This window comes from Bacillus rossius, chromosome 2, assembly GCF_032445375.1.
Source record: "Bacillus rossius redtenbacheri isolate Brsri chromosome 2, Brsri_v3, whole genome shotgun sequence".
Lineage (NCBI taxonomy): Eukaryota > Metazoa > Arthropoda > Insecta > Phasmatodea > Bacillidae > Bacillus > Bacillus rossius.
In genome coordinates, this window is record NC_086331.1 from 23,386,015 (window position 1) to 24,440,974 (window position 1,054,960).

Here is a 1,054,960-nt window from a genome sequence, read left to right on the forward strand (position 1 = left end):
GCCTCGAAAAAGTAAAATCGATGGTTGTTCCAATCGAGTGGAAGATAGATGCGGCGCAAGCGTACAATGAGCGTAACGGGACACTGTGCGTAACGGGACACGTTTTCGTGCGTGCAGCCGGGGTTTATCGATTTATTAGACGTCACGTCAAAAATTAGACGATTTAAGTTATATGGTCACAGGTAAACTTTAAAATTTTGAACCTGTACATGAAGTGAAATCAATAAAGTGGCGATAGTCTCGTTCCAGGGATGCAATACATCCTTCCTCTGGCCATGATTGTCGTTTTACTGGTCTGACTTCATTCTTGTGAGGTATCTCTAGAAATCTGAAAAATTAGCGGTCTCATTTTGCGATTTGCAAAAATCCAAATTCTTATACCTTTGGACTGCTTCTGCAAATGGCCCATATTACATGTGGATGACTATGACCCAGTGGGGAATCTTCAACCAAAGAAGTCTCGATTCACAAGCAATACAATGGACACATGGCTCAAGTGAGCGGCCAATGATTTGGTGGCATATGCCGGATTATTCAGGGGACTGTGTAGTTTATACTAGAGATCATTGAACCAGCGGATTTTTTCCCCCAGTATGCATGATAATGATTTTTTTTTTGTTAGTTTCTGTTAAATTGTAATTATCAGCATCTCGCCCGAGACGATGCGATGAACGGGTTCTTCAACATCGGCATCGAAGAGGGATGAACTTGCGACCTTGGGAGAGTCTTCGGGAGGTCAGCGGCCTCAGCTGGTTCGCTGCCGCGCCGGTGTTTTCCGCGCGGCCATTAACTAATTACTACGTATCGTCGTCGGCGGTACGGCAACAGTGACGCGACTCGAGCGCGAACAATCCGCCGGGCCTTTGGGGGGGGAGAGGGATGCAAATGAGGTGGGCGGCAGCAGCGGAGGAATCCGCGAACAAAACCAAATCCCTGTTGCTTGAATAATGGCGTGTCCAAACGCGGAGGGCGATCCCGCCGCGAGGTGGCTGCTCGACAAGATGGCGGCCCTCGACCGTGTAATTTGGACGCGCGCGTCACGGCCTGGCCCCCGAGCCCGAAGAGGCAGTGACACACGTCTGTCTGCACGTACCGTGAGCCTTATCGCTGCAGACAGGAACAAACTCGGGGCAATGGCTCTTCTCAAAAACGGGAAGCCTTCTTTTCACAGACGAGAGAGCCAACGCCCGATCGTGCATCTTCGGTTTTTTTTCTTCTTCATTGTAACTCATGACAACTAATGGTCAATTAGGTTAGGTTAGGTTAGCTACATTATAAATACTTTAAAACATCGTGGACGGTTGATTTGGTTAGAATAGCTACATTAAAGATAGGTACTGTGAAATCATGTAAACGGTTTCCTAGCCCTGGATAGCTACATATTAAAAAGTTATTTGCTAAGAACCATAAAATGATTTTACAGTATTTTTAATGTAGCTATACTTACCTAATATAACCAACCATCCACAATGTTTTAAAGAATTTATAATGTAGCTAACCTATCCTAATCGACCGCAAAATTTAATGCCACACCGGTATATACAATGAGATAGAACGGGAAAAAAAGCGAGCATGAACTTCGGGGAACTCCGGGTGTGGCTCTCTCGCCTGTGAAATGAAGGCTTCCCCTACAACGGCCTCCAGTCACAAAACAGAGATTACTGACGCAGGGATACCGTATTGCAGTCCAGTAAGTCAACCGGATGTTTCCGAAAAATCACTGCCTCTTCGAAATGCGTGACAGTATTTTGTTTTCTAAAGATGGTTAACCAGCGGTGCATTTGGTAATTCTATTATTATTGTATTTTTAAGGTTTTGTAAAATAAATTTATCCACGAAATCTCTGAAATTTAATAAGGTATGTTTTTTTATAAATGACTTTAATTTGAATTAAACTAATTTCCCTGATATTTATATTTTTAAAATTTTGCAAGCACTGATAGTTGTCAAATGTTTGGTGCGTATGTAACAGAAAGAAACATTTTATGTACAATATTTTATTTTTGGTTGTCACGTGGTTCAAAAACCGTACGTTCACAATAACGCGAAATTTTTCTGTGGCATCGCGCCGTCGCGTCAATGTTATTCCAGCATTACTAGTAGTTCGCCCAGAACTGAGACCCCGCAATGTTCCATTGTTAGTGTAGGTAAAGACTGACCAACGTTAGTACCTGCTTACATTTTATCAAAACAAACCAAGGAAACAGTTTGAAATAAAATACTACCAACATACTGTTACGAATGTGACCAAGGCCACGACATGTGCAGGTGCAGAGCTGGCTGGCGACTGCCGCAACGTGATATGCGCCGCGCGCGCCTGGAAGATAACAAGGATTGTCGCTTTCCCCCCTCCTTCCCACCAGTCCCCGCGCGGCGCCCTGCCTTTGACACATAACTGACACCGGACAGCTGGGAGTTACGCGAGCCGCCGACACGTGTTTCGAGAGATTTCTACTGTCGTGTCGGCGCGGAATGACGCGACTGGCCCCGGCCGCTCTCGTGAGTTCTGGAATTGCGCCGGGGCCTATATATATGCCCGAGGACGCCGGCCGGGAAGAGTCTGAGTTCAGAGAGAGAGTTCAGGCGGGAGCCTTCCCGCGGCGGATCTTCCGGGCGATAGTGCCGCGGGTGCGGCAGAGTGGCGAAGTCCTTGGATGAAGGTTCCAGGGCAGTGTGTTCAGTTCCGGGCGATAGTGTAGCGGGCGCGGCGGAGTTCCGAGCGACGTTCCGAGCAAGGCGTCGGGCGGATTCTTGGCGAGGGCAAGAGCGTCGGCTTCGGCGGAGTGCAGATACGGAGTCCCGCGGCTGAGATCCACGAGGGGCGCTGCGGCGAGAGTTGTGCCAGAGGTGCGGCCCAGCGAGGTGTGTGGATTGTAGGAAACGAGTGACTGGTGAAGCAACATTTTTAAGTGCAATTGATTATTTGACAATTTTATAAGATTATTTGTAAGTGACATAAGTAGTAGCCAGCAATAAAACTGTGTGTGTAATAAAATCTTTAATTCGTCTATCCTTTACGAACCCGCGGTAAATCGCAACAATACTATATAATATTTACAAATTCAATCAAAGACAAATTCCGGGAAAACCTATAGATGTACTTAGGTACCTGTACATATAAAGGTTATATATATATATATATATATATATATATATATATATACCATTAAATAAACTAAGGAATCAGTTTCAAGTAAAATAATATCAACCTGATAACTAATATTTAAAATGCAATCGACAAACAACTGACAAAATAATATGAAACCTAGAAAATTCTGTTAAATTTTTGAAGTTAACGCAAAGAATACATTCAGTTACATTTACTTGTTTGTTAGATATATTTTTTTAGTTCTCTTGGAGGCATGCAGTATCATGATCTTTATGGACACTGACCTGTTGGGATTCCAAGCCAGATATTAAAGTAATGTGTTTTATTTTGAAAGCTACCTGCGTATATATTACATACGAGGTGTGATTAAAGATATTGTGAGAGAAGTATATAAATGCATTTCCGAGGACAGGGTTCAGGGTATGGTGGCGGTGGTGTCGACCGCCGTCTTGGAGTGTGAAGTCATGGTGGCCATCTTGAATGACCTTGACCTTGACCTTGAACTTTTAAAATTATAACGTCACGTTCGCCATCTTGATAATCTGTACTTATTATCAAAAACCTAAAAAAAATTAAATTTAATAAAAAATTATTTTTATACAATTTTATGAAATATTAATTTTAAAAAACGCACTTACATTATAGAGTCCTCGTTCGAACTCGAAGAGAGCATAAAAAATATGGTGATGGAACCTTCCTCCACAGAAGCCACCGTCAGACTGACATCCCTCCACTAATGCCAATGTAGTAGGTATACCGCCAGCCAGTATGACCTAAGTTCTGCCATCTTGGATCCACCATCTTGTTTTCGCCTGCTAAAGACCGCCAATTTGGATTATGATATCACATCCACAATCATGTTTTCGTCTGAAGGAGGCCACCATCTAGGACTATGACATAACATCCGCCATCTTGTTTTCGTCTGTTAGAGGCCACCAAATTTATTATGACATCATAGTCGCCATCTTTTTTTCGTCTGCAGGAGGCAGCCATCTTTATTTTTAGTACTTGATACCAAGAGTGCTAGTGTCACATAGTACAAACGTCGTCTGCTAGAAAGCACTTCCGCCATATGGTTTTCAGTACTCGATGAAAGGAACACTAGTTGCATGTAGTACGCACATCGTCTGCCAGAGTGCGCTGCCAACATAGGTATTGGTTTAATTTTTACGTGCTTAAGTGCAGTAGCATTTATTGCCAAGGCACTCGCCATATTGTCGGCCACCAGGGATTACCATCTTGGGAATTCGTAATTATTTAGCTAGATATTCGGGAATAATTCCAAAATTCATAAAAACATCACTAATTAATTAACTGATTGATTCGATCTATTTATGTCCTTGGTTCTATCCTTGGTCGATACAAAAAGTAATTTATGTTCTTAAATATTTATTTAATTAATTATCCTCTCTGCAAACAAATAATTCTACCATCTGAGTAAATATGTTACTCGATATCACTACGCCTACAATGGAGGCTGTATTCGGTGTACATTTTTTAAATAAAATTCCAACTACAAGCATATAGGCTAAGTGTCTCCGTATCACAAAACCAGGTCGTGTACAATGTCAGTAATATAGACCAATCATCTTCGAACCACGAGGCCAGGCCACGTACAATGTTAGGCATAAAGACCAAAAGTATCCGAAACGTGAAGCCTTATTGGACGATACCTGTTATTGCTTTCAAACAAATATGACATATTTCAAGCAGACAAGACAAAGTCTTCGAACTGTCAAATCTACAGTATGAATATAATATATTACAAGAAAATAGGACAAATAACTAAGCATTCTTTATGCTTACTATAAAATACAAATCTTATACAACACTCAACTCATTAAGAATACGATCTCATCACAGCGATACGATCTTATCACAGGGATACGATCTCAGCAAGGGATACGACCTCATCAGAGAGATAAGATCTCGTCACAGGGAATCGATTTCATCACAGGGATACGATCTCATCACAGGGATACGATCTCATCACAGCGAAACGATGGGACACGATCGGTGGGATATGACTGGTAGGATACGGTAGGATACTACGAGAACTCAGTCTTAGTTAGAAATCAGATTACAAGAAATAAAACAACAAAACAATTACTCTGTCAATTAATTTCCCTTAAGACGGCTGAGAATCACTATCATGAAGGACGAACTTCCTTCTCCTTGGAGTGTAGCAAGCCCTCCTTATCTTGCCATCGTGAGTGAGCATTCCGCATCCCACATGAAAGCACTAATGTCTGTGGAAATGTCTAAACGAAGAGATTCATTGCTTAGACGATTACTATGACTTGAGACAGCCGAGAAACATTGACATGTGAGACGAATTTCCTTGATGTCTAACGAATCCCTCCTTTTCTTGCGATTGTGAATGAGCATCCCGCATCCCACATGAAAGAGCGACTGCCTGTTCAACACAGCATGTTACGTCAACTGTTGCAAGAATCGGGACTACTTGCATCAAGTTATTCGCATGAGATGAATTAACTCTCGCTGCTGAATGGAGCTATTCTAGCCAGTTGCCGAAATTTAGATTCGTAGCCTTGTAGCCACGTAACGTTGTAGAATCGTAGCACTGTATTCTCGTAGCATGTTACCCTGTGGCCTTGTAGTCTTGTAACTTCGTAACCTCGTAGACTCGTAGCCTTGGAGCCGTGTAGCCAAATGTTGTTTGAGCAGTTAGGCCTAAGACAGATGGAAACGATGACTTTTGGAGCCAATTACATTTGGAGCCAAATACTGATGGAGCCAATTACTTTTGGGGCCAAAGACTTTTGAAGCCAAAGACTGTTGGAGTAAAAGACGGTTCTAGCCAAAGACTGTTGGAGCCAATTCATTTTGGAACCAAAAACTTTTGGAGCCAAAGACTGTTGGAACCAATGACCGTTGGAGTCAACGACTTTTGGAGCCAAAGACAGTTGGAAACATTGTAGCCTACCGTAAATTGACGATATCATTCTACTGAGTTGAACGTTCATGAAAATGTACATCCATTAAATGTACATAGTCAAGTCTGCATTATCGTATCCTACTTGTGAGATCGTATCCCTGTGGCGAGAAACTCATCAGTTTCTCATATTTTTACTTCTATAAAACCAAACTAGTATGAAATCAAGTGCTTAAAAAAAATAACACCCCTAGTGTGATTCAACTGTACAAATATTTTTTTAATCCTATTGTATTTCAATTAAAACAATATCAATACCGAGTTTTACGTTTGTCAGTTAACAAAAAATCTTATATTTTCTTCTTTTTAAGATAGTAAGGAAAGCAAGCCCGCTAAGTTCAAGTATTGTTACTGCTTAAAATATTCTCAAAGATCGGTTAAAAATTTTTTTTACATCCTGTTGCGTTCGTTTTAGGTATACACAAAACAAAAATTTAGGAAAGAAACTTAGAAACACGTTAATGAGAAGGCTTTCGCTCGCTTGATAATTTGGACATAGTCATAGACCGGAAAAAAACTCTCTGCTGAAATTCAAAACATTTATGCCTGTTTGCTATAGCTTTCGATTGTCCTACAGTTCGTGTGCAGAGAATCCACCAATAACAATCCTGCCGTTATAACAGTCCAGTCAGCTGTCCGTTGAAACTTTGGAGCATTTTCTGTGTATCGTGGCTGCCTGGGTTTATTTCAGGCACAATTCTACTGTCGGCAAACCAATCATAGCCAAAATAGATCAAAATAAGGGCAATGGCTCCTATTTCAGACGGCCGCCAATTACAAAGTTACAATCGCTAGTGCAGGCATACCTTATTGCAGTCTAATGAGCGATCAGAAAAATTTTGTAAAAAATATATTCCTCATCACTTTGAGAACCAAAATTTTCGCATTGTTTTTTGAAACCATGTTAGATTGCAGGCCGTTACACATTTAAACAACGTTCTCATTGGGTAATGGATAGATTGACATGTCCCGAGAGACAATAAATCAATCACAGTATTACAAGACTCGTATGACACAATTATAAACTATTCGGACAGAAGGCAGCAGCCAATGAACAGCCCACGCCGAATTATGTAAAGGGGTATGTATTTTTCGCGAAAAAGAAATCCATTCGCTTATTAGATAAGGTATGATTGTGCTAGCGATTGTTCCCTTGTCATTGGCGGCCGTCTGCAAAAGAAGCCTTTGCCATATTTGGGCGGGCCATTCAGAACGCGTTTGCTTCCGCACTGGATGGCTACGATTGGTGTGCTGGCTTATACATGTACCTGGAATAAACCCAGCCAACCACTAAACGCAGACAATGCTACAAAATTTTATCACACAGCTGGTCTGGAAATTTTTTCGCGAAAAATATATGTATAAATGTGTGGAGTTCAGCCTGTTAGCAGAAAATAACGTGAATATTGCAGTTCTCTATCCTAGCCATGAACAGATAACTTCGTTCCAAAAATTTACAGAGGGGCAACGGAGTCTATCCTGAAAGTCGTTGAAAACGCGAATTTTTTCCAGTCGCTGCGCATAGCAGGTAGGCTTTAGGTTAGGTTTACGTAACGATTCGCATCGTCGCCCGTTTCAGTTTTAATTTTTTTTTCCCCAGGACAGACGTTAATGTCAACAAGCGACGAGGATTTTACAACGGGTTTAACACTGCCACGCTCAAGGTGAAAGAAGCAACAGCGGTGATGACCGGTTCTGTCCCATGACGTAGCCCTCAGAGGCTCGCTGTCCCAGCCGGAATTAGTATGCATTGCGTAGTGTTCCGTTGTTGCGCACATGACGTTCTGCGTTGTTTTTTTTTTTCTAATCAAAATCGTGAATTTCCTCAAGACAAACCAAGTAATTATTTTCAAGCCATTAATTGATCATAAAAGTTGAGCATTAAGAGTTTATGCTTAGCTTGTGCCCGTTCGAATAACCGTTTAATGACCTGGTCTTAAAGTTCAGTCACCATGTTATCATCCTCATAAACACAAATGGATTGTTTCGAACATCCTTTTCATTACTACTCAAAACAGCAGTTAATTAAGTTCTTTCGTTGGCTTTTGTGTGTGTGTGTGTTTTTTTTTTTAATAAATATCTTCATTCTCAGGGTTGTGCTTATTTGAGTTACGAATTTTATGACTTTAATAACTATAAAAATTTATTTATAAAATAAATGAAATTTTAAGTAGGTTTTTAACGTGACAACGTCTAATAAATCGATAACGCCGGCTGCACACACGAACAAGTGTCCCGTTACGCACGTTGTCCCGTTACGCTGTGTCCCGTTACGCTCATTGTACGCTTGCGCCGCATCTATCTCTCTTCCACTCGATTGGAACAACCATCGATTTTACTTTTTCGAGGAAATTAAACTTGAAACACTCCCATTCGTTTCCTACTTTTCCTATCATCGTCCTATCCTTAACAGAATAACACAGATTGTAAGAAGTTAAATAGAAAACATGTATAAAAATTATAGTTAAAATAATCTTTTCGTTAATATAATAAACATATTTGAATTAATGAGTGCAAATAAAAGTAAATTTATCAATTAAATTGTAGATTTCATTTCACTCCTTCTTTGTATCCATACATACAAAATAGTGATAGTTCAATAAAAATGATTCAATTTTATTCATAAAAGTATGCAATCATTTCATCAATGTTTTGACTTTACAGACAACCAATCTTTTTTCAAGCGACTAGATTCTGTTGCAGCAATAGATAGGTTAAACTTATTGTTAGGAAAATTTTGTTGAAATAAATCTCACCCTGAAATAACAATTACTGAGAACTGTAGTATGACTCTGTTTAGGATAGCAGAGCAAACAAACAATTATAATTTGACCACTGGTAATTTAATATGCCTTGAAGAACTAAATGAAAGTAACAAGCTTACGTAATTCGATTGCCCGAATATAATGCAACCTGACAAGAAAGGAAAATGAGTAGCTTATTTACAAAGAACACTCTTATTTTTTAACGTTTTACAATTTAAGCTTCGTGGGAGAGTGAAAATATGTTCGTGCATTCCTGTTACCAAACCAGGTATAATTTTTTGTTTAGGAGGCGAGCAACCAAAAACTTACCCATCACCTGTCATTTTACTATTTAATGGTAAATCTACAACAGAAACTTTACAAATCAACCCACCTGCAACCCACGTAAAATTTAGGCTACCTCATATGAAAAATTTAATTCTGAATATTGTTATGTGTTTTTAAACAGGTTACTTTAGCTATGCTGAGTTCAGACCATATTTTAATATTTTGTTGTTTTTATATACTGCAGCCCACACAACATGCAACTCGCTACCAGATTTGTTGTTGTAAAGCACAACTACCTGGAATATGTTTCATGAAAGTAAAAACTAAAATATCGCTAGTAAAATTTTAAAATGTTCACATATAAAAGACGATGTCATGTTATAGATTTAAATTTACACGCCGTCATGTTGAAAATAAAACCCAGAATATTTTTGTTGATCCTATAACTCTTTGCAGCTATGCGAATAGCTTTTCATAATTAATTGTTAATGAACCGAAAAAAAAAAACAGATTAGTGACAGCTACTTTGAGGTGTCCACCAGGTGACTTCCTACTGGGGGGCAGCTAAATTTGGTCTTCGTCGATAGACGGTATTGTTGAGACTATAAAATTTGTATTTTGTCAGCAGAAAATATTTGTTGAGGTCTTTATTGACAAAATATTTTGTGTCTGCAACAGAGTCAAGTTCAGCTTCATTGGTAAGGATAGGTAAAATTCGCGGTTTCAAAGACCCCCGCATTACCTACAGTCCTTTACATTCTTGGTAAAAAGAAATGTCTCTGTTCACTGGCTTCTCGCTTGGAATGTGTCAAAACTGGGTTGCACATGACCCAGGCTTTTCTCAAAATCTTTGAATATTAGTGCAACGTGGAAAATTGATTTGAAATAATTTCATGGACATACACCATTGAAGGTTGAAGCTGGTGGCCAAAGAAAAAAAAATCATCTTGTTTGTGCATTCTTGAGGTTTTTTCGTGACGACCAGTGCGAACCAGCAATGAAATGTCGATGAAATTATTCCGAATCGATACTTTTTTTCTGACGTTTTCTCATTGGAAGGGACTGGAAAAAAATCGTGGGTTTGAACGGCCTTTAGACAAGCTTCCACAATCCTCTGCTTACTCAGAAAAATGCCACTTGTTCATTGGCTGCAGAATCGAGAGATTTCTCGACTGGGTAGCCTGTGATTCGATGCTTCTTTGGTTGATGGCCTCTCATCGGTCCAGAGTCCTCCAGATAAAATTACAGTAAATTTACGGACTTTTCGACGAAGAATTTAAATTAAAAAAAGACTTATTCGTAATTTCAAATAACTGAAACTCAGTAGAAACTACGCCATAGTCGACTTCCGAGTTGTCTGTTTCGTCCTTGATGAAGGCGGACACACGCACAGACAAAAGAAGAGTGTCTTGCTTGTGGACTTAAACAGGGTTTCAATGTTTTGTTAATGTGCCAAGGATATTGTTTTTGGATTCATGTTCAAAGCAAATTAACTCAGTGCACGTAAATTTACGAAGATCCCTGGATAATTTGTGACCAGTCTTCTTCGTAAATTGAAGATGAAAATTTTTGACAGTGTATGAGACAATAGCAGAATTAGCGCAAAGGTACAAATATTGGAATTTTAGCTGATTGCGAAATGAATACGCGAACTTTCCCAGTCTCTACTCATTGGCTCAGAGTTCTTCGCGTAAACTGTGCACCAATTGCAGAAGCAGACTAAGGACTAGTATATAAACTACGCAAGAGCGTAAGAATGTAACGCAAATATTTTTAACTTCTAACTTTCTTGGGTTTTGGCTTGCGTTTCCGATGGCCATATTGAAAGAGAAGTGTTTCAAACACTGTTAAAGACGCAGCCATTTTGTGTATAGAACATGGCGATGTTCTCCTTTTATAAACACAACTTGAACTTTCACAAAGTGAAAAAAAAAAACTTAAATTAAATTATTGAGAATATAATTTCTTTAAAGAAATATATAAATTATCAGAAGAAGCCCGGGGTGCAAATTTTTCTACTGTTCTGTAATTTTTATTTAATGTGTTGGTAACGTCTTGCGACTTGCGTGACGTATTAACGATTGCGATTTTTCTCCACTGGTTGCGTGTTGGGTTATTGCGACGTTGCGTCTCTTGCGTAGTTTATAACCCCAGCCTTCAAGGGGCCCACCTAGTCAGGTGTGTGTCTGTGTTAGTGAGGCGGGGTGATGCTTCTGGCGCGGTATCGCCTCCGAACAGGCATGCAAGGGACAACTGTGACATTTGAGCGGCAACGATATCATTAGATAGCGGAGGGCCTTGGAGGGCTTTCAGGAATCTTTACCGGGCTTTTCATATCTAAAAATTATCATGAAAACACATGTTTAAGCCCGTTTCACTGTCATAAAAATGCAGTTAAAAAACGAAATACGGAAACAGAACTATCCATTTGCCCTCAGCGCATTTTTAAAATGCTTTTACCACTCGGGCATCTTGAGCAGTTTTCAAGTCGCGTGGTTCCTTCTGTCTAGATCTTCCCGATCTCTGGTCACTCGCCGGCCCCGTGGAGAAGGGCGGGGGAGAAGGAGGGTTACTTGGCCCGCCTCGTCAGAGGTGTATGTGTGTTAGTGAGGCGGGACGATAAGCACGACGCTCGCTGGTATTTCCACCGCGGTATAGCCTCTGGACTGGCGGGCGGTCTTCTCGTCGTCACAGGATAACTGTGAAATTTGAGCGGTGACCCCGTAACATGATATGGCTAATACATAAAGATAAAGGTGTAATGCAAGTCCCTTAAATGCTTTCAATAATCTGTACCTGTTGTTTTACGCCTAAAAATTGCTCTGAAAAAAATGGGTTTTAGTCATTTTAACTCTTCTAAAAATAATACTGTTTAAACACTTAATCCGAAATCAAAAGTACTTTTCTGCCCTCAGCGAATTCCTAAAAAGTGCTTTTCGTAAGCAGAACCCACTCGGATATGTTGAGTAGTTTTGAAATCGCGTTGTTTTTTTGTCCTGAAGATCTGCGCACCGCGTGGTGCCCGGGCAGACTGGGGGGTAGAGGTGGGTTGTTACAGCAATTTTCGGTATCTGTTCCAACCTGTTACTGATGCAGTAATGTACTGGTTACAAGTAGCTGATACTTCTGTATCAGCTAAGCAGGAGCGGTCCCAGGAAGCAAAATGGTATCAACATTCTCGTCACAGGTTACACATCCTCCGTGCCATCCTCACCAGCGTAAAAAGGTATGAGTTCTCTCATTCTACATTCTTCGTATTCGTAAAAAGGTATCAGTTTTCTCATTCTACATTCTTCGTAGTCGAAAAAATGTATCGGTGTTCTCTTTCCACGCCTTTCGTAATCGGAGTCTTCAATCTTTGCAAGGAGCACGCACTGCGCACTGCGCACTGAGCGTACTTTGATGAGAAGCCTAAGATGTACATCAAGCTCTGTCCCTGCCCGAACACGCCCAAATATTCACCTTCGGCCACCCCCGGGATTTGTTATATTTTTGCGCAGGAAAAATGAATTCAAATATTAAAAGTGGTCGGTTATGTTAGCTACATTAAAACACTTTAGAACACTATGGACGGTTAGTTAGGTTAGTATAGCTACATTAAAATAAACAGAGAAACATAAATATATATAAATAAACCCAGGTTGGCCGAAGGTGAATATTCGGGCGTGTTCGGGCAGGGACAGAACTTGATGTACATCTTAGGCTTCCCCCTACCCTACATTCTTTCCCTTCTTTATCCCTTATTCGTCGTGCCGCTCCCTCCCCTTTCACAAGCTCCGCCCAAGTGACCGTCATCTGCGATCGGGTTCTGCACACATTGGCCGTGGTGTTCCAGGTGAATTCTAAACTGATACTAAAGTACTTGATACTTGAATAGTGTACTCGTTTGCAGTACTTTATACAGGCGTGTATCAGTTACAAAGTAGCAGATTGATACTCTGCAACCCACCTCTACTGGGGGGGTTCCCCTCCCGGGCGTGGGTAGTGTTTTGTTTGCCGAGACGCCACGGCGCGCGGGCCTTGTGTTCAGCGCCGGAGCTGCGGTCACGCCGCCCACCAGGCAGTGCAATTTGGCGCGAGGGGATGGGCTGACAACCCGCGCTTACCTTTTGCAATCTGCGTAATGCTCGCTCGCGGGACCGCTTCCCGTTTCTCGCGGTGAAGCGGCGGGGTTCGACGGCCGGCCGTCTGCCCGGCAGTTGTTTGTGTGTGTTGTCTGCCTCTCCGATGCCTCTGGTGTCTGCAACCAAGCCACATCACCTGACGTGGTTTCATGTCGAGATGGGCCAAAATCCAAATACTTGTAGGCCTACCTATGGACTTCTTCTGCAACTCACGCATATTACATGTGGAAGACCAATGGGCCCTGGCCTATCTACATTTATGGAGGCATTCCCCTGAAAAATTTGAACAATTTATTTTTCCAAACAAAAGTTTAAGCCAATCTGGAACTTGGTTTTGCTAATTTAGCTTAAAACTTTTGATATACTATCCTGATAAACTATCCTCTGTTCAGTTTTATACATAATTACGATAAAATTCCTGCGGAATCGCGTGGTTCCGTTGGGAGGCAGTGATTTGAGGAGGTTCCGGCCAATCAGAATGAGTCTTTTTAGCCCTGACATGCTAATTAAATTCTCATTTTGTTTTTCCCCTAAGTGTACATATTTTTAGCAGCAAACTAGACAAACAAGCAAAATAAAAATGAAAAACATCGGCACGATTGCCCGACTTGTCCTGCCCTGGAGTCGCCCCGCAGAGGACTCTGAGCCAATGGGAAATCTGCAACCAAAGAAGTATCGAATCACAAGCAATTCTGTTGAAACATCGCTCACGTAAGCAGCCCGCGAATAGGTGACATTTGCTCTAGTATGCAGAAGACTGTGGAGTCTAACCTTAATCAGCGAATTTTTACAGTCCCGACCTATGGGTGGATGCACCTTTATTTTGGAGGAAAAATTGACTATATCTCAGCTTTCTACTCACCTCCCAGGAGTTTATAAAGTGACGTGTTCCTGCAACAAGGTCTAACCAACAAAATGGAAGAATAATATCCACTTGTTTAAAATACAAATAAATCGCTCAGCCATAGCACAGGAATGCAATGAAACAGGACATGTAATCCACTTTCACCATGTCCAAAACATATTGTAAATAATTTCCAATAAAATAAACATATAAACCAAAGAAAAAAATTGTGGGACGCTGTGTCGGCCACGGCCACCAAGTTTTTAACATTAATACGTCTTGTAAGTGGGAAGTTAAAAAAAATACAGTAGTTTCCATCAACTGTTTATTTAAAGGCTCATCACTGGAACTCACATCACTGTCAGCCATAGCAGCACTCGAACACTATCGGTGATGCATGCCAGTGGCGTAGCCAGGATTTGTGTATGGGAGGGGTTAAGAAGCATGGTCCCCCCCCCCCCTAATAAAGCGGGTGATCCGGGGGTTAACCCTCAGAAAAAATTTGGATTTTAAGGTGTAAAACAGTGCTATTTTAGCAGTTTTCGGTACTTAACTTTAAATATTGTTATGGTAAAAATATTATTAATTTTTTAATAAAAAAATTGTTTGTGTGATGAAGTAAGAAATTAATTAAAGATATTTTTATCAAACCAAGTGCCTTGTTTGCGTCCACTCAAAATCACAAATCATGCTCGAAGCTCGACAATACAAAAAAAAAAGGAATAAAAAGGGTTGGGTTTCGGCAGAACTGATCTATTCCTGGAAACAATTAGCTTTAGCTTGAAGAGTTACATGACACCATGTCGTTGTTTCAATTCTATAACACACACAGCGATCATTACACTTTTGGAAGCCCAGTCAACACCTGCTTATAATTACCGCGCTGGTTAAATACAGTAGGTGTAAGATATTTGAAAGCTTGGGACCAGTCACGGCGTCACAACCTTATAGCTTCTGCTCGCGACAGGGGTAGGGGAAGGGAAGGAGAATCGGTAGGGCTCGCTTACTCTTCCCCTCCAGTGCAGTGGTCGGTGATAGCAGTAAGACACCCAGGCTTTTAGCTAACCTGCTTTCAGTTAAGAAAAAATAATTGGGGCTAAGGAGGGGGGGGGTTATAACCCCTAACCCCCCCCCCTGGCTACGCCACTGCTGCATGCGCTCCTAGTAGGCAGGGCGCCGTCCGCCATCTTGGCTTCCTTCCTCTCCCCGCAGAGTCTGTTCCACCGGGCGCCGGCGAGTGGCGCCTTCTGCTCTGTCTTCTCATCTTCGTTTCTTGCCGCTCCGAGTGTATGCACTGGCCATGTGCCCCGACAGTTTTAATTTCTTCGCACTATTCTTAACAGCTGTTGTGTCGTAAACTTTTCAAAACCTTTTAAAAATAGTTTAAATAGTTCACTGTTTTCTGACGAAAAAAAAATTAATTTTATTTTATTCAAATTGGTTAGCGTGATGAGTGTTTAATATCTGCTCTCAAAAGATATGCGTCACCCGAAATATAACGTCCGAGAAAAAAGATTATTACTCGTAGTGACCTGTACATATACAAAAACTGTTTATAATGGCGCATGCATTATCTTACCTATGTATATAAGCGTAATTTGAATGTACTAAACCCGGTTTATATTTAAATCGTTCCAAAATATCCTCTTTTCGTTACCACTTTTTAAACCGGCATCCCGATGTATATTTCGTATTCACGTCAAAGAAAAAAAGCCAAATACCTTAGGCAGAGAAGATGTGTACAGATTAAGTAAAATCGGGAATAATTTTTTTCGCCCTTATCATTAATGGTCACGATCCAAGAAGTAAGTATTTCAAGGCTGCTGCACCGTCTAAATAGACATACGCTGATTGGCCGGGACCTCCTCCAATCACGGCCTCCCACAGGAACCAATTATAACTTGACTGTGCATGGCCCTATTTAAATAATCTGCACAGTAAAATTGTAAACCAGCTGCAAATTTTTTTTATCACAAGAAATATGCTGTAAATTCTACAGCATATTTATGGTTAAAATACGAAGAAAAAGCTGCATTTTCGCAAAAACTTAATATGAGCTCTGCAGTTAATGCTTTGTAATGTTATTTTAATGTCACAAGAAATAGCTTGATACGTCTGAAGATAGAAGAGGGTCGAAATAATTAGTTCCCTAAGTGTTCACTGGGAAAACTCTTTTTTCCCCTAATCTAACTAAAACTAAGTGAATTCTGTAGGAAGGTTAGGGTTAGGAGGAACCTAGGCGCGTCTAATGCTGATGCTTATACGCCTAGTCTTGCTGGGATTAGACATGTAGCGAGATGGTTGCGTGCATCGTGTGCTCTGTGAGGGGATTGGCTAGCCATGGCAGTGTTGAAGTCATGACTTACTCCCCCATATTGAATATAGATTACAACTATGCTAATTTGGGCCGAAGTAAAATCTGCATAGGCACAGGGAAAAAAAACCTGGACTCAGACATGTGTGCGCAAATTTGCATGCATTAATATCGCAGGAGAACACAGCAGACAGAGGCTGGTCTGGATGAAGAGTTGGTTTACCATGCGGGGGTTGGGGGACTTGGACGTTAGATCCACAGTCTCATTTTAAACGGGTCTTAATTTTTGGTAACCAGGGACGCAAGCGCCCCTGGTGGTGTGTGGCTACACTTACCAACCACCGAGCTTCCATTTACACAAACTTTTCTGAGATTGCCATACACCACAACATTTTACATTTGTTCTCTGAATACACATGAGGAAAACTGTAAATGCATAATCCGGGAATATAACGACACTTCGTATCTGCACGTACTTAGTCCAGAGAGCTAACATATGGTTAGTGGGTTTGGCTGGCGACAAGCACAACAAATTACAGTGAAATTGTCTAGATAATATTTAACATTAAGTACCCCCCTGTCAGGAGTCAGCGCAATTTCCCGAGTCCATCGACCATGGTATAGCACTTAAAAAGTTTTGTAGTAATTCAATTTTGAAGTGAAACTTATTTGTGCGCGATGGGAGTAAAACTTCAAGGCCGAATATTTATGCAACGTTTGCATGAAGCTTTGTTGTGAAACTTTTTTTTCCTAATCTAACTAAAACTAAGTGTATTTGGGAGGGTCCGAGTTAGAAGAGGGACCTAGGTACGTCTCTCAGACCAAGGCCTATACATCTAGTCATTCTGGGATCAGCCATGCAGGAAAGGGTCTCATATATCGTGTACTGGGAGGGGATTGACCAGCCATGGCACAGCGATTGATGCCACGACTAACTCCCCTCACTCTTAACTTTAGACTAAACTACAAGATAAGTTGGGCCCAGGTAAAACTTGCATAGACACAGGGAAACCCCTGGGCACTGACATGCGAGATGCAAAATTTCATGCATTAATTACAAGCGGGTTGGTTACAGGAAACAGAAGGATGGTTCTGGAAGAAGAGTTGGACAGAGTAGAAAGACTACTATGCAAACGTTTCTGACGCGGAAAGAACGGAGAATAGGTTGCGGACGGTGCAGAGAACTTGCCGGGCCCCCATGCCTTGAGCGGGCTCCACGTGGTGGCGTGAGGCTCAGGTTAAACCCTGGCATGCTGCAGGGATAGGTGGGCCGCGGCGGTAGTGACCCGCATGCACCTGATGCCTCCGACTTGCTGGCATCTAGTAAGGGAGTATTTGGACAGAAGGCAACACAACGGGGTTTGTGATTACTGTTGTGCACCGCGACACGGGCCATATTCGCAAGAAAATGGTGTTCTTTCAATTATGTATTATTTTAATTACTTGTGTACAACAGTATTGTTAAACAGTGTTATATGAATATTGTTTTAGCTGTGTAACTAGATAATTTTTGGTCGTATAATGATTTTGAAGCTTTAGTTTGACAGGGTGATTATTTGTCACGATTTATTATTTTATTAACTAAATCACACACCGTATTATAACTATGAGTCAACTAAGTAAATGCTAATTTAAAAACGTATAAACAAATCCCGCACGTAGGATATTGTTTTTATTGAAGTGAAACTTCTTTGGGCGCAATGAGAGTAAAATTTCAACAACAGTTTTAAAGGCCGGTTTTGATGCAACATTTCTGATGACAAAGAGATATAGAGCTTCTACTAGTCGAGGTTTGAATTGTCAAATAAGTCTCACTTCTATTAGGTGTACTGAGTTGCATGCACTCTTTTTTAATACTACTGTTAATATTCTTGTAACTGTACAGAGCACCGAGATTAAAAATATATTTTTGTAACTATATAAACATTTGTACTTTTGAAAAAATACTTCAGTTATAATTAAAGAATCTATTTTTACCGTGTGCCAGCACACCAGTTTCTGTTTAGCAAAGGTCGTGGCAACTTCTCATGCTCTTCTCCATGAAAGACGAGTCATCTTGGTCTACTGGGGTAAGGGGATAACCAGTCTGACGCCATGGAGGACCAGGATTTCGACTAGCCACAAATGCTAGTCCACACGGTAGGCCCAGTCTTGTGCGTATCTGTGGCAACTTCTCATGCTCTTCTCCATGAAAGACGAGTATTCTTGGTCTACTGGGGTAAGAGGATAACCAGTCCGACGCCATGGAGGACCAGGATTTCGACTAGCCACAAGTGCTAGTCCACACGGCAGGCCCAGTCTTGTGCGCGTCTGTGGGAGGCTCGCTACAACGACCTATCATCTATAGGGAAATTAAACTCCGCCTGTACAGCGTACACTGACACCTGATGGGCACATTCCTGCAGAACCTGGATGACTTGTGTCGCAGTGGGGAGCTGGATGCTGTCACCACCAAGGGAGGTTCCCTCCAAGCTGCCAGACTACTGGGCAGAGGGAGCTAACACTGCTCTCTGGACCTAAGTAGCGACACTCACCGCATCTGTCAACTGCGTGGCTCACGAGGAAACAACCAGCTGTAGATGCACAGCCGCAGTGGAGGCACTTTGTTGTCCATCAGGGCGGTAAAGGGCCAGAGTTCCAGCCGAAGACGAGGCCCCTGGCTTCCAAGAAGCTAGGCGAGTCCCGGAGTAAAGTTGGCGCATCACCAGCTGGGCCACAGGGCACCCTACCAGACTCTACCGAGTGGCCTACAAGACCCAAGTAGAAGCTACTCAGATTCTGGAAGCTGGGCTGGACATCAAAGGCATCCACTTCTCAGCCTAATGGACTACTCTAATAAAACATAAAGTCTTGACTTGTCCCGGGCTTCTGCGGGGGACCCTGGAGTGGTTCAGGTGGGGGTAAAAACCCCCGATGAGTGACGCGATCAGGCGTCTGGGCCGAAGAGCTCTTGCAGCCGTGCAGCAAGTCTGGCCGAGATGGGTTGCGGCCGCGGGTCCCGAGGGCTGTCACCGGCCGTATAGGGCTTCGGGAGGCGGCGGTCGGGAAGAGGAGGAACTTCGATGGGGATGAGGGGAGGAGCGGGAGAGCCGGTGGGTGAGACTGGGGTAGGGGGATGAGGGAACATGAATTGAGCAGAGGGCGAGTGCCCTGGGGAGTAGGGAACAGGGGAGTATTGTCCAAGGGATTCGGGATGGTAGGTAGGGCTGGGTTCCGTCGGCCCAGTGAAGTAGCCCTGCTGGTACGGCTTCAGCAGCTCCTCCGATGTCTCCTTCCGGGGTCGTCCCTGCTGGCGAGAGCGCTTGCGGCCGGCCCTTTTTGGCATGGAGGGGCAGAGGGGAGGAGTGGGAGCGGTCCCCGAGCAGGGGTCGCTGCCCAAGAGCAGGGAGAGGTAGGAGCGGTCCCCCAGAGAGGTCGCTGCCTACCAGAGGAGGTAGGAGTAGGAGCGGTCCTTCAGAGAGGTCGCTGCCTACCAGAGGAGGTAGGAGTAGGAGCGGTCCTCCAGGAAGGTCGCTACCTAAATAATACTGCTCAAGTTTTTTTTTTTTTTTTTTTTTTTTTTTTTTTTTTTTTTTTTTTACAAAGGGGACTCCCACTGAAGGGAGTCACCCACCAAAAAATCCATCATTTAATAAAAAAAGGACACAAGGTACAATAAAAGATTGGTACATGGGCACAAGGCCTGCAAGGTGACAATAGTCTTTATTCAACAACAAAGCAGAGCTTCCCCGACGAGGTCGTCCTTGATGCTCAGCTACTTATTGATGGGCGAGTTCTTCACGGCTGCTGGGGGGTCCTCAGGGCTCGGATGGTGCCGCGCCGTTGATGGGCCGGCGCGGAACAGCGGAGAGAAGATCATCATGGCGGCGCCGAGGAGGATGGGGTTCCCACAGTGCTACCAGTCGGCGTGGAGGCCCCAGGGTCATCTGTCTGGTCCACCGGCCGCGCCTACGTCGTCCGGCTGTCCTTCGTTAAGTAAGTGATCGTAACTGAAAAGCGGACGTCGTGGGTGCGGTGCGTCGGGCGGCGGCTCCGCCAGCTGCCGAATGTACGGATTGTCGCTACGTCGGCAACGACGGAGGAAAGTGTCGGTCGTCTGACAGAGCAGGTGGTGGAGGTGCGGAAGTCCCGTCCTGTCCAACAGTGTCTGGCGGAGCGTGGCGCGAGGGAGGCCGAGGAGAAGGCGGGCACCAAGAAAATATGAGCACGTGACAGGTCGAAGGTTGGAACGAGATGAGTGAACCCAGACCGGGCAGGCGTAGATGAAATGTGAGATGACATATGAGCGATATGCGGTGAGGCGAACTGGGAGCGGAACGGCAGAGGACGGCCTGAGTACGGTGGCCAGCTGGGCCAAGATGGCGCGGGACTTGGTGCGGACGGATTCCAGGTGTGGAAGAAAAGTGAACGAACGATCGAGGGTGACCCCGAGATAGCGGAGGGTGGGCGACCAAGGGACGACTACGGTGGAGATGCGGGGGGGGGGCGGTCCTGGTGAGGATGAAGACGGGAGAAAATGATAGAGCGTGATTTGGAGTGATTCAAGCCAATGCCGTGCGCAAGGAACTGGGCGTTGAGTGAGGTGAGTCCGCGGGCAAGGCGGTCGCCGAGCAGCCGCTCGGAGACAGAGGAGGCGAGGAGACAGGTATCGTCGGCGTACCGCACCAGGTAGGTCCCAGGCGGGGGCTGCAAGTCGGAAATGTGGAGGGCGAACAGGAGAGGCGAGAGAATGGCGCCCTGGGGGACGCCGGCGAGAATGGGCCGGGGTGCGGAAAGCGTCCCCTCTACTCGAACCCGGAAGGAGCGACCCCCCAGGAACGAGCAGAGGAGACGGACCAGGTGCGGCGGAAGACCGATGGCGGAGAGGCGAGAGATGAGTTGGGAATGCGGAACGGAGTCGAATGCACGGGCCAGGTCCAAGAGCACCATGCCCGTGTGTTGCCGCCTGGCGAACCCCTGCACCACCAGGAGTTCCACACGAGCAATGGCGTGGGTGGTGGAATGACGGGGGCGGAAACCGAACTGGTGATGGGGGAGCAGGTGAAGGGTGTTGACTTGAAGAAGAAGGCGCCGGTGGATGACTCTCTCTGCGATCTTGGAGAGGATGGGGAGAAGAGAGATAGGACGGTAGGAGGAAGGTAAGGATGAAGGCTTGCCGGGCTTGGGGATGGGCGAGACGATGGCGAGTTTCCAAGGAGACGGAAAATGGCAGAGGATGAACATGGCGTTAATGATGCGAGTGAGAAAAACAGTGGCTTTACGGGGAAGATGGCGCAGAACGGGGGCGGGAATGGAGTCGGAGCCGGGGGCCGAACGAAACTTGAGATGGGAGAGCAGAGAGGTGACTTCAGAAGGCGTGGCAAGCGGGAAGGGCAGGACATCAGGGAGGAGGGGGAGAGTGACGTGACGGGACAAGGGGGAAGGAGCATCATCATCGTCCGAGGACTCCGACGACAAGGTGGGGTGGGGGGCGGAGGCGAAGGTGGTGGCGAGGTAGGCGGCGACCGCCTCGGTCCGCTCCGAAGCCGTCTCCGCCACCCCGACAGGAAGAGTGAGGGGAGGGATGGAGGTGGGGACGGAACGAAGGCGACGGACGTAAGACCACAGAGAGCCAGAGGTAGCGGTGAGGGAGCCGAGGCGCCGCGCCTCCAGTCGGGCCCTCCACCCCGCGATCAACCGGCAGCACCACCCCCGGAGCACCAGGTAAACTCGGCGATGCAGCGGGGAGCGGCTCGCCTGCCAGCGACCACGGAAGCGGTTGCGCAAGGACACGGCGTCACGGAGATACGGCGGGAAGGGGACGATGAGAGGGCGCGGAGGCGCGAGCGGAATGTGAGAAGAAGCGGCCGTTGAGATGGCGTCGGAAAAGTAGAGGACTCGGTCGTCGAGTTGAGCAGGAGTGGCGAAGGGAAGCGTGAGGTCCAGAGCAGCGGAGAGTGAATCCTGGAAGCCATACCAGTCGGCGTGGATGAAGTCGTACCGGGGGAGGTGAGGGTTGGTGTGAGGAAAGAAGTGGAGCGAGCCGAGGACAGGCAAGTGGTCGGAAGTACCGGCGGTGATGGTGCGAAGGTGAGAAATGACGGGAAGGGGTGATGAGAGAGCGAGGTCGATGACACTGGGGCGGCGATGGCGCTGGGCGGGATAGAAGGTCGGTGTGGGTGGTGCGTGAAGAGAAAGGTGAGTACGCCGGAGGAATTGACGGAGGGAGCTGCCCCGCCGGTTCGCGGCAGCGCAGCCCCAAAAAGGATGGGTCGCATTGTAGTCCCCGGCCAGCACGACGTGGGCGTCGAGCCGTCCGAGGGCCACAATGTCGTCGGTAGGGAAGGGGAATTGGGGCGGGAGATAGAGGGAGACCAAAGTCAGGGAGTACGGAAAACCGTGCAAACGCACGGCGACAGCCTCGGCCGCGGGGGAAGACGGAACGAGACGACGATGGTGGGACAAGGTAGCGCGGACGAGTAACGCCACTCCTCCGCCCCGACCATCACGATCGGCGCGGTGAACGGCGTACCCCGGAATATGGAGGGGTGTGGGGGGGTCGAGCCAGGTTTCTGCGAGGAACACGACACCGGGAGAATGCACCCGGAGAAGGTGGAGAAGATCGTGGAGTTTGGGAGGAAGGGAGAAGGTGTTCCAGATAAGGATACTAAGGGGTGGGGCGTGATTCATCAAAGAAATTGAGGAGGGCTTGGAGGAGCACCTCAAATTTCTCCGATGGGGTCTGGGCACGGGAAAGCGCTGTCAGGACCTGGCGGATGAGTGGCAGGTAGTGGGGGATGAGCGTGATGAGTTCCCTCAACATGGATGTCAGCGAAGTGTCGTCTGAGTCGGCATCGGCGGGGCGAGTGGAAGTGGATGACGTGGCGGGTGGCCTCTGTGAAGAGGATGAGGGGAGGTGAGCAAGAGGTGGTGCCCGGGAAGAGGAGGAAGGCGGGTCGTGGCCCTGCCAAGCAGGAGTCCGCAGGGCCGGGAAAGTCCGAACGTCAGAAGGGAGCGGAGCAGACGGGCGCGGAGCGTCGGTCGTCATCGTCGGGTCAGCAGGTCGCGGCGGGTGTCGTCGGATGTATGCCTGTATGACACGGCAGTCCGTCGAGGTAGCAAAGTGCGGCCCGTCGCAATTGACACACTTTTTAGTCGTAGAGGTGCAGTCTCGCGACCAGTGGTGCCCAGCGCATTTGAAACACCTGGGGTCCCGCTCGCAGCGTGTCGATGGATGTCCGGTGGACTGGCACCGATAGCACTGGGGTACCCTCCCAGAGCCCCGGTAGCGCTCTACGGTCACCACCCAGCAGCCTAGCGTCTTCAGTTTGAGGAACCGCGTCGCCTCCCCTAGTCCGTTGGTGCAGACGAGGAAGGGCCGGGTTGTTGAGTCGGCGGAGGTGCGGAGCGGCAAGACGGTGCCCACCGGGAGGCCGAGGTCCAGGAGAGCCTCCTTGACCTCGTCCGCGGTGGTGGAGGAGGGCAGGCGCTTGACCACAACACGGTCGGTGCGCTCGTCGGGACGCAGGTGGGTGTAGGGCTGGTAGCCATGTCTCTTGAGGTGGTCGTAGAGGAACTGATGGTCGTGAGGATTAGCAGTGTAGAAAGACGTACGATCGTTAATGGAGGTGGCGGTGAGTGGACCGGTGAGCAAGGACTGCAAGTGTTTGATGTGGAGGAAGGGTTGAGCGGTCGGCGAGGAGCGAATGCCAATGGGTGGCATGCGAGGCGGCTTAGGTGCAGACGGAGCAGAGGTGGCCGGCCGCTGAGACGTGGATGGCTGAGGTTGCGGAGGGGAGACAGATGTAGAAGGTTGAGGCTGGGGCGGCGCGGCAACAGTCTTATGTCTCTTCGGGTGCTGGGTACGACGAGGCTTGGCGGTGAGAGGAGGAGCAGATGATGCGGCGTCGTCGATGTCAGAGTCAGGCAAGGAGGATAAGGATCCGTAGCGGTTTTCCACTGGGACGGCGTCATCCGAAGAGAGCACGTCGCGGAGAGGCCGCTTGGTGGTCTTCCGAGGCTTCACGAACCCAAAGTCGTCGTCTGAAGTAGCTGGAGCGGCGGTGTCCATGGGGTCCACAGGCGCGTCAACGACGAGAACGGGTAAGGAGGGAGCGGCAGTCACGATGGGCGAGGTGATAGAGGCAGTGGTGGTGGTAGTGGTGTAGACGGACAGAGTAGGAGACGAGGTAGCAGTCGGAATAGTGGACAGGTCGATGCCGGCGAGGTGTTTCGAGTCGCTGACCTTGATGTTGGCGCTCTGGGGGCGGACCCCCGCCGGTGCCGAGGGCGAAGGCAGAGCCCCCCCCCCCCCCCCGACGCGGAAGAGGCCGCCACACCAGGCGCGGTCAGCTTCGTCGTCGATGGTTGCGAAGATGCAGTTGCTTTCGCTGGTCGTCCATAAGGGTTCGTCGGCGTTGGTCGGTCGGTCAACATGGTGGCTTCGGCCGAAGGCCTCGGACCGAGATCGTCTCCGCCCAGGTTCGGCGTCGTCGGGTGGGGATCCATTCCAGATCCCCCCCTCGACCTCCCCTATAGGCTACGATTCGGTAGCACACAGCACTCACAAGAAGAGGATCTAGGTGCTAAGAGCTAGATCTACGACAAGAGCACTCCTGGTGGTCGACTCAGGAACTTGCAGCAGCAAGTCTCGGCAGCTCGCTAAAATCGCTGAAAGGAAATCAGTTAGTATAAAGCCGAAAGTGCACTGATTTGCTTCAAATAGCTTGCAAAAATTCCCCTGAACAATTCTATGCCTTTGAAGGGAAACCAGCGCACTCCATCTACCCAGAAATTACTGGGAAGAGCTTTCTGCCTGGCTTAGCTCAGCCAGAGTAAATATACAATGCATGTACATATTCATCAGGGTGGGCACATCTGTACCATTCCTGTGCATACATAGTATAATTACAATAATATTTACATTCACTTGTATAATTCAAAGGCTTCTTGTTACAACACTGGGTATTTACATATTTGTCCTGAATTATGCTGGGCAGGTTGACAAAGTTTCCTTAATTTACATTATCCTTTGTCTGCCATCTAGGGGCGGGTGGCGAACTAACTTTCCTCCCCATAGATTATGTAGGATGGGTTGCGCACTTGGGGCTTGCGCTATCATAACAGCCAAAGCCAAACTGGTGGACATGACAATTCGCCCACCTCCCTCTGTGGCCTTGGCTGGGATCATTGCACATGCCAGGAGTCAGCACGCTGGGCTTCAGTCCCAGGGCTGGCTCCTCTATACTGGCCACTACACTTCGCTTTATGACATCCTGTACCGTGCCGGTTTGGTGAGGCGGTCCCGTGGTCGTAGCCTCTGGCATGGACTGGAGTGTCTTCTTGGAGTGGTGTTTTCTTCTTGCCGAGTGTCCTGGGGTCCTGATGACGTTGTTCCTAATGATGGGGATTTGGGGAGGTTATCTGGGCCCGGGTTAGGTTTTCCGGTGGAATCCCTTAGTGGCGATTTTCGTAGGTCCTTTTGGTGGAACTTGATGGTCCTCTGAGGATTCATTTCTAGATCGAGCACTTGCCCGCGTCTCCCCACGATTGGGTAGGGTCCCTGCCACCTAGGGGAGAAGCTGGTGCAGAAGTTATCCTCCTGTGAAAACATTGGGTGTGTCCGCCAGTAGGCCCAGTAGCTTCTCCCATTAGTAGTCCTCTGACATGGTCAATCCATTCGCCCTGGGGAATCCCCTGGGTCTGTAGGGCCTGCTCCCAGTGCTGGAGCTGTTTGACAGGATCCTCATGGTCTTGTCCCCGGAAAGGCCTCGGTGTCATCTTCGTTTCGGCGCCCCTGGGAATTTCTGGGGTGTTCCTACATATCCCGCACTTGAAAGAGAGTTCCACGAGGTTCAGTGGGGTGTCATCCCAGCCTAGGCAGGATAGATGGTACTCCCGATAGCAGCTCTTGCAGGTGGTAAGCACTAGGGCATTCCGTGGGCAGTCTCGGGCGAAGCATCGGCGTGGTACAACTGACGTTGGCTTCTGGTCCCGCAATTGTTCTCGGCAGGTTTGGCATATGTGGATGAAGTCTTGGGGATCGATGTCTCGATTATTGTGTCCCAGACACTGCAAGTGGAATAATGTCCTGCAACACACGCAGGGGGTTTGGGGTCCATCCTAGGTACGGCAATCTGGGGCGGCACACAGTGTAGACTCCATTGCGGTATTTCTGTTGGCCACTACCAGGTGTTGTCTTCACTCCTGGAAGTGGATGTTTGCTCCGGCTGTGCTGATAGCTCTCGTAGAGGCAGGGCGTGGTCCTCAGCTTATCCAAGCTGACTGGCCCCACGTTGGGCGCCAAATTGACTTGTCCCGGGCTTCTGCGGGGGACCCTGGAGTGGTTCAGGTGGGGGTAAAAACCCCCGATGAGTGTCGCGATCAGGCGTCTGGGCCGAAGAGCTCTTGCAGCCGTGCAGCAAGTCTGGCCGAGATGGGTTGCGGCCGCGGGTCCCGAGGGCTGTCACCGGCCATATAGGGCTTCGGGGGGCGGCAGTCGGGAAGAGGAGGAACTTCGATGGGGATGAGGGGAGGAGCGGGAGAGCCGGTGGGTGAAACTGGGGTAGGGGGATGAGGGAACAGGAATTGAGCAGAGGGCGAGTGCCCTGGGGAGTAGGGAACAGGGGAGTATTGTCCAAGGGTTCCGTCGGCCCAGTGAAGTAGCCCTGCTGGTACGGCTTCAGCAGCTCCAGCCAGAGTAAATATACAATGCATGTACATATTCATCAGGGTGGGCACATCTGTACCATTCCTGTGCATACATAGTATAATTACAATAATATTTACATTCACTTGTATAATTCAAAGGCTTCTTGTTACAACACTGGGTATTTACATATTTGTCCTGAATTATGCTGGGCAGGTTGACAAAGTTTCCTTAATTTACATTATCCTTTGTCTGCCATCTAGGGGCGGGTGGCGAACTAACTTTCCTCCCCATAGATTATTTAGTATGGGTGGCGCACTTGGGGCTTGCGCTATCATAACAGCCGAGGCCAAACTGGTGGACATGACAGTCTCAACACAAAATATGACACCACAACATAACAACAACAAAACATAGCATTACTTAACCGACATAACCTACCCTTAACTTACCTAAGCTAACATAACTTAACCTAACCTCATAACATAACCTAACATAATCTAACCTTCCAATACAACACACAACACACAACACTAGACAATAAAACACAACCTAACATTTCCTAAACATAACTAACAGAACCTAACCTGACATAATCTAAATTAACCTAAGCTAAATTTACCTAACTTCACAATGACATCTAATACAATACAACTTAACCTAACAAAACTTAACCTAACCTAACCTGACACACAACCTAAAACCATACAACACAATACAGGACAACCTTAACTTACCTGTTCTACCGCAATGTAACTTTACAACACATAAAAATCCAAAATAAAATAACCTAACCTTACCTAACCTAAACCAACCTAAATAACCTAATCCAACACATCTGTATCGAACACATCTTCACCTAAAATACCCAGAATTATCCTAACCTAATATAGCCTAAAATAACATTTCCTAACATAACTTTAACTTAACTAATTTATTCTATTCTAACCTTAAAACGCACTTTTAATATAACTTAACTCAACTTAACCTTACTGAACCTGACAACCGTATCGATACTCTACCTAACCTTGACCCAACCTAACCTAAACCAACATAGCCAAACCTTTCATAATATAACCTAACCTAAGCCTCACCACTCTCTCTCTGTTTCTTTGTCTTCTTTACTTTCTTTCTCTTCAACAGTATGTGCACTTTCTCTTTCTCTATTTCATTCCCACTCTTCTCTCTTCTTTCTTCTCATCATATTTCTCTTTTCTTCTATCTCTCTCTTCACGCGTTCTTCTCTAATTATTCTCTCAATTTATTTCTTTGTTTTTCTTTTTGATCTTTTCCTTTTATTTATTAATTTTATTTTTTCATTTTCTTCTCAGTCGATTTTCATTTTCTACTTGAATTCTCTCTCTCTTTAATTTTTCTTTTTTCTCGTGTATACTTTTTCTTTTCGTATCTTCTTCTCTCTTTACTTTCCTCGCTTTTTTCTTACTATTTTATTTTCTCTTCTACTTATCCCTCATCAAACTTTTGCTGTATCTTCTTTCTTCTTTATTCCTCCTTTTCTTTACTCTTCCGCTTTTATCGTCCTTTTCTTTCTTATCACTCTCCATTCCTGTTTTCTCATCTTGCTCTTCGCCTATCTACATCTTTTGTTAATTTTTCCTTCCCTTTTATCTATCGAGTTTCCTTTCTCTTTTCTTAACAAATAATATAATACTTCCCCATGATTAAAATTAAAATAGGTATAGTAAAACATTATTAAGCTTATGAAAACATTAGTTTGTTCCTGCAATATAAAAAAATTATTTTTTTTAGTAATACAGTGACTAAGCTAGAAATGATGGCATTTTTAAGATTCTTCCTTACGAGTAGCTTTCAAGCTATTAAAGAAACTTCTAACATTAGCCTTGATGCAATTACGGCTTGTTTGCTAACCACAGAGACTTCGCCATTTATATCACACATTCACTGTGAAGAGATTATGTACTTAGTATAATTTTACTTATTTTAGTCTACTATTACGAGGCATGGTTGAACATTTTGTCTCAATGGCCATAACATTTTTGTCACCCGATTTCCCAAATTTCCGTATTTGACCTAGTGAATAGTGAGAACTGAATGGTGCATTACATAGAGTAAAAAATTTAGCTTTCAGGTACAACAAGAATTCCTAATATCGGGTGAAAAATGAAAAAAACGTTCTGGCCATGGAGGCATTAATTTTCAGTCAACCTTGGAAGTCGTCATGGAAAATGTTAAATTTCATGCACACTGTACACACTGTTCACTTGTTTTTTTTTTTTTTGGGGGGGGGGGGTGGGGAATCAAACAAACTCTCGCGACATTAGACGTTCGCTCAACGCACTTGCGACGGAATTCAGATTGGTTGAAGCTCATCGCATCGCACTGAAACGCATTGTGCTCAAGGGCGTAGCCAGGGGGAGGGTTTTAGGGGTTCTAAACCCCCCCCCCCTAAGCCAAAATTTTTTTTTCTTATCTGAAAGCAGGTTAGCTAAAAGCCTGGGTGTCTTACTGCTATCACCGGCCACTGCACTGGAGGGGAAGAGTAAGCGAGCCCTACCGATTCTCCTTCCCTTCCCCTACCCCTGTCACGAGCAGAAGCTATAAGGTTGTGACACCGTGACGGGTCCCAAGCTTTCAAATATCTTACACCTATTGTATTTAACCATCGCGGTAATCATAAGCAGGTGGTGACTGGGTAACTCTTCAAGCTAAAGATAATTGTTTCCAGGAATAGGCCAGTTCTGCCGAAACCCAACCATTTTTATTCTTTTTTTTTTGTATTGTCGAGCTTCGAGCATGATTTATGATTTTGAGTGGACGTAAACAAGGCACTTGGATTGATAAAAATATCTTTAATTAATTTCATCACTCAAACAATTTTTTTATTAAGAAATTAATAATATTTTTACCATTACAATATTTAAAGTTAAGTACCGAAAACTGCTAAAATAGCACGATTTTACACCTTAAAATCCAAACTTTTCCGGGGGAGGACCCCGGGACCCCCCGCATGTTTCTTAACCCCCCCACCCCCACCCGGGTCGTTACCACAACGCCGAAATACCACAACGCCGAACGTACAATAACGCCGAATACCATAACGCCGAATTCCAAATTGACCACAACGCCGACGACCCGAAAACTGCTGTGTACCACAACGCCGAATGACCACAACGCCGAATGACCATAACGCCGAAAAATGTTGCTGCGGGAGTGCCAAATGAGCAAACTGAAAACAACTAAATTAATTTATGTGTGTTTCTCAAAAGTACCTTAACGCCGAAATACCACAACGCCGAATGCCATAACGCCGAATCGGTAATTGACAATAACGCAGAATTCAATGTTGACGATAACGCCGAAATCCAAATTGACCATAACGCCGAATCCATACTTGACCACAACGCCGAATCCGTATTTGACCACAGCGCCGAATCCCTAGCGTGTTGCCTACCAGCCAGGAACCTAAACGCAGTATTTGGAAACTTATTTTCTTTATAACGAAAGCAGCAAAGTTTAGAATCTTATCTGTAGTTGTAAAGTGGCACAATTAATTAAAGTAAGTTATAATTGTCAGTTATTATATGAATTGTTAGCGATGATTAGTAGCCCCGGATACTTGGTGAACGGAATAGTTATTTATAAAATCATTCCTCTCGAGCTGTCTCCTCAGTTAATGCTTCGTTATCATTTCATGATAGCATTTAAACTCACTTCCATGTATCATTATTAACCCGCATGCCTAAGTTTCATTGTGCACTGTGGAGGTACATATAACTGAAGTAGCTATTCAAATGCTTGGAAAACATTTAAGTCTTGCAAGATGACTACATAACATAATTATGCATTGTATTAAGGTGGTTTGGACGCAATAAAAGTTGTAGTTTTATATTTGTACCAAACAATGTCCAACTTTTAAACATTGATTCCGGTTTTCAATGGTTTCCCGAAAGGATAATGCTGAAATGGCGCGGTTGAGATATTCGGGCGTTTTTAGGGTCTTGAAAATTACATTTCATAAATTCCTTACATATCGCAGGGGTTTGTGAATTTTTTCATGTTAAGAATAAATCTTGTTCTAGCCGCAAATGCGTTCTTAAATGCGATATAAATGTGTTTAACAAAAAAAAAAAGCATAGTACACCTAATATTTTTCTAACATGTTACATAATTCATTTTCAAGGTAGGCCGTTCACGGTAAAGTGGACACTTTGAAAATCACTACTATTTGAATACCAACCAATATTATATTTCGTGGAGGTTTCGGACATATAATTTTTGTTGGGTTAGGATTCCTGCGTAGAACTGTTTCACAGCGGAAAGTTTTAACATATTTATGTTGAAAACTTTCCGCTGTGAAACAGTTCTACGCAGGAATCCTAAATATTGCGCAACGATTTAAAGTGGCCGCCTGATAGCGGGTATGTTTTTAATGTTCGAGGTGTGGGAAGGGCGGGAGAGCTAAGAGCGATACAGACACGCGCATCAAGGTCCTAACGCCTATATCCGCCAGGCGGTCTTCTGACATGCAGCAACATTGTCGAAGACTCCCCTCTAAGGCAATTTCAGTGGGGATCCTATCATTTTATGACGAAATATTAAATATGAAGGTTTTTTGCACGTTCCTAAACCATTTTCAAGTCAGTGAAACTTCATTTTCAAACCTAAAATTGACGGTGAAAATAACCATTTTAGCCATTTTCAGCTTCCAAAAGAGGTTATTTATATAGAGGATTGTATAAGCTGGCATCAATGGTCTAGGAACATGTGTAACATATGTTAAGTGGTATTGGTAGCAAGTGCCGAGCACACACGCGGTACACTTGTGTGATACGTGAAGTGCTGAAGCTCTGCACAGTATATAGTATAATCTAAACGACCACCTTAAATAACTTCACGTAACTGGATATAATAACCCAAAGATATCACATGAATACCAGAAGAACCTCGTATTTTACAAAAAAAATTCGAAAACTCAGCAATTATAAAAAAAAGAAGAAACTATTTCGTTATGGGTATATTTCAGCATATTGCCTATCGCATGTAATTTCATTCTGAATAATTTAATATTGGTTTTTACTTATTGTATGCTCGTGTAACATGCATATTTTGTCTTTAACAAGCTGTTTTGAGAAAAATATGCAAACTATGCTTACAACTAATGTATACAGAATTAACGATATTTATAATAAACATCAAACTGTGAATATTTCACACTTGAACGCCTTTAAGGGGCCCGCCTATTGCAACGCCCTTAAGTTCATTTGTATCCAGCTAGTACATTTTCTGAAATAGCACCCTAAACACCCCAGTTTTGGCTATTTAGACGCGACCTAAAAGGTGTTTATATTGCGCATGTTTTCTTGAAAGAAGTGTGTGTTTTTTTTTCGTAGATAAACAGCATAAAGATACTTTACTAAATCTGTAAAAAATTATTCTGACATGCTACAATGCAGTTTAGGCACATGTAGGCGAGCTCCTTAGGGAAATGCCAGTTAGTTTTACAGTGGTTATAATTTTTTTAAATATAAATATAGTAGGCTTATTGGTATTAAAGAATCTCTTCATTATTTCGACAGTATTATACAATTATGTATAGCCTATTTACATTATTTTATAGCAATGAATCAAATAGTTTTTAAATTTATGCACCTAAAGTATTGTAAATATTGTTATGAAAATAGCCTAAAATGGTATAATACTTTTTTTTTGCAGACAAGTGGTGCACTATTTGCAAAAAGCGTACATTTTAAAAAATACTTTATGTGTAAATTACGAACTACAAACTACTACACTTATTGAGACAAATGTTTAAGACGCTCGTCCACTTACAGGTGACTTGTGTGAATGAGAGACTAAATCGATATACCGCCCTTATCCTCGGTGCCTCCAACTCTGAGTCGCCCTTCACGCACAAGCAATTGAACGAGCATGCAGCGTTTTCATTGTGCAGCGTGTACCTACGGGACTTTAAGCGGTAACCCTATCATTTTTGTTATAACTACGTAAGTCTGAATCGAATAATATACCTATTAGTAACTGCAAGAGTGGAGGTTAGCTACAGCATTAGCCTCCCACCTAGGCGATCCGGGTCCAATTTACTTCCAGATTTTCAACGAAAGTTCGCAAATTTTTCGGGATCTCGTGTTTCTCCTGCCCATCATTCCCGGCACTACTTCATATCTAATTTATTTCCTCAAATCAACTCTAAGGAGCTGACATTTCAAAAGGCCGCCTCGTCTTCTCGAAACCCTTGTAAAAACGTCGCATTTTCGAAATAAAAAACCTTCAACTTGACCTTGAATTGTAAAAAAAAAATTATTCTTTCAAAAATATATTTCATTTCGATCAATGTTCCATTTGCCCTATAAAAAATAATAAAGTGTTATGTTTTAACTAGGGGAAAAATCAGTACTGATATTGAATGTGCAAAAAGATAAACATGTTGGCTGTATGTTTAGCTTCACAGTTGCAAGAGAGTGCGCTTATCTTACGAATACAGCATTTCAATGCCTGGCAGGTAGGCAACAAGTTATGGTTTCGGCGTTATGGTCATATTAGAATTTCGGCGTTATGGTCATATAATGGTTTCGGCGTTATGGTCATATTGTAGATTCGTTGTTGTGGCATTCGGCGTTATGGTATTTCGGCGTTGTTGTACATTTGAATTCTCTTTCAGTATATTTAGTGACTTTCTTCTGAGTTTGTTTTTGTGGCAGTACTGCAATGACATTTTTCGGCGTTAATGTATTTCGGCGTTGTGGTCATTCGGCGTTGTGGTACACGGCAGTTTTCGGGTCGTCGGCGTTGTGGTCAATTTGGAATTCGGCGTTATGGTATTCGGCGTTATTGTACGTTCGGCGTTGTGGTATTTCGGCGTTGTGGTGCGTCCCCCCCCCCCCCCACCCCATACACAAATCCTGGCTACGCCACTGATTTTGCTCATAGATTCACAACAAACAGAGACTGCGCACTGAAGCGGCGCAGTAGAAGGTTTTTGTGGGGTGACACAATGGCCTCTTTGTTTTGCTAATGTAAGAGTCAAAAAAACTAGCGCCATGGCGGACGCAGTTGGCGCACGTGGTTGGGTTTAATAATCCTTGTATCAAGAAGTAAACTATATGTATTTCATTGTAAGGGCCATTTAAATTTGCTTTGTGTCAAATTACTTCTTTATATAAGTATCAATATTTTCAACCAAAAAATAATGCTCGTGTTTATGTTTACACTAAACTAATTTAAATTTTAAAAAAATATTGAAATTTTTTTAACAAAACGTTTGTTACAGAATAAATGTTTTACAGGACAATGGATATAAAGTTATTCCAAGCTTATAAATATACATACATACACATACATATAAGATGAAGTACTCCGTATTGCCCGGAATTTACGCAGTGCAAAGAGGTTTTCGAAGGTTTTTTAGATAGGAAAAATTCAAATACTTAAATGTTTTATTTTAATCCAGAAATTCGAAAAGTGGTGGATAGCGAATGGAAAAAAAAATTTTTTTTTTCTAAACCAGATGTAGAAAACATTTTTTGTCTTATTTTGAATAGCAAGTCTGCAAAACTTCATCAATAAGGGCCCAAATTCAGCTATAAGGGGGGAGGGGAAGGGGAATGGAGTGGTTTTTCGTAATCTCATGTAGACAGTACCTAGTCTTTTTGTAAATCAAATGTAGACGGTAAAATTCCTTTTATTTTGAAAGTCAGCTGTGAAAATTTTCATCAACTAATACCGAATTTCTGCTTCAAGCATGGTGGTTTTTTTTTCTTTCGAAATCTAATGTAAGCGACATTCCTCATGTTTTGTATGTCAAATGTGCTTCTAACCACTGTGCTAAACTGACGAGGTATTTATTATATCTGGACGAACTGTAGGTTATTTGTTTTGTAATCCCCGGATTACAACGTAAGCTGAAAATTGCGTTTTTTTTCTTTTCGTGACTATTTAAGTTTATGAAGTGTATTCCAGGATAGTTTTGCTATCACAAAGATTTATCTGGCACATCGATATGTCCCCCAATGTTCGCGAAAGCGAATACAGACGGGTTAATGCCACCACATTCGGTGGGCTCTCTGACTATCTTGTAACGCCTTCGGCAGTACGTAACGCGCATGTGTGTTAGAAATCAACCTTTAAACTTCTGCTCCATGATGCGCGCGCAGGTCCTTGCATTTCCGTTATATGCAGAAATTTCACCCCAGTGTGCGTAAACAAATTTTTAGTTCGTATGCTTAATACGACAAATAAGCTTACAAATGCATGTTGAACAGATGGAGGGGCATTTTTCGGAATTCAACCTCTTTTATGGCTGTAGTTCGTATGACTTCTCACAGATCAAGCTGTGTCTCTATTTCGTAAATAAGAACCTTTGAAACAATTTAAATACCAATGAAACCCGTAAAGCCATTGCTCACGTTTTAATGTATTAAGCAAGACACAAAAACACAAGAGGCAAGCATCGGTCAACAATCAAATTCTGCGTTTCCCGCCTTCCAAATATGAAGTGAAGTTTTCCGAAAATTTTTGAAGACGCGGGCATAATGTGCATAGAAGTCCACGATCAAGTTTTTACTTGTTAAACTTTCGCACAGTGAAAGAAAATAACACTTTTAAAAGAAATAATTGACGATTTCATATGAATACATGACGAACATGAATTATATACATAAAAAAAAACCGTTAAAGAAATTGATTGTCAACTGTTTTGCGATTTCAAGTTGTAGGGTTGCTGACGTCTTGCGACTTTCGTGCATTAGGAAAACAACTGTAGTTTCCTTGCGTTGGTTGCGACGTTGCGTCCCTTGCGGCCCTAGGCCCGTTCTGCAATGGCACGGAAACGGAGACGGTTCACGTAAACAGAGACGACGTATCTCCCGGAACATATCACTATCGCGTCTGCTGCTTCCACAATGCACGAAACTAACAAATGTCAACCAATGAGATTGCAATTCAAGGTTACGAAATATAAACTAAATTTAAAAAAATCTTATGCTTCGAAGTCAGAGCACGGGCAGAATTTACATATGCATGGCCCCCACAATGGTGGGGCTGGGTGGACCCTGGGCCAGGGCCGGGACCAGACCTGTTTGTTTTCTAATGTTTAACTATTATAAGTAGTCTTATTTTGTAGCCAGTGTCTATGATTTACATTGATCCTAATTTTATTTTTCTGTAACTATTTTCTTTTCGATCTCAGTGTGTGAAATAAATATACATACTCGCTGTGGTTATTTCAAAGTAAAATAGTTTTGTAAATAAAGCTTCGTTTGGACTTATAAAATAGTAATTATAATTATACCCTGTATTTTCAGGTTAAATAACATTCTAAAAAGAGTGTAGGTAAGAAATAACCATGCAATTATAATGTAGCACGTGATTGTAAAATGGGGGGGGGGGGGGGGGGTTGTGTCTCCGATCCTGGGTCCAGGGCCCGTAATCGAATGCCGGGGCCATGTACATACGTATGTAATAAAATTAAAAGCCGAGGTAGTCATAGAACACTTATTATTCTTGAACTGAAAGCCATTTTTAACGTATTTGGAACATAAACCAATATGGCTACCACCGCAGCCAAGTACTCGGCTTCTATTGGTCGCACGGAGCATCTTAAAAGAAAGAGCTGGGCACTGACTAGCTCCGTGTGCGTGCCAATTGTAGATACTCCGTTCCATGAGATCTATCCGTTCTAAATCTAACCGGCTATACAATCAGGGGCGCAACAACAGGGAGGGAGGGGGGGCAAGGGTTTTTTGCCGTCTGATGCGTTTCCGTGTGGTCGTGGAACGGGCCTCTCTGGCGAAAGGCTCAGGCAACACCGCCGCAGGGTGAGCTGCAACTGTACTGGCATCACAGCCATCGCGGGCCTCGAGGTCCGACCGCCAGATCCGGGCATCGAACCGCGGGCCCGCGTAGAGTTCCAGGCCGCGGATTGCCGCCCGCTGCCTCTAGTTGTGAAAATAGATGTCAGGTTTTAATGGTGATGTAGATAACGGATGTTTGGTGACCCTGAGGTGTTGTGAGTTGGTTGGTTCGGCGGGGTTGCAGTCAGGACTCGAACCCGTGCTGTGCTGAGGGCTATTTCAGGAGCACGGTGGGAGGATATGTGCAGTGGCGTAGCCAGGATTTGTGTATGGGGGGTGTTAAGAAGCATGCCCCCCCCCTCCGTATTAAAGAGGGGGCCCGGGGGTCCACCCCCGGGAAAATTTGGATTTTTAAGGTGTAAAATAGTGCTATTTTATCACTTTTCGGTACTTAAATTTAAATATTTTAATGATTAATTTTTAATTAATTTTAATAAGAAATTTGTTTGAGTGATGAATAAGAAATTAGTTAAAGATTTGGTGCTAAGAGGGGGGGGGGGTCGAACCCCTAACCCCCCCCCCCTGGCTACGCCCCTGGACATGTGTAAGTGTGATTTTGAGTTCGTGGGTTCGAATTCCAGTGGAAGAAGTTTCAGTGGAGCTGCCTGCCCTGCGCTCTCTATTCCGGCGTGTGTTGGTTGTCAGCTGGCTGTGGTTTCTAGTCGTACTGGAACCGAACCTCGCGACCGGTTGCCATCCCCAGTCAGCTACGAAAATATACGTCTTGTTCACCGGCTTGACGGCTCACCGACAGCAAGGTCATTACAGGCGGAACTCGCGGCACGAGTCAGGGAAATTAAGGAAGGGGGACGATGCTGAAGTCAGGGCCGTGGAGAGAAACGATGGGCCCCGGCGGAAAACAGTTCTGTCGGAACCCCTCCCTGTTATTATAAGCACGGCTCTTCACACCTAACAATTTAAAAAAAAAAACTCTTCTACTTATGTACGCCTGACCGAAGTTCTTGTTTTTGATTCCGTACACCAAAATATTTTGAAATTAATAGTTAACAAAAATTATCGAAATTTGGTAACATAACTTTTGTAGCATAAACATATTTTAGAAAACAATGGATATAAAGTTAATTACAAGTTTATATATATGTGTGTGTGCGTGTACACATGCATATAATAATATAAGTAGAAGTACTCGACATTGTCCGGACTTTAAGCAATGGAAAGAGAGTATTTTTTTAGAGGGAATAATTTCATTTTTAATTTCAGAAATATGAATAACTGGTACATGGGGAATAGAAGTAGGAATTTTTGAAATCATATGTAGATGGTAATTTTTGGCTTATTTTGAATATAAAGTGTGCAAAATTTCACTAATAAATGACTAAAATTTTATTTCAGAGGTGGGGAAGTGAGAGGGGTATTTTAAAAAAAATATTCTGTAGAAAGTGATAGACTTTACTATTTTTTCAAAACTAAATTTAGACAGTAATTTGTGTCAAGTGTGCAAAATTTTATTAAGTGGTGAGGAAAAGAGATATGGTGGTTTTACTAGATCTTAAGTAGACAGTAATTTTCATAGTTTTTTCTAAATTAGTTGTAGAAAATAATTTTGATCAAGTGAGAAACATTTCATCAATAAGTACCAACATTCAGCTATAGGTGTTTATTTTAATCTAATGTTTTTTGAAACAGATGTAGACAGTCCCTAACATTTTTCAATTTAATTTATTCGTAAGATGGTCATAATTAAATCCAGGCGTACCAAAGTTCTGCTTTATGGGATGAAAAGGGGATGGGGTGGTTTTTGTAGAAATATAATGTAGACAACGACATTTATCATGTGTTGTACGTTAAGTGTGCAAAATTTCACCAAGCTCGGAATAAAACAGCAGATGAGTATTAGAAACAAACAAGCCTAAACACTACTTCATATATGTATCTATATATACATATGGATACCCATACATAGCCGTACGTCCAATCAATCATTTCGATTGTGTTGATTAGATTTGATTTTATTATAAGTAAAAAATAAAAGTTCTATGCCTAACTAGTGTAAAATAACAAATCCAATGGGTTAAGCTATGTAATAAATATTGTCATAAAAATTGGTTAAAAATAACAAGTTAAAAAATAATTTTCTTAAATATAGTGCTTAATATGTCATAATATGTTAGTACGAAAGCATTCCCCACTGACGGGCTTCGGACTCAGGAACCTCAAACTACGATGCCAAACTGACGAGATGATATAAAATTTGAAGTATCGTGTTTTATTAATGGTGTAATTCCAGCTTTACAACGTAATCTTAAAGCTGCTCTTATTTCTTTACGTGAATATTAAAGTTTATGGAATGTATTCCAGAAATGTTTGCTGTCACAAAGATTTGTCTGGCACACCGATACGCTTGGTACGTCCCCCGATGCTCATGAAAAAGCATGTATACAAGTTAATACCGCCACATGCGGTCGGCTTGTGGGTATATAGCAGAAAGGTGCACGCGCATTACATTTCAAGCTGGTGTGCACGCAGACCGGTGCATTTCCGTTGCACACAAAAATTTCACCCTCAATGCACATAAAGAAAATTAACTTAAAAAAAAATCCTCGAAACTCAAACGGAAAATTAGGGAGGGGGAGGCTGGCGCCCGAGCCCCCTCCCCTACAGGACCCCCCCCCCCCCTTTTTTTTTAACGATAGCCTTAGCACAGTTAAGAACCATACCACATTTCGCCAGGAGTGACACTGGGAAGCCGAGTGACACAGGGTGACATGGAAAGCCGAAATCATGATGGCCGGACCGGTATGCGAACCCGGGTCCATTCCAAGAGCGAGTCCAATGTTTTACCACATAACTCGGTAAAGAACATTATTACAAAATATAGGCATATATAGTGAAATAAATTCTAGTTAATAGGTTGCTTGAATCTTCAGTCATCTATGCCATGGTGAGATATGTCACCGTTGCTTTTCGCAGTATGAAGGTGAAGGAGCACGATAACCAACACCTCAGTCCTGAACATAGGAGGAAAATTTTCCACAAGAATAAAACCATTATTAGTGAATAATTTTTGACAAGATTAATTTACTAAAAACTGTTAGTTCTTTAGCCAATATTCACCCATGCCTTACCCCGACCTAATGTTTATAGATTGTTATATGTTTGGTCCCACGCTTTACCCGGAACTTAAACCCTACAAACCCTCGATCCGAAAGCAAGCGTGCAACCAACTGCTCCAGAAAGGTTGGCTTTTTGAACAGCAGTGCCAACGGTTCGTGACATTTCCAAGCAATTACTTAATTAAGTAGTAGCCACGCTCGACTATTTGATTTTCGGATGAGAACCAGTGTATTCATCTTATGACGTCACGAGTAGGAAAAACAGCTGCAGTTCCATTGTTTAATTCAGTGTTGCCAGACGTACCCGAATTCGAATACACGTACCAAAATTACTATGTCTGTACCCAGTACCTGAGAAGAGACACTTGGGTATGCAAATGTACCCGATTTAGGAAAAAGAAGAAATTAACTGCCAAAATTATTTAACAATATTATTCATTTGGAATGGAAAATCAGTTAGGGTAGAAATCAGTGTTAGGCCTGGTCGTAACGCACTGACATGAAACTTCTACCTTTTTGAAAACAGCCTCTGTTACGCTATATTCCTAAGGATATCTGGAGAACCACACTATCAAGTTGCAGCTAGTATCAAGTAAACAGTAGGGCTGCAATAACAAGATCACGGATATCTCTAATTGAAAACAGTCTCGGCTACACTATTAAAACACAACTCAAATTTAAGTCGCCTTATTTATATTAGTCTACAAGTAATAATTACAATAATTTTACTCCAATCTTTTAACTTGAAAATGCAATATTTCACAGAGGCTAAAATAGGGTAATATTCAGCGTTTACACTTTTCCCACCCTTTTCGTCATCCGGCAACTATCTAACCGTGCATTTAGAATGCTACGCACGGAACTTAGCAGTAGAGCAAATAATGCATTTAAACTGTAAACTTTATGTTGTCGCGCTATAATAATATTTAACAGAACAGTGTATATGATATTGGTATTAAATAAGACCGCAATATTTTGTTTACATGCTTTTTCTTTTAGTATGTATCTGCATGACACCCGAACCGAGAACGTGAGTGTACCCAAATTGTGTGTGCTATGGTTGGTAACACTGGTCGTTCTGTTATGGCCGGCAATCGGGTTGTGTTTATGTGGTGCGGGCTGTTTTGTATCAAGTGTAAACAATATATTTGGCGTGATTCGATATGGTTTGTAAGTGCTGTGTTACTAACTGCCGCAGGAATTATAGTGATGGATCTAAAGTGCATGTGTTCAAGTTTACTGAAAATAAAGAAGTTAAGAAAAAAGCGCGGGTAAGTACATTTAACAAGTTGAATGAATTTAGTCTTTAATTACATACGTAAATTTTATTGTAAAATGTGTTGGTGATATAGCCTAAAACAATAGTTGCAAAAAATAAAAGAATCTTAAAAGGCGAAATTATAAAAAAAAAAAAAAACACGTGTTGGTTCGGTGATTGAAAAAATTTGAATTAATTCTTTTATTTTTATGCAGTCGTTTATATAATATAAGCTGGGTTGAAAGAGTTGTTGTGGACAAAATCCTTATTGAATTTTACTGGTGCAGTAAGAGGCTTTGAAACAAAGAGTTCGATAGTTTACTTGTTTCTTCGTATTATAACTATGTATGGATAGCGTGGCGGGAAGGACGCGTTTGTGCAAGCCTACGCTATTATTTTCCACGGTACAGTAGAGATGCTACAAAGTCTAACATGTAATTGTTCTTTTTAATTATCGGTTTTTCTAGCTGTTATCCAAGCACGTCTTGTTGGCTGAAATTAATCGATTAAACTGCATGTGCTAGTGTCGTAACTATATAATTGCGAGTCGTTTCAAAACATGTTAACAAAGATACAATTTAATACATTGATAATAACTAAAATAATTAAAGTATGCTGCAAACAAAAGTTTGTTACAAAAATAAAATTCAAATGGTGCCGAGAAAAATCATTATTTTTACATAGTGTTCACAAAATAAGACGTCGGAAATGTTGCGTCAGCAATTACCATAGCTTTATAATGCAAAATAATTACTTCAGAAAAGAGGACGTATTACATCCGTAATTTACAAGTAAAATAGTTCTATCACTGGATACCAAAAGTTTGTATTTACTGGCGTGGGAACAGGAGCTGCGCTCTATCGGTCAGTCAAGAACTATTGGCGTTTAGTTCTTCTATCAGGCGCTTCAACGTGGGGAAGCCTTCATTTCACAAACGAGAGAGCCACACCCGAAGTTACCCGAAGTTCATGCTCGCTTTTTTTTCCGTTCTATCTCATATCTTTAATGTAGCTATCCCAACCAAATCAACCGTCCACAATGTTTTAAAGTATTAATAATGTGGCTAACCTAACCTAACTGACCATTAGTTATCATGAGTTACAATGAACAAAAAAAAAAAACCGAAGATGCACGATCGGGAGTTTGGCTCTCTCGTCTGTGAAAAAGAGGCTTCCCTTCAATGTGTTTACAAAGTAAAAACATTTGCAGCCCACGGTAAAAAAAAAAAAAAAAAAAAGAAGGTGCGGTGTTATTGGTTGTTTGGAAGCATTCACAGTTAAAAGAAAGCTCCTCAGTTATTGGTGGTTATAGGAGCAATCGCAGTTTCCATATCGGCTAGAGTGCTAGTCGCGTCGCATGATATTGCCAGTCAGATCACAGATACTTTGCGCGAAAAAGCACAGACCGTGAATGCAATTGCTTGTTGTCTGTGACTGAATCACATGTTTGTGATTTTACGATCCATCTCTAATCCACACCAAACGAGAAAAAAAAACCAAACGGCCAGATTTATTTAATTTCGTGGAGAGGATTGAAATTACGATTTCTATGCGTCGAAGTAGGTCGCATAGTTACCATTATTTATTTCCTGTGCGGAAATGTTGCAGTATTTACGTGTCGATTAACTGTTGAAAGATTACTAAAAAATTGTGTACTCCAAAATAAATCGTCAGTAAATAACCCAGAAAACCCTAACGCCTTTAGCCTACAGCACTGAAGTTAGCCTAAAAACTGAAATAAATTTATTTTATGGCAAAATATATATTATCAAAGCCGAATCAGTAAAGTAATGGCTTGAACAGCTCCCGTCCCACATATTTGAATATAATTTTGACTCGCATCTCTTGAATAAGCCTTCTTCAGTTGTACAGGTTGAGTCTGAATTCGTTAGACGAACTTCGGCTGCAGGTTAATCACGACAAAATAAGTTGAAAACATGTCTAAGACTTTTGGTACTAAGTACTAGGGACGTAACTAAGACTTGTTTCCACCCGGGGCAAGAACTGGCTTCCCCCCCCCCCCCCCCAATTTTTTTTCAAACCAACCAAATCAAAACCTTTCCAACACCTCATATCGCCACCCCATATTAATTCCACTATTCCAATGATTTTTTATTCAACTTAGATTGTAAATGAATTGATAAGTTGGATAGTACGCGAAAAATAATAGTTTATATATATATGACAATATACATGTAGGTATCTTTCAGTACAAATAATTCAGTTAATCTTCCCCCAAACATTTTTTTTTGTTATAAAACAACGATATTTAAGTAAGTATATAAAGTAAAAATTACTTTGCCAGTTTGGTTTCCTCCCCCCCCCCTCCCCCCATCTGAGCGTCTGGGCTATGTTTAAGTCGTATATGGTTTCAAATTATTTTGTCGTGATGAACCTGCAACTGAAGTTCGTCGGTCGAATTCAGACTCATTCGGTATCGAGGCAACTTCTGCTAACTCAAATATGTTGTCTGCTCAGGTTTTGTTTACTGATAAGCGTATATGTTACTATAAATTAGATTTGTGCATTTGCAGGCACGCCCATAATTTGGTAATAAGATAATATAGAAGAGTCGTGGCTTTTCCACAAAAAATAAATTCTAGAAATTGTATTTATCAGTACTTTTAATGTATCTGGATTTCCGCCACACAACTGCGTTTTTGAATAACTAATGGATTCTGAAATACGTACCAGTGGGTAGGGTGATGAAGTCTAGGGAAATTGTGAGATAAAGACATTAAAAACGAGCAAAATATGAAATGAAAATAATAATTAAAATCACTGTAACAGTGAACTCAGAAATACCTTTTTCTTCATCTATATTTTTACGAGAATAAAACCCGCTACTTTTCAAGGTTACCGACCGCACTTAGACCGTGTTGCAAGTGTTGACGTTTACAAATTTCATGATTTGTGTTTTTATACGCTTATGCACTGTAAGATTGGATTTAGGAAAATTAATAAGTACCAACTTTGCCAACTTATTTGTTCAATTTTTGACATCTAATTAGATAGTACCGGTAGTTAGGTTTATGCTGCCCGTACAAACACACGGTTTTAATATTACCTGTAGATAGTGTTTAATTTTACTTCACCTAAATGTTAATATCCCGTAAAAACATGAAAAATATATCAATATATTTTTGTAAATATTCTCGGACACGAGGACTTTTCATGTTGTAGACAGTGGCGGATCCAGAGTTTCGTCTGGATGGGCACTCGTCTACTGGAGGTCGGTTCAAAGTAATATCATTTAAAGTTTACGTCATTCACACTGCTTTTGTGGTACTATTGCTGAGATTATTGCGAAGGATATTGTACCTGAAAACGTAGGTTGTGTATATTGTTTGACTTACAGTTATCGTGGCACTTACGAATCGGAACGACACATGTTTCGGGGTGGGCCTTCTGTTCTAGGCCCACTGAACTAAGTTATCTTCGTGTTTTTTTTCCTTTCCTTTTCGATGTGAAAGTAAAAGCAATGGGACGGTATTCGTTATTTTAAAAATTTACCGCCGCAATCTACTTTTCCGTAATATGCAGCGAGAAAGTGTTTCGAGCACACAAGCACGTGCGCTGGGATTTGAACTTTTCCTACGTCCGTGCGAACTTTAATTTTCCATATTTTTTACCTTTTTTTAAGGCGTGAAAAGATATCAGGCGTTAAACATGAACGCTTGCATAGAGGGACGGAACATTATTGCACCATTATTTAACCGCTTGAACGAATATTTTCATTATTAAGGTGACCTTAATGTACAGAAATAGTCAATTCAGTGTATAGTTTGAAATAAATAAATTGTAAACTTTTTTCATAAAATAAGTGCTTGAAAATAGAACAAATATGAACAAAATTTAGATGTAAAATTATTATAATCCTTGCGGCCATATGCAGCATTAATGCAGCAACTGTTTTGTGTCCCACAGTTCCTCCCCTCTTTAAGTGTATCACGTGACACAGTGACGTCACAGTGTGGGTACCTCACGTCGTCCATTATTTAGCAGAACTTCTTTTGCTTCTCAGCTAATGCTTTTTCTTACCTCCTGACAAGTTTTATAATCGTTATGTAAATAAACATTGCGTTTCCTCTAGTAGTTTACTATTTTAACGATTGATTAGGTTAGGTTTGCTGCATTAGAAATATTGTGAAATTATTTGAACGTTTGGCCAGGTTAAAGGCCCGGACACATTCAACATAAGTATTTCACTATCACAGCACAGTATTATACATAACAGTTGAATTTCACTTAATTCAAACTAACTAGCTACAATCGTTCATTACGATAAGCATCTACACAGGCCCGGTATTACTGTTAAGTAGAGTTTACTCCAGGTTTGACTCTTTGTTAGTACTATGTTATTGTTAAAACGGAGGTTTGGCCAATCACAAGCTCTAAACGTCCTACTACGTCGTCATTTGAGAACTTAGCGTAATAAATAAGATAATGTGTGTTGGCTAGATTGTACCGTAGGTATATTATTTTCATTTGTTTATTTTGTTCGCACGATAGAGTCAAGCTATAAACATCATGGCCGAATTTACGAAGGAGAAAATAATTGTTTATGTATTTAATTTTGTAAGTGTTGTGTTATTTCATATTTTATTGTTAGTACCATTTTATTCCTTATAATTAACTCAAACAGCATTCGACTAAAACAAGCAAAATAAACAAAGGAATGAACGAATGCAGATGAACCAGTGGTTGGAATCGTCAATACTAAACAAAAGGTTGTCATGCTACGGAAACAGTTTTGTGCAAATTATTCAAGTACCTACAGGTATTTATTTATTTCGGCCACGCTATTATTATGAAATTCTGTTGAATAATACATCACGGAAAGTTCGCTTCTCAGACTGGCATAGTGAAAGAGCTACTTATGAGAGAATTTCAAGGATTGAAACAGTTTTTCCACAAATGATTGCGAATAAAGCGAAAGCTGTTTGAAATAGAGTGGAACAATGAAGTAGAGGCTGCCAATATCGCCAAATATTTGACGTAGTTATTCTTTAGTTGAGTCTATGATTACTAAATATAAACGTCTGTAACAAACTTTTTTGCCATCCGAAATGTTAACAATACGTTGTCTTTTTTTTTTTTTTTGCTGACAAATTTCTGTCAAGCTACCAAATAGATCCTTAATTTCGCACCAGAAATCATAAAAACTACCACAACATTTCTCAAGAAGTTGCTGACATTGTTTTGTTATTTGGGTGCAGTAACCAATGTCAAATCCCTTCCTCTGTATTTTTACAACAAAGAAAAATTGGTTGTCTGTAAAGTCGGTTTACGGACGATAGGTTAACGTGACAACGTCATAACAAAACATTGATGAAATGATTGCATACTTTTATGAATAAAATTGAATCATTTTTATTTTAATAATAAAAGAATAAATACTTGAAATTATACTAGTAATCAGATTTTTAAAATGCAAGAATAATTAACCTTTATTTCCGAAACTGTTGTAATAAGCAATGAAAACCACATTAACTTTTCGTTTAAATATAATTATGAACAAGTTTTCATATAAATAAAGTGTAATCAAATATCTAACATAACTACAATGCTACTTTTTTAATAATAAAAGAATAAATACTTGAAATTATACTAGTAATCAATCAGATTAATTTTCTTACGTACATTTGACGTAGAAATTATTTCATATTACACATTTATAAACAAAGTTTTAAGTTTTCACTTCTGTCGGTGCGGCGCAAGCGTTGAGCGTAACGGGACACAGCGTAACGGAACAATGTGCGTAACGGTACACTTTTCGTTCGTGCGTGCATCCGGCGTTCATCGATTTATTAGACGTCACGTCAAAAGTGAAGCAGAAAGTTGGTATCAAAATTATACTTACCCAACTAATGTAGAAGTTCCTGTTTGTTTTCAAAAACAAAGTCTCAACTAAGTAATCGGCCGTTGTAATTCCATCTGGTAGGTGCCACGGAAGGCAAACTTTTTTTTTAAATTTGTTGTTCAAGTACATGTGTTCTCTTAGAGGAAAGAGAAAAAAAAGTGTCATCAAACTTCTTTAGCAAACTTATTAGTTCTACGTAATTTCCTCGATTAAGGAAATGCGCATTTTCATCATGACACCTGAACGGCAATTCTTGTTTTGCTATGAAACAAGTTATATAAATTATTTGGCTAACAATGTAGGGGAGGACGGGGCAAGTTGGCGATGTTAAGAGTTCGTCATTTTTTATAATTTTAATTTTGGAAATACGATTTCCTTCTTTCCACACACGATTAGAATAGTCTTTTGTCGTGGTGTAACTACATGGAAAAATCTATATTTCTATATTATCTCCAAAATTCTGCCCTTTTAAAAATATAATGCAAATGTGCCATCTTGCCCCGTTACCGGGGCAAGATGACTTTGACTACGGGGTAAGATGACATTTCTGCACAAGTTGAAACATATTTATTCTTAGAATGCAAACTAATGTAAATTAACTAATTTAACATTGTTACATGCTTTTTTTTACATATATGGCATATTATTAAAGGCTTGGTTTGTTGAAAATTACAATTAATAGTTAACTTACATAACTAATTCAGAGTTGGTGTTTTTATAAACAATAATCGCAAACAAATTTTCCTCCTTCAAAGTTCGAGCAGTCCTCATGCCACCATATGTGGCATTTGCAACACTCGATCCAATCTTCTGATGGAGGGTCGACATAAATCTCATCACACACAAGACACTGCACTTCGGATATTTGAGCTGAAGTCATGCCTGGCGAAAGTTGGAGCTTCTTGGATTTTTCTCGAGAATCGAACTTCAGTTTCTTAGTAACAGTTCCTTTTTTTGCATCTCAAGACTCATGTCTTTATTGCTTCAAACGTTCTTGTTCTATCCTCTGAGCTTTTCTCTGAACCAGCATCGTTTTCATTGGTGAGCTTGTGATGACACTTGCACATTGCTTATGACTTATCCTTTTTCTCACATATGATCTTTCTTTAGGTAATGGTTTGAAATCGAAAACACTTCGGCACAGTTTTGGCTCAACAGGAGTAGCATTTCTTATAGGCCCTATCTTAATGAGAGTAGCATTTCTTGAAATTCCTGGCTCAACGGGAGTAGAATTTCTTGAAGGTCCTGGCTCAATGGAAGCTGCGGGAGAAGTATTTATTGAAGGTCCTGGCTCAATCGGAGAAATATTTCTTGAAGATCCTGGTTTAATGGAAATGTCATTTCTTGAAGGTCCTGGCTCAATGGGAGTAGTATTTCTTAATGGTCCTGGCTCAATGGAAGTAGCATTTCTTGAAGGTTCTGGTTCTTCAGTTTTCTCTGCCTGATGTTCATTAACTGCTTTTTCCATAGCAAGATCATGATCGGTGGGGTTCGCTGCAGCTAAATCATGCTCAGTAAACACAAGGGGATCATAAGGCTCAATTCCACATTCTCGGAACCCATTGACTGCATTACCGACTGTAGCTGCTTTTAAATAAGCAGTGCTTAGTAGCTCACCAATTTTTTTTTGTCAGTTATGGCTTGCGCTGGATTAGTGACCATTAAGTTGTCACAAGCTTGACTGTAATAGGTTTTTAATGGCCCAAAAAAGGAAACATCCAGCATTTGAAGACGATGGGTAGTGTGGGGTGGAAATCCGACCATAACGATGTGATTTTCCCGGCAAAAGTTTATAGCCTCCAGTGTTACGTGTGTTTTATGGTTGTCAACAAGCAACAGCACGTGAAATTCACTGGTTGGTTTCACATGTAGTTCGAAATGTTTCAAAAACAACACAAATATTTCTCCATTGCTCCAACCATTATCACTGCAATGTCCAACGGTTCCCGGAGGGGCTCTTTCCACAAGTTCAGGTCGCATCCGTTTTCTTGCGAAAACCAAAAAAGGGGGCAGGTAATATCCGCAAGCATTAATGCAACAAATAATAGTAACATTTTTTCCTCTCTCTGCCGAAACGATCTTGGAAACACTCTTACTTCCTGTGGGTGAAATAACCTTTGGTAGCCTATTAGATACAGTGGAAAGTGCAGATTCATCTGCATTGTAAATGGCAGAAGCTGGAAATCTATGTTTTTCCCGCACTTATTTCAAAATTAAGAAAAACTTGTCAACATTTGGCTTGTTAAAGCCCATTGCTCTGGCAATGGATGTTTCCTCTGGTCTCCGAAAACTGAACTTACATTTTTTCATAAAACTAGCCAACCAATCCTCACCTGCCATCCTGGTCTCCACATTGAACGGATGCGAAATTCCACTATATTCTGCAAAGTAAAACACAAGTTTTCTACATTGATGCTTTGTCATCCCAAAAAACATGTTATCCATTGCTGTCGAGTAGTTCCTTAAATATTCTAGCTGCTCTTCAGTGAAAACTTCTCGAAATCTTCCACCATGAATAGGCATTTCCTAGGAAGAAAATACAATTAGGTAGGCTAAATACTTTTTAATTAGAATTTTTGTTTAATGAAAGCCTGTAGGGCATGAACAATTAAAAAACAACTGTAAAAAAGCACTTGGGGCAAGATGACGAGTCGTCATCTTGCCCCAGTCAACTTGCCCCGATCAGCAATGTTATTAGTATTGGATTTTTTCGCTAGGAAAAAATATAAAAGGTTAACAATATATAGTGGTTAAGAAAAGTATATTGTCTAAGGTAATAATGTGTGGCATTGAATAACCAAATATCTTACCTGTTTGTCCATGATATATTACTTCGAAGTTCTTGAAAATTACAATACGTCAGACCAAATGTACGAACATCATCTAACAAACAACTAAATGGTGGCAGCGGCTTCACTGTGCGATTCTTTAGTGCCCACCAGTGTGGAGCGCTAGTAGTGTCTGTTAGGTGGTGCTATCTAGTAACATGACGTGGAACTAAGTCATTCGTCGTCTTGCCCCGCTCGTCAACTTGCCCCGTCCTCCCCTACCTCTAATTTTTTAATTTTTGTTTTTCTTCTAAGCCGTGTCTGTGCTGTTCACGAAGCTGAAATTTTATCATAGTCGTCCAAACATTTTCAGTGCGATTGATGTTATGTGATAACGATAAATCCCATGTTGTTTTCGCAAATTGTGGAAATGATTTAAGTCGCAAAAACAATGTTTTATCCAAATATGAGTTTCTGTTGAAAAAAATATATACATGGCCAACATTACAATCTTGAAAACTAAACTGGAGATAGTTGTGTAAATTTGCACAATGGGTGTTTGTGTATTTTTATATTTTTGTCGTGTGGTTCGAAACAAAATAAACCTAAAGTTTGTATATGTGTGCAAAATTACTACCACATCATGTAATCATAATCATACACCTAATGTTAGTTGATATTCTAAAAAATCAACATTGGTGTACAAATACGCTATTGCCGTGCAAATTAAATATTCTACTGACAGTTTTACACCCACAATGTCCTAGTAAGTTTGCATTAACATAAAGTAAAATAATATGCTACATTGTCATTAATAATATACCAACAGAGTGAGTATAGTTTTACACAAATTGTATGCATTTTAAAACACTATTGGCATTGAATATATATAATGTATAGAAGTCGCGAGCCCAGGTTAAATTTTCTGCCCGGTTTCTCAGAAGAATTGTTGTAGTTCCAAGCTCCGCCGCTGCGATCGCTTTCATCGCTGGGTATCGGCCGTATACGCCCCTGGCGGTATTTGGCAGAACTAGGTTAACCAGCCAGTCGTGACATCATCCTTCACTTCCCCCACCCCCCTCGAAAATCCCAGACCAACGATTCAAATTACCCGGCAGGTCTTATCAGCATCGTTAGGCGACCTTGAAGAGGAGCTTCCCTTACCGTCGTTTGAGAATGATGAAATCCCAAAAGAAGCTAGCCACGGAAATCACTGAATGATGGGATTCTGTACCCGAGTGAAGTGAAAATTAGCTATTAAAACTTTGTATTGGGCCAATAGTCAGTGTTACGTTCAAAATATGGTTTTATTTTAAAAGTAAAATACTTATTTAAACTATATTTCGCGTTTGTACAAATTTACTTTTAGATATTGGCAAGGAAAATCAACATACCTTAAACAACCTTCTCTTATTCAATGTTATCTATTAAGTAGTAAAAGGGGTAGATATTATTTTTAAAAATAAAAAAAAATGTAACCCACTAAATCAGTATTGGCAAGATATATATATAAATTCAATATTAAAATACGCACATTAAAATTTTTTGTAATTAACTTTTTTCGGTAAAAAAAATTCAGGATGATTTTGGTTTAATTGGTTTACGTATATTGCTATATTTTCTAAATCACATAGAAAAGGGAAAACAGTGCATCAGTGAAAATTCAACAAATTAGTTGAAGTAATACTAGCCATACCAAAAGATCAATATGCGAGATGAAATTTGGTAACTGCTCTACATTTCAAATAAAAATGCATTGGTTTCATGAATACTGAAATGTTTGCGTAATAAGGCATATTATGTTATTATACTAAGCATGACTATAACTAAAAAAATTGCAGTAATTTAAAACGATGGCAGTCTTAACATACAATAAGTGCGCGAGTCTTAGTTTATTTTTTAATTGGCTTCTTCGTCAGATGGAAAAGAGTTAAGATTTCATCAAGGAAAAATATATTCTCAAAGTCACTAAACCGGGAGATAGAAAATAAGGTAGGTACTTAATTTTAAATAAAAGTTAAAATAGACTTACGCTAAACCAATTAAAAATAAGTCGTAAAAATATTTTTATTTATTAAATATGTTCTATACTTGACAGTTCTTTGTGTATAATTCTTCAAAAATCTTTGAAATTTAATACATATTTTCTTAAAATGGTAGAATATCAGCAATACCCGGAAATTACGTGAGCAAAGCCACGGGTTATTAGATACACTTTTATTATAAAATAAAAACAATTATGCATTTGTAGTTCACGAATGTGATATTTTGTTTATTGCTTCACAACATTCATTTGCCAGTCTCAAATTTCATCGTACCACTTGTCAGAAATGTCACCAAAAATGAGAGATAGTTTTTTTTGACGAATTTCAATTACGAGGAAACCTTTCGCAAGACTTTTTTCTTCGCAGTAGTCACTGGGACACCATTAATTTAAATCCACTAAGATAATAAAATTGTATGTATAATGATTTGTTTTTGTATATTTATATAACTTCCCAACCAATTTTTAATGATTTTCATGTGAATAAAAACTTGTAAAGCAATTTAATTAACTGTGTCATAATACTTCTGATTAGATGGAAATACAAACTTTTCATCAGTAATATACGATGATAAAAATATGTATTATTGCAAAATAATATTCACTGTTCAAATGCAAATTTAAATAGATTATTCATACATGTTTCCTGCTAATTAATGGTTTAAAATAATAATTTTTTAGTATAAAATCATTTTTCTCTTGTGTTAAAATGGGTTGCTAAAATGAGGAATTATAAATATGTCACTTACTAAGTCCGTGCACAGATTTACACAAAACAGCAATGTAAATAATCTTTTTTGGTAGTTTCTAATTTTGTGCCCTGGATAACATGAATTTGGTTTAATTCATACCAAAGTGAATTTTTTGAACAACTTAAATTGATGTCATAAATAAATATTTATTTTATATTAAAAATCCACAAACAGTTTTTAAAATATAATATTTATCACGCCAGATGGAATAATAAACAAAAAATAGCTCTTATATGTTGTCTGTGTTTAAAGAATTGTATTATATTTCATGGAAATAATATTTACCTTTCGGTTATTAAAAGAAAATATATTTGTATTCAAAATACTTGCGCATCGTTTTTACGAGCATAAAGGCCGGGATACATTCGCAATAGCACGCAAACAGCACACAGATAGCACACACGCACAGAGATAGCACAGAGCTTGATGCTACATTCACGCACAACACAACACAAAATAATACCGGAAGCATTCAAAAAAGTTTTTTAAATGTAAAACTCCCGTTCACAATTTTGGTCACTGAAGTTGGCATACGTGACGTTTGTTTAGATTCGTGTGTTGTTATTGTGGTACGGTTTTCGTTAAACCCAGAAATATTTTAAATATTTCAAAGTTAACGTACAAAACACAATGAGCATTCAAAAATATATATCACTGTTTATTTCAAATCCGGCTTCTTTAACACATTCAGACACAGACTTCCAAGCATTTAATTTAGCTTCTTCATTTTTTTATCCTGCGGATCCCCTGTCATACAAAATATTTTTACTTTCTATTACAACTATCAAAAAGCTATCAAATGTGCCTTCCATTTTTATGTTATCGCGTGTTTGAAAACAATAACAAACTACTCAAGTCAAGAGCACCAATACTTTCGTGACAATTGTTCTTTTATAAGCCCACTCGAGTAGTACTTAAACTGTTTGCTGATTGGCTACCACCATGGTCGCGCACAGAAAATAACCTAAAAGTTAAAAGTTAATGAACATTCTGTGCGCCGATCCTGTGCTATTTTTCTGTGCGCGTGCTATTTGCCAATGTGGCAGCTCATATCTAATAGTGTATGTTGAACTTCTGTGCGTCTGTGCTGTTTGCTTGCTATTGCGAATGTAGCCCGGGCTTAACTTGTGTATCTAACCTCAATGCTATAACAAACACTCTTATTTTCTTTGGAGATCCGGGAAATGTGCGTTATTTATAAGCAACTTAACATAGTAAATCGTTAACTTTTCAGATCTATGTTGGCAAAATTGATTTTTTTTTTGTGGTCATTCGCTACTGGGAATATTCACCATATAACGTTTAAGATTATTTATTTTGAATTACGAAACAACCAAAACATTATGTAAAAATGCTTCATCTTATGTTAAAAAAATTATAAACTGCATAGCCACAAAGTATGACATCATACCATTAGTTTTAGTTACTAATAACAACACGTGCACGCGTTTGAACAGTCATCGCAGCCATAGTTGTTTCATAGCTACCAAAATCATTCAACGTTGTCAAGAATTATTCCAAATTATGTTTTGCCATTTTACTCAATGTGCCACTCCGTTAACACAACATTTTATAAATTCTGAACTACGAATGTCAGTGGGAATGTACACTATACTGTACATTCCAATCTGATACGCTTTAAGAACTTTCTGTAGTTTTCTTATTATTAAAACTTAATTTTTGATGTTGGCATCTTTTAACCGCACTTTTTTTTTTTTTTTTCGGTGGCCGTACTCGTCCAATTCAGTTGCGCCCGCCGGTATCTAAGCGCTCGGATTTCAACAAAGGGCACCGCCTCTCGATAGAGTGAAACAGAGAATTACGCGCACGACCTTGAAAAAAGCGACGCTACAGCGCTCTGGCGTGGAAGCTGGTAACTACGAGTACCCTCTTGTGGAAAGAAGAGCTGTCTAGCGGCGGAGCTAACAACTACCTCAGTTTTGGATCCTAAAATTGGAATAATAAATCCTATCCCCTCGCGACTTCTATAAGTTATATATATTCAATGCTATTGGCAAGTATAAATTTACCCACTGTTATCATTGTGTGCCTGTCAGGCAATATTCCTTGTATAAAATTACCACATCATCATGTATTTGAACACCAAATGTAGGTTGATATTCTAGAAATTCAACAATAGTGTAGAAATACACAGTTTCCGTGCAAACTAACGATTATTTTGAAAGTTTTACACCCATATTTGCAACCACATAACCATTTTGTTGTTTCGTTAACTATCACTGTGGAAGTGATACACGTTTTAGTCTTTGAGTGCTATTTTGTAAGAACTGGAATGGGCCTACCTTTAGAAATAAATTCCCGTTTTTTTCAAAAAATGAGCTCTAACTGCAACATGACTTAACATAGATATTTTATCACGCGCCACTTTTAAACGCGACGTGAAAATAAGTTTTTGACGCGATAACGTCTTATAAATCGATGAACGCCGGCTGCACGCACGAAAAAGCATGACTCATTGTCACGTACCGCCTGAGCCGAGCGTGCAAGAACCGGCCAACCACCGTGAGAGAAAATCTTCTATAATATCAAACAGGTTAAGGCGGGCTTTTTAAAAGCAGCAATTTAAAAAATTTGATTTATTTGTCCAATTTCGTCATTTCAAATGAACAATTTATTGACATTGATTTGATTTCAGTTTATTTCTATAACTAATTGTTCGTGATTATATTTAAACAAATAATTTAAGTTAAATTTGCAAAAACTGTAAATAATATTTGAAAATTAAAAAGTATGCAATTATTCAATGTTTTCTTATGACGTTATCACGTAAAATTATCGTCCGTAAACCGACTTTACAGACAACCCCCTTTTTTTTTTTCTAAACTTTGTCGTTATGTGTTTAGATCTTATGCTTTATTTCAAACGATATCGCTTAGCGTCACGTGACGTGTTGTCAGGCATTAAGCTCGGTGTGGAGAAGAGGTCCCCCCCTTCTCCTCTGTTTGCAGGAAGTCACACCAACCATGTGATCTCAGATTTCCAGTCGACTGATAGCTGATACTGGCTGCAAGCAGGAAACAGTCTGGGTACAACTTGTACAGATTACTTTGTGATGGGCAGAACGATTTTTTTTACAGAATCGATCCATTTGAACCAGTTCCGTGAAATGATTCGTTCGAAAGATTCGTTCATTTCGTTCTTTCAGTTCTGATTCGGAGCGTGGGATCCGGCTGTTATCTGGAGTCGTAACTCGTTCGCCCTTTCGAGTATTATTTACGTCTTTGCTGCTGGCCTGTTTAGCTATCGCGGGGCTGGTTATCGTAATCTGGACGGCTCGGATATCTGAAATTCCAGACGTGTTGCTGCATACTGACGGTTACAAAAATATTAACTGTTCATCGCAGCGAATGTTTCCTGCAGCGATACATTTATAATCCGGAAGTATTTACCAATACGATCGCATTGATGACGTTTCCTTCATACTAGTGTCCGAGCACGATTATCCCAGGTAAGGTAACGTCGCGGTGGGAAGCCGCGGTGTACCTGGGTTTATTTTATGGCAGGTTGATTAACGGATGGTTTATTATTGCTTTCCGTGAAATGAAAGCGCAACAACCAGTCCTGGACCTAGGTGGAAAATTTTCCTAAAGTGAAAAATTTCCGACTCGGCCGAGAATAAAAATTTGTACCTTTAGTTCTCCGGCCGAGTTAACGGGTCAAACATGATTACATTAGATAATGGCATTAGCGACTGTTTGCACAATTATATATCAATATTCACATAATAAGTTCGACGACTGACGACAATTTAATATTAAAATTTTGAATAATATAAAAACCTGTGTTAAATAAACTTATTTTTACATGTTATTTTTCTCTCTATATGATATTTATTTGCCATTTAATAAACCTATAAGTCACAACTAAACAATCTGGTTTTAGGACCGTTCTAGAAATCCAGTATAATCAATGTTAAGTAATAAACGTAAAAATGGTAAGTGTAAAGCACATTTGTTGTTACTATCTCTGTTATTTTTAGTTCGCAAGGTTTGGTAGTTTTTTTATTCCTAAAGTTTGTGTATGTGAAAAAGAAATTCTAAACCACTACGCAACAGTTGAAATTGTCAGGTGTAGATACTTTCCTTGTATTTTCTTTGATCAAGTATCGTTTGCTCTTGTAAATACGCGCACGCTGTGGTTACTGATTCCTCTGACTCCCGACGCCACGAGTCATTTCACGAACGAATCAGATTGGTTGCGAGGCCGGGACTCTTCCCGTTCTCTCTGCGTTTTACGTTCTTCCGACTCGGGCCACTCTTTAAAGGAATCGACTCTCAAAGAACCGATTCTTTACGTCGCGAACGAATCCCACGATTCCGTGCGCTCAAAGATTCGTTCACGAACTACACATCACTAGTACAGATGAGTTGTCAACATCCAGGCGGATGGTAACTAGATGCCCAGCCTCTAAGCACTCGAGAGTGGGGATAACGGTCTTGGAAAGAATACTTCACGGCTGCTTGTAGGAGTAGGGACACGACATGGAATGAAAAATATCGATATTGTACTTGTAAGTAGTATCGAATGAAAAGTATCGATTCCTTGACGTATCGATATTTTTCTTAATACTAAACATATATTTTTTATGTTAAATAATAAATAACAAGATTAGCTATAAATTAGTCAATTTTTCATCACAAATCTCAGTTACAAACCAATAAAAAGATATACAAAACACAACACAACACGAAATTACTAAAGAGATAAGTAAAACTATGCCAGCCAGCGCACAAGCTCTGAGATCCTGAAAATAAGTATATTTGAATCTAGGGTCAAGCAATCATGACACTGTAACCGAACGAAGCACTGTACATGTTTACGCCTAACTCACTCACTATCTCAATAATAAATAAAACATATTAGGGCATTAAAAGAGAACTGACCATCCAGCCATTTTTGGAATAAGTTCGAACCAAATTTACCAAAAATATTTTTGAAAAGTTTATTCGATACGATACCTGCCAAAAAGTACCTTAATGGGTATTGATCGAAAAGTATCGAGTAAAAAGTATTGGAATGGAAATAAAACTACTCGATACCAAAAAGTGTCTCTATTAAAGAGTAGAAATGCTTACAGAGGGGTGTCTACCAAGGGGTAACTAGCTATTGTTCGCGCTGCCGCTCACGGCAAGATGGCGAGTAGGGGGCTCGGCGTTCTACGTGCGGTTAGTATAGTATCCTGCGTGTGTCCAGCAATTTCAAACAATGATCACGAGGAGTCAAAATGTAAGAAATGGTAAGGGACAGACTTTGTACTCGTTATTCAAGCGTCAGACAATCAGACTGTAAACATTGCTTATAATTAGAGACCGGAAAAATTCGCGAATTCATTTCGCGATAGGCTCAAATACAACAGTGCTGCCTCTGCTATTGGCTCACAACTCACCTGGATGACTCTGGGCCAATGAGAAACGCCCGACCAAAGCTGTATCGAATCACAGGCTACTACGTTGGGACGTCTCACAAGACAGCAGCCAATGAGTGGGTGACATTTGACCGAGTGTAGGTAGAACTATGGAGTTCATCCTGCAGGTCATTGAACCCGCGAATTTTTCCGGTCCCTACTTATAATACTTGCACTGAACCGTGACCCAGTGATTATGGACTGGAGAAATTCGGGTTCAATAACCTTTAGACTAGCTTCCACCATCATCTGCTTATTCGGGAAAACGTCACCGGCTCATTGGCTGCTGACTTGTGAGACTGGGTTAGCCTCTGATTCGATGCTTTCTTGGTTGATGGTCTCTCGGTGGCCGAGAGAATAAACTGTGAGCCAATAGCAGAATCGGCGCACAGCCTATAGCGAAACGAATAAGCGAATTTTTCCGGTCTCTATCAGCAAAACAATGAGAACGCCATTCAAATTGACAATGATATGCATTTTAGCGTTTCTACAAATGATAACGTTCAATTTTTAAGGTGTCTAACTAACAATTACTAGGGGCAGGTATTTTTCACGAATAAATTACACCGCTCATTCGACTTCAAAAGGTTATGTCCGCGTTAGCGATTGTTTCCTTGCGATTGGCATCTGTCTGCTAGAGAAGGTTTTGCCCTATTTGACCGGGCTAATCAGGACGTGTTGGCTTCAGCACAGAACGACTGCGATTCGTGTGCCGACAGTAGACTTGCATCTGAAAAAAAAACTCAACCAGCCACGGAGCACAGACGGTGCTACAGTGTTTTGACACCAGCTGGTCTAGAAATGTTTTCACGAAAAATACACGGCTCTACTAATTACACGATCACGAACTGACCAACGCGCAATTCGAACATCGAACAATGCGGCATTACATTCTGAAGACGGTCCCCGAGGTGCGTAGAAGAGCCTCTCTTCTTCTCCCAACCCCCCCCCCCCCCCTTTTTCCATGAACCATCGCGTGGAGTCTGAGATGAACTGGATTGACCGATGGCGTCAGACCCGTGTGCTGGGGCGGTCGTGAACTCTTGTCGCGTCGCGTCGGTTCGACGTCCTGACAAACCACCGCGGCGCTAAAGTTTTCATCACAAACTAGCAATGCCCGTAAGTTGCACGGAAAACAAAAGTGCTAGAGCTTATAGTATATTTGCGGATATCTGTTCTACAGTTATAAAACACATAAATCTGTTCTTTAACTACGGACCTTTCCGTATTTCTTGTAGCTTCGGGAGTCGAGGACGAACATTGTCGGAGATTCACCCCGAAGGGGGACGCACCACAACGCCGAAATACCACAACGCCGAAATGCCTAATTGACCACAACGCCGACAGCTAGAAAACTGCTCACAACGCCGAATTACCACAACGCCGAAATACACTAACGCCGAAAAATGTCATTGCAGGACTTCCACAAAGGTTAGGTTAGGTTAGACTAGGTTAGGTTATACTAGGTTAGGTTACACTAGGCTAGGTTAGGCTTGGTTAGGCTAGGCTATGATAGGCTGGGTAAAGTTAGGTTAGGTTATATTACGCTAGGTTAGGTTAGGTAAGGTTATGTTTGATTGTAGTATTTCGGCGTTAAGGTACATTTAAGAAACACACACAAATTCATTCAGTTGTTAATTTGGCGTTGTGGTACACAGCAGTTTTCTAGCTGTCGGCGTTGTGGTCAATTTTGACATTCGGCGTTATGGTATTTCGGCGTTGTGGTCAATTTTGACATTCGGCGGTATGGTATTTCTGCGTTGTGGTAACGACCCTGCACGAAGCATTCTTCGCCGGCCAAGTCCGAACATTCTTGTTCCTTTATTGTTGTTGACACTATCGTTCTACCTAAAACTAATATAGCGAAGGACAAAAAAATGGCACGAACCACCACAATCATGCAAACCAACACACCGTATACGTCCCCAACACGACAGGAAACTGCTACGATTCGTATTTACACATGCATAAATAACAACTTTCTACCTCTGACAGTCATATGTACATTCACCTGGTTTCCTCACCGAAGTCGTTTGGTGCTGCAACCTATTTCAACCCTCGTGATAAAATGTAATGTTTTTAGTATTTCCTTAAACACAAATAAATTACGCGTGATTACTTTATGCATTTACCAAAATTATTATCATTTTTTTCAACTTTCGTACAATACTGAAGAGATAGGATCTGAAATACGCCATCTTGGTTTAAACAGTTTTTAAGCAGTAATATTGTTTTTATCGTTTGAATTTCAACATTTGGCTTCGTTTAAGTATAGTATATAATTTAATGGCTTTCGTGACGTAAATAATGAGTAGCTGTTACAAATAATTTACACTGTGAGGTCATTGTCAATTAGTATGTAATATTTTTTTAGAATGACTTCAACGTAATGACACTTTAAATTAGACTGTATTTGGTCTTTATAAACCTCTTTAAGTGTGATCTGTGGTTTAATGAAGAAAAATGTTCAATATAAAATTATCAAAAATTTCAAGGCATAAACATCTGTTGAATCCAGTCTGGCGTATCTCGGTTCCTATATCTTCCCTTTAACGTTTGTGTTGTATTCTTTATTAGATAAGAAAAACTCACTTAGCAAAGGAAACAGCGTTAGTATTTTGTATTTGTTTTATCGGTCACTTGATACACTTAAAAGAACAGAACTCCTTACCGACAAGGTTAACCTGGCCTTTTTTTCTCCTCAAAAAAAGCACTCAATATATTTTATTTTAACAAAACGCAGCGCGCACGCAACGAGTCGTAATTTTTAACGGCTACGGTCTAGCAAGTAGTAAAGCATTCGAACTGATGCTTCCTTTAAAAACTCATTTAACCTAACTCATTCTGAACAACTTTCTCGATTGGCCTCTGTCCAACTCCGAAGGGTTTTTGAAAAACATTCACGCAAATAATGTAAGTGATGCAAAATATTTAAGGCTTCACCAAAAAGTTATTGAGTGCAAATTATGGTAAAAAAAATATCATAAGGCGTGTCTCTTTTGATGAACTACAGTATTCGCATTTTATGCGTTCGTAATTTTAATTTCAAAATTTTAGGTTATTTTCCTATAGTACTGAAAAAATTTTTACCACTACACAATGTTTTAATTTTGTCAACACGCTACAAAGTATGCTGTTTTCATTGCCAAATTTTTTTTTTATAGCCATGAAGTGACTTAATATTTTAAAAGAAATTTTTTCTTTCGCTGATTAATGGGTTAATTTGGACAGCGAGATAATGTATCAGTTGTCAACAAAAAATAGTATTGACAAAATATTTTTGTTGCAAAAAACGACAGTGCTAATCCTATAAAAGGCGTATATAACAGTATTTAAACACTGAACACTGCATTTTTAGTATGAGACGCCCTTATAGGATAGATACCCTTTATATATTGCCCGTGTTTTGACTGCCTGGAGCAGTTTTCGGGTGGCTTCAGTCAAAAAGCTATTTAATTAGTATGCACGCCTGTTTATTATTATTTTTTTTTCAAATTTAAGATATAATTTCTTTAAAGTTCTCAAATGATCACATAGTGAAATCTTACTTTGGGAGGTTGCGATGATGTCGCCCGCTGCACCGCAACAGAGTAAGACTTTAACCTTGAGGTGCAACATAAATGAATATATTACGGATGAACCGGGGGTTGGGTTTTGCGTGACGCCTGATTCGCGAGACATTAGCGCCACGTCTCCCAGTGCTGGAGGCGGCCGGCTGGCTGGCAGGCCTGTCATCTGCGCAGAGCACGCTCATTTGCTATTCGCGCCGCCCGCCGCCAGGGAAACGCACGCAACGTGCAATTCGGAGCCTCTTCCCCGACCGAGTCACGCGCAGCATGCAGCGAAACAGTTCGTGTGCTCAGCAGCTTGTGGGTATTCCCAGCACGGACCATAATAATTGCGCTTGCCAGACGCCCCGGTTCGACCGGGACAGTCCCGGTTTTCAGACAAAATCCCGGGGTCCCGGCCGATTTTACTTCGCGTCCTGGTAAAAATTAAATTTGATTTTATAGATGACCAAAAAAAGATAAAAAAAATTAACTGTTAAGGATTATTTAGGATAATTACTTTGCCGTTTATTTCTGTGCTGTATGAAAAGTGATAACTAGAGACCTGCCAAATTCGCGATGTCGATGGCCTTCAGGATAGACTGCACATACCCCTATACACTCGGGCAAATAACGCAAGTTCATTAGCTGCCGACTTGTAAGTCGTCTCAGCTGGTTTGTCTGTGATTCGATCCTTCTTTGGTTGAGGGTTTATAACTGGTTGAGATTCGTCCAGATGAACAGTAAGCCAATAGCAAAATTATCTAAGAGGTATATGTGTTTGAATTCTAGCCTATCACCGAATGAATCCGCGAATTTTGCAAGTCTCTAGTGATAACTATAGAAGAGTGAAGGTCTGCTAATAGCTAGGGGCATGCAGATTCCGCGAAAAGATTTCGGGACTAGATGAAAGTTAAAACACTGTAGCATCGTCTGTGTTTCGTGATTGGGAGAGTTTCTCCCAGGTGCATTTCGATTGTAACAACAACAATCACAGTGATTCAGTGCGGATGTAAACGCGTCCTGAGTGGCTCGTTCAAATAAGGCAACGACTTCTCTCGCAGACGGCCGACAATCACAAGGAAGAAACCACAGGTGCGGGTATACCTTGTTGCAGTCTAATAAGTGTTCAGATCTTTTCGCGAAAAATGCCTGCCCCTGCTAATAAATAATCTTGTCATCGTATCGTCTTGTCTCGCCAATCGTGACCATGCGTGATGCGAGAGGCTGTCCGGGTGAGTTCAATATTGGGCTCTAAGGGGTGTAGCTTTAGCGCCAGGAGAGAGTCACAGCATTGAGAATGAACTATCCTCTAAAACACCCTAAATAACCCGCCTTGAACACCCTCGACGCTGGGGACCATTCCGGTGTCCCGGTTGAACATTTCAGATATCTGGCAAGCCTAACTATAGTGATAGTTTCGCCACCTAACTACACGAACTTCTATTAAGAAAACAAATCTCCAGATCTATTATTTGGATATTTCTTGAAACCATGGGAGCAGTTCAATTGATAGTTTGTGTAAAACGTTAAAGATTTGAATTGGGTGGATACACCTGTCCACATGAATTCGAACACTGACAATGCTGAAAAGTAGTTTTCACTTCTTCAGCTGTTGATTTTCCACCATGAAGCCACAGTAGTTTTAAAACAATGACTCCTATGTTAGATATGCTTGTTTTATTTCTTTGAAAACCTTTCACAGCCATGACCTCATCGCCACATTCTAATAGACTATAATCCACTATCATTTGTAATGAACAAGGACGAATCCAGAATGAAGGTCAGGGGAGGGCCAAATTAAGTTTTCTATTTAAATTTTAGTACATTTAGAATTGAAATATTTAGTACATTTTATTTGGGGTTCAAAAACGTTCTGTTGTGTAGATCACTGCAGTAAAATAATACTGAAGTAAGAGTAAGTTTGGTAAACTGTGATCTGATAAGGTATTAGAAGAACATTTCATAACTATTCATTATTAAAAAAGGAGGGGGGGGGGGGGTTATGCCGCACTGGATCCGCCAGTGGTAACCGAAGTATTTAGAAAAAAACTGAATCACAACCAACGGTTTCATTAACATCTGTTTGTATCGCAACTTATTATTTCGTGAAAAAATCACTCATAGAACCCATATATTCTACAATTCTTATATAATTAATGTTATAACCTTTTAGAAAAAAAGGAAGCGACGATACAGCCTACTTTTTATATTTTTTGGAAATAGAGACTAATGGGGACGTATGCAGGATTTTTGGGTCGTCCGACAATTTGTTTCCAATGAAATTAACATTGTATATTTTTGATACGTTTGTTTGTTACCTAGACTGAAAAAAAAATCTTTAGGTATCCATTTATAAATAGTAATTTTTTAAACTTAATATTAAAATAGAAATGCATTACTCTATTCGAATCCCCCCCCCCCCCCCCCCCCCCCTTGAAATGAGTGATTCGTGATGGCAAAATGTTATCCGTAGGTTCACGGACCATATGTAAAAAATGTATAACGGGAATGTGACATCCGTAAAAGAAAATAGTTGTGTTGTTTTATATATTTTGTTTAATTTTTTAAACAGATATGTTTGTTACAGCATGGAAATGTATGAATTCTCTTACTAAATGTTCAGAATATTTAGTTTGTTTTCACATATCTCCCATTTACCGTCTCAGCTAAAGAAACTATGTACGAATTTAAGTAAAATATGTGATTTCCGTGCCAGTAAACCAATCTGCAGATAGTTGTGCGAAAATTAACGGACTTCCTAATAGTGTATATATAATTTTTTAAACTTTATTATACCTTATAACTTATAAGCAGTGTAGGCAGACAGCTTTAATCCACAATAATTTCCTTTCGTTCCTCTTCAGTTTTCCGCTTTGGGGATGAATAAAGCACAATATCTAATTACGTATTTCTGTAAGCATTACTGTAACCAACCACACAGCAATTTGCATTACCTTTTCGTTTTTTTGTAACCGTCCATATTGCTGATCGTTCAGACCGTTTCCCCTGAAGGCTAGCGACGCGCATCGTCCTGCAGTTAGGTTACCGTTCACCGCCAGAGTATCGCGCGCGGTGCCTGCGGTACTTACATTGCCGTCATGCCGGTGTCCGGATTTACGATGGCAAGAGCTGAATGGAAATTTCGAAGTGAAGTTGGAGGGCTAACGGCCGAATGGGAATGGAATGGGGGACGCACCACAATGCCGAAATACCACAACGCCGAACGTACAATAACGCCGAATGCCAAATTGACTACAACGCCGACAGCTAGAAAACTACTGTGTACCACAACGCCGAATTACCACAACGCCGAAATACATTAACGCCGAAAAATGTCATTGCAGGACTGCCACAAAGGTTATGTTAGGTAAGGTTAGCACACAAATTCATTCAGTTGTTTTCCATTTTGCTCCTGTCCCGCACCAACATTTTTCGGCGTTACTGTATTTCGGCGTTGTGGTACACAGCAGTTTTCTAGCTGTCGGCGTGGCGGTCAATTTGGCATTCGGCGTTATGGCATTCGGCGTTATGATATTCGGCGTTATTGTACGTTCGGCGTTGTGGTATTTCGGCGTTGTGGTAACGACCCGGCCGAATGCAAGCTCTTATAAACCTTGCCTGCGCTAGGCATCTGAGGGCAAACAGCTAACGAACACCACAAATAAGGCACAACACGTTACGTTACAAGAAGTAGAGGAAAAATTGGCGCGCATTTGAAATCTTCCTAGTAGCGCTTCACCACTACTTGACCAACACACATTTATGCAAAAATAACCATAGCAATGTGTTGTACAAATTTAAAATATATTTCCTGTAGTATTACAAACAATTTCTTGGCAACTGGCTTCCAAAGGAATCTTTTGTAAAAGTTCAGAAAAAAAATTGTCCGTGTATAAGATAGTATTTAGCAAATATCTGTTGAGAAAATTTGAGATGAAACACAAAGAGAGGTATAGAAAGCAGTCAAAATTTATAGTAATGGCAAGGAAAAAAGAAGTAATCAATTGGGCGTGAGCGACATAACACGAATATAATAATATTCCAAGATCCTAGGGCCCTCAGACGTTATTTATTATCTCACAAATAAAATGTATGGCATAAATTAGTGTTAGTATATACTTTGAGTGTATGCATATCTGCTAGCCTGGGCCGACGGCCAATTTACAGGTAGGGCCTACCAGGTGTTAAAGGTAGGTAAAAACAGTACTATTTCTTAAAGTCTCAGTTCTGATTTTTACGTATGTTTTAGAAAATATTGTTAAAAATTAATAATCAATACTGCCAGACACTTTCCGTCGGCGGTAACTTTTACAAGACCCTTTAAAGCTCTAAAAAAATAATGTAACTTTACTTATAATCTCAGTCTTGATTTTTAAATATTATACTCAGGGAACTAACTATTTCAATATTTTTTGTATATACTAACACTACTTTATCCAATACATTTTATTTGTGAGAAAATAAGTAACGTCTGGGGGCCCTGGGGTCTTGTACTATAAAGACCGCTTGGCTTGTGTGTTTTGGCCGCGTCGACCGAACGTCCATGAAATATTCGCCTTCCACGCGGTTATAGCGCGTCCCATCCTTAGTTTGCAGTGTGCATTTAAATGGATGATTACTCGCTCTGTCCAGTGCAAGATTTCTGCCATTAGCGCTGTCCTTGTTTCATGTGCTCTGTTGCCAGATGTAAAACATTTCGCACAAACGTTTTAGACACAACTTTATAATGTAATGAATGTTTTTAAAATGTATCTTAACATTTTTTTTTCGTAAAGGAAAGTTTTTAATGAAAATGCTGGAAATACATTTTCTTGTAATTATTTCATCAAGAGCACCATTTAGTTACGTATATTATTTTTATTCTTCAAGGGAGACATTATTGAAGGACGCCAACTGTGTTTCAACAGTTTTTGCCACTTTTATATCATTTAATGTTAAAATATTTGACTTTGAGCAAAACACAAGTCATTGGCTTGTCTTGTTATTAATAGCGGCAGACTGCTATAAATAGCTTTTAATATATTAACAATATTGGTGTTAGTAGTATGTAAATGGGGCTACTGGATCAGGGTTCAGGGTGTGGTGCCGGTGCCGGTGTCCGCCATCTTAGATTCTGACGACACGGCGGCCATCTTGGATTGTGACGTCACGGCGGCCATCTTGGATAAGCGTAACGGGACACAGCGTAACGGGACACATCGTAACGGGACATAACGTAACGGGACAAGTAGATCACAGCGGCCATTTTGGATCCGCCATCTTGGATGACGTCATTGTGTGTTCTCGAAAATTTCGGTGATGTGTTTTCCGCCATTTTGAATTATGACGTCACCGTTGCAATTTTCGTTACGGTCGCCATCTTTAACTTTATTATTTATTATCCGATTTTAATGAATTTTTTTTCTGTTCCACTGGAGGCCGCCATCTTGGATACCGACGACTCTGTTTCTGTTGTTTGTTCCTAGATAGCGCCAGCTTCGCTCTTGATTTTTTTCTGTTCCACTGGGGGCCGCCATCTTGGATACCGTCGACTTTGTTTCTGTTGTTTGTTCCTAGATAGCACCAGCGTCGCTCTTGACTTTTTTCTGTTCCACTGAGGGCCGCCATCTTGGATACCGTCGACTTTGTTTCTGTTGTTTGTTCCTAGATAGCGCCAGCGTCGCTCTGTCTCATCACATAAGGTTGATGTTCCATTACCTACCATAGCTATTATGAACCTTATCGACATTTTAAATTTAATTTTTTATGAAAAATATATTGGAAACGCTGTGATTCGAACCATCGCAGCTCTGATCTCTAGGTTGGAAAACATACGCCTTTAACCGCTCGGCCATCGAGACATTTACCAGACCGAAGATTAAATAAGGTATATATAAAAATAACATGCATATTTGGACTTGTAATTTTTTTTAATTTAAAGTAATAATAGCACCACCTGTTCGAGACAGACCTACCATCTTGTCATTTGGCCGCCATCTTGAAAATCCATAATTTTTATGCTAGAGATGCGGGAAAAAGTTCAAAATTCATTAAATAAATTGACAATAAATATAATGATTGATTATATCGATTCCCGTTCTTGGTTCGAAACCGGTGAGGGTAAAAAATAAAAAAAACATCAGATCCTTCCTCCACAGAAGCCACCTACAGACCGATCTACCGTCACCAATACCAAGGTTCATATATCGTCAACTGATATAACGTCATGTCCGCCATCTTGTCTTCATACGCTGGAGACCACCATCTTGTTTTCGTCGGCTAGAGTGTGCCGATACCATGTTAGTATAATTATCTGGTCACCACACCATTGACCTTGACCTTTGACCTTGACCTTGAAATTTGACCTTGACCTTGAAATTTGACCCTGACCTTGAAATTTGACCTTGAAACTTGACCTTGAAATTTGACCTTGACCTTGAAATTTGACCCTGACCTTGAAATTTGACCTTGACCTTGAAATTTGACCTTGACCTTGAAATTTGACATTGACTTTGAAATTTGACCTTGACTTTGAAATTTGACCTTCACCTTGAAATTTGACCTTCACCTTGAAATTTGACCTTGACTTTGAAGTTTGACTTTGTCCTTGTCGACCATCATGGACCCAACATTTAATGTTCAGTAGATGCTACCAGGAGCTACCACCTGCTGGAGTACGTCATCTTGTGTGTGTACTCATATTATAGAGTACATTTCCATCTGAATAATTTCATTCTAACCCGCTACAGTACAGTAAACATTTATTACCGAGGTGCCCCCCGCCATCTTGAAATTCGGACGCCATCTCGAAATCATGTAATAATGTAGCTAGAAAAGCGGGAAAAAATCCAAAATTCATCAGAAAAATCACTCATTAACTTACATATCGATTCGATCCGCTCCAGTCCTTGGTTCGATACTCGAACGATGCAATAATGTTTAATTTTATGAAAAAATAATAACTTCAATAAACCATGTTCAACATTCTTAAAGAGACTTTAAATCCTCTACTACCATCATCCTATAAGCCATCAAGACCACCATATTGGAAATTCGTAATTGTAATGCTAGAGATTCGGAAAAAAGTTAAAAATTCATTAAATAAATTTGCAAACAATATACTGATTAATTAGGTCGTCTAAGGTCCTTGGCACGATCCTGGACGAAGCTAAAATAAATTTAATTTAAATACCAGAAAAGCGTAAGGTTCGAGAAATAAAACACCACAAAGTCGTTTACAAACATAATATTTATTACACAATTTCTATCCTACTACAGAATCACTTGCGAAAGCCAGCAAACTTATAAACATTTAGCATTGCATAGACGTGCAACGACTACTTCTTAGCTCCAAATGCTCTAGCAGCTCCAAATGCTCCAACAGCCTCCAAATGCTCCAACAGCCTCCAAATGGCTCCAACAGCTCCAAATGCCCCAACTACCTTTTCTTTCAACAGCTCCAATGATATTGGGCCACAATGCTACGAGTCTAAGAGACTACGAGGCTACAAGGCTACAAGTCTACAAGTCTAAAAGGATCTAGCTGGTTCCGAGTTAAACATGGCTGAGAGACTGCATGACTAAAAGACCGCATGGCTACGAAACTAAATGTCTATGAAGCTACATGGATACAAGTCTACTCGGCTCCAACACGCAATGTACACACAGTACACACAGGAAAACGTAATGTACACACAGGAAAACGAAAAGTACACACAGGAAAACGAAAAGTACAAACAGGAAAACGAAATGTACAAACAGGAAAACGAAATGTACAAACAGGAAAACGAAATGTACACACAGGAAAACGAAATGTACACACAGGAAAACGAAATGTACAAACAGGAAAACGAAATGTACAAACAGGAAAACGAAATGTACAAACAGGAAAACGATATGTACAAACAGGAAAACGAAATGTACAAACAGGAAAACGAAATGTACAAACAGGAAAACGAAATGTACACACAGGAAAACGGAATGTACACACAGGAAATCGGAACGTACACACAGTACACACAGCAAACGGAATGATCACACATACAGTAGCGGAAACACAGGCTTATTTGGAAATCAGGATACAAGAAATAAATCATACTTTTTTTAAATATAAATAATTCATTTTATTTTTCATTAGTACACACATGACAGTTAATCAAATGATTATTGTATGTAGCCAGCGTTCCGAAGTTCTTACAGTATGGGCGATACTTCCACGATATGCAAGTAGTTTCCTCTACGAACAGATGCCACCATCAGTCTTAGCCGGTCAACCAATATTTTTGGATCTTTCCATGATGTGGAATCAATCTCTTCTGCCACCATCTTCATTGCTTGTTTATTATAAATATTATGATCTCTGGTGTCTTCCGTTTTAACACCATCCTCAGGGTTACTTTCATCATCTAGCCAGCGATCATCACAAGCTTGATCAGATTTATTTATTATAACACGACGTTTCCATCGCTTCGGTCTCAGGACACCACCACATTCTTCGATCTTGTCAGCTTTAGGTTCTGCATCACAGTCTATGCCTTTGTAAACAGCCTCAGAGTCACTGTAGCAATCATCGTAGAAGACAACGTCTTCACCCAGATTACTGCAAGAACTCAATATCGTTGATGTCGAAGTGTCTTCATCGCCTGTATGCTTCCTTTTCAGGAGTCCACCATTTATACAAAGTATGGAGGATCTGCTAAATATAGGCTTGAATGTATTCTCACTTTTCACAGTGTTGATACCTTCATTAGTTTCAGTCTTCCCGATACCATCAACATCCTTCAATATTTGTTTCTCGTCACGATCGGCGTGCTAAGGCTTCCATCTTTTCTATATTCATAATATTATTTGTCTTTAAATCTCCGCGTCCGTGTCACTATCACAGATGTAAATCATCATCATAGCTGTCATCAATATTGTCATGAGCTGCATCAATATAACTCATTTTATGATATCGTTTCCACATTTCAGTTGTCAGTGATTTACCACAATCTATGATCTTGTGAGCTCCATTCTCATTTTCTGTAAAAGCCTATGAGTCCAGTTTTATTATTTAATCCTTCAACCCATCATCACAAACTCAATTAAATAATTGTAGTATATAGAAAAAAAATCATCAAAGTTCCTTTCATTTAATCTTTGAAACCGTATCATCCTTTCCACCTATAGTAGGTATAGTTTCTTGAGCCCAAGAGTCTTTCATTATATATACCATGCAGTGTTCTTCAAGAGATGTAGTATACCACCATTTCTACATACAAATTCATCCTATCATTAATTTGTTTACACATTAGAAAAACCTTCACGCTATTTTTACGTGTTTTATTAAATTACCACTTCGACTAAAATAATTACCACACATAGTAATTTCTACAAAGGACACTTTGTCCAAGACATTTTAACCATAATCTGTTTGAAAACAGCCATGTCCCATCTATATCACAAAGTAAACGAGGGTTAGTGGAGATAGGTCAAACAAGTGATAGTCACTCATAGGGTAAGAACCATGTGTTCGATACCTATCTCAGTCAATGTAGCATCTATGTATTTTTATTACCTCATGTAGAAAAATATGTTCCAATGCATACGAATTTAAACTTATTCACGTACGACTAGTCAAAAGTACATAAATTCAAGCACGCCAACCGCAAAAAAAAATTCTCAATGATAGAGGCAGAGACTTCTCGATCGAGACACGCCTATCATCACCTGCAAATGAACATTGACCCCTCGCGCGGGAATTGCAAGCTTGCAGAATGCTGCGACACTCATATGTTTTGCTCAAGACATGCATACATCTCATCACTAGCCTTCCAACTCAGTACACGTAAAACTCCAGTGAAATCATAATCCAGCATACGTAAAGTACTTGCTGGAACCACTTCAAAGTATACATCACCGAACCAGAGCAGAAAATCAGCCTACGAATGTATATCTTGCTACCTACAAAAATAAATGTGTAGCACATATACGAGAGGAGTCGAACTTTACATACCATACTCAATACTCTGATAATTATAAGCGGCAAAATATTTTAAATCATGACCCCGGCTAGTATACATTTTTTTCGTGAACCCTAAATTCATGTTAGTAATCAGTACGAATGTGTGAGTAATTCGGACGAATAATCGCTTACCAAGTATCCAGAATCTTACTGTTACAGCCCAGCCAGTGCACCAGATTACTTCGAAGTGTACGCAATTGATTAACATTATTCAATTTTTTAATATCACCTCTGTAGTGTACACCAATATATGACAGGTTACGATTTAAGACCATAGATTTCCCACAAGTATGTTATGTTTATTTCGGGAGAGTAATAAATTATTATTTTAGAAATAATAAATCAAGTTCCTATCAGATTTGCTCTAATGTTACGGCATTACCTGTACCTGCACTTTACCAAAACATCTCCCATAAAAATCTTAAGAATGCAGATGGCATACTCAGACTGAAATAATTTTAGCAAAAAAAAAAACTGTCTTCAGCATTATTGGTAAACAAAATAATACTCACAAACAAGACAAAACGGACATTACAAATCCGACCTAAATTACGTGCCACATGTAGTTTATTACATTAAGATAAACGATGTAGGTTAAGAAAAATTAATAAAAAAATTCTTTAATTCAATAATTTATTTTAAATTGTACATGCATACACAATAAAATCTGACACTGTATGTATATATATCGTATACATTTTCTCAGTCCTTGCAACATTCATTTCTATTAAAATAAATTATTATATTTCGTTTTAAGAGTGACAAAATACAACTAATTCATACAGATCACGATACATCAGATCAGGAGTGTAACACCTTAGAGGACCAGAGATGATGCTAGAAACCCATCTTTACAAAATTTATAATGTTTTTTCAAGTAAATTTTTCGTGTAACCTGTACACCGCACTTCTCACACAGAAATTTTACACGGTCAAGATTTCTTCTGCATCCATGCTTTTCATGGATGCGTGTACTTCGTAGTCGCTCAAATCGTTTACCACAGTAGCGGCACTGATACAGATATTCATCGCAATTATCATCGCTTCCTCGATGTTCAACTTGCAAATGAACTTTGCTTTTACAATGCCTAATCAAATTACTTTTGTTTGTGAAATGTACACCACATGGGTCACACGGAAATGTCACACGATTAGCGTTTCTTCTACAGACATGATTTTCATGTCTTCTTGCATGTTGACGGTATTTAAAACTTTTGTCACAGTAACAGCACCGATGTTCGTTAGTCGTTCTTGAATCACCAGTCATTGAAGTTTCCATCGAGGACGAAACGAAGTTCGTAGAGTTTTCCTGTGTAGCCAGCACCACCGGCATTAAAGTCTCTCCTGCTGACGGTATCACGACTGTTGAAGTCTCCTCTTGTGATGACGTCGTCGTCGTTGCCGACGGGATCTGCACCTTCTCCGCCATAGCTGACGTCAGGGTTCCCGTAGTCGATGGTACAACATCCATCAAGTTCGTCGTTTTAGATGGTAAAGATGCCATCGAGTTCACAAGAACAGGTAATTACGCGTCTTATGCACCAGAAGAATCAAACTAGATGATCCTTACACCGTCGTCGTCGCCAGTAACAAACTGAGCGACCTGCTGTCTAGGACTCGCTTATATACATGCACCGGTTGGAATAATACGCTAGTCAAATCAAGAACCATTTACTATAATACTCGAGTCAATACATCATCCAATGTTATTACTAAAAAAAATTAGGAATTTCAAGAAATAAAAGTTTAAATTATATATTGAAACAACTAATCTCTCATCCTACATACACGGTTCATTTAGACTTACTAGAAGGATTAAGAGTCTCTGAACAATGGAACTTTCAGAAACCAAACATAGTTTCAACTACTCAAATTTAAATTTTATTATGTACAGCTACACATAACCTCCAACTGACTCCAAATGTCTACAACACATTTCTAAAATAATTTATACGATACCGGGCTAGGTCCAAAGTCAATTATTTTTGTACCTCTCATCTACAGTTCAGGAGTCCTTCAGTGTTGATATAGCTACAGACAAGACATGTCCAGTACCATACATCTTCAAAGCCTTCAGAGTCGATCCTTGTTAAGCCTTATGACAAAAGTCTCCGAAACAAGAGTCCTACTCTATAAGTTTACTATACACTTTTATGCTTTTCATAGCACACATCGATAAATATCTTCGTAAATAACCCAACATATTATCAGACCACTAGCATTCGATTTATGCACATACAGTAGGACACCAACATATCCATCAACACAAGCCCATTCTACATTAAGCTCCTCACTTATTTTCATCAGTCTACACTCAGCACACAAAAACTAAATGAAGTCAATTAACAACCTAGTATTTATATACATCCAGTCATTTAACAGCATACCGATGGCTAGTTAAATAATATTGACAGTGATCATGTTAGCTAAGTTTAAATTTATATAGGACCAGGGACCCATTGAACCTTCAGAACCGAGCTACACATACTCAGTGCTGGATGCAAGTTAATACTACACTCATTTGCCATCACTCATTTTCCATAATCGACTCTCTATTCGAAACCCATTTTACATAATCGAAACACATTTTCCAACATCGACACACAATTCAACACTCATTTTCCATCACCGACACACAATTCAACACTCATTTTCCATCACCGACACACAATTCAACACTCATTTTCCATCACCGAAACTCAATTCGTCACTCATTTTCCGTCATCGACACTCAATTCAACACTCATTTTCCGTCATCGACACTCAATTCTACATACTCTTTCCTTCTTCAACACTCATTTTCCTTCATCTACATAAAATAAAATGTAAACTTTCCAACACCCACACACACACACACACACATAGATATTAAAATAGTCATCCGCAACTATATTCTTTAATGTAGAAAACACATGAACTTTATTAGGACATGAATAACGACACATTTTAATATCAATTTTTAAAATTATATTTATATCAAAAATACAAAAGTATAAAATTTCATCAGTCAATACACATTACTAACTTATTATATATACCCTGAAATTCTAAGTTCATCAAGAATAGTCCACGTTTCTTTGATAACTGATACAATTTCATCATCTTGCGAAACAAGTAAAAGTCGCAACCTGTTCGTTAACACGTTCGGGTCTTTCCACGATATATATAATCAATTTCACTTGAAGCCACCATCTTCTTCTAATGTTTGCTGAACATATTCTGAAAATCGTTGTAATAATGATTATGATAATTTGTATCATCATCATCGGTGCTGTTCACATCTTTATCAAACACACTGACATCTTCATCTTGCATATCCCAGTATTTCGAATTTTTTGACATTGGAGTACCATCCTTGGTATCAAGCTTACTTGCTAATTTTCCAAAAAAATATTCCAAAGTCCGTAGAAGTTTACTATAAGACGACTTGTCACTTTTTTGGAGATGTTACTTTCATTATCTTCTACCTTACTTATATCTTCAACACCAGTTAAGCTATTTCCTTCCTCAAGACCTGGAGATATTTTAACACAATCGCTTTTAAGACTAGGTAGATCAATTTCATTATAAGACATACTGTCCCCGAGCATAGCGTCTCCATCTACGTACTTTATCTCCTGCGCGAGCTTGGCTTTACAAGTTTTATCGTGTCTTTTTAAATTCTCTCTTCGTGTCAACCGTCTTCCACACTTGCCACAAATTAGTATTTGACGGTATGGGCTTTTAACACATTCGTTCTTTTCATGTCTACGAGCATTATAGATGTTATCAAAGTATTTGCTACAGTATGTACAATGTCCTCCAGATCGAGTTCGATATTTGTGTATCGTACCTTCACTAGTCTGTGCGTACTCCATAATGGTTGAATAGCAACTAAAGGTATTTTTTAGGTACTTCGTATTTTCATGTATGAACATTCATCAATTATTTACGAAAAAAGATTTTTTTTTCTCATTTTGAAGAAAAAATCATGTTCCACGTAGTTTTACTACCCACCTTCATATTTCCTCATATGTTATGTTGTAAAAGCAACCAAAGATGGTTGTAGGTTATGGAATGCTCACTCACGATCTCTTGAAAAAGGTGTACCTCCCTAGATCTCAAGAGGAAGAACATTGACCTTATTTAAAAATTAGTGAATAATATCATGGTCTAGCAAGAATCACAAGATAATCTATTCTCATATTAGCAACCATCATGTATCAGTTGTCTGTATAAGCAGTCAATGTTTTGTGTGGGATGCAGGATGCTCCCTTACGATCGCAACAGAAGGAGGGCTTCGCTAGAACACAAGGGGAAGGGAAATCTTCGTGTGTGATAGCGTTTCTCAGTTTTTTCATGACGTAGTAATCGTCTGATTAATGAACTTTTGTTTTTGCCTGATTTCCACCTGTTAAAATTCTTTTTTAAGTGTTGATTTGATAATATGACTTCGGAAATTTATACGAAACTCTGAATAAAATTACCTGTCTTAGACACCAAGAACAATACAGTTTGTCCTTCATGTTAATGCTTATCAGCTGTCTCAAAGCATATTATTTGTCTGAGTAAGGTTATTATTTTTTAAATCCACCTGATAAAAATATTGTAAGTGGTGATTTATTGACAGAATTTCACTAATTAAATGTAACTCTGAATATAAATGACATGACTCATTAAGTAAAAAATTCTTCATGCAGAGATAGATTTCTCACAAATAATCAGGAGCACTCGGAGAAAACCATCAGATGTCTAGCCAGGAATAATCAGAAACACTTGGAGAAAGCCATCAATATATTAACAAGAATAATCAGAAGCACTCGGAGAAAAACATCAGATGTCTAGCCAGGAATAATCAGAAACACTTGGAGAAAGCCATCAATTTATTAACAAGAATAATCAGAAGCACTCGGAGAAAACCATAAGATGTCTAGTCAGGTATAATCTGGAGCACACGGAGAAAACCACCATAATATTGTCAAGAATAATCGGAAGCACACGGAGAAAAACACCATAATATTGACAAGAATAATCGGAAGCACACGGAGAAAACCGCCACAAAATTTCTTTCATATCATAAAATTTCAGGAAAAAATAATAATAAATAAAAATTAATTAATAAAAAATTAAAAATAAAATACAAAAATACATAAACAGATTCTGCTAGCTTGTGAACTTCTCATTGTTGAGCAAAGATATAGTTCTAGTACAAGCCAGAATTTTATGTATTTTTTGTATTTTATTTTTTATTTTTTATTAATTAATTTTTATTTATTATTATTTTTTCCTGAAATTTTATGATATGAAAGAAAACTTGTGGCGGTTTTCTCCGTGTGCTTCCGATTATTCTTGTCGATATTATGGTGTTTTTCTCCGTGTGCTTCCGATTATTCTTGACAATATTATGGTGGTTTTCTCCGTGTGCTCCAGATTATACCTGACTAGACATCTTATGGTTTTCTCCGAGTACTTCTGATTATTCTTGTTAATATATTGATGGCTTTCTCCAAGTGTTTCTGATTATTCCTGGCTAGACATCTGATGGTTTTCTCCGAGTGCTCCTGATTATTTGTGAGAAATCTATCTCTGCATGAAGAATTTTTTACTTAATGAGTCATGTCATTTATATTCAGAGTTACATTTAATTAGTGAAATTCTGTCAATAAAACACCACTTACAATATTTTTATCAGGTGGATTTAAAAAATAATAACCTTACTCAGACAAATAATATGCTTTGAGACAGCTGATAAGCATTAACATGAAGGACAAACTGTATTGTTCTTGGTGTCTAAGACAGGTAATTTTATTCAGAGTTTCGTATAAATTTCCGAAGTCATATTATCAAATCAACACTTAAAAAAGAATTTTAACAGGTGGAAATCAGGCAAAAACAAAAGTTCATTAATCAGACGATTACTACGTCATGAAAAAACTGAGAAACGCTATCACACACGAAGATTTCCCTTCCCCTTGTGTTCTAGCGAAGCCCTCCTTCTGTTGCGATCGTAAGGGAGCATCCTGCATCCCACACAAAACATTGACTGCTTATACAGACAACTGATACATGATGGTTGCTAATATGAGAATAGATTATCTTGTGATTCTTGCTAGACCATGATATTATTCACTAATTTTTAAATAAGGTCAATGTTCTTCCTCTTGAGATCTAGGGAGGTACACCTTTTTCAAGAGATCGTGAGTGAGCATTCCATAACCTACAACCAACTTTGGTTGCTTTTACAACATAACATATGAGGAAAAATGAAGGTGGGTAGTAAAACTACGTGGAACATGATTTTTTCTTCAAAATGAGAAAAAAAAAATCTTTTTTCGTAAATAATTGATGAATGTTCATACATGAAAATACGAAGTACCTAAAAAATACCTTTAGTTGCTATTCAACCATTATGGAGTACGCACAGACTAGTGAAGGTACGATACACAAATATCGAACTCGATCTGGAGGACATTGTACATACTGTAGCAAATACTTTGATAACATCTATAATGCTCGTAGACATGAAAAGAACGAATGTGTTAAAAGCCCATACCGTCAAATACTAATTTGTGGCAAGTGTGGAAGACGGTTGACACGAAGAGAGAATTTAAAAAGACACGATAAAACTTGTAAAGCCAAGCTCGCGCAGGAGATAAAGTACGTAGATGGAGACGCTATGCTCGGGGACAGTATGTCTTATAATGAAATTGATCTACCTAGTCTTAAAAGCGATTGTGTTAAAATATCTCCAGGTCTTGAGGAAGGAAATAGCTTAACTGGTGTTGAAGATATAAGTAAGGTAGAAGATAATGAAAGTAACATCTCCAAAAAAGTGACAAGTCGTCTTATAGTAGACTTCTACGGACTTTGGAATATTTTTTTGGAAAATTAGCAAGTAAGCTTGATACCAAGGATGGTACTCCAATGTCAAAAAATTCGAAATACTGGGATATGCAAGATGAAGATGTCAGTGTGTTTGATAAAGATGTGAACAGCACCGATGATGATGATACAAATTATCATAATCATTATTACAACGATTTTCAGAATATGTTCAGCAAACATTCGAAGAAGATGGTGGCATCAAGTGAAATTGATTATATATATCGTGGAAAGACCCGAACGTGTTAACGAACAGGTTGCGACTTTTACTTGTTTCGCAAGATGATGAAATTGTATCAGTTATCAAAGAAACGTGGACTATTCTTGATGAACTTAGAATTTCAGGGTATATATAATAAGTTAGTAATGTGTATTGACTGATAAAATTTTATACTTTTGTATTTTTGATATAAATATAATTTTAAAAATTGATATTAAAATGTGTCGTTATTCATGTCCTAATAAAGTTCATGTGTTTTCTACATTAAAGAATTGAGTTGCGGATGACTATTTTAATATCTATGTGTGTGTGTGTGGGTGTTGGAAAGTTTACATTTTATTTTATGTAGATGAAGGAAAATGAGTGTTGAAGAAGGAAAGAGTATGTAGAATTGAGTGTCGATGACGGAAAATGAGTGTTGAATTGAGTGTCGATGACGGAAAATGAGGGACGAATTGAGTTTCGATGATGGAAAATGAGTGTTGAATTGTGTGTCGGTGATGGAAAATGAGTGTTGAATTGTGTGTCGATGATGGAAAATGTGTTTCGATTATGTAAAATGGGTTTCGAATAGAGAGTCGATTATGGAAAATGAGTGATGGCAAATGAGTGTAGTATTAACTTGCATCCAGCACTGAGTATGTGTAGCTCGGTTCTGAAGGTTCAATGGGTCCCTGGTCCTATATAAATTTAAACTTAGCTAACATGATCACTGTCAATATTATTTAACTAGCCATCGGTATGCTGTTAAATGACTGGATGTATATAAATACTAGGTTGTTAATTGACTTCATTTAGTTTTTGTGTGCTGAGTGTAGACTGATGAAAATAAGTGAGGAGCTTAATGTAGAATGGGCTTGTGTTGATGGATATGTTGGTGTCCTACTGTATGTGCATAAATCGAATGCTAGTGGTCTGATAATATGTTGGGTTATTTACGAAGATATTTATCGATGTGTGCTATGAAAAGCATAAAAGTGTATAGTAAACTTATAGAGTAGGACTCTTGTTTCGGAGACTTTTGTCATAAGGCTTAACAAGGATCGACTCTGAAGGCTTTGAAGATGAATGGTACTGGACATGTCTTGTCTGTAGCTATATCAACACTGAAGGACTCCTGAACTGTAGATGAGAGGTACAAAAATAATTGACTTTGGACCTAGCCCGGTATCGTATAAATTATTTTAGAAATGTGTTGTAGACATTTGGAGTCAGTTGGAGGTTATGTGTAGCTGTACATAATAAAATTTAAATTTGAGTAGTTGAAACTATGTTTGGTTTCTGAAAGTTCCATTGTTCAGAGACTCTTAATCCTTCTAGTAAGTCTAAATGAACCGTGTATGTAGGATGAGAGATTAGTTGTTTCAATATATAATTTAAACTTTTATTTCTTGAAATTCCTAATTTTTTTTAGTAATAACATTGGATGATGTATTGACTCGAGTATTATAGTAAATGGTTCTTGATTTGACTAGCGTATTATTCCAACCGGTGCATGTATATAAGCGAGTCCTAGACAGCAGGTCGCTCAGTTTGTTACTGGCGACGACGACGGTGTAAGGATCATCTAGTTTGATTCTTCTGGTGCATAAGACGCGTAATTACCTGTTCTTGTGAACTCGATGGCATCTTTACCATCTAAAACGACGAACTTGATGGATGTTGTACCATCGACTACGGGAACCCTGACGTCAGCTATGGCGGAGAAGGTGCAGATCCCGTCGGCAACGACGACGACGTCATCACAAGAGGAGACTTCAACAGTCGTGATACCGTCAGCAGGAGAGACTTTAATGCCGGTGGTGCTGGCTACACAGGAAAACTCTACGAACTTCGTTTCGTCCTCGATGGAAACTTCAATGACTGGTGATTCAAGAACGACTAACGAACATCGGTGCTGTTACTGTGACAAAAGTTTTAAATACCGTCAACATGCAAGAAGACATGAAAATCATGTCTGTAGAAGAAACGCTAATCGTGTGACATTTCCGTGTGACCCATGTGGTGTACATTTCACAAACAAAAGTAATTTGATTAGGCATTGTAAAAGCAAAGTTCATTTGCAAGTTGAACATCGAGGAAGCGATGATAATTGCGATGAATATCTGTATCAGTGCCGCTACTGTGGTAAACGATTTGAGCGACTACGAAGTACACGCATCCATGAAAAGCATGGATGCAGAAGAAATCTTGACCGTGTAAAATTTCTGTGTGAGAAGTGCGGTGTACAGGTTACACGAAAAATTTACTTGAAAAAACATTATAAATTTTGTAAAGATGGGTTTCTAGCATCATCTCTGGTCCTCTAAGGTGTTACACTCCTGATCTGATGTATCGTGATCTGTATGAATTAGTTGTATTTTGTCACTCTTAAAACGAAATATAATAATTTATTTTAATAGAAATGAATGTTGCAAGGACTGAGAAAATGTATACGATATATATACATACAGTGTCAGATTTTATTGTGTATGCATGTACAATTTAAAATAAATTATTGAATTAAAGAATTTTTTTATTAATTTTTCTTAACCTACATCGTTTATCTTAATGTAATAAACTACATGTGGCACGTAATTTAGGTCGGATTTGTAATGTCCGTTTTGTCTTGTTTGTGAGTATTATTTTGTTTACCAATAATGCTGAAGACAGTTTTTTTTTTTTGCTAAAATTATTTCAGTCTGAGTATGCCATCTGCATTCTTAAGATTTTTATGGGAGATGTTTTGGTAAAGTGCAGGTACAGGTAATGCCGTAACATTAGAGCAAATCTGTTAGGAACTTGATTTATTATTTCTAAAATAATAATTTATTACTCTCCCGAAATAAACATAACATACTTGTGGGAAATCTATGGTCTTAAATCGTAACCTGTCATATATTGGTGTACACTACAGAGGTGATATTAAAAAATTGAATAATGTTAATCAATTGCGTACACTTCGAAGTAATCTGGTGCACTGGCTGGGCTGTAACAGTAAGATTCTGGATACTTGGTAAGCGATTATTCGTCCGAATTACTCACACATTCGTACTGATTACTAACATGAATTTAGGGTTCACGAAAAAAATGTATACTAGCCGGGGTCATGATTTAAAATATTTTGCCGCTTATAATTATCAGAGTATTGAGTATGGTATGTAAAGTTCGACTCCTCTCGTATATGTGCTACACATTTATTTTTGTAGGTAGCAAGATATACATTCGTAGGCTGATTTTCTGCTCTGGTTCGGTGATGTATACTTTGAAGTGGTTCCAGCAAGTACTTTACGTATGCTGGATTATGATTTCACTGGAGTTTTACGTGTACTGAGTTGGAAGGCTAGTGATGAGATGTATGCATGTCTTGAGCAAAACATATGAGTGTCGCAGCATTCTGCAAGCTTGCAATTCCCGCGCGAGGGGTCAATGTTCATTTGCAGGTGATGGTAGGCGTGTCTCGATCGAGAAGTCTCTGCCTCTATCATTGAGAATTTTTTTTTGCGGTTGGCGTGCTTGAATTTATGTACTTTTGACTAGTCGTACGTGAATAAGTTTAAATTCGTATGCATTGGAACATATTTTTCTACATGAGGTAATAAAAATACATAGATGCTACATTGACTGAGATAGGTATCGAACACATGGTTCTTACCCTATGAGTGACTATCACTTGTTTGACCTATCTCCACTAACCCTCGTTTACTTTGTGATATAGATGGGACATGGCTGTTTTCAGACAGATTATGGTTAAAATGTCTTGGACAAAGTGTCCTTTGTAGAAATTACTATGTGTGGTAATTATTTTAGTCGAAGTGGTAATTTAATAAAACACGTAAAAATAGCGTGAAGGTTTTTCTAATGTGTAAACAAATTAATGATAGGATGAATTTGTATGTAGAAATGGTGGTATACTACATCTCTTGAAGAACACTGCATGGTATATATAATGAAAGACTCTTGGGCTCAAGAAACTATACCTACTATAGGTGGAAAGGATGATATGGTTTCAAAGATTAAATAAAAGGAACTTTGATGATTTTTTTTCTATATACTACAATTATTTAATTGAGTTTGTGATGATGGGTTGAAGGATTAAATAATATAACTGGACTCATAGGCTTTTACAGAAAATGAGAATGGAGCTCACAAGATCATAGATTGTGGTAAATCACTGACAACTGAAATGTGGAAACGATATCATAAAATGAGTTATATTGATGCAGCTCATGACAATATTGATGACAGCTATGATGATGATTTACATCTGTGATAGTGACACGGACGCGGAGATTTAAAGACAAATAATATTATGAATATAGAAAAGATGGAAGCCTTAGCACGCCGATCGTGACGAGAAACAAATATTGAAGGTTGTTGATGGTATCGGGAAGACTGAAACTATGAAGGTATCAACACTGTGAAAAGTGAGAATACATTCAAGCCTATATTTAGCAGATCCTCCGTACTTTGTATAAATGGTGGACTCCTGAAAAGGAAGCATACAGGCGATGAAGACACTTCGACATCAACGATATTGAGTTCTTGCAGTAATCTGGGTGAAGACGTTGTCTTCTACGGTGATTGCTACAGTGACTCTGAGGCTGTTTACAAAGGCATAGACTGTGATGCAGAACCTAAAGCTGACAAGATCGAAGAATGTGGTGGTGTCCTGAGACCGAAGCGATGGAAACGTCGTGTTATAATAAATAAATCTGATCAAGCTTGTGATGATCGCTGGCTAGATGATGAATGTAACCCTGAGGATGGTGTTAAAACGGAAGACACCAGAGATCATAATATTTATAATAAACAAGCAATGAAGATGGTGGCAGAAGAGATTGATTCCACATCATGGAAAGATCCAAAAATATTGGTTGACCGGCTAAGACTGATGGTGGCATCTGTTCGTAGAGGAAACTACTTGCATATCGTGGAAGTATCGCCCATACTGTAAGAACTTCGGAACGCTGGCTACATACAATAATCATTTGATTAACTGTCATGTGTGTACTAATGAAAAATAAAATGAATTATTTATATTTAAAAAAAGTATGATTTATTTCTTGTATCCTGATTTCCAAATAAGCCTGTGTTTCCGCTACTGTATGTGTGATCATTCCGTTTGCTGTGTGTACTGTGTGTACGTTCCGATTTCCTGTGTGTACATTCCGTTTTCCTGTGTGTACATTTCGTTTTCCTGTTTGTACATTTCGTTTTCCTGTTTGTACATTTCGTTTTCCTGTTTCTACATTTCGTTTTCCTGTTTGTACATTTCGTTTTCCTGTTTGTACATTTCGTTTTCCTGTTTGTACATTTCGTTTTCCTGTTTGTACATTTCGTTTTCCTGTTTGTACATTTCGTTTTCCTGTGTGTACATTTCGTTTTCCTGTTTGTACATTTCGTTTTCCTGTTTGTACATTTCGTTTTCCTGTTTGTACTTTTCGTTTTCCTGTGTGTACTTTTCGTTTTCCTGTGTGTACATTACGTTTTCCTGTGTGTACATTACGTTTTCCTGTGTGTACTGTGTGTACATTGCGTGTTGGAGCCGAGTAGACTTGTATCCATGTAGCTTCATAGACATTTAGTTTCGTAGCCATGCGGTCTTTTAGTCATGCAGTCTCTCAGCCATGTTTAACTCGGAACCAGCTAGATCCTTTTAGACTTGTAGACTTGTAGCCTTGTAGCCTCGTAGTCTCTTAGACTCGTAGCATTGTGGCCCAATATCATTGGAGCTGTTGAAAGAAAAGGTAGTTGGGGCATTTGGAGCTGTTGGAGCCATTTGGAGGCTGTTGGAGCATTTGGAGGCTGTTGGAGCATTTGGAGCTGCTAGAGCATTTGGAGCTAAGAAGTAGTCGTTGCACGTCTATGCAATGCTAAATGTTTATAAGTTTGCTGGCTTTCGCAAGTGATTCTGTAGTAGGATAGAAATTGTGTAATAAATATTATGTTTGTAAACGACTTTGTGGTGTTTTATTTCTCGAACCTTACGCTTTTCTGGTATTTAAATTAAATTTATTTTAGCTTCGTCCAGGATCGTGCCAAGGACCTTAGACGACCTAATTAATCAGTATATTGTTTGCAAATTTATTTAATGAATTTTTAACTTTTTTCCGAATCTCTAGCATTACAATTACGAATTTCCAATATGGTGGTCTTGATGGCTTATAGGATGATGGTAGTAGAGGATTTAAAGTCTCTTTAAGAATGTTGAACATGGTTTATTGAAGTTATTATTTTTTCATAAAATTAAACATTATTGCATCGTTCGAGTATCGAACCAAGGACTGGAGCGGATCGAATCGATATGTAAGTTAATGAGTGATTTTTCTGATGAATTTTGGATTTTTTCCCGCTTTTCTAGCTACATTATTACATGATTTCGAGATGGCGTCCGAATTTCAAGATGGCGGGGGGCACCTCGGTAATAAATGTTTACTGTACTGTAGCGGGTTAGAATGAAATTATTCAGATGGAAATGTACTCTATAATATGAGTACACACACAAGATGACGTACTCCAGCAGGTGGTAGCTCCTGGTAGCATCTACTGAACATTAAATGTTGGGTCCATGATGGTCGACATGGACAAAGTCAAACTTCAAAGTCAAGGTCAAATTTCAAGGTGAAGGTCAAATTTTAAAGTCAAGGTCAAATTTCAAGGTCAATGTCAAATTTCAAGGTCAAGGTCAAATTACAAGGTCAGGGTCAAATTTCAAGTTCAAGGTCAATGTCAAATTTCAAGGTCAAGGTCAAATTTCAAGGTCAAATCAAATTTCAAGGTCAGGGTCAGTTTTCAAGGTCAAGGTCAAATTTCAAGGTCAAGGTCAAATTTCAAGGTCAAGGTCAAAGGTCAAAGTCAATGGTGTGGTGACCAGATAATTATACTAACATGGTATCGGCACACTCTAGCCGACGAAAACAAGATGGTGGTCTCCAGCGTATGAAGACAAGATGGCGGACATGACATTATATCAGCTGACGATATATGAACCTTGGTATTGGTGACGGTAGATCGGTCTGTAGGTGGCTTCTGTGGAGGAAGGACCTGATGTTTTTTTTATTTTTTACCCTCACCGGTTTCGAACCAAGAACGGGAATCGATATAATCAATCATTATATTTATTGTCAATTTATTTAATGAATTTTGAACTTTTTCCCGCATCTCTAGCATAAAAATTATGGATTTTCAAGATGGCGGCCAAATGACAAGATGGTAGGTCTGTCTCGAACAGGTAGTGCTATTATTACTTTAAATTAAAAAAAATTACAAGTCCAAATATGCATGTTATTTTTATATATACCTTATTTAATCTTCGGTCTGGTAAATGTCTCGATGGCCGAGCGGTTAAAGGCGTATGTTTTCCAACCTAGAGATCAGAGCTGCGATGGTTCGAATCACAGCGTTTCCAATATATTTTTCATAAAAAATTAAATTTAAAATGTCGATAAGGTTCATAATAGCTATGGTAGGTAATGGAACATCGACCTTATGTGATGAGACAGAGCGACGCTGGCGCTATCTAGGAACAAACAACAGACACAAAGTCGACGGTATCCAAGATGGCGGCCCCCAGTGGAACAGAAAAAAATCAAGAGCGACGCTGGCGCTATCTAGGAACAAACAACAGAAACAGAGTCGTCGGTATCCAAGATGGCGGCCTCCAGTGGAACAGAAAAAAAATTCATTAAAATCGGATAATAAATAAAAAAGTTAAAGATGGCGACCGTAACGAAAATTGCAACGGTGACGTCATAATTCAAAATGGCGGAAAACACATCACCGAAATTTTCGAGAACACACAATGACGTCATCCAAAATGGCGGATACAAGATGGCGGATCCAAAATGGCCGCCGTGATCTACTTGTCCCGTTACGTTATGTCCCGTTACGATGTGTCCCGTTACGCTGTGTCCCGTTACGCTTATCCAAGATGGCCGCCGTGACGTCACAATCCAAGATGGCCGCCGTGTCGTCAGAATCTAAGATGGCGGACACCGGCACCGGCACCACACCCTGAACCCTGAGCCAGTAGCCCCATTTACATACTACTGGTGTTTAACTCTAAAAAAATTATTTTTTCTTTAAGTCTTATACGGTCAGTACATACTTTTTATAATTTTAGATTAATAAAAAGTAACATTAAAAAAATATTGAAATGATTATAATCAACATTGGTACACAAAATAAAATGTTTGTGATATTTACAAGTCGGGTAGTATTAGTCGGTGCGCGTCATTTGACCTAAAAATCATTTCTCCTAAACGTCACTTGACCTAAAATTTAAAATAATCCTTCAGTCATTTGACCTAAAAGTCATTTGACCTAAAAGGCATTTGCCCTAAAAGTCATATCTCCTAAACGTCACTTGGCCTAAAAGTCAGTTGCCCTAAAAGTCATTTGCCCTAAAAGTCATATCTCCTAAACATCACTTGACATAAAAGTCACTTGGCCTAAAAGTCAGTTGCCCTAAAAGTCATTCGACCTAACAAGCATTCAGCCGAAATTCATTTTAGGTCGAATGACTTTAGGGCAAGTGGAGTGTACTCGTATTAGTCTGGCAACAGTGGGACACCCTGTAGAAGCTACAAGCCAAGCAACATCATGACAGGACTGTCGCCAGTGTTTCTTGCAGACGGGACAGAAGGCAGTTGCGATAGCGTGCTTCCCTGCTGACTGGTTTGTAGGACCTGGCGGCTGGCGCGGCACGTCGAAGCGATAGTGGCACTGGGCCGGAGCCAGTATAAGCATTATATAGTTTTTTTATGAGTAAGATGTCGTTATAATTGAAATCTAAATGGAAATTTACTGCCACACTAAAATCCCAGGAAACAGCAGGCTTTTAGAAATCATAAATGTACGCGTAGTCATTTAAGTGACGATTTTTATTGATAAAAGAAACCAGAACATTTTATAGTTTGGTTTGCATTTCACTGTTTTTAATATTTTGTTCGTAATTCGGTTGTTTGATGATTTCGTTAAAACAGGTCATAAACACCTATATATTGTTATTAAATACATTAAACCACACATTTCAGGTTTGTGTGAAATATTTTCTTAAAGCAAAAACGTGTGCAAACCAGTTTTAAATACATATAGATTATTACTAAGATACACAACTAAAAGGGTTTGCATCACAATGGATCAGTATCCATTTTCGAAGGTTTTGTGGAAACAAGACATTAACTGTTTTAAAATTATTGCATATTTATTAGTTTGAAGTGTGTAAAGTTCGTGTTAGAAAGGAAATAGTACAGGAGTACGATGAGATAGATAAGAATTGAGGATAAATAATTTTTGGAGCTAGATCCGTTTTGGATGCAGCCCCATCAATTTCTCCCGATCTAATGGAGAGGGAATACATTATTGAAGCCCACGAAGAATTAAAATAATCCTTCCAAAATAATCTCTCTGTAACCTTATGCAGCTAAAAGTTGTTATAATTTTCTCGTTCTCTCTTCGCTTGTGTATTTTTTTATGCTGGAAGGGAAGGGGGCAGGCGCTGAGTGGAAAAAAAAAAGGTTAAACCAAAATTGTTGAGGATTTAACTCACTATAAGTTTGTTTATGTTTGTTTATGCCCTAAAGTTAACAATAAACTAAATAATGCAACAAATATACTTCGCTGCTTTTTCCAGGTTTGATTTTTTCAAAAATATCGACCGTACCATAAAAACTTTCATAACGAAATTAGTAGAGAATTCAGTTTTCTACAACTTTAGTCATTATCATGTTGTCAGAAGTAGAAAATGGCCGAGTTATTCAACAAAAATTATTCCCCATTTTAAATTTACACTTAGATACCCCCATAAAGTTTAAAAAATAAGAACAGGGGGAAGGGAATTTTTATACTTTCAGGACTTTTTTAAGACACCCCGACTGGGCTGTGGTAATTGGTAAATGGCGGTTGAGCCGCTCATGCGCTCACAAGGCGTCGCGGTGACGCAGAACTTGGCGACTACCGTGACACGTCTGCACATCAACTGCGGAATCTAACCGTATTATTTACAACGTAAAGAGTGTTGAACACAATAACAACAGCTTGAAGTAATTCTGAACGGAGTTTGGCGGAGTACTATAGCAAGAAGGAAGGTTTTGAGCTTTTAGGTGTCAAACAATAGCCAATACAACATAACTGTTGCTCCAATATTTTTCATGGTCAAGTTTCAGAGCCAAGCCACCTTCAAATATGAATATTGCTGGAGACTAATGGCTAGAGACCTGCAAAATTCGCGGGTTCAATGACCTCCAGGATAGACTCTACTACACTCTACACACTCGGGCAAATGCCACCTGTTCATTGGCTGCTGACTTGTGAGTCGTCTCAACTGAGTGTGATTCGACACTTCTTTGGGCGAGGGTCTCTAATTGGCCCTCATTAATCCAGATTAACAGTGAACCAGTGAATCCGCGAATTTTGCAGGTCTCTACTAATGGCCAATTGCACCATAAAAGTTTAGGCGTGATCTCAATCAATAGCTGGGTTGATCATCGTTCGACCACATTTTCTGTGGCACCATTGCGTTATGAGCGCTGAGCGAAGATCATTGGGAACTTCGACGTGAACCAACTTTCAGGTCGGTTCATAGAAATGATCTCCGTTCGACACTGCGCCAGAATATAAGGCCAGCATTTTCACGGGCTTTGTGCATGTAAATTTAATCAGACGTAAATATTACAGTATTATTAAAAAAATTGCAGATAATATATAACACATATATCAAAATTTTACTTATTTTAGTGGTTCAATCTATTCTCACGAGAAATAACAATTTTTTAATGTAGGAAATGCTTGTTATTTTAGTTTAATTTTTAAATGTTTTATTTTGTCATGATTAATTTCCATATTAAGGAGGTGCCTCCCATTTTATGTCATGATTTTATATTTATATTAATCACTGATCAACTTTTAGACTTTTTTAATTGTTTAACTTTCACGAAATGAAAAATATATACAGCGCATACTTTTTGCATAATTAGCAGCCAAAGTTACATTTTTAACGTTTTTGGGTTGTACAAATAAAGAGAATGTAATTTATTGCAGAACTTAAACTTTTTAGGTTTAACTGCAATGCCACTGGCTACTTCAAGAAATGGTTTGAATTTCTGTCAGAAAATATTAATTAATTTTACCTGGCTTTTAAAAATTCTCAAATTTGTTACGATTTTGACAGCCAAGAAACATGAAATGTGTTTTTGTGGTAGAAATTCAAATTATATCATGAAGTAGCCAGTGGAATATTATGTGGTTTTTATATCCTGTTGACAACAGCAATTTTTTGCTTAGTTTATGTTTTTGTCTTTTGGGTATTTTTTAGTTTTCTTTTACAGACATACATGTGCTTAGCAATGGCGTATGTCCAAAAGCTTACATCGAGTCATGCACTCGCATTGCACAAATCTTTCAAAGATAATATACTGTAGGCTCATATGTCAGCGTGTTAGTGTCAGTAGTAAAGTACGTCTTTTTTAATACATGTGTTTCAATTCAAATTTTTTATTTTTTTCAAATTCCCACCCCTCACCTAAAAAAAATTCTGTTTCAGACACTGGTATTATGTGTTCATGTAAAATTACAATTTTATTATAATGTCTTGCGCAATGTTGATATTGCTTGTGTTAATACTGTGTTTTAATGATTCGGTGTAGTACGGTGATCACTTATTTTCTCTTAGTCCTCTGCTACTGCACTTGTAGTATAGTTAACGTGACCCTTTATTTGTTTGTGTCAGAGCGGGACGCCTGCGGAATTTCGTAAAAAAAATAGTTTTGATATTTTACTAGTTTTTATTCAAAAGCGAGGAACACCAACAATAAGTAGGTTATATTACATGTTAGCTGAGCTAATAAATTTTTTTATAAATTTAAAATTTTTTTCCTGATTTTCTAGCATAAACATTACTTATTTTTAAGATGGCGGCCGTAATGAATATTGCAACAGTGACGTCTTAATAAAAGATGGCGGCCATTGAATCCTAATTATCACGGTCATGACCTCGAAGGCTTAGGGAGGCTGTAGATATGAATTCTTAAGCCTCCTTATGGTCTTTTCAAGCCGTTGCCATTTTTGAGGACTAAAACGGAAAATTTTCCCTGATAACGGGAATTATTCCTTTTGAAATAGAGAAATTTTTTATTTTTCAAATTTTTTAATATTTTTTGGCGGATTTTTTCCTTCAAAAAATTGGAAATTTGGGCAAAATTGGGCAAAATTTGAATGTCAAGGTCAAGTTCAAGGTTATCAAAGATGGCCACGGTGACGTCAAATTCCAAGATGGCGATCGGCTCCTCTGGCTCCTGCCGAAGCCTGTCCCCTGACGTACTTTTGTAGTAATTTTTTAATAATTTTGAGGAATTTTGCGTCCAAGATGGCCGCCGTGACGTCAATATCCAAGTTGTTGGACATAGGCTCCGGCTCCTTAATCATACTCCTGCGCTCGGGCCGGCTATTATATACTACTGTAATAACTTCCGTTGTAATTGTTTACACTTGTATTTTCATTTGACTGTCTTTATTATGACAGCAGCCTTTTCTACCTACATATTCTGTGGATGTCAGTCACTGTGCGTATTAGTTTCCTGTAACACTGGTGGTCGTTAAAATACTGCTACGATGGCATTTCTTGTGAACTTATGCCTAAGTGAGGCAGACGATGGCCACCTTTGCTTTTCATGTGAACTACGAAGTAGCTAGATTATAATTAGAAAGTTAAATTTTATTATTATAATGAAGTTTCCGGGGCGACTGAATTGCGCCCCATTGGAAAGGGCGCCTTTCAGGTTTTTTCAAGCACACATACAATTATTAATACCTGATAGGCTGCCTTTCCAGAACGAGTTATTAACTGAATTTTAAACCGAAAAGAATCCTGAAAAGTGTCCCACTTGAAAGGGCGCCTTTCAGGTTTTTCTTCATAAGCAAAATAATTTGTAAAATCCTGATAGGCTGCCTTTCCAGAACGTGTTATATACTTCATTTTAAGACAAAAATTATCCTGAAATATGCCCCATTGGAAAGGGCACCTTTCATGTTTTTCTTCACATGCGAAAGAATTTACAAAATTATGATAGGCTGCCTTTCCAGGGCTTGATTTTTGCTTTGTTGTTTGCGGGAAGATATCCTGAATTGTGCCCCATTGGAAAGGGTGCCTTTCAGAAATTTTTAGGTTTCGTAAGATTGTTGTGGGCACTGAATTTTGCCTCATCGGAAAGGCCGCCTTTCAGGTTTTTTCCTTGTACGCACACAGTACGTAATATCCTGATGGGCTGCATTTCCAGAGTTGGCTGTTCGCTTTGTTTTAAGCGAAAGAAAATCCTGAATTGTGCCCCATCGGAAAGGCTGCCTTTCAGGTTTTTTCCTTGTACGCATACAGTTCGTAATATCCTGATGGGCTGCCTTTCCAGAGTTGGCTGTTCGCTTTGTTTTAAGCGAAAGAAATCCCTGAATTGTGCCTCATCGGAAAGGCTGCCTTTCAGGTTTTTTCCTTGTACGCATACAGTTCGTAATATCCCGATGGGCTGCCTTTCCATAGTTGGCTGTTCGCTCTGTTTTAAGCGAAAGAAAACCCTGAATTGTGCCTCGTCGGAAAGGCCGCCTTTCAGGTTTTTTTCTTATACGCAATCAGTTCGTAAAATCCTGATGGGCTACTCAGACAGTTTATACTCTTTATTTTATTCCAAGACAATTTTGAATTGTCCCCTATTGTTGAATGATCGGCGCAGATAAAACCCTTTTACACACAAAATGCAATCAATGTATGTCTATACAAATTAATATTAAACTTAAGGTGTACGACAAAATGAACAATTTTAGTTTACTTGTAATATTTTATTTAAGCACTAGCAGCGAAACCCGGCGTTGCCCTTGTTAAGATACATCGCATGTTTAATGGTATAAAAAATGTATAAGGATACGTTTTTTAACATAGATATTATAGATTTCTATTTTCGATATTGAGAGAGTTATTAGGCCATTAAACATGCGGTGTATATAGAGTACATATAATAGAGTAACTAATTAACGAATTAAATAATTTTAAGGAAAAATTCATGTTTTATTTAAATATTTACATACTATGTTATTCATACACATATTACATGTTACATTATATATTGACATATATTATACATTTACATTTTTTATTTTAGTATTATTTTTTTTTAAATTTTTTACATTTGCTTATACACTATATTTATAGTTTTGTTGTTCGGACTGTAAATAAACAAATTTCGAGGTGATCCTACTCGTGAGCATGCGACGTATAATTGGCCGTGTGCAAAGCGTGGTTCCCTAAGTCAACTCCACAGTACTGAAATGTTTGGCCCTGTGCTTTGTTAATAGTCATGCTGTAAGCCAACTTCACCGGGAACTGTAAGCGTTTAAAAGTAAAGGGCAGTCCATTTGATATTAAAGGTATCCGTGGTATAAATACTATCTTTCCTTTTTCTTTACCGGTCATTATACTGGCTTCTATGACGTTATTTTGTAGCTGTTTGATGCAGAGTCTCGTACCATTACACAGTTTCGGCGAGTTCAGATTTCGTAATAAAATAACTGGTGAACCAATTTTTAATTTAAGACAGTGTAATGGCATTACTGGAACATTTAATGAATTTAAAAATTCAGTAGGAAAATTGATGCTTTCTAGCTCATCAATCATTGTATCAATTGACATGTAAATTTTCTCTTCCGCCGGAATCATTTCCTGGATGATGTTGTTGAGGTCGTTGACAATGTCGTTCTTCGTGGCTAGAATAATTCGGTCGCGTAACCATTCTGAATTGGTATAATTTTCAACAATATTTGGATATACTTCATTAATAAGTTGTTCAGGTGTTTCAACAACATTACATAACTCATTAGGTAATGTTATTTGGCCAGTATTTTCGTCTATTGGATAGGTGCCTTCTCCTATTTGTAAATGTTTTTCAGAAAATTCTTGTGCCTTTTCATCTCCTGAAATGTGCGCTCTCATGTTCGTTGTTAATTTGATTATTTTTACGTGTCCCATATGGACGACTTCTTTAAGTAAGCATTAATTTCATCTGCCGGCATCGATTTGGGAATGACAGGAAGCGTTTGACGAAAATCACCTGATAGTATTATCAACACACCTCCCATTATATTCGTGTTGGCGCGTAAATCTTGAAGTGTTCTATTGAGTGCCTCTAGTGATTTCCTATGGGCCATTGTGCTTTCGTCCCATATAATGGCTTTGCACTGTTTCAATATTTGTCCACGTGCTGATGATTTTTTTAATGTCATATACCGGAAATTCATAGTCAGCTACATTTAATGGTAATTTCAAACCAGAATGCGCTGTTCGTCCACCATCCATGAGTGTAGCCGCTATCCCCGATGATGCTAGAGCGAAAACAATTTCTTTATTTGCACGGATTTCAGATATGATTAAATTGACTGGTGCCGCCAGGTGCGTCTAAAAATATTATGCCACTTTGCTGTTTTCTATAATAATCCATTATTATGTCAATTGATATGCCTGTTTTTGGCTCTGAATTAATAATGGTTTGTTGTGTTGGATGTAAAGCCCCAATTCGTCGTAATTATAATTTGTTTCTTTTAAAAATTCACTGTTCATGGCATCCAAATGACTTCGTTTAGGAGCTTGAACACCTAGTTGTACTAACGTTTGGTTAGATATTGTTAAACATTTATCTTCTATCAATATCAAAACTTTGTTAAAAATTTCTTCATTGAAATCAATTTCTAAGTCCGAGTTTGGTCGTCTTAGTTCAGCCAAGATGTCATCGCTCATATATTCTCGATATTTAAGCCATAGTCGATTTGGATTAGACAGGGTGTCTACTGACCCTGGAAAACCTGGAAAACCTGGAAATATCAGGGAATTTTGTAATCAGGGAAAAATCAGGGAATTTTTTTAAAAATCAGGGAATTTTTTTTGGTAGGTTGTAGTTGGCAATACAGTTTTTGTTTATTGATCAGCTTGCATTGATGTGGCATCATGTGTATCCCCTCCCATTTTTATTTTTGAATGGCAAATAACGAACAGTTCCCACGTCCATTTTCTTTTATTTACCATCAGATTCGGAAGTGGCATCAAATCACGTGATACAAACTAGTTCAAGCTGGTCTGTTATCCTGCTGACGTGACGTGCTCCAGCATTGCTTCCCACGTTTGGATTATACCGACAGGTGCATTTAATTTTAAGTATCTATGGATGCCCTCAACGTAAACTGGACATTTTTGTTAGCTTTGAAAATATGTACATACCACAGACACTTTTGGTGAAGATTCGCCATCGTTGCTAGAAATTGGTAGCTGTGGGCTTCATACGGTCCATGGTGCTTTCGAAACCTAGAATTTCTGCTACACAATGGGACGTTGTTAGTTTTTTGAGGCACAGTTACTATTTGTTTAACAGGGTGGCCACTCACCGGGAAAACCGGGAAAACCGGGATTTATCAGGGAAATCACGTTGATCGGGAATTATCAGGGAAATGTCAGGTAATTTTTTTAATAACCGGGAATTTTTTGTGTCATGTATATTTCCGCAGAGCTGCCAACCATTACGGATTTTCCGTAATTATTACGGATTTAACACAATATTACGGAATTACGGAACATCGCTGGTTTATTACGGAAACGAGGCTTTGTGCTGCTGGGTAACGGAAAAAAATTCCGTTTCTGGTGTGCGTGTTTCGTGAACGCAGTTCGAATACATCACGTGGTTGCGCAGATAACGGAACTGATAAATGTGCGCATGTACTGTCGAAATAAGTAGATTAATTGTTGTGTTTTGTAATAGAAATGGTACGGTATTACGTCCGTTGTACGATACAACTAGTACATATTCTCGGTCTTTTCGTTTGTTAGCTACTTACATCACGATAATTTTTGTACGGTACTTTGGCTAACCTGTCTTGTGTTATTTACTTTCTTGAAAGCCATTTTTTTCATCAAAGTGTTTTTGTCGGTGTACAGACGTGAAACCTGTTTATGTTGTTCGATAGTGTTGTGTTCTTCAGTGCCGGTTGTAGAAATGAAGCGTGTGACAGAACAATGTGTATCTGGGGCAAAAAAAAAAAGATTGTTATTCTTCAGAACTTTCGACCAAATTATATAAAAGAATGGCCATGCTTGTCATCTTCAAATGTTTTGGAACGCCACGCTTTTTGTAATGTATGCACGTGTGACTTTTCGATTGCGCATGGTGGAAGGGATGGCTGAGGACGGCATATTGAATCAAAGAAACATGCAGAACATTTTAAAGCCGTGACGAGCAATAAATCTATATCGTCGTTTTTCGCTACATCTGAAGAAACGAAAGTAACAAACGCAGAGTTATTGTTTACAAGTTTTTTGGTAGAACACAATTTACCGATAGCAGTAGCCGATCATTCGGGTAATTTGTATAGAGCTATGTTTCCGGACTCAAAAATTGCACATAAATACAGCTGTGCGAGAGCAAAAACATCTTCCTTAGTGGAGTATATAGCTGGTGAAACTAAATTGAAACTGTTGAATCTTTAGTAAGTGGACCATTTGCTTTAGCTACAGATGGGAGTACTGATTGTAATGCAGTGAAGATTTATCCATTAGTTGTTTCATTTTTAAATCAAACACAAGGAGTAGTATAGTTTGGCCGGAACTAGATCAGGCCTCAGGCGGTGGAGCCGAGAGCCGGCTCCGCCATCTTGGATTTCTGACGTCACGGCGACAAAAATGACTCAAAATGACTCAAAATTTCCCGTTTTAAGAAAAAAAATTCCCGTTTTCGAGGGAAAAATTCCCGTTTCGAGGGAAAATTTCCCGTTTTATTCCTTAAAAATCCCAGCGGCTGAAAATTCCTAAAACTGGCTTAAGCATCCTTAACTCAAGCCAACGTTAAGCCATTTATAGGATTATGACGTCACCGCTGCAGTTTCCGTTACGCCCGCCATCTTTAAATTTACTATCCAATTTTAATGAAATAGAAAATTTTTTAAAATTTATAAAAAAATTCAATTAATAAAATTTTAATAAAAAATATACTTTTACGACATGGAGCTCGGAGTCCTCGGTTCGAACCCGACGAGTGCAAAAAAATAAAAATGGCGACCGATCCTTCCCTCACAGTGGACGCTGGCAGACTGACTCCCACCACTTTTTATCATCTAGTATGACGTCATGTACGCCATCTTGAAATTTGGACGCCATCTTGAAAATCTTTATTTATTATCCGATTTTAATGAAAAAAATTCCAAAATTCATCAAAAAATTAACGTATTTGAATTCTGTTTGATTATATCGATGTACGTCCTTTGTTCGATTCCCGGCGAGAGTAAACGGTCGATCCTTCCTCCATGAAAGCTACCTAGACTGATCTACCACCACCAGTACCAAGGTATATATCATCAACAGGTAAGACATCATGTCCGCCATCTTGTCTTCATCCGCTGGAGACCACCATCTGGTTTTTCGTCTGCTAGAGTGTGCCGATACCATGTAGTATAATTATCTGGTCACCATACTTTTGTCCTCAACTGTTGACATTGAACATTGACCTTGACCTTGACCTTGAAATTTGACCTTGACCTTGAAATTTGATCTTGACCTTGAAATTTGACCTTGACCTTGAAATTTGACCTTTACCTTGAAATTTATCCTTGGCCTTGAAATTTGACCTTGACCTTGAAATTTGACCTTGACCTTGAAATTTGACTTTGACCTTGAAATTTTACTTTGTCCTTGAAATTTGACTTTGTCCTAGTCGACCATCATGGATCCGACATTTTATGTTCAGTACATGCTACCAGGAGCGACCACCTGCTGGAGTACACCATCTTGTGCGTGTACTCGTGTTATAGAGTACATTTCCATCTGGTTAATTTTATTCTAACCCGCTACATTGCAGTAATCATTTATTACCGAGGTGCCCCCGCCATCTTGAAATTCGGACGCCATCTTGAAATCATGTAATTATTTAGCTAGAAATGCGGGAAAAATTCCAATAGTCTCCGAAAAAAAATCAATTAATTTACAAATTGAATCGATGGATCCCTGTCCACGGTTCGATTCTTGACCAGAGACAGTTGTAACTAATTATTAAATAAATGTTAGGTTCTGTTTTCCATTACCTTTCGCGGAGTTTATTAATCATTCACTCTACGAAAATCAACTCAAGTCATTATACCGGACCAACGAATTAAATCAGTGCCGATTAGCCTTTTATGAAAGTCTAATTTTTCAATAATCTGAATAACATATAAGCCGTTCGTGTACAAAGCCACACATATAGATCAATTGCCTTCAGTCCATGAGACCGAGTCATGTCATTATCAGACGTATAGGCTAGTCATTTCAGGACCACATGACCTACGTAATCCATCGTGACATTTTTATACATTCTAAAGGACCAAGTAACCTTGTAAAATATTTTAGTAACACCAAGAGGTGATAAACTAGTAAATATTCAATCACTACATTTTGTACTACGCGCAATCAACAAAAAAGGAAGCACCAACAACGAAAAGACAGCACCACCAACGAAAAGACAGCTCATTTGGAAGCACCGACAACGAAAAGGCAGCACCGCCAACGTAAATACAGCACATTTGGAAGCACCGACAACGAAAAGGCAGCACCGCCAACGTAAATACAGCACATTTGGAAGCACCGACAACGAAAAGACAGCAGTGACAACGAAAAGACAGAACATTTGGAAGCACCGACAACGAAAAGGCACCACATTTGGAAGCACCAACATCTAAAAGACAACACCGCCATCGAAAAGGCAGCACATTTTGGAAGCACCGACAACGAAAAGGCAGCACCGTCATCGTAAAGGCACGGACCGCAAGACCGGGTCATGTCAATATCAGACATATAGACCATGAACTCAGTACACACAGGAAAAAAGGAATGTACACGCAGGAAAACGGAACGTACACGCTGGAAAACGGAATTTACACTCAGGAAAACAGAATGTACACGCAGGAAAACGGAATATACACAGAGGAAAACGGAATTTACACTCAGGAAAACGGAACGTTCACGCAGGAAAAACGGAACGTACACGCAGGAAAACGGAAGGTACACGCAGGAAAACGGAACGTACACGCAGGAAAACGGAACGTACACGCAGGAAAACGGAACGTACACGCAGGAAAACGGAATGTACACGCAGGAAAACGGAACGTACACGCAGGAAAGTGGAACGTACACGCAGGAAAAACGGAACGTACACGCAGGAAAACGGAATGTACATGCAGGAAAACGGAACGTACACGCAGGAAAACCGAACGTACATGCAGGAAAACGGAACGTACACGCAGGAAAACGGAACGTACACGCAGGAAAAGGGAATTTACACGCAGGAAAAACGGAAGGTACACGCAGGAAAAAGGAACGTACACGCAGGAAAACGGAAGGTACACGCAGGAAAACAGAACGTACACGCAGGAAAACGGAACGTACAAGCAGGAAAACGGAATGTACACGCAGGAAAACGGAACGTACATTCAGGAAAGCGGAACGTTCACGCAGGAAAAACGGAACGTACACGCAGGAAAACAGAATGTACACGCAGGAAAACGGAACGTACACGCAGGAAAACGGAACGTACACGCAGGAAAACGGAACGTACACGCAGGAAAACGGAACGTACACGCAGGAAAAGGGAATTTACACGCAGGAAAACGGAATGTACATGCAGGAAAACGGAATTTACACGCAGGAAAACGGAACGTACACGCAGGAAAACGGAACGTACACGCAGGAAAACGGAAGGTACACGCAGGAAAAGGGAAGGTACACGCAGGAAAACGGAACGTACACGCAGGAAAACGGAACGTACACGCAGGAAAAACGGAACGAACACGCAGGAAAAACGGAACGTACACGCAGGAAAACGGAACGTACATGCAGGAAAACGGAACGTACATGCAGGAAAACGGAACGTACACGCAGGAAAAGGGAATTTACACGCAGGAAAACGGAATTTACACGCAGGAAAACGGAACGTACACGCAGGAAAACGGAACGTACACGCAGGAAAACGGAATTTACACGCAGGAAAACAGAAAGTACACGCAGGAAAACGGAACGTACACGCAGGAAAACGGAACGTACACGCAGGAAAAACGAAACGTACACACAGGAAACGGAACGTACACGCAGGAAACGGAATGATCACAGGCTCCAAAATTCATTAGCTCCAATATTCATTTACTCCAATATACATTGACTCCAATATTCATTGGCTTCAATATTCATTGGCTCCATCAGTCATTGTCACCAACAGTCTTTTGGTTCCAAAAGTCTTTTGGCTCTAAATATATTTGGCTAGAATTCTTCGAGTCTAAGAGACTATGAGGCCACATGGCTACGAGTCTAAAATGATCTAGATATTTACGAGTTATACACGGCTTGCGAGGCTAGAGCTACGAAGCTTCTAGTTCACAAGTTTACGTGACTGCGAGGATACAGGACTACTAGCCTACATGAGTACTTGACTACGAAGCTACTCGTCTACAAGGCTCCAATTGCAGCATCTGTCTTCGTTAGAATTTTCTCTCTTGCTCCAACTGCGCCACCACCATTATGTTATAAGATTACATGGATACTTGCTTACGTAGCTTAGAGTCTACGTGGCTCCAATGTATCATGACTACGCGACTTCAGGCAATGAGGTTACGAGACTACGTGAATACAAATCTTCAAGTTTACGAGACTGCGAGGCTACAGAGCTACGAAGCCTCTAGAAAAAGAGTTTACGTGACTGCGAGGATAGAGGTCATCAAGTCTACATGAGTACTTGACTACGAAGCTACTCATCTACAAGGCTCCAGTTGCCGTATCTGTCTTCGACGGAATTTTCTCTTTTGTTCCATCTGCACCACCAGCATTATGTTATAAGATTACATGGATACTTGCCTACGTAGCTTCAAGTCTACGAGGCTCCATTACATCATGTCTACGCGACTACGAGACATGAGGTTACGAGACTACGTGGCTACGAATCTTCATTTTGACGAGACTGCGAGGCTACAGATCTACGAAGCCTCTAGAAAACGAGTTTACGTGTCTGCATGCATACAGGAATACAAGTCTACAAGGCTACAATTACTACATTTGTCTTCGACGGAATTTTCTCTTTTACTACATCTGCTCCATCACCATTATGTTATAAGATTACAAGGCTACTTGCTTACGTAGCTTCAAGTCTACGAGGCTCCAATGCATCATGACTACGAGACTACGTGCAATGAGGTTACGAGACTATGCGATTGCAAGTCTTCAAGGTTACGTGATCCCGAGGCTATAGGACTACCAAGCTTCCAGAACGTATGGTTACGAGACTGCATGACTAATTGGCGGCGCGGCTACGAAACTTCATGCCTCTAACTGACTACAATAGCACTATTCAGTGGTGAGAGTTAATTTATCTCATGCAAAAGTACTTGCTGCAAGTAGTTCCGCTTTTCAACATCAGATGACGTCACGTGTTGCTTGCAGGTAAATAATATTTATTTCTTATATGCGGGATGCTCACTATCGATCGCATAAGAAGGATGGCTTCGTAAGTCTCCAAGGAGAAGGAAGTTCGTCCTTCCTGCTAGTGCTTCTCAGATTTCTCACGGTCCACCATCTTGGATTGCGACGTTACGGCGACCATCTTTGATAGGTGTGACCTTGACCTTTGACCGAAACCGCAGGAATGATTACAAGCACTCGGATTAATCATCAAAATATTGTTAAGAATAATCAGGAGCACACGTAGAAAACCATCACAATATTGATAAGAATAATCAGAAGCACACGGAGAAAAACGACACATGTTTTCTTTGATATCATAAAATTACAGGAAAAAAAATTTAAAAATAAAAATAAATTAATAAAAAAATTAAAAAATACACAAAATTCTGCTAGCTTGTAAACTTATCATTGTTGAGCAAAGATAGAGTTTTAGTACAAGCCAGAATTTTATGTATTTTTTAATTTTTTTAATTTTTTTATTAATTTATTTTTATTTTTAAATTTTTTTTCCTGTAATTTTATGATATCAAAGAAAACATGTGTCGTTTTTCTCCGTGTGCTTCTGATTATTCTTATCAATATTGTGATGGTTTTCTACGTGTGCTCCTGATTATTCTTAACAATATTTTGATGATTAATCCGAGTGCTTGTAATCATTCCTGCGGTTTCGGTCAAAGGTCAAGGTCACACCTATCAAAGATGGTCGCCGTAACGTCGCAATCCAAGATGGTGGACCGTGAGAAATCTGAGAAGCACTAGCAGGAAGGACGAACTTCCTTCTCCTTGGAGACTAACGAAGCCATCCTTTTTATGCGATCGATAGTGAGCATCCCGCATATAAGAAATAAATATTATTTACCTGCAAGCAACACGTGACGTCATCTGATGTTGAAAAGCGGAACTACTTGCAGCAAGTACCTTTGCATGAGATAAATTAACTCTCACCACTGAATAGTGCTATTGTAGTCAGTTAGAGGCATGAAGTTTCGTAGCCGCGCCGCCAATTAGTCATGCAGTCTCGTAACCATACGTTCTGGAAGCTTGGTAGTCCTATAGCCTCGGGATCACGTAACCTTGAAGACTTGCAATCGCATAGTCTCGTAACCTCATGGCACGTAGTCTCGTAGTCATGATGCATTGGAGCCTCGTAGACTTGAAGCTACGTAAGCAAGTAGCCTTGTAATTTTATAACATAATGGTGATGGAGCAGATGTAGTAAAAGAGAAAATTCCGTCGAAGACAAATGTAGTAATTGTAGCCTTGTAGACTTGTATTCCTGTATCCATGCAGACACGTAAACTTGTTTTCTAGAGGCTACGTAGATCTGTAGCCTCGCAGTCTCGTCAAATTGAAGATTCGTAGCCACGTAGTCTCGTAACCTCATGGCTCGTAGTCGCGTAGACATGATGTAATGGAGCCTCGTAGACTTGAAGCTACGTAGGCAAGTATCCATGTAATCTTATAACATAATGCTGGTGGTGCAGATGGAACAAAAGAGAAAATTCCGTCGAAGACAGATACGGCAACTGGAGCCTTGTAGATGAGTAGCTTCGTAGTCAAGTACTCATGTAGACTTGATGACCTCTATCCTCGCAGTCACGTAAACTCTTTTTCTAGAGGCTTCGTAGCTCTGTAGCCTCGCAGTCTCGTAAACTTGAAGATTTGTATTCACGTAGTCTCGTAACCTCATTGCCTGAAGTCGCGTAGTCATGATACATTGGAGCCACGTAGACTTGAAGCTACGTAAGCAAGTATCCATGTAATCTTTTAACATAATGGTGGTGGTGCAGTTGGAGCAAGAGAGAAAATTCTAACGAAGACAGATGCTGCAATTGGAGCCTTGTAGACGAGTAGCTTCGTAGTCAAGTACTCATGTAGGCTAGTAGTCCTGTATCCTCGCAGTCACGTAAACTTGTGAACTAGAAGCTTCGTAGCTCTAGCCTCGCAAGCCGTGTATAACTCGTAAATATCTAGATCATTTTAGACTCGTAGCCATGTGGCCTCATAGTCTCTTAGACTCGAAGAATTCTAGCCAAATATATTTAGAGCCAAAAGACTTTTGGAACCAAAAGACTGTTGGTGACAATGACTGATGGAGCCAATGAATATTGAAGCCAATGAATATTGGAGTCAATGTATATTGGAGTAAATAAATATTGGAGCCAATGAATTTTGGAGCCTGTGATCATTCCGTTTCCTGCGTGTACGTTCCGTTTCCTGTGTGTACGTTTCGTTTTTCCTGCGTGTACGTTCCGTTTTCCGGCGTGTACTTTCTGTTTTCCTGCGTGTAAATTCCGTTTTCCTGCGTGTACGTTCCGTTTTCCTGCGTGTACGTTCCGTTTTCCTGCGTGTAAATTCCGTTTTCCTGCGTGTAAATTCTCTTTTCCTGCGTGTACGTTCCGTTTTCCTGCGTGTACGTTCTGTTTTCCTGCGTGTACGTTCCGTTTTCCTGCGTGTACGTTCCGTTTTCCTGCGTGTACGTTCCGTTTTTCCTGCGTGTACGTTCCGTTTTTCCTGCGTGTACGTTCCGTTTTCCTGCGTGTATGTTCCGTTTCCCTGCGTGTACCTTCCATTTTCCTGCGTGTACGTTCCATTTTCCTGCGTGTACGTTCCGTTTTCCTGCGTGTAAATTCCGTTTTCCTGCGTGTACATTCCGTTTTCCTGCGTGTAAATTCCCTTTTCCTGCGTGTACGTTCCGTTTTCCTGCGTGTACGTTCCGTTTTTTCTGCGTGTACGTTCCGCTTTCCTGCGTGTACGTTCCGTTTTCCTGCGTGTAAGTTCCGTTTTCCTGCGTGTATGTTCCGTTTTCCTGCGTGTACGTTCCGTTTTCCTGCGTGTACGTTCCGTTTTCCTGTGTGTACGTTCCGTTTTCCTGCGTGTACGTTCCGTTTTCCTGCGTGTACGTTCCGTTTTCCTGCGTGTACCTTCCGTTTTCCTGCGTGTACGTTCCGTTTTTCCTGCGTGTACGTTCCGTTTTTCCTGCGTGTACGTTCCGTTTTCCTGCGTGTAAATTCCGTTTTCCTGCGTGTACATTCCGTTTTCCTGCGTGTAAATTCCCTTTTCCTGCGTGTAAATTCCCTTTTCCTGCGTGTACGTTCCGTTTTCCTGCGTGTACGTTCCGTTTTCCTGCGGGTACGTTCCGTTTTCCTGCGTGTACCTTCCCTTTTCCTGCGTGTACGTTCCTTTTTCCTGCGTGTACGTTCCGTTTTCCTGCGTGTACATTCCGTTTTCCTGCGTGTACGTTCCGTTTTCCTGCGTGTACGTTCCGTTTTCCTGCGTGTACGTTCCGTTTTCCTGCGTGTAAATTCCGTTTTCCTGCGTGTACATTCCGTTTTCCTGCGTGTAAATTCCCTTTTCCTGCGTGTACGTTCCGCTTTCCTGCGTGTACGTTCCGTTTTCCTGCGTGTACATTCCGTTTTCCTGCGTGTACGTTCCGTTTTCCTGCGTGTACGTTCCGTTTTCCTGCGTGTACGTTCTGTTTTCCTGCGTGTACCTTCCGTTTTCCTGCGTGTACGTTCCGTTTTTCCTGCGTGAACGTTCCGTTTTCCTGAGTGTAAATTCCGTTTTCCTCTGTGTATATTCCGTTTTCCTGCGTGTACATTCCGTTTTCCTGAGTGTAAATTCCGTTTTCCAGCGTGTACGTTCCGTTTTGCTGCGTGTACATTCCTTTTTTCCTGTGTGTACTGAGTTCATGGTCTATATGTCTGATATTGACATGACCCGGTCTTGCGGTCCGTGCCTTTACGATGACGGTGCTGCCTTTTCGTTGTCGGTGCTTCCAAAATGTGCTGCCTTTTCGATGGCGGTGTTGTCTTTTAGATGTTGGTGCTTCCAAATGTGGTGCCTTTTCGTTGTCGGTGCTTCCAAATGTTCTGTCTTTTCGTTGTCACTGCTGTCTTTTCGTTGTCGGTGCTTCCAAATGTGCTGTATTTATGTTGGCGGTGCTGCATTTTCGTTGTCGGTGCTTCCAAATGTGCTGTATTTACGTTGGCGGTGCTGCCTTTTCGTTGTCGGTGCTTCCAAATGAGCTGTCTTTTCGTTGGTGGTGCTGTCTTTTCGTTGTTGGTGTTTCCTTTTTTGTTGATTGCGCGTAGTACAAAATGTAGTGATTGAATATTTACTAGTTTATCACCTCTTGGTGTTACTAAAATATTTTACAAGGTTACTTGGTCCTTTAGAATGTATAAAAATGTCACGATGGATTACGAAGGTCATGTGGTCCTGAAATGACTAGCCTATACGTCTGATAATGACATGACTCGGTCTCATGGACTGAAGGCAATTGATCTATATGTGTGGCTTTGTACACGAACGGCTTATATGTTATTCAGATTATTGAAAAATTAGACTTTCATAATAGGCTAATCGGCACTGATTTAATTCGTTGGTCCGGTATAATGACTTGAGTTGATTTTCGTAGAGTGAATGATTAATAAACTCCGCGAAAGGTAATGGAAAACAGAACCTAACATTTATTTAATAATTAGTTACAACTGTCTCTGGTCAAGAATCGAACCGTGGACAGGGATCCATCGATTCAATTTGTAAATTAATTGATTTTTTTTCGGAGACTATTGGAATTTTTCCCGCATTTCTAGCTAAATAATTACATGATTTCAAGATGGCGTCCGAATTTCAAGATGGCGGGGGCACCTCGGTAATAAATGATTACTGCAATGTAGCGGGTTAGAATAAAATTAACCAGATGGAAATGTACTCTATAACACGAGTACACGCACAAGATGGTGTACTCCAGCAGGTGGTCGCTCCTGGTAGCATGTACTGAACATAAAATGTCGGATCCATGATGGTCGACTAGGACAAAGTCAAATTTCAAGGACAAAGTAAAATTTCAAGGTCAAAGTCAAATTTCAAGGTCAAGGTCAAATTTCAAGGTAAAGGTCAAATTTCAAGGTCAAGTTCAAATTTCAAGGTCAAGGTCAAATTTTAAGGTCAAGGTCAAATTTCAAGGTCAAGGTTCAAGGTCAAGGTCAATGTTCAATGTCAACAGTTGAGGACAAAAGTATGGTGACCAGATAATTATACTACATGGTATCGGCACACTCTAGCAGACGAAAAACCAGATGGTGGTCTCCAGCGGATGGTGACAAGATGGCGGACATGATGTCTTACCTGTTGATGATATATACCTTGGTACTGGTGGTGGTAGATCAGTCTAGGTAGCTTTCATGGAGGAAGGATCGACCGTTTACTCTCGCCGGGAATCTAACTAAGGACGTACATCGATATAATCAAACAGAATTCAAATACGTTAATTTTTTGATGAATTTTGGAATTTTTTTCATTAAAATCGGATAATAAATAAAGATTTTCAAGATGGCGTCCAAATTTCAAGATGGCGTACATGACGTCATACTAGATGATGATAAAAAGTGGTGGGAGTCAGTCTGCCAGCGTCCACTGTGAGGGAAGGATCGGTCGTCATTTTTATTTTTTTGCACTCGTCGGGTTCGAACCGAGGACTCCGAGCTCCATGTCGTAAAAGTATATTTTTTATTAATAATTTATTAAAATTTTATTAATTGAATTTTTTTATAAATTTTAAAAAATTTTCTATTTCATTAAAATTGGATAGTAAATTTAAAGATGGCGGGCGTAACGGAAACTGCAGCGGTGACGTCATAATCCTATAAATGGCTTAACGTTGGCTTGAGTTAAGGATGCTTAAGCCAGTTTTAGGAATTTTCAGCCGCTGGGATTTTTAAGGAATAAAACGGGAAATTTTCCCTCGAAATGGGAATTTTTCCCTCGAAAACTGGAATTTTTTTTCTTAAAACGGGAAATTTTGAGTCATTTTGAGTCATTTTTGAGGAATTTTGAGGAATTTTTGTCGCCGTGACGTCAGAAATCCAAGATGGCGGAGCCGGCTCTCGGCTCCACCGCCTGAGGCCTGATCTAGTTCCGGCCAAACTATACTACTACAAGGTAAAATTTGCACTGTACTGTTATCCCTTGTTGAGAGTACTAAGACTAAGAATATTTCACAACTAGAAATGTTACACTTCAAAAATGAATTAAAGAACAGTTATCAAAAGTTGCGTGAAAAAATGATTGAGCGCTCGACACTGAAATACCCCATTACATAAAACAAAACACAGACTGCAGGTCATTGAACGGGACGCTATAATGTAAAGTGACATATTTAAAATGTATTTGTTATATAACGAACATCCGTATGTATATAATGAAGAAAATACAGCAGGGTGCTAAAATATGAGTGATCTCTTTCTATAATATTATATTTTTTCATCAAAAGTATGTTTTTTTGTAATTGTAAATATCAGGGAAATTTTGAATTTTTAATCAGGGAAATCAGGGAAAAATCAGGGAATATTTTTGGTGACTGTGAGTGGCCACCATGTTTAAGCACGTACCTGCAAGGAGGGCAGATTACATTAGAATAACTGGATCAGAGCTTTTTCCCAAGAAATTTTGTGCAATCAGATGGAATACTGCAGTTGCTGAGCGTGCCATGAAAACGTTACCCCACCTAAAGAAATTTGTTAGTGAAGTTTCTATTTCATCTCTCTCTTTCAGTGTAGTGAAAAGTGCTCTTGAAGATAATCTTCTAAAAGTAAAATTGACATTCTTCCACTTTTTGGCATCAGAGCTGGAATTGTTTCTCACAATGTTACAAAGTGAAGCACCCATGGCACCTTTTCTCTATGATTAACTGGTAGACATTTTATTAGCTTTGGCAGTAAAGTTTTTGAAACCGGAAGTACTGAAGAGCTTTAGAGAGAAACGCAATGTATCTCGATTGGATGTAGATAACCAGGAAAATCTATTGACTGCTAACAATATCAAGTTGGGTTATGCAGTACGCCATGCCATCAAGAAAGAGAAAGTATGTCCTGTTACTGAAAAATGATGTTAGGACTTGTCCAAAGGTTATGGTCCCCTGAAGTACAATCTTACCAAGGGAATTTCCTGCTTATGTCCGTCTGTGGCTTTAAATTCGGGTGTGAGGAAACAGCGTGTGAAGTATAGTTTAGAATGTTGTCTTCAAAACAGGTGATTATCAGGACAAGAAGCTGATAACATCGAGTGATCATATATTTGGTATGTTCCTCGCAAGATTCTGCAGCACTGTTCTCGTCTTTTTCTCGAGAAGACGGGCGCCTTGATCACTTGTGGATGCTCATACAGTAGCTTCCAAAACAGGCCTTCTAAAGTTTGTGAGGATGGTGTTGGTACTTTCCCATGGAAATGCAACATTGGAAATAGGATTTTCAGTGAATTCTAATCTGCTGACTGAAAACTTGCAGGAAGAAATACTGATCGCACAAAGACAGATGTATGACTTTGTTCAACGTTCTGGAGGTGTAGAGCATGTTGATATCACCAAGTCCATGTTACAGTATGTAAGAAATGCTAGTTGTAGGCGTAAGGAAGCCCTGCAAACAAAACAAAAAGAAAAGGAAGCTACAGACAAGAAGAAGGCAGAAAAAAGAAGAGGTGAAGAGGTGATCAAGGCATTGCAGTTGAAGAAGGCTCGAATGTTGGATTTGGCTCGTTCTGAAGTAAGTGCAATAGATGCAAAAGTTGAGTCGCTGCGAAATTGATGGGAGCTTCCTTTTACTAATGTTTTTTTGCAAAAGGAAGTGTGTGAAATATTTGTAGCAGCATGTTTTATTTGCCATCAATTGAGTCACTTTGGCCACGTTTGGAAGAAGGTAATTTTTTTACTAATTTAAGTAAGTTGAAATACTTTGAAACCCGTCAATGTAATATAATGCAGTTTTTTTCAGTTTCTTGGTATGTCGTAATTGTGTTAAAGAAAACCTGGAAAAATTCAGTTTTAGACCTGGAAAACCTGGAAAAATCAGGGAATTTAATTTACTAGATCTGGTAGACACCCTGATTAGAAGGATTACATGTATTTAATATAATTGCAAATAGCTCACGAATTTGATTCGAAGTTGCCGTTTGGACTGCTTCGTTCATAACTAACTCCCAATGATTATCGATTTCTAGTAGACCTAATCTTTGACATGCCTCTCGAAATGGTTCACAAATGTAACCATTGATAGTTTTTAGGTCTTCAAAATACGTTGGGCCACGAATAGTGTGTAGTAATAAACGTAGATAGAAACATTCAGCGTTTTTTGGATGCACTGTGTAGACTCGTCCTATTGTGTTACTCTTGAATACTCCATCATGTCCTTCTACTGGCATTCCACGTTTTCGAGGATTAAATTGTCTACTTGTTGTATTACATGTATAATAGCTTGGTACTTCTGAATAAAGTAAAGTCTTAGCAAATGGATCTTTCTGGCATAATTCGAATAATGCTGTTAAAGTTGTTCGTGTTGGTGGTTCTGTCGCAATTTTTTGTGCCGTTTCTGTAGTGAAGAACACTCGTCCATTTTCTGAGTGGACGGATAAATGGAGAACCGGTGGATCTCGATTGTGAATGGGAAAACTTATAATTCGCCAAATCGCTTCGTTGGTATTGATGTAACGATCCATTTGATACTGTACTATCTCATCATGTTGGTTTTCTTTGGTTACCGTAAAACAGCCATATCACTGCCTTTATTAATATATTTGCACACATATTTAATCGATTTGACAGAACTACAGTATTCAACATTGATATGGGCACTAAACATTTTGGATAAAAGTGGATTGTATGGAACTACCCATTGATTGTTAATTAGAATTTCTTCATTGCCTCGTACTTTAATTTTAGCTGTAAATCCGCCTTGTTCTGGTGGTCGACGTCTGTATTTCGGATATCCGTCTTCGCCGGTGACTGTTTCGTTCAAAAGTGGCTTCTGATAACGTTTCGTACATTTTTCATCATTCATGCACGGTGAACTTCTATTTAGTTCACCACATGGGTCATGAACCATGTTTTTCACTATTATATTATAAAGTTCAGGATCTTCTTCTGGGTTTGAAAACTCAGCCTTGATAATATATTCTATTTGATTCGGTTGAATTCTATTTTGAAACCAAATTAAGTTGTGAGAATGTGGCAATCCTCGTTTCTGCCATTCAATTGAAAACATCCAGCAGGTAACAGCACCAAATATTTGATTTTTTACGATGGCGTCAATAAATTTAATTTGTTTTTGACGAAAAACTCGGGCAACAATATCATGTCGATCACTGGCCGCCTGACATATTGTAATTCGTCTTTTATTTTCACCCATTAAGAATTACATGTAAATGTTATAAATAAATCTGGTCGACCGTGTTTTCTGACATAAGTTATCGCATCTTGAGCATATTCATGCATGTGACGTGGACTTCCAGTAAACGTAGTTGGCAAGATGACCAATTTTTCCATGTTATCGACGTTTCCATCATTCATCATAGCATCTTTCAAATGAATGTATTCATCCGAACGCAACTTTCGTTGATTATGGCGAATAAATTCTAATATTTTCATCTCAATTTTGCATACATATCTACAATAAACGTTTGAAATAATTGCCGACAATGTAAAATATGGTTATATTCACCATTTCTCATCATAATTAGATAAGCATAAAATTGCATAGCTGATACTTTTTTGTTAGTTTCGACATCTGTAGCTGGATCGATTTGTTGAATATTACAGTGATAACCATCCTCACCTTGCCAAAAAAATTAGCGGATACTGTAGTGCATCATAACTACGATGTGTTTCAGCAATACGTTGCAACTGATTACTTCGGCGTTGGATAATAATATCACGACTATATTCGTTATCAACAATTACTACAGCAACGTCGTTCGTTTGAGGTGCATTGCACCTTCGTTCGTGTTGACCGGCTGGTCGTTTATCTGCGCGAATGACAATCTTATAATTGTCTGAAACCATTTGGTCTAAAGAAGTTTTAAACACATTGATTAGTTGATTATGATTACGAAGTAGACGTTGTAATTTTTGAATAATGTCTCGTTGTAGTCCCTGAATGTGAGAGCAACGTTGATCTATTTCAAGGTCTTCGTCACCAATAAAGTATACTTGAAGAAACTTTGGAGTCTCATTAGACATCGGCATGAGTGACCCTACTCGGTGATAAATTTGACCTTGAACCTTGAAAACTGGACTGAAATTTTCTTTTGGCATAGCTCCAAATGAAGTCATTTGAAAACAACAGTTGTACCGGCGTATATTTTGTAGAAAATGATGGGAATCTGGTGATTATCCATTCATATATGCGAGTAATTCTGGTGGTGGTACATTTAATGCTGGCAAATTGACTTTACCACTTGAGCAGCACATACCAGCAGTTTCTCCCTTGAATTTCCGTGCATGACAATACTCGCATATCGTATCCATTTTTCCGATGACAATATTTGGATGGTCACTATATTGTTTTTGGCAATCATAATGGAATGCCTGAAGTTCTAAACTCTCATGTGTAGCAGCTAGTTGTTGGCGTAGAGTGACCATTGTTGCTTTAATTTTTCTATTTTCCAATTCATGTTGGTCAGCAGACTGACGATTTCGAATCGATTTGACTCGGGATCGGGTTTCTTCGTTAGTGCGTGCTCTTTCTTCTTTGGTTTGATTTTCTCTAAGTCTTTTCACTCCTTGACGAATATTTGAAAACCGTTTTTCCCTTTGTTCTTCTGTTTATTTTGACGTGTTACTTTTCTTCTTTGTGAATACACTTTAGATTTGGTAAATCCTTTTTTCTGCTTTAGCATTTTGTATATATATAACAACGATGTAATAAAGTTACACAAAATAAATCTCTTGATTGTTACAATGAAAACACTGATGAAAAGTCACTGCATTTCGGTTTACATACCATTAGAGACCGAAATTACTATTATTAGAACAGTCCAGAACATTCAAATAGTTTGTTCTTTTTCACTTGTGAAAATCACTTGAATTTTTTCTGTAACTGTTTACTCTTGATTCCAATTGATCTTCACTCGACTGCAAACACGATTGATATTAGAACAGTCTAGAACATTCATATAGTTTGTTCTTTTTCACTTTTGAAAATCACTAGCAATTTTTTTTGTAACTGTTTACTCGTGATTCCAATTGATCTTTACTAACTGCAATCACGATTGAACTGACAAAAAGCCACTGAATTTCGGTCTATATACCATCAGACACCGAAATTTCCAGTACCAGATCACTCTAGAATATTTAGATGTACATCACTTCGATTTGGTTCTTTTAGATCAATAAAAACACTCGTACACATTTTGGAACTTTCCAGATCAATCCAATTTTTTTTAGAATTTCTCGAACAATTTAAATCGCTTATAATAAATTGCACTCATTTTAGAATTTTCTAGATCATTCTAGAAATTTCTAGAACTTTCTCGAACATTCTAAATCGATCATAATCAATTTCACTCATTTTGGAACTTTCCAGATCATTCGGAAAATTTCTAGAACTTTCTCGATCATTCTAAATCGATCATAATAAATTGCACTCATTTTGGAACTTTCCAGATCATTCGGGAAATTTCTAGAACGTTCTCGAACATTCTAACTAGATAATAACAGTTTGGACATTTTGGAACTTTCTAGATGAAGCCAGACATTTGTAGAACTTTCTCAAACATTCTATATCGATTATAATAGTTTGCACTCATTCTAGAATTTTCTAGAACATTCCATATCAATTATAACCGTTTTACACATTTTGGAACTTTCTAGACCATTCAAGAAATTTTGAGATCTTTTCAGAAGTCCTCATGAGTTAGAAAAGGACAGAAATATATGTTTTAACATTTTCGCCACCCACAACCACCCACAACCACTTACCGCGACCAAGGGGTATTTACCACCCCAACGGGAAGTTGATTGGGGTTGATGGTGATTGAGAAAACTGTGTATTTACGTACTAACAAAGCATTATATATTAGATAGATTAGATTTGATTGGAATAGATAAAGATTAGATTAGATTAGCTGCCCGGCTGCGGCTTTGCCCGCGTGGAATAATGTAATGCAAACAGTAACTCAGTTAAAAATATTGATTACTGGTTATACTTACGTTCTTTGTATGTCATATATGTGTTAATATGTTTTAAACAAAAAATTTACGCTGCAATCAGTCCCTCCAAACTATCAGCCATCCAAAGTTGTGGCAATGTGAGCAATACTTATTCAAATTCTATTCGTATACTAGCTGACCCGACAGACGTTGTCCTGTCCTTAGAATTTTTCCAATATTACTTATCTACGAACCTACTCTGACATAGCTACCCACCACCTACCTCCCTACTTTGAAAGACTGACTGATTATTCGCATATCTGGTAGTGGTAACAGCGCACCTAGTATGTACGTTAACACATGAGGCAGCTCGATCAATCGCGCGAAGTTTTCTTTTGTTAAATTTTCTAATTTTCCACGCAACATCATAAGAACCTTCTCCTGACAATAAAAAACAACAAAAAAAAAGGAAGTAGCGAAATCGGTCCAGCCATTCACGCGTGCTGCCGTGACCAAGGGAAATAGGGTTCACGTTCTGGCAAAAGATGGCAAAAAAAAAATTAAATAAATTAAATGTATTTCTGAGTGTTCCGTTATTTATGTCTCAACAATAAACGACGATTACTTACAAAAATATTTTTTTATTTCGTACACTACAATACTTTATAAATGTGTTGATATTCATTCTAATGCTTTATGGTAGTGGCTATACGATATTTTTTGTTTGGTTGACTGGCGCGTAAGCAAATAAAGCTGACGGTTTCCCAACGCGGGAGCAGGCGACATACAACTGTCCATGAGAGAAACATGGGTTTTCAAGATTAACGCCGCAAACACTCAACGCCTGACCCTGGAATTTATTTACAGTCATAGCAAAAGCACGCCACCATGGAAATTTCAGTCGTTTAATTTCAAATGGTATGTCAGTTGTTACCATTGGGATGCGGGGTATAAACACTTCTTCTCCCTTACATTTTCCTTTTAGAATTGTTGCTTGGATCACATTGTTAAGTAAATTTTTCACTGCTAGACGTGTACCGTTACAAAGACGCGGAGGGTTAATATTTATTAACATTATTACTACTGATCCTACTTTCAATTGAAGATTATGGTGTGGCAATATTGGCAAATCCAATGTGTTCAAAAATTCTGGTGGATAGTTGACATCATCTTGACAAGTTGCGCAATCAACCGATTTGTAGTATGTCCTTAATTTACAGGCAAATTCATTTTGAATTTTTAAGTTTATTTCATTTACATCCGTGTTTTTGGCAGCTTATATAGCACGTTCGCTCAACCAAAAATGATCTTTGTAATTTGAGCGACGTTTGGGAACACCTTTTGTGTGAGCTCGGTTTTTTTTTCAGTAAACTGACAAAAATTTACAGGAAATGAAATGCAGCCAGTCAAAATATCTACAGAGATTTTGCCATTACCGATGTCAATGAGTTGTTTAGAAAATATTTCTCCAGATCGATCATTTTGCAATTCCACACGCACATTATTGCTTAAATTTAGTATCTTAAAGTATTTCCACAAAATGGAGGACTTTAAACATGCACTGAGTTCATCCGCTGGCGTTGACCGTGGAATCACTGGTAATGTTTGACGAAAATCACCTGCTAACAAAATCATCGCTTCACCAAATTTGTTTTTATTGTTTCGCAGATCTTTCATAGTTCTGTCTAACGCCTTCAAAGACTTTTTATGTGCCATCGTTAATTCATCCCACACGATCAACTTACATGGCTGGAAAACCTTTGCCATTGCTTTTAGAGCCGTCAGTAGTTGTTTCCGGAACAATGAGTATGTTATATGTTACTTGTCTTCAATACTAGAGAAACACTCAATTCTTAAAGTAACAATTACGCGCAGGCGTATTAAAATTCTGTAAGGAATGGAGGTCTATACTTTTCCGAAACTTAATATCACCCATTTGTAATATCTAATGTTTAATTGTATTTGTATACTTTTGTTTAGGACTGATTTGGCTTAACACAAAATGACCAAAATATCTGGGAAGGCAGCCCATCATGATTTTACGAACTGTATGCGTATATAGAAAAAACCTGAAAGGCAGCCATTCCGATGGGGCACAATTCAGGGTTTTCTTTCGCTTAAAACAGAGCGAACAGCCAACTCTGGAAAGGCAGCCCATCAGGATATTACGAACTGTATGCGTACAAGGAAAAAACCTGAAAGGCAGCCTTTCCGATGGGGCACAATTCAGGGTTTTCTTTCGCTTAAAACAGAGCGAACAGTCAACTCTGGAAAGGCAGCCCACCAGGATTTTACGAACTGTATGCGTACAAGGAAAAAACCTGAAAGGCGGCCTTTCCGATGGGGCAAAATTCAGTGCCCACAACGTTCTAACGAAAAATAAAATTTTTTGAAAGGCACCCTTTCCAATGGGGCACAATTCAGGATATTTTCCCACAAACAACAAAGCAAAAATCAAGCCCTGGAAAGGCAGCCTTTCATAATTTTGCAAATTGTTTTGCATATGAAGAAAAACATGAAAGGCGCCCTTTCCAATGAGGCATATTTCAGGATAATTTTTGTCTTAAAATGAAGTCTGTAACACGTTCTGGAAATGCAGCCTATCAGGATTGTACAAATTCTTTTGCATATGAAGAAAATCCTGAAAGGTACCCTTTCCAGTGGGGCACATTTCAGAATTCTTTTATGCTTAAAAATGAAGTCTATAACACGTTCTGGAAAGGCAGCTTATCAGGATTTACATAATTGTGTGTGCGCTTGAAAAAACCTGAAAGGCTCCCTTTCCAATGGGGCGCAATTCAGCGTCGCCAAGTTTCCTAGTTTGTGTCTTTACACATGTAATCTACCTACAATATCACTTCATGTTAAGATCATCATGCATTCTATTCTAGAATCTTTATATGTCGCTATGAAAAGATAATATGGTAGAATACCCTAATTGCTTATTGCGATAAAGTTCACAGTAAATTCACTTTTGTGCAGAATTTTACAAGTAATGTGCATTTAGTCATGCTACAAACATACGAGAAAATTATTTGATATTAAATATTTATGTTTCAATAAGATAAAATAATATATACAATTGTATAGTAAAATAGTATTTTTTTTTCCACAATCAGTCAAGTTGGTTAAAAGAATGGTGTATGTGCGTGTATATATATATATATATATATATATATACAGTATGAAATAGGCATATATTGTGTATTTTAAATTCATTTTTAACCAATCAGCCTATTGCCTATGAGTTACTAAAATATCTTAGTTAAATACTTAAGCAATCATAAGCTAGGGGGAATTGTTTCCAGTAATATTCACAACATGCCACTGAATCATCTTGCGATGGCAAAGTATTTAAGACACATTTTTAAAAGCTTAATAAATTTACAATTTTTTTATTGTATTTTCAACGGTCGACAGTTAAGTTTTTACATTTTTGATCTTGAAACTATACTTGAGATTCAATGAGAGCTAATTGTTTTAATATTTTCATTGTAATTGAAAACTTCTTCTATGGAGGGATACTGTGTTGCCACCCACAGCTGTAAAGAATTATTTCAATTATGTATCATATAAGAATTACATTATTGTGTCTATGTGTAGTTAAAAGTAAGATTTAACGTATGAGATAAAATGTGTTGACAAGCCTTAATCCTTAGGAAGCAAGACAAGCAGTTCAACATGCTTGATTGAAGTGTTTTACTGTGGGTACTTTAGCAGCTGTGTCTTTATAGTTTGAAGGTATGGTAATTCAAGATATTGTACCTGTTAAAAAAATTGCTAAATAAATTATTTTGAAGCTAGAACATCTAAAACTGTAAATTACCATTAAATGCTTCTTGTTAAATATCTACGTATTAAAAATATATAATGTAAAATTTGTTTAAAAAAAGAATAATTATTGTATTATTGACCCTGAACGGATGAGCACAGTTTACAGAAGACGTTTTGCACTTAGTAAATGTTGTTACTGATGTGGACCGTCCATGGCTTCCACATTCGATTACGGGCCCTGGACCCAGGATCGGAGACACAACCCCCCCCCCCCTAGAATTTTACTGTCATGTGCTACATTATAATTGCATGGTTATTTCTTACCTGCACCATTTTTAGAATTTTATTTAACCTGAAAATACAGGGTATAATTATTATGGTTGCTATTTTATAAGTCCAAACTAAGGTTTATTTATAAAATTATTTTACTTAAAAATAACCACAGCGAGTATGTATATTTATTTCACACACTGAGATCAAAATAAACGGGGCTGGGCCCTGGACTCCTGCCCCACCCTTGTGGGGCCATGGGACCGTCTGTGACTCTTTAGGCTGCACACTGGGAGTAGGCGGGGAGCCATAGGCGTGCGCACGGTAGGTGCCACAGGTGCCTTGGCACCACCATTAGGGTTAACGTTATTTTATTTTTTACAAGCAGAAATAATACATACTTACAAAAATCCGTATTATTTCCAACAAAAATATGTTTTCCAATCGTGTCGAGTTACAGATATGTGCTCATAACACTATCAGTATATCAATTATCAATCGAACCAACTATACACACGGAAACAAGCCAGTTGAAATTACTTGTGTTGTACACGCGGGCCGCGGCTACGAAACTTCTGAAAAGTAAATACTTCTCCTAGTTCTCCTCGAATTACATAGAATGCGCGCTTGGTGCCCACTGTTCACTCCACTCGGCAGGCGCACGGAATAATAGCCGCCGTCCGCCCAGGGGCCTAGCCAGGGGTTTTTTTTTTTTTAGGGGTTCAAACCCCCCCCCCCCCCCCTTCCTTAGCACCAAATCTTTAATTAATTTCTTATTCATCACTCAAACCAACTTCATATTAAATTTAATAAAATTTTTACAATTACAATATTTAACTTTAAGAACCGAAAACTGCTAAAATAGCACTATTTTACACCTTAAAATCCACATTTTCCCGGGTGAGGACCCCCGGACCCGCCGCTTTAATACGGGGGGGGGGGGGGGGGGGGCATGGTTCTTAACACCCCCCATACACAAATCCTGGCTACGCCACTGCGTCCGCCAGGTAGCACTACTGTGTAGTGTTTACTCTTACTGTTTACTCATCAGTTTACTGTTCTAATGAGTACACGACTACAGCCTGTGTTTGTTACGTGGATCACTCATTAATTAATTATCATTTTATTTTCACTAGTTGACAGTGGTTATAGTTCGTTAATTGCTGTGTATATATATATGTATATATAATCTGTATGATGTATAAGTGGGTGATTAAAATTAAAAAGACGGATCCCGAAAAGGATTACTCGATTACTTATATGCAGTCGCCGACAAAACATTTTTGTTGTATTCCAAAAGTTAAAACTTTTGCCCACTCTTATTTGTGTATTTTTATTATTTTAATATTTTACATATTTGAGGTATGTTACAAAAACTCCCTTGATTTGTTGATTTTAAAACTTAACATATGAGAATGTTTTTTCTAGAATTTATTTGGCGTCTTCAGAAAACATTTAAGTACGGTTTTTCAGAGCCACCAGCATGAATTCCGTGCAAACAATTGGTGCAATTTACTTTATGGCTCAACAAAGCTTAAAACTGTAAATAGTTTAGTAGTTTTCCTGGCGATTAAAACGTTCAAAGCCATAATTTGTCATAAAAAATGTTAAAATTTTTACATCTGTGTATTTAATGTTTTTGTTCGGAAACACCTTAAAGAGCACCATTTTGCGCTTTCAAATCCAAATTTTTCCGGGGGAGGACCCCCGGACCCCCCGCTTTAGGCTCGGGTCCGTGAATGATAAGGCTGTTGTGTAATCTAGCACCATCACTACTGAAGTCCTGCGCACGCCTATGGCGGGGACGATGATGGGTTCTCCCGCCTGCGGGCCTCATTGTGGTGTTATCAAATACTAACGACAAGCCACAGGCGGTAGTGCCGCACCTCGTCGTTCACGACAAGGTATCGTCAGTTTCCAAGCTCCTGTGCACGAGGCTACAAATCACTAGCCAAATTAATGAAATGCCCAGATGGAACCACCCGCAGGCGCAATCATAACTGGGCATAGCCTCGCATCTGAGCAGCTCGTAAAACAAAATGACCATCTGGTTGTCGCGGGCGCCCGTAGCTTAATTACCGACAACATTCACGCCTAGGCCTACTCAGGGATGGAACTAGGCTGTCCGACGCCCGGGGCAGAAATCCTGTTTAGCGCCCCCCCCCCCCCCGGGTCACTTCAAACACCATTTCTCCCCAAAAGCAATAACCAAACCATGCATACATTTTTTGCATCCATTTAAAATGTGTGTCAAATTTTAAGTAGTTAAATTTTATCAAACCTCGTGTGATTATTAATAGGGACTAGAAAATTTGTGGTTTCAGTGACCTATAGGCTAGACTCTCCGATCGCCTACATACTCGGGCACAAGTCACGTGCTCATTGGAGTAGTATATAAAAGTATGTCCGGAAACAGGATGCAGGTAGTGGAGACGAGAGCCGAGCCACATCTCTGACGTTACGTCCATCTCTGACGTCACGGCGGCCATCTTGGAAGAGCGTAACGGGACACCGCATAACGGGACATAACGTAACGGGACAAGTAGATCACGGTGGCCATCTTGGATCCGCCATTTTGGATGACGTCATTATGTTCTAGAAAATTCCGGCATTGTGTTGTCCGCCATATTGGATGATGTCGTCACCGTTGCAATTTTCGTTACGGTCGCCATCTTTAACTTTTTTATTTATTATCAGATTTTAATGAATTTTTATTAAAAATTATAAAAAAATAAATAAAAAATTTAATAATTTTTTTATAAAAAACAAACATTTACGACACGGAGTTCGGAGTCCTCGGTTCGAACCCGGTGAGGGTAAAAAAAAATAAAAATAGCGACCGATCCTTCCCCCGTGGTGGCTGCTGGCAGACTGACTCCCACCACTTTTTTTCAAAGCATATATAACATCATATAGTATGGCGTCATGACCCCCATCTTGTCTTCGATGCTGTATCGTCGGCTAGAGTGCACCGACGCCATGTTAGCTTAATTCGTATCCGCTAGAGTGCAGTAATCATTTATTATTGCTGTGACACCCGCCATCTTGTCATTTGGCCGCCATCTTGAAAATCCGTGATTATTTAGCTACAAATTCGGGAAAAGTTCCAAAATTCATTAAATAAATCACTCATTAATTTACGTATTGATTCGATCGATTCCCGTGCTCGGTTCGATACCCGATCGTTGCAATAATGTTTAATTTTATGTAAAAAATAATAATTTCAATAAACCATATTCAACATTCGTAAAAAAACTCTAAATCCTCTACGACCACCATCCTATCAGACATCAAGACCAACATATTGGAAATGCGTAATTTTAATGCTAGAGATTCGGGAAAAAGTTCAAAATTCATTAACTAAATTTGTAATATATATATACTGATTGATTAGATCGACTTAGGTCCTAGGATCGATCCCTGGTCGATACAAAACAACTTTAATATTTTAAAAAAGTACCACTAAAATGGCAGGTTTGAGAAAATAAAAAACACCACAAGTTCCTTTAAAAAAACTTTTATTACATAAGTAGTACACTACTACAAGTACAAAAAAATACACAGACAAATTACTAAAGTCTTGTGGATTTCTCGATTTCCGCATCAGCCACCCACGAATTAAAGCGAGGTGGAAAGCCCCACCACTTGACGTAGGACCGTCCTTTTCTTCGTTTTATAATCTTCTCCACCAAGTATGTATCGGGATACAACGTAGGCTGAATCTCTTCGGCATAGAAGCCGCCATGGATAGGTTTGTGGTCCAAATCTTCGAGGTAGTAGGTCCTAGGCTCTGATTCACGAACATGTGTCACGGAAAAGTTCGGGACTCCAGTTTGCAGTGAAACCTTTCTCGAAGATACCTTCCTGCTTGGAGATTCGCACAATGTCACCGACGTTAGCTTTACGCTTTCGTGGATCTTTCTTCTTCGTGTTGGAAAACACTGTTTGAAGCAGGCGATTGTCCGTCATGTCCTTTGGCTTCATTTTCGTGGTAGAATGCACCGTGGAATTATACTCGCTTATTAGTTTCGGCATTATGTCAAGCCACTTGTAATTTCCGTTAGCCGTTCATCACCGCAGCCAGAGATGGACTGAAGTCCATATCACCTGGGGTCTCACTTATATAGTCGCATTAGCTTGTTCAACACATGAGTCAAAACATTAACCATGTTCATTATACTCGCAATTAGCATTCTCGGAGCAATTTTTATAATGACGATGTAAGCTGTCGAGACGTGAAATTAGTTTACCGCACTTATTGCACTGAAATTGTATTCGTTTCAGTAAATTATTCGGACAACTGCTTCTTTCATGTCTGCACGCATTCGTAGGTTTTGTAAAAGATGCGTCACAATATTTGCACTGATGCGCTGTACGCTCTTCATTAATTGAAGTCTGGAATGCAGATGGTGAAACTTCAGCTGATGATGGAACAGCACGTATCGTTGTCTCCTCTGCAGCAGGTATCGGGATCTCCAACGCTGTCGTGGTCTCTGCAGTCGGTATCAGGATCTCCGACTCCATCAACGTTGCTGCCAACGAGGTCCCCGCTGCTGACGGTAGACAGTCTATTCCGGTCGACATAACTAAATCTCACGAAACCTAATGGAGAGAGCACGTCCGTACTGCACCGCGGTCAGAGGTGAACTGTGGGTCCAGTCGTCTGAACCTCGCTTATATACCCGTGGTCTACTGGTATACTACATGAGTCAAAATATTGTCTGTATTTAAAATGATTTTTTTTCCTATTAGGTATCTAAAAAAAATTGTAGAAATAAAAACACACTAGTTCAAGTTTTACACATTTATTTATAAAAAGTACACAAATACATGTTAGGTTAAGGAATCAAGCATTTTCACAAGCAAAGTCTTTAATGCCGCACGAACTGACTCGTCGACTCCGGTTCCAACTGGTTCGTTGACTCCGGTTCCAACTGGTTCGCAGGCCACAGGATCAGGAATACAGGTTTCCAGCTGGTCATCTTCTGCGACGTTGACAACTCCGACAAGACATGGTCGATGACGTCTGTGACCACGTCTACGCCTGGGCTTTGGCTCAGTGCTAGTTGGGACAGATTCACTGCCTGAACTGCGACGACGAGACGCACGCCGTTCGGACGTCTGCGTAGAAGCATCACAGGTCGCAACAGGTTGCAACACGTCCATGTTTGGTGTTACACATGCAGACGAGGCGACTACCTCAGCGATGCTAGCAGGAAGGATTGTGTGTGGTCTCATGTGATAGACGGCACAGTTTCCAGGTTCGTAACAATCTACCAGCTGCTGAGTCGGTTCGTAGGACACAGGAAAGTGCGCAAACCGCCAATGCTGAGCGCCTCCATCACAGGTTTCTGTATATGTACGTAGATACCCGGAATCCCAGTAGCTGTACTCGACACTGCTGAAGCTAGGTCTTGCGCTCACAACACGTTAGCAGAAAGAAACGTAAACATCTTCTTGTAGGTCGAACGACAACTGAAGGCACGTACGTAGGTACGTCATTTATATATGCAGGCTCCTACTAACACTGTGCGTGCCATTTCTACATTAACTGCGAGTTTGTACAGGCACAGACACGATCAAACTTGTCACGTGGCTGCACGTCGTATATTGCACTAAGCTTGCGCAGGGAAGGACAGCCGTTGTCGGTCTGTAAGTCTACAATTACAACTGACGCATCACACAACTTGCTCAGCCATTTCTTCTGTTCAGGCCCGGCAACGTAGATTATTTCGTTCTGAACTAGTAAATCTTCGTCCCACTCTAGTCCGTGATAATATTTACATAGCCATTCATTCGACAGTTTACTTTTTTCGTCTAGTAGTTTCCACGGATACGGAGGTCGGAACATGCGTGTTCGAGTCTTGTCTCCGGAGGTGAAGCTAATTTCCTTGAGCACGAATCCATTTTGTCTCTGGAAACCTTGCAGGTTGCAGTACATCTTGTCGCTAGCAATGCTCGGTCGTAACTAAATTATTATCGAAAACGAAACGGTATTTATGTCAGAATTTTCACAAGTTTGTCTCTACAATTGTACGATGCAAGCCGATCGTGAAGTATCAGACAAAAAGCATAGGTGTTTGGTGGAATATTTCCGCTAGTCGTTATCTCGATCCTACAGTCGATGATGTTTGAATTTATTCGATCATCCTGTTTGGAAACGTCAAACACCATTAACGGAGCCTTGTTCTTGAAACTGTCGGGACTTAGTATCGGTGACTGTCTCCGCCCGTAGTAAGCTTGCTGAAACTTGGCATACATTTGATATGCTAGAAGAAATCTTCCACTTTCAAAATCCATGTTCATGTCAACGTACGGATAACTTTCGCTGTTTAAAATTATTTTTACATTGCGTATTTGACAGTTATCGAATACGGAGCGACTTACTCCTGCATTGAGCTGTCTTCCGGTCTGAAGCCCGACGATGATGTATCTTGGTTTTTCCGTAGCGAACCTGGACTTTACTATCCAATTGATACGCTGACTATGAGGCAAGCCAGGATAAGTTTCCAGGCTCCAGGATCGGAATGGCACATCGAAGTTCTTGCCATTTTCTATGTTCTTCAACATCTTGACTCGTTCAACGGTGCTCACTTGGATGTGGGGCAGCATCCACTCGATAGACTGAAGTGTTAGCGAGACATCTTGAGGGTTTTCTGCAGCGGCGACAATTACATTAATGTGCGTGTTGGCTAGAAGCAGTACGAGCTCTTGTTTCGAATTAATAATTATATGCTTGTAGTCCTCAGCGAATCCAAGAAGCATGGACAGAGGAACACAAACTTCGAACTTCCCTTCGGCATAAACCGGAAGCTTATATTCTTCCTCGAGAGCCCAACCGGCCATCTTTGCAGCAGACAGTTCATTTGGCGTGAGCGAAAGGTAATTTTTCATAGCAGATGTTATGCCTACATCTCTCGTCTGGTCTACCTCGACGCCATTGAGTACATATGTAATGCGCTCGATTAGGTGAAGAATACCATTGCAGGATATTGATGTCGTTGTCGGGTGCATACCATCCGCTTTTGTAAGCGTGCCTCTTATACATAGAAATGACTGCGAAGGTAAAGTACAAATATCTTGGTACTGTACTGCAATGCGTACTTCCGATGGTAGTGCGTACGGTCCGAGCAGGAAAGGCTGGTACTCGTGCAATTCCATTTTCATAATGCTGTCCTCAAAAATGACCGGATCTTCCACGTTGAGGATTTCGTCTTCCATATTTATTCGGCACTTGTCCAATACTGAGAAGATACTTTATGTTGTCATGTGTTAATGCACCGATGTCTGGTAGAGAACTGTTCTTATTCACGACAATACGATTTCTTTTATAACTGTTCGGTGTTACGAACTTTATGCCCATCGCTTCGTCTTGAAAATTCACCAATCGTTCTCGCTGGTCAACGATTCGGACGACGACTTCGTGTGCGCACTTCACGACGACTGGAACGTAAATGATACTTTGCGGTACTTCTACCAGTTTATATCCTGGCGGGACCATCGGCGAAAACTCGTGCAGCATGTTGCTTAGTCTTCCGTTGAGATACGTTCCACTTGCCAAATTACAGTTTATTCTTATGACATTCACAGGCAAAATGTTTACTGCGCGTGTAGATTCGTACGTTCTTCCTGTATCATACACCTTTGATTCGAATCCGAGCATCGTACCTATGGTCCCGGGTTTCGTAAAGTCGACATTTTCACTGCATGTTAGAATACTTTTTTGAGTGTTTGGATTTCCACGCAGTTGAAAGTCTACATCCTGTGGTAACATATCCCTGATGTACTTTGCAATGTCGTCAATTTCGTAAGAGCCAACAGGTAACTGTATTTCATGAGCGGTCCCATCGCTTTTCAGGAAGCAGATCATGCAGTTTTCCTCGTCGATATTAGGTATGGCATTAAACGTTTGAAAATCTACGAGTCCGATACACCATTCTCCGTCTAAATTCAGAGGCGGGAAATGAACCGCCCGCAGCTCAGATTCGTGACCTGTCAAGGTAAGTGTTATCGACATGACTAATAAATTATCATCACTGCACAACCTTTAAGTAGCAATTTATATTTGTCAGCTAATTTTTGTTTGTTAAAAAGCGAAGTCACAAGTGTCCGCAGTTTGTTTGATTAGGCCTCTGTTCTGTTTCGTAATTGTAAAACAATGTAGTGGACCGGCCCAGGTACTGTCGCAGTTCTGGCGGAGGCCGTAAATTTCCAAAACTATCGTAGTAAGTAGCTTTTATCCCAGACTTTACATAGGCCACCCAGTGCGTGCCGCGACCCGACGACGTGTCTAAATTAATTATGGCGCACTCACGTGCGTTTGGCTTGCTGGGCAAAGTGTCTCGCATAAACACACTGCGGAAATTTGGTATTTTAAGTTTGCGTGCGTACTTTATTAAATCTATATTTGTGAGTGGACGTTTCGGCAAAGAACTTAGGATTTTTTCATTCGTTTCTTCCTCATGCCTCGTCCTGTCTTGTGAGGTTGCAAGTAGAGTCCTGCGCCGTTTTTTTTACCTATGGCAATGGCTTCCATGTTGGCATTGTGTCACTTGCTTCTTTTAACTGCTTGCGCTCATTCTTCGAAGTGTTGACTGCCCGCACTATACCGCTCGTTGCACCGATGAGGCCGCCGAGAGCACCAAATGCAGGCAAAAGCAAAGGAAGAAATCCTCCTATAATCTTCTTGTCGAGAGTCTGTAATTTTTGCTTGGCTTTTTGCACGCCTGCACCAGTCTTGCGTTTGGTCTTGCGTGAGTTAGTCTTTGACTTGATGGAGCTGGCTCGATGAGCACCCAGTCCTAATTTCGTCTTTGCCTTCATGATTTTAGATACGCCCCACGCTGCGATTTTCTCTCCTAGTACCGCGTTCGACGATTTGCTTATATTTTCAGCTTCCTGTGCCAATATCTCGTCGGCCCGGTGTCTAGATTCCAGGTCCTTGCAAAATCAATATGCGATATCGTGCTGCTTGCACTTTTCGTCGAGTGAATAAATGCCCACGTCACCGCGAGCTAACCTTTTCGCTAGTTTAGTGCCGGGGCCGCAGAATCTGTAGCCGGGAATGTGTAGCTCGAATGGTAGGTTGTTTATCAGCGAGTTCACGAGTTCTGCAACGATGTGTTTTTTGTTCTTTCCTCTTCGAGTCATTACGCACAACTGACCAGAAAGTATAAATGTGTTTGATTTTATACAATTACTTTAGTACAATGCAGGTCGTCAAGCAAGACGTGTGTTTACCCGTGCGCATTACGCAAGACGATGTATTTAGTGCGTGTGAATCACGACATGGCTTACTGTTGCCTTCTGCCGTACGTTGCATAATGGCGGGTCCGTCCAACTGCGGCAAAACGTGCGTTGTGCTGAGTTTACTGGAGGAACCAAATGGTCTTCGGTTCGAGAACGTTTACTTGTATTCCAAGTCGTTGCAACAGCCAAAGTACCAGCGCCTAGCAATTGTTCTACGCTCGGTGGATGGTCTGGAGTATTTTCCGTTTAGCGATAATACCGATGTGGTGTCTACCGACGAAGCAAAAGCCAATTCCGTGTTTGTTTTCGACGATGTAATGTGCGAGAAACAAGGCATAATACAAGAGTACTTTTCCATGGGCAGACACGCCAAGGTAGACTGCGTTTACCTGTGTCAGACGTACAGTAGAATACCAAAACATCTCCTACGAGACAACGCGAATGTCATAGTTTTGTTTCGCATGGACGAACTTAATTTACGCCACGCTTATGACGATCACGTAAACACCGACATGTCGTTCCAGGAATTCAAAGACATGTGCTCCTTGTGTTGGAAACACGAGCACATATTTCTAGTAATTGTAAAGGTCTGGCCTCTATATAAGGGCAGGTACAGACGAGGTTTCGATCAGTTTATCGTCAAACATGAGTCATAGCATTTCGAAATTTGGACGCAGCAGTCGAGACTTAAGTACTGCTCTCAAGTCTCATGACGACGTTATCCGCAAATACATTTCGCTACTGGCTCAAAAGGTGGAAAGTGTGAAAGAGGAATTACTAGAGTATCTCGTTGCCATCGACCAGCATGTGGAAGCTTCGGATTCTTGCATTCGCGACATGATCGAAGTATCGATTGCACAAAGACGTGACGATTTGAGAACTTTTCAAAGTATTCCTAAAGCATCACTATGTCACTTGTCAACAAATTCAGATTTAGCCAAACACAAGAAAGAAGTTTCTGAGAACAAATAAAAAAGTTTATAAGGAGGTCTTGCAATATGTTTCCAGCCAGTACAATGTCGGACCTGGCCAGTGACCTTCATCGAGCTATACAGTCTGTTCGTGAAAAATATTTACTTGCTAGACGAACCAGACTTGCATGTGAGATGGAAAATGAGGAGATATTTAAACCAATCACTAGTCGCCTCGACGAACTTAATAACAAGGAAGAACCAGCCATCATTGTGAAGGCAGAAGTTGAAGATGAAATGCCAACTGTAAAGAAGAGAAAGTATGAACCGGATCGAGAAGAAGAGGACTTAACAAGTACAGAGTCCATGCACAAGAAGAAAATACCGAAAAAGGAACATCAAGTTAATGCAATGGTCCGACCATACCTGATATCGTTTACGAGCCGGAATAATGACACGACCTACGGAGTGTAGAGAAAACATAATAGGTGGTTCCTCGGTGCTAAAGAAATAGACTCTCTACCAGGAAACATCGTGCGCGTAGCAGAGTTCAAAACGCGCGGGACTCCGGGTCTGTACGAATTGCTGTTTCGCAGGGAGCCTAAAGGATATTGTCACAAAGACTTACAAGAGTACAAAAAACTTCTAGAGATAACCAACGCACATTTTCGCAATAACGATCCAGATAGTGGTGTATATAAAGACGAAGATCGTGAAAAAATCGACATTCTCGCTAATCTCTTCAGTGAACTAACAATACATGGCGAAGGTTTAAAAAAGCTAGAAAGTGGTCAGATATTTGACTATGTATATTGGGACGACCCCAATGAATTAGTCGATCGCCTTAGAATTCTACATGCTTCGCTTAGTGTAGGAAACTATTCGCACATCAACGAAATAGTCTCCATACTTGAAGAACTGAGGGAAGCCGGCTACATACAATGAGTCGAACCGTAATCGCTCGCGAACTTCATGCTCCTGCTAGACGAAAATACCTTCGTCGCAAAGTCATAGTTCGTGGAATTTATGAATTATTTCAGGCGGACCTTTTTGAGATGATACCATATTCCCGATTAAATAAAGGTTTCAAGTGCATGTTGACAGTCATCGATGTTTATAGCAAGTTCGCTTGGGCGAGACCTGTAAAATCAAAGACTGCAACTGAAGTAGCCAAGGCCATGCACAATATTTTGCAGGGTGGACGTGTACCGTCGCACCTGCAAACGGACCTCGGGAAAGAATTCTACAATGCAACCTTCAAGGATTTGATGAAGTATGGCATCAAACACTACTCTATATTTAGTAACGTCAAAGCCTCCGTTGTCGAAAGGTTTAACAGAACTTTGCGTTCTAAGATGTGGCGACAGTTCACGTCTAACGGAAATTACAAGTGGCTTGACATAATGCCGAAACTAATAAGCGAGTATAATTCCACGGTGCATTCTACCACGAAAATGAAGCCAAAGGACGTAACGGACAATCGCCTGCTTCAAACAGTGTTTTCCAACACGAAGAAGAAAGATCCACGAAAGCGTAAAGCTAAAGTCGGTGACATTGTGCGAATCTCCAAGCAGTAAGGTATCTTCGAGAAAGGTTTCACTGCAAACTGGAGTCCCGAACTTTTCCGTGACACATGTTCGTGAATCAGAGCCTAGGACCTACTACCTCGAAGATTTGGACCACAAACCTATCCATGGCGGCTTCTATGCCGAAGAGATTCAGCCTACGTTGTATCCCGATACATACTTGGTGGAGAAGATTATAAAACGAAGAAAAGGACGGTCCTACGTCAAGTGGTGGGGCTTTCCACCTCGCTTTAATTCGTGGGTGGCTGATGCGGAAATCGAGAAATCCACAAGACTTTAGTAATTTGTCTGTGTATTTTTTTGTACTTGTAGTAGTGTACTACTTATGTAATAAAAGTTTTTTTAAAGGAACTTGTGGTGTTTTTTATTTTCTCAAACCTGCCATTTTAGTGGTACTTTTTTAAAATATTAAAGTTGTTTTGTATCGACCAGGGATCGATCCTAGGACCTAAGTCGATCTAATCAATCAGTATATATATATTACAAATTTAGTTAATGAATTTTGAACTTTTTCCCGAATCTCTAGCATTAAAATTACGCATTTCCAATATGTTGGTCTTGATGTCTGATAGGATGGTGGTCGTAGAGGATTTAGAGTTTTTTTACGAATGTTGAATATGGTTTATTGAAATTATTATTTTTTACATAAAATTAAACATTATTGCAACGATCGGGTATCGAACCGAGCACGGGAATCGATCGAATCAATACGTAAATTAATGAGTGATTTATTTAATGAATTTTGGAACTTTTCCCGAATTTGTAGCTAAATAATCACGGATTTTCAAGATGGCGGTCAAATGACAAGATGGCGGGTGTCACAGCAATAATAAATGATTACTGCACTCTAGCGGATACGAATTAAGCTAACATGGCGTCGGTGCACTCTAGCCGACGATACAGCATCGAAGACAAGATGGGGGTCATGACGCCATACTATATGATGTTATATATGCTTTGAAAAAAAGTGGTTAGAGTCAGTCTGCCAGCATCCACCACGGGGGAAGGATCGGTCGCTATTTTTATTTTTTTTTGCCCTCACTGGGTTCGAACCGAGGACTCCGAACTCCGTGTCGTAAATGTTTGTTTTTTATAAAAAATTTATTAATTTTTTTATTTAATTTTTTTTTTAATTTTTTAAAAAATTTGATTAATATCGGATAATAAATAAAAAAGTTAAAGATGGCGACCCTAACGAAAATTGCAACGGTGACGACATAATCCAATATGGCGGACAACACAATGCTGGAATTTTCTAGAACATAATGACGTCGTCCAAAATGGCGGATCCAAGATGGCCGCCGTGATCTACTTGTCCCGTTACGTTATGTCCCGTTACGTTATGTCCCATTACGTTATGTCCCATTATGCTGTGTCCCGTTACGCTCGTCCAAGATGGCCGCCGTGACGTCAGAGATGGACGTGACGTCAGAGATGTGGCTCGGCTCTCGGCTCCACTACCTGCATCCTGTTTCCGGACATACTATTATATACTACTCATTGGCTACTGAATTGTGAGAATTGTCAACGGGGATGCTTCGCTCGTCTCCTCGCTGCGGCATGAAGCGGATGCACTCTGCCTTCGCTCCAGCACCATGTCAACTGCACCAAGATAAACACGATAAAGAAATTTCTCGCTGAGGCCCAAGCATCGCCGGATGACGGCTTCGAGCTGAATCCTTCGTTCAGCTTCGAGGAGGCGCCGCGCCCGCAGCAAACGAAGAAGCCTGGAGCAGGACGGGGTGCTGTCACAACTTAAGAAACACACAACTTAGAAACACACAAGATAGAATCTTCTAAGTTATGCCTGTTTAAGTTGTGTGTTTATAAGTTGTGATAGTTCTAAGTTCTTTATAAGTTACGACGATATTAATTTGTGTGATTCTGCGATGTGTGTTTCTAAGTTACGTGTTTATAAGTTATGATCGTTATAACTCATGACAGTTCTAAGTTACGTGGATTTTTTCGAGGTTTCTAAGTTATGACTGCTCTAAGTTGTGTGTTTCTAAGTTATGTGTGGTTCCCGAGCAGGACAAGACCGAATATACGAGCCATATGCACCGGAAGACGCGGAAGAGTACGGCAAGAAAAGCTCCACCAGATGATTACAGCCACACAGCCAGCCCCCACGACCTGGGACAACACTAGATCGCACCTGCCCCCCGCACGACCAGTGGAGTGCGCTCCGTGGTCTGCGAGCGGGACAGAGTTGCGCTGGAGAGCCTCGAACTACCAGTCAAGAGTGAAGCCAGCCTCTCGCTCCACGACCCATCTGTTCGCCTGTCGACAGACCCAGTTCGCTGCATTCCGCGGAGCACTGACCGCGAGGATTTCCTAGGAGACGAGTCTAGCCACAACTGTCTCTGACCCAGACCTCAACCCAAGTCGTCATCACTGCGGGGACCCAAGCAACTGTTCTGACAGTTACAAAGGTACCACTCCAGACTACTCGCCTCTGCTGCGACCTGCGGTGACCTGCGCGGTGACACAGACCGCCCCTGTCAAGAGACCTGCGCACCAGCGAGCCCGCGGCAGCAGGGGTGCCGGGGTGCCGCGGCCCTGCGCTCAGCCGGCCACACACCGACGAGGGTCCAGAGTGGCCGTCGCCACAACCCAGGAGGCCACTCGACTCCTGGGGGCGCCCACCACGCAGCAGAGCCAGCCCACTGCAAGGATCACCCAGAGACTGGAGCCATGCTGGAGCTAGCAGAGTTGCAGTGCTGCACCGCCCTAGGGTCGAGGGGACTCGTCCCATCCTCAGGCCTACCCCCTGCTCCCGTTAAAGGGAGGTGGTCAGTGGCCCACGGTTTGGGAACCTCGCCACCTGAAACAACCCCTAGATTTTACACAGTCCAAATATAAATTAAATCTGGGCCAAATATTGTACAACAAATAAATAAATAACTAAACCAATAAATTTTCTAACTTAAGTTCACCACCTAACTAGATAGTGCACAGTTACGGCCAGCTGTAACCCCCCCCCCCCCCAAATCCCACCCCAAGGGCTATATCCCCACGAAATTAAAATTTCCAAAAAACATTACACAAAAATTAAAAATGTAAAGTTCATCACTGGCCAATATTGGAAAATCACACCCAAACCGCTGCTTATCAGCATACGAGCTTCAATTTATTCACTCCCCTCAAAAACTCATTATCTAGTCCAATCCAGGAGGTTATGGGCGGTTTTCCGTCGCCTGGCACTCCTAGCGGGCTCCGGGATTCGATGCCACTTACAGGAATTCGGCTCTTGGGCCGCCAAGTCGATGATAGGCCTGTCAGTCAACCAGAAATGGCTGCCGAGGGTGGTTTCATTAAGCAAGTGATCTGAGCCTGACTGGGATGCTTCCGATTTGACACTTCTTTGGTTGAAGGTTTTCCATCGGCTCAAAGTCCTTCAGATAAACTGTGAGCCAATGACAGAAGCAATGTGAAGGTACGTGTGTTTGGATTCTATATCATAGCTCGAAATGCATCCGCGAATATTTCCGTTCTCTAATTATGGATGACAATATTATTCGATATTGTTTAGTTAATTTTTATTTTCGCCTTATAGTTCAAAGTTCACAGTTCAAAGTTTTTAAAACACTTTGTTCGTCCACCGGCGCGCGAGGTAAATCCCTTCGGGGTGCTACTCGCTCCCCAGAGCACAAGGACGCTGCCTTCACCGCACGTGACCTTGCATGGATCTGATTTTAGTTGGACGGATGCTTCATTAACGTCATTGTAACTCGCAACTCCTGCAGTTGCTTTAGATAATGTTACTGGCTAACAATTTTTTATGTATCAGATTTCTCTTTACCGTTTCAGGTTCTATCGTATCAATATAAATTTTATCCAGATAGAAATAAAACTACACATTCCAGAGTCTCAGAGGCTCTGATGCACACTGTACGGTGTTTCTTTTGCTTAATAAATATAAAATAAATAGTAAACACTGCATAGCAGTATCCGCTACCATACATCTGTCTGTCATAACTGACAAGGGCTACTCGTCATCATCACCCATTTTGTCCGGATTCACAGTATGTGTAGCGCTTGACTAGAAGTGAAAGTGACACAAGTGGGAACTCCAGATGGCCCAAGACTTTAGAAAATAAAATTTTTGTTTGATCAGTCAGTTCATAAGTTTTTTTTATGTTAGCGCAATTTCCAAGCAGTGGCGCGTGTTCGGATTTGTAATGCGCGGGTCGCGGGTTCAAGTCTTTGTGCGGTAAGTTTTTTTCTTTGGTTTCTTTTCAAGATTAACGATATTTATGCAATGAACCGAAATAATGGTTAATGCATGTGTTTAGTTCTATTTTCATAAAAGGTATAGGGCGTCATTATTTGTATTATTTTTTATAAATTACAATCCCTTCCTGGAAAGTTATTTGCAAACCCAAATTTTACATGACTATGCACCTGTTAAAATAATGACACCCCATGCCTTTTATGAAAATTTAAGTAAATGCACATTATGCATTATTTCTGTTCATTTGTAGCGTATCGTAAAAATTGAAAAGAAGCCGAAGGAAAAAGGTTTTCCACAATAGGACTCGAATCTGCGACCATCACATTACGAATACGAACTCTTGCTGCTGCGCCAACCACTGCTGGGAAATTACCGCTAACATAAAATACTTAAGTAAGTATTGTTACGATTTTACCGCGGGTTCGTAAAGTATAGCCCAATTAAAGATTTTATTACACACACAGTTTTATTGATAGCCACTACTTATGTCACTTACAATTAATCTTCTAAAATGGCAAATAATCAGTTGCACTTAAAAATAATGTTGCTTCCCCAGTCTCTCGTTTTTACAATCCACACACCTCGCTGGGCCGCACCTCTGGCGCAACTCTCGCCGCAGCACCCCTCGTGGATCTTCGCCGCGGGACTCCACACTCCGCCGCCCCGACGCACTTGCCTTCGCCGAGGATCCACTCGATGCCTTGCTTGGAACTTCGCTCGGAACTCCGCCGCGGGAAAACTACCGACTTCACTCGCCACTCTGCCGCACCCGCGGCACTATCGCCCCGAGAACTCCGCCGCGGGAAAGCTCCCGCCGGAAACTGAACTGACTCTCCTCTCTGAGGCCGGCGTCCCCCGGCTTTTATATCAGCCCGGGCGCTTTCCAGAAATCACGAGCGCGGCTGAGGAAAGTCGCGTCATTTCGCGCCGACCCGACGGCAGAAATTTCTCGAACACGTGTCGGCGACTCGCGTAACTCCGCAGCTGTCAGGTTTCGGATGTCAAACTAACAGCGCCGCGCAATGCGCGCGGGGAGCTGAGGGCTGGAGGGAGGGGAAGCGGCGACCCAGGTGCGCGCGGAAGTCTCATATTGCACGGCCACACGATGTCAGCCAGCTGTGCATCTGCACGTGTCGCGGCCTTGCTCACGTTCGTAACAGTATTAACAGTTCCGCGACAAAAATTATATTTCCTAAAGGCTTGGCCATTTAGAGCTCTCACTTGCGTCACTTTCATTTCTAGTCAAGCCCTACATACCTATACTGTGAATCCTGACGAAACCGTTGATGACGAATAGTCGTTCTCCCTTTGTAAATGTAAGCAATGTTTTTACATAAACAGATTCTGCTAGCTTGTGAACTTCTCATTGTTGAACAAAGATAGAGTTCTAGTACAAGCTAGAAGTTTATGTATTTTTTGTAATTTTTTTCATTTAAAATTTTTTATTAATTTATTTTTATTTATTAAATATTTTTTCTGTATTTTTATGATACCAAAGAAAAGTGTAATGGTTTTCTCCGTGTGCTCCCGATTATTCTTGTCAGTACGATTGCTCCCGAATATTCTTTTCAATATGTTGATGGTTTTTTCCATGTGCTCCTGATTATTCCTGTGGTTTCTTCAAGTGCTTCTGTCTATTCTGAGAAACAGCTCTCTGCATGAAGGATTTTTTACCTAATGAGTCATGACATTTTATTTGGAGTTACATTTAATTCGTTAATTTCTGCTACTAAATCCGCACTTGCAATTTTTTTTCCAGGTGGAATTTAAAAAAATAAACAACCATTACTCAGTCAAATAATATACCATGATACATCTGTGAAGCACTAACATGCAAGACGAACTTCCTTCTCCTTGGTGTCTAGCGAAGCCACCCTTTTGCGATCGTTAGTGAGCATCCCGCATCCCGCATAAAAGAAATACATATTATTTACCTGCAAGCAACGTGGCGTCATCTGTTTTTGAAAAGCAGTACTACTTGTAACAAGTTCTTTTGTATGAGGTAACTTAATTCTCGCTGATGAAATATGAAAAAAATTCTATTTAAGTAATGTATCTAATTTAAAACACTCAGTTCGCATCTGGAATTAGACTCAGTAACTAATATGAATCCTGATTCGGTGTCTGTCGCTGTATCGAAAGGACACAGGTGTAAGTTTTGCAGCAAAGAATTTATCTTGAGAAAGAATGGAAGACAACACGAGAAGAATGACTGTGTTAAAAATCCACTACGCAATATGATAAGTTGTGATCGATTTAGCAAATTGTTTACGCGGAGAGAGAGCTTGTAAAGTAAGATGGGGCAAAAATCCGCGTGGGGCAAAGGTCCTATCTTGGAATATTTCGTATAAATGAAAACTGTTTGCAACATTGACACAGTCAAGAAAAGTGTCGCCATTGCGGTCGTTTATTGCCATATGTGTCGTGCCAGTGTATAACATCTAGCGAACATAATGAGGTAAGAACTAATTTTCTATAATCTGATGTAATTTTGCAGCAATACAAAACAATGTATGTCGCCGGGAACAACGATCGGGAAGGATTTATGAAACCACAGTAAGAAAGTGTGCTTCTTTATTGTTACTGTGCATTGGTAGTAGTAGAGATTGTCAAACACAGGTAGCAGCAGGAGTCGCGCACAGGCCAGACTGCGCTCTGGGGCAAGCATCCGCAACTAATGACGGGGTAAAGATCTGCACTACGTGTTTCATGCGGATCTTTGCCCCTCGCCCGTGTATGTCTAACATACATAAATAAAATTGTTTAAAATAATGTTTTAATTTGAAGTCTCAGCCTCTCTAATGCTCAATATTTTGCTGTGGGTTTAGGCACTTGGAGGAAAATGTTTTGGCAATGTAAATGGTCATCGCATTTCTTTCTTTTTCATTGCAATATCCACATATTTAACTTTACTAACTATAAATTCCCATCTTATCGTGTTTTAATATTGAATAAGCTGCGCTCAGTTATTACACTAGTGCCTTGGAACATAATAGGGGATATAAAAATAAATTAATTTATAAAACTTTTATTTTACCTTGTACAGAGGCACTGAAAAGAAAAGCTGGATTCTCTGGTATACTAGCCCTCCCATTAATAGGAAAAAATTGATCATATATTCACAAAGTTTTAAAAATAATCTGAAGACCCTCCACATGCCTTCCTTTACTGAATGATAAATAACACGTATTTGAATTCCATCATCTGAGAACAAATAATCGTAAATTAGACTTTAAAATCCATTCTATATTTTATTTCAGAAACTACACAATAAAAACAAAAGCCAAGGCTTGCACTCCGGAAATGCTAGCAGTTACAGAGCAGAAGCTTGCAGAAGGCTATTCCAAAAGAAAAGTTGCTGCTGAGTTAGGTATCGACGAGTCTACATTGTGCAAGCGTCTAAAAGTTGGGACTGGTGTTACATCTCTAGGCCGGTATAAACCAATTTTTATAGTTGACCAAGAAGCCGAATTAGCAACTCACTGTAAAGACTTGAATTCGCGATTTTATGGGCTCACTTTGCAGACATTGCGTAAACTCGGATTTGACTACGCGGAATCAAATGGAATCGCCCACCCTTTTGACAAAGCAACGCAAATGGGGGGAAAAGATTGGGCCTATAGATTTATTGAAACACATAATTTGACACTCAGAACACCATAGAAGACGAGTCTCGGCCAAATTATGGGGTTCAAAAAGAGCCAAGTCAAGGTGTTCTATGACAATTTGTCTGTGTTGTACAACAAGTACAAATTCCCACCGAGCGCAATTTTTAATATGGATGAAAGTGGTCTTTCAACGGTTCCAAATAAGGTGCCAAAAGTGATTACAAGCAAAGGGAAGAAGCTTGTTGGTAAAGTATCATCTGGTGAGAGGGGCGAAAATATCACAGTTGTGTGTTCTATGAGTGCCCGTGGTATTTTTGTCACACCTGCAATAATATTTGCACACAAGCAAAAGAGAAATGAACTTCTAGATGGAGCTCCTCCAGAAACAATTGCAATGTGTTCTGACTCGGGTTATGTAAATTGTAGCCTCTTTATACAATGGCTTCGTCACTTTCAGGAAAAGGTGCGAGCTGACATTGATCATCCTGTATTGCTTCTGCTGGATAATAATTCGTCACATTTGTCGCTAGAAGCAATTAACTTCTGCCGTGACCATAGCATATATTTGCTGACACTTCCACCCCACAGTAGCCACAAAATGCAACCACTTGACATAAGCTTTTTCGGACCACTGAAAGCTTTCTATGCTGATGAATGCAACAAATGGTTAGTGACACATCCTGGAAGAAACATAACTCCCTACCAGTTTTGTGAATTGTTCGGTAAAGCTTATGAAAGGTGTGAAACATTAGAGTAAGCAGGAAATGCTTTTAGAGCATGTGGGATCTGGCCTATCAATTCTGATGTATTCACGGACGAATACTTTCTTCCTTCTAGTGTCACTGATTTCGCACAAAATAGTGAACGTTGTAGTGAAGAACGTGGAGATAACAGAGCAGAATCTTCTGAAGTGGACAAAGAAGTTGACTCAGAACAGTCAACGTATCAAACAACTCAAGATATTCGTAGGTCAGTTCCTAATGTGGACGATCCTAATCCTGTGACTCCTCCCTACACATGTGAACCATCAATAATCTTAGACATAAACAAGCCAGGTTGCTCAGGCGCTAATGCTAGAACTCCAGTTTCACCAAAAGAAATCCTTCCAATGCCAAAGAGGTCTGAGCAAACAAAACGGAATAAAAGAAGCAAACATTCTGAAATAATATACAGTTCGCCATACAAGAATAAATTGCTTGAAGATCTGAAAAAAAAGGAGAAAAAAATTTCTGATAAAGACGAGCGAAGGAAAAAACGATTTGGAGTGAAGAAAGGAGGTGTTAAACAAGTAAAATCAGCCATTCAGTCAGACAAAATACAGTGCCCAGGCTGTGAGGCATTGTATGAAGACCCACCTAACGAGGACTGGATCCAGTGTACTTCATGTGAGGCATGGTGGCACGAAAACTGTAGTGCATATGAGGACACACTAAACTTTGTGCGTGATTTGTGTCAATGAAGCTCCAGAATTGAACTTGTCTGTAAACTACTAGATAAATGTTGTATTTATCCCTTCACTATGTCAATGCTGTTACTGCATTTGTTCAATTTTTTATTTTATTTTATGCCAAGACATAAATGAGAAAAAATGATATTTTTCATACATTGTGTACGTTGAAGTTATCTACTTTCTACTATGTCTGCTATCGTTAGTCTATTGCCATTGGGTTTCTTTAACTTTTCATTGGTTTATTTCATTTCAAATTTGTAGAGCTCGAATATTTTTAATTTTCTATTTAAATATATTTTTTATGAAAGTTAGAATTTTATTTTTAAATGTTTAATTTAAAATTTTAAAATTGACATTGTTTTATATATATTCAAGCAATATTTTCAAATTTATGAGTTATTTTGTATATTTAGATTTTTGGACACTTTGTGTGATTTTGTAATTTCCTGTTTACAACTTCCAATGTGGTGATTTTTTAGTATAAGCATATTATAATAAATAAAATGTTTTCCTGTAGTTAATAAGTGTTGATCGCTGTGGGTTTAGATGTTGAAAGGTGCGGGTATTTGCCCCACTCAATTCGGATCTTTGCCCCACTAGTGGGGTAAAGATCCGGATTTGCACATCTATCGATACTTGTAACTTATGAAATAATGCACTTGTTTTCCTACAGTTGTAAATATACCTGAATTGCATTAATGTGTGTGTATTCCGGACATGAAGAGAAAAATATCCTCCTGCTATTTGGACAGTCAGAATATCAATTTAAACCTTAAGTGCGGAGCTTTGCCCCATCTTACTCTAACGTGTGTACCTGCGTACACTTGCGAAGTATTGTACCCCTGACCTTTCACGGCATACCACCAGCAACACAGTGAGCTGGGCGGGCTTCCCCCGAATAGACAAGACTATTCTTCTTCCAGCTCGTCAGGGAAGCCTGCGAGTATAAAAGGGCATGCGCCCAGACTATCAATATGCAGAACAACTGGGACATCCAGCTGAGCAGACTGCTTCGCTGCTCCGACACCGCTCGCCGGCCTACACCGTCAATCGCCGCGGAGTTGCTGCTGCCCGAGGACCGACAAGACATCGACTGGGTGAGACCTCTCCGAGTGGTAACCCAGGATATGGACAGTTCTTGTGGAAGCGTCGCTGGATTAGGCATAAAATCTTTCAGTAAGAACATTAAATAAAAACGAAGGTCCGGCCACAAGGCCAAGAGGGCGTGGATTAGCAAACTTCAGTGAGGGCCGAGCGAGCGGAAGTATTGACACAATCACGACACTATCAGGACACTATCGCGACCAGATCGCTACACAGTTTGGACTCTAACTCTATCGCCGGTAACGAAGAATCGTAGCCACAAGAGACAGTGAACAAGATAACGGACTTACGTGTTACTACGAGAATGCGGAGAGAACTTCACATTTTACCGGGGGAAGAGTAACTAAAATCAACCTATAAACTTTGACAGCGTTACACGACTAGTTTTGTGTATATAATTGTAACCTCTGGCTGCAACTATCTGTATTTGTGTTACGTGTAACATTCAGTAATATTAAGATTAGGTATGGTCCTTGTAACTTTGTAAATGGTATAGCCTTAGCAGTTGAAATTGACGGCGTTTTGATCGTTAGCTGTGACGAGCGGACGGCTCGCCACAATTAAGGGTATTGTTTTGTTTTGTTTTAATTGTTCAGGAATCGAGCACGTAGCGTTAATTCGTGCGTTTTGTGTTCTAGTGGGAACTTGCCACAGCAGTTCGTCTCCACGAGAACCCGACTTGTATAAGTGTTATGTCAGTTTGAGAATCAATGCAATTCTTTTTGGTGTTTTTAAGTTTGTCAATAAATTGTTATTGGATCGAATTTAACTTAGCAACTAATTTCATAACCACCCACAAACGTCCCTTTTCTTCCTTGTTAGGGTTTTTCTATGTCCTTAGTAAAACCCGCGACAAGCTTAAAAAGACATGACAGAACTTGTAACGCCAAGCCTGCATACAAGCTAGAGGACAACGGTGGCTCTACTAGACTAAGGAAGAGTGATCTGCATTACGACAATAATTTTCCTTGTCTTGCTAGAGATTATGTTCGCGGCTCCTCCGATCTCGACAAAGAACTTAAATTGAAGGACGTTGATGATTTATGGAAGAATGAAGACAATGGAAGAATCCTTAACGTGAAAAGTGACAATACATTCCAGCCGAATTCAAGTAGATCTTTCCTACTTTGTACAAATGATGTACTCCTAAAAAGGAAGCATGAAGACGATGAAGACACTTCGTCATCATCGATATCGAATTCTTACGGTAATCTGGGTGGAGACGATGCCTTCTACGGTGGTTGCTACAGTGACTCTGAGGCTGTTGACAAAGGCATAGACTGTGATGAAGCACCTAAAGCTGACAAGATCGAAGAATGAGGCGATGTCCTGAGACCGAAACGATGGAAACGACGTGTTATAATAAATACATCAGATAAAGCTTATTATGATCCCTGGGACGATTGTGATATTAAAAGTATTTATAATAAACAAGCGAGTAAGATGGTGGTAGAAGATATTGATTACACCTCATGGAAAGATCCAAACATATTGGTTGACCGGCTAAGACTTCTACATGGCTCGCTTGGTGCAGGAAACTATTCGTGCATCAAAGAATTATCATTCATACTCAAAGAACTGAGTAAAGCTGGCTACATACAATAATGGCTTGTTTTACTTGCATTTGTATAGTGATGAGAAATAAATTAAATATTGAAAGTAAAAATTTAATGTTTTTATTTCTTGTATTCTGATTTCTAACCAAGACTTAGTTCTCGTAACTTGTGCTTCCAAATGTGCGGCCTTTTTGTTGATGGTGCTTCCAAATGTGCTGCCTTTTAGTTGATGGTGCTTTCAAATCTGATGTCTTTTCGTTGATGGTGCTTCCAAATGTGCTGCTTTTCGTTGATGGTGCTTCCAAATGTGCTGCCTTTTTTGATTGTGCTTCCAAATGTGCTCCCTTTTTGTTAATGGTGCTTCCAAATGTGCTCCCTTTTTGTTAATGGTGCTTTCAAAATGTGCTGCCTTTTGGTTGATGGTGCTTCCAAAATGTGCTGCCCTTTTTGATTGGGCTTCCAAATGTGCTGCCTTTTCGTTCATGGTACTTCCAAATGTGCTTCCTTTTCGTTGATGGTGCTTCCAAATGTGCTTCCTTTTCGTTGATGGTGCTTCCAAATGTGCTGCCTTTTAGTTGATGGTGCTTCCAAATGTGCTGCCTTTTCGTTGATGGTGCTTCCAAATGTGCTGCCCTTTTGTTGATGGTGCTTCCAAATGTGCTTCCTTTTCGTTGATGGTGTTTCCAAAATGTGCTGCCTTTTCGTTGATGGTGCTTCCAAATGTGCTGCCTTTTCGTTGATGGTGCTTCCAAATGTGCTGCCCTTTTTGATTTTGCTTTCAAAATGTGCTGCCTTTTCGTTGATGGTGCTTCCAAAATGTGCTGCCTTTTCGTTGATGGTGCTTCCAAATGTGCCGCCTTTTCGTTGATGGTGCTTCCAAATGTGCTGCCCTTTTTGATTGTGCTTCCAAAATGTGCTTCCTTTTTGTTTATGGTGCTTCCAAATGTGCTGCCTTTTCGTTGATGGTGCTTCCAAATGTGCTTCCTTTTTGTTGATGGTGCTCCCAAATGTGCTGCCTTTTCGTTGATGGTGCTTCCTTTTTGTTGATTGCGCGTAGTAAAATATGTAGTGACTGAATATTTACTAGTTCAAAACCTCTTGGTGTTACTAAAATATTTTTCAAGGACACTTATCCTTTAGTATGTATAAAAAAATTAACGATGGTCTAATTGACTGTAATTAGCTAACGACAAAGAAGGTCATGCGGTCCGGAAATGACTAGCCTATACGTCTGATATTGTCATGACTCGGTCTCATGGTCCGGATACACTTGGCCTGTATGTGTGGCTTTGTACATGAACGATTTATAGGTTATGCAGATGATCGAAAAATTAGATTTTCATGTAAGGCATAGCGGTACTGTATTTAAGTCGTTGGTCAGGTATATTGTCTTGAGTTGTTTTTAGTAGAGTGAATGATTAAAAAATTCCACGTAAGGTAATGGTAAATAAAATATTAAATATATTTAATATTTAGTTACACCTGTCACTGGTCAAGAATCGAAACGAGGACAGGAATCCATAGATTTAATATGTAAATGAATAAGTGATTTCTTTAATGAATTTTGTATTTTTTCACGAATTTCTAGCTAAATAATTACACGGTTCCAAGATGGTGCCTAAATTTCAAGATGGCGGGCACCTCAGTAATAATAAATGATTACTGCACTGTAGCGGGTTAGAATAAAACTATCATGATGGTAAGACGAGTACACACACGATATGGTGTCCTCCAGCAGACGAAAACAAGATGGTTGCAATGACCACTAGCAGGCGGTAGCTCCTGGTAGCATGTACTGAACATAAAATGTCGGATCCATGATGGTTGTGAAGGTCAAAGTCAAAGATCAAGGTCATCTTTCAAGGTCAAGGCCAAAGTCAAGGTCAATGTCAATGTTCATTGCCAACAGTCGAGTTTAAATGTATGGTGAACAGAAAATTATACTAACATGACACCGGCTCACTCTAGCAGACGAAAACAAGATGACGGTCTCCAGCGGACGAAGACAAGATGGCGGACATGACGTCATACCAGCTGACGATATATACCTTGGTATTGGTGGTGGTAGGTCAGTCTCAAGGTGGCTTCTGTGGAGGAAGGATCTGATTTTTTTTTGCTCTTAATGGTTTCGAACCAAGGACGGGAATCGATCTAATCAATCAGCATTCTAATAAATAAATTTTATGATGAATTTTGGAATTTTTCCTGGTTTTTTAACATAAAAATTACGTATTTCCAAGATGGCGTCTAAAGTTCAAGATGGCGGACATGACGTCATACTATCTAATGATATATGCTATGAAACAAGTGGCGGGGGTCAGTCTGTCAGCAGCCACAGTGAGGGAAGGATGGGCCGCCATTTTTATATTTTTGCCCTCACCGGGTTCCAACCGAGGACACCAAGCTCCGTGCCGCAAATGTATGTTTTTTAAATATTTTTATTAACTTTTTATTAATTGAATTTTTTATAAATTTTAATTTTTTTCTTCTTTAAAATCGGATAATAAAGATTTTCAATATGTCGGACGTAACGGAAATTGCAACGGTGACGTCATAATCCAAGATGACATATTCCATGATGACGTCAGAGGCTTATCGGAGGCTGTAGACATGGATGCTTAAGCCTCTATATGGACATTTTTAGCCTCTGGTATTTTTATGGACTAAAACGGGAAATTTTTCCTCAAAACGGAAATTTTTGTGTCATTTTGAGTCATTTTTGAGGAATTTTTGAGTCCAATATGGCCGCAGTGACGTCACAATCCAAGATGGCGGACCGGCACACGGCACCACCGCCTGACGCCTGGCGCCGGAGGAATGATTTTTATTTGTACGAGTATTAATGCTTGATTTGCGATGTTTTTATTAAAATTTTTAGAATACAATCTATTAGTAAGAAGAGATTCTTGTCGCGGACATAAAACATTTTTGTAAATGTAAGCGTGACTATACATGGAAAACCTTTCATCACCTAAATGTTATTTCGAAAATAAAAACGTAGGGGTTATTTTTGCGATTTGTGATTGGAAGCCCGAGCTACCTTGTCGATTTATGCTAATTGCATGATTCGCGTCTATAAATGTTGGTATGTACTTGAAAAAGAATAATTTATTGATCAATATGTTTATTATGCTTGGCATTATATAAAGAATTCTACTTTAAATTTTGAGTCCGAGTTTCGTATTATAGGTTTATTTGTAGCATGAACCACATGAGAACACATGAATTAGCTCTTTACAGAGGTTAAATGTAAACACATCACTGGCGAGTACTAAAAGACTCGATCACATTTTTTTTTAAATTTTATTTTCACGCTTATAAATCTAACAATTTGCTTGAATGTGTTAACGCTGTTTTCTCGCTGTTTTACGTAGATTTAGAAGAAATACTACCTATTGTAGCCGTTACCATGGTGCGAATTTCGGAAATTTTTTATAGTGCTTCGTTTCATAGCCCCAAAACCATCGCCAACTCAAAATTTTATATATATATATATATATATATATATATATATATAGAATTAAAAAAAAGTTAAAACAGAATTAAAGTTGTTTGCAATTCAATTAATGGATATAGTCTGGAGAGCAGAAATTTCATTTTTCAAGTCAACAAACAATGTCGAGATCGAGAAGCGAGCAAGGAAAAACGAGAATTTGATCCTGTTGGTGCATGTAGTGATAGGCAGATAACGCGGGTAGGAGCAGTAACTGGACCCCAGCAGACACTCAATGACAAGAGAACCTTCCCCTCCAATCCTCCCAGGCCGTCACCCCCACCACTCCGCAAGATAACGTATTTCCCTCCGCCCATCTTCAAGGAAACAAGGAAAAGAACCTGCGCAGATCTCACTGCCAGCAGACGGTCACATGATGAGCGCGTCAGGAAGTGGAGGGGGTTAGTAATGGAGCCGCTGTCTGGCTGATAACACCTTCGCGCTCGGCTGTCTCGCAGTCCGTATCATCATTGAATATATATAACTTATAGAAGTCGCGAGGGGATAGGATTTATTATTCCAATTTTCGGATCCAAAACTGTGGTAGTTGTTAGCTCCGCCGCTAGACACCTCTTCTTTCCACAAGAGGGTGCTCGTAGTTACCAGCTTCCACGCCAGAGCGCTGTAGCGTCGCTTTTTTCAAGGTCATGCGCGTAATTCTCTGTCTCACTCTATCGAGAGGCGGTGCCTTTTGTTGAAATCCGAGCGCTTAGATACGGACGGGCGCAACTGAATTGGAGGAGTACGGCCACCGAAAAAAAAAGTGCGGTTAAAAGATGCCAACATCAAAATTTAAGTTTTAATTATAAGAAAACTACAGAAATTCCTTAAACGTAATAACGTAAAAAAAAATACTGACATTCGTAGTTCAGAATTTATAAAATGTTGTGTTAACGGAGTGGCGCATTGAGTAAAATGGCAAAACATAATTTGGAATAATTCTAGACAACGTTGAATGATTTTGGTAGCTATGAAACAACTATGGCTGCGATGACTGTTTAAACGCGTGCACGTAATGTTATTAGTAACTGAAACTAATGGTATGATGTCATACTTTGTGGCTATGCAGTTTATATTTTTTTTAACATAAGATGAAGCATTTTTACATAATGTTTTGGTTGTTTCGTAATTCAAAATAAATAATCTTAAACGTTATATGGTGAATATTCCCAGTAACGAATGACCACTAAAAAAATCAATTTTGCCAACATAGATCTGAAAAGTTAACGATTTACTATGTTAAGTTGCTTATAAATAACGCACATTTCCCGGATCTCCAAAGAAAATAAGAGTTTTTGTTATAGCATTGAGTTGCCACTCTTTATATTCCTTGCTTTGAGGTTAGATACACAAGTTATGCTCGTAAAAACGATGAGCAAGTATTTTGAATACAAATATATTTTCTTTTAATAACCGAAAGGTAAATATTATTTCCATGAAATATAATACAATTATTTAAACACAGACAACATATAAGAGCTATTTTTTGTTTATTATTCCATCTGGCGTGATAAATTTTATATTTTAAAAACAGTTTGTGGATTTTTATTATAAAATAAATATTTATTTATGACATCAATTTAAGTTGTTCAAAAAATTCACTTTGGTATGAATTCAACAAAATTCATGTTATTCAGGGCAGAAAATTAGAAACTACCAAAAAAGATTATCTACATTGCTGTTTTATGTAAATCTGTGAACGGACTTAGTAAGTGATATATTTATAATTCCTCATTTTAGCAACCCATTTTAACACAAGAGAAAAAGCATTTTATACTAAAAATTATTATGTTAAACCATTAATTAGCAGGAAACATGTATGAATAATCTATTTAAATTTGCATTTGAACAGTGAAAATTATTTTGCAATAATAAATATATTTTATCATCGTATATCACGGATATAAAGTTTGTATTTCCATCTAATCAGAAGAATTATGACACAGTTAATTAAATTGCTTTACAAGTTTTTATTCACATGAAAATCATTAAAAATTGGTTGGGTAGTTATATAAATATACAAAAACAAATCATTATACATACAATTTTATTATCTTAGTGGATTTAAATTAATGGTGTCCCAGTGACTACTGCGAAGAAAAAAATCTTGCGAAAGGTTTCCTCGTAATTGAAATTCGTCAAAAAAAATCTATCTCTCATTTCTGGTGACATTTCTGACAAGTGGTACGATGAAATTTGAGACTGGCAAATGAATGTTGTGAAGCAATAAACAAAATATCACATTCGTGAACTACAAATGTATAGTTGTTTTTATTTTATAGTAAAATTATATCTAATAACCCGTGGCTTTGCTCACGTAATTTCCGGGTATTGCTGATATTCTACCATTTTAAGAAAAGTATGTATTAAATTCCAAAGATTTTTGAAGAATTATACACAAAGAACTGTCAGGTATAGAACATATTAAATAAATAAAAATATTTTTACGACTTATTTTTAATTGGTTTAGCGTAAGCCTATTTTAACTTTTATTTAAAATTAAGTACCTACCTTATTTTCTATCTCCCGGTTTAGTGACTTTGAGAATATATTTTCCCTTGATGAAATCTTAACTCTTTTCTATCTGACGAAGAAGCCAATTAAAATATAAACTAAGACTCGCGCACTTATTGTATGTTAAGACTGCCATCGTTTTAAATTACTGTAATTTTTTTAGTTATAGTCATGCTTAGGATAATAACATAATATGCCTTATTACGCATACATTTCAGTATTCATGAAACAAATGCATTTTTATTTGAAATGTAGAGCAGTTACCAAATTTCTTATCTCGCATATTGATTTTTTAGTATGGCTAGTATTACTTAAACTAAATTTTTGAATTTTCACTGATGTACTCTTTTCCCTTTTCTATGTGATTGAGAAAATATAGCAATATACGTAAACCAATTAAACCAAAATCATCCTGAATTTTTATTACCGAAAAAAGTTAAATACAAAAAAATTTAATATGCGTATTTTATTATTGAATTTATATATATCTTGCCAATACTTATTTAGTGGGTTCCATTTTTTTTTATTTTTTAAAATAATATCTACCCCTTTTATACTTAACAGATAACGTTGAATAAGAGAAGGTTGTTTTTCCTTGTCAATATCTAAAAGTAAATTTGTACAAACGCGATATATAGTTTAAATAAGTATTTTACTTTTAAAATAAAACCATATTTTGAACGGAACACTGACTATTGGCCCAATACAAAGTTTTAATAGCTAATTTTCACTTCACTCGGGTACAGAATCCCATCATTCAGTGATTTCCGTGGCTAGCTTTTTTGGGATTTCATCATTCTCAAACGACGGTAAAGGAAGCTCCTCTTCAAGGTCGCCTAAGATGCTGATAAGACCTGCCGGGTAATAGGAATCTTGGTCTTGGATTTTCGAAGGGTTGTCTGTGGGTGGGGGGGGGGGGAGGGGGGGGGTTGAAGGATAATGTTACGACTGGGCTGGTTAACCAAGTTCTGCCAAACACCACCAGGGGCGTATACGGCCGACACCCAGCGATGAAAGCGATCGCAGCGGCGGAGCTTGGAACTACAACAATTCTTCTGAGAAACCGGACAGAAAATTTAACCTGGGCTCGCGACTTCTATACATTATATATATTCAATGGTATCATAGAGTAAATAAAGTACTAGTACAGAGTGGACACTCAATGCTATTGCAGTTCTACGTTTTTTTTTATTCAGAAATGCCCTAGTTGCTATACAAAAACGCAAACTTGACAAACATTAAAACGAAGTTGCAATGGCTTAAAACCGAGATAAAGTACCTTCTGGAGTAAGACTTACGTTTCAAATTATAAGTAAATTTTAATTTAAATACAATATTGATCGTAGAAAGTACAATTTGCAGTTAATATGCTTAAAACACTAATTTGAATAGTAGGGAAATTTGCAGCTTCAACTGAATGTTGGCGAGCTTGTGGCTTTTTTCGTGCATGCATTAATATTTATAAAAATATTGATTTTATTTTTTTTCCCTTATAAGCAAATCATTTAACTAAATATCGGTAAACGTAACATAAAATGATTTAGGAGAGCAATATTTTTAAAACAATAAGTACATTTCTTACCTTCGGGACAGTGTTTGCCTTAACCTCATTTCGGTTAAAAATGTTTTGTTTACGTATCATAACATTTGTTAAAATGCATATAACATGTAACATATTTTCGGATTATATTAAATTGCTGCATTTTTTTATGTCCAAGAAACAATTTCTGTTTTAGTAGAATCACGTTGATTGAAGTTAAGGTTAGGATTTTCGTAGGTACCTACCGAATTGCATTACAAATCGCAAACAAAATGCATAAAAAAACGTGCAGAAGTATTTAATCATTAACACAGGCAATGTGTATTTCTGGCAAATTTAACTGCCTAAGTTGTACAATTTTCCCACAAAAACTGAAATGAAGCTGTTACCAATGGCATCTAATTCTTTATGGATTAGGTGAAAGTACAAAACATTCTCGTATCTTCACTTCTTGAAGACAGGTGTATAGCAATTGTTAAGGGAAAAAAACCTTAATTTCAACATAAAAATTTAAAAGACACTTCATTTTATCGCAACCCTCACCTCGGTAATTGTTCCGTATCAAGTATCCAAGTTTATCCCTTGATCCTGCTGGCATGATCATGTATGATTTATCCGGTGGCACATGATGCTTGCTGTTTTAATTAATGTTAAAACAACAAGAACCGTTACCACAGAATCATGCCATTAGTATCAAGGGATAGACTTGGATACGCAATACAAAATGTTTACCCACACCTCCCTCTCGACCTAAAAATAAAATTCATACAAAACATTTAGACTAATTAAAGTACATAAGTAGCAAGTTTGAGCAGAATTTGAGACTCATTGACATTTAGAACAGTACCTAGGTATTAATGTATTGTGTGCTTGTCCTCAATGTGCGAGTACACACTACCTAAACAGAGGAAATTCTGTAGGGCATGAAAACAAAATGCTCATCACTATTTTAATTACACAAAACTTTTATTTTGTTTCGTTTTAATAATTTACACATACCTAGTTTCGTCAAGCGGAAACTTAAAGTAAAGTTAATTATTATTATCTCTTCTCTTGTTGTAGCAGTAGTTAACACAACACGTAGATGAATCAGGCATGTTTCATAACAGTGATTTATAAAGCAGTTCATGAAATCATTGATATTATTTTACGAGATTACTATTTCAACATGATTGAAACAAAATTTCCTTAGAAATTTTTTATTAAACCTAATATCGCTTAATTCAACGCCGACGCCATTAATTATGGTGTTGATGGATAAACAAGTGGTTCAACGTGCCAACGAAAACTCGTTTATTTTCTTTTAAGTAAATATATTATTTTCATTTCAACAATATCAATTTATGCCATAAATTTGATAAAATGTTAAAACAAATGTAACAATTATTTAATCAACGTGGTATTTTGATTATAATTTTTGTGCTCAGATGTTGGATAAAGCCGTATAGCAACTAGAAAAATGCGATTGCTATACCCTATGAAGTGTCCCCCCCCCTGGTCCGTATTACACGAACCGATATACGTAATGGCTTCTACGTCAGGATTTAAATCACGTATTAAATCTGGCACGCCAGTGCGGGGACAAGCTCGTGAGATTGTTTACAATGTTGCAACACATCTCAGTAAACAATAACAATTGTATAAATTGACGTACAATGTCGCTGAAACAACAAGTGCTGCAACAGGTGTCTCAGTATCAACAGTTAGACGAATTCTAGCAGAAGGTAAGGCGAAATTAAAGAGCAAAACCAGTTTAGCTGCAACACGTGGCCAGTAGCCCAGCGCGCTAAAAATGTTTACTAGGGAGGCCCTTAAGTAACCATATTAATACACAAGTTGGCTTATCAACACGGAGAAAAAAAATACATGTTATAATTTTAATGAAATGAAAACATAACTGTCGTAGCATTTCCAATGTGGAAATAAGAACTACTACACAAGAGTTGCTCTTGAAATATTTACAGTTATGTATTTACTTTAATTGCGTATTATTGTTGTTATTTGATTTGTCGTTAATATTTCTCTGTTTGATTCTCGCATAATGATTTTAAAGTGCTTATCCTTTCTCCACATGCTAGTGTAAGTCTACAGTAGATTTACTATCGGTGGCTTTTTTCATGACTAATAACGTAATAACTTTGCATTCGTATTAATTACTAGTAATTCGAACATATTCGCTTATGTAATCATGTGTTATTTTAAACGGTGGTAATTTTAGAAGTAGCTGAAACACACAGCCTTCCTTTTAACAAAACTGTTTTTTTAGGGTTGCCAATAAAAGCGTGTAATACTTCTCCATATCAATGATTAAACCCAAGTAGCTTCTTAGTGTGTGATTGCATTCTCATGTGTATTTGTAATGAATAAGGAATTCGCATGACTTTATTTCGTTTTAAATTGCAGGGTGTCCTGAGCACAGACAACGCCACGGTGCTGAAAGCCGTGACATCTCTTTGTTTGCCGAGGCAGGATGATAGTGCGTTGGTTTACCATTGCCTTCCGTGGGATCCAGGGGAAATGGACATCACAGACACACAAATTAGGTAAGTACGTATTCAAAATTAACCTTTCACCAAGCATTACACATGTCACATCAGAATGTTATATACAATAAAGTGATTAAATGGCATTAATCAATAATTTGTAAGCAACTTCTTAGTATAAAAATTATCTTATGTTAGTTTATAAATCAGAGACGAATGTAGGACTTACCAAACCCTCTAATCTAGCATTAATAGACAAATCAAAATAGTTTGGAAATAAAATTAGATTAATGTAAATCACAGAGGATAAAATGTAAGCCTATCCTGTTTGTGTGGTCCAATTTGGCATTCTTCTCCTTGTGATGCTTATGCTAATTCTAATTGAATGCTTAATACCCTGAAGTTCACCAGTGCATCCTCAGTTATTCAGTACGGCTAGGTTAAGGTAAATTTGTAGAGTAGCGGTTGGGAAATAAGACCGAATAATAACTGAAGTTAAATGTTGGTTGGATTAAGTCGGCTTTATTAATAATATTTTTGTTGAAGTTGATATTCTAAAAAAATAATTTTGTAAGGTCTTTCATAACGATGGGTAAATTTAGAAAGCAGTTATTTTTTATATCTTGGGTGACATGTAGTATCTGCTAACCCAACTGCCAAAATATGTCTTGAAAGCTAATTCAATTCTTACGCTTTTGTAAATTTTTGGCTTCATTAATGACCTCAACTTCATTACACAGGTAACTTTTTTTGAAAATTATATTTAACTATCCAAGAAAAACTGCTAAACCTTAACAGAAAATACACTTAACCCAAAAACTCAATTAAGTTTAAAGTTTTAGTTCAGTTACCCGATTGGAGGAAAGCAAGAGTTAACCAAGAAGCAATGCCACGGATAATTCAAAATAGCGGATAATTTTAAATGGCGCATAATACACTTTAATTGTGATTGTTTAGCGGGTTCATATGAAATCGTTTGGAGATTTATTAGTAAGAAAGTAATAAACATTAATAGTTGACATCCTCCGAACCAATTGTCACGTGTGGCGAAAATAATGTAAATAAAACTTAATTTATCCTACGACTCAAATCAAATATCAAGGCGTTAACAATTTTAAGTTTTGAATGATCAAGAACACATTACTTCTTCCTCCTTTTCAAATTTGAATAAATATCTTTGTAGCCGTGAGGCTACTGATTATTCGGGAGGGGCAGGTAGGCCATGCTAGAATAAACAATAGGTCTACTGTTGTACACTATTTATTTGGCCGTCGAGTGCGCTAACAAATCTACATTTGCCCTACAGCGCACAACAGCCTGATCGTGCAAAAGGCAGACTGTAGCTGTCTTTTCTTTCCTCGCCAGCCGGGCAAACCAGCAAGGGGGAGGGGTGATAATCCCCTTGGCATCCAGGATAAAGTGACTCCTGGAGGGTGCGCTGCATTCTAGCCCAGGGGTGTACACACACCGACAGGACAGCTCCTGCTGATAGCCGCGTGGTGGGCGTAGCGCGGTAGATGTGTTCGCGATGTACCGCCACAACCCTAGTAGATCATTTTAACAGAATAACTTCACAGGCTAATGAAAAATACTACTAACTATTATTTTGGCTTTAATATTGTCATTTGAATATTATTTTAATTGATGGTATTGAGAAATCTGCATTTGGAAAATCATTGATTACAATAAATTGATACTTATTTTTAAAAAAGGCAACATTAAAAAATACTTAAGTGGACTTCAGATAATGTTTCACTTTTAATGTTCCACTTTCTGCATACCAGTGCTCATGTTCAGCTTTAGGAAAAGCAGGCGCTAACTTGCTATGCAGGAATAAACACTCTTCAAAGCCATGCAAAGTGATTGTTACCGAACAGTATATCTGAGCGAGATTGTATGAGTAGTATAGAAAAGGGGCTTCGGCGCCAGGCTTCAGGCTGTGGAGCGTGGCGCTGACCGCCATCTTGGATTTGTGACGTCACGGCGGCCATCTTGGACTCAAAATTCCTCAAAATTCCTCAAAAATGACTCAAAATGACTCAACAATTCCCGTTTTGAGGAAAAATTTCTCTTTTTCTTCCTCATAAATTCAAAAATTAGGATTTCGAAAAACGTCAAAAGTATTTTGCCTCAGAAAGAACACCTTGTCCATATAGAGGCTTAAGCATCCATGTCTACAGCCTCCGATAAGCCTCTGACATAGGATTATGACGTTACCGTTTAAATTTTCGTTACAGCACCAGCCATCTTGAAAATCTTTATTTATTATCCAATTTTAATGAAAAAAATTTTAAAATTTATAAAAAAATTTATTAAAAAATATTTAAAAAATATACATTTACGACATGGAGTTCAGAGTCCTCGGTTCGAACCCGGTGAGGGCAAAAAATAAAAATAAAAATGGCGACCGTACCTTCCTCCAAGGAAGCCGCTGCCAGACTGACTCCCCCCACCACTTATGTCAAAGTATTATATCGTCACCTAGTTTGACGTCATGTCCGCCATCTTGAAAATCCGTAATTTTAATACTAGAAATTCGGGAAAAATTTTAAAAATTAATAAAAAAAAATTAGTCAATCGAATTGAATAATAAAAATTTAATAAAATATTACTTATAAACCACTGTTGCACTTATAGTTACGGTTTCCAGCTTGGATTATATAAATTTTGCATGTTTCATTATGCCTCGTCATCTTGGTTGAGTTCGATGTCATCGTTACACTTTACGTTACGACCGCCATATTGGATCCTATTAATGTTGCATGTTTCGTTACGACCGCCATCTTGAATATCCGTAATTTCAATGCTAGAAATTCCGAAAATATTCCAAAAAAATATATTTTAAAAATTGCTTACTTCAAAAGTTCAGTTATTTAAACGATTTCGGTTTTCGGTTCGATTCCCGACGAGAGTAAACCAGTAATTTATTAATATGGAGGCCGCCAACTTGTTTTCGTCTGCTAGAGTGTGCTAGTGCCATGTTAGTACAATTCTCTGTTCACCATACCTTTGATCTAGACTGTTAGCATTGAACTTTGACCTTGAACTTTAACCTTGACCTTGAAATTTGACCTTGATAGTTGACCTTGAAATTTGTTCTTCACCTTGAAATTTATCCTTGACCTTGAACTTTGTCCTTGACTTTGAAATTTAACCCTGACCTTGATGTCCATCATGGATTCTATATTTTGTGTTTAGTACTCGCTACCAGGAACGATAGTTAACATATATTACCCGCTAGAGGATATTGCCACCATCTTGTTTTCGTCTGCTGGAGGACTCCATCTTCTGTGTGTACTTGTCTGATAGAGTACATTACCATCATACTTGTTTAAGTGTTACTCGCTAGAGTGCAGTAATCATTTATTATTACTAAGGTGCCCACCATCTTGGAATTTGGTTGCCATCTTGGTAATTTGTAATTATTTAGCTAGAAATTCGGGAAAATATCTAAAATTCATCAAAAAATTCACTCATTAAAATACTGATTGATTATATCGATTCCTGTTCTTGGTTCAATCCTTGGACGATGCAAAAAAATTAATTTTATGTAAAAAATAATAATTTTAATAAATCATTATCAAAGTCCTAAAAGAGACTTAAAATCATCTACTACCATCATCCTTTGAATAATTACGACTGCCATATTAGATATTTGTATTTATTGACTTATTAGTTTAGGAAAAATTCCAAAATTCACCAAAAAAAATCACACATTACTTTATATATTGAATCGATACTTGGTTCGATCTATGGACGAAGCTTAAAATAAATCTAATTTAAATACCAGAAAAGTGTCAGGTTCGAGAAACAAAACACTGCAAGTTCTTTTACAAACATAATATTTATTACATTATTTATATTGTACTACAGGATCACTTGCGAAAGCCAGCAATCTTATAAACATTTAGCCCTGCATAGGCGTGAAATGACTAATTCTTAGCTCCAATCGGTTTATACTAGACAGAGACCAACCAGAACCTTTACTGACATAGTCCTCCTCTTCATGACAGAGTATTTGGATACCGTGTTTAACAGTTTGCTACACATCGTCAGAACTGTAAATTACTGAAGCCGAAGTCTTGAATGCACACTTCTTCACTTTGTCATCGAACGGATATGGCTTTCCATATATACAGTCCAACCACAAGTTATATTTCAAAGGTCGTTTTTTGCTACGTCATCAGTAAGCTGATTGATTATGTTCTGTCTGATATCGTCAAGAAAATTACAAATATCTTTCGACTCACTAATCGTATTTAGATAATAGTAGTCTTACAATGTTCCAAGAATTCAGACTGCGCCAAGTAGAAGCCATTATCATTCACCTGTAGAGCACCGATCACAGTCTTAGGTTTAGTTCCATGTCCAGATGCCATAGCAATCGGTTACTGCACATCTTGTACGCTTTCGAGTCTCGAATCTAAAGCAAGGAGTCGTAATTTCTGCAGGTAGTTCAGCAGTAGTCGCACGGACTTCACCTTTACAGTTTTTCGCATGTCGGCGCAAATTATCAATTCGAGTAAACCATTTATGACACTCATCACAGCGAAACTTCATGCGAGAAGGATTCTTCGTACATCTACTTCTCTTATGTCTCCGTACATCATTTGCAAATGCGAACGTTATATCGCAGTAGCTGCAAGGATACCGCGGTGATAAAGACGAACCTTTCAGACCCGATCCAGATGTCGCTGTTACTGCAATTGTACCATTTCCAGGCATACTCTTATGCACATCAATCATTCGCTGTTGTATAGAAACCTTTACTTTCTGCCGCGCAACAGGTCCTTTGCATATGCATATCTCCAAGTGTTGCTGCAAATTAGCATTTCTTGTAAATTGCTTGTGACATTTGTTACAACCAAACATTGAATTTTTGTTCATTTATTTCGATTTTAAACTGTGTTGACTTAACTAATTCGTAAATAAAGTTACATTTATGGAAGTAGTTTTTACATTATTTTCTGAAAACCTTAGGTGTCCGCCACTAGGAGACTTACCCCTACACCCAAGTGAGTAATTTAACTAATCAGTTATTATAATTTGAGATATACGTTCGAGTAATTTAACCGAGGACTGTAGTACAATATTATTAAAAAAAAAGTTTTTGTAAATTTACCCAAGTTCTTTTTATTTAAATTACACCAAATGATTTAATTCTAATGAACATTTGTAAATATAATTTTATAAAAAAATTTTTGTATAGACTTTTAGGCAGACTCGCGCTCGTGGCAAAGACTGTATACCCCTGTATTTGAAGGAGCCACCAATATAGCTCGCTTCTGTGAGGTCCTATATTCTGTGATGACGTCGCGTTTCTCCGCATGCGCGGTGAAGCAACCGACACGTGATAATGCCCCACGGGAATATTTCTAACTTGTGCCTCGTTTCCTGTTGAACGGTCAGCAGTTGAGATAGCTGCCGAGCATTCCCTTGTATCCCCAAGCCGAGGAATGATGCTTGGGTGTCTGGGTTGCAGGCTATGCTTCTCGCTGAGTACACTGGAGGGCACAATAATAGGCAGACTCGTCAGTTACAGTAAAATGGGGAAAAGTTGATAACCTAAACCTACTATATTTTCATAACATAACCCATAAGTAGGGGCATGCAGATTTCGCGGAAAGATTTCGAGACTATATGAAAGTTAAAACACTTTAGCACCGTCTGTGTTTCGTGATTGGGCGAGTTTCTTCCAAGTACATATCGATTGTAACAACACCAATCACAGTGATTCAGTGCGGAAGTAAACGCATCCTGAGTGGCTCGGTCAAATAAGGTAACGACTTCTCTCGCAGACGGCCGCCAATCACAAGGAAGAAACTACAGGTCCGGGTATACCTTGTTGGAGTCAAATAAGTGTTCAGATCTTTTCGCAATAAATACCTGCCCCTACCCATAAGGTTTTATCACATAAGTTACTATTGGCTTATTACACTAATTTAATTACATAAATTACCGTAAAATCAGGATCGGAAACGGGTCCTTTTAAATATGCCCCTGTGCAGCGCACATAAACTTAAATAACTGCATTAATAAAAGTTAAAAAAAAAAAAATGTCTTAATGATATTTTGGGATGCCAGACGCCCCCATAGATTTCCTATGATTTCCAAGTGTAAAATGAGCAACACAACTTTATTCCCTAACTGTAGCTATAACGTTCATTTTAAAATAGAGATATGGATTTTTTCACAACGCCTATCGCATACCGAAATACATGGTATTTTCATAGAACTAGAACGTGTTGTACACAAGGGCGTGTGAAAGAAGTTGTCGCGGCCTCGTCTCTGGTGAAGATGTGGAGACAGGGTGGACGTCACTCGGTCGTCGTGGTGTTTGGCCGGCGCCAGCTCTTGGGTAGAGCAGCCTCACACTCTGAGGCGGGAGTGGACCGTTCAGCCCAGTGCAGCTGACCGAGGACGTGCTTGCGCGGAACGGGCCTTCGGGGACAGGAGGTAGAAGGAGGAAGGTGCCCGCGGTCTCGTAAGGAGTCGCTAGCGGAAAGGTTGGAAGTAGGAGAGAGGGATGCCCGCGGTCTCAGAAAGAGTCGCTAGCAGGGAAGGAGAGAGAGAGAGAGATAAAGCTAAGCCAATAATACTACTTAATACTGTGTCGGTATTTATTCTCCCAGATTGGCTGGGAGAGAGGAGAGCTGTCTAGGCTTGTTAGCCCGCACGATATATACATTTTCCTTCTACAATCGTTCGTGGTAAATTTTACATATTGATATCACTTTAGCTGATTTGCATTTACAATGTTATTCACAAGAATACGAAACATACTTACACTACACACTTAATAATCTTCATAAATATTTACAATCATAACATGTATTAACATAACTATAATACATTGTCTGTTTATATTCACAACTGCCATCTGGTGACAAGTAGTGGCACTACGATGGCCATTGCCGGAATGTTGTGCCGCGGACAGGACTGTGACCCGTGTTTTAGTTAAATAAAGAGGAGGTACGACGTCAAAGTAAGGCAAATATATATATTTTTAAAACTTTTTATTCGTGTCAAAATACATGATTTAATATTATAACTCATTTAATAAAACAATCTAGCCTTTTTGCACATAATTATTGTTTGAAATCATATAGGCCTATATATTTAATATCTACAGGCAATAATAATCAAAGCATGTTTGCGTAAGGGCTGGTTTATATTCTACGCAAGAACGCAAAACAAAAAATTGTCCAACAACCACATTATAGAGTACCGGTTCGTAACCTACGCAAGGCTCAATAACGCTACGTAAGTATTGTTCAACTTCCAATTTTATTGCGTTTTAGCTTGGCATTTCATTTAGTCATTCTTCTAATTGTGTACCTACATCATGTTTACACTTGTTTAACTTTCACACAGCGAAATAAAATTATTTTTGACGTGATGTATAATAAATAAATGAACGCCGGTTGCACCTCGAAAAAGTGTCCCGTTACGCACATTGTTCCGTTACGATGTGTCCCGTTACGCACATTGTCCCGTTACGATGTATTCATTCTTTTATTATTAAAAAAAGTAGCATCTGTCGGCGAATGCAGTAATAATAGGTTATGTTAGATATTTGATTACAGTTTATTTATATGAAAACTCGTTCATAATTATATTCAAACTTTATAGCTAAACGCCACTTTTTAAAATTAATTACAAGTCATCTACACGTGAACTGTTTCGTCGACTGTTTATAAAGTGAAGTGAAAAGTTAATGTGGTTTTCATTGCTTATTACAACAACAATTTCGGCAATAAAGGTTAATTATTCTTGCATTTTAAAAATCTGATTACTAATATAATTTCAAGTATTTATTCTTTTATTATTAAAATAAAAATGATTCAATTTTATTCATAAAAGTATGCAATCATTTCATCAATGTTTTGTTATGACGTCACGTTAAACTATCGTCCGTAAACCGACTTTACAGACAACCAATTTTTTAAAAAATGATATTATTGACTATTTTATTTTCATGATAAGTATGAATGATCTAAAGAAGCCCGGAGTAGAAATTTGTTTTCTACAGGTTTGATTTTTTAATTTATAGTTTTGGTTACGTCTTGCGATTTGCTTGCTTTATAAACGACTGTGAATTTCTTGCGTTGGTTGAGTGTTCTGTTGTTGCTTAGTTACTTTCCTTGCATAGTTTGTAACCCCGGCATAAGTCTAATAAAATGCTGTTAGCTTAAAGACATACTTAGAAAAAAATCTAGTCCTTTATTGTGCTCTTTTCAAACACAAGTATAAGTTGTGAAACACTTGTGATATTTTTGCCACTTAGTAGAGGACGGTCTTATGAAAAAAAGAAAAAAAATAAACAACATCGGTTCGAACTCACGTAAATTTTGTTATCCCAGGAGAAAACGTAAAATGTTAAAGGTTTCGCATGATCCGTGCTGTACAAACCTTTAAACCCAATTCAGTGTTAATTTTACATTGTAGAATGATATAAAACCAGGGGGCTCAAAATTAAAGTAGGCATTAAAAAAAAAAAAACAATATTTTAAATAGGAGTAGTAAATTGCATATAATAGTCAACTAATTTTTCTGAGCAAAGCATTTGTATATATTACATCTATTGTATATTATTAAATAGGCAACTGGTCACATATTGAAAATGTTTTTGTAAAGGTACCTATGCGGTTATGTTCAGAAAGTATATTTTAACTTTTATATTTTTATATAAAAATATAACCAAAATTAATGCAATATTTGTGCAGACTTGTGCATGTACTCACATGACTAAAAGCTTTCCCGAATGAAGCATTTTTAACTTAATTAATTATTTCAGTTATTTTGAGTTAGATGGATGGCCCAATGTTTGTTTTCTAAATTGTATATATATATTTGATCAAATGCTTAGTAATTAAATAACGAAGGTGCTCTTTGGAAAAATATAAAATTATTAAATCATATTTTTGAGTTCCTTTCATTATATTTGATGATTTTGTAAAACTTCATTGCGTATTTCAAGTAGTGCACCAGTATTTTACGGTTTTGAACAGTTTCTAGATTATGTTAGATACAGTTAAATATATCATGAAACAATTTGAATGGTTTGGTTAGTTTAGGTACATTTAAATTACTGATAAATTGTGGTAATGGTAGGTTAGGTTAAGTTGCTTCATTTGAAAAACTGTAAAATGATTTGAACAATTGTTTAGTTTGCTACATTAAAAATATTTTAAATTGGTGTAAATGGTTGGTTAGGTTAGCGAAACTTAAAATCAGTTTAACAGTGCTTTGGACAAGTAGTACTAAGAAACCCCAATTTTGGAATTTTTTTTTATTATTGTCTTTTATAGGATATGTCTCCTGAACCATTTTTACATGGATACATAAAATCCTTCAAGTAGGCCTTCCTGTAAAAATATGTGTGTGTGTATTTTATAGCACAAAGTATGTCATGCAAGTGTAATAATTCGAAAGAAATAAAGTTGTTCAGTAAGATAACAAGTAAAAAATAATTATTTAATGTTTTCATTTCTGTAATAGCAATTATTCTCAAACAATCTCTTGCATTGTGTAAGCTTCCATCTTTAATCAGCGTACATGCCATAAATATTGCTTTCAGCATCAGGATTCCAGTTGGCTACAATTAGTGATGTTGGAAATAATGTGTTAAAGTAAATCATGCAAGAGTAGCTATTATAACACTTAAAATTATGCTTCAAATAGCCCACAATGTTAATTTTGCTTTAAACACACATACATATTGAAATTGTTATAAATAGTATTATTTTATATAGTAACAATAGAAATATCACAGAGGTGGGAGATTTGGTAGTACTTTCATTTTGATGTTTTCTGAGGTAAAGTCCGTCCTATTTTGTGTGAATATGCTAATGGTGCTTTAACACTTTTCTAAAAAGGAACATACAGTAAAACCTCAAAATTAAAACCCTGTTATTACAAAACTCACATTAATACAAAGTGTTTTCACAGCCCCTATAAATTGCATAAGAGTTATTGTGTTAAGTAATTTGTTTAATACAAAAGCATGGTTATTTTGTAACAAAAAGTATTTTTGTTCCAAGGGTAAAATAATTACATGTATTAAAGAATGGTTAATACAAATATCCCATGATAATGTAAATAATCACTGTGAATTGTGAACTAAAATAATAATAATGACGCCATTGATTGGTTCAGTGTAGGTGGGGGGGGGGGGGGAATGGAAGCTTAGAAATGACATATATTTTTGTAGGTAGTTTCTAAACATTTGATCTGTTATTATGTCTTAAATCCTTTATAAAGTATAGTACAGTACAAAATGTATATTTTTTAGCCCAGGTGTAGTCATCCTAAAATTGTATTTTACAATCCCTAAAAAATGTACATTTGGTGTTATAGAAAACTTTCTGCAGTACCCAGCGTTGCCCGGGCTGAACACAGGGTGAAGGGGAACTGTTTAAAGATCAGATGTAGTTAGTAATTGTCTTCTTAATTTGAATGTCAAGTGTGCAAAATAATTTATATCACTTTCAGATCCCGACAGACGTTCTGCCAGTTTATAGTTATTTACCTGGTCTGTATGTAATCTAGACTCTATAAAGCAATATAGAAAAAAAAAACTGAAAAATAAGGGATTACTAATATTGAAAAGATTCCATTATCTAGCTAATGCTCGGCATGCATTGCAATGCCTCATTCAGTTTTGTTTTGTAATATGTTTGAAGTAGTTACACATATACAAATAATCTATCCATGTCTCTAAATATATATTTATCTCTATCTACATATATAGTCCTATATATCTATGTATCTCTCTATCTGTATTTATCTCTTTATATCTACATATATACCTCACACTATCTCTATGTATTCTATATGAGGGTACTGATTGCTTCGTTGTTAATATCACACGGGTGTTTTTTACTTATATGGGAAAATTAAGAATGATAAGGCATCTAGTGCGTGGCAACTTCTAGCGCCTGCGGCATTGTTAACTCACACTTCGTACGTGTACTGCATGTTGTATCTAACCCCGTCCAACGCATTTGATTATAAATTGGACTTTTAGTAAGGATCCCTAATGTTATTGATGATATAATATAACCTATAGCCTTCCTCGATAAATGTACTATCCAACACTGAAAGAAATTTTCAAATCGAACCAGTGGTTCCTGAGATTAGCGCGTTCAAACAAACAAACAAACAAACAAACAAACTCTTCAGCTTTATAATATTAGTATAGATTTTTTGCAGTTTTTCTTAAAAACTTTTTTTGGCGTGTTATGCATGTAATAAATGAGAAAAATATTTTTAACTTTATTTGAATTTGATTTAGAGGATACATAAAAATTGTGATTAAATTTGGTGATAGTTTGGTTAAGACAAAAACCTCTTTTTGCAAAGTGACAAAATTATGGTCCCTTTAAGATTGTATTATTGAGGTTTGACTGTGTTTTGCTTCGATAAAATTGTTTAACTTTGCCTTAACACTATAAAATTCTTGGTTTTAGCAACAATTTTCTATATTAAGCATATTGGGAAATTGTGTTATTTAAATTTTGTTTTTGTAACTTGAGTACTTTAAGTTGCAGAAATTAATTTACCCAGTTGTCTGAAAGTGTATTATCTATTGAAATTAGCCTGTTAATAAGTTCTAGTGTGGGAATCTAAATATCTATATGCCTAACTGCTTAAGTACATTACGTTTCTATTATATTACTAATATGTTATTCATAATATGTGACATTTTATTCGTGCAAGTTCTACATCCAAAAATACCGATCCTTGTGTGGGATCCAGCGTATCTGTGAATTAATAAATAAATCTTTAATATTCTGTCATTTAAGTTTGTTTTCTAACCCAAGAATAAAAAACCTGATATGTTGTAATTTTAAGTTTTCTTATAAATTTTAGTTTTCTGATTGGTTGCTCAGAAATTGTCTCCAAGACTCAGCGACGCTGGAACTAGCAGTAATGTAACTGTTACATTTGCCTGATGTTATAGGTAATATGTGTGATGATTGGTCTGTGTGGTCTGTTGTTCTGTTGTCACATTGCCATCACTGCAGGCCCTTTTGTAAACAGCCCTTGAATGAAGTATAAATAATACTCAATATGTTATTTATAATGAAAAGGATGAAGGGGGGATATACATGTATTTTATATAAATGTACAATTATTTTGATGGTGGTATGTTAGCGTATAAAATGATTTTCAGTTATAAGTTGCTTTAAAAGTGTTGTGTCTAAGTTTGATGGCGGTGAATGAAAATAAATGAGTTAAAATATACTGTATTTTTTTTTCCAAATTTAACATCATTATTGGTTTGTAGGCTCAATACTTGGAGATAAAAAATTAGTCACCTAATTTAATGCTTTTTTAAAAGTAGGTGATATGCTTGACACAATGTTGGAAGATCTAGGCTTTTTTTTTTTTAACAGGATGAGGAAATTTGCCACTGCTGTTCACAGAATGTAGTTGAAAACCAATGACTTACCATCATGGCAGTAAACATCCCGAGCAGTGGTGTCTAACGTAAAGCTGGACCACCAGAACTGGGTTTCACTTAAGCCATCGTGGGGCCGGTAACTGATGTGAAGGGGGTAGTAATAAACAAAGTCAAAAAATGCCCAATGCTGTGGTGTATGATTGAAAGATTAAAAACAACGAACAAAAAACTAATCAACTCTTACGGACATAAAAATGCTAAGGTGCATTTTTTTGTAGGGCCGAGAGAAGAACCTCCTTCAAAATACAGCTTGTATTGTAGGTGTGGCCATGAGACGTTCAGGTAAGGCTTCTGGGTTTACTTGTACATTAATCTGGCACTCCGTGGGACAGAAAACCCCTGGTACCACTGAAAGTAATTTCCCTAAAACAAAACTATTCCAAGGTCTTTGCTGGGAATTTAAGTCAAGTTATAACTAATGAAAAAAAAAATACTGTTTACAATTAAAAACTTAATTTAATTTTTTTTTTTTTAAAAAAAGACAAAATAATGCAATTAACTTATTATAAACACAAATTTTATTAGTAATTGTGTTTATACACGAGTTTATTGCATTATTTTGGCTTTAAATTTAAAAGAAGAATTTTTTTCTTCATAATTTAAAAAGCCCACTACTAGTAAACTAGTATCTTTAAATGTCACAGGAGGCAGCACAGGGATGCCAAATGTAAAATTTATTTTTGTAAAGATTTCGTTTCTCCTATGTTTGTGTGTGTAGAAAGGGAGGGAGAAGCTATTACAGAGTAACATTGGTGTTACCACTCTGGTATGCCCTTATTTAGTCTATGGCTTTTGCGTCGGCCAAACAGTCGTTCTATGTTAGGCACAAACATTTTATACTGCGCAGCTTGTGCACACGGTCTAAGCTTATATCCATTGCTAGTCTATATTTGAGATTATCTGGAATTTGCTCGTAGGTACAGCCTCCTACATTTGATAGCTCCTCAGAAGACTGTACGAACGGTCGCGAGAATTGTATCCACTCCGAATGGGATAAGTTCAGACCTCCAGACAATTTTTTACATGTCCTGTTGGTGGTGTTTCTGCAGGTGGAGATGTGGCCGACATGCTTCTTTAAAAAAAAAAAAAAAACACTAGAAAATACTATTAACAACTCAAAATTAGTGTAGTTATTTTTAAATGTAAATGTAAAACCAAACATTTTCGGAACTTCAGCTGACAGACCAGTTAATTAAAAACAAACTTTCATTTTCCGGCAGAAGAAGATACGATAATACCGAATCCCAGATAATTATTCTCTTGCTTTATAAAAACGCCAGTTTCATGTTAAACAGTGTTTAACATCAAATATTAGTATATTAAACAATTTTTAAAGACACTTTACTTCGAGAAAATAACAATTAATTTACAAACAGTAAATATTTCACTTTTGGATAGTTTTAATGCTGGAACTAATACGCCGAGTTAATTATTTCGTTTTATTGTCATTACCATTAACTAAGGGATTTTCCTATACATTTATTTCATTAGCTCTTCTGCATTCTCTCCAGAGAAATTAACGAGCTGTAAACGGTGAAGCAAGTGATCATAATTATGAACGCTTGAGTGACTTAATGTTGCTATTATATAGGCCTACTATTTAGTAATAATCTATTGAGAAAAAATGAGACTAAAAAATTCAAGAGAGCCTTTCGTGATAAATTTGCATTCAAAGCAGTAAAAAGAAAACGAAAACACCAACATGGTGGGTTAGTGTTTAACACGCCCCTCCCCCTAGAGAACATTTGCATACGCCATTGGCCGATCCGTGGCCATACAGAAGGTCGGCTATCAGTTCGTGAGGGGAAGGGATAAGGAAGGGAACGTGCGTTGTTCTGCCTGGAGGGGGCTGCTCTGGTAAATTCACAACGGGAAACAGAGGCTCAGTCATCCGTGGCGCGAGTTGCGTGCAGCGTCTTGGCTGTACTTGTGTAGTGTCGTGAAGTGTATTGAAATGTCGTGAAGTGTCGTGCCACTGCGCTGCCCTGCAAACATCTTGAGTCATTAACAAGCGCATCGACACCTCGAGCCATTTAGTCACAGGTGACTCGGTGAAGTTAGAAGAGCCAGTTAGTCACAGGTTTCTCGGTGGAGTTCGAAGAGCCAGTTAATCACAGGTGACTCGGTGGAGTTAGAAGAGCCAGTTAATCACAGGTGACTCGGTGGAGTTAGAACAGCCAGTTAGTCACAGGTGACTTGGTGGAGTTCGAAGAGCCAGTTAGTCACAGGTGACTCGGTGGAGTTAGAAGAGCTAGTTAGTCACAGGTAAATCGGTGGAATTAGAAAATGGCAGCCGATGATCAGTTTTACCATCCTCCGCCAGGCCCGCGTGTATGTATCCTGACAGTCAATAGGGCTCTATACCGCGAAATGACAAACCCGTCGCGCGCGCGTGTGTGCTCTGAAGATAGTGTCGTGCCAACGATGCTCAGAAGAACATTTTTGAAATTTATTGAGTGTTTGTTGATCGTAACATCCTTAGGGTTAAAAGAAGACTAGAAAATACGCGACTGGTTCGAGTGCAGAATCGGAGTAATGGTGACGAGAACGCCCGCTTGCTTAGAAAGGTGAGTGAAAACCTGGGCACGTTTGACTTGCGTATTGTGCATTCCAGCTCATCCGACAACCATTCCAATCAAAGAGTATACCCCAGATTCTACTTAAAAAAAACATACCTGTTCCAGCTATCAGCATGCACAGACAAATTTTATACTGAAACTGCCTTCCAGACTGAGATATAATAAATTGACAAGTATTTGTATTGGCTGGAAATGCACCAGTGTTTCGTTAGTGCACCGCGTAGTTAACGATAAAGTCCTCACTATGAACAAGAGGCTCTTGTTCCTGAACTCCAAGATGAGTCATAAGTATCCAAACACACGATGAAAGCGGTGGTAAATCACCACACACAAAACACCACACACACAAAACACCACACATCACACACCACACACAACACAAACAAAAAACAACACACACAACACCAAACACAAAACACACACTCCAAACAAAACACACAACACCAAACACAAAACACACACACCAAACAAAACACACACAACACACACACAAATATCAAAGGCAAGAGCCATATTTTACAGCAATGTTGTTAGACCCAAACTTCAAGGCTGTGGTTGTGCCTGTCAATGAAAAACAACTAGCTGTTAACACTTTTCAGCAAAAACTTGACAGTTTCCCAATCAGTTGTCTTAAAAAAGACACTGAATGAGGTAAAGTGTTAGTTTAATATTAAAACATCAACTTAATCATAATTGTTAAACAACTTTGTACAGCTCACTGAAAAATAAAGGGGGTAATGTCTTACTGTGGGCAGTTTTTGCTAAATGTAATATTCTTTGTGTATAAAATTTATTGGGTGGTATTCTACAATGCATATCATTATATATGTTAATAGCCCTACAGTATGGGTTTTATTATTTAACACTATAAATGAACGGAGTTATGTAAGAAGTAACCATGCCACACCACATTGGAACTGAGATATTTAAATGCAAAGTTTACTGTTAGTTTCAGAAACACCATATGAGTTAGAGAAGTGATATTGCTTCCAATAATGATTGGTATTTTGTAAATTTTTTGTGTGTCATTAACTTTATATAATAATGTATATTTTCAGAGATATTTAAAAAATGTGGAATGGTTCCTTTTTGCAATTTACTGTAGTTTGTTACAGAGCAGATTATGCTACTTGGTTATTTTTTGCTTTTACCTTTCTGATAGCAATAATATTCCCAAGTTAATTGGTTCCTTTTTGTATATTTCCACCATACGAATGGTGATTTCGTATTTGATAGTGTTAATGAATTAATAGCAACAGGCAACCTCAGAACCAAAATGTACTGTCAGAAAGTAATTGAATTTGATATTTTTTAAAATAAGAAGTGTCAATAAATCTGATGCTAAGTTGATGAGAAAAATCAATACAAGTGAAATATAAGTAGTGTACTAAAACAAAAAATAAAAAAAAACTATTTTTGTATTCCATAAGTGAAACATAAGTCCATTTGTTCCATAATAAAAAAATCAGTCTTTAGTAACATAATAAGCAATCAGTCCATTTGTTAAACACCTTGAACTACAAATACATTAGATTAATAACCTTACTATTGCTCCTCCATTTCGAAGTCTAGTTCCCCATCGAAACCATCGACATCATCACTGATATTTGGATCAGTCATTAGGGACTTGTAAAAGTCATGATAGCACCTAGGGATAAGATTAAACATACTTTTTAAATCCTTCAATTTGGCCTCTGAAATTGGTTTTCCCTTGGGCCACAGAGGCACAAGCTGGTCAATACATACATTATGTATTACACTGCTTGTATCACTATTTCGTCCAGGCCTTTTCTTAATGTCTAGTTTGTGCACGGGACCATCAAAAGTATGGTACATAAAGAGTAACATAGGATCTTCTTCCCTATTTACAATCTGCCTTGTTTTAAACCAGCTTACTTCTTTGCTCTCAATGGTCTTTTTTCGGTTAGTTATGAGTTTTTCAACTTCACCAGTAGACATGAAATCTTTACTTTCCATTCTAACTGCTGTGAGTGGTTTTTTCTTTTTGCATTTTTCCATTACTGAAAAGTAATCCTCTGGGCTGTACAAGTGTTGTTGTCGTCTGAACTCATTTTCTATCTTTCCAAAATCATCGTCGTTTGGAAGGAAGCTGTGTCCTGGAATGGGAAATTTATGTGTAATTACTTTCAAAGATGGATTATCATTAAGGACTGCTTTTAACATTAGCTCAATTTTTATATTTCGATTTTGTCCCCCATATGAGTCGCTCCATAGGATTAAGTGTTCAGTACCTTCTGGAAGTTCATTCTTGATGTTTTTAATCAAGCAAGAACCGACTTCCTGTGCTCCTCGGCCTGCTTCCCCTTCCACCCACTGTTTAAGAATATCCTTTGTCTGTAGTTCCAGAATGAATGCCGCAATTGTAAACCCACAGTTGTCTCTTGTAATAGAGAATATTAGTTGGGGTGCGAGGAAGGGGCAAAGTTTTCTCCAGATCAAAAGTTAAGCATTCTACTTTCTCAGAAGTAGAAGCGTCTGCCATATCCCTTTTTAATCTTGTAGTTGCATCCTCACACATATACAAGTGCTTATCATGTTCTTTTTGTATAGCATTCTTTTCCTCAAGATTATCAAGTCCATCTTGTTTTTCTGTGTACATGTCACACTTGTTACATGTATCTTTTTTAATGGTTTGAATTTCAAATTGTAATAGGTGTAAAATATTTTTTTGAATGTGGCTAGAGAAACAACTTCTTCTGTTGGTTTTCCATTTACATACAACTCATATATTTTGGATATGGTAATGCCTGGGGGCAAGAACAGTGATTTAGTTTGTGAACGACAGTAATGTGAAATATATTTGGGGATACTGTCAATACATTGTTTCACTTCTGCCAGCTTTGCATCTAAAATTTTATTCCATCCAGCTTGTTTTCCTCTTTGGTCTAATATGGAGTCTGACTTCATCTTACACGTTTTGAGGAAATGCATAATGTTTTTATGAACATATCTCTGCAGACCATTATTTTGTGTTATGTGTAGATTCGTGAAACCTGCTTCGGCCTTGTTTTTATACCTTTATACCTCCCTTCAAAGATGTGTACGAACAAATATTTTTTTGGGGCTTCCCTTACATTTGCATTTATAAACATATTTTGGGCATTATAATTGCCTAAAGCCTTAAACTTTTCAAACTCTTTTTTGCTATCATCAACAGGCACTTTATCATGACATTTGTTTTTGCACTTACAATCAAAGTCCACAAAGGCTTTCGCTTGAACATTATTTTTGAAAAAATTCACAATTTCTTCATAGCGGTATTTTTTTGCTGACCTCTCTTTCCTTGTTAAATTTCCATACTTCCTCTTCCTACCTTTTTTTTGGTCTTCCTTGTTCATCACTGTTCTGTGTTACTGCCTGTAGATTTTGAACTCCTTGCTCCTACAATAAACAAATCAAAAATATATTACAGAAGGTAGTAAAAATGATGCATTGATTTAACAGGAAAATATATGTACAAAAGTATTGTCAGGAGTACAGAGTAAATGACAAATAGCATACCTACCAACTATTCAGTCAACTGTAAACCATCCATTTAATAGTGAACCCACAGATGTTGGTATAGTACATAGTGTTTCTAAAATAGGTATTTAAAATATTTTGTTCAGGTAATATTTTCTTAAATTAGGCTTTAACATAACTTACTTCATTATATCTTGAGGTTCCAAATTCCTGGGTAGGACAATACTCTGGATCATCAGGTTGTTCATCATCAGCAAATACAGCAGTGTTCATTTCGCCCAGAATCAAATCATTATCATTTTATTCTATGTAAGAGTTTCCAGTACTATCATTCACTACATAAAATTTTACTGGAACATCTCCATAACCAATGAGTTTTTCAGATTCTGCTGAAGTATGTACTGGCAAAGACAAAAAAAAGTTTAAATCTTCTAAAGCAACATAATTAACAGGGGAATACAAGTTTTTAGGAAACAGAGAAAGTAAACAATAAAATTAGCTGTGGGCCTGACCTCTATTGTAGAACCAATTGTATAAACCTAAAAAATTTTTTAACAGGAAACAGTTTATACTGTAGAACATTATTAACTCGTGCATTTGCATTAAACAGAGGATACCCTTTTACAGTGCACTGTGGCGGAAATGTTAGGTTAAGCAGATTCACACTGTATGACAGTGGCCTCCTTTATACACCACACTGCAGCAGTTAGGTTAGGCTCTGCCATGAAACACTGTATAATGGTGGCCTCTCTTATAGAGCAAGCTTCAGCAGTTACTTTAAAGTTAGGTTAGGTTTCCTGCATTATGCTGTGTAATGGTTGCCTAGGTATAATGCTAAACTATAAATATATATAAAAATTACCATTGTTTTTAAGATGAACCTCATCCAGAACTGTTGTAATGTATTTGTTTCTGGTGGTGAGATAGGGTTAGGATTATCAATGGTTGAAATATTGCAGTCTTCACTAAGGTTTAGTAAATCACCCATAAGAGTAGGTACAACTTTATTCGAACATGTTTCGGCCGTTAAATCTGTTCCTGTTAGCCCTACATTGACTTTAGCTTCATTTTTTGCGATAGTTGAACATTTTTCTTCCGATGCCAAATTTAAACGTTCATTCTCTGTAGAATAGAAATGGACAGTTGTTAATGTTTAGCAAATCTAGTTTTTCAATTTTTTTATGCTTATAAATTAATTGATGGAATAAAACCATTAAATAAATGAAGGACATATTTACAAACACTATTATTAATTGTAATGATATAATTAAATTTTAATGAGGTAGCCTAACTAATAAAAAAACTCTCTTTTAAAAGGTAGATTTGTTTTCCACTGTTTAAGGTTATGTTTATATCATGATACAACTTACCTTTATCATTTTCAATACTTTGTAAGCTCATCTGCAAAATCCTCTGTCCTCTTGATGTATGCGACATTATGTATTTAAGCAATCATTCACTTTAAAAAAAAACATGACTAGAAACACTTTATTACTAAGTCATCTAACTTATGGGAAAAATAACCCATGTGCTTAAAAATTGGAATTACAGATCCCTAGCATGAAACAGCTGATCATGAACTGATTTATAAAATAACAAGAATAGAACCAAGCCACATCATTTCTATATTGAAAGCTAAATTTTTATTTCTGCAAAATAGAACCGTAGATCTTGGATCACTCTTCTTTGCTTACCATCAACAATGCAAAAAGAAACCAAGTTACTTGGTAATATAAAAAATAAGAATAACCAATACTGCAAAAGAGAACCATATTACTTAAACCCCGAATGGCTACAAGGAAAACATTTTTACAAGAAAGAACCATATGACATGGTTCTACTTCCACACTGCAACAATCCTAATTGCAAAAAAGAACCAATCATCATGGTTTTATGTTAAGCTGTGTAAAAAAATCACAAAGGAACCAAGATACTTGGCTGTGTCTTGCAAAATTGATCATGGAGGAAAACCAAACAATACACAATTATTAAGGCATTATTGTAAAAAAACAACTTTCCATGAGTCTTGGTTCTATTTTGCAAAAAAAAACAAAGCCAATTGAGCTGATTACTACAGCATAAAAAACTCAATTTATAAAAAAACGAGGGTTGGTTCCTTTTTGCATTACTCCGACCAAATAGGCTAATTTAACCTCGGTTGTTACTTGTAGTTAGAATTTCAAATGTTTGGTAAATGTTTTGGGTATTTTTTTCTTTATTTTGCAGCACCACAAAAAACTGAATCAGCTATGACCCTAGCCACTCACTCCTCTTTGTGCCATGAATTTGATAATTTAGCTGCAAAATCTCTCGTAGGTGCTCATCAGAACTCCAGACCTGCCAACTCTCACGATTTTGGAGTGAGGCTCACGATTTTAAGGTCCATCTCACGCCCTCACGCCAAAAATTTTTTTTCTCACGATTTTTTGGGGCCTCAAGATTTTGTTTGTAAAAGTTACAAAACAAGTTTTACGAAAGCTTACAGTAACGAGTTGCCATCAATACTCGAGTCACGTAAAGGAAGCAATTTTGCATTTTGTAGCGTGTGCCATGCTGATTTTTCTATCTCGCATAGTGGAAGAGGAGACATTGTGAAACATGTCACTACAAAAAAACACAACTAACACGTGAAGTGTATTGCTTCCAATAAAAAAAATTAATTTTGCTGTGAACAGTGATAATAATGTTACCCGAGCAGAATGTTATTTTACATTTTTTTTAGTTGCGGCCCTGGATGATCACTACACGACAGCGCTAAATTATGTTCAACTAAATTAAATCTGCAACCTATAATTTGTTGAAATAAATTTTGAAGCAGAGACCATGTAACATATGTACAGGTATGTCACTTAAATTTAAAGATTCTCATTTGTTGTTTTTTATATCTAACCTGTATTTATGGGCCTGAAAATTTTTATCGAGGACCTCATGATTTTTTAAATTTGAATGTTGGCAGGTCTGGAACTCAGAGGTGTCGACATATTTAAATATGCCGTTACTAGATAGAATTGTAGAAACCCACTGAAGTGGGGGGAACAAAATGAAATGATATTGCCAAATCTATGCAAGTTAGCAGTGGCATTTCTGGGAATACCCGCAACTGAAACTGCATGTGAAAGGGTTTTCTCATCTGCTGAAAATATAGTGTCTTCAAAGCGAAAATTTTTAGCCACTCAACTATAGAATAACTGGTTTTTGTGCATGAAAACAGACAATATATTAAAAGTCTGTTTTCCAAAAAGATAAAAACCTACAAGATGATGTAACTCGTGTAAATAATGTCCTTTATGATGTATTGTTTCTCTAGGTTAAGCATAAAAGCATTGATTCATCAGTTTTGTATTTTTATAGAATTTAATGCTGAGTGGTAAAAACATTTCAAAAAATATAATTTTACTGGCATACTTTATAGCCTATAATGTATTTTCCCGATTTTCCGAGTGAAAACTGATTTTCCCTTCCGAATTTTTTCCGAAGCTAAACTTCTTTTCCCGCACACTCCTAGTAAATATTTGTGTTAACTTTAGCTCAGTCTTTAGGATTGACCTGGCAAGACCTGATCTAATATAGCTTAACCTAACCTGACATTAATGTTAAGTAACCCAACCCACAAGTTTTCAGAAAAATAACCTGCTTTTAGAAAATTACTAGGACAAGGAGAAAGCATCAATTATATTAAGCTAGTACATATATACAAGCTATTCGCATGTGAATCCATCCGTTAGAAACAAAATCCTTCAGTTAAATCATGTTAACTCGCCATTCGCTTTTGTCCGGCTAGTCAATTATCGTAATGATTTTATCTCTCTGTTTTACGTTCTATTTCATTACATCATGGAAAGTAGAATAACACACTGGCATATGTAAATTACCATCGTTTTAACATAAATACTCACGCTAATTTGGTAGTTAACCAACCGAAATGTACAAAGATACGATATCACAGTATTTGTAATGTGTAAACCTAACCTAACCAGTAATTAAAATGGTGAACTATGGTAACTAGTTACGGTGATTAGATAAAATGTGATGAATCCATAGAAAAGCTTCTTGGAATTTGTATTCTCATTCGCAAAAGCTTGCACTATTAACATGCGAACAACAGCAGCATTTAGTTGAAATACGAAATTATTCAAAAGTAAATAAAATTGGTATTTATTAATTGAATTATAAAGTAATGGACATAATTAATAAGAAATAAAACAGCAGGTTAGCAACACCATGAAAGCATATATTATCACTTCAAATTTATTTTGGGTGGTAAACGAATTTCACTCGCCAGATGTTTGAATTTCGGAATTGTTCGATTGGATGTTGATCGAGCGTGTAACTAAAGACGAAATTATTTTTCCTAACCTAACTTAAACTAAGTGTATTTGTTTGGAAGGGGTCTGGGTTAAGGAAGACTCTAAGGTGCGACCCAGGCAGATGCTTTTACGCCTAATCTTGCTGGGTTTCAGCCATGCGAAAGGGTAGCATGCATCATGTGCTGTGTTCGGGGATTGGCCAGACACGTCAATCCCATAATTCCCGAATGTATCGGGCCAATCAGCATCAAGGATATATATTAAAAAAAAAGGAAACAATTTTTGTTTCTTGAAAACATAACTGTACTGACACATTAAGAGAGTAAGTAGTTCCACACTTCACAAAAAATACGTGGAAAAAAGGAGTGTTACCCCCAATTATTTCAATGGCATAATTTTGGTTCAGCGACATTTGCGGTGGTCGCAGAACTCCATTCAATTAAAAATAATTCAGAAACTCAGTTTTCTCTTAAATAATTTATCTATTTCTTAAAATAAAAATGTTATCCCGCACCAACTTACTGCCAATTCTTACTTGATTTACTCTTTTTGCAAAATTGTGTCAAGTTATTCAAATAGGCATTAAAAGCAATTTTATTGCAATCTTTACCTAAATAATAAATTACACAGGGCTGTAATATCACTCTAAGGATTATAATTATTTTTACCTTACTGCTTAATCTTACTCAGTTTATTCACTTTGAAAATATTTTTAATATTGATGCTTCATTGGCGTGAATTTTTGGTATTAGTCAACCATTATTTACATCTCGACAAATGTATCTAACGATATTAAATGAGATTTCAGCCCTTTGTAATTTACTTTTTAGAAGAAGATAACAATTGTGACCGTGTTTCATGTGTAAATTCTACATTGGAAAAAAACAAGCCCATTGAGAGAAAACACATAACCTTATCTGTTGTTACCATGTGGCTCAGATCAGTGATTATGCTGACAACACAGTCTACGACACATGTGCCGCGGACTGTACATCATCATAGCCAATGCGAGCCGCCAGGTCCGAAGCTCAGCTGTGGTTCGGATCTGGGGCTCGCCAAGAGTCCCAGGCCGCGGAATGCCGTCCATAACCTCCAGTGTTCAGTTGAGTCTGTTCAGGTTTGGCGTGGTTTATATGGAAATGAGGGTATTTGCCAGTTTCTGGTTGTTCTGGTAGGGTCATAACATCTTGTGACATCACAAGTCATAGACAGGCTACTGCTGAGTCCAGGCAAACTCCAACCAAAATTCAGAGGGTTCCTTTCAAAACCGTTTCAAACTTAGGAGTACCAACTGAGATAGTAAGAAGAATAGATACCACCGGAAGACGCCTGTGTGTCGATTGTTTGGACTACAAAGTAGAAACTTCTAGAGCATTTTATTATAGTCTCCGATCTTCGGTTTCTTCCCAGACAAGAGAGATGCTTGTGTGGGAAGGAGGGGGAGAAATTTAGGGTATATAAGCTGGGAATTTAGGCAGTTAGTAATGAAGCTGCAGGACCATCACTAGACTCACCATGAATCGTTGACATTTCCTATACAGAGAGAGAGAGAGAGAGAGAGAGAGAGAGAGAGAGGATTTACCCGAGACATGCATGTTATTGGAAAGCTATTCATTGATTTGGTATGTTCAGTAACGGCCATTATAATATGTTTCTAAGTGTTGACGTCCCTCGGCTTCTGGCCCCTGATTTCCCGTTCATGTAATTGTCCAGTTAAGCCCGTACTGCTCCCGTCGGAGAGGTGTGGGTCCAGGCCGACGTGGCCGGGACCGGGAAATGCGGGACCTAGAGGGAAAGTGAGGTGGAGAGGACTGTTGGTAGGCTGTCGCAAGGAGAACACGGCATTGACGATTTCACGAGCCTATTTTTATTAACGTCTTGAAGCCTGCCGCAGCCTGGCGGAACCGTCGCGGAACAAGCGCCCTACCCGCGGCGACCCGGACTCTCTGAAAACCGTACTGTTCGCGAATACGTTTCAGCACGAATCGAAAAGTTCTCAATGCAAAACTGACCCCGTTGAGATGACACGGTGACGAAGCGCTGTACGTACGCGGCCCGTTACTTAATGTCTCTTAAGGCGGTGAAGGTTCAGAAACCCGTAATAACACGTTCACGCTCCAGAAACTCTCAGCTGGACACGTCTCCCGAAAAACTCGTAATCAAGCACGTTGATGGTTCGTGGAGGCAGCTCAGCTGCCGTGGCAGTCTGTAAACTAAACGAACGACTAGCCACGAGCGCAAGGTACGCGCCTCGCGGAGCGGCGTACACGTCTGTCTCCGCTCGAGACCAGGACACGACTGACTCTCCCCGCCCGCCCGCGGGCCGCGGGGAGGGGAGGGGAAATCGGCCGGCGTGGGAGAGGTCCCATCCCGCGGCGCGCCAGGCTGTGGTTACATATTAACACGGCGAAACCCTTCAGAAAAGTTACAAAATTATTTATACAACTTAAACGATACATTAATCAGCAACGCATTTACACAAGAATTAATAAATAAATTAAGTTATTTACATATTTTTAAGACCCTTGATCGTTTGAGAATATATACACACAGAATTACAATTACACAGAGAAAACCTCACTGGCATGCTAGGGCGCACGCGGGTGCGTCCCTGGCCGTCGCACTTCACTGATGTAGCACTGGGGAAACACACTACCTCAGGCCCCCGTCGGTGGCCAGGTACGGCCTCTGAACCCAGGAGGTACGACGACTGTCGTCATATGTCCCCCCTCCCCGAGGCCGTCCTGGCCCCCGACGCCGACCTAGACCGGCAACTGCGTCCGCGTCCGGCTACGTGTCTGATCGTCAGAGTCCGTTACGTCAATCCATCTGGGTCGGGCAAACTTGGGCAGGAGCTGCATCACGCTGCAGCGTAGCCCCCCCCCGTCGGTCGTCCGTCTCCCGTCTCGGGGTCTGTGCTGACCCCCCCACTCGTAATCCCGGAGGTAATGAGGGGCCATCTTCTCACGCGTGGACCGACGCAACGCCGGTCCCCTCCCCGCGTGAGCGGTCGTCATCGGCTCCCCGGAAGGCAAGTCCAGGACCACCGGCTGGGCCCTGTCGACATCGCCCTCCCCACTGAGGAGCCGGACCGTTACCCCGTCTGTCACGTCCTTGCTCACGTCCGTCCTCGTCACCCGCCGTTCCCAGGGATGGACGTATCTCCGTCCACGTCTCTGGGTAGGCTCCGGCAACGTCACCACTGGTTCACTCAGGTCGACCAGGTCGCCCTGTGCAGTGTCGTCATGCGTCACGTCCTCGATGAGCGGTCCGTCAGTGTCGTCGGCGTAGGCGTTGACGTCCTCAGGCGGGAGCACCCGGTCCACGAAGCGCTCCAGCTCTGCCATGCTTGCGCCACGCGGACCCCTTCCGCCCCGTCTGACGGGCGTCCTTTCCCCGCCCTCTCTTGTCAGTCGCCAACCGCCGTCCCCCCTTTTCTGTCCTCCCGTAAGGGACTGAAACGGTGTCGTCGTGCGGGCCCGTTCGGGTGTCGTGCCCCAGGTGTCATTTTCCCCGTCAACGCTCCAGCCAACCCGCTGCTGTGACCTGGGGTGGGCGTGTCCCCGTCGATGTCCCTGAACCAGCTCCGGTGGCGTCGCACGGGGTCACCGAGGTCGACCAGGACTCCCACGGCGACGTTGTCATTGGCCCTGTCCTGGACCACTGGTCCGCTACCGTCGTGGCTGTCCCCGTACGTCCTGTCCCGTGTGTCGTCGTCCCCATCAACGCTCCTGCCAACCCCCCGCTGTGACCTGGGGTGGGCGTGTCCCCGTCGACGTCCCTGGCCCGGCTCCGGTGGCGTCGCCACGGGGTCACCGAGGTCGACCAGGACTCCTACGGCGACGTTGTCATTGGCCCTGTCCTGGACCACTGGTCCGCTACCGTCGTGGCTCTCCCCGTACGTCCTGTCCCGCGTGTCGTCGTCCTCGTCAACGCTCCTGCCAACCCCCTGCTGTGACCTGGGGTGGGCGTGTCCCCGTCTACGTCCCTGGTCCGGCTCCGGTGGTGCTACCACAGGGTCGCCGAGGTCGGCCAGTACACCTTCGGTGTCGTCATCCTCGGCCCCGTCACCGACCACTGGTCCGCTATCGTCGTGGTCGTACTCGTCGTGCGGGTTGCCTATCAGTCGAATGTCGTCCCTGTGTACCTTAGTCGTCCGTCCGTCGGCGCGACGCACGAGGTACGAGGTGGTCCCCAGTCTGTCCACTATCTCCTGAGGTCCTGACCATTTAGGGGCCAGACTGGCGCAAAAACCCCTCTCGCCAGCCGACAGGTGGTGACACTTGACAAACACCTGCTGGCCAGGCTCCAAACGTTCTGGGGGTTGGTGCGTCTGTGGCGTGCGTCTCGTCAGGTAGTCAGCTTGGCGACGTCGGGCATCTTCGCGCAGATCGTGCGCGGTCATGTCGTGCGAGTCGGGGGTTGTACGCGCTTCCCCGGGTAGGGCGAGGTTTCGGCCCTGCACCAGTTCAGCGGGGGAATGGCCCGTGACCGCGTTCGTCCGACGGCGCAGGCAAAACAGCAGCGTCGGCAGGTGCAGATCCCACTTGGTGTGGTCCTCGTCCAACTGGATGCGCAGCTGAGTTTTAATGTCCTGATTCCGCCTCTCGGTCGGATTCGCGCGCGGATGGTAGGTGGGCGTCGTGTGATGCTCCACCCCCCACCCCGCGCAGGACATTCGCCAGCTTCTCCCCGTGAACTGCACCCCGTTGTCCGTCAGCAGGACCGCGGGGTACCCGTATCGCGGGAAGAACACGCGCTCGAGCAGGGCAATCACGGTGCCGGCCTTCACGTTTGGTACTGCGAACGCCTCCGCCCAGCGGGTGAAGACGTCCGTGACCACAACAATGAATCGCCGACCACGGGACGTGCGAGGGTACGGCCCCATGATATCCACAGCCACAGTGTGGAAGGGATCCCGGGGCCGACGTGGGACCTGCTGCTCCCTGCCGTCGGGTCGCCTGGACTTCCGCTCCTGGCAACGCAGGCAGGCCCGCACGTAGCGTCTCACTTCTGCCGCGTCGCCAGGCCAGCGGAACGTCCGTCTGACCTCACGCAGCTTCGGCTCCGCACCCGGGTGTCCCGCCAGGGGGTGGTCATGCAGGTAGCTCAAGACCCAGCGCCTCGCCTCGGGCGGCACGTGGGTTCACCACCCGCTCGTACTGTGAGCCCCCCTGTTCTGGAGTACCCCGTTCAGACTTCGGCAGCCCGGTACCACCCCTTCCCCACACTCTGTCAAACGTGTCTGGGTGTCGGGGTCCCGGAGCTGCGCCGCGTGGACCCACGCGAGCAGGTCAGTCATCGTCTCTGGTCGCGCGTCGGGCGCAGGAGCAGTGGAGTTTGTCAGCGCGTACAACGCACACGGTTGCGGCACCGAGTCCTCTACCCCGCGTTCACGCTCAGGGAGGAGCACTTCCTCCCAGCCCCGGTCGTCGTGAAACTTATTCTCAGGATCCGGATTCCGGGACAACTCGTCGGACAGCTGATTTTCACGTCCAGGAACGTGTTCGACCGTGAACGAGAATTCCTGAATCAGCATGGCCCACCGAGTGAACTTAGACTTCCGGCCCTGAGCGGAGTCTAACGAGTGGAGGCATTGGCTGTCGGTTCTCAGCGTGAATGAGCGCCCCTCGACGTGGTGACGGTACCTCTGCAGGGCCCAGACCACCGCAAGGCACTCCTGCTAATTCACGTGATACCTCTGCTCAGCCTGCCCAAACTTGGCGCTGGCGTACTCGAGCACGCGCCTCTCGCCCCGGTCATCCATCTGGTACAACACCGCCCCCATCCCCTCCTGACTCGCATCTGTCTGGATGAAGATGGGGTGGCTGGGCACCAGGCGTGAGAGCGTGTGACAGTTCCTAAACCGGTGCTTTACCTGTCGCAAGGCCTCGTCCGCGGCGGGGGTCCACCGGATCTTAGTCTTCGGCGACAGTAGGTCCGTCATCGGGGCCGTCACCGTGGCGAAGTCGGGGACGAAGGACCGCAGCCAGTTGAGAAGCCCCAGCAGCTTCTGGAGCTGCTTCCTGGTCTTTGGTGCCCCCTTTCCCTCAATCAGCTCCAACTGCTCAGGTCGGGGGCGGCACCCCTCCGCCGTCACTATGTGTCCCAGGAGCTCGATTTCTGTGGCCCCAATGTGGCATTTCTTTGGGGCGCACGTCAGTCCGTGTCTGGCCATACGTTCCAGCACCAGTGCCAGATGGTGCGCGTGTTCCTCCCACGTCCTGGACCAGATGATAACGTCGTCCAGATAGGCACTGGCGAATTCGCCAATGTACCCATCCAGAACACGTACCATCAGTGCCTGGAACGTGGCAGGGGTGTCCATGAGACCAAACGGCATGGCGCAGAACTGGTAACGTCGGCCGTCTGGTGCCGTAAATGCCGTCTTAGGGCGGTCCTCCAGGCATACCGCCACCTGCCAGTAGCCCGACTTCAAGTCAAGTGTCGTGAAAATAGTGGCGTCCCCCAGTCCTGCCAGAGCGTCTGTGATATTGATCTGCGGGGGCGGGGCGGGAATGGTCAGTTTGTTTACCGCCTTGAAGTTCACGCAAAAGCGTAGACTTCCGTCTTTCTTGGTGGCCAGCACCACCCGCGAGTTATATGGGGAGGTACTGGGTTCAAATACCCCGTCACGTAACATCTCGTCAATTTGAGTCTGTATGGCCCCCCGTTCTCGGATGCCAAGTCCGTATACCTTCTCAAAGGGGGGGCAGTGCGGTACCATCGGTATCCGGTGCTCAGTCACGTTCGTCCGTCGTAGCCGGTCCGCGGCCGCAAATACCTGTGCCTGAGAGGCGAGGACATTGTTGATGACGTCGACGTACTCCTCTGGAACACTGTGCTGAAGGTCTTCTAGGCGGATGACTGACTGTGGGGGACTGGGGGGAACCTGGTGCACGCCGTACACCGTCCAGCGCCCCCGGGTGCCGAAGTGCATTCGGCCAGCTCGTACTTCCACGGTGGCGTCGACCTCGTACAGCCACGGGACCCCCAGAATCAGCCCCTCGCGGAGCTCGGGGACCACCCAGGCCTCGACGTGGCTAACGTGACCAACGATGCTCAATGTTACCTGAGTGATGCCCCCTGCTGCGACGACGGCGTCCCTGGTGGCCAGCTGCACCAGCTCCCTCCGCGGTGTCACTGCTTCCGCTCTCACCAGGTGGGCCGCGATGTAGGTTCGGCTGGCGGCGGTGTCCACCAGGGCCAGCATCTCCCGCCCGTTAGCGTAGACGGGAATTCGCAGCAGCTCCGGCTCCTCGGGGCCGACCTGCCCCAGCTGTGCAGTCGTCCGTCCCCTACCGCCCCCGGCCTCCTGGCCGTCCGGGCGTGGGGAACTCGCGGCGAGGTCCGCGGCTCGCTCTGGCGCTGCCGTGTTGACGTTCCAGTGGTCCGCCTTGTCGGCGACAGGTCGACAAGGCGGCTGGTCCGGCCCCGGAAAAACCTCCGTCGGGGCCGCTGTGGTTCTGGCGGCATCCAGTTGTCCCTGCACGGGAACGGCCGGCGGGATGCCTGTGCTGATGCTCCGGTTGCCCACCCCGTCGACGGCATGTCGACGAAGCGGCTGGTCCGGCCTTGGTATAACCGACCTCAGGACCGCGGTGGTGGAGACGGCATTCGGCTGTCCCTGAAGTTGCCCCAGCGTGGGGACAGCTGACGAGGAGCAGTCCCGCTGCCCCTTGCTTCCTGGCGGCATGCCCGATGTTAGTGTGGTAGGCGCCGGCGGCGGCCGACGAGTCCTATCGGTTACTGGGTCTGCCGGTGGCTGGCGGGCCGGGGAGCGGCACCCAGTTGTCCCTCCGCCCCCGGTCCTGCATTTCCCGCCCGCGACGTGTTGCCTTCGCGCGTTTCCTCCCACGCGGCTCTGGTGAGGCACAGGCGATGCCAATGGCATGCCTCCGGGCAAAAACGGCATCGCGGCGGACGCTCGTCTCTCCCGCGTTTCTGTCCGCTCGTGACGTCCTCCTCCTGCTGCAGCTGATGCCACCATGGTCTGTTGTCTTGCGCGGTCCCGCGCCGTCGGCGTAGCACACCACAGCCATGTTACTGTCCGTGACCTCTGTGACGATTGCCCCCCGCGGCCCCCAGCGGACCCGGGGAACTCCCACGCCCCTGAGTGCCGTCCTCCACTGCGACATGTCACGTTCGATCATGCGGGCGAGGGCCACGAACTCCTCCGTGTCACGACCCGCGGCGGTCCTCATGAAGGGGCGGAACTCGGGTAGCAATTGTTCGACAATGGTTGGCAGCGCCGCACTCACGTCCCCACTCGTCCCCAACCGGCGGAACATGCACAGCTTCTCGTAAATGAACTGCTCCGCACTCTCGTCCTCCTGGTTCCGTCAATAAAATGTCCGCAAACATGTTGCCCGCGCCTGATCGTTATCGAACCTAGTCTCGACTTGACGTACAAAATGTCCCCACTCAGTATCAAAACTCCCGGCCATTGACCACCAGTTTCTTGCCTTGCCGTGGAGCTATCCCGCCACTCGCGACGCCCACTCTGCCCGTCGCACTTCGTACAGTTTTAGGAGGTGTTCACACTCCCGCAAAAACTCCCGCGGGTCCTCGTTGTCTCTTCCCGCGAACACTGGCAACTCGAACTGCGTGCTCACGTACCGCACTACCGGCCCCTCCACGTCCGCGGGCCTGTCCCCCAGTTCCCGCTTACAGTCCTTGTCCGTGCTGTCCGTGCTGTTCGCGCTCTCGGCCGCGCCGCCGGACCCGCACACTTCGTCTTTTACGTTCATTTTCGCGGAGCCTCCTTCCTCATGCAAGTCTGTTTCGAAACTGATTAGATCGTATCTTTCTTGTCCCGCCTGTTTCCACGCCATCCTGTCCTCTCGCGCTTCTGATCCGGGATGGTGATCACAATCTCCCCCGTAATACAATCCGATCCTACCCGGCGCGTTATCTTCAGTCCGGGATACCGTTGCGCCGCAGTCTTGTATTTCTGTCGCCCCCACGACGCGCAATCTCTCGCCGAAACGTCTCGTGTTCGCGCCGTTCCCGCGCTGCGTTATCTCCCGCCGGCGCGCCGGCGCTACGTCTCGAGTTTGCGCCGCTCCCACGCCGCGCGGCTGCACCTGCTTCCGTCCTGCCCTGCACCTGCGCGCTTGCGTGCGCTTGCGTGCGTTTGCGTATGCTTACGGCCACACTAGTTGGGCGCCAATTGACGTCCCTCTGCTTCTGGCCCCTGATTTCCCGTTCATGTAATTGTCCAGTTAAGCCCGTACTGCTCCCGTCGGATAGGTGTGGGTCCAGGCCGACGTGGCCGGGACCGGGAAATGCGGGACCTAGAGGGAAAGTGAGGTGGAGAGGACTGTTGGTAGGCTGTCGCAAGGAGAACACGGCATTGACGATTTCACGAGCCTATTTTTATTAATGTCTTGAAGCCTGCCGCAGCCTGGCGGAACCGTCGCGGAACAAGCGCCCTACCCGCGGCGACCCGGACTCTCTGAAAACCGTACTGTTCGCGAATACGTTTCAGCACGAATCGAAAAGTTCTCAATGCAAAACTGACCCCGTTGAGATGACACAGTGACGAAGCGCTGTACGTACGCGGCCCGTTACTTAATGTCTCTTAAGGCGGTGAAGGTTCAGAAACCCGTAATAACACGTTCACGCTCCATAAACTCTCAGCTGGACACGTCTCCCGAAAAACTCGTAATCAAGCACGTTGATGGTTCGCGGAGGCAGCTCAGCTGCCGCGGCAGTCTGTAAACTGAACGAACGACTAGCCACGAGCGCAAGGTACGCGCCTCGCGGAGCGGCGTACACGTCTGTCTCCGCTCGAGACCAGGACACGACTGACTCTCCCCGCCCGCCCGCGGGCCGCGGGGAGGGGAGGGGAAATCGGCCGGCGTGGGAGAGGTCCCGTCCCGCGGCGCGCCAGGCTGTGGTTACATATTAACACGGCGAAACCCTTCAGAAAAGTTACAAAATTATTTATACAACTTAAAACGATACATTAATCAGCAACGAATTTACACAAGTATTAATAAATAAATTAAGTTATTTACATACTTTTAAGACCCTTGATCGTTTGAGAATATATACACACAGAATTACAATTACACAGAGAAAACCTCACTGGCATGCTAGGGCGCACGCGGGTGCGTCCCTGGCCGTCGCACTTCACTGATGTAGCACTGGGGAAACACACTACCTCAGGCCCCCGTCGGTGGCCAGGTACGGCCTCTGAACCCGGGAGGTACGACGACTGTCGTCAGTGTAGTTGGTAATGTTTTTTTGTATTTTTGCTGTATTATGTGGCAATTATTTTGAAGTTGTTTTGTACGATGCACCTTGTGGAGTTAGTGTTTGAATCTGGGTGCTCGTGATTGCCATATTCAGTGCCTTAAACTGTTGGCGGCCATATTTCTTTCATATAGTTTTCCATAGCTCTCCAAGACCCGAAATTACAATAAATTGCCAAGTTAATAATGTTTGTTTTCAAGATATTTTATGCGAATAATCGCATATAAAGTAAATATTCTAGTATTATAAAATGAGATAGTTACTTTTGGAACAATTTTCTTGTACCTTAATCAAAGAGATTTATATCTATTTTTGTATATATTTATATCACAGGTTATAGAATGCATATATATTTTTTCTGTTGGATGATTGTGTCCAGATATATGATCATCAGAATAAAAGCGTGATGAATTTAATTTACTTGTCTTGTTGATGTTCTGTCTGTCACCTTCTAAGTGTATAAACTTTAAGGTTATCTTTGGTTTTTGAATTTTCTAATATGCAGGTTAGGCCCCATCTGAGCAAGAAAGTTTACCCTTGTGTATCATTACCTTGGTAAAAAGTGCGGTGCTTGCAGTGGGGATTTAAGACCAGATTGGACCGGCCTCACAATAAAACTGATTTTAAAGCCAATTTGTACAACAACAAAAATCTCACAAAGTGGGTTATTTTAATAATGTATTCTATTAGAAAATATTTAAAATTTATAATAGATATGATTTGTCTTACACTAATATAAGGTTTTTCTACAATTTTTAGTGCAACCATTCATACGAGTCAACAATTAAATGAAAAATGATTATGCTTCATTTGATAAGAATGTATGTATAAAGTATAAGCAGCTCTAAAGAATAAAAACAAATATTTCAGGTATCTCAAGAAACCAGCCTTGGGAAGCTCTGTAGACCACAAGTCGTATAGAGGTTTTTAGTTTATTTTATCGAGATAACCTAGAGCAGAAGATTGTTGGTCGACTTCAGTCTCATTCTGAATACACATATCTAAGTTAATGTATATTAAAACACACACTTAGCTGCCAAAATCCTCACAGTTATTAAAAACATTAATTGCCTTGAAATACATTATGTCATAGTACAGTTGAGTTTCATCATCATAAAATATTGCTACATACGACCAACATAATAAAAATAAATGTTCACTAACACCTGGAGAATATACTTAAAATACCTTGACAGTCACATCTTGGATCGGTGCTTAGAAGTCAAAACTCGCCCTACATTATAAAGAAACCATGTTCCAACTTGTTTAACACTGTAATTAGTATTTTACGTTTAGTATTTCGTGAAGCTTCCAATCACGGAAGGCTTCTTGTACTAACAATCAGAAAGTACGAGTTTAATACAAGTACAAAATAATTATGAAATAACACCACAATGTATTGAATAAAAGGTTAATTTATCTAGCCACGGTTCCATATTAACAGATATTATATAAATATTTTTTTCAGATTAAATAATAATGAAATTTAAACATTCAAATTAATGGTAGTTGTGTCATACTTCTAGTCCAAATTATAAATTATTTTATTTTTTCGTGTTTTCATTGAATTTAATAATGGTATTTTTGCATACCATGATGGTACATTGTTCAAGGCTTGAAAAATTAGCTTTATTCTTTATAAACAGGCTAGAATGCATTACACTGTTGATCTGAATGTCGTTCTTATCAGGAGTGTACGTTAGTAGGAGGATCTGGGAAAAATGTAAACAATGCCTAATCAAAGATAGCGGCCCCCAGGAGATGCCGTCTGCTGGGGGCCGCCATCTTGTCGGCCTGGGATAGTGTAAACAATGATTACGTAACCGTGACAACCAAACAGCGTCTGCTGGAGGCCACCATTGTTGTAATACATCACCTTAGTTCTACCGTTGGTTGCTAGAGCGCGCCACCATCGCTTCGAAGGCAGGAGTTGTGTACAAAAAAAGCTGGGCGGCTGGGGTCTGATCCGGGGGACGCAAGAACGTCGATGTTAGAAAGCAGACACCTTACCAACCAGACCACAAGACCAGTTGAGTAGAGAAATAAATAAGGAAGATATGTTTACATTCTCAAAAGATAAAGTATGCTTAAAAAAACGCAGCAATACTGATATGTCTAAATCTCTAAAGATAAAGTATGCTTAAAACAAATGCCGCTATACTAGTTATGACTTAACCCCCCGAGTATGCTTAAAACAATCACAGCCATACTAGTTATGTTTAAAAATACCCCCACTCCAAGTATGCTTAAAACAAATGCTGCCATACTGCTATGTCTAAATCCCAAAAGATAAAGTATTGTTACAATCGCGCTTGGCTGCAGTGCTTGGCGTCGCCGCGCTCGTTCGGCCTCTCTGTGCCCCCTTCCACCTGCATCCTCTCCCTAGTATCTCGTGTCATACTATCTCGCAAAATCCTGACCTTCGCAGCGCGCACCTGCCTCAGATCGAGTTACTTAAAAGAGGCCGCACTGCGGCATAAAAGGACTCAGACATGTTTATCGGCACGTTTTGTGGGAACCCGATGCTTGTTGCGTTTATCGGCGTTCTTTGAGCAGCCGCCACGTCCTTCGACAGGACTCACGACGTGTTTCTGGACATTTCGACGGTGAAGGTCGCGCGATATCTCGGAGACATGCCCGATTGTTCTGGACGGGAACCCAAGGGCTATATAAGGAGGTTGGGCCGACCTTCGAGAGAGTTCAGTGGGGAGTTCTCCCGCGGCGGAGTTTCCGGGCGATAGTGCCGCGGGTGTGGCAGAGTGGCGAAGTCCTTGGACGAAGGTTCCAGGGCAGAGAGTCTGAGTGGGGAGTTCTCCTGCGGCGGAGTTTCCGGGCGATAGTGCCGCGGGTGCGGCAGATTGGCGAAGTCCTTGGACGAAGGTTCCAGGGCAGGGAGTGAAAGAGTTCTGTGGAGTCGGGAGTTTTCCCGCAGTGGAGTTTCCAGGCGATAGAGTCACGGGCACGGCGGAGTCCCGAGTGAAGTTGCGAGCGAGGAGTCGAGCGGATCCTCGGCGAAGGGCAAGTGCGTCGGCGGCGGCGGAGTGCGGCGACTGAGTCCCGCGGCGGAGACCCACGAGGGGCCTCGGCGAAGGGCAAGTGCGTCGGCGGCGGCGGAGTGCGGCGACGGAGTCCCGCTGCGGATACCCACGAGGGGTGCTGCGATGAGAGTTGCACCGGAAGTGCGGCCCAGCGAGGTGTGTGAAACGAGTGACTGGGGAATTGACATTTCTTTACGTGTAATTAATTATCTGCCAACTTAGAAGATTATTTGTAAGTGACAAGTAGTGGTAATAAATAAAACTGTGTGTGTGTGATAAAAATCTTTAATTGGGCTATACTTTACGAACCCGCGGTAAATGGTAACATTTTGGTGTCAGAAGTGGGATAGCCCTAATTAATAGATTTAGGATTCAGTTAAGAAATAGGATTTAGTTTTTCGAGAGTAAAGTTAGCATTTAGAAATTGAGTGAATTTGTAATTTTCTAGAGCTAGTTTGAGTTTACTGTAGTCAGTGATAGTTTTGAATGTAATAGAGTTATTGTTATTTTAATTAGAAGGTTCGTCTAGGTCATTTAAAATTAAGAACAGTATTTAAAAAATAATTATTATTTAGGTTGTTTAATTATTAGTAAATGCTTTAGAGAGAGATGGCTACTGAAGGGCTTACTGACGAGCAATACAAGGAGATAAGGGTTGCCCTAGAAGAAATAAGAGCCACTTGGGAGAACTATAACAAAGAAATGTTAGCCAGTATGAAGAACTATACGGAAGAAATGGTAACCAAAATCTAGAACTTTACGGAAGAAATGAAGAGTGGAAGGAAGGAGAGTAAGAACCACCATGAAGAAAAGAAGAGCGGGTCAAATAATGGCCTAGATGAAATGAAGAATTGGTCATGATCAACTGAAGCATGGCCAAGAAGAAATGAGGAATGAAATGAAGACCGAAGTGAAGATAAGCATAGAAGAGAAGAACAGCCAAGAGAAAAACAGCGAAGAGAAGAACGGCGAACAAAATACCGGTCAGGAGAATAACAGCGAAGAGAAGAACAGAGAAATGAAGACCAGCCAAGAGGAGACCAGCCAAGAGGAGACCAGCCAAGAAGAGACCAGCCAAGAAGAGAACAGTGAAGAGAAAAGCAGTGAAGAGAATAACAGTGAAGAGAATAACAACAAAGAGAAGACTAGCGAAGAGAAGACCAGCGAAGAGGAGACCTGCCGAGAGGAGACCAGTCAAGAGAACAGCGAAGAGAACAGCGAAGAGAACAGCAAAGAACACTGCGAAGAGGACATTAGCCAAGGAGAGGAGAACAGCCAGGACATGAAGATGAAAGAAGAGCTGAAGAAAAGCATAGAAATAGTGAAGATGAGTTACAAAGTAAGGAATATTGAACGAGAAGAAATGAAGATAAACCAAAGAGAGAGGGCAAAATGCACAGACGAGCTGAAGAAAAGCCGAGAAGAGATGTACATGAGTCAAGAAGAGATAGAGAAGTGCAAAGAAGAAACGAAGGAAGACCAAGAAGAGTCACAGGAAGACCAAGAAGAGGTGAAGAAGGACCAAGAACAGGGGAAGAAAGACCGAGAAGAGAAAATGAGAACACAAAAAGTGAAGAAGATGGTGCAAGGAGTAACTGAGTGCAGTACAGACGATATTCATAAGAACAAAGAGGGAATGAGGAACCAAGAAGAGACGAAGAAGAGCTGGGAAGAAATGCTTTGTGAACGAGTAGCTACAAGAGAAGCAACATCTACTGCGAGAGAGGGTTACCTGGTGAGACTGTACAGCCCGTGATGGAGAAAAGGCAGGAGGCCTAAACTTCGAGTAGCATAGGGACCTCCAGGAGGAGATGCATTACCTGTTCGGGACGAACAGGTTTAAGGAGGGGGCAATGTTACGATCGCGCTTGGCTGCAGTGCTTGGCGTCGCCGCGCTCGTTCGGCCTCTCTGCGCCCCCTTCCACCTGCATCCTCTCCCTGGTATCTCGTGTCATACTATCTCGCATCATCCTGGCCTTCGCAGCGCGCACCTGCCTCAGATCGAGTTACTTAAAAGAGGCCGCACTGCGGCATAAAAGGACTCAGACATGTTTATCGGCGCGTTTTGTGGGAACCCGATGCTTGTTGCGTTTATCGGCGTTCTTTGAGCAGCCGCCGCGTCCTTCGACAGGACTCACGACGCGTTTCTGGACATTTCGACGGCGAAGGTCGCGCGATATCTCGGAGACATGCCCGATTGTTCTGGACGGGAACCCAAGGGCTATATAAGGAGGTTGGGCCGACCTTCGAGAGAGATCAGTGGGGAGTTCTCCCGCGGCGGAGTTTCCGGGCGATAGTGCCGCGGGTGCGGCAGATTGGCGAAGTCCTTGGACGAAGGTTCCAGGGCAGAGAGTTGAGTGGGGAGTTCTCCCGCGGCGGAGTTTCCGGGCGATAGTGCCGCGGGTGCGGCAGAGTGGCGAAGTCCTTGGACGAAGGTTCCAGGGTAGGGAGTGAGAGAGTTCAGTGGAGTCAGGAGTTTTCCCGCGGTGGAGTTTCCGGGCGATAGAGTCGCGGGCGCGGCTGTGTCCCGAGTGAATTTGCGAGCGAGGAGTCGAGCGGATCCTCGGCGAAGGGCAAGTGCGTCGGCGGCGGTGGAGTGCGGCGACGGAGTCCCGTGGCGGAGACCCACGAAGGGCCTCGGCGAAGGGCAAGTGCGTCGGCGGCGGCGGAGTGCGGCGACGGAGTCCCGCGGCGGATACCCACGAGGGGTGCTGTGGTAAGAGTTGCACCGGAAGTGCGGCCCAGCGAGGTGTGTGAAACGAGTGACTGGGGAATTGACATTTCTTTACGTGTAATTAATTATCTGCCAACTTAGAAGATTATTTGTAAGTGACAAGTAGTGGTAATAAATAAAACTGTGTGTGTGTGATAAAAATCTTTAATTGGGCTATCCTTTACGAACCCGCGGTAAATCGTAACAGTATGCTTAAAACAAATGACGTTATACTTACTATGTCTAAAAACCCTGCACCCCGAGTATGCTTAAAACAAATGATGCCGTACTAGTTATGTTTATAAAAACCCCTACCCTGAGTATGCTTAAAACAAACAATGCCATACTGCTATGTTTTATAAAACCCCCACCCCGAGTATGCTTAAAAAAAATGCTGCCATACTGCTATGTCTAAATACAACTCCCAGGGGGAGCGCCACATACTCACGCCGCCATCTTTAATGCCACATAGGAGAGCGTCATCCAGGTGTTGTCTGCTGAGACTCCACGCCACAATGCGCAATTATAATTCCCCACATCTTATTATATATAGAAAAAAAAGCATAACTATATCTTTATTTTGTTAATTAAAAAATAGTAATAGTTCAAAGACTATTAATTTCCCTTCTACATTAAGTAAAATAAGCATATGTGCATTAAATATAATATTTAAATAAGCATTTTACAAATGCTGTGTAGGAAACATTCTCTCTGAGCTGGAAGCTTGCCCATTTAGTAAGAAAAATAATACTATCTCTCTTCCAGTAAAATAAACATATGTGTATTAAATATAATATTTAAATAAGCAATTTACAAATGCTGTGTAGGAAAGATTCTCTCTTAGCTGGAAGATTACCAATACCGTAAGAACAAATAGCACTGGCTCTCTGCCACTATGTCAAGTAAAATAAGCATATATGCATTAAATATAATATTTAAATAAACATTTTACAAATGCCGTGTAGGAACGTCTTTGGGCTGGAAGCATGCCCATACAGTAAGAACAAATAGAACTGGCTCTATTCCACTACATCAAGTAAAATAAGCATATATGCATTAAATATATTATTTAAATAAGCATTATACAAACGCAGTGTACGAAAGAGTCTCTGAGCTGGGAGCCTGCTCGCGCGTTGTGACCAGCATGTGAGGGATTGGCCCCAGCGAGGGGAGCCCCGCCACCATTTCCTCGTTGGGTAGACATGTTGAGGAGAAGAGCCCATGCAACATCCATTCTGCCGCAGAAAAGATCGTTGCAGCTATCTCCGGGATGAATACCACCATCATGTTGGGAAGGGGAGACCTGCAGAACATTACCTAGTTCAAGCAAACCCAGTCGCTACAGCATAAAACAGACAATCTAGCCTGAAAACATTCCAGCCTGAGAAAATAAATTACGTTTACTCTAGTTAGCATTAGTAAAAGAGAAATTAATTACGTTAAGACCATTCTAGCTTTAAAAGCAATCTAACCTGAAATTAAATTACGTTAACTCTAGTTAGCAATTGTAAAAAGCAATCTAACATGAGAAAATAAAATTATGTTAACTCAAGTTAGCATTTGTAAAAGTAATCTAACCTGAGAAAAAGCAATCTGGCCTGAAAATAAATTACTTTAAGCCATCCTAACCTAAAAGCAATTTAACCTGAAAAAAATAAAATTACGTTAATTCCATTCTAGCTTAAAAATAAATTATGTTAACCTTTGTAAAAGAGAAAATAAATTATGTTAATACCATTCTAACCTAAAAGCAATCTATCCTGAAAATAAAATTACGTTAACTTTTGTAAAAGCAATCTAACCTGAAATTAAATTATGTTAACACAACTAGGCATTTGTAAAAGAGAAAATAAATTATGTTAAGACCTTTCTAACCTGAAAAAAAAAGCCTGAACATACCAATAGGTTTTTCTCCACATGCAGTGGCGCGGGTCGGAACTCGACCGAGGGGTGGGAGGACCAGAGAGCGCTATTGTTTTCCTACAACCACCCCTCGGGAGCCAGTCGGGGATGACAGCACGCAGAGAAGCACTGCTGAACATAACAAGAGAATGATTAATTGTGGTCCGGGGAAAGGCGTAGGTCCTTATGTCCCCAAGGCAGAGTGCCGACACCGTCTTCAGAAAGCCAACACTTATCATCTCCTGAAGACAATGCTACTTTGGTCACACGCTCCGTAAACACAGTGTGGCCTCGCGATCATAAATGGTATTGGGTCGCGAGAATCCGTGAATTTCTAAGCAAGCAATCCAGGTATTGAGGAAACAGGAGTGAATGCAGTACGCTGGCCTTGATTGCCTTGGCCTTATGCGTAGAAGAGTCATCCTCCATCTTAAACGCATAAAGCTTCGGGCGAAGACCAACAAACTCCGTAGTGATCAGGCCAGCGGTCTCATCCATCACCCCTGTTTCACCCTTGTTGACTAAAGGGAAGCGTTGCTCATTACCTGGCGTATAATTGGAAGTGTCAAAACGTGAAGTTAAATCGGGGCGAATAGAATCATAAATGTTGTCACACACAACATGGTAAATTAAAGAGTCCATATCCGAGTACAAGAGATGCAGAGACTGTGGAGGGAATTTCTTTTGCATATAATTATAATGGAAATTGTATAAAACCAATTTTGATAAATCTAAAATGGCGACACCTGTGTACAATGGTTTATCAAAGGTAATCGACCCTTTCTGCAACTCTATGAGGACTAAATTGTCATCGATGATTCGCCGAGCCTTGAATGTCAGACGACCAATCAGCTCAGCTGCCCCATAAATAGAATCATACCGTGAAGCAATGCGTATATCTCTATGTTTTCGTGTATTCTTTAAACTATTGCGTTACACTGAGTTCGAAAGTAATTTAAAAAATGATTTCTCGAAGGGGTTTGCAGCCTGGGCACGACACTCAGCATTAAAGGCTATATAATCATTCATCCTGGCTGCCTGCTAAAACCGCAACACGCGGTGAACATGGCCGATGACCGCACCATACTGAACGTAGTGCCGCAGTGTTTTGGCATGGACAACATATTTAGTACGCGGCACGAGAGTTAACAATAATTTACTCATACACCCGTTTGGTGGTACGCCATTCACAGGGGCCAGAGGCAAATCTGATAGGCGATCGTGACAATCATCGGGAAAGGTCAAATCTACTTCCGCGAAATAAGATGTATCACCATCGATGTCAATGGTGCTGAAATCCCAACTCGTATACTCATCCCTGGGAACCCATTGGAAATTACCCACAGGAAGCTTATCCAACATTGTGTGAGCATACAGAGTGTTTACTTCGAAATAGAAAATGTAAGATGGAAGGCAAGGGTCGTGATTGGACATGTTAACATTATTAGCTTTCGTGTGATGACGACTTAAATTGGTAATACCTCCACGAACAGCAGACTCTAGGAAGAGGTATATGTCCGGGTCGATTACAAGCTCTAGATGTGCACCGGTTTTAATTAAAAGTGCATCCCATGCGAGCAAGGGAGCGGTAGTGTAATGAGCCGGATCAATCGAATAGTACTGTAAGCAAACGAAATGAAACGACTCGAATATGTCGGCCAGCAAACAAGTATCCACCTTAAGATAACTAAGCGCATACTCTTGCAATGTGGCACAGTTGAAAATGTTCCAAGCCCTTTGAGCGTGAGTATAGTCAGATCACTCACGTCCATGCCACTCAATACAATATGGAACGCTTCCTTTGGCGGTACAGAGGCAGTCTGCAATTGTTCACTAGATTTAACAAAATCATAGGGAAACACCTTTACGCATAGTTAACTGAAACTGTGCGTCATCTGGAAAAATTGAATGGGTGATTTTCAACTGATCTGGGATGAGATTGCCAGCGAGAGTTTCCACAGATGAATTAAAAAAGTTAAGAGAATCAATGAACCTAAGACACACAGTGTGCACGCCTCCTTGCGCATTACCTGATACAGTTATGTATTTAGTAATACATTTGTAACTCTCTAGAGTTACGCCTAATACTTTGACCTCGCCGGGGTTCGCCACAACAAAGGAGCTGTCTGGTTGTTAAATCTGCTGCGAAACTAAGTGCTTCATTAAAAAGTGGGCATCGTAATTTTGCAAATTATGAAAAACCATGACATGTTGTTTCTTTTGCATCCTGAAAGCCAGGTTGCATTTCGAATGGGCATAACCACGTATTTCGCCAGTTAAATGGCAGTGATCGAGCACCTTCTGCCCAGCCAATACCTTCTTACAGATATGGCACTGTGTTTGACTCGCAAGCCTTGTAGAGATGGCCGGAGTCAGTGTCTTAACAGGAATGGTCTTTGAATAAATATCACATACCCACTTTGTCATTGAAACTAATTCTGCGACCATTTCAGCAATACAATTATCACCCTCGAATTGCACATACCTGGTCAAAGAGCTATCGTACCCGTATACTAACAAAATGCTACATGCGTATGGTTCATGTTCGTTTACTCGTGTGGTTTTAGATGATTCATCACCAGGCAAACAGGTGGATATCGGCTGAAGATATGACTCGGTGTCACAGTTTGCAATAAAGCCGAGGCGATCCTGCTTTGCAATGTTTTTAAACTGTAAATATATGTTCTCATCTGTAGGGAAACAGGAACACACTGCTTGATGCTGGCTGCAGAGAACAGTGTGTGCAGTTAACTTGTCTTCACTTGTAAAGTACTGAAGACAGCTCTCGCAAATCCATTTCTTACAATTAGACTTTGTCAGTTGGGAACATAATAATCTGGACACTCTTAATTGTTTTAAAGTGTAGATGCTCTTTCGCTTCACTGGAACGAATAGTTAAACTATTTACATGCCTCACTCTTGGCTCAGATATGCGAAGAGGCTGGATAGAGAATTCAGATTTGCCACTAAAACATTCATAAACAATATTCCCCTTACTGTCTATGCAAGCATAAATGTTAATGGAAATATTATTATTCCTATCGAATGTATTGATCTGATGGAGAGTTAACGTGAAAGTCAAACCAGACGTATTGAAAACCACAAGTGGATCCGTATACGAATTGGCTCGGCTAACATTACCTTCCACAGTTGTCACACCTGCTATAACGGCATACAGAAAGCAATGCTGCTCGGGACAGTCAATATTGACACAAGCTTTCCTATTGGACAAAAACGTCGGGAATTTAGTGTGCGGCGTGCCAACCGTGAAAGCTCTATAGCTTGAGACATGTACATCCATGTTAATCAATCGCTGTAGAGCTCACCCACTGCCACGAGCAGCGAAATTGCTAACGTTCCTATTGATTTCCGGAATGAATACTGAATCATAGATTTCCCCTACCTCATCAGAGAGCACTATCACGGCTGAGTGGGTTGTAAAATGAAATGTCTCACTCTCGCCTCTCTCCACAGTTTCTTTAACAAATGAAGCAGAGAGTGAAATGTAGACTTAAAGGGGCGGATAAAGATGGAAGTTAAGGCCTGAAAGGGAACCCTACATCTCTGTAGAAACCGGTCCAAATAGGGATTAATAGACTCAATATCATTACCGATCCGAAAGTCCACTATCTGGTTAGCAAAGGCAGTGTCCAAGATAACACTCTGCAGGGGATGTAAGTCGCCAGCTTCATGTGGCTCCACCCCGGGTGCCTGCGCGCTATCGCGAGTGTCCGACATGGAAGCCTCACTAGGACGGGGTCGCTTCGCCTTGGGGGAGTAGACATGGTGAGGAGGGGAGATACAGGACGTTACGTTCAGTAATACAAATAACTGTCTGGAAATATAAAAAAATATTATTTCGTGTAAACAATAAAGGAAACTGTCTTGTGTTTACTGGGTGAAGCCTAAGCTATGTGAACATGTTACTCTGCGCGTGCCGTAAGCACGACTGAGCGCAGAGCTGTTTCCCCCTCCACCCTCCGCACCACGTCATCATGACAACAGGCCCTGCCACGCCCGCAGTCGAGTGGAGCCGGCCATTAACACCTCGCGTAGAGACCTCTCCGTGAGATGTGATAAATAGAAATGTGTAATAGAAATTACATTAACATTTAAAAGATATTGTGTAATAGAAGTTACATTGGCGTGTAATAGAAGTTATGTTGACATGTAATAAAAGGTACTTTAACATGTAAAAGATAGCGTGTAATATAAGTTATGTTGGCTTGTAAAACAATTACATTGAATCAAGCGTGTTGCAGTATGGACTTACCTCTCTTGTACATGCGCGGACATCAAATGCATGCATTCACCACCCGCCGGCAGTATTTAAGCAACTCTAGCTAAGTCAGTCCGGTTTGGTCACACTTTCACCACACATCCGTAAAAATATACGTCACACAGAACTTTTATCTTAAGAACCATCTAGACATCAATTATGTGTGAACACATTAGTTCCTAAAACTTGGAAAACATTTGTCTTATGCGGTTTTCAGGGTAAAGTAGAAAGAAAAAATTCGAGACTTTTTTTTTTTAATAGTCAACGGTATCCCACACCCGTGGGGAACAACAGTAGTTACAAACCATGTTACATGTACATATTAAACCATAATGCAATGTGAATACATTTAATGTATTAAACTATAAAGGTACAGTGAAAACGGCATTATTATGTGCATAATAACAGTTACATATTAAACCATAAAAACAATTAACAAGAAAACAATTTTACGTATAAACCATAAAAACAATCTAACGTATTAACCTACAAATGTATATATAATGCAACGTTAAAACGATATTAAACTATAAAGATATTAAAGTTAAATTACACATTCCAGTTTGAATACATAGTACAGTAAACTCTTGATTATCCGGGCCTGGATTATCCAGTTTTCGGGTTATCCGTGCTTGATTTTTTTATGAAGTTGTAAAAAAAATGTCGGGGTGTAGCTACGCCGCGACTGCGCCGCGCTTTTTTTTTTACTGCTGTCTCAGAAAGCTATTTACCTGACCCTTCTGACCCTCGTTCCCCCGCCACCTTCACCCGTCAATTTGTCACACTTTAAACCAAAAAGGAATGCCTTGACTTCTGCATCCGGCTCAACTCCCCCCCCCCTCCTTTTTCATTTTCTTTTCAAGCGTTCTTTTCACAGCGCCCCGCCACGCAAAAAAAAAAAGTCCCTCTACCTCTTTTACCTTCCCACATTCCTGACGGCTGGAAGAGGCATTTTTCACGCGGTTATTTACATTATTATTTATCTTCAAACCAAACACTTACGTAAATTTGACACACAAATGTGTTTTACATTATCTCAGTATGTTCACAACTTTAATGATATTTTATTAATAAAAGTGAATTCTTTGTGTGGCGCATCTCAACATAGCGGCGGTATCCCTGGTTCCTCCACACAACTAGACAAAGGAAATTTTGTGAGAAAGCTCAGATGCTATTGGAATATTGCATCATTAAAACCTGTAAAGCTACACAAGAAGAGTGCTTGTGTTTTTTTTTGCCACGCACACGCACGCAACAAGGTCTCACACACGCACAAAAGGAACAGGGCTCTCGTACACATGTACACACATGGGGGCGATGCAGGGGGGGGGGGGGGGTGGTTTAAGAATTTCCTCGCTACCGGCCGAAGCAGCCAGTAACAATGGGAGGGGGAGGGTTTCTTGAAACCGCCGAGCGAGAGAGAGAGAGACAGAGAGAGAAAGGGAGCATGTTGTTCGCCACCAGACACCCCTTCCTCCCCCACACCCCCACCCAACAACAGCCTTCATTCTTTCACGACAGCTAGCTGCGAGTCATGGTCCACAGCCCCGGCGCCAGCATAACCATGGCCCTCTCTCGCTTTGCAGCCTTTGTTTACTGCGTGAACCTTTTTTTCCTTCCAACTAACGGTATTTTTCCTTGTTTTAAGATCCATTTAAATCACTCTTTCTTACGAAAGAGCCAACAAGGAAGCACTCGTAATAACCAGATTAGTTTAGGATTACTATTTATGTAGTCAAACTGACGGTGCATTTCAAAACTCTCGTAACTTCGAAGGTCTCGTAGTATCCCATACTCGTAGTTATGACTGTAAAGTGCATCCTAATTTTAATAGGCGAAATTAACAACAAACAATTTCTTGCCGCGCGAGGTAGAAAAATAAAATGCAATAGCTGGAAAGGGGGGGGGGGAAAGGTGTATAATATTGTGCTGTGGTTCAGACACATATTTTGTAGTGACCCCGGATAATAGGTCGTTGAAAGGGTGGAGGGAGATGCTGAGTTGGGACTGCCGCAGCTCTCCCTCCCGTAGCAATAAAGGGGACAGGAGAAGGATGGCAGCAACACAGTGCCAGTATTGTTTACGGTCCAATAAGCTGGGACACGGTATACAAAGTTTTTGCTTGTACTCATAGAATTCTACTGAAGACATTCTTTTGCCAGTAAATACACCATTTTTAAGTGGTGAAATGGATTATCCGGTTTTTTTTATGGGCATTCAATTATCCGGGCATCGGAAGGTCCCAATTAATACAGATAATCGAGAGTTTACTGTAACAACAATTACTGAAAACAATATTACATATAAACATTTTAATTTGAAAACAATATTAAACTGAGCCATTCCATTTCAATTCAGGCAGGAGCGTGTCAGGTCACCATCTCGGATTTGCTTTAAAAAATTACAGCAGTTACAACCAGTGCAGACAAGAAGTATGCCAAAAGGATTTTGTCCCAAAAATTTTTTTCCCCATGTTATATAAGTTGGTTCGAAATCAAAAAAGGTGGAAAAAGGGGTGTTTTTTAAATGAGCGGCATTTCAAAACTATTATACTGATTTTGTTGATTTTTTTTATTTTGTACCTATTATAGTGAACTACAGAGTGGAATAGTTCCAATGAGCCCAACGACAATATCTTTAAGGGGGGGAAACTAAAGAATTTGGCAAAAAATTTGAATTTTTTTGAATTTTCAAAAAAAAATTTTTATGTGGAATAATCAATTTTCATAAAAAGTAATTCTGGTAATATGTGGACCTATTACAGTAGTTTTACAGGAAAAATTGTTTTTAATTCTATGATGCATGGAATTATTAAAATTTAACTTTAAAATTTTTAAAATTTGACAAAAGTGCCATTTTTGATTGAAAATTACTCAAAAATCCCATATTTTAAAAATCTGAAAATTTGTAACTTTGTAGTCCTCACTTTTAGTAATAGCATGCACTTTGTTGGATAGTGTGTTTTTGCCTGTAAACATTTCTAGAATTTTTTGAAAATGTAATTTTCTTACATTTTCTAAGGTCTGCACACTCAATTAACAAATGTTTTGTTAGTTTCCAAAAAGTGAGATGTAATTTGTAAATTGGGGAAATCTTGGGAATTACAAAAGGAGAGTCTGTGTATACATTATCACATTAACATAATATGCACAATACATATACACACATATAATACATATGCATACTCTTTAACTTGCATGAAAACCAAAATTTCAAAGTAAAATTGAAACCAACAATATGTACCTATAATTAATTATACGTATGTAGACTGCTTACCCTTCCTCAACTATATGTAACATATATTGACAAACTTCCTAAAATATTATTTGGCTGATTAAAGACAGTAGATCTGCTGGATCTTCATCAACTCAGCTTTGTCGAAAGTGTGGAGTCTTGCTGATTGTCCAAGTGGAGTAGGATTGCTTACTGCTAACAAAACATTTTGTAGTGGCACCGGACATTCATCCTTCTTCTTTCCAGATTCCTGTGGCCACTGAAACCCTTTAGCTGGACCATGGGGATGCATAAAAGACACTGTCATGTCGTTCAACTCTTTAGATATACCAGTGATCTGTCCCATCTACCAATTCTGATCGTATACACAAGCAACGAACTGGCCTACTTGGAAATCATTTATTGAATAATGTGTTTTAATCTGGTTAGATTGTACAACTATTTCTATTTTATCTTTAATTGTGCGTCCCATGTATGTCTCATTTTTAATCAGCCAGTAATGTTTAGATTGTATTCCAACAACTGGTTTTACAGTAGCCCATTCTTTTTCCTTAGATGACCTATACGTTTGAATTGTTTTACTTTCAAGAGCCAATAGAGTTATCTTTGGTACAAGGTTACCTACTTCAGCAACAAATGAAGCAGAATCTCTAATGGCATTAACACACTCTGCCCGAAGATTGAACTTAATTGCAAAGTGTTTACACAAACCACCTATTGCATCACATGCACTTTTGCTATGCCCTGTAGCAGAAAAAATCCATTTTTTTTCAACAGTTTGAGTATTTTTACATAGTTCATACAGCTGAAACCTATTTTTGAAATGTCCAGCTGCCCCATCTGTAATGTACACTATTGAACTCAAAAGTTCTAACTGACAAAATTTTGAAATTTCCAGTTTTATAACCTCTAAAGCACAGAGAACGTGAGCAGAGTCGTGAGCTATATCATCAGATACTATAACAAAACTTCTTATTTCCGCACCAAAGTATGCAACACAGGTAAACAGTGAAAGCTGATCAGTTTGCCAGTGGTAAGTTTGGATTTCATCAGGCAATACAACTGACCAGTTCTCAGCAAAATCAAAATGTAAAACAAGAGCATTATTTTGTTGGACAGAACTTCTTGCTTCAGCTATTCCTTCCCTTTGTATTTTCCTAATGTAACTGTGAGGAATAGCTTTTTTAACCCAATGCCTTACATGTTCCAGAAAATTATTTACAGATACAGTTTTTTTATGAGGTCACCATGTTCCCAAATCGCAAATGTAACTTCTTCCCCTTCATCCAAGCCAAAGTTTTCAACAGTTAATGTTTCTGTGCCAGGACAGTCACCACACTCCTCGAGCCAGCAATCTTCATTCCTTGTTTCGTCACACAAACACTTCAGTAGAAGATAGTCTTCATCAATTTGGTTATTTGTTACATTTCGAAGAGCTACACAGATAAGTTGCATGTTACTGCAGTAAATACAAGAACACACAGTCTGTTCTGGCTGAATTTTCACCCATCTTGGTCGTAAGGCATAAAACTTTGAAAGACTAATTTCTATAAGAGGATTATCTTTTTTGAATGCTTTGTATGCCTCTTTGATGGACCTTGTCATGAATCTTTTAACCTTTTTTACTTTCTCGCCATTACCATCCTTAATGCAAATAACATATTTTTTGTTTGGACTTTCCCTTGAACAGTCTTTACTATCTTCTAGGTAATATGATAATGCTAGATCTTGTACCTGTGTAGGTAAAGGATGTCCACTATAGGGGTCAGGTTGAGCATAAATTCCCTTATTTTTTATAACTGTGCGACATTTATCAATGAGGTACTTTGACACTGAAGGTAATTTTTCCTTCAATACAGTTTTACTAAATGTTTGTGGTACCAATGTTAGTAGCTGTACTTTTCCATTGTAGTTACAAGTATGAAGAGCTGAGTCAATATTCGAAAACCATAGACTACAATTGACACACACAGGCATTTCATCATCAGACTCACTTGAAAGATGCACGTGATATATGTCTTGTAATTTGTTCACAGCAGAAGTTTTTAACTCATCAACTAATTTTATCTTCTTTTTCCTCGCATAACCTTCTCTCCTATCCAATCTCACCTCTGAAGGGGATTTCAATGGTGATACTTCTACATTTAATGTTTTAATGAGACTGCTATTTAAAACACTTACTAGTTCATCCTCCGGAATAAAATTCTCTGATGTGGATGTTTCTTCTGCATCTTCAGCAAGTTCCAGAAATTTCTTTTTATAAAAAGTAACACAGTTGCTACACAAAATATCATTTTTATTTACTGAAACAGATACACCCACAAACTTTTGAATATCATCTGCTAAATCATTCACCTTACACATCCTCACACATTTACTTTTATACACACTTTTTTTGTGCCTTTTAATGTAGTCCACACATTTAATTCTCTCCGTACTATGAAAGTCAGACATGATTTAGTTCATTAGCTGAACATCACCCATGAACACACACAACACAACTGTAACAGCAAAAGTTTGGGAATTCCCTTGTAGTCTTGTAGTTGATTCCCCCTATGGTCACCAGGGATTTCCCTCAAGCTACCAGGGATTCCCCTTACAGCAAGCGTCTGGGAATATTCAGATAGGGACTCCCCCTTCATATTTCCCAAGGTTTCCCCTCATACAAAACCAGTTACAAATTATCACATACTATTTAGATACCAACAAAACATTTATTAATTGAGATGCACAACATACAAAAGGTAATGACATTACATTTTCAAAAAATTCTAGAAATGTTACAGGCAAAAACACACTATCCAACAAAGTGCATGCTATTAATAAAGGTGAGGACTACAAAGTTACAAATTTTCAGATTTTTAAAATATGGGGTTTTTCAGTAATTTTAAATCAAAAATGGCACTTTTGTCAAATTTTGAAAATTTTAAAGTTAAATTTTAATAATTCCATGCATCATAGAATTAAAAACAATTTTTCCTGTAAAACTACTGTAATAGGTCTACATATTACCAGAATTACTTTTTATGAAAATTGATTATTCCACATAAAAATTTTTTTTTGAAAATCCAAAAAAATCTAAATTTTTTGCCAAATTTTTTAGTTTCCCCCCCTTAAAGATATTGTCGTTGGGCTCATTGGAACTATTCCACTCTGTAGTTCACTATAATAGGTACAAAATAAAAAAAAATCAACAAAATCAAAAATAGTTTTGAAATGCCGCTCATTTAAAAAACACCCCTTTTTCCACCTTTTTTGATTTCGAACCAACTTATATAACATGGGGAAAAAAATTTTTGGGACAAAATCCTTTTGGCATACTTCTTGTCTGCACTGGTTGTAACTGCTGTAATTTTTTAAAGCAAATCTGAGATGGTGACCTGACACATTATCTTGCTAACTGCCTGAATTGAGGTGGAATGGCTCAACTATAAAAGTAATAAACCACAAAAGTATTACGTGGTAAAATCAAGTTACTAAGAACAAATTACATGATGTAAAAAACATTCACTGTATGAGTATATAATTTGATGTGTAAACACATTACATGTTTATATTTTCTTTATAAGGTCTGTAAGCAAGTTATGCAGTGTGGTTCTGGCAATGTCTAACATTCTTTCGTCCAATGGCTGGCAGCAGTCATGGCTCACTGCTGGACCTAGGTCACCCTCATCAAGGCCCCGCGCTCTGCGGGAAGAAGGGCAGCGTCGGCGTCTCGTCTCTACCGATGGTGGCGGCGTCGATGTAGGGCTCACATGGCGGGAAGTCTGGCTGCAGGCAGGCAATGGCGGCTGCGTAGATGGTAGGTCGAAGGCATGTGAGAAGACCTCTTCACTTGTTGCGGGTAGAGCTGTATCATTGCATAGCATACTAACGCAGCACTCTCCGAAGCCGGGGCAAGCAACCACTTCTAGACGCATGTCTTCTGGTCTTGGGTTGTGTATATGTTTCGAGTGGACGGTAGAGTCACATTCTTCTGTAACATGTCTCAATGCACCCTGACTCCACTCACTGTACTCAACACTGCCTACGCCTGGAGTTACACCTGGATACGTGTTCCGGGGATTAAAGCTAGCCATCTTCATACTGTCACTGTTTCTGCACGACTGTTCACATGCGAACCTGCGTGTCTATTAAAAACAATATTTACCAGATGGATAATTAAATATACTATGCAATCGCAGCACTCTGAACAGTTCATTCTCTCGTAGCAGGATTCATAAAATGAGTGGAGCAACCAGTTACTTGGGTAATTAGATACAAAAGCACTGAGAATTTGTTTAATAGTAATATGTAGGTTCATGCCACTGGACACATATAATGAATACATGGTGTTTCATGCGGTCGTATCCATCTTGTTTTTATCTGCGGGTCACAGCGATAATGTTTCCACCCACTACACCATTCATCTTAACTGGATTCTTTAGCAGGTATTCTGGATGCTTCGAGATCATGGTGTGTACATGGGAAGCATGCACGAGAATGGCTCAAATGGATAATACATTCTTTATCCTCACACTGAAACACACTCACATGTTGCACAGTATTATATGGCCATTTCGGTTCCCACCTCAATCGGAAATGTGTGTTGTCCCTGCAATACTCGAGGTATGTTAAGAATGTGATAACGTTTGGTTTGTTTGTAGCAAAGTAGCATACTCTGTATTCTACACAGTGAAAACTCGCACGGGTAAACATGTATCTATTTTTGGTAGGGTCAGACAAAATACATGATTGCCTTTCACGAGGTGATGGGTCTGACGGTAGATTCAACAGTGGGTGAAATATAGGATCATCATGTATGTCTAAAGCATCAGGCACATAGTCTGCATCCCACAACCACGAAGGAGTCATGTCGGTATACTAATCGTTTTGCAGGTGGTTTTCGCCTTGTGGTTGAAACAATTCTGGATACCTGCGCTCAACTTCACGTCTTGCTGTGGCCGCTTCGCTTAGAGTTCGGAATTGTTTGAGGTTAAGTAGCATTTACACGAGGGGTTGAAGCTGTTCAGTCTACACTGTAGGAAACTGCATGATGTGTACCATCTATGATTACCATATATGGTATAGTGAATAAATCTGCCACACCACTCTACCCAACAGACGATAGTCTCTGGCTTCGTGATGCGTGTCAGTTCACACTTTACAGAGCAATAATCGGGAACTGCACTTATAGTTTCCATGGTGGCTGCTGCCTTAAGTTCTTTTAGCATTTTGGGGAATGTAGTATCTGGCCGTATATGGTGTACGACACAGTCTGACAGCTTGCAAGATGTCTCGAGGATGTCTGGGTTCTCCTTGTCGCAGTTTATCACCCAATGATTATGAAAGTTGCATATGTGCAGCTGAAACCGACCGTCCGGGGTACACATTGCACGCGGCAGAAGCCTGGCGTTACCTCCAGGTAATGTGCTGTTGGGTCGAACGTCATCGGTTTGGCTAGTGTCGTTCCCCACGGGTGTAGATCGCCTGTTGACTGGTTGGCTCTGGACCACCGAGGTCTATTTATACCAGCATCTCGACCTCTCCTGTTATTGTTATTACTCCCTCGCTGCTTGGTGCAACCATGGAGCATAGCCGAGATGTCGGTCCCTCACATATACCACTTACTCCTCTAATTATACCAGCATATCAACCTCCTCTGGCATTTCCACTTTATCGTTGTTCCCAGCAATGTTTTAAAACATCCAGGCTCTGAGCAGCGCTGCGTTGTGACGAGATGATACCGATCGTGTACCTCTGTGGTTATTGCTATACGATTTATCTAATATCTTTAATGATGGGCAGTCATATTCACTTTGAACGTCCACTATGCGCACATGTTTGCGACAATGTTTAGCTAGCCAACGTTTTGGTTCGTTCCTGGCGACCATTACAGTCCCACTCAAGTGCGCCGCCAATATCGTGGGCAGGCTTGCGTAGGGAAATATTCCGTCTTCCCATTTCAGATTGTGGAAGTTGTTAGTGAGCCACGTATTTGTTCTTTGGTGCTTTCTAATTAAGTGTTCCCACACAAATGGTGGTTGAAACGAGCACGTAATCACACTCCCTTCCGAGTCTGCACTGCTAACTTCCTTAACGATAAACCTATGCTGCGAGAAGAAGCCTTGAAGGTTTAAACACTTCGCCATGGCAGCTGAGATGCGACTGATCCTTCAACGCGTTTAGATCCCTCGGGTTGTACGATACTAATAAATTGTGCAGAATTATGGCATATGCTTGTGTTAGCAGCAGTATTTGTTTTGTGACGTATGTCAACAACAATGGCGGCCTCCAGCAGATGCTGTTTGGTTGTCACGGTTACGTAATAAATGTTTACACTTTCCCAGGCCGACAAGATGGTGGCCATTTTTGATTAGGCAATGTTTACATTTTTCCCAGAACCAGCTCGCTCCTTCTACTTATGTTAATTTCATTTCGGTGGGGTGGGATTGGGTTTGTGAAAAAAGGAGTTGGGGATAGATGAATTGACCTAGATTTAATTCAGGTATGAGAGCCTGTTACCAGAAAAATAACGCCAATTTTGGTGCACCTCCTTACTGTCATTTGCCACTGGTTTGGAGTGTACGAGAGACCCGCCATTTGCCAATGGTTTGGCGTGTACCAGAAGCAGACCAACAGACGTTAAGTCGAGCGCAGTAGATTGTTCAGGAACAGATACTATCGCCTTGTGTAGGTATCCAGTATTCACCCCACAGGGGTGCTGCAACCCTGTTGGTTGTGGGCAAGGGAGGGGGGGGGGTGAATTTAAGATGGTAGCTAGGCGACTGAACCTTTGAAAATGAAACTGCTCCCAAATTCCAGAAACTAATTATTTTAATTTCCACCCCGCATATATATTTTCACAGAGCACAAGTTCGTACCCCGAAATGCAAGTTAATACACCATAAAGCAACGAATTGCTGCAAAAAAAAAGTCGAAATTAATCAGCATATAAATCGAAACTCCTTAGATTACAAAACGTGATCTTGTAATATATTAAATTTAATAAATGTTAATTATTAGCATGGAATTAGTACCAAAATGTCTGTAATGAATTGATTTTTTTTTGATATTGCAAATGTTATTAGTATTTTGTACAGTACGACATTGGAACATTTTACAAACGGACGTATACTTGCTGATTTTTATTGTCCCCAGCAACTATATAAATAATTATTTTGATAAAGTGCGTTATGTATAAATCAAAATTACACTGTTTTGGTAAAGTATTGTTACGATCGCGCTTGGCTGCAGTGCTTGGCGTCGCCGCTCTCGTTCGGCCTGTTTGCGCCCCCTTCCACCCGCATCCTCTCCCTGGTATCTCGTGTCATACTATCTCGCAAAATCCTGACCTTCGCAGCGCGCACCTGCCTCAGATTGAGTTACTTAAAAGAGGCCGCGGGTGCGGCAGAGTGGCGAAGTCCTTGGACGAAGGTTCCAGGGCAGGGAGTGAGTGAGAGAAGAGTCTAGCGACAGCAATGCTACCTTCCTGCAACTGGCAACTGGCAACTGGCTCGTTCCGGGGCCGGCTGCCGCACCGCTCACGCTCGTTCCGGGGCCGGCGGCACGATCATATATGTCGTCTGAAACTTTTCATTTGTCAAATATGGCCTCGTGGCTGAGCGCTTAGCGGGCTATCATCTAATCGTAAGGTTGCCGGTTCGAATCCCGGCAGGTGCAAATTTTTTTTTGTACTTGTAAAAATTAAATACGAGCACGTACAATTTCAAAAGTAATAAATATATTTGAATAATGAATGCAAATAAAAGTAAATTTATTAATTAAATTGTAATTTTCAGATAAGGACATGATAACTAATGGTCAATTAGGTTAGGTTAGCTACATTATAAATACTTTAAAACTTTGTGGACGGTTGATTTGGTTAGGATAGTTACATTAAAGATACTTGGAAATCAAACATCCAGGGGGTAGGCGCTCCCGATCGGCCAACTTCGGAGAGGATCGGCAGTTGCAGGACGGTAGCATTGCTGTCGCTAGACTCTTGTGTGAGTGAGTTCAGTGAAGTCGGGATTTTCCGGGCGATAGAGTCGCGGGCGCGGCGGAGTCCCGAGTGAAGTGGCGAGCGAGTCGTCGTGTGGGATCTCGGCGAAGGGTGTGACGGCGGCGGCGGAGTGCGGCGACGGAGTCCCGCGGTGGAGACCCACGAGGGGTGCTGCTGCGAGAGTTGCGCCGGAAGTGCGGCCCAGCGAGGTGTGCGAAACGAGTGACTGGGGAATTGACATTTCTTTACCTGTAATTAATTATCTGCCAATTTAGAAGGTTATTTGTAAGTGACAAGTAGTGGTAGTAAATAAAACCGAGTGTGTGATAAAAATCTTTAATTGGGCTATCCTTTACGAACCCGCGGTAAATCGTAACGGTATCATGGAAAAAATGTAAAGCCTAGTCCACATACCTCGTCCTCGGACCGTATGATTGGTGCACGTGACCCTCTGACATCACGTCCCCGTGTCCCAATGTCCCAATGTCCCAATGTTCCAATGTCCCATGTCCCAAGATCATTCGCAAACTTTAACTTTTAGTCCGCGGACGAGTCAGAGATTTGTTTGATTCGCGGGAGTTGAAAGAGTTGGGAGCAATTTGACCTGAAATAAAAAAAAGAGTTGGTCGCGAAGAGAACGACTTGAGGTGTTAACATTTTCTTTGTTTTACACTGTGGTTTTACATGGTGCGAAAGCAGGCGTCTTGAAAACTATATGACGATTCGTCTGAAGTTAAAACTGCTTAGGCAATAATGCACCTAATATTGTGCCACGTATGATAAAAGCTCAATTATATTATGTTGTAATATTTATTTATTTAATATATTGTCAAATGCCTCGCACATTTACTGCACTCTGGTGTTACGACTGCTAAGCTTCACTTCGGACCTGCTTCGGACCAGCAGCTTGTAGACACGCACAAATGTGTGCATTCGTCCGCGGACGTTGGGCGTCCGCGGACCACTGTCCGAGGACGATGTATGTGGACTAGCCATAAGTATCGTATTTGTTGCAAATTGTGCTATCTGTATGAATAAACATTGCTCATAAAAATAACAACAATTACACCGAAATCCCTTGTTATGATAACGAAATTGAGCTAAATGTAAAGCTATAAAATCTTGTTCCTCTTTATAGATCATTAATTTCTGTAATGGCCGGTTTATTGCGCTTGGCACTGTGCGCTGGCACGTAGTTCGATGCCCGGGTCTGGCAGTCGAACGACGAGACCCGCAAATCACTTGAGGACAATACAGCTCGCGTCATACCCTGCTTCAGAATAAGGAAATGGTTTGAGCACAGCATAACACATTGAAAACACAGGTTTTTCATATTGTTGTCCATATTGGGTGTTATGACCGTCGGGCTCGAAAACGCGTTCACTTAGCGTGGGTGTGTTCGTAGCTTCCTTTGACGAATGGAAGCAAATTCGCAAACACGTTTTATAGGTATAAGGAAGAAAAAAATTATCTTGGGAATTAAATGAGCTTCGCAAAGTTTAATGAAATGATTCTTTGTTAGAGGCAGTGATTTTCCGCGAAACAATCAGTTCAAAGATTTCGAGACTAGATGAAAGTTAAAGCACTATAGCAACGTCTGTGTTTCGTGATTGGTTGAGTTTCTCCCAGGTACATATCGATTGTAACAACACCAATCACAGTGATTCAATGTGGAAGTACACGCGTCCTGAGTGGCTTGTCCAAATGAGGCAACTTCTCTCGCAGACGGCAGCAAATCACAAGGAAGAAACCACAGGTGCGGTTATATCTTGTTGCAGTGTAATAAGTGTTCAGATCTTTTCGCGAAAAATGCTTACCCCTACCAATTAAGTATTTTTTTGATTTTTTTCTTATTTTACATTAATATTCATTTGTATGTTTAAAACTTTACCTACTTTATAATATTAAAAACTAACTACACAACTTATAAACTTCCACTATTTTAGTTACAGTATATATGTTGCTATGTTTTAATGACAGTACAAGCATGATTTTATTAACAGTTAATATTAATAATTAAAAATTTACAAAACATATTAAAATTTTCACTAAAAAAAGGTGCATACTTACCAGGGTCATTGCCATCTTGAATATGACTTGATAAAGATAGTGGGAGGGGCCAATAAGAGGAAATTGATAGAATGAGTGAAACGGTTAGCATGGAAAATCATACGTTCATTTAACCAAATAAATGTGTTTAAAAAAGCGAGGAGACAACTCTCCACAATAATCAGAAACTAAAAGATAGGGGAGTTTCGAAATAGATTGTTAAAAACAGTGCATAGTAAAATGTTTGGGTTTGTTTTTAACTCATAGGACTAATTACAGTAAACATGTGCACAAATTGCACCTAGGCTAGTGTTTGTAGTATAAAAATACCTGAGTGTGTAACTGCATGTATTTGGTGTATTTTCTATTATTTATAACTGTATTAAAGCTATATTATTTTTAGACCACTTAAGAATTAAAAACCGTCTTATTTTTCCAAAGATCAATATTTATATGTTGATTGAAGGTTTTTTTTCTTCTTCCATGTTTGGAATTTTGAAGGAATTTGCACTGCTCTACCTGTAATCACTCCAATGTCCACATGTTAACATCGAGAGTTAACCAAGATATATAGTTAATGTTATAATTGTAGTAACCCTTACACAATTTTAAAAACAAATTTGTTGCGCCTCTGTTTGCCTTGTGAGTTTGATGTAATTTTTTTTTTCACATAATCAATAACTACATTTTATGATTTGAGTAGGTACGTAGGAATTGTCAAATTATATTAGTTTTACGCTCTTGATTAAATAATGGGTCTGGCTGATGTAAAATTTATTTAAAATAAGCATGCAAAATATTTGGTGTTTGTTTGTGAATTTACTATAAAAACCTAAATTCATTTACACTTTGGTTATTGTTTTAAACATACACATGTAACGGCAATTTTGATGCAATAAAATATATTTAAACGTATTAAGGTAGTTTAAATGTATGCCTCAATAAATTAATATAAATATTTTATTGCTCTCTGTCTCCAAACATTTTAACCCAACAAATTTTATTCTGTATTTTTGTAGAATTGCACTTATTTTATTCCTGTTGCATTATCTAATATACGGGAATATTTTATCATGTTGATAACTTATTTATGAAATATACTATTAACAAAATGTAGTATTCAGCTAACACTATCAAGTCACGTGAACAGTGAACGTCGCTCGGGAGTTTTCGGGCGTGCGCAAATGTAATTGTAGATCTCTGGCTTTCTGAGCAAACGGTCGTGGGTTCGAAAGACAAATGTAGGAGGTTGTTAGCACTTCTTAGAAAAGATGTCGGACAACGAAGATGAGGTAATTAAGTATAGTTATTTGTTAAAAAAATTAGCAGTAGTTAGATAGTTGCATGTTTTTAACATTATTAAAAACGCTGCTCATTATGAGAAGATCGAAGCGTGTTTAATGTTACGGTTAGGCAGGTATTTTAATGATTAATTGCATTTGTTACTAGCCTGTTTAGTCCAGCCTATAACATTTTCCGCCATTGAAGTTTCGCTGTTTTATCTTGAAAAGCAATGAAAATAGTTAAACTTTTCCATATTTTAGTCAAATTGTAGCGATTTTCAAAGTTTTATTGGTTGTACTTAATATACTACATACTATTTTTGTTTCATCTTATTTATGAAGACAGTCTTGCGTATTAGTATTTCGTGGTTTATTTTAATGACGAACCGCCATTTCGCGTTGCACGCCTTCTTTAAAGGCAATGCAAATTGTTAAAACGTCTGCATATTTGAACGAAAATGTTAGGAGTATTGTAGTTTTATGTTATTTTATTTAGAATACTGGATAATTTTCTTGTATTATTGGGAAGGCAGCTATCTAAAATAAATTTAGTATTTTGTTTGATGTGATTTTACTTTCTTTAACAATTTAATATCGTAATTCGGAGTACGAAAGCAATACTTTTACAATCTTTTTTTTAAAATCTCTCTGTATGCACTTTACAAATGAGTCTTAAAAAGGGGAAAATGTATTTTTCAACAATAAACCAACACATAAATTTTTTTTTTTTGCAGAGCTAAGAATGTTTTGGTGATTTTCAATAACATGTTGGTATTAGGGAATTAATTTGTTAGTTATGTACATTAACAATGGAGCTTGAGCACAAAACAGAATGGTGCCTCATTGTCATTGGCCATACACCTACTTAATCTAGTATTTTTTGAAGTTATCTCTTTCAGATGGACAGACATAAATGTTTCATATTTTTAAAGTACAGATTTAAAAAAAAAAAAAACTTTCAGGCACCTGAATGTACTCGATCATGTTTTAAAATGTTAATTTTACAATTACATGTAAAGTCATGGACAGTGCATTAAAATAAGACTAAATCGACAATTTTCTTAAAAAAGGTGCCTTATATAAATGAAATCAGTTTAGTAAATGATATTTTTATCACAAAATAATATTTTGTGTGTTCCATATTTAAAGTGAGGGCCTGGGTAGGCTTAAATTATTTATCCTACCATAGCCATATCTAGCATGTTTATGATTATGACTGGTGTAGTTTGATTAAATTTATTCCAAGTAGTGTTTTAAATTGAATTTGATTAGGATCCAATCTTGATTTTAAATGTTTAGACAATTGCATTATATCCATACCTGTGGAATATGAGAGGGAGGGGGGAAATAACCCCTTAACTCCGAAATAATTAAAAAATTGTCAAAGTTGTTTAACTCCCCTCTTCCCATGATGAAATTATCTGTATGTTCCTTATAGATATACAGCTCACATTCTTAGATAACCATAGCCATATCTAGCATGTTTCTGGTCATGACTGTTGTAGGCCTTTTTGCACCTTTATATTAAAACCAGTTATAAACCAAAGAATGGAATTCTGTTACTTACAACAAAGTGAAAATAGATATGTTTTCTTTATTTATGTTGGTGAACATGTATTAGTTGTGGAAATAACTTCTTCAATGTAGAATTTTTAAATATTTTTTTTCTTAAATATAAAGTTCCTATTGTTTGATAAAAGTTGATTTCTAAGCAGTGTTTTAAATTTTATGAATTTTATTAAGATCCAATCTTGATAAAAACTGTTCAGAGAGTTGCATATATCAATACCTGTGGTATATGCAAGGAATGAAAATACAACCCTTTTCCTCCAAAATCATAATAAAATCTATGTATCATTCTCTTCAACAAAAGGAAATAATTTGAAACAAAATATGGGCATATTTGTCAATACCCCTTATCACATTCCCAAAATTAATTCTATGTATGTTCCTGTTTCATATTGCTCACACTTTTAAAACAAATTTTCAGAAACACATTACCTTACTAAAACAGTGAAGTGTTCCTAGAAATGTGTCTGCAACCTAAGGGTTTTGTGCTTTGTAGTCCTTTTGGTTGAAGATCGTACTTCAGTGTGAGAGGTTGTGGATACGAATCCTGAGTAAAGCATGAATGTGTAGGATAGGTTAAGTTTGTAAACAGTTCTTTAATAAGGCTGGGTTTTTAATGTCATTTTGAATGTTCACATTTTTCATCATTAGTATTAGTTAAAAGTATATTAATTTAAATTTAACCATTATGCATCTTTTGCATTTGTTGATCTGTCACTAATATTTTTAAAAGTGATGTGTGTGATAAATATTATTACACATGCTTGATTTCATACTCTCATTATATTACATTTTGTTAATATATGTTGATAATATTAATTACAGAACAAAAAATTCATGTATGTAAACAGCCCTTATCAAATAAAATAAAAAACTTGTCATGTGAAACTCAGCCTTAACCCAACAAGTAAAAGAGAAGAATTTAAGCTTTTACAAACGAGAAAAAAAATTACAAAATGCATTTTTGACATCATAATAAGTCTTCCAACCTTTCTCTTAGAGGGCATTATGATACTTCAAGTAGTTGACCAGTAATTTAGAGTTTAAATGATTGGTTAGGGTGGCTTGGATATAAAAATTTCTGGATTTTATTAGAATAGTAGGATGGGTTATACAGGCTACACTAAACTACTTTAATACAGTTAAGATAACCTAACCAACCATTCTCATAATTTGTGCTTTTTTAATTTACCATATCTAACCAACTGTTCATATGATTTCTCAGTAATTTTAATAAAGCTAAGCTTACAAAACAAACATTTGTCACATTTATCTGGCAACATAATCTAACGAACAATTAATACAATTTTACATGTTTTTTATTGTTCCTAACGTAGCTACTGGTTTTACTTTAAACAATTGGTTAATAATTAAAGTATCAAATATCCTCTTAGAAAATGAAACTATAGCATTTTATTTGTATTTTTAACTCTAAGAGCATTAATAAACCTAATTAAAAAAACAATTGTGCTGTATGGGTATAACTGGTCCTGTGAGAAATGGGAGCTTTTTAGCAGTAAGTGCCCTCGTTTTGAGAATAAACACTCTTGGATATTTTATGTAAATTTAACACTATGCCACTTTTGCATTTTTTGTTCTGTCACTAATATTTTTAAAAATATATTCACGTATTGTAATAATTGCCCAATTGGTAAAAATATATGATCTATGGTTTTACAAACAAAAGAATAAAAATTCCGAAATGCTTTTATTTTTACATCCTAATACGTATTTGAACTAAGAGGGCATTATGATACTTCAAGTAGTTTACCAGTATTTTAGAGTTTAAAAGACTGGTTAGGTTAAGTTTACATATTAAAAAATACTGGGATATGAATAGAATAGTAATTTGGGTTATATAGGCTAGGTACATTAAACTACTCTAATACATTGTAGATGTTTGGTTAGGTTAGTTAAGCTACATATAAAAAAATTTAAAAAAATGTTGGTTTTGGTTTAGGTGAAGTAAGCTCAATTAAAATAATGTTAAATAGATTGACACATAGGTTTATATTTCCCTATTTTAAAATGTACCTTACTAACCATTCAAATTTTTTGCAGTATTTTTGATGAAGTTAACATAACCTAACCAACCTCTCTCATAATTTCAGCAGTTTTTAATGTACAATATCTAACCAACCTTTAAATGATTTCTTAATAATTTTAATGTAGCTACACTTACAAAAGAAATCATTGCCACATTTTTCTGCTATTTTAAATATAGCTAAAATAACCTAACCAACCCTTTTTACAATTTTACGTAGTTATTGATGTACCTTACTTAACGACTTACTGGTTTTAACTTTGAACAATTGGTAAACTATTTTAAGTATCAAAGCATCCATCCTTTTAGAGAATGATTCGAAAACATGTGATGAAGTGTAACTAAAACAATTGAATGTCTATCTTTACCCCTTAAAACATTAATAAGCTCAATTAATTTTTTTTTTTCAATATGGGTATGATGTTCCTGTCAGAAATGGGAGCTTTACAGCAGTGGGTGCCCTCCATTTGTAAATAAATATTCTTCTTATCAGTACCTATTAGTTGAAGGATATTTATGTAAATTTAATACTGTGCCTCTTTTTCATTTGTAGTTCGTCACTAATATTTTCAAAATATATTCACTAAATGTAATAGAATGGGTGTAAAAGTTATGTATGATAAATTTTATTAACACTTGCTTGATTGCACACCTGCATTATATATTACATTTTGAGAATTTATGTTTATAATATTAGTAACAGAAGATATTTTCTTTACATAAACAGCCCTTAAGTAATAAAAAAAAAAACCAACATGTAAAACCCAGCCTTAACCCAACAAGTAAAAGTGTAGAATTAAGCTTTTGCAAACGAAAAGAAAAAAGTTCTGAAATAATTTTTGACGTCATAATAAGTCTTCCACATTTGCCTAAGAGTTTAAATGATAGATAGGTTAGGCTTACATAAAAAATTCTTGGTTATGATTAGAATAGGTTGGGTTATATATACTATATACTTCATTATATATACTATATACTTTAATATAGTTTAGATAACCTAACCAACCATTCACATAATTTGCGCTTTTTTAATGTACTATATCAAACCAACAGTTCACATGATTTCTCAATAATTTTAATGTAGCAAAGCTTACGAAACAAACTCATGTCACATTTTTCTGCTATTTTAAAGATAGCTAACGTAATATAACCAACAACAATTTATATTTTTCATGGTTTTTAATGTTCCTTACATAACTACTGGCATTAACTTTAAACAATTGGTAAATACTTGCAGAATCAAAACATCCTGTTAAAAATGATTCAAAAACATGTGAGGAATTGAAACTAAAGCAGTTCTCTGTATATTTTTACCCCTAAGAGTGTTAATAAGCCCAATTAAAAAACATTTTGCCGTATGGGTTTGACGGATCCTGTATGAAATGGGAGATTTTTAGCAGTAAGTGCTCTCCTTTTGAAAGTAAACACTCTTCTCGTCATTACTATTATTTAAAGGATATTTATGTTAATTTAACACTATGTTTTTTTGCATTTGTTGTTCATCACTAATATTTTCAAGATATATTTATGAATGGATTAAAAGTGATGCATGTGATAAATATTATTAACAATTGCTTGATTTCATACACCAATTATATTACATTCTGGTAATATCTTTTGATAATATTAGAAGCAGAACAATAAATTCATGTATATAAACAGCTCTTAACTAATAATATGAAGAAACCAACTTGTAATGTGATACTCAGCCTTAACCCAACATGTAAAAGTGTAGAATTAAGCTTTTACAAACGAAAAGAAAAAAAAAATTCTGAAATTCATTTTTGACGTCATAATAAGTCTTCCACATTTGCCTAAGAGGTCATTATGATACTTCAGGTCGTTTACCAGTAGTTTGGATTTTAAATGATTGTTTAGGTTAGGTTTTTTTATAAAAATTTCAGGATATAATTAGAATAGTAGTTTAGATTATATAGACTATATTAAACAACTTTAATACAGTATAGATAACCTAACCAACAATTCTTGTAATTTGCACTTTTTTAAATGTAGCATATCAAACTTTCAGATCACATGAATTTTTTGTAATTTTAATGTAGCTAAGCTTACAAAACAAACTCTTGTTACATTTTTCTGATATTTTAAATATATCTAACGTAACCTAACCAGCAATTATTACAATTTTACATGGCTTTTAATGTTCCTTACATAACTACTGGTTTTAACTTTAAACAATTTGCAAATACTATAAGATTCTAAACATTCTCTTTAAAAAAGACTCAAAAACGTGTGAGGAATTGAAACTAAAGCAATTGTCCATTAATTTTTACCTTTAAGATCATTAAGGTCAATTAAAAAATATTGTGCTGTATGGATATGACTAATCCTGTGAGAAATGGGAGCTTTTCAGCAATGGGTACCCTCTTTTTGAGAGGAAACACTCTTCTCATAATTTTTATTAGTTAAAGGATATTTTATGTAAATTTAACTGTATGCCTCTTTTGCATTTGTTGTGCTGTTGTTAATATTTTAAAAATCTATTTACCAAGTGTAATACAGTGGGTCATAAAGTCATTCATGTGATAAATATTATTACGTGCTTGATTTTATACACCGATTATATAACATTTAGTGAATATTTGTTGAAAATATTTGTAACGAAAAAATAATTCATGTACATTAGCAGAACTTAACTAACAAATTTGAAAAACCAACATGTCTTGTGTACATCAGCCTTAATCCAACAGGTAAAAATGTAGGATGTAGGCTTTTGCAAACAAAAGAATAAAAATTCTGAAAGGCTTTTTTTTACATCCTAATATGTATTTGAACAATTCTATAAGAGGGCATTATGATACTTTAAGTAGTTTACCAGTAATTTAGAGTTTAAAAGACTGGTTAGTTTTAAGTTTACATATTAAAAATACAGGAATTTGATTAGAATAGTATTTTGAGTTATATAGGCCATATTAAACTAGGTACTCTAATACATTGTAGATGTTTAGTTAGGTTTCCTATTTTAAAATGTAGCTTACTAACCATTTATATGTTTGCAGTATTTTTGATGTAGTTAACATAACCTAACTAACCAACTATACTCATAATTTACATTTTTTTAAAATGTACTATATCCAACCATAAGTTCAAATTAATTTTTAGTAATTGTAATCTAGCCAAGCTTACTAAACAAAACATTGTCACATTTTTCTGCTATTTTAAATATAGCTAACATAACCTTACAAATTATTATTAAAATTTACATGGTTTTTAATGTACCTTACATAACTACTGGTTTTAACTTTAAACAATTAATAAACTACTTTAAGTATCAAAACATCAATTTAGAGAATAATTCAAAACATGTGATGAAGTGAAACTAAAGCAATTGTATGTGTATTTCTACCCCTATGAGCATTAATGAGCTGAATTAAATTTATTTATTTCAATATGGGTATAACTGGTCCTTTAAATGAGAGCATTTTTTTGCAGTGGGTGCCTTCCTTTGTGAATTAATACTCTTCTCATCATTACTGTTAGTTAAAGGACATTCATATAAATTTAACACTGTGCCACTTTTTATTTGTAGTTCGTCACTAATATTATTAAAAATTTTAGTCACTAAGTGTAATACAATGAGTGTAAAAGTCATGCATGTGATATATTTTACTAACAATTTTTGATTTCTCTCATACATTATAATACATTTTGTGAATATGATTTGATAATATTATTACAAAAAAAATTATCATGTACATAAACAGCCCTTAACTTATAAGAAAAAACCCCATCATCATGTGAAATGCAGACTTAACCCAACAAGTAAAACTTTAGAATTTAAGCTTTTACAAACAAAAGGTATAACGTTTGTGAAATGCATTTTTTAAATCATTAATATTTTTCAACATTTCTCTAAGAGGACATTATGACACGTCAAGTAGTTTTCCAGTAATGAAGTGTTTAAATGATTGGTTAGGTGAGGCTGAAATATTAAAAATACTGGAATATGATTTGATTGGTAGGTTGGTTTAAATTAGCTACATTTAAATATTTTAAAATAGTTTCGATGTTTGGTTAGGTTAGGTAAACTACATTAAATAATTTAAAAAATATGTTATTTGTTGGTTAGATAAAGTACGTTACATTAAAAATACTGTAAAATGGATTGTATCGTTGGTTAAAAATTAATAATTTAAAATATAGCTAACTTACCATTAACAATTTTTACAGTATTTTTGATATAACTAACATAACCTAACCAACAATATTAATTTAATTTTACATGTATTTTAATTTACTGAACTAGGTACTGGTTAAAACTGTAAACTAATGGTAAACTACTTGCAGTATCACAACATATTTTTAGAGATTGATTTAAAAAGATGTGAGGATTGGAATCTAAACATTTGCATCTGTATCTGTACTCTTTAAGTGCATTAATAAGCACAATAAAAAAAATTGTATTGCATGGGTGTTGTTGGTCCTGTGAGTAATTTTGAGCTTCTCAGCTGTGAGTGCCTTCCTTATGAGATTAAATGGTGCCCTTATAGTGGATACTTTATTATTTTTATTACCTTTATTTATGTAGCAGGTAACTTGTCATAGTATTGTACTTTTATTCTTGTTGCAAGTTAGCCCACTCATTACTGAACAATTACATTGAACGATGAAAATTTGCTGGTCTCATTGCTATCATTCTACTGATACCTGCTAAATGTTGATTATAGCTATTTCTTAAAATCTCTGTAGGCCTCCTGATCATAAATAAATATAATCTGAACTTTTTAAATGGCATTTGAACTTGTGTTCTGCTGAATGTGGATTCAGTGTTTTACCATTTTTCATCTCAGCCAGTAAAAACCTGTATTATTAATTTTTACACTGGAAACTTAATACACAAAATAGTTTCACAGATTTATAATTTTACTGTTATACATTTATAAATAATTTCAAAGCCCCACATTAAAAATTTTTCTCTTCACTCTACAGTCTTACATGTTTCATAGAATAAAGAACAAGTTAAAATATAAAAAAAACTAAACTTATTTTGTCATGTGAGAATAGCCAAAGTTTCTGATAAAGTAAGGCAAGAATAAATAGCAGATAACTTTAATCTCACTTGGTAGAAATGCATCTCATATACAGTAATAATATTCCTGAAAATGTTTTTAATTATTAGCATACAGTCATTCTGCATTAAATCACCATTTAGTGGTTGCTTGACCTTTTTAAAATCTTTCATTTTTTTACCAATTAAAGCCCTATTAATAAATATCTGAATACTGTATTAATTTAATTTTTATATGCCATTATTTTGTATCGTGGCTCGATTATCTTTGCCATTGCATACAGGTACAGGATGCTATATAGGTTTTGAAAAAAAAAAAAATTGTTTTCCTTGTCTAAAAGTTAAAAGTTTCTTGTTTTTGCTGATAAAAAACGTTATTGGTTTACATATAATGTATAAAAAATATAAATAAATGTTTTGCAAACTAAGAAAAATGACCTTGCTTTATGCCCAAACTTTGAACAAATTCAGCATTTTTCATGACATGCCGTTGGAAGAACATGACCAAAATTTATTTTTGCAATAACTACGGCTGGAGTACTTTCCAGCAGTTTTGCGCTTATGTATGTGTTTTAAACCCTTTCTGCTTTTTATTTTGCTTCAAATTGACATTTTTTTTTAATTTCATGGTCAAAAGTCTTGAATAAAAGGTTAATTTATCTAGCCACTGTTTCATATTAACAGCGATTGCAAACATATTTTTAGATTTAAGAATAATGAAATTTAAACATTAAAATTAATGGCATTGTGTCATACTCTTAGTCCATATTGTAACTTATTTTTAATTTTTGTGTTTTTATCCAATTCAAATAATGGTAATTTTGCATACCATGATAGGACATTATTAAAGGCTTGAAAAATGAGCTTTATTCTTTGTATACGCGCTAGAATGCATTACACTGTTCATCTGAATGTCGTTCGTATCAGGAGCGTACGTTAATTTCATCTCGGGGGGCGGGATTGGGTGTGTGAAAAATGGGGCGGGGGATCGATGAATTAACCTAGATTTAATTAAGGTATGATACCCTGTTACCAGAAAAATAACGTCAATTTTGGTGCACCTCATTACTGCCATTTACCACGGGGTTTGGAGTGTACGAGAGACCCGCCATTTGCCACTGGTTTGGCGTGTACCAGAAGCAGACGAACAGATGTTAAGTCGAGCGCAGTAGATTGTTCAGGAACAGATACTATCGCCTTGTGTAGGTATCCAGTATTCGCCAGGGCCACATAGTTGAGCGAGGAGGGTGCGTCCCACAGGGGTGCTGCAACCCTGTTGGTTGTGGGTAAGGGAGGGGGGGGGGGGGGGTGAAGCTAAGATGGTAGCTAGGCTACTGAACCTTTGAAAATGAAACTGCTCCCAAACTCCCGAAAATAATTAATTTAATTTCCACCCCGCATATATATTTTCACAGAGCACAAGTTCGTACCCCGAAATGCAAGTTAATACATCATAAAACAACGAAATGCTGCAAAAAACGTCGAAATTAATCAGCATATAAATCGAAACTCCTCAGATTACAAAATTTAATCTTTTAATGTATTCAATTGATATTATGATCGTCGGGCTCGAAAACGCGTTCACTTAGCGTGGGTTTGTTCGTAGCTTTCTTTGACGAATGTAAGCAAACTCGGAACACGTTTTATAGTTATAAGGAAAAAAATTGGTTGTCTGTAAAGTCGGTTTACGGATGATAGTTTAACGTGGCGTCATAACAAAATATTGATGAAATTATTGCATACTTTTATAAATAAAATTGAATCATTTTTATTTTAATAATAAAATAATAAATACTTGAAATTATACTAGTAATCAGATTTTTAAAATGCAAGCATAATTAAACTTTATTGCCGAAATTGTTGTTGTAATAAGCAATGAAAACCACATTAACTTTTCACTTCACTTTATAAACAGTCGACGAAACAGTTCACGTGTCGCGGATAGATAGTACGATTTGTTCGGTTCGCGTCCGTCACTGTAGATGAAAGCACAGTAGGGGAATAATATTATTTCGTTTATATAATACGATTTTATAATAAATACGCATCCCAAATACACCAAACTTATTTATAATGTGTTACAATATTTTTAAAACATTGTGCAAAAGATCCCGGATGTAATTTGAATTATTATGTGTAACTGTAAAACACCATTGTTTGTACAAAAACGTATTTGAAAATTCAACATTACTTTTAAATAACCCTACCGATTGTGCTGAAAATCGGTTGACGATCGTTAAATTACATAATATTAATAATTAAAACGACGAAAACATGATTGAAAAGTCAAATCGATGGTTGTTCCAATCGAGTGGAAGAGAGATAAATGCGACGCAAGCGTACAATCAGCATAACGGGACACATCGTAGTGGGACAATGTGCGTTACGGGACACTTTTTCGCGCGTGCAGCCGGCGTTCGTCGATTTATTAGACGTTGTCACGTCAAAAAGAAACATCTCTGTAATTAAATTAGTTTCACAAAGTTTAATCAAATGATTCATTGTTAGAGGCAGTTATTTTCCGCGAAACAATCTGTTCACTCACTAGACTGCAATACGGTATTTCTGAGTCAGTAATTTTTGCTTTGTGACTGGATGTCTTTTTAAAGAGAATCCATTGCTCTATTTATTTCTTTTTAAAGCTTTACCTACTTAATAATACTATAATTTAACTTTACAACTTATAAACTTCCACTATTTTTGTTACAGTAACGGAAAGTTAGGTGAGTTCCGAAATAAATTATTAGAACAGTACTTAGTAAAATGTTAGTTTTCGTTTTAACTAATAGACCTAATTACAGCAAACAATTTCCAAAAATTGCACATAGCCTAGTGTTTATAGGAAAAAAATACCAGAGTATGTAACTGCATGTTTTTTGGTGTATTTACTATGATTTTTAACTATTTTAAAGCTATATTATATTTTTATCACTTAAGAATTAAAAAAAGTCTTTTTTTTCAAAACTAATATTTATAAGTGGTTTGGTTTTTTTCCTCCAAGTTTGGAATTTTGAAGGAATTTTTAATGCTCTACCTGTAATCACTCCAATGTCCAAATGTTAACATTGAGAGTAACCACGATATATAGTTAATGTTATAATTATAGTAACTCTTACACAATTTTGAAAATAAATTTGTTGCGCCTCTGTTTGCCTTGTGAGTTTGATGTAAATATTTTTTCACATAATCAATAACTACATTTTATGATTTGAGTTAGGTACGTAGGAATTGTGGAATTAAGTATATTAATTTTTCGCTCGAGATTAAAAACATGGCACTGCCTGATGTAAAATTTAATTAAAATAAACATGCAAAATATTTGGTGTTTGTTTGTGAATTTACTATAAAAACCTAAATTCATTCACACTTTGGTTATTGTTTTAAAATACACATGTAACGGCAATTTTGATGCAGTAAAATATATTTAAACGTATTAAGATAGTAAAAAAAAATGTATGCCTCAGTAAATTAGTATAAATATTTTATAACTCTCCTTCCCCAAACATTTTAACCCAACAAATTTTCTTCTTTATTTTTTGTAGAATAGCACTTCTTTTATTCCTGTCGCATTATCTAATATACGGGAATGTTTTGTCATGTTGATAATTTATTTATGAAATATACTATTAACAAAATGTAGTATTCAGCTAACACTATCAAGTCACGTGAACAGTGAACGTCGCTCGGGAGTTTTCGGGCGTGCGCAAATGTAATTGTAGATCTCTGGCTTTCTGAGCAAACGGTCGTGGGTTCGAAAGACAAATGTAGGAGGTTGTTAGCACTTCTTAGAAAAGATGTCGGACAACGAAGATGAGGTAATTAAGTATAGTTATTTGTTAAAAAAATTAGCAGTAGTTAGATAGTTGCATGTTTTTAACATTATTAAAAACGCTGCTCATTATGAGAAGATCGAAGCGTGTTTAATAATGTTACGGTTAGGCAGGTATTTTAATGATTAATTGCATTTGTTACTAGCCTGTTTAGTCCAGCCTATAACATTTTCCGCCATTGAAGTTTCGCTGTTTTATCTTGAAAAGCAATGAAAATAGTTAAACTTTTCCATATTTTAGTCAAATTGTAGCGATTTTCAAAGTTTTATTGGTTGTACTTAATATACTACATAATATTTTTGTTTCATCTTATTTATGAAGGCAGTCTTACGTATTAGTATTTCGTGGTTTATTTTAATGACGAACCGCCATTTCGCGTTGCACGCCTTCTTGAAAAGCAATGAAAATCGTTAAACTTTTTCATATTTCAGTGGAAATGTAGCGATGTTCAAAGTTTTATTGGTTGTACTTAATATACTACATAATGTTTTTGTATTCTACGAATATACGAAGACAGTTTTACGTATTACTATTATTGGTTTATGTTACTGACGAACCGCCATTTCGCGTTGCACGCCTTCTTGAAAAGCAATGAAAATAGTTAAACTTTTCCATATGTCAGTGGAAATGTAGCGATTTTCAAAGTTTTATTGGTTGTACTTAATATACTACACAATGTTTTTGAATTCTACGCATATACGAAGACAGTTTTACGTATTACTATTTCGTGGTTTATGTTACTGACGAACCGCCATTTCGCGTTGCGATGTTCAAAGTTTTATTGGTTGTACTTAATATACTACATAATGTTTTTGTATTCTACGAATATACGAAGACAGTTTTACGTATTACTATTTCGTGGTTTATGTTACTGACGAACCGCCATTTCGCGTTGCACGCCTTCTTGAAAAGCAATGAAAATAGTTAAACTTTTCCATATTTCAGTGGAAATGTAGCGATTTTCAAAGTTTTATTGGTTGTACTTAATATACTACACAATGTTTTTGAATTCTACGCATATACGAAGACAGTTTTACGTATTACTATTTCGTGGTTTATGTTACTGACGAACCGCCATTTCGCGTTGCACGCCTTCTTGAAAAGCAATGAAAATAGTTTATCTTTTCCTTATTTCAGTGGAAATGTAGCGATTTTCAAAGTTTTATTGGTTGTACTTAGTATACTACATAATGTTTTTGTATTATAACGCATATATGAAGACAGTCTTACGTATTACTATTTCGTGGTTTATGTTACTGACGAACCGCCATTTCGCGTTGCACGCCTTCTTTAAAGGCAATGCAAATTGTTAAAACGACTGCATAATTGAGCGAAAATGTTGCGAGTAATAATGTTTTTTTATTTAGATTACTGTTAAATTTTGTTATTTAGGCAGTTATCGAACATAAAGTTAGTATTCTGTGTCACGCAATTTTATCTTTCGTTAACAATTTGCACAAAACAGAATGGTGCCTCATCGGCCATACACCTACTTAATCTAGTATTTTTTGAAGTTATCTCTTTCAGATAGACAGGCATACATGTTTCATATTTTTAAAGTACACTTCTTTAAAAAAAAATAAAGAAAAAACGTTTTCAGGTACCCGAAATACTCATCAGATTTTTAAATGATAATTTTGCAGTTACATGGAAAAACATGGAAAGTGTATTAAAATAAGACTAAATCGACAATTTTCTTAAAAAAGGTGCCTTATATAACTGAAATCAGTTTAGAAACTGATAGGTTTATCTCATAGTAATATTTTGAGTGTTCTATTTGTAAAGTGAGGGCCTGGGTAGGCTTAAATTATTTATCCTACCATAGCCATATCTAGCATGTTTATGATTATGACTGGTGTAGGTCATTTTGCCTCCTTTATCTGTATAACCAATTATAAACCATAAATTGGAATACTGATACTTGTTGGTTAACAAGTCGATTTGTAGTTGTTGACTGTACTCCCTCATTTTTTAATATTTTGATTTTTTTTAAATAATGTTTCTATTATTGTTAAAATTTATTCTAAGTGGTGTTTTAAACTTTATTAATTTTATTAAAATCCAATCCAGATTTAAAATGTTTAGATAGGTAATTGCATTTTATCCATACATGTTGAATATGCAGCAGAATTTTTTTTTGGGTGGTCGGGGGTAGGGTGGATATAACCCCCTGAAATCGTCAAAATATGGGCAAAGTTCTTCAATTCCCCCTTACCCCTTCAATAATGAAATTATCTGTATGCTCCTTATTCATACACCTCACATTTCTTACATAACCATAGCCATATCTAGCATGTTTATGATTAAGACTGTTGTAGGATATTTTGCTACCTTCATCTTAAAAACACTTATATACCAAAGAATGTTACTTGCAACAAAGTAAAAGTAAATGGGTTTTGTTTATGTAGGTGAACATGTAGTAGATGTTGACTTTACTGCTTCATTGTTCAATTTTTTTTAATTTTTAAAATTCAAGTTACGGTTATTAGGTAAAATTGATTTCTAAGTAGTGTTTTATATTATTTTGAATTTTATTAGGATACAATCTTGATTTAAAATTTACAAAGTTGCATTATATACATACTTGGTGAATATGGGTTGTGTGTGTGTGTGTGTGTGTGTGGGGGGGGGGGGGGGGGGGGGTTATAACCCCTTAACTCCAAAGTCATCAAAATATGGGCAAAGTTGTTCAATCCCCTCTTCCCATAATGAAATTATGTGTATTTTCCTTATTCTCATACAACTCACACTTCTTAGATAACCATAGCCATATCTAGCAATTTTTTGATTATGTATGTTGTAGGACATTTTGCCACTTTTATTTAAAAAAAAAATGTTATAAAGAAAGAATGTTACTTGCACCAAAGTGAAAGTAAATAGGTTTTTTTTTTTAAATTTATTGTGGCGAACATGTAGTAGTGGTTGACTTTACTGTTTCTTTGTTAGCCCGATTAACGAATTTAACTAAAAGAACCCTCAGAATGGCACATACGTACAGAACCAAAATGACAAATAGTAGTATTTTATTTATTATTTACAAATTAAAATTGGGACTTTTTTATTACTAAAATTCTTGTCCTCCTAAATGTCCACCTTGGGGCTAGACTATAACAGTGAAGTGTTGCTTGAATGTTACAGAAATGTTTCTGCAACTTAAAGGGTTTTTTTCTTTGTAGTGCTTTTGGTTCATAAATGTACTTAAGTGTGAGGAGTTGTGGGTACAATTCTTGAGTAATGCATGCATGTGTGTGTTAGGTTAAGTTTGTAAACTGTGTTAGGTATATTAAGACTGAGTTTTTCATTCCATTTTGATTGTTTACTTTTCTCATCATTACTATTAGTTAATACAGGGGTGCCCACAAGGGGGGGGTAACGACGCAGACTGCGTCATTAAAATTTCAGGGGGTGGGGGGGGTTAAAAGATGAGAAAAATGTATGTATTATTTACATAATTATAGCTTCTAATGTGAAAATACGTTTCTTGTGCTTTGATAATTGAAAGGGATCTTGTAAATCAAATTGGCAACCCCGCACTTTCCTCAACAAAAGCAGTTTGGCATCTGTCGGTTCAGGATGGAAATATTACCTGATATGACCAAAATTATTATTAGAAAATCAGTTTTAATTAATGCAAAATGTGTTAAAATATAATACTAAAAAAGTATAATATTATAAAATAATTGAGTAAATCATTGAGAAAATGGCATAAAAAATTTCGGGGGGGGGGGGGGGGCATCATTAGGTTAAGGGGGGGGGGGGCACCTCTGGTTAATAGGATATATATGCAAATTTAACTGTCACTTATATTTTAAAATTAAATTAACTAAGTGTTACACAATAGGTGTGAAAGTCATGCATGTGATAAATATTACAAACACTTGCTTGCTTTTATCCACCCATTATAAAAAATTTGTGAATATCTTTTGATAATATTTGTAGTATAACAAAATATTCATGTAGGCCTACATAAACAGCCCTTAAGTAAAAAAATAAAAAAATCCAACATATTGTGAAACTCAACCTTAACTCAACAGGTGAAAGTGTAGAATCAAGGTTTTTACAAACGAAAAGAATAAAAATTCTTAAATTCTTTTTTTTCCCCCATTCTAATAAGTATTCAAACCTTTCTCTAAGAGAGCATTATGATACTTGAAGTATCAAAACATTCTTTCAGAGATTGATTTAAAACATGTGAGGAAGTGAAACTAAAGCAATTGTATGTGTATTTTTACCCCTAAAAGCATTAATAATCCTAGTTAAAAAAAGAAATGTGCCATATGGGTATGATGGTCCTGTAATAATTGGGAACTTTTCATCAATGGGTGCCCTCCTTTTGTGAATAAATATTCTTCTCATCATTACTTCTAGTTAAAGGATATTTATGTAAATTTAACACTGTGCCTCTTTTTCATTTGTAGTTCGTCACTAATATTTTCAAAAGATATTCACCAAGTGTAATACAATAAGTGCAAAAGTCATGCATGTGAAAAGTATTACTACTTTGCTTGATTTTATATCTTTATTATATTACATTTGGTGAATATCTGTAGAAAATATTAGTAACAGGTCAAAAAACTCTAGTATAGAAACAGCAATGAACTAAAAGGAAAAACCTTCGTCATGTGAAACCTAGACCTAACCCAACAGGTAAAAGTGCTGAATCTAGGTTTTTACAAACGAAAGGATAAAAATTCATAAATGCTTTTTTAATTTCCAAATAGGTTTTTGAAATATTCTCTAAGAGGGCTTTATGATACTTCAAGTAGTTTACCAGTAATTTACATGTTAGATGACTGGTTAGGTTTGGTTTACATATTAAAAATACTTGGATATGATAAGAATGGATGGTTGAGTTATATATGCTACATATAAATACTTTAAAACAGTGTAGATGTTTGGTTAGATTAAGTAAGATACATTTAAAAAATTCAAAAAATATGATGATGGTTGGATTTAATTGTATGTTAGGATTTACTAATTTAACATGTAGCTTACTAAGCATTCACCAGTTTTTAAAGTATTTGTGGTGTAGGTAACATATCCTAAACAACCATTCTCATAATTTTTGCTTTGTTTTTAATGTACCATATCAAACTAAAGGTACACATTATTTCTCAGTATATTTAATTTTGCTTAGCCTACCAAATAAATCATTGTTATATATTTCTCCTATTTCAAATGTAGTTTACATAACCTAACCAACAATTATTTCAATCTGCATTGTTTTTTATGTACCTAACATAACTACTGGTAAAATTCTAAACAAATGGTAAAATATTTGAAGTATCACAGCATCCTCTCAGAGCGTGATTCAAAAATATGTGAGGAAGTGAAACTAATGCATTTGTATCTGTATTTTTACCCCTAAAAGTATTAATAAGCCAAAATAAAATAATTGTGCTGTATGGGTATAACTTGGTTCTGTGAAAACTGGGAATTGTTCATCAGTGGGTGCTCTCCTTTTGAGAGTAAACACTCTTCTCATCATTACTATTAGTTAAAGAATATTTACTTATGTTAATTTAACACTGTGCCTCTTTTTCATTTGTAGTTCGTCACAAATATTTTCAAAATATATTCACCAAGTGTATGTAATACAATGGGTGTAAATGTATAATGCATGTGTTAAATATTATTAACTCTTGCTTGATTTCATAAACCCATTATATTACATTTGGTTAATATCTGTTGATAATATGAGAAACAGAACAAAAATTTATTTACATAAACAGCCCTTAACAAATTATATACAAATACCATCATAATGTGAAACTCTGCTTTAACACAAGTTCAAGTATAGAATTTAGGCTTTTACAATTGAAAATAATTAAAAATCTCTAAATGCATTTTTAAAAATCATAATAACCTTTTCAATCTTTCACTTAGAGGGTACTATGATTTTTGGTTTACCAGTAATTTACATTTTAAATGACTGGTTAGGTTAGGTTTATTTATTAAAAATACTGGGATATGTGTTGAATGGTAGGTTTGGTTATATTAGCTACATTAAACTACATTAAGACAGTGTATATGTTTGGTTAGGTTAAGTAAGCCATATTAAAAATTAAAAAAAATATTTTGATGGGTGGTTAGGTGAAGTATGTTACATTAAAAATACTGTAAAAATACTGGTTAAAAATTAATTATTTAAGATGTAGCTAAGTTACCATTCACCGGTTTTTACAGTATTTTTAATATAGCTTATATAACCTAACCAACAATATTATTTAATTTTACATGGTTTGTCATGTACTGAACTACTGGTTAAAACTCAAACTAATGGTAAACTATTTGAAGTATCACAACATATTTTTAAAAAAATTATTTAAAAAACACGTGAGAAATGTAATCTAAACATTTGTATCTGTTTCGGTACTCTTAAGTGCATTAATAAGCACAATAAAAAATTTGTGTTGCATGGTCCTGCGAGTAATTTTGAGCTATTCAGCTGTGAGTGCTTTCCTTATGAGATTAAATGGTGCCCGTATAGCGGATACTTTATTATTTTCATTACCTTCATTTATGTAGCAGGTAACTTGTCATGGTATTGTACTTTTATTCTTGTTGCAAGTTAGCCCACTCATTGCTGAACAATTACATTGAACAATGAAAATTTGCTGGTCTCATTGCTATCATTCTACTGATACCTGCTAAATGTTGATTATAGCTATTTCTTAAAATCTCTGTAGGCCTCCTGATCTTGAAAAATTATAATCAGGACTTTAAATGGTATTTGAACATGTGTTCTGCTGAATGTGAATTCAGTGTTTTACCATTTTTCACCTCAGCCAGTAAAAACCTGTATTATTAATTTTTACACTGGAAACTTAATACACAAAATAGTTTCACAGATTTATACTTTTACTGTTATACATTTATAAATAATTTCAAAGCCCCACATTATTAAAAAATTTTCTCTTCACTCTACAGTCTTACCTGTTTCATAGAATAGAGAACAAGTTAAAATAAAAAAACTAAACTTATTTTGTCATGTGAGAATAACCAAGGTTACTGATAAAGTAAGGCAAGAATAGCTGATAACTTTAATCTCACTTGGTAGAAATGCATCTCATATACAGTAATAATATTCCTGAAAATGTTTTTAATTATTATCATATAGTCATTCTGCATTAAATCAACAATTAGTGGTTGCTTGACCATTTTAAAATCTTTCATTTTTTTACCAATTAAAGCCCTATTAATAAATATCTGAATACTATATCAATTTAATTTTTATATGCCATTATTTTGTATCATGGCTCGATTATCTTTGCCATTGCATGCAGGTACAGGATGTTATAACGGTTACTTATATACAAAAAAAAAAGTTTAAGCGCCAATTGTAGTTTTTGTTTTATTTTTCAAAGTAGAATGCTGCACTGACAAATCCAATCACTTTCAAAATTTTTTTCATTCATTCAACTCGTACATCCGCTTGTCGAGAATTGCTCGCAGCTCGGGCGATGTTAATTAACGAAAAATAACGTAGGTTGAGTCCTTCAGTAACACACTACTCTAAGTACACGATATCAGTGCGGCCTCAAACGTGGCCTCACCCAGCGAAAATGAATTTCGCCATGAGCCAAATGCCGACATCGGTAGCTGCAAATTCTAATTAAAAATGTCCAAAAAGTTCCAAAAACAACAAATGATTAAATTACTATCTTCGGCATGGCTCGAGCTACCGACGTTAAATTTATCCTTCTCAATTACTACATATTTTGTGAGAATCCACCGAACGCGCCCTCCTGGTGCAGCGATCGACAGACAACTGGTGAAATAATGGCACTGGTTCCTCCACGCAGGAAGGTCAGTCACATGACCTCACCGACCAATCACATACACTCTTCACTCACACTAAAAATTACAAACCAATCAGAACACATAACATATACACTGAAAACCATTTCCACACATAGAAACAGGGGATTCACTTTCTCCTTCTCTCTCCAACACTGTGGGAGAGTAGTTCTCCTCCAGTTCCCACGTAGTGGCGAGATATCGTTTCTGTCTCTCTCTTGGTGGGGAATAACCGTTTCTATCTCACTCGCACTCATAGGTCTCATATGCCTGCCTCTTTCTAATACATCCCACACTAAGTCCATTGTTCTAGAACATTAGGTTACAGCAATCATAATACAAATTACTTGACAAAATTAAACTTATTTAGAAAAACCTGAAAAAGTAGGCCAAAACAGGCAAAAATCAAGTACAACTTATTTGTGAACAATTACATAAAAAATAATAATGATTTAAAATGTTTGTACATGCATGAAAACAGTTTAAAAGAAAAATATTTAGCTAGGAGGGCAGGGGTCTTGCAACGTTACAATGTTATAGAGGTTTTGAGAAAAAATATATGGTTTTCCTTGTCTAAAAGTTTCTTGTTTTTGCTGATAAAAAATGTTATAGGTTTTAATATAATGTACGGTATTAAAAAAATATAAATAAATGTTTTTCAACCTAAGAAAAATGACCTTGCTTTATGCCCAAAATTTGAACAAATTCAGCATTTTTCATGACATGTTAAGCGGAACTTGCGGTTGGTTGGAAGAACAAGACCAAATTTCTTTTTGCATTAACTACGGCTGGAGTACCTTCCAGCAGTGTTGCTCTTATGTATGGGTTTTAAACCCTTTCTGCTTTTTATTTTGCTTCAAATTTTAAAATTTTACTAATTTCAGGGTCAAAATCTTCAAGATAATTTTCTGTTTATATAACAAATACTTGTGAAATTGCTCATAAAAATTTGCAAGTTTTATTTTGTGGTTCACACAGGTTTAAATTACAGATTTTGAAACGTGTGTTAAATTTTTAAATATTTAAGCTCATATAATTGAACATTTTTTTAATTGTAGATCATTACAAAAAAAAGATTTTTGAAATTACAATTAAATTACTCTGAACGTAATGTGTTTAATAAGTCTTATTTAAAAAAATTACCATACCAGTCTCTACACAGATTGAAATTCACTTTTACAACTGAGATGTTAATTTTAATTTGTGAAAGTGGTCTAGAAATATCTGGCTCTTCTGTAATATTAAATGTTATTCCTATTATTGTCATGAACACTATAGGTCAGCGGACAAACAAAACATTCTTCAAACCCATAAGACTTCATCGTTTGTAAATGCAAAGCTTGTTGATGGACTACCTGGTTTTTTTGAACACTACTTTGATGTAATTTTTTTCCTTTCAAACCTCACAAACTTATGTAATGTAACATTTGTTATCATAAACTCAAATATTGTCCTTCACTGATATGTCACTGATTTGGAACATTCCAGCAGTTTGATCAATAGTAGGTATATACACTTAGTGTTTTTTGATGAATGATATTAAAATGATGCTGACTTGTATTTTTGACCTGTCCTTTGGTACATATCAATTATGGTCTCTAGTGCTTTCAATTCTTTTGGCATCATGAAGCCAATTTTTAAATGTAACTCTACCTTTCAAATTTCACTTTCTTGTACAAAGTCAAAGTCGGTACCTTTCTTAAAATGTACAAAAAAAAACAAACTTTACGGCTGTGGTCCGGGTTGCGCGGTAGTCAGCCTTGTTTTCAACATTTGTTTTGAATTTCGGCAGCCACAGTCGTCGGCATTCCGCCCAAGATGGGGCGTAAGTGATTTTTTTAGCCGCCATCCCAAGGACAACTTTGTCCATGGCCTGTACCATCGATGCACAGCAATTTCGTGACTTATCTGTGAGATGTAAAATGAGTAATTGAATATTAAGAATGTTTTGGACAGTATCAAAATTACTAAACATTCAAATTTTTGATCAGGGAAATGTTTTTTGTGTTGTTATGAAAACTGTGTGCACCGTTTTAAATATTGTGTAATGGGGGACTGTGTTTTGTTTTTGTGCAGATTAAAAAATTAATCTATGTAAAGTTTCTTCTAACTCTGTTTATTCACTAAAAATTGCATAAACAAATGCATACTTAACCTCAAAAAATTTAAAACATCATCAAATAATTTGGGTGAACATTCTCATTATTTATTATTTTTGAAGTGTTTTATGAATGTTGCAAGTCAGGTCGTCTTTTAGCCAGGCCGTTGTGAGTTGTAATATATGGCACCTCACTTTGGGCGCCAATTGTAACACTACAGACCTCCCGGGCTAGCTCAAAATTCTGCCTGAAATGGATATTCATAAACACTTGCATAAATAAATTTGGAGCTGAAAAGTCAAGTTATTTCCGAAGAAATTGGTACGGTTGTTGATTCTTTACTGAAATAATGTCTCTCAGACACAAACTGATATTAACATATTTTTATTTGTTCTTGTAGAAATTTCACAGTCATTGTGGAAGCCATGTTGCAACCACCCGAAAAAGTATATATAGGATTTACAAACACGTTGTACATAACCTCTTCACTGATCACTGCACCAACAAGTTCACTGTTTGCAGGTACCAAAGAATGAATAATTAAGTACATATAGTTCATAGTTAAGTCCCGTGGTTACACCCTTACGGTATGAAGCTCAAAGACTATGTCTTTGGAACAAAGCCGCGATCACTCGAGCTTTGTATTGGGCTGTACCCGACGACTGTGGTCGAAAATTACTAGATTCAAAGGTCCAAACACGAAAACAGGTTGATTATATGCGGTAGTGCCCGGAATACAGCTGCAAAATTCACTCTTAACTTACATACCTATTAGCTTTTTTGAGGCCTTGCTAAACTGCACCCTACTGGTACCTCATCCAGACAAACATTACCTGAGGCTACGTGCAGGTGCGTACCACCCGGACAACTAAGCTGGTGCACGGCCTCACAGCCAATCACAGCACAGCACTCCTAAAACCATAGCAGGATACAATTTCTTACACCTCGTGAGCCATTTTTGACAAAGATTACACTAAGAAAAAAATTGTGTGGTCTTGTTTACCTTACGTTTAAGCAGTCACAAAAATTCCTTACCAAATTACCAGCAATTATGGGCGCATAGCAACAGCCGCCGACGTCTTCCAATACTTTTTCCCATAGTTACAGAATTTTACGTCTCTCCCTCATTTCCTACTTGTGCAACAGACCAAACTATTGCATCAGTTTTCAGACAAAGAATCATGGCAAAATCCAAGTATTAAAAAAATTACTTTAATATTCTCATTTATGAACAAAGTAAAACAAAAACATACTTAAATATGTTTTTATCACATATAAACATAAAATTACCAACAAACACGTAGACAAAGACCTAGCAACTTATTTATTACAAAACAAGCATATCATCCCAATAATTTGAAAAACATGAAATAATTTAAATTATGATTATAAAATTATGGTATTCACAGGAATATTTCTTAAAAGGAATAAAAATATATTATTTAAATTGTATCAGAAAAACATACCATAGTATTGAGTATAAGACAATATAATTAATTATTAATTAAATCATTTAATAAATGGGGAGGGCACACTCTTACAGCATTAAAGGGGATAGACTCATATACTCCTTGCCACGAGTTTGTCAATTGCCACTCCTACCTTCTTTCTGATAGCAAATGGCATTGACTGACTTTTTCTAAAGATAGGCTTGGCTTCATCTTTAAGGGTGATAGTTACTGGTGGACAGTTATACTGTCCCAGATCACGTTTGTCAAACACTCTAGGATATTTTTATATCAGGACCATTACCCACCGGTTTTCACCTTGCACTGAACTTGACCCATTCCCATCTACCCCATCCGCATTCATTTTTCCCTCAGTCATTGTAAATATATACCCTAAACTGAAATATCCAATGTATGAAACCAATTTTTTCCACGAAAACTGGGCCCATTACCCTCAGATCCCAACAAGGGAAGCATCACATTTCTTCTGTTACTCTCACTCACCTCAACCCTTTTCTTTATTTTTACCTTCAACTGTTCTCGCGATCACGTGCGCAAGGCAATATTACAATTGTGCAAGAATGGCCGTTCCAGCCACACAGATTTGTATGTCTCCTCGCTGATAACTGAAAAACTGGCGTCCGTATTTACTTTCATTCTGTGATTGTGTCCATCGAGCAACAGATTTACAACTAATTGTGCTCTAGTTTTCAATGCCTGAAGGTTATACAAACTGTACACTGCCTAAGTGCCATCATGCTCTTGCTCCTGTAGGCATAATTGCCTTATCAGACAGCATGTGCATCCTGCCAGTGTTAACTGTTCCACCTACCTTTCCTTGCATGCTACTGTTTGAGTTTAGCTTCTTTTTCTTAATTGATGCATCTTCCATGTGACCTCGCCTGTAACAGTAATGGCATGCTGTCATTACATGCATACAATATTCTTCTGAATATATGGTACCGAACATCACTAACACGCTAACATGGCTGCTTAAGTGATTAGTGGAGATATTTTCTTCTCTCTACAAGCTCCATCTGCTTGCCCTAGTCTGTACCTCTTTCTCCTGAAACCACATGCACTGCACTGTGGTCACTATCACATAGACGTACCTCTGTACTTGTCTCACTTCTTAAGTGTGACAAATTCCTCCCTGCCGCCTCTGCTGTCATCACAATGTGAACAGCATCCTTTAAAGTGAGCCTATTCTTATCAACATGGTGTGCTGTACTGCCCTGTCCTGCATTGCACACACCAGCCAGTCACGTAATATTTGTTACAGATTCGGGAACATGCAATTGTTCTTAAGCGTTGCAACTCTGCTAAATACTCTGCTATACCTTTCCCTTCAGGTTGATCTTGTTTGAAAAATTAGTATGTCTCCACGATCTCAATGAGATTCTGCTCAAAATGCGCAGTGAGCTTGGTAAACACTTCACTGAGTTACACCGTATCAGTTTCTTTAGGTGCAATTAGACACATGACCAAGTCGGACAGTACGACCCACAAACGGTAAAATTACACCGCACGCTTTCCGTCATCGGTGTCTATTTTATTTGCAATAAAATAAACCTGGAATGTTTCCCGATATGACTTCCATATGTCCCGACCTGCCAGGAGTTCTCCAGTCACTCTGACGGTAGCCATCATGCTATCTATTTAGCCCCATAATCCATATTCTCGCAGGCATTCTTACGAACAGTCCTTATTGCCACTGTTATGTCTGCACCTAATACTTAATCACCTAATGGGTTGCAATTCTCATTGACCCAAACATCGCCGTTTGTTTACTGCACAACCAACCTAGATATTTTACATTACAATGTCATACGTAGCAATTATGTTATTTCTTGACAATATATGCTGAAAGCTTAAACTTTGTTCCCTTAAATTCAAGAATATTTAGTATACTGTAAGTTTCTTAAGTTAATAAATGAGGTTTAAGTTATGTAATAGATATGAAAATGTTTTCCACTAAATTGTATCTTTATTATTCCAGTTTAATTTTTTAAATTCTCTCAGTTGTTACAATGGTGAGTAGGATACTGTAATTGTTTTGGATGTTTTGTTTTTAATATGCAGGATCGTGATGCATTGTCCAGATTCAGCTCAAGAGGTGATTTATCACCTCGTGTGTTAGTTGAATACCTAGATTTGCCAGCACTTACATCAGTGCCGGATGATAGAGAGGATGTTAGAAACACAGCGTCGTACGATTCGTCGTCCGATGACCCAGATGAAGCTACGGAACCTACTCCACAAGATGGTGATCATGGCGAGGTTCGTAATATTTATTCTTACTATAACTTTATGTCAGAATGTAAGATAACACATCTGTTGTGGTTTTCATGATGTAAAATAGGTCTTAGATGTATATTCAATACTCAACAACATTCCTGTTAGATAATGTACAGTGCAATGCACTGTAAAATACTGATTGAAGCTTTCATTAAAATCTGGAAGTAATAACACCGAGGGTATTAAGGCATCTATTTATTTCCTAAAAATATTCTTTTAGTTCTTCACCCAATACAAAATTTATAAATTATCTCCCTTCTGAGTCATTCCATATCAAATCAACCAATGAAAAATTAATTTAGAAACTTAATGTTTCAGATTTATATGATTTTTTGTATATTGGTAATATCAACTAAATACATTATAAATCTATTTTTTCTAAAAAAAATATCTTGAGTAGTTTTTTTTGTATAAATTTTTGAAAATTGCAAAAATAGCCAATTTTAGCAATGTTTTGGATCACTCAAATACTTGTAGGTTTCCAACTAATGGTGCTAGAAGGCTGTTTGACAGCTCATTTTAAAGGTCATTGAATGGGCTTCAATTTAATATGTAACATGACCAACTTTGGAAAAAAAAATAATTTTTATTTGTTTTCAAATTTTTTAATATTGAATTTATAAAAAACACCATTTTCGATTTTTTTTTTTAAAAAAAGTATGTTATTGCTACATATATTGGTTAGATTTGTGCCAAATTTCAAGGTGGAGAATCAATGGGATCATGAGTAAATAAAAATTAGAAGTTTAGTAGATGCTTAAGGGGGCGTGGTAGATAAATAAATGCTTTAAGCGTCAGTTGGACGTTATTGGTTTTTGGAAGACAAAATTGAAAAACTGCAAAACAACAATCCTACATAATGTTATTTGCCAACTTTATTAGCAGACGTCCTAAAAAGACAATTCTCGAGCGTTGTTTCTTCCGCAGCAATTAAATGTTCTAAATTACCAAGGCAGAAGTTTTGGCTTCAAGTAACCTTCAGTTTTTAATTAATGCATTTAGCTCTGGTTCAGATACCATGCCGCCTTAAGAAATAGTTGCAGCAAGGAAGAGTAGCATAATTTTACATAAAATTTTGACTTAGTAAAGTATTCAAATTTTATTGTTATAGACTAAAATTTTTTTACAAATTATAAAACATGGATAACAAATCTTACCTTACATTCATCCAGTGTTCTTTGATTAAACATTTGATCAATATGATAATACAAAGCACGTGATCTTCCTGAACATATGTAGCCTAAGTTCAAAGCACATGATCTTGCTGAAAGGATGTAGCTTAAGTTATAACTGACAAAACATATAATTGCTCATGAAAAAATCTGTTTAGTATATATTTAATTATTTACAGTTTTCACTTAGGTTGTGGCATACTTCGTTCAAGCAGGTCTGATGTCTCTACAATCTCTTCTTTAGTGAGTGTAAAAGTTCTCCCAGTTGCTGTACAAGGTTCAACCTTTTTAAGAAGATCTTCAGTTCTAATGTCTAGTATATCGGCTCTTGGTGTTGGATAAAAAAAGGAAGCAGCAGGTCCTTTGGGATGTAAAAAACTAACTTTAACTTCATTATTCTCATTATTTTTTGTCAATATACATGCAAGCCATCAAAAGTTATCATATTTCACAGTAACATATTTTGTCAGTTATAACTTAGGCTACATCCTTTCAGGAAGATCATGTGCTTTGAACTTAGGCTACATCTGTTCAGCAAGATCACGTGCTTTGTATTATCATATTGATCAAATGTTTAATCAAAGAACACTGGATGAATGTAAGGTAAGATTTGTTATTCATGTTTTATAATTTGTAATGATATGTCCCAAGTATGGGCACTTGACTGTATTTGTTTATATTATATCATATCTTATTTATTACTTACTAGATAACTATTTGTTATAACTTACAAAAAGCCAGCACATTTATTAACAACTTTTTCTAAACATCACATTTAATCAAAATATATAAAAAAAAAAACATTTTTATTTAAGTATATACATGATGAACAGAATAAAAGTATATGCACATTAACATTATATATCTTTGAAGAATTCGTAGCGAAGCTTTGTGTCAATAATTAACACACACAGCCGCCCAAAGATTGAACTTAGTTGCAAAGTGTTTACACAAACTGCTTATTGCAGCACATGCAAGTTTGCCATGCCCTGTAGCAGAAAAAATCAATTTTTTTTAACAGCTTGAGTATTTTTACATAGTTCATGCAGTTGAAATGTATTTTTGAAATGTCCAGCTGCCCCATCTGTAATGTACACTATTGAACTCAAACGTTCTAACTGGAAAAATTCTGAAATTTCCTGTTTTATAATCTCTAAAGCACAGAGAATGTGAACAGAGTCGGAGCTGTATCATCAGATACTACAACAATCATGTAAAAACTAAGTACTAAAGAAAATTTCTTAAATATTCTCATTTATGAGCAAAGAAAAAAAAATCATATTTAAAAATTGGTTAAAAAACATATAATAATAAATTTACCAACAAACAAGTAAACACAAAGGCTAGGGACTTATTTATTACACATCAAGCAATTCATCAGTATAACATGAAAAGGATTTAATAATATAAATTATGATTATAAAAAAGATTTCAAACACAGGAATTTTTCTTACATGGAATAAAAATGTATTATTTAAATTGTATTAGAACAACTAACTATAGTATTGATTATAGGACAACATATTGAATAATTAATTAAACCATTTAATAAATGGGTAGTACAGGGTCTTGCAGCATTACAAAGGAAAGGCTCATATACTCCTCTTGCCACAAGTTTGTCAAATGCTACTTCAACCATATGTCTGATAGCAAATGGCACTGACCAACTTTTTCTAAAGGTAGGCTTGGCTTCGTCTTTAGGGTGATAGTTACTGGTGGACTGACATGTCTCACTTCTGAAGTGCCACACATTCTTCCCTGCCGCTTCTGTTGCCATGGCCTTGTCAACAGCATCTTTTAAAGTGAGCTTATTCTCACCAAGAGTGTGTGCTATACCGCCCTGTCCTGCATTCCACACACCAGCTAGTTCTGTAACATTGGTTCCAGATTCAGGAAGTTGCAATGCTTTGCAATTGTGCTAAATAAATGTTGATCTTGTTTGAAAAACTTGTACGTCTACTCGATCTCGCTGGGCTTCGTATCAAAGTGCACCGTGAGCTTCGTAAACACTTCTCTGAGTTGCACCTCATCAGTTTTGTTAGGTACGGTTAAACACATTACCAAGTCGGACATCACCGACCCAAAAACTGTAAACAACATCGCACCCTTTGCGTCATCAGTGTCGATTTAATTTGAAACAAAATAAAACTGAATTGTTTCCCGATATAACCCCCACATGTCCCTATCAACCATGAATTCTCCAATCACACCGACGGTTGCCATCATGCTATCCATATAGCCTCATAACCCGTATTCTCGCAGGCACTCTTAAGAACAATCCTCATCGCCACTGTTAAATCTGCACATAATCCTTAACTACCTGATGGGTTGCAATTCTAATTGACTCAAATATTGCCGTTTGTTTACTGCACAACCAAGCATAACCTCTCACACCTCAGGCCGCCCGCCCTTTTGGCTACCAACCTAGATATTTTACATTAAAATGTCATACATAACAGTTATGTTATTTCTTGACAATATATGCTAAAAGCTTAAACTTTGTTTCCTTTAATAGAAGAAGAGTTTGTATATTGTAAGTTTCTTAAATAACAAAATGATGTTTAAATTATTTAATAGATATCATGATGTTTTGCAGTGAAGTAAATCATTATTTCAGTTTTATTTTTTTAAATCTCTCAGATGTTACAATGGTGAGTCGGATACTGTAATTTGATTTTAATGTTTTGTTTGGCTTTTAGAAATTGCAAGATCCCGAAAATACCGGCTCAACAGATGATAAGTCATCCCATCATATAGTTCAGAGGATAAATACGCCATGTCATACAAAATCACCAGAGGATATGGTGGAAGTAAGAGACCCAACGCCAAATGTTTCGTCGGATGACACAGATGAGTGGATAGAAGTCACTCCAATTATTGGTGAACTTAACAAGGTTAATATTCATTCTTACTATGACTATGCGAGAATGTGAAATAACATATTTATTGTTGTTTTCACAATGTAACATTTGTCTTAGAAACATTTGTTTGGAAACTACAGCACCCGAGGGCTGTAAGGCATCTTTTATTTCCGTAATATATTCTTTTAGTTCTTCACCTCATACAAAATTTATTAATTTTTTTCCTTTCTCAAATATTTAAGGATGCGACCTATTCAGATGATTGTGGAACAAATTTAGCATAGTATCCATTAAATTTCAAAATTTTCTCACCCCACTAACATTTTTGTGAGTACTAAAGATTGTGCTATAATTGTTCTTGTCACGATTAAGCATCATTTCTTAATTTTGTACAATGTACCCAAGAAGCTTTGCATGGTTAAGCCCCCAAATGACCTTATTCTGATTTACGGAGATGACCGCTTCATTCAAAGATGTGACATGATTAAGATGTTCAGCCTCATTCTCGCTATAAATCATCATCAATACAAATTACCTCGAAGTTGCCATTGTATGGTCTCAACACTTTCTTCAGAGCACAACACAAGGATTGTGCTCCTAACGAAACACTGAAGGGAACCCGATTTCATTCTTTAACTCCCTGTGGCATCACAAAGGCAAAAACATGTTTCTTGTCGGGATGTAATTGACACTGGTGTTATGCGTAATTCTGATCAAGTACGGTGATCCACTTACCTCCAGCAATGTTGAAAAATATTTCCTCTCCTGCTAATTGGAAAGGGATCTACCAATATATGTTAGCCAAACTCCCTACAATTAATCAGAAGCCTGTATTTCATTTATGCACCGGGAAGGTTGGGCTCTTGTTCATGCTCTTAGAAGAAGGAAATACTTTTACTTTCTTATAAGTGTTTCCATAATTCCTTTTGCTTTGTGAGACCACTTTGTAGGGGATCTGCAGTACATGTATGATGTCCTTAAATGGTACTAGATAAGTCTCCTCCTCATGTGATCCTGTTTTATTTGTTATGACATCGAAAATTCCTTACACAAACCCTTAATAGATTATTGTACGAGTATATTTCAGGCAGATTAATAATTTATTAAAGGTTTATATAAAAATCATTGAAAAAACTACCCATATTGCTCCAACCTAATAGTAACAAAATATGTAAATTTAACTTAAATTCTTTTCCTTAATTTGTAAAAAATTCTCTATTTTCCCTTGCTATCGTATGAAGTTACAAACAATCATAAGTTAAGTAGCTGCAGCCACAAAATGAAAAAGAAATAAGAGTACAGGTATCTCTGAACTGTTTAGCAGAGCACTCTATTCCTTCATTAACAATTAATTGTTACATAATAACCAAAATAGTCACTTAAGCCAAGCTTTAATTTACAGATGGAGGACTAAAATGTAAATTTGTAAAAAATTAACAAAGAAAACCCACTTTAATTTTTATGGTTTTGTTTTTCTATTGAAGTGGGAGGTGGTATAGTGGTAGGCACCGCGATATGGTTTTACTCGGTTGACTTGTACTAGAATAGATCTGAAGGGCAGCTGAAGTATAAGGGTGTTGGAAGAACACACTACCAACATGGGTAAAATCCATTCCAGACTTACTAGAATTTCTTCAACAGAAATACTAGATGCCTATTCAATACTTTCTTACGACGGATTTCTTGTGGTAGGGAGGCTTGCTGCGGAAGTGATGCATGGTTGCATTATGTCACTGTTTTCCACATATCACTGAGGTTTTTTTCGCTATCTCGAAGACGTGCCTGTTACTATCTAAAGAAGTTACATTCAAGTGTGTGTACAGGGTAGATATTTTAATGCAAATTGACAATATTGTAGTGGCTGATCGGTGAACTTGCATGTACTTGGCTGTTATAGGCAGCACAAACATATGGCAAATAGACATTCCAGTTATTGCAACTGTTGACATGATGACAGTTCATCAACTTAGTAATTGTTCGATGAACTCTTTGACTTCTGCCGTATCCCTAGGGATATCCTGGAATAATTCTTAACTTTTGCACACGTAACAGTAAGCATATCTGTGTCATTAGTTCAGAGAGAAAGTTGTTCACCTTGATGTAAATTTATTGCATCAGGAACTTGAGTTTTCAGATTTTAGTTCAAATCAAATATTAGCTGTATTTTCATATGTTTCAGGTGAATGTGGTTTTCATTACCAAATATCTAGAAAAAGGATTGATAATTGTTTGAAAATAATGATTTTCTCTTGTGTTTCAGCATAGGATAAACAATATCTAGACTTAACCTCTGAAAAGCTCTTAATGTTTCTGGCAGTTCAGTGCGACACATTTCTTTCTGCTGGCTATGCTGTCATGCTGTTGTTAACAGCATCCTTTAAAGTGGGCTTATTCTTGCCAATATGGTGTGCTGTATCGCCCTGTCATGCATCCCACACACCTGCTGGTCCCGTAACATTTGTTCCAGATTTGGGAAGTTGTAATGCATACTTAAGCATCGCAACTGTGCTATATACACTGCTATACCTTCCCTTTACGTTGATCTTGTTTTAGAAATTTGTACGTCTTTACGATCTCGAGGGGCTTGGGCTCAAAGTGCACCATGAGCTTTGTAAACAAGTTGTAAGTTGCACTTAATCAATTTTTTTAGGTGCGATTAAACACATTACCAAGTCGAACAGCACCAACCCAAAAACTGCAAAAGCCATCGCACGCTTTGCATCAACGGTGACGATTTTATTTGCAATAAAATAGAACTTAATTGTTTCCCAATATGACCCCCACGTGTCCCGATCCACCATGAATTCTCCAATCACACCGACGCTAGCCATCATGCTATCGACATAGCTCCATAATCCTTATTCTCGCAGGCTCTCTTACAAACACTGTTATGTCTGCACTGTTCCTTAACTACCTGATGGATTGCAATTCTCGTTGCCCAAACATCGCCGTTTGTTTACTGCACAACCAACCATAACCTTTCACACCTTCGGCCGCCTGCGCAGTTGGCTGCAAACCTAGAAATTTTACACCACAGTGATAATCATTATATTTATGTTATTTTTTGACAATATATGCTGATAGATTATACTTTATTCCCTTATATTCAGGAATAATTTGTATATTATAAGTTTTTTTAATAGCAAAATGTGGTTTAAATTATGTTGTAGATGTGATGATGTTTACCACTAAACTATAGTATTATTATTCCATGTTTTATTTTTTTAATTCTCTCAGTTGTTACAATGGGGAGTAGGATACTTTAATTTTTTTAAATGTGTTGTTTTGTTTTCAGAATTTGCAGGATCCCGAATTATTAACCATAGCCACACCTTCAGTTAGTACATCGTCCCATGATGTAGTTCAGACGGTAACTCCACCAGGTTATTCATTATCAATGTATGATATAGTGAAAGTAAGAGCCCGAAAGCCAAAAGGTTCGACATCTGACATCACAAGTAAAGCAACGGTACCTACTGGACAAGATGGTGATCATGGCAAGGTTTGTAATATTCTTATTATTACTTTATGTGAGAATGTAAAATAATACATTTGTTGTTTTTACAATGTGTCATTTGTCTATAGTCGATACACCTCAACACTATTAAAAATACAGATACAATTCAATTTTAAAGTGAATTAGGTACGTATTGAAGCTTTCAAAAAACTGGAAGTTAACAACAACTGAGGAGTGTAAGGCATCTATTTATTTCCTTAAAATGTTATTTTTGTTCTTCACCCCATACAAAATTATTAATTTACTCCCTTCTTTAAATATTGAAGGAGGCGGCCTTTTCAGATGATTGTGGAACAAATTTAGCATATTATCCATCATATTTTGAAAATTTCTACCCGACGAACATTGTTTTGAGTAGTAAAGGTTGTGATATAACTGTTCTTGTTCGGATCAAATATCATTTTCCCATTTTGTACAATGAACCCAAGAACTTTTGCATGGTTGAGCCCCCATATGACCTTATCCTGTTCACGGAGATGCCCGCTTCCTTAAAAGATCTGACATGATTAAGATGTTCACCCTCATTCTCACTGTAAATCTTCATCTCTATATTTAATCAAAGAATGGTCTTAACACTTTTTCCAGAGCATAGCACAAGGATTGTGCCCCTAACAAAACACTTAATGCAGGGTGGCCACTAGCCTTGATTTTTGGGAAAAGCGGGATGTATGCATGAATCTTCGTCGTCTGGAAAAAACCTGAAATTATGCATAAAATACATTTTGTCGCCGGGAATTTCATTTTCACTTTCACAGATAATATGTCTGCTAGTCTTACAGGTTATATCAAATTCAGACTTTTGATGATATTAGAATTTTATTTCAAATTAACAAAAGACCAGTAATTCTTATTACTGTTTGTTAATTGGTTGCAGTTATGCTTTAAAGTGGTTTTGTCAACTTTGATTAATTTTAACGACTACGTCCATATTGAAAATTGGCGGCTGATCACCAAACAATTGAATACCTTAACGTCCTTGGGCATTCGCATCGTCAACGGTTTAAATTGTAGACGTACAGTGAATATGATTTTTAATACCTATAAAGTGCATCCAAATTATTGAGACGTTGCTTATGAGATGTTAATTTTACCTAATGGTTTTTTTTTCCTATTTATTGAATTTCGTATACAGCTTCCGTCCAATTTTATGATATGATGCAATAAATGCCCAGAATCTTTTTTCTTGTTTTAGTTTGTACAGACGAGCTACTACATTCCAAAATCGTTGTAGTTTGTGAAAAATATATTTTCGCCAAAATGCTGTTCAGAAGAGTTATTCTTATTTTTGTGCACAATGATCAAGTTGAGATGTTTATCTTCTCTTGTATGTCAATAGTGTTATGTTACGGTTTTGCATGGGGAAAATGTAAGTAAATTTTGTATCACAAATTGTTAATTGCATACTTAACTGGCTCTTTCAATACTGATAAAAAATATTTCTTACCATTTACATGTAAGAGTTCAAGCTTTGTTTCTTATCAGCTTAAACATATTTAAAGCCCTGGTACAATTAGGTGGTCTTCAGACGAGACCCTACCTGATTCTGAAATCGTATGTTTGTGATGTCACTCTTTATGTGTCAAGATTGTCAACTTTAATATTTGGGGTCATCAGCAGGCTGGCAGGGTGTGTGGATTCCATTTGCCATTGTTTTGTGATGACATGAACGACATATGCCAAATCAAAGGTTTATCCAATGTGCAAAGGTGCAGTAAACACTATTCGGGTTCATTGAAAATATATAATACATGAAATAATACATATTAACAAGCAAAAAGCAAAGTATTTTGTTAAAACATGCTCACTCACAAAATTTGGCTGGCTGAAAATGTGTTTGAGAGCATAAACAAGAGGGTGGTATTCACACATTTTTTACTTTTATTTTCTTTAATTATGTTGTATTTTATTTTGTTAGAAGGTATAGTTCTACCTAATAAAAAATTTATATTTATAAAATGTGCCACAAATAGTTAATGAAATGGCAATTTTTTGAAAGCTTATATTCATAAATAAAAATATGCAAGTATTTCGATGAGCACATGAAAATGTACATAGCCAATGTTTACTTTATTCGCAAACTCAGGATCTGCATTGACTAGAGCAGGAGCATAATAAATTTTTGCGTAGTTTTCTGGAGTGGTTCTTGCCTACCATTATTAGCTTTATTCTCAGCTATTAATAATGTTATGGCGTGCAACAAAATGTAAGATATATTAGCTTAATAATTTGAAATTAAAACTATGAATCTTAAAATATAAAAGTGCCCATGAATACTATTTAAATTTTTTCTGATATTTTAATAAGTAGCTTACGTTTCAGTAATAAGCCAATAAAGGCACATCAAAATTTAATCTGCCACATGACTATGTATTTTAATCATTTTTGTTTGGGTACATAGTTTGGGAATTATTCTATTCAAGTATATTTTTTTTTAAGTTCCAGCAGCTCAGAAACAATAATTATTTTGTTAATGCTGTCTTTTGTTGGAAAATAAGTATAGGGCATATGTCGTTAGTACATAACTTTATATCAGCATCTTAAATTTGCGTAGTTTCACCATAAAGCAAATTCCTCGAAAAACTTAATTTTTTCCTTGAAAAGCTGTAAATGTGCATGAATTTAAAAATCAAATTTTGGTGGCCACTCTGAAATGGAACCAGATTCCATGTTTTGTGTAGGGATGCAATTGATGGCTGTGAAGTGTTAGCAATCATTATCACTTATTATCATAATTACTATTTTTGGTCCATATTTTAGCCTGACCTAATATGTGTGTTTATCTGTTTAGGCAGAGATTATATTATATAACTTTTTCCAATAAAACAAGTAAAAGTAAATTAATAATACTATAAGGCTCTCCTTTAGTTATCAAATGTTTACAATAATTTCTGAAGGTATGCAAACTGCTAAAATTTAAAATTTCATCAATGATAATAACATTGATAAAACCTTTTTCAAACCTCACATAAAAATATATTAAATGGTAAGTTACAGTCCTAATGTAAAACATCACATCATATACAGTTATGACCTAAGAATGGATTAAACCCATCAGTAAGTGTTTTCGTTTAAATGACATAGAAGAATTTTTAAAGAAAAATTATTGTCTGATTATTTTCAGAAAAAAAAAATACTGTTACTGTTACTGCAATTAATAAAAAGTGAATACAAGACAATTGTAAATGTTTTTTTTTTACAAACAAAGTTGTGTCGTGCCAATTTAGACCTCACCGGCTAGCCATGCCCTGAATTGAAAAAATACATAAATACTTGAAACCAAATTAATCAGAAGTTGCATGCAGTTTGGTGTAAAGTTCTGTATATGGCTGTTAAATGAATCAAAACTATTATTGGTGATACTCAAAAGTGTTGAGATGATTTTTGATGTTTATTCTTCTTACCAAAAAAAGGATACATGTCCTTTACAAGTTAGCTCCGCACAAGGTCTACGCAGGCCTGCGCCTCATGTCTTGGGCCTAATTTCTAGTCAAACTTCCGAAACTTCAAAAGAAAACAAGGTTACAACTTAGTTGTGGCATCCAGACATGAAAATGTCTGCCTCTGTGCACTCATAACATGTTGATGAGCTGCTGCCCCCCAATGTCCTTTTGGCACAGTACTTGAACAGCGACTAAAGACAGAGAAGCTAAGTGACTGCCCGCCACCATGCAGAGAACAAGCAGTCATGTGACCTCCACAACCAATCACAACACATCTCGCACAAAGACACAACATGAGATAAATTTCTTAACCCTTACAACGAGGCATTTCCTGCAGAAAATACCTATGGTCTCCCATGAGAGAGAATCTATGATGGTTTTCTAATCATAAGTATTCAATACAGAACACCTCTACACTTTGGTAATCGGTTTTCATTTTATTGGCAATGAAATAAAAATTGTTTCCTGATATGACTCCCAAGTGTCCCGACCCATCATGAATTCTCCAATCACTCCATCGGTAGCCATCATTCTATATCCCCATTATTTTAACCCTTATCTTGCAAGAGCTCCTACGAACAATTCTCGTTATCACTATTATGTCTGCACATAATCCTTAACCAACTGATTGCAATTAAAATTGCCCCAAACATCACAGTTTTTTTACTGCACAACCAACCATACCCTCTCACACCTCCGGCCGTCTGCCCATTTGGCTATCAACATAGATATTTACACCACAATGTTGTACATTACATTGATATTATTTGTGTACAATTTATGCTTAGAGCTTAAACTTTATTCCCTTAAATTCAAGAATAGATTGTATATTGTAATTTTCTTATAACAAAATAAGGTTTAAATAAAGTAATAAATGTGATGATAGTAAAAACTGAATTATATAATTTTTCCAGGTTTATTTATAAATTGTCTCTGATGCTATAGTGGTTAGTAGGATACTATAACTTTTTTGATTTTTTTTGCAGGATCCCAAAACCAAGAAAACCACCTCATCAGATGTTAAGTCGTCCCGTGTTGAGAAGAGAACTAAACCATGTCGTGTAACATTTGCTCTTGAAATAGTGAAAGTAAAACCCCCAACGCCGTGTAATTCGTCATCCGATGACCCTGATGAAGTGACGGAACCTATTCTATATGATGGTGAATTTGACCAGGTTAGTAAAATTTATTCTTTTATGTGAGAATGTGAAATAATACATTTGTTGTTGATTTCACAATATGTCATTTGACTTTGATGTTAATTCAATACACTACAACACTGCTGTAAGATACAGGTACAGTACATTGCCCAGTTATATAACATTTGAAGCTTTCATTAAAATCATGGAGTTACAATCACCCTAGATTGTGTGAGGTATCTATTTATTTTTTTAAATGTTAATTTTTTTTAAAAAGATTTATTGGCAAATAATTGAATTATACTATCTGTATTGCTCAAGATAATGGTAACAAAAATATAAATTTTACTGTTATTTTTTCTTTAATGAAAAAATTTATCATGTTACATATATATATTTAAATCCTTACCTCATATAATTTTACTGTGGTATTAAATTAAGTACTGAAAAAATAAAATCCTTATAAGAATTAGAAAATCGTTTAACATCTTGCATTCCACTGTCTAAAACAGTAACATTATGATTAAGACCACAAAAATAGTGCCTCCCCTGAATATAATTTTATATTTGCTCTTGAAACTATTTGAAGTTACAAACATTCATAATTTAAGTACCTGCATCTACATAATGGAAAATTAATAAGACCACAGGTATCGCTGAAACGTTTACTAGAGCACTTTATTCCTCCATTATCAATTAATTGTTACACAAATCCAACAAAATTACTTTAGCCAAGCTTTAATATACAGATGGAGGCCAAAATGTAAATTTGGAAAAAATTAACAGAGAAAATCCACTATAATTTATATGGTTTTGTTCTTCTATTGCAGTGGGAGGCGGAATAGTGGTAGGCACCATGATATGGTTTTACTCTGTTGACTTGTACTAGAATAGATCTGAAGGGCAGCTGAAGTATAAGGTGATGGAAGAACACACTTCCAACATGGGTAAGGTCCATTCCAGACTTGCTGGAATTTCTTCACTTGGTTGTCTTCAGACCGGGATGACAGTAATACTAGATTCCTATTCAATACTTTCTTACGACGGCTTTCATGTTGTAGGGAGGCTTGCTGCAGAAGCGGTGCATGGTTGCTAATTTCACTGTTTTTCACACATCGCTGAGTTTTTTCGGTAATTCGAAGACGTGGCTGTTACTATCTAAAGAGGGTACATTCAATTGTTAGTACAGGATAGATATTTTAATGCCAATTGACTATATCATACGGCAGGGGTAGGCAACCTGGAAATGTAGGTGATCTACTGTTAAGTTGCCACATGTTGAAATGATCTACTGTTCTGTTTTATCGATTATACATAAACAAGTTTACTTTCACACATTTACAAAATAGTCTCTGTATTTGGTTTTTTCCTGGTAGTTTTAAAATAGGTACCCTACTTTTTATGGTTTCAGTACATAAAGAAATAATTATAGAAATAACTGAATTAAAGGAGGTCTGTTAGTTATAGACGAAATACTAAAAATTACAATAACATTGAAAAATATCTCCACTTAGTGGGAAACTTGGCAGGAACTTTCCTTAACAATAGCTTTGATGTTTGGTGAATAGCTGGTTACTCTGAGACGAATGCATGATTCCAAATGTTCATCAGTTATCCTACTCCTGTACTTATTTTTGATGAAGTTCATATTGGAAAATGAAGACTCGCATAGGTACGTTGTAGCAAACAAGGCTCTCACTCGAAGTGCAACATCAGTGAGCACTGGATACTTCTCTTGAGGAATGACTTGCCAACAGGTCTTTGGTTCTGCAAAACTTTTCACACGCAAGTCATTTTTCAATGTAATAATTTTGAGTTCTGTAGCTGTTCTATCAATGTTGAACGTCGTCTCCATTGAGGAAGTACAATCCTCAAGATTCAGGTTTGCCCATGGAAAAGAGATAAACTGGGATATCAGAGAAAGCTTCTTGAATTCTGAAAATCTAGAGTCAAAATCATTTTTCAAATGAGACAAAAGTTTTACATGTTCTTCTCTTTTATATGGGATCTCCAATGCTTCTACTTGAGCTTTCAGGGTAGGAAAGTGCCTTAAATCACCTCCTCTTAGGCTTTTCTCCCAAAATTTAAGTTTTTCAATGAAAGAATCTACTTCAGATATCATTTCAACCATTTCCCTATCTTTCCCTTAAAGTTTAATGTTCAAATCATTGAGTTTTTCTGTGAGATCAACTAAGAAAGCTAAATTATGAAGCCACCTTCCATCCTCAAGAAGATTTGCCATGTAGTGTTAATGTTATTTCAAAAATGCTGTAATGGCAGGTAACAGTTGAATGAATCATTGAAGAACTTTGCCCTTTCTCAGCCAACGCACCTCACAATGCAGAAGTAGCTCTCCATACTGAAGTTTTAATTCATCCAGCAAATCTTTGAAGAGTCGTCTTTGGAGAGGATGGGCCCGTATTTTCTTAACAATCTGCACAACTACTTTCATGGTTTCATTCATGTTCAAGAGATTGCTGATGCATGATGCAATGATATGACAAAAAGTTTGGAAAGCTTTTATCTCTTCGACCCCGAGCCAACAAGCCATTAATTGAACCAATAAGGGAAGGTGCTCCATCAGTGGTAATGCTCACAATTTTGTGAATTGGAATTTATTCAGATATAAGAAACTGCTTCACTGCAAAAAAAATATATCTTCACCTCTAGTATGGCCTTTCAAATGAAACGGTTTCAACAATTCTTCTTTGACTGAAAAGTCGTAGAATACAAGTCGGGCAAATATTGGCAAATGAGCAATGCCAGTTGCATCATTTGACTCATCCAGCTGGAGAGAGAAGTAGCAGCATGCATCCAAATCTTTATTTATTTGAGATATGACATCACTTGCAATATTTTCAACTCTTCTTGTGACAGTTCTAGCTGAAAGTTGCAGGGACTGAATAGCTGCCATTATTTCCGATTTGTTTTTGAAATTTATATTCTTGATACTTAAATTTCATTTAAGACTTGCAGTGGTTTGTAGTGGGTGGAAAAATTCGTGAATTTTCAATAACGCTCGTGATCTACTAAATATTTTCTCGTGATCTACCAATAGATTGCGATCGACACGTTGCCGACCCCTGTCATACGGTCTTAATTGTGAACTAGTATGTACTGGCTGTTATAGGCAGAACAAACATAAATTAAATAGATATTCCAGTTATCATGACAATTCCTGAAATGATGTCACACTCCGACATCTTATTATCATTTTCATGACCCACCAGTTTTCACCTTGTACTGAGTCAGAAAGCACCAACCCACAATCTGTAAAAAACACCGCACTCTTTACATGGTCTATGTCAATTTTATTTGGAAAGAAATATAAATGAATTGCTTTCCGATATGACTCCTAAGTGTGCCGACCCACCATGATTTCTCCAATCACTCCGACGGTAGTCATCATGCTATATCACGATAACCTTTATTTTCGCAGACACTCCTACGAACCAGCCCTTTCGCCACTGTTATGTCTGCACTGTTCCTTAACCATCTGATGGGTTGCAATTCTCAAGGCTCCAAACATTGCTGTTTGTTTATTGCAAAACCAACCGTAACCTCTCACACCTCTGACCACCTGCCTATTTGGCTACCTACCTAGATATTTTACTTTACAATGTCATACAATGCAGTTAAGTTATTTCATAACAATATGTGTTGAGAGCTTAAACTTTATTCCCTTAAATTCACAAATAGTTTGTATTCTTTAATAATTATATGAAGTTTAAATAATGTAATAGATGTGATGATGTTTTCCACAAAAGTATAGTATTGTTATTACAGTTTTATTTTTTAAATTCTATCAGATGATACAATGGTGAGTGGGATACTTGAATTTTTTTTTTTTGGTTTTGTTTTTAGAATAATATAGTTGAGGACATAATTTCGCCAAGTTATGAACCACTCTTGGATGATACAGTGGAAGGAAGAGCCCCAACACCAAAGGATTTACCGTCTAAGGATTCAGCGTCTGACAATTTATCGTCTGAGGACAAAGATGAAGAGACGGAACCTACTCCACAAGATGGTGATCATGGCGAGGTTCGTGATATTTTTAATATTATAACTTCAGACGATTGTGGTACAAATTTAGCATAGTATCCATTAAATTTCGAAATTTTCTCACTCTACTAACATTTTTGTGAGCACTAAAGATTGTGATAAAATTTTTCTTATGCATCATTTCCCCATTTGTACAATAAAACTAAGAACATTTGCTTGGTTGAAGCCCCCAAAGACCTTATCCTGATTTACAGAGATGGACCGTTTCATTAAAAGATGTGACATGATTTAGATGTTCAGCCTCATCCTCGCTATAAATCATCATTTATATAATTAACCTAGAATTTGACAAGGTATTTTCTTAACACTTTTTCCAGAGCACAGCACAAGGCTTGTGCCCCAAACGAAACACTGAATGGAACCTGATTTCATTCTATCATTTCCTGTGGCGGTACAAAGGCCATGGTTTTTGTTGGGATGTAATTGACACGGGTGGTACCTGAAATTTTGATCAATTACTGTGAACTACTTAGCTCCAGCAATGTTGAAAAATATTTCCTCTCCTGCTAATTGGAAAAGTTTCTTCCAATATACAGCGAATATAAAAATTATTCTTACACTGAGCTTTTTTTTTTTTTTACAAAAAATAGTGTATCTCTATGTAAGAATTTGATAAACAAATAAATATTATCAATTCTTCTTCTTCTATTGATAGGATTTAACAAAATAGTAATGAATAAGAATTTTTTAGTTTTTGGAACAAAGAAATAATGAAATATATTGATTTTGGGAAGTACAAAAATTATTCTTACATTATGAGACCAAGGACAACATTCGATGTTAGGTCGGGAACACTGTTTGTACATTTGTTTACATCTTTCGGTTTGTGCTTCCGTCCATGTCTATTGACAAAAATTCCATATATTTCATTCAGTTGTTAATTTTACTTGTTGAATATGGGTTGTAAAGGAAAAGAAACTACAGAGGAAGAAAGAAAAATTATTGTTAATATCCATAATCAATTGAAAAGTCTCGCGCAAATTTCGACGATCTACAGTCGAGCCCGCTAAACAATTCAATCCATAATCGATCGATTTGGCACATGGAAAACTGTAAAAAATTAGCACAGAAGTGGTCAACCACACGCTCATTCAGGTACAGATGAAAGATTCATCGTGCGTCTAATAAAAAAACACCCTAAAATATCTGCTCTGACGATTGCTGCAACCATGCAAGATCAAAATACAAATGTTTCTATCAGTACAGTTCAAAATATCTTGCGGAAAAATGGTTATCATGGTCAAGTCATGAAGAAAAGGTTTTTTGTCAACAAAACTAATTGCGAAAAGTGACTTGAATACGCCAAAAAAATACAGAAATAAAGATAGGGATTTCTGGAACAAAGTAATCTTCTCAGATGAAAGTAAATTTAATATTTTGGTTTGGATGGGAGGCGTACAGTATGGCGGAAAAAAAAACTCCGAACTGCATCCAAGTCATTTGATACAGACTGTCAAACACTGTGGTGGTTAGTTAATGGTGTGGGGGTGTATGAGTGCTGCATGAGTCGGAAAGTTACATGTTATTGAAGGAACAATGAACCATAAGATGTATATTGACATTTTAAAAAATAATTTAGCTGTTAGTGCTGAAAAACTTGGACTTGAAAATAGTATTACATTTCAACCACATGGCTTATAATACCAAAAATTGGCTATTATATAATGTACCCGGCCAATTGCACACTCCTCCCCAATCACCAAACCTAAATCCTATTGAGCATTTGTGGAGTGTTTTATAAAATTTAATCAGGTAAAGACAAGCTTCAAATCCAATGGAGTTCATCAAGGTTTTACAAAAAGAATGGGAAGAAATTTCTCCTACCACCACCAAAAATATTGTCGATTCGATGCCACGAAGACTGCAGGCAGTAATCGATGCGAAAGGATACCCAACAAAATATTAATTTCAATTTTATTAAGAAAAAATGTCTGTGTACAAATAATACTTTATGTACTACCCAAAATCGCTTTATTTCGTAATTTTTTGTTTTGAAAAACAAAATATTCTTATTCATTGGTTTTTTCGTTCAATGTTATCAAGAAAAGAAGGATTGACAACCTTTATTTTTGTATCATGTATTGTTCGATAGAATTACACTATATTTTGTAAAAAAAAGCTCAGTGTATTTTTTTTACACTCACTGTATGCTAGCCAAACTCCCTATAATTAATCAGAAGCTTGTATTTCATTTGTGCACAGGGAAGTTTGGGCTCTTGTATATGGTCTTAGAAGGAGAAACTTTTACTTCCTTATAAGTTTGTCCATAATTCCTTTTGCTTTGTGAGACCACTTCGTAGGGGATCTGCAGTACATGTATGATATCCTTGAACGGTACTAGATAAGGCTCCTCCTCACATATCCTGTTTGATTTGTTATGACATCGAAGAATTCCTCACATAAACCTTTAATGGATTATTGTATATTTCATGCAGAATATTAATTAATTTAAGATTTATATTCAAATCATTGAAAAAACTATCCATATTGCTCAATCAAAAGGTATTAAAAATATAAATTTTACTGTAATTTTTCTCCTTAAATTGTAAAAAATTGACTACCCTCTTTGATCGCATATCCGTCACGCGCATAATCGTCGCACCTATAGTTTAGGTCGTTAAAATTTGGATAAAAAAAGTCTCATGTAAACGTCGCATGATGTTTTTGGTCCCGCTATTAGATGCAGAGCGCTTTGTGTAGGTATTTTTTCCGTATAAAACGATGTATTTTAAAGTTTAAATCTAATATTTATTCAGAAATTACCGCTTGCTTATTTAATTAATGCAATTACATAATTGTTTGATGTGTAAATTTTCTTTTAAAGACTTTTTAAACATTATAACCTTAATCTTTACGTCTGCGTCGCCGCGGTGTACCGCTTATAAAAATATAGCCAGCGCTAGTTGGCATCATTCATGTTTGGTTATGTTGCTTGCCGTATAGAACGCGCACACGTAGTGGAATATCGATATCTCGCCGATTGCATGCAACGCACGCTCTCTGTCGAGTGCCGAGTTAACTAAATTTGATGGCCCGCACTCTTTCGTGGTAAGTGTGTACTACGACGATAGTTATGCATTCCGACTCACGTCGCATTACAGTTTTGATTTTTCTATTTAAAATTGAAGAAAGGTTTCTGTTCCATGACTTATTAATTTAAATTGTTTGGTGTGCTCTTGTATACTTCATTTTAATAAACGTACTATCCATGAATGGTTTTGATTTTTATGAATAACTTTACCTAACAAAAATATTTTTTTTTTCTCATAAACGTTGCACCCCTACTTTTCAAACTTGATTTTAGTATAAAATGTTTGACGATTATGCGATAAAACACGCTAAAAAATGCTAACCTCTTATACTTGTACTGTGGTATTAAAGTAAGTATTGAAAAAAGAAAACCTAATAAGATTTTCAAAATGGTTTAACATCTTACATTCCACTGTCATTATGATTAAGACCACAAAAATAGTGCCTCCCCTGAATATAACTTTGTATTTTTCCTTGCAACTATATGAAGTTACAAACATTCATAAGTTAAGTAGCTGCATTTACATAATGGAAAATTAAATAAGACCACAGGTATCGCTGAAACGTTTACCAGAGCACTTTATTCCTCCATTATCATATAATTGTTACACAGAACCAACATAGTTACTTTAGACAAGCTTTAATATACAGATGGAGGCCAGAATGTAATTTGGAAAAAATTAACACAAAAATCCACTATAATTTATATGGTTTTGTTCTTCTATTGCAGTGGGAGGCGGAATAGTGGTAGGTACCATGATATGGTTTTACTCTGTTGACTTGTACTAGAATAGATCTGAAGGGCAGCTGAAGTATAAGGTGATGGAAGAACATACTTCCAACACAGGTAATGTCCATTCCAGGCTTGCTGGAATTTCTTGACCTGGTTTTCATGAGCCGGAGATTAGACGGAAATACTAGATTCCTATTCAATACTTCCTTTACAATGGCTTTATTGTTGTAGGGAGGCTTCCTGCAGATGCGATGCATGATTGCATAATTTCACTGTTTTCCACTCATCGCTGAGTTTTTTCAGTACGGTACCTCGAAGATATGGCTGTTACTATCTAAAAAGGGTACATTCAAGTGTTTTTACAGGGTATATATTGTTAAGGCCGTCATCTTACTCTTATCGGTGTCGACCGTAAAGATGGAAATGAAGGGAATATGTACATGAAAAGTTGATAATGAAATGAATCGTGAAGGTTGATGGGGAAAAGGAATGGAAGTGAATCTACCGGGATCGTATGTGTTCCTGATATCGTGACGGCCCTGTCATGAGTATCAGGTTCTGAGGGCGGTTCCACCACTCGTGTTTTTCCATAAAGAGTCCTTAAGATAGGGTGACGAGTCCCTATTTGCAAAACATTTCAAATAAAGAGGTTAAGGGTGAACGTTTCCACAATAACATGTTTATTTCTGCAGTTTCAACTAACAGTTTATTCAACACATATTTAATTCTCTACTTTCTGGGTCTTTACAAGTACCATTTATTACTAACACATAATTACTGAACCATAGTCGTTCCTATTAGGGATACTGTCGTTAATAAATAAACCGTGCTGTCGGCCATTTCCTAGAGCTTGTTCTTAACCTCATTTGTCTCGTGATTCGTATGATTCCTTGTTACCAACTGTTGCAGACTAAATTATCCCAAGTTACGTGACGGTTTACTTTAAATTATTCCAAATGTTGACCGAGTGATTGTTAAATTGAGTATTTTTAGTTTTTGAAATGAGAGAGAGATACCAACTATTACAAGCTACATGGGCCTAAGGCCGTTGTGCTGCTGGCTAGTGTTGAACCATCGTCGCATCGTGGCTGGTCACTCACCAATCGTCGTCCTGGCGGCGGAGTAGCGAGGCTTCCCACTGACTCTGTGACTCTGCCTTCTCGAATAAAATCTCCTGGTATAAGAAGCCTGTCCTGACCCTGTTTGCGTCTGTTGTTAATAACATAAACAGTTCCTCTTCGGCGCCGCTTCTGACGTCATTACACACTCCCCCTCCTTCCCTGTTCTGTATTTATGACCGAGTTTTGCTGCGCTGTGACCAAGGTCGCTCCAGCTGAGCGCGAGTGGCAACCCCCCTGTTTGTTTCCGTGGCCGTGTTATGCTATTGTTTGCAAAACATTGTGTCCGCAACTCTCGCTTCACCTGTCCTTCAATGTTTCCTGCTGTGGTTGTCATTTCCTCATCGTGTCCCGCTGGTCCTGATCATCTGGCTAGTTATTCTTTATCAAAAAAACAAAAAAGCTTTTACTGATATCCTACAGTATTTTAGGCCGTTAAAATATTTTAATACCGATTGACAATTTCATATGGACTTAGCTGTGATATAGCATGTAATTGGTTGTTATAGGCAGCACAAACATATGTCAAATGGTCATCCTAGTTATCGTGACAATTGCTGACATGATGACAATTTACCTTAGTAATAGTTTTATGAACACTTTCAGTTCTACCGCATGCCTGGGGATTTCCTGGGGTAGTTCTTCACTTGTGCACATGTAACAATAGGCATAGCTGTGTCAGAAGCTCAGAGAGAAACTTCGTTATCTTGGTGTAAATTTATTGCATCTGTGACTTGAAGTTTAAGAATTCAGTCTAGGAAAAATATTTGCCTTAAATTCAGCTGTTTTAGATGGTATTGTTTTATTACCAAATATCTAGAAAAATTGATTGATAATTATTAAAAAATAATCATTTCTTTTGTATTTTAGCATAGGCTAAACAATGTCTAGGTTTAATCTCTGAAAAGTTTTTTATTTTTCAGGCAGTTCAAATAATTTTGCACAAATTATTCCCTTGTTAGAATGACGATTATATGACACAATAAAATGAGTATAATTGTCTACAACTTCTTTTCTATTTTTCCACTATTATCTCTCTGCTACTTTCTACTTTGTGGCTTTTTTACTGTGATGACCTACATACACAGAGTTGTGGCATTTCTTTTAAGATTTTTTCTTGCTGTTACTCAGGTTTAATTAACCTCAAATACTGAGTTTCTCTTAACAATTAATATTTATTCTTACATATTTTTAACTGCTGTCTGAACAGTTGAAAATCTGTATAATTTTTTGTTTGTTTTGTAATTTCCTTCACACTAGTTTTCGGTGAATATTTTAAATTCCTTCTCACCTAAATAACATGGAAAGTATTTCATGCTCCATACAACAGCTGAAAGCTTCTTTCAGTCATGGAGTAGTTGGTTTCTGCCTGATTATGTTGTCTAGATACATATGCAATTGGTTGTTCTCCATGTATTATTTTTAACAAGTAGTTAGTTTCTGCCTGATTAAGTTGTCTAGATACATATGCAATTGGTTGTTCTCCATGTATTATTTTTAACAATACATTAGCAGTAGCAATTGGTTGGCATTTGTGTCTGGAATAAACTGCTAACTGAAGTTTGGATAAGCATGAAGCGTCTATGTGGTCAGGACTTTTTTCAAGGCAAGAAATGACTGTTAAAATTCATAAGTCCAAACTAATTTTGTGCCTTTCTTGAGCAATGTAGCGAATGGTCTGGAAGAAACATTGAAACTACATAGCAACAAAACGATGGCAATAAATACAGGATTCTATAAAGCTTTGTAGATTGTTTACATAAATGGGACTTCGATACTGTTGGTCTGCTTTGATTATTTTAGGGTCTGTACTCACATGTTATGAACTTGTCATATTCCCTAGGTACAAGGGCGGATCCAGAATGAGGCTCAGGCAGGGGCCAAATTATTTTTTTTAATACATTTTAGTATATTTAGAATTGAAATATCGAACAGTAAGTTTAGTATGATTTTAATTAGCTTGCTGCTCTATTTAACAGTTGGTTGGAAGCTGAAGAAAAATTTTGTAGCACTTATTTAGTTACTTTTTAAAGTTATTTTACACCATATAACAATTTGATACATACACCATTTTGTTTTACAAACAAATAAGTATTTTTAACAGAATTTGCATTTTCATGATAAATAGTCTTATGTAAAATGTATAATTTAAATAAATTAACTTTAACTTTAAAAACCTATCTTAAAAGAATTATTTTCATTTATAGCTAGCTATACCCATACATCTTACCTGTAATATACTATATCAAAAAGGGAATTTTTCGGTTTCCTGTTTTTGCAAATCTGTCAATAACACTGTCTACATTCACTGAAATTTCTCGATGCACATGTAGAAGAGCGAGTCCAGTGAATTGATCTTCTGACATTCGTGACCGCAGCCAAGTTTTCAGTCTTGGAAGGGCCAAAAAACTCCTCTCAGAACTGCCGTTGCTGATTGGGAGAGTAGTAAGGATGTGAAGCAACTTAAGAATCAAGGGATACACATCCTTGTCGCAGACACTCAAAGCTTTCACCACAGTCTTTGGAACCTCAGTTCATTCAGGAACCTCACTAAATTTCTTCTTCCACAGTAAAAATTTCCCCTTAAGAAGGATATGTGCAGCTTCCTTATCAACCTCCATAAAAGGTAGAAAAAGATTAAATATGTCATTAATATTTCTGTCGTGGAATTCGGTCATCACTTGACTGTTAATTGCACTTGGTGTCAGAAAGGATAAATGAAAAACATCAAGGGTAGAAGGTGGAAATCTCCCTTGTAGATCATTTAGAGTGTAGTCCAATAAAGGCACATATATAGCAAGCCTGAAATAAGTTTCTTTACTTGTATACTGTGTCTGGTGATTTGGATTATTTTTCTGGCGACCACAAAAAGGGGAAGAACAATTTTTGTGTCGAAATAATTTACAAGATTCTCAATTATAGACCACACTTGATGGAAATGATGTTCTGCTTCTTCTCTACGAGATGTCAAAATACTGATTGTGTTTGAAATTGCTTCTGAAGCACCAACCATAATGAATGACGGCTTTTGCAGCAGCCTGCTGAGTGGAAGTGTAATGGATAGTATGTCGCTCAGAGAAAACATAGATATTATGAACTGGCAGTCACAAAGTGCTGTTAAGATTTCATATGCTTTTCCAGCAGTAGCAGGGTCACACCAATCACAAATGGCATCCAATGCAGATATTATTTTAGGCAGATCAACAGAGAACCGAATTACACCGTCATCCACCCATCTTGTTTCACAAAGACCAACTAACTGACCCCGTAACTTCCGTAATGTTTCTTTTTCCAGAAGAAGAAAAGAACAAAATTGTTTCATTCATAGTGCCAATCAAATTCCTAATGGCAGGCTCCTCACTACATTTTGAAATAGAGTTGTTGAGAGCATAGTTAAAGCACTTTTAGCTTCTTTCTGTATTTCAGTAACTGCCCCTCGTGTTTCTGATTGCATTACTGAGCATCCATATGTGCCAATACCCACACACTGCTGTAGAGGAAGACCCATACCTTTCAAATGCTGCAGGGCTATGTCTCCCAAATCTTTTTCTGTGAGGGAAAGCTCTTTATTGTCAATCATCTGTTTTTTTCGTTGTGTTTTTTTTAACTGATTTATCCTCTACTGTTTTACTTTCGCTGCATAAGTCTCCACTATCTTCAACTTGCACTCTTTCAAGATCATGGAAAGCATCTACAAAACCCATAAAGTCTTCTCTTAACTCACCCTTGTGTACATACCGCAGAACCAGACTAATCTGTGATAAGTCTGTAGTTTTGTCAAATATAATTGAATAAATTCCTGCCTGCAATACGTTTGTCAAAATTTGACTAGAAATCTCTTTACCACAAATGTCAATCAGCTGGTTTTGTGTGGTCTTGCTAATATATGTAGCTCTGAAGGAAGTGTGTTTATAATGATTTTCAAGCATTTTATCTCCTGCAGATACTTTAAAATGTAAGAGCTCTCTGAAATTACCTTCATTGCAAATGTTTTCACGTGTCTCTGACTCTGACAGCATGAGCTGACCTTCATCCCGATGTCCACGAAATGGAATATTCTGTCGTCCACAATGGGCTTCAGTCTCAGCCTGTTATCTTCGATTTCTTGTAGGTGTTGCTCGTTCACTTTATTAAGAATATTGTTTTTAGTAGAATGATAGCTTTTGAGAAAACATTTACCTGCTTGCAGAGCTTCCTTGTGATATCTGGTATTATTATGTTCCTCTAAATCACCTTTTTGACCTAGCAACTTAGAAAATGTTGTTAAAGGTTTGGTAATTAGTTTTTGCAGTTTTACTGTTTTTTGACCTCCTGCATCATTCCCTACAATAAACCATGGACAGTACTTGCAATAAAGTCCTTGTTTGGATGGTGAGAAAACCAGCCAGTCATATTTATTAAGGTGATTGTGGCCCAGAAATCTTCTCACCTCTTTACCATTCTTGGTGTGTATTGAATGCGGAAACTTGTAATTTGGGGGAGCCTGCCACGGATTTTCTATTAGTTCACTCTTTTGAATGTCATCTATCGATTTCCCAATGAAAATTCCAATGTCATTTACAGCTGTTTCTGATAAAAATGTATCAGCCTTAATATTTTTATCACAGGTTGAAGATCCAGGATCTGGAACTGAAGAACTTTCAAAACTCACTAAAGTAGGGTCTGCCATGGAGAGTCTACAGGTGTCTGTGAAATCATCTGCCACTATTGATGTCAGTTCCATTGAATGTTTTGGAAGATTGTTTGAAATAATCCCAGAAGAAGTAGGGTCATCTTTTAAAACATTCACTCCTAATGGAACTGGTAAATACACTTCAGAATATGATGATGGCTCAAGAGGTATTGTCACCAAAGAAGCTGGTACTGATGAACCTGCAACAGAATACTTAGGAAGTGCTGGCAAGAAAAATGAATTTATTGTTTTCCTGCATTTCTTCTCCGAGCCTTGTCTTTCCTCACTTGCCTGTAAAACCAAGCAAGGAAATAAAATCAAGTCTTAAATTAGGTGAACTTATATTTTCCTGATAATTTATTGCTTACAAAGTTATAAGGTTACAAATGTTATATTTAAAACCGGGATCCCACATAGAATTTTGTCTTCCGTAAGACTTTAAAAGTGACATTGAGTTCGACTTGTGTAACCTTGTCACATCCAGCATAATTTAATATTAACTTTGATAATTACTAAAATTACTTGATTCACAATATTGCAATAAGCTTCATGAGGCTGGACAAATCAATTTTCGTGGCAACCTTGATTCAAACTTGTGAAAGCAATAGCAAGCTTACATCAATCTGTATGCGTGGAGACGAGCAAGCTTTGAGTCAAGTAGAGTCAGGCTAGCTTCACATTGCTGATAAGTTTAGCATTACCATTCACCAAATTGCAAAAATTATTTGTCAGTTTAACAAAACCTTCGCTGTCAAGTTGTAGCCGCCCATCGCCAATTCATAACAAAAATTTCGGTTTATAGATTTGCGCTTGTATCATTGTGTAGGTGGAAACGCATGTTTTTGGATAAGCTCATCTTTTTTACATTTTGCCATAAGTAGGACCTTTCAGCCATTTCAGCATGCAGAGGTAATTACACAATTACTCTCCAGATCTATCCCACAGGAACCGTGCATTTTTCCGGGATAAAAATTATCATATGTTGTTCTCGGGCCTCTAAACTGTCTGCATACCTAAAATCAGGTTGATCGGTCACTCCGCTGAAGCGTGAAAGATGGACAAAAAAACTTACAAACCAATAAACCAACAAACACACTTTTGGAATTATAATATATTTATAGATATAGTGTTTGATTTACGTATGTAACAATATTTTACCAAATATTTGGAATTCACATAAAAAAATGAAATAATTTTTGTTGTAATTAACCACAATTTAGTGTGTTGGTAATAAACAGTCGTGAAACAACTGTGCGTATATACCACGTCTCTAAAGATTCACGAGAATAATATTCAAAGCATTGCTACTTCTTGTCGCATGTATTGTTGTAAAAAAAAAATTGAAAATGGCATAGGTAGTAACTGTAATTATTTTCAGGTGCAATTTTCATAGGCTCAGTCTACTAAACAGAGTATTTCATTTGCCAATCAGAGCTAATAAGTAGAGAAAGTTACGGTCATAAAAAATTATTTCGAAGCCTGTCAAATAATGAAACTTTCCCGGGTTCAATTACTATCTTTATACATAACCAGTAATCAAATTGTGATTTAGGCATATCAAACTGGACCATAGTTGCGGATTATATTATGTACTCACCATTGTTCGCGCTTAAGAAGACTTTACTAACAATACACACCTGGAACTAATAACTACGAGAAACCACTGATTTACTTTCATATTATGATTTTTCAACAGCCCACAGTGCTCTCACAATGTAAATAATACAGACTTGATAGCCATAGTAGTACTATCATACGCCAGAAAAGCTGGCATTGTAGTTCTTGGTAGGTGGTGCATTTGTCCGCCGCTAGATGGCTATAGTACCTTATTTTCTCTGACAGGCACTAGAAAGTGTATATTTTGCAACGGATTTACATCACACACTTTGTCTAACTAACTATTTACATTGAATTTGTAACTAACACAATTGTGCGTTAGTCGTGTGCATTTGATTTCTGGTTCAAAAACATCCTATTATTTATAGCACTTCAGTAAAATAATAATTTATTAAGTTTGGAAAACTATGATTAGGAAAATCAGATACTATTCAGGGTTCAGGGGGCCCATGCCACTATGGTCCCCCCCTTTGGATCCGCCAATGCCTATATATGGAACTTTATTTAACGGATAACAAAATTTTTCTATTAATAGGGATAACTTAGAACTGAAAAACCTTTCCCTTTTTCTTCTGAGACACATTGCATTCACACATATTCATTAAATATGATCACATCCTGAATGAAGACCATAAATTCAGTAGGGGTCAAACTTAAAACATTAGCCATGAGCTTTTTAAATGTAGAGATAATGGTCTTTTCGAACTACTGAAGAAAGAAAATGGTTTAAAAAATTTTGTATTGATCCATTGCATATGTCATTCTCTACAAGTTTCGGTTTCACACACCTCAGTAAATACCATACATAGAAACATAGAGTTTCTTGTACAGAAAAGCAACAATTGGTTTTCGATTTCTCCCAAAAGACAAGAAAATTAAAAAAAAAAAATTGGTTGTTTGTAAAGTCTGTTTATGGATGATAATTTAACGTGACAACGTTATAACAAAACATTGATGAAATGATTGATCCAGAAGAAAATGAAATATCATCTTCGGCCTGAGACTGAGCCGTAATAGGTTTTTGCAACCAAACCATTTAGGCATTAAAAATATTATATTCTTTGAGGAAGAAATTTTTTTAAAATTTTTCTATCTTTTGTATGATAAAATCTACCTCTGCAAACTTTTATGAATAAAATTGAATCAGTTTTATTGAACTATCACTTTCGTATGGATACAAAGAAGGAGTGAAATGAAATCTACAATTTAATTAATAAATTTACTTTTATTTGCATTAATTAATTCAAATATATTTATTACTTTTGAAGTGTCGTGCGTGCCATATTTATTTTTACAAGTACAAAAAAATTTTTTCAGCCACTGGGATTTGATCTGTCAACCTATCGAATGGTAGTCAGCGTCGCTAACTGCACAGCCACAAGGCCATATTGGAGATAATTGTTTCAGATGTTTTAGATTTAGAGTATTCCACGCATGATATTTGTTTGAATTTCTTTTAACTAGCATATTCTCTGTTGGACTCGAAATATTTAGACGCTCGTGGGCTCATAACTATAATACGTTGTGTGATTTAGTTGATCTAATAATAACTCATGACAAATAATTACCAATGTCAAACTAAAGCGTGAAAAGTATCATACCAGCAATAAATAGTCAGTTACACAGCTAAAACAATACTGATACAACACTGTTTAAATATACTGATTTACACTAGTAATTAAAATAATACGTACTTGTAAGAACACCATTTCCTTGCGAATATACTCCCGCGACGTGGTGCACAACAATAACCTCGAACCCCGGCCGAGTTCTCTGTACCGCAACATACCAGAGAGATGCCACACATGCGTAAACAGGACACATCCGTAGTGGGTCATCCGTAGTGGGACATCCGTAGTGGGCCAATTTTTCGTGCGTGCAGCCAGCGTTCATCGATTTATTAGATGTTGTCACGTCAAAAAAATTATGCAATTTATAAATTGCAGGTAACAGCCACTAAAAATATGAAAGTCTGTGCAACATGTTGGCTTTCCATTTTACCAGCTCTACACAAGATTCTGGAGCAGTGGGAAGAACTAAAGCTACATATTTTACTTTCAAGGGTTCAATACACTTGCTACACATCTGATCTTTTGTACATGATGAATTGTGACATTTCAAATCAACTTTATTGTTTTACCTTAAACATATTCTAAAAGATGTACAAATAGCACTTTCTATGTGATCCTGCCTGGAACAGTAATGGCATACTGTTGTTTCATGCCTAAGGGGTGCCGCACATAGAACGTGGGTTACCTGCGCCAGCGTTACCAGCGGGAACCTGCTTCGACCAGCGACCGGAAAGCTTGTGGAATGTCCCCATGTTTTCAAATGGCAGCCCGCACAAAGCAGGTGCCTGTCGCGCGGGCGCCTCTTCCACCTGCTTTTCCGGATTGTACAGACCATTCTTTCCGCGCTGGTTGACGCTGGTTGGCGTGTTTTGAAGTACTCTCAATCAGTTTTGAAGTGTTTTATTATTTATTGTTGCAATTTCGTGTTATGGAAAGTGAACTAAACAGTGAAATTCTCATTTCGCAAGTATACAAACGAAGAGCAATATGGGACAAAAGAAACCCATCCCATGCCAACAGGAAGGTCGTCGCAAAACTGTGGGCAGAGATAAGTACAGACATGAATATCGATGGTGAGTAAAAACAAATTTGTGTATTTTCCCCTATTATTTAATAATATTGTAATAACAGTTCCTAGTATTACTAGTAGCCACGGAGAAAGAGAAACAGGGGTAAAAAAATTTAATTATATATAATCTATTTGTTTTAATTGATGGTTGTTTATAGTGGCACTGGAAATGGTTTAAAAAGTTTTTCCCATAAACTATATCCCTCATAATAGCAAACCTTAAAGATTTTAATGTATCGGACGAGTGACCTACAGTTGATGAGAGTACCCTATTTTCCTGTGTTTGTTTGCATATTTTAGATTTAAATATCTCACACTTCGAAGCAAAAAATTGCTTAGTGTATTGTATCGAGGTCTTGATTCCTAAACCACTTTGAAAATAATTTTTATATGTATCTTTTGAATCTAGAGCTGATATATTCATAATAGTAGTTAAATCCAACAATATTATTTTACACTTTGTTTCAAAGTTGTTCAGAAAATACGATAAATTTTTATTTTCTATCAGCTATACATTCTTATTATATACATATATGTAAGCCAAAAACGTAGCTACATAAACTAATAAAAGTGTTTATTACTTTATTTACAATTAAATTTTTGCAGACTAATTTAAGACATACCAAAAAGTTGCTACTAGCCATACACTAATGGATTGTTTGTGAAATATGTCGCAAAAACATCTAACATCTTTTGCACTGTTAGGTATACGTCCTGGTGGAGGCCTTTGTATGCTAGGTAATACACGAACGTCAGATAGGTGATGTCAACCCCTTCTTTGTCTAAAATGGTGTAATGCAAAATGCAGCAAGCCATTACAATAGAGTCTACACTACTTATGTCACTCTCTGTGCTTTTTAACAGCAATCTCCATTTGGTTGCGAGTATGCCAAATCCAAATTCTACGACTTTCCTAGCCCTAGACAAGCGATTGTTGTAACATTCTTCCTTGAACCTGAGGTTGGATCCACTGTAGGATTTCATGACAAATGGAAGCAATGGATACCCCTCATCGGCGAAAAATACGTGGGGTGCCTTTACATCGGTCCCTGGTAAAAATGAAGGTTCTGGAAGTTCAAGTTCATTGTCAGTTATATGTTTGTAAAAATCCGAGGCTTGGAAAGTGCCACCATCACTTTGCTTGCCGTACCCACCAACATCAATAACAACTAACTTATAGTTAGCATCTACAACACCTTGAAGAACCATGGAAAAATATTTTTTGTAGTTGAAGAACATGGATCCGGACTTTGCAGGGCACTTAACTCGAATGTGTTTTCCATCTATGCAACCAATAACATTTGGTGCATTCCATATTTGTTGAAAGTCAGTGGCCATATGTTCAAATGTCTGTATGGTTGGCACCGGTGTGTGCACACAGTTAAGCTCATCCCACAGCACATCTGTTGTTTGACGGACAATGTTTACTATGGTTGTTTCCCCCATTCGAAATGTAAAAGCGAGAGCCCTAAATGTAGATCCAGTAGCAAGATATCTGCAAATAAAGAATCAAAATATCATGTAACTTATGTAAAATATGTTGTCAATAGACAATGGCACACTATGATTTGAAAAAAAAAAAACCAATAAAAATCAATAATGAAGAGAGATAATGTTGTTTGAAAATATTTTTAAAACAATCAGAAAGTTATGATACTTATATTTTTTTTAATAGTAAAGATATAGTGTCTAGTTATTTAGGTTTTTTCCCATCATTTTTAGTTAAGTGGTAAGTGTAGGTATAAATTAATCTACATAAAGAGACACTGTCCATGAATTACTGATATAACTGCTTATCAAAAACTGTATCTATATCAACTGCACTGCTCTGATAGTGTTCCCACAACTATTTTACCCGTGTTATACAGGGATGTTTTTTTATATTTTCAGATGTAATACTGAGGAGGAAATGGAAATATCTATGAGACCAATTTGCTGTTGAATGTGGGAAAATTTTGAGTATGACCACAGGAATGGGAGCTGACGAAGCAAATTTCCATTCTAAATGGCCATTTTTTAAATCACTTCTTTTCCTCAAAGATATAGAGTCACTTGAAACTAATCGAAATGAGTTCATTGATGATGAAGAGGGTGGAGAAAAGGAACTCAACCAGGAACCTGTGGCCAACAGCAGCATGTATACACCAACATCCACGAAACCCTCTAAGAAACGTGGTAGAAGTGAAGAATTCAACTCCAGCCTTCTAAGAATCGAGGAAAAGAAGCTGGAATACTTACTCAAGAAAGGTGATCAAAGAAAGTCTTTGAAAGATGATGCGGACTTATATTTCTTTAAAAGTTTGATTCCGCATGTAAAAATAATCCCGGATGAGAGGAAAATGGCCTTCAGAAGTCGCATTCAAAGCATAGTGAATGAATCTGCGTATCCATATTCCAGAGTACATGAACTGATGGTGACACACTCTCGAAGCTCCTCTTCTTCCTCTGCTCTTAACACTGCTGCCACAAGCGAAGATATGATAACAGATCCATTTGCAACTGCATTTATAAATATCTGACTTCGTTTATAAACAATAACAGTTGGTGGCAAACTTCAGACGTTAATTTTATTTTTATATTTTATATTTCATAATTCCGTCATAATTTTTCTAGTGTTTACTTTGTGCATATAGTTGTATCCATTTCAGTCTACCTAAATAATGTAAATGTATAGTAGAAAAGACAGATGGTATAAATGGTTGTTTTTAATAGTTCTTAAACACTTAATAAATAAATTGAAAACAAAATCCAAGCATTAACTTAAAAGTACCTAATATTCAATTTTCTGGTGATCAAATGTTTTCTGTCTTACTTACCTTAATGTAATGACTAATCTTTCTTCTGGGAGAATTGCTTGTGTGTGCTAGTTGCATCAGTTCTTCATTAAACGGTGTTCGATTTTCGCCAAAATATAATGGAAGGTTTCACTCGTCATACGAGTGTATTGAAAGAACTGTCAAGGTTCGTTCCTCAGTTCACCGAACAGATGATGGTATTCACCATACCTATACCTTCCTCGATTTATCTCGTGGATTCCTGTACGCTTTATTAATATTCCATTTCTATAGGCATTATTGAGAAGAACGAACTCTTCATCAGACGAGCTAGACGACATGTTTCTCACTTGACATCCAACGTCAAACTGAATGGCGCTGGTTGAGCAGGCTGGCTGTCATCTGTGCGGCACTGCCTGATCTACAAGCGTTAACATACCTGCGCCAGAAAGGCAAGGTTGTGGCTGGTGAAAACAGGTGCAGGTAACCTGCGTTCTATGTGCGGCACCCCTAAGGGTATCTGCTGAATGTGGTCCCGAACACTGCTAACATGGCTGATTAAGTGGAATGTGTGGAGAGTTTTCTTCTCTCTACAAGCTCCGTTTGCTTGCCCTTGTTTGTACCTGTTTCCCCTGCAACCGCATGCACTGCATTGAGGTCGCCATCAAGTGGACTTACCTCTGTACTTGTCTCACATCTTAAGTGCCGCCTTTACTTCCATGACATATGAACAGTAGCATCATTTAAAATGAGCCTATTCTTGTCATCATGGTGTGCTGTACTGCCCTGTCCTGCATCCCACACACCAACCGTTTCTGTAACATTTGCTTCAGATTCGGGAAGTTCCAATGCATACTTAAGCTTCGCAACTCTGCTAAATACACTGCTATACTTTCCTCTTTACAATTTCTTGTTTTCGAAACTTGTACAGCAGCATTATTATTCTGGGCGTTTGTTTAAAGTGTGCCGTAAGCTTTGTAAACACTTCACTGAGTTGCACTGTATCACGTTCTTTAGCGAGATTAAACACATGATTAAGTCGGACAGCACTAACCTACAAACTGTAAAAAAAGCACGCTTTGCATCGTCTTTGTCGATTTTATTTTTAAAACAATAAAAATGAATTGTGTCATGATATGTCTCCCAAGTGTCCTGACCCTCTATGAATTCTCAAATCACTCCGACAGTAGCTATCAAACTATACCCCTATAACCTTTATTTTCAAAAACCATCCTACGAACATTCTTTTTTTGCCACTATTATGTATGCACATAATATTTAACCACCTGATGGGTTGCAATTATTATTGCCCGAAACATCACTGTTTGTTTACTGCACCACCAAATCATAACCTCACACACCTCCGGCCACCAGCCTATTTGTCTACCTACCTAGATATATTACTATACCATGGCATACAGTCCAGTTATGGTATTTTATGACAATATATGCTGAGAGCTTAAACTTTATTCCTTTTTAATTTAAGAATAGTTAGTATTCTTTAATAACAAAATGAATTTTAATTTAAGAAATAGATGTAATGATGTTTACACATACCACCAAAGTATAGTATTATTATTCCAGTTTTATTTTTGAATGGCGACAGATTTTACAATGGTAAGTGTGATGATTGAATATTTTTTGTTTTGTTTGCAGAATATAGTTGAGAAGACAACTTTGCCAAATCTTTCAACATGCTCGGATGATAGAGTGGAAGTAAGAGCCCCAATGCCAAAGGATTCGTCGACTGACAACATTTTTGTGAGTACTAAAGATTGTGCTATTATTGTTCTTGTCGGCATTAAGCATTATTTCTTAATTTTGTACAATGAACCCAAGAAACTATGCATAATTAAGCCCTCAAATGACATCCTGATTTACTGAGATGACCGCTTCGATCAAAGATGTGACATGATTAAGATGTTTAGCCTTATTCTTGCTATAAATTATCATTCATATAATTAACCTCGAAGTTGCCATGGTATGGTCTCAACACTTTTTTCAGAAGCATAGCACAAAGTTGTTCTTGTAAGGAAACACTGAATGGAACCTGATTCCATTCAATGACTCCCTGTGGTATCACAAAGGCAAAAACATGTTTCTTGTCGGGATGATTTTGACACTGGTGGTATGCGTAATTCTGATCAAGTATGACTTAATCCGGGGTTACGCCCCATGAGCCTGATCATCCTCCGTTCCCTTTCCCAACCCTTTCCTACCCCGTATTTGTACCATGACGTACGTAGTCGTGTGAGCATTTTAATTGCGCGCCACGAACTACCGCAAGAGGGCGCTTAGCTGCAGTGTGCCGCACCCCTAAATGTAATTTAATAATATTGTAACCTTTTCTTTTCGCCCCTAAAATAATGTCACGATGAGTCAGTAAGTCAGTGTCTTATGTTTTATTAATATACTATTTTTTGGGTAATAAAGTACGTGCAAGCACGTCCACGGACGCTCCCTAGCGGGCGACGACGGAACTAACATATAACTTTATTCAAACTAATTTACCACATAAGTAATTATTACAGACGGTCTGGTCGTGGATGTGTATATGTTAATTTTATAAAGAGTTCATATTATTTTTTATAATAACCCGGGGCACGCAATAGCTAAGATGTTAACGGTAATTGTGCTCGGCGCGAAGGGTGCCGTGTTGCCTGCCGCAAGCCCTTGTCTCCCCCCAGTCTCCTACAGCCGGCCGAGAGCGGACGTCTCTGCAGACACCCTGAGGACATCACCGTTGTCTCACCGATAAGTAGTTCTGTTAATTTAAATAATTCAAATCGTTTTCTTTTCTATCCTCAGGGCCTCTCTCGGTCGGTGGGGCTTTGCAATTATTAATTTTTATACTCTCAGGAGTTTTTATCACCTGTGTTTTACATAACGGCTTGAGGCGGCCACGTGTGTGGTCCGCCTCCTCAACTTAAACCGATTCGTGCCTCAGGCGTTTTTTTAACAGCGTAAAGGAAGGATTGTGTGAGGGCATGTAACGTAGAAGTAAATAAAACCAACTTAATTGAGTCACGTGTCTTTGTGTTCGGGGGGCCACGTGGGTCCTTAACCCAGTCAGTGGCGTGTGGGACGCCCTAAGAGCCCACTGCGGTTAGGTAGAAGCGTGCCCGACGCTGAGAGCGGGCTCGGGCTAATATCTCGCCTCACACGGGCTAACGTAATGCCCTGAGTAAGAACCTCTAGCCGGGTCCATGTGCCCACTCACGTGGTGGCGCCCACTATTTCCACCACTAGTTCAAACGTAACACCGGTACTCCCTCAAGTATGGTGAACCACTTACCTCCAGCAATGTTGAAACATATTTCCTCTCCTGCTAATTGGAAAGGCATCTACCAATATATGTTAGCCCAACTCCCTACAATTAATCAAAAGTATGTATTTAATTCATTTACTGGGAAGGTTGGTCTCTTGTTCATGCTCTTAGAAGAAGGAATACTTTTACGTTCTTATAAGTTTTTCCATAACTCCTTTTGCTTTGTGAGACCACTTTGTAGGGGATCTGCAATACATGTATGATGTCCTTAAACGGTACTAGATAAGTCTCCTCCTCACGTGATCCTGTTTTATTTGTTATGAGATCGAAGAATTCCTGACACAACTCGGAATGTATTATTGTATATTTCATTCAGAATATTAATTTATTAACGATTTATATTCAAATCATTGAATAAACTATCCATATTGCTCAACCTAGTGGTATTAAAATATATATTTTACTGTATTTTTTTTTTCTTAATTTGTAAAAAAATTGATAACGTTATGTATATATAGAATTCTTAATTTTCTTGTAATTAAGATCATTTCTCATGTAAATAATGTATTATTGTTATTTCATTGATAATAAATTAATTTAAAATTGACAAATTTAGTTATATTTTTTTAAGTGTCTTGTCATGTGTTTATGTTTGTGTTATCCCATTTTATTGTTGTGTTTTTATTATTGTGTTTTGTGTATGTTATTGTTATTTTTTTGTAATATTTGTTATGTGCCCACCTCTTAAAGGCTCTGACTGTTGGTAGGCACTCAAATTAATTATAATAAAATAAAAAATAAAAAAATTATATATATATATATAAATTTTAAATGCTAACCTCATATAGTAGTAATGTGGTATCAAAGTTAGTACTGAAAAAAGTAAACCATATTAAAAATATGAAAATCGTTTTAACATCTTTCAGAAATAAGAATTTGAAAATTGTTTAACATCTTACTTTTCATTGTCTAAAACAGTTAAAGTTTGATTAAGAACACAAAAACAGAGCCTTTCTTGAATATAATTCAGTATTTTCGTTTGCAACTGTATGAAGTTACAAACATTCATAAGTAAGTAGCGGCATCCACAAAACTGAAAATTAATAAGAGTACAGGTATCTCTGAACTGTTTAGCGGAGCACTCGATCCCTCCATTATAATTGTATGTTACACAAAACCAACATCGTCACTTAAGCCAAACTTTAATTTACAGAAGGCCAAAATGTAAATTTGGAAAAAATAAACAAAGAAAATCCACTATAATTTATATGTTTTTTTTCTTCTATTGCAATGAGAGGTGGGACAGTGGTAGGCACCATGAATGGTTTAACTCTGTTGACTTGTGCTAGAAAAGATCTGAAGAGCAGCTGAAGTATAAGGGTGATGGAAGAACACATTTCCAACTCGGGTGAGGTCCCTTCCAGGCTGGCTGGTATTTCATCACCTGGTTTACATGAGCCAGGGATCAGACAGAAATACTAGATGCCTATTCAATACTTCCTTTACAGTGGCTTTATTGCTGTAGGGAGGCTTCCTGCAGATGCGATGCATGACTGCATAATTTATTTTTTTTTACACATCGCTGAGTTTTTCCGGTAATTCGAAGACGAGGCTGTTACTACTTAAAGAGGATACATTCAAGTGTTTTGACAGGGTAGATATTTTAATGCCAATTGACTATATCATACGGGCATAACTGTGAACTAGTATGTACTGGTTGTTATAGGCAGCACAAACATATGGCAAATGGTCATCCCAGTTATCGTGACAATTGCTGTCATGATGACAATTAATCTTAGTAATTATTTGACGAAAACTTTCAGCTCTGCTGTATGCCTGAGGATTTCCTGGGGTAGGTCTTGACTTGTGCACATGTAAAAATAGGCATAGCTGTGTCATAAGCTCAGATGGAAATATTGTTACCTTGCTGTAAATTTATTTCATCGGTGACTTGAAATTTCAGAATTCAGTCTAAGAAAAATATTAGCTGTGTCAGTTGGAAGGGTTGATTCCCAAATATATAGAAAAAGGTTTTATAATTGTTATAAAATAATGATTTCAGTATGCACAATATCTAGACTTAACCTCTGAAATGGTCTTTATGTTTGGGGCAGTTCAACTAATTTTAATTCATAATTTTTTGGTTGGAATGGCGATTATAAGGCACAATAAATTGGTTATAATTGTGTACATCTTCTCTTCTATTTTTCTACAAATATCTCTCTGCTGCTTTCTAATTTGTGGCTTTTTTTACTGTGATGACCTACATACACAGATTTGTGACATTTCGTTAAGATTTATTCTTGCAGTTATTTATGTGTAACTAACCTCAAACCTCAGTGTCTCTAAACGATTAATAATTTTTCTAGAATAATCTTGACTTCTGTCTGAACAGTTGGAAAACTGGATAATTTTTTGTTCTGTTTGTAATTTCCTTTACACTAGTTTGAATGCATCTTACTCATTGCTCATACTCTCAGCATTACCATGGTATACAAGTATTCACTCAGCTGGAAACACCATCTTATTAATCTACCACTCAGATCTTTCAAACCCAACATCCACTCAATGTGGTGTGATCTGTGACTATTTAAAATTCCGTCTCACCTAAATAACATAGAAAGTATTTCATGCTCCTGTTAAAAACCGAGTGCGTGATGGAGTAGTTAGTTTCTGCCTGATAGAGTTGTCTAGATGACTAGGCAACAAGACATTAGCAGTATCAATTTGGTTGGCATTTATGGCTAGAATAAACGGCTTACTGAAGTTTGGATAAGCAAGAAGCGTTGATGTGGTCAGGACAATTTTCAAGGCAAGAAATGACTAGTAGGAGTTAAAACTCATTAAACACTAGCCATGAGCTTTTGAAATATGGAAATAATGGTATTTTACTTCGAACTACTCAAGAGAGATAATGATGTGAAAAATTTTGTATTGATCCATTGCATATGTCATTCTCTACAAGTTTTGGTTTCACCCACCTCAATAAATACCATACATAGAAACATATAGTTTCTTGTACAGGAAAGCTACAATTTTGATTTCGATTTCTCCCAAAAGACAAGAAAAATGTAAAAGAAATTTATGCAATTTAAAAATTGCAGGTAACAGCCACTAAAAATTTTGAAAGTCTGTGCAACGTGTTGGCTTTCAATTGAACCAGCTCTACACAGGATTCTGGAGTAGTGGGAAGAATTAAAGCTACATATTTCACTTTCAAGGGTTTAATACGCTTGCAACACATCTGATCTTTTGTAAATGATGTATTGTGACGTTTCAAATAAACTTTACTTGTTTTACCTTAAACTTATTATAAAAGATGTACAAATAGCTTTAAAAGCATTGAAGGTGATGACAATGACTGCATAAAATTACAAGATATTTTAGTGTTTCTCATGCAATCACTCGGAGAAAAAATAGTTTTTTCAAATGTTGTTTGTTAATACTAGTTCCGAACCAATGTATGTACGCAAATCCATACCATAGCTTTATGTTTGACAGTAATTGTGAGTCAAGTTTGTCTCAAGAAAATAAAAATTTTTAAAGAAGAGGTGCATTGAATTTAGTCTGAAACTCATTATGGGGATTCAACAAAGACTATCAAGTAACATCCCTATCCTGAAAATAAAGTTAATGTTAAATGACAAAGAAAAATTAAAAATAAATAATAATAATGCAATAGCTATTGTAGCCAAAGAATTGCTTTTTAGTAGTGATTTCATATATAGTTTGCTGCAAGAATGGCATAATATCAACTTCATTAAATTGAATTACACTACTATTACTGTTCGATTTTGTAGTGAGGTTTTGCAGTATAAAAATGCAGCAGGAGAGAATTATTTTTCTTTGATTTTGTATACTTACAATGACTATTCTATTGTTGCCACATTCAAGTGCTGAAGTCGAAAGAGTATTTAGTTCTATGAACATTAGAAAAACAAAACAATGCAATAGATTGTCATTAATAACTATTAATGCGTTGATCCTTTTGATAGATCAGTAAAAAATGACAAATTAGATATTGTGCATCTTAAGAAATAACTATCGGAAATGCTGCAACTCATTGGAACGAACAAAAGTTATTCTTTTGCATCAAACAACGTTGAACTGCAACTTCAACTTTTGAGGGACATTTAACCCTCTACTTCAACTGTGGCTGTGTCAAATGAGCATGAGACCGAAGAAATATTTGATTTATTAAGTGACGACGGTGAATAACTTACACATGTTTTTTTAGCTGATTTAAATTCTTGTTATCTTTTGTTACAAATACAGTTCCATATTTATAGTATTTTTGGCAATTGTGATTTAAACAAAATTTGATATGATTTATATTTTTTACAATGAAGATAATGTTCTTAATTAAATGTTAGAATTTTGTATATGTATGTTGTTACACACCTTGCATTATTTAATTATATTTTAATCTCTTACCAACATATTATTATTAATTTTTTTTGTGCGCCCTTCCCTCTCCCTTTTTTTTCAGACTGGAACTGGCATCTTGTTTCCCTCACAAAACGGAAATCGGAATCTGTCCCTGGTAGTATCAGTTCTAGTGACTTTATAGGGTATTTTGATATTAAGCCTATTTTCATGTATTTATTGAAGTTGGCAACACGGGCTGTGTTTCGCCATACATTGTCTATATGTACTGATATGTAACGTGTTGGACAGTGGATTTTAAGTAGAAAGTTATGTATTTGAAGAGAGCATTTTGCGGCTTGTGATCTGGGCTCTACCTTTAATAATTAACTTTTTTTTATGTGTGCAACATCACAACAATGCATCCGCATACATGGCTTTACAAGTGAACCACTATTTGGCCTCTTAGGGGTGGACTGTAGTACCGCACCCTCTATATTTGCCAGACATAGCCATGTGCGACTTTTTCCTGTTCCCGAGATTAAATAAAAATCTAAGAGGGAAGCATTTTGATAATGTGGATGCAGTAAAAAAATCTATGCAAAGGACACTGTAGGATATCAAATGTTGAAAGTGTTCCAGAGGTGCTTCAGACAGTAGGGAAAAAAATATGACAATTGCTTTGTATCTAATGAATAGTATTTTGAAGGAAAATAAATAATTTTGTAAAAATAGTAAATAGTAATTTATTATGAATTTTTTTTTTTGTGTTCCCCATTGTACACAAGGAAAAAATCTTGTGGTCTGGTGACCTTACTTTTAACCAGTCACAAGAATACTGTACCAAATTACCAGCTGATATGGGTGCATAACAACAGCCGCCTATTTCTTCCAATGATTTTTCCTATATGTACCGAATTTTCCATCTCTCTCCCTCATTTTCTTCTTATGCAAATAGGCCAAACTATTGCTTTAACTTTCAGAAATTGAATCACGGTGAAAACGAAGTACTAAATAAAATTACTTTAATAGTCATATTTATGAATTACCAAACCTTGTTAAATCACATATAAATATAAATTTACCAACAAACAGGTAAACACAAGACTAGGGGCTTATTTATTACAAAGCAAGCATATCGTCAGAAAAACCAGAAGCGAAAAATAATGTAAATAATGATTATAAAATTATGACATTCACAGGAATTATTTTACAAGGAATAAGAAGATATTATTTAAATTGTATCAGAAAAACATACCATATATTATTGAGTATAAGACAACATAATGAATTATTAATTAAACCATTTATAAATAGGGAGGGCAGGCTCTTGCAGCATTACAAGCGGATAGACTCATATACTTCTTGTCACAAGTCTGCCAATTGTCACTCCTACCTTCTGTCTGATAGCAAATGGAACTGACCAACTGTTTTCCATTATGCCATAAAGCTCTTGCTTTTTTAGTCATATTGCCCTATCAGATGGCAGGTGCATCTTGCCATTGTTAACTGTTGATTCCTGTCTTTCCTTGCATGCTACTGTCTGAGTTTAGCTATTTTATCTTAATGCATGCACTTTCTATGTGATCCCGCCTGGAACAGTAATGGCATACTGTTATTAAATGTCTACAAGTATCTGCTGAATGTGGTCCCAAACACTGCTAACATGGTTGCTTAAGAGTGCGCGATACATGTGGTTCCGAGCAGCAAAATCGACGTTTGCGGTGGAGCAGATTCTGTAAATACCATGACATAAATTGGATTTTGGTAAAATATTATTTACAGAGTAAGGATGGATCTTAAAATGTTATTACTCGAAATTTCGGTATGCGTCTTATTTTATTAACTAATTATTCCTAAAAACGGCGAAGTTTAGTAGACGAATGCTAGTATAATTTGATTGGAAATGGGAAACAAAATAATAATATTATACAACACATATGTGTGCATGAGTTAGAAACAGCAGAATGCATTAAGAAGCAATACCAGCTGAAAAATCTGTTCCGCCGTAACCTTTGTAATCGGTAGACGAAGAACGAATTTTACACATCGTAGTTCACGCGTCCACACACAGATGTCGGGCACTCCGCACGCAGAGGTTCATTGCAGTAACACATAACAGATGTCGCACATGTCGGAGGTCGTCACTACTTGTTTTGTTGTATCGCGCTACCACGAAGCCACATTTTAAAATTGAAATAGGTGGGAAACGCTGCAATTGGTGGCAATAAGACGCGTTTTAAAAAGAATAGTGACAAAGGAAACCTGCTTCTTTATGCAAGGCGGAAAAATAAAAGTTAGGTAACTTATTTTTAAATTGATGATATTAGTTTGTTTTTTGATTCCAAAATCTTTAAAACGAGTGTATAAAACTTTCCATTTATCTGAATATTTCAAATAACAGCAGCGCAGAGACTGTAGCATCCGAGACCGGCCGCAGCGTGGGAAGATAGCGTGGGAAAGGGCGGGCGGCGCCGGGCTGGCGAAGCCAGTGCGCATTCCACGATCACACGCTGGTGACAGTAGATAGAACAAACTGAATCCTTAAAAATGAGAGAATACCATGTTTCACCAACATCGGAAAAAAAAAATTACAAGTTTTGATCTCTTTAGTTTATTACATATCCAGTTATTATAATTACATACGGCCATCTTTGTATTGTCTCGTGGTAATAATGGGATTTGAAAGTAAAAGTATATAATTTAAAATGTCACTGAAAACTAGATGCTGCGTGGCATTTTGCCGAAAACGAAAATTAGAGCACGTTGGCCTGTCGTTCTCCATATTACCTGCTAGGGCTGCTACTGTAGTTTTTGAAGTTGAAAATTAAAAAAAATTAATAATGGAATGGAAAATAAATATAATAAACAGAAATAAAATTCATTACTAAACGATCATCAGTTTCAATCTGGCTGTATAATTAATTTGGACTTTACTAGTGCAGAAAAATATTTAATAAGTACATACACTTGTTGAACTTTACTCTAGATAAATTGGTGGTCATGTGGGTAAAGGCGTCATAGCTCTGAACTAACGTTTGAGGGTTCGAATTCACTTTTAATTATTTTTTTATATTGCGGAAATAGTTTAACGTCCCATTATAAGGACTAACAAAAAGCAATTTTACAATATCAGTAGCCTTTATCGAAACAATATAAAATATGGCGACTACAAAGGTGCCAACTATCACACACTAAACCTTTCTCAGGTTGTATCTGGCCGTAATATTTTTGTTGTCAAGTTGCAAAGAAATGGTATGATCGCAAGGGTTTTGTTTACAAATGTAAGCAAACGATCATTACTATGGGAGTGGCGCCTCTCCCTTTACTTACTCTATGTGCTGCGGCCGGAGGTTTTTTTTTCCCCTCGTTGCAGTAATAGTCGTTAATATTTAATTATATGTTGTTTATAACGACAAAATACACACAAATAATACCAAATATATTTAGTTCGAAAAGTTAAAGAAATAAAATTGTGGAAAAGGGGGGGGGGGGGTAAATGGGCCAGCCCCGATTTTACAAGGGCAGCGATTTTACGAATGCCATCCTTGGAACCTTGAGCCAAGGGCGCCCATACCCATGGGCAGGGTAGGGCCGTGGCCCCCTCCCCCAGCTTTCAGGAAGAGGAAAAAATGTATGGGTTTTTGAGGATTTTTGGCAAATTGTAATTTTTGACACTTAGTGTCAATTTTTGAAGGTCTGCCCCCCCCCTTACAAACTATCATATAGTCTGCCCCCCCCCCCCCCTTACAAACTGCCATATGGGCGCCCTTGCCGTGAGCATACGTAAAATCGTGGTTCTAGTATTATTAAAATGTGGAAACTAACAAGTTCTAGTGTTGTCACAAAAAACGAACTCGAACCCAAATTTATTGACACGAACTTGAACCGAACTATTTCAAAGTTCGGTTCGAGTTCGAAATTTCGAACGTTCGCACAGCCTTATGCAATACAGTAGAGCACTCCTCAACCGGAATCATTGGGGGGAGGTCTATTCCGGTTATGGGAAAATTCCGGGTAAGGGGAGTTGCGGTAGGGAGGCAAATAAAAAGGCCTTTACATGCTGCACATATTAACTTATATGTATAGCCAAAGTTCTACTGTAAATATTTTCCACAGTTATAAAACTATACAATTAAAAATATGTAGATCTACAAGTACTGTTTTCAAAACGTACCGGGTCGTAAAACTCCGGGCTGGTTGAATAACCTTCATTCTAGCAAGCTGGCAAGCGTGTGTTTCTTATCTCTGTGGGTGGGTGCGTGCGTGAGCGAAGAGGACGAAGAAGAGGGTTCGGGGGAGGTAGTAGGACTACAGCTGCAGTGTTGTGTTACTTCTGTGTTGACGTGCTAGTGATTCACACTTCCTGGAGAGTGTATAGTCACTGCCACGCACAGTTTACATTTCACATACACAAGAATAACACTTCAAGCATCTCGTTTAAAAACACAGAGATAGAAAATATAGATAAAAGTAGACTGTTTAACCATATATTAAAGTATAAATATTTACATAATACATATTTGTAGAGATGCCAACCCCCAGGTGAGACAATCAGTAATCACAATTTTTTTTACACATGCGTAAATCAGGCGCGACAAAAATTTATGAACACTGAACATTATGAACCTACTGATAGTGAGTATAATCCAATGTTAAAGATAAATCTCATATTGGATGTTACACTATATAAAAACATTTTTTGATAGTTTATACATGATAGTTTTTTCAGTAAACAAAGGTAGGTAGCTTACCCCATATTACTGTCCTTCATCAGACAGGGACAACTTTGTGGCACGTTTTGCTGCAGCCAACTCTTCTTTGCTAAATTTGTTTTGGTGACATATGGTGTTGTGAGTAAATGACTTCACTTTCTGCACAAGCAGTGCATTTAGTGTTTCTGTAGATAAATTGGGTCTAAATACAGTTTGGTTCTTTCATACTATGCTGAAAATTCTTTCAGTTGGTGCATTGCTATGAGGAACTAAAATAATAGTTAACATTAATTTGCTGAGTTCTCCAAATTTGTACAGCCCACTTTCATCTTGCAATCTGGAAATGTTGTGCCATGCTACATCGATACTAGGAGCAGCAAGAACTTCTTCACCAAAATCAGAGAACTGGTAAGCAGCAAATTCAGTTTCCAATTGGCCAATATTAACAGGCAAGTTTTTGAACAAAGTAACCATGTACTGAACAGAAGAAAATGAAACTTTTCTTCTCAAACGAACATCCAATACCTCAGCATGCTTCAGAAACTCATTGTAAATGGGCATTTTCTTGAGAATGTAGTCACAGCCTGCTTTGCAAAATTCCCTAACATTGGAATAAAACTGACTTATCTGTAAAGCTGTAAGATTTTTCCCTTGGATGTAGGCTCTAGTGCTAGCACCAATCACTAGGTCAGGATCATCTTTCTGATTTTTTCTTCTTTGAAAGTCAACATCAAAAATAGATGCATTATCAGTACTATCTTTGAGTGCTGTAGGCTTAACAAATCTTACTAGTAAATCTGTGTAAAGAGCAACAAGTTTCCTCTGTAGAGCATGTATTTGGGGAGCTTCTTGTAGAAGAAAAACATTGGTAGAAACAAAAAGTGGAAGAGTGTTACTGAAAAAGAGACAGTACAGTTTACATAAAGAATTTTCAATCTGAGACTTTATGTCGAGAAACTGTGAATTGGAAACATCAGCATTGTCACCAGAGAAGAAATGTTCCAAAGCTTCAAATTGTTCGATCATCCTGTTAACAGAATCCAACAGAGACAACCATCGAGTGCTCACATGTTTCAAAATTTTGTGGGGTTTGGTGCCACAAACAGCTTGACACAACTTTAGACAGTTCTTACGTTTCGAGCTCTTTTGAAGAAAATAATACAACTGTATCAAAAGCTGTTCAACATTTAAATCCCTGAATTGACTAGAGGCTTTTTGTGCAGCTATATGAAGAAGATGACAAGAACATCCTTGCAGAAGTACAGAAGGTTGAACTTCTCTAATGAAAGCTATAACTCCTTTTAAATTGCCCACCATTGTGTTTGCATTATCACATGCGAAGGAGACACAATTTTTCCAAGGTATAGACTTCTGAGTCAGTTCCTTATTCAATATATCGAAGATTCCTTTCCCTGTACTATCAGTGGATTCCAGCAAAGACAATAGCGAGGTGCATATTCGGCCTTGACAACTATTATAGTATGACACAACAACTGGATACAATTTTACAGAGCTCATATTGTAATCTGAACTACCGTCTGTTGCCAAACCAAACGGCCCATTTTGTAACTGCTGTACAATATGCTTTGTTGTGGAATCAGCCATGCATTTAACTAGAGCAGTAGCTTTAGTCCTTCCACATGCAAATTTTTTTGCAATGGCAGAATCGGGAAACATTGCTCGAAACAAAGAATTCGCATGGTCCGCGCATGCAATTGGAATGTTGTGTTCTATCAGAAATGACGAGAATAAAAGCTCGGCATTTGTAACGGAAGTGTCGTCTTTGTTTGCAAAATATGATGTTACCGGCTTCGATGTACATTTTATTTTCATGTTGTCCTGATGCTTAGTAGAATTCACGTGCCGCCTACAGTCGTCTCTACCTCCATGAGCAACTGAAAAGTCGCAATCGCACACAGAACACCACACGTGATTTTCAGACCGTTTGGACACACGCAAACATGGCCACTCTTCAGTGTCGCTTTGTCTATATTTCTGAAGAACTTTTTGCCGCTTTGAAAACATGGTGAGAACATTTATCACAAAAAATGTTGACTAACACATACTATTATACACACACTATACGGTCGCAACACGTAACACATTAAAATTACAAAAAATTAACAGCACAACACGCCGAGACGCAAGTTCTCACAACTGAATGGCGCACACGCTGAAGTCGATTCGATATATCGCCATGTGACAGCCACAGCCAAGTCAGAGTCGATAACATATATCGACTGTCTCGTCTCTTCTTTTAAGGCATTTTCCGTAGAAATTTTGTCACGTCCGTAACCCCGTAATTATGGTTAAAATCAGTAATAATTACGGAATATCCGTAACAGTTGGCATATCTATATTTGCACACTAAATTATTGTCTACAAACTGAAAGCATCACACATTGGAAGTAAATGTTACTCGCTATCACGTGTGTCAGCGTGTATAGTGGGAGTCGGTGTACATACTCTCGGGCCGGCCGGAATTTTCCGTTTACTTGACATAGTGAATCAATAAAACTACTTATAGGATAAATATCTTTATAGTAATTCACGTCCTACGCGAAAACCAGCGGTGTATTTACGCAATGCGTGGGAAAGACAGGCTATAATTAGCTCTCTGACAGACGTGCGCGCGCGCGCCTACATGTACAGTCAGGCAAATGCAAAAACGCCTCGTTCCAGTGCGGAAATGTTTTGGAGGTGTTTTGTAATGTTTTAATTTTTTTGGAAAATTAGTTCCGGATATCGGGAGTTCCGCTTGTGCGACTTATTGTTGAGGGGTGCTCTAACTGTACTACTCTTGAAATGTTACACGTGAATGGAAACTTATCAAATAAGCGTAGCATAGCAATTATATATCGCGTCTATTAAAAACATGATTTCAGAGTATTTAAAAACGGCTATCCAGGACTCTTTTTGGTCATTACATATTTTCTATTGCTACATCTGGACACATATTAATGTTAATTGTTGCTGACATCACATAACACAGTATAAACAAATACTAAACGTCCAAAATATATACGGCACAACTGCATTGCCAATTCACTATCTAGCACTAGCGGCCGGCCGAGGTCGACGTGGAACCTGAAAGATAAGGTGTAGCGCTGTAAGCAACTACCGCGTCTACCATAAAAGGCAAGTGAATGGGTATTATTGGTTTGACGGAGGGGAAAAAGGAAAGGGAGGAGGGCATCGTGTTGTGAGGTTGTACGGGCCAGCAGATGTTTTCCTCAACTGTAGTTCCGGATAACTGGATGCCGGATACACGGGGGAGGAGTACAGTTTAATAGAATATTATAATTACATCGTAAAATGTTATTGCTCCCGAAATGTTTGTATCAGTACGCGGTGTAACATAGTTACACTTATTTGTAAGTGAGGAGTATTTCAAACTTTTGGGCATGGTAAACGAATCTTACGAGCTGCTATAGCTTAAATTATTTTATGTGTACTACTTTTGGTGGTGAAGCTTTTATGTGCTCTTGTTCTGTTTTGTGCGAGTACATTACAATAATCGTAATTTTCACCGCGACTGGAGAACATTGTAAAAAATCTCACGTGTCTAAAAATTTCATAAATACGCATGAACAGATGAATAGAAAACAAATTGCAATGGCTATTAAGGTACTATTCCATCTTTAACAATTAATCGTTAATTTGTGGTATCATATGTGGTTTTCTACTAAGACTATGCTTTATTTCAAAATAAATTTTGACGTACTTTATATAGTAAATTAAAAAAAAAACTTATTGGTGGAAAATAACTCCAAAGTTTATGTATTTTATCGCTCAAAGACTTGTTGGAACCTACAGCTTCGAAGCAATTTGATACCCCGAAAATCTTAATGAAATTTAAGAACCGTTACTAATACTTAGCTAACCAACATGGAGGATTTTGGGCTCTTTTGGCGAAAAACAGAGACTGCCTAAAATGACATGCAAACTGAGTCAATAAAGGTCCTTCACCTACACCATTACAGACATCCTGCACTACGCCAAGAGACCCTGACCCTTTGACCCCATAACACGTAACATTTTTGAAATATTGTATTTCTCCCAAATTTAATGTTACTGACAATATTTCATTTTCGTGCCTTTTTATTAATACATACATGACTATGTGACCTTAAACTTTACTACATACCCAAATGAGCCAAAAATTCCCCCCCCCCACCCTTATATACGCCCATGGACCTATCCTACTGTAAATTCATTTCATATAATTTTCTTAAAATATAGGTACTATATATATATAGTGCTCAATAACTAAGAGTAAACTTACTTTGGTTACGTTAGTGAACCTATGACTAGCCTATGGAAAGAAAATGCTATGTAACATGAACGAAAAAAATATTAAGTAAAACATAATTTTTCACTCAAATTAATTACAACTTTCAATATTAATTTTCGATGGGCTATTTCGTGGGCATCTATATTGGAATGCCGCGGTGTACTAGGGTTAATGGCTGTCGCTCATTAGCTGTTATAGTCTCTGTATCATATTTAGATATACGGTAGCTTCAATTACAGAACAGCCACTGAGCGACAGGCAGCAAGCCCTCCCACACCTTAGGCCGCGGCCTTCCACCATAGACGGTCATGGCTCTTAACGACACATATAATTTATTCTAATATTTGCCGCAATATAGATACACTACTTAAAATATAACAAGACTCTCTGGAAAAGGATTGAAACCCAGGCCACCGCGAATGCGAGTTTAGTAATTGTACCTTCAGAGGTACTATATAGGTGGGTAGTTACCACGACCATGTTCTACATTATGTGAGAAGAGACATACGTTTCCTTTCTGTAGCGAGAAGTTGGCTCAATTTCAACATACCTAACACAATGATAATATAGTGAACTGTCATTCAATTTCGAAAAACCGATATGGTAATATTTTGTATTCAGAAATAACTTCCATTGAGATAAAGTCCATGTTGTCCGAACTTTGACATTCACTTTTTAAAAAGTTTCTGGCAGTCCAATAGTTTTCTGGTAAAATAAGATCTTTGCAATCCTGTTCACAGAGACCTTTCTCACAAGCTAAACGTCAAAATTCGTACAATGAAATAGATTATAGTAGTTCTGTTTAAATTATGATTACCAGTTGTGATTGCAATAATAATAATTTATGTGTAATATACTGTAATGCCAGTAACATTGACTTTTAAGTTCACTTAATTGGTTACAGAGCAAATATTATGTTGATCGATAAAAAAAGGTATACTTAATTATACACAACATACATTTATAAAAGTTAACTTCAAGTTAAAATTAAAGTATGGACATTTGGATTAACAGAAAATATATAAACTATTATCTAGGTCCATTGCGGGGAAAAAAAGACAAATTCTTGTTTGACATTTCTTAAAATCAAAAACGTAGACTACACGGACTTCAAGTTTTTTTTTTGTAACTTCGAAACGAAATTTGGAGAAACAATTAACAAATTTTCATTTAGAAATTAGTAAACTAGCAAACTGATTAGGATAATATTTCCTGGAGTAATTCAGCTTCAGTTGCCTGAGCCACTACCTAGTAATTCGGGTGCCGGGACGCCGGCCAGACAGAGCGGAAAACTGTTCCAGCCTATCAGGACGCGCCATTGGTATTGACGCCACCTCGCGCGATAAGAGCAGAAAAAGTTGAGGTCAAGCCGATATTTTGTAATGCGGAAAGTGCCGAGATCGCCGATTTTTCAGAATTGAATATGCTGTTATCTTCTCAAACTATTAACAAATTATGTTGTGTTTTATTCTCTACAAATCAACGGTATATTTGTTACAAAACACGAGTCAGAAACGTCAAGTGTATTAAAAAAGGTATAAATAAGAAGTTTCGTTCTGCAGTTGTCAGACAGATGACAATACTAGACTATTAGGTATGTAGTGTAGACTTGTATCTAAAGTTCTTTTTTTTTTTTTCGCTTGCAGTAAAATGTAAAATAAACATGAGTGATAATTTTACTTTGTAACATTTTATGTACCAGAACTGTTGAACGGTTTTTTATTTAAACGAAGTGGTGTTGTATCACACAGTAACATCCACGAAGCGTAAAGGTTATAAAATGGACGCCGAAACAGTTAGGCATAAAATCGGCGTTCCTTTAAACGAAAAAAAAAAATATCTATCCGCTCTGTCTGGTTTGTATGAAACGGGCGTGATAGTCAAGTGTTATATTGTGCTTCTCAGCACATCACAAAGCCGTTGCCTCGACTGCTTCAGCTGACTCATCCCACCCTATCAGCCGTCCTTCTACCCCCCCCCCCCCCCCCTTACCCGGTGACATTCCTTTTTCCTACTAGTTCGTGGGATTTCCACATGGTGCCGCGCCGTACGCTCTTCTGGCCGAATGCAACGCTATCCTACGAGGAAAACATGAACCACTTCAACTGACCGCGCGCGAGAAAATATTATCTCCCTCGCACTCTTAAGTGGAATATGCGGAGAGTTTTTCTTCACTCTGGAAGCTCATTTGCTTGCCCTGGTTTGTACCTGTTTCTCCTGCAACCGCATGCACTGCATTGAGGTCGCCATCAAGTGGACTTACCTCTGTACTTGTCTCACTTCTTAAGTCCCGCCTTTACTTCCATGACAAATGAACAGTAGCATCATTTAAAGTGAGCCTATTCTTGTCATCATAGTGTGCTGTACTGCCCTGTCCTGCATCTCACACACCAACCGTTTCTGTAACATTTGCTTCAGATTCGGGAAGTTGCAATGCATACTTAAGCTTCGCAACTCTGCTAAATACACTGCTATACTTTCCTCTTTACAATATCTTGTTTTCGAAAGCTGCATTATTCTTCTGGGCGTCTGTTTAAAGTGTGCCGTAAGCTTTGTAAACACTTCACTGAGTTGCACTGTATGACGTTCTTTAGCGAGATTAAACACATGATTAAGTCGGACAGCACTAACCTACAAACTGTAAAAAAAGCACGCTTTGCATCGTCTTTGTCGATTTTATTTTTAAAACAATAAAAATGAATTGTGTCATGATATGACTCCCAAGTGTCCTGACCCTCTATGAATTCTCAAATCACTCCGACAGTAGCTATCAAACTATACCCCCATAACCTTTATTTTCAAAAACCATCCTACGAACATTCTTTTTTTGCCACTATTATGTATGCACATAATATTTAACCACCTGATGGGTTGCAATTGTTATTGCCCGAAACATCACTGTTTGTTTACTGCACAACCAAATCATAACCTCACACACCTCCGGCCACCAGCCTATTTGTCTACCTACCTAGATATATTACTATACCATGGCATACAGTCCAGTTATGGTATTTTATGACAATATATGCTGAGAGCTTAAACTTTATTCCTTTAAATTTAAGAATAGTTAGTATTCTTTAATAACAAAACTAATTTTAATTTAAGAAATAAATGTAATAATGTTTACACATACTACCAAAGTATAGTATTATTATTTCAGTTTTATTTTTTAATAGGGCCAGATTTTACAATGGTAAGTGTGATAATTGTATATTTTTTTTTGTATTGTTTGCAGAATCCAGTTGAGAATATAGATTGGTTTGGCTATTCAGCCATTTTTGAATATATGTTGGAACCAAGAGCCTCACTGCCAGACGATTGGTTGACTCACGACCCAATTGAAGAGGCAGAAGATACTCCACAAGATGTTGATCATGGCGAGGTAAGTGATATTCATTCTTATTATTATTTTATGTGGGAATGTAAAATATCATATCTGTTGTGGTTTTCTGTGTTTAACATTTTATCTTAAATGTATATTTGATACACCACAACACTCCTATAAGATACAGGTACAGTGCAATGCAATGTAAAATACGTATTGGAGCTTACATTGAAATGTGGAAGTGACAACATCCGAGGGTTGTCTTGCATCTATTATTTAATAAAATATTCTTTTAGTTCTTCACACCATAACAAATTTATTACTATACTCCTTTGTCAAATATTTAGGGAGTCTGCCTTTTCAGATGATTGTGGAACAAATTAGGTTAGTATCCATTAAATTGCAAAATTTTCCCACTCCACTAACATTTTTGTGAGTATTAAAGATTGTGCTATAATTGTTCTTGTCGCGATTAAGCATCATTTCTTCATTTTGTAGAATGTACCCAAGAAGCTTTGCATGGTTTAGCCCCCAAATGACCTTATCCTGATTTACGGAGATGACCGATTCGTTCAAAGATGTGACATGATTAAGATGTTCAGCCTCATTCTCGCTATAAATCATCATCCATATAAATTACCTCAAAGTTGCCATTGTATGGTCTCAACACTTTTTTCAGAGCACAGCACAAGAATTGTGCTCCTAAAAAACACTGAAGGGAACACAATTTTATTCTTTAACTCCCTGTGGCATCACAAAGGCAAAAACATGTTTCTTGTTGGGATGTAATTGACACTGGTGATAAGTGTAATTCTGATCAAGTACGGTGAACCACTTAGCTCCAGCAATGTTGAAAAATATTTCCTCTCCTGCTAATTGGAAAGGGATCTACCAATATATGTTAGCCAAACTCCCTACAATTAATCAGAAGCCTGTATTTCATTTATGCACTGGGAAGGTTGGGCTCTTGTTCATTCTCTTAGAAGATGGAATACTTTTACTTTCTTATAAGTGTTTCCATAATGCCTTTTGCTTTGTGAGACCACTCCATAGGGGTTCAGCAATACATGTATGATGTCCTCAAACGGTACTAGATAAGTCTCCTCCTAACGTGATCCTGTTTTATTTGTTATGAGATCGAAGAATTCCTGACAACTCGGAATGTATTATTGTATTTTTCATTCAGAATATTAATTTATTACAGATTTATATTCAAATCATTGAATAAACTATCCATATTATCAACCTTATGGTATTAAAAATATATATTACTCTGTAATTTTTTTTTCATTTGTAAAAAATTGATCAAGTTAAAATTTTTTTAAATGCTAACCTTACAAAGTAGTAAAGTGGTATTAAATAAATGGGGAAGGCAGGGTCTTGCAGCATTACAAGCGGGATGGACTCATATACTCCTTGTCACGAGTCTGTCAATTGTCACTCATACCTTCTGTCTGATAGCAAATGGAACTAACCAACTGATTCCCATTATGTAATAATGCTCTTGCTTTTTTTAGTCATATTGCCCTATCAGACGGCATTTGCATCCTGCCATTGTTAACTGTTCCACCTGCCTTTTTTTGCATGCTACTGTCTGAGTTTAGCTTCTTTATCTTAAGAGTGCGCGATACATGTGGTTCCGAGCAGCAAAATCGACGTTTGCAGCGGAGCAGATTCTGTAAATACCATGACATAAATTGGATTTTGGTAAAATATTATTTACAGTGTAAGGATGGATCTTAAAAATGTTATTACTCGAAATTTCGTTATGCGTCTTATTTTATTAACTAATTTTTCCTAAAAACAGCGAAGTTTAGTAGACGAATGCTAGTATAATTTGATTGGAAATGGGAAACAAAATAATAATATGTTACAATACATATGTGTGCATGAGTTAGAAACAGCAAGATGCATTTAGAAGCAATACCAGCTGAAAAATCTGTTCCGCCGTAACCTTTGTAATCGGTAGACGAAGAACGAATTTTACACATCGTAGTTCACGCGTCCACACACAGATGTCGGGCACTCCGCACGCAGAGGTTCATTGCAGTAACACATAACAGATGTCGCACATGTCGGAGGTCGTCACTACTTGTTTTGTTGTTTCGCGCTACCACGAAGCCACGTTTTTAAATTGAAATATGTGCAGATGTGTAAAAGTAACGAAAAAAGCGTACCCGTATGTATTCGTTACTATAACAATTAGTACTCGTTACTATTGTATCGTTACGTTACTCGTTACATCTGATACTGCATAACATGCTATGTTATGTTACAGCAACGAATCGAGTCGTATTGCGTACGCGTACAGTATGATGTTGCGTAAATAATAAATCGAATATAAACAATTAACAATATTTGATAATTAACAGCTTTTGTTAACCAAGAAACAATTAAATCTCATTACAGCGGCTTTATTATAATATCTCTTTTAAGATAAGAAAAAAACGTGAAAATACGCGATAATAAAAAAAAGACATATATATTTATAATTTGTAAAAAATACTTTCTTACGTTGTTTCTGTTCCAATCTCAAACTTTGTCTACACACAATACCTTTAATAAACAGTAAAAAACTTGGACGACGAATTTCCAAATTATACTTTACTTAATAAACAAACATCGTTCTTAGTAACGTACGTTTTTTAATTCACCGAATAAGCGCGCATGCGTAAAACATACGAAAAATGTGAGTATCGAAATGCATACGTGTGTAACGGCTGAAAAAACATCGAAATATCACCAGAGAGAAGGGGGTTAAAAAGTTGCAAAAAAAAATCACGTGATTAAAGGACGATCCATTATACCTCTCCCGACTAATATCTGGCCAGATTATACTGATTCAGCACTAACTGGCTGCGTGCGCATCGCACTGTACCATTCTTTCTGTTCTGGTGAGCTGTTGGCAGCAGTAATTGTTCCACCAAGGTAACAATATAAAAGATATGTGTAGAAATTATTAACATGACAACATACTTACATAATGAACTTGTAGTCACGTGTTATGAAAGTAAGCAAATGCTTGTGTTGTATGACTTGGGTCATAGGGCCAACGTAATTTTTGTTAAAAATTAGCATTGGCCTTTTTACAACCAAGTCAAACAACTTCCTCATCTTGCGTATTGACGACTGTACCGCTCATGCCGTATTTTCAGAACGCATAATGCTTGGACAGCGGAATTTTTTTGTTATATTTTTTTTTGTAAACATAATCAGTCACTTGAATATTTTTCATTTTGCAAAGCCATCAACGCACTTCTCTGCAACAACCCACGCCTCGCCCGGCCTGTGTTGTCTGTGTCCTCAGCGTTTTTGGAATATGCAATAGCTAGGGCTGTGCGAACCTGCAATTTTCAAGTTCAAACTGAACTCTAACAATAACATTGAGTGTGAAAGGCGGCATAATTTCCTCATTCCACGCAGGGCCGGTACAAGGTAAATTGGCGCCCTAGGCGAAAAACCTTAATGCCCCCCCCCTCCTCCCCGGGGCCGTACACCCCAAAAAAAATTTTCCTTGCCTCAAAATACATTACGTAAGCCTAATATTTTGTCAACAATCAAATGTAAGCAGGCTTATGTTTTTTTTTTTTACTTCTTTACTTATTACAAATCATAAACAGGTCACCATGGACTTTAAATAATTACTTATATCAATATAAACATTCCAAACTTACAAAAATCCATTTTTATCTAGTTTCAATAATCGTTAAACATATTGTATCAACTGTTATGTGTCGGCGTGCGCCGCCCCCAGCCACTTGGCGCCCTAGGCGGTTGCCTAGTTCGCCTATATGGATGCACCGGCCCTGATTCCACGCATGGTCAGGCTGTAACACACAGCAAAGACTGTGGCATACGAGACTGGCCGCAGCGTGGGAAGATAGCGCGGGAGAGGGCCGTCAGACAGTCCGCGGTGCCGGGCTGGCGGGCGGGCCAGTGCGCATTCCACGTTCACACTCAGCGGCCGGAGGTTTTTTTTCCTCGTTGCAGTAATAGTCGTTAATATTTAATGATATTTTGTTTATTACGACAAAATACACACAAGTAATACTAAATATATTTAGTTGGACAAGTTAAAGATAGAAAATTTGGAAAAGGGGGGTGGGGGACAAATGCGCCAGCCCCGATTTTACAAAGGCAGCTATTTTACGAATGCCATCCTTGGAACCGTGAGCCAAGGGCGCCCATACCCATGGGCAGGTTAGGGCCGTGGCCCCCTCCCCCAATTTTCAGGAAGAGGAAAAAATGTATGGGTTTTTGAGGATTTTTGGCAAATTATGAGTAATTTTTGACAAATTTTGTCAATTTTTGAAGGTCTACCCCCCCTTACAATCTATCATATAGTCCGGCCCCCCCCCCCCCCCCTTACAAACAGCCATATGGGCGCCCTTGCCGTGAGCATATGTAAAATTGTGGTTCTAGTATTATTAAAATGTGGAAACTAACAAGTTCTAGTGTTGTCACAAAAAACGAACTCGAACCCAAATTTGTTGACACGAACTATTTCAAAGTTCGGTTCGAGTTAGAAATTTCGACATTCGCACAGCCTTATGCAATACAGTAGAGCACTCCTCAACCGATATAATTGGGGGGAGGTCTATTCCGGTTATGGGAAAATTCCGGGTAAGGGGAGTTGCGGTAGGGAGGCAAATAAAAAGGCCTTTACATGCTGCACATATTAACTTATATGTATAGCCAAAGTTCTACTGTAAATATTTTCCACAGTTATAAAACCATACAATAAAAAATATGTAGATCTACAAGTACTGTTTTCAAAACGTACCGGGTCGTAAAACTCCGGGCTGGTTGAATAACCTTCATTCTAGCAAGCTGGCAAGCGTGTGTTTCTTATCTCTGTGGGTGGGTGCATGCGTGAGCGAAGAGGACGAAGAAGAGGGTTCGGGGGAGGTAGTAGGCCTACAGCTACAGTGTTGTGTTACTTCTGTGTTGACGTGCTAGTGATTCACACTTCCTGGAGAGTGTATAGTCACTGCCACGCACAGTTTACATTTCACATACACAATAATAACACTTCAAGTATCTCGTTTAAAAACACAGAGATAGAAAATACAGATAAAAGTAGACTGTTTAACCATATATTAAAGTATAAATATTTACATAATACATATTTGCACACTAAATTATTGTCTACAAACTGAAAGCATCACACATTGGAAGTAAATGTTACTCGCTATCACGTGTGTCAGCGTGTATAGTGGGAGTCGGTGTACAGACCTTCGGGCCGGCCGGAATTTTCCGTTTACTTGACATAGTGAATCAATAAAACTACTTATTTGATAAACATCTTTATAGTAATTCACGTCCGATGCGAAAACCAGCGGTGTATTTACGCAATGCGCAGGAAAAACAGGCAATAATTAGCTCTGTGACAGACGTGCACGCGCGCTCCTACATGTACAGTCAGGCAAAAGCAAAAACGCCTGGTTCCAGTGCGGAAATGTTTTGGAGATGTTTTGTAATGTTTAATTTTTTTGGAAAATTAGTTCCGGATATCGGGATTTCCGCTTGTGGGAATTACGGTTGAGGGGTGCTCTAACTGTACTGCTCTTGAAATGTCACACGTGAATGGAAACTTATCAAATAAGCGTAGCTTAGCAATTATATATCGCGTCTATTAAAAACATGATTTCAGAGGATTTAAAAACGGCTATCCAGGACTCTTTTTGCTCATTACATATTTTCTATTGATACATCTGGACACACATTAATGTTAATTGTTGCTGACATCACATAACACAGTATAAACAAATACTAAACGTCCAAAATATATAAGGCACAACTGCATTGCCAATTCACTATCTAGCACTAGCGGCCGGCCGAGGTCGACGTGGAACCTGAAAGATAAGGTGTAGCGCTGTAAGCAACTACCGCTTCTACCATAAAAGGCAAGTGAATGGGTGTTATGGGTTTGACGGAGGGGAAAAAGGAAAGGGAGGAGGGCATCCATCGTGTTGTAAGGTTGTACGGGCCAGCAGATGTTTTCCTCAACTGTAGTTCCGGATAACTGGATGCCGGATACACGGGGGAGGAGTACAGTTTAATAGAATATTATAATTACATCGTAAAATGTTATTGCTCCCGAAATGTTTGTATCAGTACGCGGTGTAACATAGTTACATTTATTTGTAAGTGAGGAGTATTTCAAACTTTTGGGCACGGTAAACGAATCTTACGAGCTGCTATAGCTTAAATTATTTTATGTGTACTACTTTTGGTGGTGAAGCTTTTATGTGCTCTTGTTCTGTTTTGTGCGAGTACATTACAATAATCGTAATTTTCACCGCGACTGGAGAACATTGTAAAAAATCTCACGTGTCTAAAAATTTCATAAATACGCATGAACAGATGAATAGAAAACAAATTGCAATGGCTACTAAGGTACTATTCCATCTTTAACAATTAATCGTTAATTTGTGGTATCATATGTGGTTTTCTACTAAGACTATGCTTTATTTCAAAATAAATTTTGACGTACTTTATATAGTAAATTAAAAAAAAAACTTATTGGTGGAAAATAACTCCAAAGTTTATGTATTTTATCGCTCAAAGACTTGTTGGAACCTACAGCTTCGAAGCAATTTGATACCCCGAAAATCTTAATGAAATTTAAGAACCGTTACTAATACTTAGCTAACCAACATGGAGGATTTTGGGCTCTTTTGGCGAAAAACCGAGACTGCCTAAAATGACTCATGCAAACTGAGTCAATAAAGGTGCTTCACCTACACCATTACAGACTTCCTGCACTACGCCAAGAGACCCTGACCCTTTGACCCTTTTGAAATATTGTATTTCCCCCAAATTTAATGTTACTGACAATATTTCATTTTCGTGAGTTTTTATTAATACATACACGACTATGTGACCTTGAACTTTACTACATACCCAAATGAGCCAAAATTCCCCCCCCCCCCTCCTTTTTATATAGGCCCATGGACCTATCCTAATGTAAATTCATTTCATATCATTTTCTTAAAATATAGGTACTCCATAATCTTTTATATTTTATGCACACATTACTTATTATTTTGTGGATGCGATTTGTAAAACTTTGATTCTTGTAAGGGCCGAACACGGAATGTCAACTTTCTAAAGTATTCTATATACATTTTTAAAGTTAGTAATGCATTATATATATTATATGTGTAAACTTTCTACTGTATTCCATATTAAATATATATATATATATATATGTGTGTGTGTGTATGTATGTGTGTGTGTGTGTGTAAACTTTCTGATGTATTCTATATACAACGTGTATCTAAAACATACTGACAAATCCTGGCAGACTATTCCTGGCGAAAATACAAGACGAAAACCTGTGTACCATACTTTTCTCGTAAATGGATTCGGAGTTTTGAACCCCCCAAAATCAAATTTTCTTATTCTTGAATAACTTGCACTGCGTCTGATGATTTTGTAGAACGCAAATTTTTCACCACTAGATACAAAGGTTGTAATGAACATCCTTCAATGAATATAACGGCATTTCTGTTTTAGCACATTTTATCACCTGAAAAGCTAATAATAAATACAAAAAAACCGGAGCAGGCATTACAAAGCACGTTTGCAAGGTGTAAAGTTTCCTTTCTAAAAAAATCATATGCCACAGTTTACTTACTCATGATGTTAATTTCAAGATATGGAAAATTCCATTTTCGGAGGTTCGTAACTCGATTTATGAGTAAAGTGGTTATTAGGCTTTCGTCTTGTATTCTTTCCAGAAACAGCCTGCCGAAGTTTGTACGTATGTTTTAGATACACGTTGTGTATATATGTAAACTTTATATGTATTCTATATTTATTTTGTGCTAATAACCAAGAGTAAACTTACTTTGGTTACGTTAGTGAACCTATGACTAGCCTATGGAAAGAAAACGCTACGTAACATGAATGAAAAAAATCTTAAGTAAACATAATTTTTCACTCAAATTAATTACATGTTTCAATATTAATTTTCGATGGGCTATTTCGTGGGCATCTTTATTGGAAGGCCGCGGTGTGCTAGGGTTAATGGCTGTCGCTCATTAGCTGTTATAGTCTCTGTATCATATTTAGATATACGGTAGCTTCAATTACAGAACAGCCACTGAGCGACAGGCAGCAAGCCCTCCCACACCTTAGGCCACGGCCTTCCACCATAGACGGCCATGGCTCTTAACGACACATATAATTCTAATATTTGCCGCAATATAGATACACTACTTAAAATATAACAAGACTCTCTGGAAAAGGATTGAAACCCAGGCCACTGCGAATGCGAGTTTAGTAATTGTACCTTCAGAGGTAGTATATAGGTGGGTAGTTACCAAGACCATGTTCTACGTTATATGAGAAGAGATATTCGTTTCCTTTCTGTAGCGAGAAGTTGGCTCAATTTCAACATACCTAACACAATGATAATATAGTGAACTGTCATTCAATTTCGAAAAACCGATATGGTAATATTTTGTATTCAGAAATAACTTCCATTGAGATAAAGTCCATGTTGTCCGAACTTTGACATTCACTTTTTAAAAAGTTTCTGGCAGTCCAATAGTTTTCTGGTAAAATAAGATCTTTGCAATCCTGTTCACAGAGACCTTTCTCACAAGCTAAACGTCAAAATTCGTACAATGAAATAGATTATAGTAGTTCTGTTTAAATTATGATTACCAGTTGTGATTGCAATAATAATAATTTATGTGTAATATACTGTAATGCCAGTAACATTGACTTTTAAGTTCACTTAATTGGTTACGGAGCAAATATTATGTTGATCGATAAAAAAAGGTATACTTAGTTAAAATTAAAGTATGGACATTTGGATTTACAGAAAATATGGAAACTATTATTTAGGTCCATTGCGGATAAAAAAAGACAAATTCTTGTTTGACTTTTCTTAAAATCAAAAACGTAGACTACACGGACTTCAGGTTTTTTTTTTTTTAAACTTCGAAACGAAATTTGGAGAAACAATTAACAAATTTTCATTTAGAAATTAGTAAACTAGCAAACTGATTAGGATAATATTTCCTGGAGTAATTCAGCTTCAGTTGCCTGAGCCAGTACCTAGTAATTCAGGTGCCGGGACGCCGGCCAGAAAGAGCGGAAAACTGTTCCAGCCTATCAGGACGCGCCATTGGTATTAACGCCACCTCGCGCGATAAGAGCAGAAAAAGTTGAGGTCAAGCTGATATTTTGTAATGCGGAAAGTGCTGAGATCGCCGATTTTTCAGAATTGAATATGCTGTTATCTTCTCAAACTAATAACAAATTATGTTGTGTTTTATTCTCTACAAATCAACGGTATATTTGTTACAAAACACGATACAGAAACGTCAAATGTATTAAAAAAGGTATAAATAAGAAGTTTTGTTCTGCAGTTGTCAGGCATATGACAATACTAAACTATTAGGTATGTAGTGTAGACTTGTATCTAAAGTTCTTTTTTTTTTTTTCTCGCTTGCAGTAAAATGTAAAATAAACATGAGTGATAATTTTACTTTGTAACATTTTATGTACCAGAACTGTTGAACGGTTTTTTATTTAAACGAAGTGGTGTTGTATCACACAGTAACATCCACGAAGCGTAAAGGTTATAAAATGGACGCCGAAACAGTTAGGCATAAAATCGGCGTTCCTTTAAACGAAAAAAAAAAAAATCTATCCGCTCTGTCTGGTTTGTATGAAACGGGCGTGATAGTCAAGTGTCACATTGTGCTTCTCAGCACATCACAAAGCCGTTGATCTTAAAGTGCGCCATGAGCTTTGTAAACACTTTACTGACTTGCGTCGTATCTTGTTCGTTAAACACGATTAAACACATGACCAAGTTGTACAGGAACAACTTAAACTCTAAAAACACCGCACACTTTTCATCGTCTTAATCTATTTTATTTTGAAAGAAATAAAAATGATTGGTTTTCTGTTATGACTCCTAAGTGTCCTGACCCAGCATGAATTCTCCAATCAATCCGATGGTAGTCATCATGCAATATCACCAGAACCTTTATTTTCACAGACACTCCTTTGAACCATCCCTTTCGCTACTGTTATGTCTGCACTGTTCCTTCACCATCTGATCGGTTTGTAATTCTCAGGGCTCCAAACATTGCTGTTAGTTTATTTCACAACGAACCATAACCTCTCACACCTCTGACCACCTGCCTATTGATCTAACTACATTAATGTTTTACTTTACAATGTTATACAATACAGTTATGTAATTTCATAGCAATATGTGCTGAGAGCTTTAACTTTATTCCCTTAAATTCACAAACAGTTTGTATTCTTTAATAATTATATGAAGTTTAAAATATGTAATAGATCTAATGATGTTTTCCACAAAAGTATAGTATTATTATTTAAGGTTTATTTTTTAAATTCTGTCAGATGTTACATTGGAGAGTGGGATACTTGAATTTTTGTTTTGTTTTTAGAATATAGTTGAGGAGTTAATTTCGCCAAGTTTTGAACCACTCTTGGAGGATACAGTGGAAGTAAGAGCCCCAACGCCAAACAATTCACCGTCTAAGGATTCAGCGTCTGACAATTCATCATCTGATGGTTCATCGCCTGGTAGTGATTCAGGGTCTGAGGACAAAGATGAAGAGACGGAACCTACTCCACAAGATAGTGATCATGGCGACGTTCGTGATATTTATCATATTATAACTTTATTTGTGAATGTGAAATAACACATTTGTTGTTGTTTTAATGATGTAAAGTTTGTCTTAGATGTATATTCTACACCCAACACTCCTCTAAGATACCGGTACAGTGCAATGTAAAATACTTTTGGAATATTTAATTAAAATCTGAAAGTTACAACACTACAAAGAATGTCAGTTAGGTTGGACGTAATTTCAGAAGAACCAGGAGTGAGTTGGAGCTCGTGGTAGCGGATTTTGATTGATGATTTGCAAATGAGACGTGTTGCTACTAAATTTGTACTCGCATTCTCAAACAGAAACAAAAAAAAAAAATCATTTATTTGAATTTGAGCCAGGACTTGGCTTGTAAAGAGAGATTGAAAGTGATCCAAACAATTTGACCAAAGTTATTACAGGTGATGAGATTTAGTGTTAAGTGTATGACCCAGAAACCAAGCTACCGTTAAACCAGTGGAAAACACCCAACTCCCCCAGACCAAAAATCAACACAATGTTGAAATGATGATCATTGTGTTTTTTGATAATCGTATAATTGTGCCCCTGGAATTTGTTACCCCTGGCCTGAATGTTAACCAGCACTTTTATTTAGAAGTTTTATGACGTTTTTTAGAGGATATGGGGAAGAATCACTTCTTTGGTGATTGGGTGACTGGGTTCTTCATCAGAACAATGCACTTGCACGCATTGCCTTACGAGTGAACCACTATTTGGACGGTCTCCGGGTAAAAGGTAACAAGTCAAGAATTCACTTTTTGCGGGAGAAACAAAAAAATCTTAGATAAAAATTTAATTTAAATACTTAAATTTTTCTTGCATTATTCTTTTATTTAGGGGTCGTCCATTAATCATGTGATGTTTTTTTAGCAAATTTTTAACCCCCCCTCCCCCCTAGTGATTTGAGGTGAGGTTTTAGACTTACCCCCCCCCCCCCCCCAATAAATCACGTGTAATTTTTTGGTACAAAATATTTTTAAAATTTCAGAATATTATTTTTAAATATAGGTATAATCTAATTTAATTCTGGAAAATTAAGCACAGTGATAAAAATGTCCAGACACACATTAGGTCTTTATATAGATCTCCTAGTTTAGACATCATCACATTGTTTTAAAGCATAACATTCGTGGCAACGATTTACGCATGTATTGGGCGCCAAAATCACAGTCTTACTGGTGACTGGCAAGCCGAGCCGGGTGGTTCATGTTGCGGCGGGCGGGGATATTGTTGCCTGGCTACGGCGAGTCAAGGTCACGCGTCGCTTTTCGGTTTAGTAGAAATCGCGCGAAAAAATAAATACACGTGATATCTCTCTACATCCCCCCCCTTCCCCCTTGTGATATTTCGTGATTTTTCCCGACAACCCCCCCCCCCCCCCCCCTTTTCGAGCCTCACGTGATTAATGGACGATCCCTTACCAACATATTTACCAACATAGTTGCCAATGATTAAAAATGCATTACATATTCTAAGCATACTTAAGAGTTTAAGTGACTTTTGACTAAAAATCACCAAAATGTGACGTTACCTTTTACCTGGAGACCATCCATTTGGCCTCTTAGGGGTGGACTATCATTCCGTACCCTCCATAATTACCAGACCTAGTTTTGTGTGACTTTTTCCTGTTCCCGAGAATGAAGAAAAATCTAAAAGGGAAGCAGTTTGATGATGTGGATGCAGTAAAAAAATCTATGCAAAGGACACTGTAGGATATCAAAGTTGAAGTGTTCCAGGGGTGCTTCAAACAGTGGGAAAAAATACTTGACAAATGCATTGCATCTAATGGAGAGTACTTTGGAGATGACTGAAGGAATTTTGTATAAATGGTAAATAGCCATCTTTTATTATATATATATATATATATATATATATATATATATATATATATATATATATATATAATGTTCCCCATTGTACCCAAGGAAAAATTCTTGTGGTCCTCTGACCTTACTTTTACCCAATCACAAACATACCTTATTAAATTAACAGCCAAAACAGGCGCTTAACAACTGCCTCCTGTTGGTTTCTAATGTTTTTCCTACAGTTACCCGATTTTCTTTCTCTCACCGTCATTTCCTTTTTATGCATCAGGCCAAACTATTGCATAGCTTTCTGACATAGAATCATAGTGAAAACTAAGTAGGGGAGAGCGGGGATATTTTGAACATGGGGCTACATTGGACATAGCTAAATTTTCATTGAAAAAATTACCAACGGCATTTATTTCTCTATGGAGTGTGCAACAGACAACAGCTGATCAGTTTTAAATCAATATGGCTGCCTACCTCAAAAAGTAACAAGGTGAGTGAATTTTTTTCCCTTTTTGTTGGTTTCCTTATAATATTTTGTAAGAATATGGGGGGTGATTTTCATTATGAAATGAAAATTAATTTAACTGTTACTAATATGATGAATTGCAACATGATTTGGTGTCAAAATAAACCAGGAATTATGCAAATTGACTAACATCACAAAATACTGAGAAGTGTTTTTTTTTGTTACTTGGGGCTACATTGGACAGGGTATGGGGCTACCTTGGCCAACGGTCCAATGTATCCCCTTACTTGCGCCTTTAATCACACATTTTATTAATACTGTTACGTGATACAAATATGACATTGTTATGCTTTCAGATGGTTAGGAATTACAAGAAAAGTACTGAAAGACAGTTTGACAAGCAATCAACAAAGGCTGCTGTTCTAGAAGTTTTGGAGATTGGAGCTTCTGTACAATCTGCAGCCATCATTCATGGATTGAAAAAATCTCGCCTGGTTTAGTTGGTTAAAAAAGCCAAAGACGAAGGCATCGAAAATGTGAGTTTTGACACAAATTTTAAAAATAGACAGGTTATCCCTGATGACATGTAGCAAAAATGGCTGATTATTTATGAAAATGCTCTTGCATGTTTTATGGCCTCACCCCAAAACATACCAAACGGCTCACATACCAATATGCAAAAAAAGTGTGGTATTACTTTGCCACCATCCTGGCACAAAGAAGAAGCTGCGGGTAGAGACTGGTTTTCTGTATTTCTGAAGAGACATCCTAATCTTTCCCTCAGGATGCCGGAAGCCACTAGCTTGGCAAGAATGAAACTACATTTAATAAGCACACTGTAGGAGTATTTTTTTAACAAACTTGAAGAAGTGTTGCAGAGGTACCACTTTCTCCCAAAAGTGGATGAAAGTGTGGTCACCACTGTTCCCCCTTCTCAGAAAGTTATTGGCAAAAAGGGTTGCTAGCAAGTGGGTCTTGTGACTTCCAGGGAGCGCGGAAAACTTTTTACCCAGGTGGGTATTATATGTGCCAATGGAAATGCACTTCCTCCCGTATGAGTTTTCCCTAGGATTAGGTTCGACGAAGCTTGTTTGATGGCCGGAGCGCCAGCTGGGGCATTAGGTCTAGCCCATAAATCAGGTTGGATGACAACAGACAATTTTGTCAAAGTTTTGCATTTTATTGAGGATTATGTTAGTTGCTCACAGGACAAGCCATTTCTGTTGATAATGGACAACCATGAATCCCATCTCAGCATTCAAGGCCTTGATTTCTGCAAGGAGAATGGAATAGTCATTTTGATTCTGCCTCCTCACACCTCCAACAAGTTACAACCTTTAGATAGATGTGTGTTTGTGCCATTCAAAACATTTTACAGTGCTGAGGTGAACTCTTGGATGAACTCCAATCCCAATGCCACCATGAACATCTATTCAATCCCGAAACTCGCGAGTACAGCTTGGGATCGAGGGGCCACACCAGAAAATATAATATCAGCATTCAGATCGACAGGTATATCACCTTTTGACAGGAATATTTTTTCAGAACAAGATTTTTTATCATCTGCTGTGTCAGGTCGGACTTTGCCTGCTGCTGCTTAAGTTCAAGACAATCGGTCGTCATCACCCCAACCTGGACCAAGCACCCTTGAAACCAACTCACAACTTCAGCACATTTTCCCTGGATCCAGTTGTACTCCAACAACTCCCCCGAGGACTAACTTCACTGGATCAACAAGCACTAGGCCTACACCTGAGGATGTTAGACCACTTCCTAAGGCACCGCCAAGACAACAGTCCAGCCACAGTAGAAAGCGAGGGCGGTGCATGATAGCAACCGACACACCAGAGAAAATAGAATTATTAAAAATGAAACAGAGAAGAGTTGTCAAGAAGAAAGTGCTGCCCTCATCCTCATCTTCGGAAGCTCAAATTAAAGACCTGTGCGATGGACCAGGAGACTCCTCATTCAGTTTTTCCCAGTTATGAGAACAGAGTGATGATGAGGACAAAAATTCTATCAAGGTGTCTGATTTCATTGTTGTTAAGTTTGCTCAAAAAAAGTACTATAAGCACTTTGTAGGTCAGGTAGAAACTATCATACAGCCATCTGCAGAATTTGATGTAAACTTTCTTCGGAAAAAAGGGATGTCATTCGTTTTTCCTAATGTGCAGAATAAATCATTTGTTTGTACTGCAGATATTTGCTGTAAAATATCCTTGATTTCTGCTCGAAGGGGACGATATTACTTTAAGTCAAAAATGTTAAACAAGTTTGATCACTGTTTAAACATTTATTTTGTTTGACTTTATAGGCTAGATATCTCTAAAGCCCATAATCTTATCAAACACATAAGCCTAAGGATATCATTGGTTTTTTTTTATAAAAATATTACTGTTTTTCACTGAGAGCTTTTTAAAGATATGCATATCTATCCAAAGAATAACATTTACTATTTTTGAGCACAAATGTTCAAAAGTTAGTGTTTGGTATTTATTTTGCTTCATTTTGTTGGTATAAAAATTGTATAGACTTTATATTTCTGTTTTTTTATTAGTCTTTAATACTTATGTAAAGTAAACAAGTTCTAAAATAATTAGTGTTTTCAATCAAATCAATGATACAGGTACAGTGCAATGCAATGTAAAATACTTATTGAAGCTTTCATGAGAATCTGGAAATAACATCACCCGAGGGTTGTAAGGCATCTATTTATTTCCTTAAATTATTCTTTAAGTTCTTCATCCCATACATAATTTATAAACTTTCTCCCTTCTTAAAATATTTAAGCAGGTGGCGTTTTCAGTTGATTGTGGTACAAATATTTTTTTTTTGAGCTCTAAAGATTGTGATATAATTTTTCTTGTCGGGCTAATGCATCATTTTCCCATTTTGTACAATAAACCCATGAACATTTGCATGGTTGAACCCCTGAATGAAAATATTGTTACGAACGTTAGCAAGGCCGCGTCACACGCAGGTGCATGCCCTAACATGAGATGTGTCGTGCGCACCTGGGTCGCCGCTTTATCTCCCTCCAGCCCCCCACCACTCCCCGCGCGGCGCCCTGCCTTTGACACTTAACTGACACCGGACAGCTGGGAGTTGCGTGAGCCGCCGACACGTGTTTTCGAAAGATTTCTTCCGTCGGGACGGCTCGCGAAGACGCGACAGGCCCCGACCGCTCTTGTGAGTTCTGGAATTTCGCTGGGGCCTATATATATGCCCGAGGATGCCAGTCGCAGAGTCAGAGTCAGTTCGGAGTGTTCAGTCGGGAGTTCTCCCGCGGTGGAGTTTCCGGGCGATAGTGCCGCGGGTGCGGCAGAGTGGCGAAGTCCCTGGACGAAGGTTCCAGGGCAGGGAGTGAGTGAGTTCAGTGGAGTCGGGAGTTTTCCCGCGGCGGAGTTTCCTGGCGATAGAGTCGCGGGCGCGGCGGAGTCCCGAGCGGATCCTCGGCGAAGGGGAAGTGTGTCTGCAGTGGCGGAGTGTGGCGACGGAGTCCCGCGGCGGAGACCCACGAGGGGTGCTGCGGCGAGAGTTGCGCCAGAGGTGCGGCCCAGCGAGGTGTGTGGAACGAGTGACTGGGGAATAGACCTTTCTTTAAGTGTAATTAATTATTTGCCATTTTAGAAGATTTTTGTTATTGACATAAGTAGTGGCAATAAATAAAACTGTGTAGTGTAATTAAATCTTTAACTGGGCTATCCTTTACGAACCCACAATAAATCGTAACAATATCCTAATGCACCGAGATGGGCCGTTTCCTTAAAAGATGTGACATGATTTAGATGTTTAGCGTCATCCTCGCTATAAATCATCATCCATATAATTAACCTAGAAGTTGCCAAGGTTTGGTCTCAACACTTTTTCCAGAGTACAGCACAATGTTGTGCTTCTAACGAATACCAAATGAAACTTAATTCTATTCAGTCACTCCTTGTGGTGACACAACAGCAAAGAGATGTTTCTTGTGAGGATGTAATTGACACTGGTGGTACATGTAATTCTGATCAATTACGTTGAACCACTTAGCTCAAGCAATGTTGAAAAATATTTCCTCTCCTGCTAATTTTAAAAGGATCTACCAATATATGTTAGCCAAACTCCTTATAATTAATCAGAAACCTGTATTTCATTTGTGCACAAGACATGTTGGACTCTTGTACATACTCTTAAAAGAAGAAATTTTTATTTCATTATAAGTGTGTCCATAATTCGTTTTGCTTTGTGAGAGCACTCCATAGGGGTTCAGCACTACATGTATGATGTCCTTGAATGGTACTAGATAAGGCTCCTTCTCACATGATCCTTTTTAATATGTTAGACATCAAAGAATTTCTCATACAATCCCTTAATTTATAATTGTATTTTTCGGGCAGAATATTAATTATATTAAAGATTATTGGCAAATCATTGAAAAAACTATCAATTTTACTCATAATAGTAATAAAAATATTAATATAATTATGTAATTTAATTTCAATTTAAAAACAAAAGATCGAGTTATGTAATTTTTTAAAAATGTTAATTTCATGTAGTTGTAGTGTGGTATTAAAGAAAGTACTGAACAAATGAAACACTAATAAGAATTAGAAAATCATTGTACCTTACATAACACTGTCTAAAATAATAACAGCCTAAATACTGCCACAAAAAGTGCCTCCCCTTTATATAGTTCTGTATTTACCCTTGCAACTGTATGAAGTTACATACATTCGTAAGTAAAGTATCTGTATCCACAAAATGGAAAAGTAATAAAAGTACAGATATCCCTGAAACATTTGTTATACAAAACCAACATAGTCACTTAAGCTAAGCTTTAATTTACAGATTGAGGTCAAAATATAAATTTGTAAAAAATTAACAGAGAAAATTCACTATAATTTATATGAATTTATATGGTTTCTTTTTTCTAATACAGTGGCAAGCAGGATACTGGTAGGTACCATGATATGGTTTTACTCTGTTTACATGTACAAGAATAGATCGGAAGGACAACTGAAGTATAAGGTGATGGAAGAACACACTTCCAAAATGAGTAAATTCCCTTCGAGGCTTGTTGATTTTTCTTCACCTGGTTTTCATGAACCTGGGTTTAGACAAAAATACTAGATGCCTATTTATATATTTTGTTACGATGGCTTTCTTTTAGGGAGGCTTCCTGCAGATACAATGAATAGTTGTATAATTTTACTGCTTACCACACAATGCTGAGTTTTTTCGGTAACTCGAAGACGTGACTGTTACTATCTAAAGAGGGTGCATTCAAGTGTTTTTAAAGGGTAGATATTTAAGGCCAATTGAATATTTCATACGTAATTAGCTGTAAAATTGCATGTTATTGGTTGTAATAGGCAGTACAAACATATGGGAATTCGTCATCCCAGTTATTGTGACAATTGCTAATTTGATTACGATTCTTCTTAGTAAGTGTTTGATTAACACTTTCCGTTCTTCCGTATCCCTAGGGATGTCCTGCGTTAATTCTTAACTTGTGCACACGTAACAATAGGTATACCTGTGTCATATTCTCAGAGAGAAATTTGGGTACTTGGGGTAAATTTAATGCATTGGTGACTTAAAATTTCATAATTTAGTATAAGAAAAATATTAGCTGTAATTTCAGCTGTTTCAAATGAAGTGGTTTCATTACCAAATATCTAGAAAAATTAATTGATAATAATTAGAAAATAATGACTTCTTTTTTTTTTAGCATAGGCTAAACAATATCTAGATGTAACCTCTGAAAAGGATTTTATGTTTCAGGCAGTTCAACTAATTGTGCACAAATATTCCCTGGTTAGTACGATGATTGCATGACGCCAATATAAATTGAGTATAATTGTCTACATCGTCTCTTCTATTTTTTCCACTACTATCTCTCTGCTACTTTCTACTTTGTGGCTTTTTTACTGTGATGACCTACATACACAGATTTGTGGCATTTCTTTTAAGATTTTTTCTTGCTGTTACTCTGGTGTAACTAACCTCAAATCTAAGTTTCTCTAAACAATTAATATTTTTTCTAAAATATTCTTAACTGCTGTCTCAACAGTGAAAATCTGGATAATTTTTTGTTTGTTTTCTAATTTCCTTCACACTAGTTTCAATGCATCCTACTCATCTACTCATAGTGTCAGCATTACCATGGTATACAAGTATTCACTTAGCTGGAAACACGATCTTATTAATCTACCACTCAGTATTTTCAAACCCAACATCCACTCAATGTTGTGTGATAGCTGACTATTTTAAATTCCTTCTCACCTATATAATATAGAAAGTATTTAATGCTCCACACAAACGCTGTAAGCTTTTTTCATCTTGGAAGTGTTATTTTTTGCTTGATAGATTTGTCTAGAAGCATTGGCAACCGGTTGTTCTCCATGTGTTATTTTTTACAAGACATTAGCATTAGGAAATTGGTATGCTTTTGTGGCTAGAATAAACAGTTTATTAAAGTTTGGATAAGTAAGACGCGTCAATGAGGTCAGGACTATTTTCAAGGCAAGAAATGACTGTTAACATTCTTAAGTCCAACAAATTTTGTGCCTTTCGTGAGCATTCTAGGGAATGGTCTGGAAGAAACAGTGAAACTAGCAACAAAACGATGACAATAATTACATGATTCTAAAAAGCTTTGTCGATCCTTTACATAAATGGGATTTGGATACTGTTGATGTGCTTTGATTATTTTAGGGTCTGTACTCACACGTGATTAACTTATCATATGCTCTAGATATGGAACTTTATTTTTTAGATAACAACATTTTTCTATGAATAAGGATAACTTTGCACTAAAAATATTTCCATTTCTCTTCTGAGATACATTGTATGCACACATCTTGACAAAATATGATCACATCATGAATGTAGACCATATATTCAGTAGGGGTCAAAAATAATAAAACACTATCAATGAGCTTTTAAATATGGAAATAATGGTCTTTTCAAACTACACCTATCCTTCACTTAGCATGACTAATTTGTTCCTAAAAATGCTCATGTTATTCGAAATCGCGTATTCTGAGGCATTAGTTTCCATAAATAGCAAGGCTAATTTATTTAATGTGTTTCAAAATTGTGTATGAAACTATACTTTACTTAATATAAATTCATTGAATAACACTCAACTATAAATATTTCACACAATTTATCTTTATATGTCTCCCTTCACAATTTGTATGACAAATACGACACCGCGTAACGGGAGATACGTGATTACGTACTTTATCGTCAGTCGGCGGGTTGACTTGCCCGCCCGGGCGTTACCTTTAACTCACGTCAAATACCTTTCCAAACCATTCTTTACTGACAGTAAAACCGTCATTACTGTCCGGATAGTACTATTTTAATTTTTTAAAAATTAATGTGTTTACTCGCTTATTCCACCTGGTTCACACCAATCCAGTCAGATCAATTATGTTTTATTTCTTTGCAACATTCATTTAACAACCTATTCCACGTGAATAATCTGTTCATTTCCGTTCCTTATCTAATGTCAAATATATTCCCGCTAGTACAACCAACAGCATCAGACATATATTTAAACTTTTGGTAAGAGTCCTTATTTCTTACGATTGTACGCACAGTTGACTTGCTTAAAACTAAAGTGCTACTAACATAAGCATGGCCTTCATGACAATCTGTGCGCCGTAACACTTCTAGTTTTGTCTCAAATACTTGAACTCGATGCATTATGAGTAATCAAGTACTTACAGTTAACGGCAGCTGAATGGGCAGATGTTGCTTTTGTTTGAGTGAATTCTCTGCCACTGGCTAGACTGAGTTCACGTCCCGGTTTGTGGCCAGGCGACAACGGTACGGCACGGTGGCATATGCACGGACGTAACTACATTAGTCCTTTACACTCCATAGCCACAATTTAACTTGTCATAGCTGAAGCTTGTACAACAACCAATAGCATAGACAGACCTGCGCGCGCATCTCTTCCCCCCCGTGTTTGGCTAACTGTATCCCACGGCACATTTGTTGTTTACAGAAATTGAAACAGACTTCGTGGCGTCGTGCTCGACTTTTTTTTTGCCTGCCGTGATTTTGTGTTAACTGAATTTTACAGACGTGTTATTCAGAACTGGGGCAGTAAAATTCACATCGCGCTAAATGAATCCGTGCAATCTGAAGACATGCTAAGTGTACTCAATAGAGAAAATGGTTTAAAAATTTGGTATTGAACCGTTGCATATGTCATTCTCTACAACTTTAGGTTTCACACACCTCTGTAAATACAACACATAGAAACATAGAATTTTAAGTACAGAAAATATACAATTGGTTTTTGATTTCTCCCAAAAGACAAGATGAATATAAAAACATTCTTGAGACAATAAATTGCAGAAAACAGTCATTAAAAATTTTGAAAGTCTGTGCAACTTGTTTCAATTGGACCAGCTGTACGCAGGATTCTGGATCAGTGGGAAGAACTAAAACTACATATTTCACTTTCAAAGATTCAAGACAATTGCTACACAGCTGATCTTTTGTACTTGATGTATTGTGATGACTGAAATAAAATTTAATTGTTTTACTTTATACATATTTTAAAAGACGTACAAATAGTTCTTAAAGCATTTGAAGCTGAAGACAATGACCCCACTAGTTATTTTAGTGTTTCTCATGCAATCACTCAACAGAAAACAATTTTTTTCCCAACTTTTAATTAGTTGACAACACTAGTTCCGAACGAGAATATATGTAAGCAAATCCACACCATGGCTTTACGTTTGACAGAAATTGTCAGAGTGAGTCAAGTTGGGGGTTTAATAGAGACTGTCAAGTATCATCACTTACATAAATTTCAATTTTTAAAGTAGAAGAAACATTAAAAATTAATAAAAACAATGCAATAGACGATGAAAGAAAGAAAGAAAGAAGTTGGTGTATTTCGAGCCATGACTTGACTTAAAAAACTACATTGAAAGTGATTAATATTTTTGAGCAAAGTCACCACAGGTATGAGATTTTTTGTTATGGGTATCTAAAATGGAAGCATTTTGATGATGTAGGTGAAATAAAAAAATCTATACAATGGACACTGTACGAAATCAATGTCTATGGAAAGGACATTGTAGGATGTCAAAGTTGAAGAGTTCTAGAGGTTCTTTAAACAGTAGGAAAATATACTTGACAAATGCATTGCTTCTAATGGAGAGTACTTTGTTAGAGACTGAAGGAATTTTGTATAAATGGTAAATAGCCATTTTTTATGACAAATATAATTTTTTTTATGTTCCCCAGCGTACACAAGGAAAAAAAATTGTGGTCTGGTTTGTTAAATCACATATAAATGTAAATTTACCAACAAACAGGTAAATACAAATCCTACAGGCTTATTTATTACAAAAGAAGCATATTGTCAGAATAACTAGAAGAATGAAATAATGTAAATTATGAATATAAAATTATGGCATTCACAGGAAAATTTCTTAAAAGGAATATAAAGATTTTTTAATTGTATCAGAAAAAAATACCATAATATTTAGTATAAGACAGCATAATGAATAATTAATTAAACCATTTAATAAATGTAGAAAGCAGGTTCTTGCAGCTTTATAACAGGATACACTCATATACTCCTTTTCACAAGTCTGTCAATTCTCACTCCTACCTTCTGTCTGATAGCAAATGGAACTGACCGACTGTTTCTAAAGGCAGGCTTGGCTTATTCTTTAAGGCTGATAGTTACTGTTGGACTGTTAGACTGCCCCCGATCACTATTGTCAAACACTCTATGATATCTTTATTTAAGTTTCATGACCCACCTGTTTTCACCTTGTACTGAACTTGACCCATTTCCATCGATCTCATTCACTTTCACACTGCCCACAGTCATTGTAAATATACCCTTAACCAAAATACCCAAGGGATGAAACCATTTTCTTCCTTGTAAACTGGGCCCATTACCCTCAGTTACCACCAAGGGAAGCGTCACAATTCTTCTGTTACTCTCTCTCACCTCAGCACTTTTCCTCAATTTTACTTTCAAGTGTTCTTGTGACCACGTGAACAAGGCAATGTTATAATGCAATTTAACATACAGCATGTGCATCCTGCCATTGTTTACTCATCCTCGTGCCTTTCTTTGCATGCTACTGTATGTGTTTAAATTAATTTTTTTAATGTATACACCTTCTATATAACCCTCCCTGGATCACTAATGGCATACTGTTGTTAAATGCCTTCAAGATTCTGCTGAATGTGGTTCCTAACACCGCTAACATGGTTGCTTAAGTGGATTGTGGAGTTTTTCCTTCGCTCTTCAAGCTCCATCTGCTTGCTCTGGTCTGTACCTCTGTCCCCTGCAACTGCACGGATTGCATTGTGGTAGCCATGAAGTTGACTTATTTCTGTACTTGTCTCTATTCTTAAGTGTGACACTATCCTTTCCTCTGCCTCTGCTGTCATGAAAATGTGAATGGCATCATTTAAATTGAGCCTTTTTTTGTCAACATAGTGTGCTGTACTGCTCTGTCTTGCATCACGCAACCCCTTGTTTCTGTAACATATGTTTTAGAATCGATAAGTTTCAATGCGTACTTATGCATTGCAAATCTGTGAAATATACTGCTATACATTCCCCTTCACCAGGGGCGCAACAACTAAATTTTCAAAAGGGGGGGGGGGGGGGGGGGCAATATACCTTTTTTATAAAGAATCATCGATCCCCCCTATTGAAGTGGGGGGTCCGGGGGTCCTCCCCCGGGAAAATTTGTATTTAAAGGTGGAAAATGGTGCTATTTAAGCATTTTATTATCTAAAAATTGATTACACAGCACTTTCTTTGCCCCCGTTTGCCCCCACTTCAAGGTTTCGGAGGGGGGGCAAAATACCCTTGTTCCCCCCCTGTTGTTGCGCCCCTGCCCTTCACATTAATCTTCTTTGCTAATATTATATGTCTCTATGATCTCGCTTGGCTTTGATTCAAAGTGCGCCATGAGCTTTGTAAACACTTCAAAGAGTTGCACCGTATCTGGTTCGTTAAGCGCGATTAAATATACAAGTCGGACAGCACCAACCCACAAACTGTAAAAAACACCGCAAGCTTTGCATGGTCTATGTTGATTTTATTTTGAAAGAAATATAAATGAATTGCTGTCCGATATGACTCCTAAGTGTGCCGACCCACCATGATTTCTCCAATCACTCCGACGGTAGTCATCATGCTATATCACGATAACCTTTATTTTCACAGACACTCCTACAAACTATCCCTTTCGCCACTGTTATGTCTGCACTGTTCCTTAACCATCTGATGGGTTTCAATTCTCAAGGCTCCAAACATTGCTGTTTGTTTATTGCAAAACCAACCGTAACCTCTCACACCTCTGACAACCTGCCTATTTGGCTAGCTACCTAGATATTTTACTTTACAATGTCATACAATACAGTTATGCTATTTCATAACAATATGTGCTGAGAGCTTAAACTTTATTCCCTTAAATTCACAAACAGTTTGTATTCTTTAATAATTATATGAAGTTTAAATAATGTAATAGATGCGATGATGTTTTCCACAAAAGTATAGTATTGTTATTACAGTTTTATTTTTTAAATTCTATCAGATGGTACAATGGTGAGTGGGATACTTTAACTTTTTTTTGGTTTTGTTTTTAGAATAATCTAGTTGAGATAATTTCACCAAGTTATGAACCACTCTTGGATGATACAGTGGAAGTAAGAGCCCCAACACCAAAGGATTCACCATCTAAGGATTCAGCATCTGACAATTCATCATCTGATGGTTCATCATCTGGTAGTGATTCAGGGTCTGAGGACAAAGATGAAGAGACGGAACCTACTCCACAAGATGGTGATCATGGCGAGGTTCGTGATATTGATTATTATAATTTTATTTGTGAATGTGAAATAACACATTTGTTGTGGTTTTCATGATGACTTGTAGGTCTTCTAGCTGGTAACTGAAAAACTGGCCTCCATGTCAATTCCATTCTGTTATTGTAACCATCGACCAACATATTTACAACTATTGGTGGTCTAGTTTTCAATGCCAGAAATTTGTAAAAACTGTACACTGCTAATGTGTTATCATGTTCATGCTCCTGTAGGCATAATTGCCTTATCAGACAGCATGTGCATCCTGCCATTGTTATCAATTCCTCCTGCCTTTCCTTGCATGCTTCTGTTTGAGTTTAGCTTGTTTTTCTTAATGCATTCACCTTCTTAATGATCCCGCCTGGAACAGTAAGGGCATACTGTTGATACATACCTCCAAGTATCTGCTGAATGTGGTCCTGAATACCACTAACATGGCTGCCTAACTGGATGTCTTGGAGCCTTTCTTCTCTCTGAAAGCTCATTTGTTTGCCCAGGTTTTGTACATCTTTCCCCTGCAACTGCATAAACTACATTGAGGATGACAACAAGTGAACTTATCTATGTACTTGTCCCACTTCTTAAGTCCCACCTGTACTTCCAGGACATATGAACAGCATCATTTAAAGTGAGCCTATTCTTGTCATCATGGTGTGCTGTACTGCACTGTGCTGCATCCCACACACCAGCCGTTTCTGTAACATTTGTTTCAGATTCGGGAGTTTGCAATGCGTACTTAAGCATCACAACTCTGCTAAATACACTGCTTTACATTCCCCTTCACATTAATCTTGTTTGCAAATATTGTATGTTTCTATGATCTCGCTGGGCTTTGAATCAAAGTGCGCCATGAGCTTTGTAAACACTTGACTGAGTTGCGCCGTATCTTGTTCGTTAAGCGCAATTAAATACATGTACAAGTCGGAAAGCACCAACCCACAATCTGTAAAAATCACCGCACTCTTTACATGGTCTATGTCCATTTTATTTTGAAAGAAATATAAATGAATTGCTTTCTGATATGACTCCTAAGTGTGCCGACCCACCATGATTTCTCCAATCACTCCCACGGTAGTCATCATGCTATATTACGATAACCTTTATTTTCGCAGACACTCCTACGAACTATCCCTTTCGCCACTGTTATGTCTGCACTGTTCCTTAACCATCTGATGGGTTTCAATTCTCAAGGCTCCAAACATTGCTGTTTGTTTATTGCAAAACCAACCGTAACCTCTCACACCTCTGACAACCTGCCTATTTGGCTAGCTACCTAGATATTTTACTTTACAATGTCATACAATACAGTTATGTTATTTCATAACAATATGTGCTGAGAGCTTAAACTTTATTCCCTTAAATTCACAAACAGTTTGTATTCTTTAATAATTATATGAAGTTTAAATAATGTAATAGATGCGATGATGTTTTCCACAAAAGTATAGTATTGTTATTACAGTTTTATTTTTTAAATTCTATCAGATGGTACAATGGTGAGTGGGATACTTTAACTTTTTTTTGGTTTTGTTTTTAGAATAATCTAGTTGAGATAATTTCACCAAGTTATGAACCACTCTTGGATGATACAGTGGAAGTAAGAGCCCCAACACCAAAGGATTCACCATCTAAGGATTCAGCATCTGACAATTCATCATCTGATGGTTCATCGCCTGGTAGTGATTCAGGGTCTGAGGACAAAGATGAAGAGACGGAACCTACTCCACAAGATGGTGATCATGGCGAGGTTCGTGATATTGATTATTATAATTTTATTTGTGAATGTGAAATAACACATTTATTGTGGTTTTCATGATGACTTGTAGGTCTTCTAGCTGGTAACTGAAAAACTGGCATCCATGTCAATTCCATTCTGTTATTGTAATTATCGACCAACATATTTACTACTATTGGTGGTTTGGTTTTCAACGCCAGAAATTTGTAAAAACTGTACACTGCTATTGTGTTATCATGTTCTAGCTCTAGTAGGCATATTGCCTTATCAGACAGCATGGGCATTCTGTCAAAGTAACCGTTCCACCTGCCTTTCCTTGCATGTTACTGTTTGAGTTTAGCTTCTATTTCTTATTGCATTCACTTCTATATGTTCCCGCCTGGAACAGTAAGGGCATACTGTTGTTAAATGCCTACAAGTATCTACTGAATGTGGTCCTGAACATCGCTAACATGACCGCTTAATTAGAATTTGTGGAAATTTTTTCTTCTCTCTGCAAGCTGATTTGCTTGCCCTGGTTTGTACCTGTTTCCCCTGCAACCACATGCACTGCATTGAGGTCGCCATCAAGTAGACTTACCTCTGTACTTGTCCCACTTTTTAAGTTCCACCTTTACTTCCATGACATATGAACAGTAGCATCATTTAAAGTGAGCCTATTCTTGTCAACATGGTGTGTTGTACTGCCCTGTCCTTCATCCCACACACCAACCGTTTCTATAACATTTGCTTTAGAATTGGGAAGTTGCAATGCATACTTAAGCTTCGCAATTCTGCTAAATACACTGCCATACATTCCTCTTCACATTTATCTTGTTTGCGAAACTTGTACATCTCCACGATCCTGCTGGGCTTCAATTCAAAGTGCGCCGTATGCTTTGTAAACACTTCATTTAAATGCACCCCATCTCATTCGTTATGCGCGATTAAACACATGACCAATTTGGACAGGAACAACCCACAAACTATAAAAAACACTTCATGCTTTTCATTGTCTTTGTCAATTTTATTTTCATTAAAAAAAAAATAATTATTTCCGTTATGACTCCTAAGTGTCCTGACCCAGCATGAATTCTCCAATCAATCCGATGGTAGTCATCATGCTATATCCCCATAAACTTTATAATCACAGACTCTCCTATGAACAATGCTCTTCGGCACTGTTATGTATTCACATAATACTTAACCACCTAATGGGCAGCATTTCTCATTGCCCCAAAAATCGCCGTTTGTTTACTGCTCAACCAACCATAACCTCTCACAACTCCAGCCAACTGCCCATTTGGCTACCTACATAGATATTGTACTTTACAATGTCATACAGTACAGTTATGTTATTTTATGACAATACATGCTTAGAACTTAAACTTTATTCCCTTAAACTCAAGAATAGTTTGTCTTCTTTTATAACAAAATGAAGTTTAAATTATGTAATTGATGTAATGAAATTTTACCATTATCCCTACCAAAAATTTACAACAGAAACCAATAAAATACAACAGGAATTTCAGTGTATCCTGTTGTATGGCAGATGAGATTTCAATGTATTTGATTGGATCCTGTTGGGTTTTGTTGTAAACACACTGACTTCATTGGGGTTCAGTGTATTTTGTCGGGGAAAATTTACACAAACAAAAAAATACATCATTGTATTCTAGTGGGTTCTGTTGTCAAAGCCCACTGAATTCATTGGTTTTTATTGGATTCTGTTGTTGAAGATATTGGAACAGAAAGTGTTGGGTTTTGTTGTTTTCTGTTGTAAAGCAGTCAGTTGGATTCTATTGTATTTTAGTGTTTATTATTGTATTCTGTTGGATTTTGTTGTTTTCTTTTGCAAAGAGTTCTGTTGGTTTCTGTTGTATTCCAGTGTTTTTCATTGTATTCTGTTCGGTTTTGTTGTTTTCTGTTGCAAAGAGTTCTATTGCATCCTAGTGTTTTTCATTATTTTCTGTTGTTTTCTGTAGCAAAGAGTTTTGTTGGATTCTGTTGTATTTTAGTGTTTCTCATTAGATTATGTTGTTTTCTGTTGCAGAGAGGTCTGTTTGATTCTGGTCTATTTGAGTGTTTCTCCTTGTATTCTGTTGGGTTCTGTTGTATTCTGGTGCAAGAATTTCTGTTTATTCTGTTGTACTCTAGTGTTTTTCATTGTATTCTTTTGTTTTCCGTTGCAAAGAGTTTTGTTGGATTCTGTTGTTTTCTAGTGTTTCTCATTGTAATCTGTTGGGTTTTGTTGTTTTCTGTTGCAAAGAGTTCTGTTGGTTTCTGTTGTATTCCAGTGTTGTTCATTGTATTCTGTTGGGTTTTGTTGTTTTCTGTTGTTAAGAGTTCTGTTGTATTCTAGTGTTTTTCATTGCATTCTGTTGGGTTTTGTTGGTTTTTTTTTGTTTTTCTTGCAGTTCTTTAGTGATTTTTGTATAATTGTTTTTTTTTTCTTGTACATAATCTGTTTCATGGCGGATGACTTCGGGGGTATTGCTGATCACAGTGATCACATTTCCCACCACTGATCGGCATTACCCACATAATTTTTGGCATTTAAGAAAAACGTTTCTGTTTATCGTTTACATATTTTATTTACCGAGTTTGATTAGTGTAAAATTACCATTGGATAATAACATTTCTCTAAATACATTTTTCATTAACTATTTAACACATTTTTATGGCTCACTCTCTTTGTACAGGCTGGGACACACTGCAAGGTTACGAATGTGACATTTGTTTGCTACGAAAGTGAATGAAGAAATTGGCAAGAATTATGATTTCTTTTAATATATATTTAGGGTTTATAGATAAGATTTATTAAACATTAAAGCTTGCGTCAAGGATTGACGCTTGGGCTTGGATGCACAGTAGGGAATAATGTAAATTTTTTTTGTTGTTATTTATGTTACAATGCTTTAATATATCCAAACAAAAAATATGCTTTGTTGTTTTACTTGATGCAACGTAAATAATAACAAAAAAAAAACGTGAGTCCCTACTGTGTACCCAAGTCCAAGCGTTAATCCTTGCAGGGATTTTTTTTAGCAGTATGGAGGCGCGAATTGCCAACGTGTTACGTCCGATAGCACGTAATGTGACGTATAAAAGAAATTATAATCGTTATTCAGGTTACGGGGATCAAAATGTACAGGGCCAAGTGATAATCTTGGAAACGCGATACAGAACTTTTACCTATTGATATTATATCAGTATTAATGTACGGGATACATGGTGATGGTAATTAGACTTTACATATGTGCTTCAAAATTATCAGCAAAACAACAGAATACAATGAAAAACAGTGGAATACAACAGAAACCATCAGAACTTTTTGCAACAGAAAACAACAAAACCCAACAGAATACAATGAAAAACACTGGAATGCAATAGAAATCAACAGAACTCTTTGTAACAGAAAACAACAATACCCAACATAATACAATGAAAAACACTGGAATACAACAGAAACCAACAGAACTATTTGCAACAGATAAACAACAAAACCCAACAGATTACAATGAAAAACACTGGAATACAACCTAAACCAACAGAACTCTTTGCAACAGAAAACAACAAGCCCCAATATAATACAGTGAATAACACTGGAATACAACAGAAACCAACAGAACTCTTTGCAACAGAAAACAAAAAAACCCAACAGAATACAATGAAAAACACTGGAATACAATAGAAACCAACAGAACTCTTTGCAACAGATTGACGTTGTACCTCCTCTTTATTTAAACAAAAACCCGGGTCACAGTCCTGTCCCGGCACAATTTTCCGGCCATGGCCATTGTAGTGCCACCACTCGTCACCAGATGGCAGTTGTACAATATGTACAGACAATGTATTATAGTTATGTTAAGACATGTTATGATTGTAAATATTTATGAAGATTATTAAGTGTGTAGTGTAAGTATGTTTCGTAGCCTTGTAAATAATATTGTAAATGATAAACATCCAAAGGGATAGCAATATGTAAAGTTGTAACATGAACGATTGTAGAAGGGAAATGTATATATATCATGCGGGCTAAAACAGCCTAGACAGCTCTCTCTTTGCAACATGAAACAACAAAACCCAACAGAATACAATGAAACACCTTAGAATATAACAGAAATCAACAGAATTCTTTGCAATAGAAAACAACAAAAACCAACAGAATACAATGAATAACACTTGGAATACAACAGAAACCATCAGAAATTTTGCAACAGAAAACAACACAACCCAACAGAATACAATGAAAAACACTGGAATACAACCAAAACCAACAGAACTCTTTGCAACATAAAACAACAAAACCCAACAGAATACTTTGAATAACACTGAAATGCAACAGAAACCAACATAACTCTTTGCAACAGAAAACAACAAGACCCAACATAATACAATAAAACCCACAGAAAAAAACAGAATCCATCAGAATGTTTTGCAACAAAAACCATTAGAAACCACTGAAATACACTAAGATTTACAACAGAAACCAACAGAAAGCGGCCAATTCCCGCATTAAATACAACAGAAAATCCTGTTGTATCCTATTGTATTTCAGTTGTTTTCTGTTGTAAAGTTCTGTTGTATTTTCTGTTGTAAATTTTTGGTAGGGAGTGTTTTTATTCCAGTTTTATTTTTTAAATTCTAGCAAATGTTACAATGTTACGTGGAATACTTTAATTTTTTTTTGTTTGGTTTGTAGGATATAGTTGAGAAGATAACTTCGCCAAATCTTTCAACATGCTCGGATGATATAGTGGAAGTAAGAGCCCCGATGCCAAACGTTCAGTCGAGTGATGACAAAGATGTTGAGACGGAACCTGCTCCACAAGATGGTGATCATGGCGAGGTTCGTGATATTCATTTTTATTATTAATTTATGTGGGATTGTAAAATTACATATCTGTTTTATGGTTTTCAGAGTAATAACTTTTTATCTTTTGATTAATATTTGTTTGGCCTTGAATACTGTTTCCTTATTGGCGAGAGCCAAAGAAAGAGACGGTCAGTCAACCCTTTTATCCATGAGACGGGGTTGTTCCACAGCCCCTGAGCGCAGGCCATCAGGAAATCCCTCGACAAAAGAGTTCTGTTAGGCCACGCATAATGCTTAGTTTCTATTGTTATATTTAACATATGAAATCATACTTAAAACACAGCATTAATCAATTGATATATTATACAATTATAACAAAACATAAAATAAAAATTAATTAAACAGGCGTATTACATTTCGTAAACAAAAATAATTAGGGAAAAATAAAAGGTTTCTGAATTCAATTTTGGACATTATAAGTACAATAAAAAGAAACAATTACAAGAGAAATAACCCACAGAACGAATTGTTTATTGTTAAGAAGTTAAAATTTAATATAATGCACACAAAACCACCCAAATATCTACTTAAATAATTAGAAGGATAAAATGTTATTAAAGAAGTGATTATTCAAAGTATCAGAATTAACCCCGCTAACGTAAATATTTTGTAATAGCTACCAACAAAACTAATAAAAACAAAAAATATTAACTCACAACAAAATGTCCTATGCCTAAATAGTTAAAATTCAATACCTGTACACTAATTTAATGCCAATAGTAAAAATACGTACAAATATAATTTTATTTGGAATTTACAATGTGTAGTCATTATTTTAAGCTTAAAAATAATTTTTTATGATAAACGTATTTTGTATTGGCTGCCTATAAACTTTTTATTGCAAAAACGTATAACATACAGAATGAATTGGCAGATGCTTATAAAACATTTAGCTACACTGTTTAGGTTTACGTCTATATATAAAAAATTAATCGCCAATGTGTTACTAAGCGCAAAAATCGAGAACGGCTCGATCAATCCGACTAATTTTTTATTTATTTTTTCATATGTTCATTAAGGCACAAGGAAGGTTCTTATGGAGAGAGAAAAAATTTAAAAATTGCGAGGAAAATAGTAAAAACATCACTTTTATTTTCCCATACAAACCACAGAGTAAATTAAAACACCCTACCTGTCAAACATTGGACGTCAATCAAAACAAAGGCGTGTACGGATTATCTTTGGTATGCCTTCAAGTTGATTAGGCTGTATGGCACATAAAAAGTCTTTGGAGGCATTAGACAGAACTATGAAAGATTTGCGAAACAATTAAAACTGATTTGGTGGAGTGATGATTTTGTTAGCAGGAGATTTTCGTCAAACATTACCAGTGATTCCACGGTCAACGCCAGCGGATGAACACAATGCATGTTTAAAATCCTCCATTTTGTGGAAAAACGTTAATATACTACATTTAAGCAAGAATATGCCTGTCAAATTGCAAAATGATAGAATGGAGAAATATTTTTAAAACAACTCATTGACATTGGCAAAATCCCTGTAGACGTTTTGACTGGCTGCATTACATTTCCTGTCAATTTTTGTCAGTTTACTGAATCAAAAACCGAGCTCATTCATAAGATGTTCCCAAATGTCGCTCAAAATTACAGACATAATTTTTGTTTGAACAAATGAGCTATATTAGCTGCCAAAAACACGGATGTAAATTAAATAAATTTCAAAATTAAAAAGGAAAAAGGCGGTGAATTAAGGACATACAAATCAGTTGATTTCGCAACTAACCAAGATTATGTTGTCAATTATCCACCAGAATTTTAGAACTCACTTGATTTGTCATGATTGCCGCCTCATAATCTTGGGATCTTAGGATCGGTAGTCATAATTTTGCGAAATATAAACAAACCCCGTCTTTGTAACGGCACACGACTAGCAGCGAAAAAATTACTAAACAATGTGATTGAAGCAACCATTCTAAAGGGAAAATATAAGGGAGAAGATGTGTTGATACCTTGCATCCCAATGGTACCAACTGACGTACCATTTGAATTTAAACGACTTCAATTTCCAGTGCTGCTTGCTTTCGCTATGACCATAAATAATTCCCAGGATCAGTCGTTGAGTGTTTGCGGCGTTAATCTTGAAAACCCATGCTTCTCTCATGGACAATTGTATGTTGCCTGCTCCCGTGTTGGAAAACCTTCAGCTTTATTTTTTTTACCTGCCAGTAATGAAACAAAAAATAACGTGTACCACTAAGCATTATTAAGTCTAGCAGTGTACGAAACAGAAAACATATTGTTTTAAGTAATCGTTGTTTATTATTGACACATTAAATAAATAAAGTTATCACTCTGAAATACATTATATTTATTTTTTTTTTCTATTTGACTGCAACAAGCCAATAACTTTTGACAGAACGAAGTCTGTCGGGCCAGCTAGTAATGAATAAAATTTCATTTGTTTGGCCTAAATCTATAAATCATAGTAGATAAGAAATATTTTTTACATGCAAAGGAGAGCATTTTAACTATAGTGAAGCACTGTTAAGTGGATGAGTCACTTTTCAGGTCATAATTATAGATTTACATTAAAATTATCAAACCTCAGAATTTTTAGTGTGTTTATATTCACAAAGTGAATAATCACTGTATTAAGTAATTTTTTTTACATAACTAGTTCCAAAAAGTACATTTTTAATGATTTTGGTGAGTAAAAATAAGTAGAATTTAAATTGATTACTCAACTGAAACTTAAAATTTTAAATGCAATTATACTGGCTATTTCATGATATGTTTTTGATTTAGTTGAGAAAATTTTTTATAAATATTTATTTTCAGCCTGTCAAAATTCTTTAATTTTTGAGGTTTTTGACAGCTGAATGAAATAAATTATCTGGTTATGAAGAGAGAAGTTAAAACCATACAGCCCCAATGAAGTAACCCGTAGCATTGCCTTTATGCATACATAAAGAGTATCTGTTCAGTAATATGTTTCATTATTCTTATTTGTACTGCCCGAAATAGTAAACCATGTTACTTTGGCAGTTAACTATCCAAACATTATACAGTATATTTACTTTTAAGTTTGTGAAAGTTAAGCCACTAAAAATCCACACGTATAAAAGCTTTATTAACATTACTTTAAAATTATGACTTGAAATGATATACACCATTTTAAAATTATATTTTTTTTAGAAAATAAATAACTTTGTTAGGTTATGTACGTTTCCTTATTATGAATTGTCTTTCTTTTCACGCTGTCGCATGTACAGTGGTTCACGAACCTGTAAACCGCGAGGAATACGTGGGTCAGTGGAACTCCCCGGGAACGTGGGGCAACAAGCTGGGCTCGTATACCTGCCGGCAGCGCGGCAACAGCGCGCCCCAGGGGACCGGGCCGTGTCGAGCCGCGCTGGCTGCAGACGCGATAACACCAGACACTGTGCCACCTGCTGTGCTGCGGGCTGCTCCGATATATTCTCAGAATGCCAGGCACAAATAATACATGCACTGCTTGGATAGTACAAATCTGCTGTAATTTTATTACAATCCAAAATTTTGAAACATAAATAATAAAATTAAAACGGAATGCACTTTATGCATATTCCCATTTTGATATAGATTTAACCATGGAGTTTTTACAGTCTAATGAAAAATGATGTATTTACATGCCTGCACACTTTTCGTATCAATTTATGAGCAATTTCAACTAATCACTCCAATAGATTACTAAACATACTTAAGTTATACCAAATTTTATAGCCATATATCTTGTTTAGTTTTCATGTTTTGTAGGATCCAAGATTGAAAATAATAAATCTTTGATAGCCATTTATCTAAAAATTATATTCCTAAATAATCTCAAATTTGGTACCGAGATGCTCTGCGTAGGATGAATAAATGCCATAAAGAAAAACAGATATTTTTTTTGCGATCAGCCCCCTTAACCAAACTACCCAAGGGATGACAACATTTTCTCCCTAGTAAACAGGGTTCTTTACCCTCAGTTACCACCAAGGGATGCGTCACAATGCTTCTGCTGCTTACTATCACCTCAACCGTTTCCTTCATTTTTATTTCTAACTGTTGTTGCGATCACGTGGGCAAGGCAATTTTACAATGGCATGTTTCCTACAATATGTGCATCCTGCAATTGTTTACTGTTCCTCCAGCCTTTCCTTGCATGCTACTGTTTGTCTTTTATTTTATTTTTTTTAATGTATGCATTTTCTATGTAACCCGGCCTGGATCACTAATGGCAAACTGTTGTTACATGCCTACAAGATTCTGCTGAATGTGGTTCCGAACACCGCTAACATGGTTGCTTAAGTGTGTAGCCGCGACAGGAGGGATACAACTGAAAATGGAGAAATAACAAGGAGTCTTTGCAGTATGACCGACGATAGTGGTACGCTGGTGCTGCAAGAAATAAAGTCAATATGCAAAATAACAAGTAATAACAATTTATTTATAAAAAATATAGAGGCAAAACATGGATATATATAAATGGTTTCTTAGCAATAACAATACATTCCTTGAGCATTCCCGCGGGAAGCATTCTACAGATTAAAATAATGTTGAGATTAAATGGGCCAACTGACGACGCATTTGACGTAGTGCAAATATTATTGGCCGCTAGGCTGAAAGCAACAGCAAGAAAGAAATAAATTACAATTACAATTACAATTACAATTACCATTACGACGCGGCTTGACAAGAAGTGTCCAAAGCCATCTTGGCGTGCCCATATACAACCGCAGAAAAACAATATTACACAAGCTACAGGTAGTACTCGGCGTGAGCAAAAGAAACTAAGGCAAATAACTAAATCTAGCAATGACCTGAAGGGTCCAAGATGGCTTACAGACAGGCTTTAGTGGACTTTATCCTTTGCTCTACAAGCTTCATCTGTTTGCTCTGGTCTGTACCTCCTTCACCTGCAATGGTATGCATTGCATTGTGGTTGCCATGAAGTGGACTTATTTCTGTACTTGTCTCACTTCTTCAGTGTGACACATTCCTTTCCTCTGCCTCTGCTGCCATGACAATGAGAACAGCATCCTTCTAAAGTGAGCCTATTCTTGTAAAACATGGTGTGCAGTACAGCCCTGTTATGCATCCCGCACACCAACTGGTTTAAATAATTTGTTCTAGAAACGGGAAGTTGAAATGTATATCTAAGTATCGCAATTCTGTTACATACACTGCTATATATTCCCCTTCGCATAAGTCTTGTTTGCGAAACTTGTATGTCTCCACGATCTCGCTGGGCTTTGGTTGAAAATACGTCATGAGCTTTGTAAACACTTCACTGAGTTGCACCGCATCTGGTTCTTTAAGCGGGATTAAACTCATGGCCAAGTCAGACAGCACCAACCCACAAACTGTAGAAAACACCACACACTTTACGTCATCTATGTGTTTTTTTTTCAAAGCAATGAAAATAAATATTTTTGCGATATGACTCCTAATTGTCCCGACCCAGCATGAATTCTCCAATCACTCCGACGTTAGCCATCATGCTATATCCGCATAACCTTTATTTTCACAGACACTTCTACGAAGAATCTCTTTCACCACTGTTATGTCTGCACATAATCCTTAACTACATGATGGGTTGCAATTCTCATTGCCTCAAACATCGCTGTTTGTGTACTGCAGAACCAACTGTAACCTCTCACACCTTTAGCCACCTGCTCATTTGGCTACCTACCTACATATTTTACATTACAATGTCATACACTACAGTTATGTTGTTTCATGACAATATATGCTGAGAGCTTAACATTATTACTTAAACTCAAGAATAGTGTGTTTTCTTTTATAACAAAATGAGGTTTAAATTATGTAGTAGATATGCTGGTGTGTACCACAAAATTATAGTATTGAAACTCCAGTTTTATTTTAAAATTATGTCTGATGTTACAATGATAAGTGGGATACTTAAATTTTTTTCTTCTTTTTTTTTGTAGAATATAGTTGAGAGGATAGCTTCGCCAAGTCATTCAACATGCTCGGATGATGTAATAGAAGTAAGAGCTCCAACGCCACACGATTCGTCGACTGACGAGTCAGATGGAGAGAAGGAACCTACTCCACAAGATGGTGATCATGTCGAGGTTGGTGATATTCATTTTTATTATAAATTTATGTTGGAATGTAAAATAACATATCTGTTGTGCTTTTGAGATTGTAACTTTTTATCTTAGACTAGCTGCCCGACCCGGCTTCGCACGGCTATACTAATGGAAATAATTAAGCCACATCTCCCATTTACAGTAATGGTAAATTAAAATAAGTCAGTGAAAATTTATTACAATGCTGTATATTGTACCGGAGAGAAAATGAATAGCACTGATGGTTTCCAGACTCGTGCACGTAACGTACAACTGATGTACCCGTACTTCGCTACGGCAGTCTACAGGTAGATTACGCTTGCGCAGCTCATTATACATGCCCCTCCTTGTGGGTACGCCACTGCCGCGCGTTGTCCGTTGCCATGGAGACGCAGAAGGCATGAACAATGCAAAATCCTGTTCTCATGCAGACAAAGTACCCACTGTTGCCTGGTTTTAACCACCCATGGGATCTAATTTTTGGAAAACGTCATCCTGCGTAACATAAGGAACATTACTGTGAAGTTTCAAGTTTGTAAAATATATATACTTGTTAGAAAGGGCAATCAAAAAACAAATTAAACACAGAGAGAGGAAAAAAAAACAATAGTTTAGGTTTGCGATTTAAAGTGATAAAAAGTTTTTAAATACTAATTGAACTCCTATGAGGGTACTGATTGCTTTGTTGTTAATATAACATTGGTGTTTTTTACTTGTATGGGAAAATTAAGAATGTTTAGGCATCTAGTGCGTGGCAACAATGTTAATAGACAATAGCGCCTGCTGCATTAACAAACACTTCGTACGTATACTGCATGTTTTATCTAACCCCCTTCAACGCATTTGATTCTAAATTGGACTTTTAGTAAGGATCCCTAATGTTAGTGATAATATAATATAGCCTATAGTCTTCCACGATAAATGTACTATTCAACTCTGAAAAAATTTTTCAAATCGGACCAGTGGTTCCTGAGATTAGCGCGTTCAAACAAACAAACTCTTCAGCTTTATAATATTAGTATAGATGTATATTCGTTACACCACAGTACTTCTATTTGATACAGGTACAGTGCAATGCAATGTAAAAAACTTATTAAAATTTCATTAAAATATGTAAGTAATAACACCCGAGGTGTACTACCACAAAGTGTCCGTACAGACATTTAATTCTTATTTAAATGTATTGACAGTATTATTTATATACTTTCCTATATTTTGAATTAACCTCCTCTCGTGTCAATGTATTTTTACGAGCACGCTATTGTTGTATTACCTCAACTTGCAAAACACTATAGGTCTAACCTGAAAACAAGAACTTAAAATATTTTGAACCTTATTATTATGAACTTATTTTCCTATGCATTGTTGGAAGTCCTACTGATTTGTCATGTATGTTTCATCCTGTTCACATTTTTATTTGGAATCTTATTGTTTTTCGAGCTATTACTTACCTGTGATTTAACACTATTGTTGTGTCCGAAGGCCATGAGATGCTGCTCTGGATCTCCCAGACAGGGTCTTCACGGGATTCGGCAGCACCGGAACAGGAAGTAGATTAAAATAAAAGAGGAAGTCTTTTTTTCTGGCGTTACCACGTATAGGCTAAGGCCTAACGCCTTGGTGATTTAAAATCTATAAAATATGTTTATCTTGTATTGTTGCTTATATGGTGTAGTGTAAAATTGTGCATCTCGACCCAGACATGGACAGTGAGTAAAGTTGTTCTGGTATTAAGAAAGTTATTTTAGATGCAAATTGACTTGAGTTTCACTATTAAAGGTACGCCATAAGCAAATAGCGTCGCCATTGTACTAAGCAAGGAGCTTATAGTAAAAGTGATTTTACGCCCGCATTAATTGTTGAACTGTACCGCCACGTAAACTTTGTAACTTTAAACATTATTTGGAACGAAGATCAAATATTTTTGGCTATTTTTATATAAAGAGAATTACGTTTTCCGAACACTCAGTGGTCCAACTGATTGAGTTAAAATTGCTCCTACTGAGTAATGCCATGTGCCTTAAGTAACTATTATTTTCTGTTTTCGTTAAAACTATCTCTTTGAAGTTAAACTGGATTAAAGTATCTACAAACATTTGTAATTTATCTGTGCCTCCGTATCTCCCGATGAGTTTAGCTACAATTAGACTCCAGAAGGGATTGATCACACGTAAATTTTAAATATTCAAAATAACTATGAATTTGTTTTTTGCTCAGAAATAAAGCCTGTAAAATATAATAAATTTTCTACTAATCTTCAACTACGTCATACACCAAAGAGAATTCTAAACTTATTGTAAGATTTTCATATTTATCAATCTTAATACTGTTTAAATAATATTTTCAAGGTTTTCAGTAATCAGTGTTTGGTTTTGTGTGTCAGTGTTTTGTAGTTAGTGAAAGTGTTTGCTGTGTTTTGCCCCCTGTTTATAGTCATTTTATATACCATTTCCACCTTCACAACTATATTTTCATTCAGACTGCTCTTAATTTTAAATAATAAATCTTCCACCATTAAATATTTTTGTTTCTCTCATCATAATTCTTTTGTTGTTATTTATTTCTAACTGCATTCCTACAAGTATACCATAGTCTAGGATTCCATAGCATACTGAACACATCCCCTACAGTTTATCTGCAACAGGAGTTATTTGTTGTTGGCTCATTAATTTTAATGTATCTAGTGTTCAAGGGTTTTTGTATAAATTAGTTTTAAATGAGTCAACGAGTCATCAACACCACAGATTAAACATTTTCTTCACCTCTGCGGCATCACCCACCGTACTTAAGTATTACTTCTGTAAGGTGAGTAAAGGTGAAGTGGAGTATAAGGTTATGTTCCAAGCTCAGAAAATATATATATATATATATATATATATATATATATATATATATATATATATATATATATATATATATATATATATATATATATATATATATATATATATATATATAGGAGTGGGGACTGCCCAGAGGATTGTAAGGCATCTATTTATTTCCTTAAAATATTCTTTTAGTTCTTCACCCAATACAAAATTTATATATTTACTCCCTTCTTCAAAAATTTAAGCAGGGGTCCTTTTCAGATGATTGTGGAACTAATTTAGAACAGTATCCATCATATTAATAAATTATCTAACCCCATTTATTTTTTTGAGAGTACCAAAGGTTTTGATAGAACTGTTCTTGTCGGGATCAAGCATGATTTCCCCTTTTTGTACGTTGCCCAAAATCCGTTTTTTTTTGTTCCCTCCTGAACACAAAGAAAAAATCTTGTGGTCTGGTGACCTTACTTTTTAACCAAACACTGGTATACTCTACCAAACTACCAGCTAATACGGGTGCATAACAACAGTTGGATGATTTCTTTGAATGATTTTTCCTACAGGTACCAATTTTCGGTGTCTGTGCCACATTTCCTTCTTGTGCAACAGGCCAAACTATTACATCAGCTTTCAGACGTAGAATCATGTTGAAAACCAAGTACTAAAGAAACTTTCTTTACTAGTCTTATTTATGAACAAACCAAACAAAATCATTCTGAAATTTTTTAAAGTTTAAATGCAATTATACTGTGTATTTTATGATATGTTTTGAATTAGTTGAGAAAATTTTTTATAAATAGTTATTTTCAGCCTGTCAAAATTCTTTAATTTTTGAGGATTTTGACAGCTAAATGAAAAAAATTATGTGGTTATGAAGAGAGAAGTTAAAACAATACAGCCCCAATCAAGTAACCCGTAGCATTGCCTTTATGCATACTTTCTAAGTATCCTTTTAGTTGCTCCGTTTCATTCTTCTTATTTGTACTGTCCGAAGTCTTAAACCATGTTACTTTGGCAGTTAACTATCCAAACATTATGCAATATATTTACTTTTCAGTTTGTGAAAGTTAAGCCACTAAAAATCCACACGTTTAAAAGCTTTAACAACGTTACTCTAAAATTATGACTTTAATTGGGATGCACCATTTTAATAGTTATATTTTTTTTTTTTTAGAAAATAAATAAATTTGTTAGATATCGTACCTTTTCCTTCTTTGAATTGTCTTTCTTTTCACGCTGTCGTATGTACAGTGTTTCACGAACCTGTAAACCGCGAGGAATATGTGGGTCAGTGGAACTCCCCGGGAACGTGGGACAACAAGCTGGGCTCGTATACCTGCCGGCAGCGCGGCAACAGCGCGCCCCAGGGGATCGGGCCGTGTCGAGTCGCGCTGGCTGCAGACGCGATAACACCAGACACTGTCCCACCTGCAATGCTGTGGGCTGCGTACTATATATTCTCAGAATGCCAGGCACAAAAAATACATGCACTGCTTGGATAGTACAAATCTGCTGTAATTTTATTACAATCCTACATGTTGAAACATAAATAATAAAATTAAATCTGATCGCACTTCGTGCATATTCCAATTTTGATATAGATTTAACCATGGAGTTTTTACAGTCTTATGAAAAATTATGTATTTACATGCCTGCACACTTTTTTCGTATCAATTTATGAGCAAATTAAACTAATCCCTCCAATAGATTACTAAACATACTTCAGTTATACCAAATTAAATAGACATATCTTGTTTTGTTTTCATATTTTGTAGTATCCAAGGTTGAAAATAATCAATTTTTGATAGCCATTTATCTAAAAATATATGCCTTAATAATCTCAAATTTTGTACCGAGATGTTCTGCGTAGAATGAATAAATGCCATACAGAAAAAAATATATTTTTTTTGCGATCAGCTCCGTTATCCAAACTACCCAAGGGATGAAACCATTTTCTCCCTAGTAAACAGGGCCGATTACCCTCAGTTACCACCAAGGGAAGCGTCGCAATTCTTCTGCTGCTCACTATCACCTGAACAATTTTCTTCATTTTTATTTCTAACTGTTGTTGCGACCACGTGGGCAAGGCAATTTTACAATGGCATGTTTCCTACAATATGTGCATCCTGCAATTGTTTACTGTTCCTCCAGCCTTTCCTTGCATGCTACTGTTTGTCTTTTATTTTATTTTTTTTAATGCATGCATTTTCTATGTAACCCGGCCTGGATCACTAATGGCAAACTGTTGTTACATGCTTAAGTGAATTTTGTGGTCTTTTATCCTTTGCTCTACAAGCTCCATCTGTTTGCTCTGGTCTGTACCTCCTTCACCTGCAACTGTATGCATTGCATTGTGGTTGCCATGAAGTGGACTTATTTCTGTACTTGTCTCACTTCTTCAGTGTGACACATTCCTTTCCTCTGCCTCTGCTGTCATGACAATGAGAACAGCATCCTTCTAAAGTGAGCCTATTCTTGTAAAACATGGTGTGCAGTACATCCCTGTCCTGCATCCCGCACACCAACTGGTTCCAAAAATTTGTTCTAGAAACGGGAAGTTGCAATGCATTTCTAGGTATCGCAATTCTGTTACATAGACTGCTATATATTCCCCTTCGCATAAGTCTTGTTTGCGAAACTTGTATGTCTCCACGATCTCGCTGGGCTTTGGTTGAAAATACGTCATAGCTTTGTAAACACTTCACTGAGTTGCACCGCATGTGGTTCGTTAAGCGCGATTAAACACATGGCCAAGTCAGACAGCACCAACCCACAAACTGTAGAAAACACCACTCACTTTACGTCGTCTATGTGTTCTTTTTTTCATAGCAATGAAAATAAATATTTTTGCGATATGACTCCTAATTGTGCCAACCCAGCATGAATTCTCCAATCACTCCGACGTTAGCCAAAATGCTATATCCCCATAACCTTCATTTTCCCAGACACTTCTACGAACAATCTCTTTCGCCACTGTTATGTCTGCACATAATCCTTAACCACATGATGGGTTGCAATTCTCATTGCCCCAAACTTAGCTGTTTGTGTACTGCACAACCAACTGTAACCTCTCACACCTTTAGCTGCCTGCTCATTTGGCTATTTACCTACATATTTTACATTACAATGTCATACACTACAGTTATGTTGTTTCATGACTATATATGCTGAGAGCTTAAACATTATTCTCTAAACTCAAGAATAGTGTGTTTTCTTTTATAACAAAATGAGGTTTAAATTATGTAGTAGATATGCTGGTGTGTACCACAAAATTATAGTATTGTAATTCCAGTTTTATTTTTTAAATAATGTCTGATGTTACAATGGTAAGTGGGATACTTAAATTTTTTTCTTTTTTTTTTGTAGAATATAGTTGAGAGGATAACCTCACCAAGTCATTCAACATTCTCGGATGATGTAATAGAAGTAAGAGCTCCAACGCCACACGATTCGTCGACTGACGAGTCAGATGGAGAGAAGGAACCTACTCCACAAGATGGTGATCATGGCGAGGTTGGTGATATTCATTTTTATTATAAATTTATGTTGGAATGTAAAATAACATATCTGTTGTGTTTTTGAGATTGTAACTTTTTATCTTAGATGTATATTCGTTACACCACTGTACTTCTATTTGGTACAGGTACTGTAGGGCCGCGACGTCTTGGCGTGTCGTTTTGCGGGGAAGCGGGGAAGAGTAAATGAGAGGGGAAGCAGCTGCGCGCGCTCATCAGCCGCTATGCGGTTCATAGCAAAAACATCAGGCGCCACGCTCTCAGTCTGAAGTGAACAATGGAGCTCGACGCAGGAGATTCAAGATATAATAAAGTAATACACAGTGGGGAGACGGGAATTATAAGTAGTGTAATCCAGTTATGTGATGGCAACTGAAAGAGCTGCGCGATACTCAGGTATAAGCCAAAGATCAGTTTCGCGCATCCGAAAACACAACAGAGAGTTGCCAAATAAAAAACAAACAACAACAGGCAAAAAAGGTAATTATAACTATAAATAATAATACTTACATTATAAGTTTTTAAACGCATTCCCCGTAATTTCATCCGCGGTTTGTTTGTTTTGCATTTGGCTATTTTCCAGACTTTCTGCACCACTAGTTAGTATATTTGTTATCTACAAGTGTAGCCGATATTGCTACACATATTGCAATATATTACATGATATTATATTACATTATATTGCATTACATACATTATACATACATATTCATTATATATATTGCATTATATATTTTATGATATATATGATTTTGATATATATTAATGCATTATTAATATATTGTTTATTAACAATTTATATGTTTATATTTACATATATATATAACACAACTTTATTTGACAGTGAAACAGCCTCTCATGTTTAATTATTCATTTCAGGCCAAAAAAAACTGGGAAACGTAACGTATGTTGTCAGTTGATGACTTTGATAGAAGAGTGATCAGAGACACTATCAACAAATTTTATGCAGTAAAAAAAGTGGTTCCCACAACAAGGAAACTACTGCCAGTTTTGAAAGAAAAAATCGGATATAGTTGGGGAAAGATATAGCTGCGTAAAATACTCAAAGACATGGGTTTTGTGTGGAGAAGAAGCTTAAATAAGCGAATGCTTCTTCTCGAAATATCTGGCGTTGTTGCTTGGCGATCACGGTACCTGACTCAGATGAAACAGTGCAGGGAGGCTGAGAAGAAGATATTTTACATGGATGAATCCTGGGTCGACACTAATTTAACCTTTCAGAAATGTTGGTAAAAGAAAGGTGTCGTTGAAGGTGTAATGGCAACAGGAAATGCAGCGCACAGACTGATAGTTGTAAGCGTTGGTTCTAGGCAAGGCTTCCTTCCCGGAGCCTCTCTTGTTTATAAAGCAGGCACAACAGGAGACTACCACGGCCAGATGAACTCTGGAAACTTTGAAAAATGGATTACGGAAAAAGTGATTCCAAATTGGCCACCCGCTTCAGTCTTGGTTATGGATAATGCTCCATATCATTGCAAGCAGGAAGACAAACCGCCATCCAAGTACGACAGTAAATGTGCAGTGATAGCTTGGTTGCAGAGAAAAGGTATAGAATGTGACAATAAAATGCGTAAAACAACACTTACCGAACTTGTTGAAAAACATTGACCGAGAAAAAAACGTTTCAGAGTAGACAGGTTAGCTGAGCTACATGGTCATCGTGTAATTCGTCTGCCTCCCAATAATTGTGAATTAAATGATATTGAGCTCGCGTGGGCCAAAATGAAGCGTTTAATTCGTGAGAACAATACTTCTGGTGAACTTTCGTTGCAAGCGTTGCAGTCGCAAATCACCAGGGCCTTAGATTCCATCACAAGCACCGACTGGGAAGTTTACTGTCAACACGTGGTCAGTAAAGAGGACGAGTATTGGAAAAAGGACTGGGTCATGGATGATGCATTGGAAGGTTTTATAATAAATGTGTGTAATGACAGTGCATCTGAACATAGTGACGCAACTACTGACAGTAGTGATGAATCTGTTCTTGCTGTCCCATTGTGAAATTCATATACATGCTGCTATGCAACACTGTTTATTTCAGATTCTCTAAACTGCCAAAATTCATACTTTTATGTTTGAGATAGTTCTATTAATCTTAATACAAATGTTTTAAAACTTATTTGTCAAAAAGTGTTTTTTCAGAGTACTTCGGCTTTGTTTGCTAGGATACAATGTAATTATTATATTATGTTACTATATTGTGTTATGACTGTGATATTTTTTTCTGTTTTAATACAATTGATGCCAAACATTGTTACTATTATCGTGTTTTTAATGTCAACATTATTTCACACTGCTGTCATTCATCTTAACTTAAATCTCTACTGGTAGCTAAATAGTGTTATAATAGCATGTCATTCACGTTATTTTCTGAGTCAAAGTACTAAACGTTTTGTCAGTAGGATTGTACTACATGAAAAGAATATACGTTTATCTATGGGTCAATGTTTTATAAAATACCCGAGGATGGTTTGTTAGAAATATGGTTTTCGGCCCCCTCGAAATGACTAAAATGGTTCTTTCAGAGTGCTGTTATGGAAAAAATACCAACCCGAGTGCATAAAAGTGGTAAGGTTGTTGACATGCGTGAAAGTATCATGTTGATTGTCTTCACGTTTCAGCCAAACCAAATGGAAAAGAAAGCATCAGCGAGGGAGTTAGCTGCAAGTCAAAATAATTGTGTTTCCTACAGCAACTCACAATTACAAATTTAGTTCTTAACTTTAAAGTATTGTATAGCTATGTTTAACTATGTTTGACTTAGCTACCCAGTCAGCAAATAGTGCACTACCTTTAAATAATAAATTACCGTAAACCATTATCGCATCTTTCTATCATTAAGATCTGCGCTGTGTTGCACCAGACGTGAGATTGTTCTCGACCAATGTTTTCGGAACGACATAAAGTCTTCCAGGCCGTTGCTATCTGCGGAGCAGGCAAGGCAGGACGTGTCGATTACAAGGTCGCTGAGCTCTAGGGAGTCGACCCGCCTTGACGTCGCGGCCCTACAGTACAGTGCAATGCAATGTAAAATACTTATTGATATTTCATTAAAATATGGAAGTAAAAACACCCGAGGGTTGTAAGGCATCTATTTATTACCTTAAATTATTCTTTTAGTTCTTCACCCAATACAAAATTTATATATTTACTCCCTTCTTCAAATATTTAGGCAGGGGTCCTTTTCAGACGATTGTGGAACTAATTTAGAACAGTATCCATTATATTTATAAATTGTCTAACCCCATTAATTGTTTTGAGAGTACCAAAGGTTTTGATATAACTGTTCTTGTCGGGATCAAGCATGATTTCCCCATTTTGTAAGTTGACCCAAATCCGTTTTTTTTGTTCCCTCCTGAACACAAAGAAAAAATCTTGTGGTCTGGTGACCTTACTTTTTAATCAATCACAAGTATACTGTACCAAACTACCAGCTAATACGTGTGCATAACAAAAGTTGCCTAATTGCTTTGAATGGTTTTTTCTACAGGTACCAATTTTCAGTCTCTATGTTTCATTTCCTTCTTGTGCAACAGTCCAAACTATTACATTAGCTTTCAGACGTAGAATCATGTTGAAAACCAAGTACTAAAGAAAATTACTTTACTAGTATTATTTATGAACAAACCAAACAAAATCATTCTGAAATTTTTTAAAGTTTTAAATACAATTATATTGGCTATTTCATGATATGCTTTTGATTTAGTTGAGGAAATTTTTTATAAATAATTATTTTCACCCTTTCAAAATTATTTAATTTTTTGAGGATTTTGACACCTAAATGAAATAAATTATGTGGTTATGAAGAGAGAAGTTAAAACCATACAGCCCCAATGAAGTAACCCGTAGCATTGCCTTTATGCATACTTTCTAAGTATCCGTTCAGTAATCCGTTTCATTCTTCTTATTTGTACTGCCCGAAATCTTAAACCAGTTACTTTGGCAGTTAACTTTCCAAACATTATGCACTATATTTACTTTTCAGTTTGTGAAAGTTAAGCCACTAAAATTCCACACGTTTAAAAGCTTTATTAACGTTACTCTAATATTATAACTTGAAATGGGATGCACCATTTTAATACTTATATTTTTTTATAGAAAATAAATAACTTTGTTAGGTATTGTACCGTTTCCTTATTATGAATTGTCTTCTTTTCACGCTGTCGCATGTACAATGGTTCACGAACCTGTAAACCGCGAGGAACTCCCCGGGAACGTGGGGCAACAAGCTGGGCTCGTATACCTGCCGGCAGCGCGGCAACAGCGCGCCCCAGGGGACCGGGCCGTGTCGAGCCGCGCTGGCTGCAGACGCGATAACACCAGACACTGTGGCACTTGCAGTGCTGCGGGCTGCTCCGATATATTCTCAGAATGCCAGGCACAAAAAATACATGCACTGCTTGGATAGTACAATCTGCTGTAATTTTATTACAATTTAACATTTTGAAACATAAATAATAAAATTAAATCGGAATGCACTTTATGCATATTCCCATTTTGATATAGATTTAACCATGGAGTTTTTACGGTCTAATGAAAAATGATGTATTTACATGCCTGCACACTTTTTTCGTATCAATTTATGAGCAATTTCAACTAATTCCTCCAATAGATTACTAAACATACTTCAGTTATACCAAATTTTATAGCCATATATCTTGTTTCGTTTTCATGTTTTGTAGGATCCAATATTGAAAATAATCAATCTTTGATAGCCATTTATCTAAAAATTTATTCCTAAATAATCTCAAATTTGGTACCGAGATGCTCTGCGTAGGATGAATAAATGCCATAAAGAATTATTTTGCGAACAGCCCCAACTGCCTGACCACGTAATTTTTTTAAAATTAAATTTAAAAAATAATGCATTTAATTTTTTTCTTAAAAGAATGATTATATAAATTTACATCAAAAAATATAATAATAATTTTTAAAAGTTCTTTTTGTATGATAAATCTAAAAACATGGCTCTAAACAAATTCTAACGTCACAGTCCTTACACCAGATTCTGGTTTCTTTTCTTATACGTTTGCCATTCTCGTTCTTTTTAGCACAGTAACTGCACACTGTCATAATGGTTCTTTTTTGATAGTATTCGGTGGAATATGCCTAGCAAAATGGCGTGCTGTTAGCCTCAGTGGGTTTGGTGTAGCACTTGGTCTCCCTTTTGGAGAGTGGTCGTTTGGAGCTGAATATTTTTCAATGTGGCTCTCAACAAGTTGGAGACGGTATTCTAAAAAATCAATTGACTTTCCAGAAGAAATTTTTCTTAATATGATGTATGAGTTGCAACCAGTTTGGTCTATGAAATGCTAAAAAATCTTATTGTAGTACTTGTGTTGTTGTTTCCTAGATGAAGGGCAATATGACATTTCTTGAACAGAACGGTCTACTCCACCCATAGTGTCATTATAGTCGCACACTACTTTCAGCTTGACAACTTTTATTTTACTTCTGTTTTTTACTACTTTTGTGGTAGCATTGTGCACTGTACTCAAGAGGCAAACAGTTTTCTTATCCTGCCACTTGAATGCCATAACCTTACCATGCTGGAAAGCTTGGATCTCACCCTTTTGTAATTTTCCCTTTGAGAAACCTTGAGGCAGATCCTTTCTTCTGCTGTTTACAGTCCCATATACATCCATCCTCTGTTTTATAAGCACATACGCAAGTTCTCGAGACATATACCAATTGTCTACAGTTACACAGTAGCCCATATTCAAGAACTGATCCATCAGATGCAGGACTACTTTGGCAGAAATGGAATATGTGTCATACTTTTCGTTATAGACTGTGCTCTTTCCAGTGTATAAAATAAAGTCGCAAATGTATCCTGAGTCAGTCTCGCACAACACAAAAAATTTCAGTCCAAAACGAGCTCGTTTATTGCATTGATCATTTTCCATCCAAGACGGCCTTTGTAAAGCATTAGACTCTCATCCAAGCTGAGAGAGTCTGCTGATAGATAGACTTCACTAAATCTTTTACGCAAGTGTTCCATTATTTCAAGAAATTTCCACAACTTTGGATTTGGATGGTTGCGAAGGTCAGTGCTATCATTGTTTGCAAAGTGCAAAAATTTCATCAGTAGAAGAAACCTGTTTCTGGACATGAGTTCAGGAAATATTGAAGACTGGATGACCTTTATTTTGTACCAGTACTATTCTTGCCATGGCAACTTCACAATTCCTTGAAGAATAAGGATTCCTAAAAACAGCCTAATTTCATTTTCAGTAGTTGGGATCCATGTTTTATAAACTGATCTTTCTTTTGGGGGATTTTTGATAGTGAATTGTTCTTCATATATATTTGTTTTCTTAACAACAATGTCAATCAATACCTGATCAAAGTATAGTTCTAAACACTCCAATGGTTTACATGTGGAATCTATGTCTACAACTACACCTGGATTACCTGTAAAAGGAAATCTTGGTGGTGCTGGAGGGATGTTCTGCATGTCCACATCACACCACACACTACTCTCTTGAAGTAGTAAATAGGCACTTGAAACCGAAATGTTAGATGAATCGTCACTACTATCACTACCTCTACCCAAGTCGACAGAATCCGCATCTGAATCATTTTCATAAGAGCAAGGCACATAATCACCTTCGTTGTCAGATTCACAATCTGTTTCATTTCTGTCCTTCAAATTTTTTCTGTTACTCGAAACCATCTCACGGCATGATTTCTGGAAATAAATCCAGACATAATACTCAAGAAATGAAAATTTACTAAAGAAAAACATATAAATGCAATTGGTTTCACACAGGGGAAAAGTTTTTTTTATATGTGCTGCAAAGAAAATCTTGCCTTTGATAGCGGATTATTGTGATATAATATAGTCTATTTCAGATAATGAAGCACATTTTGCACAATTTCTGCAACAAACATTTATAATATTGAAGGTGAATATCATGAAGTAATGGACAAAAAATAATAAAACAATGATGTTTCGTAAGAATTTTCCTATGTACAAGTATCTATTTCAGCACATGACAAAAATTTCATACTACATGGAAAGAGTATAAATAACACACACACTTACAATCTGAACCATTTATTTTTCATTTGTTTATGCCCAGAATTTGTAATTTGTATTTTTCGAAGCTGACAAAAACAATATACGAAATTACGTCATTGAGATTGAAAACAAAACTGATTCTCACTTCAAATGCACTGGTCGTATTCCAATTGAATTAGGAATTAGGAATTAGCTATTTGTAATTTACAATCAGAGCGAAATTTTTTTTTTTACTATAGTAATGGTGCCCGAAGTTTGTAATTTGCAAGTAAAAGCTTCGAAGCAAAATTACCAAATATCCTAATTTAATATATGAACACACATACTCAATTTTGCAATCAATACTGAGAATTTTACACTTCAAAAAGAAAAGATGAAAATTTTATAAGAAGTTTTCTATATATTAAACACATACATATTTTTCATGTAAAATTTATATCGATGACCAAACATACACATTTTACTGAACCATTATTACATCACTTGTGAGTAACTAAAAAGCATAAAACTTACCTCAAAACGATAATTTATGAATTTTGTTAGCATTTCATAACACAAATAGGATTCATAAGATGAAAATCAAGAAAAATTATTCACGGTTCACTTGAAAATAATGCACCTGTACACATAAAATAATAAACAAAAAATTTGGCACGTTAATTTCTTCCCGAGTCGTCTATAAAAACTAAATACACAATCCCTTCTAGCGAGGAAATGAACAACTATAGGCGAAGTTCTGTGCGACATCTAGTGGGAAAATTTTCAACTAAGTCAAGGAAGCAGCACAGATTGCTTTGACGGGAAAATTGTTGCATAACAATATAATACAGCACATAAATGTTCGTGCCCGCTGAAATCGCGGGATGCGTAAATTATACCAGTTATTACTGCACGCAAAATTTGCGGGGTACAGTCAGAGGGTTAAACCAAAATACCCAAGGGATGAAACCATTTTCTCCCTAGTAAATGGGACCCATTTCCCTCAGTTACCACTAAGGAAAGCATCGTAATTCTTCTGTTGCTCACTATCACCTCAACCGTTCTCTTAATTTTTATTTCTAACTGTTGTTGCTACCACGTGGGTAAGGCAATTTTACAATGCGATGTTGCAGACAACTTGTGCATCCTGCCATTGTTTACTGTTTCTCCAGCCTTTCCTTGCATGCTACTGTTTATGTTTTATTTTATTTTATTTATTGCATGCATTTTCTATGTAACCCGGCCTGAATCACTAATGGCAAACTGTTGTTACATACCTACAAGATTATGCTGAATGTGGTTCCGAACACCGCTAACATGGTTGTTTAAGTGAATTTTGTGGACTTTTATCCTTTGCTCTACAAGCTCCATCTGTTTGCTCTGGTCTATACCTCCTTCACCTGCAACTGTATCCATTGCATTGTGGTTGCCATGAAGTGGACTTATTTCTGTACTTGTCTCACTTCATCAGTGTGACACATTCCTTTCCTCTGCCTCTGCTGTCATGAAAATGTGAAATGCATCATTTAAAGTGAGCTTTTTTTGTCAACATAGTGTGCTGTACTGCTTTGTCTTTCATCTCACAACCCCTTGTTTCTGTAGCTTATGTTTTAGAATCGATAATGTACTTCAGCATCGCAAATCTGTGAAATATACTGCTATACATTCCCCTTCACATTAATCTTGTTTGTAAATATTATATGTCTCTATGATCTCGCTTGACTTTGATTCAAAGTGCGCCATGACCTTTGTAAACACTTTACTGAGTTGCACCGCATGTGGTTCGTTAAACACGATTAAACACATGGCCAAGTCAGACAGCACTAACCCAAAAACTGTAGAAAAAACCACTCACTCTACGTCATCTATGTGTTTTTTTTTCAAAGCAATGAAAATAAATATTTTGCGATATGACTTCTAAGTGTCCCGACCCAGCATGAATTCTCCAATCACTCTGACGTTAGCCATCATGCTATATCCCCATAACCTTTATTTTCACAGACACTTCTACGAACAATCTCTTTCGCCACTGTTATGTCTGCACATAATCCTTAACCACATGATGGGGTGCAATTCTCATTGCCCCAAACATCGCTGTTTGTGTACTGCACAACCAACTGTAACCTCTCACACCTTTAGCCGCCTGCTCATTTGGCTATTTACCTACATATTTTACATTACAATGTCATACACTACAGTTATGTTGTTTCATGACAATATATGCTGAGAACTTAAACATTATTCTCTAAACTCAAGAATAGTGTGTTTTCTTTTATAAAAAAATGAGGTTTAAATTATGTAGTAGATATGCTGGTGTGTACCAAAAAATTATAGTATTAAAATTCCAGTTTTATTTTTTAAATTATGTCTGATGTTGCAATGGTAAGTGGGATACTTAAATTTTTTCCTTCTTTTTTTTCGTAGAATATAGTTGAGAGGATAGCTTCACCAAGTCATTCAACGTGCTCGGATGATGTAATAGAAGTAAGAGCTCCAACGCCACACGATTCGTCGACTGACGAGTCAGATGGAGAGAAGGAACCTACTCCACAAGATGGTGATCATGGCGAGGTTGGTGATATTCATTTTATTTTAAATTTATGTGGGAATGTAAAATAACATATCTGTTGTGGTTTTGAGATTGTAACTTTTTATCTTAGATGTATATTCGTTACACAACAGTACTTCTATTAGATACAGGTACAGTGCAATGCAATGTAAAATACTTATTGAAAGTTCATTAAAATATGGAAGTAACAACACCCCATGGTTGTAAGGCATCTATTTATTTCCTTAAAATATTCTTTTAGTTCTTCACCCAATACAAAATTTATATATTTACTCCCTTCTTCAAATATTTTTTCAGGTGGCCTTTTCAGATGATTATGGAACTAATTTAGAAATGTATCCATCATATTAATAAATTTTCTAACCCCATTTATTTTTTTTGAGAGTACCAAAGGTTTTGATATATACTTGTTCTTGTCGGGATCAAGCATGATTCCCCATTTTTGTACGTTGACCCAAACCGTTTTTTTGTTCCCTCCTGTACACAAAGAAAAAAAATTTGTGGTCTGGTGAACTTACTTTTTAACCAATCACTGCTATACTCTACTAAACTACCAGCTAATACAGGTGCATAACAACAGTTGGATGATTTCTTTGAATGATTTTTCCTACAGGTACCAATTTTCGGTCTCTGTGCCACATTTCCTTCTTGTGCAACAGGCCAAACTATTACATTAGCTTTCAGATGTAGAATCATGTTGAAAACCAAATGCTAAAGAAAATTACTTTACTAGTCTTAATTATAAAAAAACCAAACAAAATCATTCTGAAATTTTTTAAAGTTAAAATACATTTATACTGGCTATTTCTTGGTATGTTTTTAATTTAGTTGAGAAAAATTTTCATAAATTATTATTTACAGCCTGTCAAAATTCTTTAAATTTTGAGGATTTTGACAGCTAAATGAAATAAATTATCTGGTTATGAAGAAAGAAATTAAAACCATACAGCCCCAATAAAGTAACCCGTAGCATTGCCTTTATGCATACATAAAAAGTATCCGTTCAGTAATACGTTTCATTATTATTTATTTGTACTACCCGAAATCGTAAACCATGTTACTTTGGCAGTTAACTATACAAACATTATGCAATATATTTACTTTTCAGTTTGTGAAAGTTAAGCCACTAAAAATCCACACGTTTAAAATCTTTATTAACGTTACTCTAAAATTATGATTTGAAATTATATGCACAGTTTTAAAATTATATTTTTTTAGAAAATAAATAACTTTGTTAGATATCGTACCGTTTTCTTATTCTGAATTGTCCTTCTTTTCACGCTGTCACATTTGTGTTTCGACTATGTACAGTGGTTCATGAACCTGTAAACCGCGAGGAATACGTGGGTCAGTGGAACTCCCCGGGAACGTGGGGCAACAAGCTGGGCTCGTATACCTGCCGGCAGCGCGGCAACAGCGCGCCCCAGGGGACCGGGCCGTGTCGAGCCGCGCTGGCTGCAGACGCGATAACACCAGACACTGTGACACGTGCAGTGCTGCGGGCTGCTCCGATATATTCTCAGAATGCCAGGCACAAAAAATACATGCACTGCTTGGATAGTACAAATCTGCGTTAATTTTATTACAATCCAACATTTTGAAACATAAATAATAAAATTAAATCTGAATGCACTTCGTGCATATTCCCATTTTGATATAGATTTAACCATGGAGTTTTTACGGTCTAATGAAAAATGATTTATTTACATGCCTGCACACTTTTTTCGTATCAATTTATGAGCAATTTCAACTATAATTCCTCCAATAGATTACTAAACATACTTCAGTTATACCAAATTAAATGACATATCTTGTTTCGTTTTCATGTTTTGTAGTATTCAAAATTGAAAATACTTAATCTTGGCTAGCCATGTATCTAAAAATTATATGCCTAAATATTCTGATATTTGGTACCGAGATGCTCTGCGTAGGATGAATAAATGCCATAAAGGAATTTTTTTGCGAGCAGCTCCCTTATCCCTCTGACCATGTATTTTTTTTTTTAAATTTAAAAAATAATGCATTTATTTATTTTTCTTAAAGGAATGATTATATAAATTTACATCAAAAAATATAATAATAATAATTTTTAAAAGTTCTTCTTAGTATGATAAATCAGAAAACATGGCTTTAAACAAAGTCTAACGCCACAGTCCTTACACCAGATAATGGTTTATTTTCTCATACGTTTGCCATTCTCGTTCTTCTTAGCACAGCAAACTGCACACTGTCATTATGGCTCTTTTTTGATAGTATTCGGTGGAATATGCCTAGCAAAATGGCGTGCTGTTAGCCTCAGTGGGTTTGGTTTAGCACTTGGTCTCCCTTTTGGAGAGTGGTCGTTTGGAGCTGAATATTTTTCAATGTGGCTCTCAACAAGTTGGAGACGGTATTCTAAAAAATCAATTGACTTTCCAGAAGAAATTTTGGTTAATATGATGTACGAGTTCCAAACAGCTTGGTCTATGAAATAACGAAAAATCTTTTTGTAGTACTTGTGTTGTTGTTTTCAAGATGAAGGGCAATATGACATTTCTTGATCAGAACGGTCTACTCCACCTATAGTGTCATTATAGTCGCACACTACTTTCAGCTTGACAACTTCTATCTCACTTCTGTTTTTTACTACTTTTGTGGTAGCATTGTGCACTGTACTCAAGAGGCAAACAGTTTTCTTATCCTGCCACTTGAATGCCATAACCTTACTAAGCTGGAAAGCTTGGATCTCACCCTTTTGTAATTTTCCCTTTGAGAAACCTTGAGGCAGATCCTTTCTTCTGCTGTTTACAGTCCCATATACATCCGTCCTCTGTTTTATAAGCACATCCGCAAGTTCTCGAGACATGTTCCAATTGTCTACAGTTACACAGTAGCCCATATTCAAGAACTGATCCATCAGATGCAGGACTACTTTGGTAGAAATGGGATATGTGTCATACTTCTCGTTATAGACTGTGCTCTTTCCAGTGTATAAAAGAAAGTCGCAAATGTATCCTGAGTCAGTCTCGCACAACACAAATCATTTCAGTCCAAGACGAGCTTTTGTTTTGCATTGAACATTTTCCATCCAAGACGGCCTTTGTAAAGCATTAGACTCTCATCCAAGCTGACTTCACTAAATCTTTTACACAAGTGTTCCATTATTTCAAAAAATTTCCACAAATTTGGATTGGAATGGTTGCGAAGGTCAGTGCTATCATTGTTTGCAAAGTGCAAAAATTTTATCAGTAGAAGAAACCTGTTTCTGGACATGAGTTGAGAAAATATTGAAGACTGAATGACCTTTATTTTGTACCAGTACTATTCTTGCCATGGCAACTTCACAATTCCTTGAAGAATAAGGATTCCTAAAAACAGCCTAATTTCATTTTCAGTAGTTGGGATCCATGTTTTATAACTGATCTTTCTTTTGGGGGATTTTTGATAGTGAATTGTTCTTCATATATATTTGTTTCCCTAACAACAATGTCAATCAATACCTGATCAAAGTATAGTTCTAAACACTCCAATGGTTTACATGTGGAATCTATGTCTACAACTACACCTGGATTACCTGTAAAAGGAAATCTTGGTGGTGCTGGAGGGATGTTCTGCATGTCCACATCACACCACACACTACTCTCTTGAAGTAGTAAATAGGCACTTGAAACCGAAATGTTAGATGAATCGTCACTACTATCACTACCTCTACCCAAGTCGACAGAATCCGCATCTGAATCATTTTCATAAGAGCAAGGCACATAATCACCTTCGTTGTCAGATTCACAATCTGTTTCATTTCTGTCCTTCAAATTTTTTCTGTTACTCGAAGCCATCTCACGGCATTATTTCTGGAAATAAATCCAGACAAAATACTCTAGAAATGAAAATTTACTAAAGAAAAACATAAAAATGCAATTTGTTTCACACAGGGGAAAAGTTTTTTTGATATGTGCTGCAAAGAACGTTTTGCCTTTGATAGCTGATTATTGTGATATAATATAGTCTATTTCAGATAATGAAGCACATTTTACACAATTTCTGTAACAAACATTTACAATATTGAAGGTGAATTTCATGAAGTAATGGACAAAATAATAAAACAATGATGATTCGTAAGAATTTTCCTATGTACAGGTATCTATTATGTTTATTTCAGCACAGGACAAAAATTTCATACTACATGGAAAGAGCATAAATAAAACACACACTTACAATCCGAACCATTTGTTTGTCATTTGTTTATGCCCATAATTTATAATTTGTATTTTTCGAAGCTGACAAAAGCAATATACGAAATTATGTCATTGAAGTTGAAAGCAAACCTGAGTCACGTGTAAAAGTGCTAATTTGAATAGGTCACATATTCATGTAGCACCCGACGCGTCAATAAATATTTTTAGAAGATTTATATGAAAATTCATACTACAAATGCACTGGTCGTATTCCAATTGAATTAGGAATTAGGAATTTACTATTTGTAATTTCCAATCGTAGCAAATCTTTTTTTTTACTATGGTAATGGTGCCTAAGTTTGTAATTTGCAAGTATAAGCTTCGAAGCAAAATTACAAAATTCCTAATGTGATATATAAAAACTAAGCCTGTGCTAATATCAGTTTTTTAGTTCGAATCGTATTTGAATAAGAATACCAAATTATTCTCGAATACGCATATTGAGTTCGAATAATTGGAATGAGAATTTAAATCCCATAAAACATGTTATATCACATCACATTACAATATGATAACAGGTACATATTTACTGATACAATGTATGTAGAATTAAAAAAAACTGACAGTTATTAATATTTTAAGGTTCTCCAATTTTATAATTAGTTCGTATTAAAAAAAGTTTTGTCACATCACTACATATTAGCTAATTTAAATTTTTCTGGAGAAACACAAGCTGCTCTACATTTTTGGGGAGTAGACACTCTCTTCTACACGTCACAATGTTTCCAGCTATTGAGAAAAGTCTCTCACTGCACACTTGTGTGGCAGGTATAGGCAAGTTCTTTCTTGCTACCACAGCTATGATTCGGAAACAAGTGCGCCTCTTCTTTGACCAGAAACTGAAAGGATTTTCATTCTTTGGGATTAAGGGTGCTGCCAGACATTCGTTTACTTCTCCTTGAATAGTTTCTTCGTAGCTTGCAAGCGTAGACTGAGCAGCTGTTGAAGGTTTCACGTAGGCCCACAGAGATGACTTCTTAATAGGCATTTCACTTGTAGCCTCACTTGTCTCAGTTATAGTTTCAGCTACTGTGTTCAGCTTACACAGCTTACATTCCTCCCTGCACAAATTTTCAACCCATTTTTTTTTTTCCCCATCCTCAATTAGTGAAACTTTTAACCGTGGATCACTATGGACCTTGCTTTCTGGCACATATTTTGAAGTCCTTCTGTTTACTTCTTGGCATCTCCAATTGCCAGCTGGAAAGTATGTGCAAAACAAGTTCGTGATTTGCAATTTATTGCTTCAAGTGCAGCTCTAAAGTTATGAGCATTATCTGAGACAATAAACAGTGGGATATTGTTTCCTTCACTTAATATGTCCCATTCCTCCAGAGTTTCAACAATAGAAGCTTTTATGGAAAGTGCTGTATGAGCACCACTCAGTTTGCTGACTTTAAGGCCTGTAATTAAAATGTGTGTCTGCATAATGGAAATGAGAGACAGATAAGAATCTGAGGCTCTTGATGTCCAAGAATCTGTTGTGAATGACATTGACTGAATATCTTGGATATCATTAGCCAATGTTTCCTGCATTTTACTTTTGCATTTTTGGTACAAATTTGGAACAATACTGCTTGAGAATGTTGTACGGCTTGGAACAGTGTATTTGGGTTGTGCTTCCTCCAACATTGCCCTAAATCCTGGTTCATCTACAATGGCAAAGGGATGCATACCTTTTACAATGAAATTTGCTACCCTGTCAGTTAGTTTTTTTGCATTAGGGTTTGAAGGCTCCCACTTGGTTGGCTGAATGAAGCTGGAAGTTGTTGACTGTGTGTGTGATGAACCTGCAGAAGTCTCCATCTGTGTCCTTGTAACCTTAAGTTTCTTGACTTGAGATTGATAATCTGAATTTTCATCATAATGTAGCTGCAAGTGGTTAATCATGGTAGGTAGTAGTTGTCCCTGAAAAAGTGGAAAATGTATTTATATAGTATGGAAAACATATTATAATTTTTTTTATTTTATTACATAGAAATTAAAATTTAAAAAAAAAACTGCATGATTTTAACTAAGATAAATATTGCAATTGTCATAAATCATCTTATTTTTTTAAAATTAATTTCACTTAAGCATATCAAGATCAGATCTATAATTTGTTTCAAGCAAAAAAAAAGTTTTGAATTCTTGAATGTTTAAAAGTTTTCAATGCTATGAATCTAAACATCTGCCATTTTCATGAAATATCCATTTACATCATTATAAGTGTCTTGAGTGTGTTTAAAATTGTGGTGCTTAATTTTAAAAATATTAAAAGTTCCAGACTGAAATAAGGTGTGAGATTTTTATTAGGTTAAGAAAGGGTGCAGTTCTGTTATTATCTACATAACCACACTTTAGCACAAAGAAACAATACTTAAAAACTAATACTTAAAAACTACACTTGCCAATCACAGATGTGCTAACCTATCCATGTGATAACAATGTAATCCTTTATGATATTCAAGGACTGTTAAAAAAAATCATCTAGGTAATTTCATGCAAAGCTGATATATGTTTCACGTTAATGACTATGATTTAACTATTTAATACATACCCGTTGGAGTTTTCAAACGTTTCTTGCATCGTTTGCAAATTTTTTCTTGTTTACTTGTTTGCGACATGTCAAAAAATTTCCAAATCACAGATCGTCCCACTGTTGGAACATCAGCCATTCTGATGTTCAGTGTGCAAGTACTTATAAGTAATGGCAAATAAACACCCTCCTAGTGTAACTTTTTTTTTTGACACGCGGGACAGGATAATTGCCTGAGCTGTCACTACGCGAGGAATTTGGGAAGGTTGGGTAGGGCTTGAAGGGGGGCGGGGGTGGCCGTCTGCATCCAGTCGTTTAATGTGTATTATCCTACTGAAAAACATTGACGTAGCATGTTAGGCTTTTGGAGTCTTTGCTGTGAGTATGCGGCCAGATGTTTTCCACATGGTCTGTACAATTTTCTTTCTCTTCGCCGTCACCACAGAATTGTTTATTCTGTGCCGTCATGTTCGGAACGAAATTACAGTGCCGACAAACCATGTTTCACCCTCTAATCTGAAAACTGTCACCTATAACACCCCGGTTGTGTAGATTTTACAGACACGTATTTATCTTTATCAGTATGCTGACAGTTCAAATATATTTTAAACGACCTGACGACATTCTTCTACATAAAATACGTTAGTTATCGCTCCGAATTACTGTGTTCAAACAAAATTTACGTGGCCAGATGTAGTGGAATAACTCCACATACATAACTCTAAAAGATTACGAAAATCCCGCGGAACTTTTGCCCCCGCCCAACGAGAATAACCTCCTTGATCCCGAAATTTTCCCGCTCAGCCTTTTTCGTAAATGACAGAATATTCGTTTTTTCGAAGTGTTAGTATTCGTAATCGAATCGAATACGAATAATAAACTATTCGTTTTGATATTCGAAAACTCGAATATTCGCATAGGCCTAATAAAAACACATACTCAATTTTGCAATCCAAACTGAGAATTTTATACTTCAAAAAGAAAAGATGAAAATTTTATAAGTAGTTTTATATATATTAAACACATACATATTCTTCATGTACAATTTATATTGATGACCAAACATACACATTTACTGAACCATTATTACATCACTTGTAAGTAACTAAAAAACAAAACTTACCTCAAAATGAAAATTTGTGAATTTTGTTAGCATTTCATAACACAAATAGGATTCAATACTATGAAAATGATGAAAAATTATTCACGGTTCACTAGAAAAAAAAAGCACCTGTACACATGAAATAATAGACAAAAAATTTGGCGCGTTAATTTCTTCGCGAGTCGTCTATAAAACCTGAATACACAATCCCATCTAGCGAGGAAATGAACAACTATAGGCAAGTTCTAAGCGACATCTGTGGGAAAATTTTCAACTAAGTCACGGAAGCAGCACAGATTGCTTGGACAAGAAAATCACGGGATAACATTGTAATACAGCACGTAAATGTTCGTGTCCACGGAAATCGCGGAATGCGTAAGTTATACCAGTAATTACTGCACGCGAAAATCGCGAGATACACAGTCAGAGGGTTAACCAAAATAACCAAGGGATGAAACCATTTTCTCCCTTGTAAATGGGGCCCATTAGCCTCAGTTACCACTAAGGGAAGCGTCACAATTCTTCTGCTGCGCACTATCACCTCAACCGTTTTCTTCATTTTTATTTCTAACTGTTGTTGCGACCACGTGGGCAAAGCAATTTTACAATGCAATGTTGCAGACAACATGTGCATCCTGCCATTGTTTACTGTTCCTCTAGCCTTTCCTTGCATGCTACTGTTGTGTTTTTTTTTTTTTTTTTTAATGCATGCATTTTCTATGTAACCCGGCCTGGATGACTAATGGCAAACTGTTGTTACATGCCTACAAGATTCTGCTTAATGTGGTTCCGAACACCGCTAACATGGTTGCTTAGTTGAATTTTGTGGACTTTTATCCTTTGCTCTGGTCTGTACATCCTTCACCTGCAACTTTATCCATTGCATTGTGGTTACCATGAAGTGGACTTATTTCTGTACTTGTCTCACTTCTTTAGTGTGACACATTCCTTTCCTCTGCCTCTGCTGCCATGACAATGAGAACAGCATCCTTCTAAAGTGAGCCTATTCTTGTAAAACATGGTGTGCAGTACATCCCTGTCCTGCATCCCGCACACCAACTGGTTCCAAATAATTTGTTTTAGAAATGGGAAGTTGCAATGCATTTCTAGGTATCGCAATTCTGTTACATACACTGCTATATACTCCCCTTCGCATTAGTGGTGTTTGCGAAACTTGTATGTCTCCACGATCTCGCTGGGCTTTGTTTGAAAATACGTCAAGAGCTTTGTAAACACTTCACTGAGTTAAACCGCATCTGGTTTGTTAAGCGGGATTAAACACATGGCCAAGTCAGACAGCACTAACCCACAAACTGTAGAATACACCACACACTTTACGTCATCTATGTGTTTTTTTTTTTCATAACGATGAAAATAAATATTTTTGCGATATGACTCCTAACTGTCATGACCCAGCATGAATTCTCTAATCACTCTGACGTTAGCCATCATGCTATATCCCCATAACCTTTATTTTCACAGACACTTCTACGAACAATCTCTTTCGCCACTGTTATGTCTGCACATAATCCTTAACCACCTAATGGGTTGCAATTCTCATTGCCCCAAACATCGCTGTTTGTGTACTGCACAACCAACTGTAATCTCTCACACCTTTAGCCACCTGCTCATTTGACTACCTACCTACATATTTTACATTACAATGTAATACGCTACAGTCATGTTGTTTCATGACCATATATTCTGAGAGCTTAAACATTATTCTCTAAACTCAAGAATAGTGTGTTATTTGTATAACAAAATGAGGTTTAAATTATATAGTAGATATGCTGTTGTGTACCATAAAATTATAGTATTATAATTCCAGTTTTATTTTTTAAATTATGTCTGATGTTACAATGGTAAGTGGGATACCTAAACTTTTTCTTATTTTTTTGTAGAATATAGTTGAGAGGATAGCTTCGCCAAGTCATTCAACGTGCTCGGATGATGTAATAGAAGTAAGAGCCCAACGTCACACGATTCGTCGACTGACGAGTCAGATGGAGAGAAGGAACCTACTCCAAAAGATGGTGATCATGGCGAGGTTGATGATATTCATTTTTATTATTAATTTATATGGGATTGTAAAATTAAAATATCTGTTGTGGTTTTGAGATTGTAACTTTTTATCTTAGATGTATATTCGTTACACAACAGTACTTCTATTAGACACAGGTACAGTGCAATGCAATGTGAAATACTTATTAAAATTTCATTAAAATATTGAAGTAACAGCACCCGAGGGTTGTAAGGCATCTATTTATTTCCTTAAAATATTCTTTTAGTTCTTCAACCAATAAAAAATTTATATATTTACTCCCTTTTTCAAATATTTATGCAGGTGTCCTTTTCAGATGATTGTGGAACTAATTTAGAACAGTATCCATCATATTAATAAATTTTCTAACCCCATTAATTTTTTTGAGAGTACCAAAGGTTTTGATAGAACTGTTCTTGTCGGGATCAAGCATGATTTCCCCATTTAGTACGTTGACCAACCCTGTTTTTTTTGTTCCCTCCTGAACACAAAAAAAAATTCTTGTGGTCTGGTGACATTACTTTTTAACCAATCACAAGTATACTGTACCAAACTACCAGCTAATACGGGTGCATAACAACAGTTGGATGATTTCTTTGAATGATTTTTCCTACAGGTACCAATTTTCGGTCTCTGTGCCACATTTCCTTCTTGTGCAACAGGCCAAACTATTACATTAGCTTTCAGACGTAGAATCATGTTGAAAACCAAGTACTAAAGAAAATTTCTTTACTAGTCTTATTTATGAACAAACCAAAGAAAATCATTCTGAAATTTTTAAAATTTTTAAATGCAATAATACTGGCTATTTCATGATATGTTTTTGATTTAGTTGAGAAAATTTTTTATAAATAATTTTTTTCAGCTTGTCAAAATTCTTTAATTTTTGAGGATTTTGACAGCTAAATGAAATAAATTATCTGGTTATGATGAGAGAAGTTAAAACCATACAGCCCCAATGAAGTAACCCGTAGCATTGCCTTTATGCATACATAAAAAGTATCCGTTCAGTAATCCGTTTCATTCTTCTTATTTGTTCTGCCCGAAATCTTAAACCATGTTACTTTGGTAGTTAACTATCCAAACATTATGGAATATATTTACTTTTCAGTTTGTGAAAGTTAAGCCACTAAAAATCCACACGTTTAAAATCTTTATTAACGTTACTCTGAAATTATGATTTGAAATGGAATGCACCATTTTTATACTTATATTTTTTATAGAAAATAAATAACTTGGTTGTGTATTATACCGTTTCCATATTTTGAATTGTCTTTCTTTTCACTCTGTCGCATTTGTGTTTCGACTATGTACAGTGGTTCATGAACGTGTAAACCGCGAGGAATACGTGGGTTAGCGGAACTGCCTGGGAACGTGGGGCAACAAGCTGGGCTCGTATACCTGCCGGCAGCACGGCAACAACGCGCCCCAGGGGACCGGGCCGTGTCGAGCCGCGCTGGCTGCAGACGCGATAACACCAGACACTGTGCCACCTGCTGTGCTGCGGGCTGCTCCGATATATTCTCAGAATGCCAGGCGCAATAAATACATGCACTGCTTGGATAGTACAAATCTGCTGTAATTATATTTTACAATCCAACATTTTGAAAAATAAATAATGAAATTAATCTGAGATTCACTTCGTGCATATTCCCAATTTGATATAGATTTAACCATAGAGTTTTTACAGTCTAATGAAAAATGATGTATTTACATGCCTGCACACTTTTTTCGTATCAATTTATGAGAAATTTCAACTAATCACTCCAATAGATTACTAAACATACAGTAGAACCCCAATTTTGCGAACACGGATTTAACGAAAACAGCGATTTAACGTAAAGGTTCAGGAACCATCAAAAAAACACCAATTTATTAAAATAATAATATAGATTTCCAAAAAATGAAAGTAAATTGTAACAGAAACTTATTAAAAAATACACTCTGTGGTGTCAGTAATAGAATGGAGGTACTTTATATTAATATGTGCCTTTGCATCATCTGTCCAAACACGAAAAAATAAAAAAAATTGTTCAAATTGCTTAAAAACTCCGGGCACTGTAACTGAATTGCGTAGGTGTGTGCCATTTCGCGCGCCTGGATAGATAGACTGTCCGCGACACATGACGTCATGAAGGGTTTCTTTGTCCACATCCCCCTCTCTCTCACCCTTATCCATGGCTTGACTCACCACGTTATCTTCCAATGACGCCCGCATAGTAACAGTGCTAGCCAATAATCACACGTTTCCAAATATTCCCTTTCCCATCCTCCAGGTTTTTTCAACTTGTGACCACGTCACACCAATATGCCATTATCATTATTCTCAGTAAGAGCTTTGTACGCAGTGTTTAGTTTTTGGAATACAATTTTTATAATTGCTGTTCGGACTTCGATTTTATGCTTTTCTTCTTAGATTTTGACTACAGATTGCGATTGGAATTGACTACACTGCCTGTTCACTACCTGCTTAGCTTTTTTATTGGTACAGTAGAATCCCGCAGATGCGACCACTCACGGTTTCCGGAAAAACGGACTTATAAACGGAATGGTTGCATTAGAGATTTCGGGCCAATTCCCCCCCCCCCCCCCCCCCCTCACCAAATATATCCAAATGCATAAAATACTCGCGCTAAATGAATTCGCGTCACGCGAGTTCGGCTATGCTAGCCGGCTGGTTATTTTCGTTCAAAACGTGTCGAAGGAACCTGTGTGGATCAGGTAGAAAACATTCTGCTATAAACGAAAGATATAAGAACAATACTATCCTGAAATGCTGTGACATGTTTTTGGAGTAGATAATCACAGCGACAGACAGACAGGATGCGCTCCCGCCCTTGCCTTCAGCGATGTTTATTTTGACAGCTCAAGCAATTATCTTTTCCATGACCCTTCACAGCGTAAAAAAAAAGAAGGAAAAAAAACACGTTCGAATGCAGATGGAAAAGTAACTATGCAGTAAAATAAATATATTTACGGCCCTGCTAAATTTTTCTATTCAATAAAATTCGAGGTATTAGTGATTTTCCAGCAGAAACTGCTGTGTGACTAATAAACAAATTGTATCATAATAACTTAAACTTATAAAGTATTTACTAACGGCGAAGGACAGTCGTATAAGCCCATAAAAATATTTATTTTACCGAGAAAGGACTATACAACCTGGCTTTTGACGCACGCGGTGTGGGAGGGGAGAATGCTGACAGTTTCTCACGCAGAAGGTTGAAATAAGGGAGGGAATGTGTTGAAATGTTAGTTGGTAAAAGGGGAGGGTTTTTTTTACATGGTTTGTGGCTCTGGAAGGGATGAGCCTTGAAGAATTAGCAGGGGATGGGAGAGGTAAGCGTCACGTCACGTATGACGTCAAGCCACCGCTACCGCCAGCCTGACCGGACGAGTTTCTTACGCTCTCGCAGAAGCTACCACAGCAGCTTTTCGTGCGGGTGGGTAAGATAACATGACAGCTGAGACGGCTTTTCGTGCGATAGTGGACGCGCCGAGCTCGGCTAGACACTGCCGCGTGCATCGGTGGGATTCTACTTTACATGACTTTATTTACTGTTTTTGGATATTGGCTTTGTTACGTTTTTTTGACGATTCATTTATGTTACTGGTATTATAACTGGACAAAACTGAGACACGGGCGGTGGAGCTTTTATTTTTTTTCTGCTGAGCTCGCGTATATTGGCTGGCTGCTGATGGAAGGTCACGAATCTGGGCGAAGCGTTGAGTGTGTTATACTGCGCATGCGCAGCTCAGCGAACAGAGAGCCGCGGCAACGCCACGCCGTAACAACAGCTGACCGAGTACAATTAATTACCTTTCTCAGCGTACGGCGTGCTATTGATTGTAAATTTCCATCAATTTGCGGCCGTTTTTTTAATTTTTTACTGTGACGCAATGTGTATGTAGCTCGTATTTGTTATAAACGCTGCAGGTTGCGACTGTATTTTAAAAAAACTTTTACGTATTTCTTACACTATTCATATTTTTTTTGCCTAATTTTTCACGGTTTCTGAAAATCTGTACGTACGACTGAGGTGTACGTACGAACCGGGGGCCGTACGAGCGAGAGCTGAAATAGCACGGCAGCACAAGATATCGGCGTCGACCCTGTCTACGATATAGAAACATAGGGACGCGATTATGAGTGCGGGGGTCATTGAAAATGGGTAAATCGGATTTAACGAAACATCGATTTAGAGTAAACATTTTCGGTAACCATAGCACTTCGTTAAATCGGGGTTCTACTGTACTTCAGTTATACCAAATTTTATCGACATATCTTGTTTAGCTTTCATGTTTTGTAGGATCCAAGATTGAAAAGAATCAATCTTTGAAGGCCATTATCTAAAAATTATAAGCCTAAATAATCTCACATTTGGTACCGAGATGCTATGCGTAGTATGAATAAATGCCATAAAGGTAAACAGATATTTTTTTTGCGATCAGCCCTCTTAACTAAACTACCCAAGGGATGACAACATTTTCTCCCTAGTAAACGGGGTTCATTACCCTCAGTTACCACCAAGGGAAACGTCGCAATTCTTCTGCTGCTCACTATCACCTCAACCGTTTCCTTCATTTTTATTTCTAACTGTTGTTGCGATCACGTGGGCAAGGCAATTTTACAATGGCATGTTTCCGACAATATGTGCATCCTGCCATTGTTTAATGTTCCTCCAGCCTTTCCTTGCATGCTACTGTTTGTGTTTTTTTTTTTTTTTTAATGCATGCATTTTCTGTGTAACCCGACCTGGATCACTAATGGCAAAACTGTTGTTACATGCATACAAGATTCTGCTGAATGTGGTTCCGAAACCGCAAACATGGTTGCTTAAGTGTGTAGCCGCGACAGGAGGGATACAAGTGAAAATGGAGAAATAACAAGGGGTCTTTGCAGTATGACCGTCGACAGTGGTAGGCTGGTGCTACAAGAAATAAAGTCAATATGCAAAATAACAAGTAATAACAATTTATTAATAAAAAATATAGAGGCAAAACATGGGTATATATAAATCGTTTCTTAGCAATAACAATACATTCCTTGAGCATTCCTGCGGGAAGCATTCATACAGATTAAAATAATGTTGAGATTAAATGGGCCAACTGACGACGCGTTTGACGTAGCGCAAATAATATGGGCCGCTAGGCTGAAAGCAACAGCAAGAAAGAAATAAATTACAATTACAATTACAATTACAATTACCATTACGACGCGGCTTGACAAGAAGTGTCCAAAGCCATCTTGGCGTGCCCATATACAACCGCAGAAAAACAATATTACACAAGCTACAGGTAGTACTCGGCGTGAGCAAAAGAAACTAAGGCAAAGAACTAAATCAAGCAATGACCTGAAGGGTCCAAGATGGCTTACGGACAGGCTTTTGTGGACTTTATCCTTTGCTCTACAAGCTTCATCTGTTTGCTCTGGTCTGTACCTCCTTCACCTGCAACTGTATGCATTGCATTGTGGTTGCCATGAAGTGGACTTATTTCTGTACTTGTCTCACTTCTTCAGTGTGACACATTCCTTTCCTCTGCCACTGCTGCCATGCCAATGAGAACAGCATCCTTCTAAAGTGAGCATATTCTTGTAAAACGTGGTGTGCAGTACAGCCTTGTCCTGCATCCCGCACACCAGTTGTTCCAAATAATTTGTTCTAGAAACGGGAAGTTGCAATGTATATCTAGGTATCGCAATTCTGTTACTTGCACTGCTATATATATTCCCCTTCGCATAAGTCTTGTTTGCGAAACTTGTATGTCTCCATAATCTCGCTGGGCTTTGGTTGAAAATACGTCATGAGTTTTGTAAACACTTCACTGAGTTGCACCGCATCTGGTTCGTTAAGAGCAATTATTAAGCCTGTGCAAATATCAGTTTTTTAGTTCGAATCGTATTCGAATACGAATACCAAATTATTCTCGAATACGAATATTGAGTTTGAATAATTGGAATGAGAAATGAAATCCCATAAAACATGTTATATCACATCACATTACAATATGATAACAGGTACATATTTACTGATACAATGTATGTAGAATTAAAAAAAACTGACAGTAATTAATATTTTAAGTTTCTCCAATTTTATAATTAGTTCGTATTAAAAAAAGTCTTGTCATATCACTACATATTAGCTAATTTAAATTTTTGTGGAGAAACACAAGCTGCTCTACATTTTCGGGGAGTAGACTCTCTCTTCTACACGTCATAATGTTGCCAGCTGTTGAGAAAAGTCTCTCACTGCACACTTGTGTGGCAGGTATAGGCAAGTACTTTCTTGCTACCACAGCTATGTTTCGAAACAAGTGCGCCCCTTCTCTTACCAGAAACTGAAAGGATTTTCATTCTTTGGGATTAAGGGTGCTGCCAGATATTCGTTTGCTTCTTCTTGGATAGTTTCTTCGTAGCTTGCAAGCGTAGACTTAGCTGCTTGTAAGGTTTCACGTAGGCCCACAGAGATGACTTCTTAATAGGCATTTCACTTGTAGCCTCACTTGTCTCAGTTATAGTTTCAGATTACTCAGCTTACATATCTCCCTGCACAAATTTTCAACCCATATATTTTTTTTAATCCTAAATTAGTGAATCTTTGAACCGTGGATCTACCATCATAGAAAACACATTTACTTCACAATCTTGGTACTGCCGTCAGCCGCGGTCTCGTGTTCGAGATCGGGCGCAGGTCCTAGCGGGGTGGCTGGCTTTCTTAGAGTTTTCTGTTCCGGGAGGGCGCCAGGCTAGCTCGGTGTCTAACCGTGTGATGGTCGTGGGTTCGTTGCCCCAGCGTGGTCCGCTAGAACCGTCGGCGGTGGTGAAATTTGCTTCCTGACTGGGTTGGGTTGTTTAGGTTAATTTACATACACTGTTCTGGTTGTTCTACGGGTCGCACGTCGCGCACGGGGGGTGCGGGGTGAACTTTTTATTGTTCACGATTGACACTGGTTCATTACATTGGGCGCGAGGTTTACTCGGCGGTACATGACTGCCAATGGGGCGTCGGAACACGTAGAAGTTTTGATTACACTATGATTACAATTACACTTGATAAAACGGCACTCTGTGGTGCTTTTAAGTACACGACTACACTGCACACGTTATCTGAGAGGGACACCTGCGTGCCTCTACGTGTGTTTACTTATTAAATCCTCACGCCAGTCGCAGTCGAGGGAGAGCGTTCAATTAGCATCGGCTAATTTCGTAATCTGTAACTGGCGACGCGCGGGCCCACCTGTGCGGACCGCAGCTCGCTACTAAATTAAAACACGTTTAATCTTGAATGTAGCCTGTGCCTGTGCACTAGGCGATTAAATAAAGTTCTGGGGTGGCGGGAGACGGCCCGTACCGTATACTGCACGGTCCCACGTAATGCTTTGTGTGGGGCATGTTAAATTGATGCGGCTGGGTTAGGCCCTACACCGGAAAAGGACCGGGCGCACACGGGGAGTATTAAAAAAAAGGTTTTGGTTGTGACTATAATTACCAGATGGACGTTCGGTGAAACAAAGAGATGCTGGCTCCCCGTGGGACGTGCGTCCGTCCCGGTCCGCGAGTCGCCCTGTACTGGCGTCTGGCCCTGGCACGAGGGGAGGGGTGAGCTCCCGGTCGCGCCAGAGTTTCTAAAGTTCCGTTATTCGTAAAAATCTATATAATTAACTAAATTTAAGTGGCTCTAAATTCACATAATAAAACATAATGATTAATTTAATATCTATATATGTTATAGAATTGATATTTAATAAGTTTGTCTAAAATAAGTTTGAATATTAGAGTCAAGCTGGAGACTGTCCGTTTCTTGAAAACTACTCCAGTGGCGAACGATAATGCTAATTTGGGGTGGTTTGAATTACGTCACACGTTTCACTACTGAAATTAGGCTGAAGGCCGCAAGGGTTGCTTTCACAGCTGTTTTAGTAGAAAACTACATGTGAGTGACCCGGGCACTCCTACGTCGCACTTTATTAATTAGGGGCTTTTGTTTGTTTTTGATTACGTTATTATTGTGTGGGGAATTTTGTAGTCACGGGGAGTGCATTGCATGCGTAATTAAAAATGGTTCGCTATTCTCTACCTTGGGCTGCGGTCCGCTCACTTGACTCGGGTGGGCCATGGCTAGGGGTGCTTTCCGTTAGCGGAGCCGAGTACTGGCGGGTGCAGGTCGGGCTTTGGGGTGGCCTTCGGCCGTACGATGTCAGTACAACATGTAACGTGATCGCTAGCTTTTAAGTTATTGACAAATATTTTTTTTTTGACGCGTGGGACAGGATAATAGCCTAAGCTGTCACTACGTGAGAAATTTGGGAAGGGTGAGAAGGGTATGAGGGTGTTGGGGGGGGGGGGGGGGTGGGGTGGTTGCCGCCTGCATCCGGTCGTTTACTGTGTATTATCCTATTGAAAAACATTGACTTAGCATGTTAGGCTTTTGGAGTCTTTGCTGTGAGTATGCGGCCAGATGTTTTCCACATAATCTGTACAATTTTCTTTCTCTTCGCCGTCTCATTCGGAACGAAATTACAGTGCCGACAAACCATGTTTCACCCTCTAATCTGAAAACTGTCACCTATAACACCCCGGTTGTGTGGATTTTACAGACACGTATTTATCTTTATCAGTATGCTGACAGTTCAAATCGATTTTAAACGACCTGACGACATTCTTCTACATAAAATACGTTAGTTATCACTCCAAATAACTGTGTTCAAACGGACGTTACGTGGCCAGATGTAGTGAAATAACTCCACATACATAACTCTAAAACATTACGAAAATCCCGCGGAACTTTTGCCCCCGCCCAACGAGAGAAACCTCCGTGATCCCAAAATGTTTCCCGGTTTCAGTGACCCCGCTCAGCCTTTTTCGTAAATGACAGAATATTTGTTTTTTCGAAATTTTATTATTCGAAATCGAATCAAATAAGAATTATAAACTATTCGTTTTGATATTCGAAAATTCGAAATTTCGCACAGGCCTAGCGATTATACACATGGCCAAGTCAGACTGCACCAACCCACAAACTGTAGGAAACACCACTGACTTTACATCGTCTATGTGTTTCTTTTCAAAGCAATGATAATAAATATTTTTCCGATATGACTCCTAAGTGTCCCGTAAGGAGCATGAATTCTCCAATCACTCCGACGTTAACCATCATGCTATATCCCCACAACCTTTATTTTCACAGACACTTCTACGAACAATCTCTTTCGCCACTGTTATGTCTGCACATAATCCTTAACCACATGATGGGGTCAATTCTCATTGCCCTAAACATTGCTGTTTGTGTACTGCACAACCAACTGTTACTTCTCACACCTTTAGCCGCCTGCTCATTTGGCTATCTACCTACATATTTTACATTACAATGTCATACACTACAGTTATGTTGTTTCTTGACAATATATGCTGAGAGCTTAAACATTATTCTCTAAACTCAAGAATAGTGTGTTTTCTTTTATAACAAAATGAGGTTTAAATTATGTAGTAGATATGCTGGTGTGTACCACAAAATTATAGTATTGAAATTTCAGTATTATTTATTTAATTTTTGTCTGTTGTTACAATGGTACCTAAGTGGGATACTTAAATTTTTTCTTATTTTTTTGTAGAATATAGTTGAGAGGATAGCTTCGCCAAGTCATTCAACGTGCTCGGATGATGTAATAGAAGTAAGAGCTCCAACGCCACACGATTCGTCGACTGACGAGTCAGATGGAGAGAAGGAACCTACTCCACAAGTTGGTGATCATGGCGAGGTTGGTGATATTCATTTTTATTATAAATTTATGTTGGAATGTAAAATAACATATCTGTTGTGGTTTTGAGATTGTGACTTTTTATCTTAGATGTATATTCGTTACACCACAGTACTCCTATTAGATCAGGTACAGTAAAATTTAATGTAAAATACTTATTAAAATTGCATTAAAATATGGAAGTAACAACACCTGAGCAGGGTGTCCACAGTTAGTACTTTTATAATTTTTTTAGTGGTCAAGTACAGATATAGTACGTTTTTCTTTAATATAAAATTATAATAGTAACTCCAATATGTTTAATTATTAAGCGTAATTATTTTTTAAAACTATGGAATGTATTTGTGTGTTTGGTGTGATATATTTAAGTTAGAGCATTGCAATGTCATAATAACTTCCTAATTTTTAAAACCATTACAAATTATAATTTAGTACTTTTTTTTTCAAATCTAGTACTTTTTTCTCACCTAAGTTGGTACAAAATATTTTTTTCTTGTAAACACCCTGCACCCGAGGGTTGTAAGGCGTCTATTTATTTCCTTAAAATATTCTTTTAGTTCTTCACCCAATACAAAATTTATATATATTTACTCCCTTTTTCAAATATTTATGCATGGGGCCTTTTCAGATGATTGTGGAACTAATTTGGAACAGTATCAGGGTGTCTACAGGTCCCGAAAGTTACGAAAGTCACGAAAAAGTCACGAAATTGAGGGATTGGTCACGAAAGTCACGAAAAAGTCTTGAAATTAATGTAAAAAGTGTAAAAAGTCACGAAACTTTAATAAAACTGACTTTTTTTTTAATTGTTTTTGTTTACGTCTCGTACGGACAGACAAATTTAATGTACAGGTCTACCAACTATACATGTATTCGTAGTAGCATTTATGTGGGGTAATACCGTTGGGTAATACTCAGAAAGTGACTTTTTGCTGTTGGTTAACATGAACAATTTCAATTGGCTCTTCGACTTTCTTGGCTGTTACACTTTGTGCACTAGCCTTTGCTGTTACAAGATGGCGTAGTACATGGCTGTTCATCCGTGTGGGAAATTAACCGCATGATTGAACGTCTCCGTGTACTAGGAAGCTGTATTTTTAACTGTGATACTAAAATACTTTTAACGAGCGAAGTTAGGTTTTTCGTTTGTAAAGTAAGCCAGAACTAAGCGTGTACAACTATTCGAAACAGCATACAGTGATGTGCCAGTGCGGTATTTGGCTTTATGACTAAACTTGAGACATCACAAAAGCAATCTGTGTATTTTAGTGCTGTAGGTGTTACAAATCAAATCACGACGAATAATTTAACATGAAAGGATGTACATACGACGTTATGATTAACACATTTGGCCTCTGCTTTATTATTATTATTGTTGGCGGCAGAAATTACAATCTGGCTATGTAAGTTACGTTTGTTGACATTGTTAATGTTTATTTACTCTTTATTATGGTAATTATTTATGCGAAAGTGGAAGCAAGCGTTTAAACTCGCGTGAGTTTTAAACTTGTAAACAATCTTTTTTTTTTTTATTTAACGAAACGTGACTTGACCATACATCAACCAATGCCATAATGTTCCGAGTTATACCCCTTTTATTTCAGTTTTACACATTAAATTTCACTTGTATTTCACAAACAAATATGTAGTGATATTTCAGTTATATATAGGCCTATATGCATGTGTGTGCTACGAAAATATATTTTCTCTCTTTCATCATACACGTTTAGGATAATTCTATTTTATTAAGACATTTTCTATTATATAAACACAAGTACATTCCTGCAATATTAGCATTAAACAAGCATTTGTGTTGAAAATATCTTCCAGATTGTATGTATTATGAAATGTCTCGTGGGTGTTTCTGTGTGTAGTAGATAAATTGTGATTATAAAAATTCCTGGTAAATGTAGTTTTCGAAACAGCTGGTATGAACTGTCATATGCAGGCACCTGTACGTTGTGGCTGAGACGCGATGAAACTGATACGAATAGAGCATTTTGCTGCATCTGCAGAACAAACTTTGATATTGGTCATGGAGGTGTCAACTCGGTTAAGACACATGAAAAGGGTAAATGTCATCTTCAGTTAGTGAATGACTTGAGTTCAGGCAAACAATCCCTAATAACTAGTAGGCTTAAGCTTAAGTCAAATGTTTGTAGTAATGTGACAGATACTATGCCTAAACCATCATGTTGTGGGCTTGATGCATCTGATTCAAGTTTACTTGAATCAGATTGAAACAAAAATTGCTGCGTACAGTTTTACGCAAAAAATTATGTCACTAAGGTCCTGAAAAAGTCCTGAAATTGGTTTGCCAGATATCTGTAGATACCCTGATAAATCGTAAGTAAAATGTATTGTTGATGAATTTTAAACCCAAAAAGTTATACAAAATATTTTGCTAAAGGGTCCCTAAAAGGTCCCCAAAAGGTCACTAAAATAATTTCCTCAGAGTCTGTAGACACCCTGAGTATCCATCATATTAATACATTTTCTAACCCCATTAATTTTTTTCTAATTACCAAAGGTTTTGATAGAACTGTTCTTGTCGGGATCAAGCATGATTTCTCCATTTTGTACGTTGACCCAAATCCGTTTTTTTTTTATTTTCTCCTGAACACAAAGAAAAAATCTTGTGGTCTGGTGACCTTACTTTTTAATCAATCACAAGTATACTGTAGCAAACTACCTGCTAATACGTGTGCATAACAACAGTTGCCTGATTTCTTTAAATGGTTTTTCCTACAGGTAACAATTTTCTGTCTCTCTGCCTCATTTCCTTCTTGTGCAACAGGCCAAACTATTACATTAGCTTTCAGACATAGAATCATGTTGAAAAGCAAGTACTAAAGAAAATTACTTTACTAGTCTTATTTATGAACAAAACAAACAATATCATTCTGAAATTTTGTAATGTTTTAAATGCAATTATACTGTGTATTTCATGATATGATTTTGATTTAGATGAGATTTTTTTTTTATAAATAATTATTTTCAGCCTGTCTTTAATTTTTGAGGATTTTTACAGCTTAATGAAATAAATTATCTGGTTATGAAGAGAGAAGTTAAAACTATTAAGCCCCAATGAAGTAACCCGTAGCATTGCCTTTATGCATACATAAAAAGTATCAGTTCAGTAATCCGTTTCATTCTTCTTATTTGTACTGTCCGAAATCTTAAACCATGTTACTTTGGCGGTTAACTATCCAAACATTATGCAATATATTTACTTTTTAGTTTGTGAAAGTTAAGCCACTAAAAATCCACACGTTTAAAAGCTTTATTAACGTTACTCTAAAATTATGATTTGAAATTATATGCACAGTTTTAAAATTATATTTTTTTAGAAAATAAATAACTTTGTTAGATATCGTACCGTTTTCTTATTCTGAATTGTCCTTCTTTTCACGCTGTCACATTTGTGTTTCGACTATGTACAGTGGTTCATGAACCTGTAAACCGCGAGGAATACGTGGGTCAGTGGAACTCCCCGGGAACGTGGGGCAACAAGCTGGGCTCGTATACCTGCCGGCAGCGCGGCAACAGCGCGCCCCAGGGGACCGGGCCGTGTCGAGCCGCGCTGGCTGCAGACGCGATAACACCAGACACTGTGACACGTGCAGTGCTGCGGGCTGCTCCGATATATTCTCAGAATGCCAGGCACAAAAAATACATGCACTGCTTGGATAGTACAAATCTGCTGTAATTTTATTACAATCCAACATTTTGAAACACAAATAATAAATTTAAATCTGAATGCACATCGTGCATATTCCCATTTTGATATAGATTTAACCATGGAGTTTTTACGGTCTAATGAAAAATGATTCATTTACATTTTTTCGTATCAATTTATGAGCAATTTCAACTATAATTCCTCCAATAGATTACTAAACATACTTCAGTTATACCAAATTTAATAGACATATCTTGTTTCGTTTTCATGTTTTGTAGTATCCAAAATTGAAAATAATTAATCTTGGCTAGCCATGTATCTAAAAATTATATGCCTAAATAATCTGAAATTTGGTACCGAGATGTTCTGCGTAGGATGAATAAATGCCATAAAGAATTTTTTTGCGAGCAGCCCCCTTATCCCTCTGACCGCATATTTTTTTTTAAATTTAAAAATAATATATATTTTTTTCTTAAAGTAATGATTATATAAATTTACATTAAAAAATATAATAATAATAATTTTTAAAAGTTCTTCCTAGTATGATAAATCAGAAAACATGGCTAAACAAAGTCTAACACCACAGTCCTTACACCAGATAATGGTTTCTTTTCTCATACGTTTGCCATTCTCGTTCTTCTTAGCACAGCAAACTGCACACTGTCATCATGGCTCTTTTTTGATAGTATTCGGTGGAATATGCCCTAGCAAATTGGCGTGCTGTTAGCCTCAGTGGGTTTGGTGTAGCACTTGGTCTCCCTTTTGGAGAGTGGTCGTTTGGAGCTGAATATTTTTCAATGTGGCTCTAAACAAGTTGGAGACGGTATTCTAAAAAATCAATCGTCTTTCCAGAAGAAATTTTGGTTATAATGATGTATGAGTTCCAAACAGCTTGGTCAATGAAATGCCAAAATATTTTCTTGTAGTGCTTGTGTTGTTTTTTCCTAGATTAAGGGCAATATGACATTTCTTGATCAGAACGGTCTACTCCACCCAGTGTGTCATTATAGTCGCACACTACTTTCAGCTTGACAACATCTATCTCACTTCTGTTTTTTACTACTTTTGTGGTAGCATTGTGCACTGTACTCAAGAGGCAAACAGTTTTCTTATCCTGCCACTTGAATGCCATAACCTTACCATGCTGGAAAGTTTGTATCTCACCCTTTTGTAATTTTCCCTTTGAGAAACCTTGAGGCAGATTCTTTGTTCTGCTGTTTACAGTCCCATATACGTCCGTCCTCTGTTTTATAAGCACATACCCAAGTTCTCGAGACATGTACCAATTGTCTACAGTTACACAGTAGCCCATATTCAAGAACTGATCCATCAGATGCAGGACTACTTTGGTAGAAATGGGATATGTGTCATACTTCTCATTATAGACTGTGCTCTTTCCAGTGTATAAAAGAAAGTCACAAATGTATCCTGAGTCAGTCTCGCACAACACAAAAAATTTCAGTCCAAAATGAGCTTGTTTTTTTGCATTGAACATTTTCCATCCAAGACGGCCTTTGTAAAGCATTAGACTCTCATCCAAGCTGACTTCACTAAATCTTTTACGCAAGTGTTCCATTATTTCAAAAAATTTCCACAACTTTAGATTGGGATGGTTGCGAAGGTCAGTGCTATTATTGTTTGCAAAGTGCAAAAATTTCATTAGTGGAAGAAACCTGTTTCTGGAAATGAGTTCAGGAAATATTGAAGACTGAATGACCTTTATTTTGGACCAGTACTATTCTTGCCGTGGCAACTTCACAATTCCTTGAAGAATAAGGATTCCTAAAAATAGCCTAATTTTATTTTCAGTAGTTGGTGTCAATGTTTTATAAACTCATCTCTCTTTTGGGGGATTTTTGATAATGAATTGCTCTGCATATGTATTTGTTTCCCTAACAGCAATGTTAATCATTACCTGATCAAAGTATAGTTCGAAACACTCCTATGGTTTACATGTGGAATCTATGTCTACAACTACATCTCGATTTCCTGAAAAAGGAAATCTTGGTGGTGCTGGAGGGTTGTCTACATCACACCACACACTACTCTCTTGAAGTAGTAAATCTGCACTTGAAACCGAAATGTTAGATGAATCGTCACTACTATAACTACCTCTACCCAAGTCGACAGAATCCGCAACTGAATAATTTTCATAATAGCAAGGCACATAATCACTATCGTCGTCAGATTCTCCATCAGTTTCATTTCTGTCCTTCAAATTTTTTCTGCTACTCGAAGCCATCTCACGGCATGATTTCTGGAAATAAATCCAGACATAATACTCAAGAAATGAAAATTTACTTAAGAAAAACATATAAATGCATTTTGTTTCACACAGGGGAAAAGTTTTTTTGATATGTGCTGCAAAGAAAATCTTGCCTTTGATAGCTGATTATTGTGATATAATAATAATATAGTCTATTTCAGATAATGAAGCACATTTTGCACAATTTCTGCAATAACACATTTACAATATTGAAGTTGAATATCATGAAGTAATGGACAAAAAATAATAAAACAATGATGTTTCGTAAGAATTTTCCTATGTACAAGTATCTATTTTTGTTTATTTCAGCACATGACAAAAATTTCATACTACATGGAAAGAGTATAAATAACACACACACTTACAATCTGAACCATTTATTTTTCATTTGTTTATGCCCAGAATTTGTAATTTGTATTTTTCGAAGCTGACAAAAGAAATATATGTAACTAGCAGACCCGACAGACGTTGTCCTGTACCTACGTCGTTAATTAGAAAATTTCAAACATTCTTCAATAAGCTGTAACAATCTGGACTGTTTTGATGAAAATTATTATTCAAGAGTTATTTTAATATCTAACTTCATTACATGTACACTTATACAAATTCGACCGATCGGTAGAATGTGAGTATATACTGTGTGTGTAAGTATGCATATACTGTATGAGTGAAGTGAAATGTAGAATCTGTGTTAACTAAAAAGATACATCTATTACCACACTCCACGGATGAAATTTGTAGACTGGATAATAGCAGTCACTGTCTATGATTATTGACACGGATATTTCTAGGCGTCACCGAAAATTTTAAGTGAATGAAATGACTGATTACAGGTTGGGATATTATCCGTGGAGTGTGGCAATAACAGCATCGTAAATACAAACTTTAACTTGTTTTAAGTAAAGGTAAACAATCTTATAATGAAACTATTTTATAACATTTATTTATTAATTTACAAAAACTTAATTTATATTAATGCTATTGGATGTACAATATTTTTAGTTAATCCTTGAGGTGTATAAACAAACAAATTCGATGGTTTTCCAACTCTGGAACACGCAACATATAATTGACCGTGAGAAAAACACGGATTTTCTAAATCCAAGCCACAAATTGTCATGGTTTGGCCTTGTGACTTATTTATAGTCATAGCATATGCCAAGCGTATTGGAAATTGTAAACGTTTGAATGGTATAAGCGAATCTGAAGGAATCATTGGGATCCGTGGTAGAAGTACAACCTCACCTTGAAATTTTCCACTCAAAATAGTAGCTTCAAGAATGTTGCCCATGATTTTTTTTATAACTAATCGCGTCCCATTACATAATTTCGGAGCATTCAAATTTCGAAGTAAAATTATAGGTGAACCAACCTTCAGTCGCAAATTATGTGGTGGCATTCCAGGTAAATCTAATGAATTTAAAAATTCTACAGGATAGTTAACAACTTCATCAGGATCAACAACAGTGTCGATCGATTTAAATGTAGTTTCATTACCAGGCAGTAATTGCTGTATTTTGAAATTGATGGCATCAACATCTAAATTTTTCGCAGCTAAAATTGCTCGCTCTCGTAGCCATCCATGATTAGTACAATTATTTCTCAAATCTGGAAAGATACTGTTTATTAACTCATCTTTGGTAGCCACCATGTTGCAAAAATTCTCTGGAAGTCGAATATATTGTGTATCTTCATACAATTCAATTTTACCATTGCCAATATCCAACAGTTGTTCAGAGAATCTTGACGCTAATGGATCATTTTTAAGTTGAACGCGCATATTAATAGTAAGGCATAATTTGCTGACACTTCGCCATAGATAAGATTCTTTTAAACATGCGTTTATTTCGTCTGCATATGTCGCGCGTGGAATGACTGGTAATGTTTGTCTGAAATCACCAGACAGCAACAATAGAGCACCACCGAAAAGCCTAGTATTATCCTTGATATCTTTCAGGGACCTGTCGAGAGCTTCAAGAGAATGCTTGTGGGCCATGGTACATTCATCCCAGATAATAATTTTGCATTTTCTCAAAACTTGAGCCATGCCTGAATGCTTCTTTATGTTACACATTGCTTCGGGATTTGTGTGAACATTCAAAGGTAATTTAAGCGCTGAATGCGCCGTCCGTCCACCATCAAGTAACGTTGCTGCGATTCCTGATGAAGCAATAGCCAATGCAATATTATTTTGTGATCGGATGCGCGCAAGTATCAATGAAATGAGGAATGTTTTACCAGTACCACCTGGTGCATCCAGAAAAAAGAATCCACCTTGTTGCGCTGCAATTGATACATTAATTTGATCATATACATTTCGTTGCTCAGCAGTGAGCAATTGTTCATTATTGGCAACAAAAGTAGCCAAAGAAGTTCTATCGAAGTGGTGTTCCCGTTGAACATCGCTGTTGATGGTATCTACTGCTGGGCGGTTCGGCGCTGGCATGCCGAAATGGATGAGCGGCATATTCGAAATAAGAATACAAATATCCTCAATAATTATTAATGACTCATTATATATTTCTGCGGAGAATTCGATATTTTGATTTTGATTAGTAATTCTAATCAGATGTAAAATATCCTCACTCATTGAGTCTTTATATTTGTCCCACAAAGCAGATGCTTCAGACGGAAAACACATTGTCAATATTATTGAAAATAATTGACGAATTTGTTGTGGAGATGAGCTCAGTGCTGCATCTGCAAGTGTGAGATCCCAATGGTTATCATCCTCCAATAAATGTAACTCACGACACGCATCAAAGAAAGTGTCGTATAAAGTACCATTGACTTTTCGCAAATATCGGAAAGATGTTGGTCCAGGAACGTTAACCAATAACAAACGCAAAAAAAAACATTCGCGTTGCTTAGGATGAACTGTATATATTCGACCTAAAGTATTTGTCATAAATATGTCGGTGAATCCTGGGATTGGAATGCCTCGTTTCCGTGGTTCCCAATTTTTTGATTGTTTATTCCACGTAAAAAATTTAGGTACATCAGTATACATTAATGTCCTTGCGAATTGACCAACAACATCTTGTCGGCAACAAAGGTTGAAAAATTCAGTAAGAGTTGTTTTTGGAGCCGTTAAAGCTTGTTGTAGTGCAGTCTGTTCTGTAAAGTAAACACGCTGTCCGTTTTCAAGATGCACAGCCAAATGTATAACAGCAGGATCCCTTTCATGTATAGGAAACGTAAAAATGCGCCAAATAGCTTCGTTACTGCTAATGTATCGACCCATTTGATAACGTGTAATTTCGTCATTGTCATTTACATTTTGAACAGCGAATACAGCTTTATCACTGCCCTTGTGAACATACTTACAAATGTATTTTATAGATTTCACTGAACTGCATAGTTCAACGTTTATGTGCGCTTTATAGGTTTTGCACAGCAATGGTGAATATGGAACTACCCAGCGATTATCAATATCTACTCTCACATCGTTTGACAGACGCAATTCATATGATTGACCCCATTGTCTACGTCTCTACGCCGGTAAGATGGATAACCGTCAATATTGGTGATAGTATCAGATTGGCATGGTTTTGGAAAACGTTTCGTACATTTTCCATTGTCCATACATGGTGACATCATGTTTAGAGTACCACATGGACCATGGATCATATTAGTAGTTACAATGTCAAACAATTCTTGATCAACATTCGGATCTGGAATTTCGGCTGAAATAATTTTGTCGATTTCTTCTGGGCGTACTTTATCCACCAACCAAATCAAAATATGCGCATGAGGTAAACCTCGTTTTTGCCATTCAACAGAGTAAAGCCAACAACGTGTTTCACCAAATACCGAGTGATGTGTAATCAAATTCATCAAAGATTTTAATTTTTGTTTAAAAACACGTGCAGTGATATCATGGCGATGCATCGATGTTTGACCTGGCAACAACAAACTTTGAATTTCATCCCAGTTTGGATTACACGTAAATGTGATAAAAAGATCTGGTCGGCCATATGCACGTACGTAAGTCATGGCGTCTTGAATATACTCTTGCATATGACGCGGACTACCAATGTATGATGATGGGAGAATATATGCGCTACCGATGTTGTTGATGTTATTAGATGCATCTACGTTACCAATAACGGCGTCACGCAAATGAATGTACTCCTCAGCACGAAGTTTTGTTTGATTAAATTTTATATATCGTAATCTCTCACTTTCGATTTTTACGTACATATCGACAATATACTGATGAAATAGCTATCTGCATCGGAGAATGGTATTGTCTTCATTAGCACGAATCATCAATCGATATGCGTAGAAGTTCATAGCACTAACTTTCTTGATCAGTTCTTCACCTGCAAATAAATATATATATGAGAGATAAATAAATTATTTGAAAAAAAAAAATCTGTAAGATAGTCTATAAGTTGTACCTGTAGTTGGATTCCTTTGTTTAATACTTAAATGGTATCCATCTTCTCCTTCCCAAAATATCAACGGATACTGCAATGCATCGTAAGAACGATGATTGTCTTGAATTATTTGCATCGTTTTATCTCTGCGTTAAATGCAAATGTCCCGACGTTCACATGGGTCACCAGCCATAACAACTGCAACTTCATTAATAGTTGGAACATTATATGTGCCTGCGTGCTCTCCGTAGGGCACTTTATCTGCTTTAATAATAATGGCGTAGTTGTCGTTTTGCAGTCTGCTAGAAAAAGTCTTAAACAATTGCAACAACTGGTTATGGTTTTGCAAAAACGTTTCCAAAATCTCCACAATTTCTCGTTCCTCCATCTGCTCTATATAGTTGTAAGCGCAGCGTGTGTGTGATTGTTGCTCCTCATTGCCCATAAAATAAATTTGTAAAAATTTTGGATCGGCATCAGGCATTGGGAGCAATGAACCAATTTGGTGGTACACTTGACCTTGAATTTTTAATGTAGATTCGAAATTACGACCATCTTCATTATGAACTATTTTTGTTGCTCCAAATGATGTCATTTGGAAGCATGAATTGAATTTTCGAATTTTTCGCAAAAACAATTTCGATTGAGATGTGGTGCCAGCTAAAAGTGTTTTTAAAGGTTCCGGCGGTGGATTTAGCGATGGCAGTGAAATTTTTCCAGATGCGCAACATAAACCAGCTGATTCACCTTTGTACTTGAAAGCATGACAATGTTGACACTTTTTGTCCATACTACCAATCGAGATTAATGCATGTGACGAATAGTTGATTTCAGGATCATATTCAAATGCAAGGTGATTGAGTGATGCTCTTGTCAATGCTCGATCATTTTGCATCCGGCGTTGGTTACGTTCTCTATGTGCATCCGTCGCTTGTTGACGTGCCTCTCGTTGTCTTACTGCATTAGCACGAAGACGTCGATTGCGTTGTACTGAATTTTCATTCGCACGTGTAGATGCAACTTGATCTCTCAGATTTGCATTATCCGCCGAGTGTTCTTCATCTGTTCTATTTATTCGACGATCATGGACCAATTGTGCGTTCGGAGTACGTCGACCAATATTTCTGGCTCTTCCTCGAAGACGTGGCATTTTTCTGAAAAAAAAAAAAATACTGTAAAATAATACGCAACGAATGTGAGTTTTTTTTATTGAGAATGAAATTTAAATTAATTAACAAAAAATATTTATTGTAACAAATTTTAGATAAAAAACGTGTAATTTTATTTTTTTGCTTGATAACTTTTAAAATGAATAATTTTTTCCAAAGTAAATAATTTTTAATAGAATTTTTTTCAAATTTTTTTATATTTTTATTTTAAATAGTTTTTTATTTAAAAATGAATAATTTTTATTATAAATGATTGAAAAAATTCTTTATGGAATCAATAAACTACACAAATAGTTTTTATATTAGGGTGGTTGTTAACAAATTTATACAAAATAAACTCAAGTAATCCACAACGAATATGAGTTATTTATTGAAAATAAAATTTTTAATTATCACCGAAAACGATTTAAAGTATGTAATTTTTAATATAATTTTTCTAATTTTTTAATAATTATTTTTATTTAAAAACGAATAAAAAAAATTTAAAAAATTTATTATGAAATCAATGAGCTACACAAATAAATTTTTAGGTTAGGTTGGTTGTTATAAAACTCACGTTATAAAATTCTAATTTTTATTAAAAACAATTGAAAAAATATGTTATGAAGTCAATAAACTACACAAATAATTATTAGGTTAGGTTGGTTGTTAACAAATTTATACGAAATAAACTCAAGTAATCCACAACGAATATGAGTTATTTATTGAAAATAAAATTTTTAATTATCACCGAAAATGATTTAAAGTATGTAATTTTTAATAGAATTTTTTCTAATTTTTAATAATTATTTTTATTTAAAACACGAATAAAAAAACAATTTAAAAAATTTATTATGAAATTAATGAGCTACACAAATAAATTTTTAGGTTAGGTTGGTTGTTATAAAACTCACGTTATAAAATTCTATTTTTTATTAAAAACAATTGAAAAATATGTTATGCAGTCAATAAACTACACAAATAATTATTAGGTTAGGTTGGTTGTTAACAAATTTATACGAAATAAACTCAAGTAATCCACAACGAATATGAGTTATTTATTGAAAATAAAATTTTTATTATCACCGAAAACGATTTAAAGTATTTAATTTTTAATAGAATTATTTCTAATTTTTTATTAATTATTTTTATTTAACACACAAATAAAAAAACAATTTAAAAAATTTATTATGAAATTAATGAGCTACACAAATAAATTTTTAGTTTAGGTTGGTTGTTATAAAACTCACGTTATCAAATTCTAATTTTTATTAAAAATAATTGAAAAAATATGTTATGAAGTCAATAAACTACACAAATAATTATTAGGTTAGGTTGGTTGTTAACAAATTTATACGAAATAAACTCAAGTAATCCACAACGAATATGAGTTATTTATTGAAAATAAAAGTTTTAATTATCACCGAAAACGATTTAAAGTATGTAATTTTTAATATAATTTTTTCTAATTTTTTAATAATTATTTTTATTAAAACACGAATAAAAAAACAATTTAAAAAATTTATTATGAAATTAATGAGCTACACAAATAAATTTTTAGGTTAGGTTGGTTGTTATAAAACTCAGGTTATAAAATTCTAATTTTTATTAAAAACAATTGAAAAATATGTTATGAATTCAATAAGCTACCAAATAATTATTAGGTTATGTTGGTTGTTATAAAACTCACGTTATAAAATTCTAATTTTTATTAAAAACCATTGGAAAAATATATTATGAAGTCAATAAACTACCAAATAATTTTTAGGTTAGGTTGGTTGTTATAAAACTCACGTGTATTTATATTTATACAAAATTTATACAAAATATATACTTACTTCGATTCCACCCTAAATTCGCAAAAAGTATCGTTTTTTAGGAACACTTCAAAACTCTTTAAACATCAATTTCTATTCATAGTTAATATTTTAACTAGCACACGACTTAAACGAACACAATAATAACGCAAAATTTCAAATATTTTTCTCAATTTGATCGCAGCACCAACTGTCGGGACAAACTGAAATTAAAATAGAATAATATTTAATATTTGATGCTGCGATGGTAGCGCAGTCTACCGAATCGAATGTAAAACATTCTAAAATTAACAACTACTTATAAATGAAAAATTAGTTAAATAAACATTTTCTATTTTTTATTAAAAACAATTGAAAAATATGTTATGAAGTCAATAATTTTGAAAATGAATAATTTTTTCAAAGTATGTAATTTTTAATAGATTATTTTTCTAATTTTTTAATAATTATTTTTATTTAAAACATGAATAATAAAAACAATTTAAAAAATTTATTATGAAATTAATGAGCTACACAAATAAATTTTTAGGTTAGGTTGGTTGTTATAAAACTCACGTGTATTTATATTTATACAAAATTTATACAAAATATATACTTACTTCGATTCCACCCTAAATTCGCAAAAAGTATCGTTTTTTAGGAACACTTCAAAACTCTTCAAACATCAATTCCTATTCATAGTTAATATTTTAATTAGCACACGACTTAAACGAACACAATAATAACACAAAATTTGAAATATTTTTCTCAATTTGATCGCAGCACCAACTGTCGGGACAAACTGAAATTAAAATAGAATAATTTTTAATATTTGATGCTGCGATGGTAGCGCAGTCTACCGGATCAAATGTTAAACATTCCAAAATTAACCACTACTTATAAACGAAAAATTAGTTAAATAAACATTTTCTAATTTTTATTGAAAACAATTGAAAAATGGTTGGTTGTTATAAACTCACGTTATAAAATTCTACTTTTTATTAAAAACAATTGAAAAATATGTTATGAAGTCAATAAGCTACCAAATAATTTTTAGGTTAGGTTGGTTGTTATAAAACTCACGTATAAATTTTATAAAAAATAATTTTTTTGCTTGATAACTTTTATAATGAATAATTTTTTCCAAAGTAAATAATTTTTAATAGAATTTTTTCAAATTTTTTTATAGTTTTATTTTTAATAGTTTTTTTATTTAAAAAATGAATATTTTTTATTAAAAATGATTGAAAAAATTCGTTATGGAATCAATAAACTACACAAATAATTTTATAGAGAAATGACACACACTCACTATTTGAGTGGCTATGAAACATGATTTTTTTTCTGCAATTTAAATTGTAATATACAAAAAGGGTATTGAAAATTGAAAAAATATGGCGACACTATAAACTGTCAGGATCTTTATTTTTTTCTTACTCTCTACTTAGTTCCTTACAATAGCAAAACTTAATGGCTTCTAATAATGCGTTGCAATTTTTGCTTTTAAAGCATGTTTTTTTAGTTTTTATTAACTCAGAATCGAGATAAAATATCCAATTGTGAATCTAAACCATCCTCACTATTTGTGTGGCTATGAAACATGATTTTTTTTCTGCAATTTAAATTGTAATATACAAAAAGGGTATTGAAAATTGAAACAAATATGGCGACACTATAAACTGTCAGGATCTTTATTTTTTTCTTAGTCTCTACTTAGTTCCTTACAATAGCAAAACTTAATGGCTTCTAATAATGCGTTGGAATTTTTGCTTTTAAAGCGTGTTTTTTTAGTTTTTATTAACTCAGAATCGAGATAAAACATCCAATTGTGAATCTAAACCATCCTCACTATTTGTGTGGCTATGAAACATGATTTTTTTTCTGCAATTTAAATTGTAATATACAAAAAGGGTATTGAAAATTGAAACAAATATGGCGACGCTATAAACTGTCAGGATCTTTATTTTTTTCTTACTCTCTACATAGTTCTTTACAATAGCAAAACATAATGGCTTCTAATAATGCGTTGCAATTTTTGCTTTTAAAACGTGTTTTTTTTTAGTTTTTCTTAACTCAGAATCGAGATAAAATATCCAATTGTGAATCTAAACCATCCTCGAATCCCCGTGAACTCACACACAAAATTTCATCAAAATCGGTCCAGCCGTCTAGGAGGAGTTCAGTGACATACACACGCACACAAGAAATATATATATAAAGATTACGTCATTGAGATTGAAAACAAAAATGAGTCACGTGTTAAAGTGCTAATTTGAATAGGCCACATATTCATGTAGCACCCTACGCATCAATAAATATTTTTAGAAGATTTATATGAATATTCATACTTCAAATGCACTGGTCGTGTTCCAATTGAATTAGGAATTAGGAATTTACTATTTGTAATTTCCAATCGGAGCAAATCTTTTTTTTTACTATGCAGGGTGTCTACCAACCCTGGAAATCTTGGAAAACCTGGAAAAATTAGGGAATATTGTAATCAGGGAATAATCAGGGAAAAATCGGGGAATTTTTTTAAAAATCAGGGATTTTTGGTTTTGTAGGTTGTAGTTGGCAATACGTGTTTTGTTTATTGATCAGCTTGCATTGATGTAGCATCAAGTGTATCCCTTCTCATTTTTATTTTTGAATGGCAAATAACGAATATTTCCCATGTCTATTTTCTTTTATTTACCATCGGATTCGGAAGTGGCGTTATATCACATAATACAAACTGGTTCAAGCTGGTCTGTTATCCTGCTGACGTGACGTGCTTCAGCATGTCCTTCCCACATTCGTAATATACTGGCAGGTGCATTTCATTTTAAGTATTTATGGATGCCCTCAACGTAAACTGGGCGTTTTTGTTAGCTTTGAAATGCCATCATTGCTAGAAATTGGTAGCTGTGGGCTTCATATGGTCAATGGTGCTTTCAAAACTGGAATTTCTGCTACACAATGGGACGTTGTTAGTGTTTTGAGGCACAGTTACTATTTGTTTAAGCATGTACCTGCAAGGAGGACAGATTACATTAGAATAACTGGATCAGAGCTTTTTCCCAAGAAATTTTGATCAATTAGATGGAATACTGCAGTTGCTGAGCATGCCATGAAAACGTTACCCCACCTAAAGAAATTTGTTAGTGAAGTTTCTATTTCATCTGTCTCTTTCAATGTAATGAAAAGTGCTCTTGAAGATAATCTTCTAGAAGTAAAATTGACATTCTTCCACTGTTTGGCATCAGAGCTGGAATTGTTTCTTACAATGTTCCAAAGTGAAGCACCTATGGCACCTTTTCTCTATGATTCACTGGTAGACATTTTATTAGCTTTGGCAGGAAAGTTTTTGAAACTAGAAATACTGAAGAGCTTTAGGAAGAAATGCAATGTATCTTGATTGGATGTTGATAACCAGGAAAATCTATTGTTTGCTAACAATATCAAGTTGGGTTATGCAGTACGCTATGACATCAAGAACGAGAAAGTACCAGAAAAGTCTGTCCTGTTACTGAAAAATTATTATAGGACTTGTCCAAAGGTTATGGTAAAAAAACTTCAAGACAAAAGTTCCCTGAAGTACAAACTTACCAAGGGAATTTCCTGCTTATGTCCGTCTGTGGCTTTAAATTCGGGTGTAAGGAAACAGCGTTTGAAGTGCAGTTTAGAATTTTGTCGTCAAAACAGGTGGCTATCAGGACAAGAAGCTGATAACATTGAGCAATCATATGAGTTGGTATGTTCCTCGCAAGATTCTGAAGCACTGTTCTCGTCTTTTTCTCGAGAAGACGGGCGCCTTGATCACTTGTGGATGCTCATTCTTAAGGCACATACAGTAGCTGCCAAAACAGACCTGCTAAAGTTTGTGAGGATGATGTTGGTACTTTCCCATGGAAATGCATAACTGGAAAGAGGATTTTCAGTGAATTCTAATCTGCTAACTGAAAACTTGCAAGAAGAGACACTGATTGCACAAAGACAAGTGTACGACTTTGTTCAACGTTCTGGAGGTGTAGAGCATGTTGATATCACCAAGTCCATGTTACAGTATGTAAGAAATGCTAGTTGTAGGCGTAAGGAAGCCCTGCACACAAAACAAAAAGAAAAGGAAGCTACAGACAAGAAGAAGGCAGAAAAAAGAAGAGTTGAAGAGGAGATCAAGGCATTGCAGTTGAAGAAGGCTCGAGTGTTGGATTTGGCTCATTCTGAAGCAAGTGCAATAGATGCAAAAGTTGATTCACTGCAAAATTTATGGGAGCTTCCTTTTACTAAAGTTTTTGCAAAAGTAAGTGCAAAATTACAAAAATCCTAATGTAATATATGAAAACACATACTCAATTTTGCAATCAAAACTGAGAATTTTACACTTCAAAAAGAAAAGATGAAAATTTTATAAGTAGTTTTATATATATTAAACACATACATATTCTTCATGTAAAATTTAAATCGATGACCAAACATACACATTTTACTGAACCATTATTGCAGCACTTGTAAGTAACTAAAAAGCATAAAACTGACCTCAAAAAGAAAATTTGTGAATTTTGTTAGCATTTCATAACACAAATAGGATTCAATACGATGAAAATCAAGAAAAATGATTCACGGTTCACTTGAAACTAAAACACCTGTACACTTGAAATAATAGACAAAAAAATTGGCACGTTAATTTCTTCCCGAGTCGTCTATAAAACCTGAATACACAATCTCATCTAGCAAGGAAATGAACAACTATAGGCGAAGTTCTGTGCAACATCTAGTGGAAAAATTTTCAACTTAGTCACGGAAGCAGCACAGATTGATTGGACGGGAAAATTGTGGGATAACAATGTAATACAGTACATACATGTTAGTGCCCGCGGAAATCACGGGATGCGTTAATTATACCAGTACTTACTGCACGCAAAATTTGCAGGATACAGTCAGAGGGTTAAACCAAAATACCCAAGGGATGAAACCATTTTCTCCCTAGTAAATGGGGCCCATTACCCTCAGTTACCACCAAGGAAAGCGTCGCAATTCTTCTGCTGCTCACTATCACTTGAACCGTTTTCTTCAATTTTATTTCTAACTGTTTTTGCGACCACGTGGGCAAAGCAATTTTACAATGCAATGTTGCAGACAACATGTGCATCCTGCCATTGTTTACTGTTCCTCTAGCCTTTCCTTGCATGCTACTGTTGTGTTTTTTTTTTTTTTTTTTTAATGCATGCATTTTCTATGTAACCCGGCCTGGATGACTAATGGCAAACTGTTGTTACATGCCTACAAGATTCTGCTGAATGTGGTTCCGAACACCGCTAACATGGTTGCTTAATTGAATTTTGTGGACTTTTATCCTTTGCTCTACAAGCTCCATCTGTTTGCTCTGGTCTGTACCTCCTTCACCTGCAACTGTATCCATTGCATTGTGGTTGCCTTGAAGTGGACTTATTTCTGTACTTGTCTCACTTCTTCAGTGTGACACATTCCTTTCCTTTGCCTCTGCTGCCATGACAATGAGAACAGCATCCTTCTAAAGTGAGCCTATTCTTGTAAAACATGGTGTGCAGTACATCCCTGTCCTGCATCCCGCACACCAACTGGTTCCAAATAATTTGTTTTTAGAAACGGGAAGTTGCAATGCATATCTAGGTATCGCAATTCTGTTACATACACTGCTATGTATTCCCCTTCGCATAAGTCTTGTTTGCGAAACTTGTATGTCTCCATGATCTCACTGGGCTTTTGTTGAAAATACATCATGAGCTTCGTAAACACTTCACTGAGTTGCACCGCATCTGGTTCGTTAAGCGTGATTAAACACATGGCCAAGTCAGACAGCACCAACCCACAATCTGTAGAAAACACCACTCACTCTACGTCATCTATGTGTTTTTTTTTCAAAGCAATGAAAATAAATATTTTGCGATATGACTTCTAAGTGTCCCGACCCAGCATGAATTCTCCAATCACTCTGACGTTAGCCATCATGCTATATCCCCATAACCTTTATTTTCACAGACACTTCTACGAACAATCTCTTTCACCACTGTTATGTGTGCACATTATCCTTAACCACATGATGGGTTACAATTCTCATTTCCCCAAACATCGCTGTTTGTGTACTGCACAACCAACTGTAACCTCTTACACCTTTAGCCGCCTGCTCATTAGGCTACCTACCTACATATTTTACATTACAATGTCATACACTACAGTTATGTTGTTTCATGACAATATATGCTGAGACCTTTAACATTATTCTCTAAACTCAAAAATAGCGGGTTTTCTTTTATAACAAAATGAGGTTTAAATTATGTAGTAGATATGCTGGTGTGTACCACAAAATTATAGTATTGAAATTCCAGTTTTATTTTTTAAATTATGTCTGATGTTGCAATGGTAAGTGGGATACTTAAATTTTTTCTTATTTTTTTGTAGAATATAGTTGAGAGGATAGCTTCGCCAAGTCATTCAACGTGCTCGGATGATGTAATAGAAGTAAGAGCTCCAACGCCACACGATTCGTCGACTGACGAGTCAGATGGAGAGAAGGAACCTACTCCACAAGATGGTGATCATGGCGAGGTTGGTGATATTCATTTTTATTATAAATTTATGTTGGAATGTAAAATAACATATCTGTTGTGGTTTTGAGATTGTAACTTTTTATCTTAGATGTATATTCATTACACCACAGTACTTCTATTAGATACAGGTACAGTGCAATGCAATGTTAAATACTTATTAAAATTTCATTAAAATTTGGAAGTAACAACACCTGAGGGTTGTAAGTCATTTATTTATTTCTTTAAAATAATCTTTTAGTTCTTCACCCAATACAAAATTTATATATTTACTCCCTTCTTCAAATATTTAAGCAGGGGTCCTTTTCAGTTGATTGTGGAACTAATTTAGAACAGTATCCATTATATTTATAAATTTTCTAACCCCATTAATTTTTTTGAGAGTACAAATGTTTTGATATAACTGTTATTGTCGTGATCAAGCATGATTTCCCTTTTTGTACATTGACTCAAGAACCTTTGCATGTTTGAGCCTCCATATGACCTTATCCTGAACCACGGAGATGGTCGCATCCTTAAATGACGTGACATGATTTAGATGTTCTGCTTCATTCTCGCTATAAATAATCATTCCTATAATTGACATAGAAGTTGCAATGGTCTCAACACTTTTTCCAGAGCACAGTACAAGGATTGTGCCCTGAGGTCGACCAAGGCTACGCCCTTATTAAGCCTGATGTGTCTCACACTGCTGCTGACCCCTTCTCCTCCCACCGACACCCTCTAATTAAAACCTCCCGCCAATAAGAGCGTGTGGGTGTGTGCGTGTGTTCGGTCATTCTGCGGGAACCCTTTTGGCACTCATCCAAACATGTACAGTGGAGACTATCTTTTTAAGTACGTAATGTATTTAATAGTTATATAACTGTAATACTTAATGCTTAAGTCTAAATTGTAATGTTATTTTTTAAGTGTTTAAATATGTTATGTTTAAATGTATGTTATATCAATATAACATACGGTAAATTCAGCACTTCCTGCGGTCATGACATCCCTGGTCCGCCGCAGTCTCTTTTGTTCGCTGTGCGGGGTAGGACGCCTCTCAGCATCTCATCGACTTTAACTATTGTTCTAACTGAACCGTTATCATCTGCTGTCGTAATTATTTTAAACCTTTTTTAAAATTAACTCTCGGCAGCAGACTGTGTAACTTAACAGAATAAAGCTCCCCGGAGTGTTATATATTATTCGGTGAACTTGCACTTTCGGGGCGGTTCACGCAGTGTCCTGGTCATCCTGAAAGGTGGACTACTTGCTGTTTTTTGTACGTATTGTCAGTATATGTGTCAGCTGCAATAAAGTTTAATGTTCACCCGACTCGTTGCATTCAATTCTTGACCATGAGCTTTCCAGTAGGGAGACGGAGGTGTATGGGGTGCCTCAAGACCCCACAAGCTGTTGTTTTGCCCGTGACATAGCGTGCCCGCCGCTGAGAGCGGGCCGGTAAGTTCTACAGTATCCACTCAGGGGGAAGTCGGGCCTAGCTCCACATGGGTCATTTCACGGCGCTGGGACGGATTCTGTAGTTGGGTCCACGTGCCCATCCTCATCGTGGCGCCCAAGGTCTACACATACGCCGATCCAAAACCTCCGTTTGTATCACCCCCAACAAAACACTAAATGGAAACCGATTTTATTTAAACACTCCCTGTGGCATCGCAAAGGCAAAAATATATTTTGTGCTGGGATGTATTTTAAACCTGTGCTACACGTTTTCTGATTAGTACGGTGATCTAGTTACCCCAACGAATGTTGAAAATTATTTCTGTCCCTCTAATTGGAAAGGGATCTACCAATATATGTTAGCCAACCTACCCTTAAATTAATCACAAGCTTGTATTTCCCGGTGGAAATTCTTTGTGCATGAGTTCATATACATGTTCATTGAAAGAGAAACTATTTCTTCTTTATAAATGTGTCTATAATGCCTTCTGTTATGTTGGATCACTTCATAGGGGTTTTAGCAGTACATGTATTTTGTTTTTAAACTTACTACATAAGGCTCCTCCGTACATGATCCTGTTTGATTCTTTATGACATCAATGAATTCCTCACACAAACCCCTTAATGTATCATTGTGTATCTAAGGCGTAATATTAATTTTTTTAAAAGATAATTGGCAAATCATTGAAACAAACTATTAATATTACTCAACCCAATGGTTAGTAAAAATATAAAAAATAACTATATATTGTTTTCCTCAATTTGTAAAAATTTAATAAGTTATAATGCTATCCTCATTTAATTAAAATTTGGTGTTAAAGTATTAAAGTGGAAGATGGAAAAAAATACCTTAATAAGAATTAGAAAATCGTTGTACATCTTACATTCCACTGTCTTAAACAGTAACAGCCTAATTACCACCACAATATATAATTCTGAATTTTCCCTTTCACAGTATGATGTTACAAACATTCATAAGTAATGTAGCTGCATCCACAAAATAGAAATGTAATGAGTACTGGTATCTCTTACCTGTTTAGCAGAGAACTCCATCCCTCCATTATCAATTAATTGTTACTCAATAACCAACATAGTAACTTAAGCCAAGCTTTAATTTACAGATGAAGGCCAAAACGTAAATTTGGAAAAAAATTTACAGAGAAAATTCACTATAATTTATATGGTTTCGTTCTTCTATTGCAGTGGGAGGCGTGATAGTGATAGGCACCATGATATGGTTTTACTCTGTTGACTTGTTTTAGAATAGATCTGAAGGGCATCTGAAGTATAAAGGTGATGGAAGAACACACTTCCAACATGGGTAAAGTTTATTCGATACTTGCTGGAATTTCTTCACCTGGTTGTCTTCAGCCCGGGATTAGACAGTAATACTAGATGCCTATTCAATACTTTCTTACGACGGATTTCATGTTGTAGGGAGGCTTGCTGCAGAAGTGGTGCATGGTTGCATTATTTTACTATTTTCCACATATCTCGACTGAGTTTTTTTTCGGTAACTCGAAGACGTGGCTTTTACTATCTAAAGAGCGTACATTCAAATGTTTGTACAGGGTAGATATTTTAATGCTATTGATAATTTCACACAGTCTTAGCTGTGAACTAGCATGTACTTGGCTGTTACAGGCAGCATAACCATATGGCAAATGGACATCTCTGTTATTATGACAATGGCTGACATGTTCACAGTTGATTTTAATATTCGTTCAATGAATTCTATCAGTTGTGCCGTATCCCTGGGGATTTGCTGGGATAGTTCTTAACTTGTGCACATGTAACAATAGGCATAGCTGTGTCATTAGCTCAGAGAGAAAGTTTGTTACCTTGATGTAAATTTATTGCATCGGGGACCTAAAATTTCAGAATCCTGTTTAAGACAAATATTAGCTGTAATTTCAGCTGTTTCAGATGTAAGTGGTTTCATTACCAAATATCTAGAAAAATGGATTGATAATTATTAGAAATTAATTTCTTTTGTGTTTTAGCATAGACTAAACTTTATCTAGACTTAACCTCTGCAAAGGTTTTTATGTTTCAGGCAGTTCAACTAATTTTGCACTTATTTATCCCTGGTTTGATTGTTGATTACATGTCACGATAAATTGAATATAGTTGTTGACAACTTCGCTTCTATTTTTCTACAAGTATCTCTCTGCTACTTTCTACTTTGTGGCTTTTTTATGGCATTGACCTACATACACAGAGTTGTGGCATTTCTTTTAATGTTATTTCTTGGTGTTATTTAGGTGTAACTAACCTCAAACCAGAGTTTCTTTAAACAATTAATATTTTTTCTAAAATATTTTTGACTGGAACAGTTGAAAATCTTGATCTGTTTTGGTTAGGTTTGTAATTTTCTTCATACTAGTTTGAATGTATCCTACTCGTCTACTCATAGTGTCAGCATTACCATGGTATACAAGTATTAACTCAGCTGGAAACACAGTCTTATTAATATACTACTGAGATACTTCAAACCCAACATCCACTAAATGTTGTGTGATCGATGACTATTTTAAATTGCTTCTCACCTAAATAACATAGTATTACATGCTCTATACAATAGCTGAAATCTTTTTTTCAGCAATGGAGTAGTTAGTTTCTGCCTGATTGAGTTGTCTAGATGATTAGGCAACCGGTGGTTCTCCATGTATTGTTTTTAACAAGAGATTAGCAGTAGCTATTGGTTGGCATGTGTGGCTAGAATAAACGGCTTACTGAAGTTTGGATAAGCAAAAAGCGTATATGAGGTCAGGACTAGTTTCAAGTCAAAAAATGACTGTTAATATTCATATGTCCGAACAAATCTTTTATTTATTTGGTTTATTGCTTTATTTAATGTGTCGAATTTAAGGTGTACCACCTTGTCTTATACTTAACCACCTACATATTTTCTAACTAGGTACATGCAAAATAAACCTGATGTATATTATAGCCCTGATATATCAAAAAACTGTCACAAATTAATTAAAATAAAAACTGTGCCTTTATTGAGCAATCTGTTGAATTGTCTGGAAGAAACAGCGAATTTAGCAACTATACGATGGTAATAATTACAGGAATCTATAAAGCTTTGTAGCTCCTTTACATAAATATGACTTGGATACTGTTGGTCTGCTTTGAATTATATAGGGTCTGTACTCACACAGGGTGAAATTATCACATGCTCTAGGTATGGAACTATAGTTATCCGATAACAGCAATTTTCTATTGTTCAGGACAACTTTGCATTGAAAAACCTTTTCCATTCTCTTCTGAGACACACAGCATGCACACTTGTCAAATCAACTACTGTGAGAAAGTGCAAGGCCGAAAATTATTCAGAGATTCTACACTATTTGGTAAAAGATACAAATCTTGTATAATCTAGGCATTTAGAGATTGGTAATAGACTCAAAAAATTAATTATCGGACGTTTCCAGGTTCAAATTTTTATTTTCCTGATAATAACATTAGGTATAGTTCAATGTGGATTGTTTGAGTTTTGGTACAGTAAATTCTTATTCGATCCATTCTTTTACAATGTCTAGTACTAACTGCTGCTCTTGATAAGTTACCTGACATGGTTCAGACAATTGATTTGTTGTTACCCGTACATTTTTTGTTGCTTTGCCAACAGAGTCACCTGCAAATGAACTCTTGAAAAAACATATTGTGGTTCTTGAAACAATGACTCTAGCATCTGCTTATCTTGTTTCAAAATATTACCTAACTTACTTAATAAAGCTATATTTGTTGTCTTTAGCCTTAGTCGACCTGTCTGTTTCATGGATTGAACAAAATTTGACATTTTTGGGGTTTCTCTGGCAATGTATTCATGCACCTTGCTATAACTTGTAACTACGTCACTTTGTCTAACAGCTCTAATACTGCTATAATTGTGCTTCAATGAATTTTCACCTTGAACTGACTCAAATTAACAACATTTCCTATTGCTTTAATTTTTCCGTTATAAGATATAACTGTAATGACATTTTTTGCTAGTCAATGTATCAGATTAAAGATTTGGTTCTATTTAAACAGCACAGTTAATCCTCTCAGGAACCTTTAGGAGGAGGACCATAATACATACTATCATTCCAGTATCTGGCAGTAATGTCTTGGCAACAGATAAATGTTCTGGGGATGGACTTAATTCTGTTGGATGAGCTGGCTTACATTAATAAGCAATCCTTCACTGATTCTTTCTGCCCATCAGCGCACTGTCCAAGGATGTACAGGTTATTTCCAAGGCATTGTCTCTTTTTTTCTGTATTCTTTATAGCACGGTTCTGTTTTAGGAAGTCTAGATCGATTATTCCATCTTAATGCTTATAACTATTTTGTACAATATATTTATAAATGTCTTGCTTTTGTTCCCCTAGCCAAATGCTTATGTTGGTGGCTTCCAGATTCTGAAGTTTGTGACCTGAAATACCAGAAATACTAAGCTTTGACTTGTTGCGACATGACAATTTTATATCTCCAACATATATGATGTCACTTAAGTAATACGTGTTTGCAATTGTCTATCAGTAATTTCAGTGTTCTTCTTCAATAACTTACTTCTACAGTCAAGTCAGCGGAACCATTTTCAGACACGGTTGCAGGTATGCATGTTACTGAGAACTGACAACCGTGGCTGACACAGATTCTTGTACGTTTAACACTGGCTGTCTTTTTTCCTGGGCCTAGTACTTCTGTTTATTCCTTGCTTTTCTAATGTAGTCTCTAATGAAATGTCCTGATATTCCACAACCAAACCAAGCATGTAGTCAGAGATTGTTGACCTCTACTTTCATAAAGAACAAGCACTTTGTCTGGGCATGCTGTAAGGTAAATGTAGAATTACCATAAGAGAAACGCCTTACCTGGATTCGTAAAAGCCTATACGATATTGATTACAGCTTCCAGAGCTTCTTTGAACATTTGAAGACACAAAATCTGTGTAATCTTGCTTATTTCTCCTTGTAAACCAAGGCCAGTTGATTGAATTTGTGCTTAATAGTTTCTTTCCTCATTATATTTTCTTAACTCATACATTTTAGTATTAACTTTTCTTATGCAGTCGGCAAACTCTTCCACTGATTCTGACTCGTTCCCATTCTTATGGTTAATCTGTTCACAGTTAATTCAGTTGTGAGTTTTCTTCTGAAACATTTTAAGGAAAACCTCATGTTAATAATTCTGACTTAATTCTCTTACTTTATTTGGCATTAATGAGATCTAAATTGTCTGTTCGTTGATATGGACTAGCATTATCACACCCGATAGCGATAAAATAGAATATATACAAACAAAATTATAAAACTAATAAATCAAAAGGATTTCCCACTTTAATATACCTTTCAGATCGTATAGTTTATTTAGATTCACATTTTGTATATAGTTATTATAATTCAAAAATCAATTCCAAATATATTTTTTGATAATAGTGGCCTTAGAGTGACCCAATTTAATAATGACCTTTTATCAGCCCTGTTTACAGTTTAAAATAACAATTATATTGTTTATAGATTGATTTCAAATTCTAATAATTTTGATAAGAATTTTGATAGTCATAATAATCATAATTACTATTTTTTTCACTTTCATATTTACATTATTTTACTCTATTTAATTGTATGACTTACTGCTTACTATGGTACTACTTTAAACTACATATTATTATACGTATTATATTTTTCCTTGTGCTGTTTGTTTGTATTGTCTTTTGTTTCTTGGTTATTTATTGTTATTTTATGTATTTGTATGTGTGTTTTAATTATGTCGTGCCCACAGCTAAAGTCCCCGGATTGTTGGTGGGTTTTATATTCATAACTCACACAAAACTTAAATATGATCAGTTGGGTCCAAAATCACTGCCATTGTTCTACTCACATGCCCTGGCACACAACAACAACAACAACAACAACAACAACAACAACAACAACAACAACAACAACATCATCATAATCATCATCATCATCATCATCATCACACCACTCAAGTCAAACACACAATGCTCCCCTTCTTGTCTCAAAACTCTCCTTATTTTAAATAAATTTAACCTATTGGACAACTATTCATTATCATTTTAATCCAATTATTAATGTTGGAAAATTGACACAACAGTTGTTGGTAGATTCATATTTGCAAGTGTGGGCCAACATCTTGAATTTTATTAAACAGCTATTCGGGGCCAAAATGTGGCAAACTAAGACACGGCTTGCAACTTTTATCACTGAAAAAAGCTTAACTATCAGCCTCATCAAAATATGGCACTATGCTTCCATGCATACTATCTTTACACCATAGACTCAGAAGCTATGCTAGGAGGAACTAATTAGCAAAAAACAATAAAAATGTTACACTGTAAGGGGTTGAAATTGAATTCATTCAGCATTTCAGATTCAGTAAGTGAGTAAGTGATGAGCATATTATAATATTTTTATATTGTTTGTGAAATAGTTGCAATTTAGTGTATTTGATTGCAGGAAATGGATGGTTCACACCCTTTGGAAGGAACCATTGAGTCCCAAAATAGTGACAAACAAACTGAAATGGAGGGAAATGTTTCAAATGCCTCACATGTTGAAAAACCAGCGCAGAGTCTTCCACAGGTTCGTATTTTAATCAATTTTACACACTGTTTTCTTATCAAAACTTATGTGATGCAAGTAGTTTGTTAATCACTTAAGTACATTTTTTATTGTTAAGAATTAGCTGAACTTATTTTAAGAAAATATTTTAATATTATCAAAATATGGCACTATGCTTCCATGCATACTATCTTTACACCATAGACTCAGAAGCTATGCTAGTAGGAACTTATTACATAGCAAAAATCAATAAAAATGTTACACTGTAAGGGGTTGCAATTGAATTCATTGAGCATTTCAGATTCAGTAAGTGAGTAAGTGATAAGCGTATTATAATATTTTTTTATTGTTTGTGAAATAGTTGCAATTTAGTGTATTTGATTGCAGGAAATGGATGGTTCACAGGAAGGAACCATTGAGTTCCAAAATAGTGACAGACAAACTGAAATTGAGGGAAATGTTTCAAATTCCTCACATGTTCAAAAACCAGCGCAGAGTCTTCCACAGGTTCGTATTTGATCAATTTTACACAATGTTTTCTTATAAACTTATTTGATGCAAGTAGTTTGTTAATCATTTAGGTACATTTTTTATTGTTAAGAATTAGCTGAACTTATTTTAAGAAAATATTTTAATATTAGATTAAGTAGTTTAATCTATTATAATAATTCTTTATTATTAAGAGTTAGCTGAAGTTAATTAAAGAAAATATAATATGAAACTAAGCTCTATTTAACTGCAGCGGGTACTTTTTGCTAGCTATCCTTTACTTTCTTATGATTGCACACTCATGCAGCATGCAATAGGATGCTGTTCTTACTTTATAGTTAATGATACATACAGTCGGATTAACGTCGCTAATGTTTGAGTACTCATGTTTTAATTTAAGTTGTCGCCGATTCACAATAACGTCGTTTTCAATGACCGTAAATCTTTATGTTAACCAAAACACTGTATATAATTCGTTTATAATTCTTTGTTTCCTTCGGTAGTTAATTTATGCTATGTAGCGTAAGCTACACGTTCACCCCCTTATCTTATCATACATCATGAGGGACGCTTCCTGCTCTCCGCTGCTCTCCGCGCGGTGATGCAATACTACCAGCCTGCCCGCTCGGCCACCTACGTATCTCGCACGTAGAAGTGTTATCTACTTCCCGCAACGACACAGCATTTTCTCCTACCCCTTTTCGTCCAACTCCTTGGCACTTCAGTCGCTATGATATCATTGAGTTGGCCGGAGTTTTAAACGTGCCGTTGTTAACTTTATCGTGATTAGATGCGTTTGTAGTAGGCCTACAGTATCAGCTCACTGCAATTTATGATTTTTTCTTCATAAGATGTCTTCCAAACGACTAAATTTACCTTCAAACGTAATTTCAAAAAATAAGAACAGAACACATGTTTCATTAGCCACGAAAATGGAAGTTTTGAGACGTTTCGATTCGAGCGAGAGGGCTGTTGAGATTAGAAAAGTGTTAGGTCTGCCACCTACCACAGTTCGTACAATTCGATCAAACGCGGACAAAATTAAGAGTAGTTTACTGAACATGTCATCTGTCAGTGCTACAAAGACGAGTTATACACGTAATAGCGCTATGGAGAAAATGGAGAAGATGCTTGCCGTATGGATTGAAACACAGAACCAGCACAATTGCTCCGTAAATTTAAGGCTTATTCAAAGCAAAGCTCTATCATTGTACAATGAGGAAATGAAAAATGTTGAAGGTACTTCAACCGTTAAAGAGGAAGTGTTTAATGCCAGCCGTGGGTGGTTTCAGCGATTTAAAGCCAGGTACAGTTTCCATAATATAAAACTGACAGGCGAGGCAGCAAGTTCCGACACTGACGCCGCAAAGGAATTCATCCCGAAACTTGAGAAGATCATTGAAGAAGGTGAAACGGGACTTTTCTGGAAAAGAATGCCGGCGAGAACCTACATCGCTAAACAAGAGAGGACTGCGCCTGGTTTCAAGACTGCAAAGGATCGTGTGACAGTATTGTTGGCGGCAAATGCAGCTGGCAACTGTAAAATGAAACCGCTGCTGATAACCAAGTCATCCAACCCACGAGCCTTGAAAGGTTACTCAAAGGAGCACCTACCAGTTATTTTAAGAGCAAATAATAAGGCCTGGATAACTGGCCCCCTGTTCAGGGAATGGCTTAACTTGTATGCCATCCCTGCATGGAAAGAGTACTGTTCCAAGGAGAACCTTGACTTTAAAATTCTCCTTCTGATCGACAACTCACCTAGTCACCCACCCGAGGTAGTAGAAATGCATGAAAATTTGAAAGTGGTTTTTCTTCCTCCAAACACCACAGCTATCTTGCAACCACTAGACCAAGGCGTCATCGCATCGTTCAAGGCCTATTATTTGCGGCGTACATTCCAATAGCTGCTTGAAGGTACAGATGGTGAGGATAAGCCTACAATCAAGGAGTACTGGCGTGGCTACAACATTTTGCATGCTATCAAGAATATTGGAGAAGCATGGACTGAGGTCACTAAAAAGTGCTTCAACTCGACGTGGGGTAAACTGTGGCCTGATTGCCTACATAATTTTAAGGGATTTGAAGATGCCTCTCCTGCTGTAGTCGTACGCGCGGACATCGTTGACATCGCTAAAAGAACTGGATTCAACGATCTCGAAACTGACGACATTGACGAAGTCTTGGATGCTAATGTAGAAGAGCTTACAAACGAAGAGCTACACCAGCTGGTAATTAATCCTGCAGCAGACAACACTGATAGTGAAGATGATGACTCGGAAGTGAAAACAGACATCACAGTGAAAGAACTAACCTCCGCCTTAGGCCATGTCAAAATGGCATTGCAAATTTTTTCTGAAAAAGACATAAATGAGGAACGGAGCTCTAAAGTGCGGCGAAATGTAATGGAGAGTGTTAGGTGCTACGAGGAGCTCCTCAAGGAGAAAAAGAAGCAGACAACCAAGCAGACAACACTTCATGCTTTCTTCGGCGGAACATCAAAGGCGGCGACAGCTTCCATGTGTGTAGGAAAGGAATCGGAAAATGTTCAAAGTGACTCGGAATAAATTGACAAACTTGTCACGTCATCCTTTTTGGAATTCTATTCACAATGTGTAGTGTATTCAGAGCTTTTTCATTTAAAATGTTACGTAAAATGATATAATTTATATTGTTTGCGACGTAAATTTAAAGTAGTGTTTCTCATGAAAAATATTTTACATTGATTTTTATTAGAATTATTCCCGTACGTAAATTGTAAGAATAGCGCCACGCTATTGTATAACCTCTTTTAGGTGTTTATTACTTCATGTGATTATTTTAAATCAAGGGCTCTCAATGTTTGTCATACTTATAGTACTTTTATTGTATGTATGCATTTCTTTTGACATTGTTCTTACCAGCCTCCAAAAGAAAACAGTTGTTTTCTCCCGCGAATGACTCAAAGTAAAATCTGTGTAGCGCTAAACCACTTTGTATCCTTACACTTTGAATGCATTATGCGTTTATATTACGTACAGTATGTAATATATATCTGTTTTTATATTTCAGTCAATAAAGGTAATAAAGCAGCTGGTTAAATAACCATTCTATAAAGCTGAGAAGTACTAGTTGGACTTGTTTCCAACGCTGTCGGTTGTCATTTGCTGATAAAATTGCCCGTTGTCACGTCTGTATGCCAGCGCTTCCGGCCGACCTTGGGCCGTGGCCGGCTGGTGGCATGAAACATGGCTCATTTTGCGTCATTTCTATTTACGTCGCGGTTTTCAGGAATGTAACCCCGACGTAAACCGAGGACTTACTGTACTTACTTAAAGGACCATTATGAGCAAGTGGTGATTATACAGTTTCACACATTGTGTTTTTAAATGTGAAACAACATTTGAGTGGCTTATTGTCAGCCAGGAGTTGTTGGGTGGGGGGGGGGGGGGGGGGGGGGCGTGTTAGTAGTTGAATGCACAATATGGCAACTTGTCAGCAGCTTTGTTACTATGCTGATTTAGCTTAGATTATATCAGGATTGAGTTGTCAACTTACAAGCATTAAATTAATAATGCTATAAATTAATCCTGACATTTAAAATATACAAACATCTTAGAGTTTAAGTTATTTAGTTATTTTTTGTTCATAATTATTAAAGCCATTAGGGGTTCGTTTAAAATCTCATAACCCATTTGGGAGCTAGTAACCAAAACATACATTATAATTGTAAATATCTGCTGAAAGGAACAGATTCTTTGGGTTTGAGAAGAAAATAAATATTTACTGTTACTTATTTTTGAATATTATGAGCTTGATTTACGTCCAAACCAACCAAATTGTGTTAAACTTGGATGCTTGCGATATGGTAAGTTTTTATTATAGGTCTTTCTTAAAAAGCCAAATCAAATGGTTTGTAAGAACAAAGTTTCAATTTTAAATTTTTTATTTATGTCCGATAATGTTTAACTATTTTTTTTTATTTTGTCAATAGTTTTCAGGAATGATTTTTAACCACCTTAAAAACAATGTAGAAAAATAAGTCAAACTTAATTACATGAAACATCAGCGGCGATAACATTAAATAATTTAGCAGCACCAAATTTTTTAAATGAATAATTTGACTGTGCCTGACAAATAGGCTGGAGCGGCACGACAATATATATGATGTATTCATGTTGGGGTTACCTTTCGGAGACTGCTTTTTACCTCTGCCTGATGCTCCTTCCCTGTCTGTCCTTCCCATGGTGAGATGAGGGACAGACAGTTGTTACTCGCTGTGATAGTGTTTGTCCGGATCAGTTCTCACAAAGCTGCCTTTTCCTGAATCCTTTGCTTACGTCCCTTCCCTCCCTCTGCAATCGTAGTGTACTGCTACCATCACATGGAGGGTGCTATCCTTGCAGCTGTCTTACTCAACATTGCTCTAGAGCGAGGCAAACTTGAGGAGAGGTTACAGAACTGTGAGATTAAGTGAGCAGCAACAGGAACTGAACCCAGGCCTTCAGATTGTATGCAGTGCAGGCAGACTGTACTGTTAGTGGCATGTGCCTGCAGTGCTGCAGTGTCTTGGTGTGTGTGATACTCTGGAACTATGCTGTTGGAGCTGAAAAGCCGCTAACAGTAACTGGGGTTATTAGTGCACAAAAGCCACCACCTCGTAACTTAACCAACCAGTGCAGGCAGGAGGGACATGTGTATCAACCATCTCTCAACTCGGCAAGAGCCCACTCATTGACTGTGTGCACCAGTAGTGAGAGTGCGGTTACCTATTCACATTCATAGCTATCATGCCTTTGGGCCAATGAAGGGGGTTCACGTGGCAGCCTTTGAAGCGTGAGAGCTCTCTGTGGATCGTGTGAGCGTCGCATTCACCCTGCGGAGTGTACCGTCTCACAAAGCAAATCACGAATGTGCTATCATCCATTCTGGAATCTTAAGGAAATACAGTTTTTTTTATCCATCGCCAAGGTCCGTAATGATTTTCATTTGCACGTTGGGACGCGGTGGGTGTGGCCTTTACCTCATGTCTGCCAATTCAATCTTTGTAATCATCATCCATTTACACCTCCACTACATTTATAAATTTGGTAAATTTATTAAGTATTATGATATTTTAACGCCACTTTGAATTTAGTTTCGTTCAGAATTTAATCTACCTTTCCTTCAGCAGTAATGTACAATCTATAAAGGATTTACAACGAATCTAAAATAAAATCATAAGCAGGAAGAACAGCTGAAACTGCTTCCACTGGGATTTGATCCCATGTTCCCTAATCTCGTTTTTTAGTTTCCCTCACATTGTTTTCTGATTTACTCTCAGCATAATGTAATTTTGAATCCCAAAGGCTGTGTTGCCCATTCATACCAAATCATTTAAAGATCCTTAACATTAATCTCAATTTATACCTAACTTCAACATTTCACACATGAGATAGTGGGCGGCAGGCTGCGGACTGGAACTCTCTGTGGGCCCATGGTTCGAAGCCCAGTTCTGGCAGTCGAACAACAAGCCGCACACTTGCTAAGACAACTATATTGTTTGTGACACACACTGTCACAGTGTTGTCTGAAAATTCAACTGATCTGAGCTGGACTGCTTCCTTACTGTTCTATATCCCTATCCGTTATTGAATTTGTCACTATCTGTGTTAAGGATAGTTAAACATAGTATAATGTTAAATTGTACCATGGCATGATGCACTTATTAGGGATCAAAAACTGCTGGTGTTTTATAATAGCTTTTCTAAATGTAACGAAATCCAAAATTACAGTGGTTTTTTTTTTGTATATCACCACACTGACGATTACGAACGAGACATGCGGAATGCCAGTTTGGAACGGCTGCAAAGAAGAAACACCTGGGAGTTGTGTATATAATCATGTAAATATGGTTCATGTATTTATATAGTGTTTTTGATATGTTATTGTAGCCAGCCCTGAGCTATAATGTGCTCTACCCAGAAAATTTGGTTGTCGGGATAGTACCTGTAAGAATGTCTAGTTGTGTGAAATACCTATATATTTGTGTTTTTAAACAATTTTTATAGTGAATTTGGAATAGAATGCTATAATTTTTGATTTTAAAATAATCATTACTATGTGTCTTTGTTTGCAGGATACAATGGAAGACTCAGATGATGATGTCCAAATAGTGGCTGAATATATGTCCCCCAGAACACATGCTGATCACAGAGTTCTTAAAAAAAGAGATATACTTAGTAGTACAACTACCCCAATATTTCTTAGTGTAAGTGGTACACATTTTTTCCCGAATATTGTTATTATATTTGTTTTTGTTGCATTAAGTTTAATTATAGTTTTTTAAATTTTTATAATTAAATGGCACTTGACTATATATGACATGACTCAAGTGATACTGATTTGTAGCGACTGGTCATGAGCAAGCAGTGATATAACAATTTGACAATTTTGTGTTGTTAAATGTGGAACAACATTCTAGGGCTGCTCATCAGCCAGGATACAACATTTCACAGTGCAGAGTGAATACCAGCACCCGTTTAAACAGTTAACCTGCTTGTAACTTCACAACACAGCACTTAAGAAGCAGCATCACTGTAGTTACAACTCATGCAAAAATGCTTTAAAGCCGGGGTTCAACTAAATTTAGTATGGCTGTGGGAAAGGCATTGGAATGCAAAAAAAAAAAATATTGTGTGATTTCCACAATTTTGGTTATAACAGTGTCAAACAAAAGCCATATTGTAGATTTTGAAATTCTTAGTAGGGCTATGACTTTAAAAGTTTTAATTTTTTACTTTGAGATAGTGATATCAAGTGATACAATATTCAAAGTATCATAGATTTTATGCTATTCATTTAATCACTTAAACAACCAAACTACACTTTTGACTGAGTTGAATTCTTTAAAAAAGTCTGTATCAAAAAAAACAAAGACACAGCAAGCTTTTTTGTACACCAATCCCTCACTTAGCATGACTAATGTGTTCCTAAAAATGTTCGTGTTATCCAAAATCACGTATTCTGAAGCATTGGTCTCCATAATTAGCAAGGCTAATTTAATTAATTTGTTCCAAAATGTTTAGGGAAATATTCTTCACATAAAATAAATGCATAGAATAACACTCAATGATAAATTTGTCATTCCATTCATCTTTATAAGCCTACCATAGAATGCTTTGTATGAAAAATTTGACACTGTAACGGGAAATAATTATCATCAATTGGCTGGTTGACTTGCCCGCCCGGACATTACCTTCTACTCACATTGCATACCTTTCTGCAAACTTTCCAAACTATCCTTTACTGGCAGTGAAACCGATATTATTGTCCATATATTTAAATTTTAATTTTTAAAAAATTAAAGTACTATATTTGCTTATCATCGCTTGGTTCACACCAATCTTGTCATGCCTGTGATTTTTTTTAATTGCACCATTCCTTTAACAACCATTTCCATGTGAATCATCTGTTCATTTTTGTTCCAGTATCTAATGTCAAATATATTCCCACTAGTAGCACCAATAGCATCAGACTTATATAAACGTTTGATAGAGTCCTTATTTTGTACGATTGTGGGCACAGTTGACTCGCTTAAAACTAAAGTGCGACCAACATAAGTGTGGCCTTCATGACGTTATGCACGCCTTAATACTTCTAGTTTTGTCTCAAACGCTTGAACATGATGCATTATGCTTCACTTGGAAGCCATGATTCCACTATAATTCCCACTGCAGGTGCTTGCGCACGTACAGTTACCAGCAGACGAATGGGCAGACGTTGCTTAGTGTTGTGTGTGTTCCCTGCCACTGGCCAGACTGAGTTCATCACGGCCCGGTCTGTAGCTGGGCGACAACAGTACGGCCTGACAGCATACATGTGGAGGTAATAACATTTGGTCCTTAACACTCCATAGCCGCAACTTAACTTGCCATAGCTGATCTTTTTACAACAGCAAATAGTGTAGTCATACCTGTGCACACATCTCTTCTCCCCGCCTTACAGATAGCTGTATGCCACGGCACATCTGTTGTTTACAGAAGTTGAAACAGACTTCGTGGCATCATACTTGACTTTTTTTTGCCACCGGAGATTTCGCGCCAACTGAAATTTACAGACGTATTCAAGACTGGGGCAGTAAAATGAACATCGCACTAAATGAATTTGCGTAATCTGAAGATGTTTTATGTGAGGGATTGGTGTAATGGAAACATCGATGATGCGAGCCTCCAGCACATGGTATTGGCGGGGAAAGCTGGGGGAGAGGATGTTGCATGGAGTGGCCAAGGCAGGCTGCAGTGTTACCAGCTCCTTCCTGGAAGGTCACCCACCCCCTCGCGACTCTGAGCAAGGGAAATGGACACTGGCATGTTTCAACCCCTCATGCTATCCGCACGAGGCAGAGACAGTTCTGCATTTAAAACTTCAGTAGTTTGTGTTTAATTCTTTACAGGACAGAAAGTGAAAGCAAAAACTGATAGCATGTAGTAAATGTAGTTATGCATTAAAAATTTGAGCTCACACAGTTCATCTTCACAAATTATGTTTGTACATGATTTTAAATAGCACATTTCTGTGGTTGTTTGGTCATTTACAATTAAGTAGAATTTTTATGTCACACTGTTATGCACACAGATGCTTCATCTAAAACAATCCTGTTCAAACCAAATGTTTATCAATTTTTTAAATTACACTTTTTTTTGTGACAGATGTCTCAGTCATTTATGAATGTTTTAATTAATATAATTGTTGAAAAATTTTTTCTTAGTGATTTTTAAAAAAGCAATGAATATCACCATCTTTACGTTTATGATTCTCTCAAAAATGGAAATTTTCCTAAGAATCCCGAATGAACACATTCTGATTAGAGCTGTATCAAACCATATGTATTCGGTACTGAGTAACGGGTTTGCCATCTGGTACCGAGTAACGAAGCGTTACACACAAATTCATTTTGTTTCTCGCATTTTTCGTAGTATGGGATTTATCGTTAGTTTTTTTAATTTTATTGTCAATAAATAATTTTCGACACCTATTTGTTGCTTTTTTATTATAATCAATGCATATTGGATTGCAATGTTATTGTGATATAACATAAGCTCACTGTTAACATTTTCAAATAGTAAATCCATTGCAAATTTAGTAGATTCCGTCAACAGTTCACTTGTAGTTCTACACTTTACCTATTAAATCAAATTAAATTTAGAATGACTTAAACACAAGTCTGGTTCAAAATACGGAAAAGTGAAAAAATGCACCTTACGCAGTTTGGTATGTAATGTATAAGTATGTTTTCTACAAATTACGAATGTTGTGACGCCGCGACGTCATACTGTATGTGTACGCAATACGACTCTATTCATTGCTCTAACATAACATAGCATGTTATGAGGTATCAGAAGTAACGAGTAATGTAACGATACGATAGTAACGAGTACTAATTGTTATAGTAACGAATACATACGGATAAGCTTATTTTTGTTACTTTTACACCTCTAATTCTCATTGCTTGCTTCAAATTTTGTGGTATTTTGGTTGGATCTGAGTAGATTAAAAAAAACATAGTGGACCTAACATAGCTTGCAGACTTACTTGCAAGTAATGTGCAAATGCAAGAATCTAGTGTGAGACACAACCAGGGTATTGAAAGCTATAACATCAGATGTGTGTGTTGCTCAACACAAAGACTAAAACTAAGCATTGCAACATTAAGTATAAAAAATTGCTATGTTGTGTGTTTTGTTGCAGTTACCAGTTATAAGCCGTTCTGAAAAGAAAAAATATTTTAAGAGAAAAACAAGTTTACCACAATGTGAAGAGACTGGTACGAAGAAAGATCAATCAGAGAAAGGGGTTAGGAAGGTTAGTGTCAAATATATTTAAGGCTAATTTTAATATTATAACAAGTTTGTTGCATGCGTTTTATCGATTACTAGTGTAGTGTTAGCAGAACTTTATAAAATACAAAACTATGCAATAGACAGGTGACTGCACACACTTGCTGCATGCAACTGGAATCCATTTTTCAATTTATTTGTTAAATGCGAAAAAACATTTTATTGGCTGTTATGTCATATCTGAAGCAACCTTGCACAGTATCAAGTAAATACTAGGATGCATTTTGTCTGTGTGTGGTGTGGAAATACAGAAGGATATTATTTGTAAGTACATAACATAAAAAGAAGTAGTGTCACAGTAGGTTGTAGTCCACAGTGCACTAGTGTTACGGCTCTTTGCCAATTAAAAAAAAAGAATGATCTTATATATGTATCTAAGTTTAGTTATACCCACCCTTCCTTGATAGTCATGTATCATTTGTTAACGTACACCAGCTATACACTCTTTCATAATATGGTAGGAACTTATTCAGTCAGTTGGTAGCTTGCTCAAATAATTACCAATAATTATTTGTGCTGACTGTGGTTCATAAAGCTACAATGATCCCATTATTAATAAAAAAAATGAAATTAATTAATATTCTATATTTTATGCTTTTTAAAAGTGTCATGTTAAATGCTTTTCATTCAATAAATTTCAATGAAAATAATTATGTTTTATCATATTCTATATTGAAAGCATTTGACAAACTCTGTAACTTTTTAATTTTGAAAGAGAGTAATATAGGTATTGTCAGATTCTTATTCCCTCTTGCGTGCATCACCCAGCGGTTTGTCTGGTGGTATAGTCTCATAAGAAAGCATTTATGAATTTTTATAAAGACAATCACATAAAAAAAAAAAAAAACAAGAAAAAAGTTGTCTCACAAAATAATTTTCTTGTTTCTTGTACAAATCTTAGCACTTTATGCAGTGTTTTATTTATTTGTTATGTAAAGTAATGTTTTAAATTTCTGAATTCGCAGAGATGTTTTTGTTATTATGAGTCAAAAAGAAGTAACTTGTTAAATTTAAGTATTCAATATGTAATGACATGTACTTTAATTTATATAAAATTTGATTGTAAAAATTGATGTGTACTATACTATAGCTTCTTCAAAATTGCATCACTGAAAGTGTAACCTCCTGATATCACTTAAGAAAATGTAAATAGAATACCTGGAAAACATTCTTTTCTAATGAGAATAATCTACATCAACCTGAGTAAATACTGCTGATATAAAATAAGTACAAACATAACTGAAAAAAGAAGGAAAAAAAATTGCTGAGGTTTTTGGTACTTCACCTTTCTGTCAACTAACCTAAATTACTAAGATAATATTGTAAACACAGTTAATTTATTAACAAAATATAGTGATGTAATATAATAATCAGAGTTTGTTGTGAAATGGTAAAAAAGCTCATTACAAAAACCTGACACAGAAACATAAACAAAGTTAAGCAGGATGCCAAGACAGCAAGATAAATATAAAAATTGTTAACATTTAAAAACACACTTTTTTGACTTCAAGTACTCAAGGAACAAAGTAATAAACAAACATGAAATAACTTTGCTATGTTGAGCTGAATTAAATGATGCAGCACTCATGGGAAAACAATAGTTGCCTGAATTATGGAAGAATTTCATATGGCCATATAGTGAAGGGGTTTTGACTGGGTAGGTTGCACAGCCTGCAAAGGATCTTACTACTACACAAGAGGACTAAGATGGTGGAAATGGTGTTAGTTGAGTTATGAGAAAGAAGACCAAAGACTAAAAAAATACATAATATTAAATTTGACTTCCTAAAGCTAAATTTCTGCAAGAGAACATCATCTGATATTATTTCCGGAAAACAAGTTAAACATCGCATCTAACATATCCCAACACAAAGGACTGACAGTATTAGAGAATATAGGAATGCAAGAAATGTGCAAATGCACGAATGTAATGTGGGGTGCCACCAGCGAAGTGACAACAATAACATTACATGCTGCATGTTGTTCAACACTGTGACTAAAATTACACTTTGCAACTTTGTAGGAACGACCCTAGAACTTTTTGTACTCTCAGATGAGCATTGGCAGTATCTGTGAGGTCACTATCTTTCTTTGTAATTCTTATTAATCAAGTGGTTTCAACTATAGATTCAGGTAAAGTTTGGACTATAATGCTATGATTTAATGAGCATAATACGTTCAGATCCATGCTTGAGCTTAGCTCTAGCATAGTATTTTAATATTTTAATACAATAACGGCACTTGAGCCTAACTCAAGCAGACATTTTTATGGACTGATGTGTGCTAGCTCCAGTTTAAAACAAGCTTGGATTGTAATGCACACTTTCCATAGTCGTCGTAGTTCTATCGGTTGCTGCTAGATGCCACTTTTTTACATATGAAGTTGCTTTGGGCATGTTGCATTGTGCCAGGGGAATTTCCTGGTTTTTCTGCGTTGGAAATGGTTAAAATATAACCAAAAGTGACAGATTTTATGAACAGCAAACATTTTATGCTTCTTTACGATCAGAAACTGAAAACTGCAGTTATGATTCTTTGTATGAACTATCATCTGAATATTCGAGCACATCAGAAAATTATTACTTTATTCTACAGGACGAAGTTCACTCTCATCTTTGGACAAATACTCACTCCACCAGTGTGTTGATTTCTTCAAAGAAAGCATTTAACAGAAGAACTGTAATTGAGTATATATTTTTAACACAATACTGTTTCTTTGTACATATTTCATACACCTCTCATATCACTTTAGATGTAAGAATTAAGGCTTATTAGGCCCTCGGCTACGAGAATAAATTTCCGATGCTAACACATCTGTTGGTCATTTTCAGAAACATAGGGCAAGAATGAGAAAAAAGTTCAACTGTTGTCCGTAGGATAGCGCTTCAGTCGAAACTTTACTCCTCCCCACCTCCCACCACTCCCGGGTCTTTTCTTCATCTTTGACAACAAACACTCGTGTTGACACCCGATTCTCAGAAATGCTGAGCTCGTCCCATCCCTGGTTGTCGCCCTCTCCGTTTGTTGCCAAACTACAGACCGAGCGATAGAGTTGGAGTGCAGTCTAAGGCATTTTCGGTTCTGTCAAAATGCCAAAGTGGCACAAATTTATTTATTTATTTATTTATCATCTTTATTGGTGGCGAAGTTAAAGCACTTACACTTAACCACTTTTCTGCAATTACATCAAATAGTGGGATATTAAAAATTAAGCATTATATAAGCATATGTTGACTAAATATTAAGAGAACAAATTAAAATTTTAACTTAATGTTCAAATATTAGCTATTACAAAAGATTCAACCATAACTAATTTAAAGTAATTAAAAATTAAGCATAGACATACATAAAAAGGAAAGTGATTAAACATACAGCAAATAGTATTTAAAAAAAAATAGGTACTACTACATTAAAACCAGTCACTCGCACATTCACACACAGATTCAAGCAATAGGGTAGCGGCGAAGTGGTCATGGTAAGCAGTTGTTACAAAGATGTTTTTTCAGCCTGTACTTAAAGGAATCTAGATTTTTTGTTTGCCTTGTCACTTGATCTAGACAACCAACTTTTTTTTTATCAAGAAACTGAATAACGGTGTTAAAAGTAAGATATCGTTGGCAAATTTGGTACAGACATCAAGAGTGGAGAAACACGGGTGAGTTAATGCAACACCTATTATTAAAAACAGTTAGACAAATGGGTAAAGGTCTCAGGAACATTGTATTTAAATGTTTCTTAATGCGTAACAAAAAAGACACATTTCCGTAGAACAATCGCATATCCAAGAAAAATTGGTTGTCTGTAAAGTCGGTTTACGGACGATAATTTAACGTGACGACATCATAACAAAATATTGATGAAATGATTGCATACTTTTATGAATAAAATTGAATCATTTTTATTGAATTATCACTATTTTGTATGGATACAAAGAAGGAGTGAAATGAAATCTACAATTTAATTGATAAATTTACTTTTATTTGCACTCATTAATTCAAATATGTTTATTACTTTAACAAAGAGATTATTTTAACTATAACTTTTATACATGTTTGCTATTTAACTTCTTCCAATCTGTGTTATTCGGTTAAGGATAGGACAATGATAGGAAAAGTAAAAGTAGGAAATGAATGGGAGTGTTTCAAGTTTAATGTGCCTCAAAAAAAAATAGATGATTGTTCCGATCGAGTGGAAGAGAGATAGATGCGGCGCAAGCGTACAATGAGCGTAATGGGACACAGCGAAACGGGACAATGTGCGTTACGGGCCTTTTTTTCGTGCGTGCAGCCGGCGTCTATCGATTTATTAGATGTTATCACGTCAAAATAATTTATTCACGACTTATAAGTAGGGCCATGAAGTTCGTGAAAAAATTCTAATGCCCATTAGAACGCAAGAAGGTATGCCTACGCCAATGGTTTCCTCCTTGTGACTGGTGGCCGCCTGCAAGAGAAGACAGCCCTATTTCACCGTGCCGTTCAGAACGCGTTTTCTCCCGCACTGGATGGCTGTGATTCATGTACTAATAGTAAGCATGTGCTTGAACGAAACTGAACCAGTCACGAAACATAGACAATACTAGTGTTTTAACTCTCAGCTAGTCTCGAAATCTTTTCGCAGAAAATGCATGCTCTTATTAATAAGGAAGTGATGAAGATAAACTTAGTATTTCTGCACTATTAAAATATAATTAATGATTGCTATTTTTAGATTTAAAGAAAGATACCTGATATCATCATAAGGCTGATGATATAATAAGTTGCGAACCAGCATTCGAAATTTTACGTTATTAACGTAAGAATAAATTGTCCGTCCAGGTATGGCCATTTTGTTAATGCTTTGTCACTAACGCTAGCCTATACCGACGCCACATAACATATTAACATTTGCGAGCGATGTTTTGAATGCATTGACAATTCGTTAATAAACTTTAACTCGCTACTCTTAAATATTATATTGAATAATTTCATTAGCCTCTTTGAAGTGTTAAATGGCACAATCATACGAACATTCAAATACACAACTGACTTACAGGTATTATGACTATATAGATCTCAAGTTCTACTGGACAATTGATTTAATTTATGAGCTAGCCAACATTCGAAACGTAAATTTATTTGTACATTTGTAACGGTGTGCTCATCGTATCTCGCCAAGATAGCTAGGAAAAACATGAATGTTATTTCGGTTAAACGTAAATACTGAATTTAGGAATACATGGTATTTATTTATTTGTGTTTAATTAATATATTAGTTTTAAAATTATTTTATTATTTTTTATTCCTATTTATGATTCTACCAAATGTAAATGTCAGATATTCATGGGTTGTTTATATTATTGCAAATATTAAATTTTTTCACTAATTGATATTTTATCTTTTTGCAACTAATGTGCATAGTGCAGTGCACTAGACACCACAACCAGTGAGTGGTATTGATTTATAGTGTAACAAAATAAGTAATAAGATAATAAAAAATTTGTAAAGTGTGTGTGGATGTATTATCATATTAAGATAAATGTTGGGCTAATAAATTTTGTGTTTAATGTTCTACAAGTTATGTTTGTATAATGTAGTTTTTGTTACAGTATTAAGAAATTATAAAAAAAAAAGTGTCGTTCTACGAGTTTAGTGTTTTGAAATTTTGTTTGTGCCACTTCAATACATCTATTATTTCTGGTAGTATAGTAATTATGATGAATCGTTTATATGCATTGAAGTGTTAAAATTACAATCATGCTGCTAAATTATTAATTTTTTATCCAAACTAGCGTGTACTAATTTCAAATTAAATTTTGTGAAATTCCCTTGTAATAATTAGACACTGTGTGTTGCTTGGGTCATACCTCCAATAAATAACTTTTCCGTGGAGAATACGAAATTTTATGCTAGGTTATTTCATTGTTTCGCTATTGCTTTGCTGGATCATTTTTAACCAATGTTCAAAACTTGTTTTCATGGCAATACAAATGTGAAAACATACAGTATTTCTCATGCTATCCATTTATTGCTATGATGGTTTATGTCAACAACTTTGCGTGAAATTGCAAATATTTTCTTCATTCCTAAATGTTACTATCCAATTTCTGCTTTCCTGACAATACGTAAGGAAGTAATTTCTAAATAGTGTAGCTGTGTGCCCACATGAGGGCTGTTTAATATAATTATGTTAATATAAAATATGTAAATATATGTATCTATAAAAAATATTAGTTCAGTTATTATAACCAGTAATTTTTGTGTTTTGCACGAGTGTTCCTAGAGAATTCCTTTCGTTCTGGTACTTTTAAATGGTTTCAACCAAAAGTTTGCAGTAATTGTTATTGATTACAATTTAAAACATGTTTTCAATTTAATGATAGGCCGATTCAGGTATTTATATATATATATATATATATATATAAATTTCTCTTTCATATTTTTTTAAACAAATGCATTTTTAAAATTTTACATTAATGTTACCTAAGCTCAACTCGTTAACGGAAACAATTTTTGACTTGTTTTCATTATTGTCATTAGTATATTACTACATACAACTTGTCAAACGTTTTAACACACCTTGCACCAAACCCTATGCCTAAGCGTTTTTGAGTTATATTTTTTTCCGCTCACCCAGTTGGTAATATTCCTCAAAAAATTAGCGACGATGTTTCGGTGGCGTGTGACATAATACGTTAATGGCATAAGCCACGAACTTTCTTAATCTTTGTCCTATTAATTTAGTACTACATATTTTAATATTCGTTCAAATGAAAGTCATTAATAATTTTCTTTTTACACAAGTACGTTACATTGACTTCCTTTATGTCCCCAATTCCCCCCTCTCCCATCGCCGTGTTAAACGTTTTTCATAAACAAACCTTAAACGCAATGTATTCAATAAAAAACAAAATTATTTCATGCATTGCCAAAGATAAAATTTACTGCAAATATTTTTTGAATTGAGATATTTAAGATTGTATCTCACTTTGAAAGATGGTGCATAGAATGACTCGAGTCAGTTGAAAATCTACAAAAGAAAAAGGTCCTTTCACAGTGCGTCACTATAATTAAACTGCTTAGTACACCTTGTATTGAATGCCTTACACTTGTATAACTAATTCATGTCATTTTAGATGTTATTATATTACCCGAAGTAACTAATAAATCCATTTATTTATCTCCATATCTTGCCTGGACCGCTCATATTACTGGACGCCTGGACGTTTGCCCCTTTCGTTCCTCCCCTCCAGACGGCCCATTACAAACAGGTGTAATTAATATCTGAATGGCAAAAACTACTACATATCGCAATATGTTTAAATGAACATAGGCCCCTATATGTGTATTTTTAGTAAATCTTACAATAATAAATCTTAAAAAGGCTGTAAGCAAGTAAAAGCATCCATAAAATTGTTTATGCAAAATAAAATTATTTTCTTTTGTTTCGTTTTTTTTTGTTGAGAAACATAAATCGATAACGAATGTAATGACTGATACAAAAAATTTGCTTGATGTTAATTTATTTAATTTGTTGGTGTAATGTGTAAGTTTTCAGGATACCATACATCATTGACTTCTTAATTAGTGTATTGCGGCCTATTCACGTCACTCATTACGACCTTCCTCAAGATTTATAAAAATTATTTTTGTTACACAACACTCTGTGCCCAATATTGCTCGGAACTGCCACTCGCTTGAGCAGTCCTGGGCCCGTCCTACCCTCGCCCCCTCCCCGTGCGGAAAGAAGACCACATGATCCACCGCCGATATCATGTGAAACCACACCTCGGCTCCATTCATACAACCTTGGAGAGAGGGGTAGGGGGAAAATACGTGGCGAGTCTAAGCAGTTTGCCTCTTTGCCGCGAGAGCGCTGCACTGTACGGCCTTTGAATATTACATCTGTCTGAAAAATGCAAGCCTTTGTCTTAGCTGCTCCAGCAAGAAAGCTACGCAATTAAACTTCAACATTTTTGAAGATATACATCATTTAAATGTTTACAATGCACGTGTGGTAAAATGTTTCTACCTTTTTGATACAAACTCATTTAATTTAGTGTTGAAAGTTGTTAGAGCGCCACTTGAAAAAATGTATTTTCATCTGAATTTAAAACTCAATATTTTAAACTTTTGAAGCACCGTTTTAAGAATCTTTTTGCATCAGGGTATTCTGTATACTTTATTGTTTTGTAAAAACAAGTTACTTGAAAAAAATGTTTCACTTGCTTCATGCTGGAGGTTCTGCAAAACATGATAAAATTTTAATTAAATTGTTCAAAAATTCATATATATATATATATATATATATATATAAAACAGAAACTCATATTTGTAATGTAATGAACAATTTCACGAAAGGAAATCTTTATCTGAGCAATTTTAATTTAGGGATCAATACCCCTTAATAGACTAAAGTATTACTACTTTAATGGGTGCCATTACAAAACTTAATTTTTCTGGGTGCAGAGTGACATTATTTTACACCACATGTCATAAGTACATATGTTAACTTGGGAGGTACAAGACAAGTCTTCAGCGATCACGTAACAATAAATTATTATCAATAAAAGAATCGTCTGACTTTTGCAAACAAGATATTTCAGGTATTCAATTTAAATATCTTCCAAATCAGTGAAAAAAAAATGGTATTCAGTATTTCACAATGTAAAGGATATTTTAGAAACTAGAATTATCTACTGGGTGCTATCCAAATTAAGTTTTAGTTTACAAAAAAAAAGTACTTATTTAGAGAAAAAGAAGAAATCCACATTGTGTGTGTCAATAACTTGCTCCAGTCATATTTTGCTTGTACTCCTACAGGTTACATCACTGTTTTGTACAATGATGTATGGTGGGTAGCAAAGAATGACTTGTGTTGCTGAACAGAAAGTCAACTTTCTCCACCCAGTGGACCATCACCATCTTACGTTTTTCCTCAGCTTCTTGACATATAGACATTACTGTAGAATCAATGCTAAGTCAGGTGGAACCTGTCACTCCAGCAGGGAGTATGTACACATTGAATGACAGTGATACAGTGAGGTCTGTTTTCAGAAAAACAATGAATTAAGGAATTCTGGTGGCTTTTTATTAAGTGTTTAATGCATGAATTGTAGTATTTATTGATTAAATTATATGATGTATTTTATTTTTATAACAACAGTAGTTCAAAAGATTATTTGTTTTCGTTAAGGTGAATTCCTACATTATTATGTTATACATTTTTTGTTACGATATAATTTTTTGTTCTATGTTTAAAGAGTGAAATGAAAATATATAAAAAAAAAGAAACATAAAATACTTAATTTTTACACAAAATAATACTTTGTCAATGCATCATTAGGATGACCAATTTGCTTTTGATTCATACCAGTAAAAACCAAAAATAGAACAGTAAATGTTTTATTAAATTTTTTGTTGTTTTATTAATTTTTTTAAATGTCAAACCATTTTCCAAATTTTTTTTTTATTACTGTGACTTTGCAAAGTTGTCGATATGACTTTAGTATTTTTCGTGATGTGTGATAATTGATAACGTATTGCTAGGATCTGTTAAGGTCAATAATTTCTCTGTAATTCTTATATTTGAGAGATTTTTATTAAATTTGTATGTTTAGTTTGCAACAGAATGCTGTAATATTATTAGTATCAAATAGTTTTAATAAAAAATTTTTTGGTGCAGGATGATCTTGAAAAGCAAAACCCCAAACAAAAAGAAGCAACACCCCAAATGAGAGTACCAAGCGCATCCCCATTGGTTGGAGACAAAGATTTGGACCTTAGATATGTAACCAGACGACGTAAAAAGGTACAATACTTATTAATGTTTTTGCATGCAGTTTATTTATTACATATCCATGAGGTCAATATTTTTCTGTGTAATTCTTAATAAATAAGTAGTTTGAACTATAGTCAGGGAAAGTTTGGAATTGAATGCTATGATTTTGTAAGAATTCAATGGCTTTAACTATGTGTGTTTGGTTGAAGACGGAAATACAGGGGCCAAAAGTAATATCGTTAAAAGAAAAATCAATCAAGAGTTTTTTTGAAAATTGTTTCTAATAAAGATAAGAAATATGGCATAAATTTATCTGAGATTAGTGGTTCACCTATTTGAGTAAAATTTAATTATTTCTGTTTTTGTGCATTTATTTCATGATTACAGTTATGTTTTATAAATATTTATTACTGATCCTTATTAATATAAACTTGAGCTAAGTCAAGGGCAGTTGGTGTCATGGTGGTAGCTGTGATGGACTTGCTCGGACTGTACACTCCTGCAGAATGCAACAGATTTTTATTACAAATATATATTTAAGTGGTACTGACTATTAGTGACAAATCATGATGTTACCCATGGGTACAGACAAGTGGAATTTTTTTGAGTAAAAGATTACAAGGTTTAAGATGTTATAAAAAATTTACTGCCATTTTACTTAAGAAGTCATTTTTTTTTGATAAGTTAAATCTGTGTGTACGTTGGCAACGTTGAATGACTCTGGTTGTAGAACAAACATTCTAGAGTTATATTTGTACTATACAAAATTAATAATCAGAATGGATCTTTTCAATTTAAATTGTACTATATTATGGCTTTAATATAAATTGCTAGTGTGTTAAGGTAGGCAGTATGAAAGGGGTGCATAGACTTTAAATTTACATTTGTGGAGAAATGATACTAGTAATTTGTTGTTTGGAGTACGCAGAGTGTGGAGTGACATGAACTGGAGATTGGGGTGGGTATCAGGTTTACAGACAACCAGTACAGGCGAGTAAGAGGCGGCTGCACAGTAGCGATTAAATGAAAACTTTGCAGAAATATTAACATTATAAAGTGGCACAGAACGCAGCTTTGAGGAATCACGTGTGTCAGGGGGCTGAGGTGGCAACCTTGCTGGGATGGGTAGCATCAGCCTGTAGTCATAGCCTAGCTCTAAAAAGTCTCCCGATTCGTGTCTAGGGCGTACCTGTGTCTATACCCATTGTGGGCCCGTAGCAATTGGGAATTATCGTTAAGAGCGCCCAGTTAACAAACCAAGAGGGGGAGTGATACCTGATCCGGTCTATGTGAAATGAATTTCCTTAGAAAATTTTGTACTTTAGTGTCATCTGCAGGAAAATTCCTGGGACATGAAAACTTGTGCACAAATTGGAGTTTGTGATTTTGTTCCTTGCACTATTTGCACAAGGAATATTTTTGCAAAAGTATTGGAACAACTACTGCAGGTGATGACTTTGTGAGGGATTTCTGGAAGCAAATGTCTGCGTCAGTTTTGGCAGTAAGCCCCCAGGCGACAAGTTTACCCCTGCATCGTAGAGTTTTAGAATCTTTGTATACATTTCCAAGTTTTTGCATGTAGAAGTATTTTGCAGTGTATGGAAATGTTTTAAAGAAAATGTAAAGGCCAGTTTTTTTGTCGAACGGAAGTTCATTATTTATACCACACAATGTTTTTATTAGTGTTTATAGTGGAATTAGGTGGTCATTCACACACGCACTGCAGACTTAAGTTATTTTCTTTAATAAATCCAAACAATTTTAGGAAATCCATCTTTAATGTCTGTTATTAATTATTGACATTTTTCATGTTATCTAGTGGCCTCGGCATGTACTGTACTCACAGTGTTATTTTAATATCCTATAGTTTCATATTTTAAATGTTGTTATTTTATTATAGAAATATTTTTTGTGTGCAAGTGGTATTTCATTTTTAATGTAAATATTTTAGATAGTGGTAGTTCATGTCTATCTAACAAAACTGCATGTGCAGTATATTTCGAGATGATCTGATATTGTGATAGCTTGATTTAATGTAAAAGGGAACTTTAATGCAGATTTTTAATACTACCCCGAACAACTGTTTATATATCATCTGATGGCTGGCTGATGTTTAGTTTTAAAACGATTTGTTTTGTGTGGAATTCGCATGCAAACAGATCGGGTCTGGGAAATCTCGCAATTTCTTTTCCACCACATTTTTTCTTGGCTTTAAATTTTAGAGTAAATAGATTTTTTTTATTGTAGTGTGCGGGTATTGTTTTTACTTAATAGATGGCGGGTACTGAAAACATTGAGTAAGGGGTTAAAAAAAATTTCACTTTTTATGTGTTGTGAAATGCAGATCTCATAACTAGTTGTAATGTCTTCGGGCAACCTGGGACGGTATGTAGTAAATACAGTTGTATATTACAATTCACTAAATGCAATATTTTTTTTTATATTTATTCTAAGCAAACACCTATGTTACAGAGGTAAATTCATATTAGTTAAAATGTTATGCTATTACAAAACGGAACTTTTCTGAAATGCAGAATGGAATTATTTTACTCGTAATGGCTTAAGTAGATCTGTTATTTTGGGAGGTAAAAGGAAAGTCTACAGTGATCATGTTACAATCATATATTGACAATAAAATACTTGTCTGATTCATGCTAACATTATATTTCAGATGATCATTATAAATATCATACAAATCAGAGAAAAGGATGGTATTCAGTATTTCACAATTTAAAGAAAATTTAGGTACCAGAACTATACAATGGGTGCTTGTTTTATTATACAAAAAAACTGTTAAACATTCACCCCAACAGGGAATGTGTACAGACTGAATAGAAGGAATGCTGTGAGGTCAACGATTCTGTTTCAGAAAAACAATGATTTCAGAAATTCTAGAGGTCTTTTATTAAGTATTAACTAATTGGTTGTATTATTTAATAATCAAATGAAAATGAAATAATGTAATTTATATTACATAAAAGCAGTAGTGCAAATGTTAACTTTGGTTTACGATAAGGTGCTTTCTTACATTATTATGTTAAGAATTATTTTCAGGATATGAAATTTTTTTTATGCTATGTTTAAATATTTGACTGATATTATATGAAAAGAAAAAAAAAATTATAAACCTTAATTACCCACAAAATAATACTGCATCATTGCAACACTATGGTTGCCAATTTTTTATATTTAAATTAATAACAATACAAAAATAAAACAGTAAACTTTTTACACAATTTTTGTTTCGGTATGAATTTTTTAATGTCATAAAATTCAAAAATGATTTTTTTATCACTTTCTCTATACCCAGTGTTAGATATTACCATAGCAATGTTCATGATTTGTGATTTATACGGGTACTATCTGTTGGGTCAATAACTTCTCTGTAATCTTATTTATTAATTGACTTTAATTTCATTGTTAAGTTCATTTTCAAATATAGTAATATATTTTTACTATTTGACTTATTTTTCTATAATTTTTGTTTATTTGCAGGTTGGACGGAAAATGCAAGACCCAAAACAGACAGAAGTAAAACGTCGAACAGGAGTCTCTAGAATACCCCGATGGGTTGGACACACAGCAATGGACCATGGCATTGTAACCACACAGCCCCAAAAGGTACGAAATTATTAATACTATTTTTTGCATGGAGTTAAGTCATTAGGAATCCATGAGGTACATATTTTTCTCTGTAATTCTTAATAAATAAATTATTTGAATTAGATTCAGGGAAAGTTTGGAATAGAATGCTATGATTTTGTAAGAATTCAATGGCTTTAACTATGTGTGTTTGGTTGAAGATGGAAATTCAGGTACCAAAAGTAATATTGTTAAAAGAAAAATCAATCAAGAGTGGTTTCAAAATTGTTTCTAAGAATGATAAGAAGTCTGGGATAATTTTATCTGAGGTTGTGGTTCATCTATTTTAGTATAATTTCATTATTTCTGTTTTCATGAAATTATTTTTAATTACATTTATGTATGAATAAATATTTATTACTGAACCTTTTTAATATAAACTTGACCTAACTCAAGGGCAGTTGTTGTCATGGTGTTAGCTGTGCTGGACTTGCTCATGACTGTACACTCCTGTAGAATGCATCACATTTGTATTACTAATATATATTTAAGTGGTACTCACTATTAGTGACAAATCATGATGTAACCCATGGATACAGACAAGAGGAATTATTTTGAGTAAAAGTTAAGAAGGTTTAAGATGTTATTTAAAATTTACTGCCATGTTACTTAAGAATTTATTTTTCTTCTTGATAAGTTAAATCTGCGTGTAAGTTGACAACGTTGAATGACTCTGGTTATAGAACACACATTCTGGAGTTATATTTGTACTATACAAAAGTAATAATCAGATGGGATCTTTTGAATTTAAATTGTACTATATTATGGCTCTAATATATCAATAAGAATCATCCTATTTGGCACGTCTATATTTCTGAAACTAATAAACATATACAATTAATTTTTTTTTTTTGCTGAAAGAGAAACTAAAAATATTTTTTTATAGGTGTGCGTGACCAACGTACTGTTGGAAATAGAAAACTCTCGAGTTTTACATGGTTCCCGCTAGGTAGCAGTGCTCACTTCAGTTCTAGTAAACATGGCGTCTGGACAACAGAAAGCGTTTTGTGTTCTACGTTTTGCGCATTGCAAGTCAGTAATAACAGTTCAACGTGACTTTCGTACTAGGTATGGTGTTGATCCTCCTACAGCACAGAGCATTAGACGATGGCATGAGCAATTCCGACAAACAGGTTGTTTGTGTAAAGGCAAATTGCCGGGCCGTCCCCGAGTGCCCGACGCAGACGTGGAGCGCATCCGCCATTGTTTCACACGCAGTCCGAAGAAATCCGTTCGCCGTGCAGCTCGAGAACTCAACATGCCCTCGATGTCCGTGTGGCGTTTGTTGCGTCGACGTTTACATATGAAACCTTACAAAATTCAGCTACTGCAAACTCTTCGTGGAGGTGACAAAGAACGACGTGTGGAGTTTTGTAAGTTCGTTCTTGACAAGATGGAGGATGATGACAATTTTGTTCCACGCTTAGTGTTCAGTGACGAGGCAACATTCCATTTAAATAGAAAGGTGAACCGCCATAACGTGAGAATATGGGGTACAGAACAACCACATGAAGTTGTACATCATGAGAGGGACTCTCCAAAATTTAATGTGTTTTGTGCGGTTTCACGGGAAAAGATGTACAGTCCATTTTTTTTTCTGAGAACACTGTCACAGGAATAAAATATCTCGATATGCTTGAGAACTATCTTTTCCCGCAGTTGGAGACTGATTCGAACGACTTCATTTACCAACAGGATGGGGCACCGCCACACTGGCATCTGGGAGTGCGGAATTTTTAAATCAAAGGATTTCTGGAAGATGGATGGGTCGCACTGGACCAAATGATGCAGCCTTACATTACTGGCCTCCAAGGTCACCGGACCTGACTGTATGTGATTTTTTCTTGTGAGGATTTATAAAAGTCTCTGTTTATGTGCCTCATTACCAACTATAATGAATGAACTGAGACATCGCATAACAGCAGCCGTGGAAGCAGTAACGCAAGCGTTGCTCGCTGCAGTGTGGGACCAATTTGAATACCGCCTTGACATATGCCGTGCATCTGCATATGGAACACCTTCGAAAAAAAACTTTTTGAGTTTCTATTTCAGCAAAAAAAAAATTAATTATATATGTTTATTAGTTTCAGAAATATAGACATGCTAAATCGGATGATTATTATTGATACACCCTGTATATGGCTAGTGTATTAAGGTAGGCAGTATGAAAGGGGTGAATAGACTTTAAATTTTACATCTGTGGTGAAATGATACTAGTAATTTGTTGTTTGGAGTACGCAGAGTGCGGAGTGACGTGAACTGGTGATTGGGGTGGGTATCAGGTTAACAGACAACCAGTACAGGCGAGTAAGTGGCGGCTGCACAGTAGTAATTAAATCAAAACTTTTCAGAAATATTATCGTTATAAAGTGGCACAGAACACAGGTGTGAGGAATCACGTGTATCAGGGGGCTGAGGTGGCAACCTTGCTGGGATGGGTAGCATCAGCCTATAGTCATAGCCTAGCTCTAAAAAGTCTCCCGATTCGTGTCTAGAGCGTACCTGTGTCTATACCCATTGTTGGCCCGTAGCGATTAGGCATTATCGTTAAGAGCGCCCAGTTAACAAATCAAGAGGGGGAGAGATCCCTGATCTGGTCATAGTGACATGAATTTCCTTAGAAAATTTTACCTGTGTGCCTTTCCAAGGAAATTCCTTAGCCATGAAATCTTGTGCACAATTTGGAGTTTGTGCATTTTTCTGGAAATATTTGCACAAGGAATTTTACACAATATTTTGATGGTGTTTATATTGAAATTAGGTGGACATTCACACACGCACCACCGCCTGAAGGTATTTTCTTTAATAAAGTAAAACAATATTAGCTATACCATTTTTAATGTGTGTTATTAATTTTTGACATGTCATGTTATATAGTGGCCCTAGAATTAACTGTACTCACAATAATATTTTAAATATTATGTAGTTTCATATTTTAAATGTAGTTATTTTATTATAGGTATATTATTTGTGTGCAAGGGATAATTCATATTTAACGTTTATATTTCAGTTAGTAATAGTTCATGTCTATCTCACAGGGGTTAAAAACATTTTCACTTTTTATGTGTTGGGAAATGCAGAATTGAGATCTAGTTGTTATGGCTTCAGGCAACCTGGTATGGTATGAAGTAAATCTATATATATATATATTAGTACAAATCTCTAGCGGATATAGAGTGATTTATATGTCTTCCAACGCAAACACCTATGTTAAAGGGGTAAATTCATATTAGTTTTTATGAATGCTGCCTATCATTTTGTTTGTATGTTGTTTATAAAATCTAAAGTATGTGATTGATATATCTTTAAAATTGTTTAAATGCAGTGTCACAGTAAAACTAACTCAGTCTATGATGCACCTAAATTAAAGTATAATTGCCAAATATTGACCACAAAGATTGAATACAGGTCCAGGGCTATGTTTATTCAAAGGCTTCTTCCACTGTCATTGTGTTGTGGTATCTTTAAGAGACAGTTTATTTGTTTTCATACTTAATTTGGTAGATTTTAATATACCGTTACTTCTAATTTCAACTTGGATGCAGGTATTATTTTCAAATGCACTCTATAAACTAATATCCAACTGAAATATTTCGTTTTATTATGAGTTTTCCATTTATTTTGATTATTAGGAAATGAGTATAAATTTTTTATGAGAAAAATTGGATGTAATTATGCAGTTACTGTAAATAGTGAGACAAAAAATTTCCTTAAAGGGTTATTCCATGTAAATTAAACTAATGATTACCTTTGAAATTTTATATTTCCATGAATTTTGTTTTTTTTATTATTCTTATAATTTCATTTAATGAATGTGTTATTTAAATTTTTCAAGTGGGTGGTTTTGTTTTGCTAAATTATTTTAAATGAGAAATTTTTGCAAATATTTATCTACATATGTTCACTATAATTACTTTAATTTTTTAACTATTTTACATAAGAAGATATAATAGGTATTATTTAAAATCTCTTAAAAAAAGCTACTAAGGAATTATTGTGTTATACTTTGGGATAAAAACAATTTTTAAACAATTATAAAAATGTTAAAAAAAAATAATGTCTGAAAGTTAATGTTAATCTCGAAGAGTTGGTTAAGTAATTTAGGAACTTGTAATTTGTGCTTAGAATGGGTAAAAGTTTTATTAAAAATTAGAAAAAAAAAGTTGCTGTTAGTAAGTACAATATATATGGCCAGACTTTCAGACTACTATTTCAAGGTTGTATTCTGTGATGATGTCATGTCACCATCAGTATGCATTAAAATTCCTTAACAAACTGGCAACACCCCTGGTTCACAGTTTCACACTTGTTTGAACATACTTATGTCTATATGTAATATTGTACCAGTTCTTACGTACACAGTAGTGTTACACTTTGTTCAGTTCATTTGAGTCTGGTGTAGTAACATCTGTTGTGTGCTCACTGAGTATCAAAAATTTGTTTGGACGTTTAGGCTATCCCATGATTTTTTATTATTTTTTTTGTATGCTAAAGTAAGTCTAACCAAAATTATTCTTAAAGTCCTTTGTTAAAAATAGAAACTAATCATCTCTTGCTGTTACAGAGCGGACATCAAATGTAAAAAAACCTGGGAAAATATTTGAAATTTATAGGGCTTTGGAAGACATTGAAACTGTCTAGAATTTTAAATTTTTCCTGGGTAATGTTGCATGTTGAAGATGAACAATTTTTATGTTAAAAAAAACATTGCAACATCTAAAAATAATAAGACAGTGAAGCTATACAGTTTTGTGTTGGCAACAACTAGAGTATTCCCAGACATGTCATGTCTCCTCTTCTCATAGATGCAATACGTCTCTCCTTGGAAAAGATGAAGAAGGGGGATATTACCATATAAACAATGCGTACTGTACTCTATATAATAACACATTATTTATTTCCATTTATGCTGATTAAGAAACATATTCGTTTGTACAATGTTTTGTTATTGCTAAGCACAAAGTAGCTGAGATTAAGAAGCAATGTTCTTTATGATTTCTAGGTCTCCTTATTTTCAGTACTGGAAAAATCCCTCAATCATCATATTTGAAATTGTCTTAGTGGTTTATTACATACTCTAAGGATGCTTCGGGTTTGGGCGTTTGTGCTTTGTATCAATACAATTATAAAAAAATAAATTATGTATACTAATCATTACTGCATATACTAAAAAGTAAAAAAATTAAAATTTTTTTAAATAGTATATTCCTGCTAATCCGAACTCCGCTTATCCAAAAATCCGCTGAACCGAACAGGGAGTGAACAAAAAAATTTAATTTTGATAACATTTAATAACTAGGAAAAGTAAAGAAAAACAAGTTTTTTCAAGTAATGTTGTAGGTTTATTAATATGTACATAAGAAACATAATTTTTCTATTTCACCGTCTAACTGAAACGAGAAAAAAATAGGATTACGTACGCAGTACTTAAATACTTATGTACGTGTTGAGCAAATTTTAATTTACTACATACTATATGTAGAATTCATGTTCTGTACAGGATGTCACAAAACAAAATGTAAAAAAGTAAACCATTATCTTAGAGGCAAAGTCAGTACTTCCCTTGATGTAATGCTCTAAATCGGCTTGAAGATGCAATGTTTCGCCAACGCCGCATAAACATAACATCTGTTGGGATTGCATCGGCATGTTGCTCAACGTAGCGCAAAGCCAGATCAAGGGCACTGGCTGCGGCAGTGTGAGAAACAACATCAGTCGGCGCGTTCCCTTCCTCCTCACTGTCGTCTGCATCGATATGAGTTGACGTTCCCTGCACAGCTGGTGCGATATCTTCATCTGTGTATTCCTCGTGGCCACAGTTGTCAATTGCCATCCACTTTTCAACGTACTCTTCTGCATTTTCGCAACCTGGTACAATTTTTTTCACTATTTGACGAAGTTCAAACTTTTCTTTTGCCGAGGGGAGACCGTTTGGACAATCTCTAAATAAGGCCAAAGATTTTTCCATAATATCTTTAAAGATTCCTTTTGTGTTTTCTCCTTAGCTTCTGCTACCCACTAAATGACATCTTTGATGGTAATTTTCTTGAGTTTATGCAAAATTGTCAGTTCTTCAATCTCTTCAAGCAGGCTACGAATTTGCATTATTCTGTTATTCTGTTTCAAAGCCTGCAAAAATTCTTGCTCCATTGGCTGCAAAATTGAAGTGACGTTTGGTGGTAGAAAAATGGGTTTGATATAACCTCAATCAAGTTGCATTTCTTCAGGATGTGATGGAGCATTGTCTATGAGTAAAAAAGCACTAGGAGGCAATCCATTTTCTTTGTTAACAGACTTTACTTTTGGCACAAATTGTTTTTCAAACCAGTCGTTGAAAAGACATCCATCCAAGCTTTCTTTTTGTTTCTGTAAAAAACAGTGAGAGTGTTCATGTTTTGAAAACAGCGTGGTTTTGCTGATTTCCTGATAACCATCAGTGGAATCTTATTTGTTGGAGAAGCGTTGCAGCAGGCTAACACAGTTATGCGTTGTTTATTAATTTTAAACACTGGTGCATATTGTTCCTCTTGTGATGCAAGACTTTTGGTATGCAATGATTTATAGTTAAGTCCCGTCTCATCTGCGGTATAAACTTGCTGTGGCGAGTAGGAAGAAATGATTAAACTCCTAAAGGCTGCTTCGTTGTTTGCTGACAGTAGCTCCCGAGTTATTGTAAGCTGCCTGATTCCATGTCCGGTCTAAGAAACCGCAACTAGCCGTAAATGATGCGTCACGTTTCTTGAGCTTGTTCAATTGAAGTGCTTTTTCTTGAATCAGAGGGCCAGTGATAGGGATTCCTTTTTTGTCTTTCTTGGGTAAACCATAATAAAAGTGCTTCGTCCAATTTCCGTAAGAAGACAATGTCGTTTTGCTACATTTTTCAATAATTTTTTCACTTGTGGTAGTACAGAACAGCTAAATTTTACCTCTGTTCTTTTTCCAATCGTTAATGGTTGCTTTGCAGACACCGAATTCTTTCGATAACTGTTTGGAATTTTCACCTTTGGCACATCCAGTTTTTCTTTTAATGTAGACAAGTTATGTTTATGCTTGTTACCAACTGCAGGGACAAGCACAGAAAGTAAAAAACCACACTACACATCGCTCACAAGGGCTCACAAAACACAGGGTAAGTGCGCAGTAGCAGGTGACACAGCAGTAGCATGTGTCGCACTGACTGTCTGACTCATCACAGATGGGAACGGAAAGGGAAAGGAATGCGTAAGCCTATGCGGGAAGGAGGATGGGGGCTTTGTTTACTCTGGTTGAAGGTCACTGCCCTTCCGCTAATACACATTCACGAACCTCCTTCATTTCGACCTAATGTTGTCACGTAATGTAGGCTGTTGGATTTGTTAAACTCGGAATATTTGAAATTGCAGTTTAGGCTATGTGAGTAATTAAATATATTATATGATACTAAATATGTACGCTAAATAATAAAGGTGTATTTTTCATCTGACCTTTCGAACATATTTAACATATCAGACACTAAAAAACACCTCAAAAAGACAATATATGGCATATGACAAAATTCTGCCTAATCCGAATTTTCGCTAATCTGAACAGGGTTTCTTCCAAATTATTTTGGATTATCATGATTCTACCGTATATCAAATTGAGTGGTACAACTGTGTTAAGTGCTGTAATTCCTTTTACTGAAGAATTTTTGAATACATAATTTGAAAATAAATTCATTTCATATTTCTTTAAAATAGTGATTTGTAGTGATTGATGTACAATTATGACAATGATTATAGAATCAAGAGATTTTGTTGATGCTTTCTTCAAGGACTTACGAGGATCAAAAGTTGTTTAATTTTGGACAGCAAAAATATTTTTACACTTTCTTAAAAAAAAAAAATTAAGTCAGGAGCAGGCAATTTTCACGAGTGATTTCACAGAAAATTATTACTTTATGCTACAGTACAAAGTTCACTCTCATTATTGGACAAATATTCACTCCACCAGCCACCTGTATGTTGCATTCTACAAAGAATGCATTTAACTGAAGCAGTGTTTTGTTGTATGTATTTTAAATAGTTTAGTTATCAATGCCGTTGCTTTGTACACTTTTCAATCAACATATAGCACTTTAGAAGTTTGAATTAATACACTAAAAATAGTACTTTTAAAATGTGTGCTATTACAAAACTGAAATTTTCTGAAATGCAGTGAGGAATTATATTACACCTAATGGCAAAAGTACACTTGTTATTTTTGGAGGTAAAAGGAAAGTCTACAGTGATCATGTTACAATCATATATTGACAATATGCTTGTCTGATTTATGCTAACAAGATATTTCAGGTGATCATTATAAATATCATAGAAATCAGAGAAAAGGATAGTATTCAGTATTTCACAATGTAATATAAAATTTAGGGACCAGAATGATCCAATCGGTGCTTGTTTAATTATACAAAAAATCTGTAATACTTTCACCCCAACAGGGAATGTGTACAGACTGAATGGAAGGAATGCTGTGAGGTCAACGATTCTGTTTTCAGAAAAACAATGTTTTTAGCAGTTCCAGGGGCCTTTTTATTAAGTATTAAAATCATGGGTTTTATTATATAGTAATCAAATGAAAAAATCTAAATACTGTTAGATAAAAGCAGTAGTGCAAAAGTTAACTTTGGTTTTTGATAAGGTGCATTCTTAAATTTTTTAGTTAAGAATTATTACAATGATATAAAATGTTTTGTATGCTATGTTTAAATATTTGACTGATAATATAAGAAAAAAAACTTGAAAAACCTTAATTTTTCCACAAAATAATACTGCATCTTTGCAACACTAGGGTTGCCAAATTTTTTTATTGGTTGTAGTAACAACCTACAAAATAAAACAGTAAATATTTATTCAATTTTTGTTTGATATGAATTTTTTAAAGTCATAAAATTCAAAAATGGTTTTTTTTTTTTTTTTTTTTTTTATCATTTTGTCTTGCCTTGTGTTATATACGATCGTGGCAATTTTCATTATTTGTGATTTCAAACTGGTATTATCTGTAAGGTCAATAACTTCTCTGTTAACTTTATATATTAATTGACTGTATTTTAATTGTTAGGTTCATTTTCAAATAAAGTGATATAATTTTATAAGTTGAAATCATTTTGATAATTTTTGTTTATATGCAGGTTGGACTGAAAATGCAAGATCCAAAACAGACAGAAGTAAAACGTCGAATGGAAGTCCCTGGCAGACCCCAATTCGTTGGACATACAGCAATGGAACGTGGCATTGTAACCACACAGCCCCACAAGGTACAAAACTATTAATACTGTTTTTTGCATGGAGTTTAGTCATTCTCATTAGGAATCCGTGAGGTGAATATTTTCTCTGTAATTCTTAATAAATAAATTATTTGAATTAGAGTCAGGGAAAGTTTGGAATAGAATGCTATGATTTTGTAAGAATTCAATGGCTTTTAACTATGTGTGTTTGGTTGAAGACAGAAATTCAAGGACCGAAAGTAATATCGTTAAAAGAAAAATTAATCAAGAGTGGTTTCAAAAGGGTTACAAAAAAAATAAGCACTCTGACATAATTTTATCTGAGGATAGTGATTCATCTATTTATGTATAATTTCATTATTTCTATGTATGAATAAATATTTATTCCTGAACCTTTTTAATATAAAATGGAGCTAAGTCAAGGGCAGTTGTCATGGTGGTAGCTGTGCTGGACTTGCTCGGACTGTACACTCCTGCAGGATACAACAGATTTTTATTACTAATATATATTTAAGTGGTATTGGCTATTAGTGACAAATCATGATGTTACCTATGGGTACAGACAAGAGGAATTTTTTTGAGTAAAAGTTAACAATGTTTAAGATGTTATTTAAAATTTATTGCCATGTTAGTTAAGAATTCATTTTTCTTCTTAATAAGCTAAATCTTTGTGTATGTTGGAAATGTTGAATGACTCTGGGTATAGAAGAAACAAATTGGAGTTATATTTGTACCATACAAAAGTAATAATCAGAAGGGATCTTTTGAATATAAATTGTACTATATTATAGTTTTAATATATATGGCTAGTGTGTTAAGGTAGGCAATATGAAAATGGAGTATAGACTTTAAATTTTATGTTTGTGGAGAAATGATACTAGTAATTTGTTGTTTGGCGTACGCATAGTGCGGAGAGTGGTGAACAGGTGAGTTGGGGTGTGAATCAGTTTACAGACAACAACCAGTACAGGCGAGTAAGCGGTGGCTCCACAGTAGCGATTAAATCAAAACTTTGCAGAAATATTATCGTTATAAAGTGGCACAGAACGCAGCTGTGAGGAACCTCGTGTGGCAGGGGGCCGAGGTGGCAACCTTGCTGGGATGGGTAACATCAGCCTATAGTCATAGCCTAGCTCTAAAATGTCTCCCGATTCATGTCTAGGGTGTACCTGTATCTATACCCATTGTGGGCCCGTAGCGATTGGGCATTATCGTTAAGAGCGCCCAGTTAACAAACCACGAGGGGGAGCGATACCTGATCCGGTCTATGTGAAATGAATTTCCTTAGAAAATTTTGTACTTTAGTGTCATTTGCAAGGAAATTCCTGAGACTTGAAAACTTGTGCACAAATTGGAGTTTGTGATTTTCCTGGCACTATTTTTGCACAAGAAATATTTTTTTAAATCATAGGAACAACTACTGCATGTGATGACTTTGAGAGGGATTTCTGGAAGGAAATGTCTGCCTCAGTTGTGGCAGTAAGCCCCCAGGCGACAAGTTTACCCCTACATCATAGAGTTTTAGAATATTTATACACTAGAGTCCCGTTATAGCGAGGTGTCACGGTTCCGGATTTGATCCTCGCTATAATCGTGTCCTCGCTATAACCGAATTGGACAAACTTTGGCCCCCAAAAAATAAAAATTAACCGAAATTAGCATAAAAATTGTGTTTAAACCTGTATAATTGGAAAATAACAGGTTATATTAACGAAATCTTAATTTCTGTAAGCAGATGTGTGAATTTTCTTAAAAACGATACTCCACAAGTACGGTTGCGATAACCGATTGCGTCAAAATAACCAGAATACCCTACCACGCCACGTAAGTATAGCATCTCAGCGGCAACGAACGTACACCTCAAACGAAATAGTCGCTAGAAAACTATACTTTTTTCATTTAAAGAAACCTGTCAACTTTTTTAGAAAATAAATTTGGGATTAAACTCAAACCATCACCACCCCTTTCCCGGACAGATACCCCAACAACTGACCGAAACAAAAGTTACAAGAAAACTGTCCTAGCGATTCGGAAATAAATACGGTAGTGCCTATTGGAGGTGTAAAAGTGACGAAAAAATGTGTACCCGTATGTATTCGTTACTATAACAATTAGTACTCGTTACTATCATATCGTTACGTTATGCGTTACTTCTGATACCGCATAACATGCTATCTTTTGTTGCAGCAACGAATCCAGTCGTATTGCGTACGCGTACAGTATGACGTCGCGTAAATAATAATAAATAGAATATAAACAATTAACAATATTTGATAGTTAATAGTTTTTGTTAACCAAGAAACAATGAAATCTCATTAGAGCGTCTTTTTAATATTATCTCTTTTAAGATAACAACCAGTAAAAAACGTGAAAATACACGATTATAAAAACAAAAACATACATATTTCTAATTTGTAAAAAATACTTTCTTACGTTGTTTCTGTTCCAATCTCAAACTTTGTCTACACACACAATACCTTTAATAAACAGTAAAAAACTTGGACGACGAATTTCCAAATTATCCTCGTTCTTTGTATTGTAAATTCATCTAATATGCGCGCACATGCGTATAACATACGAAAAATGCGAGTAACGAGATGCAGCCGTGTGTAACGTTTCGTTACTCGTTACTAGATGGCGCACCCGTTACGCAGTACCGAATACATACGGTTTGCTACAGCTCTAGCTGCCTACTATTTGTCAGATAGTAAAATAAATAACGTGACGTGTTTGTAAACGTGTCACGACTGAAATAATTCCAAACACGTTTATAAATATTTGTGTATTATTAACGCGATCAATTAGCAACAAGTATAAAGACGGCTCTGACTTTTTTGGCCTAACATAGTTATAAACAATGTTATCGGTCGTTAATGAAAATGTCGCAACAAATTAATTGAGAGCATTTATATTTAAAAAAAGGTCACATTGTTATGTTTTTTGGCGGGAAAAAATAGATTTTGTCTATTTTCTAAATAACAAGAAATGCGTACAAGTATATGTATATTCAAAGGCTTGGTTTATTCGACTCGAGCATACCTTGGCCTTGAAGCCAGCCAGTGATGCTGTGACTATGAAGTCGCAGGCACAGATAACTAACAGAAGTTTGATAAAAGAAAGAAAGGACTGGATTATATTTTTAAAACCATGCACTTAGGTGGCGACTGCAAGGCTGAAGAATGTGACAGGCGTCAACGGCAAGATGTCTAGTGGCGAGCGAGTAGGGTGGAGATAAAGCAGACAAATAACAAAAGCGCGCTTCAAGCGATCACGCCGTAAATTCCTCAAAAATACCTCGTTATAGCCGTGTTCTTGCTATTACCGTGCTCGCTATAACGAGATTCTACTGTACTTTTCCAAGTTTATGCATGTAGAAGTAGTTTGCAGTATTTTGAATTGTTTTAAAGAAAATGGCAAGTCCAATTTTTTGTCTAATAGAAATTCATTTTTAATAATACTAAATTTTTATTTATTAGTGTTTATAGTGGAATTAAGTTGTCATTTACACACACACCGCTGGCCAAGTTAGTTTCTTTAATAAATTAAATCAATATTAGCTATACCATATTTAATGTTCGTTATTAATTTTTGACACTTCTCATGATATCTAGTGGCCCTAGCATTAACTGTTCTACAATGATATTGGAAATATCCTGTAGTTTCATATTGAAAATGTTGTTATTTATTATAGTATTATTTATTTTTGTTTACCAGGGGAATCTCAATTTTAAGCAAAAATTTTTATGATAGTGTTAGTTCATGTCTAACTCAAAATCCTGCATTTCCTTTGTATTTTGAGATGATCTTATATTTACATAGCTAGATTTAATTTAAAAGTAAAATTTAATGGAGATTTTTAATACTACCCAGAATATCTGTTTTTATTATGTTTGGCTTGTGTTAATTCTTAATTTTGATATGTTTTGTATCAATTTCGCATGCAAAAATTGTGGTTCAGGGAAATATCGTAATTTCTTCTCTACCACATTTTATTCTTGGTTTTAAATTCTGGGGGTTAATAGACTTTGTTTAATGTAGTGTGTGGGTATTGTTGTTACTTACTTGAGGTGTGGTTAAGTAAGGGATGAACCAACAATTTCACTTTTAATGTGTTGTGAAATGCAGATCTCAGAACTAGTTGTTATGTCTTCAGGCAACCTGGGACGGTATGTAGTAAATACAGTTATATATTATAACAAATCACTAGATGCAATAGTTTTTTTTATATTCTTCTAAGCAGACACCTATGGTACAGAGGTAAATTCATATTAGTTATAATGTTATGCCATTACAAAACTGAATTTTTCTGAAATGCAGAATGGAATAATTTTTTTTTTCCGTAATGGTTTAAGTAGATCTGTTATTTTGGGAGGTAAAAGGAAAGTCTACAGTGATTATGTTACTATCATATATTGACACTAAAATACTTGTCTGATTCATGCTAACTTGATATTTCAGAAGATCATTTTAAATATCATACAAATCAGAGAAAAGGATGGTATTCAGTATTTCACAATGTAAAAGAAAATTTAGGGAACAGACTATCTGTTAGGTCAATAACTTCTCTGTAATCTTTATTTATTAATAGAATTTGATTTCATTGTTATGTTCATTTTCAAATATAGTGATATATTTTTACTAGTTTAAATCATTTTGATAATTTTTTGTTTATTTGCAGGTTGGACTGAAAATGCAAGCTCCAAAACAGACAGAAGTAAAAGGTCGAATGGGAGTCCCTAGCAGACCCCAATTGGTTGGATGTACAGCAATGGACCGTGGCTTTGTAACCACACAGCCCCAAAAGGTACAAAATTATTAATACGGTTTTTTGCATGGAGTTTAGTGATTAGGAATCTGTGAGGTGAATATTTTTCTCCGTAATTCTTAATAAATAAATTATTTCAACTAGAGTCAGGGAAATTTTGAAATAGAATGCTAAGGGTGGGATTCATAGTCTATGGCTTGTTTGGAGAATAAGTAATACTTTATAAAGTAGTGCTTATTCTTCAAGTGGTACGTAGTGCAGCAATGAATTCATAAACATATACTTGACGAAGTAATACTTGAACACGCACTACTTATATTGGCTATGCTGTACTTGGTGAAGTATCTCAAAAAGGTAAGGACAAATTTTGTGTCAACGTAACGCAAGCATATACACTGCTGTAAATACATAGTTTACCTGTTTGAAAATAACAATGCCCACGTTTAAAACCATATATGCGATTAAAATAATAAAATTTATACGTAAGATGATATTTATACTTTATTTGATTGGGAACTTGAATAACATAAATATGAACATGTATTAGAAACGAATTTACAACTAAGAAATATGTTTTGAATGTTGGTGTTGTTAAATTATGTTGCCATCTTGTGTCTGTGATCTATAAGCGGGTGAAGTTAACCACGTGGTAGCGAAACAACTTTCGTGATTTGTGATGGCTTGCTGAATCTGAAACGTCGCTTGAACTCAGAATCACTATACCATTCGAAAGAGTTTAATGCATCTCGTATGTAGCGCTTTGGTGTCCGTACATTGACATGGTCCTCGTAAACTTCATCCGCAAGTTGTTCAATATCGTCCCACTCACCAAAATCCATCACGCTAGCTGCAGAACAGGTTATATACGTAGCCTGTATTGTTTACAAAACTAAGCGGCAACGATGTGTTTCGTTTCTTTTCCCCAAATTGAATTTGTTTACTCTCTCAATTTTGAATTTAATATATGGAAAAATTAACGAACATTAATACCTTACATAACCTATTCCTTACAACAAAGAAATCCGTACCCGTACTTGAGTCACCTAGATAGCCGACTTCATGAAGTATTACTTATATCAATGAATAAGCATGGCTTATTTGATTATGAATACTTGCGAAACAAGGCAAACTTATTTCATGACTATGAATTCGTATTGAGCTGTACTTATTTTACGCAGTTCATCGTGAAGTATTACTTGAAGTAGTCCTAATAAGCAGTGCTCTTTTTGTTCGCTATGAATTTAATGCCATACTTAAGCATGCATATAAGCACTAATTTTTTCAAGTATTGCTTATATCACCACTATGAATTCCGCCCTAAGATTTTTGAAAATTCAATGGCTTTAACTATGTATGTTTGGTTGAAGACAGAAATTCAGGGACCAAAAGTAATATTGTTAAAAGAAAAATCAAACAAGAGTGTTTTCAAAAGGGTTACAAAGAAAGATAAGCAGTGTGACATAATTTTATCTGAGGAAAGTCGTTCATCTATTTAAGTATAATATTATTATTTTTGTTTTTGTGATTTTATTTTGTAATTACAGTTATGTATGAAAAAATATTTATTACTGAACCTTTTTAATGTAAACTTGAGCTAAGTCAAGGGCAGTTGGTGTCATGGTGGTAGCTATGCTGGACTTGCTCGGACTGTACACTCCTGCAGAATGCAACAGATTTGTATACTCATATATATTTAAGTGGTACTGACTATTAGTGACAAATCATGATGTTACCCATGGGTACAGACAAGAGGAATTTTTTTGAGTAAAAGTTGAGGTTCAAGATGTTATTTAAAATTTACTGCCATGTTACTTAAGAATTCATTTTTCTTCTTGATAAGTTAAATCTGTGTGTAAGTTGGCAACGTTGAATGACTCTGGTTCTTGAACAAACATTCTTATGTTATATTTGTACTATACAAAAGTAATAATCAGAAGGGATCTTTTGAATATAAATTGTACTGTCTTATGGCTTTAATATATATGGCTAGTGTGTTAAGGTAGGCTATATGAAAATTGAGTATAGACTTTAAATTTTATGTCCGTGGAGAAATGATACTAGTAATTTGTTGTTTGGCGTTTGTAGCGTGCGTAGTGACATGAACAGGTGAGTGGGGGTGAGTATCAGGTTACAGACAACCAGTACAGGCGAGTAAGCGGCAGCTGCACAGTAGCGATTAAATCAAAACTTTGCAGAAATATTAATGTTATATAATGGCACAGGAAGCAGCTGTGAGGAATCACGTGTGTCAGGGGGCCGAGGTGGCAACCTTGCTGGGATGGGTAGCATCAGCCTATAGTCATAGCCTAGCTCTAAAAAGTCTCCCGATTCGTGTCTAGGGCGTACCTGTGTCTTTACCCATTGTGGGCCCATAGCGATTGGGCATTATCGTTAAAGAGTGCCCATTTAACAAATCAAGAGGGGCAGCGATCCCTTATCTGGTCATAGTGACATGAATTTATTTTTCTGAAATGCAGAATGGAATTATTTTTTTTTTCGTAATGGCTTAAGTAAATCTGTTATTTTGGGAAGTAAAAGGAAAGTCTACAGTGATTATTTTACTATCATATATTGACAATAATATGATTGTCTGATTCATGCTAACATGATATTTCATATCATTTTAAATATCATAAATTCAGAGAAAAGGATCGTGTTCAGTATTTCACAATGTAAAAGATAATTTAGGGAACAGAACTATCCAATGGGTGCTAGTTTTATTATACAAAAAAACTGTAAAACTTTCACGCCAACAGGGAATGTGTACAGACTAAATGGCAGGAAAGCTGTGAGGTCAACGATTTTGTTTCAGGAAAACAATGATTTGAGAAATTCTAGAGGCCTGTTATTAAGTATTTAAGTAATTGGTTGTATTATTTAGGAATCAAATGAAATAATGTAAATTATATTAGATAAATGCAGTAGTACAAATGTTAACTTTGAATTACGATAAGGTGCATTCTTACATTATTATGTTAAGAATTATTATGAGGATATTAAATTTTTTGTAGGCTATGTTTTAATATTAGACTGATAATATATTGACGTCGACCGGGGCTACGCCCTCCCTAAGCCCCATGTGCCTCACGCTGTCGCCACCCCTCTCCTCCCACCACCTCCCTCTATTTCAAACCTCCCGCTCCGTGTGCAGGTGTGTGTGTGTGCGTGTGAGGATGCCGACCAGAGGCGAGAGTAGAGTCTGTGCCACGACCCCTTTTGTTTTCTTATTTATACTTATGGTTTACGTAATTGCTACATGTCTTTTCTTTAAGTAATATTCCCCAAAGATTATGTTTGTAGTGCTAGTTGGTAAGGACGGCGCAGCTCCCCACGCGGGAGGCAATGGAAAAACCTGCAACCCAGTTTTAACCATAATCCTAATTAAAATAATTAATACTTAACATAATAATTAAAGGAAGCCCTGGTATAATTTTATTAAAAAATTTTTAGTTTGTTTGTTTTAGTTAAATATGTAGTAATGAATAACAGGAGAGACTTACGGTAAATCCAGCGCTTTCTGGCCGCCATGCTGCCCTGGCCTCTTCAGTCGCTTCCGTTCGTCACCCGGGGTAGGACGCTTGGTGAGCACCGCGCAACTTCGCTTTTTACATTCAACTGATCTCTTATCATCCGCCGGACTTTTTATAATTTCTAAAACCTTTTTGTATCTGAGAGGCCTACTCCGGGTGGCCGACTCGTTCCAATAAATATTTAAGTTCATTTTGAACGTTTAAACACGAACCGCGTCTTAGACTCACGAGGCCAGGCCACGAGGTGTCTTGGTCAGCCTGTAAACCGATTCTTTCCCGCCGTTGGCGTTTTTAATAGTTTTAATGTCATAATGTAGACGTAGCGCAACTGGAGACTTGATTGTAACGTTACCGCAATAAAGGGAGTGCGACGAGCCTGTTAGTATTTAGTCGAGTGACCACGTGTCCTTGCTCCTGAACCTCGAGGCGTATGGGACGCCTGAAGAGCCCACTGTAACGATATTGCGTGCTATGGAACCGAGCCTAGCCCTACACGGGTCACGTCACTCACTGAAGGGAGTCTCCGCCGGGTCCACGTGCCCATATCACGTGGTAGCGCCCACTCCGACATTCCATTTGTTACGTTCCCTTAAGTCCCTAGTACGCCAATATGAAAAGAAAAAGAAACCAACTTAATAAACCTTACTTACCCAGAAAATAATACAGCATCATTGCAAAACTAGGGTTGCCAATTATTTTATTGGTACTAATAACAATAAAAAAATAAAACAGTAAACTTTTTATACAATTTTTGTTACAATATGAATTTTTTTATGTCATAAAATTCAAAAATGATTGTTTTTATCACTTTGTCTTTACCCAGTGTTAGGTATGAATGTAGCAATGTTCATGATTTGTGATATGTATTGGTACTATCTGTCAATAACTTCTCCGTAATCTTTATTTATCAATAGACTTTAATTTCATTGTTAGGTTCATTTTCAAAAATAGTGATATATTTTTACTAGTTTAAATCATTTTGATAATTTTTTGTTTATTTGCAGGTTGGACTGAAAATGCAAGTTCCAAAACAGACAGAAGAAAAAGGTCCAATGGGAATCCCTAGCAGACCCCAATTGGTTGGACACACAACAAGGGAACGTGGCATTGTAACCACACAACCCCACAAGGTACAAAATTATTTATACTGTTTTATGCATGGAAGTTAGTCGTTAGGAATCTGTGAGGTGTATATTTTTCTCTGTAATTCATAATAAATAATTTTATTTCAACTAGAGTCAGGGAAAGTTTGGAATAGAATGCTAAGATTTTGTAAGAATTCAATGGCTTTAACTATGTGTGTTTGGTTGAAGACGAAATTCAGGGACCAAAAGTAATATTGTGACATCGTCCGGGCCTGCGGCCCCTGTTAAGTCCGATATGCCACCGCCCAAACAATAAAATATAATTAAATCAATTGTGTAAATTGTTTTTATTGTTCCCGAGTGCAACGTGACAGCAGATCGGCCGGGAAGGTTTTTATGTACTTTTAATTAAAATTGTGTACTGAAATATAAGAGCATCTCCAGACATTCCCGACGGAAGCCGAAGCCAGACAATATTTAAATATATTTCTTAATAATTGTAATTTGTATTATCCTTTTTCATTATTCAGAAAATGTCACATAATTTTTCAAGCATCCTTTTCACGTTACTTTAGTTTCCCGTGGCACGAATTCAGAAATATCTTTAACGGCAATTGTTTCGGCGGGAGGACCCCATGTTAGTCGAGCCGAGCCATGAGCTCACCCCAGTCTTCCGCCATCAACGACCGAGAGCAGACGCTTCAGCACTCCGGGGACCTCATTGCTTGTTCTTCACCGCTAGGTAATTCTGTTCCACGTTAATTCTTTTTCAAATCTTTTTCGTTTAGTCCTCGGAGTTCCTCTCGGTTGGGGGACTGCTTAACTTACCTTGCGACCACTATCGGTCTTTTTCCAAATGTAATACGTAATTCGAGGTGTGACCACGTGGTGGGTCACTACACTTAAACCGATTCGTGCCGTGGGCGTTTGATGCAGTTTAATAGTGTACGTGTATGATCGGAGTTGGCCGAATAAATCAGGTGTGTTAATCTAAACGTATTCTTTTATTCTATTAAATAAGTGTGACCACGTGGAGTGTGACGGCGTGTGGGATGCCTAAGAGCCCACTGCGTAGGGAATAACGTGCCTGACGCTGAGAGTGGGCAGGTATTAGTGCTAGGTTGTTTTCAGGGGGGAATTAAAATCACGCCTCACTAGGGCGACGTCACGACCCTGGTAAAGAGTCTCGCATAGGTCCGTGCCCGTTGCACGGTGGTGCCCTTAACATCCGAGCATTCATCGAAAACCCCGTTATTAAAGATCAGAGACCACGGCCCCCGTAACAGGATGCAGGTATTATTTTTAAATGCACTCTATAAACTAATATCCAACTGTAATATTTCTTTTTGTAATGAGTTTTTCCATTTAATTTGATTATTAGGAAATGAGTTTAAATTTTTTATGAGAAAAATTGGTTGTAATTATGAAGTTACTGTAAATAGTGAGACAATAAATTTCATTAAAGGGTTATTCCATGTAAATTAAACTAATGATTACCTTTAAAATTTTATATTTCCATGAATTTTTTTTTTATTATTCCTATAAGTTCATTTAAAGAATGTGTTATTAAAATTTTTCAAGTAGGTGGTTTTGTTTTGCTAAATTATTTTAAATGAGAAATTTTTGCAAATATTTATCTACATATGTTCACTATAGTTACTTTATTTTTTTAACCATTCTACATAAGAAGATATAATAGGTATCATTTAAAACCTCTTTTAAAAAGCTACAAAATAATTAGTGTGTTTAACTTTGAGATTAAAACAATTTTTAAACAATTATAAGAATCTAAAAAACATAACAATGTCTGAAAAATTAATGTTAATTGAGAAAGGTTAGTTAAGTAATTTAACAACTTTTATTTTGTGCTTGGAGTGGAATAAAGTTTTAATGAAATTTAGAAAAACAATTTCCTGTGAGTAAGTAAAATATATCTGGCCGGACTTTCAGACTACTATTTCAATATTGTATTCTGTGATAATGTCATGTCACCATAAGTATGCATTAAAATTCCTAAACAAAACTGGCAACCTCCTAGTTCACAGTTTCACACTTGTTTGAACATACTAATGTCTATATGTAATATTGTACCAGGTCTTACGTACACAGTAGTGTTACACTATGTTCAGTTCATTTGAGTCTAGTGTGTTGTTAACTGAATCTGTTGTGTGCTCACTGAGTATCAAATATTTGATATTTGTTTGAACTTTTAGTTATCCCATATTTTTTATTATTTTTACTTGTGTTCTAAAGTAATTCCTACCATAATTATTCTTAAGACCTTTGTTAAAAATAGAAACTAATTAACTCTTGCTGTCATAGGGTGGACATCAAATGTTAAAAAACTGGGAAATTGTGTGGAATTAGATAGGGCTTTGGAAAACAGTGAAACTGTCTGGAATTTTACTTTTTTCCTGGATTAATGTTGCATGTTTTATGTATAAAAAAACATTGCAACATCTGAAAATAATAAGACAGTGAAGCTATACAGTTTTGTGTTGGCAACAACTAGAGTATTTCCAGACATGTCATGTCTCCTCTTCTCATAGATGCAATACGTCTCTCCTTCGAAAAGATGGAGAAGGGGGATATTACCATATAAACAATACGTACTGTACTCTATATAATAACACATTATTTCTTTCCATTTATGCTGATTAAGAAACATATTTGTTTGTACAATGTTTGTTATTGCTAAGCACAAAGTAGCTGAGATTAAGAAGCAATGTTCTTTATGATTTCTGGGTCTCCTTATTTTCAGTACTGGAAAAAACCCTCAATCATCATATTTGAAATTGTCTTAGTGGTTTATTACATACTCTAAGGATGCTTCGGGTTTGGGCGTTTGTGCTTTGTATCAATACAATTATAAAAAAAATAAATTATGTATACTAATCATTACTGCATATACTAAAATGTAAAAAAATTAAAATTTTTATAAATAGTATATTCCTGCTAACCCGAACCCCGCTTATCCGAAAATCCGGCTGATCCGAACAGGGCATAACCAAAAAAATTTAATTTTTATAACATTTAATAACTAGGAAAAGTAAAGAAAAACAAGTTTTTTCAAGTAATGTTGTAGGTTTATTAATATGTACATAATAAACATAATTTTTCTATTTCACTTCTAACTGAAACGAGAAAAAAATAGGTTTACGTACGTAGTACTTAAATACTTATGTACGTATTGAGCATTTTTTAATTTACTACATACTATATGTAGAATTCATGTTCTGTACAGGATGACAAAACAAAATGTAAAAAAGTAAACCATTATCTTAGAGGCAAAGTCAGTAATCTTCCCTTGACGTAATGCTCTAAATCGGCTTGAAGATGCAATGTTTCGCCAACGCCGCATAAACATAACATCTGTTGGGATTGCATCGGCATGTTGCTCGACGTAGCGCAAAGCCAGATCAAGGGCACTGGCTGCGGCAGTGTGAGAAACAACATCAGTCGGCGCGTTCCCTTCCACCTCACTGTCGTCTGCATCGACATCAGTTGACGTTCCCTGCACAACTGTTACGAGATCTTCATCTGTGTATTCCTCGTGGCCACAGTTGTCAATGGCACTCCACTTTTCAACGCACTCTTCTGCATTTTCGCAACCTGGTACAATTTTTTTCACTAGTTGAAGAAGTTCAAACTTTTCTTTTGCCGGGGGGAGACCGTTTGGACAATCTCTAAATAGGGCCAGAGATTTTTCTATGTTTTGTGTAAAGATTTATTTTGTGTTTTGTCCCAAGCTTGTGCTACCTAGTAAAAGACATCTTTGATGGTGATTTTCTTGAGTTTATGCAAGATTATCAGTTCTTCATTCTCTTCAAGCAGGCTACAAAAAATCATTTTTCTGTATTTCTGTTTCAAAGCCAGCAAAACTCCTTGGCCCATTGGTTGATGCAAAATTGAAGTGACGTTTGGCCGGAGAAAAATAGCTTTGATATCACCGCAAACAAGTTACATTTCTTCAGGATATGACGGAGCATTGTGTATGAGTAACAAAGCACTAGGAGGCAATCCATTTTCTTTATTAAAAGCTTTACTTTTGGCACAAATAGTTTTTCATACCAGTCTTGGAACAAGACAGAATTTTTTCAAGCTTTCTTTTTGTTTCTGTAAATTACAGGGAGTGTGTTCATGTTCATGTTTTGAAAACAGCGTGGTTTTGCTGATTTCCCGATAACCATCAGTGGAATATTATTTGTTGGAGAAGCGTTGCAGCAGGTTAACACAGTTAGGCGTTGTTTTTTTCATTTTAAACCCTGGTGCATATTGTTCCTCTTGTGATGCAAGACTTTTGGTATGCAATGATTTAAAGTTAAGTCCCGTCTCATCCGTGTTACAAACTTGCTGTGGCGAGTAGGAAGAAATAATTTAACTCCTCAAGGTATTCAATAGTTGTTTCATTTTTTGCTGACAGTTTCTCCCCAGTTATTGTAAATTGCCTGATTCCATGTCCGATTAAAGAAACCGCATCTAGCCATAAATGATGCGTCACCATCCTTGAGCTTATTCAATTGAAGCGCTTTTTCTTGAATCAGAGGGCCAGTGATAGGGATTCTTTTTTGTCTTTCTTGAGTAAACCATAAAAAAAGTGCTTTGTCCAATTTCCGTATGAAGACAATGTCGTTTTGCTACGTTTTTCAATAATTTTTTCACTTGTGGTAGTACAAATTTGCTCAATTTTACCTCTGTTCTTTTTCCAATCGAAAATGGTTGCTTTGCCGACACCGAATTCTTTCGATAACATATTGGCATTTTCACATTTGGCACATCCAGGTTTTCTTTTAATGTAGACAAGTTATGTTTATGCTTGTTACCAACTGCAGGGACAAGCACAGAAAGTAAAAAAACCACACTACACATCGCTCACAAGGGCTCACAAAACACAGGGTAAGTGCGAAGTAGCAGGTGACACAGCAGTAGCATGTGTCGCACTGACTGTCTGACTCATCACAGATGGGAACGGAAAGGGAAAGGAATGCGTAAGCCTATGCGGGTAGGAGGATGGGGGCTTTGTTTACTCTGGTTGAAGGTCACTGCCCTTCCGCTAATACACATTCACGAACCTCCTTCATTTCGACCTAATGTTGTCACGTAATGTAGACTGTTGGATTTGTTAAACTCGGAATATTTGAAATTGCAGTTTAGGCTATGTGAGTAATTAAATATATTATATGATACTAAATATGTACGCTAAATAATAAAGGTGTATTTTTCATCTGACCTTTCATACATATTTGACATATCTGACACTAAAAAACGCCTCAAGAATACAATATATGGCATATGAGAAAATTCTGCCTAATCCCAATTTCGCTAATCCGAACAGGGTTCCGTCCAAATTAGTTTGGATTATCATGATTCTACCGTATATAAAATTGAGTGGTAACACTGTGTTTAGTAATGTTATTCCTTTTACTGATAAATATTTGATTAAAAAATTTGAAAATAAATCTTTTCGTATTTCTTTAAAACTGTGATTTTTTGTAATTGATGTACAATCATGACAATAATTATAGTATCATAAGATATTGTTGATACTTTCTGTTAAGGACTTAGGGATCGTCCATTAATCACGTGAAGCTCGAAAAGGGGAGGGGGAAGGGGGGGTGTTCGGGAATAATCACGAAATATCACAAGGGTGGAGGGGGGTGTAGAGATATATCACGTGTATTTATTATTCGCGCGATTTCTACTAAACCGAAAAGCGATGCGTGACCTTGACTTGCCGTAGCCGTAGCTCGGCTTGCCAGTCGCCAGTAAGACTGTGATTTTGGCACCGAATATACATTCTGTGCTTAATTTTCCAGAATTAAATTAGATTATACCTATATTTAAAGATAATATTCTAAAATATTTAAAAATATTTTGTACCAAAAAAATACACGTGATTTATTGGGGGGGGGGGGGGGGGGAGTTAGTCTTAAACCTCACCACAAATCACTAGGGGGGAGGGGGTGTTAAAAATTTGCTTAAAAAACATCACGTGGTTAATAGACGACTCCTTACTAGGATCAAAATTGTTAATTTTGGACAACAAAATATTTTTAACACTTTTTCTAACCGAAAAAAAAAATCAGGAGCAGGCAATTTTCAGGAGTGATTTCTCAGAAAATGTATTACTTTAATCTACAGGACAAAGTTCACTCTCATTATTGGATAAATGTTCAGTCCACTAGCCACCTGTATGTTGCATTCTTCAAAGAAGGCATTTAACTGTAGCAGTGTAATGTTATATGTATTAATAATTGTTTAGTTCTCAATACCGTTGCTTTGTACACTTTTCAAACAACACATAGCACTTTAGAAGTTTGAATTAATACACTAAAAAAAGTACTTTTAAAATGTGTGCTGTTACAAAACTGAAATTATTTGAAATGCAGAATGGAATTATTTTACTCGTAATGGCTTAAGTGGATCTGTTATTTTGGAAGGTAAAAGGAAAGTCTACAGTGATCATGTTACAATCATATATTGACAATAAAATACTTGTCTGATTTATGCTAGCAAGATATTTCAGGTAATCATTATAAATATCATACAAATAAAAGAAAAGGATGGTATTCAGTATTTCACAATGTAAAAGAAATTTTAGTAGCTAGAATGATCCAATGGGTGCTTGTTAATTATACAAAAAAACTGTAAAATATTCACCCTAACAGGGAATGTGTACAGAATGAAAGGAAGGAATGCTGTGAGGTCAACGATTCTGTTTTCAGGAAAACAATAATTTGAGCAATTCTAGGGGCCATTTTATTAAGTATTTAACTCTTGGGTTGTATTTTTTAGTAATCAAATGAAATATGTAATTTCTGATAGATAAAAGCAGTAGTGACAAAGTTAACTTTTGTTTTGATAAGGCGCATCCTACATTATTAAGTTAAGAATTATTATGAGGATATTAAATTTTTTGTATGCTTTCCTTAAATATTTGACTTATAATATGAAGAAAAAAACATTAATAACCTTATTTTTTAATACTGCATCATGCAAAACTAGAGTTGCCAATTTTTTTTATTGGTACTAATAACAATACAAAATAAAACAGTAAATTTTTTATTCAATTTTTGTTTTGATATGAGTTTTTTAAAGTCTTAAAATTGAAAAGTTATCTGTTTTTTTATCACTTTGTCTTTGCCTAGTGTTAGATACGACCGTAGCAATTTTATTGATTTGTGATTTCTACTGGTAGTATCTGTAAGATCAATAACTTCTCTGTAATCTTTATTTAGTAATTGACTTTATTTTAATTGTTAGGTTATAATTTTAAAATAGTGATATAATTTTAGTTGAAATCATTAAGATAATTTTTGTTTATTTTCAGGTTGGACTGAAAATGAAACACCGAAAACGAAAAGAAGTAAAACGTCGAACGGGAGTAACTAGCAGACCCCAATGGGTTCGACGCACAACAATGGACCGTGGCATTGTAACCATACTGCCCCAAAAGGTACAAAATTATTAATACTGTTTTTTGCATGGAGTTTAGTCATTAGGAATCCGTGAGGTGAATCTTTTTCTCTGTAATTCTTTGAGGGCGTACCGGTGTTGTGATGGGAATATCGGTCGAGATTAACGGGCGCCACCACGTGAGTGGGCACGTGGACCCGGCTGGAAAACTCTTAACTCAGGGCGTTACGTGGCCCGTGTGCGGCGAAATATTAGCCCTCCTGACTTTTTACGTATCACCTGTCCCTAACTAGGCCCGCTCTCAGCGTCGGGCACGCTCCTAATTATCGCAGTGGGCTCTTAGGGCGTCCCACACGCCGCCGACCAGGTTAAGGACCCACGTGGCCCCCCGAACACAAAACACGTACTCAGTTAATTGGTTTTTATTTTACTCACGGTACACGTCCTTACACGATCCTCCGTTGATACAGCTTTAAACGCCCGAGGCACGAATTAGATTAGGTGAGGAGGCGAACCACGCACGTGGCCGCCTCAAGCCGTTACTTAATACACCAATGAGATAAAAACTCAGAAGAGTGAATAATTATTACTTAAGCAGTCTCTCCGACCGAGAGAGGCCCCAAGGATGAAAAAAGAAAGCGATTTGAATAAATTAATTTGCAGAATTACTAATCGGTGAACCAACGGTGATGTCCTCAGGGTGTCTGCAGAGACGTCCGCTCTCGGCCGGCTGTAGAAGGAGACTGGGATGAGCTCATGGCTTGCGGGTGGCAACATGGCGCCCTTCGCGCCGAACACAATTACCATTACAACTTTGCTGTAGCGTGCCCCGGGTTACTATTAGAAAATACATAAATCATTTTACAATAATTATTAAATTACTTCCATGTCCAGACCGTCTGTAATAAATACTTATAAACATTAAACAGGGTTCAAATGAGTTGCATGCTAGTTCCTCCGTCGCCCGCTAGGGAGCGTCCTTGTTCGTGCTTGGACTTATTAAATAACAAAAGATCATGAAGTTATTAATTAATAGACACTCACATGCATAGCCATCGTTACACTGTTTTGGGGCGGAAAGAAAAAGGATTACAATATTAATTAATATATATTAGGGGTGCGGCGCACTGTAGCTAAGCGCCCTCTTGCTGTAGTTCGTGGCGCGCAGTTTGAATCTCACACGGCTACGTACGTCATGACACAAATGCCGGGTAGGAAAGGTGGTGGGAAAGGGAACGGAGGATGATCAGGCTCGTGGGGCGAAACCCCGGCTGACGTCAATTGCCCCCCTCTCGAATAGCCTGTCATGCCGACGTTTCCTTTCGTGCCCGGTGGGCGTGGTCGCTCCTGGTGTGCGCGCTGTCTTCCAACGTCCATATCGCACAGCAGCTGGGTTCTCGCGCGGGCACGCGGGTTCGCAGTTGGTATCGTGGTGCCGGGATTGGTGTCTCCGACGCGGGATCTACCTCCTCCCCCTGCGCCGTCTCGTCCTCCGGCGGCTCCTCCACTGTCACACTAAACGTAGCGTCCGCCAGAGAGAAGTGTAGCGGCCACAGCGGCTCGTCTGGTGATGCCGGTCTAATCTCCGCTCCTTCTGGCTCCCATACGAGTGGTTAGGGCTCTGGTTGGTCTGATGTTCCGGCCGTGTCGCTGAGGAATCCCCTGAAGGGTGAGGCCCCGTCTCCCGAATCCTCAAACAGTCGTCTCGGTCGGGTAGTCGTCGTTGCCGCGGGTGTCCCCCGCTCCGCCTCTACCTCCGGGAAGCCCCTAAACCCGTCCCCATCCGTGTCCGTTGGTGTGGACGTGGCCGGTTGTTCTGCTTCTCCGTCGTCCGCCACGTTTTCCGTCTCCTCCCCTTCTTGCCCCGCTATCCTGATGTCGTCCCGGTGGTATTTTGCGGCCCGGCCGGAGGGTAGTTTTATCACCACCGCCGTGGGTCCCGCTTTAATCACCGTCACCGGGCCGAGCCACTTCGGCGCTAATCCGGCGCAGAAGTTGCGACGGCCGGAGGATAGTGGGTGAAGTCGGGCGTATACCAGCTGGCCGGGGCTCAAGTCAGGTGGTGGACGAGTCGTCCCGGGTGTTTGCTGTGCCTGGTAAGCCGCCTGATTGCGTCGCGCGGCGTCATGCGTCTCGGCCAACCGCCTCAGGCGCCTCTCGGGGCTCTCTACATCCGCCTTGATCTGTTGTTGGCGCACGTGGTATTTCCCGGGGAGTTTGAGGTTCCGCCCCTGGACCATTGTGGCCGGTGTCTCGCCGGTTGCAGCATTCACCCGTCGTCGGATGCAATACAGTATGTCGGGGATAAGGGGAACCCACTGGTCGTGGTCGTCCGAGAGTTTCAACCGCAGCTGCACTTTTACCTCCTGATTCTGTCGCTCCGTGGGGTTTGCGCGTGGGTGATATATGGGTGTGGTGTGCAGGATGACCCGCCACTTCCTCCCCAGCTGCGCCCACCGGCGCCCGGCAAACTGAGTGGCGTTGTCTGTCAGCAGGACACGTGGGTAGCCCCACCTAGGGAAAAACTCCGTCTCCAGACTGCGCGCAATGGTGCCGGCCCGGGCGTTAGTGAGGGGGTACGCCTCTACCCAGCGCGTATAACAATCGGTCACGACCAGCAAAAATCGTTTCCCTCGCGGCGATCGTGGGTACGGCCCCATGAGGTCAAGGGCGACCGTGTGAAAGGGCTCGGTGGGTCGCCTAGGTATCTGCTGAGCTGTCCCGTCTGTGCGGCGTGCCTTGTGCTGCTGACAGTGCCTGCACCTCCGTACACAATCTCGTACAAACTGGTTCACCCTTGGCCAGTAGAATCGCTCCCGTACGTCATGACGCGTCTGGTCTGCGCCGGGATGTCCTGCTAGTCGGTTCATGTGGAACATGTCGAAAACCTCCCGCCTCGTGGTTGATGGTGCAAATGTTGGCCATGGGTTGTCTGTCCCCTTCGGTCGTGCCTGGAGTAGCCCGTCCACTACCCGGTACCCCTCACATTCCACCTTCCCGCAGTGACGTATGAGTCCTTGTGTGGAAGGGTCCGTCAGCTGGACCGCCCGCACGTACGCGTCCAGGTCGTCAAGCTCCGCGCCTGGGGGTAGTGTCTGTGTGGTGCTCGGGGCGATCGTGCAAAGTGCGGCGTTCGGTGTCGAGGTGTGAGATGTCCTGGGTGTGCGCCCACTGGACGGCGGCAGCAGTTCCTCCCACTCGGCATCGTCGCGTGCTGTTATCGTGACGTCAGGGTTGCGTGACAGCTCGTCCGCTAGCTCGTTATGTTTCCCCGGCACGTGTTCGACCTTGAAATCTAGGGCCCACCGAGTCAGTTTTGAGCGCCGCCCCTGCATGGTGGCCAGCCACTTCAGACATTGGCTGTCCGTCCTCAACACGAAAGACTGCCCCTCCAAGTGTGGACGGTAGCGCCTCAGGGCCCAAACCACGCCGAGACACTCCCTCTCATTAACGCTGTACCGCTGCTCGACGTCGCCGAACTTGGCGCTCGCGTATTCGATTACCCGGGGTCTGCCGTCATCGCCGAGTTGTAGGAGGATGGCCCCTATTCCCTTCTCGCTCGCGTCCGTTTGTACGATCAGTGGCTTGGTCGGGTCCAGTCGCGCGAGTAAATGACACCGCCGAAATCTGCGCTTTAACTCGTCGAAGGCGTCCTGGGCCTCCGCAGTCCACCGGAAAGGTCGCTTGGGTGACAGCTGTTCAGTCATCGGCGCGGCTATTACTGAGAATTCCGGAATGAAGGCCCGCAGCCAGTTGGCTAATCCCAGGAATCTCTGCAGCTGTTTACGCGTGCGTGGGGGCAATTTGTTGACAATGATGTTAAGTTGGTGGAACAACCAGTACAGGCGAGTAAGCGGTGGATCCACAGTACAGATTAAATCAAAACTTTGCAGAAATATTAATGTTATATAATGGCACAGGAAGCAGCTGTGAGGAAAAGTGTGAGGCAATGGCTGAGGTGGTGACCTTGCTGGAATGAGTGGCATCAGCCTCTAGTTACAGCCGAATTTTAAAAAGACTCCAGATTTGTATGTACGTCTTACCTATATCTATGTCCATGGTGATTCCATATTAAGTGGGCCTTATCTTTAAGTGTGCACGGTTACAAACCAAGAGAGGTAGCGATCCCTGATCCAGTTTATGTGACATGATTTTTTTTAGAAAATTTTTACTTTAGTGCCATTTGCAATGTAATGCCAGAGACATACAAACGTTGTGCTCAAATTGGAGTTTTTGATTTTTACCTGGCACTATTTGTACAAGAAATATTTGTGCAAAAGTATTGGAACAACTACTGCAGGTGATGACTTTGTGAGGGATTTCTGGAAGGAAATGTCTGCCTCAGTTTTGGCAGTAAGCCCCCAGGCGACAAGTTTACCCCTGCATCGTAGAGTTTTAGAAATTCATTATACTTTTCCAAGTTTATGCGTGTAGAAGTATTTTGCATTGTTTTGAAATGTATTAAAGAAAATGGTAAGTCCACACTTTTTGTTTAATTGATATTCATTATTATTTATAATACACATTATTTTTATTATTGTTTATAGCGGAATTAAATGGTCATTCACACAAACACCACTGGCGTAATTTATTTTCTTTAATAAATTAAAACCATATTAGCTATACCATATTTAATGTTCGTTTTTAATTTTCGACATTTGTCTGATATCTTGTGGCCCTAGAATTAACTGTTCTCACAATGATATTTTTAATATCCTGTAGTTTCATATTTAAAATGTTTTTATTTTATTATAGTAATAATATTTTTGTGCAAAGGCTATCTCAATTTTAAGCAAAAATTTTTATGATAGTGTAAGTTCATGTCTAACTCACAATCCTACAATTCCTTGTATTTTGAGAAGATTTATTATTTGGATAGCTAGATTCAATTTAAAAGAAAAATTTATTGGTTATTTTTAATACTATCCAGAACATCTGTTTTTATAACACCTTATGTTAGGCTTGTGTTAATTCTTAATTTTGATATGTTTTGTATCAATTTCTCATGCAAACAGTGCGGTTCAGGGAAATATCGCAATTTCTTCTCTACCACATTTTATTCTTGGTTTTAAATTCTGGGGGTTAATAGACTTTGTTTAATGTAGTGTGTGGGTATTGTTGTTACTTACTTGAGGTGTGGTTGAGTAAGGGATGAACCAACAATTTCACTTTTAATGTGTTGTGAAATGCAGATCTCAGAACTAGTTGTTATGTCTTCAGGCAACCTGGGATGGTATGTAGTAAATACAGTTATATATTACAACAAATCACTAGATGCAATAGTGTTTTCTATATTTCTTCTAAGGAAACATTAATGTTACAGAGGTAAATTCACATTAGTTAAAATGTTATGCTATTACAAAACTAAATTTTTCTTAAATGCTGAATATAATTTTTTTACTCGTAATGGCTTAAGTAGATCTGTTATTTTGTGAGGTAAAAGGCAAGTCAATAGTGATCATGTTACAATTATATATTGGCCATAAAATACTTGTCTGATTCTTGCTAATATGATGTTTCAGGAGATCATTTTAAATATCATACAAATCAGAGAAAATAATTGAATTCAGTATTTCTCAATGTTAAAGAAAATTTAGGAACCAGAAGGATCCAATTTGTACTATTTTTATTATACAAATAAATTGTAAAACTTTCACGCCACCAGGGAATGTGTACAGACTGAATAGTAGGAATACTGTGAGGTCAACAATTCTGTTTCATATGAACAATGATTTGAGAAATTCTTGAGGCCTTTTATTAAGTATTTAACTCATGGGTTGTATTATTTAGTAAGCAAATGAAATAATGTAATTTATATTAGATAAAAGCAGTAGTACAAATGTTAACTTTGGTTTACGATAAGGTGCATTCTTACATTATTATGTTTTAGAATTATTATGAGGATTATTAATTTTTGTATGCTAAGTTTAATCATTTGACTGATAATATATGAAAAGAAAAAAAATATAAACCTTAATTACCCACAAAATAATACTGCATCATTGCAACACTGGGGTTACCAATTTTTTTTTATTGGTACTAATAACAATACAAAAATAAAACAGGAAACTTTTTTTACAATTTTTGTTTAGATATGAATTTTTTAATGTCATAAAATTCAAAAATTATTGTTTTTATCACTTTGTCTTTGCCCAGTGTTAGATAAAACCATAGCAATGTTCATGATTTGTGATTTGTACTGGTACTATCTATTATGTCAATAACTTCTCTGTAATCTTTATATATTAATTGTCTTTAATTTCATTGTTAGGTTCATTTTCAAATATAGTGATATATTTTTACTAGTTGAAATTATTTTTATAATCTTTTGTTTATTTGCAGGTTGGACTGAAAATGAAACACCGTAAACGAACAGAAGTAAAACATCGAACGGGAGTCCCTAGCAGACCACAATGGGATGGACGCACAGCAGTGGACCATGGCATTGTAACCACACAGCCCCAAAAGGTACAAAATTATTAATACTGTTTTTTGCATGGAGTTTAGTCATTAGGAATCCATGAGGTGCATATTTTTCTCTGTAATTCTTAATAAATAAGTTATTTGAATTGGTCAGGGAAAGTTTGGAATAGAATGCTATGATTTTGTAAGAATTCAATGGCTTTAAATATATTTAAGTAGCCGCCGTGTGTTCAAAGCGGACGGTCGTGTGTGTGCGATCGCGCTCCGTGTATATCTGTTGTTTTGTGACAAAATCAGTATTAATAATTCGCTACTTAATCAGTCTGACTTCTTGGGGTTCCCCTCAACCCTAAATGATGCGTGTACTTTTAATCACGATCTAACTCATCCGAGTATGTTTCGATCACCCACGAAAAAAACTCCTACTAATGCGACGGGATCATGTGATAAACCTATGTACGAGCTACGTATCGAACCATTAAAGTCAGATCAAATAAATATGGAAGCTCTATATAATCTAGTGAATTCTCTAAGTGTCAAAGTTGATGAACTAAAAAGTGAGAACCTCTTGTTAAAAACGCTACTCCTTGATTCCAGAGAAGAAACTGTCAAAATTAGGCAAGAAATGATACAAATAAAGGAACATTTATCATCAGGTAAAGACCATAATGCAACTTATAGTCAAGTAATTAAGAATTCTTCCACTCACAAGACAGCGGAACGTGTAATTTCTCAACGGGACACGGTAAACCGCAGCCAGCCGCGTGACCTACTTACCAGTCAGCAGGAATCCCGATGCGTCATGAGACACGATGACAAAGAACGTGTCGACAGTACACCATTCACGTTAGTGGAACATAGGCGCAAGTCCAACACAAGAGATACCAGTGACATTAAACGTTCAACGGAAATGAAGAAAACTCCTATGAAAATTGGGATTCGTAACATTTCCACACTTAAAATGATACCCAAACCAGCACCCAAAAGAATGAAAGCTCTTTTTGTGACTCGTTTCGACCCAAGTGTACAAGAACAAGAAATTGTAGAATACATCTCAAGTGAACTGAACTTAGATCATATTAAAGTAACGAAGATGAAAACTAAATTCAATTCATATGCCTCCTTCCATGTTCAGGTTTTAGAAGAGGACTTCAGTCGAATTAATAACATTGTGTTTTGGCCCAGCGGCTGCCTAATAAGCCCCTTCTATGGTAAATTACACCCAGAACAAATCTTGAGCAACTCATCCACTACCGAGGAACTAAACACCTCTACCTGCAACATCGCAACTAATTCTACTGCTATTTCTAAGCCTACATCTGCTCCTACTTCTGCCTTAGCGCCTGGAGGGGCTTCTCACTAGTTCAGTGTGAAACTTAAAAATGAGGAGTTTATTTTATTTTATCAGAATGTAAGAGGCTTGAGAACCAAAGCAATTGAATTTTTTGAAAACATCTCGCGTAGTGATAATGATTTAGTATGTCTAACTGAAACTTGGTTCACCGATAATAGTCTGAATTCTCATTATTTCAACAATAATTACCTTATTTACAGATCTGATAGGGACCCTGTATTAACTTTGAAGAGTAGAGGTGGTGGTGTCCTGACTGCTGTTAATAAACATAAATTCAAAAATGTAACATCTACGCATGAATATGACTATCCAGGAATAGAAGCTGTCTGGATAAATATAAGAACACATGATAAACCTTTAATCATTGGGAATATCTATATTCCCCCTCAAACAACTCCTTCAGCTTACACTTCATACTTTGAGGCCCTTGAAGATAAGTTTGTGAATTCTGATGTCTCTTTATTAATAATTGGTGATTTTAATGTTCCAGGCATTGTCTGGCCTCAATTACATACCCAAAATATAGTTCATTCAAATATTAAGTCGAAAGCCAGATCATTAATCAACTTTGTATCAGCAAGAGGTTTAATTCAGCTTAATCAAACTCAACCTTCGGCCCAACTCTTGGACCTATGTCTCACTAATATTGAATCATGTCTGGTTAGCAAAGCTCTGGAACCACTAGTTAAAGAAGATAGCTTTCATCCTGCATTAGAGATAAACTTCCAATTTGATATGTCAATAAACGATAATACACCGTCTTCATATAAAAACTATAAGATTGGTGACTATCTCGGCCTTTTTATTGCTCTTAGGGACCATGACTGGTCAATTTTATACAATTCTAAAAATATAAATACCATGGTTGACTACTTAACGTGTACAATGAATGATCTTATAGATTTATTTGTACCTACTACTATTAAAAAGGCTAAAAAATATCCCCTATGGTATTCCAACCAACTAATAAAATCTCTTAAGAAGAAATCGCACTATCATAAATTATATAAACGAAATCTGAATCCTTTTTACTATTTATTATTCTCAGATTACCGTAAGGAAACTAAATCACTTATGTGTAGGGATAAAACAAACTGGCTTTGTAATATTAACAATAAAATTAAGCAAAACCCTAAAAAATTTTGGAATTATGTTAAAATAATGAGAAAGGGTTATAGTCAGCATCCCTCAATTAAAATTAATAACTCAATTACGGATAATAATTATTTAATTGCAAATTCCTTTGCTGAATATTTTTCAAGTGTCTATGTTACTACAAATAACACAAATAACCAAAACATATCTCCTTGTTGTTCATACAATATTCCAATGTCTAATATCTCGATTAGTTTAGTCCTATGGAGTATAAAAACCTTAAAATCTACATTGTCCACAGGACCTGATAACATACCAAATTTTATCATCAAAGGTTGCTCCTTAATCCTTGCTCCTCTCTTACAGCATATATATAATTTCAGTATTCTAAATAGCATCTACCCTGATAAATGGAAAATTGCCAAGGTTATTCCTGTACACAAAAAGGGCAAAACTTCTATTGTTTCAAATTATAGGCCTACATCCCTGTTAAATGGATTTGCCAAAATTTTTGACAAAATAATATTTAAACACTTAGCGTTTAACGTAAATAATAGATTGTCTGATTCACAGCATGGGTTCAGAACAGGTAAAACAACCATGACAAACTTAGTCTCCTTTCTTAATCCTATTTATTCAGAAGTCATCACACGTGGTCAAGTAGATGTTTGTTACTTTGATTTAGCTAAAGCTTTCGACACTGTTAATCATCAAATACTACTAAGTAAATGTTCCAAAATTGGGCTAAGTGATAAATATTTATCATGGTTAACAAGCTATTTAAATAACAGAAACTTTTATGTTTCAGTACAGAATATAAGTTCAGATCTCCACCCAACTCCTTCTGGCGTCCCGCAAGGTGGCACACTATCTCCTTTACTTTTCAATATCTACATTGATGATATAATATCTGGATTAAAGAACTCAGTTGGCACTCTTTTTGCCGATGACTTAAAGATATATAGAAAAATCTCTTCATATCATGACAGCTATCTTCTACAATGTGATATTACAGAAATTGCAAATTGGTGCACAAATAATTTGGTCAATCTAAACATGGAAAAAACTGCTATCATTACCTTCTCTAGAAAAACCTACCCATTGCAATATGAATACAAACTTGATAACTCACCTATTAAAAAATCTCAACATGTCAAAGACCTAGGAATTTTACTGGATCAAAAACTATTTTTTCATCTTCACATTGAAAACATTATCTCGGTATCTAACAAAATACTTGGTCTAATTAAATTTATCACCTTTAACACCTCCAATATTGACTCTATTCTCTCCCTCTATACAGCTCTAATAAGATCAAAACTTGAATATGGTTCTATTATATGGAACAGCATCAATAACACTGATATTGAAAAGCTTGACAGGATTCAATCTAAAGTATCTGACTATATTAACAAAAAATTAAATACCATCAATAACATAGATTTAAATTCCCTCCTTGGTTCATTATCAACTAGAAGAAAGATCTTAGATGCCATTTTTGTCTTCCATTGTTATTATGGTAATCTTATATGTCCTCATATATTTGATGTTACTGGCATTAAAATTCCTTCTTTTAATAGCCGTAACCCACCTTTTTTGTGCACACTTTTAAATACAAATGATATTATATATAGACTTGTTAACAATTTTAATATGTATGTTAATCACTTACAACCTACCAGAGAGAAAAAACTTGTTAAAAAAATTATTATTTCGGCATCCAAAGATTAATTATCTTTATGCTCTAATGTTATTACCTAAATTATTTAATACCAGATGTATTAATCTAAGGATACCAACTGTATTTTTCCACATAATATTATATGTTCTGTATTTATACATTTATTACTCTCAAGAAACATTTTTGTTATTTTAAGTACTTTTCAGAAGTTAAGCACTCATATGGATATTTGTATGTTATGTTGTCTTGTCTTTGTTTGTCCTACTTTTTGTTGTTCTTATAATTTATTGTTCTGTTCTGTTACTGTATTTGTTTTTTTTACATGTCTTACATGTTGTGCCCACCGTTGGAGCCTTGTGCTGTTGGTGTGGCATGTAACAAATAAATAAATAAATAAATAAATAAATAAATAAATAAATATGTGTGTTTGTTTGATTCGGAAATTCAGGGACCAAAAGTAATATCATTAAAAGAAAAATAAACAAGAGTGGTTTCAAAAGGATTTCTAAGAAAGATAAGAAGTCTGGCATAATTTTATCTGAGGATAGTGGTGCATCTATTTAAGTATAATTTCATTATGTCTGTTTTCGTGAATTTATTTTGTAATTTCAATTATGTATAAATAAACTTTATTACTGAAACTTTTTAATATTGTAGCGGTGTGAAAAAAAAAATGAAAAAGATGATAAAATGGTGATGAAATGTGGGTGTGTGAAAATGATAATGAAATGTGATGAAATGAAATGATTGAAATGGAGTGATACGAGATGAGATGACTGCGTCTTACTCTAACTCACAAAACGACAATAAATACACTATTAAAGCCTCCACCACCCTGAGATTGCGTGAAAACATCACCAGGCATCAGGGAAGCCTGCACAATAAAAACCAAGGGACGTAAACTAGAGCTGTACCGGGGATCTTTCAGATCTGTGGATTACAAGGAAAACCTCTAAATAAATGACACTTCAAATATCTGACTAAGAACCTTTATAACAAATAACTTGATAAACTTAGACGATAGCCTGGGAAAGGAAATTAAGATTAAAATAAGAATGAAGAACTGCAAGCTGAGGACTACATTTATGTTTATTCGAAATAAAGGCTTTCAATGAATCTTTTAAAATCTTTCACAGTCTTTCGCACAAATGTCCGACAAATGTTCTCACGTATGATGGACTGATTAACTGAGGCCTACTAGCCCCTTAACTTTGATTTATAAAGCGATTACTGGCAAATGAATTTACAATTAAAGTTACAATCTGAAATGCAATTTTAAGTCAGGCCTCTAGCCATTACTCCTAAAAATGAACCAGTATACTTAAACGTAAAATTAACGGTAGAATAACTAGAGTCACGGCGGTCACAACTTCCAACTTACAGATAAAAAGTCTACAACTACATGATAAAAATGAAGATTACTTAACTGGACAATCTACATCTTAAGTAATAAATCAGAAGGGATCTTTTGTTTTAAATTTTACTATTTTATGGTTTTAATATATATGGCTAGTGTGTTAAGGTAGGCAATATGAAAATGCAGTATAGACTTCAAAATTTACGTTTGTGGAGAAATGATACTAGTAATTTGTTGTTTGGCGTTTACAGCATGCGGAGTGACATGAACTGGTGATTGGGGTGGGAATCAGGTTACAGACAACAACCAGTACAGGGGAGAGAGCAGCGGCTGCACAGTAGCGATTAAATCAAAACTTTGCAGAAATATTAACGTTATAAAGTGGCACAGAACACAGCTGTGAGGAATCGCGTGTGGCATGGGGCCGAGGTGGCAACCTTGCTGGGATGGGTAGCATCAGCCTCTAGTCATAGCCTAGCTCTAAAAAGTCTCCCGATTCGTGTCTAGGGCGTACCTGTGTCTATACCCATTGTTGGCCCGTAGCGATTGGGCATTATCGTTAAAGAGTGCCCATTTAACAAACCAAGAGGGGCAGCGATCCCTGATCTGGTCATAGTGACATGAATTTCCTTAGAAAATTTTACGTGTCTGCCATTTGCAAGGAAATGCTTTAGACATGCTAACTTGTGCACAATTTGGCGTTTGTGCATTTTTCTGGCACTATTTGCACAAGGAATTTTGTGCAATTTTTTTGTCTGTGTTTATATTGAAATTAGGTGGTAATTCAGACATGCACCGCAGACCGAAGTTATTTTCTTTAATAAATTTAAACAATATTAGCTATACCATTTTTAATTTCCGTTATTTATTTTGAGATGACTTGATATCTAGTGGCCCTACAATTAACTCTACTCACAATGATATTTTAAATATCCTGTAGTTTCATATTTTAAATGTTGTTTTTTTTTATAGTAATATTTTTTGTGTGCAAGGGGTATTTCATTTTGAACATAATTATTTTAGATAGTGTTAGTTCATTTCTATCTCACAAACCTGCATGTGCGGTGTATTTGAAGAGGATCTGATATTTTGATAGCTTTATTTAATGTAAAAGGAAACTTTAATGGAGATTTTTAATACTACCCTGAACACCTGTTTTTATATCATCTTATGGTTGGCTGATGTTTAGTTTTAAAACGGTTTGTTTTGTGTGGATTTCGCATGCAAACAGAGCGGGTCTGGGAAATCTCGCAATTTCTTTCCACCACATTTTTTTCTTGGCATTTAATTTTATGGTAAATTGACTTTTTTTATTATAGTGTGTGGGTATTGTTGTTACTTACTAGATGGCGGGTAGTGGAAACATTGATTAAGGGGCTAAAAAATTTTTCACCTTTTATGTGTTGTAAAATGCAGAATTCAGAACTTGTTATGGCTTCAGGCAACCTGGTGTAGTATGAAGTAAATCTATGTATATATTACTCCAATTCACTAGCCGATATAGAGTGATTTATATGTCTTCTAAAGCAAACACCTATGTTAAAGGGGTAAATTCATATTAGTTTTTATGAATGCTGCCTATCATTTTGTTTGTATGTTGTTTATAAAACTAAAGTATATGATTGATATATCTTTAGAAATTGTTTTAATGCAGTGTCACAGTAAAATTAACTCAGTCTATGATGTACCTAAATTAAAGTATATTTGCCAAATATTGACCACAAAGATTGAATACAGGTCCAGGGCTATGTTTATTCAAAGGCTTCTTCCACTGTCATTGTGTAGTGGTATCTTTAAAAGATCAGTTTATTTTTTTCATACTAAAATTGGTAGATTTTAATATACTGTTATTCCTAATTTCAACTTGGTTGCAGTAATTATTTTTAAAAGCACTCTATAAACTAATATCCAACTGAAATTTTTCTTTTTATAATGAGTTTTTCCATTTAATTTTTTAATAGGAAATGAGTAAAAATTTTTTATGAGATAAATTTGATGTTATTATAAAGTTACTGTAAATAGTGAGATAAAAAATTTCCTTAAAGGGTTATTCCATTTAAATTAAATTAATGATTACTCTTGAAATTTTACTCCATGAATTTTGGTTTTTTCTTATTGAATGTGTTATTTAAAATTTCAAGTGTGTGGTTTTGTTTTGTTAAATTATTTTAAGTGAGAAATTTTTGCAAATATTTATCTACATATATTCACTATAATTACTTTAATATTTTAACCATTTTACATAAGACAACATAATAGGTATCATTTCAAACCTCTTAAAAAAAGCTACACTGGAATTATTGTGTTAAACTTTGGGATAAAAACAATTTTCAAACAATTGTAAAAATGTAAAAAAAAAAAAAAAGTCTGAAAAATTAAAAATAATCTATAAGGGTTGGATAAGTAATTAAGCAACTTGTAATTTGTGCTTCGAGTGGGATAAAGTTTTAATGAAAATTAGAAAAAAAATATCCTGTTAGTAAGTTCAATATATCTGGCCGGACTTTCAGACTACTATTTCAAGGTTGTATTCTGTGATGATGTCATGTCATCATCAGTATGCATTAAAATTCCTTAACAAAACTGGCAACACTCCTGGTTCATAGTTTCATACTTGTTTGAACATACTAATGTCTATATGTAATATTGTACCAGTTCTTATGTACACAGTAGTGTTACACTTTGTTCAGTTCATTTGAGTCTGGTGTAGTAACATCTGTTGTGTGCTCACTGAGTATCAAAAATTTGTTTGGACATTTAGGCTATGACATGATTTTTTATTATTGTTTTGTGTGCTAAAGTAACTCTGACCAAAATTAATTTTATAGTCCTTTATTAAAAATATAAACTAATCAACTCTTGCTGTCACAGGGTGGACATGAAATGTTAAAAAACTGGGAAAATGTGTTGAATTTGATAGGGCTATGGAAAACGGGGAATATGTCTGGAATTTTACTTTTTTCCTGGGTTAATGTTGCATGTTGAGGGTGCACAATTTTTATGTAAAAAAAAATTGCAACATCTGAAAATAATAAGACAGTGAAGCTATACAGTTTTGTGTGGGCAATAACTAGAGTATTTCCAGACATATCATGTCTCCTCTTCTCATAGATGCAATACGTCTCTCCTTGGAAAAATGGAGAAGGGGGATATTACCATATAAACAATACGTACTGTACTCTAAATAATAACACGCTATTTCTTTCCATTTATACTGACTAAGAACATATTCTATTGCACAATGTTTTGTTATTGCTAAGCACAAAGTAGCTGAGATTAAGAAGCAATGTTCTTTATGATTTCTGGGTCTCTATTTTCAGTACTGGAAAAAACCCTTAATGATTATATCTGAAATTGTCTTATTGGTCTATTACATACTCTCAGGATGCTTCGGGTTTGGGCATTTTACTTTGTATCAATACAATTATAAAACTAATAAATATTAATTATTAATTATTACTGCATAAACTAAAAATGTAAATTAAATTAAATTTTTATATAAAGTATATTCCTGCTAATCCCTACCCCACTTATCCGAAAATCCGCCTTATCGGAACAGCGCTTGGACAAAAAAAAATTAATTTTTATAACATTAAAGAACTAGGAAAAGTAAAGAAAAATAAGTTTTTTCATGTAATGTGGTACATTTATTAATATGTATGTATATGAGAAATATATAATTTTTCTATTTCACCGTCTAACTGAAATGAGAGAAAATTGGATTTCGTACATAGTACTTAAATACATTGTACGTATTGAACATATTTAAATTTACTACATACTATATGTAGAATTCATGTTCTGTACAGGATTGACACAAAAAAAATGTAGAAAAGTAAACCATTAGCTTAGAGGCAAAGTCAGTATTCTTCCCTTGACGCAATGCACTAAATCGTCTTGAAGATGCAATTTTTCGCCAACGCCGCATAAACATAACATCTGTTGGGATTGCATCGGCATGTTGCTCGACGTAGCGCAAAGCCAGATCAAGGGCACTGGCTGCGGCAGTGTGAGAAACAACATCAGTTCCCTTCCTCCTCACTGTCGTCTGCATCGACATCAGTTGACGTTCCCTGCACAACTGTTACGAGATCTTCATCTGTGTATTCCTCGTGGCCACAGTTGTCAATGGCCATCCACTTTTCAATGCACTCTTCTGCATTTTGGCAACCAGGTACAATTTTTTTCACTAGTTGAAGAAGTTCAAACTTTTCTTTTGCCGGGGGGAGACCGTTTGGACAATCTCTAAATAGGGTCAGAGATTTTTCTATGTTTTGTGTAAAGATTTCTTTTGTGTTTTGTCCCAAGCTTGTGCTACCCAGTAAAAGACATCTTTGATGGTGATTGTCTTTATGCAAGATTGTCAGTTCTTCATTCTCTTCAAGCAGGCTACGAAGAAGCATTTTTCTCTAATTATGTTTCAAAACCGTCAAAACTCCTTGGTCCATTGGTTGATGCAAAATTGAAGTGACATTTGGTGGGAGAAAAATAGCTTTGATATCACCGCAAATAAGTTGCATTTCTTCAGGATGTGATGGAGCATTGTGTATGAGTAACAAAGCACTTGGAGGCAATCCATTTTCTTTATTAAAAGCTTTACTTTTGGCACAAATAGTTTTTCATACCAGTCTTGGAACAAGACAGAATCTTTCCAAGCTTTCTTTTTGTTTCTGTAAAATACAGGGAGTGTGTTCATGTTCATGTTTTGAAAACAGCGTGGTTTTGCTGATTTCCCGATAACCATCAGTGGAATCTTATTTGTTGGAGAAGCGTTGCAGCAGGTTAACACGGTTAGGCGTTGTTTTTTTCATTTTAAACCCTGGTGCATATTGTTCCTCTTGTGATGCAAGACTTTTGGGATGCAATGATTTAAAGTTAAGTCCCGTCCATCTGCTTTATAAACTTGCTGTGGCGAGTAGGAAGAAATGATTAAACTCCTAAAGGCTGCTTCGTTGTTTGCTGACAGTAGCTCCCGAGTTATTGTAATCTGCCTGATTCCATGTCCGGTCTAAGAAACCGCAACTAGCCGTAAATGATGCGTCACCTTTCTTGAGCTTGTTCAATTGAAGTGCTTTTTCTTGAATCAGAGGGCCAGTGATAGGGATTCCTTTTTGTCTTTCTTGGGTAAACCATAAAAAAAGTGCTTCGTCCAATTTCCGTATGAAGACAATGTCGTTTTCCTACATTTTTCAATAATTTTTTCACTTGTGGTAGTACAAAACTGCTCAATTTTACCTCTGTTCTTTTTCCAATCGAAAATGGTTGCTTTGCCGACACCGAATTCTTTCGATAACAGATTGGTATTTTCACCTTTGGCACATCCAGTTTTTCTTTTAATGTAGACAAGTTATGTTTATGCTTGTTACCAACTGCAGGGACAAGCACAGAAAGTAAAAAACCACACTACACATCACTCACAAGGGCTCACAAAACACAGGGCAAGTGTGCAGTAGCAGGTGACACAGCAGTAGCATGTGTCGCTCTGACTGTCGAACTCATCATAGTTTGGGAACGGAAAGGGAAAGGAATGCGTAAGCCTATGCGAGAAGGAGGATGGGGGCTTTGTTTACTCTGGTTGAAGGTCACTGTCCTTCCGCTAATACACACTGATGTATCGCCTTCATTTCGACCTTATGTTGTCATGTAATGTAGGCTGTTGGATTTGTTAAACTCGGATTATTTGATATTGGAGTTTAGGCTATGTGAGTAATTAAAAATATTATATGAAACTAAATATTAACACTAAATAATAAAGGTGTATTTTTCATCTGACCTTTCATACATATTTGACATATCAGACACTAAATACGCCTCAAAAAGATAATATATGGCATTATATGACAAAATTCTTCCTAATCCTAATTTTCGTAAATCCGAACAGGGTACCGTCCAAATAAGTTTGGATTAGCATGATTCTAACGTATATCAATTGAGTGGTAACACTGTGTTAACTGCTGTAATTCCTTTTACTGAAAAATTTTTGATAAAAAAATTTGAAAATAAATTAAATTCATATTTCTTTAAAACAGTGATTTGTAGTGTTTGATATACAATTATGACAATGATTATAGTATTAAGAGATATTGCTGATGCTTTCTGTCAAGGCCTTAGAAGGATCAAAATTTGTTTAATTTTGGACAACAAAAATTATTTTTACTCTTTCTAAAAAAAAAACTAAAAAGAAAAAAAAAAATGAAATCAGGAGCAGACAATTTTCAGGAGTGATTTCTCAGAAAATTATTACTTTATTCTACAGTACAAAGTTCACTCTCATTATTGGACATATATTTACTCCATCAGCCTCCTGTATGTTGCATTCTTCAAAGAAGGCATTTAACTGAAGCAGTGTAATGTATGTATTTTAAATTGTTTAGTTATCAATACCGTTGCTTTGTACACTTTTCTAACAATACATAGCACTTTATAAGTTTAAATTAAAACACTAAAAAAAGTACTTTTAAAGTGTGTGCTATTACTAAACTGATATTTTCTGAAATGCAGTGAAGAATTATATTACACGTAAAGGCAAAAGTACACCTGTTATTTTGGGTGGTAAAAGGAAATTCTACAGTGATCATGTTACAATTATATATTGATTATAAATTACTTGTCTGATTTATGCTAACAAGATATTTCAGGTGATCATTATAAATATCATACAAATCAGAGAAAAGGATGGTATTCAGTATTTCACAATGTAAGAGAAAATTTATGAACCAATGGGTGATAGTTTTATTATACAAAAAAAAATTTTTAACTTTCACCCCAACAGGGAATGTGTACAAACTGAATAGAAGGAATGCTGTGAGGTCTTAATTCTGTTTCAGAAAAACAATGATTTTATCAAGTCTAGAGGCCTTTTATTAAGTATTTAACACATTGCTTGTTTATTTAGTAATCAAATGAAATAATGTAATTTATATTAGATAAAAGCAGTAGTGCAAAAGTAAACTTTGGTTTTTTTTGAGGTTATTATTATGTTAAGAATTATTATGATGATATTAAACTTTTTGTATGCTATCTTTAAATATTTGACTGATAATATATAGAGAAAAAAAACTTTAAAAATGTTAATTTTTCCACAAAATAATACTGCATCTTTGCAACACAAGGGTTGCAAATTTTTTTTATTGGTAATAATAGCAATACAAAATAAAACAGTAATTTTTTTAATCAATTTGTTTTTATATTAATATTTTAATGTTATAAAATTAAAAATGATTTTTTTTTATCACTTTGTCTTTGCCTAGTGTTAGATACGACCGTAGAAATTTTCATGATATGTGATTTCTACTGGTAGTATCTGTAAGGTCAATAACTTCTCTGTAATGTTTATTTATTTACTGTTTTTTAAATGTTAGGTTCATTTTCAAATAAAGTGATATAATTTTATAAGTTGAAATCATTTTGATAATTTTTTGTTTATTTGCAGGTTGGACTGAAAATGCAAGATCCAAAACAGACAGAAGTAAAAGGTCGAATGGGAGTCCCTAGCAGACCACAATGGGTTGGATGTACAGCAATGGACCGTGGCACTGTAACCACACAGGTACAAAATTATTAATACTGTTTTTTGGATTAATTTAGTCATTAGGAATCTGTGAGGTGAATAATTTTTCTTTGTAATTACTAATAAATAAGTTATTTGAATTAGAGTTAGGGAAAGTATGGAATAAAATGCTATGATTTTGTAAGAATTCAATGGCTTTAACCAGGATTGTTTGGTTGAAAATGGAAATTCAGGGACCAAAAGTAATATCGTTAAAAGAAAAATCAATCAAGTATGGTTGCAAAAGGGTTAAAAAAAAAGTTAAGCAGTCTGGCATAATTTTTTATCTATTTAGGTATAATATCATTATTGCTGCTATCGTGTATTTATTTCCTCATAACAGTTATGTATGAATAAATTTTTCTTACTGAACCTTTTTAATATAATCTTGAGCTAAGACTAGGGCAGTTGGTGTCATGGTGGTAGCTGTGATGGACTTGCTCGGACTGTACACTCCTGCAGAATGCAACAGATTTTTATTACAAATATATATTTAAGTGGTACTGACTATTAGTGACAAATCATGATGTAACACATGGGTACAGACAAGTGGAATTTATTTGAGTAAAATATTACGAGGTTTAATATGTTATAAAAAATTTACTGCCATGATACTTAAGAATGCATTTTTCTTCTGGATAAGATAAACATACGTGTAAGTTGGCAACGTTGAATGACTCTGATTGTAGAACAAACATTATGGAGTTATATTTGTATTATACTGATGTAATAATCAGAAGGAATCTACTGAATATAAACTGTAATCAATTATGTCTTTAATCTATATGGCTAGTGTATTAAGTTAGGCAGTATGAAAGGGGTGTAAAGATTTTAAATTTTACGTCTGTGGAGAAATGATACTAGTAATTTGTTGTTTGGCGTACGCATAGTGCGGAGAGAAATGAACAGGTAAATAGTTGTGTGAATCAAGTTACAGACAACAACCAGTACAGGCGAGTAAGCGGCTGCTCCACAGTAGCGATTAAATCAAAACATTGCAGAAATAATAACTTTATATAATGGCACAGGAAGCAGCTGTGAGGAAAAGTGTGAGGTAACGGCTGAGGTGGTGACCTTGCTGGGATGAGTGGCATCAGCCTCTAGTTACAGCCGAGCTTTAAAAAGACTCCCGATTCGTGTGTACGTCCTACCTATTACTATGTCCATGGTGATTCCATATTAAGTGTGCCTTTTCTCTAAGAGTTCCCGATTACAAACCAATAGAGGGAGCGATCCCTGATCCGGTCTATGTGACATGAATTTTTTTTAGAAAATTTTGTACGTTAGTGGCATCTGCTACGAAATGCCAGAGACATTAAGACTTGTGCATTAATTGGAGTTTGTAATTTTTTTCTGGCACTATTTGCACAAGAAATATTTGTACAAAAGTATTGGAACAACTACTCCACGAGATGACTTTGTGAGGGATTTCTGGATGAAATGTCTGCCTCAGTTTTGGCAGTAAGCCCCCCAGGCGACCAGTTTACCCCTGCATCGTAGAGTTTTAGAACTTCATTATACTTTTCCATGTTTATGCGTGTAGAAGTATTTTGCAGTGTTCTGAAATGTTTAAAAAAAAAGGTAAGCCCAGACTTAATGTCGAATAGAAATTTATTATTTATAATACTTAAATTTTTTATTAGTGTTTATAGTGGAATTAAGTGGTCATTCACACTTACACCGCTGGCCGAACTTATTTTCTTTTAATAAATTAAAACAATATAAGCTATACCATATTCAATGTTCGTTATAAATTTTTGACATTTGTCATGATATCTAGTGGCCCTAACATTAATTGTTCTCACAATTATATTTTAAATATACTGTATTAACATTTTTTAAATTTTGCTTTTTTATTATTTCAATTTTTTTGTGTTTAAGGATTATTCCAATTTTAAGCAAAAAATTTTATAATAGTGGTAGTTCATGTCGAACATACAATCCTGCATTTCCTTTGTATTTTGAGATGATCTAATATTTGGATAGCTAGATTTAATTTAAAAAGGAAATTTAATGAAGATTTTCAAGACTACCCAGAACAACTGTTTTTATAACATCTTATGGTTGGCTGATTTTAATTTTTTAAATTTGATGTTTTGTGTGGATTTTGCATGCAAACAGTGCGGCTATTTTGAAATAATGCAATTTATTCTCTACCACATTTTATTCTTGCCATTAAATTTTGGGGGTTAATAGACTCTCTTTTATGTAGTGTGTGGGTATGGTTGTTACCTACTTAAAGTGTGGTTGAGTAAGGAATGAACCAACAATTTCACTTTTAATGTGTTGTAAAATGCATATCTCATAACTAGTTGTTATGTTTTCAGGCAACCTGGGATGGTATGTAGTAAATACTGTTATACATTACAACAAATCACTAGATGTAATAGTATCTTTTCTATTTCTTCTTGGCAAACACCTATGTTACAGAGGTATATTCGTATTAGTTAAAATGTTGTGCTATTACAAAACTGAAATTTTCTGAAATGCAGAATGGAATTATTTTACTCGTAATGGCTTAAGTAGATCTGTTATTTTGAAAAGGAAAGTCAATAGTGATCATGTTACAATCATGTATTGACAATAAATTACTTTTCTGATTTATGCTAACAAGATATTTCAGGTGATCATTATAAATATCATACAAATCAGAGATAAGGATGGTATTCAGTATTTCACAATGTAAAAGAAAATTTATGGACCAGAATGATCCAATGGGTGATACTTTTATTATACAAAAAAATTTTAAAACTTTCAGCCTAACAGGGAATGTGTACAGACTGAATGGAAGGAATACTGTGAGGTCAACAATTCTGTTTCAGAAAAACAATGATTTTATAAAGTCTAGAGGCCTTTTATTAAGCATTTAACTCATTGCTTGTTTATTTAGTAATCAAATTAAATAATGTAATTTATATTAGATAAAAGCAGTAGTGCAAATGTTAACTCAGGGTTCATACACGTCCTGGAAAACCTGGAAAACCTGGAATTTAAAAAAAAAAACTGTTTCCAGTACTGGAAATGTCTTGGAATTCGCAAATAATAGTAAATTGTCCTGGAAATTTTTCGGTATCCTTGAAATTTTATTTAGGACACTATGTGTTACAGTAAAACACTTTATTAAATAACTTAAGTTTCCTTTAACTGAAGTTAATTCTCCGTTCGTGCAGCATGTATTGTAAACAAACATAAATTCATAGATAACATGTTGTGAAGTAGACGTTCATCTATAAACTAAAAAGGCGTAATACACGAACTTGCTTTTTAAAGCTGTTTTTTTTTTATTTCTGTGTTTTCACCAATGTGATTTTTTTTCTGGATTCCCAAAGTTAATGATCAAACTTAATATGATTATTCTATATTAATACAGAGATACTAGTAAAAACATTTTTAAAGCCATTAAAATGAGGAAATTATTATTTACGTATAGTCATATATCTGTACATAATTCTAACTTTTATATTAATTTGTCAGTAATACTCTTAGAAAAAAAACATCACAGTTTCCTTCTTGTCACAAATCATAAAAATATATTTACAGCTGCAAAGCTTCCAAGTTGATATTTTCCTTTGGGTGGAGGATGTTTTTGTTTCCGAACGGGCTATTGGTATTTGGCCACAAGTTACAGCATTTGTCGATTCTTACAAAGGTAAACCCAAATCTGCTCTGTGTACCAAGTCTTTTCAGACTGTTCAGAAGGCTACTAAAGATCCACTGATGGTTGCCAAAATGTCTTTCTTTTCCTTTATTGGAAGTCAGATACTACCATGCCTCAAGTGCTACCAGAATGATTCCCCCATGATTCCTTTCCAAGCTTCTGACATAATAGAATTGTTGTATGGACTAATGTCATTATTAATAACGAAGGAAATTTTGGATAAGGCAAACAATGATGTAGATTTGTTGCACTTGATCCTAATAGCAAGAATAATACAGTAAAATTTTTTTGTTGCGACCCAATTTATTGCGACCACCTCTCTATTACAACCCGATTTCGAGGAACCGTGAAAAAATTGCCGAAAATCGGACAGAAAATAAGTTTCTTGTGGTGAGTAGCGTGTTACTGCGTTTCTCTTGCCGAGTGCTTCCTGTCGACCGCTGTCAGCGCTTAACAACCCCCATTCCACGTCCCTTTGCCGGCAGGGTGCAGATAAAGGTTTTTGTGGCAACGTGTTTACGTTTAGCTTTTTGCGAGTGTCTAGTGTGGTATGCAGTTAAGGCAAAGCTACCTGCTGGATTTCTCTTGATTTTGATTACTATCGGTTGACAATACACAGCGACCGACTGGATGCACGCCCGCCTCGACTTGTTTTAACTGCCGCAGCGATGTTTATTTTGACAGCTCAAGCAATTATCTTTTCCCGTGGGTTGATAGAAAAAGGTCGCTTCACCCAGCATAAAAAAAAGGCTACGCCACTTATTCCCCGCGCAGGAAACACACTGGCTGCCATATGTCTACTCCGCATTTATCTTTCTTCTAACATTCTACGTTTCGCCTCTCGCGCGAGCAATAACTAGGGCCACGATTATATGGTGAATCGCGAAATCGCGAAATTTTCCGCAAATTTATATGGAATATGCGAAAAAAGCGATTTTTAAGAAAAACGGCTAAATAACTCTGAAATTACACAATACAAGTCTCTTATTTTTTAATGTGAAAAGCTTGATAGTCAAGACTTGCCCGGGTCCTGGTTGATAAGCTGGAAAAATTTCCTACCTTGCATTTCTACATGCTTCCTCTAATCAGCTTTAGGGCGCCATCTGGTCAGCGTGTGTGTTAGTGAAGCGGGATGATAAGAGCGACGCTCAATGGTAGTTCTAGCGCGGTAAAACCTCTAAGTGCAAGGCTCTGAACTGGCGTGCAGTCATCTCGTTCCCGTCAGATAACTGTGAAATTTGAGCGGTGACCGTAACATTATATGGCGGAAAAATAAAGATAAAGGTGTAATGCATTTGCCTATGATACTTTCAAGAAATTTGTAACGGGTTTTTTACACCTAAAACTTCGAAAACATACCTTTTAGCCATTTTATCTCAATAGAACCATTTGGGCATTAACAAATTCTTAAATGCTTTTCGTAAACAGACTCCAGTCGGATATCTAGTGTAGTTTGGAAATCGCGTAGGTTTTTCGTGGCTGTGCGCGGCACATGACTGTAGTTTCCATGCGTCACGCGCAGAGAATGTTGTCCGGCAGGAAGGGCGAGTATAGTTCATTTGCGGCAAAAATGAAGACTTTTACGGCCCTGCTAAATTTTTCCATTAAAGAAATGTTGAAGTTTCATTGATTTTCCAGCAGAAATAATGTTGTTTCAAATTGTATCAAAACAATTAACGGTAAATGGCTGTCGCGGGGGCCCTTAAAAATTTTTCATTTTACCAGAAATGAACTATACAAACCTTGCTTTCGTTGCACGCAGTTTGGAGAAGGGGAGGAAGGATGTTGACAGTTTCACATGCCAAAGGACGTTGAGGGAGGAGGGGGAGAGAGACACGATGGTTTGTATGCCTGGGAGGGATGAACCTTGAAGTCCGGACAAGGGAAGGAGAGGTAAGCTGTATGACATCATGCATCCGCAGCCTGTGCTGCCGCCAGCCTGTCTAGACGATATTCCCGCGCTCCCACTTGCGTTGCACAAGCTACTGCTGCCGTATTTTTAAAGGAAATGTCCCATTATTTTTTTGTTATTCTTACATGAACATTATTGTAAGTATTAAAGCCGACACAAAAATACGCTGTTTGTTAAAATGAACAGATTTTAATGATCTGTCATTTCGTTTTTTTTTTTTTTTTTGTTTTTTCTTCTTCTGATTTTCACATTTTGGTCAAAATGTCCAATTTTTTGATGGTTCCCGAGAATGTATTCGTAAAATCACTACGTCGTTAAATTCGGGGTTTGTGACATCGGGGTTCTAGTGTATTTAACTACGGCAAGCAGAAAACGTACGTGTAAACTAACCAGTAAAAATAAACTGTTTATTGACATATTTTCTTTAGAGGTGGCCAGTAGGGCGACGGACTTGTCATGAAGGTTGAAGTGGTTTTAAAGCGAAGCTGTCTAGCATTGTGAGTGACAGCATCCTGCCATTGTACGGCTGGTTTCTTAGCGAGTAGCGGTTTTGAAGGGGGGGGGGGGGAGGTTGAAATGAACTGAAAATTTCTATTACGACCCTATTCCTGGGAATCGTGAGGGGTCGTTTCAGAGAGGTTTGACTGTAGAGTGTTTACGAAGAGTATCGAAACTGGTTTTGCAACAAGAAAACAACTGATTATGTGTGTTACACAAAAGAAAGTCACAGACAAGGATGTTTTAGTGTTCAAATCTGAATGTCTACAGTTATTGAAAGTATTGGTTAAAAGAATTCAAGATAAAAATCCATTGAAATATCCTATAGTGATATTTTCCAGGTGTCTTGACCCTAGAACTCTACTATGCAATGAAACTGAAATCACTAAAACATTTAAAAGGTTGCTTCAGCAGATTGAAAATAGAAAACTGATCAGTACAGGTGTGTGTGATGCAACTTTACTACAGTTCAAGTTGTTCCTCAGAGAAGTGTCACCAGATCCTTCACAGTTTACAAACTTTGATAGAAATACTCAAAGGTTAGATTCTTTTTTTGTAAATATTTCCTGGACAACAAACAGTATGCAGATTTGTGGAAAGTATTTAAACTTATTTTGACTCTTGTCTCATGGCCAAGTATCTGTAGAACGTGGTTTCTCTGTCAACAGAGAAATGCTTGTGGAAAATTTAACAAAAAAAACTCTAGTAACAATGAGGATTGTGTACGATGAATTTAAAGATAAAAAATTAAGTGATGTTATTTTCAGTAAAGAACTGTTGGCAAATGCTAGATCATCAAGAATGCGCTATCAGCACTTCTTGGATGAACAGAAGAAACAAACATCTAGAGAGGAAAGTAGTAGAAAGAGGTCATACATGTTAGAAACTGTCCAAGAACTGAAGAAGAAGAAGCTGCAGATTGAGAAATCAATTGATTCAATGAATAAAGAAGCTGATTCAATGGCATTACTTGCTGGGAAAAAAAATGATTTCACTCTTCTTTCAAAGTCCAACACATACAGGAAAAAATAATGTGAATCGGCAGCCGAAGTCGCAAAGTTAAGTGAAGAGATTGAAAAACTTTCTAAAAACTGTTTAAAAAGGTAATAATTGTTTTGTTGTAGTTTAGAATCCTGGAAAAATATTGAAAAACAGCATTTTTATTATTATTATTGTTTATCTTTGAATTATGTGTTTGCCATTTTATCGATTACAACATAGTATCAAATATCAATTGTTATGTTTGAAAATCTGTGATATGTCCTGGGAATGTCCTGGAATTGTCCTTAAAATTTTTTTTTCAATTTGTGTATGAACCCTGTTAACTTTGGTTTACGATAAGGTGCATTCTTACATTATTATGGTAAGAATTATTATGAGGATATTAATTTTTTTGTATGCTATGTTTAAATATTTGACTGATAATATATGAAAAGAAAACAATTATAAATTTTAATTAACCTCGAAATAATACTTATCATTGCATCACTAGGGTTGCCAATTTTTGTTATTGGTACTAATAACAATATAAAAATAAAACAGTAAACTTTTTATACAATTTTTGTTTCGATATGAATTTTTTAATGTCATAAAATTCAAAAATGAATAATTTTTTTTATCACTTCGTCTTTGGCCAGTGTTAGATATGACCGTGGCAATGTTCATGATTTGTGATTTGTACTGGTACTATCTGTTAGGTCAATAACTTCTCTGGAATCTTTATTTATTAATTGATTTTAATTTAATTGTTAGTTTCATTTTCAAATATAGTGATATATTTTATTACTTGAAATAATTTTGATAATTTTTTGTTTATTTGCAGACTGGACTCAAAATGCAAGACCCAAAACAGACAGAAGTTAAAGGTCAAATGGGAGTTCCCAGCAGACCCCAATTGGTTGGACGCAGTGAAATGCACGCTGATAATGTCACCAGACGTCGAAAAAAGGTTCAAAATTATTAATACTGTTTTTGCATGGAGTTTAGTCATTAGGAATCTGTGAGTTGAATATTTTTCTCTGTAATTCTTAATAAATAAGTTATTTGAACTAGAGTCAAGGAAAGTTTGGAAAAGAATGATATGATTTTGTAATAATTCAATGGCTTTAACTATGTGTTTTTATTTGAAAATGGAAATTCAGGGACCAAAAGTAATATCATTAAAAAAAATACAATCAAGAGTGGTTGCAAAAGGTTACATACAAAATAAGTTTAAGATGTTTTTAAAATTTATTTCCATGTTACTTAAGAATGCATTTTTCTTCTTGATAAGTTAAATCTGTGTGTAAGTTGGCAACGTTGAATGATTCTGGTTGTAATTTTTCTTCTTGATAAGTTAAATGTGTGTAAGTTGGCAGGCAACGTTGAATGATTCTGGTTGTAGAACAAACATTCTGGAGTTACATTTTGTAACAACCCAGATTACAGCCTTCCTCATGCAACCATTAATAATAATCAGTTATAAATTTTTTGTCATATTTCGGGTTGGATGTAAAGTTTTTCCTTTTAAAAGTTATTGTAAACGTAATTCTTCGGGTTTATTTTTGTTTAAAATTCATATATTTATATTCAAGTATTTTTGAGACAATGTCTAATAAATCAATGAACGCCGGCTGCACGCACGAAAAAGTGTCCCGTAACGCACATTGTCCCACTACGGATGTCCCACTACGGATGTGTCCTGTTATGCTCATTGTACACATGCATGGCATCTCTCTTTCACTCGATTGGAACAACATTTGATTTGACTTTTCAATCATATTTTCGTCGTTTGAATTATTAATATTATGTAATTAACGATCGTCCACCGATTTTCAGCACAATCGGTACGGTTATTTAAAAGTAATGCTGATTATTCAAATACGTTTTTAATGAACAACATGGTGTTTTACAGTTACACATAATAATTAAAATTACACCCGGGATCTTTTGCACAATGTTTTAAAAAATATTGTAACACATTATAAATAAGTTTTGTGTTTTTGGGATGCCTATTTGTTATAAAATCGTGTTATAAAAACGAAAGAATATTATTTCCTTACCGTGCTGCTATCTATGGTGACGGACGCGAACCGAACGAATCGTGCTCTCTATCAGCTGCCACGAGAACCATTTTATAGCTAAACGCCAGTTTTGAAATTAATTACAAGTCTTCTACACGTGAACTGTTTCATCGACTGTTTATAAAATGAAGTGAAAAAATGTGGTTTTCATTGCTTATTTCAACAATTTCGCCAATATAGGTTAATTATTCTTGCATTTTAAAAATCTGATTACTAGTTTAATTTCAAGTATTTATTCTTTTATTATTAAAATAAAAATTATTCAATTTTATTCATAAAAGTATGCAATCATTTCATCAATGTTTTGATTTGACGTCACGTTAAACTATCGTCCGTAAACCGACTTCCCAGACAACCAATTTTTTTGCTGGCTTTTTGTGTGGGAAGGCATGCTGACGTGATTTTCCTTTATTTTTTCCACGACCGAGGCTTTGTTTCACATGCTAGGAGTGCGAAAAAGATACAAAATTGCTGCGTCGTGAAAACAGAAGTAAGCATTTCGTGGGAGCTTCTGTTGCTATGCGCCGTGATTGGCTGAAAATTACTTCAGCGAGCCCAGGACACTGCCCGCATGAAGGAAAGGACGGTTGTAAGAACAGTCATTGTCTGAGCACCGTGCCGAGAGGTCGTGGTCGGGCGATGGCTCGCATCATATAGCAATGTTATACTGAACTACAACTTAACGGCTACGGTCCGAGCGACGCCTAAGAATTTTTTTTTTCTTTCAGACATTTAAATTAATTTCAATTTTTTGACCGTAGTCATAGGCGAAACCCACAGCGAGGCGACAAAGGGTTTTGTCCAGCCTTTGCTGCCCGGAACTTATTTGGGCAATATAATGTAATTTGTAATAAGTCTACATGTTTTTCTCCTTTATGGAGGTATGGTTTAAATTTTTGTTGTGTGCTCTATTGTACGGAATATAGTGTGATTTTTACATAAATAAATACAACAAGTTATACATCGAACTTTGTGTATAAATTTCTTCTTTCTTCATGACCTGCAACGTGTATGTTCCACTCATCACCTAATTTGAGCTAGCCGGAGGTGGTGGGTGGTGACAATTTGTACTATACAAATGTATTAATCAGAAAGGATCTTGTGAATATTAGCTGTACTATATTATGGCGTTAATATATATGGCTAGTTTATTAAGGTAGGCTGTATGAAAATGGTGTCTAGACTTAGAAATTTTATGTCAGTGGAGAAAAGATACTAGTGTTTTGTTGTTTGGCTTTCGCAGCATGCGGAGTGATGTGAACAGGTGAGTGGAGGTGGGAATCAGGTAACAGACAACAACCAGTACAGGGAAGAGAGCAGCGGCTGCACAGTAACAATTAAATCAAAACTTTGCAGAAATATTATCGTTATAAAGTGGCACAGAACACAGCTGTGAGGAATCACGTGTGTCAGGGAGCCGAGGTGGCAACTTTGCTGGGATGGGTAGCATCAGCCTATAGTCATAGCCTAGCTCTAAAAAGTCTCCCGATTCGTGTCTAGGGCGTACCTGTGTCTATAACATTGTGGGCCTGTAGCAATTGGGCATTATCGTTAAGAGCGCCCAATTAACAAACCAAGAGGGGGAGCGATCCCTGATTTGGTCATAGTGGTATGAATTGCCTTAGAAAATTTTACGTGTGTGCCATTTGCAAGGATAGGCCTTACACATGAAAACTTGTGCACAATTTGGAGTTTGTGCTTTTTTCTGGCACTATTTGCACAAGGAATTTTACGCAATTTTTTTGTCGGTATTTATAGTGAAATTTGCTGGTCATTTACACGCACCGCAGCCTGAAATTATTTTCTTTAATAAATTAAAACAATATTAGCTATACCATTTTTATTTTCCGTTATTAATTCTTGACATCATTCATATTATCTAGTGTCCTTAGCATTAACTGTACTCACAATGATATTTTAAATATCCTGTAGTTTCATATTTTAAAAATTGTGATTTTATGATAGTAATACTTTTTTTCTGTATAAGGGTTATCTCAATTATTAGCAAAAGTTTTTATGTTAGTGTTATTTCATGTCTAACTCACGTTCCTGCATTTTGTTTGTATTTCGAGATGATGTAATATTTTGATAGCTAGATCTAATTTAAAAGTAAAATTTAATAGAGATTTTTAATACTACCTGAAACAACTGTTTTTATAACATCTTTTGGTTGGCTGAAGTTAATTTTTAAAATTTATTATGTTTTGTGTGGATTTTGCATGCAAACAGAGTGGGTGTGGGAAACCTCGCATATTCTTTTCCACAGCATTTTGTTCTTGGCATTAAATTTTTTGGGTTAATGTACTTTTTCTTATTGTAGTGTGTGGGTGGGTATTCTTGTTACTTACTTGTGGTGCGGTATTGTTGTTACTTTTTGACGTGACAACGTCTAGTAAATCGATGAACGCCGGCTGCACGCACAAAAAAGTGTCCCGTAATGCACATTGTTCCGTAAGGCTGTGTCCTGTTATGCTCATACCAGCTTGCGCCGCATCTATCTCTCTTTCACTCGATTGGAACAACCATCGATTTGACTTTTTCGAGGCATATTAAAATTGAAACACTCCCATTCGTTTCCTACTTTTCCTATCATCGTCATATCCTTAACAGAATAACACAGATTGGAAGAAGTTAAATAGCAAACATGCATAAAAGTTATAGTTAAAATAATCTCTTCGTTAAAGTAATAAACATATTTAAATTAATGAGTGCAAATAAAAATAAATTTATGAATTAAATTGTAGATTTTATTTCACTCCTTCTTTGTATCCATACAAAATAGTGAAAATTCAATAATAATGATTCAATTTTATTCATAAAAGTATGCAATCATTTCATTAATGTTTTGTTATGACGTTGTCACGTTAAACTATCGTCCGTAAACCGACTTTACAGACAACCAATTTTTTGAGGTGCGGGTTGTTGTAACATTGGGTTAGGGATGAAACAACAATTTTACTTTTTGTGTTGTGAAATGCAGAACTTAGAACTGGTTTTTGTTATGTCTTCAGGCAACAGTATGAAGTAAATACAGTTATATATTACAACAAATCACTAGCTGCAATAGAGTGTTTTATATTTCTTTTAAAGCAAATACCTATGTTACAGAAGTGAATTCATATTGTTTTTAACGAATGTCGCCTAGCATTTTGTTTATGTTTGGTTTAAAAACACCAAAGGATATGATTAATATTTAATTACAAAATGTTTCTGATGCAGTGTCACATTAAAACTAACTCAATCTAAGATATTACTTAAGTAATAGTTTTTTGCCAAATATTCATAACAAAGTTTGAATTCAGGTCCAGGTTTTGTTAATTCAGAGGCTTCTTTCACCGTCTTTTTGTAGTGGTACCTTTAAGAGATCAGTGTATTTTTTAAAAATTTTATTCGGTATAGTTAACATACCGTTCCGTCAAATTTTGACTTGGATGCAGGTATTATTTTCACATATACTCTGTTAACTAAAATATTACTTTTAATAATAATTTTTTCCATTTAATTTTATTATTAGGAAATTAGTAAAATTCCAATGAAAAGAAATTAGATATAATTAAAAAGTTACTATAAATAGGAAGACAAAATGTTTGCTTAAGAGGTATTCGATGTAAACTCAACTAATGATTGTCTTTGAACTTTTATTTTTCAATGAACTTTGGTACTTTTATTATTCCTATACAGTTTATTTAATGAATGTGTTGTTGAAATATATGAAGCAGGTGGTTTTGTTTTGCTAAATTATTTTAAATCAGAAAATTTAGAAAATATTTATCTATGTATGTTCACTAAAATGTCTCTAATTATTTAAGCATTTTACATAAGAAGATATATTAGAGCTCATTTTAAAATTCTTAAAAAAACGTACAATGTATTTTGTGTTTAAAACCTTGGGATAATAACAAATTCAGACCTTCCAACTCTCCTGATTTTGGCCTGAGACTCCGGAGTTTGTAGATTATCTCCCGCCCTCCGGAGCTTTCATATAAATCTCCAGACTTTTGACTTATCCTCTATGTATTTCAGTATTTTTTTGCGTCAAATCATGCATCAAACTGTAAAAATAATCGCCATTATCGTAAAGTACGTTCGGCGAACTCCATGTATTATCGATTATCGCAGGTAGTTACTTATGTTGACTCGATATGCTACGATTATCGCGTCACGTGAACAAATCGAAATAGTTTTGTCAGCCATTATTCTATTGTGTCCCAGTAATTATTCGCAAACGCTTCAGTCGATTTCTATGTGAAATGCGTTGTTCGAAATTTTAAAATGTCTAGAAAATATGAAACTTACCGACATGCATTTTCAGAAGAGTATCCGTGAATCAAAGAATCTTGGAAAGGTGTTACATATTCTTTCTGTTGCTTGTGTAGGTGTGATTTTTCTGTCGCACATTGCGGTAGACGCGATGTTATCAAACATGTGGAAACAAAAAAAAAAACAGAAAAAAAATTCAGTGTGTGTTGAAATTAATCGCAAGTTGAAATTTTTGTTCAAGAAAATGATTGTGAAAGTGTTACACGTGCGGAGTGTTTGTTTACTTCGTTTATCATCGAACATAACCTCCCATTTAGCTGTGCTGATCATGCCGGGCCGTTGTTTAGGATTATGTTTCCAGACAGGCAGATAGCCAAAAAATACTGGTGTGCCCGAACGAAAACATCAGCAATTGTGTGTGAATTAGGTATTAACAGAAAAAAGACAACTGTCTAAATTCTTAAAAATACGTTTTCTGTCTCTACGGACGGTAGCAACAAAAGTGATGCTAAACTGTACCCTATTGTAGTCACATTTTACAGCAAAGACTCTCAACAAATTGAAAACTTTTTACTGGCTGTCCCTTCATTAGAAGGTGATGTGACTGGTAAAATCATTGGCAATCTTGTACTCACCACCCTCAAATCATGTGATATCCCGTTGTCGAATTGTTTGGCCCTAAGTGCAGGCAATGCACCTGTAATGTTGGGAATGAAGAATGGTGTTGTGGCTCTCTTAAAAACTGAGATACCAAATCTCGTAGTAATAGGTTGTCCATGCCACTTAATAAATTTAGCTGCTGAAAAGGGAGCAGCATGCCTTCCTGTCAAAATAGATGAATATTTGATTGACATTTATTATTATTTATATAAAAGTGCGAAAAGGAAAGAGCATTTGAAGCATTTCCAGGAATTGCATAACACAGAAGTTAAAAAGATTTTGAAATATGTGAGTACATGTTGGCTGTCTCTTGGTAGGTGTTTAAGTAGATTGTTGCAGCAGTGGCAACCTCTTGCAAGTTTTTTTAGAACTGAAGTTTGTGGTCAGAAGGTTTCCCACATTGGTGATTTACAAACTTACAAAATTCCCAAACTTGTTCATAATCAAGTTACTAGCAAAGTTTCAAACTTTGTTCAAGACTCAGACAAATGTTCTGGAATAAGTAAGTCTGCAGTTTCATCCAGTTCAAAACGAAGCTTAGAGACACAAATGTGTACTAGCAAACACAAAAAACCAAAACAAAATGACACTCCAGTAAGTTGCAGTCTGTCACGGGAAGAAAGGTTATTTATGTTTATTTCTTCAGAACTGAATAAGGCGTTTTGCTTATTTCTTTCAAATACTATACCAGCATTTGAAACACCAAATTTGCTTCTCCAGTCCAGTGTGCCTCAGATTCATGTGCTAAGATCATGTTTGCTTAGTATGCTACAGAACATATTGTCTAAATTTGTTAAGCCAGCAGCAGTCAAATGTGCATCGTCAATTTTAAATGTTGACTACCATAGCAAAGACAATCAGAAAAATGACTGATATAATAGTGGGCAGTGTGACGACCAAAGTTGTGGCAACACTAAAACAAGAAGAGAAGTTGATTTTCTTTGATTCTGTAAGAAAATATTATTCAGCAAGTTGTGATTATATGGTACATAAATTTCCATTTAAAAGTGATGATATGATTAATGCTGAAGTTGTAAATATTGAATCAATTTGCAGTGCGTCATTTTCAAGCTTCCAATATTTTGTGAAAAAATTTCCTACAATTCTTGCTTCTACTCAACAAGATTTGGATGAAGAATTAGATGCATTACAGGCCCAATTTTGAAATTTTCAACTTGAGCCAGAATTACCACACGACATCAAGAATGAAGACAGAATAGATGTTAAGTGGTGAATGGTGGGTCAGAGAAAGCTGCAGATGGGACATTAAAATATAAAAAATTATCCAGAGTAATGCTTGCTATTTTGACAATCCCACACTGTGAGAGGTTACTAAAACACACACACAGTTCAAGTCAGCACTTAGTGAAGAAACCCTGGAATGTCTTCTGACAGCAAAATCCACCCAAAAGGGAAAATGTTTTGATCAAAAGTTTGATACTTCATTTCTCAAGACTGCAAAATCAGCTACAACATCAAGGAATCAACAGCATTAAGGTAGTATGACAAAGGTAAGGTTCACTATAATTTAACAATGTTTTCTTGAATTATAATTCTGTATTTTATTAATGTTTTTTTTATATATATAAAGAGGTTAATTTATTATTCTTTTGTTATAAATTGCTGGTTGGTCTTCTAATCATTGTATGAATCACACTTGATAGCCTTTTTATGGTGTTGTGTAAAACGTCGCAAATTTCAAAGTTGGACAACTACAAATTTTGGCGTGTATGTTGGAGAGGAGGTGATGAACCTCCTGATTTTTCAGTTCGGGAAGTTGGAAGGTCTGCAAATTTAAAAACATTTATGAAAATGTTAAAAAAAATAATTTCAGTTTGAAAAAAAGAAAGCTAATCTTGAAGAGTTGGTTAAGTAATTTAGCAACTTGTAATTTGTGCATAGAGTGGGTAAAACCTTTATTAAAAATTAGAAAAAAAAAGTTGCTGTAAGTAAGTACAATATATATGGCCAGACTTTCAGACTACTATTTCAAGGTTGTATTCTGTGATGATGTCATGTCACCATCAGTATGCATTAAAATTCCTTAACAAAACTGGCAACACTCCTGGTTCACAGTTTCACACTTGTTTGAACATACTAATGTCTATATGTAATATTGTACTAGTTCTTACGTACACAGTAGTGTTACACTTTGTTCAGTTCATTTGAGTCTGGTGTAGTAACATCTGTTGTATGCTCACTGAGTATCAAAAATTTGTTTGAACTTTTAGGCTATCCCATGATTTTTTTGATTTTTTTTTTTGTCTGCTAAAGTAATTCTAATCAAAATTATTCTTAAAGCCCTTTGTTGAAAATAGAAACTAATCAACTTTTGCTGTCACAGGGTGGACATGAAATGTTAAAAAACTGGGAAAATGTGTGGAATTTGATAGGGCTTTGGAAAACAGGGAAACTGTCCGGAATTTTACTTCTATCCTGGGTTAATATTGCATGTTGATGTTGCACAATATTTATATTAGAAAAACATTGCAACTTTTGAAAATAATCAGGCAGTGAACGTATATGGCTTGTGTTGGCAACAACTAGAGTATACCCAGATATTTCATGTATCTCCTCTTCTCATAGATGCAATACGTCTCTCCTTGGAAAAGATGGAGAAGGGGGATATTACCATATAAACAATACGTACTGTACTCTAAATAATAACACGTTATTTCTTTCCATTTATGCTGATTAATAAACATTTTCCATTGTACAATGCTTTGTTACTGTTAAGCTCAAAGTAGCAAAGATTAAGAAGAAATGTTCTTTATGATTTTTGGGTTACTTTATTTTCGATACTGGGAAAGAATTTGCATACCCTCAATTATTATCACTTAAATTATCTTATTGGCCTGTTACATACTATCAGGATACCTTGTTAATGGGTGTTTGTGCTTTGTATCATCACAATATATATATATATATATATATATATATATATATAAATAAATCGGTAGTGCTGTAAAATTTTTGAATGAAATATTATTTTAATTTCTTTAAAACAGTAATTGATGTACAATAAAGACAGTGATTATAGGATCAAAAATTAATGTTGATGCTTTCTGTCAAGGATGCACTAAGCTCAACAGTAATTTTATTTTTGATAACAAAAATTTTTTTTTACATTTTCTTATAAGAAAATGAAATCAGAAAAAGGCAATTTTTTTGCGTGATTTCTCATAAAATTATTACTTTATTCTACAGGACGTAGATTAACTCTCCTTTTTCGACAAATATTTCCTCCACCACCCATCTGTATGTTGCATTCTTCAAAGAAGGCATTTAACTGAAGAACTGTAATTTTTTATATATTTTTACTGTTTAGTTCTCAATACTGTTGCTTTGTTCACTTTTCAAACAACATTCACACCACTTTAGAAGTTTGAAAAAAATACTTTTAAAATGTGTTTCATTACAAAACTGAAATTTTCTGAAATGCAGAGCTGAATTATTTTACACCTCATTGCAAAAGTACATCTGTTACTTTGGGAGGTACAAGGAAAGTCTACAGTGATCATGTAACAATCATATATTGACAGTAAAATACTTATCAGACTTTTGCAAACAAGTTATTTCAGGTATTCAATTTAAATATCTTACAAATCAGTGAAAAAAAAAATGGTATTCAGTATTTCACAATGTAAAGGATATTTTAGAAACCAGAATTATCTACTGGGTGCTACCTAAATTAAGTTTTAGTTTACAAAAAAACTGTACTTATTTAGAGACCAAGGATAAATCCACAAGGTGTGTGTCAGTAACTTGCTCCAGTCATATTGTGCTTGTACTCCTACAGGTTACATCACTGTTGTGTACAATGATGTATGGTGGGTACCAAAGAATGACTGTGTTGCTGAACAGAAAGTCAACTTTCTCCACCCAGTGGACCATCACCATTTTACGTTTTTCCTCAGCTTCTTGACATATAGACATTACTGTAGAATCAATGCTAAGTCAGGTGGAACCTGTCACTTCAACAGGGAGTATGTACACATTGAATGACAGTGATACAGTGAGGTCTGTTTTCAGAAAAGCAATGAATTAAGGAATTCTGGTGGCCTTTTATTAAGTATTTAATGCATGAATTGTACTATTTATTAATTAAATGAAATAATGATTTTTATTTTTATAAAAACAGTAGTGCAAAAGATTAACATTTGTTTTCATTAAGGTGAATTCCTACATTATTATGTTATAATTTTTTTGTTACAATATACTTTTTTTTGCTATGTTTAGAGTGAAATGAAAATATTTGAAAGTAAAAAGAATAAAAAGAAACAAAAACCCTAATTTTTACACAAAATAATACTTCGTCAATGCATCATTAGGATGACCAATTTGCTTTTCATTCATACCAATAAAAACCAAAAATAGAACAGTGAATGTTTTATTAATTTTTTTTAGTGTCAAAACATTTTCCAAATGATTATTTTTTATCACTGTAACTTTGCAAAGTTGTCTATACGACTTAAGCATTTTTCGTGCTGTGTGATATAGTATTGCTAGTATCTGTCAAGGTCAATAATTTCTCTGTAATTCTTATTTATTGAGAGATTTTTATTAAATTTGTATGTTTGGTTTGCAAAAGAATTCTGTAATATTATTAGTATCAAATAGTTTTAATAAAAACATTTTTGGTGCAGGTTGATCTTGAAAAGCAAAACCCCAAACTGAAAGAAGCAACAGCCCAAATGAGAGTACCAAGCGCATCCCCATTGGTTGGAGACAAAGATTTGGACCTTAATGTAACCAGACGACGTAAAAAGGTACAATACTATTATTACTTTTTTGCATATAGTTTATTTAGTACTTATCCGTGAGGTCAATATTTCTCTCTGTAATTTTTAATAAATAAGTGGTGTGAACTATAGAAACAGGGTTAGTGAGGAATTTTGTAAGAATTAAAAAGTTTTGATCATGTGTGTTTGGTTGCAGAAGGAAATTCAGAGACCAAAAGCATCATCATTAAAAGGACAAACTGTCAAAAGAGTTTTCAGAATGGTTGCTATAAAAGATAAGCAGTCTGGCATAAATTTGTCTGAGGTTAGTGGTTCATCAATTTAAGTAGAATTTAATTGTTTCTGTTTTTTTTGCATTTATTTTATAATTAGAGTTATGTATAAATAAATATTTATTACTGATCCTTATTAATGTAAACTTGAGCTAAGTCAAGGGCAGTTGTCATGGTGGTAGCTGTGCTGGACTTGCTCCTGACTGTTCACTTCTGCAGGATGCAACAGACTTTTATTACAAATATATAGTTAAGTGGTGCTGACTTGTAGTTACCAATCATGATGTAACCTATATTTATAGACAAGTGGATTTTAGTGTTTTAGGAAACTAATTAAATTTTAAAGATGTCATTACGATTTTACTGTCTATTTTACTTAAGTATGGAATTTTTCTTCTTGATTTAAAATATGATTTGGCAACGTTGAAAGGCTCTTACACTCGTAAGTACATTCTGGAAGCTGTATTTGTATTAAACTGATGTAATAATCATAAGAGATTTACTGAATGTAAACTGTGATTAATTATGACTTTAATAATCTAAGTTTATAGTGTATTAATGTATAAATGTAGACTGGATGAAATAGGTGTATAGACATTAAATTTTACATGTGTGATGAAGTGATACAAGTAACTTATAGTTTGCCGCTCGCAGAATGCGGAGAGTAGCAAACATGTAAGTAGGGGTGTGAGTCAGGTTACGGACAACAACCAGTACAGGCGAGTAAGCGACGGCTCCACAGTAGCGATTTAATCATAACATTGCAGAAATATTAACCTTATAAAGCAGCACAGGACCCAGCTATGAGGAATCACGAGAGTCAGCCAGGCGGTGACCTTGCCTCTAGTCATTTCTGAAGCTCTAACACCTCTCCTGATTCACGTACAGGGCGTATATCTGTATCCACGCCCATGGTGGTACCGTGATAGTGGGCCTTATCTCTAAGAGTGCCTGGTTATCAAACCAAGAGGGGGAGTGATCCTTGATGTGACATGAATTTCCTTAGAAAATTTTACGTGTGTGCCATCTGCAAGGAAAGGCCTGAGACATGAAAACTTGTGCACAATTTGGAGTTTGTGATTTTTTCTTGTGACTATTTGCACAAGAAATATTTGTGCAAAAGTATTGGAACAACTACTCCAATTGATGACATTGTGAGGGATTTCTGGAAGCAAATGTCTGCGTCAGTTTTGGCAGTAAGCCCCCCAGGCGACAAGTTTACCCCTGCATCGTAGATATTTATAATTTTACTATACATTTCTAAGTTTATGCGTGTAGAAGTATTTTGCAGTGTATGGAAATGTTTTAAAGAAAATGGCAAATCTAGACTTTTCGTCGAATGTAAGTTTATTATTTCAAGTAAGCAAAACATTTTGTCAGTGGTTATTGTAAAATTAGGTAGTCATTCACACTTGCACTGCTGACCAAACTTATTTTCTTTAATAAATTAAAACCATTTTATGTATACCATTTTTAATGTATATTGTTAATTATTAACATTTGTTATGTTATCTAGTAGCTTTAGCATGTACTGTACTCACAATGCTATTTTAAATGTCCAGTAATTTAATATTTTAAATGTTATTTTATTATAGTCTTTTTTTTTTGTGTGCAAAGGGGATCTCAATTTTAAGCAATCTAACTCACAATAATGCATTTTCTTTGTGTTTCGAGATGATCTAATATTTTAATAGCTAGATTTAATTTAAAAGGAAAATTTAATGGAGATTTTTAATACTATCCAGAACTGTTTTTATAACATCTTATGGTTGGCTGAAGTTATTTCAAAATTTGTTATGTTTTGTGTGGATTTCGCATCCAACAGAGCAGGTCTGGGAAATCTCGCAATTTCTTTTCTACTGCATTTTATTCTTGGCTTTGAATTTTTGGGGTAAATAGACTGTGTTTAATGTAGTGTGTGGGTATTGTTGTTACTTACTTGAGGTGCGGTTAAGTGAGGGATGAACCAACAATTTCACTTTTAATGTGTTGTGAAATGCAGATCTCAGAACTAGTTGCTATGTCTTCAGGCTACCTGGAACGGTATGTAGTAAATACAGTTATATATTACAAGAAATCTCTAGCTGCAATAGAGTGTTTTATATTTCTTCTAAAGCAAACAACTATGTTACAGAGGTAAATTCATATTAGTTTTTATGAATGTTGCTTAGCATTTCTTTATGTGTGGTTTAAAAATACAAAAGTATAGGTTTAAAATTTTGTGACGAAGTGTTTCTGATGCAGTGTTGCAGTAAAACTAACTCTGTCTATGATGCACCTAAAGTAAAGGATACTTGCCAAATAATGACAATAAAGATTGAATACAGGTCCAGGGTTACGTTAATTCGGAGACTTCTTGCACCGTCATTTTGTGGTGGTATCTTTAAGAGATCAGTTTATTTTTTTTTTTAAACTTAATTTGGTAAAATTAACTTACCTTTCCTTCTAATTTTAACTTGGTTGCATGCATTATTTTCAAATACACTATATGAACTGTTGTATCTGTGACTAGGGCAGTAGCGGGCAAGATGGCCGTGCGGCCGGTCTATCTCAGGTACATCATGTGCCTGCGGATTATGGTTTAATGAGTTGTACTTGATTACGGTTACGGAGAGACGATGCAACATGGTGGCAGCGGTAAATTTGGTTGATCCTTTTCAATCGGTCGTGGTTTGTGTATGTGAAACGGGTCGTGTATAAACTGGTCTTGTGTCGGCAACAAGCGTCCAACATGGACGACGGTCGTAAGGACATAGAAAAGCTTCCGCGGCCGAGCAGCCAACACATAAAACCGCCCACCCCGCTCGATTTCGCTGATGCTAACGCGTGGCCTTGCTGGAAGTTGCGTTTCGAGCGGTACCTTAACCTCACCAGTCAAAATGTAAACAAGGACAAAGACAAGATTGACCTACTGATGTATTTATTGGGTGAACAGGCAGACGACGTAATAGTGACGTTTCCCCGACCGTCGGGAGAGTGGTTGTATGCTGAGTTAGTCGCAGCTTTCGATAAGCACTTCCAACCTCGTATAAACATTATATTTGAACGCTTCAAATTTAACTCAAGGGTTCAGCAACCAGGAGAAACGGCTGAGGTGTTCATAACTGCACTACATACACTCGCGGAGACATGCGAGTACGGGCCTCTTAAAGCAGAGTTGATACGCGATCGCATCGTCGTGGGAATGTGCGATTCTGAACTCAGTGATAAAATGCAGTTAGTGAGTGACTTAACCTTACAAGAGGCCATCAACATGTGCAGACAAGCTGAGCTACAGTCGTCACAGACCTCTCAGTTACGTGGGAAAAGACCTGAGGAGGTGAATTATGTACGTCGAGATCACACAACCAATCGCGATCACCTAAAATATCAGTATGGTGCCTATCCACAGTGGAGGGGGAATGCAGGGTTGTCAGGGAGGGCACAAAGCAACAATTGTGCTTATTGTGGTAGGATTCATGTCAACAATAAGTGCCCTACAATTAACACTGAGTGTTATTCTTGCGGTCGCAAAGGTCACTTTTCTAGAGTTTGTAGGGCCAAAAAAAAATGTCCAAACTATTAACGAAAATCAAAACCCTTCATACAGCTCGAATGAATTTGTAGTTGGTAGTGTGGCCACAGGGTTAGGCTCGGCGGGAAGTCAGCAGAAACACGACTCATTTCAAGTCAAGATGGAAGTCCCAGAATTGGGCACGACAGTGGACTTTGTGATTGATACGGGGGCAGACATCACTTGTCTTCCAGCTGTTATCTTAGACGAAAAGAATGTCATCCTGGAAACCAGTTTCAGCACAGTCTGTGGGCCCGATGGACACCTGCTTGATGTTGTCAGTTTCCGGTACTTAACCTTGCGATACAAGGGGCAAGAGAAGAAGATAAAGACTTACTTCATCAACAAGTTACGCAATCCCTTGTTGGGTAAAGATGCCCTTTGTGCTCTGCAAGTGATTCAAGTGGTTCGCAGTGTTAATGTTGCAGCTGAATTTCCCCAAGTCTGTACAGGCTTGGGTAAGTTCGAAGGAGAGATGGAGATACATTTGCAGAATGAGGCACAACCCTACGCGCTGACTGCACCCCGGTTAGTTCCACTGCCTTTATTACCAAAGGTGAAAGAAGAGTTAGAAAGAATGGTTAGGTTAGGTGTCATTACACCAGTAGATTACCCTACACAGTTTTGCGCTCCCATGGTAGTTGTGGCTAAGGGAGACAAGGTGAGGATTTGTTGTGATTTTACTGAACTGAACAAATATGTGGACCGCCCAGTGTTTCCCATACATAAAGTTCAGTACACATTGTCACAACTGAACAATGCTTTGTCACAACTGAACAATTCTAAAATCTTTAGTAAAATAGATACTAACTCGGGATTTTACCAAGTCCCACTTAGCGAACGTAGCCAGCCTCTAACAACCTTCATCACTCAATTTGGGAGGTTCATGTATTGAAGGTTGCCTTTTGGCCTAAATGCAGCTCCAGAGTATTTCAGTTGCAAGATTGCTCGCATGTTAGAAAATGTACCAAATGTTCTGCAACATGTTGATGACGTTCTTGTCTATGGGGAAAATGTCGAACAACATGATGCTACTCTGCGCTTGGTGTTGACTAAGTACAAGGAAGTAGGTATCACAATTAATATAGACAAAAGTGTTTTTGGGGTAGATACAGTCAAGTTCCTGGGTCAGATAGTTTCAGCAAAGGGTATATCAGTTGACCCGAGCAGAGTTACAGCCATTGCACAATTTTCAGAACCTAGGAATAGGACAGAATTAATGCGGTTCTTGGGCATGGTTAATTATGTAGGGACATATATACCTAACAAAAGTCAGGTTCTACAACCCCTGCGGGAATTACTAAAAGAAAATTGCATGTATATGTGGGGAAAGGACCAACAGACAGCCTTCCAGGGAATAAAACAGCTCTTGCTACATGCTCCTTGTCTAGCTCACTTCGATGTGAGGAAAAAAATGATTGTGAGTGCAGACAGCTCTTCGTTTGGGTTAGGATGTGTTTTAATGCAAGCAAGAGAGAATGGTACAAGGGAGGTAGTTTGTTATGGCTCTAGAGTTCTCACCAAGACCGAAATGAGATATGCCAGAATAGAGAAAGAGGCCCTGGCCTTGACATGGGCATGTGAGAAATTTCAAGAATACATTCTAGGCCTTCAAGTGGAATTGGAGACCGACCACAAGCCCCTAATTCAAATACTAACCTCAAAAAACATTGATGACCTGAGCCCTATGTTGCAGAGATTCAGAATCAGGCTGATGAAGTATTCATATACAGTGTCTTATGTGCCAGGTAAGCAGTTAGTCATAGTGGATTGTTTGTCACGCAACCCACTTACGGGTACAGACCCATTGGCTGAGGAACTAGCAGCAGACACAGAGGCACAGGTGAACATGGTCGTAGCCAATGTGTCTGTTGAACCTAATACCCTAGAGCAGATCAAAGCCAAACAGCAAACCGATCCCGTTTGTCAAAAACTTACAGAGTTCACCAAAACACAGTGTCCTCCTAAGTGACAGTTGCCAAAAGAACTTGACAAATACTATCAGTACAGGTTGGAAATAAACATTTGTGGAGAATTCCTGCTAAAGGGCACACGGTTAATAGTTCCCGTTGAGATGCAGCAGTACGTCCTTGGACAGCTGCATAAAGGTCACTTAGGCATAACAAAATGTAAAGCCAGAGCTAGAGAAACTGTTTGGTGGTTGGGAATAGAGGACCAGATCGCAGCAGTCATAGCAGTGTGCCCCACATGCATCGAACACAGGAGCCAGCCTAAGGAACCATTCATTTCCGAGGCAATCCCAGACTACCCATGGCAAAAGGTGGCTATGGACTTAATGAAATGTCAAGGTAGATGGTATCTAGTAATAGTGGACTATTTCTCTAAGTACTTTGAGCTGATCGAAATAACTAACCTAACAGAAACTGCAGTCGTACACCAGTGCAAGACAGTTTTTGCACACTTTGGAGTCCCTGAAATTGTATGAACAGATAATGGCCCTCAGTTCAGGGGAAGGTTTCGTGACTTTGCAAAAGAATATGGTTTCAGACACCAAACTAGCAGTCCTTACTACCCGCAGTCAAATGGTTGTGCAGAGGCAGCCGTGAAAACTGCAAAAAGATTATTAACTAAGTGTAAGGATGTTCACGAGGCTCTTCTTGCATACCGGAGTACCCCTCTAGAATGCGGTTTTTCCCCAGCGGAAATTATGCTAGGTAGAAAAGTTAGGACCTCACTTCCATCGTTGGTATCGGGAAAGCCCAACGAGCAATTAAAACAGAGGTTGGAAAAAGTCAAAGAGTATTACGCTCAATGGTACGACAAAAGACACAGAGCAAAGGAGCTTCCTTTGCTCACTAAAGGTGATAGAGTCTGGGTCCCGGACCTTAAGAAGTACGGAAGGACAATCAATGACTATAGCTGCTTCACTGCACCTAGGTCATATCAGGTTCAGGTTGGCGGCAAAACATACAGGCGCAACCGTCACCACTTGGTGTGTGCACCCTCTCAGGGAGTAGTGGGACTCCGTAGGGGGTCGATGCAGAACAGCGGGGAGCAACTACAGAACACAGAGGGAAACCAGGGAAACGCCGAGCAGACAGAAGGTCCCACGGCTAATACTTAGGAGAAGGGTCTAATGAGTCCGACAGCGACAGTGACTGGAAAGGATGGGATAATGAAGGAAATCAGGCCAGTCCAATCCTTCGTAAGTCTGGTAGAAAAAGGGGCCCTCCAAAGTGGCTGACAGAGTATAGTGCATAATGAAGAGGCTTAGTAAACTCAGGGTATGTTTTGTAAAATATTCTATCTTGTTTGTATTAGATTGTTTGAGCTGTGTAATGAAAGAATTGTCTTATAAAATTGATTAGTACTTGTATGTGTATCTAGCTTATGTAACCATTAATAATGGTAAATTATAATCTCAGTTTATTTGTATAAGATCTTGGGACTGGAAAAAAAAAAAAAGGGAAGATGTATCAGATGTATGTGTTATCTAGTGGCTTGATGTATTTTGCAACTCCAAATAAAAAGGGAAAGATGTTGTATCTGTGACTAGGGCAGTAGCGGGCAAGATGGCCGTGCGGCTGGTCTATCTCAGGTACATCATGTGCCTGTGGATTATGGTTTAATGAGTTGTACTTGATTACGGTTACGGAGAGACGATGCAACATGAACTAATATCCAACTAAAATAATACTTTTAATAATAAGTTTTTCCATTTAATTTGATTAATTGGAAATGAGTAAAAATTTTCTATAAGAAAAATGATATGTAATTAAAAAGTTACTGTAAGTAGTGCGACAAAACATTTCCTTAAAGGTTTATTCCATGTAAATTCAACTAATGACTGTCTTTGAAGTTTTACATTTCTAAGAATATTGTTTGTTTTTTTATTTTATTATAAGTTCATTTAAAGAATGTGTTATTTAAATTTTTCAAGTGGGTGGTTTTGTTTTTGCTTGATTATTTGAAATGAGAAAATTTTGCAAATATTTATGTACATATGTTCACTAAAATGACTCTAATTTTTAAACCGTTTTACCTAAAATGATACAAAAGAGCTGACTTAAAAGCACTTGGAAATAGTTACAAAAGTTTTTTCTTGAAAATTTTTGGAGAAAAACAAGTAACAAAATATTAATAAAAATTAAAAAAAAAAACACTTGTCTTAAAAAATAAATGTTAATCTAGAGCGTTTGTTATGTCATTTACCAATTTTTTTATGCCAAGTATGAAATGAAGTTTTAATAAAAATTACAAAAATAATTTCCGTTAGTGCAGAATATCTGGCCAGACTTCAGACTTCTATTTCAAGGTTGTTATCTCTTATAATGTCATGTCACCATCAGTTGGCATTAAAATTCTTTAACAAAACTGGCAATCTCCTGTTTCACAGTCTCACACTTGTTTGAACATACTAATGTCTATATGTAATATTGTACCTGCTCAGACGTACACAGTAGTGTTACACTTTGTTCAGTTCATTTGAGTCTCGTGTAGTAACATCTGTTGTGTGCTCACTGAGTATCAAAAATTTGTTTTACTTCTAGGCTATCCCATGATTTTTTTTTGTACACTGTAATAATTCTAACCAAAATTATTCTAAAAGTATAGTGGTTAGAAATATAAACTATTCACGTTTGCTGTTACAGGGTGGCCACCAAATGGTTAAAAATTTCGGCTAATGTGTGGAATTTGAAAGGGCTTTGAAAACAGGAAAATAGTCTGGAATATTACTTCTTTCCTGGGTTAATATTGCATGTTGATGTTGCACAATATTTATATTAGAAAAACATTGCAACTTTTGAAAATGATCAGGCAGTGAACCTATACGGTTTTGTGTTGGCAACAACTAGAGTATTCCCAGACATTTCATGTATCTGCTCTTCTCATAGGTGAAATACGTCTATCCTTGGAAAAGATGGAGAAGGGAAATATTACCATATAAACAATACGTACTGTACTCTATATAATGATTTTTACTTTCCTTTTATGCTGATAAAGAAACATTTTCTGTTTTTACAATGCTTTATTTTTGTTGAGCACAATGTAGCTAAGATTTAGAAGCAATGTTCTTTATGATTTTTGGGTCGCTTAATTTATAATACCGGGAAAGAACCAGCATACCCTCAATTATTATCACTAAAAAATATAGGTATAATAATTGGTAGTGCATAACATAAAATGTTTAAAAAAAAATAAAAAAACTGAAGTTTTATACATCAAATTGGGTGGTTTTCTGTGTTAATTAAGTGCTGTAATTCCTTTTACTATAATATTTTTGTCTAAAATATAAAAAAAAAAATTATTTTCACATTTCTTTAAAACATTGATTTGGAGTGATATATTTTGTTGATGCTTTCTTTCAAGGACTTACTAAGCTCAAAAGTCGTTAAGCACATTCGGGTCTATGCTCAAGCTCGGCTCGAGCACGGTATTTTAATCCTGGATCGCCACTCTAGCCTGTCTCGAGCAGACGTTTTCATGAACTGATATGAGCTTGCTCGAGCGGAAAACGAGCTTGGATTGTCATGCACGCTTTCCAGTGTCATCTTAGTTCTATTGTCGCAGCTGGATGCCATATGCTGTACTGTTTTACATGTGAAGTGGTTTTTTCCGTGCTGCATTGCGCCTTGTGCATTATTGGTTTTTTGTTGCTGTGGAAATGGCAAAAAGATTGTGCAAAGGTGAAAAATTTTTGAAGAGGAAGTATTTTTTGTATCTTCTGGTTCAGAAGCTGATGACTGCAGTTCTGATTCTTTGTATGAACCATCATCTGACTACTCTGACACATAATACTGCACTTTATCCATCAGAGAACCTGACTATTGATGAAGGAATGTGTTTTGTTCGAGGACGTTTGTACTTCCGTCTTTATATAAAAATAAACCTCATAAGTATGGTGTAAATTTATATATTCTTTGTGACACAAATACAGGATTTGTCCTAAATTGTGTGGTATACACTGGTGGTGCTGGAAGTGTGGATAACTTTATTGATTGTCTTGTTCGGAGATTGTGTCATGATTATTTTGGTAAGGCACATACAATTTGCATGGACAGATTTTATACAAGTCCATCAAATTCTGTAAGTTGTGGGATGAAAAGACATTGGCTGTGGCGACAGTTCAAAAAAACTGCAAAGGCTTGCCAGCCAAACTAAAAAGCAAAGAGCTTGCGATAGGTGTAACAATTTTTCGGAGGTGTGGTCCTTTTTTGGCTGTAAAGTGGAAGGACACACGTGAAGTGTACTGCATCTCCACAAAAACAAAGCATCATGCAGTGAAGTCAGCGTAAGACGTAGAGGGGGCTTAGTTGCTAAAACCAAACCTGATATTGCACTAGACTACAATATAAACAAAACTGGCGTTGATCACGTTGATCAACTACTCAGTTATTATCCCTTCTGAAGAAAGTCAATAAAATGGTGGAAAAAAGTTTTGTTTTTTCTTGTTTTTGATGTTAATTCTAAACTCATTCATTTTTTTAAAGAAAACCAGGGCCGATGGCAACAAAACTTATTTGGAAAACTTCATGAAGGCCCTTGTAAACCCACTGGCTTTGTATGGCGCTACCGTAGCAGAGGTTTGTTCATCATCATCCTCATATTCTGATCGGTTGTCTTTTAGCCATTTTCCAAAGAAAATTCCCCCAAACGAAAAAAAAGACAAGGTATTGTAAAGTAGGTTCAAATGTAGGCAAAGCCATCAGTAGTAAAAGACTAAGGAAAGAAACTCATTGATGGTGCAAAGACTGTGGTATTGTTCTGTGCATGCCAGAAGGCTACAAAAAATTTCATTCGAAGTCAAAATTTTCATAAAAGCAACAAAGTTAAATTTAATTTAGTATTCAAATGTTGTAATGAGATGATTATTTTGAAAAATATCATAAAAAGATAAACGATTTAGAGTTAAAAAAAGTTTATTACATTGAATATTATCAAGTGTGTAAAGAATTTTTGTTATTTTGTAAAACATAGTTTTTTATTAAAAGACATTGATATGAAAATAAAATAAATAAAAATGTTGTTTTAAACATTGTTAAAAAAAGTGTAAACTCTGAACTTTTTTGTCATGTAGTAAGTATTTTACATACTGATTGAAATATTTAAATTAAAAAAGTAAAAAAAAAAAACATAAATTAGCCTAGTATTATGTAACTCAGGACAGTTTTAACCTCTAGACTCTAATGTGTTAATTTAGGACAACAAAAATTTTTTTTACAGTTTCTAAAAAGAAAGCGAAATCAGGAGGAGGCAATTGTCAGGTGATATATCTCAAAAATTATTACATTATTCTTCAGGACGAAGATTTTCTCATCATTGGAAAATACTCACTCCACCACCCACCTGTGTTGCATTCTTCAAAGAAGGCGTTTAACTGAAGCATTGTAATTAAGTTTTTATTTTTAACTGTTTAGTTCACAATACTGTTTCTTTGTACACATTTCATTCACCACTCATACCACTTTAGATGTATTAATTAATAGACTAAAAAAGTATTACTATCTAAATGGTTGCCATTACAAAACTTAAATTTTCTGGGTGCAGAATTTCATTCTTTTACACTACATGTCATAAGTACATCTGTTAACTTGGGAGGTACAAGACAAGTCTTCAGCGATCACATAACAATCAATTATTATCAATAAAAGACTGTCTAACTTTTGCATACAAGATATTTCAGGTGTTCAAATTAAAAATCTTACAAACCAGAGAAAAAGATTGGTAGTATTTCACAATGTGAAAGATATCTTAGGGACCCGATCAATCTACTGGGTGCTAGTTATAGTATACAAAAAAAACTTCATTAATTTAGAGACAAAGGAGAAATCCACATTGTGTGTGTCAGTAACTCTCTCCAGTCATATTTTGCTTGTACTCCTACAGGTTACATCACTGTTGTGTACAATGATGTATGGTGGGTAGCAAAGAATGACTGTGTTGCTGAACAGAAAGTCAACTTTCTCCACCCAGTGGACCATCACCATCTTATTTTTTTCCTCAGCTTCTTGACATATAGACATTACTGTAGAATCAAAAAGTTTCAATAAAAAAATTTTTGGTGCAGGTTGATCCGGAAAAGCAAGACCCCAAACGGAAAGGTTCAATGACAGTCCCTGGCATATCCCCATTGGTTGGAGACATAGATTTGGACCTTACAAATGTAACCAGACGACGTAAAAAGGTACAATACTATTATTACTCTTTTTGCTTGCAGTTTATTGATTGCGTGTCCATGAGGTCAATATTTTTCTCTGTAATTCTTAATAATTAAGTGGTTTGAACTATAGTCAGGGAAAGTTTGGAATAGAATGCTATGATTTTGTGAGAATAAAAAGGTTTTTTAATATGAGTGTTTGGTTGCAAAATGAAATTCAGGGACCAAAAGTATTATCTTTAAAAGAAAAAAATTAACAAGAGTGGATTCAAAAGGGTTTCTAAGAAAGATAAGAAGTCTGGCATAAATGTATTTGAGGTTAGTGGTACTTCTATTTAAGTAAAATTTAATTATTTCTGTTTTTGTGCATTTATTTCGTAATTACAGTTATGTATGTATAAATATTTATTACTGAACTTTTTTAATATAAACTTGAGCTAAGTCAAGGGCAGTTGGTGTCATGGTGGTAGCTATGCTGGACTTGCTCGGACTGTACACTCCTGCAGAATGCAACTGATTTGTATTACTAATATATATTTAAGAGGTACTGACTATTAGTGACAAATCATGATGTAACCCATGGGTACAGACAAGAGGAATTTTTTTGAGTAAAAGTTTACAAGGTTTAAGATGTTTTTCAAAATTTACTGCTATTTTACTTAAGAATGCATTTTCCATATACTTATAGTAACTTTGGAGACTAATCAACTTAAAATGTTCGAATCACCACCTATGAAAACCAGTCAGCTATTTATTCACGAATAAATTATCATGGAACTTCACACAGCAGAAGTCTCAAAAATTGAAGATCTTGTAAAAAACTTAGAGTCTCTTTGTACCAAGGTCAACGACCTCAAAAATGAAAACTTTTTACTAAAAACACTTCTATTAGATTCACATTCAGAAACTAAGTTAATCAAGCAACCACTTTGAGACATCAATCAAAGTTTAATTTCACAAAATGTAAATGGAATATCTTATAGTCAAATTGCCATGGAATCAACCACCAGCTTGAATAGCAATAAGGTCATGTTTATACCCCTAGAGGCAGCTCTGACCAACTTATGTTCCAGCTTAAAAACTATGCCATCATCAGCGGAAACAACATAGAGAATGCTGACCAAGATCTAGATGGTTTTATTGTCATGTAATACGGACATAAATCCAAGACATCAACTAACACTAGTAAAACATGTACAGGAGAGGAAAAAACACCTATGTAAATGGGCATCAGGAACTTTCTTACCTTAAATACTGTAGATCAAACCGCACTGAAAAAAAGAAAGGTTTCTTCATCACATGTTTAGATCCCCTATACAGGAACATGAAATTGTTGAATTTATCTCTAAGTCAGACTAAAAACTATGTACCAAATACAACTCGTACGCTTCCTTTCACGTCTCGTTTCAAGAAGACTTTTATCAGAATAAACATCATCATATTCTTGCCAGTGGTTGTCTGATAAGCTTATTTTACAGCAAGTTATACCCAGATAAAATTGCAGCTAACGAAGTTTATCACAAACAATTCAGAATCGACAGCTTCTAACACTCCTTCAACAAAAGAGCTCCCTAAGCCAAGAAGCACTATTATTTCACCCCTGACTCGTCCGAGCTCTTCTTTGATATCTTCTGTGGTGCTCGGAGGAGCATCGTAAATACTCTTCAGTGTTTTTCATCTGGGAAGAGTGGTCCAAAGAGTGTTCAATTGCTTATCAAAATGTTAGAGGCTTGTGCATCAAGTCTAATGAATTCCTTGTAAATCTTATAAACTCAAATTATAACATTGTATGTCTTACAGAAACATTTGTTAATGACCAATTTTCAATCTTCAGAAATGATAATAATTAATTACTCTCATAAAAAAAGAGGTGGTGATGTACTAACTGCCTCTAACAAAAGTCAATTTATTTCAGTCCTACAAATAACCAAATACAACTATCCAGGTTTTGAAGCCATGTGGGTAAAAATCAAAATGAACTCCAACAACAATATTTTTTACTCTTGGCAATGTTTACCTACCTCCTGACACATCACCAAATATTTACCTTTGTGATAATAGCTGATTTCAATGCACCCAGGGTCGACAGGTGAAACAATATCACCTTTCAAATCGTTCCAAATGCGTATATCAGAAATAAGGGTCCGTACCTGGTTAACTTTATTACTATTTTGGTCTAAGACAGACTAATAATACCCTACATTACATTAACCTACTCACTTAAGTGTACGGTTTCTCCTGCAACTGATATTCTTATTAAAGAAGATATATACCATCCTGCTCTGAACATCAATATCTCATTAGAGTATGTCAAAGTTGTAATAAAATATTGTCTGTCCTTTTGCAATTACAGAAATCGTGAATTTCTTGGTTTATATTACTCGCTATCATGTATGGACGAATTTTTACAGTACTTCCAATGTCAATATAATTGTTGAATAACTTAATACCTGCTTATGTAAAAAAATTAATATTTTTTTAACAGTTTTGTCATCCTACATTCTTGCTACCTCTCATGTGTTAATCCAAAATTTAAAATGGATGAGTCATACAATCCATCTCCCAGAAACCATGTCAAAAATTGGTTATCTTTCAAAGCTACGAACTAGAGATGTGCGAGAAGTCCTTTTCAAAAATCGAGACGAGATCGAGAATTCAGTTTTTTTCTTATTTCAAAATTGCAATTTGGTGTCAGTGAAGTTTTCCTCAACGAGATTTTAGATGCAATAAATTGGGCCCACCCTACTCTTTTCCTCTTGAGTTCTTTGTAATTCTTGATGTGCAAATATCAACAGTTTTACATATATAAGCTATTTAATGAAAGAAATGAAAGGACTACATATGCGCTATAGAATATACATTTACAAAAATGAATCCACAATAATAAATAGGCCTGCACTGTAGCACCATGAGCATTTCAATAGGCCTATTATTGAAAACAGTCAACTTTATTTGGTAGCTCACAATTAAAATCTGCTGTTTAAAAAGACAAGCTGCTCTACATTTTCGGCCAACTGATTCTCTCTTCTGGATGCAACAGTGTTACCAGCACTGCTTAAAAGTCTTTCGCTTTCCACCTGCGTGGCTGGTATGGCCAAATATTTTCTTGCGACTCTGGCAAGAGCAGGGAAATGTGACTGGTTCTGCTGCCACCACATAAGAGGGGATTGATCAGGGGATAATATTTTCACCAAGATAAATGGTAAGTTCATTTTCAACTCTTGGTGAATTTACTTAGGAACAGCTTGATTTCTTCAGATGTTCAAAAGTATTCCACAGAGAACAGGTGGCTTCAACTGTATCTGATGGATTTTCTTCTGGAACAGGTGCTGTTTTATTATCAACAACCACTTTGAGATCTGAAGTAATACACTGCACACAAATAAGATTTTCGTGGTCTTGCAGCAAAATGTTTTTGAAGCATGGGTCAAGTACTTTTACAATCATGTCTTCTTTTACTGTTGTGTACAACGGAAACCTAGATTTAATACTTTTCTGAAGAGAGATAGCAAATGCAATTCCAGGGTTACTTTGATCTTCAACATAGTTAGAAAGTGTTGCCTCAATGCCATACAGCAAAGGTATTTTGGAAGAGATAGTGGCAAATTTAGAGTAACACAGCTCTCTTGTGGCTTGTTCTATTGGCTGTAACACACTTACTACATTAGCAGCAAGCTTCCACTCACTCAATGTGAAATTTTCTACTGCCATTGAATCTCCTAGATCTGCAGATAAGGGTACCTGCTGCTCAACAAGGCGGGAGAGCATTGTAAACTCACTGTTCTATCTTGTCGGAACCATTGGTAACAGCTCGTATACAGGTTTGTTCAACTTTAGCTGCAGAGCATGAAGCCTTTCTCAAGCAATATTGCTGTGGCGATAATGTCCCACGATTGCCCTGCCTTTTGCTAGAAGGTCTGCATCATTGTGTTCACTTTTAGCATCTTGAACTGCCAACTGTAGTGTGTGGGCAAAACACAGTGTGTGAATCCATGATGTTTTGTTTATGGCAGCTGTGAATTTCTTAGCATTATCTGTAACTACGTACAATGGAATTGAACTTTGGGGAAAATTCCATTCGTCTATAGCTGCTGTCAGCTTTTCTTGTATTGCCAGAGCAGTGTGCGAACCTGAAAAGTGGTAATTTCCAAGGACATGATATTTCAACTCCAAGTCTTTTGTCAATTAGTGACTTGTGAGAGAAATAAAACTGTCCTGCCTTGCGGATGACCACATGTCAGTAGTAAATGAAACAGACTGAAGTCCATCATCAACATCTATCTTTATTTCTTCTGCAAGTTTGGTTTTTCTTCACGGTAAATTTTTGTTACAATAGACCTGGAAAATGTAGTGCGAGATGGCACTTCATAACCTGGTTCTAATTCATTGAGCAGTCCTTTAAATCCGTGATCCTCTACAATGTTGTATGGCTGAAAATCACATGCCATCATTAAACCAATTTTTCTGTCAATTATGTTTTTCCTAGCTTCGCTAACTTTTTGCTTCTTTGTGACAGACTTGGATTGATAACTGTCTATAAGAATTTTCTTTTTGTTTTGTAGCTTTTTCCTTTGTTAATTCCAAATAATCCTTTTCGGCGGCTGGATGAAGTTTCAAGTGTCGCAAGAGACCACTTGTTGAACAAGTCGGCGTCTGAATACGTTTTTTTCACACTTTGCACTCACCCTCACCCTTTCGTTTTTCATAAAATTTCCAAATGTGCGACAATTTACGGTCTTCAACATTCCCACAACTATTAGCCATTCTTATAATTACATGTATTAGCGCTGAAAATAACTAAAAAAAAGCTGGTACGATCCTTTAAACAAAGTATTGAGCTCTTTCCTACGGGACACACAAACAGTGAGTGTTCACTTCTTGCCGTATCCGTGCCGTTGTTGCTAGCGAATCAAGCGACGGTCTTTCAAAATATAGTACAGTAGAACCTCGTTAATACGTGATGGTCGGGACCGGCATAATAACGGATTACCGAATTTCACGGACTAGCGATTAAAAGCCCGGAAGGTCTTGTCAAGCTTCTCAGACACCGGCGTGCAGCTGGGTTAAGGCCAAGGTCATGTGACGTAACATCTCCGAGACTTTCTGCGCCTTGGCAGCAGATGGATAAAAATAGTAAACTCCCCATTATTCGTGTTAGTTGGGACCCGCAGATGCCTGGATAATTGAAATCCTTTAAAAAAAAAAGTAAACCCGGATAATCGGTGCACGGTAAGGGCTGTCTTCAAATTAGTGTCTCGGCTTAAAAAAATACGGCACTGCCTAGCCATTAGTTCACGGTCATTTACAACAGCCGAAGAGAGAAAAAAAAGATTGTGCTGACCTTGCACACATAAATTTTGGGTAAGCCCCCCCCTCACCCCCCTCTCCATCCAGCCGAATGCCAGCCAGATACGTCATCACTCGCCAGGCGCTTGCCGTGCGTTGGCGGGCAGAAAGTAACTCAGCAGCACGTGAAACAACATTCAAACAAAGGGAGACTGGAAGCAGAAGTCAGGACATCCCCCTCAAGTTTAAAGAGTGACAAATGTGACAGCTGAAAGGGGGGCGACACAAAGGGTCGGTACAAACAGCGTTGCAGAGTTTGGCGGCCCACGCGATGTCTTGCAGTGTTTGCCGGCCGCCGGCCCGTGTGACGTTAATTTTAAGCGCTGACAATTTTTACTTCTCTTATTTTCTGCAATTTTAAATCGTCCCGGATTATTCGATTCCCGAATTAGCGCATCACAGATTAACGAGGTTCTACTGTATATTCTTAAAGTGCGACATATATTGGTGTTCGTTTGAATTGTGAAACGTCACTGTTATAAAAAAATTTTACGTGAACGTGGAAAATAAACATTAGAACATACACTGTGTTATGTCGGCATGTGGTAACTGATTCAAGTTTTTATTTTAAGTACCTAGTAGCTATTTTTTTTACATGTAAGTAAAAACTTTGCTTTATTTAAATGCATAAGTAGACAATCAGAGCTAAGCAATACAAATTCTCGAAATTCTCGGAAATTCTAAAATGTTCTCGAGACGAAATCGAGAATATTTTGATATCGATAATTTCTCGATATTACCGAGACTCGCACGTCTCTACTACAAACTCATTGTGCTCGAGAAAGTATTAGAACCTCTCTACAGAAAAAATGCAGGCCTACACCTACTTTTCATACACACAATACCGTTGTTTGTGCCAATTAAGTGTGTGAATCTTGTACATCAGGTCTGCACATCTTTATCCCCTTCTTGCAACTTCAGCGCTCCTAATGCTACACTCGAAGCATCTACTTGCACACAAAATGTAATGTCAAAAATAAATAAGATAAGTGCAGGAGAATGGGAAATAGCCCTTTTTAATCAATTAATTAATTTAGTTCTTCAGTTATGCACACATAGTAGCATAGTCAGCAATTAACCAACAAAAATAGCAAAACATTCCCAAAAAATTCATGAGTGCCTCACTTTGTCGGCTGTCACCTAACTAGATCGTCAAACGAATATTTCAGCACACTCTCAGGAATTAAGTTTACTGCACACACATGTTGCAGACATCAAACAAACAAATTCTTTAAAATCATCAACGCTCTTTAGGAGGTGTCTTTACGTTCCCCAAAACAGATTGTCAAAAAAGACATCAACTTTAGCGAAGTCAAAAAAACAAAATTTTAAAAATAAAGGAAGTAGCTGTAAGAACTAGCAAGTAAAATAAAAGAATAAACTTTAACTGTATATTTATTGTAATGTAAAATAAGGAAATATTGTGTAAACTATACCTTAAAATACAATTTTTAATTTGGCTTATGTGTTGTGAATAGCGTGCCTTTACACAAAATACAAAACTAGTCTTTCTGTGAACAAAAAAATTCAAATGTGAGTTTAAAAACTCTATTATCTCTGTACCAAAACATATATATTATGTTAAGAACCTAAATGGTTACAACATAAAAATAAATTACTTTTGATAAGCATGAACTTCATACTTTTTTAAACCAACCAAAAAACATTCCAGTCCGAGTTTTTATGTTTGAGGCAAGCATTAGAATATCACACACACTCGTGAAAACTGTGTAGTCAATATATTTAGTTACAGGCCTGTATATGTTATTTTGCAAAATTGCCAATGCAATATAATAGCAATTTTGTTCAGAATCTTTCTTTGCAAAGACGGTACAAAATAAATACATTAATTAATTCACTAATTGTAATAACTTTTGAGACATGTCTTTTTCCCAAACAGAATTATCCCCTAAACTAAATCAGCTGTACAAGAGTTACTTGTTTTTTGGTGACGATGGTCATACCTCCCAAACAGTCATTCTTATTAGCGTGCATTAGCTTTTCCCTCGCTAACACAAGTCAGTAGAGTAGGCCCGTAGAAGCTCTCAGACTTGAACGAATAACCGAATGTCATCAGAATCACACACTTGCTTCTCAGTAGTACTGTAGTTAAGCACTGCTTTACATAAACATACATTAAACACCACAGCATAATTGTGAGAGGCCGCCCCAACTCAGCCCACAGACGCCGCCTTGCACCCAGTCATGTTGACACGACTGCCGTCCGCCCTAGAGTCCCACTCGCAGCTCTCTCCTCCCCCCACTCCACAGCACTGCCTTCCACTCGCTCAGTGCGTGCCCACAAGTCTGTTGCTGATATTCATTATGTCCACACAAAAACGTATGCTTCAATGTCTTAAACTAATTATATAATTACAATAAATGGATAACCATTGCTATAAAAACATCTAACACTTAACAGAAAATATTTTAACCAAAATACAATAATTTATCCAGTATCGACATCTATGTGCCTTTATTTTTCTTACTGCTCTTTGATGGCCCATTTTAGGAAAGTCTTAACTTTTTTAACATTTCTTGCGATGTTTTAACAAAAATTTTGAGATATTTAATCTAAGCCTGGTACTCAAATTCAATAAATTGTATAATAAAGATTGAAATAGTTCCCTAAAATTCTGTACTCTAGATTGTAATCTCAGTTCTATTTTTTCTACATGGCCTTTTCATACGAATGCAGATCGTTAAGCATTGGCTAAATTGACAGAAAGAAAAAAAAAATTACTTGAATCCTCAAAACTTTGGAACCACCGTAAATCTATACCTCTTAATAATGTAGGCAAAATGAGAGATATATTTCTCTTCTTTCCTTCTATTTACACTATCTGAACTTTTAAAAAACTTTAGAAGTGCCCACACTCATTTTCATGCATAAGCTAAAAATTAATTTGGCTCAACAAAATAATTTTGTGTTGTAAACTTCATTAGGACCAACTGCAGCTGTGACTAATCTTTTGGGTTACTTAAAGGTTTTACACCTTTTATACTAGACCAACTATGCTCTATGACTACATCCTTCGTTTCTTTGTCATTATCAACAAAACCAAAGCATCATCCCCTAGTAAAGTTATTTTAGGTCAAATTAGTTAATTTCATTATTTAAAATAAAACCTTTATTTAATTATATTAGTCATTATCCAAAACATTCTAAATTAAAAGAAGATAAGCTTATCTTAAACAAACACCACATAATGCTTCATTCCTCCATCAGGAAATAATTCTGACACATTCATACCGATATAAAAAATAATTATATATTAACTTACATTGAACGCAATTATTCCTATTAACTTGAATTACTTTTCTACCACATTTTATTCTTGGCATTGAATTTTTGGGATAAATAGACTGTTTTTAATGTAGTGTGTGGGTATTGTTGTTACTTGAGGTGCGGTTGAGTGAGGGATAAACCAACAATTTCACTTTTAATTTGTTGTGAAATGCATATCTCAGAACTAGTTGCTATGTCTTTAGGCAACCTGGGACGTTATGTATGTAGTAAATAAAGTTATATATTACAACAAATCTCTAGCTGAAATAGAGTGTTTAATATTTCTTCTAATGCAAACAACTATGTTACAGAGGTAAATTCATATTAGTTTTTATGAATGTTGTTAGCATTTCTTTATGTGTGGTTTAAAAATACAAAAGTATATGATTAAAATTTCATTACAAAGTGTTTCTGATGCAGTGTTGCAGTAAAACTAACTCTGTCTATGATGCACCTAAAGTATAGGATACTTGCCAAATAATGACAATAAAGATTGAATACAGGTCCAGGGTATGTTAATTCAGAAGCTTCTTCCACCGTCATTTTGTAGTGGTACCATTAAGAGATCAGTTTATTTTTTTTAAAACTTAATTTGGTAAAATTAACTTACTTTTCCTTCTAATTTTAACTTGGATGCATGTATTAATTTCAAATGCACTATATAAACTAATATCCAACTAAAATATTATTTTTAATAATGAGTTTTTCCATTTCATATGATAAATTGGAAATGAGTAAAAATTTTCTATAAGAAAAATTACATGTAATTAAATAGTTACTGTAAATAGTGAGACAAAACATTTCCTTAAAGATTTATTCCATGTAAATTCAACTAATGATTGTAATGAGCTTAACTCCCCTTCCATTTAGCACAATATCTTTTATTTCACATCAACTTACATTTTCTATTCACTCGCCATTTACACGCCATGTCACACACTACTACCAACACTCCCACTTTCAACTTCCCTACCTACAACCTCTCTACCAACCTCCCATTCCTCCATGCAACACATATTCCCTTCTTTAATGAATGATGTTCTAACTATAATTGGTTACAAGACAGTATTACAGCACCTCCTGCTATAAACTAGATTTGAGTTCCTTCACAAATTAAGTCTCTCTTTCCTTTTCACTTCCCTACCACATTTGGTCCTCACTGTTGTCTTCCTTGGTTTACACGCTTGCATCTCTGTGTTTGGCCAACCCTTCCACTCCTCTTCCTCATCTTCTTCTTGCCCTGCTATACTACCTTCTTCGTCCCCATCTGTGCTGTGTTCTTCCTGTTCTGGACACCTTTCGTTGTCCTGGTTTGGCATCTTGTCCTCTTCCTGCTCTGCACACCATTCCTCTTCTTGTCTCTGGATACTCTGCCGTGCCCGCTGATGGTTATTCTCCTGCCCAAATATCTGAACTTCTTCTGTGGAGTTGGATAGGTAACAACTTGACCCATTTTTTTGTTCTGACTCATTTTCTGCCATGTTATATCTCTTTTTCTCCTCTTGGCCTGCCTTCCCAACAATTTTTAATAATGTTTATTTCTTCGGATCACCCTCCCACTTGAAGAGATAAGGTAGGATCTTGGGGTATCTGCTTCTGATACTATCACTCCATAACGTCGCAAATCTGTTATCCAAACCTTATCGTGTATTTGCATCGGAGGACGCATACATACTCGATGGTGTCTGTCAAAATTGGTCTTTTGACAGCCTTTCACTTCTTGATGCATGGTAGCAAACTCCTGCCTATCCACTGTAAATGGTTGCAAGTACTTTTGTGACACTGGTAAGGTGTCTCTAAGTGATCTACCCATCAGGAGTTGAGCCGGGCTGTATTTGAGACCTGACAGTGGTGCATTTCGATAAGACAGCAATCCTAAGTATGGGTCTTCTGATCGATTGATTATGTTTTTAACAATCTTGACTGCAGACTCCACTTGTCCATTGCTCTGTGCATGTTTAGGGCTACTTGTTATATGTGTAAAGCCATACAACTTAGCAAAATCCCTGAATTCTTGAGAGCTATACTGTGGTCCATTATCCGATCTCAGTTCTTTGGGGATTCCTTGTCGAGAGACAGCAGCTTTACATCTTGATATTACTGTGGAAGATGAAATGTTAGGCATTTCATATATTTCTGGATATCTTGAATAATAATCTATCATGATAAGGTACGTTTTTCCCTTTCGTTCCGCTAAATCTGTACCAACAACTTCCCATGGTCCTTGGGGTAACTGAGAAGGCATAAGAGGTTCCGGTGTATTTGGTTTTTCCTTTATGCATGTTTCACAGCTGGAAGTAAATTGTTTAATGTCGTTTGTAATGCCCGGCCACCAAACCGTCCCTCTAGCTTTTTCAATGCATTTCTTGGTGCCCAGGTGTCCTAAGTGAATTCTTGTCAAAATCCCCTTCCTTAGCGATGTAGGTATCACTAGAGTAGTTCCCTTCATTAGTAAACCTCTGATGATAGATAGCTCTCCTCGTACTGTCCAAAATGCTCGGCATGAAACTGGTACTTGTGTAGGTTTCTGTGGCCATCCGTCTTGCACAAGTTGTTTTAGCTCCTTGCATGTTGTATCTGAACCTTGTGCCAGCAACACCTCTTGAATCCTTGTGTCCGAAGCTGGGAAGCACACCATGAACTGAGATTCAAATTCTTCTATTTCCCCGATACTTAGGTCGTCCTTGTCTTCGGAACTGTCAACAGGGGACATCGATAGAGCATCAGGAGTGTAAAAATGCTTCCCCGCCACATGTTGTATAGAAAAAGAATATCTCATTAGCCTCGTTCTGTATCTCTGGAGCCTAGGTGGTAATTCGTCAAAATTCTTCTTGCCGAAGATGGACACCAGTGGTTGATGGTCAGTCATAAGAAGTATGTTCTTGCCGAGGATGTACATCTGGAATCTCTCACAAGCCCATGTAAGCGCTAGTGCCCCCTTTTCTATTTGTGTGTGTTTCTTTTCTATAGAGGTTAGAGACCGTGATGCATAGACTACTGGTTTCCAGTTACCGTTGTCATCAGGTTGTTCCAGAACTGCCCCCAGTCCAAATGAAAATGCATCTGCAGCTACACGAACCTGCTTATTAGGATTGTAATGCAAAAGCACTGGGGGACTGCACAAGAGTTTTTTTATATCCTGAAAAGATATTTCTTGTTGTTGTCCCCAGGAGAAAACATTATCGTCTTTTAATAGTTGACGCAGGAGCTCTGTGATGGAAGCCAGATTAGGTGCAAACTTACCGACATAATTTGTCATGCCCAACAATCTTCTCACCTCCTTAGTGGATTGAGGACGTAACATCCCTTGAATTGCTTCAATTTTAGTTGGATCGGCCTCCATTCCCTTGTCAGACACAATGTGGCCCAGGAATTTAACCCTGCTTGTTACAAACACACATTTGTCATTCAATATAATCCCAGCTGCTTCTATTTTCTTTAAGACTCTGTCCAAGTTTTCATAATGTTCTTGCTCATTTGATCCATAGACCAAGACGTCATCCATGTGACATATGACGCCTGGAGTATCCGTAAGAATGCGAGACATTTCCCTATAGTAAAACTCAGGTGCACTGGTTATGCCGAATGGCAATCTGTTAAAACAGAACCGACCAAAAGGTGTAATAAATGTAGTGAGAAGTCTAGACCTTTTATCTAAGGGTACCTGCCAATATCCACAGTTTGCATCAAGTTTAAAAAATACAACTGCATTTCGAAGGCGAGCAAGGGATTCATCCACTGTAGGTAAAATCATGTGTTCGGTTCGAACTGAGTGATTGAGTGCTGACAAATCAACGCACAACCTGATTTGTCTGTTTGGTTTAGGAACAATTACAATTCCATGCGGTTGGGCACTCAACCGGGGAGATTATGCCCATCTGTAAGAGCCTATCTAATTCCTGTTTAAGTTTTGGTTGGAGTGGAATGGCCACTCTTCTGGAACATGGTGTGCTCACTGGTTGTGCATCACTCTTCAACTTAATTTCATAGGGAACGTTCATCAAACCTACTCCCTGGAAAAGTTTAGGGTATTTCTCTCTTGGGTCGAATTTGTTGACAAAGCTTACTTCCCCGATCCATTGCAGCATTCCCAAGGATTCAACTGCTGGCCTCCCTAGTAATGGTTCTTTCAAGTATTTTACTATGTATACGTCTTGACCGACACTGTGCCCTCTCCAAGCTAGTGTGGTTCTCAATTTTCCTATTATATTTAGTTGTGTGCTGCAGGGACCGAGCAATTTGGTATTTCCTGGTTGTTTCTCTAACACTAACGTATCAACCCCAATGAGCTTACTGAACGATTCTGGTATCACTGTCACATCTGCCCCTGTGTCTATTTTAAAGACGACCTCTTTTTCCCCCACTTTAACTCTTGCTCTCCAGGGTGGGCTGGATTTCTCTTTAATGTTAACAGTGGCTAGGAACAAATCCTCTTGAGAGTTATTACTGTGAATTTCAGAAATCTGCTTAGGTTTGCCCCTTGTTTTGCATACCCTCATGAAGTGTCCCATTCTGCCACAGTTACGGAAAATCTCATTGATTGCAGGACATATGTGCTTTTACATAGGCACCACCACACCTGTAACATTCCCTTGTGCTCTGGAAATTTTGAAGGTTATTCATAGTTTTTGGCTTTGAATACGTTTGTTTACTTTGTTGTATGTTGTTTCTATTGCTTATATTTGCACTAATTCTGTCAATATTTTCCTCTACAATTGTTTCCCTAGTAGATTTCTGAATTACTGCTTGTTGTTTCCGAACAGACTCAGACTGTCTCGCTTTTGTAACTGCACTATCCAATGTTAAATTTGCATCTAATTGTAATGATTCTGATAACTTTTTGTCTTGGATTCCTACTGCAAATCTATCACGCACTAATTCGTTACGCAATGATTTGTATTCACAATTTTCAGAAAGTGTATGTAAAGCGGTAATGAATGAGTCCACCGACTTGTCAGGCATTTGTGAACGAAGGTTGAATTTAGCCCGTTCGTAAATCACATTTCTCCTCGGAATAAAATGTGACTCAAGCCGTTTCACGACCGTGTTGTATGATTTTGAATCCTCCTCCGAGAGTGTGAAAGAATTAATTATTTCCTCAGCTTCTGGTCCCATTACATACACCAATGTACTGACCTGCATTTCGCCATTTTTCTCCGCCAATCCACTCCCAGTCAATATCTTTGAAATCTTTTGAACCACGTGGACCATTCTTCTGGTTTCCTACAGTTGAAGCTAGCAGGTGGAGAAAGAATGCACATGGCTTCTGCCATTGTCTCTCGTATTACCGCACTTTTATACCCGTCTGTACACTTCCTTCACTTCTGCACTTTTATCTCACGGATCCCACTTCTGACACCATGTAATTAGCTTAACTCCCCTTCCATTTTGCACAATATCTTTTATTTCACATCAACTTACATTTCCTATTCACTCGCCATTTACACACCATGCCACACACTACTACCAACACTCCCACTCTCAACTTCCCTACCTACAACCTCTCTACCAACCTCCCATTCCTACATGCAACACAGTGATTGTCTTTGAAGTTTTACATTTCTAAGAATTTTGGTTTTTTGTATTTTTTTCTTATAAGTTCATTTAAAGAATGTGTTATTTAAATTTTTCAAGTGGGTGGTTATGTTTTTGCTTGATTATTTGAAATGAGAAAATTTTGAAAATATTTATGTACATATGTTCACAAAAATGACTGTAATTTTTTAACCGTTTTACCTAAAATGATAAAAAAGAGCTGATTTAATAGCACTTGAAAATAGTTACAAAAGATGTTTCCTGAAAAATTTGGTAGAAAAACAAGTAACAAAATATTAATAAAAATTAAAAAAAAAACACTTGTCTTAAAAAATAAATGTTAATCTAGAGCATTTGTTGTCATTTACCAATTTTTTTTATGCCAAGTTTGAAATTAAGTTTTAATGAATCTCAGAAAAATAATTTCCCTTAGTACAGAATATCTGGCCAGACTTCAGACTTCTATTTCAAGATTATGATCTCTGATAATGTCATGTCACCATCAGTTGACATTAAAATTCTTTAACAAAACTGGCAATCTCCTGTTTCACAGTTTCACACTTGTTTGAACATACTACTGTGGCCGGCAGTTATCTTGGCGTGTCTCAGCGCGGGGGTGCGGGGACAGCGGGACCGGAGAAAGAAGAGGGGGTAAGCAGGCGCCACGTAGCCGAGAGCCGTGTAGTGGCTGTTAGGAAAATATCGCCCTTCAGTGTATACCCGAAAATGGAAGGCGAAGGTGGCAGCTCGCAGAGGCGCGGTAAAGTGATACATAGCGGAGAACGGGAAATAATAAAAACCATGATGCAGTTTATTGATGAAGAAGCGAAAAATAAATGTCTGCTCGAGCCTTTACAGAGACAGACGGCAAGAGCAGCGAAGTACAAGGGTGTGAGAGAACAGTCCATAGTCAGGATTCGTAAAGTCAGCAAAGAACGACCACATGACCCACAGACTACGCCAGAAAAAAATAGGTATTTTAAGTATTTAATAAACAATGGAAATATATCTTTACTACGTTACTGTTACGTAGTGTATAGTGGAGTAAAATATTTGGGCAGTTAGGGTGTGTGTGAGTTGGGCGGCGTCTTGATAGCCTATTGTGGAGAAATGATGAGTATGAAGCGTTGACGAAATGACAGAACGGGGAAAACGGGAGTACCTAGAGAATGTAATAAGAATAGTAATATTAGTAATTAATTTTAACTTAATTTTGTTTTTCGTCACCTAATACAATCAATTATCATGGAAAGAGAACTTCACACGTACATTAAACAAATCATATATGTAATATATATGAGGTTTTGAAGGTTATAATATTCATTCTAAAGTGGAAGTACAATGCAAATTGTATTTACATTTATAATAAATAATCGATTATAGGTGCATTAAAATATAAAGCCACACATACACAAGCATTTTTTAAATGCCATTAACGTTAGTATAAGGTGTTTCCTAAACGAGTGACATGAAGTTAATGCAGCAAATATAACATAACAAGCTCCATGTTTACTTAAATGTACATCCAGCGCTAAATGGAACGTTTAAGGTACGGAAACCGGAGAACGATAAGGGCTAGACTGGCTCCTGCGTCATCAACTATGAGATAGCTTTCGCGCGGAGAGCTACAATTGCGTAATGTTTTGGTCGTTTGCTTTTTCTTGTAAGACTTTTGTTTTAATTAACTTTGAGAACACAATGAATTGAGAAGCATAGTTTTAAATTTATTTTAAATACTAAGTGACCTAGTTTTCCAAAATAAATCGTGTCTGGTTTTCGCTAGTTACTGAGTTAACATTTCAATTAATTTTGGTTAGCATAATGATTAGCAGACACCGTAAGTATATTTAATGGGACAAAGTAAAACTTTACAGGTTTAGATAATAGTTCGTTACTTTTCCTGACAGATGAGTACAAATATTCGAGCACAACCACTGCAATTTACACAATGTTACACTTATGTAATACAAGTACAATTCATAGGATTTCTCACTTTTGGTTTGGTAACCCAGCGCTCTTAGCCAAAAGGCTTTACCACCCTGGGGCCCCCACGGACGTGGATACAGACTTACGTAGTGTAGGAAGTCACGCGCCAAATGTTTTCTGTTCTGCTAGTACAAACCTGGCCGCTGACCTTGACAATAGGGTATCGCTTTCTCTTCGCCCTTCCCTCCCCTACAGACAGGACTAGGGAGCTCAGACGCCAAGATAACTGCCGGGCATAGTAATATATATATATATATATATATATATATATATATATATATATATATATATATATATATATATATATATATATATATATGTAATATTGTACCAGCTCTTACGTACACCGTAGTGTTACACTTTGTTCAGTTCATTTGAGTCTGGTGTAGTAACATCTGTTGTGTGATCACTGAGTATCAAAAATTTGTTTGAACTTGTAGGCTATCCCATGATTTTTTTTGTACACTGTAATAATTTTAACCAAAATGAAATGGTTAGAAATATAAACTATTCAATGTTTGCTATTACAGGGTGGCCACCAAATGGTTAAAAATTTAGGCTAATGTGTGGAATTTGTAAGGGCTTTGAAAACAGGAAAATAGTCTGGAATATTACTTCTTTCCTGGGTTAATATTGCATGTTGATGTTGCACAATATTTATATTAGAAAAACATTGCAACTTTTGAAAATGATCAGGCAGTGAACCTATACGGTTTTGTGTTGGCAACAACTAGAGTATTCCCAGACATTTCATGTATCTGCTCTTCTCATAGGTGAAATACGTCTATCCTTGGAAAAGATGGAGAAGGGAAATATTACCATATAAACAATACGTACTGTACTCTATATAATGATTTTTACTTTCCTTTTATGCTGATAAAGAAACATTTTCTGTTTTTACAATGCTTTATTTTTGTTGAGCACAATGTAGCTAAGATTTAGAAGCAATGTTCTTTATGATTTTTGGGTCGCTTAATTTATAATACCGGGAAAGAACCAGCATACACTCAATTATTATCACTAAAAAATATAGGTATAATAATTGGTAGTGCATAACATAAAATGTTTAAAAAAAAATAAAAAAACTGAAGTTTTATACATCAAATTGGGTGGTTTTCTGTGTTAATTAAGTGCTGTAATTCCTTTTACTATAATATTTTTGTCTAAAATATAAAAAAAAAAATTATTTTCACATTTCTTTAAAACATTGATTTGGAGTGATATATTTTGTTGATGCTTTCTTTCAAGGACTTACTAAGCTCAAAAGTCGTTAAGCACATTCGGGTCTATGCTCAAGCTCGGCTCGAGCACGGTATTTTAATCCTGGATCGCCACTCTAGCCTGTCTCGAGCAGACGTTTTCATGAACTGATATGAGCTTGCTCGAGCGGAAAACGAGCTTGGATTGTCATGCACGCTTTCCAGTGTCATCTTAGTTCTATTGTCGCAGCTGGATGCCATATGCTGTAGTGTTTTACGTGTGAAGAGGTTTTTTCCGTGCTGCATTGCGCCTTGTGAATTATTGGTTTTTTGTTGCTGTGGAAATGGCAAAAAGATTGCGCAAGGGTGAAAAATTTTTGAAGAGGAAGGAGTTTTTATATTTTCTGGTTCAGAAGCTGATGACTGCAGTTCTGATTCTTTGTATGAACCATCATCTGACTACTCTGACACATAATACTGCACTTTATCCATCAGAGAACCTGACTATTGATGAAGGAATGTGTTTTTTTCGAGGACTTTTGTACTTCCGTGTTTATATAAAAAAATAAATCTTATAAGTATGGTGTAAAGTTAAATATTCTTTGTGACACAAATACAGGATTTTTCCTAAATTGTGTGGTATACACTGGTGGTACTGGAAGTGTGGATAACTCTATTGATTGTCTTGTTCGGAGATTGTGTCATGATTATTTTGGTAAGGCACACACAATTTACATGGACAGATTTTATACAAGTCCATCATTATTCTGTAAGTTGCGGGATGAAAAGACACTGGCTGTGGCTACAGTTCAAAAAAACTGCAAATGATTGCCGGCCGAACTAAAAAGCAAAGAGCTTGCGATAGGTGCAACAATTTTTCGGAGGTGTGGTCCCTTTGTGGCTGTAAAGTGGAAGGACACACGTAAAGTGTACTGCATCACCACAAAAACAAACCATCATGCAGTGAAGTCAGCGTAAGAAGTAGAGGGGGCTTAGTTGCTAAAACCAAACCTGATATTGCACTAGACCAGGGGTCGGCAACCTGCGGCTCGCGAGCCACATGCGGCTCTTTGGATGTGAAGCTGCGGCTCTTTAGTTCCGTACCAGAAATACTGCATCACCAGGTCATTTATACAGAAAATACTTTTTTATTACAAACCAGTAGTAAGCCTGGTTTTTTTTCCACGCTTGTTATATTTTACTAAACAATATGTCATCAAGCAGTTAAATTATCAATTTGTCATCCGCCCGAGGTTTTCGTTTTACTAGTACTTATGGGCTGTGCTGTTAGTAAGTGTTTAATTGTTTTAATTTTTTACTAATATAATAAGTAATTATCTAATAAGACCATATATATTATCTAATTTGTTGTGAAAAAACACTACTTGTATATGAATAAATTTTTCTTATGAATAAATAGATAAGTTTTTTTTATAAAACAACTTTATTATGCAAGTACTATTTATTGTTGGCAAGAAAAATTTTTGTGGCTCTTTAAAAACTTTGAAATTTTGTAAATTGTAATTTTTGGCTCTTCCGACTCAAAAGGTTGCCGACCCCTGCACTAGACTACAATATAAACAAAACTGGCTTTGATCACGTTGATCAACTACTCAAGTTATTATCCCTTCTAAAGAAAGTCAATAAAATTGTGGAAAAAAGTTGTTTTTTTTTACCTGTTTTTAATGTCAATTCTAAACACATTTATTTTTTTAAAGAAAACCAGAGCCGATGGCAACAAAACTTATTTGGAAAACTTCATGAAGGCCCTTGTAAACCCACTGGCTTCGTATGGCGCTACCGTAGCAGAGGTTTGTTCATCATCATCCCCATATACTGATCGGTTGTCTTTTAGCCATTTTCCAAAGAAAATTCATCCAACTGAAAAATAAAGACAAGGTATTCTAAAGTAGTTTCAAATGTAGGCAAAGCCATCATTGGTAAAAGACTAAGGAAATTAACTCATTGGTGGTGCAAAGACTGTGGTTTTGTTCTGTGCGTGCCAGAAGGAAGATTTCATTCGAAGTCAAAATTTTCATAAACACAACAAAGTAAAAATTAATTTAGTATTCAAATATTGTAATAAGGTGATTATTGTGAAAAATATCATAAAAAGTAAAACAATTTAGAGTTAAAAAAAGTTTATTACATTGAATATTATCACGTGTGTAAAGAATTTTTGTTATTTTTGTAAAACATAGTTTTTTATCAAAAGAAAAGAAAATAAATAAAAAAAATTTTTGAACATTGTTAAAAAAGTGTAAACTCTGAAGTTTTTTGTCATGTAGTAAGTATTTTAAATACTGATTGAAATATTTATATTAAAAAAAGTTTTAAAAAAACTAAGCCTAGGGTCATGTGATTCAGGACAATTTTAACCTCTAGACTTTAATGTGTTAATTTAAGGCAAAAAAAAATTTTTTTACACTTTCTAAAAATGAAGTGAAATTAGGAGGAGGGAATCATCAGGTGATATATCTCAAAAATTATTACGTTATTCTTCAGGACGAAGATACTTTCATCATTGGACAAATACTCACTCCACCACCCACCTGTGTTGCATTCTTCAAAGAAGGCGTTTAACTGAAGCACTGTAATTAAGTTTATATTTTTAACTGTTTAGTTCACAATACTGTTTCTATGTACACATTTCATTCACCACCCATACCACTTTAGATGTATGAATTAATAGACTAAAAAAGTATTACTATCTAAATGGGTGCCATTACAAAACTTAATTTTTCTGGGTGCAGAATTTCATTATTTTACACCACATGTCATAAATACATCTGTTAACTTGGGAGGTACAAGACAAGTCTTCAGTGATCGTGAAACAATCAATTATTATCAATAAAAGACTGTCTAACTTTTGCATACAAGATATTTCAGGTGTTCAAATTAAAAATCTTACAAACCAGAGAAAAAGATTGGTAGTATTTCACAATGTGAAAGATATCTTAGGGACCCGATCAATCTACTGGGTGCTAGTTATAGTATACAAAAAAAACTTCATTAATTTAGAGACAAAGGAGAAATCCACATTGTGTGTGTCAGTAACTCTCTCCAGTCATATTTTGCTTGTACTCCTACAGGTTACATCACTGTTGTGTACAATGATGTATGGTGGGTAGCAAAGAATGACTGTGTTGCTGAACAGAAAGTCAACTTTCTCCACCCAGTGGACCATCACCATCTTATTTTTTTCCTCAGCTTCTTTCAATAAAAAAATTTTTGGTGCAGGTTGATCCGGAAAAGCAAGACCCCAAACGGAAAGGTTCAATGACAGTCCCTGGCATATCCCCATTGGTTGGAGACATAGATTTGGACCTTACAAATGTAACCAGACGACGTAAAAAGGTACAATACTATTATTACTCTTTTTGCTTGCAGTTTATTGATTGCGTGTCCATGAGGTCAATATTTTTCTCTGTAATTCTTAATAATTAAGTGGTTTGAACTATAGTCAGGGAAAGTTTGGAATAGAATGCTATGATTTTGTAAGAATAAAAAGGTTTTTTAATATGAGTGTTTGGTTGCAAAATGAAATTCAGGGACCAAAAGTATTATCTTTAAAAGAAAAAAATTAACAAGAGTGGATTCAAAAGGGTTTCTAAGAAAGATAAGAAGTCTGGCATAAATGTATTTGAGGTTAGTGGTACTTCTATTTAAGTAAAATTTAATTATTTCTGTTTTTGTGCATTTATTTCGTAATTACAGTTATGTATGTATAAATATTTATTACTGAACTTTTTTAATATAAACTTGAGCTAAGTCAAGGGCAGTTGGTGTCATGGTGGTAGCTATGCTGGACTTGCTCGGACTGTACACTCCTGCAGAATGCAACTGATTTGTATTACTAATATATATTTAAGAGGTACTGACTATTAGTGACAAATCATGATGTAACCCATGGGTACAGACAAGAGGAATTTTTTTGAGTAAAAGTTTACAAGGTTTAAGATGTTTTTCAAAATTTACTGCTATTTTACTTAAGAATGCATTTTCCATATACTTATAGTAACTTTGGAGACTAATCAACTTAAAATGTTCGAATCACCACCTATGAAAACCAGTCAGCTATTTATTCACGAATAAATTATCATGGAACTTCACACAGCAGAAGTCTCAAAAATTGAAGATCTTGTAAAAAACTTAGAGTCTCTTTGTACCAAGGTCAACGACCTCAAAAATGAAAACTTTTTACTAAAAACACTTCTATTAGATTCACATTCAGAAACTAAGTTAATCAAGCAACCACTTTGAGACATCAATCAAAGTTTAATTTCACAAAATGTAAATGGAATATCTTATAGTCAAATTGCCATGGAATCAACCACCAGCTTGAATATCAATAAGGTCATGTTTATACCCCTAGAGGCAGCTCTGACCAACTTATGTTCCAGCTTAAAAACTATGCCATCATCAGCGGAAACAACATAGAGAATGCTGACCAAGATCTAGATGGTTTTATTGTCATGTAATACGGACATAAATCCAAGACATCAACTAACACTAGTAAAACATGTACAGGAGAGGAAAAAACACCTATGTAAATGGGCATCAGGAACTTTCTTACCTTAAATACTGTAGATCAAACCGCACTGAAAAAAAGAAAGGTTTCTTCATCACATGTTTAGATCCCCTATACAGGAACATGAAATTGTTGAATTTATCTCTAAGTCAGACTAAAAACTATGTACCAAATACAACTCGTACGCTTCCTTTCACGTCTCGTTTCAAGAAGACTTTTATCAGAATAAACATCATCATATTCTTGCCAGTGGTTGTCTGATAAGCTTATTTTACAGCAAGTTATACCCAGATAAAATTGCAGCTAACGAAGTTTATCACAAACAATTCAGAATCGACAGCTTCTAACACTCCTTCAACAAAAGAGCTCCCTAAGCCAAGAAGCACTATTATTTCACCCCTGACTCGTCTTAGCTCTTCTTTGATATCTTCTGTGGTGCTCGGAGAAGCATCGTAACTACTCTTCGGTGTTTTTCATCTCGGAAGAGTGGTCCAAAGAGTGTTCAATTGCTTATCAAAATGTTAGAGGCTTGTGCATCAAGTCTAATGAATTCCTTGTAAATCTTATAAACTCAAATTATAACATTGTATGTCTTACAGAAACATTTGTTAATGACCAATTTTCAATCTTCAGAAATGATAATAATTAATTACTCTCATAAAAAAAGAGGTGTACTAACTGCCTCTAACAAAAGTAAATTTATTTCAGTCCTACAAATAACCAAATACAACTATCCAGGTTTTGAAGCCATGTGGGTAAAAATCAAAATGAACTCCAACAACAATATTTTTTACTCTTGGCAATGTTTACCTACCTCCTGACACATCACCAAATATTTACCTTTGTGATAATAGCTGATTACAATGCACCCAGGGTGGACAGGTAAAACAATACAACCTTTCGTTCCAAACGCGTATATCAGAAATTATGGTCGGTATGGTTAACTTTATTACTATTTTGGTCTAAGACGGACTAATAATACCCTACATTACATTAACCTACTCAATTAAGTTTTAAAAATAATGTACATCATAACAATGTTGCTGTTTGAACATTATACACTATACGGTTTCTCCTGCAACTGATATTCTTATTAAAGAAGATATATACCGTCCTGTTCTGAACATCAATATCTCATTAGAGTATGTCAACACTGCAATAAATTATTGGCTGTACTTTTTTAATTACAGGAATGGTGAATTTCTTGGTTTATATTACTCGCTATCATGTATGGACGAATTTTTACAGTACTTCCAATGTCAATATAATTGTTGAATAACTTAATACCTGCTTATGTAAAAAAAATTATACTTTTTTTACAGTTTTGTCACTACTACATTCTTGCTACCTTTCATGTGTTAATCCCAAATTTAAAGTGGGTGAGTCACACAATCCATCTCATAGAAACCATGTCAAAGATTGGTTATCTTTTAAAGCTACGAACTCATTGTGCTCAAGAAAGTATTAGAACCTCTCCACAGAAAAAATGCAGGCTTACACCTACTTTTCATACACACAATACCGTTGTTCGTGCCGATTAAGTGTGTGAATCTCGTACATCAGGTGTGCAAATCTTTATCCCCTTCTTGCAACTTCAGCGCTCCTAATGCTACACTCGAAGCATCTACTTGCACACAAAATGTTCTGTCAAAATCAGGTAATATAAGTGCAGGAGGTTGGGAAATAGCCCTTTTTAATTAATTAATTAATTAATTAATTAATTTAGGCCTTCAGTTATGCACAGATAGTAGCATAGTCATCAATTAACCAACAAAAATAGCAAAACATTCCCAAAAAATTCATGAGTGGCTCATTCTTTAAAATTATCAACGCTCTTTAGGAGATGTCTTTACGTCCCCGAAACAGGTTGCTAAAAAAGACATCAACATTAGCGAAGTAAAAAAAATTTAAAAATAAAGGAAGTAGCTGTAAGATTTAGCAAGTAAAATAAAAGAATTAACTTTAACTGTAAATTTATTATAATTGAAAATAAGGAAATATTGTGTAAACTATACCTTAAAATACAATTTTTAATTTGGCTTATGTGTTGTGAATAGCGTGCCTTTACACAAAACACAAAACTAGTCTTTCTGTGAACAAAGAATTCAAATGTGAGTTTAAAAACTATATTATCTCTGTACCAAAACATATATATTATGTTAAGAACCTAAATGGCTACAATATATAAATAAATTACTTTTGATAAGCATGAACTTCATACTTTTTTAAACCAACCAAAAAACATTCCAGTCCGAGTTTTTATGTTCGAGGCAAGCATTGGAATATCACACACTTACACCTGTGAAAACTGTGTATTTAATATATTTAGTTACAGGCCTGTATATATTATTTTGCAAAATGCCAATGCAATATAATAGCAATTTAGTTCAAAATCTTTCTTTGCATGGTCGGTACAAAATAAATTAATTAATTCAGTGATTGTAATAGCTTTTTTGACAAGTTTATTTTCACAAACTGAGTTAACTACTAAACTAAATTGGCTAGACTAGACGACTTGGTCTTTTGGCAATGATGATCATATCTCCCAAACAGTCATGCTTATTAGCGTGCTGTAACATTTTCCACCCCCGACTCACGTTTGTTCGGGCGCCATTGGTTGTTGCACAACTCCCCAACCAAAGGGATTTTCCAGCGGTTCAGTGGTTACCGAAAAATGGCTACACAAGAGTTTGTCGCATCACTTCCACTCAACCAACTCGCAACACGTTGATCCAGTCCTTTTTCAGTCTCGCTTCCTTACTCCTCCCCTGTGCACCTTACACCCACGTTTTCTCACAGCGTCCCCTCCTCCATCTTCACCTTCCTCTTCCTCCGTCCTCTCTTCCGCCGGCCGTCCGTATCCCTCCGCCACACTCCAAAAAAGGGAATTTGACTTCACCACTGTTTAGCAAGCTCACTTATTCTAACGAAGTCTAATTTCAGAAAATGTTTAACCACTATTCTTGACGTCCTACAAGTTAGTTCACACGCAAAAGTTTCAAGCTAAAACTAAGTGGATCAGGGTGCAAGAAAGTAGTTCCTAGCCAATAACAGCCCCCTGGCTGTAGACAATACTGCTATCAAAGTTGGAAAAAAGTGGCTTAACTGCCATTTTATCAGGGCATGGGGGTAAGCTGCAGTCCACCTCACAACCCCCCAGATAAAGTCATCCTAATGGGTGACTCTCACAACATTCAGATGGCTTTCTCTCTCAGCAGGCTCACGTCAGTCACTGCACTAGTAGCATGATCAACACAAATAACATTCCTCATTCTCCTCTATATAATAACACCACTTATCTACACAGGCTCTTAGTTGTCATGGCTTCTAGTCTCCCACTAGGGTAACCCAACCATGTTGCCCCTACCACATGAGATCCAGTCATGGCCCCTTTCTTTAACACCCTCAAATCACATGTCACAAAAGTAAGGCTTCAGTAACCCTTGATTAAAGATACCCCGCACTTCATTATTTTTGACCCCCACCAGTTCCCAAACATTCGGGCCCTTTGCCTTGCTTAGCCTGAAAGGTCCCTCATAGAGTAGGTGAAGTTTCTTGGTTTCCTTCTGCAAATAGTTACTTTTCTCACTAACTCTGAGTAGTACTAGGTCCCCTACCTGGAATCTCTGAAACGGTTTACTTTGCTGCTGACCCCTCTTTAACGCTGCATGCTTCAAGCGAAGTCGTACTTCTTTCACCCTATCTTCCCTACTCAATTCATCGCCTGCAGGAAACACACATTGTCCTGCTAGCTCATCCCGTTGTCTTTCATCTGTCACAATCTCTCGAGGAGAGAACCCGGTCCCACTGTGTACCTGCTCATTAAGCAGTCTGTTGATGAGCGGAACTGCATCAGCCCACTTACTATGCCTATCATGGCAGTAGGTCCGCAGCAATCTCCCTATTTCCCGCATGACTCTCTCACTAGGGTTGCTTTGGGGATGTCGGACAGAACTGTACACTACTTCTGTTCCTGCCCAGGCGCACTCCCATCTCCACATGTCTGATGTAAATTGCGTCCCATGATCGCTAAGCACCCTCTTAGGTACCCCATACTCACTGAAATACTGATTGATCAGCTTGCTAACACAAGCAGCTGCGGTAGCTTTCTTTAATGGAAAACAACAGACCAGCTTTGAGAACACATCCAACACTACGAACAGATACTGAACACCGCCCCGACCCTTTGGTAATGGTCCATACAAATCAACTGCGATCAGCTCCCCGGGCCCCTCAGGAATAATCGGCACCCAACTGCCCTCCCAGCTCCTATTCGGATACTTGGCCTTCTGGCATATGTCACAACTCCGTAATATCTTCCTAATACTTTTCTCCATGCTCACCCAGTAGTAGCTATTTGTTGCTAACCACAGAACTTTCTTGGCCCCAAAATGACCATTGCTGCGATGCAAATGCCAAACAAGCCTTTTCACCCAGCACTCAGGAACACATAACTTCCAGTCCACTGTGCCTGCCTTTTTCTTTCTGAAAAGTAACCCCCCAGATAAACAATACCACTGCTTTAAATTTTCTGCCCTTGCATTACTTCCCACCTGACTGGTGGTTTCCAATGACTTGATCACATCACCCCACACAGGATCCTCTCTCTGCCGTTCCCCTAGCTGACCAAACCTAGCCACCAAGATCTCGTCTCGCTCCAAGGTCATCCCCGCCATCACTGGTCCCGTGCGTGGTTTTTCCTCCAGCACTATCTCCTCCCCCTCTATCACGGTGCGGCTCAACAGATCAGCATCTTGGTTTTAACCCCTGTTCACATACACTATCTCTAGACGATATTCCTGCATTGCTAAACACCAGCGTGTTAGCCGGCTTCCCATTAACTTGCAAGACATAAGGAACGAAAGCGAATGGTGGTCTGATAATACCACAACCGAGCTACCTAACAACAGATTACGCAGCTTTCCCAAACCCCACACTACGGCCAGACACTCTCTCTCAGTGACTGTATACGCACGCTCCGCAGGGCTCAGCGTCCTACTCAGCAACCCTATAAGCTCCTCTTCCCCCTTCTCGCCTCGTTGAAAGCACTTTACCCCTATTCCGTAACTGGATGCATCAGTGCACAAAAAAAAAGGTTTGCTCATGTTAGGATGCCTTACTATACAGTTGTCAATAAACAAGGCCTTTGCTCGTTCAAAACTGTCTTCACACTCCTGCTCCCACTGCCACTTACAACCTTTCTTTAATAACCTGAGTAATGGTTCCACAGTATCAGCAAATCTTTCGGCAAACCGCCGGTAAAAATTGCACAACCCTAAAAATCCCTTCAGCTCCTTGACTGACTGTGGCCTAGGAAAATCTTTTATTAACTTTACTTTATCAGGGTCCGGTCTGATCCCCTCTGCACTGAGCTGAAACCCCAAAAACTTTACTTCTCTTCTCAGAAACTTTGACTTGGATAACCTCAGTGTCAGGTTCACCTCTCTAAGCCTACACAACAGTTTATCCCAAATCTGTACATGCTGTTCAAACGTCTCTGTGGCAATCAGAACATCATCTACATAAGTATGCACCACTGACTCTAGCTCGGGTCCCAACGAAACATCCACCGCTCTGCAGAACTCCCCAACGCTATTTTGTAGGCCAAAAGGGAGCACTTTAAATTGATACGACCGCCCTCTGTACAAAAAAGCTGTATACGGCCTATCTTCCTTCTTTAGTGGTACCTGCCAATACCCTTTTGTGAAGTCGGTCGTGCTGATATATTTACTGCCGTAAAATGATTCAAACAGGGAATCAGGTTCGACCGGGCTTTGCCTGTCAGGCACAATATGATCTTTCACCCCCCGGGAATCAACACAAATTCGTACACTCCCGTCGCTTTTCCTTACACACATAAGCGGATTGACAAATGGGCTGTTCCCCCGCTCTATAATACCCTTCTCCACCATTTCTTTGATCTGTCTTTCCACTTCCTCGCTGCATGCTCTAGGTATTGGGTAACTTTTCCCTTTGAATGGGGTGGTTCTGGTCACCGGTATGGTTGCAGTATACTCGGTTGTCAGCCCTGGCTCGTCGCTGAACACATCGCTATAGCAGCGCAGTACTTCCCGCAGCTGCTCTCTCTCCCCTTCACTCCCCTCCTCACAGGCCGCCAACACACTGTCCAACCTCTCCTCCCAGCCACTCAAGGACACATGGCTCCTGCTTATCTCTTCCCCTCCTACAGCAAGCGCTAGTTCTCTCTCCTCTCTCCCCTTCTCCCACTCCTCTACGTACTGCACTCGCAGCGACCCCCCACCCCGCTCGAACACCGTTGTGCCCTGCAGCATACTGTATTCTTTAGTGCTTACGAAAATACTCCCTGTAACAAAGCTTACTACTACCTCGTGCGTTGCCATGAAATCAATGCCAATTATTATTTCCTTAGCTAACTGTGGGATGACCAAACAGTTTGCAAAATACTCATCTGGCCCTATCTTGAAATTCAGATATACCTGTTTATTTACTTTCTTGCTTTTTCCCCTTGTTGCTCCTATTATGGTTAACTGCGGCACCGGAAGTACCGGAAACTCATATCCTAACCTGTTTAAGTTCACCAGAAACTGTTCGCACACACCAGACACTTCTGACCCGGAATCAAACAAGATTGCCACACCCTGGTCTCCTACTTTGCATGCCAGTTCCGGAACGACTCTGCCTTTCACTACAGTTTCTGCCTCGTTTAATAAAAAACTTCTATCGTCAGTGAAAATTACATCAATACTATCACGGGTTTCTGCCCGGTCAACAGACTGCCTCCTATCAGTGTGGATCTGCCTAACCTGGCAGCTTAGGCTAGGCGACCCTCTCCGTTTCCCGGAACAGCACCGTCCTTGTGTTCATTGTTTTGATTTCTGTCTGTCCTCTCTCCTGCTCCGCGCCCTTCACCGGTTGTCGCCCAGTCTCCCTTCCTTCCACCCCTCCATCTGTCCCTCCCCCCTCCTTGCCAACCCCCTCGCCAGTTGCTGTTGCCATCGGCTGGCCTGCCTTCTTCCCTGCCTTCCCCCCTCACATTCCCGGGGTGACCTTGGGCGTCCCTCCCCTCCTGCGCTTCTCCACTCCATCCGTCACCTCTTTGGCCTCCGCCGCTTCCCCCCATCCCTCGCTCTAAGCGATGGTCTGTGTCACGATTTCCTGTCCTGTAAAATCCTCCCCCCTTCTCACGCAGCGCACTGAGCCTATCCAACTCCTTCAGCACTTTTCTAAGTTGCTCAATTGTCGTGATTTCCTTGCCCACTAATGCCTCCTGCACCCGCAGTGGTGACTGTGTGTAAATCATGGTTATTATTTCCTCCTCACCTAATGGCGTGTCATAGTACCTGGCTCTTTCTACCACACTACTCAGATGGCTCTCCAAGCTCCCTTCAACACACCGTCCCCGGTACAGTTCAGCTCTATCAGTTCCCTGAATTCTCTTGTCCCAGTATTCCGCTGTAAACTCACGCTCGAAGTCAGCAAAATTTGCCATTCGGTGGTCACAGAGCCTAAGCCAGTTGCTACTACCCCCTGTTATTGACCTCTTGGCCACTACCAATTTCTCCTCACTCCCACAACCATACATAGAAAAAAACTCCTTTAGGTTGCTGGTATGTTTACGCGGGTGTACATTTCCGTTCCCGGTGAACTTCGGTATGTCACGATCGTGGTATTGTGGTGCACAACGTCCGCCCCTACTTGTGTTGTCCTCCCTGGTCTCTCCCCGCTTGTTTACTTCCCCCTGACTTTCACAGGTAGCTGTTTCTACTGCTGCACTTCCCAGCCTGCTTGTTCGACTCCGGTTAACAAGCTCACTTTCCCCTGGCTGCACCCTGACCACCTGTTCCAGCGCTAACATTTTATTCCCAAGCCTTGCTATTTCCTGGCTATGCTCAGCAACTTGTCCGCTGACCTCCATCCACCTTCCCTCTCCCTGTTCCTGCCCACTTTCTACTACTCTCAGGCGATTTTCAACCTCACCTAAACGCAGTTCACAGGAGTTCTCAAAGCTAATCTGCCTAGCCATCACTTTATCTCCTTCCTCCCTCATTTCTTTTCTGAAAGCACTCATTTCCTCCCGCAATCCAATAAACTGATTATTCTGTTCACGAAATTTGTTCTCCACCGTTAGTTGGAATGATTGCTGACCTTTGATAATTTCCCTCAACATGTCCATAACTTCACTACTTTCGCTACCTTGCGGAGATAGCGGTGTGCTGTCGGCCGCACTGGGTGGGCTAACAACGCTCGCGCCAGCCCCTTCACCATCTCTCTCCCTTCCCCTACTTTCCCCTCCTTCAGAGGTTATACCCAAATCCTTTTCATTCCCGTTACTCCGTTCTGCGTCACCCCTCGCGCCCCCGCTACGAGTATCTACTGGGGCCATGACTGTCTCCTGTGTTTACAATATTAAACCACTTGCACAAAGGTTATATAACTCCTAATTACGTAACTATGTTTACCCTGATCCACAAAACACTTGAAAGCAGGACAAGAATAACAGGCAGACGGCCATAGTTATAGAACACAAAGGACACCAACTATGGTTTCACAGGAGCTCGGCTCGACGGAAAACCACACCATGTGACAGTTTCTTCTTTCCTCCGCAAAACACAACTCCCTCAAAAACCCGCGGAACACAGCTCATCCATCCAGTCTCGTATCGGCACTTCACTCATGTTTGTTATGGCAAATTACACTGACCTTAATCATCCTGTTTCAGGAATACCTTACACGCAGCTTCTCCTTTGTTTCTCTTCTCTCGCAGCCATATTTCTCCCTGAATACTTCTTTCTTCAGATCCCTGTTCGGGCGCCAGCTCAGTTGTAACGTTTTCCACCCCCGACTCACGTTTGTTCGGGCGCCATTGGTTGTTGCACAACTCCCCAACCAAATGGATTTTCCAGCGGTTCAGTGGTTACCGAAAAATGGCTACACAAGAGTTTGTCGCATCACTTCCACTCAACCAACTCGCAACACGTTGATCCAGTCCTTTTTCAGTCTCGCTTCCTTACTCCTCCCCTGTGCACCTTACACCCACGTTTTCTCACAGCGTCCCCTCCTCCATCTTCACCTTCCTCTTCCTCCGTCCTCTCTTCCGCCGGCCGTCCGTATCCCTCCGCCACACTCCAAAAAAGGGAATTTGACTTCACCACTGTTTAGCAAGCTCACTTATTCTAACGAAGTCTAATTTCAGAAAATGTTTAACCACTATTCTTGACGTCCTACAAGTTAGTTCATACGCAAAAGTTTCAAGCTAAAACTAAGTGGATCAGGGCGCAAGAAAGTAGTTCCTAGCCAATAACAGCCCCCTGGCTGTAGACAATACTGCTATCAAAGTTGGAAAAAAGTGGCTTAACTGCCATTTTATCAGGGCATGGGGGTAAGCTGCAGTCCACCTCACAGTGCATTAGCTTTTGCCTCACCAACACAAGACATTTGAGTAGACCCACAGATGAGCAAGCATCATTCACTCTCAGACTTGAAAAACGAGCCGAATGTCTTTAGAATTAAAAACTTACTGCTCGTGACTACTCTCATAAGCACCGCTTGATATAAACATAAATTAAACACCACAGCATAATTGTGAGAGGCCGCCCCAACTCAGCCCACAGTCACCGCCTTGCACCCAGTCATGTTGACACGACTGCCGTCCGCCCTAGAGTCCCACTCGCAGCTCTCTCCTCCCCCCACTCCACAGCACTGCCTTCCACTCGCTCAGTGCGTGCCCACAAGTCTGTTGCTGATATTCATTATGTCCACACAAAAACGTATGCTTCAATGTCTTAAACTAATTATATAATTACAATAAATGGATAACCATTGCTATAAAAACATCTAACACTTAACAGAAAATATTTTAACCAAAATACAATAATTTATCCAGTATCGACATCTATGTGCCTTTATTTTTCTTACTGCTCTTTGATGGCCCACTTTAGGAAAGGCTTAATTTTTTTAACATTTCTTGCGGTTTTTAAACAGATACTTAACTTTGGAAGATTTTGAGATATTTAATGTAAGCATGGTACCTACTCAAATTCAATAAATTGTATAATTAAGATTGAATTGTTCCCTAAAATTCTGTACTCTGGATATTAATCTTAGTTCTATTTTTTCTACATGGCCTTTTCATAAGAATGCAGATTGTTAAGCATTAGCTAGCTTTGCAAAAAAAAAAATATCCAAACTTACTTGAGTCCTCAAAACTTTGGAACCACCGTAAGTCTATACTTTTTAAAAATGTAGGCGAAATGAGAGATATATTTCTCTTCTTTCCTTCTATTTACACTATCTGAACTTTTAAAAAACTTTAGAAGTGCCCACACTCCTTTTCATGCATAAGCTAAAATTAATTTGATTCAACAAAATAATTTTGTGCTGTAAACTTCATTCGGACCAACTGGAGCTGTGACTTATCTTTTGGGTTACTTAAAAGTTTTACACCTTTTATACTAGACCAACTATGCTCTATGACTGCATCCTTCATTTCTTTGTCATTATCAACAAATCAAAAGCATCATCCCGTAGTAAAGTTATTTTAGGTCAAATTAGTTAATTTCATTATTTAAAATAAAATCATTATTTAATTATATTAGTCATTATCCAAAACATTCTAAATTAAATGAAGATAAACTTACCTTAAACATACAACACATAATGCTTCATTCCTCCATCAGGAAATAATTCTGACACATTCATACCCATATAAAAAATTATTATATTTGCTTACATTGAACTTCATTATTCCTATTAACTTGAATTACTGAGGATTTGAAAATCCAGCCAGTTCTCTACAGTAATACTACAACTTGTAAACATAGAGGTAGCTTAATAGTTGACATGTCTATGTTTATTCATATTAAATGTTCCTTCAGTAATAAATTTTATGCAAGAGAAAAATGTTTCCATTATTAGATATTTTTCCAGTTTCCATGTAAACCTTATGTGTGTGTTTGTTTCCAGGTGAAAAGATTAACACAGATAGCTGAAACGAGTATAGAAGACCTAAACCAGCTTAGAACAACAAGAGGGGCTAGTATGAAATCCCCAAATTTACAAAAGGTAATTTTTTTATTATTACTCTTTCTTTATTCAGATTGATAATTATAATTTTAAAAGTTATATTCATGCTTATGTTAAAAACAAACAAACTGTAATAAACTTAACACTCAAACACACACCTGTCCTGCTGCGAGTAACCATTGAATTCTGCGGCGGCCAGACACAACACACCTGTCGCAGACCTGCCAACTCTCACGATTTTGGTGTGAGGCTCACGATTTTAAGGTCCATCTCACGCCCTCACGCCAAAATAGTGTTTCTTCACGATTTTTCGGGGCCCCAAGATTTTGTTTGTAAAAGTTACAAAACAAGTTTTACGAAAGCTAACAGTAACGAGTTTCCATCAATACTCGAGTCACGTAAAGGAAGCAATTTTGCCTTTTGTAGCGTGTGCCGTGCTGATTTTTCTATCTCGCATAGTTGAAGAGGAGACATTGTGAAACATGTCGCTACAAAAAAACACAACTAACACATGAAGTGTATTGCTTCCAATAAAAAAATAATTTGGCTGTGAACAGTGATAATAGTGTTACACGAGCAGAATGTTATTTTACATCTTTTATAGTTGCGGCCCTGCATGATCACTACACGACAGCGCTAAATTATGTTCAACTAAATTAAATCTGCAACCTATAATTTGTTTAAATAAATTTTGAAGCAGAGACCATGTAACATATGTACAGGTATGTCACTTAAATTTAAAGATTCTCATTTGTTGTTTTTTATATCTAATCTGTTTTTATGGGCCTGAAAATTTTTATCGAGGACCTCATGATTTTTTAAATTTGAATGTTGGCAGGTCTGCTGTCGTCTGCCGTATAGGCCCATTTTAATTCACACCTTCCTTTCACTCCATTGTACTGTCTAGCTCACGCTCGATTTGCGTGCGCCACGAGTCCGTTGGCGATATTCATATTATCCACGCAAATACTTACAAATAATATCTTACTGGTAATGTAGTTATAACAAATGGGTACCCATTTATATAAAGATAGCCTTTTAAATCAAACTTCATACATATATACTAGAATAAAAGTGTTTTATTCATATTCCATTAAATTTATTTTGGAATTTCTAAATTTTAATTATTGCAAGACATGAGTAGTTTTAAGAAAGAAAAAAAATTAAAAATTTTTAAGATATTTTAAACTAAACTAAAATGGAATTATAAGTATTAGCAAGTTGCCGGCGTACTACCAATTTCCCGCAAAATAAAAAATTCACTATCAATTTAGATTTAACAGCCTAAAAAAAAATAACACCTGCGGTAAGACTTATTTTTCAAATATTTTAATCACCAACAGGTACATTTAAAAGAAGTTTGAACAAGGGTAGATAAATAGATTGTTAAACCACAAAAATATAAATCTCTCATAATCTTCTGCTTTTCCTGTCGAAATATGGTAAATGCCTTTAAATAATTTTGTACAGCCCCTCTATGATATTGACGTCGACCAGGGCTCCGCCCTCCCTAAGCCCAATGTGCCTCACACAACAACCGACCCCCTCTCCCCCCACCCACACCCTCTGTTTCAAACCTCCCGCCAACAAGTGTGTATGTTTAACTGTCTTTAATATTAATATACTAACGGTAAGTTCAGCACTTCCTGCGGCCATGACACCCAGGGCCCGGGGCAGTCTCTTCCATTCGCCGTGCGGGGTAGGACGCATCTCAGCACCTCGTCGACTTCAACTTTCTCATAACTGATCCGTTAACATCCGACGTCGTAACTATTTTCTTAAACCTTTTCCTAATCAACCTTTGAGGCCTACCACAGCGGCAGACTGTGTAAATTAACTAATTAAAGCTCCCCGGACCGTTTTAGATTAATCGGCGGACATACTTTCAGGGTGGGCCACGTGGTGTCTCCTGGTCAGCAAGAAAGCTGGACTATGTGCTGTTTTCTGTGTGCGTCTTGAGTGTATTTGTCGGCGCCAATAAAGCTCAATATTCACACGACTCGTTGCACTTAATTCTCGACCACGAGTTTCCCAGCACAGCGACGGAGGTGTGTGGAGCGCCTCAAGACCCCACGAGCAGTAACATAGCGTGCCCGCCGCTGAAAGCGGGCCGGTGAGTGCTAGCGTGGGGAAGTCGAGCCTAGCTCCACATGGGTCACGTCACGTCACGGTCCTGGGACAGAGTCGGTAGCCGGGTCCACGTGCCCATCCACGTGGTGGCACCCAAGGTATAAACGTACGCCGATTCGAAACACGCCCTCACGACAATATTATAGTCAGTCTGATACAGGCTGTATTTTTGTTTTGTCGTACTAGCGAGGTAAGGGAACGAACAAATGAAATATCGGAGTGGGCGCCACCACGGGATGTGGGCACGTGGACCCGGCGGAGACTCCCTTCAGGGCGTGACGTGACCCGTGTAGGGCTAAGCTCGGTTCCCTTAGCACGCGATATCGTTACAGTGGGCTCTTAAGGCGTCCCACAAGCCTCGAGGTTCAGAAGCAGGGACACGTGGTCACTCGACTAAAAATCACAAGTTCGACGTACTCCTTTTATTTCAGCAACGTTACAACACGTCTCCAATTGCGCTACACCTACATACACTATGAAACTGTTAATAACGCCAACGGCGGGAGAGAATCAATTTACAGGTTGACCAGTTCACCTCGTGGCCTGGCCTCGTGAGTTTAGGACGCGGTTCGTGATTAAATGTTCGAATTGAACTTAAATCGAGTCGGCCACCCGGAGTAGGCCTCACAGATACAAAAAGGTTTAAGAATTATAAAAGTCCGGCGGATGTTAAAAGATCAGTTGATTAAGAAAAATATGATGTTGCGCGGTGCTCACCAAGCATCCTACCCCGGGTGACGAACGGAAGCGACTGAAGAGGCCAGGGCAGCATGGCGGCCGAAAAGCGTTGGATTTACCGTTAGCCTCTCCTGTTATTTATTACCACTTATTTAACTAAAACAAATACACTAAAATTCTATAATAAAATTATAACAAGTTTTCCTTAATTATTTATGTTGAGTATTAATTATTTTAATTAATATTATGGTTCAAACTGGTTGCGGGTAGTTTCATTGCCTGCCGTGTGAGGCGCTGCGCCGTCCTTATCAACTAGCACTGCAAACATAATCCTAAGGGAATATTAATTAAGAAAAGACAGGTAGCAATTACGTAAACATAAAATTTGAATGATAAAAATAAAAGGGGTCGTGGCACAGACTCTAATCCCGCCTCTTGTCGGCAGCCTCACACGCACACACACACACCTGCACACGGGGCGGGAGGTTTGAAATAGAGGGTGGTGATGGGAGGAGAGGGGTGTCGACGGCGTGAGGCACATCTGGCTTAGGGAGGGCGTAGCCCCGGTCGACGTCAGTTTGATTCCCCATTAGATACACATGTTTAGAAATAGTTGGTGATGAAATAACTTTTATTGTCCAATACAAACTCTCAGGTTTTCAGAAAACACACTACTCATTATCAACTAAAGCTTCGATTACCTGTGTGGTTTACATACCTTGTATAGGTAGTAAGAAGGAAAAATGCCAAAATCATCACCACAAAATGTTCTGTCGAAATCAGGTAAGATAAGTAAAGGAGGTTGGGAAATATGCCTTTTTAATTAACTTATTAAATTAGGCCTTCAGTTATGCACAGATAGTAGCATAGTCAGCAGTAATGGAACCAAAATAGCCTAAGATCCCCAAGATAAGTAAAGGAGGTTGGGAAATATGCCTTTTTAATTAACTTATTAAATTAGGCCTTCAGTTATGCACAGATAGTAGCATAGTCAGCAGTAATGGAACCAAAATAGCCTAAGATCCCCAACAAACTCATGAGTGGCTCACTTTGTCGGCTGTCCCCTAACTAGATTGTCAAATGAATATTTCGGCACACTCTCAGGAATTAAGTTTACTGCACGCACATATGGCAGACATCAAACAAACATATTCTTTAAAATTATCAACATTGTTTAGTAAGTGTCTTTACGTACCCAAAACAGGTTGCAAAAAGAAGACATACATTTTAGCAAAGTCACAACACACAAGATTTAAAAAATAAAGGAAGTAGCAGTAAGAACTAGGAATAAAAAAGAAATAATAAACTTTAACTATAAATTTTTTTAATGTAAATTAAATTAACATTTTGTAAGCTATACCATAACTTACAATTTTTAATTTGGCTTTTGTTTTGTGAATAGATTGCCTTTACAGAAAAATAAAATTAGTCTTTCTGTATAAAAAAATACAAATGTGACCTTAAAAACTCTATTAGCACTGTACCAAAACATATATTTTATGTTAAGTACCTAATAGGCTAGAATATTAAAATTATTTACATTTCTTAAAATTGAACATCATAATTTTTTAAACTAACCAAAAAACTTTCCAGTCCGAGTTATTGTGTTTGAGGCAAGCGTTGGAATATCACACACTTACACTCATTAAAACAGTGCAGTCACTTAATTTTGTTACACCCCTATGTGTATTATTTTATAAAATCACGAAGTACAATTATGGCTATTTAGTTTAGAATCTTAACTTTGCAAAGTGGATACAAGATAAATTAATAAATTCAGTAATTATAAATGCTTTTGTGACATGTTTCTTTTCACAAATTGAGTTATCCGTTAAACTAAATCGGCTGCACTAGACTTACATTTTCATTTGCCGAATTTGATCAAACCTTTCAAAGAGCATGCTTATTAGCATGCATTACCCTTGCCTCGCCAACTAATATATGTTCAGTAGGCCTGCAAAACTCCGTGCATCTTTCACTCTCAGGCATTAAAGAAGAACCAAATGTCACACAATTACAAACTTGCTTCTCGTGACTGCTGTCATTAAGCACCGCTTTACATAAACATAAATTAAACACCACAGTATAATTGTGAGAGGCCACCCCAACTCAGCTCACAGTCGCTGCCTTGCACCCAGTCATGTTGACACGACTGCCGTCCGCCCTAGAGTCCCACTCGCAGCTCTCTCCTCCCCCCACTCCACAGCACTGCCTTCCACTCGCTCAGTGCGTGCCCACAAGTCTGTTGCTGATATTCATTATGTGCACACAAAAACACATGCTTCAGTGTCTTAACTAATTATATAATTGCAATAAATGGGCAACCATTCCTATAAGAACATCTAAAAACAAAATGAAAATATTTATACTAAAGTACAAAAATTTATCCAATTTCGAACTTTTTATGCATTTATTATCCTTTCTGCTCTTTGATGGCCCTTTTTGGGAAAGACATAAGTTTTTCAAAATTTCTGGCGATGTTTTAACATGTATTAACCTTTGGAAGATTTTGAGATCTTTGATGTAAGCCTGATACTCTAATTCAACACATTGTATAATAAATATTGAAATTGTTTCCTGAAATTCTGCACTCTGTATTGTAATCTCAGCTCTAATTTTTCTACATGGCCTTTTCATACAAATGCATATCTTTAAGAATTAGCTAGCTTTGAGAAAAACAAAAATTAAACTTACTTGAGTCCTCAAATCTTTCGAACCATTACAATGTTATAACTCTTAAAAATGTAGGCGAAATGAGAGATTTATTTCTCTTCTTTCCTTCTATTTACACTATCTGAACATTTAAATTTTTTTTATGAATAAGCTAAATATTATATTGGCTCAATAATAAAAAAAATTGTGTATTAAACTTCATTTGGACCGAGTGCAACTGTGACTTATCTTTTAAGTTACTTAAAGGTTGTTCATCTTTTATAGTAGACCAACTATGCCCTTTGACTGCCTCCTTCATTTCGTTGTCATTTTTAACAAAACCAATGCTTCATCCCCTAGTAAAGTTATTTTAGTTGAAAATAGTTTATTTCATGTGTTAAAATTAACCCATTTTAAAATTGTATTAGTCATGAACCAAAACAGGTAAATTTAAATTAAGATAAACATACTTTCAAAAATCACACACAATGCCTTCATTCCTCCACCAGGAAGTACTTCTGACACAATCAGTCCCCAATAAAAAATAATAATTTCAAAAACTTACATTGACTTATTCCTATTAACTTGAATTACTGAGAACATGAGGATCCAGCCAGTTCTCTACAGTAATACTACAACTTCTTAACATACAGGTAGCTAAATAGTTGACATTTTAAGGTTATTCAATATCAATGTCTCTTCAGTAATAACAATTTTTTCAAGTGATAATTTTTTCCTTTATTAGATATTTTCTATTTTCCAAGTAAACATTTTGTGTGTTTGTTTCCAGGAAAAAAGCATAATGCAGACAGCTGAAACGAACATAGAAGAGCCAAACCAGAGTAAAACAGCAAAAGGGGCAGGTATGAAATCCCCAAAATTACAAAAGGTAATTATTTATTATTACTCTTTCTTTATTCAGATTGATAATTATGATTTGTAAAGTTATATTCATGTTTATGTTAACCACACACAAAACGTATAAAACTTAACACTTGATCATACACCTGTCCTGCTGTGAGTAACCATTGAACTCTGTCGTCTGTCCTGTAAGCCCATGTTAATACAAACCTTCCTTTTACTTCACAGTACTGTCTGGCCCACACGTGCTTTGCATTGTCCCCTAATACTTTTGCGATATTCATAAAGTCCATGCAAAAACTTAACACATTATATCTAACCGATAATATAGTTATAATAAATAGGTATTCATTTCTATAAAAATATGATTTTTAATCAAACTATATACATAAATACTAGAATAAAAATTTTTTTTTTGCTCATGCGGTCAAATATAGTGGAAGTTTCTAAAATGATAATACAAATTTATTGCCAGAAGAAATTTAAATTATTGAAGTACGTATCTGTTGTTTCCTAGAAAGAAATTTAAATATTTTTACTATATTTCAAACTAAAAAAAAATTTAATTATAACTTGTCGCAAGTTGCAGCACGCTACAAACTCCCCGTCCTAAAAAATATTCATAGGCAAGTTAGACAGGCTAAAAATAATAATAGCTGCTGTAAGACTTAATTCTCTTAAGATTTACATCACCAACAGGTACATTTAAAAGAAGTTAGAACAAGGGTAGAAAAAGAGAGTTTTACACCAGAAAAAATAAAATTACTCATAATTACAAAAGAAATGATATATCAGAAAATGAAACAAATACAAAAAAGAATGAGCGCAATTCTTAACCTAAACTGATAAAATTCTTTAGACCTATTAAAATAAAACTAATTTTAAAAATATCAGGATTAAATATAGGCACTATGTAACTTTACAATACGGCTTTATTTGACTGACATCAATTTAACCTGCCCCAGAAATGTTTTGATGGTGTAAGGCCTAGCATAAATGTTTACCAAATTTTTTGACAAGAACTTAGCCCTATTACGTTGAATATAGGCAGGTGAGCTATTTCTGCTGTACCACATATCAGTTTGGAAGTTGTCCTTTATTGTATTGCCTGCTAAGTTTGTCTCACGCCTATTTAAACTCTCATTAGCCTCCATTCATATCTTCTCTAAAATCCAAGGAATATGAGCTTTGAGTATATCCAGGTATTCACCTTAAACATTTAACAATGGATGAAATGTTGCAGGTCCCAAAATATCAAGAGCGGGAGATAACAAAGTTGTGCTATGGGCAGCTAGATTAAAGACGAATTTCAAGACCTCTAAACAATCATTCCAATTTCTCTTTGTCTGCTGTTTTTGTCGAAAAATTGTTAATGCTTTTTGAAAATTTTTTACAGTCCTTCTATTATGTTATAAATTTTGTAAATCAGGCTCATATTTTTGTTTGAATCCCATTTAGTGACTCATGTTTATAAAATGTTGGTGATGGAATGACTTTTATTGTCCAAACCAACTATCATATTTTCAGAAAACACTCTACTCTTTAGCAATTAAAGCTTGAAATACCTGTGTTCTTTTCCTACCTTATAACCTCTCGTGTCAAACTCAAGAGTAACAAGGGGTGATATGGTAGACAGAGGTGTACTATATGTTAGATATCAACTTTTTATTCTTCAAATACTTATACCCTTCATCACAAACAAATATTAACTTCAAGATATAAACAAATCACATTTGTTTCCAGAGCTTTCACTTGTTACACAGCTGGAAAGTCTCTGCGAAAAGAAAATACAAAAATGATTAGGACAGCCCTTACTTAAGTGAAAGCGCCTTAACAAAAACACTGCTCTTGAGTCTACTCAACTAATATATAACGCCGCGGCAATGTGTCGGGTTACACTGTCAAATCACATTACGTGAATTTACACAAAATACATGCAGCAACAATAAACCATACTTTAATGCTGAAGGCAGAACATTGATACATGTTAACGAAATATATTACAAGAATAAGGATATCTGCAGTTCCTTGAAAAACGAATAGTAAACAAGTTGTTACGGGGGCCGTGGTCTCTGATCTTTAATAACGGGGTTTTCGATGAATGCTCAGATGTTAAGGGCGCCACCGTGCAACGGGCACGGACCTATGCGAGACTCTTTACCAGGGTCGTGACGTCGCCCTTGTGAGGCGTGATTTTAATTCCCCCCTGAAAACAACCTAGCACTAATACCTGCCCACTCTCAGCGACAGGCACGTTATTCCCTACGCAGTGGGCTCTTAGGCTTCCCACACGCCGTCACACTCCACGTGGTCACACTTATTTAAAAGAATAAAAGAATACGTTTAGATTTACACGCCCTGATTTATTCGGCCAACTCCGATTATACACGTACACAATTAAACTGCAACAAACGCCCGCAGCACGAATCGGTTTAAGTGTAGTGACCAACCACGTGGTCACACCTTGATTTACGTATTAAGTTTGAAAAAAGACCGATACTGGTCGCAAGGTAATTATTTATGCAGACCCCCGACCGAGAGAAGCTCCGAGGACTAAACGAAAAAGATTTGAAAAAAGAATTAATGTTGAACAGAATTACTAAGCGGTGATGAACAAGCGGTGAGGTCCCCGGAGTGCTGAAGCATCTGCTCTCGGTCGTTGATGGCGGAAGACTGGGGTGAGCTCATGGGTTGGCTAGCCTAACATGGCGTACTCCCGCCGAAACAATTGCCGTTAAAGGTATTTTTGATTTCGTGCCACGGGAAACTAAAGTAACATGAAAAGGATGCTTGAAAAAATACGTGACATTTTTTGAATATGGAAAAAGGATAATATAAATTACAATTATTAAGAAATATATTTAAACAGTGTCTGGCTTCGGTTTCCTTCGGTGTGCTTCGGGAATGTCCGGAAATGCAGTTATATTTAATTACACAATTTTAAATTAAAGTACATAAAAACCCTTACGGCCGATCTGCCGTTACGTGGCACTCGGGGAACAATAAAAACAATTTACACAATTGAATTTATTTATATTTTAGGGGTGCGGCGCACTGACTCGACAGCGCCCTCTTGCCTGGCGAACACACACGCACGCACACGTACGCACGGGTAGGCGGGAGGTTTGAATGGAGGGTGGGTGGTGTTTGGGCGGTGGCATATCGGACTAAATAGGGGCCGCAGGCCCGGACGATGTCAAAGTTTTATGATTAGCAAACACGCAAATCTAAAACTCTTATCATTTACGTTAATGCTCTTTAGTATGATATTAATTCTTAGAAACATAATTACACTAGAGTCCCGTTATAGCGAGGTGTCACGGTTCCGGGTTTGATCCTGGCTATAAACGTGTTCTCGCTATAACCGAATTGGATAAATTTTGGCCCCCAAAAAATAAAAATTAACCGAAAATAGCATAAAAATTGTGTTTAAACATGTATAATTGTAAAATAACAGGTTAAATTAACGAAATCTTAATTTCTGTTAGCAGATATGTGACTTCTCTTTAAAACGATACCCCACAAGTACGGATGCGATCACCGGCTGCGTCAAAATAACCAGAATGAGAATACCCTACCACGCCACGTAATTATAGCATCTCAGCCCGCGGCCGACGTAGCGTCTGCTGGCGGCAATGTTGGTTCGGGATGTTGCTAACAGGTGGTGCTAGTGTAGCACGACAATTTAATTCCTTACAAAAATGCAGGAGTGCGGCAACGTACGTACGCCTCAAACGAAATAGTCGCTGGAAAACTATACTTTTTTCATTTAAAGAAACCGGTCAACTTTTTTAGAAAATAAATTTGGGCTTAAACTCAAACCATCACCACCCCTTACGCGGACAGATACCCCAACAACTGACCGAAACAAAAGTTACAAGAAAACTGTCCTAGCGATTCGGAAATAAATACGGTAGTGCCTACTAGAGGTGTAATAGTAACGAAAAAATGTGTACCCGTATGTATTCGTTAATATAACAATTAGTACTCGTTACTATCATTACGTTACTCGTTACTTCTGATACCGCATAACATGCTATGTTAATTTGCCCTATTTTACTTACCTTGTCATGTTGCAGCAACGAATCTAGTTGTATTGCGTACGCGTACAGTATGACGTCGCGTAAATAATAATAATAAATAGATTATAAACAATTAAATCTCATTAGAGCGGCTTTTTAATATTATCTCTTTTAAGATAACAAAAAAAAAGTCAAAATACGCGATTATAAAAACAAAAACATAGGTACATATTTCTAATTTGTAAAAAATACTTTCTTACATTGTTTCTGTTCCAATCTCAAACTTTGTCTACACACACAATACCTTTAATAAACAGTAAAAAACTTGGACGACGAATTTCCAAATTATACTTTACTTAATAAACAAACATCGTTCCTTGTAAAGAATAAGCACGGGCATGCGTAAAACATACGAAAAATGCGAGTAACGAGATGCAGCCGTGTGTAACGTTTCGTTACTCGTTACTAGATGGCGCACTCGTTACTCAGTGCCGAATACATATGGTTTGCTACAGCTCTAGTGCCTACTATTTGTCAGATAGTATAATAAATAACGTGTCACGACTGAAATAATTTCAAACAAGTTGATAAATATTTGTGTATTATAAACGCGATCAATTAGCAACAAGTATAAAGACGTCTCTGACGTTTTTGGCCTAACATAGTTATAAACAATGTTATTATTCGTTAATACGGAAGTTTGATAAAAGAAAGAAATGACTGGATTCTATTTTTAAAGCCACGCACTTAGGTGGCGACTGCAAGGCTGAAGAATGTGACAGGCGTCAACGGCAAGATTTCTAGTGGCGAGCGAGAGGGGTGGAGATAAAGCAGACAAGTAACAAAAGCGCGCTTCACGCGATCATGCCATAAATTCCTCAAAAATACCTAGTTATAGCTGTGTTCTCGCTATTACCGTGCTCGCTATAACGAGATTCCACTGTATTAAACATCACTAAACCAAGCGACGGAGTGACTGCTAAGTTGGTCAACGTTTAAAGTACTCAATGTTCAAAATTCTTCTTGTATCTCCATTTACGTGTAATTTTATTTATAACTGAAAAACACGTAGTTCTGACTGTTGAATCCGGAAGTTACTGTTATTTGTACAATCAAAGTAAATGTCTCTTCTGAGTAGTTTTAAGCTCAAACACCGTCATCTCCAAACCATGCCTTCGTCAACGCTAGCCCCATTAATGAATTTATAAATATTGATCCCACTGGTATCGCTGTCTTAACGCTGTTGCTCTTAGCTGGGCAAACAGTTTTACGTAGAAGTGTCTTAATAAGTGGTTTGAAGTTGCTCGGACAGCGTGACGGCAGGCAGGCAAGATTTCTGACGGTGTAGGAGTCGCGGGCAGCAGCTCCCCACATCGGGTGTCTTCTCGGAGCTCTCTCCCAGGGCAAAATAGGGGACCTTATATACTCTGGAACTCGAGGTAAAAAACATCGGAGATTGTTCTGGGCCTACATGACCGGAACACGCCGAACACCCGATGTCCGGTACAAAGCTCGCCAAACGAAGTTCGCCGAGCATTTCCGAGCGGCTCCGATGCTTTCCGCCCAGCGCGTGACAATTGGTGTTGAACACGTTGCATCCATGGCGCGGTTAGGCGCCGCGCTGGCGTCATCAATGTACGTATGCCGGGCATACGTTAAAACCTTGTATATGTAGCAAGAAGGAAAAATGTCTAAATCATCCACCAACAACAGTAAACAATTATTCCATTTGACCAAACTCGGCAAAGGACCGCAGATGTCTACAGAAATTCTCTCTCTAGAGGGCTTAAAAATTTCTCTGAATGATTCCTATGCTATTTACTGTTCTCTAGTTGCTTAGCAATTTGCCTTACCTGAAACCTTTTCAAATATTAATCTACATCCTTTATCATGTTGCTCCAAATAATATTTTCTGTAACTCCCTGCAAGGTCTTAACCACCCTGCCATTTTCTCAACCATATTATCTCGGTAATATTTCAACAGCATATGTTTCATTTCCTCGGTCTGAATTACTTTGCTATCATTATCCTTTATGGCATTGAACACTCATGTGACCAACTCATAGTCTTCATAACCCAGATCCTTTATTTGTTTCGTTTTCTACTTACTTCTACATACTTCTACATACTTCTACATACTTCTCTTGCCATTCTTTAATCCCCTCAAACCTCTCTGGGAAATCCATTAAAACACTACAACCCCGCGAATTAGTCTCATTGTGTTCCTTCTCTCTTTCATTATTTTCCAGCTCCTAACATTTATAGGTCTCTTCTAACCAAAATTCTTAAAGTCGTAACTTTTATCATCTGAATAAAAATGGGGCTGCTTAAACATTAGGGAGAGAGTGTCATCTAATGCGCTCTTGCTTTTTTCATGTGGTAATCTCTACTTTAAAGTGGGTAAGACACACAATCCAAACCCCCGATAACGTTTCAAAGCTTGGTTATCATACAATGGTTTGAACTTATTGTGCTAGAGGTAGTATTAGAACCTCTCCACAAAAAAAAATGCAGGCAAATGTTTACTTTCATACACACTATACCGTTGTTCGTGCCAATTAAGTGTGCGAATCGCGTACATCAGGTGCTGCAAATCTTTATCCCCTTCTTGCAACTTTACTGCTCCTAATGATAAAGTCAAAGCATATACTTGCACACAAAATGTTCTGTCCAAATCAGGCAAGATAAGTCCAGGATAGGCCTTTTAAATAAACAAATTAATTTAGGCATTCAGTTATGCACAGATAATAGAAAAGTCAGCAGTAATACAACAAAAATAGCTAAAGATCCCCAAAAAACTCATGAGTGGTGCACTTTGTCGGCTGTCCCGTAACTGAAGCGTCAACCAACAATTTCGGCACACTCCCAGGAATTAAGTCTACTGTACGCAGCATGTTTAACTATAAATTTATTTGAATGTAAATTAAGTAAATATTGTGTAAACTATACCTTAACCTTCAATTTTTAATTTTGCTTATGTTTTGTGAATAGGTCACCTTTACAGAAAAAAAAAATACTCTTTTGTATAAAAAAGAAAAATGTGACCATAAATACTCAATTATCACTGTACCAAAACATATATTTTATTTTAAGTACCTAAATAGGCTAAAATATAAAAATAATTTACATTTCTTAAGCACAGATTTCATAATTTTTTAAACCAATCAAAAAACATTCCAGTCTGAGTTTTTGTGTTCGGGGAAGCATAGGAGTATCACACACTTACACTCGTGAAAACACCGCTTTACATAAACATACTGAGGGCTGCGCGCACGTTCCCGGTGATTTTAAGATGTTAAGTATGGGCGCCACCACGTGGAAGGGCACGTGGACCCGGCGGAGTCTCTCTCTCAGGGCGTTACGTGGCCCAAGTGGGGACGAGTTACCAGCCCTGTCTACCCTACCTATCCAGACCTGGCCCGCTCTAGGCGTCGGGCACGCCACACTCCTAGGCTAAGTAGGCTCACTCACCACGTGGTTAAATAAAATACTCAATTTATATTCATTCCCAGATTTAATTTCACTAACACGTTTCTCTCCACGTCCGTTACACGTTACACGGTTAAAAAGCCTGAGGCACGAATCGACTTAGGTGAAGGCATGGTCCACACACGTGGCCATGCTACAAAGTATACTTATTACACGATGGATCAAAACTCGACTGAGACAATTAATTAATTAAACAGTCCGCTGACCGAGAGCTGCCCCGAGGATGACGAACGAAAGCGATTTAGAAAGAATTAACGATACAGAAATTACTTGGTCAGTGATGAACAATGGTTGAGGTCCCCGGGGTGCTGGCGCGTCTGCTCTCGGTCAGTGATGAAGATGGACTGGGGTGAGCTCATCGCTCGCAGGTGGCAACATGGCGCCCTTCGCGCCAACACAATTACCGTTACTATATCCTACGATTCCGTGCCCCGGCGAAAGTTAAGCAAATTACAGATCAACATTAAAAAATATATAAAAATTACTGATAGTTTAAAGTTTGTTAATAGTTACTTAATTAATGATAATTTATATAAAACGTTCCTACTCTCGTCCAAGTCCGTGCCTGTTCGGGTCCGCCCGGGCAACGTCTGTGGTTATTTCAAGTAACATATTTAAATTAAAGAAACACAAGTAAACTGCACAACACTGGGGCAAAGATGAATAAAAACAAACAAAAGGTTTACAAATAATATTAAACGTAGCAATTTTAGGGGTCGCTGCACTGCTTCTAAGCGCCCTCTTGCCGGGCTAGACACACACGCACACACGCACGCACGAGCGGGAGGTTTGAATAGAGATGGTGGTTGGGCGGTGTCATATCGGGCTCAAAGGGGCCGCAGGCCCGGACGACGTCAATACATTAAACACCACAGCATAATTGTGAGAGGCCGCCCCAACTCAGCCCGCAGTCGCTGCCTTGCACCCAGTCATTTTGACACTACCGCCGTCCGCCCTAGAGTCCCACTCGCAGCTCTCTCCTTCCCCCACTCCACAGCACTGCCTTCCACTCGCTCAGTGCCCACAAGTCTGTTGGTGATGTTCATTATGTGCACACAAAAACACATGCTTCAATGTCTTAACTAATTATATAATTGCAATAAATGGGCAGCCATTGCTATAAAAACATCTAAAAACAAAATTAAAATATTTATACTAAAATACAAAAATTTATCCAATTTCGAACTTTTTGTGCGTTTATTATCCTTTCTGCTCTTTGATGGCCCTTTTTGGGAAAGGCATAAGTTTTTCAAAATTTCTGGCGATGTTTTAACATGTATTAACCTTTGGAAGATTTTGAGATCTTTGATGTAAGCCTGATACTCAAATTCAACACATTGTATAATAAATATTGAAATTGTTCCCTAAAATTCTGCACTCTGTATTGTAATCTCAGCTCTAATTTTTCTACATGGCCTTTTCATACAAATGCAAATCTTTAAGAATTAGCTAGCTATGAGAAAAAAAAATTAAACTTACTTCAGTCCTCAAATCTTTCGAACCATTACAATGTTATAACTCTTAAAAATGAGAGATTTATTTCTCTTCTTTCCTTCTATTTACACTATCTGAACATTTAAAATTATTTTTATGAATAAGTTAAAAGTTATATTGGTTCAATAAAAAAAAATTGTGTATTAAACTTCATTTGGACGGAGTGCAACTGTGACTTATCTTTTAAGTTACTTAAAGGTTATTCATCTTTTATAGTTGACGTCGTCCGGGCCTGCGGTTCCTTTGAGCCCGATATGACACCGCTCAACCACCGTCTCTGTTCAAACCTCCCGCTCGTGCGTGCGTGTGTGCGTGTGTTTCTAGCCCGGCAAGAGGGCGCTTAGATGCAGTGCGCCGCACCCCTAATATATATTAATTAATATTGTAATCCTTTTTCTTTCCGCCCCCAAACAGTGTAACGATGGCTATGCATGTATGTGTCTTTTAATTAATAACTTCATGATCTCTTGTTATTTAATAAGTCCAAGCACGAACAAGGATGCTCCCTAGCGGGCGACGGAGGAACTAGCATGCAACTCATTTGAACCCTGTTTTAAGCTTATAAGTAATTATTACAAACGGTCTGGACATGGAAGTAATTTAATAATTATTGTAAAAGGATTTATGTATTTTCTAATAGTAACCCGGGGCACGCTACAGCAAAGTTGTAACGGTAATTGTGTTCGGCGGGAGGGGCGCCATGTTGCCACCCGCAAGCCATGAGCTCAGCCCAGTCTATCTCTCCCGCCGGCCGAGGGCGGATTTGTCTGTACCTTGAGGCGACCACGTGCGTGGTCGCCTCCTCACCTAATCTAATTCGTGCCTCGGGCGTTTAAAGCTGTATCAACGGAGGATCGTGTAAGGACGTGTACCGTGAGTAAAATAAAAACCAATTAACTGAGTTACAGGTTTTTGTGTTCGGGGGGCCACGTGGGTCCTTAACCTGGTCGGCGGCGTGTGGGACGCCCTAAGAGTCCACTGCGATAATAAGGAGCGTGCCCGACGCTGAGAGCGGGCCTAGTTAGGGACAGGTGATACGTAAAAAGTCAGGAGGGCTAATATCTCGCCGCACACGGGCCACGTAACACCCTGAGTTAAGAGTTTTCCAGCCGGGTCCACGTGCCCACTCACGTGGTGGCGCCCATTAATTTCGACCGATATTTCCCATCTCAACACCGGTACGCCCTCATAGTAGACCAACTATGCCCTTTGACTACCTCCTTCATTTCGTTGTCATTCTTAACAAAACCAAAGCTTCATCCCCTAGTAAAGTTATTTTAGTTGAAAATAGTTTATTTCATGTGTTAAAATTAAACCATTTTAAAATTGTATTAGTTATTAACCAAAACAGGTAAATTTAAATTAAGATAAACATACTTTCAAAAATCACACACAACGCCTTCATTCCTCCACCAGGAAGTACTTCTGACACAATCAGTCACCAATAAAAAAATAAATAATTTCAAAAACTTACATTGACCTATTCCTATTAACTTAAATTACTGAGAACATGAGGATCCAGCCAGTTCTCTACAGTAATACTACAACTTCTTAACATACAGGTAGCTAAATAGTTGACATTTTAAGGTTATTCAATATCAATGTCATTTCAGTAATAACAATTTTTTCAAGTGAAAAATTTTTCCTTTATTAGATATTTTCTATTTTCCAAGTAAACATTTTGTGTGTTTGTTTCCAGGAAAAAAGCATAATGCAGACAGCTGAAACGAACATAGAAGAGCCAAACCAGAGTAAAACAGCAAAAGGGGCAGGTATGAAATCCCCAAAATTACAAAAGGTAATTATTTATTATTACTCTTTCTTTATTCAGATTGATAATTATGATTTGTAAAGTTATATTCATGTTTATGTTAACCACACACAAAACGTATAAAACTTAACACTTGATCATACACCTGTCCTGCTGTGAGTAACCATTGAACTCTGTCGTCTGTCCTGTAAGCCCATGTTAATACAAACCTTCCTTTTACTTCACAGTACTGTCTGGCCCACACGTGCTTTGCATTGTCCCCTAATACTTTTGCGATATTCATAAAGTCCATGCAAAAACTTAACACATTATATCTAACCGATAAAATAGTTATAATAAATAGGTATTCATTTCTATAAAAATATGATCTTTAATCAAACTATATACATAAATACTAGAATAAAAAATTTTTTTTGCTCATGCGGTCAAATATAGTGGAAGTTTCTAAAATGATAATACCAATTTATTGCCAGAAGAAATTTAATTTATTGAAGGACGTATCTGTTGTTTCCTAGAAGGAAATAAAATATTTTTACTATATTTCAAACTAAAAAAAATTTAATTATAACTTTTCGCAAGTTGCAGCACGCTACAAACTCCCCGTCCTAAAAAATATTCATAGGCAAGTTAGACAGGCTAAAAATAATAATAGCTGCTGTAAGACTTAATTCTCTTAAGATTTACATCACCAACAGGTACATTTAAAAGTAGTTAGAACAAGGGTAGAAAAAGAGAGTTTTACACCAGAAAAAATAAAATTACTCATAATTACAAAAGATATGATATTTCAGAAAATGATACAAATGCAAAAAAGAATGAGCGCAATTCTTATCCTAAACTGATAAAATTCTTTAGACCTATTAAAATAAAACTAATTTTAAAAATATCAGGATTAAATTTAGGCACTATGTAACTTTAAATATGGCTTTATTTGACTGACATCAATTTAACTTGCCCCAGAAAATTTTTGATGGTGTAAGGCCTAGCATAAATGATTACCAAATTTTTTGACAAGAACTTAGCCCTATTACGTTAAATATATTGGCAGGTGATCATTATCAGCTGTACCACATATCAGTTTGGAAGTTGTCTTTTATTGTATTGCCTGCTAAGTTTGTCTCACGCCTAATTAAACTCTCAGCAACCTCCATTCATATCTTCTCTAAAATCCAAGGAATATGAGCTTTGTGTATATCCAGGTATTCACCTTAAACATTTAACAATGGATGAAATGTTGCAGGTCCCAAAATATCAAGAGCGGGAGATAACAAAGTTGTGCTATGGGCAGCTAGATTAAAGACAAATTTCAAGACCTCTAAACAATCATTCCAATTTCTCTTTGTCTGCTGTTTTTGTCGAAAAATTGTTAATGCTTTTTGAAAAATTTTTACAGCCCTTCTATTATGTTATAGTTATGTAAATCAGGCTCATATTTTTGTTTGAAACCATTTAGAAACTCATGTTTAGAAAATGTTGGTGATGGAATGACTTGTATTGTCCAAACCAACTATCATATTTTCAGAAAACACTCTACTCTTTAGCAATTAAAGCTTGAAATACCTGTGTTCTTTTCCTACCTTATAACCTCTCGTGTCAAACTCAAGAGTAACAAGGGGTGATATGGTAGACAGAGGTGTACTATATGTTAGATATCAACTTTTTATTCTTCAAATACTTATACCCTTTATCACAAACAAATATTAACTTCAAGATATAAACAAATCACATTTGTTTCCAGAGCTTTCACTTGTTACACAGCTGGAAAGTCTGTGAAAAGAAAATACAAAAATGATTAGGACAGCCCTTACTTAAGTGAAAGCGCCTTAACAAAAACACTGCTCTTGAGTCTACTCAAATAATATATAACGCCTGCGGCAATGTCGGGTTACACTGTCAAATCACATTACGTGAATTTACACAAAATACATGAAGCGACAATAAACCATACTTTAATGCTGAAGGCAGAACATTGATACATGTTAACGAAATATATTACAAGAATAAGGATATCTGCAGTTCCTTGAAAAACGAATAGTAAACAAGTTGTTACGGGGGCCGTGGTCTCTGATCTTTAATAACGGGGTTTTCGATGAATGCTCGGATGTTAAGGGCGCCACCGTGCAACGGGCACGGACCTATGCGAGACTCTTTACCAGGGTCGTGACGTCGCCCATGTGAGGCGTGATTTTAATTCCCCCCTGAAAACAACCTAGCACTAATACCTGCCCGCTCTCAGCATCGGGCACGTTATTCCCTACGCAGTGGGCTCTTAGGCATCCCACACGCCGTCACACTCCACGTGGTCACACTTATTTAAAAGAATAAAAGAATACGTTTAGATTTACACGCCCTGATTTATTCGGCCAACTCCGATTATACACGTACACAATTAAACTGCAACAAACGCCCGCAGCACGAATCGGTTTAAGAGTAGTGACCAACCACGTGGTCACACCATGACTTACGTATTAAGTTTGAAAAAAGACCGATACTGGTCGCAAGGTAATTATTTATGCAGACCCCCGACCGAGAGAAGCTCCGAGGACTAAACGAAAAAGATTTGAAAAAAGAATTAATGTTGAACAGAATTACTAAGCGGTGATGAACAAGCGGTGAGGTCCCCGGAGTGCTGAAGCATCTGCCCTCGGTCGTTGATGGCGGAAGACTGGGGTGAGCTCATGGCTCGGCTAGCCTAACATGGCATCCTCCCGCCGAATCAATTGCCGTTAAAGGTATTTTTGATTTCGTGCCACGGGAAACTAAAGTAACATGAAAAGGATGCTTGAAAAATTATGTGACATTTTCTGAATAATGAAAAAGAATAATACAAATTAGAATTATTAAGAAATATATTTAAATATTGTCTGGCTTCGGCTTCCGTCCGGAATGTCTGGAAATGCTCTTATATTTCAGTACACAATTTTAATTAAAAGTATATAAAAACCTTCCCGGCCGATCTGCCGTCACGTCGCACTCGGGGAACAATAAAAACAATTTACTCAGTTGTATTTAATTATATTTTAGGGGTGCGGCGCACTGACTCGACAGCGCCCTCTTGCCTGGCGAACACACACGCACGCACACGTACGCACGGGTAGGCGGGAGGTTTGAATGGAGGGTGGGTGGTGTTTGGGCGGTGGCATATCGGACTAAATAGGGGCCGCAGGCCCGGACGATGTCAAAGTTTTATGATTAGCAAACACACAAATCTAAAACTCTTATCATTTACGTTAACGCTCTTAAGTATGAAATTAATTCTTAGGAACATAATTACACTAGAGTCCCGTTATAGCGAGGTGTCACGGTTCCGGGTTTGATCCTCGCTATAAACGTGTTCTCGCTATAACCGAATTGAATAAATTTTGGCCCCCAAACAATAAAAATTAACCGAAAATAGCATAAAAATTGTGTTTAAACATGTATAATTGTAAAATAACAGGTTAAATTAATGAAATCTTAATTTCTATGAGCAGATGTGTGAATTCTCTTTAAAACGATACCCCACAAGTACAAATGCGATCACCGACTGCGTCAAAATAACCAGAATGAGAATACCCTTTCACGCCACGTAATTATAGCATCTCAGCCCGCGGCCGACGCAGCGTATGCTGGCGGCAATGTTGGTTCGGGATGTTGCTAACAGGTGGTGCTAGTGTAGCACGACAATTTAATTCCTTACAAAAATGCAGGAGTGCTGCAACGCACGTACGCCTCAAACGAAATAGTCGCTGGAAAACTATACTTTTTTCATTTAAAGAGATGTGTCAACTTTTTTAGAAAATAAATTTGGGCTTAAACTCAAACCATTACCACCCCTCCGGACAGATACCCCAACAACTGACTGACACAAAAGTTACAAGAAAACTGTCCTAGCGATTCGGAAATAAGTATGGTAGTGCCTACTGGAGGTGTAAAAGTAACGAAAAAATGTGTACCCGTATGTATTTGTTACTATAACAATTAGTACTCGTTACTATCATTACGTTACTCGTTACTTCTGATACCGCATAACATGCTATGTTATGTTGCCCTATTTTACTTACCTTGTTATGTTGCAGCAACGAATCCAGTTGTATTGCGTATGCGTACAGTATGACGTCGCGTAAATAATAATAATAAATAGAATATACACAATTAAATCTCATTAGAGCGGCTTTTTAATATTATCTCTTTTAAGATAACAAAAAAAAGACAAAATACGTGATTATACAAACAAAAACATAGGTACATATTTCTAATTTGTAAAAAATACTTTTTTACGTTGTTTCTGTTCCAATCTCAAACTTTGTCTACACACACAATACCTTTAATAAACAGTAAAAAACTTGGACGACGAGTTTCCAAATTATACTTTACTTAATAAACAAACATCGTTCCTTGTAAAGAATAAGCACGGGCATGCGTAAAACATACGAAAAATGCGAGTAACGAGATGCAGCCGTGTGTAACGTTTCGTTACTCGTTAGTAGATGGCGCACCCATTACTCAGTGCCGAATACATACGGTTTGCTACAGCTCTAGTGCCTACTATTTGTCAGATAGTATAATAAATAACGTGACGTGTTTGTAAACGTGTCACGACTGAAATAATTCCAAACAAGTTGATAAATATTTGTGTATTATAAACGCGATCAATTAGCAACAAGTATAAAGACGTCTCTGACGTTTTTGGCCTAACATAGTTATAAACAATGTTATTATTCGTTAATACGGAAGTTTGATAAAAGAAAGAAAAGACTGGATTCTATTTTCAAAGCCACGCACTGAGGTGGCGACTGCAAGGCTGAAGAATGTGACAGGCGTCAACGGTAAGATGTCTAGTGGCGAGCGAGAGGGGTGGAGATAAAGCAGACAAATAACAAAAAAGCGCTTCACGCGATCATGCTGTAAATTCCTCAAAAATACCTAGTTATAGCTGTGTTTTCGCTATTACCATGCTCGCTATAACGAGATTCTATTGTATTGAACATCACTAAACCAAGCGACGGAGTGACTGCTAAGTTGGTCAACGTTTAAAGTACTCAATGTTCAAAATTCTTCTTGTATCTCCATTTACGTGTAATTTTATTTATAACTGAAAAACACGTAGTTCTGACTGTTGAATCCTGGAGTTACTGTTATTTTTAAAATCAAAGTAAATGTCTCTTCTGAGTAGTTTTAAGCTCAAACACCGTCATCTCCAAACCATGCCTTCGTCAACGCTAGTCCAAGGCGCGGTTAGGCGCCGCGCTGGCGTCATCAATGTACGTATGCCGGGCATATGTTAAAACCTTGTATATGTAGCAAGAAGGAAAAATGTCTAAATCATCCACCAACAACAGTAAACAATTATTCCATTTGACCAAACTCGGCAAAGGACCGCAGATGTCTACAGAAATTCTCTCTCTAGAGGGCTTAAAAATTTCTCTGAATGATTCCTATGCTATTTACTGTTCTCTAGTTGCTTAGCAATTTGCCTTACCTGAAACCTTTTCAAATATTAATCTACATCCTTTATCATGTTGCTCTAAATAATATTTTCTGTAACTCCCTGCAAGGTCTTAACCACCCTGCCATTTTCTCAACCATATTATCTCGGTAATATTTCAACAGCATATGTTTCATTTCCTCGGTCTGAATTACTTTGCTATCATTATCCTTTATGGCATTGAACACTCATGTGACCAACTCATAGTCTTCATAACCCAGATCCTTTATTTGTTTCGTTTTCTACTTACTTCTACATACTTCTACATACTTCTACATACTTCTCTTGCCATTCTTTAATCCCCTCAAACCTCTCTGGGAAATCCATTAAAACACTACAACCCCGCGAATTAGTCTCATTGTGTTCCTTCTCTCTTTCATTATTTTCCAGCTCCTAACATTTATAGGTCTCTTCTACCCAAAATTCTTAAAGTCGTATCTTTTATCATCTGAATAAAAATGGGGCTGCTTAAACATTAGGGAGAGAGTGTCATCTAATACGCTCTTGCTTTTTTCATGTGGTAATCTCTACTTTAAAGTGGGTAAGACACACAATCCAAACCCCCGATAACGTTTCAAAGCTTGGTTATTATTCAATGGTTTGAACTCATTGTGCTAGAGGTAGTATTAGAACCTCTCCACAAAAAAAAATGCAGGCAAATGTTTACTTTCATACACACTATACCGTTGTTCGTGCCAATTAAGTGTGCGAATCGCGTACATCAGGTGCTGCAAATCTTTATCCCCTTCTTGCAACTTTACTGCTCCTAATGATACAGTCAAAGCATATACTTGCACACAAAATGTTCTGTCCAAATCAGGCAAGATAAGTCCAGGATAGGCCTTTTAAATAAACAAATTAATTTAGGCATTCAGTTATGCACAGATATTAGAATAGTCAGCAGTAATACAACAAAAATAGCTAAAGATCCCCAAAAAACTCATGAGTGGTGCACTTTGTCGGCTGTCCCGTAACTGAAGCGTCAACCAACAATTTCGGCACACTCCCAGGAATTAGGTCTACTGCACGCACCATGTTTAACTATAAATTTATTTTAATGTAAATTAAGTAAATATTGTGTAAACTATACCTTAATCTTCAATTTTTAATTTTGCTTATGTTTTGTGAATAGGTCACCTTTACAGAAAAAAAAATACTCTTTTGTATAAAAAAGAAAATTGTGACCGTAAATACTCAATTATCACTCTACCAAAACATATATTTTATTTTAAGTACCTAAATTTGCTAAAATATAAAAATAATTTACATTTCTTAAGCACAGATTTCATAATTTTTTAAACCAATCAAAAAACATTCCAGTCTGAGTTTTTGTGTTCGGGGAAGCATAGGAGTATCACACACTTACACTCGTGAAAACACCGCTTTACATAAACATACATTAAACACCACAGCATAATTGTGAGAGGCCGCTCCAACTCAGCCCACAGTCGCTGCCTTGCACCCAGTCATGTTGACACTACCGCCGTCCGCCCTAGAGTCCCACTCGCAGCTCTCTCCTCCCCCCACTCCACAGCACTGCCTTCCACTCGCTCAGTGCGTGCCCACAAGTCTGTTGCTGATATTCATTATGTGCACACAAGAACACATGCTTCAGTGTCTTAACTAATTATATATTTGCAATAAATGGGCAGCCATTGCTATAAAAACATCTAAAAACAAAATTAAAATATTTATACTAAAATACAAAAATTTATCCAATTTCGAACTTTTTGTGCGTTTATTATCCTTTCTGCTCTTTGATGGCCCTTTTTGGGAAAGATATAAGTTTTTCAAAATTTCTGGCGATGTTTTAACATGTATTAACCTTTGGAAGATTTTGAGATCTTTGATGTAAGCCTGATACTCAAATTCAACACATTGTATAATAAATATTGAAATTGTTCCCTAAAATTCTGCACTCTGTATTGTAATCTCAGCTCTAATTTTTCTACATGGCCTTTTCATACAAATGCATATCTTTAAGAATTAGCTAGCTTTGAGAAAAAAAAAATTAAACTTACTTGAGTCCTCAAATCTTTTGAACCATTACAATGTTATAACTCTTAAAAATGTAGGCGAAATGAGAGATTTATTTCTCTTCTTTCCTTCTATTTACACTATCTGAACATTTAAAATTTTTTTTTATGAATAAGCTGAAATATATTGGCTCAATAAAAAAAAATTTGTGTATTAAACTTCATTTGGACCGAGTGCAACTGTGACTTATCTTTTAAGTTACTTAAAGGTTGTTCATCTTTTATAGTTGACGTCGTCCGGGCCTGCGGCTCCTTTGAGCCCGATATGACACCGCTCAACCACCGTCTCTGTTCAAACCTCCCGCTCGTGCGTGCGTGTGTGCGTGTGTTTCTAGCCCGGCAAGAGGGCGCTTAGATGCAGTGCGCCGCACCTCTTATATATATTAATTAATATTGTAATCCTTTTTCTTTCCGCCCCCAAACAGTGTAACGATGGCTATGCATGTATGTGTCTTTTAATTAATAACTTCATGATCTCTTGTTATTTAATAAGTCCAAGCACGAACAAGGACGCTCCCTAGCGGGCGACGGAGGAACTAGCATGCAAATCATTTGAACCCTGTTTAATGCTTATAAGTAATTATTACAGACGGTCTGGACATGGAAGTAATTTAATAATTATTGTAAAAGGATTTATGTATTATCTAATAGTAACCCGGGGCACGCTACAGCAAAGTTGTAACGGTAATTGTGTTCGGCGGGAGGGGTGACATGTTGCCACCCGCAAGCCATGAGCTCAGCCCAGTCTATCTCTCCCGCTGGCCGAGGGCGGACGTGTCTGTACCTTGAGGCGACCACGCGCGTGGTTCGCCTCCTCACCTAATCTAATTCGTGCCTCGGGCGTTTAAAGCTGTATCAACGGAGGATCGTGTAAGGACGTGTACCGTGAGTAAAATAAAAACCAATTAACTGAGTACGTGTTTTGTGTTCAGGGGGCCACGTGGGTCCTTAACCTGGTCGGCGGCGTGTGGGACGCCCTAAGAGTCCACTGCGATAATTAGGAGCGTGCCCGACGCTGAGAGCGGGCCTAGTTAGGGACAGGTGATACGTAAAAAGTCAGGAGGGCTAATATCTCGCCGCACATGGGCCACGTAACGCCCTGAGTTAAGAGTTTTCCAGCCGATATTTCCCATCTCAACACCGGTACGCCCTCATAGTAGACCAACTATGCCCTTTGACTGCCTCCTTCATTTCGTTGTCATTCTTAACAAAACCAAAGCTTCATCCCCTAGTAAAGTTATTTTAGTTGAAAATAGTTTATTTCATGTGTTAAAATTAAACCATTTTAAAATTGTATTAGTTATTAACCAAAACAGGTATATTTAAATTAAGATAAACATACTTTCAAAAATCACACACAACGCCTTCATTCCTCCACCAGGAAGTACTTCTGACACAATCAGTCCCCAATAAAAAAAAATAATTTCAAAAACTTATATTGACTTATTCCTATTAACTTGAATTACTGAGAACATGAGGATCCAGCCAGTTCTCTACAGTAATACTACAACTTCTTAACATACAGGTAGCTAAATAGTTGACATTTTAAGGTTATTCAATATCAATGTCTCTTCAGTAATAACAATATTTTCAAGTGAAAAATTTTTTCCTTTATTAGATATTTTCTATTTTCCAAGTAAACATTTTGTGTGTTTGTTTCCAGGAAAAAAGCATAATGCAGACAGCTGAAACGAACATAGAAGAGCCAAACCAGAGTAAAACAGCAAAAGGGGCTGGTATGAAATCCCCAAAATTACAAAAGGTAATTATTTATTATTACTCTTTCTTTATTCAGATTGATAATTATGATTTGTAAAGTTATATTCATGTTTATGTTAACCACACACAAAACGTATAAAACTTAACACTTGATCATACACCTGTCCTGCTGTGAGTAACCATTGATTTCTGCAGCGGTCAGATACAACACACCTGTCGTCTGTCCTGTAAGCCCATGTTAATACAAACCTTCCTTTCACTTCACAGTACTGTCTGGCCCACACGTGCTTTGCGATGGCCCTAAATCCTTTTGCGATATTCATAATGTCCATGCAAAAACTTACCACATAATATCTAACCGATAATACAGTTATAATATATAGGTATTCATTTCTATAAAAATTTCATCGTAAATCAAACTATATACATATATACTAGAATAAAAAACATTTTATTCATATTTGTTCAAATTTATTTGGTGTTTCTAAAATTTGTGTTACCAACATAAAGCCAGAAGAAATTTTAATTATTAGAAAACATATGAGTCATTTTCTAGGAAGAAATTTGAAAATTTTTATGATGTTTCAAACTGAAATAATATTTAATTATAAGTCTTTGCAAATTGCAGCATGCTACAAACTACTCGCGGAATTAAAGTTCATAGCCAAGTTAGATTTAACAGGCTAAAAATAATAACAGCTGCGGTAAGACTTAAAACTTAAAGATTTACATCACTTACAGGAACATTGATAATAAGTTAGAACAAGGGCTGAAAAATATGTTTACACCAGAAAAAAATAAAAAACTCATTTGTCACAACAGATATGAGATTTCAGAAAATGGAACAAAAGCAAAAAAGAATGAGCGCAATTCTTATGCTAAACTGATAAAATTCTTTAGACCAATTAAAAACAACTATTTTTAAAAATTTCAGGATCAAATTTAGGCTCTATGTATCTTTACAATAAAGCTTTATTTGACTGACAACAATTTAACCTGCCCCAGAAATGTTTTGATGGTGTAAGGCCTAGCATCAATGTTTACCAATTTTTTTGACAAGAACTTAGCCCTATTATGTTGAATATTTTGGCGGGTGATCATTTTCTGCTGTACCACATATCAGTTTGGAAGTCGTCCTTCATTATATTGTGCGCTAAGTTGGTCTCCCACCTATTTAAACTCTCAGCAGCCTCAATTCATATCTTCTTTAAAATCCGAGGAATATGAGCTTTGAGTATATCTGGGTCTTCACATCAAACATTTAATAATGGAAGAAATGTTGCAGGTCACAAAATATCAAGAGCAGGAGATAACAAAGTTGTGCTATGGGCAGCTAGATTGAAGACAAATTTCAAGACCTCTAAATAATCATCCCAATTTCTCTTTGTCTGCTGTTTTTGTTGAAAAATGGTTAATGCCTCCAGAAAATTTTTTACAGCTCTTCTATGATGTTATAATTAGTGCGATACAGGCTGGTATTAATGTTTGATTCCCTATGAGAGAAATGTGTTCCGAAAATGGTGGTGATGAAATAACTTTTATTTTCCAAAACCAACTCTCAGATTATCAGAAAACACTCTACTCTTTATTAATTAAACCATGAAATGTCTGTGTGTTCATCATACCTTGTATATGTATCAAGAAGGAAAAATGTCTAAATCATCCACCAGCAACAGTAAACAATTATTTCATTTGACCAAACTCAGCAAAGGACCGAAGATGTCTACATAAATTCTCATTCGAGATTTTTATAATTTCTCCGTAAAGAATGCATAAGCTATTTACTTTTCTCAACATCTTAGCAATTTGCCATACCTGACAGCTTTTTAATTATTGGCCTACATCCTTTTTCATATTGCACCAAAAAATATTTTCTGTAACTTCCTGCAAGGTCTTGACTACCCTGCCATGCGCCCCAACCATATTATCTGTTAATACCTCAACAGCATATGTTTCATTTTCTTGATCTCAATTACATTGCTATTATTATCCTTTATTACATTCAACACCCATTTCACCAACTCATAGTCTTCATAACCCAGATCCTTCACAGTAGAACCTCGATTATGCGTTCCGGTTTCATACATTTTTCCGCGTCATACGCCGATTAATTTTGGTCTCGCCGAAACTACTATATTTTCAATGGTTTACTTTCCCAGAACATACATTAATAAAATCATTTATTTCCCGTTTGATACATTTTTACATTGCTGAAAAGTCCCAAAATTTACAAATGTGTTTTATACTCCTTATAAACTACGTTTTAATGCTTTTATTTTTAAAAATGGCCATTGTTTAACTTTGCAAATGTAAGAAAATAACTTTACTGCGCCATAGATATGGATAAGTATCAGGAAGACTATGTACTTTGCTAGAAGCAACTATGGCCAGCACTGAAGTGAGACTAGTGGCACAAACTAACAATGATAATGAAAACGGTGCACGCTCTTTACCAAGGCACAGATCTCATATTTTGTGCATCCATTACTATTTGAACTAAATATATCCGTTTGTTATTGTTTTCTTACGATCTGATTGTTTTATTCTAAGTTTCTAAAGTCAAAATTTTATTGAAAATTGTTCTGTTGCATGTAGTTGTTTGTAGAAACAAACAAACAAAAATTTCTAATTTTTTTTTCCAAGAAATAGCCGAATTATTTTTTCGTTATTTCTAATTTAGGCTTAGTGACTTTTTCCTCCTCTCCAAGAATTTGCTTCATAACATTTTGTAGGCCACTGTTTCTCATGTCAGCTTTACTTTATTATGTACTGTATTTTACATTTCTGTTGGTTTTAGTTATGTAAATATAATGATGAATTCTTACCTTTCATTAATATAATGCATTTATTTACACAAATGTATTTATGTTTAATCTGACATTGTGCTGGTATGCTCGATAGGAAAAAAAATTATTATTGCCATTCCTTTTTCATACACTTACCCGCATCATACACCATTTTTGTGCCCTCTGTTGAAAAGTGTATAACAGGGGTTCTGCTGTATTTTTTTTTTCGTTTTTTACTTACTTCTACATACTTATCTTGTCATTTATTAATCCCCTCAAACCTCACTGAAAATTCCATTAGAACACTACAACGCAGTAAATTTGTCTTATTGTGTTCCTTCCCTCTTTCATTATTTTCCAGCTAAAAGTGTCACAGGCCTCTTCTACCCAAAATTCCTGAAATTATTGACTTTTATTATCTGAATAAAAATGCTACTGTTCAAACATTAGGGATAGAGTTTCGGCTAGTACATTCTTGCTGTTTTTTATGTGTTAGTCTCAAATTTAAAGTCTGTAAGTCGCACATTGCATCTTCCAAAACCATGTCAAAGATTGGTTATCTATCAATGGTTCGAACTCATTGTGTTTGTGGAAGTATTAGACACACTCCTAGAAAAAATGCAGGCAAACGCCTCCTTTTCATCAAACTATACTGTTTTTCGTTGTGATTAAGTGTACAACTGTCGTACATAATGTGCTGCAAATATTTATCCATTTTTTTCAACTTCTCTGCTCCTATTGCTACAATCAAACTGTCTACTTACTCACAAAATGTTCTGTTGTAAATCAGGTAAGATAAGTAAAGGTGGTTGAGCAATAGCCCTTTTTAATTAATTAATTACTTAAGACTTTTAGGGATGCACAGATAGTAGAATAGTCAGCAGTAAGTTTAAGCAAACGAATTCTCTGTGTGGTGGAAACCGTTACATGTGGCATTATCTAATTGATATATTGAGTGTCATCCTCACGCGCAATGGTTGCACCGACGTGTGTAACAACGCATTGTTCAGAAAGTTTGACACCAGTAACACTAATTCTTGTCGAATGTTAACTAAGACATGTTTATTATCTTCGAAAAATCCCATTAGATGATTCAAAGGCACGCATATTTCAAACTCACCGTTTGCATTAATGGGTACACTGTAGTCGTCAGACAAGCCCCAGCCGGCCATTTGGCAACGGCTTTTTTGTTTGGGGTGGGCGAAAGATAGTTTTTACAGTGCTCACTAATCCAACATCACGACATTCATCCATCTGTAAGTTATTAACCTCATATGCTATTCTGTTAAACATAGGCAAAATACCATTTGTAATAATTTTTGCATACGTTGCAGCCTACCCGTCTGGCTTAACGATTTGATGGCGAATTCTTAGTATAATTTTGAATGGAAAACGGTAAATACCTGAATTTTGGATCGCTATATGTATTTCAGAGCTTAAATCATATGGTCTAGAGATAAAATGTATGTAACTGTGAATTTCCATTTTCTTATATAATTTTCAAACTGCACCCGCTGGTCGACTTGAAGAATGCTCGAATCCATTTTGATACACCTTGAAACCTAGCTTCTTGAGAAAACGTATATTTTCACGTATTAACCGCTTGGGGTCTCGCTGGGTACTGGGTCTAGCTTCGAACCCGCCTGAGCCTTTATGGATGCCAAAGTATTTCACTCCCATATTTTTTTTAAAATGCAAACGTAAAGTTATCTCTTCGTTCTTAAAATTAATCAAATCCCCATTTTGATCAACGATCCTCACTAACAACTCATGTATACGTTTCATGATGACTGGAACATACATGATAGATTTTGGTACCTCAATCACTTTATAACTTGGGGAAACGCTCGGGTAAAATTTGTGAATTGTTGTGCTTGGTTATCCTTTCAAATAGCTGGAACGTACTACATTTGTATTTACCCTTACGACGGACACAGGAAAAATATTTACTGCTTGTGTTGACCTGTGAATACAATCTGCTTTGTACAGCTTGGCTTCAAATACGAGCATTTTTCCCAGAGTATCGTTTTCTCTAAAATCAATGTATTAATTAGTATGCAAAACGACTGTAGATATTAGGATTTCATCTCAAAATGAAGGTTGCATCCGTCGGTAATTGCTGTCTGATGTAACTTTCCAGATCCGAGATTTTGTAACTTCCGATTGGAAGAGTAATTTGAGACCATGGTGCATCTTTTCAACCAAAATAAAAACTTACGGTTTTTTCCGTCAACGTTAGGCACAGAGTCATATGTTTGAAAGTCGCTCAATCCAATTAGCCACCTTCCCTTTGTTAGGTCTAGGGGTGGGAAGTATATTGAATTTAATTCGGAAATTTTTCTGGTTAATGTTAAAGAAATTGACATTTCAGGCTAGGTTGCACACTAATGTGAAATAGGCTGAACCGCCCTTAACTTCATTACCAACCAAGTTCGGGTAGGCGATCACGTACGGATCTCAAGAAATGAGAATTTATTTTTAAAAGGTTATTCCATAAATTGGTCCCATGCGATTTTTAAAGTGATGAAAATATACATAAGTTAAGGGCGGTTTTATTCTGAAGAAATTCAAGTGACGGAGTATCCAGACACTTATTTAATTAATAAAATCCACAAGCGACTTCCTAAACGTCTTCTGGTCAGTTAGATCGGCTTCCCAGAAAAAATAAAAACTTGGATATCCAGAACCGCTGTCGAAGACAAATAGAATGGTTTTGACGTGAACTCTAACCGCGGCTGTCTGGAAACCCTTGGAATGGGGTGTGACATGTGGTGGGTGGTAGACTCCAGCTGCGCAGATGTTCACGTGTGGGGCGGTGCAGGTCCCGCGGACGCCATAAGGGTTGTTTTTAGAGTAGGCTCGCGGCGGCTGGTGTCGCCTGCCTCGCTTCTGTGATTGGGGAGACGTGTCTAGTTAAAAGTTTTAAGACTCTTTGACCGTTATAACACGGAGTGATATACAACGTAGGAGGGTTTCAATTGAATAGTAACACAAATAACATTATATATATATATATATATATATATATATATATATAGTATAACAGAAGAGAGCTAAACTTATATCAAAAATATTTTTTTTATAACTTAACACCGTATTACTGAACATATCTAGCACTATAACAGTACACTACAAACATTAAAGACTGTCTACCTATTTAAAAAAACTATTAATTTAAAAATAATACATTTTAAAAAGGAAATAGCAGTATCTTATACTCATTCTATTAAATGTGTCACTAGTACTCTAAAACATGTTGGCCGATAGCAAAAAGCTGTGTGGCACTCTATGGTATTTTAAATGTTAAGCATCTTTGGACGTGATGTCATCTTCGAGTACTATCAAAACAATATGGTGGTCTATGAATTTAAAACTTGAACTAGTACTATAAATTATTATTTAAATCTACCAAACTATTACTATACAAAAAAGATGGTGGTCCCTCTCTTTGAACTTAACTGTGACCTAGTACTATAAAACAAGATGGTGGTCTATCTTTGAACTTAACTGTGACCTAGTATTATAAAACAAGATGGTGGTCTCTCTTCGAACTTAACTGAGACCTAGTACTTTAAAATAAAGATGGCTTTCTATGAATTTACACCAGTACTATAAAATAACTGTGCCCTACTACTGTATGTAGCGATCCTACATATGCTTTTTTTAATATATAAAACATTTTATTTTAAATATTTTTTTATTATATGAACATTTCGTATTTTAAGTGATGTCATTAATATAATTCTCTCTGAACTAAAACTTTATACAAAAAATTATGTTGGGGGAAATTATTATTATTGGTGCGCACTGTGCATGGAGTTCCAGCAGACGACAACTAGATGGCAGTTGACAGTAGCGCGCTCTCTGTGGCGAGAGTTGCTATTAAAGATGGCAGCTTATATAATAACTAGTACTCGGTGGTGTTCCCCCCCCCCCCCCTCTCAGTGAGTGTATGGTGGCATACCTAGTACTGTAGCTTATATTCCTTATTTTTTTCTTTACTCAACTGATGTCCTGGTCTAGCGGCTAAGGTCGCTGCCTTCTAACCTTGACGTGCTCACGTCCCCTGTATCAAATCCCAGCCGCCGCTGCCTCAATGTTTTTATTATTATTAAAAATAACTTCAGCGCCACACAGCTACGCCTCCAGGCTCCTAAAGAATGAACCACAGCAGATGCCGCTGCCCCATCAGACAATGCTTCTCGCCAAAGATAACTCCACGAGGCGACACACCTTCCACCTTCCAGGCCCACTCCAAGCAACCACCTGTTGCTATGGCCCGCAGCAGACGATGCTCCAAAGATAACTCCATGTGGCGTCACACCCACCTGCCACGCACACCCCAAGCAACCACATGTTGCTAGGAAACAAAATGGCCGCCTATATCTTTAGAATAACACAGTCTACTTCTTGGGGGGTCCACTTCCCCCTGGGATAGGAATAGCATAGCCCCTTACCCTACCCCCCCTTGAGGGGCCTATCATTAGCACAGTGATCTCACTGCCCCTATCCCTCCGTAGATCCCACAGTCCCAGTAACTAACTGCTCCCACTACTCCAATCATTCCTATAAAAACATCCAAAAATAAATTCAAAATATTAACACTAAACTCCAATTATTTTTCCAGTTTCTTCAACCTCTATGTGGTTTTAATTTCCTAAATGCTCTTTGAGTTTTTTTTTTGGGCCAAGCATAAATTTTTTAACATTTCTTGCAATTTCTTAACAAATATTTAACTTTGGAAGATTCAGAGATTTTTGTGCAAACTTGGTACACATTTCAACATTTTGTATAATAAAAATGAAATTTTTCCTTAAAATGATGTACTCTGGATTGTAATCTCATTTCTAATACTTCTATATGACATATTCATACAAATGCAGATCATTAAAAACTAAGTAGCTTTTCAAAAAAAAAATCATACCTGCTTGAGTCCGCAAAACTTTCGAACCACCGCATACTATACCTCTTAAAGATTTAGGAGAAATGAGAAATATATTTCTTTTACTTTCTTCAATTAACCCTATCTTATCTTAATTTTTAACAACCTTAGTAGTTCACACACTTCATTGCATGATTAATCTAAAAAATTATTTTGCTCAGCAAAATAATTTTGTGTTGTAAACTTCATTTCGACCCAGTACAGCAGTAACTTATCTTTTAGGTTACTTAAAGGTTCATCTTTTATATCAGACCAACTATGCTCTATGACTGCATCCTTCATTTCTTTGTCATTAACAACAAAACCAAACATGATCCACTTAAAATTATTTTCAGTCAAATTAGTTAATTTTATTTATTAAAATTAAACCGTTATGAAATTATATTTGGCATTAACCAAAACATTTCAAGTTCAATTAAGATAAATTTAAACCAGGAAATACTTTTGACACAATCAGTCCCCAATAAAAAAATAATTTCATTAACTTTCATTGAACTTAATTATTCCTATTAACTTGAATTACTGAGAATTTGATAATCCAGCCAGTTCTTTCCAGTAATACTACAACTTGTTAACATATAGGTAACTAAATAGTTTACATTTCTAAGTTTATTCAAATATCAATGTCCCTTTAGTAATAAAAATGTTTCCATTATTAGATATTTTTCCAGTTTCCAAAGAAACATTATGTGTGTTTGTTTGCAGGTAAAAAGTTTAAGGGAGATAACTGTAGAGGACATATACGACCAAGACGACCCACACCGGCCTAGCACATCAAGAGAAGTGTTTAGGAAAACCATAGGCAAAAAAAAGGTAGTTTTTTATTATTTCAGTTAATTTATTTAGCTAGATATTTACAATTTAAAAAGTTATATTCATGTTTATGTCAAACACACACAAAACATATAAAACTTAACACTCAATCACACACCTGTCCTGTTGTGAGTAACCACTGAAGTCTGCGGCGGCCAGACACAACACAATGGTCGTCTGCCCTATAGGCCCACTCGCTATTCACACCTTCCCCCCACTCCACAGTACTGCCTGTCTCACTCATTTTGTGCGCTACAAGTGCGTTGGGCGGTATTCATAATGTCCATTAAAAACATAATATCTTACCATTAATATAGTTATAATAAATGGGTACCCATTTCTAAAAAAAAATAACATCTGTGATCAAACAAGAATAAAAAAAGTTTTATGCACTTCCGGTTATGTGTTTTTACATTTTTAGAAGTAGGGGGAGCGTGCCGCTCTGGTTACACTATAAACCAGTGGTGCACCGATATGACTTTACCGATTACCAATTCAATTACCGATTATGAGAGCAATAATCGGCAGATACCGATTCAGTTACCGATTATAATGAAATTTTTTTAAGTGTAATAATGCACACAAAATTTTTTATTCCCATATGAATTTAATAACAAGATTAGGTAAAATCGATAATACAGTTATAATAACAGTATAAAAATATATAAAATACACTATTAAGTCATTGCAAAGTGTAAATTAAATTAACTTCTATTTATATTTGTTATTGTAAAAAACTTGAACTACAGTCTAACAATTGTAATTTACAGTGGGTAAGTTTTTGTTGCGGAAAACTAGCATTATTATTGACTATCACATAAGGTTACATTGAGAAATTACAGTTTAACAATGTAAACAAGTTGCTTTATTTTGTTCACTTGAGTTTATATAAAAATGTTTCCACACTTCACTTTTTTCTCCCTACTCACCATCTCACTATAATTATATAAAAATGACCCAAAACCAATTCAAGCACATGTGATTTTATTTATGTTGACTGAATATATAAAATTATAAATACTTTTTCACTTTTCACGTCATACAAATAACAAACAGATAATGTTACCAAAGACGCCCATAACGAGTTTGTAAAACGCAGTGATAAAAACTAGAAGGTATCGGGACCACGATTTTGAACCACTACTACGACTCGAAAAGATCGATTGTCATAGAATCCACTGCAACTGTTTGTGGTATTTTGATTGTGTGCCATATATTTTACGTCTCTGGCTATAGGTAATGTACAAGCCACTAAACAAAAAACTAAACGTAAATAAACGTGTAGGAAAAATGTCTTTTATTGTTCGAGGCAATGAGATTTATTAAACTTAACGAAATATCTGTAATTATGATATGACGGAGTTAAATGAATTTTGTAATATATACAAATATTACCGTATTTCATCCTAAAAATTGTGTAACAAAATATTACACTGTAAAAACCTACTTAATTACGCCGGGACGTAAATAATCGGCAAAGTAATCGTTAAGATAACCGCCGATTACAATTAATCGGTAACTACCCATAATCGCCGATTACGATTCATCGGTATCCGCATCGGTGCACCACTACTATAAACAAAGAACAGGTGGTTGTCTGAGCACGTGGGGGGGGCGTGGCACCACGTGGTCGGGTGGGCGTTGCCAGGAGCCACGTGGAGGGGGTCCGCAGGGGGTTGTTGACGTCACGTGGAGGGGGTGTGTGTATGTTTGTAAATGAGGAAGGCAGGTAGCGCTAGTGTCGCGCGCGCCGGAATTATTTTTACAAGTATAAAAATGTGAGGGCGGGCGGTGGGGATTCGAATGTACACGAAATCTCCCATCTGTTTGCAAGATATGAAAAAAATTTTTTTTAGAGAATATCTCTGGATGGAAATATTTTCTAAAAAAATTTACGTATTAATGAATAGGAAACGATAATAAATTATAGATGGTAAATGCGAAAACATTGTGTGGTAGTAAAAGGTGAAGAAAGTTTAAGTTTAATATTATTTTCATGTTAAATGAAAAAAAGAATATTTCCATTCAAAATGATAATAATATCATCCTAACATTACAAACAGCTTAGTAAATAAATTTACAGTAAATTGTATCTATCTATCTTACCTTTGCTGGAAAAAACTGGAGGCGCAGCTCTGCTCTTCGAGGTAGCAGTGAGGCAGCAGCAGTGCGGCGACTGATCAGAGACTGTGTTCCCTCACAGTCTGTGCCATTTATATATCACACGAATGTTTCAAAATGGCTGCCAGTGTATTTTTTTTATTTTTTTTTTTTTTACTCTGGGAGCGCTCACGCCGCAGCGCGTTGCGTCTGGTTATTTTTTTACAACTTACCACCCTTCCATCCAGACGGATTTCACCCCAGACGGAAGTCACCCCAGAACAGGCTAGTATTCAAATAATCTAACAAGTAATAATATTTACAGTTTTTTATTCAAAAGTCACTCTTCAAACCACTCCTCTTACAATAAATAAATTACACACATAAAAAATTATGACTCTTTAATCAGAGTCCAAACATACTTATCAAACTTTTCATATTAGACCACACTTATGTGTGTTTTAAATTAAAATCTACTATTAAACATGAAGACGTTTTTTCACAAAAACGACGTATTAAATTTAAAAAAATTATGACTCTTTAATCAGAGTCAAAAATTACATAATTACGTATAATACTTTTCATATTAGACCACACTTAAGTGTGTTTTAAATTAAAATCTACTATTAAACATGAAGACTTTTTTTCACAAAAACGACGTATTAAATTTAAAAAAATATTATAACTCTTTAATCAGAGTCCAAACATACTTATAAAACTTTTGATATTAGACCACACTTATGTGTGTTTTAAATTACAACAAAACAATTACATGAAGTGGTTTTTTTTCACAAAAATGACGTATTAAATTAAAAAAACACGAGTCATAAAACTTACAGTTTGTTATACATTTCTATGAGTACAGTACGTAGGGCTATTTTGGCATTGCTTAGGTCTCTTTCGTGCTGGTTCTGCTGAACGTTGTGATCACCATCTTGACTGACGGGTCCCAGATGGCTGAGGTCTCGGGTTCGAGTCTTGCGCGGTGCATACGTTGCGGGCACTCTCCGTTGACATTTCTTGTGCGTTGGTTTCGCAGTCTCGATAATTGCTGATACACAGTCGGGTGAATGCAGTTCTGGCATTTGCAAGGCGTGATTGTAGACTTTGTCGACACTGCAAGGCAATGGCGTGTCTTTTCGCATGTAATTAACTGCACAACATCCGTACGAATTGCACTGATTAACTTCCAGGGGTAGATCGTTAGTGTCCGGGTTTATAATCTGAACAGTGTGAAAGTGACCGTCATAACTCTCCACATAGTTCTTAAGAATGCCATTATTCCAGATTGAGTACTCCACCATAGATAAACCACGAGACAGGTTTTCATAATGGTTACCCGGATTAAACGACATGTTTACTCAACCGAGGCTCACTCCACACTGAGCTGAGACTCTGATTGTCTTTTAGAAATTATACGTATGACTTCCATTAATAAACTTGCAATGTATTCACAGAGGGTGTTACAACACGCTGACTCACAACAGTTCATGGTTTATTTTTTATTTTTAGAAAAGTTTACGTTTCGTCGATAGCTTGAATCCGACATATGGCGCAAGAGGTAATTATTTAGACACTGAAAAGTTTGACTCTTTTATTACTTTTGCACGGTAAATAGGACATAGGTGTCCTACACACGGTGTGTTCAGGTCATCATCATCTCCCAACAAAACATTTTACGTTTTCTTCCGACAATGATCAGTTCCGGTAGAGCGCTCTATGAAAGTTTCATCATTTTTAACTCTAGAGGTCCTGAGTTCATCAATGGTTGTTGGATGTTTAGCCAGCGGATGGCATAAGTGCACGTAACAGTTCTTATCTTCACAGTGAAACGATGTTAACAGTCTCATGGTAGTATATGGGAATGATTTATCCCAACACATGCGATAATGGATATTATCGCGACACAATTCAAAGTATACAGGCAGACGTTCACAATCCTTCTCAATGTCGTAATATCTAACACGGTATTCGACACTGTGCAGGCTAGAATGCACGTAAAGATATCTAGTTTCTTGACAGTCGTACATTATCCACGGTAAAGTGTCAGTTAACCTAGGATCCGCTATTCTGTGTTTCTTCGCTTTTTCTCGCCATCGGCGCGAAGCCAAAGAAATAGGAATGTCATAGAAGTTTCGGTCACTTTGATTATCACTAAAACCATCATCTGACAATTGTTCTGGGTTCGTATCTAAATAACGAACATCCTCGAACAGCGGCATGGGAACATCCAGATGTTCACCGGAAGCTAGTCTTAAGCCTGCGGGATACGGCCCGCGGATGTGTCTAGACTTTTCCCTCTTGGTCTTGATGGGGTCTCGACCCCAGATGGGTGGGAACATGGCGGACGTCACTCACCGGAGCTGTTACTGGCGAAGACGGGTGGGTGGCAGCTGGCGGCTGGCGGCTGATGTCTAGCCGCGACGGCAGGACCACAGGTCGGCGTCCTCCTCCTCGTCGTCGGAGCCCACCGCGGTGTGGAGGTCGCAGATGTCCGGGTTGCACGGCACACTCCACGAGTGGTTGCCCCCGTCGAGGAATGTTGAATGTGTGAACGAATCACACGATTCACTCCAGGCAACCACCGTGCCGTTGGGACGATGCAGTTCGAACTCAACATAAACTTGCTCCTGGCCGGGCCACACCTGCACCACCTCATCTGCGGCCTCGACGAGCAGAGCTTCCGGAGAGCATGGGAGGTGTGTGTCCGGCCGTAGGAGTCTTACGCTGCAGTTTTGCTGAGTGCAAGGCAGCTCTATCAGTTCGTCGTCTGCGTCGTCGCAAACCAGGTGTCCCAACGTTGTGCACACGTGCAACCACTGCCGACCGTCTGCCGTCTCGAATATCACCCGACCGTAGCCGAGCGACACATCCCGATACGAAGTTCCCGGATTGAACTGCATTGGCACGAAGAGTGGCTTGGAGAGTGACTAGGCTCCCCTACGAACGACGCATTCCATTTATAGCACCGAGGGTGGCAACCCACCAGGCTCCCCCTCCCTACGAGCGACGCTTTCAATTTATAGCATCGGGGGAGCAAGCAGGGTCTGGCGTTGCTTTGCAATGCTCCAACGCCCAAGCCCTAAGCAGCGCGGCGTTATGTCGTGACGTAACGGGCCGTGCACGGCTATTATCTTGCGTATACATTTTATTCAGTTCTTTCAGTGACAGACATCCGAGCTCGGTCTGAGCATTCTGAATATTAACATGTTTTTTACACAACTTTGCAAGCCACCTTTTTTGCTCTACGCCTGCCACCATTACGGTTCCGCTGATGTGTCCTGACAGGATGTTTTGCAACGAAGTATACGGAAACAGACCGTCATCCCAATGGATGCCGTGGAAAGTTCTAGTTAACCAAGAATTTGTTCTCTGGTAATTTCTGTGGAGGTATTTCCACGAGTATGGCGGCTGAAATGTTCTCGTAATTATCTCCCCTTCGTCATTAGCCAGGCTTATCTCTTTTAAGACGAAACCGTGCTGAGAATAGCATCCCTGGAGGTTGGCATACAGCATGACGTCCCAGGGAAGACTGCGTTATCACTTACATTACATTAGAATTTTAATAGATTTGTCTCTCGGGTTATACGAAACCAATCGATCGTGCAGAATTAGTGCGAATGCTTGAGTGCCGATGGGAATATTTCTCGTTGTGGTAATTTCTATTCTACAATCCACGACTCCTCCAATCATCTTATTGTTCTGTTTAGACACATCAAACACAAAGAGAGGAGCCATATCTTTAAATTTCTCCGGGTCGAGAAGTGGTGATGATTGACGACCGTAATATGAGTCTTGAAATTCCGCGTACATGTTATACACCAGCAGATAGCTATCATTAGGAAAATTACTATCCAGGTTTGTGTACGGATAGGATTCCGAATTCAAAAAAACTTTCACATTCTTAATGTCAACATGATCAAACTTTGATTTATCACCGGCGACGTTGTTTTTCCTACCCGTTTGAAATGCGACTATTATATATCTAGGCTTTTACGTATTAAATGATGTTTTCACGGATCAATGTACCGATTGAGATTGCGGCAGGGCCAAATATGTTTCGAGGCTCCAGGATCGGAAAGCAATGTCTGTGTTTTTTCCTTTTTCAACTATTTTAAGCAAACGAATCCTCTGTGCGGTAGAAACGGTTACATGAGGCATTAGCGAATCGATGCTCGTGAGTGTTAGCTTCACAGGCAACGGTTGCGCTGCCGTGTCTAATACCGCGTTGTTCTGAGAGTTTGAAACCAGTAACACTAATTCTTGTTGAACATTAACTAAAACGTGTTTATAATCTTTGAAAAATCCTATGAGATGACTCAAAGGCACGCATATTTCAAACTCGCCGTTTGCATTAATGGGTACACTATATTCTTCAGACAAGCCCCAGCCGGCCATCTTGGAAACAGCTTTTTCACTGGGCGTTAGCGAAAGATAGTTTTTAATCTTAGTTACTAATCCAACGTCGCGACATTCATCTATCTGTAAATTATTTACCTCGTACGCAATTCTGTTAAACATGTGTAAAATTCCATTTCTGACAATTTTTGCGTATGTAGCGGCCTGGCCATCCGGTTTGACGAATTTTCCGCTGAATCTTAACAGGCTTTTGCACGGCAGACAATAAATATCAGAATTCTGGATTGCGATACCTATCTCGGAATTTAAATCAGAAGGAGCCGAAATGAATGGCCGGTAGCTATGTATTTCTGTTTTCTTGATATCATTTTCAAATTGAATTGGCTGGTCGACTTGGATAATGCTGGAATCCATTTTGGAATACTTTGATTCCTAGTTTCTTGAGAAAACGTATATTTTTACGTGTTAACCGCTTGGCATCTCGCTGACTACTGGGTCTGCCTTCGAAACCGCCGGAGCCTTTATAAATGCCAAAGTAATTCACTCCCATATTTTTTTTTAAATGCAGACGTAACGTTATTTCTTCGCCTCTAAAATCTATGAGCTTTCCGTTTTGGTCGACTATCCTCACAGACAACTCGTGTATTCATTTAACGATCACCGGAACGTATATGACAGATTTAGGTACTTCAATGACCTTATAACCAGGCGGGACGCTGGGGTAAAACTCGTGTATGCTCAAGCTAGGTTGTCCGTTTAAATAGCTGGAGCCCCCAATATTTGTATCTATACGTATGACCGATACAGGGAAAATACTGACCGGTTGTGTTGACTCATGCATTCGACCTGCCACGTAAATTTTAGGTTCAAAACCGAGCATTTTTCCGATCGTATAGCTTCCTGTAAAATGGATATCGTAATTACAATGCATATTACATTGCAATGTATTAGGGTTGCCTCTCAAAATAAATGTTGCATCGTGTGGTAACAGATCTCCGATGTAACTTTCCAAATCTGAAATTTCATAACTTCCGATGGGAAGATTAATTTGAGACACAGGACCATTGTTTTTCGAAAAACGGAATTTGTTGTTTTTTTCGTCAACGTTCGGAATGGAATGGTATGTTTGAAAGTCGATTAGCCCAATCTGCCACTCTGCATTCGTAAGGTCAAGGGGTGGAAAATATACGGACCGCAATTCCGAATTTTTTCCCGTTAATATAAGTGAAATTGACATTTCAGGTTAGCTTGCACTACAGTATGGATCACCAGGATAGGTTTCACTCTGGTATAGACTGGACGCGTCAATGGCTGGTGCATCTGTGCTGTTTGAAATTATTTCTTTTGCTTCTTATACGCGGACACTAGAAATCTTAAACATAAATGACCGCAATTCCACGATTTGATTATCTGTTGTCTATCGTAATTTTAACTTAACATTGTGCCTTTCAGATACTTTATTACTTCTGGAGGCGGTCTGAGGTCGCCATAGCTGTCATAATACAGCGCAGTGCTGCCAGACTTTTTATATGCAACCCAGTGAGTTCCTTTTCCTGTCGATACGTCTAGATTAATTATCCCGCACTCGTACTGTTTCGGTTTTAAAGGTAAGTTATCTCTCATGAAAACGCCTCGGAAATTTTTGATTTTCAACTTGAATACCGCATTTTCTAAATCCGTTGTAGTTAGCGGTCTGTGAGGCAAGGCTAAAATCACCCTTTCCTCATTTTTTTTACTGCTTTCTTAGTCGCTGCGGCGAGAGTGCCCCTTCCCCGCGTGAGGTCGTGTGGCAGGGTTAATAGCGTCCCACCCTTCCCTGTCCCACCTTCCGCTTCCGGCGGTGGCGTCTTCCCACTCCTCCTCCCATGGCTTTGAATGGTCTTAAAAAAAGCCCCGCACCGTTTTTGCTTCGATTTTTTAAGGCCTGAATATGTCTGTGATGTTGTGCATTTTGTTGCAACAATTTTGTCTGATTATTAGCGGTTGTCACGCTCTTTGCGATTCCGGCTGCGCCTCCGGTCAAAGAACCGAGCGCTGCCAGAGCTGGAAATAGAAATGGTATAACACCACCCTTTTTATCACGTTTATTTTTCTTATTTTTTTTTCTTTGCGACTCTTATGCCGGCTCCTAGTTTACGCTTAACACTCATTATTTTACTTACGCTCCAAGCCGCGATCTTTTCACCTAGCTTAGTTTGAGGGTTCTGTGCAATTTGTTTAGCTTTAAGTGCTAAAATACGGTCCGCTTGATGTCTGTTCTCCAAATTGTTACTCTTTTCATATGAAATATTGTGTTCTTTGCACGCTCTATCTAATTGATTTTTGCCTGGGTCTCCGTGTGCTAAACGTTTTTCAAGTTTTGTATCGGGCCCACAGTACTGATAAGTTGGCAAATGTAGCTCGAAAGGTAATTTATTTATGGCAGAGTTAATAAGACCTTTACCCTTCACCCTCCTTCCAGCACGACGCATATCAGCGTAATGACTTTGGGGGGTATAAATAAGACGATTTTATACTTTTTACGCTTAAGTTGTAACGATGGAAGTAATCCCTCAACATGACAGTCTTCGGATCGAAATTATTCACGATGATTTTATAAGCAAACGAGAACAGCGCCATGGACCGCTGTTGCCGAATACCATAACATGTATAATTGCCGGACCTTCAAACAGCGGGAAAACATGTATTTTACTTACGCTTATACAACATCCTAACGGAGTGCATTTCGAGAATATTTATTTGTATAGCAAGAGCATAGAACAACCAAAATATAAACGTTTGGCGCAGGTGTTGTCTCATGTTCAAGGTATGAAATTTTTTCAATTTCATGAAAATGAAGAGGTAGTGCCGCCAAGCAAAGTGCTACCAAATTTGATTATAATTTTCGATGACATCGGGTGTGAAAAACAGACAATAGTTCAACAGTATTTTTCCATGGGGCAACATTTCTTGTGCGATTGTTTTTATTTAATTCAAACTTATAGCCAAACCCGAAAACAGTTGGTTCGGGATAATGCTAATTTGATAATTTTATTTAAAATGGATTTTCTAAATCTTCAACATGTTTACCACGAGCACGTCACAACCGACATGTCATTCGATAAATTTAAACATGTTTGTGCTCGCTTTTGGAATAGCAATGATGGTTATGGTTTCCTAGTGATAGGTAAGGATTTTCCTCTACAAAAAGGTCGTTATCGCTGTGGCTTCGATCACTTCATAGTGTTACCTTCGTGAAGAATGAACTTGGGGATCTCCAAATTTGGAAGCGGCGGGAATAAACGTCAGCGACAGTCATGTCTGACTCTTACGGAAGATGGGCACTGTCAGGTTGGCCGGAAACGTTTGCGCGGTGTAGGCGATCCACGTGACGCGGCAGATGCTGCCACAAAGAATTACGTAGATGTAGCTTCCGGTGCCACCGCAAATGCAATTAGTATGATGGCGAATAATTTAGAAAAAGATTTTGGTCTACTAAAAACAGTCTCTCATACGCACAGGATCTTAATAACAATTTTCTAACGTATCTACATCAGTTTGAAAAGAAGAGTACAGATGTTTTAGATAAAATTCGAGGAAATTTACCCGAGAAGGAAGTTTTACACGAGTGGAAATATCTGGTATCTGTCAGTAGTGATGAGCTGAAAGTGATTTTTACGGATGTGAAGGATCTCGTTAGCTCGTCACATGACTTGCAAAGGGGAATGGGAAGTTACTTGCGTCAGGCAGATAGCGATACGCACGAGTCATTTGCCAAGATTCTAGAGCTGTTGAAGGCTCTGTCAAGTGGTGGTTGCAATAGGAACTTTAGCGAGCTAAAGAATATTTTTCTGACTAAACACAATAAGGGTTTATATATACACAAACAACACTTTGAAGCAATCAAAAATGCTTTGGTGTCTACAAACGAAAAACAATCTGATACGACTGAGTACCTACGGCAGGTTGATGCCACGGATCGCGCGACATTTACAGAGCTTTTAACACTCGTGGGCGAGCAACCGAAGCTTGTAAGTAAGGAAATAGTGTCCGGTATGGAATTTCAATTTAATACTTTGATGAGTTCTCTACGCGAAGATAATGCTAAATTTATTAAGGAGTCTCTATCGAGTATTGAGGATAAAGTTGATAGTCTCGTTAGTGGAGCTACTTCATGTTCTCAGTTTCCACATATCGTTAATCAAAGCTTGAATGCAATGAGAAACCGTGTAGACCTATTGTATAACCTATTGGGAAGGAAGCTAGCGGACAGACCTGAAAACCAGCAGGCACAGTCACCATCTGTATCGCTTCCGGTTTTAAGAGGTCCATCGCTGAATTTGTCTGGTGTAAGACCATCTTCAACTCCACTTCCGCGTATTACCGTACTGGTTGAGCTTCCCATTATACCAACTACAGCTACTGTGCTTAAAAAGGCATACTTAATGTATGAAAGCCTCTATTTACGCTCACATGAGTCAGTCATGGCTTCAGAAGCAAGAAACCTCCCCTCACGTCATACAAAACGTTCGTGAAAAATATTTGCTATCCAAACGCGCGTGCCTGGCGCGGGATGCAGTTAATGAACAGGTATTCAAACGGATCACATCGCGTCTCGAGAGTTATTCTGCTGCCGCGGATAATTTATCGGCTGAGGTGAAAAAAGAATCCGCTACACCTATCGCTAAACCTGAGATTAAGACTTTCTCTAGCGAAGGTGAAGAAGAAGATAATGATGATGATTTACCACTGATTGTTCATTCCGGTAAACGCTCGGCTGCGTCACGTGAGCCGTTGGGTGAGGAAGCCCGGTCCTACCTAACCGGATTCAATTCTAAAATAAATGATACGACCTACGGAATTTACAAACGCAAGAATCGCTGGTTCTTGGGAAATACGGAAGTTTTTTTCCTACCTAATAATTTACTTCACATAGATGATGAACTAATACAACCTTCGCCGGGATTATATGAGGTATTGTTTTCGAAAGAACCTAAGGTGTATTCAGAAGCTGCATTGCGTCAATACTCACGCTTGCTGCAGTCTACTAGCACGTGTTATAAAAGAAATGATGCGTCATCCAAACGTTATAAAAACACTGATCATGAAAAGTTCGGGCTCATTAAGGATCTTTGTCCTGTCATTGCTTCCCATGAAGGCAGTGGTTTAGTTGAAAAACTAGATTTAAATCGTCGAAAGGAATATGTTTACTGGAACTCGGTAAATGAATTATGTGATCGGCTTAGATTATTACTTGCATCGCAACAATCCGGGAACACGAGCCATTCAAATGAAGTGTTGGCCATACTAGAAGAACTCATTGAATCTGGCTACATGAAAAAAAAATTAAGTAAAAAAAAAATTACTGCCAGACGCGGTATTGCGCTTGAACTTCACAAAAAGCGCACGCAAAGTCTTTCCTCGGAGACGTGTAATCACTAATGGTCTCGGCGATCTTTTACAGATCGATTTGGTGGAAATGCAACCTTATCACCGTGCGAATAAAGGATTCAGATATATATTGGTTGCGATTGATGTTTACTCTAAGCGGGCTTACGCGGTTCCGGTACTGAAAAAAACTGCAGAGCTTGTGGCTTTAGCTATGAAACGTATTCTAAAGGATACTGGAGGTTTCACTCATGTGCACTCAGACCGCGGTACCGAATTTTATAACAGAAGATTTCAGACATTGACGAAAGAACACGGAATTAACCATTATTCAACCAACAGCGAGCTGAAGGCCTCGGTAGTTGAACGCTTCATTAGAAGTTTAAAATCGCTTTTGTTTACGGAAATGACCGCTCAGGGAAACTATAAATGGCTACCGCTCTTACCAAAAGTTATGGAAATATACAATGGCACATTTCATAGGACTATCGGTATGAGCCCCAACGAGGTGAAAGATAATTCTCTTCTTAAAACGGTTTACAATGTTGTGAAAAAAATAGACCACAGGCGACTTAAAGCTAGTGTCGGAGATCATGTACTATCTCAAGAAATAAGGATTTATTTGCAAAAGGTTATTCTGTAAATTGGTCCCACGAGATTTTTAAGGTGATAAAAATACGCAACACTTACCCTAGAACATACTACTTGTCTGATCTAGATGGAAATGAAATCAAGGGCGGTTTTTATTCTCAAGAAATTCAAGTGACGAAGTATATAGACACTTATTTAATTAATAAAATCCACAAGCGACTTCCTACACGTCTTCTAGTCAGCTGGAAGGGATTCCCAGAATCAGTAAAAACATGGATTTCTAGAACCGATGTGGAAGACTAATGGAGTGAACCGGCCTTAACAGACTCTAATCGCGACTGTCTGGAGACCCTTGCAAGGGTTGGGGTGTAGACTCCCGCACACGTGTCGCGATGGCGCTTTCCCCCTTTGCGGGAGCAGCCCCACGCCTCTGCGAGCAGCTTCCCTATGCGGGCGGACATCTGGCAGGGTTATTATTTAAAAAAATGACAATGGGGGAGGAAGGGTTTGGATCCGTGACACGTGTGCGGGGTGCACCCCTCTGCGAGCGGCTTCCCTATGCGGGCGCCAGTGTCTGGGTCATTATTTAAAAAATGACAATAGGGGAGGAAGGAAAGGGGTTAGAGCCGCAGACACGTCTGCGACGGCGCGTACTCCCTCGCAGCTACAGCCCTTGGGAAAAAATTTTATTTTTTAAAATATATAATGACTATAAATGCCCAATACATTTTCTTTTAAATGACAAGCGATGTAATCAGAATTTTTTTTTTTTTTTAGTAAAATTGGTGATATATTATAAATAATATTTTTTTTTAAAGTAATTAATACTACTGTATGTTTCATTTTCACAATACACACTACAAGAGAACATTATGTCTTTAACACATAAAAAAAAAACAGTGTTTGATTTCGCTGAAATACGTAAAGTATAATTTTTTTTATTAACACGCTATAAGCATTAGTTATGCCTATAGCTTTTTTTTATTTATTATTATAGACAGACATGCTACACAACAAATTAAGCATAATATGACTATACTGGTCTAGTACTATAAGAAAACATTGCTACACTTCAGTGTGTGTTTTCAAAATTTGGCATCTACTACTACTTCTACTACTACTACTACTACTACTACTACTACTACTACTACTACTACTACTACTACTACTACTACTATAGTCATAGAGTAGTGGCTGCCGAAATAATACTTTTTTTTATATTCAAACTTGAGAAATGAAAAATCAATGACTATAAATGGGGAAGAAAAAAAAGATGGCGGCCTGGTATGCTGTGCTACAAGATGGCGGCCTGGTGTGCTATGCTACAAGATGGTGGCCTGGTATGCTGTACTACAAGATGGCGACTTTAAGCAATCGATTGTCATACATATATTATTAAATTTTTTTTCAAAGTTGGCTGTTCTGGTTACTTCCTAGCAGTCGAAATTATTATTCTTTTTTTTTCCAATGTTGAAATAAACATGGCGGCCGGCCCGTTTTTAAATTTCCCACTTAGCACTATAAAAACATAAACATGGTGGCCGCATAGCAGCCGATGTGCCTCATTTAAATTTACAGCTTACCACTATAAAAAAAACATGGCGGCCGACTAGCAGCCGACATTATATATTTTTTAAATTTCCCGCTTAGCACTATAAAAAAATAAACATGGCGGCCGCATAGCAGCCGATGCGCCTAGTTTAAATTTACCGCTTACCACTATAAAAAAATTAACATGGCGGCAGCATATCAGCCGACACTATATATTTTTTTAAATTTCCCGCTTAGCACTATAAAAAAATATACCTTTTCTTTAAAAATATAATTTATAATCATATATACAACATCTGAAATTATTTTCTTCAACATGGTCTTGTGGTCCTGTGGTTAGCGTGACGGATTAATGATCCAGAAACGAAGGTTCGAATCCCCGCCGCCCGCCCTCACATTTTTATACTTGTAAAAATAATTCCGGCGCGCGCGACACTAGCGCTACCTGCCTTCCTCATTTACAAACATACACACACCCCCTCCACGTGACGTCAACAACCCCCTGCGGACCCCCTCCACGTGGCTCCTGGCAACGCCCACCCGACCACGTGGTGCCACGCCCACCCGGTCACGTGGTGTCACGCCCCCCCACGTGCTCAGACAACCACCTGTTCTTTGTTTATAGTGTAACCAGAGCGGCACACTCCCCCTACTCTTAGAGATTCTAAAAATGGTAATACCAATCTAAAGCCTGAATAATTTCAAGTTATTGCACGACACATGAGTCGTATCATAAAAAAAAAAAATAATAATTTTAACAAATTGAAATAAAATTTATTTAAGTCTTAGCAAGTTGTAGGTATGCTAAAGACTCTCTTTTTTAAAAAAAAATTATGCAATCTAGACTTAACAGACTAAAAATAATAACAGCTGTGGTAAGACTTAATACTCAAAGATTTACATTCTGAACAGTTAGATTCACAGTTAGAAAAAGGGTTGAATAAGAATTGTTGCACCAGAAAACAATAATTTACTCATAGTCACAAAAGAGTTTAGAGATAGCAGGATATTCAACCATCGTCAAAAAAAAAAAGAGCACTGATCTTATGCAAACTCATAAAATTCTTTAAACAAAAAAAAATTAAAAATAATCCAGGAAAAATTTAACACTATGAAACTTTACAATATAGCTTTATTTGACTGACAACAATGTAACCAGTCCCAGAGATTTTTGGAAAGTGTAAAGTCCAGAATTTAATTTTTTTTAAATTACTTAACAAGAACATAGCCCTATTACTAGAGGCCTGTTCTTTTCGCGATCGCGATTAAACGACGATAAACGCGAAATCACCGTTAAATACAGTTTTTACGCGAAATCGCCATAACACAGCGTTTTTACACGAAATTTAGTATTAAAACGCGAAATCACAGTGTTTTTACGTGAAATTTAAATACTGGTTAAAAGACTTGTCTCGTCAATGGTAAACAAACATCGCAACATGGCCGCCAAACATTAATCATAAATGCACTAAAGCAAACAAAATCTTACACACGCTCACGTTATAATTTTAAACCCAAAAATATACTGTAAAAATACACAAAACTACGGCGTTTATTTTCCTTTCCGGCATAATTTTTGGATATATAAGACAAACAGGCGAAGTTTTAAAGCGTACGCACACCGCTCGGGGCACTGACGTCAGCTTGGAACAGTGACACCGGATAAATACAAAAGCAAGCAGATGATTGGGCAAACGGTGTTTGGAACAGCCTTACGTGAGTGGCCATATCACGTCAGCCGGGGGCGCTGGCATATAGTTGGAACAGCATCGTAGTATCAAGCAGATTAAATCACGCCAAAAAGCGGAAAAATGTAAACAAAAACTAACATTAATTTTCGAATGGTGTGACGATGATGATTAGTTGGCCAACAGTTTTTATAGATTTTGTTGGGTCGTTACAACAACGCGGAAATACCATAACGCTGAATGTCAAAATTGACCACAAAGCCGAAATAACAACTGAATGAATTTGTGTGTGTTTCTTAAATGTACCTTAACGCCGAAATACCACAATCAAACCTTACCTTACCTTACCTAGCCTTGCCTAGCCTAGCGTAGCCTAGCCTAGCCTAGCCTAACCTAACCTAACCTAACCTAACCTAACCTAACCCAACCTTTGTGGCAGCCCTGTAATGTCATTTTTCGGCGTTGTGGTAGACAGCAGTTTTCTAGCTATCGTCGTTGTGATCAATTTGGCATTTCGGCGTTGTGGTGCGTACTCGATTTTGTTAAAGGGATTAATAGTTTTCCAGATTAGTATATGGGAACGAACTAATTATCAGTGTCTAAATCAAAAGTATTGTCATATAAATATATGTAACCTATTTGTTTAGGGTATTCAGTAATGAGTAGGTTCAAGTAAAATTATTTAACTTAAATAATTTTAGATATATTTATGGTAACACACGCAATTTTAGATATATTTACGGTAACGCACCTTTTTTTTTTTTTTTTTTTTAGCACCGCTTTTGTGTTTTTAAGTGAATTTTAGCACCGCTTTTGTGTTTTAAAGTGAATTTTAACACCGCTTTTGGTAATTTTTAATGACGAAATCTGAACATTTTATTTACCACTTTCAGGGGGCCCTACCTATTCCTTTTAATAAAGTGGTGGCAAAGCTATTTCTGCTATACCACAAATCGGTTTGGAAGTCGTCCTTTATTAAATTTTAAATAAAGCTTAAATATTAATAATAAATAATAATAAATAATAAATAAAGCTTAGTTTGTCTACTACCTATATAAACTCACAGTAGCCTCCTTTCATATCTTCTCTAAAATCCTAGAAAAATGAGCTTTGAGTTCTTCCGGGTCTGCACCCCAAACATTTAATAACGGAAGAAATGTTACAAGACCCAAAAACATAACAACGTGAGAAAACTTAGTTGTGCTATGGGTAGTTATATTAAAGACCAATTTCAAAACCCCTATACAATCATCCCAATTTTCTTTTTCTGCTGATTTTGTCAAAAAATGGTAATGTCTTTTGAAATATTTGTACAACCCCTTTATGATGTTATAGTTAGTGTGACACGGGCTCGTGTTTAAGTTTGATTCCCCATGAGAGACACAGGATCCGAAAACTGGTGCTGATGAAATAACTGCCCAAAACCAACTCTCATATTTTCTGAAAATACTCTACACTTAATCAACTGAAGGTTGGTTTACCAGTCTGCTTTTCATATTTTATATAGGTAGTAAGAAGGAAAAAAGTCTAAATCAATCTACCAACACCAGTAAACAATTATTTCCTTTGGCCAAACACAGTAAAGAACCGAATATGTCTACATAAATTCTTATCCGCATGCCATCAGAATCCCACGCTTGCTTCTCGTGACCACTGTCATTAAGCACCGCATAATATAAACATAATTTAAACACCACTGCATAATTCTGAGAGGCCGCCCCAACTCAGCCCACAGATGCCGCCTTGCACCCAGTCATGTTGACACGACTGACGTCCGCCCTAGAGTCCCACTCGCAGCTCTCTCCTCCCCCCACTCCACAGCACTGCCTTCCACTCGCTCAGTGCGTGCCCACAAGTCTGTTGCTGATATTCATTATGTCCACACAAAAACGTATGCTTCAATGTCTTAAACTAATTATATAATTACATTAAATGGGCAGCCATTGCTATAAAAATATCAAAAAATAAACTGAAAATAATTATACTAAAATACAAACATTTGTCCACTTTCTTCGACCTCTATGTGTCATTAATTTTCTAAATGCTCTTTGATGGTCCTTTATGGGAAAGGCATTACTTTTTCAATATTTCATGCGATGTCTTAAAGATATTTAACTTTGAAAGATTTTAAGATCTTTAATGCAAACCTTGTGCACAAATTCAACACATTCTATAATAAATATTGAAAAGTTTCCCTAAAATTCTGTACTCTGGATTATAATCTCAGTTCTAATTTTTCGATATGTGATGTATTCATACAAATGCAGATCATTAAGCATTAGCTAGCTGTGCCAAAAAGAATATTCAAATTTACTTGATTCCTCAAAACTTCCGAACCAACGCGCAATGCTATATCTCTTAAAAATGAAGGTGAAATGAGGTATATATTTATCTTCTTTCATTCCATTAACCCTATGTTAACTTTTAGCACAACTTTAGAAGTTCCCACTCATCTTTGCATGGATAACCTAACAATTATATTGGCTCTAATAATAATTTGGTGTTATAAACTTCATTACGACCAACTGCAGCTGTAACTTATCTTTTAGGTTACTCAAAGGTTTTTCACCTTTTATACTAGACTAGCTCTATGACCTTTTATACTAGACTAGCTCTATGACTGACTCCTTAAATTCTTTGTCATAATCAACAAAACCAAACTAGATCCACCCAGTTCTTTCAAGTAATACTACAACTTGTTAACTTACAGGTAGCTAAATAGTTTACATTTCTAAGTTTATTCAAACATCAATGTCCCTTTAGTAATAAAAATATCTGCAAAAAAAAGTTTCCATTATTAAATATCGTTCCAGTTGCAAGTAATTATTATTTGTGTTTGTTTGCAGGTAAAAAGCTCAAAGAGGAGAGGTAAAGCAAGCATAGTAGACGAAAACCTGCCCAGCACACCAAGATGGGATGGTATGAAAACAACGGACGTAAGAAAGGTAATTTTTGATTATTACTGTTTATTTATTTAGATTGAAATTTACAATTTAAAATGTTATATTCATGTTTATGTTAAACACAAACAAAATGTATAAAACTTAGCACTCAACCATACAACTGTCCTGTTGCGAGTAACCACTGAAGTCTGCGGCGGCCATACACAACACAATGGTCGTCTGTCCTATAGGCCGACTTGCTATTCACACCTTCCCCCCACTCCTCAGTACTTCCTGGTTATCTCATAGCGTGTGCCACAAGTTCGTTGGAGATATTCATAATGTTAATGCAAAAACTTACACATAATATCTTACCATTAAAATAGTTATAATAAATGGGTACCCATTTCTATGAAAATTACATCTAAAATCAAACAAGAATAATAAAATTGTTTTATGCTCATCTGGTACTATGTATGTATTTAGAGTTTCTAAAAATGGTAATACCAATCTAAAACCAGAATAAATACAAATTATTTAACAACATAAGTGTCATTTCCTTAAAAGAAATAAATAAAAAAATTTAAGATTTTACAAACTGAAATAAAATTTTATTATAAGACTTATCAAGTTGCAGGGATGCTATAAACTCCCTTCCAAAAAAAATTAATTGGAAACTTAGACTTAACAGACTGATAATAATAGCAGCTGCAGTAAGACTTAATACTCAGAGATTTACATCAACAACAGATGTTACAAAAAGGATAGAAAAAAGGATTGTTCACCAGAAAAAAATTATTTACTCTGTAACCGTGGTGCTGTGCTCAAAACAAAACCATAATTATTGATAATAAATGTCCGGTGGAAGCGTCAGGCTAATTATCTAAAAGAACTTGCCAGAGGGGCACAGCCCACTTACAAACACAATTTAAAATTAACCTCCCTGACAGTAGGAAAGGTTACGTGGATTGTGGTTTCAAGTAGCAGCAAATGAAAACACTCGTATGGTTTGGTTTCATTAGAGGCTTTTACTGTTGATTAGTAGTTTAGTATCTTTTCATTGATAGGTTTCTTACATTAGAAAATATCTTACGGCATTACAGCCATTACAAACAAAACTGCTAACAATGTCAGATTCTTATTTTTGATACATTACATTGAGTAACTAACGAATAAAAAAAAGAAGAAAGAGGGGCCGGGGGGGGGGGGGAACACCATTTCATACTATGCTAAGTTCAACTGTTTAGGAACATTGAGCTCGCAGGCTCATAAAACAAATATATGTGTTTAAAATACAATATTTTATAATAATATGGAAAACGTCCTAAAACTGGCGGAGTTATAAACTGTTCTTCACTTCTTTTTGAGGGGTGCCGAAAGATGGAGGGAGACTCCGTTATAGAGGCTCACGAGTTACATGTTGAGGTGCAAAATGTGGCGCCGGAACTGGGCCGCCATCTTGAACTGGTCTGGGGTCCTTGAAGTACTCTGGGATTCTGGAACCCTCTGGGATTCTGGAACCCTCTGGGATTCTGGAACCCTGCCTGTAACCAATAATCCACCTGGATTAGCTTGGTTAGCAGGCAGTTTATGACGGACGAAGTTAAGCCCAAAAAAAAAGGCAACCTAACAGGTTTGTGTGGGACGAAGTGCAGCTTACCTTAGCTGGCAGGGTGAAGTAGATAGTGGCTGTCCCTGGGGGTGATCCGGGGATGCGCGGCACGGGAGCTCGCGGTAGCCATAGAAGAAATAGTTATGGCGAAAACCAAAAAAAAACTAAAGTTAAACTTAACTATTTGGGCAGCTACTACGGAAAAACTAAAAAAAATCTAGGCGACCTGGCCTGGCTCAGAAGCAACTACATTATTGCCGAAAGCGGATCACGATAGCTGCTGGTCGTTACTGCGACCTGTTGCAAAGATGCGCGCTGGACGAGAGCTGCCCTCAAAATCCCTGAAAATGGCGCCGGGACGCTAACTTAAACTTTAGTCCGGTCGTCTGTTCGTCTGGAGGAGGGGATCGGGAAACCCGAAGTGCTCCGAAGGGCTCCGAAAGAAAAAAAAAAGGGGCTCCAGCGACCTATCGACTGAGTGTGAGGTCGACTGTTTCTCCTGGAGGGGATAGGGTGGTCAGTAGTGTGCTCTCGCTCTCAGCTGGTTCGTCCTTTCGCCGATAGATGGTGTGGGCATGCAGGTCGGAGTCTCGCAGAGACCATCGCGGCACTTGATGGCCGCCATTTTGCAAGTGGGGGGGGGGATTTTGGCCTTGAGAGGGGTCGTTGCTGCGGCTGGCCGATGACCGCTGTGGACCAGGATGGGGTGGGGGGTATGTCCGGTGAATGACCTGCCCTGGGAGAATTCGCCGGCCAGACGTCGGGACGTGCGGCGGAGCTTGAAAAAAGGACACCAAAACGTGTTAGAGACCGCAAACTTCAGCACACCTCCGAGAAGGGGTGGGGGTGACCATGGGAAGCTTAGGGCGGCTACTTTCGTCACGCGTAGCGCTAAACTCGTGACGAAACGCGACGGCCAGTGGATACCGTTGCTGATGATAGCCCTGTAGTCGACTAGACCCAGCAAATTTGGTGGGAAACGGCGGTGAGAGCACTATGCTGCTCAACAAGGTAACCTGCCGGTACACTCGACCGAACAAGTTTGGATGGGGCGAAAGCAGCGGGCGAAAGTGTAAAATTAAAGTTATAAAAAAATTTAAAATTTTGTAAAACAAAGAAAAATAAAAAAAATCGTGCCTAAAGTAGCACTGATTCGGCACATACTTCCCCCCTGAAAGACGGAGTCAGGGTGGCCAACTTGAGCCACCAAAAACCTAAGTGACTTACCCTGTACCAGGATCTACTGTAGTAAACTACTTACAATCTATAAGAATTCTTACACGTTTAAATAGAGCTAAAACTTACAGATAACTTATTGAATAAGTGGCGCCACTTAAAACTAGACATCTTAATTGAATACTCCTTAACTTAAACATCTTATAAACTAGTACCATGGTTTTTTATATTACTTATAATTATGACCTAGGGTTTTTGATTACAACACTGTGTGTTGAGTTTGGCATGCCGAAGAATTTGGCGCTGTTCCTTGCAGAAGGAAAACAGTGAAGAGTGCCCTTACTTTAGGTTCGGGTGCACTTTCTTCAGCTGAGATATGTGCGCGCGCGCGCGATATTCCCCGGAGGTGGGGTCGGCATAAGCGACCGTGACTGGCGTGAGGTATCGTTGTATCTGCCAGGGGCCATTCCAATGATACGAAAGCTTGGCTGATCTCTTGTCGATCGCCTTGCTGAGTGTGTGTGCTCTGCACAACACTAAATCGCCTACTCTGTAGGGATTGGGATAACGTCTTTTGTTATATTGTTGCCTGCTTGCCTCGTGGGCCAAGTTCAGGTTTTTACGAGCTCTACTCCAGACTTCCTTAATGTTCCTGGGGTCGTCTGGTAGTAACTCTTTTAACTTCCATTGATTAGAGAGTGGGGTGTTGGGCTGGTATGTAAACATGAGTTCAAACGGTGTTGTTTTGTGACTTTCATGTCTGGCGGAATTGAAAGCCATTTGCAACCACACGAGATTGGAATCCCACCTATCCTGCGAGTTCGCATGGAATGCTATTAAGGCAGACCGGAGGTTTCGGTTGAAACGCTCCGCATGTGAAGGCTGGGGGTAGTAGGGAGTCGTGGTCACATGCTGAATCCCGTGTGAAAAGCACATGTTTTTGAAAATTGTCGATTTGAAGTTTGTGGCGTTATCGGAAACAATGATGGAAGGTACCCCGGATATTTTGAAAATATAATTTTGGAGGGCTCGAATGGTGATTTCGGCCGTGGCTCTTCTAACAGGGATTAGCCACACAAATTTTGAGAATGCATCTACGCATACTAGAAGCATCGAATTTCCGTCTTTTGACCTTGGGAAGGGTCCCACAAAATCAATGAAAAGTTTTTGCATGGGCCTTTCGGCCACATCGGAACTCAAAAATCCGAATTGTGTTTTCTGGGCAGGTTTGCTCAAATTGCACAACTTGCATAATTTGACCCTCTGGGTTATGTCTTTATGCATTCCGTCCCAGATGAAATGCTTGCGGATGTTTTCAATAGTTTTGAAAATGCCTAAATGTGCGCCTAAAGGTGATGAGTGATAATATTGAAAAATCATGTCCCTGAGATTTTGAGGTAAGGCTATTTTAAAATTCTTACATTGCTGAGTTCTTCAATAAAGAATTCCCTTAGATAGTTTGTGGTATTTTGGGGGTGAACCTGAGTTTATTTGCGCAATTATGTCAGACAGTTGCGGGTCCGAATTTTGGTGAGATCGTAAATCCGAAAAGGCTAGCGGAAAATTTGTGAGCAATGCGTGGCAGGCAATGGGAATTTCTTCCTGAATATAGGAATTGGAAGGTGACTCGAACATTCGAGAAAGAGTGTCGGCCACGATGTTTTGTGAACCTTTAATATGTTGAATTTTAAATTTAAGAGAAGCAATCTTGACAATCCAGTGTCCTAATTTACCTAATTGCTTGGGGTGAGCCAAAAGCCAAGCAAGGGCCTGATTATCGGTTTCCAGCAGAAATTCTTTATGTTCCAAATATGGCCGGAACTTGTCTATGCCGAAAACTACAGCAAGGCACTCGAGTTCATACACCGAAGAGGCTTTTCTCTCTTGGTGCGTTAAGGTGCGGGAGGCGAAAGCTATAGGCTGCCTACAACCATCAAACTCTTGTGAGAGAACTGCGCCTATGGCTACGCTGGAGGCGTCGGTCTGAAGAATGAACGGCTTACTGAAATCTGCCATTCGGAGCACTGGAGGGCTAATTATGGCTTGTTTGAGGAAAGAAAATGCTTTGTCTTGTTCTGGACCCCAATTGAAGACTGAATTTTTCTTACGTAGAGCATTCAATGGTGCTGCATGCTCAGCAAAATTAGGTATGAATTTAGAATAAAAATTTGTCATGCCGATAAATCTGGCGATGCCTTTAGCATCTTTAGGGGGCTGAAAATCCTTGATCGCCTGTGTTCGGCTTGGGTCTATGGTTACTCCCCTATTAGATATTAGATGTCCTAAGAAAGAAATTTCTTGTACCGCAAATTTTACTTTTTTGGTATTGACCGTTAGGCCGGCATGGCGTAGTCGTTTAAGGACTTCATGCAAATGAGCGAGGTGTTCTTCAAAAGTTTCTGAATAAACGACAACATCGTCCAAATAATTGAAAACGGACTTGAATTTTAGATCGCCGAAAATCTGATCTAGAAGCCGTGTTAACACTTGTGCGCCAGTGGCTAGACCAAAGGGTACTACTTTGTATTGGTAGAGATTCCACGGCACGCAGAATCCGGTGACGTGTTTTGACTCTGGGGTTAGTGGTATTTGGTGGTAAGCCGAATTAAGGTCAAACACACTGAAAAATTTGGCTTTACTGAACCAGTGACATGCTGAATTTAGATCTGGTAATGGCGTCATTTCTACTTCAATTTGTTGGTTCACCTTACGAAAGTCAACAACGACGCGGTGACCTTGACCTTGATCCTTAGGTACCAAGAAGGCTGGGGAAGCGAAATTTGAGGCTGAAGGCTCAATGACATCTTTTTCTAAGAGTTTTTGTATGTGTTCACGCATTACCTGCATTTTTGGTCCTAACAGAGGGTACGGATGACACCAAACTGGGGTTTTGTCCAAAAGTTTTATTTCATATTGAGTTAAGTGAGTGCGTCCTAATTTCTCACTTAAAACGTCTGAAAAACTGTGACACAAATTTTCTATTTCTTTTCTTTGTCCGTGACTGAGATGGGCAAGTGAAACGTTGTTTTCGCCGTTCGAAACTGACTGGAGGGTGTTGACATGAGTCTGACTCTGCGTGTCGGGGGATACAAAGGAAATTAAAATTTGCTTCTTAAATTGGAAATGAAATTTAGGTGCTTGTAAATCAATTATCATGCCAGTTTTTGCAATAAAATCAGAACCAAATATTAAATCAGTGGCCAAATCATCAGCTACCAAAAATGGAAAAGTCCACGAAAACAAATCAATTTTAATTTTAACAATAACTGCAAACTTTACTTTCAAAGGCTTATCAGCCGCTGTGAAACACTGTATATCTATGGGCTGTGTTTTGTGAATGATATTATCTTGTTGTAATTTTCTGAAGAACTTGCCCGACACGAACGAGCGCACTGATCCCGTGTCAATTAGTCCTGGGATTTCTTGTTTTCCTACGGTTGTGTTGGCATAGGGTAGAACTGTCGGTAGATTAGCTAAAATATTATGACACGTTCTTTTGTCCGTGGTTCGCGGACAATTACATCTTTTGCACATAGGCCTAACAGTGTTGCAATGTTCCATTTGATTGACTTGACGAGCTTTGTTTTTCTTAGCTCGCCTTTGTTTTTGTTTTCTTAGTTTATTTTTTTCTCTGTGTGGGGAAGCTGTGTTTTGTTGAAGTTTTTGGTCGAATTTTGCATTAGGGCCGGTGTGAAGGGAAAAATTTCTAACTGTTGTTTGGGCGGCTGGCTCAGAAAGAATTTTTTCTGGCCAGCGATTTACACGTTTTTTTGAGTCCCGCGAATTTTGATAGTTTGGGCGATAGTTTTTTGCGTTACACTGTTCAATATAGTGCCCGGGTTTTTTGCAGTACCTGCAGACAGGTATCCGTTCATCTTTATTTTGAGGCTTAGCGACTTGTTCATTGCTGTTTTTTTGTTGCGAATTTTTGTTATAATACTGCTGTTTATTTTCTGTTATTCTGGTATTGTTGTGGGCGTAGACATTAGCTTCTCGATTTCGCTGGTGGTCTGCGTATTCTACATTTGTGTTGGAGATGCACAAGCGATCAAGCTCGGCAAAATTTTGTGGTCGGGCCTGAAAAACTGCCCGCGATCTTTCTTGAGGGTTAATTCCATCAAGTATGTTAGAGACTATCTCACTCTCAGACACTCGCAACCGAAGAATTTGAGCGGCTAGTTTGATGTCTGCTATGTAATTAGGTAAGGCTTCATTTCTTTGTTGTAGCCTGTTGTACCATTCCAACCTGATGTTGGTCATCAAATGGGCTGGAATAAAATAATTTAGTATATCTTCGTGAAATTGATCAAATGAATAATTTTGTTCAATCGCGAGCGTAACTTGCTCGCTCAAGGGTGGTTGTGTGAAGGGAAAAATGATTTCCAGCAGTTCCCTGTCAGGAAGATTAGCCTTTTGTTTTACCCTAAATAAATGTTTGAGAAACTCGATTAGATTTCTGGGTTCCAATCCTGTGGTTTCCTTAAAAATAGCTAAGAGCCTTTCCACGGGATGTGGAATCTTAGCATACAAATTTCCTCCAACTGCTTGGTTTGAGTTCGAGAATACAGGTACCGGGTTCGGTGCTGGATTATGGGGTGGAGGTGGAGCTGGTTGAGGTTGTGGATGATTTTGAGTCTGATATACCTGCGGGGCCAATGGCAGGTATGAGGTGGCGGGGCTGATGTATGGCAGTTGTGACTCTACTCGGTCACCGGGTGACAAGGATAAGTTATGTGGCAAAGTTACTGCCAGGTCGGAAGTGAAATTTAGCAGCGGCGAAGCTGACCTTCCAATGGCCGAGGAGATGGGGTGGGTTTCCGGGGAGGTTTGAAGGGATGAAAAGGTAGACCTGAATTGCCGATAGGGGTTGAAAATGGCGGGTGAGGTGGAGGGGAGGTATATGGGTTTGGGGCGATGGAAAGGGTGAGCTGCGAACGATTGGCTGGGATGGGCGTAGGTGACCTTGGTACTCTGGTGATCACCAGTCGCCATGACACTCGCGGAAGAAAACTGCTCGTTAATGGCTGTTGCGGTGATGACAGGAAATGTCCCACGGCGTGGTGTTACTGGTGGTGATGGAGGGGAGGAGGGTAAAGGAGGTGGTGTAGGGACTGGGCTACCTCCGGTTTCCATTTGTTTTGGAGGTTGCGGTACTTGAGTGTGAAACTCTGCTCCTGCAGCTGCAGTTACAGGTTCTAGGGATGTTTGGTCAAGTGTGTCCAACTTACTCCGCAGTTTGAAACATAGGGCAGGGATCTGCTGCCTACATTTGTCAATCTCGGTTTGGTAGATTCCATTTAATTTATTTGCGGCTACTATCTTGAGGTTAGTAAACCTCGTGCCGATATGTGTCAAGCGAGTTAGCGTACAAAGAATGTTGTTTCTGTTTGTTTCCTCTCCGACATAATTGATGTAGCTGTGTATGTCATAGAACTTGCTACAAACACAATTAAACTCACTCAACGGGTCTAGGTTTGTGAGGTGCGTAATGTGTGGTTGTATTTCCTCGGCGCAAGCAGCTCGGAGTCTTTTTCGGAGCGTGGCCACGTCGCCGAGGTCTGATAAGCCTCGAAACTTGAGTTCGTATGTTAACTCGTCACGGAGGAGGTACTCCGGGGTGGGCATGATTGCAATTACTTTTCTTTGAAGTTAGTACAATCTTACAAATACAAACAAATAAACTAAATTTTTGGTGTGGATTGTTCAAAACTAACCCACGTAGAACTTAAACTTATTGTTTAGAATTACCTTAAACTCTATACATAAGACACTCTTAAATTAGCTTAGTTTAATAATATCATCAGTACCACAGCAGGTCGGGAAGTATGTGCCCAAAATAATGAAAAATATATTAGTTTAGTCAACATTAATTTGGTACTTCTGCTGCTCGAGAAAAGAAAGGAACAAGGCCCTGGCGGGCGGACAGTGGTCTGCGAAGGTCGTGCAGGACGCACAGGGCGGTGAACTGAAGACGAAACCACGAACGTGCGCCGTGAGAGATAAGCGGCGTGCAGGGGCGGGGGAGGGGTGGCTGGGTCACGTCCTCAAGATAAGCTCACAGCTGGGGGTCCGACGCTCGCGGGCGACCTCGGGCCGCGTAAGAAAAACGTCGCTGGAAGTTAACTTAAATTTTAACTTACAAACTTACTAGTAAAAAGTTAAGCCAGTTTTAGGACTTACAATAATACTATATAACGAAAATCTTAGTCACAAACAAAAAAAATATTTATACCAAATAAAATTAAAGCATTCTCATAAATCAAACCAAAATACAGTTAACAATTTAAGAGTAACCACAACCACCAAACTGCTACCACATTGTAACCGTAACCATGCTCTGCTACCAATTTGTAACCGTGGTGCTGTGCTCAAAACAAAACCATAATTATTGATAATAAATGTCCGGTGGAAGCGTCAGGCTAATTATCTAAAAGAACTTGCCAGAGGGGCACAGCCCACTTACAAACACAATTTAAAATTAACCTCCCTGACAGTAGGAAAGGTTACGTGGATTGTGGTTTCAAGTAGCAGCAAATGAAAACACTCGTATGGTTTGGTTTCATTAGAGGCTTTTACTGTTGATTAGTAGTTTAGTATCTTTTCATTGATAGGTTTCTTACATTAGAAAATATCTTACGGCATTACAGCCATTACAAACAAAACTGCTAACAATGTCAGATTCTTATTTTTGATACATTACATTGAGTAACTAACGAATAAAAAAAAGAAGAAAGAAGGGCCGGGGGGGGGGAACACCATTTCATACTATGCTAAGTTCAACTGTTTAGGAACATTGAGCTCGCAGGCTCATAAAACAAATATATGTGTTTAAAATACAATATTTTATAATAATATGGAAAACGTCCTAAAACTGGCGGAGTTATAAACTGTTCTTCACTTCTTTTTGAGGGGTGCCGAAAGATGGAGGGAGACTCCGTTATAGAGGCTCACGAGTTACATGTTGAGGTGCAAAATGTGGCGCCGGAACTGGGCCGCCATCTTGAACTGGTCTGGGGTCCTTGAAGTACTCTGGGATTCTGGAACCCTCTGGGATTCTGGAACCCTCTGGGATTCTGGAACCCTGCCTGTAACCAATAATCCACCTGGATTAGCTTGGTTAGCAGGCAGTTTATGACGGGCGAAGTTAAGCCCAAAAAAAAAGGCAACCTAACAGGTTTGTGTGGGACGAAGTGCAGCTTACCTTAGCTGGCAGGGTGAAGTAGATAGTGGCTGTCCCTGGGGGTGATCCGGGGATGCGCGGCACGGGAGCTCGCGGTAGCCATAGAAGAAATAGTTATGGCGAAAACCAAAAAAAAACTAAAGTTAAACTTAACTATTTGGGCAGCTACTACGGAAAAACTAAAAAAAATCTAGGCGACCTGGCCTGGCTCAGAAGCAACTACATTATTGCCGAAAGCGGATCACGATAGCTGCTGGTCGTTACTGCGACCTGTTGCAAAGATGCGCGCTGGACGAGAGCTGCCCTCAAAATCCCTGAAAATGGCGCCGGGACGCTAACTTAAACTTTAGTCCGGTCGTCTGTTCGTCTGGAGGAGGGGATCGGGAAACCCGAAGTGCTCCGAAGGGCTCTGAAAGAAAAAAAAAAAGGGCTCCAGCGACCTATCGACTGAGTGTGAGGTCGACTGTTTCTCCTGGAGGGGATAGGGTGGTCAGTAGTGTGCTCTCGCTCTCAGCTGGTTCGTCCTTTCGCCGATAGATGGTGTGGGCATGCAGGTCGGAGTCTCGCAGAGACCATCGCGGCACTTGATGGCCGCCATTTTGCAAGTGGGGGGGGGGGATTTTGGCCTTGAGAGGGATCGTTGCTGCGGCTGGCCGATGACCGCTGTGGACCAGGATGGGGTGGGGGGTATGTCCGGTGAATGACCTGCCCTGGGAGAATTCGCCGGCCAGACGTCGGGACGTGCGGCGGAGCTTGAAAAAAGGACACCAAAACGTGTTAGAGACCGCAAACTTCAGCACACCTCCGAGAAGGGGTGGGGGTGACCATGGGAAGCTTAGGGCGGCTACTTTCGTCACGCGTAGCGCTAAACTCGTGACGAAACGCGACGGCCAGTGGATACCGTTGCTGATGATAGCCCTGTAGTCGACTAGACCCAGCAAATTTGGTGGGAAACGGCGGTGAGAGCACTATGCTGCTCAACAAGGTAACCTGCCGGTACACTCGACCGAACAAGTTTGGATGGGGCGAAAGCAGCGGGCGAAAGTGTAAAATTAAAGTTATAAAAAAATTTAAAATTTTGTAAAACTAAGAAAAATAAAAAAAATCGTGCCTAAAGTAGCACTGATTCGGCACAACTCTAGATCACAAAAGATTTTAGATTTTAGAAAATGGAACCAACGCCAAAAATTAAATAAGCTAAGATGTTAAGCAAACTCATAAAATTCTTTAAACCAATTAAAAACAAAAAATTTAACATGAATCCAGGAACAAATTTAGCCACTATGAAACTTTACAATACTGCTTTATTTGTCTGACAACAATGTAACTGGCCCCAGAAATGTTTGGATAGTGTAAGGCCCAGAATTTAATGTTTTACAAGTTACTTGAAAAAAACTTTGCCCTGTTACTTTAATTATATTGGTGACAGAGCTATTTCTTCTGTACCACACAATGGTTTGGTAGTGGTCCTTTATTAAATTGCGTGCTAAGTTTCTCTTCCCTTTTGTATAAACTCTCATGTAGCCTCCATTCGAATCTTCTTTAAAAACCTTGGAATATGAGCTTTGAGTTCTTCTGGGTCATCACCCCAATCATTTAATAACGGAATAAATGTTTCAATTCCCAAATACACAAGAGTGGGAGAAAACTAATTGTGTTCTGGGCAGCTAGATTAAAGACTAATTTCAAGACCCCTAAACAATCATCCCAGTTTCTGTTCTTCTGCAGTTTTTGTCAAAAAATGGTTAATGCATTTGAAATATTTGTACAGCCCCTCTTTGATGTTAGAGTTAGTGTGATACGAGATCATATTTATGTTTGATTTTCCATAAGAGTCGCATGTTCAGAAAACTCTTGCTGATGAAATAACTTGTGTTGTTCAAAACCAACTTTCAGGTTTTCAAAAAAACACTCTACTCTTTATCAACTAAAGCTTAGATTACCTGTGTGCTTATCATATTTTGTATAGGTAGTAAGAAGGAAAAATGTCTAAATCCTATCACCAACACCAGTAAACAATTATTCCCTTTGTTGAACTGGGCAAAGGACCAAAGACGTCTACATAAATTCTATCTCGAGGGTGGTAAAATTTCTCGAAGAAATGCATAAGCAATTTACAGTTCTCTAGTTGCATAGAAATTTGCCATATCTGACATGTTTTCAAATATTGACTGACATCCTTTTTAATGTTACTCCAAAATTATTTTCTGTAACTTCCTGCAAGGTCTTCTCCACCCTGCCATGCGCCTCAACCATATTATCTGGGTAATACCTCAACAGCATATGTTTCATTTCCTCGGTCTCAATTACTTTGCTAACATTATCCTTTATGACATACATCACCCTTTTTTCCAAAAAACATTCTTCATAAGCCAGATCCTTTATCATTTTCGTGTTCTACACACTTCTACAAACTTCTGTTGGCATTCTTCAATCCCCTCAAACCTCTGTGGGAATTCCATTAAAACACTACAACACAGAAAATTATTCTCATTGTGTTCTTTCACTCTTTCATTTTTTTCCAGCTCCTAATTGTCACAGGTCTCCTCTACCCAAAAGTCCTGAATTTTTTCTTTCATCATCTGAATAAAAATGCTAGTGTTCAAACATTCGGGATAGAGTGTCAGCAACTACATTCTCGCTGCCTTTTATGTGTTAATCCCAAATTAAAAGCGGTTAAGATGCAAAATCCATCTCCCGAAAACCATGTCAATGCTTTGGTTATCTAGCAGTGATTCAAACTCATTGTGCTCGAGGAAATATTAGATCCTCTCCACAGAAAAAATGCTGGTAAACATCTCCTTTTTATACACACTATGCTATTGTTTTGCCAATTCATTGTGTAACCCTCTTCTTCAGGGGCTGAAAATATTTATCCCCTTCTTGCAACATCACTGCTCCTAAAGCTACACTCAAAGCATCTATGTGCATTCAAAATGTTCTGTCGAAATCAGGTATGATTAATGCACGAGGTTGGGGAAATAGCCATTTTTAATTAATTACATAGTAAAGGCTTTCAGGGAATCACAGATAGTAGCATAGTCAGCAATAAACCAGCAAAAATAGCCTAACATTCCCAAAAAAAACTTATTAGTGTTCACTGTCCCCTAACTAGAACTACAAACTACAATTTCGGTACCTTCCCAGGAATTAAGTATACTGCACGCACCTTGTTGTGGCAGACATCAAACAAACATATTCATTTTAAATTATCAACGCACTTAAGTAAGTATCTTTTCTTTCCCGAAACACGTTGCTAAAAAAGGCATCAATTTTAGATAAGTCAATAAACATAGCAATTTTACAATTAAGGAAGCAGCAGTTTTAAGAACTAGCAAGTATTAAAAAAAAAAAAACTTTAACTGTTAATTTATTGTAACGTAAATTATGTAAAGATTATGTAAACTATACCTTCACATACAATTTTTAATTTGGCTTATGAATTGTGAAAACCTTTCCTTTACAAATAATACAAAACTAGGCTTTCTGTAAAAAATAAATACATATGTGATCTTGAAAACTCAATTAGCTATGTTCTAAAATATATATATTTTTTTAAAAAATAAACAATATAAAAATAAATTACATTTGATCTGAATGAACTTCATTATTTTTAAAACCAAAAGAATAACTTTTCAGGTCGAGTATTTATGGGTGAAACAAAGCGTTTGAATATCACACACTTACACTTATGAAAACACTGCATCCAGTAAATTTAATTACAGTACAGGCCTATGTATATTACTATGCAAAATCGCCACATACAATTATATGGCAATTTAGTTCAGAATCTTTCTTTGCATGGTCGGTACAAAATAAATTAATTAATTCAGTGATTGTAATAGCTTTTTTGACAAGTTTATTTTCACAAACTGAGTTATCTACTAAACTAAATTGGCTGGACTAGACGACTTGGTCTTTTGGCGATGATGATCATATCTCCCAAACAGTCATGCTTATTAGCGTGCATTAGCTTTTGCCTCGCCAACACAAGACAGTTGAGTAGACCCACAGATGAGCAAGCATCATTCACTCTCAGACTTGAAAAATGAGCCGAATGCCATCAGAATCACACACTTGCTTCTCGTGACCTCTGTCATTAAGCACCGCTTGATATAAACATAAATTAAACACGACAGCATAATTGTGAGAGGCCGCCCCAACTCAGCCCACAGTCGCTGCCTTGCACCCAGTCATGTTGACACTACCGTCCGCCCTAGAGTCCCACTCGCAGCTCTCTCCTCCCCCCACTCCACAGCACTGCCTTCCACTCGCTCAGTGCGTGCCCACAAGTCTGTTGGTGATGTTCATTATGTGCACACAAAAACGTATGCTTCAATATCTTAAACTAATTATATAATTACAATAAATGGGCAGCCATTGCTATAAAAACATCTAACACTTAACAGAAAATATTTTAACCAAAATACAAAAATGTATCCAGTATCGACATCTATGTGCCTTTATTTTTCTTACTGCTCTTTGATGGCCCACTTTAGGAAAGGCTTAACTTTTTTAACATTTCTTGCGGTTTTTAAACAGATACTTAACTTTGGAAGATTTTGAGATCTTTAATGCAAACCTTGTGCACAAATTCAACACATTCTATAATAAATATTGAAAAGTTTCCCTAAAATTCTGTACTCTGGATTATAATCTCAGTTCTAATTTTTCTATGTGTGATGTATTCCTACAAATGCAGATCATTAAGCATTAGCTAGCTGTGCCAAAAAGAATATTCAAATTTACTTGATTCCTCAAAACTTCCGAACCAACACGAAATGCTATCTCTCTTAAAAATGAAGGTGAAATGAGGTATATAATTCTCTTATTTCCTTCCATTAACCCTATGTTAACTTTTAGCACAACTTTAGAAGTTCCCACTCATCTTTGCATGGATAACCTAACAATTATATTGGCTCTAATAATAAATTTGTGTTGTAAACTTCATTATGACCAACTGCAGCTGTAACTTATGTTTTAATTTACTGAAAGGTTTTTCACCTTTTATACTAGACCAACTATGCTCTATGACTGACTCCTAAATTCTTTGTCATAATCAACAAAACCAAAGTATCATCCCCTAGTTAAGTTATTTTAGGGCAAAATAGTTCATTTCATTTATTAAAATTAAACCATTATTAAATTATGTTAGTCATTAACCAAAAAATTTAAATTTAGTTAACATAACATACTTTAAACAAACAACACGCAACACTTCATTATTCCACCATGAAATAATTCTGACACAATCAGACCCCTATAAAAAATAATTTTATTTACTTACATTGAACTTCATTATTCCTATTAACTTGAATTACTGAGAATTTTAGAATCCACCCAGTTCTTTACAGTAATACTACAACTTGTTAACATACAGGTAGCTAAATAGTTTACATTTCTAAGTTCATTCAAATATTAAAGTCCCTTTAGTTAATAAAAATATCTGCAAGAGAAAAATGTTTCCATTATTAAATATCGTTCCAGTTGCAAGTAAATATTATTTGTGTTTGTTTGCAGGTAAAAAGTTCAAAGGCGAGAGCTCTACGTGGCGAAACCCAGCCTAGCACACCAATATGCGTTGATGTGGAAACCACAGACATAACAAAGGTAATTTTTAATAATTTATGTTTATTTAATTAGATTGAAAATTACAACTTAAAATGTTATATTCATGTTTATGTTAAACACAAACAAAATGTATAAAACTTAGCACTCAACCACACAACTGTCCTGTTGCGAATAACCACTGAAGTCTGCGGCGGCCAGACACAACACAATGGTCGTCTGCCCTATAAAAATATAGGCGAATTGAAGGATATATTTCTCTTCTTTCCTTCTATTCACACTATCTGAACTTTTAAAAACTTTAGGAGTGTCCACACTCCTTTTCATGCATAAGCTAAAAATTATTTTGGTTTTTCAAAATAGTTTTGTCTTTTAAACTTTATTTGGACCGAAGGTAACTATACCATATATTTAAGGTTACTTAAAGAATGTTCATCTTTTATACTAAACAAACTAAGCTCTATGACTGCCTCTTTTATTTCTTCGTCATTATCAATAAAACCAAAGCATCATCACCTAGTAAAGTTATTTTATTTGAAAATAGTTCATATAATGTATTAAAATTAAACCATTATTAAATTATATTAGTCATTACCCAAAACAGTTGAAGTTAAATTAAGGTAAACTTACTTTAAACAACCCACACACAATGCCTTCATTTTTCCACCAGGAAATACTTCTCACACAATCAGTCCTCAATAAAAAAAATTATTTCAAAAACTTACTTTAAACTTAATTATTCCTATTAACTTGAATTACTGAGAATTTGAGAATCCTGCCATTTCTTTCCAGTAAAACTACAACTAGTTAACATACAGGTAGCTAAATAGTTTACATATCTAAGTTTATCAAATATCAATGTCCCTTCAGTAATAAAAATATCTGCAAGAGAAAATTGTTTCCTTTATTAGATATTTTTTAGTTTCCAAGTAAACATTTTGTGTTTATTTGCAGACTGCTGAAACGAATATAGAAGAGCCAAACCAGCTTAGCACATCAGGGGCTGGTATGAAATCCACAGATTTACAAAAGGTAATTTTTTATTATTACACTTTATTTATTCAGATTGATAATTATGATTTAAAAAGTTATATTCATGTTTATGTTAAACACAAACAAAATGTATAAAACTTAACACTCAATCACACACCTGTCCTGCTGCGAGTAACTTTTGAATTTTGCAGCAGCCAGACACAACACACCTGACGTCTGCCCTATAGGCTCATATATTTCTCACCTTATTTTCACTCCACAGTACTGTCCAGCCTACTCGCCCTTTGCGTTGGTCCTAATTCCTTTTGCAATATTAATAATGGCCATGCAAAAATTTAACACTTAATATCTAACATATAATATAGTTATAATAAATGGGTACCCATTTCTATAAAAATAACATCTTAAATAGTGATGGGTCGATTCCGATTCCGGAATCGGTCGGTTCCACCGATTCCAGTATAATCGCGGGATTCAGAATACAATGGTTTTGGAATCGACCATGACCGATTCCTGCATTGTTTTTAATTTTGCAAAATACATCTCCTACACAACGTAAGAAAATATTAAAATGCATGCAAATATAATTTTTAAACTACATAATACAATCTTTTTTTACGGAACTGATTTACGAATTACGGTGATTAACGTATTTATTTACTTGCACCGCCATTTTCCCTACAGTACAAATACAGTATCTACTTTCCCGCTTTAAACGAAAGCATTTTTCGGAAATTACGTTGCAGCAGCACAGTATTTAATAGTAAACCTTCAAAAATAATTAGACAAAACCATAAATGTTTAAAGAAAATTACGTAAATGTAAACGGCAAGTAAAATAATGTAAACGTTAACTATTTGATCATGGCAGCTACATTTGCCATTGTAAACAACCTAATTTTTTTTTGCTACCTGCCATGGTAAACCATACGGCCATGAACAAAATCTTTGGTGACGTGAATGTGAAAATTAAGATGTTTCACATATCTGCACTTTAAACTTTAAAAAATTAAAATGAAATAATTTTTGAATGAGATTTTACCCAAATTCACAGTGGATTACTGCGACCATATTAAAATAAGTTTAAAAGCAACATAACCAAATTGCTGTAAATCTGCGTTCTTGTGCGTGTTCAGCGATGCTCGTTTTACGTGAGATATATTTTGGAAAGGCAGTTGGCTAATCTGAATTTCCAAACATTGCTGCTGAAACTTTCGTAAATTTGTATTACCAAACATAAACAATCTTTTCAAATTAGAACCCTGTTATAATGAATCTGAAGGGAGTAGTTTATATGTTCACTATAGAAGGGAAACTTTATATCTGGGAAAACTATTATATTGGCAATACATACTCAAAAGCATAATCTTAACTACACATAGGCCTAAGCCAAGAAAAGAACGAATGAAAATACTCAAAGCAACAGTTTTATGAGCAAATGCAGATATTATTTTTAATACACTACACATGTACAAACTTTCTAGTAATGGTTCTTCGACATCGGCGTATTTTCCTTTTTTCAGGCGTTTAATACTCTGTGACGTATTCGCAGCTTGAGAAAGTAGATTGTTCAGCTTGTTTAATATTGTATTTAATGTGGATGTTGCAATTCCCAGTTCCTTTGATATTAACACGTGCGGGACAGTGGGGTTGGAGTCTACCTTTTTAATAATGTCCAGTTTATCTCGCACAGATAATGCCTTACGTTTTTTAACGCGTTTTTCACCCTTTTTTATGTATTTCTTATTGAAGCACATTTGCAGCTTAATAACACAAAATTCTTTTTACAGTCAAAAGTAAATAAACGAAAAATAACGTGTCTGGCGCATCAAAGATCACTACGTATCATTTACTATCGCAGTTGCTAAAGCTGGAACGAAACTTTCTTACTTTCTATGGAAAAATTTAGTCCACAGAGTTCTATCTAGTGGTAGTCTTACGAACCTTACTCGATCAAAATGTCCGAAACGTGAACGATAAAAATGAGACGAAAAATATTGAATTTGTTGCTATAATGTACATACGTATTTGTGTGGCGGTAATTTATGTTTAATTTTGATAACTTATTAAATGTACACGCGTTCGCCCATTCTTTAACTATGCAGGGAAAACTATTTTTTATTTTCACCAAACTGAGCACCATTTCTGGCTACACGTAGCCTACCGAGGCCACTCAATTACGACTTGTTTATAATATGAACAGTGGACAATCGAGTAGCATATTGCGGAGAAAAACGTTAATGTGAGCCAGAATAGACGTTTTGTGAAAATACTTGTAATTATATGAAAATATTTGAGATAAATGTGCATTATGTCGGCAAAATTTGTTCGTGGTACACGGGAAAATGTATCAACATTGACAAAACTTGTGCGCTATATCCAATAAATTAATACATAACCTCACATCATTTTGCCGGGACCGAGACGGAAATTCACAATAAACGGGAATTCATTATAGGCGGGTTCACTATAAACGGGTTCTACTGTAGTTGTGTTAGTTTAACAGAATTGTTTCCTATAAATTTCTGAAATAAATTAAATGTTAACACGCGATAATTTCAAGAGTTTAAATATTTTGTGTAAGAAAATCTCACCATAAAATGTGGAAATTTTGAGATGCTAAAACATGCACAGAACTTTCTTACTCAAGAACCGAAAATTTATTTTCTCTTTACGGTTGTGAAGAACTGCAAGACTGGATGGATTTATTATTTTCACTAAGTGAGATGATTAAGTTCTAGGTAATATATTAAAACGTAAGCATCTCTGATATTTTATTTTAGTGTGGTGCATATTTGTTTCTTGTCATTTCCATCATAATGAGATAATAAAGTTTTTTTTTTACATTTCCCTCTTTTTATTTTTTTCCGCCCTGGTTCCATGAAATATGTATAAATGAGGTTATATTGTCATTTTATTTGAATCATTATTTAGTTATGCTTGAAAATAAAATTCTTAACCTAACCGTACTAATCTCTTTTCTTACAATTAATTAATTGAGTTGATAATGTAAGGTATCTAAAGTTGGTTAAGTTATAACATTATTTACAATTTACGTCATAAGACATCTTTGATTATTGGCAGTGTTTGAACACGTGTTTCGTCTAACTATGTGCAAGGTTAAAAGGCCAAATTGTGCTAGAAAATCAAGGTAGCGTAACTTGATGGTAATGAACATACTTTTTAACATTATATAAGCTGTATATAATGTTAATTTCTGCACAGAAAATGAACATAATGCAATTACATTTTTAAAATCATAAACAACCTTTTTTTTTCTTAGTATATTACTCTGTTGAACATTTCAGATAAAAATTAAGGAATCGGAATCGGATTCGAAGAATCGACCCTTTAATTTAAGAATCGAAAATGGAATCGGAATCAGTATATTTTAGGAATCGGCCCAACACTAATCTTAAATCAAACTATATACATATATACTAGAATAAAAAAAATTTTTGCTCATCCGGTCAAATATATTGGTAGTTTCTAATAATGGCAATACCAATTTATTGCCAGAAAAAATTTTAATTATTGAAGTACATATCTGTTGTTTCTTAGAAAGAAATATAAATATTTTTACTATATTTCAAACTAAAAAAAATATTAATTATATGTGTTTGCAATTTGCAGCACGCTACAAATTTCTCGTGCTAAAAAATATTCATAGGCAAGTCAGGCTAAAAATAATAATAGCTGCAGTAAGACTTAATACTCAAAGATTTACATCACCAACAGACACATTTAAAATAAGTTAGAACAAGGGTAGATAAAGAGAGTTTTACACCAGAAAAAATTAATTACTCGTAATTACAAAAGATATGAGATTTCAGAAAATGGAACAAATGCAAAAAAGAATGAGCACAAATCTTATGCTTAACTAATAAAATTCTTTATACCAATTAAAAACATCTAATTTTAAAAAATTCAGGAACAATTTAGGCTCTATGAAACTTTACAATACGGCTTTATTTGACTGTCAACAATGTAACCTGCCCCAGAAATGTTTTGATATGTAAGGCCCAGCATATATGTTTTCCAAATTCCTTGACAAAAACTTAGCCCTATTACTTTGAATATATTGCCGGCAGAGCATTTTCTTCTTTACCACAAAACAGTTTGGAAGAAGTCCTTTATTACATTGCATGCTAAGTTTGTCTCACGCCTATATAAACTCCCAGCAGCCTCCATTCATATCTTCTCTAAAATACTCGGAATATGAGCTTTGATTATATCCAGTATTTCACCTCAAACATTTAATAATGGTAGAAATGTTTCACGTCCCAAAATATCAAGAGCAGGAGAAACTAAGTTGTGCTAAGGGCAGCTAGATTAAAGACAATTTTCAAGACCTCTAAACAATTATCCCAATTTTTCTTTGTCTGCTGTTTTTGTCAAAAAATGGTTAATGAATTTTGAATATTTTGTTCAGCCTCTCTATGATGTTTTGTTTAGTGTGATACAAGCTCGTATTTATGCTTGATTCCCTATGAGAGACACATGTTCCGAAAACTCATGATGATGAAATAACTTGTGTTGTCCAAAACCAACTCTCAAGTTTTTAGAAAACACTCTACTCTGTATCAACCAAAGCTTGGATTACCTGTGTGTTTATCATATTTTGTGTAGGTAGTAAGGAGGAAAAATGTGTAAATAATCCACCAACAACAGTAAACAATTATTCCTTTTGACCGAACTCGGCAAAGCACCGAAGATGTCTACAGAAATTCTCTATCGAGGGATTTAAAATTTCTCAGTAAAGAATGCATAAGTTTTGTACTGTTCTCTTGCTTAGCAATTTGCGATACCTGAAACCTTATCCAATATCGGCCTATATCCTTTATCATGTTACACCAAAAATTATTTTCTGTAACTTCCTGCAAGGTCTTCTCCACCCTGCCATGCACCTCAACCATATTATCTGGGTAATACCTCAACAGCATATTTTTCATTTCCTCGGTCTCAATTACTTTGCTAACATTATATTTTATGACATTCAATACCCATTTTACCAACTCATTGTCTTCATAACCCAGATCCTTTATTTGTTTCATGTTCTACACACTTCTAAATACTTATACTTATGTTGTGATTCTTTAATCCCCTCAAACCTCTCTGGGAATTCCATTAAAACACTACAACCCAGTAAATTAGTCTCATTGTGTTCCTTCCCTCTTTTTCCTTATTTTCCAGCTCCTAACACTCACAGGACTCTTCTACCCAAAATTCCTGAAATTCGTGACTTTCATCATCTGAATAAAAATGCTGCTGTTCAAACATTAGGGATAGAGTGTCGGCTAGTACATTCTCGCTGCCTATCAAGTGAGATAATCCCAACTATAAAGTGGGTAAGTCACACAATCCGTCTCCCGATACCATGTCAAAACTTGGTTATCTTTCAATGGTTCGAACTCATTGTGCTAGAGGTAGTATAAGAACCACTCCATAGAAAAAAATGCAAGCCTATGCCTAATTTTCATACACACTATACCGTTGTTCGTGCCAATTAAGTGTGCGAATCGCGTACATCAGGTGCTGCAAATCTTTATCCCCTTCTTGCAACTTCACTGCTCATAATGATACAGTCAAAGCATCTACTTGAACACAAAATGTTCTGTCGAAATCAGGTGAGATAAGTCCAGGATAGGCCTTTTAAATAAACAAATTAATTTAGGCCTTCAGTTATGCACAGATAGTAGCATAATCAGTAGTAATACAACAAAAATAGCTAAAGATTCCCAAACACTCATCAGTGGTGCACTTTGTCGGCTGTCCCCTAACTGGAGCGTCAACCAACAATTTCCGCACACTCCCAGGAAATATGTTTACTGCACGCACCATATGGTAGACATCAAACAAACATATTCTTTAAAATTATCAATGCACTTTAGTTGTTGTCTTACCATCCCCAAAACAGGTTGCTAAATAGACATCAAAATTAGCAAAGTGAAAAAACAATATAATAAAAATAAAGGAAGTTTTCTGTAAATAAAATAAATACAAATGTGAGCTTAAAAATTCAATTATCACTGTACCAAAACATATATTTTATGTTTTAACCTAAATAGGTCACAATATAAAAATAAATTACATTTCATAAGCACGGACTTCATTATTTTTTAAACCAAGCGTAAAATTTTTCAGTCCTATTTTGTGTTTTCGAGGCAAGCCTTGGAATATCACACACTTACACTCGTGAAAACCGTGCAGTCAGTTAATTTATTTACAGGCATATGTATATTACTTTGTAAAATTGACAAATACAAAAATGGCAATTTATTTCAGGATCTTGTCTTTGTACAGTCGGTACAAAATAAATTATCAAATTTATTAATTATAATTGTTTATATGACCTGTTTCTTTTCACAAATTCAGTTATCCGCTAAACTAAATCAGCTGTACTAGCCTTACTTGTTCTTTTGGCGACATTGATAATTCTCAAACTTTCATACTTATTAGCGTGCATTAGATTTTGCATGGCCAACACATGTCAGTTCAGTAGTCCCTCAGAAGCGTGGTATCATTCACTCTCATTCTTAAACGAATAACCGAATGTCATAATTAAAAACTTGCTTCTCGTGACTACTGTCATTAAGCACCGCTTGATATAAACATAAATTAAACACCACAGCATAATTGTGAGAGGCCGCCCCAACTCAGCCCACAGTCGCTGCCTTGCACCCAGTCATGTTGACACTACCGTCCACCCTAGAGTCCCACTCGCAGCTCTCTCCTCCCCCCACTCCACAGCACTGCCTTCCACTCGCTCAGTGCGTGCCCACAAGTCTGTTTGTGATGTTCATTATGTGCACACAAAAATGTATCATTCAATATCTTAAACCAATTATATAATTACAATAAATGGGTAACCATTCCTATAAGAACATCTTAAAGTAAACTGAAAATATTTATACTAAAATACAAAAATTTATCCAGTTTTGACCTCAATGTGCCTTTAATTTCCTAACTGCTCTTTGATTGTCCTTTTTAGGAAAGACATAACTTTTTCAACATTTCTTGCAATGTTTTAACAGATATTTAATTTTGGAAGATTTTGAGATCATTATGCAAGCCTGTTACTCAAATTCAACATACTGTATAAAAAAGATTGTACTAGTGCCCTAAAATTCTGTACTCTGGATTGTAATCTTAGTTAATTTTTTTTTACATGACGTGTTCATACAAATGAGGATAAGCATTAGCAAGCTTTGCAAAAAAAATATATTGAAACTTACTTGAGTCCTCAAAACTTTCGAACCAAAGCAGTGCTATACCTCTTAAAAATGTAGGCTAAATGAGATATATATATATATATTTCTCTTCTTTCCTTCTATTTACACTATCTGACCTTTTAAAAAACTTTAGAAGTTCCCACATTCCTTTGCATGCATAACCTAAAAATTATTTTGTCTCGACAAAATCATTTTTTGTTGTAAACTTCATTTGGACCGAGTGAAACTGTGACTTATCTTTTAGGTTACTTAAAGGCTGTTCATCTTTTATACTAGACAAACTATGATCCATGACTGCCTCCTTCATTTCGTTGTCATTATCAACAAAACCAAAGTATCATCCACTAACAAAGTTATTTTAGGTTAAATTAAATAATTTAATTTATTAAAATGAAACCATTATTAATTTATATAAGTCATTAACCAAAACAGTTTAATAAATTAAAATAAACTTCCTTTAAACTAACCACACACAACACCTTCATTCCTCCACCAGAAAGTACTTCTGACACAATCAGTCCCCAATAAAAATAAAAATTTTAAAAACTTGTTTAGTTGTATGTTTTGCCCGGCTAAGCTCACAGAGAAACGTAACAAAACAAAGACAAACAATGTTCCTTAGGGATTTTTCATTACGATGGTTCTACGTTATTTGGAAATAAAATAGTTTATTAAATTATCTTTGTTTATTTCTTTTAAAAAAAAAAAATGTTTTTTCTCATCGTTACATGGCCTCAGTACACAATTTTACAAATGAATTTAGTTAGAAAAATTCGTTACTTGCATATTTTTTTGTCCTTTCTTATACCAATTTTTTATGATGTCCAAATACATACCACAGCACCATACATCTTGCCGTTGATGGTCGAGGAGTCTTGTCACTCGCCAAAGAAAAAAAAAATTAGTAATGTCCCTTGGTTAATTAATTACATAACTCAAGGTACCGTCGATCGCGGACCGTAATCCCACGAAGTCGGGCCGATGCCGACGCCTAGGGCCTAAATTTCTAGTACATTTGTCTGAAAAATCAAGAACTTAAGTTAGAAAATATGGCCTGGCCCCAGCCCCTAGGCGTTAAATTATCTCTTAGTAACTTCTCATATTGTGTCGTGACTTGCCGACGACACAACCGGCTTCGGCGACGCTCGAGCAACAAGTGACTTGGTCGACGAGATTACCTTCCCTTGTAAGGGTGAAGACAAGGGAGGCAACCCCGTGGGCCAACTGACCAATCAGAGAACAGAATTCCAAAACCTGACCATATAAGGAAATTCTGATGGGCGCATCATTCCATGCCAGGGCTCGCCCTGATTGGCTGGCTAGTGGCAGCCTCCAGAGACCTTTCCAGATGGTCGCTACAGCTGTACGTACAACGTGACGCGTAACTCCCAAACACACATTTACAAAGTGAAAAATAACTTTCTGGCGCCAGAGTGTCGCGCCTGTCCGCTCTTCCTTCTGTACCTTCCAGACTATTCTCAAAATATTACACTAGCGATATCCAATAGAATTTAACCTTACCAAATACAATGTTCAAAATTTAGTAAACAAAGTTGAAATTCATACGATATTAGAAACTTTTGTTTAAAAATGATGTCCTGTAAAATTATAATCTATACTGCTTTAAACAAAACAATTACTGAAATTAATTATCAAATATGAAAATTAATTATTATGAACTGGAGTTAACCCGCAAATTAATAATTAAGTATCTCAAGTATTTTAAGGCTTTCCATGAAATTTAACCAAAGTAATTAATAACAATTTTTAACAGATCTGAACAATCCTTATCTACATATTAAATAATTATTATCTTTCATATCATAGTTATTCTTAATCAATATTCTTATGACCCAAAAAAAATATATGTATATAACAAATCCTCATTGTGCAATGCTACAAACTGACATTGAACTTAATTATTCCTATTAACTTTAATTACCGAGAATTTGATAATCCAGCCAGTTCTTCCCAGTAATACTACAACTTGTTAACATACAGGTAGCTAAATAGTTTACATATATAAGTTTATCAAATATCAATGTCCCTTCAGCAGTAAAAAAACTTCAAGATAAAATTGTTTCTTTTATTAGATATTTTTTAGTTTCCAAGTATGTGTGTATTTTTGCAGGAGAGAAGCATAACGCAGACAGCTGAAATGAATATAGAAGAGCCAAACCAGCTTAGCTCATCAGGGTCTGGTATGAAATCCACTGATTTACAAAAGGTAATTTTTTTATTACTCTTTGTTTATTCAGATTGATAATTATGATTTAAAAAGTTATATTCATGTTTATGTTAAACACACACTAAACGTATAAAACTTGACACTCGATTACACACCTGTCCTGCTGCGAGTTACCTATGAATTCTGCGGCGGCCAGACATAATACACCGGTCATCTGCCCTATAGGCCCATATATTTCACTCCTTTTCACCACTCCACAGTACTGTCTGGCTCACTCGCGCTTTGCATTGGCTCCAATTCCATTGGCGATATTCATAATGTCCATACAATAACTTAACACATAATATCTAATATAGTTTTTATAAATGGGTACCCATTTCTATAAAAATAACATCTTAAATCAAACTATATACGTATATACTAGAATAAAAAAATTTTTTGCTCATCCGGACACCGCCTGTACCGGACCCGATAGTGTAAGTTCGCCGAATAATCCAAAATGCTCCGAGAAGCTTTAATTAAGTTACACAGTCTGGTGCCGGGGTAATGCTTGAAGGTTAATTAAAAAAAGTTAAAAAATAGTTACAACGGTGGATGTTAACGGATCGGTTACGAGCAAAAGTTGAAGTCGACGAGGTGTTGAGATGCGTCCTACCCCGCACACGAACAGAAGAGACTGCCCTGTACCCCGGGTGTCATGGCCGCAGGAAGTGCTGAACTTACCGTTAGTAAATTGATATGACAGACAATTAAACATAACTATTTAGACCTTTTAAAAATTATGTGTTAATTTAAATTTAAGGATTACATATTACAGATATTTAAGTGTTACTACAATATTTAAAAAAAGATTAAGTCTCCACTGCTTAAGTTAGGTTGGGCGCCTAAAGGGTTCGCGCAGGGCGACCGAACATACGCACACACACACACAGATCTGTTGGCGGGAGGTTTGAAATAGAGGGTGTCTGTGGGAGGAAGAGGTGGTCGGCAGTGGTGTGAGGCACATCGGGCTTAGGGAGGGCGCAGCCCTGGTCGACGTCACTGTGATACAATATGCCCCAGGAATATTACCTCATGCTGGAACAAGAAACACTTCTTAGAACTTAACTTAAGTAGGTCATGGCGAAGCCTGTTGAATACATCCTGGAGATTTTTCAAATGTTCCTTCACTGTATTTTCCACCACAATAATGTCATCCAGGAGTACTAGGCATGTTTTCCAAGTCAAGCCACGTAGGACAAGTTCCATCGATCCCTGAAAAGTTGCAGGAGCATTTCATAACCCGAATGGTAACACAGTGAACTGGAACAGCCCACTACTTGTCATGAGAACATTCTTTTCCTTATCCTCGGGGTGCAGCTCCACTTGCCTGTAACCACTGTTCAGGTTCAGTGTAGAGAACTATCTGGTGCCAGAGAGTTTATCGAGTGTGACATCGATACATGGGAGAGGGTAGCTGTCCTTTTTGGTGAAGTCATTCAGCTTCCGGTAGTCCACACAAAACCTCAGTTGTCTATACTTCTTCACCACTAAAACAACTGGGGAAACCCAAGGACTCGCTGATGGTTCTATTACACAATCTTACATCATACCTGCAATCAACTTTTCTGCTTCTTCCTGTTTTGCCAGAGGCAGCCGCCTGGTTGCTTGTCGGATTGCCAGGCTTGTTCTCCCAAGGTCAGTATCCCCTAAGGAAAATACATCCTAGTTGCTTACCAGAAAAGCTGTGTTTTAATATATTTTTCCATCTGTTAGATTATTTCGGCATTGCCTTAGTAGATGTTTTAGATTTCGGTTCAGTGGTTGCGCGTCACATCTCATAAGTGAGAAAGACTCACACTGGCCTACCCAAGAGACTGGTTTACATCTAGCTATTAAGTCTCCCTGTTTAAGAACCCCATTTTCAAGAATTGATGTTAGCCACTCTGACTGGTACAATCTCACCGAACCGTGCAATGCTTCGGGCGACCAGGAGTGTCTTCAATCCTAATGTCATATTTGGCTCTTATCAGGTAGCTCATGTTGCCCCTAGGGTCTCCCATAATCCTAACTGCTATTATCTGCTCATTGTTTGCTGGAATTGAAACAGATTCATTAACTATGACTTGCATTACTGGAACTTCTCATTGGTTGGGGGTAAACAAGGCCACCTCTTCATCTTTAATACGCAGTGCCTGTCCTTCTATGTCAATGACGAATCCGTATTGATTCATGATGTCCCTTCCTAAATTTAACTCATTGGTGATATCAGCAACAAGAAAGGTCTGTAATAATTTCCAAGTTCCAATCCTTACCTCGAAATCTAGCTGTTCATGCACAGGTGAAGTGTCTCCTATGGCTGTTTTGAGTCTATATGGGATGGGTGTTATCTTCTGCTTTTCTCTACATACAATGTCTGTGCAAATTATAGATGTTGATGCCCCTGTGTCAACAGTAAGAAAACACTGTCTGCCATCGATCCATACATTATAAGCAACAAACTGTCATGGCCTCTACGAAATACAGATACAGGAAAAACCCAATGGGATACCATTTCCTGTAGAGCTAGCATGTGCCCCTCACACCAGTTATTGCTAATTTCCCTGTTGATCTTCCTGTTTCTCTTCCTGCTGCGATGTCTTTCTGCGTGTCGGCCAGTCCCTCTGGATGTGTCCTGGTTCATTGCAGACGAAGCACCGTGGGCATCCTCCTGCTCTTCTGATCTGGTTCAGCAGCCCTATAATTATCTACTTCACTTCGTTAAATTTGTTTCTTGCATTTGCTTGATTGTACGGCTCCAGTACAGATCTTCTTGTTCTGATCCTTGTGTTTCTTGAGGCACTGAATGCTGCCTCTATTTCCAGGGCATGGACCAAATCCTTGCAGATATTCTTGTGTCGGGCCAAACGATGAGTTTGCTGAACCTCCGCATCTCTGAGCCCGACAATTAAAGCCCTAGTGGCTAGCTGCTGGCGGAACTACCGTATTTACCCATGTACCACCCGCACATTTTTTCCGAAAAACAACATTCAAAAATCGGGGTGCGGGTCATACACGGAATTTGAGGTTTTGGACAAAAATTAAGACTGAAAAAAATGGATTTATCGTACATTACAGAATGCTGGAAGCATTTATTACAATGAAAATATAAGTATCCAACCCGTTACTATCATATTGTAGCGCGGGTGAATAGCAAACAAGCAATATTGTTAACTACGTCGTGCGCCGCGTGTACAGCTTGCGTCGCCCGCTGGGATGTGCCAAGGCGGCACCGAACCGTGCCGTGCAGCGCCGGACCGTGCCGTGCCGTGCCGTGCCGCGCCGGACCGTGCCGACCTAGCATTCCAGGCAGCATCGGACCGTGCCGACCTAGCATTCCAGGCAGCGCCGGACCGTGCCGAGCAGCATCAAGCCAGTACCACCTACACCTCCACCCGCCGTTATTGTTCTGTTAACGGTGAATAAGTAGTGAAAATGAGTGCTAAGCGATTGCGATCATTCACTGTAAGTGAAAAACTGAAAGTGGTAAAAGAAGCAGAAGAAATTGGAAATCGTGCTGCGGGTAGGAAATACAACATTGATGAAAGCTGTATACGAGATTGGAGAAAAAAGAAGGACATATTTTCTAACAGTGCGGGCAGTCGAAGAGCATTCCGTGAAAAAAAAAACATTTTATCCGGAAATAGAACAAAAACTGAATGAATATGTAGTTGAAAAACGGCAATTTGGATACGCAGTCTCAACAGAAATGTGCACATTGAAGGCCACACAAATTGCAAGAGAGTGTGGGGTGGATAATTTTAAGGCCAGTCGTTCGTGGCTAAACAAGTTTATTATTCGGTTTGATTTGTGTTTGCGCCGTCGTACCAACATCGCACAAAGACTTCCAGATGCATATGAAACAACACTGACGAACTTTCAGCGCTTTGTGATTCGGCAGAGAACGGAACATTCGTACCTTCTCTCTCAAATTGGGAATGCGGATCAAACGCCTGTTTATTTTGAAATGCCATTGGATACCACTGTTAACAAGAAAGGGGGAAAAAAGTGTCTCCATAAAAACTGGTGGTAACGAGAAGCAACGCTGCACGGTAATGCTATGCATTACGGCCGACGGTCGCAAGCTCCCACCCTACCTCGTGGTGAAACGTAAAACGGTGCCTAAAATAAACGTTAAAGGTGTTATCGTGAGAGCGCAAGAACGTGGGTGGATGGACATTACGCTCGTTGAAGAATGGGTAAAGTTAGTGTGGTGCAGACGTCCTGGGGCACTTCTGAACGTTCCCAGCATGCTTGTGCTAGACAGTTTTCGCGCGCACACGTCGGAAAGTGTGAAATATGCCTTAAAAAGGCAGAAAACGGATCTTGCAATCATTCCCGGTGGATTGACGTCCGTTCTGCAACCCCTCGATGTCTGTGTAAACAGGCCTTTCAAGGCAACTTTGAAACGCCTGTACACAGAGTGGATGGCAAGTGCGGAGCATCAGTTGACACCAACGGGCCGCATTAAGCGACCTGACGTAGATGTTATCTGCAAGTGGGTGAAAACAGCGTGGGACAACATACCCGCAGAGCTTGTTGTCAAAAGCTTTAAGAAGTGTGGGATTTCCAACTCACTTGATGGGAAAGAAGACGACGCAGTCTGGAACGACAATGACTCTTCTGATGACAGCATGATAGATGATCTTAGTGACGGCAGTGTAAGTAGGCCCTATTTTTACTTGCAGTTGTTTTCTTTTGTGGCAGGTTTTATGAATGAGTTTGTTAACACTACGATCTTTATTTTTCTTTGCAGGATGTTGAAACGGACTGAACAGTTGACGATCGTTTTTATTGCATACCAACATTTTAAAATTTATTTCACCAAATTGACGTCTGTTATTTTAGCAATTGAATATTACTGGTTTTTTCTTAATATTAAATGCATTTATGTTAATAAAATTTATGTTAATAAAATTCTGTGTTTACTTTGTTGTTACAATGACAGACTCTTTTTCCCTATTTATGCTGGCACATGTAAATGACATTATAGTGAAAAAAAAATTTTTTCCTGGAGAGTGTGTTGAAAATTAGGGGTGCGGGTCATACATGGGGGCGGGTGGTACATGGGTGAATACGGTATGTTGGTGCTTCTGGGTAGGCCAGGTCCACGAGTCGCTCAATGTCTGCTTCAAATTCTTGGAGGGTTTCTGAAGATCTCTGTTGATGTGTCTTCAGGGCTGTTCTATACACCTCGCCCATATGTCGGTCGCCATACCTCAGCTCAAGGACTTCTGCTAATACTCCATAGTCTTTCTGGCGTAGAACTGGAATGGTCTGCAGCAGCTCTAGTGGAGATCTTCGCAGGGCCAAGACAAGTGTCATAGCTTTTTCTTCCTCGTCCTAACCATTCACTTCAGCCCACGACAATTGGCCATCAAAAGTGGGTGGCTTGAATTTTGGGTGACCAGTTGCACCTTCCACCTTCACGACTCAGGAAGAACTACCCCTTTTCGCAGCAGATGTAGCTTCCTTGATTATCCGACAGCAGCCTTCAGTTACCGCTGCTGCTCGCTGTTGAGCTAGCTGTTGCACCGTCAGTTCTTCATGTTCTGCTAGATGTTGCTCCAAACACTGCACTTTGCCTTTCAACTTGATGCTGGTTTTATCGATTTTCTTCATTTCTTCTTGGTTCTTCTTAATGTCCTCTATGTCTGTCTTCATAGCATTCTTCATCTCCTCTTGGAAGTTCTTCATTTCATTCTTCATCTCTTGACAGTTCTTCATTTCATTTTTCATTTCTTCTTGGCTATTATAAATTTTATTCTTTATCTCTTTTAGGCTGTTATCAATTTTATTCTTCATCTCTTCTTGGTTACTCTCCATTTTATTGTTCATTTCCTCTTGTCTCTTTTTCATTTCCTCCTGGCCCCTCTTCATTTCACTGTTATACTTTTTCAACTCGGCTAGGAAAGCAATTACATGCTTAGCTCATCAGCAGCCATTTTTCTTGTCCACATACCCTTCAAGTCTGTCACTATCTCTACTGTTCTACGATCTTCAGTGTAATTTGACCTACGAGCTAACATAAACTTTTATTGAAAACTAACACTAACTTTACTACAATTACACTCTAACTAACTATAGTTCCTAACACTAATTTTAATACCAAAACTCTAAATTCTATTTTTTTGTAATATTCTATTAATTATTCTTAAATTATTTAACAAGTACTATCCCACTTCTGACACCAAAATGTAACAAACTAATGTGGAGAAACTGGTTTATAAGGGATAGCCCAATTAATTTTTATTATGTTTTATGAATTACTAATATTTACATTACTAATAAACAATTGTACTTAAAAATGTCTGAACACCAATCACTTGCACATAAAAATATTTATTCGCAAGTCACTCAATGTCTGTCAAGTTCCACAGTTCGCACTCCATACTGGGGGTAGGCTCGACAGTGGTTCACCCCTTACCTCGCGCCCGTCCACACACACAGTCTCGCGCCACTCAGTCGCTCTCTCACGGTCCCGTCGCTCCGCGTCCGCCCCTCTCACCTTCTTTGCCGGTGGCGCACTTCCCTTCACTCGCCAAACCCTCAGAACACTCGGAACTCGCTAGGAATTCCAGCGGGAGCCGGCGTCACTGCTTATATACTTGTGGCACCCTTCTCAAACCGATGAGAGTAGCTGTGACGTGTCACGTCATCCCGGGCCGACCCAACGCCCGAAAAGTCCAGAAAGGTGGTAATTTATTCATGCCACTCCGCACAGCTGCCCACGGAATTCCCAAGGCCGCTGAGTGATAGATAACAGCACCAAAGAAAGATGATCCAGCAGAAGGGGGGAGGTGTAATGAGGTCGAAATGCACTAATGCGCGCATGATGTCAGTGGCCGTGTGAGACGTCCCCGGCCAGACTACTGCTGGAGGTATGTGGCATGCGTCGCATCTCTGCTTCCCAGTTCGTAACAATACTTTAAACAAACCACACACAACACTTTCATTCCTCCACCAGGAAATAATTCTGATACAATCAGACCCCAATATAGAAATAATTTTATTAACTTACATTGAATTGAATTGTTCTTAATAACTTAAATTACTGAGAATGTGAGAATCCAGCCAGTTCTATACAATAATACTACAATTTGTTAACATACTAATAGCTAAATAGTTTAAATAACTCAGTTTATCAAGATATCAGTGTTCCTTGTTTTATTAAAATTTCTGCAAGAGAATAATGTTTCCATCATGAGATATTTTTCCAGTTTCCGAGTAAATATTATGTATGTTTGTTTGCAGGTGAAAAGTTTAAAGCCAAGAGCTGACAAGAATGGAGATGATGCAGACCAGTCTGGTACATTAGAAGATGCTGATTTCAGGGGATTTGATGTCCCAATGGTAATTTTTTTATCATTACTGTTTTTTATTCAGTTTTATACAGTATTTACTCGCATATAGGTCGCTGCAATTTTACCAGATTTGATGAGGGAAAAATGAAGTGCAACTTATATGTGAAGAAAAATTTTTAAAAATTTTTGAGGAATATTTTTTGCAATATTTTGCTTTAAAATGCGAAAAAGAAGTTAATATAGGTATAGGCAAATTTATTTACAATGTACACATACGGCGAAACCCCTTATTTACGTTACAGTTATTTACGTTTTCCCGTTACTTGCACTATATTCTTCATGTCCCGTTTAGTTCCCATTTAGTCCAATACAATACTTTCACGCGAATTACGTCTCAAAAATCGAATCCATCCCGCTATTTACCTCACGTAACAACCATAAACAACCAGAAAATACCGTGGGTACTTTTAAGAGAAGATAAGATTAGCTAGTAGGCCTAAAAACATCGTGAAAAACGTAACGTTTATAGTCGGCAATAAACATTTTAAATCGCAAAATATACATATTTTATAACATGAAAAGTTGCTTTTATTTCTAAACATGTAATAATTTAAGCCTAGGCGTGTAAAAGTCCGAGTTATTATAGCAGGAGACAATCTAAAATGCACGAGGGAAAAACGTAAACTCACGAATGTATAAACGTGGCTGATTGTTAAGTTCTGATACTGTATTTATGTCAGAACTTAGCCGAAATACTGGTACGAGACAAACTTCACAAGATAAAATGAGCGGAGTCTTGTTAACTGTTTTATAAGTATTTTATAATTTCGGAAGTATTGTACAGTTGACGCATATTTTTTAAACTAACAATTTATTCCTGGGGATCATAATTAATTAATTATTGGTATCAAGACATCAAAATGAACGTAAACTTGAACATGTCACGGTAGCGAGAAAACTGGTGCGTATACCAATAAACTGGTATTAGAACTGGACAAAACTGGTACACGGGAGGTGGAGCTTATATTTTTTCCGCTAAGCTCGCATCTATTGGCTGGCTGCTGATGAAAGGTCACGAGTCTGGGCGGAGCGTTGAGTGAGTTATACTGCGCATGCACAGCTCAGTGAACAAAGAGAGCCAGCCGGCGCGCCGTAACAGCAGCTGACCGAGTACAATGACCTTTCTCCGCGCACGGCGCGCTATTGACGGTAAATTTCTATCAATTTGCGGCACTTTTTTTTAAATTTTTTTTTACTGTGGTGCAATGCGTATGTGTAATGAATTACCGGTGCGACCTATATGGGGGGAATCTTAAATACCAAATTCAAGACCTCAAATTATGGGTGCGACCTATCTGCGATGGCGACCTATGTGCGAGTAAATACGGTAATTATCCATGTTATAAGCAAAAATATATATATAAAACTAATCTATAGTCAAGGAAAGTGGGAAGAATTACACTATTAACAATATCAACATTATAGACAGGATCTAAAAACTTTTGTTGCTGTCATGATAGTACCTGGGAGAATGTTTTCTTGTGTAAAATTCTTTCTTGGTTTGTGTTTCCAAATATTCTTTAGGTTAAATTTGATAGTATAATGATATAATTTTGTGTATAGAATGGTTGCAACTAAGTGTGTTTGGTTGCATGAAGTAATAATTCAGATGTTGGACACTGAAGTTCAGTGGAAGATATTGTAACATCCCCCGGATGGGGAATAGTATTGATTAGGTCATTATATATCAGTTTATGTCATTGTTGTTACTACCGGTTTCGTTGCATGTAATTTCATCATTATGTTTGTATTTGTTACTAATGTGTGTTAGTCAAATTTAGACATATAAAATAATGAAATATTAGGGATGTGCGAAAGTGACTTTATCCACACGAAATGAAAGTGAAAGAAAATTTATCAAGTTTCGCGAAAGTGAAACGAAAATGAATTTTTCTATGAGATAAATATATTCTTAACGAAAGTTAAGCGAAATTTTTTAATTAACAAAGAAAAAAAGTGCCCCAAAATTTGCTCTTCAGTAATAAATTCTATTACATAAATCATTTTTGTACCTTTTGATGTATATATAAATATTACTATTTAATATAGTCAACATCCGCCCTAGACCACACAACACAGCCCCATGTCACTCGTAAATTTCAAGAATCAAAGCAGATCTTTCAGCGCACAGACTATTTCCTTTACAGTCGTAATGTTGCAGTCTATGATAATATATTTATCACGTGCATGGTACTGATGAAAAAACACGTGACTACTGCGGAACGGCCGTCATCTTGCACCACTGTCACACATGGCTAGCTCAGGAAGCTGTAAACCAGGCTAGGGACATGGTCAAAACAAAACATAACAAATGGTTGCTGCCTAGTGACTTGTTGACCTTTTTGTCTAATTGGCTGTATATTATGAGGATTTTATATGCCAGTCAGAGTATGTAAATTTTAAATAAAGCAGACGACAATGTTTTTGTTTGGCTGTGCGCGAATAAAAGTAGGTACGTTCTTTGTTTATGTGTATACGGTAAATACTAAATAGTGTACTAACAGTTCTGGAATGTATGTTTTATGAATATAGTACCTACACTACTGTTTGAAAGCAAATGAATCAGGTAATTTTTCAAATATTGCATGATTTTGTTTTGATACCTAGGCCTACTGTAATCACGGTTGAATTTTGTTTACTTTATCTGCCATGTTTGTTCAAATTATGATTTTACCGTATTTTCATTAACGTGAGTTTTTTTCATCACCACGTAAATTAATCTTAATGGAAATCTTTTTTCTAATTAATGTCTTTATATGATTTGCATATGTTATTACATTATTAGTAATAACAAGCAAATCATATAAAGACATTAATTAATGCATATGTTATTACATTATTAGTTATAACAAGCAAATCATATAAAGACATTACAGTAGAATCCCAGTGCTAAGTACTTACAGGTACCTCAAGTTTTTGTACTTAGTACTGAAACATGCATACATATCTTTACAAAGAGAAAAAAATATATAAAAAAAATAGCTACAGGAGAGCCGCAATGCCATATGTATTCGCAACTGCGACTTGCTTTTTTCCCCTTGTCTAGTTCTCTGAGTATGTCCACTTTTTCCTTAAGCGTGAATTGCTTTTGTTTCTTTTTATCTCCAGGATCATTCATATTGTAGCACAAATATAATGCGGTGTCTAAATAACGTAACCTGAAAAGAAACTCAACAATAACAATAAACAATCCCGGCACAGACATCAAACAGTATTTTTAGCGTAGCGTAACACTTTTGTCTAATTAATTAATACTTCTCTCAAACCTCCGTCTTTCGATGTATCGAATGGTGTTGTGTTGCTCACGTCGCATACTACGTACAGTATAATCTATGGTTGTGCGCGCAACTGTTTGTTAACTTTGTTTTGAGAATTTAGAGGTTAGAAAATACGTTGCGGTGGTATTTGTGTATCTTTGTTCTACTACATTAATCATTTAGCTGGAAATTTATTTACCAGTTTAAGTAAATTTTGGTGTAGTAATGCCACGCTACTAGTAGAATTTATACGTTATAGTGAAAATATGATACTTTAAACTGAAACCGTTTTGCATGGCGAAGATACGATTTTTGACGGGCACTTAAAAAAAATTCGTTAAGTGAAATATACTTTATAATAAGGTACGTTATTGTACCGGTATTCTACTGTACATTTTTATTAAATTACGATTTCTTTTTCAACTAGAACAAACAAACTTCGGTAAGCTATTGAACTTTCGTTTGGCTCGAAATATTTCGCTAAAAACGAACTTCGACAGATGAAATTCTTACCGAAATCGAAAATGAAAGTAGCAAAATTTCGATTTCCGTATCGGTATACCGAACATTCGCACAACCCTATGAAATATAGAACTGTACTCTAGTTACAGCCTGCTGGTTGCATATTGCTTGCTGTTTTGGGCTTGCTTGTGACTACACTCTTGCAGCATGCTACAGGAAACTGTTACAACTGCATTGTCAAAGTATACTTAATTTTATTGACTAATCATAAGCAAGTTGTGAGACAACAGTTTCTCACTTTAAGTGTTGTTAAATGTGAAACAACATTTAGTGGCTGTTAAGTATGCCTGGAAGCAACCTGATGCAGTACGGAGTAAATGCCATTGTTAAATTCTGCCACTCACTATCTGCATTCATTTGTAATAAATATCTGTAAAGCATACATGTATATAGTTTTAGGTGACTAAATGTAACTCTTTATGAAAGTTTCCCTACATTTTGTCAATGTGTGGTGTGGTAAGAAAGAAGAATATTAGTTGTTAAATTATAACACAGATATTACCATATTTACCTCAGTTGTAAGCCAACCCCTACTGTTTTATGTCTCTCCATTAAAAACCAAAATTCTAGTTTTCTTATTCCTCGCGTCAGAATCACTCTCACACTCAGTTTCACCTTCACTAAAATTATCTTCCTCTTCAATGCCAGTTTCATATTGTCAAATCGCAATGTCTTCTGACCCATCCATCGCACTAAAAAGGACACATTTTTGTAATTACTATTTCAAAACACTTTCACTTTTTATGTGGTTTCATGTCCTAAGTTCAACTCACCGTGCATAGCTTCAGATGGCTGCTTGATTTTGCCGTGGGTGTTACGGGTATTCACATGAGAATAGCCACTCAATGTAGGGTTTTTAAGCTGGTCTTTTAAGGGCTTGTTGAATGCAACATTTTTGCTTTTAGTTGTGATGGCATGACCCCTGTAATTGTAGTAAAATCAGTGGGTCAAGTTTTGCAGCTCTTTTTGCATATGTTGAGTCAGGTTTTGCTCTAAATGCATCCAACACAAGCTTGCCACCTTTTTTCAGGTGTGCACCTGGCCACTTATTTCAAATGGTTTTTAGTCAATCAGTTACTAAATCTTGGTTCACGCTGTCATTCTGTTGGCATATAAAAATAACCCAGCATTGTAAAAAACTTGTGGGAATAGTCATTCTCAGTAAAAAAAAATAAGTAAAGTGGCAATTTACAGCCATGGCAAGTACATACAGCATCAGTATCTTTTGTTGTTTCTTATTTGTTGTGCTTTTAAATATTGTTAAGGTCATCAGATTTAAAAATACTGTGTCGACTGTAAAAGTGGGAATAAGAGGGAAAGTGGAAGTGGTAAAGGTGATAATATAATGAATATGAGGGGAGATGGGGAAGGAAATTGAATTTACTGGGATCATCTCATCGTTAATTGTTTCTGATATCACTAAATGCTCTATATAGACATCAGAATGCTTAGGGGGCGGTTTTTCACAATTAATTTGTTTTCTACAGTGGTAGGAAGGGTGATGAGTTAATAGGTACTTTAAACAAGAATTGGGTTATTTATAAGTCAGCGAACAGTTTTCATTAGCACAATCATACTGGACCTCAGGCTGTTCACATAACCGTCTGACAAAATTTATATACTTATTAAACCCTATAAAAATATCGGCTTAAAATTGTATCTGACCCTGTCAGGGTTAAGACTTTAAATGAGCGGGTTGTGTTAGTTGCCATGTTCTATGATTCCTATCCTTCTCTGTTTCGGTGGGTAGTATTTTGTCTGTGAGCTTACAGTCCTACCAACTATGCTCTATTTTCCTTGCCATATAATTTATTTATGTTAACATTTACTTTCATTAATCATCTAAACACTTCAAATTAAGTTTGTATCTATTTTAAATTCTTTACCAAACTAACTGTTTACAAAGTTATAATGTCGAAGAGTTTTAAAAGTTCGCCGAGGTTTCATGGTTAAGAAGTTTTTCAGAGGAAAGAAGTCCCTCCTTTTATTTCCTACTGAATTTTGATTTACTTTTGAACCATTGTGTCTGGTGACTCACTGATTATCGACACTCTTGGTGGCGGTGTAGCATGACTTTCCATGAACTGATTCCCTGACAGAATAATTACCCTGGCTTATAAAGCTTATGAGTTTGTGTTTGTTAACAGCGCAATCTCTTCTCGTGTATTGATTCCAAATGTTCCTCGTCGTGGATTCACTGTCAGTTTTCTTCCTCTTTTTACTGGCCTTTTCTGTCACTTCCTGCATCACTACCACCTACTCCTTCTCTGTTCTGCTGACCTGCTAATTCCTTTCTCTTCAGCTGTGCTCAAGTTCGTCTGCTCACATGTTGTCCTTCTGTGCAAGTTATACTTTCTTTAGAAAACATCTTTAGACAACCTGGCACCTTTCCCGCCTCGAATTTGCTTCTGTGGCCTTGTAACGTGTTTACCGCTGACTGGGTGTTTCCTCATCGTTTGTTGCTTCTTTCTTAGTTGAATTACATACTGTTGAATCTTTATATGCTTCTCACTAAAGTCAGCTGGAAACATTTGAGCCCAGGATGTTCATCATTGTTAAGAAAATCCTACTCATTGCATCATTCGGACACACCATTCTGTGCTTGCCTTGAACTTGCTTAGTGGAATTCTCATTTTAGAATAAATTTCCAACGCCTTTATCATTATGACTTCCCTAAAAAACTGGTTGTGCTTTGCATATTTTTCATAAACTTAATCAATAAATATTTTTATATGTCATCCAAATGACCTTTCTGTGAGCCACCAAATGCTTTCCTAGTCAAAAACCCACTTTGAAGCTTGTTTTTCTTCAACCGCCACTGCTGCAAACTCTATATTTTCCTATTTTCCATGATATTGCACAGTTTTTGTCTGTTTAGCATAGTGTACAACCAGTTAGTAATTACTACTGTATGAGTTCCTTTCTTGTTTTGGAACCTGAGATGCAGATGTGCTACTTTTTTCTTAAATTTCTTAAATTCCTCTACAGGTATTGAAGGGCTAGATGCAAAAAACAAATAACCTAATCATGAACAACAACCCATTTTAATGGTAATACTTAAGTCAACTACAGTTGTGGTTTTTATATCTTTCATATAGTCTTGTTATGTCATCTTGATAAAAAAAATTATATATTATTTTTACTTTGATTTCACAGCAAACAGTCTGAAGTCGACGTACATCTTATGTGCACGCTCGTGCCAGGAGTCAAGCAGCCACATAAAGTTTTCCTGTGTGTGATCATCTTAAAACCCTACAATGCATCATGTTGCATATCTGCAACAGTAATAATAAAATGTATTTATTGTATAAAAATTTTTTTTTTCTCCATTAGGCGTTGTCTGTCTAATGAGCAACCGATAGGTAGTGCAAATAGTGTACCAAACTCCCGCTAGAGCGCACATGCTGCTTCTCTAGGGGTATTTGAATTGTGAGTTTTTGGCACATATGAAAATACATTGAATACACAACTTTCACATTTTTTATTTAAGCTTTTGCTTTATTAAAATAATTTATAAAATTTTCTATGTTTATTTTGAACTTTCATAAATAATTTGGTGTATTAAATAATTCATATTTCATTTATTACATATTTACATTACCACACAAAACACATGTTGCATATATGCAACATCATGCAGTATAGCTTATTTTCCAACTTTTGAGCGCCAAAACGAAATAAATAGGTTTCGAAGCTGTGAGGTGGTTGTGAATAGTTGTATGATGTTATTTTCTTGTACACACAATGTCTAAATTTAAATACTATGATAATGGTGAGGTGCTGTATTTAAATAACGATGAAATGCTTTCAATTATTGAAAACTTTTCCACTTGATAGTGAAGATAGTGAAGATGACAGCGACAGCAGTGATATGAATGTTTGGTTTCAACATCATGTCATAAACAAACTGAGGCAACTCATATGGACATTGTTCAGGTTAGTGGAAAGAAATTCTTGGCATCCAAATCTGTTGATAATGTAAATAATGCAAATCGTGAACAAAATGAAATTGTACAAGCACATGCCACTGATGATTTATACCTCAGAGATGTTTCTTACTTTTCTGCTGGTCTAGCAAATTCAAGTGAAATATCTACGCATAGTGATGTAACACTTCCAGAACATTTTGACATTCTGAAAAGTCCTACTGATATTATAGACGAAAACTTACTTGAATCTCCAACATGTTATAGTGAAATAAATGTTAAAGAATCAGGTGCTCCACACATTACAGATCCAACAATGCAAACAGCTTCAAAAAGAATTACAAAGAAACCTCTCACTGAAAATAATGCTACCTCAGCAAATCATGCTACCCATGCAAAACGAGATCCCACTGCTACCTCAACAAAGAGTGCTATTTCTACAAACAAAGCTATCTCTATAAGCAGTGATAAGACTGTGAGACGTGCTCCCTCTGTACATACTGATCATGTCATTTGGAAGAAAAGTAACCTGTCCCTACCCCCGCAGCAAAAAACATTCTTGGGCAATGATTCCTTGCCTTCTGAAATAACTGAACTACAAACACCATATCAGTTCTTCAAATACTTCTTCACAGACAAGTTAATTGACAAAATTACTTACGAAACTCAACAGTAGAGTGCTTCCCAAAACATAAATCATGTGTTCGCTGTCTCATCTAATGAAATTTCCAAATTTATTGGAATTGTTTTGTTCACATCCATAGTGAAAATGCCTAACGTGAGAATGTACTGGAATGAAAGTATAGGTTTGGATATTGTACGAAATACAATGTCTGTAAATAATTTTGAGAAAATTAGAGCCAACCTTCATTTCAATAACAACCAAAGTCAAATTTCAAATGGTTTCGATAAGCTACACAAGTTGCGTCCTGTTTTAGAGGAACTTGGTGAACGGTTTTTGTCAGTGCCAATGGAGGAATGTCTTTCAGTTGACGAACAAATTTGCGCGGCGAAATCTCGCCATCATCTGAAACAGTATATGCCACTGAAACCCCACAAATGGAGCTTCAAACTATTTTTGCTTTGTGGTGTTTCAGGGTTTGCATACAAATTTGAAATATATACAGGATTGGAAAATGCAGCTTCTAAGCGCATGAGTTGTGAACCTGACATTGGGGCAAGTGGCAATGCTGTTATTAGATTGTGTAGAGAAGTGCCACGAGACTGCAACTATAAGATATTTTTTGATAATTATTACACTTCATTGCCTCTAGTTACATATTTCGCAGGTCAAGGAATCCTGTCTTTGGGTACTGCCAGACGAAACAGGATAAAAAATTGTAAACTGCCTAGTGAAGATGAAATGAAAAAAGAACCAAGAGGAGCCATTGTGGAGTATGTAGCAAACTATGATGGTACTGATATAGCAAATGTTATGTGGAAGGATAACAAATGTGTCACACTTCTTTCAACATTCGTTGGCTCCCAGCCAGTGCATTCAGTGAAGAGATATAACAGAAAAGCAAAGACGACACTAGAAGTTGAGTGTCCAGACATTATTGCCCAGTATAACCTCCACATGGGTGGTGTAGACCTGTTAGACAGTATCGTGGGACGTTACAAGATTGTTCTCCGGTCAAAGAAATGGTACTTCAGATTGTTTTACCACTTATTAGATCTGTCAGTGATCAATGCTTGGCTACTGTACAGGCGTGTTGCTGCCACGAATCACCTTCCTTGCAAGAAGACAATGAACCTAGCAGACTTCAAACTTGAAGTTGCAAATGTTCTGTGTATGACTGGAAAGCAGACACTTGGCAAAAGAGGAAGACCCAGTGAAATAAATCAAAAGTTTGCTGAAAAAAAGAAGAAAGGCCCAGCTACGCAAATTCCACCTAGTGATGTCAGACTTGATCAAATGCAGCATTTACCAGAATGGAATGAAAAGAGACAGCGGTGCAAGATTCCTGGCTGCAGTGGATATTCTTATGTTGCTTGTGGGAAATGTGGAGTCAGTCTTTGTTTCAACAAAAACAAAAATTGTTTCAAGAAATTTCACACGGTGTAATAAAGTACAACATAATGTAAAAGTCTGACAAAAATTATCCTGAACTGATACTTCTAGGATTGAAACTTTGTGCATTGTTAGTGTTTGACTTGATTTGTTGAAGTGATTGTGAATGTCTTGAATGTTATCTAAGCAGAAAAGGTGTATATAGTTTTAGTATAATGCATGTTTTTATGTCGAGTTTTCTTTATTATTATGGAAGTGAAAATATGAAGCCTATTAGTGCATTACATTTTCGACTCAGTTGTTCATTTGCAACTATATTGTATTGAGTACTTTTGAAATTAATTTTAGTATATAATATGTTGTTATACATTTTTTTTTGGTTTTGCATAATATAATAAAAGTGAAAATTTGTAGTGCTGTATTAAAAAAATACCTAGCCTAAAATTTTATAGAAGTTGCTTTTCACATTACAGGCAATATTATATTGAGAATTTGTAAACAAAATATTTAGTATAACATATTTTGTATCATATAAAAGTTTTGTAATTTTATATTTTAAAAAAATTAAATATAATTCTCCATACACATAACACTTATTATAATAAATAGGAATTTACATTGTACATTGCAAATAATTTTGTACTGAGCACTTGTAAAATAGCATTTAGGTAAATTAAATTATTTATTTGTGTGAATATACATATATGTATAATATTATATACCAAATAAAAGAGAAGTGAAGAAATGTAGTTAGTACTTTATTATAGATTAGGCTTATTATTTCTTAAATATATATATTACATTCTACATATGGCAATATTGTATGGAGCATTTGTGAAAGCCTGTCATGTCATATTTTACATGATGTTGCACATATGCAACATTTATTATTTTTAATAATTTTCATGTTTAAATTGTAAAAATATTTTTTTTTGTATTTTTTTAGTCATTTGTATAGTAAATGCAACTCAAATACAATTTTAAAATGAATTTATAAAAAATCATGCACTGTAGGGTTAAAAGTTTGCATGAATAAGATTTATTAAGTTTTTAATAATTGTTGACAGTCAGGAATTTTTCAGGTTTTTATGCTCCGAGATTAAGATCATGATTAACATGTGTTTAGATTGCACTTGTGTAAAATGTGACTATCAATAAAAGTAAAAACTCTCCACTGAAGATGTGTGCTAAATCTAAAGAAATAGCTACACCAGTAACTACGCTAGTGCCAATGGAACCCAGCAAACTATCAGAATTATTAGATGTGGTGAAAACTTTTTTCTTTAAAATTGATGCACTAAAAAAATGAAAAACAAGTACTGAAGACATCATTTGACTTCTCCAACAATGGAATCTTGGACATAACAAATGCAACAATCCAAGTCAAACAAGGGCTCAAAATAGAAAATGAAAGACAAAAATCATATAGTCTAGCATTAAGTAACTCTATGGAACACAAAAAGGCGAACTGATGGCAAGGAATGTTGCATCAGATACCGCGCTGGGTGACCAGACTGCTGACCTACTTGCAACACAGTGGAATTCCTTTGAGATCAGAAACACCAAAACAAACTCACAAAAACCACAGATGGCAGATGATCAGGGCTTTGCCATTGTACAGAACATACGTAAGCTCAAAACTAATGTGAGTCTGAATCTTAATCTGTTACTAATGACAATTGAAAATCTCAATGCATCTTGTTATTAGAAATACAGCTTCTTTGAAAACCACCTCTAAACCAGCATTCAAAAGAACCAAAGCTTTGTTTGTATCATGTTTCAATCCATCAGTACAAGAAGAGGAAATTGTTGGACTACATTGCTAATGAGCTAAATCTTTCACAAGTCAGAGTTGATCAAAATAAAATACCTATGCATCTTTTAATTTACCGGTACTGGAAGAAGATTTCAACAGGATACACAACAAATGGCTGACTGATAAGTCCTTTTTATGGAAAACTTCCTTCAGAACAAATTAGAACAAATATCCAATAACATAGACTCAAGTTCTAAGGACCATGAACAAATTAGTAATCCCAATCTAAATCCTACTGATAAATCTTCAAACTCGTGTCTGGAGGAGTGCTTTAATGCTCTCCGTCTGGCAGGTCAGTGTTTTGTGAGTGGGGCACACTTTATCTAAATGTTAGAGGCCTAAGAATCAAATCTATTGAATTTACAACAATTTAGAAGTTTTGGTCAAAATATAATTAGACATACCGAAACATGGTTTGATAATTATAATATAAATTCACAATACTTTGACAACTATTACATCTTTAGAACTGATAGAGATCCTGCCTAACAGTGATGGAAACATGAGGCAGTGCATTAATTGCAATAAAGAAACGTTAAATTGGAAACTGTCTTGCGAACCAACACATGATTATTCTGGAATTAAAGTTGTCTGGGCTAAAATAAAAATAACTCATACTAATGCTTGGAAACATTTATATCCACAACCTTCCCCTCCCCCTCATACAACTACAGCTTATCTTTCCTACTTTAAAAATTTGTACATATGGTTTTAAACTATCACGATAATATTTTAATAATGATTGACTTCAATGTGCTTGATGTGGACTGGACATAAATGCATACATCCAATGTACTTCATACAGGTATCAGATCCAAAACACAGGCTTTGATTATTTTTCATAACAGGAGTGGATTTATCCAAATATACAGGGTTTTTTATCGCATAATCGTCACACCAATATTTCAGGGCGTCAAAATTGGGGAGAAAAAATACCTCTCTCGTAATTGTCGCATTTTTTTTTGGTTCCGCAAATAAATTCAGATTTGTGTAGGTATTTTTTCCATATAAAACAATGTATTTTCAAGTAGAAATCTATTATTTATTCGGACATTACCACTTACTTATTTAATTAACGGAAATATGAAGTTGTGTGATGTGTAAATTTTCTTTTAAAGACGTTTTTAAACGTTATAACCTTTATCTGTTCGTCTGAGTCGCCGCGGTGTACCGCATATATAAATGTAGCCAGCGCTAGTTGGCATCATTCATGTTTGATTATGTTGCTTCCCTTATAGAGCGTGCACACGTAGTCGAATATCGATATTGATATCTCGCTGATTACATGCAATGCGCATTCTCTGTTGAGTGCCGAGTTAACTACATTAGATGGCCCGCACTCTTTCGTGGTAAATGTGTACTACGACGATAGTTACGCATTAGTTCAGGCTCGCATTCAGGTCACAGATTTTGTTTTTCAATTTAAATTTGTAGAAAAGTTTTTGTTGCATGACTTATTAATTTAAATTGATTGGCGTGCTTTTGTATAATCTACTTTTTAAACAAACGTACTTTCCATGAATGGGTTTGATTTTATGAATAACTTTACCTTAAAAAAAAAATTTTTTCCCGCATATTAGTCGCACCCCTACTTTTCAAACTTGATTTTAGTATAAAATGTGTGACGATTATGTGATAAAACATGGTAATTACTCTTTGGCTTCAAATCACCTTTTGGACCTTTACTTTTCTAATTTACATCAGTGGACGGTCACTAAATCTCTGTATCCGTTAGTAAAGAAGACGTTACGCATCCTGCTTTTAATGTCAACATGAAACTCAATTTACTAAGAAGGAGAAAATTTTCTTGACATTTAGAAAGTTCTGGAATGGTAATTTTCTAAGGTTATATGTGATTAAAGAAAATGACTGGTAGAGATGGTCTATTTTAATGATGATTATAGTATGGTCGATTATTACCTTAACTATACTATGTATGAATATATCTGCATTGGCACTCCAAACTACTTATACCAATATTAAAATAAAATAAATCGTAAATTATATAAACACAAAATGAACCTATACTACTATGCATTGCTTTCTCAATATTGTTAATATGTGAAATATCTCATTATGCATGATAACAAATTTGGCTTCAAATTGTAAATAATAAAATCAAACACAACCCTAAAAAATGTTGGCATTATGTGAAAATTATATGAGAGAAAGTTATCATAATCAACTATCCTTAAGGGTTAGTGATACAGTTACTAATGACCCAATTACTATTGCCAATAAATTTGTAGAATATTTCTCTAGTGTTTATGTATCCCTCTAACAACAAGAATCTCTCGTCAAATGTTACAATTAATTATTCCATTCCTTTGACTTATATTACTGAGAGTCTTGTACTTTGAGGTATCAAATCATTATAGTGTACAGTGTCTACTGGTCCAGATAGTATTCCACATTTTATTGTTGAGGGAGGGTTTCGAATCGGCATATGTGTTACCTTGGGTGCCACCACGTGGATGGGCACGAGGACCCGGCTACCGACTCTGTCCCAGGGCCGTGACGTGGACCATGTGGAGCTAGGCTCAACTTCCCCACGCTAGCACTCACCGGCCCGCTTTCAGCGGCGGGCACGCTATGTTACTGCTCGTGGGGTCTTGAGGCGCCCCACACACCTCCGTCTCTGTGCTGGGAAACTCGTGGCCAGGAATTAAGTGCAACGAGTCTGGTGAATATTGAGTTTTATTGGCGCCGACACGTACACTGACGACGCACACAGAAAACAGCACATTGTCCAGCTTTCATGCTGACCAGGACACCGCGTCCGGCCCCGAAAGTACAATTCCGCCGATTAATCAAAACGCTGACAGGGGGTGGGGGGTGAATTTAATTAATTAAGTTACACAGTCTGCCACCAGGGTAGGCCTCGAAGGTTGATTAAAAAATGGTTTAAAAAATAGTTACGATGGTGGATGTTAATGAATCGGTTACGAGCAAAAGTTGAAGTCGACGAGGTGCTGAGATTCGTCCTACCCCGCACACGAACAGAAGAGACTGCCCTGGACCAGGGTTTCATGGTCGCAGGAAGTGCTGAACTTACTGTTAGTAAATTGATATGACAGACAATTAAACATAACTATTTAGACATTTTAAAAATTGCAAGTTAATTTAAATTTAAGGATTACATATTACAGATGTTTAAGTATTACTACATTATTTAAAAAAAGATGCAGTCTCCTGCTCAAGTTAGGTTGGGTGCCTAAAGGGTTTGCGCAGGGCGACCGAAGACACGCACACACACACACTTGTTGGTGGGAGTCTTGAAATAGAGGGTGTCGGTGGGTGGAGAGGGGGTCGTTATTGGTGCGAGGCACATTGGGCTTAGGGAGGGCGTAGCCCTGGTCGACGTCATTATAATAAAAGGTTTTTCTCAGTTGCTTGTTACCCATCTGAAATTTATCTTCAATTACAGTATTATAACCCCAATTAATGAAAAACTATTTAGGTTATTCCCATACATAAGAAAGCTAGCAGATAAAATATTATGTATTATAGGCCCATATCCTTCCTCAATGGGTTTGCTAAAGTCTTTGACAGTATCATTTCAATGCAAAAATATACTTTTAAACAGTCAACATGACTTGGTAAAACTACTACAACTAATTTTCTAACATTCCTAAATCCAATTTATTCTGAAATAATATGCGGTCAGGTGCATGCTTGGTATTTTGATACAGCAAAAGCCTTTGGCACTGTCATTCATAAAATATTATTTTATAAACTATGTAATATAGGGTATAACTTAGAAATACTTAAACTGGTTTTCAAGTTATCTAAAAGATATAAATTTCTATGTTAATTATAGTTTCAATTCTAATTTACATCTTGCCACTTCTGGTGCACCATAAGGTGGGCTCTGTTGCTCCTTTTTGATATATTAATAAATGATACAATTACAGAGCTAAACCACTCTGCTGGTTTTCTGTTTGCTGATAACCTTAGAATATCCATTAATGATACTTCTATATATGACTGTCATTTACTTCAGAGATATATTATTGCAATTGTTAGATCATGTAACTCAAACTTGCTCGAACTAAACTATAATAAAACCACTACCATAACATGCACTAAAAAATACCATCCTATTAATTTGGATTATAAATTTTGAATTACTTTATTAAGAAATCCAAATATCTTAGAGATTTAGGTTTCTCTATTGATTTGAAATTATTATTCTATTATCTTTTCAAGCAATAATATCATATGTGAAAATAACTCTTGCTCTCATTAAATTTATTACATTTAATGAATCTAAATTAGATTCAATTCACAATCTTTATACATCTATGTCCTTAGATCTAAATTAGAATATGGCTCTATCATTTGGAACACCATTAACAAAACTGACAGTGATAAACTAGATAAAGTCCAAAACAAATTAATCAAAATTATTAATCAAAATTAAAATTTTAATATTGACATTGATTTACACTCTCTTCTTGGCTCCGTGTAGTCAAAAAGAAAGATATTAGATGCACTATTTGTAAGAAACTACTATTTAAATTACCTAAAATGTAATCATTTTCTGGAAAACACATGAATTTTTATTTCCCTCTTTCAACAGTTGTTACCATACTTTATTGTGTATATTAAACAATTTTTATAATATTTTATATAGTATCATCAAAAACTTTAACAAGTATAACAGCTTCTATTCCTTATTAAATAATAAAATAACTGTAAAAAGAGTTGTACTATCTTTAATTTTCTTCTGTGGTTTAATTATATATACTTAAATTATCTAATAAATATGTGTTTAGCTAAAGGTGTTATTCAGTAATGTTTTCGGGTTGTCCAGTATTGTTTAGTGTTGTCTATCTTTCATGTCCTTGTACCTGTTTTGTGTTGGTTTTATTGTGGCTTTGTGTGAATGGTTATTCTGTTTGTATTAGTGGTTTTGTATTGTGCCTACCGTCTAAGGCATGTAGCCATAGGTAGGCATGTCACAGTTATATTTATAAATAAAATAACTTGGTCAAGGATAACCCAAACCACACATTTACTTTTGTGTCCTCCCTAACCACATGTGGGTTTTTGGTGCCCCATATGTGTACATTATGTTTGGGACTGTACCCGGTAAATTAAATTTTGTGTTATCCCTGAAAATCTTTTTTTCAAGAATGCTTTATGCATGTCAATGTTGTCCAGCATTTTTCTTACAAATTTATGACGAGTGATGTAGTCACCAGGCTTCAGTTGTTGCATAAACTGAATGTTGTAAATACATACAGTCAAACCTCTCTGAAACGACCCCTCACGGTTCCCAGGAATAGGGTCGTAATAGAGGAGAGGTCGTAATAGATGTTTTCCGAAATTTTCAGTTCATTTCAACCTCTCCCCCCCCCCCCCCCCCTTCAAAACCGCTACTCGCTAAGAAACCAGCCGTACAATGGCAGGATGCTGTCACTCACAATGCTAGACGGCTTTGATTTAAACCCACTTCAACCTTCATGACAAGGCCGTCGCCCTACAGGCCAACTCTAAAGAAAATATGTCAATAGACAGTTTATTTTTACTGGTTAGTTTACATGTACGTTTTCTGCTTGCCGTAGTTAAATACACTAGAACCCCGATGTCATGAACCCCGGATTTAACGAAGCAGTGATTTTACGAATACATTCTCGGGAACCGTCAAAAAATTGGACATTTTGACCAAAATGTGAAAATCAAAAGAAAAAATTAAAAAAAAAAAAAAAACGAAATGAAAGATGATTAAAATCTGTTAATTTTAACACACAGCGTATTTTTGTGTCGGCTTTAATACTTCCAATAATGTTCATGTAAGAATAACAAAAAAAAAATGGGACATTTCCTTTAAAAATACGGCAGCAGTAGCTTGTGCAACGCAAGTGGGAGCGCGGGAATATCGTCTAGACAGGCTGGCGGCAGCACAGGCGGCAGATGCATGACGTCATACAGCTTACCTCTCCTTCCCTTGTCCAGACTTCAAGGTTCATCCCTCCCAGGCATACAAACCATCGTGTCTCTCTCCCCCTCCTCCCACCAACCTTTGGCATGTGAAACTGCCAACATCCTTCCTCCCCTTCACAAACTGCGTGCGACGAAAGCAAGGTTTGTATAGTCCATTTCTGGTAAAATGAAAAATTTTTAAGGGCCCCCGCGACAGCCATTTACCATTAATTGTTTTGATACAATTTGTTTGTTAGTTACACAACATTATTTCTGCTGGAAAATCACTGAAATTAAAAATTTCTTTTATGGAAAAATTTATCAGGTCCGTTAAAGTATTCATTTTTGCCACAAATGAACTATACTCGCCCTTCCTGCCGGACATCATTCTCGGCGCGTGACGCATGGCAACTACAGTCGTGTGCCGCGCACAGCCACGAAAAACCTACGCGATTTCCAAACCATACTATATATCCGACTGGAGTCTGTTTACGAAAAGCATTTAAGAATTTGTTAATGCCCAAGTGGTTCTATTGAGATAAAATGGCCAAAAGGCATGTTATCGAAGTAATAGGTGTAATAAACCCGTTATAAATTTCTTGAAAGTATCATAGGGAAATGCATTACACCTTTATCACCACTCAAATTTCACAGTTATCTGACGGGAACGAGATGACTGCGCGCCAGTTCAGAGCCTTGCACTTAGAGGTTTTACCGCGCTAGAACTACCATTGAGCGTCGCTCTTATCATCCCGCTTCACTAACACACACGCTGACCAGACGGCGCCCTAAAGCTGATTAGAGGAAGCATGTAGAAATGCAAGGCAGGAAATTTTTCCAGCTTATCAACCAGGACCCGGGCATGTCTTGACTATCAAGCTTTTCACATTAAAATATGAGAGACTTGTATTGTGTAATTTCGATGTTATTTAGCGATTTTTTCTTAAAAATCACTTTTTTCGCATTTTCCATATAAATTCGCGGAAAATTTCACGATTTCGCGATTCATCATATAATCGTGGCCCTAGTTATTGCTCGCGCGAGAGGCGAAACGTAGAATGTTAGAAGAAAGATAAATGCGGAGTAGACAGATGTGTTTCCTGCGCGGGGAATAAGTGGCGTAGCCTTTTTTTTTATGCTGGGTGAAGCGACCTTTTTCTATCAACCCACGGGAAAAGATAATTGCTTGAGCTGTCAAAATAAACATCGCTGCGGCAATTAAACCAAGTCGAGGTGGGCGTGCATCCAGTCGGGCGCTGTGTATTGTCAACCGATAGTAATCAAAATCAAGAGAAATCCAGCAGGTAGCTTTGCCTTAACTGCATACTACACTTGACACTCGCAAAAAGCTAAACGTAAACACGTTGCCACAAAAACCTTTATCTGCACCCTGCCGGCAAAGGGACGTGGAATGGGGGTTGTTAAGCGCTGACAGCGGTCGACAGGAAGCACTCGGCAAGAGAAACGCAGTAACACGCTACTCACCACAAGAAACTTATTTTCTGTCCGATTTTCTTCGGATTTTCGGCAATTTTTTCACGGTTCCTCGAAATCGGGTTGTAATAGAGAGGCGGTCGCAATAAATGGGGTCGCTACAAAAAGGTTTTACTGTAACTTCAATTTCTTATGCAAAACTCTGTGTACCGTTGCATGCGTAATTTCCAGATCTTGCAAAGCTCTTTGTGTAGAAAAATAGGTCTTCGTATAAATGTATCATGGATTCATTAATCACTAACAACCAACCGGCTACAACTGTTTTCAATAATTTTGTTTAATCAGGGTGATTTATTTTGTTTTGAAATGCCACAACACACAATGCGCACATCCTTGAATAGTCACCATTTCACAAACAGTTGACTGAGACAAGTAAAGACTGCAGCTTATGCCATATGTTGGTGTTTAATAAAAACTTTCACAGTTTTACTCCAATTTACTACAACAGGCATGTAGCTACCTCAATTAGTTATCCCGTAATACATTTTCAAAACACCTAGCTACTTTAGAGACACAGTGTATATCTAACTTAAACAGTTATGTAATGCATGGCTAGGTGAGAGTTGGTTGAATAGTTACCATTAATATTGAGTAGTCTGATTAATCAATACCATGTATAAAACTGCTTACTGAATAGTCTGATTGAAGATTTATGGCACATTGTGTTATTTTTCATTGCAGGTGTCAGGCGATAATTTAAGTAACTTGGAATCTAGCCGAATGTGTAACCTGACTGTAGAGGTAAGAACAAAATATATTCTGAGCCATGATATAACGTGTGGTTTAGGCCTAATGGGTTATTGTGTATTGATCTTACCATTAATACTTGCTACTGAATCTTCACATTCTCAAATAGTAATTTTAATTCACTTGTCATAATTTATTTTAAATTATTCATAGTAAAATGTAAAATGTTTTGAAGAATATAATAACTCTAAATGAAAACATTACGTGCCATACAAATAGGGTCATAACTAGGTGTAAGCATGGCAAGTGGCTGTTTGTAAAATTTCACTAACTGTGGTTATTTTTAAAAAATGACAAGGCAGGATGTATAATTACTAAAAGTTTGTATTTGTAATGTTACAAAATTTGTTAAAGCGGATATCATGTCATCAAACTAACAATTAGATGCATAACATTTTCTGAGAAAATGTTATATGCAGAGGTTTATTAACTGAATGAATCAATAATTTTATGTTAATTTTGTTAAATGATTTTTCTTCCTCCAAATAAGCATTTCTTAAAATGGATTGGCTCGAGTAACTAACAGGCCACTTAGCCAAACACAAAATCATTTGCTGTTATTGTTGCCACTTTTTTTATATTTAATTATTAATTTAAACCGTTGTATTAAAGCAAATAACTATTTTAGTGTCAGTGAGATGTTTTAACAACAAAAATCTGACATCAACCAGGCCTGCGCCCCAGAAGCCTGGTCAGCCTCCGCCACCTTTCCCCTCACCCCCCGTCCCACTTCCCGTACTGGCAGCCGCTCCGTTGTAACCCTTCTCTACCTATTACCCTTACAGCAGGGAGAACCTGGGCTCACAATTGGCCCAAGGGGACTAAATCAAAGGGAAAGAAAAGGTTACGTTAAACAAAACAAAGAGCAGAGCTCAGTGGTATAAATATATTTTGATTATTTTGCAAACAACTACTAATATGCGCATCTCAACAGCGCTCAAATACAAAAATGGCTTTACTACAACAATAAGAGTAAACTTAATAATCTCAAAATTCAGGTACAAGACAAAAACTTTTATAGGGGTGGGTACAGTTTTCTTTTTTGTTGTTGTGGGTTCACAGGCTTCACCACAAGTTCACCACAAGTTCATGAACTCTTACTCCATTTTCATACGCTATATACAATAACAATTTACCTGACAAAAATTTTAAAATACTATTATATTTCGTTTGTCCCACCCCGAGAGCTCTCCTATAGCAAGTCCCGACACTCTAAACAATAATTTAAATATGGTAATATACTCACAGTATGACTATATAGTTCTATAAAATTTTATATAAAAGACACAATTAGTATGACAAAATTTTCATAATGTCGTCGATCACACAAGACAGCCTCAGATGAGTATGAATAAAATATTTTAGCTATCGTCCATTTAACATTCAATAAAACATCTATAGTAATAATTTATATCTGACCATAATTTATCAGTTCTCTATTATTTTAATCTCTTACAGCTCATAAAGCTTCATACCACTCAAAGTATCAACAATATAAATATATAGTTCTATAAAAATTTATATAATAAACACAATATAACAAAATTATAATCTCACTAATCACGCATGGCAGGCTTTTTAACTGCCAACTTCATTACAACCATATTAGCTCCAGGACATCATAAGTTCTCGATTGAGATAAGCATAGAACCACAGGTCTATTTTAATTGCACTCCAACCTACGGTGGCGGGCAGCATGCCAACAATAAAATGCCTAAAATATTTCAGGCAAAACTTAAATCACCAAAAATTCTAGAACTTATTAAAGGAATCTAGTACGATTTAATTCAAAAAGTCACGCGGTTTGCTCTCTCACACAACCCTTAGGCATATAAAATTAAAACCCTTTTTAATATCTCATAACTTCTTACTAGCTCTTCACCATGCGCAGCGACCCAAGGAAATATATTTTTCAAGACTCACCCCTTCAGTTGCCATCGGGAACAGGACGACGCACAATATAAATAATTTAAAAAGGCCATTTAAAAGAAAAGATCACTACACCACCATTATACGATTTAAGGACATCTGCACAGCTGGGACGCCGACTGCAAGCACCGACTCTCGAACCAGCTGCATTCCATACGACGAACCATTTAAACTTCGTGGAATTGCGTTCGCTCAGCTACTGACGAAACTTCATTTCTTCCCAAATTTCATTTCAAAAAATTAATCCGTCGAGACGATCTATTCCCTTCCTCTGCAATAAACAGGAAAAATCAAATCATACACCAAATTTAAGTTTATAAAATGTTGTCCTCCTGTACCAGCTGCTCAAGTTGACTTGGTAGACTAGTCTCACACCTTCTCGCTCATTCCACAACCCGCCATGTTGTGTCGAACTCCAAAAAAAAAATATATTACATAAAAAAATTTCATAACTTCTTAAAATAATTTTCTCACACGTGCCGATGCTTACTTGTATTTAGAAAAGAAAAGACCACTATTATCTTGTCATAAAAATTTTAGCCACAGCTCAATCGTAGCTTCTTTTCTTCTCCTCATAACTAGCCCGGGTCTATGCCGATATTTTCCTCGGCGATCGAGGCCTCGACTGGGGGTTAACTGCACTGCATTTCCCCACACGAGCCTCGCGTTGCGTTCTCAAACGTAAACGCGCTGAAATCTGTCTTCTCCTCTCGTCCACGATTTACATGTAAATCCAGTAAAGTGAAAATCATTTCTTGAAGTCGTGATGTGCATTATTCACCGGAGGTACCTATCATAGACCCACACTGACCGTCAGGCTCCACTGTCAACTCACTAGTCCCGCGCTGTGCTCGACCGGTTGCTTACCGCGCATGCGCGGTAGCTAATTCCAACAGTCAACCACCCGCAGCGCTGCACGGAAAAGCCCGTCTGCTAGCGTACAACTCTCGAGCAAAACACTACTAGATGGCGCGATAAGTCACACCTTCCGACAACGCGCGGACAGGAACAAAAAAAAAAAATTGTGACGCCGTCACAGGCGTCACACCGTCTTGAGTACGTAGTCGGGTGGTTGTGTTTGAATAGCGCGCTGTAGCAGCAGTGCACCACACCCCTTTAACTAGAGATAAATATTGTAATTCTTTTTTGCTTATTTTTCCCCAAGTGGCGTGTGATGGGCAGATCGGCCGGGAGTGTTTTATGTACTTTAAGTAATTAATATTTAGTTAAGGCATAAACAACGAAAAGACGTACCGAACATGCACGAGGCGAACCGAAGTCCGCCGAAGCCGGACTGGTTATCTTTAATAATAAATTGTTATAATTTTAGTTAATAGTTTTTATCATGCATTAGGTGTAATATAATTACTAAGAATGTTTCATGTTTTACCTGTAGCTTCCTGTGGCACGTAATCGTAAATAGGTATAACGGTAATTGGTTCGGCGCGAAGACGCCATGTTAGGCCAGCGGAGCCCTGAGCTCGCCCCAGTCCTTCGCCAGCACCGACCGAGAGCAGACGCATCAGCACCCCGGGGACCTCACCGCTTGCCTGCACTGCTAAGTAATTCTTTTAAATCTTAATCATCTTAAATCTTTCATTCGTAATTCCTCAGGGCTTCTCTCGGTCGGGGGACTGTTTAAATAATTGTATGAGTGACCACTATGGTCCTATTTATGCTAATTACCAAATTGTAGAGTGTGACCACGTGGTCAGGTCGCACCACGTGGTCAGGTCGCACCACGTGAACCGATTCGTGCCGCACGCATTGTGTGATATAATCAAAGGTGTAGGCGAAGTAACAACTAATAAACCAGGGCATACAATTTCATTTGTATTTGTTTATTTCAACATCCTGAATGTGACGGCGTGTGGGATGCTGTAAGAGCCCACTGCGTAGGTGAAGAGTGTACCCAACACTGAGAGCGGACCAGTTGTGAGTACTAGGATTGGCTTTAGGAGGGTTAAAATCACACCTCACATGAGCGACGTCACGGCCCTGAAAAAGAGTCTCTCCTGGGTCCATGCCCCTTGCACGGTGGCGCCCACAAATTAATCTCTGTACATGTATTGACACGAACCCCCGCTTAAAATTAGGACAGTTAGGCTGCGGCCATGTCAAATCATTTAATGCCACCCCTGAAAGGCACAGTAACGGGATGTAAATTTACCGACGCTGTCAACAATGCTTTGACCTTGAGTTGTTCATTTCTCCGGAGCGGTCGCTGAGAGGGTTTGTAGCGTGGTGAAACTGTCCGGACTCAGAAACTCGCACTCTACTGCGCAGCTGCCTGCGACGTCACGCGAGTTGCAAGGGGATGGGCTATATATAGCACAAGCCAGTACACGTCAACTCACACTACATCACAAAGTAGGGGAGGTAGCGGAGAAGTGGTGGGGGTACATGCGCACGGTTTTTTTATACACACAGTGGGCAAGGAACAGGGAGGGAGGCTCGCCGGCACCGGCTATTGCAGACATTAGACATCCGCCCCGTGCTGTCAGTGGCAATCTCAATGAATGATAAAAAAATTTCTTTTCACGCAAAGCGTTTATTTTGTGTAGTCTGGCTGCGGCTTCTGAACGTAAGAGCGCACACGCGAGTGAGAGAAGAAAAAAAAATGAGTGGCGTCTTCCACTAATCGCCGGCACCCAATTATCTTGACACCTGTCACATTTCTCACGTCCGCTGCGGAGGGTCGCCAGTCACCAGCGCTCTGCTGGTAAACTGATTATGAGAGAACAATTTTTTTACTCTACACAAAACGTAAAATTTTGAGAAAAAAAATTTTTTTTCGGACTTCACCTCATAATGACCGCACCCCATTTTTTTTTTGTCAAAAATGTAGCCAAATTACTGCTGACATTATGCGAGTAAATACGGTAAACATTTTAACATATTTTAATAGATTTTAAATATATTTCTTGAAACTCATAATGTTAAACTGCTTTCTGTCATATCCCATATTCTATTATTTTGTATTAAGACAATTGACAGAGATGCCTGTGTTTGCAAGAAAATTTGATTGTTTGTCGACGCACTGTTCAAAAATTTTGTAAGATTTACAGTATAATTTTGGTCATCATTTACCAGGTAGGGATAAATGTAAAAGATAAACGTCCATCACGCCAAGTGTTAAAATTTTATATTTACATTGAGACTTGTCATCATTAACCTAAAGTACAGCTTACAATATCTTTCCCTCGCTCATAATAGATTATATGTGTTGTAAAAATTAATAAAAGCTTTGAGTCACATAGTTTGCTTACCATTTTTGAAAGGAGGAGAAAGGTTTGTGTGCATGTGTTGCATCAGGCATGATCATGATGATTGGCCGACACGTCACGGTCGTTCATTCCATGTGGAAATGCGAAATATGCTGCCTGATCATGTGAACATTTTTTGTTGAAAACTCAAGCAAAAAATTATGATACAGAAAAGCAGTTAAGAAAGTGCAACGTGATACATCAGGTGACTGAGCAGGTGCCCACTTTCGTTGACATGATAGGAGTAAGGTCTGCTGGGGCTTTTTTGTGACAACTAGGGAAAGAGGGTGCTGAGTACTGAACTCTCACTAGTTGTAAACAAATTAGGGGAAAGTAAAAGAGATGAAACATTTTTGTAAAATTGCAGAAATCCATTGTGACCATTTTGAATGACTTTTATAAATCTGACAAATGATTGGATACTTTATTAATGATTTCTCATATTATGATTAAAAATTTTGAATAAGTGGGTGAAAAAACAATACAGATATAATGTGTTTTTTGGTGTGTAATGGTAGTCATTGGTGTCAAGCTCATAGCAAGAAACTTATAGTAGCTCTGTTCCCTTTGTTTAGAGTTTATCATGGAAACAAGATGCTGACTGACATGGATTCCAATGCTAAATCATTTCATTTTCATGGAAGATTTGTCAGTTTATTTCCAACACTCAAAGTTAATTTGGTCTCTCTTTAAAGAAAAAGCAGCAATTAATACTGTTACGATTTAATAATGTGGGGGAAAAAACTACTGGGCTCGTAAGGGATAGCCCAATTAGGTTTTATTGCAGTTTTATTGAGTACTAATATTTATATCACTAATAAATAATTTTATTTAAAAATGCCTAATCACCAATTACTCGCACTTAAAAAATGTCTATCCTCAGGTTAAATAATGTTTGTCAAGTTCCATAGTCTGCACTCCTCACTAGAGCTAGGCTCAACAGTGGTTCACCCCTTACCACGTGCCTGTCCACACACACACACACACACACACACACACACACAGCCTCGCACCACTCAGTCGCACTCTCGATCCTGTCGCTCCGCATCGCGCTACTCTCCAGGGGGATCTCTCACACTCTTCCGATGTCACACTTCCCCTTGCTCGCAGAACTCTCGCAACCCCGGAACTGTCATGGGACTCGCTCGGAATTCACTCAGATCTGTTGTAGAACTATCGCCAAACTCGTCGCGGGACTCAGGCGGCACCCATCACGGAACTCTCACCACACTCCTCGCCGAACTCTCACCGCACTCTCAGCACTCACTGGTCTTCAGCGTCGCAAGACACTCTCGTCCAAAAAACTGTCATGGAGGCTGGCGGCACTGCTTAAGTAGTCTGTGGTGCCCTTCTCGAACAGAAGAGAGCAGCTATGACGAAACAATGAGAGGCATTTTGTCACTAGTTTTTCATTGAACCAACGGCTGTGATAAAAAGATTCATTGTCGTATACTACTTTCCTGCTTTCTTACAGAACTGTCCAAATTTAGTTTAATATGAGGGTCATTCAATAAGTAATGAGACAAATTGATGTAGCTGAAAAACAGTTTATTAAATAAAAATTAATTTTTGCGATTTTTCAACATTATCAACCACCCCCTCCCTCCCGGCTAAATCTTATACACCTATCCCTCACTTAGTACAACTAATGTGTTGCTAAAAATGCTCATGTTATTCGAAGTCGCGTATTCTGAAGCATTAGTTTCCATAAATATCAAGGCTAATTTATTTAGCGTGCGTTGCATGCACTCGGCGAGATATCGATACTCAGCTACGTGTGCACGCTCTATACGGGAAGCAACATAACCAAACATTAATGATTGCAACGAGCGCTGGCTACATTTTTGTAAGCGGTACACCGCAGCGACGCAGACGAACAGATGAAGGTTATAACATTTATAAAGTCTTAAAAAGAAAATTTACACATCAGGCAACTTCTTATTTCCATTAATTAAATAAGTAAGAGGTAATGTTCAAATAAATATTAGTTTTCTACTTTATAATACATTGTTTTATACGGAAAAAATACCCACACAAAGCGCTCAGAATCTAATAGCGGGACCAAAAACATCATGCGACGTTTACGCGAAAGTTTTTTTATCCAAATTTTGACGCCCTAAAATATGGGTGCGACGATTATGCCAGTGCGACAATTATGCGATAAAAGAGGGTAAGTGTGGCTTTCGTGACAATCTGCACGCCGTAATACTTATAGTTTTGTCTCAAATATTTTAACACAATGCATTATACACTCGCTTGGAAGCCATGGTTCCACTATGATTCCAACTGCAGGTTATTACGTACGTGCAGTTACCGGCAGATGAATGGGCGGACGTTGCTTTGTGTTTGTGCATGCTAGTTCCCTGCCAATGGCTAGACTAAAGTTCATCACGGCTTGGTCTGTAACCGGGCAACAACGGTGCACCATGGCGACATACACGTGGATGTAAAAACATTTGGTCCTTTACTCTCCATAGCTACAACTTAACTAGCCATAGCTGATGTTGGTACAACAGCTGATAGCGTAGTCAGACCTGCATGCGCACCTTTTTCCCCATTGTATGGCTAACTTTATGCCACGGTACATCTAGTGTTTACAGAAGTTGAAACAGACTTTGTGGCGTCACGCACAACTTTTTTTGCCTGCGGAGATTTCGCGCTAACTGAAATTTACAGACGTGCTATTCAAAACTGGGGCAGTAAAATTAACATAGCGGTAAATGAATTCGCGAAATTTTAAGATGTGCTAAGTGAGGGATAGTTGTAGGACAAAGTTTCTTATGAACAAGTGTACAAATTGCTTATGCCCCGGGCATAAAATTCTTTTAGTTGCTTTTGGAGCCACATTTGCACCTTAATTTTGACTTCTTCATTGGAGCCAAATTTTTTGCTGCATAGGGGACCAAACATATGAAAGTCTGATGGTGCTATATCTGGATGTAAGGAGGCTGTAAAAGAATCTCCCATTCCAGTATTTGAATTCATTCTTGTGTTATCTGTGTTAAGGTCATGCATTGTCGTGAAGAAAAGTTACACCTATTTTAAAAGTCAACAATATTTAGTGTAAATTGCAAGTATTACTGTGTTTCCTAGCATATCAGTGTAATACTGACTGTTGATTGTTCTTTAGTCTTCAAGAAATACGCATAAAATGTGAGTCCCAGAAAAGTGTACGCATCACTTTACTAGCAGATAGCTGAGGCTTGAATATTCCCGTGTTGCAGAACTCACATGTTTACACTCAAGGCTTTGTCTCTTTGACTCACACTCGATATAGTGAATCCATGTCTCATTGCAACTTACAATTCTTTCAAAAAATGCTTCTTTTTCAGTGTAACATTTCATTTTCAACTGACTGGTCCGCCACTTCGCTGCTCATTTCCTATACTTTTATGGCCACTCTTAAATTGTTCTACCCACTTGTAAATGTTTGAACGGTTTAAACAATTGTTCCCATACACTTTTAACATCCTTGCATGGATATCACAACCTTTAACACTTTCTGCAACTAAAAATTTAATAACAGCACTTTGTTCTTCTGCGGTGCAATTATCAATCGGACTTGACATCTTGAACTGATTGATTTATAGTTTATGTTCACAAAATCTTGTTGAATAGCTGATCATAAGTCATTACATGGACACCAACTTAAATTTTTTAAAGTTTTGCATTAAGTAAATAAACCACTTTGAAGCTACATTGATTTATCTTGTTACATAGTGAATGACCCTCGTCTGTCACCAGTGGCAGATCAAGGAAAAAACAAAAGGCAAGAGGGGGCTGCAGGCCATTCTAACCCTGCATTTTACTGTATAAAATGAGGAGGGAAAAGTCTGGAAAATAGAAATAGTTTCTGTTCACAAGTTTCTGGATCGGCCAATACATGGTATAACACTTTCCATGTGAAGATCAGTATTTTATGTTAATAAAAAAAGTAAAAAGTCATGTGTATAATGTTTATTGTATACTAACATCTAATTTTTGTTCCAGCTATGCGAAGACTACAATGAATCAGTCGAGTCCGCTCCACGTGTGCTAGAAACAGATACTTTGTCGTGTTCGGAGAATAGATCAGAGAGTGGGGTCATTGGCTCGTCAGACCCAGTAGTAACAGCAGAGGTCAGTTAACTCATTCAAACCATAAAAATAGTCAATTCATAATATATGTACACTAAGTTAGGGTTTTACTCTTCATGCCTATGAAAAGAGGCCCATGGCAATAAAATTCCAGTATAATTAAAATAAGTACCACTTGTGTACAAAATATATTTTATGAACCACATTAAGCTCAGAACTTGAGCTTTTAGATTTAAGTCGTGGCCGGGGTTGGGAGGTGTAGGAGTGGCCAGTGTGTCTCTGCAGACTGCTATCGGCAGACTGAGCTCAGTGTCGAAGGCACATTGCTCAACAGACTTGCAGCAGTACTGGAAGCGAAAACAAGATTACGTGAAGCCTACTTCAAAAATAAAGTTAATGTCATTACAAGCAAAATTACTAAACTTTTAATGTTCTTTATTTTAGTGTGACATCCTCAGAAAAATGATTACCTAATGAATGTTTGGGTGTATTTTTTTCTAAATGGATAAGTACTACATAGTTTACATTTATGACTATGTCACTGTGTCTTCCCATCACTCGCTGCTTGAAGTTATCTCTGTGATACTTGCAGTCTAGGTGTTCGGGCCTGAAGTTTTTTGTCTAAAAAAATTGAATTTGACTGGGGAAAAAAAGAGTGGAGTGGGGTTAAAAGGTTAAAACCAATTCTGACCACAATTTACATAAGTTAAAAAAGCAAATATCATTTTTAAGGGAATTATCTGGGAAAAACATTAGTTTTTGTTAACAAGCTTCTGGATCGGCCACTGCGTGGCACAGGTGCTTTTCATGTGAAGATCAATAATGTCTGTTAATAATAAAAGTAAAAATTAATGTGTTTAATGTTAATTGTTATCTAACTTCTATTTTTTGTTGCAGCCATGCGAGAAAAATGCTGAATCGGTCGAGTTCGCTCCACGTGTGCTGGAAACAGATACTTTGTCGTGTTCGGAGAATCGATCAGAGAGTGGGGTCATTGGCTCGTCAGAACCAGTAGTAACAGCAGAGGTCAGTTAACTCATTCAAACCATAAAAATATTCAATTCATAATATATGTACACTAAGTTAAGTTAGGGTTTTACTTATCATGGCTATGAACAGAGGCCCTTAGGAATAAAATTCCAGTATAATTAAAATAGGTACCACTTGAGTACAAAATATATTTTATGAACCACATTAAGCCTACAACTTGAGCTTTTAAGTAAGTCGTGGCAGGGGTTAGGAGGTGTAGGAGTGGCCAGTGTGTCTCTGCAGACTGCTACCGGCAGACGGAAGGCACATTGCTCAGCAGACTTGCAGCAGTACTGGAAACAAAAATAAGAATGTTGAAGCCTATTTTAAAACTTAAGTTAAAGTCATTACAAGCAAAAATACTAAACTATTAATGTTATTTAGTTTAGTGTGACATCCTCAGAAAAATTATTACCTAATGAATGTTTGGGTGTGTTTTTTTCTAAATGGACAAGTACTACATTGTTTACATTTATGACTATGTCACTGTGTCTTCCCATCACTCACAGCTTGAAGTTATCTCTGTGATACTTGCAGTCTAGGTGTTCGGGCCTGAAGTTTTGTGTCTAAAAAAATTGAATTTGAGTGAGGAAAAAAAGGGTGGAGTGGGGTTAAAATGTTAAAACCAATTCTGACCACAATTTACATAAGTTAAAAAAGCTAATATCATTTTTAAGGGAAATATCTGGGAAAAACATTAGTTTTTGTTAACAAGCTTCTGGATCGGCCACTGCGTGGCATAGGCGATTTTCATGTGAAGATCAATATTGTCTGTTAATAATAAAAGTAAAAATTAATTTGCTTAATGTTAATTGTAAATAGTGCTGTGCTGATACCAATAACCGATACTTAATATTGACCGATATTAACGTATCGGAATCGTCCGGACTGATACTTTTTTTTGCCGATACAGTGCGCCGATAGTCAAAAAATTTTGTATTTATTTTCACCCATTGTGATAGAAAACTTTTCATTAATCGGCTATCCATATAAAAACGCGCAGGATTTAAAACAATAAATTTCATTCACAGAAAACCACGTGCTTTATAACATTAAGCGCCGCCAAGTATTTTCTAACCTAGGCCTACACTTAAAACCATCTTTTGTTCAGCGATATCGCACGACGTACGTAACAGCAACGATCGATGGCTGCGCAGTCGTCATTTCGCATGCGAGAGTGACGTTTGTGATTGTCTCGAAGCAAGATCGATACTACGTCACAATTGTTAGTGATACCTTTGTATGTTTACTATTTCCGTTATTTCTTCAAACAGCATTATTTTCTTTCCCGTTTATTTGTAATTTACATGGTGCTGCTTTCTTCAACAAAATATAATATTACAGAAATGAATCGTAAGAGCGACGTATGGAGTTTCTTTTCTGTTAGTAAAAGCAATGACCAAAAGGCTTTGTGCAATATTTGTCACTGCCTTGTTTCTCGTGGTGGAAAGGACACGCGATCTTACACTACTACTAATTTTAAGCGTCACAAGGAATGATCGCATCCATCTGTAAATAATAAATTACTAAAGGTAGATGTTCCGCAGGCGTCTGCATCGTCGTCATCGTCTGAAACTGCTGCGACATTGTTTGTTGAAACTGCCGCAACACCGTCTGAATGTAGGCCTAAAAGGCATCATCAGTCGAAATTGTGCACACAGAAGATATATTACGATGAAAAGACACCAGTAAACAAGAAGATATTTCGGAAATGTTTAAGAGGAACATACCTTATCCTCCTACTCACAAAAGGGCGACAGAAATAACATCACTGATTGCAAAGATGATTTGCACAGACTTTTTACCTTTTAGTATTGTGGAGTCAGAAGGTAAGAAACATTTTAACTTAGGCCTAACACATTTAAACTTTGTAACTCTTTGCTTAACTTGCAGGGATGATGTGTTAAATATGTGATGTGATTAAAATCCCTTTATTTTTTTTTCAGGTTTCAATAATCTGATGATATACCTCGAGCTAAGGTACAAAATACCACACAGGACAACCTTTTCTCGCAGCGTAATTCCTGATCTGTATGATGTGGTTTTCCGGAAAGTAAAAGACATTTTGGAGGCTGCAGACCATATCAGCTGTACAACTGACATGTGGTCATCTCTGGCAAATGATGATTTTCTGTCACTGACATGTCATTTCATTTCTCCTGATTTTGAGAAGATCAGTGTGTGTGTGGAAGTTGTGCCGTTCAGTTACATTAACCACACTGGGCAGAATATATGTGATTTTATCACATAGTATCTAGATGATTGAGGTATAAAGGGTAAGGTGCATCTTATTGTAAGAGATAATGATGCTAACATGGTTTGGGCTTGCAAATTATTACAAATAAAGTTCGGCGTGTGGTAGGGCATTTCAGGCACTCTATTTCAGCGAACAAACGTTTGACTGAATTCCAAGAAGCCAACAAAATGCCATGCCACAAACTGAAACACGATGAACCAACCAGATGGAACAGTACATATATTATGTTGGAGAGGTTTTTAGAGCAGAGACGTGCCATATCATATCTTGGTCCAGACCTCAATTTGAATCTGGAACTAACAAATTCTGACTGGGAATTGGTAGGAGAAATGGTGAAATTGCTGAAATTTTTCTTCACGTCCACCCAAACCATTAGTAATGAGAATACTAGTATTTCAGAAGTTATCCCCCTTGTTAATTGTTTGACAAAACTTCTGTCTACTTGTAAGCCAGGAAATAAGTTAAAGTCTGCCTACACTGACATGGTTCGCAATCTAAATACTCGCTACGCAGATATGGAAAAAAATGTTCATTATAGTTTAAGTACTCTGCTTCAAACACTTTGTTTTTCCAGTGAGGAAGATGTAACTTCTGCCAAATCCACTCTTGAACAACAGCTGAGTTTGTTACAGACCCCAGATTTTCATTCACCTGCCCTTGACAATACCGCTACAAGTTCCAGTGACACTTGTCACTCCATACATTATTTGTACACAAATTTAATTTCCAGTAGTAGTAGCAGTAGTGTTGGAGCTAGTACATCTTTATCGCCTACACAAGAACTTAGTAGGTACCTTGAGGAACCACTCTGTGCCATTAATACAAGCCCACTTCTGTACTGGAAAACATCTCCTCACCAATCACTCAAAAGACTTGCTCAGAAATATATGTCAACACCTTGTGGTAGTGTGGCATGAGAGAGACTGTTTAGTACAGCTGGTGCTCTGTGCACAAACAAAAGGAGCTCCATGAGCCCTCAAAAGTTGCGAAAGTTAGTTTTTTTGAACAAAAATTAAAAATTTTATAGTGCTGCTTCCTAAAAACTATATTTGCTTGGTAGTGTGGCATCTGAGAGGTGCTCTGTGTACAAACATAAAAGTTGTAGTAAACAAGTTTAATATTTTTGTTTTAAAATTAAAACTTCTCTAAACTTTAATTAACTTCCCTATTGCTGCCTGAAAACTGTTTTTCTTGAACTGCCTCCTAAAAACTGTGTTTCATGAACTGTCTAAGTAATTTTCTCTTCGATGTGAAAGCAATATGTAAGATTGTGTGTGTGTTTGTTATTGTATTCTCAATAAAAATCTTAAAAATATTATACAGTGAGTGCTTTCTGAAGTATGTATCGGCATATCGGGTGTATCGGCAGGGGATATTGGTTTGTATTGGTATCGGTACAAAACAGTATCAGCTCAGCACTAATTGTTAACTAATGTCTAATTTTTGTTGCAGCCATGCGAGAAAAATGGTGAATCGGTCGAGTCTGCTCCACGTGTGCTGGAAACAGATACTTTGTCGTGTTCGGAGAATAGATCAGAGAGTGGGGTCATTGGCTCGTCAGACCCAGTAGTAACAGCAGATGTCAGTTAACTCATTCAAACCATAAAAAATAGTCAATTCATAATATATGTACACTAAGTTAAGTTAGGGTTTTACTTATCATGGCTATGAACAGATACAACAAAATGAACAATACAATAAAATTCCAGTATAATTAAAATAGATACCACTTGTGTACAACATATATTTTATGAACCACAGTAAGCTCACAACTTGAGCTTTTAAATTTAAGTCGTGGCAGGGGTTAGGAGGTGTAGGAGTGGCCAGTGTGTCTCTGCAGACTGCTACCGGCAGACGGAAGGCACATTGCTCAGCAGACTTGCAGCAGTACTGGAAGCAAAAATAAGAATGTTGAAGCCTATTTCAAAACTTAAGTTAAAGTCATTACAAGCAAAAATACTAAACTATTAATGTTATTTAGTTTAGTGTGACATCCTCAGAAAAATGATTACCTAATGAATGTTTGGGTGTGTTTTTTTCTAAATGGACAAGTACTACATGTCACTGTGTCTTCCCATCACTCACAGCTTGAAGTTGTCTCTGTGATACTTGCAGTCTAGGTGTTCGTGCCTGAAGTTTTGTGTCTAAATAATTGAATTTGACTGAGGAAAAAAAGGGTGGAGTGGGGTTAAAACGAATTCTGACCACAATTTACATTAGTTATAAAAGCAAATATCATTTTTAAGAGAATTATCTGGGAAAAACATTAGTTTTTGTTAACAAGCTTCTGGATCGGCCACTGCGTGGCATAGGTGCTTTTCATGTGGAGATAAATATTGTCTGTTAATAATAAAAGTAAAAATTAATGTGTTTAAAGTTAATTGTAAACTAATGTCTAATTTTTGTTGCAGCCATGCGAGAAAAATGCTGAATCGGTCGAGTCCGCTCCACGTGTGCTGGAAACAGATACTTTGTCGTGTTCGCAGAATCGATCAGAGAGTGGGGTCATTGGCTCGTCAGAACCAGTAGTAATAGCAGCGGTCAGTATACTCATTCGAACCGTAATAATAGTCAATTCATAATATATGTACATTAAGTTAAGTTAGGCAAATGACTAACACACTTGTGTATGAAATCTATATTACAAACCACACAATGCTTAACACTTAAGCTTTTAAATTTAAGTCATGGCCTTGTGTTTGGAGGTGTAGGAGTGGCCAGCGTGTCTCTGCAGACTGCTACCAGCAGCCGGAGCTCAGTGTTGAAGGCACATTGCTCAGCAGACTTGCAGCAGTACTGGAAGCAAAAACAAGAATACGTGAAGCCTATTTTAAAACTAAAGTTAAAGTAGTTACAAGCTAAAATACTAAACTCATAATTTTCTTTAGTTTGTGTGACATCCTCAGAAAAATTATTACTAAATGAATGTCTGGGTGTGTTTTTACGTAGTGGACAAGTAAGGAGCTAGTTGTGCCTCTATACGACATTGTTTACCTTCTTTTTTATCGCATAATCGTCGCACTCGCATACTCGTCGCAACTGTATTTTTTGCCGTCAAAATTGGGATAAAAAAACTTTTCGCGTAAACGTCGCATGATGTTTTTGGTCCCGCTCTTAGATGCAGAGTGCTTTGTGTGGGTGTCTTATCCATATGAAACGATGTATTTTAAAGTATAAATCTAATATTTATTTGGAAATTACCACTTACTTATTTAATTAACGGAAATGCGAAGTTGTCTGACCTGTAAATTTTCTTTTAAAGACTTTTTAAACATTATTATCTTTATCTGATTGTCCTCGTCGTCATGGTGTACCAGTGTAGTTATCTTATCCGTATTTAACGATATATTTTAAAGTAGAAATCTAATATTTATTCGGGCATTACTACAATAGAGTCCCGTTATAGCAAGTTGTCACGGTTCCGGGTTTGATCCTCGCTATAACTGTGTCCTCGCTATAACCGAATTAGACAAATTTTGGCCCTCAAAAAATAAAAATAAACCAAAAATAGCATAAAAATTGTAGTTAAACCTGTATAATTGGAAAATAACAGGTTTTATTAACGAAATCTTAATTTCTGTGAGCAAATGTGTGAATTCTCTTAAAAACGATACCCCACAAGTACGGATGCAATCACCGATTGCGTCAAAATAACCAGAATACCCTACCACGCCACGTAAGTATAGCATCTCATCCCGCAATCGATTACTCAACTTGGCCCGCGGCCGACGCTGCATTGTCCTGCTATCTATTGTCGACGCGGGCTGTCTGCTGGCGACCATGTTGGTTCAGAATGTTGCTAACAGGTGGTGATAGTGTAGCGCGACGATTTAATTCCTTACAAAAAAGCAGGAGTGTGGCAACGCAATACGCCTCAAACGAAATACTCGCTGGAAAACTATACTTTTTTCATTTAAAGAAACCTGTCAACTTTTTTAGAAAATAAATTTGGGATTAAACTCAAACCATCACCACCCCTTTCCCGGACAGATACCCCAACAACTGACCGAAACAAAAGTTACAAGAAAACTGTCCTAGCGATTCGGTAATAAATACGGTAGTGCCTGCTATTTGTCAGATAGTAAAATAAAAATAAATAACGTGACGTGTTTGTAAACGTGTCACGACTGAAATAATTCCAAACAAGTTTATAAATATTTGTGTATTATTAACGCGATCAATTAGCAACAAGTATAAAGACGGCTCTGACTTTTTTGGCCTAACATAGTTATAAACAATGTTATTATTCGTTAATGAAAATGTCGCAACAAATTAATTAAGAGCATTTATATTAAAAAAAAAAGTGCACATTGTTATGTTTAATGGTGGGAAAAAATAAATTTTGTCTATTTTCGAAATAATAAGAAATGTGTACAAGTATATGTATATTATATTCAAAGACTTGGTTTATTCGACACGAGCATACCTTGGCCTTGAAGCCAGCCAGTGATGCTGTGACTGTGAAGTCGCAGGCACATAACTAACGGAAGTTTGATAAAAGAAAGAAAGGACGGGATTCTATTGCAGCGTGGGGGTATCCAGTTAAGCATACCACCAGGGTGCATCCATGCGCCACCAAACACTCCTACTGATTATCCTACACATGCAAGCGAAGTGTATGGGGGCACAAGAAAATCGTGTGTGGGGTCTTTGCTAGAAAAGACAGTTAAGCAGAAAGTGATAAATCATAAATACAAATAAAGAACATGAGTCGCACTCAACAACGTTATAATTTCGCAAACTTAACACATATACATACACTGTCAACGGATTCGATGCCAGCTAGAGGCATGTGCGTAGCAAATACAAATTAGCATACATTTAATGAAGTTTATTCCCTTCACAATGATTTTCACTCCTTATGTCTTTACTGAGTCCTTACTTATGGAAAAAACTAGGGTGAACCTTGTGCCCAATGTACTCTGATTCAACAAACAAACTACTACTGCGTATCTCTTACAGTCGTACGAAACAACAAGCAACAAGCAACAAGTTAATATTCTTTCTCTCTCTCCATTACAAGTTGAATTTCCTAGGCATGCCCTGGATCATGCAGTATAAAACAGTCGCCTCTGACAATGGGGATAGACATTTTCTCATTTTCTGTGCGAAATTATGACTCAGTTACCACACACTATAAGAGAGGAGAGAAACCAATATTCAAGTATACGTGCGTACGCATTACGTTACGGCCCGGAGGCGAGCGAAGACCAAAATCATAGTGAACATTATGTCATTACACACGTGATTCACAAGACGTACGTTGCTGTTAACAACTTTAGGAACTGACTCAATATACATACAGACTATACGAGCGGTCCAAACACGTGTAGGGGCAAGGAATTATGTACTACAAAATAAACCAACACCTAATATAACGTTAATTGTGCACTCCTCGAAAAAAACATATTAAATATCTATTACTCATAGAGAGCGTAGTCCCGCGGACAGAAATGCAAGCCCAAGAGAGAAGCGAGGGATCGGTTACATGGTTTGTTACAGCTACAATTTTCAGTGGGTCTCGTCATGATGACATTCACTGCCAAGGCTAGGTAAGCGTAATACAGAGAAGTGCTCAAACAAAATATGCTAGATCACGGGGGGTATGCCTTAACCAAATGGCTCCGGTCGGGGGTACAGCTGGGAGGAAAAGAAAGAGGGCAAAATCGAGGCAAAACGATGCGTAAAATTACGTCATACGGAGCTGAAAGCTCTTATGAAAAAACAAATACAAGGGCGGCATCGGGCACTTAACGTGCTTACTTCTAAACCAAAAGCAATCAAAGCGTGGTCTGGATGCCGTTGAAATAAGTTAAGAGTCCACTGCCGACAATGCAAGTCGCGCAGCAACTAAAATCAAAACCACATGCAGGAGGGAGTAAGCAAATGCTTCCAGCACAAAGAAAAATAAATTAAGTGAAGGTCAAAGTCAAAAGGGATGGCTACATGAAAATCAAGGCTGGCAAGCATATTTAATATTTACGTTACTCGCACGGCCATCGTGTGCACACACTAACTCCGTCTCCTGAAGAATTTTACCTAGACGAGCTGCCCCTCGACCGGGCCAGAGACGACCTGCTTCCACCAAGAGAGACCCACGAAATAGACAATTAAAAGTTATACGCGCTCATTTATACTATTCGCTAGATGGCGTTGCAGTCGCTACAATTGAGGAGAGGCTAGGGGGAAAGAAAGGGAAGGGGAAATTGGCACCTTGAGGCGGAGAGGGGTTAAGAGGGGAGAAGGAAAGGAAGGCTGCGGCACGGAGATGACGTCACAGAAGCGCGGCGGGCGCTTCAACCCCCACCCCTTACGAAGTCTTCTGCCCTGTGAGCCCGAGCTTAAAGTCGTGTTGAAGTTCAGTGTTTGTGACATGAGCCAACTTCTTATATCTTGCGAACGCCTTGATTCAGACGATGTAGAAATGACTTGAAACTAGCCGGATCGTGCCGCTGGAGGGGGGCAGCAACGTGTTCGTTTCAGCGGTGCGACGGGTGGCAGCTCCAACAGGGGACCGCGATCTCCTTGGTGCTGCACAAGTAGAATACAGGCGACTCGCGTCCGACGTGTCGCTGACAGGTCCCCCTCCATTTTTTCTGAAGTGAAAGAGAGAAACGATAAGCGCCGTATCAGGTGACCTATTCTGGCGGTACAAGGTTGCAAGGGGTTCAGGCAGCGCTCGGCGCTTTTCCTCGTCTCAGCCACTCAGCGCTAAGTGGCGGACATCGGAACTCTGCAGCATCCTTCCCGCCGACGTCTTCTGGCGGGCCGAGAATACCTCTAGAGCTGAACCGCGGCGGCGGTGGCGTCCGAACAGCGGAGAGTCTGTCACCAGATCTCCACGCCGTCCAACAGTCTCCTCACCCCGCAGCAGTCAAGGGCTGGCGGCGTAGGGGGCGGAGGGGCAGCGGCAAAGCAGAGACGTAGCAGGCTTCTCGTAGAGTTGTCCGCGCACAGCCCAAGGGAGGGGTAGAAAGGAGGCGCGCGCGCTTGAAGGAAACTGTAATCATCAACTGAACTGCGACTGAACACTGTATCCTGTTACTAACAATTCTACAATCTAATTAGAAAACATACCTAAAGTAGTAATACACACACCAAAAAAAAAAAAAAAAAAAAAAAAAACTTAAGTATCTTAAGGCTTCCACTAGCCGCCAAAACGTTGCATTAAATCACTGAATGAAACGCTTTAGCTGTGTTACGTGTGCCTTACGCCACTTACGTTTATTGCTCATTAGCTGTAACTGAACAGTGTTAGCTGCTAAAAACTTAGTAATCAAAAACGGCCCGTCATAGGGCGGCAAAAGTTTGACGTTTAGGCTAGCCGCTAATGAGGGCAAAACGTAAGAGCGGCAGAGCACAACGTCGCCAACAGCGAATGAATGGGCTGCCCTTTTTGCATCATAATTTCGTGCCACGTTTTCCCTAGCCTTAGCTAAATTCTTAGTAACGTCTTCCAAGACACGATCTAACTCTACACTTGACAAACTAGAGTCGACAGGTGGCAACCCCCACTGGTTGAGCAAGAGTAAGGTAAGTTCCCTCCCCAGGAAAGGCACGGAGGGGGGATGCCCTGTAGAACTGTGATGAGCTGCGTTCAAACCAATATTTAAAAGTTCAAGATCGGCGTCCCAGAGAGTCTGGTCGGCGCGGTAGAACGAAGTGAAAATTCCCTTGAGAACCTTGTTGGTTCTCTCACTCATATTTCCCTGTGGAAAATACGGTGAACTGTACACCGGCTTTACAGAAAATTCAAACAAGAAATTTTTGTATAAGTTCGACTGAAAGTATTTAGCGTTGTCTGATACTACAATACACGGCGGGCCTAAGATTTTAAACACCTGTTCCTTAAGAACTTTTACTATGGACGACGCCTTCATGTTTTTAAGGGGGGTTAAAACAACAAATTTAGTAAAAATATCTAGAATTACTAATACGCATACGTTGCCCTTTTTTGATCGCGTCAGCGGTCCGAAAATATCAATATGCAGAACCTGCCAAGGGGCGACGGGAGCGTCGGCACAGTAAAGCCCTACTTTAGCATTGTGTGGGGGCTTTGATAGCTGACAGTCAATACAGGCGCGTACAAAATCGCGCACGTCTTGACGCACTTCTGGCCAGAAAAAATGTTGGGCAATTTTACGGTATGTTTTATCTATTCCCATGTGCCCACCCACAAGTGAGGCATGGAAATATGTGATAATCATACCCTTAAGTTTTTCAGGGACGACAACTTTCTGAGCTCGTCCTGACGGGCCAGCATACACTAACAACCCATCCTTCTCGGCAAAGGGTAAGGCCATTCCACATTGCAAATCGTTCCGGATTCGAATACATGCAGGATCATCCTGCTGGCAGGCTTTCAGGTTTATGAAGGATTCGGGGAAGATTTTGCACACCGAAATAAACTCAACCGCATCCGGGGGGGAAGGGTTATCAATTTCAAAATCATCCGGGTTGAACATTCTAGATAAACTGTCGGCCACAACGTTCTCCGCACCTCTTAGGTGATGGATTACAAATCGGAATTTTGACAACCGCAGTATCCAACGCCCAAGCTTCCCGAGCTGCGAGGGATGATTGCACAGCCAACTTAAGGCCTGGTTGTCTGTATACAGGTCGAACTCTCTACAATCCAAGTAACACTCGAATTTTTCGAGTCCGAAAAGGCACGCAAGGGCCTCCTTCTCATAGGTGCCCAAGCGGCGCTCTGACTCTGAGAGGGTTCGACTTGCGAAAGCAATTGGTCTCAATTTTCCGTTCTCCATGTGTCCGAGGACGGCTCCAAGGGCTACTGAGGAAGCATCAACCTGCAGGGCAAAACGTTTATTGAAGTCGGGGAGAATTAACACGGGGGCGGAACACAAACATTTTCTTAGAGATTGAAAGGCCGTTTCCTGTTCCTCACCCCAAACAAAAGCAGCGTTTTTCTTTCGCAACCGATTCAACGGCGCGCAAATCGTGGCAAAATCTGGGATAAAACGCGCATAATACCCCAGCATGCCGAGAAATTTTTGAATTCCCTTCAAAGTCTTTGGACGCGGAAAAGTAGCCACGGGGGCGACCTTATCCGGATCCATGTGAAGTTTCCCTTCTGAAATTACATAGCCTAAAAATTTTACTGAGTCTTGTGCCAAGGAAATTTTATGTGGATTAACAGTAAGATGCGCGTTTCTCAGACGTGCCAAGACTTGCTTAAGGTGATCAAGATGTTCTGAAAGTGAATTACTATATACAATTATGTCGTCGATATAGTTAAAAACAAATTTGTATTTAAGGTCGCTTAGCACATGGTCCAGAACACGGCTCATGGCTTCGCTCCCGAAACTTACACCCATCGGAATTCTGTTGAATTCGTAGTGGCCAAAAGGGGTTGAAAAGGCAGTGTATTTTCTACAGGCGGGATCAAGCAAGCATTGATGGTAACTGTCGTTGAGGTCGATGATGGAAAATATTTTTGCTTTACCCAAGTGTTGTAAGGCGCTCTCTACCGTCGGTATTGGCCAAACTGGATGAATTACCTTCTTGTTGAGAGGTTTAAAGTTATGCACAAGGCGCCACTCAGAGCCCCCCTTCTTAGCAACCAAAAAAGTAGGGGTGCAAAACTCGGATGTCGAAGGGGTAACGACGCCGGCAGCGAGTAATCTGTCGATAATGGCGCGCATGGCCTGCAGCTTAGGGGGAGAAACCTTCAAATATTTGGCAAAAACGGGCACTTCGTCGGTAACATGAAAACGAAAAGGCAAGATGTCACATCTGCCGATCTTACGTGTTATCACGTCAGGAAACTCCCGCACGAGAGCGGCGATGGCTTGATCGCGCATCGCGTTATCGGAATCATTGCAACTCATAACTATGGGTTCGCGGACCTCATGACGCAAACGAATTTTTACAGCAGGAGCGAAATCAAATTGCAATTCATGGTTGGCGGGACTGAGTCGACAGCGTGATTTGCCCAAAAAATCTAAGCCAAGGATTAGATTCGGCAAAATCCCGGGGACAACGACAAACGGCCAACTCCAGGAAAATCCATGGATTTTAAAATGAATTATAATAGATTTACATGTGCGTATGCCTTGCCCGTTAGCGACAACGATATTCCTTACGGAATCATCCGATACAACTCGTTGTGAAAGTTGAGGGTACAACTGCACTAATGTGATGAAACATTTTTCACTAATAACAGACCGGGTAGCACCGGTATCGACTAAGGCTGGAAATAAATGTTTCTGAATTTTAATTGGGAGGAAATGTAAATGAGTGGGTTCAGAGGATTTTTTGAGTAGCCGACGGATACGACCTCTTTTCCGTCCCGTCCAGATTAGTTTTCCGCACGAGGCTGTCTCTCAGTTCCCGTGCAGTCGCTCCTATAATGTCCCACTGCCTTACACCGAAAACATCTACGTTGATTTATTTCCAACCGCGGAACAGTACACTCATACGTGACGTGTCCAAAGGCGCTACAATTGGCACACCTGCCGGCTCCGCGGCGGGTGTCCAAGGTCACTAGCTGCCGTGACTGGGTCAAGGTTGCGGACCGCGAGCCCACGGGCGCGGTTACCTCAGGCGGTAAACTCATGGCCGCGCGAGCTGCGGCCCGCGCCTCGGGCCCAGGCGTGAAATGGGCAGAACGCTCGCCGCGAGGCAGGCTGTCAAACGCACGAGGCGTGGAGGTGTCTGCCACGTCACGGAGTTTCGGGCTACGGGGAGTGAGAACGGGGGGGGCGGACTGCGACGTAAAAATACGTCCGTCAAAACGAGAGTCATTTTTCACCGAGCTGGGGCGCTTTGCCGGGAACTCAGCTTGATACTTAGCAAGAGAAACAAGGCGACTTTCCACTTCGCCCGCCCAAGTCCGTAGGCTTGCGAGCGAGGTGGGAGGAGCGAGCATCGAGCAGTTCTGCCACACCACGGGGGCCAAATTACCCAAAATAAGTTGGACAAACTCCTCTTCCGGGGTACCCAGCTCTAAGGCTCCCGCGTACGCGGTAACCGACGTGACATATTCCATAATGGTTTCATCTGGGTTTTGGAAGCGCCACACTAGCTCCCTCTTACAGGCATCTAGAACCCTAGGCGGACACACTGAACATACCAGTGATTTTTTAAACTTATCAAAGCTCGTACCCTGAGCAATGGCCTCATTTAACAGAGGTACATGGATGTCCGTAACTTTACTTAAGAGTGCTTTCAAAAAAGCCTCAAGTGGAACTAAATTTAATTTATGCAGGCTCTCAGCCTTAATCACAAAATCTAAGATCTGCCTGGGATCACTTCCACCCAGGAACGGGATGGTTTTAAGGGCGGCAAAAAAAAGTTTTACGTTAAATGAGGACGAGGAAGGACTCACATCAGCTGGGGGCTGCCTGGTCGTGACTTCAGATGCGGCTCCTGCGGATTTACGCAGGTAGTCAACCAAACGCGCCCTCATCTCGGCGACGGTATCGGTGTTCGCCAAGGGCAGACCATTTTCCTCGAGATGCAGCGCCAAATCGGTCTTGTGCAACTGGTAAACCCAGCTCACGGAGACGGCCATGGTGCACCGAAACAAACAATACAAACGGATTTATCACTATAATCTGCCTAAAGAGCAGAGTAGCGCAGGTCGGGGGTACAGCTGGGAGGAAAAGAAAGAGGGCAAAATCGAGGCAAAACGATGCGTAAAATTACGTCATACGGAGCTGAAAGCTCTTATGAAAAAACAAATACAAGGGCGGCATCGGGCACTTAACGTGCTTACTTCTAAACCAAAAGCAATCAAAGCGTGGTCTGGATGCCGTTGAAATAAGTTAAGAGTCCACTGCCGACAATGCAAGTCGCGCAGCAACTAAAATCAAAACCACATGCAGGAGGGAGTAAGCAAATGCTTCCAGCACAAAGAAAAATAAATTAAGTGAAGGTCAAAGTCAAAAGGGATGGCTACATGAAAATCAAGGCTGGCAAGCATATTTAATATTTACGTTACTCGCACGGCCATCGTGTGCACACACTAACTCCGTCTCCTGAAGAATTTTACCTAGACGAGCTGCCCCTCGACCGGGCCAGAGACGACCTGCTTCCACCAAGAGAGACCCACGAAATAGACAATTAAAAGTTATACGCGCTCATTTATACTATTCGCTAGATGGCGTTGCAGTCGCTACAATTGAGGAGAGGCTAGGGGGAAAGAAAGGGAAGGGGAAATTGGCACCTTGAGGCGGAGAGGGGTTAAGAGGGGAGAAGGAAAGGAAGGCTGCGGCACGGAGATGACGTCACAGAAGCGCGGCGGGCGCTTCACTATTTTTAAAGCCACGCACTTAGGTGGCGACTGCAAGGCTGAAGAATGTGACAGGCGTCAACGGCAAGATGTCTAGTGGCGAGCGAGAGGGGTGGAATTAAAGCAGACAAATAACCAAAGCACGCTTCAAGCGATCACGCCGTAAATACCTCAAAAATACCTCGTTATAGCAGTGTTCTCGCTATTACCGTGCTGGCTATAACAAGATTCTACTGTACTTACTTATTTAATTAACGGAAATACGAAGTTGTCTGACGTGTAAATTTTCTTTTAAAGATTTTTAAACGTTATTTCCTTTATCTGATTGTTTGCGTCGCCGCAGTGTACCGCTTGTGAACATGAAGCCAGCGCTAGTTGGCATCATTCGTGTTTGATTATGTTCCTTCCCGTATAGAGCGCGCGCATGTAGTTGAATATCAATATCTCGCCAATTGCATGCAATGCGTGCTCTCTATCGAGAGCCCAGTTAACTACATTTGATGACCCGCATTCTTTCATGGTAAATGTGTAATATTTACGCGTTGGTACACGTCACAGATTCAAGTAGCCTGCGTTCGTGTTACAGTTTGGTTTTTTATATTTAAAGTTGACGAAAGGTTTTTGTTTAATGAATTATTAATATAAATTGTTTGGTGTGCCCTTGTATACTTCACATTTTTTAAATAAACGTACTTTCCATAAATTGGTTTTGTTTTAATGAATAACTTTACCTAACAAAAATTTTTTTTCACACATTATAGTCGCACCACTACTTTTCAAACTTGATTTTAGAATAAAATGTGCGATGATTATGCGAGAAAACACGGTACATTTAACACTATGTCACTGTGTCTTCCCATCACTCACAGCCTGAAGTTATCTCTGTGATACTTGCGGTCTAGGTGTTTCGGCCTGATGGTTTGTGTCTTAATAATTGAATTTGACTGAAGAAAAAAAAGGGGGAGGAGGTTAAAACCGATTTTGACCGCAATTTACATTAGTTAAAAAAGCAAATAGCATATTTAATGGAATTGTCATGTAAAAATAATTAGTTTCCGTTAACAAGCTTCTGGAATGACCACTACGTATAACAAGCGCTTTGCATGTAAAATTCAATGAAGTCTGTTAATAATAAAAGTAAAAATTCTAGTGTTTCATATTTATTGTATACTAACGTCTAATTTTTGTTGCAGCCATGCGAGAAAAATGCTGAATCGGACGAGTCCGCTCCACGTGTGCTCGAAACAGATATTTTGTCGTATTTGGAGAATAGATCAGAGAGTGGGGTCATTGGCTCGTCAGACCCAGTAGTAATAGCAGAGGTCAGTTAAGGCTAAGATCCTTAGTTTTGCAGCCTCCAAGAAAATTATTTCTCCCATGAATATCGTAGTAGATAAAAAATACATACTAAGCAGAATTGTAAATAAAACTTTGAATTTTGTAAATATGACGATAAAAATTTTTTCAAAAAATGCTTTCTTATTTAATTTTAATTTTGAAATTTTCAAAACTAAATATTAGGTATATATTTTAACGGTACACGGCTGTTACTTTGCACACAACTTAAAGGAGGTACAATGAACAATTCTGTCTAGTAATTGTTTTAATACAACGTACAGAATTTAAATAATCTGAGTATTAAATGCTGTGATTTAACTGTCACTTGCCGCTGATGAAAGGAACGAGTTCAACAGTTTGCCGCTAGAGCTCCGATTAGTTCCGAGTTTACTCACTAGATGGCTCTAATATCGCAGGAGTTCAGGCGGGAATATTATCGCTTCGAAACGGTCAAAACCCAACACTAGTATCAGCAATAGTAATCAATGAATTGAAAACCGTCTCACGTTGTCGACAATTTATATAGATATATTTGTCAGCTTTTCAGTGATGTAAATTATTATTAATATGCTTCACTTGTCGTGACAAATTTATTCATAGTATATTTTTTATTTAAAATAATCTAACTACAATTTCTAAATTATTTTAGTAGATAGAGATTTATTATAATAGTTGGGCGTCTTAAAAAAAACTTATTTTGGAAATACTAAAGTGCTAAATATGATTATAATATCTAACCTGTTTCGTTTACGGGCATCTACGTGAACGTCGCACATTACATTTTATTACAACATTATTTCACATATTATCTTAGTGACTTCATTATGTATTTTGATATGACTCTTTACCTTAGCACATGAATGAATCCTGCAATCACGGTGTATTACAATAATAGCAAAATGGTTTCATATAATAATATAACTTCCAAAATCAATTTAAATTATTATTTATACTTCTATCCAAGAATCGTACATTCAAGACAAATAAATAATATTTAAAATTTTATTAGAATATTTCAATTATTGTAAAAAAATTTATTTGCAAAATGACAATGATTTTCTATCAATTTATTTAATTATATTTCTTTAGTTATATTTATTTAATTATGTTTCTTTGATTATATTTGTACCTCGACTTTAGCTCTGGTAGAATGGGCTATACCTCTGGGTGTAATGTTACATAAATGAGTTATGATCAAAATATTAATAGTTAGTATTGCAACTTAATAGAGATGTTTAAAAATAAATAGTAAATGAAGGACCAGCCGCCTATGGCAACTTCCTCCCGTAATGATTTAGTTATGTATATAACGATACAAAAATTAGGGCCAATCTCTCGATGCTGTCGTTTAAAATTACCTTTGGTTTTTAACAATAGATTTTTCACTACCCAAGCATTTATTGTATCACTAACCTTGAGCAGTTAAACATTTACGTTAGTTACACAAGTTCGTTAGAAACACAATTACAAGGCAGTGGCGATTCTTTTTTTTTTTCTGGGGTCATGTAAAATTATGTTTTTAAACAAATATTGGCCATAAAGAATTAGGTATATATTTTTCAATTTAACTTCCGCTACATTATTTGAAACTATAAATGATCAAAGAAACATAAGTTCCAAGTGCGCACACACACGCACGCATATGTATACATATAAATACTTTTGAACAAATGAAATTAGGACTTTTAGCAAATAAACATTCAGGTAATTTTCCAAAATACAATTTTAAAGACCTTTATATTGTGTTCTTACATTTGCAGTTAGATTTATTTAAATTATTTGGCAAATATTACAATCTAAAAACAATTTAAGTATGTCCAGTAATTTTTTTTAGGTAATTTTATTTGTGTTACAAGAAACCGAAGAACTTGCTGAAGTAAAATCATTATGTATATAAAATGTGTTTAAATGGGTGTGTTATACTTATATGAAATTGATCTAGAATTATATGAAATAAAATTCTATTGTTTTACCAGCCTTTGAGCTTTCTAGCTTACGTGAAATTGTTATAATTAAACTTTATTGCCTAAATTTTGAATTGCTCGAATATGCAAAAAGTAATTCACTCGCTCACATACTGGCCTATACAAATTCCAACCCACTACCAAAATGGCTGGAAACTTGAAATTTGGGTTGCAGCCTCAATGAGTAAATTTGGAAAAGTACCGATTTTTATTTTCTAATTACTAAAAAAAATAAAATTAAGAAATATGCACGCACCTTTAAAATCGGTGTATACCTTCTTTCGGAAGAACGTTGTTGCAGAAATTATTGTTTACTTCTCATGCTTGTACAAATTGAACAGTACTGTAAATGTATTTGATGACAAGCAATAGTAAGTTATTAGCTGATATTGAATACAAACAATTTTTTTCGTGACTACAAAAAATAAGGTTCTCTGCTTGGCGAGTGATTAAATTATACTAATGTCAAAAAGATGTTATCGAGAAAAAATAAATGAAGTTATTTTATACCACTGATTCACTACCCATAAAATCAAACTGCAAAGTCTTTGCAACTGGTATCTCACACAAGAAATATAAAACATATTCGTGCTTCATTTTGTATAAAAATAAAACACATATTATATAATATCGGGAGACAGCCTTGAAAATCGTGACTGTCACCAACATGGCCAATCAGACTCATTGTCATGTTTGCGATGGCAAGACAGCTAGCAAACCAGTTCAGTTTATATGCAGCTTAACTGAAAAATTTATTCAATATTTTCGGGGTAGTTTTATCCTCAAAATTAATACAAAACCAAATCAGCAATCCTTGTATGATCATTTATAATACTACAAAAAATCTTCCATTTCCTTCGAATTGTATTGAGCACTAAAATATTGATTTACTTCTGGCCCAGGTTTTATTTGACGATACTCTGTAGAGTTTCGCTTGTTTGCATTGTTTATTTATCAGGTTTAATTCATGGCCAAATTAATTGAAGTGTAACACAAATTATTTATATATATATGTGTGTGTGTGTGTGTGTGTGTGTGTGTGTGTGTGTGTGTGTGTGTGTGTGTGTCTGGTTAGGAATCAGTATGATGTACTAGAAAAAATATGTCCTATCAGTTTAATGAATGGTTGTACCCTTACAAGCGTTGAATATTTATGAAACATTTTATTTCTTTGGTATTTATAGCCGCAGACTTGTATTTTATTTATTTCATTTAGACAACAACATGCGTCCGTGTTTTCTACTTGGCACGCTCTGTAATATTTTGAATGTTATAGTAATTTTGGCTTTTTAAAATCTGTGATTTATGTGCAGTAGACTAATTTGTATTTTTTTATAATTTCTTTTCACATTTTTAATGATCCATTTGCTAATAGTATATACACTTCTCCATTAATTATAATAAACACATATTCCATTATTGGAATTCTTTCAGAATTTGTATCACAAGACTACAAAAACTATTCTCCTGCATAAGAAAGGTGATAATACCAGTAAAGAAAATTATCGTCAGAGAGCAATTACGTCTTATATCTAGGGACACCTGTATTTCTCGAATACATTTCGTGTCAAGGTATTTTACAAAACACTGTAGATTTTTCTTGTAATTATTGGCTGTGGTCGGTGAAGGCTGTTTTCCCGCACTTGACGGGGCCAATGAGGACGTAGTTACCGTACTGCTGCACGTCCGCAATTCGCCAAACCTCTAAGAAAAAAGCTACAGTTATGTGTGAAATAGCCTGACACGAGATGTATTCGCTAAATACATGTGTCCTTACTTATATCGAAAAATATTTGAACATTGTATGATAATTTTAAGTATGAAAAGTACAAAATACTTTCAAATTTTATACATGGTTTTATATCAACTCTAAGCAGTAAAACATATACTGATTATTTTCTACAAAATATATCTATACATGGCAACTGATTATGAATCACTTGAGTTTTTTTTATAAAGCATCTAAGCTCTTGACTGTATAAATATATTTTTGGATAAATTAACTAAACTAGGAATACTATAAAATGCACAAAAATGACATAAAGCATAATCTATCTATTTAGCACAGCCTGAATAATTCATTCCCTATTGTCAAGACTAAAATTAAAAAAATCGCGAAAGAAGCAGTATAAAATTACTATCTCATTATCTTTGCGGGTAACTCAAACATCATACAAACAACAAGAAATATTCTTAAACGCAAGAAAGAATATTTTAAACACTGTAAATAACTTAGATTTTAAATCAAAGGATAATAATCAGTCTGTAAAATTTTGTTTTAACGATGAGTTGGAAACAGAACATCAAACATATATCATAGGTGTAACTGCCAACAGAGAACTCTCACAAACAATACAATTCCTTTCTGCGCAACCTGCAAGCTCCGGTACCTTCTGTAATATATATATATATATATATATATATATATATATATATATATATATATATATATATATATATATATATATATATATATATATATGTCAAACTTTTCCGGAAGTCGTACCATGGTAACGACTGAAATATGAAGTCTTACTTCTAAATCTACTTATCTAGAGAACAAATTGTATTACATTATTTTCATAAAATTAACACCTTTATACGAACAGAAGTTTGCTCTTTTATTTATTTTTTTAGTTACGTGATCTTTTTTTTTTTGAGTTATAAAGGAATCCAACTTGAACAGTAAAAAAGAAAGGCTTTTAATGAACAAACCAACTAAGTCATTACAGATAACTGTTCAAACCATTTAAGATTCATCCTGTTACATAAATTTTTATATTTATATACATCTAATGTATAAAAAAATCTGGAAAAAAAGGCAATAAATTCAGATTGACTTCATTATCGAAGTAGAATAAAACACAAAATACACTTGCAGAGAACCACCAAACATATGCGTAAGTGTTTCTGCAATGGAGTTAAACTTTAAAGTTGCCTTTATTATTTCAAAAAAATAATTTAAAACTCCAAGCAAATGTAAGAACACGTCTTCTAGATATAATTAAAGATTATAATGCCGTGTCCGAATTCGCCTGAAGAATATACTTGTAGATACTTTGGAAGTGACTTCGCAAGGCTGTCAGAAATTGACGTGAAGTATGCTATGCAATACGCAAGTAAATGAATATCTGTAATTCTCGCGTACTTCCAGTTGAAAATACGTCTTCATTTGAAAAATTTTTGGTCATATTTTATATATCATTTAAATAATTTAAGAGGTCGTAAAATAAATATAATTTATTTTGTATTTTACTGGCATCAATAAATAAATTGACAAAATTATTTTATGGATGTTTAAAATGAAGTTTCAACAAACACATGTAGGGGAAGGGGGGGCAAGATGGGGACGCTAAGAAGAAATTGCCTTAAAAAAATAATGGTTGTTGCTAATATGGCGACAAATATTTCTACAGGTGCACAAAATGTCAGGCTATCTTTGTAAACTAAAATGATAGTTACAGATTACTCACTGAAAACAATGGCAAAACATTTACGATCTCACAATAACACCCCATCTTGCCCCATACATGGGGCAAGATGGGGCATAACTTGGGGCAAGATGGGGTGCCATTATTTACACATGTCACATACATAAGCAGTGTCTTCGTCCTCATCGTCTTCTCCAGCACATGCACAGTGAGCCCACCCTTGACATTCTATACACTTAACCCACGCTTCCGTTGATTCAGAAAACAAATGACCACAAAAATACACTTAGCATCGTCAGTTTCTTTCACTTCAGAACCTTTGTCCTTTTTCTCTTTGGGTGGGCCTACTCTTCTTTGTTGTCATCATTCTGTGCTCTAGGTTCAGCTTGTTTTTGCAAGAAACAGCACGTTTCCCAGTTTGAGCTTTCAGGTCATTTATATATGGCGATTCAGTTAAAATAACAGTTTTCCCACGGCGCCGATCACTATAATTGTTCCTTTCTTTGCCGAAATGGGGAAACGGCATTGTATCTTTTGGGGATACTCGACTCAATGCACCAGTGTTATTTTGTACAGTGGAGAACGAACAGCTAGGAAATATGCAATTCTTGTTTACTACAGGATTCGAGGACTCTGGTATGCTATCTTTTTCAGTGACATTATCAGGCATCATTCTGTCAGTAGTTTTGGACGAACAACTAGGAACAGAATTATCCTTCCATACTTGAGAACCCGAAGATTCTGGTATGCTGGCTCCTTCAACGACACTAGGCGCTGGTCTGTCAGTTGTTTCGGAAGGCAAGAAATCACTATCCTGAAAGACCTCAGGGTGTATTGGCCATATTCCCGTGGTTTCGAAACCATTGATGGCTGTCGTCATTGTGGCTTCTCGTAGAATAGCACTTCCAAACAAGCTGGCTATCTGATACATTGTGACAACACGCCCTGGGTGGCATCGCAACCAATGGTTACTGCAACTTCATAATATGTGCTGAGTGGCTTCATGAATGTAACGTCCAGTGGCTGGAAACGATGTGTGCAGTGCGGCGGGAAACAGAGGAGGATAACCCCGTTTACTCTTGCTAGATCAATTAGTTCAAGATTTTTTGTTTGTGTAGAATGGCCGTCAAACAGTAATAAAACACGATTATTTTTGGAGGCGTTAGTAAATTGCATAAACCGCTTGAACCACCTTACAAAAATGTCGGACTGCATCCAGCCTGATGGATGACATTCGGCCCAAGTTCCAGGTGCAGACCCATCCAACAGTTCGTCTTTCATTCTCTGTCGAGGAAATATCATCGGTGGCATGTAAACGCCTGGTGCACGGACATAAAGTTCTACAGTTACTGTTTGTCCTCTCTCTGCCGATTTTAGAGCTCCAACTTGTTTTCATCCTTTCGAAGAGATGATTTTCGATCTTCACTTTGGCACTGATGACACACTTGTTTCATCGCAGTTGTACACTCTGTCTGGAGTAATTTGGTATTGGTCATACAGCTGTCCTAATAGTTAAAAAAAATTGGTTTTTACTAGACTATTACAAACGAGCAGGTATGGTTTTTAAACCTATAATATAACTACAACTTATCAAAAGCATTACTCTTGGCATGACAATATTTAGGAGCTTTTAAGGAGCAAGATGGGAGCAATGTTAAGGGGCAAGATGGGGACGTCCCCATCTTGCCTCAACTGTAGCATAATACTTAAAAGAAGTATAATAACTTTACAGCTTTTTTAGTCAGTTCCACGGTTACAGTATTAAATACCTCAAACACAATGTTATTCAATACAAGCCAAGAAATATAACATTTTAAATCGTGGCTTACCTGTTGGCCTTGCCAAAACCAATTAAAATAAGATCAAAACAGTGAGATACAATAAAATGGCCACCGAACACAACTAAATACTCCAAGCTTACTAAAATCTTGTACGCCGAGCCAGCGTGACTTGCTCTTCGATATTAAATCCTTTCCCGTAAGATGGCAGCACCATGCAGACAAATAAACACCTGCCCCATCTTGCCTCACGACCCCATCTTGCCCCCCCCCTTCCCCTACATATTTAGCCTACCGATCGTTACTACAAAACAAAAGTACAATAATAATGTAAGATGCCGTAAATTCACGTGAAAGCGATGAAGAACTAATTTCACATGCGTTTAAAAATATAATCTAAACATCCTTTTCGGCTGGCTAAACATTGAACATATCCGGATTCGTCAAAGGCAAGTGAAGTACGCAAGGTTGTAAACATGTAACTGCATTACTTTCTGATTAAATTTTAATATAATTATGCATACTTCCAAAAAATGTTCGATTAAAATTAGTATTGTATTGGTGTTTGTATTAAAATATAATGTATAACGGGTATATTTTTATTGTGTTTTAAGATTTGTTGACTTTTGTACCTCATGTACTTTTGGTGAAAAGTGAAAATGTAATTATGTAGGTATTATTTATTATCAGGGCCCAAGGCATAACTATATGTTCGTTGGCCGAAAATGAATTGTAGTTATACTTGTATATCTAAGAAAAATATTTGTATTTTGTATCAATGTAAGTATTTTATTATATAAATTTTTATTACTTACAAATATTTTGTACTCATGATATCTAATTTCCATTTGTCTTAAGACATAATCAAATTATACACTCAGCAAAAAATATTTATTGGTTCACAATTTTTCATTGTTACAATATTTTAAAATTTTAATTTGCTATTCCGCAATATCAACTTCTAAAACGCGAGTAAAAATTATCATTAAATTATATCAATGGCATATTTATTGCATTAGTTGTCCTTGCTCCTAATCACTTACTCTGGTTGATTACCTTCTGTATAACCTCAGTCAGTGATCGTAATTTATGTACACCTTTTCCCCACTAAGACGATTCAGGTGCAGATTCTGGAGCAGTGTTTTTTTATGTACGGATGTGTCAATAAATCCGTCAGTTTGTGGGTGATGTTGGGGGGGGGGGGGGGGGGAGGAATCACTACTCTTAAAATATCACTTTATCTGTATGCTTGATAAAATATCCTTTGGTTAGCTCCCTCTGAAATATTCTTATACAACCTATGACGTGTAGCCTACTCCTTAGATATTTTACTTCCAACACGTTTCATTGCGTAGAGAAGGCGATTCTTCGATTATGTGGCCCTTTCAGAATTAAATTATTATTATTATTAGTTACAACTGATGTTTATTTCGAGCCTCTTTGACTTCCAGTTCATACATAAAAGATGAACTACCAGTGATGCTTGACGTCACCAGTAGGGATAGCATGAAGGAGCTCCTCATTTCGCCAGACGCGACTGGCATAAACAAGTATTTATATTGCAATAATAAATTACTAAATGATAGCTTATTTTTCGAAAATATGATTATGTTTTTTACAAGAAGTACGAATGCCAGGACATTTACTAATAACATTGTTTTTAAACATCACATATAAAAAAAGGAAGTGTAATCAAAAGCAACAAGCTGCAGGTCAGCTAAAAAAAGTAAACAATCCAAACATTTTTCTAGCTCTAGCCTCATGTATTCATACTTAAAAACATAATACATTTAAAACACTAAAATTAATGCAGTAACCTGCAATATTTTTAAGACGGATATTCAGCTACAAAATATTCTCCAATAGTATAAAAAGTTCGCCTGTATATAAAGTTGCACAGAAAAATACAGTCCTAACGAGATATCAAATATAGCAAATAATACCGCTTTGCAACATAACGTCATGCTATTAGATGGTCAATGTTCAACTGTTTGTGTAATACACATACGCACACACCTGTGACAAAATGTGTAAAGAAATAAAATTTGTAGGAGCGCAAAACCTTTGTAGTACACAGTTAAAAATTATTTTTTTTTTTTTTTTACGGGGGCAGGAAAACTACATTACTGGCCAACTTATTTGAATGTAGTGGTTAGCTGTGAACGAGCGTTCTTGCAAAAGAGACCAAATCTGATAGTTTTGGCCACATAATTACCGCAGTAAAACATACAATTTTATATCGTATATGTGTAGTGCACCAAATTAATATTTATTATAATTACCTTGGGTTGCACTCGGTTACGTACGGGTTTCTAACTGAAATGTACCAAAAATAGTAATATTTATTCTCTTGCGCTTTGTTGAGGATCGAGTAGTCTTGGATGGGTGTATGGAAAGGGACAGAATGGCAAAGGGATTGGAAATCTAATGCTCGCCGAGGAAGAGTACACCCTTCCCCCACCCCCCTCTCCGAGAACCAGTCGTAAACATGACACCCCGCTGGGCGATAAGAATTCTGAGAACAGCGTCCTCTTTCCCACCCCCCTTCTTTTTTCCGCGCGTCGCTACATCGTTCAACCGTACTGCTAGTGCGCTCTGTTGAGGACAAAGATAACTACGCGTGTCTTTGCCCGCTCGCAAGAAACTCAGGATCTTAGCCTTAAATCATTCAAACCATAAATATATTAAAATCATAATATATGTGCATTAAATTAAGTTAGTGTTTTACTTATCATGGTTATAAACAGAGGCCCATGGCAATGAAATTCCATTCCACGTTCAGACCCAGTAGTAATAGAGAAGGTCAATTCATTCAAACCATAAAAATAGTCAATTCATAATATATTAAGTTAAGTTCGTGTTTTACTTATCATGGATATGAACAGAGGCCCATAGCAATAAAATTCCAGTATAATTAAAATAGGTACCACTTGTGTACAAAATATATTTTATGAACCACAGTAAGCTCACAACTTGAGCTTTTAAATTTAAGTCGTGGCCGGGGTTGGGAGGTGTAGGAGTGGCCAGTGTGTCTCTGCAGACTGCTACCGGTAGCCGGAGCTCAGTGTGAAGGCACATTGCTCAGCAGACTTGCAGCAGTACTGGAAGCAAAAACAAAAATACGTAAAGCCTACATCAAAAATAAAGTTAATGTCATTACAAGCAAAATTACTAAACTATTAATATTATTTAGTTTAGTGTGACATCCTCAGAAAAATGATTACCTAATGAATGTTTGGATCTGTTTTTTCTAAATGGACATGTACTACATAGTTTACATTTATGACTATGTCACTGTGTCTTCCCTTCACTCACAGCTTGAAGTTATCTCTGTGATAGTTGCAGTCTATGTGTTCAGGCCTGAAGTTTTGTGTCTAAATAATTTAATTTTTCTGAGGAAAAATGGGGGGTATGGGTAAACCCAATCCTGGCCACAATTTACATTGGTAAAAAAAGCAAATAGATTATTTAAGGGAATTATCTGGGATAAACATTAGTTTCTGTTTACAAGCTTCTGGATCGGCCACTACGTGGCACAGGTGCTTTGCATGTGAAGATCAAAATTGACTGTTAATAAGAAAAGTAAAAATTCATGTGAATAATGTCTATTGTATACTAACGTCTAATTTTTGTTGCAGCCATGCGAGGATATTCCTGAAATTGTCGAGTCCGCTCCACGTGTGATTGAAATAATTACTTTGTCTGATACGGACAGTGAACCAGAGAATGGGTGTAGTGGCTCGTCAGACCCAGTTGCAACAGCGCAGGTCAGTTAACGCATATAAACCATAATAATAGTCAATTTATAATTTATGTACATTAAGTTAAGTTAGGGAAATGAGTACTACACTTGTGTACGAAATCTATTTTACGAACCACACAAAGCTCAACACTTAAGCTTTTAAATTTAAGTCGTGGCCGGGGTTAGGAGGTGTAGGAGTGGCCAGCGTGTCTCTGCAGACTGCTACCGGCAGACGGAGCTCAGTGTCGAAGGCACATTGCTCAGCAGACTTGCAGCAGTACTGGAAGCAAAAACAAGAATGTTGAAGCCTTTTTTAAAACTAAAGTTAAAGTCATTACAAGCAAGAATACTAAACTATTAATGTTATTTAGTTTAGTGTGACATCCTCAGAAAAATGATTACTTAATAATTGTCTGGGTGTGTTTTTTGAAGTGAACAAGTGAGGAGCTAGTAAAGCCTCTGTACTACATTATTTACATTTAGCACTATGCCACTGTGTCATCCCATCACTCACAGCCTGAAGTATCTCTGTAATACTTGCAGTCTAGGTTTTCAGGTCTGAAGTTTTGTGTTAAATAATTTAATTGGATTGAGGAAAAAACGGGGGAGGGGTTTTAAAAACAATTCTGACCCCAATTTACATTGTTTAAAATGGAAAATAGAATTTTTAAGGTAATTATCTGGGAAATACATAAGTTTCTGTTTACAAGCTTCTGGATCAGGTGCTTTGATTGTGAATGTCAATATTGTGTGTTAATAATGATAATAAAAAGTTGAAAATGTGTATATACTGTTTATTTAAACAATGCAAAGTATATGTTCCAGATTAGTACTTCAAGTTTACTCTCTCGCACAATAAAAAGACCGAATCTCTTGACTTCTTCTTCTTCATCTGGATCTGCATGGAGTTTGCCACTCACTGCAAGGAGACATAAGGTTCGTACATTCAAATCATCATAAATAGTTGATTCATAATATATGTACATTAAGTTAAGTTAGGGTTTTATTCATGGCCAAGGCAATGAACTTACAGTATTATTAAAATAGGTACCACTTATGTACAAAATCTATTGTTTTGAACCACACTAATCTCAACACTTAAGCTTTTAAATTTAAGTAATGGCTTTGTGTTGGGAGGTGAGGAGTGACCATTATGTGTCTGCAGTCTGCTACCGGCAGACGGAGCTCAGTGTCGAAAGCTCATTGATCAGCAGACTTGCAGCGGTACAGTAGAATCTCGTTATAAAGTACATCAATAAAGCCTCAACTTTTATACTTAGTAATGAAAGTACTTTATTCTGAAAGTTACCTTTAAAACGTAGTATTTTTGAATTTTTAAAAATAAAGTAGTAGGGGATCAAATGTTACATTAGCTTGGAAGCAAACATTTGTAAAACAACAAGAATTTAAAAAAAATTACTGAACTTGATACAGTAGCCTAAATTCTGGTCCTACATATACAAAATGACAAAAATGGGTTAAACTATTTTGCAGATGTGTACATTTATTGGGATAGAATTCCCTCGTAATCTCCTAGGCGAAGTCTCTTGCGATTAGCAGATAAAGATGACTGTTCATACAGTTTAATAATTTTTTCGCGATCTTTTATTATTGTTGACGGTGTAGTGGGAACCAAACCAAACGACCGTGCCACATCTGCATTTTTCCAGCCTTTGTCAACTTCTTTTAAAATTTCCACATTTTCTTTCAAAGTAAACTGCTTGCGTTTCTTTTTATCTTTTTGGCCATCCATCCTGATTAAAATATTCAATCAACAATATTGTTTTTCTCGTGCCACATCAAACATAAACAAACCTCTCATCCATAGATAACCATAGCTCCGCACTAGTAGCGTGCATCGAGAGCATGGCTGTGCCAGGCAACATTCCGACCTTCGTGGCAAAACAAAGCGTGTCGGCCATGTTGTGACACCAAACAGTTCTAAAATTAACCTGCATAAATTAACATTATTGGATTTTCTATTTTGTATATAATTTAAAATATAATTTTTATTTAACGTTTGTATCTGCGGTAATTGAAACTTTTAAAACGTGCTCTATAAATAACCAAAAGATGGCGCAGCTAAAAACAATTGTCTTGAAGAGGGGCGAGACAGCAATCGATTGTTTAGATCGTCTCGTGCACTAAGTGTGTGATCCATGGAGGAAGACGAATGGCGCGTTATACTGTACTATGATTCTATGAATCATTGATACAATGTTTGTTTACGTTTTATACTTGTTAACGATTCTTGAAAGTGATAAAAATTAATCGTAATGTACATTTATATTAAAGAACCCCTGCGCAAAATCAGTAACTATCATGTAAAATTTTCCTGATAACTGGAAAAGAATGGTCGTTGTATTGAAAGGTAGGATACGTTTTTAACGTTAAAGTGAAATATTTTTACATTGTTTACATTGGTGTTTTGAGCGGGAATTTAAAATCATACGTTGAACTGAAAGATACGTTATTCTGAAGTACGTTGTAACGGAATTTCACTGTACTGGAAGCAAAAACAAGAATTTGTGAAGCACACTTCAAACCTGTAGTTAAATTCGTTACAAGCCAAAATACTAATATTTTAATGCTATTTAGTCTAGTGTGACATCTTCAGCAAAATGATTACCTACTGAACGTCTGGCTGTCTTTTTCTAAGTGGACAAGTGAGGAGCTAGGAATGCCACTGTACTACATTGTTTACATTTTGCAGTCTATATGTTTAGGCTTAACATTGCAGGTTTTGTGTACATATCAATAGAAAATTGATTTAGCTGCAGAAATAAAGATTATAAACATCATAAATGCATCCTATGCTAAAAAATAAGCAAAGCTTTATGTGAGTGCAATTTTTTTTACCCCCTTTCTGTTCGTATTTCCTAGGGTTCTGCGAGAATGAGATTTAGGCCTCAAGAAATTTTTGAGAAAGAAAATATTTTTCTCGCAAGAAACGAGATGAGAATGAGAAATTTTTAAATAATCAAGATTTACTTTAGATATCACTTTCAAAATACAGTAAACTCTCGATTATCCGGGCCTGGATTATCCGGTTTTCGGGTTATCCGTGCTTGATTTTTTTATGGAGTTGTAAAAAAAATGACGGGGTGTAGCTACGCCGCGACTGCGCTGCGCTTTTTTTTTTTTACTGCTGTGTCAGAAACCTATTTACCTGACCCTTCAGACCCTCGTTCCCCCGCCACCTTCACCCGTCAATTTGTCACACTTTAAACCAAAAAGGAATGCCTTGACTGCCGCTTCCGGCTCAACTCCCCCCCTTCCCCCTCCCTTTTTTTCAATTTCTTTTCAAGCGTTCTTTTCACAGCGCTTTGCCACGCTAAAAAAAAAAAAGGTCCCTCTACCTCTTTTATCTTCCCACACTCCTGACGGCTGGAAGAGGCATTTTTCACACAGTTATTTACATCACTTCTCCCAGGCACATTTGTTTTTGTAATCATGTCTGGTAAAAGGAAACATAAAGTGCTGACAATAGCATAGAAGTTAGAAGTTGTGGACAAGTTAAAGAAAGGAGAAACTGCTGTGAAATTAGCACAGGAATATGAAATTGGAATCCAAACCGTGCAAGACATTAATAAAAGTGAAGAAAAACTTTTGCAGTTTGCTAGTAGATCAGACAGTGTGGCAGGGCCTTCTAAACGTAAAAGCATGAAAACATCTACCCACGCAGATGTTGACAATGCTTTGTATGTTTGGTTTAGGTCGTTAAAAGGGTGGAGGGAGATGCTGAGTTGAGACTGCCGCCGCTCTCCCTCCCGTAGCAATAAAGGGGACAGGAGAAGGATGGCGGCAACACAGTGCCAGTATTGTTTACGGTCCAATAAGCTGGGACACGGTATACAAAGCCTTTGCTTGTACTCATAGAATTCTACTGAAGAGACACTCTTTTGCCAGTAAATACACCATTTTTAAGTGGTGAAACGAATTATCCGGGTTTTTTTTTATGGGCATTCAATTATCCGGGCATCGGAAGGTCCCAATTAACACGGATAATCGAGAGTTTACTGTATATTGTTCTGTACATAAAATTGTTGTTTATCATATAGAATGACAATGTAGTTGCCTGTGCACAACTGACATGCACCACACATTATGTAGGCCTACACTAAATAATAAATATTCACCCACTTAGGTAAAAGTCTAGTAGCTAACATGGTAATTGTGATGATAAGCATCAACAAGAAATCATCTTAGAAGAAATAAAAATAACCTGTACTAATAATAACAATAATCGTATCAATAAAAATAACAAATTATGATGAAAACACCTTTAATTATTAAACACACTATTTTTACATCCTTTTTTTATTTTCATGGAGAATAACAAGTTCTTGCACATGTTCTGTAGCAAGAAGTTGTCTCCTGCAGCTCACAATGTTCCCAGCTCCTGAGAACACTCGTTCACTGGCTGCCTCAGTTGCAGGAATCCCGAGAAACTGCATTGCAATTTTGCACAATTGGGGGTAAAGACTACTGCCCTTCTCTTTCCACCATTTTAAGGGGTCATCCGCTCTTGGAATAGTAGGCAAAGAAACTTAGTCTGACACTTCCATGTTGCCATTATTTTCAGCCTGTTGTGCCAGTTCATCAAACGTATTCGAGAGAGATGATTTCTTTCCTTGAGCTTCAGGTTTTTCTGAATCAGAGAGAATATATTTTGCTTTAAGTATAACATTTTGACAACCTCAATAAATACACACTTTGTAGATATACAAACTTTAAACAGCTGTACACATTGTTAAAAAAAATAATATAGTAGGCATTGAAAAATTATGTAAGTATGACAAATATGTTTTTTTTAACGTTAATGTAGGTAATGTTGAAGTTAGTGTCCTGAAACATACATGTTATTCATAATATATTTAATATTGATCAATATTTGAAGACTTAAAAAATTTTTCATTCAACACTTGAGGTGAAATTTGTTCCACTTTTCGCTTCAAATGCTCAACTGCCATCATTTTTTCATCTTTGGGTACAACAACGTGCTTGAATCATGTATCTACTAGCATAGCAGTGTAATATGGTTCACTTCTTTCAAACAAAGGGAACCTTGCCTTCAAAGACTGAAGCAGTGCTCTAGCAAACACCACACCAGCTCCCATTATTCCCTTATTTTTATTTACATAACCTGCGAGATATTGTGTCACAGAAAATAAAACCGGTATTACCATTGAAGCTGAAGGAGACTGTTCTGCACATAATTCAGTTGTGGCTTCATATAACTGTTTCAAAATTTTGACCTACCCTGGAACGAGTTGCCATTCAAAGACTGTTAAGTTGTCAATATTTTGAGTGGCCAAATGACATGTAAGTGCTTCTTTATTTTCTAGTAACCTGCTGAGCATGAGATACTCTGAGTTCCATCTAGTCGCACAATCTTGGATCAAACTCAGTGCTGGCAGTCCAAGTTCAGTTTGAATTTTATGAAGTTTCTCGGTAGCTCTGGAGCTATGCTTGTAATGTCCAACAATTGTCCTAGCTCTTTTCAACATGCTGCCCATTCCATCAGTCTCCTTCAGTGCATCATGTAATGCTAACTGCAATGTATGTGCAAAACATTGAAGTTGAACAAGTTCGACACAGCACATTGACATACCAAGCTTTATGTTTCTACCATTATCTGTAACTACATATAGAGGTATTGCATCTTTTAGTTTGACAATGTTCCACTCTTGCAAGACTGAAGTAAACTTATCTGCAATGGCAGCACCAGTGTGACCTCTCGGAAAGTGTTGACAACCAAGACAAAAAGTCTTGAGTGTAAAATCTTTGATAATGTGGCATGTCACTGCCATGAACACATCATTGGCAAGGGAAGTCCACAAGTCACATGTGAAAGACATGGAAGCTACACTTTGTGCCGTTTATTGGTGTGTTTGGCACAGATTTTAAGTTTTAAGTTTAAATCTTCATTTTTAAAATTTTTGCATTTTTATTCTTATTTAATTTTTGTCAGACTTCTGTACACTCTTATCAAACCTTTTTCATCCTAGTTCTCTTTCCCTGGTTTTCGGCGCACTCTAGTGGCCATGTCCTTAAGTCCTCTCCCCCTCCCTCTCTCTTCTTTGGCCGCCAGAGCGCACTCTTGTTTCCACCTCCCCCCTCCCCCCCCGCTCTTTAGCCTTAGTTCGACTGCGCCTCCATAGAGCGCGCGACGCTCGACGGTTTTAGAGGTTTTTACCAAGCAACAGATCTTTGTTTTACCTTGCCTCGGACATCTTCAACTCCGTTCGGCGCTGAGCCATAAACCCCCCACTTGACCGTAATAACGTGTATGTAAACAAAACCAATTTTTTTAGGTTAGGTTTGAACATATTTTATTATGTATTATGCTTACGTAATTTAAAAATTAAATACTGCAGTTTTTCTTTCAGGATGAATTGGATTTTTATATGACAGTTTTTATTCACAGTTTCGGTTATTCATATGGTTTTGGATGGTTGACTATCGGCTAGTCTAATATCTCTTAATGATTGCATCATGTTTGCTTTGTGTTTCGCCAAATAATTTTTCTTCCAAACAGGCAGACGCGTTTGGTATTTTTAAAACATTTAAACTAAAATAATGGCAGTGTGTGTGTAATGTTCAACATATAAGAATACAATATCACTATCAAATTTGGTTTCTATACCAAATTGAGTTGTTACTGGTACCAAAAAAAATTCTCGTTTTTTTCGAGAAATTATTTTTTTTCCTCGCTGTTCGAGAATGCCATATTTCTCGAAATTTTTCTCGAGGTTCGAGATCTCGCACAACACTAGTATTTCCTTATTCTTAGATACTGCTAAATTTAAAAAAATAAATTATTTATTATTAAACTTTTAATTTTTCTACTTTAAGCCCATGAAAACTGAAATATATTGCATATTTGCTAGTCACTAAAACATAAGTGGGGCTTGGTGTAAACTCTGTATTAATAACAGTGAGAGACAACTTGTTCAGAAGCACCCTGAAATTACTATTTAATGAAAAATATGAGAAAATGATGGAACACATTGTATATCTGCCCAAGTGGCACATCCTATTCCACTTCTTTGATACAGGAAGATTTCCCAATAATGGTTAAAAAATTTCCTTACTGTTGCCAATATTTCCCTCTCCACCCCCCTCCCCTCGTACTGATTCCATTTTTATGTTCTTGTAACAACCCTACTTGTACAGAAATAATAGTTTCCACAATTAGTTAAATTGCTGATATTATGAGCTTATATGAAAAGTTTTTAGTCATGTATGAAATAAACCCATTTCATTGTATGATGCAGAAATTTCTGTTTCGTCTTTGCAATTTTCTAACTATTATCCCTAAAGCAGCTTCTTTAAAAAGTATATTTTGTCTTAAGTTTCATGAAGTCAAGCTAGACACACATCAGAACTAGTTGTAAATGCCCTATGCTTGCAGAAATGAAATACTATAATTATAGGTTTGAATTATCAGAAAAACACATTTCTTTCCAGAAATAACTGATATCAGCTTTGGCATTTCTTGGTCCTTCATGCAATCAGCATCACTTTATAGAAATGACCCAAGTATTGAAAATGTCTGCAGCATGTAAAGTTTTAAGTGGAGGCGGAATCATGTAAACAGATTAAATTAAAACATAGTTTTAAAAAAAAATTGCAGGTTTTTGCTGCCATTGTCTGGAGTTTCTTGGCATCTAGGTTGTAGCCGCATCGAAGGCAAAGATATCACCGACGTTTCGGTCGACGTTGCAGTCACCATCAACAGGGTATCAGTTATATACTGAGGTTCTTGCCGATCCATCATATTGCCATCCGGGGCAGTTAGTGTGTGCGAGACCAGAAACCGAAGTTTCTATAACTCGCTTAGTGCATAGTAAATCAGGTGCACCCCACACTTTTGTAGAATCACTTGGATCAACGGGCGGGGCGCGTGTCTTGTGGTATAAGTTTGGCACACGGGCCTGTGTGTGCGCTGGTATGTCGTGTAATGCTAGAAAAGTTACGTGTACCTAATTCGGCGGGGGAGAGAAGCTCCCCACCAGCTAGATCGGCTAACTGGCGTGATGTAGTGTCGTGTTGGTGTGCAATAGAGGCTTGTCGGTGTGCTGTAATTTCAAGTGACCTAGTTAAATTCGGGTGTGGCGTGTAGTGTAAAGCTGTGCAAGCCGCTCCTACGAACCCCTGGGAACACAGAAACATGCTAGGGTAGTTAGCCCATTATTGCATGTAACAAGGTAGTTCAGGCCGTCACTTCACACAGGCATATCATTGTGTGGTCGTGTTGGTGATACGGTAAAAGAAATTACATAGATTAGTAAACACCTGGCCGCCTTAAGGACCGAACTATTGCGTTCCAATATAGTTCGGTCAAAGTTAGGCTAAACCAGTATTGCTGTAGCTAGCCCCCAGGCTGTTATCATCTAAACCTGAAAAATAGAAAGTGAAATTAGTAAATGAATGTCGTCCTATTCTATTATTGTTTGAGCAGAGAGATGCCCTCGTCCAGTTTTTTTTTTTTTTTTTTCTGAGGTTCTTGGGAGTTATCCTGCCTTTAAATACTCTCACCAGAGAGGGCAGTGTTTCCCAATTGGCTGCAGATGAGGACCATTCAGAGCCTTCCTTTCTTCTAGTTGGCGAGTTTGTTCAGCCAATCTGAGCTGGGCTTCTGTGATTGGCTGGGGCTTCAGGTCAATCAGTGGTCTCTTCTCTTCTGGTTGGCTGGACTGTTTGACCAGTCAGAGGCAATCTGTCTTTAGTTGGATGCAGAGCTAGGTTTTGAGGATTTTTTGAAGACTCATTCCCATATTCTGCTTAATTTGTATCCATCTTCTGCATTTATGTTTAATGGGGGTTTTTAATATTTTTGCTGATTCTCGAATGTATCTGTTCTTGTATTATTGAATTGGTCAAATTCAGTCCTGTGGCTGATTTCCATTGAGTGTTCCGGTATAGCTGATCGTAGGTTTTCATGTTTATAGTCGCTGATATGTTCTTAAACGCTTGAGATTATTAGTCTCCCAGTTTGCCTTATGTATACTTTGCCACATGGACATGGAATTGTATACACACTGGCTGGACTTTGGGCTAGAATTTTATATTTCACTGATGTCAGGGACCCCTGAATATTGTTTATAATTTTACGAATTTGTATGTATTTCGTGCTTTCTGGGAATTCTGACCACTTGGTCTGAAATACCTTTGATGTAAGGAATGAAAGCTTTGTTAGGAAGATGCTCGTACTTTTTTTCTTAGAGTAGCAGATGGAATTGCCTTTTCTGGATATCTTGGTGACAAAATTTAGAGGAGAACCACATAGGACACATTGTTAACAGGAAATTATCTCACAAAGAGAGGTATCTGCAGGTGAGTTCACACCTCCACCATCTCAGAAGGGAACAGTTATTTCTACTTTGGTCAACAGAGCTAGAGCCATTTAAAAAGAAGAAAACTTGGGGAAAAGATGAAACACTTAACAACTGCTCCTCTAAGAAATCATTATTTAAAATTTGAAATTAGGAAAGTCATAAAGCCACCCCAAGAGAAAAAAAAATGAGCATCTTTCTAACAAAGCCTTCATTCCTTACATCATTGGTATTTCATACCAAGTGGTGGTCAGAATTCTCAGAATGCACAAAATACATACAATTCTTTAACCTATAAACAATATTGAGGGGACCCTGACATCAGTGAAAGATAAAATTCCAGCTGAAAGTTCAGCCTATGTATACAGGATTCTATGTTCACGTGGCAAAGTATACATAGGGCAAACTGGCAGCCAACATCCCACAATACAAGAAAATATACATTTGAGAATTAGTAAAAATATTAAAAGATCCATCAAACATAAATAGAGAAGATGGATGCAATTTAAGTAAAATATGGGAACAACTCTTCAGAAATCCTCGAAACTTAGCTCTGCATCCAACTCAAGACAGATTGCCTCTGACTAGCCAATCACAGAAGCCCAGCTCTGATTAGCCAGACCAACCAGCCAACTAAAAGAAAGGAAGGATCTGATTGGTCCGCATCTCCTCTAAGGTGATGATAACTTCCAAGAACCTCAGTAGGTAACTGTTACCCTGATGATGGCGTCTGCAACATTGACCGAAATGTCTGTGATATCTTCAACTTTGACGCGGCTACAACCAAGAACCTAAGCAACTCTAAAACTTATTTTTATGTCACATAGAGCATAAGGTGAGAGGAATCATAGGTAATACTCTTGTACTAAAAAACTGGTTGAATATTGAGATGAAATTGTTTATTGTGAAAGTTAATAAGTTATTACGTTTATAGATCTTAATAGTCAATTATATCTTTGTTTCAGGTTGTAGTATTTGATGATAGTACTGATGATGATGACTACAACAGTAATTTGTCTACTGAGCAACTGATTACTATGACCGAACAACTGATGTCAACACACAAACAACCGAGGACTTCATTTAGTAACACAAAAAGTACATAAATATTTGTGATTAAATTTTTTCAGTGAATTTTTTTTTTTAGAATTTAGTTTTTACTTTTTACTTTTTGCTCTGTACCATGTTATATGAAACAAAAGTTTTTATTCATATAACTTATCATTCATTATAGTGATGACCCGATATTCGATATTCGATATCGGAGATCGGTAATATCGGCATTTTTTTCAATATCGGACATCGGTAATTACTTGCGATTTTTTGATAACCGATGTTTTCTCTCGCCGATAATACTTCTCACATAACCTTAACCATAATTCCAAGCTTATTTTACGCGGGCGTAATTTATCTTTCTTCACGTCACCATATTACCTAGTAATTCCAAGCATATTTTCCACTCAAACAATTTCAAGCCTATTTCTTCTTTCTGATACTGCAATGCATCCCGACGGTACAATTCTTCCATGTGTACACAAATCCCAGTCATTAGTGCATATTTATTCCTTTCAGATATTCTCAAAATGTTTTCGCTTGATGAATTTTCGAAGTTCACTAAGTGTACATAAATTGAAAACATAAACGAAAATAATTACGATATTTAATTTAATAAGTGGTGTAGCCGTAAGTAAACATGAAGAAGAATAAAGTTGCTGCTTGATATAACAGGCTATTTCTTTCCGTGTCGTTTCATGGTCGCCAACTGCTGTTCTATACAAAGACGTTACGTAAGTTTTACAAAATCTAAAATATGAAACGTGTTTAAGTAGGGCAAGTTGCAGCAAAGGTATTATGTTGGCTATATTGAGTGCATTGCCAACAACATAAATAAAGATGTGTGGTTTTATAAATTCTGCAGTACGTTTCAAAGTTGTATTGAAATTACTTTTCACGTATTTTAACGTTTTTCGCACCAATAAATAGAGTGATACACTTGAACAATGGTCACAAAATTTGCTAATTGAAGACCTTCCTTTCTAGCGTGTCGTTTACCGTGATGAAATTTTACAAAGGGTACAAAAGTTTGATGTTTTTCGGACGGTATTTTTCGTAGATTACAGTTGAGACACTGGACTAAGTACATGCAGTGACTCGTGATTCGTACCTTATAAGCAAATACACTAGAGACTAATACCGGACAGCTACAAGATTTTTGTGTGAAAACGTGGCGTTGTTTTTACCTCAGTCCGATAGATGGCAGACGACATGCCTCTTGCCGCTAGGTTATTTTTCACACTCCCGCTTGTGTTAGTATAGAGCTGACGGGTTATAAGCATTATTGTTTTGTGAGTACAATGCACAATGCTGCCGAAAAGTGACATCTGGTTACATTTTCAAGTAAACAGCCAATCAATTTGCAATTATTGCTGTAAAGAAATATTGCGTGGTGGGAAATCTTTTAGGACATTCAATACATCAAATTTGTGGAATCACTTATCCCTGCATCCCTGAGACTGATATTGTTAGCCAGAATATATCTGGGCTTTCCACCTGCCTCAATTCATTCTGAAAGATTGTTTAGCTCTCTAACAGGTGGAATTTGTACCAAAAAATGGAATCACCTTTCACCTGAACACATTCAAATGCTAACATTTCTCCACAAAAATCTGAAATTTGTTTCCTTGTAGTTACATGTTTTTTGCATACTGTAGGTAATACCTACTCCAGAATGTTGCTTTATCTGGCCTTGAAAAACAATTTTATTTTTTAAGACCTTGAATTTAGAGAGCTTTATTTAAAGGCCATTATGATAATTTCATTATTAGCTTTCTTTTAATGTGAATTTACAATATTTTACAATTAATAAAAATAATATACATTCACATAAGTATGTTTTATTAATATTTAACATTTTCATTATTTTCTCTAACAATACTCCAGAACCACAATTTTATAGAATCAGTGTTAGAAATAAGATAGGCCTTATTATCGGAATATCGGGTATCGGGTATCGGATCGGTAAATTTGGAAATATCGGAATCGGTATCGGTATCGGGTTTTTGGATATCGGGCCATCACTAATTCATTATTTACTCTGAAACTTTTCTTGAGCTTTTTATCTTTCTTTCTGAGATCACCAGTGTTTGGACTTTTTGCTCCATTTTATCCCACGTGTAAACAACATGAAAAATTTCTTTGATGAAAAATTTATATTTGCAGTCCACTACAATAATGCTATGTGAAAATTGTTCCAGTTTTTAAATCATACACCCAGTTTGAGCAAATGACTAAAATCATACTGCACTACATATTTGGATAAAATATTATATACAGTTTGAAGGGGGGGAGGGCAAAAGTATTTTCAAATGTCTTTGGGGGCCGGCTAGTGGGTTTCGTGGTACATTTTTGCACTGGCAGTGGGTTGCTGTTGTGGACATTTAACACACATTGTTTACACAAGAGCTCTTTGTCCTTCGTTACACATACACACGCTCAACAGATAGAAAAATTATGTCGTGTCTCGCTGTAGGTAGGCAGGTGGTATACAATGAATACCTTGCAATTAATGCCAGTCCTCCTCAGTGCTGGCTCTCATCAAAACTTCAGTATTTACATGCAGGTTACAAAAACTCCCATTCGAAATATCCACTCACTTCATTCCCAAGGCACAAGCATGAAACAAATTTTACTAGAAATATTATTTTACTACAGAAAGACATGTTATTAATTGTTGTTTAAAATTAGCTTTCGAATGGTGATTAGGGGTATGCAAATAGTGGATTTTGGTGGTCAAATTTTTTTGAATCAAATAGTAACATTTTAGAACTGATTGTGAATCATTTCAAAGTTGAATAGACGTAATATTTGGCTTTTGTGCATTACCGTACAGAATACAAGTAGTAAACAAATTATGGTTTAACATTTACAGATAATGTTTCCAGGTAGCAAGGCTAAATTTATTTATTCAGCAACATTTGGTACTCTTGAGACTAATTTGAAAGTAACTAGAGACTACAATATCAGTTGTTTTTCTTTAATGTGGTTAAACAAATTTGTTAATTCTATTGACCTAGAATAACTAGCTAAACAATTTGACATTGTTTTAAAATAATGGCAAACCATTTTTTTATCAGGTTGTACCTCACTGAAAACTAAGTGATAACAAAACTGTGTTTGGATTTACTTTATGTGAATTTTGAATTGAAATAAATTTAAAAAAAAACTTAAAATATCATTTTTAATTGCAAAAACATGTTAAAAAAATATGTACTACTTATAATTTGAAATAGCTATCTGTTGGAGTTTTTATAACATAATGGCACATTTTACACTGTTTCCTCCATTGATGGGGGCAGGCAGTATAGTCTCCATATCTGCCTGCACGTACCATACACTGTACCCAGACCATGTTACCCCTGTTGTGTACTCTTTGTGTGTAAATATTGTCAGTAGGTTGGCAGGTCTGGATTGGCAAGCTGTGTGTTGTTGTTGTTGTTGTGGTTGTGAAGATGAACTGGCGGGAATATGGACAATGAGTTGAAGGAATGATGACAATAGTGCAGTAATGTATTCGGGTAGTTAATTGTGTATTAATGTATTGGTGAGGTGAAATACAACATTGGCGACGAGGATGGGATGTACGCAATTCCGGGATGGAACTAGTTGAGGAACGGGAAATTGTAATTGATTGAGGTTATGGACATTGATAACCCCTAATGGCTTTGTTTAGTTCGTTTGGCGAGTTTGTTCCTGGAAAAGATACGTGGAAGACATATGTTGAACGTCTACAGTATTATTTTGTGGCGAACAGAGTTAAGGAGAAAGAGGAACAAAAGGCAATTTTCTTTACTGTTTGTGGCACGGAGCTATATCACCTGGTAACATCACTGGTATCGCCTAAAGCAACCAGTGAAGTGACACTTTCTGAGGTTTTCGGGCTGTTGTCCAATCATTTTGAGCCCACTCCGAGTGAAATAGTGGAAACATATAAATTTCACAAGCGGGATCAGCTTGAAGGAGAATCGGTGGCAGAGTATGTGGCAGAACTGCGGCGGCTCTCTACGCATTGCAATTTCACAGATCTTGACAGAATGCTACGGGATCGCATAGTCTGTGGGGTAAGGGATAGAGCAGTGCTGCATACCATGCTTGCTAAGGCCAAATTGACATGTAAAGAGGCAGTGGACTTGGCTACAGCAGCAGAAACAGCAAGTCGGAATGTGCACCATTTGCGCGGAACAACGACTGACTTAGTTGGAGCATTGTCAGAGTTGCGAACACACAAGAATGCACCAAACCCATGACACATATCCGAAAACCCAAAAGCCTTTCACAGCAGGAATGCACCGGACAGCAGTTCCACCAGGTGGGGGACGGGAAATAAGCTAGCGACAGAGCAGTCACAATCATGCTGGCGATGCAATGGCTGGCATAATCCACAAGGTTGCAGACATCAGGGTTCAGTTTGCCATTTCTGTTCCAAACGAGGTCATCTAGAGCGGGCATGCATAACAAAAAAGACTCAAACCACTAGCAGGGGTGTGGTCAAGGGGACGAAAGATGGGAAGGGTAGTGCGAATTACAGCATAAAGGAGGATTATGATTCTTCAGAACATGAGGCGGCAACATACAGCTTGTATAACATGGGTACAGGAGCATCAAATTGTCGACCACCAATCCACCTGGAAGTATGGTTAGATGACAGGCGGTTGAACATGGAAGTTGACACAGGTGCGGGTCACACTATAATTAGCAACGACACATTCAAGCTATTGTGGCCAGAGGAACCAGTGTTGCAAGATGCAAACTTGGTGCTCCACACATGGTCCCAACAAAAACCGAAGGTGCTGGGATCATTAGAAGTAAATGTAAGAACTAAATCGGCATCAGCTAGGTTACGGTTCTTAGTGGCTGATGGGAAGGGTCCAAGCCTGTTGGGTCGTAGTTGGATGGAGCCCTTAGGGATAAACATTGAAGGAGTATATAGCTTGCAGATGGGAAAGGTGGCAGAAGTGATCAGGGAACACTCTAAGGTATTTGATGTTGTGGAACTGGGTCACTATACTGGCCCACTGGTGAGCATAGAGGTACCATCAGACGCCAAACCAGTGTTTCGCAAAAGCCGGTCTGTAGCTTTTGCCTTGGCAGAGAGTGTGGGGAAGGAAATTGACCGGTTAGTTGAACTTGGGGTTTACGAACCAGTTGCTTATTCACAGTTGGCAACACCCTTAGTACCAGTTCGCAAGGCTGATGGATCAGTACGAATACATGGGGACTATAAGTGTACTGTCAATGTGGTTTGTAAGAAAAACATTTACCCACTACCCACCATTACTGAGGCATTTTCCAATTTAGCAGGTGGGAAAGTGTTCACCAAGTTGGACTTAGCGGAAGCATACTTGCAGGTATCAGTGAATGAGAATACAGCAGAACTCTTAACAGTAAATACAATGAAAGGGTTATTTAAGGTAAAATGATTACCTTTTGGAGTTTGTAATGCGCCAGCTATTTTTCAGCGTTTAATGTCAACTTTACTGTCAGGTATTCCTGGTGTTGTAGTCTTGTTGGACGATATATTAGTTACAGGACTAAATGAAGAACAGCACTGGCAACGGGTGAAGCAGGTGCTACAACGAATTGAAGAAGCCGGGTTGCGGCTAAAGCAACCCAAGTGTGTTTTTGCGGCTACTTCGGTAACATTTTTAGGTTACAGAGTAGATAGTGATGGTATACACCCAACAGATGATAAAGTGAAGGCAATCCACAAGGCCCCAGCACCTACCACTAAGAAAGAACTACAGGCCTTTTTAGGCTTGTTGAACTTTTATGAGAGATTCCTACCTGGCAAAACAAACATATTGGAACCCTTACATCGGCTGCTGGATCACGGGAAGGTGTGGGAATGGACAGGAAGACACGACAAGGCTTTCAGGGCAGCTAAAGAACTTCTTCAGTCAGAGACAGTGCTGGTGCATTATGATGCAAGGAAGCCTATCATATTAACTTGTGATGCTTCAGAATATGGGCTGGGCGCTGTATTGGTCCATGTCACTGAAGATGGTTGTGAAGCACCAATCGCTTTTGGATCAAGGACCCTTCAGAAAGCTTCAAAGAATTATGCCCAGATCGATAAGGAGGCCTTGGCTATCATGTTTGGGGTTACAAAGTTCAGGCAGTATGTGACAGCACGGCCGTTCACCATTGTAACAGACCATAAGCCGCTTCTTCGGCTGTTGGACCCCCAGAAGCAGACTCCTGACATATTATCGCCAAGATTGTTACGTTGGAGCCTGGGGTTGTCTATGTATGATTACCATATCGTCCATAAACCAGGTACAGGGATAGGACATGCTGATGCTTTGAGTAGACTTCCGATAGCTGCTTCGGCCATCGACATCCCAGCGGTACAAGATGTCCTGATGCTGGAAGCCCTTCCCGATCCCCCTATCGAGGCTACTCGGTTGGCTATATTGACAGATGAAGATCCAGTACTCAGCAACGTGAAGGAAAATACGTTATCTGGTTGGCCCGCAGGCAAGATTACTGACGAGCTTCGCCCTTATTGGAGTCGTCAAAATGAACTTTCCCTTTACAAAGGTTGCCTGCTGTGGGGAAGCCGGGTGGTTATACCTACAGTGGTACGAGGAAGCCTCATGAAAATACTGCATGCAGGCCACGATGGGATTGTACGGTCCAAATCAGTGGCAAGAAGTTACATGTGGCCTCGAATGGATCACGACATTGAACAGTGGGTGGGGCAGTGTTGTGAATGCCAGAGCTTAAGAGCAAATCCACCAAAAGTAAGGGATGTTACTTGGCCTCCTGAAGAAAAGCCTTGGACCAGGCTGCACATAGATTTCTTCGGACCCTTTCAAGGGAAGGTGTTTTTGATACTTGTGGATGCATACTCAAAATGGCCTGAGGTGAAGTTAGTACCATCAGCATCATCTGCTGCCGTGATAACGGAGTTGAGAGAAATATTTAGTGTTCATGGCATTCCGGAGTGCATGGTGTCCGACAATGGTACAGCTTTTGTATCGCGAGAAATGAAGTTGTTTGCAAAACGAAATGGTATTAGACTTGTTCAAGCAACACCATTCCACCCGTCAAGCAACGGGCAAGTCGAACGCATGGTGCAGACAGTTAAAGGGAAGTTGAAGAAGCTGTGTAATGGAGACTGGCAGACAAAGCTAGCCAGGACACTTTTTGCACTTCGCACAACAGCAAGTGCTGGAACACAAACCACTCCAGCCGAAATGTTAATGGGAAGACTGCTACAAACTGTGTTGGATCAGATACGCCCTCAGACAGGGGTTAAGGAGACCCAGCCATTACAAGAGGCGTCCAGAGGACCAGAGTGGCGGCAGTTTCACGTCAACGATACAGTGCTATTCCGTAGCTATAGAGGAAACAAAAAGTGGCTGTCAGGAGTTGTGAAGTCAGCGTGTGGGAGACTAATATATGAAGTAACAGATGTGATGGAGAATCACACAGGCGACATGTGGACCAACTGGTGCACAGAAAAGAGATGACCATTCCACATCAAGGACAAGAGAGTACCAGTAAACAGAAAAAAAAAGCTTCAGGCACACCGGGGTGATGGGACAGGCTTTGATACAGGATCTAGAAGGGTTAACAGGAGGACTACCAGTGCAGATGGAGAATCAACAAGACGACCAGCATTTGACAGGGGCCAACAGTCAGGATAATCGTCGGATGGACAAGCAAGAGAACCAGAATGAACAGCAGACATTGGGGCTAGACAAGGAAGAGACAAGTCAAGTTGTGAGTCCAGGATCAAGTCCGTTCAGTGGATTCACACAACCGGATCCATCAGGGGAGGTTCAGTTTAGAAAAAGAACATTTCACAGACGTGTGATACAACGTCCAGCTAGATTCAAGGACTATGTATGCAAATAACTTAAAGAGGGAGGAGGTGTTGTGTACTCTTTGTGTGTAAATATTGTCAGTAGGTTGGTAGGTCTGGATTGGCAAGTGTGTTGTTGTTGTTGTGGTTGTGAAGATGAACTGGCGGGAATATGGACGATGAGTTGAAGGAATGATGGCAATAGTGCAGTAATGTATTCGGGTAGTTAATTGTGTACTAATGTATTGGTGAGGTGAAATACAACAACCCCTTTATTTTATTTTAATCAGTTTTTACTTTTTACATTTTAAGACACTTTTTTAACAGAACACACGAGTATTATACTGGATATTACAGTTTCATTATTTAAAAACAAATCTTTTTACTAACAGTAAAAATAATGGGTACCTATATTGCATGTTAGGAGTAGGTAAGGCCTAGTGACCCACTGCTGCTGCTAAATTTTATGATGATTTTGACATTAATTATTAGTCATAACTTCATGTGTGGATTATTTTTAAAGGAACACACTTGATTGTCAAAATACACTAGAGTCCCGTTATAGCGAGATGTCACGGTTCCGGGTTTGATCCTCGCTATAACCGTGTCCTCGCTATAACCGAATTGGACAGATTTTGGCCCCCAAAGAATAAAAATTAACCTAAAATAGCATAAAAATTGTGTTGAAACCTGTATAATTGGAAAATAACAGGTTATATTAACGAAATCTTAATTTCTGTGAGCTGATGTGTGAATTCTCTTTAAAACGATACCCCACAAGTACGGATGTGATCACCGATTGCGTCAAAATAACCAGAATACCCTACCACGCCACGTAAGTATAGCATCTCAGCCCGCGGCCGACACAGCACTGTCCTGCTATCTATCGTCGACGCGGGCTGTCTGCTGGCGACCGTGTTGGTTCGGGATGTAGAGAACAGATGGCGCTAGTGTAGCGCGACGATTTAATTCCTTACAAAAAAGCAGGAATGCGGCACGCAACGCACGTACGCCTCAAACGAAATAGTCGCTGGAAAACAATACTTTTTTTCATTTAAAAAAACCTGTAAACTTTTTTAGAAAATAAATTCGGATTTAAACTCAAACCATCACCACCCCCTTCCTGGACAGATACCCCAACAACTGACTGAAACAAAAGTTACAAGAAAACTATCCTAGCGATTCGGAAATAAATACGGTAGTGCCTACTATTTGCCAGCTAGTAAAATAAATAACGTGACGTGTTTGTAAACGTGTCACGACTGAAATAATTCCAAACAAGTTTATAAATATTTGTGTATTATTAACGCGATCAATTAGCAACAAGTATAAAGACGGCTCTGACGTTTTTGAACTAACATAGTTATAAACAATGTTATTATTCGTTAATGAAAATGTCCCAACAAATTAATTAAAAGCATTTATATTTTTAAAAAAATGTGCATTGTTATGTTTAATGGCGGGAAAAAATAGATTTTGTCTATTTTATAAATAATAAGAAATGCGTACAAGTATATGTATATTCAAAGGCTTGGTTTATTCGAGTCGAGCATACCTTGGCCTGAAGCCAAGCGGAAGTTTGATGAAAGAAAGGACGGGATTCTATTTTTAAAGCCACGCACTTAGGTGGCGACGGCAAGGCTGAAGAATGTGACAGGCGTCAACGGCAAGATGTCTAGTGCCGAGCGAGAGGGGTGAAGATAAAGCAGACAAATAACCAAAGCACGCTTCACGCGATCATGCCGTAAATTCCTCAAAAAGACCTCGTTATAGCCGTGCTGTCGCTATTACCGTGCTCGCTATAACGGGATTCTACTGTACTACTTTACGTAGTAACACAATATTTTCTTGTTAATAGTAAACTTCCTTGTCAGGTAATTTAGGGTACACCAAATTGTGATCATTATTTTGTTTCTCCTCATGTTAATCTTCAATTGTAAATTTTTAATTTCAATATAGTCTAAATGGTTTAAATTTTAGTCTTACCTTAACTTCAAAAAATCAGTTTGCGTAATGTGGGCAAAAATACATGATGCATGAAATTTAATAAAAAAGTATGCATGCATGTAAATATCTTAGTTCTTGCAGTATCTTGATCAAACCAGAATTGTAATAGATGTGTTTTTTTGTTTTGTTTGCAGGGGGCAGACGATCAAGACATTAATGTGACTGTTTTTGTGTTTTTATAAGTTTTATTTTGGAATGGTATCCATTAAAATTAGAAATGCTACTGATATAATATTGAAAGTTGCATTTTTTTTTTCTTTAAATTTTTAAAATGTAATGTTTGATTTGTCACAGTGTTATTTGATAAAATTTATCTTTAAAATAAAGTTTATCATTAACAATGTAGTTACAGTCTTTTAAACCTTAACATTTTTTTGTATCTTGCTACTGTAGCTTGTTATCTGTTTACTGGCTTTCATTCAGTAATAGATTCTTCAGCAGTAAACAGGGATGGCAGGGGGCCCGAGCAACAGGGCTACATTTCAATACTCTTTTATACTTAAATTTACCATTAGTAGTATTAAATTATAAGTCTGGAAACCATAAGTTTTGCTATATGCTCATATTACATTTACAGTAGTGATCAAGATAACTTTATGCAAGCAAATCTGCCTGGAAGAAAGTTGTCGCAACCTCGTCTGATGAAGATGTGGAGACAGGGTGGACGTCACTCGGTCGTCGTGGTGTTTGGCCGGCGCCAGCTCTTGGGTAGAGCAGCCTCACACTCTGAGGCGGAAGTGGACCGTTCAGCCCAGTGCAGCTGACCGAGGACGTGCTTGCGCGGAACGGGCCTTCGGGGAGAGGAGGTAGAAGGAGGAAGGTGCCCGCGGTCTCGTAAGGAGTCGCTAGCGGAAAGGTTAGAAATAGGAGAGAGCGATGCCCGCGGTCTCATGAAGAGTCGCTAGCGGATGGGTACAAGAGAGAGGGAGAATGAGAGAGAAGGGAAGCCCGCGGTCTCACTAAAAGTCACTAGCGGAGAAGGAGAGAGAGAGAGAGAGAGAGAGAAGTAAGCCAATAATACCACTATTTACTGTGTTGGTTTTTATTCTCCTAGATTGGCTGGGAGAGAGGAGAGCTAATTAGGCTTGTTAGCCCGTATGATTTATACAGTTCTTTTCTACATTTGTTCGTGTTAAAACTTTACATATTGTTATCCCTTTGGATGTTTTGCATTTTCAATGTTACTTACAAGGCTACGAAACGTACTTACACTATACACTTAATAATCTTAAATATTTACAATCATAACATGTATTAACATAACTATAATACATTGTCTGTTTATATTCACAACTGCTATCTGGTGACGAGTAGTGGCACTACGATGGCCATGGCCGGAATGTTGCGCCGCGGACAGGACTGTGACCCGGGTTTTAGTTTAAATAAAGAGGCGGTACGACGTCAGACACCCCCCCTGGAAAAGCCCGGTTCTAGGCCGTCCGCGTGCCCTCCAGCAGGCACATGATGCCTTCTCTCCTAGTGGTTGCGAGCATCAGGGCCGACCTGCTGGTTCCGGACTCCCTGGGTCGCCATTCACCAGTGTGTCCAGTTAGCAGCCTGTTACGTAATCTGCCAGATACAATGGGGGCCAGCGTCGTCGTCGGCGGTGTCCCTGGTTGTCCTCAGCCGGTTCCTCCACCTTGTCCCAGAATTCGGCATCGGCGAGGGAGGCACCATGCCTCCATCCGCCTTGGGTAGGGGAGGGTGGTTCTGTTGTCTCAATGTCGTCCGGTTCTGTCACCAGGGGCTGCTCCTCTGTGGTGCTTACGCCCGCCTCTGGTGTCCTAGTGACATCAAGGATCTGATTCGTGCCGGGTGCCTCTGGTGCTGTCGTCTCGGGGTCGTGGTAGGGGCATCTGCTGGCCTCTCCATTCTTGTCCTTGGGCTCGGTGTTCCCTTGAACAGATGCTGCATTCCTTGGGGTGTGACGGATTGGAAGTTGTCCGGCATCGGTCCTGTCACATCTGGGGTAGGGTCCTCCATGGCATTGCCCCCTTCCGGGAGTGCTGTTTTCGGGATGTGGTCCCGGTGTACTTTTCGCATTTGTCTACCCCGGCACACCAAATAAGTGCTTTGACTTAGCCGCTTCAGGATGCGGTGTGGTCCCGACCATCTGGGGCTCAGTCCAGCGCAGTAGTTCCTAATTGCGTTGAACAGGGGATGTGTGCAGACATACACGTGGTCACCTGGCTGTAGCTCCGGTGGTTGTCGTGTGGTCTGCAGGGTTGTATGCTGAGTGTAGGCCCTCTGGTGTTCTCACGCTGTTGTCAGCTCAATCTCTTGCCGCCGACGGCGATCCTCGGGGTCTTCCCCTTCATCTGTCACTCCGTGGGCCGTCCATTCACCAGGCATGAGCAGATTGTGTCCTTGGACCATTTGTGCCGGGGATATCCCTGTGGCTGCATTGGTCCTGCGGCGGATGCAGAACAGGGCCTCCGCTATGTGTTCGTCCCATGTGGTATGGTCGTCCCCCAGACGTATGCGCATTTGGACTTTCAGCTCCTGGTTACGTCTCTCCGTTGGGTTGGCTCGTGGATGGTAAGCCGGTGTAGTCCGGTGTTCCACTTGCCATGCCTGACATAATTCTTGCCACTGCCTTCTGATGAACTGGCTGGCATTGTCCGTCAGGAGGTCCCTGGGGTATCCCCATCGTGTAAAGAATTCCGTTTGCAGGATTCTTGCAATGGTTTTGGCTCGGATGTTACTGGTAGGATATGCTTCTACCCATCATGTGAAGAGGTCCGTGACCACCACCAGGAACCTCTTCCCTCGGGCAGTATGGGGATACGGCCCCATAACATCCAGCGCGATGGACTGGAATGGGGTAGTATGGAGGCGCGTCTGATGCTGCTCGGTCCCATCACTCCGCCGTGCCTTTCGCTCCTGGCACTTCTCGCAGGTCCTTACATACTCCCGTATGTCCCGGGCTATGCCGGGCCAGTGGTAGTGCTGGCTGGTTGCCCGTCGGGTTTGGTCCGCTCCTGGATGTCCTGCCAGGTCATGATCGTGCATGAAGCGCAGAATGGCTTCCCGTGCTTCCGGTGGTACATAGGTGCGCCACTCCTGGTTGGTTCCTATCCCCTTCGTACACAACATGCCCTCTCTCATGGTCCATATCTCATCCAGTCCTTCCGCTTGCTTTGCTCGTCGCCGCTCAGCATCTGGGGAGGTGCGTTGGGCATTGAGAACCCGTTGTTTGAGTTCGATCAGGTCCGCTGGAGGTGGGTCATCATCTTCTCCCACAGTGAGCAGGCGACAGGTCGTGTCACTTGGCCTGTGGTCGTGTGCCCTGTGGGAAGGTGGCAATATTTCCTCCCATGACACGTCATCTTCCAGGTGGGAGCCCTCATCGGGGTCTCGGGACAGGGCGTCCGGCAGCTGGTTTTCTACCCCGGGGATGTGTTCGACAAGGAAATCGAAGGATTGTAGAAACAGGGCCCACCTTACGAGCTTGCTCTTACGTCCCTGAAGCGTTCGTAACCACGTGAGACATTGGTTATCTGTGTGTAGCAAAATGGCCTCCCCTCCAGGTGGGGCCGGTACTTCTTACGTGCCCATACCATAGCTAGGCACTCCTGCTCATTGCTGTGGTAGTTCCTTTCTGCCTGTTAAAACTTGGCACTAGCATAATCGATGATGCACCTGTCTCCCTTTTGGTCCAATTGGTATAGCACTGCCCCCACACCGTCAGTGCTTGCATCTGTCTGGACATACAGCACACACTCAGGGTTTACTCGGGACAGTGTGTGACATCTGGAGAAGGCTGTTTTCAGATTGTCCAGTGCTTCCTGAGCAGCTGGGGTCCATTGGTAGCGCTGTTGAGGTGACAACAGGTCTGTCAGTGGGGTTGCGAGCGTGGCGAAGTCTGCGATATAGTTCCGTAGCCAGTTGGCGAGCCCCAGGAACCGTTGCAGCTGTTTGCGTGTTCTGGGGGGTTCTGCCCCTGCAATCTTCGCTAGGTGTACCTGGTGGGGCCGGTTGCCCTCAGCGTCCACCACGTGCCCTAAGAATTCCACCTCTCTTAGTCCGATGTGGCACTTCTGGGTGGCGCAGGTCAGGTGGTGCATCTCTAGCCGCTCCAGGACCAGCGACAGGTGGTGTGCATGGTGCTCCCAGGATTCGGAGTACACTATCACGTCGTCGAGGTAGACCACCACGAACTGGCCGATGTATCCCTCTAGTACGCGGACCATCATAGTTTGGAATGTGGCCGGTGCGCACTTGAGGCGGAATGGCATGGCACAGAACTGGAAGCGTCTGCCATCCGGTACAGTAAATGCTGTCTTTTCTCTGTGGCTTGTGGTGATTGGCACCTGCCAGTAGCCAGAGCGTAAGTCAAGAGTTGTAAATACCCGTGCATTGCCTAGAATTGCCAAGGCTTCTTCTACGCTAATCTGTGGTGGAGGGGAACTCATCGTAACCTTGTTCAGCGGGCGAAAATCTACACAGAACCGCATGGTTCCATCACTCTTGGCCGCTAAGACAATACGTGAATTATATGCACTGTTCAATGGCTCGATAACCCCATCTCGCAACATTTCTTGCACCTGCTCTCGTATCAGCTGTTGCTCCCGGAACCCATATCCTCTGGGGGCTTCATATATGGGTTTGTCATGTGTGGTAGGAATTTTGTGCTCGGTCACTGTGGTGCGCTTTAGTGGATTTGCAGTGGCAAAGATGCTTCGTCTTTCCCACAGAAGTCTAACATCGTCCTGATATTCGGAGGGTACCTGATTGTCCAGGTCTTCCAACCCTGTGGGCTCCCCCTGGAGTAGTGGTATGCTTCCTAAATTTACCAGGCCTGATGCTGGGGAAATCAAGGCGTTCTGATCTACCAACCATTGCTGTCCGAGTACCAAATCTTCTCTGAGTCCTTCTACCACGACTGCTGGAGTTTGGGTCACCATCTCCCGTATACCCACTGTGATGATGGCATCTCCAATGGCTGTCCCGGTTCCAGTGTTCGTAGCAAAGCGCAGGGCATAGTGTCTGGGTGTGATATCTGCGGGTGGTACACAGTGCTGGGCGACGAACACATGGCTCGCCCCTGTGTCTATAAGTGCGGCAGTCGGTCTCCCATTCAGGGTGATGGGGATCCGCATCAGTCGGTTTTCTAGCATGGTGAGCTGCCCCAGCTGTTCTAGTTTGTTCTCCGTGGTTTGCGGTAAGGGATAGGCTGGCGCAGGGGGTAGGACTGTAGGTCCTACACCCCCTACTGCCCGTTACCCGCTGGTTGTTCTGGCAGTCCTGATGCCAGTGATACGTGCCCTGTGGGCATCCAAGACGGCACTGTGGTGGTCGGCCTCCATCGCGCCGATTGCCTGCATTCCGCCATTTTGGAGATGTGTTCTGGTCTGTCCCACCAGGTGGGCCCTCGATCGCCCGTGTTGCTGTCCACCATGGACGTTCCTGCGGTATGTCCCTGCTTGTCCCTGCAGGTGCTCCGACCTGCTATCTGGGCCCTCGTTTGGGGATAGATGTCCCGGTCCGACGTCCCAGGAAGTGTTGTAGGTTGTCTTCTGTAGCTGTTGCCTGTCGTACATAGTCCTCTACCGTCCCATTGCAGTATGGCCTGAGGAATGGTTGCAATTCTTCTCGCATTAATGCCGTAACTTCTGGTAAAGCTTGCTCGGGGTCTTCTCCCGGGGCTATTCGGCGGTACAGCTGCAGCTTGTTTGCCACGAACTGCTCTACTGACTCTGAGTCCTTTTGGGACTCACCGTAAGAGCAAGCCTTACAGCTCATGACTGCCATGCTGTCGTCAAAGCGCCGTGTTAAGCGGGTAGCGAACTCCTGCCACTGCATGTCATAGCGTCCCCACAGGTTCCACCACTCACGAGCTTGCCCGCGCAATTGCTCACTCGTGCGTTGTGTCCATTCTTCTATCGGCACCCCGCATTGTGTCTACCGTCCCTTACACCACTGCGCAAACTCGCATGGGTCCTCATGCGCTAGCCCACTAAACTCTGGTAGCACTATGTGTCCTGTTGCGGTAGCTGTCCACCCCATATGCATGTTTGGATGCACTCCTGGGCTTGCAAGCACCTCCCAGTCTATGAGGTTTGCCCCTGCCTTCTGTGTCGGTGCCTGTGTGGGCCTTGGTGTTGCTATTGTGTCCCAAACTAATGTACCCATTGCTAACTTCGATCTCACTGGTTTGCACTCAGATCTGTTGTGCCACTGTCCCTCTCCTGTCATTAGGTCAAAGTCCTTGGTGGCTGACCTGTCTCACATGTGGTTGTCAGTCTGTATGGTAGCATTGTTTATGAATTTCTACACTGTCTTTCCTGCACACGTTCTTCTACACTTGTTTAGTAAATATACACTTCGGGTCGCCGAATGCTGCTGGCTGTTCGTGCTCTCTTGTAGTCTCGATGTTGAAGTGTGCCACACGTTCAGGCGCCAAATGACGTGGCATCGTCTCTGATGAAGATGTGGAGACGGGGCAGACGTCACTCGGTCGTCGTGGTGTTTGCCCAGCGCCAGCTCTTGGGTAAAGCAGCCTCACACTCTGAGGCGGGAGTGGACCGTTCAGCCCAGTGCAGCTGACCGAGGACGTGCTTGCGCGGAACGGGCCTTCGGGGACAGGAGGTAGAAGGAGGAAGGTGCCCGCGGTCTCGTAAGAAGTTGCTAGCGGAAAGGTTAGAAGTAGGAGAGAGGGATGCCCGCAGTCTCACGAAGAGTCGCTAGCTGAGGATTGCCCGCGGTCTCACGAAGAGTCGCTAGCAGAGGATTGCCCGTGGTCTCACGAAGAGTCGCTAGTGGATGGGTACAAGAGAGAGGGAGAATGAGAGAGAGAGAGAGAAGGGAAGACCATGGTCTCACTAGGAGTCACTAGCGGAGAAGGATAAGGAGAGAGAGAGAGAAGTAAGCCAATAATACCACTATTTACTGTGTTGGTTTTTATTCTCCCAGATTGGCTGGGAGAGAGGAGAGCTAACTAGGCTTGTTAGCCCGTATGATTTATACAGTTCTTTTCTACATTTGTTCGTGTTAAAACTTTACATATTGTTATCCCTTTGGATGTTTTGTATTTACAATGTTACTTACAAGGCTACGAAACGTACTTACACTACACACTTAATAATCTATATAAATATTTACAATCATAACATGTATTAACATAACTATAATATATTGTCTGTTTATATTCACAACTGCCATCTGGTGACGAGTAGTGGCACTACGGTGGCCATGGCCGGAATGTTGCGCCGCGGACAGGACTGTGACCCTGGTTTTAGTTTAAATAAAGAGGAGGTACGACATCAAAGTTATGATAACAGACTACAAGGATAGACAAAAAATGCATATTCAGTAGACTCCCAATTATCCGGTGTAATGACTGGCCAGGGGTTCATAATTGAAAAAATGATACAAGTAGTATAAAAAACTGATCCAAATTTTTTTTATCCTGACTATCTAGACAAACACTGTAACACCCACCCCTATAGTAACAACCTAATTTGTTTCAGTAAAACAGCGCTAATCAAAACAGCACTAGTCAAATATGTTGTTTCCATAAGAGAGTATGTTAATCAAAATATTTCGTTTTCCAAACCCGTAAGCGTGCTTGCAGACAGCATAAACTTTACATTTTCTATTATTATAACAATTAATTTTTAACTTTTGACGTAATTCCCGACACTGTTGTTTACCAACTGCATGTGTCTGCCGTGATTTGCCACTAGTACAATTGCCACTAGCGCATCCTAGTGGCGCAATGTAAACTTGCCCTGAAAGCGTTTGGATTTTGGTGGGATACAAATGTTTGCTGAACACTTGGGCTGCGTCAAAAATTAATAATCAATGATATAAGAGAATAGGTATTGAGGAGAAAGAAAAATATTCTTTGTGGATTTGTCATATTATTAATTTGTTGCATTACTAATTCATTCCTACACAAGTGCTGTTGCCATTGTGTGCACACGGAAATAAAAAATAAAAATTTATTTATGTTTTATGGTTTATGAAAGTGAAATATCGCACAGTTAACTCACACCCAGATAATCACGAGTCTACTGTATCTATAAGATATTTTGTTTAATCTTAAATGAGGAGGAGGCTTGGTTATCGCTTGGCGCCGTAATGTTAAAAACCTGATAAGGCAATGAAAAATGTCTGCCACAACTGGTGAGGAACATTTTATTTCAAGATAATGAGCGGGACAGCTTCTGTTACAGCCAGTAACTCATGAATATTTAAGTTCCTTGATTAGTCTACCATGTATTTCAGTTTTAGCGAGTTACAATGGGCACAATGCACACATACATTTGGAGAAGTATAATCGTATTTATATACAGGATAATTATAAAGTCCATGAAATATTTCATAAAATCGGTACAGCGAAATGGAAAAGAATAACGTAACAAATTATATACCGCGTGAAAGAACAACTCTCAAAGTTTTTTTGAATGTAGCGCCAAAAAGCTATTTTAAAAAACAACCGACAGGGGCGCTAGTGTATGTAGTTGCTGAAAATGGCTGCGAACCAGGTAGAGAAAGCCTTTTATGTGCTTGATTACGCCCATAGAAAATCTGTAGAGTGTCCAAAGAGCTTTCCTTGACAAGTTTAACAAAACACCACCAGTTTACAATAGCATAATGAAGTGGTACAAGAAATTTGAGGAAGACTGCTGTTTGTGCGACGCAAAACGGTCGGGTCGGCCAGGCGTGTCACAACAGACAGTGGATTGTGTACGGGACGTGATGGTGCGGAGTCCCAAGAAGTCAACTTATCGGGCTAGTGCAGAATTGAACATCCCTCAGCCAACAGTGTGGAAAATTCTTCGTAAGCGATTAAGAGTGAAGCCGTACAAATTGCAGCTTCTGCAAGCCATCAGCCACGATAACAAATTGCTCCGATTGCAGTTATGCATTGCCATGCAGAACCGTCTTAAAGACGATGACTTTGCAAGCAAATTAATCTTCAGTGATGAAGCCACTTTTCATCTCTCAGGAAGAGTCAACCGACACAACACACGCATATGGGGGACAGAGAATCCACATGCAACTCTCGAACACGTCCGAGATTCGCCAAAAGTTGACGTGTTCTGTGCCATTTCAAACAAGACAGTTTATGGCCCCTTCTTCGCTGAGAGAACTGTCACTGGTATCACCTACCTTGACATGCTGCAATTGTGGCTTATGCCACAACTTGAAGCTGATAGCAGGGACTTCATCTTCCAACAAGATTGTGCTCCACCTCATTACCACAATGTGGTACGAGATTATCTGAATGAGACGTAGCCACATCGCTGCCGTGGGGCGGCTGCTGACCAAGTGCTACTCCCGTGGCCACCACGATCACCGGACTTGACACCTTGCGATTTTTTCTTGTGGGGATACATCAAGGATAGTGTTTATGTTCCACCTCTACCACAGAACCTTGACGAATTGAGACACCGCATTGTAGCAGCTGCACTCACCATCACTCCTGATTCTGGGTCGGGTATGGGCAGAATTGGACTATTGATTAGATGTGTGTCGTGTGACGCAAGGTGGACACGTAGAACATTTATAACTAGTGAAAAAAAACTTTGAGAGTTTTTCTTTAACGTGGTATATAATTTGTTACATAATTCTTAGCCATTTCACTGTCCCGATTTTTTGAAATGTTTCACGGACTTTATAATTACCTTGTATATTATATATGTATGTTTGGGAACTTGCCTCGGTACCGGACAATCCCCGGTACCGGACAGTAGAGGGTTACAAGTTTCTCCGGTAGATAGCAGCACTTGATGGTCACAGGCAGGTAGAGTTACACAAAGCAATAGTGTAGATCGCACCACTTGGATGTAGTCTTTGCCGTAGTAGAATTATTCTTTGGAAAGTGCGAAGTACGTGTTTTTCAAACTACGCAATTAATTTTTGAACCAGTCTTTTACCATCTTAAAATGAGTTAAGTGTATTTATTATAATTTACTTAATGTTCCACATGTTCAGAGATTAAAATGCTATGTTTACATTGAGATAATTTTGCTTAGGTTTTAGTCGTTTGCAATGTTTTGTAAACCATCGTGAGGCTCCAGTACTGGACGGTGGCTATGTTCTCAATAGCGGACAGAAAGAAAATATCCTGAAAAGCACTTTATTAGTGTTATTTGTTTTCAAGGGATATTTTGAATCAAAAAAGGAAAATGGGATGAAGATAAGATGAAAAAAAAATTATTTAGATGGTGTTTTCGTGGGAAATTTGAACGTTAGAGAAGCAGCCGGACATTTTTCGGTACCTAAAAGCGCTTTATGGGAGTGTGTGTGTGCAATTAAACAAGGTGGATCTCGTTGAACACCTAAAATATTTGACAATTGTTTCTTACTAGTAAATAAAAAAGAACTGTTAACCTTGGCATTCAATCTAGCTGAGCACCTAAATTTCCACATCAGTTCAAAAAAAACACTGCAGGAAAAAATCTTTATCCTGGATTAACAAAAGGCCATACAGAATTTTCCCTACGCAGTGCTGAATCCACAAGCCTACAGAGAGTTCAAGGTAATTTTTTTTTTCAAATTAGAGGAGCTGACAAGAAAGCATTCTTTTACTCCAAGCAGAATTTTTAAATGCCTTGTATCTGGTGTCAGTGATGTACATTCTAACACATCAAAAGTTTTGTCCCTTGAAAAAAAAAAAACAAGTTAGCAAACTCACATCGGGTGAATGTGGGAGGAACAAAACTGTGATGCTTTGCATCAGTGCTGCAGGGGATCTGTTTATCCACCCTCTTGTTGTGTTTCCCAGGATTAAAATGAACACAATTTTCACAATATGGAAGCTTTGACAATATGGAAGCACATTTGAAGCTCAAGAAAGCAGTTGGATCTCAGTATCAGGATTTCTGAAATGGTTGAAGTCATTTGTTGAAAACGTCCATCAGAACATAGTCCAGTTCTGTTAGTATTGGATGGACATAGCACTCATAAAAATCTGCAAGTCATTATGTATGCCAAGAAACATAATATTCACATGTTGAGTTTACCTCCTTATACCACACACAGCTCCAGCCATTGGATGTAGGTCCAGTGACAGAACCAGAAACAAGAGTATGCCAGTGTTATGAATCTGACCAGCCTCTAGCATACACTAGTGCTGCAACACCTGCAACTTCCACCATGCAAGTGATCATACCACAACGGGACACACCTGTTGTTGACATGGCTGTTCCCTCCTCTTCCAAGGCCTTTTGCAGTGCCATTGAGAAGTTCTTCCTGGTTGCTAGCGATATGAAGAGAGTAGTATACACAGTGGCACAGCCAGGATTGTTATTGGGGGGGGGGGGGGGGGGGGGGTGTTTCATTGTCAAGACAAAATAAAGAAAAACTTTTTACTGTTTATAATTAAAATTTAACACTTAGGATACCTTTAAAGGAAAAAAATAAAAACTTTATAACATTCTTACAATTTATCACATGGGATACCAACAAATAAAACATAAACCATTACAATGTACATAACAATATATCACATAGTATACCAATAACAAAAACTTGAAATCATTATAACATAATTACAATTTAAAACGTAGGATTTAGGATTCCAATAATGAAAAACAAATCTTGAAATCATTACAACAGATAATTTTTTATTGAAGTAAATTCTTAGCTGCTGTTATGATTCTGACAAATTAAGAAACTTGAGTATATACATTGCAGATTTTACCGCAGTCGGATGTTAAGACGCCTTGGATTTTTGGCTTAATTGTCAAGTACCTCTTCTGGCGATACTGAAATGTTGTCATGTATGTATGTCAAAGCGAGCCCATTCAGACGATCTTCTCCTGTTGTGTTTCTCAGGTAAGTTTTCAATAATTTTAATGTTGAAAATGACCTTTCGCAAGTGCATGTTGTGACAGGGAGAGTGGCCATTATGGTGAGAAGATCGTGCACAGTTGGAAACATGTTTACATTGCATTTTTGCAATGCATCAATGGCACTTTGTAGAATTTTCTTCAAACCCTGAACAAAGTGCACCCATAGGATGAGCTCCCCTTTGATATCAGTAGGAAGATTGTTACCTCCTGTCCGGAAGGGCGGGAGGACAAGGGTTAGAATCTCAGAAAGTGGTTCCAAAGTTCGTGAAACAAAAGTTTTATTGACAAAACTTGTAACAACATCACATCCTTCAATACACGAATGATCAGACTTGACAAATTTCTGAGTTATTATTTTGATGACTACCACAAGTGCCCAGGGTGTCTGTGAACAGAATAACACAATTAACAATATTGGAACACTGATATAAATGACACACATTTAATTACTGCCTTGTTATAAAGCAAACAGCAATCAAAATTTTACTTGTAGCAAATATGAATGTAACAAATGTTAAAGAATATAATCCAGGAGAACTGACATGAAATCGCTTATAGCACAGTTTAACTTGGTTTATAAAAAATATCGATTAAACTCTAAATACATAGTCTCTCACTGTGGTCTGATTTCTTTAAAGTTATCAAATAGTGTTTCTGGTGTAAGTCTCAAGTTCCAAATTTATGACACTAAAATGTTTATGTTCTTACATACACGTTTAGTTATAGTCAGCGAGTTCTATTGAAATGTCTCCTGACTAGTGACAGCGGTAGTCCGTGGTGCTCCGCCAATATTGCGGCGAGTAGTCTTTAATGTTACTCGCCTTGGTAGGTAGCTGCCTCCGGGAGATCACAGCAGACAACTCCGCTGTTCGCACCCGTTACACCAATTGAATGGGCAGGGAGGTTCTGGATCGCCGCCTGCCGCGGAGTTGGCGACGTCTTGTGGACTCGCCCCGTCAGTCGTTCTACGAGGTAGCTGTGTACTGAATTTAAACAGGAATGGTCGTAATATTGTCCTGCACTGTTTGGGAACTTATAAAACTGTTCAGTCGAATCCAGTGATGTAAAGGCTACGTTGGTTGCGGATGTGTCAGTTTGTTACGTCACGCTAATCATCAACGTACTACTGGTTGGTATACTTTACGTTATGCGAATGACCCGACCTCTCCTCCGACACTGCCCCACTGCCGTATTACTATCAGCTCCAGTCAAGCATTTGCATATCCCGTGACCTTCACGAGACAGTTCGCTTTATTCTACAGACGAGGCAAAACTTCTATTTCCTCACTCTGCGAAAATATATTAAGTCCAAACTATTTCTGCTTGGAATTATTCTAAGTCCCTTGTGGACTTGTGTTTTTTTCTACTACGCTGAAAATAATTTCAAAGTCCCTTACGGACTTAGTTTCTGACAGACGTAGTTTCTGACGGCGTCTCTTACCGTATGTTCCTGCTGAAGTTGTCGGCACGTTCACGGGCAGTGTGACGGAGGAGATCGTTGGTGCGGGTCATGGTCACCGCTTGTTCACGCAGCCGGGGTGAGTCAGAGACTGACTGCAGAAGCGTTGGCTGGCCCGGTATTTATAGTCCGCCGGGGCCCGACCGAGTAACAGTCTGGATACCTGCGGCGGAAGTACGTCACGTCGGTAGTTCCGGACGAAGCCCGCGAAGTCGAGCGGAGTCGAAGCGGCCCGAGCGGCCCCGATGCATTGCCGGCCGGCGCGCAGGAATCGAATGTTGCGCGCCCCTATGCTGCGGGTGGTATACATCACAAGGGCAGGGGTGCTGTCTGGTAGTCTTATAGTTATGCAGTGCGAAACTGCGTAATAAGATCATAAAATTCAGCCAAATTCATCAGTTCTTTGACAGTTTCATCTGGAATGGGAAACCCTGCTGTACCAGGACCTACTGCAGCTAAAAGGGACTGAAAAGGTTGAAGTAGTTCTTTGTGAGAAAGAAATTTGTCATCAATTGTTGATACCGTCTCATCCAAAAAAGGAATATAAAATTCTCTCCTGTAATATTCCTCTGGAGTGTCAGCTGGTGTAATGCACCTTAGCATTTGACGACCTACAACACGGGGCTGCACAACTGCTACACTGAATTCTCTACAGACATCTGAAGCCTTTTTAAATATTGTGTGGAAAAATTCCTCAACATTTTGGCGCATGTTTTCCAGTGAGGCCTTCAGACTCATTGCAGAGTTTACTGCTAGTCTGAGATCCAAATTTACAGTTTGAAGGTACTTGCTGAGTGGTAATGTAATTTCAAAAACAGACTATTACATACAAGGCAATAAGAAAATCACAATTGCATATCGCACATACAAGCATCCTTGCATCTGTAGCTGTCTTTCTGTCGCTCCATAACCCTGCAATCACGTCAAGAGCTGCCAACATAGGCTCAAGCAATTCAATAAAGGAGCGAAGAGAATCATGTTGTTCAGCCCATTGAGTAGGACACATTCTTTTCAGTTTCTGTGCCCTAGGCATCTCTTGCATTTTATTGATTTCGTCTTTAAGTACATTCTGCCTTTTTGGGAACTTAAAAAAGTTCGCAGTTTCAATAGTTCCCATGCAGTTTCTTATTTGTGGTAAGCTGCAACCTTGAGACAGTGCAAGGTTGAACGAGTGCGAAGAACAATGAACATACTGGGCTTTCGTATGTTTTTGCTGAACAATTGCTTGGGCACCTCTCAAAGCATCACCCATAGCTGCTGCCCCATCATAACCTTGGCCGACCAACTTTTTTGTTTCTAGCCCCACTTCATCCAATGTTATACAAATTGTATTTGCTAAGCCAGCCCCAGTACAATCCTTTACTGAAATGAACTGCAGAAATTCTTCATGGACTACGAAATTTTCTACAAATCTTGCACACACTGCTAGTTGAACTGTTCCACTTACATCTGTTGTTTTGCCACACATTATTGAAAAGAACTTAGCTTGATAAACTCTTTCAACCAATTTATTTAGTATTATGACATTCAGGGATGATATAATTTTATTTTGCAACTGCCAGCTTATGTATGTGGCATTTGAACCTCCTGTTGACAGGTTTCCTTTAATGCCTGATCTCCAGCCTTAGCTCGAAATTTTAGAAGATACCTAATTTTACCTTCACCTATCTTAGGAGGCTCTTCCAAATTAAGGGGTCCTGAATCTTGTTAGCCTCTAAAGGCAATGCCTAACCTGGCAAGGAAAATAGCAGTCTCAATAATAGGTTTAAGGCTCTCTTGATTCCTTTCAATCTGTGACTTAAGTTTTCTGTCCAGACTAATCTCTACACTTTCTTTCAAACCTGTGTAAGTTTCCAGAAAGTTGGCAGCTCTTTCCATACATTGTGCATGATACCGAGTGTTAGCATGTTTGTTAAATTCAGATTTTGCATCCTTCCAATCTCTGAATGGCTTTTTCACTAATTTTCCTGCATATGAAGACTGATGCCCTACAGTAGTAGCAAATAAGCTGCAGTACTTACAGTATGCACCGTCCTGTTCTGGTGAGTAGACCAGCCATCTCCACTCTGTCATCCACTTCAGCTGGAATTTCAGATTGCGATTTCCTGATGGTTTGAAGTTGAAGTCTGGTGTCCATGGGTTTTCTAATAGATCCTTCCTAGTTGCATCATCCATTTGAAATATTGCATATAAATATTTGGACATAATGTTCATGTCAATTAAAAATACTCAAAAAAAATAAAAAAATAAAATAGTACTTACAGGCTTGCTCATGGCTAGTCCAAAATCCTTTGAAGATGGGGCAAATAAATTCCCCAGTTGAGAAGTGTCCATTTTTTCGTTTGAAAACTTGGATGTGCTAGCATGTGGAAAGGAGCTGATACTCGATACCTACATCTTTCTGCTGTTCAATGTTGGCTGTAGATATCATGGCCATGTGTTCATTTCTAGGATCCTATGGACAAAGAAAAATACCAATATTCCAAGCCTGTAGCGTAGTTCAAACGTCGCATCAAAACATTAAATTAAACCACTTCCATAGTGTTTCCTCAAAAGAATTAATCTATGATGGACTTCAAACATTTTCCCTGAAGTAATTTTGAACAACGCGCCCAATATTATTAATCTCCGACCCCCGCGTTCGCCAGAAACAACAAAAACTCACGCATCGGCAGTCTGGGTTTGAGATTATATTAAATTTTATGCAAAAATTAAATATATTATTTACAATTATTTGCGATGGAATTTAGAATAATATGTGATACTATAATAATATAAATAACAGGAAAACAAAGTAAATAAAATGGATGTGCGTCCTAACCTAACTTGGTTACAATAACAAAACTTTGACTTATCTATTTGCCGTTCAATAACTAACCTGATTAATTAATTTTACATTGAAAAGTATTTTTAACAAGATAATTAGAGTCTCGTTTTAAATAACACAAACTATCACATGAGAGAAAATACAATAAAATAATTATAATAATAAATTTTCGGTAACCAAATGCTACAATCTAAAAACATTATAACTTAAGCTTCAACCAAAATTTGACACCAACTTATAACAACTACAGTAGCAGTAGCAGTAGCCTAGGTACTTACGCTCGCTATTCCTAAAGGGCTTCTGATGCTGTTGTGGCTGAATCAATGTTTTCTTCTCTGCATTTTTTGATCTTATTAAAAACTTGTCCATGATTATAACAGTGATAAAACCATCAGTGTAATATGAGATTGCAGATAGATAACAGTTTGCTAGAAGATGCTCACAGAATGAACAATAGCCGTGGCTGTCCTAGCAACGCCAAGTGCATTCGCTCATTATCTATTGGCAATATATTGAACTACGACTAGCAAACACTTGCTACACAAAGACCAGGCAACTCTACTCTGTTAAGCTGGATGAATATCCGCCATCTTGGATTTTTATTTTATGACTGTAAATAATGTAGTCTGTTAGCACTGTAGACGTACTTATTCCTCGGCATTAATCGTTTTTAACCATTATTATTTTGGCTCGGGGGGGGGTTAACACCCAACCCCCCCCCCTCCCACGCTGCGCCACTGGTATACAAATGTATGTCCGGGCACAGGCGCGTGGAGCGAGGAGACAGTCCGCCATCTTGGATTTGTGACTTCACTGCGGCCATCTTGGATGACCTTGAACTTTGGCCTTGACCTTTGACCTTCAAAATTTGCCCAAAGTTTCCATTTTTTTTGGAAAAGGATTCTACCAAAAAATCTCAAAAGAATTTGAAAAATAAAAACATTCTCTTTTGAGAGAAAAATTCCCATTTCGAGGGAAAATTTTCCGTTTCTAGTCCATAAAAATACCAGCGGCTAGAAATGTCCATATATAGGCTTAAGAATCCATGTCTACAGCCTCCGATAAGCCTCTGACATCATCATGGATTATGATATCTCATTGCAATATCTGTTATGGCCGCAATCTTGAAAATCTATACTTATTATCGGATTTTAATGAAAAAATTCTAAAATTTATAAAAAAAACAATAAAATTTTAATAAATAAAAAAAAATAATGTTGTGGTTTTCATTACAGCCGCCATCTTGAAAATCCGTAATTTTTATGTTAGGAAATCGGGATTTTTTTTTTAATTTATAAAAGAAATAATCGAATTTAATAATAAAAATTTAATAAAAATTATCTCAATTTAAATGTACACTTACGCCATGGAGCTTGGAGTCCTCGGTTCAAAACCGGCGAGGTAAAAAAAAAATTACGACAGGTCCTTCCTCCACGGAAGCTATCGGCAGACTGACCTCCCACCACTTATGCCAATATATATATATCGTCATTTAATATGATGTCATGTCCGCCATTTTGGAAATTTTTTTTACATGGAAATAATTTTTTAATTTATAAAAAAATAAATAAATTTTTAATAAAAAATCTTTAAAAACACCATTGCACATATCGTTATGACCACCATTTGGAATTCTAGAAATTTTGCATTTTTCATAATGCCCGCCATCTTGGATGACTATGACATCATCGCTACACTTTATGTTACGTCCACCATATTGTATTCTAGAATGTTGCACTTTTTGTTACGGCCACCATCTTGAGAAACTGCAATTTTTATGCTAGAAATTTGGGGAAAATTTCAAAAATTATATTAAAATTTATTTATAAAATTTTAATAAAATAATATTTTAAAATGCAATTATGCCTTGTAGTCCTCAGTTTGAACCTGGTAAGACAAAAAAAAATTGTCGACATATTTCCTCCACATTAGCTGCAGGCAGACTAAGCTCTCACCACCAGTACCAAGGTATATATCGTCAGCTGGTATGATGTCATGTCCTCCATCTTGTCTTCGTCCGCCGGAGGACACCATCTTGTTTTCATCTGCCAGAATGCACTGAAGCCTTTTTAGTTTAATTCTTGCCCACTAGAGAGCAGTAATCATTTATTATTACTGAAACCCGCCATCTTGTATTTGGGTGCCATCTTGGAAGTTTGTAATTATCTAGCTATAAATTTGGAACAAAAATCCAAAATTCATTAAATAAATCTACTATCAATATACTGATTTATCCGGTCAGTTCCTGTCCTTGGTTCGATACTTGATCGAAGCAATATATTTTCATTTTATGTAAAAATAATAATTTCAATAAATCATGTTTAAAATTCTTAAAGAGGCTTAAAATCCTCTACTACCATTATCATATAAGCAATCAAGACCATCTTGGAAATTGGTAATAATTAACCCAGAAATTTAGGAAAAAGTTCAAAATTCATTAAATAAATTTTCAATCAAAAAACTGATTAATTAGATCGACTTCGGTCCTTGATACGATCCTGGATGATGCAAAAAAATTAAATATAACAACAGTTTAACATAATAGTGAAAGTTTCGAGAAATTAAACACCACAAGTTCTTTCACAAAATAAATTTTATTACTTAATTTATATTCTACTATAGGATCACCCTTCGAAGGTTAGCAATATTTTTAACATTTAGGTCCGCATAGGCGTGAAATGACTAATTCTTAGCTCCAATAGGTTTATACTAGACAGAGACCAGCCAGAACCTTTACTGACATAGTCCTCCTCTTCTTGACAGAGTTTCTGGACACCGTGATTAACAGTTTGCTTCATATCGTTAGAACTGTAAATCACTGCAGCCTAAGTCTTGAATGCACACTTCTTCACTTTGTCATCTAATGGATATGGCTTTCCATATATACAGTCCAACCACAAGTTATATTTCAAAGGTCCGTTTGTTGCTACGTCATCAGTAAGCTGATTGATTATGCCCTGTCTGATATCAAGAAAATTACAAATGTCCTTCGACTCACTTAACATAATTTATATAATAGTAGACTTTCATTGTTCCACGAAATCCAGACTGTGCCAAATAGAAGCCATTATTTTTCATATGTAATCCACCGAACACAGTCTTGGGTTTAGTTTCATGTCCATACGTCATAGCAATCGGTTGCTGCACTTCTGCTTTTTGCTTGTACGCTCACGAGTCTCCAATATAAACCGAGGAGACGAACTTTCTACAGGTAGTTCAACAGTAGGCACACGGACTTCACCTTTACAGTTGTTCACATGTCGACGCAAATTATCAATTCGAGTAAACCATGTATGGCACTCATCACAGCGAAACTTCATGCGCGAAGGATTATTTGTACATTTACTCCGCTCATGTCTCCGTACATCATGTGCAAATGCAAACGTCGTATCGCAGTAGCCACAAGGATGCCTAGTTGAAGACGAATCCGAACCAGATGTCGATGTAACTGTAGTTGTACCATTTCCAGTCATACTCTTATGCAGATCAATCGTTCGCTGTTGCACGGAAACCTTTACTTTCTGCCGCACTGCAGGGCCTTTGCATGACTCCAAGTGATGCTTCAAATTAGTATTTCTTGTAAATTATTTGCGACACTAAATACAGCCAAACATTTTACGATAAAGGTTCTTAGCGCATTCTCTCTTCTCGTGTCGACGAGCATGGCTGATGTTTGAGAAAATATTGTCACAGTAACGACATCGATGTTCGTTAGTTGTTGACGATTCGCCATCCATTGAAGTCTCCATCGAGGGCAAAACAGCGTTCGTCGAGGTTTCCTGTACAGCCAGAACTACCGGCATTAAAGTCTCTTCTGTTGGTAGTACCACGACTTTTGAAGTCTCCTCCAGTGTTGACTTCGCCGTTGCCAACGGGATCTGCTCCATCATCGTCGTCGCTGACGTCAGGGTTTCCGTAGTCGATGGTACAACCTCCAACGAGTTCGACGTTAAAGATGGTAAAGATACCACCGAGTTCTCAAGAACAGGTAATTACACAACTTATGCACCAGAAGAAACAAACTAGGTGATCCTTACACCATCGACGACAGTAACAAACTGAGCGACCTGCTGTCTAGGACTCGCTTATATACATGCACCGGATGGAATAATACGCTAGTCAAATCAAGAACAATTTACTATAATACTAGAGTCAAAACAACATTAAAAATGGAAGCCCATATGATCGAAAAAATTCGATGCAGTGAGTTACGTTCTCATCTCAGTAATTTGATCACACCAATTTATGCTAGGCTCCAAAGCTCCAACAGCAATAAAGCTCCAACAGCTCCAAAGCTCCAACAGCTCCAAAGTTCCAAATGCTCTAACAGCTCCAAAGCTCCAACAGCTCCAAAGCTCCAACAGCTCCAAAGCTCCAAAGTTCCAAAGCTCCAACAGCTCCAAAGCTCCAAAGCACCATTCGCTCCAACACGTAATGTTCACGCAATTGACACGCAATGTACGCACAATACACGGAATGAACACATAGTTCACACAGGAAATGGAATGAACACACAGTACACACTGTAAACGGAACAAACACGCAATGTTCACACAATTGACGTGCAATACATGCAATGTACACAATTTATTTAATGAAAAAGAAGTACATTTGGGGGGAAATTCTACAAAACGGAAGCACATCTAACGAAAAGGACTTACATTTTCACGTACATTAAACTCAGTAGGTTGCGTTCGATAATTTTATGTTAGGATACAATGACCCGATCAGTCATTGGCTCCAACAGTGATTGACTCCAACAATGAAAGACGTCAAAGGTAATTGACTCCAAATAGTCTTAGGCCTAGCGCTATTTGACTACAAGACTAGGAGGCTACGAAGATTCGAGACTACAGGACTACGTGTCTACATGAGGACTACAAAGATACAAGTCTACAAGGCTCCAATTGCTGCATCTGTCTTCGGCAGAATTTTCTCTTTGGCTTCAACTGCTCCAGCAGCATTATGTTATAAGGTTACAAGGCTACTTTGTTACGTAGCTACAAGTCTACGAGTCTCCAGGGCATCAAGACTACACGACTACGACTCATAAGGTTACGAGACTACGAGTCTACAAGGTTACGCGACTACGAGCCATGAGGTTACGAACCTACGCGATTACACGTCTACAAGGTTACGAGACTGCGAGGCTACAGGACTACGAAGCTTCCAGAACACAAGGTTACGTGATTGTGTGGCTACAGGACTACGAGGCATCTAGGATACAAGGTTACATGGCTACGAGACTACTTGGCTCTAACTGACTACAATAGCACCATTCAGTTGTAAGAGTTAATTTATCTCAGGCAAAATAACCTGTTGTAAGTAGTCCCGATTCTTGTCTTCATATGACGCCACGTTGTGCTTGCAGGTAAATAATAATTAGTTCTTTTATGTGGGATGCGGGATGCTCACTAAAGCCTCAATTCCACTGAGGCAACATTTTGGGCGACATGCGACATACGACAATGACGCACAGGCTGTTGGTTTTCAACTGAGGCAACACAGTGGCATGCGACAGTGACGCATGCCACATGTCGCCACTTGTCGGGCCGACAATATTGCCGCATGCCACAAAAATCGGGCTGTCGAACAGTGTTGCCCTCGATCCGGCAGTGTGTGGATCGGTGCGGCAATTTTTGGGCGACATCATGGAAGGGCCCAACGATAAATCCGTGCAGTTTATAGAAGACTATCGTAATGCCCCTGAACTATGGCAGTAGTATGTAAATGACGGATCTGGGACAGGGTTCAGGGTGTGGAGACAGTGGAGCCGACCGCCATATTGGATTATGACATCACGGTGGCCATTTTGGACTCAAAAATTCCTCAAAAATGACTCAAAATGACTCGAAAATTCCCATTTTGAGGAAAAATTTCTCATTTTCTTCCACAAAAATTCAAAAATTAGGATTTCGAAAACCTCAAAATACTTTTGCCTTAGAAAGAACACAAATTCCCAAAAGAGGCTTAATCATCCATTTCTAAAGCCTCTCATAAGCCTCATTTAGGATTATGACATCACTGTTGCAATTTCCGTTACGGCCGCCATCTTGAAAATCTCTATTATACGATTTTAATGAAAACAATTTTAAAATTAATAAAATAATTAAATTAATAAAATTTGAATAAAAAATATTTTAAAAACATACATTTACGACATGGAGCTCGGAGTCCTCGGTTCGAACCCGACGAGGTCAAAACTAATGAATAATACATTTGTCACTTTCATCGCATAAGTACAAATTGATATATATAAATGGTAATGTAAACTAACGCGTATATTTTTGTTTATTTACCTTCACAACATGTATCAACACCTTTGTAAGAGCCCTGCAGACATCTGGTACAATTCGTGAGATGCTGGGTTCCGAGACACGAAACAAGTACATCAGAGACGCGTAACTGTCGCTACTTGCGAGAAATCTGAGTGTTATCATTAATCGCACTTTTGTTGGAATTGCTTCACGGAAGTTGGTGTCGCACTTTGTTATAGTGGGCATAATCTTCTGTAGCAAAATGTCGAAGTCTTCCTGACTTATCTTCACAAAATTTCTGAAGTGAGCATTTTCGTCAGCACACAATTTGTCATAAAATTCGTTTTGTCTCTCTTATGGTCTGATGAATAATTCGCGCCTCCACCACCGGGGCCGTTTCCTCCTGCAAACATTCGCAATCACGATATAAGCTGCAGCCGCAATAGTCTATAAAGACATCCTTGTTGACCGTAATCTGCCAGGAAACTGTCAATTCAGTGGAATTGCGTTTGTGACATGCTACACGTTTCGACAAGGAGCGCATGCGACACACGGCAACACATGTAGCATGCGGCACCGTACCTTCCCGCAGACAACAAGCCGCATGCTATACACGGCGACAGCTGTCGTCAGCCGCATGCTACATGTTGCCAAAATGTTGCCTCAGTGGAATTGTGGCTTAACGATCGCAAAAGAAGAATGGCTTCGCTACACACCAAGGAGAAGGAAGTTCCTCTTGCATGTTAGAGTTTCTCAGATGTCTCAGAACTTATTATTTGACTGAGTAATGGTTGTTAATTTTTTGAATTCCACCAAGTAAAAATTTTGCAAGTGCTAATTTTAGCAGGAATTCAGGCCAATGTGGCTGGGATTGTGAAATAAGGGACCAGGAGGGGCATTTACGTTAGGTGAAGGAATAGTAAGTGGTAGCAAGGAGAAGATGATGCCGTCCGTTTTCACGAGTTACTTTATTTCGTGAAGAATCCTGTCGCAGCCTGGCCAGCACGTCGCGGAACAGACGTCCTCCCCGCCGTAACCCGGAATCCCGGAGAATAAATTAGAGGGAAGCAAAATTCGACCCGGCCTGACGGGGAATGCAGTCCCATAGCGAATCGTACCGATTGCGAAAGTTCAGCAGTGCTACGTAGCACGTACGCGACCTGTTACGTATGCGGAGATGGTTCTGTAATGTAACGTACTGACTTGGAAAGTTCGGCAGTTCGAAATAGCACATACACGGCCTGTTACGTATGCGGAGAGAGTTCTGTAACGTAACATAATGACTCGGAAAGTTCGTCAGTGCAACGAATCCCGACACAATGCAACTCGACTGCAGAGGCAGTCCCGTACTGAGAGCGAACAACGTTGCCACGCGTCCCGAGCGGAGCGGAGCGAGCCCACTGCTGGTCCGCTCTGAGTCTGACAAGCCACTGCCCTTCTCCGCCCGTCCGCGGGCCGCGGAGGAGGAGAGGGGAAATCGGCCGGCGTGGGAGAGGCCCGTCTCGCAGTGCGCCAGGCTGCGATTACATTACTAACATAGCACTTGAAAGAATCACAGAATTATTAAACGACGTGACAAGTAATTAATTAATAAAACGAGAATACAAATTAATTAATGAGTTACATATTAAAGACAAGCGAAGTATTTATACAACATTTATACACACTATTCAAGACGTGAGAGTTCTGTTATGTCACACGTATATATAATCGTGGAGGCTCGTGATTACTTAAAAATGTACATAAAAAACATAACTATTTACAACACCATGACGTCCGCTGACGTACCAGGCGGCACGCGGGTGCGTCCCTGCTCGTATCACTTCACCAACGGCGCACTAGGGGGCAAATCTCCCTTAGGCCCACGTCGGTGGACAGGTACGGCCTCTACATCTGAGAGGGTACGACGACTTTCGTCATATGCCCCCCCTCTCCCGAGGCCGTCCTGGCACCCGACGTCGGCCTAGGAAGGTAGCCGCTGTTGCGCCCGGCCACGTGTCTGGTCGTCGCAGTCAGTTACATCACTCCGCACAGGTCGAGCGAACTGGGGCAGGAGCTGCATAACACTGCAGCGCAGCCCCCCGGTGGCCATATGTTGTATGTTTCGGGGCTTGTACTGACCCCCCCACTCGTAGTCCCAGAGGTAGCGATGGGCAGTCATCTCACGCGTGGACCGGCACAACGCCGGCCCGCTCCCCGTATGAGTGGTTGTCATCGGCTCCCCGAAGGGCAAGTCCAGGACCACCTGGGGGGCCCTGTCGACGTCACCCTCCCCACTGAGGAGCCTGACCATCACCCCGTCAGTCACGTCCTCGTCGACATCCGTCCTCGTCACCCGCCGTTCCCAGGGGTGGGTGCGTCTCCGTTTACCTCCCTGGTCAGGCTCTGGTAACATCACGGGGTCGTTGAGGTCGACAAAATCACCCAGGATGGTGTCGTCATTAGTCACGACCTCAATGAGTGGCCCGCCGTCGTCGTCGGGCGGAAGCACCCAGTCCACAAAGCGCTCCAGCTCTACTAATCTTGCGCCACGCGGACCCCTTCCGCCCCTCCTGTCGGGCGTCCTTGCCCCGCCCCCACTCGCCGGACGGGAGCGGTCGCCCCCTTCTGACGCTCCCTCACGGGAGGCGGAGTTGGTTCTCTGGTGATGTCATGTCCGTGCATCGCGTCCCGTGGGTCGTCGTCCCCGTCTACGTCCCCGCTTACCACCCTCCGTCCCCAGGGGTGGACGTGTCCCTGTCGATGTCCCTGGTCAAGCTCCGGTGGCATCACCACGGGGTCACTGAGGTCGACTAGTATTCCCATGGCGACGTCGCCATTGACCATGTCCTCAACTAGTGGCCTGCTGTCGTCGTCGTCGTCGTTTGTCCCATCTGCAGCGGATGTCATCCCTGTGTACCTTTGTCATACGTCTGTCGTGGTCCTCAGCCTGTCAATCACCTCCTGCGGGCCTGTCCACTTAGGAGCCAGGCTTGCGTAGAAGCCCCTCTCGCCAGACGACAGGTGATGACACCTGACAAAAACCTGCTGGCCAGGCTCCAGTTGCCCTGGGGGCTGGTGCGTCTGCGGCGTGCATCAGGCCAGGTAGTCTGCCTGGCGTCGTCGGGCGTCTTCGCGCAGATCGTCCGTAGTCGTGTCGTGCGAGTCGGTGAGTGTGCGTGCCTCCCTGGGCAGAGCGAGGTTTCGGCCTTGCACCAGTTTAGCGGGGGAATGGCCCGTGACAGCATTTGTCCGATGGCGCAGGCAAAACAGCAGCGTCGGCAGGTGCAGGTCCCACTTGGTGTGGTCCTCGTCCAACCGGAAACACAGCTGAGTCTTAATGTCCTGATTCCGCCTTTCGGTCAGATTCGCGCGCAGATGGTAGGTGGGTGTCGTGTGATGTTCCACCCCCCAACCCTCGTAGGACATTCGCCAGTTTCTCCCTGTGAACTGCACCCTGGTGTCCGTCAGGAGGACTGCGGGGTACCTGTATCGCGGGAAGAACTCACGCTCAAGCAGGGCAATCACGGTGCCGGCCTTCACGTTTGGCACTGCGAACGCCTCCGCCCAGCGGGTGAGGACGTCCGTGACCACAATGATGAAACGCCGGCCACGGGACGTGCGAGGATACATTTCCATGATATCAACCGCCACACTGTGGAAGAGATCTCGGGGCCGTCGCAGGACCTGTTGCTCCTTGCTGTCGGGTTGTCTGGACTTCCGCTCCTGGCAACGCAGGCAGGCGCGCACATAGCATCTCACTTCCGCCGCATCGCCAGGCCAGTGGAATGTCCGTCTGACCTCACACAGCATCTGCTCCGCACCCGGGTGTCCCGCCAGGGGGTGGTCATGCAGGTAGCCTATGACCCAGCGCCTAGCCACGGGCGGCACGTGAGTCTGCCACCTGCTCGTCCTGTGAGCCCCCCCTGGTCTGGAGCACCCCGTTCAGACTCCGACAGCGCGATATCACCCCTTCCCCGCACTCCGTCAGTCGAGTCTGGGTATCGGGGTCCCGGAGCTGCACAGCGTGGACCCACGAAAGCAGTTCGGTCATAGTCTCTGGTCGCGCGTCAGGCGCAGGGGCAGTGGAGCTGGACAGTGCGTACAACGCACACGGCCACGGCACCGAGTCCTCGACCCCGCGTTCGTGCTCAGGGAGGAGCACCTCCCAACCCTGGTCGTCGCGGAACTCGTTCTCAGGATCCGGATTCTGGGACAACTCGTCGGTCAGCAGATTCTCTCGTCCAGGAACGTGTTCGACCGTGAACGAGAATTCCTGGATCAGCATGGCCCACCGAGTGAACTTAGACTTCCGGCCCTGAGCAGAGTCTAGCCAGCGGAGGCATTGGCTGTCGGTTCTCAGCGTGAATGAGCGCCCCTCGACGTGGTAATGGTAGCGCTGCAGGGCCCAGACCACTGCAAGACACTCCTGCTCATTCACGTGATACCTCCGTTCAGCCTGTCCAAACTTGGCACTGGCGTACTCGATCACACGTCTCATGCCGTGGTCATCCACTTGGTACAGCACTGCACCCATCCCCTTCTGACTCGCATCTGTCTGGATGAAAATGGGGCGGCTGGGAACCAGACGTGAGAGCGTGTGACAGTTCCTGAACCGGTGTTTAACCTGCCGCAAGGCCTCGTCCGCGGCTGGGGTCCACCGGAACTTAGTCTTTGGCGACAGTAGGTCCGTCATCGGGGCCGTGATCGTGGCGAACTCGGGGACAAAGTACCGCAGCCAGTTGAGCAGCCCCAGCAGCTTCTGGAGCTGCTTCCTGGTCCTCGATGCCCCCTTCCCCTCGATCAGCTCCAACTGCTCGGATCTAGGGTGGCACCCCTCTGCCGTCACTATGTGTCCCAGGAACTCGATCTCAGTTGCCCCAATGTGACATTTCTTTGGGGCACAGGTCAGTCCGTGTCTGGCCATACGTTCTAGCACCAGTGCCAGATGGTGTGCGTGTTCCTCCCACATCCTGGACCAGATGATGACATCGTCCAGATAGGCACTGGCGAATTCACCAATGTACCCGTCCAGAACACGTACCATCAAGGCCTGGAACATGGCAAAGGCGTCCATGCAACCAAAAGGCATGGGGCAGAACTGATATCGCCAGCTGTCTGGTGCTGTGAACGCCGTTTTCGGGCGGTCTTCAGGGCATACTGGCACATGCCAGTAGCCCGATTTCAAGTCAAGAGTCGTGAAGATGGTCGCGTCCCCCAGTCCGGCTAGAGCGTCCGTGATGTTGATCTGTGGGGGCTGGGCGGGAATAGTCAGTTTGTTCCCTGCCTTGAAGTTCACACAAAAGCGTAAACTTCCATCCTTTTTGGTGGCCAGCACCACCTGCGAGTTTTACGGGGAGGTGCTGGGCTCAACCACTCCGTCACGTAACATCTCGTCAATTTGTGTCTGGATGGCCTCCCGTTCTCAGAGACCAAACCCGTATACCTTCTCCAAAGGAGGGCGGTGCGGTACCATCGGTATCCGGTGCTCCGTCACAGTCGTGCGCGGCCGCAAATACCTGTGATTGGGAGGCGAGGACACTGTTGATGGCATCGACGTGCTCTGCGGGGACACCGTGCTGAAGGTCCTCTAGGCGGATGACTGACCGAGGGGGACTGGGGGGAACCTGGTGTATGCCGTACACCATCCAGCGCCCCCGGGTGCCGAAGTGCATCCGCCCAGCTCGCACCTCCATGGTTGTGTCGACCTCGTACAGCCACGGGACTCCCAGGATCAGCCCCTCGCGGAGCTCGGGGACCACCCAAACCTTGATGTGGCTAATGTGACCAACGATGCTCAATGTTACCTGAGTGGTGCCCCCTGCTGCGACGACGGCGTCCCTGGTGGCCAGCTGCACCAGCTCCTTCCTCAGTATCACCGCCTCCGCCGTCACCAGGTGGGCCGCGATGTAGGATCGGCTGGCGGCGGTGTCCACCAATGCCAGCATTACCCATCCGTTAGCGCGAACAGGAACTCGCAGCAGCTCCTGCTCCTCGGGGCCGACCCATTCCAGCTGTGCAGTCATCTGTTCCCCAGCGCCCCCGGCTTCCTGGCCGTCCGGGCATGGGGAACTCGCGGTTTGGTGTCGGCTCGCCCCGGAGTTGATGTGTCGATGCTCCGGTCGCCCACCTCGCCGACGGCAGGCTGACGAGGTGGCTGGTCCGGCCCCGGGAAAACCTCCGTCGGGGCCGCTGTGGTCGTGGTGGTACTCCGTTTTCCCCGGGGTTGCTCCGGCACGGAAACAGCTGGCGGAGTGCATTTCCGTCCCCCATCATCCCCCGACGGCGGACATGATGTCGGTGTTGTTGGTGGTGGTTGACGAGTCCTGCTGGTTACTGGGTCTGCCGGTGACTGGCGGGTCGGGGAGCGGCACCCAGTTGTCCCTCCGCCCTCGTCCCCGCTTTTCCCGTCCGCGACGTGTTGCCTTCGCGCGCCTCTTCCCACGCGGCTCTGGTGGGGCACAGGCGATGCCAATGGTATGCCACCGGGAAAAACCGGCACCTCGGTGGGCGCTAGTCCTTCTCCTGCGTTCCTGTTGGCCTGGTTTCTGTCCTTCCTTGACGTCCCCCTTCTGCTGCAAACTTCTCTGGTCATCCCCTGGTGCCACCTCAGTTGGTCGTCTTCCGGGGTCCTGCGCCGTCGGCGCACCTCACCACGGCCATGTCATTGTCCGTGACTTCCATGACAGTCATCCCCCGCGATTCTGAGCTGGCCCGGGAAACTCTCGCGCCCCTGAGTGCCGTTCTCCACTACAACATGTCGCGCTCAAAAACGCGAGCGAGAGCCACGAACTCCTCTGTGTCATGTCCGGCGGCTGTCCTCATGAAGGGGCGGAACTCCGGTAACAACTGTACGACGATGGTCGGTAATGCCGCACTCATGTCCCCACTTGTTCCCAATCGTCGAAACATGCGCAGCTTTTCGTAGATAAACTGTTCCGCGCTCTCGTCTTCGTCCTGATTCCGGCAATAGAAAGTCCGCAGACACATCGCAAGTGCCTGATCGTTATCGAATCTAGTATCGACTTGACATACAAAATGTCCCCAATCGGAATCAAAACTCCCGGCCATTGACTACCAGTTTCTCGCCTCACCGCGGAGCTGTCCCGCCACTCGCGACGCCCACTCTGCCCGCCGCACCTCGTACAACTTCAGAAGGTGCTCGCACTCTCGCAGAAACTCCCGCGGGTCCTCATTGTCACTCCCCGAGAACACTGGCAACTCGAACTGCACATTCACTTATCGCACTACCGGCCCCTCAACGTCCGCGGGCTTGTCGCTCTGTTCCCGCTTGCCGCCGTTGTCTGTGCTGTCCATGCCGTCTGCGCTCCCAGCTGCGCCACTGGACCCGCACACTACGTTTTTGACGTCAACTTTTTCAGAGGCCTCTTCCCCGTACATCTCTGTCTCAAAACTGATCAGATTGTCTGTGTCCTGTTCTGTTTGTTTCTACGCCATCCTGCATGCCAGCACCACTGATCCGGGACATAATCGTAATCTCCCCAGTAATACAGTCCGTGCCTTCCCGTCGCATTATCTTGCGCCGGTGATCCCGCTGCGTCGCCGTATTGGATTCCCGTCTCTCCCACATCGTGTTATCTCTCGCCGAAATGTCTCGGGTTCGCGCCATTCCCACGCCGCGATATCTCGCGCCGCCACGCTGGCGCGACGTCTCGGGTTCGCATCACTCTCACGCCGCGCGGCCGCACCTGCTTCCGTCCTGTCTGCATGCGCTTACGTGCATTCACCTGCGCTTACATGCGTTCGTGTGCATTTACAGCCACACTAGTTGGGCGCCATATGATGTCCCCCGGCCTATGGTCCCTAAGTTCCCGTTGTAGACTGTCTCATTTTGCCCGCGTCGCTCCAGTCGGAGAGGGAGTGGAATTCAGGCCAACATGGCCGGGATTGTGAAATTAGGGACCAAGAGGGGCATTTACGTTAGGTGAAGGAATAGTAAGTGGTAGCAAGGAGAAGATGATGCCGTCCGTTTTCACGAGTTTCTTTATTCCGTGAAGAATTCTGTCGCAGCCTGGCCGGCATGTCGCGTAACGGACATCCTCCCCGCCACAACCCGGACTCCCGGAAAATAAATTAGAGGGAAGCAGAATTCGACCCGGCCTGACGGGGAATGCAGTCCCATAGCGAATCGTACCGATTGCGAACGTTCAGCAGTGCTACGTAGCACGTACGCGACCTGTTACGTATGCGGAGATAGTTCTGTAATGTAACGTACTGACTTGGAAAGTTCGGCAGTTCGAATTGGCACAGACGCGGCCCGTTACGCATGCGGAGATGGTTCTGTAACGTAACGTACTGACTTGGAAAGTTCGGCAGTTCGAAATAGCACATACGCGGCCTGTTACGTATGCGGAGAGAGTTCTGTAACGTAACATACTGACTCGGAAAGTTCGTCAGTGCAACGAATCCCGACACAATGCAACTCGACTGCAGAGGCAGTCCCGTACTGAGAGCGAACAACGTTGCCACGCGTCCCGAGCGGAGCGGAGCGAGCCCACTGCTGGTCCGCTCTGAGTCTGACAAGCCACTGCCCTTCTCCGCCCGTCCGCGGGCCGCGGAGGAGGAGACGGGAAATCGGCCGGCGTGGGAGAGGCCCGTCTCGCAGTGCGCCAGGCTGCGATTACATTACTAACATAGCACTTGAAAGAATCACAGAATTATTAAACGACGTGACAAGTAATTAATTAATAAAACGAGAATACAAATTAATTAATGAGTTACATATTAAAGACAAGCGAAGTATTTATACAACATTTATACACACTATTCAAGACGTGAGAGTTCTGTTATGTCACACGTATATATAATCGTGGAGGCTCGTGATTACTTAAAAATGTACATAAAAAACATAACTATTTACAACACCATGACGTCCGCTGACGTACCAGGCGGCACGCGGGTGCGTCCCTGCTCGTATCACTTCACCAACGGCGCACTAGGGGGCAAATCTCCCTTAGGCCCACGTCGGTGGACAGGTACGGCCTCTACATCTGGGAGGGTACGACGACTGTCGTCAGTAACTATTATTAAAATGACATGCCTCATAAAGTAAAAATTCCTTCATGCAGAGATAGATTTCACGCAAATAAACAGAAGCACTCGGAGAATACCATCAGATGTAAGGACATGTTTAATCATAATCACTTGGAGAAACCACATGAATAATCAGGAGCACAAGGAGACAACCATAAAAATATTGTCAGAAATAATTGGGAGCACATGGAGTAAATCATCAAAATATTGACAAGAATAATCGGGTAGCACATGGAGAAAATCATCAAAATATTGACAAGAATAATCGGCAGCACATGGAGAAAATCATCAAAATATTGACAAGAATAATCGGGAGAACACGGAAAAAACCGTCACACATTTTCTTTGATATTTTAATATTACCTACAGATAGAATTTATAAAATAAAAAATTTCAAAAAAAATTAAAAAATTACAAAATACACCTTCTGTCAGCTTGCGAACTTTTATTTGTAGTTTTCTAGCACAAGAAAGAATTATATATATATATAATATAATTTTGAGTGATTCAAACAAACAGGATCTATTACTGAGTCGATTATTATGCCTTGAGATGGCTGAGAAACATTATCATGCAGGACGAATTTACTTTTCCTTGATGCCTAGCAAAGCCCTGCTTCTCTTGAGGCGGTGAGAGAGCATCCCGTATCCCACACAAAAAATAAACAATATTTACGTCAACACAAATTTGGGCGCCATTTGATGGCAGGAATAGGAGCTACTTGCAACAAGTTTCTTGCATTATATAAATTAACTCCCACGGACAAAACATTTAAATGCATACATATAAGAGCGTTAATATTGGCGAACCTTTTTTTGAAAGTGAGGATGTTCGACACAGGTTGGATTATTTTCTGTTTGAACTATGGAAGACGATTCTGATAACATATCAAGAACAGTCATTATGGTTCAAAAGCAGTAGTTTCATCATCGGCATATGTGTGTTGGTACTTTGGAATTTCGTTCAATAAAACCAGCAATGCTAAACGTTATGAGAAAGGCAATTGTGCAAAAAGTCTTTTGTGAAATTTTACATTGCGGCAATTGTGTCTTTGTTTGAACGAAGAGAAAAATTAAAAAAAAAACACGTAAAAGACCTGTGAAGGTACTCCTTCGTCTACAGAGATCAAGTCATTGTTTGAATAACATATGTGTGGAGTTTGCATAAAACATTACACTTGGGCATCTGCATCGCCTGCATTGAATCGAAATGAGATTCCAGAATCTAAGAAATGGAACAAAATATCCTACTGCAGGAAGAAAATTATGACAAGTGCCCTAAGATGAGTCATGAAGTATTTGATCTTCCTACAGAATTCTCTGATATATTTTCTGTTACTTGGGCTGAAGGATTAAATAATATTACTGGGAACCATGTAAACAACAGCTTTTCAGAAAATGAGAACAATATAGAATAATTTGAAGCTCCCAAAACATAAGATTGTGATGATGCACTGAGGCCTAAACGATGGAAATGATGTATTTAACCAAATATTATGGTCAAGCTCTTGATGATCATTGGGACGATGACAATAGTGACTTTAAGACTGGTTCAGAGATCTTAAAAATAATAAACATATGTGGTTGATGGAAGCCTCCATATTTAAATAACTGTGGTAAGCTGGCTACATGCAATAATCACTTGTTTTATTTGTATGTGTTTAATATTGAATAAGAAATCAATTATATATATTTCAGAATTTATTGTTTTATTTATTTTTATTTAACTTTAACTAAGACTGAGTTTTCGTAGCATCCTATCGTATTAGACCAGTCGTATCCCACAGAGCGTATTCTAACATATCCTGCGACATATCGTATCCCTCTGAAGAGATCGTATCCCTGTGATGAGATCGTATCCCTGTGATGAGATCGTATCCCTTTGATGAGATCGTATCCCACTGAAGAGATCGTATCCCTGTGATGAGATCGTATCCCTGTGAAAAGATATTATCCCTCTGAAGAGATCGTATCCCTGTGATGAGATCGTATCCCTGTGATGAAATAATATCCCTGTGATGAGATCGTATCCCTCTGAAGAGATCGTATCCCTGTGATGAGATCGTATCCCTGTGATGAGTACGTATCCCTCTGAAGAGATCGTATCCCTGTGATGAGATCTATCCCTCTGATGAGATCGTATCCCTGTGATGAGATCTATCCCTCTGATGAGATCGTATCCCTGTGATGAGATCTATCCCTCTGATGAGATCGTATCCCTGTGATGAGATCTATCCCTCTGATGAGATCGTATCCCTGTGATTAGATCTATCCCTCTGATGAGATCGTATCCCTGTGATGAGTTCTATCCCTCTGATGAGATCGTATCTTATCAAATTGACTTATCTTACAAATGTGTGTCCTTTTTGTTAAGTGTTTTTTTTTTCCTTTTTGAATGTACTTCGTTTATGATGAATGTGCTTTCTTTTTAGTATATGTTAATTATGGCGACGAATGAGCATCGATAAGTCTGTACTCAGACATGATTGGCCTCGTGTTTCGGAGAAGTCTGGTATATACGCCTGTCATTGTACATGACCTTGCCTCATGGTCCGAAGACATTTGGCCTATACGTCTTAGATTGTACAAGACCTGGTTGAAAGGTATTCCAAGTATCAGAAAATTACAATTTCATGATTGGCACTGCGACAATGTATTTATTTTTTCGGACAGGTATCTTGATTAGAGTAGTTTTTTGTAGAGAGAAGAATTAAAAAAAACTCCACGAAACGTAATAAAAAACAAAATTAAAATTATTATTTAACCTTTAGTTAGTCTTATCACTGGACATTAATCAAACCAATGACCGAAATCTACGGAGTCAGTCTTACATTAATATACTTTTTATAATGATTTTTAGAATTTTTTTCAGTATTTCTAGGTTAATTATCATGTATTTCCAATATGGCGGCTTTTATGTCATTATCACCTCACTGGAGGCTTGTAGACTAGGAGCCTAAGCTATTTTTAGGATTTTTTGCCATATTTTATTGATTAAACTTTTTTTTTCCTAGAAAAAAAAACATATTTCATCGTCCAAGGATCGAACCGAGGACAGGAATCGATCGAATCAATCATTATTTTAATAAGTGATTATATTTTATGCCTTTCTGAATTTTTCCCGAATTTCTAGTTTGATGAATACTGATTTACAAGATGGCGGGCGCCCCGGCAATAAATTATTACTGCCCTCTAACAGGTAAAAATTAACCTTACATGGTGGTATCGCCCTCTATTAGACGAAAACAATATGTTGGATCCAAGGTGGCGGCTTCCAGCAGACGTAAACAAGATGGCGGACATGATGTCATACTAGCTGGTAATACATCTACCTTGGTATTAGTGGTGGGAGGTCAGTCTGTCAGTAGCTTCTGTAGAAAAAGGATCTGTCGTCATATTTTTTTTTCTCTCGCTGGGTTTCAACCGAAGACTCAGAGCTCCATGATGTAAGTGCGTTTTTTAATTAAAATTCTATTTAAATAATTTTTTATTAATTAAAAATTTTTTCTGAATTTCTAGCTAAATAATTACATACGAAGTTCCAATGGATTTTCAAGATGGCGACGTAAAGATAATTGCAATGCTTATGTCGTAATTTAAAATGGCGGCCATGACATCCTCTGCGGCTTAGGGCGGCTTGTCGTCGAGGAATTTAACTCAATTTGGGGAATTTTCAAACCTTTGGTATTTTCAAAGACTAAAATGAGAATTTTTCCCTCAAAACGGGAATTCTTCCTTTGAAATAGAAAAACTTTAATTTTTCAGATTTTTTTTTTAGATTTTTTTTGGCGCAATGTTTTCCCTAATAACGGGATAATGTGGCGATTTTTTTACGAATTGTTAGCATTTTATGGAAAATGTTGAAGGTAAAGGTAAGGTCAAAGTCAAGGTCTTCCAATATGGCCACCGTGACGTCATAATCCAAGATGGCGGACCGTCTCCTCTCTTACTCCTACTCCTGGGCTCGGACATATATTTACACACTACTCCAGACTTGCAAGCATTGCTGTCACGCATGCTGAGTGTATTTACACGAAATTATTGTTCATGTTCATCTGTGGAGATGTCATTTTCGACTCAGAGACTACTAAACAACTAGTTAAATACTTCCGCAGGTCAAGAACAATTTACCAAGCTTATATTATTCAGTGTCCCAGCTACATTTTTATTTAACCGTATTATGTTACAGAACGTTTTTTTTCTGAAGCAGCAAAACAGATAAAGATGTAAAAAATAAAGAGTTTTTTTTATAATTTCATTTGCCATATTGATCAATAAAGCTGGATTGTTTAGTAAATGTTTGGTCTAGTATTAACGGTGCAAGAAATACCCAACATACTCAGGTGTACTGGAAGATGGGAATGTCAGGTCGGGATATTTGTGGAGCTTCTTGTTTCAACTCAGTTTTGTATTTGTCCGCAAATTATTGTTCATATACAAATATATTATATATAATTTATTAAAGACAGGAAATAGCAGAAACTTTAATAATTTTGCCACAGATTGAAAGGGAAGAAAAAATTTCAAACAGCTATGAACGTATACGTTTGTACCTTTTATTTCAGAATTAATTTTTTCCAGTTAGAAAAATACTAGGAATAATCCTAATATATCCTTTCATTCCATTCTTTGAAAATTTTGCTTAACACAAATAACATACAATGAATTTGGAAAATTTAGCATATAAGCTACATAATTCTAATCAACGCATAAAATTTTTACTAGAGTAATCTTTCAAATCACTAAAAATCACGCCTTTAAATTAGTACTATTGAAATTAAACTTAAAAAAAAATCACACTAGGTGTAGGTTTCAATAATTTATTTTGCAGAATTGATATTAATAACTTATAGCTGTAGATATTATAACTTTTTAAAATAACATATGTTTTGCCTGGTACCTGGAAGTGTGAATATTTTAATGTATGCTGACATTAAATAGCAGAAATATAAACATAGGTTGTGTAAAAAATATTGCGCATAAATATAACAATACCAACCCAACTACAAGAAGTCATGCTCATGTTCATAAATACTAATAAAAAAAGAGTAATGTGTTGACTTGTAACATAGGATAAATAAGTGTTTCATCCTAATCCGTAGGTAGATTACATACTTTCGCAGCTATGGTCTAGTAAACAACGTTGGCTTCAGCGGCTGAGCGCGTGGATGGGGTCTTGCTCTCGGTAAGTAAACATGATGGGGCAAAATATGTCTCTCACTTCTCTCCCTCCCTTCGTTCCTAACATTTATATGTATATATATATATATATATATATATATATATATATATATTAAAAAATCATTACTCAAGACATAAATAATTTGTCTTCAGTACCTAACTTTTTTTTTACTTTTTACGAGACAAAATTCTAGTTAAAAAAAATAATCTTATGGGAGATTTTAACTCGGCATCTTGAATTTCTTAACACAGATTGATAACAACATTAGACTGTTGTGTACACATATGGCGGCACCGTGGAGACAGCGTGAATCTGACAGCATGGTGGTGTGCTAGTGACATTCTACGTCTCCACGTGGTACAATATTTCAATATTATTTAATGTTTCGATCGAGATATATATAAAAAAAATACGTGAACAAATTTTGTTCCCTTGGTGAAGCCAACGTTCTTGGCCTTGTATAAATATTGCGACGTATACAGTAATCTGGATGTAATCGTAATTTATTTTTTTCTGAAGTTTTACTGACCTATATTAATACAAACAGGTGAGAAATATGTTATTCGTTTGTATTCTGCCATTGTTTAGAAAAAAGATCTGATTTCAAAATTATACACGCAAAAAATATATATAAACAGGAAAAAAAATGGTGGGCTTTGGTCTTCCATAAGCAAATAAGGGCATATTTCGCAATTGAACCTCTTTTTGATGTTGTTCTTATGACTTGTCGCACACTACGCAGTGGGGGAATAACCAGTGGCGGATCCAGGATTTTGGTTTGGGAGGGGCTTGACCCAGCTGAGGCTAGGCTTTATCAAGGCTAACACTAAAACAATAGTGGACCCAGATGCTTTTGGAGGGGGCTTGAGCCCCTTAGCCCCCCCTCTGGATCCGCTACTGGGCATAACTCGCAAGGAAGGCCCAGGCGGTACCGAGAGTTTGGCGCGCGGTTTTTAATCGACACAATCCATCTCTCGATTGGGTGCTTGCATTTTGCATACTGCTCATATTTTGGCCTTCATGCATGCAATCAAAAATATACACAAATTTGTCCGTAAATAATAGTTTTGACGTTTACGTTTATCAACCCCGTTTCACAGTCGCGATTTTGCAAGCGCGAATCCCCAGCCCCCGGAATATACGTCCATGCTACGCAGTGTCTCCGTTTCGTAATTATATCTTTTTAAAGTGTTGAAATACCAACGACCATGTTCAAAAAAGTGTTGTTAATTTGTATTTTTGCCACTTGCCCTCCCTGGACACGACCTTGAGTCTCCTCCATCGCGGGGAGATGGTGTCACACCAGCGCCGCCGTGCTATTGGCTGTTCGCTGGAACCCCGTGCGGCTGAGTTTCGCAATCGCCCCAACGCCACTCCTGCGACAGCCGCCGGCAACTGCGACTTGTGAGCTGGCCAGCGGGCGAGGAACTGCTACCGACACCCCACGACGTCTTCACGCGTCTTCCCACGTCTTCACGCGTCTTCACACGTCTTCAGTCGGGCGGTGGGGAACTCCGCGGCAATGGAGAGACTTGCGGTGAGTCCACCGGCACATGTCTATTCAGCACATGTGCCATTCTCGCACAGAAACTTACTTTTTGCTTCCTGTATTTCACTGTGCATTGTGTACAAGGGCGGCGCCAGGGGGGTAGGGGGGGCAGTTGCCCGCCCCCCTAGAGCCTTAGAGATATAAAATAATGTAGCCAAATGCAAAAAAATACATACTTTTCCCACAACTTCCCCCCCCCTTTTTCTAGGCCATCGGCTGGCGACGCCCTTGATTGTGTATATTAATTATTCTTCTTCCTGTCTCGAAGGCTGACTTAACTCGTGTTTTATTTTTTTATTTGTTAAGATTGTCAGGCAACTTCTTGCAATGTTAAAAAAAAAAAAACTTTTTATTAGAGATGTTTGTAGCTTGAATTTCTTACTAAGTTCATTGAAAACGTTACAAGTCTGGTTTTTATTAAACATAGAAATAACTGCTTGTGAATGATTTAATTATAAATAAATATTTCCTGGCACCAATGGGAAGGTAAGAATTTTGTGCAGATTATCACGTCATTTCCTATAAACAATCCACAAATAATTTCTAGTAAAGTAGGAAATTAATATCAGATATGAAGAATGTCCACTGTCGCAAAGTTATTTTTCGCAATGATTCACAAATATGGGTTTGGATATTTAAAAAAAAATTAACGTAGGTCCTGATTAAGTTTCAACCAACAATAAAATTAATTTACCGTAAATTGTGGCGTAATGTAATACTGGATGTATTCATTAGAATTCTCATCCTTGTCTAACGTCCCGAGTCAACTACCAGCAAGTCAATTTAGTAATCTTAGTTATATGTCTTAACTGATTAAAGTGTATTATTTAAAATTTATGGACACTGAAATATGCTTAATTTGATGTGCCTCTTATGCCAATTTTTCATTGTTACCAGTTACCATAAGTCTTGGTTTCACGCGCAATGTTTGATGTTTTATTTTTTTGTCATAACTGTTCTTCAGAGTACATTACGTAGAGTTATATCGATAGCGCTCTTTTATATTTTTCGTCCCTAATTTTGTCACCACTTTTTTTACTAAATGTTACTTTCGAACTGTTAGAAGTAATCATGAATGAACATTAACGCGCCTTTTTACCGCTTTAAGATGCCACTTGGTTAGCATCTGTGGACATAGTTTGTGACGCAACATTAAACGTAAGAGAGTTATCGAGATAATTTTTAAGTAAAGACCTTTTAAATAAAATGTAAAATCATAAAAATTAATAACCAAAATGGCGTGAGAGACCGAGCCACTAGCCTTGAATGAGTTTGCCTTTGTTCCCTTGAACGAAAATCGCTTAATTTATAGAAAGAGTTAAACATACAAAAAAAATCATGCTGGATTGTGTATGCCTCGTGTCGTGAAAGTAAAGAGGGATAATTTGTCCAGCATTGATATATTTTTCAAAAACCCATTTGTGGTTTTCTGTTCGCAACTGCGCCACTTGAAGGCCGAGCGCGCTGGGTGTGGTAACGCGATGGAAGCCTTTGCCACGTCATCCTGCAGAAATGCGAACTTGAGGAGATTGCCATGGTAAGAAGCGAGGAAGCGACGTTAGGAGACGAACGCGCGCCACCCGACACCCCGAGCTCCAAGTCGCGTCTCGATTTCCGCGATAGCGTAGGTATGGCTCGGCCAGCAGTGTCGTCAACTCGAAGCCTCTTGTTGCCAACTTCACGGAAACCTAGAACGGTCGTCTAGAGCGGCGATATGCCAGTGTTGCCAGCTCAACGCCTGTCGCCACCAAACTAGCAGAAATTTCATTTTGCACGAATTGCGAACAAGGAGCTTTTCAATCTCTTTGGTTGCGACCTGGGAATTTGAAGACAGTAAGCAAACTTTATGTTACCTCCTTGGGAGGTAAGACTCTATGCGAATTCCGGTGCGGTATGTCTGGAAAAAAAAATTGATCGAGTCTTTCAGTACTCGCCAGAGATGTGTAAACATCTCACCTCGGTAACGAGCAAATTCATGTGCTCTCATGTTGTTCATGTTGCAAAGAAACTTATAATACGAAACTCGGACACGAAATTTTTCGTAGAATTCTTTAAGATAACCCCCAAGCTTGATAAATAAACTGATGAATAAAATAGTCGCTTTTCAACTGGCAAAATTTCTGGAGGCGAATCACACACATAGTTTCTGCTCCCGCCGGTAGAATTCGCTGCCTGAATCGTAAACGTTGCTCTCCACTATCAAACGCAGATAGCAGAGGAGCACAAAACAAGAAATTTTAAACTATTAGAGACGTCTCCGATTAAACCCTGGTTTGGACCTGATTTTCGACAAGGAATTTTATTAAAATACTTGCCATCTTGTTAAAATTCACTTAAAAGTTAATACTATAGAGTTCACGCACACTCTAGAAGTTATAATTATATGGCGTTACTAAAATATTAACCTGAAACATTTCTAAAACACATGATATCACTAAGTACATGTTTGTTTATTTGTTTTTGCTTAAACGACTGAATTGTCTGTAAATACTTTCTACAAACCAACCTTAGCGTTGAGCTGTTTCAACATTATTATTATAATATTATGAAAAAGTGAAAAAAATTTTGAATTACGTAATTTGAACCATGTCCATTAAGGTTACAAGCGCACACTCAACTGCTGTGCTACTAAGCCTGTTGCGAAATTAGAAGTATAAAATGTATTATTAATATTGTAATGCCAGTTTTCTTACTTTTTATAAACTTGGGATTTCTTTTTACTATGACTATTTTATTTTACCAAATATATTCCAAGATATTTTAACTATCACGCCAATAAGTTTGGTATGTACCTACCCTAATGTCATGGGTATCACTAAAGGAACAGGAAACCCTAACAAGGCGGGAAAGAACGGATGCGAGTGTGTCAGAAAATTAGGTTCCCAGTAGAATTCGTAAATACAACAATTTATTAACAGGAATATCTCACAAACGAATATCTCATCTCATTCTCGAACTGGCATGGATCGTTATGAAGCTGTACCCCTGCGTGGTGGGGTTGAATACTCTTTACAGGTCAACTATAACAAAAACAAAAAAATTAACAAAATATCAAAGCAGCACCCTTAATCAAGTTTGTGCCAGCCTCGGCTCAACCTTCTGTGTATACACTGTCAATCACAACGCTGGTTGGCCATAGATTTACTGGGTGACATTTACAAAAAATTATAAACAATTTAACAAATTCTCAATGAAATATTTGCAGCCCAGTACATATAGAATTTACCTAAAAGGGATATAAAAATATATTTATACAATCAATAACAAGTACTGCCTGTGGTTAAAATTAATTACTACCATAATAAATACAAAATAAAATTGACTGATATGGTATCTGTAGAAGTTGGCTAAAGTTTCTATTATGTCCACAAAATGTCTCGCTGTCACCCAAATCACTTGTATTCCACGTAGTTATTCTTATGCACCTCGTGACGTGTGTTAATACTGAAAACAGCTGCAGCAACTTGTCTTGTGAGCGCGGTGTTACGTTTGGTAGTGTTCGTTATGTACGGAGTTGGCAGTCGACGTCAGTATTTGCATTTACGTATAGTGTTATGTTCATGTTTTCTGAAGCCCCCCTCGCTCGCCCTCATGGAAGTTGCCTTGCGCTCGCCAATTATGACTTCTTATTAGAGACTTGAATTCAGTTTCTAACTGCTCTCAGAGTTTTATGCTTGCAAAGCGACACTATCTTCCTTCACTTGTCTCTATCAACATTATGCCATGAAAAGGTCTCACCAAAACGAAGTCCGTCGGGGTTCTAGCCGGCTGCGATTCCAGGATGTTGACAGCGTAGGTCGGCGAGCGGTGTCCGGGCAGCCTGGCGGCCTGCCTCGGTGAAGTCCCAGTTGATCTGCCTTCTGTTGACTCGAAGCATTGCCCTTTTATACTCGCAGAACTCCTTACCAGGCTAGAACAGAATAGTCTCGTACGTTTGGGGCAACGATGGCCGACTTCCTTTACCGGCGAATCGGCGCGCAGCCGATGACACCCGACCGCTTCCGAAGAAGCCCGACCACCAGCCGCAGCGTTCAAAGCCCCCGCGCTCAGTGTTGCGCGGGCGGCATCCACAGACTTGTTAGGGGCAATGACGATTCCGAGTGTGAACGAAGGTACACACGTTACACTAATGTTTACGAAAGTGACTATATACGGGTTTACGTTGCTACACGTGTGTCCACCATCTTTGTGTCATTATTCCGTTCATCGACTTCCTTTACAATTTCACGAAATTACTCCTACCAAATGCCGTTTACGTATTTTAACCTTGTTTCATACAAATAACTCATGTAAAGTATTAACAAAAATATCTTTATTTACTTATAATTTGTTACTACTTAACCCAACCATCAAAATGAAAACTTTCCAGCTATTTTGCTCTGCGTTCTATTCAGGGCCGGTGCAAGGTAAATTGGCGCCCTAGGCGAAAAATCTTAATGCCCCCCCCCCCTCCCCCGCCGGACACCTCCAAAAAATTGTCCTTGCCTCAAAATACATCACGTAAGCCTAATATTTTGTCAACAATCAAATGTAAGCAGGCTTTTTTTTTTCTTTTTTACTTATTACAAATCATAAACAGGTCACCGTGGACTTTAAATAATTACTTATATCAATATAAACATTCTAAACTGTTACAAAAATCCATTTTCATCTAGTTTCAATAATCGTTAAACATAATATATGAGCTGTTATGTGTCGTGCTGCGCCGCCCCCAGCTACATGGCGCCCTAGGCGGTTGCCTAGTTCGCCTATATGGACGCGCCGGCCCTGGTTCTATTAATGATTCTTGCAAGAGAAAGATTGATTTAGCATAATATCTTGGACAAACACCATTGCTGGTTTATGCTGGTTTCCCTAGAAAAACCTTAGGAATGAACAACACACATAAATACAAAATTATCTGTGCTCTCCATTCATGTAACATTTGATATCTGCTGAGATTGGTTTGCTCGCCGAGTGTTCATGTGTTCATTTTTGCTGTCCACTCCTGATATGAGGTTTTTCTGACAACCAGCGTAAACCAGCAAGGGTGTACGTCTGAGTGATAATTATATTTTGTATTAGTTTTTCATAAGCATTTATGACATAAATTAATTTCCCTATTGAGATATGGGATATAATACCATTTAAATTGGATTCCTTTCCAAACATAGATATAAATTATTCATAGGGGTTTTCCTTTCTAGTTTATACTTTTTTTCCCTCTGCACTAAAAGTTATTTATATCTAATAGTAGTATATTATAGTTCCTCCGGGCGCAGAGTTAATGAAAGGATAGGGTCCACCATCTTGGTTTCTGATTTCACATTGAATCATGCACCATCTTTAAACCATTTAATTATTTTTGCTAGGAGTGAATTCCTTGTTCATCAAATAAATTCTGCTCTTAAAAAACCAAAACCATCAAACGATTCAACAGAAGTTATATTTAACTCAGCTGTAAATACTATTTCATGATGTTTGACCCTTTTTTTTGTGATAGTAATTTCAGGAAAGATATGTCAATTGTACTGCAATTAAAAACAGGCATTGTGAATGACATTTAAAAAATAAAGCCACCTTATTCGTGCCAATGAGCTGAATTTCAACGAGGGAAAGTGCTTTTCGCCCAGCCTTGAATTGCTGTCTAAATCTTCTATGCTTCATCAGACTATCTCAAATAAAATGTTGGCACATGTCTCAAAATTTTTTGTAGGTGCTCAAATGTGCACCAAGGGGAGATGTGAGGTAATATTGGAAAATAATGTCTCTTAAATTTTGAGTTAGTGCAATTTTGAAAGATTTTTACTGTTGTGTTCACCGATACAAAAGTCCTTTAGAAAATTAGTAAAATTTAGAAGTGGTCCCTGATTTAACTTTAGCACTGACACTGGAAATGTTGGGGTCAGATTGCTGGTGCGAGTGAAAGTCTTGAAATGCCAACAGAAAATAGGTAAGTTGAGAATGACACAAATTTGGAGGGTATCTGGAATAATATTTTTTTTTTCAGAAGGGTTCTCGAACATTCGAAAAAGGGTGTCAGAGACAATGTCTTGGTAACCTCGTATATGCTGAACGTGGAATTTGAAGGATGGAATTTTTGCAATCCAACATCCAAATTTTCCTTATTACTTAGGATGTGCCAAAATCCACACAATGGCTTGTTTATCAGTTTCCAGAAGAAATTACCTATCTTCCAGAAATTGTCTGAACTTATTTATGCCAAAAACTTCTGCCAAACATTCTAACTCTTATACTAATGAAGGTTTTTGTTTCTGATGGGTGAGTGTCCTTAAGGCAAAAGCCATAGGTTGTCTGCAACCATCGAATTCCTGGGACAATACTGCTCCTACTGCTATGCTAGATGTGTCAGTTTGTAGAAAAAATGGTTTGATGAAATCTGCCTTTCGTAAAACTGGAGTACTGGTAATGTCATGTACCTATTATGAATTGGAAAGCCTGTTACAGTACCAGACCCTAGGGAAATTGTACTTTTTTTTGTGTAAAGCATTTAGTGGGGCTGCATTCTCAGCAAAATTTGTTATGTAATTGGAATAAAAATTAGCCATGCTGATAAAGCAAGCAATGCCTCAAGCATTTTTTGGAGTCTAGGACTCCATGGCAGCTTGGGTACATTTAGGATCAATGGTTACTCCTTTACTTGAGTCTAAATGACCTAATATGATATTTCCTCGACTGCAAATTTTACTTTCTTGGTATTCACTGTTAGACCTGCAATGCGCATTCTGTGGAGAACTTCCGTGATGTGGGCAATGTTATTATCAAATGTTTCGGAATAAACAATATCATCATCCAGATAATTGAAAACAAATTTAAATATAATATCTCCCAATACACAATACTTGGTCAAGCAAGCAAGTCAGCACCTGTGCACCAGTCACCAGCTCAAATGATACAAACTTGTACTGGTAAAGGTTCCATGGTACAAAAAAAAAAAACTAGTGATGTGTCTTTATGTGAGAGAGAGTGGAATTTGATGATATACAGAATTGAGGTCAAAAATACTCAAATACTTTGCCTTACACAAACCATTGGAAGGCTGAATTAAGGTCTGATAATGCTGGTGACTGGTGCACAGGTGCTGACTTTCTTGCTCGACCAAGTATTGGGTATTGGGAGATATTATATTTAAGTATGTTTTCAATTATCTGGATGATGATATTGTTTATTCCGAAACATCTGTTTGTTCAGATTTCTATAATCAATCACGAGACATTGATCTTGCCATTTAGGGACCAAAAATGCAGGTGAACTGAAAGAATAGATGGAAGGTTCGATAACATATGTGTCTAACAAATTTTGTATGTGATTCTGCATTATTTCTATTTGGGGCCTAATAGTTAATAAGGGTTCCTTTTTACTGGTGTTGGGTCCAAAACTTTTATGTCATATTCATTCAGGTGGATGCCCCTAATTATTGGGTGAAAACATCAGTAAATTTGCTGCATAATGTTTTGATTGCAGATCATTTATCTTTGTTGAGATGCTACAAAAGTAAATTATCGACAGGCTCAGCACTTGTTACTAATGTGGTGACATGACTCTAGGCTTTTGATCTTGGCAACACAAAGGTAATGAAAACTTGTAAATTTGTAGACAAATTACTAAGCCTGTTTTGGTGATAAAATCAGAGCTAAGGATGAGTTCAGTAGCTAAGTTATTAGAGACCAAACATGGAAATGTCAATGGGAATAAATCTATTTTGACTTTGATAATTGCAGCTGAGGGAATATGCAGTGGCTGTTCTGAGGCAGTGAAACATTTAAGGATACTGATTCCATCTTCTGAATTGAATTATTCTCCTGAAATTTTTATAAAAGAGGTCCTGAAATAAAAATAGGAACTTGCCAGTATTAATTAAACCTGTAATTTCATGGGTTCCAATTGAAGTACTAGCATAGGGCAAAGCTGTTTTGATATTTCCGAAAATGTTGTGGCATTTTTGTTTACATTGTTTAAGGAATTTTGCCAGTTTCAGGGAAACAACAGGATTCTTGACTGATTTGCAGGATTTGTTATTTTTTTTGGGAATTTCTTCTATTTACTGTTTTTATGGTTTGCTGGAATCTGACATTGAGGTTGAGTATTGCATCGGGGTTTCTGTTGTTCACTGGTGTTAAAATACTGTACATTAGTAGAGCAGGAAATATTCCTGAATGGCGGTAAGTGGGATGGCACAGAAAAATATTTTTTTCTGGCCACCAATCTACATGTTTTTTGGTTTGTAACAATTTTGTTTGTGTTGATTAGCACACTATTGTTCAATGACATGTCCTGGATTTCTACGGCACCTGCAGAATGGTTTTTGGCCTTGCGAGCGATTGGATCTAGGCTAGTAATTGCTAGGTTAATTTTGTTATGGCTTGAAGTTGTTAGTGGAAGTTTCTTATTTGTGTTCATGTTGGTCTGTGATTAACAATGGTCGGTTCCTCTGGAAGTCGGCGAACTCGATGTTTATGGCATGAATGCACAATCTATCCAACTCTGCAAAATGCTATGGGTGAGCTGGAAAAACAAAGCATGAGCATTCAGCAAGGTTCATTCAACGTACAATGTTTGTAACTTCTCCAGTTTTGATCATCCCTAAATGGAGGACTTGGGCTGCTTCCTTTATGTCGACTATGTAGTGTGGTAGATCTTCATTCTTTTGTTGCAGATAATTATACCATTCTAGTCTAATGTTGGTTAACATTCAAGAAGGAGTGAAGTAATTCAAAACATCAGCTTGATATTGGTCAAAGGAGAAATTAATCCTAGTGGCCATACAGTTGCGCTCACTCAGTGGTGGTTGAGTAAAAGGAAAAAAACTATTTCCAGCAAATGTTTGTCTGGAATGTTCCCTTTATGTCAAAATTTGAGGTGGTGCTGCAAAAATTCAATTGATTGATTAGGCTCAAGTCCATTGGTTTTGGGAAAACCAGATAGTCGCCATTTGACAGGATGTGCAACTTTTCCATAAAACTGGTAATCATGTCCCTGGACTGCTGTTGTGTGGTGGTGCATTTTGGGGTGGATGGGATTTGGGTTTGGTACTTGTGAGGGGTTAGGGTGGTTCTGTGAGGATGGGCAGCAAGGGCTGGAGGGTGATAGGTTGTTGAAGGGCTGGGCTGTAGAAGCTGTAGCAGGAATAATTATACTGGTTGTACAATGCCTGCTGAGTGAGATGGGATAACACATGGTAGGGGTGAAATTTGCAGGAGAGTCACAGATGGGGATGGGTGGAATTCAGGGGTGATTTGCAAGGAAGGAAAAGTTGAGGTAAACTGTTGATATTGGTTATAACTAACAGCAGAGGGGGATGGGAAATACATGGGAAGGGTGCCTGGTAGGGGCGTTCATCATAACCAGCTGGGATACAGGCGCCATGAGAGTTTCGGAAAGAGAGATTGGGATGGAGGGGGATGGGTGGGTATTATCTGAGAATGATAGCGTGATCGAGAAGGGGATGAAGGGAAGAGAAACTGGAAGAGGAGGTGAAGGTTGGAGAGCTGGTAATGCTGGTGGGGGAGGGGTGGAAATGTTGTGGGGTTGCTGCAGCTTGGGATCGATTTTGAATTCTCTGAGAGCAGTGTCTTTGTTTGATTGACTGTGAGTGTAGCTGTTCCAGGCATCTGGTTCTGGGCCAATGAAGTTATTGTCTGTAGACCTGAGAGAATGGTGTTCAACACGGCTAACCACTTGTTCAGCTGGTAAAAAAAGGCTGGAACTTATTGTATACACTTTTCAATAAACTCCATTAAGTTTACCAGATGGACAGAGATAAAGTTAGAATAATCTAGTTTTGACATGTGCGAGTTTTCTAAGGACACACTGGACTTTTTATTTAGAGAGTTTGCGTAAGCTAAAATTTCCTGAAATTGACCGCAATAAATGTTAAATTCCTCAAGAATGTCAAAAGATAAATTGTTCAGTAAAGTTGGAATCCTGTCTTGACAAGCCATTCTAAGATATTTCCTGAGGGATTGAGAATCACCTGTGATAAAACATTTCGCAAACTTAATTTATAAGAAAGCTCATCCTTAAGAAGTTATCCGTGTTTTCTAAGAACACTTCAGGTTATGCGAGACTAAATGACCAGTGAATAAGTATTCCAATTTTAGTGCGAAAAGAAAAAAAGTAATTTACATACTGAAACACTAAAACATAGAGTACTTTTAATAATATCTGTTACTTAAATAGTACACTTATACTATATTATATCACTAGGAACCTAGGCGATTGACTCTAGCTTAGTCTTTAAATGGGGAACAGCAAAGAGAGTCAAGTTTATATCCACAAAAAAAGTACAATTTGATATTTACCAATGCCCGAGCTTAATTTTCTTTCGGAAAGGAACTGAAATGTAGAGCAATTTTAGTAAGTTAAAGGGACACATCAATGCATGCGCACCTTTTAACACGCGGCAGCATTTGTAAGTGATGTGCATATTACTTCTTCCCCACCAGCCAATGCGAAGAAGGTGTTGGTAGTTGATAGCTTATAGCAAGGGTGTCTGTGCTCGGCTGACTGGTAGTGGCAGGGTCGTTGGGATGTAGTGGGTGATGTAGCTCTCAACAACTGCTGCGACTGGAAGTGGGATGGGGGTAGGGTTCTTGACATCATCCACTCATGAATTGGCAGCCATGTCTTTTACCAAATGCTACGCCATAGCCCAAAAGGTGAGTGGGGATGGGATGGTGAGTGAAGTTGATAGCACTGTCAAATTGGTGGCGCATGTTGGTGCTTAGAAAGTGACAGGCGAAAAGTAGACAAGACCCTGAAATCACAATGATGGGGAGGGGGGAATTCAAAACTGTTATAAAAAAGACATCTGGCTATCAAAATGATATGGCTATGTGACTGTCAAACAGTCATAAAGCTAAGTTACAGTTACTGCTAGGGCATGAAAGGAAATAAAATAAAATTACGAAGCAAATAAATTATCAATAGAGTGAATTACTTTCTGGCTTCCGATGAATTTAAACAAACGACTGGCGAGGGATGCTAAGGGTTTCTCACATCTCCAGAAAGGCACAGAGGTCACTATAATTTAAAAAAAAAATTGTTGTCTGGCTAGGAACAAAAACAGAGAGTACGTTCTGGCAGTTGCAAGCGAGCAGATGGTAGGCAGTGTGCGTGATGTTCAGGTGCTTGCCCAAGGTGTTGGCGGCGAATCAAAGTGGCTTTGGCGACTCCTCTCCCTTGGTGTGGCTAGGGGCTTCTGGAGTCACAACAGCTGGTGTCGTCACGCTATTATTGGTTCAGCATCAGAGTGTACGTTCTTCTGGCAATTGCGAGCGAGCAGATGGTGGGCAGTGTGCAGGATGTTCATGCGCTTGCCCAAAATGCTGGTGGCGAACTCCAAGCAGCGCTGCCGACGCCTCCCCGAGGTCACGGCGCAGGAGCTGCTGGAGTCGCAGTTGTGGTTCCAGCATCAGAGTGTTTGTTCCGACAGGTGCGGGCGAACGGTCAGCGTGCGGTGCGCGGGATGCCCATGCGCTTGTCCAAGGTGCTGGCAGCGAACTCCAAGCAGCGCTGCCGACGCCTCCCCGAGGTCACGGCGCAGGAGCTGCTGGAGTCGCAGTTGTGGTTCCAGCATCAGAGTGTTTGTTCCGACAGGTGCGGGCGAACGGTCAGCGTGCGGTGCGCGGGATGCCCATGCGCTTGTCCAAGGTGCTGGCAGCGAACTCCAAGCAGCGCTGCCGACGCCTCCCCGAGGTCACGGCGCAGGAGCTGCTGGAGTCGCAGTTGTGGTTCCAGCATCAGAGTGTTTGTTCCGACAGGTGCGGGCGAACGGTCAGCGTGCGGTGCGCGGGATGCCCATGCGCTTGTCCAAGGTGCTGGCAGCGAACTCCAAGCAGCGCTGCCGACGCCTCCCCGAGGTCACGGCGCAGGAGCTGCTGGAGTCGCAGTTGTGGTTCCAGCATCAGAGTGTTTGTTCCGACAGGTGCGGGCGAACGGTCAGCGTGCGGTGCGCGGGATGCCCATGCGCTTGTCCAAGGTGCTGGCAGCGAACTCCAAGCAGCGCTGCCGACGCCTCCCCGAGGTCACGGCGCAGGAGCTGCTGGAGTCGCAGTTGTGGTTCCAGCATCAGAGTGTTTGTTCCGACAGGTGCGGGCGAACGGTCAGCGTGCGGTGCGCGGGATGCCCATGCGCTTGTCCAAGGTGCTGGCAGCGAACTCCAAGCAGCGCTGCCGACGCCTCCCCGAGGTCACGGCGCAGGAGCTGCTGGAGTCGCAGTTGTGGTTCCAGCATCAGAGTGTTTGTTCCGACAGGTGCGGGCGAACGGTCAGCGTGCGGTGCGCGGGATGCCCATGCGCTTGTCCAAGGTGCTGGCAGCGAACTCCAAGCAGCGCTGCCGACGCCTCCCCGAGGTCACGGCGCAGGAGCTGAAGGAGTCGAAGCGCAAGCTGCGGCCCACCGCCGCCGCCTTGTGAGCCCGCGGCTTTTCAGTATTGGGTTCAAACTGCGTGCGGCTATTGCCACGCGATAAACATAAATGTCATTGGTGTACGATGTGCAGGGCAAATTCCCAAGGCCTGTCACTAGGGGAGTCCCAGTTCAGGGCAGGTCCATGAACACTTTACGGGAGGGACTATCGCAAAAGGAAAACATGCCATTAAATTAATCAGTGCTAGACCTTTAAATAGAAATAAATTTTTAGCCTCAAAAACTGAACTAGCATCACACAACTTTTGATGAAAAAAAGTTAAACACATGAATATATGTATTTATTTTAGCTTGAATATACCCTCGAAAGTAAAATAAATGAAAGGATATATAGGGGTTACCGCGCCGAGATCATTCCCCTTTCCTCTCTAGAGCCATTTTTACCCCGATTGAGTTTCGTGATTTTTCTTAATGATTGCGTTTCCCCTGACGGGACCAAAATACGGAATTATTTGTCCACGAACCTTTGGTTTATCTCAATGGCCCTGGCTATGTGCCAAAAAAACTGTTTAAACCATCTGATTTAAACAGGACTTTTTTGTTTTTACACAAAGGTTCTCCAACAGAAGCACATTTTTGTTAAAATTATTTGATTTAAAATATAAACTATTTAAATATATTAGTAATGCGCTGAACTCGGCCCTACAATGTGACATGAGGACAGACCTGTAGAATCCTTGCTCTTATTCGAAGCCACACTAGACTGCATACCACCTCACATTTTAACGACGTTCATATCGGATCATGGGTAGTTCGACACATCCGGAAGGACAAAATCCAATCACAGCAACATTGTAAGATTCACATAGCCTTGTTATACTTACTGTGGTCGTATGCATATTTAGTTCAAAAGAGAAGTGGAATCCTCTTTCATGGGGGAGGTTGTTTCATGGAGCCATAAAATAATCAAATATAACAAAATAAATATCATTATTTATTAAAAAAATCAACAAAATTTTGTGAGGTTTTGATACAAAGTTTCTTTAACTACAGGTGCTTGCTCCTTGCCTGGTTTTTTATTTATTTATTCTACTTTGTAAAAGGGAAGTAGACAGGTGCCCTATTACCCCTCATATTTTATCATGACAGAATACAGCGAGCAGCCAATGAATAGAAGACACCAGTTTATGTACAAGTTCTACCTGACGCTAAAAAATTATGCAATTTCGAAGATCTCCAGTCATGAGATTTTATAAACAGAACATGGTGCCATGCCATACGGTTTTCAGGTAGGTACTTGTTTTAGTCAAATATGCCGCTCAGTGCATAGCTCTACTGCATAGATTGTGCGCGCGATCTATATTCGCAGTAGTATAGGATAGCCGATCCGGAAACTGGAGTCGGAGTGTGGCTGTGCCGGAGTCAACCACCATTTTGGATTATGACGTCACGGTGGCCATCTTGGACTCAAAAATTCCTCAAAATTCCTCAAAAATGACTCAAAATGACTCAAAAATTCCCGTTTCGAGGAAAAATTTCCCGTTTGAGTCCTTAAAAATACCAGCAGCTAGAAAAGTCCATATGTAGACTTAAGCATCCATGTCTACAGCCTCAGATAAGCCTCTGACGTCATCATGGATAATGACGTCACCGTTGCAATTTCCGTTACGCCCGACATATTTAAATTTTTTATTTATTATCCGATTTTAATGAATTTTTTTTAATAATTATAAAAAAAATAATAAAATTAAATAATAAAAATCTTAAAAAAAACCGTTGCACTTTTCGTTACGGCCGCCATCTTGAAAATCCGTAATTTTAATGCTAGAGATTCGAGAAAAATTCCAAAATTCATCAAAAAATTTACTTATTAGAATACTGATTGAATAGTTCGATTTCTGTCCTTGGTTCGAAACTGCTAAGAGCAAAAAAACAACAGATCCTTCCTCCACAGAAGCCACCTACTGACTGACCTCCCACCACCAATACCAAGGTATATATCGTCAGCTGATATGACGTCATGTCGGCCATCTTGTCTTCATCCACTGGAGACCACCATCATGTTTTCGTCCGCTAGAGTGTGCCGATACCATGTTAGTATAATTTTCTGAGCACCATACCATTGTCCTCAACTGTTGGCATTGAACTTTGACCTTGAACTTGAACTTTGACTTTGACCTTGAAATTTGACCTTGACCTTTTAATTTGACTTTGTCCTTGTCGACCATCATGGATCCAACATTTTAAGTTCAGTACATGCTACCAGGAGCTACCACCTGCTGGAGTACACCATCTTGTGTGTGTACTCGTCTTATAGAGTACATTTCCATCTGAATAATTTAATTCCAACCCGCTACAGTGCAGTAAACATTTATTACCGAGGTGCCCCCGCCATCTTGAAATTTGGATGCCATCTTGAAATCGTGTAATTATTTAGCTAGAAATTCGGGAAAAAATCCAAAATTCATCAAAAAAATCACTCATTAATTTACATATTGAATCGCTGGATTCCTGCCCTCGATTCGATACTTGAACAGTGACAAGTGTAACTAAATATTAAATAAATTTGATATTATGTTTTTCCATTACCTTTCGCGGAGTTTATAAATCATTCTCTCTTCAAAAATAAAACACAAGTCAATGTACGACAATGTTCGACGAATTAAATACGTTGCCGATAAGTCTAACATGAAAGTCTAGTTTTTCGATAATCTGAATAACCTCTAAACCGTTCATGTACAAAGCCGTACATACAGGCCAAGTGTCTCCGGACCATGAGACCGAGTCATGACAATATCAGACGTATAGGATAGTCATTTCAGAACCGCATAACCTTCTTCGTCTTTAGCTAAGTACAGTGAATTAGACCATCGTGAAATTTTTATACATACTAAAGGACCAAGTGACCTTGAAAAATATCTTAGTATAACACCAAGAGGTTTTGAACTAGTTAATATTCCGTCACTGCATATTTCACTACGCGCAATCAACAAAAAAGGAAGCACCATCAACGAAAAGGCAGCTCATTTTGGACGCACCATCAGTAAAAAGGAAGCACATTCTACAAAACGAAAGCTCATTTAACGAAAAGGAGGTACATTCTCACGTACATGCAACTCGGTAGGATGCGATCGTCAATGTTAAGTTAGGATATAATGTCTCCATCGGTCTATGAATCTATCAGTTTGTAGTTCCATAATTCATTGGCTCCAATATTCATTGACACCATCAGTCATTGGCTCCAATATTCATTGGCTCCAATAGTCATTGGCTCCATCAGTCATTGAATCCAATATTCAAAGACTCCAATAGTCATTGGCTCCATCAGTCATTGTCTCCAACAGTCTTATGACTCTAAAAGTCATTGGCTCCAAAAGTCATTGGCTCCTACAGTCATTGGCTCCAAATGCCTTTTGTCTCATTAGCTCCAATGATATTTGGCCAGAATGCTACGAGTCTAAGAGACTATGAGGCCACAAGGCTACGAGTCTAAAAGGATCTAGCTGGTTACGAGTTATACATGGCTGCGAGACTGCATGGCTAAAAGACCGCGTGGCTACGAAACTACATGTCTTTTAAGCTACAAGGATACAAGTCTACTCGGCTCCAAATGCTCCATCAGCTCTAACACGCAATGTACGCAATGTACGCGCAATACATGCAATTTACGTGCAATAAATGTAATGATCACACAGTACACACTGGAAACGAAATGAAGAAAGAGTACACACAGGAAAAAACGGAATGTACACATAGTACACACACCAAACGAAACGTACACACAGGAAACGGAACGTACACACAGTACACGCAGGAAACGGAACGTACACACAGAAATCGGAACGTACATACAGGAAACGGTATGTACACAGTACACACAGAAATCGGAACGTACACACAGGAAACGGAACGTACACACAGGAAACGGAACGAACACACAGCAAACGGAATGATCACACATACAGTAGCGGAAACACAGGCTTAGTTGGAAAATCATAAAATCAGAATACAAGAAATAAAACATACTTTTTTAATATAAATAATTCATTTATTTTTCAATTGTACACACATGACAGTTAAACAAATCATTATTGTATGTAGCCAGCTTTCCGCAGTTCTTTAAGTATGGACGATACTTCCTCGATATGTGAGTAGTTTCCTCTACGAACAGATGCCACCAACAGTCTTAGCCGGTCAACCAATATATTTGGATCTTTCCATGATGTGTAACCAATCTCTTCTACCACCATCTTCCTTGCATGTTTATAATAAATATTATGATCTCTGGTGTCTTCCGTTTTAACACCAACCTCAGGGTTACTTTCATCATCGAGCGAGCTATCACCACAAGCTTGATCAGATTTATTTATTATAACACGACGTTTCCATCGTTTCGGTCTCAGTAAATCATCACAGTCTTCGATCTTGCCTGCTTTAGATGCTTCAGCACAGTCTTCGATCACGTCACCAGTTTCAGAGTCACTGTAGCAATCACCGTAGAAGGCATCGTCTTCACCCAGATTTCCGTAAGAACTCGATATCGTTGATGTCGAAGTGTCTTCATCGTCTTCATGCTTCCAATTTAGGAGTCCATCATTTTTACAAAGTATGGAGGATCTACTTAATATATGCTTGAATGTATTCTCACTTTTCACGGTGTTGATACTTCCATTAGTTTCAGTCTTCCCGAATCCATCATCATTCTTCAATATTTGTTCTTCGTCACAATCTGGCGAGCTAATACCATCACGCTCAGGACAAGGAAAATTATTGTCGTAATGCAGATCACTCTTCTTTAGTCTAGTGGATCCATCGGTGTCCTCTATGCCGTAAGTATTCTTGACTTTACATGTTCTACCATGTCTTTTTAAGCTGTCAATTCGTGTTAACAACCTGCTACATCGATTACAGCTTAACATGTTGCGTAGTGGGTTTCTAGCACAATCATTCTTCTCATGACGTCTAGCATTCCTTCTCATGACAAAATCCTTGCCACAGTATCTACAGCGGCTTCCTTCCGATTCAGCTGCAGATAACAAACCACGATCCATGGTAGCTTCTGTGACTAATGTTAGATACAAACTGTCAGTTTTCTCCAATTGCAACCATTTCTTAAATAGAATTTTTTAAATATTTCATCAGCGAGAGTTAAGTTATCTAATGCAAAGCAAATTGATGCAAGTAGTTCTGGCTGTCATCAACAGATGTCTTACACATTTTGCTTGCAGGTAAATATTATTTATTTTATGCGGGATGCGGAATGCTCACTAACGATCGCAAAAGAAGGATGGCTTCGCTAAGCACCAAGGAGAAGGAAGTTCGTCTTGCTTATTAGTGATTCTCAGATGTCTCAGAGCTTATTATTATATATGTTTGAGTAATGGTAATTTCGTTTGAATTCCACCTGATAAAAATATTACAAGTGATGATTTAGTAGCAGAAATTCAATTAATTAAATTGAACTCTGAATAAAATGACATGACTCATTAAGTAAAAAATCCTTCATGCTTAGATCGGTTTCTCAGAAGTAACCAGGAGCACACGGAGAAAACCATCAAAATATTGTCAAGAATAATTGGGAGTACATGGATAAAACCATCAAAATATTGACAAGAATAATCAGGAGCACACGGAGAAAACCGACACACACATTTAATTTATATCAAAAAAATCACAGAAAAAGTTTCAAAATAACAAAAAATAATAATAATAAATAGATAAAAAATTACAAAAAATTCTGACAGCTTGTGAACTTCTCATTTGTTAAACAAGGATAGAGTTCTAGCACAAGCCATGTCGTAAATGTTTGTTTTTTTAATATTTTTTACTAAATTTTTAATAATTGCATTATTTTATAAATTTAAATTTTTTTTTCATTAAAAATCGGATAATAAATAAAGATTTTAAAGATGGCGGACGTAACGGAAATTGCAACGGTGACGATATAATCCAAGATGACGGTCATGGTATCCTTATTTATAGAAATGGATTATCGGAGGCTGTAGACATAGATGCTTAAGCCGTTTTTAGGAATTTGGGTTATATCTAGGGCAAAACGGCTTTTGAGGATTTTCGAAATCCTAATTTTGGAATTTTGGAATTTTTTGAGATTTTCTGGAGGAATTGTTTTCCACAAAAATGAAAATTTTTGCGAATTTTGAGCAATTTTGGGTAAATTTTGCCCAATTTTGACAACTTTTGGCAATTTTTTAAGGTTCGAAGGTCAAGGTCAAGGTCACGGTACTACTCGTTCCGTTACGCTGTGTCTTGTTACACTCATCCAAGATGGCGAATTTTGGAATTTTTCCCGAATTTCTAGCTAAATAATACACGATTCCAAGATGGCTGCCATAACGAAACATGCAACATTAATAGGATCCAATATGACGGTCATAACGTACAGTGTAACGTTGACATCGTCCTCAACCATGATGGTGGGCATTACGAAACATGGAATTATATATTCCAAGATGGCAACCATAACATTACGCGCAACAGTGGTTTTAAGTACTGTTTTATTTAATTTTTATTATTTAATTCGATTTGTTAATTTTTTTAATGATTTTTAAATTTTTTCCGAATTTCTAACATAAAAATTACGGATTTTCAAGATGGCGGACATGACGTCATACTAGGTGACGATATATATACTTTGAAATAAGTGGTGGGGGTCAGTCTGCATGAAGCCACCATTGAGGAAGGATCGGACGCCATTTTTAATTTTTTGCCCTCACCGGGTTCGAACCGAGGACTCCGCGCTCCGTGTTGTAAATGTTTGTTTTTTAAGTATTTTTATTAAAATTTTATTATTTAATTTTTTATAAATTTTAAAAAATTTTCATTAAAATCGAATAGTAAATAAAGATTTTAAAGATGGCGGCCGTAACGATAATTGCAACGGTGACGTCATAATTCAAAATGGCTGCCATGGCATCCTAATTTTCAAGGTCATGACCTCGGCGGCTTAGAGCGGCTAGCTCTAAGGATGCTTAAGCCACTTTTAGGATTTTGAGTACTTTCTAAGGCAAAACGACTTTTGAGGTTTTTCGAAATCCTAATTTTTGAATTGTGTAATTTTTTGAGATTTTTCGGCGGAATTTTGTTCAACAAAAATGGAAGTTTTGGCGAATTGGAGGAATTTTGGGCAATTTTTGCCCAATTTTGGAGAATTTTGGCACATTTTGAAGGACAAATGTCAAGGTCAAGGTCAAAGGTCAAGGTCACATCCATCCAAGATGGCCACCGTGACGTCACAATCCAATATGGTGGACATCGTCTCCGCCTCCACACCCTGAACCCTGTGCCCGGATGCCCATTTGTATACTACTTTTGACGAAAATGAGCGAATGGTTAGTAAATTTTGTTTAGTTTTGATTCATTTTTTGCATATTTTTAATGTAAAGGTCAAAGGTCAAGGACATCCAAGATGTCCGCCATGATTTCAGAACTCTAGATGTCGGATATCGGCTCCAGCTCCACACTCCAACTCCAGGCGCAGCACCCGCCAATATATACTACTCCTTATAAGTTCCCAGGATTGATGTGAAATATCGCTAAAAATATTATTTCCTTTAATAGTGAATAACAAAAGACCTCAGCTGGTTTAGGTATAGCATGAATTGGAAAATATGTGAATAGTTAATTATAAAAAATTAATGATCTTGGAATGGAAGGTAAATTAAAGGTAATAACGAATTTTTAATGTTTTCTATGTTCTAGTCCACATGGAAATCGTGGGTTGGAAAAGTCCCGAGTTGCTTCTGAAGTGACGAATAGCTCCATGGATCCTGGTTTGGAAAATTCAAACATCACATCTAACCTCTCAACTGAAACAGAAAGCGACCAGAATTCTTTACTTGAATCTCAAGAAACCGAGGTGCAACCGAAAGAGTCATCAGATACTCTTCAGGAAAAAGTCAAGTTGAGAGTATTCCTCTTTAAAAAACCAAAGTTGGACGAAAAAACAGAAGATCGGTCCAATAATTTTACTGGGTGGCCTAGTGTGGCCGACGACTCTGATGTTGTTCCAGCTACTTCACTGAACACTGAGTTAGCAGAGACAACTTCAGACACTAACAATTCCCGGGTTCTTCGCATAAACGGCACTGAAGACGGCCAAAGGAACTACTTGATGTCTTATCCGCGCGTAAGTCATGGCAGATTCAATGTTTTCCGACCAGCCCTGGAATCAATTCCAGAGCTCAACAACCATCCCACTACTATTAGGGCCACAAATTTTGAGCAGCTGAACCCTACTGGCGTATTCCCTGCCAGGAGAGCATTTCGTCGGAATTTTATCTTTCAAGTGCCAGAAGAAGAAGATAGCTTGAATATTCCAGAATTGGCAGTAAGTGGCCCAACAGTGACCCCTGTGGAAGCCCCAGTCGATGAGCCACCCTACCACTTATATCCAATGAGTAATTCGACAACACGTGTACCGAACAGGTTTCATGTGCAATTATCTGCTCTCCGTCAAACTAGCTGCTGTTTCCGCTGGCTGTACCGAATTGTGAGTTGAATAAATAGTATAAGTTGAGCATTTAAGAAACAATATTAATTTAAGCTCTCACATTCATTGTCTCATGTACATTATTATGCAAATAGGTATGTTATCAAGGTACAATTGAACATTTAAAACGAGGGTCTTAGAGGGTATAGTGGCAATACATGCATAAAACGATTTTACTGGCCAGAAAAGTTCTGAACCCTTTTTCAGTTGTGTTGTAGCTGTGGAATGCTATCAGCGAAGCTTTCTTTGGTGACCATGGCAATGCACTGGTGAAATATCAGTAAAACTAATGTGCCTGAGGGGTTCATTTACTGTAAAAAGAAGTCAAAATCACAAATACACATGTAATTAATTGGGTGCAAATGCCTAACAGCTCTCATAAAATCATTTTGCTCATCATATTTAACCATCATATACCCCAAACCATTGTTGCCATTGGCTTCGTGTGAGCCTCAATAACTTTTATAGTGCAAATTGTGCTTGGATATATGTCCACAAACCACTGTTTTGCATTTTTAAACATGCATTTGTACGGTTCACTGTCCAAGCACTCTGTCCACTTCTACCTAGAAGTTCCTCGGGAAAGAGCATACAGAAAAAATCATTTTGGGGGATGGAGGAGGATAGAACCTCTTTGCCTGTTTGCTTTCAAATTATTTATTTTTGTTTGTGGGAATTATAATTTTTTTATGATTTATGAGGATTTCGAGGGTGGATACAACCCCTATCTCCTCCCTGCGCCATGATTGCTGACATGTAATGGTCACGCAGCAGGAGTCGTGGGTTTGGATCCCAAACTCCATCATGGCTCAATTCATGAGCATCTAGTCTGTCTGTATCCAAGTGGTTCGGAGCCCACTATAATCGAAGCCTCGGGGCAAAACTGTGCTACATATAATCTTGCCTGTATTTTACCTCACATGAACCATTTACAGACGCACAGCAGCACTGGCCACTTTTGGCACTTCTCTCATTACTCAGCCTTAAAATGAAGTCGTATGCTGCTTGACAGTGCCTTCGCAGTGATGCCATATATTTCTGACAATGTTTCCTCTATTTTATATTTATTATCTATTTATTAAAATGCGATGACAGTACTCTCTGTCAAGCTAGAGTTAGTGCTATACTTTAAAAGAAACGAGAATCCCTTCTCGGCTGAGAAATTTGAGGCACCATATCAGGGCACTAGGCCATTTTGGAATCAGGAGGAAGAGGGTTCAATTCCTCTACAGGAGCAGGAAGTCTTCACTACCTATTTCAGTATAGGTTTTGTTAGGTGAGTTATTTAGTATACCAATAAGCCAGCTCCAAAATATACGTGGGTGGTCCCATGTAACACTTTTCCGAGGGGAATGACAATAAAGTCGACCTAAAAGATTTAACTGAGCACATCCTTGCCTTTGAGACTGGTGAACGTAGGCATTTGGCTCTTATGCAACAGCTTTTGAAGCCAGTGTGTGACAATGGGGTTCCAAGCGAACGTTTTAATTGCACCTTAGTACGAAATCGTCTGGTAGTTTCAGATTTCATATTTGATTCTTGCCCTTTTATTCTGGGTTAAACATTTTAAAAACTTTTAAAATTACATGCCATAGTAGGTTTTAAGTGATTAGATAAAACCCAACAGTCAAGGAGGATAGTGGGCAACGAATATTAATTCCCTTAACCATAGATTTTGGTCAGTTTATATGACTAACCCCTTTTATTCCGATTTGGTGGTGGTTGGTTCATACTCAAGTAATTTACTTTTGATTTCAGATCAAGTTGATGGTCATGATGTCGATCCCGCTTGTGATGGCATTGCTGGTGATGGCTGTTGTGGTGATCTTAACACCTTACCGTAAAATGGGGCCTCTAATACCTCCAGGTAGGCCTATTCAAGGTCTTTAAAAATTAAAATTAATGAAATAGGCTTAAGGGGAAGTAATAGGAACCGAAAGATACCATACTGGTTTTCAGAGTTTTTTTGCTTCGTTAAAACAGCTTGACACTTGAAACCTCAGGCATTATCTTTGATTATACACTATGCAAAACGAAGCCTAAGTTTACAAAACTAAACTAATTTAGAAAAATAAAGCTATTACCTAAAATGTGATGAAACCAAGATAGTGTCTTTCAGTTACTATATATATATATATATATATATATATATATATATATATATATATATATATATATATATATATAGAGAGAGAGATTAAATATGGACTTTCAAAATTACAGTCAGTTACTACATGATTATGCCGTGCAATGGTTTCCCCCCTTTTCTTTTGTTACCCAGTGCTCTTAGCCTAAAGGCCCTACCGCCCTGGGGCCCCCATGGGCATGGATGTGGATACGCCGCATACGCAACCGGGAAGGGCGTTAGAGCTTTGGCTATACACAGGGGCTGAGGCTACCCATCCCAGCTTATGTACCACCTTCGGCCCCCTACCCCACTCAGCTCACCAGAAAGTTGGATGCTCCCTTAGCCCTCCGGAGTTGTCATCACTTCTGGCGTCTACCCCAGTCTCCCGCCTCACGCTGGGACTCCTCAATCACTCAGCGAAACCGCGGTCCGGTGGAGGCCTACCCAACCTCTTCCAGCTGTCCAGGCTGGTAACCGGAGCTGTCATCGTCGCTCACTACGTCAGCACGTCAAAGGGCTAGGGAACCCTGATGCTTGCCCCTAAAGCACTCGGGGCACCACTACCAAGTACGAGTCCTACCCAGCAAGAATCCTGGGCCTTATAGGAAACCTCAGCGGGATACCATTCAAACATGATGGATTCTTCCTGTACTACTACCAACTTTTGGTCTACTTGGCAGACTGTTCGCTGGTAGCTATACCAGACCGCCATTTTTTAGAGTAAAGCCACGGGGTGTCCTCGTCGCCTCGGAGTACCCTCCGATCCGCCGTACCTCGGCCCGACGGATTTACAGCCGGTTAAGGCCCGGATGCGCCTAAACTCATCGGGCGACGATCGCCGTCAGCCCCAGCTAGAAATGGAAGCTACAGCGCCCAGGCTGGAGGGACCTCGGGGCTACCTCGGTACCTCCCCCGACTACTGGACAAAGGGGGCTCGCTGTCGAGCAGTTTACAGCCCTTTTTTTTTAGGCCCGGTTGCCCGACACCGTAACAACCATACTCAGTCCTTCCTTTACCATGGGGCCTAATCCATTCACTATGGGGCTCTTTGGGGACCGATGCACCGAGGTTCGGCAGTCGAACCCCCCCCCCCCCCCCCAGAAAAGGTTTCTATCGCATCTGCTGTTGCCCGCAGATTCAGCCCTTTCACCATTTCTGGTCTCATACATGCAATTGAGGATGCACTGCGGCAGAGTTTGACCCGACATTGCCCTCTTTAGTTAAAGGAGGTGCTATGACCAGAGGTTGAGGCTACCCATCTCAGCAATAGTCACCACGATCCTCCTCCAACAGTGGTGCCAACGTGGAGGCAGAGGGTTGCCACTTGGTGTGGAGAGGCTATATAATCGCATCACAACACCCTTTCCGCGGACCTGTTTTGGTCGCCAATTTTCGTGGCTCACTTAAACGAAATACTGTCTTCATATTATTGCAAGCGATTGTCGATTGTAGCGAACATTCAAAGTTGTTTCTGAACGCCTAGTGCACAGTGCTAGCATAGGCTGTGTGTTAGCACTTTGGCTGTTTCCAAATACCTCCTTAAAAGCACCTTTGGCCTAAAAAAAAAATAGCATCTTAAGGATTTCAGCCATTTTTGTTCGCCTTCCTAACAGTTACAAGGACTCGGAACCGTCGATGCAGCCTTCCGTGAAAGGATGAGTCGCTCACGTCCTTTCGTGTATCCTTGTGGCATTTTATGGACTTTTGGCGCTATCTTTCAGTAAAATTGTAGCGATAGTCTTCTTCTTAGCCAGTCAACTGCAGTCTGCACTATTTTATGTCTGGATGTTGCAGTCAAGTGACTGACATGAACGTGTTACAATTGAAGATCACCTGAAAATAGAGCGTGAGAAATTTCATATATTTAAACGTATGATTGCCAAAAAGTATTTCTTTGTTGCTGCCCCAGGTTGTGAAAGCGCCAAAAGAATTCTGTTATCCTTTTACGGCTAAGGTTCTCACTGAATGCTATCTTGAAACTAAAGGATGGCTGTGCCTATTCGGAAACCTTATTTGCCTTGTAGCGAGACAGGCGAGTGCTTTTCGCAACATAACACTAAAAAAAACACTGTTAACGTGAAATAACTCACTGAATACTGTTTTGCAGGGGTCTGCGGACGTGACTTCTATCATCGGGGGCTTGGGTTTGAGTCTCAGCTCGGGCATCAGAGTGTTTGTAATTATTTAGTTTATAAGCTGACAGTTATATACCTTCTAGAGAAAAGGTGTGTTCGTTTAAATTATCTAATACAAAGGAATAAAATTTATAGCTGAAATTTCGAAGAGCGGGTCGCTAAGTCTGGCATATGATTTCCGGGTTCGAAACTCGGCCGGGACGATGTTTTTCTTGGATGGGGGAAGGACATTTAGGTTGAAAATGTATATGTTTAAGTATCTTAAAATTTTTACCTCAAATTTTGCAACTAATATAAAAAATAGTAATATTTCCAAAGCTACTTCAAATGCTAGTTATAATTTTGATTGAAGTAAAAGTTGCATATTTTTTATTCAGACATATTCACTTACTCTTTTGACTATTAAAGAAAACATTTTTCAGCTATATATAAATTAAACATGGATGGTAAAAATATTTCTGGAATGCTTACCTTGACCAAAGAATAGTATAGTGCTGGATTCTCGGTAATAACTTTCATAACTAACATATCATGGATTTGAAAATAAAAAGTGCAAGAAAATGAATAATACAAACATCATTAAACATCACTCCAATAAGATTGGGTTAAAATGTATAAGTTATAGGAGCGGCACAGCAGGATTCAAAGTACCTATGTTTAATCGTGTGCTGAGTACTCGCTAGTCAGCCCTAGTGACATAGTCTGTTTCAAAACAAATTGCAAGTCACTTTTCAAGCTTCGTAAGCTTAGTTAAAAGACGTGATCATTTGATATTTAGAGCAAAAAAGGCAATTTTGCAAATCCACTCCGAAACTTCTTCAAAACCTCAAAAATATCATTATTTTATTATGAAGTTAAAAAAGGTATTCCACGATAAACTTTCAGTTCATTTACTTTTGAAAATGGAAAACTTGAAAAAAATTCTCAATTAGGTAGGCCTACATCAAAACTTTTCAGAATCTATAAAAAAATTTCTATAACTGGCATGGAAATTTAATCACTTTCGCCACAGCATAATTTATTTAGAGGAATTGTTAACGTTTTCAGCATTTGTGATGGTGGGCTTATTAACAGGTCTTTAAGGTTGGTCTAACACACCATGTTTTTTTTATTCCTTGTCATTACTAATTTTTTAAAAATAAATACTTTGCCTCTCTGGCATGTGTTGCTCTGTAAAAAGTATTTTTGACAGATATTTACCGAGTCCTATATAATTGGTGTAAAATTCCCTGCAAGTATTTGTAATTGTTATCAATTGCGCGAATTTGTATAGCACTTAGAAAATATCTGTTGAAAATAATTGTGACAGAACCACTAATGCAAGAGACGTTTAGTGTCAAATTTACAGACTTTAACTAATATTAATGACGAGAAAATGGGGGGGGGGGGGGGACCTGGCGTGAGATGGTTGTGACACGTTCTTGAGTGGAATATATTTCTTTTCAGGGGAGGTTGATGTGAGGGGGGGAGGCAGGGGTTATAATGGGAATATATTATTTCTGACTGCTGCATCTAGAAATGTAGAACATACATACAAAACACTTTAGCGCCATGATGACATCGCTCGCCTCCCGCCAAGGTTATATGGTTGCGATTCCCGGCGGGGTCAACAGCGCTCTGTTCGCAAGCGAGGAGCAAGGGTGACGTCACCTGAGGGCCCGTGGGTTTTCTCGGGATACTCCCCCTTCCCCCTTTAACGATGCTCCGTTCACACCGCATCACCTCATGCACGGCTGCCGGGTCGTTACCACAACGCCGAACGTACAATAACGCCGAATACCATAACGCCGAAGGCAAAATTCACCGCAACGCCGACAGCTAGAAAACTGCTGTGTACCACAACGCCGAAATACAGTAACGCCGAAAAATGTTGCTGCGGGGAGGGAGGGGGGCACAGGAGTAAAATGAAAAACAACTGAATGAATTTGTGTACCTAACCTAACCTAGGCTAACCTAACCTAACCTTACCTTACCTAACCTAACCTTTGTGGCAGTCCTGCAATGACATTTTTCGGCGTTAATGTATTTCGGCGTTGTGGTGCGTCCCCACGGCGGCGGCCACGTCCTGGAAGCTGACGGGACGTTACCGCGCGCGTTCCTTTTCAGATCATTGTTGTTTTGTTTTTTTTTGCCACGAACACTGTTGAACTTGTAGAACTTCTCGAGTGATTTGACTTTTGCAAAGTTAAAATAATATACATTTCACACTTGCGAAAATTTACATTTTTAACATTATTGTGATCTATAATCAAATTAATTACTGTTTTTAGATTTAGTGGGAATGCTACTGACGCATGATATGGTTTGAATTTATTTCGTGGGAAAAAAAAATTTCTTTGTATGTCAAATATTCACAAATTTAATAATTTTGAATGCTTATATTAAATCAAAGTTTTTTTTTTTTTAAAAAAATTCTAATCATATTATGAAATAGACAGTGTGTCGCATTCCAGATCTCTCGAGCTAACTCAAAAGTGGTTTGATGTAGACATGCATGTTTCATTGACACTTGCAGAAATAAGTTGGGAGCTGAAAAATTATGTTAGCTCCAAGGGAATGTTACTGTCGACGATTCGTTTACAGAAATAATGTTCCTCGGACACAAACTAATATCAACTTTTTTTACTAGCATTTTACGAATATTCACAAGTCATCACGGCTGTCATATCCATACCACGAAAGTCAGTACCTGTAGAGTATACAAATGTTCGTACATAATTAGGGGCATACAGATTTTGCGAAAAGATTTCGAGACTAGATGAAAGTTAAAACCCTGTAGCATCGTCTGTGTTTCGTGATTGGGAGAGTTTCTCCCAGGTGCATATAGATTGTAACGACACCAATCACAGTGATTCAGTGCGAAAGTAAACGCGTCCTGAGTGGCTCGGTCAAATAAGTCAACGAATTCCCTCGCAGACGGCCGCCAATCACAAGGAAGAAACCACAGGTGCGCGTATACCTTGTTGCAGTGAAGCGGATGGCTTCATCACCAATTCCGATGATAGTGCTCCTTCCCCTCCTTTCCCCTTCCTCTACGAATGCTTTTCCCCTACATCCCCTCCTTTTCACCTCTCCTCCCCCTCCGGCCGCGACACCAGCGCTCCTCGTGTCATAGTTTCAGTGGCCTATATAAGCGCCGCGTAGCTTAATACAGTCGCTGGCCTCCTCTCTCTCTTGAGAAGGGAATCAGTCCGTCGGCACGAGTTGAATAGCTTATGGTCAGCACTCGGCGAAGCTATGCTTCTCTGCTTATTGAATATTAACATCTGCACTTAACAGTCACATCATTATGACGCTGCGTTGTCAGTTTAAAGACTTAAATGCTGTAGGAGTCCTGTGACGATTGTTCGGGCTTTTTGGTACAATTCAATCGCCGAGTGGCTGACAGGTTAAGGCTAGGTTACATCTAGTTTCAGTGATGTGCGCAGTCGGAGGTGTTTACCTCCCGTCTCTATTACACTAGCTCATTCCCAGTTGATCGTATGGCTCCTGCCTGGTAGTTTGGGGTATTACATTTTGGGTTAGGTGACCTGTCGTCTTTACTATCTTGTTTCACGCGTGGCCGACGTTTAGTTCTACTTATTTATTTTATAGGGACGCGTCTCGTAAATGTTTTATTGTGTTAAAGTTATTTATCTGAGGTCACATCTAAGTCTAGGCCCGTTACGAGTTAGTAGGGCTAAGTTAAATGTCCGTTTGAGATATCATCATGGTAGAATTCGGTATTAAACACAATATCTAAGTATGTTATTATATTGTTGGGAGTACGAAGTGTACATTTGTTTTGATTTAAGTACGTCTCTATGTCCTTGCGATTCATTAGTGTGCAAGAATCTTATTCAACAAAAGCATTGTAATTGATCTGAGCCTTAATTGCTCCCAATTCTAAGAAATTTGTAAAACCAAAGATATATATATTAATTGTTGTAATTAAGAAAAAGTTTAATAAAATGATCCTGGCTTATATAACTTTTGTTCCTCGATGTCGGTGCAGTTCCCCTGAAAATAAACAACGATTTCCTGCTGTGTTGGGTTAGGTTTATTAACTCGTGTTCTGTGTGCGAGTTCATTGTGCTCAAACTGTGGCGTGCCGCAGTTTGGCTTCAAAGACTGCGCAACTCTGCTTGTAACAGCAGTTGAAAGTGTTATTCTTGTTTGTTTCATGATGGCGAGCACGACTACAGTTGGAGTTAGCTGGGTGTACCAGTTACACAAAGAGGAGCTTCTGCAGTATCTCCAGGAAAATCAGTTGCCAGCGGAGGCTAGTGACACGGTCGTGGACTTGCGCGCACGATTGGTTCATTATTTACGTAAGGCGGCTGATTGTCCGGCCGGCGGTCTGGACAGGGCGATGGGCTGTAAGGCTAACCCGGAAGTGAGTGTTCCACAAGATTCCTTTTCCCAGAAGCTGTATTTTTCCGTCCTCAAAACCATCCCGGTGCTTGATAGTAGTGATCCTGGGGTAGTCTTAGATTTCTTCCTAGTAGCAGATCGTTTGTATAAACTTAAATTAGTGTCTAATACGTCACTGATGCAGGGCTTGTTGACAAAGTGTGCTGGTGTATATGTTAACAAGCTCACTGACGCTATCATTCAAGGCACTGACTATCACTCTTTCAAAATGTCAGTCATTCGTGCGGTATGTCCGCCGCAGGTGCTAGACACGTGCAAGCGTAATTTTGTATTGAGGTTCCAGAGGCCAGACGAGTCAGTAGCACAGTTTGTTGATTGCGTGTTAGCGTACGCAAGTGTCTTGGAGCTTGACACGAATGAATCTGAATTAGTAGCGCTAATTCTGGGTAATGTAGCTCCGCGGGTGATTAGTATCGCAAGCATACTCCCCCCACCCCCCCCCTTAAATGCTTTACGTTCTTGGGCTACGGACATCGATGGGCGCTAAGCTGCGAAAATTAGGTATGAGGCTAAATTCGCCCGTGACGGTAGTGACGAGGGGTGGCATAAGAACTACCAGGAGGAAATGTGTGTTAAGAGACGTAGTCACGACGTAGTTTCTGGGAATAAATCAGGTGAGCAAGCATTGCGTTCACAGCGCGATTATAATTTGCCCCGTGGCGGATCAACCATTTATACCTCGCACCCCCGCGACATGTCTACTCCGCCCGGGTCTCCCAACACGTCCGCTGTAAGCGATCCCATTGTTAACTCCGCTGCGCGCCGAGACAGTGGAGTACGCGCCGCGGTGCAGGTACCGGGTGCCGCAGAATATAACCACCAGCGTTGTGCCAACTGTTGCCAGTTCGGCCACGTTGCAGTGAATTGCCGAGCTCCCTACGTTAATCCTACCTATCGTAGATGCTTTAAATGTCATAGTAAAGGCCACTACCGAACTTCGTGTCAGGGAAACGGGGTTTGACGGGTCGCAAGAGAGGTAGGCGCCGTCGCTTTCTGGAAATAACCTCTCGTAAAAACCTTTTGCATTTTCTCCCTGTTCAAATAGGAGGTAGTTTTTTTCCCGCTCTGGTTGATACCGAAGCTACTCGCTCGGTTATGAGTGAGCGCTTTGTGCAATGTCTTCGACATCAATTTCCTAATTTATTTCCATCGCATGCTTTTGTATCAGAGACCATGAAGTTATTTGTTGCAAATGGAGGGTGCTTAGTTTCTAATCAATCAGTGATACTTCACTTTAAAATAAAACAATTTTTGTGGTCATGGAAGTTTGCTGTTGTCCAAGGGATGTCACCAGAGCTATTTATTCGATTGGATTTTTTGGGAAAAACCCGCAGTGTTCTAGACCTGGGGAGGCACGAGTTGCGTTTTGATTTTGCGCCCAGTGTTAAAATCCCCCTGCGTTTTGACACGACTGCCAACCTGGTAGTTGTATGTCAGGATGTTTCCGAGGAGAGTCGAGTTACCGCCCTTAGGGATCTTATAAATAAATTTTCTGATGTAATTACCACCAGGATAGGTAAATGTGAAATATTACCATACCGATTCTATTTAAAAGATGAAACACCCGTCCGCAGCAAGTATTACAAAGTGTCGCCTCCCAAATTGCAAGCCATGCGCCAAATTGTTGAGAATCTACTTGCGGCTGGGGTAATTTCCCCCTCTACGTCTAATTTCAGTACGCCCACATTTCTGGTTCGCAAAAGCGACGGTGTAAGTTGGCGAATGGCACATAATTACATCCCGCTAAACAGGAAGATAGCAGACGAGGATGTGTATCTGTTACCTACCGTAGAGGGTGCATTACAGCAGTTAGGAAAGGCAAATTTTTTCACAGTGGTTAATCTAAACCACAGCTTTCACCAGTGTTTATTGGATCTAGCCTGCCGCAAGTACACCGCCTTTTCTACCCCTTTCGGCCACTTCGAGATTAATAGGATTCCGATGGGAGTGACATTTGGTAGCCAGGCTATGAGCAGAATATTAGATCACATTCTCGCTGACCTAAAATATAAATACGTCTTCAATTACATTGATGACATTATTATCTATAGTAATACCTTTTCCGACCATTTACATCATGTCACTGAAGTTTTGGAATGTCTGAGAAAAGCTAACTTAACTGTGAATCCAAAGAAAATAGAATTTGGCCAGACATCTGTAAAATTTTTAGGGTTTGTCATTTCACAGGGGAAACTCCTGATGAACCCTGAAAAGATCGCCCATATTATTCAATTTCCGAGGCCTATTAATTTAAAAGGGCTGCAACGCTTCTTGGGCATGATTAGATATTTTTCCCGTTTTGTGGAGAATTATGCCTCTATATGCGCTCCACTAAATCTTTTGCGCAAAAAAGGGGCTGCATTTACATGGGGTGACGACCAGGAAAAATCCTTCCAGCAATTGGAAAAGGCTATGGCTTCACCACCTATTCTAATTCTCCCGGACTTTGACAAAAAATTTGCTGTCCAAGTAGACGCTTCTTCAATTGCCCTGGGCGCAGTACTCGGACATTTAGAAAATAATATAATTCGTCCCATTGCTTACGCCAGCTGAACCTTATCGGAGTCAGAATGTAGACTAGGGGTTTATGAAAAAGAGGCTTTGGCATGCTTGTTTGCATTGGAAAAATTCGAGAGTTATTTGGACGCAAAAGAATTTGATCTGTTTACAGATAACCAGGCCCTAAGCTGGTTATTTAACCATCCGCATTAATTGGGTAAGCTTGGTCGGTGGATCCTGCGTTTGTCTAGATTCCATTTTACTATTCATCATGTTCCTGGTAAAGACAATGTCATTGCGGATTCCTTATCGCGCATGTTTTGTACGGATGAGTTCGAATCTAATCCTACAGAAAATTCTTGCGATTCCGAACATGTAGTAGCATTTAGAATTTTTCCTGAATCTTATTTTAACCTAAAAAACTGCCAACAAGAGGATCCTTGGTGTCAGGAGATACTAAGTGAATTAAGGGCAGGAAAAAAAATACCTTATGTATTAGAACAGGACTTAATTTTTCATACGGGTATCTCTGGAAAAGCACGTCGCGCGGTGGTTCCGATTGTTCTGAGAACCATGGTTCTCACTTATTTTCACGCATCAGTGTTAGGATGTCACTTGGGCATTGAAAAGACCTTTTTACGTATTTCTAAACATCTATTTTGGCCAGAGCTTCGTGAGGATGTTTGTAACTTTGTGTGCTCATGTTATGATTGTCAGGTGTCTAAACCTCCCCAAATGCCAGGGCGGGACTGTACGCCGCCGACCCCCCGGTGGCGCCGTGGCATACCATCCACTTTGATATCTTCGGTCCCTTAACAAGATCTAAGAAAGGCAATATTTGCATATTGGTAGTCCTAGATATTTTCGCTAAGTTTGTAATTCTGTTACCTCTTCGGAACATGAAGGCAGAGTCAATAGTCAAAGCTCTTTCAGATCAAGTTTTTAAGTTGTTCGGGCCCCCGAACCTCATACTCTCCGACAATGCCCCATACTTCCAATCCAACTCCTATAAGAACTTTCTCTTCAAATGGGCAGCCAGACTTGTTTTCAGCTCACCATATTTCCCTCAAAGCAATATGGTAGAATGCGTTAACAAGGTGTTGAAGGGCATTCTGATTTCATTCTATCGTGAGGATCAGTCGTTGTGGGACTCGGACCTGGCCTTCATAAATGTAGGGTTGAACTCCGCCTGTCATTCCGCTACTGGGTTCCCTCCCTGCTTGCCCTTCTTGGGTCGCGACTTGACTCACCCACTCCTAAATCAGTGGGGTCTGCCGTCCATCGACTCAGGCCTGGATGCCAAAGCCTTGGAGAAGCTCTTAAAGTCTGTAGATTGTAATCTTCAGCGTGCTCGTCAATCAGTGGCAAAGGTATTATAATAAAAATAGATCTGAGACTAAATACCACGAGGGGGATCTAGTGTTATGTCGTTCATATCGGCTGCCTAGTTTAACCTCTCAATTAAATGTCAAACTTCTGCCCCCATACGAAGGGCCGTATGAAGTGAATTAAATCTTAGGTCCTAATACACTCCTGTTACGTTCTTGTAAATACATGAACAAGTATCGTAAATGTCATGTTAGTCAGGTGAAACTTTTTATAAGTTAAGGCCCCTTAGCGGCCCTCTTGTGTGCGCTTTGTCTAGTCATTATAGTATGTAGGGCGTGCGGCCCATGATAGGTTAGCGTAGCGTGACTATGTTTTACTAAGGGTTGTGAGTGTGTTTGTTTCCTTTATTGTGTGCGTTGGTGTTTGCGGCGCCTTCCCCTTGTTTCAGCTCTGCTGCTCTTCCATTTCCACTCTTCCCAACCTTGCGCGCTTTCGTCGTCGAGCCAGCGGTGGGATCGTCGGAGTCATTGCGCCATCCATCGCCCGGAGACGTCCCAGCATGGGTTGCTGCACCCTCTCCCAATCAGCATAACTAGCCTGATGTAGAACGCCCTCCAGCTTCCGGTTGTTCTCCACATAGTTTTTCCACTGTCGCATCATCTTCTCCCCTCGCAGGAGCGACGTGAGTTGTAGCGTGAGGACCGCCGTTCCATGATCCTCCGCGGCTCTTTATGGCATCCCTGGTCGGGGTGCGCTTCGTTGCTTTGGATCGGCTGACCTGAACGGTGCCTCGCTGAAGGGTCCTTGATCGAGCCTTCAAGATTGGGTTCTCGTGGGACTGCCTGCCACTCGCCAGAGCCCCACTCAAGAAGTGTACCATGTATCTCACACATGTATTCACCAGTTAAGCATTCTGGATCCTGGATGGACTGGCCGATGTTCCATGGATTATTAGATCGAGACAGGATCTAACAGTTGGACAGTTACTAAGCAGTTTCTTCTCTTCGTGGGCGGTTTCTCAGGCAAGAAGAGTTTAGAGAGAGGGAGTTGAAGTGGATGGCTTCATCGCCGATTCCGATGATAGCGCTCCTTCCCCTCCTTTCCCCTTCCTCACCGAATGCTTTTCCCCTACATCCCATTCTTTTCACCTCTCCTTCCCCTCCGGCCGCGACACCAGCGCTCCTCGTGTCATAGTTTCAGCGGCCTATATAAGCGCCGCATAGCTTAATACAGTCGCTGGCCTCCTCTCTCTCTTGAGAAGGGAATCAGTCCGTCGGCACGAGTTGATTAGCTTATGGTCAGCACTCGGCGAAGCTATGCTTCTCTGCTTATTGAATATTAACATCTGCACTTAACAGTCACATCATTATGATGCTGCGTTATCAGTTTAAAGACTTAAATGCTGTAGGAGTCATGTGACGATTGTTCGGGCTTTTTGGTACAATTCAATCGCCGAGTGGCTGACAGGTTAAGGCTAGGTTACATCTAGTTTCAGTGATGTGCGCAGTCGGAGGTGTTTACCTCCCGGCTCTATTACACTAGCTCAGTCCCAGTTGATCGTATGGCTCCTGCCTGGTAGTTTAGGATATTACATTTTGGGTTAGGTGACCTGTCGTCTTTACTATCTTGTTTCACGCGTGGCCGACGTTTAGTTCTACTTATGTATTTTATAGGGACGCGTCTAGTAAATATTTTATTGTGTTAAAGTTATTTATCTGAGGTCACATCTAAGTCTAGGCCCGTTACGAGTTAGTAGGGCTAAGTTAAATGTCCGTTTGAGATATCATCATGGTAGAATTCGGTATTAAACACAATATCTAAGTATGTTATTATATTGTTGGGAGTGCGAAGTGTACATTTGTTTTGATTCAAGTACGTCTCTATGTCCTTGCGATTCATTAGTGTGCAAGAATCTTATTCACCAAAAGCATTGTAATTGATCTGAGCCTTAATTGCTCCCAATTCTAAGAAATTTGTAAAACCAAAGATATATATATTAATTGTTGTAATTAAGAAAAAGTTTAATAAAATGATCCTGGCTTATATAACTTTTGTTCCTCGATGTCGGTGCAGTTCCCCTTAAATTAAGCAACGATTTCCTGCTGTGTTGGGTTAGGTTTATTAACTCGTGTTCTGTGTGCGAGTTCATTGTGCTCAAACTGTGGCGTGCCGCAGTTTGGCTTCAGCAGTCTAATAAGTGTTCAGATCTTTTCGCGAAAAATGCCTGTCCCTACACATTGAAAATCCAAAAACTTACATCAAGTCAGGGGAAGGAGCGCTATCATCGGAATCTGCGATGAAGCCATCCGCTTTAACTCCCCCTCTCTAAACTCTTCTTGCCTGAGAAACCGCCCACGAAGAGAAGAAACTGATTAGTAACTGTCCAACTGTTAGATCCTGTCTCAATCTAATAATCCATGGAACATCGGCCAGTCCATCCAGGATCCAGAATACTTAACTGATGAATACATGTGTGAGATACATGGTACACTTCTTGAGTGGGGCTCTGGCGAGTGGCAGGCAGTCCCACGAGAACCCAATCTTGAAGGCTCGATCAAGGACCCTTCAGCGAGGCACCGTTCAGGTCAGCCGATCCACAGCAACAAAGCGCACCCCGACCAGGGATGCCACAAAGAGCCGCGGAGGATCATGGAACGGCGGTCCTCACGCTACAACTCACGACGCTCCCGCGAGGGGAGAAGATGATGCGATGGTGGAAAAACGATGTGGAGAACAACCGGAAGCTGGAGGGCGGTCTCCATCAGGCTAGTTATGCTGATTGGGAGGGGGTGCAGCAACCCATGCTGGGACGTCTCCGGGCGATGGATGGCGCAATGACTCCGACGATCCCACCGCTGGCTCGACGACGAAAGCGTGCAAGGTTGGGAAGAGTGGAAATGGAAGAGCAGTAGAGCTGAAACAAGGGGAAGGCGCCGCAAACACCAACGCACACAATAAAGGAAACAAACACACTCACAACCCTTAGTAAAACATAGTCACGCTACGCTAACCTATCATTGGCCGCACGCCCTACATACTATAATGACTAGACAAAGCACACACAAGAGGGCCGCTAAAGGGCCTTAACTTATAAAAAGTTTCACCTGACTAACATGACATTTACGATACTTGTTCATATATTTACAAGAACGTAACAGGAGTGTATTAGGACCTAAGATTTAATTCATTTCATACGGCCCTTCGTATGGGGGCAGAAGTTTGACATTTAATTGAGAGGTTAAACTAGGCAGCCGATATGCCGACATAACACTAGATCCCCCACGTGGTATTTAGTCTCAGATCTTTTTTTATTATAGGCCTCTGCCACTGATTGACGAGCACGCTGAAGATTACAATCTACAGACTTTAAGAGCTTCTCCAAGGCTTTGGCATCCATGCCTGAGTCGATGGACGGCAGACCCCACTGATTTAGGAGTGGGTGAGTCAAGTCGCGACCCAAGAAGGGCAAGCAGGGAGGGAACCCAGTAGCGGAATGACAGGCGGAGTTCAACCCTACATTTATGAAGGCCAGGTCCGAGTCCCACAACGACTGATCCTCACGATAGAATGAAATCAGAATGCCCTTCGACACCTTGTTAACACATTCTACCATATTGCCCTGAGGGAAATATGGTGAGCTGAAAACAGGTCTGGCTGCCCATTTGAAGAGAAAGTTCTTATAGGAGTTGGATTGGAAGTATGGGGCATTGTCGGAGAGTATGAGGTTCGGGGGCCCGAACAACTTAAAAACTTGATCTGAAAGAGCTTTGACTATTGACTCTGCCTTCATGTTCCGAAGAGGTAACAAAATTACAAACTTAATGAAAATATCTAGGACTACCAATATGCAAATATTGCCTTTCTTAGATCTTGTTAAGGGACCGAAGATATCAAGGTGGATGGTATGCCACGGCGTCACCGGGGGGTCGGCCGCGTACAGTCCCACCCTGGAATTATGGGGGGGTTCCGACACCTGACAATCATAACATGAGCGCACAAACTTACGAACATCCTCACGAAGCTCTGGCCAAAATAGATGTTTAGAAATACGTAAAAAGGTCTTTTCAATGCCCAAGTGACATCCTAACATTGATGCGTGAAAATAAGTGAGAACCATGGTTCTCAGAACATTCGGAACCACCGCGCGACGTGCTTTTCCAGAGATACCCGTATGAAAAATTAAGTCCTGTTCTAATACATAAGGTATTTGTTTTCCTGCCCTTAATTCACTTAGTACCTCCTGACACCAAGGATCCTCTTGTTGGCAGTTTTTTAGGTTAAAATAAGATTCAGGAAAAATTCTAAATGCTACTACATGTTCGGAATCGCAAGAATTTTCTGTAGGATTAGATTCGAACTCATCCGTACAAAACATGCGTGATAAGGATTCCGCAATGACATTGTCTTTACCAGGAACATGATGAATAGTAAAACGGAATCTAGACAATCGCAGGATCCACCGACCAAGCTTACCCAATTGATGCAGATGGTTAAATAACCAGCTTAGGGCCTGGTTATCTGTAAACAGATCAAATTCTTTTGCGTCCAAATAACTCTCGAATTTTTCCAATGCAAACAAGCATGCCAAAGCCTCTTTTTCATAAACCCCTAGTCTACGTTCTGACTCCGATAAGGTTCGGCTGGCGTAAGCAATGTGACGAATTTTATTATTTTCTAAATGTCCGAGTACTGCGCCCAGGGCAATTGAAGAAGCATCTACTTGGACAGCAAATTTTTTGTCAAAGTCCGGGAGAATTAGAATAGGTGGTGAAGCCATAGCCTTTTTCAATTGCTGGAAGGATTTTTCCTGGTCGTCACCCCATGTAAATGCCGCCCCTTTTTTGCGCAAAAGATTTAGAGGAGCGCATATAGAGTCATAATTCTCCACAAAACGGGAAAAATATCCAATCATGCCCAAGAAGCGTTGCAGCCCTTTTAAATTAATAGGCCTCGGAAATTGAATAATAGGGGCGATCTTTTCAGGGTTCATCAGGAGTTTCCCCTGTGAAATGACAAACCCTAAAAATTTTACAGATGTCTGGCCAAATTCTATTTTCTTTGGATTCACAGTTAAGTTAGCTTTTCTCAGACGTTCCAAAACTTCAGTGACATGATGTAAATGGTCGGAAAAGGTATTTCTATAGATAATAATGTCATCAATGTAATTGAAGACGTATTTATATTTTAGGTCAGCGAGAATGTGATCTAATATTCTGCTCATTGCCTGGCTACCAAATGTCACTCCCATCGGAATCCTATTAATCTCGAAGTGGCCGAAAGGGGTAGAAAAGGCGGTGTATTTGCGGCAGGCGGGATCCAATAAACACTGGTGAAAGCTGTGGTTTAGATCAACCACTGTGAAAAAATTTGCCTTTCCTAACTGCTGTAATGCACCCTCTACGGTAGGTAACAGATACACATCCTCGTCTGCTATCTTCCTGTTTAGCGGGATGTAATTATGTGCCATTCGCCAACTTACACAGTCGCTTTTACGAACCAGAAATGTAAGCGTGCTGAAATTAGACGTAGAGGGGGAAATTACCCCAGCCGCAAGTAGATTCTCAACAATTTGGCGCATGGCTTGCAATTTGGGAGGCGAAACTTTGAAAAACTTGCTGCGGATGGGTGTTTCATCTTTTAAATAGAATCGGTATGGTAATATTTCACATTTACCTATTCTGGTGGTAATTACATCAGAAAATTTATTTATAAGATCCCTAAGGGTGGTAACTCGAGTCTCCTCGGAAACATCCTGACATACAACTACCAGGTTGGCAGTCGTGTCAAAACGCAGGGGGATTTTAACACTGGGCGCAAAATCAAAACGCAACTCGTGCCTCACCAGGTCTAGAACACTGCGGGTTTTTCCCAAAAAATCCAATCAAATAAATAGCTCTGGTGACATCCCTTGGAAAACAGCAATCTTCCATGACCACGAAAATTGTTTTATTTTAAAGTGAAGTATCACTGATTGATTATAAACTAAGCAACCTCCATTTGCAACAAATAACTTCATGGTCTCTGATACAAAGCATGCAATGGAAATAAATTAGGAAATTGATGTCGAAGACATTGCACAAAGCGCTCACTCATAACCGAGCGAGTAGCCCCGGTATCATCCAGAGTGGGAAAAATACTACCTCCTATTTTAACAGGGAGAAAATGCAAAAGGTTTTTACGAGAGGTTTTTTCCAGAAAGCGATGGCGCCTAACTCTCTTGCGACCCGTCAAACCCCGTTTCCCTGACACGAAGATCGGTAGTGGCCTTTACTATGACATTTAAAGCATCTACGATCGGTAGGATTAACGTAGGGAGCTCGGCAATTCACTGCAACGTGGCCGAACTGGCAACAGTTGGCACAACGCTGGTGGTTATATTCTGCGGCACCCGGTACCTGCACCGCGGCGCGTACTCCACTGTCTCGGCGCGCAGCGGAGTTAACAATGGGATCGCTTACAGCGGACGTGTTGGGAGACCCGGGCGGAGTAGACATGTCGCGGGGGTGCGAGGTATAAATGGTTGATCCGCCACGGGGCAAATTATAATCGCGCTGTGAACGCAATGCTTGCTCACCTGATTTATTCCCAGATACTACGTCGTGACTACGTCTCTTAACACGCATTTCCTCCTGGTAGTTCTTATGCCACCCCTCGTCACTACCGTCACGGGCGAATTTAGCCTCATACCTAATTTTCGCAGCTAAGCGCCCATCGATGTCCGTAGCCCAAGAACGTAAAGCATCTAAGGGGGGTGGGGTGGGGGGAGCATGCTTGCCATACTAATCACCCGCGGAGCTACATTACCCAGAATTAGCGCTACTAATTCAGATTCATTCGTGTCAAGCTCCAAGACACTTGCGTACGCTAACACCCAATAAATAAACTGTGCTACTGACTCGTCTGGCCTCTGGAACCTCAATACAAAATTACGCTTGCACGTGTCTAGCACCTGCGGCGGACATACCGCACGAATGACTGACATGTTGAAAGAGTGATAGTCAGTGCCTTGAATGATAGTGTCAGTGAGCTTGTTAACATATACACCAGCACACTTTGTCAACAAGCCCTGCATCAGTGACGTATTAGACACTAATTTAAGTTTATACAAACGATCCGCTACTAGGAAGAAATCTAAGACTACCCCAGGATCACTACTATCAAGCACCGGGATGGATTTGAGGACGGAAAAATACAGCTTCTGGGAAAAGGAATCTGGTGGAACACTCACTTCCGGGTTAGCCTTACCGCCCATCGCCCCATCCGGACCGCCGCGCCGGCCGGAAAATCAGCCGCCTCACGTAAATAATGAACCAATCGTGCGCGCAAGTCCGCGACCGTGTCACTAGCCTCCGCTGGCAACTGATTTTCCTGGAGATACTGCAGAAGCTCCTCTTTGTGTAACTGGTACACCCAGCTAACTCCAACTGTAGTCGTGCTCGCCATCATGAAACAAACAAGAACAACACTTTCAACTGCTGTTACTAGCAGAGTTGCGCAGTCTTTGAAGCCAAACTGCGGCACGCCACAGTTTTACCACCATGAACTCGCACACAGAACACGAGTTAATAAACCTAACCCAACACAGCAGGAAATCGTTGTTTATTTTAAGGGGAACTGCACCGACATCGAGGAACAAAAGTTATATAAGCCAGGATCATTTTATTAAACTTTTTCTTAATTACAACAATTAATATATATATCTTTGGTTTTACAAATTTCTTAGAATTGGGAGCAATTAAGGCTCAGATCAATTACAATGCTTTTGTTGAATAATATTCTTGCACACTAATGAATCGCAAGGACATAGAGACGTACTTAAATCAAAACAAATGTACACTTCGCACTCCCAACAATATAATAACATACTTAGATATTGTGTTTAATACCGAATTCTACCATGATGATATCTCAAACGGACAAATTAACTTAGCCCTACTAACTCGCATGGGCGCAAATCTGTAGGATTTCCAGGGGGGGCCCGTGAATTCTGTGGTTTAAGAATTTTGCGCTAGAAGTCAACCGAAACAAGTCATCTCTGGATGATAAGCTCGTATGTTATACACTTTATTTTTCACACGTCCTAAATGTGTACTTATTAATCATGGGCGTAGATCACGGGGGGGCCAGGGGGGCCCGGGCCCCCCTGGAATAAATGGGCCCCTCCTTGGGGGGGCCCACTTCGTGATTTTAAAGTTAATGGTGTACACAACATATATATATCAGATTATTATTTAGAACGACGACATACACTTTGACATGCTTTACATTCCTACCTTCGAGTTCCGTAGTTATTTTCCCCTACCCATTCTGCGAAAGCCATGGTATGGAGTTTTCCAGTGAGAACTTTGAAACCCTGAATTCCTAGAAACCATTCATTCCAAAGGACGAAGCTAGGGTAGGGTTCCGTTAGCATTTCCTCCCCATTTTTACCCACACTACCTTGTCCTCTGAAACGACAGTATTATAGGTTTCAGGTAGTCTGTTTTTAAAGTGGTTTTGCTCTCGTGTGCGCCAGTCTTCGGCTTTCTTGGCAAACATCAACATGGATATATTCGTGACGCGGAAGAAACGGAAAACAGAATCTGATTCTCACCTGGTAAGCTTGATTGTTTTATAAGTAGTGACTATTATTTAGGTAATATATTTTATTTAAGTGATTATGTAACGTTATTTTTTCCAGTAAATAAACAACTTAATACTTTAACAGTAATTATAGCAGAATTTAGTTTATTTACGAACTGAAACTTATATAACATTTTCTGGAATTTTTTAGCTCTTCTCCATTCTGTAAGGCTAGCTGCTCTGTAAGTTACATGTGAATATACAGGGAATAATTTTTTTCTCGTCAATATGGAATTAAAAATCACTCCCCTTTTATTATCAAACGATAATTTTCACAATTCATGGCCGATAATCACTTTATAACATTTGTTATTTGATAACTGCAACACTGCACGAGTAAACAGAAGTAAGAGTGAGAAAGAAGTATTTAAAAGTTACACATCCGTATTTAACTTAATAAGGAAGCAAACGCGTCTCTTTAATAACTAATCAAGCAGCATATTTTAACTAAATAATTCACTGCCAAAATACTGATTATACTAAATATATTAATCATTTGAAACAAAAATGTCAAGTTTATGTGAGAAAAAATTTCTTGTTTTTTATTTTCGTAATAATACATCGTCTGCTTTAAAAGGCACAGGATAATGAATATACTTCAGTGATGAGTCCTTTATTTCCATATTATTCTTTAAATTATTTTCGATCCTCTTGAGAGTATAAAATGTCAGCTTCACCGTAGAGACCGATTAAATTGCTAAGAAAATCAGTAAAAATATTTAATATTATGGTAACAGATCTTATTAAAATCATCTCAATCTGACGAAGTTTGAGATGTAAAGTGTGGGGTTACATTTTAAGGTTTCCGTACCCAAAGGGTAAAACGGGACCGTATTACTAAGACTCCGCTGTCCGTCAGTCTGTCTGTCTGTCCGTCTGTCACACGTTGTATCTCATGAACCGTGATAGTTAGACACAACAAATACTAAAAACATAGTAAAATAAATATTTAAGGCGGCTCCCATGCAACCAACGTGATTTTTTTGTTCGTTTTTGCTCGATATTGAAAACGGAAACAGGTAGACGCTTGAAATATTCACAGAATATTTAGTTATATATTCACTTAAAAAATAAATGATTAAATTAAAATAAAACAAATATTTAAGGTGGGCTCCCATAAAACAAACGTGAAAACTGAATAAAATTTCACAAATGATGTATTTCTGTTGCCGCTATAACAAGAAATACCAAACAGAATAAAATAAATATTTAAGTGGGGCTCCCATACAACAGACATGATTTTGTTTTGCCGTTTTTATAGATAATGGTATGGAGCCCTTCGTGCGCGAGTTCGACTCGCACTTTGTCGGGTTTTTTTTATGCCACAACACATAATTACTGCGATTCAAATGCTGATCGTGAAATTCTTTGTTCAGAGTTTTTGATGCACCCTAAAAACCCAAAGCACCAAAGCTAATAAACGGATCAACATCAAATAAACGATCGAATCATATTAAAACCCTTAAAGACTATTTTATTTAGTAAAGGCATCAACCAGGTAAAAAAGAAAAAAAAAACTTAATGACACAAATGAAAAATCTCGGAGATTGAACTATGAAATTTATCCTACAGCTAATGAACCACATACATTTATCGGCTTATATTTAGTATAATCAGTATTTTGGCAGTGAATTATTTAGTTAAAATATGCTGCTTGATTAGTTATTAAAGAGACGCGTTTGCTTCCTTATTAAGTTAAGTACGGATGTGTAACTTTTAAATACTTCTTTCTCACTCTTACTTCTGTTTACTCGTGCAGTGTTGCAGTTATCAAATAACAAATGTTATAAAGTGATTATCGGCCATGAATTGTGAAAATTATCGTTTGATAATAAAAGGGGAGTGATTTTTGATTCCATATTGACGAGAAAAAAATTATTCCCTGTATATTCACATGTAACTTACAGAGCAACTAGCCTTACAGAATGGAGAAGAGCTAAAAAATTCCAGAAAATGGTATATAAGTTTTAGTTCGTAAATAAACTAAATTCTGCTATAATTACTGTTAAAGTATTAAGTTGTTTATTTACTGGAAAAAATAACGTTACATAATCACTTAAATAAAATATATTACCAAAATAATATTCACTACTTATAAAACAATCAAGCTTACCAGGTGAGAATCAGATTCTGTTTTCCGTTTCTTCCGCGTCACGAATATATCCATGTTGATGTTTGCCAAGAAAGCCGAAGACTGGCGCACACGAGAGCGAAACCACTTTAAAAACAGACTACCTGAAACCTATAATACTGTCGTTTCAGAGGACAAGGTAGTGTGGGTAACAATGGGGAGGAAATGCTAACGGAACCCTACCCTAGCTTCGTCCTTTGGAATGAACGGTTTCTAGGAATTCAGGGTTTCAAAGTTCTCACTGGAAAACTCCATACCATGGCTTTCGCAGAATGGGTAGGGGAAAATAACTACGGAACTCGAAGGTAGGAATGTAAAGCATGTCAAAGTGTATGTCGTCGTTCTAAATAATAATCTGATATATATATGTTGTGTACACCATTAACTTTAAAATCACGAAGTGGGCCCCTCCAAGGAGGGGCCCATTTATTCCAGGGGGGGGCCCGGGCCCCCCTGGCCCCCCTGGGATCTACGCCCATGCTAACTCGTAACGGGCCTAGACTTAGATGTGACCTCAGATAAATAACTTTAACACAATAAAACATTTACGAGACGCGTCCCTATAAAATACATAAGTAGAACTAAACGTCGGCCACGCGTGAAACAAGATAGTAAAGACGACAGGTCACCTAACCCAAAATGTAATACCCCAAACTACCAGGCAGGAGCCATACGATCAACTGGGAATGAGCTAGTGTAATAGAGCCGGGAGGTAAACACCTCCGACTGCGCACATCACTGAAACTAGATGTAACCTAGCCTTAACCTGTCAGCCACTCGGCGATTGAATTGTACTAAAAAGCCCGAACAATCGTCACAGGACTCCTACAGCATTTAAGTCTTTAAACTGACAACGCAGCGTCATAATGATGTGACTGTTAAGTGCAGATGTTAATATTCAATAAGCAGAGAAGCATAGCTTCGCCGAGTGCGGACCATAAGCTAATCAACTCGTGCCGACAGACTGATTCCCTTCTCAAGAGAGAGAGGAGGCCAGCGACTGTATTAAGCTACGCGGCGCTTATATAGGCCACTGAAACTATGACACGAGGAGCGCTGGTGTCGTGGCCGGAGGGGAAGGAGAGGTGAAAAGGAGGGGATGTAGGGGAAAAGCATTCGGAGAGAAAGGGGAAATGAGGGGAAGGAGCGCTATCATCGGAATCGGCGATGAAGCCATCCGCTTCAACATAACCTATTCACAGACTCCAGAAACAAACACGAATATAAAAAGACAGTTCGCAAATATGTCCCGTGGTTGCACACGAACTCGCGGTACAAGCCGGAGGACTAAGTGCTCGGAACAAAGCAGAAGTTCACTCAGTCCTTGTTGTGGGCTGTTACCAACGACTGTGGTAAAAAAATTTCTAGTTGAATGTTCCATAAAGCGAAAAAAAAAAGGTTGATTATATAGTTAGTGCCTGGACCACAGCCGCTTAATTCTTTCTTTAAACCATTAATATACTGTTACGACCTATGTGTGAGAACTTGGTTCGTAAGGGATAGCCCAATTAAGTTTTATAACAGTTTAATCAATTACTAATATTTACATTACTAATAAATAATTGTACTTAAAAATGTTCCATCACAAATCACTAGCACTTAAAAATGTTTATTCTCAAGTTACTCGATGTTTGTCAAGTTCCACAGTTCGCACTCCGCACTGCAGCTAGGCTCGACAGTGGTTCGCCCCTTACCTCGCGCATGTCCACACACAGTCTTGCGTCACTCAGTCGCACTCTCACGATCCCGTCGCTCTGCGTCGCGCCACTCTCGAGGGGGGTCTCTCACCCTCTTCGACGATGTCGCACTTTCCTTCACTCGCGGAACTCTCCGAACTGTCGGAACTCGCCCGGAACTTGTTCGGAACTGTCGCGAAGCCGTCACGGAACTCGTAGCGGGACTCCGTCGCGGGACTCCCGCGGAGGCTGGCGTTGCTGCTTAAGTACCTGAGGTGCCCTTCTCGAACCGACGAGAGCCGCAGTGAAGATTTGCGTCATCCAGCGCTGACCCGACGCCCGTAACATCGAGAAAGGTGGTGCGTATTCACGCCACTCCGCGCGGTGCCCCACGGAATTCCCAAGGCCGCTCTGCGATAGATAACAGCGCTGAGGAAGGACGATTCGCGGGGAGCGGAGGTGGGAGGGTGTAATCCGGCCAGGTGTGTGTAGGATGCCTTACGTCAGTGGACGGCGCGTGACACCAGTAGCCGTGCAGGGCCGCCATTCAGCTCTGAACCTGGTATCGTGGTCTTGTCTCTCGCGTTCGTAACAATATTATTCTTGAGCCACAGCCCAACACGTGACCTACTCGTTACCTCGTAAAGACGCTGACTGTGGAGGCTACATTCAAATGCATACCACCCGAAGGTGTACGACCTCTCCAGCCAATCACAGCACATCCCTCACAAAAACATAGCAGTATAAAATTTCCTTCCCTTTCGCACCAAAGCTTTTTTCGACAGAGATTACAACCAGAAAAAATCAAGAAGTCTAGTGACATCAATTTTCACCAATTAAAAAAAAAAAAAAAAACCCTCGAAAATAACTAGGCGCGTGGAAACAGCTCTCGCGGCTACCAAACTCTCCGTCTCTCTCACTCTCTAATTATTACGCATCTGGCAAACTATTGCATCTGCTCCTTCAGACAAAGAATCACTGTGAGAACAAAAAACTATCAAAGAAAATTACGTTAACACTCACTTAGGAACAAAGCAAGAACAATCAACCCTTAAACATTACGTGAAAGCACATAAAAACGTAAAAAACACAAACAAACAAGTAAAAATAATGCCTAGGGGCTTATGCACCATAAAGCAAGCAAATTGTCAGAACACTTTTAAAAGCGTGAAACAATGTAGGTAAATTATGATTATAAATGTAAACACAGTAATACTTCTTAAAAAGAATAAAAAGCTGTTATTTAAATTATTTCAGAAATCCTTACCTCTGTGTTGAACATTATGTGAGTCCATAATAATTTGTTAATTAAATTATTTAACAAATGAGGAGGGCCGAAGTCAGGGTTGTTACAAGTGTTATTGTTTTTAAATCTAAAATGATTACGTACTATAATTCATTTAATTCTTCTTATTTGTATGCCCTAAAACTTTAAATCTCTTACTTAAAAAGCTAGTTTAAAAAATATCCAATATAAATTATTTTTATTTTGTGAAAGTTAAGCCACTGAAAATGTCTTAAAGTTTGATTGGTTAAAACAAAAATATAAAATAATGACTTGATGCGCACTTTTAAATCCTTATTCAGTTAGGGGGATTTTTTTTTTTTGTATTTTAGAAATATTCCGTACGATAAAAGGGGAAGAGGGATTTCATTGACACCACAGTTGATAATTTTGGTCTTGGGCCTTATGGTACTTGAATTATGTTGTATATCCTGAATGCTAGATACTTTTTATTAGTTTGACATATACTTGTAGTCTACAACGAGGTCATTGGAGACGGAGAAATAGGAGGAAGGAATCAGCCATTAGCTATAGTCAGCAGCCACCCTAACATATGCTAGTTTAAATAATATTTTGTATATAACTCTGTTTGCACTTTTCTTTTTAAACCCCCTATTTTTAACTTCATAACTAGAGAAAATATATTACTGTTGTAATGATATTGTTCATAGGAGGCGTTGTCATTTTTACTGCTGCTCCAGAAACATCGACTCTGCTGAACAACAAGTCTGCTCACGAGTAAACATAACCGATGAAAAAAATAAAGGCAAGAAGTTAAGTGTATAAAAACTGTGAAAGAAGAACTCTGAAAAAAAAAACATTATCACCTTTCATTTAGATGTATACAATTAATTGATAAAAATTTATATTACTCTGATAAATGTATGCACACATTCATAATTCCATGAATTCTTTTTGGAAGTAGAAAGATAAGATTAAACTATTTACATTATATATATTTATTATTATAGTTTTATTAGTGTCACGAAGTACTGTTCTCAATATAGTTTGAATGTTAGCTGAGCTTTCTATTCGTTATTAAGTCAATACAGGAAAATAAAATATGAGGTGAAAACTAAAAGTAATTCCCTTAAACATTACTCTGAAATTTATGTGCTATTCATTCTTTTTTTTATAACTGTAAGCAGGCCCACCCTTTATTAGTAAACGGAATGAAATTATTTTTTTTGTTGTATTTTGTAACTTTTTAGTAGTTACAAATATAACACGTAGTTAATTTTTTTATGTTAAAAATATTACTTATCTGTGAGTTACACCGAGATAAGAAGTGAAACTGGAAGTATGAGTGGTTGAAAAAAAGTTAACTTGGAAAAATATGTCATACTTCTATCATAGCCCAGAGTTCAGTATTTTTTTAATGGAAGATGGGATGAGTAAGCATTAAGTAATATTTTATATTTTATTGTTATTTCCATATAGATGTTTTGTGTTGTGTTGATTATTGGTTCTAATGAACTTCAAGTGCCAAATGAGTTATTTTATAAACAGTAAGACAAATATTTTCAATGTAAAATATCTTGTACATGTTAATAATAGCACAGAGTTTTGTTTTTTTGAAAGAAGGTTGAATATGTATAAAATTAAGTATAATTTTATATTTTTATTTTCATTAGCTTTATTGTAAGATATTTGTTTTGATATATTTTAAATATCACATACGTTTTGAAAAACAATGAAACAAACAGTTAAGTGAAAAAAAATTATTACCTTGGTTGTTCAGAATTTTGATGGAATGTGTAAACATTAAGTGAAATTTTATATTTTGTTACTAATTTTATGTAGTTTGTGTGAATCATAGATTATTGATGTCTAAGGTATTTCAAGATTAAGAGAGCTTCTTTATATCGTCAATATCATATAAGTTTAGAAAAACAAAGAAACAAACAGTTAAGTGAAAAAAAATTATTACCTTGGATGTTCAGTTTGTTGATGGAATGTGTAAACATTAAGTGAAATTTTATATTTTGTTACTAATTTTATGTAGCTTTTATGGAGCATGGATTATTGATGTCTAAGGTATTTCAAGATTAAGAGAGCTTCTTTATATTGTCAATATCACATACGTTTTGAAAAACAATGAAACAAACAGTTAAGTGAAAAAAACATTATTACCTTGGATGTTCAGTTTGTTGATGGAATGTGTAAACATTAAGTGAAATTTAATATTTTGTTACTAATTTTATTTAGCTTGTGTGGTGCATATATTAGTGATGTCTAAGGTATTTAAAGAGAGCTTCTTTATATTGTCAATATGACATACGTTTTGAAAAACAATGAAACAAACAGTTGAGTGAAAAAAAATTATTACCTTGGATGTTCAGGTTGTTGATGGAATGTGTGAACATTAAGTGAAGTTTTATATTTTGTTACTAATTTTATGTAGCTTGTGTAGTGCATAGATTAGTGATGTCTAAGGTATCTCAAGATTAAGAGAGCTTCTGAAAGTAAAAACAGTGTTACACTTTGTATAACGAAGAAGTATGAATAAAGTTAATTATTATATTCAAAAAAAGCTTAGAGTTTTTAAATATTCATATGTTTTCGTGCATAGGAGTAAGCATATTTGCGAAAGTACGTGGAACACCCGTTAAGCAAATACTCATGAAACAAAGTGATTTAGTTTATTGGTTTGTTTGGATCAACGTATCGTTAATAAGGTCCGTTCTCAATGACACGGAAGTACAGACGAATCACGTAAACGGAGTATCCACAATGGCAGGAATGTGGTCACGAACCCGGACGGATTAGCTCGGCAGTGTCCAGCTCCTCCGTTTACGTCACTCCGTCCGACCAATAGAAACCGAGCATTTGGCTGCAGTCGTAGCCATGTTTGCTTATTTTTTAAATACACTAAAATGGTTTTTGAATTATCTTTCGTAATTTGTAGTTTAATTTTATTATATACTATATGTAAATCCTGTTTTATTGTTCTCATAGCTCAATTTTTTTTTTTTCAAAAACCGTGAGATTCAATCTTTTTGTTTCACATATATGACGTTTCCGTGCATTGTGTAAGCGATGGAAAAATAGTGAAACGTAAATATCTTGTGGGTCCGGGTTCGTTTACGTTTTTACGTTACCTGAAAAGGGTGTTGAGGCGTGAATATAGATACATAAATAAACACATTTAATGCAGTTTCGGGACGAATACGTCGTGGAAATTGGTAAGTAATCACGAAGATTTGGTCTGGAGTCAGTGGTTCGTGGCAATTACGAAGAGTTGGAACCTGGATGGCCCGGGATTGTCATTCGGATTCTCCCAGATTCGAGCGCGGGGCTTTACCACTGCACCGCTTCGCTCGGTGCGACGTGGAGGAGAAACATTTGGATGGTGCCATACACTGCAAAAAAAAAAAGGATTTTTGGCCAGAGCAAAATATTATTGATCAATATAGACCCACCATATATACATGTATCTATAGATCCACCATATGTAATATTTCCAATATATGCCCAATAGATATTGTCAATATAGACCCACAATGTAAATTATTATTAATATAGACCCACCATATATATTACTTTCTCTATACACCCAACATATATATTATTTTAATTATACACCAAATATATATATATATATTGTGAATATAGACTTACCAAATATTACTGTCACTATATACTCAAGAAATATATTTTCAATAAAGATGCACTATGTATATTATTGACAATATTGACCCAACATATATATACCTAATATTTTCAATATAAACACACCATATATGTCTCCATAGGCACAAAATATATATATAATTTTCAATTTATATTGTCATTATAGACACGCCATTTATTTTCTTCGATATAAACTCGATAAATATATTATCAATATAGACCCACTATATGTTATTGTCAATATAGACCCACCATAGGTATTATTTTCAATATATAGATCCACCATATATATGGCTGTTTCTATAAACACGACATATAAAGTATTTTCAATATACACCCAATACATTACTGTCAATAAAGACTCAACAAATATATTGTCACTATAGACCCACTATGTATATTATGTCAACATAGACCCACCATTTATATTATTGTCAATATATATTTTTGCTACTTTTTGTATTGGCTGTTCTTGCTGCTATTGTCTCGTCTTTGTTAGTCCACTGTGTCCATCTGTGCTGTAGTAAATTTTTGCCCAATTCCTTTCACTGATTTTTCTGTACTGTTAATGTTTTTAATTTTTTTACATTGCCTTATTTTAGCTTGTTTTCTGTGTGTTTGAGTATTTATCTTTCTTGTCTGTTATGTAGGTTCCTTATGGCTAGAGACCTGCAAAATTCGCGGATTCATTGACCTCTAGGATAGACTCCACAGTCCTTTAAATACTCGCGGAAATGACACCTGTTCATTGGCTACTGACGCGTGAGCCGTCTCAACTAGGCTGTCCGTAATTCGGCACTTTCTTGGTTTAGTGTTTCCCATTGGCTCACAGTTCCCTGGATAAAATGTGGGCCAATCGCAGAAGCGGTACGAAGGTATATTTGTTTTGATGCTAGCCTATCGCGAAATGAATCCGCGAATTTTGCATGTCTCTACTTATGGCATACAGTATAATCAGCAATAATGTATGTCCAAAACTGTCCCCATCGCAAGAACTATTCAAATAGTGTAAAGAAACGCACTGTTTTTTATTTTTAGGGAAGCATGGCAATAAAATTACTGCAAAAGAGTAGTGTCTCGTAGATATATCTACCCTCCATTCTATCTGAAGAGCTGTTTAATAACTCTTCAATATCTACATTAAATGCCTACATAGCATTTTCATTCTGAAATTTGGTTTACAATTTTCACAATACAGTTCTGTTAACAGCTTATGCAAGCAATACATAATGTCAATAGCTAGAGACTCCAATATTTCGTGGGAAAAGATTACTGTTCTTTAGACTTCTCCATATTAGGTTAATATTTTTGCGCAATGTTATATTATTGTTAGGGGCAGGCATTTTTCGCGAAAAGATCTGCACATTTATTCGAATGCAACAAGGTATACCAGCACCTGTGGTTTTTTCCTTGTGATTGGCGGCCGTCTGCGAGAAAAGTCGTTGCCTTATTTACCGAGCCACTCAGGACGCGTTTACTTCCGCACTGAACTACTGTAATTTGTGTTGTTACAATAGATATGTACCTGGGAGAAACTCACCCAATCACGAAACACAGACGGTGCTACAGTGTTTTAACTTTCATCTAGTGTCGAAATCTTTTCGCGAAATCTGCATGCCCCTAATTATTGTCTACAATCGGTGAGAGGTTTTCCCGCACTTCACTGGGCCAATGAGAATGAGATTACCGTACAACTGCATGTCCGAGATTCGCCATTACAGCCACGATTATTTCGCGGCTTCATTTCACTCCCGACAAGAATCAACATGCCTATACTTAATCAAGCACGTTTAGAGTTCTCATTGGTCGATAAATAGGTCACGTCCTTTGGCGGGTTACATGTAGCTGGGAAACCACTTGTAACTGTCTCAGGGTCATCAAGGACGTCTCAAACCAAATCGAAACAATTGATGCTCTACTCATTAGTAGGGGCATGAAGATTTCGCGAAAAGATTTCGAGACTAGATGAAAGTTAAAACACTATAGCACCTTCTGTGTTTCGTGATTGGGTGAGTTTCTCCCAGGTACAAATTGATTGTAACTTCAACAATGACAGTGATTCAGTGCGGAAGTAAACGCGTCCTGAGTGGCTCGGTCAGATAAGCCAACGACTTCTCTCGCAGACGGCCGCCAATCACAAGGAAGAAACCACAGGTACGGGTATACCTTGTTGAAGTCTAATAAGTGTTCAGATATTTTCGCGAAAAATGCTTGCCCCTAGTCATGGGTAGGGGCAGGCATTTTTCGCGAAAAAACCTGAACGTCTACTAAACTGCAACAAGGTATACCCGCACCAGCGGTTTCTTTCTTGTAATTGGCGACCGTTTGCAAAATAAGTCTTCGCCTTGTTTTACCGAGCCACTCAGGACGCGTTTGATTCAGCACTGAATCACTGTGATTGGTGTTGTAACAATCGACATGTACCTGAGAGAAATCTACCCAATCACGGAACACAGACGGTGCTACAGTGTTTTGCATTTCAGCTGGTCTCGTAATCTTTTCGCGAAATATGCATGAGTAGTATACGAATGTTCCTCCTGCGGCAGGCTGTGGTGTGTGGTGGCGGTGTCAGCCATCTTGGATTGTGACGTCACGGCGGCCATTTTTGACTCAAAATTCCTCAAAATTCCTCAAAAATTCCTCAAAATTGTCTCAAAATGACTCAAAATTTCCCGTTTTAAGAAAAAATTTCCCGTTTTCGAGGGAAAAATTCCCGTTTCGAGGGAAAAATTCCCGTTTTTAGTCCTTAAAAATCCCAGCGACTAGTAAGTCCTAAAAGAGGCTTAAGCATCCTTAACTCAAGCCTCAGTTAAGCCTCTATCAGGACTTGACCTTGACCTTTGACCTTGACCCCGGCGGCCATTTTGTATCCGCCATCTTGGATGACGTAATTTTGTTTTCTCGAACATTCCGGCGATGTGTTGTCCGCCATATTGGATCATGACGTCACCGTTGCAATTTCCGTTACGGCCGCCATCTTTAAAATCTTTATTTATTATCCGATTTTAATGATTTTTTTTAAATTTATAAAAAAATTCAAATAATAAAAATTTAATAAATTATTTATAAAAAACATACATTAACGACACGGAGTTCGGAGTCCTCGGTTCGAACCCGACGAGTGCAAAAAAATAAAAATGGCGACTGATCCTTCCCTCACAGTGGACGCTGGCATACTGACTCCCACCACTTTTTTCAAAGCATATATATCGTCACCTAGTATGACATCATGTACGCCATCTTGAAAATCTTTATTTATTATCCGATTTTAATGAAAAAATTCCAAAATTCATCAAAAAATTAACGTATTTGAATTCTGTTTGATTATATCGATGTACGTCCTTGGTTCGATTCCCGACGAGAGTAAACGGTCGATCCTTCCTCCATGAAAGCTACCTAGACTGATCTACCACCAACAATACCAAGGTATATATCGTCAACTGGTATGACATCATGTCCGCCATCTTGTCTTCATCCGCTGAAAACAAAAAACAAAAAACAAAAAAAAAATTCAAACATTCTGCTAGCTTGTGAACTTCTTATTGTTGAGCAAAGATAGAGTTCTAGTACAAGCCAGAATGTTTGAATTTTTTTTTTTTAATTTTTTATTATTTTTTTTGTTGTATTTTTATGATATCAAAGAAAACTTGAGGCGGTTTTCTCCGTGTGTTCCTGATTATTCTTGCCAATATTATGATGGTTTTCTCCGTGTGCTCCTGATTATTCTTATCAATATTTTGATGGTTAATCCGTGTGCTTGCGATCATTCCTGCGGTTTCGGTCAAAGGTCAAGGTCACACCCATCCAAGATGGCCGCCGTGACGTCGCAATCCAAGATGTCGGACCGTGAGAAATCTGAGAAGCACTAGCAGGAAGGACGAACTTTTTTCTCCTTGGAGACTATCGATGCCGACCTCCCTTTGCGATCGATAGTGAGCGTTCCGCATCCCACATTAATGAAATAGATATTATTTACCTGCAAGCAACACGTTACGACATCTGTTGACGACAGCCAGAACTACTTGCATCAATTTGTTTTGCATTAGATAACTTAACTCTCGCTGATGAAATATTTCAAAAACTTTATTTAAGAAATGGTTCCAATTGGAGAAAACTGACAGTTTGTATCTAACATTAGTCACAGAAGCTACCATGGATCGTGGTTTGTTATCTGCAGCTGAATCGGAAGGAAGCCGCTGTAGATACTGTGGCAAGGATTTTGCCATGAGAAGGAATGCTAGACGTCATGAGAAGAATGATTGTGCTAGAAACCCACTACGCAACATGTTAAGCTGTAATCGTTGTAGCAGGTTGTTAACACGAATTGACAGCTTAAAAAGACATGGTAGAACATGTAAAGGCAAGACTACTTACGGCATAGAGGACACCGATGGATCCACTAGACTAAAGAAGAGTGATCTGCATTACGACAATAATTTTCCTTGTCCTGAGCGTGATGGTATTAGCTCACCCGATCGTGAGGAAGAACATAAATTGAAGGATGCTAATGGCTTCGGGAAGACTGAAACTAATGGAAGTATCAACACCGTGAAAAGTGAGAATACATTCAAGCCTATGTTCAGTAGATCCTCCATTCTTTGTAAAAATGATGGACTCCTAAAAAGGAAGGATGAAGACGATGAAGACACTTCGACATCAACGATAGCGAATTCATACGGTAATCTGGGTGAAGAGGATGTCTTCTACAGTGATTGTTACAGTGACTCTGAGGCTGTTGACAAAGTCATAGCCTGTGATGAAGCACCTAGAGCTGACAAGATCGAAGAATGTGGCGATGTCCTGAGACCGAAACGATGGAAACGATGTCTTATAATAAATAAATCTGATAATGCTTATTATGATCACTGGGACTATTGTGATATTAACAGTATTTATAATAAACAAGCAAGTAAGATGGTGGTAGAAGATATTGATTACACATCATGGAAAGATCCAAACATATTGGTTGACCGGCTAAGACTCCTACATGGCTCGCTTTGTGCAGGAAACTATTCGTGCATCAAAGAAATATCCTTCATACTCAAAGAACTGAGGAAAGCTGGCTACATACAATAATGGCTTCTTTTATTTGTATTTGTGTAATGTTGAGAAGTAATTAAATATTGAAAGTAAAAATTTAGTGTTTTTATTTCTTGTATTCTGATTTCCAACTAAGCCTGTGTGTTTCTGCTACTGTATGTGTGATCATTCCGTTTCCTCTGTGTACTGTGTGTATACGTTTCGTTTCCTGTGTGTACTGTGTGTACGTTTCGTTTCCTGTGTGTACTGTGTGTACGTTCTGTTTCCTGTGTGTACTGTGTGTACGTTCCGTTTCCTGTGTGTACTGTGTGTACGTTTCGTTTCCTGTGTGTACTGTGTGTACGTTTCATTTCCTGTGTGTACTGTGTGTACGTTTCGTTTCCTGTGTGTATTGTGTGTACTGTGTGTACGTTCCGTTTCCTGTGTGTACTGTGTGAATACGTTTCCTGTGTGTACTGTGTGTACGTTTCGTTTCCTGTGTGTACTGTGTGTATACGTTTCCTGTGTGTACTGTGTGTACGTTGCGTTTCCTGTGTGTACTGTGTGTGTACGTTCCGTTTCCTGTGTGTACTGTGTGTACGTTCCGTTTCCTGTGTGTACTGTGTGTACGTTCCGTTTCCTGCGTGTACTGTGTGTACGTTCCGTTTCCTGTGTGTACTGTGTGTATACGTTCCGTTTCCTGTGTGTACTGTGTGTATACGTTCCGTTTCCTGTGTGTACTGTGTGTACGTTCCGTTTCCTGTGTGTACGTTCCGTTTCCTGTGTGTACTGTGTGATCATTACATTTATTGCATGTAAATTGCATGTATTGTGCGTACATTGCGTACATTACGTGTTGGAGCTGATGGAGCTGTTGGAGCACTGGCAGCTAATGGTTAATTGAAGCATAGGAGCAAAATGAAGATGGATCTGATGACGTGAATTGTAGCTCTTGGAGCCTGGCGTATATTGAAGAGATCGAATTTTTTTTGATCAAATGATCCTCTTTTTTAATTTGTAGATTTGACTCTAGTAATATTGTAAATGGATCTTATTTTGACTAGCGTATTATTCCATACGGTGCATGTATATAAGCGAGTCCTAGACAGCAGGACGCTCAGTTTGTTACTGACGTCGGCGGTATAAGGATCACCTAGTTTGTTTCTTCTGGTGCATAAGTCGTGTCAATTAGCTGTTCTTGAGACCTCGATGGCATCTTTACCGTCTTTAACGTCGATCTCGGAGGTTGTAGCATCGTCTACGGGAACCTTGACGACAGCTACGATGGAGAAGGTGCGGATCCCGTTGGCAACGACGACGTCAACATTGGAGGAGATTTCAACAGATGTGATACCACCATCATCCGAAGTTTCATCATCAGCAATGGATTCTTCAACTAATGAAGAGCGTACATTGCGACAGTGCAAATACTGTGACGCAACATTTACTATCACCTCAAATGCTCGCAGACATGAAAGAAGCAGTTGTTCTAATAATGTTAAAAGAATACAATTTCAGTGCAATAAGTGCAAAAAACTAATTTCACGTCTTGATAGCTTACATCTTCATTATAAAAAATGCTCCGAGAAAGATAAGTGTGAGTATAATGAACATGGTTCTTGTTTTGACTCGTGTGTTGTACCAGCAAATGAGAATATATAAGTGGGACCCTGGTGATATGAACTTCAGTCCGTCTCTGGCTGCGGTGATGAACGGATCGGATAGACATTTAAAGTCATGTAAAAGGCTTAGTCCGTACAATAAGAAGACTGTTTGAATCGAGGAATCCACAAGACTTTAGTACTTTGTCTGTGTTTATTATGTACTTGTAGTAGTGTAGTATGTAATAAAAGTATTTTTTAAAAGAACTTGCTGTGTTTTTATTATCTCAAACCTGTCGCTTTTGTGGTATTTTTTAAAATTAAAGTTGTTTGGTATCGATTAGGGGTCGAACCAAGGACGGGAATCTATCTAATCAATCATTACTTTAATGAGTGAATTATTTAATGAATTTTGAACTTTTTCCCGAATCTCTAGCATTAAAATTACGGATTTTCAAGATGGCATCCAAATTTCAAGATGGCGTGTGTCACAGTAATAAATGATTACTGCACTGTAGCGGGTTAGAATAAAATTATCCAGATGGAAATGTACTCTATAATACGAGTACACACACAAGATGGCATACTCCAGCAGGTGGTAGCTCCTGGTAGCATCTACTGAACATAAAATGTCGGGTCGGTGATGGACGACAAGGACAAAGTCAAATTTCAAGGTCAAGGTCAAATTTCAAGGTCAAGGTCAAATTTCAAGGTCAAGGTCAAATTTCAAGGTCAAGGTCAAATATCAAGGTCAAGGTCAAATTTCAAGGTCAAGGTTCAAGGTCAAGGTCAATGTTCAATGTCAACAGTTGAGGACAAAAGTATGGTGACCAGATAATTATACTACATGTTATCAGCACACTCTAGCAGACGAAAACAAGATGTTGGTCTCCAGCAGATGAAGACAAGATGGCGGACATGATGTCATACCAGTTGACGATATATACCTTGGTATTGTTGGTGGTAGATCAGTCTAGGTAGCTTTCATGGAGGAAGGATCGACCGTTTACTCTCGTCGGGAATCGAACCAAGGACGTACATCGATATAATCAAACAGAATTCAAATACGTTAATTTTTTGATGAATTTTGGAATTTTTTTCATTAAAATCGGATAATAAATAAAGATTTTCAAGATGGCGTACATGATGTCATACTAGGTGACGATATATATGCTTTGAAAAAAGTGGTGGGAGTCAGTATGCCAGCGTCCACTGTGAGGGAAGGATCAGTCGCCATTTTTATTTTTTTGCACTCGTCGGGTTCGAACCGAGGACTCCGAACTCCGTGTCGTTAATGTATGTTTTTTATAAATAATTTATTAAATTTTTATTATTTGAATTTTTTTATAAATTTAAAAAAAATCATTAAAATCGGATAATAAATAAAGATTTTAAAGATGGCGGCCGTAACGGAAATTGCAACGGTGACGTCATGATCCAATATGGCGGACAACACATCGCCGGAATGTTCGAGAAAACAAAATTACGTCATCCAAGATGGCGGATACAAAATGGCCGCCGGGGTCAAGGTCAAAGGTCAAGGTCAAGTCCTGATAGAGGCTTAACTGAGGCTTGAGTTAAGGATGCTTAAGCCTCTTTTAGGACTTACTAGTCGCTGGGATTTTTAAGGACTAAAAACGGGAATTTTTCCCTCGAAACGGGAATTTTTCCCTCGAAAACGGGAAATTTTTTCTTAAAACGGGAAATTTTGAGTCATTTTGAGTCATTTTGAGTCAATTTTGAGGAATTTTTGAGGAATTTTGAGGAATTTTGAGTCAAAAATGGCCGCCGTGACGTCACAATCCAAGATGGCTGACACCGCCACCACACACCACAGCCTGAAGCCTGCCGCAGGAGGAACATTCGTATACTACTTGCATGCCCTCCTAGTCATGGGCTTTACACTCTCAATTTTTTTTATTTCTTTTGTACAAAGGTGAAACACTAAAAAAAATTAATGGGTGCGCTAGATTACACAGCTTAGTAAAGATCCGGAATGATATTATAAATACCATTGGTAAAGAATAAATTCAATCAAATAAAAAATTAATAAATACTCAGTATTCAATATTAATATAAACGCGTATAAAAGTTAATAAAATAATCAAGATAAATTTTAATTAATAAAGAAAATCAATAAATTTATTGAATTGTTATTGTAATTGAATAATTTTAATTATTTATTAAATTATAATGTACAAATTAATAATTTATTATGCAAGTAAATTATAAATACGGGAACGTAACCTTACATATATAAATACACTTGAAAATACTCTTGATAAAGTTGATAAATTTAATAAATAAATGTTTTTAATTATATGAACCAGAAATCAATATGAATCACTAAATATTTTAAGCATTTTTATAATTTTTTGAACTTATACTTCTTTAGATGTGTTATGAAAAAAAAAATGAGAGTGAATATTAACGATGCGCGCGCCACGTGCAACGAAATTTTCACAGGATGAAAAAAAAAAGTGCTACATACAAAAAAAAACTACAAAAAACAAAAAGTAATTGTATGTGCTTTTAAATCATATAAGTACTTGAGTGATTGATGTTGAATACTGGTCCATAAAACGAAAAACATTTATATATTGTGAATTTGTTTATAAATTTTTTCAAGTGCATTTTCATGTGTATTTATGTAAGTGCGTTTATTTTCCCGTATTTATAACGATGTAAACTTTCATTTTCACTGGCAGGGAGTTTCTGTGGAAGGTTCAGTAGTCTCCATGCAGTTTTAATGGGAGTATTTGTGATTGTATGTTACCGTATGTATAATTTAGTTGCATTATAAATAGATAATAAATGTTTACATTATTTAATAAATAATTAAAATTAATAAATTAGAATTAACTTACAGCAGATTTATTAATTTTTATTGTCAATACACATTTATCTCGATTATTTTAGTAAATTAAATAATTAATTTTATACACATGTTTATATTAATATTGAATACTGATTATTTATTTAATTTTTTATTTATTTTAATTTATACTCAACTAACAGAATTTATATTATCACAACAGTCCTTTTATAATTTTAATTATAGGGCAAGTGTACCGAATATGAGACCCCTTTTTTAAAAATATTAATATTCTGTTATTAAAACCACTATTGGTAGATTTATTTATCTTAGATGATATATTATTTAATGCACTTTTACTTCAAAACAGGATTGAGCACTTGTATTAAAACAGAAAATAATTAAACTAAGAAATAAAAAAAAGTGAAATTTTATGAAAACACAAATGTGATCCTAATATGAAACATCCCCTACATCATGTTCCAAATTCCATATTTGATATCATTTAGTCACTTCTTGCACTTTTGTTTGTTACACATAGGACACACAAAACATGGATCAGCTCCGCAATCTTCATGAGCCCACCCATAGCACTTGAGGCACTGCCGCCATTTCTCGCCATGTTTGTCCTCTGAGAAAAGGCAGCCGCATAACAAACACTCTACATCATCATCACTTTCAAATCCATCACTTTCATTTGAACTGTCATGCAGCGAACTATTGTCGTCACTGGAGTCTTCAGAATCTAGAGCGATGAATGATTTGGTAGTTATCCTTAATTTGTCCTTGTTGTGAGATCTGGTTTGTGTAGGTCTAGCTTCGTTTCCTTTTTGTTTCCCAAGAACCAACTTCTTACGAGCTTCAGCCTTTTTTATTTCTTGCGACATTTTCATCCAAGCTTGTTTTGTATGGCGATGATGTGATAACATTAGCACTGCCACATCTACTGGATGTTTCTTTTGAAGGAAAATTTGGTAGTGGTGAAATAGCCACAGGTCTGATAAAGGGCCTAACTGCACTGCATCGAAGTTTCTCTTGGGTGGCTCTGGTCTTCTCTACAAATGGCTGTATCTGAATTCTCTTGAGCTCCATTTTCTTCTCTAGTTTCTTGGCCATTTAATGATTTAGAGAAAGCACCAAATTCATAATCACGAAATATGTTTCGGTTAAATGGAAACAGGCCTGTTTTATTAAAAGAATTAACAGATATTTCCATTGTTGCTGCTCTTTGGTATGCAGCATTGAAAGGTTTAGCCACTGTAAAGTTTGTAACAACATGATTTGGGTTTTGGCGCAGCCAGTCTTGTACTTCTTGAGCATATGTCTTGAGAGGGAACATAAAACCTACATCCAACGGCTGCATCTTATGAGATGAGTGTGGAGGTAAGCCGATGATCGAAACGTGGCTTTCCCTGGCCTTCTCAAGAAGAGAAATATTCCTGGTATGAGAATTATGTCCATCCAAAACTAGCAGGACTGGATCTTCCTTGGATGGTTTCACAAATTTTAGGAAATGGTCGAACCACATCGTGAAAATGTCCATCTGTATCCATCCTGATGGATGGCACGCTGATATTAAACCTGTTGGAGTCCCACACATTAATTCATCCTTCGTGTTTTTTCTCGGCCAGACAATTAAAGGTGGAACAAATGATCCCACTGCATTCATGCAAGCTACAACTGTAATTAAACAACCTCTCTCTGCTGATGTCAAGCGTCCCACATTCTTTTTACCCTTCAAGGTGAGCACTTTGCTGTGCGTGTGCTGTACAACAGTTATTCCTGTTTCGTCTTCTACATTGTAAAGACGGTGTGGCTGGTTATCAATTTGTTCCAATTCTCTTCCATATAAATCGAAAAATTTCGAAACACTGTCAGGATTGAAACCTTTCACTCTTGACTGTGGACAGAGAGCTGTGGGTGATGCTTTAAAAACCCTTTTAGCCACTTCCTGCCAGCAGTTTTTTTGTCGATGTTTAATGCCATTCCTTAATGCTAACTGAAATGCTAAGCGCTTGATGTCTTTTCTCCTCAGTTCATAAAACCGGGAATCCATATCAACACAGTAACGCTCTATTTCCGATTCCAACTCATCTGTCAAAACTGGTCGTCTACCCAAATGAACGTTTACTAAAGCTTCATTGGACTTATTTTTATCTTTTACGTACCGTTCAAGAGTTCCTTTTGGAACGCAAAAATATTTTGCGGCCCGCTTGTAGCCCATTTCACCTGCTCTCACCCTTCGAACAGCACCAATAATCATTTCTGGGTCCCATTTCTTGCGTTTTGGCGGGGTCATCTATGACAAAATAATTGTAAGGATTACTACTCAGCAGGGCCTACATATCTAACTATGTTATTACAAAATTTTAAGATATTTTATATAAAATTAAACTTGTTAGTTACTGTTCTTACAGCGACAGTATTATTTTAAATCTAAATCACCTAATATGAGACCCTTACTCCTAATATGAGACCCTATCTCAAATTGGGACACGTAAGTGGTCTCATATTAGGCACCTTATAATGGCCGCTACAAAACACATCAACAAGGCTGAAATTTTAAACTGCCATAGTTCCTTATTTATACACATGGCAGGGCCGGAACTAGGAGATTCGTTAGGGGGGGGGGGGGCAAAGCTTAATTTGCCGCCCCCTCCTTACTAACATTATAAAATACCCTTTTTCGTTAGAAGCGGTGGTTGAAATAATACCATTCACTTATACATAATTGAGAACTTTTATTTATCAAGTACACTAATTGGAAATCTAATACAATTACATTTTTATTATAATGAAATAGACTGTTATCAAACTATTGTTTATTGTTTGCACAACAGTGAAAATTAATGTCTTACCAATAAGTTTATTAAGTACTAAAATTACATAAGGAACATATGATTATGAATTAAGTATAATATTTTATTGATAACCATACAAATAAATTCAATTCAAAATTTAATTTTTCGAGCATCATTAGCTGCAAAAGTGTTAATAATATCATCAAAATTGATCAAAGCAGCTCGTTTGTGTTCAATAGATATAATACTTAGATTTGTTAATCTCTGCTGGCCCATTGTACTTCTCAAATAGCTTTTAATAAGTTTAAGTTTACTAAAACTTCTTTCACCTGACGCAATTGTAACTGGAAGGGTGAGAAACATTCTCAGAGCAGTAGTAATGTTAGGATGTGCCTCCTCCAGTTTATTTTTGCATATAAGGCTCAACATTGTTGATGCTGTAGCATCTTTTAATTCATAGTCTACTGTTAATGCATGGTGGTTAAAACTTTCAAATTCAAATACGAATTCTTCTTTGTTAAGATCGGCACTGTGTTGCCTAATTCTGCTGCTTTGAATTTAAATCTTCTACTTCCATTTTATGAATTTGAACACCACTTAAAAATCCAAACTTTTTGTTAATGTTCTCCAAAAACCTGTTACTCAGTTCCATAATTAATCTGTCAATGGCTTCCAACATTACTTGATGTAAGTTTTTTTGACATACGCCATTGCTAAGCACTTTTTCTGTAGAAGAAAACTAAAAAATAAAATGAATAAATAAGTAAAAATAACCAAAAGACAAAAAGCACAAATTAAGCAAAAAATTGCTGTTGTCAACAGGATATAAACACCACAAAATATTCCGTAACAGGAATATGGTCAACAAACAAATAAAAACAAAGAAAAATGTACTAAGAGAACGAAAAAAACCCCACAAATGATGAAAACACAAAAATATTGAACCAAAAAAAATTCAGCACAATGGTTGAAACGAGACAAAAACACGACAAAACAAAAAGACGAAACAAACACAATAGTTTTTCCAAAACAGAAACAAGCGACGTTTCGGGAACTGCTATCTGCTCCCGTCCTCAGGCAGAGACGCACATGGTACGAAAACACAGGTGCGACTGAGTAGGGGCTGGAAAAATGAGGGTATTTATCAGAGAAAGGGCTACATCTTGCTCAGCCAAGTGATCACCCGCGCAACGGGTCCTTGAGATGCTAGCTCTCATCGCAGGGGTTTTACTCACTCCAGACCACGAATTATGGTAATACTTGTTTCTTAGAGTGAAGTAACGCATTTGAAGTACGAATATATTTACAAATTATGCATAATCAAGTTAAATAGAATTTCTTAATTTCTTGGCTAACTTATTGGTTGCGATATGTACACTTTCAAAACTTTTTTTAATGACTAGTTTCCTTTTTTTTTAGTGAACCACTTTTCATATTTTGCCGCCCCCTGATATTTGCCGCCCGGGGCACATGCCCCCCATGCCCCCCATGCCCCCCCTTAGTTCCGGCCCTGACACATGGAAGCTTACTTCACTGCTCATAAGAGAGTATGAATTGATAATTAATATAAACGTACCTCTATGTTGATAATAAAGCTGCAAGATGCCACTCACGAAAACTCAAAATGAAGAAAATCGTATAAACTGTTATTCTGGATCTCGCACGCGTCAGATAAAAGTTCACTCTATCCGTGGTCGGGAAATGGAGGCTGCTGGTAGTTCCAAGAGCGATTGATAGGAAGCAGCTCTTACTTTTCAAGATAACCAAGGGTCTCATATTTTGGTCACCTACCCTACTAATTAAAGTAGTTTTTTTACTACGCCAAGTAATTTTAACTTCTAACGCACGTATACACACTCTAAATTTATATGTTCATTAGGGTTTTTAAACCTGAATTCGTTGCCAATTTTGCAAGCTAGCATAAAATAAGTTATTTATTTTCCCGAACTCCTCCGAGAATTTCCGAACAAACGTGAATTTAGGTAGATAGATACGTGACGGCGCTATTGATCAAACACAGCTGAAGCATTGGTTACGAAGTACAAACACAAACCGCTGTTGAAAGTGAGTTTCTAGTTGCTTTGCATTATTGCACGCACCGTTAAGAAACACTTAACTTAGCACGCTATATTTGTTCTAAACTTAAGCAAAACGATCTTCTTTACTTTGGGAAGTCAAAATATATGTCGAATACCTGCATGATATTAACATGTACATTTCACGCATATAAATAATTTCTGAAATAACATTACTTTGGTGTTTGCATTTAGTTAAATTATAATTATTTCGACTTAGTTTTATATTGCGTTCCGTTTATCATAACTTAATTATTTTCAGAGAATACGTAGTAGCATGTTAAACGTAAATAATTTTTATTGTTGATTTAACTCGATACCATTACAGACAAACAGAAATATTTAATGTGAAACACGGTTCAAAACGTTGCAACAATCAAAAATGCAAACAAATAGTTCCTTGCGCTCAGAGAAATGGTTAATTTCATTAGTTTTATTGCATTAAATATGTATTTCAAATCACAAATATTGTCAAAGAATAAAGAAAAATTACATGTCAGTATCTCAACCAGTATCTTAGTTTTAGTTAGGGGGCTTCCGAAACAAAATAGGCCTTAATAGCTTACTAAGCTTGCAGCAAGTTTAAACACACAAGCCTGCAGGCTTGAATCAAGCTGGGAACAAGCTAACTAGTTTCCACTCATCTAACTTGCTGCAAGCTTTCCACGGCAATCTTTCATGAAGCTGGCACAAGTAAATCAAACTTGAATTAACGTTGTCATGACAAGTCAATTTGACTGGCCTTGTTCAAGCTATTGCGAGTTTGCGAGGCCTGACAGTGTCATCTCGCATTTGTCACATGTCACCTTGCCAGTTCGCCAATGGGAATTGATTGACGAAATATGTTCAGCCATTTTCCTAGCCAGTTGCGCTATTTTGCTGGCGTGAGCAACCGGAGTTCTCGATAAACAGAACAGGTGAATTTATGAATTCCTAAGTAGTTTTTTGGGCATGGGTGAACCGTAAAGCATTATGTGTATATCAGTACTTAACTACTGTCAAATTCTTTTAAACAAAGGAAGAAATAACGTAACTAAATTCAAAACTAAATTTAACTTATTGCTGTTCATGCTTGCAAGTTTTTCCATGTTTTAATGAAATATTTTTACTTATAACCATAGTTACAACATTTTGTATTGATGTTTCAAGCGTTTTTTTTTTGTTTTTAAGGGCCATTTCTGTGTTTAGTAAAATCATCATGGAAAAAGTGCCAATACCAACTGCAGAATCAGAATCAGAAGATGGTGATATCAAGCAGAATATACGAGAACAGCAACTTGAAAATACTTCTTCTTACTTCCAGAAACTAGCTGACGAATATCATGAGATGAAAACTCGCTTGTTACAAGATGAAAAGGTAGGAATTAAATTATTTAACAATAATTTTTACCTTTTTATAGGTCAGTTAGTTGTACATGTTAATATTTTTCAAATGTTAACTAAATTAAAACTTCTTTACCTTAAAAATATAAATACTAACTAGATTTTTAAACATTGAACACCAGACATGAGATTATATTACTGAATAGTGCATACAGCAGCGTAAAAAAAGTGATATGAACAAAAAAATTTTACGATGTTATTTTTACATGTTCATGCTTGGATCTTAAATTGAAGTAAAAATTAAAAATAGGAGGAACAGTCACCACATCTATTTTAATGCAGCTACTACATTCTTAATCAAGTCCGCAACAACAATGTTCTGTACATACAACCCTTCCAGATTGATAATATAGGGACAAAAATGGGTTTTGTTGGAGGCACGACATAACTGTACCATATAACTGTTCCTGCAACAAGTGAAACTGTTATGAACAGTGGTTTAGAATGTTCTGTGTGTGTATTATTCTGTTGCTGGTTGTGAAGTTTGGCAATTGCCATAGATTTACACACTTATAACACAATTCTTCTATAATTCTCCCTTGCTCTTTTTTCTCATTGAAGGGATTAAATTAACTACATTTTTCATTGTTCCATAATTTTTATTTCTAACTGAAAATATGTTAACGGCTGTTTACAGATTCATATAAAAAACTAATCTAGTCTATATAATTATCAGTTAAATAAATGACTGTGTACTCTTTTACTTGGTAATTTGGGTGTCTCTTAAACCAGTCATTGTACCCTTTCCGTATGACTGAAACCGCCTTCCTGTATTACTTACTTTTTTTTTGCGTAAGGCTTCACTTCTCGTCAATAACAAGGTCTTTGGAGACTATGTTTGCAAGTCTCTCGCCAGCACAACAACTATCCACTCTATTTTCCTCGGTCACTTTTCTTGGTACTAAACTTTTCAACTTCTCTTACGTGTGACGTATTTACTCGGCTGCATGTCGCGTCGCCCACGGCCTAGATAGCCTTCGACAGACTGTCTAGAATGTTCACCAATTTAATACATGCTTTCGATGTTACGTCATTGATTTGCCCACCCCACACCTTCCAGATGCTGTCCTGGAAGAACGTGTAAATCATCCGGGAAACGCAGAGTGGTGACGCGGGAGCTAAATCTCAACCAGACCCATATTTCTGCCACGCCTTTTCCTTTTTCTCCTCACAGAGTGAAGATGCTGAACAGCTGACAACGTCTTAGCGCAGTGGAGTCAATGTGAAAACGTATTATATACAGGATAGATAATTTGTTAGAAGATAGCTTAAACAACACGTTAAAAGATTATCTGGATACCAAAATTAAAAAAAAAAATCAGTTTCAGCTCGGCTTTCAGGTATAGGTAGATTCGAAATTCCTTTTTCTATACGTCGTAATAAGAAGTGCCACAGTCCAAACTAACCAACGTCACCCTTTGCAGTAAGAGTTGGTGGTATCAAAAAATTGTTTCAGGCCAAACTTTTGGACAACATTTAAAAGGCTTGGAGTAACTTTGAAAGTAATTGTTCCTGTGCTCACTAAGAAGTTTTGAATTTTTTTTCCTTCAGGCCCTATTGTTTGCCCTTTGAGCTTATGAATGGTGTTATGAAAAACATTTAATTAAGGTTTTTGGTACTTATCTTAAAATGTGCAAAAATTTCAAACGGATTAAATAATTTCCATATTAAGATAACTTTATTATTATTCAGTTTTTCAGAAAACATACCCATTTATACGCCTTTGGTCTGATTTTGCCCATTTACCACCAAATCAACCGAGATTTTCCATTATTTATTTTATGTATCAGTGTGTAAGCAATCTCAGCAAAAATACTGCAGTTATTATGCACATAAAAATGTGATATATATGTGTGTATGTATTAAATTTTGAGTAGACGATTTTGTGGTCTTTGGACCATGAAACAATAAACTCGATAGAAATTTCCTGAAGTCAAGCCATGGTAAAGAAGGCAATATGTAGTCTTTCTTCCAAATTTATAAAAAATTGTGAAAAACAAATGTACAACACTTTCTTGCTATGGTCAGTTTTGATTTAAATTAAAAACCTTTGTAAATATTGTTTCTTGTTGGACTGAGCTAGCTAAAACTGTTCACTTGTAATATTAGTTTAATATTAAAAAATTTGTTTACAGCGCTGGATGAAAATTTTGAGCTTGATATAATTTTAAGCGTTTAATTACTTTTTTTATAAATAAGTATGTAAATTTTAACCTCAAAAATACTCGTTTCATGATGAAGTGAATGTTCTAAAAGCTTTAAACTTTATAAAACTATGAATTGCATTTTACAGTTAAATTACTTTGAATATGACATTCATATTTACATTATTTTAGTTAATTTACTCGTATAACCTCTTTAGTGTCCCAATTGTTCTTCGTAATTTAATTTATTCGTTGATACTTTAACGCAAGTCATTCCTGTATTGCTGGGCACTAGTATGATTAAATGATTCAGTCAAACATACAACACATTTCAGAACCAATCCTATGCACAAAACATTTTATGGAAACCCAAGTCTGCCCAACTTGTCAAACAAACATGGCTGCTCTAAGTGACGTTTAAGGTGTCGTCATAACCCTCCAACATTATTTGACCAACTTTACTGAAAAATGTTGTAAGAGAATGGCTTGTCACACTGTCAAACTGTCACTTATGATATGACATATTACAATATGTATGGTAGAATAAAATTGGAGAGTTATGACGACACCTTAAACGTCACTTATAGCAGCCATGTCTGTTCGACAAGTTGGCAGACTTTGGTTTCCATAAAATGTTTTGTGCGTATGATTGGTTCTGAAATGTATGTTTCACTGAATCATTTAATTATAATCGTGCCCAGCGATAACGGAAATGGATTACGTTTCCGTATCAAACAATAATTAAAATGGCGAATAACAAGCGGGAGATTAAAGTGGACATAAGTATAAATTAACTCAAATAATGTTAATAAATTCAGAAATGCACAAAACTAATAAGTTCAAATTTCCATTCAGCAACGTGATTTATTATTTTGATTTAAAAATCATATTAAAATTAAAAGGCTTGAGCAAGATCAGTCCAAAAGTGTGACAAGATTTAAAACATATTGGAGGTTATCTGTCTAACTTTATTTGATGGAGGAAATCGGAAGCCATTTTCCTTCATACAGTATGTCACATAACTCAACTCAACGTCAAGACGAGAACAGTTGATATACCAGGAAATTACGGTTCTAAATCAAACAAATAGAAATCCAAAGTGTTTTATAGTTTTCGTGTAGATAGTATTTTTCCATTTTTTTAATCCCCACCTTGAAATAAATTATTATATACTGCGAATAAAATTTTTTGCTACGTAATGATACATAGGTAACCATAGATACTATTAATAACAAATATAAATAAAATTTGACATACTACCTTTAGGTGAAAAAAAATTGTAATACTTAGACGGCAAAATATTTTCAATCGGGCTAATTTGAATAGTCATACTTTAAAAAAATTACTTTACTAACATAGTAAATTAATTTCAACAAATGGCTCATTTTAGCAAATAAAATCGAAAGTTAGCAAAGTTACCCGATTGAAATTTGTTGCCGCATAAGTTGAGCAAATATTTTTTTTCCCTCTAAAGTATAGCATGTTTGATTTTATTTTTAATTGTTCTCAATTGTAGGGTTATTTATGATTGCGTAGAAAAATTATAATCTCAGGATTTAATAATTTGGTGCAGAGTGGGGATTTAAAAACTTTTGAAAAATTTCCTATAACTTGGAAAATATACCACACTTTATATATTTTTTTTAAAATTCAGAATAAGGATTAATTGGCCTATCAGCTATTCTTGGCTCGACGTTAAGTAATGGTTTATCCTATATATTTCCCCGTCAAATCTTTTGTCGAATATACAGGATGGCTATAAAAATGCCCAGTTTCAACAGTATACTATAACAGTTTAATATTTTCAACAAATCATACATAAAATTGAATGTCGTAAACTAACCTCGTTTTTCTTACGTATGTCCAATATGTGCACCTTTAGTTATACGGCACACATTCAACATAAAGTCCAATTCTACCCACACTTTGGTTAACAAGTCCGGAATAATGGAAGCAATAGCGTCTTCAATTCAGTCTTTTAACTCTGGCCAATCATAAGGTAGCGGTGGAATTATACACATTCTTTTATAAAGCCCCGAAGGAAAAAAAATCATGGTGTTATTTCAGATGAACGTAGAGGCCAGCGAAAAAGAGCTCTGTCATCTCGAATTACCTAACCCTTAGGCGAATGTTTTTTTGCCACATGGAGTATCACAATTGAATTTTAAACGAAACGCACGTTGAACTTAAATTATAGGTTCGCTCTTAGCAAACTGCTTTACGCCGAGGAGTCGCGATTTTGTGTAGGCGCAGCAAGCGAGAAAACGGTTTATGAGTTACTCTTTTATCGTGACCTTGAAACTCAACCTTACAACGCTTACATGAGACACTGTTAAAATCGTCGTCTGCGACATTGTTCCGTGGACGCACTGCAGTTGGAGACGAGTGTGGTGCTTTTGACGTCAGTGGCTGCGGTACCTGGCCTGCGACAGGGCTTGGAGTTTGTGACATCAGTGGCTGCGGTACCTGGCCTGCCACAGGGCTTGGTGTTTGTGACATCAGTGGCTGCGGTACCTGGCCTGCCACAGGGCTTGGTGTTTGTGACGACAGTGGCTGCGGTACATGGTGTGCGACAGGGCTTGGTGTTTGTGACGTCAGTGGCTGCGGTACATGGTGTGCGACAGGGCTTGGTGTTTGTGACGACAGTGGCTGCGGTACATGGTGTGCGACAGGGCTTGGTGTTTGTGACGTCAGTGGCTGCGGTACCTGGCCTGCCACAGGGCTTGGTGTTTGTGACGTCAGTGGCTGCGGTACATGGTGTGCGACAGGGCTTGGTGTTTGTGACGTCAGTGGCTGCGGTACATGGTGTGCGACAGGGCTTGGTGTTTGTGACGTCAGTGGCTGCGGTACATGGTGTGCGACAGGGCTTGGTGTTTGTGACGTCAGTGGCTGCGGTACATGGTGTGCGACAGGGCTTGGTGTTTGTGACGTCAGTGGCTGCGGTACATGGTGTGCGACAGGGCTTGGTGTTTGTGACGTCAGTGGCTGCGGTACATGGTGTGCGACAGGGCTTGGTGTTTGTGACGTCAGTGGCTGCGGTACATGGTGTGCCACAGGGCTTGGTGTTTGTGACGTCAGTGGCTGCGGTACATGGTGTGCGACAGGGCTTGGTGTTTGTGACGTCAGTGGCTGCGGTACATGGTGTGCAACAGGGCTTGGTGTTTGTGACGTCAGTGGCTGCGGTACATGGTGTGCGACAGGGCTTGGTGTTTGTGACGTCAGTGGCTGCGGTACATGGTGTGCGACAGGGCTTGGTGTTTGTGACGTCAGTGGCTGCGGTACATGGTGTGCGACAGGGCTTGGTGTTTGTGACGACAGTGGCTGCGGTACATGGTGTGCCACAGGGCTTGGTGTTTGTGACGTCAGTGGCTGCGGTACATGGTGTGCGACAGGGCTTGGTGTTTGTGACGTCAGTGGCTGCGGTACATGGTGTGCGACAGGGCTTGGTGTTTGTGACGTCAGTGGCTGCGGTACATGGTGTGCGACAGGGCTTGGTGTTTGTGACGTCAGTGGCTGCGGTACATGGTGTGCGACAGGGCTTGGTGTTTGTGACGACAGTGGCTGCGGTACATGGTGTGCCACAGGGCTTGGTGTTTGTGACGTCAGTGGCTGCGGTACATGGTGTGCGACAGGGCTTGGTGTTTGTGACGTCAGTGGCTGCGGTACATGGTGTGCGACAGGGCTTGGTGTTTGTGACGTCAGTGGCTGCGGTACATGGTGTGCGACAGGGCTTGGTGTTTGTGACGTCAGTGGCTGCGGTACATGGTGTGCCACAGGGCTTGGTGTTTGTGACGTCAGTGGCTGCGGTACATGGTGTGCGACAGGGCTTGGTGTTTGTGACGTCAGTGGCTGCGGTACATGGTGTGCGACAGGGCTTGGTGTTTGTGACGTCAGTGGCTGCGGTACATGGTGTGCGACAGGGCTTGGTGTTTGTGACGTCAGTGGCTGCGGTACATGGTGTGCGACAGGGCTTGGTGTTTGTGACGTCAGTGGCATGCGGTACATGGTGTGCGACAGGGCTTGGTGTTTGTGACGTCAGTGGCTGCGGTACATGGTGTGCGACAGGGCTTGGTGTTTGTGACGACAGTGGCTGCGGTACATGGTGTGCGACAGGGCTTGGTGTTTGTGACGTCAGTGGCTGCGGTACATGGTGTGCGACAGGGCTTGGTGTTTGTGACATCAGTGGCTGCGGTACCTGGCCTGCCACAGGGCTTGGTGTTTGTGACGTCAGTGGCTGCGGTACCTGGCCTGCCACAGGGCTTGGTGTTTGTGACGTCAGTGGCTGCGGTACATGGTGTGCGACAGGGCTTGGTGTTTGTGACGTCAGTGGCTGCGGTACATGGTGTGCCACAGGGCTTGGTGTTTGTGACGACAGTGGCTGCGGTAAGTGGCCTGCCACAGGGCTTGGTGTTTGTGACATCAGTGGCTGCGGTACATGGTGTGCGACAGGGCTTGGTGTTTGTGACGACAGTGGCTGCGGTACATGGTGTGCGACAGGGCTTGGTGTTTGTGACGACAGTGGCTGCGGTACATGGTGTGCGACAGGGCTTGGTGTTTGTGACGTCAGTGGCTGCGGTACATGGTGTGCGACAGGGCTTGGTGTTTGTGACGTCAGTGGCTGTGGTACATGGTGTGCGACAGGGCTTGGTGTTTGTGACGTCAGTGGCTGCGGTACATGGTGTGCGACAGGGCTTGGTGTTTGTGACGTCAGTGGCTGCGGTACATGGTGTGCGACAGGGCTTGGTGTTTGTGACGTCAGTGGCTGCGGTACATGGTGTGCGACAGAGCTTGGTGTTTGTGACGACAGTGGCTGCGGTACATGGTGTGCGACAGGGCTTGGTGTTTGTGACGACAGTGGCTGCGGTACATGGTGTGCGACAGGGCTTGGTGTTTGTGACGACAGTGGCTGCGGTACCTGGCCTGCGACAGGGCTTGGTGTTTGTGACGTCAGTGGCTGCGGTACATGGTGTGCGACAGGGCTTGGTGTTTGTGACGACAGTGGCTGCGGTACCTGGCCTGCGACAGGGCTTGGTGTTTGTGACATCAGTGGCTGCGGTACCTGGCCTGCCACAGGGCTTGGTGTTTGTGACGACAGTGGCTGCGGTACATGGTGTGCGACAGGGCTTGGTGTTTGTGACGACAGTGGCTGCGGTACCTGGCCTGCGACAGGGCTTGGTGTTTGTGACGGCAGTGGCTGCGGTACCTGGCCTGCGACAGGGCTTGGTGTTTGTGACGACAGTGGCTGCGGTACATGGTGTGCGACAGGGCTTGGTGTTTGTGACGACAGTGGCTGCGGTACATGGTGTGCGACAGGGCTTGGTGTTTGTGACGACAGTGGCTGCGGTACATGGTGTGCGACAGGGCTTGGTGCTTGTGACGACAGTGGCTGCGGTACCTGGCCTGCGACAGGGCTTGGTGTTTGTGACGTCAGTGGCTGCGGTACATGGTGTGCGACAGGGCTTGGTGTTTGTGACGACAGTGGCTGCGGTACATGGTGTGCGACAGGGCTTGGTGTTTGTGACGACAGTGGCTGCGGTACATGGTGTGCGACAGGGCTTGGTGTTTGTGACGACAGTGGCTGCGGTACATGGTGTGCGACAGGGCTTGGTGTTTGTGACGACAGTGGCTGCGGTACATGGTGTGCGACAGGGCTTGGTGTTTGTGACGACAGTGGCTGCGGTACATGGTGTGCGACAGGGCTTGGTGTTTGTGACGACAGTGGCTGCGGTACATGGTGTGCGACAGGGCTTGGTGTTTGTGACGACAGTGGCTGCGGTACATGGTGTGCGACAGGGCTTGGTGTTTGTGACGACAGTGGCTGCGGTACCTGGCCTGCGACAGGGCTTGGTGTTTGTGACGTCAGTGGCTGCGGTACATGGTGTGCGACAGGGCTTGGTGTTTGTGACGACAGTGGCTGCGGTACATGGTGTGCGACAGGGCTTGGTGTTTGTGACGACAGTGGCTGCGGTACCTGGCCTGCGACAGGAGTTGGTGTTTGTGACGTCAGTGGCTGCGGTACATGGTGTGCGAAAGGGCTTGGTGTTTGTGACGACAGTGGCTGCGGTACATGGTGTGCGACAGGGCTTGGTGTTTGTGACGACAGTGGCTGCGGTACATGGTGTGCGACAGGGCTTGGTGTTTGTGACGACAGTGGCTGCGGTACCTGGCCTGCCACAGGGCTTGGTGTTTGTGACGACAGTGGCTGCGGTACATGGTGTGCGACAGGGCTTGGTGTTTGTGACGACAGTGGCTGCGGTACATGGTGTGCGACAGGGCTTGGTGTTTGTGACGTCAGTGGCTGCGGTACATGGTGTGCGACAGGGCTTGGTGTTTGTGACATCAGTGGCTGCGGTACCTGGCCTGCGACAGGGCTTGGTGTTTGTGACATCAGTTTCTGCGGTACCTGGCCTGCGACAGGGCTTGGTGTTTGTGACATCAGTGGCTGCGGTACCTGGCCTGCCACAGGGCTTGGTGTTTGTGACGACAGTGGCTGCGGTACATGGTGTGCGACAGGGCTTGGTGTTTGTGACGTCAGTGGCTGCGGTACCTGGCCTGCCACAGGGCTTGGTGTTTGTGACATCAGTGGCTGCGGTACCTGGCCTGCCACAGGGCTTGGTGTTTGTGACATCAGTGGCTGCGGTACCTGGCCTGCCACAGGGCTTGGTGTTTGTGACATCAGTGGCTGCGGTACCTGGCCTGCGACAGGGCTTGGTGTTTGTGACATCAGTGGCTGCGGTACCTGGCCTGCGACAGGGCTTGGTGTTTGTGACATCAGTGGCTGCGGTACCTGGCCTGCCACAGGGCTTGGTGTTTGTGACATCAGTGGCTGCGGTACCTGGCCTGCCACAGGGCTTGGTGTTTGTGACATCAGTGGCTGCGGTACCTGGCCTGCCACAGGGCTTGGTGTTTGTGACATCAGTGGCTGCGGTACCTGGCCTGCCACAGGGCTTGGTGTTTGTGACATCAGTGGCTGCGGTACCTGGCCTGCGACAGGGCTTGGTGTTTGTGACATCAGTGGCTGCGGTACCTGGCCTGCCACAGGGCTTGGTGTTTGTGACGACAGTGGCTGCGGTACATGGTGTGCGACAGGGCTTGGTGTTTGTGACGTCAGTGGCTGCGGTACCTGGCCTGCCACAGGGCTTGGTGTTTGTGACATCAGTGGCTGCGGTACCTGGCCTGCCACAGGGCTTGGTGTTTGTGACGACAGTGGCTGCGGTACATGGTGTGCGACAGGGCTTGGTGTTTGTGACGTCAGTGGCAGCGGTACCTGGCCTGCGCCGGCCTGCCCGACTGCGCGGCGCTGCCGGACCTGGGCAGGTACTTGTACCTGTGGAAAGAAGCCCAAGTATCTGCAGACATGGACGTCACGCTTCAGAGGACCAAGCAGGTCGTCACGGTGAGTGGCGGAGGCCTCTGTTTCCTCCTAGGAATTCATAATTTCTTCTAAAATACTCAACTTACCACGACATTACGTTACACGAAGTATCTTGGCTCTGGGTTGTAGCCGTGTCCTTGGCAAATACTGAGTAGGTAACTGCTCCCTGATGATGGCGACTGCAATGTCGACCGAAACGTTGGTGAATTATTTGCCAAGGACACTGCTACAACCCAGAAGCCAGACCACTTCAGACAATGGCCGTGAAAGCCTGCGAACATTTTTACGTTACACGATTATTTCGCAGATTCACTGGGTATCAAAGTATAATTGAAGCACTTACCCATCTACTTCACGTCGATGATTAAACTGCAGTGCTCTTAACGTCTCTTGAGCCAGTTATAAACAAGGATACGAAGTCTTTACCCAATCACGTGACCTATTTATAGATCAATGAGCACTAAAAAAAAAAAGGTTTGATTATGTATAGGCAAGTCAAGTCTAGCCTGGAGTGAAATGAATCCGCGATTTGATCCTGGCTCTATTTACAAGCATTTGAAAGTTCAAAATAGGTTTGTTTCTGTCACTTTTGGTGTCAAAAGTTATCAATTATCATTTGATTTAAAAAATCGAAATAATCACGGCTCTACTTCTTTTATTAATTTTCACACTTAGAAGGAAACTCAAGACTGTGTTACTAACTGAAATGAGTTAGCTACTGTTAGACACGTGGTCTCGTTACAAATTCAAATATAATGAATGAATAAAAGAATTTGGGAATATCGTCTTGTCGACATCCAGGACATTAGAGATGATGTGGGGAGATGAGATAAGAATAGAGCAAAGACAGATTTATGGGTCGTGGAAATGGCAGCGCCACGAGAATAAACTTCATAGTCTCACGGCAACGCCCGCCACGTTTCCCACTTGCAAACAATTCAGTATTAGACTCTACTAGATTCACGTTATTGGGTGACAAGCAGTGACAGACGCAAGAGGAAAGAGGGAAGTCGGTGGTGTGTATATATATATATATATATATATATATATATATATATATATATATATAGTATAGGAAAGGGGCTCCGGGCCCAGGCGCCAGGCGCTGGAGCCGGGAGCCGAGCCACATATCTGATTCTGAAGTCACGGTAGACATCTTGGATGAGTGTAACGGGACATAGCGTAACGGGACACAGTGTAACGGGACACAGTGTAACGGGACACAGTGTAACGGGACAAGTAGATCACGGCGGCCATCTTGGATCCGCCATTTTGGATGACGTAATTGTGTTCTAGAATATTCCGGCGATGTGTTTTCCGCCATTTTGAAATATGACGTCACCGTTGCAGTTTCCGTTACGGTCGCCATCTTTAACTTTTTTATTTATTATCCGATTTTAATGAATTTTTCTTTAAAAAATATAAAAAATTAAATAATAAAATTTTATGCATTTTTTTATAAAAAATATACTTTTACGACACGGAGTTCGGAGTCCTCGGTTCGAACCCGGTGAGGGCAAAAAAATGGCGACCGATCCTACCCTCACAGTGGCTGCTGGCAGACTGACTCCCACCACTTTTTTTCAAAGCATATATAACATCACCTACTATGACGTCATGTCCGCCATCTTGTCTTCGATGCTGGAAGCCATCATCATTGTACCGTCGGCGAGAGTGCGCTGATGACATGTTAGTTTAATTCTTATCGGCTAGAATGCAGTAATCATTTATTACTGTGACACCCGCCATCTTGAAATTTAGACACCATCTTGAAAATCCGTAATTATTTAGCTAGAAATTCGGGAAAAGTTCCAAAATTCATTAAATAAATCACTCATTAATTTACATATTGATTCGATCCGCTCCTGTCCTCGGTTCGATACCCAATCAATGCAATAATGTTTAATTTTATGTAAAAAATAATAATTTCAATAAACCATGCTCAACATTCTTAAAGAGACTTTAAACCCTCTACTACCATCATCCTATCAGACATCAAGACCAACATATTGGAAATTCGTAATTTTAATGCTAGAGATTCGGGAAAAAGTTCAAAATTCATTAAATAAATTTGTAATCTATATACTGATTGATTAGATCGACTTAGGTCCTAGGTTCGAAATCTGGTCGATACAAAACAACTTTAATATTTTAAAAAAGTACCATTAAAGTGACAGGTTTGAGAAAATAAAAACACTGCAAGTTCTGTTTAAAAAAACTTTTATTACATACATACTACACTACTACAAGTACAAAAAAAATACACAGACAAATTACTTAAGTCTTGTGGATTTCTCGATTCAAACAGTCATCTTGTTGTAAGGACTAAGCCCTTTACATGACTTGAAATGTCTATTCAGTTTATCTGGTCGACATATTGGTACACCACAATTTTCACACAAAGACGAATTATCGACTTCATTAAAAGGACAGTGATATATTTCGTGTCGTTGTGCACTTTGAATATTTGCCAATGTTTTGTTACAAAATATACAGCTTGATTCCGATGAATGTACAGCCAGTCTATCACAATTCCTGAGGTGTCGTTTTAATCTTCCATATTGTAAAAACTTGCTTAAACACCTGTTGCACTGATATTTAATGCGTTCAGAGTTATTACTACAATTGTGTATTACATAATCCCGTAATATCAAGTTTTTGATCTTCTCACAGTACGTGCAATCGGGTAATGGAACACCGTTGGATGCACCTTCCTTCATCAATGCCACTGGAACAGTTGACAACCATTGTAACACTGCTGACATGTTAACTTCTGAAGCCTTTGAGGTCTGCTCTGCGGAAGATGTTGCACACGTCGAAATCTCCTGCTGTGCTGAGAGAGCAGGTGTAGCTGTAGACATCGTTGTCATCGTGCTCTGCACTGATGATGGTAGACCTTCGATCCAGGTTGGTGTTGATACTGGTAATGATGCCATCGAGTTCTCAAGAATAGCTAGATACTGGTATATTATGTTATACAAGTCTAACTATCCGAGCCGTTCATCACCGCAGCCAGAGACGGACTGAAGTTCATATCACCTGGGGTCTCACTTATATAGTCTCATCAGCTGGTACAACACATGAGTCAAAACAATAACCATGTACATTATACTCTCACTTAACTTTCTCGGAGCAATTTTTATAATGGTGATGTAAGCTATCAAGACGTGAAATTAGTTTACCGCACTTATTGCTCTGAAATTGTATTCGTTTCAGTAAATTATTCGGACAACTGCTTCTTTCATGTCTGCGCGCATTCGTAGGTTTTGTAAAAGAAGCGCCACAATATTTGCATTGATGCGCTGTACGCTCTTCATTAATTGAAGTCTGGAATGCAGATGGTGAAACTTCAGCTGATGATGGAACAGCACGTATCGTTGTCTCCTCTGCAGTCGGTATCGGGATCTCCGACTCCATCATCGTTGCTGCCATCGAGGTCCCCGCTGCTGACGGTAAACATTCTATTCCGGTCGACATAACTAAATCTCACGAAACTTACTGGAGAGAGCACGTCCGTACTGCACCGCGACCAGAGGTGAACTGCGGGTTCAATCGTCTGAACCTCGCTTATATACCCGTGGTCTACTGGTATACTACATGAGTCAAAATAATGTCTGTATTTAAAATTATTTTTTTCCTATTAGGTATCTAAAAAAAATTGTAGAAATAAAAAACACACGAGTTCAAGTTTTACACATTTATTTATAAAAAGTACACAAATACATATTAGGTTAAGGAATCAAGCATTTTCACAAGCAAAGTCTTTAATGCCGCACGAACTGACTCGTCGACTCCGGTTCCAACTGATTCGTTGACTCCGGTTCCAACTGGTTCGCCGGTCACGGGATCAGGAACACAGGTTTCCAGCTGGTCATCTTCTGCGACGTCGACAACTCCGACAAGACATGGTCGGTGACGTCTGTGACCACGTCTACGCCTGGGCTTCGGCTCAGTGCTAGTTGGGACAGATTCACTGCCTGAACTGCGATGACGAGACGCACGCCATTTGGAAGTCTGCGTAGAAGCATCACAGGTCGCAACATGTTGCAACACGTCCATGTTTGGTGTTGCACGTGCAGACGAGGCGACTACCTCAGCGATGCTAGCAGGCAGGATTGTGTGTGGTCTCATGCGATAGACGGCACAGTTTCCAGGTTCGAAAAAATCTACCAGCTGCTGAGTCGGTTCGTAGGACACAGGAAAGTGCGCAAACCGCCAATGCTGAGCGTCTCCATCACATGTTTCTGTATATGTACGTAGATACCCTGAATCCCAGTAGCTGTACTCGACACTGCTGAATCTAGGTCTTACGCTCACGTACACGTTAGCAGGATGAAACGTAAACATCTTCTTACAGGTCGAACGTCGACTGAAGGCACGTACGTATGTACGCCATTTATATATGCAAGTTCCTACTAACACTGTGTGTGCCATTTCTGCATTAACTGCGAGTTTGTACAGGCACAGACACGTTCAAACTTGTCACGTGGCTGCACGTCGTATATTGCACTAAGCTTGCGCAGGGAAGGACAGCCGTTGTCGGTCTGTAAGTCTACGATTACAACTGACGCATCACACAAGTTGCTCAGCCATTTCTTCTGTTCAGGTCCGGCAACGTAGATTATTTCGTTTTGAACTAGTAAATCTTCAATAGTGTTTTTCACTTGGTGGTACGGAATTTTTCCTTCGTCCCACTCTAGTCCGTGATAATATTTACATAGTCATTCATTCGACAATTTACTTTTTTCGTCTAGTAGTTTCCACGGATACGGAGGTCGGAAGCTGCGGGTTCGTGTCTTGTCTCCGGAGGTGACGCTAATTTCCTTGAGCACGAATCCATTTTGGCTCTGGAAACCTTGCAGGTTGCAGTACATCTTGTCGCTAGCAATGCTCGGTCGTAACTAAATTATTATCGAAAACGAAACAGTATTTATGTCAGAATTTTCACAAGTTTGTCTCGACAATTGTACGATGCAAGCCGATCGTGAAGTATCAGACAAAAAGCATAGGTGTTTGGTGGAATATTTCCGCTAGTCGTTATCTCGATCCTACAGTCGATGATGTTTGAATTTATTCGATCATCCTGTTTGGAAACGTCAAACACCATTAACGGTGCCTTGTTCTTGAAACTGTCGGGACTCAGTATTGGTGACTGTCTCCGCCCGTAGTAAGCTTGCTGAAACATGGCATACATTTGATATGCTAGAAGCAATCTTCCACTTTAAAAATCCATGTTCATGTCAACGTACGGATAACTTTCGCTGTTTAAAAATATTTTTACATTGCGTACTTGACAGTTATCGAATACGGAGCGACTTACTCCTGCATTGAGCTGTCTTCCGGTCTGAAGCCCGACGATGATGTATCTTGGTTTTTCCGTAGCGAAGCTGGACTTTACTATCCAATTGATACGCTGACTATGAGGCAAGCCAGGATAAGTTTCCAGGCTCCAGGATCGGAATGGCACATCGAAGTTCTTGCCATTTTCTATGTTCTTCAACATCTTGACTCGTTCAACTGTGCTCACTTGGATGTGGGGCAGCATCCACTCGATAGACTGTAGAGTTAGCGAGACATCTTGAGGGTTTTCCGCAGCGGTGACAATTGCATTAATGTGCGTGTTGGCTAGAAGCAGTACGAGCTCTTGTTTCGAATTAATGATTATATGCTTGTAGTCCTCAGCGAATCCAAGAAGCATGGACAGAGGAACACAAACTTCGAACTTCCCTTCGGCATAAACCGGAAGCTTATATTCATCCTCGAGAGCCCAACCGGCCATCTTTGCAGCAGACAGTTCATTTGGCGTGAGCGAAAGGTAATTTTTCATAGCAGATGTTATGCCTACATCTCTCGTCTGGTCTACCTCGACGCCATTGAGTACATATGTAATGCGCTCGATTAGGTGAAGAATACCATTGCAGGATATCGACGTCGTTGTCGGATGCGTACCATCCGCTTTTGTCAGCGTGCCTCTTATACGTAGAAATGACTGCGAAGGTAAAGTACAAATATCTTGGTGCTGTACAGCAATGCGTACTTCCGATGGTAGTGCGTACGGTCCGAGCAGGAAAGGCTGGTACTCGTGCAATTCCATTTTCGTAATGCTGTCATCAAAAATGACCGGATCTTCCACGTTGAGTATTTAGTCTTCCATATTTATTCGGCACTTGTCCAATACTAAGAAGATACTTTATGCTGTCAGGTGTTAATGCACAGATGTCTGGTAGAGAACTGTTCTTATTCACTGCAATGCGATTTCTTTTATAACCATTCGGTGTTACGAACTTTATGCCCATCGCTTCAAGTGCAGACGTAATGTAATTTCTTCGTCTTGAAAATTCACCAATCGTCCTCGCTGGTCAACGATTCTGACGACGACTTCGTGTGCGCACTTCACGACGACTGGAACGTAAATGATACTTTGCGGTACTTCGACCAGTTTATATCCTGGCGTGACCATCGACGAAAACTCGTGCAGCATGTTGCTTAGTCTTCCGTTGAGATACATTCCACTTGCCAAATTACAGTTTATTCTTATGACATTCACAGGCAAAATGTTTACTGCGCGCGTAGATTCGTACGTTCTTCCTGTATCATACACCTTTGATTCAAATCCGAGCATCGTACCTATGATGCCAGGTTTCGTAAAGTCCACATTTTCACTGCATGTTAGAATACTTTTTTGAGTGTTTGGATTTCCACGCAGTTGAAAGTCTACATCCTGTGGTAACATATCCCTGATGTAATTTGCAATGTCATCAATTTCGTAAGAGCCAACAGGTAACTGTATTTCATGAGCGGTCCCATCGCTTTTCAGGAAGCTGATCTTGCAGTTTTCCTCGTCGATATTAGGTATGGCATTATACGTTTGAAAATTTACGAGTCCGATACACCATTCTCCGTCTAAATCCAGAGGCGGGAAATGAACCGCCCGCAGCTCAGATGCGTGACCCGTCAAGGTAAGTGTTATCGACATGACTAATAAATTATCATCACTGCACAACCTTTAAGTAGCAATTTTTATTTGTCAGCTAATTTTTGTTTGTTAAAAAGCGAAGACACAAGTGTCCGCAGTTTGTTTGATTAGGCCTCTGTTCCGTTTCGTAATTGTAAAACAACGTAGTGGTTCGACCCAGGTACTGTCGCAGTTCTGGCGGAGGTCTCAAATTACCGAAACTATCGTAGTACTCGGCCATGTTTCCAGTCTTTACATAGGCCACCCAGTGCGTGCCGCGACCCGCCGACGTGTCTAAATTAATGATGGCACGTTCGTGCGTTTTTGGCTTGCTGGGCAAAGTGTCTCGCATAAACACGCCGCGGAAATTTGGTATTTTCAGTTTGCGTGCGTACTTTATTAAATCTACGTTGGTGAGCGGACGTTTCGGCAAAGAACTTAGGATTTTTTCATTCGTTTCTTTCTCATGCCTCGACCTGATATGTGAGGTTGCAAGTAGAGTCCTGCGCCGTTTTTTTTACCCATGGCAATGGCTTCCATGCTGGCATTGTGTCGCTGTGCTTCTTTTAACTGCTTGCGCTCATTCTTCGAAGTGTTGACTGCTCGCACTATACCGCTCGTTGCACCGATGAGGCCGCCGAGAGCACCCAATGCAGGAAGAAATCCTCCTATAATCTTCTTGTCGAGAGTCTGTAATTTTTGCTTGGCTTTTTGCACGCCTGCACCAGTCTTGCGTTTGGTCTTGCGTGAGTTAGTTTTTGACTTGATGGAGCTGGCTCGACGAGCATCCAGTCCTAATTTCGTCTTTGCCTTCATGATTTTAGATACGCCCCACGCTGCGATTTTTTCTCCTAGTCCCGCGTTCGACGATTTACTTATATCTTCGGCTTCCTGTGCCAATATATCGTCGGCCCGGTGCCTGGATTCCAGATCCTTGCTTAATGAATATGCGATATCGTGCTGCTTGCACTTTTCGTCGAGAGAATTAATGCCCACGTCACCGCGAGCTAACCTTTTCGCTAGTTTAGTGCCGGGGCCGCAGAATCTGTAGCCGGGAATGTGTAGCTCGAATGGCAGATTGTTTATCAGCGAGTTCACGAGTCCTGCACCGATGTGTTTTTTGTTCTTACCTCTTCGAGTCATTACGCACAACTGACCAGAAAGTATAAATGTGTTTGATTTTATACAATTACTTTAGTACAATGCAGGTCGTCAAGCAAGACGTGTGTTTGCCCGTGCGCATTACGCAAGACGATGTATTTAGTGCGCGTGAATCACGACATGGTATATTATTACCGTCTACCGTACGATGCATAATGGCGGGTCCATCCAACTGCGGCAAAACATGCGTTCTACTGAGTTTATAAGAGGAGCCAAACGGTCTTCGGTTCGAAAATGTTTACCTCTATTCCAAATCGCTGCAACAGCCAAAGTACCAGCGACTAGCTACGGTTCTACGCTCGGTGGATGGTCTGGAGTATTTTCCGTTTAGCGATAATACCGATGTTGTACCTCCAAGCGAAACAAAAGCCAATTCCGTGTTTGTTTTCGACGATGTAATGTGCGAGAAACAAAGCATAATACAAGAGTACTTTTCCATGGGCAGACACGCCAAGGTAGACTGCGTTTACCTGTGTCAGACGTACAGTCGTATTCCAAAACATCTCCTACGAGACAACGCAAATGTCATAGTACTTTTTCGCATGGACGAACTTAATTTACGCCACGCTTATGATGATCACGTAAACACCGACATGACGTTCCAGGAATTCAAAGACGTGCTCCTTGTGTTGGAAAGAAGAACACGGATTTATAGTCATCGTAAAGGACTGGCCGCTATATAAGGGCAGGTACAGACAGGGTTTCGACCAGTTTATCGTCAAACATGAGTCATAGCATTTCTAAATTTGGACGTAGCAGTCGAGACTTACGTACTGCTCTCAAGTCTCAAGTCGACGTTATCCGCAAATACATTTCGCTACTGGCTCAAAATGTAGAAAGTGTGAAAAACGAATTACTAGAGTATCTCGTTGCCATCGACCAGCGTGTGGAAGCCTCGGATTCTCACATTCGCGACACGATCGAAGTATCGAATGCACAAAGACGTGACGATTTCAGAACTTTTCAAAGTAGTCTGAAAGCATCACTATCTCACTTGTCAACAAATTCAGATTTAGCCAAACACAAGAAAGAAGTTTCTGCGAACGAATAAAAAAGTATATAAGGAGGTCTTGCAATAAGTTTTCAGCCAGTACAATGTCGGACTTGGCCAGTGACCTTCATCGAGCTATACAGTCTGTTCGTGAAAAATATTTACTTGCTAGACGAACCAGACTTGCACGTGAGATGGAAAATGAGGATATATTTAAACCAATCACTAGTCGCCTCGACGAATTTAAAAACAAGGAAGAACCAGCCATCATTGTGAAGACAGAAGTTGAAGATGAAATGCTAACTGTAAAGAAGAGAAAGTATGAACCAGATCGAGAAGAAGAGGACTTAACAAGTACAGAGTCCATGCACAAGAAGAAAATACCGAAAAAGGGACATGAAGTTAATGCAATGGTCCGACCATACCTGATATCGTTTACGAGCCGGAATAATGACACGACCTACGGAGTGTACAGAAAACACAATAAGTGGTTCCTCGGTGCTAAAGAAATAGACCTTCTACCAGGAAATATCGTGCGCGTAGCAGAGTTCAAAACGCGCGGGACTCCGGGTCTGTACGAATTGCTGTTTCGCAGGGAGCCTAAAGGATATTCTCACAAAGACTTACAAGAGTACAAAAAACTGCTAGAGCTAACCAATGCACATTTTCGCGATAACGATCAAGATAGTGGTGTATATAAAGACGAATATCATGAAAAAATCGACATTCTCGCTAATCTCTTCAGTGAACTAACAATACATGGCGAAGGTTTAAAAAAGCTAGAAAGTGGTCAGATATTTAACTATGTATATTGGGACGACCCCAATGAATTAGTTGATCGCCTTAGAATTCTACATGCTTCGCTTAGTGTAGGAAACTATTCACACATCAACGAAATAGTCTCCATACTTGAAGAACTGAGGGAAGCCGGCTACATACAATGAGTCAAACCGGAATCGCTCGCGAACTTCATGCTCCTGCTAGACGGAAATACCTTCGTCGCAAAGTCATAGTTCGTGGAATTGATGATTTATTCCAGGCGGACCTTGTTGAGATGATACCGTATTCCCGATTGAATAAAGGTTTCAAGTACATGTTGACAGTCATCGATGTTTATATCAAGTTCGCTTGGGCTAGGCCTGTCAAATCAAAGACTGCAACTGACGTAGCCAAGGCCATGAACAATATTTTGCGTGATGGACGTGTACCATCGCACCTGCAAACGGACCTCGGGAAAGAATTCTACAATGCAACCTTCAAGACTTTGATGAAGAAGTATGGCATCAAACACTACTCTACATTTAGTAACGTCAAAGCCTCCGTTGTCGAAAGGTTTAACAGAACTTTGCGTTCCAAGATGTGGCGGCAGTTCACGGCTAACGGAAATTACAAGTGGCTTGACATCTTGCCGAAACTAATAAGCGAGTATAATTCCACGGTGCATTCTACCACGAAAATGAAGCCAAAGGACGTAACGGACAATTGCCTGCTTCAAACAGTGTTTTCCAACACGAAGAAGAAAGATCCACGAAAGCGTAAAGCTAACGTCGGTGACATTGTGCGAATCTCCAAGCAGAAAGGTATCTTCGAGAAAGGTTTCACTGCAAACTGGAGTCCCGAACTTTTCCATGTGACATACGTTCGTGAATCAGAGCCCAGGACCTACTACCTCGAAGATTTGGACCACAAACCTATCCATGGCGGCTTCTATGCCGAAGAGATTCAGCCTACGTTGTATACTGATACGTACTTGGTGGAGAAGATTATACAACGAAGAAATGGACGGTCCTACGTCAAGTGGTGGGGCTTTCCACCTCGCTTTAATTCGTGGGTAGCTGATGCGGAAATCGATAAACCCACAAGACTTAAGTAATTTGTCTGTGTATTTTTTTGTACTTGTAGTAGTGTAGTATGTATGTAATAAAAGTTTTTTTAACAGAACTTGCAGTGTTTTTATTTTCTCAAACCTGTCGCTTTAGTGGTACTTTTTTAAAATATTTAAGTTGTTTTGTATCGACCAGGGATCGAACCTAGGACCTAAGTCGATCTAATCAATCAGTATATAGATTACAAATTTATTTAATGAATTTTGAACTTTTTCCCGAATCTCTAGCATTAAAATTACGAATTTCCAATATGTTGGTCTTGATGTCTGATAGGATGATGGTAGTAGAGGATTTAAAGTCTCTTTAAGAATGTTGAACATGGTTTATTGAAATTATTTTTTTAATAAAATTAAACATTATTGCATCGATCGGGTATCGAACCGAGGACAGGAGCGGATCGAATCAATATGTAAATTAATGAGTGATTTATTTAATGAATTTTGGAACTTTTCCCGAATTTCTAGCTAAATAATTACGGATTTTCAAGATGGTGTCTAAATTTCAAGATGGCGGGTGTCACAGTAATAAATGATTACTGCACTCTATCGGAAAAGAATTAAACTAACATATCATCAGCGCACTCTCGCCGACAGTACAATGATGATGGCTTCCAGCATCGAAGACAAGATGGCGGACATGACATCATACTAGGTGATGTTATATATGCTTTGAAAAAAAGTGGTGGGAGTCAGTCTGCCAGCAGCCACTGTGAGGGTAGGATCGGTCGCAATTTTTTTTTTGCCCTCACCGGGTTCGAACCGAGGACTCCGAACTCCGTGTCGTAAAAGTATATTTTTTATAAAAAATTTATAAAAAAATTATTATTTATTTTTTTTATAATTTTTAAAAAAAATTCATTAAAATCGGATAATAAATAAGAAAGTTAAAGATGGCGACCGTAACGGAAACTGCAACGGTGACATCATATTTCAAAATGGCGGAAAACACATCGCCGGAATATTCTAGAACACAACTACGTCATCCAAAATGGCGGATCCAAGATGGCCGCTGTGATCTACTTGTCCCGTTACAATGTGTCCCGTTACACTGTGTCCCGTTATGCTGTGTCCCGTTACACTCATCCAAGATGTCTGCCGTGACATCATATTCAGATATGTGGCTCGGCTCCCGGCTCAAGCGCCTGGCGCCTGGACCCGGAGCCCCTTTCCTATACTACTATATATATATATATATATATATATATATATATATATATATATAGACACCCCCAGTAATGAAAAAAATTGTGATATTTTGTTGAAGGCTATATGTAATTTTTGGAGACACAGGGTAAGCTGGTACAACAAGAAATACAGGAAGTGACTAATGTTGAACTTGATATAGTAACAGTAAAAATCCCATTGTTGTTGGCCTAAGTTTTTTGATTACACGGAATCCAATTACCCTCCGTTCCCCCTCCGGAGAAACATTCCTGCCCCACCACTAGAGGGAAGCGACTGAGCACTTAACCACCCTGCGTCCTTGCAAACCTAACTGCAAGGTTTTAGAATGAATCGTCGTCGAGTTGCCATGCAAGTATATATAGATAAGCTTGCAAACAGATACATAGGGGCATGCAGATTTCGCGAAAAGATTTCGAGACTAGATGAAAGTTTAAACACTATAGCACCTTCTGTGTTTTGTGATTGGGTAAGTTTCTCCCATGTACATATCGATTGTAACAACACCAATCACAGTGATTCAGTGCGGAAGTAAACGCGTCCTGTGTGGCTCGTTCAAATAAGTCAACGACTTCCCTCGCAGACGGCCGCCAATCACAAGGAAGAAACCACAGATGTGGGTAAACTTTGTTGCAGTCTAATAAGTGTTCAGATCTTTTCGCGAAAGATGCCTGCCCCTACAGATACAGCTAGTTCAAAGGCAATGGTTGTGTCAAGCTTTTATTCGGATACTTCAGCTCTGCATGACCGTCAGTTTGCTTTCAGAATCACAATGATGATGCAATTAACAACTTTGTAGGTTCAATGTTCAACATGCTTAAATTTAGTCTGTGGCAAAAACATATGTAAACAAGCATTCTTGAGCCTTTTTAAAGCCCTTAAAGTGGTTTTAAATCAACAGAAAATAAATTATGCAGATGACTGAAAACATATTTTAAACCATGTGTTATCAAAAATACGGTGAATAAATTTATTACGAAAAAAATTAATAAGCTCGCAGTAAATTTGAACTAATCTCCTTCATAATATTCTCCTTGGCTAGTGATGTGCGCTTATCCTAATGCTATTTACATGACTGGATGTATTTCTGGAAGGTTTCTCAGAAGTACCTTCAGCTGCTTTGTCGTGACCCTCTCAGTGTTTTCCTTCTAGCACGACACATTTTTCTAGTCTCCGTTTCGCAAACAAAACATAATTTTAACGCGTTGTTCCAATTCCATAATTAGAGCTACGAAAATTTCGCGCATTCGTTTAGTCGCAAGGTAGAATGCAAACCTTCATACTTTTGCACTGTATTTATGATCGGACCGCAGTTATTTACACACGCCCCTATACTACCGAGAACCAACGATGCCCAGCTAGCCAATCAGGTAGTGCCAATTAACAATGCTATATTCTCGCTAAGAAATCAACCAGTGGGAAAGCAAACATGGGTGGGGGACACCTACGACTTGGAATTCCACCCTGAGGCCAGACGAACCCGCAAAATTTTCGGGTCTCTATCCATGATGCGCGACACACGGTAAACACGACCTCACTCTTCCGGCTCTGGAAGCCGACTGACAAGTCACAGCTTGTTCAAACTTGACACTCACTATCTCAACGGATCAGGCTATTGGACTTGTTACTTCAAATAAGTAGATTTAGCGTCAGCAGCTGCTGCTATAAAAATTCATTCGCCGTATTTTTGATTACATCTCGTATATTTATCAGTGTTTTCTTGTTTCTTAGTGTGTAATGGAATACATTAGTTACAAAACAAACCTGGGACTCATTTTTTACAATACATATTGGCAAATTTTCTTTCATCTAAATGCCACATGTGAGAAACGCATTGTGTACAGTATGCATTTACAAGAATTTTTATTTAGTTATAGGCTTTTTCATTCTAAATATAAAGTCATCAAAAGTTATAAATCATTATTATTTCACTGATTCACAGTAGTTTAACAGTTTGATATTTAGAGTGCACTGCAAATAGTGGTCATTATTTTAATGACGTGCAAAGCAGTCATGAAATTATTTTTCTAAAATTTAATGAAAATGCCAGCAAAGTCACTCTGTTAATAACTGTTGATTGACATATTGTGCTGTAATCTCTCATGACATTATAAAACCCTGCTTACCTACATTAACATCTAAACGATACTCACAACAATTTGAAGACATTGAAGTGTCCAGAAAGAGATTCTAAGCACATGTAATATTAGATTTCTCGTGTACTGGCATTTAAGACTGGAGGGAATCTTTATAACCATCCATGACTCTAAATTTGTGACACACAGTTCATGGAACTCATTCATGGCATACAATTCATTACACTCAACTCATATCATCGCATCACTTCATAGACCTCACGAAACTCATTTCACGACACCCACTCACACACACCCCATAGAAATAGCTGGTCTCTATTTCATCCACTTTGAAGTGTTATCCTTGTCTCATCCTTACTCACATAACTAGAGACCGGAAAAATTCGCGGATTCATTTCGTGATAGGCTGAAATTCAAACATGTGTATAATTCTGCTGGTTCTGCTATTGGCTCGCGGTTTAACTGGAACTATCTGGGCCAATGAGAGCCTATCGACCAAAGAAGCGTCGAATCACAAGCTACCCAGTGGAGACGACTCACAATTTAGTAACCAATGAACACGCGTGTTTACTTGAGAAGTGCAGAGGATAATTGAGGCTATCTTAGAGGTCATTGAATCCGCGAATTTTTCCGGTCCCTACACATAACGATAGCTAGAGACCCGTAAATTTAGCGGATTCGAGTTGTGTCAGAATATAATTCTAAGTCTAGATGTACTCAAACCATGTTTTCTTTTCAATTGGTTGATTACTTAGTGAGAATTTTTTTGTTTTTGTTAATCGACAATACCTGATTCGCTTATTAGCTTCTAGCTAGACATCGTTGACTCACGGTCTTAGAGAGGCGTGTTCGAATATATATGGTCCAATTATAAACACAATGCGACAGTGTGAAGGTTTACAGTCTAACTTGTAACTAAACGAATGCGCGAAATTTCCGTTATCTCTGACGATAGCTAGAGACATGCAAAATTCGCGGATTCATTTCGCGATAGGCTAGCATCAAAACAAATATACCTTCGTACCGCTTCTGCGATTGGCCCACATTTTATCCAGGGAACTGTGAGCCAATGGGAAACACTAAACCAAGAAAGTGCCGAATTACGGACAGCCTAGTTGAGACGGCTCACGCGTCAGTAGCCAATGAACAGGTGTCATTTCCGCGAGTATTTAAAGGACTGTGGAGTCTATCCTAGAGGTCAATGAATCCGCGAATTTTGCAGGTCTCTAACGATAGCTAATACATAAAACTCAACAATGTCAAAACATAATTAATTGTACAGAAATTCCACCTAAATCTCATTGCTGCCGCCATCATGGAGCTCAAACAGCAACACTCACAATAACCACCTCCTTACATAGATGTGCTTGTGTTTGTTTGAAGTGTAACGGTTAAGCACAAGGGCTTAGGCAATATCATAGTGGGCTCCGACCCACTAGATTGCCAACCGACTCTCAGCTCATACATGTGATCATGTTCAGTCGTGGGTGCATGCAAGGGGGGGGGGGCAGTTCCTCCCCAACTTACCATAATAAATAAACGACTTTCTTATGAAAATTAAAGTACTTAATTATAACTTAATCAACAATGGCCTCAATTAATGAATAATGTACAAAAGTACAAGGTAAGAAATAAGGACTAATTTTTTAAAAACATTGATAAAAGTTAAAATAACAAAAAGGTTTTTTAAATTATTAACGCCGATAATGGTGACGGCACGCGGTCCCTATTATATTTTCAACATTAAAATAAAGCAATAAATAACTGAGATATAGCTGCGGGAGTCGGGACTTATTTTGATGACATTTATTCTTATTTAATAATGTTTTATGTTTTGTCTATTATTATTTTTTTGCTATAAAAATCTCTACTTTCACTTTAAAATTTTAGTTACAAACTATAAATAACAAAGAACCCAATATTTTTGTTTCACAAACACATGGGCTACGCAGGAATTCATTTGGTGAGTCTGGGAGGGCGAGAACCATTTTGCTCGTTGTTTGTTTTCGTATTTTTTTTTCTTTTGTTCGTGGAATGGTGGACTTTTTAGGAATTCGGTGGGAGGGGATATATCTGCCCATCTCCTTTCCCCCCCCCCCCTTTTGTGTAAGCTACTGCACACACACACACACACACACACACACACACCTACACACACACTTATCACAAAACCAAAATTAATTTCCTGGAAGATTGTAAACTGTATAAATATTGCAACAGCCCCCCCACCCCCCTCCAACGACGAGTAGAAGAATAGACTCGCACCTGGTCGCGCCGGGTTGTTGGGATCGAACCTGCGACCCTCGCCACATGAACGCGACGCCTTAGCGATCACGCCTGCTGAGTACTCGCAACTATCTGCCTGCAGGCCTTGAGCCACGCCAAGCTAGAAGAAGTACCAACCATCTGCAGTGCAGTCGCCATCTTCAGGGTGCAACATAACCTCTGTAGCATGTTTATATCCTAAAGAACTTGTTGATTTCATTCTAATAGAGCTCAGATGAGTATATTTATGACTAGGGACAGCTGTATTTCACGATTTCATTTCATGTCAAGGTATTTTACAAAACACTGTAGCTTTTTCTAAGAATCATGGCTAGAGACCCGTAAAATTCGCGGGTTCATTTCGTGTAATGCTAAAATTCAAATAATTATACCTTAGTTTTGCTTCTGTCATTGGTTCACTGTTAATCTGGAGGACTGATGGCCAATTAGAGACACTCACTCATAGAAGTGTCGAATCACAGGCCACCCAGTCGAGACGACACACAAGTCAGCAGCCAATGAACAGTTGGCATTTGCCCGAGTGTGTAGAGGATATTGGAGTCCATCCTGGAGGTCATTGAACCCGCGAATTTGTCGGGTCTCTAGTCATGGCAAATTGTGAGGGTGCAAGCAGTACGGTGACCACATTCTCATTGGCCCCGTCAAGAGCGGGACGACACCTCTCACCGACCTCAGCCAATAACCACAGGAGAAAAGCTACAGTATTTTGTGAAATACCTTGACACGAAATGTATTCGTGAAATACAGGTGTCCCTAGTTATGAATGTAGATGATGTGTGTCCAATAACAGTGGTGTGCCCCACAGATATTGGAAGTACTGGACGAGATGCTGGATGATCCGTTGAACGTTCGGAGAAATTCTTACCTCGAGTATGCTGAGGTAAGCTTGCCGATATGTATTTAAGTATTTCGATTTTGAAAAAAAAATTTTAATGTGGCCTTTTTGACGTGACAACGTCTAATAAATCGATGAACGCCGGCTGCACGCACGAAAAAGTGTCCCGTTACGCTCATTGTACGCTTGCGCCACATCTATCTCTCTTCCACTCGACTGTTTATAAAGTGAAGCGAAAAGTTAATGTGGTTTTCATTGCTTATTACAACAACAATTTCGTAAATAAAGGTTAATTATTCTTGCATTTTAAAAATCTGATTACTAGTATAATTTCAAGTATTTATTCTTTTATTATTAAAATAAAAATGATTCAATTTTATTCATAAAAGTATGCAATCATTTCATCAATGTTTTGTTATGACGTTGTCACGTTAAACCATCGTCCGTAAACCGACTTTACAGACAAACAATTATTTTTAGGAAAAATTAATTGTACGTTTATATGCACTTTAATGTTATTTTCTGCGAGTTGGTAACGTGGCCCGTGGGTTTTCTCGGGGTACTCCGGTTTCTCCCAGTCATTAAGTATATGCCCCTTTCCCACCTCATCGCCATTCACTGTCTGTAATATCCCCTATGTCGATGATTAATTTTACTCCAGAATATACTCAACTTGCCTCTATATAATCAAGCCTTAGAATACTCATTGGTAGAGACCTGCAAAATTCGCGGTTTCGATGGCATTCGGGATAGACGGCACATACCCCTGTACACTCGGGCAAATAACGCAAGTTCATTGGCTGCCGACTTGTAAGTCGTCTCAGCTGGTTTGTCTGTGATTCGATCCTTCTTTGGTTGAGGGTTTATAACTGGTTGAGATTCGTCCAGATGAACAGTAAGCAAATAGCAAAATTATCTAAGAGGTATATGTGTTTGAATTCTAGCCTATCACCGAATGAATCCGCGAATTTTGCCGGTCTCTACTCATTGGTCGATTAGAAGGCCTTGTCCTTTGGCGGGTTACACATAATTGGTTAACCTCTTCTCCTCCTTGTTTACAAGTGACCCATAGGTAGAGACCCGGAAATTTCGCGGATTCTTCTGGCCTCAGGATAGAATTCAAAGTTATAGGTGTGCTCGTTCCATGTTTACTTTCCCATTGGTTGATTTCTTAGCGATAACATTTTTATCCTTGTTATTTGGTACTACCTGATTCGCTCACTTCTCTCCTAGCTGGGCATCATTGGCTCACGGTCGTAGACGGGCGTGTCTAAACAACTGCGTGCCAATCATGAACACAGTGCGAGAGTATGAGGGTTTGCATACTAGCTTGCGACTAAATGAATCCGCGAAATTTCCGGGTCTCTACCCATAGGTATCAAGGGACGTGTTAATTAAGATCACTGTAGTTCAGTCATCAATGTTGTCAGATGTATTTGTGCTTCAAATCTACTTTGCTACGCAAAGAATCCGCAAAATTATCGTGGCTAATTCGTTCATCCATTTTTTTTGTTTTGGATGGTGTTAACTTGTCTAAATTATTACCTTTTCATTTATTTATTGAAATAGATGAGAGGCACTTAAGGTCACTGCAGAAATTTATTTTTTCACATGCTTGCTTATAGCTAGAAGCATTAAAAATTCGTGTCATTATCTGGAGACATGCTAAAACGCATAGTCTACCACGGTTCATATAAATGGCATTCTTACTGGATCCACGGCAGTTTGATTCGCCCTGAAGGAAAAAAAAAACAATAACAACATTACAAAATTCATATAACCCAATCATATGCTATCCGTACGGAACGTAAAAAGTGACAGCACTAATGCACAATAGACGTCGATTACTTTGGTGCAAGTGAGTGGAGTTTAGCCTAGTACCAAGGAATAACACGAATTTTGCAGGCATCAACTAATAGCTAGGGGCATGCAGATTTCGCGAAAAGATTTTGGGACTAGTTGAAAGTTAAAACACTGTAGCGTCGTCTGTGTTTCGTGATTGGGAGAGTTTCTCCCAGGTACATATCGATTGTAACAACACCAATCACTGTGATTCAGTGCGGAAGTAAACGCGTCCTGAGTGGCTCGGTCAAATAAGGCAACGACTTCTCTCGCAGACGGCCGCCAATCACAAGGAAGAAACCACAGGTGCGGGTATTACTTGCTGCAGTCTAATAAGTGTTCAGATCTTTTCGCGAAAAATGCCTGCCCCTACAATAGCTTTTAGATTTTGGAATTTTTCACTCGTGTAGCCAAATAGAGTGAAATTTGTATATATTGTGCAGATGAGGAATTCCCTGCGCGCCCAGCTACAGGCGAACATAGACGCCACCACTTACCTGATGCTGAAGAACATAGAGCAGCACTTCCAGCTGATCGGGTTGAACGAAGTGCGGTACAAGGTCCAGTCTGAGGAACTCACGCTGTGCATGTGGGGACTGCTGCCTCTGCCGACGCAGGGAAACTCTTCCTCCAGCGACAAGCGGTTCGTGGTTCTCTGTGACGGTGACCGCTTTAAGGGGGTGCCTCCCATTTCAGGTCAACATTTTATATTTACAGTAATTACAGATAAACTTGTACACTTTTTCAATTGTTTTTAACTTCCACAAAATTAAAAATATATACAGCGCATACATTTTGCATAATTAGCTGCCCAAGTTACATTTTTAACGTTTTTGGGTTGTACAAATCAGGAGAATTTAAATTATTGCAGAACTGAAACTTTTTAGAATTAACTGCAATGCCTTTGGCTACGTCATTATATGGTTTGCATTTCTATTACAAAAAATCATTTCATGTTTCTTGGCTGTCAAAGTCGTAACAAATTTAAGAATTTTGAAATGACAGGTAATATCAATTAATATTTTTGTATTATCTTCTACAGACATACAACATGTGCTTAGCAATGGCGTATGTCCAAAAGCTTACATAAATTCATGCACTCATATTGCACAAATCTTTTAAAGATAATAGCTTCCCCATTGTTTCATAATCGTCTCATTTTTTCAACTAAACTTATAGTTTCTTGCATTCCATAATTTGATGAGAGTTATTTCGTACTGAAACTATCTACGTCGGTGTAATCGGACTATGCAGTCTGAGGCACACTGAGACTACGTGTATACATTTTACTTTGTTTGAAATGATCGGGTGAGTTCGGGCGACGTCAGCGATCGAATCGTCTAATGTCGGTTCCACCGTGATCAAGGCCCAGGACGAATGAATGTCCCTATGGCGTTGTCGGGTCCTCGTACAGCACATGCTTCGACCAAACCAGGAGACATGTCCACCAGAACAGTACACACAGAGGAAATGCTAGTGGTGCGGAGTGCTAACAAAATTTTCACACACACACAAACATATGCTTATATATGCATATATATGTATGTAAGCCTTTCACTGTTTCTCAACTTCTTTTTTAAGGACTCCGATTTCAGCTTCTGGACTCACGTTTTGACATATCTCCTGTGCGGTAAATACCAAAGACAATTTTATTGTTTCCAACAGTTAAGTATCTACACAGTCACTTTATTCTCTTCTTCCGATGCTTGAGACATTTATACTGCTGAATTATTTTACAGCGCACAAATAACAAATGTAAACATACTGGTGTGGTAGGTATGCAGTCACTACACACGTCACGACCCTACAGAAAAAGTGACGGACTATATGGGGTTGGAATGGTTCACCATTTTCAGTAGTATAATTTGGAGACTTCGAGGCAAGGCTTAGGGCTGTGGTGCCACGGTGCCGACCACCACTTTGGATTGTGACATCACGGCGGCCATATTGGATGCCCTTGACCCCGGCCGCCATTTGGGATTCCACAATTTTTCATTATGACATCACATCCACCATCTTGGATCCACCATATTGTTTTCGTCTACTGGAGGCAGACATATTTATTTTTAATATTGCTATCAGGAGCGCTAGTGTCATGTAGTACACACGTCATCTGCCAGAGAGCACTGTCGCCATCTTGATTTCATTACTCGATACAAGGAGTGCTAGTTTTACGTAGTACACATGTCGTCTGCCAGATAGCTAGAAATTCGGGGAAAATTCCAAAATTCATAAAAAAATTCACTCATTAAGCGGAGTCCGACTGTCCTATCTTGCCCATGTAAAATAAGCAATGTTTGTGTCCCATTATCTCAGAAACTATTGAACCTACACCTTCTGGATTTTATATGTGTTATCTTTTATGTTTTTATTATACTTTGATAGAATATTTTTGTGTATTTTTTTGGAGAAAGCTATTTAAATTTTTAATTTTTTTAATTTTTACAAAAATTTTAATATATTTCGTTCTCTAAATAATATATATTTTTAACAACTTCACAATTCTAGCACAGTATATTTCATAATTACTGTATCCAACTATGCTATACAATTCAGCTTTGTAGCTTTAACAGCTATTTAGATAATGGGTTGAATATGGTAAAAATGTAGTTTTCCATTACCTAAGGTCAAACTTGGAAAGGTTTGTACATCAACCAAATCTCAAGTAAGCCTCCATATTTCTGAAAATTATTTACTTAGTTATATTTTTTATTGAAAGATCTCCTAGAAAATATTTACAGTAGTATGTAAATGACGGAGCTGGCACAGGCTTCTGGCTGTGGTGCCTGGTGCCGAGCCACCATCTTGGATTGTGACGTCACGGCGGCCATCTTGGACTCGAAAATTCCTCAAAATTCCTCAAAAATGGCTCAAAATGACTAAAAAATTCCCGTTTTGAGGAAAATTTTCTCGTTTTCTTCCACAAAAAATCGAAAATTAGGATTTCGAAACACCACAAAAGTCGTTTTGCCTTAAAAACCACGAAATTCCTGATATAGGCTTAAGCATCCATGTCTACAGCCTCCGATAAGACTCTTTTAGGATTATGACGTCACCGTTGCAATTTTCGTTACGGCAGTCATCTTGAAAATCTTTATTTATTATCCGATTTTAAGAAGAAAAAAAATTAAAATTTATAAAAAATTCAGCCTCCGTTAAGCCATTTCTAGGAATATGGATACCATGGCCGCCATCTTGGATTATGACGTCACCGTTGCAATTTCCGTTACACACACCATCTTTAAAATCCGCAATTTTTATGTTAGAAAATCGGGAAAATTTTAAAAATCATAAAAAAATTAAATAATCGAATTAAATAATAAAAATCTTAAAAACCACTGTTGCACTTATCGTTACGGTCGCCATCTTGGATTATATAAATGTTGCATGTTTCTTTACACCCGCCATCTTGGCTGAGTAATATGTCATCGTTACACTTTATGTTACGACCGAAATATTGGATCCTATTAATGATGCATGTTTCTATATGGCCGCCATCTTGAAAATCTTTATTTATTATCCGATTTTAATGAAAAAAGTTCAAAATTCATAAAAAAATTAACTTATTAGAATTCTGATTGATTATATCGATTCCCGTCCTTGGTTCGAAACCGGTGAGAGCAAAAAATAAAAAAAACATCAGATCCTTCCTCCACAGAAGCCACCTACACACTGACCTACCACCAATATCAAGGTATATATCGTCATCTGGTATGACGTCATGTCCGCCATCTTGTCTTCGTCCGCTGGAGACAGGTGTCTTGTTTTCGTCTGCTAGAGTGTGCTGGCGACATGTTAGTATAATTTTCTGTTCACCATACCTTTAACCTCGTCTGTTGGCATTGAACGTTGTCATTCACCTTGAACTTTGACCTAGACCTTGAACTTTGACCTTGACCTTGAACTTTTACCTTGAACATGAACTTTGACCTTGATCTTGAACTTTGACCTTGACCTTGAACTTTGATCTTGAACTTTTACCTTGACCTTGAAATTTGACCTTGACTTTGATCTTTGACTTTGACCTTGACGTCCATCATGGATCCGTCATTTTATGTTCAGTACATGCTACCAGGAGCTACCACCTGCTAGTGGTCATTGTCACCATCTTGTTTTCGTCAGCTGGAGGACACCATCTTGTGTGTTCTCGTCTTACCATCATGCTAGATTTATTCTAACCTGCTACAGTGTAGTAATCATTTATTATTACTGAGGTGCCCGCCATCTTGAAATTGGGGCGCCATCTTGAAATCATGTGATTATTAAGTAAGAAATGCGGGAAAAATTCAAAAAGTCACCGAACAAATCAATTATTAATTTACAAATTGAATCGTTGGATTCCTGTCCAAGGTTCGATTCTTGACCAATGACAGTTGTAACTGATAATTAAATAAATTTTACATTCTGTTTTCCATTAACTTTCGCGGAGTTTATTAATCATTCACTCTACGAAAAACAACTCAAGTCAAAATACCTGACCAACGAATTAATACAGTGCCGATTAGCCTATTATGAAAGTCTAATTTTTCAATAATCTGAATAACCTATAAGCCTTTCATGTACAAAGCCACACATATAGACCAATTGTCTTCAGTCCATGAGACCGAGTTATGACATTATGAGACGTATAGGCTAGTCATTTCAGGACCGCATGATTTTCGTCGTTAGATAATTATATTCAATTAATCCATCGTGACATTTTTTATACATGCCAAAGGACAAAGTGACCTTGAAAAATATTTTAGTAACACCAAGAGGATTTAAACTAGTAAATATTCAATCCCTACATTTTGTACTACGCGCAATCAACAAAAATGAAGCACCGACAACGAAAAGGCAGCACCGCCAACGAAAAGGCAGCACCGCCAACGGAAAGGCAGCTCATTTGGAAGCACCGCCAATGAAAAGGCAGCACATTTGGAAGCACCGTCAACAAAAAGGAAGCACCGACAGCGAAAAGGCAACACATTTGGAAGCACCAACAACGAAAAGGCAGCACATTTGGGAGCTCCGACAACGAAAAGGCAGCACATTTGGAAGCACCGCCAAAGTAAAGGCTGCTCATTTGGAAGCACCGACAACGAAAAGTCGGCACATTTGGAAGCACCGACAACGAAAAGGCAGCACCGTCATCGAAAAGGCAGCAAATTTGGAAGCACCGACAACGAAAAGGCAGCACATTTGGTAGCACTGACAACGAAAAGACAGCACCATCAATGAAAAGGCAGCACATTTGGAAGCACCGATAACGAAAAGGCAGCACATTTGGAAGCACCAACAACGAAAAGGCAGCACTGTCAACGAAAAGGCAGCACATTTGGAAGCACCTCCAACGAAAAGGCAGCTCAATTGGAAGCACCGTCTCATTGTTGAGCAAAGATAGAATTCTAGTACAAGCCAGAACCTATATATGTATTTTTTGTATTTTTTTTGTTTTAAATTTTTTTAATTTATTTTTATTTTTAATTTATTTTTAATTTTATGATAACAAAGAACACGTGTGGCGTTTTTTTCCGAGTGCTTCTGATTAACCTGGTCAATATTATGGTGGTTTTCTCCGTGTGCTCCCGATTATTCTTAGTAATATTTTGATAGATTTCTCCAAATGCTTCTGATTATTCCTGGCTAGACTTCTGATGGTTTTCTCCGAGTGCTCCTGATTATTCTTATCAATATTTTGATGGTTTTTTTCCGTGTGCATGCGATCATACCTGTGGTTTCGTTCAAAGGTCAAGGTCACACCCATCCATGATGGCCGCCGTGACGTCACAATACAAGATGGCGGACCGTGAGAAATCTGAGAAGCATCACAGGAAAGACGAACTTCCTTCTCCTTGGAGACTAGCTAAGCCATCCTTCTTATGCGGTCGATAGTGAGCATCCCGCATCCCACATAAAATAAATAATATTTACCTGCGAGCAACACGTGGCGTCATCTGTTGAAAAGCGTAACTACTTGCAACAAGTACCTTTGCATGAGATAAATTAACTCTCACCACTGAATGGTGCTATTTTAGTCAGTTAGAGACACGAAGTTTCGTAGCCACGCGGCCAATTAGTCAAGCAGTCTCGTAACCATGTGTTCTGTAAGCTTCATAGTCCTATAGTCTCGCGATCACGTAACCTTGAAGATTTGCAATCACATAGCCTCGTAACCTCATGGCTCGTAGTCTCGTAGCCATGATGCATTGGAGCCTCGTAGACTTGAAGCTACGTAAGCAAGTAGCCTTGTAGACTTATAACATAAAGCTGATGGTGCAATTGGAGCAAAAGAGAAAATTCCGTCGAAGAAAGATACGGCAATTGGAGCCTTGTAGACGAGTAGCTTCGTAGTCAAGTACTCATGAAGACTTGAAGTCCTGTATCCTCGCAGTCACGTAAACTTGTGTTCTAGAAGCTTCGTAGCTCTGTAGCCTTGCAGTCTCGTAAATTTGAAGATTCGTAGTCGCGTAGTCTCGTAACCTCATGGCTAGTAGTCGCGTAGTGATGATGACTTGGGACCTCGTAGACTTGTAGCTATGTAAACAAGTAGTCGTGCAATCTGATAACATAATGCTACTGGAGTAGTTGGAGCCGAGTAGACTTGTATTCTTGTAGCTTCAAAGACATGTAGTTTCGTAGCCACGCGGTATTTTAGCCATGCAGTCTCGTAGCCATGTATAACTCGTAACCAGCTAGATCCTTTTAGACTCGTAGCCTTGTGGCCTCATTGTCTCTTAGACTCGTATAATTCTAGCCAAATATATTTGGAGTTGAGACAAAAGACAGTTGGAGCCAATGACTGTAGGAGCCAATGACTGATGGAGTCACTAGACTGATGGAATAAATAGAATGATGGAACCAATGAATATTAGAGCCAATGAATATTGGAGCCAATGAATGTTGGAGCCAATGACAATAATGTACTGCTTTTTCGATGATGGTGCTGCCTTTTCGTTGTCGGTGCTTCCAAATGTGCCGACTTTTCGTTGTCGGTGCTTCCAAATGAGCAGCCTTTTCGTTGGCGGTGCTGCATTTTCGTTGTCGGTGCTCCCAAATGTGTTGCCTTTTCGTTGTCGGTGCTTCCTTTTTGTTGACGGTGCTTCAAAATGTGCTGCCTTTTCGTTGGCGGTGCTGCCTTTTCGTTGTCGGTGCTTCCAAATGTGCTGCCTTTTCGTTGATGGTGCTGCCTTTTCGTTGTCGGTGCTTCCAAATGTGCTGCCTTTTCGTTGGCGGTGCTTCCAAATGAGCTGCCTTTTCGTTGGCGGTGCTGCCATTTCGTTGTCGGTGCTAGTAGTATGTGAATGACGGTCCGAGATCAGGATGCAGGTAGTGGTGCTTGGTGCCGAGCCACATCTCTGACGTCACGTCTATCTGTTACGTCATAGCGGCCATCTTGGATGAGCTTAACGGGACACAGTGTAACGGGACAAAACGTAACGGGAAACAGCGTAACGGGACAGGTAGATAACGGCAGCCATCTTGGATCCACCATCTTGAATCTGCCATTTTGGATGACGTCATTTTGTTTTCTAGAAAATTCCAGCCTTGTGTTTTCCACCATTTTGGATGATGACGTCACCGTTGCAATTTTCGTTACGTCCGCCATCTTGAAAATCCGCAATTTTTATGTTAGAAAATCGAGAATTTTTTTAAAAATCATTAAAAAAATTATTTAATCGAATAAATAATAAAAATCTTAAAAACCAATGTTGCAGTTATCGTTACGGTCACCATCTTGGATTATATAAATGTTGCATATTTCGTTACACCTGCCATCTTGGTTGAGTACTATAACATCGTTACACTTTATGTTACGACCACCATATTGGATCCTATTAATGTTGCAATTATCGTTATAGTCGCCATCTTAAAATTTAGACGCCATCTTGAAAATCCGTAATTTTAATGCTAGAGATTCTGGAAAAATTTAAAAATCATTAAAAAAATTAACTAATCGAATTAAATAATAAAAAATCCTTAAAACCACCGTTGCACTTTTTCGTGATGGCCGCCATCTTGAAATCACCCACTGGAGGTCACCATCTAGTTTTCGTCCGCTAGAGTGTGCTGATACCATGCTGGTATAATTATCTGGTCACCATACCTTTGTCCTCAACTGTTGACATTGAACTTTGACCTTGACCTTGAACTTAGACCTTGACCTTGAAATCTGACCTTGACCTTGAAATTTGACCTTGACCTTGAAATTTGACCTTGACCTTGAAATTTGACCTTGACCTTGAAATTTGACCTTGACATTGAAATTTGACTTTGTCCTTGAAATTTGACTTTGTCCTTGTCGACCATCATGGATCCGACATTTTATGTTCAGTACATGCTACCAGGAGCTACCACCTGCCGGAGTACACCATTTTGTGTGTGTACTTGTATTATGGAGTACATTTCCATCTGGATAAATTTATTCTAACCCGCTACAGTGCAGTAATCATATATTACCGAGGTGCCCCCGCCATCTTGAAATTCGACCGCCATCTTGAAATCATGTATTAATGTAGCTAGAAAAGCGGGGAAAAATCCAAAATTCATTAAATAAATCACTCATAAACTTACATATTAATTCGATCCGCTCCAGTCCTTGGTTCGATCCCTGAATGATGCAAAACATTTAATTTTATATAAAAAATTATAATTTAATTTCAATAAACCATGTTCAAAATTCTTAAAGAGACTTTAAATCCTCTACTACCATCATCCTTTCAGACATCAAGACCACCATATTAGAAATTCGTAATTGTAATGCTAGAGATTCGGGAAAAAGTTCAAAATTCATTAAATAAATTTGCAATCTATATACTGATTGAATAGATCGACTAAGGTCCTTGGTTCGATCCCTGGCCGATACAAATCAACTTTAATTTTTAAAAAGTACCAGAAAAGTGTAAGGTTCGAGAAATAAAACACCTCAAAGTCTTTTACAAACATAATATTTATTACACAATTTCTATCCTACTACAGAATCACTTGCAAAAGCCAGCAATCTTATAAACATTTAGTCCTGCATAGACGTGCAACGACTACTTCTTAGCTCCAAATGGCTCCAAATGCTCCAAACGGCCTTCAAATGGCTCCAACAGCTCCAACAACCTCCAAATGCTTGACAGCTCCAAATGGCTCCAAATGCTTCAAAAGGCTCCAAATGCTCCAACAGCTCCAAAAAAGGCTCCAAATGCTCCAATAGCCTCCAAATGCTTAACACAGCTCCAAATGGCTCCAAATGCTCCAAACGGCCTTCAAATGGCTCCAACTGCCTCCAAATGCTTAACACAGCTCCAAATGACTCCAAATGCTCCAAACGGCCTCCAAATGCTTGACAGCCTCCAAATTCTTGACAGCTCCAAATGGCTCCAAATGCTCCAAACGGCTCCAAATGCTCCAAATGTCTCCAAATGGCTCCAAATGCTCCAAACGGCTCCAAATGCGCCAAATGTCTCCAAATGGCTCCAAATGCTCCAAACGGCTCGAAATGCTCCAAATGTCTCCAAAAGGCTCCAAATGCTTCAAAAGGCTCCAAATGCTCCAAAGGCTCCAGAAAAAGGCTCCAAATGCTTAACACAGCTCCAAATGGCTCCAAAAACTCCAAACGGCCTCCAAATGGCTCCAACAGCCTCCAAATGCTTAACACAGCTCCAAATGTCTCCAAATGCTCCAAACGGCCTCCAAATGCTTGACAGCTCCAAATGCTCCAAATGGCTCAAAATGCTCCAAATGGCTCCAACAGCTCCAAAAGGCTCCAAATGCTTCAAAAGGCTCCAATTGTTCCAAGAGCTCCATCTTCAATTGGTTCCAACTGATTCCAATTACTTTTCTTATCGAACTTGGCATGATTACTAACATGTCTTTATTAGTATACATTTTGACTGGCAGTGGTAACGTATTTTGCACCTTTAAGTTATAAGTTTTATTTAGAAATCAGATTTAGATAAATGGTAGATACCATTTGGAAAGAAAATATATTAATTTATCTTCAAGTTTATACACATACATTTAATTTAAGCCATTATTGTATGTAGCCAGCTTCCCTCAGTTCTTTGAGTATGAAGGATATTTCTTTAATGTTCGAATAGTTTCCTGCACAAAGCAATCCATGTAGTAGTCGTAGCCTGTCAACCAATATGTTAGGATCTTCCCATGAGGTATAATCAATCTCTTCTGCTGCGTTCATCATCCTTGCATGTTTATAATAAATATTATTATATCTGGTGTCTTTCGTTTTAACACCAACCTCAAAGCCACTTTCGTCATCGTGCCAGTGATTATCACAAGCTTGATCAGGATAATTTATTTTATTACGACGTTTCCATCGTTTTGGTCTCAAACCACCATCACAGTCTTCGCTCTTGCATGCTTTTGGTGCTTCAGCACAGTACTCAATCATGTCAGCCTTAGATGTGTCAGCACAGTCTTCGTTCATGCCAGCTTCTGATGTGTCACTACAGTCTTCAATCATGTCAGCACCACAAACTTGATCAGGATAATTTATTTTATTACGTCGTTTCCATCGTTTTGGTCTCAGACCACCATCACAGTCTTCGATCTTACCTGCTTTAGGTGCTTCAGTACAGTACTCAATCATGTCAGCCTCAGATGTGTCACCACAATCTTCAATCATGCCCGCTTCAGATGATTCATCAAAGTCTTCGGCCTTGTAAGCTTCAGATGGTTCTCCATCTTTCTCATTTTCATGGAGACGACTAGATATTGGAGTAAATATATTTTCATTTCTAATGTGGTTACAACTTCCTTCGTTTGTTTTAATTTTTAAATTATTATCTTGATCTAGATCAGTAATTTTAGCATTAGCTTTTTCGCCTTCGTTCCTCTTCCACGATGTTGTAGCCCAGTTTTCGTTATCTTTATTCATCTTAATTGTACAGGTCTTGTAATGTCTATCAAAGTAATATCTTCTACCAAAGGATTTCTGACACTGACTGCAATGAAATGGTTTTTGACAAGGACCCAAATTACACTCGCTTCTCTCATGTCGTTTAGCATTCTTTCTCAAGGTAAACACCTTGCTACAGTATCTACAGTGATGACGTTTCGATACAGCAACAAATCCCGAATCAGGATTCATATTAGTTACTGATACTAATGCCAGATGCACACTAAGAGTTTTAAATTAGATATATTACTTAAATAGAATTTTTTAATTATTTCATCAGCGAGAATTAATTTATCTCATTCAAAGGTACTTGTTGCAAGTAGTTCTGCTTTTCAACAACAGATGTCGACACATGTTACTTGCAGGTAAAAAATATTTAGTTCTTTTATGCGGGATGCGGGATGCTCACTAACGATCGCAATAGAACGATGGCTTCGCTAGACTCCAAGGAGAAGGAAGTTCGTCCCAAGACTGGTAGAGAAGAAGGTTGGGCCGTCTCCAGACTGGTAGAGAAGGAGGTTGGCCCGAGAGGGCCGGTTTGAGTAACGGTACTTCCAAGGGCTGCTCGTGACGTCACTGCGGCGCAGGAACCGGCCAGCTGAGCTCTCAGCTAAGGGCAAAACCTACATCTTTCACTCGTTTTCACGCCGATACAGCTACTGTGTTGGAACATATATCAAACAGTTTCTTTATATCTCACACAGTTATGTGGCTGTCACAATTTGGAGAGGAAAAATAAATAACTTTGTTACGAGTATATATACATAATAACAGTTTCATGCGCATCGTGTTTCATGCTCGTGCAAGCGATTCGTCGGACAAATTCTAATAATACCTACTCGTATTTGTTTTTTTGTTTGCAAGGTAATTATATTATATTATAATTATACTATGTATGTTTGAAACTTATTTTAAGGATACTCCTAAAGTGACTAAGTGAGCATTTCTGAAGACGGTCATACAAATACCAATAATCTAATAATTTACTATATTGTAGACTAAGACGTTCATTTTTAAGTAGTGTAGAAACTACACGCTGTGTTTATTACCAATTCGGCCTTACTGATATGAACACGAGACGGGAGTGCATAAATTGACTAGAAAAAGAAATAAACCATGGCTCGAAAAATGCGCATACCATTGTATATTGCTCATATGCATGCAGTTATAACATTTTGTCACTCAAACAAGCACATTGACGAATATTAATATATCAGTTACCTTAATTTCTGGTTTTATGAACAAGCTGTGCAAGCTTCTTCTGCCTTTTCTTTTCCGTGCTTGCAATTTTTGCTTGACGATTTAAATGCCGAAGTCTAATAAAAGTTCTGGTTCTTGCAAACTTCATTAAAACTTTTTTGTTAACATCTGGAAAATGTTCTACTAGTTTCACGAAAAAGTTTCGCACAACACCTTTTCCGTTCTGTAATCCTAACCCGTGATGTGTTTTAAATATTTCTTCAGCATGCTGTACAGTTTTCACAAATTTTGATGACGGGACAGTCAATTTTCCGCGACTCAGTATTTCTATCCATCCATCTATAAAAATCAAAACACACAATCCTACAGTAAACAGAGAATAAAATAAAATAAATCATAGCAACAAATAAAATTATGATAATTACCTTTGTTTTCTGTTTCTTCAATACTTTTTAGATTAGCGTCCTCGCTTGCATGAATCAAATATCCAGCTACATATCTTAATGCTTCATTCTCTTCCCATGACGTAGTCAAGGGCGTGAACAAATCATCTTGAACCGCCTCGTTTTCTTCGTTCTTGTTTTCTGGAATGTTTAAATTCAATTCGGTGAACATCTGGCTGGTCAGATATGGTTTTTGCTTCAAACTATCGTCTTCAACACATGCGCCTTGTGGCAGAGGAAGTTCAGATCCTAGTAACATTTGTCTGAACCTGTACTTGAAATCTGTTGGTGTAGGGTTATCGTAAGTACCGCCGATGCTTCTGAGGCGCGAAAAAAAACTTTCAAGTAAGTCCTGGTTTAAGCGACAAGTTATGATGTATTTCAGTGAGTTATTTTTCTGAAGATAATTGTGTAGACCAATTACAGATCGCACAGAAATTAATAAACCTTTCTGAAATGGCATCAATGTTTTGTGACCTACGATTCTCATGTTAAGAACCATCGTCTCCATTTCTGTAATTATTGACAATTGTTCTTCAATTCGAAAACCAAAAGCACTGTGCCACGGCTTACATTTATCGTGAATAAATCTTGAATTCATAACATCAAAAAACTTGTCAACTAATTCAAAGAAGTTACAGATTTCTGGATGTTCAGGATATTTCAAGGAAAGCCGTGTCGCTGTGTGATGCGAAAACAGCTGAACAGCAAATTTTACTTTCTGGCGAGTGTTCCCTTTTAGCTGAATATGAAGAGGAGTAAGTTTTGGAGACAATTTCAATTCTGTGTTTTCAATTATGGCTTGCACATGATCTTTCCTAATAACTGTTCCACAAGGGAGCTGTATTCCATAATCCAAAAAATTATTTCTCAACAACTTAATGGCATGTGGCATGTCTGCAAAAACCCACACAGGGTGGCTACTATGGGGATTTTCAAACGTTGTACTAGCTGGTGTTATATTTAGTTCTTTCCACAAGCCTATATTACTTCCGCCCATGTCACTGACCATCGCAACGACACAAAATGACCGTTCCTCGAGCGCTCTTATAACATCGAAAAGAAGATCTTTTGTTATCTTTCTATCGAAGTCGTAAAATATTGGCTGTTTCCACTTTGAAGCTAGTCCTCGAGCCATTATTACTTGTGCGTTTATATTTGGCCCAAGTATTCTATCGTCACTTTGGTCGTAACATAATCTTGAATCTACACTCATCTCGTCAAATGACAGAATTGTTATGCGCTCTGTTTCAGTCATGATTTTAGTCGTAGCTTCAAGGACTGCTAACACTTCAGTTTGAATTCCTGGCATACATTTTAAATTCCTGGTCCATTTTCGAAGAGTTGACAATCCCGGAAGTGGCAAGCCTACTTTATTTTTCATGTAAAGATAGGCTTTCCGAGAAATTGATCTTAGAGTAATTGCTGCTGCTATGTCTTCTTTCCCCAGCAGCATTTCTTTTTGGTTATGAATCTTTCAATTTGTTTTGGCGTGAAAACATTTTTCAAAATATTCCGCAATTCAGTTTTAACTAATTTTGGACATCGCTTATGCAGAATTTTAATTTTCAATAACTGTTGTTTCAACATTTTGTTTTCCATTTCCAAGCGCTTTTCAGATTCTCGCCTCCGTATTATTTCATTTTCCAGGTCAGATACTTTCATTTTTAATATCATTATTTCATTTTCCATGGCTTGCATTTTCGCTGACAAATAAGCCTCTGAGTTCACATCGTCTTCTGCAACTAACTGACAATTCGGAGTTTTTTGTTCATCATGTACAGTGTTACAATGCACCGAATCGTCCGATTTTCGTGCCTTTACAGATTTGTGTAATTCTTCCACAAGCTTCCTCTTCACGCTTCGCGAACGAAGACGTTTTCCTCTATAGTCTGAAGTGCATTCAGTTTTATTAGGTATGTTTGCATGTGGCACAGAACATTTTTTCAAGACTTTTCTTCTCTTCTGACCGGTCAGTTACGCTTGTAAGTCTCTTTCAAAGTCCTCGGAAACGAAGTGATCCGAACAAATGATAACATTCCTCGGATTGAACTTGTCTTTTCTCTTGCAAGCTAACACCCACTTTATTGAAATGTCTGGATCTTCAGGAAATCTATAAAAACATAACGCACTGTCACCACGACCTGAAACGTTTCTGCAGGTCGCAACTGCACAAGCGGGCATTTTTATTACACAGTCACATCCACGACGAAGCACGAAAAAAATCCACTACGGCGTGCGACTACTGATCGCAGCATCAAAAAACTCGCAGCTCTCCCGTTTGTGCGGTTGTAATACCATTAAACTCCGAAACATAAGTAGGATAAGGAAACTACTATAAATAAATATAATTTTAAACCACTCCGATCTAACTACGAACTCATGCCGAAGTAAGGCGGGTAAAAATCGCGGTCTGGAACTGGCAATGCGTGGCAGTCAGCCCTAGACTCGGAGAGGGATGCGCCGCGGTGACGTAACGCGCGACCCTCCGGGGTACCGTTACTCAAAACAGGCGAGACGGCCCAACCTTCTTCTCTACCAGGAAAAAATAATAATAAAAAATAAAAATAAATTAATAAAAAATTTAAAAAAATAAAAAAAAACATAAAATTATGGCTTGTACTAGAACTATATCTTTGTTCAACAATGAGAAGTTCACAAGCTAGCAGTCTTGGGGCCGTCTCGCCTGTTTTGAGTAACGGTACCCCGGAGGGTCGCGCGTTACGTCACCGCGGCGCATCCCTCTCCGAGTCTAGGGCTGACTGCCACGCATTGCCAGTTCCAGACCGCGATTTTTACCCGCCTTACTTCGGCATGAGTTCGTAGTTAGATCGGAGTGGTTTAAAATTATATTTATTTATAGTAGTTTCCTTATCCTACTTATGTTTCGGAGTTTAATGGTATTAGAACCGCACAAACGGGAGAGCTGCGAGTTTTTTGTTGCTGCGATCAGTAGTCGCACGCCGTAGTGGATTTTTTTCGTGCTTCGTCGTGGATGTGACTGTGTAATAAAAATGCCCGCTTGTGCAGTTGCGACCTGCAGAAACGTTTCAGGTCGTGGTGACAGTGCGTTATGTTTTTATAGATTTCCTGAAGATCCAGACATTTCAATAAAGTGGGTGTTAGCTTGCAAGAGAAAAGACAAGTTCAATCCGAGGAATGTTAGCATTTGTTCGGATCACTTCGTTTCCGAGGACTTTGAAAGAGACTTACAAGCGTAACTGACCGGTCAGAAGAGAAGAAAAGTCTTGAAAAAATGTTCTGTGCCACATGCAAACATACCTAATAAAACTGAATGCACTTCAGACTATAGAGGAAAACGTCTTCGTTCGCGAAGCGTGAAGAGGAAGCTTGTGGAAGAATTACACAAATCTGTAAAGGCACGAAAATCGGACGATTCGGTGCATTGTAACACTGTACATGATGAACAAAAAACTCCGAATTGTCAGTTAGTTGCAGAAGACGATGTGAACTCAGAGGCTTATTTGTCAGCGAAAATGCAAGCCATGGAAAATGAAATAATGATATTAAAAATGAAAGTATCTGACCTGGAAAATGAAATAATACGGAGGCGAGAATCTGAAAAGCGCTTGGAAATGGAAAACAAAATGTTGAAACAACAGTTATTGAAAATTAAAATTCTGCATAAGCGATGTCCAAAATTAGTTAAAACTGAATTGCGGAATATTTTGAAAAATGTTTTCACGCCAAAACAAATTGAAAGATTCATAACCAAAAAGAAATGCTGCTGGGGAAAAGAAGACATAGCAGCAGCAATTACTCTAAGATCAATTTCTCGGAAAGCCTATCTTTACATGAAAAATAAAGTAGGCTTGCCACTTCCGGGATTGTCAACTCTTCGAAAATGGACCAGGAATTTAAAATGTATGCCAGGAATTCAAACTGAAGTGTTAGCAGTCCTTGAAGCTACGACTAAAATCATGACTGAAACAGAGCGCATAACAATTCTGTCATTTGACGAGATGAGTGTAGATTCAAGATTATGTTACGACCAAAGTGACGATAGAATACTTGGGCCAAATATAAACGCACAAGTAATAATGGCTCGAGGACTAGCTTCAAAGTGGAAACAGCCAATATTTTACGACTTCGATAGAAAGATAACAAAAGATCTTCTTTTCGATGTTATAAGAGCGCTCGAGGAACGGTCATTTTGTGTCGTTGCGATGGTCAGTGACATGGGCGGAAGTAATATAGGCTTGTGGAAAGAACTAAATATAACACCAGCTAGTACAACGTTTGAAAATCCCCATAGTAGCCACCCTGTGTGGGTTTTTGCAGACATGCCACATGCCATTAAGTTGTTGAGAAATAATTTTTTGGATTATGGAATACAGCTCCCTTGTGGAACAGTTATTAGGAAAGATCATGTGCAAGCCATAATTGAAAACACAGAATTGAAATTGTCTCCAAAACTTACTCCTCTTCATATTCAGCTAAAAGGGAACACTCGCCAGAAAGTAAAATTTGCTGTTCAGCTGTTTTCGCATCACACAGCGACATGGCTTTCCTTGAAATATCCTGAACATCCAGAAATCTGTAACTTCTTTGAATTAGTTGACAAGTTTTTTGATGTTATGAATTCAAGATTTATTCACGATAAATGTAAGCCGTGGCACAGTGCTTTTGGTTTTCGAATTGAAGAACAATTGTCAATAATTACAGAAATGGAGACGATGGTTCTTAACATGAGAATCGTAGGTCACAAAACATTGATGCCATTTCAGAAAGGTTTATTAATTTCTGTGCGATCTGTAATTGGTCTACACAATTATCTTCAGAAAAATAACTCACTGAAATACATCATAACTTGTCGCTTAAACCAGGACTTACTTGAAAGTTTTTTTTCGCGCCTCAGAAGCATCGGCGGTACTTACGATAACCCTACACCAACAGATTTCAAGTACAGGTTCAGACAAATGTTACTAGGATCTGAACTTCCTCTGCCACAAGGCGCATGTGTTGAAGACGATAGTTTGAAGCAAAAACCATATCTGACAAGCCAGATGTTCACCGAATTGAATTTAAACATTCCAGAAAACAAGAACGAAGAAAACGAGGCGGTTCAAGATGATTTGTTCACGCCCTTGACTACGTCATGGGAAGAGAATGAAGCATTAAGATATGTAGCTGGATATTTGATTCATGCAAGCGAGGACGCTAATCTAAAAAGTATTGAAGAAACAGAAAACAAAGGTAATTATCATAATTTTATTTGTTGCTATGATTTATTTTATTTTATTCTCTGTTTACTGTAGGATTGTGTGTTTTGATTTTTATAGATGGATGGATAGAAATACTGAGTCGCGGAAAATTGACTGTCCCGTCATCAAAATTTGTGAAAACTGTACAGCATGCTGAAGAAATATTTAAAACACATCACGGGTTAGGATTACAGAACGGAAAAGGTGTTGTGCGAAACTTTTTCGTGAAACTAGTAGAACATTTTCCAGATGTTAACAAAAAAGTTTTAATGAAGTTTGCAAGAACCAGAACTTTTATTAGACTTCGGCATTTAAATCGTCAAGCAAAAATTGCAAGCACGGAAAAGAAAAGGCAGAAGAAGCTTGCACAGCTTGTTCATAAAACCAGAAATTAAGGTAACTGATATATTAATATTCGTCAATGTGCTTGTTTGAGTGACAAAATGTTATAACTGCATGCATATGAGCAATATACAATGGTATGCGCATTTTTCGAGCCATGGTTTATTTCTTTTTCTAGTCAATTTATGCACTCCCGTCTCGTGTTCATATCAGTAAGGCCGAATTGGTAATAAACACAGCGTGTAGTTTCTACACTACTTAAAAATGAACGTCTTAGTCTACAATATAGTAAATTATTAGATTATTGGTATTTGTATGACCGTCTTCAGAAATGCTCACTTAGTCACTTTAGGAGTATCCTTAAAATAAGTTTCAAACATACATAGTATAATTATAATATAATATAATTACCTTGCAAACAAAAAAACAAATACGAGTAGGTATTATTAGAATTTGTCCGACGAATCGCTTGCACGAGCATGAAACACGATGCGCATGAAACTGTTATTATGTATATATACTCGTAACAAAGTTATTTATTTTTCCTCTCCAAATTGTGACAGCCACATAACTGTGTGAGATATAAAGAAACTGTTTGATATATGTTCCAACACAGTAGCTGTATCGGCGTGAAAACGAGTGAAAGATGTAGGTTTTGCCCTTAGCTGAGAGCTCAGCTGGCCGGTTCCTGCGCCGCAGTGACGTCACGAGCAGCCCTTGGAAGTACCGTTACTCAAACCGGCCCTCTCGGGCCAACCTCCTTCTCTACCAGTCTTGAGTTCGTCCATCCTGTTAGTGCTTCTTAGATTTCTCAGAGATAATTTGACTGAGTAATGATATATATATTTTTTTAAATTTCCACCTGATAAAAATATTTCAAGTGATGATTAAATAGCAGAAGTTCACTAATTATATGCAACCTTGAATAAAAAATGACATGCTTCATTAAGTAAAAAAAATCCTTCATGCAGAGATAAATTCCTCATCATAACCAGAAGCACTCGGAGAAAACCATCAGATGTCTAGTCAGGAATAATCAGAAGCACCCAGAGAAAACCATCAAAATATTGTCAAGAATAATCAGGAGCACACGGAGAAATCCACCATAATACTGTCAAGAATAAACGGGAGCACATGGAGAAAACCGCCATAATATTGACAAGAATAATCGGAAGCACACGGAGAAAACCGCCACAAGTTTTCTTTGATATCATAAAATTTCAGGAAAAAATAATAATAAAAAATAAAAATAAATTAATAAAAAATTTAAAAAAATTAAAAAAAAAACATAAAATTATGGCTTGTACTAGAACTATATCTTTGTTCAACAATGAGAAGTTCACAAGCTAGCAGAATCTGTTTATGTATTTTTAGATTTTTTTAAATTTTTTATTAATTTTTTTTTTATTATTATTTTTTCCTGAAATTTTATGATATCAAAGAAAACTTGTGGCGGTTTTCTCCGTGTGCTTCCGATTATTCTTGTCAATATTATGGCGGTTTTCTCCATGTGCTCCCGTTTATTCTTGACAGTATTATGGTGGATTTCTCCGTGTGCTCCTGATTATTCTTGACAATATTTTGATGGTTTTCTCTGGGTGCTTCTGATTATTCCTGACTAGACATCTGATGGTTTTCTCCGAGTGCTTCTGGTTATGATGAGGAATTTATCTCTGCATGAAGGATTTTTTTTACTTAATGAAGCATGTCATTTTTTATTCAAGGTTGCATATAATTAGTGAACTTCTGCTACTTAATCATCACTTGAAATATTTTTATCAGGTGGAAATTTAAAAAAATATATATATCATTACTCAGTCAAATTATCTCTGAGAAATCTAAGAAGCACTAACAGGATGGACGAACTTCCTTCTCCTTGGAGTCTAGCGAAGCCATCGTTCTATTGCGATCGTTAGTGAGCATCCCGCATCCCGCATAAAAGAACTAAATATTTTTTACCTGCAAGTAACATGTGTCGACATCTGTTGTTGAAAAGCAGAACTACTTGCAACAAGTACCTTTGAATGAGATAAATTAATTCTCGCTGATGAAATAATTAAAAAATTCTATTTAAGTAATATATCTAATTTAAAACTCTTAGTGTGCATCTGGCATTAGTCTCAGTAACTAATATGAATCCTGATTCGGGATTTGTTGCTGTATCGAAACGTCATCACTGTAGATACTGTAGCGAGGTGTTTACCTTGAGAAAGAATGCTAAACGACATGAGAGAAGCGAGTGTAATTTGGGTCCTTGTCAAAAACCATTTCATTGCAGTCAGTGTCAGAAATCCTTTGGTAGAAGATATTACTTGGATAGACATTACAAGACCTGTACAATTAAGATGAATAAAGATAACGAAGACTGGGCTACAACATCGCGGAAGAGGAACGAAGGCGAAAAAGCTAATGCTAAAATTACTGATCTAGATCAAGATAATAATTTAAAATTTAAAACAAACGAAGGAAGTTGTAACCACATTAGAAATGAAAATATATTTACTCCAATATCTAGTCGTCTCCATGAAAATGAGAAAGATGGAGAACCATCTGAAGCTTACAAGGCCGAAGACTTTGATGAATCATCTGAAGCGGGCATGATTGAAGATTGTGGTGACACATCTGAGGCTGACATGATTGAGTACTGTACTGAAGCACCTAAAGCAGGTAAGATCGAAGACTGTGATGGTGGTCTGAGACCAAAACGATGGAAACGACGTAATAAAATAAATTATCCTGATCAAGTTTGTGGTGCTGACATGATTGAAGACTGTAGTGACACATCAGAAGCTGGCATGAACGAAGACTGTGCTGACACATCTAAGGCTGACATGATTGAGTACTGTGCTGAAGCACCAAAAGCATGCAAGAGCGAAGACTGTGATGGTGGTTTGAGACCAAAACGATGGAAACGTCGTAATAAAATAAATTATCCTGATCAAGCTTGTGATAATCACTGGCACGATGACGAAAGTGACTTTGAGGTTGGTGTTAAAACGAAAGACACCAGATATAATAATATTTATTATAAACATGCAAGGATGATGAACGCAGCAGAAGAGATTGATTATACCTCATGGGAAGATCCTAACATATTGGTTGACAGGCTACGACTACTACATGGATTGCTTTGTGCAGGAAACTATTCGAACATTAAAGAAATATCCTTCATACTCAAAGAACTGAGGGAAGCTGGCTACATACAATAATGGCTTAAATTAAATGTATGTGTATAAACTTGAAGATAAATTAATATATTTTCTTTCCAAATGGTATCTACCATTTATCTAAATCTGATTTCTAAATAAAACTTATAACTTAAAGGTGCAAAATACGTTACCACTGCCAGTCAAAATGTATACTAATAAAGACATGTTAGTAATCATGCCAAGTTCGATAAGAAAAGTAATTGGAATCAGTTGGAACCAATTGAAGATGGAGCTCTTGGAACAATTGGAGCCTTTTGAAGCATTTGGAGCCTTTTGGAGCTGTTGGAGCCATTTGGAGCATTTGGAGCCATTTGGAGCATTTGAAGCTGTCAAGCATTTGGAGGCCGTTTGGAGCATTTGGAGACATTTGGAGCTGTGTTAAGCATTTGGAGGCTGTTGGAGCCATTTGGAGGCCGTTTGGAGTTTTTGGAGCCATTTGGAGCTGTGTTAAGCATTTGGAGCCTTTTTCTGGAGCTGTTGGAGCATTTGGAGCCTTTTGGAGACATTTGGAGCATTTCGAGCCGTTTGGAGCATTTGGAGCCATTTGGAGACATTTGGCGCATTTGGAGCCGTTTGGAGCATTTGGAGCCATTTGGAGACATTTGGAGCATTTGGAGCCGTTTGGAGCATTTGGAGCCATTTGGAGCTGTCAAGCATTTGGAGGCTGTCAAGCATTTGGAGGCCGTTTGGAGCATTTGGAGTCATTTGGAACTGTGTTAAGCATTTGGAGGCAGTTGGAGCCATTTGGAGGCCGTTTGGAGCATTTGGAGCCATTTGGAGCTGTGTTAAGCATTTGGAGGCTATTGGAGCATTTGGAGCATTTGGAGCCAATTGGAGCTGTCAAGCATTTGGAGGTTGTTGGAGCTGTTGGAGCCATTTGAAGGCCGTTTGGAGCATTTGGAGCCATTTGGAGCTAAGAAGTAGTCGTTGCACGTCTATGCAGGGCTAAATGTTTATAAGATTGCTGGCTTTCGCAAGTGATTCTGTAGTAGGATAGAAATTGTGTAATAAATAATATTTTTGTAAAAGACTTTGAGGTGTTTTATTTCTCGAACCTTACACTTTTCTGGTACTTTTTAAAAATTAAAGTTGATTTGTATCGGCCAGGGATCGAACCAAGGACCTTAGTCGATCTAATCAATCAGTATATAGATTGCAAATTTATTTAATGAATTTTGAACTTTTTCCCGAATCTCTAGCATTACAATTACGAATTTCTAATATGGTGGTCTTGATGTCTGAAAGGATGATGGTAGTAGAGGATTTAAAGTCTCTTTAAGAATTTTGAACATGGTTTATTGAAATTAAATTATATTTTTTTATATAAAATTAAATGTTTTGCATCATTCAGGGATCGAACCAAGGACTGGAGCGGATCGAATTAATATGTAAGTTTATGAGTGATTTATTTAATGAATTTTGGATTTTTTCCCGCTTTTCTAGCTACATTAATACATGATTTCAAGATGGCGGTCGAATTTCAAGATGGCGGGGGCACCTCGGTAATATATGATTACTGCACTGTAGCGGGTTAGAATAAATTCATCCAGATGGAAATGTACTCCATAATACAAGTACACACACAAAATGGTGTACTCCGGCAGGTGGTAGCTCCTGGTAGCATGTACTGAACATAAAATGTCGGATCCATGATGGTCGACAAGGACAAAGTCAAATTTCAAGGACAAAGTCAAATTTCAATGTCAAGGTCAAATTTTAATGTCAAGGTCAAATTTCAAGGTCAAGGTCAAATTTCAAGGTCAAGGTCAAATTTCAAGGTAAAGGTCAAATTTCAAGGTCAAGGTCAAAATTCAAGGTCAAGGTCAGATTTCAAGGTCAAGGTCTAAGTTCAATGTCAACAGTTGAGGACAAAGGTATGGTGACCAGATAATTATACCAGCATGGTATCAGCACACTCTAGCGGACGAAAACTAGACAGTGACCTCCAGTGGGTGATTTCAAGATGGCGGCCATCACGAAAAAGTGCAACGGTGGTTTTAAGGATTTTTTATTATTTAATTCGATTAGTTAATTTTTTTAATGATTTTTAAATTTTTTCCAGAATCTCTAGCATTAAAATTACGGATTTTCATGATGGCATCTAAATTTTAAGATGGCGACCATAACGATAATTGCAACATTAATAGGATCCAATATGGTGGTCGTAACATAAAGTGTAACGATGTTATAGTACTCAACCAAGATGGCAGGTGTAACGAAATATGCAACATTTATATAATCCAAGATGGCGACCGTAACGATAACTGCAACATTGGTTTTTAAGATTTTTATTATTTATTCGATTAAATAATTTTTTTAATGATTTTTAAAAATTTTCCCGATTTTCTAACATAAAAATTGCGGATTTTCAAGATGGCGGACGCAACGAAAATTGCAACGGTGACGTCATCATCCAAAATGGCGGAAAACAAAAGGCTGGAATTTTCAAGAAAACAAAATGATGTCATCCAAAATGGCGGATCCAAGATGGCCAATCCAAGATGGCTGCCGTGATCTACTTTTCCCGTTACGCTGTGTTCCGTTACACTGTGTCCCGTTACGCTCATCTAAGATGGCCGCCGTGACGTCACAGATAGACGTGACGTCAGAGATGTGGCTCGACACCAAGCACCACTACCTGCATCCTGATCTCGGACCGTCATTCACATACTACTGGTGCTTCCAAATGTGCTGCCTTTTCGTTGACGGTTTTGCCTTTTCGTTGTCGGTGCTTCATTTTTGTTGATTGCGCGTAGTACAAAATGTAGGGATTGATTATTTACTAGTTTAAAACCTCTTGGTGTTACTAAAATATTTTTTAGGTCACTTGGTCCTTTGGTATGTATAAAAAATGTCACGATGGTTTAATTGAATATAATTATCTAACGACGAAGGTCATGCGGTCCTGAAATGACTAGCCTATACGTCTGATAATGTCATGACTCGGTCTCATGGACTGAAGACAATTGGTCTATATGTGTGGCTTTGTACATGAAAGGCTTATAGGTTATTCAGATTATTGAAAAATTAGACTTTCATAATAGGCTAATCAGCACTGTATTAATTCGTTGGTCAGGTATATTGACTTGAGTTGTTTTTCGTAGAGTGAATGATTAATAAACTCCGCGAAAGGTAATGGAAAACAGGATCTAAAATTTATTTAATTAGCAGTTACAACTGTCAGTGGTCAAGAATCGAACCTTGGACAGGAATCCAACGATTCAATTTGTAAATTAATAATTGATTTGTTCGGAGACCTTTGGAATTTTTCCCGCATTTCTAAATTAATAATTACATGATTTCAAGATGGCGCCCCAATTTCAAGATGGCGGGCACCTCAGTAATAATAAATGATTACTACACTGTAGCAGGTTAGAATAAAACTAGCATGATGGTAAGACGAGTACACACAAGATGGTGTCCTCCAGCAGACGAAAACAAGATGGTGACAATGACCACTAGCAGGTGGTAGCTCCTGGTAGCATGTACTGAACATAAAATGACGGATCCATGATGGACGTCAAGGTTAAAGTTAAAGATCAAGGTCAAGGTCAAATTTCAAGGTCAAGGTCAAAGGTCAAGGTCAAAGTCAAGGTCAAGGTCAAAGTTCAAGGTGAATGACAACATTCAATGCCAACAGACGAGGTTAAAGGTATGGTGAACAGAAAATTATACTAACATGTCGCCAGCACACTCTAGCAGACGAAAACAAGACACCTGTCTCCAGCGGACGAAGACAAGATGGCGGACATGACGTCATACCAGATGACGATATATACCTTGATATTGGTGGTAGGTCAGTGTGTAGGTGGCTTCTGTGGAGGAAGGATCTGATGTTTTTTTTATTTTTTGCTCTCACCGGTTTCGAACCAAGGACGGGAATCGATATAATCAATCAGAATTCTAATAAGTTAATTTTTTTATGAATTTTGAACTTTTTTCATTAAAATCGGATAATAAATAAAGATTTTCAAGATGGCGGCCATAAAGAAACATGCAACATTAATAGGATGTAATATTTCGGTCGTAACATAAAGTGTAACGATGACATATTACTCAGCCAAGATGGCGGGTGTAAAGAAACATGCAACATTTATATAATCCAAGATGGCGACCGTAACGATAAGTGCAACAGTGGTTTTTAAGATTTTTATTATTTAATTCGATTATTTAATTTTTTTATGATTTTTAAAATTTTCCCGATTTTCTAACATAAAAATTGCGGATTTTAAAGATGGTGTGTGTAACGGAAATTGCAACGGTGACGTCATAATCCAAGATGGCGGCCATGGTATCCATATTCCTAGAAATGTCTTAACGGAGGCAGAATTTTTTATAAATTTTAATTTTTTTTCTTCTTAAAGTCGGATAGTAAATAAAGATTTATAAGAAGACTGCCGTAACGAAAATTGCAACGTTGACGTCATAATCCTAAAAGAGTCTTATCGGAGGCTGTAGACATGGATGCTTAAGCCTATATCAGGAATTTCGTGGTTTTTAAGGCAAAACGACTTTTGTGGTGTTTCGAAATCCTAATTTTCGATTTTTTGTGGCAGAAAACGAGAATTTTTCCTCAAAACGGGAATTTTTGAGTCATTTTGAGCCATTTTTGAGGAATTTTGAGGAATTTTTGAGTCCAAGATGTCCGCCGTGACGTCACAATCCAAGATGGTGGCTCGGCACCAGGCACCATAGCCAGAAGCCAGTGCCAGCTCCGTCATTTACATACTACTATTTACTCTAAGTTATTATCTTTTTAATTAAATAAAATTCACTCTAGAAATTTCTTTTTAAAATCTCTAGCAGCAGTGCAAACTAGTTTTCAGTATGATATCAGGTTTTTTTCTAATGATCTACAGATTTCCTGAAAAATTTAACATTGTTTGAAATAAAGTGTTTGATGTAATGGTTCTAACATAAAAAAATAGTTTTACAGAAACATAAAATTAACATATATCACCTCTCCATTACTCACTAATTTTATCAGTGACAGCCTGCCCCATATGCTGATACCAGTTCCTTTTCTTCATTCGCTTCCTCTTCTGCACTCTTGCCTCTTTGGTTGACAGTTGTGCTGCATGCTGCGATTTTTGAATTCGCAACTTGTCCAGTAGTTTGAAAGTTTTAACTGCGTGGGGTCCTGATGTATACTACCTTGCTTTGGACCTTCTTGTGAATTCAAGCAAAGTGAAGGTTGGGCAAAATAGTAATACCAAACAAAGGATTAGTGTAAAGACCAGTTTGCTTTATTCGTGTTTTTCTCAAGGTCTTAATATTTCTTAACTCAACAAAATTAAAGCACTTCATATAATCATTAACATTTACTTTCAAGCAAATCTAATCTCACAAAACTCTCATTTTGCTATTAAATAACTCAGATAATATATTATTAAAACAGGGAACTCTAAACGCGCTGGCGTATACAGGCAATCTATCTGTGTCACTGTGGAATACTCAAAATACTATGCACAGTCTTATCGTTTACCCATCAACAACCGTTACTTGCAGTAATTAATATAATTTACCAAATTTATTCAATGCGTCAATCAAATTATTCACGCAGATTTACACACTTTATGATACCTTATTGCTTGGACAACTCATACTTTACCCATATAAAATTATGTTAATATAGATAATCTTATGTATAAATATCAATGATTTAAAACAAATATTTATTAAAATACAATATTTAAATAAATAAGAGCTCTCTCAATTATGGTGCATGTTTTACGCTTACTAAAAGACCAAGAATCCCTGAAATTATTTTTCAATACCAAGAGGTTTGGAACCAGTAAATATTCAGTCCTGACTACAGAATTGAATACACAAATTTAACAAAATGACACACAATCAAAGAACACGCGATGCACACACTGTACACATAATGGACACACTGGACACGCAATGGACACACTGGACACACACACTGTACAAAAAATGGACACACTAGACATGCAATGTGCACACTGGACATGCAATGGACGCACTGTACACACAGTGGACACACTGGACACACAGTGGAAAAGCAATGCACACACTGGGCACACAATAGACAGACTGGACACCCAAATGGACACGCAATGTACGCAATGAACACACAAAATCAAATAAAAAATTCTGGCTTGTGCTAAAGCTCTATCCTTGCTGAAATAATGAGAAGTTCACAAGCTGACAGAACTTGTTTTATTATTTTATCTTTTTTTTTTGTTCATTGATCTTGATTTAGAAAAACGTGCGTTAGTTTTCTCAGTGTGCTCCTGGATTGTCCCACCTAATTTTTTATGGTTTTCTCCGTGTGCTCCTAATTATTACTGTCAATATTTTGTTGGTTTTCTCCATGTGCCCCTGATTATTTCTGTCAATATTTTATTAGATTTATTAGTGGACTCATGACTATTCCTGTCAATATTTTATTTGTATTCTCCGTGTGCTCTTCATTATTCCTGTCAATTGGTTTCTCAAAGAGCTTCTGGTCATTCCTAGTGAGACTATGTTGGTTTTCTCCATTAGCTCATGGTTATTCCTGGCAATACTTCTGCTGATATTATCGGAGTGTTTCTGTTTATTCTTGAGAAAACAATACCTGCATGTATTTTGTTTCGTAATGAGACAAGCAATTTCATTCAGAGTTTCGATAACTTAGTGAATTGAGGCGTCGACAATGATAAGAAGATAAGTTCCATTAATGATTTTATTTTTCAGAAAAAAAACAATTGAGGAGTATTAATACACTATCACTGACTTAATTTGTTGCATTATGATGAATTTTGTGGTACTTTTGGATTATGTTTTCGTTCGCACCTTCAGTATATCCTTCTTTTCCTGGGAAATTGCAATGTGGTGAAATATGGCCCTTACCTCCTTTACAATGTCATTGCCTCAATTACTGTTACCAAATCAGAACTTACAAAATTTTTTTATCGGGTGGACTTCAAACAAAAAATATTCATTTCTCAGAAGATTACTATGCCTTGAATCAGCTGAGAAATATTATCATGCAAGAAAAACATCCTTCTCCTGGATATCTAGCAAACCCTTCCTTCTCTTGCGAGCGTGTGTGAGCATCCCGCATCCCGCATCCCACATAAAATATGACTACCTGTACAACACAGCATGTGGTGACAACTGTTGGAATAATACGAATTACATGCAACAAGTTTTTTTGCGTTTATTAACTCTTACTCCTAAATGGAGCTATTGTAGCCAGTTGGAGCCTTGCATTGTAGACACGTAGCCTTGTAGCCAGTTGGATCCTCATAGACTCACAGCCTTGTAGCCTCGTAGTCAGTTGAAGCGTTGTATACTCGTAGCCGTGTAGCATCGTAGCCAAGTAGCATTGTAGCTACGCAGCCTTCCTTATAGCCAGTTAGAGCCTTGCAGACTTGAATCCTTGTAGCCTCGTAGCCTTGTAACTTCGTAGCCTTGCAGCCTTATAGTCTTGTAGCCTCATAGCCTTGTAACCTCGTAGCCTTGTAGCCTCGTAGTCAGTGGGAGCCTTGTAGCCTCGTAGCCTTTTAGTCTTGTAGCCAAATGTCATTGGGGCAGTCGTATCCTGTGATCGATCGTATCCAACTGACGGGGTCATATCCTACTGAGTTTAATCTTCGTGTAAATATACGTCCTTTTCGTTAAATGCACAAAATCTAGTCTTTAGTACTGTATCATACTGATAGGATCATATCCTACAGATGGAATCGTATCCTACTGTATCCTGCCGAGTTGAATGTGCTGCCAAATGTGCTTCCCATTTTGAATGTGCTTCCTTGTTGTCGAGTTTGTGTCCTTTTTGTTGAATGTGTGTCCAGTGTGTCCTTTTTGTTAAATTTTCTTCAAAATATGCTTCCTTTTTATCGATTGTGCTTCCAAATGTACTTCTTTTGTGGATGTTTTACTTGCATATTAATGTAATTGTTTCTTGTTTCGACACGCATATTATTCCAATAACTATGAGTATATAAATCAGGACTGGACGGCGTGACTCTCAATTTTTTACTGGTCACAGCGGTGTGAGGATCACATAGTTTGACTCGTCTGTTACATAAGTTCAGTAACTGGCTATTCTTGAGAACATGATTGTATTTTGACCATATTTAACATCGAACTGGATGGAAGTTGTAACTTCGTTGACGGAACTCTGATGGCAGCGATGATGACGTTGACACAGATCCCGTTGGCATCGTCGACAACTATGAAAAACTCGAGAAAATATGTATCATCGTCGCCGACAACAATGGAAGAGACTTCAACACGCATGGATCCACCGGCAAAAGATACTTTAATTGATGAAGTGCTGGCTGCAGAAACTTCAACGAATGAAATTTCGTCAGCGAAGGAGACTTCATTGGTTGGTGATTCGTCAACAACAATTGAGCATCGATGTTGTAACTATAACAAGATTTTTTCGAATAACAGTAATTCTCACCGACACGAGAAGAGAGAATATGTTAATAGTCTTTCTCGCAAAATAATTAGCTGTTAAAAGTGTTGCAAGCAATTTACAAGAAATGATAATTTAAAAAGCCGCTTGAAGACATGCAAAGGTCCATCTGTGTGGCAAAACGTAAAGGTTTCTTTACAACGCTAATGATTGATTCGATTAAGAGTACACTGGGTATTGGTACTACAGCAGTTACATCAGCATCTGGTTCGAGGCTGAAAGATTCGTCTTCATCAACTAGGCATCCTTGCAGCTACTGCGATATGTCATTCACATTTTCTCATGATGTACGAAAACACGAGAGAAGTAAATGTATGAAGAATCCTTCTCGTATGAAGTTTCGCTGAGATAAATGTCATGTTTGATTTACTCGTATTGATAATTAAAGACAACATACGAAAAACTGTTTAGGTGAAGTCCGTTTCCCTACTGCCTAACTACATTCAGGCATTTCCACTCCTCACTTTAGATTGGAGGCTCATATGCGTACAAGCACAAAAACAGATGTTCAGCAACCGATTGCGATGATGTCTGGACATGAATTTAAACTTAAGACTGTGCTTGGTGCATTGCAGAAAAATGTTAATATTTTCCACTTGGCTAGATCTGCATTTCGTGGAATGTTGAAACACTACTAATATCTGAATACATTTAGTGAGTCAAAATACATTTGTGCTTTTCTTGATGATCTCAAGCAGAACATAATCAGCTTACATATAAAGTAACAACGCACCGATTTTTAAAATATAACTTGTGGTTGTACTGTGTGTATGGCAAACCATATCCGTTCAAGGACAAAGTGAAGAAGTGCGCATTCAAGTTAGTGAATACTCCCATTTATAATTCTTAAGGTGTAAGCAATCTGTTAAACACAGTATGGAGAAACTCTGTCGGGAAGAAAAAAGATTATGTAGGTAAAGGTTCTGGCTGGTCTCAGCCTTCAGTAAACCGATTGAGCTAAGAATTAGTTAGTTCAAGCCAATACAGAACTAAATATTTATCAGATTGCTAACTTTCACAAGTGTTCCTGTAGTGTTGTAAAATTCATTTGATAATTTTATTGTTAGTAAAAGAACTTGTATTTTATTTCTTGAACCTGTCATTTTTATTGTAAATTTATGTGATATTTAATCTAATTACTTTTTTTTTGCATTGGCCGAGGATTGAATCAAGAACATGAATCCATCGATTTAATCAGTAAATGAATGAGTAATTTTTGATGAATTTAGGACTTTTTTCCGAATTTCTAGCTTAATAATTACAGATGTCCACAATGACGACCAAGTTATGCGATAAGATGGCGGATGCCACGACGGTTTGGTGATCAGCACTCTAGCTTGTAATAATTAAATCAATATGGCAGAGACATCCTCTAGCAAATGACATATGTATTATGTGACACTAGCGCTCCTGGTATCGAGTACTGAAAACACGTTGGCGGCAGTGCACTCTGGCAAACTATGTGTGTACTACGTGAAACTAGCGCTTCTGGTAGCAAGTACCGCCAGCAGACGAAAACAAGATGACGACTATGATGTCATAATACAAATTGGCGGGCCTCCAGCAGAGGAGAACAAGATGACAGACATGACGTCATACTAGCTGGCGATATACCTACCTTGGCATTAGTGGTGGAAGGTCAGTCTGTCGGTGGACAGGCAGGATGCAAGCTGAGCATGTAATCAAACTAGGTGGGCACGAGGCAACGTGACACGATGCAAGCCGGGCACACGGCACAAGCTCGGCAAGAGGCAAGCTAGGCACTTGAGGATTGTACGTCCAAATGTGCGTCCATTACATTTAATCTGAGTCCATTCCGTTTAATTTGCGTCCTTTCAAATTAAGGTAGATTTATGTGCGTACTTTTCGTTTAATGTACAATCTTTTTGATGAATGTCTTTCCGAATATGTGTCCAAATATGTGTCCTTGATGACGAAAGTACATCCCAATGAGCGCTCTTTTTGTTGATGTGCGTCAAAATGTGGCTCCTACATGACAAATGTGCATCCCAATGTACATCCTTTTGTTGAATGTGCGTTGTAGATTGAATAGGATACGATAATCAAGACTCGATTGGCAGGATACGATGTGATACAATAAGCAGGATACGTTTGGTAGGATACGATAGGATAGGATTGGAAGAATTCGGCAGGATACGATGGGATATGGTAGGATACGATTGTCAGGATACGATTGCTAGGATACTGTAGAAGACGATTGGATTCGTTCGGCAGGATATGATAGGATACGGTTGACAGGATATAATACGAAACGATTTACATTATATGAAAGTATACTTTCGGAAGGACTCGTGGCAGAAATCAGTAGGATACGAAAGGATACAATTTGCAGGATATGATTGGTAGTGTACGATAGGATACGATTGATAGGATTTATAAACGTGTGAATACGCTCGGATATGCATCTATACGTGTGTCCTGAATGACGAATGTTTGTCCCAATGCGCGTCCTTTTTATTGGTTTCCAAATGTGTGTCCTATTTGACGATTGTGAATCAATTTAGTTGAATGTGTGTTCTTGTGTCTGTCCTGGATGACAATTGTGTGTACTAATTTGCATCCCTTTTTTTAAATATGTGTTCAAATGTGTGTCCTAGATTTATAATCTGCATGTTTTTTAATGTGCGCCCATATGTATGTCCTAGATGACAAATGTGTGTAAATCTGTGTCCTAAACGATGAATTTGAGTCCGTTTTGTTGAATGTGCTTCCATTTGTATGTTCTAGATGACGAATCTGTTTTCCATTGTGCGTCCTTTGAGTCGAATATGTGTCTAAATGTGTGTCCTAGATGCCGAATGTGCGTCAAAATATACGTCCTAGTATACGAATGTGTGTCTCAATGTGCGTATTTTAGTTGATTGTGCGTTCATATGTGCGTCCTAGATTAATGAGCGTAGTCAAGTATGTAGTCAGGAATAAATATTCAGTGTGTTCAGAACCTCTTGGTCTTGTAGTAATTGTAAAATATATTTCAGGGATTATTGGATTCTATAGTAAGAATGAAATCTGATTAGTTTGTTGGTCTATAGCTTGTAAATTGGTTATACTTAACAATACTAGTCTGGAAATTTGGCGTCTCTTTTCTTGTCTGCTTGAAATAGGTCATGGCTTATTTGAAAGGTATACCAAGTAGTGCTGAAGTAGGGCTAATGGTTCGGAGACGCTTGGCCTATAGACTTGTATTAGGAAGTCTGGTAGTCATAAGACTCACCAAATATGGCATCTGTGGTAGGTGCAATGACATTGAGTAACATATTTATTCAGCCGGGCAGTTATCTTGTATAAAGTCCTTGTTTATTGAGATGGTAATTAATTTTAATACTGATTTTACAGCTTAAATTATCATTTTGCATTGACCAAGGATGGAACCGAGGAAAGGAATCTTTCGAATCAATAATTTTATAAATAGGTATTTTGTTATACTATTTAAATTTTTTACAATTATTTTAATTATAATTATATATTTTTTAATAAGGTGGCTGTTATGTCATAATTCGAAATGACTGAATCTAATATGGTGAATAGTGCTAGAAAACAATATGGTGGGATCACAGATGATGGAAAGTTATAGAATTCAAAATAGTAACTGTGACATCAGAATCTAATATGGCGGCCAGGTTCAACATCAGGATTAAATATCAGTGTCAAAGGTCCACAGTGGCTTACTGGTGACTGTTAGATGGGGAATATAGCCCACTTTGGGGACATTATAAGCCTCCGACATATTTTGGGGAATAAAATGGGAAATTATACCTCAAAACGGGAATTTTTCCTTTGGAAAGGAAATATTTTAATTGTATGATTTTTGTGATTCTTGGTAAAAAAATGTTTTCCTAAAAACGGGTAGTTTTGAGTCAATTTGGCGTATTTTGGGTTAATTTTGGAGAATTTTAGCCAATTTTTAAGGTAAAAGTCAAGGTCAGAGTTCAAATGTCAAGATCAAAGGTCAAGATCAAGGCCAATTAAGATGGCGGCTGTGTCGTCACAATCTAAGTTCGCGTACACCCGGCTCCAGCTCTTCACTCCGACTCCTGTGGCAGGAAGAACCAAGGTATACTATTATTAATCTCAAAAAAAATATTGCCGGATTTATTGCTCTTCCAAAAGTGTACTGCTTGGTTAAAATATTGTTATCTTGTAAGTAAAACTGTGAAAACTTTATAACGTGTATCTTTATTTAAAATGTTTGTGTGCAGGCCTCGCATTCATTGCGAATTTGATGAGCAAGGCTTGTCAGTGCAACTTCCAGACAGTCTCACCGATTGCCATCTTATCGTTCGAGCTCTGTGGTTACAGTATGATCACCTGAGCGATATGTCGAGGACTTGGAAGGAAAAGCACGTTCGTCGAGATAGTCACCCAGGTACACGTTGAAAGCATATTTTGTCTACAAGGGAGAAAATGTCAATTGATGTTATGCTGTCGTTAAGACTAAGAAATTTGGATAAAATTATTATAGATAATATTTTTTTGAATAATTTCAGTTATTTTTAAGAGTACCAAGAAAGAAAAGCAAGTTAATTGTTGCATGGTGACTACCAAGCAATTTGGGTACATTAAAGTGAAATAAGGGAGTGCTAAATATGACAACGCGTGATATTAATGTAATACGTAGTTTTGAATTAGTAAATGAACAAATTTGGGCTTAGTGTCAAAAATTAAGGACATTAGAATTGACGAGAGGTGATTTAATGAGATTGGAGAATTTATGGAATGCATTGCTAGGGAGGGGGTACGTGACTAACTTGATAAAAAACCCACTTGCTCACGGCAACGTCCACTATGTTTCCCACTTAAAAGAATTTAAGATGTGATCCCACAGGGAATTAAACCCGTATTCTTTGGTGGAAGGCAAGTGGTCTGACTACTCAATCCCTTTGGTCTTATTACATACCTATGTGGTATTCACTGAAGCAAAATTGGATCTTAAATATCTAGTAAAGTTTTGCAGTAGTAAAATAGTAATGACTATTAAAAGGAAAAAACTTTGACTCTTAATTTTTACGAAAATTTAACAACAAAATTATGATTTTAGGTAGGTAATTAAGTGGTGTGAAAAACGACTAAAGGCATTTTAAATTGTTACATCGAATAAAGTAGCGCACAAAGAATTTAAAGTTGTGCGAAAAAGACAACGGCGTTTTAAATAATTGATTCGAACAAAGTATTGCGTGAAAAAAATTGAAGTTGTACGAAGAGGACTAAATGCGTTTTAAATATTTGATAAGAATAAAGTTGTGCGCGCAATAATTAAAGTTGAGCGAAAAAGACAAAGGGCGTTTTAAATAGTTGATTCGAAAAAAGTAGTGCGCGAATGAAATCAGGATAAACATTTTGTTGATATCGCGATAAGATTATAGATGAACAAGGGGGCTGAACTGTGATATATTGCAGTGACGGAATAACATCGATAAAGGGAAATGGAGTCCTACTAATCATAACGTCCACCACGTTTCCTCCTGATGGACCTCTGTTGTGAACCAGGCGGTAATCGAACCTGGATTCCCTTGGGAGGCGAGTAAACCAAGCACTGATCCTAGGGCTATCGGTAGTCTTGCACAGCAGATGGCTCGTGAGTCGAGGGACACAACTTAGCTTACGAGCACAAGAGTCGTTGTCCACGTGGTTTTGAGTCCTGTACAAACTTGTTGGTCCCGTATTTATGAACAAAAATGTTTCGTCCTCACCATCGTGGATTTACAATTTTTTAGTTTTTTTCAATTTTGATACATCTACACAAACTACCAAAAATAAAGTAAGAACGTCATTCAGATTAACAGTAGTATACATTCAAGCCGGTTGCGAATTTTGAAGTTTCTAACTATGCCGTAACGATGTAAAATTCACGGTGTTATACCACGATTGTACAACAAAAAAAAACATAAACGTCTGAAACCAAGATGGCGTTATTCTGTTTCTGTCTCTTTCCCTTTGAATGAAACATTACAGATCTGCTGAGCGCTGTCCGGGAGGAGCAGCGGGAGCTGAAGGAACTACTGGCACAGGTCGCCGCCGCCGCCGCCGCCGCCGCCGAAAGCAGTAAACAAACGAGCGCCTCGAAAATGGACAACCTTCAGAGCAGAGCCCGCGAGAGGGGCGCCACCGCTCCACCCACGCCCGTTGGCGACGAAGCCAAAACGGTGGCGGCGATCCCACTCCGAGATGCCCTGCTGCAGAAACTGCACGATTCCGAAGGTATTGTGTTTGAGTCCCATATCACAATGACATGGAAACTATAATAACGTATCTGGACCCGCAAGATATTTGCGTTTTATTAACCGTCTGTCGCTTCCACCGTGCACGGAAACGTAAAAAAACGGCAACCATTGAAATTGAACTTTAAGGTTAAGAAAAAATAATTTAAAAAAATATATATATATGAGCGAGTATTTAAGTACTCGCCAGTGTGTGTAAACATCTAACATCGGTAACGAGCGAATTCACGTGTCTTCATGTTGCAAATAAACTTACAATACGAAACTCGGACATGAAGTTTAATGTAGAATTCTTTAAAATAATGCCGATCGTGATAAACACACAAAAATTGGGTTTTCAACTTTCAACTACATTTATTGACACAAATCACGCGTACCTTTTTCACTCACCGCTAGAACTGCCGGAGCAGCTACGTCGGCTATTGAATGCCAACAGTCGAAGTCAAATGTATGGTGAACAAAAAAATTATACTAACATGGCATCAGCGCACTCTAGCAGATGAAAACAAGATGGTGGCCTCCAGCGGACGAAGACAAGATAACGGACATGACGTCATACCAGCTGACGATATATACCTTGGTATTGGTGGTGGGAGGTTATTCCGTAGGTGGCTTCCGTGTAGGAAGGATCTGTTTTTTTGTTTTTTTTGCTCTTACCGGTTTCGAACCAAGGACGGGAATCGATGTAATCAATCAGTATATTAATAATTTACTTTTTAAATGAGTTATGAACTTTTTTTCATTAAATCGGATAGTAAGTAAAGATTTTCATGATGCCGCCCATAACGATAATTGCAAAAGTTACGTCTTAATACAAGATGACGGTTCTGTCTCGAACAGGTGATGATATTATTACTTCAAATTAAAAAAAAAATTACAAGTCCGATTATGCATGTTATTTCTATATAGGGCCTATACCTTATTTAATTCTCAGTCTGGTAAATGTCTTGATGGCCGTGAGGTTAAAGGCGTCTTTTTTTTTTCAACCTAGAGATCAGAGCTGCGATGGTTCGAATCACAGCGCTTCCAATGTATTTTTCATAAAAAATTAAATTTAATATGCCTATAAGGACCATAATAGCTCTGGTAGGTAATGGAACATCGACCTTATGTGATGAGACAGAGCTACGCTGGAGCTCTCTAGGAACAAACAGCAGAAACAAAGTCGACAGTATCCAAGATGGCGGACTCCAGCGGAACAGAAAAAAATCAATATAGCGACCGTTACGAAAATTTCATCATGAGTGAGTGGGGCGCTCGATTTAAAGATAGCGGATCCAATATGGCGGATCCAAAATCGTCGCCAAGGTCAAGGTCAAAGGTCAAGGTCACGACCATCCAAGATGGTCGCTGTGACGTCAGAGCAATCGGTTATTGACCCGGCACCAGGCACCACAGCCTTAAAGCCAGGCGCAGGATCGGCCCATACATACTACTGTCACAGACGCTCTCGTCGGTTTGAGAAGGGCGCCACAGGTACTTAAGAAGCGACGCCGGCCTCCGTGACAGTTCCGCGAGTTCCGAGAGAGTTTGGAGAGTTCCGTGACTGAAGGGAAGTATGACATCGGCGAAGAGGGTGAGAGACTCCCCCCTCCTGGAGTGACGGTATCGAGAGAGTGCGACTGAGCAGCCCGTGACCATGATGTAAAGAAGAGGAGGTGAAACCGTGCGCAGGTTTCCCCCCTCCACGCGCTCCCTTGCTACGTCACCTCGGTTGTAGCCAGCGCTCTTCTTCCAGGCGCTTCCCATCCATTTCATCTGTGTCTCGTGCGAACGTAGTTTTATGTAGTTGAAATACCAAATTGTGCAGTGTTCGGATGTCACAATCATTTCAAAAAGACTCGAGATTCTGGCATAAAATATTTTTCTTTTCCAAAAAATGAAGATCTTTGCAATAAGTGGGTGAACGTATCTATGCAAAAGGAAGGACACATTCTGTGTTAGCAGAGGTAAGTTTAAACAAACGTGATTTTAAGTAGAAATGTCACTTGTTTTATAATACGAGTATTTATTTTTAATTTTTTTATATGATTAACTGTAGGTTAATGTTAGGTCAAGTAATATATTTCGTGCAAAATACTGAGTTATTATCTATAATAATAAAGTCTTTCACGGTAAAAAGGTTATTTATTGAATTAATTTATTAAAAATGAAATTTCAACGTATTAATAAAAACTCAAATCAATTGTTTTTAAAATGTTTGCGAGAACTACAAAATTTATTTCAAATTAACTTTTTTTCTTGTTTTTTATAAAACTAACCTAAACACTAGGTTGTGTACTATTAATAAAGGGGGTAAAATATTTTTTATTATTAATATATATATTATATATAACATACAATATATATAAATTACTATCACATTATATAATATGTTAAGTTGATATTAGTAAGTTTAAAAACATTCGACTAATATATTTGTACCTAAAATTTTTGTAATGCCTGCAAGCTGTTTTTTGTTGAAGATTGTAGAGCTATTTGGTTTAATAATTAGTTTTAAATATATTTTTTAAATATACTTTCTATCATTATTTATTCTTTTGTTTATTGTTTGTAACTAAATAAAATTAAAATTAGTAAATAAATCAAAAGCGCTTATGTTTATGTAAATTACAAATACGTATTTATAGAAACTTTGCTTTGTGTCAGATGCTTTTTTTTTTTGCAATATGTTTGTATTATTCTTTGTCGCCTGCATCCTGATAGTTTATTATGTCTATTTTATTAATATTCATAACAAATATTTTCGAAGTATATTCATTCCAATTCCCATTACCATTCTGTGTTTAGAAGACCCAATCAACATTTTGAAGTGATGAAACAGCAGAAAAATATTGCTTCGTTGATTTTATTATTAATATTAACCCCGCGTTTGGATGCTAATACATTTATTTAAACTGTATGCTCTAAATGCATGCTATACAATGCACATAGCAAAGTATTTTTACGCTTCGTGGTAACTCTTACTATTCAAAAGATTGTAAATGAACTGTCTGTGCGTGGTATTCCCGTAAGCGCGCTGCGTGTAGGCCGGGCGGTGCGACCAAGGTGACGTAGTGCGCAGTGGAGGACGCGTTTGGGCGGCCGGACGGTTTCACCTCCTCTTCTTTACATCATGCCCGTGACTGTGTGTGTGGACAGGCGCGAGCCTGGCTCCAGTGAGGAGTGCGAACTGTGGAACCTGGCAGACATTGACTAACTAGCGAATAAACATTTGTAAGTGCCAGTGATTGGTGATTGGACAGTATTTTATAAAATTATTTAATATTAATTAATTATTAGTATTTTTTTAAACTGTAATAACACTTAATTAGGATATCCTTTACGAACCCAGTATTTCTCCTCGCATAAATGTAACAATATATACACATACGGATGAATCACGTGGGTTCGCCATCTTTGTTAACAATACAACAACACCACAGCAACGCACAGACGAACTCCGTGTTACAAATAACTAGATCTTGAGGACAACACAACGACGACAGCACAGACGAACACAGTAGGCTTCCATCAGTCTGTTTGTGCCTGTCAGTTCCCGAAACGTCACAACTGTTTTGTCTTAAGAAGCTTTCTGTATTCCTCTGTGCCTTCATCGTTGCGTTGTTTAGAATATATGCTTAGTTTCATCGCTGAGTTCGTCTGTTTGTCGCTGTTTTTCCAAGACATTTTTGTCAATATTTTTTTTTTGTTGCGACTGTCTTTTACATTTCATGCCACCATTTTCTTCTGTGTAACTGTAATATTTTCCTGATTAAATTCCTTCTGCAGAATTTTCTATGCTGTCTAGGCATTTAATATTTGACATCAGCTTATTTTGGTTAGTTATACAAGTGTTTTATCTATCCATAATTTTTTTGTCTATATTCGAGGTTATTTCTGTGACATACCGTGTGATCTATTAGCAATGGCGTATGTTCATAAAACCGATTTTAAACAACTTCCTCGTTGCAACAATCATTCAATAAACTAAACAACAATGGCTGAACCTGAGTCCTCACGAATGGGGGTTTTTTTTTGTTGCTCCACCTCGTTCAGATAATTAAAAAAAAAAAAAAAAAATCACACACCTGTAGACCGTGTCGTTCCAGAGCGGTCTTTCTGTGCTAATGTTTTTTTCCCCCTTGGTTCTTCAGCCGTTTTGCTACTTGGCCTGTTCTTTCGTGTGCAAATTTATTTGGTTTTCCAACTCAGTTCCTTCTGTGGCATTCTTTGTGTGTTTACAATTATCTTTTGACAACAATTAATCACAACTTATTTCATGTTAACCTTGGTATTCTACGACACGAGAATTCTCTGGCATGGAATATTTCCATAATTTTTCACCATGTAACCTACATTAATCGCAATAAACTTTCAAAGAAACCCAACAACACTACATATTTGTTATTAGGGCCTAATATCCTTGCGGTTCAGACCTGTATTATTTATTTCCTAAAACTGTATAACCAGGGAGCATTTTTTTACATCTCAAAGACAACATTCATTTTGTATGCTTTTATACTTAAGGTAAAATGCTGTGTTTTATAACTTAAATGCAAAATATGACAATTGTGTGGTTTGGTTTCTCAACTCCTTAGTCAACAGAATTTATTTATTTGTAGAAAATATGCTTGAATATTATTTAAAACAACTCGAGTGTTCTTATGTATATTCAAAAACTGTTGCTTAGAAAGTATTTATTATTTTTCAGAGAGCCAGCACAAAGAAATGCTGGGTAAATGCATGTATTCATTGGCACCTGACGAACTCAATTTACGAAAATATGCAGTTTTGGGCGGCGTGTTGTACTTGGAGCTGTTGTTGCAACCGTCGCAACCAATGATTCACGAGCAACTTACGTTGTCGGTCGGTAAGTACCAACAGTCTACATTCATTCAGCCTGAATTATCAAGTTACTGTTATATTACAACTTACGTTTCTTTTTTTTTTCAAACGAAACTTCTTCACAGTCAGTAGGGAAAGTTTAGCTATGAAATCATTACAGGGTAACGGAAGTAAGTACCTGTAATTATCGGAGGTAACGGAGAAGTGTGGTTACCGGATATCGATCGATGGCGCAGGTTTTGAAAAGATAGTAGTTCACAGAGAAGAAGAAATAAGGGGTTGGGAGGAAAATAACTAGAGACCGGAAAAATTCGCGATTTCAATCCCTAAAGGATAGACTCCATGATCCTCTATGCACTCGTGCAAATTACGTCTGCTGATTGGTTGCCGACTCGTAACACCTGTTGACTGGAATGATCGTGATTCGCTAATTCTTCTGTTAAAGATTTTTCATTGACCCAGAGTCCTTAAGATAAACTGTGGCCCAATCACTGAAGCAAAATAATGTCAAAAGTATTTGGACTCTATCCTATCGCGAAATGAATCCGCGAATTTTACAGGTCTCTAAACATAACGAATAAAGTAGAGAGTACGGAAAATGTAAAGCTCTGCAGGAAATTTTGTCACTATTTGGTACAATTGTGAACATTCAGTATATAATTCTACTGATTTGTTTAATCCTTCATTAGAATTATTGAATATATTTTAATCAATCTTCTTCACAGCCGGTAACACATATGTTTATCGTCACCATGTGTGTTACAGTAGTGCAACTCCATTATTTACTTAATTCTTTAGTTTTATCATTCAAGTGGTTTATTGAATATGTTGAAGTAACCGGTTTAAAAGTCGGTAACACAGATGGCAGTAGTGTAAAATTTTATGTTTATATTTGTGCCTTTTTTAAAAACTCTATGTAGTTTGCTGTTAGGAACGAGAAAAGACGGGAAAAATAAAAAAGTATGACTGTGTGAATTTTTTATAAATGTTAATACTTATTTTAAAATCACTCTTCCACTCCCAGCAAATCGTATCAAGTTATGGGGCTAGTTATATCGTGTGAACGGTTTGTTAGGATTAGCTTCAGTAAATTTGTTTCTAAAATAATGTGAACGAGTGATTAGGTAAGGTTTGGATAGGAAAGAATAAGTAAGCTTAGTATAGTTATTATAGCCATGACATTTTCGCGGATTAATTGGGTAGTAAAGTACATGTAACATATGCTTCACGCCGATGATTGGACTACAATGTTCGTGAGACGCCCTTCACGACCCTGAACCAGTTATTTACAAGGATAATAAGTATTTACCCAATCACGAATAACGCGCCTAAGGACTTGACCTTGTTGTCGAACAAAGAGTAATAAAAAAAGGCTTGATTATATAGGCCAGTCGAGTCTAGCCTGGAGTAAAGTGAATCCACGTAATAATCGTGGCTCTATATAAAATATTTAAAATTTAGTTACATGTTACTACAGAAACATCTCTTGATAAAATGTGTGTGTGTTTTTTTTAACTCACTTGCTGTAAATATTGCAGAAATTCACTGTACCAACACAACACTCGACAGCTTAGAGCAATATTATTTAATTAAGAATGAATGAACGTCAGTTTAGACCTTGCGGTGTATTCACTGCGAGAGTTAATTTATAGCATGCAAAAGAACTTGTTGCAGGTAGTCCCGATTCTTGCCAACAGATGTCGTCACGGGTTGTGTTAAGGTAAAATGGTTCTTGTTTTGACTAGCATATTATTCGATCGGTTACGGTACATAAGCGAGTACCAAGACGGCGGGATTTCCAGTTTTCAGTTTGTTACTGGCTGCGGCGGTGTAAGGATCACCTAGTTTGTCTCATCTGGTGCGTAAGTCAGGTAATTACCTGTTCTTGTGAACTCGATGGCATCTTTACCATCTTTAACGTCAAACACTATGGAAGTTGTACATCCGTCTACGAGGACCCTGGCGTCAGCGTTGACGATTATGTCGCAGATCCCATTGCATTGTCGACCACAACACTCGAGGAGACTTCAACAGGTATGGTACCACCAGCAGAAGAGAGCTTAATGACTACAGTGCTGGCTGTTGAGGAAACCTTAATGAATGATGTTTCGCCGTCAATGGAGGCTTCAATGGTTGGCGATTCGTCAACAGCTAGCGAGCATCGATGCCGTTACTGTGACAAGATTTTCTCAAACAACTGTAATGCTTGATGACGCGAAGAGAGAATTGCTTTGAATCTACCTCGCAAAAAATTTGGCTGTAGACAATGTCGCAAGAAATTTGCAAAAAATGATAAATTTAATATACACTTAAAGACATGCAAAGGTCCTGCTGAGTGGCAGAAAGTAAAGGTTTCGCTACAACAGCGATTGATATATATATATTTATAAGAGTATATCGAGAATTAGTACGACATCAGTTACATCATCATCATCTGGTTCGAGCCTGAAAGGTCATCTTTATCAGCTAGGCATCCTTGCGGCTCCTGTGGTATGTCGTTCGCATTTTTTCTTGATGCACGAAGACATAAGCGGAGAATAATTCTTCTCGTTCGAAGTTTCGCTGCGATGAGTGTCATGTTTTGTTTACATGTATTGACAGTTTGAGACGACACGCAATAAACTATAAATGTGAAATCCGTGTGTCTACTTTTGAACTACCTGCAGACTTTTCGACTCTTCGCTTTAGATTGAAGACTCGTGAGTGTAAAAGTACAAAAACAAAAGTTCAGCAACCGAATGCGTTGTGGCCTGTACATAAATCTAAGCCTATGACTGTGCTTGGTGCAATACAGTTAAATGATAACGGATTCCACTTTGCGATATCAGCATTTCGTGGAACATTGAAAGCCTACTTTTATCTCATTACATTTAGTGAGTCAAAATACAATATCCCATTCTTGATGATATCAAGCAGAACATATTCAATCAGCTGACAGATGAAGTAGCAACGTATGTATCTTTAAATTATAATTTGTGGCTCGACTGTGTATTCGGCAAATCATATCCGTTCGAGGACAAAGTGAGTAAGTGTGCATTCAAGACATTGGATACTCTCATTTATAATTCCCATGATGTGAAGCAGTCTCTTAAACACAGAATCGAGAAACTCTGGCGGGAAGAAAAAGACTATGTAGGCAAAGGATCTGACTGGTCACTGTCTTTAGTAAACCGATTGGAACTTAGTATTGGTCAGTTCAAGCCAATGCAGAACTAAATGATTTTTTAATTGCTAACTTTTGCAAATGTTCCTGTAGTAGAGTAGAAGTTATGTAAACAATTATATTTGTAAAAAATTGTTGTTTTTTAACCTGTCACTTTTATGTTGAATTGATGTAATATTTTATTTATTTAAATTTTTTGCATTGACTAAGGGTAGAACCAAGAACAGGAATCCATTAAATTAATCAATATATTAATAAGAGGAATTTTTGTGATGATTTATGGTATGTTTTCCGAATTTCTAGGTAAATAAATACAAATTTAAAATATGGCGGCCGTATCGGCGTACTGGAGGCTGGTAACTTACGTACCTAACTTGCTTTAAGTATATTAAACATGATTGATTAAAACAGAGTATTTTTAACATAAAATTACCTTTTTTCGATCGATCAAGTATCGAATCAAGGACGGATATCGATCGACTAAATTAATTAATTAATTTTGGGATTTTGTTGATGAATTTGGGATTTTTTTCCGAATGTATAGGTCAATAAAAATAAATTTCCAAGATAGCGGTTAAAACGGACGACAAATAGTGAGCGCTTTAGCATTAAATAATTCCTACACTCTATCGGGTGAAAATGAAACTAATATGGTAGTAGCACTTTCTAGCAGACGAAAATGAGATGGCGGTAGCGCTCTCTAGCAGACGAAAACTAGATAGCTGCCTCCAGCAGACGAAAAGAGATGGCCACCTTCTGCTGACGAAAAGAAAATGGCGGCCTCTATCAGACGAAAATTCGATGGCGGACATGACATCATACTAGCTGGCGATATATATACTTTAGCATTAGTGGTGATAGGTAGGGACCGGAAAAATTCGCTGTTTCAATAGCCTTCAGGATAGACTGCACATTCCCCTGTACACTTGGGCAAATAACGCCAGTTCATTGGCTGCTGACTTGTGAGTCGTCTCAGCTGGTTTGTCTGTCGATCCTTCTTTAGTTGAGGGTTTATAGTTGGTTGAGATTCGTACAGATGAACAGTAAGCCAATAGCAAAATCATCTAAAAGGTATATGTATTTGAATTCTAGCCTATCGCCGAATGAATCCGCGAATTTTTCCGTTCTTTAGTGATAGGTCAGTCTGTCGGTCGCTTCCATGGAGGAAGTATCTGTCGTCATTTTTTTTTATTTTGCCCTCACCGGGTGTGAACTTAAGACTCGATGATGTAAGTGCGTTTTAAAATTAAATTTTGAATAATTAATTTTTTTATAAATTTTAATATTTTTATGAATTTTTTATACAATAATTACCGATTTGCAATATGGCGTTCGTGACATTATAATCCAAGATGTCGGAACGTCTTTTATTAAATTATTTATTAATTCTTTTTTTTTTAATTTTCCTTTTTCCAGCATAAAAAATAAGGAATTAAAAAATGGTGGCTGTAAAGATAATTGCAATGGTTATGTCATAATTAAAGATGGCAACCGTGAAATCCTCATGGTCGAGGTTATGACCTCGGCGGCTTAGAACGGCTTGTCGCCGGGGAATTTAAGCCACTTTGGGGAATTGTCAGGCCATTGGCAATTTCGAGGACTACAACGGGAAATTTTTCCTCGAAAGTGTAATTTTTCCCACGAAATAGATAATATTTTATTTTTCATATATTTTGAGATTTTTTGGTGGAATTAAAAAAATGTAAAATTTGGCGGATTTTGGTGTGTTTTGGGCAAATTTTGGCAAATTGTGAGTCATTTTGGGCAAATTTTAAATGCCAAGGTCAAAGGTCAAGATCATCCAAGATGGCCGGACATAGGCCCCACTACTACAGCCTAAAGCCTGTCCCAGTATGCCCCTATTATATACTGCTTATGGAAGTAATAATATAAAACGCATAAGAATGCCTAATAACCTACATCGTGTTTTTATATCTTGTCAGAATTAAAAGAGAGCATCTTATTGACATAATATTTAAGGAATGTAAAAAATAACTAAATTTTGACGAATTTTCTGTTTCTTGAGTTTAAATTGCAGTCAAGAATTTGCATGATTACAAAATGCTTTCTAGAACACCACTTTCAGAAATATCAGTTAACCATAAGATAAGGAAAAGTATAAAATTATTGTTACAAAATCAAACTTTTAATTTCAAGAACTTTTAACATGACTTAGTAAATATACACTAATTACTCTTTACTTATACAATAAAATTTTGATTTCGACAGCAGACAACAATATATCTTAGACCGTGTAAAATATTTACGCAAACGAAAAAGTCTTATCATTCTTACTTTTATGAATAATAACAGCTTGATGCATTCTTCTCCAAAAACGTTTCCGTGCTTCCTGGTCTTCTGTACATGCAGGCCAAACTATGTAAGTTTTGGTTTTCATAATGTAATTCAGCATTTTGGACCTTTTTGATCGTGGTATGTCTTCAAGGAGTACTAGTATCAGTTGTTCTCTCTTCGTCTCAAGCAACCTATGTTGTGCAAGGTGTAATTCAAACTGACACCAATTACTCTTAATAAATGACAGCGATATGATGAGAATTATGCACCTGCTTTGATCCATGCAAGAAATTATATTTTCTAGTATACTGAGACCGACTTGAAAATCACGTTCATGTAAGCAAACCTTTAAATTTGATGTGTTTTCCAAGTTTGGTAATAGCTCGTCCAACACCCAGTCCCTATTTGGGTCACTGTACGAAATAAATACATCATAATTATAAAGTCTGCACTTTTGCTTTGAATCAATTTCGTTGTTAAAAAAACTAAGAACAGTTGCATTTTTGATGATAAGAAAAAAAAATTTAATATCGTTCCACTTGTAATATGTTATTGACATTAAAGTTATTGACAATATAGTTAGTGTTATGGAGAAGTAAATAACAAAGGTGTGCGGATAATTAACATTTAATTTGGTTAGAGGTATTTTTGTTCCACTACAATCGTTAGTGACATATTTTTTAAATGGCACATGTGCTGATTTGTTTTCATCTGCACACACATTCAGATTATCTAGCCAACCATTTAAAAATGTAATGTTATTAGCTATTTTCGTATTTACCAACCTAACCATTTCTAGTGTATCACATCCGCACTTGAATTGATTTCCAAGAATGGAAAGTTTCCGCAAATTACTAAAATCTTTTAACATGGCATTTGTTACTGAAGTGAGTAAGTTATTGTCCAAAATTATTTCATTTAAGTTCGTTAGGTCTGAAAAAACAGGAATTTCCCAACCTCCTATATTATTATTCATTAGATTAATAAACTTCAATTTCTTAAAAACAGAAAAATAAGTGGTGTGAATAAATGAAATCGAGTTATAAGACAAATCAAGTACACTTAAAGAGCTTAGATTTCGGAAATGCTGAATCTCCAAAAACGAAAAGTTTTTCTGGCCATCATCTAGTGAACATTTAGCTAGATACAGCTCTCTAAGTGATTTTAGACCAGAAAATATATAGTTATGTACTACACCATCTTGAAATTTGTTTCCACTTAGGTTAAGTAATTCTAATTTTTTCATACTCTCAAACATTCTAGAATTAGCCTTGTCAAAATTTTCAAACGAGGAGCACAAGGAAAGTATTTTGAGACTCGGTAGTTCTCCACTGAATTCAAAGTAATTAGGAAGCTTCGTTTGTGAAACGTCTAGTATTTCTAAATTGGGAACATTTGTAAAGTTAACATCCCGAAAACCTGCCAGGATACCACTAAACTCGCTAGCACTTAAATCCAAAATCTTGAGTGCCGTAAGACCGCTGAAACTGTCAGCTTGCAAACTGATGAGGTGATTGCGTGCCAGCAGAAGCACTGTCAGTTTTGGCATGCCGGTGAACACTTTATCGTCGAGTGATTGTATCTTGCAATCCCGTAGATCTAGTTCCAAGAGTTGTGGCATTTTTGGGAAGGTTGGTTGAGGTTCACCACCGAGAAGTACATCATCAATACTTTCATTATTCGGTCTGGCCCTGAAAAACAAACAAATGTTTAAAGTCACTTACCTCTACATAAACTTACAGCGTAAATAAAATAAAAATATTGGAACAGTTGAGAGCACAAATAGCATGTTGGGAATATCTATATGCCAAATAAGTTATTATGTTAAATCTTGTGGAAATTTGACCTCCACCGCCTATCCTGAAAATCATTCGGGTTTGAAATACTTTTTTTTTTAAATATTAGGGTACCATAAGTCAAACCCCAATTTAAATGTATGTAAGTGTTCAAGACAGTTTTTTTAATCGTTAAAACCTAACAGTATATTGTAACTACTGAAATTGGAATTGCTTCATATTTATATTTATATATATATATATATATATACACATATATATAATTTGGGGCATGTGACTAGATTTTAATCAGATATTTGTTTTGATCAAACTTGGAAGTGTACGGCACGCTGGTCGAGCGGTCAGATCACTCGCCTCCCGCTAAGGCGATCCGGGTTCGATCCGCCGCAGGGTCTCGCCCGGAGTCCGCTACTGGGCGAAGCGTGGCGGACGTTGCTGTGTGCCATTTTATCCATATCACTTCACCGCTTATCGTCTCCAATGACTCCAATGACTCCGATGTTGACGAGACCTATAGCTATATTTAATTCATTCTTCATTCATTCAATTATCATTGTTTTTATATTTATTGATTATTTTTTAATTAACATTAATTCCTTATTTGTTAATATTATTTATGATTTTCATTCTCAATTTGTTCTTCATTCATTCTTTATTCTAAAATTTTGATGTGTAAACATCTTAGCTCTCGGTATACGGCATTTGGTAGGAGTGATTTCGTGGAAATGGAACGGAAGTTGACGAACGTAAAAGAGACACAAAGATGGCGGACCCACGTATAACAAAATTAACCCGTATATAATGACTTTCGTAAACATTATGGTACATAACAAACGTAGATGTTGGTGCACCAAATGAAACTTTATGATAGTAAAACTACCCTGAAATATATTTAATAAACTAAAATTGTCATAATAAAAAGTAAGCCCAAGTTGTAAAATACATAAGAAACCTGACACTACACCGTTGATTATGCATAGTCTCCTTCTCAAATTTTAGTGGTTCCGGTAACGCAGTTGGAGAAAGCGTGGATTATATGTGTAAAGGGTAACTTCTGACGTGGTTCAAACCTTGTCATTGGAAGATCATTTTTTTAGTAACATATTTTTGGATTATACAAATTATGATTTAAGTAAATGTATATTAATACATTTGATTTAGTTTATTTTATTGCAATACTATCATTAAATACATAGCCCAGTACATTGGATTTATTATTTCATACCAGGCAGACCTATATCCTTTATTTCTACTTAAAATGAAATTAACTACGATTTTTAGGAAATAAATGTTTATGAATTCGCATAGATATTACCAAATAAACCTATATAATATTACAACTATACTTCAATAATTTATTATAAATTATAGTCATCTAACATGTGCGCATACTTGTAGTTTTAACTGTTTAATGAATTTTAACAAGATGGGCAGTATTTTAATAAAATTCCTTGTGGAATATCAGATACAAAGCCGGGGTTTTATTATTTTTTTCAAGTCATTTTCGCTTTAATCGGTGCCGTTTCTAATAGTTTAAAAATCGGCAAGTGATAGTGACAATAAAAGTTCTAGCGACGGCTGGAGAATGTGCGTACTTGATAAGCGAATATTTATCGCGCTCGGTATTGAACAGTATGACGCATTGCCATGTGGTTTATCTAAGGCCGGGTTTATAAACTACGCAAGAGACGCCTTAACGTAAGTAAAACATATCATCAGTTTATTTGGAACATGAGAACACATGCATTTTCTATTTACTAAGGTTACTCATAACTGGCAAGTACTGAAACACTTGCACACTTTTTTTATTCGTACTTCATTAACTCATCGTTCATTAATTAAACATTTACCTACACCACGGAGAAGCGAAAGTAATTTCTCTGTGGGGTAAATATTCTGATTAACGTTGATCAAAAATGTTATAGCAATGTTCTGGAGAATTTGTCAAAGTGGTAGGTTCGGCAGTTGACACCAATGCCATCCCAGGTGGTTAACATGTCCTTTATAGTGAATATGACTAGAGTCCCGGAAATTTCGCGGATTCCTCTGGCCTCAGGATAGAATTCAAAGTAATAGGTGTGCTCGACCCATGTTTACTTTCCCATTGGTTGATTTCTTAGCGAGAACATTTTTATCCTTGTTATTTGGCACTACCTGATTAGCTTTCTTCTCTCCTAGCTGGACATCGTTGGCTCACGGTCGTAGAGGGGCGTGTCCAGATAACTGCGGTCCAATCATGAACACAGTGCGACAGTGTGGAGGTATGCATTCTAGCTTGCGACTAAATGAATCCGCGAAATTTCCGTGGCTCTAAATATGACCACCATCTGCCGTGCCTACAAACACGTGTTACATCTGTTGACTATAATCGATATCAAGGATTCATAACGAAAAATAAAACGGCGGGAAACAAAATATATTCTTCTGTAGGCTCGTTAGAGTGAAATTTTAGCATGTAACGAAATTCGCGTGCACTATGCAACGGGGAATTTATCGGGAAGCCTAAGATATACATCAAGTTCTGTCCCTGCCCGAACACGCCCGAATATTCACCTTCAGTCAACCTCGGGTATATTTATATATATATTTATATTTCTCTGTTTATTTTAATGTAGCTTTACTAACCTAACTAACCGTCCATAGTGTTTTAAAGTGTTTTAATGGAGCTAACCTAACCGACCACTTTTTATATATGTGAATTCATTTTTCCTGCGCAAAAATAAAACAAATCTCGAGGTTGGCCGAAGGTGAATATTCGGGCGTGTTCGGGCAGGGACATAACTTGATGGACATCTTAGGCTTCTCTAATTGATCAGTTTCAAGTCCAGCGCGCATGAGCGTTTCTGCATACACACGAGCTGAAGTCGTTAAGATGGCGGACACGCGTGTGGCAGCAAACACCCACACACACGCACGCACACACATGCATGTATACATTAATGCATTCGGGTTACGTACTGTGTGTATCTGTTTGCCATTTGAAACACGCTGAAATCCAAGAGGTCCCGTCCCTTAAGCCTCTGTGCATAACCGCATGGCTTGAATTCATTTTCAAATTTGATTCTAATGTCTCTGAGTTCTATGAGTCTATTATTAATACGCCAATACCAACAGATAAATTTTAGCCTACATTTTTTACTGTTTTTTTACACTGAAATTATAGATTTTCGTAACATAATTGTGCGAAAACACAAAAATTATTCGTGTTGTGTAACTAACCTAAATTATTTGCAAGCAGTAAAGTTTCAAATAATTTTATAAACACAGTCTTAACGGTGAAAATTTAATTTTTTTTTTAAATGTCAAAAGTTTATGAACCATCTCAGATTTTTCTATTTGGTGCAATGTCGACTATCCACGTGTTTTTGATTTTTACTTTCAACAAAATCCCTAAACATTTTATGCAGGTAACGTGAAATTGAGTTTCCTCCTTGTGACGCCACAATGGTAGAGACCCGTAAAATTCGCGGGTTCAATGACCTCCAGGATAGACTCCAATATCCTCTACACACTCGGGCAAATGTCAACTGTTCATTGGCTGCTGACTTGTGAGTCGTCTCGACTGGGTGGCCTGTGATTCGACACTTCTATGAGTGAGGGTCTCTAATTGGCCCTCAGTCCTCCATATTAACAGTGAACCAATGACAGAAGCAAAACTAAGGTATAATTATTTGAATTTTAGCATAACACTAAATGAACCCGCGAATTTTACGGGTCTCACACATTGGCCACCATGGTGCAGCGAATATTTGCAAAAGTAAGCAAGTGTATTTCCTTTCATACACGAAAAAACAATAATTGTAAGTGGACTGTAATAAGCCACAAGTAATACAGACTAAATTCGAAGAGATAATAAACATTATTAATTTCCTCACACTCACCTTAATACCTTATATAAAATTCTCAAACCTACTCATTCCATTTGCTAATCCACCAAACTATTGCAACAGTAGGCTATAAAGTGTTTATTTAAAAGCACTGATTATACCAGAAAAAAATTACTCGTGAGATATGTACTATTTTTTAAAAAAAAACGTTAGGTTTCGTTTCTATTTAAACTGATTCAAATTTTAAGATATTCCTTAATTCCTTAAGAATATTTTCAACAAATTTATAGGAAAATTCTATGAAAATGGAATATTTGAACTTGTTTGGAAGGGAAAAAACCGCATATGTTTTGGCCTATCACGTATAACTATGATGCAACAGTTGTTCATTAAATTTTACTAATGATTAGGGGCAGGCATTTTTCGCGAAAAGATCTGAACACTTATTAGTCTGCAACAAGGTATACCCGCACCTGTGGTTTCTTCCTTGTGATTGGCGGCCGTCTGCGAGAGATGTCGTTGGCTTATCTGTAGGGACCGGAAAAATTCGCGGGTTCAATGACCTCTAGGATGAAATCCATAGTTCTACGTACACTCGGTCTAATGTCACGTACTCATTGGCTGCTGTCTTGTGAGACGTCCCATTGTAGCAGCCTGTGATTCGATAAAGCTTTGGTCAGGTGTTTCTCATTGGCCCTGTGAGTTGTGAGCCAATAGCAGAGGCGGCACTGAGGTATAACTTTGTATTTTAGCCTATCGCGAAATGAATTCGCGAATTTTTCCGGTCTCTACTTATCTGACCGAGCCACACAGGGCGCGTTTATTTCCGCACTGACTCAATGTGATTGGTGTTGTTACAATCGATATGTACCTGGGAGAAACTCACCCTATCACGAAACACAGACAATGCTATAGTGTTTTAACTTTCATCTAGTCTCGAAATCTTTTCGCGAAATCTGCATGCCCCTACTAATGATGCATAGGCTTAAATTATTTTGAATAGTATGCAACAGGTTTTTAAGAAAAAATAATCACGACTTACCCAATAAAGCTGAAGTCATTTTTATAGAGAGAGAGGTACTGAAGTGTCTCCTTTACTGCTTCTAGTGCGTTGTACGGAACAGCCTTAAAGCCGACTCCCGCCGCAGACAGTCCTCTCAGGATTGTTCGATTGTTAGAACCTTTGAGCGCCTGAAGCAGATATTCGATTGCGCACTGACTTTCCTCTTCATTTGGACGTTCGTCGTCGTAGTGCATAGTGGAATCATGAATATCTAGAAACTCTATGGAATCACGAAGCCGTGAGAATATTTCTGGAAACACATCAACAACATATTTCAAATGAAACAAAAATATGACCCATGTACCTCCAAATATTAAGAATACGTTAATGCAGTTCAAAACAATGTTTGTGTTCCCCAGCAAAAATGTTTTAACTAAACGTATACACAGTTTTTTGCGAGAGGTATAACAAGCAATTAAACACAAATTTAGTTAGTTGTAAACTTTCATGAGCCCGATAGGTAGAGGCTCGGAAATTTTGCGGATTTATTTAGAGTCAGGTTAAAATTCAAAGTCCTATGTATACTGTATCATCAAATGCTTCCCTATTTGTAGAGACCTGCAAAATTCGCGGTTTAGATGGCCTTCAGGATAGACTGCACATACCCCTGTACACTCGGACAAATAACGCAAGTTCATTGGTAGAGACCTGCAAAATTCGCGGATTCATTCGGTGATAGGCTAGAATTCAAATACATATACCTCTTAGATAATTTTGCTATTGGCTTACTGTTCATCTGGACGAATCTCAACCAGTTATAAACCCTCAACCAAAGAAGGATCGAATCACAGACAAACCAGCTGAGACGACTTACAAGTCGGCAGCCAACGAACTTGCGTTATTTGCCCGAGTGTACAGGGGTATGTGCAGTCTATACTGAAGGCCATCGAAACCGCGAATTTTGCAGGTCTCTATTCATTGGCTGCCGACTTGTAAGTCGTCTCAGCTGGTTTGTCTGTGATTCGATCCTTCTTTGGTTGAGGGTTTATAACTGGTTGAGATTTATCCAGATGAACAGTAAGCCAATATAAAAATTATCTAAGAGGTATATGTGTTTGAATTCTAGCCTATCACCGAATGAATCAGCGAATTTTGCAGGTCTCTACCTATTGGCTAATTTATTAGGTAGAACTTCCCCCCTTCTTTTGAGTTGATCGATGTAATTTAGTCTCTCTACTGCTAACTGGTACTTGACTGGCTCACAGTCATAGAGATGAGTGGCGTTACAATTGTGAACCCATAGCCAAATGAATGCTAAGATATAGATGATTGCAGTCTAACTGGTGACCAAAATAATCCGCGAAATTTCCGGGTCTTTACCGATAGGTTTATGGATAGAAATACGATTTGCGCGAACAAATTCTAAATGCAATTATTTAAAATTCTACAGTAAATTTTAAGACGTCTTTTAGCACTCTGAAATACTACATTCACAAAAAGTTAACACCAATCATTCATAAAAGATTTCATCTCACGGCATCAGAAAAAATATAAGTTTTACAACCAAAAGTTATTTGAGGGCATTCGTTACCTATTTCTAGAGACCGGAAAAATTCGCGGATTCATTTCGCGTTATGCTAGAATCCAAACAACTGTACCTTTATATTGCTTCTGTGATTGGCTTACAGTTTTTCTGGAGGACTTTGAGCCAATGGAAAACCTTCAACCCAAAATTATCGAATCGCAAGCGTCCCAGTTGACATGTGTCACGAGTCGATAGCCAATGAGCAGGTGGCATTTGCCTGAGTGTGTAGGGGGTTGTGGAGTCTATCCTAGAGGTAATTGAAAACGCGAATTTTTCCAGTCTCTACCTATTTAACGTTTACATAATATCGATTGATTTAATTTTTTTTGTAAATAGTTATTATTTATTTAATACACTTGAATGAGAACTTATAGTTTAAAACATCGAAACGTAAAAATTTGTTTATGCTTCGAAGACCAAAACGTGGGCGAGGGAGTGCAGAGAGTGTAATTCGTGACTGCTCACAGAAGGGGCCAAGGCTTTTGAGTGGTAACACCACTCGCCTCCCACCAAAGGCGATCCTAATTCGATTACCAGCGTGTGTGCGGTAAAGTGGGAAATGTGGTGGACGTTTCTGTGAATTGACGGGATTTCTCAAAGCACTCCCGTCATTCCGTCAATGCTTCATTCCTCGCATCATCGCCTCTGGGAGTTTATTCTAAGTTTCCAGCGTTTTCTATCGGAACATTTCGATATCGATTCCGACATATAGCTCTTTGGCCGATCGGCAACACACGGTTCCGAACGATCGTAATCGAAAGGTACTGAAATTGCTATCCTAAGCGCGGTATCGTTACGAGGACTAACTATCTCGGCAAAGTTCGGGTTACGATTTCCCCCTCTACAATTTTTCAGACAGCGAAGATGAGATTTGAAAACTGCAACATAACAACAAAAAAACACTTCATATTTCTAACAAATTTATAAATAAAAACACAGAGTTTATAAGACAATATACTTTCCAGATATTTCAATGTTGATAAAAGTATTTTAAAAAATCTTAAGTAATTTTAAAAGTGCCTGAGCAAGCGAAAAATGTTTATTTCTTAAATTATTTTTACGGGATATTTGAAGTGAAATGTTTAGCGTTGTTTGCACGTGGTCGGTCATTGTATTATTGAAATAATGGCTGCTCGGCGATCTCGTGTGAGTGAGAGGCAAATTAAAATGTTGCTTTATTTTATAGAGGAACACCCCGAATTCTTGCGGAGAAAATTTTCATCGAATTCCACGACTGGAACAAAATACACACGCTGAGTTATTATTGAAACTTTTGATATCTGAAACAGGTGAATAATTTATGAATATGTATTTTGAAAGTTGGGTTATTTTTCAATTTACTTGAATAAAATCTTCGTTATAATATTATTATGGAAAGAACGTCTTTACATTCCCACTTAGTTATTATGTATCTGGATCACTACTTACATTATGTAATTTTTCAATTTCTTTGATTGGATAGAAGTCGCTTCCATATGAAGAAATACTTTCGTGATTTTGGGGCGTTATTCAAGTAGTTGGCCAACAGTCACGAGATGGCAGGGCTTGCGCAAGTGCGAGGCAGTAGCGCGCAGCGGCCGGTAGGACTACTACAACACTTTATCTGAATTAAGTTTCGCGTCCATTATAGTTTCCTGAGTGGTAACAGTAATTACTGAAGATATTTGTACATGTATTATGGATTAATTTTTTATACATAATAACCTAGAGGTCACTGAAACTGCGGATTTTTCCAGTTCCTAACGATTATTTCGAGGCTTCTTGTCACTCCCGGCTATATTCAACTTGCATACATATATACAAATATATATATATCGCTTGATGAATCTGCGAATTTTTCCGGTCTCTACCAATGCAATAAGCATTGTAATTATTAATATATATATAAAATTCGCAGATTCATCAAGCGATAGTCTGAAATTCAGCAGCTCTTGCTATTGGCTCATTGTTCGTCTGGGCGACTCCGGGCCAATGAGAAACCCTCAACCAAAGAAGTGACGAATCACGGGCAAACCAGTTGAGACGACTCACAAGTCAGCAGCCAACGAACTGGCGTTATTTGCCCGAGTGTACAGATGACTGTGCAGACTATCCTGGAGGTCATCGAAACCGCGAATTTTTCAGGTCCCTCCTTATTGGTCGATAACAAGGACCCCCAGAGCACCGCCGCGAAGTGGCGCAAATAGGACGCCATTGTTCTCGCAGCTTCGAGTGTTAAATTGGGGATTCTGATGACGCGAAACTTTGGAGGGCTACGAGACCTTCCCAAGGCGGGACTTCGCTGTTATTTATGTGACGGATACCGAACAGCGGAATAGTGTGAAAGTGACAGAGGCTGGTGGCAAACCCCGGCGATACCAGCGAATCCTCGGAGAGATAAGGGAGTGGCGTGACCCCTTGGCGAGCGGTAGCGGGTGACGAGCGATGGATGGCCTTCGTGTGCGAAGATCGGATCATCGAGGACCCGTGCATCAGGGACAGTGTTGTGTGTGCAGCGGACGTGTGAGTAGTGCGAAGCAGTATGTTGGGACCGATGTGCGTGGAAAGAGAACAGTAGAGAAAGCCACTGTCGAGCCGAGTTCCAGTGGGAAGAGTAAAAAATTGGACTTACGAAGCTGTGATCAATTTGTGGACAGACAATTGGATTGTTATAATTTAATGGATAGTGAAATATTAACTAATAATTAGAGACCGTAAAAATTCGCGGGTTCAGTGAACTTCAGGATAGACTCCAATATCCTCTACACACTCGGGCAAATGCCAACTGTTCATTGGCTGCTGACATGTGAGTCGTCTCGACTGGGTAACCTGTGATTCGACACTTCTATGAGGGAGGGTCTCTAATTGGCCCTCAGTCCTCCAGATTAACAGTGAACCAATGGCAGAAGCCGCACTAAGGTATAATTATTTGAATTTTAGCATAACACGAAATGAACCCGCGAATTTGTCAGGTCTCTACTAATAAGTAGAGCCACGGAAATTTCGCGCATTCATTTAGTCGCAAGCTAGAATGCAAACCTCCACACTGTCGCACTGTGTTCATGATTGGACCGCAGTTATCTGGACACGCCCTTCTACGACCGTGAGCCAACGATGTCCAGCTAGGAGAGAAGTAAGCGAATCAGGTAGTGCCAAATCACAAGGATAAAAATGTTCTCGCTAAGAAATCAACCAATGGGAAAGTAAACATGGGTCGAGCACACCTATAACTTTGAATTCTATCCTGAGGCCAGAGGATTCCGCGAAATTTCCGGGACTCTATTAATGAGTAATTCTGTATTTTATTAACTGTGGTATCCTTTACGGATCAGTTTGCCCACTCGTAAGAGTATTTTTTTTCCTGAGTAATTTTTAAATCCTACAGTCGTTCAATGTAAAACTGACTTGTTCCTTAGCATTATGGTTTCTACCGTAAAAAAATGTGTCCTCGGTATGTAATGAATAAATACATAATATAATTACCTCCAAAGCTCTTGGTGTAAATGACGGAGTTGCGGAAATATAAGTATTTAATCGGTGAGTCGGTCATCCACGAGACACTCTGTTGAGTGACATATCCAGACACTACAGCCAACACTCGGAGGTGAGGCAAACTCCTGGATTTTCCTGCAAAAGGGGGAAAAAAATTGTATAAACTATAAAAACAAATGTTGCCATAAATTTGCAGTCAAAATTCATTATTTCCTAACATGCTCGCCGGAAGGGAAACAAAAGGTAAAATGTATACAAACATAAGTTGCCATACATCCACAGAAATAATTCGTGCCTTCTTAACATGCAAGGTGGGGTCTTTAGTTAAGCCAAAGTTAAGCTTGAACTTCATCATGTCTCGAGGCAATGGCCAGAAAGACGGAATCCAACTGGATACCCACATTTAGAGAGCGCTCAGAGCCACTCTCATTAGTATGAAATAGGATTGGTGTTAGTCAACTACAGTTGTGTGATTCTCAGAAACTGGCTGATATTTACTGTATGTGATTTCATGGTTCGTGCAGCAAAACATCATAACAAATGGCGTAGCACTCCTAACTGCATCTCCTGATAATCAGAACAGAAAATAAAATAAAACTGAGTCTCTGATAGTTGAACTGCAGTCTCGTCGTGCAACCACTAGCAAATTATCAGGACTGTAACGGAATAACTGCTCAATATTGTTTTGTTCATCGAACAAACCTTTTTCCGAAATGGTTGCAAACAGAAAAAAAAAAGTTTTTATAGCTTTAATTTTGTTTCTCACTCCAGATTATTTAAGTTGTAAAGGTCCCACATGTTACACCCCTGTCTCATAGGTGACAACTATTGATGTTTCTTTAATATTCAATAGTCAGAACTTGACAGCAAATTTATATATATATATATATATATATATATATAGGGTGTCCGTGAAATACCGCACTTTTTTTTGGATCAGATAGGGAATAAATTTCTGAGAGAGGAAATGTTTGCCGATTTTTGATCTGACCCATAGGTAGGGACTGGAAAAATTCGCGGTTTCAATGACCTCTAGGATAGACTCCACGATCCCATACATACTCGGGCAAATACCACACGCTCATTGGCTACTGGCTTGTGAGACTTGTCAACTGGGATGCTTCCCATTCGATACTCCTTGGTTGAAGGTTGTTCATTAGCTAAAATTCCTTTATCTAAAATCTGAGCCAATAACAGTATCAATAGGTAAGTATATGTGTTTGGATTCTAGCACAACATGAAATGAATCCGCGAATTTTTCCGGTCTCTACCCATAGGTGATTAGTAATTAATTAAAATAGTTAACCAATGATGAGCGCGCTCTAAGAGAAAAAAGAAGAGTGTGGGGACTGTGCTTACCGGGAGAGAGAGAGAGAGAGAGAGAGAGAGAGAGAGAGAGAGAGAAAGAAGCGCGAGGTACTACTGCTTACACGGCGCGCCAAGAGTATATGGGGGCAAACAGCAGTAAGCGAGCATGTGTGTAGGTGTGTGTGTGTGCGTTCATCATTGGTTAACCATTTTCATTAATTACTAATCACCTATGGGTCAGATCAAAAATCGGTAAATACTTCCTGTCTCAGAAATTTATTCTCTATCTGATCCAAAAAAAAAACGTGCGGTCTTTCACGGACATCCTGTATATATATAATTTTGTATTTTTGCCTGTTCAAAATTTGACAGAAAGGAGGAGGTGATCTCGACACCCCGAAAGTTTAAAACTCCTTACTTCAAATTTCTTTTATTGCAGAAATTCATATATGAAGTAAAACAAAACCAGCAAAAGTTTATCATACATTCTTATTATAACTTTAGTTTTTATTGTAAAATACATGCATAAAAGTTTCAAACATGGCGATGGAGTGTTTCATATGCGTCTTCTGAGCAGTCTGTGTGAATATTCTGCAATTTTTTCGTCTGTATTAACTTTCAATAATTAGCATATCATTAGTTAATATCGCATTACACTTCGTGTTCCAAAATAACAATCACAACCAGTTAAAATAGTTATAATACTTATCACATACGTTATTCTCTATAAAATTTAGACAACAAAACTGATCACCCCCCCCCCCCTCAAGTAATACTGTGATTTAAATGTTTATAATTTGTCTCTGAACAAATTTAAGATTTTTAAATAATCAGGAACGGTTTTCAGGGAGAAGGGAAATACTTTTGCTTATTTTGAAACAAATTAAAGCAAAAATAAACTTAATATCGAAGTCTAATAACAATTTAAAATAATTTACCACCAGCCCAGTTAAAATTTCAAAACAAAACATAACCTAAACACAGGCAAGATTGAGCGACATTCCTAATTATATTGTTACGACAGGCTTAATTATTGTTGGTTTCTGTGTTTTTTTTTGTCTCAATTCCCATCGTTCATTTCTATCGCAACCAAATTCGAAACAGAAAATGTTGGCAAATAGTAATACCTTTCGTTTGTCCGACAAGTTTTAGCGTCACACAGTCTTATGGCGACGGGAACTCTGGTATTGAAATTGGGTTCCGAACTATTTGGTAACCTATTCGGTGCTCGTGAGTTTTAGCCAGGCCGCTGATATCGAGCCCACGTCAGTCGCTACGCCACGTTGAAGCATGCGTGAGAGTCACTAACCAACTCTCGTGCAGATCACGAACCCAGCTATCCTTATTTATGTATTTTTTTCTTTTCCGGAAAATTTCACTGATGATCGTAATGTAATACAACGGATTAAGTTTTCGCTTAGAAAAATGTTGGAATTTCATCACTTTAATCTCTGCGACATTACAAAAAAGACTGCTTGGAGCTACACACAGTATTACGGAAATATAATATAATTATTACTTTGCGTTTAGTTTTTTTTTTATTCCTGCAAGTATTTACAACTAAAAGTACTTTTCATTTCGTTAAGCCTTTGCAAGCTTGCGATATTTATATGATTTTTTTTGACCATAAGAAACAGCGCAATTTCCAGACATCATTATAACTCCCTGTATGTGTTTAGGTTGCATAAGAATAACAACGACCTATTAGGGGTGACTGGTTTGAACAAGTTTTGAACAAGTTTTCTAAACATTTAATTTATGGTAAGAAATATTTCAACGAGTTTCCCCGCCCCCACAAATGAACCTGGGAAACAGGAAAGTTTTCTTAATAGCCTAGTCACTAATGTGTAGGAATAAACTAGTTCATATAGTTCCTTAACTAGAATTCGGCTTTCTTCGTGTAACCTAAAAATCCACTATCTTGGATGACATATTGGCAATATTCAAATACTTATATTCTACAAAAGTTATTTTTTTAAAATAAATATTTAGAAAAATAGAAAAAAAATCATACTTATCAAAAAGATATATATTCTCGTCCCTTTACATTCCGTACAGAATCATGCTATATTTAATTAAATAAAGTATACTTAATATAGCAAAAATTAAAAAGTTTAAAATACCAAATAAATATTCAATATATAAATATTAAATAACGCTTGAAAATGCATATCTGAAATCACGGTACTGATGAGAACACATAAAAAAAAATTCTTCCATCAACTCGTCGATAAACATAGTGACTCCTTACCAAACGATTATTAAGTACTGCAAGCTTGCTTACACAGCCACCGACGACCATATAGTGTCGGAAAATGTTATCGTTATTTTTAATACTACACTTTTGAAGGGTTTTCAATATTTATTTAAAATATGTACGATATTTACTAGATTCTAATTATTCTTGAAGACTACATTATAAAAGTATTTTTAATTGTAAGAATTTATATGCAATTTATTTTCACTGGCTTACAATTCTTTTACAAAACACATAATTTTAAAATATACTGGTGCCGTCACACTAGAAGAATTTTATTTCGTATAAGACTTGTTAGTTAAACAATTTTATATTCTAAATTGAACTAAAAGAAAAATCATCAAATGTCTCAAATATTTACTTGAACTTAGTCGTTCCTTCTGAAAAAATAAAAGTTACATAATAGGTTCAGGCACGAAAATGCTATAAATTATATAATCATTTCGTTTTTAAATTTACATTTTCGAAATTCAACAGTAATAAGTACTACCAGAATGTAGGGCAATAATCAAGAGAAGTTGATTAGTAAATTGTTTTGTTTTCCGTGGAGTTTCGCAATATTTGTGAACATTACTTTGATTCATTGAAACATTTATCCTTATCAAGAAGTTTAAATCTCAAGTGATACTATGTATTTACTGTTTATAATATTTTGGCTATGGACTTTGAAATATTGAATAGGCCTTTAAAAAAATGCTATAAATGGCAGCAATATTAATTCTAAAAGTAAAAAACAATGTAGTACATAGACAGTTTTACCTTCATTCCCACTCATCGAAAATACTTGTGATGCCCCTTCTACTTTCTGCTTTACTCCAAGCCGATTTGGATTTCTCGATTCTAGATGTCCGTCTGGGCCATCAGGACCATCTGGCTCTGGTGGTTTGTGTGAGTCCGGCCCGTCCTCTTTCTGATCCTGGTGCAGTGGATCCGGCGGCTCTTCCTGGTGCTCGGAACTCCCCAGTCCGCCCATGTCTCCGTGCTGTCCCTGAGACAAGCCTGTCCAGCCGAACATGGAGCGAGTCAGGCCAAACAAACCGCACCGGACTATTTATCCGTCTGTTATGGCGGTCACGGCATCCACTCAGTGTTTTATTGTTAGGGACTGTAAAAAAAATTCGTCGGTTTCAATGACCACTAGGATAGACTCCACGATTCTCTATGTACTCGGGCAACTATCACCTGGTCATTGGCTACCGACTCGGGACACCTGTTTACTGCGATTCTTATGATTCGATACTTCTTTTGTTGAGTGTTTGCCATTGGCTCAGATTCATTCAGGTAAATTGCGGTCCAATCACTGACGCAGCATTAAGCTAATAGAGTTTGGATTCCAGCCTGTCTCGAAAGAAATCCGCGAATTTTTCCGGTCTCTATTTATTGTGGACAAAAAAGCTAACGGGTGTTTTCAATATGGCGTAGTCACCTGTGTCGCCTTACCTTTTTTGGCTTCACCAGCCCCTCGCTCTTAATCCGGCTTTATGATCTCGCTGTGTGTTAATTTCAACGTCTTGTACTTCGGGGTCGTTGAGAGACGGCGACTGGGGGATGAGATGAGAATGGAGCGTCAAAGGAATGAATCATGGGTAGGGGGAAATGGGAGTAACCAGAGAAAACCCACCTGACATGTTGCTATCTCTGACTCTTACAAAAAGATCATTTTAAGACAACGACAAGGTTTTGTGGTGATTATAGAAATTGGTTCGATTGAACACTATCCAGGCTCTCAGTGTTCCATCTTTAATACTTTCTTTCTTATTTGCAAAAAATAATAATAAACTGTTTTCTGTTCTAACTTCAAAGATGTACACCAGTCTTGTAAATCACTTTACACCATTATTCGTGTGTGTGTTTCTATGTATTGTTACGAACGCCAGAGACAAGACCGCGATTCCAGGTTCGGAGCTGGCCACGTGCTGCCTGCTTATGTAAGGCATGCCACGCGCGCCTGGCTGGATTATAAGGTCGCTACCCCCTCCCCTCCGCTCCCCGCGCGTCGTCCTGCTCGGCGCCATTATCTATCGCTGAGCGGCCTTGGGAATTCCGCTGGCCACCGCTTGAATTAGCGACGCTATTCTCGACGCTTCGGGTGTCGGGTCGGCGCGGGATGACGCGACTCGCCCCACCTGCTCTCGTCAGTTCTAGAAGGGCGCCACAGGCTATTTCAACAGCGAAGCCGGCCTCCGCGACAGGTTTTGGGGCGATAGAGTCTCGCGACGGTGAGGACCGGTGAGTGCCGCGAGTGCGGCGAGAGTTCAGTGACTGTGAGTGCCGCGTGAGCGCTGAGTTCCGAGCGGATTCCGAGTGAGTCCCGCGCCAGTTCCGGAGTTCCAAGAGCGAAGGGAAGTGCGACATCTACGAATAGCGTGAGAGACCCCCTCGAGAGTGGCACAACGGAAAGTGACAGGACTGCGCGAGTGCGATCGAGTGACGTGAGACTGTGTGTGTGTGCACAGGCGCGAGGTTAAGGGGCGAACCACTGTTGAGCCTAGCTCCAGTGAGGAGTGCGAAATGCTGAACTTGACAAACATTGAGTGACTTGAGAATAAACATTTTTTAAGTGTGAGTAATTGGTGATTAGCTATTTTTAAGTAATAATATTTATTGTTGATGTAAATATTAGTAATCAATAAAACTGTAATAAAACTTAGTTGGGCTATCCCTTACGAACCCAGTAGTTTCCCCCCACATTAAATAACTCATAACGGTATGTATTATGTATGCATTCATACTGTATATTGTTTGTATGTATATATGCTTGTATGACTGTATTCATGCATGTATGAATGTATGTTTTTATATTATGTGTGTATATCATATGTTGTGAATGTATTTTAAATATTTTTTTTGATGAACGCTTCATCGGAAATTTCTTGGTTGAACTCTTGACTTCAATAAAGCCATATTCTATATGCCTAGGGAAGTTTATATAATAAACAAATAAACGCAGAATGCTCGCTCTATCATATTTAAATTATTCTCAAACACTTGATTATAAGAAATGTTCCCAGTAGTTGAGAGGTCAGCCCACGCGTCTCCCAACAAGGCGACGCCGGTTCGATTCCTGGGATGGCCGAAACTGTGTTGTTCGCAAGTGGGTACCGTGGCGGACGATGCCGTGAGCGAGTGTGTTTTCTCGGGGCGCTCCCGTTTCCCTCACCATGCAATGCGTTCTGCCGCTGCTCCAACTCATCGTTCCTCGCCGCGCGCTTCTCTGATGGTCTCGATGTTGATGAGACCCTAAGATCTAGTACATTCCGTCGTTCAGCTTGGTAACAAAATTAGCTAATATCATCAATACAAATAAATAAAATTGAAGTAACTGTAATTTTCCAATTGTACACATAAAATTTCTTTCTGCTAGCAAATTAATCACCATAATCTAATTTAGATTGAAATTTTTTTTATCTTTCTGTACGATACTACTTACTCAAAAACTGCTCATTATATTGACTTCAAATTTGAAAATAATTGTTATTAGATAATATTCCCAGGATTAATTTAGTCTTCATTTTATTGTGATATCTCAAACGATTACGAAGTTGTAATCATAAGAAAAAGCCAAAATCTAAAAATTATTCATATTTTCTTTGTAAATTTTAAAAGAAATAAATAACAAAATTTAATTTTATAACTAAAAAAATCCGAAGATTAACTTGTAAGATTAACAAATAAATCCCGTTCAAAATCTTGGGTCTCTGTGGGTGTTAAAACGTTTTTTTTTTAAATTAATTTAGCGTTTCCGTCAACTTGGGAGTAACTGGGTGGATGACCAGGTAAACATGTTTTTGAGTTAGTGATGCCAATAATTTAGTTTTAACTTCCTCCTGAAAGTAAAACCATAAAATTTAGTTTACAGTGAAAATGTAATGCAACTTTGACTTTTGCGAACATATTAACAAACAATAGTTAGGGACACCTGTATTTCGCGAATACATTTCGTGTATAGGTACATCGCAAAACACCGTAGTTTTTTTCTTGTAGTTATTGGCTGTGGTCGGTGAGAGGTGTTTTCCTGCACTTGACGGGGCCAATGGGAATGTGGATACTGTACTGCTGCACGCACACGATTCGCCATTACTCTAAGAAAAAGCTGCAGTGTTTTGTGACATACCTTGACACGAAATGTATTCGCGAAATACAGGTGTCCCTAACAATAGTTGTCCAACTTTTCTATCTAAATATTCTGGCCATGCGACCAAGACGCGGCGATGGCTGGGTGCAAATAAATCTGAAATCTTACCGTGCCAACCGTTGTCGTCGTTATTTTGGGTGAAATCCACTACGAGGGTGGTGAGATTCTTGGCGTACGGAAACACGTCGGTCACATTTTGGGTCATCAGCGATTGTCCCCTCAAGACGAGCGTGCTGAGCTTCTCCAGTCTCCCGAGCACACTGACGGCAGGTGACGACAGGTTGCCCTCGTTCAGCTCGAGCGAGCTGATGCTCAGCTCGTCCAGCTGCCGCGAGCTCATTCCGCTGAGGAATTCCAAGTTGAGGCGCAGAATTGTGTTCGGTTGAGCGTTCTTGAGGTACTCGACGTCTTCTGAGTCGGTGCTGTTGCAAAATACCGATGACACATCTTGAAAAAGAACGAATTTATTTTACATTCAACTCAGTGTATTTTTTGTATGTGCCTATTTTTTTTAAGTTTTATACTTACTCTAAATTTATTATTTAAACTTAAATTTAATTTAGTGAAATTTAAAACCAAAACACTGTACACACATTAAATTCATTTATTTTTGCATGATAAAAAAATTATTTTCAATAATACGCTTTGTATTTTACCCTAATTAAAAAAAAAGATAAATGCTTTCACACCCACACTTTTAAACATTTTCAGCTTAAATTTACGAAAAACGCTGGTTACAAATTATCTGTGGATCTCCGTAAATTTGTCGTTAACTTCGTAAATTTACGGGTGCAAACTTTTACTTTATCCTAACATATATTTACCATAATAAACTTCGTGTACAAATAAATATACAAGACATTTCTAAGACTCTAACAAAAACACACTTATTTCTATCACGTGTGCTTTTACACTGTCTATACTGAGGAAAAAAAAACTGAATTCGAAAGTTGAATTACGGCTAAGATACTACGAAGATCCAATCTTAAATTATGAAGAACTCTTCGTGTATTCCGGGTGCATTCTTCGTTGAAATGTCCGTAAATTTACTGTAATTTTTAACAGTGCGGTCACATTTCGGCCTTTGTGTCTTTGTGTATCCCTGCAACTTCCGTGTAACACGAAATCTCAGCTCTGTCTAAAACGATTGATGAAACTTTTATATTAGAGTTTCCAGCCTATATTACCATTTTTTTTTCAGTAGCTGTTTAACCCTTTCAGTCATACTTTAACAATACTTAATATATATATATTTTAACTAAAGTATGTTTTGTATAATTTATGTAGTAATAATATTGTGCTTAGTTACATTAAAATACTTAAAATTATATCAAATTGTATTCATTTCATAGTCATAGAGTATGGTGTCGACTATAATGTACATACAACTTAACCCACAAATTCAAGGCTTGATAAACTCCGTGTATCATTGAGACACACATTGTCCCACTTCAGTGGACGAATGAGCTGCAAGGGTTACAAAACTGCAGCATCCAATAAAGCCCCTGGATGGCCAATGTCGTCATAACTTTGTATATATGTGCCACATTAAAAAATCTAAGGCTTGATAATAACTTCAAAGATTATAATTATTCCTGTATCACTGATCCTCGCTTGACTAAAATTAAAGTAAGATAGAGAAGTAATTCCAGAGTTCGACTTTTTCCGAATAACGTAGGGCTAGTGATAAAAGTGTAGTGGAACCTAGTTAAATCAGGTTTAAAATGTATATTTTATTTTACTTTATTTTTTAAATCTTTTAATTGTACTGTACTGCGTACGGGATGGATTAAAGATATAAATTCAGTAGTACACTACCCGCTACATTCATTTAAAAATGTTGTATTGCATGCAAGTAGACCAACTATATGAATAAAAATTGTGCAAAAAAATATAGTACAAAGACTGTAAAAAAATGTTTATCCATGATAGTAGTGTATAATAGTTCCTCCTGGCCCAGGCTACAAGGCTTGGTACCGGAGGTGCCGATCGCCATCTAGGATTGTGACATCAAGACGGCGTTCTTGGACTAAAAATTCCTCAAAATGACTCAAAATTTCTAAAAATTTCCCTATTTCGAGAGAAAAATTGTTTTTGAGGGAAAATTTCCCGTTTTATTCCTCGAAAATACATAAATTCGGAATTCGCAAAACCTCAAAAAGACTTTTGGCTTAGAAAGAACACCAATTACTAAAAGCGACTTAAGAGTTATAAAAGCAAGCCGCCCCTAAGACACCGAGGTCAATACTTGACCTTGACCTTGACCATAAAATTCAAATTATTTAATTTTCGATCAAAAATTCCGAAAAAATTTCCAAACAAATTTTAAAAATTTCTTTCTTCAATTTTTTAGTTACATAATCGATTTAGGTCCTCAGTTAGATTCCCAGCGAGAGTAAACATGTAATTTATTATAAAAAATTAAAACATTATTCTTAATAAAAATTTAAAAAATTATAATAAATTCTTACATTAAACCCGCCATCTTGAATGTTGACCTAACCGCTGCAATTATCGTTTCGTCCGCCATCTTGAAAATAAGTAATTTTTTGCTAGGAAATCCGAAAAAAATTTAAAATTCATTGATAAAAATAATAAAAATGTAAATAAAAACACTCCGCCATATTTAATTATGACCTCACGGTCACTATCTTGAAAATTGTAATTATTATCAGATTTTAATGGGATAAAAATTAAAAATTTATAAAAAATTAATTAAGTTAAAAAATATATTATTTTTAAAATACACTTATTTCATGGAGCTCGCAGTCCTCAGTTCAAACCTGGTTAGGGCAAAAAAACAAAAAAGTGACCGATCCTTCCTCCATGTAAGCCACCGACTAACTGACCTCCCACCACTAATGCCAAGGTAGGCCTACATATATCGCCAAGTAGTATGACGTTACGTCTACCATCAAGAAAATACGTAATTTTTATGCTAGAATATTGGGAAAAATTCAAGAAATCGTGAACAAATTTAATTAATCCAATTTCAATAAATTATTATTTAAAAGCCCACTTATGTTCTCATTTCGAACCCGGTGAGGGCAAAAATAAAAATAACTGCGACGAATCCTTCCTCCACTGAAGCCGCCGAAAGACTAACTTCCCACCACTAATGTCAACGTATACATATATCACTATCTAGTATGACGTCACGTCAGCCATCTTGTCTTCGTCTGCTGGAGGCCATCTTATTTTCGTCTTCTAGAGTTGACTGCCGACATATTAATTTACGTTTTTACCCGCTAGAGGGCAGCAACCATTTATTATTACTGTGGCACCCGCCATCTTGAAATTTGGACGCCATCTTAGAAATTCGTAGTTATTTAGTTATAAATTAAAGAAAAATTCCAAAATTTATTGCAAAAAAAACTCAATGATATACTGATTGATTCGATCGGTTCCTGGCCTTGGTTCGGTACTTGATCAATGCAAAAAATGTAACTGTAGACAAATAATACGTATTTAATATATCATGTTCAAAACCCTAAAAGCATATACCAGCCTCATATTAGTCGATATGACCGCCATCTTGGAAATTTGAATTTATTGACTTAAAAATTCGGAACAAAACTCCAAAATACATTAAAAAAGCGCTTATTAAAATAATAATTGACGCGATATATTTCTGTCTTTGATTTGATTTTCGGCCAGTGAAAAGGATAACTAAAGCTTAAAATTAATTTTTAATTTTTTTCCCATTAACTTTTATGGAATTTATTAATAATTCACTCTAAGAAAAACAACTCTGGACAAGATAACTGTCCGACGACTAAAATATGTTCACGCGCTGCCTAACATGGAAGTCCATTTTTTTTTTTCGATGTATGAAATATATTCCAACCAGTTCATGTACAATGCTTTACGTATAGACCAAGTGTATTCGGACCACGAGACCAGGGAATGGACAATTTCAGATGTATAAACAAAGCATTTCCAAACCACTAGACCTTATCCATCGATAGCATCGATATATTCTTCATCGATATATTTCAAGCAGTCAAGATAAAGTCTTCGAACAGTCAGAACTGAAGTATTAAAAAATCAATTAAAAGTAATTAGACGAGCGGAACATGTTTTACGCTTACTAAATGACCATGAATCCCGGAAAAATGTTTAATAAAGACCAAAAGGTTTTAAAACAGTAAATATTCTGAGCTACTACAGATTTGACTACGCACATTTTAACGAAAACACACATTAAAAAAAGAAAAGAACACACAGTACACACACTGGACACACAGTATACATACATAGTACACACAGTACACGCAATGGACACACATTGCACACGACACACGCTGGACACACAGCATACACAGTACACGCAATAAAAACACAGTACACACACAATGGACCCACGGTATACACATTGGACACACAATGAACACACAGGAACACAAATTTAATTAAAAGCACGCACATTAGGAACCACAATCATCGATAAGGAAGCACAATCGGAAGCAATTCGACAAAGAGGAAGCACAATCAACGCCCATGCAATACACAAACACAACAAATGTATTTGACAAAAAGGAAGCACATATGGACGAAAAATCGATGTGGTGAGATACGATCTCGTCACAGGAATACAATCTCACCAATATACGGTAGGCTCCAACTGCTCCAATGTTCCAACTGCTCCAAAGCTCCAATTGCTACCAGAGCTCCAATTCTCTAAGACCTCCAAATCTCTAATTGCTCCAACAGCTCCAAGTGCTACAATTGCTCCAACCGCTCCAACTGCTCAAATTGCTCCAATTGATCCAAAGTTTAAAGTTCTCCAATGCTTCATTTGCTCCAAATTCTCCAAAGCACCATTTTCTCCAAGATATCCAATGCAACAATTGATCCAATAGACTAACAGCTCCAAGTGCTACTAAGCTCCAAATACTCCAATCGCAGTTACAGCTCCAACCGCTCCAATTGTTCCAAGTTCTCCAAAGCTCCAATGCCTGCAACACTCCAAGACCTCCTTTGCTCCAATTGCTCCAAAGCTCCAATCGCTCAAATCGCTCCAAAAGCACTAACAGCTCCAATTGCTCCAAGTGCTCCAATTGGTCATCAGTTTCAAGTGCTCCAAAAGCTCCCAAGCTACATTCGCTCCATTCGCTCCAATGCTACAATTGCTCCAATAGGCCAACAGCTCCAAGTGCTCCAAATCTCCAAGAGCTCCAATGCTCCAAGAGCTTCAAAGCTCCAAGAGCTTCAAAGCTCCAAGAGCTTCAAAGCTCCAATCGCTTCAACAGCTCCAACTGCTCCAATTGTTCCAAGTGATCCAAGTGCTCCAATTGCTCTAAGTGCTCCTACAGCTCCATCTACATTTGTCTCCAACAGATTTCATTTGCATTTTATTTATCGAACTTGGCCAGAAGAATCTTTGAAAAAAGGAAGATCATTTGGAAGCACATTCGAAATAACAGTGAAAAAAACACATTTAACGAAAAAGGGCGCAGATTTGGACGAAAATTCAACTTGTTAAAATACGATCTCATCAGAATGATTCTGTCCCATCAGTAGAAACCCGTGAAATTCGCGGGTTCATTTCGTGTTATGCTAAAATTCAAATAATTATACCTTAGTGTTGCTTCTGTAATTGGTTCACTGTTCATCTGGAGGACTGAGGGCCAATTAGAGACCCTCACTCATAGAAGTGTCGAATCACAGGCCACCCAGTCGAGACGACTCACCAGTCAGCAGCCAATGAACAGTTGGCATTTGCCCGAGTGTGTAGAGGATATTGGCGTATATCCTGGAGGTCATTGAACCCGCAAATTTCACGGGTCTCTACCCATCAGTCGGATATGATACTACAGTCTTGTCTACACAAAATTAACAAAAAGGACGTACATTATCACGAACATTCAACTCAGTAGGATGCGATCGTCCGTTTTAGGATAGGATATGTCTCCAACGGTCATTGGCTCCAACAGTCATTGGTTCGAACAGTCATTAGCTCTAAAAGTCATTGGCTCCAACAGTCATTGGCTTAGAGGTGGCTTGCTTTTAGGACTCTTAAGCCGCTTTTATAGGAATTTGTATTTTTGCTAAGTCAAAAGTCTTTGGAGGTTTTTCGAATTCCGAATTTATGTATTTTCGAGGAATAAAACGGGACATTTTCCCTCATAACGGCAAATTTTCCCCTCGAAACAGGGAAATTTGTAGAAATTTTGAGTAATTTTTGAGGAATTAAAGTCTAAGAATGCCGCCGTGATGTCACAATACAAGATGGCGGTCGGCACATCCGACACCAAGCCTTGAATCCTGGGCCAGGAGGATATGTGTATTATACACTACTCATGATTCATTAACTCACAATAGCGCGACAGGTGCGACGCGTTAGACGCAACGTGAATAAAGTAAATCAAGTATTTTTTGGCCAATCACGTTCGGTTCATCTGTGAAATTCTGACTAGCTTCGCTATGACAAAAAGACTTAAAAGACGTTAATGGCAGCTCTCCTAGGAAATTTTATGTTTCAATTGGTTAATTTTGTTCATTATGTTCATTGCTTGGTTATAAATTTTGAATAATTTTTAGTTGATTGTAGCAAATTTGTTTTTGTTTATTTTAGTTCATTTGTCTGGTGCGTAAACGTTAGTTAAAACCACTGTCTAGTAATGTAAGGTACAGTTGGCAGCCTGATTTTTATAAACGTTAAGTTTTTTTTATGTATTTTTAGTTTAAATTGTTTTAAGATATTTTGTTCATTTTAGTGTAACATGTATTTTACGTGAGGCCTAGAATACGTGGACAAGAATGAACTATAATAAAGGGGTTGTCTGTAAAGTTGGTTTACGGACGATAATTTTACGTGATAACATCATAAGAAAACATTGATGAAAAATTGCATACTTTTTAATTTTACGGACGATAATTTTACGTGATAACATCATAAGAAAACATTGATGAAAATTTGCATACTTTTAATTTTAAAATATTATTTACAGTTTTTGCAAATTTAATTTTAAAAATTTGTTTAAATATAATCACGAACATTTAGTTAAAATAAACTCGCCTTAAAACCTGTTTGATATTATAGAAGATTTTCTCGCACGGTGGTTGGCCGGTTCTTGCACGTTCGGCTCAGGCGGAACGTGACAAATTTTCGTGCGTGCAGCCGGCGTTCATCGATTTATAAGACGTTATCACTAGAGACCTGCAAAATTCGCGGATTCATTCGATGATAGGCTAGAATTCAAACACATATACCTCTTAGATAATTTTTCTATTGGCTTACTGTTCATCTGGACGAATCTCAACCAGTTATAAACCCTCAACCAAAGAAGGATCGAATCACAGACAAACCAGCTGAGACGACTTACAAGTCGGCATCCCATGAACTTGCGTTATTTGCCCGAGTGTACAGGGGTATGTGCAGTCTATCCTGAAGGCCAACGAAACCGCGAATTATGCAGGTCTCTAGTTATCACTAGGGGCAAGCATTTTTCGCGAAAAGATCTGAACACTTATTAGACTGCAACAAGGTATACCCGCACCAGCGGTTTCTTCCTTGTGATTGGCGGCCGTCTGCGAGAGAAGTCGTCGCCTTGTTTTACCGAGCCACTCAGGACGCATTTGATTCCGCACTGACTTAATGTGATTGGTGTTGTAACAATCGACATGCACCTGAAAGAAACTCACCCAATCACGGAACACAGACGGTGCTACATTGTTTTGACTTTCAGCTAGTCTCGGAATCTTTTAGCGAAATATGCATGTCCCTAGTTATCACGACAAAATACGGTAAATAACTTGCGCGCCAGTAAAAACTGTTCGCACGTCGCCGCCAGGCGCGGTAGGAGAGGAGGCGAAGAGTGACGTAGTGACGAGTACGTAGAGGCATTCGCGGGCTCCCAGTGTGTGTTCGCTGGCCGCGGGTGATGGCTAGACTTAAATAACTTTAAGTGGAAGTTACGTATTCGAAATGCACGAGTCGAGAGCACCGGACGGGTGTTCGGTGAGCAGGATTCGTGGCGAACAAGAGCGTGCGCGCGCGACCAGCGAGTAGTGGGGGAAGCCTTCATTTCACAGACGAGAGAGCCACACCCGAAGTTACTCGAAGTTCATGCTCGCTTTTTTTTTTCCCGTTCTATCTCGTTGTATAAACCGGTGTGGCATTAAATTTTGCGGTCGATTTGGATAGGTTAGCTACATTATAAATACTTTAAAACATTGTGGATGGTTGGTTATATTAGGTAAGTATAGCTACATTTAAAATACTGTAAAATCGTTTTATGGTTGCTTAGCAAATAAATTTTTAACATGTAGCTATCCAGGGCTAGGAAACCGTTTACATGATTTCACAGTGTCTTTAATGTAGATATCCTAACCAAATCAACCGTCCACAATGTTTTAAAGTATTTATAATGTAGCTAACCTAACCTATGAACAAAAAAACCGAAGATGCACGATCGGGCGTTTGGTTCTCTGGTCTGTGAAATGAAGGCTTCTCTTCAAGTAGCTGCTCGGTGGATCGCACTGGGTCGGGAGACCTGGTTTCCACAGCGACGTCTTCAATGAACAAGTAGTCATCAGCTCCGTCCCCTAAGCCCTTGCATTCCCGTGGGCGGAGTCAGCTGCTGTGTCACGTGGCGTCCCAGTTCGACTGTACGAGTGATGCGACTTCATATCGATTGGTCGCGCGAGGGGACCGCCCTGAAAAACTTGAATTAAACGATATCGAATGTGAAGTTTATGGCCAGTAGAATTACTTTAAGTAAAATAAGTAAACACGTCCCCGAAATAAAAATATGCGGTGCCGCGGCGCGCCCGGGTCGAAATATTTAAATATTATTGTATAGGACAATTTAATAAGTATTTGTGTAAATATGTTTTTTGAGTATTTTCCATGTGTAGCTATTTAACTTAAGTATGATAACCAGGCTGAACTGTATTAAGACATTTGCGGCAGTTTCAAGTGCAGTACATATATTTAAAAATGTACATTATTAGCTAAAATGTTGTAACTCTTATTGAATGTTCAAACTCAGAGTTAATTTTGAATAAGGTGTTGGACGTATTTTTTAGTTCCGTAATTTATTCTAATAAGGTAAGTGCATTTGGTTCATACTCTAAATTGTGTGTATTCTATTGTTTTTCTATGCTTTTCGGGGCACCTGCTTTAAGGAACAGCGAGAAAAATCACACCCAAAAGTTAAATAAAATTTAAAAAAAAAATAATTTTTAAAAAATTAAATTGTAATATTTTAAATTAGTTTGGTGGCTGTTCCCAGTGATTGCTTATACTGGATCCATCACAATCTCAGCGCGACAATATTCACGGACGAAATAAGACCTTTCGATTAGAAAGTACTTTTTTTTTCTATTTCCATCGCGTCGCGGTTACGATGATACTGAAATAAGTGTCAGAATTTGGTTTTGGTATGATGTTTAGAGTGATTCATTTATAGTTCATTTATATTTAATGATTTTTTAGGTTATGTTTAATAAATTTTTTGTAAAATAAATTTAATTCGTTTGCGTAAAATGTTTTATTTTTATAATAAATAATATTTGGATTGAACATGCCTGTTTATCTTAAAATGTGGACTAAAGTTTTTAACATTGACGGCCGTCGTATGTGGGAGGTAAAATTTTATAAAGAAATAATTATTTATTTATTTTGTCGTTCGCGTAAAAATGGAAAATGCTGTCACATCACATCCTTCGCTTCGGGTCCGTCGACCTTATGTCACTCCAGCATCACGCGTCAAAATGCAGGTGCTCGTCATTACGTTTTTTTTCGCAAAGTTCAGAATATATGACACAGTCAATATTTTTGGTCGCCAACATTCGTACTTATGGCAAATACGGTTTTTGCATCGTTACTTTTTTTTATACTTGCTTGCTTCAATATTCTTTATACAAAAATAACTTTTTAAAATTTTCTTCTGAAAGCTGTCGAGTGTGTGTGTGTGTTTTATGTAGTTTTTATTGTGAAGTTTTGTACCAAGTGCAATTTACTGTCACAAAATTGGACACTTTGCTGTAAGCTCTCCGCATGCAGCTATACTAACCTGGGCACTGATAACAGTTCGGTGAAACCATCACTGCACAATGTGGATCGTCGGAAGGTTGAATCAGACTAACGACGTCCAGAGACATGTTTTCACCCAGTTTGAGGAACCCGCTTCGGTCAATGCCTGTGGTGTATTGTTCTTTTGACAAAAAACAGACATCTTTGTTGTGGTTGTCAGCTTGAGAGATGGCTTGATAAATGCCTTGCACTGCCAGAACATATACTATTTTCAAGCTCAAACTCATGCTGCACTGTCAGTTCATTTCAAACACGACGAGTTTCAACACCGGGTTGCTTGTATGAGTTGCTGGTACAAGTAAGATATCTGAAAAAAAGTAAATAATTAGGTTTTCAATATTTTAATACTCGGGTTATAATTATCTAAGTGGGTAGGTAAACATGCAAATATATTTTTTTACTTAATTTAAATTTATTTTAGAATTGACTATTAGACATACTATTGCCAAAATCGTTTAATAAGATTTTAAGTATGGTCTTTAAATAACATTTTTTTAAATTAATTAAATATATTTTAGAAGTTGGTGGGTTTGACTCACGACCCACATCAATCAAGAATAACGCATTAATTACCATAGCTACTTTTTTTTTTCATGTTCGACTCGCTGGTAAAGTTCATTACGAGTAGTATCTATTGGTTCCGACTGGGACTGGAATCGGAGTGAAGATGGATCATGGGGTCGGCCATTTTCGGATTGTGGCGTCACGGTGGTCATCTTGGATGACCTTGACCTTCAAAATGTTCCATTAATTACTTCAAATCCGCAAATATTTTAAGTTTTTTTTTTTTTTTGGAAATAATTCCACCAAAAAATATCAAAAATTTGAAAACATAAAATTTCCCTATTTCGAGGGGAAAATTCCTGTTTTTAAAGAAAATTTTCTTTTTTAGTCTTTAAAAATGTTAAGAGGCTTGAAATTTCCTAAAAGCGGCTTGAGAATCCTAAAAGCAAGTTGTTCTAAGCCGTTTAGGTAATTACCTTCACAACTTGAACTGTTATGTCACCGTTGCAATTTTCGTTACGGCCGCCATCTTTAAAATCCATATTTTTATGCTACAAAATCTGGAAAAATCTTAATATTAATAAAAAATGAATTACACAAATTTTAATTAAAACATTTCTCTATTTTGAAAATTGTCCACCATCTTGAAAATCATAATTTTTTATCAAAAAAATTAAATATATAAAAAACTTTAACTAAGCAAAGTGTAATAAAATTTTAACTAAAAAACGCATTTACAACATTAAGATTTCGCTTTAAACTTTGCGAGGGCCAAATAAATATGGCAATGGTACCTTCCTCCACGGAAGTAACCGATAGACTGACCTCCCACCACTAATGCCAAGGTGTGTGTGTGTGTGTGTGTGTGTGTATATATATATATATATATATATATATATATATATATAGCCGCAGCTAGTATGATGTCACGCACGCCATCTTGTTTTCTTCTGCTGGAGGTCGCCATCTTGGATCCGACATTGTTTTCGTTTGCTAGAGTGCGCTACTGCCATGTTAGTTTAATATTTTCCCAATAGAGTGCAGTAATTTTTTATTTCCAGAGAGTCAGAAATCTTGATGGTAGCCTTGGCTGCCATATTGTAAATCTGTATTTATTCAGCTAGAAATTAGAGGAAAATTCCCAAATTCATCAAAATATCACTTATTAAAAAATTATTGATTCGAAAGATTCTGTCGGTTCGATCCTTGTTCGATACCAAAAGATTTATTCAAGGTAAAAGATATTTATTCAATTTAAAATGGTGAAAAAGACTAAAAAAAAAAAAGCTTATATTCCTCATATGCCCAGCCTCTAGTAAGCCGATGATGACAGATAGGCCACCATCTTGGAAATTAGTATTTATTAAGCTATAAATTCGGGAAAAATTCCAAATATAATAAAGTCATTAAAATAATGATTAACTTGATAGATCCCAGTTCTGGGTTTGATTCTCGGTCAGTGATAATAGTAAATAAAACTTTCAATAAAATGTAATTCTGTTTCCCATTACCTTTTGTTGAGTTTACAAATGATTCCCTCTACGAAAAACGACTATACAAGATACCTGTCCGACGAAATAAATATGTTATCGCTGTGTCTAGCATGGAAGTAATATTTTTTCGATGCATGGAATACCTTCCAACCAGATCATATACAATGCTATACATATAGGCCTAGTGTCTTCGGACCACGAAACCAGGTTATGTTCAAAATCAGGCGTATAGTCCAGACGTCTCCGAACCACAAGACCTTTTTCGTCTGATTTTTTAAGATTATGGGTGGAATTTTTTTCTAAAAAACTGGACATTGTGGTGGATTTTGGGAATTTTATGGCAAACTTTAGAAAAATTTTAGTAATATTTGACAATTTGGGCAAATGTTGAAGTTCAAGATCAAGGTCGAAGGTCAAGGTCAAACAATAATGCCGCCGTGATGTCACAATCCAAAATGGCGTATCTCATCTCTCATCCTCACTCAGACTCCAGTCTCAGTCGGAACCAATATACCTATACTACTATTACCAATGAGCCAAAAATCGCCCTTTAATGACTTATTTTGGACAATTGCATTACTTATTGTTCTATTATTTGACTAGTGACATGTTTTTGGCCATGTTTGGACATTACACGTTTATACTCATTCTTTGCCCGAGACTCGAACCGTTATCCCCGTGCACTGAAAGTCGACCTGCCTCCAACTGCGATACGAAGATCGGCTCCCAAACATTCGTTTTCAGTGTGTTTTAATATAAGTAGCCTATGTATGTATAAATATAGTCACATATTTTTGTTTATTGTTATTTTATTGCAGCTGAAATCGCACAGTCAATTGAAATTCTGCAATTTATGAAAACACGTTACATTTAAGGGAAAAAAACGTAAAATATTTTTAAAAACTTATTGTTAAGAGGACTCCAGCGACGATGCTGCCCAGCAGCCCGCGCACCTGTCAGCTGGTGGGGCGTGATGTGAGTATCGCCCATGCCTCCATTACCGCTATACATACGTCTAGTCAGTTTAGCAGCGGCGCATTGTTACCCCCTTCCCATTGAGCCCGAAGATTCCTCTGCGACTCTCGAAGATTCGGAACTTTCCCAGGGCCTCATCTGCGTGAAGTGGCGTTATTAACACGCCATTGTTCTTGGAGCTTCGAGTTTTAAGTCGGGGATTCTGATGACGCGTATCTTCGGAGAGCTGCGAAACCTTTCCAGGTCGGGTCTTGGTAGGTATATAAACGGATATAATGGCCTGTGAGGACAGTGAAGTGAAGAGGGCGAGTGACCCCTTGGTGAGCGATAGTGGACGACGAGTGACGCGATTCGTGTGCGAAGATTGGTGTATCGTTGACCGAAGCATCTGGGTGTTTTATGTGCGGCGGACGAGTGAGTAATGCGAAGCAGTGTGTTGAGAAGAGGTTCGCGGTAAGAGACGAGCAGTAGAAAAAGCCACTGTCGAGTCGAGCTCCAGTGGGGAGAGTAAATTGTGGACTTGAAAGAGTGTTTGATTTGCAGGCAAACATTTTAAGTGTTGTAATTTAATTCAAAGTGTAAATATTAGCTAAGAAATAAAACACTTTATTATTAGTTAGGCTTACCTTTTGGAAGTTGTTTCCTTACTCTTTAACAATATAAAAGTAAGAAAAACGATAATTCAAAATATCGGATAAATGACCTACTATATTACGTCTCCTGTTTTAATTAATTATTTATTAGCAGCTGCATATTGAAAATCCTTAATTATCAACAAAAACTTTCGGGAAAAAATTAAATAATATATAGAACATAGTAAACAATATACGACTATATCTTGATCATAGGCTTTCGTGACTATAGTTATTCAACTACCTGCTTCTTGGTGTTTTTGGGTTGAGACCACGTCCGAATAAATAGTCATGTGCCTAATGGATGACTTATAAATTATTTGAGTCCATATTTCGATTCTTGGACAGTATAAAAATAATTTGGGCTAAACTTTTATCGTTAATATTACATTGTTTCATTACTAAATTTTCGACAAGCATGCTGCTAATCTTGACTATGAACAAGGAATATATACAAGGCCCAACTTATTATTGATAGTGTCATTAGGCATCCTATAAGCTCATACCATAGTGTGCCTTAAGACCACAGCAGGGGCAACCATAAGCATTTGGAATAGGCTTCTCAGAACCACGAGGCCTTCAGTACACCCAAGTCATGACTAATGTCAAGCATATAGACCAAGCGTAGCCATTCCGCGGGACCTTAAGTAACCACAATAGCTGGACATTTTGCCTAAATCAGCACTTTATGGATCAAGTGTCTCCGAACTTTGGTTCCTTCAGCAGCAATAATGGTATACTTTGTGTGTAATATAGGGAAAATAAAAGCTTAAGGGTTGAGGTCTCAGACCTGCTATAGCCTTCCGATGCACCACTCGGCATACTTTGCGCATACTATAGGGCAATAATACACAGTTTAAAAAATGTGTAATTTTACACAAATGTTGGTTTGTTTTCACTCTTGTGCTAAAGTAAAACTACTATCAAAAGTGTTAAAGTTAAAGTTCGGTAGGGTTTGATAAATAAATATGCGTGATATATAAATTTACACATAACTGTATGAGTATAACTATCACAAATGTCAGTTAATTTTACTGCAATTTTGAGTAAACTTACAGTGACAATGAACATGTTAATTTTTAGTAAAAGTTCCAAACATATATTTTTAATATCTTATAGATTTTAATGAACAGTGTGTACTCTATAACAAATTTTAATGTAATAACCTTTAATTATTCAAAGAATTTTCTTAAACGATCAAAGTTATTAAGTAGAGTATCGAACTCACGATATTTTTGACAGTTTATAGCGTATTGACCTCTCAAACATCGTGCAAACTAGTAAATGATTAAGAAATGGGAAAATTACTTTCGAAACCTAATGTAAATCAACTGGGATTTTTTCGGTATAAATTGCAATATAAATGTGTATATATATTTATTTATAATTTTTGCAATTCATTGGTAGGTAGGAATTTACTTTGACAAATATTTTGCTCTTTTACAAAGACGTATGTTTGTGTCTATAAATACAGTGTAGTGACAAAAACAGGACACTGATTAATTTAACACTTGCTGTAAGTGTAACTTCATATATACATTCAAATTTATAGTTTAACTCGTTTGTATTTGTAATAACAGTGTACGTTAATGTTATTTTACCAAAGCCTGTAGCGCAATTTGGTTTTCTGGGAACATTTATGCAAAATGTACCCAATTGTACAAGTTTTTCAACATCCCTTGTATATAATTTTAAGATTTTTACAGTGTATATATGCATTCGCATACGGTCAATTAATAGGTTACAAGCATACGGACCAAAACGCCTACTACAGATCCATACGCAGTACGGCAAATATATGCATAAAGACCAAAAATCTCCGAACCACAAAAATATGATAGGACCTTAACGTGATACGCACTTTAAGATACATTGCAAGCTTATAAATCAAGTCTCGAGACCATGACGCATCATGTATGGAATTACCTGACGTTCTTTACGATTACTGTTAAGCCTATTACAAACAAATAAGCCAAAAATGTCTGCATCGCAGGGACAACACTACAGACAATAATAGGATGCCTATCGAAAAATCATATTCTAACGAACTAAAAAAAAAAGGTTCGGAAGAATAGCCCTATTTATAATTCATATTTACAATAATAATTAAGTAAGTAATATCAATTTAATCGTATGTAGGAAAATGAACCACCTTTCATTGATTTCACAATTTACTCTCTTCCCACTGGCTCTCTCTACTCTCCGTGTCTTACTGCGCACCTGTCTCAACACACTGTCTCACACTACTCACTCGTCCGCCGCACATACAACACTCGTATGCTTCGGTCGGTCCTCGATGCACCAATCCTCGCTCACGAAGCTCGTTGCTCGTCGTTCGCTATCGCCCACAAAGGGGGTCTCTCGTCCTCTTCACTCCGCTCCTAATCGCTCCGAGGATTCGCCAGTTTCGCACTCACTCGCCGGTATTGCCACCAGCCTTGTCACCCTCACACAACTCGCCGCAAGCCAGCCTCTGTCTTAAATACCTGTTAAGTCCCGACATGGAGAGGTCTCGAAACCCTCTGATGTGTCGCGACATCTGAATCCCTGACTAAACACTCGAAGCTCCACGAACAATGCGTTCTGGTTACGCTACTTCACGCAAAAGGGGCTCTGTGAATGCGCCGAACCCTCCTGAGCCACAGAGAATCTCCGGGCTCCATGGGGAAGCGAGGTGCCACTGCTAATCAGATTAGGTGTGTAGCGGTAATGGAGAGATATGTGCTACTTACTGTAATACCCCAAGTGTCTTAAAGAATAATTAAATAATAAGGTTAAAAGATTTGGAAGCTTTGATTACTGGGGCCCTCAATTAATAACTATAAAAGTCAACAACAGAGGCGACACTAGGAGTAAACAAAGAAAATTTAGGGACTCCCTACAAATACTTGGGAGTAAAAGGATCGTTATTATATATTAAATAAATAAAAACAACTGTTACGTCTTTAGACTTCCTTATTTTATTAATCATTGTTCTTTTTTATAGATTAAATTTTCCTTAGTAAAGGCTGTTTTTCATTGATAAGTGATCTTATTTACATAACTCACAATTACACTTATTATATGATATTCCTTAACGTTATTTACGATAGGGCCGGCCCTGAATGACTAACAAAAATTAAAATATTTAAAAACAAGAATGAAATTAACATTGGTAACTTTAAAGGTTGTACATATAGTCCTTCCAAAACATAATATAAATTTCTTCTCCTCGAACTGCTTTTTACTGTCCGCTGTCTTAACTGGGTTACACTATTTTTAAGTTCGTGAATAAAAAGATAGAATTATGCAGGTATCACCCGGGGCTGTAGGTAGACGGTGATCGAGGTGGTAGGCCTAATGATGTTGGATTCTGCGCAGGAACCGACTCCAGAGGTTCTGGCAGAGGATTTTGGTTGCCCCAAACTTGGAACCCTGTCTGAAACAAAGGTCCAAATTCCAAAGAATTAGACCTGTTTCCAGACAGTATACTTAAATGGCGCAAAAGGCCAATAGAGGGAAATTAAAAGGGGGGGATGACGTCAAGACTTACCAAAACAGGGTGTTGGTCCTGGCGCTCAGGAGAGGGCGTCTCGTATCCGCAAACTCGAACCACGATTCGCGGTAGCCACGGAAGTCATCACGAATAATTAGAAAATAATTTATATAAAAATACTAAGTTTCTCTACTTTCAACTAAACTACTGACTGGTTAATAATTTTAGCTAGGGACTCCATCCCTCTAGTCTGAGAAGACTACATAATATACGATGTCGATGATTCGCCGAAGATCGCAGATACAAACGGTACCAGTCAGTCAGGAGGCGCGCACCGAAGTAAGTTCAGAGCGGGATATCACCAGAATATCATAAGCGCGGGGTCTCTAGAGAATGGGAGGGGGGTTAGGCTCTGAGCCGAAAATTACCGAGTCCACCCGAAGGTGTCCGGCATAAAAAAATTAGATCTTACTGGAGTGACTGCGCGACTGAGGCGCTATCTTTTGGTGGCGAGCAGAAGTACTAATAAATCGACTTGTGGCCGACGAGTGTGTCAAGCTAGGGGGTTAATGGAGTAACCAGTGGTGCCACCTAGCGGCCTGAGACATAAGGAGGGGAGAGAGGTTGTCGTTACCTCCGCGCGAGCGCGGTAGTGTCGGCGCTGCCGACGCCTCACAAGTGGCATTAGTTACCACAGCCGTCGCTAGGTGTCGCTAAAGTCCAGAATCGTAACTGCGGCTGTCAAGCCTGAGATGGCCTTGACTTCGGTTAACGTACCCGTGCGGTCGTCGCCCCTAGCCACACTTCTGAGAAGAAAGTGGTGGGTGAGCAGGAGGAGGAGGATGGCTTCAAAAAATGCATAGTCTGTGGGACACAAGGCCCACGGGATCCTCCTGTCGTGTCTTGCTGCTAGTGAACCCTAAACCGATTCGTGACAGAGTTAGCAGGGCTCAGCACTGCTTCACAAGCTGCTGTAGGCAAAAGGAGACCCGCGAAGAAATAAAGTTACCGGCCTCCGACGTGACTGGAGGCGGGAGAAATATTAGCCAGAATGCTAGCCTAGCATGAGGCTGGGAAAGAGAATCAGCTCGCCTCTGAGAACAGAGGCTGAGGGCCTGGCCGTAAAGAAAATAAGATGAGAGAAAAAGAAAAGAAAAAAAATATATATTTTCAAAAATATTTAAGATTACAAAATTTTTAAATAAAACGTGCCTAAATCCCTAATACACGGCACATTACATCCACCCCCCCCCCCCCCACCGGTAGGCAGGCGCGGGAGCTAGCTGGCCAGCATCGTCGCTACAGTTCTCGTAACAATATAGTCGAACGATAGATATAGTATTCACATCTGGCACTGTTTACACTTTCTATAGGACTATTTTATCTTCAGAATCCAGCAACACACTTACTACACATGCAGGCATTTGAATACTCACACTCATAGGCATTCAGATCTACACATGGTTACACACATTACTACACACGCGGTTGCACATGGCTACACACCAAAACACATGTACACACATGACTACAAACGTCTACCCACACGACTACAGACACTACAAACACAATGACACGTGGCAACACATTTGACTACACGTAGCTAGACATTAGACAAGTCTACACAAGGCTACACATGCAAGTATGTGAATACACACTTCGTAGCCACACATAGTTATTCAGATGTACACGCATGGCTACATACACAGTTACACATACGGATGCACATGGGTAAAGATGACTACACATTGCTGGACATGATTATACACAGCTAGCTATGCACACGCTACACACACGACTACACAGACATTTGACTACACACATGGTGACACATGGCTACACATTCGGATACACATTGGACTACACGTGGCTAGACATTAAACTACACAAGGCTACGCATGACTTCACATGGCTACACACGGGCATGGCTACACACTGCTGCACAAGTCACACATGACTACGCACGGTTACACATCGACATTTGGCTACACACTTGGCTACACATGGCTTTACACATGGCTACACATACAATCAATACAATACTCACATATATAACTTAGTTATAAAATACAAGTAACAAATATTCATAGTTCATTGTGTAATACATGCAGTCACCACTAATGTAGGATGCATAATGCTCTGTAGCGATCGGAAGAATAGTATGGCTTCGCTAGGTTTTAACTTGACTTGTGTAGTCTTTATTTTTATTGTACAAAAGTCTTACTTATATTTAGCAATACATAGCAAACAGCCAAGTAAAATGTATTTTGGATATTTTTTTTCTTTTGATAACATTTTACGATTGCTGATTTGATAGCTAAAAACCACATTTAGAATAGTTTGATTTAATATTCAAAGCAAGGTTTAATACATGCTTTAATCAACTATATTTAATAAGAAGGGCTTGAAAAATACAATCGAAAACTCAGACAAAACACATAAAGTAACGTATTAACGCACAGTTAAAATATAATAATTTTGGAATAACTGGGAACACTGAGAAAACCAATGCTTAGTTCCACCGAATTCGTACAAACACATAAATATGCATTTAAAAACATATTCTGCTTGTCTGAATGTGTAATTACAGACTTTGCTTCAGCTTCTGTCCCTTTTACTGTCCACTTGGCTCGGTGCTTCTGAAGTTTCAAACAAGTCCAAAATTTACGACGTAATCGGACGTAAGAGGACGAAACTATCCGAAACGAGCCAAAGACTGCGGCCTAACAGTCAAAACTGGGCCCTTGGCGGAGCTTACACAGGGACCAGGAGCCCACCTAGTCAGGGGTGTATCTGTAGTGTGAGGACCACTGGTGCTTCTAGCAAGATATCGCCTCTAAGCTCAAGGCTCTGAACTGGTGCGCAGTCTTCTCGTCCTATATTGGGCAGCTATCATATTTGAGCGGTCACCATAGTATTATATGGCAGGGAAATGAACATAAAGTAATGCAAGTACCTTGAGTGCTTTCAAGAAACTGTACCAGGTGTTTCGCCACTAAAAATTATTCTGAAAGCATGCGTGTTAGCCATTTTTACTCTTCTAAAAATACAGTTTAAAAAAGAAATACGGAAACAGAACTATTCATCTGCCCTCAGCGTATCATTAAATGCTCTGCGTAAACAGACACCACCTTGATTTCCCGATCAGTTTTCAAATCGCCTATGTTATTTTCTTCTGAATCTATGCATGCCGTATGTGTGCCCTTTTAGAAGATTTACCAATTTATTTAGTTTATAATCTTTGTAACACAGCATTTGGAGCCTTTAAAATCTTCTCACATTGAGCTTATTTATTTATACACGAACGAAATTCAGCTCTAGGCCGGTTTACAATTATTTTCGTGTTTTTTACACTTTAGAAAAATTAAAAATATTACGCCAACACTAAATAATAAACCACGCAATAGAAAACAATTAAAGAAACTTAATAAATAACATAAAAAGTAATGCAAGCCCTACCATAAATAAAACAAATCAGTTCACATTCGTGAAAGAAAACCTTACTTAAAAGTTTATTTCTATACATTATACCGCATCTTAAAAATGTATTTGGTAATATTGAAAACAAAGTGTTTTCTTACGCACATAAGCATAGTACAGTGATGTCGTGCTGTGCACTGCCGAGCTAGAAACTACCAAAGCTTTCTCCTACTGCAGGCTGGTTCGTAACCTATTATTGAAACATAATTTACTCCGATAGTTTTATGACCGTGCAGTAGACGAGATGAATTTCCCTTCTGTATTGTGGCGGCGAAGGAACAGCACAACATCTTATCCTTAACACTGAAGGCAAATCTTCCTCAAGAGAATATTCCTGAACCAGCGAACATTTGCCCGCCTACCACACGCTCTAACCTCTAATACAGCAGGTCGAACTAATCGCTCTAATGCTTAGATTTTAACAGAAACCAATATAAAGCAAGCAAACTCACGTTAAGTATTTCTTGTCATTTGTTTCTACGATTAATAACAGCTTAATATTTTTTTTCCTGTAAATAAAATCTTCCTTTAGTATGGTCACTTGTTTCCCAAGCTTGAAACGGATTAAAACTGTTCTCTCATCGCTTCGGAAGGTAAATGTTATCTTATCTGAGAACCATCCGAGAAAAAAAAGCCTATTAGTGTTTTTTTTTTTTAGATTAAAATTGGCAACTCAACCATAACGCATCACTTGTTAAACCGAATGTTTGTTATCTTTCTTGACACATTACACCAATTTTTGGAGGTTCTTAATTTTGTATGCTTCTGTTGTGGTAAAATTATTACCTTGAAGTTAAGAGAAATGTTGAACAGTTTTTAGACAAAGCGTTTCAACATACACTTTAACAGAATATAAATGTGGATATTTAAAAAAAAATTTTTAGGAATTAATTTTCACAAAGAATTTTCAATGCATTATTTTAAAGTTTACCTCATTTGAATAAGTTTACAAAACGACGTTTCAGTAAAGAAAAATCAGTATTTAAATTTTCGTTAGCAACGAAACTTAACTAGGTAGATGTGGCATAAAAAATTTGAAAGAGCAGTACATTTATACATAAACCAAATGAAAACTTTGTCTGTAGTAAAAACAATCAACGCGTGATAAAAATACGTACAAACAAACATTTTAGACAACAAATGTGCAGGTTGTCAATAAGAAGGAAAACTATAGGGCTCGTCGCCTGCGCAGTTTCACCTCAAAGCATAGTTTCCTAACTAGATTCTTATTTAGTTTTGTTCAAAAGTTTATCCAACCCCTTTCGTGTTTCAACATTTCCCAAATTCACTCGTACATTCTTACCCCTTCACAACCTTGGTGTATCGTTTGCCGTCAGGGAAAGAATTCTAAGAAAACTCCTTACTGTTGAAAATTAAGCGAAAAAAATAGTCTAAATACACGACAAAATAATGATTCGCATATATTTATGAGAAACAAGTGTAAATGTCTTAATTTTGTTCTTCAGATTTCCTAATCACAAAGTTCTTACTGATATGAAGACAATGCGTTTGTTGTAAAAGCTGTATACACGTGTTGATACAATAAGTTATATACATAACAAACTAGCGCAATTTCATCAGAAGTATTCTTTATAGAAACGAGGTACAACTTACAATTTATTACCACGCTAACAAAACTCACGAATTCGAAATAAATTACTTACTTGGCATTTTGGTGTTTGGAAATTCCAGATTAAAAAAATTATTTTTGACTTAAGCTGACTTTTTCAACAAAAATTCCCAAAATTGTCTTTTCCATACATACTGTAAAATTTAAGCCCAGATAACTCCAAGAGCATGTGTTTGTACATCAAGGTCAATGTTTGTAAGTACTTAAATTAGCATGAATCCCACAGCAGGAATGAACCATAAACTTCTCGCTGTGGATTACAAGCCCAGATACATTCCATCTGACTCCAAGAGCATGTGTTTGTACATCAAGGTAAATGTTTATAAGTACGTAAATTAGCATGAATCCTACAGCAGGAATGAACCAAAAACTTCTCGCTGTGGATTACAAGCCCAGATACATTCCATCTGACTCCAAGAGCATGTGTTTGTACATCAAGGTGAATGTTTGTAAGTACGTAATGAGCATGAATCCTACAGCAGGAATGAACCATAAACTTATTGCTGTGGATTACAAGCCCAGATGCATTCCATCTGACTCCAAGAGCATGTGTTTGTACATCAAGGTGAATGTTTGTAAGTACGTAATGAGCATGAATCCTACAGCAGGAATGAACCATAAACTTATTGCTGTGGATTACAAGCCCAGATGCATTCCATCTGACTCCAAGAGCATGTGTTTGTACATCAAGGTGAATGTAATTACGTAATGAGCATGAATCCCACAGCAGGTATGAACCACAAGCTGCACGCAGTGGACTTCAAGGCCAGCTACGTCCCGCCGACACAGCCAGAGCCGAACAAGCGACGATTGCCTGAAGAAATCGAGGCTGAAATGAAGAGACAAGAAGAAGAACTCGACAAACTTGCTCTAGTCAGCATTGCGTGAGTACGCAACCCAAATACTATTCCCGTTAGAAGAACTCTGCACAAATACGCAGGAATGGCAAACTGAAGGTATATAATATCTAGACAAAACACTATAGACATTTTACTTTTAAAAATACTGTAAATCAGCGGAATTTGGCTGAAAAACTGTTAAAGAAAAGCTCCAATAAGTTTCAAAATGGTGTAGTTTTAATAGTATTCCAGTGAAATTCCACTTATTTTAGTATTTTGACATTTTATTATTTATAATGAAGTTTTTTATCCCTAATAATCCATTACGGTTATTATAGGTTATATTAGATGACAGTCTATCGAGTTCAGTCCTTAACTAACTTTAAAAAATTCTCACATGAATACGTAATAATACGCTAATAATTCTTAATTGATTAAAATAAACGAGCTTCCTTTATGTAAAATGCACATAGGCATGTCTCTTAAAGGTGTTACTAAGATATTTGCTACCTAACATGGTTCATAACCATTTGAGCCCCAGAGGTCCTTTTAAGTTATCACCTCACATTTATTTTCAAAAGAAATGAGACATTTTATATCTTAAAAATTTAAAATTAATATTAAGTGAATAAAATATAAACAGAAATGAGCTATTTTTTATAGTATCACCAGTTGACAGAACACAATTTATGAAAATGGTTTCTCCTTTTGAAACAATGTTATTTGCTAGCTCATTAACAAACTATGAGAGTGATGAAGATGCTTAATTTTTAGGTTTTCATGGGAAGAAATTCCAATAATTTTTTTTTCTCCTGAAGTCATGGATAGTTTTGGTAAACAAACCAAAGGAAACAATTTAATGGAAAAAAAAAATCTTATTAGCAGGGCTTACACTAGTTCATGTTAGTATAAATTTTTTTGCTTTGAGATTAATACGTGAATTCCAAAACACACCACACCGTAATTTATTGCAAATTTCGTGTACTTATATAAAAAAATCAATACTTATTATTTTTCAGTTCCGCTTACTTCTTTCCCCCAGCTAAGTAGTTTACGCAAAACCTTACATAAACTTATCAGGAGTAATATTTTTTTCTGTATCACATGCTTTAAGTTTTTAAAATCATAATCTGAGGTATGATGATTGACTTATTCGAGTCAATGTAATTTTAAAATTTTGATCACAAACAGAAAACTAACTACCCATAATTACGCCTAGAAACCAGACGAAATATCCGTACTGCACATTGATTTAAAATGGATGTTTGCTTCTTTACCTGAGAATATCAGCTTGCTCTTTTATGGCGAGGGAGTGAAGTTTTGGAAGCAAATAGACAATTTTAAAAAAATATTTAGCCTCGGCAGACAGAAACGTTTCCTTAAACTTTGGCAGTTTGGATTAGCCAAAATGTATTTTTAAGTGATATTCGACACCTTAATAGTGCGCGTATTTGAAGTAAAATTTCTCAAAAAATCTGATTTTTTTAAATTTAAAGGAAAAGAGATTTTTAAAAATAGTATATTTGTTGTACTCTGTAATTCCAGTTTGACATTATTGTCATTTTGACCCGTTTCATTATTTGTTGGAAACATAATTAGAACAAGGTAAATCTATACTTGACTTAAAACATACATATATATGCCCATTATGGTTATTGGAGATAGTAACAATTTTCAATATAAAACAGATTCTATCACTTTTAGAATTGATTCCAAACGAGTTCTATGTCTTAGTTATGATTCATACAATTAGTCACTACTTACTTTTATTTTAAGAAGACAGAACAATATTTGCTTATTTAGGTAAACATGGCTTGACTAAAACGTAGCTCGGGTGTGGTGTATGTTGTGACTAATTTTATATATAGTTAGGTATTTGAAGGTCTTTGCTGAATCTGAGACAGTGTCGAAATAGTTTTGTAATCTTGAATAATTAATATTTATTTCAATTGTTGTAATAGTATGGTTTTATACTTAACGAGGGAGGCATTGTTTTATGTTGTGTCCTGATGCGTAGATCTAAAATTTCTACAACATCAAAGCACATATGCTTATTTAAAATAAAATTTCACGTCATTTACAAAAAAAACTTCAATTTTTTTTAAGAACTGTGATAGTGCGTGTTTTAAGAAACCGCTTTTATCGGGAGACTGTTTTCCATAGACTTCTCGTGGCGACAGCTCTAATCATACGTATGGCAGCAAAGTATCTCATCCCCGACATCTAGACCGTCTACAGTGTTCGCAATAGCCTCGTATTACCTAGAGTTACACAGCTCAAAACAAACCAATACATGTCGGCGGGTCAACACCAAGAATGTGTTACAACAACTTAAGTGGTGCTTGGTGACGTCATCATACTGAGGATGTAGGATGCCCTAATACCAGGCCTTTAATACTCGCCAAGATATGCATCGAAGTTGCACTGTTGGCAACAAGGCCAATAAACCACCCAAATTCGTGAAGCTTGAATGATTGTGTTTAACAGTTATGTGTGGACGTCCTTTAAACAAAAAATAAGCGAATTGTATGTTTAAAACAGCTAGGAGCATAAATAATATTACAAATTGTAATTCTGTCTGGCAATTGTTCGCAGTTTACCTGAGACGGTGTTATGGTTTGAGCCACCGACTGTTGTTGGCTGGAATGAGACGTCTCAATACTGGTCAACCAAAGAATTCCACGATTTGAAATTCAAAGAAGAAAAACAGGTGCGTTTAGAGAAACTTTAAAAGATTTGTTCATACCATGCTCTTGTCATTAAAATCCTTGCTGAAATTTCACTATAATTTTTTCGATCACCGTCCATATCTTAAGCGAATTTACCGCACCTTAAAGTAACTCACGGCCACGTTGAAACCAACATATGCAAAACCGTTTTTAGTCAAGAGTGGTAAGTGTATCAAGGAGACTGTGAAATAATCTGACAAATGATTATCTTATTGGCTGTAGCTATAAGAGTAGCGGAGATTGAGTAGCCTCGCAGTAAAGTTCTCGTCCTCTTGCGCCTGGCACATTTAACCTCATATCATTGGTGCAAGTGCGGTGTGGTTTACTTTCAACTACTCTGCACTGGTGCATACTTCAGATAGCCATATATAACCATCTCTCGCATACTGCAACCATTCAATACAGAAATACAGTTGGGTAACATGTGAGGCCTGCTACACTCATAGTAGTATATAATAGCCGGAACTAGATCTGGCTTCTGGCTGTGGTGCCGGTGCCGGTGTCCGCCATCTTGGATTGTGACGTCACGGCGGCCATCTTGGATGGTTGTGACCTTGACCTTTGACCTTGACCTTGAATTTGATCCTCAAAATGTGTCAAAATTCTCCAAAATTGGGCAAAATTTACCCAAAATTCCTCAAAAATCTTCAAAATTTCCATTTATGTGGAAAAACATTCCGCCAAAAAATCTCAAATAATTCCACAATTCAAAAATTAGGATTTCGAAAATCCTCAAAAGTCGCTTTGCCCTAGAAAAAACGAAAACTCCTGAAAGTGGCTTAAGCATCCTTAGAGCTAGCCGCTTTAAGCCGCCAAGGTCATGACCTTGAAAATTTGGATGCCATGGTAGCCATATTGGATGATGACGTCACCGTTGCAATTTTCGTTACGGTCGCCATCTTTAAAATCTTCATTTATTATCCGATTTTAATGAAAAAAATTTTAAAATTTATTAAAAAATTCATTTAATAAAATTTTAATAAAAAATATTTAAAAATCATACATTAACGACACGGAGCTCGGAGTCCGCGGTTCGAACCCGACGAGTGCAAAAAAAATTAAAAATGGCGACAGGTCCTTCCCCCTAGGTGGCTGCTGGCAGACTGACCCCCACCACTTTTACCAATGCACATATACCATCAGGTAGTATGACGTCATGTCCGCCATCTTGTCTTCGATGCTGGAAGCCATCATCATTGTATCGTCGGCTAGAGTGCGCTGACCCCATGCTAGTTTAATTCTTACCTGCTAGAGTGCAGTAATCATCTATTACTAAGGTGTCCGCCATCTTTAAATTTGGACGCCATCTTGAAAATCCGTATTTATTTAGCTAGAAATTCGGGAAAAATTCCAAAATTTATTAAATAAATTTGCAATCAATATACTGATTTGCACGGTCAGTTCCTATCCTTGGTTCGATACTCGATCGAGGCAATATATTTTTTATTTCATGTAAAAAATAATAATTTCAATAAATCATGTTCAAAATTCTTAAAGAGACTTTAAATCCTCTACTACCATCATCCTATCAGACATCATGTCCGCCATCTTGGAAAATTCATAATTGACTTATTAATTCGGAAAAAGTTCAAAATTCATTAAATAAATTTGCAACCAATAAAATGATTAGTTAGATCGACTAAGGTCCTTGGTACGATTCGGAATGAAGATAAAAAAAATAATCATAATATAATAGTGGCAGGTCCGAGAAATAAAACAACACAAGTTCTTTCACAAAATAAACTTTATTACATAATTTCTACTTTACTACACGAACACTTGCGAAAGCCAGCAATCTTATAATCATTTAGGTCCGCAGCGGCGTGAAATGACTAATTCTTAGCTCCAATCGGCTTATACTAGAAAGAGTCCAGCCAGAACCTTTACAGACATAGTCCTCCTCTTCCTGACAGAGTTTCTGGATACCGTTTTTAACAGTATGCTTCACATCGTTAGAACTGTAAATTACTGCAGCTGATGTCTTGAATGCACACTTCTTCACTTCGTCTTCGAATGGATACGGCTTTCCATATATACAGTCCAACCACAAGTTGTATTTTAATGGACCGTTTGTTGCTACATCATCAGTAAGCTGATTGATTATGTTCTCTTTGATATCATCAAGAAAATTACAAATGTCTTTCGACTCACCTATCATATTAAGATAATAGTAGTCTTTCAATGTTCCACGAAATGCAGACTGCGCCAAGTAGAACCCATTATCATTCACTTGTAATGCGCCGAACACAGTCTTAGGTTTATTTTCATGTTCAGACGTCATACCAATCGGTTGCTGCACATCGGTTTTCTTGCTTGTTCTCTTACGAGTCTCCAATCTAAAGCGAGGAGTCGAAGTTTCTACAGGTAGTTCTTCAGTAGACACACGGACTTTACCGTTGCATTTTTTCACATGTCGTCGCAAACTGTCAATACGTGTAAACCATTCATGACACCCATCACAGCGAAACTTTATACGAGATGGATTCTTCTTGCATTTACTCCGCTCATGTCTTCGTGCATCATGAGAAAATGCGAACGACATATCACAGTAGCTGCAAGGATACCGTGGTGATGAAGACGATCCTTTCAGACCCGAACCAGATGATGTTGTTGCAGCAGTTACACCATCTCCAGGCATACTCTTATGAACATCAATACATCGTTGTTGCACCGAAACCTTTACTTTCTGTCGCACAGCAGGACCTTTGCATGTCTTCATGTGCGTTTTCATATTATCTTGTCTTGCAAATTGCTTGTGACATTTCTCACAAACAAACATTTTACGATAAGGGTTCTTAGCACATTCTCTCCTCTCGTGTCGTCGAGTATTGCTGCTGTTTGTGAAAATCTTGTCACAGTAACAGCACCGATGGTCGTTAGTCGTTGTTGAATCACCAGTCATTGAAGTTTCCATCGAGGGCGAAACGAAGTTCGACGAGTTTTCCTGCGTAGTCAGCACCACCGGCATTAAAGTCTCTCCTGCTGACGGTATCGCGACTGTTGAAATCTCCTCTTTTGATGACGTTGTCTTTGCCGACGGGATCTGCACCTTCTGCACCGTAGCTGACGTCAGGGTTCCCGTAGACGATGGTGCGTCGTCCATCAAGCTCGGCGTTTTAGATGGTAAAGATGCCATCGAAGTCTCAAGAACAAGCAATTACACGACGTATGCACCTGATGAATCAAACTAGGTGATCCTACACCGACGACGTCAGTAACAAACTGAGCGACCTGCTGTCCAGGACTCGCTTATATACACGCACCGGTTGGAATAATACTCTAGTCAAATCAAGAACCAATTACTATAATACTCGAGTCAAAACACCATTGAAAGAAGAAGCGTACCAAAATAAGGTAACGCATTTGGAAACAAATTCATCAAATGAAATGAACACGCAATGTACACACAGTACACACAGGAAAACGAAAAGTACACACAGGAAAACGAAATGTACACACAGGAAATCGGTACGTACACACAGTACACACAGGAAACGGAACGTACACACAGGAAAACGAAATGTACAAACAGGAAAACGAAATGTACAAACAGGAAAACGAAATGTACACACAGGAAAACGAAATGTACACACAGGAAAACGAAATGTACAAACAGGAAAACGAAATGTACAAATAGGAAAACGAAATGTACAAACAGGAAAACGAAATGTACAAACAGGAAAACGAAATGTACAAACAGGAAAACGAAATGTACAAACAGGAAAACGAAATGTACAAACAGGAAAACGAAATGTACAAACAGGAAAACGAAATGTACACACAGGAAATCGGAACGTACACACAGTACACACAGGAAACGGAACGATCACACATACAGTAGCGGAAACACAGACTTAGTTGGAAATCAGGATACAAGAAATAAATCATACTTTTTTAAAATATAAATAATTCATTTTATTTTTCATTAGTACACACATGACAGTTAATCAAATGATTATTGTAAGTAGCCAGCGTTCCGAAGCTCCTTAAGTATGGTCGATACTTCCACGATATGCGAGTAGTTTCCTCTACGAACAGATGCCACCATCAGTCTTAGCCGGTCAACCAATATGTTTGGATCTTTCCATGATGTGGAATCAATCTCTTCTGCCACCATCTTCCTTGCATGTTTATTATAAATAGTATGATCTCTGCTGTCCTCCGTTTTAACACCAACCTCAGGGTTACTTTCATCATCGAGCCAGTGATCATCACAAGCTTGATCAGATTTATTTATTACATCACGACGTTTCCATCGCTTCGGTCTCAGGACACCACCACATTCATCGGTCTTGTCAGCTTTAGGTTCTGCATCACAGTCTTAGATCACGTCGCCAGCTTCAGAGTCACTGTGGCAATCACCGTAGAAGGCATCGTCTTCACCCAGATTACCGTATAAGAACTCGTTATCGTCGATGTCGAAGTGTCTGCATCGCCTTCATGCTTCCTTTTTAGGAGTCCATTATTTTCACAAAGTATGGAGTATCTGCTAAATATAGGCTTGAGTGTATTTTCACTTTTCAAGGTGTTGATACTTCCATTAGTTTCAGTCTTCCCGAAACCATCAGCATCCGTCAATATTTGTTTCTCGTCACGATCGGCGTGCTACGGCTTCCATCATTTCTATATTAATAATATTATTTGTCTTAAAATCTCCGCGTCCGTGTCACTATCACAGACGTAAAGACATCATCTTCGTAGCTGTCATCAATATTGCCATGAGCTGCATCAATATCACTCATTTTATGATATCGTTTCCACATTTCAGTTGTCAGTGATTTACCCGCAATCTATGATCTTGTGAGCTCCATTCTCTTTTTCTTTAAAAGCCTATGTGTCCAGTTTTATTATTTAATCCTTCAACCCATCATCCCAAACCCAATTAAATCATCTTTGTATATAGAAAAAAATCAACCAAGTTCCTTTCATTTAATCTTAGGAACCGCATCATCCTTTCCACCTATATTTTAGTTTCTTGAGCCCAAGAGTCTTTCATTATATATACCATGCAGTGTTCTTCAAGAGATGTGGTATACAAGCATTTCTACATACAAATCCATCCTATCGATGATTTGTTTACACATAAAAAACCTTCACGTTTGTTTTACATGTTTTATTAAATTATCTTTTCAACTAAAATAATTACCACACATAGTAATTTCTACAAAGGACACTTTGTCCAAGATATTTTAACCATAATCTTTCTGAAAACAACCATGTTCCATCTATATCACAAAGTAAACGAGGGTTAGAGGAGATGGGACAAACAAGTGCTAGTCACTCATAGGGTAAGAACCATGTGTTCGATACCTATCTCAGTCAATGTAGCATCTATGTATTTCTCTTAGCTCATGTAGAAAAATATGTTCCAATGCATACGAATTTAAACTTATTCACGTACGACTAGTCAAAAGTACATAAATTCAAGCACGTTAACCTAAAAAAAAATTCTCAATGATAGAGGCAGAGACTTCTCGATCGAGACACGCCTACCATCACCTGCAAATGAACATTGACCCCTCGCGCGGGAATTGCAAGCTTGCAGAATGCTGCGACACTCATATGTTTTGCTCGAGACATGCATACATCACACCGCTAGCCTTCCAACTCAGTGCACGTAAAACTCCAGTGAAATCGTAATCAAGCTCATGTAAAGTACTTGACGGAACCACTTCAAAGTATACATCACTGAACCAGAGCAGAAAATCAGCCTACGAATGTATATCTTGCTACCTACAAAAATAAATGTGTAGCACATATACGAGAGGAGTCGATTCCTACATAGCATACTCCTTACGCTGATAATTATAAGCGGCAAAATACTTAAAATCATGACCCCGGCTAGTATACATTTTTTTCGTGAACCCTAAATTCATGTTAGTAATCGGTACAAATGTGTGAGTAATTCGGACGAATAATCGCTTACCAATTATCCAGAATCTTACTGTTACAGCCCAGCCAGTGCACCAGCATACCCCGAAGTGTGGTCAATTGATAAACATTCTTTAATTTTTTAATATCACCTCCGTAGTGTACACCAATATATGACAGGTTACGATTTAAGACCAGAAATTTCCCACAAGTCTGTTAGTTTTATTTCGGGAAGTAATAAATTATTTCTCAAAAATAATAAATCAAGATCTTAGTCAGATTTGCTCTAATGCTACGGTATTACCTGTACCAGCACTTTACCAAAACATCTCCCATAAAAATTTAAGAATGCAGATGGCATACTCAGACAAAAATAATTTTAGCAAAAAAAAAAACAGTCTTCATCATTATTGGTAAAAAAAATAATACACACAAACAAGACATAGCGCGCATTACAAATTCGACCAAAATTACGTGTCACATGTAGTTTATTGCATTAAGATAAACGATGTAGGTTAGGGAAAAATAAATAAAAAATTCTTTAATTCTATAATTGATTTAAAATTGTACATTTATACACATTAAAATCTGACACTATATATATCGTATACATTTCTCAGTCCGTGCGACATTCATTTTTATTAAAATAAATTATTATAGTTCGTATTAAGAATGACAAAATACAAATAATTCATACAGATCTCGATACATCAGTTCAGGAGTGTAACACCTTAGAGGACCAGACATTATGCTAGAGACCTTCCTTTACAAAATTTATAATGTTTTTTCAAGTAAAATTTTCGTGTAACCTGTATACCGCACTTCTCACACAGAAATTTTACACGATCAAGATTTCTTCTGCAGCCATGCTTTTCATGGATGCGTGTACTTCGTAGTCGTTCAAAACGTTTACCACAGTAGCGGCACTGATACAGATATTCATCGCAATTATCATCGCTTCCCCGCTGTACAACTTGCAAATGAACTTTGCTTTTACAATGCCTAATCAAATTACTTTTGTTTGTGAAATGTACACCACACGGGTCACACGGAAATGTCACACGATTAGCGTTTCTTCTACAGACATGATTTTCATGTCTTCTTGCATGTTGACGGTATTTAAAACTTTTGTCACAGTAACAGCACCGATGTTCGTTAGTCGTTCTTGAATCACCAGTCATTGAAGTTTCCATCGAGGACGAAACGAAGTTCGTAGAGTTTTCCTGTGTAGCCAGCACCACCGGCATTAAAGTCTCTCCTGCTGACGGTATCACGACTGTTGAAGTCTCCTCTTGTGATGACGTCGTCGTCGTTGCCGACGGGATCTGCACATTCTCCGCCATAGCTGACGTCAGGGTTCCCGTAGTCGATGGTACAACATCCATCAAGTTCGTTGTTTTAGATGGTAAAGATGCCATCGAGTTCACAAGAACAGGTAATTACGCGTCTTATGCACCAGAAGAATCAAACTAGGTGATCCTTACACCGTCGTCGTCGCCAGTAACAAACTGAGCGACCTGCTGTCTAGGACTCGCTTATATACATGCACCGGTTTGAATAATACGCTAGTCAAATCAAGAACCAATTACTATAATACTCGAGTCAATACATCATCCATTGTTATTACTAAAAAAAATTTAGTAATTTCAAGGAATAAAAGTTTAAATTATATATTGAAACAACTAATCTCTCATCCTACATACACGGTTTATTTAGACTTACTAGAAGGATTAAGAGTCTCTGAACAATGGAACTTTCAGAAACCAAACATAGTTTCAACTACTCAAATTTAAATTTTATTATGTACAGCTACACATGACCTCCAACTGATTCTAAATGTCCACAACACATTTCTAAAATAATTTATACGATACCGGGCTAGGTCCAAAGTCAATTATTTTTGTACCTCTCATCTACAGTTCAGAGGACCTTCAGTGTTGATATAGCTACAGACAAGACATGTCCAGTACCATACATCTTCAAAGCCTTCAGAGTAGATCCTTGTTAAGCCTTATGACAAAAGTCTCCGAAACAAGAGACCTACTCTATAAGTTTACTATACACTTTTATGCTTTATATAGCACACATCGATAAATATCTTCGTAAATAACCCAAAATATTATCAGACCACTAGCATTCGATTTATGCACATACAGTAGGACACCAACATATCCATCAACACAAGTCCATTCTACATTAAGCTCCTCACTTATTTTCATCAGTCTACACTCAGCACACAAAAACTAAATGAAGTCAATTAACAACCTAGTATTTATATACATCCAGTCATTTAACAGCATACCGATGGCTAGTTAAATAAGATTGACAGTGAACATGTTAGCAAAGTTTAAATTTATATAGGACCAGGGACCCATTGAACCTTCAGAACCGAGCTACACATACTCAGTGCTGGATGCAAGTTAATTCTACACTCATTTGCCATCACTCATATTACATCATCGTCACTCAATTTGACACTCATTTCCCATCAACTACACTCAATTCGACACTCATTTTCCATCATAGACACTCAATTCGACACTCGTTTTCCATAAGACACTCAATTTCCATAATCGACACTCAATTCTACATACGTACTCTTTCCTTCTTCAACACGCATTTTCCTTCATCTACATAAAATAAAATGTAAACTCTCCAACACCCACACACACACACACACACACACACACACACACACACACAGATATATATTAAAATAGTCATCCGCAACTCAATTCTTTAAAGTAGCAAACACATGGACTTTATTAGGGCATGAATAACGACAAATTTTAATAACAATTTTTAAAATTATAATACAAAAGTATAAAAATCCGTCAGTCAATACACATTACTAACTTATTATATATACCCTGAAATTCTAAGTTCATTATGAATAGTCCACGTTTCTTTGATAACTAATACAATTTCGTCATCTTGCGAAACAAGTAAAAGTCGCAACCTGTTCGTTAACACGTTCGAGTCTTTCCACGATACATAATCAATTTCACTTGATGCCACCATCTTCTTCGAATGTTTGCTGAACATATTCTGAAAATCGTAATAATGATTATGATAATTTGTATCATCATCATCGCTGCTGTCCACATCTTTAACAAACACACTGACATCTTCATCTTGCATATCCCAGTATTTCGAATTTTTTGACATTGGAGTGCCGTCATTGGTATCAAGCTTACTTGCTAATTTTCCAAAAAAAATATTCCAAAGTCCGTATAAGTCTACTATAAGACGACTTGTCACTTTTTCTGGAGATGTTACTTTCATTATCTTCTACCTTACTTATATCTTCAACACCAGTTAAGCTATTTCCTTCCTCAAGACCTGGAGAGATTTTAACTCAATCGCTTTTAAGACTAGGTCGATCAATTTTATTGTAAGACATACTGTCCCCGAGCATAGCGTCTCCATCTACGTACTTTATCTCCTGAACGAGCTTGGCTTTACAAGTTTTATAGTGTATTTTTAAATTCTCTCTTCGTGTCAACCGTCTTCCACATTTGCCACAAATTAGTATTTGACGGTATGGGCTTTTAACACATTCGTTCTTTTCATGTCTACGAGCATTATAGATGTTATCAAAGTATTTGCTACAGTATGTACAATGTCCTCCAGATCGAGATCGATATTTGTGTATTGTACCTTCACTAGTCTGTACGTACTCCATAATGGTTGAATAGCAACTAAAGGTATTTTTTAGGTACTTCGTATTTTCATGTATGAACATTCATCAATTATTTACGAAAAAAGATTTTTTTTCTCATTTTGAAGAAAAAATCATGTTCCACGTAGTTTTACTACCCACCTTCATATTTCCTCATATGTTATGTTGTAAAAGCAACCAAAGTTGGTTGTAGGTTATGGAATGCTCACTCACGATCTCTTGAAAAAGGTGTACCTCCCTAGATCTCAAGAGGAAGAACATTGACCTTATTTAAAAATTAGTGAATAATATCATGGTCTAGCAAGAATCACAAGATAATCTATTCTCATATTAGCAACCATCATGTACCAGTTGTCTGTATATGCAGTCTCTGTTGTCTGTATAAGTAGACAATGTTTTGTGTGGGATGCGGGATGCTCCCTAACGATCGCAACAGAAGGAGGGCTTCGCTAGAACTCAAGGGGAAGGGAAATCTTCGTGTGTGATAGCTTTTCCCATTTGTTTCAAGACAGTTTAATCGTCTGATTAATGAACTTTTGTTTTTGTGTGATTTCCACCTGTTAAAATTATTTTTTAAGTGTTGATTTGATAATATGACTTCGGAAATTTATACGAAACTCTGAATAAAATTACCTGTCTTAGACACCAAGGACAATACAGTTTGTCCTTCATGTTAATGCTTATCAGCTGTCTCAAAGCATATTATTTGTCTGAGTAAAGTTATTATTTTTTAAATCCGCCTGATAAAAATATTGTAAGTGGTGATTTATTGACAGAATTTCACTAATTAAATGTAACTCTGAATAGAAATGACATGACTCATTAAGTAAAAAATTCTTCATGCAGAGATAGATTTCTCACAAATAATCAGGAGCACTCGGAGAAAACCATCAGATGTCTAGCCAGGAATAATCAGAAACACTTGGAGAAAGCCATCAATAAATAATATCAAGAATAATCAGAAGCACTCTGAGAAAACCATAAGATGTCTAGTCAGGTATAATCAGGAGCACACGGAGAAAACCACCATAATATTGTCAATAATAATCGGAAGCACACGGAGAAAATCACCATAATATTGACAAGAATAATCGGAAGCACACGGAGAAAACCACCACAAGTTTTCTTTGATATCATAAAAATACAGAAAAAAATATTTAATAAATAACAAAAAAATTAATAAAAAATTTTAAATGACAAAATAAAATACAAAAAATACATAAACAGATTCTGCTAGCTTGTGAACTTCTCATTGTTGAGCAAAGATATAGTTCTAGTACAAGCCAGAATTTTATGTATTTTTTGTATTTTATTTTGTCATTTAAAATTTTTTATTAATTTTTTTGTTATTTATTAAATATTTTTTTCTGTATTTTTATGATATCAAAGAAAACTTGTGGTGGTTTTCTCCGTGTGCTTCCGATTATTCTTGTCAATATTATGGTGATTTTCTCCGTGTGCTTCCGATTATTATTGACAATATTATGGTGGTTTTCTCCGTGTGCTCCTGATTATACCTGACTAGACATCTTATGGTTTTCTCAGAGTGCTTCTGATTATTCTTGATATTATTTATTGATGGCTTTCTCCAAGTGTTTCTGATTATTCCTGGCTAGACATCTGATGGTTTTCTCCGAGTGCTCCTGATTATTTGTGAGAAATCTATCTCTGCATGAAGAATTTTTTACTTAATGAGTCATGTCATTTCTATTCAGAGTTACATTTAATTAGTGAAATTCTGTCAATAAATCACCACTTACAATATTTTTATCAGGCGGATTTAAAAAATAATAACTTTACTCAGACAAATAATATGCTTTGAGACAGCTGATAAGCATTAACATGAAGGACAAACTGTATTGTCCTTGGTGTCTAAGACAGGTAATTTTATTCAGAGTTTCGTATAAATTTCCGAAGTCATATTATCAAATCAACACTTAAAAAATAATTTTAACAGGTGGAAATCACACAAAAACAAAAGTTCATTAATCAGACGATTAAACTGTCTTGAAACAAATGGGAAAAGCTATCACACACGAAGATTTCCCTTCCCCTTGAGTTCTAGCGAAGCCCTCCTTCTGTTGCGATCGTTAGGGAGCATCCCGCATCCCACACAAAACATTGTCTACTTATACAGACAACAGAGACTGCATATACAGACAACTGGTACATGATGGTTGCTAATATGAGAATAGATTATCTTGTGATTCTTGCTAGACCATGATATTATTCACTAATTTTTAAATAAGGTCAATGTTCTTCCTCTTGAGATCTAGGGAGGTACACCTTTTTCAAGAGATCGTGAGTGAGCATTCCATAACCTACAACCAACTTTGGTTGCTTTTACAACATAACATATGAGGAAATATGAAGGTGGGTAGTAAAACTACGTGGAACATGATTTTTTCTTCAAAATGAGAAAAAAAATCTTTTTTCGTAAATAATTGATGAATGTTCATACATGAAAATACGAAGTACCTAAAAAATACCTTTAGTTGCTATTCAACCATTATGGAGTACGTACAGACTAGTGAAGGTACAATACACAAATATCGATCTCGATCTGGAGGACATTGTACATACTGTAGCAAATACTTTGATAACATCTATAATGCTCGTAGACATGAAAAGAACGAATGTGTTAAAAGCCCATACCGTCAAATACTAATTTGTGGCAAGTGTGGAAGACGGTTGACACGAAGAGAGAATTTAAAAATACACTATAAAACTTGTAAAGCCAAGCTCGTTCAGGAGATAAAGTACGTAGATGGAGACGCTATGCTCGGGGACAGTATGTCTTACAATAAAATTGATCGACCTAGTCTTAAAAGCGATTGAGTTAAAATCTCTCCAGGTCTTGAGGAAGGAAATAGCTTAACTGGTGTTGAAGATATAAGTAAGGTAGAAGATAATGAAAGTAACATCTCCAGAAAAAGTGACAAGTCGTCTTATAGTAGACTTATACGGACTTTGGAATATTTTTTTTGGAAAATTAGCAAGTAAGCTTGATACCAATGACGGCACTCCAATGTCAAAAAATTCGAAATACTGGGATATGCAAGATGAAGATGTCAGTGTGTTTGTTAAAGATGTGGACAGCAGCGATGATGATGATACAAATTATCATAATCATTATTACGATTTTCAGAATATGTTCAGCAAACATTCGAAGAAGATGGTGGCATCAAGTGAAATTGATTATGTATCGTGGAAAGACTCGAACGTGTTAACGAACAGGTTGCGACTTTTACTTGTTTCGCAAGATGACGAAATTGTATTAGTTATCAAAGAAACGTGGACTATTCATAATGAACTTAGAATTTCAGGGTATATATAATAAGTTAGTAATGTGTATTGACTGACGGATTTTTATACTTTTGTATTATAATTTTAAAAATTGTTATTAAAATTTGTCGTTATTCATGCCCTAATAAAGTCCATGTGTTTGCTACTTTAAAGAATTGAGTTGCGGATGACTATTTTAATATATATCTGTGTGTGTGTGTGTGTGTGTGTGTGTGTGTGTGTGTGTGGGTGTTGGAGAGTTTACATTTTATTTTATGTAGATGAAGGAAAATGCGTGTTGAAGAAGGAAAGAGCACGTATGTAGAATTGAGTGTCGATTATGGAAATTGAGTGTCTTATGGAAAACGAGTGTCGAATTGAGTGTCTATGATGGAAAATGAGTGTCGAATTGAGTGTAGTTGATGGGAAATGAGTGTCAAATTGAGTGACGATGATGTAATATGAGTGATGGCAAATGAGTGTAGAATTAACTTGCATCCAGCACTGAGTATGTGTAGCTCGGTTCTGAAGGTTCAATGGGTCCCTGGTCCTATATAAATTTAAACTTTGCTAACATGTTCACTGTCAATCTTATTTAACTAGCCATCGGTATGCTGTTAAATGACTGGATGTATATAAATACTAGGTTGTTAATTGACTTCATTTAGTTTTTGTGTGCTGAGTGTAGACTGATGAAAATAAGTGAGGAGCTTAATGTAGAATGGACTTGTGTTGATGGATATGTTGGTGTCCTACTGTATGTGCATAAATCGAATGCTAGTGGTCTGATAATATTTTGGGTTATTTACGAAGATATTTATCGATGTGTGCTATATAAAGCATAAAAGTGTATAGTAAACTTATAGAGTAGGTCTCTTGTTTCGGAGACTTTTGTCATAAGGCTTAACAAGGATCTACTCTGAAGGCTTTGAAGATGTATGGTACTGGACATGTCTTGTCTGTAGCTATATCAACACTGAAGGTCCTCTGAACTGTAGATGAGAGGTACAAAAATAATTGACTTTGGACCTAGCCCGGTATCGTATAAATTATTTTAGAAATGTGTTGTGGACATTTAGAATCAGTTGGAGGTCATGTGTAGCTGTACATAATAAAATTTAAATTTGAGTAGTTGAAACTATGTTTGGTTTCTGAAAGTTCCATTGTTCAGAGACTCTTAATCCTTCTAGTAAGTCTAAATAAACCGTGTATGTAGGATGAGAGATTAGTTGTTTCAATATATAATTTAAACTTTTATTCCTTGAAATTACTAAATTTTTTTTAGTAATAACAATGGATGATGTATTGACTCGAGTATTATAGTAATTGGTTCTTGATTTGACTAGCGTATTATTCAAACCGGTGCATGTATATAAGCGAGTCCTAGACAGCAGGTCGCTCAGTTTGTTACTGGCGACGACGACGGTGTAAGGATCACCTAGTTTGATTCTTCTGGTGCATAAGACGCGTAATTACCTGTTCTTGTGAACTCGATGGCATCTTTACCATCTAAAACAACGAACTTGATGGATGTTGTACCATCGACTACGGGAACCCTGACGTCAGCTATGGCGGAGAATGTGCAGATCCCGTCGGCAACGACGACGACGTCATCACAAGAGGAGACTTCAACAGTCGTGATACCGTCAGCAGGAGAGACTTTAATGCCGGTGGTGCTGGCTACACAGGAAAACTCTACGAACTTCGTTTCGTCCTCGATGGAAACTTCAATGACTGGTGATTCAAGAACGACTAACGAACATCGGTGCTGTTACTGTGACAAAAGTTTTAAATACCGTCAACATGCAAGAAGACATGAAAATCATGTCTGTAGAAGAAACGCTAATCGTGTGACATTTCCGTGTGACCCGTGTGGTGTACATTTCACAAACAAAAGTAATTTGATTAGGCATTGTAAAAGCAAAGTTCATTTGCAAGTTGTACAGCGGGGAAGCGATGATAATTGCGATGAATATCTGTATCAGTGCCGCTACTGTGGTAAACGTTTTGAACGACTACGAAGTACACGCATCCATGAAAAGCATGGCTGCAGAAGAAATCTTGATCGTGTAAAATTTCTGTGTGAGAAGTGCGGTATACAGGTTACACGAAAATTTTACTTGAAAAAACATTATAAATTTTGTAAAGGAAGGTCTCTAGCATAATGTCTGGTCCTCTAAGGTGTTACACTCCTGAACTGATGTATCGAGATCTGTATGAATTATTTGTATTTTGTCATTCTTAATACGAACTATAATAATTTATTTTAATAAAAATGAATGTCGCACGGACTGAGAAATGTATACGATATATATAGTGTCAGATTTTAATGTGTATAAATGTACAATTTTAAATCAATTATAGAATTAAAGAATTTTTTATTTATTTTTCCCTAACCTACATCGTTTATCTTAATGCAATAAACTACATGTGACACGTAATTTTGGTCGAATTTGTAATGCGCGCTATGTCTTGTTTGTGTGTATTATTTTTTTTACCAATAATGATGAAGACTGTTTTTTTTTTTGCTAAAATTATTTTTGTCTGAGTATGCCATCTGCATTCTTAAATTTTTATGGGAGATGTTTTGGTAAAGTGCTGGTACAGGTAATACCGTAGCATTAGAGCAAATCTGACTAAGATCTTGATTTATTATTTTTGAGAAATAATTTATTACTTCCCGAAATAAAACTAACAGACTTGTGGGAAATTTCTGGTCTTAAATCGTAACCTGTCATATATTGGTGTACACTACGGAGGTGATATTAAAAAATTAAAGAATGTTTATCAATTGACCACACTTCGGGGTATGCTGGTGCACTGGCTGGGCTGTAACAGTAAGATTCTGGATAATTGGTAAGCGATTATTCGTCCGAATTACTCACACATTTGTACCGATTACTAACATGAATTTAGGGTTCACGAAAAAAATGTATACTAGCCGGGGTCATGATTTTAAGTATTTTGCCGCTTATAATTATCAGCGTAAGGAGTATGCTATGTAGGAATCGACTCCTCTCGTATATGTGCTACACATTTATTTTTGTAGGTAGCAAGATATACATTCGTAGGCTGATTTTCTGCTCTGGTTCAGTGATGTATACTTTGAAGTGGTTCCGTCAAGTACTTTACATGAGCTTGATTACGATTTCACTGGAGTTTTACGTGCACTGAGTTGGAAGGCTAGCGGTGTGATGTATGCATGTCTCGAGCAAAACATATGAGTGTCGCAGCATTCTGCAAGCTTGCAATTCCCGCGCGAGGGGTCAATGTTCATTTGCAGGTGATGGTAGGCGTGTCTCGATCGAGAAGTCTCTGCCTCTATCATTGAGAATTTTTTTTTAGGTTAACGTGCTTGAATTTATGTACTTTTGACTAGTCGTACGTGAATAAGTTTAAATTCGTATGCATTGGAACATATTTTTCTACATGAGCTAAGAGAAATACATAGATGCTACATTGACTGAGATAGGTATCGAACACATGGTTCTTACCCTATGAGTGACTAGCACTTGTTTGTCCCATCTCCTCTAACCCTCGTTTACTTTGTGATATAGATGGAACATGGTTGTTTTCAGAAAGATTATGGTTAAAATATCTTGGACAAAGTGTCCTTTGTAGAAATTACTATGTGTGGTAATTATTTTAGTTGAAAAGATAATTTAATAAAACATGTAAAACAAACGTGAAGGTTTTTTATGTGTAAACAAATCATCGATAGGATGGATTTGTATGTAGAAATGCTTGTATACCACATCTCTTGAAGAACACTGCATGGTATATATAATGAAAGACTCTTGGGCTCAAGAAACTAAAATATAGGTGGAAAGGATGATGCGGTTCCTAAGATTAAATGAAAGGAACTTGGTTGATTTTTTTCTATATACAAAGATGATTTAATTGGGTTTGGGATGATGGGTTGAAGGATTAAATAATAAAACTGGACACATAGGCTTTTAAAGAAAAAGAGAATGGAGCTCACAAGATCATAGATTGCGGGTAAATCACTGACAACTGAAATGTGGAAACGATATCATAAAATGAGTGATATTGATGCAGCTCATGGCAATATTGATGACAGCTACGAAGATGATGTCTTTACGTCTGTGATAGTGACACGGACGCGGAGATTTTAAGACAAATAATATTATTAATATAGAAATGATGGAAGCCGTAGCACGCCGATCGTGACGAGAAACAAATATTGACGGATGCTGATGGTTTCGGGAAGACTGAAACTAATGGAAGTATCAACACCTTGAAAAGTGAAAATACACTCAAGCCTATATTTAGCAGATACTCCATACTTTGTGAAAATAATGGACTCCTAAAAAGGAAGCATGAAGGCGATGCAGACACTTCGACATCGACGATAACGAGTTCTTATACGGTAATCTGGGTGAAGACGATGCCTTCTACGGTGATTGCCACAGTGACTCTGAAGCTGGCGACGTGATCTAAGACTGTGATGCAGAACCTAAAGCTGACAAGACCGATGAATGTGGTGGTGTCCTGAGACCGAAGCGATGGAAACGTCGTGATGTAATAAATAAATCTGATCAAGCTTGTGATGATCACTGGCTCGATGATGAAAGTAACCCTGAGGTTGGTGTTAAAACGGAGGACAGCAGAGATCATACTATTTATAATAAACATGCAAGGAAGATGGTGGCAGAAGAGATTGATTCCACATCATGGAAAGATCCAAACATATTGGTTGACCGGTTAAGACTGATGGTGGCATCTGTTCGTAGAGGAAACTACTCGCATATCGTGGAAGTATCGACCATACTTAAAGAGCTTCGGAACGCTGGCTACTTACAATAATCATTTGATTAACTGTCATGTGTGTACTAATGAAAAATAAAATGAATTATTTATATTTTAAAAAAGTATGATTTATTTCTTGTATCCTGATTTCCAACTAAGTCTGTGTTTCCGCTACTGTATGTGTGATCGTTCCGTTTCCTGTGTGTACTGTGTGTACGTTCCGATTTCCTGTGTGTACATTTCGTTTTCCTGTTTGTACATTTCGTTTTCCTGTTTGTACATTTCGTTTTCCTGTTTGTACATTTCGTTTTCCTGTTTGTACATTTCGTTTTCCTGTTTGTACATTTCGTTTTCCTGTTTGTACATTTCGTTTTCCTATTTGTACATTTCGTTTTCCTGTTTGTACATTTCGTTTTCCTGTGTGTACATTTCGTTTTCCTGTGTGTACATTTCGTTTTCCTGTTTGTACATTTCGTTTTCCTGTTTGTACATTTCGTTTTCCTGTGTGTACGTTCCGTTTCCTGTGTGTACTGTGTGTACGTACCGATTTCCTGTGTGTACATTTCGTTTTCCTGTGTGTACTTTTCGTTTTCCTGTGTGTACTGTGTGTACATTGCGTGTTCATTTCATTTGATGAATTTGTTTCCAAATGCGTTACCTTATTTTGGTACGCTTCTTCTTTCAATGGTGTTTTGACTCGAGTATTATAGTAATTGGTTCTTGATTTGACTAGAGTATTATTCCAACCGGTGCGTGTATATAAGCGAGTCCTGGACAGCAGGTCGCTCAGTTTGTTACTGACGTCGTCGGTGTAGGATCACCTAGTTTGATTCATCAGGTGCATACGTCGTGTAATTGCTTGTTCTTGAGACTTCGATGGCATCTTTACCATCTAAAACGCCGAGCTTGATGGACGACGCACCATCGTCTACGGGAACCCTGACGTCAGCTACGGTGCAGAAGGTGCAGATCCCGTCGGCAAAGACAACGTCATCAAAAGAGGAGATTTCAACAGTCGCGATACCGTCAGCAGGAGAGACTTTAATGCCGGTGGTGCTGACTACGCAGGAAAACTCGTCGAACTTCGTTTCGCCCTCGATGGAAACTTCAATGACTGGTGATTCAACAACGACTAACGACCATCGGTGCTGTTACTGTGACAAGATTTTCACAAACAGCAGCAATACTCGACGACACGAGAGGAGAGAATGTGCTAAGAACCCTTATCGTAAAATGTTTGTTTGTGAGAAATGTCACAAGCAATTTGCAAGACAAGATAATATGAAAACGCACATGAAGACATGCAAAGGTCCTGCTGTGCGACAGAAAGTAAAGGTTTCGGTGCAACAACGATGTATTGATGTTCATAAGAGTATGCCTGGAGATGGTGTAACTGCTGCAACAACATCATCTGGTTCGGGTCTGAAAGGATCGTCTTCATCACCACGGTATCCTTGCAGCTACTGTGATATGTCGTTCGCATTTTCTCATGATGCACGAAGACATGAGCGGAGTAAATGCAAGAAGAATCCATCTCGTATAAAGTTTCGCTGTGATGGGTGTCATGAATGGTTTACACGTATTGACAGTTTGCGACGACATGTGAAAAAATGCAACGGTAAAGTCCGTGTGTCTACTGAAGAACTACCTGTAGAAACTTCGACTCCTCGCTTTAGATTGGAGACTCGTAAGAGAACAAGCAAGAAAACCGATGTGCAGCAACCGATTGGTATGACGTCTGAACATGAAAATAAACCTAAGACTGTGTTCGGCGCATTACAAGTGAATGATAATGGGTTCTACTTGGCGCAGTCTGCATTTCGTGGAACATTGAAAGACTACTATTATCTTAATATGATAGGTGAGTCGAAAGACATTTGTAATTTTCTTGATGATATCAAAGAGAACATAATCAATCAGCTTACTGATGATGTAGCAACAAACGGTCCATTAAAATACAACTTGTGGTTGGACTGTATATATGGAAAGCCGTATCCATTCGAAGACGAAGTGAAGAAGTGTGCATTCAAGACATCAGCTGCAGTAATTTACAGTTCTAACGATGTGAAGCATACTGTTAAAAACGGTATCCAGAAACTCTGTCAGGAAGAGGAGGACTATGTCTGTAAAGGTTCTGGCTGGACTCTTTCTAGTATAAGCCGATTGGAGCTAAGAATTAGTCATTTCACGCCGCTGCGGACCTAAATGATTATAAGATTGCTGGCTTTCGCAAGTGTTCGTGTAGTAAAGTAGAAATTATGTAATAAAGTTTATTTTGTGAAAGAACTTGTGTTGTTTTATTTCTCGGACCTGCCACTATTATATTATGATTATTTTTTTTTATCTTCATTCCGAATCGTACCAAGGACCTTAGTCGATCTAACTAATCATTTTATTGGTTGCAAATTTATTTAATGAATTTTGAACTTTTTCCGAATTAATAAGTCAATTATGAATTTTCCAAGATGGCGGACATGATGTCTGATAGGATGATGGTAGTAGAGGATTTAAAGTCTCTTTAAGAATTTTGAACATGATTTATTGAAATTATTATTTTTTACATGAAATAAAAAATATATTGCCTCGATCGAGTATCGAACCAAGGATAGGAACTGACCGTGCCAATCAGTATATTGATTGCAAATTTATTTAATAAATTTTGGAATTTTTCCCGAATTTCTAGCTAAATAAATACGGATTTTCAAGATGGCGTCCAAATTTAAAGATGGCGGACACCTTAGTAATAGATGATTACTGCACTCTAGCAGGTAAGAATTAAACTAGCATGGAGTCAGCGCACTCTAGCCGACGATACAATGATGATGGCTTCCAGCATCGAAGACAAGATGGCGGACATGACGTCATACTACCTGATGGTATATGTGCATTGGTAAAAGTGGTGGGGGTCAGTCTGCCAGCAGCCACCTAGGGGGAAGGACCTGTCGCCATTTTTAATTTTTTTTGCACTCGTCGGGTTCGAACCGCGGACTCCGAGCTCCGTATCGTTAATGTATGATTTTTAAATATTTTTTATTAAAATTTTATTAAATGAATTTTTTAATAAATTTTAAAATTTTTTTCATTAAAATCGGATAATAAATGAAGATTTTAAAGATGGCGACCGTAACGAAAATTGCAACGGTGACGTCATCATCCAATATGGCTACCATGGCATCCTAATTTTCAAGGTCATGACCTTGGCGGCTTAAAGCGGCTAGCTCTAAGGATGCTTAAGCCACTTTCAGGAGTTTTCGTTTTTTCTAGGGCAAAGCGACTTTTGAGGATTTTCGAAATCCTAATTTTTGAATTGTGGAATTATTTGAGATTTTTTGGCGGAATTGTTTTCCACATAAATGGAAATTTTGAAGATTTTTGAGGAATTTTGGGTAAATTTTGCCCAATTTTGGAGAATTTTGACACATTTTGAGGATCAAATTCAAGGTCAAGGTCAAAGGTCAAGGTCACAACCATCCAAGATGGCCGCCGTGACGTCACAATCCAAGATGGCGGACACCGGCACCGGCACCACAGCCAGAAGCCAGATCTAGTTCCGGCTATTATATACTACTACTCATCTATCCCCATTTAACGAAGTTTGCTAGTAGGTCTATGTAAACTGTAAAGAAAATTGTGTAATTCTCACAAACTATATGTGGCAGTAGCCTTTACCGACGTTATAGTAATATTACACGTACCAATTTTGGTGTATTTTTACTCTTATGCTCAAGTAAAAGTACTATCAAATGTGTAAAAGAAAAATTGCTGTGGTTTCGTAAATATGTCATAGCTGTTTGTGTAATTTAATTTGAGACATATAAATCTACATGTATGTATTTGCTACAACTTAATTAACATAGGTTTCTGTCAGGGCGTGACAACAGGGAGCCAATAATTTAGTAGGAAATAAGGCAATTAAAACCTGTTCCTAGATAAATTAAACGACTTCCCATGTTTCGCTCCGTGCTTCTTTTTAGGCTTACTAAAAAAGTTCCCGAAAAGGTAAAAAAAAAAATGTTATTTTCAACAACGATATCAAACAATAAAATTAATTTCAACCACTTACAGTAGGTACAATGAAATATTATAATTTAATATAATATACGTAAAAAATAAGAAAAGTCACAGATTTTGTCTGTACAGTTAAAACCTCATTGATCCGGCCCTCGTTTCTCCAGATCTCCGGATCAGATTTGTAGACATTTTAGTTAATGTTGTAATAAAAAATATGGTTGTCTGTAAAGTCGGTTTACGGACGATAGTTTAACGTGACAACGTCATAACAAAACATTGATGAAATGATTGCATAGTCTACTTTTATGAATAAAATTGAATCATTTTTATTTTAATAATAAAATAATAAATACTTACTTGAAATTATACTAGTAATCAGATTTTTAAAATGCAAGAATAATAAACATTTATTGCCGAAATTGTTGTTGTAATAAGCACTGAAAACCACATTAACTTTTCACTTCACTTTATAAACTGTCGACGAATTAGTTCACGTGTAGATGACTTGTAATTAATTTTAAATAACTGGCGTTTAGCTATAAAGTTTAAATATAATTATGAACAAGTTTTCATTATAAATAAACTGTAATCAAATACCTATCATCAATTATATGAATCACCATAATTTTTTAGTCAATTGTAACTTAACCTATTATTACTGCACTCGCCGACAGCGTAACGGAACACAGCGTAACGGAACAATGAGCGTAACGCGACACAGCGTAACGGAACAATGTGCCTAACGGGACACTTTTTGTGCGTGCAGCCGGCGTTCATCGATTTATTAGACGTTGTCACGTCAAAATGTTATTTACGTTAGCAAGAATGTAACTATAAGTACGCTAAATATTCACTTATTAGTTTGATTCAATGTACAATTGCTGCATAGATGGTAGAATTATGGTAGTAAAATGTTTTGTTGAGTTTAAGAAACCAACTGACTCACATCATGGCGTACCTACTTGCAGCGTTAGCCCGACACCGCTCCAGCTTAACTATCAATGATAAAGATTTTGCGTGACTGTGATTCATTCAAACACCATACATGTTTGAAACAGAAGAAAGTGTACGAATTATTTGTGGTGTGAAAAGTTATTTTTATAATTTTTATGTCTTTTAAACAATATAAGGGATGTATACTAGGCTGTTGTTAGAAAACTTAGTTTTTAGTCGTAATAAACGGGATCCCTACATAAGTTAGAAAGTCACAACCTATAACAGCCATAACTTAGAATTCTTGAAAAAACCATATGGCGTATAACAGTATAACGCCGATGCAACCTTTCGTGAAAGGACAAGTCGCTCCCGTCCATTCGTGTATCCTTGTGGCCTTTGAGGGGCTTGTGGCACTATTCTTGAGTAAAATTGTAACGATAGTCTTTTGCTTGGCCAGTCAACTGCTGTCTTTACCCTTTTATGTTTATCTATTACTGTCATATGATTAACTTGAAGGTGGAATAATGAGTAACATTTTCTAGAAAGAGTGGTTAAAAATTTGGAAAAGCAAATAAATTACTCCCGAAAAGTATTTCTTTGATACACCAGATTGTGTTAGCATCGAAAGAATTTTGATATTTTTCCACGAATAGTATCTCACTGAATGCAGCCTTGGAATCAATGAGCATATTTTTAGGACTGTGTCCTTTCTATTCTATTCAAAAACAGCATATGTCTAAGTTGAACTGGGTGCAGTAGATAATAAAGATTACTGTCACTAGTAGACTGCAGAATGTTACCAGGTTAATGTATAACGTGCATATTATTGAACGGTATTTGTTAGGATGAAGTGTTGTCTATATCTTGCAATATTTACCGTTTCCCTGCTGTGTGGTTTAGGTGCTCACATTCAGAACAAGCTGGTTTGGCCCGATGGGACTGGTTGCTTATCGTTACACGAACCTGCCTTACCAAAGTTGGGAACTGAAACCCGACTACAAGTCACGAGCAGTGGTGTTAAGTATTACAGCTGCAGTGGTAATAGTGGAGTTTTTGGTGAAGGTAAGTATCATGCAGACAATAAACATTGATAATGTAGTAATCTTTTGAAAACAAACTTATACGTGAGTTACGTGAAACTGAGTATTTGCTGTATTCTCCTGTTGAAAAGAAACACTGAGAACTCAGAACTCTGATATCAAATCTTGCGAAGTTTTCAAAGATTGCTATTCTTGGCAGTAAGTAATTTAATGATGTATACATATTTGTTTTCGCCTTGTCGATAGCGAGGTAACCATATACGAAACACAACCACAAGGTACGTTCCCACTCGTCCCATGACAAGCAAACCTTATATTGCTCGAAGCGACTGCGCGCATGTGATAGAGCGATGACGCAGGTTGGGGCATGCACAAACGGTACTTCCCAGGTTGTCACAGTAGCATCGTCGCGGTTGTTGAAAATGGAGGTGTGTGTGTGTGGTTTGTTTGATAGTGTTTGGATCCACAGAGCATAGCGTCGATCGAAACTCACTTTGTGGACACCATCGTATGTTACGATAATGTACGACATACACAGTTAAAGTACCTACATAAGGAACCATCCATTTTCCTGGAGTTACTTCAGGAAATTATTAAAAATTGGAATCAGACGGGTTGATTCGAAAATCGAAACCAGTTCGAGTTACCTGAGTTTTAATCCTGTGCAAGTCCTGGTTTTCTGGACCATTTTAAAGTTTAAGTTTGTATTTTGATTAGTCCTTAATTTTTCTCCAAACTCTTTGCCATGATCAGCCACCGAATACAGACCACGGATACCCGTAATTAACTGAGATTTGTTACTACTGCTTGGAAAATATACTATTTGCGACTGCCCACGAAGAAAATTAGAGATGGGTGGTCATAGGGTAATGTCTTTTTTTTTCCCCGAGTTCTACGCAGGAAAGAAAGTCGGCAAGTATTTCGGAATATTTCGTTGATTACTACAGTTCTGTACTCACGAACACGTGTTTCTCCTGGACTCGAAATCAGTTTCAGGGCAATGTTTTGCTGCTCTCAGGGAAACAAGATATGCCTGAGCCAGCTTCAAAATGGTACGACGAACGCCCTCCAGGATTTGGTTGGCCAATACTTTGCCCCTCAAAAACTGTTCAAGGTGAGTTGCGTAGCTAGCATTTTTTTTTTTTGGTGGGGGGGGGGGGAATTATAGGTGCAGCTTTAGCGCAGACATTCGTTGACAGTCTATGACAATTCAGTGAATGATTTAGTGCTTCTTTGAATGACGACACTCACTGAAGTTTTCTTTATACACTATGTCCATTAAAAAAATGTTCCGGTTACAAATTTTAATAGTATCAACTGTATGCGTTGTAGAGTGATGTTTCAAGTCACAATTAAAGACTAACCCAAACAGTGTTAGATAAGCGCATGTGCGAGTACTGCTTTGTTGTTTACTCGCTTTCAGCGCCACCTATGTTGAAAAAATGGCTCTTTCCCCAATTAGTAGAGGGTGAACCTGTAAACTTTATTTAATCTCTTAGTACAAGAGTGGTTGTACTTTGAAGTCCCTGATCGTTGGATTGGTCGTAACGGTTGAGACGACAGAGTTATTTTTCACTGGCCTACATGTTCACCTGATATAACACCATGCGATTTTTTTTCCTTTGAGGCTTTATAAAAGATCCAGTCTACGTTCCACACCGCTACCTAATGATTTTCTTGAGTTAAAAAGAATTGAATAGGTTATTGCTTCCATTACTCCGGACTTGTTAACCAAAGTGTGGAAAGAATTGGACTTTAGATTGGATGTGTGCCGTATAACTAAAGGTGCACATATTGAACATTTGTAAGAAAAACTAAGTTAATTTACCTTCAGTTTGATGCACGATTTTTTGTAAATAGTCTAATTTAAACTTTATAATATACCACTAAACTGGGACATTATTTTATGGACATTCTGTATATGCCTAACGTCTCATCGACAGCAAGGTCCTTAGAAAAATACACTCAAGGACACAGTTCCAGGAAACTCCAGCTTTTTCCTGCGGCGATTTCGGGAAACCATGGAAAAAACAGAATCAGAATTGTCGCACAGGAATCCAAACCAGGTCTTCTGGTCTGAGAGCCCGCCATCTTATCACTGCGCATCTTCGCTCCGTATCCACTCATCGAAGTATCAATGCGTTCTTTGTGGTCAAGCAAGCAAAGGCGCCATGCTCATGCTATGATGAGACAGTATCGATTATGCATGTAGCATAACCTCCAACATGGCCGTGGCCGTGATATGTATAGGCCTATGTTAATTATTTCTAATGGTGTCTGTGTCAACGAGACGTTAAACAAAAAATAAAATAAATAACTGCACTGAGTTGATATGTTATTATTTTACAGTTTAATGTACACACAGTATGTCCACATTTTTGAAATTCGGGGAAATTCCACTAAGTGGGAATTGGTAGAGGAAAGTCGGTGAATCCACGTGAAATCCTGTAAAAGTCATGAAAATTTCTCTGTGATAATTATTTAAGGGGGAAATGTCATCACAGACGGTGAAATCAATTTTTTCTTACTGTTTTGTTAGTTTAGTTACGCACTAAAAAAAATACACATGCAATGTTCTGCCTGAAATAAATAAGTGGAGAGGGAACTAGAACAACTGTGGGGATGTTGGAGACTGGATATTCTTTATTTCTTTCAGAATATTGCAAAAACGAGAGTAGCCACAGTAGTATAGGATAGCCGGAGCTGCGCCAGGATGCAGGATGTGGAGCCGGAGCCGGTGTCCGCCATCTTGGATTGTGACGTCACGGCGGCCATCTTTGACTCAAAATTCCTCAAAATTCCTCAAAATTCCCCAAAATTGACTCAAAATGACTCAAAATTTCCCGTTTTCGAGGGAAAAATTCCCGTTTCGAGGAAAAATTAGGATTTCGAAAAACCACAAATGTCTTTTGCCTTAGAAAGAACAAAAATTCCTGATATAGGCTTAAGCATCCTTAACAACAGCCTCCGATAAGCCTCTTTTAGGATTATGACGTCACCGTTGCAATTTTCGTTACCCCTCCATCTTGAAAATCCGCAATTTTTATGTTAGAAAATCGGGAAAAATTTTAAAAATCATTAAAAAAATTATTTGTTCGAATTAAATAAAAATCTTAAAAACCACTGTTGCAGTTATCGTTACAGTCGCCATCTTGGATTATATAAATTTTACATATTTCGCTACACCCGCCATCTTGGTTGAGTACCACATCCTGCATCCTGGCGCAGCTCCGGCTATCCTATACTACTAGCCACTTTTTTTAAGTCAGGGAAATTTTAAATTTTGTTCGGGGAGTTGGGAAAAGTCCGGAAAATTTTATTACAGATAAGAGTGGACACCTTGACACAGACACCACTCATAATCTCAAGCCATGGACTTAGATCCCGGGACTTGCTTGCAAAATCGTAACTGTAAAATGGGAATGATACACTTTATTCCCCCTATGAGAATCCTACAGATTTTCGCCCATGTCTCAAGCAGTATTTAGATTTTGTGAGTTCTAACGTTGCTTTGAACACCGCATACTTCATATAGGTATGTGATGGTTTGGCATTGGGAAATGATCTAATTATTTTCGTAAAAATTATGTGTTTAATTAATGCGTTTGACGGAAATAGCAAATATTTGTATATTTTAAGTATAAAAAATTATTTTCCCAATCCTAGATTTATAATTTGTTTACTTATATTATGAAACGTTATTCTGAAAACAAGAATTTCTTGCAAAATAGAGGAAAAACTCGTAAAATCCTTTTTTGTTTTTACTCCCACAATCTATTTTAACTGTCAATACAAATTCGTTTGACGTAGTTGGTAATAATCGTTCAGTGTTTTTAACTTGTGCCAATAACAACACCGACCGCCAAACGAGAGTTAAACTAATCTTAAAGACCAATCGAGAAACATCAGCTGATAGTTTCCTCTTCCACATTCATTATCAGAAACTTCAACTGTCGCCAACAGAAACGTTAGGGGGTGGTCACGTACGCATGATAACATGGTAATTGTGTAAGTGTGTGAAGCCGTTTATTTTCTTCGGTTCATTGTTACGACATATTGGTTAGACGCCCATAACAAAGAATGAAGTATAGAGTTTGCAGTGTAGAAAACAGTTTTAAATGATTTTTTTAAAATTAAAGTGGTTGTTTTTAACGACGGAAATTCTAATTCATATTTACTTAGCTTCATCAAACATGGTCAAGCACCATTTCCGCAACGTTTTGAGCGGAACAAGATGGCGATGTTGAGGTTAAAAAGTGACTTCAACTACGTCATAGCACGCCGTCACCTGACAATTCCTAACTCCATGGCACCAACCGTGCATACTGCGCCATAGCTTACGTTTGTAGTGGATTTAAAGATTAACGTATGGTGTGGAAACTTCTGTGGGCGCGGCGTTTTGACGGTTGCCGCTGCGTGCGATCCGAGCCTGACATCCATTGCTTGGTTCGTGGCATCAGTGCTAGAAGCCAGTGTTTCCATCACAGGCAAGGGCGTGAATATGCTGAGTGTATCTTTACGGTCACGCGTGGTCTGAAGCACATGCGATGACCTCATAGAGGCGAGAATATTTGGCGGGAACTATACAATTATTAGTTTTATGAGTTAATGCATAGTAAAATGTAGACTTCAGAAGTACAAGTATGTAGCTAGATGATATGAAAAGGCCTGGGGAATAAAATGTGCGTCCATTTTTTTTTTTTTTTTTTTTTTTAAGATATTGAGATTGAGGTTATTTCTTGTGCATCATAACACGGAGAATATCGTAGTCTAATCGTTATTAGCATGAGGGTAAAGCTGAGGGTAAAAAGTAATTGCATTTTATAGTTCAGTACGTTTGGGGAAGAAAGATGAAGGTACCAGAGAATGTGAGAAAAACACATGAGGGTCCAATTAAGTTGGCTGCAATGGTTGCACTGTCACCATCTGTTTGTTGTTGAAATGTTCTCGAAGTGATTATTTGTGTCTTGATAATCTGTAGGTTTAGTCAGATTTTTAAAATTTTAATGTATTTAATAATAACACTATAATGATATCATACTAGTGTTCACAATGTTTGAAGAAGCTGACACAGTGAGTATGCCTCCCAGTTCTCATATTTTTTTCACTTGAACACTTTATGGTCTTTCATTCTTTTTTCTTAAAATATTTTTTGTCAATAGTGTAAATGCCAAATTACCAATAAAAAATTTCCTTGGCAGTTTTACTAGTAATATTATGTGTTTTACAGCATGACGTCAAAAATATCATTGAGTTTGTATTGTGCACTTTATTATGAGTCTTGAAAGTTTAGATTTCCGTTTTCTCAAAATGAAGCCGCTTGTACATTTATCTTTTTCCCCCATGGCCTCTTCATATGGAAGTAAAAATGCATTGTAATGTGACTGCCGAGATTATGGAATCTCATCATCGCACCAATATTGCAGGAATTGCATATTGTAAAGAGTTTCAATTGTGTATCCTTCATTTTTAAAACATTACACCTAAACCAATGCGCGGTAGCCATGCCGTTGCTCTTTCGAAACATAATTGGTCGTGGGGTAAGGGAGATCTTCGTGAGCATTCATGTTCGTGCCTTGGTGTAAGTAACGGAGCACAGCTTGACTCGAGGTAAGGTTTTACGAGGATTCTGCCTTATGTTATATAGAGACAAATTATTGTATTCTGCGCATAAGGCCAACATTGGCATACAATTTACCGACAGAACTTTCAATTTCACTTTATGTCAACAATGCTATTGTGCGTTGGTTCACAAAAGGTTTTCTAAACTTAGTCCATAAAAAAATCGTCCATACAGAGTTCTGTAAGATTTGATAAACTCAATAACACGCAAACTATCCGCCAGGAAACACATTTTTAGAAGATTCCTGGAATTGTCAAGAGTTAGGGTCATAAATATTTTACCACGCGGCTTGTGTGCACGTACTTTTACCGTCATTGGCCTATGTGTTACACGGCTCGCATCCTTCCATATCGTCAACAGCCGAGATCATTGACGAGCACTGCTTCATATCCCGAGGCTGCAGACCAGCAGCTGAGGAGTGGTGCTCTGGCATCTGGGTTGGAGACTAAAAAAATTAATTGTCTGTAAAGTCGGTTTACGGATGATAGTTTAACGTGACAACGTCATAACAAAACATTTATGAAAAGATTGCATACTTCTATGAGTAAAATTGAATCATTTTTATTGAATTATCACTATTTTGTATGGATACAAAGAAGGAGTGAAATGAAATCTACAATTTAAATGATACTTTTATTTGCACTCATTAATTCAAATATGTTTATTACTTTAACGAAGAGATTATTTTAACTATAACTTGTATACATGTTTGCTATTTAACTTCTTCCAATCTGTGTTATTCTGTTAAGGCTAGGACGATGATAGGAAAAGTAGGACACGAATGGGAGTGTTTCAAGTTTAATGTGCCTCGAAAAAGTCAAATCGATGGTTGTTCCAATCGAGTGGAAGAGAGATAAATGCGGCGCAAGCGTACAATGAGCGTAACGGGACACAGCGTAACGGGACAGTGTGCGTAATGGGACAATGAGTCATCCTTTTTCGTGCGTGCAGCCGGCGTTCATCGATTTATTAGACGTTGTCACGTCAAAAAGGACAGTCAGGCCCATAAATTGTAGACGACGTCGTAAAATGACATCGGTTTATTAGCCAGAGCACGCGCCATTTTCTCTATTGCTGACACCACTGGTGCTGAACGAGCGTTCCGCGACCGAGACCCCCGACTGGCGAATGGTTTTCTGCTGCCCGGCAGACCTCAGTGCGCTTCGCGGGGGCTCCACATATAATTTGGAAACACACAACTTTAAACAGTCGTAACTCATAAAACTTGGGGGGGGGGGGGGGGGAATCCACATGAGTCATATGTAAGAACGACCACAACGTAGAAACATGTAACTTGGAAATACCCACGCCAAAAACCTACAAATAAGAAACTCGGTAACATAGAAAATAATAACTTAGAGCTATCGCAGTTTAGAAACACTCAGCTTAGAAAAGTTATTATTTAGAAACACGCAACTTAGAACAGTTATAATTTAGATACACACAACTGGGAACAGATATAATTTAGAAACACGCAACTGAGAACAGTTATAATTTAGAAACACGCAACTGAGAACAGTTATAATTTAGAAACACGCAGCTAAGAAAAGTTATATTTTAGAAACACTCAGCTTAGAAAAGTTATTATTTAGAAACACGCAACTTAGAACAGTTATAATTTAAAAACGCGCAACTGATAACAGTTATTATTTAGAAACACGCGACTTAGAACAGTTATAATTTAGAAACACGCAACTGATAACTGTTATAATTTAGAAACACGCAACTGAGAACAGTTATGATTTATAAACGCACAGCTTAGGACAGTTATAATTTAGAAACACACAGCTTAGGACAGTTATAATTTAGAAACACGCAGCTGAGAACAGTTATAATTTAGAAACACGCGACTTGGAAATGCTGTAAGCTATAAACACGATGCCAACCAGCGGGAGACTGAGTGCGGATGTCGCAGCTGCTGCGGCGCGGGGGCGTGGACCTGTTCCCGCCTGACGACGCGCGCTGCTACGTGGAGGGCGGGGCGGCGAAGCACGCGCCCACGGAGCGCCACCTGCACCACTGCATGGCGGCGCTGGCGCGCACGCACAACTTCTCCTGGAGCCGCTGGAACCTGCTGGCCGGCCGCCGCAACATGGTGCTGCAGATCAGGGAGTTCAAGGAGAAGAAGAAGCTGGTGCGCACCCTTACAGCACGAACACGCCTGTAGTAATGCACATTGCACTGTCGCCTGTAGAATCCACCCAACTTCTGTCAGCAGTGAACTATGACTAGCCTCACCTCTAACTGATAATAGAACGAGACAGTTGAAAACATGAAAAGGGAAAAAAACGCGTAAATGGTATGAGGGGGATTTTTTAAATTTCAAACTCTTTCATGGGTGAGGAGGGTCCATGGTGCCATGTCATACTATAATAAACAATAACACAAGAAAGTACATAATTTATTTTAAAAAATTTGGTTGTCTGTAAAGTCGGTTTACGGACGATAGTTTAACGTGACAGCGTCATAACAAAACATTGATGAAATGTTTGCATACTTTTATGAATAAAATTGAATCTTTTTATTGAATTATCACTATTTTGTATGGATACAAAGAAGGTGTGAAATGAAATCTACAATTTAATTGATAAATTTACTTTTACTTGCACTCATTAATTCAAATATGTTTATTACTTTGACGAAGAGATTATTTTAACTATAACTTGTATACATGTTTGCTATTTAACTTCTTCCAATCTGTGTTATTCTGTTAAGGATAGGACGATGATAGGAAAAGTAGGAAACGAATGGGAGTGTTTCAAGGTTAATGTGCCTCGAAAAAGTCAAATCGATGGTTGTTCCAATCGAGTGGAAGAGAGATAGATGCGGCGCAAGTGTACAATGAGCGTAACGGGACACAGCGTAACGGGACAATGAGTCATCATTTTTAGTGAGTGTAGCCGGCGTTCATCGATTTAATAGACTTGTCACGTCAATAATTTTTGAACAATAATGTGTGTGAGGATTAGTCACGGGTTTTCTCTAACTACAGGTTCTGCAACTCCACTGGATACGCCCTTGGAACGAGCGTAGAAGTTCCTAGAGTTTTCGAGAATAAGATTTAAGTACAGCCGAAGTCCAAACAAGAGTTAATACAGAGTAAAAAAAGGCTAAATGAAACCTTTTAGCAGCTATTGTCCCGACTATGGACCAAACGACCCTCCAGACTACAGTAAAATGTGGCTCGTAGAAACGCCCACCATGAATTCCACCTCCTTATACGATGAAATGTTTCTCTTTTGATATTTTCTCTTCGATATTACTCACCACGCGATCTTTAACTGTGAATGACAAACAATATCGCCTCCAATGTGGCAATGCTTGTTTTACTTTCACTCCCAGTCCAGTCTTCAGCAGCGATTAGTTCAAAATTTGGCTCTAAATTCAAAAACCCTTTTTAACTTAACTCTACTATGAGTTCATAACAGTCTTAAATGGTTAGGAAAAATTCTAATCTGTATTCATCACTTCACTGGAATAGTTTTCGCTCAGTGCAGTAATTAGTACACGGCACTTATCAACTTAAATGGAAATTTATTATTTTTTTAATAATACCATTAATTTGTCTTTAGTCATGTGAAAACTGTGTGGTACAAACGGAGCAGTATGAATGTACTTTGAATTAACTTCATACTTAACTTAGTCATAGTTTATTCGTTTGCAGACCATGTTGTAATTTGTACAAGTAGAGATGCATATAAATTCACAAAACAATCATATATAGGTACTCTTATGCTATGCCAAATTGTGTGCACGTTTATGTTTACGTATGAGTTAAATTCAATTGATTGAAAAATACGCAAGGATTTTATTTTAACATCGAATAAACATACTTGGTGCTACCAAGGATGAATAATATGTCTCGTGTGTTCTTAGGCTAACTACAGTGTTCTGCACGTGACACCTATGAAAGCTTGCATTGTTGACTGTACCGAAGTGAGCCAAGCATTCACAGAGGAAGGTATCGCAGGAATGAAGGTAAGGTATGATGGCTAAAATTTGTTTCATTTTGCTCAGATTTAAAGATGTTTCTCATTCCTGTTTCCATCAAAATTTTACTTTAAAAATTAAAAATATATTTTTTAAAGTTTTTAAAAATAAGAATTACTTCCACTTTCCTAAGTAAAAGATTCTGGATATAGGTACGGTAGGACTTAATAGAGCAAGAACTGCCCATCCAACATTCCATAAATGTAACTTTACAAATGTAATACTTATTACTATATTTCTGCAGTATTAGAGAAATATATTTGAATCTTTCGCGCTTTATGTATAGACTCAAAAGCATAGGCTTAAATTATAAATAATAAAAGCATGTTTCGACAACTTACCCTAAAGGTTTTTAAGGGTTTGCATCAAATTTCAGATTTGCCTTAACTTTCACACAATGAAGTAGGGGAGGACAGGGCAAGTTGGCGATGTTAAGAGTTCGCCATTTTTTATAATTTTAATTTTGGAAATACGATTTCCTTCTTTCCACACACGATTAGAATAGTCTTTTGTCGTGGTGTAACTACATGGAAAAATCTATATTTCTATATTATCTCCAAAATTCTGCCCTTTTAAAAATAAAATGCAAATGTGCCATCTTGCCCCGTTACCGGGGCAAGATGACTTTGACTACGGGGTAAGATGACATTTCTGCACAAGTTTAAACATATTTATTCTTAGAATGCAAACTAATGTAAATTAACTAATTTAAAATTGTTACATGCTTTTTTACATATATGGCATACTATTAAAGGCTTGGTTTGTCGAAAATTACAATTAATAGTTAACTTACATAACTAATTCAGAGTTGGTGTTTTTATAAACAATAATCGCAAACAAATTTTCCTCCTTCAAAGTTCGAGCAGTCCTCATGCCACCATATGTGGCATTTGCAACACTCGATCCAATCTTCTGATGGAGGGTCGACATAAATCTCATCACACACAAGACACTGCACTTCGGATATTTGAGCTGAAGTCATGCCTGGCGAAAGTTGGAGCTTCTTGGATTTTTCTCGAGAATCGAACTTCAGTTTCTTAGTAACTGTTCCTTTTTTGGCATCTCGAGACTCATGTCTTTATTGCTTCAAAAGTTCTTGTTCTATCCTCTGAGCTTTTCTCTGAACCAGCATCGCTTTCATGGGTGAGCTTGTGATGACACTTGCACATTGCTTATGACTTATCCTTTTGTTGCGTGTGCTCCGCATACGCACATTAAGATATGTCGCGCGGCGCCTAAGCGCGCGCCGATGCAGCCAGCACAAGCCAAGTGTTCGTGCGCTGCGTGCATGATGTTCGGAGCCGCCCGGGAGCCCTCGGGGAAGCTCGTTTTGGCGGGCTGCCAACCGAACATCGCCGAAGGCGCCGGTTCCGGTTGCCCCGACCGAGAACAATCTGCCATGTTTGATACTAGCAGTTCGCAGAGTATAAAAGGGGGCCCATTTTGCGCTGAAGGAGGAGACTCGTCGCGACCACCAGGGATATCCAGCCAGCAGGCTGCCTCGCTGCTCCGACACCGAGCGCCGCATTCGTGAACGTCGTAGCGTAGTTAGGGAACTTGTGCATATAGCTGTAGTAGGGTGTCGCCGGAAGCGAACTCCTATCGCCGTCTCCGTCGAGCTCACGTCGTCTCCACTGGGTGGCAGCATCGGCCGCGCGCCGTGCTGCCGCCTATCGTGCTGCTGCTCAACTGTTTCACCCTCGCTGGCATCCTGGATATACGACTGCTGTTTTGCTGTTCCTCTGCTGGTCGTCCCTGCTTCTCGCTGTTTTCGCTGTTTGTCTGTGTGGTGTGCCAGTCTTGCTGTTTGCGATGTCACTTGCACTTCGTCTTTTCGTTTTTGTTGGTTTTCCGCTTTGACTCCGATTATTCGTCGCTGATGTTATTCTCCTCCTGCTGCTACTTCTACATGCGAGTTGGTGTGCTATCTATGTTACTATCCAAGTGCTGCTTGCTTTCGCCTCACTTGTACGGTCCCTTGTTGCTTAGCGCCGTATGGTTTCTTTTCTTTTGCTGTGCATTGTGCTGCCTGTGCTTTGCTTATGTTGCGAGTTCGTATAATTTTTCTGTTCTGCTGTTCGCTGCTTTTGTTTCGTGCTCCTGTTTTTGCTGTCTGTTCTGCGCTGGATCCTGTTGTAGTCTCCTGTTGTTTTTTGCTCTATTGTGTCTGTTGCTGATTGCATTTTCTGTCGCCTGCTGTCTGTGCCACCTATTGCTGTTCGCTATTTGCGGCTGTGTTTTGTACTTCCATTATGGCTGATCGCCCATTTCGGAGGCAACCGCATGCTGCTCATCCGGCCGAGTCCATCCCGGACTCTGCGCCGACCTTTTTGCTGCCCACAAGCAATCAATTTGCGGCGCTTGCTGATGATGCTGTCAGTCAAGGCTCCGATGCTGGGTCTGCGAAGTCCGCCGCTGCGCGCCGTGGGAGAGGACACAGGCGTCCTCAGGCGCCCTCCACCTCCGACCAGTTCGATGCGGCTGGCTGTGGCCGCGTCCCCACTCGCCCGATATCGCTGCAGCCGCCGTCGCGGTCTCACTCCAGCCGCACGTCGTGCAGCTCGCCCGAATTTTCCCGTGCAGCTTCCTTGTCGTCCCTGGATGAATCGGATGGTGCTGCCCTTTCCCAGGGGGCAAGGAGTGCTGCCCCTGGCCCGCATCACATCTCCGTGTTGCTATCATCTGCAGCGGGGGACCTGCTAGTGCCGGCCTCGTCGCCCACGACTACACTGACAACGAGCACTTACACGACCACTGTCTGCTCCACGCGCATGTCTGCTGCTGCGTCTCTCTCTCAGCCGTCCACCAGGTCCTCTACTGTTTCCGATCAGTCTCCTTTCCTGTCGCAGACGTCTGTGTCGCTCTCGGTGACTGCTCCGCACCCTTCTTCCGAGTCGCACGGCCTCCCTGACCCGAGTCTCTCTTACCCATGCCAGTCGGCCGCCCCTTTCCTTCTGCCCTCGTCACCTTTAGAGGATTTTGTCTCTGCCTTGCCTACTGGTCTTGCTGTTCCGGCTGCTGCGCTGCTTGGTGTTGTGCTGCCCCGACCTGAGGCAGCATCGACTACGATGTCTTCGCTGCCTGACCTCTCCTCTGCTGCGGCGCTCTCTCCATTGCCACTGCCACCTACGCAACAGGCTAACGCTGTTATGGGCCCACCCGCGCCACCTGCTTACTGCTACACCAACTCATTGGTCCAGCTGCCTGATCCTGACCACATGGATGTGGCCGAAGGGCGGCTTGGCAAACGCCCAGGCCCGACAGCTTGGTGTGACGACTCCGACTGGACTGCCTCTCAGCCCAAGCACCAACGTGCCAAGTCTTCCCGAGCAGCTCGGGCGTCTGCTCGTTCGTCTGCTGGGGCCCCTGGGGCCGGAAGCCGTGATGTCACGCCGGCGCGTTCCGATTCTCCTGCTTCTCGCCGACCATCGGCCAGTCCTGCTGGGGCCCGTTCCACGTCTGCCCATGCTCCCGACCTGCACGCAAGGGGTCGTGCTGTCTATCCTTCTGCCCCTGTTGGATCGCGCCCTTCTCCCTCTGGTACTCTTCCTGGACGTTCTCCTGCCGTCCATGCATCCGGTCCGTCCTCTTCTGACTCCCGTCGGGTTGCTCCGTCTCAACAGCCACGCGCCCCGCCCGCGGACGACCGCTTGGCGCGGTCGCGCCGGCCGCCTCTTATTGTCTGTCATGGTGGCTTACCACCTACTGCCATAAAGGAAATGTCTGCCTTGCGCGCCGAGTTTGGTTCCGATTTCGTTGCTGCGCACTACAAAGATTCCTCTACCTTCCAGATGGCCAACAAGGCCGACCATGTCAAGATGACGGACCTCCTTCGGCAGCGCGGCATTCCTTATCATACGTGGACTTGCCCCGAAGATAGGAATGCACGTGTGGTCATTCGGAAGCTACATATTGAGACGCCGACGGATGATATCTCGGACAGTCTCCGCGAGGCAGGCATTCGGCACTCCCGCGTTCTGCGCCTTGAGAAGTTGGGGTCGTATCGCGAACCATATCCACTGTTCCTGGTCATCTTGGAAGGCACCGACCAACTTCAGGAGGTGCTGAAATTGTCCCACCTCGGCCACGTGGCGGTGAAGATAGAGCTATTTCGGGGTGGTGGCCGGCTGGTCCAATGTTACCGTTGCCAGTCCTTGGGACATACATCCCACAACTGTAACGAGCCTGTTCAGTGTGTGCGTTGTGCAGGAGGCCACACGGCGAAGGAATGCCCTCGGCCTCTGACTGAAAAGCCCACCTGTTGTCTCTGCGGTGGTGACCACCCGGCCAATTATGCCGGCTGCCCCAAGCGTCATGAATTGACTCAGCGGAAGGCCCGCCGTCAGCAGGCCCCGGCAGTACGAGCTCCTGCGCAGATTTCTGCTCCCGCTTGGCGTGACCCAACACGCTCCTTTGCTACGGCCGCTGCTGGTCTCCCCCGGTCTTCCGGACTCCGGGGTCCTGCGGCATCTGCCTCGACCGAAGACGTGCCGATTATGGAATCGTTACGGGAGCTCTTCGCCTTCTTCCGTCAGCTGGACCTTTGTGTGTGGCTCGGTCGTCTCCGACATCTGCTGGCTTCTTTTCGAGCGGCGCGCTCTCTGGCGGACAAATGTGACGTGGTCCTCGTGGCCCTGTCCTCGCTGTTCGATGGGTGCGGCGATGCTCCTCCATCGTCCGATGATGTTGCCAGTCGCCATGCCTGACAATCTCCTGTTGTGGAATGCCCGTTCGCTGGCCTGTCGCCGCGCAGAATTCTCGCTTTTGCTGGACACCTATCGCCCTCTGGTCGCTGGTGTCACCGAGACCTGGTTCACACCCCGGATCTCTTTCTCCCCGGCTGGCTATGTCATCCACCGTGCTGACCGCTTGGATGCGATACGCGGCGGGGTCGCGCTTTTCGTTCGCCGGGATGTGCGCCATTATCGACGTGTACTGCCTCAAGTCTTGCCTTTTGAGGCCGTTGCTGTTCGCATCACTGGCACGGCACGTCCTTTCACGTTTGTGGTGGCCTACCTCCCGCCTCATGGGCCGTTTCCTTCTGCGGGCATTTCGCTGCTGGCTCAATTGGATGCAGCTGTCATTATCGCTGGTGATTTCAACAGCCGACATACCCGCTGGCACTGTGCCGCCACGGACTATCGGGGGCGAGGCCTACTCCGTGTCGCTACGGCTGATGGTCTCCGCATACTCGCTCCGCCATCTGCCACTTATGTGCCCGTGCGTCGCGACCAGCGACCTTCCACGCTGGACTTGTTCTTGACCACGCCTGGTGTTGCCCTATATGCCGTTCGCACTCATTTCGGCCTTGCCTCTGACCACCTGCCTGTAGTGGCCGAGCTCCAGGCTACGTTTGACCTCTCGGACGCCACTCTCCATTGGGACTTCCACCGTGCCGAATGGCCTTCGTACCGGCGTTCTTTGGACAGGCAGCTCAATCTTGCCGCTTCGCCTCGCTCGCCGGCCGCTATCGACGCCGCTGTCCAGGTGCTCTCAGCTGCCGTCTTCCGTGCTGCGGACCTGGCTATTCCTAAATGCCGGCCGCGGAATGCTGGGATGCCTTTCCCGCGCGCCATCAAAGACCTGATTCGCCACCAGGATCGTGCTCGCTCCTGCTGGCAGTTGTTGCGCACGGAGGCCGGACTGGATGATTACCGCAGGGCCCTCCGTGCTACCAACTGGGCGGTCTCTCAATGGCAGGCGGCTGTCCAACTTGCACGCCTCCGCTCGCTGTCCATCTCGTCGGGCTCGGTGTGGCGCCACGTCCGCAGCATGCGAGCCCGCCCTCGGGGCGTTCCCCCCCTGCACGATGCCACGGCGGTCCTCGAGGATCCCCAAGACAAGGCCGAAGCTCTCGCCGCACGGTTTGAAGCTACGTTCCACTCTGTCATTTCTCCTGTTGGTGCCGTGGGGGCCGAGCTAGGTTCCACGCATTTTTCGCCGGCAGCTGACTCGGACCTACCGTACAGCTATCTGACTTCACCCAGGGAAGTGGCCCGTGCGATTGACAAGCTATCCATCCACAAGTCACCTGGTGTGGACCGGATTCCGGCATGCCTCATTCGCTCTTTTTCGCGCAAGGCTGTGATTTTCCTGGCGAACTTAATTAATGGCATGCTCCTCCAGTCGTACTTCCTGTCGGCCTGGAAGTTGGCCATTGTTGTGCCAGTGCCCAAGCCTGGCGGCCCGCCGCATCTGTTGACGTCCTATCGGCCCATCTCCTTGATCAACATCTTGGCCAAAGTGTCGGAACGTATCATCTTGGGTCGCCTCGTCCTTGCTGCTGATGTCTTGGAACTCCTGCCCGACCACCAGTTCGGTTTTCGCCGTCGCCACTCTGCCATCCATGCCGTCGCGGCCCTTATTGACAAAGTGACGGAGGGGTTTTGCTTGCACCAGCACTCCTCGCTCATTTCACTCGATTTGTCCCGGGCATTCGATTCTGTACATCATGATGGTCTTCTCTGCAAGCTTCGGTCGCGCCACTTTCCCGAACGCCTCTTGTCACTACTATGTAGTTTCCTTCGCGGACGCCGATTCCAGGTTCGAGTGGCCGACGCCCTCTCCCGGCCGCGGCCTGTTGCCGCTGGCGTGCCACAGGGCTCGCTCCTTAGCCCGTTGCTGTTTACCGTCTACGTGGCCGATCTCCCACATCTGCCGGGCGCCACGGTGTACCAGTATGCTGACGACACTGCTGTCCACCTGGCTGGTGTCGCTGGTGGTCGCGACGAGTCTCCTCCTTCAGCGCAAAATGGGCCCCCTTTTATACTCTGCGAACTGCTAGTATCAAACATGGCAGATTGATTTTTTTTTTTCCTAACCTAACTAAAACTAAGTGTATTTTGGAGGGGTCCGGGTTAGGGAGGGACCTAGGTGCGTCTCAGGCCGAAGCCTATACGCCTAGTCATGCTGGGATTAGCCATGCAAGGAGAGGGTCGCATGCATCATGTGCTAGGAGGGGATTGGCCAGCCATGGCAGCGATTGGCGCCATGACTAACTCCCCTCACTCTTAAATCTAGACTATAACTAGAGATAGGTTGGGCCCAGGTAAAACCTGCATAGACACAGGGAAAACCCTGGGCACATTCATGCGGGATGTAAATTGGAATGCATTACGTATAGGAATTTACAGGAGACAGAGGATGGTCTGGATGAAGTGTTGGACAGAGTAGAAAAGAGTCTACCATGCGGGGGTTGGGCACTTGGACTCGTGGTCCGCTTTTCCAGTTGTTCAGTACTGGATTTAGTGACCAGGGACGCAAGCGCCCCTGGTGGTGAGTGGTTGCACTGACCACTCACTCCGCCGCCAGTCAGCACCTAAAAAACTAAGAAACTAAAACAGAAAAAAGATAAATGACTTACAAACTAGGCATTTCGTTACGAAATATGCAAACACCCAACTCAGGGATGGACGTGCAGTGCTTAAGATAAAACTAAAATAAGAACTAAAAATATATTTTTTTTTATTTTTTTATTTTTTTTTTTTAGATTTTTTATTATTATTTTAGAAATATATATTTTTGATAACTATTACTAAGTATATAGGACTTATTACTAATTTACAAATCTCTAATATCTACTACTATACTACTAGTTAAATATAGAGGAACTGTCGGTGTATAAAGTTACAGGTGAATTAAGTCAAGACCTATTCGCATTCTGGCATTGTTGCAAGCTTGTAATTCAAAATCCCGTGTATTTCAGAAACACAACCGGCACTGGAGGTGAAGCCTGCCAGGCGGGCCATGCCCATCGTGCATAGGGAGTCAGCCCTAACACAACAGGCAGTGAGCTCCCGGGAGCCAAACCTACACCTGCGTGCTTCGGACCATTTTGAATTAGCTAATTATTCATTAATGTCTATAATGTAAGATTCAACTCGCGGGAGACTGATTGGCCGATCGCTCAGCCAGCCACAGCACACTACGGAGGTCTGTGAGCCAAGATTGAATTTGGCATTTTATATTTTCCATGCAACTCTGGATCTTGTTCGCCCAGTGATGAAATATATGGGTTTCTGCTTATGGCACATTTATCATAGAATTTTTGCGCAGTTCGGAAATAATAATGTTTTAAAAGTTCGAGTTTGAGCTGTCTGTGCATAGCCCTTACGGGGCAATACACAGGCGCATCTGTCGCAATACGAATACTCTTATTCTGAATTCTCTGTAGCTTGATTAAGTGAGATTCCGCTGCTGTTGCCCACACCGGCGCTGCATACGTGATTATTGGTTTTATTAGTGCGTTATAAATTATTATTCCGTTTTTAACAGAGCTACCTAAACGTCTGCTCATGACGGGGTAGAGGGCCATGAGCCTAGTGAAAGCTGTTTTTCTTTTCGCCTCTATGTGATCGCGCCATAGTAGTTTCCTATCCATGTGCACGCCTAAATATTTAACAACATTTTTGTGAGGAATTTGCTCATTGAAAAGTGTAAGTCGTGGTCTATCTTCGAGTGGCGGGAGATGTTTACGCGTAAAAACTATAGCTTCTGATTTAGTAGGGTTTACCTTAATTCGCCATTTTGTGCACCACTGTTCTATTGAATTTAACGCGGTTTGCAATCTGTCTGCTGCGAGTTCTAGAATACTAGATCTGCTAAACAATACCGTATCGTCCACGTAGCAGCCAAACTGAACTGATCGGTGTGCGGGCTTAGGCATATCATGGATATAAATATTGAATAAAACCGGCCCCAAAATGCTGCCTTGTGGGACTCCTGTTTTTATTATTTTTAAATCGGACTGTGCTCCTTCTGTCGTGACTATAAACGACCGATTTTCTAAATACGAGGCCAGTAATTTAATATAGCAATCGGGGAAGCCAGTTTTATATAATTTATAAATTAAGCCTTCATGAAGTACTCTATCAAAGGCTTTTTCTATGTCCAAAAACGCTGCGAGATTATAGCTATTCTGATTGAACGCAGTTATTATTTGTTCTGTCAAACGGACCAGTTGATGCGTTGTTGAATGCGCGCTGCGAAAACCAAATTGTTCGTTCGGCGATACATTATTTTCTTTAATGTGAGCATTTAGTCGCTGCAGAATTATGCATTCGGCTACTTTTGACAATGTACTCAGCAGACTAATGGGCCTATAATTTTGGGGCAGTGTCTTATCTTTTACGGATTTATGAAAAACTATCACATTAGCTTCTTTCCACTGCAATGGAAAATACTGTAGTTGAAGTATTCCATTTATTAATTGAGCTAGGTATTCCAATATTTCTTCGGGCAGTTTCTTAAGGACTACTGCCTGAATGCCATCGTTTCCCGGTGCCTTACGTGGTTTCATACGCCTGATAGCCTGTTTAACTTCCTGAGATTGAGTTAAGTAAGGTTTTGAAGTTAAAGGCTGATTAAGTTTAATTCTAAGGTCTCTGTATATTCCGGCATTAAATTGCGGGTCACAGGGTTCGATATTAGGTTGAAAGGCTAATTCAAGGGTATTCGCGAAGGCTTGTGCCTTGTCTGTCGGTGTAAAAGCGAACCCAGTGCGAGTTTGTAGCGGTGGTATTTTATCTATCTTATGAAGGAATCGCTTTGTCATACTCCAGGTGCTACCATCTTGCACCTGTAGCTGAGAGACTTTCGTCTCCCATTGGCTGCTCCTCCATAGAGTTATTTCATCGGAAATTATTTTCTGTAATTCATTAATTCTCGCTTTAATGTCGCGCTGCCTACGTCGAGTATATTCGCGCCTTAATCTATTTTTCTGAGAAATTAAATCCCTAATATACACCGGCAGTACATCTTGCTTAAATCTAACCACCTTTTCTGGGATGCACGAGCTAATTGCAGTTTGAATTTTAACTGTAAGTTCAGTGACTACTGATTCGATGTTATCTTTCGTTTCGAAGTTGGCAGCATCGGCTGCAGGCAAATTATCGACTAAATACATCTGAAAGCCTCTCCAGTCAGCTTTCTTGTAGTCTTTAATTTTTCTCGGAGGACTGATGTCAGTGTCCACGTCATCGAATAGTAGATGTACTGGAAAGTGGTCAGACGACATTTCGTGAAAAACTCTGAGTTCGAATCCCGTTTGAACTCTCTTATTTAATGGAATATCTAAAATATCGGGGTTGTGCCTTAGTACTCCGCTATCATGAGTGGGCTCTGAGGGAGCATGTACTTGATAATTTTTGTTAGACTCGTGTCTTTGCAGCAGTAGGCCATTGGCTGTATTGCTCCGACAGTTCCAGTCTTTATGCTTGGCATTAATATCGCCGACTGCTAGAAATGTGGGAGCTGAGCCATATAAGATGTCCAGCTCGTTTTCAGTTAGTGACCTCCCCGGTGGTGCATACATCGAAATAAGCACTATTCGTTGTTTATTGACTTTAAAAGTAATTGCAACAGCTTCTAATTTATTAAATTCAGGTAAATGAAATTCACTATGTTGTATACTTCTGTGGATTAGTAGGGCAACCCCTCCACTTCTGGTATCGCGGTCGCGCCTATAAATAGTGTAATTTAAGATAGTTAGACGATCTGTTGGAATTAAGTGTGTTTCGTTTATCGCCGCGATTCTAATATTATGTTTAATTAAATGATCAGTAATTTCGATTATTTTATTTCTAATTCCTCGTGCATTCCAGTAAAGGATGGTACTTAATCTACTGTCTATGGGGGTAGTATTAATGGCAGAACCTAAATTAAGGGTGTGCGGCATTAAAGCTGGCCTCTAATGCTGTCACGAAGCCCGTGGTGGCTTTTATTTTGTCCTCTATTGACTTGGACGGATTACACCAAATAGCCATTAAAATGCACATTGGTTCCAGGACGTGTGCCAGGTTAGGGTTCTGTGCAATGGCATCCGATTGGCCCACGAGCTTCAGAAAGTCACTCGCGCCCATCGATGGATTCTCCAAGGGTTTTAACTGCGGTGAAGCAGTTGGCAATTCTGTTGGTGAGTCTGTCTGCAACGGGCTGGCTTGTTGTTGCGCGACTTTCTTGGAATCACTGGGGGGAGGGGTGGAGTGTGGTGGCGCCTTAGTACCTGGCTGATCCGTCACCTGACCTTGCGCCCGGCCTTTACCGTTTTTGTGCCCCGAATGGTGTTTCTTCGGGGGCCTCTGGGGCAGGGGCTGGCCTCTAGACCTGGGTGGGTTTGCCAAGACAGGGTACTCCAGTTCATGTCTATCGCTCAACACTGAATATTGATTAGGGCTCTGCCATTGTGGGGGGGCGGGGTAGCTCGGGGCTCGCCACGGCTGCCTTGGGGGCTGGGGGCAGTAGCCTGAGGGGCCGGCTTGTTGTGGGGGCGGGCGGACTTGAGCTGCGATTACTGCTCGCTTGTTTTCGCGCACTGCGCGTTTGGACTGCAGCTCTCTGTCTTTCCGCTCCTGTTGCGGGAGGTGACGCCAGTTCTCCCTCTTGTAGGCCATGCAGCCTCTGTAATTGGCGCAATGCGGGCCTTCACATCGCGCGCACTTTGCCTTCGTCCTGTCACCTCCCTGGGGGCAAACCTCGGTTTTGTGCCCTTGGCTGCACCATCGGCACACAGGGGAGGCTCTGCAGCCTTTTGCGGGGTGGCCAAACCTCTGACAGTTGCCACATTGGAGGGGGCCTTTGGGGTGTCGATAGTCCTCAACACGAATGCTGAGGCCTCCGAATGACTTCAGTTCGTAAATCCTTTCTGGATTTACGGCCTTCGGGAGCTCTACAACTAACTTATTTATAGGTTGCCTTGTCTGCCTGTTGTACAGAAACCAGAAGTTCTGCACTGGAAGCCCCATTTCGGCGAACTCAGCCTGAATGAATTGTTTGTCGGTGCTGCTATGCACTCGACAAAACACAAACTTGTTCGGGATCTCGTCCCGTTGCAGCAGCACAGAGTGTTGCACTCCGGCCTGCTCCAGTGCACGCACTGCCCTGTGGTACTCCTCCACGGTGGCAGTGTGAATCATGAGCTGGTCATGGCCGTGACTGACGCACGACCAGCGCTCCTGCAGTGCTGCATCCAGCACTGTTTTAATGGCCGGGTAGCTGTGGCCAGAATCCACGAATACATACAGGGGTTTCACCTGCATTTTCTTTGCCTGAGGGGCAGGGTTTGGCGGGGCAGGGCTCGAACCTGCGGACGTGTTGGCGGCCGTTTGACTGGCCGAGTTGTTTGCCTTTCTGACGGGCTGCTTGCGAAGTCGCTCGGCCTGCTGCCTGGCGATCGCGGGGTTCGTCAGTGGGGGGCGCAGTCTTTCGTCCTTTCCTCCCGTTTTTTGTTTTTTTGAGACGACTGTTGTAAAGCCGTCGTCGCTAGACATTTCGGTTTCGTCGTCGCTCGGCAGGGGCACATCGATGCACTCCTGCATCACCTGCTCGTCACTTAACTGATCAGTCATGTCGCTAGTTACACCCTACAACGCACTAACACCCACTGACCACGCACCCGGTATTAAGCCGGGTTGTGGCTAGGCTGTAGCGTTAGCTACAACCCGGGTTGTTTTGCACGCTTATACTTCTTAGGAAAACCTGGAAATACCACCTGGCCTGTGTGCGAGTAAACAGGCTGTTCCTGGAATCTCGCAGCTCCGATTGACGCGTACGTCCTCGGCCCAGGCTCGAAGCGAACTCCCATGGCAGATTGAATTTTTTTTTTTTCCTAACCTAACTAAAACTAGGTGTATTTTGGAGGGGTCCGGGTTAGAGAGGGACCTAGGTGCGTCTCAGGCCGAAGCCTATACGCCTAGTCATGCTGGGATTAGCCATGCAAACAGAGGGTCGCATGCATCATGTGCTAGGAGGGGATTGGCCAGTCATGGCAACGATTGGCGCCATGACTAACTCCCCTCACTCTTAAATCTAGACTATAACTAGAGATAGGTTGGGCCCAGGTAAAACCTGCATAGACACAGGGAAAACCCTGGGCACATTCATGCGGGATGCAAATTGGCATGCATTACGTGTAGTAATTTACAGGAGAATGAGGATGGTCTGGATGAAGTGTTGGACAGAGTATGGTCTGGATGAAGTGTTGGACAGAGTAGAAAAGAGTCTACCATGCGGGGGTTGGGCACTTGGACTCGTGGTCCGCTTTTCCAGTTTTCCAGTACTGGATTTAGTGACCAGGGACGCAACCGCTCCTGGTGGTGAGTGGTTGCACTGACCACTCACTCCGCCGCCAGTCAGCACCTAAAAAACTAAGAAACTAAAACAGAAAAAAGATAAATGACTTACAAACTAGGCATTTCGTTACGAAATATGCAAACACCTAACTCAGGGATGGACGTGCAGTGCTTAAGATAAAACTAAAATAAGAACTAAAAATATATTTTTTTTATTTTTTTTTTATTTTTTTATAGATTTTTTATTATTATTTTAGAAATATATATTTTTAATGTCTATTCCTAAGTATCTAGGACTTATTACTAATTTACAAATCTCTAATATCTACTACTATACTACTAGTTAAATATAGAGGAACTGTCGGTGTATAAAGTTACAGGTGAATTAAGTCAAGACCTATTCGCATTCTGGCATTTGTTGCAAGCTTGTAATTCAAAATCCCATGTATTTCAGAAACACAACCGGCACTGGAGGTGAAGCCTGCCAGGCGGGCCATGCCCATCGTGCATAGGGAGTCAGCCCTAACACAACAGGCAGTGAGCTCCCAGGAGCCAAACCTACACCTGCATGCTTCGGACCATTTTGAATTAGCTAATTATTCATTAATGTCTATAATGTAAGATTCAACTCGCGGGAGACTGATTGGCCGATCGCTCAGCCAGCCACAGCACACTACGGAGGTCTGTGAGCCAAGATTGAATTTGGCATTTTATATTTTCCATGTAACTCTGGATCTTGTTCGCCCAGTGATGAAATATATGGGTTTCTGCTTATGGCACATTTATCATAGAATTTTTGCGCAGTTCGGAAATAATAATGTTTTAAAAGTTCGAGTTTGAGCTCTCTGTGCATAGCCCTTACGGGGCAATACACAGGCGCATCTGTCGCAATACGAATACTCTTATTCTGAATTCTCTGTAGCTTGATTAAGTGAGATTCCACTGCTGTTGCCCACACCGGCGCTGCATACGTGATTATTGGTTTTATTAGTGCGTTATAAATTATTATTCCGTTTTTAACAGAGCTACCTAAACGTCTGCTAATGACGGGGTAGAGGGCCATGAGCCTAGTGAAAGCTGTTTTTCTTTTCGCCTCTATGTGATCGCGCCATAGTAGTTTCCTATCCATGTGCACGCCTAAATATTTAACAACATTTTTGTGAGGAATTTGCTCATTGAAAAGTGTTAGTCGTGGTCTATCTTCGAGTGGCGGGAGATGTTTACGCGTAAAAACTATAGCTTCTGATTTAGTAGGGTTTACCTTAATTCGCCATTTTGTGCACCACTGTTCTATTGAATTTAACGCGGTTTGCAATCTGTCTGCTGCGAGTTCTAGAATACTAGATCTGCTAAACAATACCGTATCGTCCGCGTAGCAGCCAAACTGAACTGATCGGTGTGCGGGCTTAGACATATCATGGATATGTATATTGAATAAAACCGGCCCCAAAATGCTGCCTTGTGGGACTCCAGCTTTAATTATTTTTAAATCGGACTGTGCTCCTTCTGTCGTGACTCTAAACGATCGATTTTCTAAATACGAGACCAGTAATTTAATATAACAATCGGGGAAGCCAGTTTTATATAATTTATAAATTAAGCCTTCATGAAGTACTCTATCAAAGGCTTTTTCTATGTCCAAAAACGCTGCGAGATTATAGCTATTCTGATTGAACGCAGTTATTATTTGTTCTGTCAAACGGACCAGTTGATGCGTTGTTGAATGCGCGCTGCGGAAACCAAATTGTTCGTCCGGCAGTACGTTATTTTCTTTAATGTGAGCATTTAGTCGCTGCAGAATTATGCATTCGGCTACTTTTGACAATGTACTCAGCAGACTAATGGGCCTATAATTTTGGGGCAGTGTCTTATCTTTTCCGGATTTATGAAAAACTATCGCATTCGCTTCTTTCCACTGCAATGGAAAATACTGTAGTTTAAGTATTCCATTTATTAATTGAGCTAGGTATTCCAAAATTTCTTCGGGCAGTTTCTTAAGGACTACTGCCTGAATGCCATCGTTTCCCGGTGCCTTACGTGGTTTCATACGCCTGATAGCCTGTTTAACTTCCTGAGATTGAGTTAAGTAAGGTTTTGAAGTTAAAGGCTGATTAAGTTTAATTGTAAGGTCTCTGTATATTCCGGCATTAAATTGCGGGTCACAGGGTTCGATATTAGGTTGAAAGGCTAATTCAAGGGTATTCGCGAAGGCTTGTGCCTTGTCTGTCGGTGTAAAAGCGAACCCAGTGCGAGTTTGTAGCGGAGGTATTTTATCTATCTTATGAAGGAATCGCTTTGTCATACTCCAGGTGCTACCATCTTGCATCTGTAGCTGAGAGACTTTCGTCTCCCATTGGCTGCTCCTGCATAGAGTTATTTCATCGGTAAATTTTCTGTAATTCATTAATTCTCGCTTTAATGTCGCGCTGCCTACGTCGAGTATATTCGCGCCTTAATCTATTTTTCTGAGAAATTAAATCCCTAATATACACCGGCAGTACATCTTGCTTAAATCTAACCACCTTTTCTGGGATGCACGATTTAATTGCAGTTTGAATTTTAACTGTAAGTTCAGTGACTGCTGATTCGATGTTATCTTTCGTTTCGAAGTTGGCAGCATCGGCTGCAGGAAAATTATCGACTAAATACGTCTGAAAGCCTCTCCAGTCGGCTTTCTTGTAGTCTTTAATTTTTTTCGGAGGACTGATGTCTGTGTCCACGTCATCGAATAGTATATGTACTGGAAAGTGGTCAGACGACATTTCGTGAAAAACTCTGAGTTCGAATCCCGTTTGAACTCTCTTATTTAATGCAATATCTAGAATATCGGGGTTGTGCCTTAGTACTCCGCTATCATGAGTGGGCTCTGAGGGAGCATGTACTTGATAATTTTTGTTAGACTCGTGTCTTTGCAGCAGTAGGCCATTGGCTGTATTGCTCCGACAGTTCCAGTCTTTATGCTTGGCATTAATATCGCCGACTGCTAGAAATGTGGGAGCTGAGCCATATAAGATGTCCAGCTCGTTTTCAGTTAGTGACCTCCCCGGTGGTGCATACATCGAAATAAGCAGTATTTGTTGTTTATTGACTTTAAAAGTAATTGCAACAGCTTCTAATTTATTAAATTCAGGTAAATGAAATTCACTATGTTGTATACTTCTGTGGATTAATAGGGCAACCCCTCCACTTCTGGTATCGCGGTCGCGCCTATAAATAGTGTAATTTAAGATAGTTAGACGATCTGTTGGAATTAAGTGTGTTTCGTTTATCGCCGCGATTCTAATATTATGTTTAATTAAATGATCGGTAAATTCGATTATTTTATTTCTAATTCCTCGTGCATTTCAGTAAAGGATGGTACTTAATCTACTGTCTACGGGGGTAGTATTAATGGCAGAACCTAAATTAAGGGTGTGCGGCATTAAAGCTGGCCGCTAATGCTGTCACGAAGCCCGTGGTGGCTTTTATTTTGTCCTCTATTGACTTGGACGGATAACACCAAATAGCCATTAAAATGCACATTGGTTCCAGGACGTGTGCAAGGTTAGGTTCCTGTGCAATGGCATCCGATTGGCCTACGAGCTTCAGAAATTCACTCGCGCCCATCGCTGGATTCTCCAAGGGTTTTAGCTGCGGTGAAGCAGTTGGCAATTCTGTTGGTGAGTCAGTCTGCACCGGGCTGGCTTGTTTCCCAGGCACGACTTTCTTAGAATCACTGGGGGGAGGGGTGGAGTGTGGTGGCGCCTTAGTACCTGGCTGATCCGTCACCTGACCTTGCACCCGGCCTTTACCGTTTTTGTGCCCCGAATGGTGTTTCTTCGGGGGCCTCTGGGGCAGGGGCTGGCCTCTAGGCCTGGATGGGTTTGCCAAGACAGGGTACTCCAGTTCATGCCTATGGCTCAACACTGAATATTGATTAGGACTCTGCCATTGCGGGGGGGTGGGGCAGCTCGGGGCTCGCCACGGCTGCCTTGGGGGCTGGGGGCAGTAGCCTGAGGGGCCGGCTTGTTGTGGGGGCGGGCGGACTTGAGCTGCGGCAGCTGCTCGCTTGTTTTCACGCACTGCGCGTTTGGACTGCAGCTCTCTGTCTTTCCGCTCCTGTTGCGGGAGGTGACGCCAGTTCTCCCTCTTGTAGGCCATGCAGCCTCTGTAATTGGCGCAATGCGGGCCTTCACATCGCGCGCACTTTGCCTTCGTCCTGTCACCTCCCTGGGGGCAAACCTCGGTTTTGTGCCCTTGGCTGAACCATCGGCACACAGGGGAGGCTCTGCAGCCTTTTGCGGGGTGGCCAAACCTCTGACAGTTGCCACATTGGAGGGGGCCTTTGGGGTGTCGATAGTCCTCAACACGAATGCTGAGGCCTCCGAATGACTTCAGTTCGTAAATCCTTTCTGGATTTACGGCCTTCGGGAGCTCTACGACTAACTTATTTATAGGCTGCCTGGTCTGCCTGTTGTACAGAAACCAGAAGTTCTGCACTGGAAGCCCCATTGCGGTGAACTCGGCCTGAATGAATTGTTTGTCGGTGCTGCTATGCACTCGACAAAACACAAACTTGTTCGGGATCTCGTCCCGTTGCAGCAGCACAGAGTGTTGCACTCCGGCCTGCTCCAGTGCACGCACTGCCCTGTGGTACTCCTCCACAGTGGCAGTGTGAATCATGAGCTGGTCATGGCAGCGACTGACGCACGACCAGCGCTCCTGCAGTGCTGCATCCAGCACTGTTTTAATGGCCGGGTAGCTGTGGCCAGAATCCACGAATACATACAGGGGTTTCACCTGCATTTTCTTTGCCTGAGGGGCAGGGTTTGGCGGGGCAGGGCTCGAACCTGCGGACGTGTTGGCGGCCGTTTGACTGGCCGAGTTGTTTGCCCTTCTGACGGGCTGCTTGCGAAGTCGCTCGGCCTGCTGCCTGGCGATCGCGGGGTTCGTCAGTGGGGGGCGCAGTCTTTCGTCCTTTCCTCCCGTTTTTTGTTTTTTTGAGACGACTGTTGTAAAGCCGTCGTCGCTAGACATTTCAGTTTCGTCGTCGCTCGGCAGGGGCACATCGATGCACTCCTGCATCACCTGCTCGTCACTTAACTGATCAGTCATGTCGCTAGTTACACCCTACAACATACTAACACCCACTGACCACGCACCCGGTATTAAGCCGGGTTGTGGCTAGGCTGTAGGGTTAGCTACAACCCGGGTTGTTTTGCACGCTTACACTTCTTAGAAAAACCTGGGAATACCACCTGGCCTGTGCGCGAGTAAACAGGCTGTTCCTGGAATCTCGCAGCTCCGCTTGACGCGTCCGTCCTCGGCCAAGGCTCGAAGCGAACTCCCTCATGGCAGATTGTTCTCGGTCAGGGCAACCGGAACCGGCGCCTTCGGCGATGTTCGGTTGGCAGCCCGCCAAAACGAGCTTCCCCGAGGGCTCCCGGGCGGCTCCGAACATCATGCACGCAGCGCACGAACACTTGGCTTGTGCTGGCTGCATCGGCGCGCGCTTAGGCGCCGCGCGACATATCTTGATGTGTGTATGCGGAGCACACGCAACACTTTTTCTCACATATGATCTTTCTTTAGGCAATGTTTTGAAATCGAAAACACTTCGGCACAGTTTTGGCTCAACAGGAGTAGCATTTCTTATAGGCCCTATCTTAATGAAAGTAGCATTTCTTGAAAGTCCTGGCTCAACGGGAGTAGAATTTATTGAAGGTCCTGGCTCAATAGAAGCTGCGGGAGAAGTATTTATTGAAGGTTCTGGCTCAATTGGAGAAATATTTCTTGAAGATCCTGGTTCAATGGAAATGTCATTTCTTGAAGGTCCTGGCTCAATGGGAGTAACATTTCTTAATGGTCCTGGCTCAATGGAAGTAGCATTTCTTGAAGGTCCTGGTTCTTCAGTTTTCTCTGCCTGATGTTCATTAACTGCTTTTTCCATAGCAAGATCATGATCGGTGGGGTTCGCTGCAGCTAAATCATGCTCAGTAAACACAAGGGGATCATAAGGCTCAATTCCACATTCTCGGAACCCATTGACTGCATTACCGACTGTAGCTGCTTTTAAATAAGCAGTGCTTAGTAGCTCATCAATTTTTTTTTGTCAGTTATGGCTTGCCCTGGATTAGTGACCATAAAGTTGTCACAAGCTTGACTGTAATAGGTTTTTAATGGCCCAAAAAAGGAAACTTCCAGCATTTGAAGACGATGGGTAGTGTGGGGTGTAAATCCGACCATAACGATGTGATTTTCCCGGCAAAAGTTTATAGCCTCCAGTGTTACGTGTGTTTTATGGTTGTCAACAAGCAACAGCACATGAAATTCACTGGTTGATTTCACATGTAGTTCGAAATGTTTCAAAAACAACACAAATATTTCTCCATTGCTCCAACCATTATCACTGCAATGTCCAACGGTTCCCGGAGGGGCTCTTTCCACAAGTTCAGGTCGCATCCGTTTTCTTGCGAAAACCAAAAAAAGGGGGCAGGTAATATCCGCAAGCATTAATGCAACAAATAATAGTAACATTTCTTCCTCTCTCTGCCGAAACGATCTTGGAAACACTCTTACTTCCTGTGAGTGAAATAACCTTTGGTAGCCTATTAGGTACAGTGGAAAGTGCAGATTCATCTGCATTGTAAATGACAGAAGCTGGAAATCTATGTTTTTCCCGCACTTATTTCAAAATTAAGAAAAAAAACTTGTCAACATTTGGCTTGTTAAAGCCCATTGCTCTGGCAATGGATGTTTCCTCTGGTCTCCGAAAACTGAACTTACATTTTTTCATAAAACTAGCCAACCAATCCTCACCTGCCATCCTGGTCTCCACATTGAACGGATGCGAAATTCCACTATATTCTGCAAAGTAAAACACAAGTCTTCTACATTGCCGCTTTGTCATCCCAAAAAACATGTTATCCATTGCTGTCGAGTAGTTCCTTAAATATTCTAGCTGCTCTTCAGTGAAAACTTCTCGAAATCTTCCACCATGAATAGGCATTTCCTAGGAAGAAAATACAATTAGGTAGGCTAAATACTTTTTAATTAGAATTTTTGTTTAATGAAAGCCTGTAGGGCATGAACAATTAAGAAACAACTGTAAAAAAGCACTTGGGGCAAGATGACGAGTCGTCATCTTGCCCCAGTCAACTTTCCCCGATCAGCAATGTTATTAGTATTGGATTTTTTCGCTAGGAAAAAATATAAAAGGTTAACAATATATAGTGGTTAAGAAAAGTATATTGTCTAAGAAAATAATGTGTGGCATTGAATAACCAAATATCTTACCTGTTTGTCCATGAGATATTTCTTCGAAGTTCTTGAAAATTACAATACGTCAGACCAAATGTACGGACATCATCTAACAAACAACTAAATGGTGGCAGCGGCTTCACTGTGCGATTCTTTAGTGCCCACCAGTGTGGAGCGCTAGTAGTGTCTGTTAGGTGGTGCTATCTAGTAACATGACGTGGAACTAAGACATTCGTCGTCTTGCCCCGCTCGTCAACTTGCCCCGTCCTCCCCTATATGTATTTTTTATTTATTACTTTGTGTATACTAATTACCAAATTTACATTTTAACGTTCTTGGCAGCTAAGTAAATTAAAATTTATTTTGATGAAAGAAATTCAAACTATATCAAGAAGTAGCCAATATAATGCCTGTAAACATGAAAAGATTAAGTTCTACAATCCATTTAATTTTTATGACTCAAGAATGTTAAAAACACAACTATGGTAGCTACTTACTTATGTATAAATTATGCACTATATAATTTTTTTATTTTTTTATTTTGTGAATGTTGACCACTCAAAAATCTACAAATTTAAAAGTTTTTACAGTCGATATAAAATTATGGCTTGAAACAGGATGACACCCTTAACGATCACATTTACTCAATGGCCTGCAAAGACCATACTTCTACCTTCCCACTGGTCCCTTACGACACCGAAGTCTAGGTTCCTTATAGGTTATAGGCATGCTCACCTAGCAGTTTAAAACCACAAAAACTACCTAAATTATACACAGATTACACTGTATTCTTCACATATCCAAAAGCCAGTTGTAAATGCATATGTATGTCCGAGCAGCAAGCGCTACAGAGATTAATTTGTAGGACGATAGAGATAGAATTGTACCCCCTTGGAAATGGCACCTTTCATACTTTTGGTGGCGGTAGTGTAGCTGGGTAGAAACTGATTTCTAAAAATGTTTCGGTTTTAAGAAATCGGAAAGGGTACCTTTAGAGTTTATTTTCTGCGGTGTCATTGTACAGAAAATCCTGAAAGGTACTCTTTCCGAGGGGATACCTTTCCTGTACGTATTTGCATTAAAACCGAAACATTTTAAGAAATCGGAAATGGTACGTTTCCAGTTTCTACCCAGCTACACTATCGCCAACAAAAGTATAAAAGGTACCCTTTCCAAGGGGATACAATTCAGACCCCCGACTTTGTAACTCACTGGTCCTCTGAAGCTGTACTGCCGAGTAGCATATCCTGTTGAAATATGTAATGGTTATTTATCTTCATTCTGTCTTGATTTTTGCTGTAAATATTAGGTTGTTCAATTTTTTTTTTTGCGGTTTCGGCATTTAAGCTATAAATAATAAAATCATTTAAATTTATTTTATTGAACAAATATTATAACGTAAATGTCAGGGAAATTCTATAAAGAGCTATCAAATGAGATCAAATAAAATAATTATTCATCATTTGATCCTTGATCCTTAATTTTTTTTATGCTTGTGTTGACCCTGATAGTAGGACAAATTCAATTGCAAATAATATTCATTGGAAACCTTACAAGTTAAACTTTTTCCAGAATACATTTACAGTTATGGCCACGGAAACTTTCAGTCTTTATGTATGTATTTTTAATTGTGGAGCTTTAACAAGTGTACATTAAGTAATGTTGGGGGGGCGAGAAAGTCAACAAAATGACTTTCCCTGGGCCCTTAGTTATCATGACAAAAAATAATTAGCATGCAATAGCTTCGCTTAAAAACAAAACAAAAATATAAAGCCCGTAAAACTCCAAATTCTGCTCTGAAATTCTTTTTCTAGTTGTTGTGAAGTGAAAAAGTTTAATTTGACACAAATTTGTTTTGATTATTTAAGTTTTATATGGACTACTTTTCACCCCTTGTGTGTGTACTTACATACATGAATATAAAAGTTATAAATGTTGTTCCGTGCTACTATTATACATATTAGACATGTGTGTTACATTCTGTTTGTTTGCATTTTTATAAAAAATGTTTGCATATTGTAAAAATTACAGTTACATATTCACCACCACTTAAAATATGTTGTCGCAATAATTCCTGCTGAAACAATTTGACTTAATTTCCAGTTTTACCGATTTTCTCTAATCATGCCACCAAATTACCTACAAATGTCGATGTTTCAAGGAAAAATTGTACACGCGTATATGCATGTTGAGAGGTAATGTATATGTATTGTAATATTTACTTACACAAATGATATTAATTAAGTTTTTTATTAATTTTACATGTCCTAAACTCTAAATAACTGTATGTATGATATAAATCTATTACAATTACTTGTGCAATGTACTTACACATAAAGTGGACATGACAAAGTGATAGTTAAATAACTTTTTTTTTTCAGTTCTACGCTGATCTGTTTTGTTTGATTCAGGATCAGGCTTCTCCTAAAATACAAAAGAAGATAAAAGAAGTGGATCCTATTTTAGTGGAGTGTGTTTATGAATTATTGTCTAGTACCAGGGTTCTAAGTTTCTCATAAATATTTTTATGTAAAATGTTAATACTAATAAAAATTACAAATCAGCTCTACCTATTTAAATAAAAGTTGTAATATATTTAACAAAAATTTATTGATATTCTCTGAGCAAGATTTCGATAAATGAAGAAATAAATTTTTTCCCAGTTCTAAGCTACTGTTTGTCAATTTGTGTGTTTCATGGAAAAAAACATATAAAGAAGAGGCTGAAATTTTTCATATTATAAATAAAATGTAGAGCAAATTGAATAATTTACTTGTGTATTTTTATTTAACATATTATTGGTTTTTAATGTAATAACATAACATCGAACCTCAGTATCCTTAGGTTCTGTTTGAAAATGTAAAGGTCTAAACACATTTAAGTTAACATGGGACTGGGTATGTTAACTTGGCAATACCGTTTTATATCAATTTTATATCTAAACTTTTATTTCAATTCCTATTGAAGTTATGCCATGTTATGAATGTCGTAGTTAAGTTAAATTAGAATAATATTGGAGTTTTAAAGGCATTACAAACCAAAGTGAAAGTCTATATTCAGTTTGAACAAAATAAGTTTGATACAAGTTAAGTATTCACAGTTTTGTATTATACCATAATTATGTGCATCCAAAAAATTGTACTTTTACAAAAGATTCCCTTGCAAACCAGTTGCCAAGAAATAGTTTGTAATACTATAAGGAAAATATTGTAAATTTGTACAACACATTGCTACGGTTTTTTTTTTTGCATTTATGAAATACGTTTTTAGACACAACGCTGAATATTTATTTTCTAGCCTAAAAAAATTGCTGCATAACCATATATTTTTATTCACGTTTTATTCAAGAATCCAATTTTAACCATGGAAAAGATAATCGAATATTCTACAAATGGACTTTACTTTGTTTAATTATGCTTGTTAACGTGAGCAGTTAAAATTGAAAAGCTATTCATTGAACAGTTTACGAATAACTTTAACTAATGTATGTACTGAAACAACAAAAAAAACAAGTGTTCGGCAAGAATCCAAACCAATATTAGTGCGATCATTTATTTATTGTAGCAATATAGTTGCATTCATGTAAATGTACAAATTTATAAATCTCTGTAATCCATTATGATTATTTCAGTTCCATTTTCAACAATTATTTACAGTGATCCAAGCTCAGATTTAGGCCGTGTAGAATATCATTTCTGGATCAATGATCGAAAGTGGCGACAGTACATTTTCGTTATCACTGCATTTAAATATTCCAAGTATCTCACCGATCGTAGAATATTAGATCTTAGTATGTAGACTGTTGCGGTGGTTTGGAATACAGGTACAAGTTATCTTGCAACTTGCAACTTAGCTAGCACGCAGTTATGTGGCCTTAATTCTCTGGACGAAGCCATTCCCACTGGGAGATGAACATTTCGCCTTCGACTACATTCCACGTTAATTGACCCAGTATCGGGTCTACCATGCCTTCAAGGTGTTTCATTGCAGTATGTTGTGCTGCACGTATTAAACGCATGTTTGCATTTTCGGGCCGTCTTCGTTTCCAGTGATTTCTCGGCCAGATGTTCGTGCTCCGTGATTGTAGAAGCATCATCCTCATAAACCCTCATAAACACCTTGTGCCGACACCACGAACGATGAGAACATACAAACATGAACCAAAATGATCACTTATAAGTAGAGACCGGAAAAATTCGCGAATTCATTTCGCGATAGGCTAAAATACAAATAGTTATACCTCAGTGCTGCCTCTGCTATTGGCTCACAACTCACCTGGATGACTCTGAGCCAATGAGAAACACATGACCAAAGCTTTATCGAATCACAGGCTGCTACGATGGGACGTCTCACAAGACAGCAGCCAATGAGTGGGTGTCATTTGACCGAGTGTACGTGGAACTATGGAGTTCATCCTAGAGGTCATTGAACCCGAGAATTTTTCCGGTCCCTACTTATAAGTCGACTGCAGAAACTACTCGTGCATCTGGTATCACATCTGTGCATTGTTCACATCAAAACATAAATTAAAAACAAATGTGAGCGGGTATTTCAGTTCTCGCATTGGTGACGAGCAAACTCGTATATTATCATGTTGTTCATGCTGCAAATAAACTTACAATACGAAAATCGGATATGAAATTTAACGTAGAATTATTTTAAAGAATGCCTAGCGTGATACATATGCTGATAAATAAAATATTCACTTTTCAAATGCGAAAATTTCTGGATGCGAATCACACACATACTTTCTGCGCCCGCCGCTATAATTCGCTGCCTGAATATTAAACTTTGCTTGCCACCTATCAAACCCAGGTAGCAATTAGCAGCACGAGACAACAGAAAATTTTAAACTTTTAGAAACATCACCTATAAAACCGGGCTTTCGACCTGATTTTCGACAAGGAATTTTATTAAAATACTGCACAGCTTGTTAAAATTCACTAACATTTAAAACAATAATGTTTTGGCGTACGTTACAAGTTATACTTCTATGGAATTACTAAAATATTAACATGAAGCATTTTTAATACATATTATAACACTAAGTATATGTTTGTATATTTGTTGTTGCCTAAACGACTGAAATCAGTCTGTAAACACTTCCGATAAACAAACCTTAACCTTATTGATATGATTCAACATAAATGTATAATATTATATTAAAATGTTATTTATAAAAGTAAAAAAAAAATACTAGTGAAGAAATTAGAACTTTGACCCTAGAGGTTGAACCTATAGAGGGCGTCAAACATAAAACAACACTACGAGCTGGTTCCGGCTCGACCCAATTTAAACACCTATACTAGTCCTTATAGACAAGGTACAAGCATGAGCTTTAACATAGACCCTATCAGAGTTCATGTCGTTTGTGAAAATAATACAGAGATGCAAGTGAATTCAAAACTTAATATAAATAAATCTTAACAGGTATTTTTATCATTTACAGCTTAACAAATATATTTACACATTGCATTCATTTAGAAGCTATCACAAGAAACTGAAATTATTAAAGTCTGAAAAATCAGTTACAATAATAATAGGTACACATTGCGTTCCCCGAGACCCCAGAATTGGTAACAAAAACAAATACAAAGATTCCATTTCCTTCTTAAGAATAAACATTAGTAGTACTACTCAAATTACAAATATCCACTGGTGAATCATCTAACATAACGAGCACCTCGACTTCAACAAGTGTAAATGCCATAACTTGCGCTATCAATAAACTTACAGGCCCGAGTACATAAAGAGAAATGACAAGCAAGATCAATAATTATTCAAATATCTTACATCAACAGTAAATAAATATTAACACAAGATGAAGTAGCATTTACAGAAGGTTAAGTTTGGTGACGTCAACTATAATCACAAGCTAAATAAGCGACATTATCCAGGGAATCACTATGCAAAACAGCTTCCGATTACATTCAAGAAGTACATGAAACATGTAAATCGTTGCTTCCATCCTTGTGCGACTTTGATTCGTCATGAAACGCAAATTACACAATCTCAATAACATTACATTACATGCAAGTCATGCTATAGTCAAATGGACCCGATCCAACCTCTCTCACACATTAAGCTGGTACAGCGCGCATAAAAAAAAATTAATTAAATTCCTTCCTCCCATAGACCCAACAACAGGCCAGAGCCTAAGACCGAGACAATCCAACAACTTGATCATTACAAGGTTATTCCCAGATTCCCATGAACACCGTCTGCAGAGGTAGTCAAACACAAGAGGCAAATTACTGAACTCAGTAGCTATGGTAAATTCATAAACATTGCCCCTGCTTCCAAACCAGAAGTCAATATAAACCATAGTACACCATAATACTCGATTCAAGAAAGCAAGTCAATTAATCCAATAGAATTTCCAAAGACAGTTCCCAAAGGGAATTTCTCAAAACAAAATATGCTAAGCTTGCTAAGTTAATGACTTACATAACAGCACGCCGTCCTCGTGCATCAAGTCCCAACTAATAAGCTACCAGTTAATCTCAATTATTGACTCGTCCCTGTCCTGGAGCAGAAGGATGTTACTTCTCGCTACAAGCATAATGACTCTGCGCACAAAGCATATGTGGAGAGAGGGTGCTGCCCCACAACCTCCACCGTTCAGCAAAACAAGAGAAAGTAAACAATGGAAAAGAGTGGAGGTAACAAATCTCCATCCGGGAGAGCTCTTGAAGGCATGGTGCTCAGTTCAAACTTCTTCAGGTGGCGATCCTGCCCACGGCTCAACTCCACAACCTTTAACAGTGGATTAGTGCCTGTAGTCTTTTTGACAGTAAACCAAGGGCAATCTACAAAACGGCCAGGCATCCTCTCATCCCTCGTCTTCGTCGAATGTCAACATCTTTGAATACAGAAAGAAAAGTAGAGAAAGCTTAGCAGGAAACAAAGAGGCTGTTTCAGTCTCCAAAAATGAAGAATCACAGGAAATATGGAAGAGTGGCCCAGCTGTCCGAATGTGTAGTCCATCTGCCTTGCAGCAGCGTATTGAGGGATGAGGACCATCCAGGCAATGAGCAGAACCACATGAAACAAAAATGTTACTTTAAATAAGGATAGGACCAACATATATAATCTACAAGGGAAACCCTGACAATCTGTACACAATCTGAGGAAACATTAAAGAATAAAAGAATCCATTAAAAAGCATGTCACATTTACATGCAAGGCTTAGTTCCCAAATTTCTTCACTTGTAGCATAGGCCTTGTGGTAGATATTGCCATGATCAGGGTGAAAATTTTCGGGCCCAATATTTGCATGATCACAAATAGGCCTACAAAATGTGTAATGAACTTGGCCCCAATTTATCAGCCGCAGATGGCAAACAAGAATTCTTACAAAGAACTAAATTCCCTTGGACGAAAGTCGTACTCTGTGCATGTGGCATCGTGGCATTTAGCAACAACATCCCGATCCTTCAAATTAGCAGCCACTTCCTTAAAAAATGCCTCTCAGAAGTCCTCATCTCTCTGAAGGAGAGGAGAAGGTATTGCCTATTATTTCAGGAGAAAGTGCGTAAGGTGTCTACCTAGAAAGGGAACACTGGAAGGGAATCCCATAGCACCATGCTCAATCTCATTGAAGCCAACATTTATCAAGTCTAGGTCCTTGTCCCATCTGGTGTGGGCCCTGTTATAGAATATTGAGAGACATGATTTAAAGTTCTGATTGAACCCCTCAGCCATATTCCCCTTTGAGAAATAGGGGGTGCTATAGCTCGGGCATATAGCCTACTCAAAACACATATGGCAGTAGGTCACTGCCTCACTGCCTGGAAGTACTGTGTATTGCCAGGAACCAAAAACACAGTAGCACTAAAAAACTTCCAAATGGAATTCGTGAGGGTTCTGACAGTCGTTGGTGCCTTTGTATTCCGCATCGGTATCAAGAATACTAACTTTGTGAAAATGTCAATAGCAATTAATAGGCAAATATAACCTTTACGAGACCTCACTAGCGGAACAAAAATGTCATGATGTACAGAATGGCATGGTGCTCGTGGCAGGTCAGCCGCACAAAGGCCCATGTTTGCTTGCCGAGTATGTTTGCATGGTTGGCAATCCATGGAGCAGCTGACAAAATCCTTCACATGCAGCTGTGAAGGCCAGGCAAATTGCAATGCTATCTTTTTTAATGTTTTCGCTATACCCAAATAACCCCCAAACGTGAATGAATAGAAGTATTTTAATTTCCGTTGCAAGGATGTTAAAACCATGACTTTTCGAGCTTTTCCCCTTTTCCCTGTGTATCAGACAAACTCATTATAGAAACAATAGGGCACATCCTTCCCTCAATCAATTTTCCCACTTAATTCTACACATAGAGGATCCGAAGCCTGTGCTTCTTTAAAGTTCCAAAAGGATTCTGGAATCACTCGCAATTCTGATATGCAGTAATTCACATTTCAGGAGCCACCTCTATACAAAGCTCAACAGATTTGAACATCTGCAAAAAAGCATCTGCCATAAATTTCTCAGACCCTCGAATGTGGTGAATCTTAAATCTTAATCTAAAAAGGCACAACACTCACATACCCAGTTTACCCAGCTGATGTGAGTGATCAGCTGATGTGAGTGATTGAACACCCATGACAGCACCTGATTTTCTGTGTATAGGTCAAACTCGGCACAGTGAATCTTTTTCATCCCAAAGACACAAGCCAAGGTCTCTTTCTTGTAGATACCTAATCTCTGTTTAGTCTCAAGCAGTGTACAACTCACGTACACCACTGGCTTCAGTTTTCACTGTTCTACATGTCCAAGGACTACACCCAATGTGGTAGACAAAGCGTCCATGTGCAACAGAAAGAGCCTGTCACAATCGGGTAGAATCAGCACCAGAAGAGATGCTAGCCTTCTTATCAACTCATGAAAAGCTGTCTCTTGTTCTTCCCCCACTCAAAGGCTTGTCCTTTCTGCTTAAGCTTGTTAAAAAGGGCTACCAATCTTGAGAAGTTTTCTTTAAGCAGGCATAATACTCGAACAGGCCCACCTTTGCAGGCTCTTAACATTTTTTTTATTCTGGTGTAATTCCCGAGGGGAAGGATCTAATCAGGATCCATATTGAGCTCTCCATGTAAGATGATATATCTCAGGAACTTTATGTGAATCCTACGCAATGCTACTTTTGCAGGATTCATAGTCATCCCAGCTGATCTCAATCGATCATAAATTTGCATCAAGTACTCTAGGTGCTGCTCCCACAAATCACTTTTAACTACATCATCCACATAGTTAAAAATGCAGCGAAACTTTAGATCCCCCATAATGAGATCTAAAACCTCAGATAAGGCCTGAGAGTCAAACAAGGCTCTTAGATGTACTCTATTGTATTCAAAATGCCCCCACAGAGTGAAAAACACTAAGAACTTTCAGCAGTCCTGATGTACAAGGCACTGATGGAAACTTGAGTTCAGGTCCAGGACCAAAAAAAAAAGGAACTTTTCCTAAGTGTTGGAGGGCACTTTCAATCATAGGCATGAAAAGTGGGTCGAAAATTGTATGTTTGTGGACCTGGGTGAAAGAGTTCACCAAACTTAATTCTCTGAGTTCCTTCTTACCTACCAGAAAGTTGAGGACACAGTACTCCGATGTCGAGGACGAGATTACGCCCGCACACAGTGAGCGAACTATAATACTAATTTTGAGCTTCAGAGGTAATACACAATGGTGAGGGGCCCTAACAAGGGTATCATTTTGACACAGAACTTGTAGGGCGACAACTTAGTCCAGCACATTTTTCCATGAGTTCACTGACTGCTGCCTGCATCACCTGTGGCCATGTTGCCTGTCGCTGTTGCATTGACAGGAGTCCACAAAGTTTATCAAACTTGGAGCGAAATGGAAAAGCAAACAACATTTAGAGGCATCCACGACGCACTGTATCTGACTTGAAAAATCCAGACCCAAAATAATAATCGGCACAAAAATTCACCTTGGGCAAGCTCAGGCGAAAGCCACCTATAATGTGGTGGTCACAAGCTGTATGGCCATCTCTCCTATTCGGGAACAGCAAGTGGGGACTCGTACCTCATGCAGCTTACACCCAGGTACTCTAGACCCACCTTGGGACATAGTCCACATAATGGTGTGAGGGCAATGCCGGCACTGTCAACGCTACAATGCATTGTCTGGTTCCTCCACTCACATTCAAAACTCCACGTTCGCCAGGGAGGCGCAGTGGCCCAGCCGCCCAGGGTGGGGAAGGTAGGCTCTGCCACCTCCATCTTGTCCAGCTCCAACCCTAGTGGTGGGAACTTTTTCTCAGCCACTTCCGCATCAGGGATGCCAGTCATATCCCGGATCTGTGCTATCGCAGGGTGCTCATGCCTAAATGGCCTTGAAGTTGCAGTAATGGGACTACTCTCTGCATCTAGCTGCTGCTGCTGCTGGGTATCTAAGAATGGGGAAGTGTTGAACAGGCGAGGCTTTGTCTGTGGTGCCGCACCCGCATCTCTTCCCATACTGCTTCTAGGCTCATTTCTATGTCTAATTGATTTGGTTCGGCTGGTATCCCATGCCTGCCCCTCTGAGGATAAGCTGTTAGGCTGTTGGCTGCATCTTGAAAGTGTGTCTGTGTGCACAGCCTGACAGTCGCACCGAACAAGTTGAACATGGCATTTGGTGTTGCAGTTAGCTCTTTTCCTAGTGGTGGACCATTCTCATCATCGATAAGTTGCAGTTCATCTGGTTCTAGATCCTCCAAGATTGCAGTGAATCTGATGTTTCCTCGGTGGATTTTCCACAGCCGCCATCCACCCATCAGTAACATATATGTATGGTGACTAAGCCTACACAGTATGATTTGTGGTCCTGTCCATTGGGGACTCAGTCCTGCGAAATAATTTCGCTGCACATTGGAGAGGGGTTATGTCCTTTTTACATGTGCTTGCTGGGTTGCAGTTCCGATGGTGGCCAGGTTTTTGCAGTGACATTTGTTGGGATTCTCATGTTGATGGTCATGGAAGGTGGCCTTTTCTGTTTCTTGCCTCCTCTGTCTTTTCTACGAGTCATTGTCTTCATCCGTCACACCGTGTGCGTCCACTTGATGGTAGGGGCAGTTTGTGTCCCTAGACTATTTCTGCCAGGGTCATACCGGTGGCCACCCTCGTCTGTCGGCGAATACAGAATAATGCTGTGGTCAGCTGTTCAGCCCATTTCATGTAGTCGTTTCCAAATCGAAGCCACATTGGGACCATCAGTTCTTGATTTCATCATTATGTTGGGTTGGCCTGAATGTGGTATGCCAGCATTGTCCAGTTCGAAGCACCAGGCCACGCACTGCTCCTGCCACCTTCCCCAATGAACTGACTAGCATTGTCTGTTAAAATGTCCCATGGGTAACTCCACCTGTGGAAGAACTCTTGTTGAAGCATGTGGATAATGGTACTGGCATGCATGGAGTAGGTCTCTAACCAGTGCATGAACAGTTCCGTTACCACCACAAGGAAGCACTTCCCTTTGGACATGCAAGTGTACAGCCCCATGATGTCCAGGGCGATCGACTGGAATGAAGTGGTGGAAATGAGGGGCTACTGCAGCTTCATCCCATCACCCCTTTGGGCCTTGTGCACTTGGCACAAATCACTTGTGCGCACATAAATCTCACATGTTGTGGGCCATTTCTGGTCAGTGATAATGCTGACTGGTGGCTCTCCACATCTAATCTCCTCCTGGGTGCCTTGACAAATTATGGTCGTGCATGTACCTCAGAACTGCCTATTGTGTCTTTGGTGGCACATACATGCACCACTCTTACTCTTGCCCGAGTCCTCGATGGTGCTCTCTCCACTCTCCCCATCCAGGTATCATTTGGTGCATTTCCACATTAAGGCTGTTGAGGCTCTGCATTCCACGACATATTCTGTGACCTATGTTGCACATGTTACCTGCATATCACTTGTTGAGGGGGAAGCATGTCCCAGTTCATGAGGTTGCATGATGACAGCCTTCGGTCTGGCAGCACTGTTCCGAATTAGTTGCCTGCAGAGTTCCTAAACATGTCACAATTCATCTCCCTTGGGTAAATGCCACTCTTCATGTTCGGGCAGTCCACTCTGTTTTTTCCAGTTAGAGTTAGTGTGCTGGAACCCTTCCCATCTCTCTTTGTCACTCTAAAGTCCCATATCAACACTTTCTCCATTGCTTCTGGCTCTCCCTAACAATGCCTCCGTGGTGCACAAGCACAAATGTCCTGCCACTGCAGTTCACCCATGACCATGTCCATCCCTTCTGACAAGTGACACGTCTTGCATGTGCCAGCTCTGGAGCACTGCAGCATTGTTTACAAACACACAGACCACACGTACATGACCTCTTTGTCTGCGCTCTCACCCACCCGGGCGCTGCTGATACGATTCAATGTTCGCCGAAGCGCAAACCTGGTGGAGGGAGGTGTCTCATGCGAAACATAGTTTGATGTCATGTAGGAGGAGCGAAGAGTAGCAGTGAGAAGGGAATGTAGCAGGTGATGAAGCCACTCAGGAAGGGAAGCGGCACGGCATGAAACTTTAGATGTATGTGATTCGTGAACTATGGTTTGCATTATAAACGAATTCATCTGTTATGAAATTTAAATTCTTGGGAAAGAGGGGAGATGCGGTGGCATGGCATTTTCACACAATGAGCAGCTACAGTGTCTAAAGGGGTCCTACCTATTGTCTCGACTGTTATACTAGCACTGTCCAATAATGTCTTGACGTCGTCCGACGGAAGGCCACCCTAAAGCCCGACCTGCAACTGCCAGTATCCGACCCCGCTAACGGAGCGCACCCCTAGCCGTGGCCCACCCAAGTCAGGCGAGCACCGGAACAAAAGGTAGAATTAAAGACCATGCCCTAATCAACGAGACACCGCGATTCCTGTACATTATAAATTCAACGTAATTTAGTGATAACATCACTTTTAATTAAAAACCCCGTGCAAAGGAAGTGCGACGTAGGAGTGCCCGGGTCACTCACGTGTGGATTTTTATTAATACATTTGTGAGTGCTCCCCTTGCGGCCTTCAGCCTAAATTAAATAAAGTAGTGTGTGACTTAATTATAACCTCCCCAATTTTTGTGTATCATTCGCCACTGGAGCAGTCAACAAGTGACGAACAGTCTCCAGTGTGACTCACATTATTTAAAAGTAATAAATGTAAACTTGTTTAATCCAATTCCTAAAACGTATCTGTGTATTAGGTTAATTTTTATTATTTAATGTGTGAATTTAGAGCCAATTTAAATCTCTTATTAATTTAATAATTTCCGAATAACGGAAATTTAGAAACTTTGGCGCGAGAGGATGCTGAGCCCTCCCCTCGCGCCAGGGCCAGACGCCAGTACCGAGCGACTCGCGGACCGGGGCGGACGTGCATCCCACAGGGAGCCTTCAATTTTTGTCTTCGCCGATTTCATTCCTGGTAATTAAAGTCACTCTCCAAAACCTTTTAGTAATTAACTCCCCATGTGCACCCAGTCCTTTTACGGTGTAGGGCCTATCCCAGCCACGTAAATGTGAACTCCCCGCACAAGGCATTACGCGGGGCAGTGCAGCATACGGCGCGGGCCGACTCCCACAATCACAGACTTTTGGTTAATCGCCAAAGTGCACAGGCACCTGCTACAGCGACATAAAGACTTTTAACAAATTTCATAGCGAGCCACGGTCCACACAGGTGGGCCCGTACGTCGCCATTCGCAATTTACAGGATTGGCCGACTCCAATCGAACTCCCCCCCTCCCTCCACCACGACTGGCGTGAGGACTTAATATTAGTGATGGCGCGTCAGAGCGCCCAGTGTCAACCTGGTGTAATTTGTGTAGGGAAAATTAGTGTGCATAGTGTAACTGTAACTGCAAGTGTAACTGCCGATTTCAATTAAACGTCCACTCCACACACTCCGTGCGTGACATGTATACAACAGTGCAAACCAGACTATAGTGTATGTTATTCTGTGAACTTCCCCAATCCAATTAGAGATCAGCGTGCTATGCTGTGTAGGGCCAGTAGTGTATCAATAACCAGGGATCCCTCACACCACGACCACCGCCGCCGTTCCTAGCGGGCCACGCAGGGGCATTCGCACCCAACGACCCACCTCGTGGTTAGCCACAGAGTTAGCCTGGCGCCCTGCCGGACACGTTTTCAGTAAAAAAAAAAAAAACCCGCCTTCTCGCTAGGAACCACATCGGACCTCGAACATGAGTACCCGGACGACGGCAGTCTATACCTTTTCCAAACAGCAAGTTTTCTCGTGGATTTTCTGTTGGAGTTAGCCACACATTCGAGCCACCAAATGACATGGGCCAGTGTCCTATAGAATGCAGAGACATGGTGGAAGTCTGTCAGTAGCATCATAGTTAGATTTTTTTGTCCGGTGCCAGCTCTCTCAGAAAGAACATCCTCCCACAGGTCAGTCGTGAACCATTCGGCCTGTGTGGCTAACCGAAGGATTTTACCCATGCTGGAGAATGATGATATGCAGGGTAGCCTGAACCCCACTAACCTACATGTTGCAGGCCCATGGGTACACCTTAGCTAGACTAGACACTCTGTGGCCACTCACTAGGACCATATATCAATCGGGGGTAAACAGTACTCATATGTCAGGTAGTAGCCAATTATGTGTTTACTGCAGCATCCACTGGACAAACTCCTCACTCTTACTTAAAACAATAATTTGGATGGTTATATTGACACTTGTTTCTAGTCCGAAACATTGTGGCCAGCACACATCTGTGCTAGTGAATTACTTGCAAACCACACACGCCAGTCCCATAATAGTGGTGCCTGTCCACATACCCTATGGTATAAGCCAAAGAACTACTGAGGAGTGGGGTTTAGGCCCCCCACTCAAAAAAGTGCATGGTGAGATAATAAAAAGTTTAAATACATTATCTAAAAACTACGGCATGTAATAATTAGTTAAGACAATGCAATGACGGATCTCCATAAGACTAGGTCTGATCCAGTCAGTAGGTCGTACAGAACTGAAGCAAGAGTTACAATGCCACAGCTTCTGCTCCATTAGAGCAGAAGTAGCATAAACAATTTCATTAATTAAAATCTCAGTTATGGACAATTTTTTTATCTAGGTGGCTGTAAAAAGAATATATAGATTACGCGGCTGCCCGTGATATCACAGGGTGCTCTCCAACAATGGTGGATAGTACTAGGACCTGGGATTTGTTTACCGTCAAGGGCAAAACTAAGTTAAGTTTTAAGCAGCCGAATAAATTAATTTGTGTATTTTGGTATATACAAATAGGATAAACATAATGATCTGTATGTGATCAACGTTTATTCTGTTTGAAATTATTTACACGGTATAATATTTTTTAATTGTATTTACAAACGAGCCCTTTCTCTGTTCTTTTCATCACACTTTGTTTGTAGTATTGTTTTGATAAATCTACGTTACACCGCTAATCTTCTATTGTTGAAAGAGACAAAGTCGATTTTCCTGGTGCTATACCCTCGATTTTAATAATATTTGTAGTTTAATGGCAGAGCTGATCGAAAATTGTCAAGATGGTTATTAAAGTTTATATTTCAGGAATATCAGGGAATAAAGAAGTAAGTGTTTCTATATAGTTTTTTGACGGTTAACTAATGCGGTGTGGTTATAAAATGAAAGCAATTATTTGGGTATGGTCAATGCGTTTGGATATGTATTAGATATAAATAGCCACCAACCTTTTCTGACAACATCGTGAAGTAAAACATTCTATGTTTCGTAGGTAAAAAACGTTTTAGTTAGAATAATGCCGGTGGTATTTTCATTTTTATTACAGGGTGAAGGTTAAGGTCAACATTTGCCAAACATTTAAGTCTTGAATGCCATGTGGAACAAAGTGAACTATTCTGCTTTGACATTTATCGGGCTAAATAGTCATTATGCAATGTTTCAATCTGTATTGTAATGTAAAATATCCAGGTTGGTTACTTCTTAAATGAGAGCTGTGTGGGAATAAAATTGGTTTGTGGTTAAGGGAACTAAGGCAATCTCCGAATTGAAGTTGTTATAAAACAGCTCTTTTCCTTTGACCTATTGGGATTACAAGGGAATTAAAGTAAGCTGACTCGATTCTTGTAACAAATTATATCTCTTTGCAATCAATGCTTGTTACATGCTTCTACACCCATTCTATGAAGTCTCTCTGCCATATAATTTAAACTGGAACAAGAAATGAAATCTGTCTTATCGTGCTCCTACCACACACGCCCTTCTCCACCACAATTTACCATTAAAATAATAAAACATTACAACATGAACCAAATAAAACACACTTTTTAAACTTGCAGTTGTACTCATCGCTCACGGCATGAATGGTTTGTTATTTTTCTGGCTTTTGAAGTCCTTCATTCTTGCTGATTTTTAAACACTGTCTTGCACGTTTATTCCTCGCAACTCTCCAGATAAAATCCTTATGTCATTTTTACAATTTGTGTGAATGCACATCTTGACATCATCATGGAAAGTATGCTTCAGTAAATCACTTTTCTTGCAATTCGCCTAACCTCTTTTGTGAATGGTAATTCGCTGCCGAATGGATGTTGTGTCTGAATTGCTTGGCTGTTAAGACTAGTAAGTACACAAACTGTTTCTTATTCATGTTAAATGATTAATCACACACATTCAGACGGAATAAATGAATAATATTGAGATTATAATTAATTTACATCCAACGAAACTCATAAAATCTAACTATCCTTTCCTTTCATGTTTAACCAAACATCGCCGGTTTCAAATGGCACGAAAAAAATAAAACAAAACAAAGAAATGAGAGTTCACAATAAGGTATAGCAGCATGACTAGCGGAAGCACAGTAAAGCTGAAGTGGTCTCAGTTTGGTCCTATATAGCTTCCACCCCATGTTACCTTTCCTAACATTATAATTAATATCAGCAAGCCTCTTATTATTTAGCAGTCCTAATTGTAGAGTGACATTTTCCTTTTTTCTTTGTTGGTTTTAATAACTATTTTCCATAGGTATCTTTATTATGATTGACACCCATCTCATGACTTTCCTCTGGATGTACTTCCAATTTCTTCATAGACTGACTTTCTTATGTGAATAGAATTCCTCCTAATTATGTTTACTACATAGGTAATACGACCTGGGATTATTGTGGCTATTTACTACTTTCCCCGCTCCCATTCTTTACCTGTTCTTATCATAATATTAACATTAGGCTGTAATACCCTCTTCTGAAATGCTATCATATTGCTGTTTCACTTTCTGCTGCCTTTTTTCTAACTGATTTATACCCTTGTATATTCTTGGCTTTAATTGCAGATTTAAAATTGGCAATTTGGTTCTTAACTTTCTGGCCATTAATAACTGTGCTGGAGACTCCTCCAGTCTTGGTATCGGTAAATTGCGGTATTCCAGTAAAGCTGAAGCTAAATCACAACCACTGTGCTGTGTCTTTTTTAATACAGGCTTGGCTATCCCTACTGCCATTTCTCCCATTGACATTGGCTTTAGGATACCTAGGACTTGTTACTATATTGAAATTCCAGCTTTTTGCAAACCTGTTGAACTCAAAACTAGCAAATGGCACATTGTCAGCCAACATTGTGTTTGGTATTCCATGAGTTGCAAATATTAACTTTTTAATACATTCATAAGCTCTCTTATTTACTACAGACACGATTTCGATTCATTTTGTTAAATAATCTACTAGTACCGGGTAACTACCATATCTATATTCATATAAATCAACCCCAACTATTTCGAAAGGTAAATTTGGCACCTTGTGTGGCATAAACGTTTCTTTAATATTTGTCCTATAAATTTCTCATGTCTTGCAACGTTCTAGAATGTTCTCAACAAATTGACACAATTTGGACGAGTAAAATATTTGTTGTACTCTCTTCTTTGTTTTCTCTAAATCTAAATGATTTCTATGAGCCAAATTTACTATTTATAACCGGAGACACTGAGGGGTATTATTTTACCACCTAAAAACATTTTATTATAATAAGTTATTTTATGTCTAATGTTACATAATGGTTTAACTTCCTCGCAGGTGTTACTTTTGTGAGCTGGGGAACCCTGCAACATATTACAAATGAAAATTCATAAGATGCGGTATAATGTATAGAAATAAACTTTTAAGTAGGTGGTTTTTATGAATGTGAACTGATTTGTTTTATTTATGGAAGGGCTAGCATTACTTTTTATTATGTTATTAAGTTTCTGTACTTAATGGTTTTCTATAGCGTGGTTTAATATTTAGTGTTAACCTGTTATTTTACTTTTTGTATAATCATAATTACCTATTCCTATTAATATTGGGTGTTTTATTATTAAGAATGTTACAACTTTTTGTAATATGTAAAAAAACACGAAAAAATTGAAAACCGGCCTAGTGCTGAATTTTGTTTGTGTAGAATTAAATAAATTGCAAGGTGTCATCTTATTTTAGTTTCTTTTGAAAATTGTCTTCATCTTATCGTTTTCTTAACTCATGGATGTTTTTCATAAGCTATGAACATCATCAGTGATAATACTATCAGGCTCTAACTTAATTATTAATTACTATTGTCACATGCTCTAGACAACAAATCATCTACCAACATTTTTGTTTCAGTTTTTCATATATAACTGTCAAATTGTACTTTAACAATTTGAACTTGAGCATTTGCAACCTGGGTGTTATTTTATTTACATCTATACAGACAATATTTACAATGGGCTTATGGTCTGTCTGTAGCCTACTGTAGGTATAGTAACCTCAAGCCCATATATGGATTGACAAAATTTATCTAAAGCAAAACATATCGCCAAAATCTCTTTATCTGTGGATATTTTTCTTCCTTCTGAGTGACCTTGAAAGAAAAGATACTGTATGACCAGTTTGCATTTGGTATGCCCCTAAAGAAAATTGTCATGCATTTGTCTGAATTAGAATAGGAAGCCTATTATCAAAAAATTTTAACACAGATGCCTCATTTTTTTCTTAATCATTTGAAATGCCACATGATCTGGTCCCCCAACACCACTCTACACTTTTTTTTATTTTATTTATTTTTATTTATTAAAATCCACCACAAGCATTACAAGCATTACACTTGGGGATATGGGCTTAGTCGAATTAATATAAGTATACATATTTACTATATATACATACATTCCTTTTTCAATACTCATAACTAATTACAGTCACAAATTAAAATTAAAGAATAAAATTTCCCATATTATAGATATATCAAAAGGCCTGTGTTTCATAATACACTTGGGGATATGGGCTTAGTCAAATTAATAAAAGTATGCATATTTACAATATATACATAAATTCCTTTTTCAACACTCATTACAAATTACAATCACAGATTAAAATCAATGAATAAAGTTTCCTACCTATATTATCAATATATCAAAAGGCCTGTATTACATAATAATAGCATGTTAAAAATCATTGATATCTGATATTGAATAAAAAATTTTTTTTAATTATAAAATTTCTAAGTTCTTGCTTAAATTCATTATGATTGTTTAGAAGTAATATGTTTTTAGGCAACTTATTAAAAAGCGTAATACCTTTATGTTGAACTCCCTTTGCATATAACGTAGTTTTAAAACACTTAGGTTTGAGTTTATATTGATACCTAGTTTCATAATAATCGATAAAATGAGTTTCTTTAAAATTTTCCACATTTTCTTTTGTAAATAACAGTAAACTATAAACATATTCGGAGTAATATGGTAAAATATTTAGTTCTCGAAAATATGGTTTACAGGAGGAATTTGGTTTCTTATTACAAATAATTTGAATAGCTCTTTTTTGTAATCTAAAAATGTTCACACTGAAACTACTATTTCCCCATATTTCAATTCTGTAAGTCATGTAAGAGTGAAATAAAGCAAAATAAGCAGTACGTAAGGATTCCTTATCTAATGTATTGCTTAAAATTCTAAGTGCATAACATGATTTGCTTAATTTTTTTACTGTTTGTTCAACATGTTCTTTCCATTTAAGACTTTTGTCTACTATTAAACCTAGAAATTTGGTTGTATCAGTCATATTTGTTTTTTGATTTAATATTTGTTCTAGAATACTTTTCTGATTTTCATAATTAGGCCTAATCCTATTTTGAAAATACATAAATCGGTTTTATTAATGTTAATTTTCAAGTTATTAGCAATTATCCAGTCACACATGATTTTAAATTGTTGTTCTGTTTTAGTCTTAAGTTCAAATAATGTATCAGTTGATACAATTAAATTTAGTATCATCAGCAAATGATATGAGGTTTCCATTTGTAATTTGATTAGGTAAATCATTCACATATAATAAGAATAATAGAGGACCCAAAACACTTCCCTGGGGTACACCTTTTTTATATAACCCCAGTTGGAATAATTTATATCATTATTACTTTTTAAAAATACTCTTTGTTTTCGCATATGTAAATATGACTGAAACAACTTCAATTCTTTTCCTCTTATACCGTAAAAATCTAATTTATTTAGAAGTATTTCATGATTAACTAGATCAAAAGCCTTAGAAAGGTCACAAAACATTCCAAGTACATGGCGGCCAGAATCCAAGCTATTCAGAATAGTTTTAACAAAGTGGTACATAGCCAAAGTAGTAGATTTGCCTTTTTGAAATCCAAATTGCTCAGGTCTAAGAATGTTATTCTTTTCTATAAAATTAATTAATTTAACATGAATGATTTTTTCATAAATTTTTGAGAAGATAGGAAGTAAACTTATAGGCCTATAGTTATCAGCAGATGTAAAAGTCCCTTTCTTGTGTACAGGAATTAGTTTTGTAATTGTCATCCTATCAGGGAAAATACCTTCCCTAATAGAAGTATTAATAATATGGGTCAGTGGTTTAGAGATTTGTTTTGCACATTTTTTTATCAAAAAAGAAGAAAGATTGTAAAAGTCAGTTGACTTTTTATTACTAAGGGATGAAATAATTTTAATAACTTCTCTTTCAGTAACTAGACACATATGGAAACAATTTACATTTTTAGTCAGTTTAGAAAGAAAATGTTGATAAGAATTTATATTAATTTTTTTTAATTCATCCGATATATTCAAAAAGTAGTTATTAAAATAATTTGCGATATTAACCTGTGAAGTAATTAATCCTGATTCACTGTTTAATTCATTAATCATATTATTTTGAGATTTGGGTTTAGTTTCATTGTTTATTATTTTCCATAGCATTTTAGTTTTATTATCGCTTTTACTTAATAACCTTTTTGCATGTAATTTTTTAGCTTCTTTTAATACTTTTTTATATATCAATTTATAACTTTTGTAATATTCCAATATTTCATCACTTGATTCATTTCTTCGTACTAAGGAGTAAAGCTCCTTTAGTCTTATACTCGAAGTTCTTATACCTTTTGTAACCCAGTGTTTATTATTTCCTGTGGGCATCTTATAATTGTTTACTTTAAGTGGGAATACATTTTCAAAGAGTTTCAGAAAACTATCTAAGAATTTATTATACATAGTATTTATATTGTCAGATTCATATACCTCTTCCCAAGTGTTATTAGTCAATTTTCCAATAAAATCTTTTATCTGGAAATCATACATAGGTCTATAAATTTTTTTATTTATTGTATTAGTTGAACTTGATATATGTACAGGAAAATTTATTAGTTGAGCAAAATTATCAGACAATCCAAAATCAATATTATCTACATTGATAGATGAGATATTAGATATCACATAATCTAATGCGGTGCTGTTTCTTTGTTAAGTCTCATAAGTGTAAGCCAAATTAGGAATAAATTTTGCCAAATTTTCCTTACACACGTAAAAACTTTCTTATTCTTTGGGTCTTTCAAGCCTAATACACTTTAAACTTGACCTGCTTCAAATATTCTGCCGAAATATTTAACCTGACTAACTTTAAATTGCAATTTATCAGGATTAAATTTCACATTATACTTAGCTCTTTCTAACACTAAATTAATAATTTTGTCATGTTCTTCCTCACAAGATGCTAGTATGATCAAATCATCAAAATATATGCCAATTCTCTCAATATCTTCTAATATTTTAGTATTAAACCTCTGAAACATCTCTGATGCAGATGACAATCCCATAAGCAGCCTTTCAAATCTATATTCACTAAAAGGTGTTATAAATCAAGCTTTGTTTTCTTCTGTGAGCTCCACCTGATAGAATCCATTGTTTATCATCAATAAATGTATATAGGTTTGTACCTGTTAATTTGTAAGTAATTACGACAACAGTGGGTATATGGAAACATTTTTATTTATGCATTTATTAAAATAAAAAGGGTGTAAGTAAATGTTAACACTTTTATCTGTTTCAACAACCACAATATTTTGTGTTCTGTCTATGACTCTTTATCAACATTGGTATTATGTGTTTGCTTTTTTTAACCTATGTAGGTTCTCTTTCAATTTTGGTTTTACAGTTTCAAGCACCCTTCTGTTCATCTTCAATACTGGATTACATTTTCTTTCAACTCAATTTTCTACTTCCCAAGATATGTTCTTATACTTTCAAAATACAGCTTATTATCAATTAAAAACTCTAGTTATACACTGTCATATACAACTTTGTCAAAAACTCTCTTGTTATCTATTTCATCCTGGCCAGGTTTATCACTTTCAAATCTCTCTAATATATTAATCATGATACATGCATTTAACCCCAAAATTGGCATTGCAAAAATGTTAACATTCAAGAATTTAATGTTATACCTACTCCTCCTCCTTTATAAAGCATTTGCAAATGATGTACCCCATAGCCTTTCTCATTATTATAGCTAACAACATTTACTTTACATCACTCTACATTTGTATTTGATAAACCTAACCTTTAAAAAAGTTTTTGTTGGCATTTTGCCCCTATATCCAGCTTACATTGAATTTGATGATTATTAATACTTACAGTTTCTGACCAACATCTTGATCTCCCTGCATTATCAAAAAAGGCACTGACATGAAATTCCTCACCAATGCCATCTGCTCTTCTTATGTTGCTTTCTTTGATAAACCTAGACTTAACATCACACTACAAAATTATTTTTTCCCTTACACTTATTACAGATTTGACCAAATGCTAACACTTTACCAGTTCATGAATTTTTTTTTTTTTACACTTAGGGTTTTCCATTTTTAAAACATGTTTACACCGTTGTACTTTCTTGATTTTTTTTTTCCCTTTCTTCCCCTCTTGTATGAACTGCTAGCAAAGATGAGGATTCAACTTGCTTCTTCAAAATGCTCTGTTGTTGCTTACTAACCTTAGCTACCTTGCAAATCTCAACAGCCTTATCAATTTTTGTTATTTTATTGTATATTTATTTTATTTTAAAATTTTTTTACATGCCCACCAAGCCTTAGGATATGGCGGTGGACATAACAAAGAGAACAAACACAGGACAAATATAATGCCGTTGAATTGTTGCATCACTAACTAATGAGTTTTCTTGTTCACCAAAGTCACAATTTTTTGCAAGTTTTTGTAAGCAATTTAAAAAAGAATCAAAAGGTTCCTCTCCTTGTTGTACTGTAAAGAATTTGTGTCACTTGATAATGACATTCATCTTAGGTTTGATGTACATTTCAAATGCCTGCAACAACTGATTTCATAGTCGCCTTGTGCGTCTCCATGTTGAAACTATTATAAATTTCAAGGGGCTCATTCCATGTACAATTCAAGAACATTGCAGCCTTTTTACTTTCAGATGCCATGCCATTGCCAGAGTCTACCAAATAAATTTGAAACTTTTATTTAATGCTTCTGAAATTAAAGGCATGTTCGTTGAGCAGTAACTTACTAGGTGGTTTCCAGGTATCTATCTATCTTTTGTTCAGAACTGCCGGTTCTGGTAACCGTTCAGACTTCTGACACCATGCTTCATGTTTCAGGTATAAGGAAACACCATATTTCATTATACATTTATTCAGATCTTAGTTCCATCAAATTCAACATATATCTGAGCACTCTCTATAACCTCTGACCTGTCTGGCTGTTCCACAACCCAGTAGGCATCTTGGCCTTGGTCTCCCAGCATAGACATAAGCCATTACAAAATCATTTGTTGATTCCAAGTGATTTGCTATCTAATAGGTTTTCTGTATAAATTTATTTTTTTGGCAACCACTGATGACATATGAGGGCTATTATTCTATCAATTGGAGTACATGTTTCCCTCCCACCTTTTTGATTTTTATTTAACTACTAAATTGCAGAGAAATATTGAGGGGAAAAATTGCAGAGGTTTCATGAGTGGCAACAGTGTAGGTCCTTACTAAATTCCATTAATTGGTTTTGAGCCATAGAAGTGGTTATAATCCCCTTTAATCCTCCTCCAGGCTATGTCCTTGAAGTGTATTTATCAAATTATTTTGTGTCATCTATGTGTGATTAAATAACTTATGCCAGTAATCATATCTTAAGAGAGAACTTTCTGTTTGCTTTACTACTTAGGTATGTTTTATAATCATTAATGGTTCACTTAATTGCTTATATACTAGTGATACAATCTATAATAATATCCATTGATAAGTAATATATTCTTTGAATATACCAAATTTTCAGAGACTATAAATGTGTAAATGCAAAGCTATTAATTTAATTTCATTTGAGTCACATTAATTTTTTTATTTAGTCTCATCAAGAGAAGCATTAAAACAGCCAAAACCAACTATGGGTGCATATTTTCCATTGATAAGACAAAATACAACATTATGGTGTAAGAAACATCAACGGGAATAAGCCAGTATCATACCAGAGCTTTAAAACACAAAGAATGATAATCCCTGATGACACATTGCGTGATAAGATAGTTAGCTTTACAACACAATAGTTCCTTGCAACTCAATAAACTGTGGGCTATAGTCTTCTGCACAAAGCAGTGTGGCTCTATACTTTTGTGAACATTGCATGTATAACTTCTAACGCACGTACATAAGTACACGCTCCCAATTTTTTATTTGCCACTATTCAAAGCCTCCAAAATCGTGTCTTTAAAGTGCACTCACAACTTAGAAAATATTTTTCTTGAAAACTATTTAAGATATCAAATTTTGGAGGATGTTTGTGTGTTATACCTAAAAGCAAGGAAAAAGGTATATTATTAACCTATCTTAATCCCCTTAAAAATATATATAAATATTTAACTATAAATATTTTAGAAATTTAAGAAAATGGTTTTTTGTTTTAAAAAAATGACAATATCTGGAGTGTAAGACATGATAGAATGTGCCGGAAATTAGGTATTTCGGCACGTGTTTTTTTTTATTAAATTGTTGTTATAATTTTAAATTATTTTTGGAAATTTTATTTTCTATATAATTTGGTTACAAAAGCATGATTTACACTTTGTTAGGCTGGTGTACTCTACTTAGTTAAACTTTGTGCCAGTGGACCGAGGCACCTTTTCTCAGGGACCAATCTAATATTTTGCAAGTCTAATGTAGACGTTAGCAGCCCGTATGACATTTCTCCCGCTTACAGTCACGTTCCCGGCCTGTAAAATTATTTCTCTGCATGACTAAAATCGCATAGAGCAGCTTCTGGCCTGCAAGCTCTATTTCTCAGAGACCCTTTGAGACTAGCGAGTCTCGGCATGAACGAGGATCCCGTGGACCCACGATTTCAGCCCAGTTGCGTTTTTTGTACCCCCTCTCCACCACAGCTACCCACCTTGATTCTCAGAATTTAGACCAGGATCGTTGACCTGACGTGAACCCCGCCAGGGAACGGCCGATTTCAAGGACGCTTTGCCATAGAAAAAATATGTGCAAGGATGGACCACCCACGACATCTAGCGGCAGAAACAGTAACGTCTGCTCTGGTCGCCAGCGAGTGGAGCTGACGCCTGCGACACCTGTTGGCGATCTTGCTAACCTCCCTCTTCTGTCCCCTTTAGGCCGCCAGAGTGTAGCACCAGCTACGCCAAAGGCCCTATGCTTTCTACTCTCTTCCTGTAAAGGTCGATCCTATGTAGCTTTCTGTGTCCGCCGGTAGAGAGAGCAGCAGTCGCTCTTCGGCGCAAACAACTGAAGTCGTGGCTACGACCACCTCGGTCACCTCCGGAAGTGTTCGGTCCAGAGCCGAACCTTCCCCCTCTTTTTCCCTAGGGCCGACTGGCCATTCTAATTAGGAGTTTTGTCAGCCACTGCGGCACTTAATACTCTGACTTCGGCTACTTACCGCGTCACCTCGGTTAAGAGGCTTTTCGCGGCAACGACGAACTTGTGGGAATAAGGAATGTAGTCAGCTGTGTTAAGGGATGTGATCCCAGCTCCAAAAATTCAGTAGTAGCCAGTCAGTAGTAGTGATTAGAAAACAAGTCATGTTTTAGTTTAAATTTTATCAATTTTTTTTTATTTTACTAAATGATGATTTCTGCCGCGTCATCCGCGCAATTCTCGGTCCGCACCTTTCTGATGTTGGCGCGAGACATTTCCTGAGCCCAGGAGCTACACCCTGTTTGGTGATTTACTTCGGTCTATTTTTCCTCTCCGAATTCCCGTTTGTTGGCCTTTTCGCGCCGACTGTGTTTGACTGTCTGGAAGCAGGTCTAATTCGTTGGAATTTGGCTTGTCTTTCAGACAGGGTCTAACATTTGGGCGCCGAAATTGCACCCATCATGTTGTCCAGGACCTCCAGCTTCATTTCTCTCTAAGAAGAGCTTCTTCCCGACCAGATGTCCAACTTGAAGCCCCGGGTGATATCTAAAATATAACTTCTCCCTACAAGCAACGAAAGAACTTGCCTTAATAAATACCAGCGAGCAGTGCCATAGAGAACTTATCAAATAATAATATGTGAAATTGTTACAGTAATGAGTGGATGAAAATAACCTGCTATAAAATGTCTTTTTTTTTTTATTGTTAACAGTATAGTATAACGTGTTTTAATAATATCGGGCCGGCCCCCTTTAATAACTTTAATATATTGTGAATACCATGTTATTGTGAAACCAAAACAAAAGATTTAATTTACCTTTTTAAATAAAACAGGGAACCTATAGACCAATCTACTTATGTAGTGTTTATTTATTTATCATATACCTTTATCTATTTAAACGATCCACTAGCTCCCAAGTTGCTTGTGTGCAGGGAGTATAAAATTGTCTTGTTCACCACCTCGTGCCACCTCTGGTAAAACTTGTATTTTCTTTATAATTTTGCTCAGCTTTTCCTAGGCCTTTTTTTTATTAAATTAAAATAATATAATTTTAGGGCACGAGGGGCGTATCAAGAATGCGTAAAAAAATTTAACTATAATTTTTAATATAAAGTATAGCATATTGTTTTTAAATAGTTCACGGGGAACTTACAGTTTAATTTAGCTATTTATTTTTTATAACTTTTACAAACTTCTAACATTATACATACTGCATAAAACAGCTAAAAGATATACGAAGCTAGTAAGTTTTAAATATAATAGTGATGGTAAATGAAAGCAATATTTAAAAGCTCAGTACTCAGATTTTTATCTCATTATTCATGAATTATCATCAGTTCAGGCATGCTGCTTGATTCACCAAGCCTGTCTCAACGGGCTCTTTTCCTGTTGTGATCTGCTCCTCTATGCAAATGAATTAGTGCAGTTGTTACTTTCAGTACCTATGTGAGAATTTACCTACAGTGACTACTTTTTAAAATTTACTCTGTTAATATAAACTTATTTTGTTAACATTGTGTTTTAAAGAAAAGGTAAATTTGAGTATACAAATAGGCATGGATGTTTTTTTAACAATAATTCAGTTGAATCTGTAAGTACTGGCAGTTAGCTTACAGTTTAAAACCCCCTAATGTGTAATACTTTTTTTTTCTAATTATTAACATATTTTGGAATTATTATATGAAGAATAATATTTAATTTTTCATAACATACTGTGAAGTATGCAAAACAGCATGGCAGATATTCAAGCCTGTAGCATTGGACTTTTTAAATTATTGAACCGTTTCCAAACAATCTACATACTGTACCTTCAAAAAAATTACAATGTGTTTCTGAATTATGACGAAGAAAAAGATTTGATCCACCTTAGATCTGTAATTAATTTTTGTGAATTTAAAAACATATTTTCTCATCAACAGCTACCACTTGTCAAACATATTTGAAAAGTATCAAACATTAAAAAAATGCCTATTAAAAATTTGTTCAGAAGTTTAGTTTTTCCAAACAGTTGATATCAAAAAGATGTTTAAATAAAAATAAAAATCATTTATAATGAAACAGATGATGAACTCATAACTGATTAGATTTATTAGAATCAAGAAATGTGCCCTTCTCACAAACAAAAACTGCTTTTAGATGATTTAGTTGTAACACTAATAGTTTCACACATTGTCATTACATAGTAAGGGGTCATATTATAAAAGAAAATTTGATAATTTATTTATGTTGTGACATGCCCACTGACAGTTGGAAACTTTGATGGTGGGCACAACATACACATACTCGTACACAAATAAATAAAAATGGAGGCACTACAAGTGGCCAGGCACCGCAGGCAGAACGTTCATGGTTGCTACAGGAGTAGAAAATCAGGAGACCCGGGAGCGTCAGAGAATTAAAATCAGTCAGGGAATTCCGGGAAGTGTCGGGAAATCGCAACATATTTCTGAAATTTCTCCTTGTGCTAACAAAGGTGAAACGGAAAATACCGCTTTCATTGACATGTAGACACCTTGAAAAATTCTGAAACTTTAATACCACGGTTGATTTTCCTTTTCATAAATTCTCAGGCTTTTTTCTGTAAACACATAGTTTAACAAGGAAAAAAACATTCGCACATAGTTAGATGCAGGAGCTTTACAACACAAGAGTTCCTTGCAGCTCAATAAACTGTGTTTGATAATCAATATAAATATTATTTTAATTTATGTCTTTTTTTCTTTGCTTCTGTTTGTTATTTATTACTTTTTCAATGAATTATTTTATTTTATCTGTTTTTTGGGGCTAGTCTTATTCCTACAATATTTTTGATTTTTGGTTGGGGTTACCAACCTGAATGTCTTCAGGCTGGTATGTATTTTTAATTTTATACTTTATTTTTCTCTCTTCCGATGTTGGTTTCTATTTTGAATTTTTATGGTTATTTTGGTAGATTGTTATTTGGTTTATTTTTTGCGGTTAATTATTTTTATTTAATTTTTGTATAATTTTTTCTTTTTTGGTTAAGATGCCTATATTTTTTGTTCATTTGTGATTACCAAATGCTCGTTTGGAAGCTCCTGTTTATGTTTCAGTAATTTTTGCAGGGATTTTACTTAGATAGCCTTTACTCAGTAGTTTCCGGAGAATCAATAGTAATTGTTTGCAAACACATATTTTGATCTCAAACTGCGTTAATTTTACTATGCTACCATTTACTTTGATGGGCATGTGTCGTCAATAAATAATTCAACACAATTTATTTACATTAATACTTGAGGTTACCTGCTTCTGCGGATTAATAGAGATAAAGTTACAGTGAGTTAGGGCTGATGTGTTAATATTAATCAAAATACATGAAACTAATAACCAGACTTACATGCTGTGATCCCTATTGGGGGGGGGGGGGGGGGAATGGGAAATTGGGAATCAATTAAAAATTCAAAACTAAAAAAATTTGAGAAAAACAACACAGTGTGCTATGAAGTGTGTGGCATGACCATAATCAGCAAATCTTCAAGGGCATCTTATGAACTGACTCATGAAACTAGCTTTCAAAATCAGTTAACCCCAACTTATGAAACTGGCAATCTCAAATAAACATGAAATAAATAATTATAGTTTATATTATTTGTAATTTAAATTACATAACAAATTTTGCTTTACACGTTATTGTATTAAGTGATTCCTACTTCGGTACTTTTTTTTTCCATCATCCAATTTTAGGTTATGTTAGCTAGAATTGGTAATTCTTAGTCAATCATTCAAATACATTCAAAGAAGTTTTAATGTAGTTAACCTAGTCTACACTAGTTTAAAATATTTTAAATGTAGCCAACCTATTCCAACTAATTATTATATCACACTAATTGTAATATATAAAAGGTAACCTAACCATTCAGAGTGTTAAACTACTGGTAAAAATCTTGAATGATTATAAATTGTGTCACAGAGTAAATATGCAACTTATAACTTTTTTCCAGAAATGAGGCTTTCCTTCATAATGACCAATAATTTTAATAGGGTGAGTTCTACTGAGTAAAAACAAATTATAGGTGCAGTCAATATCCTGTGCTAGTGTTTTCTTCCGAGAAAAGAGGTTTTATTAGGTATTTATTATTAATTAAGTTTGGTATACATGTATTTTTATATGAAAATGGAGTATTTAAACGGCACATACAATCTTCTTTTCCTGCAGAAAAAGTGTTAACATCAAGTGGTGGTGCAAAATTTTTCATGTCTGAAAGGTCAGGGAAATTTTTCAATTCAGGTCTCGAAAACCTGAAAAAGTCAGGGAATTTTATAATTCCATGCAGATATGCACCACACACAAGCAGTAGCAACAACTTGCATGCACCACCCACCAGCAGTGATCATATAATAACAATATAATTTACTTTTGTAATGTAACCAAGGCTATGAAAAGAAAAATTTCTTAAGTACTATTATGATATACTAAGTTATGATGATGATGATGAGGTAAAAGATACAAGTATAGTTAAAAAAGCACAGGAGTTTGATGTGAAGATTTCTCTTTTGAAAGAAAAGATTTCATCTGTTGGTAGGTCTCAAAAAAGTCCAGATTTTGACTTTGGCTCCAGAATCTTGGAGCAAAGAAAAATTGATGAAGGAATTCAATCTGAGTGAATACATAGTGCGACAATCAAGAAAATTCTGAAAATACAATTAAACTTGTAACCAATTTTTTTTATCAAAATGATGAAAGTTCAAGAGAGTGTTACCTGGGGCTAATGACAAAGTAAGTTAAAAAAAAAATTTACATGCAAAAAATACTTATCTTTTATAACTTGAGAGAACTCTATTCTTGTTTTAAATTGGAATATCCAGCTGTGAAATTAAGGTTTTCAAATTTTTTGTTTGAGACCTAAATGGTGTATCCTTGCTGGTTCTGCAGGCACTAACTCTGTATGTGTCTACAGCATCCACCAAAGTGTAAAACTGTTGCTGGATGCTGCCAAAATTTAAGAATCATATAAAGACCATTTTAAAATGCTTTTTGCAACATAGAAAATTCTAGCTTCATGCTGCACCATTGTGATAACTGTCCTGCAAACACTGCATTTATCGATTACTAGCTGCAGTACCCAGCGTTGCCCGGGCTGAACACAGGGTGAAGGGGAACTGTTTAGAGATCAGATGTAGTTAGTAATTGTCTTCTTAATTTCAATGTCAAGTGTGCAAAATAATTAATATCACTTTCGGATCCCGACAGACATTCTGCCAGTTTATAGTTATTTACCTGGTCTGTATGTAATCTAGACTCTAAAGCAATATAGAAAAAAAAACTGAAAAATAAGGGATTACTAATATTGAAAAGATTCCATTATCTAGCTAATGCTCGGCATGCATTGCAATGCCTCATTCAGTTTTGTTTTGTAATATGTTTGAAGTAGTTACACATATACAAATAATCTATCCATGTCTCTAAATATATATTTATCTCTATCTACATCTATAGTCCTATATATCTATGTATCTCTCTATCTGTATTTATCTCTTTATATCTACATATATACCTCACACTATCTCTATGTATTCTATATGAGGGTACTGATTGCTTTGTTGTTAATATCACACAGGTTTTTTTTACTTGTATGGGAAAATTAAGAATGATAAGGCATCTAGTGCGTGGCAACAATGTTAATAGGCAATAGGAAATAAACTTCTAGCGCCTGCACTTCTAGCGCCTGCGGCATTGTCAACACACACTTCGTACGTGTACTGCATGTTGTATCTAACCCCCTCCAACACATTTGATTCTAAATTGGACTTTTAGTAAGGATCCCTAATGTTATTGATAATATAATATAGCCTATAGCCTTCCTCGATAAATGTACTATCCAACACTGAAAGAATTTTTCAAATCGGACCAGTGGTTCCTGAGATTAGCACGTTCAAACAAACACCAAACAAACAAACTCTTCAGCTTTATAATATGAGTATAGATGTGACTGTAAAATTAAATGAAGATTATGATTTAGAAGAAGATATTGTAATAAGCCAATGGTTAAATACCAACAAAGCAGAAATGGTAAAACAATCTATTAGCTTAGAGGACTATATTTCTTTATTGAGCAGCATTTATCGCTAAAGATTTGAAAGAAAACTCGCCACCCAATACAGCTATTGTAGTAATGGATTTTTGGTGAAAATTATTCATATGTTTTTCAAAATGAAAACCAAAGTTATCATTGTAATAGAGAGGGTTGTACTCAACATCCCGTAGTAATTATTTTAAGAAAAAAGAGAATACTGTGATTTCTAACCATTTTTTTAAGTGATGATCTTGAGCATAACACAAGTTTTGTTAACTATGTCCAAAAGGAAATTATAAAATGGCTAGAAGTAAATCATCTAGAAATAGACAGAGTCTATTATTTCACTGATGGCTCTGATGTTCAGTATAAAAATAGGAATAGTTTTAAGAACCTGTCTGAGCATTTGAAGGATTTCAATTTAAAAGCTGAACACTCGGTTTTTGCTACAAGTCATGGGAAATCAATATATGATGGTCTAGGAGGAATGGTAGAAAGAATTTAAAGGAAAGTAAGACTCCAGCTATCAGATGAAAATCAAACAAACTGGACAGCAACTGCTTTCTACAACCTTTGTGAAAAGAACACTGAAAACATTTACTATTGACAGAAAAGTTGCTGATTCAATACGATTGGAATTAGAAAAATTATTTTCAACAACCCTACTATTCCTAATAGGAGTTTTCATAATTTCAAACCACTTCAGATAGACAATTTTGAAAATAGAAGGACTACTAAGAGTCTTAAATGTCACTAATTTTTTCTTATCAAACTTCTTCTGATTGGGTTCGTGTTCAACCATCATCAAATAACCATGTGGTGGAAAATTATGATGGTAACTGGTGTTTTGGACTAGTAGAAACTATCTTCAGTGAAGAAGAAGATGCAGAAATTATTTTTCTCTGTCCTTCAGAACCAGCTGTATTATTTTATTGGCTTCAAAGAGAAGATTCAAGCATAGTGCCTTTAGAACACATCAGTATAGTGGACGCACCTCAACCAAGTGACACCGGAAGAATGTATTATTTCAAAAAAAGCTTGTGTCAAAAAAACTGAAAGTTTCTGGATGAAGTGAATAAGTGTTTCAATCAGCAATAAGATATATTTAAAAAACAAACAACTCACAATATTGAATGTGAATTTTGAACAACATATTTTTTTCGTCTATTGAATTTTAAAAAATATTCTGTTGTGCACAGTAATTAAACATGTTAAAAAGCCTACTACACCATCCCCTTGAAGTAACGCTGTTCGATTAGCGCTGTTTTGAAGTAACAACGCCAATTAATTAGGGCATGATTTGAAGTAGCGCGGTCATATATTCGAAGTAGCGCTCTTTCTCGTCCACATAATTTATTTTATTTTAATACGTGCACAATGTAACAAACAAAATGCAACAAATTAAAAATAAGACGGCACTTGTGTAACATAAACATTATGACGAATCAGAAAAAGATATTACCTTTATATGTAATAGTTATACGCTTCCATTGCATATTTTTAAAGCCTAATTAAAATTGCACAGTAAATAATGGTACATTTTCCGACGCCTACGTGTGTGTTTAGCTAATGTTTATACATACTACGCCGTCTTGCAACTCAGTAGCAGCTCTAGTGAGAAATGCCGGAAGCTTTCGAGGCTAGTCACATCTTGCTTGACAGGCTACGCTGACTCCTAGTCGTATGTATACGAAGTTACTCTTTTTTTACCCTTATTTACGCTATTGTTTTAAGATAGCATTTTGTTAATTGAAAATGTAAAATTTATTGTTCTCTATTCTTAAACATTCAAACAGAGCTTATATGTTAAAAATACAATTATTTATAACTAAAAAATGTGATGTATACATGTGCTTCGTAAGGAAATATGAGGTTAATATTCTATGTACAGTTCAATTATGTCGCCTGTGATTTAAATATAGTATTATTTTAGGTAATTTGAACTTTAAATGCAATTTATACATTTATATTTTTCTTAAATTGTATTTAGATGTGTTAACAGTATGTAAATACGTATATTTAAACAAAATAAATTTCATAAGGAATAGTAAACAAACGGATTTCAGTGGCTGGAGAACCAATTATTATGAATAATATGCACTCTTATGGCAAAAACGTATCTGATTAGCGCTCTATTTTCCTAGAACGAATTAGAGCGTTACTTCGAGGGGCTTGTGTATATTATTTTAATTATCTAATAGGATATATTTAATAGTATTTTAAATAAAATTTGAACTTTCTATCATGTTTGGGAGGTTATGGTTTTGTAAACAAAACACCCTTTTCTTAAATTCCTAAAAACTATATTTAAATATTATTAGTTTTTTGAGGGATTGAAATAGGTTAATAAGAGAATTTTGTCACAGCTTTTATGTTTAACACACAAACTACTGCAAAATTTCATAATGATATCTGGAATACTTTTAAAAATATATAAATATTTTAAGTTTTAAGTGTGTATAATAAAGGTGCGAGTTGCAAGGTTTCTGATAGCGCCAAATTTAAAATTTAAAAAAATAATAATATTAAACCATATATGATAAGAGCAAAAAAATTGCAGTTTTATCAGGATAGTAATAGAATCAATTATGCCAAGTTTAATCAAAATCTAAGGATGTGGGTATCATGATTCATGACCTGGTGAATTGGCACGGGTTGACCCATAAAACAATTAAACTATAATTCATCAGATTTCTATAGCATATCTAACAAAACTATAAAATTTGCAGGACATCACATTGCTAAGCCATTATCAAACTTAATTAATGAAGCCTTTTTTTGGAAGTTACTGTACCAGATTACTTTAAAAATGCAAAAATACTCACTGGCTATAAAAAGAGAGACACACTGGATGTAGCAACCTATAGGCCCATTATTTTACTATCCATTATTGCCAAAATGTTTGAAAATGTGCTTTACTGTAGACTATATAATTTTTCTTGAGAGACTTAAAAATTCTGAATAGTAATCATGATGGCTTTCAAAACATAAATAAACAATAAATGCTGTACATAATTTTACTAGTAAAGTTCTAGACCTTTAGGACTGTGGTAATGTGGCACTGGGCATCTTTTTTTGATTTGTCTAAAGCCTTCTATGTTGTTAATTACAAAATATTGCAAAAACTGAATCATTATGGTAGTCGAGGTAAACCACATGAACTAATGAATTCATATTTTTCTCAACCGCGATCAAAGCATCCAAACAAAATCACATAGTAAAATAGTGTTCTCAGACTGGAGTGTTATTAAACATGGAGTTCCTCAAGGTAGTAACCTAGAAATATTCAAGTACATATATATAGACGACCTGCTTTTAAACATTCCACAAAGCAGCACAGTGCTATTCGCGGATGACACTTCAATACTGCATATTGAAAGGAAACATTGTAGACAATGTCATACCTAAAGCAAATTTAATCCTTGGCCATATAAATCACAGGAGAGACAAAATGCAGTTTAAGAAAGGATTGAATGTTAAACTCTCGTGACATAACTATAACCTCAAAGGTAAAATTCCTGGGTGTAAACTTGAACAGCTAAAATATACTGACGATACCAACTCCATCGCTAATAGGCTTAGATTATCCTGATGTGTATTAGGACGACTGGCAGAAATGTAAATTTTTGAAACATTATGATATATAGCATTGAAATTTGGGGTAATGAGGTGGGAATTGAAACAATTCTACAAAAAAAGAGCTAGTCGTATAATGACAAATAACAAAATATCATTTCATTGTAAACAAAAATTTAAAAAACTCAAAATCCTAACAATTATAAATTAATATTTTTAAGAATACTCTCATTCATACATATGGAGAAAAACAATTTTCAAAAGAACTTGAATTTTCATACACCCAAAACAAACTCTAGAAAATTGAGGGTAGCAGTTCACAATATCATATAATTTCAAAAAAGCATAAATTACATGTACATGTATAAAACTTTACAATTCACTACCACAAAATGTTACAAACAATTGATTTATATATTTAAAAAAAAAAAAACTTAAAAAAATTCTGTTAGAGTATTCTTCCTACTCTCTGAAAGAATGAAATGGAGGGGTTGGGGAGGAAATAAGTATTTTTTACTAAATTTTTCTTTTTGTGGCCTAGACTAAAATTTATGCCATTTTTATTGGTATATAATTTGACTTGTTTTACATCCCGAAGCACTCAACTCAATGTGGGATCCACAACAAAATATTAAATAAATATATAATTAAATAATAAAAATAATTATAATGTGAGTAGTGTTAACTGTTTTCTTAGTGTTTTCACGAATATATATTTATTTGCCTATGTTATTGAAACCCATGCCATAAAGATTCATAAAACTTACTCCAGTTGGTACTTTCTTATGCAAAAGTGCATTTTTTTTTCCAAGTTTTTAAAACTATTTCGTATGAAAGTAACTTGTAGATTTGTTAACTATATATTTTGTCAGCATAAAGTTACTGAAATTTTATTTCACACATTTTTTAAATCTGTTCTTTTTCTTATTTGTACTTTTGATTTTTACTCTCTGGATTCCATAAGGAAATAGTGTCGCATGAAATTAATTTTTAATATTTGTGCTAAAAATATTTTTCATCTGTGGTCTGTTATTATTTTTATGTAAATTTTAGTTTTTTTTATAAATACAATAGTGTTTTGAAAGTGTGTAGGTGAAAGTTTTTTTACTTATTTTTAGGTCAAGAAACATCAACAACGTGTACTGATGATATTAGATAGCAAGAACATAGACTATGTTACTGTAGACATCACAGAGCCAGGAAAGGAAGATGAAAAAGAATTAATGCAACAAAAAAGCAATCCCAAAGATGCAAAGCATCCTTTACCACCGCAGTTATTCAACGATGAAAACTATTGTGGTGTAAGTAATCTTATACTTTGTATGTAATTGTGTCACTCAATGGCTGTGGAAGCTGGCATTTGTAAACAAAATATGAGTGGAGAATTTAGTCAGAATACATGGGTAGGAATTAAGGTAGGGTTTTTTATTTATTTTTTTTTATCATGCATGGGTTGATTAGATGTTGAGAAGTGCTGAGAAGTGAATGGAGATGTTGTAGAAATTTCATGAGACTCTTGTTTACTTGAAACTTTAAAGGGTTGTAGGGCTGAAATAGTGACAAAAGGCCAAAAGATAGAAACAAATAGTCAATGGAGGGAAAACACAGTAGTGTATATTTTGGCCTTATTGAGTGAGTGAGTGTGAAATCTGTCTTTTCTCTTCCCCTCACTACTTTCTGTAACTTAGCTGTGTGTCAATCACACAATCTGCAGCATGTTTTGCTTCAAACTGGGTCAATAACTAGCAAAAATTTTAATGATAAACTTTTGGGGAGGATGTGATGTTTATGAAGATGTAGTATTGAAACTTTGAGTGCCAGTGATCTGTGGAAAGCTAGCTACTTGGTTCGGGAAAACTATCGTATAGCCAAACTCCCTATAAACAAATGCATGGATTTAAAATTGGTATAAATCTGTGATTTACTTTGGGAACATCAGATGAATTAGGTATTCATTCCATAGCTTATTGTTAATGAGATTTTATCAGATGATCTTAGTATTAGATGTTTGACTGATAAATTTGTTCAATGGCTCCTGTTGCAATCGCAAAGAAATTTTGTGCTACCACAAATATTGGCATAGTTTATAAACTAAAATTGACCACCTTGATGTCAGTCATGTCAGCTGTCAGCGAGGGACGTAGCCGGGAGGTCTGTGGGGTCCGAACCCCTCCCTCCCAGGATTCAAAGGAAGGAAAAACAAACAAGCAAAGACAGAATAAGAAAATAATAGCACTATAGCTACATACGATTACAGAGATATTATTTTAGAGGAATTGTTGTAATCATTAGGGGGCTAGAATGATTTATTTCCTTCATTATAGCCAGATATGCCTACACAAAAGCAACAGGAATTGTTTTTCCAAGTAGTTCATTGTAAATGCCAGTTTGCACATGTATTAACTGTAGGCATTTCTTTCATACAAACTTGAAATATGTGTTTTATGTAGTTAATAACATTAATATTTATGTATTTATAATTTGTTTTAACAAAATCATTAAACAGTTGTCTTAGAATAAAAGTATTTAAAACAAATAAAAACCAAAATAAAAAATGTTAAATTTTGTTTTCTCAAGAAAAAACATTACTTAAATGTCTGTGTGAAAAAATATTAGTTTTAGTGTGACAATCAATTTTCTTTTAAAATTCAATTATAAAGAGAACTTACTCATAAAAAAATGATATAATATAATGTTTGTAGTGGATCCCTCCTGTTTATAATCCTGGCTGCAGCCTTGTGTCAGCCATGGTCAATTAAAGAAAGCCTGGTCTTACCAACAGAAACTGTCTCTATGTCTCCATCCAAAGGAGACATACTGCAAAGTCAGCGCAATGCCAAGGCCATTGATCTTTGATGTCTAACATTTGCTATGTATGTGTGTGTGTGTACAGGGGGAGTCGTCTGATTTCCACTGAAAAACTTTGGTTGCAGGTTCATCACGACAAAATAAGTTGAAAAAATATTGATGACTCATGGTCTAAAAGTGCTTCTGAAGGCAGGTCTTTGAAGTTGGAGCTAAACAACATTTTTGATGTAAATAATACATAAAGTATGTAAGAATGAACACTGAGAATCTGAATTGTATTTAATTAATTAGAGTTCTACAACCACCGGGAATTTGTCGCTGTAACAAATAATTGGGGGTAGTAACGTGCCACAAAAATAAAGGTGTTGCCCCAGTTATTTCAATAAAATAATTTTACTAAAAGCAACAAAATTTCTGGTGGTTGCAAAAATTCATTCAATTAAATACAATCTGTATGTTCAGTGTTTCCTCTTAAATACTTTTTACATTATTTACATAAAAAATGTGGTTCAGCTCTAACTTTAAAGAGACATACCAACCACCCTTGGGAACCACAGCATAAGTTGTACATACCTGTACGTTTTCAACTTATTTTGTCGTGGTGACCCTGCAGTCAAAGTTTGTTGGTCAAATTCAGGCTCATTCTATATATTATACATAGTCATTTATTCTTAAGGAAGAAAATTATAAAAGAATGTATAAAAATTTTTTTTTCATATTTTTGATGTAGTCAGATGCTACGTAAGGCCAAATCAATGCATTGTACTGGAAGATGTGTAAACAATATGCTGTGAAGTACACATTACGTATAAATAAAGTTAACGCTCTTGGCCCTGGAAATAAATAATGTATAAAGATGTTCACGAATTATTGACATTAGAGACTACAGTGATTACAAAATAGATTTTGTGTTATTTGATGCACCTTCTGGTATTCAGCAAGGCATGACAGCTCCTTGATGGACATGCATGTAGGACAAGTTGAAACAATTATTACAGATAGCCACACTTGCACTTTGCCTGCCTTTGTTCAGCTTTCCTGAAACCAGGTTTTTGAGTTGTTTAGAGTTCTCCCCCCCCTCCATCCAAATGCTAGGGTATTACTATTTACAGTATTTCAAAACATACTCACCTTATTTTCTTGTGTGCTACATTTTTAAATGTGAAATCAGTCTGCTGAGTTCTTTATCATTCCAAATTAAAATCGATATAAATGTCGCAGATTTCTGATACACTGAAAACATCAGAAGAATAAATGTCTGTTTTGTGTCATATCTTGCTTCATACTTATCTTTTCAGGCATCGGCTGCATGCTTAATGTCTTTTACTTCCATGTTATTTTATTTTTAGTGTGGTATTGTTATGGATTAAAGTATTTTTTACAATAACAAACTGTAATAAAATATTTGTTGAAAGATTTTTATGTAATAAATATTTCACGTTTTACTATGTGTTTAGTTGATAGTTATGATTGGTAGTTCCGGTTGCTATGGTATTTAAAACAATTTATTACAAAGGGGAGCATGTGTGTGGTTTTTAATTGTTTCAAAATTATCCTATAAAAAAGGGTGTTTACTTTTTGTTGAGTATACAAAGAGTTTAAATTTTGTCATGTGTAATATTTTAATAAAAAAACATGCATTTACAGTAAAATTCTATGCGGTTCATTGTCACACCACAAGTTATTTGTAATGTGTCTGTCGTAATGCTTACCTATTGAACCACACACTTCACTGGCGGAACTGGGTGTCTACAGGCACAAATGTCACAAAAGTCATGAAAAAAAACCATTAATGGTGCTGAAGTCACAAAAACTTTAATTACTAGCAGCCTTTTGATAACTTTCATTTGGTTTTTGATGCCTCACTTAAGTTTATAGCCACACATTATAAATAAAATTTGTAGAATATCCATTAATTTAATGTGGAAATAATCTCTGAAAGGATTATAGCATTTTAATGTAAGAATCAGCACGTTCATGCAAATATATATTTTTTATTATGTTTAATTATAATATATATTATATATAAAAATTTCTGTATGATATAAGAAAGTTGTAAGAAAATTTTGTTTAAAGGTGCTGCAAAAGTGCTGAAATTGGTTGACCAGGTATTTGTAGATGCTAGGCCTGTGCGAATACTAGTTTTTATTGTGAAGCAAATATCAAATGTTTTAATGTTTGCAAAGTCAAATCAAATTGTGAAGATTTTTCTCAGCAAGCTATATTACACTTATTTTATAAAATACTGCCATAAATGTAAAAGAAAATGTAATCTTTTACTTATTATAAAACCAATTAGGCCCTGTATGTAACACCATTCAATCAAAATGATAAATTAACCAAGCATAAAATTAAATTTGTGTCATCATAAAAGAAGAACTGAGTGCAACCTTTTGATATTTTAATATCTTAAAAATATATTTTATAGCCATAACCGTAATATTTTGAGATTAACAAATGTTTTGCCCACTTCAAAAATGGTAATTTTAAAATGTAACACCATGTATTAAAACATATCATAAAACCAGTGGTAAAATTTGTATCAACATTTGTAATAAACAATATAATCCTATTATTACAATAAATAATAAAATATTTAAAAATACAAGATTTACACTTTCGTATTTTCACACATGGCATCTAGAGCAGGGCTTCCCAATATTTTTCAGTCCGCGACGCACATACATGTTTACTATTTTGTCTGGGCGCCCTAACCTATTTGTCTCGTCGAAATAGATGGGTACAATGATACTAGTTAGGTAGATAAGCACAAAAATTAAAATATCTACATTATGAATCTGAACTGTATGTATGTGTGTATATATATATATATATATATATATATATATATATATATATATAAGAATATAAAATTAACACAAAAACAATCAAGAAAGACTTAAGAACAACAAAAATAAAATACAATAGCTACCTAGCTAGTCAATGTGATGGGTGAGCTTGGTGATCTTCACACATTTTTTTCAAAACGTGGAATAAGATTTGACACTGCTACTCGCATTTCTTGCTCCACATTGATCTTTGAGCGATATTTGCTCTTGATTACAGCTACAGCTGAAAATTCAGCTTCTCACAAATGAGATGTTGCAAAAGGAATGAAAATTCTTATAGCTTTTGAAGCTAAAGTGGGATATTCATTTTGAACCGATATCCAAAACTCCACCAAATCGGAAAATGTGAATCTTGTTCTGCTGTCGCAAGAGAGTTCAATGAGACTTTCTTCTTCCGATGTAAATTCTGGCGGAGCTTGTGCATGGAATGGGTCTTGGATCCACGCATATTTATCGGCATCTTCTTCGGCAAAGTATTTTGAAAACCATTCAATGAGCTTCGAAAGGTGTTCCGTAAAAAGGGTCATCAGGTCTTGTGAGACACAAAGCTCATTTGATGTTGCATATTCATACAACTGCGAGAAACAATCTTGACCGCGATTTTTATTCAATTTTTCATCCAAAACTGCAGTTTTTTCTTAAATGCAGCGATCTTCTCCAGTAGTTTCATAATGTGCATGTTGTCTTGCAAAGACAGATTCAGTTTGTTAATTTTTTCAAATATGTTGCACAAATATGCTAGTTTTAGCAAAACATCTGGTTCAGCAAAGTATCTGGAGTTTGCATGATGCTCTTGTTGTAAAGAACTGTAATTTCTTCATGTAATTCGAACACACGAATTAAGACATTTCCACGGGAAAGCCATCAATTGCAGTAATATATCAGTGCCGTATGTTCAGCTCCCATATCTATGCATAGTTTTTTGAAAAATCTGGCTTTTAGTGGTCTAGTTTTAATGTAGTTTACAGTGCTAATGACATGTTCTAATACTTGGTTTAATTCAGAACTCATCGACTTTGACACAAGCGCTTCTCTATGGATGATGCAATGGTCCACACAGCATGCGAGGCTTTTTTTACAAATAAGCGCTTGTAATCCTCCGTACCAGCCATACATTGATCAAGCACCATCTGTACGTACACCAATACATTTTTCCCAATTCAAACCATTTTCTGTAATAAACTTGTAAAGAATTTCAAACAAGTCATGAGCCTTTGCACTTTCGGTAATGTTTTTGCAGAATAAGAGTTCTTCGACAATAATATTGTCAGCCACAAAGCGTACGTAACAAATCAGATGTGCATCATTATTACTGTCAGTAGTCTCGTCAAGTTGCAGACCAAGTTCAGGGTGGCCACCAAACCGGGAAAACGGGAAAAACCGTGAAAATGTCGGGAATTTTAAAGGGCCCTGGTAAAACCGGGAAACTGTCTGGAATTTTACTTATTTCCTGGGAAAATGCTGCTGTGTAAATTCGCACAACTTATTATGTTAAGACGTACATCGTGACGTCTGATAATCACGCGGTAAATCTATAGAGTGTCATGTTGGCAGCGACTGTAGTGTTCCTAGGCGTGTCATGTTTCTTCTTTCCTCATAGACGCAATACGTCACTAAGAGGGGGAGGGGGAATATGAACCGCACTACGGCGTGCAACGCGGGGTGTTGTTCTAATTTGTTCTGTTCAGTACAAGTCTTCGAGAAATGTTAGTCTTACGCTGTGCAGTTTGTTAGGAAGCCATTGAGGCAATGTCTACTAGGTATTCCTGTCGTTATGAGTCTGAGTTTCCATGGGCTACTGAGGATGCGAAAGACAGAACTTGTGCGAGATGCAAGATATGCAATAAAAGTTTCAAGATCGATACGATGGGTAGGGGAGCATTTACAAGCCATGCCAAATCTAAGAATCACAATAGAGTTATAAATAACCAATCAAGAAACCTGCAAGTTACAGAATTTTTTTCCACTCAACCTGCTCAGGATGAAGCCAACGCTTCCTGTAACAAAGGTAAGTCCTACGTTTGCACTTTTATTACTTTAATTTATCTTAGTAGCTTCCAACGGTTTAGCGGTGTTATTAACTACGACGTCTTGTAATCCATCGCTTATCAATAAACTGTCAAATATGTCAAGTAACTAACGACACTGCGCTTTTTTTTTATGAATATTGCAGCTGTGTGTTGAGGCCGGCCGATAAACCTTCCGCATTAACGTACCTTTAACGTCGGTAATGCTATGTTCACTTAAAATTTGTAAAATAATAATACTAAATGTATAATAATTATGTACACAAGAACCCCGATTTCACGAACACCGGATTTAACGAAGCAGTGATTTTACGAATACATTCTCGGGAACCGTCAAAAAATTTTAAATTTTGACCAAAATGTGAAAATCAGAAAAAAAATTTTGGTATAAAACTGCTGCCGCGGGGTGTCGCCGCATCGTCGGATACATCGTGTGAATGCCGCTCGGGCAGTGTCTAGCCGAGCTCGGCGCATCCACTATCGCACGAAAAGCCGTCTCAGCCATCATGTTATCTTACCCGCCCGCACGAAAAGCCGCTGTGGTAGCTTCTGCGAGAGCGTAAGAAACTCTTCCGGCCAGGCTGGCGGTAGCATCCTCCTCCCCTTCCACAACGCGTGCGACAAAAGCCAGGTTGTATAGTCCATTCTCGGTAAAATAAATATTTTTATGGGCTTATACAACTGTCCTTCGCAGTTAATAAATACATTATAAGTTATTATGATACAATTTGTTTATTAGTCACACAGCAGTTTCTGTTGAAAAATCATTAATGCCTCGAATTTTATTGAATAGAAAAATTTAGCAGGGCCCTAAATATATTTATTTTACTGCATAGTTACTTTTCCATCTGCATTCAAACGTGTTTTTTTCTTCTTTTTTTTTACGCTGTGAAGGGACGTGGAAAAGATAATTGCTTGAGCTGTCAAAATAAACATCGCTGACGGCAAGGGCGGGAGCGCATCCTGTCAGTCTGTCGCTGTGATTATCTACTCCAAAAACATGTCACAGCATTTCAGGATAGCATTGTTCTTATATCTTTCGTTTATAACCGAATGTTTTCTACCTGATCTACACAAGTTCCTTCGCCACGTTTTGAACGAAAATAACCACCAGCAGGCTAGCATAGCTGAATTCGCGTGACGCGAATTCACTTAGCGCAAGTATTTATCGGAACCCATATTGTTCGGGGTATGCGAGTCCTAGGTGTTATATGAATTTAAAAAGTTGTCTTTTTTACACCATAGACTATTTGAATATGAAATCTATGCGAACAAAGGCTATTTTTTATGTATTTGGATTTATTGTGGTGGTGGGGGAATAAATTGGCCCGAATTCTCTATTGCGACCATTCCCTTTATAAGTCCGTTTTCCGGAAACCGTGAGGGGTCGCATCAGCGGGATTCTACTGTAAACTGTCCTAAAAGCATTGCTTACTTGCTTTGTGAATGATGTAATGTTCTATGTTTCAGGACTTGCAGCACAAGTTATGCAAGATGACCATGTTTTTAAGGTGTCTTCTGTTTGCACCTCAGCATCTACTTCAAGTAAAGTCAGTACCTGTAGTTCAACTTCAGCCAGCCATATACCAACTGGTAATGTTCTTCAGAAATATTTAGTGGGAGAACAGGTTACGAAAGCAGAAATTTTGTGGGTTCTTCACACAGTTGTTAGTCACTCATCGCTCCGAAAAGCAGCGGAAGGTGTAGCGGTCATGAAACTTATGTTTCCTGATATTGAGATTTCTCAGAAAATGGAGTTGCAACGGACTAAAATTGGGTATCTAATCAACCATGGTTTAGCTCCATTTTTCGAAAAAGAGCTTCGAGAATGTGTTAATAAGTCATCAGAAATTGTTATAGGGTTTGATGAAAGTTTAAACAAGGTGGCTCAGCGTGAACAGTTGGATGTGCATGTCAGATTTTGGGATGATAAACTCAACAAGGTTGTGTCAGATATTTAACATCAGTTTTCTTGACCTCTACTCGGGCTCAGGATATCTTGCAGGCATTGAAGGGTGCCTTAGAGCATGGCATTTTAAGGAAAATCATTCAGGTATCAATGGATGGCCCCTCTGTAAATTGGAAACTGGTCAAAGAACTGGTTGCTGAACTGCGGGAGGAAATAGGTCGTGAAGGTTTTGACCTAATCAATATTGGCAGCTGTGGTCTTCATGTTATACATGGTGCTTTTAAGGATGGAATGAAGAAGACAGCATGGTCTTTGACAAATTTTTTGAGAGCTTTGTATTATCATTTCAAGGATGTTCCTCTACGCAGAGCATATTTCATGTCATGCACAGGCTGCAATGTATTCCCCCTTAAATTCTGCTGCATTAGGTGGGTTGAAAATAAGAAAGTGGCTGCAAGAGCTCTTGAAATTTTGCCACATATGAAGACATATGTGGAAGCTGTCGAGAACCAGAACAAAGGCAAAGTCAAGCGGAAGGATCCTGGATTTAAAAGAAGTTTTGCTGCTCTGAAGGAATCTAAAAATTTCAAGACTATTTGTAATGCTGTAAAGGATGATTTTATGGGTCCCAAGCTTGCATTCTTTATTGCATCATCAGTGCTTGTAGAACCTTTTCTGAAAGAGTTTCAGACTGATAATCCAATGGTGCCATTCCTTCACCAAGAACTTCAAGCACTCACAACTACAGTGCTTCAAAGAGTAGTTAGAAAAGAAGTTCTTGAAAAAACTCAATCAATTTCAAGCATAGACTTTACGAAAAGTGAAAATCTTCATGTAGCAAATCAGGTAGACATTGGTTTTGTCACAACAGATGCTTTGAAGAAAGTTCGAGGCCAGACTGCTGAGAAGGAAGTGTTACAGTTTAGAAATGATTGTAGAACATTTTATATAGGCTTCCTTCAGAAAGTTTCAGAGCGCTCACCTCTTGCATACTGTTTTACCAGATATGTCTCCTGTGTCAACCCAGAGTTAATTTCAAGTAACCCAAACCTAGCTGAAAAGAGGTTACAATCATGCCTGGAACTTCTTGTTGAAAAGCAACATATTCTAGGATCCGTTGCTGATAAAATTAAACAGGAGTTCAGAGCATTTAGCCAAATGTGTTCAGTGAGAGAAGCCATGAAGTCGTTCCGTCGCTATAGTCAGCGTCTAGATTTGTTTTATGTGCAGATTATGGAGGAATGTGGCAAAACATTCCCAAATTTGCTACACTTTATCAAGCGTTTGCTTATTCTATCCCATGGAAATGCTGCCTTAGAGCGTGGTTTTTCCATCAATTCTGATTGCTTGGTCGAAAATCAGGCTGAGGAAAGTCTTGTAGCCCAGAGAATAGTATATGATGCTGTATCACATGTTAAGGGGGTGCAGAATGTTGAAGTAACTAAATCTCTCATCCACTATGCCAGGAATTCATCTTCACGGTACAAAGAACATCTGGAACGAAGAAAGAAACAGGAAGAGACTGAAGAAACTCAGAGAATCAGAAAAAGACAAGCTGAAAAGAACCTCAGGGAACTTGAGGCAAAAAAAGTCAAAATAATGAGTGATGCCTTAAAACAGACAGCTCTCATAGACGAAGAAATTCGAAACACAAAATAAGGTTAAAGTTATGTGTCAAATATATATTTAGTAAACTGTCACCTGTTTTTTTAGTTAGGTATGTATCACATTTTGTGCATTTTTGTTTTATATTTAGTTACTATAAAGTTCCCGTGTTTTAAAATTTGTGCTTTTATCGTGTATTACATAAATAAAAACATGTAATTTTGTATATATATTGCAAAACCAGGAAAATCTTGAAAAAACCTGGAAAAACCTGGAATTTTGTATCTCGAATATAGTGGCCACCCTGCAAGTTCCTTGCCTTTAATTTTTTTTTATTAATTGGCGATTTAGATCCTCAGCTATGTCATGGATTCTTCGACTGATAGTGTTGTTAGATAAGGGTACCTTAGAAATTAATTTTCCTGCCGTTTCTCCCACCATAATATTCACCATGTCCAGAGCAGCCGGTAGAACAAGCTCTTCTGCAACAGTATGAGGTTTTTTGCATTTCACCACCCTGTATGCTACCTTGAAGGATACTAACAGCGCGTTGTTAGGTACTGAGGCTTGTTGAGTAAACACATTTGGTTTTTTTTTTTTTGTTTTTTAAATTTTGTAATTTCCTATTTAAAAAAATCACACAATTTTTCAACCATAGCCGGGTGAATGGTTTCGAGACGTCGCTTTAACTTACTTGGAAGCATACTTTCGGATGATAAAATTTTCAAACAGAGCACACACTGGGGTCTTTCTTAATTGTTTACTTCTATTGACGTAAAGCCAAAGTCCAAATAGCTATCATCGTATTTGCGATATTTCCGTGTTTTTTTTACTTCCCTGCCACTGGTAGACGCATTATCAGTGTCCCTTGTACTACCGACTTGTTTATTTAATAAAAATGTATCCATTTTGACAAAACAAAAGACTTATAACGAAAACAAAACGAAACGACACAATCAAAACAAAACGGGAGACGACGACGTCATCTCGTCTCGCTGCTCTCTTGTAACTAAACAAATGACCATTGTTTATTTTGTACCTGCGAATACTTAAGTTGAGGTTTCGGAGAATGGTAAAGAGAATCGCATCACGGCGCCCTTCTTAACTTTCTACGGCGCACCAGGGCGCCGCGGCGCACACTTTGGGAACCCCTGATCTAGAGCATTATCTCGTTGGCCACATACAAAAATACTATCTGTTGGCATTTTAAAAAGAAAGAAGGCAGGCAGGCAGGCACAGATTTAGACTTTCTCAGTAAGGGGCGGTATTTATAAAAAAATTCCATCTTCCAGGAAACCAGGAAATTCGTTGTAGGTTGTAATTAGTGTGTATGATACCAAAAATTGGATTATTGTTTATATGGTTACTAAAATATTGAAAGTAAAAAAGTACTTTTTACCAATAAAAAAGAAACTATAATAGTCAAAATAAATCAAAATCTTAATAGAGGAGAGAATCTCCTGAAAAGTAAGTCCCGGCTCCCGCAAATATAACTATAGTCATTCCATATGAAATCAACCAGAGGCCTTACCCTCTACACCTTAGATTTTCATGTTTTTTTGTATTTTGGTAATATCAACTAAATACATTATAAATCTACTTTATCTAAAAAAAAATTTCGAGTAGTTTTTTTTTTGTATAAATTTTTGAAAATTGCAAAAAATAGCCAATTTTAGCAATGTTTTGGATCACTCAAATACTTGTAGGTTTCCAACTAATGGTGCTAGAAGGCTGTTTGACAGCTCATTTTAAAGGTCATTGTATGGACTTCAATTTGATATGTAGCATGACCAACTTCGGGAAAAGAAATAATTTTTATTTGTTTTCAAAATTTTTAATATTGAATTTCTAAAAAAACACCATTTTCGATTTTTTTTAAAAAAAAGTATTATATTCCTACATATATTGGTTAGATTTTTGCCAAATTTCAAGGTGGAGAATCAATGGGATCATGAGTAAATAAAAATGAGAAGTTTAGTAGATGCTTAAGGGGGCATGGTAGATAAATAAATGCTTTAAGCGTCAGTTGGACGTTATTGGTTTTTGGAAGACAACATTGAAAAACTGCAAAACAACAATCCTACATAATGTTATTTGCCAACTTTATTAGCAGACGTCCTGAAAAGACAATTCTCGAGCGTTGTTTCTTCCGCAGCAATTAAATGTTCGAAATTACCAAGGCAGAAGTTTTGGCTTCAAGTAACCTTCAGCTTTTAATTAATGCATTTAGCTCTGGTTTAGATACAATGCCGCCTTAAGGCGATTGGTGCATGGAAAATATTACGACAAAACTAATTTAACTACATATTTATTTTTGATGCTTCTTTTTAAGACATAGTATACCTAGGATATTTTTAATAAACTTTTTTTTACTGAGTTACGTCATTTTAAATGCATTTATTTTTATTCCAAGCCAGAATTATTTAGAAAACACATAATTATGTTAAACTTAAGTATAGTTCAAGAAACGAGTGTACGAATAGGTTTCTGCACATATAAAAGTAAGAAGAAAAAATTTTCATCGTCAAAATTACACTTTAATATTGACAATTTCCATTGATCACTGCTGGACTACTTCAGGAGCGATTTAAAGAATAAATTTAAATGAAAATGAAAACATAATTGGCAGAACACTATTGAGTTATGTATTTATTTTCATATCCTTTTGTTTTTGATACGATCCAACTCAAAACATGCCCTCTGGAGTGACAGTTCTAGTGCTGCGTGTAAATCTCTCGCCGCCGGGAAGAATGTCCCCGCGACGTGGCGCTGAGGGCGGCGCTTGTCGCAACCAGGTAGTCCGGCGGAGCTCCGGCCGGCGGGCCGCAGCCTGCGGGGGGGAGGGGGAAGAATGGGGTGTAGAGGGATGACAAGAGGAGACCGAAGAAACGAAGGGTCTGTCAAGGTCGCGCTCATGGAGCTAATATACAGTAATACATCTGGAGAGGACAAGGGAAGACCAGCAGAGGATGCGAGGTGAAGCCGGGTATCGGCTTCCTACGCTGGAAGAAAATGAAAAAGAGCCAAACACGCCTCGCGCGGCCGAAGAATCCTCCAAACTAAACTCGCAACTGCTCCGAAACTATCAAAACAATCAAACTGAAAATTTTACTGGAGTATCTATAAACATTTTTCCCCACATCGCTTTAATATTTTTTTCGAAACATGAATGCTTTAATTTTTAAAAATTAAATACTTATTTACTGCCAAAATTTTTTGTGATTACGCAGAGTAAATTACAACATCGAGGAAATATTTTTGTTTGCAATTGTAAGTGGGGGACACTAGCGTATGAAATAAGGAAGAAGCCTCAAATTTTATTTATATACCCCTTTTGACGCATTCAACCCCATACTTTTATTTTTACAGAGAGTTGAAGTGGGAATAATGTTTCAGTGGGTAACACTACTGACATATGTCTTCGGAAAGCACTTCTTTTTTTTATTATACATCTCAAAATTTATAATTTCATACAAAATTGTTTATAAAAACGAATTCTTACTTACCTCATTTAATCTATTACAAACCTCTTGTAATATACGTGTATTAGTAGAAGAACCAACGTAACATGCAAACCTTAGGTAAACACTGGTAGAGAATTGTTTGGAATAACTGAAATGCTATGCATATACTGACAATGTAAGAAACTTCCAATTTTATTAATTGTTTGCATAAGAATTAATAATTTTAAAAAAATCATAGAATAGGCCTTTATAGACTGAAAACCTTTCACGTAGTTTCAAGTCGCGTACATAAAAGTTTTTTAATATATATAATTACCAAATATTGTTGAATATATTTAACATTTTTATACATGTTACAACACACATATAATAACAAACCTATATAGTATATAAAAAGACAAACGCCAAATTTTAGCATTTTGTATTTCTTTTCTCTGTGTGAATAAAATAACAGTTCTTAACGTAGTTGCTAATACTGTACTATATTTCTAAAAAAAAAAAATTACGAAAACCCCTGACATCGTCACCATAACAATGATAAATTTGCAAAATAATTAAGGCACATTTTTTAATGCTACGAAGCACACTCTTAAGAGAAATGTTTTAAACTTATGTTTGGATGTAACTAATATCTTAAAAGCATTCTGAAACCATTACTTTGAGGGAAACCTTAATATACCGAACACCATACCATCCTTTAATCGAGCACGATTTTCGCTTCTTAAGACCCATTTGTCTTCAAAATGCACTGTAATGTGTAAGTAATAAATCAGTCTTAAAATCAGTTAATTATTTTATCTTCCTATTTCGTATTCTAATTGAAATAAATATCAGATAAGCATGTGTTACTTGTATCACGACATCAAGGTATTATTTATCAGTAATTAATATTTAATTTTATTTTTTTGTTAACTAATGTGCATAGGGCAGTGCACTAGACATCACTACCTGTGTGTAGTGTTGCGTTACACTTTTTAACGCATTAGAGTTTACATAAAATGATAAATTCAAAATTTCGTTTAAAAGTATAAATATCAGCGATCAATTTAATTAATGTCCAGTATAACTCAGTCAGTAAAACATTCGGAAATATGTATAGGACCTGTTAACCTAAATATTTGTTAACAGTTAAACTGAACTAAGATGTGTTAGAGTGGTTTTTTCTCTGTCCGTATATTAGAGGTATGGAACATCAATAAATATAGTTTAAAAAACTAAAGAAACATGCTTTTAAAGATTATCAAACTAAAAAGTTAAAAATAATTATAAAATTTAATTTATGACAATAGTATTTAAGCAATACTAGTATAAATGAGAAAAAAAACTTGAGGCGCTTTGTGCCCTATTTTTTTTTGTATATTAAGCGCCCCATGCTTTTTTCTCATTTATACTAGTATTTCTTATATACTATTGTCATAAATTAAATTTTAAAATTATTTTTAACTTTTTAGTTTGATAATCTTTAAAAGCATGTTTCTTTAGTTTTTTAAACTATATTCATTTTTAACTTTTTAGTTTGATATTCTTTAAAAGCATGTTTTTTTAGTTTTTTAAACTATATTTATGTATAATTATCATAGGGAAATGAGTTACCGACACTACCTATTACCATCTGAGATAACTATTTGGAGTTGCAACGTCACAAAGAAATGGTAAAGTCTCTCCGAATCATTTACAGTTAGATGTATGGATATAATCTTAGAATTTACCAGGAAAAAAAAATATTTTTTTTTCCGGCATGGCCGGGAGTAGAACCCACGATCGCTGAATACGAAAGCTGACGTCTCAGAAGTCGTGCGCCTTAGACCGCTCGGCTAACGAACGTGATGATATTGGTGGGACATTTTACAGTGATGAGCCACTCACTCTTAGTCGAAAGAGTTACAGACGGACAGACAAACAAACATACAGGTGAAGCTAATATAAAGCATGTAATAAAGTACGCATCTGTCGCCCATTTACTTTAAATACAGAATTATAAACTACATATTGTGAAAACATTCTGCAGCAGTTTTTGCTGAACGGAAAAACACGGATGAGAAGACAGACGAAATGTGTTTGGTAAGTGATTTTTCGTCAAATGAAATGGAACAGGACAGTGCTTATCAGAATGAAATTACAGAACTACTTTTGTGCAAGGAAATGTATTTTACAAAGACATTTCAAGAGAAATCACCTTTTAATGAAATAGATCTTGCTGACATGGAAGAAATAGACTTAGATTTAGAGGCCAGGCCCCTTTCAAGTGACGAAATTTCTCTTGAAGGGCTGAAATATGTTTCTGGCTACATAGCTCACCGTTTCAGAAATAAATATCCTGACCTTGGCACTACGGATTTCAATTCGGAGGACGATAGCTGGATACATGTACAATCAAAGGGTAACTTAAAATGTCCCACTAATGAATTTTTTGAATTAATAAAGATCGCTGAAATGTGTTTTGATAATATTCATGGCAACAATTTGTGCAAAAAAGAGCGGATTTTTGAATCACTGACTAAAATTATTTGCGGAACTACTGAAAATAAATATCCAGAAGAAGTTATATACTGTTTTGTCAGGACAAGAACGTATATGCGTATCAAGTATTTGAACATGAAATATTTTAACGAACAAGACCAAAAATGCAAAGAAAGAAATAAGATGAGGAAAACTACCCTCTAAGATTTTTCAGTGTGATAGTGTCCACTTTCCTTCACCATAATATGTATGTTCATAATTTATTTACGATGTTTTTTAATTACTATATTTAAGAAAAGCATTTATTGTGAATATCGCAGCAATTATGTAGGGCTTAAGGTATTTATTGTATTCCAAATATTGAGTATGTCATTTTTATTGCCTTTATTAAAAATAATATATATATTAACAATGTAACAAAATTGTGATATTTTTGTATTGCTATTGCAATTTCGTTTCTTGTAAACATTATTGTAGACTTTTTCATATTGAAATTAAATTTGCTATAGGGTTGTTTGTATTTTAATTTTACAGTTATAAGATTTTTTATATGTTGTTTACTGTTTACAAACATTTGAAAAATATTTCCTTAACCATATCTCCATTTCCATGGCAATAGTCTTGTTAGCTTTTCGGGTAACTCTTCTACATGGATGATAAGATGGTGCGACATCTAAAACATATCACACCACCTTTACATAACTATAAAACTAAGAGGTGTTTTCTTTACATAATATTAAAGCACAATGTTTCCTTGTGGCGTAGGTGATTTAGAATTTCCATTTATCTAGAAAAATGGGCTTTCAGAATGTTTTTTAACACACAGTGTTTGGGAAGGTTTTTGAAGAAAAAAATTGACTACGCGTTTTATTTTTTTGCAGCTGAATTCGGGCACTTGCATGAAATATAATTAATCCGTAGGAAGCGCAATGGTTTAAAGTATTGATGTTGAAGATTTGAAAAGATTTATTGAAATAGTGTGAGAGAATGAGCGAGTTGAGTGAGAAGAGTGCGGGAGTGGCCACATGACGTCTGCGCAGTTGCGGACAAAAAATAATCCATTCCGCCTCCCCATGGCGAAGGATGAGTGAAAGAGAAAACCTGCTAAACCTTCCCCTCCTCCGGGCACGATAGAACCGTATCGGCTGTGTGTTAGAGGGAGAGGGAGATAAAACCTTCGAGGTTCTGTTAATTCCTCCTAGATGGCAGGCCGCAGAGCGACCGCCAGCAACACCCTTCCCGTATGAAGGCCATCTCGCCACTGACGAGCTGGAACTAAGCTCCTGACCTCCCTACATAGTAACGGTCACCCACATAGGCATCTAGACTCTTTAGTGGTCATATGATACAAAATTAATTGTTTTCGGGCCTGTGACCATTTTTTACCGTGCACCAATCGCCTTAAGAAATAGTTGCAGCAAGGAAGAGTAGCATAATTTTACATCAAATTTTATTGTTATAGACTAAAAAAAATGCAAATTATAAAACACGGTTAACAAATTTTACCTTACATTCATCCAGTGTTCTTTGATTAAACATTTGATCAATATGATAATACAAAGCACGTGATCTTGCTGAACAGATGTAGCCTAAGTTCAAAGCACATGATCTTGCTGAAAGGATGTAGCCCAAGTTATAACTGACAAAACATGTTACTGTGAAATACGATAACTTTTGGTGGCTTGCATGTATATTGGCAAAAAATAATGAGAATAATGAAGTTAAAGTCAGTTTTTTACATCCCAAAGGACCTGCTGCTTCCTTTTTTTTATCCAACACCAAGAGCCGATATACTAGACATTAGAACTGAAGATCTTCTTAAAAAGGTTGAACCTTGTACAGCAACTGGGAGAACTTTTACACTCACTAAAGAAGAGATTGTAGAGACATCACACCTGCTTGAACGAAGTATGCCACAACCTAAGTGAAAACTGTAAATAATTAAATATATACTAAACAGATTTTTTTCATGAGCAATTATATGTTTTGTCAGTTACAACTTAGGCTATATCCTTCAGCAAGATCATGTGCTTTGAACTTAGGCTACATGTGTTCAGCAAGATCACGTGCTTTGTATTATCATATTGATCAAATGTTTAATCAAAGAACACTGGATGAATGTAAGGTAAGATTTGTTATCCGTGTTTTATAATTTGTATAAAAAATTTTAATCTATAACAATAAAATTTGAATACTTTTCTAAGTCAAAATTTGATGTAAAATATACTACTCTTCCTTGCTGCAACTATTTCTTAAGGCGGCATGGTATCTAAACCAGAGCTAAATGCATTAATTAAAAACTGAAGGTTACTTGAAGCCAAAACTTCTGCCTTGGTAATTTCGAACATTTAATTGCTGCGGAAGAAACAACGCTCGAGAATTGTCTTTTTAGGACATCTGCTAATAAAGTTGGCAAATAACATTATGTAGGATTGATGTTTTGCAGTTTTTCAATGTTGTCTTCCAAAAACCAATAACGTCCAACTGACGCTTAAAGCATTTATTTATCTACCACGCCCCCTTAAGCATCTACTAAACTTCTCATTTTTATTTACTCATGATCCCATTGATTCTCCACCTTGAAATTTGGCACAAATCTAACCAATATATGTAGGAATATAATACTTTTTTTTTTAAAAAATCGAAAATGGTGTTTTTTTTTAAAATTCAATATTAAAAATTTTGAAAACAAATAAAAATTATTTTTTTCCCGAAGTTGGTCATGTTACATATCAAATTGAAGCCCATTCAATGACCTTTAAAATGAGCTGTCAAACAGCTTTCTATCACCATTAGTTGGAAACCTACAAGTATTTGAGTGATCCAAAACATTGCTAAAATTGGCTATTTTTGCAATTTTCAAAAATTTATACAAGAAAACTACTCGAAATTTATTTTTTTTAGAAAAAATAGATTTATAATGAATTTAGTTGATATTACCAATATACAAAAAATCATATAAATCTGAAACATGAAGTTTCTAAATTAATTTTTCATTGGTTGATTTGATATGGAATGACTCTGTTGTGTTTTATTGTATTATTTCAATGTCGAAAATAGGTTTGCAGCGCTGATACTGTGTGCCGTCCCAATTCTCAGTTTCTATAAATTGAAAAATATATTAATTAATAAAAATCTGACATACTGATACTTCAAGGAATATAATCCACTATAGAAATGTTTTGAAATACATTTACCATAATTTGAGGCCATTGTTGATAGGAAAATAATTCAGGAATTTTATTTTTTATAAAAAAATCTTAATTTATTACAGTAAGAAGTTTTAAACTATTTTACTTCACGGAAGTCTAAATTTTTAATTCTAATATATTGATCCAGTTTATTTCATAAGGTATACAGGTTAATTTCCTCTTAAATTAATGTTTCTCTCACTCTGCATCTTTCATTATTTAGAGAATATTAAAATTTATTCAATAGAATTAAAACTTTAAATGGAATTATTATGCTCTCAGTGATTTCGATACAAACAGTTAATTACTCTTTTCCTTTTGATATCTACACTTACCAAAACTAAAGTAATGCAACAAACACTGCACAAATAATTCTTTATTGAAAAAAATGTTTTCATAAAAAAATTTACACTAAAATGTTTTTGCATTGCACAGCAGTATTATGATTTATATCACCTGAATTTCAGATCCGGCTAGTCAACACGCACAATGTTTCAAATTATTTTACAAGTACACTACGCGCCGAACATCTCCGAGCCGGGGCAATGGTATAAGAGAGGGGGGAGGGTGCAACCAGTGACCTGGCCTGTTGCTTGAATGTCCGGAATACAGCCGATGAGGAAGGGTTTGGCCCGAGGAACTGACAGCATGCCTGTCTCTGACTCTTAAGGAACAAGGGGAAACACACACTTTGCTGACGTAAATTTTGTACTCTAGCTTGGTGAGTTCTGCAGTGCCATCCATTTTCTCTGCAGACGAGAATGCACTATCATCACCGCTATCACTGTCAGTACCTCCAAAATGTGCATCTGTGTTGTGAAAGTTGTTGATATGCTAATTATAAATGCATAAAAAGTACATTGATACCCTTGCAGCCCGAGCACTTATAAACAAAGGACTGCAACCTAGTAAAAAATTAACGATTTGAACTTTTTCTTTAGCTTATACAATTACAAACACCTACTAGTAATAAAAATTGCAATACTTAAAAAAATGTTGACTAAAAAAATATTTTTTTTCCAATATATCAATTCAAATTGGAAAATTAACATTTCGATGATACATGTATGTGACATTTGGTCAAATAATTTCTATTTAGGAACATTCCTCCGGGACTGAAAAAAATTTCCAATGTTGTAACTTTCAAATTTTCTTACAACTGGAAGTTTTTTCTGTAAACAGTAAGAAGTTCAATTAAAGCTCAGGGAGGAGAAATTGCACCAATTGCCCCTCCCTTGAATCTGTGTCTGAAAAAAAAAAGATATGAAAAAGTAAATTTCATATATATGAATAATTTATCAAAATGATGTGCTGTTTTACAAATATGTGACTTACTGAGTGAAATGTATCGTTAAATGGTGTTGATCTCGAAGGTTTTTATACTAAATAATGTTTTCTGGAAATTATTATTTAGAAATTTTGTAACATCAATTTAAATGTGAAAGTAATTTTTTCTTTAATAAAATGTGTAAGTTACTGATAAACGTAAAATTCAATAACGTAAATAGGTGGTTTCTGTGTATTAACATGGCCAATAATACTAACCTAACCATTTCTTTGCTTTATTTATCATCTGGACTTGCATAATTAAAAAGCATATTTAAAAAAAATTGAAAACTTTGGGATTATAACTGAGTAACAGCGAATGTTATGGTTCCAGTGTTTCAAATTTTGCAGCAAATGCAAAGTTGTGCATTACAGTCAAAGCATCTAATAAAACAGTTGGCAAATTTCTTCACAAAGTTAGTTAAAATATAAAAAATTTGCTTGGTTGAAGCTTCACACAGGCCTAGTAGACACCCTCCAGGAGTATAAATGGCTCAAAAGAAAAAAGTGTGAAAACAGCAGAACTTAATACATTCTTCCAATGTGCATTGGAAGAAAGTCTTAAGAATGGGCCCACTGGTGTCATATTGTGCATCACAGTGGTTATAGGATGTTTTGTCTTGTTTAAGGTTCAGAATACCACACCCCACTTTCTCCTAGGGTGTTAGAAGTTATAAAAAACACTGCTCTGGTGAATATAAAAAAAGTCATCTATTGGAATTTCCTTTTAAGTAGTATGCTTTGAATGTAAGTTTTTTCCTAGTGTTTTATTTGTTGGTTCCAAAGTATTAGAATACTGTGGTAAATTGTTTTAGCTGTAAAGTTTCAAAAGTGCCCAACTAATATGCAGGCTGAGTCTGAATTTGACCAGCATACTTCGTCTGCAGGTTCGTTTCGACAAAATAAGTTGAAAAAACGTATACGACATATGGTATCAAGTGCTTCCCAAGGCTGGTATATGTCTTCGAAGTTGGAATAGAATAACATTTTTATTGTAAATAATAGAGAAAGTATTTAAGATTCACAGATCATCTGGATTATGTTTAATTACAACCACCACAAATTTTGACTTTGTCAGAAAGTTGTTTCATTTAAATAATTAGGGTAATGTCTTTATTTTTCACATACTTTTGTAATGTGTTACTACCCCTAATTATTTCAATGAAAAAATTTACTGTGGTTGTAGAAATTTGTTCAATCAAACATAATATAGATGCTGAGTGTTTAATCTTAAATACCCTCTCTGTTGTTTACAATAAAAATGTTGTCAGCTCTATCTTCAAAGATGAATACCAGCCTTGGAAAGCACTTAAATTCATGAGTCATATATACGTGTGTGTGTTTTTAACTTATTTTGTCGTGATGAACCTGCCGGCAAACTTTGTTAGTCGAACTCAGGCTCAATCTGTATAGTTAAATTCATGCATCTCCCAGATTATTTACAAAAGTAATGGGAAACGTTTTTACTATACATTTTCAGTTTTGAATGTAATTTTTTTTTCCAGGACTACGAAGATTTTGATTTGGCAAACGAAGTAGATGAACTAGAAAAATTTTTGAAACTCACTTCAAGTGTTTCAAAATCTGAAATTATTCTTAATACAAATAACGTGACTGAAGAAAAACGTGAAGAAGTTAGTATTAATGGAATTTCTTCCAGTCGAGAGGTATTGTTAGTTCTGTATTACTTATAAAAAATGCACTGAATGTTTGGCGTTAATTTCTTCTTTTTGACTGGTTGTACACAACACCAAACTAATTGAAAAATGCTAGGAAATGTAGAGTTTGAAATGCAAAAATTTTTAATTATATGTAGTTTTAAGTTTGCCAATCACAAGCAAGCATGCGGAAGAGCGAGGGGATCTGTGTAACAGCATTGCTGAGGCCTTGTAAACCCCCTCCCCTTACCCTTGTTAATCCTCGTCTCAGCACTCCTTTCACAAAGCACCTCCTGTTGTCTGGTCACATGCCGAGACGTCAACCAGTTGGCCGGCTGTATACTGAATGCGACTCTGTTGAAGATTAAACAAAATCCGTTACGTAAATAATCAGTGGTAAGACGTCTCTTGCTGTCACAATGAAATGACAATATTTAGTGGTTTGTTTTTATGATAATAAAGAAACACTTGTAGTATTTGCATATTATTAAAAAAACATGCTAGTAATATTTGCATATTATCAGAAAAACTAACAATCATTGACATAAGAAGGGTTATTTTTATTGAAGTTATATTTCTTTACTGCCAGTAGGGTAAGAAACATTTAACTTACACACAACCTGTTAATGTACTGTACTAGCATTAGCACTAAAGTCCCTTGAATAGCAAATTTATGTATCATATATTAGCTATGAAGTTACTTGTGGAAAACGCAGATGACAGCAGTGCTGCCTGCTGTGCCATTATTATTTTTCTGTGGTGATTGAGGGTAATGGAGCTGCCAGATTTTGTGCATCTGAATTGTCAAAAAAAAAAAAAAAAGCTGATAAATGCAGCATAGTATACACTTTGAGTACAAACTACATTTATTATGTACAACTGATTCACTTCACACATGTGTTATCCCATGATGTGACAAAACTCCAAACAGCGCACCATTTCATTTCCAAGCATATGTGACAAATGCTGCACAGTCTGTGTGTTACTTGGCACGACAGCCTATACTAACACCATTCTTGGTACGGTTTACGACAGAATTGTTAAATTGAACCAAGTCCTCCAGGATATGCCTTCAGGATGAGATCTGGGAATATTTTACAAAGAAATACAATTGTCCCTGTTTCTGTTTCATGTATTTCAAAACACAGTAAATGAACAATGGTTTCATTATATACTAGAAAGATTATCATACAGATAATAAAAATTACTATGATTAAGTAAAATGAGAACAGCATCAACCAACAAAATATCCATTAGAGTTGTGTTGCTACATACATTGTAAATTGAATTTTTGAAATGTTTTAAAAATACCTGAAAGAATAATTGCTTGTAGATAAATAACCATCACTAATATCAATTATGAAAATAACTTAAGAAAAATCAAACCAAGTAAGCACTAAACAGACTGTTGGTCAACAAACTGTCATAAAAATATGGGCAACATTCATAATGTGTGATTAAACCTGCAAAAGATTCAAATAGGCTTACAGACATGACTCTAAATCAATTTTACAAAAAAAAAGTACTTCTATCATTAAACAGGTTGATTCACAAGAACATATATTAAATGAAAATATGTTACAATCTAGTGTGCACTGAATGGGAAAACTGAAAAAAGATGTCAGCTAAAACATTTACTCGTATAAACTGTCAAAAGGCAAGGCAAACTCCGCCTCCCAAGAAGGCAGAAATCAAATATATCTGTTAGGAAGCCCAATGGGCATAAAACAATGAAGCACATCATAACCCGACAGAAAAAGAAAGAATTACATGGAATAACAAGCCATGAGCCAAAATATAATTTTGATAGGTCAGCCGAACAAGAATTTAGAATAATGTAAAGTACCAAAATGCTGAACCACCATTTGTTCTCCATGCTCTTGCCCTAACAGGCGGAAAATCAGATGGGAGCAACAACCGACAACACCTTACAATGCAAACAAATTCCAACTCCTCCCCATCTGTCCTTGGAAGCAAGTCCCGAGACTAGTCCACCTCGAGACAGAGATGATCGCAGCAGTAGGCAACTTGATGGAGAAAGAAACTAGGAATAGGTGGAGGAGGGAAGAGTGGGGAAAGGCAGTGTGGTAAGGAGTGGATGAGGAGGGGAGGGGAAGAAAGGAGAGATACACACACACACACTGGCGACACACCGCAACATTGCCGCAAGACGGCAAGAGGTCTTCCTTATGTTTTTTCTTACGAAGTTTGTGTTCAGTGGTAGCCAGCAGTTTGTTGGATGGGGCAGGGAAGGAAGGGTAGTAAATCAATATTGGCAAGAGTGGTGACCACATTCTTTTGATTATTTCACGTGCTTGCCTATGATTGGCCCGTTTTAAATATTTTGGATTCATAATTTGTGCACTTTACTACTCAACTGTTCATATTATATTTTTGTGCATAATGTCTTGGAAGTGTGTGTAAAATTCAAAATGTATATTTTAATAGTTAACTTTTGATTATAATTTTATAACTATACATTTTGAATTGAAGACTGCAAATAAAAAGGCTGTATGTGCCTGTTTTGTTAAATATGTTTTCAGAAAAAAATAAAGAATATACATTCCAAGGCCAATAACATGAAATTAAGTAGTTAGTTATTGTGTAACTGGCATTAATGACCAACAGTGAATTCAACAGGGTGTCTACTGACCCTGGAAAACCTGGAAAACCTGGAAATATCAGGGAATTTTGTAATCAGGGAATAATCAGGGAAAAATCAGGGAATTTTTTAAAAATCAGGGAATCTTTTTAAAAACCAGGGAATTTTTGTTTGGTAGGTTGTAGTTGGCAATATGTTTTTTTTGTTTATTGATCAGCTTGCATTGACATAGCAACATGTGTATCCCCTCTCATTTTTATTTTTGAACGGCAAATAACGAACTGTTCCCACGTCCATTTTCTTTTATTTACCATCGGATTCGGAAGTGGCGTTAAATCACGTGATACAAACTGGTTCAAAATGGTCTGTTATCCTGCTGACGTACGTGCTGCAGCATGTGCTTCCCACGTTCAGATTATACCGACAGGTGCATTTAATTTTAAGTATCTATGGATGCCCTCAACGTAAACTGGACATTTTTGTTAGCTTTGAAAATAGATATCACAGACATTTTTGGTGAAGATTCGCCATTGTTGCTAGAAATTGGTAGCTGTGGGCTTCATACGGTCCATGATGCTTTCAAAACTGGAATTTCTGCTACACAATGAGACGTTGTTAGTTTTTTGAGGCACAGTTACTATTTGTTTAAGCACGTACCTGCAAGGAGGGCAGATTACATTAGAATAACTGGATCAGAGCTTTTTCCCAAGAAATGTTGTGCAATCAGATGGAATACTGCAGTTGCTGAGCGTGCCATGAAAACGTTACCCCACCTAAAGAAGTTTCTATTTCATCTCTCTCTTTCAGTGTAGTGAAAAGTTCTCTTGAAGATAATCTTCTAAAAGTAAAATTGACATTCTTCCACTTTTTGGCATCAGAGCTGGAATTGTTTCTCACAATGTTCCAAAGTGAAGCACCCATGGCACCTTTTCTCTATGATTCACTGGTAGACATTTTATTAGCTTTGGCAGGAAAGTTTTTGAAACCAGAAGTACTGAAGAGCTTTAGGGAGGAACGCAATTATCTCGATTGGATTTAGATAACCAGGAAAATCTATTGACTGCTAACAATATCAAGTTGGGTTATGCAGTACGCCATGCCATCAAGAAAGAGAAAGTACCAGAAAAGTCTGTCCTGTTACAGAAAAATTATAGGACTTGTCTAAAGGTTATGGTAAAAAAACTTCAGGACAAAAGTTCCCTGAAGTACAATCTTACCAAGGGAATTTCCTACTTATGTCCGTCTGTGGCTTTAAATTCAGGTGTGAGGAAACAGCGTGTGAAGTACAGTTTAGAATGTTGTCTTCAAAACAGGTGGCTATCAGGACAAGAAGCTGATAACATTGAGTGATCATATCAGTTGGTATGTTCCTCGCAAGATTCTGCAGCACTGTTCTAGTCTTTTTCTCGAGAAGACGGGTGCCTTGATCACTTGTGTCATTCTTAAGGAACATACAGTAGCTTCCAAAACAGGCCTTCTAAAGTTTGTGAGGATGGTGTTGGTACTTTCCCATGGAAATGCATCATTGGAAAGAGGATTTTCAGTGAATTCTAATCTGCTGACAGAAAACTTGCAGGAAGAAATACTGATCGCACAAAGACAGATGTATGACTTTGTTCAACGTTCTGGAGGTGTAGAGAATGTTGATATCACCAAGTCTATGTTACAGTATGTAAGAAATGCTAGTTGTAGGCGTAAGGAAGCCCTGCAAACAAAACAAAAAGAAAAGGAAGCTACAGACAAGAAGGCAGAAAAAAGGAGTTGAAGAGGAGATCAAGGCATTGCAGTTGAAGAAGGCTTGAATGTTGGATTTGGCTCGTTCTGAAGTAAGTGCAATAGACGCAAAAGTTGAGTCACTGCGAAATTGATGGGAGCTTCCTTTTACTAATGTTTTTTGCAAAAGGAAGTGTGTGAAATATTTGTAGCAGCATGTTTTATTTGCCATCAATTGAGTCACTTTGGCCACGTTTGGAAGAATTTAATTTTTTTACTAATTTAAGTAAGTTGAAATACTTTGAAACCCGTCAATGTAATATTATGCAGTTTTTTTTCAGTTTCTTGGAATGTCGTAATTGTGTTAAAGAAAACCTGGAAAAATTCAGTTTTAGACCTGGAAAACCTGGAAAAATCAGGGAATTTAATTTACTAGATCTGATAGACACCCTGATTCAAGTTCATGTTGTTTTGGTATATTCTTAATTAAATAGTTTTTAAAGACTAAAATTCAAATGTATAAATACTGGCTTAGGATGTCAATGTCATGGAATTGAAAATGGTTTGAAGTGTTTTTTACATTTATTTTTGTAGGCCTCAGTAGAGACAGAGGACGGTGTTAGGAGAGAGGGTGCACAAGACTCTGCACACGAAGTTGATGGAGACACTACGGATGAAGTGGTGATATTGAACTGAAGAAATGTACGTAATTACATTACATAGTTTTAATTCATCTAAGTTTACTAGTAGAGAACTAAGGAAATAGAAGAGTCCAGTCTATTTATTAAATACTGTCAAAGGTTCTAAAAATGGAACTCTGAAGTTGTGTGATTCTTATATTTTATGGGCAGCATTCAGTTCAAGAACATTTTAAAATCTAATTTCAATTATATTTATAAAGGAAGCATATTTATAAGCATATTACTCCATAACTTGGTAATTTTTTGCCTGGCTATAGTTTAGAAATCATTGTCACACCTCAAAACTCCCAGCGTAGCTGAAAATTGGTCTGAAGTGGACATTCATAAACACTTGCATAAATATTTGGGTGCTGAAAAATCATGTTAGTTCCAAATAAATGTTACCATTGACAATTTGTTTACTGAAATAATTTCTCTCCGACACCAAACTGATATTAATGTATTTTTATTAATACTTGAAGAAAATTCACAGTCATTTTGGCAGTCATCTTGCGACCACAAAAAACAGTACTCGTAAAGTATACACATCTTAGCACATAACCTCTTATCTGATTCCGAAATTAAACATGTAGATTGTTCACAGGTACTGAAGGATGAATGTTTAAGGATAGTTAGTAGTTAAGTCCCTTGGTTATACACTAACTCACAGTACGAAGCTGAAGGACTATGTCCTCGGAACAATGGCGCTATCACTCGGACATTGCTATGGTACCTGTGAACTATGGTAAAAAAAAAATTCTAGTTAAAAGTTCCGAAAGATGAAAACGGTTTGATGATAAAAGTTAGCTTCCGGACGAAGCTGCTAAAGGGCTGTTACATTGGATATGACACATACAGACAAGGATAACAATGTGGTCGCTGCACTTCCCACTTTGTCTTCAGTCTTCATGAGCAGGTAAGCTTAATCTAAGGGAAATCCTCAGTGGTATGCACATCCGCAATTGACTAACACATGTAGGATGAGCGTGCCACATACTTGCAGTAACCAGAAAAATACAAACAGATACAAACACAAAAAAAAAACCAAAACTAAGGATATAATAAATCACAGTACAATAAAACAAATAATAAAACATTAAAAATAACAAGAAAAATTTACTTTGAAAATCATGAATTAAAATATAGGGATGAAAATAATATAATGGACAAACAAAGGACAACTAAAAATTCTAATAAATACATACTTAATTATGAAAACATAACCTGGAAGTTATAATCTGCTAGATCAAATGTTTAATTTAAAAAATACTTGGATTTCTTAACTAATAGAGTTTATATTTAGTTTATTGTAGTTTGAGATTGTCTGTAAATGTCATTGTTGTTGTGTAATGTACACAATGTTTATTTATTTATAAATTTTTTACTTGTCTACCAAAAGTATAAATACTTTTGGGGCGGGCACAAATACAAAATGGATTTACAGGATAGACAGGACAACAAACAAGAACTGTGCACTGCAATCAGGGTTTGGTACCGCTCACCTCATCCAAGTAGGACACTACAACATGTAGCCGCTACACACAATGTTGGCACCACCAACATGCAGGTACCACCGTTTTCGACAGGCTCCACCTACTAAGACAATACAAGACTACAAGGTGACAACTTAGATACAGAAAAAAAAACAATAACAATAGAAAAAGTTATGAAGAGATTACATTAAATGATTGAAAAAATAAATAAAAATATAAATATAGTTAACATTATGGATGGGCAAATGATAAAACTTTTTTAAGATGTTTCTTATCACTAGTTGGTTGAAAGAAGTTTTCATATTGTTTTAAATGCATAATAGTATGTATATAATGTAATTAGTATTTTTTAAGTTATATAAGAAAGATGGGTTGCGACTATTAAATGAAGGAATTTTAATTTGAGTGACTTCAAATATATGACAAATAAGATTGTAATTATAACAGCTATTAACAAATAGAGCATCTAGAATAATTTTTTCTAGTAGAAAGAGAACCTAAATGGGATTGACTATTAAATTGAGGAACTCTCAGACCAGTATTATGAAGCAGATGATTACATTTAATTTTTTAACTCTAGCAATTGTGAAGAAAGAGTGAATCAAGGTAAGCTCTGTGGTTTTAAAGAGAAGTTAAACGTTAGTTGAGGGAATTTCTTTAGAATAATTAGTTGGATTATTTTATTTTGTATACTTTCTGTTTTATTACTATCAACCATCTTTATGTCATTCCAGATAATTGAACAGTATTCTAATTCAGATTTTATCTATGCCAAATATAAAGAAAGAATAGAATATGAATTAGTTGCATAAAAATTGATGTATCTAATAAGGGCTAAGGTTCATTGAGAGATTGAGTATAAATAATCAACATGCTTATGAAAATATAATTTGAAATTTAAAAAAAGCCATATCTTTTATAAATAAGGTTTTGGAGATTAGGGTGTTTATTGAACTATAGTCATTTTAACTGGATGATATTTCCTAGTAAAGGATATTATCTTAGGTTTTATCTTTATTAAGTGTATCCAAATTTTGTTTGCACCAATTGTTGACTTCATTAATGTCACACACTGTTCACTGTGGTTAGAGTAGCTTTCATAAACAGCTCCATGATTTACAAAAGATACACATTTTCAAATTTATTGCAGTAAATATGTCAAGTCTATGTCTTTGGAACTCAGGAAACCTCTTTAGGGATGAGAGCTTCAATTCCAACTCAGCCAGGCAGAATCAGACATCTAATAAACATGGTTGCTACAGGACTAGAAAACCGGGAAAACCGGGAAATGTCAGGGAAATTAAAATGGTCAGGGAATTCCGGGAAATGTCAGGGAAAATTCTACGAATTATGGAAATTTTAAAGTTGCTTATAATTCAAACAAAGCTTTGTTTTGATGCGCTCGTACCGCTACCAAACGACTCCGCTAAAAGGCTGCTGCTTAAGGCACACGGCATTTGCAACTTTTTTTTTTTTTTTTTTTTTTTTTTTTTTTTTTTTTTTTACAGAACGGGCATGGCGTCGTTTATCTTTTGAAGGCTATTTTCACGTGGAATAAGATGAGTACAAAGCTTATTACGTGAATTTAAAGGCGTTGTTTCAGGTGAAGTTCCTTTTTGATGCGATTATAAGAAAATAAAGTGCATTTTGATAAAGAAGCAATACCAATTCTCATTTTGAAAACTACCAAGCTGATACGAAAACACGTGGATTTTGTGCGCGGTTATGTTTTTGCATTTTTTCTAACTATTTTTTTAAATTACTTTTTTTTCAACCGTTATAATCCGTGAGTTCTGTTGCGTGACACTTACATTGTGTGTAAAAAAATATGCATAACTGAACATGTTTTTCCCCAGAATCGTTAGTTAACATTGTAAGAATGTAAGAGTATTGCATGTTGTAATGCTGCTATTGTAATTCTCTAAGTAGGCCCGTTATATTTCTAGGTGTGAATTTGTAATAGTTTTTGTATTTGTGTAGTAATATATTTTTAAGAATTCATAAACAATAATTTTTAACCTAACCTGAAAATATTAAGATGTACTTTTTTTTTTTTTTTTTTTCAGCTTAGAGATGTCGAATAAAACTTCTTTTAAGGCGAATTGGCTCAAGGAGTCAGTTTCAGCATATCAAACCCTCCACTAAAAACATAAATTCTGCGTACTGCACTTTGTGCTACAAAAGTATTCAACTCAGCAATATGGGCCGAAGAGCTCTCACCAGCCATGTCGAAGGAAAAAAACACATTCACAATTCTGCCGTCAAAATAACACAATAAAAAAACCTTATTTTACCTCATGTTAAAATTTTTATATTACATTTAATCATATGCACGTTAATATTTATGGTATGTATTTCATAAGAAAGTCAGGGAATTTTTCTCTTAAATTTCTGGAAAACAGGGAAAAGTCAGGGAATTCTAAGATTCTATTTCTGTAGCAACCATGAATAAATCATGTTGCTGGATAATCTACAACCACCAGCTCAATGGTTTTGTGGTTTACTGCCAGGACATGGAACAGGTGCACTCTATTTATTTATGCTAAGTTTTCCATGCCAATTTTATGCAACAAACACACTATTTACTTGCATACAAAATGTTGGTGGTGAAGAAAGTGATATGAGACTCAAACTCATCTTATATTGCAAAAAAAAAAAAAAAAAAAACACACTTAATACATGCATGGACTTAGGGCGAAGCGTTCCACAGTGGAGGCCCAACTTCGGTCTGTACCATTCAGACAGTCGGGACAGTGTGGAGACGATCACGGGAGTGATTCGCTCAATCTACTCTTCGCGAGTCACTGCCATTTGTTTTTGGTAGACTTTGTTTAAATAACCTATAATGAAACTAATTCTTACCACAAACTAAAAAAAAATATTATATATGTACTAGAATTATGGGGAAAAATTAATATGTCCTGGTATTTTTGCTGCTGAGTGTATTTATGACATTGTAGTAAGCCACATGTGATTTGTTTGGGTTTTTGGACACTTTTTAAAAATATATATTAATAAGTCAATTAATGGCTAAATTTTTTAACCGTGTCACCTTCTTAACCAAAAAAGTGAATTGAATACTACATATTTTACAGTTCTGTGAAAGTCTTAACCTCCTGTGCAAGAAAAATTGCACACACTAATAAATAGTTCACTTGTCCTGAGAAAGATGATGATCGACTATGCATTATCGATATTCAGAAAAAAAATAAAATCAGTATTTGTGTGTATGTGTGTACTTTTCTGTTATTTAATTGTTTTCTCTTCATCAAAACCTTTAGGAGATGTTGCCATACAACAAACAAGAGTCTGCTTTTTTTTTTCTGTAGACCAGTGGTTCCCAAACTGGGGGTCGCGACCCCTGGGGGGGTCGCGGATCGTTTCGAGAGGGGTCGCGAAAGGTTTCCAAAATAATTTTAAAAAGTCGAAAAATACTCTCGAATAGAGTAACGAAAGAAAAAATGAAGTTCTGCCTAAAACAAATTAATTTACTTTAAAAGTAAATAAATACTAATTTACCATTAAACTAATTACTAAACACTAAAGACGATTGTGGTGAATTAAAAATGAAATATCTTCTCAAACTTTCAATATATCTATTTATTAATTATAGATTAATACAAAATAAATCAGCTACATAATTCTTGGCTTCTGGGCCTGCGATGTATGTTAAATCGGCTACAGTTATAAAGTTTTTAAATAAAAAAATAGCAAATATGTAAAAAAAAGGAACTGATGTGGCTTCAGTGCGACACATGTGCCTGCTTCTCGTTAACAAGTTTTTCTAGGTTTGGCTTAATTTTTGAGATACACAAAAAAAGATCATCTTCCACATCCAGCCGATTTCTCGCCTTGGTTTTTATATTAATCAGTGTTGAAAACCCCAGCTCGCAGAGGTAAGACGTTGCAAAGGGCATAATAATTCTGAGGGCTGCCGTAGTCAAACTCGGATATTCGGTTCTTCTATCCAGCCAGAACTTGTCCACGTCTTTGGTGCTGAAAGACAGCTGCAAAGTCTTGTCACAAGACAACTCAATAAGTTTGTCGTGGATATGTGGGCTTAGGTCCGCTTGGTTAACAGAATGCTCGTTAAAAGGGTTCAGCACCCACCTCAAATCGGTATGTTCATCTTCGGGAATGTAGTCGATGATCTGCTCTCGTAGACCCGTCAAATGTGTAACAATCAGTTTGGACAGCTCGCTGACGTCAGGAAAATCTTCATCGCGTTCATCAAGGGACGTAAGAAATTCGTGTGCCAATTCGAAGTTTTCTAAATTTTTTTTCTCAACCCTGGATGCCCACACTGCCAATTTTTTTACAAACGCATTCACTCTGTCTTGGGCAAAAATGATAGTTTTGTCTCTACCTTGCAAGGTAATATTCAGATTGTTAAGATGTTGAAATATGTCCGCCAAGTACGCAAGCTTTAATAGCCACTCCTTCTTGTCAAACAAACCAACAAAGTCTTTGTTTATAACTTGAAAAAATGCTTTAAGCTCAGTGCGCAGAGCGAACACTCGAGAGAACACCTTCCCACGTGACAACCACCTAACTTCTGTGCGCAGTAAGAGGCATTTGTATTCCGCCCCCATTTCTTCGCACAACTGTGAGAACAATCGACACTGTAATGGCCTGCTTTTTATAAAATTTACCGATTTAACGACATTGTTCAAAACTTCTTTCAGTTCGATGGGCATGTTCTTTGAAGCTAATGCCTGACGATGTAGAAAGCAATGTACCCAGACAGCCTTAGGCATAATAGCCATTAGAAGTTTCACGAAACCACTTTTTTACCTGTCAGTGCTTTGGCACCATCACTACAGATCGAAACACACTTTTTCCAGTCAATGTTAAGGGAAGCGGTGGCAGAAATAAACAGTTTGTACATTTCCTCACCTGTTGCGTGGTCAGGCAAAGGTTTGCAAAATAATATGTCCTCCTCCACACCGTCATCATTTTCGTAGCGAACAAAACACATAAACTCTGTCAAATTAGATACATCCGTAGACTCGTCTACTTGAATAGAAAGAAATTCACTTTACTGCAATTTTTCTTTCAACTGGTTCTTGCAGTCTTCAGCCATTTCAGTAATACGCCTCCCCACTGAATTATTTGACAATGGAACATTGGACAGTTTGCTAGCTGCCTCCGAACCAACCATTGTTGAAAGCATGTCTTGAGCGGCCGGTAGAATGAGATCTTCAGCAATCGTGTGTGGCTTGCCTTTCTTCGCTATTCGTAAAGCTACTTGATACGATGCTAGCAAAGCATTTTTACTCACATTATTGCTACTCAACTGAGACACCGAGTTTTTCTGACCAACTAGAACAGTTAATTTTCGCTCAAAAAAGTCCACTGGCTTGTCTTTCAAACTTGAATGTTTAGTTTCCAAGTGACGAATCATCTTGGATGGTTTCATACTCTCGGCGGATAACAACTCACTGCACACAACACATTGTGGCCGATTCCCGAGCACTGTAAATCCGTACTTAATATAACAGTCATTGTACTTTCTCATCTTAGCCTTTTTTGTTTCGTTCTTATCGTGAGAAACTGAAGGCCCCGCACGTTTAACAAATTTATCCATGACAGAATAAACGCAAACAATATGTGACCGAACAAAACACTATTAACGCACCAAACGACAGTTCGCTCGAGCCACTGCACTCTCCAGTGCTTTGTTTATCTCCGTTTTCCATCACGGCTTTGTGTGCCATCTTTTGGGGACAGTTTGAACTACTTCTTCACATATTTCAGCTCCGATGGCTCGGTGACTAAAAAAATATTTGTTATACACATTTTATTATTTTTTTTTAATTTATAAAAAAATGTAGCACAATATTTATATGTTTTAATTTTATCACTGTACCAAAAATGTTTAAGGGGGTCGCAGCAAAAATTAGTATCCAAAAGGGGGTTGTGGAACCAATAAGTTTGGGAACCACTGCTGTAGACTAATGAATCTATATTTATCCTAGCAATATCAGCATTTCAACACAGAACTAGGCAGTAATCTCATTGCATCCAGAAGTAAATAAGACCTTGAGATGTCATCACACAAAGGAAGTTGTTCATGTAAAGTTTCCTCTAAAGTGCAGTCAACTTACTATGATTTGATCATAGCCAATGTATGATTTTACTAAATCCAGTGTCTGATTTTACTTTTATAAAAAAAACTATTTTTGTGTTTAATGTTATTGATTTTTTTAATTATAAAGTTCAATTCTTTGTGTTTGAACAATTTTTTTTTTACAGATGGTACGCCTGATTATTGGTACCAGCCTACTGCCAATATTTTTATGAAGAGAATATATTTCCCACGGGAAATGATGTTCATGTATTCTTAACCACCAATAATACCTCCTTCTGAATAAAAGGTTTTTCTGGTTGTAATGCATATTGGTTGTAACAAGTTAAATAATTTCATACATTTCTCTCTTGGAAATTTCTTGAGTATTTATGGGCTTTGTATTTCCTACTTAAAAAAAATTTTCAGCTCTTAAGAAAAGTATTTTGAAATAATTTTATCCATCAGGTGGAATTTGTATTCTGTGCTTTAAATCATAAAAAGCATAACCATATATTTTATTTTAATTTTATGTTTTTAACATTTGTATTGAAACACATATAAGTTCAATGTATATATTTGGGTTGTGCCTAATGCTTGTGTATAATTACGGAAAATAAATTTTGCTCAATCCAAACCTAAAGGAGTCTCATGTTTATTTTATGTGCTGCCTTTCTTGTAGGATTAAAAATTAAAAATCATTTTAAAAGAGTTTGAGTAAGATTAATGCTATTGTTCAATGCTAGTATTTCTGTTTAGTGTAAATAATTTTAGATACTGTTTTAATAAATGTTTAATCATGTCTTGTTTTTCTGCAGACATTATGAAGAGAGAAAAAAGTTTTATTTTCAACTAAGCGTTGTTAAGAGATTCTCTCAAAGAATACAGAATTTGTATTTGATAAAAGACTAAACTAATGCACAGTACACTTGGATCAGCTTGTGTTGTCACTCAATGCATAATTGCAGTAACTGCCTATGATGCAAGTTTGGGCTTTTGACATGTAAGCATGCATATTTATTAGACAACTGTGTACAGCTGTCATTTGTTATCTTGCATATTTTACTTTATACACATGCAATTATTAATTCAGAAATAGTATGCTAAAAAATTTGTGTGTTCTGTATCGGTAAATAAATTAGTGATGACCAACTTGACGTTTTTTAAGAGCCAGATATTTTTGAAACTAAAGAGTGCCAGACCCACATGAATTAAAATGATGTATGCAAAACAGTATCCTGTATATACAGTGAATAATAAATAAAACATGTGGCAGGTGATGAAAAAAGGAAAAAATAAGTATTTTAAAAATAGTATTTACAAAAAATAAAAACATAAAAATTTAAATTATCATTGAACTATATGGGTCATTCTACGATAGGCTGTCTAAAATACATAGGGGGTGCGGCCAAGGATAAAATTTGGATTTTTTTTAATTTAAAAAGTATAGTACGACTTTAATCCCTTTTAAGTATACATTTACAGAAGGGCAAGTCAATTTATACATTTTTAGTTATTTTTATAAAGCCAGGGTAAATGCATAAGGCAGGGTAAGGACATTAAGACCAGGGTAGATACTTTCCTGATCATAGGAAAGATTGAACATTATAAAACAATTATTAAAATTTACTTTTATTAAACATTGTACTCAACTTACAATTAGAGTATTATTTTTATATTATATTCTTTGTTTTAATGTGAAACTAGTGCTTCTTTGGTGTCTTTGACAACAAATAAATGTGCTTTAAGTAATAAGTGACATCGTACTTTCAACAAACAAAAAAATATTCTTAATCAACAAATTCTAGTAAGTAGATTTTGATGATTTGATACAGATATAATTTTGGCTTGGAATAGAGCCGTAAGAATCAAATCCATATTAGCATGAGTAATACAGAGACATGTGTTATCAGGGTGGCTACAAACCGGGACAACAGGGAATATGCAGGGAATTTTAATACAACAGGGAAAACGGAAATACCAGGGAATTTTGCATACCCGACTAAAGATAGAACTTTTCAATCACAACTAATTCTGAAAATAACCCGAATTTTGGTATTCGGGGAATACACAAAAACCTTTAACAGATTTTTCTAAGGAAAAAACTTTCTTGCACAGTTTTACCGCATTTTCAAGTATTGTAGAACCTACATCGCGTTACGTCGATATATCGATTTCTGGCGCGTGATATCGATTCGGCCACGCTCGCAGAGTAGCCAGAGATACAAGGTTATATAACAGTTATCAATATGGCGATGGCAGTGGTGATAACTTTTGGACTGTTTTCATATGTGATTTGTTGACATTAATTACAGTAAATTGTGTGTTCGTTTTCATGAAAATAAAATGGCTTACAAAGCCAAATTCAAATTAACGTGGTTACAGGACCCTGACTGTAAGGATTGGTTAAAGCCGTGTGTTACTGACCCATATTCAGCAGTGTGTAGTTTTTGCAATACTACATTTGCATTAGCAGCATGGGTAAACGTGCAGTACAAAGCCACCGGCTCGGTAAAAAACACATTAAAGTGGTGGAAAACAGAATTGTGGTCGGTCAGAATACTGCAAGTATCAATGGATGGACCGAACGTAAACCTGAAGTTTCACAAGGACCTTATTGATGATTTCACCTCACATAATCCTGATAGTCCAGAACCACTCAGTATTGGCACTTGTGGTCTTCACAGACTTCACTGTGCTTTCAAGGCAGCAATGCAGTCAACTCAGTGGAATATTGTTGGTTTTCTTAGATCATTGTACAATTTGTTCAAGAATGTTCCTGCTCGTAGAGCAGACTATATTCATTACAGTGGATCTACCAATTTTCCTCTTAAGTTTTGTGCTGTCAGGTGGCTGCAAAATATTGAAGTAGCTGAAAGAGCTCTTACTATTCTTACATTTATAGAAAAGTATGTGGCGGGAGTTCAAGCTGCCAAGAAAGTGCTAGGGTGCCAAAGTTTTCAAGTTGTGTCTGCAGCGATAAAGGACAAACTGTTAGCTGCAAAATTGGCTTTCTTTCAGTCAGAAGCTGCAGAAGTGGAACCATTTCTTCGTGTATTTCAAGCAGACACCCCGCTTGCACCTTTTTTTGTATGAATACCTCAACAAGAATATGATCTCCTTAGGTAAGAGGTTTATAAAGCCAGAGTTCCAAACAGAATTTGAATCAAAATTAATCATTTCAGAGGAAAAGTTAATGACTGCCAAAAATGTTGACCTAGGATATGGAACAAGAGATGCCCTCTGCAAAGTGAAGAATGTCACAGAGAAGGATATATTGGTTTTTCGACAAGAGTGTAAAATTTGCCTGAAAACACTTTGTAATAAACTATTAGTTTCATCAACACTTCGTTACAAACTGACAAAAGGGATATCATGTTTGGATCCTGGGGTGGCTCAGCATGCATCAGTTTGCGACAGAAGGCTCTGTATGGCATTGGAGGTACTAGTAACGAAGAAGTGGGTGTCTGGTGCAGGGAGAGCAGATCGTATTGATCAGCAATTCAAAAGTATTTGCTGTGCTTCAGATTTTGTTGGAAAAATAAAAGGTTTTTCCAAGAAAAGTGACAGATTGAAAACATTGTGGTTGAGCCTTATTCCTAGTGATGCCGAATATGGTGATTTGAAGGCTTTTCTGAAAATAGTATTTCTCATTTCACATGGAAATTCAGCTTTAGAAAGAGGATTTTCTATAATAAAGAGTGCATTGTAGAAAATCAATGTGAGGCATCACTTGTTGCTCAAAGACAAGTGTACGATGCGGTACTAGCAGTTGGTGGTGTAGAGTATATTGAAGTGACAAAGGTATTGATTCACGCAGCTCGTAATGCTCGATCACGAAATGCAGAAACATTAGCACAGCAAAAAAAGGAAAAGGAGTCCCAGTGTGAAGCAGAGCTGCAGCAAAAGCGTGCAATGAAAAGAGCTGCAGAACTTGAGCTTAATAAGAGGAAAATTTTGGAAGAAGCCCAATTACAAGCACGTATCATAGAAGAATAGATTAGGTCTCTTTGAAAGAATTAAGAAACTTCCCGAGGGTATGTCTTATAAAAACTCCTACTTGATTGCAGTTACTTATATTTTTGTATATTTCTTAATTTGCCCCTTATTAAAAATATTGTCTTTGTTGAAAACATTATTACTGGTACTTGCAAGAGGAAAGCACAAAGTTTGCTGTCTACACCAAGGAAAATTAGAAGTGATTCATATAGAGCAGTGGTTCCCAACCAGTGGTCCGCGGACCATCAGTGGTCCGCGAGAGCTAAAATATGGTCCGTGAAAGATTTCAAACTTTGAATGAACGCGCGTCGGTGAACAAAAGTGAGCGCGGCGCGCAGGCGACCGGGGGAAGGGCAAGCAACTGACTAAACATTATGGCGCAAGCCGGTCAGTCAATCATACGTTTTCTTTTGTTTTGCTCAGCAGTGTTGTGTTAGTGATTATGTTTAGCTGTTTAGTGGGTCAACATCTGTAACTCCTCAATGTTCTTATGGATATTTTGATAAAATATGAACAGGTTAAGTAGGCTACGCATTTTTCTCTGTTAAACCTTTTTAATAAAAACATGCAATTACAAAACAGAATGTGGAGGTTAGTTTACGTATGATTCTTGTGTTTTTGTATTACAAATGTTCACAACAGTTAGGTACAGTTAGTTGAAAACCTAATTATATATAAAATAAAGCGATATGAAATTAAAAATTAAGATAGTAAAATAACACTGGCCTCCCAAATTAAAGAGTGGAGCCAGCGACAAAAATTCTTAATAATATGCTATCATAAAATTGTTGAATTGTTATTATACTGTTTTAGGTTTTTCATAACGAAATAAAAACACCGTTAACTCTTTTAATGCCAAGTCGGATAAATCGCCTTTTCTGTGTCGTACGAAAATTGGAGGATCGAAAAATCAGCCTTTCAAAGACGCATTTACGGCACTTGCAGCGCACTACCGTTGTCGGTTTGACTCGCCCTACTATTGAGTTGCTTTTTCTCAAAATAGAGAGCAGAGCTGTCACGCTTCTGTCTTCCTTCCCTGATAAGAGAGCAGGGTTCTCGTGCTGTTTTCGAACAGTATGTGAAACAGATTGGTACTGCGTTTGTGCGCATTTCTTCGTTTAGAATTTAACTTTCCGTTGTGAGAAATTCAACTTTTATTTTAAAAAAATTATCATTTGATTCTTTTGTTAATTATAAGTGTTAATTATTTTCTACATAAGTATGTGTTCTGCTTATAAAAATTTATTTTGGAAATATTTACAAAAATTATATATTTCTGGCAAACAAATTATTAAGTTACTTTATCAAAAAATAATTATTCTTCATTGTTGTTTATGTGCGTTGAAAATCATTTTTGTAATAGTTGTAGTGATAATATTTTCCCACGAAATTGTTAGTGCCAAGAATTTTTGATAACCATGCCCTATTCGCACGCCAATCCATTAAAAATAATATAACTCTTTCATGAGAACTTTAAAATAAAAAAAAATAAAAAATGCATTATATGTTTTTATTTAATCTAAAAAAAATGACAAAGAATAATTTATTTATAAGATGTAAAAAATTTATACTTCCATACTGAAAGGTAAAAAAGTTATTAATATTTAACTCCAGATATGTAATTCATTTAAAAATGACTTGGCACTTTTAGTATAACCGTCATAGAATTAGACAATTTGAGGCTGGCACCAAGAGGGTTAAGTGAAATATAAGGTACCTACCAAGACCCTTGTTTTTAACGATTGGACAACATTATTTTTTAAATTGTGTAGTAAATATTTAAGTTTGTAAAAAAGATGATAGGGAGGTTAGAATTTTTTGGAAGCCAGTTTATTTTATTTATTTTATGATTTATTTTATGAATTATGAACAATTTTAGCTATATTATTTTTTATTCTTTTACTTGGCATAAAAACATAATATAAGCATAACAGTGTACATTCTATTGCATTTTGGTTTTGTTTTCAGAAAATACCGCCTAAGAGAAAATATGATAATAGTTACATTAAATTTGGATTTACTTCGATAGAAAGTAATGGAGAAATAAAACCACAATGTGTTCAACTGTTCTCGCGAACGAATCCTTGAAGCCAGCGAAATTAAAACGTCACCTAGAAACGATTCATCCAAATTTTTCTGACCGACCACCAGAGTTCTTTCAAGGAAAGTTGGAGAATTTAAAAAAAATGAAACTCGGGCCTAGTGGTACAAGATATGATTCGTCTGAAAAAACATTAGTAGCATCGTTTGAGATATCGAAATTAATAGCACAATCAAAAAAGCCTCACACAATAGGAGAAACTCTTGTGAAACCTTGTTTTATCAAAGCCGTCGAAGATGTTTTAGGGTTAGAAGCAAAAAAAAAAAAAATACAAGATATACCTTTGTCGAACAACACGGTGAAAGCTAGAATTGAAATCATGTCAAATGATATCGAGGAGCAACTTGTTTCAAGAATTAAAATGTCGCCATTCTTCGCTTTGCAGTGCGATGAATCCACTGACATTTATAATTGTGCTCAGTTACTTGTTTTTGTCCGCTTTTTAGATGACGACAACATAATCAAAGAAGAACTGATGTTTTCTCAGGAATTGGAAATGACATCAAGAGGTATCGACGTCATGAATATAATAACTGGATATTTCCAGAAATATGGCATTATGTGGGAAAAGCTAGTCGGTTTCTGTACGGATGGTGCTCCTGCGATGTTAGGATCACATTCCGGTCTAGCAACGTTAATCAAACAGAGGAATCCGTCAACATTAACATCGCATTGTATCTTTCATCGCCAGGCGTTATCTTCCAAGACTCTTCCTAAATGCCTTAATGATACAATGAAATTGGCCATAAAAGTAGTAAATGTCATTAAAAGCAGTGCCTTAAATTCACGCCTTTTTAAAAAACTGTGCACTAAAATGGACTCCAACCATGAGAACCTCCTTTTCACACAGAGCTTTGTTGGTTGTCGAAAGGCTATATGCTGGAAAGATTATACGAGCTGAGAGGAGAGATTGAGTTGTTTCTAGGTGAGAAAAAAATGGAAGACTTACTAGTACAGTTTTCTGATTTGACATCCCAGATGAATTTGGCATATCTTGTGGATATTTTTACACACTTAAATAAGTTGAACTTGCTAGTGCAATGTTCAGGAAACAGACAATTAGAAGGCGTTGCAAATATTTTTAATTTTGAAGATAAACTTCGTGCTTTTATTTGCAAACTTAAGTTATCGATTAGTCAAGTTGGCGAGGGCAATTATAGTGCGTTTGCAACATTGAAGGCACTCCTTGACGACAAAAAGTATGTCATGTTTAGGGAAAGCATACAAAAAAAACAGCAAATGTCATTTGCAAATGTTGGTTGATGAATTCAACCATTACTTCCCAGAATATGACAATACAGAAGCTAATGTGGACCAAAAACTGATACGCAACCCTTTTACCACTAATGCTAGAGAAGTTGAAGAAGAAATCCAAGAAGAACTTATTGAATTACAAAATGGCAGGAACTCTAAGGACGCTTTTGAATCTGATTCTTTGGAGACGTTTTGGTGTAAGAAAGCAATTTCGTATACTAAAATTAGAGAAATCGCTTTGCGCTATCTTATGCTTTTCCCAACAACATATTTATGCGAACAAGGATTTTGTGCATTACTGATCATTAAAAACAAATCCAGGAATCGACTGAATGTAAGTGATGATATGCGTGTAGCTTTGAGCAAAAATATTAACCCAAGAATTCAAGATCTTGTACAGAAGATGCAAGCTCAAAAATCTCATTGATGCAAACTGAATTGTGTACTAAAAATATATGTTTTCAATCATAACACTGTTAATTAATGTTTATTTTGATTTTTTAGATTGCTTATGTTAAACGTTTCGATTAACATTAAACAATTAGGCTTAAAGTTTATTTTTAGATTGATACAGATTATTTTTTAACCTTGTGGTCCCTGCTAATAATAATGAAATTAAAGTGGTCCCTGATCAAAAAAAGGTTGGGAACCACTGATATAGAGGTATTTATGACAATATATTTCATTATTTATAACATTATTTTATTCTCATAGCGTTTGTTCATTTTTATAAAAAGTTGTTTTAAAAATATTGTGATCCAAGTATTATTGAGAAAGTTATTTCATAACAGGGAAGTTTTTTGGAATTACTCTGGAAAACAGGGAAAAAACAGGGAATTTCAAACCTTAAGTTCTGTAGCCACCCTGGTTATGTTTGTCGCAATATGGTTGTACTATCCAAAATGGCTTGAGGTGACAGAATAAAGAATATCCATGAAAGACTTATGAAGATTGCTTAAAGTATCCAAAAGAATTCTCTTTTGTTTGTGGTCTCCTTTCTTCATCACATAATCTTTTTGCCAGGGCATAATCTCTTATTAAAATTATCTTCAAATTTATTTTCTTCATTATTTCATAGTTTGCTTTTAATTTATGTTTCTTTTCCATCAATCGTACTTGTCTAATTCTTTTCAAAGTTTTAATTTTTTTTTGGTTCTGTAGTATACCGTATTTATTTACTAAATCCCCACTTATAACTCTTTTAAAAATTCTTTTTTACATTTCACTTGATAGAGCAGAATAATTTTCATTCAATTGTCGATTAAGCACTTCTGCTAACAGTAATTTTTTCTTAATTGTGTTTCTGTCCTTTTGGAGAATTCATCACTCGTTCAACTTTGCTGTTGGGAGAAATTTCTTTAGGCTGTTTTAATCTTTGTAATCTTTTCTTGTAATTCGAAAATTTAGTCTTTAGATTTTGTATTTTTTTATTTTTTATTTAAATATCTTTGTCTTCTAGATCGATCTGATTTAATTTTAGCAGCTATAATTCTTCTGTAAGAACTCTTTTGCTGTATTTGAGTATCATCTTCCGAAGTTGATGGAGATACCGGGACATTTGTAATATTTTCACGAGCAAGTCGTTTCCTACGCTCTCTTGCTTTCTTCTTCCATATTTTGCGTGCCTTAACGTTGCTCTCTGGGAGTCATTTGGTCGACAGTTTTGATGATTCCTTTCTCCTTTTTTAAATGTTTTTCCTTTTCTTTTTGTTGTTGTAATTTGTACTTTTCCGGATCATTTTTAATTTTTTGATAGCGTAATCTCTCTGATTGACGCTTCTTCTCTAATTGTTCTTCGCGTGTTTTTAAACTTTTTGCGAGGTGCCATGATCTGAATCAAGAATAATATGAAAATATTGTTTGTTATTTAATACTCATATATTCCTTAAAGCATATGCACCTTAATATGATAAATACATTAGTGAAATATCTCATGTGATAAAATATAAATTAGTTTTGCTGAAAATGTTATAGCATTAATATGATTTTACACTCAATTTAATGCTCTAGTTTTAAAAATTCAGCCTTCATGAACCATTTAATTAACTGCTGAAGGTGGTTTTAATAACATTTTATTATCATCTTTTATTTCACCTATTACTTAATCTTAGTTTTATACATTTTATTTATCATTCTGCCATTTTATCTCGATAGTCAGTAGCGAGTTAACACCACCTTTGAGACAGCCATTAAGTTAAGGACAGTAGGATGTGCGATATGGTCACCATAGAGCTTAGAGAATAACTCTAAAAAATTTTAGGTCAGTAACATGGCTACTGACCGTATCTTCAAGATAAGGTCACCATAAAATGTTAAAGAATAGAACCCCAGAGCTTCAGAACCAGCAGCATTAACAGCAAAAAAATGCAGAATTAATGTGAAATAGTTACATGCTTTTTAAGTATCCAGTATTGGTAGAAAACTTTCAACGCACATTTTCGTATTTGAATTCATATCATATCTATTTTGTACCTCCTGAAATACAAAATTACAAATTCTCTGTAGCAGACGACTCAGCCACAACAGATTTCAACACCACATTCTTGTGATTAACCAGGAAACATCTTCCTCACACCACTCTTTCACAGTGCTGTAGCGAGGGATATGCGACACCAGAAGTAGTTTTTGAATAACAAACGAGAAAAGTGCAAATAGTAAATAGTGGTTTATTTTCAACTTATATTTCACAAAAAATAAACAAAAGCACGTTTTCTCTGGTTCAGTGAATACAGTCTTGAGGTACATCCACTCTTGTAAGCCTCTGAATTGCTGCAACATACAAATTTTATAGGATGAATTATAAGAAATACAATTTTTTATAACACTTGTTAATTTGAGGCCCATTATATTTCCAGAGAGAAAGAATACTAAAATCGAAAGCCTCGGAAATATTATATCACAACTTTACTTTAATTAAAACACTTATTGAAATGTCTCCAACATTAATAAATGAATACAAAACTGTAAAATTACTTGACAGTAATTAAAAATGATTACATACATACAAACCTCAAAATATATCACCAATAACATCTACCTTCAATTTATTTTATTGCAACTTCGATTACCTTTAAAAACATTTGTAAGCATTATAAAACCTTGCAAAAAATATGACTCATATGAACATTCATTAGAAGAAGAATTTACTTAAATTCTGTGCAACCAACTGTTGTACCGCACTGTGGGTGCAAATTACAGCAGCACTCCTTGCTGGTGGTGTCTCTGGTCGCGGCCCTCGTGGATGAGACATGGTCACTGTAGCCTGCTCGCTTGCCAGCTCTCGACGACAATTAGTTACTATGATTGTGTGTATAATATATAGTGTAAATATGTTCTAGGTATAGACTCAACAAAAACATTGAGCCAAAAGAGGCTCCTAAAAACATTGCTACCTAAAGGTTTTTTTAAAATTTCCTTTAATTTAAATATTGTTTTACTATAACCATATCATAAATGTGTATATATATATCAACTAAATTAGGTAAAAGAGCACTGAGTGCTGGAATGCCATGTTGCAATAACAAGATCTGTAAAGTGTAAAAAAAAAGTGTGTCAATAAAAACCTATTGAATTGACGGAGATGACCATGGTGCCCTCAGGTCGAGCACCATCCTTGCTCGCGCTGCTTTTTGGTCCAGCGACTCGCCGCATGTACTCTGTTTCCTACATAGTTAGGGGAGGGGGGTAACGACGACCCTTGTAATCTGGCCAGACGCGCGTGGCATGCCTTACGTCAATGGACGGCGTGTGACACCAGTGGCCATGCAGAGCCGCCAGCCAGCTCCGAACCTGGCATCGCGGTCTGGTCTCTCGCGTTCGTAACAATATTTTTCACGGGCTTGCAACACTCTTTCCATTTGTCCATAGAATAACAACTCCGCGCACGATTTTCTCTTATCTGACGATGAAGAGATTCCTTCCCGGATTTTGTTTTTAATTTCTGCCCATACCAGCTCAGTCGGGTTCAAAACAGCATGGTATGGCGACAGGTGAATGTCATCGTGGCCATCCTGTGATTGACGCATCTATTTTAAATTGTTTTGTTACTGGCGCACTTTTTACTAAAAGCGACTGACTCTCTTTCGTCATTGTTGAAGATAATGAAATATTGTTGTATGTCAGCCAGTTTTGGATGTCTTGTTTTAGGAATGATGCCGTAGGTTTTTTTTTTCAGCTGTACATTATGATAACTGGTGTTGTCCAGTACTACAACAGATTTTTCAGGTAAATTTGGCAGTAATTTTTTTCAACCACATTGAAAAGTTTTCAAAATTCATACCGCTGTGGTAGTCTCCAGATTTGTTTTTTACTTAAAAATAAGAAGTAAAGTATTAGGAACAAAGCCTTCTTCTCCACCTGCGTGCACAAAACTTTATTGTGGACCTTTCCCAATAGATTCTGTGACGCCTATTTCAGTATCTGACTGCCAAAAATAACTTACTCTGTGTGTAGCATGAAAATAAGTTTCGTCAACATGAAGTACGGTTCTACCAGCCGTACGAAATTCACGTATTTGATCAAGATAGCACCCTCTCCAAGCAGCTATTTCTGACTTTTCAATTTAAATCTTTCTCTTTGATTTGACACATTCTCCAGCGGACTCCTAGCTTCTTCAAGTTTCGCTAGTATTCCCTGCTACACTTCAAAACACCGTCTTCTTGCAAAGCCTTATTCAACTTAGTAATGTGGGAACCGATAATTGATATAAATTTAAATACCTGTTGCAGCACTGTAGTTTCAGGGACATTGTCAATTTAAACAACTTTTTATTCACTGAAATGTGTTGCCGCAGTTGCGTGCCAGATTTAATACGCGATTTAAACCCCTACGTATAAGTCATGGCGTTGATCGGTTCGTGTAATTAGGACTGCCAGACAGCCGATAGCGATCGGTGTTATCAGCCAGGAAGCGGCTGCGTTACTAATCCCCTCCCCTACTCGACGCTCTCGTACGTGAATTTTGGATCTACGTAGATTGTCGCACTAGACCATGGTACATTACATTGGTAACTAGTATAACCAACCACTCTTCATGAAGCTCGTTACCTTCTGACGCAGGTCCGCTCTATGTCCTTGGTACTGCTCCGGCTCGGGAAGCCTTCTTTTCACAGACGAGAGAGCCAAACGCCCGATCGTGCATCTTCGGTTTTTTTTGTTCATTGTAAAAGGTTAGGTTAGCTACATTATAAATACTTTAAAACATTGTGGCCGGTTGATTTGGTTAGGATAGCTACATTAAAGATAATATGAATTCATGAAAACTGTTTCCTATCCCTGGATAGCTACATAATAAAAAGTTATTTGCTAAGCAACCATAAAATGATTTTACAGTATTTTTAATGTAGCTATACTTACCTAATATAACCAACCATCCACAATGTTTTAAAGTATTTATAATGTAACTAACCTATCCTAATCGACCGCAAAATTTAATGCCACACCGGTTTATAGAATGAGATAGAACGGGGGGGAAAAAAGCGAGCATGAACTTCGGGGAACTTCGGGTGTGGCTCTCTCGTCTGTGAAATGAAGGCTTCCCCTCCGGCTCGGTGGTAATGAATCGATGCCTTACCAATAAATAGGCCAAGTCCAGCAGAATTCATCGTGGTAGTTGTTCCGGCAGCATGGCATCGTACGACTTCGGCGCGGTGGTGTGCGGGGACAGAGAATTCAGAATAAGAGTATTCGTATTGCGACAGATGCGCCTGTGTATTGCCCCGTAAGGGCTATGCACAGAGAGCTCAAACTCGAACTTTTAAAACATTATTATTTCCGAACTGCGCAAAAATTCTATGATAAATGTGCCATAAGCAGAAACCCATATATTTCATCACTGGGCGAACAAGATCCACAGTTGCATGGAAAATATAAAATGCCAAATTCAATCTTGGCTCACAGACCTCCGTAGTGTGCTGTGGCTGGCTGAGCGATCGGCCAATCAGTCTCCCGCGAGTTGAAACTTAAATTATAGACATTAACGAATAATTTGCTTATTCAAAATGGTCCGAAGCACGCAGGTGTAGGTTCGGCTCCCGGGAGTTCACTGCCTGTTGTGTTAGGGCTGACTCCCTATGTACGATGGGCATGGCCCGCCTGGCAGGCTTCACCTCCAGTGCCGGTTGTGTTTCTGAAAGACATGGGATTTTGAATTACAAGCTTGCAACAATGCCAGAATGCGAATAGGTCTTGACTTAATTCACCTGTAACTGTATACACCGACAGTTCCTCTATATTTAACTAGTAGTATAGTAATAGATATTAGAGATTTGTAAATTAGTAATAAGTCCTAGATACTAAGTAATAGTCATCAAAAATATATATTTCTAAAATAATAATAAAAAATCTAAAAATAAAAAAATAAAAAAAATAAAAAAAAATTAAAAAAAAAAATATATATATATATTTAGTTCTTATTTTAGTTTTATCTTAAGCACTGCACGTCCATCCCTGAGTTGGGTGTTTGCATATTTCGTAACGAAATGCCTAGTTTGTAAGTCATTTATCTTTTTTCTGTTTTAGTTTCTTAGTTTTTTAGGTGCTGACTGGCGGCGGAGTGAGTGGTCAGTGCAACCACTCACCACCAGGGGCGCTTGCGTCCCTGGTCACTAAATCCAGTCCTGGATAAAAAGCAAAGCGGACTACGAGTCCAAGTTCCCAACCCCCGCATGGTAGACTCTTTTCTACTCTGTCCAACACTTCATCCAGACCATCCTCTGTCTCCTGTAAACTCCTACACGTAATGCATGCCAATTTGCATCCCGCATGAATGTGCCCAGGGTTTTCCCTGTGTCTATGCAGGTTTTACCTGGGCCCAACCTATCTCTAGTTATAGTCTAGATTTAAGAGTGAGGGGAGTTAGTCATGGCGCCAATCGTTGCCATGACTGGCCAATCCCCTCCTAGCACATGATGCATGCGACCCTCTCCTTGCATGGCTAATCCCAGCATGACTAGGCGTATAGGCTTCGGCCTGAGACGCACCTAGGTCCCTCCCTAACCCGGACCCCTCCAAAATACACTTAGTTTTAGTTAGGTTAGAAAAAAAAGAAGAAAAAAAATCGCAGCGTGAACGCAGCTTCGAAGACAAGGCAGCACTGGCCGCATGACGTGAGGTGGGTGGTTTTCAGTAGATAGCAGACTTTCATTGGCCTGCTGATGCCCCCCCCCCCCTTCCTATTTATACCTCCAGCAACGGTAACGAAATTTTCCTTCTGGATTGTTCTACATCGTTGTCGCCACATGATCTCGTGATGACGACGTCAAGCGAAAAACAGGCAGCCGAATTCGAGGGCAACACTCGGCTCACGCCTAAGTCTTGTCCAAAAGGTTTTAAGTTATGCACATAACATCACATTTGACTTCAACCATGGTGAGCTGCGTTCAATTCCTGGCGGGGTCAAGTCAGGATGTTTCGCAAGTGGGAAACTTGGCCGTCATGGCCACAAGTCAGTAGAGTTTCCGTAGGTTCTCCCGTGAAAAGCGACTACAGTACACTCGCGATTATTTGCGAAATTAATTGGCAGGGTCACCGCGGATAGTGAAAATCGCGGATAATCCGCAAAAGAGCCGAAAATGGGAAACAAAAAAAGGAAACATTAATTTCAACTTAAAAATCTAAAAATGTATGTACAGTAAATGTTACAATTAACAGTAAAAAATTTTAAACGTTGCTAAAATTTTAGTATTTTACTGAATAATTAACATACAATACATTTCAGTAATGTAAACATAAAAGTGCTCAACCATACGACAAGAAACAAAGCGCGACAGGGACAAAAATAGCAACGCATGCCAGCCTACTGCGTGAGTTCCGAGAAGGCCTGTGGCGTTTTACTGTATACTGCACACAATACACTCGTCAGTAGAGTTCAAATTTGCTAACTTGTAATAAAATACAGATTTATTTATGTGCTGTATTTTTCGTATCATGCGCGGAGAATAGGGAGTTTGTTGTATTTTATTTATCAATACATGCATCACGCTTGGCATTATTTTAAAGAATCCTGCGTTAAATTTCGTGTCCGATTTTCGTATTATAAGTTTGTTTACAGCATGAACAACATGAAAACACATGAGTTTACTAATTACGAGTATAGATGTTTAAACATCACTGGCGAGTACTGAAAGTCTCACTTTTGTTAGCATAAGGTTGACATCGAACATTTAAACAAATACAGTGATGATAATAATACTTCTTATATATTCTGCCAAGGAAAGGACGCCTGTGGTTTGTTTGCTTTCGAATTCTTTACTTTTGTTGGTGGGAATTAAAGGTATGTTTTTTTTTAGAATTTTGGGGGGTGGGGGTATATAAATCCTCTCATCTCACCCCCTGTGTATGCCCCTTATTCTGCCATCTATTGGAGTGGGGTGTTAATGAGGGCAGATTTTTCGCACAAAAATCATGAAGCTTTCTGGTATTTGTTTCTAGTGTATTGGGCATCCTGTAAAACGCATCTTCAAACACTGCACAGCGCAGCTCACAGGCTTGAGGAAGGTAGGTCCTTTTGACCAGCTCAGTCAAATACGGTTCGGAATGCGGCGCTAAGAAGGCTGTCTCGCGACTGCGCGCGACTGGGAGCCTACAATTCATTGAACCCGGATCAGCTCCCGAATATATCCGTAGTTCGCCACTCGCTCACATTTATACAATTTTAGAGTTTTTTTAGATGCCACTGAACTTTAGCTAACTTTCATTTTAGTTGCGATCACCTAGACCAGCGAAAAACCCACCATTAAAACTTTTAAAAAAAAATGGTTTTTGTGAGACTATTAATACTTTTACGGAAACGTTAAAACGGATCACGGACCCCGCAATATATTTACGTTTAACTGTCCGTTTGCCGCTTGTACAATGCACGGAAATGCAACAAACGGCAACCAATGATATCGAACTTTACGATTATTGGACTTCATTTAATTGAAAAAAAAATGTTGAGGTACGAGAAAACAACACGGTAATTGTTTACATGCAAAATAAAAATAAACCAGATTGTTACTCTGTGCCGTGAGATTCGTCTTCTCTTCTGTCTCTTAGAGCGGGCCTTACAAGTATTTTATTTAGCTACTAGCTGTACCCTGCCACGCTTCGCTGTGGCACATTGTGATTGAATAGTTGAGAAATGAGCAACAAAACAAAAAATACATTTCATATAAGTTTAATTTTGCAATACTTGTGGATATGCAATATTTTTTGTTTTTCCACTGTATGCGTAGATATAAAGACTATCTGGTTTTCCGACTCGGGAACACGCAACATACAGTTGTCCATGTGAAAAGCAATCCGTATCTAAATCTAAACCACACAATTCTAAAGATTGGCCTTGAGCTTTATTGATTGTGATAGCAAATTCCAATCGAATTGGGAAGTGCAATCTTTTAAATTGAAATGGTGTATCGGTCGGGATCATGGGTATTCGAGGAATGAGGACATCTTCACCTTTGAAAGGCCCCGTTAAAATCGTTGCTTCCACTACGTTATTCATTAATTTCTTAACTGAAAGTCGCGTGCCGTTGCAGAATTTTGGCTGATTAATATTCCGCAAGAGGATAATTGGCATACCTTTTTTCAATTTAAGTATGTGTGGTGGTATCCCTGGCAGATCAAGTGAGTTTAAAAATTCCGTAGAACATATTAATTAAATTAAAAACTAAAAAAAAAGGTATAGTCCCATACCGGTACGCTTAGTCATTTTTTAATTATTTCACCTCACAATAAAAGCATTCTCATTGTATATAGCCATTTCTCGCTCGCTTTACTTAACGTAGTTTTTTCCATTGCCAAGAGAAATCCTTTGGCATGGAGAAACGTTTCCATAGCAGAAAATGCGTGTTTTTTTGTTTTTATTGGTGAGAAAACACATTAATAAAATGGCGCAGTTACTTTTTCGCGGTCGCGGGTATGTTGCTGACGTGAAAAGTAGATAAAAACAATCCTTGATGCAGGTTGTATCTATATAATGGTAAAATTTCAGCTCGATCGGTGCAGAACTTTTTGAGTTTTTGAAGCGTACACAAACCAACATAACATTTTTATATATATAGATTATTTATGTAAGTGACCTAACATGACCAATTTTTCATTGTAGTTACTACCTAGATATGCGGGGGGAAAACAGAACTATATTTTTGCGAAAATTGTATTTATGTTAACATACCTTACATAACCTACCTTTTACAAAAAAAATTGGTTATCTGTAAAGTCGGTTTACGGACGATAGTTTAACGTGACAACATCATAACAAAACATTGATAAAATGATTGCATACTTTATGAATAAAATTGAATCATTTTTATTTTATTATTTTAATAATTAAAGAATAAATACCTACTTGAAATAATACTAGTGATCAGATTTTTAAAATGCAAGAATAATGAACCTTTATTGCCGAAATTGTTGTTGTAATAAGCAATGAAAACCACATTAACTTTTCACTTCACTTTATAAACAGTCGAGTGGAAGAGAGATAGATGCGGCGCAAGCGTACAATGAGCGTAACGGGACACAGCGTAACTGAACATTGTGCGTAACGGGACACAGCGTGACGTAACAATGTGCGTATAACGGGACACTTTTTCGTGCGTGCAGCTGGCGTTCATCGATTTATTAGGCTATACGTCACGTCAAAAAAAAGTGAGCGAGTCTTTCAACAGATACTCTTCTGTGATTTGTAAAAATGAAGCCTCGGTAACGAGAAAATGCTTGTGTTCATGTTGCAAATAAACATTTAATTCTAAACTCAGACACAAACTTAACGTAGAATTATTCAAAATAATACCGAGCGTGGTAAATATACGACAGTTGTGTTTTCAACTACTTTGCTTGACGCGAATCACACGTAGTTTCCACACCCGCGGCAAGAATTCGCAATCCGGAGCAGCTACGTCGAGTATTGGATCATTTGAACAGCAGACCGATATTTTATATTGTATAATGAAATGGCTTCGATAAAAGCGAAAAAAACTTGTAAAATACTGAACTCCGGCTTTTGACTTGAT

The 1,054,960-nt window shown here is 38.0% G+C and overlaps 3 protein-coding genes across 11 annotated transcripts; 2 read left to right on the forward strand and 1 right to left on the reverse strand.

The window, feature by feature from the left end:
* The first annotated feature begins 40,994 nt into the window (after window positions 1-40,994).
* Window positions 40,995-687,079, forward strand: LOC134529175 (uncharacterized). 9 transcript variants are annotated; one of them, XM_063363001.1, is made up of 56 exons: window positions 41,015-41,199; window positions 150,744-150,883; window positions 236,302-236,499; window positions 240,389-240,583; window positions 243,846-244,052; window positions 248,494-248,682; window positions 252,511-252,690; window positions 270,952-271,056; window positions 289,173-289,319; window positions 299,705-299,914; window positions 313,847-314,056; window positions 315,600-315,809; window positions 320,482-320,628; window positions 326,588-326,734; window positions 332,926-333,072; window positions 342,523-342,669; window positions 352,403-352,534; window positions 362,155-362,301; window positions 381,993-382,139; window positions 390,055-390,180; window positions 390,547-390,666; window positions 396,746-396,877; window positions 400,357-400,470; window positions 410,169-410,294; window positions 413,760-413,885; window positions 423,049-423,174; window positions 427,823-427,948; window positions 432,444-432,569; window positions 439,855-439,980; window positions 446,283-446,408; window positions 459,283-459,399; window positions 467,290-467,415; window positions 478,096-478,218; window positions 478,388-478,495; window positions 490,046-490,162; window positions 510,731-510,847; window positions 522,966-523,064; window positions 529,276-529,374; window positions 540,051-540,149; window positions 549,289-549,387; window positions 557,778-557,885; window positions 576,388-576,486; window positions 591,912-592,001; window positions 592,914-592,991; window positions 602,315-602,410; window positions 609,644-609,742; window positions 629,392-629,451; window positions 638,643-638,771; window positions 639,627-639,755; window positions 643,468-643,596; window positions 644,427-644,555; window positions 655,465-655,593; window positions 666,421-666,549; window positions 667,350-667,460; window positions 676,831-676,963; window positions 686,873-687,079. In XM_063363001.1, exons 4-56 carry the CDS (start codon window positions 240,491-240,493, stop codon window positions 686,893-686,895), a joined length of 6,714 nt encoding a protein of 2,237 aa, XP_063219071.1. In that variant the 5' UTR covers window positions 41,015-41,199; window positions 150,744-150,883; window positions 236,302-236,499; window positions 240,389-240,490; the 3' UTR covers window positions 686,896-687,079. The 9 variants fall into 9 exon arrangements, with proteins under 9 accessions (XP_063219080.1, XP_063219071.1, XP_063219077.1 ...); XM_063363010.1 differs by lacking the exon at window positions 299,705-299,914 and having other exon boundaries at window positions 40,995-41,199; XM_063363007.1 differs by lacking the exon at window positions 676,831-676,963.
* Window positions 687,080-866,129: 179,050 nt separating this feature from the next.
* On the reverse strand, window positions 866,130-906,849 carry LOC134529922 (toll-like receptor 13). The gene is made up of 7 exons (XM_063364477.1): window positions 906,730-906,849; window positions 895,699-896,025; window positions 885,785-886,123; window positions 882,301-882,540; window positions 877,968-878,111; window positions 872,960-873,230; window positions 866,130-867,985 (listed from the first exon to the last, which is right to left on the reverse strand). Exons 2-7 carry the CDS (start codon window positions 895,943-895,945, stop codon window positions 866,263-866,265), a joined length of 2,964 nt encoding a protein of 987 aa, XP_063220547.1. The 5' UTR covers window positions 895,946-896,025; window positions 906,730-906,849; the 3' UTR covers window positions 866,130-866,262.
* A 73,543-nt stretch (window positions 906,850-980,392) lies between these two features.
* Window positions 980,393-1,030,100, forward strand: LOC134529176 (SH3 domain-binding glutamic acid-rich protein homolog). The gene is made up of 4 exons (XM_063363011.1): window positions 980,393-980,567; window positions 1,001,877-1,002,059; window positions 1,023,903-1,024,064; window positions 1,028,965-1,030,100. Exons 1-4 carry the CDS (start codon window positions 980,523-980,525, stop codon window positions 1,029,064-1,029,066), a joined length of 492 nt encoding a protein of 163 aa, XP_063219081.1. The 5' UTR covers window positions 980,393-980,522; the 3' UTR covers window positions 1,029,067-1,030,100.
* Window positions 1,030,101-1,054,960: the final 24,860 nt, after the last annotated feature.

Bases quoted from the DNA above. Each gene is read 5' to 3' on its own strand.
- LOC134529175 (XM_063363001.1), top strand. From the start codon at position 240,491: ATGGTGGAAGTAAGAGACCCAACGCCAAATGTTTCGTCGGATGACACA. The intron at 342,670-352,402 runs GTTGGTGATATT...ATTTTTTTGTAG, and splicing joins AAGATGGTGATCATGGCGAG to AATATAGTTGAGAGGATAGC. The intron at 423,175-427,822 runs GTACAAAACTAT...GTTTATTTGCAG, and splicing joins TAACCACACAGCCCCACAAG to GTTGGACTGAAAATGCAAGC.
- LOC134529922 (XM_063364477.1), bottom strand. From the start codon at position 895,945: ATGAGTTTGAGCTTGAAAATAGTATATGTTCTGGCAGTGCAAGGCATT. The intron at 878,112-882,300 runs GTAAAACTGTCT...CCCCTTTTGCAG, and splicing joins TTCGATGAGTGGGAATGAAG to GAAAATCCAGGAGTTTGCCT. The intron at 873,231-877,967 runs GTAATTATATTA...ATGTGTTTCCAG, and splicing joins TTACACCAAGAGCTTTGGAG to AAATATTCTCACGGCTTCGT.
- LOC134529176 (XM_063363011.1), top strand. From the start codon at position 980,523: ATGGTTATTAAAGTTTATATTTCAGGAATATCAGGGAATAAAGAA. The intron at 980,568-1,001,876 runs GTAAGTGTTTCT...ACTTATTTTTAG, and splicing joins GAATATCAGGGAATAAAGAA to GTCAAGAAACATCAACAACG. The intron at 1,002,060-1,023,902 runs GTAAGTAATCTT...TTTTTTTTCCAG, and splicing joins ACGATGAAAACTATTGTGGT to GACTACGAAGATTTTGATTT.